At 43.0% G+C, this 1153433-nt stretch overlaps 4 protein-coding genes and 3 non-coding genes across 7 annotated transcripts; 4 read left to right on the forward strand and 3 right to left on the reverse strand.

The window, feature by feature from the left end:
- Nucleotides 1-51673: 51673 nt before the first annotated feature.
- Nucleotides 51674-661642, reverse strand: LOC126161601 (division abnormally delayed protein-like). Its single transcript, XM_049917549.1, has 9 exons — nt 661114-661642; nt 304963-305121; nt 173280-173744; nt 159688-159995; nt 133881-134034; nt 131736-131898; nt 81494-81620; nt 57718-57880; nt 51674-53643 (listed from the first exon to the last, which is right to left on the reverse strand). Exons 1-9 carry the CDS (start codon nt 661301-661303, stop codon nt 53471-53473), a joined length of 1902 nt encoding a protein of 633 aa, XP_049773506.1. The 5' UTR covers nt 661304-661642; the 3' UTR covers nt 51674-53470.
- On the forward strand, nt 168100-168172 carry Trnan-auu (transfer RNA asparagine (anticodon AUU)). Its single transcript has one exon. It is a non-coding gene; the product is annotated as a tRNA-Asn (tRNA).
- Trnat-ugu (transfer RNA threonine (anticodon UGU)) lies at nt 430196-430269 on the forward strand. The gene has a single exon. It is a non-coding gene; the product is annotated as a tRNA-Thr (tRNA).
- A 15708-nt stretch (nt 661643-677350) lies between the features above and the next one.
- On the forward strand, nt 677351-677422 carry Trnah-gug (transfer RNA histidin (anticodon GUG)). Its single transcript has one exon. It is a non-coding gene; the product is annotated as a tRNA-His (tRNA).
- A 44423-nt stretch (nt 677423-721845) lies between these two features.
- On the reverse strand, nt 721846-794439 carry LOC126161602 (DNA replication licensing factor Mcm7). The gene is made up of 14 exons (XM_049917550.1): nt 794283-794439; nt 794094-794197; nt 793875-794015; nt 784327-784451; nt 774598-774778; nt 772929-773066; nt 760226-760408; nt 753563-753776; nt 753095-753390; nt 747159-747340; nt 746252-746403; nt 743164-743264; nt 731479-731588; nt 721846-722307 (listed from the first exon to the last, which is right to left on the reverse strand). The coding sequence occupies exons 1-14, from the start codon at nt 794311-794313 to the stop codon at nt 722106-722108; spliced, it is 2160 nt and encodes a 719-aa protein (XP_049773507.1). The 5' UTR covers nt 794314-794439; the 3' UTR covers nt 721846-722105.
- A 188-nt stretch (nt 794440-794627) lies between these two features.
- LOC126161603 (mitochondrial import inner membrane translocase subunit TIM14) lies at nt 794628-836924 on the forward strand. Its single transcript, XM_049917551.1, has 4 exons — nt 794628-794754; nt 828733-828864; nt 834753-834863; nt 836371-836924. The coding sequence occupies exons 1-4, from the start codon at nt 794752-794754 to the stop codon at nt 836479-836481; spliced, it is 357 nt and encodes a 118-aa protein (XP_049773508.1). The 5' UTR covers nt 794628-794751; the 3' UTR covers nt 836482-836924.
- A 99909-nt stretch (nt 836925-936833) lies between these two features.
- Nucleotides 936834-986547, reverse strand: LOC126161604 (growth hormone-regulated TBC protein 1-A). Its single transcript, XM_049917554.1, has 7 exons — nt 986389-986547; nt 986023-986224; nt 985209-985442; nt 979636-979796; nt 979379-979487; nt 960436-960621; nt 936834-939025 (listed from the first exon to the last, which is right to left on the reverse strand). The coding sequence occupies exons 1-7, from the start codon at nt 986406-986408 to the stop codon at nt 938918-938920; spliced, it is 1020 nt and encodes a 339-aa protein (XP_049773511.1). The 5' UTR covers nt 986409-986547; the 3' UTR covers nt 936834-938917.
- Nucleotides 986548-1153433: the final 166886 nt, after the last annotated feature.

Raw genomic sequence — 1153433 nt, forward strand, 5'->3', positions numbered from 1 at the left:
TCGAGGTGACAGGCATCTTATCCGCATGGCTGTAACGGATCGTGCAGCTACGTCTCGATCCCTAGTCAACAGATGGGGACGTTTGCAAGACAACAACCATCTGCACGAACAGTTCGACGACGTTTGCAGCAGCATGGACTATCAGGTCGGAGACCATTAGTGCGGTTACCCTTGACGCTGCATCACAGACAGGAGCGCCTGCGATGGTGTACTCAACGACGAACCTGGCTACACGAATGGCAAAACGACATTTTTTTGGATGAATCCAGGTTCTGTTGACAGCATCATAATGGTCGCATCCGTGTTTGGCGACATCTCAGTGAACGCACATTGGAAGCGTGTATTCGTCAACGCCATACTGGCGTATCACCCGGCATGATGTTATGGGGTGCCATTGGTTACACGTCTCGGTCACCTCTTGTTCGCATTCATGGCACTTTGAACAGTGGACGTTACATTTCAGATGTGTTACGACCCGTGGCTCTACCCTTCATTCGATCCCTGCGAAACCCTACCTTTCAGCAGGATAATGCACGACCGCATGTCGCAGCTCCTGTACGGGCTTTTCTGGATACAGAAAATGTTCGACTGCTGCCCTGGCCAGCACATTCTCCAGATCTCTCACCAGTTATAAAGGTCTGGTCAATGGTGGTCGAGCAACTGCACAATACGCCTGTCACTACTCTTGATGAACTGTGGTATCGTGTTGAAGCTGTACACGCCATCTATGCTCTGTTTGACTCAATGCCCAGGCGTATCAAGGCCGTTATTACGGCCAGAGGTGGTTGTTCTGGGTACTGAATTCTCAGGATCTATGCACCCAAATTGCGTGAAAATGTAATCACATGTCAGTTCTAATATAATATAGTATTTGTGCAATGAATACCCGTTTATCATATGCATTTCTTCTGTGTAGCAATTTTAATGGCCAGTAGTGTAAAATCAGAATTGTCATCACGGAACTACATCTACACAAGTTTAACGGAGAACACATCGGAGAGAGAAGACAGAAGCATGATAACTAGATTTAGGCAACTAAGGGGGTGGTGGATGGCAGACCTGGATGAACCTTACCGTATGGCTAGCGCTGCTGCTCTGTCGTTGTATCGCGAAATGCTCGCAATCGCCAAACGTCCAAAACAACGGATGAATCCAAGCTTGCATTACTAAATTCTGTTCAAAGTAATGAATAGTTCGACTTTACTATAGCACGATGATGCATGCCTATATCCAAGACTGCGGGCAAAACGGCAACTAGTGATCCTTCCAAGTCTTCTTGGAGGCAGAATGGGATGGTTTGCAGATGCGCTTGGAGCAACACTGTACTGACAGATGGAAATGGATGTGGCGGCAGCAAGCAGCGACCGGTGTAAGTCAGCGTAGTACTCGTCACAGCGCTCCCTGACACAAATCTGTGGACGCCGTGCAGTTAGGGACGTAGCCACTGCATTTCCTCAGTCTGATACTGGGTAGGATATTAATTTGATTAATATTTATCCATGGGCCCTTCCTTGGCTCAGGGCTGTCGCACGTTGAGCATTTTGTTATTCCTGCTAGTCCTCCAGGTGTGATGGTCTTGTAGTTTCTCATGATGAATTCGTTTCTGATGATGAAAAATCAAGAATTTTCTTTGAGACATGGCTACCAGTTCTTCGGCTGGCGAATGGTATTGGTGATGATGACGATGATGATGAATAGGTGATGTCATAATTGTCGGAAGGGAACGCTAGTGAGGTCTTGGCAGGATGGTTCAGCACCTAGTTAATGTCCTTCTTCTTCTTTGAAGGCTTCTCGAACTCGGAAGTTTCCCCTGGATGGCCTTTCCCTCGTCACGGGTGCCCTTTTCCTCATTACAGTTCGCCTCTTCTGCATCTCAGGTGACGTCGTCCGCATTTTTGATGAGGTGCTCCCACTCATTAGGAATGAAAACTATATGGAAGTTGATGATCTTCACTGTTTGCAGTCGGAGGATGTTGAGCAGCATCCCTAGCTGTTCAAGGCAGAACGGATAGGGCTGATGAGGTCTTGTTGGTCAGGATAAGTGAACAGGTAATGGTTGAGTTAATGGGAATAGGTGCCATCCTGGAAGGATGTGGCAGTCATCTTCAGCACTAGTGCCACAGCCTCCTTGCGTGGGAGAGAGAGGCAGGGGGGTGGTAGTGGTACGACAAGCGCTCTGGGGAGCGACGATGACTGGGCGGTTCTGGGAGTGGCGGCCTCTGAAGCCGCCAGACCCCATGTGCGGACAGTGTTTGGAGCAGCCTGCTGCATAGTCACCGGCTCCTCTGTATTGAGGACGACTAGTGCTGGCGTCTCTATCTCTTGTGTTTCTTCAGCCTGCTGAGTGACCGCTGGCACATCCAGGGAGGGGGTAGCAGGAGTAGGCGTCTCCGTCTCCATTAGTCCAGCAACGGGGTACTTTTTCTTTGCAAAAAAGGACGAAGAAGGCTTTATTCTTTTATGTTGTGTATATAGTTGAGAGTATGTTGAATCCAAATTTTCGACCTCCAAAACCCTCGCGACAGCTTTTTGCGGCCAAACAACAAGAATTTTTGGCACATTTTTTTTTAGGTTTTCGAGTATTACTCGGAAACTATGCATCTTACTCAAAATTTAATCCACAGCAGAATGAAAGACCATTAAATTTTTCATCGAATGGCATACTTCAATGTCAAAATTGGTGCACCCATTTGACCATAATGAGCTGTCAAAATTCGTTCGTTTATACCAACGTTGCTAAAAAGCTGGCTCCAACACTTGTTACTCAAAAACGGCTACTAGAAATGTAAAAGTCAAGTTATTAAAGCTGAAGAGTATGAAGTTTCATGTTACAAAATCATCTAGTTTTTCAGTTTAAAGCACTGTAAAGCGTTCATACACTTGGCATGGGGATGGCAGCCTCTGCTGTGTCCATGTCAATCGAGGGAGATCCTACTGGACATTTCATTTGATTGAATAACTTTGACTTACAAAAAAACAACAAAATGGTATTAATTTGGCTTTCAAGTGTATGAATGCTTCATAGTGACTAAAACTGTAAAATTAGATGATTTTGTAGAATGAAATTTTATGCTCTACAACTATGATAACTTGACGTTTTTCATTTGGAGTAGCCGTTTTTCAGTTACAGGCTTCGGAACAGACTTTTCATCCAAGTTGGTAAGAATTGACGAACTCAGTATGGCAAAACAGCTGCATCAATTTTAACGTTGAAGTAGGTCACTCGATGAAAAATTTAATGCTCTTTCATTTTGGCATGGGTAAAATTTTCAGTAGAATGCATAGTTTCCGAGTAATAGGTGAAAACCTAAAAAAAGTGCCAAAATTCCTTGTTTTTTTTGCCGTAAAAAGATAAAAAGTTATTCCGAGGGTTTTGGAGTTCGAAAACATGGATTCAACATACTCTCAACTATATACGCAAGATAAGAAAATAAAAACTTCTACGACACGTTTTGCGTGCAAAGTGCCTTTTTTGTCATGCAGTCACTCGACTATATGGTCATCTTTGCAGCTTCAACAATCTCTGCAGTGGCGAACGAGCTGATTGTCTACGTGGCAGGATACAAACCTACCTTCAGCCCTGGGATGGTGGTGGGATAAACTCGACAGTCAGCCACATCCGTTTGTTCAAAGACAGGAGCTGTCGTTTCTCAAATTGGAAATCACTATGTCTTTATTTAATCTCTTCCATGCACCTCAACTCGTTACAGACAATGGGGGAGATGGCGGCCTCGGTGCAATTTTGATATCAAATTGATATGCAAATTAATTAAACTGATCAATTAATCAGCCCACCCACGTCTTTCACGGCCTCCAACCACCCCGTCCCCAATCACGCACACCCCCACCCCCGCATGTCATCATATGTTTTTCTCAGCCTGCACGTGTGCCCCAGCCCCTCCTCCCCTTCCTCCCCACTCCACCCTCGCCCACCCCCAACCAACCCTATTGGCAGGAATTTCAAATTTTGGAGGGAATTACGAATTTTTATTTGGAATTTCTTTGTCCCAGGGCTGTGCGGACGTCCAAACCTCACCCAGGAATTGGCGGGAAATTGAAATTGGCGATACCCTTTCTGGGACTGAGACGGGAAATTAGAAACGGCGATGCAGTTTCTGGGACTCGAACCATGATTCTACTGGATGGATAGCCCAAGTGCACCCTCCAACGCAAGGAAACTGTCCAGATTCGAGTGAGGAAGTTAGGTTAGTATACTTTATTTCTTTTGGTCGGGAAAATGAAGCAAAGATCGGTCCTAATTACGTATATAGTCACAAAGATTGGGCCTAACTACATCTACATCTACATCTGCATGATTACTCTGCAATTCACATTTAAGTGCTTGGCAGAGGGTTCATCGAATCGCAATCATACTATCTCTCTACCATTCCACTCCCGAACAGCGCGCGGGAAAAACGAACACCTAAACCTTTCTGTTCGAGCTCTGATTTCTCTTATTTTATTTTGATGATCATTCCTACCTATGTACGTTGGGCTCAACAAAATATTTTCGCATTCGGAAGAGAAAGTTGGTGACTGAAATTTCGTAAATAGATCTCGCCGCGACGAAAAACGTCTTTGCTTTAATGACTTCCATCCCAACTCGCGTATCATATCTGCCACACTCTCCCGTATTACCTGATAATACAAAACGAGCTGCCCTTTTTTGCACCCTTTCGATGTCCTCCGTCAATCCCACCTGGTAAGGATCCCACACCGCGCAGCAATATTCTAACAGAGGACGAACGAGTGTAGTGTAAGCTGCCTCTTTAGTAGACTTGTTGCATCTTCTAAGTGTCCTGCCAATGAAACTCAACCTTTGGCTCGCCTTCCCCACAATATTATCTATGTGGTCTTTCCAACTGAAGTTGTTCGTAATTTTAACACGCAGGTACTTAGTTGAATTGACAGCCTTGAGAATTCTACTATTTATTGAGTAATCGAATTCCAACGGATTTCTTTTGGAACTCATGTGGATCACCTCACACTTTGCGTTATTTAGCGTCAACTGCCACCTGCCACACCATACAGCAATCTTTTCTAAATCGCTTTGCAACTGATACTGGTCTTTGGATGACCGTACTAGACGGTAAATTACAGCATCATCTGCGAACAACCTAACAGAACTGTTCAGATTGTCACCCAGGTCATTTATATAGATCAGGAACAGCAGACGTCCCAGGACACTTCCCTGGGGAACACCTGATATCACTTCAGGTTTACTCGATGATTTGCCGTCTATTACTACGAACTGCGACCTTCCTGACAGGAAATCACGAATCCAGTCGCACAACTGAGGCGATACCCCATAGGCCCGCAGCGTGATTAGAAGTCGCTTGTGAGGAACGGTGTCAAAACCTTTCCGGAAATCTAGAAATGCGGAATCAACTTGAGATCCTCTGTCGATAGCGGCCATTACTTCATGCGAATAAAGAGCTAGCTGCCTTGCACAAGAACGATGTTTTTTGAAACCATGCTGATTGCGTATCAATAGATCGTTCCCTTCGAGGTGATTCATAATGTTTGAATACAGTTTGAATACAGTATATGCTCCAAAACCCTACTGCAAACCGACGTCAATGATATAGGTCTGTAGTTCGATGGATTACTCCTACTACCCTTCTTAAACACTGGTGCGACCTGAGCAATTTTCCAATCTGTAGGTACAGATCTATCGGTGAGCGAGCGATTGTATGTGATTGCTAAGTAGGGAGCTATTGTATCAGCGTAATCTGAAAGGAACCTAATCGGTATACAATCTGGACCTGAAGACTTGCCCATATCAAGCGATTTCAGTTACTTCGCAACCTGTAGGGTATCTACTTCTAAGAAACTCATGCTAGCAGCTGTTCGTGTTTCAAATTCTGGAATTTTCAATTCGTCTTCCCTGGTGAAGGAATTTCGGAAAACTGCGTTCAATAACTCCGCTTTAGCGGCACAGTCGTCGGTAACAGTACCATCGGCACTGCGCAGCGAAGGTATTGACTGCGTCTTGCCGCTTGTGTACTTTACATATGACCAGAATTTCTTCGGATTTTCTACCAAATTTCGAGACAATGTTTCGTTGTGGAACCTATTAAAGGCATCTCGCATAGAAGTTCATGCCAATTTCGCGTTTATGTAAATTTCAGCCAATCTTTGGGATTTCGCGTTCTTCTGAACTTCGCATGCTTTTTCTGTTGCCTCTGCAACAGCGTTCGGACCTGTTTTGTGTACCATGGGGGATCAGTTCCATCTCTTACCAATTTATGACGCATGAATCTCTCAATTGCTGTTGCTACTATATCTTTGAATTTGAGCCACATCTCGTCTACATTTGCAAAGTCAGTTCGGAAGGAATGGAGATTGTCTCTTAGGAAGGCTTCTAGTGACACTTTATCCGCTTTTTTAAATCAAATTATTTTGCGTTTGTTTCTGGTGGATTTGGAAGAAACGGTATTGAGCCTAGCTACAACGACCTTGTGATCACTAATCCCTGTATCAGCCATGATGCTCTCTATTAGCTCTGGATTGTTTGTGGCTAAGAGGTCAAGTGTGTTTTCGCAACTATTTACAATTCGCGTGGGTTCGTGGACCAACTGCTCGAAACAATTTTCGGAGAAAGCATTTAGGACAATCTCGGAAGATGTTTTCTGCCTACCACCGGTTTTGAACAAGTATTTTTGCCAACATATCGGGGGAAGGTTGAAGTCCCACAAACTATAACCGTATGAGTGGGGTATTTATTTGTTATGAGACTCAAATTTTCTCTGAACTGTTCAACAACATCATCGGAGTCTGGGGATCGGTAGATGGAGCCAAATATTAACTTAGTTCAGCTGTTAAGTATAACCTCCACCCATACCAATTAGCACGGAGTATCTACTTCGACTTCACTACAAGATAAACCACTATTGACAGACACAAACACTCCACCACCAATTCTGCCTAATCTATCTTTCCTGAACACCATCTGAGACTTCGTAAAAATTTCTGCAGAACTTATTTCAGGCTTTAGCCAGCTTTCTGTACCTATAATGATTTCAGCGTCAGTAGTTGGATTTTCTAGGTTTTGGACCATTAGACCAATCTTATAAAAAATAAAAAATTACTCATTACCACTCGCAATTTTTTATTTTCCATAAGAATGATCTAATAATCCAAAACCTACAAAATCTAACTACTATCCCTTTTATCTAATAATAATATAATATAATAATAACTATAATAAAAAATCATTTATCTTGCATACGTTTCCCATAGGTGAATGTAATGTAAATAAATAAATAAGGTAATTGACTATTATTTTTTTAAAAAGCATTTTTATAACATTTTCTTAGCCACAAAAATGTCCTATTTTCGACTTTTGTGAACCATGTGCTTTTTAAAAATTTTATTTAAGAATAAGTGTATATAATTATTTACTTTCCGCTTTAGCAGCCATAAGATTATTATGAACTGTTGTTTGTAAATGTTTCTTGAAGGAAAATTTATTTACAGTTCTACCACATTTTCAAGTAACTTTAATTTTATTACGTTCCTTACAGCATTCTTTACATACATATTTGTATCCACCTGTTCGGTATTTATCTTTATAAAATTCGTCAATATTTTTTTAATCATCATTCACTACACTGTCTTAATTGTGGCTTGGCACAGCCTGAAGTCTGCTTTAGCTGTCGCTTAGTGTTGTCCATTTAAATAAAATAAAATTAATGAGAAAAATAATTTTTTAAAAATTTCACATTGTGAATTTTATATCATGAAATTAATTATTTCTATCCTTAAGTTTCTTCATTCCTTTATATTTCAGTTTCATTTGTCCTTTTTTAATTATTTCAAGTTCCCAAGGAACAATTAATTTGTAATATCTATCTGGTAAAATAACTTTAAAATCATTATTAAGTTCCATACATATTTTTTTCTATATCTAGTATCTAAATATTCACAGTCAGTAACATTATATAAAACATTAATCTCTAGTTCAGTTATTTTTTAATCTCTTTCGAGACACTAATGTCATTAAGCTTCTTGATTATAGTCTCCATTTATATATAATAAATTTTATCGGATTTATATATAACAATTATTTATTAGATTTTCAATTATGAGTAATGACCATATGGTAATGTATCTATTCTATTTTCTAAAACATATATTTTATTATCATGTGGACTTAGTTCTTTTTTGTTTACTTGAATTGTATATATTTCATGTTTTTCACTATTAATTACATTAAATTTTCTATACTGTTGTTTATTGTTAAATAAATAATCTTTATAATCTTCTAAACTTATTTTGTTTTTAACGACACATTTCTTAATTCCTTAAGATTTCTTTTCTATTTTGTCACCAACTTTATAAGCATACATCTTTGCTCTTAAACCACAAAATTCTTCCATTATTTTTCCATTACATTCATCTTTCATTTTACCAAAAAGTTTCTTATTTACTTGTAGAATATTATATATATTATCTGTTGGATAATCACTTGTATCAAAATAATCAATCATTGATTTCATATCTTCATAGAAATCTTCGGTTTTAATATTGTAAATATAACTATCTGTATCCTGATAACATAATTCAATATTTTTTACATATTTAGGTTTCATAACTCTATAGTGAAAATCGTACATCAATTCTTTAGATATATCAAGTATACTTAATCCAACATAAATAAGTTTATTAAATATTATTTTAGTTTTATGCATATGAATAGCAGCTAGATTTACAGTAAATATAGTTCAATGTTTAAAGTTTGGCTTGGCTGCAAGTTTATCACATACTTTACTATCTGAAACTAATTTAATATCTTGTCTATTTCTTATATTTTCCATTGTTTTACCAAATACAGAATTATTCATTAATTTATAGAAATCTTTTTCAATATCATTTGTGGCTTTTGTTATTAACTGTGTGTTTAGATCTATATACTTCTTTAACCAATTAGATTGTTTAAATTTTAAAACTTTATGAATTTTTGTAAGTTTCATTCCTAAAGATAAATATTGCGTAAGATTTCTATAATGTACTACATAATTATGTTTTTTTATCTAAAGCAGTTATTAATTTACTTTCATTTGTACCTGATCTACTTCAAATATCCATCCATCATGACTATTGTTTGACATTTCACTTATTTTGGTAGAATTAAAATTATTTGGTTCATCCCATTTAAATATGCCATATGGTTAATATTGGTTCATAACATAACCATATAAATTATTTGCATCTAGATACATTATATATTTGATATATCTTTATTATTCTAATCTTTTAAATATTTATTATTTGCCTTTACATATCTTTTACAACATTGTGAAATTCCACCTCTTATTCCTTTTTCAACCATTAGAAGCACATCATAGTCATATAATAATTCAAGTTTTTTATTAGTAATTTTTGACATTCAATCCCAAGATAAACCTGGTGCTGTAAAATACCAAGATGGATCTAAATTATATGAATTTATACATGTTTTTCTAAAATTTTCAAAAACATCACTTAACAATAATACAACAGTTTTAAGATATAAATCATAATATTCACCAAGATTTTTTTCTATTGAATTTCTTCCAAAGTAATTTTGCATGTTAATAATCTTCATCACTTATATCACAATCATTTAATTCAGTATAAAAATTATCTTTTGTTGGTAATTGTGTATCTTGAAATTTTTCCAAGAACCCACGTAATCATATGGATAACACATTTTCTAATTACTAAGTTAAACAATTCGGAAGAAACATACTTTTTAATACTTTTTATTTGATTTTTCTTTAAATTTGATGAAAGTTTATCAAGTGAAGAAGCCATAAAACTAAATGTATCAACAGATATCATTTTTAATTTTGTTGTATGTTTACCAAAGCTAATATATTTATTTTCATTATTGGGTATTAGTTCTATTTCTTTATCATCATAACCAAGTTCTTTTACAAAAGGATGAGATTCGTAACCAGATAAATTATGTAAATAAATAGGTTCAAAATCAGGTTGTTTTAGTTTTAAATTACAATTATTACATAATGGAGAAATATATTTTCCAGTTAAATGATCATGACGATTTACTTTTTTAATCTTTTTTGGGTAAGGACATTTACATAGTGTACAAATTGTAGATTTATGAATCATTTTATATTCATCAAGTGGTTTCATTTCTTCAGATTCGGAATAAATTCTTCCATTTTCTTCAGCTTCTTGTTTTATACATTCTATAAACTTTTTATGACAATTTGGTCCTCTATAAACAACAGGATCTTTATAATTTCCATATATTTATTTAATATAATAACAAAATCCACTTGGTTCATGTTTTTGATATTTCATTGTATGTGGTGTTTTGGGATTTGGTTCACAATTATCAATCTTTAAAAGTAAGCTTCCAAAATCACCATAAATAACAAATGGAACTTTTTCTGTAAATAGATAATTTTTAAGATTCTCCTTCAACTGGCATTTCAACTGTTAATGGTTTCTTAGTGGTTTATTAGTTAAACAATTTTTTATGTGTTCATGTAATTTTTCTTTACTATTAAAATGTAGTAAACATAAATCACAATTAAATTTTACTGTTTCATGTTTGGTAATTTGACATGATACAAGTCTAGATAAGTTTTTTATATAACAATAATGTGAATTATTATCTTTATAAAAATAAAGTAGATTTACATGTTTTTCTTTTATAGATTTTGTAATTTTTAATGGATACACTTGATAATTATCTTAGAAAATAGATTAAGGAAACCTACACTTCTAGCATTTGTAGACTTAGCGAAAGCTTTTAACAATGTTGACTGGAATACTCTCTTCCAAATTTTAAAGGTGGCAGAGAGGGAAAGGCTATTTACAATTTGTACATTTGTAAGAGTTGAGGGGCATGAAATTGAAGCAGCAGTTGGGAAGGGAGTGAGACAATGTTGTAGCCTCTCCCCAATGTTATTCAATCTGTATATTGAGCAAGCAGTAAAGGAAACAAAAGAAAAATTCGGAGTAGGTATTAAAATCCACGGAGAAGAAATAAAACCTTTCAGGTTTGCCAATGACATTGTAATTCTGTTAGAGACAGCAAAGGACTTTGAAGAGCAGTTGAATGGAATGAACAGTGTCTTGAAAGGAGGATATAAGATGAACATCAACAAAAGCAAAACGAGGATATTGTAATGTAGTCGAATTATGTCGGGTGATGCTGAGGGAATTAGATTGGGAAATGAGACACTTAAAGTAGTAAAGGAGTTTTGCTATTTGGGGAGCAAAATAACTGATGATGGTCGAAGTAGAGAAGATATAAAATGTAGACTGGCAATGGCAAGGATAACGTTTCTGAAGAAGAGGAAATTGTTAACATCGAGTATAGATTAAGTGTCAGGAAGTCGTTTATGAAAGTATTTGTATGGAGTGTAGCCATGAATGGAAGTGAAACATGGACAATAAATAGTTTGGACGGGAAGAGAATAGAAGCTTTCCAAATGTGGTGTTACGGAAGAATGCTGAAGATTAGGTGGGTAGATCACATAACTATTGAGGAGGTATTGCATAGAATTGGGGAGAAGAGGAGGTTGTGGCACAACTTGATGAGAAGAAGGTACCGGTTGGTAGGACATGTTCTGAGGCATCAAGGGATCACAAATTTAGCATTTGAGGGCAGCGTGGAAGGTAAAAATTGTAGAGGGAGACCAAGAGATCAATACATTAAGCAGATTCAGAAGGATTTAGGTTGCAGTAGGTACTGGGAGATGAAGAAACTTGCACAGAATAGAGTAGCATGGAGAGCTGCATCAAACCAGTCTCAGGACTGAAGACCACAACAACAACAACAACAAGCTTACTTACAACAATAAGCAAGTTCTAATGATTATTGATGAAGAAAATAATCCATGGTTTTATGCAAATCAAGTTGCCGATCGTTAGGATACGTTAGATCTAGGAATGCTATTAAAGAGAATGTTAAACAAAAATACTGTAAAACATACAAGAATTGTGGTAGCACTATTTCAGTGCACCTAAATATAAACAAAATTCAACAAAATTTATCAATGAACCTGATCTCTATTCTCTAGTTATGAAATCGGTAATGCCTTTTCCAGAAGATTTTCAAGATTGGGTTTATGAAGACGTTTTGCCATCAGTTAGAAAACATAGTGTATATAAGAATAGAAAAGAGATGATTGATGCTTATAAATATCAAATAAAATCTTTACATGAAATACGTAAATTGGATAAAAAACAAATCGAAAATTTAAGAGAAACAGTTAATATGGCTTCGGAAATAATAGGTAATAGAAGTGAAGAATAAAATAATTTATTACCACATGTAGTTCCTAAAACAATTAATGAAAATTTAAGACCAACATTCATTCTTTTAAAATTATTTGATGATGATTGTGAATATGATTATTATTTCATTAGAACACAACGAAAACATTTACAGAAACAAGTATATAAAATCGAAGATAGACATCCAAATTGTGAAGAAATGTTAAAATTCAATTATAACCCTAATTCAATAAATCTGTATCAAAGAATGAAAGAAAACTTAAGGATTGACTGTCATATAAAGTATTTCAATTTTTTGAATAACTATACACAAGAACAATTGATTCATGATATGATCAAACTGAACTACTATAAAATAACTTTATCTTTATTTACCCAACTATTGTGTGAATTATCAAAACCTAACCATTTAACACAAAAACTTGATTATCTTACTTTTTTAAAACTTTTTCAACTAAGTATGCATCTGGATATTTCGTTTTCTGTAGTTCTTGTTCATAAAAATTTCCTTTTATATATTTTAATTTATATATAACTGGATTACAATAAATAACATGTACCATTTCAAATATTTCTGTTGACCAATTAGCTGTACATCCTTTTTCAAAAGAACTTTAGGTTCATTAATTCTAACTTTATCACCTTTTTTAAATTTAGCATCAGCTTCATTAGAGACAATATTAATTATTTTCAGTTTTTTTCATTTACTTCTATTGGCTTCATTTTTATTGTAGAATGTTTTGTGTTATTATATTCATCAATTAGATCTTTAACTAAATTTATCCATTTATAATATCCTTATAAAGAAAATATCTTCCACATCTTTTCTTTAAGTGTTCTGTTAAAACATTCAACAACAGATGCTTTTAATTATGAAAAAGTAGAATAATGATTAATGTTATATTTCTCCATTAATTCTTTAAATTCTTTGTTATAGAATTATTTACCATTATCTGTTTGTAAATTATTTGGTCGTCTACCTATAAAAAAATTTTGAAATGTGTCAACTATATTTTTAGCTGTTTTATCTTTAATATGAACAGCACAAGGAAATTTCGAAAAGACATCATTAACAGTCAACGAAAAATTTATATCGTTTATTTATTTTGGAAATACCTTTTAAATTACCTGAATCCATTTCAACTAAATCAGCTTGCCATAAATCATCTATACTAAAAGAAACCAAATTTCTTCTTTTAAAATTCTTTCTCACTGGATTATGTAAGTCATTAATTATATTTTCACGTACATTATTATTATTTAAACCTTCACCATCGTCTGCTTCAGCAGTCTTAGAACTTTGTTCATCTACTAAATTTTTTTAACAAATTTACTCTTTTTAGATCTAAAATATCATTAAAATTATAATTTTCACATAACAATTTTAAAACGAATAAACATAAATGACCACATATAACTTCATCAAAATTTGGTATTCTTTCTGTATTCTTTCTGTATTCTTTCTTAAATAAATTTTCGGTATATCACCACCAAATGAATCAAAAATAAGTTTTTTATCTCTATTTTTATAATAACAATTCCAATGTGTACCATGATTATCAGATATATCTAAATTAACTATACCACATTCAGTTTTAAATGGTTTATTTGGTAATCATATATATCAATCATATATACACCACAAAAGTGTTTAATTTTTAATTGTTTAGTACGTTCCTCTATATCAAAATTACTTAATGCATTAGGATATTTATTACTTACTTTTTCAAATTCTGTTGTTTTCTTTATTCCAGTTCCTGCTTGCTTTTCCATTTGTAAGTAATGTCTTTCTTGTTCTTCTAATTCTTTATTAGCTTTCTTTTTGTTTATAACTGCATTTGTAATTGCTGCAGATCCTCCCGCTAAAGAACAAACTGTTGCTAAATATGGTAATCCAGCTTATAAAAATGGTAAAAATCCGCCTTCATGTTGTGTTAGTCCTTTACCATCTTTCTTTTTTGTTAAATATTCAATAATTTTTTAATAACAGGAATACCTATTGTAATAAGTAAATTTCCACCAACTTTGTGTTCTTTTTTCCTTTTTTTAACCTCTGTTAAAATGGTTAATTGCATTTAATTGTTCATTTTTTAACTTTAATTTAATTGATTTTGGTTTAGTCTTACCACTAGGTAGCAAAGTATAATCAATTGTGAAGTTATTCAATTATGTAGTTAAAATTTTAATAATTATTTTTTAAATTTATAATCCCCAGCCATTTTCATCAACATTAATTCCCATACCTAATTTTCGTTTTCCGTACATTATCCCTCTAACTGCTGTTGCTGCAACTTTTTCATCAAATGAAGCATCATTTGCATACATTCTTTCTTTTGCAGCTAATTGAAGTTCTTTATCAGCTATATGTCTTTTTTCTAAATCTTTATTATCTCTATAATCAATATCATGTTTTTTACAAGCATCATCTAATGGATTTATACCTTTATCACCTTTAGCTAATCTTTCTTCTAATTTTGTACCAGGACCACAATAATTATAACCAGGAATATGCATTTCAAATGGCAATTTGTTAATTAAAGTATTTACTAATCCGTTTCCATATTTATCACTTTTCCAAAATGTATGTGAAAGATTATTTAAAAATCAAATTAAATATGGAATTCCTTTTGGATTATCAATTATAAAATAACTAAATGTATTTCTTAACATTTGTGCCAAACTAACTTTTGCATTATGATAATTCTTATTTCGAGCTAGTTCTTCACCATGAATAACTGCTACTCTATCAATTAATTGTCAAACATCATTAATCCAAACATATTTAATTGATTTATCTGTATATTTCTTAATTAAACCTTTACCTATTTTTTTCAGGAGATCTTGGTTCTGAATCATCCATAGTATGTCTTCTTAAGTTTGGAAAATAATCGTCAACAATTGATATTATCAAATATTCATATTTATTACCTTTACTTGATCTTATTTTATTTTGATTATTATCAGAATACAATGCACCTGAATTATATAATATATCTGCACAATGTAGACCATCGAATTTGTCATTCATATCATCTATAGTAACATGTTTTTCAGTTAAAAGTCTCATTAAACCATCTGTACCTCCATATGTTTTTCACCAATTTTTAATTTATCTCCACAGAATTCAACAGGTAAATTACCAACATATTTAAACATGCCAACAGGTTTTAAACCAAAACCTTATCTTTACTATGATAAATGTAATTTAATATTCTTTCACTTACATTTATCTTTTTAGTTTCATTTATCTATTTATTTTCATTTTGATGACTACTTGATTCTTTTTCTTTTTGGTATTTATTTGATACATCTTGAATTTCTGATTCACTTAATGTATAATCATATTTTCCAGTAATATCAGCAGACCAATCTTTTAATGGTTTAATTGGCGATAAATCTGCAAAATCTTCTATATGATGACGATATGGAATCATTGTTTTTCAACTTCTCTATTTTCTTCAATTGCTTTGAGAACATTATCTCCTAATCCTTCGATTCCTTGTTTAACTTGTTCAATTGCATAAATAACAGGTTGATCTTCTTTTTTATATTTTTCATATTCTGTTCTTGGTTGCTTTTTCCAAAGCTTAAATTGTTCTTTCAATTCTTCAGCTTTCTTTTTATTTTGTTTAGCTTGTTTAACAACTTTTTCATCATACTTTGCAAACATTTATTTTTGGAAGAAAAAACATTAGTTATGTTTAACATTTATGTTTAACATTTATGTTCGCTTATGTTTACATTTATGTTTATGTTAATGTTAAAGTTTATGTTTATGTGTAATATTTACGTTGTTAACAAATGTTGTATTTTATTTCTAAACTTACCTTCATTTGGTTTTCTAGACATATCTATTGCGAAAAATCTAAACTCATCATTCCATCATTTACTACACATTTCTTTAAAATTATCAAACTTTAAATCTCCACCTACAAATTCATTATAAATATGATTTGAATTTGTATCATCTTATCTAAAGATATTTAAAAAATTTAGATTGTCTCTAACTAACTGTTTAGGTATTTTCGAATAAGTTTGAGCTAAATAAATACAATCTATACCTTCGTGTCTGCCTCTAGTAAAATATTCTCTTACAATATCTTGATTTTATAGAATAAAGTCATCAAATACAACAACTGAATTTTCTTCACTTTCATCTAATAAAATAATTCCTTCATTATTTTCAATTAAACTAACAATTTGTTTATTAACTTTATCTTCAATTTTTTACATTGTTTTATAAATTCTTGATACTTTGGCTGATCTAAACTTTTTGAATAAATATATAAATGTTTAATTTTGTTCCAATTTAACCATCCTGGAGCTAAAATATATTTATCAATCATTACTGTTGTTTGTCCACAACCACTTGGTCCAATTATCGCACATCTAATAGAATTTGGTAAAAGTTTACCATGCTTGTTTTTTAATTTATTTTCTGGAATTCTTACTTTAGGTTCCCAATCTGTTTTATTCATTTATTTAATAATTTTTTTCGGTAGTAAATGAGTAGATTATTTCAACTTAGTGATAAATCTTCAAACTTAAAAAAAGATTAACTGTTCCAATATGTGATAGTTACGCTAATGTTTCACTAGTTGGTTTTTATTCAACTTTCTCAACACCAGATATTACAACAAAAAATAATAAACTTTATTGTGAAGGAGAAATGATAGAAATTCCTATAGGTCAATATAGTTGTAAAAATTTAGAAAAATCTATTCATTCGAAAAAATTTAATATACATATTAAATCAGATAAAATTTTAAACAGAACTGTTTTTGAAAGTGATGTAAAATTGTATATGGATATAGAAGATAGTATTGGAAGTTTACTTGGTTTTAATAATCAAGTTGTTTTACCTTATGAAAAATCTGTAACTAAAGCTGTTGCTAAATTAATGCATTTTGAATTAATAAATATAAATTTTAATCTTGCTGATGGAATGTATGTAAAGCAAAATGATCATTTTCATAAAGAAACTAATATTATTGTTCATTTAAACATAATGCAGAATTTGGTAGACCAATAATTTATGAACCAAAATATCCTGTAAATGTTCCTATTTTAATACAATTCAAGATTTAGAAGTTACTCTAACTGATGAAAATGATAATTTAATTGACTTTAATGGTGCTACTGTAACAGTTGTTTTGGAAATATCTTAGTCACAGACTAAAGTCTGCTTTGCTGATGCTAATAATTTTTTTCCTTAATAAATAAGTAACTGCTAAAACAATCTTAGACTGCATCATGAATAAAATTGAAAGTTATCAATTCGATTCATTCCTTGTGTATGAGAAAACTAAAAATAATTAAAATGTTCCTAACAAAGATACAGAAATTGAAATAAATATTGGTGATGGTTGGCTTCATCCAAATCATGCACAATTATACATGAATTTTAGCAGTTTTGGAAATGATGGCACAGATTATCCAACTTATGATGGAAAATCAAACAAAAAATTAATTGATAATTATCTGTTAAAAAAAGAAAACATAGTTTTATGCGATAATAAATGCCATCTTTCCACGAAAATAGGCAATGTTCAAATGTGTGTGAAATATTATGGGACTTAACTGCTAAGGTAATCAGTCCCTAAGCTTACATACTACTTAACCTAAATTATCCTAAGGACTAACACACACACACACACACACACACACACACACACACACACACACACACCAATGCCCAAGTTTGGACTCGAAACTCCACCAGGACCAGCTGCACAGTCCATGAGTAATAGGCAATGTCCATTTCCTTTCTGTTTTATGAACAAAATCGGTATACTTTTTACGTTCAACAGTAGGATACAATCCGCAACTCGTTGTTTTGTGATGTCCAACAAAGTGCACTCCCACTGACCACAAACAATCAGCAGAGACATGCCTATCTGTAAAAATCAGGAAAAAAACTTCGCCTATTTTGCTGCGAAAATTACCGATCACTGCAGAATGTCCTCGTTATCTCGAAGCTGTCATCAGAGTAAAGAAAAAGCGAGAATATAAACTCCAAAGAAACAAAATATATGGTAAACAATTTCTTTCAGCTTGTTGAACAAATTACACGACCAGAGAGCGTCTCTCGCGTTCAAGGTCTGTAAATAAACCGACATCCACGTATGTATTACAAACACTTCAGACAATCTTTCACGCCATTGGCACACATGTTGGGAAAAAATACATTTATTTTACATTTGACATCAAAAAGCTATAATTCAAGACAAAGTAGCTGTTTTATACACTGTGGCAGGGCCCCTGTTACCAGTGTGTTGCTATAACACACTAGCGCTTACGAAACAAATCGTGAGAGCCTATCTCGTCCTGAGTAGGTGGGAGATTGAAATTTCGTTAAAAGACATCGCCGCAACAAAAAGAAAAGAAACGCCTGCCAATAATCATTCCGTGGTGCCCTAGCCACTCCTCCAAACTCCAGGCAGCAAACCATCGATATGAATTTGGCAGGCTAAGTAATTAAACTGATCATAAGAGTCAGTTTGCATGGCGACAAATTTTTTGTTTTTTCAGTAGTCGGATTACACTCAGCAAGTAGGTCAAATGGGAATCTGTGGAGGGAAGACGATGTTCGTTTCAAGGAACACTATTGAGAACTGACATTTGAAGCTGACTGCAGAGGGATTCTACAGACCACACCATACGTTTCGCGTAAGAACTGTGCTATTAAAAACAAATCGTAGCGACTATGTTACCGTCACCCTGCATAAAAAGCGGTCTTGAGTCTACAGGCAAACACACGAGTCGCTGATAGTGTTACGCTTTCGGTTAGAAATGCTGTCTCCCATTTGGAATCAAGTCTACCCATTCTACCACGTTCTTGCGTTGGATCTTATAGAGATGTCTTTTAATGATTACAGCCACTGGTGAATCACATTCGACAACTCTCATATCTCGAAACGAGTCACCTTTTTCGAACCTATCTGCTAAGGATCCCGTAACTCCAGCGCTGTTTTTTAGACAGTCCCTCTTCATCCTGGTCGTGATTACCTGTACTGTAGGATGACCATACCCAACAGACTATCAATCACACGAGAGGGTTACCGTATTGTTCCTTTATAAGCAGTTTAATATATAGTTTTTTCGTTTGTAACACACCCAGTCAGTGTAACCGCCATACACTTTGTTTTTTTTTTCTACCATAACCTAGAGATTTATGTCAGCTGCTACTAAATGGAAACTGGAAGAACTTGCGGTATTGTAGAGCTCTTCCAACAGCTATTCGAAAGTGATGGCCTGTGCAGTTAATCTCATCTACCCCATCGACAGGGTAGCGTATGACTCGGTGTTCCATTTCGGAAAGAATTGTTCCTTCATTTTGCAGTCATGTAAATGATTACTGTTCCGGTGTTAACCATCGCTGGAAGTTGCTGTTCACAACACGCGTGGGGTAGTACAAATAAAAAGAGGTACTGTCACCTTATGGATGAAAAAAATTAAAATCATTGGAGGGTATCGCAGCATATGGATATAGGATCAGTCTGCAGCATTGAGGAACGCTACCAAACAACTGTATGAAGGTGATAACCTCCACATTTAATCCAATGCTCCACAGCAACAAGTAGCAGATATCCAGTGTTCCAGCAAGGCTCCCTCCATCTCAGCCGTGTGGGGTCAGTCAATCATTATGCGGTAATCATCAGTATACCCAGTGGACGGTGGGGATGGGGAAGACACCGTTGATATGAACGATGTACTGTAATACACATCACAGTTGACAGTGAGATCAATTTTACCCGGAAGTCGGAGAGAGCTATATCTATCATATTCTGCAACCCATGTAGAAACAGAGTGAGCTGAGTTAATGCTATAGGATCGTGTTTTGACCACTCAGTGGGAATGGGAACATGTTGTCGTAACTCCACCACCCGTGTAAGATGTGTAAGGTCAGCGCCAAATGAAGCCTGCTCCTGCAACACGATGTGGTATAAAAAACAGTACCAACAGTTACGGTGGTGTCTCTTATCAGGAAAATTATGAAGACTCAACATCATTCAGGTACTGTAGTCCGAAGCAGATCCGCGTTCCTCAGGGTCCATTAAAGTCTATCACCCAAACATTCTATCATCGTTATTCTTTACTATCCAACAGAGAAAAATTACGAACTATCAAAGCTCCGCTAACTTCAGCCGATAGATTCTTACCGCATCTCTCTCTTCCTATACATCGAAAACGAATACCGTCCACGTTCCAGCGTCGAGCATATGCGGCGATCCTATTAAATATACAGGTATTTATCACTGGAGCAGGTGGCCAGTGATCGACGTCACTTGCACAGACCGGTGTGAAGTTTCACTGCCTGTACTGTACAAGAACCATCTCCCATAGGTTATGAGTCGCAGGAGAGGGTCCCTGTTTCATTGTCCGATACACCGCTTTTTCCGCTGAAACACACTTCGTACACTGCCATAATTTTATTTTCCGCCACGACTTCGACGTCTGTGTCAGATTCAAAACTAACATTAACACGTTTTGGTCCATTTGCTCCATCAGAAAACAAGACATAGTACAGTGTAAATAATTTTGTTGCCGCTGGTCCCACAACACACACACACATACACATTGGGTGATTGAAATAAAAGACAGTCGCAACATAAGGAAACTGGAAGAGTTTTCAGCCATTGTGGACCTTTCCCAAACTGCTGTCTGAAGGTGATTAACGACCTCTGCATTCAAACCCGTCATTCACAGTAACGGGATAGCCGATGGCCCTGCGTTCCGTTTGACTGACTCCTCTTATTGCTGTCATGCACACACTCACTGTTTCGGTGTTAACCATCCCCGGAAGGTGTTGCCTCCTCCACCAGGACTCTTTCTCCATCTCAAACAATTCATGTCAGTCAATCATGTGGTAATCAACAGCATACTAGTAGACTGTGGGGATGGAAAATACACCATCGATGTTCTCTAATAATAAACATCATGGTTTATAGTGCATTCAATTTTAGCAATTGTATCGTAATTTCAACACCGATCAATGACGTGGCAACATGCGTACCTGTTTCTGTATCATTGCCAGACAGCCCCTCCACTACCTTGTGAGTCCCACCGCATTCATTGTTAGTTCTCGAACATACACAACAAAGTATACCAGACAACGACCTACATATCTGTAGCACTTCGATCATAGTGCATGATTTACATTCCTTCTCTATGTGGCTGGGAGTCACAGGGCATTCTCACATTCTTAGGTAAAGTTAGAGACCGAAAGATCTCCTCGCATTGTATTTTACCAACGCTCCCTGCAGCACTGACACCAATTTAATCGGCAGCTGACCGGAAGTAGACCGCTACGTTCCACGTTTCGTGTAGGAACAGTGCGAATCGAGGCTGTTACTCCTGTCCCGCACCCATCCAAGACCACAAGATTTCTCCAGATGCGCGAATGTCGAGGAGCTTAGCACCCCTTATCAGTGTATAGTAGATATGAATCTATTGTGATGATATAAGAAACGGTTGAGAACAAGAAACGAGTGGTTTTCATGCATGATTGAGCTCCAGATGGACTGAGTTTGCTGCATTTTAAGTAAATCAACTGCGCTATCATTTCTAAAGTATTGTTCTAATGTCTGGTGTCATTACCAAGAAGGTTTTGGTAAGAGAGAACATAAACACATGCACTCCCAAGGCTACGAGGTTCTGCGCTTAAAACTAGCAGCTGCATCCAATTTTCATCCACTTGCCGGCAAACACAGGATTTTTTCGAAAAGAGGCCTCTACTTGTTTCACAGATTTTTTTTTTTTGTCTCCCACCGCAACAGGCTGCACCAAGAAGAAAAAGAACGCAAAGTTAGCGTCGTCCTCCACAGCTCTGGGATAAGTAAAACAGCAACATATATTTCGTAGGATGCAGCTGGCATTGAGCATGTCAGACTATCCATGTGTCTCAGAATGAACGAAGCCATGCTGCCTGTCCAGAAAAATAGTGCATATGCGCTAGGTGTTGGCAGATGTACTACATGTAGAAGCAATTTTGGAACACGGATTGAGAAGAGATGTCGTGATCGCATGGATAGGAGTGACATAAAATTGATAAAATTAAGGAAAATACGTATGAATTGAGGGAAAATATGCTGGAATGCGGGGAAATTGCATGTCTTCTGATTGATGCAGAACAATTCTTGTACATAGGAAAGAGTATTCGACAGCAAGAGGAATACGGGAAAATGGCGAGACGAAAGCACCGGGAACCGGGGAAACAATCTTTTATTTTTCGTCCAGGCAACATTCTGCATTATGTCTATTAAGGTGATAGTGACAGGCGCGAGCTGACTACTGTCTTTGATGCTTTCCTAGAAAAGAAGAGAACCATCTGCCTCTAAACTTACTTGCATATGCGTTAAAGCATGACAGAGAGTGGATGGAGTGATCGGTTGGGATGGAGTTGTAACGAGGCAGGATTTAATGGTAACCTGATGATGCTTTCTAGAGAGAGACGGGTATGTCGCTGCAGGTCATTTGACCATTTTTTCCGTTGTTCTGTCAGGATGCATCAGTTGTGTGACTTAACCTGCGTTAGACTGGAATACAACTGCGTCTTCTCTGTGTGGCTTAGAGCAATATCTACTTGTGATCGTTAGCAGCTAACCTCTGTCATCAGAGGACTTCCATCCTGTTTTGACACATTCCTCTAGACGAACAAAGACTTATGCGACGTACTCCATCCCCGTTCCGCATCTTGGGCATAAAATCGAGTCGTCAGTTTCAAAATTGCGGTGATTCTAAGTTAGCGAGAGGTGTCTGTGAGGTACTACAATCCCCGTGAATACATCTGCTTGACAGATGTGCTGTTTACGGAGTTATTGGCGGCATGACGTGTAATTTCACGTGACTAACATCGCTACTATGCCTTAGGCCGGCCCCTGTGGCCGAGCGGTTCTAGGGGCTTCAGGCTGGAACCGCGCGACCGCTACGGTCGCAGGTTCGAATCCTGCCTCGGGCATGGATGTGTGTGATGTCCTTAAGTTAGTTAGGTTTAAGTAGTTCTAAGTTCTAAGGGACTGATGACCTCAGATGTTAAGTCCCATAGTGCTCAGAGCCATTTGAACTATGCGTTTGTCTTCTTCCTTGTAAGAGGCAGCCTCCATTACTAACGATCATTTTATACAGGACTGATGCAAGCATAGTACAATTTCTGAACAGAAGCATAGTACAATTTCTGAACAGTGATCGGATGTGAATAGTGGGGGTTATATATACCTCTGGAAAGCTATAGTGTACATACATCACAAGTAACCTAGTTTTAAGAAAGTAGTTTTTCATTTTACAGTTTTCCACCATAGTTTTCGAGAGAAACCTGCTAAGAGAATATATGTCATGTGCTGGAAATATATTTCTTACGTTGGGATACTAACAGCGTTGCATTCCTTACGACTAATAGGTCGGAAACTGCAATGATCTTACATTATAGCGTCTGTTAAGCTCCGAACCTCGTAGCCTTAGGAGTGCATGTGTTTATGTTCTCTCTTACCAATACTTTCTTGGTAATGACCCCAGACATTAGAACAATACTTTAAAATTGATGCCGGCCGGAGTGGCCGAGCAGTTCTAGGCGCTACAGTCTGGAACCGCGCGACCGCTACGGTCGCAGGTTCGAATTCTGCCTCGGGCATGGATGTGTGTGATGTTCTTAGGTTAGTTAGGTTTAAATAGTTCTAAGTTATAGGGGACTGATGACCTTAGAAGTTAAGTCCCATAGTGCTTAGAGCCATTTGAACCATTTAGAATTGATAGCGCAGTTGATTTACGTAAAATGCAGTAAACTCTGTCCATCTGGAGTTCCATCATGCATAAAAACCACCAGTTTCTTGTTCTTAGCCATCTGTTATATCATCACAACAGTTTAATATCTACTAGACACTGATAACCGGATGCTAACCGCCTCGACATTCGCGCATCTGGAGAAATCTTGTGCTCTTGGATGGGTGCGGGATAGCAGTTACAGTCTCGATTCGCACTGTTCCTACGCGAAACGTTGAATGTAGCGGTCTACTTCTGGTCAGCTGCCGATTAAATTGGTGTCAGTGCTGCAGGGAGTGTTGGTCAATGACAATGCGAGGAGATCTTTCGGTCTCTAACTTTACCTAAGAATGCGAGAATGTCCTGTGACTCCCATCCACAAAGACAAAGAACGTAATAATAATAATAATAATAATAATGGCGTGTGGCGAGAACCTCCCGTCGGGTAGACCGCTCGCCTGGTGCAAGTCTTTCGATTTGACGACACTTCGGCGACTTGCGCGTCGATGGGGATAAAATGATGACGATTAGGACAGCACAACACCCAGTCCCTGAGCGGAGAAATATCTCCGTCCCAGCTGGGAATCAAACCCGGGACCTTAGAATTGAGAGTCCGTCGCACTGACCACTCAGCTACCGGGGGCGGACATGATCGAAGTGCTAGAGATATATAAGTCGTTGTCTGGTATACTTTGTTGTGTATGTTCGAGAATTAACAATGAATTAAGATACAGCACAGTCATCTATTTACATTCGCGATAGTACTCGCAAAGTAGTGGAGGGGCTGTTTGCCAATGTTACAGAAATTGGTACGCATACTGCCACGTCATTGATCGGTGTTGAAATTACGGTAAAATTGCTAAAAATGAGCGCACTATAAACTATGATTCTCATTATTACAGAACATCGATGGTGTATTTTCCATCCCAACAGTCTACTGGTACGCTGTTGATTACCACATAATGATTGACTGACATCACTTGTTTGAGATGGAGAAAGAGTCTTTGTGGAGGAGACATCACCTTCCAGGGATGGTTAACACCGAAACATTGATCGTGTGCATGACAGCAATATGAGGAGTCAGTCAAACGGAACACAGCGGCATCAGCTATCCCGTTACTGTGAATGTCGAGTTTAAATGTAGAGGTCGTTAATCACTTTCGGACAGCAGTTAGGAAAAGCTCCACAATGCCTCAAAACCATTCTAGTTCCCTCATGTTGCGATGTCTTTCACATTTTTGTCAATGACAAACATCGCCTCTGTGTTTTATTCCTGCCAGCCTGTGTTGTGGTAGCTGTGCAGTTTTTGCCATGCGGTTTTCAGCTTTCTGCAAGAGCCAGAGTATCGAAACGTGTTAATGTCGGTTTAGCAGCAGCTGACATGAAGCTCTAGGTTATGGTAGAAAAAACGAAGTGTGTGATGGTGTACACTGATTGGGTGTTATTAACCTGCTTATGAAGGAACAATACAGGAACCCTCTCGTGTGATTGTTAGTGTGATGGATATGGTCATCCTACATTACAGGTGATAAAACTTTACACCGATCTGTGGAAGCGACTTTGATCATGACCAAGATGAAGAGGGACTGTCTAAAAAACAGCGCTGGAGTTTTTGCTGTATGGGATCCTTAGCAGATAGGTTCGACAAAGGTGACTCGTTTCGAGATATGAGAGAGGTACGAATATGTTTCACCAGTGGCTTTAATCATTAAAAGACGTTTCTACATGATCCAAGTACGGGGTAGAATGGATAGAGTTGATTCCAAATCGCTGACAGGATTTCTGCCCGAAAGCATTACAGTATCAGCGACTCGTGTGTTTGCCCGTAGACTCAAGACCGCTTTTTATGCAGGGTGACGGTAACATAGTAGCTACGATTGTGTTTTTAATAGCACAGTTCTTACGCGAAATGTATGGTGTGGGCTGTACAATCCGTATGCGGTCAGCTTCAAATGCAAATTCTCAGTAGTGTTCCTTGAAACGAACATCATCTTCCCTCCACGCAATCCCATTTGACCTATTTGCTGAGTGTAATCCGAATACTGAAAAAAAAAAGAATTAGTCGCCATGCAAACTGACACTCATGCTCAATTTCATTACTTAGCCTATCAAATTAATACCAATGATGTGCTGCCTGATGTGTGGAGGAGATGACTAGGGCACCACGGAATGATTATTGACAAGCGTTTCTTTTCTTTTTGTTGCGGCGATATCTTTTAACGAAATTTCAATCTCCCACCTACTCAGGACGAGATAGGCTCTCATGATTTGTTTCGTAAACGCTAGTATGATATAGCATCGCTCTGGTAAAAGGGGCCCTGCCACAGTGTAAAAAAAACAGCTACGTTCTCTTGAATTATAGCTTCTTGATGTCAAATGAAAAATTAATGTGTTTTTTTCCCCGATATGTGAGCCAATGGCGTGAAAGATAGTCTGAAATGTTTGTAATACACACGTGGATGACAGACACTGAATGCGAGAGACGCTCTCATGTCGTGTAATTTCTTCAACAAGCTCGCTTTTTATTTACTCGTATGACTGTTTCGATATAACGAGGACATTCTGCAGCGGTCTGTAATTTTTGCAGCAAAATAGTCGAAGTGTTTTTTCCTGATTTTACAGATGGTGAACATGTCTCTGCTGATCATTTGTGATCGGTGGCAGTGCACTTTATTGGACGTCGAAAAATAATGAGAGGCGTATTGTATCCTACAGTTGAACGCAAAACCTATACCGATTTTGCTCATAAAACTAAAAGAAAATGGTCATTGCCTATATTCGTGGAAATAGGACATTTATTAACCTATCAAATTGTGTCTTCCTTTTTTTCACAGAATGCAGGAAGGAGTTGTTGACGTTAAACAAAACTGTTTTCCATCTCACTCTTTCTCTCTCCCAACACACACACACACACACACACATTCTTTTTTTTTATTACTTGTTTGTTGTGCTCGACTATCGGCGAGGCACGAAAACATCCGTGAATGAGTTTCTTAGTTTTGAGTACACTTACGAAAGAAATATAAAAACAACTATGACAGTTAGTGATTTATGATTCTTACTTTGCAGTCAGTTCTGAGTATTATTAGTAACTACGTTCCAGTCCCTAAACCTAGTTACAGAAATGCGAATCAGACGCATTACGTATTCCAGACCGTAGCAGCCGTATCTTTGAGATGCCAGCTATGGTCACCTTCTAGCCTCCTGTAGGATCTCCTCGGTTCATCTTCTTCCTGCTGGTACTGTAACTGAGATTTGGCAACAAGGCAAGGTATGTTTAGCAACTCTATGATTGACGAGTTGCCGGCCGCAGTGGCCGAACGGTTCTAGGCGCTACAGTCTGGAACCGCGCGACCGCTACGGCCGCAGGTTCGAATCCTGCCTCAGGCATGGATGTGTGTGATGTCCTTGGGTTGGTTAGGTTTAAGTACTTTTAAGTTCTAGGGGACTGATGACCTCAGAAGTTAAGTCCCATAGTGCTCAGAGCCATTTGAACCATTTTTGATTGACGAGTTACTTCCTGGTGTGCACCGAATTAAGCCTCAAAGTTCAATTGATTTTTCCTGTCATTTCCATTGAATAATCTGAGTTGTTATCGCTTGAGGTGTTACAAAAGATTGTAAATTTACGGTTTTCAGCCCAGGAAAGTCGTTGCACGTGGAAATCACAACTAATCTCGTCCTTTAAATAGCGGTTTACGAGGTCTAGGCCCTACTGGACTCATACGAGGAAAGAAGACACCTTCCTCTTCGCTAGCTCTGTGGTGATTTGCTGACCTGGGAAGAGGTGTGTGTTATGGTTTGCGGTTCCAGTCTTGCTGACTCTAATGCTTTTATCCCTTCTGTGAAAGAGCTACAAGCAGTCAGATCAAACATCGATAAGGAAATCACAAGAAAATACTTTCGGCTCTTAGTGCAATGGTGAGAAACTTACAATGCTGCACAACAGGTAACGCCCCTTTCCGCTGCTGACAAGCAAATTTTGGGTTTCTAGGAATACATAACTTTATTTATGAAATGCCACATTTGCATACCTCTTGAGTATGATACAGCATACCAATTAAACACAGACGCAATCGAAATCTAAGTGAGTAGTATTTTACTAATTCATGCTGACAGAGGCACGCTTGTGTGCAGATACTTAGTTTTATTAAAACAGACTTTCGTTGTAAGGTTATGATGGGTAGTTTTATTTCATTTCTTATAATACAGTGCACAGTTTTCATAAGGTTCCTTTTAGTGTTGTTAAAACAATAGTAAACATGAGAGAGAAATTAATCATCAATGATGTATGTGAATTCTATGATGTTATCTATAACAGTCTGACAATGTACATGTAGTTTATTCAAACGGTTCAAACGGCTCTGAGCACTATGGGACTTAATATCTGAGGTCACAAGTCCCCTAGAACTTAGAACTACTTAAACCTAACTAGCCTAAGGACATCACACATATCCATGCCCGAGGCAGGATTCGAACCTGCGACCGTAGCGGTCGCGCGGTTCCAGACTGAAGCGCCTAGAACTGCTCGGCCACAGCGGCCAGCTGCAGTTTATTGATTACATGCATGTAGAAAACTTGTTCTGAGTTAAAGCTGTCAATCAAGGTTTGGAAATGAATATAATGCCACTACCACACGACAGCTAATGTAGAAAACACTTTTCTGACGTATTTTTGCACGATGCGCTTTCCCCATACATTATACTAAAGTTTCGAAATGCATCTGCTGCCTGGCCGTCTATTAAACCTGAAAAGAACAAAATGTCGTAGAAGTTAGCCCTTTTTCCACATGCGACTATTTTGTGTTGAGAAATGAAGGGAATTATGTTCAAAGTTCCATTAGATTGATAACTTCAGCAGACAGCAGACATGCATTTTAAAAAATGCAGTAGCGAATGTACTCGAACTCGCCACGTTTTACCTACAGTGCAGGACGCGCTACTAACTGACACATAGCTGCAGGAGCTCCAGAAGTCAACACAATTCCTACAGAACTTCCGCATCCCACAGTGCTGTGAGATAATACATATGGCCGGATCTGGACTTCTGAGAGACAGACAGTTACAACTTTCGCCGGCCGGTGTGGCCGAGCAGTTATAGGCGCTTCAGTCTGGAACCGCACGACCGCTACGGTCGCAGGTTCGAATCCTGCCTCGGGCATGGATGTCTGTGCTGTCCTTAGGTTAGGTAGGTTTAAGTAGTTCTAAGTTCTAGGGGACTGATGACCTCAAATGTTAAGTCCCATAGTGCTCAGAGCCATTTGAACCAAATTACAACTTTTCTTTTGCACTGCACGATATTTTCAGCAAACAAATAGCAGTAGAGTAGCTCAAGTGGAAAGGAACACTTCCTATTTAAATTTCTGCATCCTACACTGTTGGCAGTTCTGTGTAGATGGCAGTTACATTATCTTATTTCGGTGCGAATGTAAGCCCTGGGTATCCGAGGCAGCTAGTTCATGGCGATTCGGTCAACCAAGTAAATAAATCTACTGCACACACTGCAAACCACTACAGGGAGCCTGTGTGTCAGAATTCGCATCTAGTGTGACGCAACGGCGTTACAAAAGAGAAATGAGTCACAGAGAAGAGGCTTTGGTGGTCTGTGGGATTGACGGTAAGTTCATATGCTTATGGTGTGGGTTCGATTCCAACTTCTGCCGATGATTTCTGTTAGGGAGAGAGAGATTCTATTCTCTTCTGGCTACGCCAAGTGAAGAAGGTATAATGGCATTGTGGTCTGAAATTCACATTAAACATGATATTCCTTCTCTACCAACTAGACGTTAGGTTGAACCACAATAAAGTCAGGAGTGGCGCCATCTAGAAACCCAGTAACCTTTCTTATACTAAATATTTATTTCTAGTGACGAAACAAACGCTATGTTGGGTCACAGGACACGTATTCCATCTTTTATTTGAGCTTCTGTATGTCGATAAAATTTGTTCCGAATTGGGAATGCAGCTCAGACCGCCCTTCGGTAGCTGACGTCTCTTTGTGGATAGTCAACAACGATTGTATGGGTTTCGATTCCCAGTCAGCACTGAACTCTTCGTCATATTATCTCTAGTTCAAACATGCTCACATGTCGCTGCTGGTGTAACAAACCCACATTTAACGTTCGTTTTCTCTCGAATATAACAGCGATAGGTTCCAGGTTGGAGTCCTGGGAAGGAAACAATTAATGTTTCGTCTAGTAATTTCAGTTAAAACATCTAGCTACTGACGAGAAAATCCGATATGTCACAGTTGATTGTGCTTCGATAAGAATCCGATTAGGTTCTGGGTTCGAATCCCTGTCCAATACAAAGCTTTACCTCACGGCATTTCAAGTAAGTTACTTGTGAAGAAGCAATATTTAACATCTCTCGTAATTCGTTAACGGGGACAATAGATGCTGGATAGGAAATCGCGTCCGTTAAAAATGTTTATGTTATGTAATTTAAAATTGATATTTGCTAACTGATACTGTCTAAAACGGAGATACACCACTCTCTGCATGGCTAGTCAGGAATGACCGTTAGTTTCCGTCAGTCACGACATCTTTGCTTAGTCTGCATGACCTGGGTTTGAACCCATATGCAGAACGAGACGGTTCGTCGTGTCATTTGAAAAATGGTTCAAATGGCTCTGAGCACTATGGAACTTAACTTCTGAGGTCATCAGTCCCCTAGAACTTAGAACTACTTAAACCTAACTAACCTAAGGACGTCACACACATCCATGCCCGAGGCAGGATTCGAACCTGCGACCGTAGCGGTCGCGCGGTTCCAGACTGTAGCGCCTAGAACCGCTCGGCCACACAGGCCGGCCGTGTCATTTGAAGTTCATATATATTCTCAACTAGCTGCTCTTTAATAACTTAAATTTTTAATGTCTTTTTGTGTTATATAATACGTATTGTATGTTGCTTTGAAGAAGAAATCATGAATACGACGAATTTACTACGTGCATTACCTATCTGACATAATAATGAGAGTGGTAACATTTCAGGTTTGTCATTTATTGTAATAAATATGAGCTTACAAGCCATAAGGACAGTCTTATCCGTGATAAGGTGTTCCCTGATATCTGTAGCATCGTGGTATTACTTTAGGAACCATTTTCAGTAGTCAAACGACTGTACCGAGGAGCGCTTAGAGGACCTGCTAGACAGCTGTGTTATGAGGGTTGCACGCGAATCAGGCGAAATGCAATTCAGGTCGTTCGGATACTTCTGAGCACGACTGTACAATGCATCAACATTTTTCAAAATAGGACACTAATGTGTAATTACATTTTCGCCAGCGAGATTTCGGTGTGTTGTAGGCAATACTGCAAGGGGTTGGGTTGGGTGTCTGGTAGAGGTTTTATGCTCTCGATGATCTCGAAACAGTGCCCATTCAAAGGGTGTCTGGAGCTGGTGAAACAAAAAAAAAAAAAAAAAAGTCTGCGGAGCCAGTTTTGGACTGTAGAGCGCTGGGACAGTGTTTCCATGACGTTTTAACCAGACAGTGCATCACCAAGAAGGCGTTGTGGTTGGGCGCATTGCCTTGGTGGAGCTTTCAGGAACTAGTGATGTGTTGTATGTTGCACGAGACACTTTTTTCCGCTTTCTAGCACTTTCACGTAAAAGGCATCATTGGCAGTCTATACGATGGGTACAAACTCATGGGGGACAACACTGCTTCTATCAAAAAAGGCAACGTACATTGCTTTTACTTTGGATCTTTTCATACATGCCTTCTTATGGCGTGGTGACTGTGAGGTGTGCCACTCGCAGCTCTCTTTCTGCATCTCAGAGTTGTGTTCGAAAACCCATGACTTATCTTCAGTTATAACATCGTCCAGAAGTTCTCCACAAACGGGTGCTCGGTTGGACTTGTAGTCATTGTTCAAAATCCTTAGGACAAGTTTTTCAAACAGTTTCTTCAGATTAGATTAGGTTAGATTCAGTTTTCGTTCTATAGACCCAAAAAATGAGATGATTCTCGTGGGTGTGGAACATGTCAGAAAGTATAACATAAAACATTTGAATATAATACTTACTACCCTGTTAATTTGTCAGGAGATTATCGATATAGATGGATACAATGCAGTAAAATGGAACAGCTAATATTTACAGAATTAACACACTGTCAGAATGAAACATTGTTATGCACTATTCATAAATTTATCATACAGAAAATACCTAATCTTGACTGTTGTGAACAAATGCTGTCAAAACAGAAATATAGCAGGCATTTTTACTTAAGCTAGCTTAACAGTCTCTATAGAGTAGAAGGAGTTGCCTATCAAAAAGTCTTTCAAACTCTGTTTAAACGTGCTTTATCTGAAACTAAGTTTTTAGTGGTTGCTGGCAATGTATTGAAGATGTGTGTTCCTGAATATTAGACCCCTTTTTGGACCAAGCTAAGTGATTTTAGGTCTTTGTGTGGATTGTTCTTATTCTTAGCATTGATACTATGTATTGAGCCATTGGTTGGAAATAGAGATGTATTACTTGCAACAAATTTCATTAAGGAATAAATATACTGAGAAGCAGTGGTTAGAATACAAAGTTACTTGAACAGGTTCCTACATGACATTCTTGAATTTACACTGTAGCAAATTCGACTCTCCGCAAATAATGGAATGCTATTGATTATGAAATGTCGTTAAAGAAATATTAAATTTTATCTTTTGCTTTTAACTTAATTTACTGTCGTGCGAACTTTGTTGTAGAACCACTCTCTTAATTTATTGTGGTAAAACAAAATGTCTTAAGGATTACGTACATTTAAAGAAAAATATTACGTGCACTCATATTAACCGGATAGTAATATTTTGTTGAGAACTGAGTCCTTTAAATCATTCGGCCTTGGCATACACTTTCCAGATGCAGTGGGTTTTTTTTTTTGTTAAATATTTTTTACTGAAGTTTATCCCTGTTCGACCCTATTAGTCAGGACACTGACTTCCTCTGCGATATTGGCATTAGCCACCTGAATACTATCTAGTCTTTCGCTTAATTCTTGCATCGTTTGGGGCATGGTTTCATATTTTTGTTTCAAGCTAACAATGTCACCTTGCATAACTTCTAAAGTTTGCATCAACTGCAAGTCCCTCTCTCGCAGGCGTCGGTCACGCTCTGCTTGTTTAGCATCACGTTCTTTATCGCGTTCTGCTTGCATACAGGCGAATTCAGCTACCAATCTCTGGTCACGTTCTGCTTGCATTTGTACAAATTCAGCTTGGAAATTGAGCATGCGCTCGAACATAACTCTTAATGATTGCACTTCTGACATCACACCACTCTCTGGTCCGTGTCCAGTGCTTGCGGTGGGCACAGTATTTTCACTATCAACTGAATTACTGGGTGGCAGTGGCGACATTTCTTGCCCTTCTGCCCCCAGATTCTCACATTGTACTTCCTGAACTACGTCACTAATATTACTTTGTGTCCCACTTTCCAACTCGGTATCACTACTGACTGACTGTTGCTCTTTATCCATGTTGATATCTTTCTGACTACGCAATTTAACCATAGTAAGCAAAGGAAATAAAATCTGAACTAAATATCCTAACACTCAGGTTTCACTGACATAATCACACAAGAAATGGACATTAACTAATACACACTTACTATATACTACAATGACTAACTACTTAAGTGTCCTGTTATTTTAAAACAAAATACTAACAACAAGCACACCACTAATGATCCGAGAACACTGCACTGAGGCTACTTTACTACCCACAGGACAACTACACTGTAGCTTTACCTTTTGGTGATCTATCTTGGGTGCAGCTGCCCCCTGATATTGTGGAAGGTTATTAATTTTTTCAAAATAATGAGCTCTCTTCTTCAGCTTGCTCCGGATACATAGTGTTCTCATGCAAAAAATCATACACAGGTATTACTACACGCAATACATACAATACATGAAAAAATTATTAAATGTTCTCCAACAAAGTTCGACTATATTAATTCCCTAGTTATCTCACGGGTATTTAGTGGCCACTGCATATTCGGGCCCCACGCTGGGCGCCATATGTAGCAAATTCGACTCTCCGCAAATAATGGAATGCTATTGATTATGAAATGTCGTTAAAGAAATATTAAATTTTATCTTTTGCTTTTAACTTAATTTACTGTCGTGCGAACTTTGTTGTAGAACCACTCTCTTAATTTATTGTGGTAAAACAAAATGTCTTAAGGATTACGTACATTTAAAGAAAAATATTACGTGCACTCATATTAACCGGATAGTAATATTTTGTTGAGAACTGAGTCCTTTAAATCATTCGGCCTTGGCATACACTTTCCAGATGCAGTGGGTTTTTTTTTTTGTTAAATATTTTTTACTGAAGTTTATCCCGGCACTAGCCATAGAACACAAGATTATCTCTATCAGCAGAAAATGTTTTAATTACAGCCAAGCCGACATTTATCACTGATCAAACCTATTTCACCACTCATTTGATTTATAGATGACGTGGGCAAGCCAATTTACATAATAATTCACACTTTTGATAAATACTGATATATTTCGCACAAACAACAAGTCAACTCACATTAATTCGTAACTCTTCATCTAATGGCGGCTAAGTCCAGACAGAGACAAGAGAAGTCTATAAATTCGTTAAAAGCTCCTCCACAGCGTCCTACCTCGATAACGTCTTAACTCTGCTGAACAACCACGATGGATACACAACTCGCCCAGATCGGCGCACATGTCACAAATAAACTGTGAAAATGCCAAAGAACGTTACAACACCACAAATGATTCTTGTCACATGCTTTCGCACCCTAAAAACTTTTGCTTGGTTTGATGAGTTGCCCAGAACATGATCCCATATGACATAATAGAATAAAAGCAAGCGATGTATGCAACTTTTTTTTATATTTATATCTCGTACATCTGACATCATTCTCATTGCAAATACAGACTTATTTAGGTGCTTCAGCAATTCTGTGGTATGCCCTTCCCAAATGAATTTATTATCAAGTTGTAATCCCAGAAATTTAACAATGTCAACCTCTGCCTTCTGCATGTCTTCATATGTTGTACACTTGCTGGAAGGAAATCTCTTACAGGTTCTGAACTGCATGTAGTGGGTCTCAGCAAAGTTTAATGAAAGTGAATTAGCTTTAAACCATTTATTAATGTCAGTGAAAATTTGATTAGCTGCTATTTCTAAATCTGTACTTGACTTACTACTTACTGCAATGTCTGTAGCATCTGCTTACAAAACAAACTTAGCATCTAGCAGTGTAACAGAAGAGAGGTCATTAATGCGCACAAGAAAAAACAATCGGCCCAAGATGGACCCTTGAGAAGCACCACATGAAATCGATTCCCAGTTAGATGAAGACAGGTATTTTGCAACGACGTCCTTTGTTTTCTGTTAGATAGATAAGACTCAAACCATTTTGCAGCATTGCCGGTGACACCATAATATTCTAATTTACTTAACAGAATGCTGTGGTTCACACAGTCAAAGGCTTTTGAAGCAGTAGGCAAAACCTAAAGTCTGAGCTATCAAACAGTCATTCTACTGTCACTGTTCAAACTTACACACACACACACACACACACACACACACACTAATCACAATGTCTTTGCCTTTCAACAACAAAGGACATCCAGAGAAAGTTTCGTCCTTGATGTCATCCAAAACTTCTAAATATGCCTTGTGTCAGTGGGAGACTTCACAAGTCTCACACAAAATACACTTGCATATCACTGTTCAAGTGTACGTTACATCATCGCTGGAACTGGACTACTAAACAGAGTTACACATGCAGACATGTCCACGCTCCCCAAGGACCTGAATAAAACTGGGGTTGATCACTTTGGGAAGCTAACAATTTCCAACAACTAGCCCAACTGGATATATCACACTCTAGTCGACAGTAACATCAGAAATTGCTGGTGAGATTTTTCCAGACAAATCATGTACGTTGATGAACCAAACCATTATGATAACCTGCTTAATACCAAGTTGTCCACCTTTGTGTTGCAATACACCATAGATTCAATAAGTCCTTGGTAACTTTCTGGAGATATGTGATAACGTCTACGGACAGCTCAAGTAATACAAATTATTTATTGTAATTCTGTCATGGTTGGAAGCCCAGGTGAAAGTCCCCTACAGCATAATCTGAGCAAAATGGCCTGCACGTATGGTTCACTTGGATGACAGTTTAGCCTGGTACAACCATCGACCTGGTGAAACAAGACGTGATTTATCTGACTAGGTAACGTAGTGCCACATGGGTCATCTTAGGCCACTTTTATTTTCCTTGTATGTCAATGATGTTTCATTGGTTCTGTCTACCTGTAAATATCATTTCTAAGCCAACAGCCTCCAGCTCTGCCTAAGTGACAAACCCGAAGATATAAATACTGTGGTTGCCCAGATGAACGATGATCTGTCCTTTGTAGTAACATGGGTGAAAAACCTGGGGCTTAAAAGAAATACAAAAAAGACACAAGTAACCTTAATATCCCATCAGAAATTGTTAAGTCCAGAATTCCATGATCAGTTGCCTCTGATTCAACTTGACGGCATCCCAGTATTGTGTCAGAAAACAGTGAAGAACTTGGATTTAATTTTGCATGAGTATTTTAATTGGGCAGATAATACTGTCGCCATATACCAGAAGACTTCCACTTACCTCTATCCTCTCAAAAAGTTTTGGAATGTATTTCCAAAGGATGTGAAATGCAAATTCATGCAACCACTAATTCCTACCGAACCTCCACTATTGTGATGTACGTAATTCAGCTTGCTACATATAGTGAAAACACAAGATGATTATAACTATCAATGAATGCTTTTGTGCATAATAACTGCGACATTTGTCTATATTAACATGTCAGTGCTTCATAAACCCAGTTAGGGTGGTTGCAAGCACACAAATTATGGGATCATCACATGCTATGTCTACTTCACTGGCTCCTCAGTGCACAAGCACCTCAGCACCTTCCCCCAGGGATTAAACATTTTTTGTACAATCATAATATAACCACAAGGTCTCACCTATCTTGTATGCGAGCTGTGCCACTTCATGAAACAAAAACACTGGCAAACTCCTTTGGTGCCACTACTGTCTGCCTCTGGGCCACTCTGCCCTCCACTCTTTGTGCAGTTTTTATCATGCTACTTTTAAGAAAATGTTGAAGAAATTCCTCCTCTTCATCCTCATAGACTTACCCAAAACTGAAATTTATGGCCAACTTCTCCTTTCTCAAAAAGCAAAGCCAATGCCCCTATTTCCCTCCCAGTTATGCTTCTCTTTTCTTTTCCTTCCTCTGCAAATCACTCCACCTTCTCCTCACTTATATTCTTCAATTGTATGTTATCACATTCATCTTTCACTCCTCATCCATCTCTTTGTCAATGCCCATTTCTAATGGCACTCATAACTAAACACATACATTATTGTACTCTTTAATTATTGTTGTATTTACCAAATATGAATATAAACTGGGTACATATTTTTCTTATCTGTAAGATTTTAACTTTAGTTTTTCTAAATTTGGTATAACATGCTCACTGTAATAAATGCAATGTAAAATATGTTGAAAGCCTGGTCAGGTGTAAGAGAAGACCTAATGGACCTAATCTTGCCAGATTAAATAAATAATCTTGATGTTCCCATGTCCACTGTTATTATAATTGTCAATGTCATTAGATCAACAATGGAAGACATATGCACCATCTGCTGCAGAGCTCCATATTAAAAGATGTGCACTGGACAGTGAGGTATGACATACTTTTGCCTTCACCAGCATTATGCTCTGTTATCAGATCTGCCACAGATAGCTGCCTATCCTGGTTTACAGAGTGGGAAAGGCAATGAAGTATAGATGTCCAACACCTTGTTACATACTGTCTTTTAACCACTTTCCGTAGATCTAGATGACTTCCACAAACATTGTATTTATTTGAAACAGGAAACTTTCACTTATTTACGGTGTGTAAAATTAAATGAAGGTTTTCTTATTTCAGAGTGATTACTGCCAGTTACATTGCAGCAACATACTGTTTTGTTTATATTATGGTGTTTATGTTTATATTGTCATGTTGTCCACAGAATGAGGTATCATGCGAAAGATGGTACACCAAGACAGCATCACAAGTAAAGAAAGTTGCAAGGAAACACTGTAATGAATCAGAGATATTACTGTAGATGTGAGCCCTAGTGTTTCCTTACACCACTGCAGCTGAGGAGTTACTTGTATCCAAGTACAGGGCTGCTCATCCCACACTCTGTGTAATGAGTGATCAGCTATAATAATCAAATTTAATCTAAACTTCTGAAACTGTCTGGATTGCAAAGACATGTTTCTTACAAAGTGACTGGTTTCAATCATCACATGTTCATCTTGAGACCTTCAGAATCATACAGATGGACAATGACTGTACTCAAGAGCAGGAATTGCTGACTGGCAATAGTCGAGTAGTCAGCAGGTGACTATCAGCAGTTCCTGCTGCAAATACAGCCATTGTCTATCAACATGGCTATGAAAATGATTGAAACCAGTCACTTTGTAATAACTGCACCTTTGCAGTCTTGACTGTTGTATAATTAACTTAAGATATTCTATTTCAACTGCTGGCTATCCCCAGCAATGCTTTACAAAATAATAGTATCCAACATTAAGACTAACAATACAATGTTGCACAGATATAGCTGTGTGTGACTAGACAGTTGCACTGAACATTTTCGTGTTAAAGACAATTATATCCGAGGTGAAACTGTCAGTCTGTATTGAAATGCTAATGCTGTAGCTGGCAGTGACAGCAACAGTTTCATATTATCTGTGTGAACACACATAGTTGTTCCAGGGTTAAATATTTACCATGCTCAACTTCCAATAAATTACTTATACACTAAAGATTCAAAGACTCTGGTACACCTGCCTAATATCGTTTAGGGCCCCGTGAGCACACAAATGTGCCACAACACAATATAGCACAACTCTACTAATGTTTGAAGTAGTGCTGAACAGAACGGACATCATGAATCCTGCAGGGCTGTCCACAAATCCATTAGAGTACAATGTGTGGAGACCTCTTCTGGACAGCACATAGCAAGACATCCCAGATATGCTCAATAATGATCATGCCTGGGGAGTTTGGTGGCCAGCAGAAGTGTTTAAATTCAGAAGAGTGTTCTTGGAGCCACTCTGTAGCAACTCTGGATGTTTGGGGTGCCGCATTGTCCTGCTGAAATTGCCCAAATTCGTCAGAATGCACAATGGGCATGAATGGTTGCAGGTGATCAGATGGATGCTAACAAATGTGTCACCTGTCAAAGTCATCTCTAGGCCTATCAGGGGTCCCATATCACTCCAACTGTACACACCTCACACTATTACAGAGCCTCCACCAGCTTGAACAGTCCCCTGCTGACATGCAGGTTCCATGGATTCATGGGGTTGTCTCCATACCCATATACATCCATTTGCTTGACAGAATTTGAAACAAGACTCATCCGACCAGGCAACACGTTTCCAGTCATCAACAACCCAACAGCAGTGTTAATGGGCTCAGGTGAGGCGTAAAGCTTTGTGTCATGCATTCATCACGGGTACATGAGTGGGCCTTCGGCTCCAAAAGCCCATATTCATGATGTTTCGTTGAATGGTTTGCACGCTTACACTTGTTGATTGACGAGCATTGAAATTTGCAACAATGTGCAGAAGGGTCGCACTTCTGTCACACTGAACACATCTCTTCAGTCGCTGATGGTGCTGTTCTAGCAGGATCTTTTTCCAGCTGCAGCAATGCCCGAGATTTGATGTTTTACCGGATTCCTGATATTCATGGTATATACAGTTGTGAAATGGTCATATGGAAAAATCTCCACCTTATCACTACCTCGGAGATGCTGTGACCCATAGCTCATGCACCGATTATAATACCATGTTCAGAATCACTCACATCTTGATAACCTGGCAGTGTAGCAGCAGTAATCGATCTAGCAAATGCACCAGACACTTGTTGTCTTATATAGGCATTGCTGACCATAGTGCTGTATTCTGCCACTTTACATACCTCTGTAATTGAATGCACATGCCTGTACCAGATTCTTCGGCACTTCAGTGTAATTTGTGTGCGTGTAGTGGTATTTGTTAAACCATTTTCTGAACAAGACTTGCCACAGTAAGCCACAGTTATGGGTTCTCCAGCCATAACTGTGACCTACTGTAGCAAGTCTTCTTCAGAAAATGGTTTACTACATCACTTTGGCGTTGTGTGTCCACTTTACAGAAGGTTATTAGTTTCACATCCATCTGATGTACCACCTCCACTGCTATAAAGAGCCAGCAGTATACGTGTTTATGAATATATAGATGAACTGAAAATCTTATTCCTTTTCTCACCTATAATAATGACAGAGTATCATACCTTTCCCTGATCTTCAATCTCCACTAGACATATGAAGTCTAAGAAAAAGAAGCTTGAGCATAGTAACAAGCAGTACCCTCTAATCCTCCAGGCTCACACATCTCAACTGCAGTTTCTGTTCCCTCAGGCTAGCATCATGTGTGCAGCTCAGCTGTTTACATGGGCCACATATTAATTCTGTTCCTTCTGGTTAGTTCTGTGTATGGACAGCCACTTCAAGACAGCTACCAGTCACTGTAAAAATCTGAAAGACTATGTGTTCTCCATTAATTCTGGTCATCTTTGATTATTTCTATATGTCACCCCCTCCCACCCTAAAGGTGCTATAGTTATCTTACCAAAACAGTACTGTTTCCCCACATATGAAGCCATATGTGTACCAAGACTGGAGGAATTCATAAGTTTATGAAGTCTGATTTAAATTGGTCCTTATCAGGGTGCATACGGCCCGGGACATCCGGGAATTCCGGGAAAAACCCGGGAATTTTTTCATCCGGGACAAATCCGGGAAAAACCCGGGAATTTTTTAGAATTCCGGGATTTTTCGTTGTTTTAGATTTCAGTTAAAGTTTTGTAGGTGTGACGTGTAAGATCTGATACGCTGACAAAGAACTTTAGTCCACTATTGCTGAATAATATTGCAGCAATGAAACACAAATCAGAGAATAACACAAAAATAAAAGTTTAGTTGCATAGAAAATGGGTAATTTACACAATGCACAGACCAGCTTGCTGACACCGTTAAGTGTCAAAGGCTTTAGGTCGAAGATTATGCAGTACGTCCGTAACAACTAACGTGCATTCGATGTGTGTGACGTCACAATTGTTTACATTTCTAACAGATCACCAGAAAATATTACGAATAGTGGCTTGAGATGCGTTACTTTCAAAGGAAATTTCCACGCAAGATGATTTATGTTACGTGTGAGAGTGTGCAATGAATTTCTTAAATCATAGGGCGTTATAACTCTCATTCAAAACGTAACACTTTGAGGATCAGCCATTTGAAAAATGTCGGGCCGAGAAGATAAGTCATTTATGCCACTATTTAAACTTTTACCGGCACATTTGTATTTAATATGACTTAACGTGTAACACACGCTAAAAAAAGACCGAGCTTCAAGTTAGTTTTCATATTTAATGTTGTTTTTACATAGATAAAAAATTATGCGATCGATGGCAAAAAGTGTAATTGACCTTCAAAAAAATGTGCATAATGTGTTACTGGGTAATGTCACAAGTCTTTTCGTGCCAGAACACCTCGACTTTTCTACGCAACTGATAATCATTTTGGCACGATTTTAATTGCCAAATTGGAGCCTGTTAGTAGGCCTACGGACTTCCTATCATTGTAGGACCAATATCAGTGGATGCCAATAGACGATGCAATTCTCGTTCGTACATACACATCTACTTACGAGTTAACCGCTGTAGAAACGCACTTTGCTGAGTTGAGCGAGCTCGGCCTACCTTCGTAACGTACGCGCCGCGGCCTGTCTTTCTCGTAGGCCTCGTGCTCTGAATAACTGCCGTCATTCGCTAGTGAGATCACGTGACATAAGCTATGACTGGCTGACAAAAGTGCATCGCTCAACGCAATCTCTATTTTAGAGTTTCCGAAAGCTACCGTGCTGTAATTTGTGGAATTTGTGTGTATACTTTCGCAATACGAAAATAAACTCTGTGCATATTGTCTCGCATCAAACGACTTTCCAAACGCATTGTTTTTCCTGAATTTCGTTTCCTAAAGTGCTGGGACGTCCTCCGCCGGTATAAGATCTTTACGATTCAAAGGACTGATAGGTTTTACAGCTCCGAGGGAAAGTATACTGCTACTTAACACGGATGTATTTTCACACGCTTTATACGTAATTTCATCCGGGAGAAATTGTGTTTTTAACCGGGAAATCCGGGAAAAATCCGGGAATTTTTTTTTCTTGTCCACGTAGACACCCTGCTTATGTCCCAGACTTGTGTTACTTCTTTTCTTTTGGTAGTGGTGTAAAGTACTGTATATAATTTCTCTCTCTCTCTCTCTCTCTCTCTCTCTCCCTCTCTCTCTCTCTCTCTCTCTCATGTACAGGATGGAGCAAAACTGTGTCATGAAATATTAACCCTAGATAGCTGATACCATTAGGAATCAAAATTACTAAAGTTGTGTAGGTCGACAATGCACTATTTTTAAACTACGGAAACTTGGTGCCAGTAGGGCAATTGGAGTGTGTGGCACCAAGTTTTCATAGTTCATATATATACAATAGAGGAAAACATTCCATGTGGGTAAAATATATCTAAAAACAAAGATACTGTAATTTACCAAACGAAAGCATTGGTATGGTGATAGAGACAAAAAACACACAAACACACACACAAATTACAAGCTTTCGCAACCCACAGTTGCTTCATCAGGAAAGAGGGAAGGAAAGGGAAAGACAAAAGGATGTGGGTTCTAAGGGAGAGGGTAAGGAGTCATTCCAATCCTGGGAGCAGAAAGACTTACCTTAGGGGGAAAAGGACAGGTATACACTCGCGCGCACACACACACACACACACACACACACACATCCATCCGCACATATACAGACACAGGCAGACATATGTCAACTTATGAAGACTTTGGGTTAGCACTTTCAAACTGCATTGTTGGCCACAGGGCATGATGGGAATTAGTATGTCTGCCTGTGTCTGTATATGTGTGGATAGATATGGGTGTGTGCATGCGAGTGCCGATATATATATATATATATATATATATATATATATATATATATATATATATATATATATATATTAAAAACAAAGATTCCATGACTTACCAAACGGGAAAGCGCTGGTAGATAGGCACAATAAAAAAAAACACACAAAATTTCGAGCTTTCGCAACCCATGGTTGCTTCGTCAGGAAAGAGGGAAGGAGAGGGAAAGATGAAAGGATGTGGGTTTTAAGGGAGAGGGTAAGGAGTCATTTCAATCCCGGAAGCGGAAAGACTTACCTTAGTGGGAAAAAAGGACAGGTATACACTCGCACACACACACACACACACACATGTTCATTCACACATATACAGACACAAGCAGACATATTTAAAGGCAAAGAGTTTGGGCAGAGATGTCAGTCAAGGCGGAAGTGTAGAGGCAAAGATGATGTTGAATGACAGGTGAGGTATGAGTGGCGGCAACTTGAAATTAGCAGAGATTGAGGCCTGGTGGATAACGGAAAGAGAGGATATAATGAAGGGCAACTTCCCATCTCCGGAGTTTGGATAGGTTGGTGTTAGTGGGAAGTATCCAGATAACCCGGATGGTGTAACACTGTGCCAAGATGTGCTGGCTGTGCACCAAGGCATGTTTAGCCACAGCGTGATCCTCATTACCAACAAACACTGTCTGCCTGTGTCCATTCATGCGAATGGACAGTTTGTTGCTGGTCATTTTCACATAGAAAGCGTCACAGTGTAGGCAGGTCAGTTGGTAAATCACGTGGGTGCTTTCACACGTGACTCTGCCTTTGATCGTGTATACCTTCCGGGTTACAGGACTGGAGTAGGTGGTGGTGGGAGGGTGCATGGGACAGGATTTACACCGGGGGCAGTTACAAGGGTAGGAGCCAGAGGGTAGGGAAGGTGGTTTGGGGATTTCATAGGGATGAACCAAGAGGTTACGAAGGTTAGGTGGACGGCGGAAAGACACTCTTGGTGGAGTGGGAAGGATTTCATGAAGGATGGATCTCATTTCGGGGCAGTATTTGAGGAAGTCGTATCCCTGCTGGAGAGCCACATTCCGAGTCTGATCCAGTCCCGGGAAGTATCCTGTCACAAGTGGGGCACTTTTGGGGTTCTTCTGTGAGAGGTTCTGGGTTTGAGGGGATGAGGAAGTGGCTCTGGTTATTTGCTTCTGTACCAGGTCGGGAGGGTAGTTGCGGGATGCGAAAGCTGTTTTCAGGTTGTTGGTGTAATGGTTCAGGGATTCAGGACTGGAGCAGATGCGTTTGCCACGAAGGCCTAGGCTGTAGGATGATGATGATGTTTGGTTTGTGGGGCGCTCAACTGCGTGGTTATCAGCGCCCGTACAATTTCCCAACCTTTGCTCAGTCTAATTTCGCCACTTTCCTGGATGATGATGAAATGATGAGGACAACACAAACACCCACTCATCTCGGGGCAGGTGAAAATCCCTGACCCCGCCGGGAATCGAACCCGGGACCTCGTGCTCGGGAAGCGAGAACGCTACCGCGAGACCACGAGCGGCGGACGCCTAGGCTGTAGGGAAGGGACCGTTTGATATGGAATGGGTGGCAGCTGTCATAATGGAGGTACTGTTGCTTGTTGGTGGGTTTGATGTGGACGGATGTGTGAAGCTGGCCATTAGACAGATGGAGGTCAACATCAAGGAAAGTGGCTTGGGATTTGGAGTAGGACCAGGTGAATCTGATGGAACCAAAGGAGTTGAGGTTGGAGAGGAAATTCTGGAGTTCTTCTTCACTGTGAGTCCAGATCATGAAGATGTCATCAATAAATCTGTACCAAACTTTGGGTTGGCAGGCTTGGGTAACCAAGAAGGCTTCCTCTAAGCGACCCATAAATAGGTTGGCATACGAGAGGGCCATCCTGGTACCCATGGCTGTTCCCTTTAATTGTTGGTATGTCTGGCCTTCAATAGTGAAGAAGTTGTGAGTCAGGATGAAGCTAGCTAAGGTGATGAAGAAAGAGGTAATGAGGATCACGCTGTGGCTAAACATGCCTTGGTGCACGGTCAGCACATCTTGGCACAGTGTTACACCATCCGGGTTATCTGGATACTTCCCACTAACACCAACCTATCCGAACTCTGGAGATGGGAACTTCCCTTCAATATATCCTCTCTTCCCGTTATCCACCAGGCCTCAATCTCCGCTAATTTCAAGTTGCCGCCACTCATACCTCACCTGTCATTCAACATCATCTTTGCCTCTACACTTCCACCTCGACTGACATCTCTGCCCAAACTCTTTGCCTTTAAATGTGTCTGCTTATGTCTGTATATGTGTGAATGGATACGTGTGTGTGTGTGTGTGTGTGTGCGAGTGTATACCAGTCCTTTTTTCCCCTTAAGGTAAGTCTTTCCGCTCCCAGGATTGGAATGACTCCTTACCCTCTCCCTTAAAACCCACTTCCTTTCATCTTTCCCTCTCCTTCCCTCTTTCCTGACGAAGCAACCGTGGGTTGCGAAAGCTCGAAATTTTGTGTGTGTGTTTGTGTGTTTTTTTATTGTGCCTATCTACCAGCGCTTTCCCGTTTGGTAAGTCATGGAATCTTTGTTTTTAATATATTTTTCCTATGTGGAATGTTTCTTTCTATTTTATTTATATCATTAATTTGAACCCAACAATTATGTTTGTTATTGTCACTATTGCGTCTCGAAATCTTTTCTGTCATCTTACTTTCTCTTTTTGTTTGTACAAGTAGTTTCACTTTGTATTCATCTTCCCTTTTTCCGTAATCTACCATACATTTTATCCTGCCTAATATACTCAATAATACGTAATTTACTTCCAAACCATAACCTAAAAATTTTTAACGCTTTCAACATAACCGCTGCTATAAAATCCACTGTTCCCAGTTTACAAACATTTCGTGTAAACTCGTGAATACTATTTCACAGCTTCAGTTCCTTTCACCCATTAAACAAACATTTCAGCTATTTCCACCAACTTTCGTTTTATTTCCATTCCCGTTTTTTCCCACATAACCGATCACTTTTTAGCAGCTTCCCACAGGTTTAAACGTTATTATTTCTTCGTCAGACAATTGTTAGCCTCATTTTCACAATCAGCCAGCACATAACCAGTCCTTTGAATACATTTACACGCAGTTTTTTCTAAATTTTCCTGAATTTCCCCAATCTTTAACGTGTTTTGGAGGCAACACAACTACCTAACCTTTGTACCCATCGTTGTTCACCAACCTAAGTTCAGCACAGGATCAACATAGCTCATCTCAAACCAACACCTTTTCGACTTTTTTTACACCTTTATCTCTCCCTATATATTTTTATTTTCACTTTAGCCTCATGTTACCTTTTCCACCTTCTAATACCATGTCAACCTCATACCATCCCGACAATGACCCCATTAAATTTTATTTACATTCCCTCCGCAAACATGCCTTCACCCTAGCCAGATTATGCTCCCATATTTTATTTACTCAGGCTTGTCTGACATTTGGCATTATCGCCAAAGGCCTCACACTTAAAGTTCCCATCTCTGGCTGTAATCCTTCTTTCCATCAGTCCCTATACCAGTTCCAAATTGCACAATCCATAGCCCTCACCTGCCTAATCCTTCACCTATACATCGACTCAGCCAATGAACACTCCCGTCAACTCCTATCCCTAATCAAAGTCCTCAGTCTTTCCTCTCCCTCATCCACACCGGCTGTTCATAGCATACTCCTACAGGCCAACCGCAAATTAGAATAGCATGCCACCCTCCACCTCAAAAAACTATCCAATCTCCTGGTTTCCCACCTCCGGAAAGGCAACTCACTCACCCTCCACAACCTTTCCAACAAACCTCAACCTCCTCTCTTTACACACAGACCCAGTCTCTCCCATCTACTCAATCTCCCACTTCCAGCTCCACTCCCTCCAACACCTCAAAATTCTAGCCAACACAATCTGGAACCACAACACCTCAATTCAGTAGTTAACCTTTCCTCCAAACCTCTCTCCCAATCCAAAACCTCTGTCCAGTCCAAAGGCCTCACCTTCAGCCCCACTCCCAGATACAACCAAACTGCCCTTGTCAAAGATTTATTGTCCTACACTCGTAGTCTCTGCTGGAAATATCACTTTGCCACAAGAAAAATAATCTTGATCCCACTCCTAATGATCCAACTCCCCAAGACACTATCCAAATTGAACCCTGCCTGGAACAGTTCCGTCCTCCATCACAGCGGGACCCACCTCCTCTTCCTCAAAATCAACCTCTCCAAACCTTCCAGGAATTTCTCACTTCCAGCCTTGCCTCTCAATCTTTCTTGAAAAACCTTAATCCTACTCCCAACATCACCACAGCCAAAGCCCAGGCTATCCGTGATCTGAAAGCTGACCGATCCATCATAATTCTTCCGGCTGACAAGGGTTCCACAACCGTGGTACTTGATCGTCGGGAGTATGTGGCTGAGGGACTGCGTCAGCTTTCAGACAACACTACATACAAAGTTTGGCAAGGTAATCCCATTCCCGATGTCCAGGCGGAGCTTCAAGGAATCCTCAGATCCTTAGGCCCCCTACAAAACCTTTCACCTGACCCCATCAACCTCCTGACCCCACCGACACCTCGCACTCCTACCTTCTACCTACTTCCTAAAATTCACAAACCCAAACATCCTGGCCGCCCCGTTGTAGCTGGTTACCAAGCCCCCACAGAACGTATCTCTGCCTACGTAGATCAACACCTTCAACCCATTGCATGCAGTCTCCCATCCTTCATCAAAGACACCAACCACTTTCTCGAACGCCTGGAATCCTTACCCAGTCTGTTACCCCTGGAAACCATCCTTGTAACCATTGATGCCACTTCCATATACACAAATATCCCGCACGTCCAGGGCCTCGCTGCAATGGAGCACTTCCTTTCACGCCGATCACCTGCCACCCTACCTAAAACCTCTTTCCTCATCACCTTAGCCAGCTTCATCCTGACTCACAACTTCTTCACTTTTGAAGGCCAGACATACCAACAATTAAAGGGAACAGCCATGGGTACCAGGATGGCCCCCTCGTATGCCAACCTATTTATGGGTCGCTTAGAGGAAGCCTTCTTGGTTACCCAAGCCTGCCAACCCAAAGTTAGGTACAGATTTATTGATGACATCTTCATGATCTGGACTCACAGTGAAGAAGAACTCCAGAATTTCCTCTCCAACCTCAACTCCTTTGGTTCCATCAGATTCACCTGGTCCTACTCCAAATCCCAAGCCACTTTCCTTGATGTTGGCCTCCATCTGTCTAATGGCCAGCTTCACCCATCCGTCCACATCAAACCCACCAACAAGCAACAGTACCTCCATTATGACAGCTGCCACCCATTCCATATCAAACAGTCCCTTCCCTACAGCCTAGGCCTTCGTGGCAAACGAATCTGCTCCAGTCCTGAATCCCTGAACCATTACACCAACAACCTGAAAACAGCTTTCGCATCCCGCAACTACCCTCCCGACCTGGTACAGAAGCAAATAACCAGAGCCACTTCCTCATCCCCTCAAACCCAGAACCTCTCACAGAAGAACCCCAAAAGTGCCCCACTTGTGACAGGATACTTCCCGGGACTGGATCAGACTCGGAATGTGGCTCTCCAGCAGGGATACGACTTCCTCAAATACTGCCCCGAAATGAGATCCATCCTTCATGAAATCCTTCCCACTCCACCAAGAGTGTCTTTCCGCCGTCCACCTAACCTTCGTAACCTCTTAGTTCATCCCTATGAAATCCCCAAACTACCTTCCCTACCCTCTGGCTCCTACCCTTGTAACTGCCCCCGGTGTAAATCCTGTCCCATGCACCCTCCCACCACCACCTACTCCAGTCCTGTAACCCGGAAGGTATACACGATCAAAGGCAGAGTCACGTGTGAAAGCACCCACGTGATTTACCAACTGACCTGCCTACACTGTGACGCTTTCTATGTGAAAATGACCAGCAACAAACTGTTCTTTCGCATGAATGGACACAGGCAGACAGTGTTTGTTGGTAATGAGGATCACGCTGTGGCTAAACATGCCTTGGTGCACGGCCAGCACATCTTGGCACAGTGTTACACCATCCGGGTTATCTGGATACTTCCCACTAACACCAACCTATCCAAACTCTGGAGATGGGAAGTTGCCCTTCATTATATCCTCTCTTTCCGTTATCCACCAGGCCTCAATCTCTGCTAATTTCAAGTTGCTGCCACTCATACCTCACCTGTCATTCAACATCATCTTTGCCTCTACACTTCCGCCTTGACTGACATCTCTGCCCAAACTCTTTGCCTTTAAATATGTCTGCTTGTGTCTGTATATGTGTGAATGAACATGTGTGTGTGTGTGTGTGTGTGTGTGTGTGTGCGAGTGTATACCTGTCCTTTTTCCCCCCTAAGGTAAGTCTTTCCGCTCCTGGGATTGGAATGACTCCTTACCCTCTCCCTTAAAACCCACATCCTTTCATCTTTCCCTCTCCTTCCCTCTTTCCTGATGAAGCAACCATGGGTTGCAAAAGCTCGAAATTTTGTGTGTGTGTTTATGTGTTTTTTTATTGTGCCTATCTACCAGCGCTTTTCCGTTTGGTAAGTCATGGAATCTTTGTTTCTAATATATTTTTCCCATGTGAAATTGCTCAAACCATTGCAGACTTATTGCCTTCCGCCCCTCATATCTAAGTGTGGTAGATGTGTCTTACATGGCGCACAATACTTTTAACCCTTAAGTTGTAAGTGCATGAAGTTTGATTGAAATAGTTCTAGCTTCACAGACTTTTTGTCTTCTCCACAACCTCATGAAATTGCTGTTGGTGTGCTACACCCACAGAATTTAATTATAGGCAGTTACGTCATACCTGTATTCCAGATTGGAATGCCTGGAACATTTTAACCTTAGTCGCCATCACTTTACCAGTTCCTAGTTTGTTGGGGACAAATAGCATCTATGACACTATTTTTGTTCCCCTGCATAAATTTACAGATGTTCAGTTGAATATATGGGCTTTTCAGTTTTTGAGCTGTACGAGAACATACAGGATGACAACTATTGAACTATATGAAATTAAAATCATCATTACTTCTGAAGAGTTTGGGTTAGCACATTCAAACTGCATGGTTGGCCACAGGGCATGATGGGAATTAGTATGTGGCACATTTGGGGGACTGAGAATCCACATTTCACAACCCAGAAAACTCTTGACCCTCAATGGCTAACGGTGTGGAGTGCAACATCCAGTCACGGAATAATTGGTGCAATATTCCTTGATGGCACAGTGACTACTGAGTCGTATGTAAAGGTTTGGGAAGAAGATTTCATCCCCATTATCCAAAGTGACCTTGATTTCGACAAGATGTGGTTCATGCAAGATGGAGCTCGATCCCATCGAAGCAGCAGAGTTTTTATGTCCTGCAGGAGCACTTTGGGGACCACATTCTGGCTCTAGGGTACCCAGAAGCCACTGGCATGGGCCTCAATTGGCCGCCATATTCTCTGAATCTAAACAAATGCAACTCCTTTTTGTGGGCTATTAAAGACAAGGTGTACAGCAATACCCCAAAACCATTGCTGAACTGATTATAGCCACTTAGGAGATGTTCCAACACTTCAGCGAGTCATGCAGAATTTTAGTATTCATTTGTGCCATATCATTGTCAGTGATGGCAGGCATATTGAACATGTCGCAACCTAAATTCAAATATCTGTAGCGATGTTTATGTGTAGAATAAAGTGTGTGCATGCTGTAATTTGTAACTAATTAATGTTTTCGTTATATAGTTCAATAACTGTCACCCTGTACATACACACATAAAAGATGGGTCATAACTGAGAAAAATATTTCATGTTCACACATTGACCTATGACCATAAAATAGATTTTCCATAGTTCTGTGTTGATAAATGTCAGTACAACTGAAACTCATAAAATTAAGCTTACATTTGAATGTTCGTTTGTTCTTGCAGTAACAAGGGGGAAAGAGCTGCAAGTCTGTACAACTTACCACACTGTCATCAATAGTCGTGCTTGGGCCATCAGCTGTTCCTTCTATTAACATCGAATGAGTCCATAAAAAGTGTCAGTGACAGCAACATTTGTTTTAAAAGTTCTTATTAAATTGCTTGTAGTCTAAAATGATGTTGTTCTTTCCATTATTTTCCGAACACTACTGACTGATAGAAACAGGGCCTTGGTTTGTCAGCTGTTCATCCAATGTGAGAATGAAATGTCGAGATTTTTTTAAGTTATTCAGTGTCTCATTACATGGTTAACTTCATTTTGTGAACATTATGCCCAGGAGGGAAAGAAACAGGAAGGTTCTTGACTTGCTGTGCACAACAGCACGTGGTTCTCAGTACAATGTAATGGCAACTGACATCTTCACCGTACTCAGTCAATAATTAGCACTGTTTTACCACTATGAGAAGATGAGAAAATATAGAATTCCATGTATCCATCAGCTTATAGCAAACATGTTTAGTTTCTACAACTTCTGGCCAATATGCCATCCCATGAAACCATAATTTCCTACATAATTATTTTAGAAAAGTACACCATATTATGTCAACAATTTATTATTTTTTTCATTAAATACAACCAGTGTAGAATATCATATGCACAAAATAATTACTAATATGTTGTCATGATCAAAATTCAAACAAGTGGTAGTCAATTTCATACTATGATGTAACACACCTCATCCACTGTTTGCACTATGGGACCAACAGTTCCTAAGGACATCATTCGCCATAATTTACAACCACCACACATGTACAACCACTAATCTTCGAAACGTTTATCACAGTTCTTTTTGCTTCTCACAACAAACTCAACATGCAAATGTTGAGCAATAAAATCACGAACCATCAACATATATTACATTTTTAAAGAAAAATTATCATCCATTCATATTACTAATAAACTAAATATCTATTTGTCCATTCGTCTGCTATATCTTGTTTGCTTGCAGTCTGGCGATTGTCATATAGCCAATAGGGCTAATTCAATGCTCCACTAAATGAAACACAAAAAAATAAGTACCAGAAGGTGAGATTCTTTTGTTCGCTACATATGTCACTGTTCAGCTAAAAAGTGTTAAATTAGGCAACTTTCATTAAGCTGAACTTATTCATCATATGACACAAAACAGACATAAACTTTCAAAATCCATGAACTAACAATATTACATTAGTAGATACTCTATCATGATGTTGACTGTGCGAGTATATTCGGCACTGATAACAATTTTGCTGAATTGTTATTTATGTAGAGGTACGATTAGGAAGCGAAACTAAACTAACAATTCAATGCTGCCTTTTGTTGCGATAGTTAGTCAGGATGCCAAAACAGGTTTGGCCTCGCTATAGTGATTAAAAGAATGAAAAACATAAATAAATAGTCATGCTACTTAAATTGTGGATACAGACAGCTGCTATTTTTGCCAGAATTCTCACAAATGATTAATACATCTTAATTATGGTTATGTTCTCTTATTTGTCAAATTTAGGAAGTATTCCCATAAATATTGGGGTACACTAAAGACTGTGCATTCTATGCACGGTCAATGACAAATTCCTTATCACCCGAATTTGTTTTCATTCACAGAATGAATAGAAACTGAAGATTTGTTCTGCCATTGCAGTCTGCTGGTGGTATCCATATTTTAGGCCGTTCTGATGGATTACTTCCTGAGAACATAAGATCTGAAAGTGGCACAAAGGAACAGTTAAATAATTTAAGGTCAGGTACTCTGCGTCTTTTGGGAAATAACACACTTTCCTCATAGCATATTTTACAGAACTCACTAAATTTTGCCTATAAAACTATTTGCTACAACCTAATTCTTTTTATTGTTGTTGCAACATTTTGGGTGAAATCATTTTGGGTATCACGTCGTGTCATCTTGCTGCCTTCTAGCCATTTACAAAGAAAGACAATGTTTCAACTGTCTTTACAATGATTGTCTTCAGGGCAACGAAATATCACTATCGTCACACTGTGGAGAACTGCTCCAAACATGGCTGAACTGTCAGCACAGTTTTGTGGATTTTCTTTAGTGCAACAAAATGATGCAGTGAAATATAATACCCAAATAGATCTTATTCGAACTGACTCTGACCGTGGAAACCTATGCACTTATGAAGGAAATCTATTTATCTGTGAGTGTAATAGTGTGGCCGTACTTCATCAACATGGTGTGTGTAAAGTTAAACTCCTCTCAGAACTCGCAGCGACATCTCTAATGGCTCTTCTGCACCACTTATGCAGCAAAATAGGAATTTGTCGCACTGCTTTTTTTCCGCCTGTTGTTATCCACCAAAATGCAGACTGCTTGTTGGCGAGGGTGAGTTCGTCTCTAGCCGTCTCTGTGAAACAGCACTGTAACAATTGCGCCATATGCGATGAGCAGAAGACTCCATGACATGGGTGCCCTGCGGCCGGCGGAAGACTCTGCTGGAGGTTTGTCGGCCCCAACTCCTGGTGACACCTGCACATTCTCTGTTGCGCTTCGATCTCCTCCTTCTGGCACTGCAAAATGAAATGGTAGACATGTAGTTAGACATGGCTATAGTGTATATCAAATATGGAAATTTTGTAGAAATAATATCGATGTCCCACAAAATATTCATACATTGATATTATGCTGCTGATATATCGACAATATTCATACAATTATATAATTGGAACCCAGATAATTGTGAGCTTGCTGTAATACCTAGAGCTAACGTCCCACTAAAACAAGTTTATAAATCACAGAAACCTAGACTACGTCCACCCTGCGGCAGGCTATGAGCATCTGCATCGGCCTGTTAAAGGCAATTAGTTGAGCATGAAGCGCCTACGATGGCAATGTGGGATGTGCTGTAGTCTGGATTTCACCGCAACCACAAACATTGCTCCTATCATATTGGAAGGTATTACTAAACTGACTTTGATTCTTCCTACTCCAAATTTGATTTGAGTGATAAATTTCCAAGGCTTCCATTCGTCCTCTGTGCCACAGACATATTTTCTACAGGTTGGGTCAATACCTGGGAAATGTCCAAGAGCTCAGTTCATTTTTGCTTCCTTCCTGTTTTGGCTATCATAGTGATTTCTCTAGCAGTGCTCTTTCAGGTTTTGAAAAGGTAAGTTGTCATAAAGTACATGATTTGAGATGTGGCATGCTTGTGTATATTTCATGTCTGCTGTCACATAGCAGCACTATTCCAGCCAGTATGTGGCAAATAAACTTATTAAAACCAAGGTTCAGTACTGCACTCATATGAATCCACAGCTTATCTATATAGTAACTACTTAATTATTTTTTCATTCATTTAGACTTCTTGGGAGTCTATAAATTCCACATGTATTACACATACACCACTGGCCATTAAAATACATCACGAAGATGACGTGCTACAGACGCGAAATTTAATCGACAGGAAGAAGATGCTGTGATATGCAAATCATTAGCTTTTTCAGAGCATTCACACAAGGTTGGCGCCGGTGGCGACACCTACAACGTGCTGACATGACGAAAGTTTCCAACCGATTTCTCATACATAAACAGCAGTTGACCGGCGTTGCCTGGTCAAACGTTGTTGTGATGCCTCGTGTAAGGAGGAGAAATGCGTACCATCACCTTTCCGACTTTGATAAAGGTCGGATTGTAGCCTATCGCGATTGCGGTTTATCGTATCGCGACATTGCTGCTCCCGTTGGTCGAGATCCAATGACTGTTAGCAAAATATGGAATCTGTGGGTTTAGGAGGGTAATATGAAACGCCATGCTGGATCCCAACGGCCTCGTATCGCTAGCAGTCGAGATGACAGGCATCTTATTTTGTTTTCATCGGCCTTTTGACTGGTTTTATCAAAAATCTTCCATAGTACTGTCAAAGTTTCTCTGTAATATTGGAGCCTCTGTGGTCTCCAAATCAACACCCTGGTTTTCTTCTATGACATCAACAGACAATTAGATTGTCTTGCAGAGGCCTTCATTCCACTCTTTTCTCCTATCTCGTCTCTTCTCTGCTTTAATTATTATATTTTCTTTGGTCTTTGCCTTTAAATTCTCCGAAATTTACTTAGACTTTTCGTATGCTGATTTTCAGTTCAGAGATCTAGTTTTTCCTACCTTCTCTTATTTCCTTCAGTTATTTCGCTTCAGCTTCCCTACTATTGGCTCGTTCCTAAGTGACTTATGATATTTTCCTATCATTATTCCCACTGATTTTGTTTCAGTTATGGTGAAAGTAATCGCATCGCTGAACTGTTTACAGCAACTCACATTTTATTCGTATTTGCTATTGATAAAGAATCCTACCATTTTCGTCTAACTAGATTGTTTTATCTTATATCTGTTTTACTTCATTGACTCTCACTGTATCTGGAATTAGCTTTTGTATTTGCTTTTTCACATTTTGTACTTTCCTTGCGAAATTTAGAATTCTGACGTTTTGACAGATTGTCTGAGATATTTTGATGTTGAGCACGTATCATAGGTAAAACATAGGTGTCTACAATACATCAGATTTTAAAAACTATCAAAAGAGTGACTTATTTGAAAATAAGTTTCTAAGTTAGGGACCTGAAACTGTTTTCATTTAAATCTTTTGCACGAGGTGCCTGTTATTCGTTTACACACACATTTTACCAAGAAATTAAATATTTTTTAAAAATAATTTAATAATTGTACTGATTTTAAAGAGAAATTATAGAACTATATAATTGCACTAAACTTACATTAATACAGATACCAGAGAGCAAATAGTTCTAATCTGAATACAGTATTTGGAAATCAGAAACATCACCTTAGTTCAATGTTGGCTCAAGGGAATGATAGTCAAAAGAGCAATCACTTTAAGTGCTAAGAAAAAATTAGAAGATGTGCCAAAAATATTATTCCAGTGAGCATGGGCTCAAAGGATCATAACCATGAAAGCTGCTGACAGTGTTGGACAAAATCAAAAAAGTTCTATCACTAAAAATGTAAATGTTCACTATGAACTCACATACAGTACTGTTATTAACAGTATTTCTCAGGAGAATCCCTCTCAGTTTTTGTCTATATCTCATAAGGCCAATGGTATTTACTGTTTCGTGGATGTGTCAATGTACAGCAATTCCTTTGTTGTTAAGAGTGAGGGGTACTAATACACTACTGGCCATTAAAAGTGCTACACCAAGAAGAAATGCAGATGATAAACGGGTATTCATTGGACAAATACATTATACTAGAACTGACATGTGATTACATTTTCACCCAATTTGGGTGCATAGATCCTGAGAAATCGGTACCCAGAACAACCACCTCTGGGCCTAATAACGGCCTTGATACGCCTGGGCTTTGAGTCAAACAGAGTTTCGATGGCGTGTACAGGTACAGCTGTCCATGCACCTTCAATACGATACCACAGTTCATCAAGAGTAATGACTGGCGTATTGTGATGAGTCAGTTGCTCGCCCACCATTGACCAGACGTTTCCAATTGGTGAGAAATCTGGAGAATGTGCTGGCCATGGCAGCAGTCGAACATATTCTGTATCCAGAAAGGCCCGTACAGGACCTGCAACATGCGGTCGTGCATTACGCTGCTGAAATGTAGGGTTTCGCAGGGATCGAATGAAGGGTACAGCCACGGGTCGTAACACATCTGAAATGTAGCGTCCACTGTTCAAAGTGCCGTCAATGCGAACAAGAGGTGACCGAGACGTGTAACCATTGGCACCCCATACCATCACGCTGGGTGATACGCCTGTATGGCGATGCCGAATACACGCTTCCAATGTGCGTTCACCGCGATGTCGCCAAACACGGATGCGACCATCATGATGCTGTAAACAGAACCTGCATTCATCGGAAAAAATGACGTTTAGCCATTCGTGCACCCAGGTTCGTCGTTGAGCACACCATCGCAGGCGCTCCTGTCTGTGATGCAGTGTCAAGGGTAACCGCAGCCACAGTCTCCGAGCTGATAGTCCATGCCGCTGCAAACGTCGTCGATCTATTCGTGCAGGTGGTTGTTGTCCTGCAAACGTCCCCATCTGTTGACTCAGGGATCGAGACGTGGTTGCACGATCCGTTACAGCGATGCGGATAAGATGCCTGTCATCTCGACTGCTAGTGATAGGAGGCCGTTGGCATCCAGCACGGCGCTCCGTATTACCCTCCTGAACCTACCGATTCCATGTTCTGCTAACAGTCATTGGATCTCGGCCAACGTGAGCAGCAATGTCGCGATATTATAAACCGCAAGCGCGATAGGCTACAATCCGACCTTTATCAAAGTCAGAAACGTGATGGTACGCATTTCCCCTCCTTGCACGAGGCATCATAACGACGTTTCACCAGGCAACGCCTGTCAACTGCTGTTTGCGTATGAGAAATCGGTTGGAAACTTTCCTCATGTCAGCACGTTGTAGGTGTCACCCCCGGCGCCATCCTTGTGTGAATGCTCTGAAAAGCTAATCATTTGCATATCACAGCATCTTCATCCTATCGGTTAAATTACGCTTTTGTAGCACGTCATGTTCGTGGTTTAGCAATTTTAATGGCCAGTAGTGTAGAAAGGAGGAGAGAGAGAGAGAGGGGGGGGGAGGGGGGGGGAGTAGTGCTCACCTATGGGCGCGTCCCCAGAGCCGGAGCCCTCGTCGGGCCAGGCCTCCGCGGAGTCGGCCTCGTCGTCCCACGAGTCCCCCGGCTGCTGGCCGCTGCCGCTGCCTCCCTCGTAGCGGGTGAGCGCCAGCGCGGACGGCGCCTCGGCCACCTGGCTAACCACCACCTGCAAACACCGCCACCAGCGCCGTCTGAAGAACACAGCTACGAAAACAGCACGCTTCCGCACAAAACAAGGCAAGATACACAAAGAAAATCTTACACAATGCAGCACCTCTGATCGGAGGCCAGCCGGAAAGAAGAAGCATTTTCTTACACCACGAGAAATACTGTATAACAAAAGAAAAATGTCTTCTCAGCCAGACAGTTCAGAGTGGGTCAGGTTGAGAACAGACCACACCTACAGGTTCATCATAATCCTCCGGAGACACTGATGAAGGTAATGGCACCGCCCTCTGAACTCTGCATGATTAAATACGACGATCCAAAGCTGGCAGAACAACGTGACTGGATTCAGTGTGAATACAACGGCACGGAATTGTACCACGAATAATATGTTAGTGCAGAGACGAAGACGGTATATACTTGTGGAAAAACATGTTAGTTTTTAATGTGATACAGGTATTTTTGTACTGACCTCATTAGCTAGTTTTATGACGCGATTCACCTCACTGGAGCCGGCCGAAGTGGTCGAGCGGTTCTACGCGCTACAGTCTGGAACCGCGCGGCCCCTACGGTCGCAGGTTCGAATCCTGCCTCGGGCATGGATGTGTGTGATGTCCTTAGGTTAGTTAGGTTTAAGTAGTTCTAAGTTCTAGGGGACTGATGACCTCAGAAGCTAAGTCCCTTAGTGCTCAGAGCCATTTGAACCAACCTCACTCGAAGAAGGCGAAAAGGTCATACAGGCCATTCCCCATCCTGCAACTTGGTTCCACTCAACGTAAAAATAAACTGTCCGAAGTCTTGACACAGTACGATAAATAGGGAAAAAATGGAAAACCGGAAAAACGTGAAGAAAAAAAACTATAAGTTTCTCAAAACATTACGTTTAACGTGAAAAATGCAAGTACTCCGTTAATGTGATCGAGTTATTTACTTCCTTTATAAATGAATGCGTTCTCATTTCACAGATCGCATTGGTCAGGTGACATGATGGGTCAGCTACACCACAGCCGGCCGCGGTGACCGAGTGTGATATTTGTATTTTCTTTGTCGGTATGTCGAAGGGTGGTCCTGTGCCCCTTCTGCAACCAAAGCACCTATTTAGTTTTCAGGATTATTTCAAAACTTTTGTGAAGCCCGATTTTCGACATATCACTCGCGTGATGTCGCAAAAACTGAAAAATCATTTATAGTACCTACGCACTGAATCTGTAGCCTTGCCATTCTTGACCCATCCTGATTTAGGTTTTCCGTGATTTCCCTAAATCGCTCCAGGCAAATGCCAGGATGGCTCCTTTCAAAGGGCGCGGCCGACTTCCTTCCCCGTCCTTCCCTAATCCGATGAGACCGATGACCTCTCTGTCTGGTCTCCTTCCCCAAACAACCCAAACCAACCCATTCTTTGACTCTAATTATTGTCTGCGTCGAAAATAAAAGCGGCCACGTTACTGAATCGTTAGAAGGACCTTCAGACTAAGATAATAAAAGAATACAAGTAGAAATCGATCGACTCACAGAAACCAGATAAAAAAACAGGACGTTTGTAATAAACCAACAGTAACTTTTACCAGCTTTGATTTGAGTGACGATTTCTATAACACGTATTCTTCAATGTGCGATTAAAATCAAGACTTCAACTCACTACACGTCCCACGAAATGTCGGACGAACTGCCGGACGAACGTAACTTGCTGCTACGATGACAGAGGCACACAGTCAATTTTCTCTCGCTCGGTACGCGAATGGAATAAAAGCGAAAATCGACAATATTGGTAGGAAGTACCCTCCGCCACGCACTGTAGACTGGCCTGTGGAATATACAGTGTGCCCCAGGAGGAATGGTCAATAATTAGGGACATGACAGGAACGAGATTATTCGAAGCAAAAACGTCTAGTAAATGTGGGCTCTAAGCTGCGTACCTGGAAAGCTATGTGCACTAGTTCTCTTCCATACTGTGAAACAAATCTGTTCTATTTCAAGCTCTCCGATTTCAATACTTTCAGAGTGGGTAGTATGGGCCAAAACAAGAAAAAATGTTCACTAATCATGGGCATGAAGTGCACGCCTTAAGAGCTATGAGCTCTCTTCCATCTCCACTTCTGTGAAACAGAGCTCTTCTGCTGAACAAATGCCCACAGCTCTTAAGGGGTGCTTTTTAGAGCCTATGTTTAGTACACTATTTTGCTTTCTGTCATATCCCTGAATATTGACCATTCTTATATTTATATATATTCGTGCGATAGTAAAAGAACTGCGAAATTGTTGCCTTAGGTTTTTCAGTTTCGTGAAAATAATAAAATAATAATAGCACCCTGGTCAGCTGCTCAGTTTCAATGTAAAGAACGGGGACTTTTTTTTTTTTTTGGAAATAAGTTTATTTATTCGTCTACATCAATGTTATCCCCTTAAAAACAGTCACTGTTACATGTTTCACATTTTGACTCTTCTGGAACTTGATCCTTGGAATAGCTGTTGGCTCCCTCAGAGATGCGTTTTTAATCTCAGTTATGCTTGTAACACGACAGCCTTTTAAAGATTGCTTTAATTTTGAGAACAGAAAAAAAGACACATGGGACCGCGTCTAGCGAATACGGAGGTTGGAGCATCATTACAGTATTGTTTTAAGAGAAAAAATCGTGAATAAACAAAGAATTATGGGCAGGTGCATTATCGTGGTAAAAAAACCATGAATTGTTTCACCACAAATGGTTTGCTCGACGAAAACGACATTGAACTTGTAGTTAGTATTCCTCTTTGATTATTCGACCTTGTGGCAAGAACACATGGAACACTATTTCGTTAAACCTATTTAGATCCACTATTTCGTTAAACCTATTTAGATCCCACTTGTCAAACTTGTTTTGATCTTGAAGTCCACTGGGACAATTGAACCTTAGTTACGATGTCATATCAGTAAACCAACGTTTAGTCACATCTTATGAAACATTTTAGCAGCTCTGAATCACTGTTGACTCCATCTAGCGACCTCTGAGCTACGAACTCAGCGCTATTTCTGTTCGGAACTAAACAATTTAGGAATAGATTTTATGTCAGGCGCTTCCCACCCATAATATCCAACAAAATTTCATGCCATGGGCAGTCTGATACGCCAGAATCACCGGCTCCTTCTCTGATTGTGAAACGGCGATCGTTCGCATTGGTTTCTTTAATTTTACTACGATTTAATCGCTTCATGATGTGCTGGGAAGTACAGGGCGCTTAACGCCTTCACGGTCTTCCTCGAGACGCAGACATCACTTGTAAATTCTTCTCTAGCAGGCTTATCAAAATCAATATTTAAAATTTCTAAAACTTGGCTGCACTTTACTACAAACTGTATGACCCTTTTTCACTCAAAATAAATAACCAGAGGAACTGTAAGTCACCTACAAAATTTTCTTGGCGTGCTTACCACGTAGAACATAAGAACAGATAGAACACAAAATTGGTGAATACCAGGTATGCTTCCGGCATGCACAAAGCAAATATTCAATCTGAAAACACCTCTAAAATAAAAACCTATCAGGAGTACTTCAATCATTTGCATTTTCATAGATTTCAGGAAATCATACGATTCTGTTGACCAACAATCCTTGTCCAACATCTTAGACGACTCGATACTCGACGCAAAAACACTACGAACAATCAGACAAACCCTGGCTGGTACAACATCGAAATTTCATGGGTGAAATCTTTGACCCCTTCTTGATCAAAACTGGAGTACGCTAAGGCGACGAATTATCGCCAATATTGTTCAAGCTAGTCCTCGACAAAGTAATGAGGGAGTCGGAAAAAGGACTGAAAATCCAAAAACACTGGGAACCAACACGACTCGGACGACCCCCGGACAGGATAGAAATATCAAAGCTAGTTTTAGCAAACGACCTTGCCACACTCTCTGATAGCGAGACAACAACTAAACAAATAGAAATACTAAAAGAATGCGCATAAAAAGTTGGCTTGCAAATCGTTTTCCAGAAGTCTGGTTTCTTCATCTAAAGAAAAAAAAAAACGGCAAGATAAAGAGAGTTACACATTTCAAATATCTGGATGAAATCCTCGAACCTACAGGAGGAGAAAAGATCTCACAGAAGACTACAAAATATGAAGAGAGTTTATGGCAGAACACAAGACATATATATAATAAGAAATGCACGTCCATTCGAGAAAAGATCAGACACTACAACACAGCAATCAACCCTGAAATACTAAGTGAGACACTAACACTTCATAGGAAAAACGACATGGAAAGCAGACTGAAGGAAAAAGTCAAAATCATGAGACAAATTCTCGGCACAAAGCTGACAAAAGAGGGAGACAGATTACACCCTAGGGAAACAACAGAGGAGATGTCAAACCTAGCAGCATATCAGCAGGCGACCTTCAAGAAGACTCACCAACAAAATTCTGACATACGTACAAGGTGTCAAGTCAAAAGTAACATGGATCACAGAAGTTAAACTTGACCTAGAGAAAGCACAAATCGATCCAATGGAAACTGAAGACAGAAACATATACAGAGACAAGATATACAATTGGAACGTTAGGTCAAAAAATGAAGCCCCAAAGAAACCAGCGACAAAGTAGACTGAGGATTGAAAGAGTCTCCATGGAGAAAAAATGAGGGAATCGTGGACGAGGAGAAAGAATGCTCAAATGAGGCAGAATGCTTTGCGTGATCCTACGGGGTCTCGATTGCTTTGCGTGATCCTACGGGGTCTCGACGCAAGTAATAATAAAAACAATAAATAATAATAATAATAACAATCACCAATACCAGAAAACACAAACAACCTTTTTGACAGCGGAGAAGAGGCTAAATATTTACATCTACATCCATACTCGCGCATGGTTGACACTGTACACATACATTCCAGATATGTTTACCTACACAACGAAAAGGTCAAACTAAATTGACTAACATAAATCTCTAAATTACAAAATTCTCGTAATTTTTGGAACACGTCTCGAGCATACAGCCTAAGTCAGTAGAGGTCCAAAAGTACTTCAGTTTTATGATAGCCTTATTATTTGTTAAAAGCACACTCAATAAACTCTGTGAACAACACGAATATATGAAAACTGTAGTACTCTTCAGCATTTCTCCTTCTGTGTGTGTTCTTTCTAAACGGGTTTACCAAAGGTTAAGTTTAAGATGGAAGAATAAGTTTTGAAACTCATCTGTATAATAATGTATTCATACCGTAGACACACGATCAGACAGTTTTGACACGTCGCTTCATACAATCACGTTCAGAAAAAAAAACAGAACACCTTGAACGGCTAGACATAAGACGATCATATTCACAGCTCATGTACAGGGCTATTACAAATGATTGAAGCGATTTCATAAATTCACTGTAGCTCCATTCATTGACATATGGTCACGACACACTACAGATACGTAGAAAAACTCATAAAGTTTTGTTCGGCTGAAGCCGCACTTCAGGTTTCTGCCGCCAGAGCGCTCGAGAGCGCAGTGAGACAAAATGGCGACAGGAGCCGAGAAAGCGTATGTCGTGCTTGAAATGCACTCACATCAGTCAGTCATAACAGTGCAACGACACTTCAGGACGAAGTTCAACAAAGAATCACCAACTGCTAACTCCATTCGGCGATGGTATGCGCAGTTTAAAGCTTCTGGATGCCTCTGTAAGGGGAAATCAACGGGTCGGCCTGCAGTGAGCGAAGAAACGGTTGAACGCGTGCGGGCAAGTTTCACGCGTAGCCCGCGGAAGTCGACGAATAAAGCAAGCAGGGAGCTAAACGTACCAGAGCCGACGGTTTGGAAAATCTTACGGAAAAGGCTCAAGCAGAAGCCTTACAGTTTACAATTGCTACAAGCCCTGACACCCGATGACAAAGTCAAACGCTTTGAATTTTCGGCGCGGTTGCAACAGCTCATGGAAGAGGATGCGTTCAGTGCGAAACTTGTTTTCAGTGATGAAGCAACATTTTTTCTTAATGGTGGAGTGAACAGACACAATGTGCGAATCTAAGCGGTAGAGAATCCTCACGCATTCGTGCAGCAAATTCACTATTCACCAAAAGTTAACGTGTTTTGTGCAGTCTCACGGTTTAAAGTTTAGGGCCCCTTTTTCTTCTGCGAAAAAAACGTTACACGACACGTGTGTCTGGACATGCTGGAAAATTGGCTCATGCCACAACTGGAGACCGACAGCGCCGACTTCATCTTTCAACAGGATGGTGCTCCACCGCACTTCCATCATGATGTTCGGCATTTCTTAAACAGGAGATTGGAAAACCGATGGATCGGTCATGGTGGAGATCATGATCAGCAATTCATGTCATGGCCTCCACGCTCTCCCGACTTAACCCCATGCGATTTCTTTCTGTGGGGTTATGTGAAAGATTCAGTGTTTAAACCTCCTCTACCAAGAAACGTGCCAGAACTGCGAGCTCGCATCAACGATGCTTTCGAACTCATTGATGGGGACATGCTGCGCCGAGTGTGGGAGGAACTTGATTATCGGCTAGATGTCTGCCGAATCACTAAAGGGGCACATATCGAACATTTGTGAATGCCTAAAAAAACTTTTTGAGTTTTTGTATGTGTGTGCAAAGCATTGTGAAAATATCTCAAATAATAAAGTTATTGTAGAGCTGTGAAATCGCTTCAATCATTTGTAATAACCCTGTACATTAGTATGTTCTGCAGAAATGATTAACATTTGAACCTTGTCGGCTAGCGGGTTCAGTATCAACATAGATATCACGAGGTAACACCACCCACCCGTAAAAACTGCCTGTGGCAATGGACCGAGGGTAATGGATCAGCGTGACTTGAGCAGACGTGCAGGATGCCTCGCTGACGTATGCGCGAACCGTACCGTCAGATCAGTGAGTTTGAAAGAAGGCGCATTACTGGCATGAGAAAAGTGATGCTTCCATCCGGGAAATTGCTGCTCGAGTGTTTCGGCAGTGCAACCGCTGTGTGCAGAATGATTGACGGAAGGCCGTAGAACACGACGACGTGGGTCAGGTCGCGCCACCCAGACCACTGCAGGACAGATCTGCGTCCTCGGATATGGAGCAACAATGGAGCAGCGTAACACATCGTACATTATCAGGGGCGACAGTCCGTCGCCGTTTAATACAGCATTGTTTACGTGCGCGTCGTTCACTTCTCCGCCTGGCTTTGACGAATGTGCAGAAACATGCACGACGACAAGTCATCACTGGGAACAGAAGGGCATCAGATAGTGTTTTCAGACGAATCCAAGTTCTGTTTGTTTGAAAATAATGGCCGCAATCTGGTTCGCCACAGACAGGGGGAGCGGCATCACAGTGACTGCATTCACACACAGCACCAGCTCAAGGCCATATGGTGTGGGGTGCTATTGGGTGCAACCACAAATAACAGTCGGTGCATGTCCAGGGCACTGTGACCAGAGTAACCTGAGTGAATGCCATGCTGCGACCTGTAGCCATAACCTTTCTGCACAACACCCCAGACACCATTTTTCAGGAAGACAATGCACGACCACATGTTGCTGCCAAACATGTCCCTTCTTGGTGTCACAGGATGTAAGCCTTTTGCCCTGACCCGCCAGGTCACCAGACATGTCTCCAATCGAAAATGTGTGGGATGTGGTGAAATGACAGGTGCAGCGCTGTGGCCCATTGCTAACCACCACATATGAACTTTAGAACCAGGTGAATGCAGCATGGATGGCTTACCACAGGACGCTATTCGCGCCTAATACGCGTCGATGCCATCACGCATGGAACAAGTTGTCAGGGCCCATGCCTACTAGGCAATAGGACATGTGCTGAACCGAGGTGACTGAAAAGCTAATCATTACTGCAGGACATACTGACTTACATGTCTTGTGAATATGAACGTCCTCTCTCTAGTCATCAAGCTGATCTGTTCCTTTTTTCCGAACATGCGTGTAGTAGCCTCAGTGTGTATAAAAGACAAGAGATTATACCAGGGTGAGTCAAATGAAAACCTCAAATACTTTTTTAAATATTATTTATTGTGCAGAAGTGGTACAAAGCTATATCACTTCTCAACATAATCTCCCCCACGCTCAATGCAAGTCCTCCAGCGCTTACAAAGTGCATAAATTCCTTTCAAAATAAATTCTTTTGATAGTCCGCGCAACCGCTCATGCACCGCGTGGCGTACCTCTTCATCAGAACGGAACTTCTTTCCCTCCATTGCGTCTTTGAGTGGTCCAAACATATGGAAATCACTTGGGGCAAGGTCTGGTGAGTCTGATGAGTATGGTGGAGGAGGAAGACACTCAAAATACAGGTCTGTGATTGTTGCAACTGTTGTACGGGCACTGTGGGGCCTTGCATTGTCATGTTGCAAAAGGACACCTGCTGACAGCAATCCACGTCGCTTTGATTTGATTGCAGGCCACAGATGATATTTTAGGAGATCTTGATGAACTGGTGACAGTGGTCCCTCTAGGCATGTAATGCTCCAAAATGACGCTTTTTTTGTCACAAAAGAGAGTCAGCATAACCTTCCCTGCTGATGGTTCTGTTCCAAACTTCTTTGGTTTTGGTGATGAGGAATTGCACCATTCCTTTCTCGCTCTCATCGTTTCCTGTTGGTGGAAGTGAACCCAGGTTTCGTCCCCAGTATCGTTCCAAGTGCCGAAGAAGTTCTTCACAAGCAACAACACGTCGTTCCCTCATTTCAGGAGTCAGCTGCCGTGGTACCCATCTTGCAGACACTTTGTGAAACTGGAGCACATGATGCACAATGGAGTGTGCTGTCCCATGACTAATCTGTGAACATGCTGCAATGTCATTCAGTGTCACTCGGCGGTTTTCCTTCACTATGGCTTCAACTGCTGCAATGTTCTGTGGAGTGACAACTCGTTGTGCCTGACCTGGACGAGGACCATCTTCCACTGAAGTCACATCATTTGCGAACTTCCTACTCCATTCGTAGACTTGCTGCTGTGACAAACATGCATCACTGTACTGAACCTTCATTCGTCGATGAATTTCAATAGGTTTCATACCTTCACTACGCAAAAACCGAATAACAGAACGCTGTTCTTCCCTGGTGCAAGTCACAAGTGGAGCGGCCATCTTTATACTGATACTGCGACGGTATGTGTGCAGCAGCACTATGCTGCCACCTACAAGCCATTCTGCACGCTGTTTGTAGCACGCTTACCAACTTACATGATAACGGCGTGAAGTTTCAATTTGTTATTACAAATTTAACCCTTTTAATACCGATTTTTTTTTTGTTACACTGAGTACCATAGGGGTCTTTTTTTAAGGACAGGTTTAATAATGGTAGAATAAAATCACATTCCTTATTTTTTCCAAAATCTAAAACATGATGTCAGTGACATTACATTAAATTAAAATGCATATTTTTTTAAATTATTTATTTCCGTAAAATTTACAAGCGATTCTCATGAACCTAGAAACATTTTTTATTAAATTCCGAATTGACATTTATGACTCATTACACTTACAGCAATAAATTGCAGAGTGCTTTTTACACACAGAACATCCACATTTTGAACATTTATCGGGTAATTTTGCTTGGCTTTCTTCCGACTAGCTGCTTTCATATTTCTATGAGAAATGCCCGTCTCTTGTAGTTGGGCCTTTCTGCCCAGTCTGGTGTAAGATGTAGCAATATGATAAATGCATTCAGTGTACTGATATCAATCATGTTGTAAAATAATACCATTGGCCACCTTCTGCTCATATTTTTTGTAGTGTACGTTCTAACCAGCTTGTCCATGGTATCTACTCCTGATTTTGTTTTATTATAATTCAGAATCATAACTGGCTTGCATTCTTCACGATCTTCCACTTCCTTCCTTGAATGCATTGTACTGAGCAAAGTTACAACTTTTCCCTTTTTTGGACAATATGAAACAATTGAAGCATTCTCTTGGAATCCAAAAATAGATGAATATTTGAATCGACCTTTGGTCTGAGTGAAAGCTTGTGGTAGTTGTCATTTATTTTTTCTAATTGTTCCTAAGAGCGTGAGACTGATTTTCAGCTCTCCAAACTAAGGCTAGTGAAAAAATTGTCAGTTATTACATTTCTGCCACTGTTTTCTAAGCCTTTCACTACATTTATAGCAACTCTCTTCCCTTGACCAACTTCACGAGATTCATTTTCTTGTCGATCAGTGTAAACTTGGAGATTGAGAACGTAAGACGTTGCACTATCACATACAGCCCATAATTTCAACCCAAATTTTCCTGGTTTTGAATGAATATATTGCCGAAATGGACATCCTCCACGAAATGCCACAAGTTACTCATCAATTGTTACGTTGCTGTGAGGAACATACGCTTCTTGAAATGTGTCTATCCACATTTCAAATATTTCACTAATGGGAGCCAGCTTGTCAGGAGTACGGTTGTGATGTCTCGCATCTGCATCATCAAATCGGATGCACCCTGAAATTTGCGTAAAGCGATTTCTAGCCATTGCTTCACTAAAAATGGGTCTACCATCCTCTCTGTTCCACAGATGTGTAACTGCTTCATTATGGGCCCTGTAGGCACCTGCTAGGATCAAGACACCGATAAATCACTTCAGTTCAATGCCATCTACTGGTTTCCATTTACTACCGTAAACAAGACTGCCGTCTTTGTTAGTCCACTTTAGAATTACATCAACAATGTTTCTCCTAAGAAGCAACTGAAAAGCTGATTCTATGGAGTCTACATTTTTTACTGCGTATTTTGTTAGACCTGGCTTTAGTCACATTAAGTTGCATCTCTCTTCTCTTCCACATGTTCTTCTCAGCTTCTCCACATGTTCTTCTCAGCTTCTCAAACCACAATGAGTACTTACATATAACAGTCAGAAATATGTGTTACTTCTTGTTCAGGCTGGACATCTGCGTTGTCTAAATCTTCTTCTGAACTTCCGTCTGATTGAGGAATATTCTCTTCTAAGGCGTCTATTTCTCCATCGCTGTATGAGACATCATAAACTATACCGCTGATATCACTATTTGATTCTCCAGATAGAGGATTATCCTGCAGTAATATTTGAAGCACTTCGTCTTCGGAAAGGTGACGAGACATTTCCCACTAAATGCAACACACACAATAGTAGTCTCCACTTGCATGGAACAAATAACCGTCGGCTTATAAAGTATTGGCAACAATCACACATTACAACAATAAAACAAAGGAAATACAGAAACAGTTACGGATTCAATGCAGCATTATTGGGTAATAATACCGCAAGAGAGAAATGGGGTCGCGTTTAACCCCAATGGTATTCAGCGGTTCTCTCTTGATTTTCTGCAAAACTTGACATTTTTAAAAAGTTATATTAATATATTACAAACCCATTACTTAATTCAGGAAAAGTCCGAATTTTTCATAATTTTTAGGAATGGGAAATAACGTATATTTCACAGAAAATTACGGCCTGGGGTCATTATTTACCCCAAGGTATTAGGAGGGTAAAGGTTTTCATTTGACTCACCCTCGTATTAAACTATTTACTTGTTTCAACAGTGGTTTCTTCTTGCTAAGTGAACTGAATTAATAAAAACTAACGGTGGCGGGTTGTTTTAATGTTAGGACTAATGTTCATATGTTGATGAGATAATGGTTCAAAATTCTAGAGTGTAGTGCTGTATCCGCGGTGACTGTAGGCTCCACGCGATACAGCAGAGTCAGCTAGGCTGCCTGCGAAGCAGGCGTACGCGGCGAGATGACACATACACTCCTGGAAATTGAAATAAGAACACCGTGAATTCATTGTCCCAGGAAGGGGAAACTTTATTGACACATTCCTGGGGTCAGATACATCACATGATCACACTGACAGAACCACAGGCACATAGACACAGGCAACAGAGCATGCACAATGTCGGCACTAGTACAGTGTATATCCACCTTTCGCAGCAATGCAGGCTGCTATTCTCCCATGGAGACGATCGTAGAGATGCTGGATGTAGTCCTGTGGAACGGCTTGCAATGCCATTTCCACCTGGCGCCTCAGTTGGACCAGCGTTCGTGCTGGACGTGCAGACCGCGTGAGACGACGCTTCATCCAGTCCCAAACATGCTCAATGGGGGACAGATCCGGAGATCTTGCTGGCCAGGGTAGTTGACTTACACCTTCTAGAGCACGTTGGGTGGCACGGGATACATGCGGACGTGCATTGTCCTGTTGGAACAGCAAGTTCCCTTGCCGGTCTAGGAATGGTAGAACGATGGGTTCGATGACGGTTTGGATGTACCGTGCACTATTCAGTGTCCCCTCGACGATCACCAGTGGTGTACGGCCAGTGTAGGAGATCGCTCCCCACACCATGATGCCGGGTGTTGGCCCTGTGTGCCTCGGTCGTATGCAGTCCTGATTGTGGCGTTCACCTGCACGGCGCCAAACACGCATACGACCATCATTGGCACCAAGGCAGAAGCGACTCTCATCGCTGAAGACGACACGTCTCCATTCGTCCCTCCATTCACGCCTGTCGCGACACCACTGGAGGCGGGCTGCACGATGTTGGAGCGTGAGCGGATGACGGCCTAACGGTGTGCGGGACCGTAGCCCAGCTTCATGGAGACGGTTGCGAATGGTCCTCGCCGATACCCCAGGAGCAACAGTGTCCCTAATTTGCTGGGAAGTGGCGGTGCGGTCCCCTACGGCACTGCGTAGGATCCTACGGTCGTGGCGTGCATCCGTGCGTCGCTGCGGTCCGGTCCCAGGTCGACGGGCACGTGCACCTTCCGCCGACCACTGGCGACAACATCGATGTACTGTGGAGACCTCACGCCCCACGTGTTGAGCAATTCGGCGGTACGTCCACCCGGCCTCCCGCATGCCCACTATACGCCCTCGCTCAAAGTCCGTCAACTGCACATACGGTTCACGCCCACGCTGTCGCGGCATGCTACCAGTGTTAAAGACTGCGATGGAGCTCCGTATGCCACGGCAAACTGGCTGACACTGACGGCGGCGGTGCACAAATGCTGCGCAGCTAGCGCCATTCGACGGCCAACACCGCGGTTCCTGGTGTGTCCGCTGTGCCGTGCGTGTGATCATTGCTTGTACAGCCCTCTCGCAGTGTCCGGAGCAAGTATGGTGGGTCTGACACACCGGTGTCAATGTGTTCTTTTTTCCATTTCCAGGAGTGTAGTTTCGACCCGGCGTACAAAGGGCAAAGTCTTTGCTGCACTATTGTTCTGCACCGGTGATATGGACGAAGTTAAGAGGTCTGCTCAGTACCCTTCGTCTCGTCACGCATTCAGGGGGCTACATGTCCCTGAAGTGCGAAGTGGAGAGTCAACCGGAGTTCAACTGGAGACTCAGCAGGTTTAGTATTTCCGGGACCGATATCCTGCCAGCTAGTACATCGAGGGACGCTCGCCCACCACACTTATCGCTCAGAGAATGGGCTTCTTGGAAGTGTCACTCAAGCTGACTAGGACCCGTTACAACGTTATTACTAGCCGAACACTGCATCTGACGTCGGAGCTCTTCAGAAGAGAGTTAAATACTGCGTATACTTTATTCAGTAGTAAATCTTGTGAACTCTTACTCAGAACAGATATGAAATTCATTTTCTCTGTGAACTCACTTATTACTTTAAAAACGTCTTTGCCTTTGGTAGTTCACGGAATTCTCTCGCAACAGAGGTACTGTAAAGCTATGTGTCCTTCAGCAACGAAACGAATAAAAGAAACGAGCTGAGCTAGGTCACTTACATCATCAGATTCCTCTCGCTGAACTGCAAACATTAAATTTGTTTCACGAACTCTAGTTCTAACAGAATGTTCAATGTTTTTATGCATATACTGAATACGTCTTCCAACTATATTATCAGCCAAGGCTTTTTTTTTTTAAAATCTCGTTCATACTCAGGTGCAAACACTGTTTCCAGTACAACACAGAAAGCAATTATCTCAGCTACAAGATCTTTCTGAGAGACCTCGAATTTCTTAGTACGCATTGGACTCTGCTGATTCTTCTGTTTTAGGATTTCTTTGAAATAGTCAAAACTTTTAACTTTTAAACGGCTGTGGTTTGTTAGTTGATTTGGGGGAGGGGACCAAACATCGCGGTCATAGGTCATATTGGATTAAGGAAGGAGGGGGAAGGAAGTCGGCAGTGCCCTTTCAAAAGAACCATCCCGGCATTTGCCTGAAGCGATTTAGGAAAATCACAGAAAACTTAAATCAGGATGCGCCATCTCGCTCGGCAAAACGTCGGTGTTTTATAGAAATATGGCGCAGCAATTTATTCGTACCACTCTTGCACTGAAAAGTTTTATTCCACATACCATACACTCCGGTGTAGGATATCTGTCATTACCACACCATGTGAACGCCATTTTTAAGTATTCATCATTAGACAGTCTCACTTTTGTGTTCTTGCTACCGCGTGATGGCACGGGACAAACATAATTTCGGACGCACTGTTTGTGTGTTGTTCTGCACCTAGGGCATCTATGGAAGTACCGGTCTCATTGCATGACTGTTGCCCTACATCTGATGTTTCATAAACCGTCAAAAGTCTCTTTCTGGCATTAAATTTATCTACTTCTGATGACTTCTGCAAATTACATCACTTTGAAAGAAGTAAAATAATGACACATGTCACGAACGAGCAGAAAAACATAGAAAAAGTGTACTATCGGCCACTATCGCCGGACCGATAGAGAACGCCATCGTACAGCACCAGCACAGAGACATACATTGATGAGGCAAAACATTATGAGCACCTGCTTAATAGCTTGTTTGCCCAAATTTGGAGCGAAATACATAACTGATTCTGCGTACCAGAAGTCCAACAGTTTGTTGGTAGGTTTCTCGAGGTACGTGGCACTACATGTATACGCACAGGTCATCTAATTCGCGTAAATAGCGAGTTGCTGATTTGCTTACGCGGTGACGGCACCCGATAGCGATCCAGACCGGTTCCACAGGACTCACATCAGGCGAATTTGATCGCCGAGACATCAACGTGAGTTCACTACAATGCTCCTCAAACCGCTTAGCCCTTTTCTGTCTACGAGACGCGGACAAATCTGCTGAAAGATGACATCGCCGCCGGGGAAGACATCAAGCATGAAGAGATGCAGTTCGTTCGTAGCTTTCAGCGTGTCTTCGATTACTACCACAGGTCGCATGCAAGCGCAGGAGAATGTCTCCCATAGCATGATACTGAACCCACCAGCCTGCGTCCGTGCCGCGCTCCACGTTTCAAATCGCCGTTCGCTCCGATGACGGCGTTTATGGAGACGACCGTCGACCTAGTGTAGCAAAAGCGTGACTCACCCGAAGAGTCATCAAGTTTCCACTGATACACGGCCGAACCCCGATGGTGCCGTGGCCACTGGAATCGTAACTGACGACGTAGTTCGGTCAACATGTGAACACGTATGAGTGGTCTGCTGAGCAGCTCCACGTTCAACAATGTACGATGAACGGTGTGCTCCGAAACATTTGTGTGTGCACCACCATTGTGCTCTTTCGACAGAGATGCCACGGATCACCATCTATCCTACTTTACAGAGCAGACAAGCCTCCGAACCCGACGTACGATGAAGAGTCGTGGACGTCCAACAGTTTCACTGTCTTTAACCTCTTTCCGCAGATGTTCACGACAGTAGCACGTTAACATTTGACCAACTTCTACATCTAATGGATACTCTGCAAATCACATTCAAGTGCCTGGCAGATGGTTCATCGAACCACCTTCACAGTTCTCTATTATTTCAATCTCGTATAACGCACGGAAACAATGGACACTTATATCTCTCCGTACGAGCTCTGATTTCCCTTATTTTATCATCGTGATCGTTCCTCCCTATGTAGGTCGGTGTCAACAAAATACACTCCTGGAAATGGAAAAAAGAACACATTGACACCGGTGTGTCAGACCCACCATACTTGCTCCGGACACTGCGAGAGGGCTGTACAAGCAATGATCACACGCACGGCACAGCGGACACACCAGGAACCGCGGTGTTGGCCGTCGAATGGCGCTAGCTGCGCAGCATTTGTGCACCGCCGCCGTCAGTGTCAGCCAGTTTGCCGTGGCATACGGAGCTCCATCAAAGTCTCTAACACTGGTAGCATGCCGCGACAGCGTGGACGTGAACCGTATGTGCAGTTGACGGACTTTGAGCGAGGGCGTATAGTGGGCATGCGGGAGGCCGGGTGGACGTACCGCCGAATTGCTCAACACGTGGGGCGTGAGGTCTCCACAGTACATCGATGTTGTCGCCAGTGGTCGGCGGAAGGTGCACGTGCCCGTCGATCTTGGACCGGACCGCAGCGACGCACGGATGCACGCCAAGACCGCAGGATCCTACGCAGTGCCGTAGGGGACCGCACCGCCACTTCCCAGCAATTTAGGGACACTGTTGCTCCTGGGGTATCGGCGAGGACCATTCGCAACCGTCTCCATGAAGCTGGGCTACGGTCCCGCACACCATTAGGCCGTGTTCCGCTCACGCCCCAACATCGTGCAGCCCGCCTCCAGTGGTGTCGCGACAGGCGTGAATGGAGGGACGAATGGAGACGTGTCGTCTTCAGCGATGAGAGTCGCTTCTGCCTTGGTGCCAATGATGGTCGTATGCGTGTTTGGCGCCGTGCAGGTGAGCGCCACAATCAGGACTGCATACGATCGAGGCACACAGGGCCAACACCCGGCATCATGGTGTGGCGAGCGATCTCCTACACTGGCCGTACACCACTGGTGATCGTCGAGGGGACACTGAATAGTGCACGGTACATCCAAACCGTCATCGAACCCATCGTTCTACCATTCCTAGAGCGGCAAGGGAACTTGCTGTTCCAACAGGACAATGCACGTCCGCATGTATCCCGTGCCACCCAACGTGCTCTAGAAGGTGTAAGTCAACTACCCTGGCCAGCAAGATCTCCGGATCTGTCCCCCATTGAGCATGTTTGGGACTGGATGAAGCGTCGTCTCACGCGGTCTGCACATCCAGCACGAACGCTGGTCCAACTGAGGCGCCAGGTGGAAATGGCATGGCAAGCCGTTCCACAGGACTACATCCAGCATCTCTACGATCGTCTCCATGGGAGAATAGCAGCCTGCATTGCTGCGAAAGGTGGATATACACTGTACTAGTACCGACATTGTGCATGCTCTGTTGCCTGTGTCTATGTGCCTGTGGTTCTGTCAGTGTGATCATGTGATGTATCTGACCCCAGGAATGTGTCAATAAAGTTTCCCCTTCCTGGGACAATGAATTCACGGTGTTCTTATTTCAATTTCCAAGAGTGTATTTTCGCATTCGGAGGAGAAAGTTGGTGATTGGAATTTCGTGAGAAGATTCCGTCGCAACGAAAAACTCCTTTCTTTTAATGATGTCCAGCCCAAATCCTGTATCATTTCTGCGACACTCTCTCTCATATTTCGCGATAAAATAAAACGAGCTGCCTTTCTTTGAACTTTTTCGAAGTATGTAAGTCTGCAGGCTTTCGTGGCCGTTGTCACTGAAGTTAAAAATCTTCTGGGTTATTAGGCCGCGTCATGTTTCTTCTAAAATGTTCGACGATTCGACCCCTCTGCTGGGATCTTCCTCAGGATATTTTGGTGTCCACTACTGCTGGAACATTCTACCAGTTCTAGTGTTTTAGCAGTAGTGGACACCAAAAGATCCTGAGGAAGATCCCAGCAGAGGGGTCGAAACGTCGAACATTTTAGAAGAAACATGACGCGGCCTATTAACCAAAAGATTTTTTCGATGTACTCCGTCAGTCGTATCTTGTAAGGATCCCACACCGCGCAGCAGTATTATAAAAGAGGACGGACAAGCGTAGTGTAGGCAGCCTCCTTAGTAGGTCTGTTACATTTTCTAAGTTTCCTGCCAATAAAACACAGTCTTTGATTAGCCTTCCACACAAAATTTTCTGTGTGTTCCTTCCAATTTAAGTTGTTTGTAATTTTAATACCTAGGTATTTAGTTGAATTTACGGCTTTTAGATTTGACTGATTTATCGTGAAACCGAAGTTTAACGAGTTCCTTTTAGCAGTCATGTGGATGACATCACACTTTTCCTTATTTAGGGTCAAACTGCCACTTTTCGCACCATTCAGATATCTTTTCTCAATCGTTTTGCAGTTTGTTTCGATCTTCTGGTGACTTTATTAGTCGATAAACTACAGCATCATCTGCAAGCAACCGAAGACGGCTGCTCAGATTGTCTCTAAAATCGTTTATATAGATAAGGAACAGCAAAGGGCCTATAACACTACCTTGGGGAACGCCAGAAATCACTTACGTTTTACTCGATGACATTCCGTCAATTACTACGAACTGTGACCTCTCTGGCACGAAATCACAAATCCAGTCACATAACTGAGACGATATTCCATAAGCCACACAATTTCATTACGAGCCGCTTGTGTGGTACGGCGTCAGAAGCCTTCTGGAAATCCTGAAACACTGAATCGATCTGAAGCCCCTTGACAATAGCACTCAACACTTCATGTGAATAAAGAGCTAGTTGTGCTTCACAGGAACGATTTTTTCTAAACCCATGTTCACTGTGTGTCAATAGACCGTTACCTTCGAGGTAATTCATAATGTTCGAACACAATATATGTTCTAAAATTCTGCTGCATATCGACGTTAAGGATATGGGCCTGTAATTTAGTGGATTACTCCTACTACCTTTCTTGAATATTGGTGTGACCTGTGCAACTTTCCAGTCTTTGGGTACGGATCTTTCCGTCGAGCGAACGGTTGTATATGACTGTTAAGTATGGAGCTAATGCATCAGCATACTCCGAAAGGAACCTAATTGGTGTACAGTCTCGACCAGAAGACTTGCTTTTATTAAGTGATTTAACTTGCTTAATTACTCCGAGGATATTTACTTCTACGTTGCTCATGTTGGCAGCTGTTCTCGATTCCAATTCACGAATATTCACTTCGTCTTCTTTTGTGAAGGCATTCCGGAAGGCTGTGTTTAGTAACTCTGCTTGGCAGCACTGTCTTCGATAGTATCTCCATTTCTATCGCGCAGGGAAGGCACTAATTGCTTCTTGCCGTTAACATACTTCACACACCGTTTTTGAGATACTTTTTCAGAGGCTCTGCTTAACATTAATCTCCCATTTGTCAAAGTCGCTTATCTCAATGTATTTCCCCATTTGCAACCTATATCTTCGCTATGGAGATCCTCCGTCCGTGTCTGGTCGACACCCCCGGGATAACAAGGCCGCCCAGCAGTGTTAGTGACGTCACACTAAGCGGCCCATAGCCGACGCAGCAGTCCACGGACACCTCCGTACAGACGCGCCTGATGCTAACGATCTTCTGTCCGTCATACAGAAAGGAGCGAACTATAATTCGAACCAAAGACCAAATTATATATATTCTTGTAAACAGCATAAAGGTTCATAACGAAATACCGATTACATATAAGGGCAGGAATAAGTTTAATCGATTGAGGAACTTTGCCACTATTTTATAATTGTCAGAACACTATTTAGCTTTAAAACTCGCATACAGGTGGTGACAATTGCCAACTGACAGCAGGACTTAACATTTTGAAGCTATTACACTGAAAGTAAATTATCTTAAACACTGTCGTACATAGCAAAACCCTCACAACTTTCGTTTACAATAAGGTAACAAGAGTTCGCTTTATCTCATAAAACACATGACTATTGTGAATTTACTCATATGTTCATGGTGACAGCTCTTTTCAAGAATTTTTCCAAGTGTACCCCAGTAATAAAGAATGGAAACAAAACATAGATATCAAATATTCTCCTTTTAACATAAACATCACTGAACACAAGATTCTGTCTTGCACTGTGATACTAAGGGACTGCTCTTTCCTTTAAGAAAAGCCTGACAATTTGAAGTTCACTCTGCTATTGAAGATACACTTCTTGAAACAATATTAAAAACGTTATGAAAGGTAAGGAAATGAAAAACAACCAAGTGCATTACATGTAAGAATGTGAGCAAAAGGCTGAGGCTCTCTTTACTTACCATTTTCAATCTCTCTACAGCTTATTTCCTTTTCCACGTAGAAATCACCAACTGCAAGTCTCATTATTGCTGTTTGTTACTAACAAAGTGCTTTTCTATTTAGAAAACCTGACAATTTGATGTTCATTCTGGTACTGAAGATAAACACTTTTCAGAGGAGTTCTAGAACCTATTCGTAATCGGTATTTCGTTATGAACCTTTATGCTGTTTACAAGAATATATATAATTTGGTCTTTGGTTCGAATTACAGTTCGCTCCTTTCTGTATGACGGTCAGAAGATCGTTAGCACCAGGCGCGTCTGTACGGAGGTGTCCGTGGACTGCTGCGTCGGCTATGGGCCGCTTAGTGTGACGTCACTAACACTGCTGGGCGGCCTTGTTATCCCGGGGGTGTCGGTCTGATCCGCTTTCATACTTTTGTCACCGCGTCATGTGCCTGCAACGCCACCAGGCAGCATCCAACTTCACGATGGGCAGTGCTCATAATGTTCTGGTTGATCTCTGTGTAGTTGCCATAACTGGAAGTTACATGCACAAAATAGTTGGATAAAACATACCGATCACTCGTTCTAAACGTGATCTATGTTTACAATAAGCGAAGAAAAGGATGTTTTGTGTTACTTTACCACATGTTTTTTTCCATTTCTTTTACATTTGAATTTACTAGTCTTGCGACACCCTTGATGCCACTACTCCACATCCCGGATGTCGGGACACACAGTTTGGAAAGCTCTGCTCTAGGGGGTCGTCATTTACCATGGCTTCACAACATACGTGCTCGTGGAGCAAGCTGTGAGCAGCAAGGCGCGAGCACGGAGCAGCGCGAGCACGCTACCCCCACTACCGGACCAGAGCGGAGAGTGGGGAAAGTCACGTGGGGCACACAACACCTGCCGCCAGCCAATGTAAATCCGCGGCCACCTGCAGGGATATCACTCACGAATTATTACTGCGACAAATGAAACAAATAAAGGAGAATGTACACGTGCCACATAATTTTATTAGCTTAGTGTATGCCTCTACATTCGCATTAATTTGTGAACTGTTACACAATAAAAGGTGTCACTGAAGTGTGGGATTCTCGGTTATCTAGTACTTTTTGCCCTTTACAATTGCGTCTATGTTCGGAGTAATTGTTCTTGTGCATTTTGGGCGCAGCGTGCAGTTTAAATTTCGATCAGACAATGCGTTTCTCAGGCTCGTCTTGTTACATTTCATTGCAGAGAACAGTTGTTCACAAACATACGTGGAACCGAACATTGATATTATTGTAGCCGCCAGTTTGTGCAAACGAGGAAATATATCCTGAGGGAAGTGTCTGTAGAATTCCAAAATGTTTTTCTTGTTCTGAAATTTGTCTCTGTATTCTCTGTCACTCCGCAGGTCAATAATTTCTTGGTGCAGCTCAGGACGAATCTCTTAAATATTCGCTGAATATGGAGAGAACAGATCAAAATCACTGTCTAGTGCTGTCAGATCTTGAAAGCGCTGATCAACTAAACTATGTGAATAACGTTCACAGTCTTTGTGAACATCTTGCATGGATGATAATTTAGGAAAATGAGCTAGGTTTTCTGTTTCCAGCTGACTCACCCAAAGTGTCAATTTCATTTTAAAAGCTCGTATTCGATCTATGAAATGAGTAATTAGCAGATATTTACCTTGTAGTAAAATGTTCAAAGCATTCCGATGGCTAGTTAAATCTGCTACGAACGCGAGATCACATTCAAACGTGCGCGCGCATTTCCCCTCCCTCCCTCCATACTCCGCGACCTTGCACATGATCGCGAGCACGTGCCTGAGCAGACGCGAGTACTCGCGCTCAAAACCGGCCAGTTGTTAAGCCCTGTCATTTACTATGCGGGATTTGGCAATGATATTCACAGCTGGTGGTCGGATGCCCTTTCTGACGGCACCGCTCAACTTTCGGGATGCAATCTATCTGCGTTTAGTCTCATGTTCAAGTGCGAGAATGTTTTCGAAATGTTTGCGTACCGCGTATCTGAGGCGAGACTTTGGTACCAGCCCGGTTATTACCTAGGTGGATGCGGGAAACCACCTAACTTCATACATTATAACGAAGTAAAATAATAGCTTTCCAAAATACGTGTACATATTTCTGAGTAGGGGACCCGCAGCTTGTTAGTGGTATAGGCGCCCCGCGACTTGAAACCCCGCCCTTGTCTCTGTTGTTGCACTGTTGCGAGAACTGAGATCTGAACAGAACGGGGGAGGGATGAAAAATACGGAATTCTGTGACAACCACAATGTCATTACTTCATACACTACCCGTTTCGTTGGTTACACTTTCATCACCAGGCGGATGGCATCTTTTACGTTGTTTTCATACTGGCAAAATTGGCGATTTCTTCATCTACATCTACATTTATACGGTGTGTGGCGGAGGGCACTTTACGTGCCACTGTCATTACCTCCCTTTCCTGTTCCAGTCGCGTATGGTTCGCGGGAAGAATGACTGCCGGAAAGCCTCCGTGTGCGCTCGAATCTCTCTAATTTTACATTCGTGATCTCCTCGGGAGGTATGAGTAGGGGGAAGCAATATATTCGATACCTCATCCAGAAATGCACCCTCTCGAAACCTGGACAGCAAGCTACACCGCGATGCAGAGCGCCTCTCTTGCAGAGTCTGCCACTTGAATTTGCTAAACATCTCCGTAACGCTATCACGCTTTACCAAATAACCCTGTGACGAAACGCGCAGCTCTCCTTTGGATCTTCTCTATCTCCTCTGTCAACCCGACCTGGTACGGATCCCATACTGATGAGCAATACTCAAGTACAGGTCGAACGAGTGTTTTGTAAGCCACCTCCTTTGTTGCTGGACTACATTTTCTAAGGACTCTCCCAATGAATCTCAACCTGGTACCCGCCTTACCAACAATTAATTTTATATGATCATTCCACTTCAAATCGTTCCGCACGCATACTCCCAGATATTTTACAGAAGTAACTGCTAGCAGTGTTTGTTCTGCTATCATATAATCATACAATAAAGGATCCTTCTTTCTATGTATTCGCAATACATTACATTTGTCTATGTTAAGGGTCAGTGCCTATCCGCTGCAGATCTTCCTGCATTTCACTGCAATTTTCTAATGCTGTAACTTCTCTGTATACTACAGCATACTTGCCGCGGTAAGTGAGATGGCCAAGAGATCAGGTTGCGAACGTAAGATCAACAGTGTGAGTATGTGTGTGCGTATGTGTGTGTATGTGTGTGCTGCATTCTGAAGCGTATAAATCGCGTAAGCTGCTCACTGGATACAATTCATTCACATTTCCACGTCAGATGCAGGGCACGTACCATTCTTCTTGTACGTGCAAGTCACAACATAGCCTGTTGGCCACCTCGCATGTTAGTGCTGCAAAAATCGCCGATACTTGCCATTACAAATAGCCGCGACTGGTTTAAATTCAAACAAAAAATAAATTTACGAGTACTGGAAAATATGAACAAGGTATGTAAAACAAAAAGACGGTGGCTTGTGGCTAGAGACAGGCTACTGTGCAGCGAGCATTACAAAGATTCCAAGGGATAAAATCAACTTGGTTGGTGTAATAAATGCACACTACTGAGCACGCTATCGTACACATACGTCGTGTCGACACTTTACCTGCTTTATGTGCCTGAGTTGGTCGCTGAGCTCTGCAATGCGCATGTCCGGCTGGTGGGGCGACCACGTGATCTCAGGGTTGTACTTCTGCGCCGTAATACTGGACGCCACCACGGTCTTCGTGTACCTGCCGACACAAGGAAATATCTTGACAATGAAAAAGATAACTGTGACGTGCGTGCGTCATTCACCTACATGTAGACCTTTTGCAATATCAAGAAGTAATCAACACCGCAACTATTTTCGAGAGCTGAATTTTGAATTTCGTGAGGTCGGCACAACCAACCGAAGGCCAACAGATGTCCCTAGAGTTTTAGACACAATGTGGAGGTTTAAGAGTGGAGCTAGATTTCTCCTGGAACAAACAACGCTCCCTCTGCGAGACGTAGCACAAATTCGGATATGATAGATGAGGAAGGAAATCAGCCGTGTGCTTTTCGGAGGAGACACACCAGCATGCGTCTCACTGGAGAACATTAGTTCGCTTTAATTAGTTAGCCAGTCACATGTTCCATAGACCATCTGAACGATTCTTTTATCAAAATGATGTGGAGCGATCCAGTTTACACGATATATATACATGATCAGTGTTCACATTACTGAACACATTATTATTTTTAGTCCCAATCATGTAAATACACTTTTTTAATTTTTTTATTTGTTAATGGCTACCAGTTTTTAAGCAGAAGTTCGTCAGAGGAATAGGAGTTGTCAGGAGACATGATTTTAAGTTAGATTTAAAACTTTCTTCGCTACCTGTCTCTCATTTTATGTTACAGGGCAAATGATCAACAATTTCTGTTGCTGTCTGAGGTGTCAGGAATGAGTAACAAAGGTAATTTTTTCCTCTATAGTGTTGTGGGTATGGACATCACTGTTCTCAAATTATGATGGATTATTTGTGACGAATTGCATTAGCGAATATGCGTGCCGTGACGGCGCAGTTAAAATGCCTTGCTCCTTGAAGAGGTACCTACATGACGTGCATGGGTGAACACCACATACAAGCTCGCATTTGTGCAATCAGTACTTTCTTTCCAAGTGAAGAGTTAGTCACGTAAATATTGCCCAACAAAACGAACTGAACACCTGACTATGGTGGCAGAACTGTCGCGTTTACGCTATACTTCTACTTGCAAATGCTATGCATAACGTGACTACCAGTTTTATTTGACAATACTCCTGACATACCATCACTGTGATAACATTTACTCGCACTGCAATATATATATGAATCTATTGCTTTGCATATGATCAGTCTTTTACTTTAGCGTCTTTCAAAACCATCCCGGCGGAAGTTCGAGTCCTCCCTCGGGCATGGGTGTGTGTGTTTGTCCGTAGGATAATTTAGGTTAAGTAGTGTGTAAGCTATCACTTGTTCGAAAAGCAGTCTTTTCCTTATAATGTACATGTTACTGTTTCTGCATTTTGTTTTAACAGATCTGATGATGGCAGAAAGCCAAAGCCGTTAATACTGTGAACACATATCCATCCACACATACTATCAACATAAATGTACGTATGTGTCTGTATGTTCCACACTCCTACTAAACCACAAGACCGATCTCAACCAAACTTGGTTCACATATCCCTCGTTGTCAGGCAACAATCGTTGTGGAGCTAAGAGTCACCTACCTATCATGGTTCAGTAGATATGACGTCATAAACAATGGGATGCGTGAAAAACTGCCGCATCATTAAAAAAATGTTCAAATGTGTGTGAAATCTTATGGGACTTAACTGCTAAGGTTATCAGTCCCTAAGCTTACACACTACTTAATCTAAATTATCCTAAGGACAAACACACACACCGACGCCCGAGGGAGGACTCGAACCTCCGCTGGGACCAGCCGCACAGTCCATGACTGCAGAACCTTAGACCGCTCGGCTAATCCGGCGCGACGTCGCATTATCCTTGACATTTAAATGGGTGACTACTGTGTTACTAACTGTATTTGCAATAAATTTCGCAGGAATTATCTACAAATGCGGCTAAATCCACTTACAAAAGTTTGTCATCGTACCACACAGACGAGTAATACAGGAGATATGACGTCATAAACACTAAGATGTGTGAAAACTGCCGCACTGTGCATAATGTTTAGATTAGTTGCTTCTTTTCTACTAACTCTATTCGCAAAACATTTTACAGGCAGTATCCGGAAACGCCGCTGAATGTACCTATAAAATTATATCATTGTATAACACACAGATCAGGAGGTATGACGTCATAAGCACTGAGATACGTGAAAAAATACCGCATCCTCCATGACGTTTTAATACATTAATTCTTTACTACAAAGACACTCCTTCAGTATAGTCAACTTAAGAAAATCCCTGACACCTAGCAGCGCTTTTGACAGCTTTCAACTGTGAAGTGCAAACTGTTTTATGCGAAAACAACATGCGCCAACAGAGCTGTGAAGAGACGTTGCCATAGAGACGTTTACCAAATCGCAAAATCGCGTTGTACACACGCGAAGCAGCTGCGCCCGGAGTACAGAAACCGTCCGGGATAATACTTGCACATTTGTACATGAAGCGTATTTCTTTGTACGACAGCTCCATAATTTCAAAGGTCTTTTCACGAATACAAAGAAATGATTTTTTTATATATTGCTGTTCATATTTTTGTTTTCGTTTATAATAGCAAATCGGTAAAAGGAATACCCCTGACAATTGCCGGTATGTTAGCTAGTTACATAATAAAGTGTGAATAAGGTGGATAACTGTTAATAAAGGAATAATAATAATAATTCCATCGTAGGGAACAGAGTAATTTCATGGTACTTTTTTATATTAAAGCTTTTGTCCTGTCTCACAACAGATTAGCGGTGTGCAGATGCAAGAGCAATGTTAACACCTAACTAACAAGATTCACAAACATAAAAATATTACAAAAAGAACATTGACGGGAAAAAGGCAGGTGTTGCTGCTGTCATTTCCAGATTCCGCTCCACCTGACCAGGTTGATACACTTTTCGAATATTCTCCTTTTCTGTTTGGCGAAACAATCTCGGCATCATACGTCTTAAGACGAACTACGTAATGCCACTGGGCGTCGTTTTGCGTTAAAGGCAAAGGCACGTAATTTACAGAAATGTTGGCTGCAGTGAGAGTGGATTAGAGGGTCCGCGCTGAAAAGCCGCGACGACGTCTGCGCTGAATCTGGAGGGCTTAACGAAAGTACACCGCTGCAGAGTAATCCTCTTCCCCCGGCAAGAGGTGCACCCCAGCGCGATTTCTGTGCCGTATTTCCGCCTACCGCTTGCTTGCAGATTTCCCGTTGCAGAAAACTTCATTGGGTGGCAGCTGACAGTTTCACCGCAAGAGCTCTGGTACCCACAAAGAGTTCCATACATTTATATTTACTTTTGCATCTACATGATTTCTTTCCAATTCACACTAAAGTGACCAGAAGAGGGTACACATTTTCGGACTCTTTCCCGACCGCTCCATTCTCGAATAGCACGTCGCAAAAACCAACACAGAGATTTTTCCGTGCGAGATCCGATTAATCTTACTTTATTACGATGGTCATTTCTCCCTATGCAGGTGGGAGTCAACAAAATATTTTGGCATTTGGAGGACAAAGCAAGTGATTGAAATTACGAGAAAATATCTCGCCACTATTAAAAACCCCTGTTTTAATAACTGCCAACCCAACTTACATATCATATATGTGCTGTTCTCTCCCCTATTTCGAAATAAAACAAAACGAGCTGCCCTTCTTGACACTGTTTTCGTGTGCCCCGCACAAATTGTTCAAATGGCTCTAAGCACTATGGGACTTAACATCTGAGGTCATCAGCCCCCTAGACTTAGAACTACTTAAACCTAACTGACCTAAAGACATCACACACATCCATGCCCGAGGCAGGATTCGAACCTGCGTCCGTAGCAGCCGCGTGGCTCCGAGCTGAAGCGCCTAGAACCGCTCGTCCACAGCGGCCGGCGGACCCCCCCACACGGCAAAGCAATACTCCAGAAGAGGACGGATTAGCGCAGTGTACGCAGTCTATTTAGTGGATTCGGTTCGCCTTCCCCAAAACATTATCTATGTGGCGTTCCGAGTTTGAGTTGTTCGTAATTTTGATCTTTAGGTATTTAGTTGAACCGAGGACCTATTGTACTCATGTGGAGGATCTCACACTTTTCGTTCTTTAGGGTCAGTAGTCACTTTTCATACCATACAGATCTTCTGTAATTTTGCAATGGTATTTGATCTTCTCATTACTTTACTAGATGGTAGACATCAAAATCATCTGGAAACAATGGGTGAGGGCGGCTCAGACTGTTTCCTAAATCATTTACATAGATCTCCCATAAATGTTGCGACAAATTTCGGTAAGTTGTAGAGGGTGTCTTGAGGAACAAATCAAGGATAGGCATCTGTGCCGGGTAACGTCATCCAACGACGCTACAGAAAGCCGAAGTTATTAGCGCGAGTGTCTGCCACTGAGTTACCCCTTTGGCAGAAAACGTGAGCTTGTACGCTGACGGACCGTTTGCGGAACGGCTCGCAATGTTTTTTTCTTATGCAGTGACGTGACTGACTGCCACGATCGACAGTGGAGAAGAAGGCGCCAGTTACTGTACAGAAAGGCCTTCTCTCCTATGAATGTGATGCACTACTGCCTCAGCGGATGATCGTTTCGAACACAGGTTTCCATCCGCAGATTATTTCTCTCCTGGAACCCTCTAAAATCTCCAATGTCTTTTGGTGTACAAAAGTACAGATGGAAACCATGTCCAAAACCGCCATCCACCAAGGCAACAAAGCTTCGCAAATTTTCGGCACTGCTGACAAGTTAGGAATAGGTAAAAAGTGTCGTCAAATACACTCCTGGAAATGGAAAAAAGAACACATTGATACCGGTGTGTCAGACCCACCATACTTGCTCCGGACACTGCGAGAGGGCTGTACAAGCAATGATCACACGCACGGCACAGCGGACACAACAGGAACCGCGGTGTTGGCCGTCGAATGGCGCTAGCTGCGCAGCATTTGTGCACCGCCGCCGTCAGTGTCAGCCAGTTTGCCGTGGCATACGGAGCTCCATCGCAGTCTTCAACACTAGTAGCATGCCGCGACAGCGCGGACGTGAACCGTATGTGCAGTTGACGGACTTTGAGCGAGGGCGTATAGTGGGCATGCGGGAGGCCGGGTGGACGTACCGCCGAATTGCTCAACACGTGGGGCGTGAGGTCTCCACAGTACATCGATGTTGTCGCCAGTGGTCGGCGGAAGGTGCACGTGCCCGTCGACCTGGGACCGGACCGCAGCGACGCACGGATGCACGCCAAGACCGTAGGATCCTACGCAGTGCCGTAGGGGACTGCACCGCCACTTCCCAGCAAATTAGGGACACTGTTGCTGCTGGGGTATCGGCGAGGACCATTCGCAACCGTCTCCATGAAGCTGGGCTACGGTCCCGCACACCGTTAGGCCGTCTTCCGCTCACGCCCCAACATCGTGCAGCCCGCCTCCAGTGGTGTCGCGACAGGCGTGAATGGAGGGACGAATGGAGACGTGTCGTCTTCAGCGATTAGAGTCGCTTCTGCCTTGGTGCCAATGATGGTCGTATGCGTGTTTGGCGCCGTGCAAGTGAGCGCCACAATCAGGACTGCATACGACCGAGGCACACAGGGCCAACACCCGGCATCATGGTGTGGGGAGCGATCTCCTACACTGGCCGTACACCACTGGTGATCGTCGAGGGGACACTGAATAGTGCACGGTACATCCAAACCGTCATCGAACCCATCGTTCTACCATTCCTAGACCGGCAAGGGAACTTGCTGTTCCAACAGGACAATGCACGTCCGCATGTATCCCGTGCCACCCAACGTGCTCTAGAAGGTGTAAGTCAACTACCCTGGCCAGCAAGATCTCCGGATCTGTCCCCCATTGAGCATGTTTGGGACTGGATGAAGTGTCGTCTCACGCGGTCTGCACGTCCAGCACGAACGCTGGTCCAACTGAGGCGCCAGGTGGAAATGGCATGGCAAGCCGTTCCACAGGACTACATCCAGCATCTCTACGATCGTCTCCATGGGAGAATAGCAGCCTGCATTGCTGCGAAAGGTGGATATACACTGTACTAGTGCCGACATTGTGCATGCTCTGTTGCCTGTGTCTATGTGCCTGTGGTTCTGTCAGTGTGATCATGTGATGTATCTGACCCCAGGAATGTGTCAATAAAGTTTCCCCTTCCTGGGACAATGAATGCACGGTGTTCTTATTTCAATTTCCAGGAGTGTATATCAGAACGTCAACATTTGTTTGAGGTATACGTATACCACGAGTACCTGCGACGTTGCGCCACAGTTAATTCGCACCCTTTCGCCATGACGCATTGATTCATCGTGCGTCTCGAAGATACAATAACACAAATTGCGCACTCTCTATACGATATCAAACGACTGAGTCGTTCGACTTGAGTTCGCACACTGTTCCCCTCCTTCGTCAGACTGTCGCATGTTTACAGGCCACGTAATGGGCCTGTGCCTGTATGGCTATGCACTTTTTCACTACGAGGGGGCTGAAGCGACGGAAAATGTGGAAGAAAGGGGTGAATAATCTGTTTAAAGAGAGGGATCAACTTTATGAAGTTCGCCGTAATGTGGGATGATATAAATAATTGTCGTGATAAAATACTAGTGTCTGATTAGAATTACTCGTGAAATATTTGTTTACATACTGACAAGAGTGGGTCGCACGTTAGAGAAGATGAACAGCTTTCAAAAAACCATACCTCCAGCAATAACATAACCTGCGGTGCCTCTTATTTAAAAAGAATTATTTGTTCTCAAATCGACAAGACGTAATAATAAGGATTCTACTTCCTGTTGTGTAACGAAATGGAAGGAAGCAAGATTAGTAGTTTAACGTCACGTCGACGGCGAGGTCACTGGTGACAGAGCACTGGGATTATGGTGCATGTGGAAGGATATCGACCACACCCTTTCATAGAACCCACCTCGGAACGTACCTTAAGCGAGAAAGGAAAATATTTAAAGAAATTAGGAAACATTTACATCCTGACAGCCACCTTAATCAAAGATATGAGTCCAGTTCCTCACCAATGAATTATGTTTCGATAAATAATCTGTGCTGCTGACAGGTTAAAAAGCACGCTAGTGATCTATAGCACCATCATACACTGAGGGGACAAAAGTTATGGATAACTCCTAACACCGCGCCGGACTTTGCCCGGCGTACTGCAGCAAGTCGATGTGCCATGGAGTCAACAAGTCGTTAGAAGTCCCCTGCAGAAATATTCAGCCATGCTGCCACTACAACCTTCCATAATTGTGAAAGTGTTGCCGGTGACGTCCCATAAACGTTCGATGGGATTCATGTCGGGCGATCTGGGTGGCCAAACCATTCGCTCTAACTCCCCAGAATGTTCTTTAAACCAGCTGCGAACAGTTGTGGCTCGGTAACATGATGCATTGTCATCCATAAAAATTCAATGGTTGTTTGGGAACACGAAGTCCACGAATGGTTGCAATTGCTCTCCAAGTAGCCGAATATAACCATTTCCTGCCAATGATCGGTTCAGTTGGACCATAGGACCCAGACCGAACCATTATGGAGCCACAACCAGCTAGCACACTGTCTCGTTGACAATTGGTGTCCATGGATTCGTTGTGGTCTGCTCCACACACGAACCCTACCATCAGATCTTACCAATTGAAATCGGGACTCATCTGACCAAGCCACAGTTTTCCAGTCGTCTAGGGTCCGCCCGATATGGTCACGAGCCCAGGAGAGGCGCTGCACCCGATGTCGTAATGTTAGCAATGGTATTCGCGTTGGTCATCTGCTGCCACAGCCCATTAACGCCAAATTTCGTCACACTGTCCGAACAAATACGATCATCGTACGTCCCACAATGATTCCTGCAATTATTTAACACAATGTTGCTTGTCTGTTAGCACGGACAACTCTACGCAGAGGCCTCTGCTCTCGGTCGTTAAGTGAAAGCCGTCGGCCACGGCGTTATCCGTCGTGAGAGGTAATGCCTGAAATGTGGTCTTCTCGGCAAACTCTTGACACAGTGGATCGCAGGAGATTGGATTTCCTAAATGGAATGTCTCACGCGTCTAGCTCCAAATACCATTCCACATTCAAAGTGTGTTAATTCCCGTCGTGCAGCGATAATCGCGCCGGACACTTTTTCTACACGAATCAGCTGAGTATGAACGACAGCTCCCCCAATGCACTGCCCTTTTATACCTTGTGTACGCGATACTACCGCCATCTGTATACCATGGCTTTGGTCACTGCAGTGTATAACTAAACTCTTATACACGCTCTTACCATGCAGTAAAACTGATTTTCGAAGCCGGCCGCTGTGGCCGAGCGGTTCTAGGAGCTTCAGTCTGGAACCGCGCGATTTCTTCGGTCGTAGGTTCGAATCCTGCCTCGGGCATGGATGTGTGTGATGTCCTTAGATTAAAGTGCGCGTCATTTATGACGGCGGCCGAGTTTAGGTTCGTTCTGCGCATCTGATGTCACAAAATACAGTCAGCCAATGAACAGAGAACGAAGTTGCCAGAGCTCGACTGCAGTACAGAGCACGGACGAGTGTCTTCAGTTTTAGAAACGTTCAGTCATAAATAAAGTAACTGAACGAAAGCAATCTCTTGATAGCAGAATTTCCTTTATAGAAAGTTTGGAAAAAGCATTCTTTATACCAATTGCTTCATATTCTATTAATTAATTAAACCAAACAAGCAATAAGCCTCCTAATTCATGCGATAGCAAGGAAAGGTGTTTGTATCATTCTCACTAACTGCTTTTTCGCAATAAAGAACAGCTGTAATTGTTTATTTCCTATTGTACTTCGACGAAACGTGAGTAATTCATAGTCATACCAACAGTGTGTGTCGGTATTTTGCGTCCAAGTTTAAAGTCCTCCAGGAAGTTTATTAATGATGAGCTGCGTTAGCGTAAGGGCTAAAGTATTTGGCTGCTAAGCGTAAGGTTCCAAAGTTCAAACCTTGTTCAGTGCTTAATATTTTCTTTTTTTATAAACAATATCGAAGTGTCTTACTTCATGAATTTTATTAGTTTGAATGTAATTTTTTGAAATTTCTAGTGGCAACTGAAATCAACCATACGGAAAGTATACGCTATGGACTTTTGCCTCTGCAAACTCTTCAAAATTTCATGCAGTGGTTTACTACATTTAATGCTGCACAATAACTGCGTTGAACATCGAAACAAAATTAAGTCATTTATGGGGGGAAAGTATCAGTCAAGAAGATGTGTAAAAATCAAATTTTTGGGCCAAATAGTTTTTGTGAAATCGAATGATAAGTGTGTCAAAGCAGTCGGAACACCATGTGTCTGCACAGGCGAGCAGTGCAGTGATGAGCCGGCTGCGGTGGCGCAGGGGTTCTAGGCGCTACAGTCTGGAACCGCTACGGTCGCAGGTTCGAATCCTGCCTCGGGCATGGATGTGTGTGATGTCCTTAGGTTAGTTAGGTTTAAGTAGTTCTAAGTTCTAGGGGACTGATGACCTCAGACGTTGTCCCGTAGTGCTCAGAGCCATTTGAACCATTTTTGCAGTGATGACAAAATCGCGCACAGCGCGGTATGCGGGGAGCACGTCTCTGCAGCAGCGAAAGGGTTAATGCGGCCGTGGTGGCTTTACTCCAAAAACTGCGCGCTCCCCCCCTAAACGTAAGATTGCTTGGCGCGTGCAACTGGCAACGCAGCAATCTCCCGCGTCTGGGCGGGCATGCGCGAACCGCCAACGTAAAAGAATTGAACTATTGTTAGGTTTAAGTAGTTCTAAGTTCTAGGGGACTGATGACCTCATATGTTAAGTCCTATAGTGCTCAGAGCCATTTGAACCATTTGATTTTCGAAATACACCTATTATTGACGAAGTAATTAACTGGAATAAAATGACATGGAATGATTCAAGTACAGCGGATGTCTGCCTGCTTCGCTGAGTGGTAACGTGTTTACCTACCACGCAGTAGGCCCGTCTTCGATTCCCGGCCGGGTTGAAGATTTTCTCCTATCGTGGACTGGGTGTTGTGTTGTTCTCATCATCATTTCATCATCACCGACACGCAAGGCGCCAACGTGGCGTCATCTGACTTGCAACTCTGCGGCCGAACTTCTTCGCGTGGGGCCACCCGGCCAACAGTGCCACACGATCATTTCATTTCGTGCAACAGATAAATTATAAATCCAGGTGCAAATGCCGAACTGGCATAAATATTCAGTTGTCACTATATGTCTGTATTTGTAAAGGTAAAGGTGCACTCTGTGGTGCTAGTCCGTGAATGGACTATCGACCTCACTGCAGCCCTTCTATCCACCGCGGCACTAGGAGGAGGAGGAGCAGCGGCTTCCTAGCCCCAGCCGCCTTTTACTCCCGGGAGAAATTCTGGGTACTCACTCTGATAGCGGGCTAAGTGGACCTGGGGCCGTCCCACAGAGTTTCGATCGAGGAACAATCGCCTCGCCCCTATCCGGGAACGAACACAGAGTCTAGTGTGACTTCCTGGCGTATTAAGTCTTGAAAGTCTCCACAGGTTTATTGACAGACTCTAAAATCAACTTGATCCCATATTTCGACGATCCAACTATCCGCCATCATCAGCAGAACGCTTTTGCTGCTGTTGAGTCCCGCTGAGTTGCAATCCATCATATGAACGCAGTGGGGTAGTTAGGACTCTGGTATGCAAAGCACCTTCCATTTCCGACACGGACAGTTTAGTCCAAGAACCTGCACATTTTATGGCTGTTTCTAAGGAAAAGGTTACTCTGAGAAGCAGATTCGTCAGGCTATGAAGTTTGGACCCTCCCCAGTGGCCGGGCGTTGTGGCCGAGCGGTATTAGGCGCTTCAGTCTGGAACCGCGCGACCGCTACGGTCGCAGGTTCGAATCCTGCCTCGGGCATGGATGTGTATGATGTTTAGCTTAGTTAGGTTTAAGTAGTTCTAAGTTGTAGGGGACTGATGAGCTCAGATGTTAAGTAGCATAGTGCTCCGAGCCATTTGCACCATTTGAACCTCCTCAGTGGTGCATGAAGAGGAGCACAGATCTGTGGTCTTTATTCCTTATTCTGGGGGCAGATCATTTGAGATTGGAAGAATTTTAAAGATTTTAACATTGAGAGTATGCTTCGTCAACCGGAAAGATTAGGGCACTACTCGGCAGTGTGAAAGATGATTTGCAGCTTACGAAGCCTGGCATATACAAAATTCTATGTCAGTGTGAGACGGCTTACACCGGCCATTCAATTCGCAAGTTCAGGACAGGTGCATGTATCATCGCCGTCATACGAGGTTACAACGGCCGGAAAAATCAGCGGTAGCTGAACATTGCTTAAACGAGGGATACGGGATAAAACTTGAAGAGACTGTGATAGCTGCCAAAACTTCCGATTTTTTGAACAGTGTTTATAAAGAGGCAATTGAAATTGGGATGGTAGACAATTTGATTAACAGAGACAATGGTTTTCCTCTTAGCAGGACGTGGACCCTGTGCTATTCCGCGTCGAAACAAAACGTTCTTCGGTGTGACCAACCCGAAATTTTGAAAACAGTCTTTGAGTGCGGTGTATCGTCGCCGTCGGTGTTCTACTACGGGCGGCGTGACCCGCCCAGTACTGGAGGACTTGTATGGTGCAGAGGACTATGCAAGGCAGGGCCGGCCAGAAATTCTGCACGCGTGCAGTGCTCCAGCACATGTGCAACTTCCGGATTACAGCGTGCACGCCGCAGCCGTCAGCGTTCATGTAGTGCATGTTTCTACGCACAGATGTCGCTTTATCCACTTGCTGGGATACTCTGTACCGGCACACTCTAGCACACAGCTTGCAAGCCAACCATGGGAAGGTATTTCGCGTATTAAACATTTAAAATACTGTCACGGTCTACTCATTGAGACGTCTACTTTTATGTTAACAGTTTAACCCAAGCAGACAAGTAATACAGTTAACAACCGTGGGTTTTTATTAAGGCAGCTTGACTGACGGCACGTATATACGCGTAATGTTTTTGATCTAGTATTTAAGAAAGAGAGCACTTAGCGACTTCCAACCAACCTTATTCATGATATCAAATAACATTAAACTAATGCAAGGTTTCATATAACTAATTCTCGGTGCCCTCAGTTACACTCACATAATTTCTGTCTCACTGACCCCTGAACAGAATGATAACCGCAAACTTCTCGATGATCACCTGTTATTTCTATACCATTATTGCTATATATTTCATCAGTTCCGGCCGAAATTTGCATAATAACTGACAGATGAATGTTATGTTTTATCGACTTCAGCTGAGCGTAGCCCTTCACACATTAAGAAAAAACAACCTAAATGTAATACATTGAAACAATTGGTTTAACGACCAATTTTCCTGATAATAATGTAACATGGAGCAGAATGAGGCAATAATGCACAGTTAGTAAACAATAATTTTTAATTATGAAAGGAATAAATCCAAACACGTTTATCACTGGTCATGAGAAATGATATAGTTAATATCGGGCACAAAGCACGGCTCATTCACAAACGCAAGCAGTTGGGAAGATTTTCATCACTTATGCTTGGTCGAAACCTTGATTTATTCATTTTCATCACCGAGAAAAATATTTCACAAACATATGTCGACCCGAACATGGACATAACTCTCGCGGCTTCTCGGTGTAGGTGTGGAAATTCTTGTTGTGAAAAATTTTCGTAGAATTCTTTTGTACCTCGCACTGAAAAGAACTTGTCCTTCAGTCTTGTATTGCACTGTAGGTCGATCAGGTCAATCTGTAGACCATTCGGACGACGAGGGGGTGAATGACAGGAGACAAACTAGGAACATCTGAAAATCGTGCTCGAAATTTTTCCTTAATTTTTACAATTATTGACACGTATTCTTGAAATCTAGCACTTTCATGGACCAGTCCAAGAGTCGGGAAATGTGCAGTGTTTTGTGTCAATAGCTGGCTCTCCCAAAGCGCAAGTTTCCTTTCAAAGGCATTTACTTTTCCCAACATGTCAGAAATTAAATTATTTTCATCTTGCAAACTGACGTTCAGGCTGTTCATGTGAGACGTAATGTCCACGAGAAATGCAAGGTCTGATATCCAACAAGGGTCTTCCAACATAGGTTCACTTTTTCACTTTTTCCCTTCTCATGGAAGAATGTCACTATGACGAAACGTAAATCAAAAAATATTTTCAGCATTTTACCTCGACTGAGCCAGCGTACTTCGTTATAGTAAGGTATGTCGCCGTACTCCGATCCTAATTCCGCCAAGAACCGCCGAAACTGGCGATGCCTAACCCCATATGTCTTCAGATAGTTTAGAGTACGCACAACAATGTGCATGGCGTTTGCTAACGTTACTGATTTTGCACAAAGCGCCCCTCGATGCAGAATGCAGTGAATTCCATACAACGTCTCGTCTGTGCGCCGTAGCCTTTTGCGCAACCGTGCTATGAGTCCTCTCTGATGGCCTTGCATTGATGGTGCTCCATGTGTGGTCACTGATACTAACCGATTCCAGTCCATACCGACACCATCAATCGCTTGGCCGACAGCTTGGAATAAGTCCGCACCTGTCCTAGTCCCTTTCAAAGGTACTAAGTCCAAAACGTCCTCTGTTCCACAAAGTGCGTTATCGACACCTCGTATGTATACCACAACCTGGGCTGTATCTGTAAGATCTGTTGCTTCATAGAGCGCAGCAGAGAAAGCAACAAAGTCTTTAGCCTTATTTATTAGCTGCCTGTGCACATCGCCGGCCATAGCACTGATACGTCTTGTCACTGTTTGTTTGGATAGACTGATTTCTTGAAACCTGCTAAAGTTCGTGGGACACACGAGATCTGCAGCATCAATCAGACACCCCGTCACAAACTCCCCTTCGGTAAAGGGTTTCCCAGATTGTGCAATTCTTAATGCGATTTTAAAACTTGCTCGCAGTGAAGATTTAGTGTGGTTCTCATTCTGGAAAATTGAAAACAGTACATTGTACAGTGTACAGTAAAATAGACATAGATGTAACACAGATACTAAGAGTTCAAGAAGTACCAGTTACTTTGACGTACAGTAAAATCGAGTTTATGTATTTCATCCATTTTCTTAAGGACATTTAATTTTGCTTGTCGTTCTTCACTGTTGAGTACACTACACTCGTCTTTGTGATATGTATTGTAGTGTCTTTCAATTGGAAACTTACGCTGGCCGCCTATTATTCGGCGGCACAGCAAACACTGTGAGTTTTCGCCAACGGCTACAAAAAAGAACTGCAGTTCCCAGTCATTTTTAAACGACTGAGAAATTGATCTCCTGCCCTCCGCTTTTTCACAGTACCTGCCATTTCTCAGTACTTCTCTGTTAAGGTTACGGTCACCAGGAGTAAACGAGACTGGGTATGTTGCGCTCTTGATTGTACCACATAAACAGGGAAGCGGAGCCGCCTCCGTTCATTTAGGACACATGTCTAATAACAGATGTGGCTGTCGCACACGTGCGCACATGTGCAGCACTTCCGCACGTCTGCACACCGTGCAGCGTTTGGCCGGCCCTGATGTAAGGCGACGATCTGAAGCCTCGGCATCAGTTTTCAGCGCGACTCAGCAGCAGCAGCGTTATCCTGAAGATGACGGACAGTTGGATCGCCGAAATATCGAATCAAGTTGATTTTAGAATCCGGCAGCAAACCCGAGGAGACTTTCAAGACAGAGTCTAGTGCTCTCCCCGCTAGTTCACCACGGCCACTACGTATTCATAAGTAATACGTAAACGCGCCATATAAAAGAAGGAAACAGCTTCAAGAATTTCACCATGTGTGGGTCGATATAAATTATAATCGCAATAGCTACTACAGTTACTTTACATGACTCCAGTTGTAGTTGTTTACGAGGTCAAGACTGTACCGATAGTACCAAATTTCACCCATCATCTCTCACCAAGGGACAACGCAGTGGCTGACGGCCTTTGCTTAATGACTGAGAGGAGCGGCGTTTACGAAGAGCTGTAAGTGCTAACAGACAGGCAACACTGCGTGAAATAACCGTAGAGACCAATGTGGGAAGTACGTATTCGTTACTAAAGTGCGGCGCAATCTGGCATTAAATGGCTGAGGCAGCAGACGATCAATGCGAGTGCCTTTGCTAACAGCACAACATCGTCTTCAGCGCCTCTCCTGGGCTCGTTACCATATCGGTTGGACCGTAGACAACTGGAAAACGGTGGGCTGTATAACGATATGTTTACGTAATGTGTATACATAAACATACAGTTATAAATGTCCCCGTTCGTAGTCGCTAATTATAACAATATGTTACTTTTGTGCTGTAACATATAGCTATAATCAGCGGTGGAAACATATTTGCGAACGCCGACTGTGTGCGGCTGTTTCTTGTTGGATCGTCTGATCAGTCGGAAATTGCATTGCAGAGGAGAGTAAATGCCTATTCAAAATATAATTATTTTGGATAGCTCAACATGAATTTCCTAAGGGACCGTAGTTTGTCATGCATTTACCAGTAGAATATGGCGCGGAGAAAATATTTCGCCGCATGCAACTTCCGTCCGAACTCGACGAAAGAATTCGTGACTGTGAACTCTCTATTTGGCAGAAACATATAGAAAATTAGATGATTTCATGAAGAAGTGAGACATAGATTCTATAGTAAATGAATAGTCCATACACCAGTTCCATTTAACTCTGAATTTATGGCAATTAATAGACGAACTTACACTGCAATGAAGGATTTAACATGGATGCCGTTTTGACTGGCACTTCTCTTAATGAAAACAATTCCTTTGACGTTTTCACATACACGTCGCACAATAAATCTACTGCTAGGCACTTTTAGTATTACACATTTACTTTACACTAGAACAATATTATTTTTAACAATAATAATACGGCGGCAAGACATGCGCGACACAGGAGACAAGAGAAGAATGAGTAACTGTTCATCGAGAATATCTCGTACCTCAAAAAAAAAAATGTGTAAAAGTGTTCTTCTTCTGTCCGTTTTTCGCGCCGCGGTTTTCAAAGTCAATAACTCACTGCATCTCTGACGGCGCTTCGACAATAAACAAGTTACGTCACAGGTCGTTCACCTTTTACATTCTCGCAACATTATTTGCTAACTGTAGCTGTTGCCGAGCGACTGCTCGATTAGTGAATGATTTAAAATGATAAGACAATCACATAATGTTACACCTGGTGAGACGAGTCGCGATTTCCGTTGGTAAGAGCTGATGGTAAAATTCGAGTGTGGTACAGAGGCCTTGAAGTTATGTACCCAAGCTTTCAAGAAGGGCCTGTGCAAGCTGGTGGTGGCTCCATAATGTTGTAGACTGTGTTTACATGGAATGCACTGGGTTCTCTGGTCCAACTGAACCGGTCGCTGACTAGAACTGGTTATGTTCGGCTACTTCACTTCCTGCCATTCATTCCCAAACAACGATGTAATTTTTACGGATGACAGTGCGCCACGTCATCAAGCCACAACTGTTCGATGTCGGTTTGAAGAACATTCTGGACAATACGTGAATGATTAAGCCACCCGGATCGCTCGATATAAATCCCATCGAAGATTTACGGGACATAATAGAGAGTTCGTGTACACAAAATCCCGCACCGACAATACTTTCGCAGTTATAGAGGCAGCACGGCTCAATATTTCTGCAGCCGACTTCCAACGACCTGTTGAGACCATGACAAGTCGAGCTGCCGCGCTACGCCGGACGAAAGGAAGTCCGCGACACGATATTAGGAGGTACTCCATGACTTTTGTCACCTCAGTGTGTAAAGCGTGTCGGGGGGGGGGGGGGGGGGGCGTCAACGAGGGAATCAGTGCAGTGGTAATGCGGAAGCGCAGCGATTTATCCAAAGGGCCTGGTCATTGGCATGCGGATCAAGGGTGGAAGCATTTCCGAAACACCTAAGTTTGTAAACTGTTCGCGGGCAGCCTTGGTTAAAGTATATTGTGCATGGCAAAATGACGCTATTCGAAACAGGCGCCGAGGCAACGAAGGCTGGAATTTGCACGACAGTATCGCAACTGGATGTCCAGAGAGTAGCAACAGTTGGCCTTTTCATATGATTCACGTTTTATGCTCCATCCGCGTGAAACGTCTGAAAGTAAATTCCCTGCAGCAGGTCGCTGGAAGGGTCAAAGCCAGAGGAGGATACGTTACGGTCTGGGGAATGTTTTCGTGGCATTCCCTGTGTGATATCGTCATTATGGAAGGCATAATGGATCAACACAAGCACGCATTTATTCTTGGGGACCACGTACGCCCCTACATGCAGTTTGTATTTCCTCGGCGCGATTGCATGTACCAGCGATGCATTTTAAACAGTAGATAAATTCACACTACCACATGCAACTGCTCTTACAAGCCGTGTAACAGCTTTTCTTGTTTATTGGGTTAAAACATTCCACGTAAGCCGCTTTGGAACTTTCACTTTCAACGATTTTAAGTTTCATAACTACATGTATAATATATGAGGACAGACTCCTTACAGAATACTTAAAAATAACCATGTGCCGAAACTGCGATCTGATAAATTATGTTTTAACAGCCTAAAGCGGAATGTTTTCATTTAAAAATTTCACGAAGGCTGTGGGCCCAATCACAATCAAATTTCTGTTCACATTACTCTCTCTCTCTCTCTCTCTCTCTCTCTCTCTGCTGTCGTTCACACACGCTCTCTCTTATTAAATTGCTCTAACGTGACCCCACATAAAATCCGATTACAATTTTTGTTCTAACTCGTTATATCTGTCGACATTGTTAATCAAAAGAGGGCTCATCCTTCCTGCTTACAGGAGTTACTAAACCTGTACTGAATGTAGAGGACTGTACGAAGTGCATTCAAGTTCTAAGGCCTCCGATTTTTTTTCTAATTAACTACTCACCCGAAATCGATGAAACTGGCGTTACTTCTCGACGTAATCGCCCTGTAGACGTACACATTTTTCACAACGCTGACGCCATGATTCCATGGTAGCGGCGAAGGCTTCTTTAGGAGTCTGTTTTGACCACTGGAAAATCGCTGAGGCAATAGCAGCACAGCTGGTGAATGTGCGGCCACGGAGAGTGTCTTTCATTGTTGGAAAAAGCCAAAAGTCACTAGGAGCCAGATCAGGTGAGTAGGGAGCATGAGGAATCACTTCAAAGTTGTTATCACGAAGAAACTGTTGCGTAACGTTAGCTCGATGTGCGGGTGCGTTGTCTTGGTGAAACAGCACACGCGCAGCCCTTCCCGGACGTTTTTGTTGCAGTGCAGGAAGGAATTTGTTCTTCAAAACACTTTCGTAGGATGCACCTGTTACCGTAGTGCCCTTTGGAACGCAATGGGTAAGGGTTACGCCCTCGCTGCCCAGAACATGGACACCATCATTTTTTCAGCACTGGCGGTTACCCGAAATTTTTTTGGTGGAGGTGAATCTGTGTGCTTCCATTGAGCTGACTGGCGCTTTGTTTCTGGATTGAAAAATGGCATCCACGTCTCATTCATTGTCACAACCGACGAAAAGAAAGTCCCATTCATGCTGTCGTTGCGCGTCAACATTGCTCGGCAACATGCCACACGGGCAGCCGTGTGGTCGTCCGTCAGCATTCGTGGCACCCACCTGGATGACACTTTTCGCATTTTCAGGTCGTCATGCAGGATTGTGTGCACAGAACCCACAGAAATGCCAACTCTGGAGGCGATCTGTTCAACAGTCATTCGGCGATCCCCCAAAACAATTCTCTCCACTTTCTCGATCTTGTCGTCAGACCGGCTTGTGCGAGCCCGAGGTTGTTTCGGTTTGTTGTCACATGATGTTCTGCCTTCATTAAACTGTCGCACCCACGAACGCACTTTCGACACATCCATAACTCCGTCACCACATGTCTCCTTCAAGTGTCGATCAATTTCAATTGGTTTCACACCACGCAAATTCAGAAAACGAATGATTGCACGCTGTTCAAGTAAGGAAAACGTCGCCATTTTAAGTATTTAAAACAGTTCTCATTCTCGCCGCTGGCGGTAAAATTCCATCTGCCGTACGGTGCTGCCATCTCTTGGACGTATTGACAATGAATGCGGCCTCATTTTAAAACAATGCGCATGTTTCTATCTTTTTCCAGTCCGGAGAAAAAAAATCGGAGGCCTTAGAACTTGAATGCACCTAGTATGATAGCAATTAAAGAGCAAAAGACGACCGAAAACTGTAATACTAGCAGCCGGTGTGCTCGTAGCCTTGTGGACACGGACGTATATTTGCTGTTGCGTGCGCTTGTGCCGCCTCCTAGCGGTAGGTCGCCGGCTATTTACTGCGGCGCTGACAGCAGATAGGCTGGCCAGCACAGCACACGGCGGACGGCCACACATTTCGCTGTGCCCGACACCACAAGGACAGATGCGGCATCGGCATGCGCCCCCCCCCCTCCCCCCCCCCACACACACACAGGGTTCTCGCTTTGTCGCGGGTCGCAGCACCTCGCAACAAGCGAAAATAAAACTTGAAAAAAGAAGAAAAGATCGCCTTGCTGTTCTTCCTGAAATAACGAGCTTGATCGCGCGTGTAGCATGTTGCCCTGCTCAGAGCTAAGGACGGCAAGTCTACAACATATTTCAGATCAAAGATATAAACAGACATCACAAAACATCGAGGGACGGCAGGAGCTTTCTAATGACGTGCTATATACTTGGCCAAAGCGCGCAGCAGCACTCGCTCCGCGACATAATCAGAATATTCGCGTTCTAATGAATGACTGATAATATGGGACGGGACAACCGATTGGAATATGTATTAATGTTTGTAATGGGTATCATATAACTTTCATATGTATGACTACAAGAGATGTTCGATTGGACGACCATTAATATTACGAAATTTCGAGTTGCAATAGTTTAAAGATCGATATTTTAATATCGATACTGCAGTGACTGAAAAATTCTAAGATCACTGCTAAAGACAAAATGTTCGCTGTTGGTCGACCGAGGTGGCCGAGCGGTTCGAGGCCCTACACTCTGGAACCACGCGACCGCTAAGGTCGCAGGTTCGAATCCTGCCTCGGGCAAGGATGTGTGTGATGTCCTTAGGTTAGTTAGGTTTAAGTAGTTATAAGTTTTAGGGGACTGATGACCTCAGATGTTAAGTCCCATAGTGCTCAAAGCCATTTGAATCATTTTGTTCGCTGTTGAAAAAAAAAAAGGCAGGCTACTTGCTACAGCTGTCAACAATTTTTCCGTCATTATCTTTTGCTGAATACGCATAACGACACATTTGCGACTCGTTAAACGTGGCCACTGGCCGAGAATGAGGAGGGGGAGGGTCGAAGCAATATTTTAGAATGAACAAAGGCAGGAATATAGGGTGTTGTTCTATCTGAGCGTGGACTAATTCCTTTCACCGTTAGTGTGTATAGTGTAGACAACACGTTGTGCATTGTGGGAAACGGAGAGAACAAATATGACTAATGGAGTCACCATTAGCAAACAGCACAAGAACATAATAATTTGCAAACTGGAACAGAGCCGAACTTACCATCACAGCTCAGTTATTATTTGAAAGATGGTCTTCTAGATCCTGAACAAGGTCCAGAACATTATGACCACCTACTTAATAGCTCGTTTATTCTACTTTGGAACAAAATGCATCACTGATTCTGCGTATCAGGGATCCGACAGTTTGTTGGTAAGATTGTGGAGGTATGTGGCATTAGATGTCTACGCACAGCTTATGCAGTTCACGTAAATAACGGGCTGCCGTTTCCCGTATGCGGTGATGGCGCCCAATAGTTACCCAGATGGGTTCCACAGGATTTCCATCAGGTGAATTTGGCCGCCGAGACATGAATGTAAGTTCACTTGAATGCTCCTCAAACCACGGTTCTGACACCGAGACAAGGACAAGTATACTTCTGAAAGATGACATCGCTGTAGGGGAAGAAGTCAAGCATGAAGGGATGTAGGTGGCTCACGGCTGTCAGCGTGTCTTCGACTACTACAACAGGCGCCATACAACCGCAGGAGAATGTCTCCCATAGCATAGAACAGCCTGCGTCCGTCGCGAGCTGCGTGTTTCGATCCGCTGCTCACCTCGATCACGGCGTTTGTGGAGAGCACCATTGATCATACGGTTCAAATGGCTCTAAGCACTATGGGACTTGACATCTGAGGTCATCAGTCCCCTAGACTTACAACTACTTAAACCTAACTAACCCGGCACCGAGCGAGGTGGCGCAGTGGTTAACACACTGGACTCGCATTCGGGAGGACGACGGTTCAATCCCGTCTCCGGCCATCCTGATTTAGGTTTTCCGTGATTTCCCTAAATCGTTTCAGGCAAATGCCGGGATGGTTCCTTTGAAAAGGCACGGCCGATTTCCTTCCCAATCCTTTCCTAACCTGAGCTTGCGCTCCGTCTCTAATGACCTCGTTGTCGACGGGACGTTAAACACTAACCACCACCACCACCTAACTAACCTAAGGACATTACACACATCCATGCCTGAGGCAGGATTCGAAGCCGGCCGGAGTGGCCGAGCGGTTCTAGGCGCTTCAGTCTGGAACCGCGTGACCGCTACGGTCGCAGGTTCGAATCCTGCCTCGGGCATGGATGTGTGTGATGTCCTTAGGTTAGTTAGGTCTAAGTAGTTCTAAGTTCTAGGGGACTGATGACCTCAGATGTTAAGTCCCATAGTGCTCAGAGCTATTTGAACCATTTGATTCGAACCTGTGACCGTAGCAGGCGCGCGGTTCCGGACAGAAGCGCCTAGAAACGCTCGGCCACAGCGGCCGGCTTAGCACCATTGACCTAGTGCACCAAAAATGTGATTCACCCGCAGCACCGACACGTTTCCACTGATCGACGGTAGAATCCCGGTGGTCCCGTTCCATTGCAATCGTAAGTGACGATGTCGTTGAATCAACATGTGAACACATAGGGGTGGTCTGCTGCGCAGCTCCAAGTTCAATGTACGATTGACGGTGTGCTCCGAAACACTTGTACGTGCACCAGCATTGTGCTCGTTTACGGAGATGCCACAGATCACAACCTACCCTACTTTGCAGAGCAGATCAACCTCCGAACCGCACGTTCTGTGAAGAACCATGGACGTCCAACCCTCTGGCGCCTAGTGGCAGTTTCACTGTTCTCCTACCTCTTTCCGTAGGTGCTCACGACAGTAGCACGTGAACATTCGACCAGCTTAGCCGTTTTAGAGATACTCGTTTACAGGCTCTGCGCAGTAATAATCTACCCTTTGTCACAGTCGCTTATCTCAATGGACTTCCCCATTTGCAGCCTACATCTTCGCTAGGGTGATCCCGCGCCCATGTCTGCTCCACTTACACACTTTTGTCTCCGCTTACACACTATTTGTCTGACAAAACCTGCAGATTTTGCTTATAAGAACGGTTAGTGTGTGTACAAAGTCGTACACAACACTAACCGTTCTTATAGGAAAAATCTGCAGTTTTTGTCAGACAAATAGTGTCATATCCCAACACGTAACTTTCGAAATATGAAAACTACAAAGCAAAAGGATCGTGACGTGAAAATTTGTTAAATGTTATATAAGTGAATGCCACAGTTATGAATGACCAGACCAGAGGGAAGACAGATTTTGGATTGAAAAACGAATAACTGTATGCAATAGTTTATTAACGCAAAAATTATGGAATGAACTGTTCTTTAATCTAAAGTTATCCAAAAAAATGTTCAAATGTGTTTGATATCTTATGGGACTTAACTGCTAAGTTCATCAGTCGTTAAGCTTACACACTACTTAACCTAAATTATCCTAAAGACAAACACACACACCCATGCCCGAGGGAGGACTGGAACCTCCGCCGGGACCAGCCGCACAGTCCATGACTGCAGCGCCTTGGACCGCTCGGCTAATCCCGCGCGGCTTAAGTTACCCCATATAAAAACAAAACTGTATAATTCCACAATAAATCCATTGAAGATGCCTTAATGTAGAAAAGGAAATGTGTCTGCAGCATAAATTAATACAGACTGCTGCTACAAGAAAAAACGTTTCAGTCTATAAAACGAATAACGTTACTTCAAATCATTGGGATGTGCGGTGAAAGTAATCTACGTAACATCCGAAGAAGTAATACACAAAGGAATTAAATACGTTAGCTGCCAGCAGGTATTGATTTATAACAATGGAGCAAGTTGAAAATTTGTGCCGGACTGGGATTCGAACCGGGTCTCTTGCTGCGTGTTCCGCTGATTCGCTGCCCATTACGCCATCCTGACACAACCGCACGGACTACTTTAGCACGCCTCCCATCAGGCCCAAATTCTCAACTTTATACCACACTAGTGATGTAGTTCACCTGCTCAGAAATGTTCAAATATGTGTCAATTCCTAAGGGACCGTACTGCTGAGGTCATCGGTCCCTAGATTTACACATTACTTAAACTAACTTATGCTAAGAACAACACACATACCCATGCCCGAGGGTGGACTCGACCCTCCGGCGGGAGGGGCCGCGCAATCCGAGACATGGCGCCTCAAACCACGCGGCCACTCCGAGCGGCGCACCTTCTCATTAGCCTCATTACTCGCGGCATCTCGTCGGTTCCCGTAAGAGTTCGAGCTTGGTATGCATCTGCTTTGAAGGGATCACTGGCCCTCATTGCCTTAATTACATTAATCCTGCAGCCACTATGAATCAAGACACAAAGGAATTAAAGACATTACGTGTCTCACTGATATAAATTAATGCCCACTGGCACCAATGTGTTTAAATCCTTTGTGTCTTGATTAATAGTGGCTGCAGGATCAACATGGTATTTGTTCTGTAGCACATTTCCGAAAGAACAGACCTCACACACATCTAGCGAACTAAGCAAATTACCCGTTATACTGTCCAGTCGGTACATTTTGTCATCGTCTCTTTTCGTCGTTGACACATGGGGTTCCGCTAATTTTGAGGTGCGCACTACGGTGGCCAGTCTCTGCGCTCTAGACAGAATACCGCGCTGCCTCTCCCGAGACATAGCATCATCTGACCTGCAGAAGCGGGGGAAAAGTCGATCAAAAAGACCGCAGCGATAAACTGGCAGTCCTGTTTGTCGGTGCCCCTGGGACGACGCGGAGGCTTAACGACAGCGCAACACACTCCTGCCGAGGATTCCGCCTCCGTCTAGCATAAAGAGGCGCTCTCGCGCGACACCTACTAGCGTTTTTGCCTACCTCCTGCACTCCGACGTAAAATTTAGAGCACCGTTCGACTTTCGAGCAGTACTTCAGTTGTTACGACTCTAAATACGAACTACCTGTTATGTGTGTGCAATTTCTTTCCGGAAGACACCTCCGTAGTTTCTTTCCTCATTTCATTCTTCCCGTTCTCTTGCTTCCATTTACAATGTAGGGCATGGACAAAACTACGCTGTTGGTCTCCATCTGACCATCATCCAGGCTGTATTAATAGGACTAGTTGACAGACAGTACAATTTAAACAAAAAATTCCCACGAAACTGACACGGGGAGTCCACCACGTCCGGATCGCGGATTTACTTCATACCTTGTACACTTTTAGAAGTCCACTAGGACAACATAACGTGCATGTAGTACGGCGTATTGTGATGTACCGGTGCCTTGCGATCCTGAGCACGAGATGGCGGCGATCAAGTGGTTAGCGTCCAAGCTCCGTCTTCGGTGGATCGCTGGATCAAGTGCTGTTCCTTATTTTCTTTTTTTTTTATTTAAATTTTTTTCGACACTAGTCGTATTCGTGGATGACGACTATAGTCATATTATTTCGTACATATTACATTTGAAAGGTAAAATGGTGAAAGGACTCACGTATTTACATGACATTTATTGAATTTCCAATGTTATTTCGCTGTTTATTGTTGCAACACATATTTTGCGACATTTATTATTACAGGCAAGTTAAAAACTTTATCAAGCGCCTTCAGACTTGTTCACTTTTGACTGACAACGAATGGGAAATTGCTTCTCGTGCAGATGCTATTAAAATATGTTCAATCGTACATCGCCAATTTTCGGCAGCGATATTTACGAACACGTTGCGTTTCGAATGGTTTGCATCCCAGTTGTAAGAAGAAAGAGAATTTGCTCAAAATGTCAACTCGCTTTGTTTTTCCTTAGAAACTCTGAAGATTCTTTGCACAAGTGGGAAAATTGCATTCATTTAACGTAGTAGACGCCGTTTTAATTTATGCTTTCCGTGTGTGTACGTAAAATATCACCCTGCAACCTGCAATGTCGAAGGCACATCCAACGACTAATCGTACATTACACTCATATTCTGGCATATCGTAGCTCACTGTGTTACTGAATGACTTTCCACGCCTAATCCTCGTTCCCGAAACGTGTCTGCGGATCGAAGCGTCCAGTTGCAAAGAACTTCTCGGTTCCTTGTCTGTTGCAGGTATAAGGGGGACATCACGACAGGTATACATTCTCAGGAAAACTTCATGCTTTAGTTCGTTTATTCGTCGATAAGTTTATATATCTTGTGATAGTAAAAATTAGCAAATGAACAAATTACATTGTAAATTCAATGATTGTTCGTTCAAATACACGTGCCTTTTCATCACAATACTTTTCCAGTATAATGTGTATGAAATAATACGACCAGTGTCGAGAAAATGTAAAATTAAAAAAAAATTATAAGCGGGACTCGATCCAGCGATCCCCCGATCACGTAGCCTGAATGCTAGCCACATGACCGCGGCTATCTGGTGGTCAGAGATGCAACGCACCAGTGCGTCACTGACACGTAAAACATCTCTTGCGATTTTCACGAAATCGCCTAAGTAATACGCCTAGCCACTTCCTAATGGACTACTAAAAGTGTACAAAGTGTGAAGTTCAAAAATGGCTCTGAGCACTATGGGACTTATTATCTGAGGTCGTCAGTCCCCTAGAACTTAGAACTACTTAAACTTAACTAACTTAAGGACATCATATAATCCATGCCCGAGGCAGGATTCGAACCTCCGACCGTAGCAGTCGCGCAGTTCCGGACTGCAGGGCCTAGAACCGCTCGGCTACCGCGGCCGGTCAAAGTGTGAAGTAAACCCGTGGCCTCACCTTGTTGTCAGATATTTTCATACAGTAAAGAAGACCGCAAACACTGTGTAAAGTTTTTGTTTATCAGTCTCTGCACAACGAGTCCATTTTTCCTCGAAATACGAACAGTTGCAGACTTACAACCAATCCCTCTATGCATCACATTTTCATTCAGTAGTCACAGAGCGCACAATTTTATCCTCCGTCATCTACCTCGGTAGTAGTGTGATCAATGAGTGATAGGAGAAATGTTGTTCATCCGCTGACTGACTTACAATAGACCATAGTTGGACGCGAGTTAAAGCACACCGTGGCTACCGAGGAATTTTCAGTGTTACGGCAACGACGTCGACAATGGACGAGTTGCAATAGGGTGACGAGGTGCCATCGATGTCCTTGTCTGCGTAAACGGGCTGTTTTCATGTACGACACAAACGTAAAGACGTTACAGTACTGGCGTAGTAACGTGTCGTGCGATCTTATATTAAGCGTTTCTAAGCTCTTTCGAGCAGGCGTGTGTGTTAACTCAGTGCGTTCGTAAATATAGGTGTTTACTCGTGGAAAAGCAATTCATTAAGACAATATTGTAGCTTAAATAAGTAAATTAGTATCTATTTTCGCGATGGCCGCTTTAGTAGGAGGAAGAGTGGGGGTAGCTGGGTAAAGTGAACCGCGCAGGCGTTAAGGTTCGCTACTTCTGCCATCCCCGTCGGAAGTGGAAATCGCTCTCTACCGACGTTGTGACGTCACTGGCTAGCACTGGCTGGACCTCACGGTTTATTAGGAGTGAAACCACTGTCTTTCTCGAACAAGCCGTTTGGCACTTGTATGTCAATAGCCTCCTTTAGAAAACAGTCCTCAAATGGCGAGGTATGTCTAAGCAGTTGCGTTTGTTCATATTTCATTGACTCGCCTTGTAGCCATGGAAAGTTCTCCGACGAGGCTGCAGAACATTGTATGGCTACAGGGGTCCTCATCGCAGGAGACACGCGAACTTAAGCAACCAACAAAATCTACAGTTGCAGACTGCAACTCGAAAAGGGTGTTAAAATAACGAACAATCTTTTTTCATATCATTGCAATCTGTGTGGAAGTCAACTACTTAACATCCAACAAAATGCTGGAGACCAACATAAACACAACATTAGTCTAGATACAGCTCCAGTGCTCACAGAGACATTTAGGCAGTCATTCTTCGCGGGCTCCATACGCGGAATGAAACGGGAGAAATTTTAATACGTGGTACAATGGGAAGAATCTCCACCACGCATTGCTCAGTAGTTGACAGTATATAGCTACAGATGTAGAGAGAGATTTTTTTAACACTGGTCAACGATATCTAACGCTGAAGATGGCTAACAATACGCCTAAAATGGCAACTGGACTCATTTTTCCTTCCGACGCAATCCATTTGGCTCACGAATAACGTAAAAGGTTGGAAGAGAAAAGTTACACTACTGGCCATTAAAATTGCTACACCACGAAGAAGTGCAGATGATAAACGGGTATTCATTGGACAAATATATTATACTAGAACTGACATGTGCTTACATTTTCACGCAGTTTCGCGCATAGATCCTGAGAAATCAGTACCCAGAACAACCACCTCTGGTGGTAATAACGGCCTTGATACGCCTGGGCATTCAGTCAAGCAGAGCTTGGATGGCGTCTACAGGTACAGCTGCCCATGCACCTTCAACACGATACCACAGATCATCAAGCGTAGTGACTGGCGTATTGTGATGAGTCAGTTGCTCGGCCACTATTGACCAGACGTTTTCAATTGGTGAGAGATCAGGAGAATGTGCTGGCCAGGGCAGCACTCGAACATTTTCTGTATCCAGAAAGGCCCGTACAGGAGCTGCAACATGCGGTCGTGCATTATCCTGCTGAAATGTACGGTTTCACAAGGATCGAATGAAGGGTACAGCCACGGGTCGTAACACATCTGAAATGTAACGTCCACTGTTCAAAGTGCCGTCAATGCGAACAAGAGGTGACCGAGACGTGTAACCAATGGCACCCCACACCATCACGCCGGGTGATACGTCAGTGTGGCGATGACGAATACACGCTTCCAATGTGCATTCACCGCGGTGTCGCCAAACACGGATGCGAACATCATGATGTTGTAAACAGAACCTGGATTCATACGGAAATATGACTTTTGCCATTCGTGCACCCAGGTTCGTCGTTGAGTACACCATCGCAGGCCCTCCTGTCTGTGATGCAGCGTCAAGGGTAACCGCACCCACGGTCTCCGAGCTGATAGTCCATGCTGCTGCAAACGTCGTCGAACTGTTCGTGCTGATGGTTGTTGTCTTGCGAACGTCCCCATCTGTTGACTCATGGATCGAGACGTGGCTGCACGATGCGTTACAGCCATGCGGATAAGATGCATGTCATCTCGACTGCTAGTGATACGACGCCGTTGGGATCCAGCACGGCGTTCCGTATTACCCTCCTGAACCCACCGAGTCCATATTCTGCCAACAGTCATCGGATCTCGACCAACGCGAGCAGCAATGTCGCGATACAATAAACCGCAATCGCGATAGGCTACAATCCGACCTTTATCAAAGTCGGAAACGTGATGGTACGCATTTCTCCTCGTTACACGAGGCATCACAACAACGTTTCACCAGGCAACGCCGGTCAACTGCTGTTTGTGAATGAGAAATCGGTTGGAAACTTTCCTCATGTCAGCCCGTTGTAGTTGTCGCCACCGGCGCCAACCTTGTGTGAATGCTCTGAGAAGCTAATCATTTGCATATCACAGCATCTTCTTCCTGTCGGTTAAATTTCTCGTCTGTAGCACGTCATCTTCGTGGTGTAGTAATTTTAATGGCCAGTAGTGTATATTCTGACATTGTTGACTCTGGAACGTGGCATGTCAACCGTATTCTCACATTGTTTCAACCTCGGACGCGGTACGTAAAGTGTGCGGTTGCCACGGTGAAGCGACACTCACTTTGAGGATGTCACAGTAGGCCGTCCGCGTTGCGGACAAAGGCAACCGCGGACCTGTGCGGAGCGCCCGAGTTGTCTCGTGGCTTATTAATGACCGGCAGGCGGAAGCAGCCTCCGTGGTCGAGCCGGCCGCGTCACGTTAAAGTTTCACTCGCGCGGCGCCGATTCCGAAGCGGTGTCAAGACCCGCCCGCAGTGGACAACTTTTAATTGGGAATGGTCTGCGCCAGGGTCAGCTGTGGCGGTGAGCCTATACGGAAAGCCCGCCCTCCACAGCTGCTCGCGTAGAGGGAACTGACACACGTCGCACTGTAGCTTTGGCCTCAGCCAGAGTTTCACAGGCTTTTCTCAGCTCTGGACAACCTGTAGGCAAGCAATGTAATCGTATAAATTTTTAATTTGTGGTGCGGGTACTGTAAGACATTCGGTACACACACCATCAGATTATTTGACTTGTCGCTCTAACGAAGTAGGCGAGTGTCAGCAATTCTCTCGTGGTCTTATCGTGGCGGGTATATCTTCTGCCGTTAGGTCAGACGATAGAAATGCCACTTGCACGCTTAGAGTAGCAGATTGACGGTGACCAACTTTAAACAGAACTTCATTAATTTTCACACACGTTTATTAAAATAATAAATAACATAGACATTATGTAACTTGATTCTGGATGCTGTTTACAGTTGCCAATATGAAGTTCCTTTCGTCTTGGTACATTAATCTTAATCTCACATATCTCTGATACTTGACAAAGTGTCTATACATTTCTCTTCATGGCTATGTACAGGAATATGATAATCTTATTAGGCACAGACTGAAACTTGACTATAGACTGGTACAGACTAATCGGAGGTCTGTACACTCGTTATAATACCACGCGCGTTCATGTATCACTGCGCGAGTGTGATCCGCGGGGAGAAAAGGTTCTACGTTAGCAACAATCTCATTGGCTGCGTTACACATTAATATGCGGATCGGCGGAAGCAGAATTTGGTCCGTCTCTAAGACAGCGCCATCTCGTAGTGCGGAGACGGACGAGCGCTGCGCCTGCGCTGTTGTGCTTAGCGGGGCGCGCTCTATTGGGAAAGTTGTGTACGCGCTGACTACGCGGAACTATGTACACAACATAATTGTTATTGCACTGAAGCGCAAAAGAAACTGGTATAGGCACGTATATCCAAATACAGAGATATGTAAACAGGCAGAGTACGGTGCTGCGGTCGGCAACACCTATGTAAGACGGCGTCTAACGCAGTTGTTAGATCGCTTACTGCTGCTACAATGGCAGGATATCAAGATTTAAGTGAGTTTGAACGTGCTGTTACAATCGGCGCACGAGCGATGAGACCAGCATCTTCGAGGTAGCGATGAAATGGGGATTTTCCTGTATGGCCATTTCACGATTGTACAGTGAACATCAGGAATCCGGTAAAACAACAAATCTCCGACATCGCTGCGGTCGGAAAAAGACCCTGCAGGAACGGGACCAACGACGACAGAAGAGAATCGTTCAGTGTGACAAAAACGTGCAACATTTCCGAAAATTGCTGCAGATTTCAATGCTGGACCACCAACACGTGTCAGCGTGCGAACCATTCAACGAAACATCATCGACATGGGCTTTCGGTGCCGAAGGCCCATTCGTGTACCCTTGATTACTGCACGACACAAAGCTTTACGCTCGCCCGGGCCCGTCGACACCGACATTTGGACTGTTCGTGTTGCCTGGTCGGACGAATCTCGTTTCAAATTGTAGCGAGCGGATCCATGGACCGTGCATGTCAGCAGGAGACTATCCAAGCTGATGGAGGCTCTATGATGGTGTGGGGCGCGTCCAGTTGCAGTGATGTATGGGACCCCTGACACGTCTAGATACGACACCGACAGGTGACACGTACGTAAGCATCCTGTCTGATCACCTGCGTCCATTTAGGTACATTGTGCATTCCGACAGACTTCGGCAATTCTAGCAGGACAATGCGACATCCCACATGTCCAGAATTGCTACAGAGTCGCTCCAGAAAGACGCTCCTGAATTTAAAGACTTCCGCTGGCCAACAAACTCCCCAGACATGAACATTATTGAACATATCTCGGATGCCTTGCAACGTGCTGTTCAGAAGAGATCACCACCCCCTCGTACTCTTACGGATTTACGGACAGCCCTGCCAAATTCACGGTGTCAATTCCCTCCATTAGTCGCGTCCATGCCACGTCGTTTGCGGCACTTCTGCGTGCGGGGGCCGTACACGATATTAGGCAGGTGTACCAATGTCTTTGGCTCTTCAGTGTATTTCGTATGTCATGATAAGCATACAGAAAATGACTCTTAGCATCAACATTGCACAAAAAGCAGAGGATCTTAAACTGCGTATTTTGTGGTTAGAGCCGTTGAAGAAGAATGAATACGCGGTGTGCCCTAGTTCCGCTAGATCTGCTTGTATGAAATTCCAAGGACGAGCTGCGGCATTACGACCCTAAAAGTCCCAACAACAGCCGTGCAGAAAGTCAAAGAGCATCGCTGCAGCAGGCGTTCTACACGCTAATGTAACTGTCAGTATGTGTCTGACACTCGTCAAAAAATGGTTCAAATGGCTCTAAGCACTATGGGACTTAACATCTGAGGTCATCAGTCCCCTGGACTTAGAATTACTTAAACCTAACTAACCTAAGGACATCACACACATCCATGCCCGAGGTAGGATTCGAACCTGCGACCGTAGCAGCAGCGCGGTTCCGGACTGAATCGCCTAGAACCGCTCGGCCACAGCGGCCGGCAAATGTTTTTCATTTATGCCAACTGTCTTATACGTAAATTTGTATATTTTTGTTGTATGAATGCTACGCCCGGAGAGATTAACATCTGTGTAAAATCAGAGGAATGATCAGTCGAAGGAATGTGGAAGGAGTGAAACGAAAAGAGGGCTGGCTGATATTTTCGGGGTCTCGAATGTACGAAAAGGAAGATTTAAACCACTCAAGGGCTAGCAGTTAGTGCCACAGCTGTATTAAGGCGAAGTAAAGAACATTGATTCCAAATTATGAAAGTTATTGAGTTTCTGAAGCGATCTATCAGCACAGAGCAGTTGATACTTGAGTTGTACATGACGGAAGAATGTGGTTTTGAACTGAGTTACAGTGAAGAAATGTGAACTGATGGTGAGTATTTCTGTGAAGGCACGTCACATCTAATAGATGGCGCTCTTACATCGAACGCTGCAATCAGATATCTGAAATTGTTACTTGAAAATATTAGTCCCACTTGGATATTCCTTCATATTCATACTTTTCACAAAGCCTCTTCGATTAAAGCCAATTTGTCACCCGCGGCGTCAATAATATTCGTAGCGTGTATTTGTGTAAAATCAAGAAAGGTCGAAAGCCATCTTCTTAGCAAAATCAAACGAGGCACAGATTGCAGCATCACTCGCAATCTTGATACATTACAATTTAAGAGAAATTTCTCGGTATGTATCTATGAGTAGCGAAAAACATTAACAGCAAAACATGAAAAATAAAACTGGTTTTACATAAAGATAACAAGAACCAACACATAGTTCAAAGACTACCTTCTCTTATGCACACACAAACAAACACAAACACTCGCATATTTATCTGGCTTTCCCGGAGCACAGGTACACATACCAGACCCACACACAAAATACATATACAAAATGTTAATTTTTTTCTGGGACAATTGACAAAGTATTTTGGAACCAATGACAAATTCATTAAGCTCCATTAAAGCATAAGACAACATCCGGACGTGAGATGCGACAGTGACGGAGGGCGGAAGATTGACAGGGGCTCTCCTGCGGTCCGAACTCTGGATCGGCGGGCACAAATACCGCCAGCAAGCAGCAGACACATCATTACATCATTCCGTCATCCACCTGAAGATGTCGGAACGGTTACCTGCCGAAACATCGTGGACATTCGACGATTGGATCCGGCAGTACATACGAAAACCTTGGCAGCAGGATATACGCCGGGAAAGCCTCAGATAAAAAGAAAACTAACGCAACGCTATATTACAGTTTTAGTTACCAGAAATATTCATGTAGTATTGCGTACACTTAAATGAGCGTTGTGAAACGATTTTTCCATCGGAGTAACGGTATGTACCGGGAGAACATTAGTAAAGAAGTAGAAGTAAATAACGGTTACGTGAGGAGCTACACTCGGAAATCTAGAACGACGGTGTCAAGATGTCGACACGAGTCTACGATTCTTCGCAGAGGTCATCGATGCTATCCCCCCACCCAACCTCTGAGCTATAATTTTTTTTTTTTTTTTCCAAAAGGGCCAAGACGTGGACTTCCGCAGGCTTAGCTGCAGAGTGAAGGTGCGTGGGCGCCTCACACTCACACCGTAGGAATTCCAATTTACTCTCCAAGTATGCCTTCGCGGCCCCTCAAAGGACGCCGCCACCCCGCACCCCCCTTTTCTTATGCAGCGGCAAGTGTCCCTGAAACATGAAGGGGCGACAAGTCACGTGATACTTCACAAGCTGCAGCGTCCGCCGCTCTACAGATCCGCCAGACCCCCGTACTGACTATAAATACGCAGCGTAAGGCAACCACGCACAGTGGCTCACTGTCGCGAAGGTATGATTAAAATACCGCATCCCCAAAAAACCACAGTTAGAAAATTTGGGCTGCTAGGTTGGCTGCACTATTGTTAGTTTGCAATGTTATGGCCCACAAACACACGAGCAACGGATCGCAGCAATCGCTGACCACGTTGCGCGATCTGTCCGTAGATCCCACGTGCAAGCGCAGATCGCCGCAACCGATCGCTGATCGCTCGTAATTCCGAACCAATCTGATGAACGGCAGGCGATGAATCGCTCATGTGTGGCAATATGGCTGTCTTTTGTCTAGCTCATTGGTTCCCAGCCTTTTTTAGACCGTTACCCTGAGTGCAATCAGACATTAGCTAGTATCCCCGCCCTCCGCCCCTGTCATCTGTTGCCCCACCCCCTTTCCACACATTATTACCAACTTCAGCACCTAACTAAACTGCAGAATGACAGCCTTTCCTTGATCATTTTTATTTTCAAAATGATGAAAGATGAATGATATTTAGTTTGTGTGTGTGTGGTTGGTCGGTTTGTGGGATTAAAGGGACCAGACTGCTACGGTCATCGGTCCCTGTGTGTGTGTGTGTGTTTGTGTGTGTGTGTGTGTGTGTGTGTGTGTGTGTGTGTGTTTGTGTTAGAATGAATGACGAAGGAATTCGTAGTGCATCGCTAGTGTTACCCACAACTCCTTTTCAGAAAAGAAAGCTATCTATCCACAGTCAGGGCACACAGTTGTTATAAAACATACTTCCCTTGCTATTCTCAAAAAATGCTTCAAATGGCTCTGAGCACTATGGGACTCATTGACGCAGCAGTTCGTCGCGTGGGCGTCCGATCGCTTTGTGGATCATACGTGTGCGGCCAAAACGCAGCGATCGGTTGCTGGTATCATGAAAATCCCAGGTGGTCTAACAAATCGCTTTCGATTTGTGCATGCAATACGGCTGCTACTTGGTTCCCTAGTATATTTTTGTTTCGTTTCTCTTTGATCACGTTGAATGTTCAAATGTGTGTGAAATCTTATGGGACTTAACTGCTAAGGTCATTAGTCCCTAAGCTTACACCTACTTAACCTAAATTATCCTAAGGACACACACACACACACCCATGCCCCAGGGAGGACTCGAACCTCCGCCGGGACCAGCCGCACAGTCCATGACTGCAGCGCCTGAGACCGCTCGGCTAATCCCACGCGGCCCACGTTGAATAAAACTTTGTGAAAGAAATGAAAGGATTTATAATTATCTAGGAATCTGGCTAACTACTGTGAGAAGTAATGAGTTTGTTTATAAATAACTTTTATGCCACCAGTCACCGTTTTCCTTTGTTTAAATTATACAGTACGCGTTCGGGAAATGATTCCCATTTTCAAGTGCGTTTATCTCTGCTTACTATTCCTTTTTTTCGTAATGATGCTGATGAAAATATGGAATAGGACACGGAGAAAAAACGCACTTGAAAATGGAAATCGTTAGCCGTCACGTAAAGTACAAACAAAAGAAAATCGTGACTGGTAGCCCGAAAGATATTTATTAACCTTGCCTATTGTTTTGACAGTCGCAAGCTTTCACAAACCATATCTAATGGCTCAAACCAGACACTCTGAGAAGCGAATCGAAGGCCGGAGCTGATATTAAAAAATAATAGAAAATACACTCTCTGATTTTGTGGTGATTATAATTTTGAAGCCTGTGCTGTAGAAGTAGAATTGTTGGGAAGTTTATAGTAATAGTCACGATACACTGGGTTCCATCTAATGGTTTTGAATTAGTTATGAAACATTTACACCCATTACCAAAGTTTTTAACACCTAAACGGAATGGTGCAGTACCGTAATATTAAGTGGACTTTTTAATTTAAATGCTCAGGGCAAATCAGTTATTCAGCTGTACAGTCCCTTGTTGCTGCATATAAACTAACCATCCCTCATGCACTTTGTAACAACACTTATGGTAATCAGTAGTGCTGCTATTGACAACATCTCTACAGTCACATCGTAATTGAAAAACAAATATGTACACATACTTGGAGTTAAACCATAAGACTAAATAATGAAAAAAGAATTGAGAACTAATAAAAGAAAAACGAATTATGTTAACTCACTGGAAAGATCTACACAATGCACTTGGCGTTAGTGAAAAACGTAAATACACTCCTGGAAATGGAAAAAAGAACCCACCATACTTGCTCCGGACACTGCGAGAGGACTGTACAAGCAATGATCACACGCACGGCACAGCGGACACACCAGGAACCGCGGTGTTGGCCGTCGAATGGCGCTAGCTGCGCAGCATTTGTGCACCGCCGCCGTCAGTGTCAGCCAGTTTGCCGTGGCATACGGAGCTCCATCGCAGTCTTTAACACTGGTAGCATGCCGCGACAGCGTGGACGTGAACCGTATGTGCAGATGACGGACTTTGAGCGAGGGCGTATAGTGGGCATGCGGGAGGCCGGATGGACGTACCGCCGAATTGCTCAACACGTGGGGCGTGAGGTCTCCACAGTACATCGATGTTGTCGCCAGTGGTCGGCGGAAGGTGCACGTGCCCGTCGACCTGGGACCGGACAGCAGCGACGCACGGATGCACGCCAAGACCGTAGGATCCTACGCAGTGCCGTAGGGGACCGCACCGCCACTTCCCAGCAAATTAGGGACGCTGTTGCTCCTGGGGTATCGGCGAGGACCATTCGCAACCGTCTCCATGAAGCTGGGCTACGGTCCCGCACACCGTTAGGCCGTCTTCCGCTCACGCCCCAACATCGTGCAGCCCGCCTCCAGTGGTGTCGCGAAAGGCGTGAATGGGGGGACGAATGGAGACGTGTCGTCTTCAGCGATGAGAGTCGCTTCTGCCTTGGTGCCAATGATGGTCGTATGCGTGTTTGGCGCCGTGCAGGTGAGCGCCACAATCAGGACTGCATACGACCGAGGCACACAGGGCCAACACCCGGCATAATGGTGTGGGGAGTGATCTCCTACACTGGCCGTACACCACTGGTGATCGTCGAGGGGACACTGAATAGTGCACGGTACATCCAAACCGTCATCGAACCCATCGTTCTACCATTCCTAGACCGGCAAGGGAACTTGCTGTTCCAACAGGACAATGCACGTCCGCATGTATCCCGTGCCACCCAACGTGCTGTAGAAGGTGTAAGTCAACTACCCTGGCCAGCAAGATCTCCGGATCTGTCCCCCATTGAGCATGTTTGGGACTGGATGAAGCGTCGTCTCACGCGGTATGCACGTCCAGCACGAACGCTGGTCCAACTGAGGCGCCAGCTGGAAATGGCATGGCAAGCCGTTCCACAGGACTACATCCAGCATCTCTACGATCGTCTCCATGGGAAAATAGCAGCCTGCATTGCTGCGAAAGGTGGATATAAACTTTACTAGTGCCGACATTGCGCATGCTCTGTTGCCTGTGTCTATGTGCCTGTGGTTCTGTCAGTGTGATCATGTGATGTATCTGACCCCAGGAATGTGTCAATAAAGTTTCCCCTTCCTGGGACAATGAATTCACGGTGTTCTTATTTCAATTTCCAGGAGTGTATTTGTGAAAGTAACACAATATGGAATAAACACTACACATTAATTTTAATTTCAGTTTCATCTGGCGTCAATGTCGATGTTACAATGAAAGAGTTATTCATTTTGATGATAATCCACCTACCAAATAAATCGGAAAACTTCTTGACAGAAAAGAGTGGACGTTTAACTAGCGTGCCGGACAATATGAGGCAGATTATTTCAACTCTATTGAGCGCCAAGCAGCAAGCGCCACCGAATGGAGACGATTAAGGCATATTTCCCTGTTTTTTTTTCGAAAACGAGGAAAAAACCATCAGATGTACCTAAAAAATAAATCGAAGACTTATTCAACAAGTCAGAACGAAAGAGAACGGATCATCTTCTGATGAACTACCATACCTTGCACAAATGCGTCTCTGAACTTCAGCAAAATTGGACGCTTTGAAAGTTGTACAAGAGGTTTCGTCGTCCAGCCCATCCAAGGTATTAAAACAGAAAAGCAAGAAATTTCTTCTTCATATCATCAAATTTCCATACGGTTACTGCACAACTCTTATTGACCTGCATATGGCCCATTTCGCTGTAGTTAAAGGGGACGCTAGTTCTAAAAGGGTACAGAGACGTAAGTGTTGGCGCTACCGTCGCCAACGGCGTCCTAATTCAGCGTTATTCGTTGCTAACAGGGTTGGTATATTGACGCATTCAGAACACTTATCGCGTCGCTTGCTGTCAGCTTGTGTGGAGAGAGCGACAAGGAGAGAAAGAGATAAGGGAGAGAAAGAGATAATGGAGAGAAAGAGGGCGCAAACGCTCTAAAGGCGACAGTAATCATGCAAATTTCGTTTGCGTGCCGGAGATCTAATCCGCCCTTTGGAACACCCGTATCAGAGTCTCCTTACCCGGTAATCCCACTGCTGAGTTCCCCAGAAAATTAAATTTCCTTCTTTTTTTTTAAAAAAAAAAAGTAGGGAAAGAAAATCCCTGGTGATCACGCCGCCGGGCGTACTTACCACACGAAAAAGTTCCCTCCTTCTTAATGAATTCGCAAAGTGTTAGTGATGATAAACTTTTAAGAGTAGACCCACTCCTTATACAGGGGATGAAACCCCAAGTCCTAATGCATGGCTTTTCAGAAGTTCTGGTGCAAGAAGGTACGGATAAAAAGACAGCACAGGACTGCTTGCAGTCTAGGATTTAACGGGGCGTCCTTTCAGTAATGATACCAAAGAGATTGATTTAATTAACTATACTGATACAAAATACATTCTACGTCTTTGCTACATTTTCTATTGTATTTAAACAGGATTCTGTATGACCAAAATACACTAGGTGAATGCGGAGGTATGGGGTGAACAGAAACAGTCTGAAAAGCTTGTAAGGATCCAGCAAGGTAGATTGTGCCTGGAAATAACTGCAGAGAAAAAATTGCGCCGTTTCCGAGTTAATTAGAATTAAAGTTAGCCAATCAGGCCGTTGCTGTCGCAAATTTAAACGGTCCGCCAGATACATTCAGTGTTAGTTTTGGTTCTGGGGAAAGAGACCAAACTGCAAGGTCATCGGCCCCATTGGATTAGGGAAGGATGGGGAAGGAAGTCGGCCGTGCCCTTTCAAAGGAACCATTCCGGCATTTGCCTGAAGAGATTTAGGGATATCCGGCCGCTGTGGCCGAGCGGTTCTAGGCGCTTCAGTCTGGAAGTAGTTCTAAGTTCTAGGGGACTGATGACCTCAGATGTTAAGTCCCATAGTGCTCAGAGCCATTTTTGAAGATTTGGAGATATCACGGAAAACCTAAATCAGGATGGTCGAACGTGGGATTGAACCGTCGTCCTCCCGAATGCGAGTCCAGTGTGCTAACCATTGCGCCAACTGTCTCGGTAATGTTGGCCGTTCTTACAGCGTACACGATAGTGCATGAGACTGCTCAGCCTTTGGCTAGGGTTCGATCCTTAGTACAGTCCCATGTCCAATTTTAGTATCGCTCTCTTGTTCGGTTTTAGGATACCAAACGAAGAACACGTTTGGCGATCGTCTCTGGTGGGCCGCTTGAACTGGCGCCCGCAACGGGCTGATTGGCTTACTTTAATGCCAATTAACTCGGACGCGGCGCAACATATCGAATTATTTTTCTTAACAATCATTTCTCAGCACAACCCACCCTGCAACACCCTTACAAACTTATTAGACTGTTTCTGACCACCCTGTATAAACCCATTCAAACGACAAAATATTGTGTGTCAGTGCAGTGCAGTGTGCTAAAAGTCGAACGGTTGTGTATGAAAGACCGCAGGAAAATAATGCAGGAGACAAAACGCTGACCACTGAAGATACTTTTAAAAAAGCTAAAAGCGTCTAGTCTACATAAGACGTCATACCGACACAAAACACGGAATATGTCCCACATTAGTTTCAGGTACTTGTTTCGTAGTTTCACTGATATAGCTGACTCAGCAAAGCTCTTTTATTGACGGTATTCTTCTATTGTTCCAGTGCTTTTGATGTTTTCCATGTTTCAGCCATCCTGCGTAATCTTACTTCTTAGGTAAGTAGTTACTCTCCTTTCTCCGGCCCTTCATCAACCACGCCTTTGCTTTGTTTATCCTTACACCATACTCTGTGGTTAAATATGCTCTCCATGCCTTTCAAGAGTTTTTCGAAGTCTCCCTTACGTCGGATTAGTAGCGCTAGTATCGGTTGACCCTGCACTTTTGTTCCTGTTCTGAAATTTTCCTTCACTTCTTTCATTGCTTCTTCGACGTACACGTCGAGCAATAATCACGATAAACTGGTATACTGTCTTACGCACTTCTTATCGCTAACCTATGTTTCTTGACCTTGAACCATTACATTACTTTTTGCCTGCATTTCATTCTCCTCGTCCCCTATGAGTGGGTAGTGGTCTGTCAGCGGTACAACATTCCACTTTTCAACCAAGAGTTTTGGTGGAGACATTTTTGAACATTTATTGTGAACGTATTGTACAACTTCCATAACACTGAGCTTTGGTTTTTCCGGTTTAACATGAATTCATGTGTGCAATGGTATTAATAAAAGCAGATTATCTGAGACATTCATACAGTTTCAGTTAACATTATTACCATCATTTTTCCAAAATTAAATTCTCTACAACTTCTGTTGAAAACTTAGTGCAATTACCTGGAATTTAAAAAACAAATTGGGCCAAGTAGTTAATAAATTAAAAATTTTACGAAATTACGTCTTAGCTTCTCTGGATGTTCTGGAAACCTATTGCACATACACGTCTGGGACATGTTTTATTAGATTCACCGACCAATAAATGGAAATCGTGCTTTCTTTAACCTCGTACAATTTTGCGATGGCTTCATTTTAGTGAAGTTGCTAAATTTCAGGCAAAATCTTTTATTAGCCGTAACTCCGTAACAAAATATTTGCGTATCTTCGTGATTCACCCTGTATAGTTCAGGAGATATGACCTCATAAAGATTGAGCTCCATAAAAACTAAACTGCAGTTCGAAATTAGCTAGATATGCAAGGTAAATAAGTGTACAAATATGTGATAAATATATTTATTATATGTGAAATACATGACACTTGTGTGTACGTGGGCAAAGCAGTGGGCAAATAATATCCTCCTACGGTCCTGGATCGATTTCAACCAAACTTGGTACACATATAACTTAGTATCTGGAAAGATACACTTTGCAGCTATGAACCGGCAACCTACTGTTGAGGTGGAAGAGATAACGTCGGGAGAAATGGAAGATCGAAGAGATGCACAGACCCAGAGGAGGAAGGTACACATGCACACAGATATGAGGAAAGAGGAGATGGAAAGACAGAGGGATAGGGAGCAATGTACAGAAATGGAGTAGCATTGATCGTGACTGGCCCAAATATATCCACGAAATAAGCGTCATATATATATATATATATATATATATATATATATATATATATATATATATATATACTTTGTAGTTTTATATATATATCATCGTGACCGGCCCAAATATCTCACGATATAAGCGTCAAACGAAAAAGCTACAAAGAACGAAATTTGTCTGGCTTGAAGGGGGAAACCAGATGGCACTATGATTGGCCCGCTAGATGGCGCTGCCATAGGTCAAACAGATATCAACTGCGTTTTTTTTTTTAAAATAGGAACCCCCATTTTCATTACATAGCCATGTAGTACGTAAAGAAGTATGAATGTTTTAGTTGGACCACTTTTTTCGCTTTGTGATAGATGGCGCTGTAATAGTCACAAACACTTAGCTCATAATTTTAGGCGAATAGTTGGCAATAGGTAGGTTTTTTTTTAAATTAAAATACAGAACGTAGGTACGTTTGAACATTTTATTTCGGTCGTTCCAGTGTGATACATGTACCTTTGTAAACTTATCATTTCTGAGAATGCATGCTGTTACAGCGTGATTACCTGTAAATACCACATTAATGCAATAAATGCTCAAAATGACGTCCGTCAACCTTATTGCATTTGGCAATACGTGTAACGACTTTCCTCTCAACAGCGAGTTGTTCGCCTTCCGTAATGTTCGCACATGCATTGACAATGCGCTGACGCATGTTGTCAGGCGTTGTCGGTGGATCACGACAGCACATATCCTTCAAATTTCCCCACAGAAAGAAATCCGCGGTCGTCACATCCGGTGAACATGTGGGCCATGGTATTGTGCTTCGACGACCAATCCACCTGTCATGAAATATGCTACTCAATAGCGCTTCAAACGCGCACGATCTATGTGCCGGACATCCATCATGTTGGAAGTACATCGCCATTCTGTCATGCACTGAAACATCTTGTAGTAACATCGGTAGAACATTGCGTAGGAAATCAGTACGCATTGCACCATTTAGATTGCTATTGATAAAATGGGTGCTAATTATCCTTCCTCCCATAATGCCGCACCATATATTAACCCGCCAAAGTCGCTGATGTTCCACTTGTCGCAGCCATCGTGGATTTTCCCTTGCCCAATAGTGCATATTATGCCGGTTTACGTTACCGCTGTTGGTGAATGACGCTTCGTCGCTAAATAGAACGCGTGCAAAAAAATCTGTCATCGACCCGCAATTTCTCTTGTGCCCAGTGGCAGAACTATACAAGACGTTCAAAGTCGTCACCATGCAATTCCCGGTGCATAGAAATATGGGACGGGTGCAGTCGATGTTGATGTGGTATTCTCAACGCCGACGTTTTTGAGATTCCCGATTCTCGCGCAGTTTGTCTGCTTCTGATGTGCTGATTAGCCGCGACAGTAGCTAAATCAGCTACTTGGGCATCATCATTTGTTGCAGGTCGTGGTTGACCTTTCACATGTGGCTGAACACTTCCTGTTTCCTTAACGTAACTATCCGGCGAACGGTCCGGACACTTGGATGATGTCGTCCAGGACACCGAACAGCATACATAGCACACGCCCGCTGGGCATTTTGATCACAACAGCCATACATCAACACGATATCGATCTTTTTCGCAATTGGTAAACGGTCCATTTTAACACGGGTAATATATCACGAAGCAAATACCGTCCACATTGGCGGAATGTTACATGATACCACGTACTTATACGTCTGTGACAATTACAGCGCCATCTATCACAAAGCGAAAAAAGTGGTCCAACTAAAACATTCATATTTCTTTACGTACTACACGAATATGTAATAAAAATGGGGGTTCCTATTTTAATAAACGCAGTTGATATCCGTTTGACCTATGGCAGCGCCATCTAGCGGGGCAATCATTGCGCCATCTGGTTTCCCCCTTCAAGCTAGACGAGTTTCGTTCTTTTTAGTTTTTTCGTTTGACGCTTATTTCGTGGCCGGCCGGAGTGGCTTTGCGGTTCTAGGCGCTGCAGTCTGGAGCCGAGCGACCGCTACGGTCGCAGGTTCGAATCTTGCCTCGGGCATGGATGTGTGTGATGTCCTTAGGTTAGTTAGGGTTAATTAGTTCTAAGTTCTAGGCGACTGATGACCTCAGAAGTTAAGTCGCATAATGCTCAGAGTCATTTGCTTATTTCGTGAGATATTTGGCTGGGTCAGGAGGAAAAGTAGAGAGGGCAGGGGGGGGGGGGGGGGGAAGATGGACAAATATGGGGAAGAAGTGGTAAGATGGTAAGACATTAGGGAGGAGGACAACTATAGGGAGAGGGAGCAGATGGATAGATGGGTCAGGAGCAGATAAACAGAGAAAGGAAAGAGGAGGAGGACAGCGACAGGGTGGAGAAAGAGACGGACAGAGAGGGATGAGAGGGCATAGACAGGGGAGGAGGAAATGAACAGAGAAAGGAAAGAGGAGGAGATGGCCAAGGAAAGACTAGGAGACGGCAAAGGAAAGAGGAGGAGGGACAGATTAGGGGGAGGAGGAGACGTATAGAGAGAAGGGTTGGAGGAGATGGACAGATTTAGGAGGAAATAAGAGTTGGACTTGGAGGGGGTGAGGGGGAATAGAAGGGAAGACGTTGCCCATACAAGGAAGTGCCCAGCAGGAAGTTGATTGACTGTCGTAAACTCCAGAACGCTATCTACATGACATCCAATGCGCTCTGCCACCTTTTATACCCAACCATTGACTAATGTCTGCACAAATGTTAAGTCCTTGAAGTCTGTGTAGAGGCTGATTTTGGTCTTACTGTTATATTCATGTCTCCCACTTTTTTTTTGAGAAAAGAAAGCTTTCTCTACATGCGTGAGTGCTAGTGTAACAGTGTCTTTACGGATATTAGCGACAATGCTACATTTCTCTTGTCCACATATGTCTCCCTTACCGGCCAATCAGTCAAGTCCCTGCAGTAGCAAATTGCAGTGGGAGAAATAAAAGATTAAATATACTATTTAAATGACGGATCACGAAGTATACTTTTGGTTGTTGGAATTGTCGCTTCTTCAAAAGCAAATTCAAGCTACACCTTCATTTAGAAAACTCCCGTATGACACAAGACATAATGGATTTCTTCGCACTGAAACTTCAGGTGTGCTGTATGCGCGGCACGAATCATTAAACTGACCGTAATCTCTAGATGTGTGCAATTTCATCTCGGTTGTATTTAAATCACCTGCATTTCAAGAGTGTTGTCGACCAACTGGGACTGATTCACACACTGCGCCCATCACGCGCAACGCAAGAACGATAATTTAAAAAAATATTATCAACATGCAAAGACTATTTTACTGCCGGATACTGCATGACTGCCGATACTCAATTCCAAGCTAAAGAATCAGCTTTAAAAATAAGCCAAAAATGTTAAATAATGTAAGGATATAGTTTCTTCAGCCGTGATGTGCTCCCCATTCTGTAGTCCATTAATAAGCGCAGTGTCAGAACTGCTTCTCTAGAAACTTTTTTCTTACTGAAAGCAACCTGATCTTCGCAGTAAGTCTTCAACAGAATTTATCTAGTCCTGAGAAATCGCATTTAGCAAAATTCACTCCGTTACGAAACGAATTTATCTGCGTACAGAATGGCAGTTTCCGCAATCTGCTGCAATTAAATATCTCCTTTCTGCCTCTCCTGACTATGCAGCGAAATAAATTTTTTTAAGCACTACTCTTCGGGAGGCAAAAGCAACTTGGCGGCACAGGTCGTCGATCACAGGTATGATCGCCGAAATGAAGATGAGAAGAGCGGCGCGTTTTAATTAAAATGGAGCCACTGCCTGCGCGCGTTAGTGGCTCTCTGTAGAACACGCTTCGAATGAAGGACGAAAGCTCGTCGTAATTCGCGCGAGTGTTTGCAACAGCGGGCGGCAGCAGCGCATCAGCGACGAGCGTCTTAATTAATTTGCGTCCTGAGGTCTGGGCTGCGACAAAGCTGCGTGGTGAGGGCTTTCAGCCTAATTGTCCTCTCCTCTCGTCTGATTGTGAGGCTACTTTCAATGCCTTCCTGCGCAGAAAGCGAACTGCTGTATTCCCTCGCGGAACACACTGCACGTGCAATCCACCGCAAGATAAGCACCGTGGACATCGTTTGCAGACTACGCGACGATACAATGTCCCTTCTTCTTACAGGAGACAGAACTGCTCGAAATTAAACAAAGTACTGCAAACATGCATCAGGAAAACGAATACTTCTATAAACACGGACCATCCCGACAGCTGAAGTCTGTGCACCAGTGTTTATCTTTCATAATTTGTAAGCTACAGCTAATGAGTCCGCAAATGATTGTATGAGCAGGTTATGTCGCTAGACCAATAATTCCTCAAATACACGCTTTCGAAGTTAATAGTTTCTCACTAAAGTTATATAAACAAAGAATCAATCATGGCAAAACAAGATCGATCGCGAACTGGCACAAGGAAATCTCATATAATAAAAAAAGGGAAAAGAAGACAGTGAGCCCATTACACGAATACAAAATACACACAGGCAGACAGAACTGACATCAGCACAGATAGTCATAGGGGGAAAAAACTGAAAGCAAAACCTGAGAAAGCTGGCAGCACATACAGAAACGAATGGCTTTCTAGACAAAGAATATGGCAGTTAAATTGCTATATTTCGAAAACAGTGATCACAAAGAAAACTTCAGACTTTAACCACTTTGCCACATGAGAGAAAAATGTCTGGAATACAAATAATGAATTATTCGCTGATCTGTAAGTGCTTCTCCATTTTATGATAAAAACTCAATAAACTGTTTTGAATCCATAACCTACACGTGCAAGCGATAACCTATATTTGCAAACGAAAAAATCGTGTAATATATCAGGACACCCCCTGAAGATGCCTTGTAATTACGGTGAAACGCGTCTAGGTGCAGAAGATAAAACAAAACACCTAATGTGCAGCATGCAGAAGTCGTTTTTCTTTTGAACTACTTTAATTTATATACAGCTGCTGCGAAAATGGCCAGCACAAGAAACTTGAAAAAATATAGACACCTCGGTGCACGACGTTGCTTCCTATAATACTAACGATGATGATAAAGAACAAGTATCAAATGGAAACTATGTTTCAGGTTCCTGACAACAAGCAAGCAGATTCATGAAATTGTTATTAGGTTCCCAGCTAATCAGTCGCTCGGAAATGGCAACATATTCGGAAAAATTATGGCCAAATATTTATAAATATCAATATTATATGTGAAGGCATGGTTCTGCTTGTTACTATATTGTTTGTATATTAATTTGATACATTCACCATTCCTATTCTATTCCAGCTGTATGCTTACAGTGTTTTCCGGCGTTTGTGTGTTAGCGCGACGAAATCGTGATGTGACTGGCTTACTAGATAACATCTCCTGTGCGGTGATCCTGTGCTGTAATTTGTTGACGAGATCACATGGTCTGTGCTGACTTAGGAGAGCAAATCAAGCTGCCGCCATCTTGATTTCAGTGTTGCCGCAATTTGCTGCTTTCGTATTTGCACTTGCGTATTAAGAAAGTGGGAAGTACGGTTTGTTGTCCTTTAGTGAAGTGCGACATCGGTGTATAAAGCCTTTACTACATGAGGGCGTACTGAGAGGTAATGCCTCCGAAATTTTTATGTGAAAACTCTTAACGCTTTTTAAATAATACAAACGTTATTAAAACCACTCCGTCTACAGACCACAAGTGGCCCATCGGAACCATCCGACCGCCGTGTCATCCTCAGAGGAAGATGCGGATATGCGTGGCGTCATCACACCGCTCTCCCGGTCGTTATGATGGTATTCTTAACCGAAGCCGTTACTATTCGGTCGAGTAGCTCCTCAATTGGCATCATGAGGCTTTCACCCCGAAAAATGGCAACAGCGCATGGCGGCCATGGTCACCCATCCAAGTGCCGACCACGCCCGACAGCGCTTACCTGCTGTGATCTCACGGGAACCGGTGTATCCACTGCGGCAAGGCCGTTGCCCGACAAACGTTATTAACATTTTACATCTTTATTCTTCATGTCTATACCTATTTAATTCTCAACATAGTCACCCTGGCGACGAGGACGTTGCTCCCAACGAGTTTGTTGATACCGTCACTGTAGAATGTTTGACTTTGATGACCGGGCCACATCCTCACCTCTGCTTCCACCGCTTCATTACTACCAAAGTGAAGCTCTCTCAGGCGGATGGCGCCAAGTCGGAAATTAATGTAGGATGATCGATGACAGTGAGTCAAAGGCGTGGACTGCTGCATACGTCACGTTGATGTGACGTAGCATGTGAAAGTTGCTGGATTTGGACGGGTTACTCCTGTAACTGAAATATCCGATCTGAAGATGGTTCTGAATGAACCGAAACGGGTCATATGAATAATAAAAAAAAATTGTAATCAAGACGGATTTTAAGTAACAATACGAAACTCGATTACAACATGCTGTTTCTCACGCATCGACATACATTGGTGACCAAAAGTAAAGCAACAAACTGAAACTTTAAAAGGTTTCGTTTATTTTGCCAAAAAATACACTACTGGCCATTAAAATTGCAACACCACGAAGATGACGTGCTACACACGCGAAATTTAACCGACAGGAAGAAAATGCTGTGATATGCAAATGATTAGCTTTTCAGAGCATTCACACAAGGTTGGTGCCGGTGGCGACACCTACAACGTGCTGACATGAGGAAAGTTTCCATCCGATTTCTCATACACAAACAGCAGTTGACCGGCGTTGCCTCGTGAAACGTTGTTGTGATGCCTCGTGTAGGGAGGAGAAATGCGTACCATCACGTTTCCGACTTTGATAAAGGTCGGATTGTAGCCTATAACGATTGCGGTTTATCGTGTCGCGACATTGCTGCTCGCGTTGATCGAGATCCAATGACTGTTAGCAGAATGTGGGAATCGGTGGGTTCAGGAGGGTAATACGGATCGCCGTGCTGGATCCCATCGGCGTCGTGCACGAATGGCAAAACGTCATTTTTTTGGATGAATCCAGGTTCTGTTTACAGCATCATGATGGTCGCATCCGTGTTTGGCGACATCGCGTTGAACGCACATTGGAAGCGTGTATTCGTCATCGCCATACTGGCGCATCACCCGGCGTGATAGTATGGGGTGCCATTGGTTTACACGTCTCGGTCACCTCTTGTTCGCATTGACGGCACTTTGAACAGTGGACGTTACATTTCAGATGTGTTACGACCCGTGGCTCTACGCTTCATTCGATCCCTGCGAAACCCTACATTTCAGCAGGATAATGCACGACCGCATGTTGTAGGTACTGTTCGACTGCTGCCCTGGCCAGCACATCCTCCAGATCTCTCACCAACTGAAAACGTCTGGTCAATGGTGGCCGAGCAACTGGCTCGCCGCAATACGCCAGTCACTACTCTTGATGAACTGTGGTATCGTGTTGAAGCTGCATGGGCAGCTGTACCTCTACACGCCATCCAAGCTCTGTTTGACTGGTTGTTCTGTGTACTGATTTCTCAGCATCTATGCACCCAAATTGCGTGAAAATGTAATCACATGTCAGTTCTAGTATAATATATTTGTCCAATGAATACCCGTTTATCATCTGCATTTCTTCTTGGTGTAGCAATTTTAATGGTCAGTAGTGTATTAACAAGCATACATGAAAGAAGGAGTCGCAAATGCGACTGTAAATTATTATGGATATTTAATGAGTTGCAGATTCGAGCGAATTGCAACTGTGAACAATTGTGTCAGAGAAAGTATCAACAGATACTGAAATTCGCTTTACAAATTGCGATCGCGTAGCGCCATGTTACCTGTTTACCGATGCGCTGTAAACAAGAGCTGGGCGGCTGCCGTGTTGCGGGTGCGCTGTCTGCTACAGTCACGGTAGTGGCGTACAATTGGCGAGCAACGAATTTGGCAATTCGCAACATTTTTTTAAATACTTGGGGTGCGAGCAGATAATATTCTCACATTGTGTTTCTTCCGGTGTATTCCTGCTCTATAAAAAATTTTAGGGTAGGTTAGACATGTCGGACTGAACTATCCCCTTGTCGGAGTCTGGAGAAGTGACAAAGAGATACATTTCGGCAGATAAGATGCAATAGGGTGACTGAAAAGGCAGAGAGCTATTGTAATGTCTCTTGCGGCGGTCTCTCCGCGATATTTTCAGAAATTTTATAAATTATATAACTCAGTACATATCTCGAAATATCTCTTCTTATCTTACCGTTTCCTAAACTTTAATATACGATGATTATCAATGCAAAGTAGTTTCAAGCCCTACTGTTCCTTGGAGCGTCTATTTACTCCATGGAATAGCTTCTCTGCTATCTATGTTTTCTCTTATGAAAAGAATGAGGGAGATCTTGGTGATTAGCCGTGAAAGAAGGAGGATGTATAGGTATGTATTGTTGAGCTAGTCGCCATCTTGATGAGATTCTGTATGAGAAGGAATTTAATACATGAACTAAACTAAAGTAAGTGTGTTCGCGTATTATTTAACTGATTATTATTGACAGCGTCTGCTTACTACGCTGTGGCCGGCCAGTGTGGCCGAGCGGTTCTAAGCGCTTCAGTTTGGAACCGCGCGACTGCTCCGGTCGCAGGTTCGAATCCTGCCTCTGGCATGGATGTGTGTGATGTCCTTAGGTTAGTTAGGTTTAAGTAGTTCTAAGTTCTAGGGGACTGATGACCACAGATGTTAAGTCCCATAGTGCTCAGAGCCATCTGAACAATTTTTTGAACTACGCTGTGTTGCACGGGATCAGTGGGGAACGTCTGATTTACACTGGACGAACCTGCCGTTTTGTATGCTCAAGATATCCAGTTTATTACTTCAAATAAATAGGCTAACACGGTCTTACCAGCAGATCTCCGGTCTTCCCCATGTGATCACCGAAAGTTAATAATTATTACAAATCTTTTCAGGAGATTCGACTGACAATTTTCGTCGCACCGAGACTTCGAAATTGCTTCACTGCCTTATGGAATTTAAGTTAAGCTCAATTTAATCAGGATAGAACAGTATTGAACTGTGTGAATGGGATAAGCCTGCTTTGTGAATGAAAATTCCCTTAATATACGCATATTTTTACTATCCTGATCAGTGAAGCTAAATCAGGCCGGTGTGAGAGAGGTTTTTTTTTTTTAATTCAAAAAAATATTAAACTATGCCTACAGAAGACAAAGACCTCTTCAAATTCTCGCACACGCCTGCGACGCGCCGAAGCTGCTGAGAGTATGGTGAGGGGTGTACTCACTCTCCGATGCGCTGGCCATTCCAGCAGTCGGCCGTGTCGCGGGTCTCGGCGAAGCTCTCGTCGGAGCAGAGCGACTCTGCCAGGTTGGCGTAGAAGCCGCGGCTCTTGCCTAGGCTGGCCAGGAACGGCTGCAGCCTGGACGACAGAGTGTCCGTCGCAGGAGCTGAAAACACAGGCCACTCCTCAATTCCACCCGTGCTTCTTATAAACAATCGACATATTGTCAAATGAACACTTGCGACCTTACAATTGTTTCGATGGTTTTATAAAGCAGGTGTCACAGCATAAAAACGAGAAAATATTCGCAAAGTGTCTAGCAAAAATAAAACAAACACTGGGACATACACTGAATTACTGTGTAATAAATGGTCACTAAAAACAGTCGTTACATTTCAGGCACTATTATCTCAAAGCACACTGTCGAATTTACTAATGTGATGGAGCAAAGATGAACACTGTAGGCTATCAATCTCTTTGGCGTATTCTGTGGTTGACGCCAGAGAAGAGATGAAGGAACTAAACTAAAGTTACATAAACTCAAAACTCTCATATATCTTTGGACGGTCGTTCTACATTGTAAATATGTAATGTAAACAAGTATGCCAGAAAATTTAACAGATTCAGTAAGGGACTGTTACACATCTTATACAACATGAAATATAAGCTTACCCTAGTACATCATACGTCAGTTGTAAAGCAAATTATGTAACCATCTGTCAGTGTATTATGAAGAGGACCAATGGTTATTATACGAACATTCTATGAAAGAGCCTATGAATGTTTACGACATAAACATTCAATACTATAATGTAACAATATATTGCAAAGCAATTGTCTACATATTTACACTAGAGAAAATATTAGACGTGGATACGAGACAAATGCTTTATATAACCAAGTTTAATATATTTAAGCGATGACTTCGCTTATGGAAGTCTGATCATGCCCGACGTGGATGCAACAACAATCTCAAGACTCTTACATATATTTGCTGTCTTTCTCTACAGTCTTTACCCTCTACAGCTCCCTCTAGTACCACAGAAGTTACTCCCTAATGTCTTAACAGATGTCCTACGATCCTGTCCCTTCTCCTTATCAGTGTTTTCCATATATTCCTTTCCTCGCTGATTCTCCGGAAAACCTCCTCATTCCTTGGGCTTGTCAGTCCACCTAATTTTCAACATTCTTCTATGTTTTGTTTTTATATGGGATAACTTAAGCCGCGCGGGATTAGCCGAGCGGTGCAAGGCGCTGCAGTCATGGACTGTGCGGCTGGTCCCGGCGGAGGTTCGAGTCCTCCCTCGGGCATGGGTGTGTGTGTGTGTTTGCCCTTAGAATAATTTAGGTTAAGTAGTGTGTAAGCTTAGGGAATGATGTCCTTAGCGGTTAAGTCCCATAAGATTTCACACACATTTGAACATTTGAACACACACACACACACACACACACACACACACACACACACACACACACACACACACACACACACACACCATGCCCGAGGGAGGACTCGAATCTCCGCCGGGACCAGCCGCACAGTTCATGACTGCAGCGCCTGAGACCGCTCGGCTAATCCCGCGCGGCCAAAGAATTCTACTCCCATAATATTTTCTGCTGCTGTCGATATCTATACTCATCTGACCAGAAATCTTTGTCTTCTTTCCACTGCACTTCACTGACCCCACTCTATCAAGATTGAGCTCCCATTGCCATTCCCAGACTCGTAAAAATTATCCTTTCGTTGTTTATTCAGTCTTTTTCTCACGGTCACCTCCCCGTTGGCACTCCCCTCACAGATATGGGGGACTATTACGGGATCTTTTGCCAATGGAGAGGTCATCATGACAGTTCACCTTATTTACTTTATACATTACAGAAAAGCAAATAAGGAAGAAATGTGTCATTGTTACGAATTATAACCATTACACACGACAGAAAGGTTCCGAATTTGCCTTTGCACACTATAGCAAGCCACGACCTCTCCTCCTCGTCGGTCGAATACTGCTAGTGAAAATTTCATCCACCATCAGGATTCGAGTAGTTACCGCCTAGTAGTAGCCCTGCGTGTGGGAGTGCCTCGGCAACCTCGACTATGGAAGGAGAGCAGTCGCGACAATCAGGTGTAGGCGGAGGTTGCGTGCTCACCGTGGGCCGCGCCCTCCTCCCGCTGCGGCGCGTCTCCGCCCCCGCCGCCCCCGCTGACAGCGGTCGCCTCCTCCGCGCTGCCGCCACCACCGCCACCCACCTGGGGCTCCTCTGGGACAGCCGCCCACCGGTACGGCCCGCACGACAGCTTCACCTGCACAAGTGTACGCCACACACAAAAATGTTACGCCGCCGCAAAAAAGCGCTCTGACAGGCACCAGCTGCACTGTACAGTCGCCAACATTAAAAGTGCAGAAGAAATGATCGAACGGATAGTTGGAAAGGGTACACTGAGGATCTCGAGAGCAAGACAGTTTCTGCTGACGTGACAGAACAACAACTCAACACAACTAACTGTGACGAGAGTCCTAGTCTCCTGCAGGTAGGCTATGCTGCAGCTCTTGCGCCTTCCAGTAGTCATGCGAAAACAGAGAGCTGTCAATAGGTTGAATGTCTGCAGGCGCCTAGGACTCGGTCACAGTTTGTCTCTATATAGGTATGTTTTTAAAGAGCTCAACATACGTCGGCGAGTGGTAGCGAAGGTGTTGCCGAACTGTGTCGTCTTAGATGTGCCAGTGTCGCAGCGCCCCGTAATCACGTCACAGGACATGAAACAGGTGGGCTAAAAAAGCATTAACACTGTTTGCTGCTATAGATCGCGTCCAAATTTCTTTGCATGGTTTTGAACGGTCTCCTGTGGTCCTACCATATACACCACAGCAAAAACTGCACTACAAAGGTGCGCTATAACGTCCATTGGGGTTGCTGTGCACTATGTTCTCATAAAATGGTTGAATCGTCCAGGGGGTTTCAACAGTGTCAAAGAACGTCGTCCTGTTGCTCGCCAGACTGTCAACTGTAGTTTTCTACTGAAATGCGTGGGGATAAACGCCCCAAGGAAAGGGGTGGTCTCATTGGCACCCTTGTACCAGCCCCTGAGATCTTTTCGTGTAGATTCTGAGCGGCAGTGTGTCTGAAATATTTTCCTCGGACACTCAAAAGAAAATTGCACGATTTCAACGCTGGGCGTCACGTTGATCACGTCAATCGCAGAGGCGTCAAAAGAAGGGCTGGAATGTGGATAAGAGGGGATGTGACGACCCTCTCAGCGTGTGACACGTCCACGGTGACATTGGGAAGAACTGTGGTGAAATTTTGTGCCAATGTGGCATCAGTGACCTAACATAAACATCTGACCTCCGGGCTTTTTTTCCGCATGTGTCAATACCTTGCTACCTGAAGCGTCGCAGAGCCCGAGAGTGACGTCACAGGGTACCACGCTTTTACACAATTACAGAGGGAAGTTGTACGCACGTTTTAGTCAAATTTCAAACTTCTACGTTGCAATCGGAGACAATAACGGCGTTTGGAAAATGTGATCCTTTAATACTGTTGCACAGTGAATATTACTAACGGATAAAAGAAGTCGCGATCACAAGTGGTGCCTGTCTAACGGCTTCCAGGGATAACAAAAATTTGATTATCAGTAGTTCATAGAACTACTGAGCAAATTGAAAAATTTAAAATGCTGTCATAATCTTCTCGCTGAGAACTGTTCTATTCTATTCTATCGCTTGAGCCTTGTCCCGCAGGGTCAGCCATCGTTTAACGGATTTGGCATGTTAATGTTTAAGGGGCAGCCGGATGCCCTTCCTGCCGCCACCCCGTACCCCCCGGGACGGAATTAGTGTACCCCAACTGTCTGCGTCGAGTGTAATCCATAGAATAGTGCGAATGTGTTCAGATGTCTGCGAGCCGTGTAACCGAGGCGGAACATGGGAACCAGCCCGGTATTCACCTATCGGGATGTGGAAAACCGCCTAAAAACCACATCCAGACTGGCCGGCACATCGGCCATCGTCGTTAATCCGCCGGGCGGATTTGATCCGGGGCCGGCGCGCCTACCCGAGTCCAGGAAGCAGCGCGTTCACGACCTCGGCTACCCTGGCAGGCTCTCGCTGAGAACTGTACCTTATGTTAAAGGTTCACAGCAGTAAGACAAGTAGCATAATTAGAAATTCTGCACACGTAACCCACGACGTATCACTCACAAAGAGAGGTTCCCAGCAGTGATATCGACTTTTTGAAATTATCTCTACGATCATATAGGTTAAGGTCCCAGGTTTGATATCCCACTACCATTCACCCTGCTGGGCCATCAAGTGCCAGTAATCGACGAAAAAAAATTCGGAATTTAGCGTGATGCTCTTCAACTTTAAAAAAGGACGTTTAACACACTGTTTACACAGCGTGGCGGTTTTAACACAGGCCTCACGTGCAAGAGGTCGTGGGTTCGGATTTTGTCGCTTGCTTTGAATTTTTTAAAAAATCTCTATCGAAATTACTTCGATCATAATTTTTATTCAGTTAATTAGATTAAATGTAATTTTTATCTCTATTCCTTTGTCACATTTTAATCAACATATTAACTTTTTCAAATTGTTCTCATTTTCTTCTTCCTTTCTTTTTCCACATGCGTCTTTGTGCATGTCAATTTATTTGTATTTATCTCTTTGTGTATTTTAAACATCTGGAATTGCCGATGTATCGGTTTAAAACAAAAGGTGAAATAATCTATTTAAGGTTGACTGTGTAATTGTGTCAAAAATTTATTTTTTGTTTCAATATGTACAGTCTTTTGGATGGTTAAGATCATGAAAAAACCTCCAAAACAATAATTCTTACTCCACTATGGACAAAGTAACGCATATGCAGATGTAAACGAAAGAATTGATTATAAATAACGTGAAACTCACGCAAAATGGGGAATGGAAATGATGAATGCAGTAACATGGGTAAAATTTAGGATGATGCAACGGAAAAAATTAAATCGGGGTTAATACGTAAAAAGTAATAAAAATCATATGGACAAGGATTTCAAGTCGAAAAAGAATGATAGGACGAAAAAATGAGACCAATTTTAAAAAGTTAATACGTTGATTATCATGTGATGAAGAAACAGAAACAAAAAAAATATTTAACTCAAGTCATTGAATAAAAATAACAATCAAAGTAATTTTGTAAACATTTAAAAATAAAACATTTCTAACAATCTGACGACTTTCGAACTTAACCGTTACACCGCTTAACTCGTCTGTTAAACGTCCCTTTTTTTAAAGCTGAAGAGCATCAAGCGAAATTCCGAAGCTTATTTCGTCGGTTACTCGCAAACAAGAGCCCAATAGGGTGAATGGCTGCAGGGTGTGAAACATGGGACCTCCCTTGGATCAATAAGGCGCTACGCATAATAAAATTCCTTCGAAATTTCTCAGTTCATTGTGAGAAATGGCAATCAAGACTAATACTCGTTGGAGTGCAAAATCTATCAGACTGGAGACATACCATCGGACTTTCGGAGAACACACAATCCCGAAAGACAGCAATGACCGCCGAATGCCAGGTGGCAGCGAATGTGTTTAATTCCTTTGTGTATTACTTCTTCGGATGTGACGTAGTTACTTTCACCGCACATCCCAATGATTTGAGCCGGCCGCGGTGGCCGAGCGGTTCTAGGCGTTTCAGTCCGGAACCGCGCGACTGCTACGGTCGTAGGTTCGAATCCTACCTCGGGCATGGATGTGTATGATGTCCTTAGGTTAGTTAGGTTTAAGTAGTTCTAAGGTCTAGGGGCCTGATAACCTCAGATGTTAAGTCCCATAGTGCTCAGAGCCATTTGAACCATTCTTGAGCAATGACAGATAAGTGCGGGAACTATCATAATCAGCTTAACAACCCATTCACCGTATTAACTTCTCATGGCCGGGATTCGGCTCATACAGAATTTTTAAAATCACATTATGTTCACAATTTACTGTGGAAATTAGGGCTTTCACTACTGCAGTTTCAGCCTTTAGGCCATGATCAAGTGGTACTGCAAAAGATTTTGCTTCAGCACATCTCAGATTTGAAACTCCTGCGACATGCAGACATGTCATCGACAGAACTAAGCGTTGTCATGTAGGAGTAAAGTAACATCAAATGTGCGCGAAGTTCTGTACATCGTGAAATGATGTCACTTACGTGAACTGTTCAGTTCACACGTAAATAGTGTGTTGAACATCGATTTACAGCGAATTGTGTTAAGGATGTTAACACTGGTAACATCAAAACTGGGGATCACGAATTTGACGGAGTTAAGGAACTCTGCCACATTAGCAGCAAAATAACAGAAGACGGACAAAGCAATGGGGACATAATAAGCAGAGCAGCACAGGCAAAGAGGGCATTCCTGGCCACGAGAAGTCTACTTGTATCAAACACAGGTCTTAATATGAAGAAAAAATTTCTGAGAATGCACATGTGATGCACAACGGTCTATGGAACGGAAACAAGGACTGTGGAAAAATGGGAGAAGAAGAGAATCGAAACATATGAAATGTGGTGATACCGACGACTATTTAAAATTAAGTGGACTAATAACATAATTAACGAGGAGCGAGGAAAGGAACATGTGAAAAACACTGACTAGAAGAAGGGATGTAATGATAACATAAGGGGAACTCCCATGAAAACGAGGCATATGGAAAACAGTGAGTAAACTGTTTATTACTTCAAAAGTAATCGCCACAACTGTTAATACACTTTCCCAACTGTGAGACAAGACAGTCAACGGCTATCATGGAAAAATGTTTGCGGTTGCCTTAGCGACCGTGATTGTGCGCAGGCGTGCACCTCTTCGTATGAAGCATATTGACGGCCAGGAATGTCTTTCTTCGGACAACAAAAACATTAAAACCGCATAGGGAGAGATCGGAATTGTATGGAGGGCGTGTGAGGGCATCTCAGAGAAACTTCTACCGCGTAGTCGAAACTACACTGGCAACATGTGCGCCTGTCCAGCATATTCTGAAAGGAACCGAATCGGTATACAGTCTGGACGGTAAGGCTTGTTTTTACTTGTGTTTACTTGAGACGCTTCGCTAAAACGAGGGTATCTATTTCTAAAATTATTCATGTTAGCAGCTGTTCTTGAATCTAATTCAGCAGTATTTGGTGCACGTACTACTGCGTAACACTTACGGAAAACCGTTTTTAGTAACTCCGCTGTAGTGTCGCTGTCCTAGGAAACATTGCCACTGCTATCACGTAGTGAAGGTATTTGTTGTATTTTGCCACTGGTGTACTTTACATACGACCACTATCTCTTTCGATTTTCTGTTCTATTCCGAGATAGTGTTTTGTTGCGAAAACTATTAAAAACAACTAGCATTGAAGTCCGCAATAAGATTCGCCAATCTTGGAGATTTGCGATCTTGTTAATCTGGTATGCTTTTTTAATTGCTTCTGCAACTGTGCTCAGACCTGTTTTGTGTAACATGTAGTAACTTTTCGGTCTCTCAATAATTTAAGAGGAATAAAACTTGCAACTGATATCAACGTTATTTCTTTGAATTCGTTTAGGGATGGGAGAGGGATTTCGATATATTGACGTATCTTCAAAATAACAACGATATATAAGGCGATCTTTAAATCATTAATATCGTTCAATCGGTATTTGGTATTAAATATCGGAAGCGATATTTTAATTATCTGTCTTCTCTAATCAGCAAATGTTTTGCCCATTCCAGCTACTACCAATCACTGCAATCTGACAGTAAATATCTTACAGTGGACTTAACTTTATTTCATACTCAGTACTACAAATGAGCACCAGACTTGAATATCAATGCATCTACAACTGCATATTCATGAAAACTTGTTACTTCTGTGTGTCACTTACACCTTTGCAAATGAGAGGTACAAGGCGTAAAATGCACACATTTGTTGGCAGCACTGTATGAGAAAGGTGAAAATTATTACTCCCTTCTACCAACGACGCGGCAGAATGTGAGCTTCCATTACTTCCCGATTGCATGAATCAAGAAAAGATATACACATTGTAAAAGTAACGTACAATTGCACAAAAATCACACACATTACTGCACTGGTATTTAATGGAAAACGAACTCTGTGGTCTGAAATGTTTAGTCGTCATTTCACACCTGTTTTGTCAGAAATTGCTCAAAAATACTTAATATGCCTAGTCTCTTCTGTTTCGTCCAAAAGAGGACCTTCCTTAGTAAACTTGGTTGTGCTATCCGGATGACGAATACCGGCTTCCAATGTGCGTTCACCGCGATGTCGCCAAACACGGATGGACCATCATGATGCTGTAAACAGAACCTGGATTAATCCGAAAAAATGACGTTCTGCCATTCGTCCACCCAGGTTTGTCGTCGAGTACACCATCGCAGGCGCTCCTGTCTGTGATGCAGCGTCAAGGATAACCGCAGTTACGGTCTCCGAGCTGATAGTCCATGCGGCTGCGAACGTCGTCGAACTGTTCGTGCAGATGGTTGTTGTCTTGCAAACGCCCCCATCTATTGTCTCAGGGATCGAGACGTGGCTGCACGATCCGTTACAGCCATGGGGATAAGATGCCTGTCACCTCGACTGCTAGTGATACGAGGCCGTTGGGATCCAGCACGGCGTTCCGTATTACCCTCCTGAACCCACCGATTCCACATTCTGCTAACAATCATTGGATCTCGACCAACGCGAGCAGCAATGTCGCGATACGATAAACCGCAATCGCGATAGGCTACAATCCGACCTTTATCAAAGTCGGAAACGTGATGGTACGCATTTCTTCCCCTTACACGAGGCATCACAACAACGTTTCACCAGGCAACGCCGGTCAACTGCTGTTTGTGAATGGGAAATCAGTTGGAAACTTTCCTCGTGTCTGCACGTAGTAGGTCTCGCCACCGTCGCCAACCTGCTCTGAAAAGCTAATCATTTACATATCACAGCATCTTCTTCCTGTGGGTTAAATTTCGCGTCTGTAGCGCGTCATCTTCGTGGTGTAGCAATTTGAACGGCCAGTACTGTACTCTCGCCGCCAGTCACGCCGCCGCGTTTCCTGCAGCCGCCACCGCGGCATCCGGGCGCTGCCACGAACGCTTACGCCGCTGCGAATGATATGCAAGAATCCCCTCCCCCGAGTTCCAGCGGCGAGTCTACTTAAGTTCATACATCGAATCTCACAGCCCAGTTTTGTGTGTTTGCCACATTTTCACAGCGGCTAGAGCTCGTTATCTACGGAATAGTCACTGTACTGAAGACTGCATTGTTAACCTTTGTATCCTTATATATTTCAACATTCAGATGTACTATTACCAACTGACGTTTCAACTGCAGCAAACAAAGTATTAGTTTTATTATTTGATATTAGATGTAAAGGTAATTACTATCTCCATTCTCTGTCCACGAACCGTATCTGTTCCTCGCTCCAGTGCCCACTAAAAGACCACAAAGCGTTATTCATTTGTAACGTGAAGTAAACTTATTTCAGTGCTGATCCAGATCTTTATGTTATATAGTTGGAGCCACGAACCAGGCAGTCGAGTTTAGGCTTGTTCTGCTCACCTACGTCACACATTTTCCAACGGCCAGCGAGCGTTCAGTATTTTCTGAGCGCTCTGTTGTGAATGCCGTCGCTAATGCGGGCATTAAACGTGATCATAGCGAGTTGTTTAGTGAATTTCCACTCCATTTGTTGCGCGTTGTCATCACTAATTGTGGTGGTAAGTGATAAATTCTGCTTAATCAAGCGAGAGGCATAATCTGCAGGATATACGCTTTCTTCAAGCACGCGCATGCGCACAGCGCATCTGTCGCTTGGAATTGTCAACAATGTAATCCGCGTCTGAGGCTCAACATGCCGCGCGAACCGCCATCGTTCGTGGATCGGATTGCTGTGTACCTCATTAGGCTATGGTGTCCCGCTATCTAAAGCATAACGCACCTGCGAGAAAAAACTGGTAACGTATGCGTATGGGAGTTTACTCACAGACTGCATTGTTGGAATCTTAAACGTGCCTGCACCACAATACAGTCCTCAATTACTTATAACTTCTCAGTTTTGACTGCTTTATTAATTATATTTGGAGTTGACCTACATGATACTGACTACTGAATAATTAATATTTTTCTGAAGATGTTTAACAGATTTCCATGAAAATATTAATCGGGAACGCCACAACTGCCAGGGATTTTTCCGTGGTGAGAGGAATGGAGCTGCGTGCACTACGCCTCGTGATGTAAGCTGAGCTGCTTTAAAGGGAAGAAGAACGGTGTCCTGAATGCACGCCACTCGAAACCACATCCGAATGACGTCACTAGCAGAAGTTGACACGGCAGCCGCTCAGTCTCTGTTGGCCATTGTAAGACCAGCATGGCGGAGCGGCCAGCGTACTGCGGATTGAGGTGTACATAGGGGCCAGAAGAACAATCGATACTACTTCGTATGGAGTACTTTCATCTCGATGCCGATACATTTATACTCGACTCTTCAGATGCTGATTTTGCTCTTTCTACTTCTGTAGTGGTCAATAAAAGGATTGGTTTTCAACAGCTGCAATGGAAGTTTGCCTCCATTCTGTGCGTCTTTCAGCTTTTCTCTTGATTTCTTTATAGGTGTTACATCCCACATCTTTCACGATTTGATCCATGTACCTCAGCCATGGTCTACCTCTTGGTCTTTTTCCCTCGACATATCCCTCTATGATTGTGTTCAGGAGTCCTTTATGTCTTAATAGATGGCCTGTAAATTGCACTCTTCTTTTAACAATGAAACTCCAAAAGCTCCTCTTCTCACCTGCTCTTTCCAGAACCACTTCGTTTGTGACCTTGTCGATACATTTTATTTTGAGCATGCGTCTATAGCACCACATTTCAAAAAAATTTAGCTTCTGGTCTTGCTCTGGCCCGAGAGTCCATGTTTCACGCCCATAGCATGCCACACTCCACACATATGATTTCAAAAATCTTTTCCTGATTTCAAGGCTGATGCTCTTAGATGTTAAGATGTTTTTCTTCTTGTTAAAAGCAGCCTTTCCTTGAGCAATTCTACTTCTCACTTCTGCCTTCCTCCTTCCATCACTGGTACTATTACTGCCCAGATAAGTAAATTTACCAACTTGTTCAAGCAATTCATTGCCTACATGAACTTGGACTTTCACTTGATCTTTTTTGTCGCATGTCATTTCTTTTGTTTTTGCTTTATTAATTCTCATATTATATTCTTCCTCCATAACTTTATCCATTCTATTCAGTAGGACTACAAGATCATCTTCACTTCCAGCTAGGACACCTATATCATCGGCATATCTTATCGTATCTATTCCTTGGCCATGAATTACTACACCTGTCTGTGAATTTTCCCTTACTTTTTTCAGCGCCTCTTCAATGTATACGTTAAAGATAACAGGGGATAGTGCGCAACCTTGTCGGACACCTTTCCGTATCTGCACCTCTTCTTGTTTTGTCCGTCCACGGATAACTGCTGCCTCGTTTTTGTACAGGTTCCATATCATTTTTCTATCTTTATAGTCTATTCCTACTTTTTTGAGTACCTCAAACATCTTACCCCATTTAACACTATTAATGGCATTGGTAGATACAATTGTTCGGTATCCTCCCTCCCTCCTGATGGATATCGTGCCAAATTCTGTCCGACTGGCGCATTAGTCGTCAAAATGATGGTTGGAGGGACCCGCCGACAATTCCCAACACATCCCCAATTCGGGAGAGATCTGGCGACCTTGATGGGCAAGGTAGGCAAGCACGAAGACAAGCAGTAGAAATTCTCGCCGTGTCCGAGCGGGAATTATCTTGCGTAAATGTAAGCCCAGGATTGCTTGCCATGAGGGTCAACAAAACGGGGCGTAGAATATCGTCTGATAACAACCAACTGGGCCCTGCAATGAGAAGAAAAGGCACCCAAATCATCATTCACGGCTGTCGATCCATATTGCGGACGACAGTCATTTTGGTATCTCATGCTGTCCAGGGCTTCTCCACACATGTCGCCGGCCTAGAATCTTATTGAATGGAGCAGAACTGTCTTCAGTGATGAGACCCACATGGAACTGAGCCCCGATGACCAGTGATGACGTGTCTGAGGACGCCCCAGACAGCAGTGGGATACCGACCTGACTCGCCTACAAATACGGTCCTACAGCCAGGTGTGATGGTCTGGGTGCCTTTCCATTTCACAACAGCGCCCCTTCGATTGCTCATCCGCAGCAGCCTTACGGCACGGTAAGTCGACGATATTCTACGCCCCGTTTTGCTGCCCTTTATTGCCAGCCATTCTGGGCTTATATTTCAACAAATTAACGCCCGCTGGCACACGGTGGGAGTTTCTACTGCTTGCCTTCGTGTTCGCCAAACCTCTTCCTGGCTAACAACGTTATCAGATCTGTCCACAATAGAGAACGTTTGGAGTGTTATGGGCAGGGCTCTCCAAACAACTGGACAGAATTTGGCACCATTCCCCCCAAAGACATCCGACAACTCTACGAATTCCAAGTCGTATACCTGCTTCCCTAAGGGCCAGAGATGGAACAACACGTTATTGACATGCATAATTTGTGAAGCTCTTTCTCTTGAATAAATCATCCAAGTTTACTGAAATTGTGGTCATTTGCTTTTCTATCCGTGTACATCACAACTAACGATTTCCGTCACATTCGGATAATTCCTTTGTAGTGTGTCTTTTTTTTTATTATTTACCCAAAATATGGACGCACCGGTACGGTTCCAATATTTTCAACAGTTGAACGCACCGTGTGCGTGCGACTTCAAACATTTGCGGTGCTTCGTCAACCCTGGCAACGTTTCTTCCCAGTTCGCTCACCTCCAGTCTCCTTGTTATCACGATTCCACTTGTTCGTTTTTGTCCTGCTGTTTAGAACAATTATAACTGCGAGAATTACTGAATCGGCAGGCAGAATAGGGGGAAATGTTTGTAACTACTCTAATCTCTTTGCATTAGACAAGTATCGATAGCTTGATGAGTATGATATTTTCCTTGCAACACTACTCATGTATTAGTACTTTCCGTTCGGCATAATGTTCCCAGATGGACACCTATATACAGGTTATACATAAAGTCCGGGAACACTTTCAATTGTCAGATGACATGCATATTGCATTTTGAAGAGAAACTCTGGAAGTTCATTTTACAAACCCGGCAGACGTCAATACGGTAATCGAATTCTTGCCATACTTGTCCCAGCATTGCATCAACTGTGGCAGTCGCTTCCCGGAGCTCTGCTACATCACGTGGTAGAGGCGGTACATACACCGGATCTCTGTGTCCCCACAGAAATATGTCACACGGAGTGATATCTGGTGACCGGGGAGGACATTTCATGAAACATCTGTCCCCTTCTGTAGCACGGACGATCCATCGATGCGGCAGCTCCGTGTTCGGGTACCCATGAATTTCACGATGAATATGGGGTGCAGCCCCATCCTGCTGAAAGACGAACGGAGTGTCCGATTGCATTTGAGGCATCAGCCATTGCTGCAACATGTCCAAGATTTGAAAATTATGCCTACTCACTTTCCCATTAGTGTGAAAAGTGGCTTTGTCGCTAAAAATTAAGCGATCAACAATGTCATCCTCATTCAATCGTTGCAACTGCGAACAAATCTCAAAACGCTTGTCTTTGTCGTCGTCATTGAACTTCTGCACTAGCTCCAATTTGATTGATTTCATAGACAGCTTCTGTCGCAGGACTTTCTACACTGTCATTGTAGCCATTTCGAGTTCACGGGATGCACGACGCACAGATTTCTTTGGACTGATGAATATCTCTCGTGCGCCCTCCACATTCACTTCACTCACACTGGGACGTCCGCTTCTCTTTGTCGGGCACAAGCAACCCGTCGTAACGAATTGTTGTGCCAGTGGTAAATGGCCTTCCTTGTTGGTGGCTTCTTACCGTACTTGGTTCTAAACATCTTTTGAACAGCTGTAGCACATTTGTTTTTGTAGAACTCAAACACACAGAAAGCTCGCTGCGCACATGAACTCTCCAAGTTTGCGACTAGCGCTGACTATTGGCAAATTACCGAACTACGCTGTGGCGGTATACATGAAGAAAAAAAAAACTTTCAAGGCTTCTCTTCAAAATGACAGACGTATGATATCTGTACAATGTTTGGTTCTTGTGCAACAAATAATTGAAAATGTTCCCGGACTTTATGTACCCCCTGTATTGAAGTAGTTTTTCAGCGCATACAGTCTGCTACCGCGCGACGTTGGAAGTGATCTCACTACCGCTGTAATCAAAGCAGGCGGACGGAGGAATCGCCGTGCTATTTTCATACTCCCCTATTAACATCCGATGTCTCACCGACTGCGAGTAATCTGGTCCCGACGTTCCAATTGTACTCCCGACAGAAGCCGATAAAACTCATTTCCCTCTGGGCACTCCTTAAAGTGCCTGGCTACAGATTTCAGAGTGGCGCTCCACTGAGCCGGCACAGATGAGCTCCATTACCCGTCTAGCGGCTGCTTCCAGCTTCCGCGTCTGCGAAAATGCCGACAGGCCGGCGAGACACGAGAATTCCGCCGCCCCCTCAAAAGATAAGCCCCTAACGAGCGCCGGCTGGGATGGCTTTTCATTTCGTACAGTACGGACGGGTCGAATCAAAATAAATAAACAGACGAAGGACCAAGTTCTTACATCGCTGTGCTGTTACAGACGAAAATTAGAAGACGCTCCATGAATTTCCAGCAAACGAGGTGTTGACACCGACCATTAGCTTCCGGGACTCCAGCACGACACAATCCCCTGAAATCAGGGAAAAAGTTACCAGCGGAAAAATGCTCCTACCGATGCACAAAAAGCCATACTTCTTTTTAAAAATCTCTGGCTGTATAGTGGCGTACCAGTTGCCTCATTTTACCTTCCTCAGCACCTTTAAGAACTTTTCCCCAAAAATTTTGACATGCGAACACATTCGCTCTTTTTAACAAGTAACTCACCTCTCCCTCCTACAAGCTCCCATAATGTAATCCATCCGCTCCCACTTGCCCATTCTCACTCACTCATTTAGCCCAACTAAATGTCATATCTCTTTCCGTCTCTCTGTCACAGTACCCTGTCTCACAGCCACAGTCTCCTTCGTTCTGTCCTACTAATAATGCCTCCTCTCTTGCTTTTTCTTACTGCTAATATCTCATTACTTCCTTCCCACTGCTGCTGTTTCTTCTCAGTGCCGCTATCTCTCTCTTCCTCGTTGTCACTGCCATATATACTCTGTCCCCCATTATTACCGTATTACCATTATTACCACACTCAGTTTTTCCGTCTCATTATTCCTCTCCCACTGGCGCAGTCTCCTTCACTCTTTTCCTAGCAATGTTCTATCATTGTCAACTACGTTCCACTACCACTATGTCCCCCTCTTTCTCTCACACTACCATTTTTTCCTTCGCTCTTTTTACGAGAGATGGAACTTAAATAGTGACAACTATTTACTCTCAACCGATACAAAGGAGTTACATGTTTGCACCAGTTCTGTCCATCAAAGTAGTCACCAGCGTTGTGTACAGCCCGTTGCCAGCGATGTGGAAGGCGTAGTATACCGTTAGCAGAGCCTGTTCTGTTGATGGTGCGAATGAAGCGGTCTATTGCCTGTCTAATCTCTAGAACAGTCCTGAAGCGAATGCCACGAAGCCACAACTGAAACGCCAATCCAACGAATGGCGTCATTATGAGTCGCCGCGAAAGCCGAAAGTGTGTCAGAGCCCCAGTATGGTGAAAGTTATGATGATTCTCGTGTACGACTGTGATGGTGTTATCCTAACGCATTACGTTCCTCCACCTCAGACCGTCAGTGCACAGTATTACTGTTCGTTTTTGGAGCATCACCTGCGACCAGCTTTGCGAAAAAAGCGGTGACACTTTCTGCGCAACCCATCCATCATTTTGCACGAAAATGGGCGGGCGCATACAGCGCAAGCTGTGGCTGCTCTGTTCGGTCGATGAGACTGGGAAGTACTGTACCATTCACCATACTCCCCAGACTTAAGTCCTTGTGACTTTAATTTGATTCCGAAGATGAAGGAACCACCACCTCGCATTTGCTTCAGAACTGTTCCAGAGATTCGACAGGCAGTAGACCGCTCCATTCGCACCATCAACAGAACAGGCTCCGCTTACGGTATTCTATGCCTTCCACATCTCTGGCAACGGGTTGTACACAATGCTGGAGACTACTTTGAAGAACAGTAACAGGTGCAAACATGTAATTCGTTTGTATCCGTTGTGAATAAATAGTTGCCACTATTTAAGTTCCAACTCTCGCATAACACAACCACTGTCCACTATCTTTCCGTATTTGTTACTTTTCCATCTCTTTGCCACTGCCATGTTCGAATATGTTCGCATGCCAAAATTATTGGGAATAATTGTGAAGGTGCTACGGAAGGCAGAATGAGACAGCTGGAACCCCACTTTTCAATCAGTCTCTTAAACAGGAGAAGTTCCCCTTTTTGTGCTCTGATGGGGGCATTTTCCCGTTAGTTCCCTACTTTCCCCTGCTACAGCAGGAAATGTCACTAATATGATAAGAACTTTATGGGTCAGTAACATTTTGTTAGTTAACTTGAAATCATGCAAAACTAATTTTACACATTAGACCGCATTTTACGCGCAAAAAAACCTTTTATGTGCTTTAGTACCACAACTGATTATAACGCAGACACTTTGTAGCATATTTCTCCATGCTACGTCGCTTTATAAACTAAGTTTTCGGTTCACACCGGATTTTACATACGTATTTTACATGTACAAGTAGGGTAACTTCTGTATCTCGGAACGGATATACACTCCTGGAAATTGAAATAAGAACACCGTGAATTCATTGTCCCAGGAAGGGGAAACTTTATTGACACATTCCTGGGGTCAGATACATCACATGATCACACTGACAGAACCACAGGCACATAGACACAGGCAACAGAGCATGCACAATGTCGGCACTAGTACAGTGTATATCCACCTTTCGCAGCAATGCAGGCTGCTATTCTCCCATGGAGACGATCGTAGAGATGCTGGATGTAGTCCTGTGGAACGGCTTGCCATGCCATTTCCACCTGGCGCCTCAGTTGGACCAGCGTTCGTGCTGGACGTGCAGACCGCGTGAGACGACGCTTCATCCAGTCCCAAACATGCTCAATGGGGGACAGATCCGGAGATCTTGCTGGCCAGGGTAGTTGACTTACACCTTCTAGAGCACGTTGGGTGGCACGGGATACATGCGGACGTGCATTGTCCTGTTGGAACAGCAAATTCCCTTGCCGGTCTAGGAATGGTAGAACGATGGGTTCGATGACGGTTTGGATGTACCGTGCACTATTCAGTGTCCCCTCGACGATCACCAGTGGTGTACGGCCAGTGTAGGAGATCGCTCCCCACACCATGATGCCGGGTGTTGGCCCTGTGTGCCTCGGTCGTATGCAGTCCTGATTGTGGCGCTCACCTGCACGGCGCCAAACACGCATACGACCATCATTGGCACCAAGGCAGAAGCGACTCTCATCGCTGAAGACGACACGTCTCCATTCGTCCCTCCATTCACGCCTGTCGCGACACCACTGGAGGCGGGCTGCACGATGTTGGGGCGTGAGCGGAAGACGGCCTAACGGTGTGCGGGACCGTAGCCCAGCTTCATGGAGACGGTTGCGAATGGTCCTCGCCGATACCCCAGGAGCAACAGTGTCCCTAATTTGCTGGGAAGTGGCGGTGCGGTCCCCTACGGCACTGCGTAGGATCCTACGGTCTTGGCGTGCATCCGTGCGTCGCCGCGGTCCGGTCCCAGGTCGACGGGCACGTGCACCTTCTGCCGACCACTGGCGACAACATCGATGTACTGTAGAGACCTCACGCCCCACGTGTTGAGCAATTCGGCGGTACGTCCACCCGGCCTCCCGCATGCCCACTATACGCCCTCGCTCAAAGTCCGTCAACTGCACATACGGTTCACGTCCACGCTGTCGCGGCATGCTACCAGTGTTAAAGACTGCGATGGAGCTCCGTATGCCACGGCAAACTGGCTGAAACTGACGGCGGCGGTGCACAAATGCTGCGCAGCTAGCGCCATTCGACGGCCAACACCGCGGTTCCTGATGTGTCCGCTGTGCCGTGCGTGTGATCATTGCTTGTACAGCCCTCTCGCAGTGTCCCGAGCAAGTATGGTGGGTCTGACACACCGGTGTCAATGTGTTCTTTTTTCCATTTCCAGGAGTGTAGATTTTAAGACAATTTTCAAGGCTGTTCCAGATCAGGATCTTAGGAATATAAGAAGCGCTGTGCTCAGCCATCGTCGAATCTGCAGCTCTGTTTTTGTATCCAAAAATCATGTTTTGGAGCGTTTCTCAATCACAGGTAAAGATTTCTGAAAATGGTCGCACGGAACTTCTAGATAAATGGCTAGAGAATATACAGTTAAAACTTGAGCAAATTTGCTGTGGTTAGTTCTTTAGATATGCGCTGCTGAAGGTGAAACATGGTGAAGAAAACTTTATTCCAGTTTTCTCATGAACCGCCCATGAACTAAATGTTGCCTCTATATGTCCCTTAAGGTGCACCGTACACCATACCTAACGCAAAAAAAAAAAAAAAAAAAAAAAATCTCAATTGCTCCATTTACCAAAGCTGGAGGAAGTACGTAATATTCAAACTTTGAACCTATACTGTACGATAGTCACTAAAGACTACCCTTCTGTTGGTATATAAATGGTCCTTAGCCAAAGTACTATGCAAGATATTTGACACTATCTTTCTGTCACCAACAGAACCCGAGCTATGAGCGACGGAAAACTCCCGTTTCCATGCGCGGTGTTTTGGAACATAATGCAATATACAGGGTGATTTCTTCAACCGTGTTCAAATTCCAGAGATTGATCGATGAGAGCACACAGAACAGGGCGGAACTATTGGCGTTTGCCGGCCGGTGTGGCTGAGCGGTTCTAGGCGCTTCAGTCTGGAAGCGCGCGACCGCTACGGTCGCACGTTCGAATCTTCCCTCGGGCATGGATGTGTATGATGTCCTTAGGTTAGTTAGGTTTAAGTAGTTCTAAGTTCTAGGGGACTGATGACCTCAGATGTTAAGTCCCATAGTGCTCAGAGCCATTTGAACTATTGGCGTTTCTTGCGTGTGACTTTGCCTCCCCTGCTGGAAGAAGTGCCATTGGGGATTCGAGGGGTTATGCGGCTGCTACCTGATGGTGCTCAAGCCCACTTCAACGTTAAGTCCGGACGCATCTCAGTCACGTCTTCCCTCGTCAATGATTGGACGAGGGGGCCAGTTGGATGACCTGCTGTTCGCCGAATCTTAACCCGTGCGATTCCTGATTATGGGGCCATCTCAAAAGTATCGTGTACGTAGAGCTCACTCCAGACGTGGAGACACTGGAGCAGCTTATTCCAGCTTCCTTTGACATTGTTCGGATGCAGCCTGGCCGACGTCAATGTGTGGGACAGAGCATGCTACGGAGCATATACGCATGCGTTGAGGCACATGGAAACCATTTTCAACACATACTTTAACTGTAGCTCCATGGTACAGCGCATATTAGAACGCAGCCTCTGTAACAATGTATGATTGAATAAATGGTCTCTAACATGGAAACCATGCATTTCCGGACATAAGTTCATTGGACCTTCTGTGTTCCGTATCCCCTCATCGATCAATCCCTAGAGTTTGTGCACGGCGGAAAAGATCAAGCCGGTATTGTCGCACTGGTACTAGTTAACCGTGACTCAGGGTCGTTGTTGTCTTCAGTCAGAGGACTGGTTTGACGCAGCTCTCCACGCTTGTCTGTTTCAAAGGGGATGATAATCGGTGCAAGATGCATGGGTCATAGCACATCGGCGATTATAAACGATTGGGTTACGGGGTCAATGGGATCTAGATTGGAACTTGTGAATATTTCTACACGCGTAAACAACCGCAGAAGATGACCACAGGCGTTGATAAACGGACGTCACGTCGCCTCCGCAGATCCAGGCGGGGCGATCGAATGTCTGCTCTGCCATATCGCCGCCAACTTGAAAGTGGAGCTTCAGAAGGCCCTCTACAGTGGCTGTGCGGAGCTAAATGCGCTGCATGGGCTTCTGGACAATGGACCAGTGGCGCTGTGCAGCACAGCACGACAAATCTCCATTTCAGCTGTATGGTGTTGTTGGGAGCGCGAGAATGTCTCGTATGCCCGATGGAGCTACGAATGCTACAGGTCAACGGGGTCACGTCAAGAGAGGAGGTGGTTCAGTTATCGTCTGGGCTGTATTAAAATGATGTCAAATGGATCCCACTGTCCGGCAGGGATCAATGACCAATCCGCGTTATGTAGAGAGACCATCTGCATACCGTTCTGGCACCAGAATACCCTGATGGAAAGGGACACTGAGTCGCGTCACAGCTCTTTACTAGCACAATGGTGGCATGATGAAAACTCCAGTGCATTCACGATACACTCTTCAGCCAATCCAGTATTTTGGGATGCTGACGACACTCATATACACTCAATGAACTCGACACAACTGTATAACAACAACATTGTGGAGAAGCACGGCACGACGCTTAGATTAATGTCCTTCCAGAACGATTCCAACACCTCGTAAAATCCTAGCCTCGAAGTGTTGCACTGTAGTTTTGTGGCCTCACGGAGAAATGACTCAGCAGCCTACCCAGTGTCTTCCTATGACTATTATCGTACATTTGACAGCAAAAAAAAAAACTGGCCGGCGGAAATGGCAGCCGGAGTTTCAGTGCAGTACAACACTGACATGAATTGAATGCAACATCCTATATTTTTTTCTGTTTACCTTGGGAATATGCATACAAGGAAATAGAAAAAAAAAATTTCAAATGTGTGTAAATTTCTAAGGGACCAAACTGCTTACGTCATCGGTCTCTAGACTTACACACTACTTAAACTAACTTATGCTAAGAACAACACTTACACCTATGCCCGAGGGAGGACTCGAACCTCCGGCGGGAGGGGCCGCGCAGTCCGTGACATGACGCATCAAACCGCGCAGCCAAGGAAATAGCACTTCGAAAATTACAGGAAACTGATCTTGTCAGTATTTTTATTAGCACGAGGCGTTACGGCAGCATGCTGTCACCATCAGGTGAATTTAGAGTTACTTTTGCATTGTAATTAATATTAAACTTAAATTTATCCATGCTGTACGGATGATATTTCAGGACAGCGACTGTGCTGTAAGATTTTAATGAAATAATATATACTGCAACAGTCACTTGTTACTAATATTTTATTAGCACGACGCGTTTCGGCAGCATTCTGCCATCATCAGTGGCGAATTCCATATCTGTTCTAAGAAAGCACTTTTCAAATACAATACGCTAGTATTAACTACATATATAGTACAAGCTAACTGAATATATATGGTTTCGTAAACGGTCACTGTAGCTGAATAAACAACGTGCGGGCTTTACATGTAAAGTGTCTCACTTTCCAATCCATGTGAATTTCTGTTTTGCATTTTTTCCATTTTTCACCAAAAGAGACACATTCCTCTGGCTTTACAATTTGCTGTTTAAGGTGCCCTCCATTCTATTATATGAAACACATTTCGATTATGTGCAACTAATTTCCCACAGATGATACGATGCAAGTTGGGCCATAAATCAATTAGAGTCTCTTCTGGTGGAAAATGACCTCCCTGGAGTCGAAAATGTTTACTACGTCTACCTGACAAAATACTTGGGAATTATTCACACAGATTCATTGATATTACACGGTAACAGACTAACAATCTGCGCGCCATTCGTTGTATGATAGCCAATCAATGACAGTAAACGAGCAGTAAAGTTTAAATCTGCAAAAACTCATTTTAAATATGGATTACCTATATGGAGAAATTGCATTATTAAACAAATTATATGATCAAGTATAATTTCTGGAGGTTTTGCAAAATTATCCACTGCTCAAAAATGGTAACTAATATTTAATGAGACAATTGATGAATTTATAAATTTGTAACAATTAATTTCATTTGTATTGTCGATTCCAATCACTTCATCATTCACAGAGGGATTTTTTTTCTGCGATGGAACAAAAGAAACAAAGCATAACTGAATTCGATAAAAAATGAATTATTTATTTAACTCAAATATAAGCTGCAAAGGTACTGTGAAGCGATTTAGCAGTGACTGTTATTTGTTAAATACTAACAGCAACAAAAAATACATTTTAAACGAAATAATTAAGTAAAATAAATGACACTTTATTTTGATACAACTTACTTTTATTCCCCAGCTTTGAAAATCAATATACTTTTTTTAAAAAAAGAAAGAAGTGGCGACACTAGGTAAAACAGATATCCTGCGAGGGAAAGCTAGCTGAGAGAAACAGGGACTACCTCCGAATAACTAATGATGCGAATATTATCATATTTAAACAAGTTACCAATTTAGAAGCGCAAAACACAGGGAAAGTCACAAGTGAACATAAAAAGATGCCACAAAGATATCCAAATGCATAATAAACACAATTTAGTAACAATAAATGACGATTGTATTATGAAACCGATCACCCAAGGGAGTTTCCGAAGATATACAAAGTTCAGTTCAACGTTATAACGATATTAATTATTTAACTTCAGCCAAATCACACTGTAATATACGTAGCAGTAATGTCAGGCGAAGAAATAGGTATGTTATTTGCGTGGTATAACGTTCCCGGTACCGTGTAAGTTGTGATTGTTCGTCAGTACTGAACTTCCTTCCGCACTAGAAATAAGTATATATATATATATATATATATATATATATATATATATAAGACAGAGTTCAGTATTAATAATGGTAAAACCACACCAAACTCATTCTCATACACAGTCGCAGCAGGTCACGGAATCCCGAGGCAGGCATTGCACCGTGGGTACCAAGAAACAGTGTAACGCTGCAGGATTTGAGATACGTAAAATATAAACTGCCATATTTTTTCATACGAAGGTAAATCAATTATTATTCGCAATTTAGTTATATTTTTGTTTATTTTGGTAGTACTGTCGTTTTACGTTGATGACACATGCTTTCTTTATTTGTTGTTAGATCTTTGCAATTTTCAAGCTGCTAGGTTAGTTTCGTTATCGCTGCCGTGCTGTTAATCATGGCTGCTCCTCTGTCTATTTGCACCAAAGAAGAGCAACGTTCAGCGATCCGTTTTTTTTGTGGTCGGAAGGTGTATCAGGGGCCTAAATTCATCAAAGATTTTCAGTACAGTACGGGAACAGTGTTTTTCCACAACCTAGTGTCTACGAATGGACTGAAAAATTCTGAAATGTTTGCACAAGTGCTACGCACGATGAAGGAGCCGGACGACCGTTTACCGCCACAAATGAAAAAACCATTGAGCGTTCACGTGAAATGATCGTCTTAGACAGACGATTAACTACTGACGAAGTGGCACATCGTCTGCAAATTAGTCACGGTTCTGTCTACGAAATCATCCACAACAGACTTGGGTTTCATAAAGTTTGTGCAAGATGGGTCTCAAAACAACTCACACAGTTGCATAAACAAACGCGCTTGGACATCTGCAAAAAACATTTGGATCGTTATGGTAACAAAGGGAACAACTTCTTAGACAGGATTATTACTGGGGACGAAACACGGATCCATCATTACGAGCCGCAGTGCAAACGGCAGAGTATGGAATGGAAACATCCAAATTCGCTGTGGAAGAAAACGTTCAAGATCCAACCGTCCGGAGGAAAACTGGTGCTTACGGTTTTTTGGGACGCACCAATGTTTTTGGAACATTATGGGGAAAGGGGCACAACAATAAACAGTGTACGTTACAGTGAGATGCTTACTGCCAGGCTAAAGCCTGCAATTCGAAGCAAACGCCCGGGATTGCTGTCAAAAGGTGTTGTGTTGCACGACAATACCCGTCCGCATACTGCAGCCCACACTGCTGAAACGTTCCAGAAACTCAAATTTGAAGCACTGGATCATCCTCCATATAGTCCCGATCTTGCCCCTTCTGATTATCAATTGTTTGGTCCACTCTAACTGGCACTACGGGGCCGTCGATTTGCCTCGGACGAAGCAGTGAAAGAAGCGGTGCATTCCTGGCTCGCAGCTCAAACGAGAACCTTCTTTTATGAGGGCATCAGGAAGCTTGTACAACGATGGACCAAGCGCGTTGAAACGCAAGGAGACTATGTCGAAAAATGATGTTCTTGTAAGTTTGCTTTTTGATTACAATAAAATTTTATAACTGCTTTGCGGATAATAATTGACTTACACTCGTACATCGGTCGGTGGAGATGAAGTAAGTCAATGGCGTCGAGGGACAATGTATTATGGCATGATAGAAGAAGCTTGTAATCTTGCTAGTTAGCAGAAACTTTAAATATCACGTCCAATGAACAAGGACAGAATATCACCGGCAGTGTTAGAAGAACGTCATCCAGCAGTGGGTGTCAAACAGCTGCTGCTTATGATGACGATAACTAAAACATCCAACGTAAGAGTTTTAGATAGTAACAGTCAGGAATAGATCACAAACGAATAACGAGTGTTCTCTTAAGTAGCTACCCGCTACTTCATTCTGTCGCACTCGCCACCAACCATCGAGCCCGCCTCTGTAATTCCAGTCTCTCCAACTTCCCCTCAGAGGCGCCGCCTCCGGAATAAGCCCGTATACGGTGGCTGCGAGTTGCGGCTACAAAAACAGAGCTCCGCCCAGATGGGAAAAGTTGGCACGCTAATCTCGCGAGAGCATGCCAAGAGTGTCGCGTACGTAACACAGTTTTAATGCGGTGTAACCGAAACACTGGGCGCGACAGTTGGTTATTCTCTGGTAATGGATCTGAAATACTTTCGAGAGGAGTAGAATATTTGCATTCTGTTTAATATGTAAGCGTATTATACACTCCTGGAAATTGAAATAAGAACACCGTGAATTCATTGTCCCAGGAAGGGGAAACTTTATTGACACATTCCTGGGGTCAGATACATCACATGATCACACTGACAGAACCACAGGCACATAGACACAGGCAACCGAGTATGCACAATGTCGGCACTAGTACAGTGTATATCCACCTTTCGCAGCAATGCAGGCTGCTATTCTCCCATGGAGACGATCGTAGAGATGCTGGATGTAGTCCTGTGGAACAGCTTGCCATGCGACTCTCATCGCTGAAGACGACACGTCTCCATTCGTCCCTCCATTCACGCCTGTCGCGACACCACTGGGGGCGGGCTGCACGATGTTGGGGCGTGAGCGGAAGACGGCCTAACGGTGTGCGGGACCGTAGCCCAGCTTCATGGAGACGGTTGCGAATGGTCCTCGCCGATACCCCAGGAGCAACAGTGTCCCTAATTTGCTGGGAAGTGGCGGTGCGGTCCCCTACGGCACTGCGTAGGATCCTACGGTCTTGGCGTGCATCCGTGCGTCGCTGCGGTCCGGTCCCAGGTCGACGGGCACGTGCACCTTCCGCCGACCACTGGCGACAACATCGATGTACTGTGGAGACCTCACGCCCCACGTGTTGAGCAATTCGGCGGTACGTCCACCCGGCCTCCCGCATGCCCACTATACGCCCTCACTCAAAGTCCGTCAACTGCACATACGGTTCACGTCCACGCTGTCGCGGCATGCTACCAGTGTTAAAGACTGCGATGGAGCTCCGTATGCCACGGCAAACTGGCTGACACTGACGGCGGCGGTGCACAAATGCTGCGCAGCTAGCGCCATTCGACGGCCAACACCGCGGTTCCTGGTGTGTCCGCTGTGCCGTGCGTGTGATCATTGCTTGTACAGCCCTCTTGCAGTGTCCGGAGCAAGTATGGTGGGTCTGACACACCGGTGTCAATGTGTTCTTTTTTCCACTTCCAGGAGTGTATATGGCAATTAACGTCCAGTAACATGCGTTACTGTCGTCGTGCAAGGGAAATAGCATTATGGTACAGTCTTAAACTACAGGCTGTTTCAGGTACGACGCAACTGCTGTGCCTGACGTTATAATTACGTAAATAGAGAAATTGTAGCACCTGACGCTGAAAATTAATTCAGAAACTATGTTAATTGATGACTGTTCAGAGCTGGATATCCATTTTACATACGCTGCATTGGAGGCCTTGAGGTAATAAATAGATAATGATGAAACATAGGTTTAGAGCTACTTTTGGATGAGCGTTGCAACTCGATACCTAGTTACGCTAAAAAGCTACTAATTTCCTCAGAGATTCGGATGTCTGTTAAAACTGAGTCTTTGTACGAACTTTAATGTTTCACGCCCAGGAATATGCCTGAAATGTGAAGTTGGCCGTTTGAAGACGCCAGTTCCTGGCTACTTAACGTTCCACAGTGGTGAATCCTGAACGGCTGCAAATGATACAGTTACTTTAAGCCTAAGAAGTAGCGCCGCATTGGTTTGTCGACTGGTCCCTTGTGAGCAGCGGATTTAAACAGCACCAAACGCAGAGAAGTGGCTCTCACTTTTTAAAGCGCACTGGACAGTTCAGTGCATGTTTCCACCATAGGTACAGTCGGCATCCAGATGACATGAAACTACGGCTTATGCGCCATGAGGTTTAGGAAGGCTGCCGGTTTACGCCCAGCAAACCATTCAAGCATCGTGTTGCTCACTAGTTCGAGTAATAGGTAGTACTATGAGACTTCGAAAATAGAATATAAACCAAAGCACGAAGCCATCCATTCCACCATTCAGCTGACGCTTAATGTTGTGCTGCCGTCGTATCATCATTTCATTGAATATCTATCTTGCTCGTGTTCATTTTCTTGTTGTGTATCTAAATATTTCTTGTGTTTTAATTTCTCGTGTTTACTGACTGTCGGCAGCCGGTCCAATAAGCTGTAACAGCTGAGCAGTTTACGCACACTTTGCGATTGATTTCTGTGCTGTCACGTAAACTGGTTAAGTGAGATTCTTGCATGTGTAACTTAGGACTCGACTCACCATACCTGTTTATTGGAGTCTGTCGACGACTCTTACTTGCACAGCGTTGTGAACTCCCCATCTGACACTAATTTCCATTAGTTTCTAGACCACAATCACAGTGATTAAGAGGGATGCGAAAGTTAATTACATCTCTTAAACATAGAGTAAAATAGGATTCGCGTTAGAGAACATCACCTCTCTCCAATACGTGCAAGCGCCTGATGACAGTTTCACATTACGAGAGGTTAGGTTCGGTTGGAAACGGTAACTTCGGAATGGCTGATGTGTGGGTGTTGCAAGTTGTAATGGAACAGACCAATGGCTCATTTTCTCTACGTATTGTACTGTCGCTACACTCAGATAAATGGATTACTTGATGCAGTTAAATAAATGGATTACACAGACACTGTTTCACATATCATAAAAATTCGTTTTTTTCTGTTTTGGGGTAAGAAACAGTAAAGTATGCTATCATTTTGGCGTGTGCAAATGGTATTGTGTAGAGAAGTGATGTTTTTTTTAGTATCTTTAAGCGCAACGTGTTGATATTTGCTGGCAGAAGCACTAAATATTGAAGAAGAAAACAGCTCCACAACGGTTTATTACACAACTTAATAGATAAAATTTAAAAAATTTGATTTCTTCTTGCAGAACGGGAACTTACACAAACGGGCATTGAACAGCCAAAGAAGAGAATCTTCAAGAAGACTGCACAGCAGAGATAAACGAAGTAACATTATTTTTCGAATATGATGATGGTTGCAACTTTGTAAATGTTCGCCTCTCCCTTTGTTCTTTGTCATACGCAGTTTACAGCAAAGCCCGTCACTGAATATCTGCAACCGACTTCCTGTGATTACTGATTTTAAAACCGCCGAAACGAACGGAGGAGGTCAGGAAGTGTTACATATGACAGCGGCAGGAATAAGAGTAAGTACAGAGACGAGCATTGGGAATGAGAAGTGAGCAACGAAGACCAACACGAAACCGAGCTAGAGAGTGTACGTGGAGCTCACCTTCCTGTCGAGCCCCGGGCGGGTCTCCATGGCGATGATGATGGCCTCGGCGACGTGCGCGTCTATGGAGCGCAGCGCGTCCTCCAGCGCGGCGTGCCCCTGCACGGCGGCCGCGAGGCGCTCCGCCGCCTCCACGTAGCCGTTCCACGGCAGGTCCAGCTCGGCGGCGTGCTGCGTCAGGCAGCCGCGCACCACGTTCAGGCAGAGCCCCGAGCACGGCTTCGCCTGCGCCGACAGCCCGCTGCAGCGCGAGCAGTACGACATCCGCAGCAGCGCCGACTGGCACCGCGACCACGACTCCGCCCCGTCTGCCAACCACCGAAACACACTGCTCTGTAGTACAGCGCTACAGCATGGTCAAAGTAAGCATCCGTGACGTAGACTGGTAGCCGAAAGAGTTGGAAAGAAATAAGTCGCCAGGTGCGGATGCAATCCCAGTTTGGGTCTACGAGGTGCATTCAAGTTCTAAGGCCTCCGATTTTTTTTCTCCGGACTGGAAAGAGATAGAAACATGCGCATTGTTTTAAAATGAGGCCGCGTTCATTGTCAATACGTCCCAGAGATGGCAGCACCGTACGGCAGATGGAATTTTACCGCCAGCGGCGAGAATGAGAACTGTTTTAAATACTTAAAATGGCGACGTTTTCCTTACTTGAACAGCGTGCAATCATTCGTTTTCTGAATTTGCGTGGTGTGAAACCAATTGAAATTCATCAACAGTTGAAGGAGACATGTGGTGATGGAGTTATGGAAGTGTCGAAAGTGCGTTCGTGGGTGTGACCGTTTAATGGAGGCAGAACATCGTGTGACAACAAACCGAAACAACCTCGAGCTCGCACAAGCCGGTCTGACGACATGATCGAGAAAGTGGAGAGAATTGTTTTGGGGGATCGCCGAATGACTGTTGAACAGATCGCCTCCAGAGTTGGCATTTCTGTGGGTTCTGTGCACACAATCCTGCATGACGACCTGAAAATGCGAAAAGTGTCATCCGGGTGAGTGCCACGAATGCTGACGGACGACCACACGGCTGCCCGTGTGGCATGTTGCCGAGCAATGTTGACGCGCAACAACAGCATGAATGGGACTTTCCTTTCGTCGGTTGTGACAATGGATGAGACGTGGATGCCATTTTTCAATCCAGAAACAAAGTGCCTGTCAGCTCAACGGAAGCACACAGATTCACCGCCACCAAAAAAATTTCGGGTAACCGCCAGTGCTGAAAAAATGATGGTGTCCATGTTCTGGAACAGCGAGGGAGTAACCCTTACCCATTGCGTTCCAAAGGGCACTACGGTAACAGGTGCATCCTACTGAAAATGTTTTGAAGAACAAATTCCTTTCTGCACTGCAACAAAAACGTCCGGGAAGGGCTGCGCCTGTGCTGTTTCACCAAGACAACGCACCCGCACATCGAGCTAACGTTACGCAACAGTTTCTTCGTGATAACAACTTTGAAGTGATTCCTCATGCTCCCTACTCACCTGACCTGGCTCCTAGTGACTTTTGGCTTTTTCCAACAATGAAAGACACTCTCCGTGGCCGCACATTCACCAGCCGTGCTGCTATTGCCTCAGCGATTTTCCAGTGGTCAAAACAAACTCCTAAAGAAGCCTTCGCCGCTGCCATGGAATCAATGCGTCAGCGTTGTGAAAAATGTGTACGTCTGCAGGGCGATTACGTCGAGAAGTAACGCCAGTTTCATCGATTTCGGGTGAGTACTTAATTAGAAAAATAATCGGAGGCCTTAGAACTTGAATGCACCTCGTACAGAGATTACTCTTCGGCATTCATGCGGACAACCCCGGTCCGATTCCGGTTACAGCCATGGAGGACTGCACTCACGAGGAGAACACAGCAAGTGCCATGGCTAGATTTCCCAGAAATTTCGCTCAGGGGAAGAGGGGCCAAAATAAGCACTCTGCAGCGGAGTGTGCGCTGATATGAAACTTCCTGGCAGATTTAAACTGTGTGCCAGACCGATACTCGAAATCGGAACCTTTGCCTTTCGCGGGCAAGTGCTCTACCAACTGAGCACTAGCCCGCGAAAGGCAAAGGTCCCGAGTTCGAGTCTCGGTCCGGCACACAGTTTTCATCCGCCAGGAAGTTTCATATCAGTGCACACTCCGCTGCAGAGTGAAAATCTCATCCTGGAAACATCCCCCAGACAGTGGCTACGCCGCGTCTCCGCAATATCCTTTCTTTCAGGAGTGCTAGTTCGCAGGAGAGCTTCTGTAAAGTTTGGAAGGTAGGAGACGAGATACTGGCAGAAGTAAAGCTGTGAGGACGGTGCATAGGTCGTCCTTGGGTAACTCAGTTAGTAGAGCACTTGCCCGCGAAAGGCAAAGGTCTCGAGTTCGAGGTTCGGTCGGGCACACAGTTTTAATCTGCCAGCAAGTTTCAAGCGAAAACTAGTCTCGGGTTATTTGTAAACACTCGACCGTTTCTAAGGAAACGACGGTGAAAGTTTTCGAGGTACGTTATGAGCCTTTCAGCGAGCAAGTAGCACAACCGAAGCGGTGGCACAGTGGCCAGTGACACAGCATCACACGTTTGCGCCCCAAGTACAAATCCCGGTTATTTCTTTTATTTTTTTTTTCAATTATTTACCCTTGCCGATAGAAGATTACTACACGAATGTTTTCCAATGGAAATCCAATAGACGTTGTCCTTATTCGTGCACTAATTTTATGTCTGGTGAATGAATTAAAAAAAGAAACAATAAGTGAATGATCCATAATCAGCTGCAAGCGCCGGTTTCAGAAAAAGTAATCCCTTGTTTACAGCGAAATTATTGCCAAAGCGTGAAATCTCCAGCACTGTTAACGACGTTTCTTTATCGAGTGACATCCATACGGAGAAATGTCGCTGTGCAAAACCGGCCTTCGTGTGATCTTCGTGTTGTTTGCAATTTCTATGTTCCAAATGTTTCTACGATCGGTATCATCCACAGGACTGAACGAAATCTTCATGAAGAAAAAATATAAGAATTAAGAACTGATATCAGAATGAAATATAAGAATATGATGATTTAAAAACACCGTAACACATAGTATATAATAAAGGTATGAGATTTTAAAACCCAATTGTAATTTTACAATTAACATGACGCCCTTGTATCCCTTATATGATTAGAAACATTCGTGTAGTAACCTTCTACAGACATTGGTTGATTATTGAATAAAATAAAATAAATGAAAGTAATAATCGAATTTGGAACACCGGATGCAAAAGTGAGAGGTCGTGACGCTAGCCACAAGCAGTTGGGCCGACATTACAGCTCCTTAAAAGGCTTCTAAGGCACTTCGAAAACATTGATGGTCATTTTCTCAGCAACGACCAAGTATACAGAGATAATCCGAGATATGTGTCCCCTTTTTTCACTCTTTTTCCACTGAGCCAAGTTTCTGGGAAACCGATTTGCGGCATTTCCCGTGTTCTTCTCGTCAGCCTCGTGAAGCCAACTGAGGAAATACTTAACCAAATAATAGCAACTCCAGGTCACGAAAACCGACAACGGTTGGGAGAGCGGTGTACTGGCTCCACGCCCCTACATACCGCATCCAATGATGCCATTGGTAGAGGATGACACGGCGGTCGGTCGGTACCGTTAGGATCTGTAGACGGAGTTTAAGTTTACTCATCGGCATTGGCCCCTTATTTACTTGCATTTACCCCGAAACTCTCGGCTATCGCAAATCCCATGCGACTGGACAAAACCGCAGGTAAGTCCTACGTATAAGAAGGTTAAATAAATGACAAACATAGAATGAAGGCTTTCACTATCGGATGACACAGCTGCTGGTAAACCTTTCATGATTATCTCTGCTCATCACATGTTACTTCAACCACGCCCCTTTCCTACAGTATATATGTCGCTCTCGGACGTCCGACCGGTCAGTCGGCAAGACTTGGCGGAGGAACGCCTCTGAGGATGTCCAGCGCAGTCCTGGACGAAACGTCAGGAACAGAAGAGTTTTTTGGACCACGATCTCACATCCCGAAAGATTTACCAGCAGAAATGGCAAACAGTCTTACAAATGGGGCATCAACAGCTAAAGTAATCATAGATACTGAAAGGAATGCTTAAATTAAAATACAGTGACGTGTTGAAATGCTGGGTTTATTGGTCTGCTGTTACTCAGACTCCGCATGTTTGTCACGGAGGCCAAGTCGTCCTGTAACCCAGAAATCCAATTCTGACGTGCGTTGCCGAGATCTTCCTCTATCGCTTCTTCCTTGGCACTTATATTTTCTTGCCTTTAAGAGGAGTCTGTCACTCTCCATTCGTTCCAGGTGTTCATTCCATTTTCTCCTACACTCTACAATTTTATCATTTAGACTAAAAATTTTTAGTCTTTCTCTAATATCTTGATTCCTTAGTCTGTCTTCTATTCTGCAACCTTGAACTCGTCCCAGGAATTTCGTTTCTTGTGCCTGAATACGGCTTTCTTGCTTTTTGGTAACCACCCTGCCCTCGCTTCCGTAGGGCAGTGTGGGGACTGCAAGTGTTTTGTAGATTTTAATTTGAATATCTTCCCTAGTTTTGTTTTTAAGGTTTACTAAGCTCAGTTTGTATATTTTTGCTGTAGCCAATGTCACCTCACATCCTAGGTAAGTGATGTGGTTTACTCGCTCTAAAATCTGTTGACCTACCATTACTTTGGGTCTAATACGTTCTTTCCCCATGAAGGCCACCGTAAAAGTTTTTTCTGTCGATATCCCCATGTCAAATTTCGCACTTTACTCCTTTCTTAGTAGTATGTTAATCATTTTTCTGTTGGCGTCTACAATGATTATCGTGTTCTTTTACATACTTCTTATCGCGTTTAATATATGTTTCGAATATCCACGACTCGTCATTATCTTACAAAGTTTCATTCATATAAATTGCAGGTGATTCAAACACTGACAGGAAAAACAGACTCTCCAACTGCACTGACATTCTTAAAATGGTTAACCGAAAATCACTGATCTCTAACCACTGATGATCTCCAGTGAGCCAAACTTTTCTCGTAAGTGGATATGTTCATTCTTTTGTGACGATGACGCCAGACTTGTAGCAACAGTGAATGCCAACCGCTACTGCAAAAGTTGCATAATTTGCTTATTTTTGTTTTGCAAGGGGAGGGTTCTTGAATAAGCAACTTGGTTTTAGCAGGTTGGTACAACGGCCCACATAGCAGAGAAAAGTACAGCTACACTTTGACAAACGTTTCCAAATCGTGTGATATTTCGGTTTAACAATATAATGCAGTCATCCCGTTCCCGTGGTTGACCAGCTTTGGATTACTTTCTTTCGGATTATGTGAAGGAAAGGGTTTCTGCCAATCGCTTGCTACAATTGACGAATTTTAGACTGTCATTCGCCGTGAAATAACCAGGGACCTAGAAACGACGGAGAGGCTCCGTCCCCGCCGCGGCCGCAGTGGTCCACAACCCCACGACGACTACCGCAGTCCACGTCTCCCCTCCGCCGCCCCACACCAAACCCAGGGGTATTGTGTGGTTCGGCCCCCGGTGGACCCCCCAGGGAACGTCTCACACCAGACGAGTGTAACCCCTATGTTTGCGTGGTAGAGTAATGGTGGTGTACGCTTACGTGGAGAAGTTGTTTGCGCAGCAATCGCCGACATAGTGCAGCTGAGGCGGAATAATGGGAACCATCCCGCAATTGCCGAGGCAGATGGATAACCGCCTAAAGACCATCCACAGACTGGCCGGTTCACCGCACCTCGACACAAATCCGCTGGGCGGATTCGTGCCGGGAACCGGCGCTCCTTCCCGCCCGGAAAGTCGTGCGTTAGACCGCACGGCCAGACAGGCGGGCTGTGTTACATACTGTAGTTCATTGCCAATCTATATACCTGTATTTCAAAGCTGCCGTCGCCATGTAACATCATTTGAAGTTGGTAGATACAGGACATGCCAGTCTGTATTAAAATGTGGTTAATTATCGGTCTGTACCTTCTCAATGGACGGAACATAATTAACGAATTTGTGGATAGCAATAGCATCTGTCTTGTCTGCACGGCCCTTTCTACAGACAGTGAGGTCTTGCACCAGAATGGAATGCCATTCACTTGTAGGATCGGTTGCAGGCACGCGCAGCTAAGCCGACATCCCGGACATCGGTTTTGTATTGCGGGCAGCCTACAAATACGGCGCTGCCCGTCCCGCAGCAAGCAGCGTGTAGTGGAAGCCTCTTCTCTGCGTCATCGGATTCAACACACGGGAAACACCTGAAAACAATCGCGACGATACGTGACGCTCAACTGTCCGCATCATCTCCGATTTCCATGCAAAACATGTCCATATTGATACACTTTAAGGACATGTTATACTACGAGAGAACTCGTGAACAATCCACTATGTTCAAGATTACTTTAAGATTCAAAATGGCTGTGAGCACTATGGGACTTAACATCTGTGGTCATGTCCCCTAGAACTTAGAACTACTCAAACCTAACTAACCTAAGGACATCACACACATCCATGCCCGAGGCAGGATTCGAACCTGCGACCGTAGCAGTCGCGCGGTTCCGCACTGAGCCCCTAGAACCGCTAGACCACCGTGGCCAGCTTACTTTAAGATTGACATATATGAAGGGAGTAGTGGGGAGAGGCTCTGAGAAAGACATGGCACGCATCCGGCTAATCTCACAAAACGTCTAGCTGCACCAACCAGCAGAAGCTACCACACTTTTACCCACCACTAGAACACTGATCGCCTGCAATAAGCTTCAGAAAGCCTTGTCCTGTGGAACCGATCGTTGCGCGGAGATTTTGTTCAGCAGAAAAGTTCGACATCGCTCTCTTGCCCAGGGTATTGGCGTACTGTTTCAGTTCGGGCTTACGTATCTACACTGTCATCGATTATTCTTGATTCCTGGTTCTTGACAAAACGCCTTAACATGGCAAAGCGAAAGGTGGAGGTGATTCGCTTCAGCGTCGCAGTAAGTGATAAAAGTTAAGACCGACATTATGGTGCAATATTTCTCCATAAACAACAGCTCTCCATATACGAAATCAATGATCTGACGAGAACATAAGGACACTAGAGTGACGCCTTATCACTACCACTTCAACCCAACAGAACTGAAATGGACCCAAACTAAAGGTTACGTTGTTTGCAATAATCAAAAACATACTCTGCAGTCGAGGCACTCAGCAACGAAGCTGGTACGAAATTAACCTCTAAAGAGTGGAAGGAAGCCTTCAGTCATTCGCACCGCTTCCTGGGAAAAGCGTGGGAGGACGATGATATTGTTGAAGATTCAGTACCGGAAATGATCATATCATTAAATAACCGTGGTAACAGTATCATTTCTAGTATGTGTAATAGCTACAAGAGTAATTTCAGTAGAGATTTTCCATTGTCGTCAGAGAAACGATGCATAGTGGGATTGAGCTGCACTTTTTGGTGTGTGTAGTTTAAGTACCTGCAGAGCAAAAGCATATTTTGCGAAGTCCTGCCTAAGAAGGCTGCTATCGACAACTGAGTCCGAATGAATTTTATTTCAGGAACACAATCATAATTCCGCAAAACAGATCTCTCTCACTGTTTATACAACAAAAGTTTAAATACTAGGGAAGTGTAGGCCTTTTGTGCATAACTATTGTCTTTTCTTTCAACCCTGTAAGCTTCCTGACTTCGATTAACAACCTAGGGACTGATGACCTTAGCAGTTAAGTCCCGTAAGATTTCACACACATTTGAACTTTTCTTTATTAACAACCACAATCTTATTTTTTACGTTAGAAATAAGAATGAATTTGTATCACAAAACAGGTTAATTATAAAAAGTTGCGTGTTTTCGAAATCAAACCGAACAGATGACTGCTCATCTTTCGAGGCACAGGCGTATTATTGTGCGTCAATTTAAACTAAATTATCTCGTGCTGAAGATCTCCAACAGAGATCTGTTCCGTAGCAAGCAAATAACAATTCGATGTATCCTAAGATTTTGTCCACAAAATGAGTTCTCCAACGTTTAATAACAAAAATGTTTCCCGCATGCCGAAAGGTAGCTAACGCAGTTAGGAAACGCATTTTCGTAAGCTTTCAGTATATCGTCTTACAAATATTCTATGGCAAATAAAACTAAAGTGTGAACATAGTGCAGTTCTTCCAGAAGACACTGATGCCAATTCCATTTCTGTACGTCTTTTATTTTGCGGATTTGAGCAAGTAGAATTAAATGTATGATTAAGTGTGTGTTCTGAGCGAGACTTGACGATTCCGCTCCGTGCCTCCCAGTGTTCCTGACCGAGATCGCATAAAGCCATTTTCAAAAGACTGGACAACAGGCACGTAAACTCTGCCAATAACATGCGTGACTGTGCGGATAGATAGCGCTCGATGTGACCGTGGATCGGCTTTATATTCCGCGCAGTTGCGGTAACGCTGTGTCCCGGGTAGCGCAGTGGTCAACGCACCTGCCTATTAAGTAGGAGATCCCGGGTTCCAATCCTGGTCCGGAACGCATTTCCACTCGTCGCCGTTGATCCCGCGTAATGTCCCGATGCAGCTGGTAGCAGTGATCCCCTCCCTTTCCTTTCTTTCTTTCCCCTCTACACCTCCAATTCACATAACACGCGCGCCTATTAACAAGTGTACGTTGTTGTTGCTTTTGTTTTTGGAACAAGGACGCTCAACAGTGCGGTCATTAGTCCCCAGGCTTTTATGTTTAAATGCAAGGTGCGTCTGAAAAGTTCGTTGAATGGTCTCAGAAAGCAAAGAAAACAAGAGCTGCATACAAAACAGCTTTATTGGTCATCAAAGTGAACATCTCTAGCTACAACACACCGGCCTAGAGGGGCACCCAAAATCAGTTGCCGGTTACTCGTCTAGCGCTGTAGATCGGCGTGCAGTGATATACGTCGTTTCTGTTCGTGGGGTCTTGGTTGCCAGGGTCAGTTAGTTAACTCTATATATTCACTGATGTACTCTGGTATCCGGAAGAGATGGATAATCGCCCTGCTTCTCAAGAAAATCTGCAGAATTCGAAGACGAGGAGCGTTTTGCGAAGTAACGAGCGTTCGATGGTCTCTAATGTTATTAAAGCGTGTGTTAAGGAGACGACACAAAAAGAACTGTTGGCTAATATTACCAGTCCCAATCAAAAGGCTGCAATTTATGCAAACGTCAGCCTCGCCACAATAGGACGCATAAGGATAGAACACGAAAATAAGCCGCATGGTTAACAGTAATCGCCACAAAAGAAAACTAATACTTTTGGGAGGGAACCCATCGTTATAGGCAGTTTCACAATTACGGAAAACCTTTGATGCTTATCGAACAGGAGCATTTGAATGTATTCTCTCGCTAAATCTCTATCTTGGTTACTACTCACCTGACTAAGACATATTGCTTAAAACATATGCGTAATAGCTTTTTTAAATACTGCTGAAATTTGCTTCGAAACATGTACACCGATTCTGGACTCCTAAATAAAAAGCTTGACATACGAGGTGCGTTCACATATCAATTTTTATTTTTGGTAAGAACTTTATTTGTTAATTTACAGCAATGTTATCCTCTTCAAAATATTCCCCATTACATACTATACACTTACGCCAGTGTTTTTTCCAATTCGCGAAACACTTTAGGAACTGTTTCCTCGGGATCTTCTCCACGCTTGTAAAACCTCTGTCCTTTAAAGCCTGCTGTGAAATATTTATACCACTTGTATGGCCGGCCGGAGTGGCCGAGCGGTTAAAGGCGCTACAGTCTGGAACCGCACGACCGCTACGGTCGCAGGTTCGAATCCTGCCTCGGGCATGGATATGTGTGATGTCCTTAGGTTAGTTAGGTTTAAGTAGTTCTAAGTTCTAGGGGACTTATGACCACAGCAGTTGAGTCCCATAGTGCTCAGAGCCATTTGAACCATTTTGAACCACTTGTATGCCCTTTGTTTACTCATAACAGACTAGCCAAGAGCAATATTTAACATTTCTAAAAATTTCACACACTTTATTCCATTCTTTTAAAAAAAGCACTCCGTCTTCAGGCCACGAGTTGTCTACCGGGACCATCTGACCGCCGTGTCATACTCAGAGAGGATGTGGATAGGAGAGGCGTGGGGTCAGCACACCGCTCTCCCGGTCGTTATGATGGTATTCTTGACCGGAGCCGCTACTATTCGGTCGAGTAGCTCCTCAATTGGCATCACGAGGCTGAGTACACCCCGGAAAATGGCAACAGCGCATGGCGGCCTGGATGGTCACCCATCCAAGTGCCGACCACGCCCGACAGCGCTGAACCTCGGTGATCTCACGGGAACCGGTGTAGCCACTGCGGCAAGGCCGTTGCCTATTCCATTCTTATAACGAAATTTAATACCTATTCTCTAATCTATTTTTATAAAAAACTAATAATCGTTAATGCTACCAAACCACATGTAACCTTTTACACATCTGTCAACAGAGTAAATACCCAATATGCATAACATCGTACACATACTTTTCTGACATGTTAACGAAGACAGTGACAAAAAAGTAACGCAAATAGGACTAATACAACACGCAAAATTATCAATTTCTGGTTACTTTTTAAACACTCTTCGTGTTGCAAGAATTGTTAGGTTTCAATGCAGCAAATGCAGCCCTTCAAAGAAAACTTCTACCGTTTAGTAGAAACACAAAGTAAGAATAGGCCTCAAATTCTACGGATTGATTGCATTATATGGCGTTCGTTTTAGAAGTACCAATAGAGGAAAATACATTCACATGAACAGACATTCGGTTTTACATTTGTACGCGTAGTAGAAACCTGACTTCCATTGTTATCTTAATATTATTTACTCTATAATGTTGTGTTTCGGAAGAAGATATCGTCTTTTGTATTGCTTATGGTCTTCTACATCTACCTCTACATACATACTCCGCAATCCAACATACGGTGCGTGGCGGAGGGTACCTCGTACCACAACTAGCATCTTCTCTCCATGTTCCACTACCAAACAGAACGAGGGAAAAATGACTGCCTATGTACGAGCCCCAATCTCTCTTATCTTATCTTTGTGGTCTTTCCGCGAAATATGAGTTGCCAGCAGTAAAATTGTACTGCAGTCAGCCTCAAATGCTGGTTCTCTAAATTTCCTCAGTAGCGATTCACGAAAAGAACGCCTCCTTTCCTCCAGAGACTCCCACCCGAGTTCCTGAAGCATTTCCGTAACACTCGCGTGATGATCAAACCTACCAGTAACAAATCTAGCAGCCCGCCTCTGAATTGCTTCTATGTCCTCCCTCAATCCGACCTGATAGGGATCCCAAACGCTCGAGCAGTACTCAAGAATAGGTCGTATTAGTGTTTTATAAGCGGTCTCCTTTACAGATGAACTACATCTTCGCAAAATTCTACCAATGAACCGTAGACGACTATCCGTCTTCCCCACAACTACCATTACATGCTTGTCCCACTTCATATCGCTCTGCAATGTTACGCCCAAATATTTAATCGACGTGACTGTGTCAAGCGCTACACTACTAATGGAGTATTCGAACATTACGGGATTCTTTTTCCTATTCGTCTGCATTAATTTACGCAATTGTCTAAAAATAAACGCAGCCGGGACGTATCTGTATACGGCGTCGCCACAGATTTAAAGCGCGCGCCGCGACATTGCAAGTGTGCCATTTCTCTGGCGCGTTGCGTATCCGGCACTATCGATAGCGACTTGTATTTCTGTTTCCGTCTGGTTCGGCCTGCGCAGGCGCTGAGGCGGCTGCTGCCCTCTGGAGCATTTTTCGCGGGGGGCCGCGCGCGCTCGGCTCGGCAGTTGGATTCGCACCGAGCTGGTGGTATTTTGCCTTCCGCCCCGGCACGGAGGTGTGGTCTCGTTGTTGGCGGGCCCCGTTGATTTGGGCATTGGGCAGTGTGGCGTGTTGATGATGTGGTGTAGTGGACAACTGATGGATTCCCGCACGAGATCGCTCGAGGTTCTCAGCCTCTGAAAAGGGTGCCACGATAGCGCTTGGGTTTCCGCACCCAGGAGTTGTAAGGACTGCAGGGCAGGTTTTCTGTGTGTTTGCTCTGTCCGATCTGCGCGGCGGGGTTGGTTTCACCTTACTTCAGCTGTTTATATTTTCTGCGTGATTCCGTTTTAGCCGGAGTCTGGGTGTCGAGTTTTCTGCTGGTGTGTACCCGGTCGTCGCCCTTGTTTTTCCGCCCGGGGAGGGGGGGGGGGGGGGGGGCAGCCGTATCTGTTGGTGGGAATTATTTAGCAGTGTGAGTTTTGCGTGGACCCGGTGTGCTCACGCGCCCTGATTCTGAGTTGAAATTACTGTGGTCAGGCTGGCTCGGTTGCTGGAGCTTGTGTTATCGCTTTTCTGGCTTGCTGGGGACTGCGCGCGCGCGCCTGTTCCGTTTGTGATGTGGCAGCAGACTGATATTTTTATGTTTGCTTGTTAAGTTGCTAGCAAATGCTTTTAGCCTTGTGCTTACTTATTTAAACTGCTGGGAATTGTCATTTGTCTGTTCTCTTACCTTTATTTATTTCTAGTGTCAATTAAGCCTAAGACGATGTCCAAGGTGCTAGCAATTGATTTTAGCCTCGTGTGTACTTAATCGTATTTAAATTCTTGGGCATTGACATTTGCTTGTTCTTTTACTCTTATTTATTTGTTGTGCCAGTTAGCCCTAAGACGATGTCAGACCTTGGTATCTGTCAACCTTATTTTGGCTACTAGCGCTCAGGTGTAATATTGCCGGGCCTATCCCGGATTTGTCATTAATTGAGAGCCTTTTTTATACTCTATTTTTAGTAGTAGGTTTGGCAAGTGCACTTGCGTATGGTATTTATTGTGTTTACCTCTCCCTCCCCCCTTCTTACTCCTTCGTGTAAACTGATTTTGGCAAGATTGCTAGGTGGCCTGTGTTATTACCTTTGTAAGTTTGCCCTCTGCTGTAGTCGTAACATGTTTTGACCGGCAAGCGGCCCATGTTGGCGAAAGTTTGAATGTGTTTTGCGCTGTTGATCTTGGGCCTTGACGTACATATATTTAGTCATGTACATGTTGTGTTAAGGATTTTACGGCATTTTTAACTGAGATACCTGTTGAAAATTTTATCACGCTTTAAAGAAGGTATAGGAAGGAGTAACTTCAACTGAAAATTTAATTGTAAATTATACAGTTGTGCTTCACATTTAAAAATTTAACTGTATTAGGTGAAGGTATGTAGTCTAATGCACAACGATTATTTGTTAATATATCAAATTGTAAACAGTTTTGAAGTTTCTGTGTTTACCTGTGGTATATAATATGTTTATTACCTCATATTGTAAGCAGCTTAATTTGTTTGTGTCACTGTAATTTGTAAGCCACAGTGTAATTTATTACAATTAATTAATTGTTTTGGGGAAATAAACCTTGAATTGTATGTCCCCTTTTCATTAACCGAATCCCATCCAAATCATCCGCTCAGCAAGTACTACGTTGTGAAACGGCCTGTAGAAGCGCCTTGTGACGCAGCTGGGTAGGCAGAGTGGGGACTCGCTCGCTCGCTCTCGAGTTTACCGACAGACTATATTCCAGTACCCGTGGAGAGACCAGAAGCGGGCAGACAGCCAGAGCAGTGTAGTACTCACCTGGGTTGGCGGTGAGCAGGCGGTCGGCGTCTGCGAGCACGGCGGCGCCGAGCAGCAGCGCCTGGCGCAGCAGCCGCGCCGCCCCCAGCGCGCCGCGCAGAGCCCTGGCCAGCCGCCGCGGCGCGCCGCCGAACGGCTCCAGCTCGGGCGCCGAGGCGCTCAGGCACGCCGCGTAGTCGGCCGACAAGTCGCGCTGCGCCTTGCGCCCCGACAGCGTCTGGCGGTAGACGAGCGGGAAGAGGCGCCAGAAGGCGTCGCCCACCGCGTCCTCCAGGTCCTCCGGCTCGTCCTGCCCCGCCGCCGCCGCCGCCCCCGGGGGCAGCAGCGGCTGCTCCAGCTGCGCGGCGAGGCGCGCGTACAGCCGCGACACCGGCTCCCGAGCGGCCGACGGCGACCGCGGCAGCACCACCGCCAGCAGGGACAGCGTCCGGTTCTCCGACTGCCGCAGCAGCTCCGACACGTGCTCTGCAACACACACAGCCGCACCGTGCGCCGTCACCGCCTGCGTCGTCCACATGGAGGCACTCATTTCCTTCTACCTCCGTAGTGAAGCTGACATTATCGTGTATGCTGTTCAGGTGGCAGAGGATTCTTCAAATTTTCCTCGAATATACTACAAAACCAAGAATGTGTCGTCCACATGTCACGAGAACACGTGCGTCCAACGTATTAAAAACAGCGGCAACAAAACTATGTACATTGCTTCTTAAAGGATCAGTTTACCGAAACAGTTGAGAGTAGTCAATTTTCTGATTTTTACATACTTGTTTAAGCTGATAAGATTAAGGGCTTCGGCATGACTCTTACATTCGGCCGTGCGCCTACGCTTACGTCACCACTTTCAAAATAAAGATAATACAACAGTAATAACGAGACAGTATTAAAAGTAACAGCATGTTCTGTAACAACTTATTTCGCCGCGCGGGATTATCCGAGCGGTCCAAGGCGCTGCAGTCACGGACTGTGCGGCTGGTCCCGGCGGAGGTTCGAGCCCTCCCTCGGGCATGGGTGTGTGTATTTGTCCTTACGATAATTTAGGTTAAGTATTGTGTAAGCTTACGGACTGATGACCTTAGAAGTTAGGTCCCAAAGGATTTCACACACATTTCAACATAACTTATTTCAACACATACATGTTCACGTTCAAGTTGTTTATTTTTATTTTTAAAAATGTTCAAACGTGTGTGAAATCTTATGGGACTTAACTGCTAAGGTCATCAGTCCCTAAGCTTAGACACTACTTAACCTAAATTATCCTAAGGACAAGCACGGAAACATCCATGCCCGAGGGAGAACTCGAACCTCCGCCGGGACCAGCCGCACAGTTTTATTTTTAGATGGCTGGTTTCGATCTTCTAAAAGGTCATCTTCATGTCTTACATTCCTTGATTACCGTATTCCACGTCTGCTCTGATTGGCCTGCCCCACGCCAACTGTTCCTATGGTCATCAAGGAATGTAAGATCTGAAGATGATCTCTTAGAAGATCGAAACTGATCATGTGAAAATAAAAAAAAAAACCTTAAATGAAGACACGACTGTATGTATTGAAATAAGTTATAATACAGGACGTATCACAAAGAATCATCCAGATTTGGTACGTCTATATTTCTGAAACTAATAAACGCATACAATGAATTTTGTTTTTTGGTGAACGGGAAACTCAAAAAGTTTTTTTCATACCTTTTAATAGGTGTTCAACACGCCATCCTTGAGATGCACGGCATATATCAATGCGGTATTCAAATTGTTCCTACACTGCACATAAACAGAGTCTTTTATAAACCACCCACAAAAAAATGACAGACAGTTACGGTGACCGTGGAGGCCAGTAATGTACGGCTGAATCATTTGGTCCAGTCCGACCGACCCGTCATTAAGTAATCCTTTGATTTAAAAATTTTGTATGGTTTCATATGTAAACGTCTACGCAACACAATACGCCAGATAGACATTGCGGGCATGTTGACCTGTCGAGCTCCACGGCGAAAAGAATTCTGCGAGCTCGTTGTGAAACTATGGCGGGTGCGTTCGATGTTTGTGTCAGACACTCGGGGACAGCCCGGCGATTTTCCTTTACACAAACAACCTGTTTCTCGGAATTGTTCATGCCATCGTCAAATGCTCTGTGCTCTAGGAGGATCCACGACATACCTAGTACTAAAGTCACGTTGAACAGCTATTACTCCCCCGTACTGCATAAAACGTAGAACACAAAACGCTTTCTGTTGTCCCGACAGCATTTTTACTGGAACTGAAGTGGGCGCACACTGCCGCTACCCAGCGGGAACCATGTAAGACTCCTCAGTTTGCTCTTTCCAACAGTACATTGCCCACGCACATGCACTAAGTGATCAAGCGTATCCGGACAACCCCAAAAACATATGTTTTTCATATTAGGTGCATTGTGCAGCCACCTACTACCAGGTACTGCACATCAGCGGCATCAGTAGTCATTAGAAATCGTGAGAGAGCAGAATGGGGCGCTCCGCGGAACTCACGGACTTCGAACGTGATCAGGCGATTGGGTGTCACCTGTGTCATACATCTGTACGCGAGATTTCCACACTGCTAAACATCCCTAGGTCCACTGTTTCCGGTGTGATAGTGAAGTGGAAACGTGAAGGGAGACGTATAACAAAAGCGCACAGGCCGACCTCGTCTATTGACTGACAGAGACCGCCGACAGTTGAAGAGGGTTGTAATGTGTAATAGGTGGACATCTATCCTGACCATCACACGGGAATTCCAGACTGCGTCAGGGTCCATTGCAAGTACTATGACATTTAGGCGGAAGGTGAGGAAACTTAGGATTTCATGATCTAGCGACTGCTCATAAGCCACACATCAAGCCGATAGATGCCAAACCTACGTCTCGCTTGGTGTAAGGAGCGTAAGCATTGGACGACTGAACAATAGGAAAACGTTGTGTGGAGTGACGAATCACGGTTCACATTGTGGCGATCCTATGGCAACATGTGGGTATGGTGAATGCCCGGTGAACGTCGTCTGCCAGCGTGTGTGGCGTCAACAGTAAAATTCGGAGGCGGTGGTGTATGGTGTGGTCGTGTTTTTCATGGAGTGGGCTTGCACCGCTTGTTGTTTTGCGTGGCCCTATCACAGCACAGGCCTACATTGACGTTTTAAGCACCTTCTTGCTTCCCTCTGTTGAAGAGCAATTCGCTGATGGCGATTGCATCTTTCAACACGGTCGAGCACCTGTTTCGTAGTGCACGGCCTGTGGCGGAGTGGTTACACGACAATAACATCCCTGTAATTGACTAGTCTGCACAGAGTCCTGACCTGAATCCTATAGAACACCTTTGGGATGTTTTGAAACGCCATCTTCGTGCCAGGCCTCACCTGCCAACATCGATACTTCTCCTCAGTGCAGCACTCCGTGAAGAATGGGCTGCCATTCCGCAAGAAACCTTCCAGCACCTGACTGAACGTATTCCTGCGAGAGTGGAAGCTGTCATCAAGGCTAAGGGTGGGCCAGTACCATGTTGAATTCCAGCATTACCGATGGAGGGCGCCTCGAACTTGAAAGGAATTTTCAGCCAGGTGTCCGGACACTTTTGATCACATAGTGTATCTCAAATAACATAATAGTTATGATTTTTTTAAAATCGGATGATTCTTTTTGATATTATAAATATCGCTGTTTTTCCTACAACAATACTCAAAAAGATTTGCATAGATGAAATCTTCTCAAGTTATCAGCCTATTCTATACGTAACGGCGTGTTGTCGTGACGCTTCGACCAGTTTTCTACTCGTCATCTTCAGGAAAAGAGTCACTTCGACGGCGACGTGGTTAAACTGTCTCGACACGTTCTCACCACCACCAGTTTCCAATGTGGTGGAAAGTTCTATGTTCAGATAGACGGATTCACCACGGCAACTTACCGGAACACTTCAAAAACCGCGCGTCCGAAACCTAAGACGTTCTACAGACATGTGGACGACGCATTCGTGGTTTCTCCGTGTGTTCAGGAACATATACTAGAATTCTCTGCCACCTTAACAGTATACACGACAGCGTCAGTTTCACTATGGAGGTGGAAGAAAATGTAATGCCTACCTTTCCTAGACATTCTCACAAAGAAGAACCCTGATGAGAGGTCGGGACATTCCATCTATCTAGCGCAACGCGGATCTGTGCTCGTCACCCCGGTACAAGCGGCACAAGCCATATGGGAAAAAGTCTGCTACTGAGCGAAACCTTTCGCAAAAATGGCTACTCGAAGACACAAATAAGACGCGCTGTCCAGCCGAACTAGAAGAAGGAAGTAAAACAATCCAAAAGAATAAAAGAAAAGCCTCGCGTTCCTTCCACACACAGGGCCGCCTGCAGCCAAGACTGCAATGACAATGGAGACGCACAACGTAAAAGCCATTTTCCGCTCCACGGTTAAGTTCAAGAATACTCTGGTGTCCGTCAGCGATCAAACTGGGACTACAGGCACCTGGCGCCAACTATACCAATTGCCAGTGGGGCATACAGAATATCAGGTACACCGCAGCGATGCATCTCGAAGTGCTGTTCAGAACATGACGTTTGGTTTGGTTTGTAGGGTGCACAACTGCGCCGTCGTCAGCGCCCATACGAAGTCCCAATGTTTACACAGTCCAATTCTTTACTCAGTCCAATCGAGTCACTGTCACGAATGACGACGATGACGATGAAATGATGATGACAACACAAACACCCAGTCCCCGGGCAGAGAAAATCCCCACCCGGCCGGGATTCGAACCCGGGATCCAGAGGCAGCAACGCTAGCCACTAGACCATGAGTTGCGGACAGTGTTCAGAACATGTGAGAAGCGTTCGCTGGCCACATCTACAAGTGTATAGTGGCAGAACACACCATCAACTAGGGGCACCATCATTTTTGGACACGCAGAAATGCTTTGCCGCGTCAATGTTTCTGGGATTCGGTCACCAAAGAGGCAGTGGAAATACAAGTACATGACGATCTTGTTGCCTGGGACCATGGTTTCCAACTGAGCTCCGCGTGGTATGTGGCTTTAGCAAAAATTATCAGGAACGCTCTGCTGTTAAAGAGGGAGAGGCAGTGGCCAAGAGACAGGCAGAGCCATGACACGACGCCCGGACTGCCCCCGCCCCCTTTCCCACCGGGGAGGGGGGGGGGAGGGAAGCAATCGACTGCCCCACCCGCTGGTCCTTCGGCAGAGGAGTCTGCGGTCCAGCGGCTATTGTAAAATACCACTTTGTAACGCTGATCTCAGTGGGTGTTCGAAGCACATTTCTACCACTCAGAAGACTTAAGAAAAGAATGAATTTATATAACGAGTTTTCACTTTGCAGCGGAGTGTACGCTGATATGAAATTTCGTGGCAGATTAAAACTGTGAAGCGGGCCGAATCTCAAATTCCTTTCTTCCAAGAGTACTAGTAGCGTAAGTTTTGCTTGAGACCTTCCGTGAAGTTTGCAACGTGGAAGATGAGGCACTGGTCTAGAAAAATTATGTATGGGAGCTTTTGTCTTGTCTATGAAATCGGAGCCAGACTTGTGAATTCTGTAAAGCACAAGATTATATCCTTCCACGCAAACACGGGAGAAGATATTAAACGAAGCGTATTTTAATTCTCAGCTTAGACCAGGTGTGTGCGTGTGTATGATTAACAGAATCTTGGATAGTATCATATTAGGAGATGTTATAGTCTGCAGCGCCTGAAAAGGAAAAGCTCTTTATTTTAAGTACGGAACTTGGTGGTGCCCAGTAGGACTACATAAGGTTTTTTGAGCATCAAGCTTAGGGGGTCGAAAGTAAAGAAGTTGTGGGACAATAAGATGATATTCACCCAGCACCATGACAATCGGTGAATGACTTTGGACCGAATACAGGTACTCGCGTTTCCTAATTTGTATGGAGGAAAAGTAGCGGTTTCTTTTTATAAAGTAATAGTTGCCAAACGCGTTAATGTCCGCAGCTCGGGGTCCCGGGTTCGATTCCCAGAGGGGTCAGGGATTTTTCTTGCCTCGAGATGACTGGGTGGTGTTGTGTCGTCTTCATCATCATCATCATCATCATCATTCATCTCCATTACGGCCGGAAGAAGTCAATGGCAAACCACCTCCGCTACGACATTGCCTAGTACGGCGGTACGGGCCTCCCTCATCGTCCCCTACACTCCTCGGAGTATGGGGCCTCATCATCATAAAATGTGTTAATGAGAAAGCATTGCATGTGGTGTATCTCGAAAGAAAAATCAATAGCACCATAAACCTATCAATATGTGAAAAAGTTGTTTTCAAAAAATTATATTGACCCGGCTACAGTTATAATTATTCTTACAGCGCATCAGATACCGGTGAGGAACGATCAAAAAGTTTCTGTTCGAAGGCCGTACAGTCTAGCGTCAGTATGCCAGCCAGGCCAATTCGTCGTGAGCACTGAAGCAGTCATCCCAACGACGCACCACATTGAAGATATACCTTTGGCCAAAACACCGTGCCCTGCTGCGTGAAGAACTCCGTAACTGTCTGTTGCACATCCTCATCCGGCAGGAAACGACGGCCGTTGAAGGCCTTTTTTTCTGGAACCGAAGGGGTGATAGTCGCATGAGGAGTTATCAGGACTATAGGGCGGGTGCTTCTGGTTACGAAGTCTGCGATACGAGAACGTACGTTATCAAGAAGTACAGCACCCCTTGGCGCACTATTCCATAATTTTGGTTTTCGATGGACGTACTGCCCCACATACATTCTTCATTCTGCGACGGACGTCTACCGGTGTTTGTCCTTTGACAACCAAGAAAAGAACAGCAACACGTTGTTCCTGTTTGGACGCGTTTGGTAATAACGTCGCCATACTTCACGTTTCCGCCATTTATCACATGTCGGAAAGACTTGAATGCCACACTAATCCCTGTCGTTCGTATCGTGCTTATATACCCGCAAAGGAGCCGCGCAATGTTACATAAATGTTCCAGCAACGCCCTCAAACAGAAATGTTTTGATCTCCCCTCATATAAAATCGTACAGGACAAACATTATTACCAGGTAGTGAGCATAAGTGACTCTGTGTCTTCACGGCTTTTTGAAGTACTCCAAAGCAAAATAACAGGAAAAGACGGTGTCTGATACTATAAAGGAACGAAGTGGACTTAAATTCGACACTGCGCCTGAAGATCACGTGTAGGGAACATTGCCACAACACGACGCCACGATTCAGCTGATAACCCGAAAAACCCTGCATTCACATACATGTAAGCCTGTTTTGAATAACAGTACTACTAATTAACAGAAATAATAGCAGTAACACTACTGTCACTACTTCTGCTACTATTACTAACTTAAGTAACAGTGACAGAAGAGGACACAAATTGCGTTTCTGGGTATGCAGAAGCTAGATAATATAGCACAGCGCGATCTAAGAGAGCAATTCAGATGCACTGTTCCTGCTATCGACTTACGAAAATGAGAAAGTTCCGGTAGGAAGGAAGGGCACCTAATTGTAAAGGGGTAAAAAACTGGTTCAAGAACAATAGCATGCACTAATAGTCATTTAGGAGATGGGGTATTAGCTGTGTTCAGAGGCTGCAGATGTAACTCACATGTCTGATACAGGGAGAGGTATCACCCTCGTACCGAAAAGGAGTTAGAGAAGACGGCTATAACTGAATAGGACCGACAGGATTCTGCTCCGACTGTGCTCTTCAGACACCACTATATCGTAGTACTTTTAAGGAATCAACCATACCCATCACAATGCCGCAAGAAATTAATGCCTCTACCGTACAAAAACTTCTGTTATGATCATTAAGGTAATTTTTAATATCCCGGAGCAAGAGGAAAGGGGTGGCACCAAAGTTATTGAACCTTTGGTCTAAGGTAACGCTATCTATAAGGGAGCGTGACGAAAAATATAATCTATTTGTCACAAAAAAGCAATTATTTCACAATTATGTTGCTGGAATAACACGTAGCTCTTCTGGCCGTCCTGCCAACATCGCTATCCGCATTACAGAGGCTGCTTCGGATGAGCTGAGTCGGAAATCACGTTAGTTTCCCGCACCCCGCAGCCCGAGTAACAAGTAACTGCGTAACGGTTGTATGTCTCTGCGGCTACTGTGCGACGATGGCTTGCATGACAGCTCCCCACAGTGCCACAGCATGCCAGCAACACTAGCAACTACACTACGTGCAGTCTATTCACTGGTACAATTGGTGCAATTACCGTCAGCGAACACCACTACGCACAATCATCACTGACGCGTTATTCATCAGCACTTAAAATGTTCTCGTGGATTTCAGTCCGACGACTTGGTTTGATGCAGCTCTCCATGCTAGCCTCATGCAGACCTCTTCACATGTGCTCATTGCAATCTACATCCGTTTGAACATGCTTATTGTATTCGAGCCTTGGTCTGTCTCTATAGTTTTGAACCTTCAGCTTCCCTCCATTACCAAATTGACGATTCCTTCAAGATTCATGAGGTTTCCTGCCAACCGATGATTTCCTTCAATCGAGCTGTGCCACAAATTTCTGTTCTCCCCAGTTCGATTTAGTACCTCCTCATTAATTATTCAATTTACCCATCTAACCCTCAGCATTCTTCTGAAGTACCACGTTTTAAAAACTCGTAGTTCTCTTCTTGCCTCAACTGCTCACATTCCACCTTTCACTGCCGTACAAGACTACTGTCCAAATACCTTCAGGACAGGCTTCCTGACACTTTATTTTGTATAGTAACAATTTCCTTTTTTCTGGTAATGTTCCTATTCTCAGTTTGCATTTTGTATCCTCCCTACATCGGCAATCATCAGTTATTTTGCTACCCATCTATTACTTTGAATGTCACGTTTCCTGAACACATTCTCTCTCTATCGTCTGAGTTAAAAGGTTCAATTGGCTCTAAGCACTATGGGACTTAACATCTGAGGTCCTCAGTCCCATAGAACTTAGAACAACTTAAACCTAACTAACCTAAGGACATCAAACACATCCATGCCCAAGGCGTGATTCGAACCTGCGACCGTAGCAGCCGCGTGGTTCCGGACTGAAGCGCCTAGAACCGCTCGGCCACCAAGGCCGGCTCGTCTGACTTAACTGGACCACATTCCATCAGCCTCCTTCAAGTTTTCTTGATATTCGTCTCACGAGGGGCGTTCAATAAGTAAAGCAACAAATTTTTTTCTGAAAGTAGACTGGTTTTATTCAGCTTTCCAATACGGCACATTATTTCCCACTTTTTCTGCTACAAAACCACATTTCTCAACATAATCTCCGTTCAATGTGACGGCCTTACGCCACCTATAAAAGGTCCGTATGCCCGCATGGTACCACTTACTTGGCGACGTCGGATCCAACGCCTTGCTGCATCAGTAATCTCCCATAGTCGATGTACTGCTTGCAGCAGGGTGCATCCTTCATTGGTCAAAACAGATGGAAGTCGGAAGGTCCGAGTTCCGGGGTGCAGGACGGATGAGATAGAACAGTCGAACGAAGTTTTGTGAGCTCTTCTCAGGTGTGCAGACTTGCTTGAAGCTTCGTGTTGATATGGAGAAGCAGAAGTTGGTCTACATCATTTTTATGCCGAAGAAGACGCTGAAGTCGTTTCTTCCGTTTCCTGAGGGCTGCTATGTGCGACCGGCCGGCACGAAGGAGTTCGGACACGTTCACGCGACCTTGTTGCGATGATGACATACGCCTCGCCCAACGAGTCACCGTGCTTTTGTTGTCTGCCAGGTCTCCGCAGAAATTCTGCAAGCGCCTAAGAATATCTACAATGTTCTGGTTTTCCGCCAAAAGAAACTCTGCACGAAACGCACCTCTGTTACATACACCATTTTGAAGGATACGTATAGCGCCATCGCCTGTGGGAACTTCAAGAAAGTACAAGACACTATTTATTCCGATCAATCGATCTTCCAGTTCTGTATGCTCTGCTTCATTTGCTGTACTTTTATATTTTATCCTTTCGTCAATGGACCAGCAGGTAACTACGAAACAAACATTGCCGTCGAGCATGATCACGTTTCTAGAAACCGAGCAACTCCTTACTCATGTGCTTTCTGCAAACACCGATCGTGTGGAAACCCGTGCGCTCTGCTCGGTCACAGTGGCTACAAGGCAGCAGACAACGGAGCATAGACTGACTTCCAGAAAGCCTTCGCTGCAGTCTGCACCTATCTATTCTATCTATCGCTTGCGCCTTGTCCCGCGGTTACGCAGGGTCGGCCATGGTTAACCGGATTTGGCAAGTTAATTTTAAGGGGTGGCCGGATGCCCTTCCTGCCGCCACCCCGTACCCCCCAGGACGGAATTAGTGTACCCCAGCTGTCTGCGTCGAGTGTAGATCGTGAAATAGTGTGAATGTGTTTCAAATGTCTGTGAGTCGTGTAACTGAGGCAGGACGTGGGGACCAGACCGGTATTCACCTAGTACGATGTGGAAAACCGCCTAAAAACCACATGCAGGCAGGCCGGCACACCGGCCGTCGTCGTTAATCCGCCGGGCGGATTCGATCCGGGGCCGGCGCGCCTACCCGAGTCCAGGGAGCAGCGCGTTAGCGCTCTCGGCTATCCTGGCGGGTTCGCTGCAGTCTGCGCCGTCACCTACTACACGAAACACACGGGACGCCGGGCGGTCTGCCCGCCTCCTGCGTGAGCCGCTATCTCCCGGCCCGGGCCCCAGGCAGACAGCACGTCTGGCACGGCGGCGCTCAGTGCAGCCTCCTGCCCCCGGCTATCTTATCTGCACGGCGAGGCTGCTCTAGCACCAGCTGCGCCGCTCCGCGCAACTTGCCAACTCGTCTCGCTCCGTGACGTCACCAGCGATAAGGCGGCGCTTCTAGCTGTCACGTCAGAACCGCGCCGGAATATATTTGGTCTCCCGGCAGCAACGGCCGATGGGTACGGTGCGTATTGAGCCCCTCCATTCACAGGACGTGATCGACGCTACCCACAATTACAGCTAGATAATATAAGCGCCGCTATGGTTACCCGCGGTAGTGATTACACAGCTGAAAAATAAATAAATACATAAAATCGTATGACATTACTGGCTGAAACACACCACCCCCTGTGGGGTTGTTCGGCCGCCTCGTGAAATTCCTATTTCTACATCTACATATATACTCCGCTAGCCACCAGGCGGTGTGTGGCGGAGGGCACAATTCGCGCCAAAGTCATATTTCCCCCCTCTATTCCACTCGCGGATCGCACGAGGGAAAAACGACTGTCTGAACGCCTCAGTACAAGCTCTTTATTTCCCTTATCTTTGAATGGTGATCATTATGGGATTTGAAAGTTGTGGTAATAATATATGCTCTACATCCCCGGTGAAGATCGGATTTCGTAATTTAATGAGCAACCCCTTCCGTTTAGCGCGTTGTCTATCTGCAAGTGTGTCCCACTTCAAACTCTCGCGATGGCTAAATGTACGTCACGAATCTTGCCGCTCTTCTTTGGACCTTCTCAATTTCTTGAATCAGACCCAACCGGAAAGGGTCCCATACAGACGAACAATAAGACTGGACGAACTAACGTATTGTAAGCGATTTCCTTTGTTGAAGGACTGTATCGCTTCAGGATTCTACAAATAAACTGCAATCTAGAGTTCGCCTTACCCGTTACTTGTGTAATCTGATCATTCCATTTGAGATCATGTCGAACAGTAACACCCAGATACTTGACTGATGTTACCGCTTCCAAAGACTGATCATTTACTTTGTACTCATGGGGGATTTTCGCCTTGTTATACGCAGTAGGTTACACTTACTAATATTGAGAAATAACTGCCAGTCATTACTGCAAATCCTCATTGATTTATTCACAACTTTCGTGTGATACTACTTTCCTGTAGACTACAGCATCATCGGCAAACAGTCTACGGCCGCTGTCAATACCATCAACCAGATCGTTTATGTAAATCGTAAAAAGCAGAGGACCTATTACGCTGCCCTGGGCCACTTCGACGACTTCCACATGAAGACGAGATGAAATAATGCCCACACAAATACCCAGCCCCTGAACGATGAAAAATTCCAACCAGGCCGCGAATCGAACCCGGAACCCACAATCTAGAAGCACCAACATTTTTCCTTTCTATCCGTTTCCTCGTCGTTTTTCTTCTGCGGTTGTATGCGGACGTCGCTTCTTTAATGGGCTGGGGGGCGGGTTGTTGCCCAATCACCCGAGCGAACGTGCAGGCAACACTAGACCACGAGTTGTGGACAGCTGATAAAACCTCCTTGGTCATGAACATGCGCCTGTTATGTATGGATATCCGTAATAACGATTACTCTTTCATTACAAGGAGGGCGGTAGCTTCGTCTGTTGGAATCAACATGGATTCCGCAAACAACAATGGCTCCGTCTGTTCGTCCACGAGAACCAGGAGACAGTGGCGGCCACGTTTGCGCCGTCTTCGTAGACCTTCAGAAGGCGTTCGATACAGTTTGACGATATCACCTAATGAATAAAATATGAGTATACGGAATATCAGACCAACTTGTGATTGCACTTAAGGGGTCCTCGAAAAAAGAACTCAGCATACCATTCGTAACGGAAGGAATCTTCAATCGTGAAAGTAACTTCGGGCGTACTCAGACGAGTGTTATAGAATTATCACTATGTATGTATATTACCTAGCTGGATAACATCAGAAGTTCCATGAGACTTTCGCTGATAATGATGTCAGACACAGACGAGTTCCAACGTTAGAAAACTGTAGCGAATCGAAAAAAAGAGATACAAAGGACCGACGCTCTCTGCAGGAATTGACAGATGACACTAAACAAATAGAAAATAACCCATTGCGCATAAATAAGCACAAACATCCATTACGTTATGATTATATACTGAAGAACAGTCATTGGAAACAGTCATCGCCCTTCCCACCTGTGCCAGCTGTGGAATACTACGGAGGGAGGGGCAGTGCACTTTGACGCCACAGACGTCGATTCTCGTCCCACCACAGCACCCTTTAAATTACTGTAGGTATGCGTACCAATCGATTTGAGCTGTGGAATGACCACATTAATTGCAGACATGCCAGAGTGAGATTCACTGGAAAAATCCTCAAGACGTTTGGTCCACACACCCACGAAGCAGACAGCATACGAACCTCTCGTTCGGCAATTACTAAGAGTATTGAAGAGCATTGCTCCCCCGTCTGCCATCCGTAAAAGAAAGCATTGAAATACGAATTAGAGAAGATCCAGCGAAGAGCAGCGCATTTCGTCACAGGTTCATTTAGTAACAGCGAAAGCTTCACGGACATGAGGCAATTCCAGTAACAGACGATACAATCTAGCGATCTAGGGGGCCAGAGAATGTTACCGAATCGTGAGATCACACGTTTGCCAAAAAATTCTCGCACATGTGCCATTGACTGCCGTGCAGTGTGTGATGTCGCACCATCACGTTGAAACCAGGCTTCTCTGGACGTTTGGAAGGTTGTTCAATGCAGGTGTAACGAAAGTTCGTAACATCTCCACGTAAGAATCGGCATTGACAGTTGTTGTGTTTCCCCGTTCATTTGCGGAAAAAAAAAAGAAAAAAAAAAAAAAACCAGACCGATAATGCCACATGAGATGAAACACCACACCATACCATGACTTTACTAGCGTGTAAAGGGCGCTGATGAACGTCATTAGAATTTGTGTTTGCCCAGTAATGGTAGTCCTGTAACCTGTGAGATGAAAATACGCCTCATCTGACATCCACAGCTTGTTTTGAAATTCATCGTCATTGTTTATTTTCGCTATCATTTGTTGACAGAATCCTAATCGTAACCCGTAATCGTTGTCCTTCAATTGTTGCACCGTCTGTAGTTTGTACGGACGAAATTCTAAATCAAGATGAAGAAGAATTCTGCGAACACTCTCCAGGGACATTTCAACCACTGCTGCTTTGTTTACGAATTGAACGTCGTGGGCTCCGTAAGACTAACTGGAGAACGCACACTTCTTGGTCGTCCTGTTGGTTTCTTCTTGAGGGCAGATCCAGTCTCTTCAAAGTTATTAATCCAATATTTTATCGCGTGTTTCGACGGAACGGCATCATGACGTCCTAAATTATAAAAACGTCGTAACTTCCTCTGCGCCGCAACCAAACTACCATTGTTTTATAAAAATATTTTTATGGCTAATGCATGCTGTTGTCCTTTCCATTGATCCATGATTACTGAAGAAACCCTGTGCGCTGTTGTGTCTACTAGAGAACATCATCATTTAAATGGTTCAAATGGCTCTGAGCACTAAGGGACTAACATCTGTGGTCATTAGTTCCCTAGAACTTAGAACTACTTAAACCTAACTAACCTAAGGACATCACATACATCCATGCCCGAGGCAGGATTCTAACCTGCGACCGTAGCGGTCACGCGGTTCCAGACTGAAGCGCCTAGAACCGCACGGCCACATAGGCCGGCATCATCATTCTGAATCTCTTAGACGGTTATAAAAATCTCTAGCATTAAGTGAACAAGCCATACTGGTCCAGTGTCACGAATTTCTGAATGTTTTCCAATTGTAAACATAAATTACGGTTTGCAACATGTACACAAGCCCTGACTTGGGATAAACTGTTTCTGTGTTAGTCTTTCTCTGATATCAGGGACGTTAGTCCAATTCATTTGTCTTCCAGAGTTTTAAGTTGGCTTTGTCTGTTATCCTGGAAATTATTATTTCATGGAACTGTGTTCTTCAATATTGTGACTACATGGTTCTAAAATTTTATTTTCTCTTCTGTATGCATACCAAGAAACCAGCTTGCACTATCTTTATTTATTGAAACAACGTAACAGCAGGGTTCATTGTAGCAGAATGCCTACGCGTGCAGCTATTTTCAGTTTGTTTCCCATGCACAATAACTGCATCTGTGCAAGGGCATCATTCGCCCTCTACAGTGGCATCGCTCTGGAGTTAACAGACACCGCAATGGAGATGTCATCAGCGCACGCAACTGTTCCGTTCACTGTATTCGCCTTATGCAAGAGGGGATCTACTTAGGTCCGAGAATAAAGATCCGCAAATTGATCCCTGAGGGCAGGAATGATAGAACTGTCAATACTTTGGCGAATCGTTACAGGGTAGTATTTTCGGAAGAATTCTTAAAGAATATCATTTCCATTCCGCACAACATATAGGTGTCGATTATTGTAGCTATGAGGAAACAACACAGGTTATATTTATTATTAACGAAATAGTGTTATTTAGGTAAGGTAAGTTGTACAGACATTGTAGAATTCCTGATTATGACACGTCCGTTCCAATTAGGTGCGTTTACAGGAATTCGTTTTCCTCCATTACAGATCTTATCTTTGCATGATTTTTTTTTTTTAAATATTAGGAGGCTCTGGGGCACTGTCTGAATATAACATCCTTCATCACTTGAACAGCCTCATCGATGCTGTTTTCAACGAGTTGTTAGCGCTATTCCGTATCAAGTCGCAGCTAACATACGACGTCATGGAGAACGATCTCTGTCCCCGCAAGAAACCGTTAGTAGATATCCTTTATCGTCCTCCGTCGAACTAAATCCAAAGTGCCTACGTGACTGAAATCAGTAGTCAGCGCAGCCACAAGCGTGTGAACTTCCGCTGTTCGTCTGCCGATCATCTTATCTTCCCAGATAATTAAGATCCCTTACACATATTTGCAAAGCGTACAATGGCTAAAACTGGCTTAAATATTTCACGAGAACAACAGTATCGGACAAGTGTTTAACTGGGCAGTTTCTTTGCTACATTACTCTCACCACATCAAAGACGCCGAAAAACAAGACCAAAAGGCTCGTGTATTTACAGTTAACATCGTACATCTAACGGAAATGGAAATACAAAAGAAACTGGATATGCGCGTGAACGGTGAGCAACAAGACAGCGGCAATGTGAATATGTAAAACGCCCGCTCCATGTAACTTGTTTTTGGAGGGGAAGGGGATTGGAAATGAGAATAATTTTACGAACATTGGAAGTACTGTGGCAAGTGACTACAGTCTTGGGGCACTGAACAGGGCAACCGAAGGATCCATCTACAATCTAGTACGAAGACTTATCTGAGACAAGGATGTTCCTCTGAGAGCTAAACAGACCAAGTTCAAAAATTTCCTTCTGCCTATCATGTCCTGTAGCCTGAAGAGCTGCTTCGTAACCAAAAGGCACATAAGTCAATTGTCTGTACATAAAACGAATAACTTTGATCCCCCCCTCCCACAGAATACAAGGAGAGAGAAGTTCAAAAAGGGCACATGAAGGGATATCTGCAACTGACAGTGACTATAGCGTAACGCCTGATTACAGCAAGCCTGAAGCGGTTTGGTACAGACTACGCGGATGCTGGACAAGGACCAGCTAGATATCGAAGAAAAATCTGGCTGGACCAAACTTTAAAAAAACTGACTCACGCACCCCGCACGAACTTAATTACGTACGAGGTGCACTCAAGTTCTAAAGCCTCCAATATTTTTCTAATTAACTACTCACCCGAAATCGATGAAACTGGCGTTACTTCTCGACGTAATCGCCCTGCAGACGTACACATTTTTCACAACGCTGACGCCATGATTCCATGGCAGCGGCGAAGGCTTCTTTAGGAGTCTGTTTTGACCACTGGAAAATCGCTGAGGCAGTAGCAGCACGGCTGGTGAATGTGCGGCCACGAAGAGTGTCTTTCATTGTTGGAAAAAGCCAAAAGTCACTAGGAGCCAAGTCAGGTGAGTAGGGAGCATGAGGAATCACTTCAAAGTTGTTATCACGAAGAAACTGTTGCGTAACGTTAGCTCGATGTGCGGGTGCGTTGTCTTGGTGAAACAGCACACGCGCAGCCCTTCCCGGACGTTTTTGTTGCAGTGCAGGAAGGAATTTGTTCTTCAAAACATTTTCGTAGGATGCACCTGTTACCGTAGTGCCCTTTGGAACGCAATGGGTAGCCCTTTGGAACGCAATGGGTTAGGATTACGCCCTCGCTGTCCCAGAACATGGACACCATCATTTTTTCAGCACTGGCGGTTACCCGAAATTTTTTTGGTGGCGGTGAATCTGTGTGCTTCCATTGAGCTGTCTGGCACTTTGTTTCTGGATTGAAAAATGGCATCCACGTCTTATCCATTGTCACAACCGACGAAAAGAAAGTCCCATTCATGCTGTCGTTGCGCATCAACATTGCTCGGCGACATGCCACACGGGCAGCCGTGTGGTCGTCCGTCAGCATTCGTGGCAACCACCTGGATGACACTTTTCGCATTTTCAGGCCGTCATGCAGGATTGTGTGCACAGAACCCACAGAAATGCCAACTCTGGAGGCGATCTGTTCAACAGTCATTCGGCGATCCCCCAAAACAATTCTTTTCCCTTTCTCGATCATGTCGTCAGACCGGCTTGTGCGAGCCCGAGGTTGTTTCGGTTTGTTGTCACACGATGTCCTGCCTTCATTAAACTGTCGCACCCATGAACGCACTTTCAGCACATCCATAACTCCATCACCACATGTCTCCTTCAACTGTCGATCAATTTCAATTGGTTTCACACCACGCAAATTCAGAAAACGAATGATTGCACGCTGTTCAAGTAAGGAAAACGTCGCCATTTTAAGTATTTAAAACAGTTCTCATTCTCGCCGCTGGCGGTAAAATTCCATCTGCCGTACGTTGCTGCCATCTCTGGGACGTATTGACAATGAACGCGGCCTCATTTTAAAACAATGCGCATGTTTCTATATCTTTCCAGTCCGGAGAAAAAAAATCGGAGGCCTTAGAACTTGAATTCACCTCGTATACAGACAGTTCATTCATCCCGGGAATCGAGAACATTTCTCGTACACTTCGTTTTGTGGTTTTTTTACTTTTTTCAGTATTCTCAACCTTTATTTCTATGATAAGATTCCACAGCCGTTTTCAAGCTGAAGTTTGTTTTTCGCAGCGTTTGTGAGGATAGTAACATCTTTTAACATTGTTTTGTTAGGGGTGCCAGTCGTCAGAACGGATCCTAGGACTTTACGTTCTTTGTTGCTTTTTACTGCCTTTGTCGTAAGAACAGGAGCAGCGTCATAAGGACCAACAGCCGAAGAGGTAGATTTGTTCGACTGAGGCTAGTGAATTAAAGGGGCTGACAGATCAGCTGTTCTCAGAATAGGGCTATCGGAAGTGGATGGTAGGTGTTGAGAAGGTCGTCCCAACAGTTTTATCCCACCCTTCACGAATCGCCTTGGTCATATCTGTTTCGTTGCATTTCTTGCTCTTTCCCTGCAGGATATATTTTGGCTTTGTTCTCGGCATTCTAGAACGGAAACCGCTCAAGATAGTCACACAGATAAAACAGTTCGCAAGCTGCCTCTAGCCAAACTGTAGACCATTTGTAATAGACCGAAATTAGGCCATTATTACTACGTAATTTTTAGCTTATTTACAAAATAACAAAAAATAGTAGCTATCGAAACTGAAGACGATCTAAACGCCAAGATTACGCTTAACCCGATATGCTAGAGAGGCGATTATTCGTGTATGAAAAAATAATGAATGCGTACCTGCACAAGTTTTAAGATGGTCGAAAGTGAGTTTAGGTTGACTACAATCGCATGTGACAAGAAGTGCCGTGGTGGTTTACGGAAGATCTGAAGTGGCTTGATGCGTTGTTTTGCATTTTACATTCAGACCCTAGCCGAAATCTGGACCACTTTCACATAAAGCTGCACGTCTTCAGGTGGACAAAGAACGCAGAAACAGGACAGTACCCGACTGGAGGCTTGTAGCGTGATACGATGAGTGACTGTTTTACCTGTGTCTCATTTCCTAATCTAATTCCCTCAGCATCACCCGACTTAATTCGACTACATTCCATTATCCTCGTTTTGCTTTTGTTGATGTTCATCTTATATCCTCCTTTCAAGACACTGTCCATTCCGTTCAACTGCTCTTCCAGGTCCTTTGCTGTCTCTGACAGAATTACAATGTCATCGGCAAACCTCAAGGTTTTCATTTCTTCTCCATGGATTTTAATACCTACTCCGAATTTTTCTTTTGTTTCCTTTACTGCTTGCTCAATATACAGATTGAATAACATCGGGGAGAGGCTACAACACTGTCTCACTCCCTTCCCAACCACTGCTTCCCTTTCATGTCCCTCGACTCTTATAACTGCCATCTGGTTTCTGTACAAATTGTAAATAGCCTTTCGCTCCCTGTATTTTACCCCTGCCACCTTTAGAATTTGAAAGAGAGTATTCCAGTCAACATAGTCAAAAGCTTTCTCTAAGTCTACAAATGCTAGAAACGTAGGTTTGCCTTTCCTTAATCTTTCTTCTAAGATAAGCTACAGTTATGGTGGTGTATTTCGTTTCACTGGTATGAGCAGAAGAGTAGTGAAGAAAACCTCTCGTTGTTGAGTAGATGCACAACCTCTTTCTGCAAACCCTCGTGTCTTCTGCTGTTTACTGGCCGTTTTTTGTTCTTAGATGGAAATGACATTTTTCATTAAATGTTTGTATGTTACAAGAGAATCGTACATAAACTGCCCAGTACTGTACGGTTTCATATCTTCCATGATCCTTTGGAAGCTAAATAAAGATAAATATGTGAACATTTTTGTCAGAGCTGGTTTTTACGGATCTACATACGCCCCCTATTGCAAACACTAGGTTACAAATCAATATAAACCATACTATTCCCACTCATCCGATATCGTATCCAAAAGTGTAACTTTCTGTCCGCTTGGGGCGCTCCTGTCGCATTGTACAACAAAAATTAGCAGGAGTCTCGTGACTGCTTTGTGTTAGACTGTGGTATTAGCATCATGGTTCTGTGGGTGAGTAATTTCTTGTCGTCTTATAATAAAGAAGACAAGAACGGCGCAGAATAACGCGTTATCAGCAACGCATAGCGCACCCCTCTGGAGAACATTTTACTTCCAGAGCAACAAAGACTGAATTAGCATCAGGAAAAAAAGAAATCATATGCACCAATCGTTCCGTGACTAAAGCAGTTTGCCGGGCCCGTCCCGCATCCCCTATTACGCATACATAAAGCAGTCGTTAGACGCACATTGTCTGCCATAACCGCAATACTACAAAGCGTCGGACAGCAGACACAGGGGGGAAGGAAACTCACGCGATCCAGACATTGCAGGGAAGGATGGTATCCAATCACAGCCCGTAAAACTAAATGTTCACAGCTCCATTTGTCCCTAACATAGGGTAACATATTTTTCCGGAAGTGATAACAGCTAAACAACGCAGCGAGAGTTCGTGACCCCTCCGATTTCACCGACGGTGAGGGTAGGTACAAGTTATGAACAGAGGGGACAGGAACGAGCACGCGATACAATACTGGAGAGACGCTTGACGAAAAAAAGGAGGGTGGGGGACATGTAAGATGGAGAGCCATAATCTGAAACGAGCAATTTTTCGTTAACAGTCGTTGCTATTAACGTCTTACAGCTTTTAGAGAAAGTTTTACTGCTCACTGCCAACTGAAAGCTGGTTGGAAAAGGGAGGTAGTTTCATCCTAAGAGTATACGCACTAATTCTTCTTGTTCCAAGCTGCGGGCGATTCGCCTGTTCCAGTCACACAGGAACGTCTTCCCAAACCGTGCTTAGTCTTGCAATGTCTCTTCTATCATTAGGTTTACATGATAAAACGTTTTTTCGTATTATTCCATATTTTTTGGTATTCTTCATTCTTGCATTCTACATCTGCATCCATACTCCGCAAGCCACCTGACGGTGTGTGGCGGAGGGTACCTTGAGTACCTCTGTCGGTTCTCCCTTCTATTCCAGTCTCGTATTGTTCGTGGAAAGAAGGATTGTCGGTATGCCTCTGTGTGGGCTCTAATCTCTGATTTTATCCTCATGGTCTCTTTGCGAGATATACGTAGGAGGTAGCAATATACTGCTTGACTCCTCGGTGAAGGTATGTTCTCGAAACTTCAACAAAAGCCCGTACCGAGCTACTGAGCGTCTCTTCTGCGGAGTCTTCCACTGGAGTTTATCTACCGTCTCCGTAACGCTTTCGCGATTACTAAATGATCCTGTAACGAAGCGCGCTGCTCTCCGTTGGATCTTCTCTGTCTCTTCTATCAACCCTATTTGGTACGGATCCCACACTGGTGACCAGTATTCAAGCAGTGGACCAACAAGTGTACTGTAACCTACTTCCTTTAGCCGCGCGGGATTAGCCGAGCGGTCCAAGGCGCTGCAGTCATGGACTGTGCGAATGGTCCCGGCGGAGGTTCGAGTCCTCCCTCGAGCATGGGTCTGTATGTTTGCCCTTTGGATAATTTAGGTTAAGTAGTGTGTAAGCTTAGGGCCTGATGACCTTAGCAGTTAAGTCCCATAAGATTTCACACACATTTGCACATTTTCCTACTTCCTTTGTTTTCCGATTGCATTTCCTTAGGATTCTTCCAGTGAATCTCAGTCTGGCATCTGCTTTACCGACGATCTACTTTATATGATCATTCCATTTTAAATCACTCCTAATGCGTACTTCCTGATAATTTATGGAATTAACTGCTTCCAGTTGTTGACCTGCTATATTGGAGCTAAATGATAAGGGATCTTTCTTTCTGTTTAGATGTGAGAGCCATACTGTTCTCCTCCCACATAGTCATTTTTAAATCTATCCAGTTCTGTCCAGCCATCCACGGATCACGGCTATCTCATTTCTGACCGCTCTATCTTACTAATAATGTCACCCGTGTCTCTTAGTCGTAAAGCAAAACCGACACAGCCATCACTTCATATAATTTCAGCCGTGTTTTTCTCGTTTCATTGACAACGTTTTTTTCTGAATGTTGCGCATATGGCTCGGCAGTTATTCACCTGATGATCGTTACCAAGATCAGTGATGTAAGTTAAATCACAGCCAAGATTTTGGAAGAGAGGCACTTGCTGAAGAGTACAGAATGGCACTGCCTGCGTTACTGAGAAGTACGACGCGCTCTTACTTCTGACATACATCCATATAAGACAGGCTCTGCTATTTCTATGTATTCGCCGATAGCAGGCCCTCAACTCTGAATTATTATGCCTTTCCTGGACAGGGACATAAGTAATGTACGCGTGCAGGTTGTGACACATGATCGACGGGATATGAAGTTTGGGTCTAGGCGTGATTTGTGCACGGATAGCCGAAGCGGTTAAGGCGACCGCTCGCGAAGAGCATCAAATCCAGCTTAAGAGTCCCGGTCCGGCACAAATTTTCACTGTCGTCATTCCAACATACACCACACGTGGTTTATATTCGCAATTGCGGATACATTTCGTGTACTTGCTGAAGAAGTCAAGTATCTAGGGTTATTTTTGATCGGTCTGGATATTTGCTTCTAAAAGCTGCCTTAGTATTTTGTGCAGAGATTCCCGTGTTGTACACCAAGCAGAGCTGCTGAAGTTAATGTACAGAGCTCTGAAGGCCATATATTCATAACATGGGAGCATATCCTCGTTTAATCATCATGTTCCATAAGCGTAATCCTTTGAGTCTATTAAAAGCCTTTGCATGATCAATTAATGCAAGGCATGTCTCAAGGTGAAATTAGTATTTTTAAGGAAAATATGTCGTCTATGCATGAACGACCCTTTCTAAACAGAATTTGATCTTTATATGTGATATTCGTTAAACTTATCTTGTATTTAAGAAAAAGCTCTGTCTTTCCGTTCAAGAGAAAGAAAGAGAGAGACAGACAGACAGACAAGACTTCCAGTGCTATCTGTCAGCTTGTTACAAGAAAGACGTTAAGTCTTAGTTCCGTCGAAGTGCAGTCCACTGCAGTAGTAGCCCTTGGGCGGCCTGAGTGGGGCATGTCAACGACAGTTCCTGTCTCTCTGTCTCTCCTCCATGTCCGAACAACACCGCTTTGGTTCACTCCGAGACGCCTGGACACTTCTTTTATTGAGAGTCCTTCCTAGCAAAAAGTAACAATGCGGACGCGTTAGAACCGCGGTATTGGCATGATTGAACTACAGACAACACGAGCTGTGTACCTCCTTCTTGGTGGAATGACTGGAACTGATCGGCTGTCGGACCCCCTCCGTCTAATAGGCGCTGCTCATGCATGGTTGTTCACATCTTTGGGCGGGTTTAGTGACATTTCTGAACAGTCAAAGGGACTGTGTCTGTGATGCAAAACTTTTTTTGATGTGTGTGCAACAGTTTCTTTCGGTTTACTTAAAATCTGAAACACGAAAGGCTCCTCGCTTCAGTTCTACACAGGTATGTCAGACCTACGACCAGGCACGTAGCTGCATGCTGTTGGATCTTCTAATCGCGAGATAATTGTCGTGGCGTCGATCTAAGAATTCCTTGTTGCATGTGACCAGTGGAAGATGGCATTGCATGCTTACGTGCAGCCACGGCACTCCAATTGGTTTACAAGCTTTTTGGGCCCGAGGCTCCCTTGACCCGAACATAAACTCCTTTCGCACAAGACTTCTAACGCGAAGTGTGGCGTAAATAATCCAAAGTTTCGAAAAAAATGAGTAAGAGTAGTTATTTCTTTATTAAATAAATGAAATGATCCTATGGTATTATTGGCCAGGAGACTCGAGTTCAATCAACTTTTAATCTTATTACAACTTATTCTTATGACGAAATGAGTGGGAAGGATAAGCTTGTTCATCATTAGCTCTTCAAATCTCGGCATAAGACAGGATATGCGACTCGCATCTCTTTCTCCACTCTCATTCGCGGTCTGTACTTCCTGCTGGTGATTGACAATGGTGGAAAACCTACACCACATAAGAAGAATGTTGATGTGGCATCAAAAATATGGTATCAAAACACTTAGGGCCTTGTTACCTAAAGGCAGATACTCCTGCTTCATTAAGTTCCAAATCTCAAACAATGAGAGGGAACTAACTTCTATTTCAGTGTGGAATCTGAAAAAATAGCAAAAAATGGCTCTTGTTCTTCAGTGGTGTTGACGGAAGTTGTGTACTGAAAGATATCTGATCCAGCTGAGCTGATCAGTTAAACATCCATAGGGTATACTTTAACTCTTACTCCATTGAGAGTCAGTGTCTTCTAAACCCGTGTGAAAACGTAATGTACACTTTAGGAAAAAAGAAAAAGAAAGAAAAAGATAGCCGAATGAGACCGAAATCAGTAGATGTGATGTACACACAAACAAATGATTACAAATTCAGAAAAATTGGATGATTTATACCGTTTTGGTCCACCGCTGGCCCTTATCCAAGCAGATATTCGGCTTGGCATTGGTTGATGGAGTTGTGGGATGTTCTCCTAGGGATATTGTGCGAACTGTCGCGTTAGATCGTCAAAATCTCGAGATGGTTGGAGGCCCCTACCCATAGTGCTGCAAAACGTTCTCAGCTGGGGTGAGATCCGGCTATCTTGATGACCAAGATAGGGTTTTGTAAGCACAAAGGCAAGCAGTAAAAATTTTCGCCGTCTGTGGGCGGACATTACCTTGCTGAAATGTAAGGCCAGTATGGCTTGCCACGAAGGGCAACAAAACTGGGCGTAGAGTGTCGTCGACGTGCCGCTGTGCCGCGTATGACAAAGAAAGGCGTTCTTCTATGAAAATAAATGCCATCCCAGACCATCACTCCTGGTTGTCGCGCCGCAAGGCGGGCGGCAGTCGGGTTGGCATCCCACGGCTGTCTGGGGCGTCTCCAGACACGTCTTCGGCCTGGAATCTCATTCTCTGGAGTAGAATTCGTCCCGCTTCGAACGGAGCCCGATGACCCATTTTGTTGCTTTTCATGACAAGTCGTCCTGGGCTTACATTTCAGAAAGCTAATGCCTGCTCATACAAGGCGAGAGTTTCTACTGCTTGTCTTTGTGCTTGCGAAACCCTGCCTTCGCAACAAGTTCGCCCGATCTCTCCCCAACTGAGAACGTTTGGAGTATTACGGGGAGAGCCAACCATCTCGTGATTCTATCTAACGTGCGAATTAACAGTATGCGGCACGACATCCCGCAGGAGGACATACAACAACTTTGATGATCAATGCCAAGCCGAATAAGAGCTTCTATTAGGGCCAGAGAGAGAGAGAGAGAGAGAGAGAGAGAGAGAGAGAGAGAGAGAGAGATCAGTGCGTTACTGTCTTAAGAGTTCTTCATCGTGCATTTTTTTCTTTCATGATACTCGTAAGTTGTTTTTTTTTCTGAAGGGTGAAATTTTATCTGACAGTTGTAAGACGTTAGTCTAATTACAACGAATGGATACATTCAATGAATTGGGCTACCCAGCGATGTCGTAGAGATACGCCCGCTTCGAGTCAAAGTAGATGTCTACTATCCTACGAGAGTTACTCTGACGTACCCATTTCTTTTGTCAATGCACGTCTGTTGAAAACATCTCGACTTAAGTAACCGACTTTTCGATCTCTGATTGAAAATCCTCACGAAGGACAGGCCTCGTGATCTAACAGTGCTTCTCGGTGAATAAAACGTTGTGTCAAAATAGCACGAGGAGCCTCTTTCCGGATCAAAGATTGCAATCCGGTGTCACAGTCAGCTGTACTGTAACTTCTATCTGTACACACGCCTAGACAGTTTTCCTAAATAATGTTTTCTTCCATAAAAATGTGTTGTATTTCAAAGAGATCTGTTGGTTTTCTTCCAATAGCTATTTTCCTGCAGAAAAGATTTTCATGAAATATGTTATCATATAAAAACAGTACGTTACATATTAGATGAGCGTAGTAGCGATTGTCTGTAGCTTCAGTTGAATATCGAAATCACCATTCTCTTTGAGGTTATCAACCATATGATTATTAACGTAGTCAGCCGTATCGTGTGTTCCACGACCAATAGTGCTGTCTGACAAAGGTACTCTTGCCAGTTGCTTGGCAGCTACCGCACCTACCACAATACATACCATGTCCAAAGCAACTGGTAAAGAAATGGACAACTACCGTTTAACGTCCCGTTCACAAAGAGATAGTAAAGTAAGGTCTTCCGATTAGGTGTGAGGTTTCTTGCTCGCAGAAACACATTAGCCAACTACGTAGAATGAAAGAAGAGCGTTTCTGGATATCGTAGCTTGTTTCGGCAAAGTCTTCTTTTTTTTTCTTTTGACTTGTGATTTAAGGTATTCCCGTTTATCAAAAAGTCGTTTCAGTAGCTAGTACTTTGAAACAAGTGACATACTTTGGTAGTTCTTCATTTACAAGAGTACTACGAGTACACGTAATCCAAATGTCAAGTAACTGTTGTCGTACTTCCTGCATTTTCGTCTTTCACGTCATTAGAAATGCATATACATTTAAAACATCAAGTTTGGTATTTATGTTTAAAAATTTATCCATGTTGACAGAGAAATACAAATTGCAGAACGCCAAGAACAATTAAAAACGATCTGCATTCGACGAAACTAACCGCCAAACTGATTGTTACTGAATAAAAACAAACGGGGAGTGGGAACAAAAAGACTATCCATTTTGGTGTGTAGTATGAATGACACTGGCAATCATCGTACTTTCGAAAAAACTTCATCCTCACAACAAATTCAAAGATATCAAGAGAACACAAGCGCGAGAATTTTCGCACAATCAGCTTAACAGCTTATGGATCCAAGTTGCTGACAAAAATAAAACTGAGTATCTGTTAGATGGCGACCAGTTTGGCTTTAGGAACGGTAAAGACATCAGAGAGGCAATTCTGACGTTGCACTTGGTAACAGGTGCGGTTCCAGACTAAAGCGCCTAGAGCCGCTCGGCCACAGCGGCCGGCAGCCCGTTTTAGACTATCGTCAAATAGGAGAGACAGCGTCACGGCTATGATACGCGTGTTTGGGTGGCAATCATTAAAACAAAGGCGTTTTCCGATGCGGTCAGATCTTTCCATGAAATTTCAATCTCCAACTCTCTCCCCCAAATGCGGAAATACTTCGTTGACACACGCCTACACAGTAAGAAATGTCCATCGTAATAATTCAACAGAAATCAGAGGTAGCTCGGAAAGATTCAGGCGTTGCTTTTCCCAGTAGCTATCCGACAGTGGAACGGTTGAGAACTTGAATGTGGTTCTATGAACCCTTACTTACTTACACCTACGTGTAAGCTGCACAGTGATCATGTAGTTACCCAGATCTTCACATACGGCGCATCTGTACATGAAGTGGCTCTTCTGCTCAGCACGTTACATACTTCATCCTGGGCCGTCAAATGTGTTTGAAAATGGTCGTGACGCCCTAAATATCGCGCTTGACTGAATATTACGGGAGCACTAAACATTAAACAGCCGAGGTGTCATACAGGGTGACATTTATCGAACTATATGAAAAAAAAATGTAAATTAGTTAGAAACTGCGGCGTGCACACACTTTATTCAACATGCAAACGTCACTACAGATATTTAGGTTATACATGTGCGATATGCCTGACATCATAGGTGATGATGTGGCGCAGACGAATAGCGAAATTAAGAATGACCCGCAGAAGTGCCGGAGCATCGATGCTGTCGGTGACCTGAACAGCTGTTTTCAGCTCAGCATGTGGTTTTGGGGTTACTGCTGTACGCCTTGTCTTTAATTTAGCTCTAAAAAAGGAGTCTCATGTGTTCAGATCAGGAGAATATGGCGGCCAATCGAGGACCACGCCTGCATATTCTAGAGCCAGAATGTGGCCCCCGAAGTGCTCCTCCAGGACATCAAACACTCTCCTGCTTCGATAGGTTCAAGCTCTAACTAGTATCAACCACGTCTTGCTGAAATCAGGGTCACTTTGGATAATAGGGATGAAATCATCTTCTACCGTAGCTGAGTGGACAGCACGCCGGCTTGTCATGCCGGGGAGCCCGGGTTCGATTCCCGGCTGGGTTCGTTTTCTCCGCTCAGGGGCTGGGTGTTTGTGTCGTGTTCATCATTATCATCATTTCATCCTCATCGACGCGCATGTCGCCGAAGTGGCGTCACTTCAAAAGACTTAGGTCTATCCGCCGGGAGGCCCTCACCACACGATATTTCATCTCGTCTTTCAAAACCTTGACGTACCGTTCGATAGTCACCGTGCATTGCGCACCACACAGTCAAATGTTGAGGGTGAAGACTTCTCGATCGCGAAATGCGGATTCTCAGTCCCCCAAATGCGCCAATTTTGCTTATTGACGAACTCATTAAAATGAAAGTGGTCTTCGTCGCTAAAGTAAACCATACTAATTCCCATCATGCCACGCGGCCAACCGTGCAGTTTGAACGTCCTAACGCAAAACGTTCAGAAGTTATGACGATTTTACATCATATAGTTCAATACTTGTCACCCTGAATTCTATCGACATGCTTGTGAAACGACTAAACAGAACCTCGTCGATTCCAAGCCTCTACATGCTCCTGCAGTTTAGATGACTCGTGGACGAACTGCTCCCTACCAACATAACATCCAGTTTCTTCCGATGACTTCTATCCCCCTAGTTTATTTTCAGAAACATATCTCTTGTGGAAGCGGTCTGCTTACACTGTCAGTCTGACAAAATGCTCTCCGAATTTTCGTTCAGTGAAAGCCCTCCATATATTCTGATGGAATCCCAAGAAGCTGGTTGTGAGAAAGCAAGTAAACGTTTGTCGGTGCTAACGAGTTTGTCGCACAATGTCTCCGCCTGCTCATCCTTTACAAAACACTTACGCAAATACCGAAATTTAAAAACATTATAATGTGTTTAGGGAGATGACATTCGCCGCTCTCAGATACGATCTAAGTTTTCCTGCTCCACCCATCCGCAAATGACAACGTGATTGACATGAGCTCTAAGGAGGTAGCCACGCCCTAGTAACAACCATACTTGGTCGTAATTCAAACAGTCTTCTGACGTGCTCGTCCCACTGATGCAATGTTCCGAACGTGATGCACGCTATACAGACCAGATACTGATCACTAACATACAAACCAAAAAGCCAACACTTTCCTCAGAACGGAGAAGCGGAAATATTACGCCAAGCAGCGTGTGAATACGCACTAACCAGACATTTATTCTTTGTGTGAAGATCTGTCTGGTCGGACAATGATCTACAAAAGCAACCTTTCTACGACAGGAGATTCTGGTAAGTATGAGGATTTGATAGATACAATCACTTTCGCTTTAGGAAAGGCAAAGACAACTGAGTGGCAGTTCTGGGGTGGCGCTTGATAATGGAGGCAAGAGTTAAGAAAAACCAAGACACTTTTATAGGACTTGCCAACGACGTACTATATGATAGAAATTCTACTAGCCAAGCGGTTCTAGGCGCTACAGTCTGGAACCGCGCGACCGCTGCGGTCGCAGGTTCGAATTCTGCCTCGGGCATAAATGTGTGTGATGTCCTTAGGTTAGTTAGGTTTAAGTAGTTCTAAGTTCTAGGCGACTGATGACTTTAGAAGTTAAGTCCCATACTGCTCAGAGCCGTCTGAACCTAATTCCACTAGATGATTGAAATTCTCCGCAAAATAGGCATAAGTTGTAAGGTAGATGAATAATGTGCAACGTGCACGAAGGAAACGGGATCAATAAGAAAAGAACACCAGGAACGCAGTGCTCGGTTTCAAAAGGATATAAGACAGAAAGTGCTCTCAAGGAGGACTTACACGGGTAAGAAGGGCATTGCTGGCAAAATAACTACACTAGTATCAAACATAGGCCTTATTTTGAGGATGACATTTCTGAGAATGTACGTTTGGAGCACAGTATTGTATGGAAGTGGATCGTGGACTGTGGGAAAACCAGAAATGAAGAGAATCGAAGCGTTTGAGATGTGGTGCTAGAGATGAATGTTGAAAGTAAATGGACGGGTAAGGAGTGAGGCCGTTCTCTGCAGAACTGACGAGGGAAGGAACATGTAGAAAACAGTGACAAGAAAGACAAGATGATAGAACACGTATAGGGCATCAGGGAATGAATAACTTCCATGGAACTAGAGGAACCTACAAAGGTAGAAACTGCAGGGGTAGACAGAGATTGGGATATATTCAACAAATAACTGAGCACGTTGTGTGTAAGTGCTGCTCTGAGACGAATAGGTTACCACAGAAGAGGAAGGAAGGCGTGGGGAACCGCATCAAAGTAGTCAGAAGACTGACAATAAAAATAAATAAACAGATCATCAGATAGCCGCCAGAGTGCAGCACGTGCTGTACAACCTATGTTTCCGTATCACTACGCCTTTCCTTTCCTTTCTAAAGCGGCTGTTTATTAGTCTGTGAGTAGCGTCTACATTTCGCACGTCTGCTGCCTACAGTTTTGATCAAGAGAAAAGTGCTGAGATTGAAAACCGCGAAATCACAGAGTAAGTGAATCCTTATCGATAGCTGGCTGTGGGTTAAAACTACTTTCGCCCCTAATAATACGAGTCGTGTTTTAACCGCTGCGCCATTACGGAAGCCCGAGGAAAATCACTTCAAACTGAAAATATATTGTACATTTCTTGTGTTTTTGAGGGTTAACATCGACGTTTTTGGGAGAAACAAACGAAGTGTCTGTATCAAAATCGTTCAAATGGCTCTGAGCACTATGGGACTTAACATCTATGGTCATCAGTCCCCTAGAACTTAGAACTACTTAAACCTAACTAACCTAAGGACATCACACAACACCCAGTCATCACGAGGCAGAGAAAATCCCTGACCCCACCGGGAATCGAACCCGGGAACCCAGGCGCGGGAAGCGAGAACGCTACCGCACGACCACGTGTCTGTATCAATACGGGGCCATATAAACCACGTATTTTTTTCTGCACACTTGGTCCAAGCAGAAGAGTTAAAGTGTACAATGAATGATTGCCAGCAAGTCAGTATCTATACCTTATAGGGGAAAGAAGATGCCTCAGAGCTGGCAGCGCTGTTGATTACACATATACTTTTTTCAGTTAACACAAGGCCATTCGTACGCTTGTATCAAAGAGCTTAGTTTTACTAAAACTTATGATTCTATATCTGTTAATTAATATTTCCTTTCGATAATAAATAAAAATTTAAATACAATCAAAAGAAACGTTGCTACTAGCGAAAATCGAAATACCGACTTCACGACTAATTCGAGGAGAGCTCGGAAGAAAAATTAGGAAACAACTCAGTGGGTAAAATTGAACTGTTTATTCAAAAGTAATCAACTGCCGAGTAAAGCTATCCCTCTGTTTCACTAGCTAAAGGATTCCCTGCTCCCAGAATTCCCGTGACAGACAGGAGCCAGTCCTCCACTTCAATTCGTCGTCTGAGTTGAAGCGCTTGCCTTTGAGACATCCTTTCTTTTTCCGCGGATGAAACATAGAGAAGTCGCATGGCGACATGCCTGGGATGTGCGGCGGATGCTCAAGCAGCTCACACCTGAAGTTGGCCATTACTGTTTGTGTGTACGCGCATGATCGCGCAGCAGAATCGCTCCCTCCGTGAGCGGCCCAGCCTGTTTGCCCTTGATGGACTTGCGCAGGCTACGGGGTATCTTAAAATACGCGTCACTGTTAATGGTTTTTCGGTGCTCGAGGAATTCAATGAGTACCGGACTCGGACATGGAAAAGCACGGTCAGCATCACCTCGCCTGCTGTGCGTACAGCTTTAAATATTTTGGAGGCAGGCGACGCCGCTTACGTCCATTGCCTAGATGTCTCACTGCGTCATGGCAAAGCAGGATATGCAAAACGCAACCGGTTTGATTGTTACTATGTTTCGTACTTTTTCATTTGAACACTCCTTATAGATTAGGATGACACTATCTTGGTAGTAAATGATGTTGGGTGCAACATGGGCTCTGTTTCAAATAGTGCAAATCATGACATACAGGGTGTTTCAAAAATGACCGGTATATTTGAAACGGCAATAAAAACTAAACGAGCAGCGATAGAAATACACCGTTTGTTGCAATATGCTTGGGACAACAGTACATTTTCAGGCAGACAAACTTTCGAAATTACAGTAGTTACAATTGTCAACAATAGATGGCGCTGCGGTCTGGGAAACTCTATAGTACGATATTTTCCACATATCCACCATGCGTAGCAATAATATGGCGTATTCTCTGAATGAAATTACCCGAAACCTTTGACAACGTGTCTGGCGGAATGGCTTCACATGCAGATGAGATGTACTGCTTCAGCTGTTCAATTGTTTCTGGATTCTGGCGGTACACCTGGTCTTTCAAGTGTCCCCACAGAAAGAAGTCACAGGGGTTCATGTCTGGCGAATAGGGAGGCCAATCCACGCCGCCTCCTGTATGTTTCGGATAGCCCAAAGCAATCACACGATCATCGAAATATTCATTCAGGAAAGTAAAGACGTCGGCCGTGCGATGTGGCCGGGCACCATCTTGCATAAACCACGAGGTGTTCGCAGTGTCGTCTAAGGCAGTTTGTACCGCCACAAATTCACGAAGAATGTCCAGATAGCTTGATGCAGTAATCGTTTCGGATCTGAAAAATGGGCCAATGATTCCTTTGAAAGAAATGGCGGCCCAGACCAGTACTTTTTGAGGATGCAGGGACGATGGGACTGCAACATGGGGCTTTTCGGTTCCCCATATGCGCCAGTTCTGTTTATTGACGAAGCCGTCCAGGTAAAAATAAGCTTCGTCAGTAAACCAAATGCTGCCCACATGCATATCGCCGTCATCAATCCTGTGCACTATATCGTTAGTGAATGTCTCTCGTGCAGCAATGGTAGCGGCGCTGAGGGGTTGCCGCGTTTGAATTTTGTATGGATAGAGGTGTAAACTCTGGCGCATGAGACGATACGTGGACGTTGGCGTCATTTGGACCGCAGCTGCAACACGGCGAACGGAAACCCGAGGCCGCTGTTGGATCACCTGATGCACTAGCTGCGCGTTGCCCTCTGTGGTTGCCGTACGCGGTCGCCCTACCTTTCCAGCACGTTCATCCGTCACGTTCCCAGTCCGTTGAAATTTTTCAAACAGATCCTTTATTGTATCGCTTTTCGGTCCTTTGGTTACATTAAACCTCCGTTGAAAACTTCGTCTTGTTGCAACAACACTGTGTTCTAGGCGGTGGAATTCCAACACCAGAAAAATCCTCTGTTCTAAGGAATAAACCATGTTGTCTACAGCACACTTGCACGTTGTGAACAGCACACGCTTACAGCAGAAAGACGACGTACAGAATGGCGCATCCACAGACTGCGTTGTCTTCTATATCTTTCACATCACTTGCAGCGCCATCTGTTGTTGAAAATTGTAACTACTGTAATTTCGAAAGTTTGTCCGCCTGAAAATGTACTGTTGTCCCAAGCATATTGCAACAAACGGTGTATTTTATCGCTGCTCGTTTAGTTTTTATTGCCGTTTCAAATATACCGGTCATTTTTGAAACACCCTGTAAGTTCAAGGCTTGTAGAAAATAAACTAACGCTAAATCACAGTAAGACTCTGTTTTTACAGTTTCTAATACACAGATCAACAAAACCCTACGTTTTAATTTCACACAATGGGCATATGAGTAGTGAAACTGAACAGTTCAAATTTCTAGGAGTTCAGATAGATAGTAAACTGTCGTGGGAAGCCCACGTTCAGGATCTTGTTCAAAGACTTAATGCTGCCATTTTTACTATTGGAACGGATCTCAAGTAATTGATACTTCGACACGAAAAGTAGTCTACTTTGCTTATTTTCATTCTCTTTATAGTATGGTATTATATTTTGGGGTAATTCTTCCCATTCTCAAAGGATATTTTTGGCTCAGAAATGGGCAGTTGGGCAATAAGTGGTGTAAGTTCGCGAACCTCTTGTCGATCCCTGTTCACTAGTCTGGGTATTTTGACATTGGCCTCTCAGTTTATATAGTCTTTGCTGTCGTTTCTTGTTAACAATATCAGCTTATTGCAAGAATTTGCAGCTTTTACTTAGTTAATACTCGTTAGAAATGCAATCTGCATTTGGATCGCACTTCCTTGACTCTTATGCAGTAAGATGTGCAATATAGTGCTACATCCATTTACAATAAACTACTACAAGAATTCAAAACCCTTAGCAGTAATCCACGCGCTTTCAAATCGAAACTGAAGAGTTTCCTCGTGGGTCGCTGCTTCTGTTCTGTCGAGGAGTTCCTTGAAAAATTAAGCCGATTCCTATGTAATATTGTTTATTGCGTTTACATAAACTTATGGCCTGTCTAAAAATGGCTCTGAGCACTATGGGACTTAACTTCTGAGGTCATCAGTCCCCTAGAACTTAGAACTACTTAAACCTAACTAACCTAAGGACATCACACACATCCATGCCCGAGGCAGGATTCGAACCTGCGACCGTAGCGGTCGCGCTGTTCCAGACTGTAGCGCCTAGAACCGCTCGGCCACCCCGGCCGGCTTATGGCCTGTCTTTTTGGGTTCATAAACATTTTCTTTTATCTGTTATTGCTTTTTGGTTGTAATTTCTATGACCTTGGAGATTTGCTCCTCAATTTGGTCCTACGGAACTTGGCATGTAAAATAAAAAAGAACATTCATACTGGCGATTTCATCCCTTGTGAGGTCTTGCCGTAAAAATGTAAACAAAATCGCGTTTCGTGATTAGTCGTGACATACACGCGAAACAAGCAACGTCAAGCCCATTTTTAATTGTCGGGGTCTTCTCTTGCCTTACGATTCTTTTTTGTTTTGTTTTTAAGGAGAGGGGTACATATCCTAATTTTTCTTTGAATTTTATTCGAAACATATTCTTTGGCTTTCTTTGTGTACTGTTATTTTGCTTTTTGATGGGACGATGTACGCAAACCCGGCATTCCCCTTACAGTTGGGGAAACCCCGCTCCAGATCTTCAGCTTGTAACTCAGCTCTGTGACGCCCTCAAGGCACGTCTTCAACTCGTGGCAGGGTGTTGCGGTGTAAAAATACGTACAGCCTTGTCACAGGGCAGAGAGTTTACTTGGGGCCGCAAGCCATAAACAAACGAAAGCTGCCGGTAGCCGGGGGGACAAGCAGAGGCGGCGCAGCAGCAGCGCCCGGGTCTGGAGAGGGGAATCCCCGCGAGGTGGTGGTGGTGGTGGGGGGAAGGGAGGGAGCGGACAGAGGGCAGCACTCAGCGCGCCAGATAAGACACTGAGGACTGAGCCGCCGCCCGGCTTATCGCTGCCTGCCCAGCACAACTAATTACCGGCCGACCGCAGCGGACAGGTACGGCAGTGGCCCGCTGCCAGCTGCGTTCACTGTGTCGACTGTCTCACCAGGAATAGTTAACACTGTAGGAGGTGACCATATAGACTACTTCGAATAACACATTCCGTACATGTTTCAGTTTTTTCTTGTTACGGAGATACGTTTTCATTCCTCGTGTCCGTATTTCATTTCCTTTAGGTTTATACAGGGTGTCTCTCCTAAGAGTCATCAGGTGCATTTTCTCGAGTGCTTCAGTAAATATTTGCAATTATGTTTTTGCATCGTGTAGCTGGAGTCGCCTCAAAGAAATAGTGCTCACCGCGTCTCTCACGTGGTGCCCAGTGTCGTCGGAAAGAGCCGGTTTTTTTCCCCGTTAAAAACAAAAAGATTTTTATAGCGAAATTTTACCAAAAAAATGGTTAAAATGTCTCTGACCACTATGGGACTTAACATCTGAGGTCATCAGTCCCCTAGAACTTAGAACTACTTAAACCTAGCTAACCTAAGGACATCACACACATCCATGCCCGAGGCAGGATTCGAACCTGCGACCGTAGCGGTCGCGCGGTTCCAGACTGTAGCGCCTAGAACCGCTCGGCCACTCCGGCCGGCGAAATTTTACATACCCAGTCGATAAAGCGATCCCAGATTAGTCAAGCATGCAGCGCTACTGACAAGGGGGAAGGCCTCAGACACGGCCATCGATTCGGCTCAAATTTGGCAGGTCGCTTGTGTACAACCTAAAACGAAGGACTCCAAGATATTTTGGCTCAACATCCTCCCGTTTTTGAGAAAATCACCCCTTAAGGGCTCGATAGATAATTGGAAATAGAGCATTTTTCATCATCAGGTGTGGAGTCCCCAAACACATACTTTTCCAGGACTCGAGAAAAGAAACTTTTACAACTGTCGCTTACGTACCAACATGGTAAACGCTTTTCGGTGAGAGCGCCAATAGCAGCCGGCACGTTGGCTCAGCGTGTTCGGTCAGAGGGTTAGCTGCCCTCTGTAATAATAATAATAAAAAAAAAGCTGAGTAAATGGATCCACGATGAACTTGAACAAGCTCTTGCGACGTCTGTCCCGAACAAATACAACGAACAAAACGAGATAAAAAAAATTGCGCAACGGCCAATGTAACTGGCTGGGAAGCGGGGAACCCGTGTTCGAATCTCGAGGGAACTGTACGGTTTGCCGGCCGCGGTGATCTCGCGGTTCTAGGCGCTCAGTCCGGAACCGCGCGACTGCTACGGTCGCAGGTTCGAATCCTGCCTCGGGCATGGATGTGTGTGATGTCCTTAGGTTAGTTAGGTTTAATTAGTGCTAAGTTCTAGGCGACTGATGACCTCAGAAGTTGAGTCGCATAGTGCTCAGAGCCATTTGAACCATTTGAACTGTACGGTTTTCATTTTCTTAAATTGCAGTTTTTCGTATCAGAATTCGTAGGGATCGGAGGATTAATAAGGTGCGCAACTCAACACGGAATCGTAACAGTAATAGCCAAAACGACGTGAATTAGTAAAGAATTAAATTTTTAAACCTTGTTACGCGAAAACAACTCCGAGTAAGAGTGCTGCGAATTCCTCGTGAGGGGCTACAGATAGCGAACCGCGCGACGCTTGTTTACAGCGAGGCGCGGGACAGAATGCACGCGGGGAGAGTTACGTTGCCCCGGTTGCCTCTTCGTCATATCATAGTTGTGAACCTCGAAAAGTGAGGGTGTCTAGCACGTACCTTATAGAAGTCAGTCGGAAAGCGTTGTTTTCCATCACAAAGCTGCTGCGAACCTCGAGGATACATGTAATGATTTTTCGTCGTTAATCCGCCGAATAAAATGTGTTTTGCGAAAGAATACCGTGATCTTCCGTAAGTAACATATGACTTGTACTGTATGTAGTTTGAAGTAATTAGGTCGTAGTTGGGAACGTGTCACAACGACGGCAATCGGAAAGTTACCGACACTGTGTTTTGGTTTCTAAAAGTGTTGCAAGACAAATGTATTATTAATACGCTATGGAAGTCGGCAGTTCTGTTTTTCGGCGCTCCAGATTCATAGCAGCGTCTATCGTCGAGCGATTTTTTGAACTGACGAACGAAATGACTTCTGTTGATATGAAGACCTATACCATGAAGGCCAAGCAGGTGATTGAGTGAAAGATATCACGACTAGTGAATCGCAAAATGGTCATAATACTCTGGAAATGTCCACGTCGCAGGCAATCTGTGCTTCATCTGTTCCCGATGAGTATTACGAACCGGTTACTAAACGATTGAACTACGGCGCTATACCGTTGGAAGTAAAAGTAAAGGCGGTAGCATTAGCCAGGAATCATCCAAATTGGAACCTACAAACACTGCAAAAGAATGGAGCAGCAACAGCCCTGAAAGGGAAGGAGGACCTAAAATCGTGGGAAAATGATATCGTTAAAGGAGGGACAAGATACGACAAATACCAGGCCATAAATAAGTGGACACGTGACAGATTTGTCGAATCTGGTCGTCGTAACGAGCATGTAACAACGAGAATACTCTAGTAGTGGGCTGCAGGTGCAGCGCTTCAATATACGACCAACAAGGATTTTACGTTTGCTGCATCCTTCCTTGGGAAAGGAATTTCAATTCGGAATATAAAATTCGTCAACGATACGTCACTAAATACGTCTCCCACAAGGAGGCAGAAAGTGGCAGCTCTTTTCAGCACGCAAACAGATTCACTTATGACCGGCTATAATCGAGATTACGTGATCAACACCGATCAAACAAAATGCAAGTATCGGGTGAACATTCGACGCAAGTTACAGCATAAGGGAGAAAAACGAACCCTTATCGCATCTGGTAGTAACAAAAAAAAACTAACACGTTCGTACAAGGCGCAATATGCCGTCACAGCCTCTGGCTTTGTTTGCGAGACGAATGTAACATTTGGTCCTCGGGTTATAGAATTGGCTGGGTGTTGTGTGATGTCCTTAGGTTAGTTAGGTTTAAGTAGTTCTGAGTTCTAGGGGACTGATGACCATAGATGTTAAGTCCCATAGTGCTCAGAGCCATAGAATAGGTCAATCGCTTAACCGACTCGAAAAATGTTTACATTACTTGCTCCAAATCCAGGAAATTGATAAATACGACTTACAGAACATTTCTTGAGAATGTTTTAAAACCATACGTTGCTGATAACAAGTTTTGTTTAATATTGCATTCCTGGGGTGGACAAACTAATACTCTAATGTATGACACCGTGTTTATTATAGGCGACGAGGGTCAGTCGACGTGCACGGTAAGTAGTACCGCCAAACTGCACACCTGTCTGCCAGCCGTGTGATGTTTATTTCTATCACCAGGTTAAAAACTTATTTCGAGGCTTCAGAATTGCAGTGTGCGTCTGGAAACCCAGCGGGAATTGCACAACCCCACGGATGCCATAACTATTCACAGCATAATTCACAAACAACTCTCAGCGCCGATTTTTCACACAATGATATCGTATTCGTGGTACGCATCAGAATTCCCGGAAAAGAGATATTTTAAATGTAAACCAAGTTCCTTTTCCGTCGAATCTTAGGAAGGAACAGTGTAGATGTCGAAAGATTGAATTCATTAGATGTTGTTGGTGTCGTGAGTATATTTGTTTCGAATGTTTATATGACAAGTACCATCCATCTAGTTGTTCGAAGAAAAGTGAGGACACAACAGTGACTGGAAGAGCCATTGTAAAGTGACCAAGAGTAACACTGTAGTTCTTTACTATCCGAAGACTCTCGTGGTCGTGCGGTAGCGTTCTCGCTTCCCACGCCCGGGTTCCCGGGTTCCATTCCCGGCGGGGTCAGGGATTTTCTCTGCCTCGTGATGGTTGGATGTTGTGTGATGTCCTTAGGTTAGTTAGGTTTAAGTAGTTCTAAGTTCTAGGGGACTGATGACCATAGATGTTAAGTCCCATAGTGCTCAGAGCCATTTGAACTATCCGAAGAGGTCTGAGAAATTTATTTGCGTACCTTTTTGTCATTCCTTGTTGAAGTACATACCTCATTAACCCTCCTATCCCCATAAATTGAGATGTGGAACAATACAAACGAGAAGAGCAACATCCGCAAGGTTCCTTGAGGTTCGATCCCGGTTTCTCTGTTACCCAGCCAGTTGCTTTGGCCGTTGTGCTATCGGCGCGCTTGGAGAAAAGCGTTTACCACGCGGGTACATAGAGGACAGTTGTAAAAGTTTCTTTCCTCAATTTCAGGAAAAGTACGCGTTTGCGGACCCCTTATCTGACGATGAAAAATGCTCTATTTATAATTCTATCGATCCCGCCAATTTTGAGTTGATGGCTCATCGTAACCTTTAGGGGTGATTTTCTCAAAAACGGAAGGGTGTTGAGACAAAATATCTTAAGAGCCCTTCGTTTTAGGTTGTACAAAAGCGACCTGCCAAATTTGAGCCGAATCGGTTGGCCGTGTCTGAGGCCTTCCCCTTGTGACTCGCTGTTGGATGGCTGTTTATATTTCGTATATTACTGTCTCTGTTAACACATATCGATAAAACAAATATCGCACTAGACCAATCTGGGGCCGGCCGGAGTGGCCGTGCGGTTCTAGGCGCTGCAGCCTCGAGCCGAGCGACCGCTACGGTCGCAGGTTCGAATCCTGCCTCGGGCATGGATGTGTGTGATGTCCTTAGGTTAGTTAGGTTTAATTAGTTCTAAGTTCTAGGCGACTGATGACCTCAGACGTTAAGTCGCATAGTGCTCAGAGCCATTTGAACCATTTTGAACCAATCTGGGACCTAGCTATCGAATGGGCACGCAAAATACCGCTATGAAAATCATTTTGTTTGCAATGGGAGCAAACTGACGCTTTCCGTCAAGACTGGCATCGCATGATCACATTCCACATTATTACGAAGTGTCGCATTCACATTCTGTGGAACAAGTATTAATGAAAGGTAATGTAATGTAATGAAAAACATGAGCACTGACTACAATTACACGATGCATATACGAAATTCCAAATATCTGCTGAAGCGCCATAGAAAATTCTCCTGACGACTTTGAGAGAGAGACACCCTGTATCTCGACTGTCATTTTTCGACATGAAAGCATCTATCCACTCGCCCGTCGATCTTTCTTGTGCGACATAATACCGCCAGATTTGAATCACAAATAATTGCGAGACTAATAACGCGCAAAACAGTTGGTGATCTCACAAAGGATAGATCAGGTATGCACGTGTTTGTCGGGTAGTATGTGTTTTGTATGTGAGGCCATCGTACCAGGGTAGGCACATGCGAGTGACTAGCTTTGTGTAAAGTTATAAATCAGAGCACCGTCGAAATGGGTTTTGTTAGGACACTAAATCCGGTGCCATCACGAAGAGCGTGCGGAGCACTACTAGTACCCAAAGTGAGATAATAAAAATATCCGCCAGAATATAAGTGAAAATCGGTATTAAATTTGAAGCTACAAAATAATGAAAGGTGCCGTCGCATATCACTCGTATTGTACTCGAAATAACAGAAAACGAAAGTCAGAGGAAGACTCGCGTCGAAAAGAATCCAAAAAATACCTGGAAAGTCCTGTGCAAAGGGAATGCCAGAGCTACCGGCAGAATCGAAAAGGAAATGAAATCACGAAGCAAAGAGATTACGTAGCTGGCCCAACGAGCACATAGCGGCCAGTGACAGTCCAAACCTGTGATTTATGTGTTCTGTAACAATCATACAACTCTGTGTAATCCCCGTATTAAAGAGAGTGATAATTAAATTATATATAAGTACGAAACAATTGTTATGATTTTATCCCGACGTGTCTACAACAATCTCCTGCTCGTACCCGAATTGCACACACAGAAACTTTTTAATTTCTAGCCGTACAGTTGTGTTTGAGTTTGCGTAACTGAATTCTTGTACTGTGATTTGATTGTACTGAATCGTGTAGTCATGCCGCATACGCTGATATGGCACACGTGTACGAATTTTGTAAAGACAATGCTACTGATACCTGTGCAGAATACGGCACACGGTTTCCTAACTGCAGAGTATCAGATTCAAGAGTGTTTTACTCATGCTCTCGTTAAACTGCATGAGAATTCTCCAGTGCCCAGCAGTTATATCTCATTAGACATTGCAAACGAACAGAGTGGATGAAGTAGAAGCAATTATTTGATTGGTAAAGCGTAGTCCTCCAATAAGCACGCAGAGAATTTCTACACGTACCGATGCTCCACATACAAGAATATGGCGGACATTATGCATCCGCGGTCTCTATCCTAATCATGTTCATTCAACACCTTCAAAGTTAGACGGTTGGAATTTGTCGTTGATTAATTAATCCCATTAATATCTTTTGTTGATGAAGTCACTTTCATTCGTGACGTTATCAATAACACTCGTAACTCACGTCAGTCGGCTGACGAGAACCCACATGCCTCTGTAGACACAATTTCAGCAAGGCTTCTTTAGAGCCCTAAATGTGTGATACGGTAAGACAGGCAATCAGTTGACTAGGCATGTTGTGTTATCGCATGGTCTTGCGGTGCCCCGTTATCTACGTAGACTTTCTCAAAAACGAGCTTGCAGCATTACTGGAAGACGTTCCTTTGGCTAGCATGACGCGAACCCTCCACATTCAAATCGTCAAGTTACACATCATCGAAACCTGGCATTTTCCGATAGATGGATCAGCAGTAATGGTCTCGATTCCTGGCCACCGAGGACTCTGACCTTGCCAAAAGTAAAGAAACGCCGCCACTCGCACCAACGAATTGGAGAAGTCGGCGTCGACACGGCCCAAGTGTTTCCTTGCACCGCCGCAGCCTCCGAAAGTTATTTATGTCCGAGCACAGTGCCGTTCATTCCACTCTTTATGTAATAGCTGAGTATCTATGTAATCAGTGACCATTCGTAATCATCGCTTACGACAACAGTGTCGTCTTACAACAGATACGGCTGCTTGCGAATAGAACAATTATTCAGAACTTTATAAAAATCATTGTACTCTGATGTGAAACAATCATTCTGCAACGACGAAATGGTCGCTGCAGTTTTCGGGAAGAAGTAGAAAACTGACCTTCAAACTCACCTCCACAGTCACCTCAGGATTTCTAGTACGTTCTTCGTCGCACTTCCTTCTCCAGTGTTCAAAAATTACCGACTACACGAACTATCCCGATATTAGACTATTTTTATTCTATTTTGATTGAGCTATTACGCCACCAATGTAGTAGGCTACTTCGTTAACGTTATTAATTTAAACGTACCCGTGAGGGTAATGAACGAAAAATGACTTGTAAGCGGTACACTAAAATTATTTACATCAACAGTTCGATCCAAACTTAACCCTTACAAGCACAGTAGTTTCGTAGTCAGAATGTCTGAAGAATACAACTATTCTTTTTGCTGTTAAAATTTACAAAATTGTTGTGAACAATTTTCAGAAACTTCAGTTTTACAATTTGTAAGTGCTTGACGAAGCCGGTGGCGTAATAGAGCCAGTCAGTGAAGACCAAGCAAGGTCGCCTGTGGGAAATAATTCGTGCAGTCGCAAATATTTGTACAATGATGAGAGGGAGTGCCGTGAACAACATACTAGAAACCCTGATCGGTGGGGTATGAGTGTGGTTGTGGAGGTGTGTTCGAAGGTCACTTTCGTACGTTTCTCTCGAATAACTCGAAAACTACGACCCTTGGCGAAAACATACCTCAGTACGAAATTAACTACATTAAATTTCCTGCAATGAAAATCTATATTACAGATTGCATAAAACCAAAGCGGTAGTGGTAGCTGAGTAGACCCGTATCATTGACATCGATCTGCAGCAGGATTTTGAAACATGCACTCTGTTCAGACATTACGATACACTTCGAAGGCAACGATATACTGACACACAATCAGCACAGATTCAGAAAACAGCGTTCTTGTAGTACACTCACACGAAGCAATTAGAGCTATCAACAGAGAATCAAGTTGATTCCATGTTACTAACCTACGGAAGGCATTAGGTGATATTTTGGAACAAGCTGTTTCCTATCAAACTGGAACCACAACGTAGAAAATGTTGTGGGGAAGGCGAGCCACAGACTGCGTTTTATTGGCAGAACACTTTGAAGACGCAACAAATCAACTAAAGAGGCTGCCTACACTAAGCCTGTCCGTCCTCTTTTGGAGTATTCCTGCGCGGTAATATTGCGGGTGAACACAACCTGTTTTACTTACTGCTCATTTTTGTGCAATTACTACTTTCTTCCTAAGCTATGTGTTACCCGATAAAATTATTCAGTAAGTAATTAGTCCTCTAAAATACGATAAATATGTTAAGAGGTTGATTCGTTTGTCTCCAAGACTAGGAATTTTTCGAAGAGCAAAATTAGCTGAACTTAACTGTTTCAGCAGTTCAATAACATGCTACTTTCATGGATACGTACACCAAAAAAATTTAGAGCATACTACCCTGACTCCTGTTCATGAACTACATCAGTTGTTGGCACGGCTCTGTTTGTTGCACAAAACTGAATTAGTGTGTTTTCTTCAGTTGTCGATATGGTACAGATGCCCCAGCATGGACGTTCGCAGAACGATTTAAAATAGGAAGCTAGACTCATCCGATAACTGTGGTTGTTATGATCTTCAATCCAAAGACGATTTGATGCAGCTTTCCATATTACTTTACCCTGTGCAAGCCTCTTCATTTCCGCGTAACTACTGTAACTTACACCCTTCTGAATCTGCTTGCTGAATTCATCTCTTAGTCTCCCTCTATTATTTTTCCCTCTTCCCCCCTCCCCCCCCCCCCCCCCCACACACACACATACTTCTCTCCAATACTAAATTAGTGATTCCCTGACGTCTCAGAATGTGTTCTATCACCCGATCCATTCCTCTAGCCAGAGCGTGGCACAAATTTGTTATCTCCCCAATTCTGTTCAGTAAATCATCATTAGTTATCTAGCCACTCATTTTTCAACATTCTTCTGTAGCACCACATTTCAAAAGTTACCATCCTCTTCTTGTCTAAATTGTTTATCGTCCATGTTGCACTTCCATATATGGGTAAACTCCATACAAATGCTTTCAGAATAGATTTCGGACATTTAAATCGATATCCGATGTTCACATATTTCTGTCCTTCTGAAACGCATTCCTTGCCACTGCTAGCTTACATTTTATATCCTCTCTACTTCGGCCCTCATCAGTTATTTTGCTGCCCAAATAACAAAACTTGGGCACTGCTTTAGGTCTCTCTTTTTCTAAACTAGTTCCCTCAGCATCACCTAATTCATCTACATTCAATTATCCTTGTTTTGCTTTTGTTGATGTTCATCTTACATCCTCCTTTCCCTTCAACTGCTGTTCCAGTTGCTTTGCTGTCTCTGGCAGAATTACAATGACATCGACAAATCACAAATTTTTTTATTTCTTCTCCCTGAACTTTAATACCTTCCCCAAATTTTTCTTTTCTTTCCTTTGTAACTTGGTCAGTGTACGGATAAATAACATCGGCAATAGGCTACAACTGTGCCTCACTCCATTGTCAACCACCGCTTCCCTTTCACGCCTTTCGACTCTTATAACTGCCGTCTGCTTTCTGTGCAAGTTGTAAATAGATTTCCGCTCCCTGTGTTTTACCCCCGCTACCTTCAGAATTTCAAACAGAGCATTCCAGTCAACATTGTTAAAAGCTTTCTATAAGTCTACAAATGCTGTAAACGTAGGTTTGCCTTTCCTTATCTATCTTCTGAGAAGTCATAGGGTCACTATTGCCTCACGAGTTCCTGCATTTCTATCGAATTCAAACTGATCTTCCTTGAGATCGACTTATGCCGCTTTTTCCATTCTTCTGCAAAGAATTCATGTTGTCATTTTGCAACCATGACTTATTAAACTGATGGTTTGGCAATATATTCACACCTGACAGCACCATTCTTCTTGAAGTTGGAGGGTATTTCGCCTGTCTCACGCATCTTGTACACCAGACGGAAGAGTTTTGTCGTGGCTGGCTCCTCCATGGCTATCAATAGTTCTGACGGGATGTCGTCTACTCCCTGGGGCCTTGTTTCGATTTAGGTCTTTCAGTGCTCTGTTACAGTCACAATTCTAGAGAACATTATTGGGAATTAGTGATCTGTCATTTAAGTAAAATTAGTAAAAAACAGTCTCTGTTTTTTACTAATTTTACTTAAATGACAGATAGTTATTACAAATACGATTGCTTTCGGTCCCTAGAAGTAGGCCATCTCCAGATAATGCACCATCTGACTGATGATGATGATGACGCTTGGAACAGCTGGGCAGACACCAGTGGCGACTATCTTTTACTAATTTTCTCTCTCGAATTCTTCTAGCAGTATCACATTTCCCATCTCAACTTCATCTACATCCTCTTCTATTTCCATAATATTGCCTTCAAGTTGATCTCTCTTCTATAAACCCTCTACATACTCTTTCTACCTATCAGCTTTCCTCTCTTCGGAGCCGGCCGCTGTGGTCGAGCGGTTCTAAGCGCTTCAGTCCAGAAGCGCGCTGCTGCTACGGTCGCAGGTTCGAATCCTGCCTCGGGCATGGATGTGTGTGTTGTCCTTAGGTTAGTTAGGTTTAAGTACTTCTAAGTCTAGGGGACTGATGACCACAGATGTTAAGTCCCATACTGCTCAGAGCCATTTGAATCCTCTTCGGATATACACAATGCAGAAAGACTAGAATTATAGATCCGTTGAAGGTGCGACGACGATATCATTACAGACGTGACACAAGCTGGAATAGGACAAGGATGGGTATGGGCATTGGGAAACCCGCATTTCAGGAACAGTTGGCTGGGGGCAATGGATCTGACCGTGGACCAGAACAGCAAATAAGCTCCAGGCATGTAAAGTCGGCGAGGCTCGTGTGGAGCAGCCACTTGACACCGTAGCCACACGCGAACGACTAAGGCCGCTGCCGATTAATCGGGCAGCAGGTCTGCGGGCCGAGTCTTGGCACTTGATTCGCGCCGCCTACTTAATACGTGTCAACTGGGCGGGCGCGAACGCTGGCTCTTGCCTCCCGCACTCCGTATCCTGCTGCTATATGTACACGGTGTTCCACAATTCCCACTACAGGCTTCTACAGGTTGTAGGGGGGACTTATTACACAAAAGCCACAGCAAAATCTGTGGCGGAGGGTACTTCTTATCAGCATTAACGATTTTCTGCCCCCTTTCTTTCGTTTACTGAGCGAAGCAAAAATCAGTGCGTATGTGCGCCTCTGTATGTGCTCTAATTCCTCTTACTTTTTACTCGTGATCCCTAAGCAAGATATACGGTATCTTCCACATTCATCAGTTCTTCAGCTCCATCTCAATCTCGCTTTCCATAACCGCTTACCTTTCCCAGCACAATTTTATCTACCACCGCATCAAATTCCAGTTTCTCCTTTCTCACATCAAACTGTTACGAACTTCATTAATCTCCTGCCAACGCTAACTCCGGAGAGAAATGTTTCGCTCCTTATCTCTAACACTAGCACTCTGACACACTTTTACCATGTTGTTGTGGTCTTCAGTCCAGAGACTGGTTTAATGCAGCTCTCCATGATACTCTATCCTGTGCAAGCTTCATCTTCCAATACCTACTGCAGCCTACATCCTTCTGAATCTGTTTAGTATATTCATCTCTTGGTCTCCCACTACGATTTTTGCTCTCCACGCTGCCCTCCAATACTAAATTAGTGATCCCTTGATGCCTCAGAATATGTCCTACCAACATGGCTACACTCCATACAAATACTTCAGAAACGACTTCCTGACACTTAAATATATACTCGATGTTAAATTTTTCTTCTTCAGAAACGCTTTCCTTGCCATTGTCAGTCTACATTTTATATCCTCTCTACTTCGACCTTCATCAGTTATTTTACTCCCCAAATAGCAAAACGCATTTACTACTTTAAGTGTCTCATTTCCTACCTAATTCTCTCAGCATCACCCGATTTAATTCGACTACATTCCACCATCCTCGTTTTGCTTTTGTTGATGTTCATCTTATACTCTCCATTCAAGACATGTCCATTCCGTTCAACTGCTCTTCCAAGTCCTTTGCTGTCTCTGACAGAATTACAATGTCATCGGCGAACCTCAAAGTTTTTATTTCATCTCCATGGATTTTAATTCCTACTCCAAATTTCTCTTTTGTTTCCTTTACAGCTTGCTCAATATACACTTTTACCATACACACCATAAATTAATCCCCCTCTCACTCCAATCCATTTCTCATCGCAACTTTTACTGAATCGTGCTCTCGGACAACAAAAACTACATCCCACCCTTAACGCGCATCCTCAGAGTCCTCATTTCCTTCCCCACACCCGTTCACCGAGCGATATGACATAACAGTAACACACTGAACTCGGATAGGGCCGGACAGCGGTTCAAACCCCGTTCGGCAATATGAATACTGTTTTTCCGTATCCTCTTCAAATTGCTAAAGACAAACTTCACGAGGCATCGTTTGAGAAGGGCATGGCCGATTTCCTTCTCCCAGTCAGAGCTTTTACTGTGTCTCCATGACCACACGTAGCCGACGGGACGATAAACAGTAATCTTACTTTTCCTTCTTTCATATCCCTTCCTCTCGTTCTCCACACAATTTGCACGCTTTCTCCGTCCTTTCCTTTGCCTCGCTACACGCTGTCCTTTCCTTCCTTATGTACTGTCGTTTTCTCCCTCATATCCTATTCTACTTCCCCTTATCCTCTCCATAACCGTGGCCTGACTTCCAAGCTCCCAAATCCAATGTTTTCTTAGCAATGAATCCTAGGCTCCATAGACTATTAGTCCTGATTCATATCACAACATCCCTTCTCCCTTTCACTGCTGCCCCACATCAAACACTTAAGAAAATTGTGCAACCCTCTATAAACCTACTTATTTTTCCCATTACGTTTCCTTCCAATCATTACCGAGCTCCGCTTCCATCTTCACTTTAGTCCTCTATCACGACTCTTCAAGAGCAACAAGACAGTCAACATGCATCAAGTTTTAACACATTACACGCTTAATATCACCGTAATACGTTTTAAAAATGCAAATATTTATCTCTTTTATAGAAACTGATACCTGAATAATAGAAGATAAAACTTTCACCATCAGTCAGAAATGCTTCTATTAAAATACACTACGGATTTCGATTTCTGTATGCTCACCATCATGGTTTAGTATCATTACGTTGTCACTGATTGTACATGGTAGTTCCCACTACTGCTACATACATACATACATACATACATACATATTTCACGGTGACATAAACCGGAAGGGATGAAACTGAACTGAAATTACTTTTGAGCGTGTTTAGTCTGAAGCGCAGAGTTCTTAGCCACTGACAGTACTATGGCAGTGTTGACTGGAATGCTCTCTTTGAAATTCTGAAGGTAGCAGAGGTAAAAAACAAGAATAGAAAGGTTATGTAAGACTTTTACAAAAACCAGACGGCAGTATACGAGTCGAGGGGTATGAAAGAGAAGCAGTGACTGAGAAGGGACTCAGAGCTGTAGTCTGTCCCGATGTTATTCTATCGGTAATTGAGCAAGAAGTAAATAAAACCAAAGAAAAATTTGAGGTAGAGAGTAGAGTTTATGGGAAAGAAATAAATGCTGTTGAGGTTTTCAATGATATTGTGATTCTGTCAGAGACAGTAAAGGACTTGGAAGAGCGGTTGAGCGGAATGGAGAGTGCCTTGAAAGGCCGATGTAAGATCAACAAAAACAAAACAAGGATAGTGGTCGAATTAAATCAAAGGACGCTGAAGGAATAGATAAGGAAACGAGACACTTGAAGTAGCTGAGTGTCGTTATTTGACCAGTAAAATAACTGGCCGAAGTAGAAAGGATATAAAATGCACACTGGCAATGAAAAGAAAAGCGTTTCTGAAAAAGAGAAATTTGTTAACATGTAATACGGATTTACGAATTCGGAAAAATTTTCTGAAAGTATTTTTGTGTGGAAGTAAAACGTGGACAATAAACAGGCTAGGCAAGAAGACACTAGAAGCTCTTGATATGTGGTGCTACAGAACATTGCTGAAGATTAGATGGGTAGATGACGTAACTAATGACGAGATAGCCCTACTGAACAGAACTGGGGGGAAAGGAAATTTGTGGCACATTCTGGCTAGAAGAAGGGATTGGCTGGTAGGACACATTCTGAGACATGGATGGCTCAACAATTTAGTATTGGAGGGAAGTGTGAAGAACAGGATAGAGCAGCATGGAGATCTGCATCAAACCAGTCTTTGGGCTGAAGACCACAACACAGTACAGCTTCACTCCTAAAAAATATGGAAATGGAAGTAACGAGAGAGAGAGAGAGAGAGAGAGAGGGACGAGAAGTTCGATGTTTTATTCCATAATGATTTGGTTCAAGAGAAAGTACCTAGGCTATACAACAAGGGTTGGTCATAAACAGTAAATAAATGTACAAGCACCTCTGGTTTATCTAGCTCGAATGAAATGTGGAAATGAGCTTCATCTTGAAGAGCGGCGCTGTTTTTGCGGTGCTGTGGTTGGCAGCAGCGCTGGACTTTCCAAGCAGCACCTCGCCCCTCTCAGCCGGAGGTGAACGATGCCCAGCAGTTTATCAGGGCGGCAACCACTGAGTTGTTTGTGCGCTGCAGCGCCGGCATTCGTCTTTAGTGGCAACCTTTTTCTAAGCAATAGACATCTCAAAAGTTAACTGTTTTCTCCTCAAAAGTATGCGCTTGCCTACCTTCGTAAATTAACAATTCACTTTATTTTAATTTTTTTTTTTAATTTGACCCTTCCAGTCCCTGTAAAATAAGCGCTACTTACCCTCTGAGGCAATTTCAGAAAGCTCCTTTTCTGCCAAGTTATCCAAGTATTTAGTAGTAACATAATGCTTTCAGAAGTCAGAACTTTACATTGCGTGATTCAGTTATCTATGCACCTTCTTTATTTTTATAATTGAAACAAGTTGACCACATTCAAATGGTTCAAATGGCTCTGAGCACTATGGGACTTAACTTCTGAGGTCATCAGTCCGCTAGAACTTAGAACTACTTAAACCTAACTAACCTAAGGACATCACACACATCCATGCCCGAGGCAGGATTCGAACCTGCGACCGTAGCGGTCGCGCGGTTCCAGACTGTAGCGCCTAGAACCGCTCGGCCACTCTGGCCGGCTGACCACATTCAACTCGATGTAATTTGGTACATCAGCAGTGATGTGTGGACGATGCGTGGCCAGTAGATCAAAGAAACTAGAACCTGTTTTTTCCGACAGTACAGTTGTTACATCATGGACTATTGTCTATAATCTGCATGCAAGAGATAGCATGCGTACCTAGCATGTTCCAAAACGTCGCGCATAAAAATGGGATTTTCCGGTGCTCATACCTTGGGTTCTGTCAATGATAAAGAGATACAGCAAGTATTTTGGACAGAGACCATTTCATTTGTATACTCAACATAAGGATCGTCTTGGCATGAATATTACACACTTCCACCTGCTTAGTCAACTGGAGCAAATCTGTTGGTTCTTTTTGCATTTCATGTGGTCTACGGTGATGGGACTTACGGGGACACAATTCGTTCATGGCAATTCCACGGAAAACCCCACAAAAAGTGTTTGGGACTACGTTCTCCTCCCGGCCGCGGTGGCCATGCGGTTCTAGGCGCTCAGTCCGGAACCACGCGACTGCTACGGTCGCAGGTTCGAATCCTGCCTCGGGCATGGATGTGTGTGATGTCTTTAGGTTAGTTAGGTTTAAGTAGTTCTAAGTTCTAGGGGACTGATGACCACAGATGTTAAGTCCCATAGTGCTCAGAGCCATTTGAACCATTTTTTTAATGTTCTCCTACCGGAGCACAGAAAATGCGAATTGGTTCCTGTTTATTTAAAACACTCCGACTGAGAAGTGGGGTACCAACTGCCTCATTCTACGTGCTCGGCACCTTTAAAAATGTTCCCAAAAACATTGGCATCCGAACAATTCGCGGTTTTCTATGCTCAGACGGTGGAAGACAGTGGCAGTCGGAAGATGATGAAAAATAAATAAATACTCGAATATAGTAGGCAGAGGTTGTGCTATGGAAAGAGGGAAGCGAACAATGACAGTGTGAGAGAAAGAGAGGGACACAGTGTCAGTGGAACATAGTTGTCAGTAATACAACAGTGCTAGGAGACAGTGTAGGAGGAAGTGCTAGGGGGAGGGGGCCAGGCAGGGATAAAGAGAAAGAGGAAATGGAAGTAGGCGAGAGCCAGTGATGATGAGAGACAGGGTATAAGACAATGACAACAAGGAGGAGAGAAATAGTGACAGGGAGAAGAGATCGCAGGTAGGAAGGAAGAAATGAGATATCAGCAGTAAGAAGGAGCGAGAGGGAGAGAGTGACAATGAAAGAAGACTATAGTAGTAGGACAGAGCGATGGGAGCTGTGGCTGTGACAAAGGAGACAATCGCAGAGAGATACAAAGACAGAACGACATTGAGTTTGGGTTGAATAAGTGAGAGAGAAGGGGCAACTGGGAGTGGATGGTTATGAGAGACTTACAGCGATGGACAAGTGAGTATGAGAGTTCCCCTAACTGGAACTTTTGGTAGTTTGAGGTAAGGTATACGTTAGAAAAAGCGCGAATATATTCGCATGCCAAAAATTTGGGGAAATTTTTAAAGAGGTAGAAGGTACCCCACCTTTCTGTCAGAGTCTTTTAAATGAACAAGGACATATTCGCATTTTTTGTGCTCCGATAGGAGCGTTTTTCCGCGGGTTATATCCACACTGAGCAAGCCACGTTACCGAATATGGCGGAGGGTACTCTAGTACCACTATCTGATTGAGGAATGGTGCGTGGGGAGAGCGACAGTCGACAAAACACTGCATGAGCTCAAATTTCTCCGATTTTCTCGACGTGATCGTTGCACGAGATATTTGTAGAAGGAAGTAGCAGCTATGTTTCCCTACTCTTCTTGGACCGTACGATATCGGCATTTCAACAGCAACCGAATCTGTGATACACAACGTCACTCTTTTAGCGATTGCCACGGGAGTTTGTTGAACATCTCCGTAACACTCTCACTCTTACTAAACGGTACCGTGACAAAACGCGCCGCTCGTCGTTGGATCTTCTCCGTCTCTTCCGCTAGTCCTACTTGTAAGGGTCACAGACTGGTGCACGTTACTAAACGATTGTAAGCCGCTTCCTACATAGATGAATTACATTTCCTTAAGATTCTTCCAATGAATCTCAGGCTGGCGTCTGCTTTTCCTACAGTTCGTTTTATGTGATCATTCCTAGGTTTCTTTCGGTTGTCACTATTTAAAGTGTTTTATCTCCAGTGGCGTAATCAAACAGAAGTGGGTCTCTTCGCCTATTTAGGTGCAACGTGGTTAAATAGACAATATCGACTGCAAGCAGCCTCATGCAGCTTTCGAGAGAACCTGTTCGTTATCTCGGACCTTGCTTAACAGTCTACAGTGTGCTACTGTGTCAAACACTTTGTGGAGATCTGGGAATATCGAATTTGACTGTCGCCGTTCATCCATGTTTCGCAAGACATCGTGCGACAGAAGTGCAAGCTGTTTCATTTATTGTATTCGAACTTAGAACATGCTAAGGGATTCCGCTGTTTCTCACTCCTTCTCGCATAGATCATCAAATGATAGGCCAATAACGTGTTCTATTTCCACAGTATTTTGCATATTCCTTTTTTTAGAGGGAATGTTTGTAGAATAACGATCCGCTTCAGTTGCTAGTAATTTTCTTAATTTATTCCACGACCGGTTTCGAAGCTTAGAGCTTCATCTTCAGCTGACACCAACTGCGAACAAGACAAGGGGGTACTAACGCACAAGTACTGTGGAGCTGGCATACTAAAATGAAGGCTACAGTTATAGAAAATGGTGTACTCACGTAATTATGAAAACATAAATGTGTGGTGGTCGGGCCAGTCAGTCACACCAGACACACGACAAACAAACCCATGGGACTGTAACAAAAGCGTTAACTTTGGGCAGGTTTCCGGACAGAAATGAACTCAGTAATACTGTAAATAAATAAGAAACTGAACTCGCGCACAGTACCAGCAACCACAGCGCCCCTTAGACAGCACGACACGGAAGTGACTAGTGATGGTTTAGTTAACCTTTGGCACAAGACAGAAATTAACTAAGCCTTACCCTGTACGTCGGTCATTTCGGCGCCTACTCCCCAACCTTTAGAAGATATATCTCATCGCAATCGACTTAATATGCTACCACACGAGATTAATCTGACAACATTCTGTTTCCAGAATGAGATTTTCACTCTGCAGCATAGGCGCTGATATGAAACTTCCTGGCAGATTAAAACTGTGTGCCGGACCGAGACTCGAACTCGCGACCTGTGCCTTTCGCGGGCAAGGGTTCTACCATCTGAGCGACCCAAGCACAACTCACGACCCGTCCTCACAGCTTCAATTCTGCCAGTACCTCGTCTCCTACCTTCCAAACTTCACAGAAGCTCTTCTGCGAACCTCGCAGAACTAGCACTCCTGCAAGAAAGGATATTGTGGAGACATTGCTCAGCCAGAGCCTGGAGGATGTTTACAGAATGAGATTTTCACTCTGCAGCGTAGTGTGGGCTGATATGAAACTTCCTGACAGATTAAAACTGTGTACCGGACCGAGACTCGAACTCGGGACCTTTGCCTTTCGCGGGCAAGCGCTCTAGCAACTGTTTTCCTGAAATCGTCACGTGAACTGAAAACATATATCCTTATACGTCGTATGATTCTTCTGTGGAAGGTTATCATTCGTTGAGGAGAGCAAAAAAAAAAAAAAAAAAACTCATCGCTGTACATAACTGCTATTTTTCGTAAGAAGGTGAAAGGGTAATATTCAGTAGCTCAAGGCCTCTTTCCGCCTGCTGGCCCCGCCTGCCGTGTGTAGACTTCGTCGGCTTCGCAGAGCTAAGTTTATGCTTGCCAGAGGTAAATAAACATTTTCAAACGTAAGCAATTTACACAGACCACATTCAGCTGCGGAGTACGAAGATTTTTTTCTCGCGGCAAGGACCATCGCTCACTGGAAACATTTACCTCTAAGTACTACAAAGAGTGCTTCTGTTGTCGAACAACACACCACGACGTATTGCCAGTAACATTTTTAATCTAAGCGGAGCAATGTACTCGGGGTTTTTCGTATTTTAACTGTAAATCATATATAAATAAATCTGTGGCTTAATGGCAGCGTCCATAATTATATCATTACAAGTTACGTTGGACGCCTCATTCATTAATTATAACTCTGTTAAAAATTAAATCAGTAACTGTACAAATTCAGTCGAAGCATAATAGCAAAATTGAATTATTTATATAACAATAGCATATACTTCAGTCGTAACTAATGGTCCCGTTGCGTGAGATATTCATCGTACCTACTGAGTGAAAGCGACTGTAATGAAACTATGTATAGTGCTGTGCCATGTTGTTTCGCCAATTGTTTGAGTAGAGAGAAAAGAAATTACACAAAGGATTTTTGGCCGAATTTTCATAGACAAAGTAGAAAATGAAAAAATGGGGTATGAAACAACCAGCGTGGAATCCAGTTTAAAAAACCTACTTCAATGGAATCAGGATAATTAAAAAACTCAATTAGTAATCTGAGGGAAACCTGAAATATTTCGTAGCTGCTAGACGTAAATAAACTGCCAAAAAGTTGATATTTTAAAGGCCTATCTATTTTGCGCATAAAAAGTTGTATTGGTGCAGAAATTTTGAAATTCTTTCATGTTAAAAAAATTCAAATTACTGCATAAATTTAAACTTCTCGGCTTTCGCTTCATTTACACATTCTTAACAATAACAGAATACCGATCGAGATTTATATATGCGAGGAGCGTCCAATAATTAATGCAACACATTTTTTCTGGGCCAATTTCGGATGAATAAATGCCGACATTGTGCAATATTCCCGCCTCAGACCCTACAGTTTCATGTAGCTCCGATAGGTAACGGCACTACACGTAGCCTCCATAATGGCATCTGTAGCAAAGGTGCTTTCCAAGCAGAGAGCTATTATTGAGCTTCTTTTGGCGGAAAACCAGAGCTTGCTGAATGTCTACGGAGAGCTGGCTGTGAACAAAAGCACGGTGAGAGTTTGGGCGAGGCGTCTGTCACCATACCAACAAGGTCGCGCAAACCTGTCGGATCTTCCGTGCGCCGGCCGCCCGCAAAAAGCCGTGACCCCTGCAGTCTTGGAACGTGCGGACACTCTCATTCGAGGGAATTGACAGGTCACTGTCAGACACCTCTCTGCACAACTGGACGTCCCTGCTGGTAGTGCTGGCGCACTCGTCCACCAGTTGAGGTAGTCAAAGATGTGTGCCCGCTAGATCCTTCGTCGCTCATAACGAGCAACGAAGGCCCATCTGTGTGGGAATTGCTTGCGCGTTACAGGGAAGGTTCTGATGCAACAAGACGTGATCCGACGTCGGTCAGTAGAGTGGTACCACGTGGGCATACAGGCTCTCGCAATAAGGTGGCGTAAGAGCGTCGCACGGAATGGAGGTTATGTTGCAAAATAGCACTTTGTAACCAAAGGGGTGCGAAATAATTTGGTGTATTGGAATACTCAACAAAACCAATCTGCTTCCAGAAAAAAAATGTTCGATTGCTTACTGAACACCCCTTAATAAAATTGAAAGATGGTAGAATGTAGTGTGCAATGATTTATCTAAAAGCAAGAAGTAAAATAAATTAGACAAACACCTGGCGCGCCTTATTTTTGCTGGACATGATTTCGAGCAACATTCAAAGGTGCATCAAATGTTTCTCTAACCAGTTTCATTTCTTACTTTTAGACAAATCATTTCACAAAACATTTGACCACTTTTCTCACGCTGTGTATATAGCGATGTGCTCGTACTGTCACATCGCCCACACCTATAGAAGAAAAACATGGTGGCCGCCTAGCTTAATGTCTAAATCCGGTGGAGACGCTGAGCAGAGGTTTGGTCTGCCTAACGCTGGAGAGGAAAATTTCTTCTAACACTAGAATTCTGACTAGCTAACTCGTGTTGCTTGAAATAAGTAAAAACATCTTTCTTTTAAATTATTTTTTATTTTTTTATTTTTATTTATTTATTTTTGTATCCCTTTTCGCAGGAGAACTTCTGTGAATTTTGGAGGTATTAGGCGACGTACTGCCGAAAGTACAGCCGTGAGGACGGATCGTGAGTAGTACTAATAAAATTCCGAGAGCATACGTTCCAAGAAAAGGACTCTGATAACTCTGTCGGTAGAGCACTTTCCCGCGAAAAGGCAAAGGTTCCGAGTTCAAGCTGGAGAGGGGGAAAAAGATGGTACCTGTAGTACCGTCCGCCATTCACCATGAAGTGTAGAGATTGCGAGCAACCTCCGTGGTCGATCATGAATCCGCCCTACCATTTTACCCATTGGGTGTACTGTAGCCACCATAAAATTACTCAGGTGACACATCTCGCAGGTAGCAGCTATTTGGATAAACTACACTCCTGGAAATGGAAAAAAGAACACATTGACACCGGTGTGTCAGACCCACCACACTTGCTCCGGACACTGCGAGAGGGCTGTACAAGCAATGATCACACGCACGGCACAGCGGACACACCAGGAACCGCGGTGTTGGCCGTCGAATGGCGCTAGCTGCGCAGCATTTGTGCACCGCCGCCGTCAGTGTCAGCCAGTTTGCCGTGGCATACGGAGCTCCATCGCAGTCTTTAACACTGGTAGCATGCCGCGACAGCGTGGACGTGAACCGTATGTGCAGTTGACGGACTTTGAGCGAGGGCGTATAGTGGGCATGCGGGAGGCCGGGTGGACGTACCGCCGAATTGCTCAACACGTGGGGCGTGAGGTCTCCACAGTACATCGATGTTGTCGCCAGTGGTCGGCGGAAGGTGCACGTGCCCGTCGACCTGGGACCGGACCGCAGCGACGCACGGATGCACGCCAAGACCGTAGGATCCTACGCAGTGCCGTAGGGGACCGCACCGCCACTTCCCAGCAAATTAGGGACACTGTTGCTCCTGGGGTATCGGCGAGGACCATTCGCAACCGTCTCCATGAAGCTGGGCTACGGTCCCGCACACCGTTAGGCCGTCTTCCGCTCACGCCCCAACATCGTGCAGCCCGCCTCCAGTGGTGTCGCGACAGGCGTGAATGGAGGGACGAATGGAGACGTGTCGTCTTCAGCGATGAGAGTCGCTTCTGCCTTGGTGCCAATGATGGTCGTATGAGTGTTTGGCGCCGTGCAGGTGAGCGCCACAATCAGGACTGCATACGACCGAGGCACACAGGGCCAACACCCGGCATCATGGTGTGGGGAGCGATCTCCTACACTGGCCGTACACCACTAGTGATCGTCGAGGGGACACTGAATAGTGCACGGTACATCCAAACCGTCATCGAACCCATCGTTCTACCATTCCTAGACCGGCAAGGGAACTTGCTGTTCCAACAGGACAATGCACGTCCGCATGTATCCCGTGCCACCCAACTTGCTCTAGAAGGTGTAAGTCAACTACCCTGGCCAGCAAGATCTCCGGATCTGTCCCCCATTGAGTATGTTTGGGACTGGATGAAGCGTCGTCTCACGCGGTCTGCACGTCCAGCACGAACGCTGGTCCAACTGAGGCGCCAGGTGGAAATGGCATGGCAAGCCGTTCCACAGGACTACATCCAGCATCTCTACGATCGTCTCCATGGGAGAATAGCAGCCTGCATTGCTGCGAAGGGTGGATATACACCGTACTAGTGCCGACATTGTGCATGCTCTGTTGCCTGTGTCTATGTGCCTGTGGTTCTGTCAGTGTGATCATGTGATGTATCTGACCCCGGGAATGTGTCAATAAAGTTTCCCCTTCCTGGGACAATGAATTCACGGTGTTCTTATTTCAATTTCCAGGAGTGTATTTAGCAGGACAGTTTAGGAAATAAACCGACCTTTTGTTAAGTACTAGCCCACGGAGATATTATTGGCATGCGGTTGGCAGCACTGCCACGCGCATTACCTCTTTGTAACACGTGTTCCCGGAGTGTTGACAGTTCGTTTACCTTTTGTGATGTTGTTATTTGTGTGCTACGTGTGTTGAAGTGCTAGTGGTGATTTTGGTAATGGTGATTTCTGAAATATGCGATTTTTTCATGCAATGAGGCAGTGTAAAATTTTGCGTGAAACTGGCGAAAACTTTTAAACAAACGTTTCAGCTTCTGAAACAAGCTTACTTAGATGATGTTCTGAATCGTACGCAATGTTTCAAATGTATTCCACAACTGAAAAGTGGTCGTATGTCGACTGAAGAGTATCAGTTGACGAGTCACGGTCAACAAATCAAAGATCTGGTGCGTGCAGATCGCCGACTGACCGTTTTGCAACGGAAAGAGACCAGAGATGACGAAACAACTCCTCGTTTCTCGCAGCACCACAGAACGCCTGCACGCTCAGGTCTGTCGATTCGTCAGTTTTGTCCTAAACATCAGATGCCCGTTCTTCCACTGTCCCCTTACTCGCCATACTTGTCTCCTTGCGCTTTCTTCTTATTTTCGAAATTAAAATCAATGCTGAAAGAACAACGTTTTCAGAGCATTAAGAACATCAAACGAAATTCGTCACAGCCTTAAATGCCATCTGAAATGAAGCTATCCGGGACTGCTTCGCGAAATAAAAAGATAGCATGGGAAAATTGTGTGAAAGGGGAAGGGGGGGGGAGGAGTTTAAAGTTTTAAAAAGTACAATTCGTTTTTTTTCCTAACAGACTCGTAATAGCACTAAACCCCACGCAATCATGGTTTATTATGATTCGTAATGTGTCCCAGCGGATACCCGAGTCAAAACTGCTGACTTCTTAGAGCACTGAATTTGAGTATTAGATTTTCGGCAACATTCGTGACATCTTCAGCTGTTTCTGGCTCGATAACAAACCAACAAAAATTTGGAAATTTGTTCTTATGGGACCAAACCACTCAGGTCATCGGTGCCTAACATTACACACTACTTAATCTGACTCAAACTAACTTACGCTAAAGACGACACATACACCCATGCCCGAGGGAGGACTCGAACCTCCGAGGGGGGGAGCCACACGGACTGTGACAAGACGCCTTAGACCTCACGGCTACCCCGCGCGGCAACACGCCAACAATTGTTTTATAAAACTTTTACTTTAAATGTAATTACACACCGAATTAGTACAGGGAATTATTAAGATTTCTCCATAGCTTTATACCTGCGGCCCTTGCCTATTTTGTTATTAAAATTTTCCAAAAATGGCAAGTGGCTCTAAGCACTATGGGACTTGACACCTGACGTCATCAGTCCCCTAGACTTAGAACTACTTAAACCTAACTAACCTAAGGACATCACACACATCCACGCCCGAGGCAGGATTCGAACCTGCGACCGTAGCAGCAGCGAGGTTCCGGACTGAAGCGCCTAGAACCGATCGGCCACAGCGGGCAGCAGAATATTCCATTCTAGCGCTTAAAATGAAAGCGTTTGGTTTTTCGCCGTGACTGTCACGACGATAAGATGAAGAGAAGACAGAGAGAATACTTTTTCTCTGTACCGAATATGTACTGGTATTGCTGAATTTTGTGTTAATAGGGAGATATAGAAATATATGCGGAATTCACCTGACCTGTATTCGAGGTCGCTAACACGTGCATATATCAAAATGAAATTTTCACTCTGCAGCGGAGTGTACGATGAGATGAAACTTCCTGGTAGATTAAGACTGTGTGCAGAACCGAGACTCGAACTCGGGACCTTTGCCTTTCGCGGGCAAGTGCTCTACCGACTCAGCTATCCGAGTCCTTTTCTTGGAACGTATGCTCTCGGAATTTTATTAGCAAACCACACCATGACGCAAAATGCCTTACTTGTAACGTCTGCCACTGCAGTTGGATGGTCATACCCATGACGCTTTCGCGGTTAGTGAATGAACCCGTAACGAAAAACTGCTGCTCTTCTTTAGATCTTCTCTATTTCATCTATCAATTCTACTCGATACAAGTCTTTGACTGACGAGCAGTCTTCAAGTATCGGTCGAACGAGAGTTTCGTATGCTACTTCCTTCGGGGGTGGACTAATTATCCTGAAGACCTATCCAATGAATCTCAGTTTGGCATCTTCATTACCTACGATTAGTTTTATATCGTCGTTCCCACTTTAAATAGCTCCATACGTATGCTCCCACTACTTAATGGATGTAGCTGTTTCCATAATTTTTCTATATTCGAGTAATAAAACAGTAATGGCTCTTTCGACTTATTTATGGGCAAAACGTTACAATCGTTCATGTTGAGGGTAAACTGCCGACCCCTGCACCAAGTGTCGATCCTTTGCAGCTTTCCAGACGTTCCGCTGCAATTTTCGGTCGTTATGACTGTTGTTTATTCGACATCATCCTCGAAAGCCTCCGGTCTTTCCCACATTATCTACTAGGTCTTTTACACATGGTGTTTTACAATTTCTATTCCAGGCTTTTGGTTGTTGTAGAGGGACTTAGATTAAGTTTTAATAAGGAGCCCACGTCCGGAAATGTGCAGTTTGGATGTTAGAAGATCGGACCACTTTCAAATCTCCCGCTTGATGATACGCACGCGGCGGAAATAATGAGCTCTGACCTGTATACTCTAAAGAAGCCTATGGCATAGGCAATGTTCCAAGCACTCGTCATAGGGTTCTCTTCTACATAACTGAGGACATCTTGTTCAAAATCGAGGGTGAGGCGCGTCCGTGGAACATTACAGTCAACAATCCTAGTTGCGAACGTACCAGTCTGTCGCAACTGTGATTGTAGTCAGACGAAAAGGGTGTGTGGCGTTACAATTACAACAGGGGGTGACGGCAGCGCCTCCTTTCCAGCTCGTGTTCTTGCCATAAAGCGGCAGCTTGGAAGGTGATCCGAACTTCAAACTTATTTTAGATCCACGCGGAACATTTACGGACATGGGTTCCTTATCAAAACTAATAACTCCTACCTACAATATAATCCCTAAAAGCCTGTAATAGGAATTGTTGAACTCCATGTATATACTGTGAACGGTGAGGTTAAGTTCAGATGACGGAAACCTTATAGTCTGCGTGTTCAAGTCTACCTCTACCAACAAAACAGTTGTTACATTAAGCCTGAACGCTATCCATTGATGGAGTGCGTCGTCATTGTGGGTAGCATTTATATTGTCGAAATTTTCGTCTAAGGTGTCTTAGTTCTTAAATGCATCTCTCATCTGAATATAGCTGGGAAGTAATCGCTTTTCCAATGTCCTCGGCACAACCCAGGCTGATATCTAATGGGCGATGTAATAATTTCCATTTATTACACTCTATACCCGACGTCCACGCTATTCCAGAATTCTTTCAAGATATCTGAGTGCTGAAGTTGGTAATTAATTAAATATCTTTTTTTTCACTAGCCAGCTGCTTTCCGTCGTGATGTCTCATCAAATTTTTCATCAGCCTTAACCCTTCTTCATCCACGAGTACTGTCATGTAAGGAAGTGCCATGTAGTTTCTTTTTTCTTTTTGTTAAACGTCTTGGTGTCAGTATATTCAAATATTTTTCAGTGATTTTTTCGTATCGAACAGAATCTCAGTTGCTGTCTTTTTCATAAGCGCTAATGTCTACCGACATAAACCGATAGTGAGACACAGCGCCGACAGCACTAGAGGAAAAAGTGTTTGTAAGTGAAGTACAAGAAACTTGAGTGTTCTGGATTTTGTATTCTGATATGATTACCATACAGAGCTCCGACACAATGAGGATGGTTTGCGTACTGTTTAAACCCTTGAGAAATTTCAACCTATTTTTATTCACCTGGTGTTGGCAATCTTCATCGAGATAATTTTGCATACTTGACGAATTATTTTACTATTCATATAAAACTCGATAATCCACTATATGTAGGAGTTCCCCGTTAAGCATCCACTTGCAAGATAATCTGAAACCGAACAGACTGCGAGAGAGTGACTTCATGCTCTACCGCTTTGTTATCTGAATTCATTTGAAATTCGATCGTGCTTTAGTGTGCGTCAACACGTATTAAATCTGTACTTTGCTTAATACTTCTGTGACATTCTATTGGCGTACACTTCAAGTTACGTCTGAAGATTTCTTTCCGTTAAGAATGATATTCTTTGTTGTATTTCCTAGGAATATGCAACTTTTCAGAAATAGTCTTGTTACAAGAAAAACAAAACTCCTAATATCTTAACTCCCCATTCCGCCCAGTTGTCATATACAGGTCAGTGGTATGGACGTTGACAGAACGTGATAAAAATGCACTAAGAATCCTTGAGCGGAAAATACTACGCAAAACCTGTGGTCAAATAAGGGAGGAAGAAGGCTGGAGAATACGCTACAACGCCGAATTACAAGCGTTAATACAACGTAGGGACATAGTAATATTTGTGAAATCACAGCGAATACGATTGCTGCGACACGTGGAGAGAATGGCAGAGGATATAATTCCAAAGAAAATGGTGAAAGGTGTGATCTATTCGGCTAGGTGAAAAGGGAGACGTAGAAGAAGACGGTTTGACGACATAGTAGTGAATCTCACTACTATGGGAGTCCTGGGATGGAAAAAAACAGCAAATAACCGAGAAATGTGAGGAAGATCGTTGAAAAAGCCATGGCTCAGCAAGGGCTGTAGTGCTACTGAAGAAGAATATTTGTTAGGAATTCTTCAAACAAATTACAAAGATGGTCTGGTATTCCATAAAGTCGAATTTCGTTCATTAGGGATTAGTGTGGAACTGTATATAACGCTTCCGGAAATCACGAAACACGGCATCAACCTGGGCACCGCTATCTAGTGCCTTCAGGGCCTCGTGGACGAAGAGAGGGAGCTAGAATTCACGCGATAGTTGCTTTCGGAACCCATGTTGACTCCAGAAATGTCGTAATATGTGAGCATAAAACGCGCTCTAACATTCAACAACAGACTGACATCAGCACGGCAGGTCTTCATTTGTCTGCGTCTGTTCGGCTACCCGTCTAGTAAAACTCCTGCCGGCGCGCAGGCAGTGCTCGGCAAGGTGCGCGCAGATCCTGGTGGGAGTTGCAGAGCGGCAGCTGACCTCGAGTAGGCGCTCTGCCCGCCAAAAGCGCGCGGCTCGCTTCTCACCGCCCACGCTGCTGCAGCCGCTTCCAGCGCCACCTGACACCGACTCCAGCAAACGGCGCGCACTCACCTGGAACACGCAAACAGGAGGCGTTAAGTCACTCGGCACTGAGAACAAAGCACTATAACGTAGCGGAGCATGCTGTTAAACATGGAAACTAGTGGATGACAGATCACACTCGGTAACTGCTTAGCAGATTAACATACCGAAGACCAGAAAGAAAAAATGAGGGCGTACTAGATGCAGATCAGTTTGAGTACAGGAAAGAAAAAGGTACCACACGTGTAATTCGGAAACTAATTACTAAAACTATTAACTGGCCGAACATGGCATCAAATTTCATCAATTATACAGGGTGTTTCAAAAAGGACTACACAACTTTAAAAATCCATATAAATTTACTGAAAGAAGATATAGAGATGGGTTTAGTGTTATTTTGTAGGGAAACACATCAACTTTTTTTACCTTACACTAGAGATGTATGCAGCTTCCGGTGTTTATACTGCACACATCCCATCGGAATTCAATTTCTTCCCAAACTTGCTGTAGCATTGCAAGTGTAACTCGCTCAGTGGCGCCGTAAATTCTTCCTCTAAGTTCAGGTAGAGAAGCCAGCACAGCAGGTACAAACACGATATCCTTCATGAATCCCCACAAAATAATCGAGTGGTGTCAGGCCTGGGAAACGTGGGGGAGGGGGGGGGGGGGGTGTCATACAACTGGCGCATCACGACCAATCCATTGAACTGAGAAAATCAGCCAGGTAGTGGGCTGGTGCACCATCTTACAAGAAGTAAACATTTCGTTCTTGGTCATCCACATCGATCTGTGGTATCAAAAATTGTTGTAACATATCCAGGTACACTATCCTGTTGATGGTTGTCTCACGGATAAAAGAGGGGCTGTACACTTTGTCCTTGCTCAATGCACAAAAAACGTTCAGTTTAGGGCTATCAAATGGTTCAAATGGCTCTGAGGACTATGGGACTGAACTTCTGAGATCATCAGTCCCATAGAACTTAGAACTACTTAAACCTAACTAACCTAAGGACATCACACACATCTATGCCCGAGGCAGGATTCGAACCTGCGGTCGTGCGGTCCAGACTGAAGCGCCTAGGGCTATCACAAACATGTTTCAATGTTTGATGTGGATTTTCACTGTCCCCAGTCGATTTCGTAGGGCTGTTGTCCCACTCGCTCAACGACGTCGTCAGATGTGCTTGGACGACCTGATGACTTTCCATGTCTTACCGAGTACCCTGTTTCTACAAAACATTTATGTCACTCCTAAATTGTAGGCCTACTAAGAGGACCTTTAGCGTACTTGGTACGGCAATTACACTGAACTGTTGTCGCCGTCTTCGATTCTTCAAACCAAAACACACAGCTAGCACACTCTGGTCCAGTGAAGGCAGCCATCTTCAACGCAACTGCCGCTAGCGCTCCTTACGGTGTGATTCGGCACTACCGAACTACGCGAGAGAAAACTTGACGTATTTCCCTACAAATTGACTTTACAATCAACTCTTTAGGTACTATGAATTAATTAATATGAATTTCCAAAGTTGTAAAGTGCTTTTTGAAACCCCTTGTAATTGAAAGCTCACCGATAAAACACTGATCGGCAGTTAAAGGAGCAAACTAGTCGGTTTGGAACACAGTAGATCAGTGTTTCCCAATCTTTTTGAGAACATTACCACTGAGTAAAATGAGATTTTTTAAACACTTTTATTGGCTGAGATCTAGCAACTGCACGTTATTTTGTTGCAGGATGTATATATAGCCACATCGATTGCACAAAAACTGATGTGGCTAAGTATACATCCTGTGACAAAATGAGATGTTAGCTAGTACCTACCTGGCCACCATCATCAACATTAGTGCTTAACTAAAGTTTACAATGAAAAAGAATTCTCTTCGAACACATTTTAAAATGACGAAAGATAAATGTTATTTAGTTTTTGAAGATATTTCATTAAACCACACCAACTAACGAGACAGCTTACTCCTAACAACCTTTCTTTTATAGAATCATGAAGCACTTATCAGTGCATTACAAATGCCACCTAAGCTCCTTCTCATCGAAGAAAATTAACTATCCACACTCATGGTAGGCACTTGTCAGAAAACATGATTCCTCTGCGTCACTCCTCTCCACAGCGATACTTGCTTCATCCATACCCAGTATCCCCATCTAGAAAGTTAAAATGTGCGCATCATACTTGTTTTCTGTAAAGTGGTCATTATTTCTGAACTGACAGAAACTGGAAGAGTTTAGGCTGCCAATACTTCGAGTCTGACAAGTACCACTAATAATAATAATAATAATAATAATAATAACGACAATAATAACACAGTGTAATAGTCAATAGTGTTGCGTTGTGCTGGTCCATTGTGGGAACTACCTGCAATTACGAGAAAACTTTAATAACAACGTTTCCGCTTTGTGTATTAGACATATACAGATTTGGTATATACAGGGCTATTATAAATGATTCAAGCGATTTCATAAATTCACTGTAGCTCAATTCATTGACATATGGTCACGACACACTACAGATACGTAGAAAAACTCATAAAGTTTTGTTCGGCTGAAGCCGCACTTCAGGTTTCCGCCGTCAGAGCGCTCGAGAGCGCAGTGAGACAAAATGGCGACAGGAGCCGAGAAAGCGTATGTCGTGCTTGAAATGCACTCACATCAGTCAGTCATAACAGTGCAACGACACTTCAGGACGAAGTATGCGATGGTATGCGCAGTTTAAAGCTTCTGGGTGCTTCTGTAAGGGGAAATCAACGGGTCGGCCTGCAGTGAGAGAAGAAACGGTTGAACGCGTGCGGGCAAGTTTCACGCGTAGCCCGCGGAAAATTGGCTCATGCCACAACTGGAGACCGACAGCGCCGACTTCATCTTTCAACAGGATGGTGCTCCACCGCACTTCCATCATGATGTTCGGCATTTCTTAAACAGTAGATTGGAAAACCGATGGATCGGTCGTGGTGGAGATCATGATCAGCAATTCATGTCATGGCCTCCACGCTCTCCCGACTTAACCCCATGCGATTTCTTTCTGTAGGGTTATGTGAAAGATTCAGTGTTTAAACCTCCTCTACCAAGAAACGTGCCAGAACTGCGAGCTCGCATCAACGATGCTTTCGAACTCATTGATGGGGACATGCTGCGCCGAGTGTGGGAGGAACTTGATTATCGGCTTGATGTCTGCCGAATCACTAAAGGTGCACATATGGAACATTTGTGAATGCCTAAAAAAACTTTTTGAGTTATTGTACGTGTGTGCAAAGCATTTTGAAAATATCTCAAATAATAAAGTTATTGTAGAGCTGTGAAATCGCTTCAATCATTTGTAATAACCCTGTATATTTAAAATATATCACTCTATGTCCGTCTGAAAGTTTGTTAGAGCATAGTGAAACAATTGATGTAAATCGTCTTTCAGGATTCTTGGTAACAACTTTAATTAACGACTTGTCTTTATACAGTAAGAATATACATACAGAGTGCGGCACGTAAAACCGGCCCGTCGCACGCAACCTTAATGTTCCAGTGCGTGCGCGCGTGCCAATTATAATGGAAAACGAGAAACGCCGTCTAAACAGTCGCGCACGAACTAACTATTCCCTCTGATGTACCGACACTGCGCGGAACTATGTTGTTGCGTAAGACAGCTGCAGCCGCAGCCAGTGAAACTCGCCGAAACCAGTTGAGAAAAAGGCCTCGTTGTGTGAAGCTGGGTTAGTGTGAGTGTGTGATAGTACCGTAGTCGTTAGCTGAGCGTGTTGCCATTGTCGAAGCGTTCATTCACACTGGATCTTTTGTGAAAACAAAGAATTTGGTTCAAGAGAAATTTCCAGGACGTTCTGTGGCAGCAAATGGCACCATACAGGAACTGATTGAAAAATGGCGACGTACAGGATCGGTTCAAAATTCTCCCAGGAACAGGCCACCACCTGTCAACGCACCTGAATTAAACAGGCAGGTGCAGGAGATAATGGCAACAAGTCTCCGTAAGTCAACCAGAAGATTTAGTCAACAGGTTCGTGCGAGTGACGGAAGTTTCAGACGCGTTTTAAGGGGAATAAAGTTAAAACCGTACCGGATATGTGTTGTGCAAGAACTGAAGGAGCCTCACCTGCAGAAATGTGTGCACTTCTGTTCATGGCCAATGAACAAAGTTGCCACAGGTGTCTTGGACCCTCTAAGGCTCATCATATGCAATAGATTACATTTAATTTTATACTCGTGTGTTGACTTTACGGGCCGGTTTCACGTGCCGTACCCGGTGTGTATCGTGTGAACAATGACGTAAATCGGGACTTACTGTAACAATGTTTCCCCATAATACATTATATATATATATATATATATATATATATATATATATATATATATATATATATATATATATCAGAATTAAAAATGTATAGCCTATGTCCGTCCGAATTTTATAGAGCAGCGTGTAATAAATTGAAGTAAATCGATCGAGAACTTCTGGTAACAGCGTTAAGCAACGACTTGTGGTTATACAGTAGTACAGATTTGTACACCGTAAATATTAAAATATATGTAGCTTATATCTGTCTCAATGATTATTACAGTATTGTGTAAAACTATGAAATAAATTAGTTGAGAACTTCCCAAGATTTTTACTAAAACCTTTCATATATCCTATGGCGGTCCGAACGTTTATTAGACAGTCGTGTAAAAGTCTGAAGTAAATCGGTGTTAAACTACAACTTGTCTTTATATAGCAGTAGAGATGTGCATGGCGTTACTCTTAACTACTTCGTGCGTTCATGGTGAAATGCCAACCATCTGCATATCCAAGCTCTTAGTACACCTTTCGCCAATTTGGCATTTCATCATTTTGATTTGAAGCTCCTTGTGTTGGCCGTGTACATATTTCGGCACCACTGTCCCATCATCAGTGGGTTTTCGTTTTTATTATTTATTCATGCACTCAAATGTAAAGAATAAATAAAAACGAAAACCCACTGATGAAGGCACAGTGGTGCCGAAACATATTTGGGTACTGAGAAAAAACGGTGTTTTGCATAACTGTCAGACCTCACATCCAACAATTTGGCATTTGTTGCATGCTGCTATCGTGGTGCTGCAGTTGTATATTTTCCAAAGCATTATAAGTACAAATTTGACTGATGCATGAATACAACCATAAACTCACAGAGTCTGCGTTGCGCAACCATTTGGTGTTACGAGTGCACTACCTTAACAAAATGGTTACAAAGAAAAAAAGAGTTTTTGTGTGTTTCCACTATGCCAGATGTTTATCCGTATCCGTTACAACAGTGAGCGAGCATTAACACGGAAATATGGAGAAGAACGCCATGTAAACAGCGCATTGTGCATCATGATCGACAGTTTGGGGACAAGGGTGTCTCTGTAAACGGAAAAGTACTTGCCGACCGCTTCTGAAAACGAATCAATAATTAATCGTATCGCTGCATTTTGCTTGCCAGCGCAAGTGGTTCAGGAATAGTGGGATGGAAGCGCATTAGGGGAATCACATCCTCGGCTTAGAAAACTGATGTAAAGTGTGCACTGCTGCCTGCCCGCAGCACAATGCATAGAAGTAATGGTCTGTGCTCTGGACAGAGAGCGCGCCACACCGTGGGAAAGGCAGCTGCGGCTAACAGCTTACCTTCGGCCCAACACAAACAAGGGTGCCTGCTTTAGGCAAACGGTATCCGCCTCCCGTCCGACAACAGGCCCAAGGAGCGGTCTGCCCTCACTACGCCTGCCACAGCTCCGTAAGAACGGATTTATCCAGTCAGTGATTGCTTGTGATTCACACACACACACAAACACACACGCACACACAGACGCCCAAAGGAACTGCTATAGGCATGTGTATTCAAATACAGAGATTTGTAAACAGGCAGAATACGGCGCTACGGTCGGCTACGTCTATAAAAGGAGACAAGTGTATGGCGCAGTTGTTAGATCGTTTACTGCTGCTACAATGGCAAGTTATCAAGATTTAAGTGTGACTGAACGAGCGGGACACAGCATCTCCGAGGTAGCGATGAAGTGGGGATTTTCCCGTACGACCATTTCACGAGTGTGCCGTGAATATCAGGAATTCGGTAAAACATCAAATCTTCGACATCGCTGCGGCCGGAAAAATATCCTGCAAGAACGGGACCAACGACGACTGAAGAGAAGCGTTCAACGTGACAGAAGTGCAACCCGTCCGCAAATTGCTGCAGACGTCAATGCTGGGCCATCAACAAGTTTCAGTGTGCGAATCATTCAACGAAACATCATTGATATGGGCTTTCGGAGCCGGAGGCCCACTCGTGTGCCCTTGATTACGGTACGGCACAAAGCTTTACGCCGCGCCTGGGCCCGTCAACGCCGACATTGGACTGTTGATGACTGGAAACGTTTTGCCTCAGGGGACGAGTGTCGTTTAAAATTGTATCGAGCGGATGGACGGGTACAAAACCTCACGAATCCATCGAACCTACATGTCAGCAGGGGACTGTCCAAGCTGGTGGAGGCTATGTAATGGTGTGCCGCGTGTGCAGGTGGAGTGATTTGGGACCCCTGGTACATCTACATAGGACTCTCACAGGTGACACGTACGTAAGCATCCTGTCTGATCACCTGCATCCATGCGTGTCCATGGGACTTTGGAAATTCCAGCAGGACCATGCGACACCTCATACGTCCAGAATTTACTTCCGCTGGTCACCAGACTCGAAGACATGAACATTACTTAGCATATCTGGGATGCGTTGCAACGTGCTGTTCAGAAGAGATCTCCACCCCCTCGTACTCTTAAGGATTTATTGACAGCCCTGCAGCATTCATGGTGTCAATGCTCTCCAGCACTTCTTCAGACATTAGTCGTTTTGTGGCACTTTTGGGTGCTCGCGGTGGCCCTACACGATATTAGGCACGTGTACCAGTTTCCTTGGCTCTTCAGTGTGACTCCTGGAAATGGAAAAAAGAACACATTGACACCGGCGTGTCAGACCCACCATACTTGCTCCGGACACTGCGAGAGGGCTGTACAAGCAATGATCACACGCACGGCACAGCGGACACACCAGGAACCGCGGTGCTGGCCGTCGAATGGCGCTAGCTGCGCAGCATTTGTGCACCGCCGCCGTCAGTGTCAGCCAGTTTGCCGTGGCATACGGAGCTCCATCGCAGTCTTTAACACTGGTAGCATGCCGCGACAGCGTGGACGTGAACCGTATGTGCAGTTGACGGACTTTGAGCGAGGGCGTATAGTGGGCATGCGGGAGGCCGGGTGGACGTACCGCCGAATTGCTCAACACGTGGGGCGTGAGGTCTCCACAGTACATCGATGTTGTCGCCAGTGGTCGGCGGAAGGTGCACGTGCCCGTCGACCTGGGACCGGACCGCAGCGACGCACGGATGCACGCCAAGACCGTAGGATCCTACGCAGTGCCGTAGGGGACCGCACCGCCACTTCCCAGCAAATTAGGGACACTGTTGCTCCTGGGGTATCGGCGAGGACCATTCGCAACCGTCTCCATGAAGCTGGGCTACGGTCCCGCACACCGTTAGGCCGTCTTCCGCTCACGCCCCAACATCGTGCAGCCCGCCTCCAGTGGTGTCGCGACAGGCGTGAATGGAGGGACGAATGGAGACGTGTCGTCTTCAGCGATGAGAGTCGCTTCTGCCTTGGTGCCAATGATGGTCGTATGCGTGTTTGGCGCCGTGCAGGTGAGCGCCACAATCAGGACTGCATACGACCGAGGCACACAGGGCCAACACCCGGCATCATGGTGTGGGGAGCGATCTCCTACACTGGCCGTACACCACTGGTGATCGTCGAGGGGACATTGAATAGTGCACGGTACATCCAAACCGTCATCGAACCCATCGTTCTACCATTCCTAGACCGGCAAGGGAACTTGCTGTTCCAACAGGACAATGCACGTACGCATGTATCCCGTGCCACCCAACGTGCTCTAGAAGGTGTAAGTCAACTACCCTGGCCAGCAAGATCTCCGGATCTGTCCCCCATTGAGCATGTTTGGGACTGGATGAAGCGTCGTCTCACGCGGTCTGCACGTCCAGCACGAACGCTGGTCCAACTGAGGCGCCAGGTGGAAATGGCATGGCAAGCCGTTCCACAGGACAACATCCAGCATCTCTACGATCGTCTCCATGGGAGAATAGCAGCCTGCATTGCTGCGAAAGGTGGATATACACTGTACTAGTGCCGACATTGTGCATGCTCTGTTGCCTGTATCTATGTGCCTGTGGTTCTGTCAGTGTGATCATGTGATGTATCTGACCCCAGGAATGTGTCAATAAAGTTTCCCCTTCCTGGGACAATGAATTCACGGTGTTCTTATTTCAATTTCCAGGAGTGTATTATCTCGTCACAGTATATACTCTGGATCTAATATTGGCAACAAAGTGTGACAAGAATGTCCGCCCCTTTCGCGTCTTCGGCTGCCTTACAGCGGGCCTGGGCTCGCTTTCCTGCCAGGTCAGAGATTTTCTCCGCCGAGGGACTGGATATTGTGTTGTCCTCATCATCAATTCATCGCCATTGTGATGCACATCGCCCATTTTGGCATCAACTGAAAGGACTTCAACTCGGAGGCCGAACTTCTCCAGGGTGGGACTCCGGGCCATGAATGCCATACTATAATTTCATCTGTGAAGATGAAATTATAATGTGTATTCAGCCAGTCACCATACACGGATTCTACCCGGAAAGATTTACTGTAGTAACCCGTATGTTGCGAGTGTATAATGACATCAGAGGGAAAGAAGATACTTGTGCCCATGGGAAAAAGTTAAATGCACTGCATAGAATGGAAAATTGAAAACTGACTGAACAAAGCTTCTGAATTTGGTGTGGGAGACTTTACAAACATTGCAGAATGTTCAGACATAGGTCTTATAGACTCAAATGAATGGCTGCGAAAGGACAATGACGCTGGCTACGATATGATTTCTGATGGAGGAAATAATCGCCATTTGTTCGTGTTTGTCAGAAAACTAGTCAGTTGACTTGTGAGACCTCAGTGGAGCTTTCTAAAATACTTTTATTCGTTAAATCTTTTTGTTTAACTGTGATCAGTCGTGTATTTCTTTCATACTCGGTTGTGAGGCCAATTTTGTGCTACTTATAGTCGTGGAGTATTCATATTGTAACTTCGAGGACTGTCTAGAGGAAAGATGAATTGCTTTCCATCTGGTGTACTGCTTTATGTTCCTGTGACGATGGTCGCTACGACCGAGACCGGTAAAGCATAAAGAATAATTGGAACAGCTGATGGTTGAGATGCAGATCGTCGAAAAGGGTACATTGGGCACATGTATGAGAGTGAGTGATTGTGTGTTATCGTGGTAGAAGAAGAAATGTGTTTTGTTTTCGAAAACGTTGGGCACACAGTGTTAAAGTCGCAGATTGACAGAACTTTCGAAGATTTGCGATTAAACAATGCAAAAGGGATAAATAACATTTCTTCCTAATTTCTAAAATCATAGAAGTAGGCCTATTAGACACGATCCCAAACAGAGCAAGCGCAGAAATGGCTCAAATGGCTCTGAGCACTATGGGGTTTAACATCTGAGGTCATCAGTCCCCTAGAACTTAGAACTACTTAAACCTAACTAACCTAAGGACATCACACACATCCATGCCCGAGGCAGGATTCGAACCTGCGACCGTAGCAATCGCGGGGTCCGGACTGAAGCGCCTAGAACCGCTCGGCCACCGCCGTCAGACAGGCGCAGATTAACCAGAGATTTACCGCAGAATCGTCTTCACAATGGATGAGTACAAGTTTCCTAAATAACATTCAAGGAAAAGAATATTAAGGCTATGTTAGCTTACGATGAGTTTGATTTCAATAAAGTTAAAGGCACTAGAGAGAGAATTCTGACGTCGCGCTTGATAACACATGCAAAACTTTAAAACAGAAATCAAGATACTGTTGAGGGCTTATTCGATTTAGAAACAGTATTCGTCAACTTGAGGTGGAGCAAGATGTTTGAAACTCTTTCTCGCCTTTTACGGCACCCTCTAGTACCATGGAAGATACTCTCATTAATACAGTACATATTCCACCATCTTGTTCATTCTTCTGGTTACTGTTTTCCGCGCATTCCTTTCTTTGTCGATATTGCAGACGACTTCCTCATGTCATAAAGTACATTCTCAGCAGTTTCTTCCTCAGTTAAAGCCCTATATTTGATACTAGTATACTACTAGGGTTGGAACTTTAATAGTGGAAACTATTTATTTATAACTTACACAAAAGACAGTAGACACGTGTCTCAGAGTTTCACTGTTCTTCGAAGTAGTCACCAGCATTGTGTACGTAATCCGTTGCCAACGATATGGAAGTCGTACGATACCTGTAGCAGCGCCAGTTGTGGTGATAGTTCGAGTGGAGCGGTCTCTTTCCCAACAGTCTCTGTAACAGCCTCGGCCGGCCGGGGTGGACGAGCGGTTCTAGGCGCAGTAGTCTGGAACCGCGCGACCGCTACGGTCGCAGGTTCGAATCCTGCCTCGGGCATGGATGTGTGTGATGTCCTTAGGTTAGTTAGGTTTAAGTAGTTCTAAGTTCTAGGGGACTGATGACCTTAGAAGTTAAGTCCCATAGTGCTCAGAGCCATTTGAACCATTTTGTAACAGCCTCAAGCGAATGCCATGAATTGCTTACTTCAATTTAGGAACGAAGATGAAGTCACAAGGGCCTAAGTCCGGGGAATGTAGTGGGTGGTATAGCACTTCCTATCCTCACCGTCGAACAAATCAATGACAAAGTGCACCATGCAGGAGAAAGTGACGCCGCTTCTTGCTCTCCGGTCGTCGCATGCTGTGTTGAAAAAATGAACAACTTGACTTAAACGTTTGTGATTTCAACTTGAAGAAGCCCTTCATGGCATTCGTTCAAGAGCTGTTACAGAGATTGTCGGGAAAGAGACCGGTTCTGCCGGCCGTTGTGGACGAGCGGTTCTAGGCACTTTAGTTTGTAACCGCGCGACCGCTGCGGTCGCAGGCTCGAATCGTGCCTCGGGCATGGATGTGTGTGATGTCCTTAGGTTAGTTAGGTTTAAGTAGTTCTAAGTTCTAGGGGACTGATGACCTCAAATGTTAAGTCCCATAGTGCTCAGAGCCATTTCAACCATTTGAAAACCGGTTCACTCAAACTATGAACACAACTGGCGCTGCTAGAGGTAACCTACGACTTCCTCATCGCTGGCAACGAAGCAGACACAATTCTGGGAGTGCTTTCAATTACACTACAGGACTCTGAAACGTGTATGTATTCTGTATAAGTTATACACAGATAGCTGCCTCTATTAAAGGTCCAACCCTCGTAATTTTGGAGAGGATTGTCCTCTTTGCCTGTGCTAGTTTGCTTTTTATATTATCCTGCAACAAATAGCAAAATTGCTACATTTCATCTACAACATGGTTCCCAATTTTTATGTTACGTTTATCGCCAACCTCACTTCTGCTATTCCTCAATACTTTCATCTTTCTTCGGTTTACTCCCTGTCCATATGCACTCAACCTGAATTTTAATCCCACTTCTCAACTGTTTCTTCATTTTCTTCGTTACTTCATTGATAAACATGTTGGATAGTAGAAGAGGAAGACCACAACCGTGCCTTATGCTCGTTTTAATACGAGCTCTCATCTCATGGTTTTCCATTCTTATTGTTCCCTCTTGGCTGCTTTACGTACAGAGTTTTAGGGGTATAAGTGGAGATATTTCTACCTATTACTGAGGACAGTGAACAGAACATTACATCGGTATTAAGGTTTGGTAGTTTTAGCACAATAAATAAATGATGTCGTAAAGGGTAGGATTACCCGCAGTACTGTCAGCAGTGGTAGGATTACCAGTAGTATTGGGAGCTCTGGTAGAAAAAGAAACATGAAAGAATCTTTGAGAGAGAAACTGGGAGCCGACAACTCCTCTTCGTTCTTTGTTTGTTTTGCACATAATCAGAACCGAATATCGTTCAGTGTTAGTCCACTGAATATTTTATATCCATAAAAATAAAAACTGCATTTTATAAGTAATAAAAATTTGTTGATCACGTAATTTCTGCGCTTTTAAGTAACCAAAGAAATTATTCTTGATGCAAGTACAGTTTACATGCACAAACGCAACTATTTTTATTTTGTAACTAATAGAACGTTCTTGACCATGATCAAAGGCAAGAGTTTCCTGTTATTATTGACATGTCCGAAACTTGTTTATGAATGACACACGTAAATTTTATATAAGCCCGACGAAGTACTGAAGCGATGTTTGACATATGTTTGTTGCAGTTTTTTTTACAGTCTTACACTTCTTTTAGGAAGTGGCAATTTCCAGCGCTATTGATAAAGCTGTATTTTCTTTATTTTTACTTCTACAACAACCCTAAGTTCACGTTACAAATAACCAATTTTCGGATAAAACCAGAACTAAATAGTGACTGCGTTAATTTTGCTATAAGTACTATGTATTTTTTAAGTGACAGAAGGATGACTATGTAGGATAAAAATGTTCTGTAGGTTATGTGATCCTTTACACATCCTCAATTTCTACACGGTTCACCACTTGCGGTTTCTAGGGGAACCTAGTACAGACTGAACGCACACGCCGACAAAGCGATCGAAGTGAGGTCACGCCCGCTAGGTATGCAACACACCTACCGTACAGGTGACGCAGTTAACTGACCAAAGCTACTAGGAAAAATACCGTAGTATACGCTTACATACGATAGACTATAGTAGCCTACAGCAGTTTTACAACTCTAGGTACATGCAAAGCATTAGTATTTATTTTTCCCCTGAGTGGTCAGGTGTTGGAGTGTGGATAAATGGACGCTAAACGGTTAGTCTACACAGACAGGCGTAGTCCATTTCTCGGTGCAGTTACGACAATGCATAAAACATCAAGTAAATTATCCGATGTGTTTGCAGGAAGACTGTCAAATGCAGAGAAAAAACGACTGACACACTGAAGTGGGTGCAATTAAGGTACTAATGATCAAAACATCTGTTTCTCCCCCCCTAACACCATTGTATATTATACGTCTTTTTGCGCAGCATGCTGCCTGCTGTGTCCGAGCGGTTGTAGGCGCTTCAGTCCAGAACCACGCGGCTGCTACGGTCGCAGGTTCGAATCCTGCCTCGGGCATGGAAGTGTGTGCTGTCCTTACGTCGGGTAGGTTTAAGTAGTTCTAAGTCTAGGGGACTGATGAACTCAGACTGTAAGTCCCTTAGTGCTCAGAGCCATTTGCACCATTTTTCAGCGCAGCATGTACCTATTTCTCTGAGGATTTCAAACACCTTATAGCATTTTGCATTGTCGAACACTTTTGCTAGGTCAATAAAATCAGTGAAAGTGTTGATTTTAAGTATTGCATCCATAATGAAACATAACGACCGGTCTTCCTCTCTGATGACTTTACCTTTCCTGACACCAAATTAGTTATCATTGAACACACCCACAGTTCTCATTTCCATCTTTTGTACATTATTCAGTAACTTGGATGTATGAGCTGTTGGTCATATTGTATGATCTTACAATTATCAGTCCATCTTCCGGATTGTGTGGATCAGTGGTAGCCACCCTGGACTCTAACGCCCACTAGTGGTAAGGGGTAGGCAGTGGGGGTTTTAAAGAGATTTCATTAGGTTTTCATAAAACTTTGACATTAAATATTCGATAAGTAATTGCTAATGTTTGCTTTAACTTGCTGTAACTCCGATTTATAAATTTTATAAAGTAAATTTACTACTCTATAAACCCTCGTTATTGTGAAGCTGCTGGGTAATTTTACTACTAAGAGACACACAAAAGTGACGGCAGGCAGAAAAACGTTGACTACCCCCAGTATGGTGATATTCATACAAGCAATGTTATCTACCGTTCCTGAGTTGTTTGCTCGGAAGTCTTCGGAACTAAGGAGAATTAAAAGTAGGGTCAGCCGTAGAGGAATGGAGCAAGACGTTCCTGCATGGGATGGATCGCAACGGTCACTCAGAGTACCTCATTCTATTTCAGAGATATTTATAATAATTGTCAAGAAACTTTCTTAAAAACAGGGAGCTATGAGGTTGACAAGACGAGAGAGTGGTGACGATTGCTTTGGTTTTTATGACCCAGTGGAGAGGATTACGTGCGTGGGAGCTTATCTGTGAGCTGGTAATTGGTGGCGCGACCGCCGCGACGCGGGGTAATTATCTCGTATGTCGGTCGCACTGCGGCCATTAGCAGCAATTAAAGTCTGGCAGCCAATAATGAAGCAATAAAGTGCCGTGTCATCGCGCTGTGTGTTCCTTCCTAACGGCAAACTGCGGCTAGCGATTAATCTACTCGCCCAGGAAATACTTCACGTCCGAAGCAAGAGCAACGCCGCGTCCGGGTCCACAACAAATCTCCAAACTAGAGCATTACGCTTTATTTCCAATCCCTCTCAGTAACGGTACACATAGTTCCCCTCCTTTTACCCAATGACATGCAAAGCGCTTGGACACAAGGTACGGTGTCTACCACAACGGAGGTAAAGATTTCAAGACAAAAATGATTCAAATGGCTCTGAGCACTATGGGACTTAACTTCTGAGGTCATCAGTCCCCTAGAACTCAGAACTAATTAGACCTAACTAACCTAAGGACATCATACACATCCATGCCCGAGGCAGGATTCGAACCTGCAACCGTAGCGGTCGCGCGGTTCCAGACTGTAGCGCCTAGAACCGCTCGGCCAGCCCGGCCAGCGGTTTCAAGACACATTCGTCAAACATCAAAGTAGAGAATACTAGGCTGCTGCATAAGTTCGTAGAGTTTTTCCAAAAGTTTAATAAACACAACAGATACAAAACTTCCTGGCGGATTAAAACTGTGTGCCGGATCGAGACTCGAACTCGGCACCTTTGCCTTTCGCGGGCAGGTGCTCTACCATATTATTATTATTATTACTATTATTTGCATTTTGTTCGTTGTTGATCGTTCTGTTTGGTCGTTGCGGCCGTCACATGAGATCCGTTAAAGTTCGTTTGTTGATCCTTCCACTCAGTTTCCTTTATTACAGAGGCCAATCAGATCTCTGACCGAACACGCTGAGTTATCGTGCCGGCTTCCATCTGAGCTACCCAAGCACGACTCACGCCCCGTCCTCACAGCTTCACTTCTGCCAGTGACTCGTGTGTTCGGCACACAGCTTTAATCCGCCAGGAAGTTTCATATCAGTGCACACTCCGCTGCAGAGTGAAAATCTCATTCTACAACAGATACACATAACAGAGACTTTAGTCGTCAATAATGTATTCTCTTTCACTGTTTACAACAATCTGTCAACGTGGTTTCGGGGCGAAGAACTCGTGCAGTCATGCTCGGAGCGCGTTTTCATCCGGAAGGCAAGTTCTTGAAGGTTATTCGATAGAGAGCGGAAAATGTGAGAATCTGAAGGCGCAGGATCTGGTGAGTAAGGTGGGTGCGAAATGACTTCCCAATCCAACTCCTGTACAGGGATTTTTGTCAGTCTAGCAGAATGCGAGTGGGCGTTATCGTGGAGCAGCATCACTTCGCACAATCTTCCTCGTCTGCAAGACGTCTCAATTGTTGTCATTAATGTCAGCAGTTATGGTTGCACCTTGGGGAAGCAATTCGTAGTACATCTACCTCTACATCCATACTCCGCAAGCCACCTGACGGTGTGTGGCGGAGGGTACCTTGAGTACCTCTATCGGTTCTCCCTTCTATTCCAGTCTCGTATTGTTCGTGGAAAGAAGGATTGTCGGTATGCCTCTGTGTGAGCTCTAATCTCTCTGATTTTATCCTCATAGTCACTTCGCGAGATATAGGTAGGAGGGAGCAATATACTGCTTGACTCTTCGGTGAAGGTATGTTCTCGTAACTTCAACAAAAGCCCATACCGAGCTACTGAGCGTCTCTCCTGCAGAGTCTTCCACTGGAGTTTATCTATCATCTCCGTAATGCTTTCGCGATTACTAAATGATCCTGTAACGAAGCGCGCTGTTCTCCGTTCGATCTTCTCTGTCTCTTCTATCAACCCTATCTGGTACGGATCCCACACTGCTGAGCAGTATTCAAGCAGTGGGCAAACAAGCATACTGTAACCTACTTCCTTTGTTTTCGGATTGCATTTCCTTAGGATTCTTCCAATGAATCTCAGTCTGGCATCTGCTTTACCGACGATCAACTTTATATGATCATTCCATTTTAAATCACTCCTAATGCGTACTCCCAGATAATTTATGGAATTAACTGCTTCCAGTTGCTGACCTGCTATTTTGTAGCTAAATGATAAGGGATCTATCTTTCTACGTATTCGCAGCACATTACACTTGTCTACATTGAGATTGAATTGCCATTCCCTGCACCATGCGTCAATTCGCTGCAGATCCTCCTGCATTTCAGTACAATTTTCCATTGTTACAACCTCTCGATACACCACAGCATCATCTGCAAAAAGCCTCAGTGAACTTCCGATGTCACCCACAAGGTCATTTATGTATATTGTGAATAGCAACGGTCCTATGACACTCCCCTGCGGCACACCTGAAATCACTCTTACTTCGGAAGACTTCTCTCGATTGAGAATAACATGCTGCGTTCTGTTATCTAGGAACTCTTCAATCCAATCACACAATTGTTCTGATAGTCCATATGCTCTTACTTTGATCATTAAACGACTGTGGGGACCTGTATCTAACGCCTTGCGGAAGTCAAGAAACACGGCATCTAGCTGGGAACCCGTGTCTGTGGCCCTCTGAGTCTCGTGGACGAATAGCGCGAGCTGGGTTTCACACCACCGTCTTTTTCGAAACCCATGCGGATTCTTACAGAGTAGATGTCTAGTCTCCAGCAAAGTCATTATACTCGAACATAATGCGTGTCCCAAAATTCTACAACTGATCGACGTTAGAGATATAGGTCTATAGTTCTGCACATCTGTTCGACGTCCCTTCTTGAAAACGGGGATAACCTGTGCCCTTTTCCAATCCTTTGGAGCGCTACGCTCTTCTAGAGACCTACGGTACACCGCTGCAAGAAGGGGGCAAATTCCTTCGCGTACTCTGTGTAAAATCGAACTGGTATCCCATCAGGTCCAGCGGCCTTTCCTCGTTTGAGCGATTTTAATTGCTTCTCTGTCCCTCTGTCGTCTATTTCGATATCTACCATTTTGTCATATGTGCGACAATCTAGAGGAGGAACTACAGTGCAGTCTTCCTCTGTGAAATAGCTTTGGAAAAAGACATTTAGTATTTCGGCCTTTAGGCTGTCAGCCTCTGTTTCAATACCATTTTGGTCACAGAGTGTCTGGACATTTTGTTTTGGTCCACCTACCGCGTTGACATAGGACCAAAACTTCTTAGGATTTCACCACAGTGTCGCCGTTCCACCAGGTGCATAATATTGTCTTTTGTGGATACGCGCAGGTCTTTGTACGGAGAGGTGCTACTTTGTTTCATCTCATGCATTCCTTTCCTTTCCTCATGTTGGCATAAAGACACCATAGCTCGTCACCAATAACGACACAGAACGGGAATGGTAGGTGTCGTTCAAGAGCCAATGATGACGAGCAATAAGAGCTGCACAGATGGCCACCCGCTGATTTCTGTGATTTTGGCTTAGAGCATGCGGAACCCATACGCCCGAATTTTCAAGCTTCCCGATTACATGCAAATGTCGCACGGTGGTGGAATGATCTCACGGTTTATCACATTTGTCAGTTCTCGAGTATACTAACGTGAATCATTGTGGATTAATGATTGTAAACGATTTTCGTAAAACTCCGAAGGTCTTCCTGAACATGGAGACTCACTAAGGCCTAAACGATCCTCCTTCATCGAGAAAACGAATTTCTTGTCGTGCTTTGTCCAGTGGCATACATGGCGCAAATGTTTCTGGCTGCCTCCGCAGCAGTCACCTCTCTGCTGAACTCAAATAGCAAAATAAGGCGGAAATGTTCCGATTTCTCCACTTGACACTCAATTTTCTAGAGTACATAGCTCCATTCTCTATCTACAAATGACAAGAGGACAACATATAGACTCAGATAGCAACAGTGAACCACAAATAAAAAATTACAATCCATAAATAAACCCGTAGCAACGGGAATACCAACATGCAACACAAAAAAGCTGCGAACTTAGCCACCAGTCTGATACTTGGACGTGGGAACGGAAACGCTCTATCTCCATTTTAATACACACACCTTACAACTCTTCATACAGCATTAATCATGGAAAACTCGCAGCAAAGGGATGTACTATAACGCCAAATGTTCAAAATACTCTTGTTTGCACTGCTACATGCATCAAACATATTGGCATAATGAATATCGAACGAGCTGATATTGTTGCTGTTGTAACGGTAATGGAAGTAAGTTTGTGTGTGGGGGGGAGGGACGGAGGGGATTAAACTCGTACAGGGGGAACAAGGCTTCAATTCAGTACGTATGTTCAAATGGATGCCGGCCGGGGTGGCCGTGCGGTTCTAGGCGCTACAGTCTGGAAGCGCGCGACAGCTACGGTCGCAGGATTCGAATGCTGCCTCGGGCATGGATGTGTGTGATGTCCTTAGGTTAGTTATGTGTAAGTAGTTCTAAGTTCTAGGGGACCGATGACCTCAGAAGTTAAGTCCCATAGTGCTCAAAGCAATTTATTTTTCTTTTTTTCCCAAATGGATGTAGGCTGCAATAGTTATTCGGAGATGAAAAGGATTGCACAGGATAGATTAGCGCGGATAGTTACGTCAAAACAAAACAATCTACCAACTTAAGATCAAAATAATAGCGCGTGAAAGAAACATAGTGTCATGTGTTTTTCTGGTATGTTACGCTCCTGTATGTTAACTCTGACGAATGTGCTGTGACGATCTGTGGAAACTGAGCCTAATGTGAAATCAAAGCTTTCTCCGTACATTGATCGTTTGTTTTTTCTCCCTGAACAATCACAGCTGAATCCTGAATAGCAACCTATTCAATCCTTATTAATATTCTTTGGGTTTGGATGCTCTAACAACAGTCGTGCTTGCAGACTAAATTATGAGAACTAGATCCTGTCTGATTGCGCAAACTTTTTCTACCTCGAATCTGTTTCGGCGCAATTGTACCGGTCGGTGTGGCCAGGTGCTCCACTCTGGAACCGCGCGACCGCTACCGTTGCAGGTTCGAATCCTGCCTCGGGCATGGATGTGTGTGTTGTCCTTAGGTTAGTTAGGTTTAAGTAGTTCTAAGTTCTTGGGGACTGATGACCTCAGATGTTAAGTCCCACAGTGCTCAGAGCCATTTGAACCAACAATTGTGCCATCATAAGTAGGTCATGTTTGAGTGGTCTGAAAAATATTTGTTTTACGAAATGATACGGCGTTTCAAGTTGTATGCGAAACATTCGCTGACCTGCCTGCTGATATTTGTTTCACATACAACTGGAAACGCCTTATCTAAGTACAGTATTCCCTCCTGGAAATCTGATGATGTACAAATTACAAAACACGTCATACGAGCAATAAAGTCATTCCTTGCCTGATGTCTGACTTTTACCATTGATACACAGTCAGCCTGTATGCAGAACTACTGACTGTTTTAATTTCAAGTTTGACGTCGAATAACAAATTGCAAAAGAAATTTTTTTAATGAGTTAAGTCATTACAAATTAACAATTTTCGGATTTTTTTCTTTTACTTGTACTGTGAAACCTAACTTCTTGCCAAATTTCACCATTTTAGATTAACCGGAAGTACTATATAGGTTTTGATGAGTAATTTTGCGAGTATTAAATTGTGTGATATAAATGGCCCTACCTTTTGACTGCGTTGACTTAGTAGCTTCCATTATGTACACCGCCAAGGGACCGTAGGCCTTAGTATGTGAGATAAATTTCAACTTCGTACGTCCACTCGTTTCTGAGAAAAAGGGTTTTAGCGCTCTGATAGACAGACGGACAACAGATAGATGTATAAGAGTTCCGTTTTTACCGATTGAGGCACGGGACCCTCAAAAGTAATATATATATATGCTTAAGTGGCTGTCATGTGATAGAGGGGGCCACAGGAGAAGTAAGCTGCTTAGGAGGATCGGCAAAGTCCTGAATGCTGCAAACGAAGACGTGCGTGTGGCCCGATGGACAGGTAGTTAAGCTAATGCTAGAGCAAGGTGGTGCTCTGGCCGGCATTATGAGGCATTGAAAGGAGTCCAAGAAATTCAGGTACACCGTGGCAGGTGATTCTCGGCTTTGCTAGGAACGCGAGTCTGCAGGCGAACGCTGGGAACGATTTATCACGGCCGAAACAAAAAAAAAAGACTTGCAGTAAGGTGCTCCAATGCACGTGAGACATGACGACGCGGAGAAGTAAGGAGAGACCGCTAATCCCAGCCGAGTGCAGCTATCAACTTCACTGCAACCAATCAGGAACATTTTTATCGGGAATTTTGAGAGACACGTGGTAAGGTCATGCAGTGGACGTGGCAATATACTGACTAGGAGATATCTGGGTGTACCGCCAGGAAAGATGGTACTGCACTACTCGATATGTGTGTGTGTGTGTGTGTGAGAGAGAGAGAGAGAGGGGGGGGGGGAGAAAACGTAAAGAGAGAGTTAAAAGAGTGAGTAAGAACTACAGAAACAGTCCTGCAACTCCTGTTATCGCTGTTGTTACTGTGCCAGTGAAAAGCTGTTATGTCAGAAACTACATGTTTCAGGACAGTTAAAAAGCTAGTGGGGTGAGTACCTTATCTAATGTTAACTACATACAGGTACCTTCATTTCTGTATAGGGCGGCACGTGTACTGGACCTAATGAACACCCAGGCGATTCAGAAACTAGCGATGATCTTGTTAATAGTATCAGCAAAGTGGATAATATTTACTTGATATACGCTCCACGACAAAAAAGAACGACGCACCATGAAGATATTATACGAATGGGACGGAAATCGATAGATGCGTTGTACATATACAAAGAAATGATTACAGTTCCAGCAAAATTGGATCTTTATTAAAGAGAAAGTGATACGCCCGCTAAACCCGGTGAGCAGAACAGGCAATAGGACTGTGGAAAGGGCCAAGGGCTGAGGTCAGTTTCTGCTTCTAATTGTCACTTAATGTAATTTAATAATAACCGAAGCGGCACATCGTCGAATCTTTACCGGATGCAACTCTTTCACGGCTGAAGGCCTCTAACAAGAAATCTTAACAAGATAACAATCCAATTAAGATAGCAATAACATAATTCAAAAAGACAGCATACGCAAAGTGCAATACAAATGGCTGAGGGTCGCAATTAAATTCCAAAATTTTAGACTATATTACCATAGACCTTTAAAGGCAGAAGGCCAGCATGTTTAACAACACGAAATCTTAAAAATCAACAAGATAAAAATCCAATTAAGATAGCAATAAAATAATTTAAAGAAGCAACATATGCAAGGTACAATACCAATGGCTCAGGGCCACAATTAAACTTCAAAATTTTAAAATACATTACCATAATCTTCAAAGGCAGAAGGCTGCAGTGTTTAAGCTTGAAAGATAAATTTAAAAAATAATTTTGCAAATTTTAAGAAAACGAAACAAATAACCATAAGCCTAAAATTTAAAATAGCTGACAACACATAATTAAATACCAGTGGCACTCAGAAGCCTCCAGGGAGGTCGGTCTGCCCTCGTTCACTTAGGTGAGACAGGTGGTGAGCCCAACTATGCTTGATCCGTCGGAACCCAACCAGGCGACAGCCACGGACCGACTGACACAGCGACTTGCTTCCCGTCAATCAGTACATGAGAACTCAAACCAGCAATGTTACAAACGTGATAATCCACAATGGAGTATGTATTAGCTGTCAAAATTACACACCATGCTGGACAGCGACAACAGGTGAGGAAAGGACGCTGCCTGAAATTACGTTAATGGCCAGAGCAGGCAACCGGAACACTAACGGCCACAAGACAGAAAATTCCACTGGTGCACTCAAATCGTAGTCGACTAAAATAGTTCATTGTACCGCATGGCTGCTAAAACTCAGCAGTAGAACCACTCGGTGTTGCTCACTGGAAAACTTTCCCAACAGCAAACCACCGAAGCGAACCACCACAACATGAATAGACGTGGCTTGGGTAGTTGAAACCACTACTCAACTTTGGCGTCCTAGGTCGGTGAACCACGAAGCTTGTAGTAATCGGACAGCTCCACACACGCTCCGACACTGCGCAGGGGCTGCCAGCGGCCCCACTGCACTGCGCGGTGATAGCTTCCCTCGTCCGCAACAACCGACCGACTGACTGCACACCCCCTTGCTGGAAACTATATGCACCAAACCAAAGATGGTACACGGCGTAAATATTGATACAAATCACTGTTGCCACACGTAGAATGAAGAAGAACCACGACGTAACCGTCACAAGCGCGGGAAACCAAACACAGATAGACAGCGAAGTTCACGAAAACGCATATTGGGAGAGAGCACGGCTCAGAAAGAGCTTCACAAATTGAGCTAATCAGTAACGCGTTGGTCCACCTCTGGTCCTTAAACAAGCAGTTATTCGCCTTGGCATTAATTGACAGAGTTGTTGGGTGTCCTCCTCATGGTACCACGCCAAATTCTGCCCAAGTGACGCGTTAGATTCTCAAAATCCCGGAGTGGTTGGAGGAACCGGTTCATATTGCTCAGAACGTTCCCAACTGGGGAGAGATCCGGCGACCTTGTTGGCAAAGCAGGGTTTGGTAAGCACGAAGACAAGCAGTAGAACTCTCGCCGTGCGCGGGCAGAAACTGCAGTGCTGACATGTAAGCCCAGGGTGGCTTGCTACAAAAAGGACAACAAAACAGGGCGTAGAACATGGTCGACAAACCGCTGTGCTGTAAGGGTGCCGCGGATGACAACCAATTAAGTCCTGCTAGGAAAAGAAATGACATCACAGACCTTCACTCCTGGTTGTCGAGTCGTAGGACAGATGACAGTATCCCAACGCTGTCTGGGACGTCTCCAGACACATCTTCGCCGTTCATCCAGGCGCAGTTCAAAGCAATACCTCTCAATGACGACAGTTCAACTCCAGTTAATACGATTCTAGGCCGAAGACGTGTCTGGAGACGCCCATGGCGGCTGTGGAACGATAACCAGACTGTCGCCCGCCACAAATAAGACTGATGGTTTGGAGTGTCATTTCTTTTCACAGTAGCACCACTTTGGCAGTAGTCCGCGGCACACTTACAACACAGCGGTACGTTTTGTTTTCCTTAATGGCAAGCCATACTGAGCTTACATTTCAGGAAGACAATGCCCGCCCGCAGACGGTCGGAGTTTCTACTGCTTGTCTTCGTACTTCCCAAACCCTACCTAGGCAAGAAAGGCTGTCGGATTTGTCCCCAATTAAGAATGTTTGGAGCATTATGGGAAGAGTCCTCGAACCATCTAAGGGATTTTGACAATCTAACGCGCCAAGTGGACAGAATTTGGCAACATATTCCTCAGGAGGACATCCAGCCAAAGGTGGACCAACGCGTTATTGACTTGCTCAGTTGGTGAAGCTCTTTCTTTTGAGTAAATCATTCAGTTTTTTCTGAAATTGTAATCACTTGTATGTCTATACATGTACATCACATCTACTGATTTCCGCCCCACTCGGATAATTTCTTTGTCTCAGAATGTATGCATGGCCTGATGCCTGACGATTAGCACCAGTGGCACGAACCGCTTCAAAAATGGTTCAAATGGCTCTGAGCACTATGGGACAACAGCTGAGGTCATCAGTCCCCTAGAACTTAGAACTACTTAAACCTAACTAACCCAAGGACATCAAACACATCCATTCCCGAGGCAGGATTCGAACCTGCGACCGTAGCAGTCGCGCGGTTCCGGACTGAAGCGCCTAGAACCGCTCGGCCACCTCGGCCGGCCAAAACGCTTCGCCAGTCAGTTGATGTCCAAATGGCTCTGAGCACTATGGGACTTAACTTCTGAGGTCAACAGTCCCCCAGAACTTAGAACTACTTAAACCTAACCAACCTAAGGACATCACACACATCCATGCCCGAAGCAGGATTCGAACCTGCGACCGTAGCGGTCGCGCGGATCCAGATTGTAGCGCTTAGAACCGCTCGGCCACATAGCCGGCTCAGTTGATGTCATAAGATCAATAATCCTTTGCCTTTACTATAACACATTCATCCAGAACGAATCTGACAAAATGACTGATAATTACAGAGAATCCTCAGTGGTTTTGTGGGGTAACAGGTGACACGCATAGGCACAAATAGCGTTCAAAAAGTTTTGCACAGTCGTCTCTAATTCTTTTTATTTTTTGCAGGAGGAGATTGATATTTTTGTGAACGTACTTGGAATATTCAGCTATAAGTTGGTATATAAAAGTATTTTCTTTTATTTACAGGTGAGCCATAATGGACGGTGAAGTACATGTCAGGTTGCGACAACGGTCGGTGATGGAGTTCCTCTTCAAGAACGGCGATGACTCTACCACATAGATTCACAGAAAGTTGCTCCCTGTTTATGGGGAGTACACAGTGGGTCGCAGCAGTATCCAGCGGTGGTTGCAGAGGTTTAAAGAAGGTGATTTCTCTCTACTCGATAATCCACTATGCGGTAGACCATCGACGGCAGTGAGTGATGCGAATAAGGACAGATGTGGGACGACACGAGAGCTTGCTGAAATGGCGCGTTTGTCACTGGGTAGTGTGGTATCACTAGTGCAGTCAGTAGGGTACAGAAAAATCTGTGCACGTCTGGTGCCTAGACTATTGACAAGAGAAAGAATGTGTGTGAGGGTCTCATGAAGACCTTTACTGAAGAGTGGAAACACTGCTTGCAAGGTGTCATTATCCAGGATGAAACATGGCTCTTTTTGTCCGAACCTTAGAGCAAAACCCAATCCATGGAGTTGCGTCATCCGGGTGCCCCTCGGAAGAAGAAACCAAGACTCTCACGAACAGCAGGCCGATAGGTAATGGTCTCCTTCTTCTGGGATCAGTGTGGTGTCCTTTTCATCGACTTTTTGGATCCTGCCTCCAAAATTAACCGGGACCGTTGCTGTTGGTCATTAGACAAGTTGCGACGTGCCATCAAGACCCGCAGACCACAGCTTCAGGGTCAGCTCATCAGACTACACCATGACAATGCCAAACCCCATACAGCCCTTATGATGCAGGAAAAAAATCAGGAAAATGGGTTGGAAAATTGTTCCTCATCCTCCCCACAGTCCGGACTTGGCTCCGTCTGATTTTTACCTCTTTGGACGTCTGAGGGCCCACCTGCGCGGTAAAACATTTGATGGCGAGAAACACCTTATTTCCTGTGTCAAGCGATGGTGTAAAAGTCAATCCCCAGAATTTTACCAAAGTGCATTTACATCATGGAAAGAACGTTGGGCCAGATGCGTCACAGCCGACGGAGGCGACATTGAGTAGGCTCAATGTATAGCTAAATGTTCGAAGTATGTTAAAAAAAATCATTCTCCTCTTGAAAAAAATAGAGACGACTATGCAAAACTTTTTCAATGCCATTTGTACATAGTACGAGGGTCACTCCAAAAGAAATGCACACTATTTTTTTTAAATTCATCTTTTATTCTACATGTTTGAAAGTTTTACAGTGTGTAGATACATCCTTTAGGAACAATATTTTCATTTCTCAACATAATTTCCACCCCTTTCAACTGCCTTACGCCATCTTGGAACCAGCGCCTGTATACCAGCACGGTAAAATTCTGGACCAACCTATTGGAGCCATTGTTTGGCAGCGTGCACAAGGGAGTCATCATCTTCAAACCTTGTTCCAAAAGAGAGTCTTTCAGTTTCCCAAAGAGATGATAGTCACAGGGAGCCAGGTCAGGACTGTAAGGTGGGTGTTTCGGCGTTGTCCATCCGAGTTTTGTGGTCGCTTCCATGGTTTTTTGACTGACATGTGGTCGTGCATTGTCATGCAACAGCAAAACATCCTGCTTTTGCCGATGTGGTTGAACACGACTCAGTCGAGCTTGATGTTCTTTCAGTGTCGTCACATATGCATCAGAATTTATGGTGGTTCCACTTGGCATGATGTCCACAAGCAAGAGTCCTCTGGAATCGAAAAACACCGTAGCCGTAACTTTTCCAGCAGAAGGTGTGGTTTCGAGTTTTTTTTTTTTTTCTTTGGTGAATTTGCATGATGCCCCTCCTTTGTTGCCTCTTCGTCTCTGGTGAAAAATGATGGAGCCATGTTTCATCACCTGTCACAATTCATCCAAGAAATTCATGTCCACCATTCTCGTACTGTTCCAAAAGTTCGCTGCATACCGTTTTCCTTGTTTCTTTGTGAGCCACTGTGAACATCGTGGGAACCCACCTCGCACCCACCTAACCTAACCTTTTTTAACGCCAACACTTTCAGTATTCTGCAAACATTTCCTTCCCCTATCCCAACTTAGCGTGACAGTTCGTTCACTGTGATGCGTCTGTCAGTAGTCACCATTTTGTTAACTCTCTGCACATTGTCTGGAGTGTGTGCAGTACGAAGCCGCTTCCATCACGTAACCTGCTTGCCCACCGACTAACTGTACTGCGTTCGACAGCAGCATCTCCATACACCTTTTTCAACCTCTTGTGGATGTTTCCGGCTGTCTCGTTTTCACAGCACAGGCGTTCTATGACAGCATGTTGGTTCTGACGAACGTGAAGTGTAGCAGCCACCTTGAAGACATGCTGTGACGGCGCCACTCACGGGAACAGGTTGAACTAAGTTTGGAAACAAGCGGGAAGGATGTATCTACACACTGTAAAACTTTCACACATGCAGAATGAAAACTGTATTTTTACAAAAATAATGTGCATTTCTTTTGGAGTGACCCTCGTATAATGAGACGCGGCGTGGTTGCAGACTGGGGACACGTTTCCCGTTACAGACAGACGCCGGTGGGACGGAAGAGCCCGCCCTGAATGGGCGGCAGAGGACAGGCCTCTGGATCCCTGGTGGGCTTCTGCAGACGCAGCAGACCGCCCCCGGGCGCGGGTTTTGTCCCTTGCCATTAGCGCCTTTCTTCTTCTACCTGCTCGCTGCTCCATTCAGGAGCCTACCGGACACAATTGGCCGCGCGGAAAACCCAGAGCGGGCGCCCTCCTAAAAGACCACCAGACGCGAACCGTTAACACGTCCTGCTCCCAAAGCACCACTACCTCAACGCTCTCGAGTACACAGATTTTGCTCCCTTCCACCTACAAGAGGTGCGATGAGCAGTTGCCAGCGGGTTCATGCGCATGCGCAGAGCTGAAGCCGCGTATGAGTAACGCCTTCGCCCACTTCCGGTTACCTGAAGTGTGGCTGTTCGCTGTATGAGCAGTAGCAGCACGTAGCCAACTGCTACCCGGAAAAAATTTTCCGGCACGCCGAAGCTGCCACATAGGCGCAGAGCAGTCTAAGTTAAAATGGAGAGGGGGGGGGGGGCCAAGCACCACGTGAGCTGTTTCAACGTTTCGTGATTTTGCTGTTTTCGTTTGCAGCTCTCGTCTCAAATGTAAACATAGCGGATTTCTGTGGCTGGGAGCCATTACGTAAGTTAAAATACATTCACATAATCACGGGAGATTGAAATATTAGTTTCAGTTTTCTGATTTTATTTTATTTCCAGGATGATGATGATGTTTTGGTTTGTGGGGCGCTCAACTGCGTGGTTATCAGCGCCCGTACGATTTCCCAACCTTTGCTCAGTCCAATTTCGCCACTTTCCTGGATGATGATGAAATGATGAGGACAACACAAACACCCAGTCATCTCGAGGCAGGTGAAAATCCCTGACCCCGCCGGGAATCTAACCCGGGACCCCGTGCTCGGGAAGCGAGAACGCTACCGCGAGACCACGAGCGGCGGACTTATTTCCAGGATATCAACAAGAAAGCATTAATCGTCTTGCAGAACAATGAAGTTATTTTTTTCGGCTTTTATTAACATTTTCCGCGGAGACAGTCAATTTATTTGAAACGAAGTTTTTCGTTCCACACTATTGCCTATTTTCAAATGTTCGTTCAATTTCATGTGCACTATTATTTGGTCAAATGGTTCAAATGGCTCTGAGCACTATGGGACTTAACATCTTAGGTCACCAGTTCCCTAGAACTTAGAACTACTTAAACCTAACTAACCTAAGGACATCACACACATCCATGCCCGAGGCAGGATTCGAACCTGCGACCGTAGCAGTCGCGCGGTTCCAGACTGAAGCGCCTAGAACCGCTCGGCCACCAGCCGCCGGCTTATTTGGTCATAGAGAATCAGAAAGTGCCAGACTATTTCCACCGTTGAACCAAAACATTGTTCCAATAGGTACAGATCAGGCACATTTGCTGGCCAAAACGTCAACTTGAGTTCACTATAACGCCCCTCAGACCACTGTTACACTATTGTGACCTTGGAACACGGACAGTTATCCTGCTGGAATACGTCATAGCCGTAGGGGGAGACTTCAAGCACGAAGCGATGCAGCTGGTCCGCAATAATAATGTTCACGTAGTTCACTGCTGTCTTTATGCTTTCGATTACCAGCACAGACCTCACGGAAGCCCAACTCAGTGAACTCCATAGCATAATTCTGCCCGCACTGGCCTGCGTCTGTGGGGCGGTGGGCACGTTTCGTGTAGCCATTCAACTGGATGACGACGTGTAAGGAGCCAGCCATCGAGCTGGTGTAACAACAAATGCGGTTCACTCGACAGGCGATACGTTTCTACAGATCCTCGGTGAAAGCTCAGTGATGCTGTGTCTAATGCAATCATAACTGACGATGTCGCTGGGTCAACACAGGAACACACATGAGTCGTGTGAAGTGGAGCTCCATGTTCAACAATGGCTTTTGAACACTTGTGCCTGCACCGCCATTGCACTCTGTCGTCGTATCTGCCACAGATCGCTGCCTGTCCTGGGTTACACAGTGGGCGCTCCCCCGACCATGTTTTATAATGAGACTTTATCGTCCAATATCATACGGCCTACTCGTTATTTCACCATCCTTCAACCACTTTCCATAGGTACTCAAGACAGCAGTACGCCAACAGGCGGCCAGGTTCGCAGTTTCAGACATTCTCGATTCCATCCGCAGCGCCTCAACAATGTGCCCTTTGTCATAACCGCTTATATCAGTGGATTTGCGCATTTGCGACCCATATCTTCGCTATAATGACTCCCCGTTCGTCTCTCCTCCGATAACATTCTGTCCTTACTGTGTCACGTGCCCGCAACACCACCAGCAGGCATTCAGCCTCGTCGTGGCCAGCGATCATAATGGCTTTGCTCATCAGTGTACAATGTCCAATACGCAAATCAAAACAGTTTAAACACAAATATATATACAGGGTGGTCCATTGATAGTGACCGGGCCAAGTATTTCACGAAATAAGCATCAAACTAAAAAACTACAAAGAACGAAGTTCGTGTAGATTGAATGAGGAAACCAGATGGCGCTATGGTTGGCCCGCTAGATGCCGCTGCCATAGGTCAAACGGATATCAACGGCGTTTTTTTTTTTTTAATAGGAACCCCCATTTTTGTTACATATTCGTGTAGTACGTGAATAAATATGAATGTTTTAGTTGAACCACTTTTTTCGCTTTGTGATACGAGGTGCATTCAAGTTCTAAGGCCACCGATTTTTTTTCTCCGGACTGGAAAGAGATAGAAACATGCGCATTGTTTTAAAATGAGGCCACATTCATTGTCAATACGTCCCAGAGATGGCACCACAGTACGGCAGATGGAATTTTACCGCCAGCGGCGAGAATGAGAACTGTTTTAAATACTTAAAATGGCGACGTTTTCCTTACTTGAACAGCGTGCAGTCATTCGTTTTCTGAATTTGCGTGGTGTGAAACCAATTGAAATTCATCGACAGTTGAAGGAGACATGTGGTGATGGAGTTATGGATGTGTCGAAAGTGCGTTTGTGGGTGTGACAGTTTAATGAAGGCAGAACATCGTGTGACAACAAACCGAAACAACCTCGGGCTCACACAAGCCGGTCTGACGACATGATCGAGATAGTGGAGAGAATTGTTTTGGGGGATCGCCGAATGACTGTTGAACAGATCGCCTCCAGAGTTGGCACTTCTGTGGGTTCTGTGCACACAATCCTGCATGACGACCTGAAAATGCGAAAAGTGTCATCCAGGTGGGTGCCACGAATGCTGACGGACGACCACATGGCTGCCCGTGTGGCATGTTGCCAAGCAATGTTGACGCGCAACGACACCATGATTGGGACTTTCTTTTCGTCGGTTGTGACAATGGATGACATGTGGATGCCATTTTTCAATCCAGAAACAAAGCGCCAGTCAGCTCAATGGAAGCACACAGATTCACCGCCACCAAAAAAATTTCGGGTAACCGCCAGTGCTGAAAAAATGATGGTGTCCATGTTCTGGGACAGCGAGGGCGTAATCCTTACCCATTGCGTTCCAAAGGGCACTACGGTAACAGGTGCATCCTACGAAAATGTTTTCAAGAACAAATTCCTTCCTGCACTGCAACAAAAACGTCCGGGAAGGGCTGCGCGTGTGCTGTTTCACCAAGACAACGCACCCGCACATCGAGCTAACGTTACGCAACAGTTTCTTCGTGATAACAACTTTGAAGTGATTCCTCATGCTCCCTACTCACCTGACCCGGCTCCTAGTGACTTTTGGCTTTTTCCAACAATGAAAGACACTCTCCGTGGCCGCACATTCACCAGCCGTGCTGCTATTGCCTCAGCGATTTTCCAGTGGTCAAGACAGACTCCTAAAGAAGCCTTCGCCGCTGCCATGGAATCATAGCGTCAGCGTTGTGAAAAATGTGTACGTCTGCAGGGCGATTACGTCGAGAAGTAACGCCAGTTTCATCGATTTCGGGTGAGTAGTTAATAAGAAAAAAAAATCGGAGGCCTTAGAACTTGAATGCACCTCGTAGATGGCGCTGTAATAGTCACAAAAGTATAAGTACGTGGTATCACGTAATATTCCGCCGGTGCGGATGGTATTTGCTTCGTGATACATTACCCGTGTTAAAATGAACCGTTTACTAATTGCGGAAAAGGTCGATATCTTGTTCATGTATGGCTATTGTGATCAAAATGCCCAATGGGCGTGTGCTATGTATGCTGCTCGGTATCCTCGACGACATCATCCAAGTGTCCGGACCGTTCGCCGGATAGTTACTTTATTTAAGGAAACAGGAAGTGTTCAGCCACATGTGAAACGTCAACCACGACCTGCATGCAACAAATGATGATGCCCAAATAGGTGTTTTAGCAGCTGACGCGGCTAACCGCACATAACTAGCAGACAAATTGCGCGAGAATCGGGAATCTCAAAAACGTCGGTGTTGAGAATGCTACATCAACATCGATTGCACCCGTACCGTATTTCTATGCACCAGGAATTGCATGGCGACGACTTTGAACGCCGTGTACAGTTGTGCCACGAGGCATAAGAGAAATTACGGGACGATGACAGATTTTTGCACGCGTTTTATTCAGCGACGAAGCGTCATTCACCAACAGCGGTAACGTAAACCGGCATAATATGCACTACTGGGCAACGGAAATTCCACGATGGCTGCGACGAGTGGAACATCAGCGACCTTGGCGGGTTAATGTACGGTGCGGCATTATGGGAGGAAGGGTAATTGGCCCCCATTTTATCGATGGCAATCTAAATGGTGCAATGTATGCTGATTTCCTACGTAATGTTCTACCCATGTTACTACAAGATGTTTCACTGCATGACAGAATGGCGATGTACTTCCAACATAATGGATGTCCGGCACATAGCTCGCGTGCGGTTGAAGCGGTATTGAATAGCATATTTCATGACACGTGGATTGGTCGTCGAAGTACCACACCATGGCCCGCACGTTCACAGGATCTGACGTCTCCGGATTTATTTCTGTGGGGAAAGTTGAAGGATATTTGCTATCGTGATCCACCGACAACGCCTGAAAACATGCGTCAAGCATTGTCAATGTATGTGGGAACATTACGGAAGGCGAACTACTCGCTGTTGAGAGGAATGTCGTTACATGTATTGCCAAATGCATTGAGGTTGACGGACATGATTTTGAGCATTTATTGCATTAATGTGGTATTTACAGGTAATCACGCTGTAACAGCATGCGTTCTCAAAAATGGCTCTGAGCACTATGCGACTTAACTTCTGGGGTCATCAGTCGCCTAGAACTTAGAACTAATTAAACCTAACTAACCTAAGGACATCACACATATCCATGCCCGAGGCAGGATTCGAACCTGCGACCGTAGCGGTCACTCGGCTCTAGACTGTATCACCTAGAGCCGCACGGCCAATCCGGCAGGCCATGCGTTCTCAGAAATGATAAGTTCACAAAGGTACATGTATCATATTGGAACAACCGGAATAAAATGTTCAAACGTACCTACGTTCTGTATTTTAATTTAAAAAACCTACATGTTACCAACTGTTCGCCCGCATCTCGTGGTCATGCGGTAGCGTTCTCGCTTCCCACGCCCGGGTTCCTGGGTTCGATTCCCGGCGGGGTCAGGGATTTTCTCTGCCTCGTGATGGCTGGGTGTTGTATGCTGTCCTTAGGTTAGTTAGGTTTAAGTAGTTCTAAGTTCTAGGGGACTTATGACCACAGCAGTTGAGTCCCATAGTGCTCAGAGCCATTTTACCAACTGTTCGTCTAAAATTGTAAGCCATATGTTGGTGACTATTACAGCGTCATTTATCACAAAGCGAAAAAAGTGGTCCAACTAAAACATTCATATTTCTTTACGTACTACACGAATATGTAATAAAAATGGGGGTTCCTATTTAAAAAAAACGGAGTCTATATCCGTTTGACCTATGGCAGCGCCATCTAGCGGGCCAACCATAGCACCATCTGGTTCCCCTCTTCAAGCTAGATAAATTTCGTTCTTTGTAGATTTGTCGTTTGATGCTTATTTCGTGAGATATTTGGCCCGGTCGCTATCAATGGACCACCCTGTATATTCAGGCCACTGATGACGCCTTTAAAGTAACAAAGACGAAACGCATATGGTGCGAAAAATTCGTTTTGTTCAGTTGTAATTAGATGGACTTAAAGTGGTTATTATCAATTCGTATGACGTTTCTTCAACATTAGGGACACGTTCTATTATTACGGATCTTCAGTAGGACCGCTGACGATGAGTGTTAAACTCCATACCAGTCTGAAAAAATAAAAATACGAAAAAAGGAGCCTTTCCCTTGTCTGAATATATAAATAAAATCGTTTGTCAACTCCACGAAGCCTTCAGGACACCGTGAATAAGAAACATTCTCCAATGTGAGCTTTTCTTGCTATTCGTGAATTTACGTTAGTTGTTAAAATGTTCTTTTTTTTTAAGAAAGGCTATTGTTGCTCCCGCAAGTCTGCCTTTTATATTCTCTCCACTTCGACCATCGTCACTACCTTGCTGCTCAAATCAAAAAACTTGTCTTCTACTATTACTGTTTGATTTTCTAATCTATTTCCCTTCAGCATGTTTAGTTTTACTATACTCTGTTTTGTTTCTACTTTTGTTGATTTTCATCTTATAACCTCTTTTCGAGACAGACCCATTCCGTTAACTCACCTTATACATTGTTTGCCATCTTCGAAGGAATTACACTGTCACAGGTAAACCTTATAGTTTTAATTTCTTCTTCCTGAATGTTGCCTCCATTTCCAAATTCTCTGCAGTTTGCTTCACTGCTTGCTCGGCGTACAAAGTGAATAACAAGTGGATAGAACTGCTTCCACCCTTTCATATCCTTGATTGTTGTACAAGGTTAGCCATTCGCTCCCTGCACTTTATACCGGCTACCTTCATAATTTCAGAGTCTGTATTCCAGCCAAAAATGTCAAAAGCTTTATCTAAATCTACAAAAACTACAAAAGTAAGTTTGCCTTTCAGTAAGCTATCTTCTAAGTTACGTCGTAGGATCAGTATCGCCCTGCGAGTTCCTACATTTCTCCAGTATCGAAACTGATCTTCCCCAAAGTTGAGCGTGTACCACTCTTTCCACATTATTGTAAACCATTCGTGTTAGTATATTTGCAAGTTAGTTGTAGCGGTATCGTTTAGAGTTAGTGGTGACACACCCAAGTTGGCAACGCATATCGATACCCAGACGCTGATGAGGTAGCGCTGCAAACCACCACGACGAATCGGAGGCGTTGCCGAAGACCAAACCTCCTCTCTCAGCGCTGCAGTCTCTTCGTACTGAGGTCAATAAAGTGTCGAGAATGCAAGAGCTCTACCCAGCTCGAAGCCGCATCTACAGCAGTCAGCACCAACTAGTAGGACAGTGTTAGTCGAAGTCTCAGTGGAACATGCAGTTGTGTTAATGTTGGACGTCGTACTTCAAAAGAATAGTTAAGTGATGCTTTGGCAGTCAATGACAGTTGTAAATTATCCAGTAATACTGTGCAAAGAAAAATGTCGAAGTTAAGTAATTTCTTTATTTATTTATGTAATAAAGTGAAGTAATATTTCATCTGAAACTTCCTGGCAGATTAAAACTGTGTGCCGGACCAAGACTCGAACTCGGGACCTTTGCCTTTCGCGCTCAAGTGCTCCACCGACTGAACTACCCAAGCACGACTCACGACCCGTCCTCACAGCTTCAATTCTGCCAGTACCTCGTCTCTAACCTTCCAAACTTAACAGGAGCTCTTCTGCGAACCTTGCAGAACTAGCACTCCCGGAATAACGGATACTGCGGAGACATGGCTTAGTCACAACCTAGGGGATGTTTCCAAAATGAGATTTTCACACTGCAGCGGAGTGTGCGCTGATATGAAACTTCCTGACAGATTAAAACTGTGTGTCGGACCGAGACTCGATCTCGGGACCTTTGCCTTTCGCGGGCAAGTGCTCTACCAACTGAGCTACCCAAGCACGACTCACGACCCGTCCTCACAGCTTCAATTCTGCCAGTACCTCGTCTCCTGGTAGAGCACTTGCCCGCGAAAGGCAAAGGTCCCGAGATCGAGTCTCGGTCCGGCACACAGTTTTAATCTGTCAGGAAGTTTCAAATCAGAGCACACTCCGCTGCAGAGTGAAAATCTCATTCTGGTAATATTTCATCTGTTATGGTTAAAAATGAACCTTCTATCAGAGCAGTCAAAGAACCATCAGTTATGGTCGGACGATTGTAAATTCGCCTGGTCACAACATTTATCAAGACGCACATCGGTATTTTCGTAACGCTTGAACTGTCGAGTACGGCCTCATGGCGGCTGATGATTTTCAGAGATATCACACAGGCCTGGCGAGGGACCCCACGAGAGCGACCTGGGAGAACACGTGACGGCCAGCCGTGGAGCAGCACGCGTCGTGTTTACCGCGAGAGTAAACAGCGGCGGCCGGACACGACGTATCCACAGCAGGGGCGGTGCCGGCCTGGGCTAATATTACACTGCACAGGCTCCGCCGCAAGACCCAGCCAGTGTAGCGGCGCTGCGCTGCGTCTCTGTCTCGAGGGTGGGGGGGGAGGGGGCGCCACTGTCGTCAACTCGGCTCTAACACTGCCACTGAAACCAAGGAAGTAAACGACTGACGCCTACGCGGACGGCGGTCAGTTCAGTCATCGTTATACCCTAAGAGCCGGCCGGGGTGGCCGAGCGGTTCTAGGCGCTACAGTCTGGAACCGCGCGACTGCTACGGTCGCAGGTTCGAATCCTGCCTCGGGCATGGATGTGTGTCATGTCCTTAGGTCAGTTAGGTTTAAGTAGTTCTAAGTTCTAGGGGACTGATGACCTCAGAAGTTAAGTCCCATAGTGCTCAGAGCCATTTTTTATACCCTAAGAGTCATGAATACCTACATCTGTAATCCGCAAAACCACTGTGAAAGGTATGGTGACGGTGCCTCTACTGTGCCAGTTATTAGGGCTTCCTACCGTTGCTTTCACGTATAGAGCGCGAGATTTACATGCTCCTGTACCCGCTATAATTACTCTTGTATTCACGATCTCCAGGGAAGCGTTATGTAAGGGGTTGCAGCATATTCCTATATTCTTCAGTTGGTTCTTGAAACTGTAAGTGGGCTTCCTTGGGATGATTTGCGTCTGTCTTCAGGTGTCTGCCAGTTCATCTCCATGACACTTTCAAACAGGTGAAACCAACCTCTGACCATTCATGGTGCCCTTCTCTGTAGACGTCCAATACCCCCTTTTAGTCCTATTTGGTACCAGTGCCACACACTTCAGCGATATTCTAGGATAGATCCTTTGTAGACTGACTGAGCCGTGCGCGCCTCACGCTCATGCCGTTTATTGCAGGTCATCTTGTTTTCGTGGTTCTGTCGCCTCGTTTTTTCTTTAATTCGATTTACTGGCGTCACTAGGTTGCTGGTTTGCTTGCCCGTCAGTGGCAGCAGCAGCGCTTATCGATGAGTGCACTGTCGTACCATCTCTGGAGCGACCGCTAGTATTTCCGGGTCGTCATCTGTCATCAGTTCAGTTGGGAGTTCAGCCCGGACGCAGCAGCAGTGAAGTCGCGGACGGACCAGCAGTGGAGTTCGGGACGGAGGGCCAGTGAGGTGCGGAGCGGACAGCCAGTGCTCGCCGACCCCTGGCGACACACACGAACTGTCCGACGGAAGGAGATTGGAGCGGGACGACCGTTGGTTGGTCGTCTCACGGGGCGAAGTTTATTTGGTCTTTTGACAGTTTCTGGGCCTCGTCGGTTCGTCATCTTACCGGACGTGGGTCAGTTCCTTCCTTGTGCAGAAATGTCGTGGTCAATGGGCAAGAGTTACCTCTGCGTGGATGAGTCCGAGCCAGGGTGCCCGGGTCGCCGTGTCTCCGAGTTCCGAACGGACATCGAGTTGAGTCCGGGTGAAGCCGCAGTCAGCTCCGGACAGCTACGACTATCCCGACCGTTGCCAACACTCATAACTTGACTGGGGACGACTTTGGTTGGTCGTTCGGTCGGTCGTCTGACTGACTGCAGTTCCCTAGTGTTCTATCAATAAATCGAAATCTACCATCTGCTTTAAGTATGACTGATCTTATGCGATAGTTCGGCTTCAAATCCCCTCATATCAAGCACTTGACCGCATCCAACTGTAATCACTGGATACTACACTGTCCAGTCACAGTAATCTGATCACTGCCTAAGTTCAAATGGTTCAAATGGCTCTGAGCACTATGCGACTTAACTTCTGAGGTCATCAGTCGCCTAGAACTTAGAACTAATTAAACCTAACGAACCTAAGGACATCACACACATCCATGCCCGAGGCAGGATTCGAACCTGCGACCGTAGCGGTCACGCGGTTCCAGACTGAAGCGCCTAAGTTCAGTGTCAACGTGCAATAACCACTCAGAGACGACAGGTGCCAGCACTAGCAGTGGAGGGTATTAAAACTGCCTCAGCGGGACGTGGAAAACAGTGCAGTCGTTGTCGTAATGCACAAATGGAGCGACTTACCTGACGTCCAAAAGGGCAAGATCAGTGGCTTTCAGGTCAAGGGTGAAGCATCTCTGAGAAGGCTAAGTTTGTAAAGTGTTCCGTGCCGCCATGGTTAAAGCATACTGTGAACAGCAAAATGGTCTTATTCAAAACCGTCGCCGAGACAATTGTTGTGCACCGAGGACCATAATGACGAGAATGAACTACGGCTGCGGACGCATGTACAGGTGTGAGTGAACTACGACATCGCATAACAACGGCACGAACTCCGGACAAGCTCGCAGAAGCATGGGATTGGTCTGCATGTTTGTAGTACCTCCGGTGGAAGTCACATTGGTCATTTATCAGATATAAATGAAAAATTTCATATTAAAGATAACTATAAGAAGTACCCCAGTGCTGTATGGGATCATTCCACGTTAAATCTCTGCGTCTGCCTATTCCCAGATGTTTAATTGGTGTGATTACTTCCAGTGGTTGCCCGGTAATTGCGAAATACTCCAAGATGCAACTGAAAAGTTTAGTTAATGGTCTCAGATAATAAAGGAAACAGGAGTTACAAATAAGATAACTTTACTGGCCTCCAAAGCAATCACCTTTAGCTACAACACATTTCTGACATCGGTTGCGAAGCTGTTGGGAACTGTCAGCAAACGATTCTTGTAGAATCGCTCGAAGCACTGTGATCACGTGTAGCTGCATATCCGCAACGTCTGCATGTTCAGCTTTTTCGCTCAACCCAAAGACGACTGCTCTTAAGCACCCTCCTCAATCTCCAGATTTGGCGCTGGCAAACTACTTCTTGTTTCCCTAGCTTAAGTTAGCCCCGCGAGGCTTACGCTTCGCAGACGTTGCGTATGAACACGGTGCTCCGAGTGTTTCCACAAGAAGCGCTTGCTGACAGTTTGCAATAGCTTCACAACCGATGTCAGAAGTGTGCTGCATCTAATGGTGGTAACTTTGGAGACCAGTAAAGGTATTTTGTTTGTTTAATTCTTGTTTCGTATATTTTCTGAAACCATTCACCGAACTTCTCAGACGCGCCTTGCAAGACAACAGGACTTTCCGCTAAATGAGTAATTCGTTGCACTTGTTAACGCTGAGGGTCGACTGCCGCTTACTACACCAACTGTCGACTCTCTGCATGTTTTCTTGTACTTCGCTACAATTTTCTAGCGTTGAGACTTCTCTGCAACCGGCCGCAGTGGCCGAGCGGTTCTAGGCGCTTGTCTGGAACCGCGCGACCGCTACGGTCGCAGGTTCGAATCCTGCCTCGGGCATGGATGTGTGTGATGTCCTTAGGTTAGTTAGGTTTAAGTAGTTCTTAGTTCTAGGGGACTGATGACCTCACATGTTAAGTCCCATAATGCTCAGAGCCATTTGAACCATTTGAACTTCTCTGCAAATAGGTAAAAGAGATAGTGTTGAAGGTGGATGCAATTACGAAGGCAATAGTAATATCACAAGGCAAAAAGACAAGGCCCAACAGAATTCATAGGATAACACACGAGTTACTTAATTTAACTCACAAAAGGAGAAAATACAAAAACTGCAGTAATAGGTAATGGTCATCCATTTGCACAGTTATGAGTCTGACTCAAATGAACACCGTTCCATACCGAATAAGACCTAGGTAGCCAAAAGCTACAGATAAAGTAAACAATTAGTACGTTGTCACTCGATGGACATAATGTTTCCTTAGCTGGAGGTCAGCGCAGATAACAGCACTATTCACAAGCGTGAGTATTTCGTCGGCATCCGCTAGTCTTATTTATATCCGCGGATATTAAAACATTGTGAACCACTTTAACCTCGAGTTCCCTCATCTTCAGCCCGCATCTCGTGGTCGTGCGGTAGCGTTCTCGCTTCCCACGCCCGGGTTCCCGGGTTCGATTCCCGGCGGGGTCAGGGATTTTCTCTGCCTCGTGATGGATGGGTGTTGTGTGCTGTCCTTAGGTTAGTTAGGTTTAAGTAGTTCTAAGTTCTAGGGGACTGATCACCGTAGCAGTTAAGTCCCATAGTGCTCAGAGCCATTTGAACCATTTTTGAACCTCATCTTCAGTGGTAACAATTACTTCAGAAAAGATGAACTTCTTAGGCAAGTTCGCTTGTAAACAACTTTTACTATACATTACCGGTTTCGGGAATCGTGCTTACCATCTTCAGATCCCGATAAAAGGTTATTACACGTCTCCTGTACCAGCAGTACCTGTAGAAGATACAGCTGGTGTAGCTGTACCTATACCATCAATACCTGTACTAGCTGCACTTGTACAGCTGGTATAGGAGATGTGTAATAACCTTTTATCGGTATCTGAAGATGGTAATCATGCTTACCGAAACCGGTAATCGACAATAAAGGTTGATCAAAAGTGATCTTGGGTTAGAAGTTCACCTCTGTGAGGCAGCTACTGCAACCTGTTCGGATTGTCGGAGCTCTGACGACTGTTTAAGCTTTCAATGGATAGAATGTCCTAGAATAGCCTTCATATCGGACAAGCGACAAATACTTCTGAAAAAGCGTGGTTTTATTGGCACGACCGGTTTCGAGCCATCAAGCACACCTTCAGATTGCTACTCCTGTTTTAGTACAATGTCCTTATCATTAGTAGTATGTCTTCTGCTCCTGTTTAGCCATCCCAAGATGTGGATAATAGCCGAAAATTGATCGTGGCAATAAAACTCTCTGTGGCTGGTTGCAGTCTCCCTCTACAATCTTTAATTGAATAACAAATCTGGAGTTCAACATCAAGCATGAATACAATAACTTAACCTTCAGGTCGCTTTCTGGCAACCGAATTATACAGATTTAAGGGAGCTGCTGGTGCGACGGAAACAGGATGTACGTGTAATTGCACGTGAAAAACGAGGAAGAACGCCATGTTGACATCTTTACCCCGTGCAGATGCCAATAATGCATTTTTTCTCTTCCGGACAGTGCTTATTGTACACACTTTTCTATGCTGATGATCAGGTCGTTGCAGCAAACAATGAAGAGGACATATTTTAGACGCTTAGGAAGCTCTTGGAAGAATATAGAACATAGGCTCTGAAAATTAATTTTGTCAAGACACAGTGTCTGTGTTGTAGAGAAGAGGGAAGTAACTTGGATATTAGTGTACATCGTATTAGAGTACGTAAAGCGTTTAAGTATCCTGTCACGTGATGGAAGATGGGACAGAGATGTCCAACAAAATATCAGATAGGGAAGGGCGGCTATCCAAATATTAAATCCTGTACTTTTAACCTAAGAAAAGTTTAAAGGTTAAAATGCGTTTATGCAAATCCATAGCGGAACCAATAACAACCTATGGAAGTGAGTGCTGAGAACTCTCAGAAAGGAAGGAAAGAGACTCAGACCTTTGACTCGGGAAGGGCTTGTTGAATTTCCCGACGTGAGAACGTAAGAAACGAGGAAATACGAGAGAATATGCAGACCCTAACAGCATTACAAATAGAAGAAATGCAGCTAGGATGGTTAGGGTGCAACTGTACTTGGGCTCGTTCACTACCTATTTTTCACGTGGCTCATCTGCAAAGGGGCATGGTAGTGAACCTAGCGAAAATGAGGTATACTATACACGTTCAGACTGAAACTTATCTATTCAAAGAAACACTTTAACTTTGTGGCCATGCATTTTTAAGTTCACAAATAAATCCGATCTGTACAAATAATAATCGCTCTCAACTTACCACCACAACGGACAACGACTAAAGACCCGATTTTCCCGCTAATATCCACAGTCCTGAGTCGGTTCACGTGACACTACATAAGTCAAAATAATCTCTAAACATGACCACAACTCGGTTACAATTTTTATAAGATTTAACTAGTACATTTACACCACAATTTTATAATTCGTTGCAACTAAAAGAAAAACAAAACACTATGCAACGGAATTACAACGCTCATATAAACACAAAACAAGTGTTTTCCGGTCTATTTTGCCCATTAAAATTGCTACACCAAGAAGAAATGCAGATGATAAACGGGTATTCATAGGACAAATATATTATACTAGAACTGACATGTGATTACATTTTCACGCAATTTGGCTGCATAGATGCTGAGAAATCAGTACCCAGAAAAACCACCTCTGGCCGAAATATCGGCCTTCATATGCCTGGGCATTGAGTCAAACAGAGCTTGGATGGCGTGTAGAGGTACAGATGCCCATGCAGCTTCAACACGATACCACAGCTCATCAAGAGTAGTGACTGGCGTTTTGTGACGAGCCAGTTGCTCGGCCACCATTGACCAGACTTTTTCAGTTGGTGAGAGATCTGGAGAATGTGCTGGCATTTTCTGTATCCAGAAAGGCACGTACAGGACCTGCAACATGCGGCCGTGCAATTTCCTGCTGAAATGTAGGGTTTCGCAGGGAGCGAATGAAGGGTACAGCCATTCGTGCACCCAGGTTCGTCTTTGAGTACACCATCGCAGACGCTCCTGTCTGTGATGCAGCGTCAAGGGTAACCGAAGCCGTGGTCTCCGCGCTTATAGTCCATGCTGCTGCAAACGTCGTCGAACTGTTCGTGCAGATGGTTGTTGACTTGCAAACGTCCCCATCTGTTAGGGATCGAGACGTGGCTGCACGATCCGTTACAGCCGTGCGGAAAAGATGACTGTCATTTCGACTGCTAGTGATACGAGGCCGTTGGGATCCAGCACGGCGTTCCGTATTACCCTCCTGAACCTTTTTTTTTTTCATCAGTCTACTGACTGGTTTGATGCGGCCCGCCACGAATTCCTTTCCTGTGCTAACCTCTTCATCTCAGAGTAGCACTTGCAACCTACGTCCTCAATTATTTGCTTGACGTATTCCAATATCTGTCTTCCTCTAAAGTTTTTGCCCTCTATAGCTCCCTCTAGTACCATGGAAGTCATTCCCTCATGTCTTAGCAGATGTCCTGTCATCCTGTCCCTTCTCCTTATCAATGTTTTCCACATATTCCTTACCTCTCCGATTCTGCGTAGAATCTCCTCATTCCTTACCTTATCAGTCCACCTAATTTTCAACATTCGTCTTTAGCACCACATCTCAAATGCTTCGATTCTCTTCTGTTCAGGTTTTCCCACAGTCCATGTTTCACTACCATACAATGATGTACTCCAGACGTACATCCTCAGAAATTTATTCCTCAAATTAAGGCCGGTATTTGATATTAGTAGGCTTCTCTTGGCCAGAAATGCCTTTTTCGCCATAGCGAGTCTGCTGAACCCACCGATTCCATATTCTGCTAACAGTCATTGGATCTCGACCAACGCGAGCAGCAATGTCGCGATACGATAAACCGCAAGTGCGATAGGCTACAATCCGACCTTTATCAAAGTCGGAAACGTGATGGTATGCATTTATCCTCCTTACATGAGGCATCGCAACAACGTTTCAGCAGGCAACATCGGTCAGCTGCTGTTTGTGTATGAGAAATCGGTTGGAAACTTTCCACATGTCAGCGCGTTGTAGGTGTCGCCACCGGCGCCAACCTTGTGTGAATGGTCTGAAAAGCTAATCATTTGCATATCACAGCATCTTCTTCCTGTCGGTTAAATTTCGCGTCTGTAGCACGCCAACTTCGTGGTGTAGCAATTTTAATGGCCAGTAGTGTATTATTCCTGCTGCTGTGCTTTAAATTTAAATTACGAACTACTTGAAAGGGCTCCATATTATCCCCCGTTACCTTACAAGGATATGTCTCAAGAAAGGAAGAAGATATATGTCCCAAGTAGTTTCACGGCAACCTACTGGAAGGAGAAGAAGAGGAAGGCCACGAAAAGGGTGGCTAAGGAGGTTCCAAGAAAGGATGGAAAGATGATGTATACAAGAGGATTGATGTGTTGGCAAATGTGCCAACACCTTGTAGATAGAGGAGGCCGAAATGCACGCTATAATCTAACGCAGACGGGCGTGAGGTCTGGAACAGGATACTTAATGAATGCTATAAAGAAAAGTACGTAGCTGCGGTTATACTTAACTTTTAATCCATCATTTGTATACAGCGTTCTTGATAATACAAGTGAGACTCTCTCTAGATATGGTTAATGGCGCCTTGCTAGGTCGTAGCCATGGACTTAGCTGAAGGCTATTCTAACTATCTCTCGGCAAATGAGAGAAAGGCTTCGTCAGTGTAGTCGCTAGTAAAGTCGTCGTACAACTGGGCGAATGCTAGTACGTCTCTCTAGACCTGCCGTGTGGTGGCGCTCGGTCTGCAATTACTGCCAGTGGCGACACGCGGGTCCGACATGTACTAACGGACCGCGGCCGATTTAAAGCTACCACCTAGCAAGTGTGGTGTCTGGCTGTGACACCACAAGGATATGGAAAAATGGCGAGATCGAGGCGTTTGCGACAGAGATGCGTGCGGCGACAGCTGCAGGATCCCCCGGATCTACGTCCCGAATGGGTAATAATAGTGAATTAAAATGATTACTCCTTTTGTTATCATGAGATCGCATGCTGTGTACACTGACAAAAATGGCAATGTTGACACCTTCCTTTAACTATTGATCAAAAAGTAGTAACATAGCCGATATCCGTATTCGCGAAGATGCAAGGTGTCCACAATGGACGCCGATTTCTGATACGGCGCACATTTACTGTACTGTTTCGCCCAACAGCCTTACCTGTCATCAAAGCTGTAGTCATCCGAGTAGTAGCGCCGAAAAAAGATCGCAGTGAGGGGGGGGGGGAGGGGGGGAGAGAGAGCGGGACCTGCGCCAGCGAGGAGGAAGGAAGCAGAGAGGCGGGCTGTCCCGTGTTGCGGCTTTGAAGAGCGCGCCACTGTCGTGTGCAGCGCCGCTCTTGGGCCCTCAGTGGTATTTCGTGTCGGACGCGGCCCGCGCGCCATTGTCTCGCCGTTTCTTTGGAGATCGCTTTATGCCGCACGCAGATGAGAGAAGCGACACGTGACGGTACATTTCCATCTCGGCGGGCGCGTTTTATCCCGAGGACAATGCCGGCTCTGAGTATAAGAGGCGCTGGCGGGCAGGCAAGCAGGAAAGATGAGGCCGCACCGACTCCGCGTTGATACACGGCGACGGCTGAACGCCACTCCCATTCTGCCTCGTGCATATATCGGGTCCGTCAGTTTCGTAGCTCAACCTCGAAAGAATCCATTCCGTCGTCGGAGATGAAGATTGCCTTCGCCTAGTTCCAACAACGCGCGATGGATGTGTGCGGAAGGCTGACGAGAAGTTTTCGCTTTTGCTCGCTGTCTCGTGTGAACACAATCTGGCGTTTGTGAGGTGGTGGGGGAGGGGGAGGGTGGAGGGAACATCGAGGGGGGGATGGTTTCAACCATAAGTAGCAAGGCTCCAGGAAATGCACAGGTGCGAGGCGGAAGAAATCTAGCCACATTGGTGTTGCACTTTCTGTTTACATCATTAACATCCCCCATCCACGATTCATTAAAAATGTCAATGCGTTTTAATCCTTATTTACAGAAATACAGAAGTATTAAGTTACAGAAATCAGATGTATATAGTTTGTGAATAATTTTAAACGCTTTGTTTCAACGTTAACTGTATCATTGCCACGAAATGCGATCGGGTGCTACAATATACGTACTAGAATGTTGTTCCTCTGGCTGAAATAACTGGTTGCATTTTCGACTATTGCATGTGAAATGTCAAACAAAAAAAAAACTGCTTTTTGCTACAAAGCCCAGAAAAATTCCACATTTTTCGCAATTGATAGTCGACTATCCCTCAGTGCAAAAGTTTACATAATCGCTTTTGGCCCATACTCTGGTCATTGACCAAAATTATCGTATCGTATATCACTCACTGCTGTTTTCTTCTTCTTCTGAATTCGTTGTCCATCCCATACTCAAAGCCAAGCTCTCTCTTCCCAGAAAAGATAAGTCCATTTGCAATATCCCAGGTAAGAATGCGCTAACACATAAGCATACCAACTCACCTTCAAGATCTCCTCTATCCGTTCATAAACAGTTTTCATTGCAGAATGCCGTCAGGAGTGGCCGTGCGGTTCTAGACGCTACAGTCTGGAACCGAGCGACCGCTACCGTCGCAGGTTCGAATCCTGCCTCGGGCATGGATGTGTGTGATGTCCTTAGGTTAGTTAGGTTTAATTAGTTCTAAGTTCTAGGCGACTGATGACCTCAGAAGTTAAGACGCATAGTGCTCAGAGCCATTTGAACCATTTCATTGCAGAATAAAAACAGCGTTACAAAATTGAATGAAACTGCTACACCGGTAACTGAAGCTCATGTAACATTGCAAGATGTCTGCTAAAAATGCACACTGTTCAAAAACTTTTCACCAGAAACAACATTATAGCGCAGCTTAAATTATGCTTGCAAGCATCATTACACATCCAAGGACGAATCTTTAAACATGTTGTAGAAAACAGTGTACAATTTTGATGTTGCTTGAGAGCAGCGGTGCCAAGTAAAGGGTTGAGGAAAGGTAGTTTTTCACGCATTTCAATGTTTATGACGCCGTATCTCCTAGAATACGTGATGTAGAAGGATACAATTTCAACGGTATACGTGGACACTTTGTAAAACGTGTTGCAAATCGAGCCAATAGAAGAGAAGTAATAAGTTAAAACGCTATGCCTGAACCAGAAATTTTACTACATGAACAGCAAAAATGTAGTAATCGAAAAAGTTCTCGTTTTCACTGATATCTTGACATTACAGTATGTTTTACATCTGCGACGTGATTAAGATTTATGATAAAACAATATTCGTTCTATACATATTAATGAAGGTTAACTTTTGCTATATAACGTGAAATATTACAATTTGTTTTGTTTTGTTTTTCTTTGACTGTTTCGTGTGCGATCGGGAGGACACATAAGGATGATGCCGATTTCAGAGGCAGTGTTGCTTTCGACAGATCAAGACAACACAGCCGCACGACCGAAGCCACGCCGCGGAAGAACAAACCACAGTCATTATGGGTGTTTCCTGCGCTCTCTATTCGCGTATATCATAATTTGTTGAAAGGAAAAAACAACGTCTTGTAATACGATTCAGTTCACTTAGTATCTGCAATTACTTCAATTCATACGACGCTGTGCGCTCTGTATACGTAGCAGACTGTTATGAGCGTTCACTAGAGATAATAAACCGGTGTCAAGGGGTCTTGATTTACAACGAACATACTGTAGCTGTGTTGTGAGTATTTATTTAAGAGGTACCTGTTTTGAGAATTATACAGAATACTTCTTTGATAATTACATGAGACGGAAAATTATGAAGCATTATGTTTCTGACAGTCTATAAACTACGATAACTGAATTTTTACACAAGAGATAACCTTATATTGAAAGGAAGATGGTCTAAAGTGAAATAAGAGATAGAAAAACAGTGAAAATTATCCTGAGTCATAAATACACTCCTGTAAATTGAAATAAGAACACCGTGAATTCATTGGCCCAGGAAGGGGAAACTTTATTGACACATTCCTGGGGTCAGATACATCACATGATCACACTGACAGAACCACAGGCACATAGACACAGGCAACACAGCATGCACAATGTCGGCACTAGTACAGTGTATATCCACCTTTCGCAGCAATGCAGGCTGCTATTCTCCCATGGAGACGATCGTAGAGATGCTGGATGTAGTCCTGTGGAACGGCTTGCCATGCCATTTCCACCTGGCGCCTCAGTTGGACCAGCGTTCGTGCTCGACGTGCAGACCGCGTGAGACGACGCTTCATCCAGTCCCAAACATGCTCAATGGGGGACAGATCCGGAGATCTTGCTGGCCAGGGTAGTTGACTTACACCTTCTAGAGCACGTTGGGTGGCACGGGATACATGCGGACGTGCATTGTCCTGTTGGAACAGCAAGTTCCCTTGCCGGTCTAGGAATGGTAGAACGATGGGTTCGATGACGGTTTGGATGTACCGTGCACTATTCAGTGTCCCCTCGACGATCACCAGTGGTGTACGGCCAGTGTAGGAGATCGCTCCCCACACCATGATGCCGGGTGTTGGCCCTGTGTGCCTCGGTCGTATGCAGTCCTGATTGTGGCGCTCACCTGCACGGCGCCAAACACGCATACGACCATCATTGGCACCAAGGCAGAAGCGACTCTCATCGCTGAAGACGACACGTCTCCATTCGTCCCTCCATTCACGCCTGTCGCGACACCACTGGAGGCGGGCTGCACGATGTTGGGGCGTGAGCGGAAGACGGCCTAACGGTGTGCGGGACCGTAGCCCAGCTTCATGGAGACGGTTGCGAATGGTCCTCGCCGATACCCCAGGAGCAACAGTGTCCCTAATTTGCTGGGAAGTGGCGGTGCGGTCCCCTACGGCACTGCGTAGGATCCTACGGTCTTGGCGTGCATCCGTGCGTCGCTGCGGTCCGGTCCCAGGTCGACGGGCACGTGCACCTTCCGCCGACCACTGGCGACAACATCGATGTACTGTGGAGACCTCACGCCCCACGTGTTGAGCAATTCGGCGGTACGTCCACCCGGCCTCCCGCATGCCCACTATACGCCCTCGCTCAAAGTCCGTCAACTGCACATACGGTTCACGTCCACGCTGTCGCGGCATGCTACCAGTGTTAAAGACTGCGATGGAGCTCCGTATGCCACGGCAAACTGGCTGACACTGACGGCGGCGGTGCACAAATGCTGCGCAGCTAGCGCCATTCGACGGCCAACACCGCGGTCCCTGGTGTGTCCGCTGTGCCGTGCGTGTGATCATTGCTTGTACAGCCCTCTCGCAGTGTCCGGAGCAAGTATGGTGGGTCTGACACACCGGTGTCAATGTGTTCTTTTTTCCATTTCCAGGAGTGTATTTTTAGAAGGTTACGTAATGTACAAAGTCAGTTTCTATCTGGATCAAAGGTATAACGACAAACGTTTACGTTCTACAATATGCTTGCAGGTATAAATAAGGAGAGCTGATGCCGTAGACCTACGCTGTACTTGCTTTGAAGCCAGCGTTGTCACGTTAGAGGCCCCAAAACTTTAGCAGACTACTGTTGTTACGGCTGCTCCTTGTTCTTCATTCCTGTGCACGCAACAGTTGTTTTAAACAATAAATGTTACAGTGCCTTCGTGAATAACGCAGTGTTAGGTGAGCATTTTCTGATTTTTTTCTTGCCTTACATGCGTGTCTGATCCAGCAGTACGACGCGTTTGATCTCGTTAATGTAACTTTCTTTTTGTTGTATGTTTCGAAAAACCACGAAGAGAAAGAAGCATGTAATCCAACATGTTCCTGAATATGGACCATCACAACTGATCTTTGGTCTATGCTCTCTTACCGAAAATGCGAGAACCTATGTTTGCTTAGTTTCCATGACAGACACAAAAACACTACAATGAAAGTAAGTAGGGCAACCAAAATACATGTGCGTCAAAGAAATATCGCTTGAAAAAGTCCATATACGAACGAAATGTGATTCCCTTACACTTGAGACAATAACCAGAACGATTAGTACACCCGTAACGATGCAAAGTGTCATTTTTGATAACACACTTTCACCAGAAGCTAATGTTTTGGGCAACTGACATGGCGGACGTAGGCTTCAAGTTCGAGACGTCATGAGAACTCTCCTTATTATACCTCCAAAATAACATGCAGGTATACAGACCATTATCTATGACTGTCACAGCAACGAAATTACATCGCTTCTAAACTACAAAGAGCTGCTAATCCTTATGATGTAATTTGTCCTTCAATACTAAATGAAAGAGTTTGCGTCCCGGGAAAAAAACAGTTACCTCGAAAATAGCTTCGGATGGATGAATGATACTTCATACACGCCTACAGTCGATAGACACTTAACCGAGAATCGGCGAAGTAATAAAACCAACGAATACTTTATTGTTAAATAAGCACAAAGGATAATCATCTACGCTGGCTTAATTCCGAGATAAAATGAGTTAAAAAACATTACAGTTGTTTTTGACTAACAACAAGCGTAAGAAAATATAATTTACCTTTCAAAACGTTGGGGGGGGGGGGGGGGGGGTGACAGCGAGAACAAGTTTCGTAAAAGTTTGAAATTAAGTGTAAAGTTAATTGGAAATCGCTAAGTGCACTCATTCTCAAATACTGGATAAATGTAGTCTGAGTAATTTGCGCGCACCGAGTTACGCTGCCCGAAGACACACAGGCCTACACAGTACTAACTATTATACGCATTTACTCTAATATAACGCCTCTTAAACAGTAGATTGACAGCATTTTAAACTTTTAAATTCGATCAACAATTATCTGAAATATTGAAAATCAAAACTTTCTTGCCCATGGAAGCAAAGTTAGATACGTAGCCTGTAACTAGAATAGTGCGCCGTGCACCGGGTTAGCCGTTTACTAGCATAGACTGATAACAGATAGCGACTGATGAGAACCGGCTGGAGACGACAAGATGATTAAAATCAATTGCAAAATTATTAGGCAAGATAGATGTTTGGCGCGAAAATTGGCAGTTGACCAAAAACAATGAAAAATTTTGAGATCGTCCACATCAGTACTAAAAAGAAAATTTCGTTAAATTTCTGTTACAAGATAAATCACACACACTTAAACGTTGTCGATTCAGTTAAATATTTAAGGATGACAATAAAGAATAACTTAAGTTGGAACCATCACATAACAAATATTGTGGCGAATTTCCTCATTAATGCACTCAACTCATAATGGGTGATTCATTTCTACTTAAATCTCATCCTGTGCGGCTCTTCACTCTCCGCATGATTCTCATCCCTGTTACTTGTATTTTTTGACATTTGTCATTTTATTTATTCAACTCTTGTTTCCATTCATGGGTAATGGTGTCGTCATAATTTTATAAAATTTTATGTTTGCATCTTCCTGGGTTTTGTAGAGTTCTGTTATTGCTTGAAATTTGTGCACTTTCTCACCAGTTCACTATCATATTAGTGACTCGTGTCGTAGGCCAGATATTTCAAATGTCAATTACTGTCTACAATCGTACTGCATATTTATCATTATTTTATTCTTCTCTAAAATATTACGAGTTGCGAGTGAAAAATCTGAAACGTCTCCAGCTGTCATTCTTTCACAATGCTTCTCTCAGCTGTACAAACGTGACGCCCTTGTGGCTTGTGCGTGACCGTTGCTCAGTTAAAAGCAGCGATACAATTCAATCGCGATTAATTATAAAATAATGAAATTAGATTGTTCACAGCACATTTTTAATACAGCTTGCATTACACAAAATTGTTGTGTCAACTGAAACTAGCGAACAAACAACAAATAAATTACACAGAAATTTCAAATTACTGAATTAATAAGAATACAAAAAACAAATTTATGATCATGAGGGTATGGTTCGAAAAACAAGGGTGAGTCAGTAGGTCAGACAACAAGAGCTCTCACAGATGTATAAATAACCCGGGTGAATTAAATTCCAAATCTAGATATAAGAGACAATCAAAGTTTTCAAATGCCGCCGCCAGATACAGGTAGGTGTGTTGCTGTTCTACAGTTAAGAGAGAAGCGTTGGGGGATAAATAGTCAGCGATTATAGTGCGATAAGTAATAAGGGTTCCCTTTTTAAATAAAACGTCTCCAGCTGATATTGATCGCCAACTAGTGGCAGTTTACGGAGCAGGTGTAGTGTCACGGAAAATAGATCAGCTTTTGGTGTCAGCAATTAGACAAAAATAGAACAGATGTGCGAGAGGGCCGAAGGGTAGGGCGCAAAAATACTTCCTCCTCAGATGCGAACGTGTGCCGTGTCGAAAGGTGATTTCATTAAAACCTATCGTCGTATTCATGCGAGGCAGACCGCACACAGACTCAACATCTCCATCGACAGTGTAGTGGATATCGTGCACAACTCATTGGATCCAGATTTTTTTAAACGCTGGTTTCGACTGAACGGTATGCCGATGGCTCTGAGCACTATGGGACTTAACATCTATGGTCATCAGTCCCCTAGAACTTAGAACTACTTAAACCTAACTAACCCAAGGACAGCACACAACACCCAGCCATCACGAGGCAGAGAAAATCCCTGACCCCGGTATGCCGATGGAACAAATGCTTAGACAACCTTGGTGGCTACGCGGGAAAATAATATGTACGCATGCATCAGTAACTTTGGGTGTATCTTTGTTTTCCTCAATAAACGTTTCGTCGCAGAGAACCGATTACCTTCGTTCTTTAACAGCCCTCTTACAATATCCTCTCTCTAAATGCATTACTTTCAATACGCCTCCGACAAAATTTTTTCGCCAGAGAGCAAAGGAAGTACAATAAATTTAATATGATATATTTCGCCGGGAGTCCTTTTCAGGTGCGTTAGTCCGCCTAGTGCAATTTTTCATCTGACGTCACTTCAACGGCTTGCGCGTCAGTACTAAAGAAATAATGATGAAGACAACACACACAACCGGTCCAGACTGTAGAAAATCCTCTACCAGGCTGGGAACCGAGTAAGAGACCCAATGATCGAGAGTCAACAAGGTTAACCACAAGACCACGAGCTGCTGACAAACAAAGTGCAGTAAGTTGCAAAATGGCTGCAGCCTACAGCTAATTTTGGTTCTTCAATATGTACATGTAACTTTTCCAATCCTCATTTCATGAACACTCAAAACGAAGGTTAGACAGACGTTTCTCACGAACTCTGATAAAAGCTACTAGCTAATCACACGTCGTGCGACAGTTTGAGAACATGGCTGTAACAGACTCATACTGAATCACACACCAGCTACCGCTGATGGGCCATTAAATGTGTCACTTTCCCCACAACAACCTACATGACATGCTAACTTACACATTCAGTTATGGTCAACACATCAAACTTGCTGAGCCTGCACGTTGCTGGCGCCAGTTTCCATCGATTGTCTTTTGATCGTTGAGTCGACTTCGATGCTGTTTGTCTTTCGACATCTTTGGCGGTGGAGATTTTAACCGGAGTGCGCGCGCTCTGCTGGGGGCTGGTGTGCGGGTATCCACGGTGTGAGGTGGAGTGACGTGGGACTGAGTTTGTATGCAGCACGGCGAGAGGCCGAGTCGACACGACGAAGGAGCGTGGCCAGCCGCTATTGCGAGTTAAACCGCTAGAATGCCAATTTTCTGCCCATGGTGATTGGGATTTCCTCGAGGTTGGGAGGACAAGTTCGGTCGAGTTGGCTAGACGTTACACAGGCCGAATGAATCGGAGTCGTCAAGTTGCTTCGGTGGTTGGTGTTCATGTTAACTAAATATTCCAGTGTACTAAAAACTATTTGGAATTGTTCCAGTTGCTGAATTTGGTGTCGTCACTTGATACCTTGACGACAGTTAAGGAAGTGTAACGACACACACCAAACAGACACGAAACATGGCTAAACACGTAGCTAGAAGTGTAACTAAGTAGTGCGTAAGTCTGTGTTTGGCGTTCCAAGCTACGCTGAAATATTTTTCCCATTCTACCTGTTATATCATTATTTTAGTCTCGCCTTTAAATGTGCGCCGAGATTATCCTTGCTATTCCATTATTTTAGTGATGTTTTTAAGGGATTGGCTAACCAAATTTGTAAGAGCCGTGACTGCCCAAGTAAGTCATGAGGTTAATTCTGTTGGTTTCATTAGTGTAGTATGTCATTGAAAGATATTGATAACTACTTGTGTAGTTAGGATTGTGTATCTCATGCCTCAGAACATTGTCCGCCGCTGGTGTGTTTTATGTTGCAAATAGTTGGCAGTTGTTGACGCGAGCAAACTGGGATCGGACTACCACGGTGGCAGAGTGATATTTAAGGGTTTCCCTCCCCCCTCCCCAACGTCTCGGGTTATGTTGTTACTGTCCTGTAATTCCATCCTTTCGGTGGAGAGTCATAGTTCCTGAAGCTCAGTAGCAGTGCAAAGTTGAGTACCTTTTTATTTCATTTCCTGTCCCGTGGATTTCTTGTATTGGTTAAAATCTTTTGGTGTGCTCGCGTCCATCACTAATTCTCATGTAGAGTGGAAGCGGCCCGTGTTAAGTTTTTCTTGGGAATATCTTCTCGTTATAGTCAGGTAATGAAATCATACGAACAAGGTATATGCAAATCGTATTGTTCTAATTAATCAGAAGTTGGCCGAGTAAACTTTAAAAATTTTGGGGCTTGTTGAACTTAGAACTCTGATGTGAGTTAGTCATATTTTATGAATCAGGATTTTATGAACCTTGTATTAGTTAATGAAAAGTAAGCCGAGTGAACCTTAAAATTTTGGTGTTTGTTGAACTCAGAACTTTTATCTGAGATAGTTATGTTACTCATATTTTACGAGCATGCTTTTATGAATAATGTGTTTGAATTATGAAAAGTTGGCGAAGGATGCCTTAAAACATTACTGTCTGTTGAACCCCGAACTTGGATGTGATGAAAAGATAGATAAAGGGGTTTCCATGTAAGTGATGAAGTAGATGTGATTTATTTGTCAGTCATACTGAATTAATGGACATGGACATGGTTTAAATTAATGTAAGTGGTTGAAAGAGAACGATATGTGGAAGATATCTTAAAAAATTTTTGTGTTCTATAAGACAAGCTTAGTTGTAATTATGGTTACTGTGAATGTATTATGAGCAAAGCGTTTGTAATACAGAAGTGTGTGGCAACTACAACTGATTTCGATTGTGATTTCGGTTTCTCCTTATGGACCACACCCCACTTGCCTCTTTGAGGTGGTGATAAGATCTTGCATTTATATTCACAGATGATGAAAACGCAGCTTCATGAAGTCTTCCAACAATTTATAGCCGCGTATTCTTCTTGTGTTATCACTTATCGATATCACCCTACCGGCGTCTTCGAGTTGGCAATGGAACTTCAAGTTGATGAGTATGCCACTCGTCGAAACGTCGCAGTTTGAAGACACCGCCACCCGTCTGGAAGCCCGAGAACTCTTCGCCAGCTGTATACGCCGGGAAAGCATACATTCACAATGGAACTTCAAGTTTCCGCTGATAGCGGTCGCGCGGGATCTGTTGGACCCAATGGTGCGCACCCGCTGTGCCACACCTCCAGCGGCTCTCGCTATGCGCGCCCTCTGCCACCGTGGTACAGGACGGCCGGCGGAAGCTTGACGGCTTTCTGGCCCTCGGAGCCACTTCACTAATCAGACGCCGCCTAGTCGCGGCTCCGGCACCGTCATCGTGCTTATTTCACACAGCATCATCCTTGCTGATATTGTGACTGCTCAATTCTGTTTCTTGCTGCATTACTTGTAATGAGTGTTTGTATGCTTGGAAAAATACAGGTTAAGTAAATCTTTCGTTAATGTTTTATCTTGTACACTAATCATATCTGCTCCTGTCCAGGTTTTCTACGACAGTTGCTGCGCCTCTCTGTAGCCCACCTCTCCTTACAATTGTGGGCGAAGTCGTACATTTCTTAATCCGAATCCTGTTCACTATTAGCTTGTTTGCCTTTATTTTTCTTTTCGTCACTAATGGTAATTTGAGTTTGGAGTCCCCTGTATCGAGAAGACTCAGTATTTTTTTTTAATCTGTTCCGTTACGTTGCTAGATCTAGTATTTCTAGTGTTGACTGCGATATCCGTAGCTGGAGTTTCCTTTTTCCTAGTACATTCTCTGCCACTCCAATGGCGTTCCCCCTCAAAGTTTACAGTTTCCTTGCTAATCTAGGCAGTTCCGCTACTAAGTTCTTCAGTTTTATTCGTTAGCAATTTCTGTCGTAGTTGTTAATTTCATAATTTAGAAATAGTAAATTTTAATTGATTTCTATTAATGTAAGAACATGTGTAAGAAGTATTAGATTTAACCTGGAAAACGTAACACTCATGATTTTTTCTTTCTGTAGGTGTTCTTTTTGTTTATTTATTTATCACACTTTCACTACAGCAATTTCTCATCTTTCCGTCCAGTTTGCACTCTGTTATTCGGTAAAGATCTCCCTGTTAGTATTTATTTACTATCGTGTCTTGAGGTACAAAGCATTTTGACACCAGTTTATACGAGGAAGGTTTGAAAAGTTCTCCGAACGGAATAGAAGAAAAGTACTTACGTCATTGAAACTTTTTTATTTTTCAATGGACTCTCCTTGCAGATTAATGCACTTGGCCCAACAATGGTCCAGTCCCTTGATCCCATCTCGAAAATGAGTTTCCTCCAGTCCTGCAAAATTGTTGTCAACTCTGGCTATCAGTTCTTCGTTTGAAGTGAATCTTCGTCCATCAAGAAAACTTTTCGGTTTTGAGAAGAGATCAAAATCTGACGGAGCCATATCAGGTGAATAAGGCGGGTGTGGCAACAATTCATACCTTAGTTCGAGTAATTTTGCCGTGGTGACGGCACATGTTCTTGATCCAGCGTCAAGAGTCGCGGCACCCATCTTGCAGATAATATTTTCATTTCTAATTCTTCAGTTAAAATGTGATATACCCTTTCAGACGACATCTGGCAAGCATGAGCAATTTCACGCACTTTCAATCGGCGATCTTCCATGACCATTTTGTGCACTTTTGCAATGATTTCTGGAATAGTGACACATCTTGGCCGGCTACTGCGCAGATCATCGTCTAAGCTCTCCCGACCAAATTTAAATTCATTTGTCCACTTGGCAACAGTTGAATATGAAGGAGCAGAGTCCCCCAGTATATTCTACAAAACGGCATTAATGTCCTTTGCTTTCATACCTTTCCTTACGAAGTACTTAATCGCTGCTCGAATCTCGATTTTTTCCATCTTCGCAAATCACTACGCGGGAACAACAACAGAGCCGCGTCCCCGCCACAGATCTCTTCCAAGAGCACTGACGTGGCACGTGTTTACAGGCAACAGTCCAATGAATATCACGTGAACAACGCGTTGCGCTATCGCTGATTTTTCTTGGTGATTTTGGCTGACCAGAAACTGGCCACGTGTCGCCCTTATCAGGCCTCTGATGGTGCATGTGGTTGGAGCTGAAGAACACTCTAACAGGTGGCTGTTAGGTTGCACAGCACCACACAAGCAAAAAACTGACTCAGCAGAGTACTACAGCACAGTCTGTTGAGAGCCTTCCATGTTGTCCATTCTCGGAATGACCAGGAGGGAGCTCTTCCTTCGCAACAACGCGTTTCTCAAACTGTTGACTTTTCCTCCGCCACTTTGAGAGTCTTCTTACAGTGGTGTACCTGTAACAGCTTGCCTAGAAGCTGTTTCTTGATTTCATCCGAAGATGTGCTGGCTGCCGGCCATATAAAGGCTGGCTTCTGTAGTTATAACCTTGCTTTTATCGTGTCTAGCAGCTATCTAATTTCAGGAGGGGCTATGCCAATAAGGCAGTGGAGTTTATTACGGGTGAAGGTCTTAAACAACGCGTGATAATACGACAGGTCTCATTAAGCGCCATATCTACGTTTCTGGCACGGCTGGACTTGTACCATGCTGGACATGCATATTCAGCACCGAAATAACACAGCACTAACGCGCTAGGTCTCACGGCGCATGGGTGAGCTCCCCATCTGGCACCTGTCAGTTCCCGCAATACGTTATCTCTGGCAGACGCTTTCTGTTTCATGTTTAGGCAGTGTTTCTTGTATGTAAGCGTATGGTCCAGAGTCACTCCCAGATACTTCAGAGTCGGACAGTAACCAAGAGCAATTCCTTCCCAGACGTTATGATGCGTTTAAGCTGCTTGATTGTTCCTGAGGTTGGACACACAGGTCTGATTTATGGCAGTTATTTTTTAAACGTTTGGTGGAAGGCAACAGGACCGCTTGGTACATGTTCTACAATGATACACAGCGGCCCAAAGCGAATAGTTTCCTCTTTTAAGGGAGAGAAACCAGATGGCAGTTATAAGAGTCAAGGGGCATGAAAGGGAAGCAATGGTTGGGAAGGGAGTGAGACAGGGTTGTAGCCCGCATCTCGTGGTCGTGCGGTAGCGTTCTCGCTTCCCACGCCCGGGTTCCCGGGTTCGATTCCCGGCGGGGTCAGGGATTTTCTCTGCCTCGTGATGGCTGGGTGTTGTGTGCTGTCCCTAGGTTAGTTAGGTTTAAGTAGTTCTAAGTTCTAGGGGGCTGATGACAATGGATGTTAAGTCCCTTAGTGCTCAGAGCCATTTGAACCAAGACAGGGTTGTAGCCCCTCCCCGATGTTATTCAACCTGTATATTGAGCAAACAGTAAAGGAAACAAAAGAAAAATTCGGTGTAGGTATTAAAATCCATGGAGAAGAAACATCAACAAAAGCAAAACGAGAGTAATGGAATGTAGTCGAATTAAGTCGGGTGATGCTGAGGGAATTAGATTAGGAAATGAGACACTTAAAGTAGTAAAGGAGTTTTGCTATTTGAGGAGCAAAATAACTGATGATGGTCAAAGTAGAGAAGATATAAAATGTAGACTGGCAATGGCAAGGAAAGCGTTTCTGAAGAACAGAAATTTGTTAACATCTAGTATAGATTTAAGTGTCAGGAAGTCGTTTCTGAAAGTATTTGTATGGAGTGTAGCCATGTATGGAAGTGAAACATGGGCGATAAATAGTTTGGACAAGAAGAGAATAGAAGCTTTCGAAATATGGTGCTACAGAAGAATGCTGAAGACTAGATGGGTAGATCTGGTAACTAATGAGGAGGTATTGAATAGAATTGGGGAGAAGAGGAATTTGTGGCACAACTTGACTAGAGGAAGGGACCGGTTGGTAGGACATGTTCTGAGACATCAAGGGATCTCAAATTTAGCATTGGAGGGCAGCGTGGAGGGTACAAATCGTAGAGGGAGACCAAGAGATGAGTACACTAAGCAGACTCAGAAGGATGTAAAATGTAGTAAGTACTGGGAGATGAAGAAGCTTGCACAGGATAGGGTAGCACGGAGAGCTGCATCAAACCAGTCTCAGGACTCAAGACCACAACAACATTGACGACTATTTTGTCCAGCGAGGTAAGTTTGAAAATGTTGTCTTGCACTCTCTGCCAAACACTTAAACTTCAACTGCATAGTAATCGTGTGTATATGTAAAGGTTTTTTAAAATTACCGCTACTAGTCACCAACTTTGTCGACTATTGTTTTACTTATTTATTTAGCGACATGTTTCGAGGTAAACCTCATCTTCAGGGTAAATGGCATTACAAAACCAACTTTAAAACAAGGCCATACTGATGTTACATAGTCTTTTCGTAAATGTTAGGGTCATCTTTTCGTAGATGCATTTACGAAAAGACTATGTAACATCAATATGGCCTTATTTTAAAGATTTTTTTGTAATGTCATTTAGCCTGAAGATGGGGTTTACCCCGAAACATGTCGCCAAATAAATAAGTTTCCTTTAATTTACGTCTATGGTCACAAACTGTTTGATAACAGACTACCGGTTTCGGTCTTTAATGACCATCATCAGATCTGTTTAAAAAAAACTAAGTCCTAATGTTTTAGTTTTTTGAAACAGATCTGATGATGGTAATTAAAGACCGAAACCGGTAATCTGTTATCAAACAGTTTGTGACAACAGACGTAAATTAAAGGAAACTTATTAGATACACGGGTCACTGTTTTTTTTTCGCGACGATGTCGCAGTTTGTGAAAATAAATAAGTAATACAATTGACAAAGTTTGTGACTGGTAGCGGTAATTTTAAGAAAAAAACTTTACATATTTCTTGAGACAGTCACGGTCGAAAAATAGTTAAAATGGCTTCAAAATCTTGTAGATGTTGATTTGCACGCAAGACGCTATCCAGTCGCTGCATTTTCCTCTCCCTCCGCTCCGCTGAATGAAAGAAAATAAATCACCAGCGCACAACGCGTGTACGCGCGGCAGTAAATATTTCCAGCACGGTGTGTGGAGTTCCAGCAAAAAGCAGTAGTACTCGTAGGAGGTGGCTCTGTTCTGCCTCATTAACATGTCGAGGGCGCAGCGAGGAGTAGGCGAACGGTAGCTGGTGAATTAATTACACGCCACAACGCCAGGAGGCGTTCCAATGGCCAATTATGCACACCGGACGGCAGCTGAAGCAAAAACCAGCTGACAGCCGGTTCGCCCAGAAGGCGCTCGGCCGACCGATGTCGGCTGTCTGACCGCAGCGACCAGCAGCTACTCAGCTGAACCTTCACAGAACACGTTGTCTTATTTAGTTGCAAACTGTAGTTGTGATCTTCCGTCCGAAGACTGGCTTGGAGTAACTGTCCACGCTAGTCTATCATGTGCAAGCCGCTTCATCTCTACATAACTACTGCAACCTAACGAGTGGTTGTAATTAAAAGTTCAGCTGTTCACAGAGTTCCATTACGGGCTGTAATTATCATATGACACCAGAAATTGGTAGATACGGTAGTGCGTTGGTGCGGAACCTTTATACGACGAGAAAAAATTAGTTCCAATTTTGGCCACCGGATGCAAATCTGGCGCTGTGAATGCAAGAAAGACGTAATGATATGTTTCCATAAGTAACGCATTACGAACCAGTCGTGAGCAGTTGATCAACATTTCCGGTGGAATCTGAGTAATGTGTTCCTGCATACTTGCCTTCAGATCAGGTAGAAACCGAGCGCGTCCTTGGTAAACGCGTTCTTTTAGTCACCGCTAGAGCCAAAAGTCGCATGGATTCAGATCAGATGATCTTGCAGGCCATGCATATGGAAAACGTCTGGACTTAACACGTTCGTAGAAGGTAGCATTGAGCAGATCTTTCACTAATAATGGCGTGTGACGAGAGCCTCCCGTCGGGTAGACCGCTTGCCTGGTGCAAGTCTTTCGATGTGACGCCACTTCGGCGACTTGCGCGTCGATGGGGATGAATTGATGATAATTAGGACACCACAACACCCAGTCCCTGAGCGGAGAAAATCTCCGACCCAGCCGGGAATCGAACCCGGGCCCTTAGGATTGACAGTCTGTCGTGCTGACCACTCAGTTACGGGAGGGGGGGGGGGGGGCAGATCTTTCACTGAGCGAGCGACATGAGGGGTTGCCCCATCTTGCATGAGAACAGTGGTTTCCACACAGTCGCGCTCTTCCAAAGCAGGCAAATGCCGGGATGGTTCCTTTCAAAGGGCACGGCCGACTTCCTTCCCCGTCCTTCCCTAATCCGATGAGACCGATGACCTAGCTGTCTGGTCTCCTTCCCCGAAACAAGCAACCAAGATGCTGTATACGGAAGTCTCGGTAAACCTGACAGGCTCTCTCGGTGTATTCTTTTCAAAGAAGAACGGACCGATAGTAAAGGAGCTTGTGAATGGACACCACACAGTCTCATACGGTGAGTGGAATGGCTCTTCGTGCACGACAAGTGGTTCAGCAGTACCCCAGAGTCGGCAGTGCTGTGTATTCATTGCACTCTGTAGTGCAGAGTGTGCCTCCTCATTTCATAGAGTATTGCCCAGCCACATGACTGTCATATGTAACTGGCGGATGTTTGAACCTTGTCTTCGACTGCACTCTCTGACATTTACTCTCTCTTAGTAAATATTCACTTATTAAATGTCTGTCGTCGTTCCTTCCACGAGCTGCACTAGAGCCTAGTTTGTAGCATTTCACCAGTTCCTTAAATATTACGCACCATGTTAATCAGATCTGTTTAACACTATACGTCATTGGCGGGCTGCTCTATGTAAGGCAATTACTGTGCATAGTTTCGTGTGTATGTAATAGATCCGAGTATTTTATTTCACTAATTCTAGATTTGTTTTTAAAGAGTTCTAAAGCCGAAAACGGAAATATTTTAAATATATCAAAATTTGGTCAGAAAAGTAAATTCTTCAGTCCACTAATATATTATCCAAAACATATGGTAAGTATACACAGGTTGAGGAAATATGGTGTACAAACATAGTTAGTACGTACTTCTTATGTTTTTGGCGATCTGTAAGTGCCATTCAATTGCGCAAACTTAAATCGTTGAGAAACTTCGGTTCGTTAGTTTTGTTACACGACATAAATGATGTAGTAAATGGTAGGTTTACCGGTAGTACTGGTAGCATTGGAAGGGAAAGAGACAAATGAATTTATAAGAGAGGAACTTCGAGTTGACGACTCCCAATTTTTTTTTTTTTTTTTTTTGCATATAATTAGAACAGTCATTGTTTAGTTTTAGTTCACTGAGTATTTTATATCCTCACAGAGTAAAAATTTAATTTTATCAGTAATAAAAATTAGTTGATTACGTAACTACTGCGTTTTCGTGCAACCAAAGGAATTACTTTTGATGCGAGTTGAGTTTACATGCCAAGCATAAAACAATCTATGTAACTATTGTTGATATTTTGTAGTAAAAAGAACGTTCTTCATCATGATCAAAGGAAAGAGTATCCTGCTATTACTGATAAACGAGAAAGTTGTTTATGAATAACAGAAACACGTTTTGTATAAGCACCACGAAGTATTGAAGTGATGTTTGATATATTTTTGTTTTGCTATAATTTTATTTTATTTTCAATTATTTTAATGAAATAGCGTTTTCTAGCGCTATATGACAACCTGTAATTTTTATCTTTACTGCAACAGCCCTCTGTTTCACATTACAAATCAACAATTTTCGAATAAAACTTGGATTAAACAACATTGACATTTTCAGTTTTGCTATAAATACTGTTTATTTTTAAACAACAGACAGGTGAATAACTATGCAGAACATAAATGTTCCGTAGGTTACGCGGCCCGTTATATATCCTCACTCAGTTTCTGGACGGTTCACCGGTTTCTAGGGGTTCTAGGGGAATCTGGCAAGTCACTGATCGCACACGTAAATAAGCGTTCGATATGAGGTAAAGCCCGTTAGAGAGTCTGGCAGAGGTTTTATCCAGCTACAATCACACTATTTTTCCACCGCCCCAATACCCAAGAGCGCGCGGATAGAACGATGTCTTAAAACCTTTCTGCGCGAGTTCTCATTTCTCTTATTTTATTACGATAATCAATTCTCCCTACGTAGAAGGGCGTCAACATGATATTTTCGATTCGGCGGAGAAAGTTGGAGATTGACCTTCTGTGAAAAGATCTCGCCGCAACCAAAAATGCTTTTGTTTTAATGATTGCCACCCCAGCTCCCGTATCGTATCCGTGACACTCCCTCCCCTCCTTTGCGATAGAACAAAATGAACTGCTCCTGTTTAAACGTTTTCGATATTCTCCATCATTCATATCCGGTAAGGATAGCACACCTCACAGCAATACTCTAGAACAGGTCGAACAAGCATAGTGTAGATAGTCGCTTTAGATGATCTGTTGCGTCTTTTAAGTGCTTCTTTGGTTTTCGTAATTGTAATTCCTAGGTATTTAGATGAATTGACAGTATTTATACTTATGTGTACCCGAAATTTAACGGATTTCTTTTGGTATTCATGCGGATGAGTTCACATATTTGGTTTATTTAGAGTCAACTGACAATTTTCGTACAGTACAGATATCTTACCTAAATCATTTTCCAATCCGTTTTGGTCTTCTGATGACCTTACGAGACGGTAAATGACAGCATCATCTGCCAACAATGATAAGGACTATCAGAGGGGCTGTAACACTTCCTTAGGGAACGCCAGATGCTACTTCAGTTTTACTCGATGACTTCCCTTCAATGACTACGAACTATGACCTTTCTGACAGGAAATCATGAATCCAGTTGCACAGCTGAGACGATACTCCATAGGCAAGTAATTTACTTCTGAGGAACGATATCAAGAGTGTTTCAGGAATCTAGAAATATGGAATCAATTCGAGATTCCCTGTCGATAGCACTCATTACTTCACGAGAGTAAAGAGCTAGTTGTGTTGCACACGTGCGATATTTTCTGAATCCGTGCTTTGCGTCAATAGATCGTTTCCTTCGAGGTATTTCATAATGTTCGAAAACAGTAAATGTTCCAAAATTCTACTCCATAACGACATCAGTGACATGCGTCTGTAATTCAGCGGAACACTATTTCCTCCCTTGTGGCCGGAGCAACTTTTCCGTCTTTACGTACGGATCTTCTGTCGAGGGAGCGATTGTATATTCTACATCCACATCTACATCTACATACATACTCCGAAATCCACCATACGGTGCGTGGCGGAGGGTACCTCGTACCACAACTAGCATCTTCTCTCCCTGTTCCACTCCCAAACAGAACGAGGGAAAAATGACCGCCTATATACCTCTGTACGAGCCCTAATCTCTCTTATCTTCTCTCCGCGAAATGTAAGTTGGCGGCAGTAAAATTGTACTGCAGTCAGCCTCAAATACTGGTTCTCTAAATTTCCTCAGTAGCGATTCACGGAAAGAACGCCTCCTTTTCTCTAGAGACTCCCAACCGACTTCCTGAAGCATTTCCGTAACACTCGCGTGATGATCAAACCTACCAATAACAAATCTACCAGTGCGCCTCTGAACTGCTTCTATGTCCTCCCTCAATCCGACCTGATAGGGATCCCAAACGCTCGAGCAGTACTCAAGAATAGGTCGTATTAGTGTTTTATAAGCGGTCTCCTTTACACATGAACCACATCTTCCCAAAATTCTACCAATGAACCGAAGAAGACTATCCGCCTTCCCCGCAACTGCCATTACATGCTTGTCCCACTTCATAGCGCTCTGCAATGTTACGCCAAAATTTTTAATCGACGTGACTGAGTGAAGCGCTACACTACTAATGGAGTATTCAAACATTACGGGATTCTTTTTCGTATTCATCTGCATTAATTTACATTTATCTATATTTAGAGTTAGCTGCCATTCTTTACACCAATCACAAATCGTGTCCAAGTCATCTTGTATCCTCCTACAGTCACTCAACGACGACACTTTCCCGTACACCATAGCATCAGGAGCAAACAGCCGCACATTGCTATCCACCTTATCCAAAAGATCATTTATGTAGATAGAAAACAACAGCGAAACACTACTATTACTACTAAACTTGGAGCTAGTTAACAGCATACTCTGAAAGGAACCTAACTGCCGTGCTTTCTGGACCGGAAGACTTGCCTTTATTAAGTGCTTTTAGTTGCTTCCCTACAGCAAAGATACCTACTTCTAAGCTACTCACGTTGGCCGCTGTTCTTGATTTCCACAGTACGCTCCTTTTACGTTTTCGTTTATACTAAAAGAATAACCTTGTGTACTACAGATAATTAGATTTGTCATCATCTGATACTTCTGTTTTTCCTCATAAGAGAATTTTGCACGTCACCACTTCTAATCCTAACAAGTGGATGACTGAGCTTCGTGTGTGCTACCCGACAAGACCTGTCCAGAATTCCACGGTACACTGTAGATTACAGTCGTAATCGGTCGTGTTGTGCATTGCGTGAACGCTAGGAAGTCATCAGTTTAAAGTGGCGTTTCTACGCGCCAGCAGCTGACGTCCTGTTCCTCGCATTCCGCGATTAGTGGGCTGGGTGCCGCCTCCTCGCGAGCGCTTCACACGCGAAACCGGTCGTGGCGACTACTAAATAACACAGCCGTTGAAAATATTAACTGGCAGCGAGTATTTAGTACGGACTCCTGGACGTGCCCACGGACCAGACGGTCGTTTGCTTTCGATGGGCGGGCTTCCCAGCGCTGAACCGCTTCGTGACACGGGCGGAACGTGCCTTCATCGCATCGCTCGTCTCCCGTCTGTTTAGGGAACTCATTACACGCGATATTATCTAAATAACGCAGGCTACCTGTACGGAACCAGTTGTTTTGTTTTTGCTGTTGTTGTGGCTCTTTACAGCAGTTCGCTAAAAACAGGTTACCAGCAGGCACATCCTAGTTCAGTAATGGACACGGCGGGCGCAACTTATTACGATTAAGTAAGGTCGACTGGCTTTGCTTATACTTCCAACACGAATTTCCCTTTTGTGGACGTTACTGCCTGACTTGAAATAAAATGCACGTACCGAACGAGTTTATGTTACTAAGACTGTTGCTAATAAGAAGGTGGCCCTTGGATTGCCGTCAGTACGTCTGACGCCAGCACAAATGTTGTAAAAGTTTAAAAATCTTGTACTGAATCGGACCTCGTCCCTAGGTTGTCAGATTGATGACTTCATGTGTAACAGAGCAATTAGCTCGTCCATTTTTTATCAAGTGATCAGCCACATTAACCTGCTGTAGTGCTGGCCACCTAGCACGAATTAATCATTCCGTTACAAATATAAAAAACCACCACCATGTCCTACACATTTAGGCAACCGGATAAAGATAAGCCTTCTGGAACAGTTACAGATTTTCACTAATAACCATTACTCAAGCTATACCATATTAAAGGAAGAAATTGACTTAATAAAAAAACAATTTTTTCGGAATTTTAAGCAATCTTTAACCTTGCAAAAATACGCATTTACTTTAAAACATGCACGCACAAGCGACCCTTACTCCCCCGCCCATACCGAACGAGGTGGCGCAGTGGTTAGCACACTAGATTCTCATTCGGCAGGACGTCCTGGTTTAGGTTTTCCGTGATTTCCCTAACTCGCTCCAGGCAAATGCCGAGATGGTTCATTTAACAGGGCACGGCCGACTTCCTTCCCCATCCTTCCCTAATCCGATGAGACCGATGACAACGCTATTTGGTCTCCTTTCACAAAGCAACCCGACCCAATCGCCCACCCCATTACCATCTCTCCTTCTCTCACACAAACCCCCCAACACCACCATCCCAAACACGCAGGTAACTTGAGATATTCATTAAGTGTTACCACCAACATCCTAAGCTCACATGTTTTCGTAGTTCATAACCAATACGGAATAAACAATAACAAACCTGCTAAATACAAACATCAAAAAAGTTTTGCATCACCTCGGTTCCGAGAGTTCCGCAACCTGTACAGAAAATTGGAATAGAGATGAACATAAACGTCGTTTCCGCCCTTTTTATTGCTCATCAAAAACACACATTGCATGTTGTACCATCATACAGCGAGGCCTTCAGAGGTGCTGGTCCAGACTGCTGTAGATACAGGTATCTCTAATACCCAGTAACACGTCATCTTGCATTAATGCATGCCTTTATTCATCGTGGCATTCTATCCACAAGTTCATCAAGGCACTGTTGGTCCAGACCGTCCCAATCCTCCTTCGGGGTAGATCCCTCAAAATGGTTGGTGAGTCACGTCGTCCAGAAAGAGCCCTTTACAATCTATCCCAGGCATGTTCGATAGGGTTCCTGTCCGGAGAACATGCTGGCAACTGTAGTCGAGCGATGTGCACGATGGGGGCGCGAATTGTCGTCCATGAAGAGGAATGTCTCGCCAATATGCAGCCGATATGGTTGCACTATCGCTCGGAGAATGGCATTCACGTATCGTATAGCCGTTACGGCGCCTTCCATGACCACCAGCGGCATACGCCCAAAACAGCAGCCAACCTCTATCTTGCTGCACTCGCTCGACAGTGTGTCTAAGGCGTTCAGCCAGATCAGGTTGCCTCCAAACATGTCTCCGACGATTGTCTGGTTGAAGGCATATGCGACATCGGTGAAGAGAACGTGATGCCAATCCTGAGCGGTCCATTCGGCATGTTGTTGGGCCATCTGTACCGCGCTGCATGGTTGCAAAGGCCCGCATCTCGTGGTCGTGCGGTAGCGTTCTCGCTTCCCACGCCCGGGTTCCCGGGTTCGATTCCCGGCGGGGTCAGGGATTTTCTCTGCCTCGTGATGGCTGGGTGTTGTGTGCTGTCCTTAGGTTAGTTAGGTTTAAGTAGTTCTAAGTTCTAGGGGACTTATGACCACAGCAGTTGAGTCCCATAGTGCTCAGAGCCATTTGAACCATTTTTTTGGTTGCAAAGATGGACCTCCCCATGAGTGATGTTGCGCATCGTGCAGCCTATTGCGCACAGTTTGAGTCATAACACGACGTCCTGAGGCTGCACAGAAAGCATTATTCAACACGGTGGCGTTGCTCTGAGGTTTCCTCCGAGCCATAAATCCTTAGGTAGCGGTCATCCATTGCAGAAGTAGCCCTTGGTGGTCTGAGCGAGGCATGTCATCGATAGTTCCTGTCCCTCTCTGTATCTCCTCCATGTCCGAAAAATGTCGCTTTTGTTCACTCCGAGACACCTGGACACTTCCTTTGTTGAGAGTCCTTCTGGCACAAAGTAACAATGCGGTATTGTCTTCACTTAAAACTTCCGGGCTGATAGGCCGTGGTCGAAGTATAAAACTGTCTTCTGACGTTTCGTCTCCAACTGCGGGAGACATCCTCGGAGGTAAAACGGGCAGTTCGCCGTTTTACCCCCGAGGATGTCTCCCGCAGTTGGAGACGAAACGTCATTGTATGATCAATGCGGTATTGACTGTCTAGGTATGATTGAACTACAGACAACACGAGCAGTGTACCTCCTTCCTGGTGGAATGACTGGAAGTGATCGGCTGTCGGACCCCCTCCGTCTAATAGGCGCTGCTCATGTGTGGTTGTCTACATCTTTGGGCGGGTTTAGTGACATCTCTGAACAGTCGAAGGGACTGTGTCTGTGATAAAATATCCACAATCAACGTCTATCTTCAGGAGTTCTGGGAACCGGGGTGATGCAAAAGTTTTTTTGATGTGCGTGTGATTTCAATAATCGGAAATGCAGAAAAATGACATTTTGAATGCTAGTTTTATAGGCTTTGTTCAAAACGAATGTTAATTTTGTCATACTTACTATCATTCAAGATCAATTATAACTTCCGAAAAATGCGAGGTATGACAAAGAAAACTTCTGCTCGAACGCAAATTCTTTGAACATTGGCTTAAGTCACACTTTTTGTTCTGTTTATATCCTGTAAAGGATGTTGTTGCCTGAGGCAAAGTGTGAGGTATGTTGTGTATATAACCTCACCGGCGAACATTCCGTACGTTCAACGTGATGTGGAATCAAATAACTGTAATGTCATCAAGCCGACTTTGTGATTTCCCTTGAGAAATATGCTGGACCTGTATTTATCCACTTCGAGATGGCTGGAAACTGTTTTGAGTGTTTGGCATACTAATGTGTAGTGTTAGTGGTGTTTGCATATTTCTGTCCACTCCACGTATCTGCGACGTACCAGCCTCTCATAATGTCTCCAGCTGTAGTAAACGAAATGTGAGGCGTAGAAACACGATATCGGCCACGGCCTAATGCCCACGTAACGAAATTCACCAGTGCAGTTGGTGCGTCCGAGCCCATTGCCGTAACGTGTGGATACGCCCGTTTAACTCTGCGGGCTATCGAGAAGCCGGCGATTTGCCGCACGGCGCAGACCGTAGCGCGTGAGACAAGCCTGAGAGAAGTGGCATTGTTGGTGGAGACCCACCCATACAGTACCTCTGACGGTGTCGGCGGCGGAGACGAGCAGCCCCTGCAGCGACCTGGAGTTGTGGTGCAGCAGCGCCTCGAAGTCCTTGCGCACGAGCCGCAGCAGCTCCTGCTCCATCTGCGCCGAGCAGCACGACCGTTCGGCGGTGCACACGTTCAGCGCCATACCTGCAACACATCGACGATGCACAAGCGGGGTTAGTACCCCTCCCACTCACCGTCTCTTCTCGCAAAGCACACTGCATAAGCCAGCTCTCACACCTTGCACTTGTACCGCACAAATGTTAGCGGGCCTGACTTCCGGGCGAGAAGGTCCGGTAGTATCGGACACGTAACCTTACCCGAAACTGTCTATGATAACTGCCGTTCTGCAGCTTTTGCTGGAATTGGTCAGGGGCACATTCTAGTATACAACACGATGAAAAAAAAAATGGAAATGAAGTCCCATGCTTCTTTACAGAGCGTAGGGGAACGATGCGGGAGACCCGCACCGCCTTACTAGGCAAGGTCCTAATGGAGGTGGTTTGCCGTTGCCTTCCTCCGGCCGTAATGGGGATGAATGATGATGATGAAGACGACAACAACAACACCCAGTCATCTCGAGGCGGAAAAAATCCCTGACCCCGCCGGGAATCGAACCCGGGACCCCGTGTTCGGGAAGCGAGAACGCTACCGCGAGACCACGAGAGCGGACATACAACACGATACATATAAATAAATTCATATCCCGACCCAGTAACATTTTTCGCACAACATTAATTTTTGATTTTCGGTTACAACCAAACTAGTGTTAATGTATAATAAGTTTACGTACAAATGTAAAAATACGTACAGAAATACACAAAATGGCTCTGAGCACTATAGGACTCAACTGCTGTGGTCATAAGTCCCCTAGAACTTAGAACTACTTAAACCTAACTAACCTAAGGACATCACACAACACCCAGCCATCACGAGGCAGAGAAAATCTCTGACCCCGCCGGGAATCGAACCCGGGAACCCGGGCGTGGGAAGAAATACACACAGACACAGATATATCCATGTATTTTTATAATGTGTATGGATTTCTAACTGTTCAACACCGCCTTAATTACAGGAAGAATTTACCGAGTACATATGTCTGTAGCACGCAGCAACTTCCCGAGTTACTATAGGGAACCGTAGAGGGCAAAATTCGCTGCAAAAACCAGAGATTGGAATATGTTCAACAAACGACAGAGGACGTGAGAATTAGGTGCTTCTCTGAGATGAATAGCATGGCACTGAAAAGGAAATCGGGGCTGACCGACTCAAATAAGTCAGATAAATGAGAAATCAAATAAAAGATGATCACACGTAAGCGTAGAAACGCGTATGAGTTACGTAGAATCCTTGTGAATGACCCAGGTATTGTAATATTTTCATTCACATTAGAACGCGCTGTCCTCCACAACATAGTCGTTAATAAATGAAATGTCGTTATTAGACCGCACTCAAACCTATATGTGAGCTAACCAAGGATCACAGAGTACATAGCAAGACATCCAAGGGAAGAAGTACCCACTGCACATTCAAAATGTTCAAATGTGTGTGAAATCTTATGGGACTTAACTGCTAAGGTCATCAGTCCCTAAGCTTACACACTACTTAACCTAAATTATCCTAAGGACAAACACACACACACACCCATGCCCGAGGGAGGACTCGAACCTCCGCCGGGACGAGCCGCACAGTCCATGACTGCAGCGCCCAGACCTGTCGGCTAATCCCGCGCGGCACTGCACATTCACAGAACGTATATGGGATTGAGAGTGCTATGCCCTTTATGTGCGGCATCCCGACTATATTTTTCTAGTGAGGCTTTAGGAGCTAAAAATTAATTATGGAGGCGCCGCGCGCATTCATGAGAACTCTGGCTCTCGATGTCACGCCGAGTAATGGAAGAGTTAAGCAAGGAAAATTAAAAAACTTTGCCGCACCTCCTAGCGAGTGACATCAACCGCTCCGCTAAATTACTAGGAACCGCCATTTTTCCCAAATATTCATTAGCTTGCTATGAATATTTATGGCAGGAAAATATTTTGCTGTAAGAGTTAATTCGGTCACTGGGTGCAGTTATTCATTAGCTGTTGGCTCTCCAAGGTCCCAAAACGCAGTATTTTTTTTTAACAAGCAAAGTAAACATTTCTGTTTTTCTTTTCTGTTCTTCGCATATTGGCAGCACTTAAAGAAGTGTGGCAGCCTTGTGAGGCGCAGCGATGCCCGTGGAATTTTCTCACCGGATACCCCTTTTTTTTTCAGGCGTTCCATAGGGACCTGGCTAGACATCCAATTTTCAGAATCATCGACGGGAAATTACATGGCAAATTCGCAAGACAGACGCTGAGCAGACGTAATGGGCTATAGGCGACAGACTCGTTTAGGAAAAACAGCAATCACACTTTTAGACTGTGCTTTTGTGTGCGTATTTTTCCGATAAAGTAAAACAAAGGGTGTATCTAACTGCACTCTTCATCACTGACGCAAACGCTGTATCACATGTTCGACTTGCGCCCATCATTCCTTTCACAAATTCGCACCGTTAGTTTCCTATGACATACTTCACGAACATAGGCTAAGTTCTTGATTACGTCGCACAATCATCAAAAAACATACAGAGTTAAAAACATACAAGATCATATACACAAACAACACCTATAGTTGTTGTTGTCTTCTCCTACAATTTTACCCCTCCCCCTCCCATCCCGTCCCAATTACCAAACTGACGAGTCGTTGGTGCGTCAAACTGTGTTATATCACACGATCACTTCTTTTATTCCAGTTGGGCATAAATTTCTTTTCTCCCTAATTCGACTCAGTACCTGCTAATTAGTTATCAGATCTACTCATCTAATCGTCAGCATCCTTCTGTGGCTAACATTTCGAAAGCCCATATTCTCTTCTTGTCCGAATCGTTTATCATCCACAGATTAGGACAATATAACAGTACATTCCAGACAACTACCTTCATAAAAGACTTCCTAACATTTAAATTTATGTTAGATGTTGACAGATTTTTCTTTTAGAGAAAAGTTGGTGCCCCTCTTATAATCTTCTTTGTAGACACTATCTGTTCTGTTCAACTACTCTACCAAGTCCCTTGCTGTTTGCGAAAGGGCACCTTGATAAGGCCTAGTTCCTTTGCTATGGGAGAGCTACATACTCTCGGAGCTCCACTTCTACCGCCGCAAGAAAATCAGACAATAATTTGAAAACGTTCAATGTCATCTACATCTACATGTATACTCTGCAGATCACACTTCAGTGCCTGACAGAGGGTTCATCGAACCACCTTCACAGTAATTCTCCAGTAAGTTCCCTTTAATTTACGTCTATGGTCACAAACTTTTTGTTAACAGATTACCGGTTTCTGTCTTTAATGACCATCATCAGGTCTGTTTCATAAAAACAAAGTTCTAATGTACTGCAGCCAAACTGAACGCCTACATTTTTCCGTGCGAGCTCTGATTTCCAATATTTTATTACGATATCGTTTCTCCCTATGTACGTCGCCGTTAACAAAATATATTCGCATTCGAAGGAGAAAGTTGGTAATTGAAATTCCGTTAGAAGATCCCGCTGCAATGAGATACGCTATTGTTTTAATGATGTCGAACCCAAACCTGCATCATGTCCGTGACACTCTCTCCCCTATTTCTCGATAACATAAAACGTGCTGCTCTTCTTTGAACTTTATTCATGTATTCCGTTAATGCTATATGAATGTTGGGCTCCATAGGGTTTCCTTTCTGTGCAGCGACCGTGGAATATAAAATTATAAAGAATGTAGCAACCAGTTGCGAAAACATAATTTATTTATGGAATGAGATTTTCATTCTGCAGTAGAGTGTGTGCTGATATGAAACTTCCTGGCAGATTAAAACTGTGTGCCGGACCAAGACTCGAACTCGGGACCAGTTCGAGTCGATTTCGACTAATATCAGTCATCATTGGTGCCTTTTTCTAACCGATACATGCCATAAGTAGAAGTACTATCCTTGGCAGAGTTCTATCATGAAGTGACACATCATAGGTCACAGAATTACAATATCATCGGCGAACGTCAAAGTTTTTCTTTCTTTTCCATGAATTTTAATTCCTACTCCGAATTTTCCTTTTGTTTCCTTTACTGCTTGCTCAATATACAGATTGAATAACATGTCTCACTCCCTTCCCAACCACTGCTTCCCTTTCATGCCCCTCGACTGTTATAACTACCATCTGCTTTCTGTACAAATTGTAAATAGCCTTTCGCTCCCTGTATTTTACACCTGCCACCTTCAGAATTTGAAAGAGAGTATTGCAGTCAACATTGTCAAAAGCTTTCTTTAAGTCTACAAATGCTAGAAACGTAGGTATGCCTTTCCTTAATCTTTCTTCTAGGATAAGTCGTAGGGTCAGTATTGCCTCATGTGTTCCAACATTTTTACGGAATCCAAACTGATCTTCCCCGAGGTCGGCTTCTACCACTTTTTCCATTCGTCTGTAAAGAATTCGTGTTAGTATTTTGCAGCCGTGGCTTATTAAACTGATAGTTCGGTAATTTTCACATCTGTCAACACCTGCTTTCTTTGGGATTGGAATTATTATGTTCTTCTTGAAGTCTGAGGGTATTTCGCCTGTCTCATACATCTTGCTCACTAGATAGTAGAGTTTTGTTAGGCCTGGCTCTCCCAAGGCTGTCAGTAGTTCTAATGGAATGTTGTCTGCACCCAGGGCCTTGTTTCGACTTAGGTCTTTCAGTGCTCTGTCAAACTCTTCACGCAGTATCATATCTCCTATTTCATCTTCATCTACACTCTCTTCCATTTCCATTGTTGTGTACATAGTCCGCGTAGTCAGCGCTTACACAACTTTCCCACTAGAGCGCGTCCCGGTATGCACAACAGCGCAGGCGCAGCGCTTGTCCGTCTCCGCGCTACGAGATGGCGTTGCCATGGAGACGGACCAAATTCTGCTTCCGCCGATCCGCGTATTAATATGTAACGCAGCCAATGAGATCGCTGCTAACGTAGAACCTTTTCTCCTCACGGATCACACTCGCGCAGTGATACATGAACGCGCGAGGTATTATAACGAGTGTACAGACCTCCGATTAGTCAGTCTGAATTTGTCTGCATTAGTCTGTACCAGTCTGTACGAGTTCTACATTTGTCTGTACCAGTCTTTAGTCAAGTTTCAGTCTGCGCTTACTAAGATTACCATATTCCTCTACATAGCCCTGAAGATAAATGTATAGACACTTTTGTCAAGTATCAGAGATATATGTGAGAATAAGATTAACGTACCAATACCAAAGGAACTTCAGATTGTCAATTGTAAATAGCTTCCAGAACCAAGTTAGGTAATTTTTATGCTTGTTATTATTTTAATAAATGTGTGTGAAAATTAATCAAGTTCCGTTTAAAGTTGGTCACCGTCAATCTGCTACTCTAAGCGTGCAAGTGGCATTTCTAACGTCTGACCTAACGGCAGAAGATAAACACGCCACGATAAGACCACGAGACATATTGCTGACACTCGCCTACTTCGTTAGAGCGACAAGTCAAATAATCTGATGGTGTGTGTTCTGAAGGTCTTACAGTACGCTCACCACATCCATAATATTGTCCTCAAGAACATCGCCCTTGTATAGACCCTCTATATAGGCTATTAATTCGAAAATTGGTCTAAAATGCGTAGTTATCACAAAATTTCCCCCGGTGGGGCCGGCACTACGGGTTCGGCCCAGCCGTCTGAAGATGCTAAATAGGGCCCTGACTACAGTGGCTGGCGACGAATGTGCTGTAAGTGGTTGTCGGTAGCCGGAGGTCGGTGACAGCGCTCGCGACCACTCCACACACACGGAAGACCGGTTAAGCGATAGAGTAAATGCACTTCTCTCGGCAGCTCGATGAACTGCGCGGAGGTCAGCTCTCACGAAGCAATAAAAAAACTGCGCTACAACGGGATGAATAACGATGTAGGCTGTGCGCTACATCGCTGACGTGGAAATGAGAACGTCAAGTCGGTGACAGGCAGTGTCGGGGGGGAAACCAATTAACTAGACCGGTATATGCACTACACGCCTTCTCTGCCGATACGCAGCCATCAGTCTCCTAGTCAGCTGCAGCACTGGCCGCAAAAGGAGAAACCAGCCAGCTTGTCTCGCCGCAAAAACGTATTCCGCGTTGCGGCAGTCGCTCCAAAACTGAATTATGTCACAGCCGCCCGACAAACCTGTAGATAATTTTGCTGCAATCCTCTGCAGTGAGAGCTACGTACCAATTTGCCATGCGCCGCAGTCCAATACGGCCACTCTGCGTCAGCTAATTACTTTCCTGCTTGCGAGGAGATCTCGTACAACTGTAGCGTGCGTGGCGCAGGGTTCTTCGTACCATTATGACCGATTTTCTGTCCTGTTCCACCGGTGTGCGAGAGAAAAATGACTTCCTACATGTCCACGTTTATAGCATTTGTAGGTTTACAGAAAGCTTTTGACAATGTTGACTGTACTGCACTCTTTGAAATTTTGAAGGTAGGAGAGATAAAATACGGGGAACGAAAGTTCATTTAATAACCCAGGCAACAGTTAAATAAAATTGAAAGACAATAAAGAGGCAATAGTTGAAAAATGGCTAAGAGAGGGTTCTTGCCTGTCCCCCGTGTTACTCAATCTGTTCACCGAGTAAGCAGTAATGGAAATTGAGGGAAAATTTGGAATGAGAATCATTGTTCAGGGAGAATAAATGAAAATTTTGATGCCTGGCGATGGTTCTATCAGAGATGGCAAAGCACTTGGTAGACCACTTGAAGGGAATAGTCTCCTTAAAAGAGGTTACAAGATGAATATCAACAATAGTAATACAAGGGTAATGGAAAGTAGCCCAATTAAATCAACTAAGGCTGAGGGAACTGGATTTGTTAAAGGGGTTTGCTGTTTGGAGAGGTACATACCTGACGATGGCCAAAGGGCAGAGGATGTACAGTGCAGGCTGGCGATAGCATAAAAGAAATTTTTGAACTAGAGAAACTTACTAACAATGAATATAAATTGAAATTCAAAATGGTTCAAATGGCTCTGAGCACTATGGGACTCAACTTCTGAGGTCATTAGTCCCATAGAACTTAGAACTAGTTAAACCTAACTAACCTAAGGACATCACACACATCCATGCCCGAGGCAGGATTCGAACCTGCGACCGTAGCGGTCTCGCGGTTCCAGGCTGCAGCGCCTAGAACCGCTCGGCGACACAGGCCGGCTAAATTGAAGTGATACGAAGTCTTTCCTGGAGGTTGTTGTCTGGCGTTTGCCCTTGTACGGAACTGAAACGTGCACGGGAAAACGAGTACATAAAAGAGAGAAGAGAACCGTTTCAATTATGATGCCGCTGACGATCAGACGAGCTGAACGGATAACTAATGAAGAGCTGAAAAAGTGGACGGATGATATAAGAAATGAGGAAGTTCTCTGCAGAATCGACGAGCAAAGGAAAATGTACGTAAAACTGATTACAGCCAGGGACACGGTGATACGATATGTGTTAAGACATCGTGGAGTAACTTCCAATGTACAAGAGGGTAAAAGCTGTGGGGGAAGACAGAGACTGGAATAGGTGCCAACAAATAACTGAGGACATTGGGTGTTACGTGCTACGCTGAGATGTTGGCAATGGAGAATAAATCGTGGTGAGGGATATCAAACCTGTCAGAAGACATGAAGAAAAAAATTATACAGGGTCTTCCAAGTGAAATTGTCAATATTCAGGAATAAGAAAGATCATCTGAAGCAAAAAAAAAAAAAAAAACCTTCATACTGACATATGTCCTATTCCGAATGGTTTCCGAGACACAATATATTTGATGTACATTGTTATTTATTTCCCGTATTATTCAGCACAACGTACCGCAGCAGTGTAGAGGACGTCGAGACGAAGAGTTGTGGCTATAACGTCAGGAAACTACTTCAAACTGGCCCACAGAATCTAAACTACAGCCCAAGCGGATGGCGCGAAGAGTTTTTTATTATCCTTTCGCCCACTTCGCGCAAGCTATCAGTCCTACAGAATAAAATGAATGGAACCTTTTTGTGGGAAATTTAATGTAGTTTAATTTTGTACTGCGTCATGTTTTGACTAGTGGCCGCGGTTTTCGAATTATTCCAAGAAAAACGCACAAAAGTGACATTAAATACGTTCTCACTCGGAAACCACCCGGAAGAGGGCATATATAAAAATGAATTTTTGCCTCAAATGAGCGTTCCTGTCATGTCCCTGAATACTGATCCTGGGATACCCTTAATATCTCTGTACGCGCGCAAATCTTTTTATGTTCCCTGTACGCTATTTACGGTGCTGGCAGCATAACAGTGGCATTATCTTCCACCAATACCGGGATCAAATTTAACGAAACTAGGTGTTTCGACGACCACAGCTGACTTCTTAAGATTGCCATGTAAGCAAGGAAAGAAGATTAGTAGTCAAGCATCGTTCACGACAACGCCACTGAACATTGATATCAGATCGGGTAGGGGAAGGTTGCGGAAGGAAGGCTAAAGTATTTTTTTGAACGGAATGATCCCATCATTTGCCTTAGGCGATTTAGGGAAAGCACGGAGAATTTAAATCCGTCTGGCCGGTCGGGGATTTGAATTTCTACCCTCACGAATGTGAGCGTTGCTCGCCTCCTAGCCCAACACTACGGCTTCCATTGCCCCTTTTATTCCTCTAGCATTGCTGTTATACTTTTGGAAGAGGATATACCGACCCGCTACGTTCCTCTCCTCTGTATTCGTTCTACTTCTCCCGTCACATCTACAGGATAACGACTCTAAATACTGTACCCAGTCGCACTAGCGTCTTGTAAGGGAGTGCCTTTCCAGGTCCAAACTCAGAAACTGTCTAACAAATCTAAACATTCCAGTCTCCTTCCTTACAATAGACTTCATGTGTTCGTGCAATTTGATCAATCTCTCTAAATATTTGTACTATGTAACGTGTTACATATATTAACGTGTTACATATATCTTGTAATCGGGCGTTATTGGTTACTCTCTCTTCGTTATGAACTTTGTGTCGCGTTTATCCACATTTAAAAAGAGCTGCCAACAATAGGGAATTTTGTCCAAGTCTTTCAGCTGTTCCTTACTATTGTCCAGTAACGACACTTTCCTCTAGAGACAACCGCATTGTTTGCGAACAATATGATGGCGGTGCAGAACGTACATTATAAATCGTTTGTGTGTATTTAGAACCACGCTTATTCTAACTCCAAGCGAAGTGCCCCAACGGTACCGACCTACCGTCGTGTCATCGTCAGATGAGTCTGCAGTTCGTGGTCTAGTTGCTGGCTCTGGATCATGGGATCCCGGATTCGATGATTTCTCTGTCCGGCTCTGGGTGTTTGTGTTGTCCCCATCATTCAAATGGCTCTGAGCACTAGGTGACTTAACATCTGAGGTCATCAATCCCCTAGAACTTAGAACTACTTAAACGTAACTAACCTAAGGAGATCACACACATCCACGCCCGAGGCAGAATTCGAACCTGCGACCGTAGCGGTCACGCGGTTCGAGACTGAATCGCCTATAAACGCTCGGCCACACCGACCGGCTGTCCCCATCATTCCATCATCATCGTGCAAGTGGCTAGATTGGACCGTGTACAGATTGGGAATTTGTAGGGGCGCTGACGACCGAACAGTTGAGCGCCCCAAAAATCAATCATCATCATCACCATCATCATTGTCAGGTGACTAAGAGTCATCGGATGAGGATACGAGTGGCGCGGATTCAGCACACCGCTCTCTCGGGCGTTGGCAGTTTTCGTGACCTCAGGCAGCTACTACTCGGCTACCATCAGGTAGCTCCTCAGCGCGTAACACGAGGCCGATACCCGAATCAAAATAACAAAGTGATTGATAGCGAAACACAGCTGAACGTGGAAGGGGGCCATGTTGTCGGTTCGCCGGTGCGTGCATGCGTAGCATGACTATAGCAGCAGCAGCTGTGCAGTTCTTTACTATACTGCCTTCTCACGCTGCCTTTTAATGTGCGGTACTAAGTTCGCTTTTCAATATCGTAATACCGTTGTGGCTTAACAGACACACTCCCGTGTATAAAATAGTACCATGTTGCTATTATTTACATATCGCAACAAAATCAACAGGAAGCACATTTTTACAGTAATCAGAATGAATCACGTTTGGTTATCATATTCCATACGACAGGGCTATTAAAATGGATCTGAATCGTTCATGTAAATACATTAACTAACAACATTAAAGTAATATAAACTGCATGAGTACTCACGAATTACTGTAGTATGTATGTATGTATAGTGTCATATTTCTGCAGAGGAGTGTTCCTTAAAAATGACGTGAGACTTGTTCTACAAATGCAGTATACGCCGTTCAGTCAAAAATACGACACAAACGCGAAAATAAAGGCGAATTAAGGTAAAGGGTAGATGCCACTTAGTTCAGAATCACTTTCTTCGCCGGCCGGAGTAGCCGATCGGTTCTACGCGCTTCATTCTGGAACCGCGCGACCGCTACGGTCGCAGGTTCCAGTCCTGCCTTGGGCATGGATGTGTGTGTCGTCCATAGCTTAGTTAGGTTTAAGCAGTTCTAAGTTCTAGGGGACTGATGACCTCAGATGTTAAGTCGATAGTGCTCAGAGCCATTTTTACTTTCTTCCTTGACACTGCTATTATCTGGGCTCTGATCTTTGTCATTTGTTGCCGCGTAATGCTTAATATGCGACCAAATCATTTCGATGGCGTTGAAGTAGCAGTGGTACGGTGGTAGTCTAAGACCCCTGTGGCCAAGTCTTTTAGACTCCAAGCTCCAACTTACATAAATCGTCCCGAATTTTAACATTGTGGCGCTTTGGACAACCTCACAAAACTGTCGTGGTTCATCTCCTCGTGGCAGTCACTTCTTTTCCTCGATTTGTAAACGAGAAGACGGTTAGGCACGAAACCAGATGCAGTTCCAATACGCAAGTCAACAATTGTTCAAATGTGTGTGAAATCTTATGGGACTCAACTGCTAAGGTCATCAGTCCCTAAGCTTACACACTACTTAACCTAAATTATCCTAAGGACAAACACACACACCCATGCCCGAGGGAGGACTCGAACCTCCGCCGGGACCAGCGCACAGACCATGACTGCAGCGCCTGAGACCGCTCGGCTAATGCCGCGCGGCAAGAAAGTCAACAATTCTTGCGCGCTTTCCCACGCTACCAGCAGAACTTCTACGTATGCCATCATCTGTCCAGTCTTTTCTGACGGAATAACCAGCTTTTATCAATGTTTCGTCGAGCCACAAAATGTCTTCAAACGGCACTTTAATGATATTTCTTAAAATCGACAACGCCACACTACAATGTCACCTCTCTCGATTGTAGCTTGCCGTCCATTAATTTTTCTGTACCGAAAACCGAGGGCTCTGACAACCGTTAACAAAGTCGTCTTCCTGCCTCTGAATAACTGTGCCTCAGTAACGCGCGGCTTTTTTTTATAATTGGATGTTCTTTTTTCTAGCAATATCCATACAGGAAGAAACACATTGATGATCTGCTGAAACGTTTGAGTTCAGCTACTTATGCAATAAGGGTCATTGCAAATTTTGGTGATAAACATCTTAGTAAATTAGGTTACTACGCCTATTTTCACTCGTTGCTTTCATATGGCATCATATTTTGGGGTAATTCACCACTGAGGAATAAAGTATTTATTGCACAAAAGCGTGTAATCAGAATAATAGCTGGAGTCCACCCAAGATCATCCTGCAGACATTTATTTAAGGATCTAGGGATATTCACAGTAGCTTCTCAGTATATATACTCTCTTATGAAATTTGTTATTAACAACCAAACCCAATTCAAAAGTAATAGCAGTGTGCATAACTACAATACTAGGAGAAAGGATGATCTTCACTATTCAAGATTAAATCTAACTTTGGCACAGAAAGGGGTGAATTATACTGGCACTAAAGTCTTTGGTCACTTACCAAATAGTATCAAAAGTCTGACAGATAACCAACAAGTATTTAAGAAGAAATTAAAAGAATTTCTGAATGACAACTCCTTCTACTCCATAGAGGAATTTTTAGATATAAATTTAAAAAAAAATAAAAAAACACAACAAAATGAAAAAGTTGTTATATTAACTTAAGTATGTTGTTAAATTAACTTAATTATGTCATGTATTGGAAAATTTGACTCGTTCCACATCATTACGAAATATCGTATTCATGATCCATGGAACTAGTATTAATCTAATCTAATCTGTTAATAAGAGTCCAGGTTTTTTACTCGTGTTTCTGTTCTTCTCTCTTTGCTGGGTGTTCGCAGTTTGGATGGACCAGGTTCTTCCCCTTCTGCACAGTATTTCTCCTTAGAAATTTTGACGACAATATATAATGAAGCCTGTCGGGTTAGCCGAGCTGTCTAACGCGCGGCTTTCCGGAGCGGGAAGAAGCGCCTGGTCCCCGGCACGAATCCGTCCGGCGGACTTGTGTCGAGGTCCGGTGAGCCGGCCAGTCTGTGGATGGTTTTTAGGCGGTTTTCCATCTGCCTCGGCGAATGAGTGCTGGTTTCCCTTATTCCACCTCAGCAACACTGTGTCGGCGATTGCTGCGCGAACTAGTTCTCCGCGTACGCGTACACCACCATTACTCTGCCATGCAAACACAGGGGTTAAACTCGTCTGGCGTGAGAAGTCCCCTGGGGTGGAGGTCCAACGGGGGCCGAACAGCACAATAACCCTGAATTCGGTGTGGGGTGACGGAGGGGTGAAGTGGACTGCGGTAGTCGTCGTGGGGTTATGGACCACTGCGGCTGCGGCGGGGACGGAGCCTCTCCGTCGCTTCTAGGTCTCCGGTTAACATACAACATATATAATGAAATCTTTACAGCGTCTGCAGTTCTTTCGACTACCTTCGTTACAGGCAATACTGTTGCATCACTGTCTCTCTCCTTCTCCAAATATCCCCCCTCCCCCCATATCGAGCACACAAACTCACGTGTCTGACCACGCAAAACATGAGCACATCGCTGAACGTTCCGTTTGGGCGCCACACTTTTTTGCACGCTTCCAGTACAAGCTTCAGACATACTGTAGCGCAAAACAAATTCGCCGCACAGAGAAACAAAGCAGACAGTTCGGGTCACAAGTGTTTACGTTACCAGCTACGAGTGTCGTCTGCAACTGGCTACAGCAGCCGCTACCTGAAGGAGCAGAGAGATTTGACGACGATCAGCGTAACAAGAGGTGCGGCCAAGCGCGCTCTCACGTTAGCTGTTGCTATTATAGCAGTTAGACGTTAATCACTTTGTTATTCTGATCCTGGTGGAGTGCACCCCAGTAGGTCAACAGCGCACGGCGGCTCTGATAGTCACGCATTCATGTGCCAATCACGCCCAACGGTGTTTAACTTCGGTGATCTGTCGGGAACCGGTGTATCCACCGCGGCACGGCCGTTGACTCGTAATTCTAACACAGCTTTCAAATTTAATACAGAGTCACTGTGCGTTGGTTACCTGACAGTGAGACGAGGCTGGAAATGTGATGAAATTCATTAAATTGCCTTACCCTCGTTTATCTGTTTTCATTATTTTAAAGTGGTCTTACGTCGCTCCCATACATCTTGTCGGAAAGCTCGAATTTTTTTTCATGTCCTCTTGGGCAGTTAGAAGCCATATTTCAAGAGATTCCACTCTGTCCCTGTTATAGACTTCATGACGGAGAGGGTTTTACTCGTGAGTAATCGCTCGTCTCAACGAGATGCAGCCCTAAACCTCTTTCCGATTTTGTAAGCTTTTTATGTAATGTGAGCTACATTAAAGCAACTCCTTATATGTTCGATACGGAATGATTCCTTAACGAGCTAGTTAGCCTCGATATAAAAATTTCTCCGCGTCGTAGCTGTCACTCCTTGAAATTATGTCACTGCTACCCGCTAAACCTGTACATGATTTTCCAGTCTTTCTCTGCGATGGAACTTGCGTGTTAAAACCTGTACACCGTCCATCCAAAAAGTTTACAGATCGATTTTATTCCTGAGGTATAAGCGACGTCTCTAACTACGGTGGCAGCTCGAATCGACAATTGTAAATAACAGATGTGCATTCGAACATACTGTTGTGTCCAGCTAGTGTTACGTAGCGGACGTGCGGCCGCAGAGTGTCACCGTTGTTGTGTCACAAATCGAAATGGAGAAACATCTCTAAACCAAATGCACAAGCCTTTTCCAAAATGTTTTCAAGAAGAGGAAAGTGTGTGCAAAGTTTGTCCCGCACACGTTGACTCCCGAACAAGAACAACGACTCGAGACACGTCTAACAACCCTACCACAACAAAGGTCAAAATTTAATAATGATTGTGGTGTTGCTCACGCTGCTAAATACTGCATTTTCGGGCAACAACAAAGTTATTATGTGGCAGGTGTCATTATAGCACACTTAATAAAGTCATTTCATGTAATAATGAATAAACTAGGCACTCATCTTTTCGTGTTTCCCACGCTGGTCTCGTTGTAAAATCATGGCTCAATCGTCGAAAATCTAGGTGGTGATGATTCCAAGCTCGGATGCAAAGAGGCCTAGGTTTTATTCTGCTATATTCAAAAGTTTAGTAGATGCGCTTCACAAATCACTCTTGAAGATTAAACCTTTCAAAGTTAGCACAATAGTGATGTAAAAAAAATAATCAGCACTCCGAATTTAAGTTACACTTCCTTTTAATTGTTTTTATTGCAATATCACGTAACACACAAAACATAACTTCACAATACAAAACATACCTGAAAACATCTTCCTCACTGTTAAAGTTCACATTTTATAAGCTGAATACGTTATACGTCTTTCCAACATGACGTCCAAGACTTGACTTTTTCAAGGTCCGACTCTCTAACAACTAACTAGTAATAATCGCTTACACGCCCAAAAATCAAGAATTACAAGTACGTCAAAGATCATAGTGGCAAAAGAAAGAATACACATAAGAATAATATCATTCAAACATAAACATATCGATGTATCAAAGTACCTCTACATTAATGAAACCAAATCTGAATGTTGTCTCAGAAATATGTTAACTATTCTACAGAAACACAGTAGAATATCGCTGGTATCGAGAGGTTCAGATGAGGTGCCGTAATGATTACGTAATTCAAGTACCATTACATACGGGTTGATTGAAATGCCAAACGTGGACAATTCTTTCGTGGGAAAAAAATCGTTATGGCTGACTTGTTATTATCAGTACATACGTACCACTCAATAAATATGTGCAAAAATTTACGTGATGAGTCAACGCTTTCACGTCATAACCGACAGTCAACTCAATATGGCAAGCAAGTTGAACACAGTGCGAAAGGAGGACTTTTCTGACAGTTCCAGATGGGTGTATGAACGTTCTGTGCATTGACTCAAGAGGTGGGAGGCTAAGTAGAAGACATGAAGCATTAAAACCGCCTTCTTAATTTTTCTCTCTCTTTTATTAATCCCGTCTCGAAACTTTTTGGCCTCGCGGACTGTATAAAAAACTGGCCAGCTGCGAGCAGGGCCCGTGCCAGGGGGGTCCGTACAACTTAATAATGTACACACATCAAAAGAAGTTTTGCATCACCCCGGCTCCCAGAACTCCTGAAGATAGACGTTGACTGTGGATACTGTATCACAGACACAGCTCCTTTGACTGTTCAGAGATGTCACTAAGCCCGCCCAAAGATGTAAACAACCATGCATGAGCAGCACTTATTAGACGGAGGGGGTTAGACAGCCGTTATACAATAATTTGAACTAATTATGGTATAATCTTCCTGTCGTTTGTGCTAGCTAAAGATGATAATGGTCATTGACCGAAACTAGTAGCGAATTGTACAAAATAAATGGCGGCTGAAGGTTTCATCATGAATTTTAACAATTAGTAATGTAAATAGACAGTTCATCAAACCCCGGAATCGAGAATCTCGACAACTGTTGCCTGTTATCGACATCGATACTGACAAGATAACGGACCCGAAAATTCCAAGACTTTCGACAATTTTAAGTTCGAAGGTATGTGAAATGACAAAAAAATTCTTGTATTATAATTATAAATTAACACTTCTAGGAATATTTTCCTTCATTTTTACAGTCAACACTTGCTCCTTCCCAAATTTTATGATTTTAGGCCAAAGGGAAGTACCATTCAGGTTTTGACGAGTGAATTTGCAAGTATCAAAATGTGTGAGATTAGTGAGCGTATCTTTTGATCCATTGACTTGGAAGCTTCCATTTTTTATACCATAACGTACATTAGAACTCGTCATGTGATATAAGTTCCAAATTGAAATGGATATCCGTTCCCGAGGAAGAAAAGTTTTAACAGTCTGTCGGACAGACAGACAGGACAACGAAGTGATACTATAATGTTTCCGTTTTTACCGATTGAGGTATGGAACCCCAAAAACGAAAAAGACAGCTGACTAGAGGAAAAACAGCAAGAAAAGATCCTTTATTCTCTATAAGAAGAATTAAATTTGAATCCTACAGCTGCCAAGAGCGCCAGCTTAGGACGCATTAACGAGGCGGAGCTGTTGGGAGCTTTTTGTGGTCGGCGCGTATCTGCGGGCTCGGCAAATGGCGTAGCCTGTGGGAGCCCCCAAACAAATGCAGCCCGCGCACGCGGCAGGCAGAGTTTGTCCGCGACGCAGAACTTGCTGCGTATGTGCGTGCGTGGGCGGCCGACGCTCATTACGGAGCCGGCGGCACGCACACAAGACACACACACACACACACACACACACACACACAGAGAGAGAGAGAGAGAGAGAGAGAGAGAGAGAGAGGAGAGGAGAGGAGGGAGGGGGAGGGGGAGGGAGAGAGAGAGAGAGAGAGAGAGAGAGAGGACGCGGCGCCCCTTAAGAGCGCTACGCCGTAACAGTTGTACAGTAAGCAGGCCACTAGTGCTTCGTGCTAACCCCACGAACCCCTCAAGATCCGCGACTACAGCACATGTTTGTCGGGGTAAGAGAAGCCTACTCTATCTGTCATATCCTCCAAGTAGTAATAGTTATACACCGGTGACAAAAAAGACAATCTAGTCATTATACTGGACAAACTGCCATCAACGTTCACAAACCGGAGCCATTAGCTACCAGAACCATTAATAATGATGAAACTTTTGGATTGTTGTATCCCGAATGCATTAAAGGATGAACTCCGATTCTGAGTTACGCCGCAGCGACTTGTGTACGAGTCTCGCAAAGCTCGCATCGGCTATGCCGGTCTCCTAACACGTGGGCTTATCACGAGCATAGCCGTTGCCACGCTCAGATCCGTATGAATAATCTTCAGGAAATGGGATTTCTCCGAAAGACTACCGGGGTAAAACAGTCTCGGTAGTCTAATTTCGTCTAGAGGAGCTAGAGTGCGCTCAGACTGACAAGAGTTTACCAAACCAGTGTCTGTTATAGTTTACTGAGGTTGCTATTGTTATCGGGCGCCCGTTACATAGTCAGCCTATAAAAGTGAACCAGTTCGCAGTTATAACTTACTGGACTGTTTCCAACTAAGCTACGCATGTTATGCTTTTCCCTTCAGAATCAACGTTTATTCTACCTAAATAAGCTTGCTCTTAGCTGTCTTCGTATACAACGCAGTTGGGAAAAATTTATTTATGGTAGACACCGATTATTTTCACAACAGAGATACGTTTGGTCTACTGATATAGTGCGTTCCGGCCCAGTTGCTTTTTACTCTTCATTTGAAGGATTCTACGGCATGTTTTGTCTTTCTTGTTTGCAAATTGTGTTTCATTATGTACGGAAAACGGAGAGACAAAACCAGTCCACGAAAAATATGCATCCATCAGTAACTCCACTGTGTCAAGCTTCATTACCTTTAGCTCGCAAAATGTTACACCAATACCCACAGCTACGCCAGGGCTGAAACGATTGGCAAGAAAGGTAAAACCGCTTTCTTCGCATTAGAGAATGAGATACAAGAAGCGGTCAAAAAATCCCTGGACGCTAAAGAATGTCACGCTGCTAACTCGATAAGAGAAGAAGAAAGTGAAAGGAAAAGATATTCAGTGAAAGAATAGAAAGACAAAAGGAAAAGTAACTGACTCTACAGAAAAGTAAGCTACAAAGATGCGGCATGTATATATTGCAATAAACTATATTCCACTTCAGCTGAGGATTAGATTGCACGTCACAAGTACACGCAGTGAGCTCGTAACTCATGCGCTGGCATAGATGGTGAAAACGATGGTGCCCAGTTTATGCGTACGATGAGTCACTGAAGAAATTAAAAAAGAAATGGGCGCCCATTCAGCCCCGCATACAGGAACGGACTTGAAGACACTTTTTTAGTTTACTGATATAAAAAACGAAATGTTATATTCTGTTATCTTCATCTGGAAATAGTCAAAAATGTTTGAATAAAGGGTTCCAAATTTTTTTAAAAAGCTTTTTATCGTTGGGACCTCAAAAATTTGTTCCAAACGGGCGGGCTCCCCTATTCTCCATCGAACTGGGCCCCTTACCAAGAAGGATCAACAAAAGCGGTACAGAGAATCCAATGAAGTGTGGCACGGTTCGTCACGGGATTGTTTATTCGGCGCGAGAGCGTTACGGAGTTGATCAACGAACTGTGGCAGCCGCAACAAGAGGCGTTTTGTATCACGGAGAGGGTTACTGTTCAAATTCCGGGAGCGTACTTTCGAAGACGAGTCGGGCGAATTCCTCCCATATATGTCTCGCCAAATGATCATTGCTATTATGGAAGTCTACAGACAGTCGTTCTTGCCATGCTCCATTCGCAGATGGAACGGAGAAAGGGGAAAAAAATCATTGTTCCAGTTATAACCTTTGCCACACACCGTAAGACGGTTTTGATGTAGATGAAGCCGATATTTGCGATTATCGCAGAAAATGTCGTAAGCGTGGCTTTTCGTTATACCAACAATGACCGAATCGACGGGTATATTGCTACATACGCTTGTTCTCAAGTCCGGAATTATACTTGTCACTCCTTGAGCCATGCGTCTCTCTCTCTCTCTCTCTCTCTCTCTCTCTCTCTCTCTCCAGTCATCAGTCTTCTTACTGGTTTGATTCGGCCTGCCACGAATTCGTTTCCTGTGCAACCTCTTCATCTCGAAGTAACATTTGCAACCTACGTCCTCAATTATTTGCTGGATGTATTCCAATCTCTGTCTTCCTCTTCAGTTTTTACCCTCTACAGCTCCCTCTAGTGCCACGGAAATTATTCCCTGATGTCTTAACTGATGGTACTACCATGCCCCCTTCCTCTTGTCAGTGTTTTCCACACATTCCTTTCCTCAACAATTCTGCAGAGAACCTTCTCATTCTTTACCTTATCAGTCCACCTAATTTTCAACATTCGTCTGTAGCGACACATCTCAAATGCTTCGAGTCTCTTCTTTTCCGGATTTCTCAGTCCATGATTTCACTTCCATACAATGCTGTGCTCCAAATGTACATTCCCAGAAATTTCTTCCTCAAATTATGGTCTATGTTATACTAGCACACTTCTCTTGGCTAGGAATGCCCTTATTGCCAGTGTTAGTCTGATTTTTATGTCCTTCTTGCTCTGTTCGTCATCGGTTACGTAGCTCCCTAGGTAGCATAATTCCATAACTTCATCTACTTTGTGATCACCAATCCGTGTTTACTTTCTCACTATTCTCATTTTGCTACTTCTCATTACTTTCCTCTTTCTTAGATTTACTCTCAATCCATATTTTGTACTCATTAGACTGTTCATTCCCTTCAGCCGATCCAGTAATTCTTCTTCACTTTCACTGAGGATAGCAATGTCATCAGCGAATCTTATCGCTGATATCCTTTCACCTTCAATTTTAATTCCACTCTTGAACCTCTCTTTTATTTCTATCACTGCTTCTTCGATGTAAAGTTTGAACAGTGGGTGAGAAAGACTACATCCCTGTCTTACAACTCTTTTAATCCGCGCACTTCGTTCTTGGTCTTCCAGTCATATTATTACCTCGTAGTTCTTGTACCTATCGTATATTACAGTCTTTCCCTATAGTTTACCCCTATTTTTCTCAGAATTTCGATCATTTTGCACCATATTACATTGCCGAACGCTTTTTCCAGGTGTCTCGATGCATCGCCAAATTGCGAGGTAATCTGTAACTGGGATACCTCCGTTAACACTTCTTCAATCACGAACTACCTCTTTCGCCAACTTATTCGCCATTTCATTGCTTCGGGTCTGCCAAGTTTTCGATTAGATGCCCCTTCAGCTATAATTATTACACCGGGCACTTTCTCATTCGGCTGCGCCATGTTGAGTAGGCTCCGTTCTACAACAATTCAGCACAAAACACGTCTGTCTTGTCAGCAGGAATCGAGACTAGTATCTTTCGGTCGGTAGTAAGAAATGTAAACCACCAGATCACTTGCACTCGTCATCACCGATTTCGTCCAGATTTATGGTATATGCAGAGCATGGCCAGAAAAGAAAGTGACTGAAGTAGGAAGTCGAGATGGCCAAGCGTCTAGAGAAAAATTGCATTTTCGACGTGGTTCGGGCGAGAGGTGCGCCATTTATGTTAGCGTAATTTCTAGGAAGCGGTTGGCGCAGTTGAAGGAGTGCATAACGCTTATCCGAGGATTGTGGGGTCGAGCCCCAATGCGGAAACATTTTTTTTTTTTTTTCAACTTTTAAATTGTTTACATTGCAAATAAACTGGAAATAATGCTAAATATATTGTGTTTTTTAATACCTTCACACAAGGAATGAGAAGGAATGGAACTGCAAATAAATTCCCAGGAAGGGATTGTACGGTATACACGAGAAATTCGTATATAAATTTACATTCTTTTATTATTTTACAGATGATGATTTACAGGTGCTGAGGTATTCATGGTAAAAACAGAGGAAACCTGTAGTTCGCATCGCGCAACTACGGGCTGAATGAACGTCTAAATGAAAGCAAACAGAACTCCCGTACACCTTAATTACAATCTGTTCTTGGAAACTTATTTGCGGAGACCTCGTGTGCAGTGTACGTACAGTCATCATCATCATTGACTTGAGGCCGTATTCCCGCTGCAATGCGGGGCCGGCCTTTTTACTATCGATTTGGCAGTGTTAGTTGCAGAAGGTGGCCGGATGCACTTCCTGCTGCCACCCCGAACCCCCCCGGGATGGAATTACTGTACCCCAGCTGTATGTGTCTAGTGTAAGCCATGGAATAGTGCGAACGTGTTTCAAATGTCTGCAGGTCGTGAAACTGAGGCGGAACGTGGGGACCAGCCCGGTTGTCACCTAGCAGGATGTGGAAAACCGCCTGAAAACCACATTCAGGCTGGCCGGCATACCGGCCCTCGTCGCTAATCCGCCGGGCGGATTCGATCCGGGGCCGGCGCACCTATCCGAATCCAGGAAGCAGTGCGTTAGCGCTCTCGGCTACCCTGGAGGGTTGGGCAGAGTAAGTACAGTCTTCTCTTGGATATTATTTGCAATCAAAAAATGGTTCAAATGGCTCTGAGCACTATGAGAGTTAACATCTGAGATCATCCGTCCCCTAGAACATAGAATTACTTAAACCTAACTAACCTAAGGACATCACACACATCCATGCCCGAGGCAGGATTCGAACCTACGACCGTAGCGGTCGCACGGCTCCAGACTGAAGCGCCTAGAACTGCTCGGTCACGGCGGCCGGCTATTTGCAATCCAAAATTTTCTTTCGCTGTACCTTTCCACGTCTTTTATGAAGATATTATTAAAATTGATACATTGAAAAGTATTTTGAAACTTCCTGGCAGATTAAAACTGTGTGCCGGACCGAGACTCGAACTCGGGACCTTTGCCTTTCGCGGGCAAGTGCTCTACCAACTAAGCTTCTGTAGAGTTTGGAAGGAAGGAGACGGGGTACTGGCAGAAGTTAAGCTGTAAGGACCGGGCGTGAGTCGTGCTTGGGTAGCTCAGTTGGTAGCCGGCACGTTAGCTCAGCGTTTTCGGTCAGAGAGCCGGTTGGCCTCTGTAATAAAAAACAGAGTGGAAGGATCAACCACCGAACTTGAACAGGATATCTTGCGCAACAACCAAACACAACGATCAATAACGAAAAAAAAAATTTTTTTTAAGTTGGTAGGGCACTTGCCCGCGAAACGCAAAGGTCCCGAGTTCGAGTCTCGGTCCGGCACACAGTTTTAATCTGCCAGGAAGTTTCATATCAGCGCACACTCCGCTGCAGAGTGAAAATCTCATTCTGGAAAAGTATTTTGATTCATTTGCAGTTTAAATAACACAAAACATGGAAATTTAATAAAATGGGACTCAACCCACGACCCTCCTATTAGTGTTCTGTAACCTTTTCAGCTGCGCCAATCGCTGCCTGGAAACTACGCAAACGTAATAAATGTATCATGTCTAGACCAACCAGCACAATTTTTAAAAAAAATAAAAATGCTCGTTTCGCTTTCTGGTGCTCCCCCTTCTGTCACTTTCATGTCTGGCCAAACCCTGCATATACCACTAATTTGGACGAAATCGGTGATGACGCGTGGGCGCAGTCCCCTTGTAAGCCACGATGCTGGACGGGTGTATGAGCCCCACTCAAGTCCGCTTGTAAGCGTATTGTCATATTTCTGGCTTAGTTGTGGAGTATCTTTGCGGGCAGCCGCGTCTGTAGTAGAGATGGGTCGAACTCGTTCATTCCAGTGAACTACTTCATTCATTTCACTCTTTGCCGTGAAGCTTCAAATGAAGTAGTTCATTCGTGAAGTACGGAAGCCTGTCGAAGTTGCCCACTTCGCCGCTCAGCCGCTGCTACGCTCGCTTCGCCTCGCTCGTACAATGAAGCTTCGTAATACTTCATAATTTTACCAACAGATGGCCGAACTATTCAGTAACGTGCACGCAACATTTTACGCTCTTACAGCGTCTGAGTTAACTTAAATAGAGCATGGTCGAAGGGGACAAAGGAAAGATAAACAGAGAAGCCTGTCACATATAAAGAAGGTATTACATTTAATCTTGCTCGAAATTTTCTCATGAAGCGTCCAAAAAAGTCTTTATCTGCCAAATGAAATATTATTTGTTGTATTCATGAACCGAAAAATAGGGCTACCAACGAAATGCAGTCCAATTTTATGTTCCTTGTACAATATAATCCAAAATAGAATGAGTATGTTTACCACTGTCACAGTCTATATACCTACGTTAAGTAATTATACAGAAGTTTTCCTGTAGATTTTATTTTTGTTGAGAATAATAACCCTCCAGATTCAAAACGTAAACTGTCACCCGTAGTCATTGGTACGATTTCAGGTAAAATCCCTCTTTCAGTCTTATTAACAAACCTTTAATTTTCATGTTGGCTGTGCGTGCTCACACAGCCAGCCTCTTCGTTTATATCTTTAATATTCATTTGTCTGCAAGCGCTGCCAACGGTAGGCTACCCGTAGACGCGAAGTATAACTGCACAAATAGTCACGAGTAATGTCAGCACTGCACGTAGCAGCTGACGCTGCCTTCCCCTCGCCCCTCACCACCCCAACCCCACGTAAACCTATCGTTCCCCACAAACCCCGCGCGATTCGTTGACAGGCAGCAGAGGGAGGACTGAAGTGAAGGGAGGATGAGTGACGTAGCGCCGATGTAGTGGGAGAGGGAGAGGGGAAGAGAGTGAGTGAACTAGAAAAAAGTGTGGAGTGTGCTATCTGTGAAGAGTTTGAAGTACCAGTTCATTGAAATTGAGTGGTTAGTTCACACTTCACTGAAGTGAAGCGTTCATTTGACCGACTCATTCACGAGTTTCCCATCACTAGTCTGTAGTGAGTCGAGCGCGGGTCACGGAACTGTTATGTTGTGTAGTGCGTAGCTCAGCATGTGAGAGGCATTGTTAGTATGGAAGTTGAAGTGTTGCTACAAGGGCTATTATAGTAAAGTGAGGAAATATGGAAATGGTTTAGAGGAAAGTGCGTCAAGAAGTAATTTAAAAATGTGCAGTGCTGCTGATGGCTAATGGTTCAAATGGCTCTGAGCACTATGGGACTTAACTACTGAGGTCATCAGTCCCCTAGAACTTAGAACTACTTAAACCTAACTAACCTAAGGACATCACACACATCCATGCCCGAGGCAGGATTCGAACCTGCGACCGCAGCGGTCACGCGGTTCCAAACTGACGCGCTTAGAACCGCACGGCCACACCGGCCGGCGCAGTGCTGCTGATAACGTATTTGTATATCCTCTCGTTGCGTGTCGTACCGTACTGTATCAATCATCCACGCCGTGTTCGGTCTCCAAGAATGAACTAATGTGAATCAGTAAAACTATTTACCACAAAAGAGAGTATTTAAGTGCCGGCCGCGGTGGCCGTGCGGTTCTAGCGCTGCAGTCCGGAACCGCGGGGCTGCTACGGTCGCAGGTTCGAATCCTGCCTCGGGCATGGATGTGTGTGCTGTCCTTAGGTTAGTTAGGTTTAAGTAGTTCTAAGTTCTAGGGGACTGATGACCTAAGATGTTGAGTCCCATAGTGCTCAGAGCCATTTGAACCATTTTTAGAGTATTTAAGTGCCAGTGTCTTGTAGCGAGCGTGAGGACGTACGTTCGATCATCGCGTTTCCGCATTATCAACAATCACCCGCGCCGCGACGGTTACGCACACGCTCGTACAAGTGAGAACTGAAAACTGAAAAATTAACGTTATGAACAGTGGGTTCCCGAGGGGGAACCTGTTCCCCTACCGGGCGCGTCCCCAGGTGGCGGATAGGGGAAAGCTCTACAGATATGTAGGGTAGGTGGGAAATAAAATACCACCCGTGGACCAACACAGGACCAGAAATCCAAAGGCGACTGTCTCACATTGGGCGGTCTTTGGTCAGCGTCTGTTCCCCAGGTTAGGGGCGGCTGGGAAAAACCTCCAGGGCTAACAACCGTGGTTGTAAATTTGTGGCTCGAAGAGTCACCCCTTACATAATACTATCAATCATGGAAGAGTGTAATGTGAAACAAATTACCCCAGGTGGACAATCCACCGCACCAAGGTGCGTAAGCAGACTATCGGATTCTGGGGAGTCTGCAGCATTGCACAGAGATGAATCGGGACATGATAAGACATCAAGCAAATTGAAATGTAAAAAAACAAGTTACATAGCTACTTTCAATGTAAACTCTCTTTTAAAAACAGGAAAATTAAAACATCTTACAGATACCCTCAAACATCATAGAATACTCATAACATCACTACAAGAAACTCGATACATAGATGAAAACAATTTTGATTCCGGAGGTTTCAGAATATACAAAGGAAAGGTAGGCAAAAGAATAATGGAAAACACACCCCACCTCGGAACGGGCTTTATAATAGATAAAAGTATTTTAGACTCCATTATGAGCTTTCAATCACAATCGGAAAGACTCTCCACACTCACTTTTAAATCTGCTAATAGAGTATACACAATTGTGAATGCACATGCCCCCATAAATGAAGACAATAGGAAAAATAAGGAAAAGGTGGAACGTTTTTGGGAACAACTAGATGACGCGGTGCAAAAGATCCCAGACAAACACAACATCATACTTACGGGGGACTTCAATGCTCAAGTAGGAAAAGAGAGAAATACAAAAATATTGTTGGAAACTACCCAGCGCACAATAGAACTAACCAAAATGGAGTCAGATTAGTAGAACTCTGCCAAGCGCATGGCTTGATCCTGAAATCCACAGCCTTTAAGAGACTACCCAGAAAACAGAAGACATGGACCTCACCAAACCCACACTTGGGTGAATTTCAACTTAATCATGTGGCGATGAAATGGAAACACCATACAGAAATACAAAATGTCAAAGTACTCAGAGGAGCAAACTTGGGTTCTGATCACTATCTTTCTAAAATAAAACTCAAAATTATCCCCAAAAGGAAAGATAGAAACAGTAAACCCAAAAGCAGAAGATACGATCCAGAAAAGATAATGAATTCGAAGGAGTTTCCCCTCGCGACTCAAGATATAAGGAACCAAAATTGGGATCAAATGAAGGAAAGCCTACTAACCAAAGCTGAACAAATAGCACCTATAACCAAAATCAAAAAACACGCATGATGGACAGAGGAAGGTGACAAACTTATTGAGCAAAGAAAGAAAGCATGGCAACAGATGCAATCTCAGAAAAATGAATATAATAGGCAAAATTTCCTGAGTGTAAGAAAACTAGTGAGTAAAAACCTCAAAAGAATTAAAAAAGCACAAGAAGATCAACTCCTTTTGCAGATCAACGAAGACTTCAACAAAAACAAGACTAGGAGCTTTTACAGAACTTTAAAACAAAAAATAACCAAGTACAGCCCACCGACACTCCAATTACAAGATAAAAATGGTAATATTGCACACAACAACAGGGATAATTGCAAAATTTTGAGGGAATATTTCAGAAACCTTCTCAACTGTAAAGAACCAATTGAAAAAATGGATTTCAGCAACTCAACTTCAACAAGTCCTAACTCAGAACCACCCACCGTCGAGGAACTACAATCAATCATTTTGAATCTCAAAAACTATAAGGCTTCGGGAGAGAACCAAATTACAGCTGAACTGTGGAAAAATGTCAATAGAAATGCCATAGAATCTCTCCAAAACATATTTGAAGAAATATGGAAAACAGAAAGAATTCCGGATGAATGGAAGATGGCCCTCATTCACCCAATTCATAAGAGGGGATCCAGAACAGACCCCAACAATTACAGAGGGAATACTGTCTAAAGTCCTTTTGAACAGAGCAGAACCCCAGCTAGACTGTCAACTTGGAGAATACCAGACAGGCTTCAGAAAGGGAAGATCCTGCCCAGAACAAATTCTAAACCTCAAAAATCTTATGGCCTACCAAAAATCGAGAGCAAAAGCGTATGTCATCACATTCATTGACTTTCAAAAGGCGTACGACTCCATAGACAGGGAATCTCTAATCTCCATATTAAAAGAATTGAACCTAGACAATAAAACTACAAACCTAATTAGAGAAACCATCACCAACACATACTCCAAAATTAAATTTATGGGAGAACTCTCAGACCTGTTTGAGATAAAAACTGGAGTACGACAAGGTGATGGACTCTCTCCATTGTTATTTAACTGTGCCCTAGAAAAAATAGTAAGAGAATGGAACAAGAAAATCAATAGTGGAATCCGACTAGGAACAAAAAACAAAGGCATCAAGGTTAATTGCCTAGCATTTGCAGATGATATGGCCCTACTAGCTGAAACAAGGGAAGAAGCCAAAGAACAGATCCTCGAATTACAGAAACAAGCAGAGAAAATAGGCCTTAAAATTTCTTTTGAAAAAACCAAAATAATCACAAATATAAAAAAGCCAATGAAATATCTTAAAGTAAGAGACCAAAAGATCGAAATTGTTAAAGAATTCAAATATCTTGGTGAATGGATTAGCTGGAACGCCCTTGAGAAAAAAGCAATAGAATTAAGAAGAAACAAAGTTGAACTAGCCTTTCAGCTTACTAAAAATACTTATAATAAAAAGTCCCTCTCATGGAATTCAAAAATAAAACATTACAACACTGTCATTAAACCAGAAGCACTATATGCAGCTGAGACATTATCTATCACTAACCATGGCCCAATTGAAAGGCTAGAGATCAAAGAAAGAAAAATATTGAGAAAAATTTTAGGCCCCAAATTTCATAAAGACAAACTAATTCATACCAAAAATGAAACACTCTACAAAACCACAGAAAAACTTTCGGATACAATGAGGAAAAGAAGAATTGAGTTTTATGGGCACATTCTCAGAATGAACCCACATAGACTTACAAAAAGAATGTTTGACTACTTCAGGAATAAAAAATCCAAACCAAATTGGTTTATCCAAACAGAGAAAGACTTAAGAGAACTACACATCACAGAAAAAATGCTCACAGACAGGACCGCAAAAATGATAAGCAAAGACAGAAAAGAGGGATTCCAGCTCCAAAATAGAAAGAAAAGAACGATTGTCATCTCTGATGAGGAAAGAAAAGCAAGATCAGAAAGAATGAAACAGTACTGGGCGAAAAGAAAGGCACAGAACACACAGAAGTGATTGATTCAACGTACCCCAAAGTTGGGTGAAACGAAGAAGAAGAAGAAGAAGAAGAACAGTGTTATATCATCACTAATGACAAGGAGGACTATTACCAGATATCTGTAGCGTAAGAACTTTCGTTCGATCATTCGGCTTCCGCATCATCAACAATCACCCGCGTCGTGTCGGTTACGAGTACGCTCGTCTGAATTATATTTTGGACTGTTAATCATCAAGATTGTCAATTCAGAAAAAAACATTTACGATTTAGAGTGTAAACAGTGCAACCTGTGGTTTCCATATCGTCTCAGAATATACAGGGTGTTACAAAAAGGTACGGCCAAACTTTCAGGAAACATTCCTCACACACAAAGAAAGAAAATATGTTATGTGGACATGTGTCCGGAAACGCTTACTTTCCATGTTAGAGCTCATTTTATTACTTCTCTTCAAATCACATTAATCAAGGAATGGAAACACACAGCAACAGAACGTAGCAGCGTTACTTCAAACACTTTGTTACAGGAAATGTTCAAAATGTCCTCCGTTAGCGAGGATACATGCATCCACCCTCCGTAGCATGGAATCCCTGATGCGCTGATGCAGCCCTGGAGAATGGCGTATTGTATCACAGCCGTCCACAATACGAGCACGAAGAGTCTCTACATTTGGTACTGGGTTTGCGTAGACAAGAGCTTTCAAATGCCCCCATAAATGAAAGTCAAGAGGGTGGAAGTCAGGAGAGCGTGGAGGCCATGGAATTGGTCCGCATCTACCAAACCGAGCGAGGTGGCGCAGTGGTTAGCACACTGGACTCGAATCCCGTCTCCGGCCATCCTGATTTAGGTTTCCCGTGATTTCCCTAAATCGTTTCAGGCAAATTCCGGGATGGTTCCTTTGAAAGGGCACGGCCGATTTCCTTCCCCATCCTTCCCTAACCCGAGCTTGCGCTCCGTCTCTAATGACCTCGTTGTCGACGGGACGTTAAAACACCACTAACCTAACCTAACCATCTACCAATCCATCGGTCACCGAATCTGTTGTTGAGAAGCGTACGAACACTTCGACTGAAATGTGCAGTAGCTCCATCGTGCATGAACCACATCTTGTGTCGTAGTAGTAAAGGCACATGTTCTAGCAGCACACGTAGAGTATCCCGTATGAAATCATGGCGATGAATCGAGGAAGTACAGTACATACTGACGAAACTAAAATGAGCTCTAACATGGAAATTAAGCGTTTCCGGACGCATGTCCACATAACATATTTTCTTTATTTGTGTGTGAGGAATGTTTCCTGAAAGTTTGGCCGTACCTTTTTGTAACACCCTGTAGATCTTCATACCAGACATAGGACAGTGTTGTGTTTAAACGTTAAGTGGCTGTCCTAAACCCGCTTGCATTTTTTCGATAGATAATTTCAGGCAAGCCAGCAGCCAGCTGTGGAGCAGAACAAAACAACCGCCGCGGGATTACCAGGTACGTGGTGTGGACAGGGCGCACGGTCACGAAACGAGAAGTCAGTATAAGGTACCCCACCCCCATTCGTACTCCCGGGCGTGTTACACGCTGTGGAAACCACTGTTCCACCCAGGGCTGTACTCGTCAAAGATCGAGCATGTTTAATGTTGGTGACAGTCCGAGGGCGCGTAAGTAGAGACACAGTAGCTGGAGTGCAGGACGAGTACGAAGCGAGATGGCGCTCGGAGCCTGAGGCGCCGCCCTGTGAATCTGCCGCTGTTTATCAGAGCTTGACGGCCTGGTGACGAGAGGTCTCCCGTGACGGCAGTCTTGTTAACAGAGAAGACGCAGCCAGCTGCACGAGACACGTGTGGCAGGCGGATGCAGTCAGTGGCGCCAGTATACAGCGTGCGTCCGCTTTTTCTATTGCGAGAGAAAACAAGTCCGGCGAGAAGGAAAAGAAATATTCAGAACTGGACATGCTTGTCGGCAGGGAGTTATCCGCGATCCTTATTTGTAGGAAATACACTCGTTTTCCGCTTGCCGATTGCATTTTTTATTGCCTCCAACTGACCGGTTTCGTGCAGTGTCGCCCTTTTTCGGATCATGTCTCGTAATTTAACCAGTCTTAATGGGACGCTTCAGTTTGAGTGTAGGACAGTGAAACATATAGGGTACAATTACGACTCGTTACACAGTCACTACGCCAAATGGTGTGAAGATAGACGACACTGCCTGAAACCGGTCAGTTTGAGATAATAAAATAGCGATGATCGACACACGGAAAACAACAGTATTTTCAATTACATATTCATCGGATGTTAGAGATGGTTGTAAGGGTTTCCGGTCGGATATTAGCAAAAAAATTGCACTAGCCTGCGACCAACGCGACAAAATATTCCGCAACGTCACAGACCTTCTTCATCCGTCTCTAACTGGGCCTTCTTCTAACTGGGCCTACTTTCCATGTCCAATGATCCTGACGTCTATGAGACATCAAAACCAAATCTGAAGTTATTCGGCTAACATACGCTAAAGACCCAAAAAAAAACTGGTACACCTGCGTAATATCGTGTAGGGCCCCCGCGAGCACGTAGAACTGCCGCAACACGACGCGGCATGGACTCGAATAATGCCTGAAGTAGTGATGGAGGGAAATGACATCATGAATCCTGCAGGGCTGTCCATAAATCAATAAGAGTACGATGGGGTGGAGATTTCTTCTGAAGAGCACGTTTCAATGCCTCCAAGATTTGCTCAATGATGTTCATGTCTGAGGAGTTTGGCGGCCAGCGGAGGTGTTTAAACTGCAGCCATTCTGTAGCAATTCTGGACGTGTGGGCTGTTGCACTGTCCTGCTGGAATTGCCCATTTCCGTCGGAATGCGCAATGGATATGAATGGGTGCAGGGGAACAGACATGACATCGACGTAGGTGTCACCTGCCAGAGTCGTATCTAGACGTATAAGGGGTCCCATATCGCTCAAACTAAACACGCACCACACAATTACAGAGCCTCCACCAGCTTGAAAAGTCCCCTGTTGACATGCAGGGTCCATGGGTTCATGAGGTTGTCTCCATACCTCTATACGTCCATCCGCTCGATAAAATTTGAAACGAGACTCGTTCGTCCAGGCAACATGCTTCCAGTGATCAACAGCCCAATGTCGGTGTTGACGGGCCGAGGCGAGGCGTAAAGCTTTGTGTCGTGCAGTCCCGAAATCATTGAAACTGGCGTTACTTCTCGACGTAATGGCCATGCAGACGTACACATTTTTCACAACGCTTACGCCATGATTCCATGGCAGCGACGAAGGTTACTTTAGGAGTCTGTTTTGACCACTGGAAAATCGCTGAGGCAATAGCAGCACGGCTGGTGAATGTGCGGCCACGGAGAGTGTCTTTCATTGTTGGAAAAAGCCAAAAGTCATTTGGCGATCCCCCAAAACAATTCTCTCCACTTTCTCGATCATGTCGTCTGACCGGCTTGTGCGAGCCCGAGGTTGTTTCGGTTTGTTGTCACACGATGTTCTGCCTTCATTAAACTGTCGCACCCACGAACGCACTTTCGACACATCCATAACTCCATCACCAGATGTCTCCTTCAACTGTCGATGAATTTCAATTGGTTTCACACCACGCAAATTCAGAAAACGAATAATTGCACGGTGTTCAAGTAAGGAAAACGTCGCCATTTTAAGTATTTAAAACAGTTCTCATTCTCGCCGCTGGTGGTAAAATTCCATCTGCCGTATGGTGCTGCCATCTCTGGGACGTATTGACAATGAACGCGGCCTCATTTTAGAACAATGCGCATGTTTCTATCTCTTTCCAGTCCGGAGAAAAAAAATCGGAGGCCTTAGAACTTGAATGCACCTCGTGTCACACTACGTTCAAACTCGCTTAAATCTTGCTAACATGCTATTGTAGTAGCAGTAACCGATCTACCAACTGGGCCAGACACTTGTCTTATATAGGCGTTACTGGCCGCAGTGCTGTATTCTGCCTGGTTACATATCTTGAATACGCATGGCTAAACCAGTTTCTTTGGCGCTTCAGTGTATTTTCCTATGCACAGCGTATGTCGTAAGTTCTGTACTCAATAAAGTGTGGCAACGTCAGTTAGTTCCATAACTTCTGTTCATACGTAATGTTGTTAAAATAGTACCCAATAACACAGTTATTCTAAATTATATTTTGGGTTGAGACTTGAGTCTGAGAGAGAAGCTCACACAACGCAAGAAAAAGTGCCTCTGCGCGCGAATAACACGGATTTTATAGCTAACTCACTCCTCCCCGGGTTTCCATCAAATCTTCAGGCGTCTAACCAGAGTTCAGGTCGAAGTTCATCGTTTGTAAAGTACCGAAAAAAATAACTAGGCAGCCATCGAAGTATACTCGCCTATAAATAACTTAAGACGACTGTTAGGGAAGTTACCTAAACATTGTGCCAAAAATGAAAACAATAATCGTTACGTACATGTGAACAAAACACGGGTCCTATGTTGGGTACCTTAGAAACACACATTTCTAATAAGCTTGAAAACAGTCCGTAAATTAATCAGAAATTTTTTTTAGTACTGTAACATTATGTATTTATTTTTTTAAAATACTACAGAAACGTTTACAACGTTAGTAAACTGCCTCGTGTTAATGAACAAAACAACATGCAGCTAGCTCATCCAGAAATAAAACTCTCCTCTCTCACACAAAATTGATTTGCGATTGAAGAATCCATCAATTACTGAATGGAAATAAAACGAACCGGAAGAATATCTGTCATTGGTGATTTCTTTATTGTCACAATCAGTTTCGCTGCATTAAAACAGCATCCTCAGGTGAAAACAGTGTCAGATTAGCGTAACAAGACGCCCCCTACGCTCGTACTCAAAAATCAAAGCCCTGAGAAGGGGAAGTCGTCAAAATAAATAAAACAGGACAACAAGGCAAATAATGCGCTGGGACACTTGTGTTGGTTGAAAGTGTACAGTGCGGAGGGAGCCATATAAACGCACAATAAGTGTAGTGGAGTATAGCCGAAGTAAATCACTTTATGTCGAGAGTATTATATTACGAAATGAGATACTAAAACGTAGTAGATAAATTTAGCTATTTCGGACACAAAACAACTGACGACAGCAGGAGAATAAAAACTGCAGACTAACAATAGTAAAAATACGCTAACACAGAAAATAAATTTAAGTATACGGAAATCCTTTCTGAAAGTATTTGTCTGGGTTACAGTCCAAAATGGAAGCGAAACATGGAGAATAAAAAGCAAGATAAGAAGATATCATTTTGAAACGTGGTGCTACAGTTGATGCTGAAGATTAGATAAGTAGAGGAGATATTCAATGAAGAGGCATTGAGTCAAACTTCTCGACGTAATCGCCATGCAGACGTACACATTTTTCACAACGCTGACGCCATGATTCCATGGCAGCGGCGAAGGTTTCTTTAGGAGTCTATTTTGACCACTGGAAAATCGCTGAGGCAATAGCAGCACGGCTGGTGAATGTGCGGCCACGGAGAGTGTCTTTCATTGTTGGAAAAAGCCAAAAGTCACTAGGAGCCAGGTCAGGTGAGTAGGGAGCATGAGGAATCACTTCAAAGTTGTTATCACGAAGAAACTGTTGCGTAACGTTAGCTTGATGTGCGGGTGCGTTGTCTTGGTGAAACACCACACGCGCAGCCCTTCCGGACGTTTTTGTTGCAGTGCAGGAAGGAATTTGTTCTTAAAAACACTTTCGTAGGATGCACATGTTACTGTAGTGCCCTGTGGAACGCAATGGGTAAGGATTACGCCCTCGCTGTCCCAGAACATGGACATCATCATTTTTTCAGCACTGGCGGTTACCCGAAATTTTTTTGGTGGCAGTGAATCTGTGTGCTTCCATTGAGCTGACTGGCACTTTGTTTCTGGATTGAAAAATGACAACCACGTCTCATCCATTGTCACAACCATCGAAAAGAAAGTCCCATTCACGCTGTCGTTGCGCGTCAACATTGCTTGGCAACATGCCACACAGGCAGCCGTGTGGTTGTCCGTCAGCATTCGTGGCACCCACCTGGATGACACTTTTGCATTTTCAGGTCGTCATGCAGGATTGTGTGGACAGAACCCACAGAAATGCCAACTCTGGAGGCGATCTGTTCAACAGTCATTTGGCGATCCCCCAAAACAATTCTCTCCACTTTCTCGATCATGTCGTCAGACCGGCTTGTGCGAGCCCGAGGTTGTTTCGGTTTGTTGTCACACGATGTTCTGCCTCCATTAAACTGTCGCACCCTCGAACGCACTTTCGACACATCCATAACTCCATCACCACATGTCTCCTTCAACTGTTGATGAATTTCCATTGGTTTCACACCACGCAAATTCAGAAAACGAATGACTGCACGCCGTTCAAGTAAGGAAAACGTCGCCATTTTAAGTATTTAAAACAGTTCTCATTCTCGCCGCTGGTGGTAAAATTCCATCTGCCGTTCGGTGCTGCCATCTCTGGGACGTATTGACAATGAACGCGGCCTCATTTTAAAACAATGCACATGTTTCTATCTCTTTCCAGTCCGGAGAAAAAGAATCGGAGGCCTTAGAACTTGAATGCACCTCGTACATGTCGTATGGAGACGTCACGAGTTACCTAGTTCCTCAGCTTTTCATCCCAGATATAGACTAACTACAGTTAATTGTTAGATAAACTTTAAATGATTATTTATGTATGTGGCCATTAATAAAACCTATAGCATACCACCAAGGAAGTGCGAACAATAAAAAGTTAAACAAGAATACTAGGAGAGGGCAGAAGAAAGCACTGTGTTGTAGTAGTTCATATGTACTTTGTAGTTTTAACGTAACTGTTTCGTATTGTAATACTGGATGTAAGCATGTTTATGACTTTTGCTAATAACTTACATAATACCGTATTGTTTTTGTAATGAGCAGCCGTAAAAGGACAGTAATAACTATGGGTTTATTGGAATGCCTTTCATCTCTGGTGTCTCTTCGTTGGAAGCTGCGTCTGTGGATTTGCTTCGTGGTCTGCGAAACAGCTGCGCTAGTTAAACACTAAATTTGTGCCGATGGCTGGACTTAGAACAATCTTGCAAAGCATAGGCTCATTGTTTAAGTTTTCACTGAGCTTAATATAATAAAGTGATTTTAATAATTGAGTTTAACCACCTATAAGAGCTTCAATTTTATTTGTTGGACTTCACGTAGCTGAGAACTCTAACTAGGCTGCTGCAGTTAATACTCAGACCTGCGTGTGACAAACCTGTTTGTCTGTTTTTGCAGTGATTATTAAGAATAACGAACCACAGTTTTGTACCATGATTACTAATGAGAAACTCTGCTATCGAACTTCGAATATTTAATTCCTAATTTCGTAATTAATGCGCTGGTTAACGAGCTTTCCACGCATGTGTTATGTTTATGTTGCTCTGTTGCACTCCGTTAATTATAATTTATCTTTGTTTTCATCTGAATCCGCAACTGTGTAAGACCACCATTCGCAAATATTCAGATTTTTATCAGTACACATTTATTTGATTTAAACGATAATTAACCTGTTTCGACAAGGTTATTAACCCCTTGGGATTTAGCTACGCAGTTTAAACTCATTTATGAAACAGCATACTAAATTAAGAGGAGCGTTCTGTAAGCAGCTTGGTGTTATTCATGATTCCAATATAACGTATTATTCCCCAATCTTTTGACTACAGAATCCTGTTTTTCAACATAATCTCCGTTCAATACGACGGCCTCACGTCACATCACCGGCAGGACCTGTATGCCCGCATGGTACCACTCTCCGTCCGCCGCTCGTGGTCTCGCGGTAGCGTTCTCGCTTCCCGAGCACGGGGTCCCGGGTTCGATTCCCGGCGGGGTCAGGGATTTTCACCTGCCTCGAGATGACTGGGTGTTTGTGTTGTCCTCATCATTTTCATCATCATCCAGGAAAGTGGCGCAATTGGACTGAGCAAAGATTGGGTAATTGCACGGGCGCTGATAACCACGCTGTTGAGCGCCCCACAAACCAAACATCATCATCCTCATCATCATGGTACCACTCTTCTGGCCGACGTCAGAATCAGCATTTCGCTGCATCAGTAACCTCTCCATCATCCACGTACTGCTTCCCACGGAGTGCATCCTTCCTTGGGCCAAACATATGGAAGTCGGAAGGTACGAGATGAAGTAGAACACTCAAATGAATTTTGTGAGGTCCTCCTGACTGCGCAAACTTGGGTGAGGTCTTGCTTTGCCATGGAGAAGGAGAAGTTCGTTTGCATTTTTGTGGCGACGAACACGCTGAAGTCGCGCCTGTGACGATGCTCGACAAAAAATTGTCACAATCAGCCTCGTAACGTGCAAGCAGTTCTGCACATATGCTACTCGGTTCCTCTTTATGGTTTCCTGTTGGGCGATGAGGAACCTAGTGGTCACACTTCCTTGAGTATCCCAACAGGTAGATGAGTGTCTCAGCACTACCAAAAGAAACGTCCAGTTGACCAGCGAGGTGTTTCGTTTGTGATCCGTCGATCCAAAGAAACTCAATGACAGCTGTCTGCTTGGAACTCATCTCCGTTGCAGACGCCATTTTGAAGGCTACGTATAGCGCCGCCACCTACCGGAACTTCGTGTAACTACAGGGCAGGGGCTAAAACGAGAATTTTCCACGATGTCCCGCATCAAATTCCGCATTTTTCATCCGCGATTGACCGAGAAAAAAAAAGTGTTCCATTACTTATTGAGCTCCCCTCGTAGTGTGGTCCAAGGGCCAGTTCTTTAGTAAACTGAAATGAGGCAAGCTAGGAGCCACATTTTACACACCAAGCAGGCTTTAAAAACCGCTAGTGCAATCGAAAGAGTATCCAAGCCTTCAACAGTCCCAACATACCCTCCAAACCCACCTTGACAGGTTCACCACTTGGTGCAACCAGTGGTTTCTTCGTATCAATCCCTCCAAGACCCAGGCGATCATCATAGGCCGCACCACCCACTCCTCCTGTCTCCATGAATTCTACCTATCCATTAAGGGCCGTCCTCTCCACCTCACTCCTACCACCAAATACCTTGGCCTCACCCCCGACCGCCACCTCACCTACACTCCCCATCTCCTTACAATCCACCACAAAGCCCACAACAGGCTCCGCCTCCTGAAACTCCTATCAGGCTGGACATGGGGACTGCATCCTTCCACCATCCACACCTACAAATCCTTGATCCGCCCCTTGCTTTGTTATGCATGTGTTGCTTGGATTTCCACCCTTCCCAGGTTCTATAAAACCCTCCAAATCCTAGAATGCCATGCAATTCACCTCGCCTTCTGTATCCGCCTTCTGCCCAAGTGCATCCTCTACGACCTCATCCCCTTCCCTCACCTTTTCCTTTTCCTTGTACACATCTGTACCCTGTATATTGTCCGCCGACCCCACTGATGTACCCCTTCCTCTCCACCCCGAGACTGTTGTCGCGCCTTTACCATTGTGTCCCCACCTTCTCTCCATCTCCACATCCTCCACCACCTTTCCCAAAGTAACTTCTAGCACCTACCTCTCCCAGATGAATGAGCTTCGCCTTGACATCTATCCCTCCTACCAACTCTAACCCCACCTTCCTCCTCCCTCCTCCTCAGGGCTTCCTCCCTCCTCCCTTCCCCTGAGCGGCTTTCCCCCCTTCTACCCCCTTCCTCTCGCCCCCCCCCATACCCTCTTTTTCACTCCACCAGTCCCTCAGCAGGTCCCCATAAGTGTCTCGCTATGTGTGATTCTTATACTGTGGCCGACTTTTAACTTGTGTTTGACTCTTGTGATTTTAAGTGGGCAACGAACTACTGGCGGTGTTCTTTTAACTTTATGTCGAATTTTTAACTGTCCCACCTGTGCATGTCCTGGTATTAGTGTATATTTTAACCCTCATCATCTCCATTTGCTGTATTTTTTATGTCCCCCTTTTATCACCCCCTTCTTTGTAGGCATTTCCCCTTTCATGGATGTTGTACAACTGTTTGGCTGAAGAGCAGTGGACTGTGCCACTGCCAGCCCTCCCCTGCCCATGGGGAATAAGATTACAATAAAGAAAAAAAAAATCGAAAGAGCAAGGCTAGAAGAAAGTAGGCATGTTCAAACGGATGTTGGTTGAATTAGTAAATCAAGAGGCTTGCACATGGTAGACTAGTGTGGAGAGCTCCAGAAAGACAGTTCTCGGACTGAAGAATATAACGACGATTGTTTCTAAAACATGTCATATGTAATATGAGAAAAACGCGATAAGACGAATGTGGGATGCGAGCTGGCTCTGGTAAGAAAGGAAACATTATCAAGAACTTCTAAAATTAATTTTATAAAAAAGAATATACACTCCTGGAAATTGAAATAAGAACACCGTGAATTCATTGTCCCAGGAAGGGGAAACTATATTGACACATTCCTGGGGTCAGATACATCACATGATCACACTGACAGAACCACAGGCACATAGACACAGGCAATAGAGCATGCACAATGTCGGCACTAGTACAGTGCATATCCACCTTTCGCAGCAATGCAGGCTGCTATTCTCCCATGGAGACGATCGTAGAGATGCTGGATGTAGTCCTGTGGAACGGCTTGCCATGCCATTTCCACCTGGCGCCTCAGTTGGACCAGCGTTCGTGCTGGACGTGCAGACCGCGTGAGACGACGCTTCATCCAGTCCCAAACATGCTCAATGGGGGACAGATCCGGAGATCTTGCTGGCCAGGGTAGTTGACTTACACCTTCTAGAGCACGTTGGGTGGCACGGGATACATGCGGACGTGCATTGTCCTGTTGGAACAGCAAGTTCCCTTGCCGGTCTAGGAATGGTAGAACGATGGGTTCGATGACGGTTTGGATGTACCGTGCACTATTCAGTGTCCCCTCGACGATCACCAGTGGTGTACGGCCAGTGTAGGAGATCGCTCCCCACACCATGATGCCGGGTGTTGGCCCTGTGTGCATCGGTCGTATGCAGTCCTGATTGTGGCGCTCACCTGAACGGCGCCAAACACGCATACGACCATCATTGGCTCCAAGGCAGAAGCGACTCTCATCGCTGAAGACGACACGTCTCCATTCGTCCCTCCATTCACGCCTGTCGCGACACCACTGGAGGCGGGCTGCACGATGTTGGGGCGTGAGCGGAAGACGGCCTAACGGTGTGCGGGACCGTAGCCCAGCGTCATGGAGACGGTTGCGAATGGTCCTCGCTGATACCCCTGGAGCGACAGTGTCTCTAATTTGCTGGGAAGTGGCGGTGCGGTCCCCTACGGCACTGCGTAGGATCCTACGGTCTTGGCGTGCATCCGTGCGTCGCTGCGGTCCGGTCCCAGGTCGACGGGCACGTGCACCTTCCGCCGACCACTGGCGACAACATCGATGTACTGTGGAGACCTCACGCCCCACGTGTTGAGCAATTCGGCGGTACGTCCACCCGGCCTCCCGCATGCCCACTATACGCCCTCGCTCAAAGTCCGTCAACTGCACATACGGTTCACGTCCACGCTGTCGCGGCATGCTACCAGTGTTAAAGACTGCGATGGAGCTCCGTATGCCACGGCAAACTGGCTGACACTGACGGCGGCGGTGCACAAATGCTGCGCAGCTAGCGCCATTCGACGGCCAACACCGCGGTTCCTGGTGTGTCCGCTGTGCCGTGCGTGTGATCATTGCTTGTACAGCCCTCTCGCAGTGTCCGGAGCAAGTATGGTGGGTCTGACACACCGGTGTTAATGTGTTCTTTTTTCCATTTCCAGGAGTGTAATTAGCTAAACACTGACTGTTGATTTCGATTGATTACCTTTCCATGTGAATTAACAGAAATGATACAGAGATCACTTAAAGAGGCGATAAATAACATAGTCTAATTTGCCGCTTATGAAAGAGTATTTCATTGGGCGCGTGAGGTACATGCCACAATTAATCAATATAAAAATAAGCAGTTTTTAATAACCAGTAATAAAATCTGCGGAATATTTACAAACGCTTCTGCTGCCTCGTCCGCACTGAACTAAGACATGATGGGGCGCGTTAGCAAGCTGGAAGCTACAGTGGCTTAGCAGCTTTCAGCTGCTCCTTTCGTGTGTGCATACTTCACTCTACTGTCTGTCTGTCACACTCTCCTATCGGTGTAGATTTCGCCGTTTCCCGAAATGGCTTCAGTCAAGTGCCACTGTGGTTTCTTTGAAAACATGTCCCAGTTCCTTGGACGTCCCGTTGCAAACTGCCGCAGCCTGTAATGTCCTCGTCGCCGGCGATAAACTAAGACCTAATCTTCCTGCCTTCCCAGATATTTACGGCTTTTCGCAGCCCATTTTACGCCAATATTTAATTCGCGTCTAAAGGTGTTATGCCTCGTACAGAGCACACGGCGAGGCAGCACGTTTTTACACCATGTTTCTTTTCCCTTTCCCTCTCCTCTTGTGAGATATTCTTTGCCTTTCCTTTCCTCGCACTGTGTGGGCGACTTCCTCGTTACGTAAACTTTCCGCTCATATGCTACAGATATTCCTTCTACTTCTCATAAGTTCCTTCAACACCAGAAAGCACTACCTTCTAAAAACGTTAAGCCGTATGAAGCGGAAACACGTCCAGCAAAGTTTCTGAGTTTCGGCAGATTCTCTCAAATAAAAATCTCGTGTCTTTCTACACAGGAAAGAAACGTGCAGCTTTGATGTTCACTCGTGGAGTACGCAACGGTTCCCAAAACTGCACGATTTTAAATCCGAGCTTAATTCATCAGGTAGAGCTGAGAAACGTATGTACTGCCAAGAACTCATCTACATCTGGTACTATTACAATCTGTCTGTCTTGTTCTTGTCGCTGTGCATGAAAAACACGATTACACTATAAATGTATACACGATTACACTATAAATGTATATCTCGCACCTTCTGATTTAAATCGAACGACATATTTTGGAAGGACTGGATATTTATTGTACTTCAAACCGAAGCCTACAAATTCCTAACACTTGGTTAGGGTGTTCCATGCACAGAATTAATATCGTAGTTTGTTCCATAAAAACACGGGAGAACTGCCGGATATCAGTAACTTCCTGCCACGATATTTCGGCGCAGAGTCTTCTGGCCATTTTCAGGTGAATGCCACTGTAGTAGTACTGGCGAGTACGCGCTGAGCTCCGCTATTTAAAGCCTTCTGAGGTGACATTGCGCATGCGCTGCTCAGCGCACGCTGTTAGTTCCATAACTTCTGTTCATACGCAATGTCGTTAAAATAGTACCCAATAACACAGTTATTCTAAATTATATTTTGGGTTGAGACTTGAGTCTGAGAGAGAAGCTCACACAACGCAAGAAAAAGTGCCTCTGCGCGCGAATAACACGGATTTTATAGCTAACTCACTCCTCCCCGGGTTTCCATCAAATCTTCAGGCGTCTAACCAGAGTGCAGGTCGAAGTTCATCGTTTGTAAAGTACCGAAAAAAATAACTAGGCAGCCATCGAAGTATACTCGCCTATAAGTAACTTAAGACGACTGTTAGGGAAGTTACCTAAACATTGCGCCAAAAATGAAAACAATAATCGTTACGTACATGTGAACAAAACACGGGTCCTATGATGGGTACCTTAGAAACACACATTTCTAATAAGCTTGAAAACAGTCCGTAAATTAATGAGAAATTTTTTTTAGTACTGTAACATTATGTATTTTTTTTTAATACTACAGAAACGTTTACAACGTTAGTTAACTGCCTCGTGTTAATGAACAAAACAACATGCAGCTAGCTCATCCAGAAATAAAACTCTTCTCTCACACAAAATTGATTTGCGATTGAAGAATCCATCAATTACTGAATGGAAATAAAACGAACCGGAAGAATATCTGTCATTGGTGATTTCTTTATTGTCTCAACCAGTTTCGCTGCATTAAAACAGCATCCTCAGGTGAAAACAGTGTCACATTAGCGCAACAAGACGCCCCCTACGCTCATACTCAAAAATCCACCACAAAGCCCACAACAGGCTCCGCCTCCTGAAACTCCTGTCAGGCCGGACATGGGGACTGCATCCTTCCACCATCCACACCTACAAATCCTTGATCCGCCCCATGCTTTGCTATGCATGTGAGCAACGCATGCGCAATGTCACCTCAGAAGGCTTTAAATAGCGGAGATCAGCGCGTACTCGCCAGTACTACTACAGTGGCATTCACCTGAAGATGGCCAGAAGACTCTGCGCCGAAATATCGTGGCAGGAAGTTACTGATATCCGGCAGTTCTCCCGTGTTTTTATGGAACAATCAGTACGCCGGGAAAGCTTTAAACATCACAATATCGTAGTTTGTTGCAGCTTTCGAGGGTTGTACGTTAACACAGTATCGGGTTTCAGAGGATGAATGTACAATATTTTTTCAATAATGACGACGTTGGCGGACCTCATTGCTCAGTGTCAAGACTACATTAGTCACATATACCTTATCGATGTTTCAAAGTCACGTTATCGTATTTCTACCAAGTTATTCGACGACGGAGAGAAAATTTTTGAACGTCATAAATGTAGAGATACACACGTGATGAAATGTTATAAATGTTTAATGTCTGGTGGAGATCATTTCTTGCGATTTATACTGGTTGCATATATAAAGCTGTAAGCTTCACCCTCTTTTATCTGCTGTACTGTCGCTAATTATGCAGAAAAGGCATCGGTAGCATTAACACAGAAGAAGCAGTTTACTATCAGGCGAAGTACTTCATTCAATAAAGATTCACCGTTTGCTTCACTTAAACAGGAACGCACCTCTGATGAACTACAACTCAGTTTTAACCTAATTGGTGAGGGTATTTAAATGTGAACATGGCGACTGATTACACTGCTTTTAGTGACAGTTAACACAGACACGCTCCTATCGATTTCCAGTCACGCAGTTATTCGCCATTACTAACGTTCACTCCTTAAAGAGACTCTGCTGTACTTACTATTTGTTACCTTTAGAGTAATCCGTCTGGAGATTACCCTATTTTCAACAGTAGGTAGAATCGCTTTATTAGAGAGAGTGTTACATTCCCCTCCTATTGTCTGACTTGGATCCCGAACCGTGGTGCAATGTAGAATCTTTTTCGCGTTAGCAAATCTTTGCCAGAAGTAAAACAGCAGCAACTGACACAAAACAATCCCAGCAACATAGCCGGCCGGTGTGTCTGAGCTTTCCAGTCACGCAGTTATTCGACATTACTAACGTTCACTCCTTAAAGAGTCTCTGCTGTACTTACTATTTGTTACCTTTAGAGTAATCCGTCTGGAGATTACCCTATTTTCAACAGTAGGTAGAATCGCCTTATTAGAGAGAGTGTTACATTCCCCTCCTATTGTCTGACTTGGATCCCGAATCGTGGTGCAATGTAGAATCTTTTTCGCGTTAGCAAATCTTAGCCAGAAGTAAAACAGCAGCAACTGACACAAAACAATCCCAGCAACATAGCCGGCCGGGGTGGCTGAGCGGTTCTAGGCGCTACAGTCTGGAACCACGTGACCGCTACGGTCGCAGGTTCGAATCCTGCCTCGGGCATGGATGTGTGTGATGTCCTTAGGTTAGTGAGGTTTAAGTACTTCTACGTTCTAGGGGATTGATGACCTCAGAAGTTAGGTCCCACGGTGCTCAGAGCCATTTTTGAACAAGCAACATACGAGGGTCGTATCTCAGATCTTCGGATTTGAAACCAAGCATGGATGCACATTTTACAATATGTTTCAAACCTTCTTGTACCTGTACACGGAATTCCAATTCTAATACGTATGATGTACCAAAGTATTGTAATAGATTGTAATATTTCGGCTGCGAGTACCAGCGATGATGCGCTACCGTAATTTGATACGACAACGCTCTTTGCTCTAACGACAACGCCCTTTGCTGCAAAAAAAAAGAGCATCTATGTTTCTTTGTAATTGTTGGAGATCTGAAATGCCGATTGGACATTGTGCCTTTTTGAGGTCAGATAAGCTTGCATATAGAAGTAATTTGAAATGCAGAGGTCAACATGTAATCGCGATTATCAAGAATAAAAATTAAATTTGTGGAAAAAAGGAAGGTAAATACGTTTACGAACCTTTATTCGATGTTAGATCCTCGGACCTTCATAAAAACTATTAGTGTGCTTAGTAGTTAGTGCATAGTGCTTTCTTCGCGATTTAGCAATACTGGGCGAATCTGTTACTATCACGGTCCGAACGACGCGCAATATTTCGCCGTCAGCTTGTGTGTTCAAGAAGTTCTCTAAGCGACCAGTTCGTTAGTCAGAAGATATCATACTGCCACTGTTGTTGAGCATTGTTGTTGTTGTTGTTGTTGTTGTTGTTGTGGTCTTCAGTCCTGAAACTGGTTTGATGCAGCTCTCCATGCTACTCTATCCTGTGCAAACTTCTTCATCTCCCAGTACCTACTGCAACCTACATCCTTCTGAATCTGTTTAGTGTATTCATCTCTTGGTCTCCCTCTACGATTTTTACCTTCCACACTGCCCTCCAGTACTAAATTGGTGATCCCTTGATGCCACAGAACATGTCCTACCAACCGATCCCTTCTTCTGGTCAAGTTGTGCCACAAATTCCTCTTCTCCCCAATTCTATTCAATACCTTCTCATTAGTTATGTGATCTACCCATCTAATCTTCAGAATTCTTCTGTAGCACCACATTTCGAAAGCTTCTATTCGCTTCTTGTCTAAACTAGTTATCGTCCACGTTTCACTTCCATACATGGCTACACTCCATACAAATACTTTCAGAAATGACTTCCTGACACTTAAATCTATACTAGATGTTAACAAATTTCTCTTCTTCAGAAACGCTTTCCTTGCCATTGCCAGTCTACATTTTATATCCTCTCTACTTCGCCCATCATCAGTTATTTTGCTCCCCAAATAGCAAAACTCCTTTACTACTTTAAGTGTCTCATTTCCTAATCTAATACCCTCAACATCACCCGACTTAATTCGACTACATTCCATTATCCTCGTTTTGCTTTTGTTGATGTTCATCTTATATCCTCCCTTCAAGACACCATCCTTTCCGTTCAACTGCTCTTCCAAGTCCTTTGCTGTCTCTGACAGAATTACAATGTCATCGGCGAACCTCAAAGTTTTTATTTCTTTTCCATGGATTTTAATTCCTACTCCGAATTTTTCGTTTGTTTCCTTCACTGCTTGCTCAATATACAGATTGAATAACATCGGGGATAGGCTACAACCCTGTCTTACTCCCTTCCCAACCACTGCTTCCCTTTCATGTCCCTCGACTCTTATAACTGCCATCAGTTTCCTGTACAAATTGTAAATAGCCTTTCGCTCCCTGTATTTTACCCCTGCCACCTTCAGAATTTGAAAGAGAGTATTCCAGGCAATGTTGTCAAAAGCATTCTCAAAGTCTACAAATGTTAGAAACGTAGGTTTGCCTTTCCATAATCTAGCTTCTAAGATTACTTGTAGGGTCAGTATTGCCTCACGTGTTCCAATATTTCTACGGAATCCAAACTGATCTTCCCCGAGGTCGGCTTCTACTAGTTTTTCCGTTCGTCTGTAAAGAATTCCCGTTAGTATTTTGCATCCGTGACTTATTAAACTGATTGTTCGGTAATTTTCACATCTGTCAACACCTGCTTTCTTTGGGATTGAAATTATTATATTCTTCTTGAAGTCTGAGGATATTTCGCCTGTTTCATACATCTTGCTCACCAGATGGTAGAGTTTTGTCAGGACTCGCTCTCCCAAGGCCGTCAGTAGTTCTAATGGAATGTTGTCTACTCCCGGGGCCTTGTTTTTACTCAGGTCTTTCAGTGCTCTGTCAAACTCTTCACGCAGTATCGTATGTCCCATTTCATCTTCATCTATATCCTCTTCCATTCCCATAATATTGTCCTCAAGTAAGTTGCCCTTGTATAGACCCTCTATATACTCCTTCCACCTTTCTGCTTTCCCTTCTTTGCTTAGAACTGGGTTTCCACCTGAGCTCTTGGTATTCATACAAGTGGTTCTCTTTTCTCCAAAGGTCTCTTTAATTTTCGTGTAGGCAGTATCTATCTTACCCCTAGTGAGATAAGCCTCTACATCCTTACATTTGTCCTCTAGCCATCCCTGCTTAGTCATTTTGCACTTCCTGTCGATCTCATTTTTGAGACGTCTGTATTCCTTTTTGCCTGCATCATTTACTGCATTTTTATATTTTCTCCTTTCGTCAATTAAGTTCAATATTTCTTCTGTTACCCAGAGAGTTCTACTAGCCCTCGTCTTTTTACCTATTTGATCCTCTGCTGTCTTCACCACTTCATCCCTCAGAGCTACCCATTCTTCTTCTATTGTATTTCTTTCCCCCAGTCCTGTCGATTGTTCCCTTATGCTCTCCCTGAAATTCTGTACAACCTCTGGTTTAGTCAGTTTATCCAGGTCCCATCTCCTTAAATTCCCACTTTTTTGCAGTTTCTTCAGTTTTAATCTACAGTTCGTAACCAATAGATTGTGGTCAGACTCCACATCTGCCCCTGGAAATGTCTTACAATTTAAAACCTGGTTCCTAAATCTCTGTCTTACCATTATATAATCTATCTGAAACCTGTCAGCGTCTCCAGGCTTCTTCCATGTGTACAACCTTCTTTTATGACTGTTGAACCAAGTGTTAGCTATGATTAAGTTGTGCTCTGTGCAAAATTCTATCAAGCGTCTTCCTCTTTCATTTCTTAGCCCCAATCCATATTCACCTACTACGTTTCCTTCTCTCCCTTTTCCTACTACCGAATTCCAGTCACCCATTACTATTAAATTTTCGTCTCCCTTCACTATCTGAATAATTTCTTTTATCTCATCATACATTTTTTTTCAATTTCTTCGTCATCTACAGAGCTAGTTGGCATATAAACTTGTACTTGTAGGCGTAGGCTTCGTATCTATCTTGGCCACAATAATGCGTTCACTATGCTGTTTGTAGTAGCTTACCCGCACTCCTATTTTTCTATTCATTATTAAACCGACTCCTGCATTACCCCTATTTGATTCTGTATTTATAACCCTGTATTCGCCTGACCAAAAGTCTTGTTCCTCCTGCCACCGAAATTCACTAATTCCTACTCTATCTAACTTTAATCTATCCATTTCCCTTTTTAAATTTTCTAACCTAAGTGCTCGATTAAGGGATCTGACATTCCACGCTCCGATCCGCAGAACGCCAGTTTTCGTTATTCTGATAACGAAGTCCTCCTGAGTAGTCCCAGCCCGGAGATCCGAATGGGGGACTATTTTACCTCCGGAATATTTTACCCAAGAGGACGCCATCATCATTTAATCATACAGTAAAGCTGCATGCCCTCGGGAAAAATTACGGCTGTAGTTTCCCCTTGCTTTCAGCCGTTCGCAGTACCAGCACAGCAAGGCCGTTTTGGTTAGTGTTACAAGGCCAGATAGGTCAATCATCCAGACTGTTGCCCCTGCAACTACTGAAAAGGCTGCTGCCCCTCTTCAGGAACCACACGTTCGTCTGGCCTCTCAACAGCTACCCCTCCGTTGTGGTTGCACCTACGGTACGTCTATCTGTGTCGCTGAGGCACGCAAGCCTCCCCACCAACGGCAAGGTCCATGGTTCTGGGGGGGTGTTGAACATTATCATTCTGAAAGTGTTTCCAGAAAAGAAAATCTTAAGGCGACTGTGAATATTGTAGCTACTAAGGGAGATGGCGTCTTCATAGCGAGTTGGAGCAGTTTTTTCCGACTTTGTCTGGCTTTCTCTGAGAACCAGAGAAGCAGAAACCTCCAATCGCCAACTCGTCCTGTATTTAACCAGTTCTCTCTTTCCAGCAGCTACGAAGAAAACACAATTATCTATAATCAAATTTTTTCACAGATTGTTTGCATTAGACAGGTAAAATTTTATAATCTATGCATCTAGGCAAAAAAAAAATTCAAAAGAGAGTATTTTTAATGCAGTATCTGTCTTATCTTTGTCGAAAACTAAAGTCAAAGAGCAAGTTAATTAATTTTTTTGCGTAGCAGTTTCATTTCATACGATTCAATATGTAGGAGTGACTGTATAAAGAATATCAGAATTAAGATTGATACACTGCTTTTTACATTATACAAAAAATTGAAAAAGAATGTTTCCATTACAGTGATAATGCATGAGTAAATAAATTCCTGGTTACAATTGGCAACTATAGCATTCATAGCGTAAAGACTGGGAATCATCTTCACAGTCAGTCCTAATAGTGGTAGCACGTCTGTGTTTCCTTGCGCATCCTGAGGTTCCCCTTTATCAGTGTCCTAGCCTTTATTAACCATTCTCTAGTTACGGAGACGTTTCCCCGTGACGTTTCGGAGTGGATGCTGATGCAGAAAAAGTCTGAAAAACAATTTTCTTTTTTCTTTTTCTGATTTGCTTCAGCTCGTATCGTTGTCTCGCCGGTACATGTACGAGTCCGGTTTGCTGTCTTCTTTTCAACAGAATCTTTTATTTATGTTTCTTTTTGTTTCAACATTGGTTTCCTAGTAAAAATAATGTATCTTCTTTCTTTGTGGTTAGCTTTTCGTAAACATGCGATATTTGGCGTTGATGTTGAGGACGCACTAAGGGAAACACAAAACTAAAAATATTCGTCCAACGTGGAGCCCGGACCCATGAGACTGAGATTAAGAGTCTCATGCTCTACCGACGTTTATTAGAATATTTCTAGATATAACGTTATTCGTGGATTTTGGTGAAATTCACTTACATGACTGCCGCATTTCGAACAGGATACACATCAAATTTAATGAGCACGTGATTTTCATCAGTCGTCAATACCGTAGCGGGTGTAGATTGTTGACCCGTTTGAATTTAATTAAAATTTATACCATTTTTTTATATAAAAAAAAGAATCCTTTTTGTGACTGGTTTGATGAGGCCCAACGCTAATTCCTTACGTGATTCCTGGTCTCAGAGTAGCACTTGCACCAAATGTCCACAATTATTTGTTGGAAATTTTCTAAACTTTATTATACCCAACACTTTTTACTCTCTACGGCTCCTCCTAGTACCACTACTTATGAAATACAAATTTTAACATATTGTCAAAGTTTCTATTGTGACCACGTCTAGTATATTCTTTATAGAAATCAGATACGATACAACAGTTCTAATCCTCGATTGAGTCTAAGCCTTCGTTAAAGATCGCATAAGTATAGTGTCACATAACAGTATTACCCTCCTGCTTTGCGAAATACATGACATCTGGTGCAGTCAGTTCCGCCTTAGAGATGTATATCTCAGCACGTTTTCTTAGAAATGCGACCTGTTCCTGGGACTCAGAGCCATACTAATAACCTGTCATATCTAGAGTTCCATCGCTGAAATGCTGTCGCAATAACATCGCTTTTGATAAACAGAATAAATCTTTTACACGTGGCCCGGTCAAGAAGTTGTGCGTAACCCTGGATTATCAAAGGGGCTAAGAAATCAAGTTACTGGAGAAAAGCTGTTTGATTAGTCATTGTACACATGTACGTAGGCGATTATATGCAGGTTGAACTAAACATTTTATTAAAAATATTTTGGTGACCACCTGTACATCGCAAAATAAATACAGGTATTCTTCTTAACAAAACATCGTTTCACGCTGAAGTTAAGCGCCTGTTAACGGCTACGTGCAATACACGTCGTCGACTTAATTGACATCGCAATGCAATTTTCATACACGCGTAAATGAAATAAACAATTTACTAACCCAAGTCACATCACATATTATTATGTCTTCCAAAAAAATAACCGGGTGCCGAACCGCACAATAACCCTGAAAGAGTGGTTTCCTGTGGGAAGCGGAGGGGTGAAGTGGACTGCGGTAGTCGTCGTGGGGCTGCGGGCCACTGCGGCTGCGGCGGGGACGCAGCCTCTCCGTCATTTCTAGGCCCCCGGTTAACACGCAATACAATACAAGGTCTATTAAAATCTAAATTGTGGTGTCACCGCCAGACACCACACTTGCTAGGTGGTAGCTTAAATCGGCCGCGGTCCATTAGTACATGTTGGACCCGCGTGTCGCCACTGTCAGTACTTGCAGACCTAGCGCCACCACATGGCAGGTCTAGAAAGACGGACTAGCACTCGCCCCAGTTGTACGGACGACATTGCTAGCGACTAGACGTACGAAGCCTTCCTCTCATTTGCCGAGAGACAGTTAGAATAGCCTTCAGCTAAGTACATAGCTACGACCTAGCAAGGCGCAGTTAACCATATCTGGAGAGAGTCTTACTTGTATTCACCATAAACGATGTATACCAAAAGGATGGATTAAAGTTAAGTATTCCCAAAGCAACGTACTTTTCTTATTAGCATTCATTGAGCATCCTGTTTCAGACTTCACGATATTCTGGGTGAGCTTATAGCGTGCCTATTCGGCCCCTTCAAAATAACACTGTGTCGGCTCTTCTGTCGACACATAACATAAATACTGTGCGTCCCGGTGTTCTGCCGCGTAGTTGTTACCATTTTAAGCAGAATATATCGACGAACGATACAGCCGTCATCTTGAGGTGCTGCGAGTTTTTCTGTTACGTGTACTCGCTGCGTGGATGGAGTCCAGGCAGATAGTACACATTAAGAGCAAACCTCGCAGCACCTCAAATAGACGGCTGGGCAGCTCCTAGGCATATTGTGCTTAAAATGGAAACAACAAGTCGGCAGCACACCAGGAAGCATATTTTTTATCAATCGCGCCGAGAAAACCTGAGACATCATATTAAAATTTATTTACTTCAAATGAACCGAATTTCTGCATGCGCAAAAAATGTTGGGGTTACCCCGGACAGCTGCATAAAAAAAATTAAAAAAAAAAACAGGATCCCTCCGTACGTCCTCTTAAACTATGAAAAAACCTGGGGACACCTGGACGTACGGCAGCCCCATTCATACCGCCAAACCCGCTGGCGAAGTTCCCACGATATACAACTGCGAGAAGATTGTTCTCGCAGGCATGTTGTCACAATGGTCCAAAATCGCATGACTGCCCGCGCTTGGCCATTTCTCTTCTTTCCTTTGAAGAGTTTCAGAATACATACTATACCCTGCAATTACTACCTTACCTTTTTCTTGCGTGGACTGTGATCACGCCTTCAGCAGCAATGAAATTAACTGCTTTCTTTTCGTTCGCCCACATTCCTTTTTCTGTCCACACACGTGCCTAGAAAGATTCGCTATCAAATACGAGAACACGACTGAAATATTCACGTCGCTCGTATTGCCGATACAGAATTCTGACACGCGTCCGAAGTTTCGCACCTTCGCTCTCAGGCAGAGATGAAAAATTCACTTTCATTAAAACTTGCAAGGAACTTTCTACGAGCGGCGAAACGTCAAAGGGCAAGGAAACAGCCAACCGCCTAACTTCATCCCTCGAAGAAGTCAAATTAGCGATATTCCCACGAGCGAACACGCGGCCCAATGTCGCGCCTGGCGTTCGGAAGTCGAACTCGGCCAGGAGGACGCAGTCGCCTCCGTGGCATTCGTTAGGCAGATGTATAAGTTCTCCCCCCCCCCTCCCCCTACCATTGCCATTCCAGCCAGGGAGTCCAGTCGTATCTCAGAACAAACTTTCCGCCTCTCTTTTACGCCTCGTCCTTTCTTTTCGCGCGGGCCTCGCCCTGAAGTTTGCCGGCCGAGTTGCCAACTTCGTGGATCACACGAAGCTCTTCACTTAGCCTGCCAGCTTGTTTCGGGCCGTGTGAAGTGGTGCTGCCCTCTGTGGTGTGACGACGTTAGGCGCTCCGTTGCTTTTGTTTGACGTCTACAACGCGTCCTTGAACTTTCCCTAACGAAATAAAATTTTAGTTATAAGTGAAGATCTAACAAGATGAGGTCGCTGGACTAAATATTAGACACTTAAAAGATCACACTGATCGCTATGGAGCGCTGTACATTGTCTAGCTCTGGTGAAAGGTGGTCACAGACCATGCATGGCTGACGTCATGGCAACGAAGCAGTATGAATAAGAGGTAGTCAAATGAAAATCGAACACCCGCCCGATGATTCTTCTCTGTGTGAAGTCATCAAAATGTTGTCTCCGGGGCCATGTTGCACTGAAGACCACCACCGCAGTGGACTGTAACTGCTAGCTGACTGATGACTGACACACACACACACACACACACACACACACACACACACACACAAACACACACACACACACACACACACAAACACACACAGAGAGAGAGAGAGAGAGAGAGAGAGAGAGAGAGATTGCTTACAAATCACTCGCGCACGCATATGGATAAGGGAAGCACGAATGGTCACAGCTTTGTTTAATCTCTGGGAGAGTGTCACAGAGATACTGAAGAAACTGAACTGGCATATGTTTGAAGACAGACATAAGCCATCCCAAGAAAGTCTATTAACAAAGTTTCAAGAACCGGCTCTAAATGATTACTCTAGGGATATACTACAATCCCCTATGTATCGCTCACACAGGGATCGTGAGGATAAGATTACAATAATTACTGCATGCACTCAGGCATTCAAACAATCATTCTTTCTGCGCTCCGTACCTGACTGGAACAGGAAGAAACCGTAACTGGCACAATGGGACGTACCATCTGCCAAGCATCTCACGGTGGTTTGCAAAGCATAGATGTAGATGTAATCTTTCCCCATTCCTTAAACTGCCTTGCGTCCCGGGGCCAGTCCCATTTGCCGCTGTAGTCAAGCTGACCTAACACAATGTGACGTCCAGCTTTCTATACGCGACTGGGGGACCACTAACAACAAGTACCCGCACTTTCATTCACTTCCAACGAGTAAATAATTTTATTTTGCTTCCTCTGTCTCGTCCTGAAGTTCGCAGAGCAGTGCACACTCATGGGATAACAATATGCACATACAGATATGGCGGTAGTGTCGCGTGCGCAAGGTATAAAAGGGCTGTGCATTGGCGGAGCTGTCATTTGTACTCAGGTGATCCGTTTGATGATGATGATGATGATGATGATGATTAGTGTTTTAGGGCGCACAACAGCGAGGTTATCAGCGCCCGTTCCCAAAAGTTCAATTCAGAGCCAAATTGTGAGAGAATTGGTATCGTTCAAATGGCAAGATTGGACACAGCACATCAAAACAGGGAGATAAAACTAAAAAGAAAATAGCAGTACAAACAGGTAAAAATAATTAACGGTGGCTGAGTGACCACTTACAAATAATGGGTGACCAAACCACTAGACAGCACATTAAGACTTCAATCCCAATATTTTGGGAAGAAGGCCAGACATCACACAAAAACGTAAAACTCTAGCGACACTCGCCTCATTATTAGTTAAAAGAGAGGGCAGGTCTGGTGTGAAACTGAAATCTTCCCTCAAACCCGCATATAAAACACACTCAGTTAAAATATGTCGTATCGACAGCTGTGTCCCACATGTCTGACACGTTGGTGGCTCCTCACGACGTAACAGAAAACCATGTGTCAAAGGACAATGTCCTATTCTAAGCCGTGTAAGGGCTACTTCCTCAGCGCGTCGTTGTCGGAAGGAGGTGAGCCACGGTCGGACAGAATCCTTCACCGCTCGCAACTTATTATCCCTCACGTCCAGCCACTGAGCCTCCCACCAACGCATGACCTTCCGAGTCACGAAAGACGTAACGGCCTGCAGGGGGACGGAACAGCGAGCAGGAGGTGGGATGGAGCAAGCCTCCTTGGCAGCCGCATCTGCAAGTTCATTTCCAGGAATCCCTATGTGCCCTGGAACCCAGCAGAAAATTACATCCTTACCCTGCTGTTGCAAGAGCAGGAGTGCGTCCTGCACCTCTTGCACCATCCGATCTGCCGGGTACATCTGTTCAAGAGCGTGTAGAGCACTTTGGGAATCGGAGCAGATGATGAATTTCGTGCCACGATGTCGGCGCATATGCTCTAATGCTTGCAGAATGGCAAACAGTTCTGCATAGTAAACTGAGAACTGCTCTGGGAGCCCTATTCGATGGACAGGATCGGGAAACACAGCAGAGCAGCCCATAAAAGCCCCCATCCGTTTGAAAAGGTTCCGACGCGATTATGGCCGCGGAATGGTAATTGGAGCTAGACGCTTGGGTCAGTCCATGTCGGAAATAGTCTGGGAATTCAATATTCCGAGATTCACAATGTCAAGAGCGTGCGCCGAGAATACCAAATTTCACGCATTACCTCTCACCACGAACAACGCAGTGGCCGACGGCCTTCGACTGGAAAATCGTGGCCTGCTCAGATGAGTCTCGATCTCAGATCGTACGAGCTGATGATAGGGGTTTGCCGCGCGGGATTAGCCGAGCGGTCTCAGGCGCTGCAGTCATGGACTGTGCGGCTGGTCCCGGCGGAGGTTCGAGCCCTCCCTCGGGCAGGGGTGTGTGTGTGTTTGTCCTTAGGATAATTTAGGTTAAGTAGTGTGTAAGCTTAGGGACTGATGACCTTAGCAGTAAAGTCCCATAAGATTTCACATACATTTCAACATTTTTTTATAGGGTTTCAAGTGTGTCGCAGACTCCACTTAGCCATGGACCCAAGTTGTCATGAAGCCACTCTGCAAGCTGGTGGTGGCTCCATAATGGTGCGTGCTGTGTTTACATGGGATGCACAGGGTCCTCTGCTCCAACTGAACCGACCATCCAATGGCATTGGTTATGTTCGGCTGCTTGGAGACTATCTGCAGCCGTTCATGGATTTCATGTTCCCAAACAACGATGGAATTTTTAAGGATGACAATGCGCCATATCACCGAGCCGCAATTATTCGCGATTGGTTTGGAGTACATTCTGGACAATGCGAGCGATTAATTTGGCCACCCAGATCGCCCGACATGAATCGCACTGAACTTTTATAGGACATAAAAGAGAGGTCAGTTCATGCAAAAATCCTTCACCGGCAACTCATTCGCAATTATGGACGGCTACAGATGCAGCATGGCTCAATACTTCTGCAGGGAACCTCCATCGACCCCGTCGGAGGTTCGAGTCCTCCCTCGGGCATGGGTGTGTGTGTGTTGTCCTTAGCGTAAGTTAGTTTAATTAGTGTATAAGCCTAGGGACCGATGACCTCAGCAGATTGGTCCCATAAGCCCTTACCACAAATTTGAAATTTGAAATCCATCGAGTTGTTGAGTCCATATAACATCGAGTGTTATAGGCCCTCTATTGTTGCTGATCTATATTAACGACATAGGAGACAATCTGAGTAGCCGCCTTATATTGTTTGCAGATGATGCTGTCATTTACCGTCTCGTAAAGTCATCAGATGATCAAAACGACTTGCAAAATAATTTACATAAGATATCTGTATGGTGCGAAAAGTGGCAATTGACCATCAATAAGGAAAAGTGTGAAGTTATTCCCATGACTAATAAAATAAATCAGCTAAATTTCGATTACGCGATAAGTCACACAACTCTGAAGGCTGTAAATTCAACTAAATACTTAGGGATTACAATTACAAATAACCTAAATTGGAACGATCACATAGATAATATTGTGGGTAGAGCAAACCAAAGACTGCGATTCATTGGCAGAACAGTTAGAAGGTGCAACAGGTCTACTAAAGAGACTGCTTACTCCACGCTTGTCCGCCCTATTCTGGAGTAATGCTGTGCGGTGTGGGATCCGCATCAGGTGGGGCTGACGGACGACATCGAAAAAGTACAAAGAAGGGCAGCTCGTTTTGTGTTATCGCGAAATAGGGGAGACAGTGTCACAGACATGATACGTGGACTGGAGTGGCAATCATTAAAGCAAAGGCGTTTTTCGTTGCGACGGGATCTTCTCATGAAATTTCAATCACCAGTTATCTCCTCCGATTGCAGAAACATTCTGTTGGCACCCACCTACATAGGAAGAAATGATCATCACGATAAAATAAGAGAAATCAGCGCTCGCACAGAAAAACTTAAGTGCTCGTTTTCCCCGCGTGCCGGTCGAGAGTGGAACGGTAGAGAGACAGTTTGAAGGTGGTTCACTGAACCCTCTGCCAGGCACTTTATTGTGAATAGCAGAGTAATCACGTAGATGTAGTGTTGTTGCTTTACGCAGGGCAAAAGGAGGCCCGACACGATATTAGGAGGTATTCCTGATTTTGTCACCTCAGCGTATGCTCTGTTATTTCGGCGTTCAAGAATCACTGCTTTCTGAGAAGCAGCCACATTGTCTGATTTCTTCTGCCTACATACATACTGTTTGCCTTCCGATCTAGTACCGCCGCGATGCCGTCGTGTGTGCATGCTACTGAGACTATTTTCGACGCTGCTAGCTCGCTGCGAACACAAGCGCCTGCATAGAGCCGAAAGTGCACTGCTTAACCGTCAGCTGCGCCTTCACCGCAAGCCACGCCCCATCACTCACTTGTCTCCCATTACACACGGGATGAACTAGTGCTCGTCTAGCGGGCTCGCGACTGTACTTATACTGGAGACAGCGCAGCGAGTGCTGGTGTGCACGCGGCTATGACGTCAGCTAATGAAGACGGCGGGCTAAAATTACGGCCGCTTCTCCACGCGATAGAGCAGCAAGCAGCGCTGCACCGCCGTATCCATTCCGCTAATGAAGTGCGCGCGCTATTTTTAGCGGCGCCTCGCTCGCTAATGCGCCCGCCTTCTGACGACTGAACCACTTATCTCGCACGGTTGAAGCCTGCCAGTGTACACAATGATACATTCAGGTCCGCGCCCACTGGCGGTTTGCCAAGAAGGTGCGTGCTACTCGACGGTAGAAAGCAGCTATACTTGCGTTTTAACCTACACTTACGAGCGGAAAAAAAAGAGTATAAGAAACAGCTACGTTCAGGTCACATTGCTCACACACTAAAGGAGAAATAATAATAATAATTATTATCATCATCATATTCTCACACACCCGGATGGCCGCGAGCGCTAGTACGCTGCTTCCGGGATCGGTGAGACGTGCCGGCCTGTGATCGAATCCACCCGCCACGTTAGTGTCGACGGCCAGTGTGCCGGTCAGGCTAGATGTGGTTTTCTTAGGTGGTTTCCCACATCCGACTAGGAAAATAATGGGCTGGTTCCCAATTCCTGTCTCAGTTACACGATTAGCAGACATTTCGAAAAAGTTCTCACACTTCCGCATGCATAAAATTAGACGCAAACAGATGGGGTAGGCGGATTCCGTCCCCTTGCGTGGGTTTGGGTGTGTGTGTGGGGGGGGGGGGGGGGGGGGGGCTTGTTGTAACAAGAAGGTCAACTGGCCACCTTGTACCACTAACACTGCCATATCCAGAATAACATGCCGACATCTGAAGCCACGGGATACAGCCAGCAAAAAAAACTCCTCCCGAACAGGCCATGAAGGCCCAACGGTACCGACCGGCCGCCGTGTCATCCTCAGCTCATAGGCGTCACTGGATGCGGATATGGAGGGGCATGAGGTCAGCACACTGCTCTCCCGGCCGTATGTCAGTTTCCGAGACCGGAGCCGCTGCTTCTCAATTAAGTAGCTCCTGTTTGCCTCACATGGGCTGAGTGCACCCCGCTTGCCAACAGCGCTCGGCAGAGCGGGTAGGCACCCATCCAAGTGGTAGCCCAGCCCGACAGCGCTTAACTTCGGTGATCTGACGGGAACCGGTGTTATTACACAGACAGCAAAACGGTGGTGATTATTATTATCTTCTTGGAGACATTATGCGTCTATGCAACTATATAAAATGCTGCTTGTTTTATATTATGACCGCTTAGAATCTTCTGCCTACCGTAATACATGTTACATAATGTTTCCAAATCTATTAGTGTATTACAGTTTTTTCCTTCTTCTCTTATTCTTGGATAAGGAACAACGTTCTGGAACACAACTTTCCTCGGGTTAAATCACTGATTGATTCTACATAACATTTCTTGAGATATTATGGCGTATATTTCACCTGGATTTGTATCTCGTTGGCCTGCGCACACCATGGTGTCCTTTTGCGAACTTTTCGATAGACAATACCTTTCTAATGTTATCACAAATAGAAGTCTAATGGATCTACCTCCACTGTTTATTGTCGTACTTTCTGGTACTAAAACGTCTTTAATCTTGGGAACTATGGTGGGGTACTGTACTCCAAATTTATTATTCTTTCAAATATTCCGCAGAGAGGGCACCACCTCGTTATTTGAGATTCGTGTTAATCTTTAAGCAGCTAGGTATTTGTCGAGTAGCAGGTTCAAACATATTTGAAGTGGTTGTGTTTTTCATGGTTCAAATGGCTCTGAGCACTATGGGACTTATCTGAGGTCATCAGTCTCCTAGACTTAGAGCTACTTAAACCTAATTAACCTAAGGACATCACACACATCCATACCCGAGGCAGGATTCCAACCTGCGTCCGTAGCAGCAGCATGGTTCCGGACTGAAGCGCATAGAACGGCTCGGCCACAGCGGCTGGCGTGTTTTTCATGAACAGCAGTGTTGGGACACCAGTAAGATGTTACTGTAAGTACATCTTTCCCTATTACCGTTTTTATGAAGTTTTTTAATACCGGCACAAAACTATCATAGTATTCCATCAGTTATAACACTAACAACAACAACAACAGTACTAATAGTAGGCCTTATAATCGTACATTTTACAGGTCCAAGTGGTAAGAGTGTCTTTTTGTTTTACCAATCACATTTGATGGAAATGGCAGTAAAAAATTGACAGACGAGGAGATTTTCAGGATACTTTACTGTCAAGATGAAAGCCATGTTGAAGGAGGAGACAAAGAGGACACAGTGAAATAGACGAACACGAATGCAATGATGATGATCATGTTCAAGAGAAAGTGATAGTCGATGATGAACTGTATTTTGGATAAGAACCTCAAGTTACACGGGTAGAAACACGCCCAAAAGAAAATACTGCTAAAACAGGACGCTATTGTGTTTGTGGCGTGAAGAACAACAGAAAAACAACCATTAAGTGTGAAGAATGTAGCAGATTGCAGCACATATGGTGTCTTTATTCCTTGGCTGAATGTAAATTATCAAATGAAAAATAATTTCACTATTCACAGCACTGTTAACGATGATTTCACGGCAATAAAAGATTAATTTCACCCATTACAATAGTGACAATTATTTTGACAATGGGGTATACAGTTCCCGAGAGTAGTATTCACGAGTATAATAACAGGACTCTGCTCGCTTCTTGTTATAAGAATACTTTGTAGTGAAAATTGAACTCAGCATGCCTGCATCACGCGCTGACTATTGCCGGCATCAGAGTAACCCTCTCGAATGGCTGCACTGCTGTTGCATTGTAGAGTGCACAGGGGATGGCTTACCTGTAACAGAACAGATAATTTATTATTACAATTAGTTGTACACAATCCGTAACTAAGACTTATAGTAAGAATGGGAAGCGGTCAATTTTTTGAATATTCACTTGGAGTCACAGTACAACGAAACGTAAAAAGAGAATGAAGTAATCAGGGGAAGATACGTTACTCCGAGACATATTTCACCATTGGGCCTTACAGGAAGGCGTTAACTCCATAAAGTAGGACGTTTCCGTAAAGTAAGACATTAAGGCATTTTCGACAAGTGCGTATGACGTCAGGGAACAAAGCACAGTGACATACATCCTAATAAAACACGAAGCTGTTATGAAGCGCTGTTTCCCGTCCACATGTGGAAGAAATTGTTGTTGTTGTTGTTGTTGTTGTCTTCAGTCCTGAGACTGGTTTTATGCAGCTCTCCATGCTACTCTATCCTGTGCAAGCCTCTTCCTCTCCCAGTACCTACTGCAGCCTACATCCTTCTGAATCTGTGTAGTGTATTCATCTCTTGGTCTCCCTCTACGATTTTTACCCTCCACGCTGCCCTCCAGTACTAAATTGGTGATCTCTCGATGCCTCAGAACATGTCCTACCAACCGATCCCTTCTTCTGGTCAAGTTGTGCTACAAACTCCTCTTCTCCCCAATTCTATTCATACCTCCTCATTAGTTATGTGATCTACCCATCTAATCTTCAGCATTCTTCTGTAGCACCACATTTCAAAAGCTTCTATTCTCTTCTTGTCTAAACTATTTATCGTCCACGTTTCACTTCCATACATGGCTACACTCCATACAAATACTTTCAGAAACGACTTCCTGACACTTAAATCTATACTCGATGTTAACAAATTTCTTTTCTTCAGAAACGCTTTCCTTGCCATTGCCAGTCTACATTTTATATCCTCTCTACTTCGACCATCATCAGTTATCTTTCTCCCCAAATAGCAAAACTCCTTTACTAGTTTAAGTGTCTCATTTCCTAATCTAAATGGTTCAAATGGCTCTGAGCACTATGGGACTTAACTACCTAGGTCATCAGTCCCCTAGAACTTAGAATTACTTAAACCTAACTAACCTAAGGACATCACACACATCCATGCCCGAGGCAGGATTCGAACCTGCGACCGTAGCGGTCACGCGGTTCCAAACTGACGCGCTTAGAACCGCACGGCCACACGGGCCGGCGCCCCTAATCTAATTCCCTCAGCATCACCCGACTTAATTCAACTACATCTATTATCCGCGTTTTGCTTTTGTTGATGTTCATCTTATATCCTCATTTCAAGACACTGTCTATTCCGTTCAACTGCTCTTCCAAGTTCTTGGCTGTATCTGACAGAATTACAATGTCATCGGCGAACTTCAACGTTTTTATTTCTTCTCCACGGACTTTAATACCTACTCCGATCTTATCTTTTGTTTCCTTTACTGCTTGTTCAATATACAGATTGAATAACATTGGGGAGAGGCTACAACCCTGTCTCACTCCCTTCCCAACCACTGCTTCCCTTTCATGCCCCTTGACTCTTATAACTGTCATCTGGTTTCTGCACAAATTGTAAATAGCCTTTCACTCTCTGTATTTTACCCCTGCCACCTTTAGAATTTGAAAGAGAGTACTCCAGTCAACATTGTCAAGAGCTTTCTCTAAGTCTACAAATGCTAGCAATGTAGGTTTGCCTTTCCTTAATCTATTTTCTAAGATAAGTCGTAGGGTCCGTATTGCCTCACGTGTTCCAACATTTCTGCGGAATCCAAACTGATCTTCGCCGAGGTCGGAAAAACTGGTAGAAGCCGACCTCGGTGAAGATCAGTTTGGATTCCGCAGAAATGTTGGAACACGTGAGGCAATACTGACCCTACGACTTATCTTAGAAAATAGATTAAGGAAAGACAAACCTACATTTCTAGCATTTGTAGACTTAGAGAAAGCTTCGAAGAAATTAGGATATACATACCGAGGAATATATTATGGTTGAGAACGTTGATACAGCTATGAACCATCCTATATTTATACACGCTGTAGTGGGAACTTCTGCCACCAAATGTATCAGTATGACGAAATGCAGCGGGAAGAGGTAGAAGGCACCGTATTAAGACTCGTCTGAGCTTTCCAAGTGATTTATTGTTTCCTACTACAGTCTGTGTCACCGGGTCCCGCAATGCTGAGGACACCACTTCTCTGTCTGCAAAACGGCTTGGTGCAGAGTGGCTGCCTCAGCATCCCGGGCTTGCACTGTGTGTCGGCCTTGTACGCCAGCGGAGTTGCGTCATCAGGATACCGACAGTCGCTCAGTGGTCTGCGTCCCGGCCGACTCAGTGCAGCTCGCTGTCAGCCGCAGGCGGCCAGCTGCATGCTTCTCGCTAGCGCGGCTGACATCGCGGCGACAAGAAGCACCCGCGATCCGGCGTCCGAATCTGCGGCCCTCGCCTCCGGCGTGTGTTGGTAGCCAGGACGACTGCCCGTGATAGCGAGCCTTGGAGTGGCCCACCACTGGCTGGCTACGAACCCCGCATCAGCCTCAGTGGGTCGAACCAGTTGTAACGCCGGAAATGCATCTCCTCCTATTTCCATCTATTGTACTATAATTTTTTTCCCTATTTTGTTACCTGAAGATATGACGTTTCTGTGTCTTTGTATATTGTAATTGTGTTACTATTTGTATATACACTCCTGGAAATTGAAATAAGAACACCGTGAATTCATTGTCCCAGCAAGGGGAAACTTTATTAACACATTCCTGGGGTCAGATACATCACATGATCACACTGACAGAACCACAGGCACATAGACACAGGCAACAGAGCATGCACAATGTCGGCACTAGTACAGTGTATATCCACCTTTCGCAGCAATGCAGGCTGCTATTCTCCCATGGAGACGATCGTAGAGATGCTGGATGTAGTCCTGTGGAACGGCTTGCCATGCCATTTCCACCTGGCGCCTCAGTTGGACCAGCGTTCGTGCTGAACGTGCAGACCGCGTGAGACGACGCTTCATCCAGTCCCAAACATGCTCAATGGGGGACAGATCCGGAGATCTTGTTGGCCAGGGTAGTTGACCTACACCTTCTAGAGCACGTTGGGTGGCACGGGATACATGCGGACGTGCATTGTCCTGTTGGAACAGCAAGTTCCCTTGCCGGTCTAGGAATGGTAGAACGATGGGTTCGATGACGGTTTGGATGTACCGTGCACTATTCAGTGTCCCCTCGACGATCACCAGTGGTGTACGGCCAGTGTAGGAGATCGCTCCCCACACCGTGATGCCAGGTGTTGGCCCTGTGTGCCTCGGTCGTATGCAGTCCTGATTGTGGCGCTCACCTGCACGGCGCCAAACACGCATACGACCATCATTGGCACCAAGCCAGAAGCGACTCTCATCGCTGAAGACGACACGTCTCCATTCGTCCCTCCATTCACGCCTGTCGCGACACCACTGGAGGCGGGCTGCACGATGTTGGGGCGTGAGCGGAAGACGGCCTAACGGTGTGCGGGACCGTAGCCCAGCTTCATGGAGACGGTTGCGAATGGTCCTCGCCGATACCCCAGGAGCAACAGTGTCCCTAATTTGCTGGGAAGTGGCGGTGCGGTCCCCTACGGCACTGCGTAGGATCCTACGGTCTTGGCGTGCATCCGTGCGTCGCTGCGGTCCGGTCCCAGGTCGACGGGCACGTGCACCTTCCGCCGACCACTGGCGACAACATCGATGTACTGTGGAGACCTCACGCCCCACGTGTTGAGCAATTCGGCGGTACGTCCACCCGGCCTCCCGCATGCCCACTATACGCCCTCGCTCAAAGTCCGTCAATTGCACATACGGTTCACGTCCACGCTGTCGCGGCATGCTACCAGTGTTAAAGACTGCGATGGAGCTCCGTATGCCACGGCAAACTGGCTGACACTGACGGCGGCGGAGCACAAATGCTGCGCAGCTAGCGCCATTCGACGGCCAACACCGCGGTTCCTGGTGTGTCCGCTGTGCCGTGCGTGTGATCATTGCTTGTACAGCCCTCTCGCAGTGTCCGGAGCAAGTATGGTGGGTCTGACACACCGGTGTCAATGTGTTCTTTTTTCCATTTCCAGGAGTGTATATGGATTTATGTCGATGTATAATTGGTTTGTTGTGTAAAGATTATGTGTATTTTTACGCTGGGTCTGGCCTAGGGAAAACTATGCTATCGAACGATTACATCGATAGGTCGTGTGGAAACCAAAGTGTTTAGGATCTTTGGTAGTGTTAACTCTGCCATATGGAGCGCGGGCAGAGAGAGAGTGGCTGGAGTAGTGCAGTGGAGCAGGTGTGTTGTGTGACGCTCCCACGAGTTGCCGCGCTTTCGGGGTTTGGCAGCATGTAATTGCGCTCGAAATGCTATGATAGTTTCTGACACGGTGTCGCGGATGGGAAGCATTACCTGGCGCACATCGAGAGCCCGTTTCGCCTGGTGACAGTGTCGAGAAGAAGGCGCGCCAACATCCAGCCAACAGCGACGGCCGACAATGAGTGACTGTCGCCACCTCCTCGACCGACGACTTCAAACCTTCAATCAACCAACAGGGAAGACTGGAAGCACGTAAAGTTTTAGAACTGTATGGCAGACCTCAGCTTTTCAAACTGTTAAATTTTTCTCACTAAATTACAGCAACGTAGCATGAACCTTTGTTGCTCATTGTCCCAATTGCATTACCAAGCAGGGTCCCTTCCTTTTCCGAAATGAACCCGAGTGTCGTTGAAATTCAAACGCCGGCATTAAAGTAATATCATTCCATTTCACTGCTTTAATTTCAAAGTTCAGTTAAAGTATTCATAGCTGGCTACAATATTTAGATTACACAAGCACAAGTTAAGAGTGCGAGTTTTGTTACCGTATTTTAGCTTACCTGTGACTGCAGCTCAGCTTGGTACGTACTAAATTTTACTATTGTTAATTGTTCAGAATCATTTAATTCAAGTTCAAAGTTAAATCTCTTATTTCTAAATTGCGTAGATTCAAATAGCTTTTGAAATGATTGTTGAGGTAGCCCAAGACTAACCGTATTTTACTGAATTTCGATGTGCTTCAGAAACAAAGGTCACTATTAATTTCAGTCACTAAATTAACTTTCAATTTTCCGGTTTTATTAATAATTCGGTCAGAGTGTAGCGAAATTTATTACTTCTGACAAACTTTCAGTTTTCACACTACACGTGTCAACCTTCAGTTGCCACGCTTCTAGTGGTAATTATATGTGTAATAACCTTTCGTTTTCAGTTACTATAGTAATTGTCCATAGGGCTGGCGACCGTAATTTTCCCCAAATCTCAAATATCTAATTTCCGCTAGTTAATTGTTAACGTAACGGCCGCACATTTACTTTCTTTATTAACTTTACCCCTTTTCAAAATTAATTTCCACCAATTTCATTTGCATTTTTCCTTTCATTTAGATGTAACCCTTTCCTCCCTCTTTACCGACAGATTAACTTCGGTGACGATTGCTTTTCCCAAATTCCCATTAGGTACACGCGGTTTAATTTTTCACTATCATTAAGGTCGATAAGTGAGGGGGAGGTTACACAGTGACCCACCATGGACTGGAACAATGGCGCCCCATCTGCTGTTGCGTGTAGCTGGTGGTGTGACACACCCCGCCGTCCAGGAGAACTGCTACACTTGAATGAATCTCGTTAGAAACTGGCACCTATTTATACACTGCTGTGCGCCTCTGTTTTGCCATATGCGCCACTTTGCATCATATACTCATAACACACTAGGTTGGTCAGTGAGCCCCTTCTGCCTGTGATTTGCGACATGCAAAACCGCTATTTATACTCTTTCAGCAATTTTATGGCCCTGTGGCCTCCATTCTACTTTGCAATTATTGATATACGTAACTCACTGCAATCTGGCCCGCACCTGGCGTGCTCAGAATATTGCACAAAACTAACTTTACCTATCCTAAACGGTGGTGCCACTACAACGCTATGATCAGAAAAATGTTCCACTGACCCACTGACTGGCATCCCAGCAAGATTCAGAATATGCTCCAAATGAAGCCCCAAGGCACGCTAAAACGCAGTGACTTTGCCATTCGTTTTTTGGCACGCATGTGGCCAGAGAATGGTCTTTGGACGGACGTTGCATATTTTAAATGGCACGGTGCCATGAATGCACAGAACTGCTCCACCTGTTGTACAGGAATATCCGCTGCACTCAGTATATGTGACTGTATAGTGTGGTTTCACAAGCTCCAGTCTCGGTCCGTTTTCCTTCCAGGATATGACACCTCGCGGCCCTGTTACGCACACAGTTACATCTGCATAAGGACCTCCTTGTGTACAAGTGAATCCAGCTTTGCAAGAATGCAACTATGTCCACAATACTATTTCTAATCCAAGACGGGACGACACTATATGTTGCTTGACAGGTGAAAGACTTGCTTCGAGAAACCTTCAGTAACGACGTTTCTATCTCTAGGCAGTTTAAAGATGTGTGGCCTTCCAGATCCCCCGACCTAAAGCCTTGTGACTTCTAGTTGTGGGGACTCCTGAAGATCGTGTCCATCGGAGATGTGTCCTCACTGCTCCTGATATGAAACATAGAATATGACGATATATCGCTCCGATTGCACCGAATATACTGTGAGAAATTGCCGACCATGCCGTGTTACAGATGCAGCATGTTTTTGAGACCATACTGAACACATGTTGTAACTTACTATCATATCCTAATGAATGTGCCAGCACCCTGCCACGTATACAGCCCACACTGCAGCACCCACAACACGGTCAGTTTTATTGTAACCATCCGGTACAGCACATCCATCCACCCACCATCGCACTGATCCGACATGAAGTAAGCTCCTCGAATACTGCTTACGATATTGCAGCCTTCCACAAAACACGGTCTCTGTTTCTTGTACTGCCGTTTGACACGGAATAACTTTCAGATGACCCAACACATAAAGGTTTAGTGTATTTAGGTGTGAGAAAGTGCAAGTTAGGGAATTTGTGAACCTCTTCCTATGAAAGTGTCGTGGGGATTTGTTGCCTAGAAGACGGGTATTATAGTACGTCTGAAGGGCGAGAAAGCAAGTCCTTCCGCAGTGCGTCTTTTGAATCAGGGGCGACTCGGTGCGCAGACACGCTCAGGGAGTGTTTATTTCCACTAAATGCGTCAATACTAATTGAGAAATGAATAACTCATGTAACTAACGCAAGAAACGCACACGAACAAAGTCCACGTAAATCACAACATTCACAACACGCTGCACTGCACAGCTACACAGGAAATTGACTCTTGATCAGCTGTAGCGTTCTGACGGGAAACGCCCCCCCCCCCCCCCCCCCAGCATGACAACTGTCCAGTTTACAGGTAGGCGACACATGAGGATGAGCTTCACCGTGTCTCAAGTAAATGCTCCGTATTGATAAAAGCGCATCTTCTCACTGATTACGTAGAGTCTTCCCTAAGGAAATAACCGTCTGGGCGCACTGCGCCGTCATTTTATAAAATTCTTGAAATGCTAAAATACGAAAACAACAGGCGTTCCTCTGGATATAGAATAATTAGGTTGGGAGTGGGTGTTTCAATGCATTGTAAAGACCACCGTCACGTATCTTAGAATTTCATTTGCGCTAAAACACCACTGGTCGATGTTAGGAGAGGAGGACGGGATGTGTGGCATGCTATTTGTAGGTTGCACGGCTTGCTGGCAACCAGCTACGAATCAGCGTCAAGATTCAGCTGGACGTGTTTTCCAGACGCTACTTGCAGAGAAACGACGGGCAACGCAGTGTACCTACGGGCGCCCACACTGCCAGTCCAGCATCACTTCACGTTAACAATGAATTTGGAAATCAAATTATTTTAGTTCGTCCTTATTTATACAAGTCCCTTACAGAACAAAATTCTGAAAAAGAGAAAAACCTAGGATACCTGCAGATGCGTCACGTCTCAGTGCGACGTGTGACCTTAGTGCTGACAGCTATGGCTTGGTTTTCTCATAACGAGAATTAGAAACAAATACGAGTTGCATACAATGCGTATACCATAAACATAAAGAAAGCAAGGCTTCAGTCCTTTCATGAGTTTCAGAAATCTTCAAGCAACACTCCTGGCATCTCTTTCAGATTTTCCTGCAGCTGTTGTCTTTACCTTGTCTAACTATCGGGCAAAGCCTTTTGTATTTCCTCTTATTGGACCATAGGATGTGGTAATCCTTGCTGGATCGTACAAAACATCGAAGGAGACAATGCACCCGATTTCCTGAACACCGGCATCAACTCAATCAAGAAATACGTGACAAGGCTAAACTGATGAAACCTCTCTTACCAACATCACCAAGGCCAAACGATAGTGCTATGACGCCATACCCATGAGCGAACGTAATGTTAGGCAGACTAACCCAAAAGAATGGCGTGACTCGTAAAATTAGCGATTTCTGAGTTGTTACTTGAATGAAGTTAATTAACAGGGGAATCACATATAGTTCTTGACGTGGAAAAGAGACGAAAGCAATGAAGAACGCGTTTCATTTGGCACGAAGCATGTACAACATGACTTAACAAATTTGTAAACAAAGCTGCTCATGGCTTTGAAAAAATGTGGTATTTTATGCGTATGAACTGTTAGGAACATATGGAGCATTTCTAATTGAGCAATAGTTATTTAGTAAAACTGTCACATATTTTCAAATAAGACTTTTATGCAAAAACAGTGAGGCATGTGCATCACAGTCGTTTGTATTCATACCATTTTCTGTAAGAGTACAATGAAAAATTTGAGTGACTAGAATATTGTTTAATGAAACTTCTTTCGAAAGACCTACAATTTTAGATGATTATTTATGACACTCAGTATTGGCACTACACAGATAGATCGATACAAAAATAGTGCACTCTTCTTTCATTATTTTCACCCAATTTTCCGGTAAAGATATTACATTAACTTTATCCTGCAGTTACTGAAGGCTGTTTATTAAAATATTCATTATAGCTCGCTACACTGATCTCGATGGTTTCCTGCGATGCTGCTGCCCCCAACGTCCTCATTTTTTCTTCTGGTCTCTCTCTGGATAGTACTGCAGCTGAAGACAGGTGCGCTGGACAGACCGGAAAAACGCATGGCACGGCATTTGAAACAAACAAACTGTGGTTTTGAAAGCGGAGCAGTTATGGTATATCTATCTGCGACAGATACTTCCTAGATAATGTCAATAGCTTTGAAATGTGTGTGACGCATCTGAAAAAGGAGCAGTGAAGTACAGTAATAATACATTAAAGTCACGTGATCCGAAGATTATACCATAATCTAAAACATACATTAGTACATTACCACGGAATAATTGATAACAGTGAAATCCTGCCTTGGAACTGAATGGAGCCATTTGTCTCATTATCTCATCTTTACGAAACTTGAAAACATGAACCTTGTTTCCTGCTATGCAATTTCTGTTACCCTTCGGTACGCAGCACTTCATAACAATAATGAAGACGAAACTGAATAAACGTATATTATACGTTGATTATACATTGATCGTGACCAGGCCAAATACCTCACGAAATAAGCGTCAAACGAAAAAACTACAAAGAACGAAACTTCTCTAGCTTGAAGGGGGAAACCAGATGGCGCTATGGTTGGCCCGCTAGACGGTGCTGCCATAGTTCAAACGGATATCAACTGCGTTTTTTAAAAATAGGAACCCCCATTTTTTATTACATATTCGTGTAGTACGTAAAGAAATATGAATGTTTTAGTTGGACCACTCTTTTCACTTTGTGGTAGATGGTGCTGTAATAGTCACAAACATATGGCTCACAATTTTAGACGAACAGTTGGTAACAGTTAGGTTTTTAAATTAAAATACAGAATGTAGATACGTTTGAACATCTTATTTCGGTTGTTCCAATGTGATACATGTACCTTTACATGCGTTACAGCGTGATTACCTATAAATACCACATTAATGCAATAAATACTCAAAATGATATCCGTCGACCTCAATGCATTTGCCAATACGTGTAGCGACATTCCTCTCAACAGCTTTTCGTAATGTTCACACATGCATTGACAATGCGCTGACGCATGTTGTCAGGCGTTGTCGGTGGATCACGATAGGAAATATGCTTCAACTTTCCCCACAAAAAGAAATCCGGGGACGTCAGATCCTGTGAACGTGCGGGCCATGGTATGGTGCTTCGACGACCAATCCACCTGTCATGAAATATGCTATTCAATACGGTAATAATGGTAAACGGTTCATTTTAACACGGGTAATGTATCACGAAGCAAATACCGTCCACACTGGGGGAATGTTATGTTATACCATATACTTATACGTTTGTGACTATTACAGCGCCATCTATCACAAAGCGAAAAATGTGGTCCAACTAAAAAATTCATATTTCTTTACATACTACACGAATATGTAATAAAAAAAGGGGGTTCCTATTTTTAAAAAACGCAGTTGATATCCGTTTGACCTATGGGAGCGTCATCTAGCGGGCCAACCATAGCGCCATCTGGTTTCCCCCTTCAAGCTAGACGAGTTTCGTTCTTTGCAGTTTTTTCGTTTGATGTTTATTTCGTGAGATATTTGGCCCAGTCGCTATCAATGGACCACCCTGTATAGTATTAAACTCACAAAAACAAAACTTAATACCTGTAACACATAATATATACCCAGTACACAACTGATTCAACACAAGATATCTGTTGACTTTCGCCGCTTCTTGTTGACGTCACAACTTGCAGTTCTCGCAATTGTACGGCCTTCCCACCTAGGTGGTGGTGCTCCAATCCAAGATCGCATTTACAGGCCACATGTTAATAAAGTGTCGGATGATGTATGGGATATCTCTGGAGCAGTGCCGGCCGGGGTGGCCGAGAGGTTCTAGGCGCTTAAGTCTGGAACCGCGCGACCACTACGGTCGCAGGTTCGAATCCTGCCTCGGGCATGGATGTATGTGATGTCCTTAGGTTAGTTAGGTTTAAGTAGTTCTAAGTTCTAGGGGACTGATGACCTCAGAAGTTAAGTCCCATAGTGCTCAGAGCCATTTGAACCATCTGGAGCAGTGAAGTCAGAGAGTAGCACACACACAGGAAACGGAATAATTACAGTAAACGGAATATGATGAAACTAATGACAAGACTTGTCTCTCCCCATCAGCTTAATTACATGACAGCTTAATAGGAACGTTAATGATGGATGGAGACAACAGGTCACAAATATAATTGTGATGGACGGCAACAGAAAGGAATTTCTCTACATAATGACCACTTTGAGACCAATGAAATAAATACGCCTCGACGGTTTGCAAGCATTTCCAGTACATTCCGGCAAATAAAAAGCATAGGATACTTCGATGGCATAGATGTGCTGGAACACTTTTGGCCATTAGAAGAAATAGTTGTTTGCATAATAGGCGGACCCGAATTCCCATACTCTCTACCTGAAAAGTAACAGCGTCGGGAAGCGGCAGTGTTTGCACAGCCGGAGACAGACAGCTGGGCTGCCCCCTGCCCCTCGTGGCTGTGGTCTGCCCCCCACACAGGGGCGGTTTGCTGTGGCGGTGCGGTGGGTGCCGCCGCGCTTCGTTATTCGCACCGTACCGCCGTGATGACGCGGCGCTCCACTCCTCCCCCTGACCCTTTCCCTTCCCTTCCGCACCCTTCACGGCCCTTCACAGCCCTTGCCCTACCCCCTTCCTGGCGGGCCTCGCAGAATGCCGCGCGTCATAAATCACCCAGTCGGCACAATGGCGGTTCGTCCGCGTCCTGTTGTGTGTGCAGACCGCGCTTTGTCGCGACCTTTCCTCTCGCGGACTCTGCTGTTGGCCCACAAAGGGTCCACACCCGTTACCGTTCGCCGCTGCGCCTCGTGGCTTCTTTTTACCTGCTAGCGTTACCAGGTGTCCCGATTTTTGCGGGGTCTCCCTAATTTTTGGGGCGTCATAACACGATCAGCCGATCAACTGAAGAGACGCCTCGGCGCTTGCCCAAACTGTACGTTTTGTAAACGCTCAGCAGCGTGGCTTCCATTATTGTATTTACCCCTAAGCCACAGTGTTTCACCATCCCTCCCTCCTCTCTCTCCATTCCGCCACTGCACTTGGCGCTCCAATTAGTACAGTATTTCCTTCACGGTAAATGATGACAGCCAAAACACTTGCAGGATAAAGATTTATTAAAATTCTTGACCACGGTTTCGGTATATCTAAATATACCCTCTTCAGAAGTAAAATAAACTAAAATTACATCTTACGATGGAGATTCATAAAACAATTGTGCCAAAGGCGTCGTCAATAGTTAAAACGTCATCTCCATTTTTTAACTACTGACGACGCTTTTGGCACAATTGTTTTATGAATCTCCATTGCAAGATGTAATTTTAGCGTATTTTATTTCTGATGAAGGTATATTTAGATATACCGAAACTGTGGTCAAGAATTATAATTGTCTTCTTTCTTTCGGTCTGCTTCTTTGTCGTTTTTCGTCTGTGGTTCTGTTGCGGATATCGACGTCTTTCAGTTTCCATCCATGAGAAACTCCACTCAGTTTTCCCTTTACTTTATATATATAGAGCTTTGTATTTTTGACTACAGTGGTCCAATGAAGGCCATAAAATAAATAATAATAATAATAGAAGGAAGAGTATTTTCTGAGGTGTAGTAAATAAAAGTTAAGGATACGATCAGTGAAGTGCTGGGTAGGGAGTGTTGCGCTATATGGTGCCAAAACATGGACACGACGACGAAGAAACGAGAAATACTTAGAAGCTTTTGATTTGTGGATATGGAGAAGAATGAAAGTGTAAATACGACAGATAAAATAAATAAATGAGCTTACGTTACACAGTGTGTGAGAAAAGAGGAATACTGGAAACAAGAGTAGAAAGAAAAATTGGCTAAGACACAGGATGAGAAGAGACTACAAAATATATGACGCACTAGAAGGAATGGTGAGTGGGAAGAGGACCAAAGGTAGAAGATAATACCAGCTAAAAGACGGCATCACGATAAATTTGTCATATGCAGCTACGAAAAGGGCGGTGGAAAACTGAGACTGGAACATACTGAAGTCGTCATCATTATTTGTGTCAAAATATATAGCATAATCTTGAAGAAAAATGAGATCCGAAGATGACAGCAAAGTACGGTTAAAACCGGTTATCAACTCAAAATAAAAATTTAAATGCAATCTTAGCTCTGAAGCACTTCTTCAAATGATACAATCTGCCCTGATCAGAATGTCTATAATATACATCATTATCATCATTATCGTCGTCGTCGTCACAATCACCACTACCACCCATGCCCGCTATGTAGGATGGCACCTTCACAGCGCTATTGAGCTGTGGTATTCAGCAGGTGGCGAGGCGAATACACGGAGCCCTCACACAGCCCCCCCCCCCCAACCCCCTCCCGTCGCTCCCGCCCAACACCGACGCTTTCCTTCTCCCTCTTCTTGTCTGGCCGGTGTCTCGCCATGGCGGCGGTGTTCTTTGATGACGTCACGGCTGCCGCCCACGCCGCTCCTCCGCAAATACCTTGCGCCAGTGGGAGGTCGCGAGGCTCCACTGGCTGCAAACGCTTCGGTGGTTCGGAGACGCCTCTCTGCAGCGTAGCTGGTCTAGTGAAATCCTGACTCTCGCGGAGCTCCAGCTCCGTACGAGTTTAGCTGAAAATATTTAACTGGAGTGGATATGAGGAGGTCAACTGCAACTGCTAGTTTTACTATCACCAGTTACTAACTTTGTTCCCACTACGTGTTTCATAGGTTTAAACCTCCGTCAGAAGCTGGGTTACATGTGGCACTGTCTTGTGGCAGAAGCCAAAATCAAAACACTACTTTACTACAAGGCTCTACGTTTCGTGAGGGTCTGTGATTGCAAAGATCAACGGAAATAAAAATGTAAATACCTGCAGCGGCCACAGGGTACTTTTCTTGTCGTGTTTACATCACATACACTTTGTATAGATTAAAGGGAACAAAGATGGCGTATTAGAAGCTACGAAGTTCAGAAAAAAATAAATAACACTATTGCCGACGGTGACAAATTTATACAACAGCTTCATTATTGTTTTTCACTTTTAGGCCCAACTGTATCTACATATACAACGGGCATTTTCAGAGTTTTGTTTTAGTTTTCCTATGTGCCCACTGTACTTTCATTCTCTCAGTACGGGCTCTATTCCGTTAGTCAAACAAAGTTCTTCCAATCTTTCTTGGGTGTTTCTGCCAGGCCAGGTGTCCAGTCGTGAATAATCCGCCTAAATTTATTTCCGTCTGGCGTAATTTTAGTTTTATTGCAGCTTTCGCAGAACTTCACAAGATGCCTAGCTAATCTGGTTCATTCCGTTCATTATCATTAATTACATTTACGATATAACATTGACGCGGCGTGTGTTTAAAGGAAGGCGAGAGAGAGACAGACACAGAGACAGAGAGAAAAATCGCAGTTCTACACAGTGCAGTCACATTAATGTGACCACCACCTAGGTTCGACGTCAATGCGCAATAACCACCCACAGACGGCAGGTGGCACCACTAGGAGGGTATATGAAGCGTGTCGAGGGGACGCGGAAAGCAGTGCAGTCTTTGTCTAAGTCGGGAAGTGAGTGATTTATCTGACGTCCAGAAGGGCGTGAGATTCACTTTCGAGGTAAGCGTGGAAGCATTTCCAAAACGGCTGTTTCTATAAACTGTTTGCCTGCCGCCGTGCTTGAAGTATACGGAAGTATGGCAAACTGGTGCTTTCAAATACCGGCGGTGCGGCAGCTGTGGCGCACCACGGGCCATAGGATGAACGTCGGCTGTCGAGATGTGTACAGCGAATACACGTGCAGCTGTTGGGCAACTGACCACCCACATGAACCAAGGGGCCACCAACAACGTCTCCTCAACGACCATTTAGCGTATGGGCCTCCTCATGCACCCATCTGACTGTTGTTCAGGCTGGAATTTGCACGTCAGTACACCAACTAACGCCTGAAAGCAAACGCCCTGTCACAATCGTCGTCCAGGCCAGAGGACGTTCCCTGGGTGGTCTCATCATAATTCAACACAACTATGCATCCATCCTTGGGGTCCACCCCTACATGCACTTTCAAAAAATGGTTCAAATGGCTCTAAGCACTATGGGGCTTAACATCTGAGGTCATCAGTCCCCTAGAACTTAGAACTACTTAAACTAACCAACCTATGGACATCACACACATCCATGCCCGAGGCAGGATTCGAACCTGCGACTGTAGCAGCAGCGCGGTTCCGGCCTCTAGCGCCTAGAACAGCTCGGCCACCGCGGCCGTCACATGCAGTTTGATGGTGGTGATTAGTGTTTAACATCCCGCCGTCATTAGAGACGGAGCACAAGCTCGGGTTACGGAAGGATGGCGAAGGAAATCGGCCTTGCCCTTTCAAAGGAACCGTCCCGGTATCTGCTTGAAGCGATTTAGCGAAATCACGGAAAACCTAAATCAGGATGACCGGGCACAGGTTTGAACCGTCATCCTCCCGAATGTGAGTCCAGGGTGCTAACCACTACCCGTGTGTATGGCGATCATATCCCATATTGATGTCGGGGTACATGCACAGGAAACAGTGGCGTTTTGTAGAACATGTGTTTAGGGACGGTCTTCTCAACTTATCACCAATACCGTGGACTTACAGATCTGTGTCGTGTGTGTTCCCTATGTGCCTATGCTATTAGCCCCAGTTTTGTGTAGTGCCACGTTGTGTGGCACCACATTCTGCAATTATCCTTATCTTATGAGCATGAGTGTAGGAAAATGCAGTATACCTGGTACAGTTTACAGTCGCAATCGCATAAATTAACCCCATCTGCAAGGTGTCTTTTTTGATGTGGTTATCAGGTTCCGCCAAGCATCGATGGAGAACTTAATTAATGTCACTTAAATGTATTTCGTTTCACTCAAAATCATTAAAAACGGACTTCGCTGTCTCTTAAACATCACTGACGTTCTGGAAGCGCGACACAATCTTCTTGTTACATGCTGCCTCATAATCACATTTCTATGCACTCAAAGAATGTTAATCTCAGATAAATACTTCTACCCCTGTCGGCTGGCGTCGGTGACAAAGGAGTGTGAACAAAGGGTTGAGTGCACCGTAACAGAAAAACCTGTAGAGCTCGACGTTATAGGGCGACAAAGGCTGAGCAGAGTAGTAGGGCAGTGGCCCTGCTACTGAGAAGTGCGGCGGGTGCCAGCTGAGGAAAGCGGCTGCTGAGAGGAACGCTGCGCGCTGCAGAGGGGCTTACGCAGCAGGCCTCTCTGAAAGGAAGCCGCTACGCTAATGGCCGCCAGCTAAAAGGAAGTGCGACACGCGCTCCATCGACAGTCAGAGCAGTGGGCTTTGCAGCAGAACCCTACTGGCTTGTGAGTGGACGCTAGCGGCTCAAGTAACCTAGGACACACTGGACGCTCGATAGCTGCGAGAAGTACGCAGCTACTGTGGATATTGGCGACACTGATGAATCGAACGCCGGCCGCTGTGGCCGATCGGTTCTAGGCGCTTCAGACTGGAACCGCGCGACCGCTACGGTCGCAGGTTCGAATCCTGCCGCGCGCATGGATGTGTGTGAAGTCCTTAGGTTAGTTAGGTTTAAGTAGTTCTAAGTTCTAGGGGACTGAGGACCTCCGATGTTGAGTCCCATAGTGCTCAGAACCATTTGACAAATGGAACACATGGTCGGGAAGCAGTGTCGTTGTCGCTGAAACAACCGGTTTTCGGTTATATCGATTTTTGCCACGCCAGTTTAACCTGACTTGTTTTGCCACGCCAGTTTAACCTGACTGTTAAAACTGCTCAAAATAACCGGTTCGTCAAATAACCTATTTTCGGCATTTTATTCCTATTATTTCCTGTAAAAAATCTTTGAAATCGAACAAAGACTCCCTCAGTTTCAAAATGCATAGAACCAAAATATCGAATTCTATAAGGACATAAGAGAAAACTTAGTCCGTCGTCCGTTCTCTGCTTTTCTCGAAAAGTGAGAGGTGGTTGAAAACACCAGTATTCTCCTATTGATATTGATTTTTTGAAACTCTGCTCAAAAATCATGTTGTTATCGGTGATGGTGTTACTACTTGAGCATTACGAATAGTCAGTGCTAAACGGTGAAAACTGGTGTTTAAGAATTCTGCTTTTCGTGTTAATTTGCCCGTTTTCCAGGGCTACGAACATTTATACGCATATTATGTAGACAAGCGACAGATCAGCTGTTTTCTGTTTTTACTGTAAACTATGAACGAATTGCTGTTAAGTTTTTAATTTATTGCTGTTGCCATTATTTCCTTCCTTTCTTTCTTTGTATTTCATTCGTAAAATATTCCCATTCGATACCCCATCTGATATACGATGGATGTCCAGCCACGACATTGAGAAACTACCGTATAGACCATAAGGGGGCAAGTCTTCCACTCTGCATATACACGCATACCATCTAATAGGCCACGCCACACGGTAACAAGTACATTATTGTCTCAGCCATGCTGTACCAGTTCTTATGTCATGTACTTGTTGCTCCTTTCTGTCAGCATTTTTATTAAAATACCACTGTTCGTTTTTCCCATTCTCTTTAAAAATACAAATCAAACCAAAGCAAATTTTACGAATAAAAATTACTCGTTTTATAAAAAGTCTTATTGAAAAATGAAAAAATTTTGCTGTGCTACTGTGGCTAGTTGATGTTTCGGTTTTTACGCGATTATCAGCAAATAATAAACAGCTATTATAACCGAGACCAAATAAATAACGAAAAATTTCGGTTATGCAGAACTAATATACCGGTATCGGTTTTAACCAGTCGGTTTTTTCCGTCCCTCTCTATTGCTCACAGCGAGACTGAAAGCCGCCTAGTTCCGATGCGGGCACGAGACGCGGTAGGGAAAAGAGCATAAGCGTAGCTGAGACGAATGGAGAATCATTCTAGCAACTATACGGGCCGCAATGGGGAAATCCAGTGCCACAATTCACTTTGACAAACGATAGATCGTTGTTGCCCGGCGCCTGGGAACGAGCATCGCGGGAACAGAGAAATTGGTCGGCCTCTGTGGAAAGTCGTCGGAAGACGACGAAACCACGAGAAGGCGATAACGTGTTGGACGTCCACGCCTCATCATTGAACGTGCCGGTCGGAGGCTCGCCCACTCTCTAAAGCAGGATAGGTGGCCATCTATGACAGATCTCACGACAGATTACAATACTGGTACGTTTCGGAGAACACTCTTGGGTGCACATTCTTGAAAACGGCGCTCCTCAGAAGACGATCCTTATGTGTCCCCTTGTTGACCTAATGAAATCGTCAATTACGATTGCAGTGGACAAAGGATCATCGAGACTGGACCGTGGGTAGTTGGAAACGTGTCGCCTGGTCGGTAGAATCTGATTCCTTGAAGGATCAGGTCGAGGACCTACCCAGATACGCAATCATCCAGGAGAACTGCTTCTCGAAACGTGCATCGCGCCAAGGACACAGGTCAGGGAGGGCAATATTATGCTATGGGGAACGTTCAGTTGGGCTTCCATGGAACCTGTCGCAGTAATCGAAGAAACCATTACACGTGGTACTACGTGGATATCATTGCGGGCCATGTGCTTCCCTTCACGTTCGATTAGACTAGTTTAGATTCAGTTTTCGTTCCATAGACCCAAAAAATGAATGATTCTCATGGGTGTGGAACAGGTCAGAAAGTATAACATTAGAAACAGAAAATGTTTGAATATAATACTACCCCGACCATCTGTCAGGAGATTGTCAAAATATGTCAATACTTTACAGTAAACTGGAACTGCTAATATTCACAGAAGTAATACACTGTCAGAATGAAACACAGTTATGCACTTTTTTTATCATACACAAAATACCTAATCTTGACTGTTGTAAACGAGCGCTCTAAAAATTTAAATCTGACATTTTTGCCGGCCGGTGTGGCCAAGCGGTTCTAGGCGCGTCAGTCTGGAACCGCGAGACCGCTACGGTCGCAGGTTCGAATCCTGCCTCGGGCATGGATGTGTGTGATGTCTTTAGGTTAGTTAGGTTTAAGTAGTTCTAAGTTCTAGGGGACTGATGACCTCAGATGTTAAGTCCCATAGTGCTCAGAGCCATTTGAACCACTTTTTCTGACATTTTTACTTAAGCCAGGGTGACAGTCCTTGTTAAGATACTCATCCACAGAATAGAAGGAGTTGCCTATCAAAAAGTCTCCCAAATTCTGCCCAAACTGTGTTCCAACTGAAACCAAGTTCCCAATGGTTGCTGGCAACACATTGAAAATGCGCGCTCTGAACACTGGACCCCCAGTTTTATCAAGGTAAGTGATTTTAGGTCTTTATGTAGATTGTTCTTCTTAGAGCTAAAATCACTTACCCTGGTTCAAAAGGGGCCCAACATTCAGGAATATACACCTTCAACAAACCGCCAGCAACCATCAAAAACCTGGCCTCAGACAAGGCACAGTCCAAACAGAGCTTGAAAGACCTCTTCCCCCCAACCCAATAGGCAACTCCCTTCACACCGCGGATACATATCTTAACAGGGACCATTGGTGAGATAATTGTTTTTCAGTTTGTAGGAAGTTGTCATTATGTGTGTAATGTTGTATCATAAAGTTCCTTCTAATATCAGTCTTGACTGATAAGTTAAAAACAGTCTTGATTGCAATTTTATTTTTGTTATTTATTTATTAACTACGCGTTTCACCTTATTTAGGCATCTCCAGGCTGATATTACTTTGGTACTTCTTAGGGCGATCCTTCAGACAGTGTAGCTAAAGGGCATCGTCGAGTGCGTCAGGCCAACATCGCCTTCGTTAACCTCAGTAAATACTTTCTAGATGGACATGAGTGACTCCGAGACCTGCATAACGCGTACACGTTCACAGGACGCCATGTGACAGCAACGACCGAGTTTCACAAACAACATGTTGACAGATTGATTCAGGACGATTGAGGTATCACTCAGAGAACAACTGCAAGCACAATCGGCATTTCACAAGAACGTGTGGGTCACATCATTGCTTCGCTTGGCTACCAGAAGATATGTGCAGGATGAGTACCCCGGATGCTGACTCCTGGAATGAAAGCGCACAGACTTGAAATTTGTCAGGAACTCCTCTCGCGTTACGAGAATGAATGTAACGCCTTTCTCTACTCAATTGTGACAGGAGACGAAACGTGGGTACACCATTACGACCCGGAGACGAAACGTCAGTCTATGGAATATCGACAAAAAGACTCGCCCCAGAAAAAGAAATTCAAGAGGCAGCCCTCAACTGGAAAAATCATGGCCAAAGTGATTTGGGACGCAGATGGTGTTATCCATTTTGGTTTCCTTGATCGTGGAACAACAATAAATTCAGAGTGTTACATCACAATGCCGCGAACTCTGAAACGACGGATAACAAGGGTCCGAAAGGAAAAGGGAAATGTTTTCCTGCATCATGACAATGCCAAACCACACACTTCAAGTGCCACCACAGAAGAACTTCAGAGACTGACGCTCACCACCGTACGGCATCCATATACATTCTATATATACCGCCGTCTAGGCGCTTCAGTCGCCGGCTGGGGTGGCCGAGCGGTTCTAGGCGCTACAGTCTGGAACCGAGCGACCGCTACGGTCGCAGGTTCGAATCCTGCCTTGGGCATGGATGTGTGTGATGTCCTTAGGTTAGTTAGGTTTAAGTAGTTCTAAGTTCTAGGGGACTAATGATCTCAGATGTTAAGTCCCATAGTGCTCAGAGCCATTTGAACCATTTTTTAGCGCTGTCTGACTTCCATCTGTTCTCGATAATGAAAGACGACCTGCGGGGACATCATTATGCTTCTGATGAAGACGTTGAGACAGCTGTGAGACTGTGGCTGCGGAAACAGAGTGTCGACTTCTTCCGTGACGGCTTCAGAAAACTTGTTCATCGTTGGCAGAAATGTATCCAAATGGCTGGTGATTATATGGAAAGTGACTATTGGTAATAGAAGATCACATTCTAAGGATTATTTCTGCGTTTGATTTATTAAGATATTCACATCCAAACCCAATTAACGAAGGTGGGGGCATTACTTTTCATTCAACCCTCATAGTAGGAGTGCTACGAACTTTTTTTTCCATTTGGACTTGCGATTTCCCGCGTGCCTAGGTTTTCCGTCGTATTAATCAAATAGGCATATAATTATATGTCGTTGGTATTAATCCTATTGCATCCCTTGCTTTCCTTGTTATGTGTCGTTTAGGAATGGTTCCCAGGTCTCTGCGACTTATATCGTAATTCGTAGTTATTTTTCATTGCTAGCTGCAACGTTTGTCGTCGGAGTTTTAGTCGTGCTTATTCCTGTTCCTTTACTCTTTTCCAGATTAACTGTCTGCGTCTCAAAACAACCAGTTGGCTGTTAAAGTGCGTAGACCGTCTTTTGTCATAGAGTAAAACGGAGCTCTAGTCCGCCTGCCTAGCTGAGTGGTAACGTGTTTTTCTACCATGTAGCGGGACCGGGGCCGATTCCCGTCCGGGTTGGCGATTTTCTCTGCTCGTGAACTCGGTGTTGTGTTATCATTATTTCATCGTTACCGACACGCAACTCGCTCAATATGGCGTCACATGAAATAAGACTTGCACCAGGCTGCCGAATTTCCCCGGACGGGGCCTCACGCCCAACGATGCCACCCGATCATTTCATTTTTACAGAGCTCTAACAGTAAGTTAGGAAATATTTCGTTGTTCATACAAGTCAGCTTAGCCACTGTTCGCAGTGTAGCACCGGCAAGCAATGCTGTCTACACACGGGACTACGCCTGCATCCCATTTCCTGTGTGACTTGCGATTTCTTAATTCCACTCGTACAAATATCAATGTCGCGGGCAAGTACTCCAGCGGCGCGTTATTCGATAGCGGTCAGACTTCCCACATAGGCAGGCAGCATTCTGAGCTTCTGTACGACGATATCTTGTTCAGCCACTTAGCGGTACTGATATCCCATTCTATCAGGTGTCACGTGTCAAGTTGGTGACTTCCTGTGTTATCTGACGCTTATCGGGGCATAAGAAGGGGAACCACCGGTGCAAGTCTAGCGTCGGCTTAAGAAATGAACGCCATTAGTATTGCGCATGAAACATAACTCAGAAGTTCCGCAGCATTTCTGTAAATCAGCCTAGTTTTTGTTTACCCGTGCATAAAGTTCTATGTTTGTAAGCACAGGTATCGGCACTACTTACGAAAGTACCACACGACCCATTAGTACGACAGTTTATCATTTCGTGGTTAGAACTCGTTTTGAACATATTTCAAAAATGATGGATGAAAACACCGCTGACAGCCGGTAAAACTTGGTTTTAATTGACCATACAACCGGTTTCACGACAGCCGCATGTTCAGGCGCAACTAAAATTATTGCGTTAATCTATCCACGTGAACCCGACATTCTTAGTCAGGGTACTGCCATTGTAAGTATTTAAAAACTCGATCGAACTAAAGCTTCTGGAAGGTGGTCGTTTATTCGCCCAGTTCTTTTTAATAACGACAGTATTCTCTGAATGGCATTACCTTGACTAAGAACGTTGGGTTCACCTATGATAGATTAGTGTAATAATTTTTGTTGCACCTGAAGATGCGCCGGCCGGAGTGGCCGTGCGGTTCTAGGCGCTACAGTCTGGAGCCAAGCGACCGCTACGGTCGCAGGTTCGAATCCTGCCTCGGGCATGGGTGTGTGTGATGTCCTTAGTTCAGTTAGGTTTAATTAGTTCTAAGTTCTAGGCGACTGATGACCTCAGAAGTTAAGTCGCATAGTGCTCAGAGCCATTTGAACCATTTTTGAACCTGAAGATGCAGCTGTAAGCCGTGAAACCAGTAGTGTGGTTAATTAAAACCATGTCTCACCAGCTGTCAGTGGAGTTTTCATTCATCATAATCTGGAGCACCTGCGGACGCCCTGCATATATTTTGTGTGTCCAAGTGCGGTCAGTATTTAAAAAACTAGCTGAACAATGGGTGCTTGGGAAGGTAGTCCTTTGTTCTTCCGGTTTTTTTAATATGTAATGTGCAAGTGTGCTCATTAGATGTGGAAACAACCTTCTGAAACAAAAAGATGTCGATAAACACAAATTTAAAGTCAAGTAGTATGTAGTGGGAGACGGGGAAAAACCAAGGAGGCTGTGTCACCAATATGGCGGCTATTTTGGAAGCTTTTTCATGATACAACTTTTAATTCTCAAATGGGAAGATAGTCGCACGAAGTATCACACAGATAGTGAATAACATGAGGAAAACAACGGTAACCTTGTTTTTCTTACAGCTGACTTCCAAACTGATGGCGTCAACACAAAAGGAGCGTATTGAGGTCGTTCTGATATCAGGAGAGAGGAGCACACGTGTCATTGCAGATGGTGTCATCTACCGTTATCCAGACACACAAAAAGGTCGCGAAATGGTGAGGTAAACAGAATCAGAGATACTGGCTAGGTGTATACCCTCACTGGATTGATGCATCGAAAGTACCTGGCGCATCAAAAGTGATTGTGGTGAGGAGTAATGAATTTTCCAGCCCGTTATCTGCAATTGATGGACGAGCATGCGCTTCCGTCGCTGCTGTCTAAAGACGGAATTTTTATAGCTTACTTTCAGGACCGTGCTGCCCCAGCTCAAAAATGGTTCACATGGCTCTAGGCACTACGAGACTTAACATCTGAGGTCATCAGTAATCTAGACTTAGAAGTACTTAAACCTAACTAAGCTAAGGACATCACACACATCCATGCCCGAGGCAGGATTCGAACCTGCGACCATAACAGCAGCGCGATTCCGGACTGAAGCGCCTAGAACCGCTCGGCCACAGCGGCCGGCCCCCTAGCTCATTACCAGCTCTAGAATAGCGTAGCGTTCCAAAGGATTGGAAAAGGGCACAGGTCATCCCCGTATTCAAGAAGGGACGTCGAACAGATGTGCAGAACTATAGACCTATATCTCTAACGTCTATCAGTTGTAGAATTTTGGAACACGTATTATTTTCTGGAGACTAGAAATCTACTCTGTAGGAATCAGCATGGGTTTCGAAAAACCAGCTCGCACTATTCGACCACGAGACTCAGAGGGCCATAGACACGGGTTCCCAGGTAGATGCCGTGTTTCTTGACTTCCGCAAAGCGTTCGATACAGTTCCCCACAGTCGTTTAATGAACAAAGTAAGAGCATATGGACTATCAGACCAATTGTGTGGTTGGCTTGAAGAGTTCCTAGATAACAGAACGCAGCATGTCATTCTCAATGGAGAGAAGTATTCCGAAGTAAGAGTTATTTCAGGTGTGCCGCAGGGGAGTGTCGTAGGACCGTTGCTATTCACAATTTACATAAATGACCTTGTGGATGACATCGGAAATTCACTGAGGCTTTTTGCGGATGATGCTGTGGTATATTGAGAGGTTGAAACAATGGAAAATTGCACTGAAGTGCAGGAGGATCTGCAGCGAATTGACGCTTCGTGCAGGGATTGGCAATTGACAAGTAGACAAGTGTAATGTGCTGCGAATAAATAGAAAGAAGATCCCTTATCATTTAGCTACAACATAGCAGATCAGCAACTGGAAGCAGCTAATTCCATAAATTATCTGGGAGTATGCATTAGGAGTGATTTAAAATGGAATGATCATATAAAGTGGATCGTCGGTAAAGCAGATGCCAGACTGAGATTCATTGGAAGAATCCTAATGAAATGCAATCCGAAAACAAAGGAAGTAGGTTACAGTACGCTTGTTCGCCCACTGCTTGAATACTGCTCACAAGGGAACCTCCCCATCGCACCCCTCTCAGATTTAGTTATAAGTTGGCACAGTGGATCGGCCTTGAAAAATTGAACACAGATCGATCGAGAAAACAGGAAGAAGTTGTGTGGAACTATGAAAAAAAATAAGCAAAATATACAAACTGAGTAGTCCATGCGCAAGATATCCAACATCAAGGACAATGTGAGCTAAGGAGCGCCGTGGTTCCGTGGGTAGCGCGAGCAGCTGCGGAACGGGAGGTCCTTGGTTCAAGTCTTCCCTCGAGTGAAAAGATTATTTTTTTATTTTCAGACGATTATTATCTGTCATGTGACGCACATGCCGCCACCAGTGTCGTATAGAATATATCAGACGTGTTTTCCTGTGGAGGAATCGGTTGACCTATGACCTTGCGATCAAATGTTTTCGGTTCCCATTGGAGAGGCACGTCCTTTCGTCTACTAATCGCACGGTTTTGCGGTGCGGTCGCAAAACAGACACTAAACTTATTACAGTGAACAGAGACGTCAATGAACGAACGGACACATCATAACTTTGCGAAAATAAAGAAAGTAAAGTGTTCACTCAAGGGAAGACTTGAACCAAGGACCTCTCATTCCGCAGCTGCTCACGCTAACCACGGGACCACGGAGCTCTTGATCGTACATTATCCTTGATGTTGCCTATCTTGCACATGGATTACTCAGTTTGTATATTTTGCTTAGTTTTTTCATAGTTCCACACAACTTCTTCCTGTTTTCTCGATTGATCTGTGTTCAGTTTTTCAAGGCCTATCCACTATGCCAACTTATAACTAAATCTGAGGGGGGTGCTATGGGGAGGTTCCTTTGTCAGCAGTGCGGGATCCGTACATCTACATCTACATCTACATTTATACTCCGCAAGCCACCCAACGGTGTGTGGCGGAGGGCACTTTACGTGCCACTGTCATTATCTCCCTTTCCTGTTCCAGTCGCGTATGGTTCGCGGGAAGAACGACTGTCTGAAAGCCTCTGTGCGCGCTCTAATCTCTCTAATTTTACATTCGTGATCTCCTCGGGAGGTATAAGTAGGGGGAAGCAATATATTCGATACCTCATCCAGAAACGCACCCTCTCGAAACCTGGCGAGCAAGCTACACCGCGATGCAGAGTGTCCGCCGCTCGTGGTCTCGCGGTAGCGTTCTCGCTTCCCGAGCACGGGGTCCTGGGTTCGATTCCCGGCGGGGTCAGGGATTTTCACCTGCCTCGAGATGACTGGGTGTTTGTGTTGTCCTCATCATTTCATCATCATCCAGGAAAGTGGCGAAATTGGGCTGAGCAAAGATTGGATAATTGTACGGGCGCTGATAACCACGCAGTTGAGCGCCCCACAAACCAAACATCATCATCATCATCACACCGCGATGCAGAGCGCCTCTCTTGCAGAGTCTGCCACTTGAGTTTGTTAAACATCTCCGTAACGCTATCACGGTTACCAAATAACCCTGTGACGAAACGCGCCGCTCTTCTTTGGATCTTCTCTATCTCCTCCGTCAACCCGATCTGGTACGGATCCCACACTGATGAGCAATACTCAAGTATAGGTCGAACGAGTGTTTTGTAAGCCACCTCCTTTGTTGATGGACTACATTTTCTAAGGACTCTCCCAATGAATCTCAACCTGGTACCCGCCTTACCAACAATTAATTTTATATGATCATTCCACTTCAAATCGTTCCGCACGCATACTCCCAGATATTTTACAGAAGTAACTGCTACCAGTGTTTGTTCCGCTATCATATAATCATACAATAAAGGATCCTTCTTTCTATGTATTCGCAATACATTACATTTGTCTATGTTAAGGGTCAGTTGCCACTCCCTGCACCAAGTGCCTATCCGCTGCAGATCTTCCTGCATTTCGCTACAATTTTCTAATGCTGCAACTTCTCTGTATACTACAGCATCATCCGCGAAAAGCCGCATGGAACTTCCGACACTATCTACTAGGTCATTTATATATATTGTGAAAAGCAATGGTCCCATAACACTCCCCTGTGGCACGCCAGAGGTTACTTTAACGTCTGTAGATGTCTCTCCATTGAGAACAACATGCTGTGTTCTGTTTGCTAAAAACTCTTCAATCCAGCCACACAGCTGGTCTGATATTCCGTAGGCTCTTACTTTGTTTATCAGGCGACAGTGCGGAACTGTATCGAACGCCTTCCGGAAGTCAAGGAAAATGGCATCTACCTGGGAGCCTGTATCTAATATTTTCTGGGTCTCATGAACAAATAAAGCGAGTTGGGTTTCACACGATCGCTGTTTCCGGAATCCATGTTGATTCCTACATAGTAGATTCTGAGTTTCCAAAAACGACATGATACTCGAGCAAAAGACATGTTCTAAAATTCTACAACAGATCGACGTCAGAGAGATAGGTCTATAGTTTTGCGCATCTGCTCGACGACCCTTCTTGAAGACTGGGACTACCTGTGCTCTTTTCCAATCATTTGGAACCTTCCGTTCCTCTAGAGACTTGCGGTACACGGCTGTTAGAAGGGGGGCAAGTTCTTTCGCGTACTCTGTGTAGAATCGAATTGGTATCCCGTCAGGTCCAGTGGACTTTCCTCTGTTGAGTGATTCCAGTTGCTTTTCTATTCCTTGGACACTTATTTCAATGTCAGCCATCCGTACCAGATAGGGTTGATAGAAGAGATAGAGATGATCCAACGGAGAGCAGCGCGCTGCGTTACAGGATCATTTAGTAATCGCGAAGGCGTTACGGAGATGATAAACTCCAGTGGAAGACTCTGCAGGAGAGACGTTCAGTAGCTCGGTACGGGCTTTTGTTGAAGTTTCGAGAACATACCTTCACCGAGGAGTCAAGTAGTATATTGCTCCCTCCTACGTATATCTCGCGAAGAGACCATGAGGATAAAATCAGAGAGATTAGAGCCCACACAGAGGCATACCGACAATCCTTTCCACGAAGAATACGAGACTGGTATAGAAGGGAGAACCGATAGAGGTACTCAAGGTACCCTCCGCCACACACCGTCAGGTGGCTTGCGGAGTATGGATGTAGATGTAGATGTTCTGGCATAGTGTATATACAGTTTCCCTGGAGGTGGATAGGTCTTAGTGGTCCGATGGAGTGGTCGGCATTTCTCCCGGATTTAAGTCCATTAGATTTCTAAAACGTTTGACACCACAAACGGAGGTCAAGCCACAGTCACAAAAACAATGAACATTTTCAAATGTAATCACAGACCTGGAAAACTGCATTAATAATTGCAATCACATTTCTTTCAAATATTACGAAAAATACAGTAAAGCTACTAACCTGAAGCAAAGGTAGCAGAAACGGGTCACAAGACATGACAATTTTTGATAAATTTCTCGCTGTGAGGACACAAGATCTGAAAACTTGCACACCGTAGGGAGGGAGTTGAAATTTTTAAAAGGTTACATAACTAGTTTCGACCCACTGAGTAGTCATTTTCAAATGTAATCACAGACCTGGAAAACTGCATTAACAATTGCAATCACATTTCTTTCAAATATTACGAAAAATACACTAAAACTAGTAACTTGAAACAAAGGTAGCAGAACAAATTTATGCAATTAAAAAAATACAACTACATTTATCTTGATTGCAAGAAACAATCCCGCCCAATAATTATGATAGTCCCGGAGAAAACCTTTCTAACTACGAAGTGAATCCAAAATATACAATATACAACTTAAGCCACTCACCACTGGATTTAACTTAGTAACGATAATCTCTTGGCATCCTCAACATGTTCCTAAGGCGCCAGGACATACAGGAACTCTTTTATTCCACACGTGCCGCCTCCTTCACAGAAACCGAGGAAGATGGAACCAACCCAAAGCAGTGTATCAAAACCAGTCCAACTCCTTGGCCCAGTTAAGCGGCTGATCGAGGCAACATCGCGTATCGCTGAGATGATCACAGTTGATGTTTTCCTCGATCGAAAGGGAAGGAACTCTCCACCGGTTAAGCGGCTGAATCTAGGAAGATGGAATTCTTCCTCTCCCTCCCCCTCTTCCACTAGCCACTCCTTCCCCCACACCGCAAGTACACTCATGCTCATAAATTAAGGATAAATGCAAAATGTGGTGCCACACAACGTGGCACTACACAAAACTGGTGCTAATAGCATAGGCACATAGGGAACACACACGACACAGATCTGTAAATCCACAGTATTGGTGATAAGTTGAGAAAACCGTCCCGAAACACATCTGCTACAAAACACCGCTGACAAGACATGACAATTTTTGGTAGATTTCTCGCTGTGAGGACACAAGATCTGAAAACTTGCACACCGCAGGGAGGAAGTTGTTGATGCTTCTGCTCGCATCACGGTACGCGGTTGAAGTCGATGGGTAATGTGATAAACAACAATGTTTATCACATTGTGTACAAAATGAGATGCAAACAAGAGTGAACGGTTGTTTTTCTTGCGAAAGTCCCCATGTGTATGATACGTCACATGACACCGTTTCCCTTTGCAAATTACGAGTTGCATACAAGATGGAGGCACCCAAAATGGTCGCCATTTTGGTAACATATCCTCACGGGTTTGCCTCCCTCTCCCATCTCACAAGATTTGGTTCTGAGCGGTGTTTCCACACCTATGGACTACGTCCTATATTTGTGTAGATGATGAGTGTGTTTCAAAACTACCCTTGCTAAATAAATTCCTTCTTTTTTCGCTCTTGCTGTGGCTCATCATGTGAACCCAGACGACACTTCGAGCTCGCAGCTCTAACGGGAGTGTGTGTAAAATATTAGCGTCATTAGAGGCCGTAAAGCCAGGAGGTCCTTTGGCCTCCTGAGGCCTTATAACAGTAGTACACCCGAGCACGGGGTCCCGGGTTCGATTCCCGGCGGGGTCAGGGATTTTCACCTGCCTCGAGATGACTGGGTGTTTGTGTTGTCCTCATCATTTCATCATCATCCAGGAAAGTGGCGAAATTGGACTGAGCAAACGTTGGGAAATTGTACGGGCGCTGATAACCACGCAGTTGAGCGCCCCACAAACCAAACATCATCATCATCATCAACAGTAGTACAAAGACGGTGGGTAGAGAAGCGACGTGGCGGCTGGTACCTGGCGAAGGCGACGGCGCCCCCGGTGCGGAACCTGCCCCCTGGGCAGCAGGCGGGGCGCCATGTGCTGGCGTGTCGCAGCCGCCCCTGCAGCCGTTTGCTCGCCGTTTCCCACCTGCGGCCCCGCTTACCGCCGCCAACGAACGCCTCCTGACGCCACGCGTTGCTACTACGTGCACAGGAAGCTACACTACTGGCCATTAAAATTGCTACACCACGCAGATGACGTGCTACAGACGCGAAATTTAACCGACAGGAAGAAGATGCTGTGATATGCAAATGATTAGTTTTTCACAGCATTCACACAACGTTGGCGCCGGTGGCGACATCTACAACGTGCTGACACGAGGAAAGTTTCCAACCGATTTCTCATACACAAACAGCAGTTCACCGGCGTTGCCTGGTGAAACGTTGTTGTGATGCCTCGTGTAAGGAGGAAAAATGCGTACCATCACTTTTCCGACTTTAATAAAGGTCGGATTGTAGCCTATCGCGATTGCGGTTTATCGTATCGCGACATTGCTGCTTGCGTTGGTAGAGATCCAATGACTCTTAGCAGAATATGGAATTGGTGCGTTCGGGAGCGTAGTACGGAACGCCGTGCTGGATCCCAACGGCCTCGTATCACTAGCAGTCGAGATGGCAGACATCTTATCCGCATGGCTGTAACGCATCGTGCAGCCACATCTCGATCCCTGAGTCAACACATGGGGACGTTTGCAAGACAACAACCATCTGTACGAACAGTGCGACGACGTTTGCAGCTGCATGGACTATCACCTCGGAGACCATGGCTGCGGTTACCCTTGACGCTGCATCACCGACAGGAGCGCCTGCGATGGTGTACTCAACGACGAACCTGGGTGCACGAATGGCAAAACGTTATTTTTTCGGATGAATCCAGGTTCTGTTTACAGCATCATGATGGTCGCATCCGTGTTTGGCGACATCTTGGCGAACGCACACTGGAAGCGTGTATTTGTCATCGCCGTACTGGCGTATCACCCGGCGTGACGGTATAGGGTGCCATTGGTTACACGTCTCGGTCACCTCTTGTTCGCATTGACGTCATTTTGAACAGTGGACGTTACATTTCAGATGTGTTACGACCCGTGGCTCTACCCTTCATTCGATCCCTGCGAAACCCTACATTTCAGCAGGATAATGCACGACCGCATGTTGCAGGTCCTGTACGGGCCTTTCTGGATACAGAAAATGTTCGACTGCTGCCCTGGCCAGCACATTCTCCAGATCTCTCACCAACTGAAAACGTCTGGTCAATGGTGGCCGAGCAACTGGCTCGTCACAATACGCCAGTCACTACTCTTGATGAACTGTTGTATCGTGTTGAAGCTGCGTGGAAGGCTGTACATGTACCACCATCCAAGCTCTGTTTGACTCTATGTCCAGGCGTACCAAGGCCGTTATTACGGCCAGAGGTGGTTGTTCTGGATACTGATTTCTCAGGATCTATGCACCCAGATTGCGTGAAAATGTAATCACATGTCAGTTCTAGTATAATATATTTGTCCAATGAATACCCGTTTATCATTGGCATTTCTTCTTGGTGTAGCAATTTTAATGGCCAGTAGTGTAGTACAGCCTCTCACGCATTTGTACATAACTTCTCTCAGCATATCCCAAACGTTTACATACGAGGTCAGTTTAAAAAATTCCGAAACTTTGTCCACAAAATTTTGCTACGCTCACCTTTTACTTATTGTGCATGGTCTCCTGCGAAATATTCTACTCCAACACCGTTTCCACCCAGTCTTGGAACGCCTCTTGCTGAGTCGAGCGAAGAGCCGTCTTCGAATTTTCTTTTATCTCTGCTATCGTTGCATATCTTAGTCCTTTCAATTGAGTTTTCAACTTTGGAAATAAAAAAAAAGTACGCAGGGGCCAAGTCTGGAGAACAAGAAGGATGAGGCAGAACAGTGATTCCGTTTTTTGTGCAATAGTCACGCACCAACAGGGATGAATATCCGGGTGAGTTGTCGTGGTGCAAGAACCACGAATTCTCTCGCCACATTTCAGGCCGTTTCCGTCTCACATTTTGTTGCAGGTGCCGCAATATGTCCAGGTATAGTCTGAACAGTGATTCTCGCCGGGCTTTCATCTTGTGTGAACCAGGAACCAAATACCAACCCATTAATGTCCTTGAAAGGGACCTGTATGGAGCTTGTGGTTTTACGGTGTGGGGTGGGATTATGATCGGTCCATGTCTTTGGCAGAGGAACTGTAACAGGTCAGATGTATCGGGACGTCATTTTGCATCAGTATGTCCGCCTTTTCAGGAGTGCAGAGGGTCCTACCTTCCTCCTGATGGATGATAACGTACGGCCCCACCGAGCTGTCATCGTGGAGGAGTGCCTTGAAACAGAAGACATCAGGCGAATAGAGTGGCCTGCCTGTTCTCCAGACCTGAACTCCATCAAGCACTTCTCGAATGCTCTCGGCCGACGTATCGCTGCACGTCTTCAAACCCCTACGACAGTTCAGGAACTCCGACAGCCGGTGATGGAAGAATGGGAGGCTACACCCACGCATCTGCTCGACCACCTGATCCAGAGTATGCCAACCCGTTGTGCGGCCTGTGTGCGTGTGCATGGTGATCATATCCCATATTGATGTCGCGGTACACACGTAGGAAACAGTGGCATTTTGTAGCACATGTGTTTCGGGACAACGCTACGGTCGCAGGTTCGAATCCTCCCTTGGGCATGGACGTGTGTGATGTCCTTAGATTAGTCAGGTTTAAGTAGTTCTAATTTCTAGGGGACTGATGACCTCAGATGTTAAGTCCCATAGCGCTCAGAGCCATTTGAACCATTTTTGAACCAGGATCGCATGTTGCCCATGCTTTCCTGGCGCACATCGAAGCAGAGGGTGTTCGACTGTTGCCGTCGCCAGTACGTTTCAAAAATTGTTCAAATGGCTCTGAGCACTATGGGACTCAACATATGAGGTCATCAGTCTCCTAGAACTTAGAACTACTTAAACCTAACTAACCTAAAGATATCACACACATTCATGCCCGAGTCAGGATTCGAACCTGCGACCGGAGCGGTTGCGCGGTTCCAGACTGAAGCGCCTAGAACCGCTCGACCACACCGGCCGGCTCTAGTACGTTTCTCCAGTTCTCTCGCTCACTGAAAACGTCTGGTCGTGGCTTACCGAGAGACTGACTTGCCACTACGAATGATTAACTCCGACATACAGCTAGAGCAGCATGGAAAGGCGAACTCCCGAGTTCAGTTCGACTCAATGCCCTGTTGGCTTAGAACCACTGTTGGTGCCACAAGCGCACTAAATTTCGTACCCTACAAATTTAATCACGTATTCTTCCAACTATAAGGTCAAAAAAATTTTGGTAGCATTTTTGAGGAACAGTGACCTTGTAAGCAATAAAAATTAGTGAAAAAATAGTCTAGATAGCGATGGTTATTTTACTCAAAATGACCCGTTTCGCTGCTCGCAGTTTCAGCGACTGAGGTCTACTAACTGTTCTTGGCATCGTCAACTTCAGCTGATGGTGCTAGTCTGAGGATGGGATAGAATTAGCCCGAAACCGGAAATTTTAAATAAATCAACCATCGCGTTTTAGGCTGTTTTTTCCATTTTTATAGACTGTTGAAACACTCTCTTAGCTTACCATCGTTACTGACTAGTGGATTACAGCCTAACAGCTTAGAGCAGTTCGACCGTGTGCAACTGAAAAGACTGATCGGTTAATATTTTCATGGGAGTTGTTTCGTATCAAATCCAACAAAGCTAATCAGGATTTCAGATAGCAATAATAGGTACATACTTTGTTGTTAAGGTTCTATATATACTGTCTAAACAGCATGAATGAGGCAGTTACTCCCTTCGTCTGACAAGTAATAACGGTTAACTCATCACAGGTCGCCTATCAATCTCGTCACAAGCCAATATTCTCCGTGGCACTGAAAGCACAATCCCCACTGCAATCCAAATCGTGGGTGCCCGGCACGGTTGTTGCGTAGTCACAGTGCACCAATGAACACTTAAAAACATCAACAAATCACTAAATTAATGCCGTATTTGCTGGAGGTCAGGCCCACGGCGTTGGGTGACATACACAGCTGTTAAACACATGTGAATGCGGTCGGCAGTCCCCCCTGCTTGTTTACCAGTTAACAACTTATTTTCTCGGGGTCTCAACACTGACTACTCTCTGGTGCACTCGGCGCTCGAAATCGATAGTACCTACTGCGAGCTCTGGCAAAGATATAACGTACTCAATGCGTAAGGTGCGGTTGATCCCTTTCACTGTCTAAGCACAATAAATGAAATTTCATTATTGTTAGCCTCTCCCATAATTTTGTAACCGATCAACGTCAAAGAAATAGGTCCAAAAATGATAAATATCGAAAACTGAAATGATCTGTGGGCTTTTTCCAAACACTTTAAACGCTTCGTTGTTCCACCATACTACCGTGAAATTGCTAATAGACGGGGAAGGAGGTCTTCGCACAAATCTATATGGAATCACACAGGTGTCCCACCAGGTACAGTCGCCGTTCTTCTGTTGCTCGTTTTTAGTTGATTCTACTGTTCCACGATGATGACGTATATCACTCTTACAACTCTCTTTCTCTTGTCGGATATGAGGGCTGTGACGTTCAATGTGATCGCCCAGGTGGGACGGTGGGAGCAGCTTTGAGACTGGATTCCTCATTTCCATGGCAGCTTCGCATTCGGGAGGACGACGGTTCAATTCCGTCTCCGGCCATCCTGATTTAGGTTTTCCGTGATTTCCCTAAATCCTTTCAGGCAAATGCCGGGATGGTTCCTTTGAAAGGGTACGGCCGATTTCCTTCCCTGTCCTTACCTAACCCGAGCTTGCGCTCCGTCTCTAATGACCTTGTTGTCGACGGGACGTTAAACACTAATCTCCTCCTCCTCCTCCTCCATGGCAGCTCGGGGCGCTGCATTGGCGACGTGCTGTTTGCCCTGGCGCGCTGCTTTAATTGCGACACGGCGTCAGCGAATCGCGTCTTCTCGAGAGCCGTCGGCTGTTTGCCCTCGCGGGGATCTTATTCGCTCTATCGACTTGTCCCATCCGTCCTGGCTGAGCAGAAGTACGCACGTGACGCTTTGCTCCGTCAGGATTCACTCCCCAAAAATATGATGACAGTAAATACACTGTGCGACAAAAATGAATAAATAAATTTGAAGCACTCTGAAGGCAAGGACGGAAGTCAATGTAACTAAGTATACTCATAATGATTTACACTCGCTGATGGTATCATCGGCGAGTGTAAATGATTAAGAGTTCGTTCTGTGTGATAGGTAGAATGGCCACGAGTGCGCATTAGTGTTGTTGTGTTTAATGTTTATTTAAGCTAATCTGACTCGGGCTATCAGGTCCTCTCTTACATCGGACCAGGGCTTCAGACAGACAGTATCTGTTACATCATAGTTACCTAAAAAATAACAGTTTTAATACGACAACTGGTATTAAAATGACATGTGTGTCTGAAATGGCAGTGTAAGTAAATTTTACTAACTATGAAGTAACAAAGGTAATACTAAGATTAATTTTACTATTACAGCTGCGGACACTAATAGGAATAATAACAATAATAGTAATGACAATAAATGTGACATTAATAACAATAATGGCAGATATAAGAAGAATTTATAGCTCTATAAAATACATGTTTTCTGATATAGTGAGTTCTGGGAAAAGGAAATTTAAGGAGATTGCATCGGCTAAGACTACTGGGAAATGAGGAAGATCAGAAACTTCCTGGCAGATTAAAACTGTGTGCCCGACCGAGACTCGAACTCGGGACCTTTGCCTTTCGTGGGCAAGTGCTCTACCAACTGAGCTACCGAAGCACGACTCACAGCTGTACTTCTGCCAGTACCTCGTCTCATACCTTCCAATCTTCACAGAAGCTCTTCTGCGAACCTTGCAGAACTAGCACTCCTGGAAGAAAGGATACTGTGGAGAAAGAGATGGTAGAGCACTTGCCCGCGAAAGGCAAAGGTCCCGAGTTCGAGTCTCGGTCGGGCACACAGTTTTAATCTGCCAGGAAGTTTCATATCAGCGCACACTCCGCTGCAGAGTGAAAATCTCATTGAGGAAGATCAGGTTGGAAAGAGGGATGTATTAGGGCAGCGAGTGTGTACAGGGACAATGGTAATCTAATTGTTGCTTTATAAGATATGTATTTAACGGTCTTCTGAAGCTGGAGATGTTAATTAGTTCCCTGATATAAGGCTGGAGGTTGTTCCAGAGTCAAGTTCCTGCTGCTGAGAAGGACTACGAGAAAGTGGGTGAACGATGGAATGGGACAGAAAGGATTTTGCTCTGATGGGAACGGATGTTTCTGCCGTGTCGTTCACCAAGAGCGTTAAGGTCGAGGAAAGATACGAGGGACAGTGTTCATTGATAAGACAATAGAGAAGAGAGAGGGTATGGAAATCTCTGCGCTTGTCTGCACGCAGCCAGCACAGCTGCGCATATGGTAGTGAAATGCGATGGAAGAGTAGAACATCACGTATATATATAACGAACACAGGCATTCATAAACAAATCCAACCGCCGTGAGCTTTCCTGACAAAGACCTTGCCGGATAACATCTCTGTAATCAATAAGTGGCAGTATACGTGCTTGTACAAGCTTCTTTTTCAGGACAGTAGGGAGGAACCTTCTATATTTTTGTAAGGCATAGACAGATGCTGATGCCTTCTTGTACATTGCAGTTAAGTTCTCAGTCCACTTTAGGTTTTCATCTGTTACTGCTCCTAGGCTCCTTACTGAAGGAGAGAAGTTGACATTTGTCCCATTCAGATAACAGGGATGCTCGATATTTCGGACTCAATGAGTCTAGAATAGCCAACCAGTTTTTGGATAGTTTAACCCTATATCCTGTGCCCATTTTGATAGTGCACAAAGGTCGGTATTCAAGAGCAAAAATGATGACACGTCGTTTAAGTACAATGAAAAGAGTATAGGACCCAATACCGAACCGTAGGGGACGACTTACATAGCCTGCCTCCATTGCGACTTTATGGTGCCTGACATAACCCACTGCTGGCGGGACGTCAGGTTGGTACGAGACCTGGTAGAATACGTAACAGAGGTGAACGGCCTCAGATGCCGAGTGGTCACCATGAAGGAAAGGAACATGCCACGTTCTCGTGTGAGACAGCGTTATCAGCACCTGACACAGTTAGAAAGATGCCTCCACTTGACTGTGTGGTCGCATCGTGCAATATCCAGAGTTGTAGGACAATCGGATGTAGCAGTTGCCCGATGTCTGACTCGTCATTAAGGCTCCGGCTGACCACGTCTGACCACCGAAAGGGAGAACCGCCGTGTACCAAGCACATCGTAAGCGCCTGCCATCTAAGAACAACTTATTAATCACTTCCAACTATCTATGCCGCCCCGCAAGATTGTTCGGGACCTAGCAACAGACAGGCTATTGAATTACCGTCCCATGTGCAGATTGCTGCTAACAACGCTGATGCGCTTGGAGTGGTGCCGTCACCGGGCAGCATGCACTGCTAATAAATGGCGTCGCATTGTGTTCCGCGGTGAATGGCTTTTCTGCTCTGCCCCGGATGACCATCGTCGACGATCGTGGTGGCGACCTGAGGATATGTCCCACGCTTCCAATGTTTTGGAGAGGCATAGCGACGTCACATCTAATCATGGTGTAGGGAGCCATCGGGTACGCCTTCAGGACACGGCTGGTGGTGATATAAGGCGCTAAGCGGCGGCACATCTGTACGTCACAGACACCCTGCGTCCTCATGAGTCTCCTCCCATGTGGAAGAATCGTTGTGCTATTTTTTAACTGGACAGTGTTCGTCCACATACGTGTATCTATAAACAGTCTGCGTGATATTGAGGTACTCTCGCGGTCAACAAGATCCCCAGATCTGACACCGACAAACATATGTGGCGCGAGCTCCAACACAAACTCCGACCCATTGCTAATATCCAAGATATGATGGACCAGTTACGCCAGTTGTGGACCAGCTTGCCTCGGGAAAAAGTGTGACGACCTTGCTACTTCCTTCCCAAGCGAATAAGTTCATTCAGGTCAGAGGGGGCGCATAAGTGGGCTCATACTGCCAATTTCTTTTGTAAATTTGACTCGATTATGTAATCACTGAAATATCATGACATACCCTCTCAACCCATGAACTTTCAATTCATTCCTCCTCTCCTTCTAGGTGCTTAACTTTTATTGTGAGGCAGCGTATTTACATCTTCTTCTTCGTTTCTTTTTCAAGATCTACTGTACAGGGCAATTCAAAATCAATATCTAGATTAAAAACGGCTGTAACTAACTAACGAATAGCAATACATCGACAGGATTTACAAAGAGCATAAAAGAATTTTTACAGAGTGTTCCAGGAATAGTACAAAAGACATTAGCTGCAAGACTAAGGTGAGAAACAATATAGGCTCAGACGAGGAAGGCGGAAAGCGGAACTAATTTTTGCGTGTAGCAGCTCCAAGATAAGCACTGCCAATAAGTTAAAGATTTAGTAATGGTGTTCCTTGTCATTGACAAGTTTCGTGTGTGTTTTGACTTGATAAGGCGCTAAACGGCAAGGTTATCAGCTGACAATGACAAGGGGTATGACAATGTGGAAAGAGGGAAGTCCTGGGAAACTATTCACATAACTGGAATTGCAAGACTGACTATGAGAAGAATGAAGGAAATGTAACAAGAAGTGTGGGAAATGTAGAAGTCGGAGGAGAGAAACTGGTTAGAATAGAAAAATGAACTGAAGCAGAGAGCGCACTAGTTTTCGTCACTTTCATGGTTGACGGCAAGAGTAGTAGCGTGAATAGGAAATGAAAATATGAAAGCTACTGTGTTTGCTGATAAATTAATTGTGAGGGGAGTAGAGAATGAGAGGCATGCTCTGTACAATGTGAAAAGTTTCAAGTAGTTGGGAGCGTATTAGAAGACAGCGGGAGGATGATAAAATTAGTGAAAATGGAAGGTAAACACATGGATTCATGCCAAAAAGGAAATAATTTTTATTCGAGTATATCATTCACCAATACTCACGAATGTATCGTAAACGTGGGTAATGAAGAAAAGGCAGGTGAACAAGAAACAGGCTTGCGAGATGAACTTATCATTAAGCACGGCAGGACGAACTAGAAGGACAGAGTAAGGAATGAGACGATGGGAGAAATAGTGAAAAAGAAACCCATGTAGAAGACGTATAAAAGACAAGATTCGGACGGTACGTCCTTATTAATGGGACTTGGCAGTATACCGAGACAGGCCAATGAAATTTCAATAGCGGGCAAGAGACATAGAGGAAGACCAACAGGTGGACCGTTAGAGCGAATGAATGTGTGAAGAAGAGTGAGGGGAGTACAGGGAAAGGTGGAGAGTTTATGTCCCAAGCAAACCCAGGCGGGAGCTGCGAACTGTATAAGATGGTGATGATGTAAAAGATAGTCCAAAATTTCGATCGTTGAGCAGGCGCTGAGTATGTGAAGCCGGCGAGTGAAAGTGTAAAGTTCTGAGCCATAAATGAAAATGGCAGATCCTGTACACTAGGTTGGAATTTAACGCTTGTCGTTCTGTATTCACAGTGCGGAGAAGATTTCGCCAGTGATACAATTAAGCACCTCCAAATGTCAAAAAATTCGCAGGTGGCTCGGCAATTTGAAGAAACAGGGTGTCTGTGCAAATGAAAACAGTACCAAAGGGTGACAAGTATCGGCACGAGACGATGAAAGATTTGGGCTTTTGTTTTGACGTCCTCCACGGAAATCAACGTACGAAGTCAGTAGGTGTCAAACAACGATTTGAAGCGTTTTTAAAATGAAGCTAACAATGAAACAGTACATCGTTCAAATTTTACTGCAATTAAAACAGGAAGACTACATCAAACGTCCAAATTATACTTCGGTAAAGATGGAAGGAACCTAGACAATGTGACCTGTGGAATACATTCTAAGGGGTTACGTGAAAGACCTTGTGTAAGTGCTTCCTTTGCTGAAAACAATTCCAGAAGTCACAATGCGCATTTCTAATGCACTCACGACAGTGACTCCACATATGCTTCAGAATCTATGGCGTTAATTGATTACCGCTTAGATGTTGACCCCGCGTGACCAAGGGGAGTCATGCAGAAAACGTATAAAGTAAAAAATAAATAAAATAAAATAAAAATTTAAAAGTACAGTAAGAAAAATCGGGCTCTCTCGTTTACGTTCTGTGTAACATGAAGCTGTTTCTAACATCTATATTCATTTTGAACTGCCCCGCATAACGGTGGCAGAGGGCGCATAAAAGCAGTACTGGTACGTACCTCCACAATTTCGCATCCTTACCCCCTGTTCCATTCACAAACAGTGTTCGCGCATTCTGTCACTGTGACCATCTGCATGCAGCACGTCATCAGTCAATGATCAAAGCTCTTTGTAAAGTTTGAGAAGACTAAGTGACCATTCAGACGATCCTTAAAGCACGCAACAAACCGAGACCAAGCGAATGGAGAAGACGCGTGTGGTTAGACGCAGCGCACGTCATTACTGCAGGCACAAAGAGCTATAGTGGCTTCGAGTGCCAAAAGGAAGTAAGTCATTCTTGCTTTCTCTGTGGCAGCTGTATTATATTCTGTGGCAGTGACGACGAGAAAAGAGGAAAAGGTCGTTACGGGTGACAAAATGAATGAGCACACGAGATGAGAGGGGAAGCTTGCCATTTCTTCGAAAATAACGTCTTCCCGAGGACGAATACCCGTTTAGAAATTGAGGATGAGCGAGTAGAATAAATGGTTCGTACTAGACCTTGTGCAGAAGAAATTAACGAAGCAGGACGCTGTGGCGGGAAAAGCAACTACAGGATGTTTATAAATTAGTTATACAAAAGTTAATCTTTAATTGCGAAAGGCCAAATGACTTACAGAAATGTTTGATACGGCATTCAATGAAGTATAGCTTCAAGTTTTACTCCTACCTAACACAGTTAGTTCCCGACGTTCCCGCTAGGTAGCACGCGCGAATGAATTATTTCAAGATTCATCATGGAGTCGCATAATGGAGCAGGGCGTATGCAGTATTGTGATTTCATGAATCCAAATCCGCTACTACAGTTCAGAGAGAATTCAGGACTAAATACTGCAAGCCACAGCTTCAAAGCTAAAGTTTTATTAATTGGTACAATCGTGTATATCACATAGGACGCCGCGTCAGGGTCGACCAGAAGTCACTGAACAAGTTCGGTAATCTTCCATTCATAGTCGGTGCAAATCGACGAAAAGTAGCAGATTACAACTGAATATGCCTAGTGTTACAGTGTGGAAGGTATTACGGGAAACATCTGTCACTCAAACCGTGCGAACTGGAATTGCTGCAAGCTTTAAGAGAAAGAAAAACTTAGCTTTGTGTAGAAATTGTAACAAAATGCAGATTGAAGGTAATTTTCTTAGTAAAATTGTTTTCAGTGAAGCCACCTTCCATGTGGTATCGATAGCTACGATACCACGGCGTAGGTGCGCTCTGCTAGGTTGGCACTACGGCACCGACACCGACGACAGCGCCCTCCAGCCGGCGCTGAGCACCTCTACGCACGCCGCTCCAGATTCTGCCCATTTTATTCCGAGCCGACGACCAAGCAACTTAGTTTCTACTTCATGGTGGGCTAGCCATTACAGACTTTGTTACTTCAGTTACTTCAATGACAGCTTGTCCAACTACTAGTAGCAGCTGTTACCGTTGATGCCTGTGCAGCTTCGCAGCTCAGCCAAAGTAAGTAATATTACACTCCTGGAAATTGAAATAAGAACACCGTGAATTCATTGTCCCAGGAAGGGGAAACTTTATTGACACATTCCTGGGGTCAGCTACATCACATGATCACACTGACAGAACCACAGGCACATAGACACAGGCAACAGAGCATGCACAATGTCGGCACTAGTACAGTGTATATCCACCTTTCGCAGCAATGCAGGCTGCTATTCTCCCATGGAGACGATCGTAGAGATGCTGGATGTAGTCCTGTGGAACGGCTTGCCATGCCATTTCCACCTGGCGCCTCAGTTGGACCAGCGTTCGTGCTGGACGTGCAGACCGCGTGAGACGACGCTTCATCCAGTCCCAAACATGCTCAATGGGGGACAGATCCGGAGATCTTGCTGGCCAGGGTAGCTGACTTGCACCTTCTAGAGCACGTTGGGTGGCACGGGATACATGCGGACGTGCATTGTCCTGTTGGAACAGCAAGTTCCCTTGCCGGTCTAGGAATGGTAGAACGATGGGTTCGATGACGGTTTGGATGTACCGTGCACTATTCAGTGTCCCCTCGACGATCACCAGTGGTGTACGGCCAGTGTAGGAGATCGCTCCCCACACCATGATGCCGGGTGTTGCCCTGTGTGCCTCGGTCGTATGCAGTCCTGATTGTGGCGCTCACCTGCACGGCGCCAAACACGCATACGACCATCATTGGCACCAAGGCAGAAGCGACTCTCATCGCTGAAGACGACACGTCTCCATTCGTCCCTCCATTCACGCCTGTCGTGACACCACTGGAGGCGGGCTGCACGATGTTGGGGCGTGAGCGGAAGACGGCCTAACGGTGTGCGGGACCGTAGCCCAGCTTCATGGAGACGGTTGCGAATGGTCCTCGCCGATACCCCAGGAGCAACAGTGTCCCTAATTTGCTGGGAAGTGGCGGTGCGGTCCCCTACGGCACTGCGTAGGATCCTACGGTCTTGGCGTGCATCCGTGCGTCGCTGCGGTCCGGTCCCAGGTCGACGGGCACGTGCACCTTCCGCCGACCACTGGCGACAACATCGATGTACTGTGGAGACCTCACGCCCCACGTGTTGAGCAATTCGGCGGTACGTCCACCCGGCCTCCCGCATGCCCACTATACGCCCTCGATCAAAGTCCGTCAACTGCACATACGGTTCACGTCCACGCTGTCGCGGCATGCTACCAGTGTTAAAGACTGCGATGGAGCTCCGTATGCCACGGCAAACTGGCTGACACTGACGGCGGCGGTGCACAAATGCTGCGCAGCTAGCGCCATTCGACGGCCAACACCGTGGTTCCTGGTGTGTCCGCTGTGCCGTGCGTGTGATCATTGCTTGTACAGCCCTCTCGCAGTGTCCGGAGCAAGTATGGTGGGTCTGACACACCGGTGTCAATGTGTTCTTTTTTCCATTTCCAGGAGTGTATTTGTACATGTTCATACACTAGTAAAAGACGGCTGAAGAGCAGCGCATATGCTGCTGCCAGGGGAATTGAAATACAGTAAAGGAAAAACAAAAACAGTAAAAGAGTTTTGACTTATACGCAGTACCGCAATACTTCACCTTTTTCTGCTCCTATTCACTTCCTACATTCGGCCTACCCTTCAGTGTACAAGAGCAGACCCACGTGCCGCCAACCAGGCGGGACACAAAATTCCAGACCTGCGGAAAAGTGAATGGGCATAATGTTCGGATAAGGGGTGAGCAGAAACGAATTCACGTAATCGAACATGTACGGGACTCACCTACGATAAATGTTTTTTGCGCTGTAAGCTGTAACTGGTATATCTCACCTGGACATGCTTGAACTTTATCTAATGCCTCAATTACAATGCGATATGGGCACAGAATTTATTTTCCAGGAAGATGGCGCGCCACCGCATTATCATCTTGAAGTTGTCGAATATCTTTCTGTGTACGGGTTCGTGTTAAAGATGGATTGTTTGTTTTTCCGCTTCCTGGGAACGTGGACGAATTGCGACAACGGATAACACAAGCAGTTGTCACCCTACAGTCTACACCAAGACTTGTTTCATAGGATTTGGCAGGAAACTGACTGCAGATGAGACATTTGTCGTGTCACAAAAAGTAGCCACAATAAAAATTTAAAACTTGAAGATATACTGCACTCATTGCTGTATAAAACATTTCTGTAATTTATTTACTTTCTTCACAATTAAAAGTTTACTTTTGTATTAGGAATTTACAAACACCCTGTACTTTCTCCGGGAAGTCTAGTCTAAGATTTTGGGCCACTGTTGAATCGAAATCTGTCAAAAAACTTACTTTTTTAATTTCCTTCACTGCTGTCTGCGGCCTACACTCTTAAAGTACAGTGTATTTAGCTTAATTCTGTACCACAATTGTTTCTATAATTTTTTCGTGTACGGGTCCACAACCTCAATGCGTCGTCTACATGATGGAACCATCAGTTTAATTCCTTTAACGGACCACGCACCTAAATTACAGTACTGGCCAGTTTCGGCCTTAGGCCTTATCAAATGTATGATATTGGTGAAGTGTGTGCATCACAGGTAAAAATGTTTGTTTCGCATTATGTGGTGACAGAAACGTCCCCACAAATGCACATGTCGAATGTTGCAGATACGGTCTTGCACATACCAATCAGCTTACAAGAACAACTTCCACAACGCGTTATGTAGGTAGAGACCTTACGAAATCGTAGCTTACTGGCACTTGCACATTCATTAAGCGGCATTCGTTAAGGCAGTCTGCGCATTTCTGAGGACTATTGCTGTGCGGTAAAACGAGCTTGTAAACGGGCACTATCGCAACTCCGTGAGTTGAGTGATAAGAACTGCCTCCACAAAGCGCATTCTCAACAACCGGCAGCACTGGGTCGTAACTGGTTTGTCGCTAGAGCCTCTGTTAGCCACAAGCTGCTACTGTGGTTTATAGCCTAGTTATTGTGGCAAAAATGGGACTGTGTGAAAGGAACTCACCACTGCGAACGAAAACAAGCGCTGTCACCGAGTTTCCAACAGCAGAGAGTGTCGCTGTAGTTCAGATCCGAGGAAGAATGACAAAAGTTTTTGGTAATTGCTCCGTTCATATCAGTATTGTGCTGTGTACACACTTAACACAGATAGATCTGGAACAAGCTTTAGGCTATGAAAGCGATAGTATCTGTCCGTATGTCAGTAGAATCATCCACATCGCTTTCTTGAAACAAATTACAATGTTTCCCTCAGCTTCTTACAGAGAAATGCTACAGGAGAATGCTGAAGATTCAACTGTCAGATAGCATAAATAATGTGGGGGCACTGAATCGAATTGAGGAGAAAAGAAGTTTATGACACAACTTGACTGAAAGGGAGGATCTTTTGATAAAAAGTTGTGGTGTGCATACTGTAAGACCTTCGGTACACACACCATCAGATTATTTGACTTGTCGCTCTAACGAAGTAGGCAAGTGTCAGCAATATATCTCGTGGTCTTATCGTGGTGTGTTTATCTTCTGCCGTTAGGTCAGACGATAGAAATGCCACTTGCACGCTTAGAGTAGCAGATTGACGGTGACCAACTTTAAACACAACTTGATTAATTTTCACACACATTTATTAAAATAATAAAAAGCATAGACATTACGTAACTTGATTCTGGATGCTGTTTACAATTGACAATCTGAAGTTCCTTTGGTCTTGGTACGTTAATCCTATTCTCACATATCTCTGATACTTGACAAAGTGTCTACACATTTATCTTCATGGCTATGTACAGGAATATGATAATCTTATTAGGCGCAGACTGAAACTTGACTACAGACTGGTACAGACAAATGCAGACTTGTACAAACAAATGCAGACTAATGCAGACTGACTAATCGGAGGTCTGTACACTCGTTATAATACCTCGCGCGTTCAGGTATCACTGCGCGAATGTGATCTGCGAAGACAAAAGGTTCTACGTTAGCAGCAATCTCATTGGCTGCGTTACATATTAATACGCGGATCGGCGGAAGCAGAATTTGGTCCGTCTCTAAGGCAGCGCCATCTCGTAGTGCGGAGACGGACGAGCGCTGCGCCTGCGCTGTTGTGCTTAGCGGGGCGCGCTCTAGTGGGAAAGTTGTGTACGCGCTGACTACGCGGAACTATGTACACAACGGAAGTATTCTGAGGCGTGAAGAATTCATGAATTTGGCAGTATTGTGAAATCAGGTGGGTAAAAATTGGTAGAGAGAACTACGGCTTGAATACAGTTTTTGTTTTAAATGGAAATGAGCGTTTAACGTCATTGGCCGGGAAGCCCCTTGCAAGACAGGTCCGGCCGCCTTGGTGCAGGTCTTTTTACATTCGACGCCACATTGGGCGACCTGCGCGCCGGATGGGGATGAAATGATGATGAAGACAACACAACACCCAGCCCCTGAGTCGGCTCGCAGCCGTGCTAGCGTGCGGAGCTGCTCCGCGCGCCGTGTGACGCTCCGCTCTTGGCGGTGTTTACTTCCGCGTCGCGTTGTTTGTGTCTATCGAGTCCAGTACTAACGTACACCATGGCGCACTCGTACCGCCGTGCAACGATCAAAGTAACGTTTCAGGCCGAACATCCACGATCCAGAGCTTTCGAAGTCGAACAGTTCATACGTGAGGATCTACGTTTGAACCCCCAGGACGTAATCGGCATACATTTTTCCATCACTGGAAGTGTTGTCTACATCAAGATGTCGACGGAGGAAATTTGCAATGACATAATTCACCGTCATGCCACCGGACTGAAATTTAAACACTCTGATGGACATATGGGTGCTGTGACAGTCGCCCATGCTGGTTTCGGTCTCCGGACATTGCGGGTGTTTGAACTCCCGTTGGAGGTGCCTCAGGATGTGGTCATTGCCGCTTTCCGACCATATGGCACCGTCTTGGGTCACGTCGCGGAGAAGTGGCAAACATTTACGACCTATCCCGTATTAAATGGCGTCAGGCAAATAAAAATTGAGCTGACGAAACATGTCCCATCGTACCTGCTGATTGGCGGTGTGAGGGCCATCGTCATGTACGATGGACAGCCACGAACGTGCGCAGGATGTGGCCAGGAAGGACATGTACGTTCCGAATGCTTACACCGCCGTTTAATACAGACGCCGTTACGTGAAGAGACCCAGGCTTCGACGGTCACGTCCTTACACATCACCTACGCCAAGGTTGCACAGGACCCCGTCGTACCAATCTCGATTGCGCCAGCAGCATCGTCCACGCCACCCGCCGCAGCACAACGCGCCGAGGACACAAGCAAGGCTCGCTTCAGGACCGTCCGGTTTGCAGACCGAAACCGATGTTCCTGTTGGAACCATGGACGTCGACCTCGGTGTCGTGCCGACGTCTGCCTTTGTCCAGACGGGTTCGGCGTCAGACGACGGGCGACCACATTCTGATTCAGAAGGCCACATCAGAAAACAGCGGTCGCCTCGCAAACACAGGAAACGACGACGAAAGCCTTCCGATGACGCCCTTTCTCAGACGGCCCCACGAGATGTCGACCTGATGTCTGACGGTGATCTCCCACATTGCGTCCAGTCACGCGATGTGGCAGCAACAGGAGCCCCTCCTATGACGCCTACTCTCCCAGCCAGGGACGTGTCCTCGCCGTTGTCAACGAATGATGACGGCGGTCCCCCTGCCACTCATGTTGCGGAAACCACAACACCCGTTCCGGAAGTACGTGACCGTCACATGTCCACGTCGTCAGCTTCCTGGACCGATGACGTTGAAGAAGAAGCGGAACAGACTGCCAGCGTGTCTGCACAGGAGTCCACCTCGGCGACACTGGGGCTGGCGCCCCGCCAGTAATTATCACCACTGCGGGACCACCGGCGGGTCTCCACCTGCCGGCTACTTCTACCGCAGGTTCTGCAAATACTGAGGATGGCCGCACACAGCACTATCGTATCGCCACGATGAATCTTGCCACCATTCGTGCCCCCCATAAACTGGCCATGTTCAGAGACACTATTTACTCTGCGGATGTGGATATAGCACTCTTACAAGAGGTGTTTGTGGCTCACTTCCTAGTTCCCACCGGATACAACGCCCATGTTTCCCCCGCATCCGATACCGGTAGCGGCGTCGCCATCCTGCTACGCGACGGACTCCCTGCAGAGGACGTCATCTACCTCCCCACTGCGCGAGGTATGGCCCTCGCACTGTTCGGCGTGCGTATTATTAATATCTACGCTCCGTCCGGCACTGGCCGCCGTCATGACCGACAAACTTTTTTTGCCGAAAGCGTCACACCCCTCTTCACCGGTCTGCAGGACGATTTGGTACTCGGTGGAGATTTTAACTCGACACAAGAGCCCGCGGACCAACTCCCGCGACATTCCCCTTGTGCATCTCTCTCAGTGGTCATCGACCGTCTCCGACTTGTTGACACATGGAAGAAGCTCCACGGAATTCAACCGGGCTATACATTCTACACCACTCACTCGTCCAGCCGCATAGATCGCATCTACGTTACCCGCTCCCTTGCTGATGGCACACGTCATGCGGAAGTCTGGCCCTTGGCCTTTTCAGACCATGATGCATACCTCTGTGACGTCACTCTCGCCCGACAGCAAGTGTGGCATAGTCGTGGTCTGTGGAAACTCAATGTCGCTCACCTGACCTCCTCAGACTGTCGCCGTATGGTCGAAGAAGCGTGGGCACGCTGCCACCATCGTCGAGAAGCCTATGACTCTACCTTATCATGGTGGCTCTCCTGTGCAAAGCCGACCCTCAGGAAGACTCTGATGAGTTTTGGGAAGGAATTAAAGGCGTGGCAAACTAATACCCTGCACTTCTACTACACCATTCTACGTGACTGTGCGACGATGCCTTTCTCGCCAGCCCGGCAGTCGATGGTCCATCGCACGAAGGCGCAGATCTCCTTGATCATGCGGCGTAACTTGGAAGGCACTGTAGTCCGTTCTCGAGCTTCTAATCGAATCCCACAAGAACGTCCGTCGATGTACCACCTCCTTCAGGAAAGACAACGACGACGACGAGCTCTGATCCAAGTCCTCACTGATGTGGAAGGGCGCCGGCACGACACCCAACAAAGCATCGGTCGTGCTCCCCATGCTCATTTTGCCGGGCTATACGCAGCCGTACCGCATTCTGCAGCACTGATCACAGAAGTCGCTCAGCTCACTACGAACACTCTTCCGGAGGATGCAGTGCATGACCTCCAAGACGACGTAACCACAGATGAAGTGGTAGATGCTATCAAGGCGGGTCCCGATAACAGGTCTCCTGGACCTAACGGTATACCCATCGAATTTTATAAAAGTTTTCAGTTTTTGTTGGCTTCCACATGGACGGCAATCGCACAAGAGCTGATGTCACCGAGGACAGTGGTCCCGAGCGCCTTTCTAGAAGGAATTATTATCCCCGTACATAAACCGCGCGGGTTATCGAGGGTCCAAGACTATCGACCAATTACTTTGCTCAACAGCGACATGAAAATATTCACACGGCTACTGGCATCGCGACTCAAGAAGGTCGCACGTTACGTCACATCCTGCGACCAGACTTCCCTAGGAGGCGACAACAACATCCGTGTTGACCACTTCTATTTACGGACAGTTCTTCAGCATATGGGTTTTCCTGGCGGTTTTGTAACAGTGGTTATGCGCCTGTTGAGTAGTGCAACCTCTAAAATCATGTACAACGGTCGTCTTACACCGTCCCTGGTCATCGCACGATCTGTACGGCAAGGATGCCCTCTTTCCACGATTTTGTATGCTTTCGCCTTGGAACCCCTGCTCCAGGGCATGCGCCAACGTTTGGAAGGCATGGCTGTGCAAGGCCACCGTTTTTGTTGTACAGCCTACGCAGACGACATAGTACTATATCTGCGCAGTGAAGATGAAGTACGGGCAGCACTGACATGGGTGGCGACTTACGGCGAAGCGTCGGGGAGCTGCCTCAACGTGTCAAAATCCAAGGTCCTGCTCATTGGTGAGGGCTTGCCGGAGAGATGCGCTGCCCCCCTTAGTGTCGCCGCCACCATACGGTGTCTTGGACTTGATTTCACAGCAGACCTGCGCCGCTCAGCGGCTATCATTGGTAGACGCTTGCTACAGACAATCAGGGCCAATCTCGCCGATCACCGGCTACGAGCTCTCGACGTTATCCAACGCGCGCAATACGTGAACATGTATCATGCTTCCCGTATACCACACGTGGCTCAAGTACTACCAGTCCCAAATCTCCTGGCGCGACGACTGTTGATGGCTTTCGGCTCCTTCGTCAGCTCGGGGATGTTATTCAAGGTGCAGTATGAATCCCTTGCACTGCCACGAGATCGTGGCGGGGTGGGACTCATCCACGTGCCGACTCGTGTCAAGGCACTATACGTCAGCTCCCAACTCAAACTTTGGCATCGTTGCCCGCAGAGCCTTACTAGCCTCCTGCTTCACAACTTTGCACCGGCCTCCTTGTCCGCCCCAGTACTGATATCGACCATTCCAACCCCCTTTTATTACATCCAACGATTTTTCCTGGAGTTCAGTTATATCTACCGGTCCTTACCACTTACACGTTTGTACCTCACGAAAACAGTCTCCGAATTGTTACAACAGTGCCGCCCGTCCAACCCCATCGAACGTAAGTATTCACAGTACGTGTGGCGACACATATGGAAAGCGATCCATGCGCGTTTTCTCGAATCAGACGTTCAATCAGCGTGGTACATCACCGTGAATGGCAAACAAGTTAACCGAGATCGTCTGCACCGCATCCATCTCGCCGATTCATCCCTCTGCACCCACTGTGGCGTGGATGACACGGATGTCCACCGGTTCCACTGTGGCACAGCGCTAGACGTCTGGACACTTGCGCGGCGAATTTTGGCGTTTCTTACACGCCAGACACCGGCTCAGATCGACGTCCACATGCTTTTGTACCCCGATAAGACTTTCTACCCCTCCGCCAAAACTAACTCTGTGAATTGGATCTGTGGCCACACGATCCGCTATCTTTTTACTTCAGGCGACAAGTCTACGCTAGGATATTGGACTTATCTCAACGAACGACACTGCGTCCTGATACGCAACCCACGCTATAAACAATATTTTTCTAATTTCTTACGGAGCACTTTCGATGACCCAGCTAGTAGCTGCAACGTCCAAGCCCTGAGAAGCTGAAAACTGTATAAAACGAACCGAACTGAATAGATCTGCCACCCAGAACTCACGCCTACACCATGAGAAGACACGTTTGGACGAGCTGGCATGCTGTAGGCGGACACTTCAGGAGCTCCTGTAAGAACTGGACTTTAACTACAAGTCGCATGACGACTTAAAAAGCTTTTCCTTATTTCTTCCTCATAGTTTGTTCTTAAAGGAAAAAGAACTTTGATTTTGACTTTAAGACACTTTTTTTTTGTTCCAAAGGATTGCTTCTTCGCCAACAAGACCAAGAGGACTCATTTTTGTTCACTGGAAGGAGAAACCAGTATAATCGGAGTCTTTGTTTTCTTTCAAGGGAAAAAAAATAAAAAAATAAAAAAATAAAAAACACTTTTCCTTATTTATTCCTCACAATTTGTTCTTAAAGGAAAAAGAAATATTGAGTTTGGCTTAAAAAATAAATAAATAAATAAAAACTTTTCAAAAAAAAAAGTCCCTGATCGGAGAAAATCTCCGACCTAGCCGGGAATCGAACACGGGCCCGTAGGACGGCAATCCGTCACAATGAGCACTTTTTTTTTAATTTTAATTCTCATTTTGTTTGTTTTCCTTCGTTGTATGCGCTCTCGGCGGACGTCGTAAGATACCCGTTTAAGTTCGTCTTTGATCGGTTAACTCATTTTTTTTATTACAGAGGGCTGCTAAGCCTCTGACCGAACACGCTGAGCTACCGTGCCGGCTGCCACATTGGGCGACATGCGCGCCGGATGGGGATGAAATGATGATGAAGACAACACAACACCCAGTCCCTGATCGGAGAAAATCTCCGAGCCAGCCGGGAATCGAACCCGGGCCCGTAGGACGGCAAGCCGTCACGCTGACCACTCAGCTTTTTTTTTTTCATTTTTTTTTTCGTTGTTGATCGTTATGTTTGGTCGTTGCAGACGTCACATGACATCCGTTCAAGTTCGTTGTTGATGATTTCACTCAATTTTTTTATTACAGAGGCCAACCAGTGCTCTGACCGAACACGCTGAGCTACCGTGTCGGCGATATCGGGGCGGACGGCTTCAATACAGTAAGGAGGTGGTTCAAAAATGGCTCTGAGCACTATGTTATTTAACATCTGAGGTCATCAGTCCCCTATAACTTAGAAGTACTTAAACCTAAGTAAGCTAAGGACATCACACACATCCCTGCCCGAGGCAGGATTCGAACCTGCGACCGTAGCGGTCGCGCGGTTCCAGACTGAAGCGCCTAGATCCGCTCGGCCACACCGGCCGGCTAAGGAGGTGGAAATGGATGTAGAGATAAAGAGGCTTGCGCAGGATAGACTAGCGTGAAGTGCTGCATCAAAAGAATCTTCTAATTGACGACGACGACAACAACAACAACGATGACGACGACGACAAGTTTAGGACAATCTGTCCAGCATAAAGACTGTCAGAAGCGGCAATCACCCAACTACTTGATGCGCTATCACTGGTTCGTCCCGCGTGTTTCATTTAGTGAAACTGAGAGAGATGCCGTGTACAACCACTGACGCTTGTGTATCCACCTGTTCTCGGCCCCGCGGCTGGGCGGTCACGTTGTCGTCGCGACGTGCTGCACATAGCGATCGAGCGGACTGCATTGTCTGCCTGTGTGGCCGACAAACCGCGCATTTCGCACGCACCGCCACTGACGTAACAGCGCCTTGTTGTCTCAGGTGTCCGCTGCCTACCGATGGCGGAATTATCGCTTACGAAATGTCCCTCTTGTTACAAATGGGGCCGGGCGAGACGTGTTGTTCTCTGCAACAGTCATTCATAGCGGGACGCGACACACGAAAATTACTGTACGACGGTTTGCAATCGAAGTGGCGAAAACGCATAAGCACGAGAGATTACGGAGGACAAGAGGTTGCGCGATGGACGGTATGATATTGTATGTCTTAGCACAGTTATGACCCATTTACTTCTGGACTGCAACCATACTGCAAAAGTTGTGCAATTAATTTCTTCATTTGTGTGGCGTAGTGTTCGTTACTAAAGATATTTTAATCAGTCTGTTCACCTACAAAGAGTACACATTTATTCAAATGTGTGTGATATCTTGTGGGACTTAACTGCTAAGGTCATCAGGCCCTAAGCGTACACACTACTTAACCTAAATTATCCTAAGGACAAACGCACACACCCATGCCCGAGGGAGGACTCGAACCTCCGCCGGGACCAGCCGCACAGTCCATGACTGCAGCGCCGAGACCCATTTTTTTTTCCCATTTGTGAAACATACATAACCCACTTTCTGACACTTTTGAGTGGGTGTATTAAGACAGACTATCTCTACTATTAGTACTACAGAAGCGGTTTATTAATGCATGCACACTGTCTATTTATTACGCAACTTTGTGCTTTATATTAATGATCGGCCTGTTAGCCTCTCTGGAATCTTGCCAGAGAGTTGCCCGTCCCTAGCCACGTGGAGGCGGGCCGCTACTACTACTAGGAGAAACCACTCCATTTATACCGCTCTTTTAATCCCCCCACCACCATACTCATCTAACTACAACTACTACCTACTACTATTAAAGACTCAAACAACGTAGTATTTACATATTTACAATTGCGCATTAGATCTCAAGCGCATTTATCCTCTCCCAAGGTAGGCACGCTGGGCCTCTCTTGAGATTTTGTTCACTAATTTTGCAAAATTGCTAAACAATTCGCCATTTGTCAGTATGTCACTTATCTCCCTTGTCTGCAGAAGCTGTCTCTCAACTGAGACAGCCTGCTCATATATTGGGCAATCGAACACTGTGTGTTCTGGCGATCCCGTGTGAGCACCACAGTCACACTCCGGTGTTGGCCGTTTACCTATTTTATGCAGGTACGTGGGGTAGGGACCGTGGCCTGTAAGAAAGTGGACTAGGCCCTGTGAGGGCTTCATTACCTTGTTCTTTAGTCTTTCCCTTACTGTGGGTATAAACCCATGGACTCTACGGCCTGTATTGGACCCATCCCATTCGTCCTGCCAAATGTCGAGCATCTTTTCATGGATGGATTTGGCGCTTACAAGAGGAGTGCCCATTATATTTTGCACCATGTCGATGCTCTGTTTGCGCAGCCAATAGAAGGCTGCGTGCTGCCTTATTATCAGGTCTAGTGGACATAGACCCATAATTACTAATAATGCATCTGTTGGGCTTGTGTTGAATGCTCCAATGCATCTCAACAGAACGTTCCTCTGTATTCGCCTAACAGCAGCGGCGGGCCGAACCAGATCCAGCCTGTGGGCCCACACACTGGACGCATGCCCTACTATTGGTGCCAATATGCTGTTATGATAGATATTTATTGCCTTTGACGGCAGATGGAACCTTCTTTGTCCAATTGATATTATCTTATTGAACAGAGCTAAGGACTTTGTCGTTATTTGCTCAATATGCGGAGTGAAACTCCAATTCTCATCTAAATATACTCCAAGATAACGGGCATATCTCTGTCGTGACACTGCTTGGCCATTAATTCGGACTGTTGGGTCCCTATTTAGCCTGCCTTTCAAGAGCATATATAGCGATTTTTGTGGTGCAATAGACATTTTAGTCTTCTTACACCAGTTGATTAACAGTTCAATAGCCAGTCGTGATCGGTCTTCGATCACATTGCGAGTGTCACCTTCTACTAGAATTGCGAGATCATCCGCATAAGCAACGACTCCCAGAACTGCAGTCTCTCCCTGCAGGGCATTCAACAAAGGTTCCATATTAATATCCCAGAAAATGGGACCACACACCGATCCCTGGGGACAACCACGGGATACTCTTTTAGATATGACGGCTCCAGGAGCCGTTATCTTAGCAGTCCTTCTATCACAGTAGGCCTCCAGACAGCCATACAGCAGCCGTGGGCACCCAATCTCTCTTAGGCGAGAGAAGAGTGCCGGCCACCACAGGTTGTCGAAGGCCCCTGAGATGTCTATCATTATGCCAAGAACATACTTCGAAGTCGCAGAGTGAACAATTCGGCAAACCTCATTGATCGCGTCCTGAGTGGAGCGACCCTTTCGGAATCCGAACTGACTATCACACATACCATGCAGAGTTCGATGACTCTGGAGACGGTCAGCCAGCAACTTCTCAAACGCTTTGCCCATTACATCCAGTAGACAGATAGGCCGATAGGATTTCGGCACCGTTGGATCTTTATCAGGGCCTTTCCTAATAATTACTACTTCTGCAGTTTTCCACTTTAGTGGATAATAGCCCCTTTGTAAACAGATGTTGTAAATACGACTTAATGCCGGGGCGACCAAGTGTGCGAGTCCCTGTAAGATCTCCACAGGGATCCCGTCAGGACCCGGCGCCTTCTTCCTTGCAAAGGTGTATATAGTTGCTTCCACCTCCTCTACCGAGAAAGGGCACACGTTTGTATCGTTAAGATACGGAATCGACAGCGCCTGTCGTATTTCCCGCTGCTCGTGCGAGTCCAGGTCCTCGATGTCATCAGGCAGTAATGTGTCCAACAGCAATCTTGCTGTTTCTTCCCAGTTCTTGGTCGTGTCACCATCCCCAGCACGTAGTGTAGACAACATCATGGGCGATCTGATTTTTTCTCGAACGATTTTGTAAGGAACTCCCCATGGGTCTGTTCCCAGCTGATCGTTCACAAATCTTTCCCAGGATTGGCGCCTTGTAATGTCTAACTGATCCTTGTATCTTTGTTTCAGACGACGATAAATACGCAGGTGGTATTGTCGTTCGTCGTGGGCAAAGCTCCTTTGATAGTTGCTACGCGCCCTTCTGACCGATCGTTTGAGCATAGTCAATTCAGGGGTCCATGGTGTGGACTCCCTGCAGATGTATCTCGATATTCGAGGCACAGCCAGTGTGATAGCCGTTTGCACGGAGCTTACCAGCTCCTCCACAGCTTCATCAATATTACCTATGTCCTCCCCAAACTCAGGAGGACTGAACACCTGCACAAGTCGGTCCCAGTCTGTCCGAGCATAATTAAACCGTTCCACCCACTCACCTGGCACATCCGCAACGGTTGTCGCTATTTCAAATGTTATGCAGTTGTGATCACTAACAGTCATGTGTTCTCTTACCTGCCAGTTATGGACGTGGGGTGCTGCCCTCTCGCTTGCTAGTGTAACATCAATATTTGACGTTGCACCCGCCCTCCCTGAGTAGGTTGGGGGGTTCCCAGGCAGGTTTAGCACATGCATGTGCATTTCCATTATCAAATCAACAAGCTCCGCACCCCTACCGTCCTGTGCATCACTGTGCCAGAGTGGGGACTTAGCATTCGCATCTAGAGCTACAATTATAGCCTGCCCAGCTAAAGCTCTTAGTATCCAATTCAACTGATCAAGATAAATCTTGATGTCATGTCTGAATTGGCAGTAGACGTTTACAACGTACATACTGTAAGACAGCAAATTAAGTTGTACAACTATAATATGCTCAGTACAAAATTGATTTAATATCGTAGTTCTTATAGTTTTGTTCATTACTATAATTGCACTCATGGGGTTCCCACCCGAGGAAACCACCTGTGCTGTTGCCGGAAAACCAGGGACACGACCCGCACAGGAGTTCGGTTCTTGTACCAATAGAACATCTATTCCTTCTTGTTCCGCTACTTTCCTTAGCTCATGTGCAACCATCTGGCTGCGCATGGCATTGACTTGTACCACTTTAAACATCGCCGTAATCTGTTCTTTGTATAAGTCTATCTAAAAACATTCGGTGGGTTGGACAATCCTTAGGTCCACCACACTTACGGCCTCGTCTTCGGCATGGTACACATACTGCTGCTTTGTCCTTATTAGGACAGCCTTTCTTAATATGTCCAGTCAGGCCACAATGGCCACATATGATATCAGGTTGCGTACAATACTTATTCGTATGATTTATGTCCTGACATTTAGTGCATCGTGGCACTGCCAGGTAATCTTTTACGTTCAATGCAGAATAGCCAACATACAACCGACCCATTCTCGTTAGTAATTTCCATAAGCCTGGCGAGACTTCTACCACATGGTGTACTGTCAGCTTCTCACGTGGTCCTACTTTGAAGCGTTCATCGAATTCTCCTCTTGTCATGTTCACATCAAAATTTTGTGTATAAATTGCGTCCACCAGATTGTCTGTTGTCATGAAGGTCGGTACGTCATACAGACACATCAAAGGTCGACGCTTGCGAGGAGGTTCACACTTCACCTTGTCACTTAATTGTTCATTATTTAATATTTTTTGACAGTCCTCTTGTGAGGCCGTTTCCACTATCAACACGTTCTTCGCAGTACGTACATTGTTTATCTTTATCTTATCCTTTTTAGGATCAATGCACTTCTCAAATGCTGACTTAACAACCTTAATGTCATCGCCAGGTTTAGGTTTTATAAATACAGTAGGAGTAACTTTTTTGATGTTCTCCTGTATAGTTTCTTTTGCTGTCGGTGCCTTAGCAACTGGTGCTTTTGCAACCGCAGCATAGGTCCGGGCCGGTTGACCTCTGAGTCTTTCATTTTCTTTTTCTAATTCTGTAACCCTACCCTCTAACTGAGAGTGGGCGATTGCCCAGTTGGCTACAAAGTCCCTAATATTGTTGATAGCATAATTGCCTATCTTACCGTTTTTTATACTTGTGTCAAGTAGTCGAAGAAATTTCGCATGTCGCTCAGCGACAGACAAATTCTCTAGGCTCGAAACTTCGCTAGTATCTAACGCATTACCACTCTCTTGATTTTCAGCCATTTTGAATACATAGAGACCGCTCGGCTAATCCCGCGCGGCTACAAATTTATTCAGTGCAAACCATTCAACATTTGTAGATCATCTGAAACTGGAATATCACAAGCCAAGGACAATAGAATAAGATATTAGTATTAAAAAAATTAGTAAAAACGGACATCTCTCATTTCTCCAGACACTATACAATTTCGATGAAGAAATTACATAAAAAATACACCCCTCCATTTCACCTCCATTGTCTCTCTCCCGCTTTTTTCTCTATCTCATTACTAACTCATTCTCATTATACATTCACTCATTACACATTCACTGTTCGTTACCTTTGCTCATATTTGGCCCTTCCCCACGCTCCACTTGGATCTTCAACGCCTACACTACTACTTAATTTCATAAATATTGACATCATTAAAACGATCTAATGCACGTATGACAAATCACAGATGGATAGAACATTTTTATATCACCGAAACTAGCAGTTAAGTTGGCTACACCGCTTACACAAAAACGTACAGAGACATGTTTTGCCATAAGAAGGCAAGCAAATAACAGTGGTGTCGTATTTCACGCCAAGACTGTACTCAAGTACACCGCTGATTTCAGTGTCAGTCCATTTGCACAAAACCAATTAGTAATTTTCAAAAAATTATTACTTACCGTACATTTTCAACTGCTGAATTATGATTTATCATTTGCGAAGAGCTTTTTGGACATATGATAGATCATCTGTATACATAAAAGGCAATGTCCCGACTGACTGATTCCATCACTGACTCGTTATCGCCCAGTCCAAACCACTAGCGATACAAACTTGAAATTCGCAGAATGTGTAGATCTTACACTACAGGCGTCGTTTAAGAAGGGAGTTTTCGAAATTCCACCACTAAGAGGATAAAACAGGGAATGAGAGGGTTTTTGAACATGTCGCTATTAGGACAATTCTGACCTACGAAAATTTGTATTTCGTTTCTCGGACAGAAATGAACAAATACGTGTTTCAGAATTTTTTAGAAGTTTAATGCCTGTGATGGTGAAAAAGTGGTTGAAGTTTTTCTAAAAAATGAATCAGTAGGAAAAAGAGCCAATAAAGTATTTTTAAGCTATATCTACACTACTGGCCATTAAAATTGCTACACCAAGAAGAAATGCAAATGATAAACGGGTATTCATTGGACAAATATACTAGAACTGACATGTGATTACATTTCCACGCAATTTGGGTGCATAGATCCTGAGAAATCAGTACCCAGAACAACCACCTCGACCCGTAATAACGGCCTTGATACGCCTGGGCATTGAGTCAAACAGAGCTTGGATGGCGTGTACAGGTACAGCTGCCCATGCAGGTACAACAAGATACCACAGTTCATCAAGAGTAGTGACTGGCGTATTGTGGGGAGCCAGTTGCTCGGCCACCATTGACCAGACGTTTTCAATTGGTGAGAGGTCTGGAGAATGTGCTGGCCAGGGCAGCAGTTGAACATTTTCTGTATCCAGAAAGGCCCGTACAGGACCTGCAACATGCAGCCGTGCATTATCCTCCTGAAATGTAGGGTTTCGCAGGGATCGAATGAAGGGTGGAGCCACGGGGCGTAATACATCTGAAATGTAGAGTCCACTGTTCAAAGTGCCGTCAATGCGAACAAGAGGTGACCGAGACATGTAAACAATGGCACCCCATCCCATCGCGCCGGGTGATACGCCAGTATGGCGATGACGAATAAACGCTTCCAATGTGCGTTCACCGCGATGTCGCCAAACACGGACGCGACCATCATGATGCTGTACACAAAACCTGGATTCATCCGAAAAAAATGACGTTTTGCATTCGTGCACGCAGGTTCGTCGTTGGATACACCATCACAGGCGCTCCTGTCTGTGACGCAAGGTCAAGGGTAACCACAGCCATGGTCTCCGAGCTGATAGTCCACGCTGCTGCAAACATCGTCGAACTGTTCGTGCAGATGGTTGTTGTCTTTTAAACGTTCCCATCTGTTGACTCAGGGATCGAGATGTGGCTGCACGATCCGTTACAGCCATGCTTATAAGATGCCTGTCATCTCGACTGCTAGTGATATGACGCCGTTGGGATCCAGCACGGCGTTCCGTATTACCCGCCTGAACCCAGCGATTCCAGATCCTGCTAAAAGTCATTGGATCTCGACCAACGCGAGCAGCAATGTCGCGATACGGTAAACCGCAATCGCGATAGGCTACAATCCGACCTTTATCAAAGTTGGAAACGTGATGGTACGAATTTCTCCTCCTTACACGAGGCATCACAACAACGTTTCACCAGACAACGCCGGTCAACTGCTGTTTGTGTATGAGAAATCGATTGGAAACTTTCCTCATGTCAGCACGTTGTAGGTGTCGCCACCGGCGCCAACCTTGTGTGAATGCTCTGAAAAGCCAATCATTTGCATATCACAGCATCGTCTTCCTGTCGGTTAAATATCGCGTCTGTAGCACGTCATCTTCGTGGTGTAGCAATTTTAATGGCCAGTAGTGTATGAAAATTGGTATTCGACTTCTCAGTTACAAATAAAACAATATGTCCCAGAATAAGATTTTCACTCTGCAGCGGAGTTGCGCTGATATGAAACTTCCTGACAAATTAAAACTGTGTGCCGGACATATACTTGAACTCTGGAGCTTTGCCTTTCGCGGGCAAGTGCTCTACCATCTGAGCTACCCAAGCACGACTCACGACCTGTCCTCACAAATTCAATTCTGCCAGTACCTCGTCTCCTACCTTCCAAACTTCACAGAAGCTCTTCTGCGAACCTTGCAGAACTAGCACTCCTGGAAGAAAGGATATTGCGGAAACATGGCTTAGTCACCATCTAGGGGATGTTTCCACAATGAGATTTTCACTCTGCAACGGAATGTGCGCTGATATGAAACTTCCTAACAGATTAAAACTGTGTGCCGGACCGAGATTCGAACTCGGGACCTTTGCCTTTCGCGGGCAAGTGCTCTACCATCTCTGTCCCCGCAGTATCCTTTCTTCCAGGAGAGCTAGTTCTGCAAGGTTCGCAGAAGAGCTTCTCTGAAGATTGGAAGGTAGGAGACGAGGTACTGGCAGAATTGAATCTGTGAGGACGGGTCGCGAATTGTGCTTGGGTTGATCAGATGGTAGAGCATTCGCCCGCGAAATGCAAAGGTCCCGAGTTCGAGTCTCGGTCCGGCACACAGTTTTAATCTGTCAGGAAGTTTTAAAAAAAATGTGTGTTTCAGAGTTTTTGGAAATTCAACCCCCGAGGTGGTGAAACAGGGCCAAACTGATGTGCAGACTCATTAACGCGCAGGCCAAACCGCTAAGGATAGAAACTTGGACAGGTTGTGGATCTTCTACTGTAGGCATCATCTGAGAAGGGATTGTTCGAAATTCCGCTCCTAATGGGATGATAAAGGAAATGAGGGGTTTAGAGAAAGTATTTAATTATGAAACCATTTCTGAAGCTAAATCTATGAATTTAGAAATTGGCTTCTCGTTTGGAAGAAAAAAAATAAGTGTTTCGCTGTTTTAGGAAATTCAGTCGCTAAGAGGATGAAATAGGGGATGAAAGTTTTTAAGAAATTGTGTCGTTATATTATAAGAATTTAAAGTTAAATCTGTGATAAATGGAATTTCACTTCTCGGTTAGGTAGAAAGAAATATGTTTTAGGGGCTGGATGTTTCTACGGAGAAATCACCACAATAACGCACAAATCATGATTAACAAAAACCTTGGACTCCAGCTACCAGAACCGCTTCTCGGTCAGAAGTACCATCGGAAAAGACCATGCTTTTATTGGCCTTACTCAGTGTGAAAAATCTAGAATTTGTGAACAATATAAAAATTTGATTAAAGAAAAACAAAAACAAACAAAATCTGTGCAGACCATAAAATCTACGCGAGTGAAGCAGGAGGCGCTAAGCTAGTTTATGTATACTAAGAACAAGAACGGACCCAGTATGACCTAATATTCCTGAGTTTCGCTTTGCAGCACTCTGTATCCTTTTTGACAGGATTCACTCGTTTCAGATTTCATTATTAATTACGATACACAGTGTAAATACGAGGGTCACTCCAAAAGAAATGCACACTATTTTTGTAAAAATACAGTTTTCATTCTACACGTGTGAAAGTTTTACAGTGTGTAGATACATCCTTCCCGCTTGTTTTCCAACTTAGTTCAACCTGTTCCCAGAGTGGCGCCGTCACAGCATGTCTTCAAGATGGCTGCTACACTTGACGTTCGTCAGAAGCAACGTGCTGTCATAGAATTCCTGTGCTGTGAAAACGAGACAGTGGAAAACATGCACAAGAGGTTGAAAAAGGTGTATGGAGATGCTGCTGTCGATCGCAGTACAGTTACTCGGTGGGCAAGCAGGTTACGTGATTAAAGCAGGCACGGCAATATTGAGGATTGTCCTCGCAGCGGCAGGCCTCGTACTGCACACACTCCAGACAGTGTGCAGAGAGTTAACGAATTGGTGACTGCTGACAGACGCATCACAGTGAACGAATTGTCACGTTACGTTGGGATAGGCGAAGGAAGTGTTTGTAGAATACTGAAAGTGTTGGCGTTAAAGAAGGTTTGTGCCAGATGGGTTCCCAGGATGTTGACAGTGGCTCACAAAGAAACAAGAAAAACGGTATGCAGAGATCTTTTGGAACAGTACGAGAATGGTGGAGATGCAAGTGGAACCACCATAAATTCTGATGCATATTGCATATGTGACGACACTGAAGAACCTTCAAGCTCGACTGAGTCGCGTTCGACCGCATCGGCAAAAGCTGTTTTGCTGTTGCACGACAATGCACGGCGACAAGTCAGTCAAAAAAACATGGAAGCGATCACAAAACTCGGATGGTCAACATTGAAAGACCCGCCTTGCAGTCCTGACCTGACTCCATGTGACTACCATCTCTTTGGGAAACTGAAAGACTCTCTTCGTGGAACAAGGTTTGAAGATGATGACTCCCTTGTTCACGCTGCCAAACAGTGGCTCCAACAGGTTGGTCCAGAATTTTTTTGTGCGGGTATACAAACGCTGGTTCCAAGAAGGCGTAATGCAGTCGAGAGTGGTGGAAATTATGTAGAGAAATGAAAATATTGTTCCTAAAGGATGTATGTACACAGTGTAAAACTTTCAAACTTGTAGAATAAAAGATGGATTTTACAAAAAATAGTCTGTATTTCTTTTGGAGTGACCCGCGTATAATTAAAATCTGCGAATAAAAAGGAGGTTGCGACAGCTAGTGTAAGTCTCAGTGTCTTCGGCGAAAAGTGCAATATCGCAGCCGCTATGCACAAATTTGGCTCGACGTAATTTCCTCGTTTGCGTCCCCAGCGAGTTTCGGCGCGGGTTATTTCGGCGAGGCCGGTGTCCAGGCGGCAGGGCACGGCGCGTGTACGTGACGCGGAGACGGCGAGGTGACGCAATGGGGGCCACGGAAACCTGTCCGGCCCCCAGAGGCGCCCGCGCTGCGTAGGCGGCGCGCACCGCGCACGGTGGGACGGCGGAGCCGCTTGCAACCGGCCTGTCCAGCCGAGCCGCTACACCACGCGTCCTCCCAAAACGGTCTGACAATTACTGTATACTCGCTATCCGCACTGTCACACACAATGAGCAAAATGCAAGCTTACGGAATATCAAGCCAGATTTTTTATTGCGCTGAACAGTTCCTAGCAAGTGGAACACGCCATGTCATTACTGAAAGAGAAAATCTTCTGACGTACAGGTACCGGGTGGTTATACACTACTAGCCATTAAAATTGCTACACCGCGAAGATGACGTGCTACAGACGCGATATTTAACCGACAGGAAGAAGATGCTGTGATATGCAAATGATTAGCTTTTCAGAGCATTCACACAAGGTTGGCGCCGGTGGCGACACCTACAACGCGCTGACATGAGGAAAGTTTCCGACCGATTTCTCATACACAAACAGCAGTTGACCGGCGTTGCCTGGTGAAACGTTGTTGTGATGCCTCGTGTAAGGAGGAGAAATACGTTCTATCACCTTTCCGACTTTGATGAAGGTTGGATTGTAGCTTATCGCGATTGCGGTTTATCGTATTGCGACATTGCTGCTCGCGTTGGTCGAGATCCAATGACTGTTAGCAGAATATGGAATCGGTGGGTTCAGGAGGGTAATTCGGAACGCCGTCCTGGATCCCAACGGCCTCGAATCACTAGCAGTCGAGATGACAGGCATCTTATCCGCATGGCTGTAACGGATCGTGCAGCCACATCTCGATCCCTGAGTCAACAGATGGGAACGTTTACAAGACAACAACCATCAGCACGAACAGTTCGACGACGTTTGCAGCAGCATGGACTATCAGCTCGGAGACCATGGCTGCGGTTACCCTTGACGCTGCATCACAGACAGGAGCGCCTGCGATGGTGTACTCAACGACGAATCTAGGTGCACGAATGGCAAAACGTCATTTTTTTTTCGGATGAATCCAGGTTTTGTGTACAGCATCATGATGGTCGCATCCGTGTTTGGCGACATCGCGGTGAACGCACATTGGAAGCGTGTATTCGTCATCGCCATACCGGCATATCACCCAGCGTTATGGTATGGGATGCCATTGGTTACACGGCTCGGTCACCTCTTGTTCGCTCTGACGGCACTTTGAACAGTGGACGTTACATTTCAGATGTGTTACTACCCGTGGCTCTACCCTTCATTCGATCCCTGCGAAACCCTACATTTCAGCAGGATAATGCACGACCGCATGTTGCAGGTCCTGTACGGGCCTTTCTGGATATCGTGTTGAAGCTGCATGGGCAGCTGTACCTGTACACGCCATCCAAGTTCTGTTTGACTCAATGCCCAGGCGTATCAAGGCCGTTATTACGGCCCGAGGTGGTTGTTCTGGGTACTGATTTCTCAGGATATATGCACCCAAATTGCGTGAAAATGTAATCACATGTCAGTTCTAGTATAATATATTTGTCCAATGAATACCCGTTGATCATCTGCATTTCTTCTTGGTGTAGCAATTATAATGGCCAGTAGTGTAATTAAACTGCAGCTAATCACAGAGGCCCAATCTTGGCTGCAGTTATCGTATGGCATCGGAAGCTGGGCAATATTCTAACGCGTTATGCAGAACCGATTTATGCCGAAAAAACAATTAGTTCCAATTTTGGTCACCAGGAGCGAATCTAAAGCTGTGAATCCGAGAAAGACTTATAGAAATGTTGCTATATGTAATGGACTAGGAAGAGGACGTGGGCAGGAAATGTCAAACAAGTGAGAAAGGTATAATGTTGATTTTATTATTAACCTCCGCTTACACAATTTGTGAGAGCACCAGAGACATTGACGAGATGCTGCATCCGTAAAACGACGTGATCAACAGTTTCTCGCAGCAGTTTCGGTGGAATCTGAACAACGTGTGCCTGTATACTGCCCTTTAGATCAGGCAGAGGCCGAATGTTTCCCTGGTAAACACGTTGTTTTAGATATCCCCAGAGACAAGAGACAACAGTTACACGGATTCAGATCAGGTGATGTTGCAGGCCATACATCTGGGAAATCTCTGGAGATAACGATTTCGTAGAAGGTTGCATCAAGCAGATCTTTCATTGGGCGAGCGGCATGAGGTGTTCCCGCATCTTGCATGAAAACAGGAGTTTCCACACAGTTGCGCTCTTCCAGCGCAGGAATCATATGCTGTACAAGGAGGTTTCGACAACGTGCTGACGTCACGATACACCTGACAGTCCATCCGGGTATATTCTCTTCAGAGAAGAACGGACCGAGAGTACAGGTGCTTGTAAAATGTAAATGTCGTATGACTAGGGCCTCCCGTCAGGTAGACCGTTCGCCGGGTGCAAGTCTTTCGATGTGACGCCACTTCGGCGACTTGCGCGTCGATGGGTATAAAATGATGATGATTAGGACAACACAATACCCAGTCCCTGAGCGGAGAAAATCTACGACCCAGCCGGGAATCGAACCCTTAGGATTGACATAATGTCGCGCTGATTACTCTCCTATAAGGGGCGGCGATAGGTGCTTGTGAAACCACACCACATAGTCTCATACGACGAAAGCAATGGCTCTTCGCGCGCAACTCGCGGTTTAACCATACGCCAAGTTCGGAAGTTCCGTGTATTCACTGCAGCCTGTAGCGTAAAATGTGTCTCCTCACTCCATAGAATATTTATATGTATGAAGATGGTATCTGTTCTTCTGGACATGTCCGAAAGAACAGATGCCGTCTTAAGGCTCACCGGCCGGCCATTTGACCATCTTCTTCTGTGCGGATGCACAAACAGTGCCCAAACTCTTACGGGAATCGGCAAAAAGCCGCGAGTAATGAGTATAATGGGCAGGGGCACGATGAATATATTGTGCGGGACAATAAGTTGGGAATTTGGGTCTCACGGGGGGCGTGACAGAGATAAGTCCGTGCAGTCGCACTATCCTCGGTGGCTCAGATGGATAGAGCGTCTGCCATGTAAGCAGGAGATCCCGGGTTCGAGTCCCGGCCGGGGCACACATTTTCAACTGTACCCGTTGACTTATATCAACGCCTGTATGCAGCTAGGGGTGTTCATTTCATTGTAATTCCATAGAATATTGCCCGGACACATTCATCAACTTCGATCCATGCCAGAAACCGAAGAGCAAATTCAGAACATTGCTGAGGCTCTTGAGGTTTCAGTTGCTGCACCGTCTGGATCTTGTACGGGTACCGGTGAAAATAGACAGCAAAACTTCCCTTACTATTCACCATGAGATGGATAGTACCACTACTCGGGCATGTGTCGCATGGTCAATTACAGAGCAGCAAATCGTCAATAACTTCCCGCCGGGATAGGACCCCTTTCTCATCTAAGTACCACATTAAGTTCACCCGCGTTTTAAATTTCCTTATCAACTTGATTAAACCATGTAATGAGAGCGGGCCCCTCCTTAGACATTTCAGTCGCCGATACTTTCCCAATGCGCCTCTGTAACTGCTGCCGCTCACGTAGAACAGTGTCATTAAAAGCGCACGGTCTCTCTTCTCGACAGCCATACTTTTCACTCACGTTGTGGATACAAACAGTGCACAGCACCAGATTTGCACCTGGTAGCCAGAACTGTAACTACCTTGGTTTCCACAGAAACTCGGTTCTGCATTAACGCATTACAGTATCTACCAAGTTTCGCTGGCCTACGATAGTTAAAGTGAGTAGCTTCACTTCAATTATAATCACGTCGTATCTACGGGAGAACCCCAAGAAACTATTACTACATGAATGAAGTAGTGCGTAACGTCGGAAGCTCCATGAGGTTGTACGCGGATGATGGCATCCAATATACAGAAGTCGTCATCATCGTCAAACACTAAAAACAACGCCTTGTTGATGTAGCCATCCCGCTCCGTCCCTCGCCATCCCTACCATTAGCTTATAGTCGCTGCAGCTCATTTCACTGGTTAATACGTTGGAATACGGACGTCCTGACACTGCCTCTCGACTTTTTGCTCAGGTTGTTTCCCTCTAAGACGTTTTTATGGAGCCGTCACGTCGACTTGCGTGCCCAATCAATTCATTTTTTTCTCTGTACCATGTTACTCAACGCACTTTCCTGTTTAATTTCTTTTAGCATTTTTACATTAGATTTTCTTTCAGGCCAGGAGGGTTTTGTGGCTCTTCTCCTTACACACATCTACCGCGACTTTTTTATGTAGTTGTTATGTCGAATTGGGTGCCAAGTTAACTTAGTTTTACTTTTCTGTATCATGTTATTCAACGCACTTTTCTGTTTAATTTCTTTTAGTACTTGTTCATCGTTTGTTTTCTTATTTCCGCAGTGTTCGCCCTTCTCACCATGCCTGAAAATACTCAAAATAAATGTGTTGATAAATTTCTTTTTCGTTCCTATATTAAGGTCATTTTTTGCTGCTAAATTACACTTATTTCTGAAGGCTTGCAAAGTCATTGTAATCCTTCTTTCAGCATCGATTATACAGTTCTGATGTTATCTGCTATTGTACTGCAGCAAACTTCATTTACGTATTTTAGTATTTTATTTCCTGTCTTAATGTTTCCCTTTACCTGTTCAGTTTATCTATCACTATTATTTTAGGTTTAGGTGTGGCCGGCCGCTGTGGCCGAGCGGCTCTAGGCGCTTTAGTCCGGAGCCGCGCTACTGCTACGGACGCAGGTTCGAATCTTTCCTCGGCCATGGATGTGTGTGATGTCCTTAGGTTAGTTAGCTTTAAGTAGTTCTAAGTCTAGGGCACTGCTGACCTCAGATGTTAAGTCCCATAGTGCTTAGAGCCATTTGAACCATTTAGGTGTGTTTATTTTGTGTTTAATAGAAAAATCTTTACACGTAACCCACGTTCTTTTCAGAATTTCATCAGCAAATCCAATTCAGCGTATTTGTTTACAATTAATTTTGATCCTTTGATGCTCGTTTTCTGCATACTTCCATTATATTATTATCTATAAATAAAATAAATAAACATGGAGAGAGAGGATAGCCTCGGCGGACGCCTCTTCTTATTTCAAAATAAATCCACTCACTGTGAATATCGAACGAATTTCGGACGGCTGTCAGTCGTCACTAATGTCTGTTCACTCAGACATGCAAGTCAGTATCACATGATTAAGCGGGCATAAGACTATAATATCACGGGACTCGAGTACTCATAGTCTCATTACCACTGGTGCGGGAATACAGGGAGTAAACCTGCGAGTATTAAGTGATGAAAACAGGGGACTAGAGCATAGAAATGTAGCCAGTGTAACGTACGGATGTTTGGGTCGGGAAGCGTAATATCAGGGTTCGGATCCCTGTCCGGCACAAATTCTCATATATCAGTAATTCTAAGATCATTGCTAGTGCCTTTATAGCTTCCCTTGGTTCCCGGCCGCAAAACTAAACAATTACACACAAATGCGGGAGACCGGCATACGATCACCGCTCGTTTCAAGGATTGGCAGCAGACGCTCGGTATAAACAAATGTAATGTATTACGAATGAAAAGGACAGCACGTTTCTAAAAACAGCCACATCAGTTAAATATCGGAGCGTATGCGCACACAGCGTGTTTCAACGTGATTGGTCTCTTACACAGCCCGAGTTCCACGATCTTTTAATTTCGTATGGCCTACGATTCACATTATTGGTCCTTTTCTGTTACAATGGTATTAAAACAAAACAAGTTAATAGGGCACACCGAGAAGCACAGAAGGAAGAATTCAGCAACCAAAACATAAATTAGAGTTAATCTCTGCATTACACAATACGCGAAACACTGGTAATTAGCTTTGAAGAACATATTCCACAGGGAATTTTGTGTAATTGTGGTTATTAAAATGTTTCATCCGGCTTTCAGAATTAAGTCAGGAAGTTGAAACAAGTATTTGAGCGCGCAGCTGTGCAGTTACGTCAGTCACGTGGTCATCGGAGAAGAAATTTCACACAAAGAACGGGGACTAACACATTTTGCAAGACAAGTATGCGCCTTTTTTCTCCTTCCATTGAACGTAACATACTTTTACGTCACACTTGCTCTGCGTAACACATCTACCGCTACGATTGTACATTCCTTTAAGGAGCTGACTGTGGGCTGCAACAGTACTTTTAGTCTTCCTTCATTTCCTTCCTCTTCGAACCCTTAGCGTAAGACTTCAAAGAAAAAAAAGAAAAAAGATAACTGAAACCCAATGGAGCAAAAAGAAAGTAAACATAGCACTTCTTCTGCAGAAATAATGCCTGAAAAATAGTACCCGAATATTATATGTTTGTTTATACCGAGAACATCGCCACTTAACTGCACAGAATAAACTACTATACCACATTACTATCTTGTCTGAGTCAGTTAGCTTGATTTCCCTTATCTGTTGTATTAAGTTATCTTTTGTTCTATGGGTATGCGCCTTAAACTAGAAGATTTTCGCAAACTACTCACTTGTGTACAGGGAGTTGACTTCATTAGAAAATACAGGGAGAGTTACAGATGAGCAGCGTCTGGTGCAAAGATTGGCGGCTGACTCTTTAACTTAAATAAATACAACGTAATGCTCGTAAGTAGACGGAAAGATATGATATTATCTTTCATGTTTTCTCGGGGTGATTTGATTATTGGAGTGCTTCCGGATGTTTAGCCGACTTGCTGTTTTCACAGAACTCCTTTAGGCACGTTCTCAAGTCAATGTTTTCCCTGTTCGACGGAAAGTATTATGAACAATCCGATGACGCGGCGATCTGTAGTCCGTTATCGCCTGTTGTAAATCAAAGGCTCCCGAGTTGACTAAGTTCAAACCAACATGTTTGTATTGATACGTGGATGACGCATTTCTGGTGTGGCCGCATGGAACGAAAAGATTTAACAGTTCCTGGAACACTTGAACTCTGTCCGTCCTAATATAAAATTAACTATGGAACTTGAGAAAAAGGACCAGCTACCTTTCCCCGACGTGTTAGTTAAGAGAGGACCGGACGGTACCCTTGGTCACAGCGTGTGTACAAAACCCACGCACATTGACCTCTATCTATACGCCTCGAGCCACCATCAGCGTCACAAAGTTACTTGGTATTAAATAAATACTGGTCCGTAGAGCTCTAACGCTTTCAGAAAAGAAGATTCTGTCATCAGTCTTCTGACTGGTTTGATGCGGCCCGCCACGAATTCCTCCCCTGTGCCAACCTCTCATCTCAGTGTAGCATCTGCAACCTACTTCCTCAATAATTCCCTAAATATATTCCAATTTCTGTCTTTCTCTACAGTTTTCATACTCTACAGCTCCCTCTAGAACCATGGAAGTCACTCCCTGATGTCTTCTTCTTGTCAGTGTTTTCCATATACTCCTTTCCTCTCCGATTCTCCTCATGGCTTCCCCTTATCAGTCCACCTAATTTTGAACATTCGTCTACAGCACCACATCTCAAATGCATCGATTGGCTTTTGTCCGGTTTTCTCACATCCAGGTTTCACTACAAGCAAATGCAGATGTATATGTATCTACATCTACACCCATACTCTGCAAGCCACCTGACGGTGTGTGGCGGAGGGTACTTTGAGTACGGTACCTCTATCAGTTCTCCCTTCTATTCCAATCTCGTATTGTTCGTGGAAAGAAAGATTTTCGGTATGCCTCTGTGTGGGCTCTAATCCCTCTGGTTTTATCCTCATGGTCTCTTCGCGAGATATACTGCTTGACTCCTCGGTGAAGGTATGTTCTCGAAACTTCAACAAAAGCCCGTACCGAGCTACTGAGCGTCTCTCCTGCAGTCTTCCACTGGAGTTTATCTATCCTCTCCGTAACGCTTTCGCGATTACTAAATGATCCTGTTGGATCTTCTCTATCTCTTCTATCAACCCTATCTGGTACGGATCCCAACCTGGTGAGCAATATTCAAGCAGTGGGCGAACAAGTGTACTGTAACCTACTTCCTTTGTTTTCGGATTTCATTTCCTTAGGATTCTTCCAATGAATCTCAGTCTGGCATCTGCTTTACCGGCGATCAACTTTATATGATCATTCCATTTTAAATCATTCCTAATGCCTACTCCCAGATAATTTATGGAATTAACTGCTTCCAGTTGCTCACCTGCTATATTGTAGCTACATGATACCATGCTGTGCTCTAAACGTACATTCTCAGAAATTTCTACCTCAAGTTAAGGGCTATATTTGATACTAGTAGACTTCTCTTGGTCAGTGCTAGTCCACTATTGATATCACCCTTGCTTCGTCCGTGACACGTTATTTTGCTGCCTAGTTAGCAGAATTCCTTAACTTCATCTACTTCGTGAGCACGAATCTTGATGTTAAGTTTCTAGCTGTTCTCATTTTTACTACTTCTCATTACTTTCATCTTTCTCCGATTTACTCTCAATCCATATTCTGTACTAATTAGTTTATTCCATTCAACAGAATCTGTAATTCTTCTTCTCTTTTTACTTAGCACAGCAATGCCATCAGTGAATCTTATCATTGATATCTCTTTACCTTGAATTTTAATCCGACTCTAGAACCTTTCTTTTATTTCCATCTTTGCGTCTTCGATGTACAGATTGAACAGTAAGGGCAAAAGATTCATCCCGCTCTTAAGCCCTTTTTAAATCCGAGCATTTCTTTCTTGGTCTTCCACTACTTTTATTCCCTCTTGACTCTTGCAAATGTCGTATATTGCCCGTCTCTCTCCATACCTTACGCTATTTCTCTCAGAATTTCGAACATCCTGCACCGTTTTACACTGTCGAACGCATTTTCCACGTTGACAAATCCTACGGGAAATATTGATTTTTCTTCAGTCTTGTTTCCATTATCAATTGCGTCACAATTGCCTCTCTTCTGCCTTTGCCTTTCCTAAAGTCAAACTGATGGTCACCTAACTGATCTTCAGTTTCTTTTTCTGTTCTTCCGTATATTATACTAGTCAGCACCTTCGATGCAAGATCCGTTAAGCTGATTGTGCGATAATTCTCGCGCTTGTCAGTTGTTGCAGTCTTAGGAATTATGTGGATGATATTTTTTCGGACATCAGATGGTATATTGCCAGACTCATATATTCTACACACCAACGTGAATAGTCGTTTTGTGCCACTTCCCCCAGTGATTTTAAAAATTCTGGTGGAATGTTATCTATCCCTTCTGCCTTATTTGATATTAAGTCTTCTAAAGCTCTTTTAGTCTGATTGTAATACTGGATCACCTATATCATCCCTATCGACTCCTGTTTGTTCTTCTTTGACGTCAGAGAGAAGAGCGCAGCCGAAAAATTACACCACCTACGAATAGTGTTCCGAAGGAATGGGACTCACATCATCAAGCTGCACGGGCGATGCAGTGAGAATCAAAAACGCCTAAGAAAGAGGTTGAGACTGAGACCAAGCAAAAGGAGCTTAACTGCTTTATGCTGATCCAGTATACGCAAGGATCAGTATACTCGTACGGGAATGTGGCATCCCGTGTATTTCGCTCACGACCACAAAAATAAAAAGTTGTCTCCGAAATGAAACTTCCTGACAGATTAAAACTGTGTGCCGGACCGAGACTCGAACTCGGGACCTTTGCCTTTCGCGGGCTAGTGCTCTACCAACTGAGCTACCCAAGCACGACTCACGCCCCGTCCTCACAGCTTTACTTCCGCCAGTACCTCGCCTCCTACCTTCCAAACTTTACAGAAGCTCTCCTGCGACACAGCTTTACTTCCGCCAGTACCTCGCCTCCTACCTTACAAACTTTACAGAAGCTCTCCTGCGAACCTTACAGAACTAGCACTCCTGAAAGAAAGGATATTGCGGAGACATGGCTTAGCCACAGCCTGGGGATGTTTCCAGAATGAGATTTTCACTCTGCAGCAGAGTGTGCGCTGATATGAAACTTCCTGGCAAATTAAAACTGTGTGCCGGACAGAGACTCGAACTCGGGACCTTTGCCTTTCGCGGGCTAGTGCTCTACCAACTGAGTAAGTGGGTAAGTGATTAATATTACAAGACCACAGGTTATGAAGAGTGCTTCACGCGCTCTGTGTAAACATGCGCACGCCGCGCTGAGGCGCTGTCTTGGCTTGGCAACCGTTGTGAATGGAGCTCCCGTTGGATGTTACCGTCAAGTGCGAATTGCGCGCAGTTATTCGGTTTTTGAACGCAAAGGGCACGGCGCTGATTGAAATCCATCGCCAATTGCCGGAAGTGTGTGGTGAGTCGTGCATGGATGTCAAAAATGTTCGTAAGTGGTGTAGAGAGTTTGCAGCTGGTCGGACCGAAATTCGCGACGAACAAAGCAGCGGGAGACCATCAATTTCTGAGGAGACAGTGTTGAAGGTTGAGCAAAGCATGCGTGAAGATCGGCGGATCACCCTGGATGATCTCTGCAAGTTGGTTCCTGAGGTTTCCCGAAGCACCGCTCACAGAATTCTAACGGAAACATTGAACTACCGGAAGGTGTGCGCAAGATGGATGCCACGCATGCTGACACGACCACATACGGCAACGAGTTGATGCTTCCCGCGCATTTCTTCACCGCCTTGCAGCCGAACGGGACAACTTTCTGGACTCAATTGTCACGGGTGACGAAACCTGGGCATACCACTTTACACCTGAGACCAAGCAACAGTCACGCCAGTGGCGGCATCCTTCTTCGCCAAAGCCGCGGAAATTCAAACAAACACAGTCTGCCGGTAATGTCATGATATCTGTTTTTTGGGATCGGAAAGTTGGTATTGTTGGTCGACTTTATGCCCACTGGGACCGCAATTAAAGCTGACAGGTATCGTGAGACTCTGAAAAAGCTCAAACGGGCAATTCAGAACCGGAAAAGAGGAATGTTGAGCAAGGGCGTACACATTATCCATGACAACGCTCGCCCACACATCTCTCCGCAAACCGTTGCTCTCCTGCAACAGTTTCAGTGGAACATAATCACCCACCCACCCTATAGTCCTAACTTTGCGCCCACTGACTATCACCTGTTCCCTAAGTTAAAAGAACATTTGGCCGGAAAGTCATTCAGCTCCGACGACGAGGTGAAAGGAGAGGTTCATAACTTTCTTAACAGCATGGCGGCGAGCTGGTATGACATGGGCATACAAGAACTGCCACAGCGTCTACAAAAATGCATCGACAGGAATGGTAATTATGTCGAAAAATAGCTAAATGTTCAAGCTGTAAACTGATGTAAACCATTGTAGAAATAAACAGGTCGATGTACTTATAAGAAATAGGAGACCTTACTTTTGGGATTACCCTAGTACATTAATAACCGGAGTAACCGCCAGAATGTTGAACGCAAGCATGCCGACTTGCATGCAATATGTTGTACAGGTGCTGGGTTGCAGTTTGTGGGATGGGGTTCCACGCCTATTGGGCAGGAATGCTGTCCATGAATGGCAACACAAGAGATCGAATCACCAGACTGACGTACAAATTTGCAGTCAGCGTGCGTGGCGTGGGATAATCACGAGAGAGCTCCTACTGCCATAAGAAATCACACACCAGACCATAACTCCTGGTGTAGGTCCAGTGTGACTAGCATGCAGACAGGTCGGTCGCAGGCTGTCAAATGGCCTCCTCCTAACCAATATAAGACCACCACTGGCACCGCAGCAGAACCACATTTCATCAGAAACAACAACAGACCTCCACCTGCCCCCCCCCCCCCCCCCCAAGAGCTCTCGTGCGACACCACTGAAGTCGCAAATATCGGTGGTCTGGGGTCAGTCGAATGCACGCTACAGAGGGTCTGTCTCGCAGCTGTCCTTGAAGTAATCGATTCGTAACAGTTCGTTGTGAAACTGTGGTGCCAACTGCCGCTCAAATTCCTGCTGCATGTGCACTACGATGACCCACAGCCATACGCCGAACGCCCAACGACGAACCTGGGTGCACGAATGAAAAAACGTCATTTTTTCTGATGAATCCAGGTTCTGTTTACAGAATCATGATGGTCGCATCCGTGTTTGGCGACATCACGGTGAACGCATATTGGAAGCGTGTATTTGTCATCGCCATACTGGCGTATTACCCGGCGTGAAGGCATGGGGTGCCATTGGTTACACGTCTCGGTCACCTCTTGTTCGCATTGACGGTATTTTGATCAGTGGACGTTACATTTCAGATGTGTTACGACCCGTGGCTCTACCCTTCATTCGATCCCTGTGAAACCCTACATTTCAGCAGGATGATGCACGACCGCATGTTGCAGGTCCTGTATGGGCCTTTCTGGATACAGAAAATGTTCGACTGCTGTCCTGGCCAGCACATTCTCCAGACCTCTCACCAATTGAAAACGTCTGGTCAATGGTCGCCGAGCAACTGGCTCGCCGCAATACCCCAGTCACTACTCTTGATGAAATGTGGTATCGTGTCGAAGCTGCATGGGCAGCTGTACCTGTACACGCCATCCAAGCTCTGTTTGACTCAATGGCCAGGCGTATCAAGGCTGTTATTACGGTCAGAGGTGGTTGTTCTGGGTACTGATTTCTCAGGATCTATGCACCCAAAATGCGTGAAAATGTAATCACATGTCAGTTCTAGTATAATATGTTTTTCCAATGAATACCCGTTTATCATCTGCATATCTTCTTGGTGTAGCAATTTTAATGGCCAGTAGTGTAACTAACTATCACAAGCGTTACAGCGTTTATTTAAAGCAAAGATAATTTGCATTCTCATAGTCGCACTACGATCGCCACTGCTATGTGACTGGCGTGAAATTTGAATAGACATCATCTTTCAGATGTAGAAACACGCCTACCAACTTTCGTTTATGTTACACAACTCCTAATCGGTGTTGCGGTTGTTTTTCCGTCAGTGTATACATACTTTGCTGCCTGCGCCTTAAGTGCTCCATTCATTTCGCCACGTATTACAACAGTGGCAGAATAAATGGGACGGTCGTGCTGTGCTAGTGTCAATTCTAATTAATCAGAGGAACGGAAGACCTTAAATGATGACACCTTTCAACAGATAAAGGCGAAACGAGTATGTCACGATAAAATCGATTTTATCTAGCTGCGCTTACATGGACCTAACCTGAAAATGATCAACATTACATTTTCACGCACGTTTGCTGGCCCTGAGGGAGTGCCACGCAAATCTGCGCTCGAGGCAAAAGTTTTTTAACTGTAAAGTCGCCAGATAAACAACGGCATCAACGAGGCGCTAAAAATGGGCGGACACACACACACACACATTCGCACTGTCTCTCCACGTACAAATGAAATAACCTGGCGAGTCACAATGCTGGCTCATTCCACCCTCGCTGTTTCGACCGCTATCCCTACACACACACACACACACACACACACACACACACACACATAGCCCCTCTGCGCTCATGGCCCGGGTGTAGCGGCGCGGCACCAGCAATTCTACCCACGGCCGCCTGATGGGAAAAAAAAAACAGCGCGCGCTTTGCTTTTATTTCGTGTTCGCTAACTGAGTGTTGTTCCATCGCAGCGACGATTTCGCCCCCTCGGAGGTGCGCCACCTCGCGTTAAAAAACCGGTGCACAGCACTTGTGATAAATGCAGCTTTCGTACGCGCCAATGATTCCCAACAGCTTACTCTTTTTTTTAAAAAAAAATCTCCATTTAGGCTCTGCTATGCACATTTAAAACTGAAAAATACTCTGCTGTAAAGAATGCATCATGCGCTTAACTTCTCAAGTGTACGTCCCTTACGGCGTCGAGCAGTAATATAAGCGCAGAGCACTGTGCCAAATGAATAATACTATTCACTCCATCTGACCCTTTGCACGACCCTTGTGATGCAATCAAGTCACCCCTAATTTACACTTATCGTAAGTTTCACCGTGTAAAAAATTTTTAAAGTACCAAAAACAAGACAATCGTTTTTAAAATTGGGAAACCTAACCCACCACTATTAGAGTAGTTGCTTCAGAATTCCTTGACCCGAACAGCAAAAGAAAAGAAAAAAAATAGTGCAGAGTTACAGTTGGGAAAGTTGCTTCATAGACTATGTTTCCATAACTGAAAGGCTCAGAAAATACATCGAATTCATTGTACAGAAAACGAAAGCCACACTGAAGAAAAAAAACTAGCTAATCTTAAGAAGAAACAGCAGTTACCTCCCCCCCCTCCTCCCAAATTGAACCAAATGAGCCGAAAGGAACACATTCTACATATTTCCTCAACAACGCCGACATAACATTCACTGCAAAAGAAGAGGCAGTACTCAGCAAACATTAAAAGATAACGTTCAAGCTCCACTGGACCGAAAGAACAGAGGTAAGCTCATCAATGTGCCACACAGATTTCAACCATAACCTTTAAGAAGCGAAATGACAGATATCAGCCTGCCATAAAATCAACGAAATTATTGAGAAGGTGACTGTAAAACCATTCCCAGCAAACAAGAAAAGAGATGAAGCCCTCGCACGTACCATTAAGACTAAATTAAATACGAATAGTGCAATAATTGTAATAGCTGACAAGGGCAATATAACTATTGTAATGAACACAGCAGAACACATAGAAAAAACTTTAGATGTCTTTCGAGTCAACAGCATAACACAAGTATCTAAATATCCAACAGCAAAAACATATAAATAAGAGATCAAACACATCTCAAACAACGTAAACTTCCTACTTATGATCCAAGAAGCTCCCTCTAAGCTGCCCACATGCATCTTGTCATAGACTCAACAGAAGGTGCCCAAAAATGAGACCCCCATCAGGCCTATACAGAACTGTAGGGACAGCCCAACATTCTGACTCAATACAAAGCTCTTCAACATTCTCAACAGACTCCGTAATAATAGAACACTTAAAAACACGGCAGATTTTACACAACATGCCAGAAACATGAAAGTTCCTGATGCAGCCACACTTGTCTCATTTGACATACAAAATCTTTATTCTTCAGTATCAATAGATCAGACACTATAAAAAACTGATGTCAACCTGCAAAAGCACAAAAAAATCCCTTCCACTCACATTACTGAGCTAATGGACCTGCTGGAATTCGCACTCTCACACAACTATTTCAAATTCCACAATAACAGGTAACTGGTATCAGTGAACTTTTTGTTTCATTCGATATCAGTAACAGTCACGGTAAAGCCTAACCGAAAATGTTCGCATTTAAAACTTCGGTATGTTCCCTATCATGCTGTTATCACATTTCCATACACCTCCATGTTTTTTGACATGTTTTTGAGCGTGTCCAGTGTTATAGTGTGCAATGCATCCCCAACAGCATAGCGCAGTTCTTCGTTTACAGCATAACAAGGTACAGATGAATGTGCCCTAAAGACTCACCATAACGAGTCATTAGGTGCGGTGAGGTCAGGAGTTCCTGGTGGCCATTTAAAGGGGGCTGATGTTGCTGATGAACCACGACCTACCCCCGACGGAGGAGGCGCTCTGTCTTGCCGCAACCATATGCCCCTTTCCTCAAGCTAAGGTATTAGCCATGTTTGTAAAGTGTGTAAATAATTTGTACCATTCACAGTCCCATCGAAAAAGTACGGTTAGAGCAGATGTCGTGATCTTATCGCTGTTCATATCATGACGTGAGGCGGTTCCTTTCGCGCTCGACTACGTAATAAGGGTTCTTTTTCGTCCAAATGACAGTATTTCTAGCACGTGAGCTGCGATAAGTGGCATGTTCACCTGAAAACACAACCTTGGCACAGTTCACTGTATTTGGAAATTGTGTTAATGCTCGGCATGCTAAAACGTGCTCGTTACAGCCTGCATCCCATAACTCGTTTACGAACGTTCCTCGGAAAGGCCTGGCTGAAGGTCTTTATTTCACGTGATCTCGTATTGTTGCCCTCAGTATACGCAGTCCTGAAGCACGTGTACGTGTCGATTTCGTAGGAGAGTGTTCAATCGAAGCAGAGACTCCAGCATATGTTTCTTCTCGTGTCTTCTCGCTTCCATTTCGCGGCCTGTCTTGAACACTGCTAAAAGCAAAAGCACGTCTTTGCCAATCCAGGAGTGTTGTTTTTCGCGGTTGTATCTTAATAAATATTTTCTGGAAAGCTCCTACAAGGTGCGTTCCATAAGTAATGCGACCAAATTCATAAAAAAATCATTTATTGAATATATTCGTAGAAATAATCAAAAATTTTCAAAATAGGATCCTCTTGCGTCGATACACTTCTGGAGGCGGTGTTTCCATGCCTGGTAGGCATCCTGGAATGCCTTTTCCGGAATGTCATTTAGAGCTGATGTAACAAGCGCCTGGATGCTTTCAATCGCGTCCCAATGTTTTCCTTTCATGACTCCTTTTAACCGAGGAAACAAAAAAAGGTCAGCGGGAGCCAGGCCAGGATTGTAGGGAGGCTGGGGAACCAATGGGGTCTCGGTCCTGGCCAGGTAGTCGTTGACAATGAAGGCGCTGTGACTCGGCGCGTAGTCGTGGTGAACTTTCCACGTGCCCTTGATGTCGCTTCGGCAGCGCGAGATCCTCCTTTTCAGACTTTTGAGCACTTCCAAGTAGAAAGCTGAGTTCACTGTAGTCCCAGCAGGTACGAATTCGTGGTGGACAATGCCTTTGACGTCAAAGAAGACAATGAGTAGGGTTTCGATCCTGGACTTGCTCATGCGTGCCTTCTTGGGATAGGGTGACGATGGGGTGTGCCACTCTGAACTTTGCCTTTTTGTCTGAGGGTGGTACTAAAAAATCCACGACTCATCACCAGTGATAACTGAGTTTAAAAAATGAGGATCGTTTCCACAAATTTTCCAACATTTCTCGGCACCGAAGCACTCGCATGTGCTTGTGTTCGTCGGTCAACACTTTTGCGACGAGTTTGACACACACCTTTTTCACGTTCAAATCTTCGGTCACAATGCGGAAAACGGTTGTTTTTGACATGTTTAGAGTTTGTGCTATCAATTGCAGGCTCAGCCGTCTGTCAGAGTTCAAACAGTCGCGCACACGTGTCACATTTTAGTCGACTCGTGCGGTTGATGGCCGTCCACTGCGAGGTTCGTCGGTGATCTCCTCTCGGCCCTCCATGAACGACTTGTGCCATCGGAAAACTTGTGATCTGGACAAGCAATCAGTCCCAAAGGCATGCTGAAGTAATGGAAACGTTTCGGTGGCGGACTTCCCAAGTTTAACGCAAAATCTGATAGCGTACCGGTGCTCTACAGAATGATCCATTGTGCCGTGTTACATAAACTCAAAACGGGGTTGACAGAAACGCACGTCCTGATTCTCCGGCAGCTCCCAGCCGAATGAGAGAAAGAGCGTTTTGAAGCTAACACCCCCCTCCACGTAGCCCAGCCGGTTACAACACGCTGTGGTGTACCATTGCGTCAGAAAAAATTTGGTCGCATTACTAATGGAACTCACTCTGTACAATCATTGTCTGCCCTGTGTGTTGTCGTTCGTGCACCCACACAATTGCCATTAAGCCTTCCTCAGCAGTGTAACTATGACCGCTCACATCTGCCATGGTTACAAATTAAAAACTCGTCTGCGACTGCGGAAACATGTAAACATGAATTCCAACAATTGATAAGAAGTAACATAGCCACCAACCTGCACAACAACATTTGATACTAAACAGGGGTTTCAGGGGTACGGGGATGGATTCAGACAGAATACCCAGAATGTGAACAAATACTGCATGTGCTCTGGTTGCCCGAAGGCGGACGTGCTGATGCCACGCGCTAAAATGCGCTCAAGTTTCATACAACTTTAACATTACGACACCGAAATTTTTAAATAAATACCTCTAAACATACGCCTACAAAACAGCATCCTTCAGAGCACTTGAAAACTGTATTGAGGGAAGTGAGTTACAGCTGAACGATGACGACTATTGAGAACGTCAACTCTAACGCTTATTCATTGAGAACGTTAACTCAAACACTTATGCAAAAGGCACACAATCCTTAAATATTGCGATATTACTTTGCGGTCCGTAGGCTTCCTAACCGTCTAAAAGAACAGGTGGTATAGTGCGAGAGTTTTCTTCAAGGTAGACGGAAATTAGTATATAATCCACGAAAGGTCGGAACTGAACGTAAGGTTCTGAAAGCGCATAAATTTCAGTGCAGTGGCCATTGTGCGACTAAGAGTCTCATTGAGGGAGATCGCTGGAATCCCCCCTACTACGGCCTTCACCTCATAGTAACGGAAAATGTCGGCAAACATTTGTGTTACGCTCCTTTGTTGTACGCAGGAACACAAAAGAGGGCGGATATAAATACAGACTTTATGTCAACAAACATTGCGACGGAAGATGAATGGAATGCTGTTAGCATTCATGACGGGCCAGCGCGCAGTATGGATAAAACTGCTTAGACTTCGGAAAAAGAAGGATGAAAAATATGTACACTTGCACGAATTAGAGTCTACAGCTGTCTTGCAGTCTCTTTGGGCACAAAAGCAACAGTTCTCTTGTATGTCAAAAGGTGAATGAATGTTAGGTAGTAGTTTTGCGTTTTGAATTTCTTGTGAGCCAGCGTTTGGAAGAGTTGGTCCAAATATCTGGTGCGTGGGAGCATTGACAGTGTTCCCCGATAATACACCGGTACACAAAAGAGTCCACACGAGACTCTTCAACCGAAAACTTTTTCGTGGCGCTCTGTCTTACCGCATTATAGGCCCAAAGTTCGCTTTACACAAAGCGACAAAAAATGCTTGAAAATTGTATGACAGATGTATGGCGCCACCCTATATTTGGATTAAATTTTGGTTTCACAGTATTTACTTTGTAGATTGCTGTCGTATTCGTTTGGCATCGGCCTATTGATTTAGACGAGTGGTTTTACTTCCAAGGTACATCTATCACAGTAATAAAGTTTCTAACCGTGTGCCTAAGTGACATGTGCCCTACACATAACTAAGTCGCTAAGCTCATTAAATCAATGAGTAAGGTCTATGAAACAAGAAACAATTTTTATGATACACTGAATTTATTATACTTTAGGATCATGGAAAATGTCCCTACCATGTCTATCATCCACACAACTTTCGCATTCACACGGTTTGCTAATCCCAATTGAGTTACCCATTTATTTATAGATTTCGTTCTGGTCGCCGTAAAATATACAGAAAAAAATAAAAAATAAAAGCAAAACAAGCACGACGCACCAGAAGAAGACATGAAAATCGGCAAAAAAAAATATTCATACAGGTAACTATCAAGAATACAAAATTATAAACTTTGGCGGCCGACGAATGAACGGAGAATTACAGCATTAGAAAATTGCTGCGAAATGCAGGAAGATCTGCAGCGGATAGGCACTTGGTGCAGGGAATGGCAACTGACCTTTAACATAGACAAATGTAATGTATTGCGAATACATAGAAAGAAGGATCCTTTATTGTATGATTATATGATAGCGGAACAAACACTGGTAGCAGTTACTTCTGTAAAATATCTGGGAGTATGCGTACGGAATGATATGAAGTGGAATGATCATATAAAATTAATTGTTGGTAAGGCGGGTGCTAGGTTGAGATTCATTGGGAGAGTCCTTAGAAAATGTAGTCCAATCAACAAAGGAGGTGGCTTACAAAACACTCGTTCGACCTTACTTCAGTATTGCTCACCAGTGTGGGACCCATACAAGGCGGGTTGACAGAGGAGATAGAGAAGATCCAAAGAAGAGCGGCGCGTTTTGTCACAGGGTTATTTGGTAAGCGTGATAGCGTTACGGAGATGTTTAGCAAACTCAAGTGGCAGACTCTGCAAGAGAGGCGCTCTGCATCACGGTGTAGCTTGCTGTCCAGGTTTCGAGAGTGTGTGTTTCTGGATGAGGTATCGAATATATTGCTTCCCCCTACTTACACCTCCCGAGGAGATCACAAATGTAAAATTAGAGAGATTCGAGCGCGCACGGAGGCTTTCCGGCAGTCGTTCTTCCCGCGAACCATACGCGAGTGAACAGGAAAGAAAGGGAGGTAATGACAGTGGCACGTAAAGTGCCCTCCGCCACACACCGTTGAGTGGCTTGCGGAGTATAAATGTAGATGTAGAACGTACGACGCTGCAGCGCAACTTCATCGAGCTCATGGCGAGGATAATAAAATGGGGACATGTCGATAGCAGGGCATAAAGTCTCTGCGAATTTCCTTCAGTGCACACAGTTGGACAGTACCTATGCCTCGCAACAGGCACGTGAACCAAACGTGGAGATGCCAGCATTTGAGAGAGGACGCGAGTTGCGCTCAAAGAAACCTGTTGGAGTAATCGCCGAAACACTTGATGTTTGAACAGCGGCGATGCCACTATTCCATGATGTTCAAAAACTGGCTCTGAGCACTGTGGGACTTAACTTCTGAGGCCATCAGTCCACTAGAACTTATTCCATGATGTTGGTAGGAATGGGTGTACCATGGCCGAACACAGCGCCAAGAAGGAAGCGGTGTAACTAGAAAGATAACAGAACGTGAGGACTGAGCAATAGTTACAGAGGCACTCAGAGCCCCTGATTCATCTTTATCATCGATCCGACGTGCAACTGGTGCTTCAGCGACCACAAAGACCATAAAGAAGTGGCTCACAGAAGGGGGGCGAGCTCACGGCGACCCTTCCTTTGATACCATTCATCTCTGTACACCAACAAGTCCGTTTACAGTGGAGTCTGGCACATCTGGCCTGCAATCTCATTGACCGGAGTATAATTATTGTCTTCAGTGATGAGTCCCGCTTCGAGCTGAGCCCCGGCGACGGTTCTGGAGACTCCCAGGACAGCGCTGGGATACCAACCTGAGTGTCGCCCGCGCCATACGGGAGTGATACAGGAGTGACAGACTGGGGTACCGTTTTATTTCACAGCAGGATCCCTTTGGTTGTTATCCGCAGCACCCTTACAGCACAGCGAAAAGTCGACGATATTCTATGCCCCGTTTTGTTGCCCTTAATGGCAAGCTATCCTGGGCTTATATTCCAGCAAAATAATGCCCTCCTGCACACGGCGAGAGTTTCTACTGCTTGTTTTCGTGCTTGCCAAACCCCTCTTTGGCCAGCAAGATAGCCGGATCTCTCTCCAACTGAGAACGTTTGGACCACTATGGGTAGGGCGCACTAACCAGCTCCGGATTTAGACGACCTAACGGGTCAATTAGACAGAATTTGACACGACATCCTTCAGGAGGACATTCAACAACTGTATCAATCAGTGCCAAGCCGAATAACTGTTTGCATGGCGGCCAGAGGTTGACCGACGCGTACTGACTTGCTCAATTTGTGAAGCTGTTCTCTTGAATAAATCATACAACTTATCATTTGTCTGTACATGAACATAGCATCTACCGATTTCCGTCCCATAGTGTACCGAACTGACCAGATTGAGGTCTAGTCTCGATAAAAAAAATTAACTGCTTGAAAATAATCAGCGTAATTAAGAAACTCAGTTACTGATCAGATTACCCTCCAGTCAGAGGCTGTTGCACGCAGCGACCGTTATCTTGATTTGTAAATAACAGATTTCAGCTATCAGTTGTCCTTTGGAATTTTTATTGGCAGATCTAGATTTCAGCTAGCAACTAGCCATTCTCAATGCTAAGAATATAACAGGTACACAGATGATATCATAAAAAAGTTGTAGTTAATGGCTTAACTCATATGGTTTGTATATTTCTTACAACTATCCTTTTTTTGGTCAATGCATGTAATGCCTGTTCGTCTGGCTTTGTACACAGTTCATGGAATACTAATTTTTGCGGAAGGCGGGCTGTGTGGAGAACACACCGGTTGGTTATATGGCGCCATCTATGTGAATTACATATAAAGCTCAATGGAAGTAAACCACTTCAAATTTAATTACATGAAATGGAAGTAAAATTCTTACATTGTAGTCCGACTTATTTCATCTTTATCGTCAAGTAATAAATTACTGGTTTCAGGGAAAAGTGAAAATTTCACGAACAGCTGCTGCTAGGTATCTAAAAGAAATGTCAAACATTTCATCTGTTCAAGGTATAGCTACTTTGCGCATCAAAATCTATATTGGTGTGATACTTAACTGTCAAAAAGGTTTCATTCGAATCAAGTTATAAATTTATATTTAGAGGACAGAGGACGGCAGGAACGCAAATGAGGAGAGAAAAAGATTTATATCTTCAAGACGTAGCTGTTTTGCGTAAAAAGAAGTTGCATTGGTGTATTATTTTATTTTAAAAATGGCTTCTCTGGAATCAAGTATTAAATTTAGGACATTTATAGAGCAGCAGACACTAGGAAGACAAATGAGGGTCAATGAGTTCATGCTTTCTGAACACAACTTGAAAATAAACGAAAGTTTGAAATCAATATCGGTCAAATGTTTTGTTTAAAAAAAGAAACGCAATACATTATAGGAGCATCTGATGCGCCATTCAATGATGTTCGAAATCATGTGGAGTAAATGAGGTGCGTCAAATATCTCTCTAATTTATTTCTTACAAATCGTTCACGACACATTTGACTTTTTCATATTTTTTATTAAATTTTCAATTTTTTTATATTTTGTCGCATGAAATTGTATAAAAAACTTCTTATGCTGCCTTAATCTGAATTACAGATCTGATGACAGTAACCAAAACTTTCACGACCGGAAATGTCACCGTCAATAAAATATTCCGGGGTTTTACGCTATGCTCGAATGGATTTCACATTAAAACCTAACGTTTCGTTCCTATCTGCAGAGGACGCTTTCAATGGGGATCGTAGCTTCTTTGAGTGTCCCATTCACACCCTAGCTTGCTACTGACTGCAGCAGTGTTCCATTTACGCGTGCTGCCGTGCAGTGGCGTGACGGCAAATGATCTGAATACCTGAGCTCAATTGGGCGTTGTCTGTTGCCATCGTCCACTGTTGCTATCAACCGATGGTGATACTCTAGTACAGTGGGATCCAGGCGTCATTCAGTTTCAAGCCTTCCTCCTTCATACGGAAATTCCTCGGATGTTTAACGATCTGTTTGGCTTCTCTGTGTAGCCTTTCATGTTATCCGCTTGTGGCTGCCAGTATTTGAGTCCTATCAAATGTAGTTGTCTCCTGGCTGCAAAGCATGTTCCGCAACAGCTGATCTGTCAATATCTCTCTTTCTACAGTTACTCTTGTGCTCTTCCAGTCTTTTTTTCTGACCGTTCTGTTTGTGGTACTCAGGTACGCCTCCCCACATCCTGCTTTTTTTCCAACGAGGCAGCATAAAAACGTTGGTGGACAGAGCAAGGAACATCTGTGAACCGGATCTGCTTAACGCAGAGTTAAAATATCTCACCAAGTCATTGCTCAAGAATGGTTATTGGTCCGCTAAGTTAAAAAGAACGTTAAAATCACCACACAAAAATCATAGTCATGCACAAGCGCCTGTGATATCGGAAGTTTTTCTGGCTTTCATCAAGGACTTACTGAGAGCATAAGAAAACTCTTGAGGAAACGGATCACCTAAAAGCCGACCCGGAAAATACAGGATCACCTAAAATTGGTCAAGGATGCTCGCAAACCGCTGGAAAAAGCAGGAATAAATAGGATTCCGTGTAGTTGTGGAGATGCAACGTGGGCACTGCAAAAAGGTCAAAACAGAAACGCCGGCTGCTGTGACCGAGCGGTTCTAGGCGCTTCAGTCCGGAACCGCGCTGCTGCTACGGTCGCAGGTTCGTATCCTGCCTCGGGCATGGACGTGTGTGATGCTAAAAAATGGTTCAAATGGCTCTGAGCACTATGGGACTCAACTGCTGAGGTCATTAGTCCCCTAGAACTTAGAACTAGTTAAACCTAACTAACCTAAGGACATCACAAACATCCATGCCCGAGGCAGGATTCGAACCTGTGACCGTAGCGGTCTTGCGGTTCCAGACTGCAGCGCCTTTAACCGCACGGCCACTTCGGCCGGCGTGTGTGATGCCCTTAGATTAATTAGGTTTAAGTAGTTCTAAATTCTAGGGGACTGATGACCTCAGATGTTAAGTCCCATAGTGCTTGGAGCCATTTGATTTGATCAAAACAGAAACATAGGGGCAACTGTAGAAGGGGAGACATTGACAAATCAACTTTTGCGGAACATGCTTTGCAGCCAGGAGACCATGACGTTCATTTCGGTAGGACTCAAGTACTGGCAGATACAAGCGAATACCATGAAAGACTATACAGAGAGGCCGTAGAGATTGTTAAATACCCCAGGAAATCCAGTAGGAAGGAGGAGGGGTTGAAATTGAAAGACGTCTGGGACCCAGTGGTGAAGAAGATGTGTACTAGTCTTCACCATGGGGTAACAGCAGAAGAAAGGAAGGAAAATTGAATATAACGTCCCGTCGATGTCGAAGTCATTAGAGACGGAACGCAAGTTCGGATTGTATCATGGATGGGGAAAGGAACCATCCCGGCATTTGTCTCGAGGGAATCACGAAAACCATAAATCTGGAAGGCTCGACGCGAGTTTGAACCGTGTCCTGCCGAATGCCAGTCCACTGTGCTAACCACTGCGCCACCTCGCTCGCTTGGAGTGATAGCAACAGCGGACGACGGCAACAGACAACGCCCGATTGGGCTATGGTATTCAAATCAAGAGACGTCACGCCACTGCGCGGGAGCACGGGTTAACGGACTTTACTGAAGTCAACAGCGAGCCAGGAAATGAATCGGACACTCAGAAAGAAGAATTACACATCCGAGGGGAACAACAAGGGTGCGAGGATACGTAATGGTCGTGAAGAAGCGCACACGTGCGTGGTGCGGGCGACTGTTGCCCTTGGCTGTCAACCTGCGTCTGTCTCGGTCAAGGTCTCGAGTGCCGACAGCAAATATTGACTTGTCCGGTCGCTTCCGTGAAGAGAGCAGCGGGCAAACAGCACTCTGCAGCGCCGGCTGGCCGGAAAAGTGCCTCCAGCCAGCCGGGGCCGAGCGACACGGAGGGAATCACCTGTACAGTCAGCCGCTTCATCTCTCTTCAGTACTGGCCACTAAAACACAACTATTTCCTTTTTGTAAAACATTATCAACAATTTATTCTTTTGATGGCTCTTTACTCACATTATTTGTAGCACTTTTGTCATATTCAGAAAGTACCAACTGTGCTTGAAGTGTGTAAAGTACGCCGGCCGAAGTGGCCGTGCGGTTAAAGGCGCTGCAGTCTGGAACCGCAAGACCGCTACAGTCGCAGGTTCGAATCCTGCCTCGGGCATGGATGTTTGTGATGTCCTTAGGTTAGTTAGGTTTAACTAGTTCTAAGTTCTAGGGGACTAATGACCTCAGCTGTTGAGTCCCATAGTGCTCAGAGCCATTTGAACCATTTTTTTTGTGTAAAGTACGAACTCCGCAAGTCACCACGGTTGGGGGCAGGGTACCTCGTACTACTGCTCATCACTACCTTTCCTGCTCCACTGGCAAATGGAGCGAGGGGAAAAACTACTACCTACGAGGGTTGGAACTTTAGTAATGGCAACTATTTATTTACAGCTAGTACAAAACAGATACGTGTTTCAAAGTGTTACTGACTTTCAAAGTAGTCACCAGCATTGTATACAGGGTGTTACAAAAAGGTACGGCCAAACTTTCAGGAAACATTCCTCACACAACAAAGAAAGAAAATATGTTATGTGGACATGTGTCCGGAAACGCTTACTTTCCATGTTAGAGCTCATTTTATTACTTCTCTTCAAATCACATTAATCATGGAATGGAAACACACAGCAACAGAACGTACCAGCGTGACTTCAAACACTTTGTTACAGGAAATGTTCAAAATGACCTCCGTTAGTGAGGATACATGCATCCACCCTCCGTCGCACGGAATCCCTGATGCGCTGATGCAGCCCTGGAGAATGGCGTATTGTATCACAGCCGTGCACAATACGAGCACGAAGAGTCTCTACATTTGGTACCGGGGTTGCGTAGACAAGAGCTTTCAAATGCCCCCATAAATGAAAGTCAAGAGGGTTGAGGTCAGGAGAGCGTGGAGGCCATGGAATTGGTCCGCCTCTACCAATCCATCGGTCATTGAATCTGTTGTTGAGAAGCGTACGAACACTTCGACTGAAATGTGCAGGAGCTCCATCGTGCATGAACCACATGTTGTGTCGTACTTGTAAAGGCACATGTTCTAGCAGCACAGGTAGAGTATCCCGTATGAAATCATGATAACGTGCTCCATTGAGCGTAGGTGGAAGAACGAAACTAAAATGAGCTCTAACATGGAAATTAAGCGTTTCCGGACACATGTCCACACAACATCTTTTCTTTATTTGTGTGTGAGGAATGTTTCCTGAAAGTTCGGCCGTACCTTTTTGTAACTTTCTGTATAACCCGCTGACAGCGATGTGGATGTCGTAGGATACTCAAGAGTGCCATTTGTGTTGACAGCTTGAGCGGCGCGGTCTACTGCCCGACGAATTTGTAGCAGTTCTGAAGCGAATGCCGTGAAGTGTTTCCTTCAGTTTAGAAATCGAGTTGAACTCACGAGTGCTTAAGTCAGGGGAGTGCAGTAGGTGGTATAGCACTTAGCAGCTCCATCAGTCAATCAAATCAGTAACAGGTTGAACTGTACGTACTTGAGCATTGTCCTGCAAAATGATGGTCGGGCCCTGCAGAAAGTGTCATCACTTCTTTCTCTATGCTGTTCATTTTTGGCACACAATCTACGACCAGCCTAGAGACAGACGTGATGACATTTTCTGCAGGACCCGACCATCATTTTGCATGGTTTTATTGTTATAAGTAACGTCAACGTTGTGAATAAAATAACTGGCACTCCTTGCGAAATTTCGATTACGTCACTTACTAGTCTTCCTGAGCCTGTGTATCTGAATCACATATACTAGCTACCCATTTCAGACAGCAGTAGCTTATCAAACAAGCGATGCATCGCTTATCACTGCACTCGAAAAACTGATTGCAGAAAAGACGCCATGTCAACACAGCTTACTGAGTTCTGCGAGATTTTCCATTGAGTTAAGATCCACCTGCATACGGACTGCAGTCTCAGTGCAGATGAGGTCAGTACCGTGGACACCATGGTAACACTTGCAGGGAGAAATAGACACCATCCAGGGAGAAAGGTTTTTCATTCAAAATAAACATTAAACCACGGCAAAGATAAGAGAGAAATATCAGCTAACAGACACACAATTCTCATGTAATTATCAGATTTTTTCATGTTTGTACTTCAACTTTTTCCCACATTAAAAATAACATTTCAATCCCAGTCACAAGTGTTTTGACAACTGTCTACTTTATAAATAAATGACGTGGCAACAAAACTATACATGGGGGGAAAATCCGAGGACTGACATGGAGTCATCGTCCAAATCGACATAGGACAAAGCAATTACATAACCAAAAAAAAAATCACAATTTCTTTTTGCGTACGTCTCCCAGCGACTTTTTCAAAGAAATAATTGATGATGAGACGGTTTATTACATTTATACAGCCATTCTATTTTTATTCTTCGTCACAGTTTCGGTATTATTCATTACTTATATACGTGCCATTCTTATTTTAAATTTCACCCGGCCGTGTAGCCGTGTGTGCTTAGGCGGTGCATCGGGGACGAGCTGTTTCCCACAGCCGACTAGGTGAATATTAGGCTGCTACCCACGTCCCGTATCAGCTAAATAATTCGCAAACATTTAGAAAACGTTCGCACCCTTTCACCTGGGTAATACTGAGTGGCGAAAAGAAAGGCACCTGGCCACCCCTTGATAAACCATGACAAATCCAATACTAACCATGTCGACGCGGCGTATGTGCGGGACCAGGCACGCAAAAAAGAAGCTTCTGGTTTTCAATTTGGTACATATTCACTGCTTGTTACTGTTAAGAGTGGTTCCTGTCTGTGCGCATCACGTCCAAGAATGACACATTTTCTTTAGAGGTGTCCGCTAAATCAGTCCTGCTAGTATCGTCGAATTAGATGCCTTCATAGCTGATAGCAGCATCTCACTGTAATCGAACCGGTGGTATAAGGTGACAAATGTCATAGGATACCTCTTAGTATCTTGTGGAACCTCTTTTTGACCAGAGTAGCACAGCAACTCGACGTGGCATTAACTCAACAGATCGCTGGAAGTCCCCTGTAGAAATACTTACCCACTCTGCCTCTATAGCCGTCCATAATTGCGAAAGTGTTGTCGGTGCAGGAGTTTGTGCGCCCACTGACCTCTCGATTGTGTCCAGCAAATATTCTATGGGATTCATGTCGGGCGATCTGGGTGGCCATAGCATTCACACGAATTGTCCAGAATGTTCCTCAAACTAACTACGAACAACTGTGAACCGTGACGTGGCGCATTCTCATCCACAAAAATTCCATCGTGGTTTGAGAATACGAAGTCTACGAATAGCTGTAAATGGTCTCCAAGTAGCCGGACATAACCATTTTCAGTCAATGATCGGTTCCGTTTTGCCAGAGGACCCAGTCCATTCCACGTAAACACAGCCCACACCATTATGTAGCCACCACCAGCTTGAACAGTGTCTTGCTGACAACTTGGATCCATGGCTTCGTGGGGTCTGCGCCACACCGAAACCCTACCATCAGTTCTTCCCAACTTAAATCGGGACTCGTCTGGCCAGTCTCAGTTTTCCAGTCGTTTAGGGTCCAACTGATATGGTCACGAGGCCAGGAGGGGCGCTACAAGCAATGTTGTACTGTTAGCGAAGGCTCTCGCATCGGTCGTCTGCTGCTAGAGCCCATTAATGCCAAATTTCGTCGCACTGTCCTAACAGATACGTTCGTCGTACATCCCACAATGATTTGTAGTCTGTTAGCAAGGACAACTCTACACAATACCGCTGCTTTCGGTCGTTAACTGAAGGCCGTAGGCCACTGCGTTGTCCGTCGTGACAGGCAATGCCTGAAATTTGGTGTTCCCGGCAAAATTTTGACACTGTGCATCTCGGAATACTGAATTCCCTGATGAATTGCGTAATCGACTGTCCCATGCGTATACCTACATCTATCATTCTGAGTCCAAAATCTGTTACTTCCCGTCGTGCAGCCATAACCACCTCAGAAATCTGTTCACATGTATCACCTAAGCACAAATGACAGCTCCGCCTATGCCTTGCCCTATTATACCATGTGTACGCGAGACTACCGCCATCTGTACACGTGCATATCGCTAGAGAAGCAGAGTAGACAGTTTCACAAATGGGTGCGTCAACCAGAAATATCACTCACATTCGACGGCTCCGGAAAGGCTCAAAATCATGAAAAGTTCAATTTTTACTTTTTTGCGTTTTCTGAACCTGCAGACTATTACCTTTTAATAGATATATAATTTATTCAATTCTGAAGACTATAACTATTTTTAAATTTTTTTGAATTGTGTTCTACATGGGCGTGACCCACTGTGGCGCTGTTAAACTGCTGTCAAATGGTGTTATTATTAACGTCCGTGTTCATCAGGTACATTTTAGTGATGTGAGATAAAGTATGTGTTGTGGCTAACCTGTGATGGTTCAATATATATCGCTGGTGTGATTGTCGATTGTTTAATGTTTATTTATTCTGTCGTTATCTCGAAAATATTCGTAATTAATTCTGTTTCTTGAGTCTCTGTTTTGTTGAAGTATAATAATGAGTAAAAGTAAAGTTATTAGAAATCCTCTGAAGGCTTTTAAGAAAAGGAGATGATGGCAACATTGTAAGGTGCAAGGTATTTAGAAATATGGGAATGAAGATAGGTTCTAACATGGTACGAGCGATGCTTGCTTTAGACAAGGAACGCCTTCGGGCTGCAGACAGGGCTGTAAAGAGTCTAGAAATACAAGCAAGAGTAAACAGGAGGAGGAACAAGAGGAAGCTGGAGGAGGAGTTTGCAGAGGATGAAGATAATCCATCCTATGGACCTGGAATGCACTAAAAAGTTAATCCAATCTTTGTCGCTCGATTCCCAAAACTTTTATTTTCTCATACTAATTACTTGTTTTCTAAGGATCTTCCAAACATATTTGTTTCAAACTTTCAGTAAATGTTACACAGTACCTTCTGCATAATTTAATACAGCCTTTTTCCAAAAAACTGTATATTTTTGAATATATAAATAAAAAATTGAAAAACATTTTGTGAATTTTAATTACAATTGAAAAAAAATCATCTTTAATACCTGAACTAAAATTTTGTAAAATCCCTGTGTTAAGTTGTAGCCCATATTCCAATAAATAATCTGTAAAAAGTAAAACTTCCTACCTCAAATACTTTGTGAGGAAAGATGTAATTTATAAGCGTTATTTTAACATTGCAAGTATAGGGCGTTCCGGAGCCCCTTAAGAAAAATCTCATCAAAGCGGAGGAACGGTTCTCGCTTTCGCCGAAAGGAGTCAGGCAGTTACGGATGGTTAGTTCTGAAGTGCACTCTCAGTGTTTGCAAATACTTGTACAGTGTTCCGTACCTGGGACGTTAGGTGACGTCACTGCTCCCGCATTTCATGGTGGTTCAGCAATAAGAGTGCGTCCTGGTGCTGAGAGGCTACTCGAGGATCGAACGACAGGCAGGTTGAGTGAATGTGTCTGTAGCGTTGCTGGGAATGACATCAGCTCTCCTGGGCTACATCGAAGCACCATCTGTGAATATTTGTCACCAGAAGAATGCTTGGTACCGTCGGGGTCAATAAAAATGCTTCTTGCCCGCATCTCGTGGTCGTGCGGTAGCGTTCTCGCTTCCCACGCCCGGGTTCCCGGTTTCGATTCCCGGCGGGGTCAGGGATTTTCTCTGCCTCGTGATGGCTGGGTGTTGTGTGATGTCCTTAGGTTAGTTAGGTTTAAGTAGTTCTAAGTTCTAGGGGACTGATGACCGTAGATGTTAAGTCCCATAGTGCTCAGAGCCATTTGAACCATTTTTGAAAAATGCTTCTTCTATTTAGTAGCTTCCACAGTCGAGCCATCAACCGAGGCAGCCTCATGTTACATCCCGAAAATTCTACAAGACAAAATACGCAGGTACGACTAGTTACAATTCAGGAAGGAGTCCCTTTTCCTAATGGAACTTCCCAGGCAATCTAACGATGAGAAATCCAGAGACGTGAATCGCGAACTCTCCATTTCCATCGGCAGGGTGTCTCTGTACCACTAAACGACGCTTGTAAAACCATTAATAAAATGTGTCTGTATTCTTTGTAAAAACTCATATTTAAAATCGTCACGGAAAAGATCTTTCTCTTGTGGTCGTTACCGAAAAATCAATAACATATTTACACTTTTGGTCATGACGTCTAGCAGTTTCTGAAGTGATATGGAAAGATATTTTAGAGATGCATAATACGTGCTTCCATACTACTTACAGAAAAAAGGTACCGCACAACCTTTGATTGTGAGTTGATGTAACGATGTCGAACTTCTCCGGTTAATCCGAAAATCCTCTATATCGAGGTAGGCCAGGATAGCATGGGGAACATGCGACCTTGTGTTACCTTCTATTGTATTGTATGTTAACCGGGAGCCTAGAAACGACTGAGAGGCTCCATCCACGCCGCAGCCGACCACAACCCCACGACGACTACCGCAGTCCACTTCACCCTTCCGCCGCCCCACACCGAACCACTCTTTCAGGGTTATTGTGTGGTTCGGCCCCCGGTGGACAACTCCCTCCCCCCCCCCCGCCCGCCCTTCCAGGGAATGTTTCACGCCAGACGAGTGTAACCCTTATGTTTCTGTGGTAGAGTCCCGGAAAGCCGTGCGTTAGACTGCAGGGTTTGTGTTACCTTACTGAAAGATTATAGCATGGGTACTTCGAAGCCTTGGCACAGTCACCAGACATAATACACCCAAAATGCAACGGTTGCTGTACTAATTTACCCGCAGTGCGAACGAGAGGCGATCAGATTTAATTTATTACTGTTGGTTTCAATCACACATACTTCTTTGCCATCACGAATTAAAATGATTTGCAAATATATCACAGTAACACTTACCCGTCTTACACACAATTTAGAGCAAATACTCTTAAATTCGCGTTGAGATTGAAATTGTTACATATATTCCATGACGCCACTAGATACAAGTTGACTCCTAACCACTTATTTGTATCAAAAGATTTAATTCGTTCATTAATTAATTGCAATGCTCGCCATTTCTTGCAGATTTCTATGTGTTCTTGTGCTATAAACATGGCTATGGCCTCTTTGGTCGAAGGCTCTGAGCACTATGGGACTTAACATCGATGGTCATCAGTCCCCTAGAACTTAGAACTACTTAAACCTAACTAACCTAAGGACAGCACACAGCACCCAGCCATCACGAGGCAGAGAAAATCCCTGACCCCGCCGGGAATCGAACCCGGGAACCCGGGCGTGGGAAGCAAGAACGCTACCGCACGACCACGAGATGCGGGCGGCCTCTTTGAGTACTCATGGTTGTACCGGGACGTTATAATTAAACTGATTGTGTTCCGAGTGCTGCAGAGCGGGCTGTATACTTCGCAGGATGCTGAAACATCATAGTATGTTTATTAATCGATGCGCTCTTGGATTATGCTCGCCGGCCGGAGTGGCCGTGCGGTTCTAGGCGCTGCAGTCGGGAGCCGAGCGACCGCTACGGTCGCAGGTTCGAATCCTGCCTCGGGCATGGATGTGTGTGATGTCCTTAGGTTAGTTAAGTTTAATTAGTTCTAAGTTCTAGGCGACTGATGACCTCAGAAGTTAAGTCGCATAGTGCTCAGAGCCATTTGAACGATTTGATTATGCTAAAAAATAATCGTTTCACTTTGTGCCACAAGGTGAAAATATGTCGCTGGAAGCAATGAGAGAGTGAAATGTTTCCTGTTTTGACGTCAGTCTGGTTTATGTCGTCCTACGATGCATGTTTATTTCTCTTGTGACGTAACTTGGCGTAAAGGTTAAGAAGGTTGTAGTTTTCCACGAAAAGCAATGGCCACTGAGAAGAAAGGCTATGAACTGCTGGTAAAATTGTTTTATTAAAACGGCAACAATATCAGTGTGCACTGCGGGAGTATCGCCGACAGTCACAGCTGCGAGGAAGTTCCGTGTCGATAAACGGGCTAAAACATACGTTTAAAAAATTTGAAGAAACAGGTGAGTCCGGTGGTTCAGTAGGCAGAGGGAGGCGGACCATTCCCATGGCAGTTGTTTATGAAGTTGATGTAGATATAGCCAACCATGCAGCACATGCTTCTTTGTAGGTCAACAGTTCAAGAGAATTTACAACGCGTTTTACACTGGTATTCCTACAAGATTCAAGATGTGCACCAGATGAAGCCCTAAGATAGCCTACAACAGTGTGACTTTGCCCTTTGTTTCTTGGCACGTCTGGAAATGGGTGAACGAGGCATATTTGCACAGTGCCGTGAACGCACAGAACTGTCGCACATGCGGTTCTACTCCGTCACATGTTATGCAGTAACATGGATTGCACTCAGCTTATGTGACTCTGTGGTGTGGTTTCATAAGCTCCTTCATTCTCAGTCCTTTTTTTTTTTTCCTAGGAGAGGAAACCTCACGGGCCTGTTAGGTGTACAGTGACATCTGCATGTGTTTCCAGCTTTGCAAGTACGCAACTGTGCCCACACCACTATTTTCGAGCAACGTGGGGCAACACAACATGTCGCTTACGAGGTGAAACATTTCCTTCAAGAAACCTTCGGTAGCAACTGCATCATCTCTAGCCAATTTCAAGATGTATCGCCCTCCAGATCCCCTGGCGTAAATGCGTGTAACTTCTGGTTGTGGAGTTATCTGAAAGATCGTGTCAGTCAGGCACTTATCCAGGCTCTTTCTGATCTGAAGGACAGCATACGAAGGAATATGGCACTGGTTACACAGGATACCCTGAGATCAAATGTCGACCATGCCGTGTTACGGATGCAGCATGATGCTGAGTTGGGAGAGCAAACTGAACACATATCGTGAATGGCTCTGAGCACTATGGGACTTAACAGCTATGGTCATCAGTCCCCTAGAACTTAGAACCACTTAAACCTAACTAACCTAAGGACAGCACACAACATCCAGCCATCACGAGGCAGAGACAATCCCTGACCCGAACACATATCGTAACTTGTGACCATATCCTAATGAAAGTGCCACTACCTTTATCATGTTTTTGATCGTTCCTCCCCTTTTCCTGCACCCACACCGTATTCTGACTGCTTACACCGCCATATTTTCACCCGGTGGCAAAAACTGGAACTATTACTTTTTCAGCATATTCTGCGAGCCCACCGATTAATGAACGTATCTATCGCGTTTCAGCATCATGTGATGTATACAGCCCTCCTGCAACACTCAGTTTAATTATAACCATCCGATATCTCCCACCAGTGGGATAGGGGGAAGCGGCTGGCGATGGTCAAGTCAGAAGCGCTCCTTTAAAAATTTGAGCTTGCACTGAAATGCGATGTGATTTACATCATGTTCTGTACTCAATGGCGTCCCATGCTATCACGCTCGGTGCTCGGCCCATACGACGAGGACAAATGGCAACGTTCGTTCTGCTTGGAGCCTCCATACTTGGCTAAGTCCACCACAACACTGTACACTGAACAGAGACTCGCCTGATAAGATGACCCGCTGCTACTACAGCGCCTGTCTCTCCTGCAGCGCCAAGAGGAGCCACAACAATGATTGCTGTGCTGATAGTGCGTGATGCTCCAGGAGTCGTTTCATTGTCAGAATCACGCGACAACAGCGTACTCACTGGTGATAGAGAGCGTAAAAATTCTGTTTGTGCTAGCCACACTTAGACACGATCTTTTCTGTTTCCATGTTTAAAGATTGTAACAACTACAGAGGTATCTCTTTAATCAGCGTTGTGGGTAAAATCTTCTCAGGTATTGTTGAAAGGAAAGTGCGAGTATTAGTTGAGGACCAATTGGATGAAAATCAGTGTGGGTTTAGGCCTCTTAGAGGTTGTCAGGACCAGATCTTTAGCTTACGGCAAATAATGGAGAAGTGTTATGAGTGGAACAGGGAATTGTATCTATGCTTTATAGATCTAGAAAAGGCATAGGACCGGGTTCCTAGGAGGAAGTTATTGTCTGTTCTACAAGATTGTGGAATAGGAGGCAAACTTTTGCAAGCAATTAAAGGTCTTTACATGGGTAGTCGGGCAGCAGTTAGAGTTGAGGGTAAATTGAGTTCATGGTTCAGAGTAGTTTCAGGGGTAAGACAAAGCTGCAACCTGTCTCCACTGTTTTTCATATTATTTATGGATCATATGTTGAAAAAATAGACTGGCTGGGTGAGATTAAGATATGTGAACACAAAATAAGCAGTCTTGCCTATGCGGATGACTTAGTTGTGATGGCAGATTCGATTGAAAGTTTGCAAAGTAATATTTGAGAGCTAGATCAGAAATGTAAGGACTATGGTATGAAGATTAGCATCTCCAAAACGAAAGTAATGGCAGTGGGAAAGAAATATAAACGGATTGAGTGCCAAATAGGAGGAACAAAGTTAGAACAGGTGGACGGTTTCAAGTACTTAGGATGCATATTCTCACAGGATGGCAACATAGTGAAAGAACTGGAAGCGAGGTGTAGCAAAGCTAATGCAGTGAGCGCTAAGCTACGATCTACTCTCTTCTGCAAGAAGGAAGTCAGTACCAAGACTAAGTTATCTGTGCATCGTTCAATCTTTCGACCAACTTTGTTGTATGGGAGCGAAAGCTGGGTGGATTCAAGTTACCTTATCAACAAGGTTGAGGTTGCGGATATGAAAGTAGCTAGGATGATTGCAGGTACTAGTAGATGGGAACAATGGCAGGAGGGTGTCCACAATGAGGAAATCAAAGAAAAACTGGGAATGAACTCTATAGATGTAGCAGTCAGGGCGAACAGGCTTGGATGGTGGGGTCATGTTACACGCATGAGAGAAGCAAGGTTACCCAAGAGACTCATGGATTCAGCAGTAGAGGGTAGGAGGAGTCGGGGCAGACCGAGGAGAAGGTACCTGGATTCGGTTAAGAATGATTTTGAAGTAATAGGTTTAACATCAGAAGAGGCACCAATGTTAGTACTGAATAGGGGATAATGGAGGAACTGTATAAGGGGGGCTATGCTCCACACTGAACGCTGAAAGGCATAATCAGTCTTAAATGATGACAATGATAATAATAATAATAAAAGCAGTAGGGTAGAACTAGTACCACTAGATCACCTAATCATTTATACACTGGTCAGCCAGAACATTATGACTACCTACCTAATAGCCCGTATGTCCACCTTTGGTAGGGTGATAGCCGCGACGTGTCGTGACATGGAAGCAATGAGGCAGGCACTGGTAGTTCGCTCCACATCTGCGCACACAAGTCACCTAATTCCCGTAAATTCCGGGGAGGTGTGTCATGAGCTCTGGTGCCGCGTTCAATGATATCCCAGATGTGTTCGATCGGCTTCAGATCTGGCGAGTTGAGGGGCAGCACATCCATTGGAACTCTCCACTCTGTCCCTCAAACCACGTCATCGCACTCCTGGCCTTGTGCAACGGGCGTTATCTTGTTGACAAATGCCATTGCCGTTGGGCTCACATGGAAAACTAATTGTAAACAAAGAACGGAAAGCTGACAGCTGGGATTATATTGAGGGTCTGCACAAGGGAGATGGACTTGAAGGCAATGATAATGATAATGCGAAAAGAATCTGACAGAGCACTGAAAGATCTAAGTCGAAACAAGGCCTGGGAGTAGACGACATTCCGTAAGTAATGCTGATAGCCTTGGGGGAGCCAGCCATGACAAAACTCTTCCCCTGGTGTGTGAGATCTACGAGACTAGCGACATACTCTTATACTTAAAGAAGAATATAATCAATCCAATTGTAAAGCAAGTTTGTGCTGACATATGTGAATACAACCGAACTACGTTTAATAATTCATGGTTACAAAATACTAACACAAGTTCTTTATAGAAGAATGTTAAAACTGGTAGAAGCTGCCTTGGGGAAGATCGAAATGTAGGAACACACAAGGCAATACTGACCCAACGACTTATCATAGAAGATAGGTTAAGTAAAAGCAAACCTATGTTTATAGCAATTGTCGAGTTACAGAAAGCTTTTGACAATCTTGATTGGAACACTCCCTTTCAAATTCTGTAGGTAGCAGGGTTAATATACAGGAAGCGATAGGCTATTTCCAACTTGTACAGAAACCAGACGGCACATTTAATAGTCGAGGGACATGAAAGAGAAGCAGTGGTTGAGAAGAGAGTGAGACAGGTTTGTAGCCTATCCCAGATTTTATTCAATCTGTATACTGAGTAAGCAGTAAAGGAAACCAGAGAGAAATTTGGAGTAGGAATTGAAGTTCAAGAAGAAGAGATAAAATCTTCGTGGTGATTTGACGGCACTGTAATTCTGTTAGAGACAGTAAAGCACTTGGAAAAGTAGTTGAACGGAATGGACAGTGTCTTGAAAGGAGGATATAAGATGAACATCAACAAAAGCGAAACAAGGACAAACGAATATACTCGAATTAAACCAGTTGATGCTGAGAGATTTAAATTAGGAAATGAGACACTTAAAGTAGTAGATGAGTTTTGCTATTTGGGCAGCAAAATAACGATGATGGTGGAAACAGAGAGGATACGAAATGCACACAGGTAATGCCAAGACAAGCGTTTCATAAGAAGAGAAATTCGTTAAAATCGAATACAGACGTAATTGTTAGGAACTCTTTTTCTAAATGATTTTCTGGAGTATAGCCACGTATAGAAGGGAAACACGGACGACAAACAGTTTGGACAAGCAGAAAATATAAGCTTTTCAAATGGGGTACTACAGAAGAATGATAAACACAGGATGGGTAGATCACGTAACTAATGCGGAGGCACTGAACAGAGTTGGGGAGACCAGACATTCGTGATACAACTTGGGTAAAAGATTGGATCGGTTGATAGGAGACATTCTGAGTCATCAAGGGATCACCAGTTTAGTTCTGGGGGAAAGTGCGTGTGTGTGTGTGTGTGTGTTTGGGGGGGGGGGGAGTGTTCATAGAGGGGGAGAGGGGGACCAAGAGCTGAATACAATAAGCAGATTCAGAAGGATATAGTTTGCAGAAGTTATTCGAAAATGAAAAAGAGTGAACAGGATAGAGTAGCACTGAGGGCAGCATCAAACCAGTCCTTGAACTGAAAGGTTCAAATGGCTCTGAGCACTATGGGACTCAACTGCTGTGGTCATCAGTCCCCTAGAACTTAGAACTACTTAAACCTAACTAACCTAAGGACATCACACACACTCATGCCCGAGGCAGGATTCGAACCTGCGACCGCAGCAGCAGCGCGGCTCCGGACTGGAGCGCCTAGAACCGCACGGCCACCGCGGCCGGCATAGTCCTTGAACTAAACACAACAACATATACCTACGAATGTATGAGCAGAGCGAATGGAAGCTCGAAGTGAAAGAATAACCCTAACGTAACAAAAATAAATAAATAAATAAATAAAACCTTACTTCGAAATAAAAACAAACAGTAAAAAAAAAGACAGTTTGTTCGAAAGGGCAAAAAAAGCCTTACGAAGCACTTCGCTGCACTTAAACTGATAGTATTTGCACCGTGGGTGAGTAATTTGGGAGCGAACAGGGTGAGTGGGTCTGATGGTATAAAGTGCGAGGGCCGGCCGAAGTGTCGTGCGGTTCTAGGCGCTACAGGTTCGAATCCTGCCTCGGGCATGGATGTGTGTGATGTCTTTAGGTTAGTCAGGTTTAACTAGTTCTAAGTTCTAGGGGACTAATGACCTCAGAAGCTGAGTCCCATGGTGCTCAGGGCCATTTGAACCATTTTTGAAAGTGCGAGGCTGTAATGGAGCAACAGGACCAGTGTTTGGGGACGGCTGCAATATGGGACGATGGATGATAGAGAAGCGTGGGATTTGGGACAGGCGCAACTAGGATGAAGACCAGGCCATGGTTGTCAGGAGGAGACGGAGTCCTGATGTGTGTGTGTGGGGGGGGGGGGGGGGGGAGGGGGGATCGGAAAAGCCTTAAACATGGGGCAGGAACGGGAAACGTAATATAGGATTTCATTGGCTGGGAGAGGGTACCTATACCTCCATTCATAGTCGGCTAGCCATTGCACAGTGCGTGGCCTAGGATATATCGTACGGATATTTCCATTTTGGTATACTCTATTTGCGACATGAGCGAGGGAGAAATGGCTAGTTATGTACACCATTGGAGGTACCCGAATCTCTGTTACCTTATTCTCCTGATTCCTATACGACAGATGCAAAAGTGGCAGTATAACCGTCAAACAGTATTCTTCAATTACAGCTTCTTCAAATCTACCCAAAAGATTTTCGTCACAACTACGTCGTCTTTCTTCGAAGGATTCCCATTTAGGTAGTCAGAGCACTTGTGTTATACTTCCTTATGTTTTACATTGATCTCTTACGATCCTAAAAGCACGTCTTAGAATTCTTGCGCGGCATGTTGTCATGCCAACCTGATAAGCACACCAAACACTGAAACAATATAACTGGAACAAGTGTCTTGTACGCAATTTCGTTTATGGATGCCGTTCACTTTCCCAGACACCTTAAAAAATCTACATCGTCCATTTGCCTTACTAATACTGGTTTTACATTATTCCATTTGATATCGCTTCTTAGTGTTACACCTAAACATGTAAGTGATGTGCTCAAGATATATACCACTAGTCTTGCAAGCGGATACCATTGCGTTCTGTCTCTTCGTTATAGGCATTACCTTACATTCAGGGAGTTTGTAGGTGTAGGACTGACGGGATATGTTGGTATAGCGTTGGAAGTCAGAGGGGAAACAATGGTACTGTTGGAATTGAGTTCGCGGAAAGGAAGGATGTTAGGTGTTCAAGGGAAGGGGGAGGGGTCTGTGATGAAGTCGTAAAGGATTTACGTAGGGAAGGGCAATGGTTCAAATGGCTCTGAGCACTATGGGACTTAACTTCTGAGGTCATCAGTCCCCTAGAACTTAGACCTACTTAAACCTAACTAACCTAGGGACATCACGCACGTCCATGCCCGAGGCAGGATTCGAACCTACGACTGTAGCGGTCGTTCGGTTCCAGACTGCAGCGCCTAGAACCGCTCCGCCCCTCCGGCCGGTCGGATGCGGAAAGCAGTAGACTTTTTTTTGTTTAAAAGTTTTTCGCATTCCCTATTCCGAATAGGAGCGACCATGTTATTAAAGTAGTTCGGATTAAAATAAAACAATTAATGAGGCTAAAATACAGATGATGTCTGTGAGAAGGCGAGGGGTATGTGATGTATGTTCTACACCATAAACTGTTATGTGGGCTAATGGTACAGTGGTGTGCACATTAGAAGGTGTGTGATGGGGCGATGCGCGATGGTAAAAAGCAGTGCACCACATGACGCTCCAGCCAATAGCGTCATTCTGCCGCGTCCATTGTAGCGAGCGCTCCAGAGCGCGTGGTGAACATTTAGCGTTGATTTTCATGTTAGTTTACGTATTGTAAATGAAATTGCCACGTTAGTATTCATTATGGGTCGCATAAAGCAAACAGAACACGTACTACCATAAGAAGCTATTGCGGTAGTTTTCCGAGGATACGTACGAGTATGTTGATAGGGAGAGTTAGAAGCAGAAACAGTGGCCCGGTATGCCTTTTACCCCTGCGTTGCCAGTACTAGGGTACACAATGTCTGGAGAGTGCCCTGCAGACGCCACAGGATATTCACCTTCTCACTCTGCACAGAACGAACCACACAGCAGTCTTCATAGTTGTGGAATCAGTTAAAAGCATGTACACTATGTGATCTAAAGTATCCGGACACCCCGAAAAACATACGTTTTTCATGTTAGGTCCATTATGCTGCTACCTACAGCCAGATACTCCATATCAGCGACCTCAGTAGTCATCAGACATCGTGAGAGAGCAGAATGGACGAGCGGTCTAGGGCGCTGCAGTCATGGACTGTGCGGCTGGTCCCGGCGGAGGTTCGAGTCCTCCCTCGGGCATGGGTGTGTGTGTTTGTCCTAGGATAATTTAGATTAAGTAGTGTGTAAGCTTAGGGACTGATGACCTTAGCAGTTAAGTCCCATAAAATTTCACACACATTTGAACATTTGAGAACAGAATGTGGCACTCCGCGGAACTCACGGACTATGAACGTGGTCAGACGATTGGGTGTCACTTGTGTCATACGTCTGTACGCGAGATTTCCACACTCCTAAACATCCCTAGGTCCACTGTTATGATGTGATAATGAAGTGGAAACGTGAAGGGGCACGTACAGCACAAAAGCGTACAGGCCGACCTCATCTGTTGACTGACGGAGACCGCCGACAGTTGAAGAGGGTCGTAGTGTGTAATAGGCAGACATCTATCCAGAACATCACACAGGAATTTCAAACTGCATCAGGATCCACTGCAAGTACTATGACAGTTATGTGGAACATGAGAAAACTTGGATTTAATGGTCGAGCGGCTGCTCATAAGCCATACATCACGCCGGTAAATGTAAAACGACACGTCACTTGGTGTAAGGAGCGTAAACATTGGACGATTTCACAGAGGAAAAACGTTGTGTGGAGTGACGAATCACGGTACACAATGTGGCGATCCGATGACAGGGTGTGGGTATGGTGAATGCGCGGTGAACGTCATCTGCCAGCGTGTGTAGTACCAACAGTAAAATTCGGAGGCGGTGGTGTTAGGGCGTGGTAGTGTTTCTCATGGAAGGGGCTTGCACCCCTTGTTGTTTTGCATGGCACTATCACAGTACAGGCCTACATTGATGTTTGAAGCACCTTCTTGCTTCCCACTGTTGAAGAGCAATTCGGGGATGGCGATTGCATCTATCGACACGATCGAGCACCTGTTCATAATGCAGGGCGTGTGGCGGAGTGGTTACACGACAATAACATCTCTGTAAGGGGCAGACCTGCACAGAGTCCTGACCTGAATCCTATAGAACACCTTTGGGATGTTTTCGAACGCCGACTTCGTGCCAGGCCTCACCAACTGACATCGATACCTCTCCTCAGTGCAGCACTCCGTGAAGAATGTTCTGCCATTCCACAGGAAACCTTCCAGCACACTATTGAACGTATGCCTGCGAGAGTGGAAGCTGTCATCAAACTCAAATGGCTCCAAGCACTATAGGACTTAACATCTGAGACCATCAGCCCCCTAGACTTAGAACTACTTCAACCTAACTAACCTAAGGACATCACACACATCCATGTCGCAGGCAGGATTCGAACCTTCGACCGTAGCAGTAGCGCGGTTCTGTACTGAAGCGCCTAGAACCGCTCGGCCACAGAGGCCGGCTGTCATCAAGGCTAAGAGTGGGCAGTACCATATTGAATTCCAGCATTACCGATAGAGGCCGCCACGAACTTGTAAGTCATTTTCAGCCAGGTGTCCGGATACTTTAGATCACATAGTGTATATCTGTAGGAAAATTAACTTTGTCGTTTGGAATACGTAGTTGTGCACAGTGTATATCCAGTACTAAGATAACCTGTATTCCGACAAATGCAGTCAAATGGTATCGCATTTGATGTCAGCAATGCAGCATATAACAAGACATCAACGATTGAGGTGGTAGAGGGTCAAACTCAGTATAAAGGCAGTCAGCTCTGTGCGGTGTTAGTGTGTGCGTACATGCCTTCACTGCAGGTAAGAAACAGATACCATGTGTTGAGTACATAAACCACAATTGTGGCGTAGCCACACGGAAAACAGTAATCATGCGATGAAAAAGCAAAAATTGGTCTGTACAAGGAAACAGGCCTCTCTGACAGTTTATTCGCCAAGAAGTTGGAGCGTTCAAGTACAATGATTGACAGTTTCACTAGACTGGCCTCATGATTTGGACAGAGCGGGAAAAAATGGGCGAAGTGGAAAATTATCTGAAGCATTAAAGCTGTTAGTTTCGCGCAAATCAAGGGCCTCAGACTGTTGTTCTTCTCAAATTGTTGGTGATTTACAGTTGCTAGTAACTGCCATATGTGTACGAAAAAAATTTAACAAATGACATATTGCATGGAAGAAACAACTGCAGAAACCTGCTCAAACACCCAAAACATAAATAGCATATACTGGAGTTTGCTCAAAAACATGTCATGGACTTCAGAATGGGATAAGGTGACCTTCACTGATGGAAAGAACTTTAATTTAGATGAGCCAGATGGATATCACCATTAGTAGCATGATCTGAGAACAGAGCAGCAGGTAAGAATGAGCACAAGTTTTGGTGGTGGAAGTATTATGACTTGGGCTAAACTTCTGCGCTAAACGTAAATCACACATTGCTTGGCCGAAGACTACAATGAACTCTAACATTTACACTGAGTTGCTAGAGACAGAATTGATTACTCGGTACAAGTACGTAGGGGACGAAAGTGTAATGCTTCAACAAGATAATGTATCTGTGCATGTTTCTGTTACATCCAGAACGTAGCTTGAAGGTAAATATATTGATGACCTGCCTTGGCGTGCGCGTAGCTCAGATTTGAACCCCATGGAAAATCTATAGGAAAACCCTTGCAATGAGTGTTTATCGCAATGAAAGGCCATTTGAGGCCCTATGTGAGCTGCTAAGAGCGATACGAGAAAAGTTTGCGACAGTTTCACTGTGATAACTACAAACCCTAAAAAAACCAACGGCGGAAAGAATTTTTGAGGTAATTACGAAGAACAGAAGGTTGGATAAAGTACTAACAATGCAATAACACAACACGATAGTGAGTGCCTTTACACCTATTTCCATCCAGGAAATCCAACTGTCTTATTTTGTTACTCATGTTATGATAAAAACTATTTAATTCCGTCATAAGTGTTTATGCATTATATGTATCTACTACTTTCATAATAAATTCGATACTTGTCTGCTTCAGACATTGTACTATTAATTTCGTAGTAACCCTGCCTGCATACTAATTTCCACTACCGTATACCATTTATAGCTGTGATTTGGGTTTGGGATGTGGAAGTCATTGTAGAGTATGTTGGATGGAAAAGGATGAGGGATGTCTTTGTGGGAATCAGCTGATAGTTGGGATGCAGTAGTTAGCATAGGAGTGGGATGCAACTGGAAGAGGAAAGGGTGGGTTGAAATATTTACTTGCGATGCGGTGGGTAGGGTAAGTTTGTTTGGGAGGAGGGGCAGATTAGGAGGGGAAGGCGATTGAAATTCCGTTGGGAAAGGGTACAGAGTGCACGGAGATGGACGGAAAGGTGGGATATGTTAACAGAGGCGCTGGAGCGTTCTCAATAATGGAGGAGACTGTAGGGTGTTGGGACTCAAGTTTATGGGAGACATAGGAGAGGCTGTGTTCTGAGTGTTGGAAAAGATGTGGAAATTCGATTAAATGGTAATGATGGTGTGTGGAGAAGGGTAGACAGATACAGAATGGAAAATGGAGTGCATGACACTATAGGAGCGTTATTTTTTAGGGGGGGAGTGGAAGAATTTATAAGGGGCAGAAATTCATGGAACATTGACAAAGGTAAGGGCAGCACTGGAAAATGATACGGGGATTTATTCCTTATGTTCGGTCTGTTATGCACTCTTAGTTAATTGTGGGCTTTCTTCTGGATGGTTAGTAGGTGGAGTTCCCACATCCGCTTATGATCGAGTGTTAGTCCGAGATATTTTAGTGTTTTGGTTAGTATGAGTTGGCGGTTGAGGACTGTGAGACAGCGGTCTCTGAGACGGAAAGCTCGTGCGGTTTAATCTATGATTATTGCCTGACTTTTTGGGGAATTGGTGGAAAGGTTCGTACACAGGCAGCAGATGTTTTTAAAAGCGGCGGTAGCAACGTGAGCTGAGATTGTTGGTTAAAGCTGCTCCTTCCCGTTGCATCCTCCGCAAAATAAAATTTGTACCTTCAGAGCGCACGCCAGTTTCACAAACACTGACCCTGAAAAAAGGTGTCCCACATTCAGGAATACCTTGTTGTTGACGCCGTTACAGTATTAACGGAAGCACGCCCTATGTCCTCCAGGCAGATAATGTTGCAACGACGATGATCCGAGTGCCGGCTGGCGCCGCTAGGAGCTCTGCGTGCGCGCGCCGTCCATTGTCTGAGCGGCAGTTAGCGGATTACGACCGCTAAGCTGCCAGACGGCTCGGAACATGCGCGCTGCGCTAGCTAGCTGACTGCTACAGCTATATAGGAGGGGCAGTGTAGGGAGCAGCCCACCTTCGTCCCGACTTACGCGGATGATGGCCTACACTGCAGAGATTCCTACCACCAGAAACAACGTCCCTATACCTCGAATAAAATGACTTTGTAATTGACAGATTTGTAGTGGGCGGGTCACTGCTTGGGGCGTATACTCATTCACGCTCGCCAAGGTACTGCATGCACCTGGAGAACAGGCAACACTTCGTGGACGTGGCGCTGGAGAAGGAACTTCAGTTGGCTGGCCCCTGCCACACAATGTGCTGAAACGTTAACCACAAAGTTATGCTCAGATATCTTCAGTGTGTGCCTCTAAATAGAGGCTCTCTTTTATTTAGGAGGGAAACGCCTCGGGTGTCGGGAAATACGTCGCTTAATAGTGTACGAGATGTGTGAGAAAAATAATGAGACTCATTTTTTATTTACCAAATTTATTTTTATTTTAATTTTTTATTTTTTTAAATTTTTTTATTTTTATTTAAAAATTTTTTTTATTTTATTTATTTTTTGTTGAACAACAGTACTGTCCCCTTCGAAGTATAGTACTTCCCTTCGGCAGCTACACACTGGCGGAATCCCTGTTCCCAGTCTTGGCAACAGCGCTAAAAGGCTTCAGCTGGCAGGGCCTTTAACATGTCGCTAATATTCTTTTGAATGTTCTCCAGAGTCCCAAAATGACGCCCTTTTAAGATATTTTTCAATGTCGGGAAAGAAAGAACCAAGGACTCATACTGGATGTGCAACAACAGGAGTGGCTTTTGAGGTCAAAAATTCCGTGATGGAAGTGGCCGTATGACATTGGGCATTCTCCTGATGCAGCATCCACTTGGCACGAACCTTTCACATGTGCAAATCTCCGCTCAAAATTTGATGTGCAGCGAATGTGTTTTGTACCAAAGAAAAACTTGTGCTCTTTATATGGAATGTTCCACACTGACCTCTTTCAACTTCTCAAAGATCACACTCGTGCATTTCACTGATGGTGCCCTCAAAAATCACATGATCGCTATATGTTGTTGTTGTCGTCTTCAGTCCTGAGACTGGTTTGATGCAGCTCTCCATGCTACTCTATCCTGTGCAAGGTTCTTCATCTCCCAGTACATACTGAAACCTACATCCTTCTGAATCTGTTTAGTGATTTCATCTCTTGGTCTCCCTGTACGATTTTTACCCTCCACACTGCCCTCCAATACTAAATTGGTGATCCCTTGATGCCTCAGAACATGTCCTACCAACCGATCCCTTCTTCTAGTCAAGTTGTGTCACAAATTTCTCTTCTCCCCAATTCTATTCAATACCTCCTCATTAGTTATGTGATCTACCCATCTAATCCTCAGCATTCTTCTGTAGCACCACATTTCGAAAGCTTCTATTCTCTTCTTGTCCAAACTATATGGAGCTGAAACTCGGACGGAGAATCTGGACGGGATGAACACACCGGTCTACACAAGCAGGGAAACACAGCGTTGCCATATCGCTCACACTGTTGTCAGTCTCATTAGGTTTCTCACACACTTATTATAATAGAGAGCATATGAAGGAAGCAACTTGATGACTTGAAATTAAAATATTCCGTTGAAAATAAAGTAAGAAGTCCAATTTGTAAAGGATTATGTCAAAGGCTGAAGTAATTAATACGAGCAAGATTGAAAATAACAGAGTTTTTCTATAGTCTGCATTTCCTGTAACATATCAGAGAGGAGCGCATCTACTATAGACGAAAAAGTTAGAACTTGGATACTCGGGAATATGAACATCGTGACGTGGAGTGAGAAAAAGAAGATGCAGAAATGGCACAACTTAAGACTGAAAAATCAGATGTCTCCGGAATAAAAAGTTAAAAACTTTCTTGATTGGCGACTCCATGGAGTGCTGTGTGTGAAATTAGAAGGAAGGTCAGCGTTGGCCAACGCTGACCTTCCTTCTAGTTAAAAACTTTCCTTTTCTACTTGTAATTATTCAAGACGAGGCAAAAGACAGCGAAAAGTTACTATAACTTGCACGGAAGTCGGACTGCAGCTTTTTATAATCGAAGGGCATAAAAATGGATCAGGAGTTGAGAACAGAGCGAGACATGACTGTAGCTTCTCCCCAATCATTTGCATCAGTACCTTGTGCATATAACAAAGGAAACCAACGCAAAATGAAAATAGAACTGAAATTCACGTAGGAAAAATAAAAACTTTGCTGTTTGCCGATGAGATTGTAAAACCACAAAGGTCTTCGGAGTGCTGTAGAACGGAATTGATATCTTGAAACGCAATTAGATAAACATCAACCCAAGAAAAAAAAAAAAAAAAAGAAAAAAAAAAGGTTCAAATGGCTCTAAGCACTATGGGACTTAACATCTGAGGTCATCAGTCCCCTAGACTTAGAACTACTTAAACCTAACTATAACCGGAGGACATCACACACATCCATGTCCGAGGCAGGATTCGAACCTGCGACCGTAGCAGCATCGCGGTTCCGGACCGAAGGGCCTAGAACTGCTCGTCCACAGCGGCCGGCACCAAAGCAAAACTAGGGTAACAGAATGTAGCGATGGTGAGGGAATTAGATAAGGAATTGTGACACTGAAACTAGCTACTTGGGAACCAAACTAACTTATGAAGGGGGGAGTAGAGAGGACATAAAATGCAGGATGGCTGTACCAAAAAATGAAATGATCATGTGCCACTGAGGGCCGCGGCAAAGTTCGGTAGCCGGGTTGCACGTCTTATTTCAGGTGACGCCTCTTTGGCCGACTTCCGCGTCGTTGACAGACGATGATGGTAACACAACACCGAGTCCACGATCGGAGAAAATTTCCAACCCGGCCGGGAATCGAACCCGGGCGCACGGAATGGTAGGCAAACGCATTACTACTCAGTTAAGGAGGCGGACTGGCAACAGCAAGGAAAGCATTCTGAATAAAGAACAATTTGTTAACATATATCATAAATTAATTATTAAGTATTTTTGTTGATTATACGAGGGCAGTTCAATAAGTAATGCAACACATTTTTTTTCTCGGCCAATTTTGGTTGAAAAAACCGGAAATTTCTTGTGGAATATTTTCAAACATTCCCGCTTCGTCTCGTATAGTTTCATTGACTTCCGACAGGTGGCAGCGCTGTACGGAGCTGTTAAAATGGCGTCTGTAACGGATGTGCGTTGCAAACAACGGGCAGTGATCGAGTTTCTTTTGGCGGAAAACCAGGGCATCTCAGATATTCATAGGCGCTTGCAGAATGTCTACGGTGATCTGGCAGTGGACAAAAGCACGGTGAGTCGTTGGGCAAAGTGTGTGTCATCATCGCCGCAAGGTCAAGCAAGACTGTCTGATCTCCCGCGTGCGGGCCGGCCGTGCACAGCTGTGACTCCTGCAATGGCGGAGCGTGCGAACACACTCGTTCGAGATGATCGACGGATCACCATCAAACAACTCAGTGCTCAACTTGACATCTCTGTTGGTAGTGCTGTCACAATTGTTCACCAGTTGGGATATTCAAAGGTTTGTTCCCGCTGGGTCCCTCGTTGTCTAACTGAACACCATAAAGAGCAAAGGAGAACCATCTGTGCGGAATTGCTTGCTCGTCATGTGGCTGAGGGTGACAATTTCTTGTCAAAGATTGTTACAGGCGATGAAACATGGGTTCATCACTTCGAACCTGAAACAAAACGGCAATCAATAGAGTGGCGCCACACCCACTCCCCTACCAAGAAAAAGTTTAAAGCCATACCCTCAGCCGGTAAAGTCATGGTTACAGTCTTCTGGGACGCTGAAGGGGTTATTCTGTTCGATGTCCTTCCCCATGGTCAAACGATCAACTCTGAAGTGTATTGTGCTACTCTTCAGAAATTGAAGAAACGACTTCAGCGTGTTCGTAGGCACAAAAATCTGAACGAACTTCTCCTTCTTCCGCAAGCCCTCACACAAGTCTTCGCACCCGAGAGGAGCTCACAAAACTTCAGTGGACTGTTCTTCCTCATGCACCCTACAGCCCCGATCTCGCACCGTCGGATTTCCCTATGTTTGGCCCAATGAAGGACGCAATCCGTGGGAGGTACTACGCGGATGATGAAGAAGTTATTGATGCAGTACGACGTTGGCTCCGACATCGACCAGTGGAATGGTACCGTGCAGGCATACAGGCCCTCATTTCAAGGTGGCGTAAGGCCGTAGCATTGAATGGAGATTACGTTGAAAAATAGTGTTGTGTAGCTAAAAGATTGGGGAATAACCTGGTGTATTTCAATGCTGAATAAAACAACCCCTGTTTCAGAAAAAAAAATGTGTTGCATTACTTATTGAACTGCCCTCGTAGCTTTGTACAGAAGTGAAACTTGGATTATAGGAAATTCAGAGAAGCAGAGAACAGAAGCGTTTGATATCTGGTGCTACAGAAGACTGGTGGAGATTATATGGGTAGGCTAAAGTACTAGTGAGGATGCGCTGAACAGAAAAGGGGAAAAAAAGAAATTTATGATAAAAACTTAACTACAAGAAGGGGTCATTTGATAGAATACGGCCTAAGGCACGACGGAATCATTAATTTGTTAATGGAGGAAAGTGTGGGGGTTAAAATTGGCTAAGGAGACAAAGGTATGAATACGGTAAGCAGGTTCAAACAGATGTAGGTTGTAGTTATGCATAAATAAAGAGGATTGTATCACTGCGGGATGGGGGCCGGGAGGGGTGTGAAAGAGTATGCATTTGCTATGCTATGTAGCAATCACCGTCCTTTCACGTTAATCCTTCTCGACACTTTGTCTGAAAATGGCTCTTAGCACTATGGGACTTAACTGCTCAGGCCATCAGTCACCTAGAACTTAGAACTACTTAAACCTAACTAACCTCAGGACATCACACACATCCATGCCCGAGGCAGGATTCGAACCTGCGACCGTAGCGGTCGCGCGGTTCCAGACTGTAGCGCCTAGAACCGCTCGGCCACTCCGGCCGGCACACTTTGTCTGAAAACGATAAGTCGCAAACTGCCTGAAACCTTGCTTCGAGAATATTTCATGCTGTATAACATTTACAGCTGCAGATCTCTATGCCAGTCCACCCGATGGATAAGGTATCCGAATGCGAAAAAGTAAAGAACAAAATTTTTCTAAGTGAAACTTCAGAGAAAATAAACACATATGGGTAAGGATATCTCTTACCGGAAAGGTTGCAGTGATCGACCACTCACCTGGAACAAAAGAAAGCTACATTAGTTCTTCTGCAAGTACACCTAATTTTCTATGAACTAAAGTACACAACACCATTCATTTTGCTTAGAGTAAAATAAATCCTTGAAATTTTATTCGTGTGAGAATAATTTTACGACGAATAGCAACGAGTCATACTATTTCTACAAAGTTTTATTTCTCAAAAGACCTCTTAATGGTCGGTACAGATAAATGTTAATGTTAGCACACTGGACTCGCATTCGGGAGGACGACGGTTCAATCCCGTCTCCAGCCATCCAGATTTAGGTTTTCCGTGATTTCCCTAAATCGTTTCAGGCAAATGCTGGGATGGTTCCATTGAAAGGGCACGGCCGATTTCCTTCCCCATCCTTCCCTAACCCGAGCTTGCGCTCCGTCTCAAATGACCTCGTTGTCGACGGGACGTTAAACACTAACCACCACTAAATGTTAATATTACACTTGCTCCAGGATCACGAAGTTATCTACACTGAAGCGCCAAATAAACTAGTATAGGTATGCGTATTCAAATACAGAGATATATACACAGGTAGAAAACGGCGCTGCGGTCTGCAACGCCTATATAAGACAAAAAGTGTCTGGCGCAGTTGTTAGATTGATTACTACTATTACAATGGCAGATTATCACTATTTAAGTGAGTTTGAACGTGGTGTTATAGTCGGCGCACGAGCGATGGGACACAGCATCTCCGAGGTAATAATGAAGTGGGAATCTTCCCGTATGACCATTTCCCGAGTGCCCGTGAATATCAGGAATCCGGTAAAACATCAAATCTCCGACATCGCTGCGTCCGGAAAAAGATCCTGCAAGACCGGGACCAACGACGACTGAAGAGAATCGTTCAACGTGACAGAAATGCAAGCTTTCGCAAATTGCTGCAGATTTCAATGCTGGGCCATCAACAAGTGGCAGCGAGCGAAACATTCAACGAAACATCATCAAATGGGCTTTCGGAGTCACCGAAGGCTCAGTCGTGTACCCTTTATGACTGCACGACACAAATGTTTACGCCTCGCCTGGGCCCGTCAACACAGCCGCTGGACTGTTGATGACTGGAAACATGTTGCCTTGTCGGACGAGTCTCGTTTCAAATTGTATCGAGCGGATGGACATGAACGGGTATGGAGACAATCTCATGAATCCACGAACCCTGCATGTCAGCAGGGGACTGTTCAAGCTGGTGGAGGCTCTGTAATGGTGTCGGGCGTGTGCAATTGGAGTGATATGTGTCCCTGATACGTCTAGATACGATTCTGACAGGTGACAAGCAAGTACGCGTACTGTCTGATCACCTGTATTCATTCATGTCCATTGCGCATTCCGATGGATTTGGACAATTCCAGCAGGACAATGCAACACTCTAAACGTCCAGTATTGCTACTGAGTGGCTCCAAGAACGCTCTTCTGAGTTTAAACAATTCCGCTGGCCACCAAACTCCCCAGATATGAGCATTATTGGGCATATCTGGGATGCCTTACAACGTGCTGTTCAGAAGAGAACTCCACCCCTTCGCCTCTTACGGATTTACGGTCAGCCCTGCAGGATTCACGGTGTCAGTTCCCTCCAGCACTACTTCAGACATTAATTGAATCCATGCCACTTAGTTGTGGGGCACTTCTGCATGCTCGTGGGGGCCTTACACGATATTAGGCAGGTGTACCAGTTTCTTTCTCTCTTCAGTATAAGTTTAATGTACTTCTCTAGAACACAGAATTCTTAGAATTGAGAAAACAAAATAATATTAATATGGCAGTATGGATTAAACACGTTGCGAATTGTATAAGCATAGTATTCATTACATAGAGTCGTATTACGTAGAACATAGAAACATACAAAAGTCTTTCCCTAATTCGCATACTATTCTTCAAATAAATAAATATTTTTTACTGCACACTTCCTGAAGTAGTCTACGTTGTTCCTTGAGTTTCACGCTATCTCCATACCAAATTTCATCAAAGTTGTTTGAGCGCTTTAGTTGTGAAAACCGAACAGACAAAAACACTTATGCAATTATAACATTAGTGTGGATGTGTCAGCCCATCCGTAAATAATTTTTAAAATCATCAGGATCCTCACAGTTCCATAATAGAGCTACATGACCACAGCGATCTCTGTTCTCGCGACATCTTTTAAGCGACATTTTTCTGTGTTGAAATACAGGGTGATTCAAAAAGAATACCACAACTTTAGGAATTTAAAACTCTGCAACGACAAAAGGCAGAGCTAAGCACTATCTGTCGGCGAATTAAGGGAGCTATAAAGTTTCATTTAGTTGTACATTTGTTCGCTTGAGGCGCTGTTGACTAGGCGTCAGCGTCAGTTGATGCTAAGATGGCGACCGCTCAACAGAAAGCTTTTTGTGTTATTGAGCACGGCAGAAGAGAATCGACGACAGTTGTTCAGCGTGCACTGAGAATCCGCGGGAAACAACTCAGTATGAACGTGACTCGCCTAAGGTGAACGTTTTCTGTGCCATTTCAGCCAATAAAGTTTTTGGTCCCTTTTTCTTCGAAGGTGCTACTGTAACTGGACTACAGTATCTGGAGATGTTAGAGAATTGGCTGTTCCCTCAGCTCGAACAAGAAGCACAACAATTCATATTTCAGCAGGATGGAGCGCCACCACATTGGCACTTATCTCTCCGTAACTACGGCCGCCAGACAGCCCGTGACAGAGCACTTCATCACTGGCCTCCAAGAAGCCCTGATCTTACCCCCTGCGATTTTTTCTTATGGGGGTATGCTAAGGATATGGTGTTTCGGCCACCTCTCCCAGCCACCATTGATGATTTGAAACGAGAAATAACAGCAGCTATCCAAACTGTTACGCCTGATATGCTACAGAGAGTGTGGAACGAGTTGGAGTATCGGGTTGATATTGCTCGAGTGTCTGGAGGGGGCCATATTGAACATCTCTGAACTTGTTTTCGAGTGAAAAAAAACCTTTTTAAATACTCTTTGTAATGATGTATAACAGAAGGTTATATTATGTTTCTTTCATTAAATACACATTTTTAAAGTTGTGGTATTCTTTTTGAATCACCCTGTACAATGAATATGATACAGCACAAGCAACTGCACGAGTTTTTAACTTTCTTAACGACATGCTATTCGAAACAACACACTAAGCTGGTCGTAGATTATGTTCCAAAAGTGAAGAGCACAGAGACAGAAGTGATGACACTTTCTGCAGGACCTGAGCATCATTTTGCAGGACAATACTCAAGCACGTTCAGTGCAAGCTGTTCCTGATTTGTTTGACTGATGGGGCTGCTAAGTGCTATACCACCTAGTGCACTCCCCTGACTTAAGCCCTCGTGAGTTCAACTCGATTTCTAAAGTGAAGGAAACACTTCACGGCATTCGCTTCAGAACTGCTAGAAATTCGTCGGGAAATAGACAGCGTCGCTCTAACTGCCAACACAACTGGCACTGCTAAGAGTATCCTACGACTTCCACATCGCTGGCAACGGGTTATACACAATGCTAGGGACTACTTTGAAGGTCAGTAAAACTTTAAAACACGTATCTACTTTTTAACGAGCTGTAAATAAATAGCTGCCTCTATTAAAGTTCCAACCCTCGTATTAAGGAGAAAAAATTAACACACTATGCTATACATGGAATACAATTTGACAGCAGACGCGGTGTCTGATGAGAGCGGCAGTGAAGGCATTTCCCATTTACATTCGCTCTCCCAGCAGCCACCGCGAGGACTGTCAAGTTAGTTTGTACGTACAGTAGATGAGTCGGCGTAAACTGATCCTAGACTGCTACAGACAGTCGGGCGCCACAGCTTCGCGAACCCACCTCAGCCAATAGCGCAACGCTATGGCAACGCCCCAGCGTTGTCACAGCTCTATTTGTATTCTATCGCTTGAGCCTTGTCCTGCAGTTACGCAGGGTCAGCCATCGTTAATAGGATTTGGCATGTTAACGTTTAAGGGGTGGCCGGATGCCCTTCCTGCTGCCACCCCGTATCCCTCCGGGTCGGTATTAGTGTACCCCAACTGTCTGCGTCGATTGTAATCCATGGAATAGTGCGAAAGTGTTCAGATGTCTGCGAGCCGTGTAACTGAGGCGGAACACGGGAACCAGCCCGGTATTCACCTAGCGGGATGTGGAAAACCGCCTAAAAACCACAGCCAGGCTGGCCGGCACATCGGCCCTCGTCGTTAATATGCCAGGCGGATTCGATCCGGGGCCGGCGCCCCTACCCGAGTCCAGGAAGCAGCGGTTTAGCGCTCTCGGCTACCATGGCGGGTAATGTGGTCACAGCTCTGTAGACAGCTAATATTTGCACGTGCAGTCGTTAGCGCTTCGCAGTTGAAATGTCGGCAACAGCGTGCAAAAATTTGGGCCATCATTCTGACAATACAAAGTTATGACGTTCTGAATGTACAATTTTCAAACTGAAATATTACGTAAAACAACGAAACGGCGTGTTCTCGAACACGGTTTCACAACATATTACGCAGATGGGTCCCCCCCCCTTTCCCCCTGCCATAATCATCCCTCTACTTCAACATCCTGAGAATTGGAGGGCGCCGGCCGGAGTGGCCGAGCGGTTCTAAGCGCTTCAGTTTGGAACCGCATGACCGCTACGGTCGCAGGTTCGAATCCTGCCTCGGGCATGGATGTGTGTGATATCCTTAGGTTAGTTAGGCTTAAGTAGTTCTAAGTTCTAGGGGACAGATGACCTCAGGAGTTAAGTCCCATAGTGCTCAGAGCCATTTGAACCAAATTGGAGGGCGCTGGTTGTGACTTCGCTGTACAGTACTTCGTGATCGGGCATTAGGCAGGTGCAGTGGGGCGGAGCCAGTGACACAACTGGCGCACGCGGAAGTTTAAAAGCAGTACATTCAAAAGATTGTAACACAGTGCTATCAGAATTTTGGCCTAAATTTTTCGAGCAGGATCGACTGCTGAGGTTGATATCTTCGAAGAGTGCCTTTTTCTCGTTAAAGTATGACGCCAATTTGCCGATGTTCCCTTGTGAGAACGGTGTATGTTAACTTTGTGCGTGAAGAAAACTTTCCGCCTCGGCGGAAACTTTACACTCCACACGAAAACCTGTTACTACTCCGCAGGCACAGTTTTGGCGTCCAAGCTTCGGTGTGTCTTCTCTTTTCTGCATGCGCTCACTCCAGGCACGAGAGTGCCGCTCCAGAAACAGCAGTTCGGAGCGTGCGTGCAAATGGGGCCATTATAAGCTAGATTCCACTCATTGCGCCACTGTAGCGTGTTATACAGGGTGTCCATAAATTATCTTTACAACTTCAGATTTTATTAACTTTAAAACTATCGTACATATTAACAAATGATTTTCAAAGTTTGATACAATAACTCATCAAGCATTTTTTACCTTCCAAGTGACGCAATTTTGACGCAAAATTGAACATGAACTTGAAAACCAGTTTAACAACTGAAAATGCTATATTCTCTTTTCTCTGTGAGGTTTTGGACGGAATAAATAAAAGGTTGCGAACGCTAGTTGTTTTCTTTGATTTAACGAAGGCTTTGGACTGTGTTGACCACAAAATATTACTGCAGAAGTTGGACCATTATCCAGTAAGGGGAGTAGCTTACAATTGGTTCGCCTCTTACTTTAAGAACAGAAATCAGAAGATAATTCTCCGCAATATTGAGAGTGGTAGTGATGTTCAGTCCCAATGGGGCACTGTTAAGTGGGGCGTTCCCCAAGGGTCGGTGCTGGGGCCACTGCTGTTTCTTATTTATATAAATGATATGCCTTCTAGTATTACAGGTGATTCAAAAATATTTCTGTTTGCTGATGACACCAGCTTAGTAGTGAAGGATCTTGTGTGTAATATTGAAACAGTATCAAATAATGCAGTTCATGAAATAAGTTCGTGGCTTGTGGAAAATAATTTGATGCTAAATCACATTAAGACTCAGTTTTTACAGTTTCTAACTCACAAGTCAACAAGAACCGATGTTTTGATCAGACAGAATGGGCATATTATGAGCGAGACGGAACAGTTCAAGTTCCTTGGCGTTCGGATAGATAGTAAGCTGTTGTGGGAAGCCCATGTTCAGGATCTTGTTCAGAAACTAAATGCTGCCTCATTTACCATTAGAACAGTATCTAAAATAAGTGACAGTTCAACACGAAAAGTAGTCTACTTCGCATATTTTCATACGCTTATGCCGTATGGTATTATTTTTTGGGGTAATTCTTCTGATTCAAAAAGGGTATTTTTGGCTCAAAAACGGGCTGTTCGAGCTATATGTGGTGTAAGTTCGAGACCCTCTTGTCGATCCCTATTCAATAGTCTGGGAATTCTGACATTGCCCTCACAGTATATATTTTCTTTAATGTCGTTTGTTGTTAGCAATATTAGCTTATTCCCAAGAGGTAGCAGCTTTCAGTCACTTAATACTAGGCAGAAATCAAATCTGCATGTGGAATGCACTTCCTTGACTCTTGTGCAGAAAGGCGTGCAGTATTCTGCTGCATCCATTTTCAATACGCTACCACAAGAACTCAAAAATCTTAGCAGTAGCCCAAACATTTTTAAGTCTAAACTGAAGAGTTTCCTCATGGCTCACTCCTTCTATTCTGTCGAGAAGCTCCTGGAAGAGCTGAAAAATTAAGCAAATTCCAGTGTTACATTGTTGATTTTCTTTATTTCACCTTACGACTTGTGGCCTGAATATGTTACTTATATTTCATTTTATCTGTTTCTACTATCGTGTTATAATTTCATGTATTGATTCGTTCCATGACCATGGAGACTTCTCCTTAATTTGGTCCCACGGAACAATAAATAAATAAATTTTAAAAAATGATAAAATGTGTAAGCCATAGGAGAAGCTCAGTGTGTAGTCTAGTGTACACAGGCGACTTTCAATACCCAACTGCAACAAAACTTTCGAACGAGGTACGGAAAGCAACCACAGTCCCGACCAACTATTCCCGCTTTCCAAACGTCATTTATGAAAACAGGTAGTGTCCTCCAAAAGAAAGGGGACGGGTCGTCCATCTGTTTCTCACGCCAACGTGGACATTGTACCCCATGTATTTGAAAGGCCGAAAAAATAGATGCGAACGGCAACCAGAGAATTGGAAATGCCGGCCGCTGTGGCCGAGCGGTTCTAGGCTTTTCGGTCCGGAACCGCGCTGCTGCTACGGTCGCAGGTTCGAATCCTGCCTCGGGCATGGATGTGTGTGATGTCCTTAGGTTAGTTAGCTTTAAGTAGTTCGAAGGCTAGGGGACTGACGACCTCAGATCTTAAGTCCCATAGTGCTCAGAACCATTTTTTGAATTGGAAAGGAGACGATCAACAGTGCCAATGTCTTCCATAACACCTTACGACTGTATCACTACAAGGTGCAGCTGCTTCAGGTATTACAGCCTACGGATAAACATCAACGCGAACAGTTTGCAGTGGATATGCTAGGCACTTAACGGCAACTGTTTCTCCGATGAGGAAACATTTCATGTATCTGACAACCTGAATCGTCGTAACGTTCACAGCATCCTCATGTTATTTTGTAGGGCGGGCAACCACAGCCAAACTTCGACATTTTTTCAAAGAAAATTCCGCACTGGCTGTATGAATGACGACGCTATATTGGGCGTGAATGGTGGGGAGTGGCTACAGGGCAGTGTTCAACGTTATTATGTTATAAATAGCGTATGTCAGTTCTTTCTTGTTCCATTCAAAAAACTGGCTATTTAAAAGTTTAATTTGCACCTCAGTATTGGAGGCTCGAGTAGTTTATTTGAGCTCTTATTATATTATTTTTTGTACAGATTGCCTGAGGATGCACCGATAAGTGGTGCGAAACCGGTCGCAAATGTTATAAAAATCATTCATACAGCCAGTGCGGAATTTTCTTTGGCCGGCCGGAGTGGCCGTGCGGTTCTAGGCGCTACAGTCTGGAGCCGGGCCACCGCTACGGTCGCAGGTTCGAATCCTGCCTCGGGCATGGATGTGTGTGATGTCTTTAGGTTAGTTAGGTTTAATTAGTTCTAAGTTCTAGGCGACTGTTGCCCTCAGATGAGCCATTTGAACCATTTTTGAATTGTCTTTGAACAAATATCCTGATGTTACACGTAGAATGGAAAGAGACGGTCCGATACGCAGCGCCTGGCGCGGACTGATGTACAATCGCGTTGTTGGTTAGCCAATGGTGGTTTTTGGGGACATGTTACAAGAGTTTGTTGCGTTACAACTGGAATACCTGCAATCTGATGTCATTTTCCACCAGGATGGGGGCACAACCCCATTGGTCCAATTTCTAAATGAAAAGTTTCCTGATAGGTGGTTGGAAGAGATTGTTCAAATCGATGGCAGTCACGATCCACTGATCTCACACCACTATTCTTACCGTGGGGTCCCGTAAAAGATCTGATGTAGCGTACCAAGGTTAGAGACCTACAGCACTTGAACGCACGCATTCGCAATGCATTTGAACATGTCACCGTGCAGATATTGAATCGTACGTCGAGAGAAATGGAATTCCGACCAGACATTGTCCGTGCCATTAAGGGTACACACATTGATGTATATGAATGAGGAGACAAAACTTTATGAGTTATCCCATGTTGAAAATCATTCTTCTTCTTCTTGCGTTACGGCCTCTGTAGGACCATGGGTAGCCCCTTCGTGGACTGCATTTTCCTCTTCTTCTCCCAGAACTTCTTCATCCTTTCTCTTCTTCTCTCCCGCTCTTCTTCCGAGATCTTCAGTTTCCGTTTCTCCTGGCGGCTCCACTGGTGACATTCTAATCTTTTCTCGTATTCTTCTATGTCATTGATCTCCGGCATATTTGTTCCTCCAATTTTTCTTTCCTTCGACCTTGATCCCCAATTCCAACCACTCCTTCCGAAGATCATCAACCCACTTGGTTCCTGTCTTTCCCCTTATCCTCCCTGTTGTTTCCCACACTCTCTTCGTCATTCTGTCCATACTCATCCTAACTACATGCCCAGCAAATCTGGCCCTTTTGAGTCCGATTTCCCCGGATATTGTTCTCATGTTCCGGTACAATTCTTCCCTAGGTCTTCGCATCCACCTCTCTCCACCTCTTTTGGGACCTATTATTTTTCTCTCTTCTTGCCCAGTTCTCCTTTCTGTCCCCCACATGGGTCTTTGGTATTCCCATTTCCTCTCCACTGCCTGATCACTTCGTCCAGTGCTATATTGAACAACAATGGTGACAATGCATCTCAATGTTTAACACCAGTCTTGGTCTCAAATTCTTCTGATGGAGTGTCGTGTCTACTACCTAAAGTGTCAGTGAGAAAGTTAACGTACTCTCGGTGCGTCGAAAATCATTCGTCAATATCTAGCACAGTTTTAAAGGTATCAAAGTCTTCAATTGCAAAGGTAATTTATGGACATCCTGTATAATTGCAGAGGTACCTAGTTCCTACTTTCCCGCTTTTACTTTCCTTCACCGATACAACACTCCCGACAGTCGTGATGGGGGCCGGCGAACCGCGTGGGAGTGTCGTTGCTGCTTAGTCGCTGCACAGGGCAGTCGCCGGCTGACCTTGCGTGCCTGGCGGTAAAATGTGCAGAGGCTGCGCCGGAGCACGGCGGGTTGCCCGTCTCGCAGGCGGACGGCAGAAGCTACGCTGCGGCCATGCCGTGGTGTCTGGTGTGCTGTGCCGGTGGCCAGCCCGGGCCAGACGGGCGAGTGAGAGTATATTTAGCAGCGCCCGCGGCCGCGCCGTCTGGTGCCCGCGTCTCCCGCTGCAACGTACACGACACTCACCGTCCGTTGCGCCTGTTCGTACATCACTTTCCCCGCGGGAAATTCTCAAATTACACAGGTAACAGGAACGTACGTATACCCTGTACAGGGCATTCCAGACCTTTGCTGGGTGTCTGCTGCAGCGGAGAGTACGTCGAGTATGTTGGCCAAGGCACCGGAGGCCGAGCTTACGCGCCATTTCAATCGGAACCTCCGGAAGCGATAATTATTTTCGATTTAGGGCACTCAACATCATCGTCATCTTTCACTTTACTTCCACTTCAAATCATTTCTCTAATTTCTCTAGTTCCCTTATTAATCGCGCCTGAGATACTGTTAAAACTAGGCGAGTGCCGTCTTGTTACTGTTTTAGGTGAAAAACTGAAGCACAGGTAACTGCTATTAAGTCTACACAGACCTTGTAAACGGAGCTGTAGCACCGAAACGCGTTGGACAGTAACTCGAAAATATTTTGTGTTAGCAGAAGAGCCAACATCGTGTTACGAGTGGAGGCCGAAATGCACGCGTTTTAGCTCACGCAGGCCGGCGTGAGGAGCGAAGAACTATACTGACGTGGGGTCTGGAACATGACAAGGAATGAGAATTCAGAAAGCCGACGTAATTAGTTTGATACTTAACTTTAATCCATTAATGATGAACGTTGCTCTTGACGGTACATGATTCACAATATTATCTGTTCAGAATACATTCTTGAAGATAGTAATTATAGTAACTGAACGTGGCGCCTTGTTAGGTCGTAGTAAATGATGTAGCTGAAGGTTATGCTGAACTCTCGTCTCTGCAAATGAGAGCGTATGCAGACAGTGAACCATCGCTAGCAAAGTCAGCTGTACAACTGGGGCGAATGCTAGGGAGTCTCTCTAGACTAGACCTGCCGTGTGGCGGCGCTCGGTCTGCAATCACTGATAGTGGCGACACGCGGGTCTGACGTGTATTAACGGACCGCGCCCGATTTAAAGGCTACCACCTAGCAAGTGTGGTGTCTGGCGGTTACACCACAAAATAAAAATACTGAGACTGAAGACGGAATATCATTAACAAAATACATCTCCACCCTAGAACTTACAGGCACGCACTGCGCACGACGTAATGTCTGTCAATAACTTACGCAAAAAAGGGACCTAACCATTCACCGAGAGTACGTTAACTTTCTCACTAACACCTTAGGTAGTAGACACGACACTCCACAAAATTATAAAATGCTCGTTACACTGTTGTCGCTGCCGGCTAGGATGGTGAATAGGTCTACTGCAAAGCTGAGGGTTTCCCTAATGTCAGGATATGAAACACATGTTAAAATATCAAGTACTGAACGTGTTATTGCCGGCTGTTGTGGCCGAGCGGTTCTAGGCGCTTCAGTCTGGAACCGCGGGACCGCTGCGGTCGCAAGTTCGAATCCTGCCTCGGGCATGGATGCGTGTGATGTTCTTAGGTTAGTTAGGTTAAGTAGTTCTAAGTTCTAGGGGACTGATGACTTCAGATGTTAACCCATAGTGCTCAGAAAAACAAGACGTGTTACTTCGCAGATTCCACATGTTGATGGATCATCCTGTCATAACCGGGAACTGAGTCTCAGTGAACTATTTATAACACGGTGAGCATATCTGCCTTCCATCGGTGTGGTTCCATGAGGTTCGCCACGCCTGGGTGGTCCGTTTGATTGACAGCAGTTTGTCGTTTACCACCTTTGAAATGATGTCTGAGCCACCCGTCTCGCTGTGAGGACGGCGCATCAGTCACAGCACATCCTCTACACGCATCTTTGGTTGCTTTGCTGGCTGTGTCATTTGCCCGTATCGCGACATGTATCAGCAACCAGCAGAATATCACCTCTTTTCCTAGTTTTCGATCTGTTGTAAGGCATCTTGCACGGTCTATACCACATGCATTTTTGTTCAGAATTCAGGACTCTGACAGATCCTAATCAGATGATATTCGTTCTACTACGATGGATTCTCATTTACTCTTGTGTCTTCCGGACTCTGTATATTTCGGCGCCATAACTTTTCAGCGGTTCTGAGTGGCAAACTTTCTCGGGGAAGACAACCTAGTGTATTCTCCTACTTCGATCCAACTGTAAAATAACGATAAAGTATTGATATGATTTCAAAATCGAAGGAAACTAAATTCAAAAAATTAATATGGTGTACGATATTTCGTGCACTCTTTCAAGTTGCCCAATTTCGATAGGGAGCTAGTGTCTCAGATCATCGCCGCTCCCTGAAATTCCACGTATACGGTGAGGCATCTGCTTCTGTTTATTTATTTTCTGATTGCGCTAAAGTCGATGATCATCTTTTTTCATTTTCAGAAACAGTGACTATGGCCTTGTAAAATTGAGAACAGTGTGCTATCGTGAGTTTATTAAACAACGAGAAATTCTGCGGTTTTTGGATCTAGAATCTGCATCAACATTTCTCTACAGTAACTGGTCAAAATACAGAATACAGTAGATGAAGAATGGGTACCTTTGAGAGGCGAAATAGTGAAGGCAGCAGAGAATCAAGCAGGTAAAAAAAGGAGGGCTAGTAGAAATCCTTGGGTAACAGAAGAGATATTGAGTTTAATTGATGAAAGGAGAAAATATAAAAATGCAGTAACTGAAGCAGGGCGAAAAGGAATAGAAACATCTCAAAAATGAGATCGACAGGGAGTGCAAGCCGGCTACGCGGGAATGGCTAGAGGACAAATGTAAGAATGTAGAAGGACATATCACTAGGGGTAAGATAGATGCCGCCTACAGAAAAATTACAGAGAACTTTGGAGAAAATAGAACCACCTGTATGAATATCAAGAGCTGAGATAGTAAACTAGTCCTAAGCAAAGAAGTGAAAGCCGAAAGGGGGAACAAGTATATAGATGGTCTACACAAAGGCGATGTACATGACGGCAATATTATGGGAATTGAAGAGTACGTAGATGAAGGTGAGAAGGCAGATATGATACTGCGAGAAGAATTTGACAGAGCACTGAAAGACAGTAAAAACAACATCCTGTTAGAACTACTGATAACCTTTGGAGAACCAGCCATGACAAAACTCTTCCATCTGGTGTGCAAGCCGTATGAGACAGGCGCAATACCCTCCTACTTCAAGAAGAATATAGTAACTCCTATCACAAAGAAAGCAGGTGCCGACAGGAGTGAAAATTACCAAACTATCAGTTTAATAAGTCACGGTTACAAAATACTAACACAATTTATTACGGACGAATGGAAAAACTGGCAGAAGCCGACTCTCGGGGAAGATCAGTTTGGATTCCGTAGAAATGTAGCAACGCGCGAGGCAATACTGACCCTACGACTTCACACATAAGATAGGTTAATATAAGGCAAACCTACGTTTATAGCATTTGTGGACTTGCAGAAAGCTTTTCACAATGTTCACTAGAATATTCTTTTTAAAATTCTAAAAGTGGCAGGGGTCAAATACAGTGAGCGAAAGGCTATTTACAATTAGTACAGAAACCAGGTGGCAGTCATAAGAGTCGAAGGGCACGAAAGGAAAGCAATGGTTGAGAAGGGAGTGAGACAGGGTTGTGGCCTATCTATTAAACAAGGAATAAAGGAAACCAAAGAAAAATTTGGAGTAGGAATTAAAATCCAGGGAGAAGAAATACAAATCTTGAGGTTTGCCGATGACGCTGTAATTCTGTCAGAGACAGCAAAGTACTTGGAAGAACAGTTGAACGGAATGGACAGTGCCTTAAAAGGAGGATATAAGATGAACCACAACAAGAGCAAAACGAGGATAAGGGATTGTAGTCGAATTAAATCGGGTGATGCTAAGGGAATTAGATTAGGAAATGAGACACTTAAAGTAGTAGATGAGTTTTACTATTTGGGCAGCAAAATAACTGAGGATGGTCGAAGCAGAGAGGACATAAAATGTATACTGGCGATGGCAGGGTAAGCGTTTCTGAAGAAGAGAAACTGGTTAACATCGAGTATAGATTTAAGTGTCAGGAAGCCTTTTCTGAAAGTGTTTGCATGGAGTGCAGCAATGTATGTTTGTGAAACATGGGCGATAAACAGTTTAGAGAAGAAGAGAATAGAAGCTTCTGAAACGTTGTGTTACAGAAGAATGCTGAAGATTAGATAGGAAGATCACGTAACTAATGTGGAGGTACTAACTAGAATTGGGGAGAAGAGCAATCTGTGGCACAACTAGACTAGAAGAATGGATCGGTTGCTAGGATACGTTCTGAGGCACCACAGGATCACCAATTTAGTACTGGAGGTAATTGTGGAGCTTAAAAATCGTAGACGGAGAACAAGAGACGAATACATTAAGCAGATTCATAAGGATGCAGATTACAGTAGTTAATGGGAGATGAAAAGGCTTGTACAGGATAGAGTAGCATGGAGAGCTGCATGAAGCTAGTATTTGGACTGAAGACCTCAACAATATCTGGTCAAAATATCAGGACATACTTATTAATGCGGAACCGACCACTAGATTTCACAACAGGCAGAACCGGCATCGTTAATGCGTGCTCAGTAGAGATGCAGTAACAGCAGAATGGGACTGTCAGCAGAGCTCGGTGACTTCGAACGTGGACTGGTCATTGGATGTGCCCTGAGTAAGAAACCCATCAGGGACGTTACAGCCCTTCTAAAGCTGCCCATGTCGACTGTTGGTGATTTTATAATAAAGTGCAAACGCGAAGGAACAACCAAAACTACACCAAGACCAGGCGCACCTAATGTACTGACGGACAGTGACAGTCGAGAATTGAAGAGGGTGGTTGGAAGAAAAAAAAAAAAAAAAACTCGTGAAATCAGCGGAAGGGATCATTCGTGAGTTAAGAAGTTCTACCAGCAATCCAGCTAGCACAATGACTAAACGGAGGGAATTAAAAAGAACAGGGTACACAAGCCAGATATCTGTGCGATGTGTCAAACGGAGGGATATTAACGCATTTTACAGCACTGTGCGCTGCGTACAGTAGAGGACCAATTCGGAATTGCTAACTGTTTGCATCAGCACGACAATGGACCCCGTCGAATGGCATGATCTGTGAGGCCTTGATTTGTGGAGAATACAATTCCTGAAAAGGACCGACCTGCCCAGTGTCGCAACCTGAATACAATGGAAGACCTTTGGAATCAGTTAGAATGTCTAATTTCGGCTCTTGAGGAAGAATGTGCTACCAGTCCTCCAGACCGAGCGAGGTGGCGCAGTGGTTAGCACACTGGACTCGCATTCGGGAGGACGACGGTTCAATCCCGTCTCCGGCCATCCTGATTTAGGTTTTCCGTGATTTCCCTAAATCGCTTCAGGCAAATGCCGGGATGGTTCCTTTGAAAGGGCACGGCCGATTTCCTTCCCCATCCTTCCCTCACCCGAGCTTGCGCTCCGTCTCTAATGACCTAGTTGTCGACGGGACGTTAAACACTAATCTCCTCCTCCCTCCTCCTCCACCAGTCCTCCACAGCTATTGAGGCAGCACACGAAAGTGTCCTGAGCAGAATTCAAGCCGTGATAAGGCGAAGGGTGGACACTGATAGGTGTCCAGATACTTTTGATCAGATAGTGTACATCTACGGGTATGTGGCCGAGGTATTTCTGATACATAAGTTTCCCCCTTTTACTGTTCCATTCACGAATGGCGCGTTGGAAGAACGACTACTAGTAAAGCTCCATATGACATCCGGTTTCTCTGATTCTCCAGTCGTGATTACTCCCTGCAACTTACGCTCTCGAAATTTTAACAGTAAATCTCTACGTGATGCACAACGCCCCAGCTTTAGCGTCTGCTACTGGAGTTTGTTGAGCATATCTGCAACGCTCTTGCGCCGAGTAGACGCTCCCGTGACGAAACTTGCAGCTCTTCGTTGCGTTTTCTGTATCTCTTCTATTAATCCTACTTGTTAAGGGCCCCAGTGATGGCTGGGTGTTGTGTGATGTCCTTAGGTTAGTTATGTTTAAGTAGTTCTAAGTTCTAGGGGACTGATGACCATAGATGTTAAGTCCCATAGTGCTCAGAGCCATTTGAAGCATTTGTTAAGGGCCCCAAGCTCATGAGTAGTATTCAAGAATCAATCGAACAAGTGTTTCGGAAGACCACTTTTTCCGTGGGCGAATTGCGTTCCCTTAAGATTTTACCAATGACTCTCAATCTGGCATCTACTTTTCCTATAACTCCTACTGAGGCCAGTGGTGGTTCAGACATCCTGCAAAAAAATGACGCTTATTCCAATTTCTCCGCCCATTACATAAGAAGATAACATAATTACGCAACAAAGTATACCGTAATACATGGAATAGTTGAAGAGATAAGCCAACGAAAGTCGGCGGTGCACAGGCATCACATATTTGTTTCTCGTTTCGTACGGTTTTGCAGCTAACGTTGACGTTTACATGCTTTAGTTACGTCCCTTTGTCTCTTTAAGCTATCCTTTATTTCTTGCAATAAATCAAGTTTACTGCGGTACTTTGCTGTTACCGCTCACTCTAGGCTCTCGCAGCTGCCACGTTGAACTGTTTGAGAAGAGCTTACGAACAACAGATTATAGTTGTCTTTATTTATACCCTGGCGCATTTATCTTAGTGCTGCTTCAAAGCGTAGTGGCGCGCCCCGCAACGCTGGACATAATATTTCTGTCCGCTTTCAAAGAACTAACATCTGTGAGGAAGAGGCGGAAAAACCTCTGAGGTGACTTTCACAAACAGCGTACGGAGCGCGGGCAACGATACGCAGCTGTTAATTTAGGCGACCACCGCGAGAATCCTTTGAAACACCACAACCGCGACGTCTTTCAAGGTGGAGCTTCGCTCGTTATCACAAGTCGCTGTAAATATATCATGATAAAACCTTCCACATTCATTGTGGGCAAATACTAAGCTGAAACACAAGCTCATGGAGAAATCATTAGTCTCCCCCTAAAAACAGCACGCTGGACGCTTTGGAGCGCTCCGAATGTCACACAACTGGATGGCAATCAACTGTTGACCTAACTCAGGGCGGTGAAGTGGAGTGTCTCTACCATTTGGTTGAAAGGAATCACCGCAGTAAGATTGGATTCACGTGGAGACGCGACAGAAAGGAGCTATGGTGTTTAGACGTGCCGATGGCCACACCGTGAATAAATTTGTCCGATTTGTTTGCCTATGGACGAGATCCAAACCGACAGCGACCGAAGACTAGCGTCATGCCTTGTCAATGATATTCGATTTCAAACCCGATAGGAACTGCTCTGCTGTTGGTGTATGCAAGGCCATGTCATCGAATTATCGAGCGAACATTATGAATGCAACTACGCACGGTTGAGGTTTGGACTCAGCTGACTCGCAAAACGCCACTGCTGTCACGACGGCACATACAGCTGCACTCCTTCAGTGAACCAAACAACTCAGAGATTAGACAGTAGCTGATTGCAGGCTTGTAGTGCGGCAGGATATATAACCTGCGACGCGAATATGCCTATCGAAGTCAAAGGAAATACACTGCGGATAAAAGTATCACTTCGTCGAAGCCCCGGTATTGCCTTCCATTGAGAATTTGGCGCACAGGTGCCTATAACCTTCTCCTGCAATGGTGCGTAAGCGTGGCACCCTGCAACGTCACCCTAGGGCTATGCGAGGCTTCAAACAGCAAGGTGTCGACACAAACGTGAAAAAGGCCACAGCTCAGAATTTCATGTGAGGTATATGGGGGCACCAAATTTCACCACAAATCGGCCTACGCCATCGTGAACGTGTCACACGATGGGACGGTAATCACAGCCCCTCTTACCCACATTTCACTCCTTCCTTTGACGCCTGTACGATGGAGGTCAGAACCGTGACACCCAAGTTGAAATCATTCGGGTTTCTTACACGTGGCCGAGGAAAACATTTCAGACACACCACCGGCGATCCGAGGCTGCAGCGGAAATTTCGCAGCTGTGTCGCTATGATACGAGGCAAAGGAACAAATCAAGCAGTAAATACACACATCAAAAAAAGTTTTGCATCACCTCGGTTCCGAGAGCTCCGGAAACTGTACACAAAATTGAGAGATCAACATAAACATCATTTCTGCCCTTTTTTATTGCTCATGAAAACCACACATTGCATGTTGTACCAACATACAGCGAGACCTTCAGAGGTGGTGGTCCAGATTACTGTACACATCGGTACCGCTAATAACCAGTAGCACGTCCTCTTGCGTTGATACATGTCTGTATTCGTTGTGGCATACTATCCACGAGTTCATCAAGGCACTGTTCGTCCGGATTGTTCCACTTCTGAACGGCGATTCGGCGTAGATCCCTCAGAGTGGTAAGTGGGTCACGTCGTCCATAAACAGCCCTTTTGAATCTATCCGAGGCATGTTCGATAGGGTTCATATCTGGAGAACATGCTGGCTACTCTAGTCGAGCGATGACGTCATCCTGGAGAAAGTCATTCACAAGATATGCACTAGAAATGCCGTGTGGCTAGTGCCTTCCGTCGGGTAGACCGTTCGCCTGGTGCAAGTCTTTCGAGTTGGCGCCAATACGGCGACTTGCGTGTCGATGGGGATGAAATGATGATAAGGACAACACCCAGTCCCTGAGCGGGGAAAATCTCCGACCAGCCGGGAATCGAACCCGGCCGTTAGGTACGACATTCCGTCGCGCTGACCACTCAGCTACCAGGGGCGGACAAGATAAGCACTATGGGGGCACGAATTGTCGTCTATGAAGACGATTGCCTCGCCAATATGCTGCCGATATGATTGCACTATCGGTCGGAGGATGGCATTCACGTATTATACAACCGTTACGGCGCCTTCCATGACCACCAGCGACATACTTCAGCTCCACATAATGCCACCCCAAAACAGCAAGGAACCTCCACCTTGCTACACTCGCTGGACAGTATGTCTAAGGCGTTCAGCCTGACCGGGTTGCCGCCAAACACGTCTGTGTCGAATGTCTGGTTGAAGGCACATGCGACACTTATCGGTAACGCAACATTCGGCATGTTGCTGGGCCCATCTGTACTGCACTGCATGGTGTTGTGGTTGCAAAGCTGGACCTGGCCATGGACGTCGGGAGTGAAGTTGTGCATCATGCAGCCTATTGCGCAGAGTTTGAGGCATAACACGACGTCCTGTGGTTGCACGAAAAGCACTATTCAACATGGTGGCGTTGCTGTCTGGGCTCCTCCGAGGCATAATTCGTAGGTAGCGATCATCCACTGCTTAGTAGCCCTTGGGCGGCCTGAGCGAGGTATGTCGCTGACAGCTCCTGTCTCTCTGTATCTCCTCCATGTCCGAACAACATCGTTTTGATTCACTACGTGACGCCTGGACACTTCCCTTGTTGAGAGCCATTCCTGGCACAAGGCAACAATGCGGACGCGATCGGACAGTGGTATTGATTTCTAGGCATGGTTCAACTACAGACAACACGAGCCGTGTACCTCCTTCCTAGTGGAATGACTGGAACTGATCGGTTCCGTCTAATAGGCGCTGCTTAGGCATGGTTGTTTACATCTTTGTGCGGGTTTAGTGACATCTCTGAACAGTCAAAGGGACTGTGTCTGTGATACAATATCCACAGTCAACGTCGTCTGTCTTCAGGAGTTCTGGGAACCGGGGTGATGCAAAACTTTTTTTTATGTGTGTACTAAGGAGACAAATCAATTCGTGCGTCATCGCCGCTGTAACGAATGACCGACCAGCAAAGTAATTCACGCCAATTTTTATTTTAGTAGTCAGTGCTAAGTCAAATGGCAAGGCGTCAGGAAGCACGCGGCTAAGCTCGATCATATGCGAGCAAGGCAGATTATACACTCCTGGAAATGGAAAAAAGAACACATTGACACCGGTGTGTCAGACCCACCATACCTGCTCCGGACACTGCGAGAGGGCTGTACAAGCAATGATCACACGCACGGCACAGCGGACACACCAGGAACCACGGTGTTGGCCGTCGAATGGCGCTAGCTGCGCAGCATTTGTGCACCGCCGCCGTCAGTGTCAGCCAGTTTGCCGTGGCATACGGAGCTCCATCGCAGTCTTTAACACTGGTAGCATGCCGCGACAGCGTGGACGTGAACCGTATGTGCAATTGACGGACTTTGAGCGAGGGCGTATAGTGGGCATGCGGGAGGCCGGGTGGACGTACCGCCGAATTGCTCAACACGTGGGGCGTGAGGTCTCCACAGTACATCGATGTTGTCGCCAGTGGTCGGCGGAAGGTGCACGTGCCTGTCGACCTGGGACCGGACCGCAGCGACGCACGGATGCACGCCAAGACCGTAGGATCCTACGCAGTGCCGTAGGGGACCGCACCGCCACTTCCCAGCAAATTAGGGACACTGTTGCTTCTGGGGTATCGGCGAGGACCATTCGCAACCGTCTCCATGAAGCTGGGCTACGGTCCCGCACACCGTTAGGCCGTCTTCCGCTCACGCCCCAACATCGTGCAGCCCGCCTCCAGTGGTGTCGCGACAGGTGTGAATGGAGGGACGAATGGAGACGTGTCGTCTTCAGCGATGAGAGTCGTTTCTGCCTTGGTGCCAATGATGGTCGTATGCGTGTTTGGCGCCGTGCAGGTGAGCGCCACAATCAGGACTGCATACGACCGAGGCACACAGGGCCAACATCCGGCATCATGGTGTGGGGAGCGATCTCCTACACTGGCCGTACACCACTGGTGATCGTCGAGGGGACACTGAATAGTGCACGGTACATCCAAACCGTCATCGAACCCATCGTTCTACCATTCCTAGACCGGCAAGGGAACTTGCTGTCCCAACAGGACAATGCACGTCCGCATGTATCCCGTGCCACCCAACGTGCTCTAGAAGGTGTAAGTCAACTACCCTGGCCAGCAAGATCTCCGGATCTGTCCCCCATTGAGCATGTTTGGGACTGGATGAAGCTTCGTCTCACGCGGTCTGCACGTCCAGCACGAACGCTGGTCCAACTGAGGCGCCAGGTGGAAATGGCATGGCAAGCCGTTCCACAGGACTACATCCAGCATCTCTACGATCGTCTCCATGGGAGAATAGCAGCCTGTATTGCTGCGAAAGGTGGATATACACTGTACTAGTGCCGACATTGTGCATGCTCTGTTGCCTGTGTCTATGTGCCTGTGGTTCTGTCAGTGTGATCATGTGATGTATCTGACCCCAGGAATGTGTCAATAAAGTTTCCCCTTCCTGGGACAATGAATTCACGGTGTTCTTATTTCAATTTCCAGGAGTGTATTTTGAATTTAGGAATGTATAACTTGTAACACGTTAGCAACACGCATTCTTCCGTTAAAAAGTGATAAAGGACTTAATTTTGATGAATAATGGATGAGTTTGATGGAAGCACTAGGTTAGGTTTGGTTAAGCTTACGCAAATTTAAAAATTCAGTTTACTATTTTCTGTTAAAGAATATGTTTATAATAAAAATAGATGGTTTAGTTATAAACTACCTACCGACTTTATTATTTAGGCAAAAAAAATCCTTAGCCTGTTTACCTGCAATTCCATATAGCCTCTTACCCAAATCTACTTTTGAGCTGGGATGACGACATCGCATGAAGAAGGCAGGCTCGTGGGACTGTTAAAATTTTAATGGCTTGGCCAGATAGCAAGGTATAACTAGGCTCCTTCCACGTCCTGCTACACTAGTGCAAAAGGGGATACACTGCCTAATAAAAGCAATGAAACACCCAGAAGACATGGAAGACATAGACGTCACTGTAATTTCGTACACGTACATATCATCAGTGAAGTTATCAGCACCTGACTGAGTTTGAACAGGAGCTCATTGGGAATCTCTATTTGGCCAGATAGTCGAATCGTACAATATCCTTATTTGCGGGGCATTTGGAAGTCACAGTAAGCTGATGCTGGACTGCGTGGGAACGTAAGAGCAGGCACATTTGTAATCAAGATTATGGGCGACCACACCTGACCATGACAACGGAGGATCGCCGCATTGAGCACCAAGCACATCGTAGCATACTCACATCTACGCCACCCAAGAACACGTAATAGACTGCCTGTAACAATGTGTCATCCCGTACTGCTGATGAATGTCATTACATTGTGTTGAGCAGTTAGTCACAGTTCTACACTACCTTCCACAGCCCAAATTGGCGAGAATGGCGGTGACCTCGGTGAAGGTCCCATTGTTTCAAATTTTTGGAGAGGCACAGTGGCGTTAGTGCTGACGTCATGGTTTGGGGGCCGCTGGCTATGACTTCAGGTCACGTCTGTTGCGGCTGAGGGAACTTTGGTACACCGGTATATCACGTTTTCTTCTCACGCGACAGTATCGCGGTGCCATTTTTCAACAGGACAATGGTCGTCTAGGTACTCCCGTAACCAGCACGGTCCCCAGCACTATTCCTGATAGCAAATGTGTGATGAGACTAGCTCGGTCGTCGAATACCTCTCAGTGCCAGTCTCCAGGAAATAAGGAAATAAATAGCCAGTAACAACAGTTGTGAGTCAGTTTTACAATATGACACCATTCACAACCGAATCAGTGCAAGCATTCAGGCCAGAGTGGGTGCAAGCTCTAATCGATAAGTGGGCTCATGCTTTTTTGTTGATTTGATTCCTTTCTGTAATCATTGAAATAACATCAGATGCGGCCGTTTGTTGTGGCCGAGCTGTTCTAGTCGCTTCAGTCTGGAACCGCGTGACCGCTATGGTCGCAGGTTCGAATCCTATCTCGGGTATGGATGTGTGTGATGTCCTTAGGTTAGTTAGGTTTTACTTGTTCTAAGTTCTAGGGGACTGATGACTGCAGATGTTAAGTCCCATGGTGCTCGGAACCATTTGAACCATTTTGAACATAAAATGCCCTCTCGACGCGTGAAGTTTCACTTAGTTTCCTCTTCTCCTTCTGGGTGCTTTAGTTTTTAAGTTCAGCTGCTACACAAAGACAGGCGGAAGATACGCTCCTGTTCAGGGAGGACAACAATTAGAAAGGGCCACACGAGAACGATATGTGACTCAGTTTCTTTATCTGCATGGTAATACACTGCAGAGCCACTTGCCTAATATCTTGTAAGGACCCCATGAGCACGCAGAAGTGCCGCAATACGACGTGGCATGGACTCGACTGATGTCTGACGTAATGCTGGAGAGAACTGACACCATGAATCCTGCAGGGCTGTCCATAAATCTGTAAGAGTACGCGGGCATGGAGATCTTTTCTGAACAAGAAGGCATCCCATACATGCTCGATAATTTTAAAGTCTGGAGAGTTTGGTGGCCAGCAGAAATATTTAAATTCAGAAGTGTTTCTGGAGCCACTCTTTAGCTATTCTGGACGTGTGGGGTGTCGCATTGTCCTGCTGGAATTGCCCAAGTCCGTAGGAATGCATTGTGCACATGAATGGATGCGGGTGACCAGACAGAATGCTTACGTACGCGTCACCAGTCAAGAGTCGTATCTACACATATAAGGAGTCCCATATAACTCCAACTGCACACGCCTCACACCATTACAGAGCCTCCACGAGGCGAGGCGTAAAGCTCTGTGTAGTGTAGTCATCAAGGGTACACGAGTGGGCCCCCGGCTCCGAAAGCCCATATCGATGATGTTTCGTTGACACTTGTTGATGGCCAAGCACTGAAATCTGCAGCAATTTGCACAAGGGTTGCACATCTGTCACGTTGAACGACTCTCTTCAGTCGTCGTTGGTCCCGATCTTGCTGGATCTTTTTTCCGGCCGCAGCGATGTCGGAGATCTGATGTTTTACCGGATTCCTGTTATTCACGGTACACTCGTGAAATGCTCGCACGGGAAAATCCCCACTTCATCGCTACCTCGGAGATGCGGTGTCCCATCGCTCGTGCGTTGACTACAACGGCACGTTCAAACTTACTTAGATCTTGATAATCTGCCATTGTAGCAGCAGTAACCGATCTAACAACTGCGCCAGACACTTGTTGTCTTACATAGGCATTGTCGTTTGCAGCGCCGTATTCTGCCCGTTTACTTATCTCTGTATTTGAATGTGCATGCCTATACCAATTGCTTTGGCGCTTCATTGTATGTACAGTACACGTGATCCCTCCAGCGCAGATGGTGCGGTCCACAATAAAGTGCGCCTGTGTTTGTACTAGGTCAGACTGATGGGCTCTGCGCCAATGCCGCCCATATCTGACGTTGCCGCAACGTTTCACAGGCGCGCCGATGCCTGGTTCGTGACTCAGTTCGACCGCTGTGAATGCGGGTCACGTTCCCCGTGCACTATGCTTGCTGGCAGTGCCCCGATTTACTACGCTTGCACTTCTGTTCTTCACAGCGGAAACTTTCCTTCTCTCGTAACTCAGGTATTGACCACTAGGTGCTACAATACGGCAAGTTCAAACAGTACCCTGTACGTGTGGACTGATCAGTTTAACAGCTGCTGGACACACGATTGTTGTGAATTCCAACAAGCCACACTATCTTTTATCGAGTGTAGCATGTAGTAATCTCCTAAGCTAATTAGAAAATAAGATAAATTTTTCGTGTGTCCTCACTAAATATCTGAAATACGTGTTACGAAAGAAAGTCCATGTTGAACGAGATGTTAAGTTTCCTCTAAGAAACGTGAAGTGTCGGCAGAATTGCCAACACTGTTTTTAGAGGACACCGAAATGCACGCTATAAGCTCACGCAGGCGGGCGTGAGGTCTGTAACAGGATACGTAATGAATGCTATAAAGAAAAGTTCGTAGCTTCTGGAATACTTAACTTTAATCCACATTTGTAGAACATTGCTCTTGATGATACAGAAATATTATAGCAATTGAATACGGCGCCTTGCTAGGTCGTAGCAACTGTAGCTGAAGGCTATGCTAACTATCGTCTCGGCAAATGAGAGCGTAATTCTCAGTGAACCATGGCTAGCAACGTCGGCTGTACAACTGGGGCGAGTGCTAGTACGTCTCACCAGACCTGCCGTGTGGTGGCGCTCGGTCTGAAATTACTGACAGTGGCGACACGCGGGTCCGTCGTATACTAGCGGACCGCGGCCGATTTAAAAGCTACCACCTAGCAAGTGTGGTGTCTGGCGGTGACACCACAAAACGAAAAGACGCAGTTGTTAAGCCATCTAAAGACGTACCGTTTACTGTTCTCTTATACATTGTGTGGGTGTATTTCCTGAAACGATACGTGCTTTTGATAAGTAGGAATTTCTGATAACGTTCTCGAAAGTTTCGAAGTGAACCTAGAATTTAAATGCGTTAGCACGACAACAATGTGAAACGTGCGCATGCACACGAGCTTGTCTTCTTAATCTATGCCGCTCTATCTTAGTTCTGTTTCAGCGCTACCGATACGGCACCAAATATCTGCGAGAGCACAAACTGCCTGGCAACGAGGCGAGCTTGAGAGATACGGCGGCGCTATCTCAACGGTTTGTAGAACCTTATCAATAACAAGTTGGCACAGATGTTTGTTTTGACAGATTGTGTTCGCCAGTCGCTTGCAGTACTCAGTTTCTGAAGTTTTCTTTTGTACATACACAAACATGCGACACCATTTCTTGCTTCAGTATTTCATTTTTCCCGGTGCCACCAACCACCTCACGTATTCCAAGATTCCTCAACAGTGACACTGCGTGTTATACACTACTGCCCATTAAAATTGCTACACCACGAAGATGACGTGCTACAGACGCGAAATTTAACTGACAGGAAGAAGATGCTGTGATATGCAAATGTTTAGCTTTTCAGAGCATTCACACAAGGTTGGCGCCGGTGGCGATACCTACAAAGTGCTGGCATCAGGAAAGTTTCCAACAGATTTCTCATACACAAAAGGTAGTTGACCGACGTTGACTGGTGAAATGTTGTTGTGATGCCTCGTGTAAGGAGGAGAAATGCGTACTATCACGTTTCCGACTTTGATAAAGGTCGGATTGTACCCTATCGCGATTGCGGTTTATCGTATCGCGTAGGTCGACATTCAATGACTGTTAGCAGAATATGGAATCGGAGGGTTCAGGAGGGTAATACGGAACGCCGTACTGGATCAGAACGGCCTAGTATCACTAGCAGTCGAGATGACAGGCATCTTATCCGCATGGCTGTAACGGATCGTGCAGTCACGTCTCATTCCCTGAATCAACAGATGAGGACGTTTACAAGACAACACCCATCTGCACCAACAGTTCGACGACGTTTGCAGCAGCATGGACTATCAGCTCGGATACCATGGCTGCGGTTACCCTTGACGCTGCATCACAGACAGGAGCGCCTCTGATGGTGTACTCAACGACGAATCTGGGTGCACGAATGACAAAACGTCATTTTTTCTTATGAATCCAGGTTCTCTTTACAGCATCATGATGGTCGCACCCGTGTTTGGCGACATCGCGGTGAACATACATTGGAAGCGTGTATTGCCGGCCGCGGTGGTCTCGCGGTTCTAGGCGCGCAGTCCGGAACCGCGCGACTGCTACGGTCGCAGGTTCGAATCCTGCCTTGGGCATGGATGTGTGTGATATCCTTAGGTTAGTTAGGTTTAAATAGTTCTAAGTTCTAGGGGACTGATGACCACAGCTGTTAAGTCCCATAGTGCTCAGAGCCATTTGAACCATTTTTTTGAAGCGTGTATTCGTCATCGCCATACTGGCGTATCACCCGGCGTGGTGGTATGGAGTGCCATTCGTTACACGTCTCGTTCACCTCTTGTTCGCATTGACGGCACTTTGAACAGTGGACCTTACATTTCAGATGTGTTACGACCCGTGGCTCTACCCTTCATTCGATCCCTGCAGAACCCTACATTTCAGCAGGATAATGCACGACCGCATGTTGCAGGTCCTGTACGGTCCTTTCTGGATACAGAAAATGTTCGACTGCTGCCCTGGCCAGCACATTCTACAGATCACTCACCAAACGAAAACGTCTGGTCAATGGTGGGCGAGCAAATGGCTCGCCACAATACGCCACGTGTTGAAGCTGCATGGGCAGCTGTACCTGTACACGCCATCCAAGTTCTGTTTGACTCAATGCCCAGGCGTATCAAGGGCATTATTACGACCACAGGTGGTTGTCCTGATTTCTCAGGATCTATGCACCCAAATGGCGTGAAAATATAATCATATGTCAGTTCTAGTATATTTGTCCTATGAATACCCGTTTATCATCTGTATTTCTTCTTGGTGTAGCAATTTTAATGGCCAGTAGTGTATTTTACGTTGAAGCTTAAATTTAAGTTAACACCAATAACGTCACCTGCTTCTGAAACCGAGGTCGCTAACGCACGCCTGCGTAGTGGCTCTCGACTCGGAGGTGTAAGTCGGTTCGAATCCTGACGGTGGATGAAATTTTCACTGCCAGTATTTAGCCGGCAAGGGAAGGACGGGCGGTAGCGTAACGTCCCTGATCACCAGTCTCTGCGCTAGTGTACTAGACGAAATTCCAAATCTCTCTGTAGTGTGCATGAAATTAGGGTGTGTGGCACTGTTGATGGCGATCCGTCCTTCGGGTGGGTACAATAAGCTACGCGGCTCCCTTGACGCTATTCGAGAGCAGTGTGCTACGTCACCGGGTTTCATCCTCTCCCTTATCTCATCCTCATAGTCATACAACACAAAAAGCATGACGCTACGCTATACAAGCACCCTTTACATCGACCCACACTGCATACACACACATACGTCACACCTGCCACACATCCGCCATTGTTGCCGAAGGAAGAATACCATTTTCGACAGGCGACTAATCCCACCCTGTAGGATATCTAATCCAACAATGCCATACGACATTAACATGGTAATGTGAAACATCAATATAAGGGACGATTAAAAAGTTTTTTCGAAGTCTGCACAGTCAATAATTGGTATGCCACTCAAGCAAAATCGCAGTGAGCATTTATATACAAGGGTAATCCCAAAAGTAAGGCCTCCTGTTTTTTTATAAGAACATAGACCTGTTTATTTCTACAATGGTTTACGTCAGTTTACAGCATAGCATTTAGCTATTTTTCGACATAATCATCATTTCTGTCGATGCATTTTGTAGATGCTGTGGCAGTTTTTTTATGCCCATGTCATACCAGCTCGCCGCCATGCTGTTCAGAAAGTTATGAACCTCTTCTTTCGCCTCGTCGTCGGGGCTGAAACGCTTTCTGGCCAAATGTTCTTTTAACTTAGGGAACAGGTGATAGTCACTGGGCGCCAAGTCAGCACTATAGGGTGGGTGGGTGATTATGTTGCACTGAAACTGTTGCAGGAGAGCAACGGTTTGCCGATCGATGTGTGGGCGAGTGTTGTCATTGAGAATATGTACGCCCTTGCTCAACATTCTTCTTGTCCGGTTCTCAATCGCCCGTTTGAGTTTTGTCAGTCTCACAGTACGTGTCAGCGTTAATTGTGGTACCGGTGGGCATAAAGTCGACCAACAATACCCCTTTCCGATCCCAAGAAACGGTTATCATGACTTTACCGGCAGACTGTGTTTGTTTGAATTTCCGCGGCTTTGGCGAAGAAGGATGCCGCCACTGGCGTGACTGTTGCTTGGTCTCAGGTGTAAAGTGGTATGGCCAGGTTTCGTCACCCGTGACAATGAGTCCAGAAATTTGTCCTGCTCGGCTGCAAGGCGGTGAAGAAATGCGCGGGAAGCATCAACTCGTTGCCGTATGTGGTCCTCAGTCAGCATGCGCGGCATCCATCTTGCGCACACCTTCCGGTAGTTCAATGTTTCCGTTAAAATTCTGTGAGCGGTGCTTCGGAAAACCTCAGGAATCAACTTGCAGAGATCATCCAGGGTGATCCGCCGATCTTCACGCATGCTTTGCTCAACCTTCAACACTGTCTCCTCAGAAACTGGCGGTCTCCCGCTGCTTTGTTCGTCGTGAATTTCGGTCCGACCAGCTGAAAACCCTCTACACCACTTACGAACATTTTTGACATCCATGCACGACTCACCACACACTTACGTCAACTGGCGATGGATTTCAATCGGCGCAGTGCCCGTTGCGTTCAAAAACAGAATAACTGCGCGCAATTCGCACTTGGCGGTAACATCCAACGGCAGCTCCATTCTCAACGGCTGCCAAACCCAAGACCGAGCGCCTCAGCACGGCGAGCGCATGTTTACACACAGCGCGTGAAGCACTCTTCATAACAATGTGACCAACTGCCACACAAACAGAGTTCTGAACTTATAAAAAAACAAGAGACCTTACTTTTGGGATTACCCTCGTAATCATCGCACCGACGCACCAGCTTGAAGACACCCGTTTGGTTAAACAGAGTGTCTTGCTGCGTAAAAAAAATCCGCAACTGCCTGCTACACATCCCCGTCCGACAGGGATCGTCGAACCTTCAAGGTCTTTTTAAGGGACCGAAGGCGTGATAATCGCATGGGGAGAGGTCAAGACTGCAGGGCGGGTGCTCGAGTGCTACCACTTGAGTTGGCGTAACTTCTCCGTTACGACATTTGCGATACGGGGACGTGCGTTATCATGAAGCAGCAGCACGCTTCGGCGCAAAATTCCACAACGGAGGATGTTGACAGACATGCTGCCCCATACAAATCATCGTTCTCCGATGAATGGCTCTGAGCACTATGGGACTTAACATCTGAGGTCATCAGTCCCCTAGAACTTAGAACTACTTAAACCTAACTAACCTAAGGACATCACACACATCCATGCCCGAGGCAGGATTCGAACCTGCGACCGTAGTGGTCGCTCGGTTCCAGACTGAAACGCCTAGAACCGCTCGGCCACTCCGGCCGGCTGTCGCAGGACAACACACATATTCAGCATGAAGAGCCTGCGCCAAAGGCGGACATGGCTGTTAGGTAGGTGGTCATAATACGGAGCCACAGGTGGCCATAATGTTCTGAATGATCAGAGTTTCTTTGTATGACGGAACGCTCCACTGTGACTTTACTTATAGAATTTCGACTCAGTCGTTGCGCGGACTTGTGAACTCCAAAGGACTAAATCTAAATTCACCTCGCATACTCTCGAACTATTTCCCGATTTGCTAGTGCAGCTGAAGCAGTAGTGCGAAACTTTACGAGACAGTGAGGTGACCGAGAAACAAATGTATCCTACGCGCTTAACTAATGACCTTAGGTCGGTACGCCGGCCAAGCCAAGAGTGTGTTTTTACGCGGTTTTCCACACTTGTCTAGGCATTTATCACCTTCCTCCACAGAAACGCCTTGCACCAACGGTTAAAGTGACATTACCCAGAGAATACAATTATACTATTCACAGGCCTGTGGGCAATTACCGATCTTTAGCGGAGCCTGCTCAGACGGTACAAACCGTGGCCTACGATAAATACAAGCCTCAGAGCACGTCTGTGTGACGTCATCAATGTAGTGTTAATAGCCAGCCGACACAAATGCATGCTGTGTCAAAGATTTCGTCAAACGCCCTTGAGAAAAGTACTTCACTGGAGCTATTACACGATCGTAAAATTTTTCGTCGAAGTTGTTCAGGAATGGATGCCAAACAATTAAGTTCAGAATATGGGTGGTGACGAGCACGCTGCTTGAAAAGAAAGAGACATGGAAACGATTGTGGGTGACAGTGCTGATAGCAAGAGGAGGAGCTCGAAGTGTTCACCAGAATTGGCTTCGTGAGCTACAGGGCAAGGACACTAAGTACAACGAAAATTGTTTAAGAATGGGCGAACAGACATTTCAATTTTCCCTCATGTAAGTGGCCCCGCATATTTGTATACACGATGCTCATTGAAGAAATGCCTTTCTTACCGTCAATCCTCATAATCGATGCTTTTGGAAAGCTTAAAACTGTGTCATTGATGATTTAAATAATGAAACATTGCAGTAGTTATGCGTATTTTTTCATGTTTAATAGAATGCTTTTCGAGAATTTCTTATCATTATCATTCATACAGGTATTTAACGTGGTGTCTGTATATCCATTGTTCAATCTCTGTTGCTCTGAGTTGTATTTTTACGGTTTACTGCACTTGGAGAAATTTCTTTTATCCTATTTTCTGAAACATCACATAAAATACCTATGTAAATATTTGTTCTTGGTTATCAGAAAAAATTTTCGCAAAGCGTTGTGCAAATCGTGAAAAATACGTAACTGGTGCAATGTTTCATTATTTAAATCATGAACATTATTTCTGCTAAATATCGTCTTACGGCTAAGTTGCCCGCATCTCGTGGTCGTGCGGTAGCGTTCTCGCTTCCCACGCCCTGGTTCCCGGGTTCGATTCCCGGCGGGGTCAGGGATTTTCTCTGCCTCGTGATGGCTGGGTGTTGTGTGATGTCCTTAGGTTAGTTAGGTTTAAGTAGTTCTAAGTTCTAGGGGACTGATGACCATAGATGTTAAGTCCCATAGTGCTCAGAGCCATGTGACCCATGTGAACGGCTAAGTTAAGATTTTTAGCAACAGGCGAAAGCTATTCCAGCTTTCCATATAGTATTCAAATATCACAGTGTACTATTTTACGTATTATTACAGAAACGTGAACAATATATAAAGCACCTAAAAACAAGTTTATGAAGGTGAAGTTAGTTTATTTAGAACAGAAATAAATACATTTATTTCACTTGCGTACACTTTGAACACATTTGACTTTCCACACCTCCATCTGCTTCCACATCTTTTCTTTTTATATGTAAGCTTAACGTCACCCACGGCGCAACAACTTCGAATGCAGCTGTTTGCTGCAGCTATTTCTTTGTAAGAAACCGCTTACCACGGTTTTTGTAGTCAGTGTGCTTTGTGTTTGAAGAATTTCGTAATCTTCATACTTCGTAATGATCACTGTGGTCGTAGCCACGCACCAAATACGCTTCATCATTTTGCAGCTTAAATACACTAAAGCATACGAAGTGACATGAGAACAATAGCCCTCTCACTAACTTTTGAAAGCTTCCCTACTACACTGTCAAAGATCACAAAAGGGCTTGATAAGCATTTATCGTTGGCCACGAACAATACGTTGCGGACGTCACACAGACATGTGCTCAGGCCTGTATTTATCGGTGGCCACGGTAAAAAAAAAAAAAAAGGATATAGCCATTGTGGTGAATGCTGACTTTCTCGGCGCGTGATCCTTATGAAAGACTCTTGTTTTTGAAGGAGGGTGGGAGTATTAAAAAATTGCGACATTTCGAATAGTGTCATACTCACCAGGAGGTGACGAATACGACACTCGTCAAAACATTTCGCATTTCCTACATTACCAGCCGACTGCAATCCCGAGAGATTTTTAGCATAGGCCTACAGCCACGGTGCGTATACTCTGCCAGCAGACAACAATCAACCCGTAAATTTGTTTGTGACAAGGCGGCTGGCTGTTGTATCTACAGCAGAATGACATCACACGCGAACAATGGATTCACACATCGCTGACCGCAGCACAGAAAACCAACACAACTATGTCGCCAGCGAGCTGCGTCACTCAAACAGCTAGATCAGCATTTAAGCCTTTAAACCCAGTTGTGCGCAGAATCCGTAGGTAGCGATGACAGTTTATCAGTTGTCTTTAGGAACAGAAAATCGCTTTAAATGTTAATTCCCCTACGATACAGATCTCGCGAAGTAATAAGTGCTACCGATAGAAGACCTAAAATTGATACCAGAAAGCTTTTGACACCGTTCATCACAAGCGGCTTCTAATCAAACTGCGTGACTATGGAGTATCGTCTCAGTTGCGTGACTGGATTCGTGATTTGCTGTCAGAAAGGTCACATTTCGTAGCAACTGACGGAAAGTCATCGAGCAAAACAAATAATAACTGGCGTTTCCGCAGGCAATGTTATAGGCCCTCTTCTTTTCTTCATCTACACAAACGATTTAGGCGACAATCTGAGCAGCCCTCTTAGATTGTTCGCAGATGCTATCATTTGCTGTCTTGGAAAGCCATCAGATGACCAAAACGAATTGCAAAGTAAGATATCTCTGTATGGTGCTAAGAGTGGCAACTGATTTTAAATAATGAAAAGTGTGAAGTCATCAACATGAGTACTAAAAGGAATCCGCTAAATTTCGGTTACACTACAAATCACAAGGCTGTACACTCAACAAAATACTTAGTGATTACAATTACGAATAACTTAAACTGAAACGATCACAGAGATAATGTTGTGGGGAAAGCAAACCAAAGAGTGCTATTTATTGGCAGAACACTTAGAAAATGTAACACGTCTAGGACATAGACTGATTACACTACGCTTGTTCGCCCTCTTCTGGAGTATTGCTGTGCGGTTTGGGATCTGCATTAGATTGATGGAGGAAATCAAAAAAAGTTCGAAGAAGGGCAGCTCATTTTGTATTATCGCGAAATATTGGAGAGGGTGGCACGTGTGTGATACACTCAATGGGGTGGCAATCATTAAAACAAAGGCGTTTTTCTCTGCAACAAGTCGTCCTCATGAAATTTCAATCACCAACTTCCACGTCAAGAGTGTGAAAATATTTTGTTGGCGCCCACACAGAGAAATGATCGTCACAATAAAACAGGAGAAGAACTCGCACGGAAAGATTAAATGTTCGTTTTTTCCGCGCGATTTTCTAGAGTGAAACGGTAAAGAAGCAGCTTAAAGTTGGTTCGATGAACGCTCTGCTAGGCACTCAACAGTGAACTGTACATAACGTCTCTAAAAACGTCAAAAATCTGTTCTTAATTTTAATTAGTGGCGGAGTTACGTTTTTCTTGAAGCAGGCGAAACTTGCGCATCAGGAAAGGTTTCCTGCTTGTGCTCCATCTCTGACGATTTCGCCGTCAATAGAACGTTGAAACCTTTTACACGTGGAAAAAACAATCGCTTCTTACAAATATACTCGCTGATGCTTATATAAGTAAACGATTTCAGCAGGCTTATCCCATGTTTGTGCCAATTTTCATGCTGCGCCTGTTTTCAGCAGCACATCTAGGAAGCGACGGCACAGAAGTAAACAGATACCCACAGTGATAACATGCGCTACAACGAGTTTTCCTCGTGGTTCATTTCTAGCGTCGTAGTGAATTGAGGAAAAGAGAGCGAGGGGTGAGGCGAAATAAAGAAAATATACTTATATGGATATGATGTATGTTCTTTCGGTCATGTCCGAAAGAACAGACACCACTGATGACCTGCAGCCATCTAGAACGAAATTAGAATTATATTAATATCTTCAGCTGTTAACGGAGACAGGTGAAAATGTGTGCCCCGACCGGGACCTCCTGCTTACATGGCAGACGCTCTATCCATCTGAGCCACCGAGGGCACAGTGGATAGCGCGGCTGCATGGTCTATCTCGCGCACGCCTCCCGCTAGACCTACATTCTCACCTCGTACGTCTACTCACTACATTCGTAGTGCCCCACCCCAACACACTCAATACTCGTGGAAGACTTTCTTACCAAGTCCAGTAAGAGTTCGGGGAAGAAGTGTATATCCGCACAGAAGAAGAAGACCATGACCGGTATTGCCAGAACTACACTACTGCCCATTAAAATTGCTACACCACGAAGATGACGCGCTACAGACGCGAAACTTATCCGACAGGAAGAAGATGCTGTGATTTGCAAATGATTAGCTTTTCAGACCATTCACAAAAGGTTGGCGCCGGTGGCGACACCTACAAGGTGTTGACATGAGGAAAGTTTCCAACCGATTTCTCATAAAGAAACAGCAGTTGACCGGCGTTGCCTAGTGAAACGTTGTTGTGATGCCTCGTGTAAGGAGGAGAAATGCGTACCATCGCGTTTCCGACTTTGATAAAGGTAAGAGTGTAGCTTATCTTGATTGCGGTTTGTAGTATCGCGACATTGCTGCTCGCGTTGGTCGACATCCAACGACTGTTAGCAGAATATGGAATCGGTGGGTGCTGGATTCCAACGACCTCGTATCACTAGCAGTCGAAATGGCAGACATCTTATTCCCATGGCTGTAACGGATTGTGCAGCCACGTCTCGATCCATGAGTCAATAGATGGGGACGTTTGCAAGACAACAACCATCTGCACGAACAGTTCGACGACGTTTGCAGCAGCATGGACTATCAGCTCGGAGACCATGGCTGTGGTTACCCTTGACGCTGCATCACAGACAGGAGCGCCTGCGATGGTGTACTCAGCGACGAACCTGGGTGCACGAATGGCAAAACGTCATTTTTTCGGATGAATCCAGGTTCTGTCTACTGCATCATGATGGTCCGTGTTAGGCGACATCGCGTGAACGCACACTGGAAACGTGTATTCGTCATCGCCATATTCGCGTATCACTCGGCGTGATGGTATGGGGTGCCATCGGTTACACGTCTCGGTCTCGCATTGACGGCACTTTGAACAGTGGACGTTACATTTCACTCGTGTAACGACCCGTGGCTCTACCCTTCATTCGATCCCGGCGAAACCCTACATTTCAGAAGGATAATGCACGACAGTATGATGCAGGCCCTGTACGGGCCTTTCTGGTTACAGAAAATGTACGACTGCTGCCCTGGCCAGCACATTCTCCAGATCTCTCACCAATTGAAAATGTCTGGTCAATGGTGGCCGAGCAACTGGCTCGTCACTATAAGCCAGTCTCTACTCTTGATGAACTGTGGTATCGTGTTGAAGCTGCATGGGCAGCTGTACCTGTACACGCCATCCAAGCTCTGTTTGACTCAATGCCCAAGCGCATCAACGCCGTTATTACGGCCAGATGTGGTTGTTCTGGGTACTGATTTCTCAGGATCTATGCACCCAAATTGCGTGAAAATGTAATCACATATCAGTTCCAGTATAATATATTTGTCCAATGAATACCCATTTATCACCTGCATTTCTCCTTGGTGTAGCAATTTTAATGGCCAGTAGTGTATATACTTACATGGGTATGGTGTCTGTTCTTTCGGACATGTCCGACATTTTGCTGAAATACTGCATACAGCTTCTCTGCGTCTGTTAAGTGCACAGTAAGAACCAAAGATCTCTAGCTATCTGGCACCGTTCAAGGTGTAATTGAAAAATATGAGGCTTGTAATGCACATGCCGGACAACGCACATCTTCTCTGAGTGGAGAGGCTCTTCATGCTGAATATGTGGGTTGTCCTGCGACAGCCGGCCGGAGTGGACGAGCGGTTCTAGGCGTTTCAGTCTGGAACCGAGCGTCCACTACGGTCGCAGGTTCGAATCCTGCCTCGGGCATGGATGTGTGTGATGTCCTTAGGTTAGTTAGGTTTAAGTATTTCTAAGTTCTAGGGGGCTGATGACCTCAGATGTTAAGTCCCATAGTGCTCAGAGCCATTTGAACCAGCGACACTATTATCGGCAATTCTGGGAGTTTACATAACCTAACAAACGAAACCAGGCCTCTTCTGACGTGAAGTAAAGCAAAGGATCCAAGTAACCGTCAGCAGTTGATGTTAACAGCCACTTTTTTCCTAATACATGTATTTCTACCCCTGCACCACACGCACACGATAGAGTTTTAATTTCATATCTTTTAGTACACGATGATACGATGTAGAAGATACATCAACCTGCGGCTATAACCTCGCTTTCGAATTGCGGTGACTTATAATGTTCATGCCAATTCTGTCTAAAGTTTCAGGGGTCCTTACTGTCGGTCTCCTATTCCTCTGCACGTTCTGAACGGATCATATAGCCGCCCATTTCTTGTACAGATCTTGAATAGTGCTGGTCGTGGTGAGCTTCCTACCAGGATACTTCGCCCGAAACTTTTTAAAAAATTCCTTGATGGAGCCTGTCTTTACGTAACACTCCACAATATCAATACGCTGTTCTAATGCAAACTGCTGTATTTCTGTAACATCTCCACAATACGAGTTTTCCACAACAAACGACGCACGAACGCTCAGATGCACTCAGCTTTCCGATAAAATGCATTGTAGCCAACTTTCGAAACAGTGTTGCCAGCCGCGGCCGCGGCGTCATGAATTACGCGGCCCCTCGCGCCGAAGGTTCGAGTCCTCCCTCGGGCATGGGTGTGTGTGTTGTTCTTAGCATAATTTAATTTAAGTAGTGTGTAAGTCTAGGGACCGACGACGTCAGCAGTTTGGTCCCTTAGGAATTCACACATATTTGAACATTTGTTGCCACTTTACAAGCGATTCTACTAGAGGTGATTAACCGGTACGTGAGGCGTACCTATCAAAGATAAACAAAACCTCGCTCAAAGTTTCCTAGAAATGTCAAGCATTTCTACATTCTCTTATCACGAATGTGCGACTTACTGTTGACGATAGTCACGTACACATCTTGTGTTCGTGAAAGATCGTAAACAGATCAAAAGGCGTTATACTGGTCTGTACTTCATATCAAGTTAATCAGTCTTCTTTTCTTTATTGGGTGGGTTTACAGGAACTTCCTGAATGAAGAGGGGTTCGCAAAAACGCAAATGAAATTTCTTCGTACACCCTCAGCTGTACTAGAAACTTGGTTTACATTTCCTTCCGAAACACGACGAAATCAAGAGACATGCATTTATTGTTAACTGCCTGTGAACGACACGACTTGCGTGTTGACAGATCTGTCCAACGTACAGAACAGTTCTTTTTATTTTCTTTCTTTCTTTCTTTTGTCAGTGTAGCGAAAGATTATCTTCACGTTTCAGGGGATAAAAAGGGGATCTGAGCACTATGGGACTTAACTACTGTGGTCATCAGTCCCCTAGAACTTAGAACTACTTAAGCCTAACTAACCTAAGGACATCACACTCATCCATGCCCGAGGCAGGATTCGAACCTGCGACCGTAGCAGTCGCGCGGTTCCGGACTGCGCGCCTAGAACCGTTCACGTTTCAGTTCTAGGAGGGCTGGTACGAAGTAAAATTAGTCTTCCTTCCACTTCTTCATAAAATTTCCCTGAATTCTTCAATCGTCGGGTCAGTAGCTTAGGACTGATTTGTGTTTCCTGTAATGGGTATCCGGTTGACATTTCGTAGCCGTCTTTATTGGTACTGATGTACGTTCATATAGGAGCTCTCCTTTTCTTTTTCTGTTCCCTTTCTAAATAGCCTGTAGCTGAGCTCAATGAGCATCTCTTTATACTGCACTCAATCCATTGTGCATAACAAATAACAGGTCATATTAAGATTTTGTACAGGTGGGAGCGAGTACATTTTATCTTGTTTGTAATTCTTATATTTTACCAATATTTTAGATTTTTTCATTCAGATATCGTTATTTGCCAGGACTGATGGTTTAAACCCAAGATATGTAAACGTTTCCTAAGATTCTCTTATTTATAATAAATTTGTTCGATTTGCGGTATTTTGCACAGGACATTTTTTTGAGTCTTCAGAGGAAGCCTTAATTATGATTTGCAGTAGCCGTTGTTTAAAACACCTGAAATATCTTTTTACTGAATTAATACACATGTCATAGAGGAAGGAAGGTAGTCCGCAACTTCGTCCGTCTTCTGTAAAAATCTGTTTCCAGCTCGATAATTTCTCCTCAGTTCTAGCTGTCCATATTGCAAACCTAGTGACTTCTTTACTGTGACACGCAATCTTGTAGAGTACTGTTAGCAGCTGGTTGTGTTTTACTTTGCCAAAAGGTTTCTTATGGCCCATGACTTCTTTGCTGTGGCACACTAAGTAGTACTGCTAACAGCTTGCTGCACTTTACACTGCCAAAAGATTTCTTATATCCCATAAAGGCAACATGTGTTGCACTGTTGAATTCTCTAGTTTTCCCACCAAACGTTTACAAGAACGTAACCGTCTCGAAACGATCTCCCCTTCCGACAACGATTTTGTTCTTCTCCCACAATGCTTATGAAGGTTATGAACTGGACAAATCTGGAACCAACTCGGCCAGCTCTTCAGGCTCCGATTGACGCCAGCAAACGCTGGCCGCTGCACGTGTACCGCTTATCTGGACAGATAACACCTGCTGAAGGACAAACAGAGAAGGCGGGATTACCAGAAAACATCAGGCCACGCACTGTCAGTCAAATAATGTTATGGGCGTTTGTGACCTTGACGTGAAAACACATAAGTGGTGTGCTCGTCAAAGAAATAAATTATTGAAACATTTCTTGTTATGTTGAGAAGTACATCATCGTCTCACACTACATAGGGCTCAATGTGCTGCGGAGTCCAGTCCGTCATCTTAGAACATAAGGTCCAGCGATGTGATCACATGACACACAGAAGAGCCACCGAGCGAGGTGGCGCAGTGGTTAGCACACTGGACTCGCATTCGGGAGGACGACGGTTCAATCCCGTCTCCGGCCATCCTGATTTAGGTTTTCCGTGATTTCCCTAAATCGCTTCAGGCAAATGCCGGGATGGTTCCTTTGAAAGGGCACGGCCGATTTCCTTCCCCATCCTTCCCTCACCCGAGCTTGTGCTCCGTCTCTAATGACCTCGTTGTCGACGGGACGTTAAACACTAATCTCCCCACACAGAAGAGCCAAAGCAACTGGTACACCTGTCTAATACCGTGTAGGGCCCCCGCGAGAAGTGCAGCAAAACGACCTGGCATGGCCTCGACTGATGTCTGAAGTAGTGCTGGGGGGAACAGACACAGTGAATCCTGCAAGGTTGCCCATAAATCCATTAGAGTACGAGGAGGTGGAGATCTCTTCTGAACAGCACGTTGCAGGGCATCCCAGATATGCTCAATAATGTTCATGTCTGGAGAGTTTGGCGGCCAGCTGAAGTGTTTAAACTCAGAAGAGTGTTCCTGGAGCCACTATATCGCAATTCTGGACGAGTGGGGTGTCGCATTGTCCTGCTGGAATTGTCCGAGTCCGAGGGAATGCACAATGGGCATGAATGGATGCAGGTGATCAGACATGATGTTTACCATTTGTCAAAGTCGTATCTAGACGTATCAGAGGTCCCATATCACTCCAACTGCAACGCCCCTCAACATTACAGCGCCTCCAATAGCTTGAAAAGTCCCCTGCTGACATGCAGGGTCCATGGATTCATGACGTCGTCTCCATGTCAGTACACGTCCGTCCGCTCGATACAATTTGAAAAAGAGACTCGTCCGATCAGACAACATGTTTCCAGTCATCAACAGTCCAATATCGGCGTTGAAGGGCCCAGGCGAGGCGTGCAGTCTTCCTGGGTACACGAGTGGGCCTTTGGCTCCGCAAGCCGATATTGATGATGTTTCGTTGAATGTGGTTCGCACTTGTGGACACTTGTTGATGATCCAGCATTGAAATCTGCAACAGTTTGCGGAAGGGTTGCACTTCTGTCACGTTGAACGATTCTCTTCAGTTGTCGTTGGTCCCGTTCTTGCAGGATCTTTTGCGGCCACAGCGATGATGGAGATTTTTCCGGCCGCAGCGATGTCGGAGATTTTATGTTTAACGGTCTCCTGATATGCACGATACACTCGTGAAATGGTCGTCCAGGAAAATCCCCACCTCATCGATATCTCGGAGATGCTGTGTCCCACCGCTCGTGGGCCGATTAAAACACCACGTTCAAACTCTTGAAACCTGCCATTGTAGCAGCAGCAACCGTCAGACACTTGTTGCCTTATATTAGCGTTGCCGACCGCACCGTCATATTCTGCCTGTTTACACATATTTGAATACGCATGCCTATACCACTTTCCTTGGTGCTTCAGTGTACGTTGATTGTCTGATTGCCCTATGCGTTTCATTTCTTTAATTTTTGAATCGTCTTCAGTCACCTGAATGTACGAGGCCATCCTGAAAACTAACACCTCCGAATTTTTAATATTAAAACTCTTAACGGGTTTTAAATAAAACAAAGGTTATTAACATTCTACATATTTGCAGACTTCTGCCCCCAGACGCATCACGGCTCTCCCCGTCGGAGGTTCGCGTCCTCCCTCGGGCATGGGTGTTCGGTTGTCCTTAGCGTAAGTTAGTTTAAGTTAGGTTAAGTAGTAGTGTATAAGCCTAGGGACCGATGACCTCAGCAGTTTGGTCCCATAGGACCTAACCACAAGTTTCCAAATTTTCCAGACGGATCCGAAGTGTAGCGATAACATGTCTGTGTATAACGTAACGATGTCGGTGGGTGAGAAAGAGCAAGCTGTAATGGAATTTCGAATTCGAAGAGTTGATCCACACATCGAGCCGCCCCCCCCCCCCACCCCCTCATACAGCCTGACGATACCAGACCACACACGAGGGCTGAGACATGTGCAACAGTTGTTTATGGTGCTGAGCAACAGTCACACATTAATTTTGAAATGAACACACCGCCATTTGATTGTATTATTGTTTGTTTAATTGCGACCCAGGTTTCGGCCTTTATGTCATTTTCAAGTGATTAAGTTTACGTCATTAACATATATTGCAGGACATCAAACTCAAAATTGGCCATAAATTAAGAAAAATATTGGCCAATTTTGAGCTTGATGTCCTGCAATATATTTCAATGACATAAACTCAATCATTTGAAAACGGCATAAAAGGCCGAAACCTGCATCGTAATTAAATAAACAATAATACTGTCAAATGGCGGTGTGTTCATTAAAAAAATTGCAACAATATGACGCCTTGGGTTCACTGTTATCGATCATACACAGTCCCGACTTGGCTTCATCGTATGTTCATCTGTTTCCAAAAGCTAAAGAACACCTTCGAAGACTTCACTTTGATGGTGATGAAATGGCGCATGCAGAGGTGGGGCTGTGACACTCAACAAAGTCAAATATTTTATAGTGACGGTATCAACAAACCGGTCTCTCATTGGGAGAAATGTATTCATTCTCAGGGTAAGTGTGTCGAGAAAAAAAAGTAGATATGAAGAATAAATATGTTGAGTGTTAATAAAGTTTGTTTTAATTAAAACGCTTTAAGAGATTCTACATAAAAAATTTACAGAAATTACTTTTCAGCATGTCATAATATTCTTGCTTCTTTGACATGTATTTGATGGTTACATTATACAAACATATAGTCCAGGTAGATATCAGGATGCAGGAAATCCGTAACACGAACGCTAACATTAATGTATTTTATTTACAAATCGGTTTCTGTCCAGGACCATGTCCACGGTACTGTACAAAAACAAAACAAAAGTTGCAGTAAAATGCTGTGGCCAACACTATCTGCCGGTTCGAAAATTACGATAAAAACATTCACAAGAAGGTACGTCAAATATGTAATTGCAGAACCATCGTTACGTACCACACGTTTTTCTAAATCCAGGACACATAATTAAAGCCAAGCAGAACAATTCTGAACACAATAACTGTGTGAAATTCAGGCAGAATCACTACCAGTGAAGACAATAAACTAGCTCAGGGTAGTTGTCAACAGAATCAAATATGATCACAATATCATGGCCAAGCAACATGGAGTACAAAGATAACACAACCATTGAACACACTTAAATACATCAAAGATTACAAGGTCAAAATGTAAAACACATGTACCTACAAGACAAAATACTATAATGCATCTTATGTGAAATACGTAAAAGATTAAAATGGAAGTCAGGTTCTTTTAGCAGTATACAAACGGAGAGAGGTGCGTGTGAGGGTGTGGTCTGGACAATAAAACTCATAATTAACAACGAATGTCATATGAACATACAGTAAATTAGGGTACAGCTGTTACGCCACTGCAGGGTAAAGTGTTAAGTAAGACAAGAAAATGGACTATAAAACAAACAACAATTGTTATAATAATATACCAAATGTGTGACATAGATATAACTATTGTAGCTAATATGCACAATATGGTAAGTTAGAAGTACAAATTGTAATCTTCTAGATGTAAAATAGGAAGATTGCTGACACAGCTAACATCAGCAGTCTATCTAGGACGTTGGGGAGCAAAATAGCTGATGATGGTCAAAGAAGAGAGGATATAAAGTGTAGAATGGCAATGGTAAGGAAAGAGTTTCTGAAGAAGAGAAATTTGTTAACATCGAGTATAGATTTAAGTGTCAGGAAGTCGTTTCTGAAAGTATTTGTATGGAGTGTAGCCATGTATGGAAGTGAAACACGGACGATAAATAGTTTAGACAAGAAGAGAATAGAAGCTTTCGAAATGTGGTGCTACAGAAGAATGCTGAAGATTATATGGGTAGATCACATAACTAATAAGGAGGTATTGAATAGAATTGGAGAGAAGAGAAATTTGTGGCACAACTTGACTAAAGGAAGGGATCGGTTGGTAGGGCATATTCTGAGGCATCAAGGGATCATCAATTTAGTATTGGAGGGCAGCGTGGAGGGTAAAAATCGTAGAGGGAGACCAAGAGAGGAATACACTAAACAGATTCAGAAGAATGTTGGTTGCAATAGGTACTGGGAGATGAAGAAGCTTGCACAGGATAGAGTAGCATGGAGAGCTGCACCAAACCAGTCTCTAGACTGAAGACCACAACAACAACTTTTATATTAAAGATCTAGCCCTATGTGTCATCATAAGACAGAAGACAAGAAAACTGTAGGGAAGATAGAACACAAGATGTTGTACTAGCATGGAAATAACATTTAAATCTGGCATCCTGTATTACAACAACGTTATTGACATTTCTTTCTTCTTATTTCTTTAAAATCAGTATGTAGATAAAGTACCCTTTCTGGGTGTAGAACCATCCTTGGGAATTATTTAATTTCCATTAACACATTTGTAATAAAAGGTGTAATAAAAAAGGGATAACTTTTCAATCTTACTAGCCTCACTTATGAATTTCCATAAAAATTTAAGTGGCGCGATGCATGTTTCGAGTAGCTGTTCGCCGGGATGTCGGCGTTTCCGGACATAGTCGTCGACCTGGTGGCACATGATACGTGATTCATCCCATCAGGCGACACGTTTCACTGACACACGGTCCACTCTCGACGATCACGCGACCACTGCAGTCGTAGCTGACGATGTCGTTGAATCAATGTGGGAATACGTGGGGGTCGACTGCTGCAGAACCCATGTTCTACATGTAAGCTGAACGCTGTACTCCAAAATACAATCTCATCATCATCACCATCATCATCATTTAAGACTGATTATGCCTTTCAGCGTTCAGTCTGGAGCATAGCCCCCATTATACAGTTCCTCCATGATCCCCCATTCAGTGCTAACATTGGTGCCTCTTCTGATGTTAAACCTATTACTTCAAAATCATTCTTAATCGAATCCAGGTACCTTCTCCTCGGTCTGCCCCAACTCCTCCTACCCTCTACTGCTGAATCCATGAGTCTCTTGGGTAACCTTGCTTCTCCCAACCGTGTCACATGACCCCACCATCTAAGCCTGTTTGCCCTGACTGCTACATCTATAGAGTTCATTCCCAGTTTTTCTTTGATTTCCTCATTGTGGACACCCTCCTGCCATTGTTCCCATCTACTAGTACCTGCAATCATCCTAGCTACTTTCATATCCTAACCTCAACCTTGTTGATAAGGTAACCTGAATCTACCTAGCTTTCGCTCCCATACAACAAAGTTGGTCGAAAGATTGAACGGTGCACAGATAACTTAGCCTTGGTACTGACTTCCTTCTTGCAGAAGAGAGTAGATCGTAGCTGAGCGCTCACTGCATTAGCTTTGCTACACCTCGCTTCCAGTTCTTTCACTATGTACTTGAAAGTACTTGAAACTGTCCACCTGTTCTAACTTTGTTCCTCCTATTTGGCACTCAATCCGTTTATATTTCTTTCCCACTGATATTACTTTCGTTTTGGAGATGCTAATCTTCATACCATAGTCCTTACATTTCTGATCTAGCTCTGAAATATTACTTTGCAAACTTTCAATCGAATCTGCCATCACAGCTAAGTCATCCGCATATGCAAGACTGCTTATTTTGTGTTCACGTATCTTAATCTCACCAGCCAGTCTATTGTTTTCAACATATGATCCATAAATAATATGAACAACAGTGGAGACAGGTTGCAGCCTTGTCTTACCCCTGAAACTACTCTGAACCATGAACTAAATTTACCGTCAACTCTAACTGCTGCCTGACTATCCATGTAAAGACCTTTAATTGCTTGCAAAAGTTTGCCTACTATTCCATAATCTTGTAGAACAGACAATAACTTCATCCTAGGAACCCGGTCATATGCCTTTTCTAGATCTATAAAGCATAGATACAATTCCCTGTTCCACTCATAACACTTCTCCATTATTTGCCGTAAGCTAAAGATCTGGTCCTGACAACCTCTAATCCAATTGGTCCTCAACTAATACTCGCACTTTCCTTTCAACAATACCTGAGAAGATTTTACCCACAACGCTGATTAAAGAGATACCTCTGTAGTTGTTACAATCTTTTCTGTTTCCATGTTTAAAGATTGGTGTGATTACTGCTTTTGTCCAGTCTGATGGAACCTGTCCCAACTCCCAGGCCATTTCAATTATCCTGTGTAGCCATTTAAGACCTGACATTCCACTGTATTTGATAAGTTCCGACTTAATTTCATCCACCCCAGCCGCTTTATTGCACTGTAATCTATTGACCATTTTTTCCACTTCCTCAAATGTGATCCTATTTCCATCATCATTCCTATCCGATTCTACCTCGAAATCTGAAACATTACTGATCGCATTTTCACCTACATTGAGCAACTCTTCAAAATATTCCCTCCATCTGCCCAAGGCATCCACAGGATTCACCAGCAGTTTTCCTGACCTGTCCAAAATACTTGTCATTTCCTTCTTACCTCCCTTTCGAAAATACAAATACAATCTAAGAAAGAAAAAAAAAACGCACCACGATGGAGCTTGGTTACAGATTTATAGCGGCTGGTCCCGGCGGAGGTTCGAGTCCTCCCTCGGGCTTGGGTGTGTGTGTTTGTCCTTAGGATAATTTAGGTTAACTAGTGTGTAAGCTTAGGGACTAATGACCTTAGCAGTTAAGTCTCATAAGATTTAACACACATTTGAACAGATTTATATTCATGGAGGTATCGACGGAAAACGAAAAACTGTAAATTTTGGCAACCATGGATGAATGTGTCACGCTGCAGCGCAGCTTCACCGCGCAGCGGGCAAGGATAGTAAACAAGCGACGCTTCGATACCAGTGCTTGAAGTCTCACCGATTTTCATTCCGTGCAGTAACCTAGACAGTAACTATACCTCGCAAACACGCGCGTGAACAACATACGCAGATGATAGCATTTTAGACAGGACGTTCAGTTGACCACAAAGACACCGGTTGGAGTAACCGGCGAATCGCTCGACATTTGAATAGAAGCGATGCCCCAGTTGGACGATATTGGCAGGAGTGGGTGTATTATGGCCGAACACAGCGCCAAGAAAGAAGCGGTCGACCTTGAGAGACGACAGAACGCGAGGACCGAGCAAACGTCAGAGAGGTACCTCGAGTCCCGGATTCATCATTTATCATCGATCCGACCTCCAACTGATGCTTCAGTCACCACGAGGATCATCAATAGGCGGCTTACGGAAAGGAAATGAACTCATGACGCCCCTTGCGCCGACCCCAGCAAGCCCATGTACACTTTCGGCCTGGAATCTCATTGATTGGAGTAGAATTGTCTTCAGTGACGCGACCCGCTTCGAACTGAGCCCCAGTGACGTGTCTGGAGCCGCCCCGGAGAGCGGTGAGATAGCAACCTGACTGTCGCCGGCCATACGGCCCGACAGCCTTGAGTGATGGTCTGGGATGCCACTTCTTTTCATAGCAGAACCTCTTTAGTTGTCATCTGCGGCGCTGTTACAGCAGAGCTGTACGTCGACGATATTCTACGCCCCGTCTTATTGTCCTTCATGACAAGCCATCCTGGGCTTACATTTCAGCTCCGTCCACACAAGGCGAGAGTTTCTACTGCTTGCTTTGGCACTTGCCAAACCCTACGTTGGCCAGCTAGATCGCCGCATCTCTCCCCAACTGAGAAAGTTTGCAGCATTATGGGCAGGGCCTTCCAATTAGCTGGGGATTCTGACGATCTAATACGCCAATTGGACATAATTTGGCACGATATCCGTTAGGAGGACAACCAAAAACTTTTATCAGTCAATGTCCAGCCGAATAACTACTTGCATGCGAGCCAGAGGTGGACCGATCGCTTGGTGACTAGCTGAGTATGTGAAGCTCTTTCTCTTGAATAAAGCATCCAATTTTTCTGAAATTGTAATCACTTGTTTGTGAGCATCCCATCAACCGATTTCCGTCCCAGTCGGATAATTCCTTCGCGGTGTCTCTTTTTTCCCTTAGAGTGCACTGGTGCCTGCACCAGCGTTGTACTCTGTCGTCGGATCTACCACCGATCGCCGTCTGTCCTGCTTATAGAAAGGAAAAGCCTATGCCCTCCATATTCAGTGTTGAGAAAAGGATATCCAACACCTTTTCGCCTGCTCGTAGTTGCACCATCCTTCAACCACAGATGCTACGACAGCAGCATGCGAACAGCCGACCAGCTTCTCCGTTTCCGAGATGCTCGTTCCCAGACGCCAGGAAATAACAATATGCCCTTTGTCAGAGCGGCTTATGGCAGTAGATTTCCACATTCGCGGCCCGTATCGTCGTTAGAATGGTTCTGCACTCGTCTTTGCTTCGCTTACTTACTTTCCTGTCCGCCCCCGATAGCTGAATGGTCAGCGTGACGGATTGTCAATCCTCTGGGCCCGGGTTCGATTCCCCGCCGCTGGGTCGGGGAATTTTCTTCGCCCAGGAACTGTGTGTTGTGCTGTCCTCATCATCATCATCCTGTCATCCTCATCGACTGTAGGTCGCCGAAGTGGCGTCAAATTGAAAGACCGGCACCCGGCGAACGGCCTGCTCGAAGGCGGCCCTAGCCATAAGATTAAATGAAATAAACATACTTTCTTCAGCGTGCCAAGTGCCCAAAGCGCCACCAGACGGCCTCCAGTCTCGCGTTGCGCAGTGATGAAAATGTTTTGGCTCATAAGTGTACGTCGTATCGATGAGCGGCGGCAGTATAAAAGCACCGTGGCGTTGATATAATCATGGGTCCTCATTTCGAAAAGCGGACTCAATAAAATTCTTTTGAAGAGTTAAATCACTGATAGGAGCAATACACACACACACTCATGAGATGCAGACAGGGCAACCAAGCCTCGAATATTCCCTTATATTAAACAGACAAACCTATTGCAGCCGCGTTGGCACTGGATTAATGACAGTACGATTCGATAATAAAAAACTGATCCTTGTGTAACGACCGCAGAAAATATATGCTTGTAACTCCAATAACTGTCTACTCTGGCCATTAGTAAAGCAGCCTATACAGGGGGTAAACGATAACTGTTTATAACGTAGAGGAAGTTCAGACGAACAATTTGACATGGAACACTTGTGCTCTATCAAGTCGGGAAATGACCTTAAACTGCGTACAAAAGCGCATGAGCGCCGCGCATAAAGTTACCAGGTGTCAGGTCTTTTACCGTCGCATCCGGCCAAAAGTACAGAAGGTAGGCTTCTCCAACTTCTGCTGGGCTTTTTAACGACGAAATAGCAAACGCACAACGAAACCCCGTTCCAACCTAGTGACATATGCAAGAAGAATAAGTATAAGGAGTAGTAACATAGATAGACCAACCAATGCTATTCTTATATTTGTGTCCTAAGCAGAGGCCAACCTGCCTCGCTAGAAAGTCGCTCCTAAAGGTGTTGAAACGAGCAAGTGCGAACGAGGGTTAATCTGGGCGGCACCTCAGTTAGGGAAGCGTATCGTGTATGCCTTTTATCGGAGGAGGAGAGTCATTAAGAAGGCTGAGTAGATAGTTGTTGTCATAATTGCCAAATTATAAGGATGTTCACTGTTTTTTTTAAAGCCTTTAAAGAGGTAGTCGCAAAAACTGGCTGTAATTGACCATTAATAAACGACTGAAAATACCTAATTGATTTTATTTCTCTTTAAAATAGGTAGTCTGGCTTTTAGGAGAAACTGTCTACAACCTCTCGCTCTCTTTACGCCACCGTCTCAGTCGGCTGTTTCGTTAACATTACGAAGTCAAACTTCCCCTTGAGGGTAATGAACGAGAAAAAGACTTTTACAAAAGTTGTGCAAAACTAATTACGTTTACAATCCGATCTGAACTTAACGCTTACAAGCACAATAGTTTCGTTGCAAGACGGCCACAGAAACAAAACGATTTGTTAATTTCATGCTGTTAAAAGCTCACAGTATTTTGTACTAAAATTACACAGACGTCGATTTTGAACGGTTTACTATCACACCAACAACGATAACCGCTAACACTATGCGTTAATTAGCAACTGCGGTGCTTACTGTCACCATAACACAAAGAAAAGGCGACGTAAGAATGCACCGTCGCAGGTGAATTCCAGGTGGAATCAATTTTTTAAACAAAGTTGCATGTTCTATGAGTATTTACGTGAGGCGTAGTTTGCAATGAAAACTGGATTTTTGTGTGTAATTTATAATCAGAAATAAGAAGACACGCATTTTTCATATAATTGACAACTCAAGTTATATATTTAAATGACGTAGATATTCAAACTGAACGGTAAAAGACGAAAATAATGACCGCAACGAGACTCGATCCAACGGTTACCAGTCTCGTGCGGTCTGAGGCGTCTTGTCGCGGTTCGCGCGGCTCCCCCAGTCGGAGGTTCGAGTCCTCCCTCGGGCATGGGTGTGTGTGTGTATTGTCCTTAGCGTAAGTTAGTTTAAGTTAGATTAAGTAGTGCGTAATCCTAGGGACCGATGACCTCAACAGTTTGGTCCCATAGTTCTTACCACAAGTTTTTTCCAATCTCGTGCGCCTTATGTATCCTACATTTCATGGAAATGCTCGTAGGACATGCACCTTTATTAACTTAATTTCGTTCGTCATACTCAATATTTCAGGAGAGCCTGCAGTTGTGCCACTCATGATTTAAATAATGAAAACTACTTGCACCAGTTACTCATTACTTTATGCTTGGCACAACGCGTTTCGAGAAATTATTCTTATTTTCAAGTGCATTTGTTTACATGAATGTTTTTGGTGATGTTCGCAAGTACGATTTTCTGCCTCTTTTGAATCTTTTTGAGGTTTGCATGTGTGATTTTCTGCCTCTCTTACGTCTTTTTGAGGTTATAACAGGTGATTTTCTGCATCTTTTACGTCTTTTTAAGGTTATATGAGGCATAAAATCAAACATGCGAACTTCAAAAAGACGTAAGAGCGGCAGAAAGCACATGCGAACATCGCCAAAAAAATTCATGTAACAAATGCACAAACGCATTTGAAAATGAAAATAAATTCTCTAAACGCATTGTGCTAAGCATAAAAAAATAAGTAATTGGTGCAGTTTTCATTATTTAGATAATACATGCACCTTTGTTTAAAAATTTGATTCCACCTGGAATCGAACACAGGCCCCCATGCAGCGAGAAAGAACACTAATATAGAGCCACACTGCTCGTCGAAAAAAAAAATCTGCCTGATTTTAGTAACTTAAACGAGGTCGGAAAACTTTCAAGTCGATTTTCTTAAGAATTTTTGAGATCTGCATCGAAATGCTTTGGGTGAGAAATATTTGAGTTCTCAACTTCACGTAAAAAAAGAAAAACAAAATCCAACTGCCGTGCATTCCCTAGTTAGTGAGCGCTACTTCAAAAAGCAGTGATGATGATTATGAACACACTGTACGCGAAATGCTGAAACACTCGGCCTGATAGCTTAGTTACACGATAGCAACACTATACAAAGGCTTGTACTAGCGTCAGTAGATCGAAACAGTTTATACAGTGGCGGAAAACCGCAAGAGCGTCATATACCTATAGCAGCAATATCCGGAACATGGCTGAAACTCGAAGAGCACTTCAATCTTGCTGCATACGATATCATTCTACCAGATTTAGGTGGCTTTGGCCGACGTGCGATTTTGTTCCACCAAGGTTCGCCTTACACGACCCTTTCTTTACGTCTCGATCTACGTGATCGAGCAAGCAACCGTCGGCTGAGTCACGCTAATGTTACATCCTCTGTAATATCAAAGCATATCGAACAACTCGCGCCCATAATATTGTAGTATGTTATTTCTGAAGCGTGTTGTGTTGTGTGCATTCTGCTGTAACGATATTGTTTACTTTTATGTTCGTAGAACGGGAGTAAAGTGTTTTTACGCATCGGGATGATACATTTTTTTAAAAATTTTGATTGACGTTGTACTTCAAGTTATGTTTGCTTTTAATAGCGTGCCTGTTCTTCTGACATTTCATTTCTAGTTGCAGCCTGTCTGATTTCCGTAGGCTTGTCAGTTCTGCAGTGATGTGACAAAAATGATATCTCATTTGACATACTGAAACTGTATTACTCCCATATTTCGTCATGTGACACTGGTGTTCCCGCAGACTTGTTAAGTCACGGAATAATATCTTCAAGGGTTTCTTCCGGCATAAGATCCCAGTGCAAGCGCGACGTTCCTCATAGGCTACTCTCTTATTCCATCTTCTGGCGAAGTGTCGGTGTATCACAGTCCATCCCCTTGTATATCAGGGGTTTGTAATTAAAGTGCAACTACTTACATAGGTTCACTGTGGGCCGTAATTATCGTATGGCAGTGTGAAACTTGGTGGATACGCTAATGTGTTAATGAGAAGCAATTAAGCTGGATAAAAATTAGTTCCAATTCTGGCCGCCAGTTGCAAATCTGGCGCTTACAGCATCTCGTCGACGTCTCCAGTGGACTACTGAACAAATTGAGCACGCGGCGTTTAAGAATACAATCAAAATTATGCCTTTATCAATTGTTTGACCTTTTCTGCCCATGTCCTGTTCGTAACTCATTACATATGGAACCATTTCTGTTCGTCCTTCTTGCATTCACAGCGCCAAATTTGCACCTGGTAGCCAAAATTGGAATTAATTTTTTTTTCCATTGTAAATCAGTTCTGCATTAACGTATTAGACTATCTACCAAGTTCGCTGCCATACGGTAATTACAGCCCGCACTGGACCTCTGTGAGGAGCTGCACTTTATAAGCACCCGGTCTGCATCAGCGGTATATACTGATCTGGCAAGGGTCGCTCCAGCCGGCCGGAGTGGCCGCGCGGTTAAAGGCGCTACAGTCTGGAACCGCACGACCGCTGCGGTCGCAGGTTCGAATCCTGCCTCGGGCATGGATGTGTGTGGTGTCCTTATGTTAGTTAGGTTTAAGTAGTTCTAAGTTCTAGGGGACTTATCACCACAGCAGTTGAGTCCCATAGTGCTCAGAGCCATTTGAACCATAGGTCCCCCCACTACAGTTATAACAGCGGTCCGGCCGGTTGTTTACGTAGCAGGCAACTGGCGTCGGTCGTCCACCTCTGCGCTACGCGACGCAGGCCGCTTAATGCTACGAAGGCCTGTTGCCAAGGCGCGCAGAGTGCGAAACCCTTACCTCGATTAACAACGTACGTCAACACTGGTATCTTGATTTCCCCATGCTGTCCCACAAACAATTTGCTGAGCCGATCACAGACGTCTTTTCGAAATCGAACACGCTTTTCCTTTACGCTGTGCTCCGCCAGTGGAGATTACTTTCCCGCTCGAATCTTACGTTGCATCTACGTTCAGTGCAACGTAGGGAGACACGGTGCTACGTTTGTCCGATTCAGGACCTTCCACATTCCTACAGAATGTGATAGGCCACAAGTGTACGAAGTCCGAGTGCATCTCATGCTGCCTTTTCTTACAGGGTGTTTCAAAAATGACCGGTATATTTGAAACGGCAATAAAAACTAAACGAGCAGCGATAGAAATACACCGTTTGTTGCAATATGCTTGGGACAACAGTACATTTTCAGGCGGACAAACTTTCGAAATTACAGTAGTTACAATTTTCAACAACAGATGGCGCTGCAAGTGATGTGAAAGATATACGCAGTCTATGGGTGCGCCATTCTGTACGTCGTCTTTCTGCTGTAAGCGTGCGCTGTTCACAACGTGCAAGTGTGCTGTGGACAACATGGTTTATTCCTTAGAACAGAGGATTTTTCTGGTGTTGGAATTCCACCGCCTAGAACACAGTGTTGTTGCAACAATACGAAGTTTTCAACGGAGGTTTAATGTAACCAAAGGACCGAAAAGCGATACAATAAAGGATCTGTTTGAAAAATGTCAACGGACTGGGAACGTGACGGATGAACGTGCTGGAAAGGTAGGGCGACCGCGTCCGCGTACGGCAACCACAGAGGGCAACGCGCAGCTAGTGCAGCAGGTGATCCAACAGCGGCCTCGGGTTTCCGTTCGCCGTGTTGCAGCTGCGGTCCAAATGACGCCAACGTCCACGTATCGTCTCATACGCCAGAGTTTACACCTCTATCCATACAAAATTCAAATGCGGAAACCCCTCAGCGCCGCTACCATTGCTGCACGAGAGACATTCGCTAACGATATAGTGCACAGGATTGATGACGGCGATATGCATGTGGGCAGCATTTGGTTTACTGACGAAGCTTATTTTTACCTGGACGGCTTCGTCAATAAACAGAACTGGCGCATATGGGGAACCGAAAAGCCCCATGTTGCAGTCCCATCGTCCCTGCATCCTCAAAAAGTACTGGTCTGGGCCGCCATTTCTTCCAAAGGAATCATTGGCCCATTTTTCAGATCCGAAACGATTACTGCATCACGCTATATGGACATTCTTCGTGAATTTGTGGCGGTACAAACTGTCTTAGACGACACTGCGAACACCTCGTGGTTTATGCAAGATGGTGCCTGGCCACATCGCACGGTCAACGTCTTTAATTTCCTGAATGAATATTTCGATGATCGTGTGATTGCTTTGGGCTATCCGAAACATACAGGAGGCGGCGTGGATTGGCCTCCCTATTCGCCAGACCTGTGACTTCTTTCTGTGGGGACACTTGAAAGACCAGGTGTACCGCCAGAATCCAGAAACAATTGAACAGCTGAAGCAGTACATCTCATCTGCATGTGAAGCCATTCCGTCAGACACGTTGTCAAAGGTTTCGGGTAATTTCATTCAGAGACTACGCCATATTACTGCTACGCATGGTGGATATGTGGAAAATATCGTACTATAGAGTTTCCCAGACCGCAGCGGCATCTGTTGTTGACAATTGTAACTACTGTAATTTCGAAAGTTTGTCTGCCTGAAAATGTACTGTTGTCCCAGCATATTGCAACAAACGGTGTATTTCTATCGCTGCTCGTTTAGTTTGTATTGCCGTTTCAAATATACCGGTCATTTTTGAAACACCCAGTATATGCAAACTGCAGATCGCGTTACTCCTGCCTACATGGTCAGGTTCCTCTGAGAATTTGTGTGCACCGAGCGAGATGGCACAGCGGTTAGCACGCCGGATTCGCATTCGGGTGGACGACGGTTCAAACCGCGTATGGCCATCTTGATTTATGTTTTCTGTGATTTCCCTAAATCGCTTCAGGAAAATGCTGGGATGGTTCCTTTGGAAAGGCACGGCCGACTTCCTTCACCATCCTTTCCTAAACCGATGGGACGATGACTTCGCTGTTTGGTCCGCTCCCCCAACCAACCAATCATCACTTTTGTGCACACCATCCTCCTCGTGAAACCAATGTTAACGACCAGCAGTGTACAAGGTTCAATAATAAATACTCACTGCAACGGATCTGACAGTGACCCGCACGGAATGGCTGTATAATGATGAGTTAAAACACTGTGACCACTGGCCACCGTAAGACTGACTGTCGTCTGTTGGCGATGCAGGCAAGTGGCGCGGTTAAGTACCGGGTGGTTATAATTAAACTGAACGTGTTCCGACTGCTGCAGTGAAGGCTGTATACGTCTCAGGACGCCGAAACTTCGTAGGTCACTTCATTAAGGGGAGGTTTACTATCTTTTGGTCCAAACAATCGATTTTTTTAATTGCATTTTTGCATCCATAAAAGTGTTTAGAATCCACCCCTGAAACTGTTTTTCCGAATACGGAACGGAACTGTTTGTTATTCGCGGTTGACCAAAAAGTCCGCAGCTCGTGGTCGTGTGGTAGCGTTCTCGCTTCCCACGCCTGCGTTCCCGGGTTCGATTCCCGGCGGGTTCAGGGATTTTCTCTGCCTCCTGATGACTGGGTGTTGTGTGATGTCCTTAGGTTAGTTAGGTTTAAGTAGTTCTAAGTTCTAGGGGACTGATGTCCATAGATGTTAAGTCCCATAGTGCTCAGAGCCATTTTTTTTTTGAACAAAAAAATGCACCTGCCTGAAATCGGCCTATTCCACGCACCAATTTTTTTTTTCTTTCGGAGGACCAGTTATTGTACCGGTGCTTGGGAAGAACACACAAAATTCAAATGAAAGTTTGAACGCATGTGTTTGGAAGTTATCCCCCAAGCATTTGCATTCTGGTGCGAAGACTGTGAAGATTGTGACTTTCCTGGCAGTGAGCAGCTGCAACGAAGGAAATTCAGCAATTATGAAGACCATGACAACGATGGACGTCACCCTGGGACTCTATTCGACGCAGTTCGCCAAGCATTCGGACGAACACCGGATTCAAGCGGCCGAAAACCGCTTGTCACCGGCCGTACTAGCGGCTCTGGAGCAGCGCAGGATGGCCCAGATCCAGCAGAACGCCCTCTATGAGGAAGAGGAAGGACTAGTTTATGGACCCGGAATAGCAGACTGACCGTACATTGCATAATACTGCATTTATATGTAGTCAAAACTTCAAACGCGTTTTTCTCTAAATGACCTTTTTTTTTATCGCGCGGTATGGTAACTTCAAATCTACTGAACCGATTGGCATGATTCTTTGTTTCCGACAAAGCTGACTAAATTGTCTAGGAGTTGCATCACTTTTATTCCGATCCAACAACTATAAATGTTTTTACTTGGCCGACGAAGTCGAAATATCGATGAAAAAACCCTATTTTTTTCAAATGGCCGCCATTTTGTTTCCTATAGTCCAAATAACTTAAGCGAGGTACAACTCCTAAAGAATCTTATATACTTCGCTAACGTCAACTCAAATTTTGATTGCAGATGAGCCGGCTGACCTGTGACATACCGCGCGTGGAGGTCTACATCGAAATTTTGTTTCGTTCCGACGGCACTTCTGGCTTTGCTCTTCGACATTTCCGGTCGAAAAAATTCCAGTTTGTAGAGGAAATATCAAGAAACACTTTGACCAAATTTGACACTGATATCTATACCACATCCCGAGAAAAAAATTCGCAAAGAACATGCTTTTTTCGGGCCTAAGATAGAAAACCTCCCCTTAATCGGCGCGCTCGCTGTGTATACCGAAAAAGTAATAGTTCCATTTCTTGCCACCAGATGAAAATATGGCGTTCTAAGCCGTCAGAACGTGAAATGCTTCCTGTTTTGTTTGTCGCTTGGCGATGCGAGTTGCTTTCTTTTATGAAGTGACTGTTGATGTAAAGTGTTTAATAAGGTTGAAGTTTTCCGTAAGAATCACAATGGCTATTGAGAAGAAAGACCGTGCACTGCTCGTAATATTGTTTTTATCAGTACGGCAGCAATAGAAGCGCCGCACTGCGGGAATTTCTCCAACATAAACAGCTGCGAAGAGGCCCCTTGTCGATAAATGGGCTAAAGAACATGAAGAATAAATCTGAAGAAACATGTGAATTACATGGTGCAGCAGAGAGAGGGAGGCGGTCCACTCCCAATACAGTTGTTGATGAAGTTGCTGTAGCTATAGCCTACTGTGTGGTGTCACCGCCAGACACCACACTTGCTAGGTGGTAGCCTTTAAATCGGCCGCGGTTCGCTAGTATACGTCGGACCCGCGTGTCGCCACTGTCAGTGATTGCAGACCGAGCGCCGCCACACGGCAGGTCTAGTGAGACGTCCTAGCAAATGGTTCAAATGGCTCTGAGCACTATGGGACTTAACATCTATGGTCATCAGTCCCCTAGAACTTAGAACTACTTAAACCTAACTAACCTAAGGACAGCACACAACACCCAGCCATCACGAGGCAGAGAAAATCCCTAACCCCGCCGGGAATCGAACCCGGGAACCCGGGCGTGAGAAGCGAGAACGCTACCGCACGACCACGAAATGCGGGCACGTCCTAGCACTCGTCCCAGTGTGTGTGTGTGTGTGTGGTTTGAGGTTTTCGAGCGCTAAACAGCGTGGCATCAGCGCCCAAACGCATAGAAACAGGAACACATGCAGTGAAGGGACGAAGACGGACACCGAACAAGGAGAACGGCTAAAAGACACAGACCTGACGCAGTTCCAAATCCTCACATACAGAGGCAAAACAAGAGGAGAAGAAACGCACTAAAAGAGGAAAGGAAACACAAGGAAAAGAGAACAGAAATCGAAGTGAAACAAGTAGGTAATCGTCCCAGTTGTACAGCCGACTTTGCTAGCGAAGCTACACTGACAAATACGCTCTCATTTGCCGAGACGATAGTTAGCATAGCCTTCAGCTACGTCATTTGCTACGACCTAGCAAGGCGCCATTACCAGTTTATATTGAGATTATAAATCATGTATCAACAAGAGCGATGTTCTCCAGTTATGGATTGAAGTTAAGTATTACATCAACTACGTACTTTATTTGCTACTATACATTCCCTTAACTGTTCCAGACCTCACGCCAGTCTGCGTGAGCTTTAACGCGTGCATTCCGGCCTCCTCTAGCAACACGGTGTTGGCTCTTCTGCCAACACATCATACTGTGCAGCACATGCCTCAAACTCTGCAGCCAGTGGTCGAGATGTGTCGCGGAATTGTCTCTCCCCTGATGTTGCAGCGCGTTTTCCACTGGTATCCCTATAAGATTCAGAATGTGCGGCAGATAAAGCCCCAAGATAGACCACCATGCCGTCACTTTGCCTTCCGCTTTTTAGCACGCACGGAAATGGATGCCATGTGGCTGCGTAGTATTCTTTGGACTGAGGAAGCATATCTTACTTTGCACGGTGCCGTGAATGCACAGAACTGTCTCATATGGGGTCCTATTCCGCCACATGTTGTGCAGGAACATCCACTGCACTCAGCTGATGGACTGTGTGGTGTAGTTTCACAAGCTCCTTCATCCTCGATCTGTTTTTCTTCGAGGAGGCGTCACCTCGCTGACCTCTTAGGTGTACTACAGTGATATCTGCACCACATAAGGAACTCCTTGTGTAACACGTGATCCTAGCTTTACAAGAACGCATCTGTATCCACACCACTGTTTTCATGCTAAATGGAGCTACAACATTTGCCAGGTGAAAGAATTGCCACGAGAACCTTCGTTAACGACCGCATCATCTCTAGGCGATTTAATGACGTCTGTCCTTCCGATCTCCAGACTTAAATCCATGTGTCTTCTGGTTGTGGGGATATCTGAAAGATTTTGTCTATCAGAGATGTATCCGGAGTCTTCCTGCTATGAAGGACAGCATACGACAACATATCTCGCTGATTACACCGGATACACTGCGAGCAACTATCGACCATGCCGTGTTCCGGATGCAGCATGTTGCTGACTCGGGAGACCAAATCGAACACATGTTGTAACTTGTGACAGAATCGCCGTTATCATGTTTTTGATTGTTCCTCTCCTTTTCCTGCACCCACACCACGTTCTGACTGCCTATAGCGCCTATTTTCACCTGGAAGCACAAATGGAACTATACAGGGTGATTCAAAAAGAATACCACAACTTTAAAAACGTGTATTTAATGAAAGAAACATAATATAACCTTCTGTTATACATCATTACAAAGAGTATTTAAAAAGGTTTTTTTTCACTCAAAAACAAGTTCAGAGATGTTCAATATGGCCCCCTCCCGACACTCGAGAAATATCAACCCGATACTCCAACTCGTTCCCCACTCTCTGTAGCATATCAGGTGTAACAGTTTGGATAGCTGCTGTTATTTCTCGTTTCAAATCATCAATGGTGGCTGGGAGAGGTGGCCGAAACACCATATCCTTAACATACCCCCATAAGAAAAAAATCGCAGGGGGTAAGATCAGGGCTTCTTGGAGGCCAGTGATGAAGTGCTCTGTCACGGGCTGCCTGGCGGCCGATCCATCGCCTCGGGTAGTTGACGTTCAGGTAGTTACGGACAGATAAGTGCCAATGTGGTGGCGCTCCATCCTGCTGAAATATGAATTGTTGTGCTTCTTGTTCGAGCTGAGGGAACAGCCAATTCTCTAACATCTCCAGATACTGTAGTCCAGTTACAGTAGCACCTTCGAAGAAAAAGGGACCAAAAACTTTATTCGCTGAAATGGCACAGAAAACGTTCACCTTAGGCGAGTCACGTTCATACTGAGTTGTTTCCCGCGGATTCTCAGTGCCCCATATACAGACATTGTGACGGTTGACTTTCCCGTTAGTGTGGAAAGTTGCCTCATCAGTAAACACAACGCCTGACGCCTAGTCAACAGCGCCTCAAGCGAACAAATGTACAACTAAATGAAACTTTATAGCTCCCTTAATTCGCCGACAGATAGTGCTTAGCTCTGCCTTTTGTCGTTGCAGAGTTTTAAATTCCTAAAGTTGTGGTATTCTTTTTGAATCACCCTGTATTTTTTCAGCTTACTTCCCCAGTATACCGATTAATGAACATATCTGTGATGTTTCAGCGTCTAGCAATGTATACAGCCCGCACTGCAGCGCTCGGAACACTGTCAGTTTAATTATAACCATCCAGTATATAAGCGGAGTATAGACGAATGGGAGATGATAATATTGACGACACAGGCTGCAAATGAGTAATGTAATGACGTAAGCGGCGTTGATAAAGGACAGATTGTTACATCCCGGCGCCTGGGAACGAGTACCTCGCAAACGGCGAAGCTGATCGGCGATTCGCTTGCTACTGTCGTGAGCATCCATGGAAACTGGTTGAAGAACGGGGAAACCACGAGTGGGGGAAAAGACACCGGACTTTACGCCTACGATAGAACGCGGAGGTTGGAAGCTTGCCCACTCTGTAAGCCAGGGTAGGTGGCAGTCTGCGGCAGATATGACGACAGAGTACAATGATGGTGCACGTACAACAGTTTCTGAGCACTCTCTTCGGCATCAATTGTTGCTTCGCAGCAGACGAACCGTAAGTACTCCATCAGTCCAAAAAGTTTCGAGGCCGGATTAGTAAAAATAAGATAGAAGCGTTAAAATAAGTTGTGTGTAGTCTTCTTTCCCCCCCCCCCCCTCCCACCGCCCCCGCCCCATTGAGTACAACGCACAGAAGGTCAATCTTTCATTGGAATGTTGTTCATTTCACGCGTCACACGGGCTTGAACGACGGTTATGTCACGAAAGCGTTGATAAACATCTGTGTTTCTGCACTCTGTCGTTTTGTGATAGTTCCGTATTGATAACACCAAGTCTCGATAACTGTGATGATTTTTTCCAAAACAGAATTGCCTGTATGTAAACACGAAATGTAGGAAGGGGAAGGAAAGGGAAAGGATGGGTGGGAAATAGTGACAGCTAGCCGCACAAGGTATTGTGAAAATGCAGAGTTGAAACTTTGTGCCGGTCCGGTACACGAACCCAGATTTTAGCGCTTCTCATGAACGGTTGCTTTAACTGCTTCGGCCATGCTGACACAGTCCTTGACTGACTCAAATTTCCAAATTGTCGCTTGAGTGCAATGCAGCGTCCCTTGTCCAGTAAACTCTCTGCTTGCAAATACTGATTCCCTTAGGAGTTCGGACGATATTTGTGCTTCCGCACTGAAACAAACGTCGAGGAGCGGTCACCTTCTTTTTCAGAAATTTATATATCTGAGTGATGTCTGTTCTGTCGGACATGAAGCAAAGAATAAAATCAGCTCGGAACCTTTTCCATTTCCTATATTTCAACTAAAGTTCAGTCTTGATCACAACACTTATGTCTCAATAACATAGGTCACTGGTTTCGGTTATATTTATATAACCATCTTCAGACCTGTGAATTAATTTTAGAAAATACTAGAGAACAATCTTAAAATAAAATGAAAAGTGTCTAATGACGAAAAAATTTTAACAAGATAAAATACATCTTATTATACCCATGGCTTCCTCGGACCAAAATTTTTCATTTCCACCTACGATAAAGTCATACGATTGCAGTGGGCACGGAATCATTGGGTCTGGCCCGTGCATCTATGAAACGTGTTGCTTGCTAGGCTGCATCAGGTGCTCTGAGCACTATGGGACTTAACATCTGAGGTCATCAGTCCCCTAGACTTAGAACTACTTAAACCTAACTAACCGAAGGTCATCACACACATACATGCCCGAGCCAGGATTGGAACCTGCGACCGTAGCAGCAGCGCGGTTTATTTCTTCTCCAGGTCGATAGTCACGTCCGGATACGGCTGCTCGAAACCGCGCCACGTGCACAGGCCGATGGGGGAAATTTTACGCCACGGGGAACGTTCAGCTGGTCTTGCATGGGACCTGTACCAGTAATCTAATGCATCACGCCATCTGTGAACGTTATTGCAGATCACTTACATCCCTTCATGCATGACGTCTACCCTGACGGCGCTGGCACCGCCCACCAGGGATGTGTGTGTCACAACGACAGGAACCTGCTGCAGTGGTTCTCATGAGCAAGGTAGTGAACTCACGTTGATGTTTAAACACCAAATTCGCCTGGTGTGGATCCGATAAACTCACACACGCCCACTGTGGTGTGCGTACTATAAGACCTTCGGTACACGCACCATCAGATTATTTGACTTGTCGCTCTAACGAAGTAGGCGAGTGTCAGCAATATGTCTCGTGGTCTTATCGTGGCGTGTTTATCTTCTGCCGTTAGGTCAGACGATAGAAATGGCACTTGCACGCTTAGAGTAGCAGATTGACGGTGACCAACTTTAAACAGAACTTGATTAATTTTCACACACATTTATTACAATAACAACAACATAAAATTACTTAACTTGATTCTGGATGCTATTTACAAGTGACAATCTGAAGTTCCTTTGGTAATGGTACGTTATTCTTATTCTCACATATCTCTGATACTTGTCTATACATTTATCTTCATGGCTATGTACAGGAATATGGTAATCTTATTAGGCGCAGACTGAAACTTGACTATACTCTGGTACAGACTAATGCAGACTGGTGCAGACAAATGCCGACTGGTTAATCGAAGGTATGTCACTCGTTATAATATCTCGAGCGTTCAGGTATCACTGCGCGAATGTGATCTGCGAGGAGAAAATGTTCTACATTAGCAGCAATCTCATTGGCTGTGTTACATATTAATACGCGGATCGGCCGAAGCAGAATTTGGTCCGTCTCTAAGACAGCGCCATCTCGTTGCGCGGAGACGGACGAGCGCTGCGCCTGCGCTGTTGTGCTTAGCGGGGCGCGCTCTAGTGGGAGAGTTGTGTACGCGCTGACTACGCGGAACTATGTACACAACACCCACAAACCATCGGCTTGTAACTTATGGGAAATTCGTCCACTGGTAGTGCTTACTTCCGGAAAGCTACCAAGGACACGTCGAAACCATGCCATGGTCGCTGCTGTATTGCGTTAGTAGGCTGGGCCAATATGCCACTGAACAGGTGGGTCATAAAGTTTTGGCTCATCGGTGTAGACTCAGTTGCCATTCACCACCGTAGATACCTCACGACTCGCTACATCTACCCAGAGAACAGGTTGTTGCTGTAGTACATCAAGAAGGCGGACAAACACAGCGAAAAACTGGCAATACTAATTAGTCGGCCACGATTAGAGAGCCGGGGCGCGCGCCGCCACGGCCGGTAAGCAGCGTGTTTATGCATGCAGACGCTCGTCTTCCGGCGAGACCTGGTGCCTAACAATGACAGCGTGTCTCGAGGTCGCACGCCCGTGTCTCCTCCTGGGAAAGTTTGGCCGTCATCGGCTGCGGCATGGCGGCGCTGGCGTCTGAAAGACATCCCTGCATGCGCCCTCCCGCGAGGCCTTCACCCACCAGACCACTGGAGTCCAAATGAAGTGCGCTCATTTATATACGATTATATCAAAGCTACACCGCAAGATTACACCGAACGACAACTGCTAAGTTCGCTACGTTCAGGATAAGAACCACACTCCTAGCAGATTTTTGTTGTGACTAACCGATTCCGCAAGATTTAACAAACTTCAGCGTTATTTTCCAGTAATAGGACACAGTTTTCTGCTCTGTGATAGGGATTTCGGCATTGCAAAAAAGAAAACTAAGTAAACAGGACAATTTTTTACTCTGCACGATGTCACAGAGGTGATTCTTAAGGGTTCGAAGCCAAGTAAATGTCTGAAATGATAATTAAATCAAGACCTTAAGCTGTCGAGAGGCGTTGATATACATCAACGGGGACAGTTGAAAATGTGTACCCCGTCCGGTACTCGAACCCGGGATCTCCTGCTTAACATGGCAGACCCTCTATCCATCTGAGCCACGGAGGGCACAGAGGACAGTGCGACTGCAGGGATTTATCCCTTGCACGCTCCCCGTGAGACCCACATCCCCAACTTAATGTCCACACTAGAGTGCTGCAACGCTCCATGTTTGACCGGTCACGGCTCGCCTGTTGATGGGGGGACCGAGCAGCTCGTGTCCGGCCCCATACGACTCGGCTCGGTCACGTACTCGCCCCATGTCTGTTGTCCGAATTCCGGACACGCGGATAACCGAGCATGACCGGTCACCGCTGACGCCTCACCTCGCCTCCCCACGGCTCGCTGCTCTGTACTGTACAAATCCAACGCCTCCCTCCCTCCCTCCCTCCCTCTCTCTCTCTCTCTCTCTCTCTCTCTCTCTCTCTCTCTCTCTCTTTCTTTCTTTTAATACAAAAGTATCGTTTCCAAGAACGGGTACGTTACACAGCTAAATTCATAGAGCACTTTCCTTTATAATATTTACTCCCGTCTTCCTAACGTCCGGGAATTTTGTTGTAAATAAAACATTGATCAGAAGAGACCAATCTGTGTTAATGTAATGAGATGTAAGCGTCAAATAGTGCACCTGATTATGCGAATCAGTCCACATATCAACTATCGCAGCACATGTTTTATTAATAACTTCCGCAATAACAGAAGGCATTATACTGTTTCGTATTGTTCTTTGACATGTCTGCTTATAGTAGAGGGATGTGGCATGACATCTGCCACGTTAACTTTTCCTAGTTCTCTGAAACCTTCACCGCAAACAGCATTAAAAGGTCTCGTATCTTTAGCACACATTGCAACACACTTTGCTGTAATACTATTTTTTATTACTGCCGGTATTCCTGAAGGAGCTGTATCTTTGTGAGGTTTCTTGCAACTGTGTTTCTTTAAAAGAGTGGTTCCCGATTGGAAACACAAAAATGTGGAGCAGTTTATGCACGATACGTATCCAGTAGGTGCGCTGTTTTCGTCTACAACCACCAAAAATATGCTCCTTACTTGGCTTTTTAGACCTTCCCGTCTCTTCAATGTGTAAACATTGATTTCAATCTTACGTCTTACTGCACTGGCTTCCTCGCGCTGCATGAATACAGAGAGAGAGACACCACAAATGAGAAGCCCGTACTGGCTGCAGTCTCACACGGATAATGAGACGTGTAATGTGTTTGAAGTTGCGTGCTACGTATTCGGTCACGGCTTCTATGCTCGGTCACTAGAACTAGTGCGGGCAGCCTATCCAGTTAGGGTGTGCTCGCCCCATCTCGTATTTTGTGCTCGCTTACTCGGTCATGCAGGACTCTAGTCCACACACTACATTCGTAGTGCCCCTGCCCATTAGGCTCACCCGCGGCAGACAATCTTACCGAGCCCCGTAAGAGTTCGGGCAATACGCGAGCATCCAGCTCAGAAGAAGAAGGTCAATGGCCTGTTAGCCTTAACTATATATGAAGATGGTATCTGTTCTTTCGGACAGCACTATCCTCTGTGCCCTCGGTGGCTCAGATGGATCTGCCGGCACGGTAGCTCAGCGTGTTCGGTCAGAGGGTAGTGTGCCCTCTGTAATAAAAAGAAACTGAGTTAATAGATCAACAACGAACTTAAATGGATGTCTTACGACGTCCGCCCCGAGCAGATGCAGCGAACTAAAAGCGGAAAAAGAAGGATGGATAGAGCGTCTGCCATGTAAGGATGAGATCCCGGGTTCGAGTCCCGGTCGGGGCACACATTTTGAACTGTCCCCGTTGATGTATATCAATCCCTGTCGACAGCTTAAGACGTTGATTTAATTATCATTTCATTCTAAGAGAGCTGCATCGTCACCGATGGTATCTGTTCTTTCGGACATCTTCATATAAAGTAAATGTCTTATTAGAGAGATTGCTGCTAATTAAATACTACACTTCATGTTATGGTGGCAGCCGTACTACAGCAGGGCCAGAATTTTTGAAAAAAAAACACAGACTTTTTTCACGTTTCGTTTCTGATAACGAAAGAAAGGGTGGTATTACAGCTTATACAACTGTCAATGGAGTGATTACTCACACTTGTCTGGGCCTCCGACGTGGTTCACTGACTGCGCAAGAAAAACTATCTTATCCATCCGGACAGGTTCCAGTTAAGCCCTGTGCTATCTAGGACTTGAAAAGACTCCAACGCTATGTGCCTGACAAACACCTACCTTTCTACGAAGGAATTCTGAAATGGCCTGTAAAGAACGACAGCCAAGACGATGCCTGAATAGACTGTCAAACACTTAACTATTGTTGTAGAATGATTCATTATTATTGCGAAACGAAGAACTGTACGTATTGGCTCAAATGGCTCTAAGCACTGTGGGACTTATGTACATATTGCTTTGTATACAATCAAGATAATGTCAATGTTAATAAAAAGAAGTGTGCGACTTCAGCATCTTTTACGCATATTTTTTTAAATTCGTCAGTTTCCTGCTTTTAATTATTAATTACACTACCAAAATATAATAATATAGCTTTAGTCTCATGTCTGGCAATCACATTTGCATCATATAGGATAGAAATGCTAATAAATGACAATAAAGATCCCTGTTATCGTGCAATTTGAACAGTTTTTCTCAGTTACCCACAAATTTGTGTCGGTTGACTTAAGACCTTTTAAAAAATGATAGAAGTGTGACTGCTCATGCTACAGCAAATTAGCTCTTGCAGTCTCATTTTATGTTACACACTTTGGTAGGTATATGAAATAGAGAATGAGAAAATGAAGGGGAATGATGGGTGGGAAATCACGACTTCCAGCCGGACAGGGCATTGCGGTAATGTAATGGCGAAAGTTAAAAATTGTTTCTGGACCGGGACTCTGACACGGATCCTCCACTTTTCTAGAACGGTTGCTTTAACCGTCGCCTCGGCCATACGAACCCGCTTGCCATCTGGCCCAAATTCTCAACTTACCGCACGCTGCAATACAGCTTACCTCGTCCATTAACCCCATACTCTCCAATTATTGATTCCCGTAGAGTTCGGGGAATACCACTGTATCCCCCCCCCCCCCCCCCCCCCAACAGACGTCAAGGAACCGTCGCGCTCTCGCAGAAACGTATACAGGGTGAACATTAATAAAACCGACAAACTGCAGCAACGGATTCCTGATTGGAAATGGAGGATAAAAGGTCCTATGAACATGTTACCGGGAACGCGTCGTTGACACAGTAGGTGGCGCTAACGAATGTTAGTTCCTCTGACCACGTGCCGCGTATTCCAAGTGTGTTGCAAGTTGTGTGATTGACAAGCCCGCATCTCGTGGTCGTGCGGTAGCGTTCTCGCTTCCCACGCCCGGGTTCCCGGGTTCGATTCCCGGCGGGGTCAGGGATTTTCTCTGCCTCGTGATGGCTGGGTGTTGTGTGCTGTCCTTAGGTTAGTTAGGTTTAAGTAGTTCTAAGTTCTAGGGGACTTATGACCACAGCAGTTGAGTCCCATAGTGCTCAGAGCCATTTGTGATTGACACAGCGTATTGTAAACACCACAATGGTCTGGTACTCAATTCAGGAACAAGGAGAGATGGTGGCTGTGTACACCCAAGCAGATGGCTACAAAGGTCGAAAGGCAAGATGGCTATAAGAAAACAAATACCCTCAAGAGGAACCAAGCGCATTAGCAGAAATTTCAAGCACTTTTTGGGCGTTTGTGTGATCGTGGGTCCTTTCAGAGAGACGAACGCGTAGGGAGGCGACAGACTGTGCGTTCACCAGGTTTGGAGGACCAGTTTCTGCAGGATAATGAGACGAACCCTAGTGTATAAGCTCCAGGCAAGTGGCCCTCCAACATTGTGTAAGCCACAGTACGACTATGTCTATCCTGCACCTGCAATAAGTGCAAGGATTATCATCAGCAGATTTCCCTCTACGCGAAGGATTTCGTAGATGGTTTTTGCACAGACTATCACAATTACGGGATTTCTGACATCAGCCCTCTTTAGCAACGAAGCAACCTTCACCAGAATTGGATCATTAATACGTATAATCGTCATATGTGAGCTACAGAAATCCTCGCAGACTTATTGAGGCACCTCATCAGCATCGGTTCAGCAACAATGTGTGGGCAGGGATTTTGAAAAATTTGGAAATTTGTGGTAAGTTCTATGGGACCAAACTGCTGAGGTCATCGGTCCCTAGGCTTACAAAAATGGTTCAAATGGCTCTGAGCACTATGGGACTTAACTTCTGTGGTCATCAGTCCCCTAGAACTTAGATCTACTTAAACCTAACTAACCTAAGGACATCACACACATCCATGCCCGAAGCAGGATTCGAACCTGCGACCGTAGCGGTTACGCGGTTCCAGACTGAAGCGCCTTTAACTGCACGGCCATACCGGCCGGCCTAGGCTTACACACTACTTAATCTAACTTAAACTAACTTACGCTAAGGACAACACACACACCCTTGCCCGAGGGAAGACTCGAACCTCCGACGGGGGCAGCCGCGCCTAAGATCTCACGGCTACTCCGCGCGGCATTGGGCAGGGATTCTTGGCGACCACACACTTCAACCGGCCATTATTCCACAATGTCTCAACAGAGGAAAGTTACTGGACTTCCTGCGGAATAATCTGCCAGGGCTGCATAAAAATATGCCTTTGGTAATACGACAGGTTATGTGGTTTCTGAGTGTCGGGACACCACCCCACTTCCGCATTACATTTCGCCGACACCTAAACAAGATCTTCCCCAGACATGCTCTCCTAGATCACTGGGTTTAACCCCCGGATTTTTACCTCTGGTTGTATCTGAAAAGTATTGTGTGTGCTGAACCAGTTCCCGATGTGCAGGCCCTCCAACAGCGTGTGCACGACGCCTGTGAGGCTATTCGGAGAGAGGCCGGAAAGTGCAAAAGAGTGCGGCAGTGTGACCGCGTGTACTGCATCCCAAGGAGGTGCCGACCGGTGTCGCCGAGCGGTTCTAGGCGCTTCAGTCTGGAACCGCGCAGCCGCAACGGTCGTAGGTTCGAATCCTGCCCCGGGTATGGATGTGTGTGATGTCCTTAGGTTAGTTAGGTTTAAGCAGTTCTGAATTCTAGGGGACTGATGACCTCAGATGTTAAGTTCCATAGTGCTCAGAGGCATTTGAACCCAAGGAGGTCACTTTGAGCATCTGTTGTGCAGTGAATGCGATGCAGCTCTGCATCTGCACGATTTGTTGTCGTTACACACACACTGTCCATTTCCGGACACATGTTCACAGGACCTTTTTCCCCTCCATTGCCAGTCAGGAAACCGTCCCTACAATTTGTCGGTGTTATTAATAACGTGTTTTGAGTGCGTCCGGCCGGCCGTGGTGGCCGAGCGGTTCTAGACGCTTCAGTCTGGAACCGAGCGACTGCTACGGTGGCAGGTTCGCAGTATCTTAGATTATATTTTACGACAGTATTCCAAACTTTTACTGAGCAGCATATATGATGTCATAATCACTGAGATGCGTGAAAAACTGCATCATTTGAATTTATTACTTCCTTGATACCAACTCTATGAGCAACAGATTTAGCAGACAGTATGCACGTATGCCGCTAAATGTACCTACAAAATTATGTCATTGTAGGGCACGGAGAGAGGGGAGGGCCATATGAACAGAGAAAGGGAAGGTGGACAGAGAGAGGGAGGAGGAGCACGCTACCAGAACTGAAATAAATACACTGAAAAGCCTAAGAAACTGGCACACATGTCTAATATCGTGTAGGGCCCCCGCGAGCACGCAGAAGTGCTGCAACACGACGTGATATGGACTCGACTAATGTCTAAAGTAGTGCTGGAGCGATTTGACACCATGAATCCTGCAGGGCTGTCATAAATCCGCAAGAGTACGAGGGGGTGGAGATCTCTTCTGAACAGCATGTTGCAGGGCATCCCAGATATGCCCAATAATGTCTGGAGAGTTTGATGGCCAGTGGAAGTATTTAAATTCAGGAGAGTGTTCCTGGAGCCACTCTGTAGCAATTCTGGACGTGTGGGTTGTTACATTGTCCTGCTGGAACTGCCCAAGTCAGTCGGAATGTACAATGGACATGAATGGATGCAGGTGATCAGTCAGGATGCTTACGTACGTCCCAACTGTCAGAGTCGTTTCTAGACGTATCAAGGGTCTCATATCACTCCAACTGCACGCTCCCCGCACCATTACAGAGCCTCCACCAGCTTGAACAGTTCCATGCTGACAAGCAGCGTTCGTGGTTTCATGAGGTTGTCTCCATTCCCATACACGTCCATCCGCGCGATACAATTCGAAACGAGACTCGTCCGACCATACAAAATGTTTCCAGTCATCAACAGTCCAATGTCGGTGTTGACGGGCCCAGGCGCGGCGTAAAGCTACATCTACATCTACATCTACATCTACATCCATACTCCGCAAGCCACCTGACGGTGTGTGGCGGAGGGTACCTTCAGTACCTCTATCGGTTCTCCCTTCTATTCCAGTCTCGTATTGTTCGTGGAAAGAAGGATTGTCGGTATGCCTCTGTGTGGGCTCTAATCTCTCTGATTTTATCCTCATGGTCTCTTCGCGAGATATACGTAGGAGGGAGCAATATACTGCTTGACTCTTCGGTGAAGGTATATTCTCGAAACTTTGACAAAAGCCCGTACCGAGCTACTGAGCGTCTCTCCTGCAGAGTCTTCCACTGGAGTTTATCTATCATCTCCGTAACGCTTTCGCGATTACTAAATGATCCTGTAACGAAGCGCGCTGCTCTCCGTTGGATCTTCTCTATGTCTTGTATCAACCCTATCTGGTACGGATCCCACACTGCTGAGCAGTATTCAAGCAGTGGGCGAACAAGCGTACTGTAACCTACTTCCTTTGTTTTCGGATTGCATTTCCTTAGGATTCGTCCGATGAATCTCAGTCTGGCATCTGCTTTACCGACAATCAACATTATATGATCATTCCATTTTAAATCACTCCTAATGCGTACTCCCAGATAATTTATGGGATTGACTGCTTCCAGTTGCTGACCTGCTATTTTGTAGTTAAATGATAAAGGATCTATCTTTCTGTGTATTCGCAGCACATTACACTTGTCTACATTGAGATTCAGTTGCCATTCCCTGCACCATGCGTCAATTCGCTGCAGATCCTCCTGCATTTCGGTACAATTTTCCATTGTTACAACCTCTCGATACACCACAGCATCATCTGCAAAAAGCCTCAGTGAACTTCCGATGTCATCCACCAGGTCATTTATGTATATTGTGAATAGCAACGGTCCTATGACACTCCCCTGCGGCACACCTGAAATTACTCTTACTTCGGAAGACTTCTCTCCATTGAGAATAACATGCTGCGTCCTGTTATCTAGGAACTCCTCAATCCAATCACACAATTGGTCTGATAGTCCATATGCTCTTACTTTGTTCAATAAACGACTGTGGGGAACTGTATCGAACGCCTTGCGGAAGTCAAGAAACACGGCATCTACCTGTGAACCCGTGTCTATGGCCCTCTGAGTCTCGTGGACGAATAGCGCGAGCTGGGTTTCACATGACCGTCTTTTTCGAAACCCATGCTGATTCCTACAGAGTAGATTTCTAGTCTCCAGAAAAGTCATTATACTCGAACACAATACGTGTTCCAAAATTCTACAACTGATCGACGTTAGAGATATAGGTCTATAGTTCTGCACATCTGTTCGACGTCCCTTCTTGAAAACGGGGATGACCTGTGCCCTTTTCCAATCCTTTGGAACGCTACGCTCTTCTAGAGACCTACGGTACACCGCTGCAAGAAGGGGGGCAAGTTCCTTCGCGTACTCTGTGTAAAATTGAACTGGTATCCCATCAGGTCCAGAGGCCTTTCCTCTTTTGAGCGATTTTAATTGTTTCTCTATCCCTCTGTCGTCTATTTCGATATCTACCATTTTGTCATCTGTGCGACAATCTAGAGAAGGAACTACAGTGCAATCTTCCTCTGTGAAACAACTTTGGAAAAAGACATTTAGTATTTCGGCCTTTAGTCTGTCATCCTCTGTTTCAGTACCAATTTGGTCACAGAGTGTCTGGACATTTTGTTTTGATCCACCTACCGCTTTGACATAAGACCAAAATTTCTTAGGATTTTCTGCCAAGTCAGTACATAGAACTTTACTTTCGAATTCATTGAACGCCTCTCGCATAGCTCTCTTCACACTACATTCCGCTTCGCGTAATTTTTGTTTGTCTGCAAGGCTTTGGCTATGTTTATGTTTGCTGTGAAGTTCCCTTTGCTTCCGCAGCAGTTTTCTAACTCGGTTGTTGAACCACGGTGGTTCTTTTCCATCTCTTACGATCTTGCTTGGCACATACTCATCTAACGCATATTGTACGATGGTTTTGAACTTTGTCCACTGATCCTCAACACTATCAGTACTTGAGACAAAACTTTTGTGTTGAGCCAACAGGTACTCTGAAATCTGCTTTTTGTCACTTTTTCTAAACAGAAAAATCTTCCTACCCTTTTTAATATTCCTATTTACGGCTGAAATCATCGATGCCGTAACCGCTTTATGATCACTGATTCCCTGTTCTGCGTTAACTTTTTCAAATAGTTCGGGTCTGTTTGTCACCAGAAGGTCTAATATGTTATCGCCACGAGTCGGTTCTCTGTTTAACTGCTCAAGGTAGTTTTCAGATAAAGCACTTAAAAAAATTTCACTGGATTCTTTGTCCCTGCCACCCGTTATGAACGTCTGAGTCTCCCAGTCTATATCCGGCAAATTAAAATCTCCCCCCAGAACTATAACATGGTGGGGAAATCTACTCGAAATATTTTCCAAATTATCCTTCAGGTGCTCAGCCACAACAGCTGCTGAGCCAGGGGGCCTATAGAGACATCCAATTACCATGTCTGAGCCTGCTTTAACCGCGACCTTCACCCAAATCATTTCACATTTCGGATCTCCGTCAATTTCCTTCGATACTATTGCACTTCTTACCGCTATAAACACGCCTCCCCCTTCACTGTTCAGCCTGTCTCTGCGGTATACATTCCAATCTGAGTTTAGGATTTCGTTACTGTTTACGTCTGGTTTCAGCCAACTTTCTGTCCCTAGTACTATATGGGCGTTGTGATCGTTTATTAATGAGAGCAGTTCTGGGACCTTTCTATAGACGCTCCTGCAGTTTACTATTAGCACATTAATATTGTTATTTCCTGTTGCATTTTGCCTACTCCTATCTTGCCGCGTCTCAGGAGGCGTCTTGTCGGGCCTAGGGAGGGGATTCTCTAACCTAAAAAACCCCCATGTGCACTCCACACGTACTCCGCTACCCTTGTAGCCGCTTCCGGCGTGTAGTGCACGCCTGACCTATTCAGGGGGACCCTACATTTCTCCACCCGATAGCGGAGGTCGAGAAATTTGCACCCCAGATCTCCGCAGAATCGTCTGAGCCTCTGGTTTAAGCCTTCCACTCGGCTCGAAACCAGAGGACCGCGATCGGTTCTGGGAACGATACTACAAATAGTTAGCTCTGATTCCACCCCGCGAGCGAGGCTTTCCGCCTTCACCAATTCCGCCAACCGCCTGTACGAACTGAGGATGACCTCTGAACCCAGACGGCAGGAGTCATTGGTGCCGACATGAGCAACAATTTGCAGTCGCGTGCACCCAGTGCTCTCTATCGCCGCCGGTAGGGCCTCCTCCACATCTCGGATGAGACCCCCCGGCAAGCAGACAGAGTGAACACTGGCCTTCTTCCCCGACCTTCTCGCTATTTCCCTAAGGGGCTCCATCACCCGCCTAACGTTGGAGCTCCCAATAACTAATAAACCCCTCCCCCCGTGTGCCTGCTCGGACCTTGCTGAAGGAGCAGCCACATGTCCCCTCACAGGCAGAGCGGGCGATGCCACACGGCCAGCCTCCACATTGACCTTCCGCCTCATGCGCCGCGAACGCCGCTGAACCCGCCACTCCCCTTGGGGAGAGGGTGGCCCAACCGCGCCCGGTACCCGCGAAGATGTCTCGACAGCAGGGACAGTGTGTGAAGCATGTAACACCTGGGGTGTACCTTGCGACGCACCAGACTCCCCACTGCCGCTACACTCCGAGGCAGCAGCCTGAAGACGGCTGACCGCGGCCATCAACACGCTCAGCTGTTCGCGAACAGTGGCCAGCTCCTCCTGCGTCCGTACACAGCAGTCACACATCCTATCCATCCTAAGGAAACAATTTACTGAAGAGAGTTAATCAACCTTTAACTAGACCGCTAATTCACTAAAGGCGGCTGCTTATTCACTAAACTGTGGTTGCTAGCCACTTCTTGTAGAAAACAATGAAAATAACACTACCTGTCTCTGGACTGTATTGAAAACAAACTCTAGCACTACTGGCACTATGGTTGACTACAGGGACTCTCTCTTACTGTATTCAAAACAAACACGAAATCTATGGAACACTATTAAGAGCACTCGAAAAATAAAGCTTCCTAAAAGCAAATACACACGGAAGAAGAAGTGACAAGTAAGAAAAATACAGTTAATACTTAAATTAAGGTAGCTCGCTGCACAGCAGACGTGAAGCAGGCGGCAGTTACGACGACACTGACACTGACTATGGCTGACTAAAGGGACTCTCTCTGACTGTATTCAAAACAAACACGAAATCTATGGAACACTATTAAGAGCACTCGAAAATTAAATCTTCCTAAAAGCAAATACACACGGAAGAAGAAGTGACAAGTAAGAAAAATACAGTTAATACTTAAATTAAGGTAGCTCGCTGCACAGCAGACGTGAAGCAGACGGCAGACGGCAGAAGCAGACGGCAGTTACGACGACACAAAGCTTTGTGTCGTGCAGTCATCAAGCGTACACGAGTGAACCTTCGGCTCCGAAAGCCCATACCGACGATATTTCGTTGAATGGTTCGCACGCTGACACTTTTTGATGGCCCAGCACTGAAATCTGCAGCAATTTGCGGAAGTGTTGAACTTCTATCGCCGGCCGCGGTGGTCTAGCGGTTCTGGCGCTGCAGTCTGGAACCGCGGGACTGCTACGGTCGCAGGTTCGAATCCTGCCTCGGGCATGGGTGTGTGTGATGTCCTTAGGTTAGTTAGGTTTAAGTAGTTCTAAGTTCTAGGGGACTTATGACCTAAGATGTTGAGTCCCATAGTGCTCAGAGCCATTTGAACCATTTTTGAACTTCTATCACGTTGAACGATTCTCTTCAGTCGTCTTTTTCCGGCCGCAGTGATGTCTGAGACTTGATGCTTTACCGCATTCCTGATACTCACGGTACACTCGTGAAATGGTCGTACTTGGTAAGTCCCACTTTGTCGCTACCTTGGAGATGCTGTCTCATCGCTCGTGCGCAAACACCACGTTCAAACTCACTTAAATCTTGATAACCTGCCATTGTAGCAGCAGTAACCGACCTAACAACTGCGCCCGACACTTGTTGTCTTATATAGTAGCTGCCGACCGCAGCGTCGTATTCTGCCTGTCTACATATCTGTATTTGAAAACGCGTGCTTCTATCAGTTTCTCTGGCACTTATGTGCACATACCCAGCCAACGCCGAGTACTCAGCTCGTCTGAGGTAATCGAATGACTTTTCTGGTCATTCCAAAAACTAAGACATGATTGTGCAGTACTCAGTGCGTGCTTTGCGTGAGATGCTGCTTATTCACAAGCATTCGGTGTCGTTTTAACAGCAAAAGCCGCACTGCAGCACTCGTGTCCAAACACAGATGGGTCGTGGCATTGATCTCGGCCGTGAAGGTTAAAATTAGATTCTAACCTACTTGATCCCGCCAAAAACTGACGGAGGAGATCGGGCGACCTATGGCAACAGTTGCCCGTGCCACCGTGGACGCAGCCTACCGCTACTGTACAGTGTATTGAGCCGGAACAGAACACTCTGCCCCGGGCCTGCCCTGGCTGGCAGAAATGGCACAGACGTGCGTGCCTGGCGCCGCAGCCGCTACCGGCCTTGTTTGGCTCATTAGCACACACACAATGCCACAGCCAGGCACAGCTGCCGCACGTAACCCACTCCTCCGTTCACACATGTTCCATTCGCCAGGAAACGCTGCTACCGCATCGCTCAAATACTAACGAGGAGCTGGATTTTTCGGTACGCATACGACGCTGCGTGCTGCGCAACAAGTGGAGAAACCGCCTATAATCTTTCCTATCATGATTCCCAGGGCGCACACACCGTGAGTGCGGTACTTAAACTGTTCAGAAGCAGTTTCGATCCACCTTCCTGCCTTGCATATTGTGAGGGGGTTCAATAACTAACACAGCACTTTTTTTTCTCGGCCAATTTCCGCTGAAAAAATGTGTAGGACATCGCGGAACTCGCTTCAGCCCTTATAGTTTCTTGGAGTTCCGATAGGTGGTGGACGCTGTCGTAGCCTTCAAAATGGCGTCTGTAACGGAAGTGCGTTCCAAGCAGAGAGCTGTCACTGAGTCTAGTTCGGAAAATTCATATCTTGTGCTCCTACTTGGCCACTAAACTCCGAGTGATGAACAATGGCGGTTGGCGCAGTTCGAGGCGCGGACGGGCATTGCAAGCGACATTTGCTGTACGAGCATGCATAATACCCTTTGCACAGCGTATATCCTGAAAATTATGTCTCTCGTTTGCTTATGTAGAATCTGTGGCTTACCACCACTTATCAGCAATGACAGCTGGCAACAAGTGGAATAAAAATTCACTAAATAACTTTCTATGATCACGATTAATTCTCTCACTGGTTACGACAATTACTGCAGAGCTCTCACGACGCTACTCAACGCTCATTGCTTGTCGGAGAATACGTGACGTAGGTGCGCAGAACAATCCTGAACTCGCCCGCCATCGTCCGTGAATCGAATTATAGCAGCGCAGCTATTTAGGCAATTATATTGTTGATTAATAGCCGGCCGCGGTGGTCTCGCGGTTCTAGGCGCTCAGTCCGGAACCGCGCGACTGCTACGGCCGCAGGTTCGAATCCTGCCTCGGGCATGGATGTGTGTGATGTCCTTAGGTTAGTTAGGTTTAAGTAGTTCTAAGTTCTAGGGGACTGATGACCACAGCCGGCCGCGGTGGCCGTGCGGTTCTGGTGCTGCAGTCCGGAACCGCGGGACTGCTACGGTCGCAGGTTCGAATCCTGCCTCGGGCATGGGTGTGTGTGATGTCCTTAGGTTAGTTAGGTTTAAGTAGTTCTAAGTTCTAGGGGACTTATGACCTAAGATGTTGAGTCCCATAGTGCTCAGAGCCATTTGAACCACTTTGAACTGATGACCACAGCTGTTAAGTCCCATAGTGCTCAGAACCATTTGAACCATTTTTTTGTTGCTTAATATGTTTAGAAATTACAGATTCATTTGTTAAGTTTACAGTCAAGTTTAGAATAATGTCACTCTTTTTTAGTTACATATAATAATTTCGAATAACATGTAAACATACAGACTTTTTTATTTTTATAACTATATTTTCCTTATCGTGAGATATGTTTTGTGCTGAGGATGTTATAATTCACGATTATTTTCGCTCGTACTTATATGGAGTTCGTGACTGGAGATAAAAAACCACATATCTAAGGACTAACAAACTCTGAACAAATAACACGTTAATGAATAAATAAGTGCAGGTGGTTTCATGTTATGGAATCAGTTGACTGGTGTGTGCACCTGCGGTGAACCTTCACGACTTGGAATTCACAGAGGAATGTCCGTCGCTTGGAAATATCTTGTGATATGGACACAGATTTTTGAATGTCAGGCACCGTTCGTGAAACTTGCGGTTAGGGGGAATTCCCAGTTTGACGACTGCCTTATAGAATTTGGCCTGCTCCTTGGCGAGCGTGAACTGTTGTGAGAAGTTGGTGATTTAGATCTGTCAGCTCTGTGGCTTGATATTCCAACTATGGATACGTTAAAACTTTGAGTCTGTGGATAGCAGCCCCCTCGTGTTTACGCCCAGTAAACATGGAGGGAGGCACTGTAGGCGCACACTCCCACTGTTCTTACAAGTACATATGATCTATATCGCAGTGAAACTTCCTGGCACATTAAAAATGTGCCGGACCGAGACTCGAACTCGGGACCTTTGCCTTTTGCAGGCAAGTGCTGTATCGGCCACGCTACTCCAGTACGACTCACGACCATCCTCACAGCTTTACTTCCAATCAGTACTTCGTCTCCTATCTTCCAAACTTCACACAAGCTCTCCTGCGAAACGAAACGGCCGGCCGGGGTGGCCGAGCGGTTCTAGGCGCTTCCGTCTGGAATGATGTCCTTAGGTTAATTAGGTTTAAGTAGTTCTAAGTTCTAGGGGACTGATGACCTCAGACGTTGAGTCCCATAGTGCTCAGAGCCATTTGAACAATTCTCCTGCGAAACTCGCATACTAACAACACTCCTGGAAGAAAGGACATGGCGGAGACATGGCTTAGCCACAGCCTGGGGGAAGTTTCCAGGATGAATTTTTCATCCTGCAGCGGAGTGTGCAGTGATTTGAAACTTCCCGGCAGATAAAAACTTTGTGCCGGACCGAGACTCGGCTGGAGGGTGAAAATTTTATTCTGGAAACATCTCGCAAGCTGTAGCTAAGCCATATACCTGCACTATCCCTTCTTCAAGAAGCGCTAGTATTCCAAGTTCCGCAGGAGGGCTTCTGTGAAGTTTGGAAGGTAGAAGATGAAGCATTGGCAGAAGTAAAGCTGTGAGAATTGGTCGTGGGTCCTGCTTGCGTAGTTTAGTCGATAAAGCACTTGCACACGAAAGGTAAAGATCCCGAGTTCGAGTCTCAGTCCGGCACACAGTTTTGATTGCCAGGAAGTTTCATTTCAGCGCACACTCCGCTACAGAGTGGAAATTTCATTCCAGATATATCCCACTACCCTGTACAACACAACAATTAAATTGACCAGGACGTTAGATTCTCAACAGTCACAGAACGACCCTTTGAAAACATTCATTCGTTGTGAACAGCATGAATTCACGTTTCGTGTGAAAAAAATATTGCTCGGTTTAATTCTGAGTCTTCACCCTTCGTAACGATCATTTTTTTTTAACCACGCCAATTCGTCCGCATGTGGTGACTGGTTTGTCCTGGCACATTTTAAAATCTAGCCCGTTGACAGACAAATTGTTGTCAGAGTTTATTTGCTAGCTTTGAAATACCGTCCGTCCAAGAAGATCAGAGGCTGACTTTATTCCTGGCGTACAAGCGACGTCGGCGCAGTAATTAGAGTGGCAGCTTCTACTAACAACTGCAAACAACAGACGTGTATTAGACCAGTCAGTTGCGAGCAGGCAGTTTTAGGTAGAGGACGTGCAGCTATGGTGTGTCAGTGTTGTTGCTCACAAATCGCAATGGGGCAATGAACTGAACATTTCTGAATCAAGTGTTCAAGACATTCTCCAGAATGTTCTGAAGACGAGAAAAACGTATGCGGAGTTTGCCGCGCACACCTCGTTCCCGAACAAAATACAACGACGCGTGGACGTCGGTCACGACATGATTGCAATGAAAAACGCAGACAGTTCTTTTCTGGAAAAAATTATTACGGGTGACGAGACTTGGTATTGCCAATACGAACCTACCACAAAACGACACAGTGCAGAACGGGTCTCTGACGGTGCGAAGGCGACGCCGAAGATGAACTTTGCTGACAGTTCCGTGCCTTATACTCATGCACTGGGGGAAGAGGGGAGGAGGGGAGACTGTCTAGAAGCCATAAAGCACTAAAAACACCATCTTAACTTCTCTGTTTTTTAACAACCGTCTCGAAACTTTCTGGACTGCTGGGTATGCGACGTAACCTTTCAAATTATCGCAGAGTTGATATTTCCTTGTATTGTTCACAATAACTGAGAAACTGCTGCCTAAGAATACACTGTCCATATCATCAACGGCATATTTATTGCATGCCCTTCGTTTCTTCTTCGGTGTAGGTACTTCAGTCCCATTCCACTTAGCACCGTGTCCCTCCTGCCGTAATTTGTAATTTTCACACCTTCGGTTTACTCATTCAACATTTATCTTGCACGTTCCGTCACCTCCTCCTTCAGCAGTGACACTGGTCTCCATTTCTCATCGTCCATAAATTTAGCGATGTTAACAGCATGCCACCGGCGGCGCTGCCAGTGACCATATTCAATGCTTGTACTGCGACTCAGCAATGCGGACTAATTTCTACTGGGACGTGGCTGAATCTAGGCACGTGAGCAAGTTACTTGCAGTTACGGCCTGGTCTACGGTTGGCTTTGTCGAATAATCGTCCGTTCCTTTTTTCACTTACTGTCTTTTGAACCTGTTTCTCAATACTCGTCTGACCACAGGAAAATGCTACGTACAGTCTGCTGTGTCATGAAGGTGAAAGTCAACCTGCATTCTCAGACTAGCAGCAGTGAGTGTCTCCAGTCACGAACGGCCCAAGGCAGCTTGTGTAGACTTCAGTCTCTCAAAATGCGAAATAGCAGTGCTTGTGTTACTAAGAAGTAAGATGCAATGCATGTCCGAAGGAACAGGCGCTATAGCGACTGCAGTCGTTTAGAAATACAGGAACTTTTGAAGCGGCCCGCCACGAATTCCTCTCCTGTGCTAACCTCTTCATCTCAGAGTAGCACTTGCGACCTTCGTCCTCAATTACATGCTGAATGTATTCCAGGCTTTGCCTTCCTCTACAGTTTTTGCCCCCTACAGCTCCCTCTAGTACCATGGAAGTTATTCCTTGATGCGTTAACAGATGTCCTATCATCCTGTCCCTTCCCCTTGTTAGTGTTTGCCCCATATTCTCCGATTCTGCCCAGAACCTCCCCATTCCTTACCCTATCAGTCTACCTAATTTTCAACATTCGTCTGTAGCACGACATCTCACATGCTTCAATTCTCTTCTGTTGCGGTTTTCCCATAGTCCCTATTTCACTACCATGCAATGCTGTGCTCAAAACGTACATTCTCAGAAATTTCTTCCTCAAATTAAGGCCTACGTTTGATACTAGTAGACTTCTCTTGGCCTCGAATGCCCTTTTTTCCAGTGCTAGTCTGCTTTTGATGTCCTCCTTGCTCCAAGGTGCTTAAAACATCAGTGTAGGCCTGTGCTGTAATAGTGCCACGCAAAACAACAAGGGGTACAAGCCCCCTCCATGAAAGACACGACTACACCATAACACCACCGCCTCCGAATTTTACTGTTGGCACTACACACGCTGGTAGATGATGTTCACCGGGCATTCGCCATACCCACACCCTGCCATCGGATCGCCACATTGTGTACCGTGATTCAGCACTCTACACAGCATTTTCCCACTGTTCAATCGTCCAATGCTTACGCTCCTTACACAAAGCGAGGCGTCGTTTGTCATTTACCGGCGTGATGTGTGCCCTATGAGCAGCCACTCGACCATGAAATCCAAGTTTTCTCATCTCCCGCCTAACTGTCATAGTACTTGCATTGGATCCTGATGCAGTTTGGAATTCCTGTATGATGGTCTGGATAGATGTCTGCCTATTACACATTAAGACGCTCTACAATTGTCGGCGGTCTCTGTCAGTCAGCCGGCCGGTGTGGCCGTGCGGTTCTAGGCGCTACAGTCTGGAACCGCGCGACCGCTACGGTCGCAGGTTCGAATCCTGCCTCGGGCATGGATGTGTGTGATGTCCTTAGGTTAGTTAGGTTTAAGTAGTTCTAAGTTCTAGGGGACTGATGACCTCAGAAGTTAAGTCCCATAGTGCTCAGAGCCATTTGAACCATTTTCTGTCAGTCAACAGACGAGGTCGGCCTCTATGCTTTTGTGCTGTAATTGTCCCTTCACGTTTCCACTTCACTATTACATCGGAAACAGTGGACCTAGGGATGTTTAGGACTGTGGAAATCTCGCGTACAGAGGTATGACACAAGTGACACGCAATCAGCTGAGTTCCGCGGAGCGCCCCATTCTGCTCTCTCACGATGTCTAATGACTACTGAGATCGCTGATATGGAGTACCTGGTAGTAGGTGGCAGCGCAGTGCACCTAATATGAAAATCGGGGTGTCCGAATACTTTCGATCACATAGTGTACCTTCATTCAGTACTATGTGGCTGTGATGCCCATACGAAGTTTTGCGATGAGATTGGAAAATAATTTTCCCTGACGCTAAACACAATGCATTTGCCTGGTTTGTTGGACACTGATGTGATGATGATGTTTGTGGTGTGGGGCGCTCAACAGCGTGGTTATCAGCGCCCGTACAATTACCCAATCTTTGCTCAGTCCAATTGCGCCACTTTCCTGGATGATGATGAAATGATGAGGACAACACAAACACCCAGTCATCTCGAGGCAGGTGAAAATCCCTGACCCCGCCGGGAATCGAACCCGGGACCCCGTGCTCGGGAAGCGAGAACGCTACCGCGAGACCACGAGCGGCGGACAGGACACTGATGTGTTGGAATATATCGACAATTTGTCATTTGCAACATTGGGGTCTTAAATCTCACCCAGAAGACACATATGGACTGACGGTACACAATTATCTGAAAATGATTCTCGAGATAGTTAAGAAACAAAAATGACAATGAGGGTTACACGTTAGTCAGAAGTGTACTGATGGAACAAGACAGATGGAAAAATCATATTAACTTACAAAGAAAACAGTCTTAAAATGCAGACTATTTCGAGAGAACATTCACATCGCAACCAAGACAAATCATTGTTTAGAGTTACTTTTTTGTATTTGTATAGGTTTTTTTGTTGCTTGTTTTATTATTAGTATCAATTTTATTTTAAGTGTAAGAGAAGGAAATGATACGCTTTGCATCTAACGTCTAATTTCATGTGTGTGGTGTCATCGATATTAAAGGGCCACCACCAACACCACTAAGAGGAAAGTCTCTGCCTGCCGGGAGCGACATACCACGACACGCTCACGACCACACCTTCGAGGAATCTGTGCGCCACCGCTGCCGGCGAGTGTTTACTTCCGCACGCAGAGCTGAACGGCCAGCGTGTCTTCAGCCGAGAGTCTGATTGCTGTGGAGCTTATCTTCTCTGCTACGGAGATTTCAACAGGCTACAGTGGACTCAGTACTGTCCATGTGTTCCACGCAGGAGAACTCTGCGTATTACTGAACAGTTATCAGTGACCTCAACGTTACATCCTTTGTACAGTCTATAGATGTAACGACCCACTCACTGGCCGCACCCTCCTTGCAAGTTCATTGTAATAGATAATGAATATATCTTTGTTAAGATTGTGTTACCATTCTTTATTGTTTTAGGACATGTCTGTTCCTATCTCCGATCAGTGCGACAGTTTCACTAACAAAAATTGAATGAATGGCTTTAATTTACAGAATTATTTTAACGAACAATTCGTATCATTAACATAAATATCGCTTGTGCGTTTCCTTGCAATACCTTTGAAATTCTTTTGGGAACAACGTACATCCTGCAGCAATTGTTGGTTCAAAATGGTTCAAATGGCTCTGAGCACTATGGGACTAAACTTCTGAGGTCATCAGTCCCCTAGAACTTAGAACTACTTACACCTAACTAACCTCAGGACATCACACACATCCATGTAGCGCCTAGAACCGCACGGCCACTCCGGCCGGCAGCAATTGTTACAATCACGCCGTTTACTTTCTCTAATTTACATGTAAACGAAATGACACAACATATATTATACAGAAAATGTTCTGTAAACAGAACTAAAAACAATTTAGGTTGTTTAAAAAATATTTTCCTGTGGCTACAAAATACTCACTGCTGTACTCAGCACTTTTCTCACTGTCGTCGACATATTATTATACGTAACTCCTTGTTTAATGAAAATAATTTGATGGATACACGGTGTTGCTTAAGCTGTGCATCAACATTTATAGGACCTTGCAATCCTTCTTATTTCAGTTTGGTAAAAGATTTATTTAAAAAAAGTGGACAGAGTTTTGCATTAGAGTACTGGCGTCTGAGACATGTAGGTGTATTTCTTATATTCTCAGACTGCGTGATCTGGTTTCTTAAATATTAAATAGCAATTACAACAGGACCCATACAAAACTACGTGCCCACTTAAATGTGTTAGTTTTTTTTTTTTCTCTGCGTCTAACGGGCTTCCCACAAACACATAATACAATTTACTACCTAATGTTTTCTGCACGATCGTAATTGCACCATTAACTGTACTACGCCTGTCAGTATAGACTAACAATTTGGTGTCCACACTTCAACAGGTGATATACTGTTCAGCGGAAAATAAGCATTAATGGCTTGCTGTCGCCACATGTGCTTGGGTACTAAACTATCTAAAAACATACTACTCCTAATGGCTATAATTATTAGTCTGCAAACATAGTAATACTGACATAATGCTGTTCAGTACGCTGTCCTCAGTTACCAATAAAAATATGTGCATTTATATCGCTAACACACTGTATATATGTATGCAAGGAAATAGCACTATGGTGTCCAAGTGAAAGAAGTTTGGTTCACCCTCTAGATGCTTGTGTGTTCCCAACTTGGATGTGGTTAGTACCAGTGTAAGATTCCTGACAATGAGATAGCCACGAACACGTCAGTTAATAAATAATTTGCACCTAGTATAACGGTATATTTGAAAGAATGTCATCTGTAAATCCTGACATAGTGGTTGTGACTCCGTGTTGTGTGCGTAGGCTGTGGTGTCACCGCCAGACACCACACTTGCTAGGTGGTAACTTTTAAATCGGCCGCGGTCCGTTAGTATACGTCGGACCCGCGTGTCGCCACTACCAGTGATTGCAGACCGAGCGCCGCCACACGACAGGTCTAGTGTAGACTCCCTAGCACTCGCCCCAGTTGTACAGCCGACTTTGCTAGCGATGGTTCACTGACTACATACGCTCTCATTTGCAGAGACGACAGTTTAGCATAGCCTTTAGCTACGTCATTTGCTTCGACCTAGCAAGGCGCCATATTCAGTTACTATAAGTACAGATAATATTGTGACTCATGAACCGTCAAGAGCGACGTTCATCATTAATGGATTAAAGTTAAGTATCAAACTAATTACGTCCGCTTTCTGAATTCTAATTCCTTGTCATGTTTCAGACCTCACGTCAGTATAGTCCTTCCCTCCTCGCGCCAGCCTGCGTGAGCTAAAACGCGTACATTTCGGCCTCCTCTAGTAACACGGTGTTGGCACTTCTGCCAACACAACATAGGCATTCAGTATTCAAGTTGTACGGAAGAAAGATAACGTTACGCGAGTCCAATCATAGGCAAGCTGAAGTTTCCCCTTTTGTTAATGTATACCTTGACTCATTCAGCATCCTTGAAAGTCGACCTCCTTGATAGAACCTACGGAATGAATAAACATATGTTGGCGGCAGAGTTTAGAGAAAAGACAACAATAGTAAGTGGTGGATAAAGGAAAGCAGCAACAGCACGCAGCAGCGGTCGTGTGTAATAATTTACCACGCATCTGCGGACCACACACTAGTGCCAGACGCTCTTCGCCGTATAATTGTCCGTTGCCAAAACCGTGAATATGAAAGCACGCACCGTAAAGGACTGCTGCCCCAGACGCGAATTTTATTGGCGTGCCATCCTCGTGAATGGGCGGCCATTAGCTACACCCGCACATTCCGCAGAAGTTAACTCGGTGAAGACGCTCGACCGTGGGAGAGGGTGGGAGGGGGAGCGGCAGAGAGGGGAGAAAAACGAGAAATGAAGGAGCAGTTCCGCCGTGGCGCGGCGCAGCAGACGCAAAGATCATGCTAAGCAAAGAGAAGTCTCTTCTGATGCAACAGAAATCGCTGCACCGGCCGTCAGGGAAATTAGCACCTCAAGGTCATCTCACCGTCCTACATCACTGCCAGCTAGTGATAATTTCAAATGCTGGTACAAATTACGAAAAAAAAATATTAGTGATATACATTTTTAGTCTGGAACATGATGGAGGAAATTCTTGTCTGCTACAATGAAAAACAAAAAAGGCTGACCAACGTTATAAAAAATTTTGAGAAAAATATTTTTTTATTCAATCTGAGGGAAATAACAGAACCAGTGATGTATTTGGACTGAAAATAATATATGAATATTCCGAAATTGTTTCGTCTGTGTAACGAAAAAGGTTGACACTGATGAATTTGCGCTCTATTGAGTCTTGTATAAACTTCCAGTGAGAGAGATTTTAAGTAGGCTGTAAGATTAATTTAGCTAACATCTGAGACGTCATAAAGATATACCATGTGATCAAAAGTAAGCGGACACCTGGCTGAAAATTACTTACAAGTTGGTGGCACCCTCCATTGGTAAAGCTGTAATTCATTATGGTGTTGGCCCACCTTTAGCCTTGATGACAGCTTCCACTCTCGAAAGCATACGTTCAATGAAGTTCAAAATGGCTCTGAGCACTATGGGACTCAACTGCTGTGGTCATAAGTCCCCTAGAACTTAGAACTACTTAAACCTAACTAACCTAAGGACAGCACACAACACCCAGCCATCACGAGGCAGAGAAAATCCCTGACCCCGCCGGGAATCGAACCCGGGAACCCGGGCGTGGGAAGCGAGAACGCTACCGCACGACCACGAGATGCGGGCTTCAATCAAGTGCTGGAAGGTTTCTTAGGGAATATCAGCCCATTCTCCCCGCAGTGCTGCACTGAGGTGAGGTATCAATGTCGGTCGATGAGGCCTGGAACGAATTCGACAATCCAAAACATCCCAGAGGAGTTCTATAGGATTCAAGTCAGGACTCTGTGCAGGTCAGTCCATTACAGGGCTGTTATTGTCGTGTAACCACTCCGCCACAGGCTGTGCATTGTGAACAGCTGCTCGATCGTGTTGAATGATGCAATCGCCATCACCGAATTTCTCTTCAACAGTGGGAAGCAAGAAGGTGCTTAAAACATCAATGTAGGCCTGTGCTGTGATAAAGCCACGCAAAACAACAAGGGGTGCAAGCCCCCTCCATTAAAAACACGATATACCGTAACAATACCGCCTCCGAATTGTACTGTTGGCACTATACACGCTGGCAGATGACGTTCACCGGGCATCGCCATACCCACACCCTGCCATCCGATCGCCACATTGTGTACTGTGATTCGTCACTCCACACAACGTTTTTCCACTGTCCAATCGTCCAATTTTTACGCTCCTTACGCCAAGCGAGGCGTCGTTTGGAAATTTACGGACGTGATGTGTGGCTTATGAGCAGCCACTCGACCATGAAATCCAAGTTTTCTCATCTCCCGCCTAAGTGTCATAGTACTTGCAGTGGTCCTGATGCAGTTGGGAATTCCTGTGTTATGGTCTGGCTAGATGCCTGCCTATTACACAGTACGACCCTCTTCAAATGTCGGCGGTCTGTCTGTCAACAGACGAGGTCGGCCTGTAGGCTTATGCGCTGGACGTGTCCCTTCACGATTCCACTTCACTACCACATCGGAAAACAGTGGACCTAGGGATGTTTAGGAGCGTGGAAATCTCACGTACAGACGTATGACACAAGTGACACCCAGTCACCTGACCACGTTCGAAGCCCGTCGAGTTCCGCGGAGCGCCCCATTCTGCATTCTCACTATGTCTAATGACTACTGAGGTCGCTGATACGGAGTACCTGGCAGCAGGTGGCAGCACAGTGCACCTAATATGAAAAACGTATGTTTTTGGTGGTGTCCGGATACTTTTGATCACATAGTGTATCTTTTCACCTGTGAAATTCCTTTTAAGAAAAGAGACTTCGTACACGACAGCGTGTGAGTACTTGTACGTCAGCTTGATAGGACCGAGAATATTCCGTAAGTCTCGAAAATTTATTTGCAGCTCTTACTGATCCTTCGTCACAGCACCCATTCCCCAAATCGCCGATGTACGCTGCACAAAAGTACCTGTACGTACTTTCACGCCAGCTGTAGGTACTTTCAGGTCAACATTAGCGTTGAAGTCCGAGCAAAAAGATATTTTTGCATGTGGTTTTGTGACACCCAAACTTTATCAAGGAATACTACAAGACTACTGTCCTCAGCACGCAGTAAGTGCAGTTTACGCAAAACTTCGTTCTTTCTTGTGCAATGTCTCCGTTTTCGATCCAAAATTTTTGTGCATCATTATACTTTCTGGACCAAAAACCAAGTGAGTGGAGAAGACAAATGACGAGATCTCTGACCCAAAAATCATTAATTTTTCCACGGAAATCACTCCAGGTTTTACTAGCCGTCGGGTATTGCCCTCTATCATGATATTGAAGTACAGTTCTATGCACTAGCTTTTTGTTAAATCGTCAGATCCCGCAATTTCCGTTTTCACTCATATCCCTATCTTAGAGAATCACATCTCGAGATTCTGATGTTACTACACTGTTGATACGAAAATACAACAAGGTTTTGTCGTCATTTTATGAAGTTGTAGAAAATTTATAGTATTCCTGGTTTCTTCGCTGTTGGCCAGATCAGTAACAAAAAAATGTCCAATATACTCGATACGACAGTTTTAGATTAAGTTCATTTTTTTTAACGCACACCGACCGGAGTAACGCTACTCGTGGGTCCATCCTCCTGCATTTCGCTCACTACGAAACACACGACAGTGCACAGTTCCACGGAAGACGGAAACCATACGTGAACACACGATGTCGCACGGAACTCAGAACATTGAGCTGAAAATGACTGAATGCGCTGTTAACATCGTACAAGCAGCAACAAAGCTATGAGATGGGCAAATCACAGCGCTTTGCGCCAGAGGACTCAAAGGAGTGGTTGTGACCTTGAGGCGTCTAATTTCGACAAGGTTTTGTTATCAACCACCTTCATTCTGCCGTCGTCGTACCTAACAGAACTTCTCGTTTTACAGACCCATTAAGTAAATGGAAAAGTTGCTCCTTTCAGCTTATTGTCCCAGTAACAATGCAACAAAAATGGACAGTGGAACATCAGAATTCCACACTATAGATGCAAACAGTTATAGTTTTAATGTTTCGTGGGATTTCACTATTATCCCAGCGAAATTTTGCATTAGAATCTGTGGCACAGAGTATTAATGTTGATGGAGTGAGTGTTCAGGTGCATAGTCCAGAATTTTTGTTGCCGGTGTATATTTCCTCAGACGCTACGTGAATTCTTGGTACTTACCTACGACAGTAAGTTTCCCTCCTTTGATATATTAGATTTACTTCAATAGCAGTAACCATTTTCCGCCCTACTATTACTAATAAATAAATGTGTAAAAATTGGGCAAATATGTGTAATATTACAGTTTAGCTCTTAGCATAAAACGTAACCAAAACAGAATTACAAAAAAGACACGTAGCAAACACGGTTTAATGTTTGCGACATCCGGAGTACACAATGCTCACTCCATGGACATTCATGCCCTACAGCGAAAGCCACAGATATTTGCGTTCCTTGGTAAAAACAGAATACACTGTGCATAGCATGTTATGTGTTAAACGTAAACCGATGAAAAAAATGACCACATACAAATTGTGGTGTCACCGCAAGGCACCAAAGTTGCTAGGTTGTACGCTTCAAATTGGCCGTGGCCCGTCAGCACACATCGGACCCGCGAGTCGCCACTGTCGACGTTAGTAGACCGAGCGCCGACACTCGGCTGGTCTTACGAGACAAGCTAGTGCACTGTCCCAGTTCTACAGCCGACTTTAATAGGAATGGTTCACTAGTTATAGCTTCAGAGGTCTCATTTGCAGAGACGTTAGTTACCATAGCCTTCAGCTAAGTCAGTAGCTACATGCTAGCCAGGCGCCAAATACAGTTTATGCATTGCCAATTGATCTATATGTGTGAAGCAATCAGAATTGTAAAGAAGTTCTAAGGCGCTGCAGTCATGGCCTGTGCGGCTGGCCCCGGCGGAGGTTCGAGTCCTCCCTCGGGCATGAGTGTGTGTGTTTGTTCTTAGGATAATTTAGGTTAAGTAGTGTGTAAGCTTAGGGACTGATGACCTTAGCAGTTAAGTCCCACAAGATTTCACACATTTGAACATTATTTGGAAAGAAGTGTTCGCAGTTCAGTCTATAACTGCACTTGTAAATATTATTGTACAAAGTCAAGATCGACGTTCACCGCTGATGCTGAATTGAAGCTAAGTATTTAATTTTACTCCTGTCTACTACTTTCTAATCACCTAAGATGTTCCAGATACATCCCGCCAAGTATAGTTCATTGATCCTCACGTCAGCCTACGTGATCAACGCTTGCAATTAATGACCACACTTCATGATCAGACTATGAGTCAAATTGTAATGAAAATCGCCCCCCGTTGTTTTGGATCTGAAATACATTTCATACTTTGAGTCCCTCCTTGCTCGCTCTTGTAAGCTGTTGGGAGAAGAAGGAAACTATTGTCTCCGCTACATTTCTTACAAGTAGAATGGAACCAAGATACACATACAAATAACTGTTGTAACCTTCGTACAAAGAATATAATAATTCCAATCCCGAAGAAAGCAGGTGTTGACATGTGAAAATTGGCGAACTATCTATTTAATAAGCCACGGCTGCAAAATACTAACACGAATTCTTTACAGACGAATGGAAAAACTGGTAGAAGCCGACCTCGGGGTAGATCAGTTTGGATTCCGTAAAAATGTTGGAACACGTGAGGCAATACTGACCCTACGACTTATCTTAGAAAATAGATTAAGGAAAGGCAAACCTACATTTCTAGCATTTGTAGACTTAGAGAAAGCTTTTGACTATGTTGACTGGAATACTCTCTTTCAAATTCTAAAGGTGACAGGGGTAAAATACAGGGAGCGAAAGGCTATTTACAACTCGTACAGAAACCAGATGGCACTTCTAAGAGTCGACGGGCATGAAAGGGAAGCAGTGGTTGGGAAGGGGGTGAGACAGGGTTGTAGCCTCTCCCCGATACTATTCAATCTGTATATTGAGCAAGCAGTAAAGGAAACAAAAGAAAAATTCGGAGTAGGTATTAAAATCCATGGAAAAGAAATTAAAACTCTGAGGTTCGCCGATGACATTATAATTCAGTCAGAGACAGCAAAGGACCTGGAAGAGTAGCTGAACGGAATGGACAGTGTCTTGAAAGGAGGGTATAAGATGAACATAAACAAAAGCAAAACGAGGATAATGGAATGTAGTCGAATTAAGTCGGGTGATGCTGAGGGAATTAGATTAGGAAATGAGACACTTAAAGTAGTAAAGGAGTTTTGCTATTTGGGGAGCAAAATAACTGATGATGGTCGAAGTAGAGAGGATATAAAATGTAGACTGGCAATGGCAAGGGAAGCGTTTCTGAAGAAGAGAAAGTGGTTAACATCGGTTATGGATTTAAGTGTCAGGAACTCGTTTCTGAAAGTATTTGTATGGAGTGTAGCCATGTATGGAAGTGAAACGTGGACGATAAATAGTTTAGACAAAAAGAGAATAGAAGCTTTCGAAATGTGGTGCTACAGAAGAATGCCGAAGGTTAGATGGCTAGATCACATAACTAATGAGGAGGTATTAAATAGAATTGGAGAGAAGAGAAATTTGTGGCACAATTTGACTAGAAGAAGGGATCGGTTGGTAGGACATGTTCTGAGGCATCAAGGGATCACCAATTTAGTACTGCAGGGCAGCGCAGAGGGTAAAAGTCGGAGACCAAGAAATGAATACACTAAACAGATTCAGAAGGATGTAGGTTGCACTAGGTACTGGGAGATGAAGAAGCTTGCACAGGATAGAGTAGCATGGAGAGCTGCATCAAACCAGTCTCTGGACTGAAGACCACAACAACAACCTTCGTACAGGCGCCCTGATTCGAAATGGTTCAAATGGCTCTGAGCACTATGCGACTTAACTTCTGAGGTCATCAGTCGCCTAGAACTTAGAACTAATTAAACCTAACTAACCTAAGGACATCACACACATCCATGCCCGAGGCAGGATTCGAACCTGCGACCGTAGCGGTCACGCGGTTCCAGACTGAAGCGCCTTTAACCGCACGGCCACACCGGCCGGCCGCGCCCTGATTCGTCCATAACTTAACAAACAAACGTTCGAAGGAAGGTTTTATTCAAAACCCTGACGATATCGAAATCAATAGAATCAGGTGCAATTCTTGTTCGAAGAACGAAAAGTTTATACACAGAGATTTCAGGACGTGAAGTAAGCAGTAAACTAAAATTACAGCAAGGTTTTCATTTCAGTCAAAATGACTTAAAATATGTGTGTGATGTATACAATAGATTGTGGTTTAAACGAAATACGAAGAAATTTCAGGTAGTTTGGTATTTATAATGTAAAACGTGGTACTGAAATGTGTACGGTTCCTACGAAACTACGCAACAACAAGCAAATTTATTATACCCAACTCATTAATAGCAAACACACTTCACTCTTAAGTAACTACAGCTTTATCTTTCAAGCGGCACGCAACATTTTTTTTCTCTCATCACGCACCATTTTTTTCTGATTTTAGAAACGTTTAACAAACAGTATTTGCCACGACCTTAGAGATTTCAGACTTGCACCAGACATTTTTGCGCCACTAATGTGGTTTCTGGATATTGTAGCAACATTCCCGACATTCTGAATCCTCCTGAACACCACACATTTTGTTACACCGCTGTTGTAAGTAACTGCGTAAGTGAAGCTAGCACAAAAGGGTGAGTACACACCAGTCTACGCAGGAAGTGAGTTATGGGATTACAGAATCTGACTTGGAGTAAAAAGACAGTATTTTGGGCGTCCGACCAGGATTTCATCAAACGAAACACGACAGTCCAACAGTTCGCTCCAATCACCAGAAACTTTTCCTATTAAAACACTGGCCTGCTTTGTAATACAGGCGTAGACAGGAAAAGATTTGAGAGTATTTTGCTTCGTTAACTGTGAGTTTTTATTTATGCTAAAAAAGTCTAGATGCTTTTTCGTAAATTAAGGTAACAATATACGGTATATAACACTTGAAATACCTACAGCAGTTATTTACTAATGATCGTACGAACTCCGTATGTATTATCCACTTCGAAATATAATATTTTTTTCACACTTGCCTTTATCCACTTCGAAATATAATATTTTTGTCAGACTTTCCTTCTTTGTGTTTAATGTAGTTCACCTAGGGCAGACCCGTAAAGGCATTTACTCGTCTGCTACCATGCTGGTTATCACAGAGGCGGCACTCACCTGGAACACAAATAACACACACACATTCAGAGAGCGACTAACTACTACACTAACAGAAAAAAAGCAATTGCAGAAATGTGATGTGGAAATACCATATTTGCATATGATACTGCCTGAGGTGCAGTGATGTCTTAACTGTACGATGGCCGATTGCCAGAGAGGGTTGTGGGGAGAGGAGGAAGCACACCCCAACCTCCACACAGACTGCCACGGAGTGAGTAGCCGTGCTCGGGAAACAAGCCCCAACTGCTTCCCTCACCGCGGATTCCTTAACATGTGCTTCACGCTTTCACGAAAGCAGATGTCATGCAAGGAGATTACATCGTTTTAAATCGAAACTGAAATCATCTTATTAATTGACGCGTTTCATAAAGATTCACATCACACAGAAAAAAGGAAACAGCACAGATTAGACCGAACGACAAACACAGCTACGGCCATCTGACCCATTACTGTCGGCCAGGTAATGTTGGCCGCAAATGCTCAACATTGGGGGAGGGCAATGCTGACTATAGTGCGACAATGGTGTAATCGTCAACATTACTGCCTAATAAGCAAGAAAACCCGGGTTCGAGTTCCGGCTATGCCACAAATTTTAATTCATTTCTCTATCTTAGATAAAGATGAGACTTAAATGTCTCTGGGAAATTTTAGTTATAAGATATGTAAGTAGTCTTTTTTACACCGCCAGACAAAAAAACTGCAACACCCTCAAGGAAAAGGACATCTTATTCACAAGTGAGATGGCAGACAGTTCCTCATAGTGGGACTGCATGATAACAAAATCAGACCGAATGAAGCATACATGTCACAGTAAAGGGTGCTATAACAGTCGCATCAGTACTCGGTACACTTGGAGAGAATGGCAGAGGATAGAATTCCAAAGAAAATGATGAAAGGTATGATCCATTCAGTTAGGCGAAAAGGAAGACCTAGAAGAAGATGGATCGATGAGGTAATAATGGATATCAGTAATATGGGAGTCCGGGGGTGGAAAAGAGCAGCAAATAACCGAGAAGTGTGGAGGAAGATTGTTGAAGAAGCCAAGGCTCACCAAGGGCTGTAGAGCTACTGAAGAAGAAGAAGAAGAAGAAGTACTCGGTGTATCTCCCCCCCCCCCCCCCGCCATCAGTATACCCCCGGCGGTAACATAGGTGCCTATCGTCGCATGAAAACTATCATAAAGGTGCTAACTGGTATGCTGCGATAAGACACTTCCAACCATCTTGCACCTTTTGTTGTAATTCGGCAATGGTTCTTGCCAGCCCTGGAGAACGGGTTCCATTCGTGTTCAGTTGGCGAGAGATTTGGTGCTCTCGCTGGCCGACGCGGTTGTCGTACACCACGGACAGCACGTTGCGTCGCAGCAGCCGTTATGTGTACAGTCATTGTCCCTCTGTAAAAGCACGTCACCCTCCTGTCGGGGAAATTACAGTAGCTCGGGGATAACAGCCTGTGCATTGTAGCGGGTACTGGTTATTTTACCCTGGAGAAACACCTGATGCGGCCGCGAGCGGTAACTCATTGAAACCCACACCACGAAGCCTGGGATGGGACCTGTGTGTCGTCAATGAATGCACTTTGGAATAGGCAGCTCACCAGTTCGACGACATACACGTATACATCTATTACACGCATGCCGACAGAAACTACTCTCATCACGGAAGGCAACCGAGCGGCATCTAGTCTGCAGTCAACCCTTCACGGCGGCGGGGTAACCGTGCTTGGCGGTGTCCTGGTGTCCTTCATAGCCTGGTCAGAGGCACACGTCATCTTAATCTAGCTGCAAGCAGACGGTTCCTCGTGGTTCCTGATGATACACCAGGTGCAACATTGATCCGGTTTCGTCCTTGGATGACGTTCGATCGGCCATCGCTCCTCGTCGGTCAAGACATGCGTCTTTAATATGTGGACGACCACAACCTGGTCTACAGGTGTGGGAATGTTCCACCGACCACCGCTGAAAGCAGCAACACACGACCAATACATTGTGCCCAACATGCCCCCTATGTGCAGCAGTCCTTCAATGCGTCCACCCAGCTCCCCGCAGGTCCACAATGCGAATCCATACAAATGGCTGAAGCTGTCCAACTGGAGTACGTACTGCCCGGTGGGGGATGGTTGCACCCAAGAATGAATGTTAAGAACAATGTTCAGCCCGAAATTCAGTACAGTTACTGCCTGCAGAGTCAAAACACAGGGTGCACAAACAGGTTTCCTTAGCGCCATCTGACCGCCGACAACCGCGACGAATCACTAACACTACAGCTCCTCAGAACTGAGGTGACAAAAAACATGGGATAACGAAATGCACGTACACAGATGGCGGTTGTATCGCGTACACAAGGTATAAAGGGGCAGTGCATTAGCACAGCTGTCATTTGTACTCAGGTGATTAATGTGGAAAAGGTTCTCGACGTGATTATGGCTGCACGACGAGGATTAACAGACTTTGAACACCGAATGGTAGTTGGAGCTAGACCTAAGGGACAGTCATTAGGGAATTCAATATTCCGAAATGCACGGTGTCAAGAGTGTGCTGAGAATACCATCATGGATTATCTCTCACACGGACAACACAGTGGCCGATGGCATTCACTTAACGACCGAGAGCAGAGGTGTTTGCGATGAGTTGTCACTGCTAACAGAGATGCAAAACTACGTGCAATACTGCAAAAATCTATTTGGGACGTATGATGAAAGTATCCGTTAGGACAATGCGGCTAAATCTGGCGTTAATGGACTATGGCAGCAGACGGCCGATGCGAGTGCCTTTGATAAGAGCACGACATCGCCTACAGCACCTCTCCTGGGCTGGTGACCATATCTGTTGGACCCTTGAAGACTGGAAAACCGTGGGGTGGTCGGATGAGTCCCAATTTCAGTTGGTACGAGCTGATGATAGGTTTCGAGTGTGGCGCGGACCACAAGTAGCCAAGGACCCAAGTTGTCAACAATACACTGTTGCAAGATGGTGGTGCCCTCCTAATGGTATCGGCTTTGTTTACACAGAATGGACTGGGTGTCGATCATTGACTGGAAGTTGTTATGTTCGGTTACTTGGAGGCCATTTGCAGCCATTCATGTTCCCAAACAACGATGGAATTTTTAGGGAAGAAAATGTCCCATGTCACCGGGTCACAAATTTTAGCGATTACATTGAAGAACATTCTCGACAGTTCGAGCGAATGGTTTGGCCACCCTGATCGCCTGACATGAATCGCAACGAACATTTATGCGACGTAATCGAGAGGTCAATTCGTGCAAAAAATCAGCACCGGCAACACTTTCGCAATTATGGACGGCTAAAGAGGCAGCTTGGTTCAATATTTCCGCAGGGGACTTCCAGCGATTTGCGGAGCTGACACCACGAAGAGTGGTTGGACTACGCCGCGCAAGAGAAGGTCTGACACGATATTATGAGGTATCCCATGACCTTTGTCATCTCAGTGTATCACCCCCTGGTGCCACTGAACAAGGTCGTTGAGGACGTTACATTTTTCCCGAAAGTGTAATTAAGTAAATTTTTTTTTTTTTTTTTTAGCGGTATCCCGTAATAATGCACAGGTATGTGATGTGGTTTTGCACGGGATCTGAATCGAACAAAAATAGGCTGAAGAAAGCTGAGGACCGATCGATTAGGTCCCTTTGTCAGAAGAAGACAGGTGGCTGGTCATTACTGCTCATACTCGTCGGAGCTGATCGGGCACGTCTGGACACATTACAGCAGCGACCCGCCGGCGCGTGCGCGGCTGCTGCGAGCTGCGCCAGTGTCCGGTGGGGGTGGGGGTGGGGGCGGGACCGGCAGGAATGCCGCGACAGGCAGCGACCTGTGGCGGCGAGACCGGCTGCCGGCCCCGGCTCGCAGACTCGGCCTTCATCAGCGGCGGCGCTGCATTCCTCGGCTAACCCGTCTACCTGACGGCCCCGCCACGCCCCGCCCTGCCCCACACAAAGGGCTCCTCCGCCTCCGACACTTTGAGCGCCGCCTGTTTACCGCCCACTGCGCTTCCCCCAGGTGACTCACGAGACCTAGCAAGTGGGAGCGTGACGTATCACAATGAACGGAATTACTCTCTTATCCAACAGCAAAGACGGGAAAAACCGACCGGTTAAAAACGATACCGGTATTTAGTTTTGAATAACCGCTACTTTTCGGTATTTCTTTGGTCACGCTTATAGCAGCTATTTTATAATTTTTACTAATAAGCGAGTAATAAACTGCAATATCGATTAGCATAGCGGCACGGCTAAAAATTTTTTTAAATAAAACATTTTTAAAAAAAGGAGTAATTTTAATTCGTAATGTTTGCATTAATTTGAAACGTTGCGTTGTTATACCAAATATACACATCAAAAAACGTTTTGCATTACCTCGGTTCCGAGAGTTCCCGAACCTGTACAGAAAATGGAATAGAGAGCAACATAAACATCATTTCCGCCCTTTTTATTGCTCATGAAAGCCACACATTGCATGTTGTACCACCGGACAGCGAAACCTTCAGAGGCGATGGTCCAGACTGCTGTCCACAGATGGTTCAGATGGCTCTGAGCACTATGGTACTTAACATCTGAGGTCATCAGTCCCCTAGAACTTAGAACTACTTAAACCTAACTAACCTAAGAACATCACACCCATCCATGCCCGAGGCAGGATTCGAACCCGCGACCGTCGCGGGCGGGCGGTTTCAGACTGAAGCGCCTAGAACCGCTCGGCCACACTGGCCGGCTGCTGTCCACACCGGTACCTCTAGTACCCAATAGCACGTCCTCTTATATTGGCGTATCCCTGTATTCGTCGTGGCATACTATGCACAAGTTTATCAGGGCTCTGTTGGTCCAGATTGTCCCACTCCTCAACGTTGATTCGGCGTACATCCTTCAGAGTGGTTTGTGGGTCACGTCGTCCATAAACAGCCCTTTTCAGTCTATCCCAGGCATGTTTCATAGGATAACATGCTGGCCACTAAAGACGAACGATATCGTTACCCAGAAGGAAGTTATTCACAAGACGTGCATAATGGGGGCGCGAATTGTCGTCCACGAAGACGGTTGCCTCACCAATATGCTGCCGATATCGTTGCACCATCGGTCGGAGGATGGCATTCACGTATCGTATAGCCGTTACGGAGCCTTCCATGACCACCAGCGGCGTCCGTCGGCCCCACATAATGCCACACCAAAACAGCAGGTGAGCTTCACTTTGTTGCACTCGCTGGACAGTGTGTCTAAGGCGTTCAGCCTGACGGGGTTGCCTCCAAACACGTCTTCGACGATTGCCTGGCTGGAGGCTTATGCGACACTCATCGGTGAAGAGAAAGTGATCCCAATCCTAAACGGCCCATTCGGCATGTTGTTGGGCCCATCGGTACCGCGCTGCATGGTGTCGTGGTTGCATAGATGGACCTCGCCATAGACGTCGGGAGTGAAGCTACGCATCATACAGCCTACTGCGCACAGTTTGAGCCGTAACACGACGTCCTGTGGCTGCACGAAAAGCATTATTCAACATGGTGGCGTTGCTGTCAGGGTACCTTCGAGCCATAATCCGTAGGTAGCGATCATCCATTGCAGTAGTAGCCCTTGGGCGGCCTGAGCGAGGCATGTCATCGACACTTCCTGTCTCTCTGTATCTGCTCCATGTCCGAACACTCCGAGACGCATGGACACTTCCCTTGTTGAGAGCCCTTCCTGCCACAAAGTAACAATTCGGACGCGATCGAACCGCGATATTGACCGTCTAGGCATTGTTGAAGTACAGACAACACGAACTGTGTATCTCCTTTCTTGTGGAATGACTGGAACTGATCGGCTGTCGGACCCACTCCGTCTAATAGGCGCTGCTCATGCATGGTCGTTTACATCTTTGGCCGGGTTTAGTGACATCTCTGAACGGTCAAACGGACTGTGTCTGTGATACAATATCCACAGTGAACGTCTATCATCAGGAGTTCTGGGAACTGGGGTGATGCAAAACTTTTTTTTATGTGTGTAGGGAAGGCGATCAATGCTGTCTTAATAACAATGTCGACAGAAACGAGCGACAAACACATGGCATTGAGCGTTGCTGAGACAACAATGTCCTCGTTGGCATCTGTCGCGGCTTGATGTACGAGTGTAGGTGCAATGTGCGAGACTTGTCGCCATCCGGTCTGTACGGTAGGTTCTCGCTGTCGTCGCAGGACATTCGTTCCATTGCGGAATGGCACCAACCCGTCTGCAAATATTTTTACAAAGTGCCATACCAATGAAGTAAATGCTTCGTTTGCTTTAAAATATTAGATATTTGTCTGCCATTTGTATGAAATAATAATGGAGGTAGGAAATTATGATAACAGTAATAAAATAAAAACTTAACAGGCTTCCTAGTCATTTCTTCGTCAAACACTGTCCCAGGTGCGGTCTCACACATCGCTATATTTAAATAGCCATAAAAACGGCATTCAGCAATTACAGTGAAACAGTTGAGTTTTTATGAGATAGGTTGGGTACATTAATACCACACAAAAGATATATCCAAATAAATTTTAAACTTTATTTTTACGAAAAAATGTATTTAAACAAAAAATTGCACATAATGAACGTAATATTACATGATAACGTTAATGCAATGCAAACTCAAATACCCTGCACTCTACATTGTACTTCTTGCTTTATTTTTATTGTTTAATGTACATGCAATAACAAGAACATAAAAAACCTCCCATAAAACTTCAAAAAATGTTTCTCAGGTTTTTAGTTTCCTTCCCAGAACTTTTCTTTGCACACGCTGGAAATTTTTGCAGAGTAACCAAGTTAGATTGGCTTCTTACAACAATGGAAATATAAGGCATCTTTCTCTTCTCTTTTGGGTCACAAGTGGGGCTTGCTTCGCTGTTTTGCGTTTTTCCAATTTTTCTACGTCTTTTACTCTTGGTTGTGCTACACCCAAAACACGTTGAATGATTGCACGAAGTTCACAGCGGATGCGATATTTGTTGACTCGCTTTTTATCTGTGGTGACACTAACGAGTTTGCAAGCGTCTACAAAAAATTAAAACGGTTCGCCCGAGTATCGTCTTCGCAGGAACTGTGAAGGACAAAGACATTCACCCCACTTATGTCCAACATGCGGAGAAATAATGCCATTGGCCATCGTTGGAAGAGGCTTTGACGACCAGCCATATTTGTTTGAACTAAACATCTTTATGGTAGAATCTTTAGCAAAAGATTTAGTCTCTACGCTTCTATCTTCATCAGCTTGGTCACCTGCTTCTTTCAAGGAATTAACGGGTGTCAAAACAAATTCGTTTGCACTTTCACACTGTTCCTCCTCTCAATTATGTTCACTTTCAGTTTCGTTGTCACTACCTAATCCAACATCACTTCCTAAATAGTCCTCAAATCATTTTAAAACATTTCTTTATTAAAAACAACCAGTTTCTACAGACTTCGCTGACATCATGAGGTCTTAAAAAATCACCTTGTTATGAAAAGTGTTCATTTTAAGTACACTACTGGCTATTAAAAGCGCTACACCACGACGATGACGTGCTACAGACGCGAAATTTAACCGACAGGAAGAATATGCTGTGGTTTGCAAATGATTAGCTTTTCAGAGCATTCACACAAGGTTGGCGCCAGTGGCGACACCAACAACGTACTGACATGAGGAAAGTTTCCAACAGATTTCTCATACACAAACAGCAGTTGACCGGCGTTGCCTCGTGAAACGTTGTTGTGATGCCTCGTGTAAGGAGGAGAAATGCGTACCATCACGTTTCCGACTTTGATAAAGGTCGGATTGTAGCCTATCGCGATTGCGATTTATCGTATCGCGACATTGCTGCTCGCGTTGGTCGAGATCCAATGACTGTTAGCAGAATATGGAATCGGTGGGTTCAGGAGGGTAATTCGGAACGCCGTCCTGGATCCCAACGGCCTCGAATCACTAGCAGTCGAGATGACAGGCATCTTATCCGCATGGCTGTAACGGATCGTGCAGCCACATCTCGATCCCTGAGTCAACAGATGGGAACGTTTACAAGACAACAACCATCAGCACGAACAGTTCCACGACGTTTGCAGCAGCATGGACTATCAGCTCGGAGACCATGGCTGCGGTTACCCTTGACGCTGCATCACAGACAGGAGCGCCTGCGATGGTGTACTGAACGACGACCCTGGGTGCACGAATGGAAAAACGTCATTTTTTCGGATGAATCCAGGTTCTGTTTACAGCATCAGGATGGTCGCGTCCGTGTTTGGCGACATCGCGGTGAACGCACATTGGAAGCGTGTTTTCGTCATTGCCATACTCGCGTATCACCCGGCGTGATGGTGTGGGGTGTCATTGGTTACACGTCTTGGTCACCTCTTGTTCGAACTGACGACACTGTGTGACAGTGGACGTTACATTTCAGATGTGTTACGACCCGTGACTCTACCCTTCATTCGATCCCTGCGAAACCCTACATTTCAGCAGGATAATGCACGACCGCATGTTGCAGGTCCTTTACGGGCCTTTCTGGATACAGAAAATGTTCGACTGCTGCTCTGGCCAGCACATTCTCCAAAACTCTCACCAATTGAGAAGTCTGGTCAATGGTGGCCGAGCAACTGGCTCGTCACAATACGCCAGTCACTGCTCTTGATGAACTGTGGTATCGTGTTGAAGCAGCATGGGCAGCTGTACCTGTACACGCCATCCAAGCTCTGACTCAATGACCAGGCGTATCAAGGCCGTTATTACGGCCAGAGGTGGTTCTTCTGGGTACTGGTTTCTCAGGATCTATGCACCCAAATTGCGTGAAAACGTAATCACATGTCAATTCTAGTATAATATATTTGTTCAATGAATACCCGTTTATCATCTGCATTTCTTCTTGGTGTAGCAATTTTAATGGCCAGTAGTGTAGAACGAATGCTAAGTTGCTATGTGGATTTAAAAACTGCACATTGTAATGTATATAACATATTATAACATTTATGCGATCTTGGCTTCAGAACGTTTTTAGCAAGTAAAACAGATTGCTGTTTCTGTCTTCTCAAAATGAGAAAATTCCTTGATGGTGAAAGCTAGGTAACCTCGCGAGAACGACTGTGCGGAGAACATGAATGGTCTGAGGTTGGTCTGAGGCATGGTAATGCGTCAAAGAAATGATGAAACTGAACCTAAAGGCGCTAAGAGATAGACCCAAATTATCTCGTGAAAGCCTGCTTACCAAGTTTCAAAAACTAGTTTCAATTGAATACTCTAAGAATATAGTACAAGTCCCTCCGTATTGCTCCCGTAAGTATCGCGCGAACGAGACGAGGTTAATTACAGGGTGCTGAAAGGTGGCTACACTGAGCCACAGCGCCAAAAATCGCGCCAGAGAGAGTATTGTTCCGCCGCCTCCACTGGCAGTGCGTGTTGAGAGGTAGCGGCAGGCAGTTCTTGCCGAGAAGTTGTGCGGGACACTGCTTGTAGCAGAAGTCAGTGTGGGATGCGGTAGTGGAGAGTGTTGTTCCATGTTTATGCAGTTATTTGATGGGAGAGATAACAGATGTTGTTCCAATGGAGATATTGTAATGATCTGAGTGCTTTTCGTCAATATAAATTAAGGTAACTAACTACTGTTCTTTATTTTCTTATTATTGTGTCTCCTGAATAATGCTTCATTACAGGTTCAGTCAACAAAGCATCTGGCGTGTGTTCTCGTATTAGAGTGTAATTTTGGTTTTCTTGTACAATTATAGTATTTCTAATTTTCTTTTATCACGTCAGTATAAATGATATTTAAAAATTCTTGTCTTGTTGAAGAAGAACCGGGCCAGATGTGCGTTGAGTCATACTACCACATACAGAACAGTTACACTTGTGCTTTGTTGGATTCGTAGATTTTATAGTTGCTGGGGACTTAATTAATTAATTGCGTTAACAGAAAATTTTCTTACAGTCTTTGTTGTCATTCTATGCAGTCAGATAGCGTAATAACAATTAGTTGTCAGGGCCAGCCGTTTACGAGACTTGCGTAACCGGACTCACAGTTACAAAAAAAAATATTTTCATTTTTCATTTTATTAAGCCCCCATTCTTAGAATTGCGGAAGATCTTAAATTTCCGAACAGACAAAAAGTGTTTATAGTCAAAGTTTTCGCCTCGTGCCGACAAAGACCTACCGCGTCTGTCCCAGTCCCAATGACGATTATTGTCAAGTTCGCGCGTCTGGCGCTCTCTTGTCGCATTCCGTAAATGAAACAAATTATTTTCTTCAAAACCCGCTGCTATCAGTGATTCCAAATTTCCTCTACCGTCCTTTCCTACGATTTTGCTTTCAATTTGTTTGACTTGCTTTTCTAATGCCTCAAATTCCCTTTTCACGCGTTCATTAAATTTTCCCTGATTTTCAACATGCTTATTTATGTTCTGATACTCTTCGGTTTCTGCAAATGGTAATGGAGCTGTATCGTCAGAATCTCTGTCCCCATTTAAACTAAGACTTGTCAGTTTATCTGAAATCTCCTCAACTCTTTCCGATAAATCACCTATTTTTTCTTTCTGTTTATTTGCGTCTTCCGCAAGTGTCGCGACTCGGGTTTCGGTATTAACACATTTGGTAGTTAACTGTTCACATTGTTGTGTTAGGTTATTTATTCTGTCATTTGGTACGGATTTCTCGATTCTTTCAAGTATTTCTTCCTTATCGTGTGCACATTGTAAATTTAATTCTGAAAATTTCTGTACTATCACGCGATCTTTTTCTTCCTGTTCTCTGTCCTGTTCCTCTTGCCTAATCTCTACTGTAATTAAACTATTGTTGTGAGCATTCAAAATCGGTTGTACTTCTTCTCTGATTTCTTTCTTTGATTCATCTTTCATGTTTTTGAAACATGTCACTGTTCGTGAGTCTAACTGTGTTTCCATTGTTTCCATCTTGGTTTTACTTGTTCCTATTTGTGAGCCTGACCCTCTTATTATTGCAATTAATTCAGATCCCATTGTTTTTAATTTAGATTCCAACTGTGATCCGACATTTAATATTGCACTCATTAACCGCTGCATATCTTCTGTCGTTAATCTCGTATTCTGAGAATTTTTCGATTGTGAAAAATTTTGAACTGTTTCTGGACTATTTTCCCGACTTATCAAATTGTTTTCAACACCATTATTCATCACACTGTTCTCCTGTGTCGGCGAGTTCGCCATGTTAACAATTTCATCATTCTCACTATCCATCATTTTTGCCTTTTTCATCGATCGCGTAATCATTTACAAAATATACAAAACTCGTCACTATATGAAAATTGCACACAATGACACTTTATCTCCAACAATACCATTCACACGAAATGTTTCCTTCAAACACGATTGACGAACAATTGAAATAATTGCACTAAATTGTCAAACGCGTATACAAGACAACAAACAAAAAAAAAAAAATTTTGAAAAATACCATTAGAAGAATGACAATTACAAAATCTACACATGCAATCTAGACTACAATTACTAAACTACAAATTACTACAACACTACTACTGTCTAACAACCGATTTTGAATTCTCACAATAATAGATTAAGTGCAGTAGAGATTAGACAAAGGGAACAGGATAGAGAACAGGAAGAAAGAGATCGCGCGATAGTACAGAAATTTTCAGAGTTAAATTTACAACGTGCGAAAGATAAGGAAGAAATATTTGAGAGAATCGAGGAATCCGTACCAAATGACAGATTAAACAACCTAACACAACAGTATGAGCAGTTAACTAATAAATGTGTTAATACTGAAACCCGAGTCGCGACACTTGCGGAAGACGTAAATAAACAGAAAGAACAAATTGGTGACTTATCGGATAGAGTGGAGGAGATTTCAGATAAATTGACAAATCTTAGTTTAAATGGGGACAGAGATTCAGATGACACAGCTCCATTGCCATTTTCAGAAACCGAAGAGTACCAGAGCTTAAATAAACATGTTGAAAATCAGGGAAAATTTAATGAATGCGTGAAAAAGGAATTTGAGGCATTAAAAAAGCAAGTGAAACAAATTGAAGGCGAAATCGTAGGAAAGGACGGTAGAAGAAATTTGGAATCACCGATAGCAGCGGGTTTTGAAGAAAGCAATTTATTTCATTTACGGGATGTAACAAGAGAGCGCCAGGCGCGCGAACTTGACAATAATCGACATTGGACTGGGACAGACGCGGTAGGTCTTTGTCGCCACGAGGCGAAAACTTTGACTATAAACACTTTTTGACTGTTCGGAAATTTAAGATCTTCCGTAATTCTAAGAATGACATACATCCATGTTCATGGTTAGATCAATTTATGTACGCACTTCCACCAAATTGGCCACTAAGTCACAAACTGGAATTTATGTGTGGGTATTTAGAAAACGAACCGGCGACGCGGATGCGCGCAATCATTAGAGATTGTAATAGCCTAAATGATTTTTATCATGCATTTCTATCGGCATATTGGTCCGAAAACACGCAAGACAGAGTCAAACACAGTCTTATCATGCAGCGTAATTTCAAACAGTCTGAATTCCGCACGCCAGCGGAATATTTTGAAGACATGATTCGAAAGAATCAGTTCCTTTCCAACCCTTATAGCCCGACTGAATTAATTCGCATTTGTTTAACTAAGCTGCCACAATCCGTAAGACAAATTGCTTTAGCCGGAAGATGTAAAGACGACATTGAGACTTTTAAGACTTTGCTACAAGAACTCGAGTACGACAATGACGACGGGACTACCTGTAATTTTTTCAGTAACAGTAATTATGATAGATTTTCAGAGAAAAGGGACAGTGATCGGAACGGACGTTATAGCGGTAATTTTGAGAATGACAGACGAAACAGACAGGACAATAGATACCAGCCCTATGACAATAACAGACGTTCTAACAGAAATTACACAGACAATTATAATAACGGTAATTCGTACCGGAATGATCAATCATACGGAAACAGTAATCGGTATTATCAAGACAGAAATTATTCAAACAGTAATAGAAATTCTTACTACAGAAATAATCCGGGTAGTAGATACAACAATAATTTCAGAAGTGACAGTCGAAATTACACAAGAAGTAGCTATGCAGACAGACAGGAAAACAGAAATTTTAATAACAGACACAACCAAGAATTTGTATCTAACAGACAGGAGGGACCTAATTGGCATCCTCCACGTGACAGAACTTCAGAGAGACAAGTGCATATCGTAGAAATGGATCCGCGAAATGACGCGAATACTCAAAGACGTGACGCAAACAATCGACAATGACTTGCAGCTTCGGCTTCTGGCAGCAATATAGACGGTTCAGAAAGTAATGACACTACGGCTTTACACTACGTACGCCTGGAAGACATGAGAGACATTCTGTTAGATGAAAAGGAAAATAATGTAGACGCATTTTTACATCCTGTTATTGAAGTATGTGTGGGTAAGAATAAGTTCACTGCAGTTTTAGATTCTGGGAGCCCATTGAATGTCATTAGTGAATCAGTTTTTCGTAAATGTGAAAGAACTATTGCCTGTCCTGTGTTACCTATTTCTAAAACTACAATTCGAGGAGCGATTTCTGGAAAAGGTGTAGAAGTTAAACAACAGACCAACCTAAATTTCAATTGTCAAGGATACGAATTTTCTGCTAATTTTATTATTGTTCCATTACTCAGTACACAAATTATATTAGGTATGGAGTTTCTTAACGCACATAAGGCAATTTTGAACTTTAAAGAAGGAAGTGTGAATTTGACTGTTGCCGGAATGCCGAAATGTTTGAAATTTTTCGAGTGTTTAACAAGATCTGAGTCAGATACAAAATGTTTAAGGTTTCTTACTTCTGATGTTTTCGTTGAGCATTATGACGACAATGTGTTTATTCATGACAATGACAATAGATACAGAGACGCGATGGATGACATAATTAATAGCGAAGAACTAATTAATGAAAAGGTTAAGAAAGCTGAAGTGCCAGATGAGGTTGCAAGAGAAGAGCTGCACCAAATTTTGACTTCACATGCTACAGTGTTTAGTCATCACACAGGAACTATACAAGGCTTACAATATTTATTTAAAGTAAAAGAACACACACCATTTCGCGGGAAAACGTACGCTATTCCTTTGGCTTACAGAGACAAGGTTAAGAATGAACTTCAGTACATGTTAGATCAGGGCATTATTGAGCCTGCAGTCAGTCCTTATACTAGCCCATTACACGTTGTTCTTAAAAAGGATGGGTCAATTCGTTTGGTTCTGGATTCCAGACAGATAAATAACATCATCATTCCTGAAACTGACCGTCCACAAAATTTAGATGAACTTCTTCAACATTTTCATGGAATTAAAGTTTTATCCACGATTGATATGCGCGCAAGTTTTTGGCAAATAGAACTCCACCCTGATTGTAGAAAATATACTGCCTTTTTAGCCTTTGGTAACTGTTACCAGTTTCGGAAATTACCGTTTGGACTTACTGTATCTTCTGCAGCATTCATTCGTAGCTTAAATGAAATTTTACCTGTTTATCTTCGTGACAATATTACTTCTTATGTCGACGACATTCTTATTGCTAAACACTCTTGGAGTGAGCACAACAAAATTTTGGATTCATTATTACGTATTTTTGCAAGAGTTGGCATTACGGTGAACTTAGAAAAATCTGAATTTGGTCGTTCTCAGGTGAAATTTCTCGGTCACATTATTTCTACAGAAGGTATTCTTCCTGATCCAGAGAAACTTGACGCTATTCGTAATTATGCTGTTCCTACCACAAAACGTGATGTTCGTAGTTTCCTTGGTGTCTGTAATTTTCTTAGACGCTTTGTTAGATTGGACAATTTGGCCACACCTCGTTTATGTGAACTATCCGGAAAGAAATCTAATTGGTGTTGGGATGAGGAAGCTCAGTCAGAATTTGAACAACTTCGTGATGCTTTAGTTGCTGCTCCACTTCTTTCACACCCGGATTTATCTAAAGATTTTTGTTTGGCGACGGACTCATCATACAAAGGCCTAGGTGCACATTTATTTCAAGAGAAAGAAGAAAACGGCGTTGTAGTACAAAGGACTATTGCATTTGGAAGTCGTGTTCTCTCGAAATCAGAAAAGAATTATTCGATTACGGAACTTGAAGCTTTGGCTGTTGTTTGGGCTTTTACAAAATTTCGGACATTCTTGTTTGGCAGACATACTAAGGTTTACACCGATCATCGAGCTCTGGAGTTTCTTATGTCGACAAAATTAACTCACGGCAGATTGTCACGATGGGCGTTGTACCTACAGGAATTTGATTTTAGTATTGTTTACATACAGGGTTCTTCAAATATTGTTGCTGATGCTTTATCGCGTGCACCTATGGGTTTGAAACAAAGTGCTGAAGAGGACTGCAAGGAAAACAATTATTGTTTGATGTATATTCAAGGTGTTGCGTTTGAGAACTTTATTTCGTCTTCGCTCCAGGACATTGCTAAGGAGCAAAATAAGGATCCAATCTGGAAGGACATTAAGGATAAGTGGAGGAGAAAGGAAAGCGTAGCGATTAGACAGCATTATTTAGTTCGCAATGACATTCTTTTCAAACGAAAATCGGTCGACAACTCTGTTTGGTTAGTTTGTATTCCTGATGAGTGGGTTAATAAGCTGATTTGGTATACGCATTTCAGTTATGCACACTTTGGTCCCAGAAAATGCTTTCATAAATTACGAGAAAATTGCTACTTCAATAATATGGAAAAACGTATTCGATTTGTTCTTGCCAAATGCAAATTATGTCAAAAGGCTAAACCGCCGACAGTTTCTCACAGAGCACCGTTGTTTCCTATCATTCCAGCAAAATTAAAGGACATGGCTGCAGTTGATTTGTTCGGTCCAGTGGTTCGATCTACTAATGGTTTTGCGTACATTTTCGTAGCAGTGGAGTTGACATCAAAATATGTGTGTTTTACACCGTTACGCAAAGCAACAGCTCGTTCAGTATCTAATGCTTTCATTAACCATTTTCTTAAAGAAGTGGGTCATGTTGATAAGGTTATATCAGATAATGGATCACAGTTTCGTTCTAAAATTTGGCTTCGTACTCTACGGCGTCGTAAAATTAAACCAATTTTCATTTCACTTTTTCACCCTCAATCTAACGCTTCAGAGAGATGGATGAAGGAAATCAATAAATTGTGTCGTCTTTATTGTCATCAGAATCACAGAACTTGGGATCAGTATCTTCATATTTTTCAAAACATTCTGAATGAACTCCCTAATGATTCAACTTCTTTACCGCCTATACTGATATTAAAAAACAAAGCACCGACAAATCGCATTTCTGAAATCGTTCCTTTTCCGCCTTCACGGAAGCTGCGGCATTCTGAAGTTGTGAATCTGGCTCTACAAAATATTGCATCTGCGGCTGCTAGAAGAGTGAAATCAGCAAAGCGTCCTGGTCGTTTAAAAATCTTGTCAGTTGGTCAGAAGGTGTTAATTAAGTCTCACCGACTGTCTCACAAAGGAAAGGGCTTGTGTCGCAAATTTTTTCTGCTTTATAACGGCCCATATAGAATTCGCAAAATTATTCATGATAACACTGTCGAAGTAGAAACTCTTAAATCACGACGCTCTAAAGGAATACATCATATATCAAACGTCAAAATTTTTGTAGAATGACATACTTGTGAGAAACGAACAGCTACATGTAAACATGCGGAGAGTACAAGGACACCGCGCTGTGTTTTGGCGGCGGCGTATACTCAAAGCAACAGTCAAGTCTGCGCGCCGCTAAAGGCAGTCGTTGACCGCAAACAATCACTTCCTACGTCACGCGCCTACAGCTGATCGAGCGCTCGGTGCGAATGCACTGACAGCCGTAAATAAATACACAGTCTAATTTCTCCGACTAAATTCAGTATAAAGCTATAGTGACTTGTTAAATTCTGTTATTAACATTCAGTATTTTTCAGGATACGGTTCTATAAGATATTTAAGAACTTCAGGTAAATTCTGTGCGTGTCCGACGTTAAGACGACTTGCTATCGAGAAAATTTCAGAAAAAATGTCATTTCGAAGAAGAAAGTAATGAACTAAACAGGTAATTATGAATTGAGTTTATTTTTCAGGTAACATATTTCCACTTAGGTACGTACTTTAGACGTAATTTGCTGCTCGCGATTACGTGATTCATACTCTGTGCTAATTACATGTTCTATGAAATTACTTGTGAAGCGACATGCTTGCGTACGTTAACTGATTTTGACAATTTTTATTAATGTACTGGATTGTAACTTGTGTATATTATGCATCGCTTGGCTGCACTGCTTTTTCACTGATGTCATATTTTTAATTATGTGCCTGCTGTGCTTATTTATTTAAATTATAATTGTCACCTGATTAATTGTGCTGATGTGGTTAGGTATGTAAGTTATACTTTGTGATTTATCTGCTTGAGCCTTCATGTTTACTTATTTGCTTGCGCCTTCATGTTTATTTATTAGATTACATATGAACATTTATTTGCTTACGGTTATACGATGCTGATGACCTGTTTATTACGTAAGATATGTTTGCTGCTATGCGTATGGATTGCATATTTATACATTCCTGTTTGTTGTCACAACTACTCTTTAATTTTGTATATAGAAATGCTATTATACTGTGTATGAACATATAGTTTAGGTTACACTATGGTACTAGTTACAGATTGTTCGCTTGGCAGAGCCTCGTTGTAAGATTTGTGCTGCATCCAATTGTTGACATTCTGTTCACTACTGGTATATTTACTCGCTATTGCTTGTTTTGCTTACGCTCAGTGCTTTATATTTTAACATAAGATAATGAACTGCAATAATTCGACGAGCGACTTTAGTACAAGAAACGTCATAGAAGTCACATGAGCTGGAGGTTTTATGAAAGCTGTATAAATTTATGCTAATAGGAAGGAAGCTAACGACATGACATACCAACACAGTTATTACACTGCATTTTTCGTGAGCAATTGAAAGAGGATGTGACACTTGACTCAAGAAATACTCCACATGTTTGCTTCTGTTTGCCATAATTCTTGAAGTGGTGTACACACTGTGAAATATTAGGATCATTCACACTCCGTAATCGTACTTAATTACTGAGGGTTATTCGAACTAAGTCTGTTAGAGGTCATGTATGCATTCTTTGTTTATAATTCATAATGAGTAGAAGATTTGGTCAGATGGATTACACAGAGGTTGTGTGTTGACAGTGTGTCTTCGGATTGTATGGGATGAGGAGGTTTGCATTAGGATTTTATCGACGAAACTGACTTGAGGAAAGAGTTGTTATGGAAGTGAAATGATATTGGTGCTAAGGTTTATATGTCGACGTATTGAAGAGGTATTATGGAGGTATTGAGATTGTATGAAGTTGATTGGAGTATGGGTATAAGAGGTAAAATAAGTGAGGTGCATATTTTTTTTTGTTGTTGGTCTATATGGAACAAGGAGGATGAAGATAGCAGACTAGAACACTAAAATGGAAGGAAGATTGTCTACACACACTTTGTTAAATCACTAAGCAGTATGTATTTTTTTTTGGAGAGAGGAAGTTGCATATCTTGGCACACTGACAGTTGTTCAGTAACAGTACATTTAGATCTGGCTTGGCAAACATTGGTCTTGACATGATGACTATGACGTTGACTTAACAATTATTGACTGTTATACATTGCTGTCACTACTACTTGATACACATGATGAACATGAAATTTGACAGAAGTGGATTCAGACAGTTAACACTATACAATTACACAGTAGTACTTAATGTGGATGAAAGATGAGTGAGTGTGTTTTGTGTGTTTTCCTTTCCTAATCCTAGCCACCTATCTCCTAAATATTATTTTATTTGTTTGTAGTGGCTTGCACTGACATCCAAAAATATTAACTGATGTTTGTGTATTTGTAATAGTAATATAACAATTATCTGATATCATTTGTGTGTTTGTTATGATTTGTATGTTTAGTGTAAAAGCATTGTAAAAGCATTTGTAAGTGTATTCAAACTATTGTTCATGCTTGAACTGTCTGAGTAGGGACGAAATTATGGACTGTTACTTGTACTGTTTCTACATGATTGGTGCCACTAGGACATGTTTAATTTCTGCTAATGAACTGTGTGATCAGTGATAGTGAATATGATGGACTGCTCTCTGCATCTACTCAACATTGCTGGGTGCCACTGATGGAACTGCTTCTACTGAAATGGTGTCACTTGTTGCTGTAGCACCTGTTCAACATTACTGGGTGCCACTGATGGACTGATTCTACTGAGATGATGTCACTTGTTGCTGTTTGCACCTGTTCCACAATGCTGGGTGCCACTGATGAACTGATTCTACTGAGATGATGTCACCTGTTGCTGTTTGCACCTGTTCCACAATGCTGGGTGCCACTGATGGACTGCTTCTACTGAAATGATGTCACCTGTTGGAGTCTGCACCTGTCCCACAATGCTGGGTGCCACTGATGGAACTGCTTCTACTGACATAATGTCACTTGATGGTGTCTGCACCTACTCAACATTGCTGGGTGCCATTGATGGACTGCTTCTACTGAAATGATGTCACCTGTTGGAGTCTGAACCTACTCCACAATGCTGGGTGCCATTGATGGACTGCTTCTACTGAAATGATGTCACCTGTTGGAGTCTGAACCTACTCCACAATGCTGGGTGCCACTGATGAACTGCTTCTACTGAAATGATGTCACCTGTTGGAGTCTGAACCTACTCCACAATGCTGGGTGCCACTGATGAACTGCTTCTACTGAAATGATGTCACCTGTTGGAGTCTGAACCTACTCCACAATGCTGGGTGCCACTGATGAACTGCTTCTACTGAAATGATGTCACCTGTTGGAGTCTGAACCTACTCCACAATGCTGGGTGCCACTGATGGACTGCTTCTACTGAGATGATGTCACTTGTTGCTGTCAGCACCTATTCAACAGTGCTGGGTGCTACTGATGGAACTGTGAACTACTTGTTGTGAATATTTGTATTAACTGATTTTTTGTGTATTACTGTTATAAGACTCTTACCTGCTCATATTCGTCATTGCTGACGTTATCGATTGAATTGTTTAGCCACATGATATTTCTGTAAACTATTATGTAAAGTCACATGTATGAAAGAATTTGTATTGCTTAGTGTATTTTATTAGGCTATTGAAAGGTCAGTGCAACGCCAAAATTTTATCTAGTTATATGATATTTACGTATTAATATGATCTTTTATTTTGTCTGTATTTTTTTTGACGAATTTGGTGGTATTTTCACCACCAATGCTGGCAAAAATACCATCAAATTCTAGCCCGTGGAGGAAGGGCGTATGAAAGGTGGCTACACTGAGCCACAGCGCCAAAAATCGCGCCAGAGAGAGTATTGTTCCGCCGCCTCCACTGGCAGTGCGTGTTGAGAGGTAGCGGCAGGCAGTTCTTGCCGAGAAGTTGTGCGGGACACTGCTTGTAGCAGAAGTCAGTGTGGGATGCGGTAGTGGAGAGTGTTGTTCCATGTTTATGCAGTTATTTGATGGGAGAGATAACAGATGTTGTTCCAATGGAGATATTGTAATGATCTGAGTGCTTTTCGTCAATATAAATTAAGGTAACTAACTACTGTTCTTTATTTTCTTATTATTGTGTCTCCTGAATAATGCTTCATTACAGGTTCAGTCAACAAAGCATCTGGCGTGTGTTCTCGTATTAGAGTGTAATTTTGGTTTTCTTGTACAATTATAGTATTTCTAATTTTCTTTTATCACGTCAGTATAAATGATATTTAAAAATTCTTGTCTTGTTGAAGAAGAACCGGGCCAGATGTGCGTTGAGTCATACTACCACATACAGAACAGTTACACTTGTGCTTTGTTGGATTCGTAGATTTTATAGTTGCTGGGGACTTAATTAATTAATTGCGTTAACAGAAAATTTTCTTACAGTCTTTGTTGTCATTCTATGCAGTCAGATAGCGTAATAACAATTAGTTGTCAGGGCCAGCCGTTTACGAGACTTGCGTAACCGGACTCACAGTTACAAAAAAAAATATTTTCATTTTTCATTTTATTAAGCCCCCATGCAGTGCACAGAGGCGCTGAAGTAGTCATTCTTCCCCCCTCAATGCGTGATCGGAGTGGAAAGACGCCGCAATAATTGCTTCAATGGGAGTACCCTACGCCATGCATTTCACAGTGGTTAGCAGAGTATGTAGATGCAAATGTCAAGTATTAGCAAGAGTTGGCCATTGCATGCATTCGATAGCCTCGATGTTTAGGTAGGCATCAAAACTGGAATCGCTATAGGCATTGACCTGCCAAATATTGCACATCATTGGTGGGAACACAAAATAAGAGGCCGAGGATTTTGGTTCGGGCCGGGCAGCGAGCAGGTCTGCGCCTGTCGCAAGACGCGCATTCCACGGCAAACGGCCAAAGAGCAGGACCGACAAAGGGAAGCGGCGCGGCGGGCGTTCTTCTGCCCTGGGAGAGGATTAGCGCGCACCTACCGGCCCATTGATAACGCACCGGCGCTTCGCCAGACGTTTATCCCTACCCGTACCCCTACGCCCGTCACTTGAAACGACCGCCGTGACCGCCTGGGTGCGCCCTGCCGTCTATGAAAGCAACTTTCTGCTGGCTGGATACTTACTTCCAAGCTGCTACCTCTGAATGGAACCCACTTCCGCACCCGAGGTCGCTAGTGTGGAGGCACCAGACACGGAAATCAGGCTTACGGCACAAATTTTTTTGGTGTCTAAACACCACGATTACATGGGGTACACCTTGCAAAAGACGAAAATCGGGTTTCGGAAGCCTATCCACTCTGATACCTTCCCATGTAATTCAACCAGTGCATTGTTCTCTACGGGGAGAAATCTTGTACGGTGTCCCACAGGGATCGAAGTTGGGTCCACTTTTTTCCTCATATACACGGTGTTTCAGCACAGGGGTTGCAACTTTTCAGGATAGACAGAGTACACCTAGACGAGAGTTTACCAAACCTTTATCGTAGCGGGCTGGATAACTGACAAAATGAGAAGCATGGGCGGCGTCATATTTCTGCACAATACTTGTCAGAACTAGAGATGGGTCGTTCGCGAACTAACGGGTCCAAAGGAACGGTTCACCGAGATGAAAAGAAGGATCGAGGAACGAATTCTAAGGAACGGTCTTTCATAGTTCACTTCGGTCGCGGCTTTCTACTTTTAGTTCCCGGGAACGGGTAATAGTCGGTCTCGGTTCCCAACGGCACGTCGGCCGGTCTTGTTCCAGCCTCAGTCCCGTTCCCATCCGGGTTCCCGGGTTCGATTCCCGGTGGGGTCAGGGATTTTCTCTGCCTCGTGATGACTGGGTGTTGTGTGATGTCGTTAGGTTAGTTAGGTTTAAGTAGTTCTAAGTTCTAGGGGACTGATGACCATAGATTTTAAGTCCCATAGTGCTCAGAGCCATTTGAACCCGTTCCCGCCTGTCTCGGTCTCCCTCGGCCAGACTCGTCCTTCGCGAGACCACTCGTCGCTGCTCCTAGCTAGTTCAGTATCGAGTTTTCGTTTCGTTCGCTGCGCACGCCAATTCTAGACCTGTTCCAAACCTTTTTTTTAAAAAAAAAACTCTGGGCTTCTGGTTCTTTTCGTAATCTATTCAGCGTCCACGACCGGTAATTAAAATGTATTTTATAATTATGTAAATTACATAAAAATTACGTGGTATGTAATACATACATCTTTTCAGGTAACAAAAGGGCAAATCAGCTTACTTCGCTATTTAGATAAACAGCAGAAGACATACTTATAAAAAGCAAGTTTTTTTGTTATTACACAGGCAAAGGAAGTCGGCAAGGCACACAACGAGTGGCCATTCTCCGTCTTTTTTTGATCCAAGATAAAACAGCATGTCCATTGTTATGGAAGGCATACCGACATACAACCGGATGAAGCCAGCGCTCCATAATCGACTGTCGGGTGTCACATTTTGTAATGAGAATACGATAACTTCTACAATATTATTTCAGTGGTAGAGGGTGGCGCACGAAAAATCTGCCCCGAGTACTAGACCGCTCATTGTCGCCCAGCTATCGTCATCTATTGTTTCGAAGTAGTTGTTTGCATTAGCTTATCTGTTATTTCTTTACTGCGTAATTATTACATATTTATCTATCCTGCTCGTAGCGGTCAACAAATCGTACGTAATTGGCGAGCAGTCTGGACTCGAGGCCGGTTTTTCGTGCGCCACCTTATATTACTTCACTGCGATCAACAACATAACGCTACAGGTGGCTAAACGAGAGGTTTTGCAGCATCAACAAAAATTACTTCTACAAGTGCGTGATAATTCTGTAATGAAGAAAAACTCTGTACTCGAGAGGGGAGGCAAGTGCCCCCTCTTGGCACCTTCCATCTTCAGTCACCTATACCACTAATTTTCAGTTTTGCGTAAGAACCATATACCATGCCCTTATGAACGGTGAACGAGTAAAAATGAACGATTCCCAAAAAGGAGCGATCCCCAGGGAACCAGTTCCCAAGGATGAACGAGTTTGCCCATCTCTAGTCAGAACAAAAGCTCTGGGCAAGTAGACGAAAAACAAAGTTCAGCATTCCATGTTACAGGTGGTTGAGTAGCAAGCATTTCACAGAAAATAAAGACAACCAATATATTAGTCCGCCTCTGTAGCCGAGTGGTCAACGCGGCTGACTACTATGCAGGGAGCCAGGTTCGACTTCCGGCTGGAGTGAAGATTTTATCCGCTCGGGGACTGAGTGTGTGTTCTCATCATAATTTCACCACCACCATCATCATCATCATCATCATCATCATCATCATCATCGACGCGCAAGTCACCGAAGTAGGCCTTCGGCTGCGTGGCGGGGCGGACGCGTTCAGCACCCTGGGCCGCACTCCGCTAGCAAGTGTTTGTTTACTTGTACGCGGTGTTATGTAGTAGCGTTATTTAGATCGACTCGAAGCACGATGGCGATGATCAAGCTTATGTTCAACGCACAATACACCCGACCCAAAGTTCATGAAACTGAACATTTTTTGCGTGACATGATGCATTTGTAACCACAAGGTCTGCCAGGAACTCATCTGTCCATTGTCTTTAAAACGTTACCTCAAGCACATATACGAAGCGACTTGTGACACGTTGCTTCGCAGATCCGCCGACGGATTACGCTTTTTCCATTCTGATGGGAACGTGAGTGTGACAGCGGTTGATCATGCTGGTCTGGGAATTCGAATGGTGCGCGTTTTCGAACTCCCCTTTAAGTCAACGCCGCCCTGGTCATGAACGCTTTACGGCTGCATGGCACAGTTCTTAGCCATGTGGAGGAAAAATAGATGAGACGTATCCGTACTGGGTCAAGTTCGTATTGAGCTCTGAAAACATGTACCGTTATGTAAGTCTGCAGGCTTTCGTGGCCGTTGTCACTGAAGTTAAAATCTTCTGGGTTATTAGGCCGCGTCATGTTTCTTCTAAAATGTTCGACGTTTCGACCCCTCTGCTGGGATCATCCTCAGGAGCTGTGTTCTAGCAGTAGTGGACACCAAAAGATCATGAGGAAGATCCCAGCAGAGGGGTCGAAACGTCGAACATTTTAGAAGAAACATGACGTGGCCTAATAACCCAGAAGATTTTGACTTCATATACCTTTATATTTGTCCAACGATGGATGTCGCTCAATCGTTATTTATGACAGACAACCGAGGACCTGCTCCAGTTGTGGACAAGAAGGATATGCTCGCTCGGACTGTATCCCTCTCACATATGTGAAGGCGCTGAGGAATGATGTAGATGTTGACCACAACCGGCCATCATCTCAGGTGAGCCTAAGTTCTGGCCCAGATCCCATATTACAGCAGTCATATTTGATCCAGCACATCTCCATTCCGTCACGCCACAATTACATCGGGGTTAGGAAAAATGACGATTCATTCTTTTGATGTGAAAGCGAGGCTTCAAGAGGATAATACCGACCCGAGCGGAGACGTGCCAAGGCAAACACAAGTCCCCGAAATGGTGTAAGAAGGCGTGGCTGTCCACAGAAGAAGGGCTGCCCTATGATAAATGCTGCCATAAACCCGTACCACACAGTGACCTTTTCAGGATGAAGTGATAATGGTTGACTTGCGTGTGGATTTTCCATTGCCCATATTCGACAATTCTGTGCCTTGACATATCCTGTCAGATGGAAGTGGGCTTTGTCTGTTCACAAAATTTTCCATGGCCTATCAGTGGCCACTTCCACGTGAGCAAGAAATTCTAAAGCAAAGCTCTCTTGCTGCCAGATCAGCAGGAAGCATCTTGTGCACATGGCTAATTTTGAATGGATAACAAAGAAGTACTATTTTAAGCACCGTGCTCACGGGTATGTCCAATGTTTGGGCAATTCTCACTACACGTTTGCACACCACCACTCATCTCCTCCTGCTTTGCTGTGTTGGGGCTGCACAAGACAGGTGTGCAGCCGGAAGACTAGGTCGGCCCCAACAAGCCACTGTCAGCTATATTAGATGCAACCAATCCTGTCACGCTGCTGCCACTGGTCGACGTGAAGCACAAAACGCATGGAGGTGAGACATATGCAACAGGATGAACCCACGTTCGCGGGGACTAGCGCACGCCAACCGACGGTACCTGTCCCACAATACTCGTTACGAGAGTTGCAGGACCAACCGATGCCCCTCGCTGACACTGCGGCGGACGGGCCCAGAACGTTACGTGACCTTGCGTGTCGGCCGCCCCGGTGACTGGACGGCAATCAGTCCACTGTCACAGTGATGCCGTGACCATTCCTAGCACACCTAGTTAACTGCGATGTCACAAGCAGACTGCACAGGTACCTTAGCAGCTCGTGGTCGTGCGGTAGCGTTCTCGCTTCCCACGCCCGGGTTCGATTCCCGGCGGGGTCAGGGATTTTCTCTGCCTCGTGATGACTGGGTGTTGTGTGATGTCCTTAGGTTAGTTAGGTTTAAGTAGTTCTAAGTTCTAGGGGACTGATGACCATAGCTGTTAAGTCCCATAGTGCTCAGAGCCATTTGAACCTTAACGCCAACAACATTCGCACCCCAGTAAAGTACAAATGTTAACGGATACACTACGGGCAACACACGTGGGTGTTGTTTCCTCCAAGAAGCCTTTCGCAAAGCTCCCAGGTTCGAATCTCGATCCAGCACACAGTTTTAATCTGCCAGGAAGTTTCATATCAGCGCACACTCCGCTGCAGAATGAAAATTTCATACTGGGAACATCCCCCAGGCTGTGGCTAAGCCATGTCTCCGCAATATCCTTTCTTCCAGGAGTGCTAGTTCTGCGAGGTTGGCAGGAGAGCTGCAATGAAGTTTGGAAGGTAGGAGACGAGATATTGGCAGAAGTAAAGCTGTGAGGACGGGGCGAAAGTCGTGCTTGGGTAGCTCAGACGGTTCAGCACTTGCCCGCGAAAGGCAAAGGTCCCGAGTTCGAGTCTGCCAGGAAGTTTCAGCAAGCAGTGTTGTCTGAGATGATCACACACACCCTATTAAGAACCATGTCCTGCCTCTTGTAATGTCCAGGAGACCATCAAACATCGCACTAACTCTAGTGTAATTATTGTATTTGAATAAAAATGTCATTTCTGTTCAGCTCATTGCGTATTTCTTTCAGTTACCTTCTGTTCCATACTATAGCAGTTCTTTCTATGTACTGTCCAAGTTTTATCGAACTATGTTACTGGGCAGTGACAGATCATGCGAAAGTTACTTACATCCTCAACCCTTTGGTAGACTTGAAACTTCCTGGCAGATTAAAACTGTGTGCCGGACCGAGACTCCAGATTAAAACTGTGTGCCGGACCGAGACTCGAACTCGGGACCTTTGCCTTTCGCAGGCAAGTGCTCTATCAACTGAGCTACCCAAGTACGACTCACGCCCCGTCCTCCCAGCCTCACTTCTGCCAGAACCTCGTCTCCTACCTTCCAGACTTCACAGAAGCTCTCCTGCGAACCATGCAGAACTAGCACTCCTGAAAGAAAGGATATTGCGGAGACATGGCTTAGCCTTAGTAGACTTGTCCACTCCAGTGGACAACTGTTAATGGTCGCTTCTTTGGCGTTTTCAGTCAGTTCTGAAGCTGCAAATGCACTGGCAATGCAGTTGACAAGTGCACCACAGATTTAGGTTTTACATGTCCATTTTCCTTACGGCGTCTTGTGCCCGCAACGCCAAAAAACCAGCACTTAATATCGCAGTGGCAGTAGTTATAATGTTTTGACTCTCAGTGTGTTTCTGATCAACGCCTGTTACGAATAATACTGTGTCCACTGCTTCCTACAGCCAATGGATTCGGACAGGAGACGCGCCAAACACGACAGAGGGTGGAGGCGGGATTCGCGCGCTGGGCCACGGCCCTCGCTGCCAGCAGGGACCTGGCGGCCTGCCAGCTTTGACGCGACAGCGTCTGGCGCCGGAGTTGCTGGTCGATCTGCCACTGCGTCTGTCCCTCTCAACTCTGTCCTCGCTATTCTCTGTTTCGCTGTCACTGGCTGGCGTGTCGTAGGGCCCTTTGGCGCGAGCGACTTTCTTGTCTCAATCGACTGCTCGTGTTCGGGAGTCTAGTACAGCACGCCTGCTTATTCATAACTATACCGAGACTCGCTTGCCACGAGTAGGGGCGCTGTATGGAACGAGAGGTATCTATACTTATACGTAGTACACTCCTGGAAATGGAGAAAAGAACACATTGACACCGGTGTGTCAGACCCACCATACTTGCTCCGGACACTGCGAGAGGGCTGTACAAGCAATGATCACACGCACGGCACAGCGGACACACCAGGAACCGCGGTGTTGGCCGTCGAATGGCGCTAGCTGCGCAGCATTTGTGCACCGCCGCCGTCAGTGTCAGCCAGTTTGCCGTTGCATACGGAGCTCCATCGCAGTCTTTAACACTGGTAGCATGCCGCGACAGCGTGGACGTGAACCGTACGTGCAGTTGACGGACTTTGAGCGAGGGCGTATAGTGGGCATGCGGGAGGCCGGGTGGACGTACCGCCGAATTGCTCAACACGTGGGGCGTGAGGTCTCCACAGTACATCGATGTTGTCGCCAGTGGTCGGCGGAAGGTGCACGTGCCCGTCGACCTGGGACCGGACCGCAGCGACGGACGGATGCACGCCAAGACCGTAGGATCCTACGCAGTGCCGTAGGGGACCGCACCGCCACTTCCCAGCAAATTAGGGACACTGTTGCTCCTGGGGTATCGGCGAGGACCATTCGCAACCGTCTCCATGAAGCTGGGCTACGGTCCCGCACACCGTTAGGCCGTCTTCCGCTCACGCCCCAACATCGTGCAGCCCGCCTCCAGTGGTGTCGCGACAGGCGTGAATGGAGGGACGAATGGAGACGTGTCGTCTTCAGCGATGAGAGTCGCTTCTGCCTTGGTGCCAATGATGGTCGTATGCGTGTTTGGCGCCGTGCAGGTGAGCGCCACAATCAGGACTGCATACGACCGAGGCACACAGGGCCAACACCCGGCATCATGGTGTGGGGAGCGATCTCCTACACTGGCCGTACACCACTGGTGATCGTCGAGGGGACACTGAATAGTGCACGGTACATCCAAACCGTCATCGAACCCATCGTTCTACCATTCCTAGACCGGCAAGGGAACTTGCTGTTCCAACAGGACAATGCACGTCCGCATGTATCCCGTGCCACCCAACGTGCTCTAGAAGGTGTAAGTCAACTACCCTGGCCAGCAAGATCTCCGGATCTGTCCCCCATTGAGCATGTTTGGGACTGGATGAAGCGTCGTCTCACGCGGGCTGCACGTCCAGCACGAACGCTGGTCCAACTGAAGCGCCAGGTGGAAATGGCATGGCAAGCCGTTCCACAGGACTACATCCAGCATCTCTACGATCGTCTCCATGAGAGAATAGCAGCCTGCATTGCTGCGAAAGGTGGATATACACTGTACTAGTGCCGACATTGTGCATGCTTTGTTGCCTGTGTCTATGTGCCTGTGGTTCTGTCAGTGTGATCATGTGATGTATCTGACCCCAGGAATGTGTCAATAAAGTTTCCCCTTCCTGGGACAATGAATTCACGGTGTTCTTATTTCAATTTCCAGGAGTGTATGACAATGAAAGTATTGAACACATTAAAGAGTAGAGGCCGGGTGTGTGACATCTTCTCTTGCCGGCTGCACTGCTGCAGTGTGGAATGGGTTGACGCCTGTTGGACACCCAGTGTAAGGTGCCAGTAAAACACTATTAAGACATCAAATAAGACCTCAGTTTCTGTTTTTTACGTCATCAGCCTTGTCAGTGGTCTTATGCGGCCAGCCACGAATTCCTCTTCTGTGCACAAACTTTTCTCCTCAGAGTAACAACAGCAACCTACAACCTCAGTTATTTGCTGAATTCGCTCCAGTCTCTGTCGTCCCCAATGGAAAAAAAAACATGGAAGTTATTCCCACATGTCTTAATGGATGCCCTGTCACCCTGTTCCTTCTTCTTGACACTGTTATCTATATATTCCGTTCCTCGCCGATTCTGTGGAAAAACTTCCGCCGGCCGAGGTGGCCGAGCGGTTATAGGCGCTACAGTCTGGAACCGCGCGACCGCTACGTCGCAGGTTCGAATCCTGCCTCGGGCATGGATGTGTGTGATGTCCTTAGGTTAGTTAGGTTTAAGTAGTTCTAAGTTCTAGGGGACTGATGACCTCAGAAGTTGAGTCCCATAGTGATCAGAGCCATCTGAACTATTTGAAAACCTCCTCATTCCTTATCTTAAAAAATGGCTCTGAGCACTATGGGACTCAACTGCTGTGGTCATAAGTCCCCTAGAACTTAGAACTACTTAAACCTAACTTACCTAAGGACAGCACACAACACCCAGCCATCACGAGGCAGAGAAAATCCCTGACCCCGCCGGGAATCGAACCTGGGAACCCGGGCGTGGGAAGCGAGAACGCTACCGCACGACCACGAGATGCGGGCTCCTTATCTTAAAGCCCACCTAAATTTCAACATTCTTCTGTAGCACCACATCTCAAAGGCTTCGCTTCTCTTCTGTTCCAGATTTCCCACGGTCCGTGTTTCACTACCATACAATGCTATGCTCCAAACGTACATTCTCAGAAATTTCTTCCTCAGATTAAGGCCTGATCTTTGATACTAGTAGACTTCTCTCGGCAATGAACGTCCTTTTTGCGAATTCTAGTGTTTATGTCCTCCTTGCTCCGCTCATCATGAGTTATTTTACTGCCTACGTAGCAGCAGAATTCCCTAGCTTCATCTACTTCGTGATCATCAATTTTGATGTTAAGTTTCTCGCATTTCACATTTCTGATACTACTCATTACTTTCGTATTTCTTCGATTTACCCTCAGTCCATATTCTGTACTCACTAGGCTGTTCATTCGATTCAACGGATCTTTTAACTCTTCTTATCTTTCACTGAGGGTACCAAAGTCCTCACCGAATCTTATCATTGATATTCTTTCACACTGAATTTCAATCCCACTCTTGAACCTTTCTTTAATTTCCATCACTCCTTCTTCGATGTACCCATTGGACAGTTGGGGCTAAAAGGCTACATCCCTGTCTTATATCACTGGTCTTCCAGTCTTATTGTTCCCTTTTGGTTCTAATAAAACAGTTCAAATGGCTCTAAGCACTATGAGACTTAGCATCTGAGGTCATCAGTCCTCTATACTTAGAACTACTTAAACCTAACTTACCTAAGGACATCACACACATCCATACCCGAGGTAGGATTCGAACCTCGGACCGTAGCAACAGCGCGGTTCCGGACTGAAGCGCCTAGAACCGCTCGGCCACAGCGGTCGGCTGGTTCTAATAAATCTTCTCCATAGCTTACCTGTGTTTTTCTCAGAATTTCGAACATCTTGCACAATATGACATTGTCGAACGCTTTTTCCAGGTGAACAGTCTGATAAACGTGTCTTGATTTTTCCTCATGTCTGCTTCCGTTATCAACTGCAGCGTCGCAGTTTCCTTTCTGGTGCTTTTGCCACTCCTAAAGCCAAACTTATCCTCATCTAACAGAGCCTCGATTTTCTTAACCATCCTGGTCAGCAACTTGGACGCACAAGCCGTCAAGCTAATTGTGCAATAATTCTCGCACTTGTCGGCTCTTGCTATCTTCGGAACAGTGTGGATGATCTTTTCCGACAGTCATGGTATATCGCCGTCTCATACATTCTATAGGCTAACTTGAATAGTCGTACTGTTGCCACTTGCGCCAACAATTTGGTAATTCTGATGAAATATTTTCCATCCCTTCTGCCTTATTCCGTCTTAAGTGGTGCAAAGCTCTTTTAAATTCTGACTAATACTGATTCCCCTATCTCTTCCCTGTCGACTCGTGTTTCTTCGTTTATCACGTCATCAGACACGTCTTCCACCTCATTGAGGCCCTTCAGTGTATTCTTTCCACGTATCAGCTCTCTCCTCTGTATTTCAAAATGGTTCAAATGGCTCTGAGCACTATGGGACTTAAACATCTGTGGTCATCAGTCCCCTAGAACTTAGAAATACTTAAACCTAACTAACCTAAGGACATCACACACATCCATGCCCGAGGCAGGATTCGAACCTGCAACCGTAGCGGTCACGCGGTTCCAGACTGAAGCGCCTAGAACCGCACGGCCACACCGGCCGGCTCCCTCTGTATTTATCAGTGGAATTCCCACTGCGCTCATAATGTTACCACCCTTGCTCTTAATTTCACCACATATTCTTTTGACTTTTCTACATGCTGACTCCGTCTTTCGGACGATCACTTCTTTTTCTATGCACATTTTTCATGTAGCCACTTCGCCTGAGCTTCCTTGCACTTCCTGTTTATTTCATTCCTGAATAGAAGTCTATTTCTGTATTCCTGAATTCCCCGGAACATATTTTTACTTCGTTCTTTCGTCGATCAACTAAAGTATTTCTTCTATTACCCATGGTTTCTTTGCAGTTACGTTATTTGTACCTATGTTTTTCTTTCCGACATCTATGATTGTCCTTTTTAGAGATTCCTCTTCATATTATACTAAAATATCAGGTACACTTTTTTAAGATAAATTGTAAATCCTTTTTATTGATTATCGGTTTAGACAGATCCGTGCTGTCGTCATCGGATCTTGCAAAACATTAGCAGAAGTTCATGATCTTTACAAACTTGCAAGTGACATAATGCAGTTGTGTCGTTTTAAATGGTTCAAATGGCTCTGAGCACTATGCGACTTAACTTCTGAGGTCATCAGTCGCCTAGAACTTATAACTAATTAAACCTAACTAACCTAAGGAAATCACACACATCCATGCACGAGGCAGGATTCGAACCTGCAATCGTAGCGGTCGCTCGGTTCCAGACTGTAGCTCCTAGAACAGCACGGCCACTCCGGCCGGCTGTGTCGTTTTACAATAAAAGGTAGCAAGGAACCTTAGCATGTCAAAGACAAAATTCCACAAATATAAAAAATAGGTCATGTGCTGATGTCCTAGCGAACTCGTTCACTTAACTCTCTCGTGTAGTCAGATCCCCCAGCAGGTGACACAATGTCAAAAATACACTCCTGGAAATGGAAAAAAGAACACATTGACACCGGTGTGTCAGACCCACCATACTTGCTCCGGACACTGCGAGAGGGCTGTACAAGCAATGATCACACGCACGGCACAGCGGACACACCAGGAACCGCGGTGTTGGCCGTCGAATGGCGCTAGCTGCGCAGCATTTGTGCACCGCCGCCGTCAGTGTCAGCCAGTTTGCCGTGGCATACGGAGCACCATCGCAGTCTTTAACACTGTTAGCATGCCGCGACAGCGTGGACGTGAACCGTATGTGCAGTTGACGGACTTTGAGCGAGGGCGTATAGTGGGCATGCGGGAGGCCGGGTGGACGTACCGCCGAATTGCTCAACACGTGGGGCGTGAGGTCTCCACAGTACATCGATGTTGTCGCCAGTGGTCGGCGGGAGGTGCACGTGCCCGTCGACCTGGGACCGGACCGCAGCGACGCACGGATGCACTTCAAGACCGTAGGATCCTACGCAGTGCCGTAGGGGACCACACCGCCACTTCCCAGAAAATTAGGGACACTGTTGCTCCTGGGGTATCGGCGAGGACCATTCGCAACCGTCTCCATCAAGCTGGGCTACGGTCCCGCACACCGTTAGGCCGTCTTCCGCTCACGCCCCAACATCGTGCAGCCCGCCTCCAGTGGTGTCGCGACAGGCGTGAATGGAGGGACGAATGGAGACGTGTCGTCTTCAGCGATGAGAGTCGCTTCTGCCTTGGTGCCAATGATGGTCGTATGCGTGTTTGGCGCCGTGCAGGTGAGCGCCACAATCAGGACTGCATACGACCGAGGCACACAGGGCCAACACCCGGCATCATGGTGTGGGGAGCGATCTCCTACACTGGCCGTACACCACTGGTGATCGTCGAGGGGACACTGAATAGTGCACGGTACATCCAAACCGTCATCGAACCCATCGTTCTACCATTCCTAGACCGGCAAGGGAACTTGCTGTTCCAACAGGACAATGCACGTCCGCATGTATCCCGTGCCACCCAACGTGCTCTAAAAGGTGTAAGTCAACTACCCTGGCCAGCAAGATCTCCGGATCTGTCCCCCATTGAGCATGTTTGGGACTGGATGAAGCGTCGTCTCACGCGGTCTGCACGTCCAGCACGAACGCTGGTCCAACTGAGGCGCCAGGTGGAAATGGCATGGCAAGCCATTCCACAGGACTACATCCAGCATCTCTACGATCGTCTCCATGGGAGAATAGCAGCCTGCATTGCTGCGAAAGGTGGATATACACTGTACTAGTGCCGACATTGTGCATGCTCTGTTGCCTGTGTCTATGTGCCTGTGGTTCTGTCAGTGTGATCATGTGATGTATCTGACCCCAGGAATGTGTCAATAAAGTTTCCCCTTCCTGGGACAATGAATTCACGGTGTTCTTATTTCAATTTCCAGGAGTGTATATAATTCCTGTTCGACTGAACTGCCTACTGAGCCATTCATTATCGCACTTTCTACAGCCTCAGAGAACTTCAAGCGCGTTCTTCATTCCTCAGTACTTCCGTATCAACGTCTTCGTGCACTGATTCTTTCTGATTAGTCTCAAACTTTAGGCTACTGTTCATCATCACTAAATAGTATTCCTGCGTTTATATCTGCTCCTGGATATGCCCGTTTACTGTTCATAAAATACCACGGCTGCAGTATCGACATTCAAGGCAGCTAGCTTTGGCGGATGCCCCAGAAGAAGGCGCCCGTCCGGTACATGCTGATCAAGATGTGAGTCGCATCCGCAGCGGCAGTGTAGGCTTCAGCGACGACACAAGGCCGTCGCTTCCACACAGCGTGGGCGGTGTCCGCGCTAAGCCGGCTAGCAGCTTGGGGAAGCAGGTGACAAGCGCGTTATCACGCTGCAGATTGCAGACAAGTAAGTCGGTCACCGCCACCGAAGTCTGCCCACTGGTCGAAGTCGCCCAAGTTCTTCCCAACGGACTCTGCACGCATGACGGCACTGAGGCTAACAGCGTCGAAGTCCCCAGGGTGCGACTTCCTGTTCCATAGAAGCGCGTACACAGGTACACCAGCAGACGGCTGAGTGACATAGGTCCCTCCTCCAGGCTGGTCGGCTACAGACTGAAAGGCATCTATTGGAAATGAGCAACGTTTATGTGATATTCACCTGCGTTGGTCATGCTACCGTAAGGCGGCAAAGACATCACTTGGCCTTCTTTTCCCATCAGATCATCTTTCCTTAACGCTACTTGATGTCCCAACTTTACGTTTCAGGCGCCCTGGCTGGTGTATACTGTGTACTGAATAGTTATTCTTGCACCCATCCTACGGCGTTCTTGCTCAGTCGTGCATGATTATCAAAATGAAGGAAATACTACTCGTACGAAGCCATTTCACTGCATTGGCATCAGATGGTTCAGTTCCCTAGACATAGGCGTTCTTCAACACCGAATTCTGCCTCGGGCATGGATGTGTGTAATGTCCTTAGGTTATGGTTCAAATGGCTCTGAGCACTATAGGACTGATCTTCTAAGGTCATCAGTCCCCTAGAACTTAGAACTACTTAAACGTAACTAACCTAAGGACATCACACACATCCATGCCCGAGGCAGGATTCGAACCTGCTACCGTAGCGGTCGCGGGTTTCCAGACTATAGCGCCTATAACCGCTCGGCCACCCCGGCCGGCTCCTTAGGTTAGTTAGGTTTAAGGGGGACTGATGACCTCAGGTGTTAATTCTCATAGTGCTCAGAGCCATTTGAACCATTTTTTTGTTCAACACTCCTCTGTTTCAATGTTTCTTGAGTAAGCAAGGAAGGCGTCTTAGTTATTAATCGGCTGCACTAATACATTATTCCGCGGAGCAACAAAAATATCGATACCTTGAGGCAGCAGAAAACGGAAATTGCAACGATGAGATGTCCTTCGATGTCACTATCTTAAAAAGAAAGAGAGAGAGAGAGAGAGAAAGAGAGAGAGAGAGAGAGAGGGAGGGAGGGAGGGAGGGAGGGAGGGAGGGAGAGATAGAGAAATCATTTGGATCATACCGATATTTTCGGAGTTGTAGAGTGAGCTGTAGAGAGTAGCAACTGAAGAGGGAGACTGGAATAATTCAGCAAATAATTGAGGGCGTAGTTTCCACTTGCTGCTTTGAGATGAAAAGGTTAGCACAAGAGAGGAATTCGTGGCGGGCTGTATCAAATCACTCAAACGACTCAACAGTCACACGGCGTGATAACTGAAAGTTGGTGACCGTCAAAGGGGGTTGTGGGGAGCGGAGGAAGCGAGCCCCCCTACCCACATAGCCAAAGGGTGAGAGCCGCGCTGCAGTCCGGAACCGCGGGACTGCTACGGTCGCAGGTTCGAATCCTGCCTCGGGCATGGGTGTGTGTGATGTCCTTAGGTTAGTTAGGTTTAAGTAGTTCTAAGTTCTAGGGGACTTCTGACCTAAGATGTTGAGTCCCATAGTGCTCAGAGCCATTTGAACCATTTTGAGAACCGTGTGGGGTGAGTAAGATCATTTGCCTCCAGAAGTGTAGCCACTTTAATGAGTGCTTCATGCTTCCACGAAAGTAGGAGTCACGCACAGAGGTAAAAGTTGTTTAAATGTTATTAGTAACCTAAAACAGATATTGTCATATGTACTGACATATTTAATACAGGAAAGGAACTCACGAAATAGAGTGAAGTACAAAACAATAGCACAGGAGACAAAAATGGCTCAAGTAGCCATTGTAGCTACACAGTAATGTCAGCTTGATGACGTCTGCAGCAAGCAGACACAAAAAAACTACCGGCCGAAGCCTTCTGACTGCACGATTCACGGCTAGGGAGCTCGCCGGCCAATTTAAAGTTAACGCACTATACGAACTTTTACCAACGGTGATCCATCTTTGGAAACTGGTACAAAATGCGCCCATAGAAACGTGTAATAAAACTCATAAACCAGCTGACAATTATCAAATTTATGCCAGTGGCGTTCTGGCGCTGCAGTCCGGAACCGCGGGACTGCTACGGTCGCAGGTTCGAATCCTGCCTCGGGCATGGGTGTGTGTGATGTCCTTAGGTTAGTTAGGTTTAAGTAGTTCTAAGTTCTAGGGGACTTATGACCTGAGATGTTGAGTCCCATAGTGCTCAGAGCCATTTATGCCAGTGGCATTATCGCAGTGGTAACACCGGTTCCCGTCACATCACCGAAGTTAAGCGCTATCAGGCTTGGCTATCACTTCGATAGGTGACCGTCCAGGTCTACCGAGCGCTGTTGGCAAGCGGGTTGTTGGGTTGGGTTATTTGCGGGAAAAGACCAAACTGCGAAGTCATCGGTCTCATCGGATTAGGGAAGGACGGGGAAGGAAGTCGGCCGTGCCCTTTCAAAGGAACCATCCCGGCATTTGCCTGAGCGATTAAGGGAAATCACGGAAAACCTAAATCAGGATGGCCGGACGCGGGTTGAACCGTCGTCCTCCCGAATGCGAGTCCAGCGTGCTAACCACTGCGCCACCCCGCTCGGTCAAGCGCGTTGTACTCAGCCCTTGTGAGGCCAGTGAAGGAGCTACATTATTTCGAAGTACGGCTCCGGTTACGAAAACTGACAACGGCCGGGAGAACGGTATGATTACCACACGCCCCAGCATACCCGCATCCCAGTCACGCCTATCGTCACGGCGGTCGGTCGGTACCGTAGGGCCTTCCGAGGCCTGTACGGACAGCGTTTAGTTAGTTCAACTGCCAGATTTATAAAACTATTTAAAGTGAATTCTAACGACAATCAAGCTCATCGTGGCAAATCATATTGCTGAAATATGACAGTTTTTTAATCCAGTAATATTTGAAATTAGATTATCTCAATCCGGCATTTTTAATTAACGCCCTTTTTCCACCCATGTCATTATTTATTTATTTATACTAACAAATTGTTCAAATGGCTCAGAGCACTATGGGGCTTAACATCTATGGTCATCAGTCCCCTAGAAGTTAGAACTACTTAAACCTAACTAACCTAAGGACATCACACAACACCCAGTCATCACGAGGCGGAGAAAATCCCTGACCCCGCAGGGAATCGAACCCAGGAACCCGGGCGCAGGAAGCGAGAACGCTACCGCACGACCACGAGCTGCGGACCCTCCGATTCTGCACAGAACCTCCCCCGTTCCCTACCTTATCAGTCTACCTAATTTTCAACATTCGTCTACAGCACCGCATCTCAAATGCTTCAATTCTCTTCTGTTCCGGTTTTCCCAATGTCCATGTTTCACTACCATACAATGCTCTACTCCAGACGTACGTTCTCAGGAATTTCTTCCCGAAATTAAGGCCTATGTCTGATACTAGTAGACTTCTCTTAGCCAGGATTGCCTTTTGGCCAGTTCTGTTCTACTTTTGCCCGCATCTCGTGGTCGTGCGGTAGTGTTCTCGCTTCCCACGCCCGGGTTCCCGGGTTCGATTCCCGGCGGGGTCAGGGATTTTCTCTGCCTCGTGATGGCTGGGTGTTGTGTGCTGTCCTTAGGTTAGTTAGGTTTAATTAGTTCTAAGTTCTAGGGGACTGATGACCATAGATGTTAAGTCCCATAGTGCTCAGAGCCATTTTGTTCTACTTTTGTTGTCTCCTTGCTTCGTCCGTCACTGGTTATTTTTCTGCCTAGGTATAGTCCGTTTTAAACGATTCATTATTTTCCTACGGCAATTAGTCGCATTGCATGCAGTACCAATGCACAACAGCTGTTGCACGAGGGCCGGCCGTGATGGCCGTGCGGTTCTAAGCGCTCCAGTCCGGAGCCGCGCTGCTGCTACGGTCGCAGGTTCGAATCCTGCCTCGGGCATGGGTGTGTGTGATGTCCTTAGGTTAGTTACGTTTAAGTAGTTCTAAGTTCTAGGGGACTGATGACCACAGCAGTTGAGTCCCATAGTGCTCAGAGCCATTTCTTGCACGGGGTGTGGCCGGCCAAAGTGGCCGTGCGGTTAAAGGCGCTGCAGTCTGGAACCGCAAGACCGCTACGGTCGCAGGTTCGAATCCTGCCTCGGGCATGGATGTTTGTGATGTCCTTAGGTTAGTTAGGTTTAACTAGTTCTAAGTTCTAGGGGACTAATGAGCTCACCAGTTGAGTCCCATAGTGCTCAGAGCCATTTTGCACGAGGTGTGGCTATAAAATAACGTGACTGATGCTGTATTAACGTAAGTACACATGCGCCTAAGATCGACCAATAGCCGCGAAGCTTACTGAGTCGAATGCGACATCTCTAGTGTCTGTAGAGAAATGAGTGTGGCCGTGGCCTTCGTTTGTGTAACAGTTGTTATTTTGTTTTGCATGAAAAATTGTTAAGTGTTAAAATAGAGCAAAGGTTTGTCGTGAAGTTTCAGATGAAACTTGGGAAAACTGCTACTGAAATTTATCTTTTATTAAAAGAAATGTACGGCGAAGACTGTTTATTATGTATGCCAGTTTCCGAGCGGTTCAAGCGTTTCCAAGATGGCCGAGAAGACGTTGAAGATGACTGACGCCCGGGACGTCCTTCAACGTAAAAAACGGATGCAAATATTGAAAAAATACTATCTCATTCAGTCTGACCGTCTGTTGAGTATTCGATCGATTGCTGAATCTGTAGGAATTGACAAAGATGCGTAAGGCAAATTTTACATAACCAATTTAACATCAAAAACGTGTGCGCGAAATTGGTGCCGAAAATTCTCGCGATCGAACAAAAAGAAGCTCGTGAAAATGTTTGTACTTATACTTTAAATACCGTCGAAAATGATAGTAATTTCTTAGAAAGAATGATAACATGAGACGAATCTTGGTTTTCCACTAATGATCTAGAAACTAAACGCCAATTCATGCACTGGAAGGCCGTTACCGAGAACGAAGAAAGCTCGAATCAGCAAATCAAGATTCAAAGCGATGACTGTTTCGATTTTTCGGTATTCATGGAATTGTGCATCTTTACTCGATTCCTGAATGTCAATCTATTGAATCAACATTACTATCCTAAGGTTGATGCTCAAACCCGTAGGAAAATGAGAAAAAAAACAACGAGCCGAATTGTGGAAGAACAAGTCATGGGTTCTGCATCAACACAGCGCACCCAGCTCATACCGCATTTTCTGTCAAGACTTTTCTAGCGAAGTACAGTATCCCAGTGTTCCACCTTATTCGTCTGACGTAGCGCCAAGTGACTTTATTCCCCAAGGTCATATCAGCATTGAAAGTAACAAGATTTCAGTCCGTGGAAGCAGTGAAAGAAAAATACGTATGCGTCATCAAGAAGTTCACAGAGGAAGACTTCCAACATTCTTTCAAAAATGGTTCAAATGGCTCTAAGCACTATGGGACTTAACATCTGAGGTCATCAGTCCCCTAGAACTTAGAATTACTTAAACCTAGCTAACCTAAGGACATCACACACATCCAAGTTCGAGGCAAGATTCGAATCTGCGACCGTTGCAGCAGCACGGTTCCGGACCGCAGAGTCTAGAGCCGCTCAGACCATTCTTTCCCTCAATGGAAAATTCGCTTGGAGCATTGTAGAGATAGGTGAGAGGCGTAAACTGAGAGTGACAATACCTAAATACGTGCGTTTTCGAAAAAAAAAAAAGGTTCCGCAGCAATAGTCTGGTTATTTTCACACATCGTATATGTGTTGTTTGTGAACAGTTATTCCGAGGTCGTGTGGAGTGACGAATATGTCATGCGTAATTGTCCATGCAGGTAACTTTTCTTATATACTTGCGTGAAAGGTACATAGACGTATGATATGTCCACCTCCATTTGTGTACTTTAGTAGTAACACAGGATGGAAACTTGGTATAATACTTTAGACAGTATGTACTCGTATTTAAATTGACAGTCTGGTGCAAATGGCGCCGTTTTTCATATTAATATACTACTTCTAGCAGCCAATTTCACATCATTTTAAAGAACTGATTATGTTAGGATAAACATTTTGCTCCTCTAAAAACAACTATATGCTCGTACCTTGCACAATAACACATTGTCGTATAGTGCCTGCCTGCTTCAGTTTACAACCACGCGGCTGCTACCGTCGCAGGTTCGAATCCTGCTTCGGGCATGGATGTGTGTGATGTCCTTAGGATAGTTAGGTTTGGGTAGTTCAAAGTCCAGGGGACTGATGACCTCAGATGTTAAGTCGCATAGTGCTCAGAGCCATTTGAACCAATTAGTGCCTGCCGCGTGCTTATCAAACGACCTAGAACAAAAATGCTAGAAAGCAGATCTTAATATAATAGCAATAATTAAATAAAAATAAAGAGGACCAAGGATTAACAGATGATACTTGTAGTTTCATTATCAGTATGGTGTAGCATTGTCCAAGAGCTAGTTTTGTACAGAATATTCGATATTGCTAATCTATCGTTCCCAACTTATCGACGTTATTAATGCGTTGCTAGACGATATCGGGAAATAAAGTAGATCGTGCAGGTTGCAGTCGACGATGCGGGCCTTATAACACCGAATCAGACAATGGACCGACCTCGTCTGTGCCCAGCAAGCACACGGGCTGCTCGTTCACGGCGCCTTCCCCCCCATCCCCGACCCAGAAGTCGACCGTTCAAATCGATTGTCTAAGCTAACAGCGAACGGGCATTAATTCCCGCTATAAATAAAAGCCAGTCGCACTAACAAACTGCACACGGGCGCTTGTCGGGGCGCGTTCCAGCTGGCCGAATCACCTAATTCTGCCTCGAACGCGCAGTTAACTGTGCTTCGATACTGCGACAACTGTATCGTCTTCCGTTGCAATTTGAAAGCCGAGGACGTGCAAGATATCCTCCGACAATTCTCGGGAAGTTACGGTTGGTGATGCTACACTTCACATCGGGCTAGACGAGGGCCATTCGTTAAGTAATACAACAAATTTTCTTCTCGCCCAGTATCGATTGGAAAAAATGCGGCATTTGCAGTGAGACATCGTGGAATATTTCCGTTTCAGCCGCTATAGTTTCACAAAGTACCAATAGGTGGCGGCGCTATATGCAGCCTTTAAAATGGCGTCTGTGACGGGAATGTGTGTGGGTATGTCCTATGGGACTAAACTGCTGAGGTCATCGGTCCTAGGCTTACACATTACTTAATCTAACTTACACTAAGGACAACAGACCATGCAGAAATCCAGACCATCACCGATATTCATAGGCGCTTGCAGAATGTCTACGGAGACGTGGCAGTGAACTAAAGCACGGCGAGACGTATGTCGTCATCGCAACAAGGTCGCGCAAACCTGCCCGATCCCCCGCGTGCCGACTGGCCGCCCACGGCTGTGACTCCTGGAATGTTGGAACGTGCGGACACTCTCAAGGCCATCGACGGATCACAATCAAACATCTCGCTGCACAACTGTTGGTAGTCCTGACACACTCGTCCACCAGGTGTGTGCCCATTGAGCTCCTCGTCGCCTAACAGAACGCCGTAACGGACAATGAAGGACCATTGGTGCGGGATTGCTTGCGCGTTACGAGGATGATAGTGAGAAATGGCTGGTTCAAATGGCTCTGAGCACTATGGAACTTAACTTCTAAGGTCACCAGCCCCCTAGAACTTAGAACTACCTCAACCTAACTAACCTAAGGACATCACTCACATCCATGCCCGAGGCAGGATTTGAATCTGCGACCGTAACGGTCGCGCGGTTCCAGACTATAGCGCCTAGAACCGCTCGGCCACCCCGGCCGGCCTGATAGTGACACTTCCTTGTCAAATATCGTCACAGGCGATGAAACATTGGTTCGTCACTTCGAACCGTAAACAAACCGATATATGACAACAGATATACCTTATGTTTGACAGTAATGGGGTCATATTCTCTTGGAGAACCAAGTCAGACAAGATCACTGAAAGTTCATTTTAATACTATTACCGGTTTCACAGATGTATGCTGCCATCATTAGATCTTCTAAGATGCGATGACGATAGCACAGATCTCGTAAGTGGGCTGCTTCTGTGTTCCGTGATTTCCCTAAATCGTTTCAGGCAGATGCCGGGATGGTTCCTTCGAAAGAGTACGGTTGGTAGCGCTTTGCATTGGATCTGACTGCGCTTTCTTTGTAAGAGACTCTGTGGCTGGTTGGACTCGTTGTTGGAAGTTAATCGCTAGTAGTGTTGGGCAGTTGGAAGTTATTCGCCAGCAGTGATGGAAGTACTGTTGGGCAGTTGGAGGTGAACCGCCAGCAGTGGTGTATATTAGATGTGAGAAGTTAGCATTGAAGGAGGGTAGAGGTCTGAAGTGTTAGCGTAGGCTAACGATCTGGAAGTATCCGACATGGAGATTGAAAATTATTCATGATTATATATCTTTGTACTGGATGTCAATGACGATTTATATTTGTGTTTGAACTGGATGTCACATTATTAAGGTAAAAAATACATTATTTGGTCTGCAACAAAATATTTCCTTTGCTAACCACATGCCTATTAGTAGCTAGAATCTTTTATTTAGCAGGCAGTATCGACGCTCGCTGTATTGCAGTAGTTCGCGTAATGAAGATTTTTTTGAGGTAAGTGCTTAATGAAATGTACAGGTTATTGTCAGGATTGCTTCTTATTCAGGGCCATTCTTTTGTATTAATTATTTTGAGCAATCAGTATGCGTAGCGCTAGAATATTGTGGGTCAGTGTTGACACGATCAGAAAAGGTAAAGAGAAAGTAGGCTCAGTGCGTTCAGTTTTACTCAGCTGTTTCAAAATCAAATAACGTAGAAGTTTGTTTTTCTCTGTCATTCAGCAATTTAAGTACACTAATTTGAAATAAAGAAGTTTCAATCTGTCGAAACCAGTAATAGTAATAAAAAGAATTCCTAGCGATCTTGGCAAATTTGATTCGTCAAGAATAATATAACGGCAGTCCATTGAGTGACGCTACACCACCTCTCCTCCAAAGGAAAAGTTCAAATCCGCACCTTCCGACTTCCACCTGTTTGGCCCAATGACTCCGTGGGAAGCAGTACGTTGATGATTGGGAGGTTATTGATGCAGCAAGACGTTGGCTCCAAAGCCGACCAATAGAATGTGGGCATATAAGATCTCCCAGATAGGTGTCACGAGGCCATCGAAACGGAGACTATGTTGAAAAATAGGGTTTTGTAGCCAAAAGAGTGGGGAACAATATGGTGTATCGGAATCCTGAATAAAATCAACGTGCATTCAAAAAACAATGTGTTGCATTACTTACTGAACGCCCCTCATTTTATTATTAATATGCTACAGGTACTCGATCCAGTGATTACGGGGCTTGAACGCTAACCACTCGGCTGCCGCCGCTTCATGGCAAAAATGGCCACGCACAGGTATATATTAGACGACCGAAATTATCTTGCGATTTTCTCAATAATGCTTGAGAAGTACGCGCTACTGCTTACACATTTTGTTGTCTTCATGGAGTACTACTAGTGTACGAAGTTTTGCAGTAAATTCGCAATCCAAACGTTGTGGCCTCCCCTTGTTAGTGTTAATCGACTGACGAACCGCCAGTGCGCTATCAGTGATGGGGAAGCAGTGCGTCGCGTTGAGGTGGCAGTTCGCGCAGGAAGTAGGCAGCGCAGCACAGGGGCAGGGGCAGGCAGATCCATTGTCGCAGAGCGCGGTCCGGCCGCCTTTGTCGCCCCGCCGCGGAATGCGCGCCCACCTTTCCACCTTTCCGCAGGCTGGGACCTGCGCCCACGCCGCACCGGAAATCCTTGTTTGTCTTGTTTTGCACCGCCCCGGCAGAAACCTGCTCGCCCCCCGCCGTAGGCTGGCTGCACCTGTGTCCACGGAAACCGGGCAGTTTTCGCGTCTCATCACTCCCACGAGTCATGGAAACCACCTGCTGATTGCGTATATACTTGCAGTGCCTTCTGGCATGAGCAATATAATATAAATCTTCTACGCAGTTTTAAGTGGTAACGCACTATCTAGTCAAAAGTACCAACGCACCTACTGGTGGACTACTAGTGGAGTACATCCTTCGCTTTTATCACGGCTTGAAATCTGCTGCAGACACTTTCAATGAGATATCTGACTGTCTGTAGAGAAATGGCAGCCCATTCGTCCTCAAGCGCAAAAATCAGAGAAGGCAGTGATGTTGGACGCTTGGGTCTGGAGCGAAGCCGATGATCTAGCTCATCCCGAAGGTGTTCTACCCGGTTCAAGTCGGGACTCTGCGCAGGCCGGTCAATTTCAAGACTGTTATTGTCCACAAACCACTGCCTCACAGGCAGAGTGCCCTGCCATGCTGAAACATTCCACCGTCTCCTATTTGTTTCTCCGTCGTAGAATCTGTTCATATTCTTCCACGTCTGGCGTTTTCTTAACCACGAAAAGTGGACGACACATTAATCACGTAAAAGAACCCCATACCGTAACAGCAGCTGTATCTACACTACTTGCCATTAAAATTGCTTCACCACTATTGCTAAACCACGAAGATGACGTGCTACAGACGCGAAATTTAACCGACAGGAAGAAGATTCTGTGATATGCAAATGATTAGTTTTTCAGAGCATTCACGCAAGGTTGGCGCCGGTGGAGACACCTACAACGTGCTCACATGAGGAAAGTTTCCAACTGATTTCCGCATGGCTGTAACGGATCGTGCAGCCACGTCTCGATCCCTGAGTCAACAGATGGGGACGTTTCCAAAACAACAACTGTGGCGTCACCGCCAGACACCACACTTGCTAGGTGGTAGCTTTAAATCGGCCGCGGTACATTAGTACATGTCGGACCCGCATGTCGCCACTGTCAGTAATTGCAGACCGAGCGCCACCACACGGCAGGTCTAGAGAGACGTACCAGGACTCGCCCCAGTTGTACGACGACTTTGCTAGCGACTACACTGACGAAGCCTTTCTCTCATTTGCCGAGAGATAGTTAGAATAGCCTTCAGCTAAGTCCATGGCTACGACCTAGCAAGGCGCCATTAACCATTTCTAGAGAGAGTCTCACTTGTATCATCCAGAATGCTGTATACAAATGATGGATTAAAGTTAAGTATTCCAGCAGCTACGTACTTTTCTTCATAGCATTCATTACGTATCCTGTTTCAGACCTAAGCAAGCCTGCGTGAATTAAATGCGTGCCTTTCGGTTACCCGTCACTGTGGACTGGCTGTCTTGTCAGTCCACTACAACAACCATCTGCACGAACAGTTCGACGACGTTTGCGGCAGCATGGACTATCAGCTCGGAGACCATGGCTGCGGTTACCCTTGACGCTGCATCACAGACAGGAGCGCCTGCGATGGTGTACTCAACGACGAACCTGGGTGCACGAATGAAAAAACGTCATTTTTTCGGATGAATCCAGGATCTGTTTACAGCGTCATGATGGTCGCATCCGTATTTGGCGACATTGCGGTGAACGCACATTGGAAGCGTGTATTCGTCATACCATACTGGCATATCAACCGGCGTGATGGTATGGGATGCCATTGGTTACACGTCTTGGTCACCTCTTGTTCGCATTGACGGCACTTCCAACAGTGCACGTTACATTTCAGATGTGTTACGATCTGTGGCTCTACCCTTCACTCGATCCCTGCGAAACCCTACATTTCAGCAGGATAATGCACGACCGCATGTTGCAGGTCCTGTACGGGCCTTTCTGGACACAGAAAGTGTTCGACTGCTGCCCTGGCCAGCACATTCTCCAGATCTCTCACCAATTGAAAACGTCTGGTCAATGGTGGCCGAGCAACTGTCTCGTCACTACTCTTGATGAACTGTGGTATCGCTTTGAAGCTGTATGGGCAACTGTACCTGTACACGCCATCCATGCTCTGTCTGACTCAATGCCCAGGCGTATCAAGGCCGTTATTACGGCCAGAGTTGGTTGTTCTGGGAACTGATTTCTCAGGATCTATGCATCCAAATTGCGCGAAAATGTAATCACATGTCAGTTCTAGTATAATATATTTGTCCAATGAATACTCGTTTATCATCTGCATTTCTTCTTGGTGTAGCAATTTTAATGACCAGTAGTGTATATCTACATTATTACGCTGCAGTTCGCATTGAAGTGCCTTCAAGTTATTTCTCTACAGTTCCAATTTCGAAACAGAGGGAAATGGTGCACTGGATTTGCGTTAGGAAGGACGACGTTTGAAACCCGCGCCCAGCCATCCAGATCTACTTGGGGTTTCTGGGAGTTCCCTACATCGCTCCAGGCAAACGCCGGGATGGTTAAGAAAGGGCACAACCGATTTCTTTCCCCATCCTTGACGCCATCCGAGCTTGTGCTCCATCTCCGACGACTTCTGTGGCATAATAATGTATGCAAAACTGTAACTTGGGTGCGACGCATAGATATTGTGTTGAAAGGCATACACCGACTGCGAGAATTGGACGTTCCGTGCTACGAACGCATCTCTGTGTTTTACCGAACCAAAGGTATTGTTTTATAAACTCTTTGTGAAGGTAATGGAGAGATCGAACATGTGAGCGGAGGAGAGAGACTGTATTATTGTGAGACGCCATTACGGTATATAGCAAATGTTAAAATAGTTTTTTGCACAAAATAAAATCCCATAACTAACAACAAGTACTCAAGGTATTCCATACCGAAATTAGTTAATTATCACGGTACAGATATTACGAGACGTAGATCGCTCGGAGGTGAAGTTTCGGTGGTGCGAACCTGCATTTTCCGCGGTTAGAATTTGTCGATAGATTACCTCCGAATTAATAAACTCTAACCTGCTGAACTGTTGGACTTATCATCCAGACTCATCAAACAACATAGCACACAATTGTGCCCAACGATCTAAGTATCGAGTAAAAGTTTTAGAGATTTCAGGTGGAGCAGATAACGATGAGGAATTTCCGCGAGATCGCCGCTGCGCAATACATCTCTTGCTCTCCTGTGGTATTTAAAACGAAATATAAATATGCTCCTGGTTTTCACGAGAGTAAAGATAAAAGGAAATAAGGAACTGAGCTAAACCAACTAAAGCCAATAACTAAATCAATAAATAAAGTAAAAGCACACATAAAGAACATTTATTTATAATAATAAATAAATATTTTTAATTAAATAACCAATAATAATAATAACTCAAACCTCGATGTCGACAGAACGTATTGCCACACCAATTCGTGTCACATCCGCGGCGCTTTCTCCCCTATTTCCAGATAATACAAAACGAGTTGCCCTTCTTTGTCCTCCGTGAATACTATCTGATGTGGGTCCCATACCGTGCAGCAATAGTCCAGGAGAGGGCGGACCAGCGTAATGTATAGGCATCTCTTTAATAGACCTGTTGCATTTTCTAAGCATTCTGCCAAGAAATCCCATTCTTTGGTTTGCTTTACGCACAATATTATCTATGTATTCGTTCCAGTTTAAGTTATTCGTAGTAGTAATACCATTAGATTTGTGTGGTTTATCGTGTAATTAAAATTTGGCAGATTCCTTTTAGTGTTCAAGTAGATGACTCCACACTTCTTGTAATTTAGAGTTAGTTGTCACTTTTTGCACCTTAGAGATATCTTGTCTAAATCATTTTGAGCTGGTTTTGATCATGTGATAACTTTACAAGACGATAAATTATAGCATCATCTGAAAAACGTGGAGGTTTTAGAGAAATGGCAGAAGATAGAGAAAGTTGGTTGCTATTGAAATTTCGAGAGAATGCTTTCCAGGAAGAGTTGGACCACGTATTACTTCCTCCCACATACATCTCCCGAAATGACCACGACGGAAAAGTTCGAGAAGTTGGAGCTAATACGGACTCTTAAAGATAGTCATTCTTCCCACGCGCCATTCGCGACTGGAACGGGGGGAGGGAGTGGGGGTCAACTAGTTGTACCATGAGTACCCTCCGCCACACTTGGCAGATGGCTTGCGGAGTAGTGACGTATATGTAACTGTAGAAAGATGGAGAGCCATATGTTAAATAAGGCCCGTCTTATGGGCAGAATATAATGCAATAAATATAATAGGTATGCAGAATGGACGAGCATACAGTCAGCCAGTATTATCTGTCCCGTATGATGAATCGATTTCGTCGAGTGTTTCGAGATATCATCAGTAATTGCAAAGGTCATCCAAAATGCAAGCTTGATTTGATATCGTTAAAAAAATAAGTAGAGCCATAACACTGCTGGGTATTGCAGTGTGTAATGATAACTAGCTGCTGAGAATTTTGTTTACTCGCTGTCTTTGTGGAAGCGTAACTTCAATTTACATGTTTTGGAAACACAACATCAAAGAGATTGCACTAGCTTTGACAGTACTAGATCAAAGTGTAACGAAGTTACGGAACTATAGCAGAAGCATTTTGACGAAGGTGATATATTGCAAAGATGGGATAAGTTAACGGGCAGTACAGGATCACTTATCATTTTGCTTACAGTCATAGTTCTAGGATGATTCTCGCACAAAATAACATGGCACCGGCGCAGGAACGCATTCTAGTCGTGAGCACAGGGCGGGTCCATCCTGCTGTCATGAAGGGGCGGCCGCCTTAGATGGCTGTCACCTGCCTACCTGCGCACTTTGAGTGTGTTCTTGTTGGTGTCTCTTTACTACATCACTTGGCAATGCAGTCCGCGCGCACCACAGGTGCAGGGAAAGTTCTTCATAATCAGACGCATGTGATTATACGCAAGATAATTACTTTTTGTCAGAAAAGGCAAATAAGAAAGCACATACCTCATTGAAAACTATGTTTGAGAGGGCTGAATTAGCGTATAGCTATTCCAGTCGCTCAATAAATAGAATAAAGAAGGAGCGGAAAAAACACAGCTACAAGTACTTCCAGAGTCTTCACTACTACAGAAAGATGCAGAAGAAGAAAATTTTATTATCTGTTGTTATTGCCGAACAGGTTGTCAAGGGACTGACACATAATTTCCACATTACACATGTTCTTTATTTCATGTCGTCAGTAGCGTAGCAAGCGACATTTTTTATGTCACTAGTACGTTTCTAGTAATCTACAGGGTGTTTCAAAATACGACAAGACTTCAGGAATGGGTTTCTCATAAACAAGAAGATAATGAGGTTATGTCAACATGGGTCTGGAAATACACCATCTATTCGACCTTCAGTTCCTGCAAACTGCACTGTACCTTTGTATTGCCAGCTGATACACTCTGCTTAGGTATCAGAGGAAATGTTCAAAGTAATCTCGTACTGCGTTAACACAGGCCTCCGTTCATCTACCCATTGAATTTTGCACATGATCAAAATGGCTTATTTAGTTTTTACTGTCAGAAACGCTGTCACACTGCGTGAATGGAGAGTAGGTTTGTCCACAACAGCAACTGACTACAGGAGAGACTTTATGTGTCCTGACAGGTGAAAGTCCACACGGTTTAAGTCAGATGAACGGGGTGGCCAAGCAAGCAGTTGTCAGCAAAATGCGCATCCAGGTGCCTCCGGGCCTAGAGACTGAAATGTGCGTGCATGAAATACAGTTATCGACGGGATGCAAGTGGCATGTCTTTTAAATACTCAGGCAATGCGGTACGCAAGAAATCTGTGTAATTCTGCCCAGTAAGACTTCGTGGAAGGACGTAGGGTCCCAACAAGCAATTGCCAAGGAATTATCAAATGGGATGGAAATCGGTAGATGTAGTGTACATGTGCAGACAAATTAATGATTACAGGAGGAGATTAGCGTTTAACGTCCCGTCAACAACGACGTCATTAGAGACGGAGCACAAGCTCGGATTAGGGAAGGATGGGGAAGGAAACCAACCGTACTCTGCCGGCCGAAGTGGCCGCGCGGTTCTGGCGCTGCAGTCTGGAACCGCGAGACCGCTACGGTCGCAGGTTCGAATCCTACCTCGGGCATGGATGTGTGTGATGTCCTTAGGTTAGTTAGGTTTAACTAGTTCTAAGGTCTAGGGGACTAATGACCTCAGCAGTTGAGTCCCATAGTGCTCAGTGCCATTTTTGAGCCCAACCGTACTCTTTCAAAGGAACCATCCCGGCATCTGCCTGAAACGATTTAGGGAAATCACGGAACACCTAAATCAGGATGGCCGGAGACGGGTTTGAACTGCCATCCTCCCGAATGCGAGTCGAGTGTGCTAACCACTGCGCCACCTCACTCGGTTAATGATTACGATTTCAGAAAAAAATGGATGACTGATTCAAGAGACAGAGTTTCACAAACTGAGCAAGTCATTGCGATTCAGTTCACATCTACCGACTTCTGTCCCATTCGGATAATTTCTTCATGACGCGCCATGTATTTTTTGTGTTAAGAGTGTATATCGAATTATTAGTTCCACTGACATAACCTGGAAAAACAACTGTTTGCGCACTAGTTAAAAATGGCTCTGAGCACTATGGGACTTAACTTCTGAGGTCATCAGTCCCCTCGAATTTAGAACTACTTAAACCTAACTAACCTAAGGACATCACACACATCCATGCCCGAGGCAGGATTCGAGCCTGCGACCGTAGCGGTCGCGCGGTTCCAGACTGTAGCGTCTAGAACCGCTAGGCCACCCCGGCCGGTCGCGCACTAGTTAGCTGCAGCTTATAAATTATGCAAGATTTACGTTTGAGTATACGCTTCAGCTGTGGAACTGCATCTCTCCTAGTGCGCGATAGCCGTTCACAATCGAGCCGCCCAACACTTCCGTTGACCCCTCTGCTACCACGCCATCTGCGCAGGTAGGGGCCAAGATATTTTGCGTCCACACTTGCACCAGCACACGAGAATACTAGTAACTATTCACACAACGTGACCCAACCAAGTTTCTCAGCGAAGCTGTACACCCTTGTTGTGTACATGCATATTATAGCCGTCATCTAGCAAATATTTCTTTTCATTAAGTTTGTGTATTCTATTGTATTGCATTGTATGTTAACCGGGGACCTAGAAAGGACGGAGAGGCTCCGTCCCCGCCGCAGCCGCAGTGGTCCACAACCCCATGACGACTATCGCAGTCCACTTCACCCTTCCGCCGCCCCACACCGAACACCACAGGGTTATTGTGCGGTTCGGCCCCCGGTGGACCCCCCAGGGAACGTCTCACACCAGACGAGTGTACCCCTGTGTTTGCGTGGTAGAGTAATGGTGGTATACGCGTACGTGGAGAACTTGTTTGCGCAGCAATCGCCGACATAGTGTAACTGAGGCGGAATAAGGGGAACCAGCTCGCATTCGCCGAGGCAGATGGAAAGCCGCCTAAAAACCATCCACAGACTGGTCGGTTCACCGGACCTCGACACAAATCCGCCGGGCGGATGCGTGCCGGGGACCAGGCGCTCCTTCCCGATTAAGTATGTGACTCCATCTATGTTCTTCTTTTGGGAGTATTGCTACGTATTCAGCAAACTATATCTATATCTACATCTACATCACATGACTACTCGGTAATTCACATTTAAGTGCCCGGCATCTTTCCATGCCAATTCCGATTTCTCTTATTTTTTACAAAGATCATCATTTCTTCCTATGTAGGTGGGTGACAACAAAATATTCTTCCGTTCGGAGGAGAACGTTGGGTACTGAAATTTCGTGAAAGATTTCGCCGCAACGAAAAACGCCTTTGTTTTAATGATTGCCGCCGATGCTGTCTCTTCCCTATTTAGCGAAGATACAAAATGAGCTGCTATTCTTTGAACTTTTTCGATGTCTTCCACCAATCCTATCTGGTAAGGACCCCATACTGCATAGCAGTACTCTAACAGAGGACCAGCGTATTGTAGCTAGACTCTTTCATACACCTGTTGCATCTTCTAAGAGTTTGGTCAATAAAACACAGTCTTTGGTTTGCCTTCCCCCATAACCTTATCTATGTGATGGTTCCAACTTAAGTTTCTTAACTATAATTCCTAGGTTATTGTTCAGTTTCTCCCAGCGTATTTCTTGCTCGAAAAGTCCACGGGTGTACTGCCGGTCCATAGTGTCCAACAGGCACAATATTTCGGCGATCAGACATGTCGCCATCGTCAGGTGCGCTGACGAAGTGAGCTCCTGAGGGCGGACGGCATGGGAACCAGCGTTGAGTCTAATTAAAAAGACGCTCAGCAAAGAAAACGAACAGGCGACCAGGGCGGACAAGGCAGTTACAGGTTCGTTTGAGCAGTTACCAGAAAGCGCCAGACAACAGGCTGTAGTGCGCATGCGCAGCTACGATGACCTAGGCAGCTCGTGCTTGGTGCTTGCTCTGCTCATACGCTTTTCGTCGTATTTCTGGTGGGGCATCACGTGACCATGTGTAGCCGTGCGGCATTTTGTTGAGAGGACATACTGAATTGTACTTAGAGCAATTGTTTTATCATATCCCACACAGATAAAGGATGCAAATAAGGAAGCAGTTCTTGGCAAAATATCATTTCAAAATTAGACTCCACAGCTCGAAGTACCATAAAATTTTGCTGAGGGGTGACTTTGACAGATTTTTTTTTTTTAATTCGTACTCAGCAATATTATTATGTAGCATTTCCAACTGGTTTACATCTACACAGCACCGCCAAAAGCTACTGGGATGGAATACAAATTACTTGCAACAAAAAAGAGAGAGTTTCTTGTGTAGCTTACACCGGAATAAAGGACAATAAATTTCATGACTATTTCAAAATGTGAAAAAATTAACATGGTGGTCTGTGAGGCAAAGAAACTGTACAACTGACAGTTTATATTCTATTCTAGCAATAAATATGAAGCCATGTGGGGAGTTAAAACGATAAAACATGGTATGCTGCCAGTCTAAAATTTAGCATGGAATGGCATTCTATAAATTTAAGACGTAAACACAAATTAAGAAATAACTTCAGGCCCAGAAGTAGTGCTAGACAAGTGCCTTGTGATCGAAAAACACTTTCACAGAAGGCAGATCTATAAAATTCTGCTACAGCTCTCATTATATTTGAAACAAAATATTTAGTTCAAAACTATTGAGCAAATTTGCATACTTAGCTTCAAGTCAATGTTTACGTATGTTCGTACGTATATAGAATTAAGAGATCTTACAGTGTCATAAAAGGAACAGGGCATCAGAGACTACTCCAGCAGCATCGGAATTTCATAAACCATACTAAAATGCTTCATTCCGCTCTAATTGCACATTTCTATGCCCAGATGGACTCTGAAGTACCTGATATTCAGCGTTTCATGTGGTTCTCGTGATACTAATTTTCTTGGAGGTCCAGTACTGTATTCTCATGTTTGGTTCTTTATTATGGTATAACGTCATTCGTCCCAGAAGATGAAAATTTGCACTTTAAACTGAACGAGGCTGAAAGTAGCCAACAGCGCGGAATGAAACACTTCGTTTCAACTAAACTAACTGCCTCAGCGGAAAAAAAATTAACTGAAGCAAATTTCTCTATAAAACGGACAGAAATAGCTTCACTAAGACATTAATAGTTGATTGCTAATAACGTGGAAATAATATAAAATCAGAAAATTGAAACTACTAACTTATTTTGGTGTTTCATGGTTATGAGAATGTATATTAATTCACTTGATGGCTCCCAGCCACGGAAATCTGTTTTGTTTTAATTTGACGTGGGAGCTGTAAACGAAGACACGGCCACGGGTCACGTGGGGAAGGACCCCCCCACTATAACTCAGCTTGCTCTGCGCATGCGCGGATCTGGCAGCTTGGGCGCGCCAGGAAATTTTCTCCGGGTAGCTTCTGGCTGCTTGCTGCTACTGCTCATACACCAAACAGCCACGCTCCAAGTAGCCAGAAACGGGAGGAAGGCACTGCTCATACGCGAATTCAGCTCTGCGCATGCGCACGAGCCCGCTGGCATCTGCTCATACGAACCTTACACCGACGCCACCACAGACGCCGCCACCAGCGTCTCAGCGACCGCCGAAGCGCTGCCGCGGACCGCGGAGAGAACGGCTCGCACGGGGAGGGGATTTAAGACAGCCACCCGCCCACAGGAGCTCACTTCGTCAGCGCACCTGACGATGGCGACATGTCTGATCGCCGAAATATTGAGCCCGTTGGACACTATGGACCAGCAGTACACCCGTGGACTGTTCGAGCTAAATAATTCCGATGTATTTAGATGAATTGACATGACAATAATGGAGATGTTCTGTCCACAATAAACAACATACACACTGAGTAACCCTTTACTTCACACATGAAAAATCAGTTGCAACAATCAGAAACCCTGCCCTGCATCTCTCCAGGTCTTAGCATGTCTTATGGTTCAGGCCTTGCTGACTATTCCAGTCAGCTTCGCATATGAGAATGGATCACTCTTTTTTTTCGTCTGTAACTGACTCAATTCCGGATAAAAACATAAAATATTTTACGAAATTTCACATTACCAAAGCCTACTATATCAATATTAGGGCAGGCGTACATAAAATCTTTTTTCTGAAGAAGAAAACTCTCGTGTTTCGTGACACGTTATCAAGTATCAGGTTCTTTTTGCATACGAAAGTTAATGTTGTACATCTTTTGAACCACATTGGTGCAGTGAGTGTATGCCACAACTTCGAGGTTCGACACATCCCATTCGATGGCCTCATAAAACTGACAGTTGATACTGCGTCAATCGAGACCTGATGCGCTAAATTTGCACAACTGTGCTGTTCCGATAAGTTTTTGATGTCTCCTGTTCACTTACCTATGCCCTGATAACGGCTTTATCATATCAGTTTGTGCTGTTGTATACAAATATCTGGCGGACTGCGCAGTTAGCAGAGCAACGCTGTGCTCTCTGTTTTGTCGTTCCTGTTCTGAAGTGAAGGTGGTAGAATTCCAGAACATTGAGCGTAACACATTAAGCTTATGCATTATGGATGTTCTATAACTTGTGACTGTGTATTAAATATAAACGACAAAACTGTAACCAGTCACTTTTTGAAATATTTGTGTATTACGATAAAGTAATTTTCGATTCTTTTTAGGCTCATCTAGAGATGGGTCACATGGAAGTAACATTTTTACACCAGCAGTGCGATTGAGCGACGGTCTTGGGCGGTACTCAGCCATTTAGTCTGGCGATCAGCCGCAGGTCTTTGTCCCATCGGTGTGGCGGTCTTTCTCTTGGCCTCCGTTTCCAGTACCGCCTTTGCTCATCGGACCATCATTTCTTCTGTCAACACAGCCGGCCTATTGCCATTTCACAGTGCCTTTTTGCAGTCGTCTCTGACATCGGTAACTGATCTGGTGTCTTCTGCCCAACATACCTTTTCAAGCCATGCTGTGCAGTTCCAAGTGTCCGTCTTGCACATGCACGAAGTATTCAGGTCTCACAATCGTAGGTCAACATCAGAAGGATTAAATGACAAAAAATAATTTTCTTCCAGTTTCACTGTCATGTTTCTTCTGGAGATAGTCGAATTCTTCAAAATGCTTTCTAGCCTATCTTGGTGCGTAGAAAAATCTCCGATCTTGTTTCTCCAGTCATACTTACAAGTTGTACAGGACAAATGCATTCTCTGATAGAGTCCAGTAGTGTATTTTTGAGTTGCAAGTTTACCACCGTACCCCATATAGTAGGCATAAATCAATTCTTGGAAAAGTTTATGTTCAGTGCCACTGCCTGACAACCCGAAGAGAGATCCGATACTAATGTCTTTCAAATTCGTTTACCAATAGCAAAATACCGCCGACATATCTCTCAAGTTGTTAACTATCTTCTGACTGATTGTAATTCCTTTTTGTTCGCAGTTCAGTTCTAACATTTCAATTTCCGGGAGGACAGGAAACAGCTGGGGAGAGATGGGATCCCCTTGTTTCACTCCTCTGTGAATTAAAAACTCATGAGCTGGATCCAGTTTCGTATATGTGGCAAAGATTTTAATATAGGCCATCTCTGTCCCTTGGTCAGCTAAAGGTTGCACGACAGCGGGATGGCTAATTGAGTCAAAGGCCTTTTCAAAATCTACAAAAGCTATACATAGAGGCATATGGTATTCGTTTGCTGTGCTTGTCACTTCCGAGAGGACAAAAATATGGTCTAGTGTGCTGAAGCTCCTACAGAATCCAGCCTGCTCAATGGGTTGAGCTGCGTCAAGAATCCGACTGTCTCGATTTAACAATATTCTTCCAAAATTGTAAAAAACACAGACTACGCTTCTGGGACGACAGTTAGATTTTTTTTCATGACCAGCGTTTTATCATAGGTTTCAATGACATGACAGCCATGATTTTGGTAAAAAAAAATGGCTCTGAGCACTATGGGACTTAACATCTATGGTCATCAGTCCACTAGAACTTAGAACTACTTAAACCTAACTAACCTAAGGACAGCACACAACACCCAGCCATCACGAGGCAGAGAAAATCCCTGACCCCGCCGGGAATCGAACCCGGGAACCCGGGCGTGGGAAGCGAGAACTCTACCGCACGACCACGAGATGCGGGCAGCCATGATTTTAAAAAATGGAAGCTTCCAAGTGGACACTAGCTACAAACCCGTCCATACTACTGCAGTGCGTAAAATAATTCTTTTTTTCTTTCTTCGCCTACATAAAATAGATATATTATCTACATATCCGTTATCTTGTCTGTCGATACGTGTGTAATGATACGTGGTATATAGCTCGGTGAGTGTGAAAGAAACGAAGGGGCGGGAGGGGTGGGGATCGGAGCGTTGGAGAGAAATAAAGGTCGTTGGCCCTTCAGAACTCGATTGCAGCAATCTATTTGAGGCAAACGCTTCGAGATATAGACCGCGGGGGAGTAGGAGGAAAGTACACTGTTGTCAAGATAACGAACTGTGATGGACGCCGCATTTACCAACACAGGCTATCAGCAAATACCCGCTCGGATAATGTCCGCGAGTCCACTTCTAGACCGAGACGTTTTCAGAGTGGATTTGACACTACTCAGTACTGTCTTACAGTATACCGGTAAAACACATTATATACGTAGCAGTGTAGTCCCTTAAGAGCTCCGTGCGATGCATGGGGAAAAAATGATACATATTCATTCCATCTTCTCGTTGTCAACAGCATCTGTAGACCGATAGGAACAATGGTTTTTCCAGTCGAAAGGAAAATGGCGACCAGCACTCGGGAAACGGGGATCTCCCAAAGGGAATACCGAGCAAGGGCATGGGAGGCACAGAGTAAAGGGGGAGACAATACTTGACTATAGTAAACAGTTTCAAATGGATGTCTCAGGTTGCAGTAGTGATTCGGAGATGAAGGCGCTTGTAGGGGATGGATTATCGTGGAGAGATAAATCATAGCAGTTTTCGGACTGATTTCCACAACAACAACAACAACAACCACCAGCCAATGTCAAAACCTGCTAACATGTAATTATAGAAAGTATTGGTATGTGTTAGGTTGGTGCATAAATTCCTAGCATTTTTCCATACGATTAATAAACACAACAGATAAACATAACAGATACTTTAGCCGTCAATAACATATTCTCCTTCACTATTACCAGGCTGCCAACGCTGGGTTAACTTTTCGATTCCGCAACTGTGGAAATCACGTGGTTTTGAAGTGAAGAACGCATCGAGCCATGTTCGGAACGCATTTTCATCCGGAAAGGAAGTTTCTTCAAGGTTGTTCGATAAAGAGCGGAAAAGGTGAAAATCTGAGGATGCAAGATCAGCTGAATAAAGTGGGTGCGAACTGGCTTTCTAACCCATCTCCTACATAGCAGAATGCGAGCGGGCTTTATCGTGGAGTAGCATCACTTCATTCAGTATTCCTGGTCGTTGTTCTTGGATTGCGTCTGCAAGATGTCTCAGGTGTTAACCATAAATGTGAGCAGCAATTCGTAGTATACCATACCGTCGCTGTTCCATCAGATGCAGAACATTATCTTTTCTCGATGCGTGCAGGTTTTTGTACAGGGAGTTACTACTTTGTTTGGGGGTCAACCATTGTTTCGTTTTCCTTATGTTAGAATAAAGATACCGCTTCTCGTCGCCAGCAACGATACAGGTTAGGAATGGTCGGTGTTGTTCACGAGCCAGCTGGTAACGAGCGAGGGGAGACGCACATATGACCACTCGCTGATTTTTGTGATTTTGGCTTAGAGCACACATTTTTGAACGTTTTCCATTGCTTGCAAATGTCGCGGGATGGTGGAATGATAACAGTTCATCACGTTTGCCAGTTTCGAGTCCACTGGGTGAATCGTTGTGGATTAATGCGTTTACACGATCTATCAAATCCCAAAGATCTTCCTGAGCTTTGAGCCTCACTAATGTCTGAACGATCCTCCTTAAAACGAGAAAACCACTTTTTTGCCGTGCTCTGTCCAGTGGCATAAGCCCCATACATGGTGTAAATGTTTCTGCCTCTGCTGTCACCCCTCTATTGTACTCAAATAGAAGTATATGTCGGAAATATTCCGATTTCTCCACTTGACACTCCATTTTCTAGCATCCACAGCTCCACTCGTAATCTCCAAATGACAAAATGACAATATGTACACTCAAATAGCAGCAGTGAACCACAAATAAAAAATGACAATCGGTAAATAAACCCATAGCAAGTGGAACACCAACATGCAAACGCTACGAACTTATGAATCAACCTAATATCTGAGCATCACCTATCTGGCATTAAAATGACATCTACGAATCTCACACAAATCATACACTCACAGTTTAAAACTGGGTGTCGGAAAGGGACTCGAACCCGTGACCTTTGCCTTTCGCGGGCTAATGCTCTTCTGACTAAGCTATCCAAGCACGAGTCACCATCCGTCCTCATAGCTTCATTCCTAGTTTCTTTTCTCCCACCTTCAGAACTTCCGTAATGTCCTGTCTCCCAGAGCGCTAGTCCCGCAAGGTATGCAGGAGAACTTCTACGTAGTTCTGAAGGTAGAAGATGAGCTGCGTAGAAAATTCGTTCTGAATATACTCTCCCAGTTAAGAACATTATAAATAATAGGTACCTATTATAAAACGGCAGCACTAGTATGTTTGGTGCTTAATAAACATATTTTTTTTACATTTTTATTTCTGTTTTGTAAGCTGCGACATTGTAGCAGATTAAAACAGTAATCCAGAAAGTGCAGAAATATTTCTTTAATTTCCGTCAATGAACACTAAACGTTTCTTCTTTATGGCTACCGGTTTCGGCCAGCAATGATCATCTTCAGGTATGCAGGAAAACATGGGAAATTAAATACAACTACTGGAAAGGTTACATCATAAAACAGTAAAATATGTCATAACGAAAAAATATTACTTTCATGGATGAGGAAACATGGGCTTAAAATGTGACGAGGCATAACACGTCCTAATATAATGAAGCCATGGTGTCATCATAACAAAATACACACAAATCAGCTAAGCATCACCCCACATATTTAAAATATGGGGTAAAGTAGGCCACCCTGCCGATGGAGTCGTACTATCAATAGCACTACCGTCCATAACAAACTGCAGTACAGTAACAACAATGTGTGTTTGTGCCGTTAAGTTCTTTGATGTTGCTACTGCAAATCTACATACATTCGTAAGTAATAAAATTGTAGAGAATATACACTCCTGGAAATGGAAAAAAGAACACATTGACACCGGTGTGTCAGACCCACCATACTTGCTCCGGACACTGCGAGAGGGCTGTACAAGCAATGATCACACGCACGGCACAGCGGACACACCAGGAACCGCGGTGTTGGCCGAAGAATGGCGCTAGCTGCGCAGCATTTGTGCACCGCCGCCGTCAGTGTCAGCCAGTTTGCCGTGGCATACGGAGCTCCATCGCAGTCTTTAACACTGGTAGCATGCCGCGACAGCGTGGACGTGAACCGTATGTGCAGTTGACGGACTTTGAGCGAGGGCGTATAGTGGGCATGCGGCAGGCCGGGTGGACGTACCGCCGAATTGCTCAACACGTGGGGCGTAAGGTCTCCACAGTACATCGATGTTGTCGCCAGTGGTCGGCGGAAGGTGCACGTGCCCGTCGACCTGGGACCGGACCGCAGCGACGCACGGATGCACGCCAAGACCGTAGGATCCTACGCAGTGCCGTAGGGGACCGCACCGCCACTTCCCAGCAAATTAGGGACACTGTTGCTCCTGGGGTATCGGCGAGGACCATTCGCAACCGTCTCCATGAAGCTGGGCTACGGTCCCGCACACCGTTAGGCCGTCTTCCGCTCACGCCCCAACATCGTGCAGCCCGCCTCTAGTGGTGTCGCGACAGGCGTGAATGGTGGGACGAATGGAGACGTGTCGTCTTCAGCGATGAGAGTCGCTTCTGCCTTGGTGCCAATGATGGTCGTATGCGTGTTTGGCGCCGTGCAGGTGAGCGCCACAATCAGGACTGCATACGACCGAGGCACACAGGGCCAACACCCGGCATCATGGTGTGGGGAGCGATCTCCTACACTGGCCGTACACCACTGGTGTTCGTCGAGGGGACACTGAATAGTGCACGGTACATCCAAACCGTCATCGAACCCATCGTACTACCATTCCTAGACCGGCAAGGGAACTTGCTGTTCCAACAGGACAATGCACGTCCGCATGTATCCCGTGCCACCCAACGTGCTCTAGAAGGTGTAAGTCAACTACCCTGGCCAGCAAGATCTCCGGATCTGTCCCCCATTGAGCATGTTTGGGACTGGATGAAGCGTCGTCTCACGCGGTCTGCACGTCCAGCACGAACGCTGGTCCAACTGAGGCGCCAGGTGGAAATGGCATGGCAAGCCGTTCCACAGGACTACATCCAGCATCTCTACGATCGTCTCCATGGGAGAATAGCAGCCTGCATTGCTGCGAAAGGTGGATATACACTGTACTAGTGCCGACATTGTGCATGCTCTGTTGCCTGTGTCTATGTGCCTGTGGTTCTGTCAGTGTGATCATGTGATGTATCTGACCCCAGGAATGTGTCAATAAAATTTCCCCTTCCTGGGACAATGAATTCACGGTGTTCTTATTTCAATTTCCAGGAGTGTATGAAGAGTAGAACAGGTGAAGACTACAGTGCGCTTGCCAAACGTATAAGTTACTATAACGAGATTTAAATTGTTCAAAGGAAATGGTTAAGTGATAATATGATTCTTAGAAGCTTTTGTGGTCACTTTAGTAAAAAATAATAATATACAAAAGAACAAGCACGTGGAGCAAATAAATTAATATACTGTTGATAGAATAATTACAGAAATAAACGAGAAGTATGAAAACAATAGTAAGTAATCAGCGACATCTAGTGGCACGGCTAGAAGAATGCAGCATAGGCGAGACGTCGGAGGAATTTAAACAGCCAGAGGGCCTAACGTGCCCTACACGCCGTTCCGAGGAAAGTATAACGAAATATTGTAACAGTCACGTAATAAGATAATCTTGTCAATGAAATGTATTGCATTGACAGGGAAGGGTCAACCAAACGCGAGATTTACGGTGAACGTTAGAAAATGAAGCGAATTTGTGATGCACTCTATCCTATGTATAGATACACAAACGAGAGGAGTTCGATAATTAATATAATGTATCAAATAAAGCCAGACATTGAGTATAAAGCCGGAAATAAAAACAAATATTTTGTAACAAATCATGCTTAATTGCTCCACCTCTTCCCCAATTACGAAATCGATGTGAACGCTTCCCCACTTCCCTTTTCCAATAAAAATAAAGGGAAAAATTCGGGAAACCTCTCCCAATAGTAAACATCCATATTAATGACCAGTAAAAAAAAAAGTTAGCCACAAAGTGACCACAGAAGCCAGTAACTGTAGTGGTTCTGGCATTAATTTGATACGCCGGTCACTGGCTGTGTACTGGAAAATTTTCGGTCGGTATGTGACACACGCTTTTGTTTGAAACTTCCTGGCAGATTAAAACTGTGTGCCCGACCGAGACTCGAACTCAGGACCTTTGCCTTTCGCGGGCAAGTGCTCTACCATCTTTTTTTTTTTTTTAGATCTCATTTTGTTCGTTTTAGTTCGTTTCATCTGCTCGGTGCTGACGTCGCAAGACACCCGTTTTAGTTCGTCTTTGACCCATTAACTCAGTTTTTTTATTACAAAGGGCAGCCAACCCTCTGACCGAACACGCTGAGTTACCGTGCCGGCTGCCCATCTGAGCTACCGAAGCACGACTCACGCCCCGTCCTCCACAGCTTTACTTCTGCCAGTATCTCGTCAGGAGTGCTAGTTCTGCAAGGTTCGCAGGAGAGCTTCTGTAAAGTTTGGAAGGTAAGAGACGAGATACTGGCAGAAGTAAAGCTGTGAGGACAGTCGGCTCTCAGCCGTGATACCGTGCGGACGTGCTCGGCGCGCCGGTGTTGTTGTTTACCCGCTAGCGCGCGGTCGCGTCGCTGTATTGCCTTGTAGTACCTGTACCGACCCGTCATGGCGTTCTCATATCGAAAAGCTACAATCAAACTAACGTTCAACGCATCTTACACGAGACCGAAGGCCCATGAAATTGAACGGTTTCAACGAGACATCATGCACATAGAACCACAAGAACCGATAGGCATTCATCTGTCTATTGTAACCAGCACAGTGTACCTCAAACTGATTGACGAAGCGGCCTGCGACAGATTACTCCAACGATCTGCAAACGGCTTTCGCTTCTGTCACGCAGACGGTAATGTGAGCGTGGTACGAGTTGACCATGCTGGTCTGGGGGTGCGTATCGTGCGCATCTTTGAACTACCGTTCGAAGTTCCTGGCCGGGCGAAGTGGCCGTGCGGTTAAAGGCGCTGCAGTCTGGAACCGCAAGACCGCTACGGTCGCAGGTTCGAATCCTGCCTCGGGCATGGATGTTTGTGATGTCCTTAGGTTAGTTAGGTTTAACTAGTTCTAAGTTCTAGGGGACTAATGACCTCAGCAGTTGAGTCCCATAGTGCTCAGAGCCGTCGAAGTTCCTGCCAACCTAGTCGTTGATGCGCTGCGGCCATACGGCACAGTTCTGAGCCACACAGAGGAGAAATGGAACACATTCGAAACGTACCCTGTCCTTAACGGGGTACGACAAGTGCGCATAGAACTTAAGAAGCACGTTCCATCACATATTTTCGTTGGTGGCTGCCGCGCAATTGTTATATATGATGGACAACCGAGGACCTGCTCGGGCTGCGGCCAGGAGGGCCACGTTAGAACTGAGTGTCTGCAGCGCCGCCTCGTTCAGCTGCCCCGCAATGAACTTCCCCAACGATCCACTATGACCTCTCTCCCGTTAACATATGTGGAGGCGGCACGACATGATGTGATGGATGATCAAAACCTGCTACCTCCTCAAGCCGCTGCCAGCTCCGTTGGAGAGTCAGCGCCGTCGACGACGCCGCAGCCCAACGGTGCAGAGGTTCCTACAGCCTCTGCCCACCGCAGCGTCGTGGGCACCCAGCCACCGTCACTGTCGGGATCGGACACAGGGATTCCTAGCGACCGAGACTGTGTCGAGCCCCGCCCTCCAGTGGATGTCGAATCTCGGACCCGAAAGCAAAAATCACCCAAGCGACACAAGAAGAGGCGATTGTCAGTTGAAGAACAGGACAGGTATGTGAAGCCGGCGGAAGACATCGACTTCGTTGACTCGTCCACAATTGCAACGGACTCCAGTGGCATCGTTCACCAGAAGGTGCCTGAAGACAAGGAACACTCTCCTAAATTTGGTGGCCCAGAAAACGAGACGCACTGCGTCGATTCCCAAAATGTGGGCTCCTGTGAAAGCGACCAGCCACCAATGACATCACAATCGTCTCTTGGTGATTGGGCAGACGATATGGAGGCAGATGATTCACAGCAAACATCGATATCTCCACCAGAGCCCATGGCTGACATTGAGCCCGGAGGGCTCTGCCAGTCAGGGAATCATACGGCACAGTAATGAACAGCATGCAGATGGATGGCTGTGTGGTGTGTGAGATCACTGTGGGCTTGCAGCGACACACTGCCTCCGCCACTTGATATGTCTCAGTCATACCGTGTGGGAACAGTCAATGTAAATTGTGTCCACCCCACTGTCAAGACCCGCATGTTACACGACATGATCAGAGCGGCAGACTTGGACATTGCCCTTCTCCAGGAGGTCCGTCCCGAGCTGCGTTTAGACCTATATGGCTACACCACCTACAGCCTACCCTTAGGTGATGGCGGAGGAGGAACGGCCATCCTTCTCCGAGATGGCATAGACGCGACAGACGTGACGTACTTGCCGAACGGGCGAGGCATCGCACTCACACTTGGCGCAGTCCGCCTCATTAACGTCTACGCTCCCTCCGGTAATTCGCACCGTGGTGACAGGCATATCTTCTATTCGGAGGAGGTAGCCCCACTTTTGCAAGGAAATATGGACCATTACATAGTGAGCGGCGATTTTAACAGTGTTCTGCGGCCCGAGGACCAGATACCGCATTACGTCCCATGCCCGGCTCTACAAGCATTGATACGTGACCTCGCGCTCCCCGACACATGGCTTTTACATCATGGGACCCAGAGTGGGTATACGCACTTTACCAGCCATTCTGCCAGTCGTCTGGACCGGATATACGTCTCGCGTGGCCTCCGCACAGCAACCCGTGATGCAGAACTCTGGCCGACGACCTTCACGGACCATCTCGCGTACATCCGCACTGTCGCCTTACCCCGACAACTCACAAGACGCAGCAAGGGCCCGTGGACGCTGAACGTCTCCCTCCTTCGCGAGGAAGCGTGTCGGCGAGCAGTCACTGACACGTGGCATCGATATATCAGGCGCCTGCCCATGTATGCTTCCACGTTGCTGTGGTGGTTGGGATGTGTCAAACCTGCACTCCGAAAGACCTTGATGGCCTACGGGCGTGACAGATCGAACTGGCAAAGGGCAACATCGGAATTTTACTATACACCGTTACTTGAGCTGGCGACGCAACCGCCGTCACCCGGACGTCATATGTCCGTACAACGCATCAAAGCTCGTCTACTCCGCATCAGGACAGAGCAGGTAGAAGATGTCCGCATCCGTGCGCGAGTGCAAGACTGTATCCCCAACGAAACGGCGTCAGTCTATCACATTGTGCGCGAGAGGCGCCACCGCAAACGTCAGCTCATTACGGCGGTAAACACGGAGGAGGGCGGCCGCGCAGTGACACAAACGGACATCGCGCACACGTTTGCCAGACACTATGGGACCTTGTACATGGAAGATGCGCGAAATGTACGTGATTATGACGAGCTGTTGCACGATTTTCCCGCCCCTCGGGACGTGGCACCCGATGATAGTCTGCTGTTGCCCATTACACCCGACGAGCTGACATCGGCCTTGGCAAGTGGAGCACCGAACAAGTCGCCTGGACCGGACGGTTTACCCCTGGAATTCTACAGCACTTTTTACGACCTTATGGGCGACAAGTGACTACAAATGTTTCAAGACCTGATCCGACCTGATTTCACTGTCCCCACAGAATTCACAGAAGGCATCTTGATCCCAGTACCGAAACCGAATGGTGGTTGTAGGTGGCAGGACTTTCGCCCACTCACACTCCTCAACAACGGCTACAAGATCTTCGCCCGTATCCTCCGCGCGCGTCTCCACACCGCTATCGGGAAAGCCATCCACACCGATCAGACATGTTTAGGTGGTGTCAGCAACATTCATACGGCGTTAGGAGCTTACCGCGACGTAATTGCTTTGACGGCGACCTGCAAAATACGAGGCGCCCTTGTCGCCGTAGATTTTGACCACGCATTCGACCGCGTCGACCACGGCTTCTTACGCGCAGTTTTGCAACACATGGGCCTCTCTCCGGAGTCTGCACAGGTGGTCCTTCGACTGGTCCACGGAGCGCGCTCCCGCATGATGGTCAACGGTTATCAGTCTGGTCACATTGTTGTTGGACGGTCAGTGCGACAAGGGTGCCCCCTGTCGGGTACATAATTTGCTGCAGCGCTTGAACCAGCTTTACATGGTCTACGACAGCGATTAACTGGTATCTCCTTGCGGGACGTGACCTTTCGTTGTAGTGCATTCGCCGATGACGTGGTGTTCCTGGCCAGATCAGAGGATGAAATGCATATGGCGCTACAGTGGCTACGCCAGTACGGGGCGGTCGCTGGGAGCGTCATCAACGTGAAGAAGACAAAATACATAGATGTCGGAGGGGGGCTTTCCCACACAACGGCGGTGCCCTTTGCCAAGGTGCCCGTACTCAAGTGTTTAGGAGTGCAATTCTATAGCAATGTCCGCCGCACGGCGGCGGCTACGTACCGCCAGCTCCTACACCAGACACGTGCTCTGCTGCAGGACAACAAACTGCGTCGCTTGGATATGCTCCTCAGAACACGTTATGTCAACACGTATCTTGTCTCAAAACTGAACTATTTTGCGCATATCCTTCCCTTGACGGCTACGATGGCCGACAGATTTCAAGCAGCATATGGACATTTCGTAAGCACCGGTCTGGTTTTTAAAGTCTGATACGCCACCCTGACACTGCCGCAGCGGGCGGGCGGTAACGGTTTAATTCATGCATATAACCGTGCGCGATCGCTTTATCTCAACACTATGCGTCGCACATGGACCTCTGCCCACGCCACTCTGACGGGCACCCTGATAGCGGAAGTGGCACCACTCTCTCTGCATCTCCCGGTTTCTGTAGGACACATTTCACCGGCACTCACCCACATCAGAGAGTTCTTGATTGACTTCAGCTACTTACGGTCAGAACTTCCGACGACACGGAAGCCCAGCACAAAAGACTATTATCGCCTCTATCAACAGCGGCAACCTGTAAATACGGTCGCCCACAGACATCCTGAAGTTGCCTGGAACACGGTGTGGCGAGCGGTATACACGCCTTTTCTGCCTACGACGGTGCGTTCATTGTGGTACGTGGTTGTGAATGGGAAGTTCGCTACTCGTCAGAGGCTACATTCCATACGTCTGACGGACTACCCCTTGTGTCCGACATGCTCAGTCGTTGACTCGGATGCACACCGTATGACTTGTGCCGCGACAAGCGAATGCTGGGTACTGACGCAGCGCATGCTGGCGTTACTCTTGCGGCGATTGCCGGAGTCTATCTCCCCTGATGAGGTATTGCGCCCCGACGGCGTATACTTTCCATCAACCAGAAAGAACGCCGTTAACTGGCTAAAAGGCATGGCCGTTTACTAAATATTTCGCGATGCTCCCAAAGGCACACTCGACTTTTGGTCCCTATTAATGACGACACATGCAGCTTTCAGCCGCCACCCGAAGTACAGAACTCGTTTCGCAAATTATTTAGGTTCATCATTTGCGGATCCTCCTGCTCACTGGGGCGTTCCGGGTATGAGGCGCTGAAAATGAAGAAGAATCCTGGAGCATATTGATCCTCTACGGACGGAATAGGGGGGAAACCCTCCCAACAGACGAGAAGACGACTCGGACGCTCGGCTACGGCAGTTGTAGGATCTTTCTTTGTAATGAAACAAAAATATAAATACAATACAAAATGAAAATTAAAAATAATAAAAATGTTCTAAAATTTAAATAAATAAATAAATAAATAAAACAGCTTCGACAAACCCACTACAGCCTCTTCCTGATCCTTCGATCCTCGACCTCGAACACGTTGCTTGGGCGTGGCGGCGGGATGGCCAGGCTTCGGGTGTCGACCCCTGCCCTACCCGTCGTCCTGCTAATACAGCGGTTCATTTAAAAAAAAAAAAAAAAAAAAAAAAACAACTGCCAGTAAGTTTCATATCAGCGCACACTCCGCTGCAGAGTGAAAATCTCATTCTCGAAACGCTTTTGTTTGCTACACGCTGCAGCCACCACAGAACGTGTCCGCCGTGTACGGCATTTTAACTTTTACATCTATAGGGCAAAATTATTCCTTCACATGAAGACGAGTGGAACAAGAAACCAACCATGTGACAAGTTCCCATTGATATATTCTCCAATCTCGATGACCCCGTGCTCATTGCAGTGGTAAGTGGCGATGTCCTTAGGTCACCATGGGAACACGTAGCAGCGGTCTGCTGCGGAATCCAATATTCAACAGTGTGCGCTTAGCGGAGTGCTCAGAAATACTTCTGCTTGCACCAGCACTATATTCTGTCGTCAGATCTGCCACAAATCGCCACCCATTTCGCTCTGCAGAGTAGGAAAACGTCCAACTTCCATACTGTGTACTGAGAAGTGGACGTTCAAACACCTTCTCACCCTTTCGTGGTTTCACTGCCTTTCATTCACTTCCATAGATGCTCATGACAGTAGCAAAACAGCCGACCAGCTTCGTCATTTGCGAGATAAACGTTCCCAGGCACCGAACATAACATTGTGGCATTTACCAAAAGTCGCTTATATCAGCAGTTTTCTTACTTCCCTTGTGTCTCGCGGTGAGCAGTCGCCATAACGTTTTGGCTCATCAGTATATAGTGGCACTCATGTGATACTACCAGAAACGAACTCTGACTTCTTTTTCGTAATTTTATCAGACAGAAAAAATATATACGAAATGTACTGATAAAATTCTCTCGAGCTTCCAGCCGTGTCAAATGGCTTAAAATCCACGATATTTCGGCCGAGTACTCCTCGGCTATTTTCAAGTGATGACTGTCTTTTGGTTGTTGCTGTCGTCCTTATATAGCCACGCTGTCTTCTGTGACGTCACTGGCGCTCACTCGTTGGGCGGTAGCTCTACAAAACGGATATCGTACTGCATTCGAAGAAACATATGCTATTACACGGACTAATAGTTTGTGGGGCAGCATAATTAAAGAAGCGATCGAGATTTTAAAAAATGTGGCTACACCCTCAATAAAAACGGTGGCCTGCAGCTAAGCATAGCTTGCGACCCGGCCATCGGAAGGCTAATGCGGGCGCACAAGGAAAACATTGCCTTGCATTGCGCTGGAGCGAGCACCAGTAATGTCACAAAAGGCAGTGCGGCTATATAAGGACGGTAGCAGCAATCAAAAAAATGTTCAAATGTGTATGAAATCTTATGGGACTTAACTGCTAAGGTCATCAGTCCCTAAGCTTACACACTACTTAACCTAAATTATCATAAGGACAAACACACACACCCATGCCCAAGGCAGGACTCGAACCTCCGCCGGGACCAGCCGCACAGTCCATGACTGCAACGACTGAGACCGCTCGGCTAATCCCGCGCGGCGTAGCAGCAATCAAAAGATCACTTGACAATGGCCGGGGAGTTCTTGGCCGAAAGATCGTGGATCTTAAACCACTTGACTCTGCTGGAAACTCGAGTGAATTTTATCAGAAAAAATATATATTCAACCGAGCCAGGAATGCATTGATGATACATCACTCAAGGTGGTTCATGATGCCTAACGGTGTGTCCTATCGAAAAAAAAAAAAATATGGAAATGATCGTATGGCGCCAGTGGCCTGGAGTTCCCAGGCGGAAAGTTCGGACGCTAAGTGCAAGTCTTATTGAGTGCGACGCCACATTGGGCGACTTGCGCGTCGACAGTGGGGATGAAATGATGATGAAGACAGCACAGCACCCAGTCCCTGAGGGGGGAAAAATCTTCCACCCCAGCCGGGAATCGAACCCGGAGCCCCGTGCGTGGGTTTCAAACGCGCTGACCGGTCAGCTATTAGGGCGGACTGTGTCCTATCAACTGATCCCTTCTCTTGGTCTCCTTGCACCCTAAATTTATTTTCTCCTCGATTCGTTTCAGTACTTCCTCGTAAGAATTCGATATACCCATCTAATCTTGAACATTCTCTTCTTAGGCCACTACCACTTATTTTGTTGGTGAAATAGCACAACTCATCTGCTGGTCTTAGTGTCTCATTTCTTAATTTAATTCCCTCGGTATTGTTTGAATTAATTCGACTACGTTCCATTAACCTTGTTTTGCGCTTGTTGACGTTCACCTTATAAACACTTTTCAAGGTGCTACCCATTCAATTCATCTGCTCTTCCAAATCCTTTTCCGTCTCTGACAGAATTGTAAGGGGGCGAACAAGAATTTCCCAAGGCCACACTAGCCCCTTGCCTACATGCCTGTTTTTCTACACCAGTTTCGGAATCGCGCTGGGTGGCATATACTCTGCGGCAACGCCCTCAAACGGAATATTTCTGATAGCCCTTTATACAATGTCACTATCAAACCTCCAAATTTTCATTTCTTCTCCCTGATTTTTAAACCCTCCCCTAATTTATCACTGGTTTGAATCTCAGCTTGCTGACTGTACAGCTTCAAAAATATGAGGGAGAGGCAACACACATTGTCTCGCTCCCCCTCACAATTGCTGCTTCCCTTTTATGTCCTTCGACTATTATAACTGCAGTTGCTGATAAATCCCTGGGAGCAGTGGGAACCGTGTAATCCCTAGGAGTCATCGTCTGGGGCGATCTAAAGTGGAATGACCGTATAAAAGAAACAGTAGGAAGAGCAGATGCCAGGCGGAGAGTCATTAGAACAGTCTTGAGGAAACGCAATTCATTCACGAAACAAGTGGCTTACAAAGCACTTATTAGAGCGATTGTTAAATCTTGCTCGTCAGCACTGCTTTCTCCGGTGGGAGATATGTCTGCAGTAGCCAGTGCCATGTGATGTGTTAAGAATGCACACTGATGTTGGCCAGTCTCCCATTGCCACTGCATGCTTAATTATTTCCCACTTAAGAACTGCACGACGTTCAATATCGTTTCACGACCGTTACAAGCTGCAGACTACCACCGCAAGTTCATTCAGTGCTCTGCGCTCCCATCTCGGCACGCTTTCACCGTAACCAGTACCATCACAATGCGTCTATTTCTGGCTCTCGAGAGGTTGAGGCAAGCGGTACTCACCGCTGCGTGCATTCCAGGTGTGTCTAGCTACTGTCAAAATGGATCATTTTTTGCAGATGTGTGTCTATATTCTATAGGGCTGGAGATGACAATTACCCATCATAAATCTACAAGATACACTAAGCATGACCTCAACCTCATAAGCCAACACACGTTTAAATAGTATCATCCAGTCACCCTTATTTTACAAACTCTGTAACTCACATGCGATGTCTAAATATTTACACTATAACATCGCACCACAATGTATGGCCCAAGGCCACCAAACCTCACCTGAGAAGACCCTAACGTCAATAATACCCAAACACATGATAACAAAAATAAGTTAATCTTCGATGTAAACGTAGTATCTGTATAGTGAGTGGATATGGAAACAAAATACGAGGGTCACTCCAAAAGAAATGCACACTATTTTAATAAAAATACAGTTTTCATTCTGCATGTGTGAAAGTTTTAAAGTGTATAGATACATCCTTCCCCTCTTGTTTTCAAACTGAGTTCAACCTGTTCCCGTGAGTGGCGCTGTCACAGCATGTCTTCAAGATGGCTGCTACACTTGACGTTCGTCAGAGGCAACATGCTGTCATAGAATTCCTGTGCTGTGAAAACGAAACAGTGGGAAACATCCACAAGAGGTTGAAAAAGGTGTATGGAGATGCTGCTGTCGATCGCAGTGCTTGCCGGTGGGCAAGCAGGTTACGTGACGAAAGCGGGCACGGCAATATTTAGGATTGTCCTCGCAGCGGCAGGCCTCGTACTGCACACACTCCAGACAATGTGCAGAGAGTTAACGAATTGGTGCCTGCTTACAGACGCATCACAGTGAATGAATTGTCACGCTACGTTGGGATAGGGGAAGGAAGAGTTTTCAGAATACTGAAAGTGTTCGCGTTAAAAAAGGTTTGTGCCAGATGGGTTCCCAGGATGTTGACAGTGGCTCACAAAGAAACAAGAAAAACGGTATGCAGCGAACTTTTGGAACGGTACGAGAATGATGGAGATGAATTTCTTGGAAGAATTGTGACAGGTGATGAAACATGGCTCCATCATTTTTCACCAGAGACGAAGAGGCAATCAATGAAGCGGCATCATGCAAATTCAGCCAAGAAAAAAATTTAAAACCACACCTTCTGCTGGAAAAGTTATGTCTACGGTGTTTTTCGATTCCGAAGGACTCTTGCTTGTGGACATCAAGCCAAGTGGAACCACCATAAATTCTGATGCATATGTGACTACACTGAAGAAACTTCTAGCTCGACTGTGTTCGACCACATCGGCAAAAGCAGGATGTTTTGCTGTTGCACGACAATGCACGGTCACATGTCAGTCAAAAAACCATGGAAGCGATCACAAAACTGGGATGGACAACATTGAAACACCCACCTTACAGTCCTGACCTGGCTCCATGTGATTATCTTCTCTTTGGGAAACTGAAAGACTCTCTTCGTGGAACAAGGTTTGAAGATGATGACTCCCTTGTGCACGCTGCCAAACAGTGGCTCCAACAGGTTGGTCCAGAATTTTACCGTGCGGGTATACAGGCGCAGGTTCCAAGATGGCGTAAGGCAGTTGAGAGGGATGGAAATTATGCGGAGAAATGAAAATATTTTCCCAAAGGATGTATCCACAACTGTAAAACTTTCAAACATGTAGAATAAAAGACGAATTTAAAAAAAAAATTGTGTGCGTTTCTTTTGGAGTGACCCTCGTACAATAGATGTAAACTATAGCATACATTTATTGTTAAATAAATTTAAATTTAATAGCTTACTACAGCTTATGCATCTAAAGCTGATATATCGTCATCGTCGTCATCATCATCATTATTATCACTATAACCTGTAAAATGATTACATCGAACCTACATCCAACTACTCATTCACAATAACACAGCAGGGACACATCAACAACGCCAGCAGCAATGTAAATAATGACGTAATAACATACCAGACGATGAATGTTTACACAACACTTATGAATACATGATACTTATGTTTTTACTTTTATTTTGAGTCATCAGTCTTCTGAGTGTTTTGATGCGGCCCGTCACGAATTCCTCTCCTGTGCAACCTCTTCATTTCAGAGTACCACTTGCAATCTACGGCTTCAGTTATTTGTTGGATGTATTTCAATCTCTGGTCTTCCTCTACAGTTTCTACCGTCTATAACTGCCTCTAGTACCATCGAAGTTATTCCCGAATGTCTGAACAGACAACCTATCATCCTGTCCCTTCATCTTGCCAGTGTTTTCCATATACTCATTTCCTCTCCGATTCTGTGCAGAATTCCTCATTTCTTACTTTATCAGTCCACCTACTTTTCAACATTCTTCTGTAGCACCACATCTCAAATGCTTCGATTCTCTTCTGTTCCAGTTCTCCCACTGCCCTTGTTTCACTACCATACAATGCTATGCTCCAAAGGTACATTCTCAGAAATTTCTTCTTCAAAATAAGGACTAAGTTTGATATTAGTATTCTCTAGGCCACGTACGCAGTTTTTCCCAGTGCCAGTCTGCTTTTGATTCCTCCTTGCTCCGTCTGTCAGGAGTTGTTTTGCTGCATAGGTTGCATAATTCCATACCTTCATCTACTTCATGACCTCAATTCTAATGCTAAGTTTCTCACTGTTCTCATTTCTGCTACTTCTCATTACTTTCGTCTTTCTCCGATTTACTCTCAATCCATATTCTGTACACATTAGACTGTTCGTTCCGTTCAGCAGATCCTGTAATTCTTCTTCACTTTCATTGAGGATAGCAATGTCATAAGCGAATATTATCATTGACATTCTTTCATCTTGAATTTTATTCATTTCCATCACTGCTTTTTTGGTGTTTACATTGAAAAGATGATTATACCCTTTTTAATACGAGCATTTCGTTGTCGGTCTTCCCCTCTTATTATTCCCTCTTGGTTCTTATACATGTTGTATATTACACGTCTTTCCCTATTGCTTACCTCTATTTTCCTCATAATTTCGAATACCTTGCACATTTTCATATTGTCGAACGCTTTTCACACGTCGACACATCTTTAGTCTTGCTTCCATTATCAACCGCAACGTCAGAACTGCCTCTCTGCTGCCTTTACCTTTCCTAACGTCAAACTGATCGTCATCTAACATATCCTCATTTCTTTTTCATTCTTATGCACATTATTCTTGCAAGCAACTTGGATGCAATTGCTGTTAAGAAGATTGTGTGATAATTCTCGCACTTGTCAGATCTTGCAGTTATAGGAATTGTTTGGATGATACTTTTCCGAAAGTCAGATGGTATATCGCCAAACTTATACGTTCTACACCCCAAGTGAATAGTTGTTTCGTTGCCATTTCCCCCAATGATTTTAGAAATGCAGATGGAATGTTATCTACCCCTTCTGTCTTATTCCACCTTACGTCTTCCAAAGCTCTCTTAAATTCTGATTCTAATACTGGATCTCCTATCTCTTCTGAATCGACCCTCGTTTCTTCTTCTACCACATCAGACAAATCTTCCCCATCATAGAGGCCTTCAATGTACTCTTTCCACCTCCCGCTCTCTCCTCTGCATTTGACAGTGGAATTCCCATTGCACTCTTAATGTTACCATCTTTGCTTTTAGTTTCACGAAGACTGTTTTGACTTACCATATATGCTTCCTTCCAACAATCATTTCTTTTTCGATTTCTTCACATTTTTTATGAGGCCATTTCACCTTAGCTTCCATGTATTTCCTACTCACTTCATTATTAAGCTACTTGTATTTCTATATCCTGACTTTCACTGAACATTTTTGTACTTCCTTCTTTCATCGATCAGCTGAAATATTTCTTCTGTTACTCGTGGTTTCTTCGCAGTTGCCTTCTTTGTACCCAAATTTTTCTTTCTAACTTCTCCTTTTACAAGTATACCTCTTCCTCTTGTGATTCTTGAACAGGGTATTCGCAATTACTAGTTGAAATTTATTGCAGAATTCGATTAGTCTCTCTCCTCTCTCATTCCTAGTAGCAAACCATATTCTCCCGTAACCGTTTCTTTTACTCCTTCCCCTACAACCGCATTCCAGCCCCCATAGCTACTAGATTTACATTTCCCTTTACGTACTGAATTCCCCGTTCAGTATCCTCATATACTTTTGTATCTTTCCGTCTTCAGATTGAGCCTTTGCATTTCCCTTTCATATTTTCTACCTTCCCTGCCATATTCAAGCTTCTGACATTCCCCGCCCCGACTTACAGAACGTTATCCTTTCGTTGGTTATTCAATCTTTTTCTCGTGGTCATCTCCCTCTTGGCAGTTTCCTCCTGGAGATCCAAATGCGGGATTATTTCGGAATCTTTTGCCAGTGGAGAGATCATCTTCGCACTTTTTCAAATACTGGCAACGAGTCATGTGCATACACACGATGTGTCTTTAATGCAGTGGTTTCCATTGCCTTCTGTATCCCCATGCCGTTGGTCATTGTTGAGTCTTCCGCGTTTAGGGGCAGTTTCCGCTCCTCCCCTCTTTGAAAGACTGTTGGCAGAATGAGGGTGATTTCTTATGCCGCAAGTCTTCGCCCGCCGTTGCTAATAATTTTTATTCAAAATTTAAGCAGTGGCGAGGTTCGAACCTGGGACAGAGGACGTTTTGATTAGTAGTCAAAGACATTACCCCTAGATCACCTACAATGAAAATCAGTATTAGTTAAAAAACAATACTCACACCCATCAAAAGAGGATGTGATACGTGTAGCTGAGTATCCATGGTTATGAATGTTCTTCTGCAACAGCCTTTTGGAGACCCATTGCAACCTGTGGTAAGACTCTACCAGTAGTATCTCACCGGATTCGCCATGGGACCTGCTATCTGAATCTATGGAATGAGTGTACTGCTGAAAGAACCGCTAATACGAGTCCAGATACATCAGAAGGAGGCGCTGTAAAATTGACTCGTCTACATATGTGACCTCCCTGCCTGCAGTCGTAAGCTTTCTATCATTTATGAGTGAATTGTTGGATGAAGTACCATAAATCTATCACTTAGACGTTTAGTTTCACGGCTATGTATATAGTTATTGATAAAATTCTGTTTCGTAATTTCTCTACGTAGCGTTACTATGATAGTATTGAAGGGTTCTTAGGAAACCTCTGTTATGAAACTGAAACCTGATTTGTACGATAGTGTAACGTTGTTTGGAAAGTTTCTGCCGCATTACCTGGCGTGTTGAACGTGTGGCTTTGTGAATTTATCACCGTGTTAAGAGGGTCAGTGGCGCCCAATGGGGTGTGAACCTAGTAACCAGTGCCTGAAAATGTTTAGGTATCCTTTTGCTGCGTACGTTAGTGTACGGGGGTTTGGAAGATTTATTCGACATCACCTGTCATGGAGAGCTTTCTGATTTTGTTATCGTGTAAGACTGTAGCGTTGTGCCAAAGTATGGTAAAGTGGGCCTAACGCGATGTGGAAGCATTGTGTCAAAAAGGTATTATGTCAAAAAGGTTTTGGAAGTGTATCGTACAGCATGACCTGAACTGAGTGTTAATGATCGTAAGATTACCTCTCACCCCGTAGTCGTGCCTGTGTATACGTCTCGAGCTCAAGCTTTGTTTATTCAGTCGTCTTTTAAAAATGAAGACAATGCTGAGACCCAATAGCGCAGCCGCTGGAGGCAAGCGTTGCAAACCCCGCGCGGCTGAGGTATTCGGGGACTTGGATCATTTCTTTGATCTGTCAGACTATGATGAGGAAATGCATCGTGGGTATTGAGTTTGTTTGTTATCAGGGGTGTTTGTGTTTATTATTTATTTATCTACTTAGTTGCTGTTAATTATGATTAAGTTACACGTTAATTTTTGATGAGATATCGTTTCGTTATCTCCATAACTGTTGCAAGCGCATGTGTGAGCGGGATATGATTTGAAGAGTGGCGGTAAGCGGAAAGCGCAACATTAAAGGATGTTGAAGTGATAAGCTTACTACCGCCACCACCACAACGTTAGTATATTTTTATTAAGCACTCTGTATACATATTTGGTTTCGGAGTTGTTAATGTGTGTACTTATTTATATGTACAATTGGTGACGAAGTGGGTGTTACTGTTCATTTTTTTTAAATTTATCCACACAGTTGTAGACAATTACGATGATGGACACATCATCGAGAGATCATCTGATGAGGACGATTATGATGATGGAAACATCACCACCACATCTTCCGATGAGGATGATGCAGCACGACACTGTATAAAGTGAAATATTCTGCACAGGTATTGTCTATTTTAAAGTACTGTGTAAGCATTCACGCCCTGGCATGTTAAGTACGTCATTGTGCGCACTGCTGCCGATTTGTAAATGTGTCCGTGCAATGGTATTATCTGAATGACTAGTTGGCTACAGGTTTGATCTAATCATTTCACATGTTGTTGCAGATTCTAATGATGATGACGATACATCTGTTTTAGATGCTTAAATTGTAGTAAGCTATGGAATCCGGGCGGGAAGGAGCGCCGGTCCCCGGCACGAATCCGACCGGCGGATTTGTGTCGAGGTCCGGTGAGCCGGCCAGTCTGTGGATGGCTTTTAGGCGGTTTTCCATCTGCCTCGGCGAATGCGGGCTGGTTGCCCTTATTCCGCCTCAGCAACACTATGTCGGCGATTGCTGCGCAAACAAGTTCTCCACGTACGCGTACACCACCATTATTCTACCATGCGAACGTAAGTGTTACACTTGTCTGGTGTGAGACATTCCCTGGGGGGTCCACCGGGGGCCGAACCGCACAGTAACCCTGGGTTCGGTGTGGGGCGGCGGAGGGGTGAAGTGGACTGCGGTAGTCGCTGTGGTGTTGCCGACAACTGCAGCTGCGGCGGGGACGGAGCCTCTCCGTCCTTTCTAGGTCCCCAGTTAACATAACATAACATAAGCTATGGAATGTAACTGTAAATTATTTAACAATAAATCTGTGTTTTTTTTTTTACATCTGCTATACTCAGTTTCCATATTCACTCTCTCAGCGGGTTCGCCTGCTTCGAAACTGCTCTCTCTAGTCTCGAATCGTCATATGAACATGTAGCTATAGCAGGTGACACTAACATTAATTTTCTGTGCAATAGTCCTTCCACTGGGAAATTTAAGAGGATGCTTTCTTCCTCAAATATGACGCTACTTCAGCTGGCACCTACTCATCACACGACTAGCAGTCACACTTTCATAGATATATTCGCAACGAAGTCTCCAAACAGAATAATCCGCACCTCTCAAATATCTGCACCTGGCATGTCGGCCCATGACAACATTTTCATGACGTATTCACCAGAATGTCCTAGAAAAAAACAAAAACTGTCTACATACCGAGACTTCAAACGCATAAATTTGCCTGAACTCGAAACTGAGGCACAATAAATAGTTTGGGGGATGACCTCTACTCCCCTCATAGACATAAACGACAAACTCCAAGATTTCACTACCAAAATTACTAAACTATATGACAAAAACGCTCCAATAAAGACCAGAAAAGTAAAAAAGGAAACCTACACCTTGGCTGACTGATGAACTAAAACAGCTCATGAATCTCAGAGACGCTGCTCATCAAGCATACAAGATACACCCTACACCTGAAAATCACATTGTATACAGACAGAAGCGAAACAAAGTCAGTCAAGCGGTGAGAAACGCTAAGCTCAGGCATGCCCGTACGTTAGCTGACAATAGATGTAGACCAGCTATCCTGTGGAAAAATCTCCGTAGTCTCGGTTTAGGCAAAATAAAAGTTGCAGAAAATCCGATGGTCCCAGCTGAAGAACTAAACCGATTCTTCACATTACCTGCAACCACAATTGAACCGGAAAAAAAAAAAAAAAAAAAAAAAAAAAGAGAATCATTGATTACTTCATGGGGATGAACGACTGTAGCAAACAAAAATTCTATCTACGGCACGTCACTTGCAATACTGTCAAGAAAGCCATAATGCGGATTAGATTAGCATCTACTGGATATGATGGCATCACTATCCAGATGGTAAAACTTATTTTTGATCAACTACTGCCCTCTATAACAGACATTTTCAACGACTCATTAGTCACAAGTGTTTTCCCTGAGGCCTGGAAACTGGGACAAATTAAGCCACTGCCTAAAAAGGACATCGCCACAGCACCCTCTGACTACCGCCCCATCTGCCTTCTTCCTGCACTATCAAAGGCCTTAGAATATATAGTCCATGACCAGCTCACCAACTACGTAACTACTAACAACCTACTAGACGAATACCAATCAGGTTTCCGTAAACATCGAAGCACAACATCCGGACTGATAAAGGTGACAGATGACCTGAAACTTGCCATGGACAGACAAGAAGCGACTATCATTTGCTTCTTAGATTTCAGCAAAGCATTTGATACTGTCGACTTCGACATCTTACTAGCCAAACTTAGCGGTCTAAATTTCTCACCAAGTGCAGTGCAATGGTTTCGCTCATACATGACGTCTCGTCAGCAACGCGTCCTGTCCGGGAATATAAAATCACAATGGCGGCAGGTAGTGTCAGGCGTTCCCCAAGGCTCAGTACTAGGTCCCATACTCTTCTCTCTGTATGTCAATGATGTGTCATCGGTTCTGACTTATTGCAAATATCATATGTATGCTGATGACCTTCAGTTGTATCTAAGTGCGGAACCAAATAATCTTAAGAAAGCTATTGAAAACTTCAATACTGATCCCGATGAACTGTCAAAATGGGCACAGGACATAGGACTAAAACTAAACCCATCTAAAACCCAAGCGGTACTTGTTGGTCACTCTAAGTTCATTAGCCCAAAACATCGGGAATCCGTACCGTCTCTTATCCTAAATGGAACAAATATTAACTTCTCTCCCTCAGCAAAGAGTTTGGGAGTAATAATAGATGAAAATCTAAATTGGACAGAGCACGTAACTGCAGTGTGCAAAAAAGCATCAGCAAAAGAAATTAGTACAAACGCTTATACTCCCAATCATTGATTACAGCGATATTATCCTACAAGGCCTCTCTCAGGAAAACTCGCGACGTCTGGAACTGGTCATGAACGCCTGCGTCCGATATATCTGTGACATTCGACTTTTTGATCACATTTCACCAGCATATGCAAAATAGTCCTGGCTGCGTGCAGACAAACGCAGAGATTTCCATACACTCTGTCTCATCTACTGTCTTATAAATGTACACTGTCCCTCATATCTCTCCTCGTCCTTAACGCTTATGTCTGAAGAACATGACAGAAACACACGTTCCCATCATAAAATCCTCTCTGTTCCACTGCATCGCTCAGTCACCTTCTCCAAGTCCTTTACAGTAGCGGGAACCCGACTCTGAAATAACCTCCCTCGGTATGTTAGAGAACTTAAAAAAACATGTCCAGCTTCAAAAAACAGTATCTACTTAAGCAACAGTAATGCTTTCCTTTGTACACGAATGCACTTCACCTCATTACTTCCCTCTTTCCCCCTCCTTAAGCCTCCCTCCCCCAAAACTCGCTATACTAGTAAACATCTACTTTACACACCAAGATATTAATGTACATCTGCAAAAATCTTCATTACTATTGCCCATTTTTCTCATGTTTATCATTATTATTTAATTTTTTTTACTGTTACTATTATTACTTTTATCATAATTTGTATGTATAGCACCTGTCGTAAAAATACTGCCAGTACTTACTTTATTAGGTCTTAGTTATTATTCTTTATTCATATTGTGACTAGAGTAATCTAATTTTCTTATTTAAAGTATTGTCATGATGTAACTCTGATGTGTGAAATGCTGCATGTGTGGAACACCGGGCCGATGTAAGAGAGGGCCTGATGGCCCTAATCTGATCAGGTTAAATAAATAAATAAATAAATATAACGATCTCACATTTACAGCGAAGATTAACTTTTTTCTATTGTATGATTCATGTTAGGGGCTTCTCAGGTTTTATGTCGTTGTATGGTTAAGTTTTGTACACCATACACTGTGATAATATATTAATGTTATACCGCCATTATAGCCTACATGTTTAAATAGCGTATGTGAGTTACAGTCTTTTAAAGTAAGGGTGAGTGGGTGATATTATTTAAATATGTGTTTGTTGTAAGGATGACGTCAGGCTGTGCGCCTCTTGTAGGCTTTATGAGATGTCAACGTTCATCTTCAGCCCTATACAACGTAGACACATATCTGCATAAAGTGATCAGTTTTTACAGAAGCCATGTATACTTGTGCTTTGCACACATCGGTGAGAGGCTTTCTCACTTCAGTTTTACTCTACAGAAGCGCGTACATCCGCATAAAGTGTTCATTTTTTGCAATAGGCTGAGACTTGTGCATTGACATGTTCTCTCTACAAGAATTGACGCATTTACACTTCACTGAAATGATGAAACGTCATCTAGAGGAGGGGACGTGGGAGGTGAATGCCCTTCTCCTGCACTATGAAACAGATCGACATCTGCATAAGATGATTAATTTTTACATTAGCCAGACACATCTGGAGTGCGGGCAACGGTGAACAGTGGATGCCTCAGACGTTCAAGAGTCTCACATAGATGCACTGTGTGGTACTGTTGATGGTGAAAGCGTGCCGAGACAGGACCGCAGAGTACTGAAAGCACTCAAGGTGGTAGTCTGCAGGTCGTAAAGGTCGTGAAGCGAAATTGGACGTCGTATAGTTCTTAAGTGAGAAATAATGTAGCATGATGTGGCAAGGTACCAGCCCGTACAGGCAACAGGAGACTGCCAAACACCAGTCTGCATTCTTACAAGGGAACCTCCCCATCGCACCCCCCTCAGATTTAGTTATAAGTTGGCACAGGGATAGGCCTTGAAAAACTGAACACAGATCAATCGAGAAAACAGGAAGAAGTTGTGTGGAACTATGAAAAAATAAGCAAAATATACAAACTGAGTAGTCCATGTGTAAGATAGGCAACATATAGGAACTTGATAGCTGATGAGCGCCGTGGTCCCGTGGTTAGAGTGAGGGACTGCGGAACGAAAAGTCCTTGGTTCGAGTCCTCCCTCGAGTGAAAATTTTACTTTCTTTATTTTCGCAAAGTTACGATCTGTCCGTTCATTCATTGACGTCTCTGTTCACTGTAATAAGTTTAGTGTCTGTCTTTTGCGACCGCACCGCAAAACCGTGCGATTAGTAGACGAAAGGACGTGCCTCTCCAATAGGAACCGAAAACATTTGATCGCAAGGTCATAGGTCAACCGATTCCTCCACAGGAAAACACGTCTGATATATTCTTTACGACACTGGTGACGGCATGTGCGTCACATGACAGGAATATGTTGTCGACCCACCTAACTTGCACACTTGGCGAATGGGTAAAAAGATTCTTCTACCTTGCCCGATTTAGGTTTTCTTGTGGATGTGATAATCACTCCAAAAAAGTGATGAAAACATAAGAGTTTGTCACATAAACTGCATCAAATTAATGCAACAGTTTCAGAGTCGCACAGTTTTCCCTGTGCTCTGTCAAAAGATATGTTTTTTACGTTTTCAAATGTTTCCGTGCGTAGACCGTCAAACTCTGTATACGTCCAAGCAAATCTGAACATGTCCGGGAATTTTGGAGAGCGAAGTTGATTATGTGTGAGTGTTCCGCAGTTGCTCACTCTAACCACGAGACCACGGCGCTCATCAGCTATCTTCGTCCTATATGTTGCCTATCATGCGCATGGACTACTCAGCTTGTATATTTTGTTTATTTTTTTCATAGTTCCACTCAACTTCTTCCTGTTTTCTCGATTGATCTGTGTTCAGTTTTTCAAGGCCTATCCCTCTGCCAGCTTATAACTAAATCTGAGGGGGGTGCGATGGGGAGGTTCCCTTGTTAGCTCTGCGAAGTGGCGCTGGATGCTACAGACCAGTCTCCCGCAGGAGAAAGCGGCGCCCCACGGCAATCAGATGAGGGTGTTTGGCAACATTTTGATGATGGAGTTGGTGTGATAGTGCGACATGGCCCCTGGGGGTGGCAGCGTCATCCTAGCGCTGGCTGACACGTCGATCAGCTGACGACAGCTACAGCTGCGGTTGCAGTGACGTTGGTTTAAATAAAGGTGGAACTGTTCCTATTCTATTTTTCATATTCCCTCTACCCGATGGTGGTGGTGGTCTGTGCTGTGTCGTCGTCGATAGCTACAGTCATCTGTCGTCAGTTGGCAGTGCATTCTGTTGTAAAGGTGGTTGAGTTTTTTCGTCATGAAATATGTCGCGCAAAATGGTTACAGACCGATACTCTCGTAAAAAGTACCATTCTTCTCCGTCTTATGTACTTATCGCGATTTTGATTGTTACGTGCCACCTTGCTACTTCATATGAAAGCGTTTAGCTCTTAAATTTTATTGCTGCATATCTGGTAATTACAAGTTCTCATATTTGATTCTTCTGTGGCGGATGACTATGTTCCTGCCGATGAAATAGCCGCTACCCATTTTACAAATTTTTTTGTAATGAATTTTACAAGCATAGTACCTGAACCTAACTTTATGGCCTCTGAACCACCTCACAAGTGTCCAACGCTAGGAAGAGTACTGCACACCTCTTGATATTTCTATTTCCGTATGTGCAGGTTTCGTGATTCCCATAATTTTAAATTAAGTCGTGTGCTGCAGCCTTCAGGGCTGCTGCAACTATGGAAGTCAGTCACATGTGGGTTATAGGTTATTTTGGCGTGCTACAGCAGACTTCTCAAACGGAAGAATGAGGATTCCATGCCAAAACTGGAGCTTTGCCGCGAGCAATATATCTTACTGCTTGTTTTAACAGCGAGTCATCCATCCCGAACACTCATTTTTTGTGATGAATTTTGCATGTAAAGCGTCTAATTACGTGCGGTGTTTGCATTTGAAATTTCCCTGCCATTTTACCTCAGGTCACACTATGGACACATTTGTGAAGACAGACACATCTACATAAAGCGTTCGATTTTTTTTTTTTACAATAGGTAGACACATCTGTCTGCAACGGATACATTAAATAAGTAATGCATATCTCTTGATTTTCGATTTCCAAGCGGAACATACGTGCAGGTTTCACGTTTCCTGTCACTTTAACTTAGGTCATGCGGTGCGGCACCATCAAGACTGTTCCAGCTATGCAATGTCAGAACTATTACATTGCCTTCCTCTACAAAAAGTGGGTGTAGTGGAATTCTCAAACGGTATGGCGGTCAAGAACTTCGCCACCACGAAAACGGGGTTAGCTCATTACCGCCACGGTCCGGTCGGCGTCCAGTGCTAGCTCGGATACGGTCAGCTACCTCGGGCGACAACGTGTCCGTAGGGTACCTTCACAGGTGTTTGCTTAAAGTGGAGAGATCCGAGCTTAGAGTCAGGAGAAGCAGTGATGATACACCTCTCGGTGAATAATAGCTTTGCAAATTACCTCAAGTGGACCAGCACAGACATTCTTTGTCTCTGATGGCATAGTGCCAGGATTTCAGAACTTAGATTCTGGCGCCAGAGAACCTGTCCCATTATGTCAAGACTGGGCCAGAATGCCAGAATCTTACATTGTCATAAATACCTCTGTAGGTCTGAGCTGGATAGTGACGTCATTGAGGTAGTGCCAATATTCCAAGTCTTGGATTCTGACATCATAAAGCAGTGTCATTACGCCCTGGTTGCGAAGTTCGATCACCGTCTTGTATTCCAGATCCACCACCTTGGATCTGATGTCATACTAGGACTGTGCCAGTATTCCAAGCCTTGGATTTGACATCACAGAGTCAGAGCCAGTACTTCAAGTCAGCCAGCACGACAATGCACCATCTTGCATTTCCACCAATTCATACTTAGGATATCAGCCCTGCTTCCATAGGAACATCATTAGCACAGCTGAGCTATTTTTCATTTGCCGCCGAAATTTGAATTTCACGCCATTTTATACATCGAGTAATTGGCCTTTGTCAGGCAGAGGAGGGAGTAGTGGGTGAGGAAATCCCACAATGTCATCGATGACACAGTGTGCCTGAATGCTTCTAACATATCTACTTTTATCTTATCATCCCACTTAGCTTTCAATATTCTTCTGTAGCACCTAATCTCAAACGCTTCCTTTTTCTTCTGTTCTGATTTTATCACTGTCCATGATCCAGTACCATAAAATGCTGTGTTCTAAACATACATTCTGAGAAATTTGTTCCTCAAATTGAAGGCTATGTTTGTTACCAGTAGATTTCTCTTGGCCATTAATAATCTCTTTGCCTCTACTAGTCTGCTTTTTATGTCCTCCTTGATTCGTTCGTCACGGATTATTTTGCTTTAAGGTAGAAGAATGAACTTGTCTACATCGTTATCATCAATTCTGATGATCAATTTTTTTTGCTGTTCTCGTTACTTTTGTTTTCTTCCGGTTTACTCTCAATCCATACTCTTTACTCATTAGAGTGTTCATTCCACACAATACATTCTGTAATTCTTCTCCACTTTCACTGAGGATAGCAATGTCATCCTTCTACCTTGAATTTTATTTCCATCACGGGTTATTCAATGTGTACATTAAACAATAGCTGTGAAATACTGCATACCTGTCTAAAACCGTTTTTCATCCTAATACTTTCTTCTTGGTCTTACATTCTTCTTGTTCTCTCTTGGTTCTTGTACATATAGCATATTACCCGTCTTTCCCTATAGCTTACTCCTATTTTTTTTCAGGATTTTGAGCATCTTGCAGTATTTTACATTGTCGTACGCATCTTCTAGACTGACAAACCCTATGAGCGTTTTTTGATTTTTCTTACCTTGCCTCCACTATCAAGCGCAATGTCAGGACTTCTCATCAGCAAGGGGCCTTTAATAGAAGAAACAGAGAAAATGCACCGAAGAGCGCCAAGCGTAGTAGGCGCGACAGCCTGGCGGAGATGTTCATCACGGTGGCAGACATTACAAGAGAGGCGCTTTGCAATCACGGAGAGCACTACTGTTAACATTGCCAGAGCGCACGTTCCAGGAAGTCCACATACGTCTGGCGAACGAACAGCGGCGAGAAAATCAGAGAAAGTAGAGCGCACGCGGAGACTTGCTAGCGATCATTCTTCCCACACACCGTACTCGAATGTAACAAGGTACGGGGGAAATTGAAGTGGTGCTGTAAGCATCCTCAACCACACACCGTAAGGTATTTTGTAGAGCACAGATGTGGGTGTAGATGAAGCGGAAGAAGCTTTTAACTATTGTGAACTACCGTACTATTGTATCTGTGTAACAGTTTTCCTGGCGAAACAGCAAGCATTCGGTACGTTGCTACAAGGTTACTGAATGGAGACGGTGTCTGCCTGAAGGTTCCTAGTTGCTCAGCGGTGCCAACCGTTCATGGCTGGCTCATCGCATTTCAGAACTCGCCGCCGCAGTCCATCAGGATGTGAGCCAGTGTCGCGGCATCCGCAGCATCTTATCTGCAGACACTCAACATCCTGATGCGTCAAATCGCCTGTATCTTTCTTGAGCAAACAGATGTGTCAGCTTCCACTACTGTTCTGCGAATGTGTTGTTTACAACTCGAAATCCTGGGCACAGCTACTGAATGTTAACGTCTGCCGATACTGCTAAACTTGTCCCTTCTGGCGGGTAAGTTTTTGCTTGTGAGAATCATACCGACAGGCACCTGGAAGTGAATACTGTCAAAGTGGAGATATACAAGGACCTCCTTTGTCCGGCCCTCATTAACTCAGATTTCATTTTTAGGGTTCCGTACCTCAATCGATCAAAATGGAACCCTTTAGGATCGCTTTGTTGTTGTCTATCTGTCTGTCCGACTCTTAAAACCCTTTTTCTCACAAACGGGTAGACGTATCAAGTTGAAATTTACGTCACAAACTAAGGCCTATGATCCCTTGGCGGTATAATAAACGGTAACTTCAAAGTCAATGCAATCAAAAGATATCTTTTGATACTTGCAAACTCACTCATCAAAACCAATAGGATACTTCACGTTGAACTAGACACATGAAATTTGGTAAGAAGCAAGGTTTCACAGTATACGTACACGAAGAAATCCGAAAACTGTTTTTTGTCGTTTCTCATCCGCCTGTCTGTCTGTCCCTCATTTAAGAGCTCTTTCTCTCAGGAACGGGTATGCGTATCAAGTTCAAATTTATGTCACGGTCCCTTGGCGGTGTAAAACATACGAGCTTCTACGTCTGCAACCAACGGCCATTTACGTCACATATATCGATACTCGCCAACTAACTCATTAAAACCTTTACGTATGTCCCGCTCACGTAAAATCATGAAATTTGGTAAGAAGCCCAGGGCAAGTAGGGGAAAAAGTAAGGGAAAAATTGTTAATTATTTCACATAAAAATATATTTTTGCCTTTAGAACTTACATTTTATTCATCATCCGTCAAAAACATAATAGAAAATTATTACTGCATGCAAACATAAAATATAAGTTGTAGTCACGTTTTAGAATGTAAATAAATATAAGTTATAAGGTCTTGTCTCTTCATATGTATAAACTTAGACCCCACTAGCTTCTTTTGGTATTTCCTGACTAGCCTCAGGAACTACTGTAGAGATTTTCACACAGTGTTGGAGCTCCGGGGACCGGTATGTTGCCAGTATCGATACTGATAGCAGGCAAAAATTGTCGAGCTTTTCGATTCCCAGGACTGAGGAACTATCAGTATACATAATCAAGTCTGTATGCAACCCTCAGAGGGCGAGTCCTACTCGCACTTCGTCATTTTTTTCTTTCCTTTCATTTTTTTTAATGCGAAAATGTGTGGTATACGGTTGTTATGTTCGCACCGCAGGTTGCCTGTTCCATGCTCCCAGTTTTCTATATACACTGACGAGAAAAAATCGCAACACCAAAAAAATTAAAGTGGAGTGAAGAAATTTCGGGAATACATTTGTCTAGGTAATATTCTGAAGTGATTAATATTGCAAGATCACAGTTTAATGTAAGCGCAACATAAGGCATTGCAAACGTGAAATGCTTGTACATTAATGAGTGGTATAACCGCCAGAATGATGAACGCACGCACGCAAATACGTATGCTTTGTGTAATGCAGGTGTTGGATGTCAGTTTGTGGGATGGAATTCTATGCCTGTTGCACTTTGTCAATACAGGGACGGTTAACGCTGTCCCATGCGTGCTCGATTGACGGCAGATATGCTGATCGAGCAGGCCAAGGCTCAATGTCAACACTATGTGTGCATGTTGCGTTACATCAGCGGCATGTGGACGAGCGTTATCCTGTTGGAAAACATCCCTGGAATGCTGCTCATGAATGGCAGCACAGCAGGTCGAATCACCAGATTGACGTACAAAATTGCGGTCAGGGTGCGTGGGATAGCGCCGGCCGAGCGGTTCTACGCGCTACAGTCTGGAACCGCGCGACCGCTACGGTCGCAGGATCGAATCCTGCCTCGGGCATGGATGTGTGTGATGTCCTGAGGTTAGTTAGGTTTAAGTAGTTCTAAGTTATAGGGGACTGATGACCTCAGAAGTTAAGTCCCATAGTGCTCAGAGCCATTTTTTTGTCTTATAGTCACATAGGGCCAGTTAGTCACGCAAGAGAGCAAGGAAACGGGGCTAACTCCGCGTCATATTCAGCGTAAAGTTTATTTTGTCAACAGTGCTGTGGCTGTCAATGGAAAAGCAGTTTCTGGCGACAGCATACTTGGATAAAATTTTCTCCATTTTCTTGTCCTGGCGGGCTTCACTGCGAACTTAAAGTTTTCGACGCCGTTCTCACTTACCATCGTCACAAGAAAACTGAAAAAACTTAATCTAAAGGTGTCACTGTCGATAGTGTCTGGCAGTGCCTGATTGAAAGTGTGCACCTAACTTTGTTCCAGCCGTGCATGAGCGGCTCTTAAGGGCATGCTAGAAATGTTTTCCTTACAATTAATCTCTGCGAAACGTGAGGAAGAAACAATAATTTAGCTCTATTTAAGTGGGAAACTTACTTTTCATGGTTATCCAAAACGAATATACCGTAGGACCATTCGACACGCGGGTGTCTCGGTTTGAGATGTACTAAGAAGTGTAAGGTGTACCGTAGGACCATGCAATACGCGGGTGTCTCGGTTTGAGATAACTGTAACAAGTGTAAGGTGTTATTACACCCTGAACGGCAAAACTAATTTCTTCAACTTTTTCTTTTCCCTCTATGAAAATTGAGACGATCCTGGGTGTATGTTTCTTCAGATGAAAAATAAACACAAGCGCTTCATTTATCACTAACTTTAATCTTATACTTATGGAATTTGCTCGCCCAGGCTCTTATGAAAACGAAGAGACACTGAATGAATGATAAAAGTTTCCTATCGGTAAATATATCGAAAATAGCTTACAGGATTTTCGACTTCGCATGTAAACGTACAAAAAAAAAAAGGAGAAAAAATTAAAACTGGAGATATGTAAAATAGAAAAGTCCCTTTCACGAACAGTTGCAACTCTGCCTTGTAGTTCCATTATCATTGCATGTTGTAGGTTAGTCTTTCACCTTCCGCGTACATTAACGTAAATATCTGCGCATTGGATGCTAAATGTTGCGAAACACGCTTGTTTTATGTAGCCTTGCCCCGCAAAAGACTGCTGATTTCGTTTGTTGCTTACAGGTGGCAAAAGCATTTAAAACTAATTTCACTTAGTAGTTACATTAAAATTACTATGCGATCTAAAAAAATGACTGAGAATAGTGAGAAGATTTTTACGAGCTTGAAAATAATGTGTCGGTGAGGACGAGTATAAAATATTTGAAAGCGGGCGACTGGTCTAGAATAGCAATTTATCTCTACTGTTTAAGGCACCATGATCAAGCAAACAAGTTCGCTAAAAGAGGTGAGAAGGTTTACGCGAGGTGCAAGCATTGAAGCCCGTGCCATTACATCAAAAAGATCGTATGCCATAAAATATTCTACCTGCTTTAATTTTCAAACTCATAGAAGTAGGTCATGGCAGCCAGAAAAACTTGTAGCTTTTATGGTGTAGATGTACAATTTCAATGACATTTTACAGCATCATTCAAAATTGCCGGTGTCGTGTAGCCAAACAGTTAACGAACGTTCGTGCCCTGTGCAGGCAGTAACTGAATAGCGCGTTTGAAGCACGGCCCGTCGAAGCATTTTCCGTTAACCGAGGCGACGGTGGTCTTTCATCCATATCGGTCAAACGACCGAGACCAAAGTTCCGCTAATCAACGCCGAAGGCCGGCGGGCTGGGCGAGGTCAAGAAATAGCCGAGGTTAGCAGTTCAGTTCAGAGTTAGCAGATGGCCGCTTGCTTAACTCGTGCGGTCGCCGGTATGCTCTGAGAGCGGCATTCGCACAGCCGCTGCGTGCGTTGCATCGACAGCTGCTGCTGTATGAATGAGCAGGTGTGCCTGCTACAGAAGACACGCCGTCTGCTGCTTAATGCACGGGGACACCTGCTAAGATATTGCAAAAGAAACCGTTGTGTACAACGATTTACGGTGAAAATTAGGCGCGAAAGGCTGATTAAATCCATATGTCCTTTGCAATTTTCTCAGCAAAACAGCAGATTCTGTTTACCTCCTGGTAACATCACAGTTACATAAACCACAAAAATGCTAAATACAGCGCTAAATCTGACATCACACCTTGAAGGGCGCTTAAAACCTTGTTTCACTCTGTTAAAGGCAATTTTTGCCGGATTACAAAACTTGGGTAAAATCAGATACAACTCGTGCGCAACTGGGCAAAAAAATAAGGCTACAAATGGCATTTCCTACAGAGCGAACAACCGTACAAAGCTTGTAGCGCATTTCTTGTCAACCTGTCAAAATGTGTGCAAAGCTGTCTTCGTCTACAAAAAACGGAAAATAACAAGCGTTGGCCAATTTCGCAGCAGCTGTATGTAAATTACACCAGAGCGAAAGAAAACGCATTTTGCATGCTGCACATTCAGTGTTTTTTTTTCATTTTTTTTTTGTGCATCCAGACACGTTTCGCCTGATCCACTGAAGATGCCTAGTAACTAAGGTGAAACGCAATTGGCTGCACGAGAAAAATAAAAAAAGAACTTCATGAGCAGCATGCAAAGGGCATTTTCCTTTGAACTACTGTAATTTATACGGAAAATCTTCGACAGACCCTGCTAAAACTTTAGCCAGCTATGTCTCTTGACTGCGTAGTTTCGCTATGACTGTGAGTTTACAGAAATATTTCACCAGTAAAAATATTAATAAAGCTGACACACTTCGTTTTCCAGACGACGTGACGCGACCATCATATACGTACTTCAAAACGCCGGTAACGGTGGCTTTTCTCGCTTCCCACGCCCGGGTTCGATTCCCGGCGGGGTCAGGGATTTTCTCTGCCTCGTGATGACTGGGTGTTGTGTGATGTCGTTAGGTTAGTTAGGTTTAAGTAGTTCTAAGTTCTAGGGGACTGATGACCATAGATGTTAAGTCCCATAGTGCTCAGAGCCATTTGAACCACTTTTTGAACGGTGACTTTTAGGCGAAATGGAAGACATAATGGTCCATACACAGACGTTAGAATTCTTTCATAATCTCTGACAGAAAAAGATGCAATTAAAAATATATGAACTAAGTGGGATATACAAATCTGGTACTTGAACAATCCTCCACCTTTAGTTCATTGTTGGGATGCTAACGGCTTTGCGAACTACAGCTGGTCAGAAATGAGACGCATTTCGCTAATTTGTCCGTTACTGTCAGCGCTTGTTGCGAAAAAGGCAAAAGAATGCAGTGCAGAAACTTACCATTTATGGGCTTGTCCGGTATGTCAACCGATATATTCTTCATTTCGAAGATCGGTTTCACAGCCGCGCAAGACGTCACCACATTTTCGGGCATTTGTCCAGTACCCGCGAGTGCGTTCCCAAACACGACATAGGTACACATGCACAGAAATGACAACACTGTAACGGAACACAACTCTCTTTTCGCCATTTTCTCCGGCCGGTGTCTACCGAAATAAAAACTCGGGAAGAAACACTACACGACAATGCCGGCGGGAGAAAACGGAGCATTCACTGGAGACGACCGGTAGCTGGAATGCGCATTCACAGCTACGCGCGAAGGCTGGAACTAAATACGAATCTGGCGGTATTCACACGTGCGCGGACATGCGCTTTATTCCGCGCCACACGCTCCGTTCAGCTCGCAGCGCGCACTAGCACACTGCCACACAGTCGCTTACTAGCTGATGCCGGCACGGACGCTGGCAAACTACTCAGCTGATGCGACCTACCGCATGCTTGCACGTCTCCCTAGCACGCTCTCTGCCCGCCTACCCGCCCCCACTACGCCGATACACACATTCATGGGACGCTGACCGCGTCGCGAGCGACATCTACCGACCAACATTGGCATCTGCTGCGCGGCATTCGAGCCGCGCGCTGCTGCGGCCACCTGGCGGCACGAATTTCAACTGCTTGCGGCACGAGTTCCATCATTTGCATCAAAATAGAATTCGGTTACTTCCGAGCAGCGAGTGGAATGCGACGCCGTGGGGAATAAAGGAAGGCTATAACGTTTCTGAATGTCATCCGATCACCGCCACCCACAGAAACATCTCAATATTGAATTTTACTCGTCACGGACTTGCATATCATCGTACTCCCCCCAGTGAGCCAGTTTTTATACGATTACATTATTTTATCCATGATGATTCGAGAAAGCCGCGACTGTTTTCGTAAATTTCAATATTTCATAACCATAGAATAAAGGTGGCAGGGGTAAAATACAGGGAGCGAAAGGCTATTTACAATTTGTACAGAAAGCAGAGGGCAGTTATAAGAGTCGAGGGACAACAACAACAGACTAAATCTACCATAGGTTTCAATATGTGACATATCTGTGCTGTAATGTGTCAAGACAAAAATGTGAAATTTGCACGGAACATCTTTGTTGCCGTCTGATGTGTTACGGTGAAATGAATCATAAAAGGTGTGCCTGTTTTGTGGTTTTTCTGCACTGGTATTAAATCTGCGGGCTCTTGGGCAAAGCTGGAGGAAAGCGTTAGTGATGACCTCCAACACATGCGACAGCGATGTTCGAGCAGTAAAATAGCCATAGCAACAGACAGAACTACTTACACGCTACTCAAAGGCCAATTATCTGAAGCGGACTCTAGACGATCAATAATAATGATAATATTTCCCGGATGCTGCTGTAATATTGACCGTACAGGAGTAAGATTGAGATGTTGTGCAATAATATTGAGAACACCGAAAACTCTACAAATATATTACGCTGCCTACAAATGTTGTACCGTCTGTGGGCAGTATTATCAATATTCGTGATAGCATGTCGCATGCCACACAGACCAAGGAGGTTATGTTATGTAAAGTGCGTTGTTGTTCTGTAGAAAATGAGTTCAAAACAAGACGAAAGAGCATTATTATTAGAGTGCATCGAAATGTCTAAACCACTGACGATATTGTGGGATGTTAGAATAGGTGAGTACAAATACTGGTGTGTTAAGAATAACCCATCGTATGATTTGTTGCACAGAAAACATAGGGAAGGCCCACGAAGGAAGGTTTTTTTTTTTTTTTAAGTAATTTCCTCAGAGTTCTGAGTTAACGTATTCATGGTGAGTCATGTAAGATGTAACATCCCTTTTATTTCGTGATATGTTTAGATATCTCTCGGACTTCGCACGGACTTTTCAAACGCCCCTTGTAGCACTTGCAACCTACATCCTCCATTATCTGCTGGATGCATTGCAATCTCTACCTTCCTCTCAGTTTTTGCCCTGTGCAGCTCCCTCTTGAAGTCAGTCCCTGATGCCTTAACAGATGTCCTATCATCCAGTGTTTTCCACATATTCCTCTCCTCTCCGATTCTGCGTGGAACCTCCTCATTCCTTACCTTATCAGTCCACCTAATTTTCAACATTTGTCTGTAGCAGCACATCTCAAATGCTTCGATTCTCTTCTGTTCCGGTTTCCCCACAGTCCATGTTTCACTACCATACAATGCTGTGCTCCAGACGTATATTCTCAGGAAGTTATTCCTCAGGCGGCCTATGTTTGATACTCATAGACTTCTCTTGGCTAGGAATGCCACTTTTGCCAATGCTAATCTGCTTTTGATGCTCCGTCCATCATTGGTTATTTTACAGTCGAGGTAGTAAAATTCCTTAACTTCATCTACTTCCTGACCATCAATCCGCATATTAAGTTTCTCGCTGTAGCGTATCGCAGCATCGCCTGCGGTTCGAGAACTGCAGGTCCTTCTTTGGACGAGCGCAGAGGAGCGTACTCCTCAGGCTTACTGGCGTCTTCGGTACAACACCTGCAGAGGTTATACTAGAAATACTGCGGATCAGGCCCATATAGAGTAGAGGGCTAGTGGTTAAATCGAAGTAGACTCGGCCGGCCGGAGTGACCGAGCGGTTCTAGGCGCTACAGTCTGGAATTGCGTGACTGCTACCGTCGCATGCCTCGGGCATGGATGTGTGTGATGTCCTTAGGTTAGTTAGGTTTAAGTAGTTCTAAGTTCTAGGGGACTGATGACCTTAGATGTTAAGTCCCATAGTGCTCAGAGCCATTTGAACCATTTTGAAGTAGACTCGACTGATCGCAAGTGATTACATTGTTAAATATCAGTAACAAAATTCGATCCCGGGACTCGGAGAATAGATGGCTGGTAGCGGAAATGACCGTACGGCATTGTGGGCCGGGAGTCCCCCATTCGGGGAAGTTCAGACGCCGAGGGCAAGTACCTATTGCATTCGACGCCACATTGGGTGACTTGCACGTCGGAGATGGAGATGAAATAATGATGAGGACAACACAACACCCAGTCCCTGAGCGTAGAAAAATCTTCTGCCCCAGCCGGGAATCGAACCCGGCCCCTTGGCGTGGCATTCCGCCGCGTTGACCACTCTCTCTCTTTTTTTTTTTTTTTTTGTTTGATCTCATTTTGTTCAATATTATTCGTGGAATTTTTTCGGGACGGACGTCCGATGACACCCGTTTAGATTCTTTGTTGATCCGTTCACTCAGTTTTTTGTTATAGAGAGTAGCTAACCCTCTGCCTGAACACGCTGAGCTACGGTGCCGGCATCTGCGGGGAGCCAAAGAGAGACTGGCATCGCCCCTGGATGACCCATCTTAAAGCTGTTCCCACATGGGACGAATCATCTAACTCGAACGTGGAGGCGGGCGGGACATTCGACCTCGCGAGGCACAGTGCCGCCGGCAGGCACACGGCACAGTTGGTTAACGTGATTTGCGCCCTTTGCGCTCTCCAGCAGCCGTTGTCGGCTTTATTCGCCTTGAAAACCACGCAGTTTCTTTACGAAAATGGATACGTCCACTCTGCGATTGTTGAACAAGAACGGAGAAAATTGCGAAGAAGATTCTGGACACGACGATGGCTTGAACAGCGAGTTTCTGGTAGAGGACCAGTGTATAACGCTGTACAACGATCTGAGATACACACTGGCAGGAGTTATTCGTCAACTCAATTAAATTTTCATCTCATTTTTAATTTTAAATTGGGTATAGCTAAGGTATAGTGTCTAACATCAGTCTGTGCGTGCGTAAACCATGTTCTCGGTGCGGCATGGCCTACCAACCACCTAAAATAATGTACTTCATCAAAAAGACTTCAAGATCGAGATTTGTTTCGTAAACTCATTCGAATGGAAGAGGAGTTTGTTTTCAAACTGCTCGCAATTGTTATAAAAGATACTGGTATTTAGCGGCAATATGCAAACATGAGCCAGTCCATAAACATATTTTACACAAAGTTTTCGTAATAGTATAAATTCTCAGGGTTGGTTGGTTGGTTTGTGGGATTAAAGGGACCAGACTGCTACGGTCATCGGTCCCTAAATTCCCAGAGTATAACTTGTGTTTATTTTCAGACTTCAAACATAGACTGGCTGTCAGGTTAAGCTTTCTGGCCACTGGGAAAATATTCGAGTCGTTGGCCTTCGCAGCGAGAATTGCTGCAAATACATTATGTATAATAAATAACATCGACTTTTCAGGTAATACTTCTATTAAATGAATAATAAAGACTCAGAATATTTTAGAAAACAAAAGGTGAAAAAAATATTATCTTGCTATCTATTACTCTACAACACAGTCTACAACACTATCAACTGTACCCAAAAAAAAAATGGCTCAAATGGCTCTGAGCACTATGCGACTTAACTTCTGAGGTCATCAGTCACCTAGAACTTAGAACTAATTAAACCTAACTAACCTAAGGACATCACACACATCCATGCCCGAGGCAGGATTCGAACCTGCGACCGTAGCGGTCGCCCGGCTGCAGACTGTAGCGCCTAGAACCGCACGGCCACTCCGGCTGGCTAACTGTACCCCTGTTTCAACATAGCATCCAACTTTCTTTATACGACATACACTATGTAAAGAGTACCCACAGATGCCATTATTTGGTATTTAAAATGAGAGCACTACCCAAAACATGCGCTTTTGACAGATCAACGATGCGCCATAGCATTGAAACGGTATACTTTCGCACCATACAAGTTATAACAGTAAAATCATTTAACTACAGGAAGTCTGTATCTACCGATATGTAGTTTCCTGTCGTTTGTTGTAACAAATAGTTGCTAGAAGGACGCGTTTTCGAGAGATCCTCAATCTACTGATACTCTGGGACAGGTTATATTCATATTGCATTCACTATTAGAAACAAAACCTACCAAATATGATGCTTAAAGCCATACAATATGGTGGCTCCTGTGTTCCGCGTGTGGCGTAGAAGACTGTCACATCCTATTGGCCACGTTCCTCTACACGAGGCTCGGATCCTTTATTTCACGCTCTGCAGTGTAGTGCAACGTGGAATTCCACACTATGGCGTCACCAGCTCCTCCCACACATGCGTTTTCATGTCCCGTGAGCAGACAGGTTAAGGGAATGGTCATTACTTGACATGGTTCATACCCGTCCTCCTACTGAACAGGGAGACAGTCTATCTGTGACTGCAGTGCTTCATTGCAAGTTAACCGAACAGAAAGGGAAGGGCTGCGTAACTTGAACAGGGCAGAGCTGGAAAAGATACCGAAGGATGAAAGTCATTCAACTCTGTCTGCGGTTCATGGTCTTGTGGTTAGCGATGCTGAGTTGATGACGGGACCCAGTTTCGATTCCCAGCAGGCTCGGGAATTTTCTCTGCTCGGGACTGTGTGTGTGTGCGTGTGTGTGTGTGTATGTGTGTTGTCCTCATTGTTTCACAATCATGGACACACAAATAGCCAAAGTCGCATCAAATCTAAAAAAAAAAGAGACTTTCACCAGGCTGCCGAAGTCCCCACTAGGGGAGTCACAGCCAACATTGCCATACACACATTTCACTTAACTCTGCTGCCAGTAGATTGTCAGGGGCACTGAATTATTATTTTTACAATAGAAAACGTAGGGATATCGATGTCCAATAAAACGTTCCCTTTGAACAATTATACAAGACTGTGCTTAAACTGAAAGACTGTGCTTAACCAGACAGACTGTGCTTAACCTGACACACAATATTTTTAGTGCAACGCAATCTGACTTTCAATAATCCCTACAAAAGAATGGCCCTGACTAACATTAACCTATACCTTTCACAAATCACTTACCTCACCAAAAATCTTCGTTACTGGAACTACTGCAATACAGCGAGCGCCACTACTGCCAGCTAAATAAAAGATTCAAACTACGGAAGGCACTAACTACTGATAGGCATAGTTAGCAAATGAAAGATTTTAATAGAGAACAAACAATGTATTTACCTTAATATCATCAAAAGTCATAATATATGTAATTTCAAAACTCCGCCATTTCCTTCCACACATCTACCACTGCTGGCGGCTCACCTCTAACTGCGCAACGCTACGTGCTGTTCACTTCCAGCTGCCGCTGCCCAACACTACAATGGCAGACAACAATGCAAACTAGCCACAGACTGCACACAACACAGCCAGTGATTTTCATACAGAGCGCTACGTGGCATTACCAATATAAAAATCTAAACATCCTACTTACATAATTATGATGAATGATCAGGACTGTCTTTATGGACTGTGAGAAAATTTTAGCTTTTGACCAACATTGTATCAATAAGTGTGTGCATTTCATTTCTTTGTTATTGTAATTATGAAAAATTTTATCAAATCATTATTGGCCACTGCCCAAAACAATTTGTAAAATTTTTTGTGGGGAGCATGGGGGCTATGTAAGTAGGATGTTTAGATTTTTATATTGGTAATGCCACGTAGTGCTCTGTATGAAAATCACTGGCTGTGTTGTGTGCAGTCTGTGGCTAGTTTGCATTGTTGTCTGCCATTGTAGTGTTGGGCAGCGGCAACTGGAAGTGAACAGCACGTAGCGTTGCGCAGTTAGAGGTGAGCCGTCAGCAGTGGTGGATGTGTGGAAGGAAATGGCGGAGTTTTGAAATTACATATATTATGACTTTTGATGATATTAAGGTAAATACATTGTTTGTTCTCTATTAAAATCTTTCATTTGCTAACTATGCCTATCAGTAGTTAGTGCCTTCCGTAGTTTGAATCTTTTATTTAGCTGGCAGTAGTGGCGCTCGCTGTATTGCATTAGTTCCAGTAACGAAGATTTTTGTGAGGTGAGTGATTTGTGAAAGGTATAGGTTAATGTTAGTCAGGGCCATTCTTTTGTAGGGATTATTGAAAGTCAGATTGCGTTGCGCTAAAAATATTGTGTGTCAGGTTAAGCACAGTCTGTCAGGTTAAGCACAGTCTGTCAGTTTAAGCACAGTCTTGTATAATTGTTCAAAGGGGACGTTTTAAAGTATGGGACAATATTCCTATTAACCAAATGGCGCAAGATAAAAGAGGTTTGGGATGTACGCGTACATGAAGAACAGCAGCAGTGGAACCACCTTGAGAAGGACTTCAAAAAGGAAACAAGGAGGAGTGAAGCTCATCGTGAAGTGAAACAAGCGCTGTATTGTGTGTGAGTTACAGAGGCGAGCAAGTGTGCTGGGCTTCCCCAGTTCACTGTTAGTAGCGCCGTGTCACGTTGACGCGTCTGCATGTAGTTCACAAGTATTGCACCATAATTAAGTATAAAATTAAAAGTCAAAATTTTATATTCAAACTTTGTTAACATATACTTTAATGTAATAACGTTTTAAAAGCCAAGTCTTAAAAGTAATTAAATCAATAGTTTACGTAAAACCACATTTTAAGAAAAAATAAGTAGTGCTAAATAATAAAGCTAGAAAGCCAGAATTTGGTCAGAATAGGCCTATGGAGGTAATAAATAAGTGATGCAAGTTTCAAAATAATAGATTTAAAATTACAGCCAGAATCCACATTTTAAAGAAAAATTAGAGACACTAAATATTAGACTTAGAAATGTAAAAATTTCTGTGATACTTCAGGTCAACCTAAAAATAATAACTAAGAGACCACGTTAGGCTACCTCTTATAGTTTTTGATCAATTTAGTAAAAACTAAATTTGTAACTAAAATATACCCATTTGTAGTAAATTAAGTACCTGTAATTTTAATGATAGGAAATTTTGGTTTCAGCTTATGATAAAATGGCTCAAATGGTTCAAATGGCTCTGAGCACTATGGGACTCAACATCTTAGGTCATAAGTCCCCTAGAACTTAGAACTACTTAAACCTAACTAACCTAAGGACATCACACACACCCATGCCCGAGGCAGCATTCGAACCTGCGACCGTAGCAGTCCCGCGGTTCCGGACTGCAGCACCAGAACCGCTAGACCACCGCGGCCGGCTCAGCTTATGATAAAATCTACTAAATAATAGAGCCATAACAAATTTTAGAATTGTAGTATTAATAACAAACAATATAAGATCTATTGAAGTTATAGTTCAGTGGTAACGATCTGCCGTTAGTTCCACTTTAAAAATTCTAGAAAGTAAAGTTTTTATACAAGCGAGCTGAAACATTTTCTGTGATTTCAAATAATTACCAGAATGCAGGTAAAAATTATTAAGATTCTAAATTAGTTCATAACTTTGTTATTAAAGATTATGCGTACGAGAAAGTGGTCGTTCAGAGGCTGCTGCCGTGTGCATAAAGGCCCGTTGCCATGGAAACGCCGTCAGCGGCGCGGCATAGCGGCCTCTCCGTCGCCGTTTGCCCATGTCGAACCGCAGCCGCTGCCGCGCGCCGCGCTGCAGGTCCGCGCCGCCAATCACAGAACGCGCTGAGCGTGACGTCAGGTACTGAAACGCGAGCCACACGAACTCTGGCCGTACCGCTGGCGCGGACCCAGCGGCAGTTATGAAATACTTATCATCCGATTTCAAGGAAACTATGCGATACAAAAATTTGATTCTTGTGCATGTTACAGCCTGATATCTTTTCTCGATAAAGGACCAAATTTATTTTCGTTATTCGTCGTGGTTACTTGCTGTATCGCATTTACGTAAACCATTACACGAAATTTAATGAGTGTGCAGAAGTAAAAACGCATTGCCTGGAATTTGCGTGCAGTTCATTTTAGGTAATACATTATTGCGTATGAAATTTGGTCAATATACCGAAATAGTTTTTAAAGCTGAGAGCAGAACGATAGGTATCACCGTTCTCAAGATATTGAGTGATATGTCGGCGGACGAGCTGTGCGGTGGTCGGGCGCGGGTCGCTCGCGATGCGACCGATGCTTCGTCCTGCTCGTCGTAAACCATGTGGTTGTATCAGTCGCAAATTTCGTAAACGGTTCAAGAAATCGAAACGTGTTTTTTTTCAAATGATAACTTGTATTTCGTCTCATCATAAATAACCAAAATCTATATATCTACCGAGATATAAAAGTAATTACAGTTTTTCAGAATTGATCGATGAATTTTTTTTAAACGGTATTTAATAGCAATTGGAATGAGAATTACAGTGACATTGAACGCCTTAATATTTACAATATTCTATATAGACTTGTTGTTTTTGTGGTCTTCAGTCCTGAGACTGGTTTGATGCAGCTCTCCATGCTACTCTGTCCTGTGCAAGCTTTTTCATCTCCCAGTACCTACTGCAACCTACATCCTTCTGAATCTGTTTAGTGTATTCATCTCTTGGTCTCCCTCTACAATTTTTACCCTCCACGCTTCCCTCCAATACTAAATTGGTGATCCCTTGATGCCTCAGAACATGTCCTACCAACCGATTGCCTCAGAACATGTCCTACCAACCGATCCCTTCTTCTAGTCAAGTTGTGCCACAAGCTCCTCTTCTCTCCAATTCTATTCAATACCTCCTTACTAGTCATGTGATCTACCCATCTAATCTTCAGCATTCTTCTGTAGCACCATATTTCGAAAGCTTCTATTCTCTTCTTGTCTGAACTATTTATCGTCCACGTTTCACTTCCATACATGGCTACACCGAATCCATACAAATACTTTCAGAAACGACTTCCTGACATTTAAATCTATACTCGATGTTAACAAATTTTTCTTCTTCAGAAACGTTTCCCTTGCCATTGCCAGTCTACATTTTATATCCTCTCTACTTCGACCATCACCAGTTATTTTGCTCCCCAAATAGCAAAACTCCTTTACTACTTTAAGTGTCTCATTTCCTAATCTAATTCCCTCAGCATTACCCGACTTAATTCGACTACATTCCATTATCCTCGTTTTGCTTTTGTTGATGTTCATCTTATACCCTCCTTTCAAGACACTGTCCATTCCGTTCAACTGCTCTTCCAAGTCCTTTGTGTCTCTGACAGAATTACAATGTCATCGGCGAACCTCAAAGTTTTTATTTCTTCTCCATGGATTTTAATACCTACTCCGAACTTTTCTTTTGTTTCCTTTATTGCTTGCTCAATATACAGATTGAATAACATCGGGGATGGGCTACAACCCTGTCTCACTCCCTTCCCAACCACTGCTTCCCTTTCATTCCCATCGACTCTTATAACTGCCATCTGCTTTCTGTACAAATTGTAAATAGCGTTTCGCTCCCCGTATTTTACCCCTGCCACCTTCAGAATTTGAAAGAGAGTATTCCACTCAAAATTGTCAAAAGCTTTCTCTAAGTCTATAAATGCTAGAAACGTAGATTTGCCTTTCCTTAACCTTTCTTCTAAGATAAGTCGTAGGGTCAGTATTGCCTCACGTGTTCCAACATTTCTACGGAATCCAAACTGATCTTCCCCGAGGTCGGCTTCTATCAGCTTTTCCATTCATCTGTAAAATATTCGCGTTAGTATTTTGCAGCTGTGACTTATTAAAGTGATTGTTCGGTAATTTTCACATCTGTCAACGTCTGCTTTCTTTGGGATTGAAATTATTATATTCTTCTTGAAGTCTGAGGGTATTTCGCCTGTCTCATACATCTTGCTCACCAGATGGTAGAGTTTTGTCAGGACTGGCTCTCCCTAGGCTGTCAGTAGTTCTAATGGAATGCTGTCTACTCCGGGGACCTTGTTTCGACTCAGGTCTTTCAGTGCTCTGTCAAACTCTTCACGCAGTATCATATCTCCCATTTCATCTTCATCTACATCCTCTTCCATTTCCATAAAATCGTCCTCAAGTACATCGCCCTTGTATAGACCCTCTTTATACTCCTTCCACCTTTCTGCTTTCCCTTCTGTGCTAAGAACAGGGTTTCCATCAAAGCTGTTGATATTCATACAAGTGGTTCTCTTTTCTATGAAGGTCTCTTTAATTTTCCTGTTGGCAGTATCTATCTTACCCCTAGTGAGATAAGCCTCTACATCCTTACATTTGTCCTCTGAAATTAAACCGAAATTAATTTGCTGGTATATATAAAATGTAATTTGCTAAGTATCTACAGCTATTGATTATTTTCTTTGGTAAGTAACAAACTTTTTTTTCTTGCTCCAGTGTACATTATTTGTTCAAGAAAGAGAAATATACGTTTTGTAAGTAACAAAAGCCATTTTCTTCCTGTGACGTATTTTATTTGTTCTATATGCTTTTCGCCTTTTGCTTTAAGGCATCTTCGGTGGAATCTAGAATGTTTCAGTTCTGTTTGATATGTTATCTTGCAGATTATAAAACAGTTCACATCTTTTTTTGCGTGAATAAATGATTACTTACAGTTAATCGAGTTTTTGGCGGACATCTGCGTTTCGCCTCACGTAGTCACATGCTGAAGTTTGAACTAAAACTTAGCTTATGGAACATAAGCACATTTTCATGTTCGCTCTTTTTTCTTCTGTCACTAGCTGTACAAATTTTACCGGAAAGTCTGATTTCAAGTCGTAATTACAGTGTGTTCACCTAATGCCCCTTCCTGTTTGGTTTGTTTATGTACATGTTGCCAACCTAAAGAATTATATGCTGAAAGCTAACGTTTGTTTATTTCTGTTCTCCTTACATCTGCATGTGTGTGTGTGGCTAGCCAGTGATAGTTATAGAAAGTTGAAAGTGAATGCAGAAGTTGTCAGACAGTGATTCAAAGGTTTGGTGTTCAGATGATTTCAGTTTTGGTTTAAATGTTTTGTGGAGGAGTTCATGTAAGAGTAAATTCACTGCTTACATTAATAGATAAAATAGTAGAATAACATTTCACCAGATGATTATTGCCAGGATACGAGCACCCAACTCATTTGTCTTCTCTCACATGAACTCCTCCACAAGATAATTAAATCAACACTCGAATCAGCTGAACACGAAAACTTTAAACTACGTTCTGTCATATATTACATTCACATTCAAATCTTCAGCTCAGCCTAACTACACGCACACATAAACAGACATAAAGAAAACAAAATGACCAGACTTTAGTTTTCAGCATATGCTTCGTTAGGTTGGCAACGTGTACATAAACCAAATAAGAAGAGACAGAAATTGAACACACTGTAGTTACGACACTAAATCAGTTTTTGGTAAAATATTCGCAGCTAGTGACAGAAAAATAATTGTGCTCCACACCAATTAATCCAAACAACATAAAATTGTGAAGGAAAAAAGTTTGTAACGTGGAATTAATGTGCTTTCATCTCGTAAGTGATTTTATACTGTGATCTACAGCCTGCGACCAAACGAGAGTAAAACGCAGACACCAGCCAAAAATTCGATTAACTGTCAGTAATCACTTATTCACGTAAAAAAAGATCTGAAGTGTTTCATAATCTACAAATAACACAAAGATTCCACTGGAAGTGCCTTAAAGTAAAAGGCGAAAAGCGTATAGAACAAATAAAATACGTCACAGGAAGAAAATGGCGTTTGTTACTTACAAAACGTATATTTCTGTGCTTGCTGCAGGTGATGGCCACGTAAACAGATTTCTTATTTATTATTTCATTTTGCCTTAAGACATTTTGTTTAATTACAACGTTTAGAATACTTTATAATTACATGCAATAACACCTGATTGCCAATTACTCTTTCCAGCATCGAAAAAAACAGTCTTTACAATCAGATGTATAGTCTTTGATAAGTCGATTTCTTTTAACGAAAGATTTTACGTCCCTGATAGAATCTTTGTGTCAAACACCTTGGCATAAAGTACCAAATATAGTATTATGTGAATCGTTTTCAATATCCATAAAGTCTCACTGATCACAGTGTTGCAAATAGTTACGAAGGACCAGTCATAATAATTGCTTTCACAGTTACCACTTTAGGCGTTATAATCCAATTGCCGATCCATATTTGGTTGCCAAAATACCGTATTTATTTTTTGATTAACCTGCTTTCCCCGACGAAAACGGCAATTAAAAATAATTTCATACGACGTTCATGCATTCTTTAATGTGCCTGAGAATGGTCACATGATATCTGAAGTCAACGGAAAAGCCTCCATTGCACAAAAAACGTATGGCAGCATATGTGAAAGTGCACTACGATACATTTGCCACTGATGACTTCCACACAGTTTCAGAACTGCCATTGCATTCGAAAGTCATGGATAACACGTAACCTGTCATTGGTTGTTGTTTCATGAAGGAATACATGTCTTATGGAAAATGCTACACATGGCAGAGTGGCCATAACAGTAATTAAACTTCATCATTTGCTGACATTCGCCATAAGAAAACTGCATTCAAGTTGTAACTTTTCCCTAACATAAGGCTGTTTGCAGGGACTAATAGAGATGTATATACAAATACTTCACAAATATATGGGCTAGAAGCTACATGAAACAAATATTCTGGCAATAAATTCGCAACTGACCTACCTAATGAAAAGTGATGTTATTTGCTTTTGGGCTGCATTAACAAGAAATACAATTCGTCTGTATGTTGATACAGTGTTCCACAGCAGTCTATCTTCTGCAGGCCTCTTCATATCTACCTAACTACTGCATCCTACATCCATTCTAATCTGCTTACCGTTGGTAAGCCTTGGTCTCACTCTACCATTTAGCCTTCAATACCAAACTGACGATTCTTTGATGCGTCATAACACGTGCTGTCAATTAACCCCTCTTGTAGTCAAGTTGTGCCATAATTTCCTCTTCCTCCTCTATTTAATTTAGTACCTCTTCTTTAGTTACACGATCTTCGTATCTAATCTTCAGCATTCTTATTTATCACACGTTTTGAAAGGGTCCATTGTCTTCTTGACAGAACTGTTCATCATCCACGTTTCACTCGTGCATGCAAGGCTACATTCTACACAAATACCTTTGTAAAATAGTACCGAACCATTAAAATTTATATTCGATGTGAACAAACTTTCTTTTTCAGAACGCTTTTCTTGCTATTGACAGTCTTCATTTTATATCCTCTCCACTTCTGCCTTCTCAATTACTGTTTCCCTTTCAAGTCATTGAAGTCTTAGAAATGCAGTTTGGTTTCTGTTCAAGTTGTAGATAATATCGTGTCCCTGTGTTTTATGGATGACATCTCCAGAGGTTCAAAGAAGGTTTGCAATTAAGATTGTCAAAACGTTTCTCTAAACATGCAAATGCTATAAATACAGTTTTGCAGTTCTTCAGTCTGTCTACTTAGCTAAGTGGTAGGATCAGTATTGCCTTACGTGTTCAGACATTTCACAGGAATCTAACATTGTACTTATGTTAGTTTGTATAAACCCTCCCCCTCTCCTCTCTACATATTCGTTCCACTTTCTAACCTTCTCCTATTTGCTTAATTCTGGCTTGCCAAAGGAGTTCTTCACAGTTGCTTCTCCTTTGAGCAAAGATTGCTTCCTTCTTTCTCATTTTCATTCTCCAACGAGTTTTTGGACTCCCTCTCAACGTCATGTTTAGACATTTCTGTTTCCCATGGCCTACTTTATTTGCTGCATTTTTATATTTTTCTCTCTTGTCAATTAAATTTAATATATAACGTTTTATCCAACGATTTCTACTGTACCTTTTTGCCGTTCACATATTCTGCTGAATTCACCATTTCTTCTCTCAAAGATATCTATTCCTATGGTAGCGGATTACTTCCTCTGTTTCCGCCAGTCGTTGCATTACGGTAACTTTAAGATTATCGAAAAACTGTGGGTCTCGACTTATTCAAGTCCCATCTCCTTAATTTGCTACCGTTTACTGTCTCTTTAGTTGTAAACTACAGCTCGTAACCAATAAATTATTGTCGGTTTGCGTTTGCACCGAGAAATGTCTTACAATTTAAAATCTGGTTTCGAAAACTCTGTACCAAATATGTATTATTCTTTCATGATTCTTAAGCAAGGTGTTGGCGATGATTACATCATGCTCTGTGCGAAATTCTATCAGGTGGCTTCCACTTTCATCCCTTCCCCCAAGCCTTTGTGTTCTTACTGTTTTCCTGTACCTGCTACCGTATCGCATATTAAATTTTTGTCTTGCTTAACTATCTGAATAATCTCTTTTACCGTATATTGTTTCAGTATGTTAGGAGATGGTGAACAATTATGAACGGTGGTCATGAAATCTTCCGAGCGAGGGGGCGCAGTAGTTAGCACACTGGACTCGCATTCGGGAGGACGACGGTTCAATCCCGCGTCCAACCATCCTAGTTTAGGTTTTCCGTGATTTCCCTAAATCGCTTCAGGCAAATGCCGGGATGGTTCCTTCGAAAGGGCACGGCCGACTTCCTTCCCCATCCTTCCCTAACCCGATGAGACCGATGACCTAGCGGTTTGGTCTCCTCCCCCAAATCAACCCAACTCATGAAATCTGTTTATGGTGAAATGAGAAAACATGAATAATGAAATTATATTGCACAGAAAATGAAAAATTGGTATGTCTGCACCAAACTTCGTCTTTCCTTCATGTAGGTATGAGACAATGATGAGAAAATTAGATCAGAAAATGAGACGCTAAAAGTAGGCGAAGATTTTGCGATTTGGGCATAAAAATAACTGTTGCTGTAGAATAAAAAGAATGTAAAATGTAAACTACTAATAACAGGAAATGCTCTTCTGGTAAAAGGGGAATTTACTAACATCGAATATAAATTTTAAGTGTTGGGAGGCCTTTTCTGAAATTATTTCTTTGTAGTGGGAGCTTATTTGGAAGTAACACGTGGATTTTAAGTAGTGCAGACACGAAGAGTAAGAAACTAGTTAAAATTAGGTGTTAGAGAACAACGTTGAAAATTAGATAAGAGATCAGATGACGAATGAAGAGATATTGAATAGAGTGAAGGAGAAAATATCTTTATGGGATGATTTAATGAAAAGAAGGGGTAGATTAACAGGATACTTCGCGAGGCGACAAGGAAGACTTGTTTGGTTATCAAGAGAGGTGTGCCGGGTTAAAAGTTGTAGAGATAGACTAAGTCTCGGCTACCGCAAGTATGTTCAGATGGATGAAGGCTGCAGTGTTTATGCGGAGATGAACACATTACCACAGGACAGGCTGGGATGTAGAGATGCATCGAACCAGCCTCTTGACAGAAGACAATATCAATAACACAGGCTGCAATATAAAACCTTGTAACGACGTTGTCTTGCAATGAGAACTTATTTTCGTCTCCGACGTGGCGATAGAGAAAGCTGGAGCGACGGCTCAGCGGTACTGTGTGACGTAGGCAGCACGTCAGCGGTTTCTGGGCCGCGAAGAACAGATTACAGCTTGGCGGCTGCTTAGCAACCAGCCGTGATAGTCTAGTGGTTAGGACATTGCGTTGTGGCCGCAAGAACCCAGGTTCGAATCCTGGTCACGGCAAGAGGCTAATATTTTTATGTATACATAAATATTACTTTATTCACTGAAGTAAATGTGGCTATTTGTAATCTTCAGATAACAACATTAGCAGTGCAGGAGCTTACATTTTCAGCAGTTTTTTCCTTTTTTTTGACAAGTATGGGCTTCCATCTGCCGTTCTCATTACGTAATTACGCAAGGCTTTCAAATTTTGCTCAGGCGAAACTAACTGGTCGGAGGGAATTACTCAACTAACGCCGTCTTATAGTTGAAAAAGAAGGAACAGGATAAGTGCAGTTTGTTTGCAGTATAGCGTTCTTCAGCCGGCGCATAACCTCTTAATAGACATACAAGGTGACCATGTGGGGCATGTATCCTTCCCCTGACTACAAAAATTTATTTCTAAGGAATTATAATATATACAACCATGTGGTTTGTTGCAAATGATAGCTAACATCATACAGTTTGTTATGGATACACTTCTATTTGTCTATGCTGTTTTTTGAAAATTTTAGCTCAACTTATAAAGTTTTTATGGATACATGTCTACATGTGCTCTGACAGTAATTGATTTCTTTTCTCACTTCCTCTTGTTACAGGAATGCTGTCTCCCAATGGTCTCTATGCAGGAGAAAGCGCAATGTGTCTTGTGGTTTCGTGAATACGGTCGCCTGTTAACAGTTCAGCGACATTTCCGAACTGCCAATGGTCGAGTCGCGCCAGGTGTGAAGTACATAAAAGGATGTTACGAAAAGTTTGATTCGAGGCAACATTTTTCATAGTTTAATTACAAGTGGCAGTTGTGGATTCAACAACTTGCTAAGAACCGTCTACGCCATACTATGCAGAAAGAAAAAATTTCTGAATACCCATTTGTTTGAAAAATTTATGTGAGAAGATTGCTTCTACGCAATGGGAGGTGATTGTAACAAAACTTTTTAGGAGTTTATTCTTACAAAACTGACACTGCAAAACAAATTAAGAAATGTAGGTGATTGGTAGATGATCTTTTAGTCACAAAATCTTAACAATAATTTAATTACTGGATTTTGTGGAACAGTCTGAAACATGTGTCTACACACAAAGCGCAATTGCAATCTCAGCAAATTTTTCTTGTTCTTTTTTATCTTTTCTTGTTCTGAACGCATGACAACGTTTGTATTTCAGTTTTCTTTGGTAGGTGTTCAGCCACATTTGATAGTCTGAGTTCACCAGGAACGCCAAAGCTGTCTACTGTATTTTATTGAAATGGATACTTGTGGATGACTACGTCATTCCCTTAATGAACGATGAGAATCTTTCTGAGTGTAAACGTAAAGTTAGCTGCTCTCCCCACGTCCTGTGGCTGGCGCGTCCGTTATAAATACACTCCTGGAAATGGAAAAAAGAACACATTGACACCGGTGTGTCAGACCCACCATACTTGCTCCGGACACTGCGAGAGGGCTGTACAAGCAATGATCACACGCACGGCACAGCGGACACACCAGGAACCGCGGTGTTGGCCGTCGAATGGCGCTAGCTGCGCAGCATTTGTGCACCGCCGCCGTCAGTCTCAGCCAGTTTGCCGTGGCATACGGAGCTCCATCGCAGTCTTTAACACTGGTAGCATGGCGCGACAGCGTGGACGTGAACCGTATGTGCAGTTTACGGACTTTGAGTGAGGGCGTATAGTGGGCATGCGGGAGGCCGGGTGGACGTACCGCCGAATTGCTCAACACGTGGGGCGTGAGGTCTCCACAGTACATCGATGTTGTCGCCAGTGGTCGGCGGAAGGTGCACGTGCCCGTCGACCTGGGACCGGACCGCAGCGACGCACGGATGCACGCCAAGACCGTAGGATCCTACGCAGTGCCGTAGGGGACCGCACCGCCACTTCCAAGCAAATTAGGGACACTGTTGCTCCTGGGGTATCGGCGAGGACCATTCGCAACCGTCTCCATGAAGCTGGGCTACGGTCCCGCACACCGTTAGGCCGTCTTCCGCTCACGCCCCAACATCGTGCAGCCCGCCTCCAGTGGTGTCGCGACAGGCGTGAATGGAGGGACGAATGGAGACGTGTCGTCTTCAGCGATGAGAGTCGCTTCTGCCTTGGTGCCAATGATGGTCGTATGCGTGTTTGGCGCCGTGCAGGTGAGCGCCACAATCAGGACTGCATACGACCGAGCCACACAGGGCCAACACCCGGCATCATGGTGTGGGGAGCGATCTCCTACACTGGCCGTACACCACTGGTGATCGTCGAGGGGACACTGAATAGTGCACGGTACATCCAAACCGTCATCGAACCCATCGTTCTACCATTCCTAGACCGGCAAGGGAACTTGCTGTTCCAACAGGACAATGCACGTCCGCATGTATCCCGTGCCACCCAACGTGCTCTAGAAGGTGTAAGTCAACTATCCTGGCCAGCAAGATCTCCGGATCTGTCCCCCATTGAGCATGTTTGGGACTGGATGAAGCGTCGTCTCACGCGGTCTGCACGTCCAGCACGAACGCTGGTCCAACTGAGGCGCCAGGTGGAAATGGCATGGCAAGCCGTTCCACAGGACTACATCCAGCATCTCTACGATCGTCTCCATGGGAGAATAGCAGCCTGCATTGCTGCGAAAGGTTGATATACACTGTACTAGTGCCGACATTGTGCATGCTCTGTTGCCTGTGTCTATGTGCCTGTGGTTCTGTCAGTGTGATCATGTGATGTATCTGACCCCAGGAATGTGTCAATAAAGTTTCCCCTTCCTGGGACAATGAATTCACGGTGTTCTTATTTCAATTTCCAGGAGTGTACATTCTCCGTCTCAGTATCAACTATTAGTAAAAAACAAAAAATTCGGTGCTGCCTTTTTGTAGATCGCCCTCCAATTACATACCGTTCCGCTCCTCATCAGAGTTCTACTCCAACTATTGCACTATTGTATAAACTTTTGGCATTTGGTCAAGCTTTGCTGCACATACCACCACCTCTTCCTTTTCTGGAAACAAACATTACGTCTTTAGAAGGTGTTGCTTGAAACAGAAGTGTTACTGTCCGTGTGTCTTGACTCTTTATCGCAGCGACTGAATCTCGTATCTGCGCCTTGAACTCGCCTGCGAAAATTTGTCGTTTTTTTTTCATCATTCCAGAAGACTTTTTATGTTGACTCAGATAGTACCTACAAAGGATATATTCCATTATCAAGAAGCGTTTTCATTATAGTGTACGAAGTGAAATACACTACTGGCCATTAAAATTGCTACACCACGAAGATGACGTGCTACAGACGCGAAATTTAACCGACAGGAAGAAGATGCTGTGATATGTAATTCATTAGCTTTTCAGAGCATTCACACAAGGTTGGCGCCGGTGACGACACCTACAAAGTGCTGATATTAGGAAAGTTTCCAACCGATTTCTCATACACAAACAGCAAATACCCATTTGTTTGAAAAATTTATGCGAGAAGATGGCTTCTACGCAATGGGAGGTGATTGTAACAAAACTTTTTAGGAGTTTATTCTTACAAAACTGACACTGCAAAACAAATTAAGAAATGTAAGTAATTGGTAGATGATCTTTTAGTCACAAAATCTTAACAATAATTTAATTACTGGATTTTGTGGAACAGTCTGAAACATGTGTCTACACACAAAGCGCAATTGCAATCTCAGAAAATTTTTCTTGTTCTTTTTTATCTTTTCTTGTGCTGAACGCATGACAACGTTTGTATTTCAGTTTTCTTTGGTAGGTGTTCAGCCACATTTGATAGTCTGAGTTCACCAGGAACGCCAAAGCTGTCTACTGTATTTTATTGAAATGGATACTTGTGGATGACTACGTCATTCCCTTAATGTACGATGAGAATCTTTCTGAGTGTAAACGTAAAGTTAGCTGCTCTCCCCACGTCCTGTGGCTGGCGCGTCCGTTATAAATACATTCTCCGTCTCAGTATCAACTATTAGTAAAAAACAAAAAATTCGGTGCTGCCTTTTTGTAGATCGCCCTCCAATTACATACCGTTCCGCTCCTCATCAGAGTTCTACTCCAACTATTGCACTATTGTATAAACTTTTGGCACTTGGTCAAGCTTTGCTGCACATACCACCACCTCTTCCTTTTCTGGAAACAAACATTACGTCTTTAGAAGGTGTTGCTTGAAACAGAAGTGTTACTGTCCGAGTGTCTTGGCTCTTTATCGCAGCTACTGAATCACTTATCTGCGCCTTGAACTCGCCTGCAAAAATTTGTCGTTTTTTTCATCATTCCTGAAGACTTTTTATGTTGACTCAGATAGTACCTACAAAGGATATATTCCATTATCAAGAAGCGTTTTCATTAGAGTGTACGAAGTGAAGTACACTACTGGCCATTAAAATTGCTACACCACGAAGATGACGTGCTACAGACGCGAAATTTAACCGACAGGAAGAAGATGCTGTGATATGTAATTCATTAGCTTTTCAGAGCATTCACACAAGGTTGGCGCCGGTGACGACACCTACAAAGTGCTGATATTAGGAAAGTTTCCAACCGATTTCTCATACACAAACAGCAGTTGACCGACGTTGCCTGGTGAAACCTTGTTGTGATGCCTCGTGTGAGGAGGAGAAATGCGTACCATCACGTTTCCGACTTTGATAAAGGTCAGATTGTAGCCTATCGGATTGCGGTTTATCGTATCGCTACATTGCTTTTCGCGTTGGTCGAGATCCAATGACTTTAGCAGAATATGGAATCGGTGGGTTCAGGAGGGTAAGACGGAACGCAGTGCTGGATCCCAACGGCCTCGTATCACTAGCAGTTGAGATGACAGTCATCTTATCCGCATGGCTGTAACGGATCGTGCAGCCACGTCTCGATCTCTGAGTCAACAGATGGGGACGTTTGCAAGACAACAACCATCTGCACGAACAGTTCGACGACGTTTGCAGCAGCATGGACTATCGGCTCGGAGACCATGGCTGCGGTTACCCTTGACGCTGCATCACAGACAGGAGCGCCTGCGATGGTGTACTGAACGACGAACCTAGGTGCACGAATGGCAAACCGTCATTTTGCCAAATGTAATAGTTTTTCAAAGGTGAACACGATTCATTTACAATCCTTTCGACAAGAGAATATTAGCATTATTGTTTTCCCACTATCCACAACAGATCTGGAACTTCAGCATCAGCCAGACACCAGACCTTCTATTCGTTTGCTCTTTTTATGTAGTTCTTTTTTCTCGATCTTTCCTTGAAAGGTGCCACAGCTTCGTGAATGGATAGTATTACACGCATCTAAGAAATTAGCATTTAGGATGTCAGTTAGTGGCCTCACTTTTTATAACCTCTTTATATAAAGGCAATGTCCCAACCGACTGACTCTCTCAATGACTCATCATTGCCCAGCCCAAAACACTAAGGATATACACCTAAAATTGCACAGGGCGTCGCCCTTATAATGCAGACGTCATTTAAGACGGGATTTTCCGATAGTCCATACGTAAGGGGCTGAAACAGGGGATGAAAGGCTTTGTGAAAATAGGTCATTATTAAGGTAATCTTGAAGCTAGACCTACGAAAATTGGTATTTAGTTTCTTGATCACAAATTAAGAAATAAGTGTATCACAATTTTTGGAAATTAATCTAACTGGGCTGAAATAGTGGGTGCAAATTTTTTTCTTAAATAAATCTTTATTAAAAAACTACCAAGGTAATTTTAAAGCTACATCTTGACTTCACGGTTAGAAATAAAAAAATACATGCTTTTAATGTTTTTGAAATTCAACCCCTAAGTAGGGTGAAATAGGGGATGAAATATTTTAGGAAAATATTTGCTAATGAAAGCATTTTTAAAGCTAAATCTATGAATATTTGTATCTGGCTTCTCGGCTAGTAATAAAAGAAACAGTATTTCACTGTTTTTGGAAATTTAACCACTATGGGGGCGAAATAGGGGATTAAGGTTTATATGGAAATATTTCATTATGCAAGCATTTTTTAAGTTAAATCAATGAAAATTCATATTTGGCTTCCCTGTCACAAATTTAAAAAAATCGCATTTCACTGTTTCTGGAAATTCAACTCTTAAGGGGGTGAAATAGGGCCACACTGATTCACTGACTCATCATCGCTCAGCCCAACCGCCAAGAATAAAAACTTGAAAGTTGCAGAGGGTATTGATCTTCTACTGTAGGCGTCCTTTAAGAAGAGACTGTTCGAAGGGGATGAAAGGCTTTGAAAATATGTCGCCATTAAGGCAATTTTGAAGCTTTTGTTGTTGTGGTCTTCAGTCCAAAAACTGGTTTGATCCAGCTCTCCCTGCTACTCTATCCTGTGCAAGCTTCTTCATACCCGAGAAACTGCTTTCTTCTTCTCCCCAATTCTATTCAGTATATCCTCAATAGTTACATGATCTACTCATCTAATCTTCAGAATTCTTATGTAGCACCACATTTCGAAAGCTCCTCATCACTTCTTGTCTAAACTGTTTATCGTCCATGTTTCACTTCCATAAATGGCTACACTGTATATAAATACTTTCAGAAAGGACTTCCTGACAGTTAGATCTGTACTCGACGTTAGCAAATTTCTCTTCTTCCGAAAAGTTTTTCTTGTCATTGCCAGTTCACATTTTATATCCTCCCTTCTTCGACCATCGTCAGCTATTTTGCTGCCCAAATAGAAAAACTCATTTACTACTTTAGGTGTCTCATTTCCTTATCTAATTCCCTCAGCAACATCATCCTCGTTTTGCTTTTATTGATGATCATCTTGTATCCTCTTTTCAAGGCACTGTCCATTCGGTTCAACCGCTGTTCCAAGTCCCCTGGTGTGTCTGACAGAACTGCAATGTCATCAGCAAATCTCAAAGTTTTTATTTCTTGTCCATAGATTTTAATTCCTATTCCAAATTTTTCTTTTGTTTCCTACCTATACTGCTTGCTGATTATACAGATTGGATAACATCGGGGATAGGCTACAATCCTGTCTCATTCCTTTCTCAATCACTGCTTCCCTTTCTTGCCTTTCGACTCCATCTGTTTTCTGTACAAATTGTAGATAGCCTTTTGTTCCCTGCATTTTACTCCTGCTACCTTAGAATTTGAAAGACAGTACTCCGGTCAACACTGTCAAAAGCTTTCTCTAAGCCTACAAATGCTATAAACGTAGATTTCCTTTCCTTAACCTATCTTCTATGAGAAGCTGTAGGGTCAGTATTTTGAAGCTAGAACCATGAAAATTGGTATTTCGTTTCTCTTTAGAAAGGCAAAAATATGTGTTTCATCATTTCTGGAAATTCAGACACTAAAGGGGTAAAATACTCGGTGAACTTTTTAAAAAAATAAGTCATTATCAAAGACCTACTAAAGCCTTTTTATAGCTACACATATGAAAACTGACATTTCGGTTAGATATAAAAAATACTAGTTTCACGATTTTTGGATATTAGACACCAAAGGGGTGAAATAGAGGATGATAATTTTTAAGAAAATATTTCGTTTCAATAAAAAAATTTAAAACTAATTCTATGAAAATTGGATTTCACTTCACAGTTACATATCATACATGTGTTAGGGGAAGGAATTTTCTATGAAAATATCACCACAAGAACGCAAAAAGGCATGATTAGCAAAAACCTTGGACTCTAGCTACTAGAATCACATTTTTTGGTCAGAAGTACCTTCGGAAAAGACCATGCCTCTATGGTCTTAATTAGCGTGAAAAATTTAGAAGGTATTGCAAGAAGTGCACAACATAAAAATTCGATTAAAGAAGAGAAAAAAAAGAGTATCTGTGTGGACTACGCGGGCGAAGGAGCGGGAGTTAAGCTAATTTATCATATCCAAGAACACCGTTTCCCACAGCTTTTGCATTATCGTTGCGATGAATGTTTTCTAAATTTCTTTGACACTTTTTAGCGTCATCACTTTCGACACTAATTTAACATGCAAAAAATGTGAATGAAATGCAAAAAAGTGTCTGAAGTCCAGTAATTTCATAAATGTGACAATTTGTGGATGCCCTTAACGATGAGCAAACCAATAAATCCTTTGATTTCATTTTTGTGTCCACCCACTTCTTCGTTGCCACAGGAGTTTCAAGGCTAGATCGAAAATTTTGTTGCTCTTGAAAGGCATACAAGTTTGTTTGTTCAACAGTATTCCGAATGATCTTTTCATTGAAATTATCTAGAAAGTACTCGTATGAACGGTTCATTTTAGAGAATGCTTTCTTTGACAATGCTCAACTACCTGTAACAGAATATATGTCTAAACAGTGAGGCAGTGTTTCACCCCAATCAATTTCAGAGACCTCATCATTATCATTCGAGACTAGAATTCTTGTCGACTCTGTGGGAGAATCTGCAGAGACTGAACTTGTTCCACAGACTGTAATATTGTCTACTACTGAGCGCAATTTTTGTTGAAAAGAAGTAGAAGAAAGTGGATGGATGTTCAGCATATTATGTTCCTCATCTGTTGAAACATCAACGTCGTAAACTGCCTCATCCTCAGTAAGTGAGAAGAGATACTCTAGCACGTCTTCCTCTGTGGGAAAGTTATTCTGTAATGTGAAATACCTAATCTAAGTGAATAAGCCTAATAACACCTCAATAAACAGGCTTGTTGTCTGCACTAGAAGTGGGAAAGAGTGCTAGACGCATGGCCAACTTGGACAGTGTGAGTAAATATTTCCACATATTTGTAACTTATTTTTGATGTGTTAGGATGGACTAAAAATTTTCTTTCCTGCTTTAATATTAAGAACATTGCATTAAGTATCAAATAAGTATCTTAGAGTTAATTACAAATGCCTCTATAGGCAGATATACAAAAAGAAATTCTAATGTACAGGTGGCAATACCATCTAAACGTGGCAACGTTGAGTACCTTGATCCATGGAGAACGTTGAAGTATGTGGGAAGGAATCTTCCCATTGCCGATGAAAGGATTAGAATGTGGGAGTGTTGGTGACGAACGGAGAACATGTGGAAGGGTATCCATGAAAAACGTGATGCGTTAAGCTACCATTTGAAACAAATCGCATTGCTGTATCTAGTATAGGTCCTTAGAAATAAAATTCTATAATAAGGGACAGACTTCATGCTCAACGTGTGTTATAAGTGCATTAAAATCTCTTTTTAGTGGACCAGCTGATAATTATTTAACTCCATATTTACACACTCAGTCTTGGTCGTGCAAACTTCATTGTACCTCTCATATGCAAGGAGCTTTGTGCTTCAGTGAAGCCAAGGGCTACGGCAGCGGTAGTGTAGCCACCATCAGAATCAGAGCCACACCTAGTGGTTAGTCCTTGGCGGTAAGGCCAGACAAAGTATGTCTCGTAGTGACCCTCATTCTCCGATTCCCATTCTTCTTCCAGTCCAAGCTCAAACATTCGACAGAATTCCACATCCCGATAACGCAATTCTTCTAACAGAAGAAAATCACGATGTAAAATTTTCTTGGTTCTCCAAGTTAGGGGTTGGAGCTTCCGGCCTATACTCAGTCACCCCGAAAAGCTCACCCACTACAAAATTTCCCGTAGCAGCCTCGGAACGAGACGGATCATGTGGTAAGCAGAAAATGGTATGGGAAAATTACAATGCATATTGGTACAGCGTGAAAGCTGTCTATTTTGGCATGTTGGACGGCTTTTTTTTGTATTTTTACAGTGTTTGTCACCTTTCATCGCCTGATCATGGAACCATTACTCCATAGAATGAAGAGGAATTTTGTACACGATCTCTGGCGCCAAAGACTCGGGAACGCATCCCTGCGTCGAAGTATGGAAGCTCTTGACCAGCGTGGGTTTGTGCGTGGAAATGCCTGTGGGTCGAGACACTATCTGGTGGGAATGCATTTTTTCTTTTTTTTTACGCATTGACGCGTTAGGGAATGCTGAGGATGATGCAACAACTATTATTCATTTGTACAGTGTCACGTTTCAATCTATGGCGCGGATGCTTAAATAAAGGCAGAGCACATACCTGAAACATGCATCCCTTTTATCTCGTCAACGGTTCAAGATAACGAAATCACGATTTTGATAGATGATAGTAAACAGAGGGGCAGATAATTGTGTTACATGGGTAATCCTCGTGATTCTTGTACCAACCGAGATATAGAAGCAAATAGAAAACAGCCTTGGGTCGCGTATTTTTTCCTTTATTTTATGGCCAGTTTCGATCTACATGACCATAGTCAGATAAGTCTGTCACTTTGAAGTAGTATATAAAACATAAAAAAAACTTTCAGCCAAGACAGGCGTCGACAAAAAACGTAAATATTCAATAAAGCTGTGGTAAACAAACACAGTTGACCCTTGGTATAGGCTCACCGTGAGCATATTTGCCTCAGTATCTTCGTTGATACAATGGTTAATAGTATACAAAGTCAACAAAAATTTGGGTCCTCTGCCTAAAATCATTGCTTAACAAGAGTTCGTTTCGTTTAGATATCTTGCATTATTCACGAAATAAAAGGGGTATGTGTTTTAGGTGATTGGCCATATAGAAATGCCCGAGTTTCGCGGTGCTTTCTTTGGAAATTGTGAACGTTACGTATGTCAGTGAAATCAGCTTCATGTAATTATCTCAACAGGCGTCAACCAGCATAGGCGGCGCAACAGATACCAAGACTTGACGTAAGTGTATTTCAGAACAATATTCTCAGTTAGGTAGCATTTCGGCACTTTAGCAGACCGCTTGCAATGGGTCATCCAACGAACCATCACAAAAGTTGAGGAAGGGTGCAAAGGAATAGAAAAGGTTGATATGGAAAGTGTGGGGCTGATTGAAACAAAGAAGAAGGGAAATGGCACAGAAGAAAGACACGGCTGTATTCATGTCATCAGCTGGGTGCTTACAGTGCAGATAACAGGATGTGGATTCTTGATTGTAATTGGCAAAAAAACCTGAATGATATCAAATTATGGAGTCTAATTAGTGGGCGGGCCCGCCTGTTTCCAAGGTTGTTTCGACTACGCTGCAGAAGTTTCTCTGGGAAGCCCTTATACATCCTCCACACAGTCCTGACCTCTCCCCGTGTGGGTTACGTATACACCTTCTATCTACACTCACGCTCATAAATTAAGGATAGTGCTGAACATGGTGAAACGACGCACTGGTGGGCGGTTTGCGGGTTTAAATCACCTCGGTGCATGACCATGCTGTGCATCTGACCTGCGGTCGTCGCACGGTGGCGCCGGCAACAGTCTACATACGCAGAGATGTATTGGTGCATGTCAGAGTACGGTGCAGCGAGTAAGTGTGCAGACGTTTTCAGACGTGCTAATGGTGACTGTGTGTTCAAAATGGCTCAAAGAACACATATTGATGACGTTATGAGGGGTAGAACACTAGGGCGACTCGAGGCTGGTCAAACACATCAGGTCGTAGCACGGGCCCTCCGTGTGCCACAAAGTGTGATCTTACGATTATGACAACGATTCCAGCAGACAGAAAATGTGTCCAAGCGCTACAGTACGGGACGTCCACAGTGTACAACACCACAAGAAGACCGATATCTCACCATCCGTGCCCGCAGACGGCCACGGAGTACTGCATGTAGCCTTGCTTAGGACCTTACCGCAGCCACTGGAACAGTTGTCTGCAGACACACAGTCTACAGAAGACTGAACAGACATGGTTTATTCGCCTGGAGACCTGTAAGGTGCATTCCACTGACCCCTGGTCACAGGAGAACCTGTAAAGCCTGGTGTCAAGAACACAATACATGGTCATTGGAACTGTGGTCCCAGGTTATGTTCACAGAATAGTCCAGGTATAATCTGAACAGTGATTCTCGCCGGGTTTTCATCTGGTGTGAACCAGGAACCAGAAACCAAACCCTTAATGTCCTTGAAAGGGACCTGTATGGAGGTCGTGGTTTGATGGTGTGGGGTGGGATTATGATTGGTCCATGTCTTTGGCAGAGGAACTGTAACAGGTCAGGTGTATCGGGACGTCATTCTGAACCACTATGTCCGCCTTTTCAGGGGTGCAGTGGGTCCCATCTTCCTCCTGATGGACGATAACCCACGGCCCCACCGAGCTGCGTCCGCGGAGGAGTACCTTGAAACAGAAGATATCAGGCGAATGGAGTGGCCTGCCTGTTCTCCACACCTAAACCCCATCGAGCACGTCTGGGATGCTCTTGGTCAACATATCGCTGCACGTCTTCAAACCCTTACGACACTTCAAGAGATCCGACAGGCACTGGTGCAAGAATGGGAGGCTACACCCCAGCAGCTGCTAGGCCACCTGATCCAGGGTATGCCAACCCGTTGTGCGGCCTGTGTACGTGTGCATGGTGATCATATCCCATGTTGATGTCGGGGTACATGCGCAGGAAACTGTGTCTTTTGTAGCACATGTGTTTCGGGACGGTTTTCTCAACTTATGACCAATACCGTGGACTTACAGATCTGTGTCGTCTGCTTAGTCATTTTGCACTTCCTGTCGATCTCATTTTTGAGACGTCTGTATTCCTTTTTGCCTGCATCATTTACTGCATTTTTATATTTTCTCCTTTCGTCAATTAAGTTCAATATTTCTTCTGTTACCCAAGGAGTTCTACTAGCTCTCGTCTTTTTACCTACTTGATCCTCTGCTGCCTTCACTACTTCATCCCTCAGAGCTACCCATTCTTCTTCTACTGTACTTCTTTCCCCCATTCCTGTTAATTGTTCCCTTATGCTCTCCCTGAAATTCTGTACAACCTCTGGTTCTTTCAGTTTATCCAGGTTTTATCTCCTTAAATTCACACCTTTTTGCAGTTTTCCTCGGGAAAAATTACGGCCGTAGTTTCCCCTTGCTTTCAGCCGTTCGCGTTACCAGCACAGCAAGGCCGTTTTGGTTATTGTTACAAGGCCAGATCAGTCAATCATCCAGACTGTTGCCCCTGCAACTACTGAAAAGGCTGCTGCCCCTCTTCAGGAACCACACGTTTGTCTGGCCTCTCAACAGATACCCCTCCATTGTGGTTGCACCTACGGTACGGCCATCTGTATCGCTGAGGCACGCAAGTCTCCCCACGAACGGCAAGATCCACGGTTCATGGTTCAAACGATTGGATTTTAGTCTTGTAGACGAGAGCATTTCCACATCTAGAATTTCACTTGCCTGTATTTTTTCTTAATTCAGTTGTATATGTGCTCCTAATTCAGTAAATTTTGCCCTGCAGCTCAGATATTGTCAAACTATCTGTGTTCTGATTGCACACGATGGTCTCAGGAGCAGCAATATGTTGCTTATTTTTGTAATCGGCATCACTGAAATCCCACAAATACCTATGCAAAGTGTAGATATCCAAAAAGTGAACCTTATTCTCCGTTCCCCACTTCATATTTTAGTTTGTCTACACTCTGCGAACACACATAACCTCAAAACTCATGCAACTAGTGTCGCCTAAGTTGGGACACGCCGAAAGTGTTTAGTTTCACCGATGAGTTGTGCATGCGCAGTGGCCGGTAGTGCAGTTGCCAGCAACCTAGTGTCGTCAGGTAAACTTGGCTAGTAGGCTTTATGTGTGTTCGCAGAGTGTAAACAAACTGAAATATGAAGTGGGGAACGGAGAGTAATGTTCGCTTTTTGGATATCTACGCTTTTCATAGGTGTTTGTGGGATTTCAGTGATGCTGATTACAAAAGTAAGCAACATAATGCTGCCGTTGAGACCTTCATGAGCGATCATAACATAGATGGTTTGACAGTATCTGAACTGCAGGGCAAAATTTATTGAGTTAGGAGCACATATACCACTGAATTAAGAAAAATACAAGCAAGTGTAATTCTAGCTGTGGCAATGCCCTCGTCTACAAGACTAAAATCCCATCGTTCGAGTTGGCCAACTCTTTGTTAAGGAATATTGTTGACAGGAGAGAAGGCTATACAAATTCAAGAAGCTGCATTCTTTATTCAATATTCATCTGTTTAAAATGTCGCTGCAGTGCTCCCCATTAACATACGTTAGAATTTTGGAATATTGCCACTGTACAGATCTATGCTTCACACAGTCAAAGAGTAGGACTGGATGTGATGATAGTTCAAAAAGTAGTACAACTCCTTCACACAGTGAAAGTAAAATTATGTTCTACTGCAATTTCAGAGAAACAATTTCAAATATTTACCTAAAATTCCAAAAAAATATTGTGTAAAATAAAAATATTGGCACTCAATAATGCCATTTCAATATCGATTTATCAATACAGTGCAGAAAAAAAAATCACACTTTATTTTCCAAAAAATATTGATACATCAATATTTTATCAACAACCCTATCAAGAATAACTTCTTTTTTTATGAAGCCACTCTCTTGATTAATTGTACCTTCCCTCACAACACTTTGGTTATGCCCACTGGATTCACCATATTCATTTTCATACATTTCAGTGGAATTCACAAAAACTGAAGGAGGCACACAGTAACCACTTCCAGATGGCAACATTCCCAATTAAAAGGATAGAATTCCTTGATAAATAGCAAGAAAAATTGCTCCACTCATTTCCCAAAGGAAGCAGTGTGACCAACTTAACTCCATGAGTAAATACCACATGCAGTAACATACCATGTATTGTTTTTACATAATAATGAAAAGAATCAATTATTGACTATCTAACGTAAACAGGTAGATAAAAACTCTACTCACCAGGTGGTGGCACGGGGATACACACACATACAAAAAGCTTTAACTTTTACAAGCTTTTGGAGTCAGTGGCTCCTTCTTTTGGCAGACGAGTTGAAGGGGAAGGAAGAGGGGTGAAGGAAGAGGACTGGAAAGGTTTAGGGAAAGGGATAAAGTTCAGAAAAATCGCCCAGAACCCCCGGTCAGGGGAGACTTACCTGATGGGATGAGAAGGAAAGACTGTTGTGAGCTGCACCAGTTGAGAGCTTAAAGTTGGAAGATATGGTAATACGCGAGACAGAGATTACTACTACAACATCGTGCATGAGTTAATAAGTGTGAAAAGCTAAGTGCTTTGTGTGTAACAGAGGTGTGAGTGGGGTTGGCAAAAAATAGACAGGTTAGAAAATTGAAAACTGTAGAAAACTAAAACCGAGTGAAGAAGGTAGTAGTTACAGGGCTGGAATAGGTGGTGGTAGGAGGGTGCAGACAGAATGTATCTCATTTCAGGGCATGATTTTAGGAAGTCGGCTACTCTGACAAGGCCATGACTTTCTAAAATCATGCCCTGAAATGAGATCCATTCTGTCTGAGATTTTGTCCACCACACCTAGAACAGCATTTCGTCACCTTCCTGATCTCCGCAATATCCTTGTCAGACCCTATGCACCTTCTGCACCCATCTCCCTACTCCATGGCTCCTACTCCTGTGACCGTTCCTGCTGCAAGACTTGCTCTATGCACCCTCCTGCCACCATCTATTCCAGCCCTGTCTCTGGCAAAACATATACTATCATCAAAGGGAGAGCTACCTGTGAAATGAAATGACACGTCATATACCACCTGTTATGTAAACACTGCTTGGCCTTTTACATTGGTATGACTACTAATCAGTTATCAGTCAGGATGAATGGGCATAGGTAGAGGGTATATACAGGCAACATACAATATTCTGTTGCAGAGCATGCTGCACAACATGACAGTCATGATCTCGGTGCCTGTTTCACCACATGTGCCATCTGGATTCTCCCCCAAGACACCAGTTTCTCAGAACTCCGCAGGTGGGAACTAGCACTACAACATGTCCTTGGTCCTTGCCATCCACCTAGTCTTAATTTATGTTAATTCCTTCTGACTCAGCATTATTCACAGTAAGTACTCCTTTCTTCACTCAGTTTTAGTTTTCTATGTTTTTCATTTTCTGACCTGTCTATTTTTTGCCGTTGTTCCTCCCACTTCTATTACACACAATGCACTTAACTCTGTGCACTTATTAACTCATGCATGATGTTTTAGTAGTAATCTCTGTCTTGCATATTACCCCGTCTTCCATCTTTAAGCTCTCAGGTTTTCTAATCTCATCCAGTGCAGTCCCCAACAATCAGTCTTTCCTTCTCATCCTCTCTGGTAAGTCTCCCCTGACTTGGGGCTCTGGATGACTTTCATGAACTGTACCCCTTTCCCTAAACCTCTCCAGTCCTTTTCCTTCACCCTTCTGACCCTCCCATTCAATTCTTCTGCCAGAAGAAGGAGCCACTGACTTGAAAAGCTTGTAAAAGTTAAATGCTTTTGTGTGTATGTTCCCCTGCCACTGCTTGGTGAGTTGATTTTTTATCTATCCATTTACATAATTTTTTTGTATGCCGAAAGTATTCCTTATGGAGCTTGAAATAGCAGCTTTTGCATCTATAACTGTAAGGCTGGACCATATTGCCTTAATGGTTTTAGTAGGTATTGCTTAGAAGGTCTTGTATCCTTGACCATCTAACATCTAGCAAGTTTTGCAGCAGTCTACAAATTTCTGCTTTAATTTCAAAAGTGTTAGAGCTGGTTTTGGAAAAGGAAGTGTTGTTCCTTCTGTAGCCAATAGAGAACTGAAGAAATGGTTACCACAATCTCATTTTTCATATTTTTGAAAATTATGCATTTTGCAACTGGGGTGCTCAATTGCAATTTCTTAGAAATTATGTTGAAGTGAAGTGCAAAGCATGATTGTAAAAAATTATATAAAACATTTTAATATATTAATAATATTGTATTGTCAATATTTTTAATATCTTAGCCATCTGTGGCTTGTACGTTGTAGTCTGCCACAGCTATGTTTTGGTATTTTTGGTACAGTACATAAATGAAATAGTAAATGGTAGAATTACTGGTAGTATTGGTGGCATTGGTAGGGAAAGGAACATAAATGAATCTGTGGGAAAAAACTGGGAGCCAATGTTTTCTCTTTGTTTGTTTTGCACACTGGACATCATTCACTATTAGTCCTTTGTGTGTTTTATATTCTTACAAAATATAAAATCCATTTTGTAAAAAAGTTATCCATGAAACTTCTGCATTGTTATGTAACCAATGCAATTACTTCTCATTCAAGTACAGTTTACATGCAAAAAGTTCATGTATGAGGGCAAATCGAAAAGTAAGTTTCACTACGTTACCGTGAGAGCACGTTGCTTTTTGTGACAGTGACCATTGTGTAGCATCCAACAGTAACTGTCAACATGTCCAACAGGATGGCTGGTGTCGTATCATACCATGTTGAGTGTGCAGAGCGGGCTAGGCTCAATGGCGCATCAAGTGGATGTTCACTCCAGATTGGAGGTCCATGCAATGATCAGATGTCTGTGGCTAAATGGCTCAATTGCACAGACATTCATCATGAAATCACTGCTGTGCATTGTGAATACACAATCTTTCATCCAGATGTTGTAAAGTGATGTAAGGGATTTGACACTGGATGCACGAATCTCAATGACAAATATTGTAAAGGCAGGCCTGCAATGTTCAGTACAACTGCAAATGTTGACCCTGTGGATGTGAAGATTAGAGAGGAAAGTGCCACAATGCTGAACTTTTTGTTTGGCAGTGTGTTATCCACTGTTTACCAGCACTTTAGATATCATAAACTGTGTGCCAGATGGGTCCCATGGCTGCTCATCAATGTTCAATAGGGCAATGTATCCAATCGTCACTGGCATTTTTGGAACGGTATTCTGTGGAGGACAACAAGTTACTGCAGTGAATCAACACAGATGATGACATGTGAGTCCACCCGCTTCATCCCTAAAACAAAGAGAACATCGATGAAATAGTGCACACCACATCACCACTATGAAAGAAGCCCCAGGTTCAACTTTCAGCATGAAAGGTGATGGCGACCGTGTTTTTTTGACAATGAGGGTATGATGCATATGGAATTTATGCCAAAATGCATGACAGTCAACTCTGCTTCATATTGTCCAATGTTGCACTGGTTGCATAAGGCTGTTACAGAAAAGAGTCAGGGACAATCGAGTGCCGGTGTGATTTTGCTGCATAATAAAAAACACTGCATTTGTCCCAACAAACATCAGAACTGTTGCAGTGATTCAAGTGGGAGGTATGGCAACACCCTCCATACAGTCCAGACCTAGCATCATGCAATTATCATGTGTTCGACAAGATGAAAGAGGATTTCAGTGAATGACAATTCTGAAACAATGAGGAGGTGAAAGCAGCTTTGCACAGTGCTGCAGGTGATTTCTATGCATCCATAAACAAAAAGCTGCTTACCCGTTCCAAGAAATGTTTACAGTCTCTTGGAGGCTATGTGGAAACGTGAATTTAAATTGTACATTGTCAGAGCTGTGTTGCCTATGTGTATGTTGTTTAATAAATGGCCATTACTTGGAAGCATAACTAATTTCTTTTATTCTCCCTTGTAATTATTGTTATTAATTTTTACTCAACAGTACATTCTTCACCACGATCAAAGTCAAAAGTCTCCTGTTATTATTGATAAGTGTGGAAGTTGTTTATGAAGAACAGAAACATGTCCTGTATAAGCTTGATGAAGTACTGAAGCAGTTTTGACATGCTTTTGTTTTGCATTTTTTTTAATACTACTTCCTTTTTGAGCAAATTTCATTTTATAGCGCTGTATGATAAATCTGTATAGTTCTATTTTTTATTTTTGCTACAACATCCCTCTATTTCACATTACAAATGAACAATTTATGAATAAAACCAGAATTAAATATTGACAATTTCAATTTTGCTATAAATACTGTTTATTTATAAACAACACACAGGAGGATAACAACGTAGATATTCCAAAGGATATGTGGCCCTTTATATACAATTATTCTGTTTCTAGGTCATTCACCACTTCTCGTTTCCAGGGGAATCTAGTAAGACACTGATTGCACACACACACACACAAAGTTATCAAAATAAAGTAATACCCGATAGGTATGCAACACACTTCATGTACAGGTAATGCAGTTGCGATCTTGACTGACCAAAGCCACAAGAAAAACTGCAGTGGTCAACACTTACTTGTGATAGTCTGCCAAAGCGTACAGCAGTTTTACAACTCTAGTGGCTCATTAAAAGATGATTAAGGAAAGTTATATATACATTTAAGGGGGAGCCTTCTGGTTGAGGCTCTTGGGGAGTGCTTGAGTGTCAATAGAAGAACTTTTCACAATCTGTAACTCTGATTGTACAGATGGTGCCTCTACAGCTGGATGTGGCTCTGGATCCTCCAAGTTACTTTCCTTATGCTCATCTCGCCTCTCTTCCTTGCCCCTTGACCTTCTCCTCCAAGAGCTTTGCATAAGTCTTCTCCCTTCATTTGTCACTTACTTGCTTGCAGGAGAAGCCTCTGCCCAGTCTGTCAGTGATGGTCTTTTAACTCTAACTCTAGCATGATTATCTGTCTGAGGAGCTTAATGGTGAACTTTGCATTCTTCTTATCTTTACTAGGATTTGCCTTTGTTTTGTTATGAATCTTGTTCCTCTGCCCAAAATGGCAGTGCCCCAGTGCTGTGATTATGCCACAATTGCTAACAGGAAGTCCCCACAATTGCTAACAGGAAGTCCTCTTCAGCACCATGATAGGCTCAAATCTTGCATTCACTGACAATGTGGTAAACAGTCTGGTATGGAGCCCCGCAGTCACAGGCTGGATTAGGCAGCTTATTCCACTTAAAGAGAGAATCCCTGCATTGGCATTGCCAGTACGGATTCTGTTGAGGGTAGTCTAGGTCTTGCGTGGTAGGTCAAATCCATTTGGAAGTTTAGCACCTGAGAAGATGTTATGCAGGCACACATCTGTCACTGCTTCCCACCAACCTTTCCATTCTTCAAAGGGTTTGAACTCCTTGGCAACCATGTCAGCAGCATCGCACAAAGTTGGATGGCATGATTTCAGTCTCTTACAATTTAAAAGTGACAGGTCACTATGCACAGGTAGGTTAGAATTCCTGGAGATCTTGTGGAATTCCCTCATAAGGGCAGTACATCTTCGTAGATCAGGAGGCATTATGCTGGTTAATAGTGGTAGCCAATAAAAAGGGAGTAGATCTGATTGTGTCAGATGTAATGCACATTGTCTTATTCAGCTGAGTGTCAACAGGCTTGTATGATGGCTGTTCATCCGAACAGGTGCACAATACTCAGCACTTGAGTACATCAAGCCCAGAGCTGAAGATCGCAGGGCGGTTGCTGAAGATCCACAGGTAGTTCTGCATAGTTAATGGAGGATGTTGTTTTGAGTCCTCCACTTTTGAGCTAAGTTAAGAAGGTGTTGTTTGAAACATATTGTATGGTCCAGGATGACACCAAGTTATTTTGGGTTCCAATTATGATGAAGACTTGTGCCTGTGAAACTTACTTCCAGTTTTACGTTTGCCAACTGATTATTTAAATGGAAGCAACACACTTCTCTTTTACTCACACTGGGTTGGAGTCTCCAGATTTTGAAGTAATTATCTAATACAGCCCCCCCCCCCCCCCACCAAGAACCATGGACTTTGCCGTTGGTGGGGAGGCTTACGTGCCTCAGCGATACAGATGGCCATACCGTAGGTGCAACCACAACGGAGGGGTATCTGTTGAGAGGCCAGACAAACGTGTGGTTCCTGAAGAGGGGCAGCAGCCTTTTCAGTAGTTGCAGGGGCAACAGTCTGGATGATTGACTGATCTGGCCTTGTAACATTAACCAAAACGCCCTTGCTGTGCTGGTACTGTGAACGGCTGAAAGCAAGGGGAAACTACAGCCGTAATTTTTCCCGAGGGCATGCGGCTTTACTATATGGTTAAATGATGATGGTGTCCTCTTGGGTAAAATATTCCAGAGGTAAAATAGTCCCCCACTCGGATCTCCGGGCGGGGACTACTCAAGAGGACATCGTTATCAGGAGAAAGAAAACTGGGGTTCTACGGATCAGAGCATGGAATGTCAGATCCCTTAATCGAGCAGGTAGGTTAGAAAATTTAAAAATGGAAATGGATAGGTTAAAGTTAGATATAGTAGGAATTAGTGAAAACGGCCTTGCTGTGCTGGTACTGTGAACAGCTGAAAGCAAGGGGAAACTACAGCCGTAATTTTTCCCGAGGGCATGCAGCTTTACTATATGGTTAAATGTAACACTAACCAAAATGGCCTTGCTGTGCTGGTACTGCAAACAGCTGAAAGCAAGGGGAAACTACAGCCATAATTTTTCCCTAGGGCATGCAGCTTTACTATATGGTTAAATGATGATGGTGTCCTCTTGGGTAAAATATCCCGGAGGTAAAATAGTCCCCCACTTGGATCTCCGGGCGGGGACTACTCAAGAGGATGTCGTTATCAGGAGAAAGAAAACTAGTGTTCTACGGATCAGAGCGTGGAATGTCAGATCCCTTAATCGAGCAGGTAGGTTAGAAAATTTAAAAAGGGAAATGGATAGGTTAAAGTTAGATATAGTAGGAATTAGTGAAGTTCGGTGGCAGGAGGAACAAGACTTTTGGTCAGGCGAATACAGGATTAAAAATACAAAATCAAATAGGGGTAATGCAGGAGTCGGTTTAATAATGAATAAAAAAGTAGGAGTGTGGGTAAACTACTACAAACAGCATAGTGAACGCCTTATTGTGGCCAAGATAGACACAAAGCCCACGCCTACTACAGTAGTACAAGTTTATATGCCAACTAGCTCTGCAGATGATGAAGAAATTGAAGAAATGTATGATGAAATAAAAGAAATTATTCAGATAGTGAAGGGAGATGAAAATTTAATAGTCATGGGTGACTGGAATTCAGGACTAGGAAAAGGGAGAGAAGGAAACATAGTAGGTGAATATGGATTGGGGCTAAGAAATGAAACAGGAAGCCGCCTGGTAGAATTTTGCACAGAGCGCACTGGTTCAAGAATCATAAAAGAAGGTTGTATACATGGAAGAAGCCTGGAGATACTGACAAGTTTCAGACAAATTATATAATGGTATGACAGAGATGTAGGAACCAGGTTTTTAATTGTAAGACATTTCCAGGGGCAGATGTAGACTCTGACCACAATCTATTGGTTATGAACCGTAGATTAAAACTGAAGAAACTGCAAAAAGGTAGGAATTTGAGGAGATGGGATCTGGATAAACTGAAAGAACCAGAGTTTCAGGGAGAGCATAAGGGAACAATTGACAGGAATGGGGGAAAGAAATACAGTAGAAGAAGAATGGGTAGCTCTGAGGGATGAAGTAGTGAAGGCAGCAGAGGATCAAGTAGGTAAAAAGACGAGGGCTAGTAGAACTCCTTGGGTAACAGAAGAAATATTGAACTTAATTGACGAAAGGAGAAAATATAAAAATGCAGTAAATGATGCAGGCAAAAAGGAATACAGAGGTCTAAAAAATGAGATCGACAGGAAGTGCAAAATGACTAAGCAGGGATGGCTAGAGGATAAATGTAAGGATGTAGAGGCTAATCTCACTAGGGGTAAGATAGATACTGCCTACAGGAAAATTAAAGAGACCTTTGGAGAAAAGAGAACGACTTGTATGAATATCAAGAGCTCAGATGGAAACCCAGTTCTAAGCAAAGAAGGGAAATCAGAAAGGTGGAAGGAGTATATAGAGGGTCTATACAAGGGCGAAGTACTTGAGGACAATATTATGGAAGAGGATGTAGATGAAGATGAAATGGGAGATACGATACTGCGTGAAGAGTTTGATAGAGCACTGAAAGACCTGAGACTAAACAAGGCTCCAGGAGTAGACAACATTCCATCAGAACTACTGACGGCCTTGGGAGAGCCAGTCCTGACAAAACTCTACCATCTGGTGAGCAAGATGTATGAGACAGGCAAAATACCTTCAGACTCCAAGAAGAATATAATAATTCCAATCCCATGAAAGCAGGTGCTGACAGATGTGAAAATTACCGAACAATCAGTTTAATAAGTCACGGATGCAAAATACTAACGTGAATTCTTTACAGACGAATGGAAAAACTGGTAGAAGCCAACCTTGGGGAAGATCAGTTTGGATTCCGTAGAAGTATGGGAACACGTGAGGCAATACTGACTTTACGACTTATCTTAGAAGCTAGATTAAGGAAAGGCAAACCTCCGTTTCTAGCATTTGTAGACTTAGTTGACAATGTTGACGAATACTCTCTTTCAAATTCTGAAGGTGGCAGGGGTAAAATATAGGGAGCAAAAGGCTATTTACAATTTGTACAGAAACCAGATGGCAGTTATAAAAGTCGAGGGGCATGAAAGGGAGGCAGTGGTTGGGAAGGGAGTGAGACAGGGTTGTAGCCTCTCCCCGATGTTGTTCAATCTGTATATTGAGCAAGCAGTAAAGGAAACAAAAGAAAAATTCGGAGTAGGTATTAAAATCCATGGAGAAGAAATAAAAACTTTAAGGTTCGCCGATGACATTGTAATTGTTTAACCACAGGTGGAAACACAAGCGACCAAAGACACTGCTAGCTAGGGCATAACCACCTATGGTAAACTAACATACGCAAACGGCGACAAACGTCGGTAAGCCCCTGCATATCAGCAACACTGACTGGCAGCTGCCAGCTGCTATTAGAGTCGACCAACAGGCCACAGCAGGGACACCGACGAGCTCGCCCACAGACGCACGAACAATCTGCCAACACTCCCTCACACTGTGCCTCCGGTATATGACCTATCGGACACAAGACCGATAACAAACCTAACTGTTGCAGGTTGCAGGATGCTGAACGAGGACTCTGTACCAGCACCCAGCGCCAGCCGCCGAGCAGCACAAATGCACAATGTCAAGGTATCAACATGCATGATACCCACTACTAACAAAGCCTATCCTTGCACAACCTATCGCAGGCAGCAAGACAACCGCTACTGCTCTTGCCGCCCGACCTAACTTTCGCAGAGGATTTTTTTCCCTTGGCTCTTGCCTTGGCACTTTTTTTCCTCTGCCCTTCAAACCGCTACCCTTCGTCAGATTTCGACCAATCTATCTCCAGATGAGCGTGTATTACCTCACTTTAGTGAATACTAACCCTTATGCAGAGATGGCAGTAGACCTTTTGTGTTGGCCATCATGCCGGTGTGGGCGTGGAGGGGCTCCACCTGTAAATAAAAAAAAAATAAAAAAAAAATTGTAATTGGGTCACAGACAGCAAAGGACTTGGAAGAGCAGTTGAACGGAATGGTCAGTGTCTTGAAAGGAGGATATAAGATGAACATCAACAAAAGCAAATTGAGAATAATGGAATATAGTCAAATTAAGTCGGGTGATGCTGAAGGAATTAGATTAGGAAATGAGACACTTAAAGTAGTAAAGGAGTTTTGCTATTTGGGGAGCAAAATAACTGATGATGGTCGAAGTAGAAAGGCTATAAAATGTAGACTGGCAATGGGAAGGAAAGCGTTTCTAAAGAAGAGAAATTTGTTAACATCGAGTATACATTTAAGTGTTAGGAGGTTGTTTCTGAAAGTATTTGTATGGAGTGTAGCCATGTATGGAAGTGAAACATGGACAATGACTAGTTCGGACAAGAAGAGAATAGAAGCTTTCGAAATGTGGTGCTACAGAATGCTGAAGATTAGATGGGTAGATCATATAACTAATGAGGAGGTATTGAATAGGATTGGGGAGAAGAGAAGTTTGTGGCACAACTTGACTAGAAGAAGGGATCGGTTGGTAGGACATGTTCTGAGGCAATTGGTTGGTAGGATATGTTCTGAGGCATCAAGGGATCACCAATTTAGTATTGGAGGGAAGCGTGGAGGGTAAAAATCGTAGAGGGAGACCAAGAGATGAATACACTAAACAGATTCAGAAGGATGTAGGTTGCAGTAGGTACTGGGAGATGAAGAAGCTTGCACAGGATAGAGTAGCATGGAGAGCTGCATCAAACCAGTCTCAGGACTGAAGACCACAACAACAACAACAACAACAACAACATCTAATACAGACAGGTCACTGGTTAGAATGTCTTCTGTTGTCTTCATTCCGTGTGTTGTACAGCTAGAGCCAGGTCTTCAACATAGCAGAATTTTCTGGAAGAAGTGTCAGGTAGATGAGATAGATATAGATTGGACAGTAATGTTAAGAGAACTGAACCTTGAGGCAATCCGTTGTTTAGCTTCCTCTCCTTACTTATGTTGCTTCCAGTGAGTACCTGGAACTTCCAATCGCTTAGCTTACTGTTAATTAGTCAAGCCATTGTTCTGCAGGGTATGATGTGGAGAAATTTGTAGATAAAACCTTCCCTCCACACAGTGTCGAAGGCGCAGTTAGATCAACAAATGCCACAGATGTTTTCTGCTTCATTTGTTATCCTGACTCTACGAGGGATACGAGAGACAATACTTGGTCACAGCGGCTACACCCTGTTCTGAAGCCTGCCTGATCAAGTGGAACATTCTCTAAGATAACACTTCTTATTCTGTTATATACTAGCCTTCCAAAAGAATTATGACAGATACCATATTACTGTACACGCGAAGTGCCTATAAGTTTGGTTCTGTGTGTTATCTCACACAGGTGAAGCCTACATGAGACCCCATGCAATCTGGTGTGCTTGGCTGGCATTGTGGCATGGGGAGGGGGGGGGGGGGGGGTTTGTTCGCTTGGCAACTTTAAGAGATGCTTGGTTACTTAAGTGGTTTCCAGGTTCTAGATTGTTCTTCTGCAGTTCGTTTTATGCTTTTGGATTCTCTTTTATTGCTGCCTCTAATTCTTCATTCCGTATTCTTAATTTTTCTTTGGTTTTGTGAATTCTTTCTTCCCCACTGCCTCTTTAGTGCATTTTCTATATAGGTTCTTATATTGTGCCACTCTTCATCACTTTTTGTAGGTGCATCCTTATTGTTTCATCTTACAGGAGATGTGCTTTATATACATCTTGAGCTGTTTGTATTTTGATAATTGTTGATTTTTCCATCTGGCAAGTAATATAGCACACAGTGATACAAATACGTGTCAGATCCTCTATAAACCAGTGCATCTTGAACAATATTTTCCATTTTTTTGCTTGTTATTGCATAATCCATGAGTGACTCTTGTCCTGTTGTGCTCCATGGTTATTTAGAGATACCTTCTTTTGTAAGAAAGCATCAATTAGCTTCCACTTGCTGAATGTTGCAAACTGTCTCTCTTCTCCATCATCATTCATTCAATTTTCCCCAAAGATTCCCACCACTGCTGGTTTTGGGAGTTTAAAAATAATAAAAAGGTCTGTTTTATTGATTTTTCTTACATTTTACCATGGAAACAGCTTATTTCAATACACAGTAATGATTGTGTTTAAGTTGTTTATTTTTATTTTCAGATGATCGATTTTGATCTTCAAAGAGATCATCTTCAGATCTTACATTCTTTGATGACCACAGGAACCATTGGTGTGGAGCAGGTCCATCTGCACAGGCATATTTTCCATGCTTGCACAGATGACCGGCTCGATGCCAAGGGTTCCTATAGTCAACAAGGAATATAACATTAGCCAATGTGGTCTTGCTGCATTGTGCTGCAAACATCTGAAAGCAAGAGCAAAAAACTACCATCCTGTTTCCAGAGCACATGCAGATTTACCATACAGCTTAATAATGATGGTATCAGTTTCACTAAGCATTTCAGTAGTAAAATAGTCTACTATTCTGATATCCAGATGGGTAGTAGTATTAGTTCCCATATCATTAACAGACAGAGAGAACACGTAGGTGTGTGTATGTGGTCATGTAGAAAATGCAATTACAAGAGATAGAATATTTCAGTAAGACATTTGTTAAGCACTACCTCTGTTAAGTGCTCTATATCTCCAATTACCTGTTTCATCATCTACATCTACATCATACTCTAAAAGCCATCTAATGGTGTGTGGCGGAGGGTACTTTGAGAACCACTATCTGATCCCTCCAACCCTGCTCCACTTGCAAATAGTGCGTGGGAAGAATGATTGTCGGCAGCCCTCTGTATTGGCTCTAATTTCTCAGACTTTCTCCTCGTGGTGAATACGCAAGATGTATGTGGTGGGAAATAATATGTTGTCCGACTCCTCCTGAAAAGTGCTGTCCTGAAATTTCAATAGTAAATCTCTCCGTGATATAAAACGTTTCTCTTGTAATGTCTGCCAGTGGAGTTTGTTTAGCATCTCCGTAACACTCTCTCGCCATCTAAATGATCCCGTGACAAAATGCACCACTCTTTGTTGAATCTTCTCTATCTCCTCTAATTAGTCCTACCTGCATCAGAGGGTTAAAGTTTTCTTATCAGAAGGGAGATGGAGCAGAAGGTGCTGAATGTAAATCAAACTAAAACACACACATTAGCATATCTAAGTATTACTTCATATGTTAGACTTTTTGCAATATTTCTTTGTGAAAATGTTCCTTACTTTTTGAAAGAGTTTTTCTCTTTATTCTGTTATTTCTTGTTGTTTGTATAAATTTTTCTGACATGTTACACTGTGATGGCCTACAACCTTTTGACTTATGAGGATAGTAATCATAACTAAATTGAATATACCAAACAATGGAAAATCCTCTGTCTAACCTCCTGACTACAGCTAGCTGCCCTACCCTCTTTCGAGCTCGCCCCTGTATGCTTCCACAAACAGCACTTTACCGTCCTCCACCCGTACCTTGCTCTCCCTGCCCCTGTCTCCTCCTTATCCCCGCCATCCAGATTGCTTCTCCCATTATTCACAGTTGCTCACATTCTGGCCTAGGCAGCCAGAGACAGTGGCTGTGTGTGTGTATTCATGTGAATGTGTGAGTGTATTTTGTCTATTTAGAAGAAGGCCTTCTGGCCAAAAGCTTACATGTTTAGTAGTCTTTTTGTTGTGCCTGTCTCGGCATATCTGTTATATTGTGAGTAGCAATCTATCCTTTTCATAATATTGTCATAAACTGAATATATTAGTTTTACGTACATAAATTGAACTACTGCTATTTAAATTTTATAATTAGTAGTAGTAGTAGTAGTAGTAGCTTTATTCATCCATAGATATCTGTTTACAAGGGTATAGGACATGTTGAAGTATTTACAAGTTTAGACCAATTTAAAATAAGATAATTCATATACACAATTATTTACAGACTTCTAGTTAGAGACAATCATTAGATTTCACTCCTGGTATACAATACTTTTTTTACAAGTAACTCACTATCAGTGAGGCATTTTCTGTACTGCAACTTCCCATTTGCTGTCCTGAAAAACTGAGTCAGCATCCCTCCATAATGAGTGAAATGTTGAGCTCAGAAAGAGAAAGATGTGTTAGTACTGTGCTATGCATAGCTTGAGGGGAGAGTGTTTCTAGAAAGGAAAAAAATATAAAGTGAAAGTGTTATGCGGAATGTTGGGTGTTTTATAATCATTATTATTATTTATTTATTTGTATAACATTTTTTAAACCAAACCCCTACTCTATTTTATCTAAGTAATCCTTCAATGTATAAAATGTATTGCGTAACAGGTACTTTTTAGCTGTCTTTTTAAATAAGTGTATTTTTGCAATTTCTTTTGGTAATTTATTGTACAGTTTTATTCCTTGGTAAAAAATGCTGTTTTGAGTTTTATATTTATTTTTTCTTGGTAAATGTAAGTTGAGTCAATCTCTTGTTGCATGATCATGGGCAGAGCTGTTTGTGCAGTAATTACCAATGTTATTTTTGATGTGTACAACTGACTGGCAAATGTATTCACACAGAGCAGTTACAATCCCCAGTGTTTTGAACAGATCTTTACAATGAGCTCAACTAATATTTTTGGTTATTATTCTTATGGCTCTTTTCTGGAGCTTAAAAATTGTGTTCACATTTTGTGTATTTATTCCCCAAAAATGAATGCCATAGCTAGGAATTGAGTGTACGTATGAATAATATGTAACGGAAAGACACTGAATGTTACACATTGATGATAGGATTCTAAGGGCATAACATGCTGATGACATTCTGTTTGCAAGTAGGTTTGTGTGTTCACACCACTTCAACTGAGAATCAATATTCATTCCTGGAAATTTTGCACTTGTTACACAGTCTATAGAGGTGCCATCTACATTTAATTTAACATTGCCATTTTTCCTCTTCAAACTGAAATTCATGGCATTAGTTTTCTTAATGTTTGATGTCACCTTATTGCTTATTGACCAATCGTAAACTTCCTTGAGAGTTTCATTTGCTTTCTCGGCAAGGAGTTCTCTTGTTTTCTCATTGACTATAATATTGCTGTCATCAGCAAAGAGAATTTTTCCACCACGAATAACACTACTGGAAAAGTCATTGATGTATATCAGAAATAGTATTGGTCCTAATATCCTACCTTGCGGAACCCCTATATTAAAGTATTTTGGTTCAGATAAGTGTTTTACCAAATGTTTGGATCTATTGGAAGTGTTTGTTATCTCTACTCTTTGTACCCTATCTGCTAGGTATGATCGAAATCAGTCATTAGCTACCCCTCTTATTTCTAATGCTTCTAATTTATTTTATAGAATCTTGTGGTCGATTGTATCAAACGCCTTAGAAAGATCCAAAAATATGCCTGTGACACACTCATCTTTATCAAGAGCATCAAGTACAACTTTTGTGAATTCAACTATGACTGACTCCGTATTTTTGCCACTTCGGAAACCGAACTGTGATTCGCTTAAAAGATTGTGTTTACTCAGGTAATTCATTAATCTGTCTTTCATAGTTACTTCTGTTATTTTTGAGAATGCTGACAGCAGGGAAATGGGCCAGTAATTTTCTATGTCTTCTACGTTACCTTTCTTAAGAAAAGGTACAACACTTGCCTGTTTTAGCTGCTCTGGAAATGTCTCTGATGTGAAGGATTCATTTATTATATGTGTTAAGGGACCTTGTATAATCCCTCTGCATTGTTTCAGTACACACACTGCTACTTCATTTAAGCCTACCTACTTTTTATTTTTTAGTTTTTGAACAGTTTTATTGACTTCATTCTCTGTGATTGGAAGTAACATCATTGTATTTAGTGCAACATTATTTACAGGTGTTATATTTGTTTCGGGGAATTTTTGCTGTAACTTCTCTGCAATACTTGAAAAATGCTCGTTTACACAGTTTGATAAGTGTTGTGGATCATTTATTACCTTATCCTCCTCCCTTAGCAGTATGTTATTCTGTGTTTGTTTGCCTCTTCCCGTTTCCTTTTTTATAACATCCCAGACTGCTTTGCCTTTATTCTCTGCATTATAAATGTTTTTGTCATTAAATGACTTTTTTGCAGCAATCAGCATCTTCCTATAGAAGATAGAAATTTAAGAATTCTGGATCATTGCGAATTTTTTTAATGGAACTGAGGTGTTAAAGTGTTTGGGAGGACTTCTTAATAACTGCTGTTATCCAGCTGTTTTTGAGAGATGCATATACAGACATGCATTCTTTTGGAAATACCTTTTCAAAGTTCAATTTAAATTAATTGTTTAGCACTGGAAAGTAACTAATTTTCAAATAAGAGACTACAACAACTGTTGTCAGTTAATCATTTGTTGTGTTGTGGAATGCAAGTTTTAGTATGCATTTCATACCCAATGAAATAAAATAAATAAATAAAATAAAATTATAGTAGCAGCGGGAAATGAAAATGAGCTGACAAATTGCCAGTTGGTGCACTTGACCACTTGGCTATTGTGCCGATATGTTAAGTGCTGCTCAAAAATCCCTCACCCTCTTTGCATAAATCTTTAGTGTGTGTCTACCTTTCCGATGGCCCACTCAGGTGAAATATTATAGGAACAAAGGGGGCCATCTACCTGGTTCCATTCACGTAGTTTGAGCCAAATCATTGAGCCTCATCCCATGCCTTTCTGTTATCAGATTTGCATTTTGGAGTAGATTATCTAATTTTTATAAATCTCACTTTCTCCTCCAAACATCTGCTGGAAAAGGACCTCATTAGCAAATCATCTACAGAAACACTTTCACACTAAATTTCTTTGTATACACACCTTTTTTACCACCATTTCTAGTCTTTCAACTTACAAGCTGTAGTAAATGTAACTAAATTGACTACATTAGTTAGTCTTACTTTGACTGCCAGAGACTGCAGTCATGTGTGTGAGAGTTGCATTTGAGTGAGTATGTCTGTTGTCAATTTTCAACAAACACCTTGTTGGCCGAAAGGTCACTTTCTGATAGCCTTTTTGCTACCTGTGACTCATCATTTCCACTATATGGTGAGTACAACAATCCTTTTCATAATATTGTTACATCCCATCCTGGGGTTTTACATATTAATTTTATATATATAAACTGAACCATTTAAATTTAATAATTAACAGTTTAACATTGTACAGAATGAAAAAAAAGGATGGTAGCAATGGAAACTGAACCTAAGCCAATAAAATGACAGTCAGTGCATCTGATCACTCCACCATAACACTTTTACTGCAATGGCTCCACAAAAGTCCCTCATACTCTACACTTGCACATGTTACACGCACTTTCAAAGAAAAATGTTGACCTCATGCTGTGAGCAACATAACACTCACAGTGCTGGAAGGGATGACGTCACATCAGAGCATGCGCAGTCAAAAATAGGCACCTGCATCCCTTCTGTGAGTTGATTGTAGCATGGCTGACCATCCTTCCAGCCCTCAACACTAGTTTCTAGTTTTTGTGGAAAGAATGCTATAACGTATGTTTTTGTTTGTTTTATTTGCGTACCAGCCCATGTGCAAAGAGAAATGGTGTAATTTTAGTGATTTCCAGCTCACATTCGATGAGAAGTTGCAAAATTTTTAGCATGATTTTTACCGTGTGCTGTAGCACATGTTAACTGACCACCACTGTTCGCATTCACTGGATGTAACTAATTTTCATCTAAGAGACTACAATGCAACTGTTATTGTCAGTTAATGATTTGTGGCATGAAGTTTTAGTATGCATTTCATATCCAATTTTCTTCTTAGGAGCTGAATTTTGAAAAAAAAAAAAAGTTCTAAGCATACAATATAAGTTACCTACAAATAATAAACATCTAGAAAGAATGGTTTAGACTGGCTGTCAAACTGCAAAAAAATTCATACCATTTTCTTTCCCTTGATGCTAAACTTGGAAATAACCTCCCTTTCTTACTGGGTACCTACATTACAAAAAGGATGTTTCTTAAAAATTTCATATTTTAGTACAATAGTTAAAAATAATCATTAATATGCCTCTCCTGGGTTCTGAAGTTTGGCAAATCCTTTCTATGTCATACAAGGAACAGCCCAAGCAAACGTCAGGTCTCTAGAATCAATGGTTCACGTTAAGAATTGGTTCTTAGATTGTACCAGCTGTCATCACCTGAAACTAAATAATAATGCTCCCATCAAATTTCGTGTTTCTAGGAACAGTGGTTTATGCTAGATGTTGTCATGTCGGTCAATTGGTCTCTCCTTTTCTCCCCAGGTGCTTACAATAGGAGAGTTTCTCTTCATCCTTTCTAACCTTCCCCAAGTTATCCTTCTTTCCTGCTTGAGGAAGGAACAAATTGTTGAAGTAACTAGGACTTTTTGTAGTTGTGTGTGTATAATGCACACTACTTACATGAATAAAGTAACAAATAATTTCAGTGAATGTTTTATGAGTCCGAGTACATCCAGTTTATTTCATCTTTCCTTATAACTGTTCCTAGAAAAATCTTAACTGGTGATATAATAAATTCTGAGTATCACTTTCAATGTGCTCCTAGAATTGTCAACTTTTGTTCCTTCAAAAATTACTGCAAATGGGGTGGATGGATATAAACATTGTTTCACTTATGCTCAGCTGAATTTTGGTTACTGAACTGGCTCTAATTTTTATCTCCAACCTTTTCATGCTGCACAGTCGTCTTAATTCTTGTTTCTGAGTGCAAGTAACAATGTATGTATTGGCCCTATGTGACTGTTTATGATATACAATGGCACTGATTGCTGCTTCTGCATTTTGCTACCATGAGTACAGGTCTACAGATAATGACTGACTAAAACTAGTAATTATATTTCACTGTTACAATCAAAGGTAAGAATAAATAATCCTTTTAGCATGTCTGGATCATCATTATACATTATAAGTTTTAAAAACATTAAAACAATCACACAAATGTGCAGACTAATGAAAACTGCTGGTCAACTCTGTTCACAAGTATCTGAGCTTTTTAAACAATGGACCTGACAGAGGTAGGGTGGCTTGTGTGCCTTAGTGCTGTAACTGCATGTGCAATCTCAGCAGAGGGCTATCTGTGAAGAGGCCATGAGAAACAGTTGTTTCTGTAGAGATGCCGCAACTTTTCAGTAGTTGCAGGAGCAGCAGCCTGGTGATTTACTGATCTGGCCTTGTAGCACTTAGCTATGTTGGTACAGTGCATAGGTGTCACTGCTAGGGGAGCATGGGCAGGGAGTATGGGACCCCCCTCCCCCAATATGTTTTGAAAAGTAATTTCAAGTTTTTGGGTCTTAGTTGACAAAAAATGACAGCACTGAAAGAACATATCCAATCTCAACTAATTACAATACTAAAAGCTATTGTCCAGTGAGAATTGGTGGTTTGATTAATGTCCCAGTAAGTCAAACCACTTACATTTTCACTAAAAAGACAATATTCCAAGTTTTAATGTAGTGTGTTGCTACAAGTAAGAATGATGAAGGGAGCCCAAATCTGCTAGGTTTTGCTATAAGTTTGTAGGAGGAGTGGCCAGGAGGTAGATGGCTAACAACTGAATATCACACAACAATCACTTAGTCTGGTGTTGGTATAATAATAAACTTGTAGTCAGTGCATGAGTCAAGAAGATTTGCTATGAAGAGAGTTCAAGGCAACAGTAAGTAAATGTTTATTACAAAATGTATTCCAATTTACTCAATTTTACTATTGCAATGTCAGTTACTGGAATTTATCAACTGTTTTTAAACTGATCTAAATATAGTGTATAGCTTCTTATGTTCTATACATATTATTTTTCCCTGATTCTTCCCTACAAAAAGGTTATGATATAATACATAATAATCATACTCCACTGTTGATAAATTTATACGATGATAATCACAAAATATGTTTTAGTCCATGCTTAAATTGGCACGCTTTAGGAGTTTTTTCAAGTAGCAATGAAATATGTGGTCTGAGACATCCAGAATGCCCCAAAAGGTTGTTTTAGGTCCCAAACGTTTCAATGGGTTCGCCTGTTTAGGGTCCTTTTAATCGATACCCTATCTGTTAAGTCGTAAATGGCTGAAAGAAAGTGGAAACAAAAGCCGTTATTCTTCATAAGGACATGCAGCACTACGGTACGTTATGGCTTTATGATGATAGCATCCTCTGGATGAAAATTGACTTCTACTCAGATCTCCAGGCAGGGAACACTCAGGAAATAATCATTATAGAATAACTAGTATTCTATGGTTTTGATTGTTACATTTCTAATGAGCAGTAGGTTAAAGAATTCAAAAAGGGAAATGGAGTCGGTTGAAGTTAAATGTAATGGGAATTAGTGAAATGCAGAGGCTAGAAGGAAAAAACTTCTGATGAGGCGAGTACAGGGTTGTTGTTGTTGCTGTGGTCCTCAGTCCTGAGACTGGTTTGATGCAGCTCTCCACACTACTCTATCCAGTGCAAGCTTCTTCATCTCCCAGTACCTACTGCAGCCTACATCCTTCTGAATCTGCTTAGTGTACTCATCTCTTGGTCTTCCTCTACGATTTTTACCATCCACACTGCCCTCCAATACTAAATTGGTGATCCCTTGATGCCTCAGAACATGTTCTACCAACCGATCCCTTCTTCTAGTCAAGTTGGGCCACAATCTCCCCTTCTCCCCAATTCTATTCAATATCTCCTCATTAGTTATGTGATCTACCCATCTAATCTTCAGCATTTTTCTGTAGCACCACATTTCGAAAGCTTCTATTCTCTTCTTGTCCAAACTAGATATCTTCCATGTTTCACTTCCATACATGGCTACACTCCATACATATACTTTCAGAAACGACTTCCTGAGACTTAAATCTATACTCGATGTTAACAAATTTCTCTTCTTCAGAAACGCTTTCCCTGCCATTGCCAGCCTACATTTTATATCTTCTCTACTTCAACCATCACCAGTTATTTTGCTCCCCAAATAACAAAACTCCTTTACTACTTTAAGTGTCTCATTTCCTAATCTAATTCCCTCAGCATCACCCGACTTAATTCGACTACATTCCATGATCCTCGTTTTGCTTTTGTTGATGTTCATCTTATATCCTCCTTTCAAGACACTGTCCATTCTGTTCAACTGCTCTTCCAAGTCCTTTGCTGTCTGTGACACAATTACAATGTTATCGGCGAACCTTAAAGTTTTTATTTCTTCTCCATGGATTGTAATATCTACTCCGAATTTGTCTTTTGTTTCCTTTACTGCTTGCTCAATATACAGATTGAACAACATCGGGGAGAGGCTACAAACCTGTCTCACTCCCTTCCCAATCACTGCCTCCCTTTCATGCCCCTCAACTTTTATAACTGCCATCTGGTTTCTGTACAAATTGTAAATAGCCTTTTGCTCCCTGTATTTTACCCCTGCCACCTACAGAATTTGAAAGAGAGTATTCCAGTCAACATTGTCAAAAGCTTTCTCTAAGTCTACAAATGCTAGAAACGTAGGTTTGCCTTTTCTTAATCTAGCTTCTAAAATAAGTCGTAGGGTCAGTATTGCCTCACGTGTTCCCATATTTCTACGGAATCCAAACTGATCTTCCCCAAGGTTGAATTCTACTAGTTTTTCCATTCGTCTGTAAAGAATTCGCGTTAGTATTTTGCAGACGTGATTTATTAAACTGATTGTTCGGTAATTTTCACATCTGTCAACGCCTGCTTTCTTTGGGATTGGAGTTGTTATATTCTTCTTGAAGTCTGAGGGTATTTCGCCTGTCTCATACAGTTTGCTCACCAGATGGTAGAGTTTTGTCAGGACTGGCTCTCTCAAGGCTGTCAGTAGTTCTAATGGAAAGTTGTCTACTCCCGGGGACTTGTTTGGACTCAGGTCTTTCAGTGCTCCGTCAAACTCTTCACGCAGTATCATATCTCCCATTTCATCTTCATCTATATCCTCTTCCATTTCCATAATATTGTTCTCAAGTACTTCGCCCTTGTATAGACCCTCTATATACTCCTTCCACCTTTCTGATTTCCCTTCTTTGCTTAGAACTGGGTTTCCATCTGAGCTCTTGATATTCATACAAGTCGTTCTCTTTTCTCCAAAGGTCTCTTTAATTTTCCTGTAGGCAGTATCTATCTTACCCCAAGTGAGATTAGCCTCTACATCCTTACATTTATCCTCCAGCCATCCCTGCTTAGTCATTTTGCACTTCCTGTCGATCTCATTTTTGAGACGTTTGTATTCCTTTTTGCCTGCTTCATTTAATGCATTTTTTATATTTTCTCCTTTCGTCAATTAAATTCAATATTTCTTCTGTCACCCAAGGATTTCTACTAGCCCTCGTATTTTTACCTACTTGATCCTCTGCTGCCGTCACTACTTCATCCCTCGAAGCTACCCATTCTTCTTCTACTGTATTTCTTTCCCCCATTCTTGTCAATTGTTCCCTTATGCTCTCCCTGAAACTCTGTACAACCTCTGGTTTAGTCAGTTTATCCAGGTCCCATCTCCGTAAATTCCCACCTTTTTGCAGTTTCTTCAGTTTTAATCTACAATTCATAACCAATAGATTGTGGTCAGAGTCCACATCTGCCCCTGGAAATGTCTTACAATTTAAAACCTGGTTCCTACATCTCTGTCTTACCATTATATAATCTATCTGAAACCTGTCAGTATCTCCAGGCTTCTTCCATGTATACAACCTTCTTTTATGATTCTTGAACCAAGTGTTAGTTATGATTAATTTGTTCTCTGTGCAAAATTCCACCAGGCGTCTTCCTGTTTCATTTCTTACCTCCAATCCATATTCACCTACTACATTTCCTTCTCTCCCTTTTCCTACTGCCGATTTCCAGTCACCCATGACTATTAAATTTTCGCCTCCCTTCACTATCTGAATAATTTCTTCGTCAGCTGCAGAGCTAGTTGGCATATTGACTTGTACTACTGTCGTAGGCGTGGGCTTCGTGTCTATCCTGGCCACAACAATGTGTTTGCTGAGCTGTTTGTAGTAGCTTACCCACATTCCTATTGTTTTATTCATTACTAAACCTACTCCTGCATTACCCCTATTTGATTTTGTATTTATAACCCTGTATTCACCTGACCAAAAGTCTTGCTCCTCCCGCCACCGAACTTCACTAATTCCCACTATATCCAACTTTAACCTATCCATCTCCCTTTTTAAATTTTCTAACCTACCTGTCCGATTAAGGGATCTGACATTCCACACTCCGATCCGTAGAACGCCAGTTTTCTTTCTCCTGATAACGACAGGGTTATAAATACAAAAACATAGAGGGGTATTGCAGGAGCAGGTCTTAATACTGAATAAGAAAACAGGAATACGGCTAAACTAACATGAATAGCATAGTGAACACATTATGGTAGCCAAGGTAGACATTACATCAACACTGACTACAGTAGTAGAAGTTCACATGTCTACTACCTTCGCAGATGAAGAGACTGAAACAATGTAAGTTGAGGTAAAAGTAATTCCTCAGATAATTAAGGGAAATGAAAATTTGGCTTGGGAGCCTGGAACTAGACAGTAGGAACAGGACGAAAAGGTAAAATAGTAAGAGAACATGGGACTGGGGTAAAGGAATGAAAGGGGAAGCCAGCTGGTAGAATTTTGCACAGAGCCTAATTTAGTCATTGCTAACATGTGGTTCAAGAATGATGAAGGATCGTTATTTACGTGGAAGAGAGTTGGAGACATAAGAAGGTTTCAGATATAATAATATAATGTAATAATACATTACGTAATGTTAAGTTGGAGATTTCAAAATCAGATTTAAAACTGCAAAACATTTGCATATGTAGATGCGAACTCTGACCATAATTTACCAGTAATGAACCACTAACTTATGGTAGGAAATTAAGGACATAGGACCTGGATAAACTCAAGGAACCAGAAGCCATTGGGAAATTCGCAGGAAGTATTAGGCACTGATTGATAGAAAAAGGAGTAATAAATGCAACTGAAGAAAATGAGTAGCTCTGACAGATGAAATGGTAAGACCACCGGAGGATAAAACAGGGAGAAAGACAAAACCCTGTAGAAATTCTTTGATAACATATGAGCTACAGAATTTAGTTGGGTAAAGGAGAAAATACAAAAATGCAGAAAATGAAACAGGCAAAATGGTATACAGAGGGCAAAAAATTTAATTGAGACAAAGGGCAAAATGGCTAAGAAGTTATGATTATAGAACAAATGAAAAGTTACAGCAACATTAATGAGTAGGGGAAGATAAATAGTGCCTGCAGGAACATCAAAGAGAAGCAGCTATTTGAATATCAAGAGCTCAGATGTCAAGCCAGTATTAAAGGAAGGAAGGCTGAAAGGTATGTGTAGAAAAGAACTTTAAGACAACATTATAGTAAGAGAAAGTAACTGAACTTTGCTATCTCGGTAGCAACATGGAAGAAACAATACATTTCTCAAGGAAATCAAGAGACAGATAGATCTGACCGAAAGTGTTCTAGAAAAATAAGAAGAACCGTCTGTTGTACAAGCACATCAGCTTCTGTAGCAAGAAAAAGATTTGTAAGTACCTTTGTATAGTGTGTCCTAACACACGGAGTTGGAACCTGAATGTTTGCACAGCAGGAGGAAGCTCACCTCGAAGCTATCAGAATGTGATTCTGCAGGAGAATTACAAGTAGCAGCTGGACTGTTAGAAAAACTAATGACGTGGTTCTAAAAAAAATAGAGAAGAGAGAACTACTGAAAGTGAAAGGCCAACAAAGCAGAACTCATTGAAGCCTTAAAAATACTTTTACAAAAATTTTTAAAAGGAAAGATCATAGGGAAGCAAACAAAGGGAACACTGAGAACATTCTATTCAAACTAAATGATGGAGTGAGATGGGATGTTCTTCATACATGGCGAAGATCAGGGCTGCTGAAGAGAGGAAGCTGTGGCTGTAGAGGCAAGGATTTGCCTTTTGAAATAAGACAAAGATAGAAACAGAAGTAAATGAAGATAAGATGGGAGTTATGATACCATGTGATTAATTTGACACAGAACTGAAGACCTAAGTCAAAACCAGGCTCTTGGCATAGATGACATTGTCGGATTACTGAGGTTTTTGTTACGACCATCTTTGACAGAATTATTCCACCTGGTGAAGAAGATACTAACATATCAGACAGGTGAAATACCATCAAACTTCAAGAAGACTATAATAACTCCAATTTTAAAAAAAGGCAGATGTTGATAAGAGTGAATATCACATTCAGTTTTAATGTCATGGTTGCAAAATACTGACAAATATTTTCAGAACAACGGAAAAGTTGGTGAAGAACAACATTGAGGGGGGGAAAAAAAAAAAAAAAAAAAAAAAAAAAAAAAAAAAAAAAAAAAAAAAAAAAAAAAAAAGCACTTGAGGCAAGACTAACTTTACGAGTATCCTGAGAGGTTGAAACTGTTGTCTAGACTACAGTCTCTGAACTTAAAGAAAATAGCAGAGATAAAATGCATGGAGAGAAAGGCTATCTTTAACTTGACGAAACAGGACTATAATTATAAGAGTTGAAGGAGATGACACAGAAGCAGTAACTGACAAGTGAATGAGTCAGGGTCGTCTCCTATTCCCGATATTTTATATGTTCCTCGAGCAAACTCTGAAGGAAGCCAAGGAGCAATTTGGAAAGGGAATTAAGTCAGGGAGAAGAAATAACAACTTTTAAGGTTTGCTGATGACATTAATTCTGTCACAGCCAGCAAGGACCTGAAAAAGTAGGTGAGTAGAATGAATAATGGATGTTCACAGGAATTTTTCTAAGAGGTTAAAGATTCAAAACTTGCTAGTTTTATTACAACTGATTTGGTGAGTTTGAAAACCTGCCATGCTCCAGTAACTAAATTTGACAAGAAGTACACAACACTTACTATTTGTCAAAAGATTGATACTTACCTACTCTGTATTTTTTAGGCTGATTACTTTCGTACCTAACCAGTAAGCATATTTGAAAGACACATGTAAAGCACATCCTTTTATGTATTATTATGAATACGGTTGCCATATTTTTGATTCAACATTCTATACTATACTATTTTATACTATTATACACTTTATATATATATATATATATATATATATATATATATATATATATATATATATATATATATAAATAAAAAGAAAGATGATGAGACTTACCCAACAAAAGCGCTGGCAGGTCGATAGACACACAAATAAACACAAACATACACACAAAACTCTAGCTTTCGCAACCAACGGTTGCCTCGTCAGGAAAGAGGGAAGGAGAAGGAAAGACAAAAGGATTGGGTTTTAAGGGAGAGGGTAAGGAGTCATTCCAATCCCGGGAGCGGAAAGACTTATATATATATATATATATATATATAATACTATTCTGTACTATTTGTCAAAAGATTGATACTTATCTACTCTGTATTTTGTAGGCTGATTGCTTTCGTACCTAACCAGTAAGCATATTTCAAAGACACATGTAAAGCACATCCTTTTACGTATTAATATGAATATGGTTGCCATCTTTTTGATTCAACATTCAGAAATTATATGCTCACATGATTAAATCCAGGGTATACAACAAAAATGAAACACAGATTGAAAATATTCACAAAAATAATTTAGTCGTACTCCAATAATGTTACCTTGAAACTGAAAATTATAAATATGAAAGAGAAAGAAAAAACAGAATGTTTGAGGAAGTCCTGCTGGATACCAACAAAAAGTCTAAAGACTAGATATGGTGGCAACAAAGGTGCGTATACAAAGAAATTTAGTGTGAAAGTGTTTCTGTAGGTGACCTGCTAATGAGGTCCTTTTCCAGCAGACGTCTGGAGAAGAAAGTGAGATTTATAAAAATTAGATAATCTACTCCAAAATGCAAATTGATAACAGAAGGTCATGGGATGAGGCTCAAACTATGTGATTGGAACCAGGTAGATGCCCCCTTTGTTCCTAGAATTTTTCACGTGAGTAGGCCGTAGGAAAGGTAGAACACACACTTAAGATTTATGCATAGAGATGAGGGATTTTTGAGTAGCACTTCACAAATTGGCACAATAGCCAATTGGTCAAATGCACCAACTGGTAATTTGTCAGCTTATTTTCACTTCCCGCTGCTACTATAATTTTTTAAAAATTTATTTCATTGTGTATGAAATGTATACTAAAACTTGCATTTCACAATGCACGCCACAAATGATTAACTGACAACAGTGATTGTATTGTAATCTCTTAGATGAAAATTGTTACATTTCAGTGCTAAGCAATAAATTATAAAATTTAAATACCATTAGTTCAATTTATGTACGTAAAACTAATATATTCAGTTTATGACAATATTATGAAAAGGATAGATTGCTACTCACAATATAACGTGTTTGCTGAGACAGGCACAACACAAAGACTACTAAACACATAAGCTTTTGGCCAGAAGACCTTCTGAAATTGACAACATACACACACACATTCAAATGAATACACACCCACAGCCACTGTCTCTGGCTACTTAGGCCAGACTGTGAGCAACTGTGAATAATGGGAGAAGCAATCTGGATGGTGGGAAAAAGGAGGAGACAGGGGCAGGAAGGGGGAGGGAGAGCAAAGTATGGGTGGAGGACTCACTCTCATGCAAACGCAACTCACATACACGACACTTGAGTCGAGTGTGTGAGTTGCATTTGCATGAGTGTGTGTGATCTAATTTTGACGAAAGCCTTACTGGCCGAAAGCTTTATGTGTGACAGTCTTTTGTAGTGCCTATCAGCGCCTCAGCATCTCCACTATATGGTAAGTAGCAACTTTCCTTTTCATAATATTATTAGATTTAATAATTTTTTTATAACGTAAGTAAATGTATTGTTAATGTTAATAAATATAATGTTACTGATAGACATATTTCAGTTTTCAATGTAACACGGTAAAACAATGAAATAAGGCAAAAAAACCACAGTATTTAAAAAATAAGCCCTCAATAATCTAATATCAAAAATGGCCAAAAAATAAAACCATTTTTCCTATCCATACTAAACAAATATGGTAGATTCATTGAGATTTTATTTAAATTATTTTCAAATATATTGTAATGGTTGTATGACTGGTATATCGTTACTGTACTTTAACTCATTTGCTGTTACGGATGTGCTCTCTGCATTCTGTGTTGAGGTGGTTTTTGTTATGGCTGAACTGCTTGCCATATGCTGATGCCTGTGCTGAGACAGCATTCTGGTCGATATGAAATACTTATCAGATTTTTTAAAAACTATTAGGTTAAAAAAATTTATTTTTGCACACCTTAAATTGTGAATGAAGTTTGCGTAGTCAGAGTTGTAGGTTAGGTTGAAAGATAATGGATTGGATGAACCAATTAAATAAGAATCTATCATTCTACTTATGCAGCATGATTTAAATTCTTTTGTCTCTCATATGTGATGACAGTGCTGTTTGCCTTCAGTCGTGTGTCCTGTGCTGTTATTGACTGAGCACACACCATGCTGATGTGTGTGTTTGGGTAGCTAGAGTTAACTGAATTTCTTTTCAATATCCGTCATACTTACTGGGTTGCAGCAATTTTAATAATTTGGCAGAGGCAAAAATACATTGCATAAGGCTGATCTAAGCTGATGCTTTGCAGTGAAAGAAATGTAGATAAGACATCAAAATTTAATATAAATATGGGTTTTATATTTGAAGGATGATTGCATGCGACACGCCCTTTTATTATTATTATTATTTTTTTTAAACAGATGATAGCATGCATTGAGGTGTAATGGTATAGCAGGATGTGTATACACGCTCACAGCAGTGAAAGAGTTCATGTTGGAGAACTATATACAACATAATACAGGGCGTATACGGCCCGGGACATCCGGGAATTTTTTCATCCGGGAAAAACCTGGGAATTTTTTAGAATTCCGGGATTTTTCATTGTTTTAGATTTCAGTTAAAGTTTTATAGGTTTGACGTGTAAGATCTGATACGCTGACAAAGAACTTTAGTCCACTAATGCTGAATAATACTGCAGCAATGAAAGATAAATCAGAGAGTAACACCAAAATAAAAGTTTAGTTGCATAGAAAATGGGTAATTTACACAATGCACAGACCAGTTTGCCGACACCGAAAAGTGTCAAAGGCTTTAGGTCTAAGATTATGCAGTACGTCCGTAATAACTAACGTGCATTCAGTGTGCGTGACGTCTCAATTGTTTACATTCCTAACAGATCACCAGAAAATATTACGAATAGTGGCTTGAGATGCGTTACTTTCAAAGAAAATTTCCACGCAAAATGATTTATGTTACGTGTGAGAATGCGCAGTGAATTTCTTAAATCACAGGGCGTTATAACTCTCATTCAAAACGTTAACACTTTGAGGATCAGCCATTTGAGAAATGTCGGGCCCAGAAGACAAGTCATTTATGCCAGTATTTAAAATTTTACCTGCACATTTGTATTTGGTATGACTTAACGTGTAACACACGCTAAAAAAAGACCGAGCTTCAAGTTAGCTTTCATATTTAATATTGTTCTTTCATAGATAAAAAATTATGCAATCGATGGCAAAAAGTGTAATTGACCTTCAAAAAAATGTGCACAATGTGTTACTGAGCAATGTCACAAGTATCTTCATGCCAGAACACTTCGACTTTTCTACGCAACTGATAATCATTCTGGCACGATTTTAATTGCCAAATTAGAGCCCGTTAGCAGGCCTACGAACTTCCTATCATCGTAGGACTAATAACAGTGGATGCCAATGAACGATGCAATTCTCGTTCGGACATACACATCTACTTACGAGTTAACCGGTGTAGAAACGCACTTTGCTGAGTTGAGCGAGCTCGGCCTATCTTCGTAACGTACGTGACATGAGCTATGACTGGATGACAAAAGTGCCGCTCCACGCAATCTCTATTTTATAGCTTCGGAAGCTACCGTGCTGTAATTTGTGTATATACTTTCGCAATACGAAAATAAACTCTGTGTATATTGTCTCGCATCAAACAACTTCCCAAATGCATTGTTTTTCCTGGATTTCGTTTCCTAGAGTGCTGGGACGTCCTCCGCCGGTATAAGGCCTTTACGATTAAAAGGACTGATAGGTTTTACAGCTCCGAGGGAATGTATACTGATACTTAACACGGATGTATTTTCACTCGCTTTATACGTAATTTCATCGGGGAGAAATTGTGTTTTTAACCCGGAAATATTTTTTTCTTGTCCACGTAGACACCCTGTAATATTAATTACAAATATTTTTTGTTACTTATTATATCAGAGTTACTAATTTTTGGATACACGGTGTTTGTGAAATTGGTAATGAGTGTTGTATTATAGCAGTGAAGCTATGACCAATGAGGAAATTGTTTTTTATAGAGAAAAAACAAATATCTAAGTACTGTGGTGATAATGACGCACAGGACAGGTAAAACTAGGTTGTGGAAAGGGCTGAAAATAATAGCCAGCACATTTTAGTACAAGAGAGCTATTTATGCTCTCAACTTTATTTATCATCTTCATACATTAAAATCTGTATAAAAATATAGTATCCCAGCAGTGATAAACATCGTTAAGAGATTTCACACACATACACAATTAAGAGATTTAGTTTCACGTGCTTAGCAATATATTTACAAAAACTAACAACAAAAACAGTGTTGTTTATTGTGCAATGAAATTCTATCAGTTTTTACTGCAGAATATTTTAAAAAGTATATCTACCAACATGTAATTGTAATGAAGTTCCAACTTCACACAAATGTTATCTTTGTTCGTGCCTGATTTACGTGCCAAACGTTTAATTCTTCATACTCTTCAATGCATTCATCTATTTGGTCTGGCTTGAAGCCCTTGCCAGTACAATGCTCTCTTATTTCAGATAATTTTACCGTTTTAGAGTCACCAGCAAGTTCACGAATAACTGAAAATATTCTGTCAACAACAGTTTGTGCCCTGAAAAGGAACAATTTGTTTTAGACTTTAGCACTATTATATGTACTGATATCTACTGTTGATACAGAAAACATGACCTGAGGACTGTATAAAATGACCATTGCAAAAAAATACAACTATTACTCCTGCCTAAAAACAGGATACCAAATAAGTAAATGTTGAATTGACTTCATAATACCTGATATAAAATATAATATTTGCTGCTGTCTGCAGAAAAAAAATGTGGATAGATTTTAAAATTGTTCAAACGGCTCTGAGCACTATGGGACTTAACATCTGAAGTCATCAGCCCCCTAGAACTAACTAACCTAAGGACATCACACACATCCATGCCCGAGGCAGGATTCGAACCTGCGACCGTATCAGTTGTGTGGTTCCAGACTGAAGCGCCTAGAACCACTCGGCCGGCATAATACACTCCTGGAAATGGAAAAAAGAACACATTGACACCGGTGTGTCAGACCCACCATACTTGCTCCGGACACTGCGAGAGGGCTGTACAAGCAATGATCACACGCACGGCACAGCGGACACACCAGGAACCGCGGTGTTGGCCGTCGAATGGCGCTAGCTGCGCAGCATTTGTGCACCGCCGCCGTCAGTGTCAGCCAGTTTGCCGTGGCATACGGAGCTCCATCGCAGTCTTTAACACTGGTAGCATGCCGCGACAGCGTGGACATGAACCGTATGTGCAGTTGACGGACTTTGAGCGAGGGCGTATAGTGGGCATGCGGGAGGCCGGGTCGACGTACCGCCGAATTGCTCAACACGTGGGGCGTGAGGTCTCCACAGTACATCGATGTTGTCGCCAGTGGTCGGCGGAAGGTGCACGTGCCCGTCGACCTGGGACCGGACCGCAGCGACGCACGGATGCACGCCAAGACCGTAGGATCCTACGCAGTGCCGTAGGGGACCGCACCGCCACTTCCCAGCAAATTAGGGACACTGTTGCTCCTGGGGTATCGGCGAGGACCATTCGCAACCGTCTCCATGAAGCTGGGCTACGGTCCCGCACACCGTTAGGCCGTCTTCCGCTCACGCCCCAACATCGTGCAGCCCGCCTCCAGTGGTGTCGCGACAGGCGTGAATGGAGGGACGAATGGAGACGTGTCGTCTTCAGCGATGAGAGTCGCTTCTGCCTTGGTGCCAATGATGGTCGTATGCGTGTTTGGCGCCGTGCAGGTGAGCGCCACAATCAGGACTGCATACGACCGAGGCACACAGGGCCAACACCCGGCATCATGGTGTGGGGAGCGATCTCCGAGGGGACACTGAATAGTGCACGGTACATCCAAACCGTCATCGAACCCATCGTTCTACCATTCCTAGACCGGCAAGGGAACTTGCTGTTCCAATAGGACAATGCACGTCCGCATGTATCCCGTGCCACCCAACGTGCTCTAGAAGGTGTAAGTCAACTACCCTGGCCAGCAAGATCTCCGGATCTGTCCCCCATTGAGCATGTTTGGGACTGGATGAAGCGTCGTCTCACGCGGTCTGCACGTCCAGCACGAACGCTGGTCCAACTGAGGCACCAGGTGGAAATGGCATGGCAAGCCGTTCCACAGGACTACATCCAGCATCTCTACGATCGTCTCCATGGGAGAATAGCAGCCTGCATTGCTGCGAAAGGTGGATATACACTGTACTAGTGCCGACATTGTTCATGCTCTGTTGCCTGTGTCTATGTGCCTGTGGTTCTGTCAGTGTGATCATGTGATGTATCTGACCCCAGGAATGTGTCAATAAAGTTTCCCCTTCCTGGGACAATGAATTCACAGTGTTCTTATTTCAATTTCCAGGAGTGTAGATCTTAAAAATTAGTATTTGCCATTACCTGATTAATGTGCAATATAAATGTGGATACTAATTTTAGATAATCTGTAATGTTAGTGAATGTCAGACATAGTACTGTACTTAAAGAAACAGGATCTATTTATAAACTGTGCACATTGAAGCCCTAAGAAAATTGATTATAATTTCCAATCCCTGTCAGATAACTTGTATGTTGTTATGTCATAAGCATGTGTGTGAGAGACCTTCAAACTGTATTTACAGTTCACTGTGTTAAAATAATTAAGTAGTAACATTTATGAAATGAAAGAATAATGTGTGTTCAGAACAAATATCAGACCTGCTATTTGTTTTATGTAATAAAACTAGTTGTGCACCTTCTATAGATGGGTGTGAAAACTCCCAAAACTGATAAAGGGCAATAAACTTATTTCATAACCCAAACGGCGACTGCTTGCTGAAAACCCTTCCTCCACAATTTACAACCTAATCACAGCGTTCACTAATATATTACAGAAAAAATTATTTTCGGTAGCTGAAAATGTTGAATTTAACACTTTTTTGTAACCGGCAACTGATTTAAACAGTGACAAAACTGAAGTATCCATTTCATTGGTGAAACAACCACATCACACTACAAGAAAAATTAGTAATAAATAAATTTATGCACAACTTCTAGGCACCATGAATAACAGAACATTGTTTTTTTTTTTTTTTAATTGGATAAACACGATGATATACTTTTTCATCTTCCTCACTCAACATAACTTATCTCTACACAAAAAATTGCCATCCTCTGGACAAAATATGAAGTAGCTCTGGATACTGATGAAGACAAGACTACAGAATCAATGGATACTATGCTTTAGAGAGCATCACTGTACCACGCTCATAGTCAGAGCCAATCTTGTTGAATTAGGACACTCATTAGCCACACTTCTTATTGTGGCCATCGATTTAAAGACTGTATACTGTCTTTAGACCTCAGATGGAAACCCAGTTCTAAGCAAAGAAGGGAAAGCAGAAAGGGGGGAAGGAGTATATAGAGGGTCTATACAAGGGCGATGTACTTGAGGAGAATATTATGGAAATGGAAGAGGATGTAGATGAAGATGAAATGGGAGACATGATACTGCGTGAAGAGTTCCGACAGAGCACTGAAAGACCTGAGACTAAACAAGGCCCCCGGAGTAGACAACATTCTATTAGAGCTACTGATGGCCTTGGGAGAGCCAGTCCTGACAAAACTCTACCATCTGGTGAGCAAGATGTATGAGACAGGCGAAATACCCTCAGACTTCAAGAAGAATATAATAATCCCAGTCCCAAAGAAAGCAGCTGTTGACAGACGTGAAAATTACCAAACTATCAGTTTAATAAATCATGTCTGCAAAATACTAACGCGAATTCTTTACAGACGAATGGAAAAACTAGTAGAATTCAACCTTGGGGAAGATCAGTTTGGATTCCGTAGAAATATTGGAACACATGAGGCAATACTGACCCTACGGCTTATCTTAGAAGCTAGATTAAGGAAAGGCAAAACTACGTTTCTAGCATTTGTAGACTTAGAGAAAGCTTTTGACAAAGTTGACTAGAATACCCTCTTTCAAATTCTGAAGGTGGCAGGGGTAAAATATAGGGAGCGAAAGGCTATTTACAATTTGTATAGAAACCAAATGGCAGTTATAAAAGTCGAGGGGCATGAAAGGGAGGCAGTGGTTGGGAAGGGAGTGAGACAGGGTTGTAGCCTCTCCCCGATGTTATTCAATCTGTATATTGAGCAAGCAGTGAAGGAAACAAAAGAAAAATTCGGTGTAGGTATCAAAATCCATGGAGAAGAAATAAAAACTTTGAGGTTCGCTGATGACATTGTAATTCTGTCAGAGACAGCAAAGGACTTGGAAGAGCAGTTGAACGGAATGGATGGTGTCTTGAAGGGAGGATATAAGATGAACATCAACAAAAGCAAAACGAGGATCATGGAATGTAGTTGAATTAGGTCAGGTGATGTTGAGGGAATTAGATTCGGAAATGAGACACTTAAAGTAGTAAAGGAGTTTTGCTATTTGGGGAGCAAAATAACTGATGATGGTTGAAGTAGAGAGGATATAAAATGTTGACTGGCAATGGCAAGGAAAGCGTTTCTGAAGAAGAGAAATTTGTTAACATCGAGTATTGATTTAAGTGTTAGGAAGTCGTTTCTGAAAGTATTTGTATGGAGTGTAGCCATGTATGGAAGCGAAACATGGACAATAAATAGTTTAGACATGAAGAGAATAGAAGCTTTCGAAATGTGGTGCTACAGAAGAACGCTGAAAAAGATTAGATGGGTAGATCACATAACTGATGAGGAGGTGTTGAATAGGATTGGGGAGAAGAGAAGTTTGTGGCACAACTTGACTAGAAGAAGGGATCGGTTGGTAGGACATGTTCTGAGGCATCAAGGGATCACCAATTTAGTATTGGAGGGCAGCGTGGAGGGTAAAAATCGTAGAGGGAGTCGAAGAGATGAATACACCAAGCAGATTCAGAAGGATGTAGGTTGCCGTAGGTACTGGGAGATGAAGCTTGCACAGGATAGAGTAGCATCGAGAGCTGCATCAAACCAGTCTCAGGATTGAAGACCACAACAACAACAACAACATACTGCCTTGTTACTCTCTCCCTAATGATACAGCAACTTGGACTTTCTGCACTGTTGGGCAGATAAGAAGTTGACAAGTTTTGCTACGTATGCAGCCTGTTTCCAGATATTCTAGGGCAGGATGTCTCATTGGGCATGGTGCCCGCAAACACCATTCAGCTCACACGGGGGTAGTCACAGCTGGTGTGGGCAACCAGACGGACAGTCCAATTGCTTGTGTTTCTGTGCACACGCTGCCTGCTTGGCCACCTGGGCTCAGAAAGTGGACTATGATCATGTACACTACAGCTACAAAACTGGCTGTGCACCTGGATGGCTGCTTTCAGGCATGTGTGTCGGGTGGAACAGCCTACTCTGGAAAGATTCTCTAAGACAACACAGTTGCCATAAGCTCTTATTTTGTGTTCTACATTTCAACAAAGGTGTGTTCAGTAAACATGACGTAAGAGGCTTTAAAGATGTTTCTATTACATGAGCCACACAAAAACAAGCCACCAAGCGGCTACTACTATGATGGCGCCAGTGCGATAAAGCTGCAGAAAGATATCAACCACACCTGTATCCAGGCTGCTTAAACTTTGCACTTGACATGTGTGTTTCAGGTTGGTAGCCTAACATTTTAACATGTGAAGAATGAGAAGTGCGAGGCCCTTACTCAGTAGTGAAGACACTTTATAAAATGGGAGGAAGGGATAATTTAGACAATTTTAGACCTATTTCTATGCCATCAATGTTTGCTAAAGTTATTGAAAAGGCTGTGTTTGTAAGAAAAATTTATCATATTATATCACATATTTTGCTATCACATGTACAGTTCGGCTTTAGAAGTCATTTAACAACTAAAAATGCAACATTCTCTTTTCTCTGTGAGGTACTGGATGGGTTAAACAAAAGGCTTTGAGTGTTAGGCACATTTTTAATTTAACTAAGGCGTTTGATAATGTTGATCACAAAATATTGCTCCAGAAGTTGGACTATTACGAAATATGAGGAGTAGCTCACAATTCGTTCACCTCTTACTTTAACAAAAGACAGCAAAAGGTCTTTATTCACAGTGTTGAGAATGGCTGATACCCCCTCTAGTATTAGGGGTAACTCTAAAATATTTCTGTTTGCTGATAACACTAGCTTGGTAATAAAGGATGTGGTGTGCAACACTGGCTTGGTTTCAAATAGTGCAGTTCATGATCTAAGTTTTTACATTTTGTAACACACAATTGGACAATTCAATTTCACAGAATGGGCAAGTGATTATTGAGATTGAACAATTCACATTTCTAGGTGTTCAGACAGACAGTAAACTGTTGTGGAAAGCCCACATTCAGGATCTTGTTCAAAAACTTAATGCTGTGATTTTTACTATTCGAATGGTATCAGAAGTTTGCTTATTTTCATTTGCTTATGTTGTATGGTATTGTATTTTGGGGTAACTCTTCGAATTCTAAAATGATAGTTTTGGCTCAGAAACAGGCAGTTAGAGCAATAATTGGTGTATGTTCATGAACCTCTAGTCAACCCCTGGGTAATTTGACATTGGCCTCTCAATATATATATTCTTTACTATCATACCAGCTTATTCCCAAGAACAAGCAGCTTTCACTCAGTTAATACTCGGCAGAAATCCAACCTGCATTTGGATCGGACTTCCTTAACTCTTGTGCAGAAAGGTGTACAGTATACTGCTGCATCCATTTTCAGTAAGCTACTACAGGAATTCAAAAATCTTAACAGTAATCCATGTGCTTTCAAATCGAAATCGGAGTTTCATCATGGGTCAAAAACTGGTTCAAATGGCTCTGAGCACTATGGGACTTAACATCTGAGGTCATCAGTCCCCTAGAACTTAGAACTACTTAAACCAACTAACCTAAGGACATCACACACATCCATGCCCGAGGCAGGATTTGAACCTGCGACCGTAGCGGTCGGTTCCAGACTGAAGCGCCTAGAACCGCTCGGCCACTCTGGTCGCCCATCATGGGTCACTCCTTCTATTCTGTTGAGGAGTTCCTTGAAATATTAAGCTTATTCTTATGTTACATTGTGATTGGCTTGACTTTTTCTGGGTTCATAAACATTTTATTTTTATCTGTTATTACTTTTATGTTGTAATTTCATGTGCCGACATGTTCCACGACCTTTGAGATTTGCTCCTCAATTTGGTCCTACAGAACCTGCCGTGTAAATAAATATGTAAATAAACTACATGTGGCACGTGAACCAATCCCAGCATAGTAATCACTGCCGATCATGATGTCGAAGCTCCCTCATTGCCAGTTTTGTCTGAATGGATATAAACAGTGTGTTTGTGTGTGGTTACTACCGTGTGTTTGCATTGTACGGGCTTTGTTTCACTAATACTTGGAAAAAGCCAATGAAAGACACTGTTCACCTAGTGACAATTCTTCGCAATGAGGTGTGCTGCTAAACTTCAGGCACGAGTTACTACAGAGAACTCGTGGGCTTTATGAGAAGAAGAAAATATATGTAAGTATTCATTGGTCAGCCAAAAATTCTTGCTGATAAAGTTGTGGAATGAACATCAAAAACTCTTGGAATTAATGCGAGAACAGTAATAAGAAGGAGAGCATTATTGCAAAAGTTGAAAAAAGTAGATGTGAACTGTAACAATTCTGATGCACATGGATCAGGTAACATATTTATAGCAACCTCAGGAAATTGGAAAAGGCAGCTTTACCTTGTCACTGACTTAAATTGTTCCCAAACTGGTGCAATTTGCAGGCAAATTTATGCTTACTAAAGCAAGAAAGAGTATCCTATCTTAGCAAAGTTACTAGTGCGCTAAAAGAAACTGAACTTTTGAAGATGGGAAAAAGTCACTAAAAATTGTGCTGAAAAGTACGTGTTTCCGTTACAAAGTGCTAGATGGATGCAAAAGCCTGTTAGAAAAAGTATCTATTGTTCTGGGGGAAAGCCAGTTCTTGCAAAAAATTGGGTTGGCAAAGACATACATTCAATAATATGGCTAGAAAAAACACGGGTTAATGCTGAGTAAGTTGTCAGTGAATGTTGGATGCATGAGTGAATGTTGGATGCATGACACTCTAAGCAGCAGCAGTCATCAGTAGACAGCTAGAAGAGCTAGATTAATTGCGGTCCTTGTAGGCTCTTCCAGTGGTTCTGCTTCTGATGCACTTTTAGTTCTTCAATCCAAAAAGACAATTGATTACCATGAAGACATGTACCATATATGATTTGTTGAGGGACAATGCTCCATATCATTCAGTGATACTGAGTAAAGCTCAACCACAAACAATCAAAGAAATTAAGGTGCAATGTTTACAGTCGCAAAATATTACTGCCGTTATGAGTATGATAGAGCTTCTGTTATACTCACTTGTTAAAGAAAATAAGCCTATGACGGCTACATATGTAGCAGACTAAGTTGCCGAGGAGCAGCATAATACTGGAACAAGGCTGCCACAGTATCACTGCCTTTTCGACCCTATTGGTTTCGTATGGAGTAATGTGAAGACACACATAAGGAACAATAACAGAATTGGAAAGGCTGTTGCGTGAAGCTTTTGCGATTTTGGACACAGCCTTGTGGAGGAGAACGGCCGAGCATGTCAAAAAACTTGTCTGAGCAGCACAGAAAATGGAAGGTATAACATGAACAACTAACGATTTGTATTGGTGATGACAAAGATGCTTTTGGTGCTGATTCTGACAACAGTGATGATGGGGAGCTGGATGGAATTGCGCTGTTGTCCAGTAAACTGGTGAGTACAAAGCTACAAATATCTGTTATTTATTGCATCACTGACACGATCATTGTCATTATAAAATGTAGAGCGAGACGTTACAATGTCAGTTACTGTTTATTTTGTAAACTATGTGCTATATTGTTTTTGCGATATTGAATATCATCAAATGTTTTATTTTCTGTATTTTTTTGCTCTACTAATGAAACCATGTGCTTTGTTATGCTTGTATCTATATCATTATGTGGTTGTTTATTTGCTGACATGGTAGCAACTCAAATTGCTCAACAGGTCACATCTATGAGATGGAACAGGAAACCGCTTCTCCTCCTTTGATGCAGTACTTGATTTTACCTATATTGAGCTCGTCTTTATTTTTTATCTATAGTGAGCAGTCAAATGTACACACGTCAGACAGATCAAAGTAAGTAAACTTTTTATTATTTCAAAAGTAATCATCGCAAATGTTAATATATTTGCTTCACTGTAATACATGACAGTCAATTCCTTCATGGAAAAATGTCTGTGGTTACCTATGAAGTTGTGATTGTACCTGGGCATGCACCTCTTGGTGCAAAGCAAATCAATGGCCATGAACACATCTTTCTCCAGGAGTCTAAAGATTTGGAAATTGCATGGGAGGAGAGTGGGATTTCATGGAAGATGTGTAAGGGCTTCCCAGCAAAACTTCTGCAGTAAAGTTGACATGACCTTGGTAACACGTGTGGTCAACCACAGTTTTATCAGTTAAAATCAGGGCAAATAAACAGTGTTACTTGAACTATGTGCAGAAATGATGTTTGCTCAAGATGTTACACACTGATAATGAATTTCTTCAGGTAACCCTTACAAGGATAAACTGCATTGTTGATGTAACTAACTAAAGTATAATTTATAGACCTCTACTGGTGTTCCTCTGTTGCTTCCTTCCTCACATGCCCAGTATAATAATAATAATAATAATAATAATAATAATAATACATATTACTTCTATAGAAAACTAACCTCCCTAGTCTCTCCTCTGTGTGATTTAGAGAATCCTTTGACATTTCCATAAGCCTCATAGCTTCAGCAACATCTTCCTTAACAACAACATCAGCCAGTCTCAGACGAGCCTACAACATAAAGAGAAAACATAGAAGTGAAGTTCATTCAGTAATAAAAGTTAATTCAGTTTTATTATTCAGAGTAATGTACTAAACAGCAAAACTAAAAATCACCTCTCCCCTCCACAAACTGACAGGTACAATTTCAAAATGGGCAAAACCGTAACATCCTTCTTAGTCTTAGCATCTGGTAGCATCAAACATCATGCCTTCCATATCATCATCATCATCATCATCAACATCAACAACTAACCTCTGTCTCGGCACTTAAAGAAGATTTTCCAGCATTAGAAATCATAAAATTTACCTCCTCCACAGTGGTTGTTATCTTGTCCAAACTTATCTGACGATGGATAAATTCTGAAATGTGTCATATGAGCATTAAAATCATCCCTTGCTTGATGTCTGGCAAACCATTGTGACCCAGACAGCCTGAATGCAGAAAAAAGAACAATTTTTTTCATGTGATATTATTATAAATTAGTGGTTTTAGTTTTTTTCTGTACTTGTAGTGTGAAACCTTTCTTCTTGCTAACTTTCATGATTCTAGGCCTACTGGAAGTACCCTATAAGTTTAGATGTGTGAGTCTGCGACTATCAAAATATGTGACCTAATTGGCTGTAACTTTTGACTGCATTGATATAGAAACTTTAATGTTCTACACTGCCAAGGACCATAAATTTCAGTATGTGACATAAATTTCAACTAGATACGACAATACATTTATGAGAAAAACAGTTTTAAACAGACAAACAGGCATACAACAAACTTATCTTAAAAGGGTTTCGTTTTTACTGAATGTGGTATGGAACCCTAAGATCATATAGTGTTAGCAGAGCTGGCTCACTATGCTCGTTCTTTCGTGTTCTCTCCAACCGTTTGTTGACAAGTACGAGGTGCATTCAAGTTCTAAGGCCTCCGATTTTTTTTCCTCCGGACTGGAAAGAGATAGAAACATGCGCATTGTTTTCAAATGAGGCCGCGTTCATTGCCAATACGTCCCAGAGATGGTAGCACCGTACGGCAGATGGAATTTTACCGCCAGCCGCGAGAATGAGAACTGTTTTAAATACTTAAAATGGCGACGTTTTCCTTACTTGAACACCGTGCAATCATTCGTTTTCTGAATTTGCGTGGTGTGAAACCAATTGAAATTCATCGACAGTTGAAGGAGACATGTGGTGATGGAGTTATGGATGTGTCGAAAGTGCATTCGTGGGTGCGACAGTTTAATGAAGGCAGAACATTGTGTGACAACAAACCGAAACAACCTTGGGCTCGCACAAGCCGGTCTGACGGCATGATTGAGAAAGTGGAGAGAATTGTTTTGGGGGATCGCCGAATGACTGTTGAACAGATCGCCTCCAGAGTTGGCATTTCTGTGGGTTCTGTGCACACAATCCTGCATGACGACCTGAAAATGTGAAAAGTGTCATCCAGGTGGGTGCCACGAATGTTGACGGACGACCACATGGCTGCCCGTGTGGCATGTTGCCAAGCAATGTTGACACGCACCGACAGCATGAGTGGGACTTTCTTTTCGTCAGTTGTGACAATGGATTACACATGGATGCCATTTTTCAATCCAGAAACAAAGCGCCAGTCAGCTCAATGGAAGCACACAGATTCACCGCAACCAAAAAAATTTCGGGTAACCGCCAGTGCTGAAAAAACGATGGTGTCCATGTTCTGGGACAGCGAGGGCGTAATCCTTACCCATTGCGTTCCAAAGTGCACTACGGTAACAGGCGCATCCCACGAAAATGTTTTGAAGAACAAATTCCTTCCTGCACTGCAACAAAAACGTCTGGGAAGGGCTCCGCGTGTGCTGTTTCACCAAGACAACGCACCCGCACATCGAGCTAACGTTACGCAACAGTTTCTTCGTGATAACAACTTTGAAGTGATTCCTAATGCTCCCTACTCACCTGACCTGGCTCCTAGTGACTTTTGGCTTTTTCCAACAATGAAAGACACTCTCCGTGGCCGCACATTCACCAGCCGTGCTGCTATTGCCTCAGCGATTTTCCAGTGGTCAAAACAGACTCCTAAAGAAGCCTTCGCCACTGCCATGGAATCATGGCGTCAGCGTTGTGAAAAATGTGTACGTCTGCAGGGCGATTACGTCGAGAAGTAACACCAGTTTCATCGATTTCGGGTGAGTAGTTAATTAGAAAAAAAATCGGAGGCCTTAGAACTTGAATGCACCTCGTACAAACAAACTGTAGTGATCACTGGTAAGCATTTTGAATGCTTTTTCGCTTGTGTTCACTTCAATTTGCTGTGGTGTATACAAGGCATTACACTAGTTCACTCAAGTTCGATGCAGTATGTACAAGGCTTTAGAACATGGAAAAAAATTTGGAACACGTATTGTGTTCGAGTATAATGACTTTTCTGGAGACTAGAAATCTACTCTGTAGGAATCAGCATGGGTTTCGTAAAAGACGGTCATGTGAAACCCAGCTCGCGCTATTCGTCCACGAGACTCAGAGGGCCATAGACACGGGTTCACAGGTAGATGCCGTGTTTCTTGACTTCCGCAAGGCGTTCGATACAGTTCCCCACAGTCGTTTAATGAACAAAGTAAGAGCATATGGACTATCAGACCAATTGTGTGATTGAATTGAGGAGTTCCTAGATAACAGGACGCAGCATGTCATTCTCAATGGAGAGAAGTCTTCCGAAGTAAGAGTGATTTCAGGTGTGCCGCAGGGGAGTGTCATAGGACCGTTGCTATTCACAATATACATAAATGACCTGGTGGATGACATCGGAAGTTCGCTGAGGCTTTTTGCAGATGATGCTGTGGTGTATCGAGAGGTTGTAACAGTGGAAAATTGTACTGAAATGCAGGAGGATCTGCAGCGAATTGACGCATGGTGCAGGGAATGGCAATTGAATCTCAATGTAGACAAGTGTAATGTGCTGCGAATACATAGAAAGAAAGATCCTTTATCATTTAGCTACAATATAGCAGGTCAACAACTGGAAGCAGTTAATTCCATAAATTATCTGGGAGTAGGCATTAGAAGTGATTTAAAATGGAATGATCATATAAAGTTGATCGTCGGTAAAGCAGATGCCAGACTGAGATTCATTGGAAGAATCCTACGGAAATGCAATCCGAAAACAAAGGAAGTAGGTTACAGTACGCTTGTTTGCCCACTGCTTGAATACTGCTCAGCAGTGTGGGTTCCGTACCAGATAGGGTTGATAGAAGATATAGAGAAGATCCAAAGAGCAGCGCGCTTCGTTACAGGATCATTTAGTAATCGCGAAAGCGTTACGGAGATGATAGATAAACTCCAGTGGAAGACTCTGCAGGAGAGACGCTCAGTAGCTCGGTACGGGCTTTTGTCAAAGTTTCGAGAACATACCTTCACCGAAGAGTCAAGCAGTATATTGCTCCCTCCTACGTATATCTCGCGAAGAGACCATGAGGATAAAATCAGAGAGATTAGAGCCCACACAGAGGCATACCGACAATCCTTCTTTCCACGAACAATACGAGACTGGAATAGAAGGGAGAACCGATAGAGGTACTCAAGGTACCCTCCGCCACACACCGTCAGGTGGCTTGCGGAGTATGGATGTAGATGTAGATGAATGATATTGTACAATTATTTTTACTTGGTTGGGGTCTATAGTCATAATTAGAGACGGGATTATATCCATTATAAAAATATTAAAATATGCATGAAAAACGTTTAAAAATGCATCAAAAGAGTCGAAATATGTAAGATGAAATAATAAAAAAACGTAGTTATTGCGTGAATTATATCTCAAAGTCAAACCTGTGCATATCAGTTATGAGGATGAGTGCTGGCCACGTGAAAAATTGGTACATTTAGAATGCTGATATCATTTCCTGAATACTTTCAGGTAGGAGTTAGGAAGGGGTCCTTTCTGGGATTATTTTCTAAAAATTTGCAAAATGGGGACGCATATCCTATTTCAAGAATTGTTCCTTCTTTGCTGCTGTTGTTGGTAACAAGTGGATACAATGCGAGTGAGTCACAGCGAAATAATCAATATGTACAGGATCTTCAAAATATATCGCATGCAGAGGGTCACACTCAAAAACTCCGTAATATTTAGAAAAGCATACAATCCTGAATTTCTTGAACATCATTAACTTTTAATTAACACTATTGGACCAAAGCATCATTTACAATTTATTTCACATTTTTCTACTGTTGTAAACATAAATGACCAAGTACGGTTCCAAATGTTTGGTAGTATGTGTGTGTCTTCGATCATTCAAAACATTTTTATAAGCAGAAAAGGACCATTCTTCTTCAACTGACATAACTGGGCAGTAATTGAATTTGGGTGCTATGTTGGCACTTATTGTTTCTGGTAAAACTTCACCCGTCCCATTAATAAAACTATGAATTTGGCACAAGGGTTCAAAGCTTGAGTTATTGTTTAAAATGTTTTCAAACTTTTCTTTAAGTTTTCTTGGTAATACCTCCAGTAATCAGGAATTCACTAGAATAATTTTATTCATTAACTGAATAGATTCATTCAATGCCAAACCTTGAGTTTCAAGCTTTTTAGTACTTGCAGGTATATGGGAAAAATGAGTGCTGATCATAGCAATGTCTTTTTTAATACTGGAATCATTAAAAGCTTCCTTGCACTGGCAAACAGCCAAAGTCTCTGCACTATCAAAGTTATTTACTACCCCTCTAATGGCCTCGAAATGTTCATTGTAAAATAACATAGCTTCAACACATTTTAAAACAACACAGCTTCGACACACGTACCCTAATGAGTTACCACTGGTTCAGGAGGTAAAGGCACATTTGTAGTCTTTCTTTATGGGTCTTGATGTGAGCAGGAGCCGTTAGAAACACTATCTCTGTGAATGAAATCAGTTTATTTACAATCAACAATAAGGAACATACTTCTTCAACAAGGCAATGTACTTCACGAGCAAAGCACGTCACATGAATCTAATTGGGATAAAACACTCAGAGGGCTTTTCCTGCTTTGACATATACGGAGCAGCATTGCAAATAAACACAAACAATCTTTCATCTGCAGAAGATTCTGGAAATATTTTTCTAATACCCTCATTCACAAATCTGGCAATCGTAGAATGATTTTCAACTTCTTTGCATCCCGCTAAATATGAAGAAGAAGGCTCTTCTTTAAAAGCACTAACAATTAAATTTGCAATGTTAACGGCCACAAGGGTCCGTAGTTTTGTCAACTGAAATCCAGATAACGCTATCCTTGAGTTCATTGTGTATTTCTTTCAGAACATTTACGTAAATTATCGGTATGTAGTTTTTACGCAATGTTGATTCATCTGGTGTATTTTGATTTAAGTAATATTTGCTCAGGAAGCCTCTGAGGATAGGGCTTGTAAGTTTGTGAAGAGGAATATTGCTTGCAATGAATGCTTCACATAGGTCCATGTTAAACCAATTTTTTTGACAAATCCCTGCTACTGCAACTTGCTGTTATCAAAAGCTGTTGTCAAGATCCTTTCTTCTGCATTCCTGCAATATGAAGACTTCTCTTGACACGCTGGTCTATTTAAAACATTTTTTTCTGCATGAAATGTTTTTCTCATGTACTCAAAAATATAAAACAATTGCATCATATGTAAATGTTCCAGGATGGTCAGCTATCCACAAAACGACATTTCTTTTTTCGTGCGGTATGGCGCACAACATGTCACACACTACACGTCGTAAACATGTTCAACTGTGAACAAGTAAATAGAAAGCTAAACTGAAACAATGGACGTGTAATTAAAAACTTGTGTAGTTTAATTTAATTGTTGCCAACGCGTACGGTATGACAGCAGAGAGGATTAACAGGGATCACGGGCACAGGAGCATTGACTCTGCCTGCCTGCTCCTGTTCCTTTTCCTCTTCTGTAATGATTTCACTGGCAGTGGCCTCTCGGTTAGTGTTCTGGTTCTAAGTCATGGTTAATCTACGAGACATCAAAACTAGATCGAGTTAGAGACCGCCCGTCAAAATTTTAAAAATACTGTAAACATAGGGTGAAAATACGCAACGTCACTAGATTTTTGTTAAAGTGTGCAATAACCGGTGAAAAGGAGCCAAATATGAAAATGCATATGCAACAGGCAAATATGTGTCGTTTATTTCATTATCGCAGTTTCAGATGTGGACTTATTTCCAAGTGCGAGGCCACAACTAAGTACTGCTTTTCAAGTTGCGTTGTTTATGAAATAATATCACATTATGCCTTGCACTTTTTTATCCATGTGTTTTATAGGTTTCAATTACCTTGCAGTTGAAAATGGCTCTACAGCTGAAATCACGATAGTGAAATAAATAAATACATGCCAAATAGTGATAATGATTTCATTTAAAAGTACCATATGGCTTCTGGGTGGGCGGCTCAGTTACCGCATTATGTAAACAGGTAAATTTTAAAATTTGGACAGTATCAAGTGCTTGGGACTCTTATTAGTTCTTACTTGTAACCATTAATTCATTCATCTGAATTCAAAATCCACTGCCTCACTTCATCTTCGATGGGAAATCTGAACATTGTTTGTTCAGGAATTGTCTGTCTGCTCCTTCCACAGTTAATGTACTCACAGGCACTCGTCAAGATGACTCGGTCCTCTAGCAACACTATCTCAGAAACAACTGTACTTCACAGCTGCCAGCTGGTGGAAAGTGACTTGTGACTGCTTAGCAGTCAGGCAAGGTTGCCATAAATGTTGCCGAAGGGAGTGTCACCTAATGGTTGATGCTGTAGGTAAGGGTGTGACACTTCCACTGCCTGGTAGCTGTTTCCTGACGAGGGTCGCCTGTCAGAGCAAGTGCTTGGTCAATCTGTTTCTTATGTGATCTGGGATGTAATGTAATTTCAGCATGTATTTCATTATGTAGTATGGTAGGACCATTTATTATGAACAACAAATCACGCCCAAATATTCATGGCTATCTGTCATATTAACATTTTGTTGGTTTTGTAGTTGGACTTTTCGCTCATTGTATGGTCTCCGAGTGTCAGGCGTTATCCTTTCTCTTTTTGTAATAATACTCTTTACTGTCTTTTTTAATGGCTCCATGTTAACCTATGTTTAAATATCATTTTGTACTTTACTTTGTTTTACTTTTAAAGAAGTTCATCAACTTTCATCTAGTCACGTGCTTACATACCTGGCCACCTGCAGGACCTCCCTGTAACTTGGCTCTACCCTTTTTAAGTGCCACGTCCTGGCATGTATCAGCAGTTGTTTTGTATCTCTCAGAATGATTTAGATGTATGATGCGTGCAAGAATAGTAACGAGATAGATTTTTTCATCTACCAAAGCTTTTACTTGTTTCAAACAGTACCATATCCTTCAAAGTATGTATTTCGCTTCAACAGGTATACACTGGTGGAGTTGTCGTTCCCTATCAAGGCGGCAGCGCTGAAAAGCTTCGACTAGTTGGGCCTTTAATATCGTAGTCACATTCTTTTGATTGTTCTCCAGAGTCCCAAAACGATTTTCTTTCAAGACAGTTTTCAATGGCGGGAAAAGAAAAAAGTCACAAGGACTCAGATCAGGTGAATAGTAGGGCTGTGGAACAACGGGAATATGTTACCAGGTAAAAAAATTTGTGATGGAAGTGGCTGTGTGACATGGGTCATTGTCATGATGCAGCATCCACTTGTCTGCAATGACCCATCTCACTCCATTCACTTTTTCCTGAGCATTTCAAAAATATCTTTGTAAAACACTTGGTTGACAGTTTGTTCTGGAGGAACGAAGTCTTTATGCACAATACTCTTACTGTAAAAAAGCAAATCAGCATCATTTTGATCTTTGATTTGCTCATTCGAGTTTTTTTTGGTCAAGGAGGTATCTCAGTGTGCCACTTCTCACTTTACCACTTTGTCTCAGGATCGTACTAAAAAAAAAAAACAGGATTCATCACCTGTGTTCACATGAGGGAGCCATTTGTGGTAATTGACAATCCTCTCAAGAAGATCAATGCACGTTTCTTCAATTGTCCTTCTGCTCAGTAGAGTTTTTTTGGCACAAACCTTTTGCATGTGCTAAACTTAAGTCAAAATTTGATTTATGGTCAAAGTGTTTAACAGGTGATACATAATCCATATTGTTAAATGTCGATCTGATCTCACAAGAGCAAGCAAACATTCAACATTTTCATTGATTTTTGAAGTTGAAGGTCTCCCTGAGCGAGCTACATCTCCAGTGTGTTCTCGGCCTTCCAAAAATGATTTGTGCCACAGAAAAACTTGTGCTCTTGGTCAGGAATGTTCCCCATAGGCCTGTTCCAACTTGTCAAAGGTCACACTCGCATATCCTCCAAGTTTAACATAAAACTTGATGGCACAACACTGCTTTACACTCCACTTTTACATTTTCATAACACACAATAAAAACACAACTTCGCTGATAGAGCTCTCAAAAATCATGGGGGGCTGTTGCCTCATCAGTTGCAGTGTTGTCAGTCTCATTACTTTTTTTACACACCTCTGTGAAGTACATGTAACATGTCAATTTTCTAGAACATAACAATTTCATACAATATTTATGTTGTTATGATATTTTAAGATGTTTGTACGCATTCAATTTTTTTTACATCACATATATTTTAATATGAGTACACATCACACTACTTTTTAATTTGTTGCTTCTATGAAGTGTGTGGACGATGGTTTTGAACATTTACGTACTACGTCTTTTTGTTGATGGTACCTACTGCTCCATTTGAGTAATTCTGTTGTACTTTGTTGTTCAGGACCATGTAGACACCACTGGATAATGGCCTTGAGGGCCAAAACGTCGCTGATAGAAGTTGTGGTTTTTTAAAATAAAAATTGCAGGTGGTGCTGGCATTTTATTCAAAATCAATAATACAGGTGCAGGAAACTGCTCCATATGCTGGACAAGAAATTATTCTGTTCAGAGATTCAGTTTGCCACACCTATCTTTGTAGCTGTCTCTTTTAAATATTTTTTTTTCAGACTTTTGTCATGTCTGTCCTCCTTGTTTCTAAACAACAAAGGGGTCTTCTGTATGATAGTGATGTGAAGCACACAGGTTGAACAATTCTACAGTACATCTTGTGAGTTACCTAGGCAGGTTTATCAACTGTCGTTACCTTTGATTCCTCTAGAGTCTTACATAATCAGACATCTCCCTAGGTCCTAATGTATTGGAAAATATAAAAAATAATCTAAATTACATACTCACGATACTGACACCATTTCCTTCCACACAATTCACTATGCACTCCCATGGGTGAATATGTCAGTACAATCCTTACCGTTATGTTGATGCCTAAGTTCATAGTGTTTTTCCGCAAGTTTAATAAACACAACAGGTACAAATAACATAGACTTTAATCATCAGTAATATATTCTCCTTCACTATTTACAACATTCTGCCAATGCTGCGGTAATTTTTCGATTTCATGACTGTAGAAATCATGTGGTTTTGAGGCAAAGCACTCATTGAACCACATTTGGAGCACATTATCATCTGGAAAGCAAGTTCCTTGAAATATGTTCGACAGAGAGCGGAAAACGTGAAAATCTGAGGGTGCAAGATAGGTGAATAAGGTGGTTGCGGAACAATTTCTGAACCCAACTCCTGTATAGCGTTTTTTGTCAGTCTATTAGAATGTGGGCAGGCGTTACCATGGATTGGCACCATTTCACGCAGCATTCCTGGTCTTGTTCTTGGACTGCATTTGTAAGACAACTCAGTTGTTGACAATAAAAATCGTACGATCAGTCAAATTTTTTTGAAATAGCAATTTCCTGTTTCAATACAATTCTAGAGGCAGTGTTTCCAGATCTGGAAAGCCTTATCCTTGATGTCCTCAGAGCTGATGTAACATGAGCTTGGATGTTTTCAATCATACTTCAATGTTTCCCTTTCAGACTTCCTTTTAAGCAAGGAAACAAAACAAGTCTGGGGGAGCCAGGTCAGGACTGCAGGGAGAATACAGAAGCAATGGAGTGTGGGTCCTCTCCAGAAATTCGTTGTCAATGAAGACACTGTGGCCTGGGAGGGTTGTCACAAGGCAGGTTCCATTAGTCCTTAATATTGCTTTGGCAAGGTGCAATTGTCCTTTTCAGTTTTTTTAGCACTCCCAAACAGAAAGCTGCGTTCACACTGGTCCCGGTACGCACAAATTCTTAGTGGACAATGTCTCTGACATTTTCATCAGTTCAGCAGGTTGATGGATGTCCATTGTGAGGTTCATTGGTGGCCACCTCTTGGCCCTCCTTGAACGACTTGTGCCACGAGAGAACTTGAGATGTGGACAAGCAATTGCTCCCAAAAGGGCTTGCTGAATTAACGGAAATATTACGGTTGTGGACTTCCTAAATTTAACACAAAATTTGATAGCATACTGTTGCTCCACAGAACAACCCATTGTGCCATTTTATGTAACAACACTGCCACGTTTTAAATCTAACACCTCTCTCCACCTAATCCAGCAGCTTAGCATGTGCTGCAGTGTATTACTGCATAAGAAAGAAATTGGTCGCATTACCCACCTTGTATAGTAGACACACAATTTATTGCAATGTACGACTTTGCCACGGGACCTACCATCTTAGGACGAAGAAACACGTGCATCTGTCTGTAGCTGAAGTCGGTGTTACATGGGCATTTTAATATGGCAGTTTGAAGGGGGGGAGCCACTTTGTATTATGGTTGGGTGATAGTCTCGGCACTCAACTGAGCAGTAGCTGTTTCCATATGCTTTATGTACTCCACTTTCTTTTGCATTGTGCATAGCTCATTATTTTATTTTCTTATTTACGATTGAGTGAAAAGACCAATCGTGGTCCATCAGAGGCTTCGAGTAACTCTTCCACAGCACAGAAACTCCTTTGTTTAAAGCTCAAATAAAGCCAAAAGAAGAAAACAAGCATAGACCATTTCAGGAAGGAAAAAAACTGTTAAGTTTTTGCACAAGCAACACTCCAGTCAAGAAGCTCTTGTTACATCATCATCATCATCATTGTTATCACCACCACCACCACTCTCTTTTTATGACAATTTCAAAGCACCAATACTTTGTCATTGGGCACACAGCATGGCAACCTTTCAAATTTGTATCACCAGTAGCCGCTCACGCAGGCACATACCGATTTCGCCAAAAACAGAGGCAATATTTTAAGGTTCCTACTCATTTGTATCCACTCAGAAATATTTGATTACAAAACAGCACAATCCACACACAGCACTTAATGGTTCAAAAACTCACATGCAAGTTGAAATTTATTCTATTTGCCAACAATTTGCTTTCAATAACCTAGTTTTTTGTAAGAAACCAACAACCCAGATATAAACTGAAATTACTGCATTGTCCTAGTAAAAAGTTGTCTTGCGGCACAAGATTGACTCATTCTATTGTAGTTCTTTGTTCTGATGACCAAAGAGAAAAATCTATTTAAACATAATTTTAAGTTTAAGCACACAGTCGGCATTACTGATTTAATGACAGCATAAATCAGAACAATTGCGCAGGAAACAACCTGATGACAAGTTCAGTTTGCTGTGGGACAATAGTGGTAATAGTGCAATGTCTTATGTTCAGCTTACCAAAGCGGTTGACAAGCGAAGAATTGCCAACAGATTTCTTGCAGATGTAAACGTGACATCCTTGCTGTTGCGTGCTTCTCTTCTCATTTCCACGTATGAACCTGAAAGAAAAATGATTATTACATATTAGGCAGTTCCAGATATGGCAATATTACCAACTACGGTTGACACACATTCTGTTGTGTTATAATCTGTATGTCACTCAAACAATCTCAGCAGCAAGATACTCAGGATCACATACATTCTTAAACCAAAGATTACAATTTCAATTAGGATGCTAATTAAAAATTAAAAATAAAGAAAAACTGCTATAATAGTGATATCCCTGTTCAGATGAGGGTAACTCATAGTATTCTATTTTAAATGACTACAACATGTAATATTTAGCAGTACAGGTCACTACACACAAAGTTTTACAGTTGCTCCTTTGCTCTGACTGCAAATGGCCCATTTGCTTAAGTCATGACTAGTAACTGAAGCGTAAAGTGGTGTTACATGTAATTAGCGCAAAAGCTGCATCATGAGACACTGCCTACAGAAGGAAAGTCTCCGCACTCTGGCCAGAAACGGCCCCCCCCCCCCTCACCACTTCCTAGTCCATATCATCAACCTTATCTCAGGATTGACAATGATTAGCATGTTCTGGTAACTCAGGCTCACAGATCTTTAAAATAACACAGCAGTAGCAAAGGCAGGATCCAGCCAAGGATTCACGAAACTCCAATACACAGGACCTATTGGGAGTGTCCTCCTGTAACAAGTTTCATCTGTGGCAACTACTTCAAAGAATAAAGTCGAGAAACCAGTTTCCTACAGACATGTGACATGTTAGAAAGTTAAATCCATTTATCCCTTCTGTCTGTGTCTAGATGTGTTTGCACATTGCGAATGTGAAGTGGGATGCGGGAACCATCCTGGTATTTACCTAAGTGGATGTGGAAAACTGTCTAAACAACAGACATGATGGATGGCATACCAGTAACCATTTTATCTGCGAGGTAGATTTCGATATTAGACCAGTCTGCCTACCTGTGTCCCAGAAGCAGGTGTTTCAAAGTGCTTGGTTATCTGGATGGGTCATCACAGTGATGCTCCTATCGCAGTAATAGCAGCAGCAAGCAGCTCTCCACAATATGTTGCGGGCAATACCAGGTGTTTTGCCATATTTCCCTTACCAGTATAAACATTTGTATGATTTACTTTCCAGGTTAAGTAATACTTGGCACTGTACTCAGAACATACAGCAGGTAGAACAGTAGTTTAATACCAATAATGTACACGTCATCAAAGGATTGTGTATTACAGGGCAATATTAGTTTACGAAAACTGTGTGTCTTCCTCACAGAATAGTACTTCAAAGTGACAACTGTTCTGTTAGCATCCTTAATGCAGTGAAGCAGACCATATTTCAACAACCTACTGCTCACCCAAGAACTTCGAACTTCCTTCAAGATGTCCGAAACACTGTATCCCAGCTAAACCTGTGTAGCATTACCCAGGTAGATTTGAGTGTTTAAAACCCTCCATAACAAGTAGAAACCAGTCAGATGGAGAGGTCAGCTGTGGCATGAAAAAATGACTAGTGACATTATTCAGCATAGCTGTGCCTATTACCTTAGCTCCACCAGATTTCAGAGACTTTTTCTTTCTTAACATGTTATGTATGAGGAGTTTAATCTTAATTATTTTGCCCTTTGAGGCTCGGTTTTCTTGTTAATGATAAATCTTCGTATTCCACAATCCTCATTCGTTTGCAACTGCAGAAAATAAGGCAGGGTTTACGGGCCTTGCAAACAACCAAAGTAAGTGAAACTACTTCTTGTGGGCCTGACAGTCAAGCAAAATAAATCAAACTACATGCTGCATTATGAAACACATCACTGACAATATTGTAATACATCATTGATGGCAAAAGCTTCCTGAAAATAATTGGGTAAAAGTAACATCACGAGGAGCGTTCTCCTTGCTCCTCTTGCCCACTCCTTTTGGTGCAACCCCTCTACCCAGTACAGCTACCACACCAGGACATTGTAGCAGTGTGTATTTGTTTTGTCTGTCTGTTAGCTTGAGAGGAGGAAATTGTCCAAAAGTTTACTGACAATTTAATTTTGTTTTCGTTCCTTTTGACTGCTCAATTGAATGGTGAGTGGCAATTTTTTTACACCGTCCATTCTTTGTATTCCATCCAGAACTTTTGACTGGTGAAACTAGGCAGACCTGCAAAACTTACATTAATAACATTATGTCAAGCATTAATTTTTTAAAATTATTTCAACATGACCTGTTCCAACAATTCTGAACAACAGTCTCCGAATTATATACTAAATAGGGTACAGGCAACTAAATGAAATTAGAAACCTTCACTTAAACTGCTTCTTCAAACCAGAGCAAAATAAGAAAATAATTAACCTGCAGCTTGCTATGGAATGTTATGCCTGACATGGTCCTTCCCCTCCCCTGCAAAACTTACATTAATAAACATTTTGTCAAGCATTAATTTTTTAAAATTGTTTCAACATGACCTGTTCCAACAATTCTGAACAACAGTCTCCGAATTATATACTAAATAGGGTACAGGCAACTAAATGAAATTAGAAACCTTCACTTAAACTGCTTCTTCAAACCAGAGCAAAATAAGAAAATAATTAACCTGCAGCTTGCTATGGAATGTTATGCCTGACATGGTCCTTCCCCTCCCCCCGACTTATCCTAGCCAGCTGCAGGAGAATCTACAATGTGCTATTGAATTCAAAACAGTGACATCTGTATGTTTTTCATACATATTCATTTTATCAGAAAGTCACATTATGCACAAGGGAAAATTTTTGGATACCACCTGCCTATTAGTGAAATTCTGGTTTACTACACTGCACTTAATGAACAACAACCAACCCATTTACTTGACATTGTCGTAAACAAGTAATCATAATCGTGTTATATAAGCATATGTATATTTACATCAGAGAGAGCTCGTGGAAAAATGGGGCGCCAACAACCACAATTACAGATAAGCTCCAGAAGAAGCAAAAGATATTTCATCATTATATTTGTAACTAGAAATAGAATTAGCAGTAACAGTCCAACTTACCAACAATGTAATCTGACAGTTCTTCAGGAATAACAGGATTCTTTTTCTTGCATAATGCAATGTAACGCCGCATTAACTGCATGTCCATTGATTTGAATGTCATAGGTGGTTGTTTGCAATGTTGGTGAACATAAGCAATGTGATGAGCCAGCCTGTGTAAGAAACAAAACAAAGGAAACTTTATACTACTTGCCATGTCGACATCTTTATTACTTTTCCCACTCCCCATGCACCCCCCCCCCCCCCCCCCCACACACAAACACAACACTAGAGAAGCTTCCCATAGCTTTCATCTGATCAAGTCTGTAACTACCAACATGTGACAGACATACAACTGGTCAAACACACAAAGCGGTATTGCAATATTGTGTTTGAAGTATACATAGCATTCTTCATATCAAATCTCATGTCAACTTTCTTCTCCACATAATTTTCTAACTAAATCTACAGAGTTGGCTGCACTAAGATGAATACTATGTAACTTGTCATCTCAGTACAACCTATCTTTTGGTCCTAAACCAGGAATTCCACAGTTGTTCAGATACATTATTATTACCTTTATTATCTGGACACATGCTGAACTAATCTATTAAGGAAATTCCAAAACAAATGTATCAATGAGGTAACAGCTAACTTCCAGTTTGCCGTAGCAGAGAAATAATAAACTATTTTGGCTGCATCTTGCACAGAATGATACGTTGGCATCAGATAGTACAACCTCAGGCCATGAACAAGCTTCCCAAAAAAATGTCACTTGTCTGGTTATTGTGCAAAACCTTAAAATTAATTGCATATTGATTGTCAGTAATTACATTTTAATTATTTCTTAACCAAGAAAATCTATCCAGATATGTAAGGACCTAAAAATGATACTTTTAAGCAATTAATATTTTGTTTCTACATGTACCTGAGATCATTATCCCTGTCCGGCTTGTCCTGAATTAACCAGAGTAAGTCAAATCGTGACAAAAGGGCTGCAGGTAGCTGGATATTTTGTTCCACAGAGCGTTTAGGATTGTAACGACCATATGCTGGATTTGCTGCAGCAAGAATACTCACACGTGCATTCAGACTTGTCATTATACCAGCCTGAAAAAGGAAAAAAGGCAAAAATGGTTCAAATGGCTCAGAGCACTATGGGACTTAACATCTTAAGTGATCAGTTCCCTAGAACTTAGAACTACTTAAACCTAAGCAATGTAAGCACATCACACACATCCATGCCCGAGGCAGGATTCGAACCTGTGACCATAGCAGTCACGTGGTTCCGGACTGAGCCGCCTAGAACCGCATGGCCACCGCAGCCGGCAAAAAGGCAAACATGCTACACGTTAATTAAAAAAAATTGCGACAGTAATTATAATACATATATAATTAAATGTCCAACAGACACAGCAGATGTTTTAACCTCAACACATTTGTCAATGTGATTACATAATCATTTCTTACATTCAAAAGCAAAGTTACCCTGACACTCATTTAAGTTAACCCTTTTTCCTACCAACATGATCTCTGCATTCCGTGCTGAAAGTGGGTTTGTTATGGCAGTAGGATCGTCGACTGCTGCGATCTGGGATTGCCACTACTGTGAGACACTTATCACTCACTCAAAAAATTTGTAATGAGTCTGCTGAATTAGAAACGCACTGATTTTAGCTCATATATTACAGTGTATCAAATGTAGATAAGATAATGAAATTTTATTTAAAACTGAGAGCAGAACAGTATCTTATTTCGTTCTGTAAGTTATCGAGTTTTACATCAGGAGGACAGTCCCACTTATTGTGCCAATTTCTGTCCTTGTGCATTGCAAATCATGTTGTCATAACATGTTTCATAAATGGTTCATAATAGTAAAACAAGATTTTCTGCACTTGACAGCATGCAATGAGGCATGTATATTGTATGAAAAATACTCAAAATTTTTTTATTTGCCGAGATACGGAAGTAACTTGTCCGCAGCAGTGAGGGGTCAATGGAACACAACCAGTAAACACGTCAATAGCACTTCACGAAAACACAGGCACTGCATTTAAACACTCCTTCAGCACCTGTGGAATGGCAGAGTATGTAAAGTTTACTTGTCTTCAGCTGTTAAGAGGTTAAGAATCAAAATTAAATTTCTATCCAAAGAAAATTCATTTTTTCTGTTGAGAAAAAGAAGAGAGTTGGATTTATGAAAAGCAAACTGGAAAAGAATCCTTTAGGCTTTTTATCTGCCCCCCCCCCCCCCAATGCACACACAAATTGCCTTGTGTTCACTGGCGGTACTATCCTTACTTACACTTAAAGAAGAAAGCAACCACTTGTCTGCCTCAAAGAGTTTATTTAGACATATGCAACTGAAGAAGAGCAATCGTCCTGTAGAAAATGTTTGGCACATACTGAAGTAGGACAAAAAACAAAATATTAGGAAACACAAATAAACTTCAGCAACTATCACTGGTTTCTCTGTCTTAAGCTTACGATGTTCCTGCCTCTTGTTTACATATTCTGCAAACCCATGATTCTTCCTTCACTGTGTGTGTGTGTGTGTGTGTGTGTGTGTGTGTGTGTGTGTGTGTGGGGGGGGGGGGGTGTTTGAGGTTGAAAGAAACTTGCTTGTGCATTCACACTTGGTGGCAAAGTTTGCTTTTTTTTTTTAAGGCACTTTTTCTTACATTGCATTTTCATTACTTCCACATGTGTTCCACACTCAGCACCATATTAAAATGTTTATGTTGTTTTTCGTGTAGGTTGTGAGCATTGCCAATGCATGAAAGTTTTTTTATGTATTTGTATGTATGTGTGGAGGGTGGTGTGGGTGGGACGCAGTGAGTGGGTGACATTGTGTGGGGGGTGGTCAACATCTATATTTAATGTCATGTTGAGTGCCGAAAGTCAAGTATCCTTTTAGAACACTGTACTGCCTAGACTGTAAGTTCGTTTCACAGATAACCAATTTCAGCCAGTTCAGTAATGAAGGGTTCTGAAAGAATACTAGGCTCTCAAAGATATAAGATGGCCTCCTGCTTCCACTGACGATGTTATTATTTATGATTTTTTTTTCTTTTCTGTTACAGTTTTCAGAATGCGGTTGTTTTCTTGTATGTAGGAAGGAGTTTTTTTTTTTTTTTTTTTAATCCGTGCATGACTTTGATGGTAATTTTATGGTGGTGCAAGTGTTCCGCGAAAGTTGAATGATTTGTCCTAAGCTTCCATACTCTTTATATCTGGTGTCAAATGTTCTCCTGATTTGACTATGTATCTTCCACCACATGTATTACATTTCAGTTGGTATACTCCTGATTTCTGATATAGATATCTTTTCCCCCATCTTTTTTTTGGACGTACCTTTGAATTGAATTGTTAGTTTGGTGGGGTATTTTTTGCATTTTTTTAAAAAAAATACTGGATATTCTGTATTTGTGGTTGTACATCACTGTACACCATCTTTTGTTTTCTCTTTCTTTCTCCTTTTGTGTCATTCCTGTTCTTGTGTCTCGTATGTATGTTCGTGTGGAATTCTGTACTTGCATTGGTGATGGCTGGATGTTTGCACTTTCCTGTTCTTGATTTTATTATTCAGCTTTTTACTAAATGTTCTTTTCACCCCTTGCTTGTGGTTATATGTACTATGGTATTAATTTTTTATAGCTGCCTGTGTCTAATGGTACTATGTTTGCTCAATGGTGCATGTGAGTGCTCCTTGTTTGTGAGAGTTTGGGCAATTTGATGCCTGGTGTATTAATGAATTTGTCTCAAATGTGTGTAGGCTTTTCTGATCCTTTATGGCAACGTCCAAGAAATTTAATTGCCTAAGTCGCTCTTTTTCTATTGCAAAATGTATCCACCATGAACAGAATTTATTTCTGTATGTTACTGGTCAATTTTAGTGTTTGCTTTACCCATAAGGGATGATCATGAAAGTTTCAGTTTCAGAGCACTGTTGCAGCGTATATGCAACAGTATGAATGTGCTGCTGATATATAAACACTGACATGTAGGCATGGGATTAGTGTGGCATTTGTGTCTTTCCGACATGTGTGCAGCAAATGCGGGAATTTGAACTAAGGCTATTTCATTACTAAATGTATCCAAACAGACAAACGGCACTAGACATCCACTGAAGAATGAAGAATGTGTTGGGGGCTGCATGCCTGTTGAAAACCACCATTGTGAAATGGTGCATCAAATTCTGTGTTGGTTGCAATTCAACACAAGAAGTTGGTCAATCTGGGAGGCCAGCCACATCCATTATGGACAAGTGGGAGATACTCTAGCACCTGCCCCATAGTCCTGATCTCTCCCCATATGATTATCACACTTTGATGGGCCGACAATTCCTGTAGGATGTGCAGCATGCAGTTATGGACACGGTGTTTTACGCAATCAGTATCTTCAACCTGATGTGTCGGTGGACTGATTGGCTCAGCTCACGGTGATTTTGCCTGATAGGTATAAATATTCTTCAAACAGAAACTTTTTGACTGCCTCATATCAGGCACAAGATATTACCCATATACCTAATCCAGTATATGATGTTAAACCTATCTGACAATATTTTGTTAAAAATGACTTGTTTTGCATGGCCCATAAATATGTTTGCTATGGTTCCACATAATACTAGGGATCCCATTGGTGGAACCATGTTGAACAAGTCACACTTAAGATCTCCTCCGAGTTACTTTCTCTATAATCACCCCCCCCCCCCCCTCCCCTATTCTTATCTCTGCAGAGCATGTAATACATAAATGCTAATTTACACACATGCACACAAACTTTTGTCTATGCTCCCCACCAATCTAATATTAATGATTTCAAAGGTTGGCAACACTCACAACCTACAGGAAAAACTAATGAAAAGGCATAAAATGTAACAATAATGTGCCGAGTGTACAACGAAGAAAGGGAGTGGTTTGCAGAATATGTGAACTATCTAAACATTGTAAGATGCATGCTGGATGTATAAAGAAATGCGGTTTTTAATCTATACAAACCAAAATATACCCGCATATTATACAGGGTTATTACAAATGATTGAAGCTATTTCACAGCTCTACAATAACTTTATTATTTGAGATATTTTCACAATGCTTTGCACACACATACAAAAACTCAAAAAGTTTTTTTAGGCATTCACAAATGTTCGATATGTGCCCCTTTAGTGATTCGGCAGACATCAAGCCGATAATCAAGTTCCTCCCACACTCGGCACAGCATGTCCCCATCAATGAGTTCGAAAGCATCGTTGATGCGAGCTCGCAGTTCTGGAACGTTTCTTGGTAGAGGAGGTTTAAACACTGAATCTTTCAAATAACCCCACAGAAAGAAATCGCATGGGGTTAAGTCTGGAGAGCCTGGAGGCCATGACATGAATTGCTGATTATGATCTCCACCACGACCGATCCATCGGTTTTCCAATCTGCTGTTTAAGAAATGCCGAACATCATGATGGAAGTGCAGTGGAGTACCATCCTGTTGAAAGATGAAGTCGGTGCTGTCGGTCTCCAGTTGTGGCATGAGCCAATTTTCCAGCATGTCCAGATACACGTGTCCTGTAACGTTTTTTTTTGCAGAAGAAAAAGGGGCCGTAAACTTTAAACCGTGAGATTGCACAAAACACGTTAACTTTTGGTGAATTGTGAATTTGCTGCACGAATGTGTGAGGATTCTCTACCGCCCAGATTTGCACATTGTGTCTGTTCACTTCACTATTAAGAAAAAAATGTTGCTTCATCACTGAAAACAAGTTTCGCACTGAACGCATCCTCTTCCATGAGCTGTTGCAACCGCGCCGAAAATTCAAAGCATTTGACTTTGTCATCGGGTGTCAGGGCTTGTAGCAATTGTAAATGGTAAGGCTTCAGCTTTAGCCTTTTCCGTAAGATTTTCCAAACCATCAGCTGTGGTACGTTTAGCTCCCTGCTTGCTTTATTCGTCGACTTCCGCGTGCTACGCGTGAAACTTGCCCACACGCGTTCAACCGTTTCTTCGCTCACTGCAGGCCGACCCGTTGATTTCCCCTTACAGAGGCATCCAGAAGCTTTAAACTGCGCATACCATCGCCGAATGAAATTAGCAGTTGGTGGATCTTTGTTGAACTTCGTCCTGAAGTGTCGTTGCACTATTATGACTGACTGATGTGAGTGCATTTCAAGCACGACATACGCTTTCTCGGCTCCTGTCGCCATTTTGTCTCACTGCGCTCTCGAGCGCTCTGGCGGCAGAAACCTGAAGTGCGGCTTCAGCCGAACAAAACTTTATGAGTTTTTCTACGTATCTGTAGTGTGTCGTGACCATATGTCAATGAATGGAGCTACAGTGAATTTATGAAATCGCTTCAATCATTTGTAATAGCCCTGTATATTCATATTTCCAGAAAGGGCACAGAAGATGAGTTGTAAATAAAATCAAAAAGCGTCTGGTATAAAATTATCTCTAATTGCAGTAAGCTTAAGAGAGAGAAACCAATGATAATTTATGATGACAGCTGCTGCTGCTGAGGATCATGCAAATGAACATATTTAATTTGAGCAACTTGTTTATTGCTCCACATGTAGAAACCATAATCATCCTTTTATTAAATACCTGTTTAACTATTAACTAGACTGATGTTTCTTTGATATCTTTCTGAGGCCCATCTTAAACTTACCAGTTACCTTACACCTGAGCCCATTTCATTTTAAACATCTCCATTTTATGATCCCAGAAGTAAGCCTAATCTTTTCCTATAGAGGTTTTTTCTGATATTAATTCTGCCCTACTCATCCAGGGAACAAGTTGTTTTGAGCAACATTTAAGTTTTGAAACCTTCAGGAACACACAAAAAGAAATGTTAAGTCCATTCTTCTTTACACTCACCTTTGCGATAGAAATTGTCTGCTGTTCCATGACTTCATGAATGGCAGTACGATCATATTCAGCCATCTTATCAAATTCATCTATACAGCATATTCCCTGGTCTGCCAACACAAGGGCTCCACCTTCTAACATCATTTCGCCAGTCAATGGGTCTTTGGTGACAGAGGCAGTGAGACCAACACCTGATGATCCACGGCCAGTTGTATACTGACTTCTTGGAGCTAATCGATCTATGTATGATAGTAGCTGTGATTTGGCGACACCAGGGTCTCCCATTAAGCATATATTGATATTGCCTGAGAAAAACAAATGCTTGTTTACTAATCAAAATGAAAACAAATTTTGGATATCAACGTTTCATTTTAAGTAAAATTACGAACACTAATTTGAGATTTCCTGTAGACTTTCCCTGCAGAGACAAGAGTAATATGCAGTGACACAAAGCAACAGAACTCGCATAAAACTAACCTCTAATCTTCATGCCATTTGGACAGCGGTCTACACCACCAACAAGAAGCAATAACAAAGCCTTCTTAACATCCTCGTGGCCGTAAATCTCAGGTGCAATGCTTCCTGCTAACTTGCTATAGAATTCCTCTTCCGTCAGTTGCTGAATTTCTTCTTCAGTCAGATCACCATCTGGTACTTCATTGTCCTCAGCTTTATTCACACAAACAACTCTCTAGAAAAGGAAAATTAATCACCCATATGAACAGTATTATTTGTTAAAATATCAGAAAACTTAGAAAGCATTATGAATCTATGAAGGTCACATACAATTACATTCAACAACTAAAACTGCAAAACTGGTGAGTGCGAGTAGCACAACTACGTCTACAAAACAGGATCTTCATAGTCAAAGAAACAGCTAGAAGTTACTCACCATGAATAATTTTTACTTCATTGGTGGAATACTAGGGAAATGCAGATAGTCTACAAAGAAGTTTGCTAATAAAGCACTTTGAGACCCATCCTAGAATATTGCTCAAGTGTGTGGGATATGCACCAAGCAGAACTAACAGGGGAGGCTGAAAGTATACACAGATGGGTAGCATTAATGGTCACAGGTTTGTGAGATCCATGGAAAAGTGTCACAGAGATGCTGAAGAAACTGAACACAAAGACTCTTGAAGATAGACATAAACTATCCTGATAAAGCCTACCTACAAAGTTTCATGAACCAGCTTTAAATGATGTCTCTAGGAAATATACTACACCTTCCACAAGGATTGTGCAGACAAGATTAGATTAATTACAGCACAAATGGATGCATTTAAACAAGCATTCTTCCCACACTCCATACGTGAATAGAAAAGGGGAACAAACCCTAATAACTGGTACAGTGGGATGTACGCTCTGCCTTGCAGTTCACAGTGTTTTGTGAGTACAAATGTAGATGCAGATAATTTACATTGTTGCACTCTTAACAAACCCTGTAGAACAAGAAAGTTCAGACCTTCAGTGAATGCTCAGTTCAAAGAAAATATTACTTTTTTTACCACTAATTTTAGCTTTTCTCCCAACATACAGGTTACTCACATGATTCACTGGACAACAAATGAGTAACTTTAATACTACACTAAAAGAAAATCTAAACTCCAAGATCAGAACCAGACGACCCCACTATGCTGACCAGCCACCATATCATCTGGATGCAGTACAGAGGGGCATGTGATCAGCACAGTGCTCTCCCAGTTGTTGTCAACTTTCCAGACCTAAAAGCTACTACTTCCGATTTACATAACTCATCAATTGGTCTCACAAGACAGTGTCCTCCCATCAAGGAAAAATCGCTGGCACTACCAGGAAATGACCCCAGGTTCACCATATGGGAGTCACATGCACTGAACACTCAGCTTTGGAGGTGGACATCACATATTACATCACACAACGACGTAAATTACTGCACATTTTAGGAACTTTTCAATACACTTCCAAAAGAGAATGCTGAACAATTCATGTCAACTCACAAATTCAGAGCTGTGAATCTCACTTAATGTGGGTTGTGGTCACAGCTTTGCCAATTCTATGCCAGGAGGCATCAAAATTCCTTAATTTTAAACTTTAACACATTCACGTCAGTGCTAAGAATTATGTTTCTCACTGTGAAGTGGTGAGCGTATTAATGCTTTCCTTCATTTGGTGGCACTGTTTTTCCCGTTTCTCACAGTGGAGCAGTGGTCATATTCAAGCACCCTAAGCTACCTTTTATTTTGAAAGTGGTGTAAGTCCATTATTTTTAAACAATGAGAGGTCTCACAAAATAATTTTTCACTAAAGCACTTATTATGTGATCTACCATTTGCTCAGAAAGCTCTCTTATTGAAGGGTTACACAAAATAGTATTCTGAACTATTCATTGCACCTGGCTGATACGCAATACACCATGACACATTTTGTCATCACAGTCAAAGTATTCCACATCCATGCTGCGTAAAAGTTTTAATACAGCATATGTTGGTGTATTGCCAGTAACATAATTGGTAGAGTCAAGTGTGAGCCACTGACTGCGCAAGCTGGTGTGAACAGGTTACACAATGTCCTTTTTATGTAAAGTTCAGTAGGATAACCTTCAATACCATAGCAGTGCACTCAGTTGGAAAACTGCATATGAGTAATGAGTACATTACTTGTAGCATAGAATACAGTTCAAATATACCCAATGGATTATGTGATGTGCGCATATCCTACTAATAAATAAGGTCCCAATTACACGATTGTAAGCTAGAATGAAGAAGAGAGTGAAATGACAACATGGATGGATATCTGAACCCCAAATTGAATTACAGCTATTAATAAGACCACGAAAGATGAAAATACCTCAGAAAATTGGGCACTGGAGCAACTATTCATGTTCTCCATTCTTATTCACAGCACATGATTTAACAATAAAAAAACACTAAGTTTAATATAAGTTGAAGAGGGTGTGTGGAGGATACTGCTCAGGAGATTTGTTTGTGGATACGATCTGTGCGGTGGTTGTGGGTGAGGAAAGCCTGAGAGTAGCTGTTGGTTTAAGTATTGGGGGACTTAACAGTGAAGCAGATACATCTGCCAGACACCTAGCTTGTGGGGAGGTGAGTGTTTGATGTGGAAAGTATGGTAGCTGTTAAAAGTGCAGATATTTTTGCTTATTTGTAGGTTTTAGAGTGACTGAGGTTTGGATGTAGGCTTCAATGTGCTGAAGGTCCCATTCAGGAAGGTGGCTTTATATTTTAAAAAATTAGCCAAATGCTAGTAGGCCTCACTAACTGAGAGTTCCGTATAAACTCAATTATGTATATAGACAGTGAATCCATTCTGGCAATTGAGAATCTCGACAATTTATGCCTGTTATTGAAACTGATACTGGCATGATATCGATCCCTGGAATTCCAAGGCTTTCGAGAATGTTATAATTTAAAATTTGACATTGGATAGCAAAATTTTTTGTGTGTGATATGATTCTAGATCAACAGGAAGTACCCTACAGGTTTGATGAGTGAGTTTGCGAGTACCAAAATATGGGACCTACATGACCATATCTTTTGAGCAACTTTTACATCACCAAGAGACACAGATCTTAGTACTGACAAATTTCAACATACCTTGTCCACTCATTCCTTAGAAAAACGGTTTTTAACATTCAGACAGACAGATGAACAATGAAAGTGATACCATAAGGGTTCCGTTTTCACTGATTGAGGTTCAGAATCCTAAAAAGGTAAATTTGAGTTGGTAAAAATGAGTCAAGGAACTGGTTTTTTTTTTCTTAATGTTAATAGAATCTTCCGTCTGTTCTTGATAGAACAACATTATAATAAATGAAAAGCACGAGTTTGCTTTCGTTCTACAATATTACTTTTATTGTGTTAACCAGTTTTTGGCTTACAAGGCCCTCTTCAAACATTTATTGCGTATTGTCACCAAAGAAGTTACGTAACTTCTTTGGTGACAATACTCAGTAAATGTCTTAAGATGGCCTTGTAAGCCGAAAACTGGTTAACACAATAAAAGTAATATTGTAGAACAAAAGCAAACCAGTTTTTCTTCACTGAAAGTTCTCTTATTCTGCAAACTGATCACAAAGATGTCCTCCACAAGTCTACACAAAGCCAGGGACCCAGCTACCATGTTTTGAGGAATGCCTCTTCCATGCGAACTATTAAAAGGTTAGTGCAGGACTTGGTCGTCTTGACTCCTATTTTGGCCCCTTGTTGTTTGTAGCTTTGGCCCTTGAAAATGGGAAGTACTTTAGGATAAGGATGAATTTAGCTAGAATTACAATAAATGAGGTTTTAGGGAGACTCTCAGATGTTTTTTGGAAGAGAGAGCATTCTATGGCTAAGTGGCTGTATGCATGTGGGATGTTTGTGTAGAATAGGATCACATCAGAAGTGACAAGGAGAGTTCCAGGTGGAAGGAAATGGATTTAAGACAATATGTGATGTGATTGTGGTTTTCTCTGTAGGATGAGAGGCTGAGGGAGATTGGTTACAGATGTTGGTCTACAAGGCCTGAGACACATTGAATACAGGCTTTGATGCCAGCTACAGTGGTATGGTTTTTTAGTGTAATTTGGGAAGAAGGCAGAAGGTCAAGGTGTGAGGGTTACGAGAGGGAACGACTTCTACATGTGTAACTGTGAACCCTTGTGAGTAGCCTAGGATTGTAAGGATTTACTGCAGCTCTGTCTGCATGGAAGCCATGTGGTCATGAAGAGCAGTTTTTGTATGTTGAGGTGTTCAAGAGCTCTGAAGCCCCTAGACCATATACTCATTGTGGTGAAGTGGAGATTTTGCCTGCAGAGAGTATGACGATGGACTGGTCTCCCTTCAGTTCTTGGACAGATCTGATTTGAGGTTTTGGTGATATTTTTCAGGAAAGATTGGGACATAGGGATGGATTACCGTAAGCAGATGATTTTTTGGGAAGAGGAGAAGGATACCTTTGGGATTTGAGTTAGAACTGTTCTATGCAGGGTTTGGTGTTCACTCTGTTGGTTGTAAGTCGTGATTGAATGGTAATGTGATATTTTCAATTAAGGTTAAGGGTGAATAAGGCGACATTCTGACTAGGGTATTTACCACTGAATTAGGGTGTGGGAAGATTAAAAGATTGGTGAAAAATATGAGATGACAGGACCACTTGAAAGAGGAAAAAAGACAAGATGAAGTCTCTATGTCAGGCAAATTGGACACTGAAAAGTCTGTGCAGAAAATAAGACACACAAAACAGTCAGACTACTGAAAGCAAATAACAGCTCGGAAATAGAGAAAATAAGTGGCCAAACAAGACAAAACTGGTAATAAACACTGGAAAATGATTGTTGAACAGAGAGAGAACATTGCTCAATGATGAAAGTAAATCATCAAACAAAGTTTTTAATTCGCCCAACAATAACAATAGACTGCTCAGCACCGATGGAAGATCGCCGGGGGGGGGGGGGGGTGTTTGCTAAATAAAAAATATCCCACTAAATATCACTCAACATGAATGTGAAAAGGTCAAATAATGAAAAAATGCTGATAGGCAAGAATTACAGATATACAGAAAAGACAAAAAAGTGATCAATGCAATCGGCTGTATCAAAAGGAAAATTCACTTAAAAATAAATAAATAAAAAAAAGACTATAAAATTACAAAGCCACAGAATGGTTGGCCAGTACTTATCTTCAAGAAGTGAAATTCCATTATTGCCAATAAGCACATTTCAAAGAGAAAAAATATCAATGGCTTTCAGAGTTACTAGTTCCTTTCTGAGGGAATAAAGAGGGTAGGTTTGGGATGGCTAGAAAGGAGTAGTTAATGATCCAAGCCCAAAGATGAGTGTGACCCACTTGCTACGAGGGCAAGGAAAAACAAGATGAAGAAGGTGTCAGAGAAACTAGGAAATCAAAGGTATTACTTTGGTAAAGGGGAGAAGGGAGGGAAGGAAGGAAGGAGGGAGGGAGGGTGGGTGTAATGTAGATAACAAGGAATAAATACAATATATAATTAGAAAAATGAGTGAAGAATTGTATATTAACATAAGTTAAGTCCAGGAGGGTGGCAGGATGCGACCATATGCTTAAGAGAAAATTCCTATGTCTGGAGGTCAGAGAAATAATTATCAGGTGGGAGAATCCAAATATCCTTTGTGGAGTAGCAGGTAGTTTGGTTCCTTGAGTCATACTGCAGAAAATAATTACCAACCGCGTATTAAGTGTGCCAAATGTAGACCATTATTTTATGTCCACTCATGCTCTCAGTCAGTTTGACAGTGGTCATTCTTACAAAAAAACGAGCAGTTGGTAAACAACATGTGGTTTCACATGCCACTCTGTCTTTTATGCTGCACAGTTTACCTGTGCATAGATGGAATAAATGGCACTATGTGGATGCATGGGGGCAGGTTGTGAAACAGGAGTGATTACAACAGTGGAAACCTTGGAATAATGGTATAGGAATGTCGTATGGCTGAACAAGGGTGACTGTTGAGCGTGCAGTGTGATGTAGTGGGTAGTGTCACTAGCTAGTGTCCTGTAGGTCGCCAGTTCAAACCCACCTGTCCGAAATTATTTAGTTATTTAGTATTTATAATTTCTGGATTATTTATAATTTCTGGAAGTTTCTCAAAATTTCTAAAGTTTATATATTCTGGAATTGCAACGTTTGTATAAACAGCAGCAATTCTGCTCTGGCTGTACACTGGTGTTCATGATAAAAATTTTCTCAATACTAAGTCTTGTACCTCACTGAAGACACTACTTTCGGTTAGGATTTGAGTGTCATTATAAAATGACAATATAATTACAAGCTAGAGAATAAACACAGCCCTTTGAAATGAAGCTGGGAAGATCCCTTTTCATATTTTCCTTGTTACGGGCAGAAAGTATTAGGAAGCACATTACATTAAACTATAAACTTTATTTTGGTCACTGCATACACAAAAATTGTTTAGCAATTTATGTAAGATTGATTGAAATAAACTTTATAGTAAAATCAGGACAAGCCTGAATCTGTACAACAGTATTTCACAGTATTAAAGCAATATAAGCTAAGAGGTTGTGTAAGAGGTATTTTTCCATTGGAGCCACCAAAAGTAAGTGTGAATACCACTGAATCGTTCACAAAAATTTTAAAATACATTATGAATAATTTATTACTTACATGTGCATCCAAGTATGTCTCCGACAACAACCCTTGTACGATTTGCTTAAAGCCTGTGCGATGGAGTGGAAGGAATATGCCTGTCACAGTGACATGATCACCAGGCATGGCTTGTCGTGTAATTTCTCCTCGACAGAAAACAGTTAAACTGCGAGGAATATTGCCCACTGGAACTTGGTCACTCTGAAACAGAAGGATTTTCAGCACTTGATATAGTCATCTCGTAGAGCAGCAACACAAGCACTGCACTAATCACCATCTTCAACAGTATCCATCACCTGAGTCAATTCATTTGCATTAAAGAATTTGATGAGCAGACAAGCACACTGTATGATAGTAAGTGCAGAGCAGTGTACAGACATGTACATAAGTTGAAGACTGTCACTTGGCTAACACTCTCTCTCTCTCTCTCTCTCTCTTCCACTTGGAGAGCACACACCCACTCCTCTCAACTTTGCTTCCTACTAGTTTTCCTTCATCTACCTTAGTTTTCTTTCTACTGTGTTCCCTATATGTCTGGACCTCTTTCTAGGTATACTTCGTAGGATTATTTTGCTTAAAGTTATATGATGTTAGCATCATCATATTACCATTTACAAAATAGAATTATTTTCTTTTATAAATACTGATCGTTACATGCTTATGTGGCAGCTTGCACTGGTATATAAATAACTAGAGTAGAAATTAGAACAGCAGTTTGTTTTTACACAAAGGAGGAACGTTACAGTTTAACATCTGTGTATCTCATAGTCATACAAGATTGAGTTGCCGTTCAATTGTTTCAGTACAAGGACCAGTTACATATTTTTTGCAAGAATTTATTCTCATTATCAAGTGTAAATATGTACAAAGGTATTACATGTGATGTTTTGGAAAATCGGACAAAATATTAAATTAAAAAAAGGTAATGTCTGCCCGACTGCAATAAGCCACAAAAACATAACTGCAGGACAAGAAAGTACAACACACATACAGTCACCACATAAATTACCTATGTAAATATTTCCTCTTGATAATGAGAATAAATTCTCAAAATGCAACATATTAAGCATGAGAATGTACATAACTGGTGTAGTGTTTCATTATTTAAATCACGAATAACACAGATGCAGGCTTTCCAAAAACATTGATTATGATGAATTAAATTAAGAATGAGTATCATATCTGCAAATATGAGGGACTACTTTCACAAGGACAAAGTGAAACGTTTGTTCGCCCATTCTCAAACAATTTTTGTCGTTCTTTATGTCCTCCACTTCGAGTACGGAGCAAATTCTGGTGAACACCTTGAGCTTCTCTTCCTGCTACCCCCGATATCACACACACAATCATTTTCATTTTTCTTTTCAAGCAATGCGCTTGCTACCAACGAACGCTGCTGTACAGGCAATTAACTGTACAGCATCCATTCCTGAACCACTATGAGGAAAACTTTTACAATAGAACAGGGTGGCGCAAGGGAATGGGAAATTTTGAATGTTACAGTTGGCAGCACTGTAGCGCCGGCAGATGTTCGAAACTTTGCACAATTAATGTGAACACATTGTCATTTAGTAATCAAGGAGAATTGGACTGGTTCAGAACGTGCAGTAGCTGTGAGAGCGTTTTACAAAAATGGTGATAGTGCGACTGCCGCGCAGAGAACATTTCGACAGCATGACCAGCTTGGACCTCATGGACGTGTCCCATCTGCGCATGCGATTACAACGTGGGTGCGTAATTTTGAAGAAATAGGATCTGCCTTGAAAAAGAAACCTCCAGGTGGCATTCCAACGGTACGTACCCCAGAGAACATTGCAGCTGCTAGAGCTGCAATCGAGAGAAGTCCTCGCCGCACCGTTCGACAGCATGCATCTTCGCTAGGGATTAAGCGACGAAGCTTACAAAGAATACTGCATGAATTAGACTTCCATCCCTATAAGTTGCAAATTGTGCAACACTTACATGAATGAGATCCAGCGTCACATATGGAGTTTAGTAGCCAGATATTGGCTAAAATCAATGAGGACGCGAATTTCCTTGGTAACTTATGAATATCAGACGAAGCCCATTTCCACCTGAACGGATTCGTGAACAAACAGAATTTTCATTATTGGGCACAGGACAATCCTTGTGAGTTTCACCAGCGACCACTATATAGCGCCAAGGTCACAATATAGTGTGCTGTATCATGTCATGGTGTTATCGGCCCTTATTTTTTTGAACGTGAGGATGGTAGTGCAGTGACAGTAACATCCGCTCGATATGTTGAAATGCTTCAAACATTCATTACACCGAGACTGTACGAGATTAATCTTAACGTCGAAAACATGTGGTTTCAGCAGGACGGAGCCACGTCACACACTGCTCGACAATCGATGGCAGCAGTTCGTCAATTGTTTGGAAGACGCATTATTTCACATAACGGTGACATTGCATGGCCTGCGAGATCCCGTGATCTTAGTGTGTGTGACTTCCTGTGGGGATATCTTAAAGGCAAGGTGTACCGTACATGTCCTGCAACAATCCATGAACTGAAGGAGAACATTGAAAACGAAATCACTGCCATTCCCCAAGATTTGCTACACCGCGCATTCCAGAGTTTTCATAACAGGCTGTTAGAGTGTGAACGGCGAATGGGAGCACATCTTTCCAATGTCATCTTTAAAAAGCAAAGAGACACTTTTGGACATTTTGATTGTAAAGGCATACTTAATAATGGCATACTGAATACATTCACTTTCGTTAATAAATTACTAGTTTTATGAATTTATTCATGGAAATGACGTTATTTCAAAATTTCCAGTTTCCCTGCGCCACCCTGTATAATACCCCAAGTGAAGTAGATTGGGCAAAGATGTATGATAAATTTTTTGACAAAGATCTTTTACAGTGTAATATGGGCCTAAGCACTATTCCAGTTTCAGTTCAAAGATTACAGAATGGACAGATAGAGTGAGATCTTAAATATGAAATAAAAGACATAAGGAAAACAGCAAGCGAAAAGAATAATAAAAATAATTTGTAATAAAAAGAGCAACAGAGTGGCTCCAAAGGGAGAGATAAACAGGTTAATAAAAAATCTACCAAAGACCTATGGACAAAGAAAAGTGAGGGGCTTAAACTAGCACAAATCGATAATGGTGGTGAGGTTATAACAGTAATATTCAAAGTGTTGAAGTTTAGCTGCTATTAATGTCAATTAAGTGAAGGCAGAATAGTCTCTCGTTTCCAAATATCCATTTCAATCGGACAATGTTAAAGAGTTTGAGTGAGTAAGGTGAGAAGTAGGACAACATTTTTATGCTCTCTGCTACTAAGAGTGACGTCATTCTGTTTAGAAGTATGGGGAAGTCACGGCTGGATGCACATCTAGGTTGAGTCTATGCGGAGAGGCACAGGCATTGCTAGTCCAAGCATCAGAGAAAATTGTCCACCCATTTGTAGTGACATTTAAAATAAAGAAGGGTGGAGAAAGAGCAAGTGATTAACACTACAGAGGGTTACCTGACTTTGTTGAGTGTGTCAGTGCAGGGAAAGGAGCTCGATGACAGCAGCTTTGGACTGAAACTACAAGAACTTCCATTTCTAATACCAACTTAGAACTTCAAGATAAAACCTTGGGTGGGCCTGGTGTGACTAATGTGCAGTCTGCATAGTGTGACAGATTCTTTGGGAGGCTTGTAGGGACTTTTTCCATGCATCATCAGGGGTTTCACTGATCAGTTTGAATTTGTTAGCATTTTTGTTATCTATTTAACGCCGCAGACCCTCATGAATAAATAAGTTATTGAAAATTGGTCAATGGTAACTGGTGTTCTGAGGTCAAGTGGTTCTTGTGTTGCAACTTTCTTGGACTACTGAAAAACAGGCTCCTTTCCTAGGATGTCCAAATGGCCTGGATTTCAAACGAACTTGATGGAGATGTCAGCACCATGAATCTCTGTCAACAGATCTTTGATGTTAGATGGCAGTACATCCCGTGGGTAACAATGACCAATTGTAAGGAGGCTGTTCAATGCATTGCAAAACAATAGGAAGTTCTTACTGTTCTGAGTTCTAATGTGGTACTGGACCTTGGCAATGGTCCAAAGCTCTGCAAAGAGCATGCTAAATAAATTCAGTAGAGTTCATTGTTACAATGCAAAGCCAATTAAATTGTTGGTCCAGGAGCCACCAATACAGATATTTTTCAATCTTCAGTGTTTCGGGGAGGGGGGGGGGGGCAGAGAGAAAAGTTGTCGGCAAACTGTTGGATCTGTATTCCCATTTGGCTCTTGAAATGTGTGGACGTGAGCTACATGCCATGGAGACAACAGAGAGGGAGCATGCCGAGTACAGCTGAAGAAGAAGTTGGAAGTTCATTTTTAATATCCCCCAACTAAGCCAGTCTGCTGACCCTGGACTAGTTCATAAATGGTTTATACTGTTCTGTTTTAAGAAAGAAATTTGTGACACGGTTGGCTTGGCATCTAAGCGAGTGTTACTGTGTAGTTTACGAATAACTGCTTTCAGGCTTAGTGATGGGACACTATAAACAACAGCCATATAATTGTGAGCAAGACTCATACGAATAGCTCCATACATTAGCCTCACAACAATGGTGTCACAAAGCCACACACGGCACATCCTTTATTCAACTGGGACCCGATCAATAAATTGTAAAACCAGAAGATACATCAAAATCAGCTAGGCCTACTCAGGTGGTGCCATTGTAAGGGTGGCGACAGTGGGCTGAGAGAGTATTTTAGTGATCAAGTGCTCACCTCTGGAATTTGGAGGAACTGGTAGTGGTTGGTAGAATCGAAATGGTTCTTGCCATACAGCAGATACTCAGGTCTTGAATCATGCTGCATAGCAAATTGTACAGTACCCAATAGATGGTTGATGCAAAAGCAGCCATGTTTTCTCCAGGGGAGTTTTCACTATGAAACTGGGAGAACATATACAAACTACCAGCTTTGAGACATCCAATATCCAGTCACTGGGCATGTCATAAATGAGTGTATATGGAAAGAACAGGCAAATGTGAAATGGAGATGGTGTATTTGGCACAGTAGACAAGAAACTCAAATCACCAAGATAGAAATTGAAGCTGCGTGTGAGATTGTTTGGGCAAGACTCAGTATCAGGGGTAGGTATAAAATAATGGTATCTTTGTCATCGCCCACCAGACTCATCCTCTGATGTAACCGAAAACTTGAGAGAAAACCTCAGTTCATTATTAAGTTCTGTGATCATACTGTAATCATCGGTGAAGACTTTAATCATCCAACAATTAATTGGGAAACTTGCAGTTTTGTTGGCGGTGGGGGTGATAAGATATCTGGTGAAGCTTTACTAAATGCCTTCTCTGGAGACCACCTAGAACAGACAGTTAGGAACCTCACACATGAAAATATATTCGATCTAATGGCACGACTTGAGCTCTTTGAGGATGTCCACATCGAAACTGGTATCAGTGACTATGATGCGGTTGTGGCAACAGTGATTACCAAAGCACAAAGAACAACTAAAACAAGCATAAAGATATATCTGTTCAGCAAACTAAATGGAAAATCAGTAGGGTCATACCTCAGATGAGGAACTTGAAACTTTCAGCACAGGACAAGAGAATGTAGGGGAACTATGACTCAAGTTTTAAAGAATAGTTTACCACATACTGGATAGATATGTACCCAGTCTAAAAGTCCGTAACTGGAAGGACCATCCAGGGTATACAGTTACAGTAAAGAAACTTCTAAAGAATGAGAGATTATCGCATAATAGATGTAAAATCAAGTGCGGGGCTATAGATAGAGACATGCTGAATGAAACGCATTTGGCTGTCAAGAGAGCAATGCGTGATGCCTTCTGTGACTACCGTAGCAGAATACTGTCAAATTATAATTCACAGAACCCAAAGAAATTCTGGTCATATGTAAAGGCTGTTAGCAGCATCACAGTTAGTTACTTTTGAATTCATTACGGGAACAGCAGTGATCAATGCCTTATACATAATTACTATTAAAAACAGTTTTGATCACGATTTATTTAACAAGGTGACCAGTTTCGACCACTACTGTGGTCATCTTCAGACCATTGAGTAGGAACCTCTTTCTGTTGGAGAATCACTACTAATTGATTCTCCAACAGAAAGAGGTTCCTACTCAATGGTCTGAAGATGACCACAGTAGTGGTCGAAACCGGTCACCTTGTTAAATAAATCGTGATCAAGACTGTTTTTAATAGTAATTAACCAAAGTTAGTGTCCAGTCACTCGTGAATAAAACAGCAAGTGAAACTTAGGGTAGCAAAGCAAAACCTGAAATGCTTAACTCCATATTCAAATGTTCCCTTACAAAAGAAAATGCAGGAGAAATGCCCCAATTTGGTCCTTGTACCACGGAAAAGAAGTATTTGTGACAGTGATGTTGAGAAGCAGCTGAAATTGTTAAATTTGAACAAAGCTCCAGGACCCGATGCAATCCTTATCAGATTCTGTACTGAATTTGTGGCTGATTTAGCCCCTCTAGTAACTATCATGTATGGTAGATCCCTTGAACAAAAAATCATTCCCATTCCTTGGAAAAAAGCACAGGTCACACCCACTTACGAGAAGGGTAGTAGAAGTGATCCACAAACATTCAATATCCTTGATATTGGTTTGTTGTAGAATCTTAGAACATATTCTGAGCTCAAAAATGACGTCTTTTGTACAAAATAACCTCCTCAATGCCAACCAGCGTGGTTTCCAAAAATATCGATCATGTGAAACTCAACACACTTCTCTCACAAGACATACTGAAAGCTTTGGATCAAGTCAATCGTCTAGATGCATTACTTCTCGATTTCCAAAAAGCATTAGACTCAGTACTACACCTATGCTTATTGTCAAATGTATGAACATGTCGGATAACAAGTGAAATTTGTAACTGGACCGAGGACTCATTGTCTGATGTACAAGTAAATTCAGGTGTGCCCCACGAAAATGTGTTGGGACCCTTGCTGTTCATGTTGTGTATCAATGACCTTGCAGACAATCTTAACTGTAACTTCAGACATTTTGCAGATGATGCAGTTATCTATGATGAAGTACAGTCTGAAAGAAGCTGCATAAATATTCAGTCAGATCTTGATAGATTTCAAAGCAGTTCAAAGATTGCCAACATGCTTTAAATGTTCATAAATTTAAAATTGTGCACTTCACAAAAAACAGCAACATAGTATCCTACGACTACCATATCAGTGAGTCACTGTTGGAATCGGCCAACTCATACAAATACCTGGATGTAACACTTTATAGTGATATGAAATAGAATGATCACATAGGCCCAGTTGTCGATAGAGCAGGTGGTAGACTTCAGTTTATTGGTAGAATACTGGGGAATTGCAATCAATCTACAAAGGAAATTGCTTACATAAAATTTGTGACACCAGTTCCAGATTATTGCTCAAGTGTGTGGGACCTGTATCAACTGGGACTAATGTGGGGTATTGAATGTATACAGAGAAGGGCAGCACAAATGGTCACATTCCCAAGAACAGTTTCAAGACCCCACACTATCTCATAGGGAGAGTGAGGATAAGATTAGAATAACTACTGCACACACAAGAGGCATTCAAACAATCACTCTCCCCGTGCACCATACCAGAATTGAAAGGGAATAATAATAATAATAATAATAATAATAATAATAATAATAATAATAACTAGTACAACGGGATGTACTCTCTCACACGCACTTCGCTATGGTTTGCAGAGTATAGATGTAGATGTATATATGTATGCTCACAAAACCTAAGAGCTTGTTGTACAAGATGGACATTTGCATCCTTCTGTCCAGCACTAGTTCCCATAAACACCAGAAATTGACTGATGCTTTTCAACATATCCTCATACTGCCCATAGTTTCAAGGACTAAAAATACTAAATGTATATTCCCTCTATATTAAACCTTTGACTGCTACAGACATGCTCTCTGCATTTCGTGCTAAGTGTGGCTTTGTTGTTGCAGTACTGCTTGCCTAATGCTGCTACCTGAGCTGAGAGATGGTGTTCCAGCCTCTAAGGGGGACATACTAGCTGATTTTAAGAAAACAATTCAATGAAAAAAATTTATGTTTGTACATCTTACAATCAGACATCTTCACTCAATAAAGGTCTGAATTTCTGTTCGTTATGCATCGAAGTTACTGTGCTGCATCAAATTAAGTAAAGCATTGCATAAAATTTGCATACGGTTGATTTTAGTTCATATGTTGCTGCATATGAACTGTAGAAGAGATGTTGAATTTTTATTTAAAATGTAGAGCAGAGTGATATCTCATTTGGGGGTGTTATTCTGTTACCAGCTTTTATACCTAGCATATGGTCACAAGCTGCATTCCTAATTATGTAAGGGGGATTTTCTGAAAATGATAGCATGCAAAAATGCACTCCTGTTATATGATAAATACTCAAAACTTTCTTATTCACTAAGATATGGAAGTAACTCGTCCACAGAAGTGACATGTAAACACTTCAACACCGCTTAAGGAAAGCCCATAGGCCATGTTTAAACACATCCTCAGCATCTGAGAAGTAGTGGAGAAGAATAAATTAATTCATCTACATAAGTCACAGAGTTAAGGCCTGTCTCTTCTATATGGGAAAAAAAGCAGTCAGAGACTAATTTTCGAAAGTAGTTCTAAGGAAAAAGAATGCTATAACAGTGTGGTATATCCTAAACCTGACATGTAATTTTTAATATAAAATCTTGTTATTGTACGTCTACAAGGGAGCAGTTGTCAAAACCTATACTATCTATATGACCAGTGGTTGCTGAATGAATATGAAATACAGATCTTGTCACCTTCCTAGAGTAAACTCGTATTAGTCTGCCACTACCATTACAACATAACCTTTACAATATTTTCCCCTTAGGTGCCCCTTTGTTGTTCTAAATTTGTAACAAATTATTTGTATTATGCTTCCTGACTGTTTTAAAGCTGTTCTAAGGGTCGAGTGATCTGACCCCCTCCCTCCTCCTTCCAACCTGCCACAATCAATTGCTATTTCCTCTCTGCCGAAGTAACCTATTGTTAAGGAAACTAAGGGTGCCGTGGTGTTTATAATGTTCCTATCAGCAGTGGTGGAAGTTGTGCCTATTAAAGGTTTTATTTTGTGGTTTTTCATTACCATTCGTAAATCACTCTCAAGGAACAAAATACTACGCACACGCTGCCCAAGATTTCTTTTCAATTACTTCATTTGATGCTCCATATTCAACCATCCATAATGGAGTGTTCATATGATGCCCCTTTCCTTGCATGCAATTGCAGATGCACAGAAATGAAAGTGCATGCACAAAAATTTGTGGAAAGAATGCAGCTATATATAGGCATTCTCATGTCCACATATTGCCTCAATGCATAAGCAGTCTGCTGTGGATCTCCATCTTTGCTTGGGAGTTTTTGTTGTGTTTACTGTGGTGACACACACACACACACACACACACACACACACACACACACACGCTCTCTCTCTCTCTCTCTCTCTCTCTCTCTCAGGGACAATGAGTAAAACATTATCTAAATAACAAAGGAACAAGAAAAACAATGTGACGACTTCTTGTTTGCAAATTTAAGGAGAAGGTAACAGCTAGATTTTAAGATTTTCTGCTTGGGAAACTGCAATGATAATGTTGGCAATAACATTTTGTTGGCTGGTAATTGGCGACTTACATATCAGTCTGAACTATTTACTAAGAATTTCAAAACAGAACATTTCAGTAATTACTCCTACAATAGAAATACCTGAGGGATGTTCTTAGTCATTATGTGGCAGTTAATTAACTTTCAATATGTCATTTGTATTTTATTTTATAAGGAAGTTTACACAACTTTAATGATGATTTAGATTAACATCCTCTGACATGACAAATTTGGGAAGTCACAGATGCCAGAATCCACTAGAACGAAGGTTGTGTTCCAATTTTGTAGATGTTGTGCTATTAACATATCACAGAATGAATATCTATCTGTCCACAGTTTTCATGAATTTGTAGGCTGCAACTTCTTCACTTTTTCCTACTTGGAGACATATATTATCTTATTTTTTACTGTACTAATGATCAGAGATGTTTTATCTAATACCTAATGTTTAGGGCACCACATCTCAAATATTTATTCAAATAATCTTTAGAAGTAGCATTCTATGTTACTTCTCTTTCTGATCTATACATTTCAGCCTTCTTTCTTTGGAGTCAACAGACATGCGCAAAGGTGAGCAGAAAGAAGGTACTGTGTGGACGCACCTTAAACCTTTGACTGCTCTGACTGTGTTAACGCGCGCCACAGCTACTGTCGTCGGGTGCTCTCGATGCCTTTACATGTGCCTTTGATCCTTCCATCAGGTGCTCTAGACTAGACGTGTGTATACATGTTCCCTTGCTGCTGTCTTTGTGCTCCCGATGTTATAACATTGGCCTGCGACTCGGGTCTCTGTGTGCTCCACAGACATTAACACCTACAGCAGTCAGTCAGAATAGCCAACTAGCCGCTTTTCCACCCTGAGTATTCAGCAGATTTCCATTGTTTGGCCTGTGTGCACCTGGTACTGTGATCTTATTTGTGTTATTGTACAGAGAAAGAAATCATGAGGCTGGTGGCAGGCAATCACAACTGGAGCTTGGCATCACAGGATAAAAGTAACTACAGCAGAGCATTAGACACATCGATATAAAAACCATTGAAATAGTCTTGCGAGAGAGACTAGTTGCCAAGGTGATATCATTACACGTAGGTTATATTGCATTCTAAAGGTTGTACACAGACAAAAGATCTAGATGGAAAGTTGAATAAATGAAATGTTCAGTTATTTAGCAATTACATCTTGTAAGATAACAACAAAGAGCTTTCAATTAAATCTTAATATCCCAAACACAATATTGTAAATATTAATGTGTGCAATGCCACAATATTCTTTTTTTATGGGATATTAAAAGTTATCGTTGCATCTGTATCTCGATATATACGAAGTTTTTAGTATTAATCATGCAGCAATTTATGCACCTGTTTGTGCAATCTGCAAAAACGTCCCTTAAATGTAAAAGCCAATATCTTGACAATGGTTGCACACATTGTTCAGCTCTCAACTTTAAATACAATTTCGATATGTTAGTTATATCTCTTACACAGCAATAAATTATGTGAAACGAACTTTACACAAAATCTGAGCAATGTGTTTTTACCTCAGCAAAATCTTAAAATTTTGTTCAATGTTTTATTTAACTGGATGTAGCACAGTAAGTAAAGGGGGGGGGGGGGGGGGATTTGCAGTCCTTTATCGAGTGAAGACACCAAACTGTATGATGTGAAATAATCATATTCTTTTGCCAGGTAGTTTTCCTAAAATCAGAGCCCAAATGACTGCTCAGCCACGGTGGTGACAATTCACGAACGCAATGAACAAATGTGGAGCCATAAAGTTATTACTGCAGTTCCCAAAGACTGCTAATGTATTGGAGTGTGTCACCCATAGATTCATCCTTTCCTTGAGTTATTACAGTTACGAATACATGCAGGACAGCAGATTTATGGAAGATTAATACTATGAAAGAACACTCAAGTTACTGAGATGAATCCAAAGTGAAACATTTTTCATCACAGGCTTCTAGAGGAGTTTTAAAGTAAAAAAACTGTTGTTTTTAGAGTAATTGCATTTATTCTTTATTGGGGGATGGTGAAACCCAGAGCAGCAGACAAAGTTGTCAAGTCCAGCACTCCGTGAGTATTCATGACAATGGAGTCACACTGTGTGGTAGGACATGTACACAGATAACTGAGGTAACTGTGTAGGGCAATAACAGTCGCACTCACCACGGAATGGCGCAAGTACTTTTGTAGCAGTCAAATGGTTAAAGGAATGCTTCAGCCAACTGTTCATCACATGTTGCCAGTATTTTTAAAAGGTAATCCCTCTATCATTCTCCCTCCTCCTATACCCAGACTCTCTCACACCTAATTATTTCTGACTGACCTTCAATAGGTTGCTAATCTTAACACAATTTTATTATCTGTGGCAGTATAGTGTAACTGGACAGATAAAAAAACCTACTCACCCAGCGATGGCAGCAGAACACACACATAAAAAAAAAAGTTTTTCTTTGCAAGCTTTCAGAGCAAGATGCTCCACCTTCTGGCAAAAAGGGTGAGGGAGAAGGAAGAGGGGTAAAGGAAAAACACTAGAGAGGTTTAGGAAAAGGGATAGAGTTTGGAAACAGTCACAACCCTGGGTCCGGGGAGACTCACCAGATGGGATGAGAAGGAAAGGCTCCTTCCTTCTCATCCTGTCTGATATGCCTCCCGTGACCTAGGTTCTGGGCAACTTTTCCAGACTTTTTCCCTATTCCTAAACGTCTCCAGTCCTTTTGCTTTACCTTTCTTCCTTCCCCTTCAACCCTTCTGCTCGAAGACAGAGCTCCGAAAGCTTGCAAAGTAAAACCTTTTTTTGTGTGTGTGTTCCACTGCTGTTGCTTGGTGAGTAGATTTTCTATCCAATTACATTGCGCTGCAAGTTATTTTCTTTGCACTCCTAAGCCTCTGTTGATGCTCACTGTAGATTTATCACCAATCAATGGCTGATTATAGAGATTGTGAAAGCAAGGATGTGAAAGAATAAGACAGAAAATATGGTAAAAATAGAAACTCTTTCCAAAGAGGCAGCCATGGAGAGTGCACAGTATGAAATTAAAGAATTTACCTGCTCTTGAATCTTTAGTTCCTGAAACTTCACAAATTTTGATCCTCTGGTTTGTAGGTACAACCTCCCACCAGACTTATTGACACGGCAGTCATCACTGGGGCACAAACTAGCTGGCATGAAGCTCATTCCCGCCACCTGTAAATTAAAAACATGTCATTAATCACATATTTTGATAGAACAAGAAAAAGACTTTCACAGCTTAATTAAATTTTGTCCTTCTTACATTCTTTCTCTGTTTATGAAAAAAGAAACCACTGGCAGCAAAACCCTGAGATGTATTTGACTCTCCAGTTACTGTTACTTTTATAAGGCAATGAATCCATAACTTCTGAATAGTTTCTATGTTCATTTTTAGATACCTTTCTTATGCCTGAAAAATCTGACCCTGCCAAAAACAAGTAACTTCAATTATACCAATAGCACTTCTATATGGGCTGCAAATATTTTGCAGAGGTACAATACATCCTAAAAATGTATTTATTCTGTAAAGTTAATTGGTTCTTTACAGTTAATAGCAATACCTTGACAGTTCCCAAACTCCAATTTTACTTGTTAACTGAATCTTCTGTCAGTTCTTGGCTCTGTAGAACAAAAGCAAACTAGTGCTTCTTTTATTTTAATTTTACTCCATACACAAAAAATTTTAATTAAAATATCCTTTGTGTAAAACTATGTATAAACTATGGGAGAGGCAGAACACTTATATATAGCAGACTGTCACTGTCCTCACTCATCCAGCCTCCTCCCTGTTCCCATTCCAGAGCTAACCAGCCGTCATTTCACCAACTCACCCAGTCTTTTTATTTATCTCCTTTCCGCTACTCCCCCACCCCTGCCCTTCATCTGAACTGCAGCACTTCACTGTCTGCCACCCCCACCATACTATCCGTCCCCCTCCCCACCCCAGCCTCCTCCTTAACCCCAACCAGTCGTCACTACCATCAAGCACTGGTGCTGCTGCTCACAGTGTGGTTTCAGTTGCCCAAGACTGAAGTCGTGTGTGCAAGTTGCGTTTGCGTTTGAGTGTTTATTTTTGACAAAGGTCTTAATGGCCGAAAGCTGTAATTGTGAGAATCTTTTTGTCGTGCCTATCTGCGACTCACATCTCCGCTATACGGTGAGTGACAAATTTTCTTCTCTAATATTGTAGTAGACTGACATGTTGCACATACAGACGTATAACAGAAAAGAGTGAACACTTTAACGAAAACAGCTTTTGTCACATTTGTCTATGTGGCACACAGTCTACTGTAGGTGAATGGTTAATTTTCCCTTATTTTACATATTTTTCAATTAATGAATTCCCATTAATGCTTTAGATGTAAAACTAATTGATCATCAGAAAGCACAGATGATTAGTCAACCTTGCGTTGTACATGGGTATGTTCGATTATTTCTATTTGTCTGATCTGATTTCATATGGAAGCAGAAGTGCTTAATGACTATATTAATTTCGAGGAGTAAAGTACTGCTGTATCCTTTACTACTTCTATTTGTTCCTAATAACTTTTTACGTCTCTGAAATTTATTATATCATTGAAATTTACACATTTTTTATACTAGCATCTACTAAGAACATTTCTTTTTTTAATTTTAATGAAGAGAGCTTTATATCAATTACATTATACAAATAAACATTACAAAGAGAAGTCATATATATACTTACAGGTTGGTAAGTTTCAGCACCACATTGATCACAACTGTAAGTAGCAACTGTCATAACTGGCTTCACTTCCGTACTCCTTGTAACAATTCCACGAACTGTTACAAGTTTTCCTATGTGATCTGCCTTTACATCTCTTATTGGAGTGGGCTTGGTTGCAGATAGGTCCTTGAAATATATTTCACTGAAAATAAATGTTTTCTAAAATAACAAGAATTACAGTTTCCAAATTTTGTACTGTATATATGCAATGTTAACCCATTCCAGTCGGGCCACAGTGAATGCTGCAAACCCTAGAAATCTTAAAACTTTTTCGACTTCTTTCTGTAGCTCCTGCTTATAAGATGAAGGAGAAAAGCAGATTCCGCCTTTTCAGATATGCTATCATCAATTTCAAAACCATCATCGTCAATTTCGGAGCAGCTCCAGAATTTCTTCATCAGTCAAACTGTCTCCATTTTACAACAAACTTTTGCTATCCCGATAACTACAGAAGCTGTAAGAGTACAGATGTTGATCTGGCATTCGATGGATCGAATCTTTCCCTTATGCTTTTTACTATAGCACTGTGTGTCTCTTTGCTAAGGCACAGCAGCATCACTAAGGTGATCCGCCATAATTGTGAACGGTGCAAATTAGTGCCTAGAGATCGGTTGACGGGAGGCAGTGAGTCAGTCACACTCAGCCATCACGAGAAAGCCAGCGCAAACACTGTGTTAAAAATATCAATTTTAGGATTATGAAACATTTAATACTGTAAAGGTGGCTGCACAGGAACAGAATGGCAATGGCCACCTTATTTTATACCATGAATGATAAGGATATGTATATGTAGTGCGAGCGCAGTTAGAAACTGTGTTGAACTGATTTGGAATCAAGGTATGAGTAAATTTGGCTGTTGGTGCTCCAAGAGTAAAGACAATCGAGACAACACTGAAGACACCTTCCCACGAGACAAGTCCATGGAGAACTGCAATAGATGGCAAAATCGTAAATGAAAAAGGAGCCAGAGATGCCTGGTGTGAGACAGGCCATAGTAGGGTAATGGCGACAGCAAAGAGGACAACACTCAGGATGTAACCTTGAGACACACTGTTTTTCCAGGTAAAGGTGTCTGACAAGGCAGAACTCATACGTACCTTGAAAAGTTGATCTTTTAAGAATTCCAGAAGGAAACGGGGCATGTGGCCACAGAAGCCCCGTATGTAGAGAGTGTGGAGGATAGCAGTACTCCAGCAGATGATGTAGGCTTCCTCCAAATTGAAAAACACGGCCACAGTTTTGTATTTCCGCAGAAAACCTTTCATAACTTGGGTTGACAGTGATGAGATCGTCAACTGCAGAATGCTGCGCTCGAAATCCACACTGCAGTGGTTAGTAAATTGTGAGACTCGAGCCCTCATACCACCCAGGCATGAATCATACGTTTCATCACCTTGCAAACACAGCTGGTGAGCGAAATGGGGTGATAACTAGAAGGAAGGTTTTTGCCCCAGCCGGGCTTAGGTACGGGTATGACAGCTGCTTCCTACCAGCATCTGGGAAACGTGCCCTCTGCCCCGATGCAATTGTATGTACGAACCTAAATTATCCTAAGGACACACACACACACACACACACACACACACACACACACACACACACACACAGTGTTCTGGTGCTGCAGTCTGATTGTTGGGTCAGGTGGGTGAGAGAAACAGGATGGTTAGCTTACACGGTCAAAGGCAGGGGAAACTGCATGTGTCACACAGAGTGGGTTAGCAGTACAAAAACAGGATAGGAGAAGGAAATGCAGAGAGGACAGTCTGGGTGTTGTTTAACACTTTTGGAAAGGAGCGGCATAGTTCCTGCATTGCATGGATTACACTCCAAAACAACAAGCAATATAGGAATGACATTGGCCGTTTCTTAGTTTTGTAATGTTTTTTAAAGTTCGTATTCTGTCTGTTACCTGTACAAAGATACTTTATGATGTTCTTATTACCATGAGGAAACACAGACAGCAACACTTGTCACTTGAATTGGTGGAAAAGGAATACAGACAACATTGTATGTTACTTGCTTTGCAGTGTTCACATTTCCCTTACTGGCAAGTGGCACTCACTGTGCAGAGAGCATCGATTGTCATTTGCTACATGCTTCACATTCATTTTCAAGATGGCATTACAACATAGTAATGAAAAATAGAAAAACGCTAGCTAAAGATCTAGCTGACCTTTCATACTAAGGTCAATGTAACTACACACACTTTTCAAGTAATTTTATTTATTTTTAGTACCAACAACATCTAAATTCATCACCATTTAGGAAACGATGGATGAAAATTAATTCATTGCCATTGTGGAAACAATCCATATTCATTTCAATACACAACATGTTCACTAATGTAACTGTAAGTTTCTTTCCAGTATTTCACAGAAAAATTAGCTCCTTTTAAATGCAATAAACTGACATCAGCTCTGTGTGGTATAAAAACATTACCTGCCAGCTGAACTACTCTCTAGCTGTCCAGTCCTCAAAGTTTTAATGAAATGAAGTGGCAGGCATGGGCAACGGTGGGTGTGGAAAAAGGAATACGAGAAATTCTCGGAGCAAAGGGAGTGCCATCACAGGGTGTCTACGTGGACAAGAAAAAAAAATTCCCGGATTTTTCCCGGATTTCCCGGGTAAAAACACAATTTCTCCCGGATGAAATTACGTATAAAGCGGGTGAAAATACATCCGTGTTAAGCAACAGTATACTTTTCCTCGGGCTGTAAAACCTATCAGTCCTTTGAATAGTGAAGGTCTTATACCGGCTGAGGACGTCCCAGCACTTAAGGAAACAGGAAAAACAATGCGTTTGGAAAGATGTTTGATGCGAGACAATATAGACAGATTTTATTTTCGTATTGCGAAAGTATATACACAAATTCCACAAGTTACAGCACGGTAGCTTCCGAAGCCTTAAAATGGAGATTGCGTTGAGCGATGCACTTTTGTCAGCCGGTCACAGCTCAAGTCACGTGATCTCGCTAGCGAATGATGGCAGTTATTCAGAGCACGAGGCCTACGAGAAAGACAGGCCACGGCGCATACGTAACGAAATTGGGCCGACCTCGCTCAACTCAGCAAAGTGCGTTTCTACACCGGTTAACGTAACTAAATGTGTATGTACGAACGAGAATTGCATCGACTATTGGAATCCACTATTATTAGCCCTACAATGATAGGAAGTCCGTAGGCCTACTAACGGGCTCTAATTTGGCAATTAAAATCATACCAAAATGATTATCAGTTGCATAAGGCACCACATCTTCTATGAAAGGAGAACTGTTACGAAGAAGAGACTAAATGCTGTAAACGAGCAGTTATACCATTTCTATCGAGAATTGATTTTAAATTTTGTTGTACGAACAGTAATCAGTAAGACTTCATAATAACGAGTTCCAGTACAAGATGAAATTCTTGTTAGTATGCACGCACCCGGTTGCGAGTTAACAGATTTAAATATGCATTTTGCCCGCTGAGTTACGGGAACGAGCGAACTCAGGCCGTTCTTCGTGACGTACGCGCCGCGGCCTGTCTTTCTTGTGGGCCTCGATCAGTGCACAATACATGTTATGTACTCAACCACTAGCAGCATCATTGTTAAGTAGCATGACCATACAAAGAAGAAAGGTTGATGGGTTAAAGTAATGTAAGTACACTATATCTTCACGAAAAGCTGAACTTTCACATATAATATTGGGCATTAACAATGTTTTGCTGCTTTTTCTCAAAGAGCGTGGTTAGGCAGGAACCTAAGAATGCTTCGGAAACTAAACTGCTGTATTTGATGTATTTCATACATATACTTTCGTATTACGCAAACATGCAGTCCAAATGCCGATGCGAATCAAAGATCTTTCCAAAATGTGTTCTTTTTTGCTGGATTTCGTTTCCTAAAGTGCTCGGAAGTATAAAACCCCTAAACTTTCCATAAGCTGTTTTCCAATAACACTATCTAGCTTTCATTTCGTGATCATAACTGCAGTGATTTAGGAGAACCATTACAAAGTGAAGTTTATACTTAGCTGTAGTCGGTGTCATGTTTTCTCGACGAGTGATGCATCAACTTTTACATTGTTTTTATTCGAAACTCTGAATATACTATACAACATTTAAACACCCACTGACGTAAGGCTGCGAGCACTCACAACAAGGTCTAGCATTCTGCGTGCTGCCTGACTGGGACTGGAGTGGCAATAAAGGATGGGACAGAATAGGAGTCACCATGGCGTCAGCTGGTCAATGCAAAGCGATCCAGTGACTGGATGAAGTGGGAAGAGACATCGCTGCGAGCTGAGGAGGCGAGGTGAGATGACCAAGCCAGCAATCTATCACACGAAAGACGAGCCATCGCTTTCAGCAGCTAACATCGTTACATGCCTGTTCAAAATCCCAGTACCGTAATAATACAGCCGCTGTTACTGTGATTAAATACAAATAAAACAATTGCCATTTATACATTCAATGCCAAAAACTATAACTTGGTATATGTAAAGAGAAAAAAAGTCGATACAGTATTACAGGAAAATACTAGCTGGCAAATAAGTGGTAAAGAAAACATTACGTAAGTTTGTCAATAATTAAAGAAGAAAAGTCTGGTGCAAGAGTCTTGAAATACGAGTTTATTGAGACGAGTAGCATATTCTTCAGATGATCGTAGACTACCGTGTAGCTAGCACGTTTCGGGTTTTTTTTGTGCTTTATCTTTGCAGCAAACATTGGCAAATACAAAAGCAGTTACTAGAGCGCACTCCGCAACATCAAAGTTCGCCAGCCATCGGATCACGCAAATCTTCAAGGGCAAACGTTCCGATTCAATGGTCCAAATATATAGAGCTAGTCTGGAATGGAAATCCTTAAATAGGTTTTACAGGGCATGTATAAACTGAATTATCATCCAGAGTGTTTCCTTTACTGCGGACATGATTAGCAGAAAAATATGGAGAGGGGGCTTGCAAGTACGTCAAAGAACAGCAAGAAAATATAACGTGAAGACAACAATAACAGCTGAACAGGGTTTATTACGTTTCTAGGTACGGAGGGATATATAAAAAGCGACATTATCAATGTACTGGATGTCAAGTTAAATCATATTTTAAAATGAAGCGGGTAAATCATTCCTCTACAAGTAAATCAACATGTACGCTGCTACAGAATCTAGACTTTAAATTAAAATCGGTATATGTACAACAGAAGGTCTACAAAGTCCTAAAGCACTTCGGAAATTTTACACACAGTAGAGCGCCTCAGCTGTAAAGTAACTGGGAGGCCAAGTCGTTCGTAACCGGCAGACTTCATAACTCAGTAATCGTGGATGGGAGACGAGAGCAAGCAACCAATAGCAGCCGATAGAGAGAGAGAGAGAGAGAGAGAGAGGAGAAGCCTCATGGTAAGGAATAAGCTAGAACGAAAAGGTGGCGAAGCCTTCAGAACTTTGGTCGATGAGCGCGGTGGCCTTAATATCTTTCGTCTTTATAATTGAGGTGCTGTACTGTACGTGTAAAATTAGCTAGAAACTTGCAACAGGTTACTGGAGTAAGACTGGTTGATACGTCTTGTCATTCATAGTTTCTTAAAGGGTCAACAAACGCAGAGCTACTAATAATATCGTAATTAACGCCGATTGTTGCTTGGCAGAGACAGTGTTCTCAAACGTGCCTCGTTCGATTTTCAAATCACACAGTCTGTCAGTAGTCAGTGTGCTCGGCTCACCTGTTGAATTCAGTTCTGCGCACGTGCGGGGCAAAATTTTATAAACTGACAAGGTAGGTAACACTCATTGTGTCATATTTCATTATGCATAATAACGAGGCGCAGCCTTATTTACATCCATCGTTGTTCTTTATCCAATAAAGGTTGCCCACCAACAACCACTGCGACTGCGCCATGTCGATTGGTTTTCAAGATAGCTGGCTTTCAGATCCAGCATTCAAGGACTGGTTGGTGAAAGTACCTACAGACCTTTATAGTGCTAAATGTGGATTATGTCCAGGGACCCTCATTAACATCCTTACTATGGGAAGATCGGCTCTTACAAGTCACATGACAAAATCCAAGAAGCACGTCACGAAAGCAGCTGCCATGAGAAGCACAGCAAGTTTGTATGTCTACACCCGACCGGCGGCGACCACTTCAACCCAGCAGACAGATTCTACTTCCACTACCACATCTGCGGATTCAGCTGGGTCAACAACAGTGGCGTTGGCCGCTGGAATTGTTGCGCCTCCGCAGAAGGATGTCACTGCAATGTCAAAACCCGTGGATAAACTGAAAGGAATTGATCGGATGGCAATAAAGGACGAAGTAACAAAGGCGGAAATACTGTGGTGTTTGGAGTGCATCGTTTCACACAAGTCACTGCGTAGTTCTGCGAACGACGTGTTGCTTTTCCCCGCAATGTTCCCCGACAGTGAAGTGGCCAAGAGCATGCGTTTACAAAAGGACAAAATCGGTTATATCGTGCAATATGGACTAGCTCCCTTCTTTGAATCTGAAATTAAATCTGACCTCGTAAATGCATCAAGGATTGTTGTTTGTTTTGACGAATCCTTGAACAAGGTGTGCAAAAGAATCCAGATGGACATTTTAGTGCGTTATTGAGACATTAAAAAAAATCTAGTGTGCACCCGTTACTACGCATCGGCTTTTCTAGGCAGTTCAACGGCAGCTAAGCTACTCGAGTCATTTAAGAAAAAAATTCCCGGCGAAACAACGAAAAAACTTTTACAAGTATTGATGGACGGCCTTAACGTCAACTTTGCGTTCTTAAGGGAACTTAAAATTGTTTCGAAAGAAATTGAAGGAGTAGACACCGTTTTACTGGATATTGGACCGTGTGGGCTTCACGTTGTTCATGGCACCTTCAAGTCCGCAATTCAAGAAACACAGTGGATGATAATTCCGTTTTTACGTGCCTTGTACAATATTTTTAAGGATGTCCCTGCCAGAAGAGCTCTGTATATTTCGACAACGGAATCGGAACTGTTTCCCTTAAAGTTTTGCGCGATCCGATGGCTGGAGAATATGGAAGTTGCTGAGCGAGCTCTAGTAATGCTTCCGTTTCTGCGAATATTTGTTGGAAAACTGGAAGAAAAAAACAAACCAAAATGTGCTAGCTACAGAGTAGTGGAGGATCACCTCAAGGACAAGCTACTTGGTCCAAAAATTGCCTTTTTCAAGACTCTTGCTGGAGACTTGACACCTTTCCTAAAGGATTTCCAATCCGATTGGCCGCTAGCACCGTTTCTCCACTCTGCTTTGACAGAGATAATGGAGACGATGACACGATTTGTCCAGCCGACGAAGATCTCGCCGTCAGTTAATTTGGACAAAGAATCCAATCTTTTGGGTGTGAACCACGTCAAGATTGGGTTCACCGTCAAGAATGAATTCAGAAAGTGCAGGTCTCTCACAGCCCTTGAAATCGCTAAGTTCCGGAGCGAATGCAGAAGAGGAATGATCAAGCTTGTGTCAAAGTTGATGGAGAAATCTCCCTTACACTTTAGGTTGACAAAAGCTGTAAGCTGCTTTGATCCCACAATAGCGTGCAGGGAGGCTGGTCCCAAACGATTTCATTCCTTTCTACAGATTTTGGTGGAGAGCAATTGGATTAACGGTGTTTGTGCCGATAAAGCAGAAGCGCAATACGCTTCTGTTGTAAAGAAGAACTGCAAAACAAAATTCCAAACATTCAACAAAAAGGAGCAACGGCTGGATGAGTTCTGGATGAATTGTCTCAAGAACCAGAATGCAACGTGCCACGAGCTGCAGAAGGCAATGGAAATCGCGCTCACTTTGTCGCACGGTCAAGCAGCTGCGGAGCGAGGATTCTCGGTGAACAAAGAGTGCCTCTTCGAGAATATGAGGGAACAATCTGTAGTGAGCAGAAGACTGGTGTACGACGCCATCAAGACTCACGGCGGAGTCCAAGGAGTGCCTATAACAAAGTCCCTTATACACTCGGTAAGAAACTCACGAGATCGATATGCTGAAGACCTCAAAAATCGAAACGACGAGTCATCCAGGAAAAAGGATCATCTGACTAAAAGGAAGATTGTTGACGCAGAAATAAGACAGCTTAAAGAGAAGAAGGCAAAACTTGAGGGGACCATTCAAAACGCTCAGATAGAGCGAGAAACTATTACAGAACGAATCAATACTCTCGCACACAGCTCCAAGTGAGTTATTCTCCAAGGTCAATTCCTAAATTACAGTATTTGTTGTTAACATGGTACTTCCTTCTAAATTATTTGTTTTATTTGTTGTATTGTCTAATAATAATTAAAACGTTTCTTTAATAAAATGTTTTTAAAACAAATGAATATGATAGCGTTATTTTAAACTACCAACTCCCACAGATGTTTAATTATACATTTCAAACAATAACTTTCATAATTAAAAATATTCGAAAAATAAACCTAATTTAAGAAATTAAGTATCAAAATAAAGACCGGAGCTAAAATTTAGCAACACAAAAATCCGAAAAGAAAGGACTGTAAAATTACACAAAATATTTTACGGAAAAAATCTCTTATTATTCTAAAACGAACGACAGTAATTAAAGGTCTTTAACAACGACTAAACCGTAAGCTTTTGTATTTAAATAAAAAATATCAGAAAAAATGAGGAATGGAAGAGGTAAAAGACATACTTGTTACTGAAAGCAAATTTTAGAGCGGGGAATATAGTAGCTGCGCTTGACACAAGTTTTCGCTCTAAAACTGGACTAATTTCGTACGAGAGCAAGGTACGGATGTCCCGCTACCTGTCGCGTGACTGGTGCTGCCTTCTGTTGTCCATTTATAGGATTAGTTAGAAAGAAAAAGTAGCGAACGTTAGAGCTGTTCGGAGACAAAGATCCAATTCACCGGCAAAAAAGTAGAAAAGAAGCGAACTGGTATTGCTCTGCATGCCAGAACACTTCGTCTTTTCTATATTACAGAAAAGTCGAAGTGTTCTGGCATGAAGAGACTTGTGACATTGCTCAGTAACATTTCTAAGCAACTAAACTTTTATTTTTGTGTTATTCTCTGATTGTTTGATTGCTGCAGTATTATTCAGCAGTAGTGGGCTAAAGTTCTTTGTCAGCGTATCAGATCTTACACGTCAAACCTACAAAAATTTAACTGAAATCTAAAAGAATGAAAAATCCCGGATGAAAAAATTCCCGGGTTTTTCCCGGATCTCCCGGCCCGTATACACCCTGCATCAACAGAACTCGAATAATTCATTTTCTGGCAGACAAACAACTGATTAAAAGCTTATCATTTGATACCCCTTGTCATCCTGCCATTGGTTATCTCCAGTATGAAAGTATGACAAAATAGCGACATCTATCCTCTGTTGCATATGAGTGCAGCATAAGGTCAGCACCTAACTTTGGCCCCTGCTGGATGAATATTTGATTTGGTATGGGCGTAAGTACTATCCTACAAGCTTAACATGAAACCATACGTACTCTAACAATAGGAAGAAGTTTAGAAATAAAAACAATGTGCCACAATTGTTGGAATCAGTTTCCTCTTACACAGACTGTAACACCAAATATAATGTAACAATACAACTATTGTAACTTAAATGACTTATGGCATTTATCTGTTTCAATAAGAATGAATAAGAGCGGCACTGTTTGATACTTGAATATAACTTTCACATATGACAACAATGAAAGGGTATATAACTGGCCAAATGCCCAATACTTACAATCTCCTCATTAGTTCAGGAGGATACTTGTTTTGTGGATTCCGTTGTTCACCTGTTTGTCGTAAGCGTTGTTCTAACATTTGCCGATGCTCAATGTAAACATCTAATGAGTCTTTGGCTGTTACCTTTAAAAACCAAGAGAGAAAACAAAATTCTATACAAGTTTTACACACAGGAGGAGAAACAAATCTGTAGGAAGGAAATATTAGTGCTCCACTAGATAGTAACATGCAAAGACAAATGATTGAACAAGTTATAAAAAAAATATCTACAGGCAATGTTACTCTTACTTCTATTTTTACTGCTGCTCCACTGTGGAAATGTCTTATTTATACAAAAAAAGCACTGTAAAATTTTTAAATCTCTTATCAACACTATTACATTATAATATGAGGAACAAAAAATGACTGCCTTAATGTGGTACACAGACAAAGCTTGTTAATAAAAATCACTGACACCCACGGGTACTACTATTAGAAAAACGACAGTTATACAGCAAAAAATAGGAAGCAGCAGCATTTCTGAAAATATCAGCTTTGTTATTGATTTACTCAAATTTAGCAAAAGCATGAATTAATTCATTATGAAGATTACGTTATTATTACTTCTTAGTCTTCTGTCAACGTAAACCTTGATTTGTTCCATATTCCTTAAGTTGTTCTTGAAGGCATTTACAGAACACGATATATGGGGGAATAAAAAGTTGGGTCAAACAGGATGATTTGATGCTTTTATAGACAAAATGCCTCACGAGTTGTAGTGGCAGAGTGCTCTAGAGAGACCTTGGAGAATATTGTTAAGTTTTCAAATATGCTATTATGATAAGGGGAAATTTCAATTTGTCAGCTATACAATGAGAGTGAAATGCAATTATAACTGGTGCCACGGACAGGCATTCATCTGAGATTGTTTTGAATTCCTTATCACAAAATTACTTTATATGATGACGAACTAACTGCTAACTGTCTAAGTAGCCAATATAAAATATTCAGCTGAGAAGGGCGAAGATGTGAAGAAAAACTGAACAAAATTCACAAGCAATGTATAATATGCCTTTCACAAGTATTTGCAGGGCAAGTTTATGAGAGAGGCTATAGCCAACTGCGGTACAATAGCTGTGACAAAGTTGCCATGGAAGCAAGGATAGCGTCACCATAGATTGAAGTGAAGTCAAAGTCAAGTTCACAAGCAAAAGCTGACTGAAGCCAAAATGAGAACCAGAAAAGCAATGTGAGAAGCATTCAATGAATTATAAAGTAAAAATGTTGCAAACTGTTCTACTAAAAATCTAAGAAGTTTTGGACTTACATAAAATCAGTAACCAGATCAAAATCATCTATGCAGTTGCTCAGGCACCATAATGACACAAGAACAGAAGACTAGAGAGAACTCCAAAATACTGAATTCAGTATTCTGAAATTGTTTCACACTGGAAGAATATGATGTAGTTTCTCCTTTCAATCATTGTGCCACCCAAAATGGCGGATATTGAGATACATGACCGTGGAATAGAAAATCAATTGAAAATGCTTATTAATCTGGACAACATGAGAGACCCATGAGGTTGAGAATTTGCTAGCACTAGTATATCATGGGTCGCTGGAAGAAAGGCAAACAATTAGGAAAAAAGCACACCATTCCCACTTTTTTTTAGAAGGGTCATTGAACTCATTCCCATAATTATAGGCCTATATTGCTGACATTGTGTGACTCATTGTCAGACTACGAATCCAAAGGTCTTGGGTTTGATTCCATGTCAATCCTAGGATTTTTATCTCTCACTTACCACCTTAGGCAATGTCTGTTGATTTGAAAAATGCCGAGTTGCTCTGTGGTTCGGAATCCAAGTTAAACTGTTGGTCCTCCTACAACTGGCTGGGTACGCAAGTACAAAGGTTGGAAGTTAGGCAACGACAAACCCCCTCTAACTGTAAAGCAGTGTGGTGTCCAAAACAATCTTCGGCTTGGTGACTGCTTTACTTTTTATTGCTGATGTCAATTTGTTGTGGAATTATGGAACACGTTCTGTGCCCACACTTTATGATGTTTATGGAAAATTAAAAAAATCTCCTCTGTAAAAGCCATTATGGATTCTATAAATGGAGATGTTGGGAAACACAGCTTCATCTGTTCCTCTATGAAGCACTGGTTGATAACGAGTTCCTTGCCTTCTGGAAGGCTTTCTGACAGGTCTGCACTGTTTTTCAGTGAACAAAATACTAGCTTACTGAGTATCGGACAGATTTATGATTTGATTTAAGAGTTCCTAAGAAACAGAACTCAACATGTTATTGTTAACGGGATGAAATAGACTGGTGTAAAGGAAATTTCTGGAATATCCCAAGGTGTATTATAGGACTATTACTAATTACAATATACAGGCACCTCAAAAATACTTTTACAAACTTTGGGGACAGGTTCCTTACACCAAAACAACAAAAAAGTTAATATAAACATGTCCAAAAACCCTTCATTTTTGAGTTGTTGATGAAAGTCCACAATTCAGGTAACTAGAGTTCATCAACACGAAAACTCATAACAAATGCTCAAAATGCACTTGTCTACCTTCTAAACATGCATATACTCATCGAATCATCAACATTTAAACTGATGCTGATGTCTAGCCTGTGCTGCACCATAAAGATCTCTATCAGCCCATATGTGTTGGTTGTGGAAATTTATTACACCATCACTTCCAAACTCTGCCGCATCCACAAACAAAACTAAAGAAACAAACAACAGATTGGCAAAAGTTCTCCTATGGTATGCCATTGGTAGGCGTAAGGTACTTCACATGTTGAAGATGGCATGGATACATGAGTTGTTCTTGAAGTATCCTCCATACTGAACTTGAATAGGTGCCACATACAAGGGCCACTCGTCTTGTGGTCTTCCTGGTCAGGCATACGAACAGCATGTGGTTTTCTGCAGTCAACAGGTTGTGGTGCTATGAACCCTGTATCAACAATGTGATGATACAGAGCACCAAAGGTTGGATGACTTGACTGTCTTCGGTCTGGAAATTTCATTTGATCCAGCGCTGCAGGCTCTTGTCCAATACCATTAACATGGTCGTAACTAAAAATCATGGCTGCGTACTTACAAAATGTATGTCCTGCCATGTTTGAAGGGAGCTCTTCCAGTTAAGACTACCTGTAGTACTTGGACACACTGGAGATAGGCAAACTATGAATGTAAACAAGTCTCCCTGGTAGCACAACACCATCTAGGTATAAAATTAAAATGGAAGCGTAGGTAAATGAAGTAGTTGGGTTGTACTGCAAAGCCATTCAACTCAACTTTCCTTAATAATCAGAAAAATGAAGGATTTTTGGACATACGTTTACATGGACTTTTTTCTTGTTTTGGTGTATGGGACCCATCCCCAAAGTTTGTAAACTATTTTTGAAGTACCCAGTATACAAACGGTCTAACAATGCTGGTGTCCACAGGACAATTGCAAAGCCATAAGACTGGCAAAATGCAGAACGGCCTGCACAGCATCAATGGTTGGTGCAGGGACTGGCAATTGGCACTGAACATAAATGACTGTAACAATGTGCTAAAATGGCCGAAGAGATCCATTACTATTCAATTATGCTGTTGGTGTAAAATCACTGGAAACGCAACTGTAAAACGCCTACAATTAACTACCTGGAGCAAATGAAAGTGGAATAACCACATAAAGCAAGACTGAAGGAAAAGCAGATGCCTGGCTGAGATTCATTGGAAAATGCTTAAGGAAATATGATTATTCAATGCTGTTAATCGATCTAGGACCCTTAGCAGGTAGGATTAACAGGAGAGAGAGAGAGAGAGAGAGAGAGAGAGAGAGAGAGAGAGAGAGAGAGAGAGAGAGAGGATGCAACAAAGAACATTTCATTTCACAATCGTTTAGCAAGCGCAGTAGCGTTATACAGATGCTCAACACACCCCAGTGGATGTTCCTGCAAGATAGGTGTTGCATGTCATAGAGGTTACTGTTGAAATTCCAAGACTGCATGAGTGTACCCCTCTCCGGTCATGTCTCGCAAAATGATCATGGAATGGTGGTGGAGGTGGTGGTGGGGGGGGGGGGGGGTGGAGGGGGAGATGATAACCAGAGAAGTTAGAGTGCATATGGAAGTTCAGATGCATCATTTGCAAAAGAGAACTGAAAAGGAGAAAAATGATAATGGTCTCAGAGGTACCTTCCACTGCAAGCCTTATAGTGAACTATGGAGTGTAGATGTAGACTCAGAACTTGTTTCATCCTATGTCTTTGCCTTCCTCTAAGTTGGAAACTAATAACGAAAATTCTATGGCACCAATTTAAAATAAATTCTGAATCAAAGGAAGTACCACTTTCTGGAGGTTAATACACAAAACAATATTTCACATGTAAAAATGAATAGTGAAGATCATGATACAATATCCCCATTATGTTATTGCTTATCGCTCTTACAAGCATTAGAGAAAGCAACTTTCTATTAAAAATCCACAAGTGTCTTTTGTGCCTCCAAGTAAATCATCACCCAACGAGTGTGTGTGATGTTAATGATCTACGGACTGTGAAGAGGGTGGAATTCTAAATTCCCAAATATGCTGCACACTGCAAAAGTACAGAAATATGTGACTGTCACAGCACCTGCTAACACTGGCCAAGCTCACTCCTATTACAGAAGTGGACACTGCTTTCAAGTCTCGTTTATCTTTATTGTGTTGCTTGTTTTGTTTTCATGACAATGAAAATTGTTCTCGACATCTCGATATTTTTCATAATAGCATTTTACTACAAGAAAGACAAAATATCTGAAAGCACGAAAGGTTTCTATGCTTTATGGAGCAAAGGCCATATTACACATAAATAAGAAAGTCAATAGATAAAAATGTTTGAACAAAAATTATTTCAAGGGTGAAAAGAGTCAGAATTATCTGACAAGAAAAATATGAGCGCTGGCAGGTTGATAGAAACACAAACATACACACAAAATTCAAGCTTTCGCAACCAACGGTTGTTTCATCAGGAAAGAGGGAAGGAGAGGGAAAGACGAAAGGATGTGGGTTTTAAGGGAGAGGGTAAGGAGTCATTCCAATCCCGGGAGCGGAAAGACTTACCTTAGGAGGAAAAAAAGACAGGTAAACACTCGCGCGCGCACACACACACATATCCATCTGCACATACACAGACACAAGCAGACATTTGTAAAGGATCTCTGCCCAAACTCTTTTGCCTTTACAAATGTCTGCTCGTGTCTGTGTATGTGCGGATGGATATGTGTGTGTGTGTGTGTGGGGGGGGGGGGGGGGGGGCGCGAGTGTATACCTGTCCTTTTTTCCCCCTAAGGTAAGTCTTTCCGCTCCTGGGATTGGAATGACTCCTTACCCTCTCCCTTAAAACCCACATCCTTTCGTCTTTCCCTCTTTCCTCATGAAGCAACCGTTGGTTGTGAAAGCTTGAATTTTGTGTGTATGTTTGTGTTTGTTTGTGTGCATCAACCTGCCAGTGCTTTCGTTTGGTAAGTCACATCATCTTTGTTTTTAGATCTATTTTTCCCATGCTTAGATGACACTTTTCCTATTCTTTCAGTTCTCCTCAGGGACATAGGGATTTTGCCATATGACATTTGACAAGAACATCCGCTACAAATTTTTCTTTGGCCATTAATAAACTATTATAACTTGTTCCTACATTTTGTTACCATATTTCAGTTTTTGCTTAACAACAAAAGCTCCTCATAACTTAATTTTCCATTGTTCAGGCGCAAAACTGCACAGTAGACAGCTTTTGGAACACATACAACCCTGTCATTGTTGTGAAAATGAAAACTTGAGGCAGACAAGACTCAGTACAGGGGGAAAAAACCAGTGGCAGAACAGTAAACTATCTTTTCTCAAGTAGTAAAACTGGAACAAGAAAGCCAGTCACGGAACAGGGGCTTTAGAGATTTTCCACTTAAGAAGAAGAACCTCCATCTTTATGAAATAAATGATGATATCTACAACCAGTGCCGTTCATCATAGCTGATCGGGAGCGCAGAACAGTGAAAAGTAAACAGAGACAGGTGAGAGCAAGTGAAAGAATGCGGGCCATGTCAGTGATAGTCCCAGCTATCAGCACATTTAGACATGACAGAAGCAGCAAGCAGCTCTAATAGCAGGCCCCCAGCACCACCTTGTTTTAATGCTGTATGGGAAGACCTATACCTTCTCACTGAACATGATGCTTGTGTAAGAAGATTAGTTTGTGTCCGCAGCTACAGTACATGTAATTTTCTCGGCCCAGTGCAATGTGCGGAACTGAAGAATTAGAAGATTGGGAGGTTCAGCTGACAATGAATATTAAAGACAGCATAGCATTTTCTTTGTCTTTAGATGACTCTTGACTTTTCAGACACAGTGTCGCGCATATTTTCATTAGGACAGTAAAGAAAATGCTGGAAGTTCACAAGGAGACATCAGGTCTCATCCCACTGAAGGACACAACAACACGTCGAAAAGACATGTTTGATGCACTTGAAGCGGTTATGGAAAAGTTATGTCTGCTGTGGGAATTACAACTTCCATAGCTAGAGACGGTACACCAGCTCTGACTGGCAAAATCAGTGGATTAATAGGTTGTGTCCAGAGAAAAATCAAGAATCAAGATCTCCTGGTTACTCCTATAAATTGTCTGATTCTTCAACAACATTCATGTTCCACAAGTATAAAACAGAATAATGTAATTAGCTAGGTTGTGAAACATCACTAATTCTATTCAAACAAAAGGAGACAATCATGACTTATTCAAAGTGTTTCTGGACGATGTTGGTTGTGAATATGCAAGTTAACCTTACCACTGTCAGATTTGCTGGCTCGGTCATGCTTAAGTTCTGGAGCAATTCATGGAACTGTGCCAAAAAATGTCAGATGATAGATGGATTTGATAAAGTCATAGAAGATGAAACTGTCACTCTGGGAAAGGCAGGTGGAGGCTAGAAACGTCTCTTACTTTCCAAAACCGACAGCATTAACAAATGTTGCCACTGCTGCACATTTGGAAGAGTATACAGATTTTTTAAGAAAACCGCATACTGAATTGGAAACAAGATTCACTTATTTTACACACTTGGAAACAGATTAAGAATTTTTGGTGCTCCATACTTTGTGAACGGCAATTCTGTAAGCCACCCACTCCAAATGGAAATCACAGATCTTCAGTGCAATTCAGAGTTTAAAGATAGCTACCATAGCAGAAAGGCTAAGTGACTCTTACAAACATCTATCACAGAAGTGTTACCCAGAACTTCATAGACATGCAGCACGGATGCTGAGCCTGTTCGGAGCAATGTATAACTGTGAGCAAATCTTTTCCCTAATGAAACTGTGTAAAACACAACCAAAATGCTCCATACCACATTGTCTCAAATACGTTTTGAGATAGGGCTGTGCTGAATCAATCATTCCCAACATAGAAGCTCTTACGCAAAGAAAAGTAAATAAATGTAGAAATCAGTAATAGAAAAATGAGATGGCTTAATTTTGCATATTTTCCTTGTTTTTCACACTCCTAGTTTTTGCCTACCAGTTTGCCATCATCTATTAATTTTTGTATATAGTATGTATTTACATTCATTTAGTCATTTTGTTTACTGGCATGGTTTTTCTTGAATTTAAAAATCTGTTTGGCAGTAAGACTATTGTAATAAGAATCTTCATTAAATATACAAGATGTTTAATTAGAATTGTGGTTCCTTTGGTATGCATATCCGTAATTGCCAACCCGAGTATTGATTTACTTGTGACTGAACAATTTCAAATCCAGTCTTCTATTTACAACACCACAGTCTTAAACAAAAAGAGAATAAGCCACCTTTGCACAGCGCCACTTGGCCGTCACTGTCAGGCGAACAGTCAAGTGCTCCACAGTGCCACTCACAGAGCTTCAATGGAGCTGGAGCAAAGAGCGGTACCTTAAACAGCCCTGAATACGGCTAGGAAATGAATAAACGGCATGTCAGTATTAGACATTAGGGCAGCATACTTCATAATAAAATGGAGTGGCCATTCAAAAACATAAAAATTGTTTTTATTCAGTTGATGAATATACTGGGGATTGTATGGAATCAGTTCTGCCCTTTTATCATCCTCGGTGGGATTTTCAAACAGCAATACAACGTCTACCACAGGTCTGAGTATCAAAATAAACTTCAGCCCCTGCTGGGCTGGAGCTCACCACTGGGAGAGTGCTATCATTTATCTCTGATGCATGTGCAGTCTTTCACAAACAAAATGATGGAACTGAACAATGAGTTTGTCACTCCCATCAGCAAAATGCAAATTTAGTAGGATGGGCATACACAATGTATTGCTATGAAGAAGGACCTGTAGGGTTGTGCTGGGGCTTTTATGCTAGGATCTACGACAGTCAATCCAAAAATGATAATAATAAAATATAACACCTTGATAGTCTCAGAAACCAGAGCGACTTGCCAGTTATATCCCTCAGTTTGTGACTGATACTGATAAACATTTTTTCAAAACCTTGGTCACAAAAACTGATTCAAAACACCTTATTTGTAGAATACCTACAGTAGCAGACATATGTCATGCCTCAGAACAATAAGATTAGCTAAAGGCACAATACATCACCAACAGACTGATGACACCAACATGACAGGTATGAGTTTCAGTAAATGGGCAATGGATGAGGTCACTAACAATGAGAAAATGGTAATAAGACAACAATAGAAACTAAGAGAACCTCCATAGGAATAAGGCATTTTAGAAAAGGATGTTCTTGAAACATAGTAAAAACATTAAATAACAATGAAATAGAAGACCTTGTTACCAGGCACATAATTGTAACTAGGAATATTCAAGGAATAAAAAATACTGTTATGACAAATTGGTTGGTCTCACTATTTCACAACCAAACTGTCACCTTCCAAGGCTCAAGCTACACTACATATTAACGTCAACACAACTGTCATAAAAATAAGTGCACAGCAATATTGCAAATTTCAACAATCTCGTTACCACCATCAATATGACTAGGCCTGGTAGGGCACTGTAATCTTCAAACCAGCCTTTGCTTGATGGCAGTTCTACCTTAGCAAAGAGATCTTTACTATTATACTTGGATAATTTTGTAACTGCTTCTAGTGAAACTGGAATGGCTAACAAAGCTGTATTCTGAAAGCTATTGAATCTTAAATGGCAACTTCACAGTGGTAGTCTCTTCTATAAACATACATGCAATATTGAAAATTCGCAAATCTCAGTGTGTTATTTGCCACTTCCATATTTATCTCTTTTTATTTATCATCACCTACATTTATTATGAATACTGCTACACTGTAGGAGAATTTACAAAGTGAATATCAGACAAGAAAAAAGTCCCAGTACCACTTAATTTTTGAGAATTGGTTACTCTAACTCATCAATAATCACTTATTAATTTCCAATGTAACATCTCTTACTAATCGATCAGCACATAACTTTATAGCTTAACCAATTCGAGGGAAATTGGTGTAATTCACGAGCTGCAAAGCTGTAGCATCCTTATTAAACGTATGTTTTGAACCCACCTCATGCTCTTTGTAGTCCGGTAATAATTCTTCCACTACTTCAGAGAATATGTTCACATATCTTCGAGTATTCATTATAACTGATTCCATAAATGTTGAGTCGAACTCGTACAAATCGTCCAGTTCTATGAACATTGCAACCTACAACAGACGGTCAAACATTATGTACAAATTGAGATATACTATAGCATATACAAAGCTGCAACAGCACATTCTCACCTGATCTCGGTGAGCTAATTTTGTCAATTGTTGGGCGTACTTAAAATCTTTCATTCCATCCTCGTCAACTGATGCAAATTCGACGAGAAACTGCCTTGCCTTTTCTAAAAATAATTATGCCAATAGAAGAAAGCAAATAATGCATGAGGAATACGTAATGCAGAACACACATTTTTCCATTATTTATACCTTTATCACTGGCATAATCCTTCCCTGCCATGCTGAAGGCTATTTGTCCTTATTTTATAATTATTGCACACTTAGAAACCTTATTAAAGGAAACAATAACAGATAAATCTTCAACACGACAAGTTCGAGCTTATCCCGCCTTTCGACAACACGCAAATTTTGGCGGTAAACCTAACAAGCATAGCAACATCTACATTTAAAAATTCCCGAAGATTACATGAACTGTGTAACATGTTGTACATCTACTATTTACATAGCTAAAAATGTTCGTAATTTCATCTGAATGTGATACTTAATTATCAGTCAGCTATGTAACTCGATAGAAAAATTGAAGTTTGACTACACATTTTGGTAAATTTAGTGTTTGCCTGACAAGAGACAAGTGACTTTCGCTATCCGTGCATGATAGTGTTTCGTAAATCAAGAAGTATTAAGTGAAATCAGGGTTTGAAGGAATTATTTGTCTGTTATGGTATGTTTTCTTGCGAACTAAGTACAAAATTAATTTATTGAGTTAATGTTATTTTGTGACAGGCGTTGTTTCATATGTAAGGTGTGAGTGATTTCTGAGAGCCTACAGCAGAAGTGCGTGTTTTTATGCAATGATAATGCTAGGCGTGATTTCTGCATGATTTTTGCTATGACATAAGGCTGTTACACTTGTAGCACTTTATTTACTCCTTGTAGGTGGTGGTTTCCAAATGTTTGAAAGCTAAAGTGTTGTCTTGCTAGGGTTGTGCAAGGATGAAGATATCGCCGGCGTAGCTTTCATCATTCACGTGTGCGCTCTTCTGGTTAGAATAAGTACATGACAGAGAATCATTTCTTATTGTTTCCCTTGAATCTTGTCGCTCATGAGGAGTGGTTTGCGAGTAAAGCCGTTTAGATAGTTTCTTTAATCACACCGGGAGTGTGAGGCCGGCGAATATGCATCACCCTCGTAATTTTTCTATGGTAGTGGTCGGATATGAAAATTCACTGCTTCAGATGTCACGATTCTCTTGGATAAGTTGAACAAACCTTACGGAATTTGTATTATCTTAGCCAAAAATAAAATACTGCTACACTCTTATCATGTTCAGTAAAGGCCATCATGAAGGACCACCAGGGATGCCACCAATTTGCAGAAGAAATTGAAAGTAATGACCATTTTTTATTTTCATTTGGACTTAAAAGGATTCTTAGTGTCTTGCTCGGTTGTAGGGAAAAAAATCTCCATTGCACAGACATCTCTGTACCACCTCTGTTCCCTCCATAAGACATTTGTATTGGGCATTTCCACTTTCCTACACCCCAAAGTGCAAACTGAAGTTCTTTCTCTCCACCAACTGGAAGAGCAATCTAAACACCACCTTCAAATGTTTTCCAGTTTACTGTCGTCTTACTTGTGACTCAATTTTAACAATATCTATCATATTGCCAACTGACCTCCACCCAAACTTTAGTTTGTTATTATAAAAGTTCAGTCAAGTTCAGTAGTGCTGCAGACGGATCAAACACGTATTACTCTTCACCTGCCTTCTACAGTAAAAACACTTTTTTCTGCAAACAGTCCTTGTGTCCAAAGCTGTCCATACGTCACCACAAAACTTTCCCAGTCCCAGCTCATACCTCTATTCATGCCTGACCCATCCTCCCAACCACCCTTGGTTATCTTTCAAGAATTTCTTTCCTCTAACTAGATGTGATACTTTCCCAAGTCCCTTACAAGAACACAAATCTCTCGACACTTGAATGAAGAGCCATCTATTACCGCAAAACATGCGTGAATTTAACATCTTTCATACAGACAGAGGGTCCACCATTGTTGTGATGAACCACAGCGGCTGCTTGATAGAATGTAGGCCTATCACCCACCTTTCTAACCCATCCATCTGTAAGTCCTGCTATAATAATCCCATCCCAGATTCCAGCCTTAACCACAATCCCTACTCAAATATCTAGGTCAATTCCACCTCTTTTTCTCACCCCAAGTATCCCCCCCCCCCTCCCCCAACATGCCACATTACACATCTGTTTTCTAATGCTTCCATAAACCTATAACACCAGCCACTGTGGCTGTCACATTGTAGCTGAGTGTTGTGCTTTAGCAATAGACAAAGATGAGAATCTGAAATCTATTAAATCTGAGTACAGGAGGGTAATAAATTGGTCAAAAATTGAGAATTTTAGGAGATTACTTAAAAACATGAACTGATCAGATGTTTACTATATTTCTGACTCAAATGAAAAATACAAAGCATTCATTAATAAAGTTGCTTCCTCATTTATTTTTCCCTAAAGGTAACGCAAATCAAACAGAGGTTTAAAAATAAACCATGTATTACACAGAGAATAAAGATATCATGTGGGACAAAAAGAGATTGTATGTACTATCTAGGAACAACACTGATGTTAGCATTGCAATGGATTACAGAGACTACTGTCCGCCTCCGGTAGCTAAGTGGTCAGCGCGACAAACGGTCAATCCTAAGGGCCCGGGTTCGATTCCCGGCTGGGTCGAAGATTTTCTCTGCTCAGGGACTGGGTGTTGTGTTGTCCTAATCATCATCATTTCATCCCCATCGACGCGCAAGTCGCCGAAGTGGCGTCAAATCGAAAGACTTGCAGCAGGCGAACGGTCTACCCGATGGGTGGTCCTAGCCACACGGCATTTACATTTACAGAGAATACTGCAAAATATTGAAGCAATAATCCAGAAATCTAAGCAGCTTTATTATGAGAAAAAGATAATTACACCCAGCAACAAAATAAAAACTCTGTGGGATTTAGTGAAGCCAGAGACAGGTGGGGACAAAAAGGAAGAAGAACAGATAGCTCTAGAAATAAATAAGACAATGGGAACAAGTGCATGTTGTGTTGCAAACCTCTTAAACAAGTACTTTGTTTCTACTATTGACAGCTTACAGTTATCAGGTTTAGTGAACAACATAACGGAATATCTGAGAGCAGTCCTTACAAATAACTTCAGTAAAATGGAAATGACTCATCTCCCAAAGAAGTCGAGTCTATCATAAAATCCTTAAAATCAAAGTATTCTAGTGGTTGGGATATATCAATGAAGTTAGAGTGCTCATGTGAGCCGAGTTCTGTCTCAAGTTTTTTTCTGTAATCAATCACTTATCAGCAGAACATTACCAGGCAGAATAAATTGTGCTGAAGTTAAGTCTCTTTTTACAAGAAGAGAGATAAAGAGACACCGTTGAACTATTGACCAATTTCACTTTTGCAGTCTTCTTCAAAACTATTTGAAAAGATTGTGTTCAAGCACCTTCTTAAGCTGCTGACTTTAAATGATGTTCTTTCCAAGTCATAGTTTGGATTCTTTAAGGGTTCTGGTATAGAGATGTTTGAGAACATACTTAATTCATTAGATGGGCTACTGGCATATTCTGTGACCTGTCAAAAGTCTTTGTCTGAATCACAGTATTCTTTTAAGTGAGTTTAAATATTCTGGTGTCCCTGACAGTGCTTTGAAATGGTTTGAGTAATACCTCACTAACAGGAAACAAAGGATGTCATTACGAAATACCTGTGGTGTAAGCAATCTGTCTTTATCTGACAGGGAATTAACTACATGTGGTGTTCCTCAAGGTTCCATCTTGGGCCGTTGCTTTTTCTTGTGTACGTTAATGACCTCTCATCTGTTACAGTACCAGATGCTAGGTTTGTTTGCAGATGATACAAACATTGCAATAAATAGCAGGTCAAGTACAGATTTAGAAATGGCTGCTAGTCAAATTTTCACCAACATTAATAAATGGTTTAAAGCTAATTCACTGTCACTAAACTTTGAAAAGACCCACTTTATGCTGTTCAGGACCTGTAAGAGATTTTCTTCCAGCATATGGGGTATAACACATGAAGGCGTGCAGATCAAAGAGGTTGAAAGTGTTAAATTTCTGGGATTACTACTCGATAATAAATTCAGTTGGGAAGGACTTACCACAGAATTGCTGAAGTGCCTAAACAAGTCTGTATTTGCAGTGCAAAATGCTGCCAGATACAGAATATATAAATATAAAAAAAAATTGCATACTTCGTTCACTTTCATTCTATTTTGTCATACGGGACCATATTCTGGGGTAACTCGTCAAACTGAGCAAAAGTTTTTAGATGCAAACATATGTAATAAGACTCATTTGTGGTATAAATTCAACAACATCACACAGAAACCTGTTCAAGGAAATGGGTATTCTAACCAATGCTTCTCAGTAAATTTGTTTCTTAATGAAATTTTTTGCAAATAATATGTGTCTATTTCCATCCAATAGCTCAATACAGAGTATCAATATTAGGAATAAGAAGAATCCACATAGAGACCTAAAATCTCGTACCTTGGTCTAAAAAGGGGTCCATTATTCAGGAATACACATTTTCAATAAACTGCCAGCAACCATTAAAAACTTGGTTTCGGATAAAGCACAGTTTAAACAGAGTTTGAAAGACTTTTTCATAGGCAACTCCTACTCTATTGATGGATATTTTAACAGTGACTGTTAGACACGCTTACATAAAAATGTCTGTTAGATTTCGTTTCAGCAGCACTTGTTCACAGTAGTCAAGATTTGGTATTTTGTGTGTGATAAATTTATTAAAAGTGCACATCTATGTTTGATTCTGACGGTGTATTCCGTAAACATTAGCAGTTCCAGTTTACTTGTAATGTATTCACACACTTTGACACGCTCCTCACAAGTGATCAGGGAAGTAAAGTATTATATTCAGATGTTTTATGTTTTTTATATTATACTTTATGATGTGTTCCACACTCACAGAATCATCTCATTTTTGGATGTATGGAATGAAACGGAATCTAATCTAATCTAATGGAATTGAGAACTCAGTTCTTGAGAACCGAAAGCAATTAAACATGTATCTGAGAATCAAGAACTTCTTGTACAGAGGCCTCCTCCTTCTTTTTTCATTTTATTTTGTAACAAGAATCCACTTGCATCCTTTGAAGTTTTTGGCACCTCCAACCAACATGCATAAATGATTTTGTGTAGGAAGATGAATGATTTTTCACATCATAACAGGGTCAAAAAATATTGTGCAGTTCAATTTCTATGAAAGATTGTAAAGAGTTCTATTCACTTCAAAAAACTTCAGTAATGTTGTACAGAATTCTGTTCAACTATACCTCAAATAAATGTAATTGGGCAGGTTGTGCATTGGCCTAGAGACACCAAAAACTGTGGTTCTACCCTATTATAGGCCATTTCTTATACATGCAACCCTCTTTCTGCTACTACCCCTGCTCATAAGCATTCCAGATAGTAAGTACTATGTGTAACAAGACTGATTGGTATTGCTCCGGGTCTTGAAATATACATGGAGACTTTAATTTCAGTCTGTTAATCATTGTGAAGCACCACTGTATTAGGCATTATTTTTGTCAGAACTTGATTTAGTGTATGAACAACACATCAAACTGAAACCAGGCATTGGTTGACAATATCATTCTAATTTACATAAATGATGTACTCAGTAATGGCATAAAGCTTGCTGCTTCCCATATTACTAGTCTTTAAACAACTTTTTCATTTTCACCAGAACTTATTAAATATTGTAGGTCCACCCTCTTACATTTTTCATAATCCTTTTTGAAAGTTAATGGAGCACATTCCTTATGTTCCAGTTGTTGAAAATATTATATATTTAAAATACATCTTTCAATGCAACATTCTACATTAATAACAAGTGAAAAAATCATTGATGTTGCTTAAATTCCTATAGTAAGAGACGACAGGTGTGAAACAGTAAAGAATGCAAATCCAAGAATTGAGAAATTTTGTTTCATTTCAGTCAGTGGCAATTAATACACATTTGGGAAGTAGGAACTGAAAAGAACTTAAAACTCGTGAACATCAAAAAGTTGGTGGAATCGAGAAGTTTGTGGTTCTCCATTCTCATATTGCCCATTATTGCTGTGGCCCCACAAAAAGAATTTTGGCTTATGTCAGCTATCACCTCCAACCCAGCAGCCTAGATTCCCATCTGAAGGACATGAATCATTTCCTTAATTGATCACAGCCTTACTGTTATTGAACACTATCCCTCTCAATGTTCACTGAATTTACACCTACCACCCAATTCCTTGTACATTTGACCAACTATATGCTGACTCATGACTACTTTTGCTTACATGGACCAGTATATAAACAAATAAGCAACATGGCCATCAGCACCCATGTATGTCATCCTGTTGCCTTCAATACTGCTTCACAAACTCTCAGCCAAACTGTCATCTGTCAGCCTAACCTATACTTTGTACAACACTACAAATCAGTATGTCACTGCGACTAAAGTCACATTTGTTGTGTTCACCAACTACAATCAAATTGTCACATTTGAATGTATCCTTTGTTTCAGGGTATGCAACAGATCAGCCAATGACTACAACCTACATTCCAAAAAAATCATATTGGTGCAAAAACAAATGCTGTCAGTGTTCGCTTTTTGCTTGTACGTTTATAAAGTCACATGCCACAACACTATTATGTCATTGGATGAAACCCAACATTTGGTTCAGTGGGTTCAGTATGACCCAACATGTTTATGGATTGTTGAGAGGAAATCTTCCTAATTACTCAAGATCCTAATGTCTTGGCTGGTTGAGGTACACTGACAATATCTTCCAGCAAAGGCTCCAGAACTAGGACACTGTCTTCATTCCCCTACAGTCTCAACATTTCACTTATCTGCTTCTCCTGGTCCTCAACTCTGTGTGTGGCATTTCCAGGCATTGGCCTTGGCCTCTCCAATGACTCCACAAAAACATGTGTTAATATCAGGTCCGTCACCCATCAGCAGTATGCACTACCATTTTGATAGCTGCCACCTCTTACATGCTAAAAGTCTCATCTATACAGCCTGGCCACATGTGGTTGGTGCATTTTCAATGACAGCTCTTCTTTATCCAGTATCCCAAAGTCTTCCTAAAGCCTTAACAGGCCAGCACAACCCACCAAACCTAGTCTGCAAATATCTCTGTTACTTCCAATTGTACAACCACTTCCACAATTCAGCCACAAAGGAACATCTTCCTCACTACCCATTATCAACTTGTATTTGAGCAACTAAACCACGTGCTTTGACAGGGCTTCAACTACCTACCACTGTGCTTAGAAATGAAGAACCCAATCCCATCACAGGCATATCCTACCCAGTAAGCTACCTATTAAAGGAGTCCAATCACTTACCAGCTCTGCTGAAATTTCTGCGTAGCCTTCAATGTTGGTGTGACCTCTGCCCAGGTGTACAGCTGAATGTGTGGCAACTGCTAAACTGTGGCCACTTAAAAAGTTGACCACTCATGGGAGAACACATTGCTGAGCACAAGATATTTGACTTCAGTGTCTGCTTTGCAACCTGTTACGAGATCTCCCCTACCACATCAGATATCAGCTGCTCTGAATTACTTACGCTTGAATTATTCTTATAACTCATCCTTCAGTTCTGCAATCCTTCTGGCCTCAGTCTGTGCTAGCCTATGTCCCCAGACACCCTGCTTCACCCCATTAGTTTACACATGTACTTTTCTCTTCACAGTTTCTTTCTTTCTCTGTTCTTCTCCCTTTTTAATGAATTCACGTATATGTGTTACCTCTATTTTAGCTTGTTGTTCAACTGGACCCCAAGGAAATTAATATGTAGTGTTGGTACAAACTGGGCAGGCTGTTGTTTGACGATAAACTCCTGAATGTATCTGAGCATGGAAGATCTGTACTACACAAAAAAGTCACTTGTGCATCTTTATTGAATGTGGTCACAGGAGAAACAGCTCAGAAATATAAGAGCTTCTGAGAATACAACTTACAAGTTAAAGTTAGTCCACCAGGAGTAGTACATTCAAGCTATCCCGTAACTTATGCGCTAATGACAAGGCACAGAAGATAGAAATACATAAAAAGTGTAAATCAAAGAATAAACAAGACCAAAACACATATTTAAAGCACAGTGCCTCTGGTGTCTGGCACGCAATGTTTGACAGTGGGGAGCGGAGGCGGGGGGGGGGGGGGGGGGGGGGGGGGAGCCACACACACAGAGCATTTGCAACACGACACCACGTAATGGTAGATAGTTGCTACATCAGCCCCTTTGGTGGAAGCAGAAAATGGATGTGTTGTCCAGATCTTGGGGTGCGTTCTGGTGGCGGGTTCACTGTTGCTGAGTCGGTGCTGGTGATGGTGGTGTTGAGGATGGTGCAGCTGTTGAACAAGGGTGGAGACTTTGCACTTCTGATGAGAGTGCTCCTTCAAGTGTGTGTGCCACTTGACCCTGTCAGTGGAAACTGTGGTCGATTTACTGTTAATCGAATCAAAATGTCTGGTGTTTTTGTCTCCCCTTGTAAGTACATGATATGGGCCTTTGTATGGATGCCATAGAGACAGCTGCAGCCCTCTGTGCATATCATGAATTAGGAACAGGTATTAAGCTCCTGATGCACAGAGGTAGAGGCTGTTCTGTGCCTGAAAGGCTCTTGGGGCAGATCCAGGTTACATGCTCTCTGAGTTGATTGACAAAGTCGGGCTGATCTTGATCCGGTGGTGGTAAGAGTTTTAGAGTCCTTAAATTCACCTGGTAGACACATCTTGCTGTATACTAGCTTTGCCGATGATGCATCTGAGTCTTGTTTGTATTTGTTTCTAGGCCCAGTAGCACCACGAGAAGGGCCTTAGTCCACTCAGTGTCATGTTGCATCAGTGTTGCTGCAAGTGATTGGTGCAATCCCTCAGTGATAGCTGAGTCAGATGATAGCTTGTCATTTTGTGGTAGACTGTGCCACAAAATTTAGCGAGTTGGCAAATAGATCAGACTCATATTATTGTGATGTGCTGCTGACAGCCGAATAGCAGTACGCAGTGCAACACAAAAGCAGAGGCTAAGGTTTCCACTGACATATTGTTTACCAGTGCAGCTTCTGCCCAGCTTGCGAAACAGTCTATAATTATGAGTAGATAATGTTAGCCACTGGACAATGGTGTGGCCGAACAGTGTCGATATAGGCAAAGCCAAAGCAGGCAGTTGTACTCCGAAAGTTCCCTATAGGTGCATGCAAGAGTATGTAAATCTTGCCGCACTGACATTTATTGCAACACCTCACCCATTCACAGCAGTCTTTTTGCATCCCTGGCCTTACATAACAATTTGTCCCCAGATGGGTCATTGATCATACAACAAGGTGACTCAATTCATGTAAAGTCATGAACGTGCCCTTTCTGAATGTGACTGGTAAGAAAGGATGAGGTTTTGAGGTGGACATGTCACAATACAGTTTAACATCAGTTCTGGAAATCTCGATTAGCTCGAGGTCTAATGTTGATGGTGCTGCTGTAGTAGTTCCTGGGCTATACTTTGTGCTTCGGCAAGCTTACTGTAAGCGATTGTGCTGGAGATCCTGATGGCACAAGAGAGGCAATTGGCTACCGTATTGTTGATACCAGAAACGTGTTGAACATTGGTGCTAAACTATGAGATGAACACAAGCTGGTTGTGCTGCCTTGGTGAACAGTTCATGTTATTCTGACAAATGGCATACATCAGCGGTTTTCCCCCTGTGGGTCCGGGGGTTAGAGTAGGCCTGAGGTATTCCTGCCTGTCATAGGAGGCGACTAAAAGGAGTCTCACACATTTTGGCCTTTATGTGATGGTCCCCTGTAGGATTTGACCTCCATTTTTCGAAATTTTCCCAAAGAGTGAGCCAATTGGGAAAGGGCACCTTACATGGTGCATCATGTCCGTCATGCACTGAGACCCATTGCATCCTTCATCGACGTGTATCTGCACTTCTGCTCATTCTCCAATTGTTGGGTGAGGTCACCCTCTTGGGTGTGTATTTTTCCATCAGCTGTGCAGCATTGTTTTCTATGCTGACGATGATAATGGACTTGTTTGCTTGGTTGCACCTGATATCCAGCACGGTAGCCAGTCTGTTGTGGTGGGGCCGCCATGTACCCTGCTTCCTGACCACACAGCTCTGCTGATGCCTACGCCGTTAACTTCCCATGTATGCTGAGGAGTAGCTGCCTGTTACCATGGGGCATTGGGACTCCTGGCGATTGCCATTGTGCCAGGTGGCCTTTGCTGTGGGTGGGTGGCACCCATGGGGAGGGCCTCTGGTCAGAGTGGGTGGCATCAGGACGGATGACACGCGATGAAGCATAGTACATCATCTCTTGCTGGTGGTCAAACACCAGCAGTCTCTAAGTGTTCACACAGGCTCAATTCAATGCACAGAAGTACACCACCAAATCGTTCACCTCCCTGGCCACACCATGGGAGGAATGTCAGGCTAAGGATGGCAGCGGGTCTTATATGCTCCAGTACCTAGTGTGTTAGATACCTGATGGGGAATCTTTCATGATGATGAAGCCTCAGTTTTTTGTTGAGCATTTAGAGGACAAGTTTGGGGAGGTGAAGGGCTTGTCCAAAATGAGATCTGGGTCAGTCTTGATCAAAACAGCATCCTCTGCCCAGTCACAGGCGTTACTCGCTTGTGACAAGCTGGGGGATGTTTCTGTAACCATCACACCCCATAAGACCTTCTTTTGCAGTCTGACAATGAGCTGTGTGCCAGTTTAGAGCGGCCAGGTGTACATGTTGTTCGCTGTGTCCACCAGGGTCTGAAGGATAATCAGGTTGCCACTGGTGCTGTGGTACCAAGCGCTACGAGTTTTGAATCTGCGACCACTAGAGGTCTCTGCAGCAGTCGTGCTGTACGCCGTGGCTGCACGCGCTCCTGGCCCCGAGTCTAACGTGAGGGCACCACTGTGGAGCATGTGGTCCCAGTGGCCAATAGCGACATACCCTGTCGTATATTTAGGTGGCTGCCTCTCACTCAGCAAGGCAGTCTGGTAGTCGCGTTGAGTCTGTTGATATCTCGCTTATAGACGTCATGTTTACATTGTGTGTGCTTACTTTCCGTTTACGAGTGGATGTTGTTTTGATTTCATTAGGTTATCTCTTGTGGCCCCATTGCTTAATACTTTGTTGTTGATCTTGGTGTCTTGTCAGTCATCGTGCTTGTCCTTCGACCTTCCATTCCTGTTCGTCCATCTTGTTTGTTCGCAGGCCACTCCCGTTCGGTCCCGCCGCATTTTCATTAGCGGCAACCCCACGACCTTTCCTGTCGCGGTTACAACAGGTGCCTTCATTTTATCCTTCGAGAGTGATATATTACCCGAGAATGTCAAGGTGATGGTCTACCACTGTGATGTAAAGTCCTGTATCCCTCCCCCAATGTGGTGCTTTAAATGCTGGAAGTTCGGCAATATGTCTTCTCGCTGTACTGTCAGCATCACATCTAGAGATTGTGAACGCCCATCACAATCTGTGTCAACTGCAGAGAGCATCATTCGCATTGCTCGCGTGACTGCAGGATTCTCCAGAAAGAAAGGAAAATCATGAAGTACAAGACCCTGGACAGACTGACCTACCCTGAGGCTAAGAGGAAATTTGAACGCCTACATCCTGTACATATGACATTGTCTTACGCTGCTGCTACAATAGTTCTAGCCCCATCAGCTCCGCCAACCCCAGTCACCTCTCAGAGCCAGAAGACTACACCTGCCCTCTTGGTGGTGGTGGGGGTGGGGGCTCCTCCCTCCCTGTTGCTCCTGCACCACCTACTTCGGGAGCAACAGCCCCCCCAACCATCAGGGATATCAGTCCCCACTTCTGGCCGGAGAAGCGTAAGTCTTCTTCGGCTCCTCTCACTAGGAAAGGGTCCCTTGGGTCACTACATTCCCAGGTTTCTGCTAGTGGGAAAGATGACACCTGCCAGTGGCTGAAGAGCCCAAAAGCAGATGGTCACAGGGCTTCACACTCATCCTCCATCCCGGAGACTGAATCAGTGAAGTCCTCCCAGCCAGGAAAACCCAAGCGGCAGTGAGAGAAATCCAATAAGAAGATTCCCAAGACCAAGGGAGTTGCTGTGGCACCCGCACCACTGCTCCCTATAAGCTCTGCATCTGTGGATGAGGTGGAGATTCTGGCACCCGCTGTGGACTTAAATCTCGCCAGACCCTCAGATACAATGGATATAGACTGCTCAGGCAATAAGTCTGTGGCAGCAGGTGACTCTGAGGTGTAAACTGCCTCATTGAATGTTCCATGCCTTCCCAGTCTCACGATGTCATCCTCCAGTGGAATTGCGGCGGTTTTTTCCACTGCCTGGCTGAGCTACGGCAGCTGTTAACCTTCACACCTGCTTTCTGCAGTGCCCTCCAGGGGACCTGGTTCCCAGCAATGCAGACCCCTGCCCTCCGTTACAGGAACTGTAGCGACTATAATAGAGTGTTGGGTGGAGTGTTGGGTGGAGTTTGCGGTTCTGTTCTAAACTCAGTCTGTAGTGAAACTATGCCCCTTCAAACCCCTCTTGAAACTGTGGCTGTCAGAATAAGGACGATGCAGGAAATAACGTCTGCAATGTATATCTTCCTCCAGATGGTGCAGTATCCCTGAATGTATTAGCTGCACTGATTGATCAACTCCCTAAACCTGAGCACCATCATTCCGGTGCTAAACCCCTGTAAGAAACCACTTGATGTGGATAGCTGTTGGCCCGTCAGTCTTACCAACGTTCTTTGTAAGCTGCTGGAACGTATGGTGTGTTGGCAGTTGGGTTAGGTCCTGGAGTCATGGGGCCTACTGGCTCAGTGTCAGGGCGGCTTCTGCCAGGGCGCTCTACCACTGATAATCTTGTGTCCCTCGAGTCTGCCATCCGAACGGCCTTTTCCAGACCCCAACATCTGGTTGGCATCTTTTTTGATTTATGAAAAGCGAATGACACAACCTGGCGACATAATACCTTGCCACATTATACGAATGAGGTCTCCGAGGCCCACTCCTGATTTTTATCCAGAATTTCCTGTCACTTCTTACTTTCCGTGTACAAGTTGGTGCCTCCCATAGCCCCCCCCTCCCCCCCTCCCCATATCCATGTGAATGGGGTCCCGCAGGGCTCTGTATTGAGTGTATCTCTATTTTTATTGGCCATTAATGGTCTAGCAGCAGCTGTAGGGCCATCCGTCTCACCTTCTCTGTATGCAGACGACGTCTGCATTTCATACTGCTCCACTAGTACTGGTATTGCTGGGCAGCATGTACAGGGAGCCAGCCTCAAGGTGCAGTCATGGGCTCTAGCCCACGGTTCCCAGTTTTCAGCCACAAAGTCGTGTGTTATGCACCTCTGTCAGTGTCATACCGTTCACCTGGAACCAGAACTTTACCTTAATGACGATCCACTCACTAGTGGAGACATATCGATTCTTAGGACTGGTTTTCGACACCCGATTGACTTGGCTTCCTCATCTTCATCAGCTTAAGCGGAAGTGCTGGCAGCACCTCAGTGCCCTCCGCTACCTGAGTAACACCAACTGGGGTACAGATCGCTCTATGCTGCTGCATCTCTACAGAGCCCTTGTTCATTCCTGCCTTGACTATGGGAGTCTGGTTTATGGTTCGGCAGCACCCTCAGCGTTGCGTTTACTTGACCCAGTGCTCCATTGTGGCGTTCACCTAACGACAGGAGCTTCTAGGACGAGTCCGGTGACCAGCGTCCTGGTGGAGACCAAAGCCCCTCCATTGCAGGTTAGGCGTGCACAACTCCTGGCCAATTACGTTGCACACATTCATAGATCTCCTGCGCATCCAAATTACTGTCTCCTTTTCCCACCCACGGCAGTTCATCTCCCACATTGGTGGCCCAGATCAGGGCTTCCAATTGCAGTTCGTGTCTGATCCCTTCTTTCCGAACTGGAGTCCTTGTCTTTACCACATATCCTTGAGGTCCATTCACGTACACCTCCATGGTGTACACCTAGGCCGCGGCTTCACCTGGACCTTTCACACGGCCCTAAGGACTCAGTTAACCCCTGGATCTCCGCTGCCACTTCCTCTCGATTTTTGACATGTACTGAGGTCATGAAGAGGTTTACACAGATGGCTAGATGGCTGATGATCACATCGGCTTTGCGTATGTCCATGGAGGACATATTGAACAGCATGCCTTGCCGAATGGCTGCAGTGTTTTCACTGCTGAGCTGGTGGCTACATCTCATGCTCTTGAGCACATTTGTTCATGCCCTGGGAAGTCATTTCTTCTGCGTACTGACTCCTTGAGCAGCCTACAAGCTATCGACCAGTGCTACCCTCGTCATCCTTTGGTTGCGACCATCCAGGAGTCCATCTATATCCTGGAATTGTCCAGTCGTTCAGTGGTGTTTGTCTGGACCCCAGGTCACATCAGAATCCGAGGTAACGAACTTGCCGACAGGCTACATGGAAACCGCTTGTGGAGATCGGCATTCCACTAACTGACCTGCGTTTGTTTTAACGCCGCCAGGTAAGGCTTTGGGAGATGGAATGGCACAGTCTCAGTATGCACAACAAACTGCGTGCCATTAAGGAGACTACAAATGTGTGGCAGTCCTCCATGCGGGCCTCTTGCAAGGACTCTTTGGTTCTCTGCTGGCTCCGCATTTGCCATGCTGGGGCAACCCATGGCTACCTCCTGCACTGTGAAGACCTGCCTTAGTGTTGATGCGGCGCCCGGTTGTCAGTGGCCCACATTCTGGTGCACTGTCCCACTTTGATTGCCCTGCGATGAAATCCTCGGTTACCGGACTCGTTGCTGCTAATTTTATCTGACAATGCCTCATTGGCTGATTTAGTTCTTTTGTTTCATTCGCGAGGGTGGGTTTTATTATTTGATCTTAGTTTTAGTGTGTGTCCTTTGTCCCTCTGTGTCCTCCATGTGCTTTTAGGGAGGAGGTTTTAATGTGTTGCAGAGTGGCTGGCTTCTCCTTTTTATTCTCATGGTCAGCCAGCCATGGTAATCTGTTATCTGTTTTGTCATTTTAATCTGTTCTACTTGTTTCTTGCGTTTCTGTGGTTTTCTTCTCCTATTTTGTCCATTTAAGTGTTTGTTGCCTTCCCATTGTTGTTGTGGTTTTTTCCTTTCTCTCTGTGTTGTGTTGTCAGTGTCGCTTGTTTTCTTCTCACTCTTGTGGCATTGTTTTGTTCGGAACAAGGGACCGATGACTTAGCAGTTTGGTCCTTCCCCCCCCCCCCCCCCCTTTTTTTTAAACCAACCAATCAACATCTTACATAAGAATGCTAGTGGTTGCCATGGATCGTCACACCATTGCTGTAGCACTGCACTAATCACTGACTGACCAGCATCAACTACAAGTGCCAAGGGCACATTTCGGTAGGGGTGTGCAAGCACTGCAATGTCCATGATGCTCTTTCTGGCTGCTCCAAATGCCAAGGTCAGACTATCAGTCTACATTATGGGCAAGTTGCCCTTATTTATTGGGCCTGAGAGTGCTGCAGATAATGGCTCTTGTCACTCAGTTGAGAATGACAGGCAGTGGCAGTAGAAATTTAATGTGTCTAGAAACCAGCACAATTTCTTGGTGGTTTTGGCTGTGCAATTTGTGACATAGCTTCCATCCTCACAGGTAGCGGTAGCAATCCTACTAATGATATTGTGTGTCTCAGGAAATCCATTAAAGAAAAAAGACAGACCTTTTAACACCAAGCCAGTAAACCCATGCCAGGTTTGTGTAGCATTCAGGAGACCAAATGTTGTAAACATACTTTCAAACAGTCCAGAAGAAGTTATTACATCTGTCTTCAGGATATTGTATTTGCCACAGGTGTTTGTGTGTGTGCTTTGGCGCAGCCTAGTACACTGAAGGTATTGGCACCATTCAGTGCATAATTATAATCACGCAACAATGGCGCAGGTATCTGTCTGGTATTGTTCTGACATTAACAGCTGTATAGTCACCATGTGGATGGCATGCAGCACATTTCTTCTGAACTAGAAGGAATGGCAGATACCATGGACTGTTGGACAGGTGCATAACTGCCTCACGGATTGTACCATCAAATTCTGCCTTTGTGGTCGCCAGCAGTTCCGGAGCCAAACGTTGTGGTCTGTAGGATGTGAGAGGCTCTTTGGTTCTCAGGATACAATGATCAATGTTGTGCATCACATCTTTAGGTGTGCTAGTGGTTACGTCAAGGCTGGAAATCCGCACAACAGTTCGGTGTACTCTCTGTCCACTACTTGAGTGAGTTTGGCAGTGTGTATGGCTGCGTCTTGTCAAAACCCAAATGCTGTGAGGCCAGTTGTGTTATCAACCAGGTGCGTGTTCTTCATGTTCGGCAGTATCTTATAATAGGCGGAAAGTCTGCTCCGATAATGGGTACGTCAATGTCCACGATGGTGAAATCTCACATGAAAGCTCGATGATCTAACTCTAACCACAGAGTGCCATACATCGTTATGACCGAGTTGTTTACTGTGGTCAGACAGAATGATATGGGTGGTTGTCTTCTGTGCAACGTGGTCCATGGATAAATACACAAATTGGATCTGGTGTCTATTAAATATTTCCAGCCAGATCGCTGATCACTAATAAACAAGTGCAGAGACACTGACCAAAAATTGGAGAAGGCACCTACTTCCGACTACCGCCGACAGTTGGATAAACGTAGGAATTTGTGCATCTGTGTGCTTGGTTGAAAATTTTCGCTAATACCAACAGATAGCTTGCTGCTCAACCCAGTTGTAGAAGAGGTCATTAATGATCTGCTGTGTGAGCATTGGCGGTATCAATCCCGGCCTCTGTCATCACTAGAATTGCGACGAGATAATTGTTTGCATGTTTGCTGCATCACTAGATCTATCTTGGCTGCTGAGGTGTAGTAATCTGTGCATGAAACAGTTGGCATCGCATGGTGATTTTGCTGACAGGAGCCGGCATCATCATGTTCCAGATTTTGTCTGCCAAATCCACTACCACATCCAGTATTGTCAGTCTTGGACACTATAATTGCTTTGATGGGTGGTAGTAAATGACTGCTACATATTGTCCACAGTAAGTTGTCTGGTACTGTTCCCACGTTCATTTTGATATGCAGATGCTGCAAGTACTGCAAAGGCTTTCTGCCTCTGATATCTTCTTGGGTGAGAGCTTCTAGAATTCGCTCTTCCTGTTATGCTGACACTCACTGGATCAATTCTGCTTTAAGCCAGTCATAGGAGTTAAACTCTGGCGGTGAGATAATCACATTTTGTTGCTCTGCGGTTTACTAGTGATGTAATTGATTTACTACCAGTGCAAACTTGATAGCACCTGCCAAAATTCCAGAATAGGAAAAACTGCCCACCACCTGCACAAACTACAATTAGTCACAGTTGGTGCATCAATCATTTCATAAATCTCCTCCATGAGCATTCATTAATTTGGTGATATTAGGCAGGTGACTACATTGGGGGACACCAATTTGTCCTTACTATCTGAGCAGCTGTTGTTCGACAATTTACTCTTGTTTATATGTCAGCATGATAGATCTGGACTACACAGAAAACTCACTTGTGCAACCAGTGACAAAATTTATTGAATGCAATCACAGGAGAAATGGCGAAGCAATATAGCAGCTTCTGATAAGACTCGCACCTTAATGTTAATCTGCCAGGAACAGTACGTTCAAGCTGTAAACCAAAGAATAAGCACAAAAAAAAATTAATGTCTTTGGCTGCCCTTTTTACTTATTTATAGTTGTATTATATGTGTTGCAGCCAGATTAAGAGTTAAACTGTTTGCTGTGAACTAATTGTAGGTCCTTTTAATTATCAGCTGGGCCATTTCCAGAATGTATTCTCACTCTGAAGCATAATGTATGCTGATTTGAAACTTCCTAGCAGATTAAAAATGTGTTGGACTGGGACTTGGCCATGTCTGGTATTGTTGAGTTTGGATAATTGATTAGTGTGCTAATGTCATCAATTAAGATTAAAGTTTTTGAGCAGTTCTTCATGTCGTTGGAACTCTATTTACATGGCAAGGAACAGGATTGTAGCCATTTTGAACCTTGTGAAGTTGCTCAGTTTAGTTTTATTCTCCCATTACAGTGATGACAGTAAGACCCCGTCCATATAAGAAAGGTGATACAAATTGTAATTTTACAAGTATAATTTTATAGTTGAAATAATCAGAGGCCTTGGTTAGTTTACAGAATATAACAAAAGGAATAGTTTTCTCTTGCATAGCTTTCATAGGAATTGATTTGTGAGATATTATATGACTTTCTGCGTGGATTTCGACAACATTAGGAAAAAGATAGATTGCCACCCAGCGTAAAGATAACATGTGGATTTACAGACAGGCACATTTAGCTTTTGGCAAAAACCTTCTTCAGAAAAGGAAATGTGTGCATGCATGCGCGCGCACGCACGCACGCGCACACGCGCGCACGCACGCACGCGCACACGCGCGCACACACACACACACACACACACACACACACACACACACACCTCATGTAAACATTGCCGCCATTTCTGGCAGCTTTCTGTAGATAATTTCGTACAAAATCCAAACTGAGATGAGGTTAATGTGTTCTACAGTGAAAAATAATCCAGTATTTCTGTTGTAGGACACTTTATCAGCTAGTGAGGGTTTAAATGCGCCTGCAGTTATATTGTCATGTAGAAGAAGGTGTAATTAGCTGAATGATGAACACTAACTTCAATTAATGGAGGTTTATTCAGCACTTGCACATATAAGAATGCGGAGCGAACAGCCTCTGGCCAGAACACATACAGTATATATACAGCTACAGAACATTCCAGTACAATGATTCTTGATATTTGTGGATACTTCTGTAATGTACTTGAACCGAATGTAGAAATTAAAATTGTACAGTCCAGGTGAGTTTTGAACTCGCAACCCTCCATGCAACAGTTTAGTGTCATAACCACTACACCATGGTGCTACTCAGCTTCTTCTGTGACATTGCTCCCTCCTTAAGGGAACAGCATCTCAGTGTTAAATCCTCCAAGTCTGGGAACGAGTAATCGGTCCTGCATACTCCGACTCTCGATGACTGATTCTCGCCCTGGCAGTGATCTTCTTAGAACTTCTTTTGCTGCTACGCTCTTCCTCACCTTTCTGCTTGTTGTCTGTTGCTGGAGCTTTGAATTTACCCTGGGTTGCAGGATCCTTGTAGGGCTTCATTCGAAGGACGTGGACCGTATCTCTGATCTTTCTTCGTCTTGTGTCGGGGTCGAAATCTTCAACTTATTAAGTAACATCAGACAACTGTCGTACAACCTTATAAGGTCCAAAGTAGCGCCTAAGGAGCTTCTCAGAGACACCAACCTTCCAAACAGGAGTGAAGATCCAGACGACGTCGCCTGGCTGGTAGACAACAGGGCAGTGCTCACATCATACCTTCGGCGATTGTTTTCTTGAGCCTGCAGCGTGCAGAGTCGAGCTAACTGCTGAGCTGCCTCAGCTCTGGTTGACACCTGGCCGATGTAGTCGTTGTCCGTGTCATCAGGATGTAACGGAAACACAGTATCCATCGTCGTAGTCGTCTCACGCCCATGCACCAGGAAAATTGGTGTAAATCTTGTAGTGTCTTGTATGGCAGTGTTGTAGGCAAATGTCACAGAAGGTAGCACCTCATCCCAGTTGCTCTGCTCAACATTGACGAACATTAATAGCATGTTGGCCAAGGTCTTATTAAGGCATTCAGTAAGCCCGTTAGTTTGTGGATGGTAGGCAGTCGTCATGTGATGAGTAATGTTGCACCGACAGTTTATCACTGTTACAAGATTCGATTGAAAAACTTTCACTCAATCCGTAATTGACGACCTTGGGGCACTGTGTTTTAATACAATGTCTTCCTCGATGAATATGGCTACCTCAGATGCTTTGGCTGTTTTCACGGCTTTTGTTATGGCATAGTGTGTCAGAGAGGATATAAAATGTAGACTGGCAACGGCAAGGAAAGCGTTTCTGAAGAAGAGAAATTTGTTAACATCGAGTATAGATTTAAGAGTCAGGAAGTCGTTTCTGAAAGTATTTGTATGGAATGTAGCCATGGATGGAAGTGAAAAGTGGACGATAAATAGTTTGAACGAAAAGAGAATAGAAGCTTTCAAAGAAGAAGGGACCAGTTGGTAGGACATGTTCTGAGGCATCAAGGGATCACAAATTTAGCATTGGAGGGCAGCGTGGAGGGTAAAAATCATAGAGGGAGACCAAGAGATGAATACGCTAAACAGATTCAGAACGATGTAGGTTGCAGTAGGTACTGGGAGATGAAGAAGCTTGCACAGGATAGATTAGCATAGAGAGCTACATCAAACAAGTCTCTGAACTGAAGACCACAACAACAACAGCGTCTCAGATAATTAGTGCAAACAATAATCCATCTATTGCCACTAGCAGACGTTGGAAATCGTCTGAGGAGGTCAATCCCAACATGCTGGAAAGGCATTTCGGCTGGTGGAATTGGTATGAGTCAGCCAGGTGGTTTCTGAGGAACTGCCTTTCTCCTCTGGCACTCTCGACAGTGCGACACATAGTGACGGACACTCCTAAATAAATCTGGCCAGAAAAATCTATTGTGGATCCTATCATATGTCTTAATAATTGCTAAATGTCCGGCCTCAGGTGTGTCATGGAATTTCTGTAGAACATATAAGCGCATGTGTTTACGAATCACTGGCAGCCACCTCTTTCCAAACAGATCAGAGTTTTTCTTGCAAAGTAATCCATTAACTACCTTAAATTGTCCTTTCACAGCCTCTGACCGATTTAAAGCAAGCATAATTTGAGATATCTTGGCATCCTTCTTCTGCTCAGCATAGAGATCCCGGAGTGCAGCGAGACAGTCACTATCTTCATCAAAGTCATGATGGTCTTGCACAGGGTTTCTTGAGAGACATTCGACATCTTGTTGTTTTCTTCCACTTTTGTACACTACTGTAATGTCATACTCTTGAAGACGTAGTGCCCACCTGACGAGTTGTCCTGTTGGATCCTTAAGACCTGTCAACCAACAAAGTGAGTGATGGTCTGTAACAACTGTGAATGGCCTTCCATAGAGATACTGCCGAAATGTGCACGTGGTCCAGATCACAGTAAGACATTCTCTTTCTGTAGTTGAGTAGTTTCTCTCTGCTTTTGTAAGTGTCCTAGAAACATAAGTTATAACCTTCTCTTTTCCATCCGAAATTTGCACCAGAACAGCACTAATCGCATACCCATTGCCATTTGTGTGTAGTTCTGTAGGTGCTCTCTCATCATACAGACCAAGTACAGGGTCAGTTATCAGAGCTTTTCACAGCACATCAAAAGCATCTTGTTGAGCACCACCCCAGATAAATTTAGCATCAGCTTTTAACAACTTTTGGAGTGGCCTGGCTTTGATGCAAAAGTCTTTGTTAAAACGATGGTAGTAAGAACATAATCTGAGGAAGCTTCTCACATCTCTAACACTTTTAGGAATAGGAAATTGTGTTATAGTTGTCACCTTTTCTGGGTGTGGCCAAACCCCTTTGTTTGACACAAGATGTCCAAGTATTTTGATTTCTTTTGCTCCAAAGAGACACTTTCTTGGATTAAGTTTCTGTCCGCCTTGTTGGAGACACTTAAGAATGGCCTTCAGTCTTTTTATATGTTCATCAAATGTCTCTGAGAACACTATAATGTTGTCTAAATAACAAAGACACATCATCCACTTCAGGTGACGTTGAAGATTTTTCATCATGCGTTCAAAAGTTGCTGGTGCATTACGCAAACCAAACAGCATTACCTTAAACTCATACAGGCCCTCAGGGGTGATGAATGCAGTTCTCTCATGATCAGCCTCATCTACTTCGATTGCTAGTATCCCGAGTACATGTCCATGGTTTAGAAAATCTTAGCCCCCTTCAGACAATCTAGTGTATCATCAATTCGTGGAAGAGGGTAAACGTCCTTTTTAGTTATCTTATTAAGCTTCCTGTAATCAACATAAAAGCGCCACCTGCCATCCTTCTTCCTGACTAGGACCACTGGTGATGACCATGGGCTCTGCGAAGGCTGAATGATGTCATTCTTCATCATTTTCTCTACCTCGTCTCGAATTATTTGACGTTCCGTTGCTGACACATGGTATGCTCTCTGGCTTATTGGTTGATGGTCTCCCATGCTAATCTGGTGCTTCACCATTGATTTGCCTAATTTGGTCTTCACCTATGGATCGAAGCATTCAGAGAACTCTTGAAGAATGGCAAGTAGCTCCTTCTGTTGTTCCTTAGTGAGATTCGGTGATAGTTGAGCTAGAAGATCTTGTCTCATAGTGGTAGCGCTAATTTCGCCCACACACTCGGCATGGGAGGTTTCTATGGCGCTCAGCTGTTCTGCATTTAACAGCTCAGCGTATGCTATGCACATGCATCTTGGAAGGATCTGCGGTTCTCAACGACAGTTAACTATAAACAATTAACCGAATCTGTTCTTAAACGAGATGACAGAGGCTTGGATGACCAAGTTATTCTCCAGTGGTATGCTTCTCTTATATTTCCCTACAAGGTCCATGGGTTGATGCATGGCATGGCACATGATAGTTACCTTTCTAGTGCTGGCCGCAGGAATGATCACTACATCCAGCTCACATAGTCTCCACACACTCGGATGCGCATCTTCTTGTCCACAGTATCTCATCTCATCTGTCATAATCTTTGAGTGGCCACAATCTATAATTGCCTGAGAAGCTTTCAAAAAGTCCCATCTGAGAAGGACGTCATGACTACACTCTTGTAAGATGATGAATTCTAAGGGCTGTGTATGGCCACTTACACCCACATGAATGGTACATCTTCCTGTACGTTTTACATATTTCCCATTAGCCACCTTCAGCAGAAATGTTTTTTTGTTGACGAATACAGTTTTCTGCAACTGGCGATGGTACTTCTCCGAATTGACTAAATATGATGCTCCAGAGTCCACAAGAGCTTGGGCTGATCGGCCATCCATGAGAATATCAACGTATTTTTGTAGTGATGGACTGCGGAGGATTTTTCTCTTCGGCGGCCTCACATCCAAGGAAGGTCGCACCCTTTAGTTTTCCAGGTTGCGGTGTCTAGGTGATCGGCTGGAGCTTCTAAACCGCAATGGAGACCTTGATCGGCATGTTGGGGAGCATCCTCTTCAGTGGCTAGCTTGCGGCGATGGTGACCTACGTCATCCTGTGCCCACATCTTCTTGTTCATCTTCGTCGTTCCGGAGTTGGCGTCGACTAAGATCAGTCTGTTGCCTTCTGGCGCAGGCGTCATCAAATATCCGCCGCCTTTCTCGACAATAGTGCACCACATGTCCCAGTCGTCTGCAGTGGAAAAATACTGGTTGGTTACCCTGGGTCCTCCAGACGTCAGTCTTCCTTGGTGCCCAAACAGGTTCCTCGTAGGAACGTAACTCCACCTGGGTCTGGACTTTTTCATCATTTAGAGGGAAATGAAGAACGAGAGATTGGGTTCAATGTCTGTTCCATTTCCTCCCTTATGACCTCTTGAAGCATCTCGGTTTTTTGCTCACTGTGCAATCCAAGTGCCGTCCTCTTTCACTGTCTGGCGAACACTTGTGAAATCAGTTGCTTCCTTCATCACAGACATCAATTCGACGTTTGCAAGTCATTCAAACTTCTTGCATGTAATTCTTTTTTGATGCATTGTCTCGATAAACTGGCACTATTTTAGGTAGGCGTTTGCTGTCGAAACCTCCTTCAGGAGTAGGGCTTGATACATGTCCTCAGCAACACCCTTCATGAGATGTGCAACCTTATCTTTCTCCTTCATTTTAGGATCCACTATTTTACACAGCTCCAAGATGTCTTGAATGTAGGATGCTGTAGTTTCTGCTGGATGCTGTGCCCTGTACTTTAATTAATCTTCAGCCTTGCACTTCTGTCGTGTGTTGCCGAAATACTTGCACAGTTCTGCCTAGAATACTTCCCAGCTTGTGAACTTCTCCTTGTTGTTCTCATACCATTGCTTGGCAGTGCCCTCCAAGTAGAAAAATACATTAGCCAAAGTCGCGCTGTCATCCCATTTGTTAAATTTGGCCATATGCTCATATACTTTCAGCCACTTGTTTGGATCTTGGCCAACATCACCAGAGAACCCGGAAGAATGCCTCATGTGGTGGCACACAGTTGCTGTCACCGTAACGTCCTCTTCTTCTTCTAGATTGCAATCTGTTGAATATCGCTCGAACTTGGCTTTCTCGCCACGTGAACGGTGGGACTGTCGTGGCCTGATGGGAGCCACTGTGTCGTTGATACTGTGTGCTATCACAAGTTCCAATACCCGGTGCCTCCACCAGAATAATGTCATGAAGAAGAAGGTGTACTTACCTGAATGACAAACACGAACTTCACTTAACGAAGGTTTATTCAGCAGTTGCACATACAAGACGTGAATGCCTACTCCTTCTAAAATAACGCTGCATAACTAATCTATCTCGATGCTGCTGCATGAGTGGCTGTTCGACGACTGACCCTGTCTTTCTAGATTCATTACTTATATAGCTGCCAGTTATCAAACCACAACTTCCGGGCTGCGGCGCAGTGGCAGCAGAAGCGGAAGGGCGTTGACGGGAAGTTTTGAATTTATCTCCGCGGCCGCCTCGTTATAACTAGAGGCGGCCTGGCGCAGCAGATAGGCAAACAGCTACAACACTTTCGAGACGAGATTTTCGCCCATATGAACAAATATTAATGAGCATTTAGCATCCCAGGGTGCCCCAGAGAGCTAAAACACCAAGAAGAATCGCTTCTCAGCTTTTGGATAGATCAATGTGTAGTTTTTTTAATAGATAAGGATTAAGGATAAGGAAGGGAACTTTATTTAATTTCTGTAATAATGAGTCAGATCACCAACAAGTGCGATGTTTTTACAATTGTCAACACCTTTCACCCATACTGAGACAGATTCTGATTCATTTATTTTACAATGATTCCTGGTCCTGAGAACCAAAGGCATAGTCGACATGTAATACGATGAACCCTTATCTCTGTTAAACTTCACAAATCTGAAATGTCAGATAAGCGATGACATCACGTGTGTTGAACCCTTATCTCTGTTAAACTTCACAAATCTGAAATGTCAGATAAGCGATGACATCACGTGTGTTGAATCCGTATCTCTTTTGTAAACTTCACAAATATGAAATGCCCAATAAGTGATGACATCACGTGCGTTGAAATTATCTAGCCCTTTTACTTTATCGACTTTTGGTCCACGTACAAGGACAACGGTGACGCAGCCGTTACCATGTTCCTTCGTATCCTTGTTAGCGAGAGTGAAGTTCGAAACTGCACTGCAAAACACCGATGGCCCATGCAAGATGACTTGGGTGCCTACATAATTATTGGAAGTAATGGAAATGTTGTCTATTACTTTAAAAACTGTAAGACGCTAACACCTACTACTCCTAAAATAATGCGGCATAACTAATCTATCTCAATGCTGCTGCATGTGCGGCTGCTCGACGACTGATGTAGTCTTTCCAGATTCATTACTTATATAGCTGCTAGTTTTCAAACCACAACTTCAGGGCTGTGGCGCAGTGGCAGCGGAAGCAGAAGGGCGTTGACTGGAAGTTTTGAATTTAGCTCCGCAACCGCCTTGTTATCGTAAAATAAATGAATCGAAATCTGTCTCCGTGTGAGTGAAAGGTGTTGACAACTGTAAAAAGATTGCACTTGTTAGTGACTGACTCATTATTATAGAAATTAAATAAAGTTCCCTTCCTTATCCCTAATCCTTATCTATTAAAAAAACTACACATTGATGTTACCAAAAGCCGAGAAGCAATTATTCTTGGTGTTGTAGCTCTCTGGGGCACCCTGGGATGCTCTCTGTGGCACCCTGTAATGATAAATGCTCAATGCTCATTACTATTTGTTCATATGGACAAAAATTTTGTTTTACACGTATGGAGCAAACTGCTTCCAGCCAGAACACATGGGATACAGTATATATACAGCTACAGAACATTCCAGTACAATGATTATTGACATTTGTGGATACTTCTAGAATGTACCCGAACTGAATATAGAAATTAAAATTTTACAGTCCAGGTGAGTTTTGAACTCACGACCCTCCATGCAAAAAATTATTTCTGATCTGCTTTATGAATGTGTTCCTAGTGTTTTAATTAAGTTTTCTCGAAACACCATGAGAGACTCATTTATTATTTTTGTATTGTACACTGTTTTTTGTTTTGATCTGAATTTAAGTGATCGACATCCTGTAATGTGAAAATCTGACTAGTGTACTGCACCAAATTGAAATCTTGAGGAGATCTAATAGGATATTTGTTTAGTATTCCAGTCAACAAAGGAAAATTAGGGGAAAAATTGTGTACTCACAAATTTTTGTACAATGGTAGGGTAGAGTGTAATGAATAACATAATTAAAATCTTGACCAGTGAGGTGTAAGCATTGGGAAGGGGGAGAGGGGTCATTTAAAGGTCAATTTTTAATTATTTTTTTTTATTGTATCGAAAACCGCATCTTCTAATGAAAATATTTTCTAGTACAAAATAAACCTGCATTAAATTTCCGCAAAAAAAGGCACTGTTAATTTCTTCACTAGGAGTCATAGTTCCTCATGATGGGGTGAAAAATTTCAGGATATTAAAAACAGTGTTTTAATGTTATAAATTTTATGTATGTTGTTAAATATTTTGGATTGAGAACAAACATTAGACCTTTGTACCACATGTGAGAGCAGTAGAACCATATTAAGGGATAAATTGTACTCTGGGGTTTTACAGGGTGAAAAGGAGCAATGGAGGTTAGAAGTACAAGGAAAAGTAGGTCACTAGATTGTGGTCATGCATTTCCCTCCTTCATAGATCTGCAAAATGAAGAGTGAGCAGGCAATTCCCTTCTGTACTTACCCCATTTTGTCACAAGAAGCAACTACAGGGTGTTAAACGAAGTTAGACCAACCATCCGCTGCACACCTTATGAATCACTGGTGACTGCGCAGAAATGCCTAGGGGGTGTTCATTTTCCACAAGTGTTTTAACTCTAAATGGAATACAGATATGAGTTACTATTAATACTAACACAAGAAACACATCTGGGCAGAATTTACGTGAACCTTTACACTTCTAGAAGGGAAATTAATTCTTGTCTTCCCATACAGCCACTATAGCATTCTTCTGGAAAAGTAACTTCCGCCACCAAGAGTGCTGCTCACTTTTCATTTTGCAGACAGATGATACCCCTCCAGTATTTTCTGTCCAGTTCTCTTATGTGAGTAGAGAAAATTACTTCAGTGAACTTGTGTTTAAATAGTGAAGTTATTTTCAGTTTATTAAGTAATATTCATATGCATTTGTTAAGTGAGATATTATGTAAAAAAGCTCAGCAGCTGCAGCTGTGGACTGCTGACCACAGTGAAGAGCTTACCCAAGTGTAACGTGCTGTCAATATGTATGTGACAATGTCGGTCTCCATTATCAGTGGCTGGAATACTTTTTCAGGCTTGAATGTATCAAATGCATCACTCCAGCTTCAGCTTTCCCAACATCTGAGGAGGCCCTGAGGCTTATCACCAGTAAGTGATGCAAGTGCAGCAACTTTCTGGTCATCTGTTAATTAATTGCAGTCAGGCATACCCTGGACAACATCAAGAGTCCAACTCAGAATGACCTGGCAGCTGATCCTTTCACACCAGAAGTATTGTTTCTCTACTTTTGACACAATAAATAAATCTGTTAATTCACCAGCAGGTGATTACAACATGGTTACATGGCTTTACAATATGCTGTCAATGACAGACAGTAACAGTATGTCACATTTACCAATCCAATCCCTTACCTGTTTACAATTCCCAATGGGTCACTTACAACATTAAACTTACAAATTAAGCACTTCTCAGCCATTATTTATAGATACTTATTTTCCATTAAAGATGACTTTACAACTGCAGATAAGTACTCCCTTAATAAACTGACAATAATGAAATTATTGTGACTAGTTAGATAAGAGAACTGGATGGATGTGCTGGGAGATTTAGTCTGTATGTAAACTGAAAAACTAGCAGCACTCTTGGTGGAGGAATTCACCTTTCACGGAAAAATGCTGCTACTACGTTATAGTATGTCTAACAAGGGAAACTCCCCATCACACCCTCCTCAGATTTAGTGATATGATTGCCCAGTGGGTAGCCTGTCAAAAACTGAACACAGATCTAGCTTGAAAACAGGAAGAAGGTGTAGTGAAGTGTGAAAAAAAAGCAAAATAGTAATAGTGAACGGTCCAAGGTCAAAATGTGCAAGAACAAGTGCAACCTACAAGCTGTGATGTTGTGGTCAAGTGGTCACATTGTTAGGCTGCTATTGGGATTACCTGTGTTCAAAACTCATCCGTGTCATTTATTTTTTAATTTATTTTTTTCACAAAATTATGAACTGTCCATCTGGTCATTGAAATGTTTGTCCTCTCTGTCATCTTGGCAGTTGTCATACTGTACATTGATTATAAAAAGTGGTAAGAATACATTACCGTCATTACAGCGGACTGTTTTGTCTCATGGACTTGAAAATGTGATGAATAGTGAGAGCAGGCGAGATACCAAACAGATAACTGATACCAAATAGATAACTGTATGCACTGTAACTGTTCATTGCACATTTTGACATAGTTTTCACATCTTTGGAAATACCATTTTGATTGTATTACGATGGTTTGAAAATGGGTCTCAGCCTGAAACTAGTCATTGAGTAAATAAAAAAGGTATAATTTGCAACTTTGGACTGGTTTTTCGTTCTACTGATTAACAGAAGTTGCTGACCCGCAGCTATTCCAGCTTGCTGGAAGTTCATAAAGTTGAATTAGTTTGTGATCGAGAATAGGGAATATTAAATGGGTGGATAAAGTTAAGAGTTATGGAGTAGTTGCTGGAAAGAATAAAGGAACAATTACTCCCTTAGACCTGGTTTAGAGAAGGAAAGTGGACTGAACGGAACATATAGGGCACAGAAAAGTAATTCTTATGACAGGTACCAAAGGTACAGTGGAAGGACAGAAGAAAATAGGAAGGAGAAGAATATAAATATTGGATGAAGTGAAAAGAAGAAGATAGTAGACTGCAAAGCAATTGGCCTGGAACAAAATTAAATAAAGACAGTAATAGTGTCAAGAACCTACCAGTAGGTAGCCTGCATGATGATAATGATTGGTGATGATCTGCACTGTTGCTGTTCACTTTCAAAACTTTTACAATTTTTTTCATTTCCTCAATAGTGCTCGTATCTCACATGTTATCCATGACTGCCTTTTTCAATCACATACCTTTATACTCTACTTACCATATATCTTTCAGACTATTTCCTCAGTTTTCCACACCAGTAGTGCCTTGAAGTGTCATTTTTTTCTTCTGTCACAAGCTTTAAGGGGTTATTTTGAGTTTTTTGTTTCTTCAGTGAGTACTCTTGCTGTTCTTAACATTATACATGAATCTTTGCTTTACCAAAAATAGCCAATGTGACATCTTCTGGGATTCCCTGGCATCTGACAGATATACTTCTTTCTCAAAGGGTTCTTGAAAAGTGCATTTGCAGTGACTTAATTCATTCCCAACACAGAATTCCAATAGTTTGCACTCTCATTGTGCTTGCCCAGAGTGAAACTCTTTCATTATTTTCTGTCCCTTACCTAACAGCTGCAAATTACTCCGAAAAAATTTCCCTCTTCTCCCCATTGCATCTCACATAGTTGTAAAGTTTCTGTCTGTATCATTTCCAACTGTAGCTTTTGGTTTTCTAGTTTCTCACACTGCCTCAGCATTTTACATTCCTTGTGCCTATCATAACTATGATTATTATTTTATGTGATAGCTTCTCCCCAGTTGCCCTTGCTTGGTGATCTGAATGAAGCACAGTTTTAGCCCTGGAGGAGATGGCTATCAAGACGTTTTAGGAGAGAACAGCATGTACTAGGTAAAGAATTGTGGTGGTTTCACATTGCCTTTCACACCACAGTTGTACAGCCTTAATGTTGCCATGACAGTACCTGCAGATAGCATCTCAGTTGCTGTACCAATCTCCTTGATTTCTGCCAAATGTGAATACTGAAGAACTGCTGTATTTCTGCATGGTGAACAAACATGAATAGAGAGGTCTGTTGATCCGCACTGTGAGGCGTATTGCTGATCTCATGGGCCCTTTCACATCACAGATTGTTGTAATCTTCACAGCCATTATCAGAGAATGAAGTAATGTTGAAGGGGTTTCATAAATTGACTAAGTGGTGAAGAAAAGGGGATTTTGTAAGTAATGGGCACAACAAAAATAAGAAACTTAGATGTAATGCATGTGTAAGCCCCCACAGGCCAGACGTTTCTTAGAAGAAAAAGAATAGTAAGAAAAAGAATAGTGGAAGAAATAGGAAAACACCTAGGCTGACAAAATAATAATTATGAAAAATGTAAATGCACATACTGGCACAAGGAGGCAGATGTAAGGCATTGGGGACCCATCGTTTGGAAGTAAAAATGAGGAGAGAAAGGAGTTAATAAAACGATGTAATGAAATAGATACCTGATTTGTCAGCTTCTGGTTAAAGGACACCCATAAGATGATGGTGACTGGATAAGTAGATCTGTGGCAGGCTATGTGCTCATCAGTAGCACACTTGTGTCTGAAACTTAAAGACAAAATTGACTTTTGCATGGTGTGTCAGTGTTGCCAGGTAACATAGCTCGATGAAATTTGGACCGTACATATACAGAGTTCATGCAGTGTGGTACAAATGGTAGTTGAAAGAAATAAACAATGGATGAATAGAAGTGACACTTATTCAGAGACAATAATTAGACTGAACTCACCGTGATGGTCTCCTGGACATTACAAATGACAGTATATGTTTCTTAATTGGGAGTATGATTACCACTGATGGCAATGCGTACTCAGCAATATGTTCCCATGCTGCCCTTGAGGTTGGTAAGAAACTCTTGTGGTAAGGCATTCCATACTTTAACAAGCGTGATTGATAACTGCTGGGTGGTCATTGGTACATGTGTATGTGTCTCCCCAATGCATCCCACACATGCTAAATGGGATTTAGTTGCGGGAATGGGCAGGCCAGTCCAGTCCTTGAATATCTTCTCATTCCAGGGGCTACTTCATCTGTGCAGTTTGCTGCAGTCGTGCATTGCCATGAATAAATATGAAGTCAGGGTCGAATGTACCACTGAAACACAACACACATGAGGAAGGGGTACAGTGTCACAATGATATGGAATGGTGAGTGCAGTGTGTTCGAAGACTTGGTGGTCAGCACACCTGTGCGACATTATGCCTCCCTACACTATAACATCTGAACCACCAAAACAATCATGTTCATAAATGTTCCTGGGTGCATTATGTGTTCTGACCTTTCACCACATCCAGCATTGTTGAACAAGATTGTTTTGGTGGTCCAGGTGTTATGTTGTGGTGAGGCATAATGATGCAAGGGCATACTGACCTCCAAATGTTTTAACAAAGTGCACTCAACTGGTCAACATTATTGTGACACTATACTTATTCCTCACGTGCATCTTACCAGAGGTGTATTTGGCCCAAACTCAGTTTTATGGATGACCATGTGTGACCCCACTGAACAGCACATGTGGAAGAATTCTTGGAACTAGAGGATATTTGTTAAATGAACTGGCCTGCTCATTCACCAAAGTAAATCCCATTAAGCACATGTGGGTTGTGTGGAGGAGAAATATTGCAGCACGTTCACATGCATGACTATCTGGCAGTTGCCAACTGTGCTGGTGGAGGAATTGAAATGCACTATCCCAAGACCTCCTTTTGTGGCCAGCATATGAGCATGTTGCAGAGCATGCGTTGCTGTCCATTCTGATCACACACACTATTAAGAACCATGTGGCACATGTTGTAATGTCTAAGTGACTGCAGTGTAATTTTTGTCTTTGAATATGTGATTTCTGTTTGTCTTGCTGTGTATTTCTTTCAGTTACCTTTGGTGTTGTGCTGTGGCAGTTCTTTCTATGTATGGTCCAAGTTTTATCAAGCTTTGTTACTTGACACTGACATACCGTCTGATAGTTCCTTTTGTCCTTAACTTTTGCTCACCAGTGTAGATTAAAGGGGAGTGTTAGAGATATCAAGTGAATGCTGTCAGAGGCTGCACTGGCTCCTGGTGAGAGCAGGGAATGAAGAAAATACGAAATTAAAATAAAAGTATAGTAGCTGAAAGATAAAGGAGCAGAAATGAATAGCAGGAAATATTGATAGCTATCTTGACAAGGGGAAAGGAATGACACCAATTCAGAAGTGTAATGATAGAAGCAGAAGATAAATGTATGCAGTGATAAATAAGAAGACTTGGAAGAAGATACCGTTGCGGAAACAAAGAAAATGATGGGAAAGAAAAACAAAAGTTTCTGGGAGTTTCAGAAGAATATAGACCCCTAAAAAAGGAATTAAAAACTATGATAGCAGAAGAGAAAAGAAAATGTCGGGGAGAATAGAAGAGACTCGTTGAGAGAAATTAAAAAAAAAAAGGCAAGGAAACAAAGAAAGTGTTATACTGTGTAGTGCTTCCACCCGATATTATCATGGAAGCAGAATAGCTGGTGCCACTGCTCAGATGATCTAGAACCTCAGATTGAATCGTGCCGGACTCTGGCATATAAGCTGGCCCATGGCTGGTTAAGCCAGCACTGATGGAAGCAGTGGAGTGCACACTCTTTAAGTGTTGTTATATTGCCTATGGTGTTATTCTGGTGGACTCCATTTGGAGTAGATGGAACTCTGATGTGGTATGGATTGGACTTTGCCTGGGAATAGGGACTTAAAAACAGCTTACACTCCTCCTAGTAGCTCCATTGTTTTACAAAGTATGGGATGATAAATATTTGAGAAAACTGTTACAATCCTAAACCCAGTAAGAATGAGATCTTTTGCAGTTTTGTATACTGGTAGCTGCTGAGCAAAATTTGCTGCATTCTAACCATTTTAGGCTAACCACATAATCTTTTTTTCCTGCTTTTCCCTGCATGAAGTGATATTTTTCCCTGTTACTGAAGAGCACCAAGATGGAAAAAACAACTATTACTTTAACTTCAAGGTGGTTTACTATAATTATTTTATTATATCACTATTGCATAATCACCACCACCAGTACTTAAAATAAAAACATTAGCATGTTGTTCCTAATAGATGTAACTATTGTTTTTATAGTTGATTTTCTGTTTAATTTTCTCATATTTATATCGTGTGGTTGCTTCAGCTATCACCAGGGGATTTCAGTTTTTATAATTTTTATTTTTTAGTTGCTGTTTTTCTATTCATTTGTGGATGAGGATCAAGTTACTATATGTGACATGCTTGATGTCAGTTGTTTAGTGGTAGCTGTAGCTGTGAGAAATTTAGCACTTCACTGCCTACTTTCCACATCACCCATTAGCAAGTGCCTCTTTCAGAAGAAAAGGGGGAAGGGGAATCATGCATGCAGTCTGCTAATTTGAGTGCTAAAAATCTCATATTAACTGCCCCCACCAAATAGCTGCCCAAGAGATGGCCACAAACATGCACACAACAAGCAGCTTATGTTGTGTTCTGGTGAACTTCACTTCAGTTTTGCTTAAGAATAGCAACTGAAAACAACAATGATTGAAAAACTGGTGAGTATGACACTGTTCTTACATGTAGAGTAGATTGGAGTGTACCAGTTTGCTCTTCTATAACTCATAAACAAAAACCTGTGAGTGCTAGTGTTACAATAGATACTTCAAGCACATAATTGATGGTGAAAAAAAATTATAGAGTCTTTGCCAAAACATATGACATTAGCCTCATGACATACTTCCAACAAGGCCACATCCAGCCACCTGTCCTCCCATCATTAAACACATGTGTGTAATCATATGTCTGTATATGTGACTTAAGTTTTCCTTGTATTTAGTTAACAGATCCTGTGTCATTGTAAAATGATCCTTGGATGAATAAGTTACAACTAGTCCTGCTGCTGCTGCTGCTGCCGCCGCCACCACCACTGTTCACAAACAGACTACACTGTTTTGTAGTTTGTTGTTAAGGGTTTCACAAAAATTTAAATGCTCTGTGAAGAAGGTGATAAGTGGGTTGCGCCACGTGTGTCAATATGATAGCAGTGGGGTAGTCTGGCTATGTCTTGGCTGACTTAAAATGTCAAAAAAATATACTGTTCTTTTCACTGTAAAAATATTCATGTTTTGTTGCATATTCACTGTCACTGAACCTATAGTATTTCAAACCCCATTTTCACTGTCCCCTTTGTGCTCTGAATTTACTAGTCGCTCTTCTGTCACAGTACAGGAGTATAATTTCTGGACAGTTGGATATTATTTCCATTCTGCAGGAGGGTAGATCTGTTAACAGATTTCGGTTGGAAACTTTGTATTCAGCTTACAAAATAGGCTAAGATCAACTGAGTATTGAATCTGGACCTTGGGATTTGTTGCTTATACTTATCCAGAAAGTTACACTCGTTTAGACATAAGTGTGCTATGTCAAATGTCGATGTTGTTAAACTCTTTTAAGTAAAATAAACTAGCAGCTCAATGCATCTGTTTTACAGGCTTCCACCGTTATTGTTGTGGGCCTTGGAGCAGCTGCTGTAGGTTTTCTTGGACGTCATTTGTTGAGGACTATGCCAGGAATGACGAAGAAAGTTAATGAAGCACTGAAGTCATTTCCAACAATGGAATCTGTAAGTCATACTATTTTAATTGCCATCTACATTATCTTTGTTTGTAAGACGGATGTTCAGCTTCTTCAGATACTGTGGTAGTTTCATAAAGCTGTGAGTGCTGCGTTTGTTCAGGTGTAGCATGCGAGTATGAGATTGCCTTCTGGAGGGATCATATGAAGTTTGAATGTACTACCTATGTAAAAATTTGTGTTGAGTATTGGGATGTGCTTGAAATGTTTAGTTGATTGAATGGTGCCTTGAAAGTAAAAGGTCTAATGTGCCCCATAGTTTTTCTCTGTCATGAAAATTTTTCAATCAAGTTTTGGACTTGTTAGAAATGTTAGGATATTCTGTAACAGGTAACCTGAAAAAAGGGCGAATCTTCATTTGTTGTAAAAAAGAGAGGTTGTTTCCAAGGACCTGAAGTCAGAAAGAAGAAGACAAAATAAACATTTGATCGTATAGAAAATTCAGGACCATGTGTCATGCAGACCTTAAGTGTGGTGCAAGACTACTGCTTCTTCTTATCTTGAAATTCAAGGTAAACTATACACAACAGATTACTACATTCGCTATTTCAAATATGTTATTAAAATTCCCAGAGTCCATACACTGATTCAGAGTTGGGCTTGATCTCTTGTTAAGTTCATGAAATTATGTAGGTTGTCATTCACTGTATTCTCCAGTATGTAACTTTAGATTTTTTTCATAAAGACATTAGAGTTGAATATAAATTCTTTACCCACGACAAGGAATAGTAAAAGTAGCGTTCTTCTTTTAACTTTGGATCACATTTGAATTTAAATGTATTAAACATCACAGATTCTCTGTACATGTCAGGTATGTAGCAGATGATGTAGGCAAAATACATACTTCTAGAAAATGAAATGGAAAATGGCAAATTAGGAATTGCTAGACAAGAAATCCAAGGCTGTAAAAGCATTCTTTGACCTTTGGAAAGATAGATGCTGCCAAAGGGAAATTTAAAGGGCAACTGTACAAATATTAACTACTCATATGGCAAGCCTGTACTAAGCAAAGAAAGTAATGCTGGAAAGAATATGTAGAGGTTCTATATAAGGGAAGCAATCTAGAAGACAATATCATAGAAAGAGAAGAGGAAGTACATGATGATGAGATGGGAGATAGGTCTTTTATACTTTATTAAGTTATTCTTGCAGTATTCTAAGTTGAAATAAGGCCCATGTTGTGGTATTATGTATTGATACCACTCCAAGGCCTTCATAACAACGGAATTTTCAAGCTTCCATGAGATGCTGCCAAAGGAAAATTTAAAGGGCAACTGTACAAATATTAACAGCTCATATGGCAAGCCTGTACTAAGCAAAGAAAGTAATGCTGGAAAATGCCTTGAGTGCCTTCTGTCACCGCAATATAGGAGGGCCGGCAGCAGTGGCTCAGCCCACATGCACTTGGAGCCTCTCTCTCGACACTATAGTTCGTACTGTAGTGGAGAAATCCTCATCCTAGTTGACACCGATAGGTGGACCCTATTTTTCGTTGGATCATTTGTAATGAGTCTTCATTCTTTGGAGAAAAAAAAGTTAAATAAATCTTCTGTTTGTTTGGTGATAATTTCTGCACGTGTCCAGCTTCCCTTCGACAACAGTTGCCACACCACTCTGTAGCACACCTCTTCTTACAATTGTGTATGAAGACGCAGACAACACTTGTAGTAGATGACATTACCTCAGAACCATTGAGATTGTTGGGAGAGCCAACCATGATGGAACTATTCCACCTGGTATGCAAGATACACGAAACAAGTGAAATACTCTCAGACTTAAACAAGAATATAATAATTACTATTTAAAAGAAAGCAGGTACCAACACATGTGAATACTTACTTGGATTATTTACAGAAAAATGGAAAGACTAGTAGAAGCCAATCTCAGTGAAGATCAGTTTGGGTTTTGCAAAAATGTAGGAACAAGTGAGGCAGTGCTGACTCGTCACAATCTTCTTTGTGGAAACACTTCATCTCCTAATCTATGGTGAAGGCTTAGCTCTGCAAGCTGTCATTTCACAATTAAATGTCTATTTCAAGTCGTCTTAAGTTGCCCTTTCGAGCATCTTGAAAAACACCAAAAATTTTTTACATATAGCATGTTTAAAGAACACATTATTCTGCTAGCAGGTGCTTGGATTTGAATACTGACACATCTTATCTTAGAAGATAGATTGAGGAAAAGCAAACAGGCATTTATAGTGTTTGTAGATTTAAAGAAAGCTTTTGAAAGTGTTGACTGGAATACACTCTGAAATTCTGAAGGTGCCAGGGATAAAATACAGATAGCAAAAAGTTATATACAACTAATACAGAAACCACAGTATGGTGTGCCCAGCCGTCTGCCACGTGCCCCTCTACCTACACTCCCAGATAGCCCACAGACGGCTCCTGACTCTCCCACAAGCTGCTAGATACTTCCCCCCAACCCCCTGCCTGCATGCCACCTCTATCCATCCCTCTCCCCACCCCACCCCACCCCACCCCACCCCACCCCACCCCACCCCACCCCACCCCACCCCACCCCACCTCACCCCACACCTCCACCTCACCCCAGTGTACTCACTGTGCGCCAGGAAAGACCTGGCAGTCGACTGAGCACACTTTAGAAAAGCAAGGGTCCGATTGATAAGATACACCCTGCTGCATTAAGGAATCATCAGTTTGGAAATAGAGAGCAGTATGATGGTTAAAGACTGTAGAACGAGACCAACATTCAAGTACAGTAAGCAGGCTGCAGTAGCTATGCAGAGAGAAACAAGCTTGCACATTATAGCCTAGTGTGGAGAGCTGCATCAAGCCAGTCTTAGGACTGAAAATCAAAACATCACACATTAAATTATTTTCTTCGTGACATTGCTTTTTATTTGCTATAATATAGTTAGACAATTATTGAAGATGGTGAATTTCATGGAACTTTCGGAGGCATGCGGCTCTACACACACACACACACACACACACACACACACACACACACACACCAAACGAGAAAGCACTGGTAGATAGACACAATAAAAAACACACAAACACACACACACACAAATTTCAAGCTTTCGCAACCCAAGGTTGCTTCATCAGGAAAGAGGGAAGGGGAGGGAAAGACGAAAGGATGTGGGTTTTAAGGGAGAGGGTCAGGAGTCATTCCAATCCCTGGAGCGGAAAGACTTACTTTAGGGGGGAACACACACACACACACACACACACACACACACATCCATTCTCACATATACAGACACAGGCAGACATATGTAAAGGCAAAGAGGTTGGGCAGAGATGTCAGTCGAAGTGGAAGTACAGAGGCAAAGATGTTGTTGAATGACAAGTGATGTACTAGGGGTGGCAACTTTAACTTAGTGGAGGTTGAGGCCTGGTGGGTAATGGGAAGAGAGAATATATTGAAGGGCAAGTTCCCATCTCCGGAGTTCTGATAGGTTGGTGTCAGTGGGAAGTATCCAGATAACCTGGATGGTGTAACACTGTGCCAAGATGTGCTGGCCGTGCACCAAGGCATGTTTAGCCACAGGGTGATCCTCATTACCAACAAACACTGTCTGCCTGTGTCCGTTCATGCGAATGGACAGTTTGCTGCTGGTCATTCCCACATAGAACGCTTCACAGTGTATGCATGTCAATTGGTAAATCACGTGGGTGCTTTCACACGTGGTTCTGCCTTTGATCGTGTACACCTTCCGGGTTACAGGACTGGAGTAGGTGGTGGTGGGAGGGTGCATGGGACACGTTTTCCCCCGGGGGCAGTTACAAGGGTAGGAGCCAGAGGGTAGGGAAGGTGGTTTGGGGATTTCATAGGGATGAACCAAGAGGTTACGAAGCTTAGGTGGATCGCGGAAAGACACTCTTGGTGGAGTGGGGAGGATTTCATGAAGGATGGATCTCATTTCAGGGCAGGATTTGAGGAAGTCGTATCCCTGCTGGAGAGCCACATTCAGAGTCCGATCCAGTCTCGGAAAGTATCGTGTCACAAGTGGGGCACTTTTGGGGTTCTTCTGTGGGAGGTTTTGGGTTTGAGGGGATGAGGAAGTGGCTCTGGTTATTTGCTTCTGTACCAAGTGGGGAGGGTAGTTATGGGATGCGAAAGCTGTTTTCAGGTTTTTGGTGTAATGGTTCAGGGATTCAGGACTGGAGCAGATTCGTTTGCCACGAAGACCTAAGCTGTAGGGAAGGGACCATTTGATATAGAATGGGTGGCAGCTGTCATAATGGAGGTACTGTTGCTTGTTGGTGTGTTTGATGTGGACGGATGTGTGAAGCTGGCCATTGGACAGATGGAGGTCAACATCGAGAAAAGTGGCATGGGATTTGGAGTAGGACCAGGTGAATCTGATGGAACCAAAGGAGTTGAGCTTGGAGAGGAAATTCTGGAGTTCTTCTTCACTGTGAGTCCAGATCATGAAGATTTCATCAATAAATCTGTACAAAACTGTGGGTTGGCAGGCCTGGGTAACCAAGAAGGCTTCGTCTAAGAGACCCATAAATAGGTTGGCGTACGAGGGGGCCATCCTGGTACCCATGGCTGTTCCCTTTAATTGTTGGTATGTCTGGCCTTCAAAAGTGAAAAAGTTGTGAGTTAGGATGAAGCTGGCTAAGGTAATGAGGAAAGAGGTTTCAGGTAGGGTAGCAGGTGATCGGCATGAAAGGAAGTGCTCCATCGCAGCGAGGCCCTGGATGTGCGGGATATTTGTGTATAAGGAAGTGGCATCAATGGTTACAAGGATGGTTTCTGGGGGTAACAGATTGGGTAAGGATTCCAGGCGTTCGAGAAAGTGGTTGGTGTCTTTGATGAAGGATGGGAGACTACATGTAATGGGTTGAAGGCACAGTGTTACACCGTCCGGGTTATCTGGATACTTCCCACTGACACCAACCTATCAGAACTCCGGATATGGGAACTTGCCCTTCAATATATTCTCTCTTCCCGTTACCCACCAGGCCTCAACCTCCGCTAATTTCAAGTTGCCGCCCCTGGTACATCACTTGTCATTCAACATCATCTTTGCCTCTGTACTTCCGCTTTGACTGACATCTCTGCCCTTAAAACCCACACCCTTTCATCTTTCCCTCCACTTCCCTCTTTCTGATGAAGCAACCTTGGATTGCGAAAGCTTGAAATTTGTGTGTGTGTTTTGAGAGATTTAAGTGTCCTTTTTTTTTCCCCACCTGCTGTTCCAGAGCAGAATGGTAGAGAAATAGTACAAAAGTCATTCGATGAACCCTCTGCCAAGTGCTTCAGTGTGAATCGCAGAGTAGTGATGTAGATGTAGAGTACACAAGTAGCTGAGCAACAGTATCTCTGACATCTGAGTTGTTCCAGTCTTTTCTTAGTTGCTTCTCACCACAGTTTCCTCGTAGTAGCACAAAAATGCAGGTTACATAGGAGAAAAATAAAATACACTGCAGGGGTTCATATAAAACAGTTAAGCACTATAAAATATTGTTTTGCCTGTATCGTGACTATAAATTTAAACAAAAACAACTGAACCATGCTTTTGAATGCACTAAAATCTCTGCTGTGCCTTGTGGGCTAACACTGTTTCAAGCCTTCGCAGTGGCTTTTGAAATATCTCCCAGAACATGTAACTTTTAGTTAATATAGACTTTCAAGTTTCCATTTTGTGACAGCATTGAAATTTCATGTTATTTCAATGTTTTTTTTTACTCTTTTTTTTCTGGGAAAGCTTCAGCAGTACATCCTGGCTGGAAACCTGATAGCTTTTCAACAACACTGTATGCAGGAGTAGTTTACATTCACATTTGCACCTTTTATTTTTATGTTTAAGATTTAGGTTTTGTATATGAATGTGTTTGTAGAAAGTAACTGTACTGTCTGTATGTGTAATCAACCTTCAACTTTCTTTTTCAGACCTTTGCTAACAGTAAATATTATAAAGGTGGCTTTGATCCAAAAATGACAAGAAGAGAAGCTGCTCTCATTCTAGGAGTATCACCAAATGCAAGCAAGCTAAAGATAAAGGTTGGTAGGACAGTATCAGAGAATTTAAGTGAAGCAGTAGTAGTACGGTATTTACACACATTTGCACTAATAATATTATAATATAGTCTGAACAGTACAAAAATATTTGCATGTGAATGCTGTCACTAGAATGTTGTATTTTAGCAGCAAGGCATTGCCAGATATAGTAGTTTTGATTGTAATGCATGCTAACACATGTTCTTTGTCTGCATACATCTGAATTTTCACATGGAGATTGTAACAGTCTAGAGCTTCAGGTTATTGGCAGATGACTGATGTTGGTACTCTCGATTTTTTGTTTGCAACTCAGTTGGTATTCTATCTTAAACAATCTTGATGTTACGGAGATATGCTGCAGTAACCATGCTTCTCCTCTTTTGAGGAAATCGTTGTAGGTTTCTTACTTTTTTTGTTATTCTACTGTTTTACATCACAAAATGCAAACATTATCAATGTTCAAGTTGTTTTCTACCTCTCTTAATGAGTCTCTAGATGCTTGATCTTCTGTGTAAATATTTTTTTAAAATATGTAAATTTAAAACGCAAAAATAGCACCTACCTAGGAATTGTTGAGAGGTGACTGTGGTAGGTCTGGCAGTTCATGATCGAAGAAAGAAAGATTCAGTTTTGAACTTGTGGAACTCGATAAACAATTCTTTCATTGTAAAGAAAAAGAGAAACTAATAAAATTTAAACAAGTGGGGTACCATGCGAACAATAGAAGGAAGCATGGGTGCAGAATATGGCAATAGGTAGTGATCAGACATAGTCAACCAGAACCTTGATTATGAGTGTGCCTGTCCTCACATTACGTACAGTCCAACATTGGACAACTGTCTCATCTGAATCCCCCACAGCTCTGGATATTGTATGATTTGACCAGCCAGCTATATGGTGCCCCATCATGAGGCCCCTTTCAAACACTGACAGGTGGCATTCTTGTCCACGTATGAGACATATCATTGCCCTTCCTGTGATCACTCAACATCAGACACTTTTCACCCCCCCCCCCCCTCCCTTTTACACACTGCCAGATATGGTAACAACACTAAACATGAGCAACTGTAATAAACTCTGGTGGCCATTCTACTATCACAGAGAATCACAACTCTAATAATTTACATGCTCGATAATGAAGTGTTTATGTGTACGAAGTTACATTGGCATCCCAGCATGTGTTCTGGATACTTCATAATGTTTGTAGGGAGTGTATTTATAGTCCATCAAGGACTTTTCATTAATATATTGATTTGTAATGGTTGAGAGAGTCATCAAACTACAACCAGGCCACTGTAGTAGTGTGAGGATAACACTTCTTGTAACAGTGGATTATTGTTTACCATATTGCCCAACATTATTAGAAGATCTTGAAGCTATGAACACTGAGTACTGGGACTGATATGTATTTTATGTACTTGCATATAAAGTGTGTGTACCACATATGTAATACTCCTTTTGTCACTCTTCATTGATGTGTAAAATAAAATTCTGGACTTATTATTTTCAGGAAGCTCACAAGAGAATTATGGCTTTAAATCATCCAGATCGTGGTGGTTCTCCACTTATAGCAGCTAAAGTAAATGAAGCCAAAGATTTACTAGAGAGTGGAAAGTCATAAAAAAGATTAGTCTTTGTTCTTGGACATGTTATAGTTGCCTAAGTAACTGAAATCCTGCCTCACAACTTCTTTCATATTTCTATTTTATTTATATAAATGCTTTCTTGTATATATGTAGATAAATTATGGTGTGTGATATTGATGTATATATAAATAGAAAGAGATCTAATTTTACATTTTTATAACCATATCACAATGCAATTTTGTATAATACCTTTCTAAGATAATAGACATTATTTGGAATTTTTTATTTGTCTGCAACACACGTTATCAAAGATTAATAGTCAAAAATCTTCGTGAAGAGAACTTGTGTTAGTACCAAATCATGAATTATCAAAGTATTGAAATTTGTCTTTCTTTGATGATACTTGATGTCCTTTACAGACACTGCTCCTTACATGTTTTAATAGTATAAATAAAGTGTGAATTCTTTAAAACAGGAATTTTATTTTGTGCTATTATTTCCAGATGTCATATTGTTCTTAAGATTGCAGTAAAAACATGTAATCATTAGTAGCTTTTGTAGTTATAGTATTATTTTTCAACTAACAACATGCCTTTCCCAGGAAACTTGTCGGCAATGACAGACAATTAATTGTAAAATAATGTATCAGTGCTTGATCTTATTGAACATTGTAGTTATATTCAATTAAGTAGTGTTGACAGAGAATACAGCTACTCACAGATGCTGTTAAGGAGTTTTATTTTACTGTTATGACTTTTTTGGGCTGTCATGCCATCTTAACTTTGTGTGTTTTCAGTTCTAATCACGTAAGTATATTTTGATATATTCTACGAGGTATCCACACAGTGTGTAAAGTGCCACTAACTGCTCAAGTATTCTAATGGAGAACAATAGCAAATGCCATCCTGCTGGTCATTCTAATGCTGCCAGTAAAACAAATGTAGAGATTTTAAGGTGGGCATGATACTCCATAACTGACATTGGCAGTAAAATAAAGCTTCTTAAAAGTATTCATGGCTGCCTGCACTCTCCATCAACAATTTATTGCAATTTAGACTTGTTTATGCAGATAGTAGTAAACAAAAAAATCCCATGCCATGCACTTTATAGTGATGTACATGGCTGATTCATCCTCCATTTTTGTTGAATCCAAGTTATAGACCCATCTCTAAAGCTCGTAATGTTGACAGTTGTTAAATTGTAACCACCAACCCCCCTCCCACACTCTTTTGTGCCAACAGCTACAGAAATCGAGCACAACTTCACTGATCTCATGAGTACACTGAGAATGAAACCTAAATCAGGAGTGATATTTGTTAACATGTGACATAATTGCCAAACTTATTTTGGTTGATTTCTCATGGCTGTAACGTATTTTTTAATGGTTGTCCTTTATTTTCCATTTCTTTTTGCTTAGTCTCCATTTCTCAGCTTACTGCACCATACTTTGTGCCACTGGTACCTGACTGCAGAAGTGCCATCTACCTAACAGTACATTATTTACTTTTATTGCTTGTCTATCTTATATGTTGTCTGATTCTTGTCCATCTGTGTATTCAAGTTCTTTACAGCAAAATCGAAACCTTAAATGGCGGACAGAGCATAAATTGAGTATTTTGGATGAAACAAATTATGTGCGAGAAGTTCAGAAAATAGGGGAATTGCGTCTTTCCACATCTGTTCCCTTATTTATTATCTCTGATATAACCACTATAATTATCCTATTAACGAATAAGCGCAAAAGTCTTAGGAAAGTTAGCAGAAAGATTGACTCTTGAAGAAGTGAGCATTTGCACCTTAAGGCCCGTCCCTATGCAATGATATGTCTATGCATGCAATAATTCACTGCAAGTGTGGCATGTTCATGCAACACAAGTTCCAATCTACTCCTAGCCCACCATCTGTCAATCTAAAAAAGAAATTTCAGCAGTTGGCGACTATGATCTTGCAACGTCAAAATTCATTTAATTTATTTAGACATTCTGGTATATCTTGTATTCTCCATTTGAGCGGCTGACAGTTACATTAAGATTCCTGGGAGCAGAAAGAAACTACAAAGATGTAGAATTTTCTACTGCAATTTCGAAGCAAGCATTTAGTGAAATCATATTTAACATGTGTGAAGCTGTTTACGCTGTCCTGAAGAAGGATTTCATGAATGCAAATAAAGTACTTCATTTCTGTAATATATATATTCTGACAAGTTACAGATAATATTTTCACAGTTTTAGACTTGTTTGAATCTCAGGTTTGCCAGTGAGCTGTAGTTAAGCTGTTTCTGAGTCATGATGTCCAGTTCCCTGCCTGAAAGCAGAGGATGTCAAAATAACACAAAACTGGCTTATATATTTCATCATCTCTGGCCCCAAATTGAAGAGATTTCATTACTTTGCTTAGCTCTCTGCTGTAAACTGACTGCAATGATTTTATGATTTGCAATGATTTTATTATTATGTATTATGTATTATTATTATTATTATTATTATTATTATTATTATTATTATATCTAAAAAGAAAGATGATGAGACTTACCAAACAAAAGCGCTGGCAGGTCGATAGACACACAAACATACACACAAAATTCTAGCTTTCGCAACCAATGGTTGCCTCGTCAGGAAAGAGGGAAGGAGAGGGAAAGACGAAAGGATTTGGGTTTTAAGGGAGAGGGTAAGGAGTCATTCCAATCCCGGGAGCGGAAAGACTTACCTTAGGGGGAAAAAAGGACAGGTATACACTCGCACACACACACATATCCATCCACACATATACAGGCACAAGCAGACATTTGTAAAGCAGGACCAGTTTGAGTTGTCACCAAAGGAATCGATGTAAGCTATAGGGTAAATGAGATGCTCGAGTTGCTTTAAAAAAATATGTCATCACGGTATGAGTCCTTGTGGCAAAACAAAACAGTGCTCCAATGATGAAGATGAAACTCGTAACCCATTCAAAAGAAGACTCTGACAGACTTCTGCTTGATGGAATACACACATCTGGCAAGCTATACATAATGAATCCCCTACCAACCTCTCAACCTGCCCAATGCAGTAAATGTTTGAGCTTTGAGCACAGAGCAGAAAACTGCACCAGTACAAACCAAACTTGTTAATGTGTAGCAGCATTCAGGACTTCACCAAGTGCAACAAGTTTCAAGAGAAACCAAAGTTTCTTAACTGCCAAGGAGCTCACATTTCCCATTACACGCCTGCCCCAGCAGGCTCAAAATACTCCCTTCGACAGTTCTTCAAGCCTCCCCCTCAAAATCGCCAATCCTATAGCACCAACAGTAAGATGGTAAAAAACCCTCGATGAAGCAGTTCTGAACTAGTCAGTCACTGTCTGACCCCAGGCTACTTCCAAGGCACGATGGTGAATCAAAGGCCCTTAACCCTTTGACTGCTGCAGGCGCTCAACCTGCTTGGTGCACTGAGGCGCCGCGGCCTGTAGCTTAATCTGGCTACCTGCGCTAAGTGCCTCTCTGTCTCTTGGAGCTGCCGCCGAGACCAGAGCAGCCCGCACTGCCCAACCTGCCCTGTGCTTGAATACTTCTGGGCTGATTACGACTCGAGCAGAGTCAGCGTGAATTTTAGGCGACTTTGAGCTGTAATATCTGGGGCAATAGTTTTTGTAAAGAAATCAAATTTGGCCATCTTGTACAACTTTACGTGTTCTCTTAAGAATAATAATGAAAAGAATTTTACGGGCCATATTGAGCCAGAACAGTGTAGGTAAAAAATCAGCAGCAAATTTCGAAGTTTGGCTTTTTGCATCTCCTGGACTAATGCCACAACGAACGTTAAACTTGGCATGTAGTAACCTAACAACACAATTCCCTTAAATATAAAGTTTCAGTTCCTTAGCACTTTCCAGTATTGAATTAATTAAGCGCAAAATTGAAGATTTTGTAAAAAATGCAGTATTTTCATTCTGATTTTGTTAAACTATGCTCTATAAAACAATCAAAGCTGTATAATTGGAACGAAAGTTGGGCGCGAAAATCAGGCCAGGAAACAATGTAAACTTCGGATTCGTATATCTATTACAGTGAACGCATGATAAAAATGATATTTGGAGTAGATTGGTATGGACTAAAAATTTTTATTCCGCTACTATTTTCCAATATTCTACAAATTAGTCATAAAGAGGTTGTTTTTTATGAAAAGATGAAAGTAGGCTATATTCTATACTTCTTTTACAAATACTGTTTTCTCTTAATGCTTTAAAGCCAGTCTCATTCGAACAACCAATTTTAAGCCCCCAACCGTCCCCACAACAGTGAGCTTAATTTCCAAAACTGGCTAACAAGAGAGGCAAAGAAGCAAGAAAAATTGCACTGAGAACAGAGTTGTAGATTAATATATGGGTTTTGTTATACTGGCGCAGTGTTCTCTGCATAATTACATTTGCCACTGTACAGATATTGCACCATCTCCCTCACAAAGTCCGTCCATTTGCCAGCAAACTGCTACATATGAAGAAGTCAGGCATTGTTGAAATTAATTTTACACCTGTTGCAGCTATTTCCCATCCTCCTTTTCGATCAGGGCTTCGGACTGGCACTGGCGAAGTTAAAAATAGATTTATGTTTTCTTTTTTTTACTTTTTTTTTTTTTTTTTTTTTTTTTTGCCCTTTTTTATTTGTAATTCATTTTCTCAGATTTAGTTCTCAATGATTAGTAATACTTCTTTGTATGATAAGTCTCAAACATAATGGAACGTTGCAAGTTTTGAATTGGTATCTAGTTTCCCGGTGCACTTTGTTTGATGCAAACTTTGCATCTGCACATTAGCGTACTTTTCTGCAAATGTTCACTCAGAACAACAGCTGGAAAATGTCCCCTGTGAATCGCAGAGGATTTTCATCATCATAGCGCCTTCCCCTGCCAGCTTTCTTTCGTTCTGTAGCATATTTTTCTACAATCTCCCTTACAAGAGAAAGGTAAAAAACTCTGCGAGTGCCATTTTTCACCCTGTTATTGACCGGTGGAGAGCATGAGCATTTAGAATGCACAAATCCAGAATTGTACCATTTCGCAGTCTTACTCACTGCTCCCACTGAGCTCAGTAACATGTCACAACGGTCAATTGCACCTGTACTCGAATTGTAATCTACAATACATTGCAGTTTCTTTATTTTTTTGCCAGTATTTCTGTCAGTATTCTCTGTTTCAACCATTTGTTTTGTGTGACTTGTGGTCAACATGCACACCTGTCTCTTATCGCACCACTTGATAGCAAGGATCTTGTCAGTGGGCTTAAACTCAGTCTCTCCTTGTTTTAATTTCTTCTGCAGTTTTGGCATGTTGTGCTTATTCTTATGAGCAGTGCCAAATATGGCTGTTCTGTGGTTGTGAAGCCAAAGGAACAGCTCCAGGCTGGAGTACCAATTATTGACATGTAGAATATGATCCTGTTCCAAATACGGTCCCATAAGAGTTGCCACTGCATCGCCACTTTTTCCTAAATTGTGGAACCCAATTTCTGTTGTTGCACCTGTATATACAATAAAATCCAAAATATACCCGCTCTGACTGTCACACTGTACTAATGTCTTTATTCCCAATCTACTTCACTTGGTTGTAATAAATTGCTTAAAAGATAATCGTCCTTTGAACAGCAAGACACTTTCATCTATACAAAGCTTGTGGTGTGGGCAAAATGAATTACGAAACATCTTACAAATCTTGTCAACCATTATCCTAATTTTAAATAGACTGTCACCTCCGGTACTTGCACATTTATCACTGAAGTGTAACATTCTCAGATGTAGACAAAAATGGTCTCCGAACTTAATTTTGCTGAAAACTGGTGTGTTCAAAAGTGTATCTCCGGACCAATAATCACTTAACTTCTTACCTTGCACCATTAGAAGGCAAATAGCAACAAAACAATACATTTCCTCAAATCCAGTGCCTTTCCTCTTTGACAGTCGAGAATTCACAGATTCTGGTGTAAACGTAAAAACGATTTGTTTCGTCTGCAATAAATTGCAACAGTTCTTCAGACATAAATATCACAAAAAATGAAAGAATACTTGGGTCAGTATTTAGTTGACATTTGTGTCCTGAACTCGAGTCATCAAAGTAATGGCTTAACAGCTGAAAATCGGTTTCTTTCCAGTCAAACATGTCACCTAAGCGCGCTCTCTTCTGAACCATTTCACTGTCACTTTCTGATTCGTCAGATTCTGAGGAACGGCTGGCTGTAATTCTTGCTCTGCCCTCTGATATAAAGGGCTGAGGACTACAGCTTCGAGATTCTGTTGAAGGCTCATCACTGCTATCTGGGCAAAAATAGCGATGTGACATTTCTCCTGTAGAAAACAAGAAAACTGATGAAAACACAGGAAGTGAAGTCGAATTCTCCAAAGAGAGAACACAGCAAAAAACATAAACACACTCTCGAAGTATACAGTCAGACCACTGAGCAGTTACTGGAAGAGCAGGGTAGAAAGACAGCTCTGCGTGTTTACACGTCCATCGTGCACAGGTAGCTGTGACTCAGCGCGCCTAAACTCGTCCCTAGCGGTTGAAAGGCCAGTGAGAGACCCCCTTCCCCAGCAATTTCAAAACGAGATTACCTAATACTGAACATCCCAGAAGACGAAGACTACCCACAGCCTGTATCTATGTTACTGCACTGTCAGGCATGCCATCCTACTTCTTACATTAAAGTTTATCATAATGGGCTACTTCTACACCAGACGTAGTCTACTAGACGATATGATCATCCAGCGACAGTGGATGACAACTGCATGACTTCCTTGCAATTGAATATACCTGCCGACTAAATCTTTCTTCACCAAGGCTTCGATGGTCACCAGGATCACTCGCTCCGTGACTAGTACATCCACTGGGTGGTAGCATCACAAGTGACCACTTACCAGTACTATTCTCAACATTGGTAACAGCAGGACCAGCCTCTTGATTGACAGAACATGCCAGAATACATTATGGAATGTCTGACTGTAACATCTGTGAAGGTGCAATAAAAACGCAGTTTCAGTTTCCCATAACTTTTACAGTGTACTAAGACCTAGAGACAATAAATGACAGACTACAAGACACACTACCGACAGCCACGGCTGTGTCAATTCCCACAAAAACAATTAAAAATTACCGTCCAACAATATCCCAGGACTGATCCAGTTTAAATGAGAGATCTACAGAGATCAAAACAACAAACAATGCAGACCTCAAACCAGTGTGGAACAGGCTGAACGCTCGGCTTAAAAGAATCATTTCAGCCAACAGGCAAAGATGGGGATTACGCAGCCGAAGTCTGGACTGCCAAAAAGGTTGAAATTTTTTGAAAAAAATCCAGAAACCGACTGGCCAAACAACCAAATTCGACTTGTGCTGGACAATAAATAACTATCCAGCCGTAGATGTCCAACAAAAAGCCGAAGTTCTCTGTAATGTGCTTGAAGTTGTCCATTCCTTTTCCAAGACCAACGTTTGATGATGCTTTTTACCACCCTGCCAGACAACTCCCTGCGATATTAAATATCCCAACAGTCACAACGGAAACAGATATACGTAGCAATGACATCAATCCAGATGAAGTGCTGGATGCCATTACCACAGGATGCAATTCAGCACCACAACTTGTGGGAAATGGCATCACTAGACTCCACTAAGAATAACCCCACAAAATGCACTCATTACTATATTCCTCACAATCTTTAATTACTATCTGATGAAAGAAATCGTATCAGCCACATGGAAACAGACAAAGACAATCATGATGCCAAAGCCCTCACTGATCCTAAATCCTGCACACCCATCTCCCTCCTAGACCTAATCAGAAAGACCTTTGGGTGAATAGCCACAGATAGATTAACAAAAATCAACATTCTCCCATGGTTCGGGAAAAACAGTTCGACTATATACTCACTGTATGACATACATCAGACGTCCCCAAAACCATAAACGTAGGAATCTGCACTCTGACCATGGATGTAGAGAGGGTATTCGATAAAACCTGGCATGGAGGACTCTTATACAAACTGATGGACATAGGCATACTGACAAAAACAGACTATCAAGCTTGCTGCTTAAGGATAGACAATGCAGGGGGCAAGTAAACGACACCAGGGACAGATGATGTAGAGTACATGTAAACACCACCACCTCTTCTGACTTCACTGCTCAGGCAAATGCTATACACATTATACCTGACTGATGTCCCTGAGACAGAACAAACCAATGAAAATGTAGCAATGTATGCAGATGACACACCTATAGGTATTCGGTCACCTCCACAAATTCTATACAAAACAATCCAGCCACTACGTGACTGCATTCAACAGCTGTAGGAGCTACTGGAGAATTAAAATGAAACCACACAAGACACAGACACAGAAAAATGCCAAGCTTGAAAGGTACCAATGAAAGGCACACACAACTCCAGCTGTGGTATATCGAACGTAGGAAAATAAGCATGAAAAAATGCATAGGAATACATCGCAACAGGTATCTCATCAGGAAAACGCACAACATTCAAACCATCGACAAAGCCAGGAAAAGGCAACTACTTCTAAGACTACTTCAAGGACACTTTCACAGATGCAGCATCAGTGCACCAAACAAAACAGTTATCACACACAAGCAAAACATTCATCGGACCAGTGATGGAATAAGGGGTGGTGTCAATCACTAGGCGAAAATTAGTGATTATTCGCTTCAGAGGAGTGTCGTACAACATCTGTTGCGAACGAGAAGCACACCACTGCTGACATCACCGGACTGTGTAATTATGAGACTAGAGAATATTCGTGCCTGATACGAATGACACATTCTCAAGAACAGACCCGATATGAAAAGCCAGATCGAGATGTACACCCAAACACAAACTTAAATACATATATCCCCACCCCATACAGTCATTTCCCTAACTGCTGCTGCATTCATAGCCACAGCAGGAGAACTGACTCAGCTGACCCAAAACAAAAATATTCCACCTCATCTGATGAAAAGGTACATCGAAGAAAATGACTGACAAACCACAGACATAAAGACAACAGCCAACAACCAAGCTGCACCATGCCACAAGACATAAAACCTGCAGAAACATGGCTGTCCTGTGACAATTAGCACATTGTGTTACTTGTAACATGAAGCAAAAACAGTTAGTAGCAAAACCACTGGATTTAAACTCTTCTTTTGATCCTTCTGTAAGAATGACTAATCCATGTTTTTGTTTAGAACATTTATTTTGATATTTTTGTGAAACTAAGAGTTATCCTTGTAATACCCACAAATGTTAGACCACAATACACAGACTGAGAACCATGGACCTTGTTGTTGGTGGGGAGGCTTGTGTGCCTCAGCCATACAGATAGCAGTACCATAGGTGCAACCACAATGGAGGGGTATCTGTTGAAGAGGGGCAGCAGCCTTTTCAGTAGTTGCAGGGGCAACAGTCTGGATGATTGAATAATCTGGCCTTGTGACATTAACCAAAACGGCCTTCCTGTGCTGGTACTGCGAATGGCTGAAAACAAGGGGAAACTACAGCCATAATTTTTTCTGAGGACATACAGCTTTCACGTATGGTTAAACGATGATGGCGTCCTCTTGGGTAAAATATTCCAAAGGTAAAATAGTGCCCCATTCGGATCTCCAGGCGGGTACTACTCATGAGGATATCATTATCAGGAGAAACAAAACTGGCATTCTACAGATCGGAGCATGGAATGTCAGATCCCTTAATAGGGCTGGTAGGTTAGAAAATTTAAGAAGGGAAATGGATAGGTTAGTTAGATATATTGATAATTAGTGAAGTTCGGTGGCAGGAGGAACGAGACTTCTGGTCAGGTAAATATAGGGTTATAAATACAAAATCAAATAAGGATAATGCAGGAGTAGGTTCAATAATGAATAGGAAAATAGGAATGTGGGTAAACTACTACAAACAGCATTGTGAACACATTATTGTAGCAAAGATAGGCACAAGGCCCATGCCTACCACAGTAGTACAAGTTTATATGCCAACTAGCTCCACAGGTGATGAAGAGATTGAAGAAATGTATGATGAGATAAAAGAAATTATTCAGACAGTGAAGGGAGACGAAAATTTAGTATTCATGGGGGACTAAAATTCGATAGTAGGAAAAGGAAGAGTGTAGCTTAATCATGCCTAACACTTGGTTTAAGAATCATGAACGAAGGTTGTATACGTGGAAGAGGCCTAGAGCTACTGGAAGGTTTCAGATAGATTATATAATGGTAAGACAGAGATTTAGGAACCAGGTTTTAAATTGTAAGACATTTCCAGGAGCAGATATAGACTCTGACCACAATCTATTGGTTGTGAACTGTAGATTAAAACTGAATAAACTGCAAAAAGGTGGGAACTTAAGGAATGGGACCTGGATAAACTGAAAGAACAAGAGGTCATAGAGAATTTCAGAGATAATATTAGGGAACAGTTGACAAGAACGGGGGGAAAAAAATACAGTAGAAGAAGAATGAGTAGCTTCGAGAGATGAAACAGTGAAGGCAGCAGAGGATCAAGTAGGTAAAAAGATGAGAGCTAGTAGAAATCTGTGGGTAACAGAAGAGGTATTGAATTTGATTGATGAAAGGAGAAAATATAAAAATACATTAAATGAAGCAGACAAACAGGAATACAAACATCTCAAAAATGAGATCAACAGGATGTGCAAAATGGCAAGCAGGGATGGCTAGAGGACAAATGTAAGGATGTAGAGTCATGTATCACTAGATACTGCCTACAGGAAAATTAGAGAGACCTTTGGAGAAAAGAGAACCACCTGTATGAATATTAAGACTCAGATAGAAAACCAGTTCTAAGCAAAGAAGGGAAGGCAGAAAGATGGAAGGAGTATATAGAGGGCCTATACAAGGGCGGTGTACTTGAGGGCAATGTTATGGAAATGGAAGAGGACGTAGATGAAGATGAAATGGGAGGTATGTTACTGCAGAACAACTTTGACAGAGCACTGAAAGATCTAAGTCGAAACAAGGTCCCTGGAGTAGACAACATTCCATGAGAACTACTGATAGCCTTGGGAGAGCCAGCCATGAGAAGACTCTACCATCTGGTGAGCAAGACGTATGAGGCAGGTGAAATTCCCTCAGACTTCAAGAAGAATATTATAATTCCAATCCCAAAGAGAGCAGGTGTTGACAGGTGTGAAAATTACCAAACTATCAGTTTAATAAGTCACGGCTGCAAAATACTAACACAAATTCTTTACAGACGAATGGAAAAACTGGCAGAAGCCGACATTGGGGAAGATCAGTTTTGATTCCATACAAATGTTGGTACACATGAGCAATACTGACCCTATGACTTATCTTCGAAGATAGATTAAGGAAAGGCAAACTTACGTTTTTAGCATTTGTAGACTTAGAGAAAGTTTTTGACAGTGATGACTGGAATACTCTCTTTCAAATTCTGAAGGTGGCATGAGTCAAATACAGGGAGCAAAAAGCTATTTACCATTTGTACAGAAAACAGATGGCAGTAATAAGAGTCGAGGGACATGAAAGGGAAGCAGTGGTAGGGAAGGGTGTGAGACAGAGTTGTAGCCTATCCCCGACATTATTCAATCTATATACTGAGCAAGCAGTAAAGGAAACAAAAGAAAAATTTGGGGTAGGGATTAAAATCCACGTAGAAGAAATACAAACTTTGAGGTTTGCTGATGGCATTGCAAAGGACCTGGAAGAGCAGCTTAATGTAATGGACAGTGTCTTGAAAGGAGGATATAAGATGAATATCAACAAAGGTAAAATTAGGATAATGGAATGTAGTCGAATTAAATCAGGTGGTGCTGAGGGAATTAGATTAGGAAATGAGACACTTAAAGTAGTAGATGAGATCTGATATTTGGGGAGCAAAATAACTGATGATGGTCGAAGTAGAGGGGTTATAAAATGTAGACTAGCAATGGCAAGGAAAGCTTTTCTGAAGAAGAGAAATTTGTTAACATTGAATATAGATTTAAGTGTCAGGAAGCCTTTTCTGAAAGTATTTGTATGGAGTGTATGGAAGTGAGACATGAATGATAAACAGTGTAGACAAGAAGAGAATAGAGGCTTTCTAAATGTGGTGCTACAGAAGAATCCTGAAGATTAGATGGGTGGATCACGTTACTAATGAGGAGGTACTGAACAGAATTGGGGAGAAGAGAAATTTGTGGCACAACTTGACTAGAAAGGATCGGGTGGTAGGACATGTTCTGAGGCATCAAGGGATGAATAATTTAGTACTGGAGGGCAGTGTGGAAGGTAAAAGTTGTATAGGGAGACCAAAAGATGAATACACTAAGCAGATTCAGAAGGATGTAGGTTGCAGTAGGATAGTTGGAGATGAAGAAGCTTGCACAGGATAGAGTAGCATGGTGAGCAGCATCAAACCAGTGTCTGGACTGAAGACCACAACAACAACAACAACAACGCATAAAGCTTATAACTATTTATGTAATCACTGTAAACCAAATAAGCTTTCAACTGCCGTTGTTGCTAACACCCAAAATCTTCTTTCTGTTGTTATATTATTTTTTTCTTTTTGTCAATGTATTAATATTATTGAGTTTGTTTACTTGTTAGTTTTTCCCCGCATTTAGAATTAAGAGCCAATTATATATAAAAATGAAATAAAGTATGTATGTGTAATATTGATTTCATAATGATTGACCCCTGACTTTGAGCTGATATTATGGTTACGTCACATGATATGAACATCGATGTGTTATACCTTGCTGGAATTGTGGAAATGTCTACTTTTATTTGGTGTATGAATATTACATTTTAGTTGGAAGAAAGGGGCAGTATACATGGTAATAGAAAGCATGCAGAACATAATTGGGGGAAAAATTTCACTTGCATAGTATAAAGATAGAATGTTTTTCTGTTTGCAGATGGATTTTAGCTATTTTCTGATTGGACTTTTCATTGCTATAATGTGAAACACTAGATGCTGTGATTGAGCTTAACATTGTAGCTATTGTGGTAGAGAAAGCATAGTTGTAAATCTTGAACCTTAATTGATTACCTTGTATGCTGTTTCTAATAAACACTCCCCATATTTTTCAATTAAGAGTTTGTAAAGCAGTTGAGTTAGTAGCTGCAATCCATGTGAGACAGTGGTGGAACATAGTTGACATATCAGCACACTGCCACTGTTGTAAAGTGCAATAAGTGTTTATTCACCAGTGAAGATTGGCAGCTAGAATTCCAATACACCACTGTACATTTTAACAGTAAATGAAAAATCAGTTAGCTCAAATAAGTTCTGCAGCAAAGAATGACGAATGAAATAAAATATACTTTAATCACTTACATACTTCATTGTTTCTTTTGAACCGCAATGGATTATTTACAAAAAAGGCTTCATGAGGGGGTAAATATACTGTGAAGCAGTCCTTGAACAATTGTCTACAAGATGATTGTGGGTGAACATCACATATTATTTTTACAGTGTGTTTTTGAGCTATGAACACTTACTTTCTTAAATTTAAGTTACCCCAGAACATTATTCCATATGGCATTACTGAATGAAAATATGCCAACTTACTGGCTTGTCTGTCTCCAAGATTTGAAATGATTCAAAGTAGAAATTTGGCTGGACTAATTTGTTGTAGGTGTTCCAAAACGTTTTTTTTTTTTTTCAGTTTAAATGCCCATCAGTATGGACACCTAAAATTTTTGAAGTTGCTAGACTAATCATTATTTCATCACCATAAGTTACACTTGTCACTGACTGAGTGTCTCTAGGTATGCAGAACTAAATATGTTGTATTTTTTTGAAACTGAAAGTTAGACCATTTGCAGGAAATCACTCCATAATACACTCCTGGAAATGGAAAAAAGAACACATTGACACCAGTGTGTCAGACCCACCATACTTGCTCCGGACACTGCGAGAGGGCTGTACAAGCAATGATCACACGCACGGCACAGCGGACACACCAGGAACCGCGGTGTTGGCCGTCGAATGGCACTAGCTGCGCAGCATTTGTGCACGCCCGCCGTCAGTGTCAGCCAGTATGCCGTGGCATACGGAGCTCCATCGCAGTCTTTAACACTGGTAGCATGCCGTGACAGCGTGGACGTGAACCATATGTGCAGTTGACGGACTTTGAGCGAGGGCGTATAGTGGGCATGCGGGAGGCCGGGTGGACGTACCGCCGAATTGCTCAACACGTGGGGCGTGAGGTCTCCACAGTACATCGATGTTGTCGCTAGTGGTCGGCGGAAGGTGCACGTGCCCGTCGACCTGGGACCGGACCGCAGCGACGCACGGATGCACGCCAAGACCGTAGGATCCTACGCAGTGCCGTAGGGGACCGCACCGCCACTTCCCAGCAAATTAGGGACACTATTGCTCCTGGGGTATCGGCGAGGACCATTCGCAACCATCTCCATGAAGCTGGGCTACGGTCCCGCACACCGTTAGGCCGTCTTCCGCTCACGCCCCAACATCGTGCAGCCCGCCTCCAGTGGTGTCGCGACAGGCGTGAATGGAGGGACGAATGGAGACGTGTCGTCTTCAGCGATGAGAGTCGCTTCTGCCTTGGTGCCAATGATGGTCGTATGCGTGTTTGGCGCTGTGCAGGTGAGTGCCACAATTAGGACTGCATATGACCGAGGCACACAGGGCCAACACCCGGCATCATGGTGTGGGGAGCGATCTCCTACACTGGCCGTACACCACTGGTGATCGTCGAGGGGACACTGAATAGTGCACGGTACATCCAAACCGTCATCGAACCCATCGTTCTACCATTCCTAGACCGGCAAGGGAACTTGCTGTTCCAACAGGACAATGCACGTCCGCATGTATCCCGTGCCACCCAACGTGCTCTAGAAGGTGTAAGTCAACTACCCTGCCCAGCAAGATCTCCGGATCTGTCCCCCATTGAGCATGTTTGGGACTGGATGAAGCGTCGTCTCACGCGGTCTGCACGTCCAGCACGAACGCTGGTCCAACTGAGGCGCCAGGTCGAAATGGCATGGCAAGCCGTTCCACAGGACTACATCCAGCATCTCTACGATCGTCTCCATGGGAGAATAGCAGCCTGCATTGCTGTGAAAGGTGGATATACACTGTACTAGTGCCGACATTGTGCATGCTCTGTTGCCTGTGTCTATGTGCCTGTGGTTCTGTCAGTGTGATCATGTGATGTATCTGACCCTAGGAATGTGTCAATAAAGTTTCCCCTTCCTGGGACAATGAATTCATGGTGTTCTTATTTCAATTTCCAGGAGTGTATTTTTAAGAAAATTGTTTACCATTTCTTATGTTACTGCATGCATGTTTGGTTTCATTGCAATACTAGTGTAATTCCCAAAAAAGAACTAATTCTTTTTTTACTACATTCCACATAGCTGTAAGTTTGTTGTTGGAATTACTGATTTCTGACATAATGTGCATGTTCCTTGATTTTGTATCAGCAACAGTTCTACTGTTATGCCAATACAGTGGGCTGTTTGTGCACCTCTGATTTCAAGTTTTTGCACCTGATGCGCTGAATTCCTCCAGACACTTTGGAGAACACTTTCAGGAAAGGAGTGACACAACTGTCATTTATCATTTATCTCAAAAATTTTTTTCTTGTTTGCTACTTTGTTCTTGACAAAGGCCCAAATAAGTTCAATGATGTTGAATTCACAGGGGACCACAGGCAACCTTGAAGTTCAATTTCCGTCTCAACCGAACACACTACACTTTTCACTTGGTATTCCTGTGACCTAAAGTGTGGTCACATGTGTTCCAGTAGGCCAGCATTAGTAAATTTTTCATATGGTGTGACATTAGATGGAAGCTCTACATTATTGCTTTCCATCCATTCAATAATAGAATCTTTTGTCCATTTTTTTAGTGGATTTCATGATACTGGATTTATCGCATTGTGATGATGAGTTAATCTATAACAATTGCAGATTTGTTGGCAATTTTTTGAGAACATTCCTAAACCATCTTCATAGTTTCTGGCATTCATCTCAGAATGGTAATCTGTGTCTCTTTTTTTTAAGTAAAACAAGTCAGCCTTTTGCGTGAAACTCTCTCCATTCCCAAAGTGGTTCATTATAATTTTTTTCTCAGAACCGGGTGGGTTTGAATGTCTCCTCTCCACCCTTTCCACTCTTAAATGCTTCCCCTGTTTCTGCTGAGGTAATGACACAGTATCAGAATCAAAACAAACAATGAGAGAAATCAGGAACATCAGTGATCAAGATATTAACATCTTTAGAACAATATTAAGTAGAGAAACCTGGAAAGAAACCTTACAGGTGTGGAAAGTAGGTGAAAAATATGACTCATTTATTATAACAATTGAATACCATTTTGATGTAGTGTTCCCCAAAGTAAAGAGAGAAGAAAAGCTGCAGGACCAAACATAGTGGATTACCAGTGAAATGATAGAACTGCATAGAAAATGGATTACCAGTGAAAATATAGAACAGCATAGAAAGCTGCAGGCTCTGAGATAGATCAGCAAAGCTGAAAACTATAAAATATAACAAAAATAAGTATAGAAATATGATAAAAGAAGGCAAATACAAGAGCAATTAACAACACCACAATGAACCTTTTTTGAAAAAAAGGTGGGGCTTGGAATGCAATTCACGGTGAGAAACGTGGATTAAACAAAGATCAGGTCAATGAAAATAGACAATAGATGGTACAAAAATAGCTAAAATACTCAATGATAACTATATAAATGTGGTAGAGAACTTAAAAAATCAGAAAGAAATGGTTAAAAAAAGAAGGTTACTAAGGTCTCAAAAGAATCAAGCAGAATCCTGTTCATAAACCAGTCACAGAAGACAAACTGAGGAAAACTGTTCAGAAACTGAAGTCCAAGATTCAGAATTATGAAATATCAATCACATAATAGAGCTGGTAAGTGAGCAAATAGTCCCATCATTGTAGGACATAGCAAACAGCTATTTCAAACATGGATTTTTCCCAGAAAAATTGAAGATAAGCAAGGTGGTGCTCGTGTACAAGAAAGGGGATCAGGATGACCCCAACAACTAAAGACCACTTTCACTGATTTCAGGCTTCTAAAAAATCCTGGAAATGTGTATTTATAATAGATTAGTTGATTATCATTCTTGCACCATCACAGCATGGTTTTAGAAATGGTAAATATGCAGAATCAGCAATTGCCAGTCCGACAGAATATGTTACACAGTCCTTACATGAAAAAAAAGTTGCACCTGCAACATTTCTAGATCTCTCCAAAGCTTTCGACACTACTGACCATGAAATTGTGATATGAGAATTGGAAAACTATGGCATTCGAGGGCAAGCAGGGGAGTGGAGAGACTCATACTTATGCAGCAGGAAACAATATGCATCCATATGGAAAACGTAGCAGCCAGAAATCAAAGACATCAAATATGGAGTGCCACAGGGATTGGTAATGGGGCCACTGCTATTTAATCTGTTCATTAATGATATAGCTGTTGAAGAGAAAGAGAAGATAATATTGTTCCTAGATGACATGACAATACTGAACAGTGGCTCAACAGTTCTTGGAAAATGGACTGGTTATGAACCTATAAAAGATATGTATGCAGTGTTCAGAAACAAAGAGAAGGCAGTGCACATGGGTTTAGGGGTGGATGAAACAAGGCTGGAAGAAGTGGCATCCCCTAGATTCTTAGGTACTGCTGTGGGTAACAAGCTAAAATAGAAGTGACATATTCATTCTGCCTGTAAGAAACTCCTCCATTGTATTCATAATGAAGCAGCTATTGCAGTACACATGCAAACAGCTTCTGTGCACAGCATACCATGGACTCTTTGAAACATATGTGTAGTATGCATTGACAGTGTGAGGAAACTCTAATATTCAAGAAACAAAAAAGAGTGCTGAAATCAGGATGCTTTAGTTCACTTTGGCCATGCTGCCGTTTTGTGTCTTAGAGTATGATACAATTGGTGCTGAATGTGATGTTCACTTCCATGTGCTCAGTCTCTTTGGTTGTTCCTTCGGTTCTTCTGTTCATGCAACCAGTGCTCCAATGCTTCCTTGAGCAGCTGCAGACACTTACAGCTGGTATCATGATTGATGCAAACCTGTGTAAGGCTTTGTTCCTTTCTTGGATTCTGATACCTCACAACAAGGGTTGGGATAATCTGAAGAAAAAATACATGGAAGGTGGACACTCACATTTCATCATTTGTTGTTTCATTGAATACAGTTTATTGCTTAACAACACTATTATAATTGCAATAAAAAAACTTGTTAAAAGGATAGCAATGCTCTCAATAATTTACAGAACTTGAACAGGTTCAATTCATTAATAACAAACTTTAACAATTTATACCATTAAGAACAGGGTTTGTAACCAGAAGTACAAAGTTGCCAAATACAAGTAAGAAGTCACACCAACTAGCCATGGCTGCAAACAGATTCAACAAATTGAATTTTATCGGTAAAATGGATTACAAGTGACTGCAACTACCTGTACTAACAATTCCCAAGCATGGATAACACATTAAACAACTGGATTACACCCGTCCAAAATGCAGATAGGATAACAAGTGATCTCACTGATTGTGGCTGTTGGAAAGCTCTTAACAGCGTATAAGCCTTAATAAAATCCCTTAAGCTATAAACTACTTGATCCTCCAAAATACAAGCAAAGCTGGGAAGACATACAATTTAAATTTGACTCCCAGCCGATAAACGCCAGCAAAAACATTGAGAATGCTGCATAAATAAATATACAACTGGCCAAAATTCAAGATAAGCTGGGAGCACATGCAATTTAAATGTGACTCCCAACAGGTACACTCCAGCAGAAACATTGACAATGACCCCTTAAATAAATATACAATTACCCAAAATACAAGGTAAGCTGGGAAATACAACAGGTGGCTATTTCAGCCAACATAAAACAAAGAGGCAAATTTTACAATGAGTGGAATTAGATAATGACTGTGGATAAAAGGGAGGCTCAATAGATCATATTCATAAGTAAAAAGGCCTTAAAACTTAAAACACTCCACAAGTAGCAATAAGGGTGCAAGGTTTAAATGAGTAGTTAAAGAGCAGGTATAGTGAGGAGGAAATCTGGGCTTGCAGAAAATGCCTTAAACCTTTTGCGCTTAATGAATTCACCAAATAGGATAGATTAATAGTTTCGAGTTAATTGGCAACACTCCACCATGGCATGTATCAGATGATCAACTTTACTTAACTTGAGCCAACACGATGCAGGTGGTAGAGGCAAAAGATTGCCAGCTAACCCAGACATCATGTGACAACGGAAGTGCTGTCACAACAGAAAGAAAAAATGCCTCTGCTCTTGGCCCAGCAAACACGAATGCAATGCCTGCTGCCAAAACTATCCTGACAACACTCATCAGAAGAGGGCAGCAAATAAGGCTACAGACAAGAATGCCTAAGATGTAGGGCATATTAATATATAGTGGAAGCAACTACATGTGCAAATTAAAAGCTTAACATTCCTTAAAATTACTTGTAAATTACAAGGCGAAATATCAGAGCTTGCTAATGCAGTGACTACGGCAAACTCATCTACAAGGGTGCCTTGCCTCCGACACAGACTATGTTAAAAATTTAATGTCATTAAGTCAATTTATAATGTAGAATACTCATACACTTGCATGGAGTATAGCCTGGAAGAACAAATTACCATCAGTTGCACTGACCAATGATAATACATGCAACCACTCGGAGGCACGTTAATATAACAGGTCCAATACCAGATTAATACAGACATGGCCTTATGATAACAAGTACCCAAAAAATAAAAAAATAACACTTAACTCTGCTCAGGTGTGATGGACCTGTGACTTACAGGATTCCAAGTTGGAGTGTTATTGCCTTCCATCCATACAGGCAGTCTTTGAGGTGCCATAAAATTGAAGCTTGCAGAGTAGGCCAGGAACTTACCGACCAGGTTGCATGCCATGTCCACTACTCTTCCCACAGCTCACTGCTATGAATTCTTAAGCAAGCCGGTAAGGCTTGCTTCTGACTGATTTAACCACTTGTGACTTCTTGAGACCCGTACCGGACAGTAGAAGGCCGCTAGAGCCACAACTTGCCACCCACGTGCCCTCCAGCTAACTGTCAGTACCAGAACCCTCAAACCAACAACACCCACCTTGACCAAAGACCCTATCTCCAGACATACAATCAGGATCAATATGGGCAACCCAAGTAGTTAGTGGCGCCCGCAGAGTGCCATGCCCACCAAAATTAAAGCTGCCATGCCTAAAATTTCTTCTGGAATCCCCCTCTTGCTGTGCCAGTTATCCCTGCTTCAGGAACCTGCATCACTTTCGTTCAACAAAACGTGTAAATTGTTGTGAAATTATCACACTAACAAATGCTTGTCACTTCAGTGCATGTAGAGTTACATCGTTGTCATAAACAGCCCACCAGTCCTACTGGACATGGCCAACTGAACTCCAGAGCCTCAGTCGCAAATGTCAGTTTGTTACCAATGCTTATCATTATTCCTATGCTGATTCTATTTTCCATGATGCCATCATTCAGTTGGCTCCTGACAAGTAGGTGATTCAATTTGCACTAAAGTGTGAGAATCCTCTTTGCTGGGAGTGTTAAATATTGCTCAATACCTTAAGTTATCTCATGCTGCTGGTGATCAGATTGAGGTTTATGTGACACCACCTCAGTTCTTGGGACAAGGACAACATGACAGTCATACAAACATAGCCTCCTCGCCACAATGGACAGCTATGTGCCAAACAACCACCACAGGAATGGCAGTGCTCTGTTCCACTTTGATTGCTTTGTTTCATGCAACATGATAGGGCTTTGTACCATAAACACTGGGTGTCTTACAACAACTGTTGGAGCTTCTGTGTGTTGCTCCCAGCACCATGCTGTGGACATGGACGTGGATATTAATTGTGTGTCTGCAATGCGTATGAATCATAACAAAATGTGCATCGAAGTGTGAGTAGTGGACAAAGTGCTCATTTTACAAGCACGTTACACTTAAATATTCTGCCAACAGCAACTGCATGGGCTGGCCACTAGAGGCTGCCTGCAGTTGGCCATATGACTTGCAGCTACGACTTTACTGAACTCACAAATTTATGTGGATGTGGGACCTCCGGCATCGGTTTTGGTGAGTTACAAAAAGCAGCATAATTTAATTTTGTGGCAGTTTAGTGCTCTCATTGTGTAAAAACCTGTGGTTCATTCCTTGACTTTTTGGTAGAGGGTGATGCTAGTAACACAAATTTGTTCTGTCTGGATGCTTTGAATGCCTTTGGTTTTCGATTTTGGATACAGTGCACCGTGCTTCTGACCAGGTCCCTTACCAGCAGTTAGATTCTCTGTGTTCTGAGTTCTCATCTCTTTTCTTGGATTGGTTAAGTGATGCCACTATGGCACATCCATGCTTTTCCATAAACACCCTATTCCGGTGGTTGTGCATCATCAAGTGAAATCAAAATTGTATAAGCTGATGTCATTGGGAGTCATACAGCATACTACATCAAGTGAGTAGTCTATCCCCCTCGTGACTGTTAAAGAAACTGACTGGTCAGCTTCATCTCTGTGGTGACTTTTAAAGTTTCAGTCAATGCTAAGTTTATCTTTGACACATACCTTTTGCCCTGTCTGGACATATTATTGGCTAAACTTGATGGGGGGCCAATTTTTCTCCAAAACTGATTGATCTGAAGCCTATTTACAGGTTCTGTTGGATGAGGATTCTAAACTCTCCTTATGATTAACATGCCCTTCAGGTTGTACAAAAAACAGCTCCTCTTGTTTGGTGTGGCTAGCACCCCAGCGATTTTTCAGCATTATTTGGAACTACTAACGATGTCCATTCCAGGAGCATCAACTGTCTCGATGACAACATTGTGATGGATGCATCCATGGAAGAGCACTTACATAATTTGCAAACATTTTTCACAGTCTTACATACTGCAGGGTTGAAATGCAACTTGGCCAAGTCACAATTTTTAGTCATCCACTGTGAATTTGGGATTTCTTGGGGTGGTGGTAAGCCTTTAAATCATCATGTCACTGCAGTCTCAGATCTTCCACACTGTACAAATGTCATAAGACTCCAAGCACTCTTTGGTAAAATTGCATACTGTCACAGTGTTGTTACGGGTGTGACTGCTTTGGCCCATCCCCTCCACAAGAAAGTTCCTTTTCAATGGAACGCAGCCTGCGACATGGGTTCATGCTTTTAAAATCTGAATCACATTCTGCTCCTTGTTTGGAAACTTTCCATCCTGGCCACCACCTTGTTTTGGTTAAGGACACCTCTCAGTATGGTCTAAGGGGCATTCTCACACATTGACATGAGGATGGTTCCAAACTTTTGATGGCTTATGCATCAAAAACGTGCAGATCCACTTGGCAGCACTACTCCCAAGTTGGGGAAAGCAAGCACTTGCTGTTGGCTGTACCCTCAGAAAATCTCATGTGTTCTTGTAAGGATGTAAGTTTCACCTCATTACTGACCATAAGCCCTTAGTGTCATTATTCAATCCTTCTGCTTCATTGTGTCACAAAGCAGCACATTGCCTGCAGCATTTAGCCTTGTTTCTCTCTCCCTATTATTATAAAATACATTTTGGGCCTACCTCACAACAAGCCAATGCCAATGCACTGTCCCATCTTCTGATGGGGCATGATCCTACTTTATGATCAGGATTAACTTCTTTGCTTTCACTTAAAGGTTTAGGTGCAACATACAGTGGAAGGGTTCCCTATTATTGGCTCCTGGTTCACAGCTGCAATCGCTGCCGATCCAAGTTTTGCATCTAGTTGTTCACCATGTTGGCTGAACACACCTCTGGGCAGGGCTTCTGATCCTTTGCATAACTATTTTGCCCTCAGTAACCGCCTTTCAGTATTTAATGGTATTGTTTTCTTAGCTACGGACAGGCTGTCACTTAGGGTTGTGATCCTGTCCACCCTACAGCGGGATGTTCTTCAGGTCTCATATCAGGGGCATTGGTGTGACCTTGCATACTAATTTATTGGCCCATTGGCACCTGTTTTGGCCTGGCATCAGTGGTGACACAGTACATCTTGTTGCAGCCTGCTCTCAGTGTGCTATCCAACAGGTGGCGCTGCAGGCGACGCTGTTTCAGTGGCCAGCGTCACAGCGTCCATGGGGATGCAGCCATTTTGATTTCACAAGGCCCTTCATAAATTCTTATTGGTTGTTGGTTGTCAGTGTTTTCTCTCAATATCCATATGTTATCTGCTGTCCTTTGATGTCAGCCATGGCTATGATTCAGGCCCTCTCCAATTTTTTTTCTATTGAAGGAGTGCCGTGTACACTTGTGATGGATAGCAGTCTGCAGTTTCGTACTTCAGGCTTTCCACAATTTTTGCACCCATAAAGGCATTTACCGTGTGACTGCTCCTCCTTTTCACCTGCAATCTAACAGCAAGGCAGAATGCCTCATCTGCACATTCAAAATTCAGTGAAGAAGTATATCACGGACTCCCTTCACAGACAACACCTTTACATGCTACTTGAGTTCCTACAGGTTTATATGAGCTGTGATTGGAAAGTTTTAAGAATGGGCTTGTCATTGTACAATGGTGGTACTTACACGCTACTGTGATGCATCTCCTTCAAAATAGTCCCCTTCTGACTGAACACACTGACTCCAACAGTGTTTCCACCTTTGGAAACATTCCTCAAAATTTTTTTCCTGAGATGTGTTAAGGATGCTCTCCGTATTTGCCTGGATGTCTTCAATCGAGTCAAATCGCTTACCCTTCAGTGAAAATTTCAGTTTAGGAAACAGGTAGAAGCCCACAGGAGCCAAATCAGGGTTCAAAAAATGGTTCAAATGGCTCTGAGCACTATGGGACTCAACATCTTAGGTCATAAGTCCCCTAGAACTTAGAACTACTTAAACCCAACTAACCTAAGGACATCACACACACCCATGCCCGAGGCAGGATTCGAACCTGCGACCGTAGCAGTCCCGCGGTTCCGGACTGCAGCGCCAGAACCGCTAGACCACCGCGGCCGGCCCAAATCAGGGGAATATGGCAGTTGTGGAAGCACAGGAATTTTGACTTTGGTCATAAATTCAATGATGGAGAAGACATGGTTAGCCAGAGCGTTGTCATGGTGTAGCACCCAACTCCTGTCTTTCGGCAATGCAGGCCTTTTCTTCCACACTTTTCACACAAATGCTCAAGGACACATCTGTAGTATTCCTGGTTAACTGTCTGTCCTCCAGGGGTAAATTCATGCTGCACAATACCGGTAGAATTGAAAAAAATCACCAACACAGTCTTCACCTTCGACTGACTTTGCTGTACTTTTTTCAGTTGTGGTGAACCAGGAGTCTTCCACTGTGAAGACTGCACTTCGGTTTCAGGATCATATCCATATACCCATGATTTGTCACCTGTTATTACCATATTTAACAAATCTGGGTCATTGTTAGTCTGATTAATCAGTTCTTGGCACACTTCAAGTAGGTATTGTCTCCGGTCACTTGACAACACTTTTGGAATGAATTTTGTCAACACTCAATGCATGTTCAGATCTTCAATTAAAATTGCCAGAACTGCATAGAAACTTAAATTAAGTTTGTCAGCCATCTCCCTAATAGTAAGTCTATGATCAGAGTGCACTAGTCATGAACTTTCACAGCATTTTCATTCATTTTTGAGGTGGAAGGACAGCCAGACCATGGTTCATCTTCAAATCATTTGCAGCCATTTTTAAATCTGTTGAACCAGACAAAAACATTTGACTGGCTCATACAATTATCTCCAAAAGCTGGTTTTAATAGTTCATATGTCTCAGAAACTGATTTCCTGCTTTTAAAACAAAATTTCGCACAAACTCGTTGCTCAGTTTTTATGTCCATTTTCACGCAGACAGAATCTGGCAACAAGCCCTAACAGACCCACACTCAACCAGCTGCCACAACAAACTGAATGAAGGAAATGCAGTTTCCTGTCAGAGGGCATTCAAGAACAGGGCAATGACTCACTCCCCACTTTCCATGTACCTGCTTGCCTCACCAGTAAGCAGTAGCAGATCCATTCTTAAAACTTTGCATCACAGCTTGTACCAGTGGGAGATCAGAGTCTGGCTAATATGCTCTATGCTCACCAGCCATTCACCATCCAGAATGTGCTCATGCTGCCCCGCCACTGCCCATCAGTGTTGCCCTCGTGTCAGTTTGCTCCTGGCTCCATGGTCTGGGTTTGGTGGTTCGGCCACCAACTGAAGTGGATTCTGGGTACGGGCCACAGCTGCCGAGGGCACTGCCTCTGTATGGTGTGCACCAGTGATGGGCTGGTGACGTGCCAACATGACCAACTGTGTCATTGGGCCATAGTGAGGGCCACAGATTCATCACTGCCGCTTCTGCCTGCTCCATCAGTGCCTGTCCTGACCTCCATCCCTGCTACAGGGTCAGACCTGCATTCCTTGCAGTTATCGCTGCCTCCCATCTCTCCTCTGGAATCCAGTCCTCCAGCACGTGCTGTCAGGTCTTCCATGATGCTTCCCTGCCACCGACAATTCCACTGACAGCTGGGCTGGCACCTTTGGGCACTTCGACACCGACATGCCTTCACCATTGGCACAGTCCCACAATGTCAATGAACCAGAGATCACAATGCTACCTGCAACTTTGCCTCTGATTCTCTCATATGGTACTTCATGGGGGAGCAGCCACTGTGGGTGTCCAGGCCCAAGCCACGCCAAGCCTGTCCCTACTCACCAGTTCCAGCCTGGAATCTCTTTCTGCCTCTGCCATCACTGCCTGCAGCATCCATTGTAGAGGCCATGGGTGTATCAGCAGTGGTCCTGACATCTGCATTGGCAGAGTGCCCCATCCCCAAGGGGGGAGGGATGCTACAATCCTGAACATAATTCATCGTACATTCAGAAGTTCTCTTCACTAGCTGTGATAAGCAATTGCTTGTCCACTGTTCTGTTTTGGCCTCCAGAGTAAGTGCACACATGGCCCCCCCCTGCTCCCCCCCCCACCCCCGTCCCCACCCCCACACACACACGTCCACAATGATCACCATAGTTTTTTCACAACTCTGGAAATTTTGTTGGTTTCACATAAGTAGAAAGCAGCTAATTACATCACAGGTACTGCCACAGTAGTACACAACAATGACTGGCAGCATGATTGTTTCCTATCTGACAGGAAACCCTATGTAAACTATGCAACAATGAACAATGATATGGTAATACTGTTTAGAGGTCTGGCAACATAGCATACGTGAATATGGAGTGCATAAAGTTACAAAAGAAAATAAATGAGGAGTATCACTACACATCATATTATGTCCATCTGTTGACAAAATTGAGTTTGATGCATTTTTGTATAGTTTCCATAGCAATCTTTTATGTTGTGGCATCAAAATTTAACAAATCAGATTCAATAACAGTGTAAATAATGTCTGAAAACTAGCTGTTGTTTCAAATCATGTTCAGCCCCTATAGTGTGTGTTTGAAATCATATCGTGTCCAACATTTATGGTACTTGAAGTAGTTTTGTCACTTTTGCTGAGCTAGCTATACTGACAACTTGTGTATTTTTCTTGACAATGCTATATGTTCAATAAAGACAGTTATCTTGTGAATTTCATGTAATGGGGCAGCTTCTTCAATTGTGGAGGAAGAAATTACTGTTGGTTATAATACAAGAGGAAGCCAAAAGAGTAAAAAGAAAACCAAACATGCCCATCAACTTAATTCTGAGGCAAGTAATGTAAAAGTAAAGTTTAGGAAAGATTACAAGGATTGTAAATCTCACTACACACATTTATCTGATCCTGCCAAAATTTTAATGAATGTCAAAATCCTGTAATTTAATACAGTACTGAGTTAATATTCAGCTAAAGATCCTAACATTACCATGTTCACACCACCATGCCAGCACAGTAAAGGTGTTTCCATTGCTATAATATGTCAGCACATTTTATATTTCTCATACATGAAAAAAAGTTCTTGGAGTTCTAAACAAGTTGAACAGGATCAGTCTGTTTCAGTGATGATTCATGTTTATTCACCAAAGAGACACCAACCAAAAGCTGATACCAGGAAAACTACAGCAAAGACCATTAAGTACCACATTTCAGTAAATAGAGATTTGGAACCACCGAATCCTAAACTTTGTTGCAAAGCTGTTTGGGTTCAAGCAGAGATGTCTAAATACAATTACTAAATCAGTTATGGGCAGTGAAGGATTTAAAGAATGCAGTGGGGTGATCAAAATAAAGAGAAGTTAGCAGCAAAGAGAGAAGGTTATGAATTTTGATCTCGAGCCTACAAGATAGAGAGAGCCATTATTCTAGAAAGAAGAGCAAATGATTGTATCTTTCTTCAGAACTGAGCATCAGTAAGTTGTTCAAAATGTATAATGCAAATATAACAGTGAAACACAAGTAAAAAAGTGGTTCTCTGAGGAAATATTGAGCACAAAATTTAACTTAGGTTTTGGAACACCAGCCTCAGATACTTGTAGCAACTGCCTTAAATGTCTCATTGATTGGCTACAGCTGCCCAGAATCAGAAATCACAAATTCTGACTGATCTGTGTCCTCATAAATTAAGAGCAAAAACTGTTCATCAACTTATGAGGGAGAAACTCCGTAATTCAACAACCCTATGCCAGTGGCAGATCATGGACCTAAATTTCGGGCAGGCCAGGAAACATACTCAAAATTCCCTTTCCTTTCCTTATAATGTACACATACCTAACCTTCATAACAAGCAACCACCGCTCCTAATACTATTGCTAAGATGATGAAGATGACAACTACCTCTACCATTACTAATGACAACAGTAATAATAATAATAATAATGATACTCACTGTCATTTGAGTGTTATTACTTGTAAAACAAAGTTAACTCGATGATCCTTCTTCTTCCCTAATCTTTTGATAATGTCGTCAGATGATGTGTCTCACATTTCGAGTATTCACTGTACTAGCTTTTCAACTGAAGAACAAGCAAAAGCTGATTAGCAATCCCAGGCCATACTGTTCCTCAAATACGTTTTTATGCATTTAGGTCAAGAAAAATTCCTTTCAAAAATAGTTTAAAGCTTTTGGTTTATTTCATTCTCAATAATTCTTTTGATAACATGTCCCAAACCAACAGAGTGAAATGTTTCTTTATGTCGGGATGAAAATACAGCCTCCAGTTCTACATGCAACTGCAAGCAACTGAATGGTGCACCATATGTTTGCAATAATGAATACAAACAGTCTACTGGGAAATACTGGCCACAGCTGATGAACAGGCCACTTTATCACAATGTGAAAATCTTACTTCCAGTCATGTTACAGTATTATCCAGTACATGTACCTCAAAGTATACCTGTTTGTACTTCACCATCAACAATTGCCAATGTATTCATCCATCACTTTAGTTCTCTTTATGAAAGCTTCAGCTACAGAACTAGTTTAGAAACTAGTTTAAATGTCGATCAGTTTACCTTCATTTCTTAAGTTTTTCATGTAAACTATGCACTCTGAACAGTATTACTGCAAAACTGTGCATCACTGTTTTTTTTTTCTGAAGAGTGTTGAAAAACAGTGCAGTCATTAAGAATGTGATTTGAAAAACAGAGAGAACAAAAAAAACGAAGGCAGAGCTTGGGAGGGTAGATTTGAAACCAAAGGCATCTCTTGTAGTCATTGCACTAGAGACTAGACTGTCAATTATTCCATTTAAGACTTCAAACTAACACGTTACTATTTCCATGATTGACATATATCTGGCATTACAGTTCCATCTCGTTTCACTGTATGCAGGAATGCATTTACCAACAATACTGCCCAGAACTGCTGTGCATTTGGAAGACCAATGGAAGAAGGGAATATCCTGAAGCATGGAGAAAAAAGCCCTTAATGGTTTTATACAAGAACAGATGTGCTGCAAACTAAATCCAAATGGTGAGTAAAACAGTGAGTAAAAATTCACAGATCTTACCTTGCAGGCCATTTAACTCTCTTGTGAGAATGGAAGCATTATCATAGGTTTGGGCCACTAGTTTGTTCTTCATATCATAATTGAGGAACATGCCACTCAGCACAGTGAATAAAGCAGCAGCAGCTCTAGCTTGACTAATATCAGGAAAACCAAGAAAGTGTTATTGTATGTTGCTGTTGCAATCCACTAGTCACACAATAGAGCATCGTGACTTGCCTGAAATGTCTCTTGCTTCATCCATGATGCAGGCATAAAATGAGGTTGTATCAAACTTAAATGAATATATGCACAAATCTCTTTATTTATAAATTCAATCAGTTTGTTCTGTATAGTTTCTGAAAATCTTTGGAAATAGCTCATTTTCTTTCAGCGCTCTTTCAAATATCGTTTCTGTTAAGCACAAATTTAAAAGTGGCTCTGAAATTTTCAGGATTCAGAGAATGTTCTGTCTCATCATGACCTCTGAAAGCTAGCTCTTGCTTACACAAAAGATTTACGACATCAGTTAGAATTTTCATGATTTCTCTGTTAGCTTTCACTTCATTGTGTGTTTGATTTTCAACAGTATGTGATGTTCATTAAGTAGCTTCAAAATACTAAACACTTGTTTGGATAGTTCTTTGTATGGAGTAAAACTTCTCAGATGATCTTTAGGAGAAACTTGCCATAAACAGAGTCTTCAGATCATCGAAACCATCAGCCTACCACACAGTTTTTCTTGTGCAAAAGAGCAAATATGGCCAGCTGAATAATTCCCCTCTTTTAGGGCTAATGCATAACCACTTGTGCTGCTCATACCACAAACTTTGTAAGGCATGTGTTTTGAAGCTATTTTTCTCAAGAAGGTGTAGCATCGGTGTTGGACATCCTTTCTACAAAATGTAATGTCATTCTGTTTCCTTGGAAGGGAAAGCTTCTGCTAGGAAGTAATGATGTCCTCAATCGAAATCATTACATCAGTACTGGTACAAGACTGAGCGTCATCCATATTCATTGCATGCGGGACAACTAACGTAAGAGAAACCTAGGGAGGTGGCACCCCAGTTACTGGCCTCCCTTGTCACGGAAGCACACGGCAACATGCTTATGACTGCCAGGATTCCCCCTTCTGTTCCCAGTAGTGATGTTATGGTTACCATGGCAACCAGGCATATATTGCCGGCCTGGCCTCCTCGGCATATGCTTTGTATCTCTGTCTGCCTTACGTTAGGGTTAAGGTTTTACTCTTTGACTTGCTTTCTAGTGCTGGCAGATTAGAAGAAATAGCACAAGTTAACATGTTTCACACTCACTGACAAAGCTGCATAATGATTTACTGTGAAAATAATTATTGCTGCTACTATAACTACTGCTAGCACAGAAAAATTAGGAGGTCTGACCTCCCTTGCCTCCCTGATCAGGTGACACTGCCCTACACTTTGATATGCAGCAGACGCAGGTCTTTCCAAACCTTCTAATGACTGAGGCATATTATTCATGTCAAATAAACTATCACACTCTCTGTGTAACAGACATGGATAGCAAAAATCCACACTTCTGCGTCTGGGCAGAAAATCAGCCTCACAGAGGTTCTGTTGAGGCTGCTTCAGGCCCTGTGTTTTTCTGCAAAAGTTTGAGTTTGGTGTTGAGAATGATAGCTTGAGACTTTTTGCGCAAGCCTCATGCTTTGACAGTCTTTCTGCTTATAAAAGCTCTTTAGCAGCTTAAAAACATGATGCTATTTTTGCCAGTAAGAGGCCACTCATTTCTTCCTGATGACAGAGTCTTTGGAGTTTCGGAGAAACATTTTTGAAAGAAACATAAGATTACCAAAGAATACCACAATATTTATAAAATTGTAGGTTTAGTTCACGTTTTAAGTGAGGATTGGAGTGTGAGGGATTACAAAGTACTCAGTGAACATTTTAAAAAGATGAATGGCATTAGTGACATAAAACAAGTTATGTTATGGAATCAATTAAAGATAAAAATGTTGTGTTCTTCAGTCCAGAGACTGGTTTGATGCAGTTCTCCATGCTACTCTGTCCTGTGCAAGCTTCTTCATCTCAATGTACCTACTGCAACCTACATCCTTCTGAATCTGCTTAGTGCATTCATCTCTTGGTCTCTACAATTTTTACCCTCCACACTGCCCTCCAATATTAAATTGGTGCTCCCTTGATGCCTCAGAATATATCGTACCAACCAATCCCTTTTTCTATTCAAATTGTGCCACAAATTCCTCTTCTCCCCAATTCTATTCAGTACCTCCTCATTACTTATGTGATCTATCCATCTAATCTTAAGCATCCTTCTGTAGCACCACATTCCAAAAGCCTCTATTCTCTTCTTGTCTAAGCTATTTATTGTCCATGTTTCACTTCCATACATGGCCACATTCCATACAAATACTTTCAGAGAAGACTTCCTGACACTTAAATCTATACTTGACGTTAGCAAATTTCTCTTCTTCAGAAACAGTTTCCTTGACACTGCCAGTCCACGTTTTATATCCTCTCTACTTCGACCATCATGCTATTTTGCTCCCCAAATAGCAAAACTTATCTACTACTTTTAAGTCTCTCATTTCCTAATCTAATTCCCTAAGCATCACCTGATTTAATTGAACTACATCCTTCTTTTGCTTTTGTTGATGTTCATCTTACATCATCCTTTCAAGACACTGTCCATTCCGTAAAGCTGCTCTTCCAGGTCCTTTGCTGTCTCTGACAGAATTACAATGTTGTTGGCAAACCGCAAAGTTTTAATTTCTTCTCCGAGGATTTTAATCCCTACCCCAAATTTTTCTTTTGTTTCCTTTACTGCTTGCTCAGTACAGGGATTGAATAACATTGGGGATAGGTTACAACCCTGTCTCACTCCCTTCCCAACCACTGCTTCCCTTTCATGACCCTCAACTCTTATGACTGCCATCTGGTTTCTGTACAAATGGTAAATAGCCTTTCGTTCCCTGAATTTGACCCCTGCCACCTTTAGAATTTGAAAGAGAGTATTCAAGTCAACATTGTCAAAAGCTTTCTTTAAGTCTGCAAATGCTTTAATCTTAGGTTTGTCTTTCCTTAATCTATCTTCTAAGATAAATTGTAAGGTCAGTATTGCCTCATGTGTTCCAACATTTCTGTGGAATCCAAACTAATCTTCCCCGAGGTCGACTTCTTCCAGTTTTTCCATTCATCTGTAAAGAATTATTAAACTGATAGTTTGGTAATTTTCACACCTGTTAACACCTGCTTTCTTTGGGATTGGAATTATTATATTCTTCTTGAAGGCTGAGGGTATTTTGCCTGTCTCGCGAGGACTACTCAGGAGGACGTCGTTATCAGGAGAAACAAGACTGATGTTCTACGGATCGGAGTGTGGTATGTCAGGTACCTTAATCAGGCAGGTAGGTTAGAAAATTTAAAAAGGGAAACAGATAGGTTAAAGTTAGATATAGTGGGAATTAGTTAAGTTTGGTGGCAGGAGAAACAAGACTTCTGGTCAGGTGAATACAGTGTTATAAGTACAAAATCAAATAGGGGTAATGCAGGAGTAGGTTTAATAATGAATAAAAATAGGAGTGCAGGTAAGCTACTATGAACAGCATAGAGAATGCATTATTGTAGCCAAGATAGACACAAAGCCCAGGCCTACCACAGTAGTACAAGTTTGTATGCCAACTAGCTCCACACATGACGAAATGTATGATGAGATAAAAGAAATCATTCAGATAGTGAGGGGAGATGAAAATTTAATAGTCATGGGGGACTGGAATTCGATAGTAGGAAAAGTAAAAGAAGGAAAAGTAGTGGGTGAATATGGAAAGGGGTAAGGATGAAAGAGAAGCCACCTGGTAGAATTTTGCACAGGGCATAAAAATGTTACAGTCAAAATAAAAGTGGGAAATAATGTGCTGTGTTGCTGAACCATCAATAATTTCGCCATTCAGTATAGTGAATGAAGCAAAGAAGACTAATGTGAATAATTTACTATATAAACTTTTGGGTGATTAGAAGAGCAAAGGAGATAAGTTCCTTTGTTAACATCATCGATGCCTTTGCAATGGGAATTAGCAATGAGGAAGAAGTCAGCTTGTCAGTTTGTGGTAGCTTGGAAGGAGGAAGAGGAGGATTGTACCAAATTTGATGAAAAACTGACAGGATAGCTATTCTGAAGATTCTATAAATTAAATTTTTTACCAGAAAATTTAGATTTCATATTCACTACCTTGTTTAACAATAACAGGGACAAGAATTTAAATAATACAGAACATCATCAAAGAATTATAGCAGAAGAACATTGTGTATTCAATATAAAATGGCTTATGTGAATCTCTTTACTGTGACAAAATTGTTTTCAAAGTCAATTGGCAGCAGAAAGGACATTCTGAAAACACTATATATCAGAATTTTTTGTGAAAATTTGTATGTTATTCTGTAACATCAACAAAAATAAATGCTTAGTTATGTATTTAGCTCATTAACCAATTTTTTATTTATATATTTTACAAATTATTGAATCAAAGCACACAAGTCCAACAATTTTCCTTAAATTTGAAGAACACAATAGCAAATTTATTTCACTTTTTGATGTTTTTATAAGTATGCCTTAAACACAGCTTCACTTTTTTAAAATTTGTGAAAAATTTTCCAGGTTAGGCTTAATCAGCTTTTCACTTCTCCCATAAAACTTGGTTTTTCAGACATAACATGATTTGAAACAATACTCCTCAAATTAAACAGGTGGTATTTGCACTTTGCATAGATTTATGTGCACAAAGATATAATAGCTGTGAAAGGAAACAGCAGTGTGTGCATTTACACTTTTTATACTTTTTAATATGTATCACCATTACGTGAACTGTGATAATCTACACTTGCCATTATTAGGACAAAACAACTATACAGAAAACAATGAAAATCTGCCAGTAAATAGAGAATGATTGTATTTCAAACTGTGCAGAGGGAATTTTTGTCCTAATTACGGCCTGGCTTCCGAGACTCTTCAAAATTGACACACACCAAAAAATGTTCAAAAATTCCACTTTGTCTTAAATATTACAGTGTATGTTGCCTCCTTTTCAACTAAAATGTATTGTACATAATCCAAATAAAATTAGACACTTCAATGATTTTGGCAAGGTACAACTCGCTGATGTTCATCATGCGATGTCATCAGAATATGAGCTCGAAATCAGGGGTCAATCATTATGAAATGGATAATAGTTTTTAGGGTCTATGCTATATAGCAACACCAAATGCTTTGGAGTGAAGGAATAGTGAAGCAGCATCACTGACTTTTTGGTTTAGTCTCTGACATCAATATCTGTTGATGTGTGTATCAAGTGATAGAATAAATCGCATGTGTATCAGTAGATGCTGAGCCGAGTAGATGCCCCAGCAGCAGTAGCAAAGCAGCAGTTGTCCAATACACAGCACAGTAATTTAGGTTTTCTTTCCATGTGCTTCTGCGAAGAAGTGAACTACACCTGTGTATTTTACTGTGTAGGATAGTAGTAGTGTGCAAATCGTTGTACATTTTTGTTTTTGTGTAATCTTGGTCATTATGTAAGACAGCTTCCTAGGGTAATTTTCGCACTGTAAGACTGCCACATCATGCCACTAAGTTTAAATGTCATGCTGGTACACAGCATACAGTATGGATCAGTGCGTTCTAGTTTTCATCCTTATGTTGTGCAGTAGCTTTTGGGTAAGCAGAGTTTCTAGGAACAGGTAAAAGTAGATACATCCACTTCAGTTTCAGTTTCTGTTAAAGAGTTTGGCATCTCAGGGCTGCAGAACAGGTTTTAGTGTTTCTTTATACTCCTCGTTATATTTTGCATACTCTGCCTGCTTAGTTGGGTGGTAATGTGCTTGCCTCCAATGCAAGTGGGCCTGGGTTCAATTCCCGGCCGCACTGGAGATTTTCTCCACTCGTGGACTGGGTGTTGTGTTGTCTTCATCATCATTTCATCCTCATTACCGATGCACAAGTCGCCCAATGTGGCGTTGAATGAAATAAGACTTGCACTTGGTGGCCGAACTTCCCTGAATTTGGGGCCTCCTGGCCAACGAAGCCATATGATCATTTCATTTTTATTTTGCATACATTTCAAACTCAGGAGTGCCATTTGAGATCTTACATCTATTTTTACACACTACAGTATGGCTAGGGACTGTGCTTGTCATGAGCGGACACAAGGAAAATTGGCTGCTGTCCATAAAAAGCTGGAAGCTGCATTGGCTACCATCGACACGCTGCTGGCTAATGCCCAAAGTTGCAGTGACATCAGGGCACTTGGTGCTGTTGGAATCCCCTAGTGACCCAGGTGTTACTGCATCTTCTGATACATAGCACCTGACCAGTCCATCCTCAATCAAGAGTGGGTGGCAGACAGTGGAGGGTTCGCATGTCACTGGCCAGAAGGCGAAAGAGGGAGCAGGTCACACACCAGGCTCCCTATGCCTTAGCAGCAGGTACAAGGTGCTACCCAGTGTTGATGATAACTCTGAGCCAGCACGGTATGTCTGTCCTGTTGGGCCAGCAGCCGATTTTCCTGCCCAGTCCATGCAAAGTGCAGAGGGTGAGTATGTTTGTCATTGGGAGCTCCAGTGTTAGGCAGGTGATAGAGCTCCTCATGGAAACAGCAGGCATTGTGCATTCAGTATGTTTACCAGGGGTCTCGTCCGTGATGTGGAAGAGAATCTTCCAGCAGCTATCAGGTGCACTGAATGCAACCGGCTGCATATAGTGGCACGTGTTGGCATAAATGATGCCTGCTGCTTGGGTCTTGAGGGCATCCTTGGCTTGTTTCAGTAGATGCCTGATTTGGTAAAGGCAACTGGCATCACACTGGGGTGCAGGCTAAGCTGTCTATTTGTAGCATAGTATCCAGGGCTAACCACTGTCTTCTGGTTTGGAGCAGAGTGGAAGATCTAAACCAGAGGCTTGTATGACTCTACAACAGTACCAGATGCAAATTTCTTGACCTCTGCTATTGGGTACAGAGTTTTAGGGTGTCCCTTAGATAGGTATGGTGCACACTACATGCAGAAAGTAGCTGCTAGGATAGCGGAGTATGTGTGGGATGCACATGGGGCTTTTTTAGGATAGAGAAACCGTCCTTTGGGATGAAAGACAATTTGCCTGATAAATTAACAACAATTACTCAGAGAATGTTTGTTGTTATGGATCAGAGATAGAAAAGGTGAATGTGATTTTAGTAAACTGCAGGAGATCCAAGCAAAGGTCCCAAAATTAGGATTGCTTACTGAAGATTATAATGCACAGACAGTATTAAGAACAGGAAATTGGTTGAAAACAGATGTCAATGGGAATAAAATACTAAGTTCATATTGGAATATTTATCATAAGGATAGTTTAGTTACCAATGGTGGCAGATCTTTATTGCAGAGAAGAATTCAATAACATTTAGTGACATTATCATGGGTGAAAATTACTTTGAGCAGATATTTAAAGAACCAACTCGTGAGGATAATGGCTTCGACCTCCTGGAAACAAACAGACCTGAACTTATGAAATCAATTAACATAGAGGAATATATCAGTGATCATAAGGCTGTGATGGCATCTACAACAATGGGTCTGACAAGGAATGTTAAGAAAGGCAGGAAGACATATTTGCTCAGCAAGGGTGACAGGATACAAATTTCAGTATACCTCAGTAGGCAGCATCAAATATCCATTGATGAGGACAAAGACGTGGAAAACAAATTCAAAAAATTCAAAGGAGATGTGCAATATGCCCTGGATAAGTAAGTTCCAAGTAAGGTCTTAAGAGATAGGAAAGACTCGCCATGGTATAATAGCCGTGATAGAAACCTGTTACATAAACAAAGAGAAGTTCATCTCAGATTCAAGAGAAGTAGAAACCTAGCTGACAAACAAAAGCTGAATGAAGAAAAAATAAACAAAGGAGAGCAATGAGAGAAGCGTTCAATGACTTTGAAAGTAAAACTTTGTTAACTAATCTGAGTAAAAACCCCAGGAGGTTTTGGTCATATGTAAAATCTGTAAGTGGGTCAAAGTCATCCACTCATTCAGTTAGTGATTATATTGGCATTGAAATGGAAGATAACAGAGAGAAAGCCAAAATACTGAATTTGGTCTTCCAAAATTGTTTCACCACCAAACATTATAATACGGTCCCTCCTTTTGATAATTGTATGAATGTCGAAATGGCAGATATTAAGATAACTGATTGTGGAATAGAAAAACAAATACAATTGCTTAGTAGTGGAAAGGCATCAGGACCAGACGACAAACCTATAAGATTCTACAAAGATTATGCAAAAGGGCTTGCTCCCCTTCTAACAGTAATTTATCATAGATTGCTTGAGCAATGAAAGATATCCAGCAATGGGAAGAAAGCACAGGTCATTCCCATTTTTAAGAAGAGCCCTAGGACAGATGCACACAATTATAGACCTATACCACTGATCTCAATCTATTGTAGAATTATGACATTCTTAGAGAAGGAAAATCCCCTCTATCAAAATCAATATGGATTCTGCAGACAGAGATCCTGTGAAACTCAGTTCCTCTGTTCCTCCATGAGATCCACAGGACCATAGACAGTGGCACTCAGGTTGCCATGTTCCTTGACTTCAGGAAGTCATTTGACACTGTCCCACTCTGCCATTTAGTGAAAAAATATGAGCGCATTGAGTACTGGAGCAGATTTGCGACTGGATTCAACTTTCTTGCAGACAGAACTAACACACTGTTCTTAACTGAACAAAATCAACAAATGTAAAGGTAATTTCCAGAGAACCCCGAGGAAGTGTGATAAGACTGTTACTGTTTACAATATATATAAATGTATAAATGATCTAGTAGGAAGTGTCAGTGTGTTCCTTAAGGCCGTTCGCAGATGATGCAGTTGTCTTTAACAAAGTATCAATGCCAGAAAATAATAATGAATTGCAGAATGGCCTCCAGCGAGTTGATGAATGGTGCTAGCTTGGCAGTTGATTAAATGTAGAATATTACACATAGATAGGAAATGAAATCCACTACAATATAGTTACACTATTCTTAACTAACTGTTGGAAACAGTATGTGCCGTAAAATATCCGGGACCTTAGTGACCTTAAGTGGAATGACCACATAAAACAAATGGTGGGAAAAGCAGATGCCAGATTCAGATTTATAGGCAGCATCTTCAGGAGATGTAACTCATTCATGAAGAAAATGCCTAATAAGGTGCATGTTCAACTAATTCTCAAGTATTGTTCATCTATCTTTAATCACTACCAGATAGGACTGACAGAAGAGACAGAGAAGATCCAATGAAGAGCGGCACATTTCGTTATGGGATTGTTCACTCAGCTTGAGAGCATTACAGAGATGCTCAACAAACTCCATTGGCAGACATTACAATAGAGGTGAGAGGTGTTGTGCATCATGGAGACATTTACTATTGAAATTTTGAGATAGCAGTTTCTGGGAAGAGTCGGACAACATATTACTCCCCCCCCCCTCCCCCCCCCAAATACATCTCACATAATAGCCATGAGGAAAAAATTCGAGAAATTAGAGCCCATACAGATGCTTACTGAAAGTCATTATTCCCATGTACTATTTTTGAGTGGAACAGGGTTCGAAGGCTCAGTTAGTGGTGCAAAAAAGTACCCTCTGCCACACAGCATTATTGTGGCTTGAGGAGTATGATACAGATGTAGATGCAAATGTAAATGTATTACAGAGTGTATGTTTGTCTTTATCCCACTATTGACACCCAGTGTTCACACTGGTGACCTCGAGTTTACTTCTCCGGTGAGTTTTTGCAATTGTGCAACTTCTGTTCACTTTCTGTGTTTCTGATTGTGTCTGGCAATGCTGTCTGATCGGGACTTGTTATTGTGTTCCACCAGCACAGATGTAGGAAACTATTCACAAAATGTTGCAAATGCACTGGACAATGGTATGGAAACTATAGTGACTCACAAGTGCCTATCATGATGGAATTGTGCAGTGCAGATCTTAACAATACCTGCATACTTTCTAAAGCCAAGATCACATAAAAATTTGTTTATTTAGAAACAACTGTTTTTGACAGACTTTTCTGTCTTTTCAGGTTTTCAAAAAAATTTTTGTTATAAAATGTTTTCATTTTGAGTTCGATCTCATGCAAAGTTGTCTTGTGTTACATTTTATGTACATGGAACCTGGCTTAAGGTCTAACTCAAAATGATCATATTTTATAATAAAAATAGATGAAGACCTGAAGACGACTATTTGTGAATAAAGAAATTTTTATGTGATCTTGGCTTTAGAAAGTCTTTACCAAATAAAACAGATCACTCCTTCTGATTCACTTGATTCATAGACAACATCACAATTGTGGCACAGGCTCTGCGCAGTTGCAAACCATACTGTACTGTCTGATGCTTTGTTAGAGTCTCTCTGGCTACTTAAGCTTGCACTGCACATCCAGTCATCACTCCAGGTTTGTGGGGATTGCTCCATCATAAAGAAGTCATCATTCTTCAAAGCTAGCATGGCGCAACACAGCACATGGCACCAACTGCCAACCACCACCTACACTGACCTCTGATGCTTACTCAGTTTGCATCCAGTTGGCACACTGCCATTCTCAGCAGTGATGAACAAAGTAAACCAACTGAGAGCCAACAAATACCCCATCTTTCACATGCCACTGCTGGCTTCATACACGTTTTGGCACCCAAGCTTCGAATTTCCAGTCTTTGTGTCATTACCCAAACAACATACCAGCCTGATGAGGGTGCACCAGGCTGATCTCGACATTGTGTGCCACTGTCTTGAACGCTACTTGAGGCCTGCTTCAGGCAGGTTATATATCTTAAGGTAGAGTGACTAGATTTTTTCTGGTGTGTTTGTGTGGAGAGGGGGGGGGGGGGGGGGCGGGAGGTAGGGGAACAGTAAACAATACTGTAGGTATCAAATACCTGCTGAGCATCAACTCAAGGTTTCTGAACCAGGAACATCACTATTAAATTTGTACTTTGTCTTATATCTTGCAAGAGTTTTGGATTGCTTAATAACAGGTTGTAGAATTCCTTACAGCTAACATACTGAAAATGAGTCTTAAAAATTGCAATTGCTTCAATGGTTTTGGTAGTAAAATGATTTTTTTCATCAATCCAAAAAGAGTTAACAATTGAAAAGATTCTTTCTACAACAGCATTTGTGCCTGGTGCAGCAAAAGCAACTCACAAGCACATGAAATATCTGCTTTTTTAATTATGTGGAATACATGGCATCACCTCTTGTCAGTATCCACATTACCACCACTGTCGTCTGCTTCACATCTCCTGTGCAGCAAGCTACTTAAATTTAAGTATTAACTGTGTTTTTCTTACTTGTCACTTCTTTTTCCATGTGTTTTTGCTTTTAGGAAGCTTTAATTTTTGAGTACTACTAATAGTGTTCCATAGATTTCATGTTTGTTTTGAATACAGTCCAGAGACAGTTAGTGCTTATTTTCATTGTTTCCAACAAGAAGTGTCTAGTAACCACTGTTTAGTCAGCTATCAGCTGCCTTTATTGAATTAGCAGTCTTGTTAAAAGTTGATTACTTAACTCTCTACAGTAAATTGTTGATTTCTTAGGATGGATAGGATGTGTGACTGCTGTGTATGGACACAGGAGGAGCTGGCCACTGTTCGCAAACAGCTGAACGTGCTGATGGTCACGGTCAGCCGTCTTCAGGCTGCTGCCTCAAAGTGTAATGGCAGCGGGGAGTCTGGTGCATCGCATAGTGCACCCCAGGTGTTACATGCTTCACCCATGGTCCCTGCTGTTGAGACATCTTCGCTGGTACCGGGTGTGGTTGGGACACCCTCTCCCCAGGGGAAGTGGCTGGTTCAACGGCGTTCGCGTCGCACAAGGCGGAGGGTCAATATGGAGGCTGGCCATGTGGTATCACCTGCTCTGCCTGTGAGTAGACATGTGACTGCTCCTTCAGCAAGGTCTGAGCAGGCACATGGGGGGGGGGGGGGGGGAGGGGTTTATTAGTGATTGGGAGCTCCAATGTTAGGTGGGTAGGTGGGTGATGGAGCCACTTAGGGAAACAGCGGGAAGGTCAGGGAAGAAGGCCAGTGTTGCACCGTCTGCTTGCCAGGGGGTCTCATCCGAGATGTGGAGGAGGCCCTGCTGTTGGCGATAGAGAGAACTGGGTGCACCTGACTGCTTATTGTTGCTCAGGTCGTCTGGGTTCAGAGGTCATCCTCAGTTCATACAGGCGGTTGGCGGAGTTGGTGAAGGCGGAAAGCCTCACTCGTGGAGTGGAATCTGAGCTAACTATTTGTAGTGTTGTTCCCAGAACTGATTGTGGTCCTCTGGTTTGGAGTTGAATGAAAGGCTTAAACCAGAGGCTCAGGTGATTCTGTGGAGATCTGGGGTGCAAATTTCTCGACCTCCGCTTTCGGGGGGGAGAAATGTAGGGTCCCCCTGAATAGGTCAGGTGTGCGCTACATGCAGGAAGTGGCTGCAAGGGTAGCGGAGTACATGTGGAGTGCACATGTGGGTTTTTTAGGTTAGAGAATTCCCTTCCTAGGCCCGACAAATCACCTCCTGAGACGCGACAAGGTAGCAGTAGGCAAACTGCAACAGGGAATGACAATATTAATGTGGTAATAGTACACTGCAGGAATGTCTATAGAAAGGTCCCAGAGCTGCTCTCGTTAATAAATGGTCACAATGCCCATGTAGTACTAGGGACGGAAAGTTGGCTGAAACAAGATATAAACAGTAATGAAATTCTAAACTCAGATTGGAATGTATAATCCATAGACAGGCTGGACAGTGAATGGGAAGGCATATTTATAGTGATAAAAAGTGCAATAGTATTGAAGGAAATTGACGGAGATCTGAAATGTGAAATAATTTCGGTGAAGGTCATGGTTAAAGCAGGCTCAAACATGGTAATTGGATGTCTCTATAGGTCCCTTGGCTCAGCAGCTGTTGTGGCAGAACACCTGAAGGAAAATTTGGAAAATATTTTGAGTAGATTTCCCGACCATGTTATAGTTTCCGGTGGAGATTTTAATTTACCAGATAGAGAATGGGAGACTCAAATGTTTATAACAGGTGGCAGGGACAAAGAGTCCAGTGAAATTTTATAAGTGCATTATCTGAAAACTACTTTGAGCAGTTAAACAGAGAACTGACTCATGGCCATAACATATTAGATGTTCTTGTGACAAACAGACCCGAACTATTTGAAACAGTTAATGCAGAACAGGGAATCAAAGATCATAAAGCAGTTACAGCATCAGTGATTTCAGACGTAAATAGAAATATTAAAAAAGGTAGGAAGATTTTTCTGTTTAGCAAAAGTGACAAAAAGCAGATTTCAGAGTACTTGACGGCTCAACACAAAAGTTTTATCTCAAGAACAGATAGTGTTGAGGATCAGTGAACAAAGTTCAAAACCATCGTACAATATGCATTAGATGAGTATGTGCCAAAGAAGATCATAAGAGATGGAAAAGAGCTACCGTGGTACAACAGTCAAGTTAGAAAACTGCTATGGAAGCAAAGGGAACTTCACAGCAAACATAAACTTAGCTAAAACCTTGCAGACAAACAAAAATTACACAAAGCGAAATGTAGTGTGAGGAGGGATATGCGAGAGGCATTCAATGAATTCGAAAGTAAAGTTCTATGGACTGACTTGGCAGAAAATCCTAAGAAATTTTGGTCTTATGTCAAAGCAGTAGGTGGATCAAAACAAAATATCCAGACACTCTGTGACCAAAATGGTACTGAAACAGAGGATGATAGACTAAAGGACGAAATACTAAATGTCTTTTTCCAAAGCTGTTTCACAGACGAAGACTGCACTGTAGTTCCTTCTCTAGATTGTCACACAGATGACAAAATGGTAGATATCACAATAGATGACAGAGGGATAGAAAAACAATTAAAATCTCTCAAAAGAGGAAATGGACCTGATGGGGTACCAGGTTAATTTTACACAGAGTACATGAAGGAACTTGCCTCCTTCTTGCAGCAGTGTGACATAGGTTTCTAGAAGAGTGTAGCATTCCAAAAGATTGGAAAAGGGCATAGGTCATCCCCGTTTTCAAGAAGGGACTTTGAACAGATGTGCAGAACTATAGACCTATATCTCTAACGTTGATCAGTTGTAGAATTTTGGAACATGTATTATGTTCGAGTATAAGGGCTTTTCTGGAGACTTGAAATCTATTCTGTAGGAATCAGCATGGGTTTTGAAAAAGACAATCGTGTGAAACCTAGCTCACGCTATTCGTCTATGAGACTCAGAGGGCCATAGACACGGGTTCCCAGGTAGATGTGTTTCTCGACTTCCGCAAGGCGTTTGATACAGTTCCTCACAGTTGTTTAATGAACAAAGTAAGAACATATGGACTATCAGACTAATTGTGTGATTGGATTGAAGAGTTCCTAGATAACAGAATGCAGCATGTCATTCTCAATGGAGAGAAATCTTCCAAAGTAAGAGTTATTTCAGGTGTGATGCAGGGGAGTGTTGTAGGACCATTGGTATTCACAGTATATACAAATGATCTTGTGGATAACAGTGGAAGTTCACTGAGGCTTTTTGCAGATAATGCTGTAGTATATCAAGAGGTTGTAACAAAGGAAAATGGTACAGAAATGCAGGAGGATCTGCAACGAATTGACACATGGTGCAGGAAACGGCAATTGAATCTCAATGTAGACAAGTGTAATGTGCTGCAAATACATAGAAAGAAAGATCCCTTATCATTTAGCTACAATATATCAGGTCAGCAACTGGAAGCAGTTAATTCCATAAATTATCTGGGAGTAGGCATTAGGAGTGATTTAAAATGGAGTGAACATATAAAATTAATCGTTGGTAAAGCAGATGCCAGACTGAGATTCATTGGAAGAATCCTAAGCAAATGCAGTCCGAAAACAAAGGAAGTAGGTTACAGTTCACTTGTTTGCCCACTGCTTGAATACTGCTCACCAGTGTGGGATCTGTACCAGATAGGGTTGATAGAAGAGATAGAGAAGATCCCATGGAGAGCAGTGCGCTTCATTACAGGATCATTTAGTAATCGCAGAAGCATTACAGAGATGATAGATAAACTACAGTGGAAGACTCTGCAAGAGAGACACTCTGTAGCTCGGTACAGGTTTCTGTTGAAGTTTCGAGAACATACTTCCACCGAGGAGTCAAGAGTATATTGCTCCCTCCTATGTATATCTCACGAAGAGACCATGAGGATAAAATCAGAGAGATTAGAGCCCACACAGAGGCATACCGACAATCTTTCCTTCCACGAACAATATGAGACTGGAATAGAAGGGAGAACTGATAGAGGTACTCAAGGTACCCTCCTCCACACACCGTCAGGTGGCTTGCGGAGTGTGGATGTAGATGTAGATGTAGATTTTTTCCCATTCTCCAAGTTTTCTAGAAACAGTTTTGTTTAGATGTCCTAACTCATCAAATAAAGCATCTTCATTTACCTGAACCATTGAACATGAATCTACTACCTTAAGAATTTTCAGACTTTTTAAAAATCTCATTCCAAAGTACAGAGTTTTTCAGTGTTCTCAAATGAAATGATTTCAGAGGCTTATATGAAAGCTACTTATCTATATAGCTTACAAAAGTGTCATAAAATAAATTTTTAATAGTTTCATATTTTGCTTGATTGAAAACACCTTCACTTTCTAAATTAATTAACACTGAAGAAGTAACTGAAGTTTGATACATACTACATTTGCTGTTAATGATGTTTTTTTCTTTAAGCAATTCTCATTTCTGAGATGATTCAGTGGCAGAAGTTTTGCTTCTTCCCAACTTTTGGATTGAATTTCAAAACTTTTCAGTTGGCTTTGTGTGAAATAAAGTGCAAGAAGTGACTGTGGGTTCTCAATAAACTGTTTCAGTGATGTAAGACATCTATCCTGAAATATGAAGTAAGACTTTAGAGGCTCATACACATCAATAAGTCTTGTAACTTCTGGCAGCAATGACAACGAACTAGTTTTAACACTACCCAGAACCTGCTTCTGTTCAGTAGCAAAAAAATGACAAAATGATCCACACACATAATATAAATATGAAAATATTGAAATATTTTATTTACTACAGTTTCTGTACTTGTTTGTACATTGTTGTGTACTGCATGTGCTACACAACCAGTGTCTTGAATGTTCATTTTGTGTACACTGCTAAATTTGGAAAAAAAAGGTTTGTCCCAGCCCCCTTGTACCCATCAAAATTAGTGTTACAGTTATCTGCACAAAATGTGATGATGTGATCAACTAAATCACGCTTTCTTCCCAGACACCCATGGCATAACTAGCTAATAATACTGCTGTTTCTCCACCAACCATCCACTGCATATAATAATAAAAATGTTTGCTAAAATTGACTCATGCTTTGTCCTGGATCACATGAATTTCTTCTCAAAACATTCTCTGATGATAAAGAGTTGTGCAGTCCATTTAATGGAATGAATGGTTACGATGTGCAGTATGAAACACTTCTTCAGCAGCAATGCATTTATTTGCTCAGTTTGTAGCAATTCATACTTACAAAGGAAGTTACATTAATGGAAGTTCTCGCAGAAACTGCCAACATGTGCTTCTTCTTCTTAATGCGTTTTGTTGTGTTGCCATGTCCTCCATGTTCAATCGAGAAAATTGAACAATATAAAGTACATTCTATGTTCATATATGTTGCATTTTGCTTCAAGAAAGGAAACTCTACTTTAAGATTTTTGGAGCAAGTGTATTTTCTCTTGCCCATATTCACAATCATGCGTACGGCTTGAACAAAGTGAACAACAAACAGTGCAACACACTGGTGCAAACTCACTTCAGCCCAATTGTTAAGAGCTGTTCTCTACTTTTTCTTCATACTTTTTGGTAGAAATTGGAAGACCAGCACACTTGCAGCTACTACCAATTTATAAAAATCTAATAGTGTGCAGCTAGTTCATATTCATTACGACAGATAGGCATGATGTTTGAACATTACCATACCTGTAACAAGCTTTCACAAAATTCTGTTACTTCTATGTGCCATTCCTACCATAAAAAACAATAAATACAGACCTAGCACCAGAGTTGCCAGCACTGAGCAAGATAGTGGAAAGTCTTTTCTCAATACCTCTATTGTCAACATGTACTTGCACTCTCCAATTTCATTATGGTTCAAGGGAAAAGTAAACTGAATACCTGAAATGTGACAGCAATTGAATTCCCATGACCATTTGAGTTTTGCCTGGGTCACAGTAAGAAAGTATGAAAAACACATAAAACAAATAAAATCCCAGAGAGAACTAGATGAAAAGGTTAAAGTTATTGGCAAGCAAGGGCCTAGGAAAAACTGGATATATGGTGTCCCAGTAAAAATTTGTTGAGGCAACAGGACACATAACAAAGAAATGGGACAGTCCCATAAACATGGGATGTTTGGTTACCCTATCTTAAGGATTGTTCATCAGAAAGACTTTATATCATGGACACAGGTTCTGGTGTTGAGTGCACTTACACACTGGCTTCTCTGTCTTCCTGCACACAACTGATTGCATTATGAGCCACTAATAATTCAGTGATTTAGGTTCATGGATCTACTACTGCCACCATCAGCTTGGCATCTGATCTAAAACTGCATTGTGGCTTCCTTTGTGCCACAATTGCTGAACCGGTCATTTGGGGCTGACTTCATGGCTAACCATGAATTGGTTCCTGACCTTGCCCGATGCTTGGTCCTGCACATCCCCATTGCCTCCTCCATCTATGGACCTCGCAGCAGACTCACTTTCATCAAGTCTGTGTACATTGGCAGACTCTGTTGATTTTTTATTCTGATTGTGACACTTGGAACAATAATGTATGGACATCCTGGCTGACACCGTTCGGCTGCAACAGGAGAATGACATCCTGCACAACCACGTAGCCCCAATGGAAGCATTACTAACCACTACAAACCACATCATTGCAAGCTACGACTCCATACACACTGCTACAGCTGTGCTTGCACTCTCCATGACAGAGTTCAGCACAATATTCAGTACAATGGGTTGTGGGTGACTTTCCATTTCCTTCAAAACTGTGCCACTTCACTATTAGTAATGGCGCAGTCCACTGCATCATAATCACTCCAAGACCCCAGCAAGACAGAAAGTGCACTGCTTGGCTCCTGATCGCCTTAGGGCTACCAAGGTGATTGTGAATGAAATATTTTGTATTTGTGGGGTTCCACAGCCTCCAGATGCTTAACAAATGTAAACATGGTCCGCAGTAGGATGTAATGTGATTTTTATTTAATCATGTGGTTAGCTAATTTCAACTACTTTTCATTGTCAAGCACCTGTAAAGCCAACATGGAAAAGCACTACATTGCCTGCATACATTGCCGTGTATAAATAACACTTTGCACACCTCATATTAAGATAAAACATTACTGCTCAAATTTCTTATAACCACGTCCATGTGGTTGTCAAGAAATTCATGGAGTAATGTAAAACTTTATACACCTCATATTAAGATAAAATATTACTGCACAAATTTCTTATAATCATGTCCATGTGGTTGTAAAAAATTTGTGGAGTAATGTTTTACCTTAATGTGAGGTGTGTCAAGTTTTATTTACACACAGTGATGTATGCAGACAATGTAATATTTTTTCCATGTTGGTTTTACAGATGCTTGACAATGACAAATAGTCAAAATTAGCTAATCAAATGATTAAATAAAAATCACATTGCAGCCCTACTACAGATCATATTTACATTTATTAAGGTGAATGAAATGTTGGAGGCTCAAATAGTACGGCTATCTGACAGGATAATTTCTGGCTGCACAGGGATTACAGGCACCTTAATGTGCGGACCATTCCTGACTGTTACCCAATTCCAAATATCCAAGATTTCTAGCATCTCTTTACAGTTGCCACCATCTTTAATGTAATTGACTGCCAGATGCTGGCTATAACACCATTTGGGCTCTCTGAATTTTTATGAATGCCATGCATTTTAAAAGTGCTTCTCAGACCTGGCAGATATTCATCAGTGGCATACTTTGTGCTGCTGATCAGTGTTATGCCTACTTGGATGACATACTAGTGTTTTTGACTTCCCCAGATGAACATGAATTACACCTCAAATGACTTTTTGAGACTCTGGATCGGGTGGGAGTGATTGTTAATAAAGTGTACCCACTAAGCAAACCTACAGTGGCTTTTCTCAGACCCTTCCTCAGTACCAATGGTTACAAGCCGACTGATGATCGCATCATGCTTATCAGTTCACTGCTGTCTCCTCAGACATACCAAGAATCCCATATGTTCTTAATTATGGCAAATTTCTTTTGCAGACACCTACTGCATGCTGCTGACTTCAGTTTCTGCTAATGCAGGCCTTCACTGGCAGAGACAAATCTGCGAAATGGTGGTCCCACGGACACCTCACATGCTGCACACTTTCAGTGACTTGCAACAATGTTTCCAATTAGCTGGCACTCTCACATTATCAGTTCTTCAGGCCCACCTTATTATTACATCTGATGTGAGCAACACTGCCATCAGAGCTGTTCTCCTGCAACAACGTGACAGAGACCTCCATCCCCACTGTTTCTTCTTGAAAAAATCTGTAGGATTCTCAGTAGAAGTGGTCGTGTGTGACTGGGAGCTCCTGATGTACCAAAAGGCCACCAAGTTCTTCCACAAATATTTAAAAGGATGACAACTGATCTTATTTACCAATCACCATCTGCTGGCATGGTTAATTGGCAACCTGTCCTCCAAAAGCTCAATGTGGAATTTCAGACATTTAGACTATTTCTCAATTCACCATCAATGTCTGCCACATGAACAGCTCTGACAACCTTACCACAGACTATCTATCTAGAGTCTCAGTGATCATCAACGACCTTGACTTAGCCACGATGACACAGGCCCAACTCACCAAAACAGAACTGCCAATTCTCATCTCATACTCAACTTCTACTTTTGATATCTTGCATTAGCAACTGCATGGCACTGATAATCATCTTCTCTGTGATATTTCTAGCAGTAGGACATGGCCTCTGGTCCCTTGTGATTTATGACACTGGTGCTCAACAAGTTACATGGCCATGCACACCCAGGTATATGTACAACTGCCAGACTTCTCATGAAACACTTTGTCTGGCCCAGGATCAAACAGGTCTGTAAACTATGGACCAAGGCATGTATTGCATATGAACAAGCCAAGATTAGATGCTGTACTACCCCTCCCACCCCCTCCCCCAACCCTCCCTCCCCCATCCTTCAGACACGTTTGGCATTCTGAAGAGACGCTTTATACATGTTCATGTGGACTTGGTAGGACCCATACCTGAATACCGAGGGTCCCTCTACATACTGTCTATTGTTGACTGCATTATGAGACTGATTGAGGCCATGACTATTAATGATGTTATGGCGTCTCCATAGATACTTGGATAGCCAGCTTCGGCTGCGCCACTGTCATCACCATTGACCACAGGTGGCAATTCGAAGTGGGCCCCTTCAGTGAGTTGTGCAGCATGTGTTTTGTCCAGAGTTCCCACACCACTGCCTACCACCCCCGAGGCAACGGTTTAGTGGAGCACTGGCATTGCACACTGAAAGCTGCACTCGTGTTCTACACTGGAGAGCGGAGCAACACTCTCCTGTGGCTTTTACTAGGCATCTGCACAGTGCTCAAGAAGGACCTTAATGTGTCATTAACTGAACTCACCTAAGGTGAATTCATCAGCGTGCCAGCTGAATATTTCAAGACTGCACCAACTGTCTCTGACATGCACCTGCATACAACAGTACTCAATGTCAGTCAGCGCATCTCATGATTACATACACTCTCATCAGAGACTCACTCTGTCCTGTCATCTGCATCCTTGTCCATAAGGATCTGGATACATTATCCAATGACTGGCATTCCCCCCTCCCCATTTCCCTTTGGGTGCTTAGCTGGTGGGACAACACCTGCAAGGCCCTCTACTGGAACAAGCCCATCACTGTTTCCATTAATCAGCTCAAGCCAGCTCATGTACTCCACGATCATGCTGAGGCTGTCAAAGAGAAAAGTAAAGAACCTTCATGGACCGACCCAAGTCAGTCTCCATCTCACCTGATCAAGGCTGTGTGATAGTGAATGCACCGCCATCTGGCAACCCTTCACTACCTCCTCCTGTTCATCATGTCTGGATACCTCACAAGATTGATGAATTATATATCATCTTGCTTTTCTGACTCAATGGCAGTCTCTCCATTTTTGGACAACTTTGTGCTGCCTCAACCTTGACACCACTAGAAGCCAGCTCATCCTCACTAGACAACAACACCTATGCAGTCATTAATCCCTCACCTGCTGATGCTGCAACCACACGTGCCACAACATTGTCGCCTGAATCACTTCCAGGACTACCATCTTTATGGTATTACCACACCCTATGCTCAGTGCTCCACATGCTCTTTACTCCTGGGAGGTTGGGGGGGCCCTGTAGGGATTCTGCACAATAACCTCTAGAGTGAAGGCATTGTGAAGCAGCATTGCTAACCTTGATGCATGTAGATGCATGTTGTTGTTCTTATTGTTGTTGTTGTCTTCAGTCCAGAGACTGGTTTGATGCAACTCTCCATACTACTCTATCCTGTGCAAGCCTCTTCATCTCTAAATAACTACTACAACCTACATCCTTCTGAATCTGTTTAATGTATTCATCTCTTGGTCTCCCTCTACAATTTTTACCTTCTACGGGGCTGCCCACCAATACTAAATTGGTGAAACCTTGATGCCTCAGAATATGTCCTACCAACCCATCCCTTCTTCTAGACAAGTCATGACACAAATTCCTCTTCTCCCCAATTCTATTTAATACCTCCTCATTAGTTACATGATCTACCCATCTGATCTTCAGCATTCTTCTGTAGCACCAAATTTCGAAAGCTTCTATTCTCTTCTTGTCTAAATTAATTATCATCCATGTTTCACTTCCATGCATGGCTACACTCCATACAAATACTTTCAGAAACAACTTCCTGACACTTAAATCTATACTCAATGTTAGCAAATTTCTCCTCTTCAGAAACATTTTCCTTGCTATTGTGAGTCTACATTTTATATCCTCTCTACTTGACCATCATCAGTTATTTTGCTCCCCAAATAGCAAAACTCATCTACTACTTTAAGTGTCTCATTTCCTAATCTAATTCCCTCTGCATCACCTGATTTAACTCAACTACATCCCATTATCCTCGTTTTGCTTTTGTTGATCTTCATCTTATATCCTCCTTTCAAGACACTGTCCATTCCGTTAAACTGCTCTTCCAGGTCCTTTGCTGTCTCTGGCAGAATTACAATGTCACTGTCAACCTCAAAGTTCTTATTTCTTCTCTTTGGATGCATGTGTCATAGAAAAAATTGCAAGTATTAAAGACTGTATATGTTTCTTTATCTCTCTACCAATACCCGGTGTCTACAAGTTTAAGGACTAAAGTTGCAATGAGCATGTGAGCTCTCAACTGGCCCACCTCCCCCTCAGGAGGAGGAATGGACAGAAAAAATTTGTGAATCACAGGTATTCTCTCTCCAAAAGGGGGCAGAGTTAAAAGCAATAAAAAAAAACTGAGGACCATGTGATCTCCATGTCAGTTATTATCAGACTGATATTTTGGAGGCTTTGGCTGCTACTGACTACAGGATCTCCCACGGTCATAGCTCTGTTAGTTGCTGGTTTTATTGGCCAAATAGACTTAGAACATTAAGTAATCAGAACAATGACTGTCTCTGCATTAGATGTGACTTTCCATCGTGAATGCCTCTCGCATTACCACATGGTGATACAAAGTATGTTTCACTTCTAATAAACTTCTAATGAGCTACACTGCTGGCCATTAAAATTGCACCACCATAAAGTTGGCACACAACAAACCGCAAATCCCTCCACTCCATAATCCTGGCACAGCAGCAGCGAGTAGTTATTCCAAAAAGAAAAAGTGATCTCTGCTGCAAAAGGCTTTATTGTTGATGACACATTTCGCACGGTTGGCACATCTTCAAGTCATCTTAAAACAGCGAATGCAACATTAGTCAGATAAGGGGAGGCCATTATCTATTATATATTTCACAATGACTGACCTCTGACTTTGAGCTCATATTCTGGTCACATTGCATGACGAACATCAATATCTTATATCTTGCTAGAATTGTGGAAATATCTATTTTTATTTGGTGTATGAATATTAGTTGAAAAGGGGGTGGTAATATTTAAGAGAAGGCATGCTCTTTCACCATCTTTTGGCATGTGTCAAATTTGAGGAGTCATTATCATTTACAGAGTTGTGAAAAGTCTATGGTGATCATATGTGTTATGACTCGCCGAGCTTTCAAAGTGCTGCAACGCAGTTACGCGTGTCCTACACTTGCAGCGCTGTCTGACAGCCATGCAGCAGCCTCGCCACCTAAGCGGCCAGCCAGCCAGCGGCCACTACACTTGGATTCAGTGCTGATTTGACTGTTACTGTGTACACATGTCTTACCTTGTCTACTTGCTCTGTGACTTGCATGTGTTGTGTCGTTTTTGAAATATATGTGTTCAACTTGATGTTATAACAATTGGCAAGGAGTTAGTGGATTTCGTTGACTCACAGGTTTCCATGGCTACTTTAGAGCACCTATTGCAAGGTCTCATTGAACAGCAAACGCTTCTCACATCAGCGATTCGCGATTTCATTGCGGCATCAAATGTGGGGCGTTTCTCGTCATTGTCTATACCTCCCTTTCCTCTTTACGATGAGAAGGCGGAAGACTGGTCTGATTACACAAAACGTCTTTGACAGCACTTCTTGGCATTTCATGTCACAAACGAACAAACATGTAAGTCTCTGTTTCTTTCATGGATTTCACCTCAAATGTATCGGTTGTTGTCACAATTGGCTTCTTTGAAAGATCCTGCATCTTTGTCCTTTGCTGACATGTGCTCACTTCTGTCCATCTATTTTCAAAAACATACACATGTGGTAGGCTCTCGTGTTGCCTTTTATCACTGTCATAAACAACCACATCAATCTTATCGCGCTTGGGCTGCTGAACTTCACGGCCTCAGTAGAAAGTTACTGAAGTTCACAAAGAATCCTACGACAATACCATGGTACGGGATGCTATTATCAGGTCGGTGCCTGACAAAGAAGTTAGGCAACATGCCCTTCAGTTGGCAAATCCAACTCTAGATGAAGTCCTATCCATCATGCAAATCTGACCGCATACATGATGTTCATGAACATGATGCTGATTCTGATTCTGTGTTTTCTGTCAATTGTACTTCTTCCCTTTGAGGGAAGTTATTCCTCACGGTCCAAATACTTGGTCGAGATGTTCGCATGCAGGTGGATACTGGTTCTGCTGCCACTATCATCAATTCTCAGATGTATCTTCAGTTGGGTTCTCCAACCTTATCACCTGTCACTAGGCAATTATGGACGTACAATAAACAGAAGATTTCTCTCTTGGGACAATTTGGTGCTAAGGTATCTTACAAATCCGTCGTTCGCACTGTTCCCATATTTGTGGTCGACCATAGTAACGCAGAGAATCTTTTTGGTTTCGATGCCTTTTGCATTTTTGGGTTCTCCATAGATGAATCTGTCAATATTGTCTCTGATGCCATTCCTTATGCTCAATTGGATTCCTTGTTGATGACATTTTCGTCCATTTTTTCTCATGGGTTAGGCCATGCAAATGATTTTAAAGCTCATATCACACACAAACCCACTGCTCGGCCTAAGTTTTTTCGGGCTCGGCCCATTCCTGTGGCCCTTCATGATCGGGTCAAATGGGAGCTGGATCGTCTCACTGCTTCAGGGGTCTTGCTTCCTGTCTCTTCAAGTGAGTGGTCCTCTCCTGTCATTGTCGTTGCTAAGCCTAATGGTGATATTCATCTCTGTGGCAATTTCAAAGCCACTGTAAATGCCCAATGCCTCATCGACACTTACCCTATGCCCCGACCTGAAGAACTGTTCACTAAACTTGCTGGAGGCCAGTATTTTTCTAAACTTGACCTGCCAGAAGCTTATCATCAAATTCCTCTCGACGCTGCTTCCCAGCAGTTACTGGTACTTAACACGCCTTTCAGCCTCTATCAATACCAACGATTGCCATTTGGGGTTGCCAGCGCCCCTGCTCTCTTTCAGCGCTTCTTGGAACAATTATTGCTCCCTGTATAAATTAAATGGATGACATTTTTGTCACTGGCTCCACCACTGAAGAACATCTGCAGAATCTCCGCCAACTTTTTCATGTCTTACAGACTGCTGGTCTTAAGTGTAACCTTCAGAAATCGAAATTTTTTCAGGCATCTATCACATACTTGAGGTTTCAAATCTCTCGGGATGGTATTCATCTGCTTCAGCAAACTGTCGCTGTGATCGATGCCCTTCCTCGCCATACATCTGTTAAGGAGCTGCATCATCTGTCAGAGCAACTCTACTTGCCTCCTTCTCCTACGGACGCAGACACATCGCCCATGTCTCCTGTTATAACAACCAGACTTGCCAAAATGGGCAGATTGGCGCATGGGGCCCCAGCAGATTTGATCCCTACGTATCCTGTCGTCTCGACCCGTTATCATTGGGGACACTTCCGGCCATGCGGGAAGTCGCCTCCTCGAGACTTTACGGCCAGTCAAACAACACCTATGGACGTTAGCCATCTACAGGCCACCTCCATCAAGACCAGTGCAAACAATTCAAAGGGGGGAAAAGTGTTGTGACTCGCCGATCTTTCAAAGTGCCGCCGCACAGTTACGCGGGTCCTATACATGCAGCGCTGTCTGCCAGCCATTCAGCAGCTGCGCCACCTAAGCGGCCAGCCAGCCAGCAGCCGCTAGACTTGGACTCAGTGCTGATTTGACTGTTACTGTGTACACATGTCTTACCTTGTCTACTTGCTCTGTGACTTACATGTGTTGTGTCGTTTCTGAAATATATGTGTTCAACTTGATGTTATAACAATATGCACACTTACTTTGAGACCAAAAAAGAACAGGGCATGAGCAGTTCTGTATAACAGTCAGTAAAGAGAACTTCTGAATGTCTCATTATTAGTGAAAGTACAGTGAAGCGAATTTGGAGAGAATACAGAAAAACTTCATGTCTTGTATTACCAAAAAAGAGTTCTGACTCGGGACAGAAGTTTGTATTGGACAAGTTTACAGAGGGAGTTATAAGGAGAAAAATCCATGACCTCTATGTGGAAAAGCAGTTTCTGACAGTGGCAGCCATGTTGGATAAGCTGAAGACTGAAGTGGAGGATTTTCCTGATACGAGTGAAACAACTCTTTGGCGTGCTATTCGAAAATTAGACTTCAGAGTTAAAAAGTTCAATAAAAAACCTGTGCTGATGGAAAATAACCAAGTAGCAAGAAATAGAGACAGGAAATAAAACACTTGTGCAACATTGGATGGACTGTTTATTACACTGATGAGAGTTGGTGTGGTGAACATCATTCCAGAAAGTTTGGCTGGCAGGAGCAAAATATGCCTTATGCAGCAGAAAATGTACATGATTATGATAGATGAATTGTTCAAGAGTGGAATGGCTGGAAAGGAGGAATTCAAACACTGTCCAGTTCTGGAAAATGGGTTATAATATGCCACCCTGCGAACAAAAATGGGTTCGTGCAAAATGCTGGTTTATGTTTTACTGGACAAAAAGGAGGTGCAGATTATCATGTTGGAATTAATGCTAGACACTATGAGGAGTGGTTTATGAGTGTCCTCGAAAAATTACCAAACAGATATGTGACTGTTTTACATCAGGCTCCATATCACACAATGATAAATCCAGAATCATGAAACCCATCTACAAAATGGAGAAAGGATTCTGTTTTTGAATGGATGGAAAGCAGTAATATAGAGCTTTCATCTAATGACACATCATAGCAGGAATTTACTAAAGATGACCTACTGAACACGTGCGACTGCACTTCAGGGTGCAGGAATACCTTCTGGAAAGTATATTTCGTCACTGGACAAGGAAATTAAACTTCTAGGGTTGCCTGTAGTGCAATGCAATTTGAACAACACTGAACTTATGTGTGCATTTACCAAGAGCAAGGTAGCAAAGGAGAACAAGAATTTTAAAGTAAATGATACTTTACAGTTGCGTCAGTCCACTCTTGAAAATGTTCCCCAAAGTGTCTGGAGGGATTCAATGAGCCATATACACAAACTTGAAAACAGTTATGCACAAAGAGCTCACTGTCTTGTCATAGCAATGGAACCATTGCTGATCCAAGTAGATGACTGCAATAGCAGCAGTGAGAGCTCAGCTAGCAGCAATGGAGATTAAGGTAGATTTTATTTCAGTCATTATTTTTTACTGCAAAATTTATTCAAGCTCATGACTTCTCCATTTACTGTTGAAATGTGAGATACAAATATTCATTTATTGTGAGCTGCCTGCATATCAAGAAGTTTTTTGCAGTTTCACATATTATTTCCTTCTATTCACAACAATAATTGAATGCAGCAATGTTGTACTAAAATGCGACTACAAAGTTGTTCTTCACTTATGGCTCGGCGCTTATGGCGCATTACAGCAGTGACAGTGCGCTGGTGTGACAATTACACTCCATGCATATATTGCAGATACTAACACAATTGCTTTACAAACTCTTATCTAACAAACACAAGGAGTTTTCATTAGTAAAGACGTAAGATGTACCCAACAAAAGTTCAAGCTTCTCCGTGACCGTAGCTACACAGGTAAGCTCAGTCGCAGCATCTTGTATTTGACATTATAGAAATGAAACAAGTAAGCAGAAAATAAGGAAAAGCTGCCTGTAAATAGAACAAGATTATATCTGTAAACTGTACAACGCAAAATTTTCTCCTAGTTATGGCATAACTTTTTATGCATCCTTAAATTTGACACTCACCAAAAAAAGCTAGAAAAAAGCACAGTTTCTCTTAAATATTACTGCTTATGTTGCCCCTAACTAAGATGTATTACTTATATACTAAATAAGAGTAGAGGTGTCTGTATATGTGTGGATGGATATGTGTATGTGTGTGTGTGCGCGAGTGTATACCCGTCCTTTTTTCCCCCTAAGGTAAGTCTTTCCGCTCCCGGGATTGGAATGACTCCTTACTCTCTCCCTTAAAACCCACATCCTTTCGTCTTTCCCTCTCCTTCCCTCTTTCCTGACGAAGCAACCGTTGGTTGCGAAAGCTAGAATTTTGTGTGTATGTTTGTGTTTGTTTGTGTGTCTATTGACGTGCCAGCGCTTTCGTTTGGTAAGTCACATCATCTTTGTTTATAGACATAAATAAGAGTAGACATTTACACAAGTCCGGCAAGGTGTAACATATTGATGTTTGTAATGTAGTGTGACCAGAATATGAGCTCAAAGTGAAGAGTCAATCACAATGAAATGGGATAATAATCTGAAGATGCACTATCTGCATGAAATGGTCATTAGCAATGAAGCCTTTTGCAACAGAGACTGTTTCTTCTTTTTGAAACCTCAAATTGACATGAAGCATACTACTAGCCTGGATATGCAAGAGTGACACTATATTTTGTTTTATATGGAAAGATGACACAGCAATTTCTCATACACAAATCACATATAAATGTTGGTCAGTTCAATACCTTCTCATTAGTTATTGTGAACTTCAGCATTCTTCTGCAGTAGCACATTTCAAAAGCTTCGATTCTCTCCTTGTCTGAACTGTTTATAGTACACGTTTCACTTCTGTACATGGCTACACTTCTGACAAGTACCATCAAAAAATACATCCTAAAATAAAACAGTGGTAAATCCAAGTTGAAATATCAACAATTATGAAAAGGATAGATTGCTACTAACCATAAAGATGACACATTGAGGTTGCAGACAGGTACAATGAAAAGATTGTTACACACTAAGTTTTTGGCTAAAGCCTTCTTCAGAACATAAAGGAAAACACACAAACATTCACACAAGCATGTGCTCTTTATGCACACATGACTGATATCTCCAGATGCTGCAGCCAGATTCTAACGGTTGTGTTTAATCAATGTTGTTAGGAAGTCACTGCAAAAATATAATACTACCACGGAAAATATCATACATTTCTAATTTTCTGTCTCTGCTCACCTACTACAATCTCGGCCTGTGCGGATAGTATTAATTGGCCTATGTTCCATAGTTACAAAAAAAATTGAAACTATTTAACAACATAAAATAAAAATAAACAATGTCACTGCTAGAGCTGTTTGACCTGTCTGGATGAATCTATTCATTGTTACCGATTTCAATATAATGTCTGATATAGTCAGTAACTATCAACTTTATCTACATCGTTTGCAGGTTAAAGATGAGCACTTGTCATTCTTTGAATTATAGACTTGGTCGGCTGGAATGTAGTGCAGCAGCTGCCAGACCATGGTTGACATTTATTAATCTTGTGCATTTCAGTGAGGACACCATGGTTTAAAAAGTTCTGACCAATGTTTTGAAACAGACAAAGAGAATCTTCTGAAAGCTTCTGAATTAATATTTTCCTTGATCAGAAAAGGGCATTAAAACTGTTAAAGTAAACCAAAACTGTTCTGGCATAACCACAAGTGCCTGAACGAAGATGCAGAATGGAAGACCAGAGAAGGAGATGAGGAAACATCAACCAATGGTGTGCGGAATTGGACTGCGCCGTGCCAGGAGTGCCCCCTGCAAGAAGTGAATGTAAGTGCTGCTCCTGCCAGCCTCAACTGCTCAGATCGCCTCAGTGTACTGACATTAGTGGAATGTATTTACATAGCATGCTACAAGAACAACTGGTTATGATTCTTATCGGTTACTTGTCTGGACTTTGCCTATAGCAATGACTATTACTGTTTTCATGTTACTTGCAATGACGATGTAACTCCAAAGTCAAGTATTGTCAATTGCTTTATGGAAATAAAACTACTAATGTAATTTGTTTGAATTATTGTATAGCATTCTGAAAATGCAGCATCATTTAGGCACCCTATAAGTGACGGGTGGGCAAGATCTCACAATTGGTGACAAGGTATTACACACAAACTACGTGCCTGCTGGCCATAGACTTTTTTTTGTGTGCTGGCGTCATTGTTCTCTTTTGTCTTTACTTTGCTTTAACAGTTTCTTGTTATTTTTGCTAGTCAGTGTTTTGAGGTGGGCATTGCAGAAACTTTCTTTGAACATATTTTTGTCTGTTTGTTACATTTGTGTCTTCCAACATGCCCCCCCCCCTCCTCCACCTGTCCTGCCCCTGATCAGGTACCACAGCTGCAAGCATTAGATGCCACCCAGATGTTTCATTTCCAGACTCAACAAATTTCCACGTCACTCAACATGGTGTAGCAGCTACTGGCCAACGCTGCACACCCGCCAGAACAAGGAATGCCTACTACAGCTGCCACCTTTTTGACAGTTTTGTGACAAAGAAGAGGAATGGCTCTGGTGATTGTCCCAGTTTGAGGTGCACATCGTCGTCCACAATATACCAGGTACTATGAAACTTCCCTATCTATTATCAATGGTAGGACATGCAGTGTTCCGCCTCATTCAAAAACTTTTTCCTTGTGCCACTATGAGTGAACTTGATTACAATCAGGTGGTACAGGCCCTAACAAACTATTACGACCAACAAGTGAATGTGGTAGCAGCTGGGTATCAGTTCTTTGATTACAAAAAATGATATGAACAAATTTATCGCGTGTAGGTAACAGATTTGCAAGGTATGACAAGAAAATGCAAATTCAAATGTGCTTGCAGTGCTTTATATTAAGATATAATGTTGCATGATGTGATTGTGCACAATGTGTCTGATGTCAAAATCAGAGAACAAATTTTGAAACAGTCCGATCTATCATTTCAGCAGGTAGTGCAAATACTAGATCAGTACGATTCTGGTACCTTTTCGGCTCATACATTTGAGCAGCCAGCTATTTGTCAGGTTGAATTCCTTAGTTGTGATCGCCCCTTTCTGCACCAGCAGCGTGTGCTAGCCATGCCGAGTAAACAACCTTCCACACCACATATGCAGTCCACTAAACAGGTGGCTACACAGGTGAACAAAATTAAGTCTTTCCCTTGCTGTTATACATGGCACAAATTCTCTCTTAAGTTGTAATTGCCATGGCAATGTGTGCACATAGACTTTGTGAGACATTTATGGAACACTTGTTGGTTGATTGTGGTTGACTTGTATAGCAAGTTTCCTTCTGCTGTGCCAATGAACTCAACAATGTGACGTAGCACAATTCAGGTGTTGTCATCAGTTTCTTGCCTAGAAGGCTTACTTGAAGTAATAGTTTCAGACAACGGCCCTCAGTTCATGTCACATGAATTTGAAACATTCTGTGAGTGCAATGGCATACAGCATCTAACTAGTGCACCATTCCATCCACAGTCAAACGGCAAAGCAGAACGTTTAGTCAGAACGTTCAAGCAGCAGATGGCCAAACTTCACTCTGCACACACCAGGGATCAAGCATTGCAACTGTTTCTCACCTCATATCATTCGCACCCACGAGATAGACCATCGCTGGTGGAACTGCTTCACAGCTGCTGCCATCAGACACTGCTCCACCCTCCTCAGCTTCTGGCAATGAAGGAAGGTATCAAATATCACTTTGCACCACATGATATTGTCTTTACAGGGTTTTTAGTGGCAGCAGACAGTGGGCACGAGGTGTGATTGACCATCAACCAGGCACTTGCATATATCTTCTTTCAGGTCCAGATGACTTGCAGCACTGCTATCAAAATCAACTTTGACTCACGTACATGATGGTCTTTCAGTCTGTCTTCCCACAGATTCATGAGGCCAGAGGACAGTGTGGCCGCAGCAGCCACCAGAGGGTGTTATCACGACACTGCGGGACAACCCCATGGAGATGGAGCCTTGGTCTCCTCCACCTCCTCTCATCCTACCAATGGAGCTGGACCTGTCCACACGACAGCAGTTGCTGCCTTCTTCATCACGTTCATGGCAGCAGAAGGTGGACGTATACCCTTCTGGTTGTTTTCTGTGGGACGTTTCCAACAGAGCGCAGGCTGGATGGTGGGGTACGACCGGAAGCTTAACATCCCCTGCAGCCACAGTTTCTGGCCTGTCGAGGCGTCCACACTCTTGCATCCCTCGCCATGGTCGCACTCCTTACATGGCGACAGTCCATCGCTTTGGGGGGGGGGGGGGGGAGGAATGTTCTGGCATAACCACAAGTGCTGGAACAGAGATGCAGAATGGAAGACCAGAGAAGGCAGTGAGGAAACGTCAGCCAATGGTGTGTGGAATTGGACTGCGCCGTGCCAGGAGCACCACCTGCAAGAAGGGAATATAAGTGCTGCTCCTGCCAGCCTTGGCTGCTTAGGTTGCCTCAGTGTACTGACATTAATGGAATGTATTTGCAGAGCGTGTTACAAGAACAATTTATGATCCTTATCAGTTACTAGTCTGTACTTTGCGTATAGCAATGACTATTACTGTTTGCATGTTACTTGCTATGACGATGTAACTCCAAAGTTAAGTATTGTCAATTGCTATATAGAAATGATACTACTAATGTAAATTATTTGAATTGTTGTATAGCATTCTAAGAATGCAGCATCCTTTAGGCACCCTATAGGTGATGAGTGGGAAAGATCCCACAAAAACATATTTTAGAAATAACATGTAAGATATAGGACACAATTTTATAATTCATGAAGAATCATTTCTGCAGACTTTAATTTATCTTCAAGAGTTGCTAACTGGAAGTAGTGCAAAAATATATACCATTTTTCCAACAGCCGAATAAAACATACATATAAAACAAGTCACTGTGTACCCAATAATTTAAGCACATTTTTACTTTCGACTCCAAAAAATTCTTGAAATTCTTGTAAAATAAGGCAGCACTTTGCTCTGTCAGATATGTAGTTTGCCACACACCTTATTAACTTTTCACAGGATCTAGGAAGCTTCTAACATGCCTTGCTTGCAACTAAAGCAGATGAATAACATATACAGTTGAGAACAATCAGATTTGGCACAACATTTCTATGTCTTGTTATGACAGAATTATGGCTTGGCTTCTGACCATTACATATGCATTGTCACTAGCTGTGCCAATTAAATTTGTGATTGGAGTATTGTTCTCTTTCAACATACTCTAAAGAGCTACAAATAGGTTTCTGCCATGCAGAACATGCCCGTCAACTGGCAACACATGTTTCACTAAAACGCACATATGTTTGCTATCTGATATGTCCGTACTCTAGTCCACCAGAACAGAAAATTTAATGTCCTTTAGTAACTGAACCATTTTGTCAGTTTCAACCTTTGAAATAACATTTTTCACTTTATTAGTATACTTTGTACGACCTAAAGTCACCTCTGAAGCAATTTTGGAGTCAGGGAAAATGTCTTTTAACACAAAAACAAGATGGTCCACTGTTGAAAACGCAACATTATACTCCACAAAAAAAGTTGCTAATCTTATTTCAGCTGTCATCACTTTTTCCACATGTTTGCTATCATCACACATTTTTTAAAACCATCAACAATTCTCTTACTCTGAACATTTATAATGTGTTTAACTTGAGAAGCATGTTTTTTAAGCTTGCTTTTACCGCAACTAACAGTCACGTTGACACACTTTATACTGTGCCTTCAATGGCCTCCAACCACCCTTTAAATCTGTTAATCTGAAACCAAGGGTCTTGGAAAGTTTTAGTATGTTTTTCCAGATCTTATTCACGCACCCGGGTTTTGATTTCCTTGCACGCGGAGAACCGCAATCTGATATTCTTAAATATGTACAAAACAAACCACTTAGAAACAGTTATTATTTAATAAGATCAAGATTTGCACACAAGACTAAGTCCAAGTGACAACAAATTGATGATAACTTTGAGTGACACTGACCTGAGCAAACAATAACAATGTGCCTATGTTACAGCTCAACATTCAGCTTGACTTGGCCTCCCGTCCAACTTGCATTCTGAGATGCAGTGTTTATTCAGAAATTAGACAATGTGTCACATGTATCACTCACTCATAAATAATGGTGCATTTAAGTCATGCATATGAAAGGAAATTTGAATTAACAATAGTTACTACAATGGTAGTGCTGACTGCTGGTTGAACAAATAGCAGTCAGCAGGTATCATGTAATTACTTCCATGAGCTGTTTTACCTTATTTTTGCAGCATGTGAAAATCATAACTATAACAATGCACATGTGTTACTGTTGTCTAAGCAAACCTATTGTGCCCATAGTGAAAATGCTGACTGCTGGCTGTATAAATCACAGTTGGCAGGTGTCATGTACATAACTTCCGTGAAACGTTTATCTTTGCTGTTGTATGTACCACAACCATTACTGCACTATGTTAGAGGCAAAAATTAAATGTCCCATATTCATCTCACTTTTTAACAAAAAACCCTTTGTCCCTTCCTGAAAAAGATTTGTCAATTTTCCCACAATAATGCAAGCAGAACTACTGAAACAGTATCAGCACTTTCTTGTGTCAGAATTGAGAGTTTTACCTTTTGAAGCTTGGAAATAAGATTTTTTTTTTAAGGCAATATCATTTCTTATAACAGATGTGCTTTTATTCCTTTTCATAACTACATTTTGTGCTGTCTTAGAATCAGGAAGTGCACTGTTTAACATAGCTGTCAAATGGTAACCTGTATTAAAAGGAATATCATCAGCTGCTAGGAATGTGTCAATTTTAAGTGCAGCTTCTGTAGTTTTTTTGTCCAGCGTTGTCTTGCCTTTAGGCAAAAACTTTGCAAAAGTTGTGCATGATTTTTCAGTGATACTATTCATTTTATTCATATGCTTTTTAGATTGCATTTGCTTCTTTAATACAGTTAGAGTAGTTTTGTTTTATAACAGTTATTACAGTCATTTGCCATCTATGAACAAAATGATGATTCCTCTTCCCATGCAGTACGATATTGTTCAAGCCTATACTAAGGTCTCTAACCTTTTGGCAACTCACCTCTTTGTATCTTCTTTTTCTTTGGTGTAGAAACTTCACACATCTCTTTATCACTACTTGACATTACACTCACTTAATAAATTACACAAATTAACATAAAATGTTAATATTTTATGTTGTTTGATAAGGCGTGCTACCCACCAAACTAGAGCATGAAGAGGTGAGAATGACTGTCAGACAGCTCACAGTACAGCTGCTAATATAACCATAAGTAATGAGAAATTATACACTACAGGAAGCATCTAACCAAAATCCGTTGTTAGTCAAGTATTTAAGTATTAAACCAAACTGTAATGGACACACATCACAAAAATGAACCTTACTGCACAACAGGATTCCTGCAAGGCACATGTATTGGAAAAGGTTTTTATACTCAACTACAGAATATTAACGTGAGTGTAGTTCATTGTTGTGCACATGCCTTGTAACTGCATGACAGTAATCTAATAATGTATGCAGAGTTGATTTGTTTCACAACAGTTTCTCATTCACAAATCAAAAATCACAAAATTATCATATTTTCATGTATAATTCTTCACTTCATATTGTACATTGTATAGAACTTGAAATTGTCATATATGATCCTTATCAGACATCTAACAACACTCCATTGAACAAAAGAAGCAATTGGGATTGGGGCAGGGAAGGGGGAGAGATAGCAAAGTATGAGTGGGGTAAGAGAAGAGCACTTTCTGATGGAGCATGCAGGGACTAGGAGGCAGCAGGACAAGGCTGTCAGAGGCAATGTCGGGAGGCTGTGGGGAGATGTGGAGGACAGGAAATGGAAAAAAAAGGAGTAGAGAGGGGAAAAGACTGGTGGGTGCAGTGGCAGAGAGTGAGTACAATGAGGGTGAAGGGATGCAAACTGGGAGAAGGTTATAGGGTAGAGTGTGAGGAAACTGTTGGACGAAGGGTGTGGGGACAGTAGATTATTGTAGGCTGAGACTGGAATAATATCTGGAATGGAGAATATGTTGTAAGGATTACTCCCATCTGTGCAGTTCAGAAAAGCTGCTGGTGAGGAGGAGGATCTGGATGGCCCAGGTTGTGAAGCAGCCATTGAAATCAAGCACGCTATGTTCAGCTGCATGTTGTGCCACAGGGTGGTCCACTTAGCCCTTGGCCACAGTTTGGTGATTGCCATTCATTCTGGTGAACTGGTGGTTGGTAGTCATGTTGTTGTTGTCGTTGTGGTCTTCAGTCCTGAGACTGGTTTGATGCAGCTCTCCATGCTACTCTATCCTGCACAAGCTTCTTCATCTCCCAGTACCTACTGCAGCCTACATCCTTCTGAATCTGCTTAGTGTATTCATCTCTTGGTCTCCCTCTACAATTTTTACCTTCCACGCTGCCCTCCAATACTAAATTGGTGATCCCTCGATATCTCAGAACATGTCCTACCAACCGATCCCTTCTTCTAGTGAAGTTGTGCCACAAGCTCCTCTTCTCCCCAATTCTATTCAATACCTCCTCATTAGTTATGTGATCTACCCATCTAATCTTCAGCATTCTTCTGTAGCACCACATTTCAAAAGCTTCTATTCTCTTCTTGTTTAAACTATTTATCGTCCACATTTCACTTCCATACATGGCTACACTCCATACAAATACATTCAGAAACGACTTCCTGACATTTAAATCTATACTCCATGTTAACAAATTTTTCTTCTTCAGAAACGCTTTCCTTGCCACTGCCAGTCTACATTTTATATCATCTCTACTTTGACCATCATCAGTTATTTTGCTCCCCAAATAGCAAAACTCCTTTACTACTTCAAGTGTCTCATTTCCTAATCTAATTCCCTCAGCATCACCCGACTTAATTCGACTACATTCCATTATCCTTGTTTTGCTTTTGTTGATGTTCATCACATATCCTTCTTTCAAGACACTGTCCATTCCGTTCAACTGCTCTTCCAAGTCCTTTCCCGTCTCTGACAGAATTACAATGTCATCGGTGAACCTCAAAGTTTTTATTTCTTCTCCATAGATTTTAATACCTACTCCGAACTTTTCTTTTGTTTCCTTTACTGCTTGCTCAATATACTGATTGAATAACATTGGGGATAGGCTACAACCCTGTCTCACTCCCTTCCCAACCACTGCTTCCCTTTCATACCCCTCGACTCTTATAATTGCCATCTGCTTTCTGTACAAATTGTAAATAGCCTTTTGCTCCCTGTATTTTACCCCTGCCACCTTTAGAATATGAAAGAAAGTATTCCAATCAACATTCTGGAAAGCTTTCTTTAAGTCTACAAATGCTAGAAACATAGGTTTGCCATTGCTTAATCTTTCTTCTAAGATAAGTCGTAGGGTCAGTATTGCCTCACGCGTTCCAACATTTCTACGGAATCCAAACTGATCTTCCCCGAGGTTGGCTTCTATCAGTTTTTCCATTCATCTGTAAAGAATTCACGTTAGTACTTTGCAGCTGTGACTTAATAAACTGATAGTTCGATAATTTTCACATCTGTCAACACCTGTTTCCTTTGGGATTGGAATTATTATATTCTTCTTGAAGTCTGAGGGTATTTCGCCTGTCTCATACATCTTGCTCACCAGATGGTAGAGTTTTGTCAGGACTGGCTCTCCCAAGGCTGTTAGTAATTCTAATGGAATGTTGTCTACTCCAGTAGTTATACTAATATAAAAAGCTGTGCAATGGTTGCAGCTGAGGTGGTGTGTGAAAATGCTGCTTTCACAGGTAGCCCAGTCTCTGATGGGGTAAGATAAGCCTTTGACAGGGCTGGAATAGTAAGTGCTGGGTGGTTTGATTGGGCAGTTCTTGCACCTAGGTCTCCAACAGGGAGCTTCAGAAAAGCTACTATAATTGGAGTGTGGAGGAGAAAGTTGGACAGACATAAGGAAAATGGTCCAACCTGAGAATATACAAGAAGAGCCCATACTAGAGACAAACTGAGAATAAAGCTGCCCATAAGAAAAAGAAAGCAAATTGGAGTTAGAGGCATCAGAGTTATACAGAAAAAAGAAAATCTGGGAATGAAACTGGTGATATTATGGCTCCAATATTGTTAGGCATGCCATAACTGAATAGAGCATAACTCAAGCCACACCACTCTGTTCAAAGGACTACACCCAAGCATATCTCAAGCCATGATTATCATGGCATGTGACCACATGCAATCGAAAATTGGACCCGTTTCATATGAGAACAATGTACAGATGTCTCACTACCTTTTCTTGACAGGTACTGTGTTCTGTTGTCAATTTATAGAATTACTTTCAAAGAATCAGTAGTGAGCATAAGAACTACAGTCATAGCTGAGTGAGCCTTTGTGTGCTAGCATCGTCATGAGTTTCATGTGTGTACTCCTTAAGTTTTACAGTTTGTTGCAATTCTGCTAAAAATAGGTTGCATTTGTTCAGTGGGCAAGAAATTTTGGAAGCTCAAGAGGAAAAATTCAGTGATCCTGGATCAGAGGATAATGATCTGCGTGCGAACAGTCTGGAGAAGCTTCATGTTCACATAAGCTGAAGCTGTTACAATTTTTCATCACTAATATAGGTACTGCCTACAACCTTGCCACAGTGGTAACACTGGTTCCTGACAGATCACCAAAGTTAAGCGCTGTCAGGCTGGGCTAGCACTCGGATGGGTGACCATTCAGTCTGCCAAGTGCTGTTGGCAAGCAGGGTGCACTCAGCACTTGTGAGGTAAACTGAGGAGCTACTTGAGTGAGAAGTAGCAGCTCCAGTCTCAGAAACTGACATATGGCCGGGAGAGCGGTGTGGTGACCCCATGCCCCTCCATATCCGCATCCAGTGACCCCTATGGGCTGAGGATGGCTCGGCGGCTGGTCGGTACTGTTGGGCCTTCATGGCCTGTTCAGGAGGAGTTTAGTTTAGTTTTAATATAGCTACTACAGATACTGCTGCTGTAATTGAATGGGGATATTGAGAAACCCCACATGAATGGTTTTTTTTTTTTTTTTTTTTTTTTTTTTTTTTTTTTTTTTTTTTTTTTTTTTTAGGAAAGTGAGTTACCTATGACTATGTACTTTAAACATATAGGCCAATCATGATATACAGAATCCCCAGATATTCTGCCATTTCCTGTGTTGTCATGTGGACATCCTATCACATAAACTGAAGAGAAGATGTGAGCTTTCTCAAAATTTTAAGTTGTCAGCACTGTTTTAAACAAAAATAATAATCAGTATTGCCTTCCATACTAATAATGCTGGAAACACATTAAACACTTTCACTTGTCGTTTGATTCTTGTGGAGGCCAAAATAAAAACCATGTTACAGTAAGATTTTGTTTAATGCTTGCAGCACAGGGAATATCTCAGTTCATCACCCATTACTTTCCAGTAAGAAGCCACTCTTACCTTCCATCAATAGAGACATCAGCATGGTAAAAAGGGAGATCAGAAAGGCAGATAGGATATATTTGGCCTGTAAGTCAGGCTAATTAAGATCATATGCCCATAAATGAGAAGAAAGTGCATGGCCTAACGCAAATTCTAGCATTTATACCAAAAGAAGAAATGTTGAATGGTGGTAAATAAAGTTTGGCCATTCATTGTAGGAGTAGAAGAGCACACAATCCAACTGGCTGATCCATCTGTAATTCCACCAAGCACTGTAAGTCAGGCTAATCAAGATCATGTGCCTATAAATGAGAAGAAAATGCATGGCCTAAGGCAATTTCTAGCATTCCTTGTTAAGAAATTGTTCCAGTTGCCTGAGAGAAGCTACAAGATGGTAATTGTCAATATGCAGAATTACTAAGAGAATCCAACAAGAAGATGAATTTTGAACTGAAAATAACAAAAAATGTACAAGTGCTGAATTTTAAGGAATAGTGGCCAGTCCTACCAAATGAATGCTATTTTGGTTGAAACTCAAAGAAGGGCTGCACAAAGAAAAACCATCAGCACTTTAATGTAAAACAAATAATGAAGTTTGTGCTATTCACATGTAAGTCTTAATGTTGTTAAAGTTTGGCCATTCATTGTAGGAGTAGAAGAGCACACAATCCAACTGGCTGATCCATCTGTAATTCCACCAAGCACTGTAAGTCAGGCTAATCAAGATCATGTGCCTATAAATGAGAAGAAAATGCATGGCCTAAGGCAATTTCTAGCATTTCTATGAAAAGAAGAAATGAAACAGAACTTCTAACATCACATATACAAGTGACCAACATGTCTCAAAGAAAAACCATGTGTGGAGTGTAATGCCAAAGAGAATGGAAAACAGACGTAATTTGTTTGATTTTTGTCCATATTAGCAATAAATTATAAGTTAAGTAGTTACTGATGCTTATTTACTACAAATTATTGAGAAAGCCCATATGTTCACTACATAAATTGTAACTTAATGCCAAGAAAATATATCAGGATTGCCTACAGTGCATTGGTATTCTTCCCAATACATTCAGGTAGCAGAGGATCAAGTAGGTAAAAAGATGAGAGCTAATAGAAATTCTTGGGTAACGGAAGAGATATTGAATTTAATTGATGAAAGGAGAAAATATAAAAATGCAGTAAATCAAGCAGGCAAAAAGGGATACAAAAGTCTCAAAAATGAGATTGACAGGAAGTGCAAAATGGCTAAGCAGGGATGGCTAGAGGACAAATGTAATAATGTAGAGGCGCATATCACTAGGGATACTGCCTACAGGAAAATTAAAGACTCTTGGAGAAAAGAGAACCACTTGCATGAATATCAAGAGCTCAAATGGAAACCCAATTCTAAGCAAAGAAGGGAAAGCAGAAAGGGGGAAGCAGTATATAGAGGGTCCATACAAGGGTGATGTTTGAGAGGACAATATTATATAAATGGAAGGGAATATAGATGAAGATGAAATAGGAGATATGATACTGCGTGAAGAGTTTGACAGGGCACTGAGAGATCTAAGTCGAAACAAGGCCCCAGGAGTAGACAATATTCCATTAGAACTACTGACAACCTTGGGAGAGCTAGGCCTAACAAAACTCTACCATCTACTGAGCAAGATGTATGAGAGAGGCGAAATACCCTCAGACTTCAAGAAGAATATAATAATTCCAATCCCATGAAAGCAGGTGCTGACAGATGTGAAAATTACCGAACAATCAGTTTAATAAGTCATGAATGCAAAATACTAACGCGAATTCTTTACAGACGAATGGAAAAACTGGTAGAAGGTGACCTTGGGGAAGATCAGTTTGGATTCCATAGAAGTATGGGAACACGTGAGGCAATACTGACCCTACGACTTATCTTAGAAAATAGATTAAGGAAAGGCAAACCTACATTTCTAGCATCTGTAGACTTAGAGAAGCTTTTGACAATGTTGACTGGAATACTCTCTTTCAAATTATGAAGGTGGCAGGGGTAAAATACAGGGAACGAAAGGCTATTTACAATTTGTACAGAAACCAGATGGCAGTTATAAGAGTCGAGGGGCGTGAAAGGGAAGCAGTGGTTGGGAAGGGGGTGAGACAGGGTTGTAGTCTCTCCCCGATGTTATTCAATCTGTATATTGAGCAAGCAGTAAAGGAAACAAAAGAAAAATTTGGAGTAGGAATTAAAATCCATGGAGAAGAAGTGAAAACTTTGAGGTTCACCGATGACATTGTAATCCTGTTAGAGACAGAAAAGGATCTGGAAGAGCAGCTGAACAGAATTGACAGTGTCTTGAAAGGAGGATATAAGATGAACATCAACAAAAGCAAAACGAGGATAATGGAATGTAGTCGAATTAAATCGGGTGATGCTGAGGGAATTATGTTAGGAAATGAGATGCTTAAAGTAGTAAATAAATTTTGGTATTTGGGGAGCAAAATAACTGATGATGGTCGAAGTAGAGAGGATATAAAATGTTGACTGGCAATGGCAAGGAAAGTGTTTCTGAAGAAGAGAAATTTGTTAACATCGAGTATAGATTTAAGTGTCAGGAAGTTGTTTCTGAAAGTATTTGTATGGAGTGTAGCCATGTATGGAAGTGAAAGTGGATGATAATTAGTTTAGACAAGAAGAGAATAGAAGCTTTTGAAATGTGGTGCTACAGAAGAATGCTGAAGATTAGATGGGTAGGTCACAAAACTAATATGGAGGTGTTGAATGGAATTGGAGAGAAGAGAAATTTGTGGCACAATTTGATAAGAAGAAGGGTTTGGTTGGTAGGGCATATTCTGAGGCATCAAGGGATCACCAATTTAGTATTGGAGTGCAGTGTGGAGGGTAAAAATTGTAGAGGGAGACCAAGAGATGAATACACTAAACAGATTCAGAAGGATTTAGGTTGCAGTAGGTACTGGGAGATGAAGAAGCATGCACAGGACAGAGCAGCATGGAGAGCTGCATCAAACCAGTCTCAGGACTGAAGACCACAACAACAACATTCATTTCAACAAAAGATGAGAAGTGAAATGGAATTTCAGCATAATTTTAAGACCTAGGATGTTTTTTGTATCTACTGTAAAGTTTAGTTTTTTTGGGGTGTGGGGGGTTTCTCAATATTCCCATTCAATTAAAATCCACTTCTATTTTATTTGTGCTACTCTTGCGTCTTTTACAGATGAATCTGATGATGAAGCACAATATTATGAGAAAGAAAGTTGCTACTCACCATATGGGGAGATGCTGAGTTGCAGATGGGCACAACAAAAGGACTGTGACAAATATGCTTTTGGCCAGTAAGCCCTTCTACAAAAATAGATGACAGACACATACACATGCTCTCACACAAAGAAACCTCACACACACATGATTGCATTGTCGTTCACATGTTTATAATTACTGATTTCTGTTTTTATTAATGCATTAATGTGTCCTTGATCTGCCACGCCCCTGCATCCGATGCATCACTGGTCCTGAATAAAAAAACACAGAAAGCAAAAAAAGACATTTCGGACATCACATCTGCAGATTCAACTGTTTCCATACACTTTCATACTACATTTCCTTGTATACTTGCTTTTTTGGCCACCACCTATAGCCTTTTGATTTTGATTTAAATATGGGGTAGGTCTAAAGGGGGTCCCTTTAGCAAGTCATCCACAGAATTTGCATATTGTTTGCACAATACTTTACTTGCACTTTCAAAGAAAAAACACACCGTAAGACACTTCTTTCATGAACTTACAGTGCTCTGCTGATGTGGTGCTGCAAGTATTGTAGCATCATTAGCACCAGCAGGAATGACATCACATCAGAACAAGCACTGTTGAATACAGGCAACTGTATCCCTTCTATGAGTGTATCATTTCAGCACCTGAGACTGTGGTTCTACTTATCACAGAGACAGCACTATAAAACATATTTTTGTCAGTTTTGTTAGCCTATTAGCATGCATTGAAAGAGAAATAATGTAATTTTAGCGTGATTCCTGGTTCACATTCAAAGAGAAATGCCATAATTTTAGTGCAATGTTTATAGTGTGCTGTAGCATGTGATCAGTGACTGCCACTGTTAAGACTGACTAAGTGATTTCTGACAATATGTGCATGTTGGAAATCAGTGAAGTCAGATATGGCAGTACATGTAGATCAATAAAATAACATATGTTCACAGGAATACTCATGGCTCATAACACGAGTTGTACTACAGTGGCGACATCACCATCAGTGTGTTACATGTTAGTCACAGTCAGTTACAGGTGTTTACATTGCTTTGTCTGATCCTTAGGCCCTCAGTCTAGTAAAAAATTACCTGAGTTGAGGTAACATCATCATTTGCAAACTAGGTGGATAATTTCATAAAGGGAACTTGGCTTAATGTGGCATCAGACACATGCAAGAAAATTACTATAGCCCTAATTTTTTTCACCACTCTTCTTCATGGTGTTGTACCTTTTCATTGTGTCATCTGCCTCTGGCATAGCTTTAATTGTGATGTGATTTTGTGTGTGTGTGTGTGTGTGTGTGTGTGTGTGTGTGTGTGTGTGTGGGTGGGTGGGTGTGTGGAGCTTACGGGCCCCAAAACCCTTACACATATTAAACAAAACAAATGTGGATAAGGTGACTAAAATTGTTGTCACAGAGTGAGGAGGAAACCTGTAAAAGGCAACTCATTCACTCACTCTTGCTTCACTCACGCCAACCCACTCAATCACTCAATCTCATAGGCCTTAAAACAACAGAGAAAGATGAAAGGTGCTGTACCTGAGATTAAAACAGAAGTAAAACTGCAGAAGAGCTAAAAGAAATGGACAGAGAAATGTGACTGGCTGACTGCTTACAAAAAAACAGGGGTGAGCCAATCACTCTGTTAACACATTAAGGACATCTCCGTAAAATTTTTGGAAATTACGATAGAGGACAGATCTGCTAACAAATCTGCTGCCACTCTCTTTGTCTGAAAATAAAACACAGTCTAGTAAAATGTGGCACACAGTGATCTGTACGCCATAAGCTCCTCTCACCGGAGCAAAATGCCATGCATCAGAGGACTGTGGCCTATGCAAAAACAAGTAAGGAGGACCTTAACCCACCTTCATGGCTGAAAGGAGGTATGCCATGGCCAATTAGTGGCTTTAACTTAATGCAGCTTATTGTAAGTCAGTTCCAGCCACTCATCTTCCCATCAACGCATGACACTCTATCTCAACAGCAAGGCGATACCATGTAGGGGGATGGCACACGGAATAACTATGGATCATGACCCTCCTCCTTGGTTGCTACAACCAGCCCTTCATTTCTCACAAAATACCCACATGCCCTAGTACACAACAGAAAGATATCTCCTTCCTCAGCTGTTGTAGCTGGAGGAGGGCATCTTGGATATTGGTTCAAATGGCTCTGAGCACTATGGGACTTAACTTCTGAGGTCATCAGTCCCCTAGAACTACTTAAACCTAACTAACCTAAGGACATCACACACATCCATGCCCGAGGCAGGATTTGAAACTGTGACCGTAGCGGTCGCGCGGTTCCAGACTGTAGCACCTAGAACCGTTCGGCCACTACGGACGGCCTCTTGGATATTCTGGACTTCATTATCTGCTGGGTAAAAACAATGTAGAGAGTGTAGGGCACTCAAAGAATCATAACAAAAAAGGAATTTAGTGCTTGAAGCACACCTCATCTGCTCCAGTCCCTGTAAGTTTGCATATAATTCTGCTTGTGAGATCGTAAAGTTTTGAGGCAGTTGGATCTTGAGAACAAGCTCAAAGAAAACAAAAGGGCAACCAACAGAGTCCCCTGTTCTGACCCATCTGAAGACAGCTACAGAGAAGTGGTGCTCAGTTAAAATGTTATAAAATGATGTATTAAAAACACACGCAGGAGCACAATCTCTCCTGTACTGCACTAAATTTAAAATAGCTCTGGGCCTTGGCAGTAACCAGGGTGGCAGGTGCTTAAAATCCTGGATTTGTGGTTGTACATGTTCCATACCAAGTGACTCCAGCACACGCTGCACGTAGATCCACAAATGTCATTGTTGCTTGTGGACGACTGGAGAAAAGGAGTTCCAGAGATGGCTGAACAACAGTATGGTATGCCGGTGAAATTGCCACTGCTAGGAACTTGCATGCTCGATGCATCCCAAGGAGCTGCTGCTGGATGGTGTGCGGTGGTTCCCAGTGTCAGTACAGAGACTAGGTACGGGACTGGCTGTGAACAGCCTAATCCCCTCACAATGGATAGCATCATTAATTGTCAGGCAGGAAGAACTCACTAACCTTTACACTATGCACCCACAGTCTAACTGCAAATGCATTAAAGCCCTCTAAAACTGGAGCAGATGCACTCTGCCTGTTCCCCAAGGCTTTAAGATATTCAGTGCCTTTTGGATTCTGGCTTTCAGGTGTGGTAACCATGGCAGTCTGATGTAAAAAATGAGGCTCAGAAACCTCACTGGGTCTTTAAAATATATGCAAGTCAGGTAAATTAAAAATATGACAAGAAGAATTAAAGTGACCAAACACACACTTATCTACATAAAACTGAATACCTATCTTTGCAACCCACTCCTCAGACCTCCACAACTGATGCGTCACTGTTGCAACATTGGAAGAGGAATGGAAAACTGAAAGATCATCCACAAATAAGCACTGTACAGGTCTCCTTACTGTATACATGATACTGTTTATGGCTGTGATAGCGAAGGTACATTCTTCTGCTCAAAACAATCTGGCAGTGTGTCACCAATTCAGGACCTAAAAAAACACTTAGATAGAAAAGGCTGTATGAAGACTGGCAGGTGGCCATAAAAGCCACATCGATGGAGTTGCATGAGAATACTATGTCTTCAAGTAGTAGCATACGCCTTACTTACATCAAAGAATGTGCTGAGACAGTGATGGTTATGTAGGAGAGCCTGCTGAATAGCCCCTCTAGTAGGGGAAGGTTGTCAACAGTGGACCGAAATCTCCAGCGTCCACACTGAGAGCAGCTTAGGAGTTGCCTGGTCTCTAACAACCAGACCAGACGACAGCTAACCATTCACTCCAGGGCCTTACCCACACAGCTCATTAATGCACACTCCGATAATTACTGGGGCATATGATGTTCTTTTCTGGTTTGAGGAGAGGTATGAATTGAAAAATGCAAAGCATACAGTACTGGATTTAGTCATGACAGGTTGCAGTATTGTGAGTCTCAGACACTGCCGATCAGCCCACACATGGAGAAAGGGCAACTGTAAGACTCAAAATTGTAGGATCTGAAGTCCACCTTGTCCCTCTCTGCAATCACAATGTAGTGGTGAAATGCCAGATCCTGGATGGCATTGGCAGTAGTCACTGCAAAATGCTCTGCCATCATCTGAGCGATGTCTCTGGATGTTGTTTGGAGACAACCGTTTTAGCACTGCTGCAACTGGTAAATGACTGTGTTTACCAGAAATCCTCCAGATGGCTTCCTGTACTTTCGTAGAACAAGTGTAATGGTTGAGAGAGTTCAGGAATGCTTACCACGAGTTTTTCTTGCTCTCCTTAATTATGTGTCGAGCCTTGGGTCTTGCAACTCAAAGTGCTGTGAGGTCATCACCTGTTGGGCAACACTTAAAACTGTTGAAGAGCTGTACACCTGTGCTGGATTGCTGAATGGCACTCATCAGTCCACCAATGTACAGGTTGCCTTGTAAGATGAGCTGAAGATTTTGGGATAGATACGTTAGTGGCATCACTTGTGTGATGTGGTCCACCTATTCTTGGATGTTGTTGGGGTGTTCAAACACAGCCAGCTGGCCCAACGGCAACAAGTTAGCCCTGCTGACCATACATTTCAGTGGCTTCTGCTCAAACAATCCTCCATCCAGTAGATGGATTCATTGTGGGGAGTAGTCACAGGAAAAAAGATCATCAGTTGTTTGCCAATGTGCTGAGTCTACAAGAGTTGTAGAGAAGGAGTAGAGGTTTGGACAACCCACTAGCAGTTGAGAAATGAGATGCTACCTGTGTTGCAGATGCACAGCTTCTGAGGTATCATGAGGTTCTCCAAAATTCAATCCCTGGGGCAGGTATAGTTCGAGCCCCATAACACGTTACGGACACGAAAATCACCCAGTAGGATAAATGAGAGGGTGAATTGTGTAACAAGGGCTGTGAGAGTCTCAGAACTATGGTATCCTGTGGAGGTAATGACAGAGAGCAAGCAGTGATCTTCTGGCCCACATGAACTGCAAAGGCTACTGCTTGTAGGTCAGTAAACATAGAGAGAGCAGAGGAGTGGTGAGTGTTATTAACAAATACAGCAATCCCTCCCTTGGCTCTTTCCCCCGTCACATCATCCTTTCGGTGGAGTGTGTAGCCCCATAGGACAGGAGCATCAGTGGCTTTAAAATGTGTTCCCTGTAAACACGTGCACAGGGGTTGTGCCTGCACCAGGAATTTCAGTTCCTTCACAAGATTCCTGATCCCGTTAATATTCTACTGTAATATGGGTGCCATCTATCACAAGGGTTGCACTTTAGGTCCTCACTTTTTAGGCAGGAACGCTACACTTCATGTCACCACAGTTCAGCAGACGTCCACCAGCCATTGTTAGTAATAACAGCACATGACCCATGTGCTGACGTAAGCTGTCGCCAGCATACAGGTTGGCAAAGATGAAGTGCAAAGATCTACTAGTAGGCACTGGATCAGGTGTGCCTATCATGAGAAAGGCCAGAGACACACCCACAAGCAACACACCACTAACACCCTCTTGAAAGCATGTATTTAGGCTGCTGCCACTGACTGGAGGGTCTCACTCAGTCACTCAGTCATCCAGTTTGGCGTCTGTTAGTTTACTCGCAGAGTGAGTTTAGTTTGTCACAGGCTACGACAGTAGATAGTGACAGATTAGTGACTATAGATGGACTAGTTTACCTGAACCAGAATTGTACTTTACATCAGTCTGCAAGAGGACTATTACTGATAAGCTTGTACCATAACACATGGACTCTATTTAAGTTAAGTTTCCAGTTCATGTAAATAAAGAACCGTATTAATCCACATGTTCATTTGTGTTGTAGATAGAGGATACCAGCTACCCACAACAATATCCTCTCCCTTGCTTCCTTGCGGTACAAGACTCTACAACCCATGTGAAGCAACCACCTTTAATTGTGATACAGCCACTGCTGTTCATGATACGTGTTTAAATAATGTGGCAGATAAAGTCTGCAGCCCTATGAGGCTGTTCTGATTGGCATACAGATTGTTAGCTATTCCTTAACATTAGTAATATTGTAATATAATACATATAAATAGATGAAAGGGTCCAATACCAACCATTACGTGTCTAGTTGTTCCTGTCTTGGGTGGTTTAAAACAGAATGACTGCATCAATTTAACCATGAGGAAAGCAAATACCAGACTCAGATTTATCGGAAAAGTCCAAAGGCAGTGTATTTCATACATGAAACAGGTCACTTAGAAAATCCTTGTTTGGGACCATTTCTTGGGTGGTGTTCACTAGTCTTGAAACTTTACCACTATGGATTGGCTAGAAAAATTCAAAGAAGTTTGTATAGATGGTGTTAGAGAATTACAGGAATTATGCTAAGCTCCCTGCAGTGGAATTACTGTGCTTCAGGAGAGCCTTATTTACAAAATTCCAAGAGGAAAATGGGTTGAGAAACATTTCTTTCTTCAACAAATTACCCACCTAATGGGCATACCACCAAAATCAGAGAAATATGATCTCGTACAGGACAGCCACAGTCTCTCTTTCCCATGTACCACACAAAAATGGAATAAGAAGGGACAAAAATATCTGGAACACTACATATCTCCACCATGCACTGTATGGTGGCTTGTGGAATACAAATATGACTAGAATTTTTTTTAAAGTTTGGAAAGTGATACTTATTTCTTTCCAGATGATACTTCTAAACAGTGAAGTGTCTTTATCTGTATTAACATATTTTGTAATTCTATAAGCCATGCAACTGTGTTTTTACTATTTTAACATATCGCCTTATACTTTTTCCCTCATCTGAGTGTCATGTTCTAACTCCTGAAACTGCACTTACTCTGCCACTGGCTTGTGATTATCATAACTACTTTTCAAATTTCCATTTTTATTAACTTGCCTGATATGACATTGGTATTTACAGATGGGAATCTCTCATTCAGTATTTTCAACAGGAAGGAATACTCTTGCAATCACTTGATAATGTCTGCCAATCTCAGCTCACTATTAATATTAGAACTGCTGTTATGGTGTGTCTAATGACTGCATTCTTCATTTATCTGCCATGACATAAAGGGAACATCTATTTTAACTATATATTTAAGGTAATAGGGACACAACTACTTATTTAGAAATGGGGACAACACGAAACCGATGATGGTAAACACCAAGTTGAGACCTTCTAACAGTTTTGGTGACAAGAAAAGAGGAGCAAAACTGGATTGTGAAAGTCACACCTCTCTCACTTCAGTTGACTTACTTGAAACATTCAGCTGATCCTCTTCTCTGGATATGCGGCTGCATCAATCTCCACAACTTCTTCTTCGAAGAAATAATGCTGGTCAGAGGAACTAAAATATACTTTCTCTCTCACTAGAAATAACTCGGCACCCCCATACTTTCAGTTCAGCTCAGGTATAATTTCATTTCCAAGTTTCACATATGCATACAAACTCTTGCAAGTCAACTACATCAATAACCATTAGATACAACTAAATATAATCACTATTTCCTGGTTTTAACAACCAAATAATTTATAGACATCACATGCTTCTTGCTTTGTTCAGAGCTAAGGCATGAAGTAAGTTAAAAGTCTATAGTCAATTGTTCACTTCTCTTTTTCTACAATGATCACTTTCACTAACACATCAAACAATACTACTTAACTATTCCTTGGGCTTTTCATCACGGCTTCTGTGGCACTGGCAGCAAACACTTGTCGGCGTCATTGAACCGCCTTGCTTACAGTCTTCTCATAACCATCTTCCGACCTGCACACAGAAATGGGTGGCGCAGTAGATACGCTTCCCCTCGTCCACACTCATACTTAAAATATCGGGTGTTTGAGATGGTGGAAGGTTGATACACTGAAATTCTCGAGGTATTACATATCCATCCCCTTAGCTCGAACATGCAATATTTTGTACATATTCATTATGTACTTTAATATCCCACATAACACTGATTTACATTTTAATCAGTATACATTCTATTTGTTTTAGTAATTGTGTACTTAATATCTAGCTCTTCTTTTTTCATTTTGATAATAACTATCTGAGCATTTCACCTAATGTTGAAGTTAGTACTTTTATATCTAGGAATCATGCGGACGACATTCTTGATTTTCAGTCACAAACTCCAGGTGTCATAGACACTTAATCATTTCATTCTTCCGTCTAGTTCTCTGTATTATTTTTTCTTTAGTACATAATAGTTTCATTACCTAAAGAAGCATGTAGTCTGGAGGAACTTTGGGCAAATGAAATTGTTCTTTTTGACACTCATAAACATAAAACATAATAATGCAAGCGGAATACAGAATTCAAATTTACCAGAATAATTCCTACAAAATGTGTGACTTCTGTCACAATACTGTTCCCTTTAGGAACAGTACCTATACCTTATGTATGGGTTGACCCTATGAGTGCACTTCCTCCTTCTGTTTTGGTAGGTACGTCCCCCTTAATTCCTGTTTTCCTATGGTACAGATCAATCCCCTTCTTGGTGCCCTTGTCTGCACAGTATAGGTCAGCCTTTCTTAGGTCTGCCTATCTGCCCTTTACATCCAATAAATGATGGGTGTATATCCCCCCCTCCCCCCCTCCACCTTATCCTTCCTGAGGAGGACTCATGGTTCATTTCCCAAGTATACATCTTTATGTGCACTATAATTAATTGTCCCCTGGAAAATAAAATCTATTTCACACTTAACACCCACTTCCTAATACTTCACTTAATCCCCTAGTCATCCACTATCTCCCACTTCTATGCTTCTAGTAGATAACACATTTATATACCCTATTCAATATATCATACATTTACTTATACTATACTTGTCCCACTATCCTACAAATCATCAGAACAAATGTTCAACTGACATTCCTGAATAATTATCACAATTAGTTCCTCCGTGGCTTATGCTCATTAGTTCCTCCTTGGCTTATGCTCTCCTTAATTACTCACACTTACTTCTTATGTATACCTGATGTAGAATTGTCAAAGTTTTTGTATCCTTATGTACATACGTGATATAGAATCGTCATTGTTCTTATACATATATTTGTCTACCTATTTAAATAAATATCTATGAGATAATTTTTTTCGTTTTACTAGCCAATGTAGAACCATCATAGTAAATGACAATGTGTGCATATTTCCTTAACGTGTCTCTATATAACCATGTGTACGATGTAGAACCATCACAGTAAACGACAATGTGTGCATCCTTTCTCGATGTACACATTCCTTCCCCCCCCCCCCCCCCCCCCTTCCCCTACAATGCTTGAAGGTTCTCCCCTCTTGATGTGAAAGATCATTGTTTGTGTAATCGTATTTTTTGTGTTTGTGCATAAGTGTGTTTGTGTAGCCTGATTCTTCAGCCTACTTATATGCAATAAGTTGTAGGTTATTATAAACCACAGAAAATAAGAAGGACTTCTGCGATGGAAGTATATGCATATGGAAAGGGGGAAAGATAGATAGGTACTCAAATGAGAAGTGTTGTGACTTGGCAAGACAACCAAGCCACTCTGAGGAAGCCGAAAGGCGCGCGTTTAAGCTCACGCAGGCTGGCGTGAGGTCTGGAACAGTTATAGGAGTTGAGTCTAGTAAACAAGGTACGTAGCTTCTGGAATACTTAACTTTAATCCATAATTGGTGAACATCGGTCTGATGGTACATGCATCACAAGATAAACAGCAAATGATAATGGCGCCTTGCTAGGTCGTAGCAAATGACGTAGCTGAAGGCTATGCTAACTATCGTCTCGGCAAATGAGAGCGTAATTTGTCAGTGAACCATTTCTAGCAAAGTCGGCTGTACAACTGGGGCGAGTGCTAGGAAGTCTCTCTAGACCTGCCGTGTGGCGGCGCTCTGTCTGCAATCACTGACAGTGGCGACACGCGGGTCCGTCGTATACTAGCGGACCGCGGCCGATTTAAAGGCTACCACCTAGCAAGTGTGGTGTCTGGTGGTGACACCACAAGAAGTAAGCAAGGGAAAAGTAGAAACGGTTGCTAAGATCGAAGTAGTGAAAGAAAGGAAACCCTTTCCACCCTCTTTCCCCAGGATCCCTACTTCGCCGGTACTGAGTGAGATGTCGGAGGAGGTATAGTGTTAAACATCTCCTACAGAATGGACATTCTCACCTCCACCTTAGAAGTCCCTGAAGAAAATCTTAGCAACCCCTATGAAACGGCAAATGGTGAAGAATCAGTCGTTTGAAAGGTGTGGTGTGTGTTGTGTGTTAGGCATGACTTATTTGTTAGTGTAAATCATGCTTTAATCTATAATACTCACCCCTTCCAAAACCAATACAAACCCTCCCATCTACATCACATTTCATAAAAGGTATAAAATATTCTATACTAAATAGAAAATTATGTTGTTATTGTTGTTGTTGTTGTTGTGTTCTTCAGTCCTGAGACTGGTTTGATGCAACTCTCCATGCTACCCTATCCTGTGCAAGCTTCTTCATCTCCCAGTACTTACTGCAACCTACATCCTTCTGAATCTGCTTAGTGTATTCATCTCTTGGTCTCCCTCTATGATTTTTACCCTCCACGCTGCCCTCCAATGCTAAATTTGTGATCCCTTGATGCCTCAGAACATGTCCTACTAACTGGTCCCTTCTTTTTGTCAAGTTGTGCCAGAAACTCCTCTTCTCCCCAATTCTATTCAATACTTCATCATTAGTCATGTGATCTACCCATCTAATCTTCAGCATTCTTCTGTAGCACCACATTTCAAAAGCTTCTATTCTCTTCTTGTCCAAACTATTTATTGTCCATGTTTCACTTCCATACATGGCTACACTCCATACAAATACTTTCAGAAACGACTTCCTGACACATAAATCTATACTTGATGTTAGCAAATTTCTCTTTTTCAAAAACGCTTTCCTTGCCATTGCCAGTCTACATTTTATATCCTCTCTACTTCGACCATCATCAGTTATTTTGCTCCCCAAATAGCAAAACTCCTTTACTACTTCAAGTGTCTCATTTCCTAACCTAATTCCCTCAGCATCACCCGACTTAATTTGACTACATTCCATTATCCTCGTTTTGCTTTTGTTGATGTTCATCTTATATTATCCTCCTTTCAAGACACTGTCCATTCCGTTCAACTGCTCTTCCAAGTCCTTTGCTGTCTCTGATAGAATCACAATGTCATCGGCGAACCTCAAAGTTTTTATTTCTTCTCTATGGATTTTAATACCTAGTCCAAATTTTTCTTTTGTTTCTGTGGTGTCACTGCCAGACACCACACTTGCTAGGTGGTAGCCTTTAAATCGGTCGCGGTCCGCTAGTATACGACGGACCCACGTGTTGCCACTGTCAGTGATTGCAGACAGAGCGCCGCCACACGGCAGGTGTAGAGAGACGTCCTAGCACTCGCCCCAGTTGTACAGCAGACTTTGCTAGCAATGCTACACTGACAAATACACTCTCGTTTGCCGAGACGATAGTTAGCATAGCCTTCAGCTACGTCATTTGCTACGACCTAGCAAGGCGCCATTACCAGTTTATATTGAGATTGTAATTATGTATCATCAAGAGCGATGTTCTCCAATTATGGATTAAAGTTAAGTATTCCAGGAGCTATGTGCTACTTTTGGCTACTAAAATTCCTTGTCATTTTCCAGACCTCACGCCAGCCTGCGTGAGCTTAAACGCCGTGCCTTTCGGCTTCCTCCAAACTCCGTGAATTGGCTCCTGCCAATTCACAACAGTTTCCTTTACTGCTTGCTCAATATACAGATTGAATAATATCGGGGAGAGGCTACAACCCTGTCTCACTCCCTTCCCAACCACTGCTTCCCTTTCATGCCCCTCAACTCTTATAACTGCCATCTGGTTTCTGTACAAATTGTAAATAGCCTTTCGCTCCCTGTATTTTACCCCTGCCACCTTCAGAATTTGAAAGAGAGTATTCCAGTCAACATTGTCAAAAGCTTTCTCTAAGTCTACAAATGCTAGAAACATAGGTTTGCCTTTCCTTAATCTTTCTTCTATGATAAGTCATAAGGTCAGTATTGCCTCACGTGTTCCGACATTTCTATGAAATCCAAACTCATCTTCCCCGAGGTCGGCTTCTAGCAGGTTTTCCATTCGTCTGTAAAGAATTCGTGTTAGTATTTTGCAACTGTGACTTATTAAACTGATAGTTCAGTAAATTTCACATCTGTCAGCACCTGCTTTCTTTGGGATTGGAATTATTATATTCTTCTTGAAGTCTGAGGGTATTTCGCCTGTCTCATACATCTTGCTCAACAGATGGTAGAGTTTTGTCAGGACTGGCTCTCCCAAGGCTATCAGTAGTTCTAATGGAATGTTGTCTACTCCTGGGGCCTTGTTTAGTCTCAGGTCTTTCAGTGCTCTGTCAGAACTCTTCACGCAGTATCATGTCTCCCATTTCATCTTCATCTACATCCTCTTCCATTTCCATAATTTTGTCCTCAAGTACACTGCCCTTGTATAGACCCTCTATATACTCCTTCCACCTTTCTGCTTTCCCTTCTTTGCTTAGAATTGGGTTTCCATTTGAGCTCTTGATATTCATACAAGTGGTTCTCTTTTCTCCGAAGGTCTCTTTAATTTTCCTGTATGCAGTATCTATCTTACCTCTAGTGAGATAAGCCTCTACATCCTTACATTTGTCCTCTAGCCATTCTTGCTTAGCCATTTTGCACTTCCTGTCAATCTCATTTCTGAGACGTTTGTATTCCTTTTTGCCTGCTTCATTTAATGCAATTTTATATTTTCTCCTTTCATCAATTAAATTCAGTATCTCTTCTGTTACCCAAGGATTTCTACTAGTCCTCGTCTTTTTACCTACTTGATCCTCTGCTGCCTCCACTATTTCATATTTCATAGTTACCTCATTCTTCTCCTACCGGTACTCTATTTCTTTCCCCTGTTCCTGTCAATCGTTCCCAAATGCTCTCTCTGAAATTCTCTACAACAACTGTTTCTTTCAGTTTATCCAGGTCCCATCTCCTTAAATTCCCACCTTTTTGCAGTTTCTTCAGTTTTAATCTACAGTTCATAACCAATAGATTGTGGTCAGAGTCCACATCTGCCCCTGGAAATGTCTTACAATTTAAAACCTGGTTGCTAAATCTCTGTTTTACCATTATATAATTTATCTGATACCTTCTAGAATCTCCAGGATTCTTCCATGTATACAACCTTCTTCCATGATTCTTGAAGCAAGTGTTAGCTATGATTAAGTTTTGCTCAGTGCAAAACTCTACCTCTTTCATTTCTTAGCCCCAATCCATATTCACCTACTATGTTTCCTTCTCTCCCTTTTCCTGATCTCGAATTCCAGTCACCCATGACTATTAAATTTTTGTCTCCCTTCACTACCTGAATAATTTCTTTTATCTCATCATACATTTCATCAATTTCTTCATCATCTGCAGAGCTAGTTGGCATATAAACTTGTACTACTGTAGTAGGTGTGAGCTTCATGTCTATCTTGGCTACAATAATGCATTCACTATGCTGTTTGTAGTGGCTTACCCGCACTCCGATTTTTTTTATTCATTATTAAACCTACTCCTGCATTACCCCTATTTGATTTTGTATTTATAACACTGTATTCAGCTGACGAAAAGTCTTGTTCCTCCTGCCACCAAACTTCGCTAATTCCCACCATATCTAACTTTAACATATCCATTTCCCTTTTTAAATTTTCTAACCTACCTGCCCGATTTAGGGATCTGACATTCCACGCTCCGATCCGTAGAACGCCAGTTTTCTTTTTCCTGATAATGACGTCCTCTTGAGTAGTCCCCGCCCGGAATTCCAAATGGGGGTCTATTGTACTTCCAGAATATTTTACCCAAGAGGACGCCATCATCCTTTAACCATACAGTAAAGCTGCGTGCCCTCGGGAAAAATTACGGCTGTAGTTTCCCCTTGCTTTCAGTCATTCGCAGTACCAGCACAGCAAGGCCGTTTTGGTTACTGTTACAAGGCCAGATCAATCATCCAGACTGTTGCCCCTGCAACTACTGAAAAGGCTGCTGCCCCTCTTCAGGAACCACACGTTTGTCTGGCCTCTCAACAGATACCCCTCCGTTGTGGTTCCACCTACGGTACGGCCATCTGTATCGCTGAGGCACGCAAGCCTCCCCACCAACGGCAAGGTCCATGGTTCACAGTGGTGGAATAGATTACAGAATAATTTAAGATTTGAAAGGAATTCAGTGCAGGAAAAATAGTACAGAAGAAACACTGAAAACAACTCGAAATCCGACGGCCGTCACTCTGCCTATTAACACAGAATGTTAACGTCCCTGCGGAATATACAACACTATATCCTTAACATTGTATTTTCCTTTTTCTGATCCCATTGTCAGATCCACTAAAAACAATGTTTTGAGTTGAATTACCATCTGTACTCGGTAACGTCCCTCATATTTCTAGAAAAATTTATGTGTTTCATTCTTTAGTGCAGAGCTTAGAAGATGTTGTTTTACTATAACCAGGTCATTGACCATGTATTGAGGTTCAATAGCTTTCTCATTATGTCTACTTGCTCGTTGTTGTGCCCTTTCAACCAAGTTCTTAGAAACTATTGTTTGATTAAGTTGGTAATCAACAGAAGATTGTTCCGGCCAAGTAAAACATTTAATAAGTGGTTCTCCCAGAAAGGGTTTACCTATTACTTCCAAAGGTGTTAATCCAGTTGATAAATGCGGTAATTCATTTAAAATAAGCTCAAAGTCTTTGACTTTCATTGCCCATGACTTATGTTTTTCATGGCAGTAGGTGCAGCATAATTTCCCAATTTCTTTCACAGCTCTTTCACATGGGTTAGAAGACAGATTATAGTTGGAGATTAATACTTGATGAATATCTTCCCAAGCTAGAAATTCTTTAAAATCCTTACTAATAAACTGAAGTCCATTATCGGTGAGAAAGTGTTTTGGTTTCCCTACCTCCAGAGAGTATTGTTGCAGACAGTGAATCATGGCCGGTGTATTTGCTTTCTTAATAGGATACGATTTAACATACTTTGACCAACACTCTATGAGGACAAAAATGTATGACACTCCTGCCTTTCCTTTTGGAATTGGTTCAAAGAAATCCACTGCTGTAAGATAGTGTAATGCCTTTTGAATGATTGAGTACATTTTGTACTTAACATGAGTGTTACTCTCTTTTACCTTCTGACAGGTTTCACAAGCTCTAATTAAAGATGCTGCTTTATGTCCTAGTTTCTTAAAATCATAGAACTTATTAATATGCATGATACATTTCTTTATTCCAAAGTGTACATATCCAGTATGAACATACCACATAATCTCATCCTCCATCAACTTTGGGACGCATAAATGCCACTGTCGAGATGTTATACTGTCTCTCCAAAATAAATTATGTCTTATAATTTTCCACTTCCCTATTTGCTTAAGAGGTAAGGAATTCTTGTTACACATAGTATATATTTCTGTAAAGTAGGTATCACGATGGATGTTTTCGGTTATTCTTCGAGCCATTTCTTGTACCCTGTTATGTGGATATTCTACTGTCAAAAAGTTAATCGCAAAAATTACATTGGGCTCTTCTGTACATTTTAACTCTTTCACGCCTACAGGTAATCTAGACAAAGCATCAGGTACAATATTTTCAGAAACTTTTATATACTGAATTTTAATGTCATATTCCTGTAGGAACAACATCCACTGCATTAATCTACTATGTAATAACCAATTACTCATTAAAAAGGATAGAGCTTGGTGATCCATATATATATATATATATGTATTTCTGACCCTCATATTAGTGTTCAGAATTTTGGATATCCCATACTATTGCTAATAGTTCTTTTTCTGTGGCTGTATAGTTTAATTCATGTTTGTCGAGACTCCGGCTAGCAAAAGCTATAGATCTGTGATTTGTACTTTCCAAACTCCACTCTCCTGCTGTACCATAGTTGGATGCATCTGTTGAAATTTTAAATGGCTCACCCATAACTGGATGGTGTAATATGGGTGATTCAACCAGTGCTCTTTTTACATTTTCAAACGCATCATTGGCCTCTTGGTCCCAAACCCACAGTATTCCCTTCCTTAATAAACATAAAAGTCTTGGGTAATTCAGCTCTTGAGTTCGTATACAATACCATTTCATAGTCCAATAGAATTTTGGATAAATCTAGTTTTTTTTTTTCACTGGTTAATATTGGCAATTTGCCCTGTATGTCAACTCGATGGGACACGTAACTTAATTTTTCAATCTCTGGTGACAATTGCGCTGTCACTGTTAATTGTAAACATTGATTCTCCGTTGTTTGTTTATGAATCTAGCTGTCCGTCACAAACTTTTCACAATATTTGTAGTCACCTTTTCCAAAATAAAGAAAATTATCCTCAAAATTCAATATGACATTAAATTCTGATAGCTAGTCTAGGCCAAATAACACATACCTATTGATATTTTCTACTGCTAAAAGTGTCTGATGAAATGGGATATTTCCAATGTTGCAGTTCACCTGGGTCTCATGTTTTACAACTTTGCTCTTTGTTCCAGGAATACCGACTATGCACACTCCCGTTACTGGTAATAGCGATAAGTGATATTTTGTTCATAATGTGTTAAAGAAAACACTAGATATAAATGACACTTCACTCCCAGAATCTATAATTATGTTAACTTCAAAATCCTCCACTTTTCCAACTATTATTGGTTGCGGATCAATGGTAGTTAAGCTTGGTTCTTCTAGTAACAACCATTCTTTGGTTGGTACTTTATGTGTAAAATTATGAGTTAGGCCTCCTAATGTATTTCTATGACCTAGGCCCATGTATTTCTATGACCTGGTCCCTGGCCCTGGATCCAGATCACATTATGTTTTCCTCATTATTGGTAATCACTGGCTGGTTACCATATGAGGGTATTACGTGACCACTTTGTATTCTATTACTGCTTGGTACAAATTCCTGCGACATCACTGGGCCTATATTCAAAGGTGGATGCTTTTTTGGTAAATATCATTACTGCTATTACATTGGTGTACTCAAGCCAAATTAGCCTCATGATTCCTAAAATTACTATTACCACTATTACTACCTCTTCTGTAATTCTGATTTTCACTTTGGTGTATGCTCTCGCTGTAGTCGTTATTCAAGGTATCGAGTGCGTCCACAAAGGACAACTCTTCTATGGTCTTCCACCCACTACATATTATATCTTTCCTGGCGTAAATGGATAAACATCTTATTAGAATTCGAACTAACCCTTCTTCCTCCATTGACTTATCTGAGTATTTCGCACATGTTAAATGCCAGTCAAAATATTTTCTCATTGTACCCCATGTACTGTTGTAATACTTAGGATCCCACAAGTCAGATATTAATTTTTCTTGGGCACTAGTTGACCAATACTTCTCCTTAAACTTTTTCTGGAAGTCCGCCCAACACGAAAAATTCTCTGTGTTCCCTGTGCCCCACTCTGAAGTTTCTCCTAAAAGGTACCCTGCAGCAAATTCGACCTTCTTTGAATCTTCCCAGTTTTTCGGCGAGGCCAGAGATAAATTCTGCCGAAATTTTTACAAAGGTACAGTTGGTGTTTAGAAAGGATAGATTGCATGCAACCGGTGGTGGAGTGTTCGTCACTGTTAGTAGTAGTTTATCCTGTAGTGAAGTAGAAGTGGATAGTTCCTGTGAATTATTATGGGTGGAGGTTACACTCAACAACTGAGCTAGGTTAATAATTGGCTCCTTTTACCGACCCCCCGACTCAGCAGCATTAGTGGCAGAACAACTGAGAGAAAATTTGGAATACATTTCACATAAATTTTCTCAGCATGTTATAGTCTTAGGTGGAGATTTCAATTTACCAGATATAGACTGGGACACTCAGATGTTTAGGACGGGCGGTAGGGACAGAGCATCGAGTGACATTATACTGAGTGCACTATCCGAAAATTACCTCGAGCAATTAAACAGAGAACCGACTCGCGGAGATAACATCTTGGACCTACTGATAACAAACAGACCCGAACTTTTCGACTCTGTAAGTGCAGAACAGGGAATCAGTGATCATAAGGCTGTTGCAGCATCCCTGAATATGGAAGTTAATAGGACTATAAAAAAAGGGAGGAAGGTTTATCTGTTTAGCAAGAGTAATAGAAGGCAGATTTCAGACTACCTAACAGATCAAAACGAAAATTTCTATTCCGACACTGACAAAGTTGAGTGTTTATGGAAAAAGTTCAAGGCAATCGTAAAATGCGTTTTAGACAGGTATGTGCCGAGTAAAACTGTGAGGGACGGGAAAAACCCACCGTGGTACAACAACAAAGTTAGGAAACTACTGCGAAAGCAAAGAGAGCTTCACTCCAAGTTTAAACGCAGCCAAAACCTCTCAGACAAACAGAAGCTAAACGATGTCAAAGTTAGCGTAAGGAGGGCTATGTGTGAAGCGTTCAGTGAATTCGAAAGTAAAATACTCGGTACCGACTTGACAGAAAATCCTAGGAAGTTTTGGTCTTACGTTAAATCTGTAAGTGGCTCGAAACAGCATATCCAGACACTCCGGGATGATGAAGGCATTGAAACAGAGGATGACAAGCGTAAAGCTGAAATACTAAACACCTTTTTCCAAAGCTGTTTCACAGAGGAAGACCGCACTGCAGTTCCTTCTCTAAATCCTCGCACAAACAAAAAAATGGCTGACATCGAAATAAGTGTCCAAGGAATAGAAAAGCAACTGGAATCACTCAACAGAGGAAAGTCCACTGGACCTGACGGGATACCAATTCGATTCTACACAGAGTACGCGAAAGAACTTGCCCCCCTTCTAACAGCCGTGTACCGCAAGTCTCTAGAGGAACAGAAGGTTCCAAATGATTGGAAAAGAGCACAGGTAGTCCCAGTCTTCAAGAAGGGTCGTCGAGCAAATGCGCAAAACTATAGACCTATATCTCTGACGTCGATCTGTTGTAGAATTTTAGAACATGTTTTTTGCTCGAGTATCATGTCGTTTTTGGAAACTCAGCATCTACTATGTAGGAATCAACATGGATTCCAGAAACAGCGATCGTGTGAGACCCAACTCGCTTTATTTCTTCATGAGACCCAGAAAATATTAGATACAGGCTCCCAGGTAGATGCTATTTTTCTTGACTTCCGGAAGGCGTTCGATACAGTTCTGCACTGTTGCCTGATAAACAAAGTAAGAGCCTACGGAATATCAGACCAGCTGTGTGGCTGGATTGAAGAGTTTTTAGCAAACAGAACACAGCATGTTGTTATCAACGGAGAGACGTCTACAGACGTTAAAGTAACCTCTGGCGTGCCACAGGGGAGTGTTATGGGACCATTGCTTTTCACAATATATATAAATGACCTAATAGATAGTGTCAGAAATTCCATGCGGCTTTTCGCGGATGATGCTGTAGTATACAGAGAAGTTGCAGTATTAGAAAATTGTAGTGAAATGCAGGAAGATCTGCAGCGGATAGGCACTTGGTGCAGGGAGTGGAAACTGTCCCTTAACATAGATAAATGTAATGTATTGCGAATACATAGAAAGAAGGATCCTTTATTGTATGATTATATGATAGCGGAACAAACACTGGTAGCAGTTACTTCTGTAAAATGTCTGGGAGTATGCGTGCGGAACGATTTGAAGTGGAATGATCATATAAAATTAATTGTTGGTAAGGCGGGTACCAGGTTGAGATTCATTGGGAGAGTCCTTAGAAAATGTAGTCCATCAACAAAGGAGGTGGCTTACAAAACACTCGTTCGACCTATACTTGAGTATTGCTCATCAGTGTGGGATCCGTACCAGATCGGGTTGACGGAGGAGATAGAGAAGATCCAAAGAAGAGCGGCGCGTTTCGTCACAGGGTTATTTGGTAACCGTGATAGTGTTACGGAGATGTTTAACAAACTCAAGTGGCAGACTCTGCAAGAGAGGCGCTCTGCATTGCGGTGTAGCTTGCTTGCCAGGTTTCGAGAGGGTGCGTTTCTGGATGAGGTATCGAATATATTGCTTCCCCCTACTTATACCTCCCGAGGAGATCACGAATGTAAAATTAGAGAGATTAGAGCGCGCACAGAGGCTTTCAGACAGTCATTCTTCCCGCGAACCATACGCGACTGGAACAGGAAAGGGAGGTAATGACAGTGGCACGTAAAGTGCCCTCCGCCACACACCGTTGGGTGGCTTGTGGAGAATAAATGTAGATGTAGATGTAGAAGGCTTGGTTGAACCATTTCAGAAAATGAGTAGGATGTACTTCCCCGTCTGGCTTAAACTTTGGAAACTGTCGGGATAGTCCAGAATTTGCCCCCCATTGTAGGTCGGCCATTATTTCATTGGTTAACACCATGTTAGGAAAAGTCATATTCTTGTCTACCTTATCCTGGATAAGTTTGAATTCTTTTCATAAATTATCTATGGCTCTCGTAGTATCATTAAGTTCTGAAGTTAAATTTGAAGAAACATTGTTGGGGGTTACCGTCTCGGCAACTTCTTGGTTGATTATTTCCTCTACCTGTTCCTCCAGATTACTTATGTTTACTATGTCTGAAGTGGTTAGTTTCTCTTTAACATTTCATTCCACGTCATTTACTCGAACACCCACACCAGTAATTGCGATTGGACCATAGGTATTAATTTATCGTTTTTCCAAACTCTCTTTTAAGGTGTGCAACCTCTGCTTTACAGCATCGAATGTAATATTGCATACACTTTGAAATGGTCCTAACTTTTTGCCACGTTCAGTTTCTACATTATTACATATATCTTCAATATCAAATTCTAGTTTCTTAGCTAAGTCCTGAAATTGGTTACTTTATCATTTAAGGCATTGAACTTAACTTTTAAAACCTCGCCCTGTGCTTCTAGTTTTTCACTTAAAGAAGCACTTAGTTCCTTTCTTAAAGCAGCTGAATCTGCCTTCTGTTCATCTATTCTATCATTTAACTGAGTATTTACTGAATCTAACGTAAGACATCTAATCTGTCATTTAACTGAGTATTACTGAATCTAATTTAAGACTTAGTGCTTTAATTAAATTAGTTACCTCAGTCCAGTCTGGCATTTTTTTTCTGTGTCAGGGCCATGGCTGGTTCTGATGTTTCCCCAGTTTTTTGAGTATTATCGATATTCCTCTTGCTTTTAGATCTAGTGATCATTAAAAAAATTCACCTCTGTGTATAATAACTATACTAACAGTCTATTATTGAACGGTGTCCCTAACTTCACACTCAAATAATTATTGTCTTTCGCTCACCCAGCATAGAGTTTTAGGCTGCGTTGGTGAGCTGGTATGGAATCAGCACCAGTGAACAGCATGGGTGCCGGCAGCGTCGAAGGTTGGTTTCAGCGTCGGTGCCGTTGAACAGATTTGTAGTCAGCACTGGTGAGCAGCAGCTGGTACCACTGGCATCGGTTGCTGGTTATGGGGCCCATGCCCCTTGCAATGTGTGTGAGGGCTGCTTACTCTCCACACCGCATGTTTGTTGTCGAATAGATCTCGTCGTAACTCTTCATAGTCTGAACTGTTGAGAGTTTCCTTGCGTCTTTTCTTGTATGGTATTTATTAACTTTCACCCCTTTCTACCATTTATGCAGACTCCAACTCTGCGAAACAATTTCCCTGTCTTGTTACTATTGGTTGCTATTGCAACTCACGATATCTTTTTATCTTGATTTCATTTCAAAACTCCTCTTTCTTCGAGTCCTGATCACTTCAGGCAGCACGTTCTAACAGTTTTTGCGACAAGAGAAGCAATGCATAACTGGATTGCAAACTTCGCATATTGCAGTCATTACGCCTGACCTGGCTCGCTGCTACAATATGTCTGCCCACTCTACAAACAGTCCCACATTTAAGAAAATAAAAACAACATGTTAACCTAAATATGAGGAGAGCATAGCTACATCACTTTGCATTGTTGCTCTGGTAACAAACATGTCCATTGTAGCCAGTGATTTTTCTCCAGTTCTCTATACAGAGATGAAGAAACATACATTTGATTTGTAGTTTCGAGGTAATATGAGTGAACCTTTGTGGTGAAAGGTATGTAATTATTTTATGTCATTTATTTGTCATAAATCTCATAGCTCAATATTGATTGATCTCAGTAGTTCATTGAAGAACGTAAATTTAATTATTTTCACACATTTCTCTGTGAGACTTTTATGCAGAGGGGGGGGGGGGGGAGGGGGGGGGGGGAAGTATGGTGTACCCGAAAGTATTTGCAAAAAGATATCAGTTATTTCCAATACAGTGGAAGAGGGCACCAAATTTCAATGCAAGAGCAACAATACAATGACTGGATCTACACTGGAATGCTCAGAACTCACTTGACTGCCCATACCAGTGGCAAACAGGTCAGCTCCAAGGATTCAAGCTGGAAAATGTGAAGAAATGTTCCAGAAATAATTAACAAAGGTTGGTGAATAAGCATTCCCTATCACTAAAACAAAGCAAGTAGAGGTTCAATGAATAAAGGTGTCGATAATCACTAAGTAACAATATAAGATAAACTTTTACAGTAAGGCCCAAACTACGTACATGTTACATCATATTGAGAACAAAGATTGAATAATTCTTGTAAGTTGCAAGAAAACTAGTATTTGGAGGAATGCATTTGAGTTATTTGTAGTATTGCAAGAAAATCCCTCCATAACCCATTGCAGCTTTTCCTTGAAATTAGGCATCGTGACAGTGTACATAGATCATCCTTTTATTCCACAGCAAGAGAAAGTCCACTGCTGTGAGACGTATGTTCCGAAACATTACTATACAGCAAGTTCATAATTCCCAGCATGCACTACATTCACATTTCAGTATGAAAATTTTGATTAATTTGGCTAGTTATAAATATCCCCCCATTTATGCCTCACAGGGATACACAATACATTCATAATTTGGCACACGCCTTTTTTTTGGGGCCACATTTCTCATAGTCAGCTCTGCAATAGTAGGTAAGTAATGCACTCAATCAGTCGTGGCAGTTATTGCTTAAATAATGTCTTTCATGGTAAAATTTATCCGCCCTGATAGCCGAGTGATCAGCGTGACAGCTTGCCGTCCTATGGCCCTGGGTTCGATTCCCAGCTGGATCAGGGATTTTCTCCGCTCAGGGACTGGGTGTTGCATTTGCTTCAGCATCATTTCATCCCCATCCTGCGTGCAGGCAGCCCAATGTGACTTCGAATGTAATAAGACCTGCACCAAGGCGGCTGGACCTGGCCCACAAGGGGCCTCTCGGCCAATTATGCCAAATGCTCATTTCCATTTTCCATGGTAAAATTAGCCCTCACTTTACTAAGGCATTAGATAATTTTATCCTGAAGTCTAGAACACACTGATTTATTATCCAGACTCATTACCATAATTTGTTATCCCACAGTATTATTGTTGCTGACTATTTGTGGAAAATTCTTTCTCGCCCTGTAGCACAAAAGAACTAAAGCTGAAACCGACCTTTCAGTTGTATGGATCATTGTTTCTTAAGAATGGGGCAAAGCTACACACTTTCGTGAAATTAGATTGTCTGGAAAACGTCTTACTACTTGTACACAGAAATTAAGAACATACTGTTTTTGGATTTGTGTTGGGTTTTTCTTTTCACTATGCAACATTCCTCCTGTGATTTCATAAAAAAATTTGATATATTATATCCTAACATTCGTGTGTGGCAGTGAAGTGGCTATATTTTCATTATTAGTCATAATTATGATGATGTTTGTAAATGAAGTACCATAACTCATTGGACTTAATTTGAAGAATTTGCCGTGAAGAATGACCTCACTGGCAATTCACATTTTGTACACCGTATGTCATGTAATGTGGTACACCAACTGAAGCTAGCATACCAAAGTAATTTTTTATTGTGGTAGAGAAAGTGTATCTTTCCAGTGACGAGAAAATGGATTGTGTGGAGCTGTGAGTGGAATCGCTATGGGGTTGGGGATGGCTCTCACGGCAGCCAATTTTGCTCTTGTTTCTCTGGTGCCCATCTGGAATATCAACAGATGGGGTTTCACTAGGTATGGCCTACACCTAAACAGGAATGGGAAGGGAAGACTGGTACAGCTGATTTATGAAAGTATAGGGAGTGGATTTGGGCCACACATGGTCAAATACCTGTTGTCATGGCTAGGAAAAGTAAGTCTTTTTCAGGATAAATACAGACAACAAGTTCCCCTGCCTAAAGAATATCTCCACCACTTTAAAAAATACTGAAACAATCACTCACAAGGCAGATTTTAACACTCCAGATATCACACATACCAGATGTCACAAAGAAAAACAAACAATTGGAAAGAGTAACATCGGGCATTTCACACACTTAACAATCCTCCGTCAAAACATCCAATCAATAACGAATAAAATACAACTATTAGAAGTTGAGCTTCAATCTTTGAACTGCACAGCAGTTTGTGTTACTGGTCACTGGTGTAGAGAGACAGAAATCCAACATGTAGTATTATCATTGTATGAAAGTGCAAACTCTTACTACAGAACTGCTTCAAGGGCTGGAGGATCATGCATTTATATCAGAAAAGGAACACATTTCAAATCAAGACATGACTTCAGTACAGTAAGTGAAGACAAACATTTTGAAATATCAGCTATTGAGTAAACAGGGCTTGACATCACCAAGAAATTAATCATCTTGTGTATGTATATATTTCCCAGTAGTGGTGTGGACATTTTTTTCAATAAATTAACAGAAGTTATAGATAAAGTCTCAAGTACAAAGGTCAACACAATTCTGTGTGGGGACATTAACATCAACACTAATATCATAAATGAATCCAGCAGCATCCTCAAACTTTTGGCATCTCCCTATTGCTCAATAGTGCAACAAGGGTTACAACAAAGACAGTGTCACTAATTGACCATGTGGCCACAAATATGGACAAGGTAAAATAATGTAGCTGTAAAAGATCTCGGGACTATCGACCATCTCTGTCAAATAACAACAGTAAAATCAGGTATCGAATCATTCCCTAAACTACATGCCTACAGATAACTTCTATCAGAACAAAAAAAAAAAAAAAAAAGATTTTTCAAAGTAACTAGCAAAACAAAGCTGGGATGAAGTGTATAAGAAAACCAAAGTGAATATGAAATTCTCTAAATTCTCCACATTATTTCAATTGAACTTTTAAAAGGCATTTCCAAGAGAATGCATGTCTTTATCAACATCTCACAAAAACAGATGGATAAGAGCACATATTACAAAGTCCTCCCAAACACTTAACTACCTCAGTTCCATCAAAAAGAGGGGCAATGATCCAGACTTCTTAAATTTCTATCACAGATACAAAATGATCTATAGGGAGGTGCTGATTGCTGCAAAAAAGTCATTTAATGACAAAATAAAATATAATGCAAAGCAGTCTGGGATGTTATAAAAAAGGAAATGGGGAGAGGCAAACAAAAACAGAACAACATACTGCTAACGGAGGGGAATAAGGTAATAAATGATCCACAAGACTTAAACTATGTAAATGAGCTGTTAGCTTTTACAAGTACTGCAGAGAAGCTAAAGCAAAAATTCCCCAAAACAAATATAACGCTTGTAAATAATATTACATTAAATACAATGATGTTACTTCCATCGACAGAGAATGAAGTCAATAAAACTGTTCAAAAACTAAAAATACAGTCAGTAGGCTTAGATGAAGTACCAATGTGTGTACTGAAACAATGCATAGAGATTACCCAAGTCCCCTTCACAAATATAATAAATGAATCCTTCACATCAGGGACATTTCCAGAGTAGTTGAAACAGGCAAGAGTTGCACCTTTGCTTAAGAAAGGTAATGCAGAAGACATAGAAAATTACCGGCCCATTTCCCTGCTGTCACCATTCTCAAATATAATAGGAGCAATTATGAAAGACAGATTAATGAATTACCTGAATAAATACAATCTTTTACGCAAATCACAGTTTGCAGTTTGGTTTCCGAAGTGGCAAAAATACGGAGTCAGCCTTAGTGGAATTCACAAAAGTTGTACTTGATGCTCTTGACAAAAATGAGTGTGTCACAGGCATATTTTTGGATCTTTCTAAGGCCTTTGATACAGTCGACCACAAGATTCTATTAAATAAATTAGAAGCATTAGGAAATGACTTGTAGCTAATGACTGGTTTCAACCATACCTAGCAGATAGGTTACAAAGAGTAGAGGTAAAACATACTTCAAATAGATCTAAACATTTACTAAAACACTTATCAGAATCAAAATACATTAATTTAGAGGTTCTGGAAGGTAGCATATTATGACCAATACTATTCCTGACTTTCTCAGTAGTGTTACTCTTGGTGAAAAAATTACCTTCACTGGCGACAGCAATATTATAGTCACTGAGAAAACAAGAGAACTCCTTGCAGAGAAAGCCAATGAAGCTCTCATGGAAGTTTACGACTGGTCAATAAGCAATAAAGTGACATTGAACATATAGAAAATTAATGCTATGAATTTCAGTTTGAAAATCGAAAATGACAATTTTAAATTACATTTAGATGGCACCTTTATAGACAGTGTAACAAACACAAAATTTCTGGGAATGAATATTCTCAGTTGAAGTGGTGTGAACACACAAAGGTACTTGCAATCAGAATGTCATCAGCATGGTATGCCCTTAGAATCCTATCATCAGTGTGTAACACGCAGTCTTTTGGTTACATACTATTCATATATACACTCAATTCTTAGCTATAGCATTCTTTTTGGGGAACAAATGCACAAAATATGAACACAATTTTCAAACTCCAGAAAACAGCCATAAGAATCATAACCAAAAATGGTAGTCTAGCTCATTGGAAAGATCTGTTCAAAACACTGGGGGTTTTAACTGCTCTGTACGAATACATTTACCAGTCAGTTCTATACATCCAAAATAACATTGATAATTACTGCACGAACAGCTCTGTCCATGACCATGGAACAAGAGCTAGACTCAACTTACATTTACCAAGAAAAAATAAACATAAAACTCAAAACAGCATTTTCTACCAAGGAATAAAACTGCCCAATAAATTACCAAAAGAGATTAAAGAAATTGCAAAAATACACTTATTTAAAAAGGCAGCTAAAAAGTACCTGTTATGCAATACATTTTATACATTAAGGATTATCTAGATGAAATAGAGTATGGGTTTGATAAAAATGTTATATAAATAAATCATAATAAGAACGATGATTATAAAACATCCAACATTCCACATAACACGTTCACACTATGTTTCTTTCCTTCTTTTTCCCGTTTATGGAAAAACTTCCCCCCAAGCTATGCATAGCACAATACTAACACCTCTTCCTCTTTCTGAGCTCAACATCTCACTCATTATAGAGGGATGCTGCCTCAGTTTCTCAAGGTAGCAAATGGCAGGTCGTGATACAGAAAATGGCCCAGAAAGAGAGAGAGAGAGAGAGAGAGAGAGAGAGAGAGAGAGAGAGAGAGAGAGAGAGAGACGTTATGAAACAATGTGTGTATAATGTGTGCAGTGACTGATAGTGAGATATGAGTGAACAGTATGGCATTACATTATTTAATAAATTATTTGTAGAAAAAGTATTGTATACCAGGAGTAAAACTAATGATTGTCTCTAACTAGAGTTCTGTAAATGTATATGTATTAGCTTATTTTAAATTGGTCTAAACTTGTAAATACTTTGACATGTCCTATATCCCTGTAAAAAGAGATCTATGGATCTACAACCATGTAGTGTATCCTTTATTGGAAGGACTACTACTACAACCATGTAATGTATTCTCTATTGGAAGGAAACCTATTGCTGAACCTGGTAGTGTTAAAGAACTCTTTGAGGAAGTTATTTGCCTCATCATTCTGATTCTGACAGTTCCATTATTGTTAGCATCCTCTGGGAGGTCATTCAGAGCCTTGAGGCGACTTAATCTTACCTCAGATCAACAATGACTCAGTTGAAACTCACCCACCTCCTCCTCCTCCTCCACGTTCATCAAGACAGGGCTGGAAAAATTAATCTTATGGATGTCATGAAAGTATTTGTTTCTGAACTGTTGAAAGGAGAACTACATTTGAGAAAAAAAGATACATAAAATTTTTCAGTCTAAATAAAAACAAAATAAATGCCTTCTTTTTTCAAACAAATTATGTTTTTCTTTTTTTCATTAAGATGTGATGCACAGTGTTTGTAAAATAGTAATAATAACAAAACGTTTCTCTCTGGCTGATTGAGATTGCAGTCTACAGTAAATATGAACTCCTTTTCGTAACTGGTCTCAAAGCAAAGTGGGACCAATGTTTTCCCAGATAAATGATGTCTCTTTAAAAATTGAAGTAATGAAACTGTTTTCAAGAGCACGACCTATAAAATTGGGTCCATATTACTATTAATGAGCTGTTTCTCTCTATAGAACATCATAGTGATGATTGCCTAAACACACCTTCCCACAGTATCGGTATGCATGCGTTCTTAATTGGTTTATTGAAAGATGAAATCAGTGAATGGATTTGCTTGCCTTCTTCGCCCCCCCCCCCCCCCCCCCGCAAAGAAACCCCTCTAAACAAATAGTTGATAAACAACTGGCCCTCTCTACCAAGAAAGCCTCAAACCATCTTTGCCTTGCCAACTGATCATTTCACTCACAAGAAAGTTTTACATCCATTATATGAAAACAATCTGTTTATCATTGCCTACCAGTTCAACTTTTGTGTTAAGCAGTGTTAATTCATAAATTAGCAAGATATATTACTTCTATTGCTGTATATTGTGACCTACACATACAAACTTATCAAGCACATCAAAAGCAAACACAATAATCAAAATAATAAATAAAAGTTTCATGTAATGGAGGTAAAGAGAGGATTAACATGTAAACAAATTAGTTTGAAGGACTTTATTCTGAATTTTGTAAGGTTAACAGTTCGTGCTTAGTGAATAATAATCACAATTCACATCACAACCTGTTATAAATGTAGAGTATCACAGACAAATGCCCATTTTTAATTGAAATTGTAACAAGTGAGATCCAAGAATTGTGGTAATTATTATATATTAAAATTTCTGAAATATTGCTAGATGAAAGAAACTAGTTCATAGAAAAAACCTGTTTAATTCAAGCACTGCTATACAGCAGTCTGAATATTGTACAGAAAATATTGTTACATTATAATATATGCATGTTAACAGGCAATGATAAAAGTGAAATCATGTTGCAAAAATGGATTCTGTTGAGTTATATATTAATGGAAAGGGAACATGATCCAGGGTTCTTCTGAGCGCACACAATGAGACCAGTCATATTACCAATGACACAGGCACACAATCTTAACAATCACTAATTTCAATGTCCACTATAATTTCACAGGGTTTGTCTTAAGAAGTGGTTCCATGACTAGTATCATATCACTTAATTGTTGAAGTTAAATGTGGCCGATGATATGAATTAGTTTATCACAATGATTTTCCATAGTTGAAAATTATAGTTAAACATGATTATACATTTCAAAGCAAAACAAATTTTTATCATTACAATTCTAACTATCTACGTCCCATCTCATTTTTGTAGACAGCCTTAACCAAAATGTTTATAAATATAACCACAAAATTCTTCACTTGTAGCCTTACCTCCATCAGAATCTAAATAAGCCTCATTCATAGTAACAGTTTATAATTAAAATGGACGGTATTTCTTACATAAAGTTTAATATTGATCAATTCACTTGGCTATACCAACTTAACATTAGAAAACAGTTTGTAGTGTTTGGATAGCTGCTAGATGAGCCCTTGAAATTATGTAATTACTACAAAGCACCTGTGCTATGTTTTCTTATGTACAAAAAAGCTGCCTCAGGACCCATTCTGTAAAGGCTATAAAAATATGGAGCCAGAAGAGACCTTTTGCTAATAAGCTCTACAACAAAGAAAGTGAATTAGAAACACACAGAAATTTGGCCCTAATAACCACAAAGCCAGATAAAAATTATGAGAGCAATAACAGCACATCATCTATAGCAGTACATGAAACAAATTATTTGCTGCTCTCCCCCCCCCCCTCCCCCCCCTTACAGATGACCCACCAAGGCATGGATCCACAATGATTGTATGACTATAGCCAATCACAAGTGGTAGTCTAGTAGGCCACATTATCAGGATAAATTACCTTGAAAAATTTCTGTTTTGCCAAAATGAGTTTTGTATGACAATGAAGCTGCCTTATAATGGCTCATACTTTGATGGGCACGATTTAGAAATTAACTAGAGCAACCACATTTAAAAACAATAGAATATTTTACCCCAGGAAACTACATAGTACAACAAGTCACTATCATTCCTTACAATCTTCACAAGATTGATGTGCATTTCAATTATAACTATACATTTGTACAAAGGAGTGTTCTGGGTAACAAAACATTTCAGAAACGCTATAATTAAATAAATTAGAAGGAAATTATGAAATGAGTAAATCCACGAAGTATGGGAAAAATCACAATGTGCATGCCTCTTAACCCACAAAAATAAATACTATACAATACATTATTACTGAACAGTTTGATTTCCTTGTCATGTTTTGCATGTTATGTAAGTTTACAGAGACTATTATGTCAACAATAACGTCTAAGCTACACCTGTTCACATACAAAAAAAAGACTACACACACGCATATACATACATATAACTATATAATTTCATAAATGTGACTCATGGTTAACTCATATTATACCTGTAAGAAAACTAATAAATTTCATCTGAAGCCAGTGATCATGAATGAAAAAAGAACGTGCTGTAATTATTGTATCTCATCAATAGTAACAAAGACTTAAAATGCAAATACTACACATTTTGTAACATCACTGAGAATCAACATGAACTCTTAATTCATTCTGCCTGATTCAACAGGTAGCATCTAATTCAGGAACTTGACAGCTGATTTTCTGAGGTAATATCATTCAATCAGCATTACTTTCATCTTAGCACTTCAGTTTGCTTCCTTGTTTCTTTTTGTTGTGAATGTTGTTCACGTAGTCTACTGATTGTTGTGGCCGGAAGTGAACCTGGTGTCTTGAAGATGCTCTGAATAACAATGCAAGAGATGGAAAAACCATGTATATCAATGCTCAATGAATCAAATTAGAGAGAGAAATCCATATGATAAACATTTGTAACAATAATCAAATAATTAAAATTAAACTCAACATTTCTTGTGTATGGGGTTCCTATGATACACAGGAAAAGTATAGGGTGTATCAAAAAGAATCAACCGATTTGACACGTCTATATTTCTGAAATTAATAAACATATACAATGAATTTTGGTTTTTGACGAACGGGAAATTCAAAAAGTTTTTTTTCATACCTACTCATAGGTAGTCAATGTGGCCCCTTTAGATGCATGGCGTATGTCAATGCGGCATTCAAATTGTTCCCACACTGCAACGAGCATGTCCTGAGTTACAGCTTCCATAACTGCTGTTATACGATGTCTCAGCTCATTCATTGTTGCTGGTAATGGTAGCACATAAACAGAATCTGTTACAAACCCGACAAAAAGTAATCACATACAGTCAGGTCCTGTGACCTTGAAGGCCAGTAACGTAAGTCTGAATCATTTGGTCCAGTGCGACCAATCAATTTTTCAGTAATCTTTTGATCTACAAATTCCTTCACTTCCTGATGTGGGTGCACACTGCTGCTACTGAGCGGGAACCATATAAAACTCGAGAGTTTTCCCTTTCCAACAGTATGTTGTTCACGCACATATCTTGAATAGCATAATAGTTATGATTTTTTTAAAAATCAGATGATTCTTTTTAATACCCCCTGTGTACTGGTGCTAGATTGGACATTTACTTCTGGTCAAGAAGTTCTGTAAAGAATGTACTTTTAATGGTAACAGTCACTAATGTGCAGTAACAGTCACTAATGTACAGTAACACTTGACAACAGGACCGAATTACACAAAACTACTTGTAGCTAAAGGAACATTTAAATGTAAAGTGGATACTTCAGTGTGATTTTCAAGATTCACACAGCAATTCAAATTTACATATTTTATATCAGAAACAGAAGAACAACTTCAAATAGCCAAGATCACTACTGCCCAGCATTTACTGTGTGACCGGTTTCAGCGAACTATGTTCCACAGTAATTCTTTTTAATAAAGTAGTGAAATAATGTCACTTCACAAAATTTACAAAGCAGAGTTACAGCAAATTAAAGCTTATAATAATAATTTTTTACCAAATACATGGTCACAATTTTATGCAAAGCTAACGAAAATAATTTTAATACCCTTACTGCCTACTGCCCATCATCAAAGTTGGAACACCCATTAGTAGGTGATAGGGAGCAGTTCGACTACCACTGCACTAAATGGCTTCCATTGACAGGTCAAATTTATTTAGTTACATTGGTGTTTTTTTTAAAGAAAATAGTTTCTCTCATATGTAAATACTGAGCACTGTTTCCAGTACATTACTACTCATATGACTTTACAATGAACGCTGCTACTTGCCAGGTAGCTAACAGAGTATTTCAATTCTTAAATATAGACATTCAGGTAAATTGTAGGAAAAGTGGTAAGGAGGAATGCTTTTAATTTTCTTTTGAATCATTTGGGATTCCCAATTTCTTGTTTTATATTAGCTGGGAGCAAGTTGAAACTTTGTACCAGAGCACCTTATTTCACAGTGAACCCTAAACAAAAAGGCAAAGTCTGCATGAAAATTATTTTTTGTCATGTACTGCAACTGGGTATTACCGTTCAGTTACTGTTATTAACAAGAACCATTAAGGATTAAATGTATTGTGCAATGTAAGAATTCCAAAATGTATGTACATTTACTTTACATAATATTCTTATAGCTTATTTTTGCTAAATAAACATCTCATTTACACTTCGTGCACTACCCCAGGTGAAAATCTTATAAAGTAACAAGAACGGAAAACATGTAAAACAAGCCAATATACTTGTTTTAGATTAAATAATTGAGCTTCCCGATTACTTTATGGATGTGTTGACTCAATTTTAACTTGTCAGTCAGCTGCATCGCAAGGCATTTTACACTGTGTTTCACTTAGTGTACAACCATTAATATCTGCTTCCGGTATCAACATGTCATCACTGCTTGTTTGAAAGTGCAAAATGTGGGTCTTTGTATGATTAGGATTCACACTGTGAGCTGTGAACTACTATTGTATCTGTTAAGCTATTATCTACACTGAGTCAGGTGATGCTGAGTTTGTGCCTATGATTAGTGTGCTTGCCCCATCTGCAAACTCTTATAATTTTTCAACCACCCTTTGAAATCAATGGCTGCTGATCTTTTATATAGGTTAAGGACAAGAGTGGACCCTGTATATTGATCCTCGTGGTACCCTTCTTATGTCCCCTTATTCCAAGCCCTTTTCTTGTCTGTCATATAGTCTGTCAATAAGGTTACTAACATTGTGTTATAGAGGCAAGACCCCATCCATGCAGAGCTATGCCATTAGTACCATAACATCTCTGTCTGCTAAGTCAACTTTTGTGATCCATGCAATCAAAGGCATGACAAAGTCACAGAATGTACCAACAGGATGATTTTTTTGTTTATCTCTGCCTAAATTTCGTTTATGAGGCCTTTTATTGGTTTCTCTGTGGAGAATACCTTACAAAAGCTGAACAGAGGCAGCTAACAAGTTCTACAGAGTTAAATGAACGAGTATCCTATTACATTTCACATTTTCAAACCCTTTAGAGAAGTCTGGATGGAATGAAAGAAGAAGTTAGAGCTGGTTTGACTGTCTCCAATTTACAGATGGATGTTGCTATAGCATAATTATGTCATTCAGGAACTACAACCAGTCACGGATTGATTAGGAAGATAGCTTAAAAGTTGTCCCATCAAATCATGGCAAGGTTTCAGAAATTTTGCTTCGAACACAATTACAGCCAGCAGAATTACTACTTTTTGATGTCGTGATGAATTCTGTATTCTGCTTATGGTTTGTAGTTTTGACACTGTGTGTTGGTGGTGCATCCAATGTTTGCCCACATAGATCTAACTTGTGTGTATTTGGTTTTTTGTTTGTGGGTGCAATGTTTGTTTTTACTGTGAGGGAAAAAATCACTGAATTTGAAAGTGTAAAGGTAACAACTTGGAAGGATTGTGGAGAGGTGGCTAACTGCTGAGGGTGAGAGGCAGCATGTGCCCAGGATAGAAAAGTGACACCAGTAACCTCCATAAAGCTACAGGCCCAGGGGGTTGTGCCCTGTGCTGTAGAGGAGTAGACTGGGAGGGGAAAGAGAGATCAGAAGATGAGGGAGACTGGAGATGAGGATGTGAGCACAGGGTAAGTAAGGTTAGGGTCATGGTGTAGGTGGGAGTGGACCAGGAGCAAGTGGAGAGGGGCCAGGAGGCTTACAGGATTAAAGAGAGTGTTGCAAGGACAACTCCTACCTACGAATTCAGAGGAGCTAGTGTTAGGCAGGGAAGGGTCCCGATAACAAGGTTTGTGAAGCAGCTATTGAACTCTTGCAAGTCATGTTCAGCAGTGAGTTCTGCCACTGAGTATTCTACTGTGTCCTTGGCTACAGTCAAACTGTCATCTGGATGTTTCTCAGTGCATAATTCCATTCAAAGCACTGTCATAGAGTAACTGCTTACAATTCTGTGATACAGCACTTTTCTTCTATGGCCTGTACCTATATACACTGATGGAAAAAAAATTTCACCACCAAAAAATAAGTAATGTAGAATAATGAGGTTTTGAGAATACATTTGGCTATGTAACCTATTTAAGTGATTAACACTGCAAGATCACAGGTTAATCTGAGTGTGAGATAAGATATTGCAAATGTGAAATGCTGGTAGATTAATAACTGGTGTAACTGCCAGAATGTTGAACAGGTGAAGGATGTTAGCTTGTGGGGTGGAGTTCCATGCCTGCTGCATTTGGTCGGTCAATATAGGGACGTTTAATGCTAGTTGTGGATGATGCTGGAGTTGTCCAATGATGTCCCATGTGTGTTCAATTGGAGACAGATTTGATGATTCAGCAGGTGAAGGCAACAGGTCAACACTCTGCAGTGCATGTTGGGTTACAACAGCAGTATGTGGGTGAGTGTTATCCTTTTGGAAAACACTCCCTGGAATGCTGGTCCTGAATGGTAGCACAATGGGTCAAATCACCAAATTGGAATACAGATTTGCAGACAGGGTGCATGGGTTGAGAGTGCTCCGGCTGTCATGTGAAATCACACCGAATCCTGTAACCCCAGGTGTAGGTCCAGTGTGTCTAGCACACAGGCAGGGTGGATGCAGGCCCTCATCTGGTCTCCTCCTAACCAACAAACAGCGCCACGAGCACTGAAGCAGAACCAGCTTTCATCTGAAAACACAACAGACCTCCACTCTGCACTCCAATGAGCTCTTGCTTGACACCAGTGAAGCTGTGAATGGCAGTAGTGTGGGGTCAGTGGAATGCTGCAGGGCATTTGGCTTGGAGCTGCCTTTGAAGCAACCAATTTGTAACAGTTCGTTGTGTCACTGTGGTGCCAAATGCAGCTCAAACTGCTGCTGCAGATGCAGTACAATGTGCCAAAGCAAAGTATTTCTGCAATATCGCAGAAGGAAAATCCAGCTTCTCGTAGCCCTATTAGATGACCTTTGTCAAACTCAGCGAAGAATTGATAACGGCGTCTTTTTCACCCTAAAGGCATTCTTGACTAAAATCAACTCACCATGTCCTCTCTCAAAGGTGCAAACCTGATTTCCGTCCTCATAGTGGCACTACTACTGCCACTGCTACACAGTTGGTGCAAAATTGGAATATAAATCGTCTTTCAGATGTAGAAATGTGCCTACAATATTTCATTTATGTCACACAACTCACTCTAGGTGTTGTGATTTTTTTTCCATCATTGTATTTTACTCTAAACATATGGCAATCATACTGACTATTGGTTTTACAAGTGAATCACTGCAGGTTGTTGGGTCTAGAAACAAACAGTCAATGGCTGCTTACATCAGTCCTGGAATCATCGTAAGAAATATTACAATGGCAAATAATCCAAAACTAGATGTCAACGACATTATGTTTAACTTGTGCCACATAGCAGATAATACTAGCTTAAGGATAAGTGTACAATTTGTGATTTCGAATAAAAACAGATAAATTGAAATATAAACAAATGAAGATAATGAGAAATCTGTACGGACCAGAAAAATGTGGAATTATAAATGACAATGGCACCACAAATTTTAAGAAGTCTTCAAGATTTTTATCTGTCAGTCAGAAGGTTATGTCTATGATCACACCAGGAACAAAGTAGGGAAGATTGAGGAAACAGACATACTATTTATTGTTTTCGAATGGTTAACAATTTGGGTCTTCAGAATCCAATGCAGAGTGGGATGAACTAAGGCATAATAATTACATTTTGGAGGACAAGATTACAAAATGCTGTTTGACCGCCTAGAAATACGTTTTCCTATGTTTCCCTAAATAACTGATGGTGAGTGCTCCTGATGGTATGTTCCAAGTACCAAGATATATTTCCTGCACCATCGTTGTACCTGAGCTCAATGTCCACCTCTAATGATTTCATTTTTGAAAGGATGTTAATGCTGGCCACATTCAGTGTGAACAGAGAGAGTTGTCATTTTACAAGAATGAACACAATTCCAGCAGGGAGGAAACACTGGACAACTGTACAAGGAGGGTTGAACATATGTCAAAATCCAGTCCAAGAATTGTTAGCTTTCCTAAAGGACTGAAAGATCTCCAACCAACAATTCCTCTTGGTACAGACTCCACTACAGCCACTGGGTCACATATCTCTGACTTAACTGAATATTGTTGACTACAGGAGCTTAATCTGTAAGTTCAGTGGTCTACCAAATGCATTCCATTTACACACAGGCATTGCATGTCTGGGCAAATGTGGTGTCTTGTCTACCTCATGTAGCTCCAGGAACAGCAGGATATTGTACTGTTCATGGACCTTGTTGTTAGTGGGGAGGCTTGTGTGCCTCAGCGATACAGATAGCCGTACTGTAGGTGCAATCAGAACAGAGGGATATCTGTTGAGAGGCTAGATAAACATGTGGTTTTTGAAGAGGGGCAGCAGCCTTTTCAATAATTGCATGGGCAACAGTCTGGATGATTGATCTGTGGAAGTGTAAGTGGGTTTAGCCATACATCGAGCAGCTTTTGAAACAGCATAAGCAAGATGTGGATGAGTAGAACATGCTACATATATTAACGATTTCACAGCCAAACAATAAGGAACATTCCTGACCAGAGTATTACTATATTAAATGTCTAATTGTTCATTAACACAGGAAGTTTTTAATGGTTTCAAATCAGCCATGTTCATACAGTGTACAATCTTCTCTGTGTATGCTTGCTGTGAAACAAACAAGCTTTATTTGCATGTCTAAAAATGAGTCTAAAGATCCCACTGTTATTTTGATGTCTTACTTTAACAAATCTAAAAATGAGTTGTTCCAGTGATAAGCCCATCACCGACATAAATAGCAACCAGTAATTTTTCTATTACCTTGACGAACGTAAAGACAAAGATCTGCTGTAGAACTAATAAAGCCATTCTTTTTCAGAGTAAAACTTATTATTCCAGCAACAAGGTGATTGATTAAGTCCATGCAATGATTTCTTGAAGCGACAAACACGACCTGACCCATCATCGAAAACTTCTGGTTGAGTTGAGCACATTTCTGTATACAAGTCACCAAACAAAAATGCAGTTCCAACGTCAAATTTACCAATTCTCAAATTTTCTACTGTTGCAACCACTATTACAGCATGAATAGTGTAATAATGAGCAACTGGACTAAAAGTTTCTTCACAGTTAAGTCTGGCACACTGAAACATACCTTGCACAACCAAACGAGAATGGTATTGATCAATCGATCCACCAGATCTATATTTAATATGAATTACCTATCCATTATCGATAGAGCATTTTCCTTTAGGCAGTTCTACTAAGTCCCACGTATCATTTTCTTCAAATGCCTTGATTTCTTCTTCATCATGTTAAACAATTTATTAGAATTACTACTTTCTGTAGCTTCACTGCAGTTTGTTAGTGCAAGCTCTTCATGGATTGCTTTTGACAGCCAAACTAATGCATTTGATTCTTGAGACTGTTGAGGCTGATATCCTAATTTGTAGTCACTAAATTTCACTGGGGGACATATTCACAAGCTGGACATTGATTTGGTAACCCATTCAAATATTCCTGATCACTAGTTTCAATTTGAGAGTATCAGGCAAGAAAGAAATAAGCAAAAAGAGTGGTTCTGGAGGAAAGAAGAAAGTGGATGGAACAGTGGACCATAACGATGGAGGAGGATAGTGAAGGTTCAAAAAAGGTGTTATATGGGATGATTAAAAGTAAGAGGAAGAACAGAATGACAGATTATGCTCGAATGGTGAACAAAAGTTAACAAGATGTAGAGAATAAGGAGGAACTCAAGAATATGTGGAAGGAGTATTTTGAAGAACTCCTGAACACAAATGGGGACCTGGATGAGGAGGAACAAGGGGAGGAGAAAAAAAGAGGAGGAACAGGAAATAGAAAAAGACTTTACATGAGGAGAAGTGGAAGAAGCATTGGGCAAGATGAAGGGAGGGAAGTCACCAGTCTGGATGAGCTGAGTGAGGAGATGGTGAGAGCAGCAGGAGAGATGGGCATACAATGGCTATATCGAGTGATGAAAATTGTGTGGAGACAGAAGATGATCCCAGAAGATTGGAAGAAGGGAATAATTGTCTCAATCTTTAAGAAGACAAATAGAAAAGAGTGCAAGAACTATCGAGGGATACCACTGATGAGTCATTGTGCAAAGATTTTTGAGAAAATTTTGGAAGCACGAATTTGGGCAAAATTAGAAGGAAGAATGAGAGAAGGTCCATGGTGGATCTAATTTTTGCTCTACAACAACTGCATGAACAGCACTATGACTATGGAATAGATCTACTAATGACCTTTCTGGACATTGAAAATGCATATGATAGTGTACGTAGAAGTAGTGTGTGGAAAGCCCTGGAGAACAGAGGAGTAGCAAAACAGATATTTGGAGGATAAGGGAAATGTACCATGGAAGTGTGAGCTATGTGAAAGTGGGAGGAGAGAGATCAGCTTGGATTGAACAGAAGAATGGCTTGAGGCAGGGAAGTGCACTTTCACCACTACTCTTCATTGTAGTGATGGATGATATAATGAGTACAGTAGCGTAAGTAATTGGTGAAAGGAAGATGAAAGCTATGGTGTTTGCAGATGATCTGATGATTTGGGGGAATGAGGAGGTGGTACAACAGCAGCTGGACATATGGGAATGAACAGTACAAGAATATGGGATGAAATTTAGTATAAGTAAGAGTGAGATGATTATCACAACAAGAAAGAAGGAGAGAGGAACAACTGGAATAACGATTGAGGAGAGTGGAGAGTTTCAAGTACCTAGGAAGCCTGATACAGGAGGATGGGAAAAAACGGCAGAGAAATAAATGAGCGGGGGAGAAATGCAGAAGCATTTCAGAAGGGTGTCAGAAGCTTGATATGGACCAAGGATGTACCCCAAATCAATAAAAAGGTTATATACCAGTCATACTATGTCCCAATCCTGACATATGCATCAGTAACCTGGGTTATGAAAGTAAGAGAGAGAAGCAAAGTACAAGCTAGTGAGATGAAATTCTTGATAAACAGTACCGGAGTAACAAAGACAGACAGGTTAAGAAATGAGAGGATCAGAGAATTAATGAAGGTGTAACAATTACAGGAGGAGATGGAGAAATTAAGGCTGAGATGGTATGGGCATGTTAAGAGAATGGAGAAGAGGATACCCAGGATGTTACACGAGATGAAACTGGAAGGAAAGAGACCAAGAGGAACACTGAGAGACAGATGGCTGAAAGGAGTAGAGGAATGCGCCCAGAAGAAAAGAGAAGACTGGACCAAGATGAAGATGGAGAGACAGTGGCAAGACAGAAGACAACGGAGAGGTCTGTGTTCCATACAGACCTGGCCAGAGGCTGGAAACTGTCCAAGATGATGATGATGTGATGATGACTAGTTTCAATTTGATGAACAGTGGATTGACATCTCTCTTCTATTTCTTCAGGTATGGTTGGTTGGTTTAAAAGAGGGGGTAGGGATTAAACTGCTAGGTCATCGGTCACTTGTTCTGAATAAAACAATGCCACAAGGGTGAGAATAAAACAAGCGAGACTGACAACAAACACTGAAATGGACAAAAAGGGAGAAGAAATCCACAGACATGCAAGAAACAGGTAGAAGAGATTAAAACAACACAACAGATTACCACGGCTGGCTGACCCTGAGAATAAAAAGGAGAAGCCAGCCACTCTGCAACACATTAAAACCTTCACCCTAAGAGCACTAGGGTGGAGGACACAGAGTGACAAAGGACTTGGGCTAAAACTTAGATCAAATGATAAAACCCATCCTCACGAATAAAACATAAAACTAAATGAGCCGATGAAGCGTTGTCAGATAAAATTAGTGGCAATGAGTTCGGTAACCGAAGATTTCATCGCAGGGCAGTCAAAGCGGGACACTGCACCAGAATATGGGCCACTGTTAACTGGGCGCCGCATCGACACTGAGGCGGGTCTTCATGGCGCACAAGGTAGTTGTGGGTCGCCCAAGCGTGGTCAATGCGGAGTCGGCAGAGAACCACAGAGCCCTTGCAAGAGGCCTGCATGGAGGACTGCCACACATTCGTAGTCTCCTTAATAGCACGCAGTTTGTTGTTCGTACTGAGACTATGCAATTCCGTCTCCCGAAGCCAAAAAACCTGGTGGCTTAAAAACAAATGCAAGTCAGTTATTGGAATGCCTATCTACATAAGTGGTTTTAGTGTAGGCTGTTTGGCCAGCCTGTCAGCAAGTTCATTGCCTGGGATTCCGTTGCGTCCTGGGGTCCACACAAACACCACTGAATGACTGGACCGTTCCAGAGCATAGATGACTCCTGCATGGTCGCTACCAAAGGATGACAAGGGTAGCACTGGTCGATAGCTTTTAGGATTCAGTACACCGAAGAAACGACAACCCAGGGCATGAACGGATGTGTTCAAGAATATGGGATATAGCCACCAGCTCTGCAGTGAAAACATTGCAGCTATCAGGCAAGGAATGTTGTTCATTATGTCCTCCATGGACATGCGCGAAGCCGACGTGACCATCAGCTATCAAGCCGTCGGCGTAAACCATTTCATGGCCTTGGTACATGTCAAGAATTGAGAGGAAGTGACAGTGTAGAGATACAGAGTGAACTGAGTTCTTTTGGTGGTGTGAAAGGTCCAAGCGAAGCCGCGGACCAGGTGTACACCATGGAGGTGTACATGAATGGACCTCGAGTATAGGTGGTAAAGGCAAGGACTCCACTTCAGACAGAAGAGATTGGATGCGAAATGCAATTGTAAGCCCTGACTTGGGCCACTGATGCAGGAGATGAACGTGGGTGGGAAAAGGAGACAGTAATTCAGATGAACAGGAGATCTATGAACGTGTGTAGTGTAACTGGCAAGCAATTGGGCACGCCTGACCTGCAATGGAGGGACTCCAGCCTCCACAAGGACGCTGGTCACCGGACTCGTCCTGAAAGTTCCCTTCACTAGTCAAACGCCACAGTGGTGCACTGGGTCGAGTAAACGCACGCAATGCTGAGGGTGACGTCGAACCATAAACTAGACTCCCATAGTCAAGGCGGGATTGAACAAGGGCTCTGTAGAGCTGCAGCAGTGCAGAGCAATCTGCACCCCAATTGGTGTTGCTCAGGCAGTGGAGGGCATTTATGTCCTGCCAGCACTTCTGCAGATGAAGGTGAGGAAGCCAAGTCAATCGGGCATCGAAAACCAGTCCTAAAAATTGATATGTCTCCACTACAGTGAGGGGATCATCATTAAGGTAACGTTCTGGTTCCAGATGAACGGTACTACGCTGACGGAAGTGCATAGCATACTACTTCGCGGAGAAAACTGGAAGCTGTGGGCTACAGCCCATGACTGTGCCTTGTGAATGGCTCCCTGTAGGTGCTGCTCATCATGGAGCAGTACAAAATGCTTAAGTCATCTGCATACAGAGAGGGTGAGACAGACAGCCCTACAGCTGCTGCTAGACTGTTAACGGCCACTAAAAATAGAGATACACTCAATACAGAGTCCTACGGGACCCCATTCTCCTGGATATGAGAGGAACTATGGGAGGCACCAACTTGGACACCGAAAGTAAGAAGCGACAGGCAATTCTGGATAAAAATCTGGAGTCGGCCTCGGAGACCCCATTCGTATAATGTGGCAAGGAGATGATGTCGCCAGTTGGTGTCAAATGCTTTCCGTAAATCAAAAAAGATGGTAACGAGGTGTTGGCATCTGGAAAAGGATGATCGGATGGCAGACTCAAAGGACACAAGATTATCAGTAGTAGAGTGACCCAGGTGGAAGCCATCCTGACACGGAGCCAGTAGGCCACGTGACTCCAGGACCAGACCCGACCCAACCCAACCACTGACACACTGTATGTTCTAGCAGCTAACAAAAAACATTGTTGAGGCTGATGGGCCAATAGCTATCCACATAAGGAGGGTTTTTGCCAGGTTTGAGCACTGGTATGGTGGTGCTCTCCCACCAGTGTGATGGAAAGACGCCATCGCACCAGATCTAGTTGAAGATGATATCTCTTTTAGCCAGGTGAGAGATGTTTGATCATCTGACTGTGGATCTAATCTGGCCCAGGAGCTGTGTCGGGGCAATGTGCAAGGGCACTGAGGAGCTCCCACTCTGTGAATGGGACATTATAGGGTTCACTGTGGCATGCAGTGAATGAGAGGACTTTCTGTTCCATCCACCGTTTGAGAGTGCGAAAGGCTGGGGGGTAATTCTCTGATGCAGAGGCGCAAGCGAAGGGCTCGATAATCTTGTTCACATCAGTAGATATGATGTTAACACCAGGAACACCTGTTGGGGTCTGGTACCCAAAAACTCACTTGATCTTTCCACAGACTTGGGAAGGTGACATATGGCACCCAATGGTTGAGACATATCTTTCCCAACACTCCTGTTTCAGTCTTTTCATAAGCTGGCGAACGTGGGCACGGAGCCGTTTACAGGCTATGAGGTGCTCCAGGGAAGGGTGCTGCTTCTGCCGCTGTAGAGCTCGCCGATGCTCCTTAATTGCCTCAGCAACTTCCAGCGACCACCAAGGGACTGTCTTTCGCTGGGGGCACCCTAAAGAACGAGGGATCGCGTTTCCCACTGCAGAAATGATCTGTATTTACCTGCTCAACAGCCACATCAATGTTACCATGTGGGGGAGAGTCAACGGTGACAGCAGAGGTGAAAGCATCCCAGTCTGCCTTGTTTAAAGCCCATCTGAACAGGCGCCTGCAAACCGAGAGATCAATGGCCGAATATGTGGCATGAGCCACACTGAAATGTGTGGGGCAACTGTATTTAAGAGGCAGAGGTCGAGTTGTGAGTGTTTAGAAATGGCAGGAGATTGGGTCGACAATGAGGGCTGGATTTGTTTACAGCTTCTGTAACAGTGCAAGCTGGAGCTGCTTGTTGCCTGGGTGTGTTTATATTCAGTAGATAGTAAATATTTCTCAGTGAGTGAAGCATTTTTTGTGTTCTTTAAAGTGTCGAGTCAGATGACGATGTGACAGCCTAGAAGAAAGCAAGATAAAGTGAACAAAGACAAGCATCCAAAAGAAAAGGAGAAATTAGCCACACAAAGGGGTGAAGAATTTGCCACAAGCACGGATTATTTGGTGGAGGCTACAAGAACTGGCCCAGATTGCAGCTGTCGTACGAAGCGCGTGACTTGTTTGAATGCAGTAGAGAAACGGAGAGTGATTAAAAATTTCTGCAGTGGATTACTCTACAACTGATTTTATGGCTGTTGCCTATTTAAATTGTTTATTGTTTCATTGTAATAAAATTTGATTGTGACATATTATTAGTTAGCAGTATCACCCAATATTCATTTAGTTTATGTACTTTTAATGCAATATTAAACAATAGGAGCTTTCGCTTTTGTTCTATGGTAATAGAAATACCCATTTACGTTTAGGCTTATTGTCAATAAGGAAGTACATTATTGCTGGGTGTGGCATTGTTGTAGTCAGTCTGTTCTGGAACCTCCATTAGAGTGGATGTACATACTTCATCGAGAGTGTAGAATGCGTTATGTGCTTTGTTCTGTGTGTAATTTGTAATTAATTTTGAGAGTAACTGGAATGCAATAACATGGATGAACAGTGTTCTGCTGGACAGACAGCAAGTGAAATGTGGCAAAACTGTTTACAGTTCAGTTTAAAAAAAAAATTGAAAAATTTCAACGACTTTGATGAAGTTACACAAACTTTGTTTAAATTTCGAGTAAGTTGTTCTGTAACACCAGCGTGCGAGTATCGTGAGAAGAAATATATTCTGAAGTACAACCACATTTTTGGAAGAAACTGCTGTGATCCACTTAAAGTTCATAAAAAGCCTATTACTAAAGGTTTGAGGAAAATAAAACTTGAACATTTCTCCTTGTTATGTGAGAGTGAGACAGCTTCCCAAGTGAAACGTAATGTGATTCCTGGAAATTCCCTGTGCCCAAATTGTTACTCAAAAATATTTGTGGTGAATCCAGAACCAGAATCACGTAACCTTGTTAGTGACATTTATATTCTAAATGAGGAAACTGTTAGCACATTGGATTTTGCTTGTTCTAAGATAAGACTATCTCTGTAGTAACCACAACCAACAGCGGGAACGCCTTAGGCTGCAGATCGGAGCCGCCAGGAGGGGAAGGGGGAAGCCACCGGCGGTGGAGCACGCACCACCGGGTAAACACAGGACGAGTCGGACGACAGACCAACGACAACTGACAACAACCGACCACGACCGACTATGAGCGACACAATGAGGAAGAGATAAACAACGGAAGCTTGTGGAGACCACAACACCGAAACACCAAACGTAAATCCACTCGGAACCAGAGCCAGGTAAATGTCAACAACGAGCAACAACCAGAATGCAGTACCGCCGGAGATAGAAACGAAATCCAGAGAGAGTACCAGACTGGCCGGACTATGGCAGAGCGGGTCCCTATATACGAAACCGGAGGGAGCAGCTATTGGCTTAGCGGTGGCGCCCTCGCTGCGCGAGAGCCGCTGCGGAGGCGGAGCCCTCTATGGGCTGACCACGTCCATTTGTTCTGCCGCGTGTTCGACTTCCGTGGCGGAAGGTACTAGAATCTCCTGCTTCAAAAATAATAAAATTAAGTAGCAGAAAAAGAGAAGCAGCTATTGAAAACAAGATACAACAAATTTAAGACAAAATTAGAAGAGACTTGGTATCATGCTTTAATAATACAGATACCAACACTATTTCTAAAGAAAAAGAAAACCTTCCACCAGCATCATCTGACACTGAATATTTGAGCTTAATAGAGAATTTAAAAATTAAATGTTCAGTGACATCTAAAGAAGAAAAAGTTAAAATTTTAAGTTTGCTCCTTGACTCATGGTCAAGAGAAAAAAATAGTTCATGAATTCAACATTTCTTATCGTTTGGTTAAACTAACCCGAAAATTAGTGAAAGAGCAAGGCATTCTTCCAGTTTTAGGAAAGAAGAAAGGAGTAGGTATAAGTGAAGAAACAACTGAAAAGATCCAGCAGTTTTTTGAAGATGATGAAAACAGTAGAATGTGCCTAGGTTGCGAAGATAGCAAAAGAGTTGTTATAAATGGAGTTAAAGTAACAAAGCAGAAATGACTAGTGCTGTCAAATTTAAATGAACTTTATGTAGCTTTCAAAAATTGTCATCCTGAATGCAAAATTGGAAGGTCAAAATTTTGTGACCTCCACCCTAAGTGGTGTATTTTGGCTGTATTCTCAGGGACACACTCCGTATGTGTTTGTTTATATCATCAAAATGTCAAGCTGATGATTGTGGGTGCAAAACTCAGTGATCTTAACTACAAAGAGTTACTAGATTTAATGGTCTGTGACATTAACAGTTATGACCGCATGATGAGTTTGTGTAATATATGCCCTGGTAAGGAAACCGTTTTTGAATTGTTTCACGAATATGATGAGGAAATGCCAGACAGTGTTACCTTCGAACAGTGGGTCACAAATGACAGGGCAGAAATGATAACAGTGGTTAAATCACAGGAAGAGTACTTGGAATCTTTAATTGATAACTTACAAAAACTCAAAAGTCACCACTATGTTTCTAAAATCCAAAATAAGTTTTTGAAGGACAAAAAAGAACAACTTCATGAAACTAAATGCATAGTGCTACTGATTTTGCAGAAAATTTTACATTTGTGATTCAGGATGCAGTACAAGGGTACAACTGGGTCAATGACCAGGCAACAGTGCATCCATTTATTCCTACTTTAAAAATGAGAAAGATGAAGTTTGCAGTTCTTCAATTTGCACTCTAAGCAACTACTTGGAGCACAACACTTTGGCTGTACATGTGTTTCAAAAATATGTAATAAATTACATAAAAGAAAATTTTCCCAAGATTGAGAAACGGATATACTTTTCAGATGGAAGTGGTAGTCAGTATAAGAACAAAAAGAATTTTTCAAATCTGTGCAACCACAAAGCAGACTTTGAGTTGGAGGCTGAATGGCACTTTTTTGCATCTTGCCATGGTAAAAATGCATTTGATGGACTAGGAGGTACAACAAAACATGAAGTACATAAAGCCAGCCTACAAAGACCAACCACCGACCAAATTCTCACAGTACAGGACATGTATGTCTTCTGCAAGGATAATATTAAAGGCATCACTTATTTTCTGATCAAGAAAGAAGAAGTGGTTCTGCATATGGAAACAACACTTCAAATCAGATTTGAAAACTGTGTAGCAATAAAAAGGAACAAGGCATTTCAACAAATTCCTTGGCATTGCAGAAAACTTAGTTCGGGGCTATGTAACATCAGAAACCAAAATTTATGAGGATCATTGCGTCAGTAAAATTACATCTCTGTCTTTAACATCGAATAACATAGTGGCATGTGTGTATGATGGACAGTGGTGACTTGCAGAGGTTGAAAGAATAAGTTTGGAAAACAATAATATTTCTATGCATTTTTACCACCCTGATGGCCCAAGATCATCATTCAAGAAATCTACTAGTGACAAAGTTTTGATACTTATGAAAAATGTTTTAAGGAAACTTTCAGTGCTTGAACTTACCACAGCAACTGGGAGGTCTTATGCTATATCACAGAAGGTGTCTGAAGAAATTGGTGTTCTTAACATTCACCACCAGGTTTAGGAACAGTGGCATCTCTAAGGATGTTAATTGAAAATATTTATTTTAAGTATGTCAAACTAATATAAATGTTAATCTCAGCGATGTTTCCACTTTTTGTATATAATTCAGTACCTTATTTCAATAATAACTGATTATATCCCGCCAATATCACTGAATAGGCAACAGCCATAGGCTCAGTAGTAGAGTAATATGAATTATCTCTTCATTTTCAAATAGTCATATCTTTTTTCACAGTCAGATATCAATGTTGAAATTTTTATAGTACATTGCTTTCATATAGGTGTACAAACTGTGCAAAAAAACATTTTTATATTCAGTCCCACCTGAGATAATTAACCCCAAACTTAACAAAAAATTAAAATTTTCAAATTTAAAAAATTCATAAAAAATTAAGGAAACATTTGTAAATGTTCTTGCTCTATATGAGGCTCGTAGTGTATGATATCTAACTATAGGTAAAAAACAGACTCTCATAAATCACTCCTTGTTTGTTATTTTTGGGCCTAAAAAGTGGGCTTTTGAAAATTTGGATACCAAACTTTGGAGGTCATTTTGACTGGTTATTTTTGAATTTAGGATATTTTGTGTAAATGACATTGTTGTAGAGGACACTTCCCTAAAAACAATCATGTCAACTGCTATGCTGTAACCTAACCCAGTGCAGAGATATTCATATTTTTGCTAAATCTGCAGAACTTAGAGGCTTAAGAAGATCTGTAACATGTGACTTCCAGTTAGGGACGGGAAAAACTGACCAGTTAAAGCAGATACTGATATTTTAGTACCAAATAACAGGTATCTTTTCATATTTGTTGGGTCTCAAGTTATAACAGTTCTTTTTTCATCTTTTACTAATGACTGAGTAAAAAAGGCATATAAATATGCCATACCAGCAGCACTTTAACAATGAGTAAAATCCATTCATCAAATTTCCACTGCTTTGAAATATTGGATTATTAAAGAAACTGGGAAAAGTGATTAGCACTATTTTAATAACAATGCCTACAGTTAGAAACTAGAAACAAACATGATGTAAGGAGTGGTACAGCACTGCACAGACAATAACATACCCTTTGCCATGTGGCATGGTCTATTAGATAGTACACACATGTGTGCAGAGTGCAAGACTTCTCCCCACCTGGTCTATATGGTAGTTTATTGCAATTGTCCTCTGCCATCAGTTTTACTGCAAATGATACCATTCCTAGTTTGGAAGTATTTTTAGAAGTATGGTAACAATGAAATACGTCACTTCATCTGTTTTAAAAGATTAAAAATGGGAAGAGGCACATCAAACTTCAGACATCATATAAGGAGAAAACGCCCACAATGTACCTTGGAAGAGAAGGCAAATTTGACTGATACACCTATAATTTTAATGACCTACTATAAATTGACGATAATAACTGAACCTTTAGTTTTGTAGTTGTTTCAGAGTGAAAAATTGATACCATCCAAAAGTAATGATGCAGGGAAGCCATTAAAATGTGAGCTTTTGCTCTCGCTGTCACCTCATCTGTCTCCTTCACGTTCACAATTTTGGCCGGAGACAATGAGACCAATTACTGCTGCTGTGTCAACTGCTATATCGACCATGGTTTTGAGCTCTTCACCTTCATTAGAAGTTTTGATTTTTGTTTGAAGTCTACATTTCTTTCTGAAAGTAATAGCAATGCAAAATCAATAATTGGTTATTTCAGAAACCAGTTATTTTGAGCTGTTTTAAAAGTCAAGTTAACTGGAGACGAAAAGAACTGGTGTAACAAAAAACTGGTTGTTTGAGCAATAACTGGCATCCCTACTTCCTGTTCAAGTTTTTATCTATATAAACACTTGAGAATTTAGAATATTATATTGTGATTATTGGTTTACTCCTCGTGCAAAAGTGGAGGATTCTCCACCCGGGATTGACTATAATCTAGCATCCTCAGCAAAGATAATTATTTCTGTTTCTAATATATGATGGCACTTATACACAAGGGCTGATCAACAAAGACAGATTTTTTTTCCCTTCACAGAAGTTTATTACCCAATTTCAGTGCTTACATGAACTTTTTCAAAGTACTCCCCTCCTACGTGAATGCACATCTTATATTGTCTATACTATTCCTTGAACATATGGTGCTGGCCATTCTTTGTCACATCCTTGAGAATTGCCTCACTTTTCTTGACCATTGCTTCAGAGTTCTCAAATCGAATGCCCCACAGCTTTGCCTTTAGTGATGGGAATAAAATTTCAGACTCCAAAGGTTGTGCATCATCATGATGGAATTGCCACCCTGTTCAAGATAGATCTGGTAGTTTCCTTGCAATGTGCTGCCCCAGTTTAGCCAATACCGATCTCTGGTATGCTACTTCAGTCCTGGCAGTACTGAGTCACGAGGGGAATGGTCCTCGTGGGCCGGATGGTGGGAATTTGGAAGGTGGTGCATGACTGGAGAGATAAGGCATGGGAGATCTGTTTTTGTACAAGGTTAGGAGGGTAATTACACGTGTGAAGGCCTCAGTGAGACCCTCCGTGTATTTCAAGAGGGACTGCTTGTCACTACAGATGCAACTGTCACGGGTGGCTGGGCTGTATGGAATAGGTGGCAGCTCTCGAAGTTGAGGTATTGCTGGTGGTTAGTGGGTTTGATATAGATGGAGGTACTGATGTAGCAATTTTTCAAGTGGAGATCAACATCGGGGAAGGTGGCTTGTTGGGTTCAGTAGGGCAAGGTGAAACAAATGGGGAAGAAAGTGTTGAGGTTCTGGACGAATTTGGATAGGGTGTCCTCATCCAATATCCAGATCATGAATATACCATCAATAAATCTGAAACAGGTGAGGGGTCTGGGATTATGGGTGCTCAGGGATTCCTCTAGATGGCCCATGAATAGGTTGGCATAGGACAGTGCCATGCGAGTGCCCTTAGCTGCACCCAGGATTTGTTTGTTTGTAATGCCTTCAAAGGAGAAGTAATTGTGGGTGAGGATATAGTGGGTCACGGCAATTACAAAGGAGGTTGTAGGTTTGCAATCTGTCCGGTGTTGGGAGAGGTAGTTTTCAATAGCAGTATTAGGGATGTTAGTGTAAAAGGGGATGGCATCAATAGTGATGAGGAGGGCACCAAGTGGTAAAGGAACAGGAATTGTGGAGAGTCGGTGGAGGAAATGGTATCTTCAATAGCTGTCACTCACTCCATATCAAGAAATCCCCTCCATACAGCCTAGCCACCCATGGCCATTAAATCTGTAATAACATGCAGCCCCTCTTTAAACACACAAGGGATCTCACTGAGGCCTTTGCAGACTATAATTACCCTTCCAACATTGGACAATAACAGATCTCCTGTGCCTTATCTCTCCAGTCACCCACCACCTTCCAAATTCCCAACGTCCGGCCGCAGAGGAGCATTCACCTCGTGACTCAGTACCACCCAGGACTGGAGCAACTGAATCACGTTCTCCAGCAGGAGGACTGTTCTACCCACTACCCTTGCCACTCCTCTCACAGTGGTATTCCACTGCCCACTGAACCTACACAATATCCTCGTCCATCCCTATACAATTCCTGCTCCCAACCCCTTGCCATGGCTCATATTCCCAAAATAGACCTAGATGAAAGACTTGTCCCATACATGCTCCCACCACCACCTAATGCAGTCCAGTCACAAGCATCGCCTATCCCATAAAAGGTGGGGCAACCTGTGAAACAAGTCATGCGATATACAAGCTAAGTTGCAACCACTGCATCGCATTCTACATGGGTGTAACAACTAACAAGCTATCTGTTGACATGAATGGCCACTGACAAACTGTAGCCAAGAAACAGCTGGACCACCCCTTGCTGCACACACCGCCCAACATAATGTTCTACATTTCCACAAGTTCTTCACAGTGTGTGCCATCTGGATCCTTCCCACCAACAACAGTTTTCCTGAACTGCACAGGTGAAGCTCTCCCTGCAATATAGCCTACATCCCCTAACCCTCCTGGCCTCAACCTTCGTTAGCCTCTGTCCTTATGCTCTAGCCCCTTTCCTGTTTCCATTCCAGCACTACAGTCTCTTCAGCGCACCCACAGTGTTTTTACCTCTCTTCTTTCTCGCTAATCCTCCCCTGTGCCCTCTGTCTCACCTCTTGACTGCACCTAGCTGCTCTACTCTCTCTCCACCTCATCCCTGTATGTTCCCATGAGCAGCACTTTACCATCCCCCCCCCCCCCCCCCCAACCCTACCCTGCTATCACTCCCTCTCCCTGCCCCAGCCTCCTCCTTACTCCCACCACCTGGTTGTGTCTGCCACCATGTGCACCTGCTCACAGGGCAGTCTCAGCAGGCACAGACTGCAGTCATGAGAGTGTGTGTGTGTGTGTGTGTGTGTGTGTGTGTGTGTGTGTGTGTGTGTGCATATGCATGCGTTTTCGGAGGAAAGGGGGTGCACACATGCACTTGTGTTCAATTGCATTGTTTTATAATTTCAATGCACCCTCTGCACACAGCCAGGTACTAACTTCAATATAATGAACTAGGTTCGGGTAGGCCACTATTATGTTTCCACTGCTAAAGACACTAATAACTAAATATAACTAACTGTGTTGAGGAACAGTGGCTGGAAGGAGATACCTTATCCCCTGCAAGACATGGCAATTAGGAAACCCACTAACAACAAAATAACTACACACCAACCTCTTCTGAAAGTAGGCAACAAAGATGTCCAAATTGCTTGTGCAAAGGTCAAATTATAATATCATCCTCATTGCATGTGAATTAATTTCACACGCACGACAACTTCCCAAAAGACTGTACTCCCTCCCAATCCCCCACGCCAACACCCAATCGCCTCTGCACCCCAGCATTACTCCAAAGTATTACATGACACGAAGGCAGCTTGTACAGGTGAAGGGTTAATTAATCTGTAACGACAGTTATGAGCACTATCACACATTACAGCTCTCTTACTGAAAAAGCAAACTAACAAAGGGACACGTTACATGTTGAACCTCACATCACAATCAACTACTAATTTCAGCTACTTACAATGATACAGTCACTGGTGTCACTGTTAACTACACATACACACATTTTGGATAAATATTGCTTTACATGTGGCTTTGTTAAACATAAATACACAATTTTGCTACCAGAAAATGCAGCTTGGGTCATATTAAAGTGAAAACTAACCTCCATAAAGTCATGGCATTGAATGACCAATGAATCCTTAGTAATATTCTTGAAACACTCCGCCAATGTAGCAAAGTCAGTGCTTTCAAGGAGACTGCTTCGATTTCTCTTAATAAGTGTTAGACACACTCTGAATATTATCTTGGACCCTTCATAAAAAAGACAATCCCATATCCTCAGCACAGTCTGAAAAGGAAAAATACAAATTTTAAATAAAATTAACTTATATGTACCGAAAAACTAATTTTCAGTGGCTTTTTGTTATCTACTAATACAAGCATGAAAAGCCAAATTAAAAAAGTGTTGCGACTGCTGATTTTCGTCCTTAATATCAGTAGGAATGAGTTAGAATATTAAGATAAAAAGGTACTTTGTTTCCATCTAGCTATATTTGTTAATGATTGATATGTTTTAGAAAGAAAGTGTGCATTGCAATAAATTGTTATTAATCAATAAAACTACTGAGAAAATTAGAATGAGCAGTAATCCATACTGGAAAATCAGATAAGAGAGACAACTGTGATACCATGTTAATCTATCTCAACTGTAATACGAACCAAGTGTGTAATAATAATAACTATAACCAGGAGGGTGAGGTTCGGATGGAAGAAGCATTAGAGGCAACAACAAAAACAGGATGATTTGCTGTTGGGATATCTTTTATTGCAAACCAGCACAGTGTGCTTGGCACACATGCAAAGTGTAGTGATGCCCCTGCTGCAAGGATATGAACAGTATTAGAGTGGTGAAAGCAAATGAGGTATTTCCAATGTAACTAATCATCAAAATCTTCTGCTGACTGAGTAAAAGAAAGCTGTATTTAAGGCAGGTCAGCAAAAGGTGCCATCCCTATTAATAAGATTATCAGCCAGCCTAATTTCAACAGATTCATTCAGAACACAATCCTTGTACAGGGAAGTGGCAACCGACACTCTGTCTGATTATATTTCATTGCATGACCATCATCTGAGCACTGCTCAGCCACAATGGATTATGGGGGTAGTTGTAACATTGTGTGGCAGCAATATACCACACACACTTCCTGAACAAACAGAATGAATAGTTTGACCAATTTATGCTTTATAATCTCTATGTATGCTTTATAAACACCCCCCCTCCCCACCCCACACCCCAATCCAATCCCATGAACCACGGATCTTGCCGTCGGTTGGGAGGCTTGCGTTCCTCAGAGATACAGATACAACAATGGAAGGGTACCTGTTGAGAGGCCAGACTATGTGTCGCTCCTGAAGAGGGTCACCAGCCTTTTCACTAGTTGCAGGTGCAACAGCATGGACGATTGACTGTTCCGGCCTTGTAACATAAACCAAAACAGCCTTGCTGTGCTGGTACTGCAAACAACTGAAAGCAAGGGGAAACTACAGCTGTAATTTTTCCCGAGGGCATGCAGCTTTACTGTATGGTTAAATGATGATAGGATCCTCTTGGGTAAAATATTCCAGAGATAAAACATTCCCCCATTCGGATCTTCGGGTGGGGACTACTCAGGATGACGTTATCAGGAGAAAGAAAACTGGCATTCTATGGATTGGAGCATATAACGCCAGATCCCTTAATTGGGCAGGTAGGTTAAACAATGTAAAAAGGGTAATGGTTAGGTTAAAGTTAGATATAGCGGGAATTAGTGATGTTCGGTGGCAGGAAGAACAAGACTTCTGGTCAAGTGAATACAAGGTTATAAATACAAAATCAAATGGGGGTAATGCAGGAGCAGGTTTAATAATGAATAAAAAAATAGGAGCACAGGTAAACTACTACAAACAGCATTGTGAGCACAGTATTGTAGCCAAGATAGATACGAAGCCCATGCCTAACACAGTAGCAGAAGTTTATATGCCAACTAGCTCTGCAGATAACAAAGAGCTTGAAGAAATGTATGATGTGATGAAAGAAATTATTCAGATAATGAAGGGAGATGAACATTTAATAGTCATGGGGGACTGGAATTCGATAGTAGGAAAAGGAAGAGAAGGAAAATTAGTAGGTGAATATGGAACGGGTGTAAGGAATGAAAGATTAAGCCGCCTGGTAGAATTTTGCAGAGAGCATAACTTAATTATAGCTAACACTTTGTTTAAGAATCATGAATGAAGGTGGTACATGTAGAAGAGGTCTGGAGACACTGGAAGGTTTCTGATGGATTATACAATGGTAAGACAGAGATTTTGGAACCAGGTTATAATTGTAAGACATTTCCAGGGACAGATGTGGACTGACCAGAATCTATTGGTTATGAACTGTAAATTAAAACTGAAGAAACTGCAAAAAGGTGGGACTTTAAGGAGATGGGACCTGGATAAACTGAAAGAACACGACGTTGTAGAGAACTTCAGAGAGAGCATTAGGGAACAATTGACAGGAACAGGGGAAAGAAATACAGTAGGAGAAGAATAGGGTAACTTCGAAAGATGAAATGGTGGAGGCAGCAGAGGATCAAGTAGGTAAAAAGACAAGGGCTAGCAGAAATCCTTGTGTAACAGAAGAGATACTGAATTTAACTGATGAAAGGAGAAAATATAGAAATGCAGTAAATGAAGCAGACAAAAAGGAATACAAATGTCTCAAAAATGAGATCAACAGGATGTGCAAAATGGCTAAGCAGGGATGGCAAGAGGCCAAGTGAAAGGATGAAGAGGCACGTGTCACTAGGGGTAAGATAGAGACTGCCTACCGTATTTACTCGAATCTAAGCTGCACTCGAATCTAAGCCGCAGCTAAAAATTGAGACTCGAAATTGAGGAAAAAAAATTTTCCCCGATTCTAAGCCGCACCTGAAATTTGAGACTCGAAATTCAAGGGGAGAGAAAAGTTTTAGGCCGCACCTCCAAATCGAAACAAAGTTGGTCCATTGTAATATGAGACACAATTTAGGCAAATGACTGACGATACAGCTACAGTAGTTTGGTTCGAGTCGTAAGCTTAGCAGTTAAGCTTTACCAGGTAGCCATTGCTATACGTCAGGCGCTCCGTCCGTATTTACATGGGTACCTTTCCTTTTTCACGTACTTCGTCTGGTTTGAATTGATTATTTATTTTTCTTTGATCTGATAAGCGCCGTTCTCTTTGTTATAGGTTTTTACGTCACTCTAAGCTGAAAATGCATTACTGTACTGTGTCATGCACTGTTTGTTGCATTCTGATACTGAGTGTTTACGGCCTGTCGCCGGTCTCACCATGGCTTGCTTTTGTGCACGCTACCGCCGCTTACAATTTCTTAAAAATCGTCTCATTAGTGAAACAATGGCAAGAAACTGCTATTTGTTGTTACTTACACTGCTGCTTACTTTGATAATGATCAACAAGAACTAAATAACATACTGCATATGATAGAAGTTCTGAACGAGAGTTTAGCGAAAATTTTTCTCCGTTTGAAAATCCTTGCAGACACCTCTAGTACATAACATTCTGCACAGAAATTAGAGTCATCTTAGATTTAAAAATCTAATCAATTGCCGTGCTTTATTTTGACTGTATCACTATTAGGCATAAGAATAATACGAATATAAACATGACATGATATGTATATTCTTCCGCGTTTGCTGTTGTCTCACTCTTAGTTTCGTAGTTTATTAGGCAGACAGGATTGAAATGAGATAGCACCAAACACGAAAGAATACATGGTAAAATGTTTATATTCATATTTTTCTTATGGTGAAGAGAATACTGCATGTGATTCACAGTTCATAAAAGTTCCTATTAGCAACTATCTCTTCTCGCAGGTAGGAAAAAATTCAGAACGTAGAGTTGGCCATATTGACAAACATCCCAAACAGTCTTACCAGCTGGATTTTCGTAGTACATTGAAATGCTGCTAAATTCGAAGATGAGCAATACGGAATCTGTATTTACTTCGTTGGATAATGTATGAAAATGCAGTGGTCAAAACTCGGGGCGGTGAAAAAAAGCTCGTCTTCCACCTTTTTTTTTAATTTATTTACTGACGCAGAGGTTTTGCTGCTGGTATTTATCTTTGTGCCTGTAAAGCATGTCTGTGTAGCGCTACATATATTCGACAGCAAATGTTAGTTGTGGCGGCACCTACCAACATTTTTCAAAACTTCCGCTTACTTTGCACTCGATTCTAAGCCGCAGGCGGTTTTTTGGATTACAAAAAAACTGAAAAAAAGTGCGGCTTGGATTCAAGTAAATATGGTACAGGAAAATTAAAGAGACTTTTGCAGGAAAGAGAACTACGTCTATGAGGATCAAGAGTTCGGATGGAAACCCAGTTCTAAGCAAGAAGGGAAAGCAGAAAGGTGGAAGGGGTATATAGAGGGTCTATACAAGGGAGATGTACTTGAGGGCAATATTGTGGAAATGGAAGAGGACATAGATGAAGATAAAATGGGAGATATGATACTGTCGGAAGAATCTGACCAAGCACCAAAAGACCTAAGTCGAAACAAAGCCCTGGGATTAGACAATATTTAATTAGAACTACTGATAGCCTGCTGAGCAAGATGTATGAGACAGGCAAAATACCCTCAGACTTCAGGAAGAATACAAGAATTCCAATCACAAAGAGAGCAGTTGTTGACAGGTGTGAAAATTACCAAACTATCAGTTTAATAAGTCACAGCTGCAAAATACTGACATGAATTCTTTACAGACGAATGAGAAAACTGGTAGAAGCCTACCTTGGGGAAAATCAGTTTTGATTCCGCAGAAATGTTGGAACACATGAGGCAGTACTGACCCTATGACTTATTTTCAAAGATAGGTTATGGAAAGGCAAATCTACATTTCAAGCATTTACAGACTTAGAGAAAACGTTTGACAATGTTGACTGGAATACTCTCTTTCAAATTCTGAAGGTGGCAGGGGTAAAATACAGGGACCAAAAGGCTATTTTCAATTTGTACAGAAAATGGCAGTTATAAGAGTCATGGGGCATTCAATCTGTATATTGAGCAAGCAGTGAAGGAAACAAAAGAAAAATCTGGAGTAGGAATTAAAATCCATGGAGAAGAAATAAATACTTTGAGGTTTGCCGATGATGATGTAATTCTGTCAGAGACAGCAAAGGACCTGGAAGAGCAGCTGAACGGAATGGACAGTGTCTTGAAAGGAGGTTATAAGATGAACAACAACAAAAGCAAAAAGAGGATAATGGAATGTAGTCGAATTAAATTGGATGATGCTGAGGGAATTAGATTAGGAAATGAGACAGTTAAAGTAGTAAAGGAGTTTTGCTATTTGGGGAGCAAAATAACTGATGGTGGTTGAAGTAGAGAGGATGTAAAATGTAGACTGGCAATGGCAAGAATAGTGTTTCTGAAGAAGAGAAATTTGTTAACATTGAGTATAGATTAAAGTGTCGGGAAGTCTTTTCTAGGATTATTTGTAGAGTGTAGCCATGTATGGATATGAAACATAGATGACAAATAGTTTAGACAAGAAGAGAATGAAGCTTTCAAAATGTGGTGCTAGAGAAGAATGCTGCAGATTAGATGGGTAGATCATGTAACTAATGAGGAGGTGCTGAATAGAATTGCGGGGGAAGAGGAATTTGTGGCACAACTTGTCTAGAAGAAGAGATCGGTAGGTAGGATGTGTTCTGAGGCATCAAGCGATCATCAATTTAGTACTGCAGGGCAGTGTGGAGGGTAAAAATCGTAGAGGGAGACCAAGATATGAATAAACTAAGTAGATTCAGAAGGATGTTGGGTGCAGTAGCTACTTGGAGATGATGAAGCTTGCACAGAATAGAGTAGCATGGAGAGCTGCATCAAACCAGTCTCTGGACTGAAGACAACAACAACAACAAGCTTTATAACAGTGGGATGGAATCTTATAAACAGTGGGCTTTCTTTATCTTGGAATCTCCCTGGACATAATGATGAAAGATGCAGCACTATCAACAACTGTCATTATTCTACATCCGGGGAAAGCACTACCAGCAATGGAAATGCAGCACTTCTGGCTGACTGATCATATGAAACCAGTTAGCTGATTGATTTTAGCCTAAGTGGCCAAAAACTCATGTCCATTCTTGGCAAGTCAACTGATACTATGTTCTGATGTAACTGATGCTTCCCTAGACAATGAGGCTATATTTATGGACTCTGTCCAATAACAAAACAGACTATTTTTATTGTTGTACAAGTGAATTATACTTAAATGTGAGAATACTAGTGCTTAGTTGTTGTTCAGGGCCTACAGACTGATAAACGTATTCAGTGGACATTGGCTTCCATCGCCATTTATCAATACCAACACAAGTCTGTCACTATATGGCAACTGACCTTTATTTAGTTTAACCTGTGCGAACAGTGAATTAGTTGTGTGAATTCCTTAATTTTCTTATGGCTTAGGAAAATTATTTATTTCACTGTGAAACTGATCACCTTTTGTGCCCATTAACATTTGTTAATTACTCAATATGTGGCTGGCTTATCAGGATTTTAATTACAAATGCTCCTGGGAGGTCAAATGGTCTATGGGCGAGGGAAATTTTGCATATGCTAATAGTGGAAATGATTATGTTGCAGAAGCTAAGTAATTGAATGACCACACTGTTTGCTATGGGACTGGTGGAACTACAGTAAATCTCCTCTTACAGTGTGCACCATAACAGCGAGGTGACGATCAGCTGCAGTCAAGAATATTTTGCTGCCTCAACTGATGAAAATTAAATGCGTTTAACAATTATATGTTCAACTCTTGTTTGAAGTGTGTAGAATCTAAGACTGAACTTGCCTTAAGGTTGGTTAGGGAATTATGGCATAGGCAATGTATAATATTACGAAAAATATATATGAATTGTGTTAAAGCAGAAAATGTATAATACTTCTTGTAGCCAGAAGTTGTTATGTAATTTTATTATTATGTGATGGTTGAAGTGTTAAGGATTCACATCAGGTGAAGGCGTAATCTCGAACTCTAAACCCCACGCAGTCAGATACATGGAGTCTTGTCAAGGGTTATGAGATACTAAACACAGCGTTTATCAGGAGATGTAATTTAGGTCCCTCCTGTGTGGTATCTTCTCTGTGTCAACATGCATCCAGGTTTGGGATGGCAAGAAGATGGACTTACAAATTATCATCATGTATAATTAAAATTCTTCCTAACAGGAGAGATGTCACACTGGTGACCATTTTTGGTCAGCATCGTACTGGCGGATTATTAGCTGAGGAGTAGTCTGATAGGTAGGTGGTGGTGAAGCCGTGACTTCATTTGGCTGTTGGTTGATGCTGCTCCTCTCAACTCTGTACATGACACAGTTTTTTATATCCTTAGTAGTGCCTGCAGAAGCATTAGGTGAGTGAGGCAGTTGACATAATGCTAGCGAGCAATGAAGACATCAAAGACTGAAAGCAGAAAATGGCTGGTCACAGGCAGTGCTGCTGTGGTATTGACTGAGCATGATAGAGCAAATTTTCTCACTCACTGGTTCTTGATCATCTGCTCGATTAAGTACAGTCCTATTTCCACTAGATGGGTATGAGTGGTTGCCTTCCAACTTCGCAGGTCTCATAACCAGCATTTGTATCAGTTGATGGCAGTGAGTGGTTATGGTGCAGGCGAGCATTGCAGACATTGGCAGAAAGGCAGCTGTCACAGGTCCATAATGATCGGCAACAGTAGATGGGACATTGCACCCATCTATGTGTTAACCAGCTGAGCAATCAGGGAGCCGCTGGTTGCTGCTTAGGGCTTGACTGCAGCCTACTAGTCGTGGGTTTTTCAGCTGCACTCGTGAATGTTGGCAGCTCAGCCTCCATCCAGTGACACTGCCCACCTCCTAGATTATTATCAAGATGCATGTAACAGCTCTAAGTGACCTCAAGTTAATTATGGGATGTTTATACCAATGATCTGATTCTGCTGTGGCAGTATTAGAATTGTTCAAAGATGGTTTATGCTTATTAGTGTGGAAATACTTAGATCCTGGAATACTAGTCGGAGGTAACTAACCTTCTGAGTACGGACTGGAACATCTATGGATTCATTACAGGTAGTAATGGACAAGCAGTCTCGTGAAGTTGTTATGAACACGTTTGCCAAAAGCTGTCTTGAGGAGGTAGTTCGGCAGACCATATGCATTGGAAATGTTTTAGACCTTGCAGCTACAAACAGGCTTTAAGTTATCAACATTGTCAGTGTAGAAACAAAGATTAGTGATCATGATATCATAGTGACAATAGTTACTGAAGTTAATGAATCCCTCAAAAAGGCTATGAGAGTAGTTTTGATAGAAGTGTAGATCAGCACTTGTTAGCATCCCACTTAGAAAATGAATGTATGTCATTTAGTTCCAGTGTGATGGACACAGAGAAATTACGAGCAAAGTTTAAATGGATTGTGAATTGCGTCCCCGAGAAGTACATGCCAAGTAAATTAAGGATGAAAAATACCCACTGTGCTTTAGTAAGAAAATTTGGAAATTGCTGAAGAAACAGAGATTGTTTTACTTTTGTTTCAAAAATGAACTTGCAAATGAAGATAGGGAAAAGCTAGTAAAGATTCTATAGTGACAAGAGTCAAGACACATCCGAGAATGACTTCACAATGAGCTTTGGCTGACCAACTGGCTGACAGTGAGTCACCAGAGAATAACCGGCGGCCAACATGAGAGAACGATAGACAATGGAGACAGCATGGCAGAACAAAAAATCCAAAGGGCAAACAAATATCAAATACTACGAAGTAGCGAATTCAGAATGAAGACAACGGTGTACAGAAAAATATACATGATAAAGTAGAGAAATCACAACTAATGCATGGAGCGGCCATGCTACTGGCTTTAAAGGATGGCCGCAAGTCCTAATAGGCTGGCTTACATTAACACACACACTACTGTAACAGTGTCGCCTAGTGGTCATCATGAATGCCCATACCGTCCGGTGGGTCTTCAAACATGGCAAGCTAGGATACCAGGTACCTCCACATGAAATGGGCATTTAAGGATGGAAGCGCCACAGACAATTCTGGGGAAGGCGAACAAGTGGCAGGTGTCGAGGCCCAGCATAGAGGTTTGCTGGTAGAAAACACTGGGGCACCCAGTGATGTGGGCATGGGTTGAGTGGGCGACGACAGCCGAGATGGCAGAGGTCACCCTGAGACCTCCACTTCCATGCCGCATCTTTGAGAACTGTTGCTGGGGACCCAGGAATGTAAGCTGTACCTCGGCTGGTGTGGAAACCACTTTGACCAGCACCAGCAAGGGTTTTGCCCCATATGAGTAAGCCCACACAGCTGTACCCTGCAGAAAGTATCCAACAGGTTGGGTCTGGGGTTCTGTCAGCTGTGGGGCCAGGAGGTGGGTGAGAATATGTGACTGCCACCCACACAGGAGCTTTGTTGGCTATGGTCATGGGAAGGGTGGACTGGTAGGTGCCGAGAAACAATGTGAGCGCAGCCATGGTGGTGAAAGTACCCACAGCTTTCAACATTTGTTGCTTTAACGTATGCAACTTATACAGTGATTTACCACTGGAGGTTTTGTTTGTTTCGTTTTAGGGTGCAAAAACATTGAGGATCATGTGTGTCTATGTCATAACTGTAGAAAACGAAGACAAAGAAAGGAGTTAAAAACGAGTACACGTTAAGATCAATCGACAGCAGGAAAGACAGCTAAAAACAAGTACTTGGAGACTGATCATAAAATATGCCACAGAAAAATATAGGTGCAGAGCTAAAGATTAAATGTCCTTCGCCATATTACTGTGACAGATAAAAAGTGCAAGATCGACAGCCTGTGTTTCATTCATTAAAATGGCTGATAACTCAGGCTGTACACATAACCTGGAAGCAAGTGGTTAAAAAAAAGGGCATTCTGCCAGGAAATGGCAAACTGTCAAAGGTTGAGGGCAATGAGCACAAAGTGGAGGGGGAGCAAAACTTAACAAATGGCGATGGCTAAAAAGACAGTGCCCAATACACACCATTGGAGATGCAGAAATGTTCAAAAGCCACCACTGTGAATTGGGGTGAATTATCCAACATGATGGTGCAATGAGGCCCTAAGGTGGTGAGAATCTGGATGAGAGCAGTAAGAGTGGCGTCAGTGGTGGCAGACGCCATGCTGACCACATATGGGTAGCTACAATAAGTGACCACGACAATGAGCCACATACATCCCACAAGAGGGCCAGCAAAGCCCAGATGAATGAAATTCCAGAGTCAACAAGGAGGTGTCAGGGGGGCAAAAGATTGAGTTGGTGTTGCCTGGTGCCAGACACAAGCAGAACATTAGCCCATCACGGTCTTCATATTTCTGTTCCGTCCCAGTCAGTAGGCATGCTGTCTTATGGGGGGGGGGTGTTCTTTCACGACATACCCCAAGGCTCACAATGGGGGATGTGCAGAACATGGGGGCACAGGTTAGGTGAGTGATGACATGGTGAGTATCCCCCGTCGGCGTCAAGCGGGAGAACATCGGAGATGACGAACAAACTGTGGCAGAGGTGGCCTAGGCTTGGAGCTCAGAATCGGCACGCAGACATTGAAAAAGAAGTGGTCCACACTTGTAGAACATAGTGCTTGACATGTTGCAAGATGGGGCATGGTGCAAGACTGCAGCGATGCGAATCACCATAATGAGAAATCCATCAACGAGTGCTATCATTACTTGTCGTGAAAACTGGAGATTTCCTGTCAGTCATATGCCAGGTCGGGCCCTCAGGACAGATGAGAAAGGGAATTCACTATTGTGTGTTGTGCTGTTGGCTTGTATTTAATAGTATAAATGTAAGAGCTGAGGAAGAGTGCCCTCTGTTGGAGGTGGTGTGCAGTCCACTCCAGAAGCTGAGGAGGGTCCAGAGAGAGTCACTATTGGCTTGTGGTTCATAATGAGGATAAACTTGGTACAAAGAGATAAACATATAACTTCTTAATGGCAAAGATGATCACCGAAGGCTCTTTCTCAGTTAGTAGTTCTTTTGAGCTGCTGTCAGTGTCTCTGACGCACAGGCAATTGGCTGCCCCATACCGACATCTTTCCTATGCGCCAGTACTGCGCCACTTGTTCCTGAAAAATTTTACATTTGTGTAAGCAGCACTTGAGCTGTGCACCAAGCACCATGTTAAAGAGGGTATGAAAGTTGTGCAGGTGGTGTTGACACAGTCAAGTCATCTAGATTGTTAGTATGTGCAGGAATGGATACGGGTTAACTGTTCCAGTTCTTTCTAGAAAATCGCTGGAGTGAAAGAGATTCAAAAGGGTAAGAGCAAAAGCATAAGCAAAAGAGAGTGTTGATGAGCATGATGCATTGTGATTCCTCGTCCAGGGGGATATGCAAATATGTGTTAGCAAGGTCTACCTTAAAGAAATATTCATGTTCAGCACTCTTCATGAGGAGGTCCTCCGGACGCAAGATGGGATAGGTTTCCACTTGTGCCTGGGCATTGATCATCAATTTAAAATCTTATCATAGCCATAGAGAGCCACTGGGTTTCTGGACCACCACCAGGGGTGTGGCCCAAGTACTAGTTTTGACAGGTTCAATTACTGGAGCTGCATGGAGGTGATGGAGTACTTGCTTAACAACTGCCCTTGAAGAGACAGGAAGAGGTCCCGCTCAGCAGAAATGGGGCATAGAATCTGGACCAAGGACACCTGGGCCTGGAAATCCATGGCACACCCTAGGCTGGTTTAAACAGAGGCACAAAGGTCTTCAAGCTCCTGGAATCAAACTGTTGAAGTTGACCTGAACCTCACCAGTGATGGAGAACCCAAATAGCGAGAAGACATTGAGATAAAAAATGTTGCCAGCTGACTGACTAGTGACAACAAACAGAGTTATCAGCTGGACGACCTGTATGTCTATAACATTGACCATGAATTGACCCTAAAGAGGATTCAAACTGCTACCACAGATGACCAATGTACAGGAAGGTGGGCTCAAGCCTGGGTAACCAAGACAAGCATATGTATGGAAGTTGATCAAAGAAATACTAGTTCCTGTGTCCACCTGGAAGAGGACATTCTAGGTTACATTCATGAGGGTGGTAAACAACTTAGATGTGGAAGAATCATCCTGAGAAAGAACTTTCTTAAGTTCATGCACCATCCCATGACACACTGGTGGTGGTGGTGGTGGTAAGGGGGGGGGGGGCATCTGACTGTGTCACTGGTTCATGACAAACAGTGTAGAGATGCCCTTCTTTCCCACAATGGGCACAGTGCAGGTGTGCCACGAAGCAGTCAGGACATCATGGGAGACTCTGCTGCTGACAGCAAAGGGATGTGACAGGCTGTTCAGAAACAATGGAAATGTCCAAAACTGATGAATCACAATGCCACAAGCAGGAAAAAGACTTATGAGAATTCTGCCTCCAAGGCAGCGGCTGGATTGCCACTACCTGAGGTCGAGCCATGAGACGTTGTTTGCAGCCTGTGTGATCTCAAAAGAGGGTGTGAGTTTCAAAATATTGTCTAAGGTAGGGTTGTCCAGTTCGAGAGCTGCAGTATGAAGTTCTGAATTGGGAGACAATTGGACCACAACATCTCAGATCAGTGAATCTGCACGTAAATTTTTGCAAGTCAGGCTAGTACAAATGAAATCGCAACATTGACTCAAACATTGTATATCCATCACCCATGAGCAGTATGACTGACCAGGCTGCTTGGGTATTGATGCAACTCGGGGCGCGATGCGACCACATGGGATATTTGTAAATAATAACTGGATAGCAATGAATGCATCTCTCCGAACTTCAGTGCAACTGGATTTGAGAGAGGAACCAACATCTTTAGCAAGAAAAATATCTTCGGGAAGCCCAAAAAAGGAAGAGCAATCTTTGGAGAGTGTCATCTGAAACCTGAAAAGCACTGAACTCGTGCTTCAGACACTGCAAATATGTACCCCAATCATCTTTCTTATCATTAAATGACAGAAACTCGGGTGGGTGGCACTCCAACTGGGAAATGACCACAGCCTGGATGGGTTGAGAAACATGAAACGTAAGCGATCCAACACACGTTGCAATTTTTGCTGCAAATGCTGGACCTGCATTAACAACTGTCACTCCCAGAGCAGCTGTTGCTGCTTCACGAGTTGCATTCAGGCAATCACAGATGGTCACTACACTTTTACCTCATTGCCAATCATAGTGATGAGAATTGGACAAGTCAGGGAATAACTTCACAACCAGCACTGGCTGACTAGCTGGTTGAGAGTATCAACAATGAGATGCCCAAGAACAATAGGTGGATAACACAAGAGAATGGCAGAAAATTGAGACAGTTTGGCAGAATAACAAGTCCAAAGGGCAAACCAAGATCAAATAGAGTAGAGAATTCAGAAGCAAGACAATGATGTGTAGTGAGATATATTTGTTAATGCCAAGAAATGACAACTAACAAAGGAACGGCTGCATTGCTGGCTTTGAAGGGAGTCTGCGAGCCCTGAAAGGTCGGCCAGACACACATGGCTTATGGTGGTGCTTACATTGGCACCCACGGCGCCCACACTTGCAGCAGTGCCGCCTGGCAGCCATTACCTACATCCATTCTGCCTGGCAGATATTCAAACACACTGGGGCGGAATATCAGAGATTTGTGCATCTGTAAAAAGATCGATACATGTCGCACCTTAGCAACAGATCTTTCTGAGAACCTGAGAAAATTCTGGTCCTACTTAAAATTTCCAAGCAGGTTAAAGGCTTTTATTTAGTCATGCTTCGATCAGTCTGGAATGGAAATAGAAGACAGCAAACGGAAATCCGAAATTGTAAACCTTGCATTTAAGAAATCATTCACACAGGACTGCACAAACTGCTTGGCCATTGTACGGGCTCCCATATGTAGGACTTAGTAACAGGTATTTCTGTCACAGAGAAGCAATTAAAAAAGTTTAAACAGATGTCACCAGGTCTGGATGGAATCACAAATTGGTTTTACAGTACTCTGTGGCACTGGCCCCTTAGCTTATATTTATCACAAATCTCTCAATTAGTGGAAAGTCCCAACCGACTGGAAAAGAGCGCACATGATTCATGTATGTGAGAAGAGTAAAAGAATGAATCCACAAAATTACAGGCCAATATTCTTAACATTGGTTTGCTGCAGATTTTTTAAATATGTTCACAGTTAGACTATTATAAATTTCCTTGAGTCCTAAGAGCTTCTGTCCACAAATAAGCATGGATTCAGAAAGCATTGCTTGTGCAAAACTCGGCTTGCCCTTTTCCCACATTATATCCTGTAAACCATGGATGAAGGGCAACAAGCAGATTCCATATTACGAGATTTCTGGGAAGCATCTGACACAGTGCCTCACTGCAGAATAATGATATCCAGTTCTAATGCTGCTGAGCAATATGAAATTGACAAGTATGTAGGGACCCTGGGAAGAAAGGTGAATGGTCGACTTTGGTTTATTGGTAGAATTTTATGAAAGTATGATTCAGTTGTAAAGGAAACCATGTGTAGAACACTAGTGTTATCCATTCTTGTGCACTGCCTGAATGTTTGGGATCCTCATCAGGTCAGATTACAGGAGGACCTTTAAGCAATTCAGTGGCGGGCTGCTAGATTTGTTATGGGTAGGTTTGATCAACATGTGAATATTATGGAGATGCTTCGTGAACTCAAGTGGGAATCCCTGGAGGGAAGACAATGTTATTTTCAAAGGATCACAAATGAGAAAATTTAGAGAACATGCATTTGAAGATGTCTTCAGAATGAATCTACTGCCACCAATGTACATTTCATCTGGGGACCACAAAGATAAGAGAAATTAAGGCTTGTATGGATGCATACAAACAACCATTTTTTTACCTCACTTCATTTGCGAGTAGAACAGGAAAGGAAAAGACTAGCAGCAGCAGCATATGTACGAGGTGCGACAAAGTAATGAGACTTATTTTCTTTGCAAGGTGTGGCAACCCTGCAGGCTTGGTTAGGCACAATATCTTTGACCTTGGTCTATAAGCTGCTTCTAGTCCAAGCGGCATATCGATGCAACTGCTCAGTCATGAGTTTTTCTGTAGTAAGTTAACACGGGTTTGTGTCTCGTCATGGAAATTAAACCGCATAATATTGCGCAAAGGTATGCCATTTCTTTTTGCGTTAAATTGGGTGAAAATGCAACGACAACTTACGGTAAGCTTCAGAAGGCTTTTGGAGAGGAGGTTATGTCAAGAGCTCAAGTTTTTCGTTGGCATAAAAACCATACTGGACAACCATCAACCTCACAGTCAGATGTCAACTTGGCCAGGGTGCGTGAACTTGTACGATCTGATCGAAGATTATCTGTGAAAATGATTGCAATAGAACTGAACATCAATCGGGAAACTGTTCGTCTAATACTAACTGAAGTTCTTGGTATGAGAAAGATTTGTGCAAAAATGGTCCCCAAAAATCTCACACCACAACAGTGAGAAACACGGAAAAATGTGGCAGCCGATCTGTTAGAGCACATGGAAATCAATCCAGAATTGTTGAGTCATGTTATCACTGGTGATTAAAGATTTTTTTTTCTTTCAGTATGATCCAGAGACAAAATGCCACAGTTCGTAATAGTGCTCAAAGGGATCACCCAGACCAAAAAAAGATCGCATGTCAAAGTCAAAAGTGAAATGCATGCTTGTGTGCTTCTTTGATTCCAAGGGAATTGTTCATAAAGAGTGGGTGCCTCCTAGACAAACAGTTAACTAATATTACTACAAAGAAATTTTAGAAAGGCTTCGTAAAAGAATTCTTCGTGTCTGTGCCAACATTGCTTATAATTGGATTCTGCATAATGATAATGCACCATCCCATACTGCTCAGTCAGTACAGCAATTTTTAACCTCAAAACAAATTTCAATACTACCACAGCCATTTTATTCAGCAGATATCGCTCTCTGCGACTTTTTTCTATTTCCAAGAGTCAAAACGGTGGTCAAGGGACACCATTTTAAAACAACTCAAGATGTCCAAAAAGCTGTGACGAGGGTCTTGGAGGATATTACAGATGATGAGTTTCAGAAATGTTACCATCAATGGCAGAAGCACTGCAAAAAGTGTGTGCAATCAGAAGGGAACTACTTTGAAGGAGACAACACTAAACTTAACTAAAATGGTAAGCAACATTTTTTTTCACATCAATCTCATTACTTTATTGTCGCACCTCATATGTAGGCATAAACAAGTTTTAAGGACATCGGTTCAACAATTAATCATGGAGGACGATTAGGATTATAAGAGTGGTTTAGTGGTGCTGTTTGATGAGACAACATTATGACCAGATCAGAAACTGCAGGAACTGTCAGCAAAATGTAAATAACTGATAAAGTAATTGATAAGGTGTCTGTGTACCTTAAAGAGGAAGAGTATAGTCTACGTAGTCTCATACACAACATGTACAAAGAGATGAGAGCTAACAGTACTGCTTTGCATAAGCAACATGCTAATTAAACAGAATTGAAATCTGATTTCATGGTCAAATTCATAATCTAAGAAACGAATTCAAAGAGTATATTAATTCCGTTCAACGTGTGGTGAATTGACGAGGCCAGAAGCAGCAAATAAGTGCCATGAGAATTTTATTACGTATAAGGAAGGACATTAAGAAGACATTGTAATCACTGATAAGGAAATAGATGATTTAATTGTTGACAGTCCAAATTTTATAGTCTAAAGGAGACTGGGTGAGAAGCAGGAAATAGTGTGAAGTTGTCTATACAGAGAAGGTACCTGAAGGTCGATTGTCAGTACTTAAACCTATAGTTAATGTAAGAAATAAGAGTGAAACGTGTGATTTCGACAATAGCAAAACTCTATGCACAGATGTGATGAATGCAGGTCACAGCAATCTACTGGCTGCTGAATATGTCATACTGTGTGTTAATGGTTATTCACTGTGCACGTCAGCTATATTATGTATCTTTGATATGTACTTATATTCTTTAATAAGACAACTTGTCTTTGAGTCACTGGGATGCTACAGTAGAAGAGAGGGGGTAAGGATTATTACTGGCATAGATACTTCAGAAAAAAAAGTAAAACAAGATTTCTGGAGCACAGCAATAGGTTTCAATTCTTGCAGGAAACACACACTTTCAAAGTCACAAGAGAAGAAAATATATTAAAAACTCAATGGGATGCATAGTACAACAAATTTAAGTACATCACGGTTAGAGAAAGTTAAGAAATCAAACAATGGACTGCAACAATCAGTTGCAACTGCTGCTGTTTCACAGAAATTATGTTAAAAACTATGGAACTTTTAAGAGATTTTTATGCCATGATCGGTCAATTTTGACTTGATCATCACTTTGCAGTGCACTAGAAAGCACTAAAACATAGCCACAACATTATATTACAAAGACAAAGATGAGTTTTGTGAACTTGGACAATGTTGGTCAAGATCTCTACACCACTCATGTGATTTTTTTTTACTGACATTTAATTTGTTTATGTTTACATGGATATTATTCAGGATTTAATTACACTTGAGATACACACATACATTAAAGTTGGACTGATTGTTTGCATTAGCAATGCTGAACTCCTTCTGTTTGGTCATGTAATTAAATTTTAATAGCTGCATGGGGTAGTGTCAAGGATGAGCTAGTATGTGTTACGGCCATCAGGAGTGATTACCCGGTATAGAAGTTTGTCACCGGGGAGGGGGGTTTGGGGGAATGGAATACTGCTTAACAAAAGGACAGTTGGGGTCCTCCACCGACAAATTGGTAAAATTTGGTGCTGCTTAAAGTAGTTTTTGGTAACTGTTTTGGAGTTCAGGGTAAAAAATGTGTATTAATAAATAATAAGATACCCATTTTAAGTTAAATGATATTTGTTGGTTTAAATAGTAAGCTGTTTGCCACTCTTGTTAAAATGTGTTTGACATGTAACACATCGTAAGTCAAGTGGGGAGGTTGTGTGTGTGATACGTAAGCAACACTACTTGACAGCAAAGAACTGCCTTTATAAATGTATGATACTTTTGAATTTATCAAATTAAATACAAAAAATGAGTGTGGCAGTAAATACGGTCTACTGAATGGAAGTATGACAGACAATTTGATTTGTTATGTAAATTGTCTACAAGGCTGCCTGGAAAATAATTTCATTTCATTGTGTCACCTAATATGGCCAAATGTCTAATTGTATTATGTTACTTAAAATGTGACAAAAATGATCATCAGCTCGGACTGTACACATTAACATAAAATATTAATGACAACCATCACAGCTGTATTGAAACATGTTTATTGTTTCACAGCTGTGTTTGCTCACTGCAACTGACAGAAGCATCATGAGCAGTAATTGCAGGCAACATGATATGTATATATTATACTCAATCTTTTACCAATCAAGTGTGGCACTCAACCTGATCAAGATAATTTCATTAACATAAAGTACCTAAGCATGAAAGCTTTTATTTCTCTCTAACCAAATCTGACCAATTTAAATTATGTTGCTTGAAACATATCAAACAGGTTCTGTCTTTTATGTGCTAACACAATAGATTACACACTGAGGCGACAGAAGTCATGGGATAGCAACACACACATACACAAATGGCAGTAGTATCATGTAAACAACGTATAATGGGGCAGTGCACTGGTGGCCCATTTACAGCCACTCATGGACTTCATGTCCCCATATAAACAATGTCATGTCACTGGGCCAAAATTGTTTGCGACTGGTTTGAAGAACATTGTGAACAATTCGAGTGAATGACCTGGTAACCCATATCGCCCGACATGAATCCCAATGAACATTTATAAGACATAATCGAGAGGTTGGTCAGTGCACAGCTTCCTGCATCAGCAACACTTCCACAACAATGGACAGCTATACAGGAACGGGACTTCCGTCGAGTCCATGCTACGTCAAGTTGTTGCACTAGACTGGCCAAAAGGAGGCCCAAAAACTATATTAGGAAGTATCCCACGACTTTTGTCTTCTCATTGTAAAGTTGCTATTTATCTGCAAGAAACAATTCTACAGAGAATTTTGTAACAGTAAATCACTTACTTCTATCGGCAGAACTTCTGCAAAGAGACAGATAAACCATTTTGTTGTTATCACTGCCCATGGTAAGCCGACATCCTGGACATGTTTGTGTACATCTGGTATTTTTAGCCTAGGAACAAAAGCAGACACCATAAAATGAAACATCAAATTTAGAGGGCAAATTTAATTTCAGTACACATGATATTGCAACTAATAATAAGTATTTTTTAAGAATTTCAGAATTCAGACCATAATTTAATTTTAATTTCGGATGATACCTCACAAGTTCTTCCAGTACTGCTATGTCAGTTATCACACCCTCCATAGTCCTCGTGTAATATTTCGGCAGTGTCTTCTCAACAAGTACTTTCAATAACCAGAAAGTTGTTTCCTCATCCTTGGTGACAAGCAAAAGTAAACCTGCTATATAATTCAGACCCTGGAAGGAAAAGCAACTGTAGTGTAAAACAAGCAACACAATTATACTGAAAAATCAGCCCCTCTCTATCTTTAGATTTTTGTTGTGCAGCATGAAACAAGAAGAAACACTTCAATAAATTGATATGTGGTGACTCAAAGCTAGATATCATCATAAACAGTCTTCGTTTTACTATCTCAATCTGTCCTGAGGCTTTTCACATTTTTGTAGTCTTGTCACATAATGGTTTTATATCACAGTTATCTTTATGTATAACATTACAGCATCAAAATACAAAACAAAACCTATTTTGACACAGATATATAAAAAAATTATGGTTTATCAATTATAGCATTAACATGAAGAGCTTTGCACAAATCTTTTTTTTAAATTTTATATCAGCTATGGAAAATCTAGAAATTTGAACAAGATAGCAACATCCTATGGCCATCTCTCAGCAATGAACATGTTTCAAGTCACATCAGTGCTCTGAAGGCTGTTTTCAAAGAATTTACCATACAATCAAATAAATATAAGTATGCAGTCCATGGTGCCAATCAGGCAAACAAACACAGCTTCCATGGAGATGAGCTACCTTACTGAAGTATTAACATTGCAGAACCACTGTATAAAAAGGTCCAAACAATTGTAGGAATATATTGCTTAAGTTCACTAGCAAATAGTTTTTGAAAGTATGCTGTAGCAACACACATCTCCTGTACTTATGGCAGTCCAATGTGATATTTATCAGTTCACATGAAAACACAATAGAGTAATAAAACTTCACGAGCAGTGACACAAATTTTTACCTCAATGTGATCAAACTAAATTTTCGTGGGAAAGTGTAGTATGTAGGGACAGAGAAGTAATAAATCAGCTTTCATATTAAAAGCATATGGTCAACACACAGTAATATAATTCTCAAAGATATTCAATCTCTCATCACAAAGATATTTTTCCAAACATTTTCAAAACAGTAAAAGTCTCAGAACTACTGAATAAAACATTCTCTTGACTATTAGACAGGGACAAGTAGGGGTCAATAAAACAAGCAAATAATCCTAATGAACATAGGTACAGAAACCAATGCTTTCCAATGCATTATGACTGAATAGATGAACATCTTATAAACAGAGTCCCTTGAGGATACAACTGCAGATATGTGCTTGAGGAGGAACAGGTGTTCCACATGGCCATCATTTGTGTGATGGGAGGCTCCAGCATGTCTCCTTATCAAAGCCCTAATACATACAAAAATCTTAGGTATGTTCTGAACACAACGAAAACCATCCACAATGTGTTCCTAGAGTACGACACTATCAATCTTATAATTCTGGAAACATCACCTAAGCTGTGTCCAAGCCTTGTCTCTGCTGTATGCTTTCTTCAAGGGGGTGCTAGTTCCACAAGGTATGCAGGAGAACTTGGAAGGTAGGAGATAAGGTACTCGCCCTCAGGAGACACCACCTTAATGAAACATTGTCTATGTTGACATGGCAGTCTGTGTGTTCCAATGAAGTGGAGGGCGAGACCGTTTGAGTGACTGTGTAATTGTCGGTAGGATCACCCAAGCCGGGCAGGTCCCCACAGACGATACAAACTGCCTCTCACAGTGCCCTGTTTTGTATCCTATCTTTTCCTTTTCCTTTATAATTGGTGACAACAGGCATAGTATAGTAATATGGGCAGCAAATGACCCTTGGTATCAAGAACAGCAGTGATGCACGTAGGCCTTACTGTGGAGGGTGGATGATGTTCTGTGACTGACGTGAAGACAAGCTGTGTGACAGGTAGAGCACTGAAATAAAACCTGGCCATGAGATGACATCCCCAGCAGGACACACTGATGCTGTGGGCTCATAATGTGCACTACCAAAAAATTAAAATCACTGAAACTGAAAGGAAAAATAGCCAGATGGATTTTAAAGATATGTCCTTTGGAACGAAAAGGAAAGTCCATACTAGATATTGGGACTAAGTGAAATTCGATGACCAGAATCTACGGAAGTTTGAACATAAAATGGTGGAGTGCTGCTATATGTAGGGCAGACAGGTGAAGATGCAGTGCACAGGAATGGTGTAGGGCTCTTACTCTCTCAAAGCTTCGACAGGAGTTTATCGTAGTGGAAACCTGTCTCAAAAGACAATAACCATAGACCTCAAAACCAGGGAAAATCAAGGAATTTCAAACACATAAGGGATATTTGAAAAAACACTGGAAAAAATCTCATTTTTGTCTCAGTAAATGAAATAGTTTGTTTACTGAGGTGTCATGCATCATCACTGTTTGGGTGCAGCGGAGTAAGTGTGCCGCCTTCCCTACTCTCTCATTACTACTGCTTCTCCTCTTCCTACCACTTCCCTCAGCTTGCAGCCAGTGTTGCCACCACTTCTTGTCGTTAGCCTAGCAGCTGCCGACAAGAGGCACGAGGAGCAGTTTGTTTGGATCTGGTTCTCAGAGATTGTAGACACAGAGGCCTTGGCCAGTGGCCAAGTGTGCACGAGTTGTATCTGAGGGTCTGTGTGAATCTATGTGTGCTCATTTTCTGACAAAAGCTATGGCTGAAAATTTAGTTGTGAGAGGATAATTGTCTTTACTATGTGCCTGCTTGTGGCTCTGGAATCATCTTTACAGTGAGTTGCTACCTACCCTCATTATTCCCAGAGCATTTGAATAAGTTATCTGTTGCATGGATTGATCACCACAGTCTCATTTCATCAATGCTGTCTGTGGCTCCTGAATAGCTGGCCATATGAGTGGATTCCTGCAACGGGCCAAAACGACAGGCCGTTTCTGCAGGTATCTGTAATGGATCGGGACTGCCGTGCAGGCCCTGCCTGTTCAATCTAGTCTCACCAATATGCCCATAAGCCAGGTCTGTTTGTCTGTGATGTAATGCAGCAGGTTCTCATGGTTTATCCATGGACCCAGGGCTGCAGTGCTTCTCTGCAGACCAGAGACCATGGATGATGGATTTAAGGAATTGCGACTCTCTCACAGCAAGTATGTTGTGCAGTGCGGAGTTTTATAGGCTTTTCATTTGTTCTAGCACATTTTGCCACTTCAAAAGTAGTTTATATGTTAAAAAGTATGGACGATAAGAAGAATAACACTGTATGAGTTGATGGTGGTTTATTCATTATGTACTCATATATTTCTCAAAAGAAAAATCACACAGTACCTGTAAAATAATAGATATAACACAGAGGGTAATAAGCGACAATAACGAACATAGAACCAACTTGTTGGAAATGCATATTTAGGTTACCAAATGTTTTTTTTTGTTTTATTGAAATAAAACATCAGTGATCTTAAAGAAACAAATATACCACTTGGCTTGCTTTCTCCATCTAAAAACATTTCATTACAAAAGATACTGATGTTAGTACTTAAGATTTTTGCTCATATCATGAAACGTCATCTGCTTGTAAGATTTTTCAGATATGCAGCAGTGAAATTTTCTTGTGTTTGTAAGATGTGTAATAGTGATAACATTCAGATTATAGATGATAAGGGATTAGGCTGAGCAGCCAATCTGCATATTGTGTGCAAAAAATGCAATGCTGATAGCTCATTCAAAACTTCTGAATGTAAAAACTGGTACTATGAAGCTAATATGAGGTTTACCTATGGATTGAGGTGCACTGGAGTTGGAAGAGAAGGGGGAAATTTGTTGTGTGGAATGATGAATATGCCAGAGCCATGTCTGAGATTTACACAAACTGTGTACTGGAAAACAATTTCTGATGTGTGTGAGGACAGTGTGATAGCAGCTACAGTAGAAGCTATTGCAGACAATGACCTGTCAGATGAGAACGATTCTGGTCATGTTATAACAGATCTTGTTTTGTTATGTGATGGTACATTCGTGAAAAGAGGGCATACGTCTTTATATGGTGTGCCAAATAATACATATTGACACAGGGAAGGTACTAGATGTTCAGGTTCCGAGCAAATTCTGCTATAACTGTGCACTTAGTGGAGAATGTGAAGAAGATGTAAAGGGCATAACAGCAGCGAAACATTTTCTGGTTCTAGCGGTGGAATGGAAGGAGCTGGTATGCAAATTATTTTTAAGAGATCTGTCAAGGAACATGGTGGGAGATATGTGAAATATCTTGGGGATGGTGACTCCAGTGCATTCAAGTCTGAATGAGAGCAAACCTTATGGACAACTTTCAATTGAGAAACTTGAATGCATAGGTCACATCCAAAAGAGAATGGGCTCAAGATTGAGGAAACTTGTCAGTGACGATTGAGGAAACTTGTCAGTGACGTGAACGGCATAAAGTTGTAAGATGGAAAGGGCATTAGTGGACACAGGCTCTCAAAGAAGATGACAATCTTCAAGTGTATTATGACAAGGCTATCAGACAGAACCTATCCAGTGTAAATTACATGAAAAGTGCAGTATGGGCTACATATTTCCACATATTGTCAACAGCTGAACACCCTATTCATAATCTGTGCCACATTAGGTGGTGTGGATATCTACAAGCTCAGAGGGATAACCCCTACATTCACAAGGAGAAGCTTCCAAATTGTATCCTCGATCTTGTCAAGCCCACTTACAGGGTTCTGGCCGATCCTGCACTTCTCAAATAGTGTGCTCATGGCAAAATATGGAAACGATGCCCTAAAAACACATTTGCAACTTATGATGCAGTTATTGTATTTAATGATGGGAACGTCAGGAGGATGAAAGTATTAGAAAGGAAATTTTACTCAAGACATCCTGAGAAAATAGATATACAGCATGTCTCTGCAGCTGAAAAGTCAGTTGAAGACCTGGTAAAGGAATGAAAACAGACAACAAGAAACCAGAAGAGAAGCCTTGAAGGTAAAGACAACCCAGAACACAAATGTGGTGCCTTCTGAAGAAGTGACACACAGAAAAAAGTTAGTTTGAATTTAAATTGCATTTCCTGAAAAGTTTGTTTTTTAAAGTTTATATACCTTTTCCTCAGATTATATGAACGCTAGAATTATGAAATTACACATATTTCTGTAAACCTAATAAACATTGTCTCAAGAGCAAATTTTTAAATTTTGATTGCAAGATGAGATATGGGGCAAAGTGCTTGGAATTTTGCATGAATTTAAAATTGTACTAGTGGAATTAAAATTAATAAATTACGAAAATTCTCCAATTTGACATATTCCAAAAACTTCATGAGAGAAGTTTACAACATATAAAGATATGAGACAGAGAAATTTTGGTTGAAATCTCTTCATGTAAAGCATGGTACAAAATTTCATTGCCATATCTCCAAAACTGTATATTTGACGCATTTCTGAAGTAGTGTGTGTTTTTCATCAATGTCCCTCCTTAAGTTCAATAGACACTGCTGCCTGGAGAAACTATCTGGGACTATGAGAAACTATTTTACAATGTGTGATACTTATAGAAATCACAATAGTAAGGAATTTACCTGACAGTATCCAACTTCTTTGTTGTCATGTGCATAGGCAACTAATATATTACAGAGCTGCCTCTGATGGTCTGCAGCAGCATTGAAGAATATGTTATCTGGGTATGTCCTGGGCAGATCGGTCTTCACAATGTCAACAATATCTTGATCTATATCACCGGAAAGCAACTGAAGATAATAGTTGGGACCTGAATCGTCTTTCATTTTCTCTGCACCACTTACAGTTAGCCATACCTGAAACAAATACATCCAAAACATTCAATCTGCTTATTTTCTCATAACAAGAACAGCCAGCTTTGGGGGGGGGGGGGGGGGCACAAATTGTTATGTTAACATATTAACCATGAATTCATTCACTGTGATATTCCAGGGTAGCTTCTGACTATGCCTGAAATTAATTTCACAAAAGGCAGTAGAATGTTTTGAGTGGTTCACAAACGTACCAAACGTACATCTTGCAGGTATTTGTTAAAGCAATTGGGAACATTAACCACAGTCAAAAGACTATTCCTGGAAAATGCACATTCTCACAGCAGAAACTATAGGCCTGAACATCAAAGTCTAAAATGTTTACTGAAGGCAGTTCATCACGAAAACTGCAAGATCTACGATTGTAGCTTTTAGTGCGAGACTCTGCAATACTCTGGAAGTTTGTGCATTGGTCTCATTTGAGTTGCCTTTTAAAATAAACTAAAACACTGTCGTCTCTTTGAAACAAGAAAGCTCCGTATATTATATTTCCGATCCTATAATATAAACTAGGTAGTGTATTGATTACCGTACGATGATATCCAGAGACAGCTCTGTGTCTTACCTTGCCTCTATATTCACTTGGAATTCCTTTTCGCACATAGCGTTTAACTGTCAAATTCCTTTTCAACGACCTCCCTTCGCCTACCAGGTCTGCCCACTTCTTTGCCCTCCTTGCCAGAACAACAAGATAATGGGACATAAATTCTTCATAAGTTTCATAATCGAAGTCATCAGGACGCTCAAATCCGTACTCGTCAATTTTACTGAAACAGAAATATATACTTAGGACCACAAGTAACAAATTCGCAACATAACTTTACGGGCAATTTTTGCCGGTTACTTTACGCGGCAGGAGGTTTTGTAAACCAGTTTCGAGACACTTAATATGAACCAAACATGAAATTATTTATGTCATGCCTAAGTTTACCTAAAATGAGAGTTTGCCATTACAGGAAGTAGCAGTTCAGAAGCATTGTCAGCGAATTCTCTTCTGGTTTCTTCCGTTACTTATCATAATTAACGAGGTTAAACTTGATATTTTGAAATGAGTACACCAGTTACGAAATACTTGCTACCTGCTGTTCAGTGTATTTACATCTGTGTATCGATTGCTTGAAATCGATAACTGACATATCGATAGTAGACAGTCACACAAATGAAGTGCAAACCTGCTAAGCGCACTAAGTCTATACATCATTATGAGGAAATGTTTGATGTTGATTTCAGTTTTATTATGAATAAAGTGCTCTTTTCTGTCAGTTACTCAATACAGCATTGTACAGCCAATTTACTGGAAGTGAGATATGGGTAAGGCTAATTTATCTTGATTAAGTTACAGCTGCAACAAAGGTAGCGGAATCGAGGGCATTCTTAGATTTTTACACTAAAATTGTTCTGTAAATTCCACTGATATATTTCATAAGATTATTGGCACAAATCTGATGGATCAACAACTCAGGTGTTTCATTTTGGGCAGATCCTTCCAAAAGTTGCGCTAGATGCAGTAGGCCACGCTACCCTTATCTGCACCATGGCCGAGACGGCTAGTAACAGTCTACAGAGCGGTGACAACACAGGCGCGTTGCCATAGAGACGTTTACAAAGTCCCGTTACGTTATTGGTTGAGGTAGGCCTGCGAAGCTGCTGCGCCCAGCTCTCTCCAACCGTCAGGGATCATCTTACGCCGACTCAGCTAAAGTCCCATGTTACTTGGTTGTTCAGCCTCAAGAAACGTCATCTGATTGTAAGAGTTTTCAGATATTTCGTCGTTTGCACTACTGTTTCTTGTACCACTAACTAATCATTGACACATTAGAATTTTCGTGTGAGACAAAAACAAAAGTTTGTTCAGAAAATGAAGGTCTTGAACACATCGTGGGTGTCCACATCATTGAGAAAGAAATGTAAATTGAAAACAGTTTGAAGTTCCCCTAGTGGGGAAATTCACTAACTTGGCTGGGAATTGAACCCTGCATCCCAGGAGCTAGAGGTAGGAACACTAACTGCTCCATCAAGAGGTACAGACTCTACAGCAAAGAAAAAGGACCCAATGGAACCTGAAACTCGATAAGAAGATTAGTGGTGAACATCTTGAGCATGTCACATTGTGTGAGTATTTAGAGCCAACAGTAAGAAGTGTGTGAAGTGGAACGATCATGAAATCAGTATTTGATAAGGCAGATGGAAGACTTACATGGGAATGGTACAATGCGACATGTCGAAACCTATCCTGAAAATGTTCATTTGGGAAGAATACCAAAAACAAATGTACTGTCAAAATTTTTGTTGCTAAGGCGCACCGCAAGTATTTTTTAAAAAATATGTTAAAATGACTCTATTTGCCGCAAAAAGAACGGTTTACAACAGCAATTTGTACAGCCTTTTTCTGCCTAGCGCGGAAGCAGCGAATAAGCAGAAGTAGCCATGACGAGAGAACGTAGCGTCTCGTAAAGCGAAGTCCAAAGTGCAAAAACGCGGATTTTAAGCACTTAAGCCATACCAAAAATGTCTCAAATCATTAATTTTTCGGGAACTTGCAGTTCGTTCTCCTGAGGACAGAGGTGTTGTTATGTCCAAAGAATCCAACAAAAGCAATGAGTTATTTTCTTCAGCTGGTAATAAGACCTATTGGATGTAGTATTGAAAACTATTCTCTCCCATTTTTCCAGATTTTGCTATGTCGGTTACAAGATTTTTGCAACCAAACATTTCTGTTTTAAACTTTGGCCCTAATTTGCCGTGAGGTTCCTTAAGATAGACATAAATCTCGCTTGTGCTTCAACCTTGTGCTAAAAACTTCACTTGAAATGATAAAATGCGGCTTGCATGCAGTTCTTGAAAGAAACCTGACTGATTTGGTTTACACACAGATTTTTATAGGATAGCAAGAAGTCTTTCTAATTGAATCAAATGTGGGTTCTTGGTGAAACATTGTAGATTAAACAAACACTTTTTTTGGCTTCTTTCAGAAATTTTATTATGGTTGCGACACAACCTAGGTTTCGAGTTATAAGCTCATTATCAAGTAAATGCCCATTTTCCAGAGAATAGGCTTATAGCCAAGAACCTAAGTTGTGCAGTAACTATACACAAATTTGTGAAACAATTAACAATGATAACACAAAGCTTTGCCTTCACACATCAACCTCAAATTTCTCTAAAGTATTAGCTATTAATGAAATGTCTAGTACAAGTTTACTTGAAGTAAATTATCTTTTCTATGTAATTTCCTGAATCTGTTAATAGGTAGTCAAGGAGAGTTCTGGCACAAAGTATCTCACAGATAACATCATTGATGAGTCCTGGGAATTCCCCAACCATCTCCCTCCTCCATCTGACAAAGGTCAATTGTCAATTGCTCTATGTATACAGTGGTGGAAAATTCATATTTTGACATGACATTCAAAAAGTAGTCCAAATGCGCTAGTGTTCACACCTATGACAGCTAGGGCTGTTGTATTAAGTGCAAAATTAAAAATGGCGACCAGAGCACACCAGCCCAGACTTGTGAGATGAGCACAAGCTTAACTATAACGTCACAACCCAGCTGAGACCTGCTGACTTAAATGCCCACGGTGTATAGTCTCTCCATAATAAACCATACTGCAGAGTACAAGTCGTACAGGTTCGTATAGGTAAGAAACAAGGATCACTACGATTTCAGGTACCTAGTTTCAACTATTTTTCAATGGGAACCCCTCCCCTCCCCCCCCCCACACACACATATCAAAAGACACACACACACACATAGGTCATTTTAAATAACAAACTCTTTTAGGATGTTTTTATTAATTTTTCCATATAGATTTACACGCAGAAAACAACTCTTTCATTTATTTTTGTTTGGTGTGGTTTTAATAACATCCAGCTTAATTTTTAACTAATAATTTAAGACTACATCTGGATCCTATATTGCTTTATCCAGCCAGTAATTTGAAAAGTACAAAGAAGGAATGTTCTAGAATTTTAAAGTACATCTAATTTTTTTATAAACTATCTCCTTTATAACTTAAACAATTAGTTCTACTTGTTATTGCAATTCTGTTAGCCGGTAGCTTTGGGAAGTTTAATTTTCCCTCTTACTTCCTGCATAACGCTGTTGATAAAACATTTCAATTACCTTTGTTATGTTGACTAATCATCAGTTCCACATTCTTGTGCAATTTCTACATAGAACTTTATAATTCTTGCAAACGAATTATCATTAAATGTTACTCCATCAGTTTTAAACTCTACAATTGGTTGTTCTGTTGCTAGGTATATAACATCCAGTTGACAACATTTAGAAACAGTGTGCTCATGCTTTTTAAGAGGATCCACATGCGACTGGAGTTTTTTAAACAGATGTTTTGTGTGTTCTTTAATGTAGTAAATATTCTCGATTCTGAAATTTTTGGCCAGTACTACAACATATGTCCACTTATCACTGCTACTTATGGTAAATGCTGATCTCTTATATCTTCCACTTGTATCAAGACTTTTCCATACTTAATGTAATATGTAAGTCTTGCCTGTAAATCAGCAATGGATTCTTCTTTTTTCCTTTGTGGCAGTTGTTTCTGCCATATACTCCAGATCTCGTTTCTTAGAATCAACCTCTGCAATTTCCAGTTCTCTTTCTCATACACAAAACACATTAACTGCACTTAAAGAGTAAGTTCTTTAATGGGGAATGGTTTAAGTTAGTTTGATACATTGATTCTCTCTTCTTAAGACTTGTGGTATAACATTATTTGTGGGGAGCAATACAGTTCAGAAATATCTGTGTCCAATGGTATTTTGGAGGACAATGTCCTGGATTGTGAGAAATATGTTGCTCCTGCTATAACACAGGACGTCTTTATGATACTTGTATTGTCTTTGTCGGAGGCTGTTTTAAGAATCTCCATGGGGTTTACAGGTAGCTAATTACAACTTTACACACAATGAACATAATTTATAAGCGTTTCTCACTCTTAAAAGTCTGATGTTTATTTCTACACCAGCCATTTTTCGCATATTGCTATTACCCTGGTATACAAACAGCAGACCTTTATTAAACACCACACAACAGCTGTTCTGTAAGATATTCGTTAGTCAACATCACATGGATGTTACTGGTACAGAGTACACCAGAGCACATTATGTGTTAGAGGTGAAACACTTAAACAATCTTGTACATGGTTCAGCACATGATCCTTTTGTAGGTGTAAATTGTAACCTCCTGGCTGGTAATACCCCATACTTTAGCCGATGATGATGTAAAAGTTTCTCATAGTCACATGTCTGGACACTATGTAAGATCTATAAGGTGGTTAGCAAGAACTTTGTTCATGGTTGGGTTTATGATTTGATGTACAGATTTATTATATATCTCTATAGTTGGAGGTCACCCATGTTAAACAGTCTGTTCCAACTGTTTTATCGTTGTGCGCAATCACATTTCTCCTTCCTGACAGTCTCCTTCCATCTAGAATCGTCGTTTTATATTAGGTTGTCACATATCTCCAAGTTATTAAAAATTCCGGCAAAATCTTGTGTTATGTCCACATCTGAAAGGTAATATTCCATACATCTCCTCCATTAGAAAATCCATTTTAACATCAGATAATTCCACTTTGTATGATATAGGCACAGAATGTTTATATTTCCTCAAAATCGTTTTCTGTGTTTCCTTGCCATTTTGTTTGAGTAAACATCTTGCTGTCCCACTAAATCTGTAGGCGTCCCGGTGGTCCCGGTTGCCTACGGTGGACTGGATAGCTGAGCGGTGACCTCTCCAGTTGTCAGGATGCTAGGAAATGACTGAGGATGCGTCAGAAACGCCAAAGAAACATTATTAATTCATGACACCTTTATTCCTGCTGAGTACAATGTGGCTTGGTGATATCAACGACTTTCCCGAGTCCTCACTGACTTGTAGCGATGACACCAGCTCCAGGCCCCACAGTCTTGTTAGCGCAGCGATGCATGCTGTGATGTAACAAAGGAATGTCCTTACTTCGGCCGTGCGTGGCTGGCTGCGTCCGGCTGGTCGGCCGGCTCGACAGCGGACAGCAGGAGACTCCGGGTTGGAGTCCCGGCGCTGTAGGCACAAGAGGCGTGCTCGCAGTGTGGAGTATACTCTATCTCACCCCGTCTTCTCCCCTGCTACTCCTGGTGGCTCGTCCGTGGTGGACAGGCGGAATGGGCCACAATCCCCCAGCATCGTCAGCTCACCTGTTTGTGATGGCAGATGCACAGGGCCTAGGCCCCGCACGATCTCGACGACGGCTCACTGATGTGGTCAGCATTGGCGGCGAGCGAGTCTGCCGCGATGTCTGCTAATCCTGGGTTGATGATTGGCAGTGGCAGCAGAGAGGACCAGAACTGGTACTGTCCCCTCACGTCTGCTGCTGGATGGTCCGCCCTTACTGCAACATCTCCTTAATAAAGATTAACATGCCGATCACCGAGCTGCACGCTATGCAGCGTCCCAGTACTCGCCCCTTAGTGTTCTTGCGACAGAGTTACGTGTTGTTGCTGCAGACATACGCCAAGTTATGAAATACAGTACCTCTGTCTTGCACTCTACGAAAGTCTCCGTCTAACACAAACCCGCGTGCTAAGCAATTCTCTCTCGCCTATTGTGTGTAACCAGGCCATTGTCCCTGTGTGACGACACATTCCAGTACATGTGCAATCCTCTTACTTCTTGGCTAACCTACTGCCTCTGGCTCTCGACATAGACAACGAAACTTTGACAATATTCCACGTTTCCAACTCTTTACTATTCTGCGACACTACACATCCCCCTCCTTTAAGAAAATTCGTCCCAAATTTTACAATTCTGGACTTATTGGTTGTGCACGCCGTACTTCCTTATACTCTTCAGGTATGTTACAACTACTCCTTCAACACTGTCAAACTTTTCTTATCCGCTAATAATCTATTCACACTTAATACTGATTCCAATCGTATCATTGGTTATCTATTTATATTACGTTCCACTATTCCCAATCCATCACATAGGTATATGATGTACGTTGTTATTTCAGAACGGGACATCATTTTCCATATACAAAAGTAAGTTGCACAAATAAACACTAGAACTAAGATTATGCTAGCCATTGACACACCAAATATAACTGTGTTTTGCTTACGTTTCTCCTGATATTCCTGCATGTGCTGTAGGAGTTGATTAACTGAGATCTGCTCTTTTTCTGAGATAATCAGGCTATCTAAAGATTGTAGCAATGTGGGATCCAAGGACTCGTTAATAAACGTTAGGTTCTGGCGAGGCAATATGTGTGGCGATTCCTCTGGATAATATAAGATAGGCTGTGTCACGTTAATCATTGTTGTACCTGTGAAAGTAGCTGGTAGGTGAAAATGCTTCCCAACTACACTCCTGGAAATGGAAAAAAGAACACATTAACACCGGTGTGTCAGACCCACCATACTTGCTCCGGACACTGCGAGAGGGCTGTACAAGCAATGATCACATGCACGGCACAGCGGACACACCAGGAACCGCGGTGTTGGCCGTCGAATGGCGCTAGCTGCGCAGCATTTGTGCACCGCCGCCGTCAGTGTCAGCCAGTTTGCCGTGGCATACGGAGCTCCATCGCAGTCTTTAACACTGGTAGCATGCCGCGACAGCGTGGACGTGAACCGTATGTGCAGTTGACGGACTTTGAGCGAGGGCGTATAGTGGGCATGCGGGAGGCCGGGTGGACGTACCGCCGAATTGCTCAACACGTGGGGCGTGAGGTCTCCACAGTACATCGATGTTGTCGCCAGTGGTCGGCGGAAGGTGCACGTGACCGTCGACCTGGGACCGGACCGCAGCGACGCACGGATGCACGCCAAGACCGTAGGATCCTACGCAGTGCCGTAGGGGACCGCACCGCCACTTCCCAGCAAATTAGGGACACTGTTGCTACTGGGGTATCAGCGAGGACCATTCGCAACCGTCTCCATGAAGCTGGGCTACGGTCCCGCACACCGTTAGGCCGTCTTCCGCTCACGCCCCAACATCGTGCAGCCCGCCTCCAGTGGTGTCGCGACAGGCGTGAATGGAGGGACGAATGGAGACGTGTCGTCTTCAGCGATGAGAGTCGCTTCTGCCTTGGTGCCAATGATGGTCGTATGCGTGTTTGGCGCCGTGCAGGTGAGCGCCACAATCAGGACTGCATACGACCGAGGCACACAGGGCCAACACCCGGCATCATGGTGTGGGGAGCGATCTCCTACACTGGCCGTACACCACTGGTGATCGTCGAGGGGACACTGAATAGTGCACGGTACATCCAAACCGTCATCGAACCCATCGTTCTACCATTCCTAGACCGGCAAGGGAACTTGCTGTTCCAACAGGACAATGCACGTCCGCATGTATCCCGTGCCACCCAACGTGCTCTAGAAGGTGTAAGTAAACTACCCTGGCCAGCAAGATCTCCGGATCTGTCCCCCATTGAGCATGTTTGGGACTGGATGAAGCGTCGTCTCACGCGGTCTGCACGTCCAGCACGAACGCTGGTCCAACTGAGGCGCCAGGTGGAAATGGCATGGCAAGCCGTTCCACGGGACTACATCCAGCATCTCTACGATCGTCTCCATGGGAGAATAGCAGCCTGCATTGCTACGAAAGGTGGATATACACTGTACTATTGCCGACATTGTGCATGCTCTGTTGCCTGTGTCTATGTGCCTGTGGTTCTGTCAGTGTGATCATGTGCTGTATCTGACCCCAGGAATGTGTCAATAAAGTTTCCCCTTCCTGGGACAATGAATTCACGGTGTTCTTATTTCAATTTCCAGGAGTGTATTTCACACCCAGTGCCATTAATTAATAACCCACTGCCCTGCAATTCAAGCTTTGATGTATCTGTCAATCTACCATTTCTGTAACAAGTGGCAACTACGGTCTCTAGTTCGAACGCAGAGTAAATCCAGTGTTCCCCAACTTTCTGAAATTTCGGTCCCGGAAGTAACACCTTCTTTTCGCATTCTAAGGTTCCCATATTCCCCAAGAATTCCCATGTTGCATAAAAGGTAGCTTCGCCTTTACACCAAGATTTGCAGTGACGAACTTGGATAATTTAATATGTAGATAATAGTTATATGAGCCACACATCTTTTTCTTGAACATTGTAGTTCAATCTTTCTCTGACTGCTAAAGACAATCCACCTGATCACAGACTTTAACTACCATAATACTATCGCAAAACAGCTCTGTAATGAGTGTAAGTGCAGTTATTTTCTTCTTGCTAAGGATCATGCCATTTTCTGTGCAATTTATGTTACCAATGTCAGTAACAAGATCGTCCAATTTCTTCCATAATAATCACAAACCAAAGTGTTTATCAGCTGATCTAGTCTTCCTCCCTAAAAGCTGAGGGATGTCCAGTGCTTTGGGAGAATAAATGTCGACACTTTCACCTACCACAGGAGAGTGATTGGTTGCAGCTATCAGACCTTTTTTTATACTCTAAAGCTCCAAGAATGTGTCGCTTCTGATCACGTGATCTTCTGGTCATACATTCTAAATTTGGTTGTTCTTGCACTGCATTTGTAAACTCATTAGCCCAGTTATCCTATTTTGTGTGCAAAACATTCGTGGGAAAAATGGAAACTGTCCCTTGGGAGTGCCATGATGTTCAAAAATGGTTCAAATGGCTCTGAGCACCATGGGACTTAACATCTATGGTCATCAGTCCCCTAGAACTTAGAACTACTTAAATCTAACTAACCTAAGGACAGCACACAACACCCAGTCATCACGAGGCAGAGAATACCATGATGTCCCATATCGCATAATCCCTCTATTGTGCCTGGGCATAGTGTTTCACAATACCGCTCAGCTAATTCATTGTACTATCTCGTCCAAAATCGAGTCCAGGTATAGCAGTTCACTCTACCGTGCGGGCCCTGCACTGTCCTACCATTTGCGAAATCGCATCCGATTGCAGCGCTATGCTATATGGTCTGACTCTTAGGTTATGGTAACCTGTCCGGGTATCGAATCTGGGTACAGCACCATACTATACCATCCAGCTAATATGCTGGTGCTATCCCATATGTAAGGATGGTACTTGTGAGGAGTGGTCTCCCTCCTTCCTACAGACATCTTGTATATAAAATAGCGCGAATGGGCTAGGAATTTACAATTAGGATGCAAGTGCAAACAAATTTAGAATGTATGACCGGAAGATCACGTGCCAGAAGTGACGAGATCTTTGATCTTGAGTATAAAACGATCAGTCTTCTGTGGTAGTAGAAAGTGTCCATATGGTTTCCTCCAAAGTGCTAAACATCCCTCAGCTACTAGTGAGGAAGACCCAATCAACCGACAAACGCTCTGGTTTTGTGGTTATTACAGGAGAACCTGGACAGCCTTATTACTGACACTGGTAATTTAAATTACACAGAAAATGACACATTCCCTAGTAAGAAGAATTTAAATGCGATTACATCCAATACAGAATCGTTTTGAGATGATGTAATGGTAGTTAAAACCTGTGATCAAGTGGATGTCTGGAGAAGTTGGACAAAGGACGATCTGTAATGTTAAAGAAGGAGATGAGTGGCTCATTTAACTATTATCTTTATTGTAAGTTCTCCAAGTTCGTCACTGCAAGACAGGGTGTCAAGGCGAAGCTATCTTTTATGCGACGTGGGAATGGCAGTGTGACAGCAAGAATACTGGAACAAATGCAAGGAAGCACTGGAAACGACATCAAGGAAATATAAACATTCTGTGGCTGTATCATATAAAGCGAAATTAGCTGATGTTACATTGGATTTTCTGAAGGAAGAGTTGCATGGAATATTACCTTTTGGATCTGGACACTATGCAAAATTTTCTCTCAGTTTTTAATAAAATTTAGATGTGTGATTACCTAATACCAGACCACGACTTCTGCATGGAAGGAGGCTGCTAGGGAAACAGCAATGCGACTTGGACAATTGAAATAGAATGTTTAAGATGTATAACCTCCAGTTGCAGAATAAAGGTATATAATAAATTTAAATGTCAAATCACAAGCTGAGACTTAAACAAAGTTATTAGTAACCACCTTATAGATTATAGGAAGTGTCCAGATATGCGACAAGGAAGCACTGGAAACCATTTCAATGAAATACGCATGGGTGGTTTGATAGGTCTGGTAAATTTCCATGAAAAAATGGAACATTTTTGTTGCGCCTTCATGGTTGGTAAATCTGATTATTCCTACGACCGTATAAACAATTTCAGCAACATACAGCGCACAGTTCATTGTCGACAGCTGTCTGAGGTGGTCAGTGTGCCGATTGCGATTGGAAATGGAGAAAACCGAGTTTCGCCCTGTTATCAAACATTTCCATCTGAGGTGTTGAACTGCCACACAAATCAAGACAGGACTGGATGAAGTTCATGCGGACTCTGCATAATCACTGAAGACATTTACTTTTAGATCAATTAAGTTAAAGGTGGTCGGACAATCACAGGAAAAGAAACGCGCTGTGGCCGTCTAGTTGCGGTCAGCAAAAAAGGACACCACTGACAAAATCGATGCTATCGTAACGCAAGACCTCTGAATAAAAATTCGTGACATTGCTGAGACTTAGGCGTCTTGCGAGTGCATAACGTGCTGCGCAGAGAACTGGGTATAGAAAAGCTGTACGCAGGGTGAGTGCCGCAGTTGCTTACAGTCGAGCAAAAGCCGCATCCAGCACAACATTTCAACAAAACGTCTAGCGATGTTTAATTGCAATCCACAATAATTTTTGCTTCCATTTGTGACTGTTGATGAAACCTGGATCTATCATTACACACCAGAGTCAAAATGGCAGTAAAAGCAATGGACGACGGCTGGTGAAAATGCATTAAAGAAGACAAAGAACATTTTGTCAGCTGGCAAGGTGGTGGTACTGGTTTTTTTGGATTCCCGAGGGATAATCGTCATAGTTTACTTGGAAAAAGGCAGAACCGTAATTGGATCCTATTGTGCTTCGTTGTTGGAGCGTTTGAAACTTAGATTGGCTGAAAAAAAGACCAAGGTTGGCATGCAAAAAAGCGCTCTTTCACCAGAACAATGCACAATCCCAAGCATTAGTGATAACAATGGGGAATGGACTTCGAATTAGTTCCTCATACACCCTGTTCACCAGACTTAGCCCCAAGTGACTTCTTCCTGTTGCCTGTCTTGAAACTTCAGCTTGCTGAAAAAAAAAATCATCGAATGAACTGGTTATAGTTGTAGTCAAGAATATTTTGCTGAGTTTGACACAACCTATGTTTCTGATGAAATGAGAAACTAGACAATCGTTGGACCAAGTGCATATCCCTCTTAGGAGACTATCTCAAGAATTAAGGTGAGCTGCTTATAAAACAAAAATGTTTTCTTGGTTTTTTACCAAACTGATCAAACCATCCTTATAAACATCTTGCGGCTATACCACATGAAGTGGAATTAGCTGACGTTTAAATGGATGTTCTAATGGAAGAGCTGCCTGCAATACACCAGCTGCTTTGTCTAGACGGCTATTACCTTTTGGAATTGGACATAACGCAAGATTTAGCCGGAATTTTTAACAAAGTGGAGATATGGGACTACCTAACATAAAAACCATGACTTCTGCATTGAAAGAGACTGCCAGAGAAACAGCATTGTGATTGTTGACATCGATGAGGCAGCTGGAATAGACTGTTTCAGGTGGATGACTTCCAACTGTACAGTAAAGAAGTGTAATAAATTTTTATGTCAAATGAACAAAATTATTGGTAACCACTTTATAGATTTTATACAGTGTCCAGTCAGGTGACTATGAGAAACTTTTATATCCTCCTTGGTTAAAGAACATGGTACTACCAGGCTGGAGACTATAATATACAACCACAGAATGTATCATGTGTTTGACCTTGTGCAAGACTGTTTAAGTGTTTCAACTCTAACAAACAATGAGCTCTGCTGTACTCTGTGCCAGACATATCCAAGTGGTATCAGCTAACGAATATCATGATCAAAGTTGGGAGCAGTACCCAAAGGAAGGCGAGAAAAGATGTCCACATTCGCATGGATTTTGTAATTGTAGTGAGACAAGAACAGCACACAGCGTTATAGTCAGTGTGCTGTCTCATCAGGCAGGGAAGTGTGAGGGCTAAACAAACAAACCTAGAGTTTATGGTCGGTATTGAATTGAAACTTGAGCCGTACAAAAAAACATGAGATTTCTGGAGAGCATAGGCTATAGCAAGAGCCTCTTTTTCCACCTGAGAGTAACGCTGGTGGGCCAGAGTGAGAAATGAAGAGGCAAAAGCAACAGGTCGTTCAGAGCCATCAGCATTTCAATGAAATAAGTACACACTGAGGCCATACTCTGAAGCCTCAGTCGCCAGGACTACGGTATATGCCAGTCCAGAGAGAAAAAGCTAAACAATGAGCTGAGAGTAGTCTGGATTTCAACATTTGAAAAGCACGTTTGCAATTCATGCTCCAGTAAAAAGGCACATTCTTGTGTAATAAGACAAGGCAGGAATTTGCGGTAGTTGGCTATTTTCCCTAGGAAGGCCTGAAGCTCCTTCATGGACGAGGGGTGAGACATAGACATAACAACGTAGGTGTGGTCTGGTAGAGGGCAAACCTCATCCTGCTAGACCTCAAACCTCAAATAAACAACAGAGGGCTGAAAAAACTGAGATTTTGTGAGGTGACACTGTAAGCCTGTGGACTGTAAGGTAGAAAACAAAGTGGGCAAATTTTTCAAGGTATCAGCACTGGACGGGACTGCGACAGTGATATCACCCAAATAATTAACGCAGTGTGGCACGGACATAATCAACTGCTCAACAAATCATTGGAAAATATCAGGGGTACTAGCCACACTAAAAGGAAGGTGCAAATCTTGATAGAGACCAAAACGAGTATTCAAAATGAGTACTCGTTGAGACTGTTCGTCCACAGGAACCTGCAGATAAGCCTAAGATAAGTCAGTTTTAGAAAAATACTGACCACCTGATATTTCGCCAACAGTTCCTCCTGGCGTGGGAGAGGGTGTGTATCTGTGATCGACTGCACATTGACAGTAGCACTGAAGTCGCCACAGAGGCGAAGTTTTCCCTATGGCTTCCGGCGTACAGTCAGAGGAGATGACCATTCACTAGCCATAACAGATAACACCACCCCTAGAAATTGAAGTCTGCCAAATTCCGCTTTCACTTGATCTGTCAGGGTGTCAGGAATAGGATATGAACAATAAAAATGAGGCCGAGCCATGGATTTCAGAGAAATATGAGGAGAAAAATTCGTAGCACACCCACGTACTCTGCAGCACCTGTGCCAACCTATAGTCAGAGCACTTGGTGAAAAACACTTAGGTTGATAAACAACTTGGAAAAGTCACAAGCATTGGAGTCACAATTTGCAGCCATGTCTGTATCCTGAGCAACCTTCAGTGAATACCACACCGAAGCAACATGGCATTTCTTCTGGCAAGTATTACAAGTAGCCCAGCATTTAGGGCACGCTAAACGTTGGACAAAACAGAAAGGATAAGACAGAAACAGAGAACACTGATGCTGGTACTGTGCTGGTCGTGGGTGCTTGGGCCAGCCTTGGTCTGCTCGGCGTTGAGCCTGCATGTTTACCGCTGTCTCCACTCGTAACAAGACAAAAGAATCATACAGGAGATGCAACATAAGCGACACACAGAACAACTGATGTGAGCAGTACAAACTAAAAGAAGATAGTAAGAGTGAATCAGCGCTGCTCTGCATGTATAAAGGTGTGAGTCGTCGGTAGATGGTGCAGAGGAGCCCATGTCGAGTGCCTGCTTCCTACAGGTGGCCTCTAGTGTCTGGCCCACGCTGATACGGTTGGTGGTTGATTTAAATACACATATGCGGCGATTCTACGCTCGGTGCACTCAGAATCACACACATTAGCAGCAGGATACAGCACAGACAATCATTCCTCCCATGCTCCACATAGGAATAGAACAGAAAGAAACCCTAATAACTGGTACAGTGGGACGTACTCTATGCCATGCACGTCATTGTGGTTTGCAGAGTATAGATGTAGATGTAGAGAACAGCTGTTGTGTGATGTTTAATATAGCTCTGCAGTTTGTCTACTAGGGTAATAACAATATCCAAAAAATGACTGGTGTAGAAATAACCCTTTCAAATTCTCAAGACCCGGAGAAGCTTACAAATTATGTTCCATCTGCATACAGTTTTAATTATCTACCTGTAAAATACATGAAGATTCTTAACACAGACTCCAACAAAGGCGATGTAACTATGATACAGAAGTGATACATTAAAGAAGAAGAAACATATTACTCGCAATCCAGGACATCGTTTACCAAAATACCATTGGATAGAGATATTTCTAAGTTGGGATTGATTCCCACAAATAATGTTATCCCACAGGTCCTAAGAAAGAGAGTCAATGTGTCTTTTAGACTTAAACCATTCCCCACTAAATAACTTACGCCTTTAAGTGCAGTTAATGTATTGTGTACACGAAAAATAGAACTGGAAATTGAAGAGGTCGTTGCTAAGAAACGAGATCTGGAGTATGTGGCGAAAACAACTGCCACAAAAGAGGAATATGAACTGCTATAGGAAAAAAGAAGAAGCCATTGCCGGTATGAGGAATGTGATTATGAACAACGAAAAAACATAAAAATTTTCTGGGTTTGGTACCGTGTCACAATGTAAAAACTAGTGCTGCTATAGAAAAACCAACGTTTCGGCCACGATTGCAGCGGCCTTCTTCTGGGTCTAATGGTGCGTTCTAGCTATGCAGGATTCCAAACAATTTCTGAAGAACAGTTTAAGATATGCCTACCATAGATAAAGTCTCTACATAGTGATCCACATTGCAGAGTATAAGTCGCAGAGGCTCATATAGATAAGAAACAAGGATCACTATACTTTCAATTACCTAGTTTCAACTACCTTTCAAGGACGCCCCACCTCTACTCCTCCTCACATTCCAAAAGACACACAGATAAATCGTTTTAAATCGTAGACTCTTTTAGGATCTTCGACTGGGTAAAGAATACAAAAACAAATACTCTTGCACATAAACTTTTATTAATTTTGCAAACTCATTTATAAACAGAAAACAACTCTATACTCATTTTTGTTTGGTGTAGTTTTAGTAGCATCCGCCTTAATTATTAACTTTTAATTTAAGTCTACATCTGAATCATATATTTCTTTCTCCAGCCCATAATTTGACAAGTACAGAGAAGATATGTTCTTGATTTTGAAACACATTTAATTTTTTTTTTTGTAAACTATCTCCTACATGGCTTTATCAAATAGTTCTGCTCCTTCTTGTAACTCTTCTAGTCGAGAGCATTCGGGAAGTTTAATTACCCCTCTTACTTCCTGAATAGCACTGTTATTAAAACACTTAACATTAACCTTAATGTATGTTAACCAATCATCAGTTCCACATTCTTGTGGAATTTCCACAGAGAATTTTTTAACTTTACAGTTCTTGCAAACGAATTATCATTCATTGTTGTTACTACATCAGTTTTAAACTCTGCAAATGGTTGTTCTGTTGCTAGGTACACAACATCAAGTCTACAACATTTAGAAACAGTGTACTCATGCTTTTTAAGAAGATCCACATGCGACTGGAGCTTTACAAACAGATTTTTGTGTATCCTTTAATTGAGCAAATATTCTCGATTCTGAAATTTTCGGCCAGTATACCAACGTATGGCCACTTATCATTGCTGTTTACTGTAAACGCTGATCTCTTATGTCTTCCATTTGTATCGAGACTTTTCCGTTGTTGTTGTTGTTGTTGTTGTGGTATTCAGTCCTGAAACTGGTTTGATGCAGCTCTCCATGCTACTCTATCCTGTGCAAGCTCCTTCATCTCCCAGTACGTACTGCAGCCTACATCCTTCTGAATCTGCTTGGTGTATTCATCTCTCGGTCTCCTTCTACGATTTTTACCCTCCACGCTGCCCTCCAATACTAAATTGGTGATCCCTTGATGTCTCAGAGAATGTCTTACCAACCGATCCCTTCTTCTAGTCAAGTTCTGCCACAAACTCCTGTTCTCCCCAATCCTATTCAGTACCTACTCATTAGTTATGTGATCTACCCATCTAATCTTTGGCATTCTTCTGTAGCACCACATTTCGGAAGCTTCTATTCCCTTCTTATCCAGACTATTTATCGTCCATATTTCATTTCCATACATGGCTACACTACATACAAATACTTTCAGAAACGACTTCCTGACACTTAAATCTATACACGACATTAACAAATTTCTTTTCTTCAGAAACTGTTTCCTTGCCATTGTCTCTCTACATTTTATATCCTCTCTACTTCGACCATCATCAGTTATTTTGCTCCCCGAATAGCAAAACTCCTTTACTACTTTAAATGTCTCATTTCCTAATCTAATTCCCTCAGCATCACCCGACTTAATTCGACTACATTCCATTATCCTCGTTTTGCTTTTGTTGACGTTCATCTTATATCCTCCTTTCAAGACACTGTCCATTCCGTTCAGCTGCTCTTCCAAGTCCTTTGATGTCTATGACAGAATTACGATGTCATCAGCAAACCTCAAAGTTTTTATTTCTTCTCCATGGATTTTAATACCTACTCCGAATTTTTCTTTTGTTTCCTTTACTGCTTGCTCAATATACAGATTGAACAACATCTGGGATAGGCTACAACCCTGTCTCACTCCCTTCTCAACCACTGCTTCCCTTTCATGTCCCTCGACTCTTATAACTGCCATCTGGTTTCTGTACAAATTGTAAATAGCCTTCCGCTCTCTGTATTTTACCCCTGCCACCTTCAGAATTTGAAAGAGAGTATTCCAGCCAACATTGTCAAAAGCTTTCTCTAAGCCTACAAATGCTAGAAACTTAGGTTTGCCTTTTCTCAATCTAGCTTCTAAAATAAGTCGTAGGGTCAATATTGCCTCCCGTGTTCCCATATTTCCACGGAATCCAAACTGATCTTCCCCGAGGTCGGCTTCTACGAATTTTTCCATTCGTCTGTAAAGAATTCACGTTAGTATTTTGCAGTCATGACTTATTAAACTGATAGTTCGGTAATTTTCACATCTGTCAACGCCTGCTTTTTTTGGGATTGGAATTATTATATTCTTCTTAAAGTCTCAGGGTATTTCGCCTGTCTCTTACATTTTACTCACCAGATGGTAGTTTTGTCAGGACCGGCTCTCCCAAGGTTGTCATTAGTTCTAATGGAATGTTGTCTACTCCCAGGGCTTTGTTTCGACTTAGGTCTTTCAATGCTCTATCAAACTCTTCACGAAGTATCATATCTCCCATTTCGTCTTCATCTACATCCTTTTCCATTTCTATAACATTGCCCTCAAGTACATCGCCCTTGTATAGACCCTCTATATACTCCTTCCACCTTTCTGCTTTCCCTTCTTTGCTTAGTACTGGGTTTCCATCTGAGCTCTTGATATTCATACAAGTGGTTCTCTTTTCTCCAAAGGTCTCTTTAATTTTCCTGTAGGCAGTATCTATCTTACCCCTAGTGAGATAAGCCTCTACATTCTTACATTTGTCCTCTAGCCATCCCTGCTTAGCCATTTTGCACTTCCTGTCGATCTAATTTTTGAGACGTTTATATTCCTTTTTGCCTGCTTCATTTACTGCATTTTTAAACTTTCGCCTTTCGTCAATTAAATTCAGTATTTCTTCTGTCACCTAAGGATTTCTACTAGCCCTCGTATTTTTACCTACTTGATCCTCTGCTGCCTTCACTACTTCATCCCTCAGAGCTACCCATTCTTCTTCTACTGTATTTACTTCCCCCATTCCTGTCAATTGTTCCCTTATGCTCTCCCTGAAACTCTGTACAACCTCTGGTTTAGTCAGTTTATCTAGGTCCCATCTACTCAGATTCCTACCGTTTTGCAGTTTCTTCAGTTTTAATCTACAGTTCATAAGCAATAGATTGTGGTCAGAGTCCACCTCTGCCTCTGGAAATGTCTTACAGTTTAAAACCTGGTTCCTAAATCTCTGTCTTACCATTATATAATCTATCTGAAACCTTCCAGTAGCTCTAGGCTTCGTCCATGTATACAACCTTCTTTTATGATTCTTGAACCAAGTGTGATTAAGTTGTGCTCTGCGCAAAATTCCACCATTCGGCTTCCTCTTTCATTTCTTACCCCCAATCCGTGTTCACCTACTACGTTTCCTTCCCTTCCTTTTCCTACTATCGAAGTCCAGTCACCCATGACTATTAAATTTTCGTCTCCCTTCACTATCTGAATAATTTCTTTTATCTCATCGTACATTTCTTTAATTTCTTCGTCATCTGCAGAGCTAGTTGGCATATAGACTTGTACTACTGCCATAGGCGTGGGATTCGTGTCTACCTTGGCCAGAACAATGCGTTAGATGTGCTGTTTGTAATAGCTTACCCGCATTCCTGTTGTTTTATTGATTATTAAACCTACTACTGCGTTACCCCTATTTGATTTTGTATTTATAACCCTGTATTCACCTGACCAAAAGTCTTGTTCCTCCTGCCACCGAACTTCACTAATTCCCACTATATCTAACTTTAACCTATCCATTGCCCTTTTTAGATTTTCTAACCTATCTGCCCGATTAAGGGATCTGACATTTCACGCTCCGATCCGTAGAACGCCAGTTTCCTTCTTCCTGATAACGACGTACTCCTGAGTAGTCCCCGCCCGGTGATCCGAATGGGGGACTATTTTACCTCCGGAATGTTTTACCCAAGAAGACGCCATCGTCATTTAACCATACAGTGAAGCTGCATGCCCTCGGGAAAAATTACTGCCCCTTGCTTTCAGCCGTTCGCAGTACCAGTATAGCAAGGCCGTTGTGGTTAGTGTTACAAGGCCAGATCAGTCAATCATCCAGACTGTTGCCCCTGCAACTACTGAAAAGGCTGCTGCCCCTCTGAGGAACCATACGTTTGTCTGGCCTCTCAGCAGCTACCCCTCCGTTGTGGTTGCACCTACGGTACGGCCATCTGTATCGCTGAGGCACGTAGGCCTCCCCACCAACGACAAGGTCTATAGTTTATAGTGGGAGGGACTTTTCCGTACTTAATGTAATACACTCCTGGAAATTGAAATAAGAACACCGTGAATTCATTGTCCCAGGAAGGGGAAACTTTATTGACATATTCCTGGGGTCAGATAAATCACATGATCACACTGACAGAACCACAGGCACATAGACACAGGCAACAGAGCATGCACAATGTCGGCACTAGTACAGTGTATATCCACCTTTCGCACCAATGCAGGCTGCTATTCTCCCATGGAGACGATCGTAGAGATGCTGGATGTAGTCCTGTGGAACGGCTTGCCATGCCATTTCCACCTGGCGCCTCAGTTGGACCAGCGTTCGTGCTGGACGTGCAGACCGCGTGAGACGACGCTTCATCCAGTCCCAAACATGCTCAGTGGGGGACAGATCCGGAGATCTTGCTGGCCAGGGTAGTTGACTTACACCTTCTAGAGCACGATGGGTGGCACGAGATACATGCGGACGTGCATTGTCCTGTTGGAACAGCAAGTTCCCTTGCCGGTCTAGGAATGGTAGAACGATGGGTTCGATGACAGTTTGGATGTACCGTGCACTATTCAGTGTCCCCTCGACGATCACCAGTGGTGTACGGCCAGTGTAGGAGATCGCTCCCCACACCATGATGCCGGGTGTTGGCCCTGTGTGCCTCGGTCGTATGCAGTCCTGATTGTGGCGCTCACCTGCGCGGCGCCAAACACGCATACGACCATCATTGGCACCAAGGCAGAAGCGACTCTCATCGCTGAAGACGACACGTCTCCATTCGTCCCTCCATTCACGCCTGTCGCGACACCACTGGAGGCGGGCTGCACGATGTTGGGGCGTGAGCGGAAGACGGCCTAACGGTGTGCGGGACCGTAGCCCAGCTTCATGGAGACGGTTGCGAATGGTCCTCGCCGATACCCCAGGAGCAACAGTGTCGCTAATTTGCTGGAAAGTGGCGGTGCGGTCCCCTACGGCACTGCGTAGGATCCTACGGTCTTGGCGTGCATCCGTGCGTCGCTGCGGTCCGGTCCCAGGTCGACGGGCACGTGCACCTTCCGCCGACCACTGGCGACAACATCGATGTACTGTGGAGACCTCACGCCCTACGTGTTGAGCAATTCGGCGGTACGTCCACCCGGCCTCCCGCATGCCCACTATACGCCCTCGCTCAAAGTCCGTCAACTGCACATACGGTTCACGTCCACGCTGTCGCGGTATGCTACCAGTGTTAAAGACTGCGATGGAGCTCCGTATGCCACGGCAAACTGGCTGACACTGACTGCGGCGGTGCACAAATGCTGCGCAGCTAGCGCCATTCGACGGCCAACACCGCGGTTTCTGGTGTGTCCGCTGTGCCGTGCGTGTGATCATTGCTTGTACAGCCCTCTCGCAGTGTCCGGAGCAAGTATGGTGGGTCTGACACACCGGTGTCAATGTGTTCTTTTTTCCATTTCCAGGAGTGTATGTAAGTCTTGCCTGTACATCAGCATTGGATTCTTCTTTTTTCCTTTGTGGCAGTTGTTTCCGCCATATACTCCAGGTCTCGTTTCTTAGCATCAACCTCTTCAATTTCCAGTTCTCTTTTTCGCTCACATGACACATTAACTGCACTTAAAGGAGTAAGTTGTTTAATGGGGAGTGGTTTAAGTCTGTTCGATACTTTGATTCTCTTTACTTAATACTTGTGGTATACCATTATTTGTGGGGAGCAATACAGTCCAGAAATATCTGTGTCCAATGGTATTTTGGAGGACAATGTCCCCGATTGCGAGAAATATGTTTTCCTGCTATAACACAGGACTACTTTATGATATTTGTACTGTCTTTCATGGAGCCCATGTTAAGAATCTCCATGGGGTTTACAGGTAGATAATTAAAACTGTACGTAGACTGAACATAATTTATAAGGGTTTCTCCATCTTAAAAGCCTGAGGTTTATTTCTACACCAGTCATTTTTCGGATATTGTTATTACCCTAGTACACAAACAGCAGACCTTTATTAAACACCACACAACAGCTGCTCTGTAAGATATTCGTTAGTCAACACCACATGGATGTGACTTGTACAGAGTACACCAGAGCACATTATTTGTTACATGGTTCAACACATGAACCTTTTGTAGCTGTACATTGTAACCTCCAGGCTGGTAATACCACGTACTTTAGCCAGTGAGGATGTAAAAGTTTCTCATAGTCACAGGTCTGGACACTTTGTAAGATCTATAAGGTGGTTAGCAAGAACTTTGTTCAAACTTGGGCTTATGATTTGACGCACAGATTTGTTATATATCTCTACAGTTGGAGGCCACCCATGTTAAATAGTCTGTTCCAACTGTCTTACCGTTGTTCATAATCACATTTCTCATACCGGCAATGGCTTCTTCTTTTTTCCTATAGCTGCTCATATTCCTCTTTTGTGGCAGTTGTTTTCGCCACATACTCCAGATCTCGTTTCTTAGCATCGATCTCTTCAATTTCCAGTTCTGTTTTTCGTATACACAACACATTGACTGCACTTAAAGGCGTAAGTTATTCTAGCTGTGGAACAGTATACCAGAATTCTATGCCATTGTAAACAGCCTGACAGGTCTCATCCGGGTTGTGACGTCAGAGTTAAGCTAGTGCTCGTATCACAAGTCTTGGTTATAGTGTTGTGGTCGCCATCTTTAATTATATACTTAGTAAAATAGCCCTAGACGTCGTAGGAGTGAAGACTAGTGCAATAGAGCTATTTTTTGAATTTACCACCAAAATTTGAACTTTCCACAATTTTACACATAGGGCAACTAATCATTGTCAGAGGGGGAAGGATGGTGTTTGGGAAAATCCCATGACTCATCGATGCATTGGTGACACACTTTGGACCAGAATTCTCCTTGTCTACCTAGCTCCTTTTAACCAAGCCGAAGAAGCATGGAAATCAGTAACGTTCATCTCATTTATCATTCACAGTGCCCAGTCTTGTAGATCTCCTTTGGTAAAGGTACACTGACTCTTACGAGCAGGTCTCAATCTTTTGAATAGCTTTTCTTTCACATTTTTGTCTGTTTCATTTGGGAGCATGTTTTGTACTTTGTGTATATCTTTCTTCCATTCATACAACTCAAATTCATATTTTACGAAACGGTACCGGCTTTGCACACTGCTTGCTTTTAAGCAGTTTGTTTAACCAGTATAGATCGAAATTTCAGGGCAAGTTTCGACATGTCAGATTGGACCGTTCCTTTGTGAGACACGGCGTCTTCCTCTCCCTCACCATATGTTCCATATAACATGGTGGGAATAGTCCTCAGACGTTCACCGGAACACGAATTTTGAATTCAAAGAAGAAAACTTCATTTTGTTTTTGGTGTTTTAATATATTATTATTGGTTAGTTAATTAAAAATATTATTTATTTATTTTTTATTACAAATAAATAGTCTTCTTGTGAGCTTTTTTTTGTAATTATTGGTTTAGTTATTGGTTTTAGTTGGTTTAGCTTAGTTCCGTATTGCCTTTTATCTTTACTCTTCTGAAAACCTGGAAAACACAAACATTTCGTTTTAAATACGAGAGGAGCGCAAGAGATGTATTCCGCAGCGGCGATCTCGCGGATATCCACGTCGTTATCTGCTGCACCTGAAGTCTCTAAAACCTTTACTCGCGGTGCAGATCGTTCGGCACAACTATGCGCTATGTTGTTTGATGAGTCTGGCTGATAGGTCCAACAATCTAGCAAGTTAAAGTTGATTAATTCGGAGAATTATACCCGTGGAAAATGCAGCTTCGCACTATCGTTCCAAACTTCACCTCCGAGCGATCTACGTCTCGTAATATCTGTACTGTATAATTAATTAATTTCGGTATGGAGATATACACAACTTGAATACTTGATGTTAGTTATTGGATTTTATTATGTGCAAAGACTATTTGAACATTTACTATATTCCGTAATGGCGTCTCACGACAATACAATCTCTCTCCCCCTCTCTCACGTCCGATCTCTCCATTTCCTTCACAAATAGTCATTAAAACAAATCTTTCGTTCGGTGCGACATAAAGATGCGTTCGTAGCACGGAACGTCCCATTCTCGCAATCGGTATATGCCGTTCAACTGTAAGACGTGTATATTTCTATTGTCTATTGTCAAACCACAATTGATGAAAGATGTTTATATTTTATTAATAGGGTTAAGTAGGAATAATTAATATTTGTCATTTTGGAAATAATTGTGGTAGCAGGGAATGTCTGCACCAAAGTATTGTTGGCGAAAGAGACCGCATATTGATCTAATTTTAAAAAGAGCGGGAGAGACCGCATATGGATACATTTTAAGAAAGGAGCACTGATACATTTTGTAATGGTAGCAGGGACGGTCTGCACCAGAAATCATTGTTGGCGGGAGAGACCGCGCTTTAGCGTTCGTAGGAAGTCAGTAGTAAGCGAGATGTGAAGCGAGTCGGTAGTAGGTCTGAAGCGAGAGGTTGAGAGGAGCAGTGTGCCTGCCAGCCACCAGCTATGATTTACAAGAGATTATAAACGGATGTACAGAGACATCAGCTAACTATTATCATAAGAGGAACTAATATTATTGAATTATTTTTTTTTTTTGAGAAACTCAAGACTACTGAAGGTATGTTTGCGCAATGCCACTTGTAACATTATTGTAAAAAGTAAGCCTCATTTGAACGTTTATAAAATCATTTCATTACCAATCGTTTTCAGAATATAATTAATTTTTGCGAGCAATATTGCATTACTGATTATAATCCATCCCAAAAACCATCAACGTAAAACTTTGCAAAATTTTGTTGTTGTCAAGAAAAAGTTTAACTATGAATTACGTAATTTCAGACAAATTAATTAAAGAATAACGTGAGCTTTGCTATTAAAGAATAACGCCAGCTTTGATAATAAATACAGCCACTTATTATGACAGCCCACCAGCAGCTAATAGAGTATAGTAAAACAGAGTAAATATATTCATGTCGCAGTTCGATGTAGCATTCAGATGGCGATCCAGTAACAGTAAAAGAGGTAAGGAACAGTTTTGGGTTATTGCAGGTAACGACTGAGGGCCACGAGGACGACACATTCTATGTTTCGTCGAAATAATCAGCAAAACACTTTTAATAAGCAGCATTTAAATTTGTATGCGAAGACTGCACTTATTATTATTGAGAAAGAGAATTAATTTCAAAGGGAAGATTTCATTTGTTATTATTAAGCAAGAGATAGAAATCCTAGGGGAAGGTTTCATAGGTTATTGTAGAAGGGAAGGTTGCGTAACAAAAGAGAGATATAGAGGAGACGGGAAGGTTTCACAACACAATATCAATTTGTCGCATCCAGATTAGAGTTTTGCATACATTGGTACATGATAATGTGTATCACACAGAAAGACACAGTCTGGGTGTACTAGATATGTGGGCAGCTCGGAAAGAAACAACCACTTTTCCATAGCGACTTGGGAGGGGGGGGGGGGGAGGGGGGGGGGGCGATGTGGACTCGACAGCGGCTCGTGACGAAATGGTCAAAACGTGAACCACACGACTGTCGTCAAAAATCAGGGTCCAATATGCTGCTCTTGTGACCCACATTTATAATATACGAAATAACCATGCAAGTCACGTTTGCCATCTGTATCTGAAGTATTCTTGCCAGTATCTTTCAAAACGCTCATATACAAGTTTAATGACTAATTTATAACGTCTGAAACTCCTTCACTTCCACATATCAATCCTCCCAAGCCATATCAGATCAACTTAGCTGTCACTGTAAATATGAAACAAATGGGGTGATACAATATTTTTTCAGCCATACAGTGGTTGGACAAAAATATGTAAACACCGCGAGAAATGAAGACTTGAATATATATGCAGATGTTATCCAAGCCCCCAGGTTGCGCTGTTGCATTTAATCACGAATGGCATACGTGCGATGTTCAAATGGTTCAAATGGCTCTGAACACTATGGGACTTAACTGCTGAGGTCATCAGTCCCCTAGAACTTAGAACTACTTAAACCTAACTAACCTAAGGACATGACACACATGCATGCCCTAGGCAGGATTCGAACCTGCGACCGTAGCGGTTTGTTCCGGCTTAGCGCCTAGAACAGCATACGTGCGATGTCCTGAATACTTTGCAAGTGTCATTCGTGCTCAGAACAGTGTTCTATGTAGTTCTGAGTGCACTGTGTGGGAGCTCACTGACTTCGAACGTGGAAAAATTTCTGATGTTCTTGTGACGGGTGCTTCCCTAACGAAGGTAGTCGAAGTGTTTGGTGCTTCAGGAGAAACCGTATCGGAGATTTACACTCCTGGAAATGGAAAAAAGAACACATTGACACCGGTGTGTCAGACCCACCATACTTGCTCCGGACACTGCGAGAGGGCTGTACAAGCAATGATCACACGCACGGCACAGCGGACACACCAGGAACCGCGGTGTTGGCCGTCGAATGGCGCTAGCTGCGCAGCATTTGTGCACCGCCGCCGTCAGTGTCAGCCAGTTTGCCGTGGCAAACGGAGCTCCATCGCAGTCTTTAACACTGGTAGCATGCCGCGACAGCGTGGACGTGAACCGTATGTGCAGTTGACGGACTTTGAGCGAGGGCGTATAGTGGGCATGCGGGAGGCCGGGTGGACGTACCGCCGAACTGCTCAACACGTGGGGCGTGAGGTCTCCACAGTACATCGATGTTGTCGCCAGTGGTCGGCGGAAGGTGCACGTGCCCGTCGACCTGGGACCGGACCGCAGCGACGCACGGATGCACGCCAAGACCGTAGGATCCTACGCAGTGCCGTAGGGGACCGCACCGCCACTTCCCAGCAAATTAGGGACACTGTTACTCCTGGGGTATCGGCGAGGACCATTCGCAACCGTCTCCATGAAGCTGGGCTACGGTCCCGCACACCGTTAGGCCGTCTTCCACTCACGCCCCAACATCGTGCAGCCCGCCTCCAGTGGTGCCGCGACAGGCGTGAATGGAGGGACGAATGGAGACGTGTCGTCTTCAGCGATGAGAGTCGCTTCTGCCTTGGTGCCAATGATGGTCGTATGCGTGTTTGGCGCCGTGCAGGTGAGCGCCACAATCAGGACTGCATACGACCGAGGCACACAGGGCCAACACCCGGCATCATGGTGTGGGGAGCGATCTCCTACACTGGCCGTACACCACTGGTGATCGTGGAGGGGACACTGAATAGTGCATGGTACATCCAAACCGTCATCGAACCCATCGTTCTACCATTCCTAGACCGGCAAGGGAACTTGCTGTTCCAACAGGACATGCACGTCCGCATGTATCCCGTGCCACCCAACGTGCTCTAGAAGGTGTAACTCAACTACCCTGGCCAGCAAGATCTCCGGATCTGTCCCCCATTGAGCATGTTTGGGACTGGATGAAGCGTCGTCTCACGCGGTCTGCACGTCCAGCACGAACGCTGGTCCAACTGAGGCGCCAGGTGGAAATGGCATGGCAAGCCGTTCCACAGGACTACATCCAGCATCTCTACGATCGTCTCCATGGGAGAATAGCAGCCTGCATTGGTGCGAAAGGTGGATATACACTGTACTAGTGCCGACATTGTGCATGCTCTGTTGCCTGTGTCTATGTGCCTGTGGTTCTGTCAGTGTGATCATGTGATGTATCTGACCCCAGGAATGTGTCAATAAAGTTTGCCCTTCCCGGGACAATGAATTCACGGTGTTCTTATTACAATTTCCAGGAGTGTATATCACGTACAGGGAAAGCGGAGAAACAGCATCCGCGACGCGGATGAAAGTGTGTATAGAGTGATAATGACATACTGTCATTGCCGGCCGGTGTGACCGAGCGGTTCTAAGCGCTTCAGTCTGGAACCGCGCGACCGCTACGGTCGCAGGTTCTAATCCTGCCTCGGGCATGGATGTGTGTGATGTCCTTAGGTTAGTTAGGTTTAAGTAGTTCTAAGTTTTAGGGGACTGATGACCCCAGATGTTGAGTCCCATAGTACTCAGAGCCATTTGAACCATTTGAACATACTGTCATTGAAGAGGATTGTGACGAAAAATACCTGGACTATGGGGGCGATGGAGGAAAGTCATTTGGTCGGATGAGCCTTGTTTCACAGTGTTTACAACTTCTGGCCGAGATTATGTCCTAAGACTGAAACAATGACAGGGGTTCGGTGAGGATTTGAGCAGCCGTATCGTGGTATTCAATGGGCTCCATGGTTATTCTGGAACTGTGCATTACTGCTAAGGATTATGCGATCATTTTGACTATCAGGTCCATCTTAATGGCGACGCAGTGTTCCAAGACAACAGGCCCCTGTTCATAAAGCTCGCACTGTCCAGGACTGGTTTTGCGAGCACGGGATGAGTTGTCGCATCTGTCTGGCCACCGGTCACCAGATCTGAACACTATTGAGCCTTTGTTGTCGTCTTTGGAGAAAAGGATGCGTGATCGCCCGGTCATTGTTACCTGAACGTGCCACTATTTTGCAGGAAGAATGGTATAAGATAACGTTGAAAACAATACAGTGCCTATATTTACCCATTCCGAGACGATTGGAAGCTGTTTTGAGTGCCAACGGGTTTCCTACACCGTGTTAGGCGTGGTAGAGCGTTGTGTTTTAGGTGTTTCTGTATTTTTGTTCACCTCATGTATCATATTAGTAAAACTGTCACAAAAATGGTGTAACAAGAGAACTTTTGCATATATCATCATCTGGACGTACTGATTTATGAGGATATGAGGAAGGAGGCAAGTTAGTTTATATTCGTATGTACCGTCGATATCAAGATCTTTGAGACAGGGAATAAAAGCTCCGAATGGACCGAGGATGGAGCAACAAATCGCAAAAACAAAGTGGCAGTCATCTGAAGTTATTTAGAGAAAATACCGAAAAAGTAAATCAGAATTGGACAAGCACGGATCTAGGGTTAGGTTCAGGGATGGGAATTGGGGCGGGGGTCACAGTTTCTTAATTTCTGCCCACCCCCTCCTCATCCATCACCCCCCGAGCCAAAATATAGTGTAGCCGGCCCTTGTTCCCGAGCGGTTCTAGGCGCTACAGTCCGAAACCGCGCTGCTGCTACGGTCGCAGGTTCGAATCCTGCCTCGGGCATGGATGTGTGTGATGTCCTTAGGTTCGTTAGGTTTAAGTAGTTCTAAGTCTAGGGGACAGATGATCTCAGATGTGAAGTCCCATAGTGCTCAGAGCCATTTTGAACCAGAATACAGTGTGCTGCCACGCCCACACAGTTACTTATAATTTAACAATTGTTACAGTGAAATATACAGGGTGTATGAAAATATATGTGTCGGAAACATTAATTATTTATTCCTGACTCCGAAACGTTACAAAAAATTTCGTATGACATGGGCCCGAAACTCATTCGTTAGGGAGGCATGAAAGAAATTCCCTGTAGTGACTCCTGTTTGTGTAATTTACCTCGAATGTGTATTTTTACTCACTTTCTTGTTTGCAGTTGGTGATATCGTTTGTTTTGTGTTGTCCGATTGTCGTTTATCTTTTCTAGGCATAGCTTGCATCACAATACATCACAACGATGTATTCAGTGTTTGAAATGACGGATACACACAATATATGCGCAGCATAGCAAATAGGAATGCGGACGGACGTCAACGAGATGCTGAACGTTGCATTTCGAGATAATTACAAACATGAAAAAAAGTTTTGCATCATCTCGGTTCCGAGAGTTTCGGAACCTGTACAGAAAACTGGAATAGAGATCAACATAAACATCATTTCCGCCCTTTTTATTGCTCGTGAAAACCACACATTGCACCATTGTACCACCATATAGCGAGACCTTCAGAGCTGGTGGTCCAGATTGCTGTACATACCGGTACCTCTAATACCCTGTAGCACGTCCTCTTGCAGCGATGCATGCCTGTATTCGTCGTGGCATACTATCCACAAGTTCATCAAGGTACTGTTGGTCCAGATTGTCCCACTCCTCAACGGGGATTCGGCATAGATCCCTCAGAGTGGTTGGTGTGTCATGTCGCCCATAAACAGCCCTTTTCAATCTATCCCAGGCATGTTCGATAGGGCTCATGTCTGGAGAACGTGCTGTCCACTCTAGTTGACGATGTCGTTATCCTGAAGGAAGTTATTCACAAGATGTGCACGATGGGGGCGCGAATTCTCGTCCATGAAGACGAATGCCTCGTCAATATACTGCCGATATGGTTGCAGTGTCGGTCGCAGGACGGCATTCACGTATCATACAGCCGTTACGGCGCCTTCCATGACCACCAGCGGCGTGCATCGGCCCCACATAATGCCACCCCAATACAGCAGGGAGTCTCCACCTTGGAGGCGTTCAGCCTGACCGGGTTGCCTCCAAACACGTCTCCGACGATTGTCGAGTTGAAGGCATATGCGACACTCAACGGTGAAGAGAACATGGTGCCAATCCAGAGCGGTCCATTCGGCATGTTGTTGGGCCCATCTCTACCGCGCTGCATGGTGTCGTGGTTGCAAAGATGGACCTCGCCATGGACGTCGGGAGTGAAGCTGCGCATCATGCAGCCTATTGTGCACAGTTTGAGTCGTAACGACGTCCCGTGGCTGTACGAAAAGCATTATTCAACATGTTGGCGTTGCTGTCAGTGTTCCTCCGAGCCATAATCCGTAGGTAGCGGTCATCCACTTCAGTAGTAGCCCTTGGGCGGCCTGAGCGAGGCATGTCATCGACAGTTTCTGTCCCTCTGTATCTCCTCCAGGGCCGAACAACATTGCTTTCGTTCACTCCGAGACTCCTGGACACTTCCTTGTTGAGAGCCCTTACTGGCACAAAGTAACAATGCGGACGCGATCGAACCGCGGTATTGACCGTCTAGGCACGATGGAACTACAGACAACACGAGCCGTGTACCTCTTTCTTGGTAGAATGACAAGAACTGATCGGCTGTCGGACCCCCTCCGTCTAATAGTCGCTGCTAATGCATGGTTGTTTACATCTTTGGACGGGTTTAGTGACATCTCTGAACAATCAAGGGGAATGTGTCTGTGATACAATATCCACAGTCACCGTCGATCTTCAGAAGTTTTGGGAACCAGGGTGCTGCAAAACTTTTTTTTATGTGTGTAGTTTGTGCAAGAAGGTTTGTGCGATTCCACCAACGCTTGTGAGAGAGTGGCAGATAGTGGGGGAACACGCGAGGTACGAATGTCTGAGCTTGAACTATCGGTTTTTCGTGTTGTGGATGAAACTCCATCAACTAATACAAGCAGAATTGTGAGAAGGGAACATTTTGCATGATAATCTTTTGTACCCATATCATCTTCTGCGTGTGGAGGCAGACTTTCAGTCAATAATAAGTTTATGACAACAAGTGTTCCACCACGTATACACAGCTACTGGTAACACGTTTCTATTGGAAATCGACACTGGTTACAAATATTTCTCCTACGTTACGACATTGAAGTGCCTGTGTTGTTCAGAAGTACGATGCGATGTTCCTTCGAACATGCATGCACGTGTGAAGAAACCGGCAATACGGCAACTACAGCTGTCACGAAATACGCATTCGCAGTTGCAGATATGGACAACAGTCAACTGTATAATGGAATGACGACAGTGAAAATTTGCGCCGGACCGGAATTACATAGTACTTCTAAGCAACACAGGAACTGTAATATCATGTTTATCTGCCAACACCGTACAAGCGTCTTTCAATTGAAATGTCTCCCCTGTACGGGAATATAAATTATGCATGCACAAGTACAGGCTATAGACACATGGTTGACGATAATGGAAGTTTGGGTATGGCCGTTGAAGCGTGCTCGGACAGCCTAATGGTAAGACGACTGCTCGCGATAAACGGGAAATCGGGTCAAGGAGTCCTGGTCCGGTCAAATTTTCATTGTCATCATTCCATTATATACGAGGCGTGTTTTTTAAGTACGGTCTGTTTTGTTGAAGACACTAGTAGTTTGCGCGCATACCGCAACGAGCGCTTACGTCGTGTACCGGCATGCCTCGGGAACAACTGTGCTGTTTCAGCTCTGTAGCTAACCTGTAGAGTTCTGTTCTGTGCTTTCAAAATGTTCAAGACTATCAACTCGCCCGCTGCGTGTAAGGTTCGCTCAGCGATACTGTTTTTGTCAGCAAGGAACCGGTCTGCTGCAGAAATTCATCGACAGATTTGCAAAGTGTAGTGATACTGTTATGACTGAAAGCAAAGTGCGTAAGTGGGTTCGAGAATTCAAAGATGGCCGTGACAACGTCCATGATGAGAACCGCTCCGGTCGCCCTTCTTTGATTACAGTCGATTTGGTGGCTTCAGTTGAAGCAAAGATTCGTGAGAACAGGTACTTCACAATGACAGGTCTCTCAAACGAATTTCCTGACGTGTCGAGATCAGTACTTTACAACATTGTTTCTGAACAGCTGAAGTTTCCTAAACTGTGCTCTCGTTGGGTCCGGAAACTCCTAACAGAGGACCACAAAAACCAAAGATTTGAGTGTGCGATGAAGTTCTTGACACGTTATCACGAAGAAGGTGACGGCTTCTTGAGTCAGATCGTAACATATCACGCCCAAGCAACAGAGCATGGAATGGAGACACACACACTCGCCTGTAAAAGGTGATGGCCAAACAGACTCCGTCCCAGAGCAAAATCATGGCGTTAGTGTTTTGAGATAGGCATGGTGTTTTGTTCGTCGACTTCATGCAACGAGGAACCACTGTCGATGTAGAAGCACACTGCCAAACCCTGAAAAAGCTACGCAGAGCGATTCAAAACAAAAGACGCGGCATGCTGACAAAGGGAATTGTCGTTCTCCATGACAATGCAACACCTCACACTGCAGGTCAGACCCCCGATTTATTGGACAGTTTTGCTGGGAAGTTTTAGACCACCCACCCTACAGTCCTGACCTTGATCCGAGCGATTACCATGTGTTCCTCCACCTCAAACAACACCTCAGTGGCAACCGTTACAATGATGACGACGACGTGAAAACGGCAGTGAACTCTTGGTCATCGGAGCGGCGGCAAGTTTTTATGAAGAGGGTATTTTAAAATTGGTTGACTGGTATGATACATGTTTGAACAAACTTGGCAACTATGTCGAAAAATAGAGTGGAGTATGTACTTTCTGAAAATAAATTTACTTTTTTGAAATAACCTTTCGTTGTGTACTTATGTTCAAACGGACCTTACTTAAAAAACACGCCTCGTAGCTGATGGTTGTCCTTATTCGCACGTAAAAGTACGTTGCATGTGTAACATTTGCCGTAGTATATTCTCATCGCCTGCAGCGCTGTTTCTCGTATTTTTTTAATTTATTGGCTTTCGAAATGTGCCCATACAGCCATCTCGACACAGGAAATGTTATATTACGAGTGGTAGACATTATTTTAAATTGTACCCTGGTACAAAGATACATAGAGTTAACATAGAGTTAATCCGACATAAAACAAGATTTACTATCAGAGTATATTCTAACGAAAAAAAAGACGAAAATGGAACACAGGGCACACAGTGGCAGTATACTACAAAAATCCTACTGGTAACACAGAAGAAATAATAAATCACAGTTGGTACACATTTGGGATATTCCCAGTTTAGTCCATATTAATGACTATACATCTAAATTAACAATAAAATGTTCTTTGTATGTCCTATGAGAGTTGTTTCAAATGCTGTGGGTAGAGAATTCATTGTTTGTGCAGTTCTGTGAGTACCAAAAAATGTTCAAATGTATTTGAATTCCTAAGGGTCCCTAGACTTACACATTACTGAATCTAACTTAAGCTAAGAACAACACACATACACCCATGCCCGAGGGAGAACTCGAACCTCCGTTAGGAGTGGTCGCGCAGTCCGTGGCAGGACACATCAAACCGCGTGGCCACTCCGCGCAGCTCTTTTAAGTACCATCTGGACAGAACAGGAGAACAGTTTACAGGAATCAGAGTTGTATATTACAGATGAGCATATAGACACACGAGTATTAGACACATACATACAGGAAGTACACTAGTTGTGGCTCTGAGCACTATGGGACTTAACATCTATGGTCATCAGTCCCCTAGAACTTAGAACTACTTAAACCTAACTAACCTAAGGACAGCACACAACACCCAGCCATCACGAGGCAGAGAAAATCCCTGACCCCGCCGGGAATCGAACCCGGGAACCCGGGCGTGGGAAGCGAGAACGCTACCGCACGACCACGAGATGCGGGCAAAAAGAGAAGTACACTAGTGACATACATTTAGAGACTGAGTGTTCCGTATTTGCGGAGTACAACGTGGTTAATAGGCAGTTAATTGAGCTTTTGTCTTCCCCTGCCGATGTAAGTAGCAGGAGAATTAGGTTAGCTGCGCAGGGACCTATACCTCGACGCTGGCACTGCTGACGAACTAGTATGGTAGCTTATACGTTGCTATATCATTGGATGTTAAAAAGGTTTGGAGGCTATTTGGGGAAATGATGACCAAGAGCCCGTAGATTACTTGCAAAGTCGTTTATGTGACACGCTTTCCGAGGACATTGTAGAAATATATGGTTGGTATCACTCACTGCTCACTGCAAACATATGAAGGGGAGTGAGGAGGAGGAGGAGATTTAGTGTTTAACGTCCCGTCGACAACGAGGTCATTAGAGACGGAGCGCAAGCTCGGGTTAGGGAAGGATGGGGAAGGAAATCGGCCGTGCCCTTTCAAAGGATCCATCCCGGCATTAGCCTGAAGCGATTTAGGGAAATCACGGAAAACCTAAATCAGGATGGCCGGACACGGGATTGAACCGTCGTCCTCCCGAATGCGAGTCCAGTGTGCTAACCACTGCGCCACCTCGCTCGGTATATATGAAGGGGAGTCTCTTAGGTTGAGCCAATAGTGGTGTTCATTCAACTTCCAGTGATTAAATTTCAGCCGTGCTATAACGGCCGTGAAGCTCGTTACATCTGCAGTATTATTTTTGTATCGTTTGCTGTGTTATGTCCAGCGACAAGGGAACTATAATAATACGTGACGCAGCGTTATTAATACAGGAAGGTCCAAGCAAACGAAATGAAAGGCGTCGTCATCGTAGGTGGACGAAAACATACTACGGAAGAACTGAGGCTAATAACTTGCCACGGAAGCTGAATGTGCAAGACGCCTCTGGTTAACTAACTTCAGTAGGATGTCGTCTACAGATTTTGAATTTCTGGCAGATATGACAGCACCATTTGTTTAAAAATGGGACACAAATTTCAAGATAGCTGTTACAGTTAACCAAAGGCTTGCTTGTTACTCTTAGTTTTCTTGGCAATGTGAGATTCGTTCCAGAGCCTTGCGAATTTATTTCAGCCGGCCGCTGTGTCTGTGCGGTTCTAGGCTTTTCAGTTGTTTTTTGTCTTAGTATATTTTATGGAATTGATTTTTTTTAAATTATAGTATATTGGTAATGTACGTGTTTTATGAAATATTATTTTAAAGTTTTTAAAGTAGATTTTATTTGTTGTACCTTTTGTATCAGGGTTTATAAAAATTTTAGTATTTATATTACTTATCTCGATTTAGGTTGATTTATAAATAATTTATAGTTAATGTATCATAATTATTATTAAATTATTTATAGAAATGAGATTTTAATTGTTTCCTAAGATATCTAGTTTCTTAAGAAAAAAATTAATTTTTTTAAGTTGGTTCTTTTTATTTAATTTTTTAAGTATAAATATCAACTTATTTATGGCTTGACGAGGAATCAACTGTCTCTTAATAATTTTTTGAATTTAGTAAGTTTCTTATTTTTTGTTTCTATAAGTTTTATTTTTGCTTGTTTATTAACTTTTTCTTTGTATTATATGTAAGTTTTGTTAAACTAAATGTTTTTTGCAGTAATTTGATTTAATTATCAAATGATCTTGGATCTAGCAATTGGTTTAGTATTGGCATGATTCGTGCCAGCAGCCGCAGTTATACGATTGATACAAGTGAATGTTATTGGTTAAAGCAGTTGTTTATATAATTAGGGTTAAAATATAAATTTGTAAGGTGAAATGTTAAAATTTATTTGTAGCTCTTTTTATGAATATGTGAAATCTGAATAATAAACTAGGATTAGATACCCTATTATTTTAAATGTTAATTATATTTACCAGGGTACTATTAGTTAAGGTTTTTAAACTCAAAGAATTTGGCGGTATCTCATTCCATTCAGAGGAACCTACCCTGTGATTGATAATACATGATTTACTCTACTTAATTTACATGTTTGTATATCTCAGTTATCAGAGAATCTTTTTAGAATTATAATTCTCAGGATTTATAATTATAAAATATTTCAGGTCAAGGTCTAGCTTATAGTTAAGAGGAGGTGGGTTACAATAGATTTTTGTTTATCACGGATTCGATGGTGAAATATTGTTGATAAAGGTGGATTTGATAGTAATTTGATTTATTTAATTTAACTGATATTGGCTCTGAGGTGTGTACACATCGCCTGTCGCTCTCAAGTCCGGAACAGCGCTGCAGCTACGGTCACAGGCTCAAATCCTGCCTCGGGCATGGATGTGTGTGATGTCCTTAGGTTAGTTAGGTTTAAGTAGTTCTAAGCCTAGGGGACTGATGACCTCAGATGTCAAGTCCCAGAGTGTTTAGAGCCGAATTTATTTCACATTTCGAAGCAAGCTATATCACAAATTGTATCTGAAACTTGTAGAGCACTGCTGGAAATCCTGAATGATTGTGTAGGTCTTAACGGTAAGTAAATACGCATTTTTTATTTGCATGGTATTACTTCACATAATTCATCGAAAAGAGTGTCGTCAGCGTCGGGATTGTTTAGGAATGTGACAGGGGAATCAGCACTGCTCGTTGATACCCCTGGAGCTCCACGCCCACTGACGATTCCAAACTCTGGAAACAGTCTAACAGTCCTTAAATTAAAACAGCATTTTGCTTTCCTGTAACTTCAGTGTTCCGCACCTATAGCAGTTTTCTTGGAATAGTTGTCACATGCTGACCATAGGCACCGCATTCATCAGTATTGCCTGATCCTGTCTCTTCAACAAGGCTGATAATAATTGGGAAGCAAAACTATCCCGTCTCGTATCCCAACACCTTGTATTATTTTTCTCACTGGAGTAGACGAAGTAGATAGGGCGGCGACGTTCTCTTCGTCTTCTTTTCCACCCTGGGGCAGCTCTTCCAAAACTTGAAATCAAATTTCTTTCTTTCAGATGCCGGCTACTGAAAACGACTGGCCTGAAATAGCATATGTGTTCTCACAAGTACTTCACCTCCCCGGTTGTTATGGAGCAACTGATGGGAAGCACATAGTCCTACAGCGCCCTGTTGCTGGTGGGAGCAAATTTTTCAATTACAAAAGCTCATTAGGCATCGTGCTGCTTGCTGTGTAGCCGCAACTTTTCCAATGAAGCATTTCAGATGGCGGTATATTCACCGTAAGTGAACTAATTTTAAAAAATAAACTGAACTTGCCACAAGCTGAATACTTACCTGGTCGCAGAAGTACCGTCCGCAAGTTAGTGGAAACAGGTTTTTGCATCTTGCTGCAAGTGGTTGCCGAACTAGCCAGCTGACGGAAATTTTTCTCGAAGTTTCAGAAGTTTTGTGTTCAATGCCGGTACGACAATTTCAGTGGCGAAAAGGAGAATGGCACAAGACAGATGAACCGAAACAAATGTACCATGGTAACCCATAAACAAATATAAGTGGCTACCATCAGCCAAGGAAGCGAGGAAAAATTATCCGATTACTTTGTTTCACCAGAAGGGAAAGTAGAACGGCTGTAGAGACGTCTTTAAATTTTAGCTGCTCTTTAATCTTAGCGCAAACATAAATCAATTATGTTTGCAAAAATCGAAGAGTAATCAAAAGGCGATCTCTTGGTGATGCAGATTGCAGCAGTTTGTATCCTGTTTTCGGACACGCATTACGTTTGTGATAAACGTAATAAATACTTTTTACGGAAGTCGAAGAATAATTAAAAGGTGATCTCTTTGTGATACAGCTAGCAGCATCTTCGTATCCTGGTTTCGAGTATTTTATTGTACAATAGGCAAGAGGTTTTCGAAAACTACATATGACATTCTCACAAAGTTTTTAATCTGAGCGAAGTACTCTGATTTTAATTAATTCAGTAGTGCTTCTTGGTAAGTATGTTCACTTCTACATCCAATTCTTCAATCAAATTGTCCTTTTTTCGTAACTTTTTATTTTCGTCGCGATTTCTCTTCAGTAATAATTTTAACAACAATAATACTACAATGATGGCAACTACTCTGCTTTTTGTATGACACTGTAAACATCCACTTGCCGATCGCAAGACGCGTCTCTAACGGAAACATTTCTGCAAGTACTTGTAGCAAATTGCTGATATTAAATTGCCCAAGCGATTTGCAGAAGTAAACTTGTGCAGGTTTTTTGTTCTAATGTAAACACCTCAGCAAGTGGTTGCGCAAGTTACCTGGGGAAGTTTCTTGCTAGCGGGCATGCCCTTTTATAACTGTGGGTCTCCACTTTTTTTTTTAAGGTGAAACGCTGAAGCAAAGAACCAACATACCCCACAAGGAAGCTTCAAATCGTATGACTTAACAGAGAGGTGTGATGATGCCAGGCACACGCAGACGAGATGACACTGCATCGATTTTTACCTACTGCGCCCCAGAATATGTCGCGGGAAGTTTCTAATACATGTAACCTCCCCACAAAAATTTTAAAGGAAAATTATTTAATATAAATGGAGCCAAGAAGGAACATCGTCCCCACAGAAATATTTAAATAAAAATATAATAATAAATGGGATCCAAGAATAACCTCCTTGCAATGAAATGTGATGACAAAGGCAACAAAAATGTGAAATTCGCAATCTGACTCTGGTGTAAGCTTCCGCAAAAATAATGAAAAACAATTCAGTACTAATGAAACTTCAGTGATAATGATAATTCAATTAAACCGAAATATCGGTCTTTGGCCCTGTGCAAAAATCAGAATTAAATTCTTACCTCATTGTAACTGCTAGTCAAATTTCTGCTCTTATTGTTGCGCACAGCTTGGAGGAAATGCATCGCAAATATAATTTTTATATATATATATTTTTTGTTACTTTAAGGGAAATTTTTTCTTTAAGGAAATGCAACGGAAATATTATTAAAAAAGAGAATTGTTTATTAAAAATGCTTAGCTTGAAATCAAATTATTATTGGGGCACTTGTTGGAAATTAATTACAATAAATAAACTTTACATTATCTGATGATTACCTTAATTAACAATATACCTCATTCAGCATCTTGACCAGTGTTGCCCACAGACTGCTCTGCATGACGACTACTAGCGTACTCCACGACGACTACCACTGAACTGCTCTCAACGACTACTGACTGAGTACTGCCCTCAACTAGACAGAGCTACAGACTCGCAACGACTGACTGACAGACTGAGAACCGCTCGCAACACTCGCGCGGTCAAGCGCATACTCTCTGGTCACAGATGCTACAATGCCTCGCCATCGCTGCTATGTTACATACGTGTTTCATAACCCTCCACTGGGGGGGCAAAAATTTAGCAGCGATGGTGAGTCATTTGGACTTGCCAAGCGCGGCAAAATTTTTCTTTAATTAACAAACTTCTACAACTTACAGAATATTTAGATGTAGTACATGAATTAAATGTTGTGCACACGCACTAAGTACAAAATATATCAGACAAAGACAAAATGTGAGTACAAAACATAGTAGCAAATCAGAAAAATGTATATACAAATTATTTGACAGATAACAAAGTGCACAGGCACTGAAAAAATTCTTTAGCATATTCAGAACAAATAAACAGACTGGCAAAAAATATTATGTTGACAAGTGACATGAGTGCACATGCACTGCAGTTGAGAACATATCAGTAAATGATGAAATGTATATACAATTAGTAACAAATGACATAAGTGCATACGCATTGAAGTATTGAATATACAGAATAGTACAAATCATATTGAAAAATGAGAAAAGTGCACAGGCACTGGAGTTCAGTAGAAAACATATTAACACACGACATAAGTGCACATGCACTGTAGTTCAGAACATCATTAAAATAAAATACTAAAAAATTGTATATACAATATAAAAGACAAGAGTGCACATACTGTACTTGAGAACAAATTGAAAAAATGTCTTAGGTATTTTTGCAATAAATAAACATAATGGCAAAAATCATATCGACAAGTGACATAACTGTACTCGCACTGGAGTTCAGCGAATCAAAAAAAATGTATAGTCATGAACATAAATAATGTTAGCAAAAAATTATTTTCACTATGTGACAAGAATTAGGATAGGAAAGGGAAGGATTGCATCATGGTTGTAGCACTTTAGATTGCACACAGGTGTTCTGAAAGTCCATATCTTTCCACAGAAGTACAACACCAAGTGACACAATTTGCAGTTCTTTTCCCATCAGAATTCATCAGTGTAGCCAAGACACTGAACTCTCGTAGTAATATTTCATGTTCTCATTTTGGCAGTACATTAGGTACACCAAACAGTGGGACCATAATAACGTCTTCATCGCTCATGGTGGTGGACAGCATGTCGTGTCAACACCACGCTTTTACAAGACACACCAACGTAGAAGTAGTGCAAACCCAAAGGTAGTGCTCCATGATCACTAGGATAGACAGGACAAATGGACATTGCAGTAATTCAGGGTAGTTGGCTCATGAGGTGAAGGACATTAAGTCACATAATATTGACAATTACAGTTTTCATTTGGGGCATTCATAGCCCAGTGTTGAACATTTCTGTACCATGAATGTAGTATTACAGAAAATGTTCATTAATTGTTTTACATAGAATCAGTAACCTTCTTTTCCTAGTTACAAAGCATTATTAAATAATCGCATTCTTTTCCAGTTACAAAGTATACCATAGTTAATTAATCATTGGTCATTCCAATAGTATTAATCACTAGTCTTCTCCTAATTACAAAGCATTATGAAGCAATCGCATTCTTTTCCAGTTACAAAGTATGGCATCGTTAATTAATTATTTGTTATTCCAATATAGTAAGAATTTTCCAGTTACAAAGTATCAACATTGAAAACAAGAGCTAATTAATGGCATAATTAATAACATAATTCATTGAGTGACATTAATTATTGGCGCTCAGTGGCCATCAAGTATTGAATAGAATAAAACATTGTTCCTCATTCAGTATTATTCAGATCATTAAGAAGTAATAACAATTCATTGAGTGACATTCAGATCATTACGAAGTCATTATTAAAAATCAGCTAATTACAGTCATAGCATTAATAAGCATGGGCATTATAAGTAGTCTCATTACAATAAACCGTGGCAGTTATTAGCCAGTTACAAAGCATTATTTTATACATATATTTTTTTGTATCATTACGAAGTCATTACTGAAGTGACATACTATTCAAAGTTGATCAGTATTATTCAGAACTTTCTCAAACTGGTATCACTATTTGGGACAGGTAATACATTTGGGATCGATAATTAATTGCTGAGGCATAACACTATTTGCTTTTGACCTATTGCTGCAAATGGGGATAGGTAACGTCATTCGTCATGAGTCAGCTGTAGCAAGATTATGTAACAAGGCAGTATATGTGATCACATTTATAAATGATAAACACAAATGGGTTAAAAAAAATGCAAGTACTAGAACAGGTATAATAAGTAACAGGTTTAGTATGTATCATGAAAAACTTCTCCTGGAAAAATACAAAATGAATGATTGACCTGAAAGAAGAAACGCACACTATGCTGAAAAGTAGTGAACTTCGAATTAACAAGTAGTGAAATGTGTATAAAATGTGCTCCATAGCTGTCCTTTCCAAAACTTTCCGTCATCCTACTATGCAATATAACACCTGCTGTCAAAACAAACTGCAACAAATACTTAAATAACTATGTAGCATAAATACATAACTTCAACATTATCCTCATCTGTAAAGAAAAAAAACTTCATTATTCATCACTTCATTATTCATAACTCCATCATTATCATCACCTGTAAAGAAAAACTTCATTATCCATAGTAGCATATTCTTCATCATTATTCATCAGTATTCATTATCATCTGCAAAAATATCACTTCATTACTCATTATACAACTATTCCTTATCTCTAGCATATTCCATCACTAAAACTAAGACGTGTAGTTCTGTCTGACACCCTGCATCAATCACCTTGTATTCTGAAAGAAAAAATTAGTTAAGACTGCTATTCTACGATGAGTATAGTATATTCTTGTTAATGCTTGTTAATCCTGATCCATTTACTCTTCCTCATAAAGTTATTGCATCTTCTATCGTTTATTCCGTAGGTGAAATTCCCATTTCTGTTTAATTTATTTCCATTACACGTTATTTCTTTCTGAAAATGATCAACAAAGATTAATGTCTTGCATTTACATCATATACCCATTAAATAATTACTGATTAACGGTAATATAATTAAGCATACAGCATAACATGACAGAAAACGTAATATGTCGAAAGCACAGACAGTGTTCAAAGGCAAAAATGTAAGGCAAAAATGTCAAAGTCAACTGGTGTGTGTTATATCTTAACTATTTCATAATGCATACTAACAAAACAGAAAAACAATCATACATACAAAAAAATGGCAAATATGCACGGTCTGAGGTGTATAACGACAAGAAAAGCGACCTGCTAACCTTACCTTGCCGGGCACTTGCCAAGAAAAAATACGATAATCATCAGTAGGTAATCATATAAATATAATTGCATAAATGGTCATAAAATGTGTAAATTCATCTGGAAAAATATGCACGGTCTTATGTGTAACGACAAGAAGAGCGACCTGCTAACCTTACCTTGCCGGGCACTTGCCAAGAAAAAATACGATAATCATCAGTAAGTATTCATGAGAGTATAATTGCATACGTGATCATAAAATTAGCAAATGGCATTATAGCTTGTTAAATCATAAAGTGATTTCATTCAATAAACGGTTTAATGTTTGAGATATGGTGGTTGCCTTTCGATTTTCTGGTTCTCAAAGTTTCGACGTGTACAACATTGGGGTGAGGGATGCTGCGAATCCGATATGGACCTGCGTATAGAAGTTCAAATTTACTGCACTTACCTTTTAATTTGCTGGATAAATAGTGTGTACGTACTAATATTTTCTGTCCAACGTGAAAGTCGCGGCGTGTACAAACCTGTTTTTGCTGTCTTCTCCGGCGCTCTGCGGCACGTTTGATGTTGTTCAGCGCAGTGTCAATTATTTCGTGGTGTCGTAAGCGACGAGATGTAGGAAAATTTAGAAATTCTTTAATTTTGTTTGGTGGTTCAACGTTTTTCAGTATAACAGACGGAGATAGCATAGTGGATTCATTTGGAATGGAATTAATTACATCTTGGAATGAGAGTATATGTGTATCCCAATCAATATGTCTTTTGTGGCAGTATATTCGGCACAGCTTACCAATTTCTTTCATTAACCGTTCACAAGGATTCGAAGAAGCATGGTACTTGGATATATAGATCGGAGAAATGTTTCTAGCTCGTAACATACGTGTCCATATTGCAGATCGAAACTGTGGTCCATTGTCGGAAATTACTTTCATCACATGCCCTACATGAAATAAAAAATGCTTTACAAATGCTTTCGAAACAGTTTTAGCAGTAGCTTTGCGTAACGGAGTGAAGGTAACAAATTTTGAAGTGAGCTCAACAGCGACAAAGATGTAGCAAAAACCTCTGTTAGTTCTCGGAATCGGACCAAAAATATCTACTGCGGCCATGTGTCTTAATTTAACAGGTACAATGGGATATAAAGGAGGAATATGTGAAGTGGTGTCTGATTTAGCTTTCTGGCAAATTTTACAAGACGCTAAAACTCGTCGTATACGTTTCTCCATGTTGTTAAAATAACAGTTCTGTCTCAGTATAAGAAAACATTTTCGTGCTCCGTAATGTGCGTAACTTAAATGAGTGTACCAGATTAATTTGTTAACGACTTCGTCAGGGATGCATAATAACCAATTGTTGCTGTCAGGATGAGAGCGGCGAAACAGAATGTCATTGCGTACAGTGTAGTGGTGTCTAATCGTAACATTATTCCTATCTTGCCAAAGCTGTTTAATTTCTTTCCACACATTGTCTTTATTTTGTTCTTGTGCTATGTCCTGTAATGACGATGAAATAAAATTTTCAAATGCAACTTGTTGGATGTACATTACGCTGAAATTTGCTTTACAGAAGTTGGTTGCGATGTCTTGCTGATTGTTGCAAAGAGAACGGGATAATGCGTCTGCTACAACATTTTGTGTGCCGGGAATGTGAACAATTGTGAAATTAAATTCCTGCAAGTAGAGTTTCCATCTGCTTAACCTGTCGTGAGTGAATTTAGCTGAAAGTAAAAATTGTATCGCTCTGTGGTCTGTGTAAACTGTAGTGTGTCTTCCATAAAGAAAGTGCCTAAATCTCGTGAAAGCCCATACAACACATAATGTTTCCAATTCTGTAACGGAATAATTTCGTTCAGCGGGTGACAAAATGCGGCTTGCAAATGCGATGTTTTTGATTACGTACGCCTAAAGCTGTGTTGGAACTGTCGGTGGCAATGGAAAAATCTCTGGTAAGATCTGGGTGCGATAAAACTGGTGCATTCAACAAAGCGTATTTCAAATAACATTTTCGTGGACAAGATTCTGTGTGTCAAAAGTATTGCTTACATTATTGGAATATGCAACCTGTACTGTATTTAATCAAATTCTATCTGACGTGTTATTGAATGTACGCTGAAAATTGTGCTAATTAATTTTACGTATGTCGTGATAGTCATTTCCATACGGCGCATTGCGATAGAGATTGAAATACTGTTTTTTCTGTACGTAGTTATTTCCTTGTGGCTATGCGTTACTATTTGTTGTAGCTGGGACTATACGTGCACGCGGCGAAACATTAAAGCCTGGTTGACCTTGTGCATTCCATTGTTGGTTAGGTATGCTAACCGGCTGGTTTTGATGTTGTTGTTGTGAAACACCTCTATTGTTACCAAAAATGTGGTTCCTGTTAATGAAAATTTTGACGATTGCTGAAAATGCTATACATACTGATGATTACAATTTTATCTGATAATAAAGTTCTCGTAGTTGTCATTTCTGGAGCGTCTAATGAAAAATTGTCACATTCGGTATAACTTTGTCTTATCGGGTATTCATTAGTCATTCTTAATACTAGGTAGAGCAATAGTGGAAGAGCTGTTTTGATAGATATAAAGGATAGTAGAAGAGAAGGCAGCAGTGCAGAAAACTAAAGATGAAATAGCACTACTACAGCTCGGGGCCCTATGCTCGCTACGGCACATATTCATTAAAGCCTAATGAATCCCCTGAGGTCTATCACGCACTGCAAATACATTTCTGCTTTTTCGTTACAGGCAATGGCGATAAAAGTCCAAAAGTAAATTGTTGTATAAAGTCAAAAGCTAGTTTCTGCATTACAGAAAGTACAAAAATAAATCGACATATCCAGTTCAAAGCGTGTACCTGTGCCCTGTCATTTTTAAATATTTTGAATTTTAATACAAATGCAAACTGCTTATTATCAACATTCTCGTCACTGAATTTGAGAACACGTTCGGGTTTGTGTGATAATTTGTTTGTCTGTGTCATTTCGTACTTCAAGTTACGTAGCTTTTCAGATTTTAAGTCGCGTAGCTTTTCGGATTTTAATTCGCGTAGTCTCTGTGAATTGTTCACATTATACGGGCTGTGTAAGTCTGACAAATGTTCGCAACGTGGCGGATTCTGTGACGTATTGGTGACTGAAATAGTTTTTAATTCTGTTACTTTAACATCTTCGTCAATTTGGTTGATCTGTCGTGCAAATTTCTCGTTAACTTCCGTATTCCGAGTGTGTGAAACTTCCACAGACTCTAAATTAATTTCGTCGCGAATCTGTACTGCGTTTTTACGGCATTGTTCAGTGACTGCATTAACTTCGTCTTTATGTGATTCTGTTGTGCCTACACGTGTGCCACTTAATTCTTGTGCAACAGTGCCAACTTCTTCATTACTGTTATTAGCACAAGTCTTAGTATCCACACGTAATTGTCCTCTATTATCATAATTTTGCGCGGCAATGGCATCAATCTGTTCATTAATCTGTTCATTCCGTTCACTAAGTTGTTTGATTTTTTTATTAATGTCGTCTTGATCTTCATTCGATTGTTTGTTTCTTTCATCAATTAATTCACGTTGTTTGCGCTCGTTTCTCAGTATTTCAGTCATTAGTTGTACTACTGCCACAATTTGATCCAATGTAACTTTCTTTACTCTATTATCTGTGCTGTTTGATTGCGTACCTACAATTGTAACGTTTTGTGTGACCATTTGGTCATTCTGTAATTTACAAAAACGTTTCTCACTCGAGTCCGTCGTATTTTCGGTACACTGTCCATTCTTATTAGAAACATTTGTCTGTACGTTATTTGAATTTTCCAAACCGGGTGTGTTATACTGGGCAGCGTTCATTACAGTAGACCGCTCCGCGTCATCAATTGTCGTCAATTTAACAGACGAGACAATTGAGTTCGTTTGTTCCTCATTAAGATAAAAGTCATCATTAGTGGTTGGAATACACTGATTGTTAGTGAACGCAGGATTGTCATCACTACACTGCGTGTCACATGTCCTATCGGTAAAGTTGTTTGAGTCGGTAATTTCATTCAAAATACTTCGCGATACACTATTCACAGTCTTTCGCGGCATTTTACAATAGTCACAAATATTCACAAAACAAATAAGCACAAATGCAAAAACAACACACAAATACAACAGAGCAACGAATTGCCGTTGACCTGTAGAAAGAAAGTCACAATATTAGTAAAAGCGTAGCGCCAAATCCTAATTATATCTAAGCAAATAAGAGCAGATCTCTGACTGTTGTTCAAAAGACTCTCAACGAAATACGATCCTGGACTGGGTGTCGCCAAGTGTAACCTCCCCACAAAAATTTAAAAGAAAAGGACATAAATATTTAATAAAATGGAGCCAAATGAAACCTTCCCACAAAATGTTTGACCGGACAATAATTTGAATGTTAACAAGAATACAACCTAACGTAGTCTCCCAGTAAATAAATTTACTGACAATGACAATTAAACAGAAATTCGCAATCTGACTCTTGTGTAAGCTTCCGCAAAAATAATGAAAAACAATTCAGTGCTAATGAAATCTCAGTGATAATGATAATTCAATTAAACCGAAATATCGGTCTTTGGCCCTGTGCAAAAATCAGAATTAAATTCTTACCTCATTGTAACTGCTAGTCAAATTTCTGCTCTTATTGTTGCGCACAGCTTGGAGGAAATGCATCGCAAATATAATTTTTATATATATATATATATATTTTTTGTTACTTTAAGGGAAATTTTTTCTTTAAGGAAATGCAACGGAAATATTATTAAAAAAGAGAATTGTTTATTAAAAATGCTTAGCTTGAAATCAAATTATTATTGGGGCACATGTTGGAAATTAATTACAATAAATAAACTTTACATTATCTGATGATTACCTTAATTAACAATATACCTCATTCAGCATCTTGACCAGTGTTGCCCACAGACTGCTCTGCATGACGACTACTAGCGTACTCCACGACGACTACCACTGAACTGCTCTCAACGACTACTGACTGAGTACTGCCCTCAACTAGACAGAGCTACAGACTCGCAACGACTGACTGACAGACTGAGAACCGCTCGCAACACTCGCGCGGTCAAGCGCATACTCTCTGGTCACAGATGCTACAATGCCTCGCCATCGCTGCTATGTTACATACGTGTTTCATACAAACAAACAAATTCTAGACGAATTTGCTTATTATTTTGAAGTCTACTAGGAAGTGTGCCGTGGCAGATTAACTGTGGATGAATGTACAGTATAAATTACAAATAAACATATGCAGGCATAATTTTTGTGTCTCTTTCCCTACTGTATCTGTGGTTTCTTTCGGCTTATGTATGTCATCGAGAAACTTCAAGAGTAGATAACCAAACCATCTAGGTTCGTAAATAGGATCCGTACACTGCCCGATGGTTTGCTTGACACTACCCTCCTCTTTTCCCATACGCGACGACAAGCAGTCGTATTTTTTTCCCTGTGCTTTCTTTGCCTGTGTCAAACGTAACAGCAATTTTTTTTTTAGTAATGTTCTTGTATTACTAACTTTGTTAAGTGCCACACGCAGTCCTCAGCGTTGTATAGTGCTAGCAATTCGACAGTCTGCTGCCTCGTACACTCCATTTTTTTAGAAGAAAATCAGCACGAAAGGTACTATACAGCTCTATAAACAATAGACGTTACAAGCGGCATATAAAGATACGCCAGCGCCCAGCAGGTGCAGGTGACACGTGGTAGCTGGCCCGAAACATTGTTCCCTTTGATTTGAACCGACACTGCTTCAGACAGATGTTTCCGAGTTTTGAAACATGTTTCCAAACGCTGTCCACATCCAGCAGCCGGAAATACACTCCTGGAAATGGAAAAAAGAACACATTGACACCGGTGTGTCAGACCCACCATACTTCCTCCGGACACTGCGAGAGGGCTGTACAAGCAATGATCACACGCACGGCACAGCGGACATACCAGGAACCGCGGTGTTGGCCGTCGAATGGCGCTAGCTGCGCAGCATTTGTGCACCGCCGCCGTCAGTGTCAGCCAGTTTGCCGTGGCATACGGAGCTCCATCGCAGTCTTTAACACTGGTAGCATGCCGCGACAGCGTGGACGTGAACCGTATGTGCAGTTGACGGACTTTGAGCGAGGGCGTATAGTGGGCATGCGGGAGGCCGGGTGGACGTACCGCCGAATTGCTCAACACGTGGGGCGTGGGGTCTCCACAGTACATCGATGATGTCGGCGGAAGGTGCACGTGCCCGTCGACCTGGGACCGGACCGCAGCGACGCACGGATGCACGCCAAGACCGTAGGATCCTACGCAGTGCCGTAGGGGACCGCACCGCCACTTCCCAGCAAATTAGGGACACTGTTGCTCCTGGGGTATCGGCGAGGACCATTCGCAACCGTCTCCATGAAGCTGGGCTACGGTCCCGCACACCGTTAGGCCGTCTTCCGCTCACGCCCCAACATCGTGCAGCCCGCCTCCAGTGGTGTCGCGACAGGCGTGAATGGAGGGACGAATGGAGACGTGTCGTCTTCAGCGATGAGAGTCGCTTCTGCCTTGGTGCCACTGATGGTCGTATGCGTGTTTGGCGCCGTGCAGGTGAGCGCCACAATCAGGACTGCATACGACCGAGGCACACAGGGCCAACACCCGGCATCATGGTGTGGGGAGCGATCTCCTACACTGGCCGTACACCACTGGTGATCGTCGAGGGGACACTGAATAGTGCACGGTACATCCAAACCGTCATCGAACCCATCGTTCTACCATTCCTAGACCGGCAAGGGAACTTGCTGTTCCAACAGGACAATGCACGTCCGCATGTATCCCGTGCCACCCAACGTGCTCTAGAAGGTGTAAGTCAACTACCCTGGCCAGCAAGATCTCCGGATCTGTCCCCCATTGAGCATGTTTGGGACTGGATGAAGCGTCGTCTCACGCGGTCTGCACGTCCAGCACGAACGCTGGTCCAACTGAGGCGCCAGGTGGAAATGGCATGGCAAGCCGTTCCACAGGACTACATCCAGCATCTCTACGATCGTCTCCATGGGAGAATAGCAGCCTGCATTGCTGCGAAAGGTGGATATACGCTGTACTAGTGCCGACATTGTGCATGCTCTGTTGCCTGTGTCTATGTGCCTGTGGTTCTGTCAGTGTGATCATGTGATGTATCTGACCCCAGGAATGTGTCAATAAAGTTTCCCCTTCCTGGGACAATGAATTCACGGTGTTCTTATTTCAATTTCCAGGAGTGTATGTTCCGGGTTGAGCGTGTACGCGGCTTTAGAGCAGTGTGCTGTGGTTCTGCATTTCTTAGCACAATATATGCAAAGTATGGATCCATGTTTACGTGAACTTCTTGTGATGTTTTGCTGTCAAAAATGAATCCCTAGTTTCTGTAACATTTTTATGTACCCTGTATAAAAGATTTTAATACAGTAATTATAATTTGCTTGCATTAGAACTTAGTAAATGTCTTTAGCATAGCTTACAAGAAAAATAATACAAATATAAAATCGTAGTGTAGGGGAATGTGGGGGAATTACACGCACGTGGGTAATCCCACGCAGGCTGATTTATGCAGTTTGAAGGGCGCAACCTGTTCCCAGTTGGTGCTACACCCTGCCAACAAGAGTAACAACTACTAAGCAGCTAACGCCAGCCATTTTCCAGTGGCATTGTTGGAGCAGTGAAGTATTGTTTAATTTCGGCGTGTCTCATGTAATTTTGGTCAGCTGTATTTTGCAAGGTAAGTGCTACTATAAGTTGCTTTAATGTAATTCTTGCGTATCAGCTACTAACCCTAGATGAAACCTTTAATTTAATCGTAGATTTGTCCCGCTATTTGAATTAGGTGCCGAGTTATGCTTAGGTTAGTCATCGAACTTACGATTGGGTAACCGCGCAGCTGTTGAAGTGCGTGGTATTCCCCCTTGCAGATTATATTTTCAATACTAACGAGGGTTTTTTTAAATTTCAGATGGGTAGATATTATAAAAGAAAAACGCAGAAAGCAAAATGGACGCAAGTGGAACTTTGTAAGGCTCTTGATGCCATCAAATCTGGAAGAAAAGTAAAGGAAGTATCAAGAGCTTTCGGGATTCATGAAGCTACACTGCGAACGAGAATGAAGGTTAAAAATACCGAGGGTCCAAAACTTGGAAGAAACCCAACATTTTCGACAGAACAGGAAACTGAGATTAGGGATCATGTTATTACAATGGCCAAGCTGTTCTATGGCATTACATGCATCCAGCTGCGAAAGATTGCATTTGAGTATGCAGAGGCTCACAGCATTGCAAACAATTTTGATAAGTCATCTAGGTTAGCTGGAAAGGATTGGCTAGCTCTATTTTTAGAAAGAAACCCAAGTATTAGCATGAGAAAACCTGAAGCAACTAGCATTAACAGAATACAGGCATTTAATGAAGAAGAGGTTAATGAATATTTTAAAAATTTGGAACGTGTGTTTGAAAAATATAAATTTAAAGAGGGGCGAGTGTTCAACGTCGATGAAACTGGCATACATACTGTACAAAAGCCAGATAGAATTGTGGCTTCTAAAGGTGTTAAACAAATAGGTGGGGCCACGTCTTGGGAAATGGGGAAAAACGTGACTGTGATTTGTTGTTTCAGTGTTGCTGGTACCTACATCCCCCCTATGTTTATCTTCCCCAGGAAGAAGATGTCAAATCTCTTAAGTAAAGGTGGACCAGTTGGAGCAATATATGGTTGTTCCGTCAATGGCTGGTCCAATGAGTCATTATTTTTCGAATGGATCCAACATTTTCAGAATATTGTAAAATCAACTGTTGATGACCCTGTGCTGCTGATTTTAGATAATCACAGCAGCCACATTTGACTTGATATTTTTGAATTTTGTAAAAAACATTCTATTGTCATGGTAACCATACCTCCACACACTTCTCACAAGCTTCAACAACTAGATGTTACATTCTTTTCCTCTTTGAAATCAGCCTTCAATCGTGAATGTGACATGTATATGAAGTCACAGGTGTATAAAAAAATTACACCATATGAGTTAGCGGAACTTTTTAATAAGGCATATATTAAGGTCGCTACCATGGACAAAGGGCAGTCAGGGTTTAAGGCATGTGGAATTTGCCCTTTCAATCCAAACAATTTTCAGCATGACGACTTACAACAATGTGAGATCTTCAGAGATGTTGTCCTTTAAGATGAAGAGGTTCCGAATGCAACAAATGGAAATGAAGTGGTCGCATCTACAAACGAGCCACATATCCCCAAAAGGAGTCCAGAACAGATTCCTGGATCTTCAGCAGAAGATGTTCCACTTCTAGTAGGCCTAGAAGAGGTCACAACAACATCAACTAAAAGTGCATGTGTCAAGGACGCTAGTGTATTTGACATATCTCCTGTTCCAAAACAAAAACAAGTTCTTCCTAAGACGAAACAAGCCAAGGGAAAGCCTAAGGGAAAGTCAGTGATCCTTACAGCAACTCCAGAGAAGAATAAACTGCTAACGGAGTTATCAATAAAGAAACAAAAAGAAGCCATGAAAAAGAAAGCTGAAGGAAACAAGAAAAAAAATCTTAAGGATAAAGCAGATAAGTGCAGAAATCTGCAACTTAAAAAAGTCTCAAAGAAGAAACAGACATTATATAAGAAGAAACACCACCAAGAAAGTGAAAGTAGCAGCGAGGATGACCTAAATCTGGACTTGCAGAACATTTGTGATGACGATGAAATGGATGATATTGATCCATTGGCGATTTCAGAAGATGTCTGTTTAGTTTGTGGAGAGTTTGGGATAGATGGAGAACTATGGTACCGATGTATTTCTTGCAGCAGATGGAGTCATGAAGAATGTAGTGGCTGGAACACTCCAAAACGTTACAAGTGCGATCTTTGCTGTATGAGAAAATGAAATTATAAGAGATCATTGTAGAATGACATTGTTTCGTTCTTAAATATACTGTTTACTATTTGTAGTAACTAATAAGCAAATAAAAATAGCAATTATTGTACATTTTTATGGTTTGTTTGTTTTACGTGTTATTACCCAGTGCTTTGCGTGTCATTACCCTCAGGGGTGGGGAATACCACGCATTTGCACTTTTTTTTATTTTAATGTTCAAAATTAAGGTACTGTTTATAACTATTTACAGACGATTGGAATATGTGGAGAAATGTCCATTGTATGGTATGTACTTATTTTCGTAGGTTTTAATGACGTAACGAATGGTTCACATCGATTTTTCCTTAAGTGCGTGTATTTCCCCCACTCTCCCCGACATTCAACATTTTTAAAATGTTTTTGCTACCGGTACTTTATTTTTCGAATATTATGTAAGAAACTCGTGAACTGATGTACATAAAAATATAAGCACTATTAGTAAAATGTTGCTCCGTCTCTCCAGGAACGCGCCTGATATTCGAAAGGTGTTTTAAATCCCCTCTGCACTTACGTGCGCGTCCATAGTCGTAAACATTGCTCCGCGTCTTGAGTCACAGCACAGCTGGCGCAACTAGTACTGGGTTCCGACGATAGATGGCAGTAGTGGTTACCACTGTACGTACGTATCGTGCAACAGAATCACTGATGTTGCCATGCTTTTGCCAGAGCGGGAACTGATCATATAACATCGCACGAAAAATTTAAGAATGTGAGGTTGAAGAAAATTCCAAAATCAACGTTACGTACGATAACTTTAGAAGGAGGTAGAAGCGCTTCGCCACGCTTTTGGATTACACTGCTACTGTGACGTAAATATTCAGTGAGATAGAAAACCAGTGTACTGAAGGATGATATTTTCAGAAAACAACTGAAATTTCATTTTCTAAATTCGCCGTAAACTACAGCTCTTGCCGAGGAACCATGTGAAAAGCATGGCCAGGTGACATAATGTCGATCGCTACCTCTGGCCTCTAAAGGCCTCGCATTTGCTCGGACACGTCACAGCCGCGTGCCTCGCTCAGCCAACCAGCGGGCAGGCTGCGGAGCCAATAGCTGCTCAGGCCTTCTCATTGGCTGTGTCTCGTCCTCCAACAGCTAGCTTTCCAGTCTATAGCAACCGGAAGGAAATGGTCGTGTTATCGCAGCAAGTGTGACAGTGGGGAGTGGGGTAGAAGTAAAGCACATTATTATGCGTATTAACGCGCGGTGTTGTCCGCCGGGTATTCTCAAAACGTAAAACTGTAACACGACACGAGAAGAAAAGATGCGCTTAAAGAATGTTGTAGGTTTTTATTCTTTGTACTGCTGCAATAGACGGAACGAGATGCTGGGCAATACGTAGTTAAATAAACGTAGTATATTTAATCTCCAATGCCAATACTTGCTTTATCTCATAACAGACTACCGCAAGTCTGGCATTAGTAGTAGTAGTAGTAGATTTATTCATTCAAGGGTCACCTTTAGAAGGAAGCTGGTCATGGTACTACAGAAAAAAGAAGACACTTCATCTCCACTGTACATGTAATCACTTGAAACTGGCAACACTTTTATTTCCCGAAGCGTTCAAGATATACAAACGACGTTTTCGGCAAATGATTTGTTGTACAGGTGATATTCTTCTCTCTTGTACCAACCAAGGTACTGAAGTAAATATGTTTTTAAGGTTCCGTACCTAGATCGCTAAAAACAGAATCCTTATAGGATCACTTTCTTGTCCGTCTTTCTATGTGTCTGCCTGTCAGATCATTAAGACCTCTTTATCTCAGGAATGGGCAGAAGTATCAAGTTTAAATATATATCAAAAACTAAGGTGTATAGTCCCTTATTAATGTAAAAAATATACAAGCTTCTAAATCAATACAGTCAAAACAGAAGGCCGTTTAAGTAACATTTTTTGATACTCGCAAACCCACCCACCGAAACCTATAGGGGACTTCCTGTAGGCTGAGAGCGATGAAATTTGGCAAGAAACGAAGTTTCACTGTACAAGTAAAGGAAAAACTTCCAAACTGTTAATTTACAATTATCGTACATGAAAAAAAAAATTGTCATTTGCTATCTGATTGCCTGTCCATCAAGCTGAAATTCATGTCACACGCTAAGGTCTGTACTCTTTGGCGGTGTAACACACTTAAGCTTGTAAGTCAATGCAGTCAAAAGATATAGCCATTTGCGTCATGTATTTTGGTACTCGCAAACTCGCTCATCAAAACTTGCAGTATATTTCTCGTTGACCTAAAATCATGTAATTTAGTAAGCAGCAAGCGTATGTTATGCGACTGTCTGTCCGTCCCTCTGTTAAGACCTGTATTTCTCAGTAAGGGAGAGACGTATCAAGTTGAGATTTAGGTCACATACTAAGGTGTATGGTCCCTGTGTGTTGCAGGAACCACAAACTTCTAAGTCAATACAATCAGTTTATGTCACACGTTTAGATACTTACAAAGTCAGTCGTTAAAACATATAGGGTACTTCCTGTTGACCTAGATTCATGAAATTCGAAAGAAGCAAAGTTTCACAGTACAAGTAAAGAAAAAAATCAGAAAATTGTTAATTTGTATTTGTATCACGCCAAAAAAATATTTTTTGTCATTTGTTATCTTGAAAGATGATTCGGTTAGTGAAGAAAAGATCCACGCAGTGGACACCAAGTGAAAAAGCTACTGCTTATGTTTCTGATCTAGACTGCCATAAAAATGCGAAGGAACTGTTAATTAGGACTCAGGGAGAAGTTGTAGTCTAATTCACAATCGATTTATTGATCTTGAACAAGACAAGACAGCAAAATTGTTAAAGAACATTATACAAAAAATATTTATTTAACAAAAGCCTTACTAAAATGGGATCTATGGTGGACAAAGTGATCTGCTGGGGATCGACACACGACACTAACCATAACACTACTCACTCTATCTCACTTCATACACGTGAATCCAGGTTATGGCATCAAAGTACGCCACCACTAAGCAACTTTATTCTACCATACAAAAAAAGGAAAATATGGTTCGAAAGAACAGGGTGCTGAGAAATAAATATTATTGCCCTACGTCGCAGCAGCGAATACTTTACCATCCTACTTGTGAAGGCGTCACATTACGATGCGTTCGTCGACTGAAGTCATGGACGGCGGCAATCTGTTATTAAATGCGCGTTCCCGAAAAATCCAAGTACGCAGTCTCACGTTGGGTTAATTCAGAACGCTGGTACTTCCCTATGAGCCCCTGAAACCCCGACGGATTCCAGCGTGCAGGTGGACCCGTTTGCTGGTCTGCCAAACCAATTTGACTCCCTGTCATGACTGTGCGTGTCGGAATACGTCAAATGTTTAGACGGCCGACTCAAGACAAATAAGTACACCCACGCGTCACTCGTTGTGATTGTGATGATATAAGCAGTATCTCTGACGGTTCAGAAGGTGACTGGCACAGGATCTAAGTCACACCCTAGCAAAGGACACAAGTCTCACCGTTTAGGTAGAGACCTGCAGTTCTTTACTAGCGAAGCGCCAGGACAAGAGACTTGAACCAGAGTGAGAGACGATCTCCCTGTCTCTCGTTTCCTCGCCAGCTCTGTTCCAAAAGCACATTTCTCTTGTTTTGACTTCCCCCATTTTCACACAAGCCAATCACGAGCTGGAGTCCGGCATTCTAAGCTCAGTGAATGGTCTTTGCACTGCAAACCGATTTGACCAATCAGAGACTTAAAGTTAATTGGCAGAAAATGGAAAAAATTCAGTTTCGCAGTCTCTTTCCCACACGTTTGCCGTGTCTTTTGCTAACATACTACAGGGTGGAAGCACAGCCCTCCATAAACAGCTTGTTATCTCCCCTGTTGCGCCCATTTCACAGTTTGCAAGGAACGGCCATAAACTAACATTGACAAAACATATTTTAAAACAGAGTCTGCACGTCTGGGCACCAGTTTTCCTGTCTCACGGATATTTGCAGAACGTTTACATTTCTTTTGGCGGCTTGCTCGCTAACAAGACCTACAATGCGCTGTCGGCAACTTTTCGGCGCTAGGCCGTATACCTGGACGTCTGGCGCCAAAGCTAATGTGTTTCGCACAATCTGACTGCTGCACAGGGCCGTTTGGAAATGTCTCTTCATCGTTCTCCAGAAAAAAATGCGCCTTGTCGCCCCACCAACACCGTGCTTTTACTGCAGTCGTTTAAGTCGGCACCCTGTTCCTTTGAACACAGGTAAAGCTTACTGTATTTCTTTCACTAGAGCAAGCAAACAAGACCTAAACTGCTGCCCACCATTTCATCACAATGTATGAAGTCAAATCGCTGCAGATCGTATTCCCTACACCGAATCAGGAGTGAGAGTCCCTGCAATCTCTCAATCTGACTTTAAACTTAAAACATTCTCGAAAGTATTGGAATTCCCAGGACAATATCTTGCGGGTATTAGTGGTGATAACTGGCAAAAATCGTGAAAGATTCTCGATTTCCAGGATGCATGAACTGTCTATATTACATTATTAAGTTCGGAAGGAACCCTCAGAGAGTTAGTCCTATAAGCACCTGGTCAATATTAAAAAAAAAAAAGATATTTTTGTCCTTTTTTGCAGTATTCGAAAAGTAGTGCGATGTAACTCTATGTAAATATTACTGTTGGAACTGTTCGCGAAAACAGCCGAAAATGTGCCGAAAGTGATTGTTCAAGTGCGGTTCCTCTGCCATACTCCGCTGTCGTTTCAAGCCTTTTGACTATTTACTTGTTTCCATAAAGGCTGTCCACACAAATACGAGTTCGTCCAGAAATTTCAAATAGTTTTCTTAAGCTATTTTTGATATGCTAGAAGCTAGCATATAGTGCCGTTTACAACAATCGTAGCTGACCATATACCTACAGGATGTCCCAAGAGTAACGGTCAATATTCAGGGAAATTTTGTAAATTTTTCTAAAATGAAGAAACCGAACGGCAGTTGGTTAATCCACAATTCATTGTTGTGTACACGACCGGTTTCGGAACGCTTTAAGTCCCGTCGTCTGGTGTAAACTGTATTGGTGAAAATAATTGAGTTACAGGAGAAGAGGCGAGTAATCAAGTTTGAAAATATGAGATAAGGATTTACATGCTAAAATTTCTAAATGAAAATAAATTAGCGAAGAGAACAGGACGTTACTTACAAATAAAATTACTTGACCATCTCAGGTCATCCTCACCCCAATGTTGTCATGAAACCAAAGGTTCCCTGTCAGAAGGATAAAAGGGACAAGAAAAAAGAAAATAATCCAAAGAAACGGGCGTCACGACCGGGCCAGAAGTTACCACAATCTCGAAACATATACACTCCTGGAAATTGAAATAAGAACACCGTGAATTCATTGTCCCAGGAAGGGGAAACTTTATTGACACATTCCTGGGGTCAGATACATCACATGATCACACTGACAGAACCACAGGCACATAGACACAGGCAACAGAGCATGCACAATGTCGGCACTAGTACAGTGTATATCCACCTTTCGCAGCAATGCAGGCTGCTATTCTCCCATGGAGACGATCGTAGAGATGCTGGATGTAGTCCTGTGGAACGGCTTGCCATGCCATTTCCACCTGGCGCCTCAGTTGGACCAGCGTTCGTGCTGGACGTGCAGACAGCGTGAGACGACGCTTCATCCAGTCCCAAACATGCTCAATGGGGGACAGATCCGGAGATCTTGCTGGCCAGGGTAGTTGACTTACACCTTCTAGAGCACGTTGGGTGGCACGGGATACATGCGGACGTGCATTGTCCTGTTGGAACAGCAAGTTCCCTTGCCGGTCTAGGAATGGTAGAACGATGGGTTCGATGACGGTTTGGATGTACCGTGCACTATTCAGTGTCCCCTCGACGATCACCAATGGTGTACGGCCAGTGTAGGAGATCGCTCCCCACACCATGATGCCGGGTGTTGGCCCTGTGTGCCTCGGTCGTATGCAGTCCTGATTGTGGCGCTCACCTGCACGGCGCGAAACACGCATACGACCATCATTGGCACCAAGGCAGAAGCGACTCTCATCGCTGAAGACGACACGTCTCCATTCGTCCCTCCATTCACGCCTGTCGCGACACCACTGGAGGCGGGCTGCACGATGTTGGGGCGCGAGCGGAAGACGGCCTAACGGTGTGCGGGACCGTAGCCCAGCTTCATGGAGACGGTTGCGAATGGTCCTCGCCGATACCCCAGGAGCAACAGTGTCCCTAATTTGCTGGGAAGTGGCGGTGCGGTCCCCTACGGCACTGCGTAGGATCCTACGGTCTTGGCGTGCATCCGTGCGTCGCTGCGGTCCGGTCCCAGGTCGACGGGCACGTGCACCTTCCGCCGACCACTGGCGACAACATCGATGTACTGTGGAGACCTCACGCCCCACGTGTTGAGCAATACGGCGGTACGTCCACCCGGCCTCCCGCATGCCCACTATACGCCCTCGCTCAAAGTCCGTCAACTGCACATACGGTTCACGTCCACGCTGTCGCGGCATGCTACCAGTGTTAAAGACTGCGATGGAGCTCCGTATGCCACGGCAAACTGGCTGACACTGACGGCGGCGGTGCACAAATGCTGCGCAGCTAGCGCCATTCGACGGCCAACACCGCGGTTCCTGGTATGTCCGCTGTGCCGTGCGTGTGATCATTGCTTGTACAGCCCTCTTGCAGTGTCCGGAGCAAGTATGGCGGGTCTGACACACCGGTGTCAATGTGTTCTTTTTTCCATTTCCAGGAGTGTAGAATGCTATTAAAAATTGGGATGGAGAGAAATAACGTGTTGGGTGGATTAACTTACCCCGCGCTGTGTGACCAGGAACACAAGTAAATATTAGCGTATGTTCTGAGACCGCACACGAGCCATAGCGCAAGCGAAATATGAAACAGACATGAGATTGGTGAACTGTTTGAACTGGAAAAGCGGGAAGTTACAGCAGAAAGGAGACGGAATCATCACAACATTACGAAGGAAGAGGACCTGTACATTTAAAAAAACGAGGAAAATATTACCCTATATGGACACCTTAATCTGCCTGGATAATGTCATAATTAATAGGTGGTAGTATGGAGCAAAACAATAAATAAATATCCAGTGAACATGGGCTCTAAAGTGCATACCTTAGAAGCTACGAGCAATTCTTCTTCTTCGCTACTGTGAAGCATCTCTTGTACTAAGCAAGTGCTCATGTTTAGTATCAATTTTTCCTTGTTTTGGTCCATACTACCTCCTCCCAAAATATGGAAAGCAAATAGCTTTCATACAAGATATTTGTTTCATAATACCGAAGATGCAGAAGAGTTTATAGCTCTTAAGGGATTCACTTTAGAGACCATGTTTACCAGACTTCTCTGCTCCGAAGGATCGTTCCTGCCATGCAAAAAAATGGTTCAAATGGCTCTGAGCACTATGGGACTTAACATCTGAGGTCATCAGTCCCCTAGAACTTAGAACTACTTAAACCTAACTAACCTAAGGACATCACACACATCCATGCCCGAGGCAGGATTCGAACCTGCGACCGTAGCAGTCGCGCTCCTGTCATGCCCTTGAATACTGACCATTCCTCCTGGGACACCCTGTACGGCATAACGTCCATTCAGAGGCAGCGAGCCGGCCGCTGTGGCCGAGCGGTTCTAGGCGTTTCAGTCCGGAACCGCGCTGCTGCTGCGGTCGCAGGTTCGAATCCTGCCTCGGGCGTGGATGTGTGTGATGTCCTTAGGTTAGTTAGGTTTAAGTAGTTCTAAGTCTAGTTGACTGATGACCTCAGATGGAAGTCCCATAGTGCTTTGAATTTTTGAGAGGCAGCGTGCCGGAGGCTGTAAAATGAAAGCTGCTTACGGAAGTAGGTATAGTCCCTATAAGAGCCGTCTGGCACGAAACTCACCTTTAGAAGGACGTGGCCAGACACCATCGTAACGAAAGAGCGAGCAAGTACGAGCTTCGACGGCCCACTGCAGTCGGTCGCGTTGAAAACAATGAAATGAGGACTTGAAAAGGACAGCAAACGGTTCTAGTGCTTTTCCTGACAGGAGGAGTACGGGGGGAACGGAAATTCATGAACCCTCTTCCTAAGACAATGGCATTACAATCCCTTCAACAGTATTCATTTTACAGCCTCTGATTTGTTTAATGTTGAATGCACCTTACACATGTATGTCGTATTACGTAGGTCTAAGAGGAAATGTGTAGGTCTATCTTTGCCTTGCACACTACGTCGCAGGCTGGGGCAAGGGTCCCACTTAGTAGTGTTCATGCCACAACGGACAATTCTGTCGCCCTCGTCTTTCAGTGTTAGCACATTCCTCGAATACTTTCAGCTTTAACAATAACAAACGTTCTATTACTTTACTCTCCTTTTGAAGAGTTCCCAGATACCAGTAAGAAAGTTTATTGATATGCACTGAAGCGCCAAAGAAACTGATATAGACATCCGTATTCAAATACAGAGATATATAAACAAGTAGAACACGGCGCTGAGGTTGGCAACGCCTATATAAGACAACAAGTGTTTGGCGCTGTTGTTAGATCAGTTACTGCTGCTACAGTCGCAGGTTATCAAGATTTGTGTGAGTTTGAATGTGATGTTATAGTCAGCGGACGAGTGATGGGACACAGCATCCCCGAGGTAGCGATGAAGTGGGGATTTTCCCGTACAACCATTTCACGAGTGTACCGTGAATATCAGGAATCTGGTAAAAGATCAAATCTCCGACGTTGCTGCGGCCGGAAAAAGATCCTGCAAGAACGGGACCAACGACGACTGAAGAGAATCGTTCAACGTTACTGAAGTGCAACCCTTCCGCAAATTGTTGCATATTTCAATGCTGGTCCTTCAACAAGTGTCAGCGTGCGAACCATTCAACGAAACATAATCGATAGGGGCTTTCGGAGCCGAAAGCCCACTCGTGTACCCTTGATGACTGCACGACACGAAGCTTTACGGCTCGCGTGGACCCGTCAACTCCATTGGACTTTTGATGACTGGGAACATGTTGCCTGGTCGGAAGAGTCTCGTTTCAAATCGTATCGAACGTACGGACGTGTACGGGAATGGAGTAAACGTCATGAATCCACGGACCTTGCATGTCAGCAGGGGACTGTTCAAGCTCGTGGAGGGTCTGTAACGGTGTGGGGCATGTGTAGTTGGAGTAATAAAGGACCCCTAATACGTCTAGATTCGACTATGACAGGTGACACGTGCATTAGCATCCTGTCTGATCACCTGCATCCATTCATGCCCATAGTGTATTCCGACGAACTTTGGCAATTCAGCAGGACAATGCGACACTCCACAAGTCCAGACTTGCTACAGAGTGGCTCAGGAACACTCCTCTGTGCAAACACTTACGCCGGCCACCAAACTCCCCTGACATGAACATTATTGATCATATCTGGGTTGCCTTGCAACGTGCTGTTCAGAAGAGGTCTTCACCCCTCATACTCTTACGAACTTGTGGACAGCCCTGCAGGATTCATGGTGTCAGTTCCTTCCAGCACTACTTCAGGCATTAGTCGCGTCTATGCGACGTTGTGTTGCGGCACTTCTGCCCGCTCGCGGGGGTCCTACACGATATTAGGTAGGTGTACGAGTTTATTTGGCTCTCCAGTGTATTTTAAACACAATACTTGTTCAGTCCACGTTATCTCACAATGTAGAATGCTTGTGTTACTCCGTTCCTTCATTTTTCAACATCCTCCATTGCACAGGATTAAACACACACTATGGCTGCCAACATGAAAATGACGATTTATTTACTTTTAGTTACCATTTTGCGAATCACGAACTATTTTGCGTTTGAGTGTAAAATTGAGTCAGCCAACCCCGGTAACGAGTGAGACGTTGAGCTCAGGCAGAGGATAAGATACTAGTATCGCCCACAGCTTTGATGTAAGGTTTTATAGAAAAAAATACTATAGTGTGATAGTTTGTTGTAAAATATAAGGAGGCATTTACTAATGATTACTTGTGTCATATTTTTTACCTGACGCATGCTCTGTATTATCTAAATAATGCTTGACAACACAGGCTGTATCGTTTAAGAGATACTTTTAACAGTCCTTTTAAACAAGTTTGGGTTAGTAATCCGTTTAATTTTATTGGACATTTATTGCTTTTTTTTGTTTGTTTGGTGCAGTGTAATAATCTCAACAGTTTTTAAATATCACTTATAGGCCACATCTGTGACACCGTTAAAAGTCAGTAGATGTTTAAGGAAGAACTACCACATTCGAAAGAGTTACAACGTACAGTGTGGTAGTTCTAATACAAATCATGCGCCCGCCCGATTGGCCGTGCGGTCTAACGCACGGCTTTCCGGGTTGGGAAGGAGCGCCTGGTCCCCGGCGCGAATCCGCCCGGCGGACTTGTGTCGAGGTCCGGTGAGCCGGCCAGTCTGTGGATGGTTTTTAGGCGGTTTTCCATCTGCCACGGTGAATGCGGGCTGGTTCCCCTTATTCCGCCTCAGCTACACTATGTCGGCGATTGCTGCGCAAACAAGTTCTCAACGTACGCGTACACCACCATTACTCTACCACGCAAACATAGGGGTTACACTCGTCTGGTGTGAGACGTTCCCTGGGGGGGGGGGGGGGGGGGTGTCCACCGGGGGCCTAGCCGCCCAATAACCTTGGGTTCGGTGTGGGGCGGCAGAGGGGTAAAGTGGACTGCGGTAGCCGTCGTGGGGTTGTGGACCACTGCGGCTCCGGCGGGGACGGAGCCTCTCCGTCGTTTCTAGGTTCCTGGTTAACATACAATACAATACAAATCATTCAGAAATCAAACTAGTTTCATCAGGTATTAACAAATGTTCTGCATGGCAGTCCTCTATTGTAGACATATCCAACACGTCAGCTAAATTCATTCTGAACGGTCTTTACAGTGCCTTTTTTCTGCCAAATATTTGTTTGTCCTTTTCTGTGGTTATCTTGAGCCTTACAGCATTCGAAACAGTTTTGTACAAAAAAATAATGATTGTCATAATATTTACTTATTCGATGAACACACAATAACATTTACATGTCGATCCTTTTTTCCAAAAACCTGCGTGACGATGTTTGGACCATGCGTATAAATTTCACAGGATGAAATTTTATCTTTCTAGCGAAATGTACACTATAACTGACCGACCGCATAGTAACAGACACACGTCTTCCACATGGCCCTCCGTTTTTTCAGGTAATTCTCTTCCACTTAATTCTATATTTCTTTCTTTCTTATGTATAAATTTATTGCGAAATGTAACTGGGAGATTCCGGGAGACAAACCAGGAGAATTTCACATGCACAGCGAACACAACACCTGCATTTACGTCTGTAATCGCAAAACACGGAATATTAAAGAACTAGTAATTTGTTAAAGAAAAATTTGGATACGTGTAAAAAGAGAACAATTGAAGAAACGGTAGGTGTTGACAATGTGAATATTACAGAAATGTCAGTTTTAAAAGTCATGGTTGCAGAATGTTACTTACAAAAGACTGGAATAAAAAGGAAGAAGGCGACCTTTGGGAAGATCAGTGTATGTTCCGGGGAAATGTAGAAAGACGCGAGGCAATTAATGGCACTACGACCTATCTTGGAAGCAGGCAAACCTACGTTTATAGCATTTGTAAATTTGGGATGAATCTTACGATAAAGTTGACTGGGGTATACTCTTTGAAATTAAGGAGGTAGTTAGATAACATTTAGGGATCAAAAGGTTTTTTACAAATTTTACAGAAACCAGACTGAAGTTGTAAGAGTCGGACTTGAAAGGGAAGCAAAAATTGAGAAGGGAGTTAGAGCAAGTTGCAACCTGCACCCACTGTTATTCTGTCTGTACACTGAGCAAGCAGTAAAGGAAAACAATCAACAATTTGGAAAGGAATTTAAATTCCATGCAGAAATAATAAAAAATTTGGGGTCTGCCAAAAACATTTTAATTCTTTCACAGACGATAAAGAAGTCGGAAAGTCAACTGGACGGAACGGATAGTGCCTCAAAAAGAAATTATAAGCTAAACATTACCAAATGTAAAACGAGGGTAACTGAATGTGGTCAAATTACATCAGCAGAAGCTGACTGAATTTGGTAGAAGCCTTGAGTATCGATGTAGCGTGTGCAATACGAGCGGTATACTTTCAAACTTTCAAACCTCTCTAGAAATAACACCACTGGTCGGAATGACATATTACAACGGAATGTTATCGGAGAAGGGGGGAAAACGTGAGGCAGAAGAAAAATAAACAGACACAAAATGTAGCAATAGATGACGCTATAAGATCTTAATGTAATAGTGGTCGACTACAAATGACAAATGAATCATACAACGATGCCTAAGGTGTACGTCTGACGTTAAACAAACTGTACTACTCAGTGTGCGTGTGTGTACAGGTGTCATACTGTTAGTTACGTAAGCCCATCCACCACGGCAAGGTCGTATCACATGATGGGAAAAATCGGTTTTTAATTGTCCTCAGGCCAAAAACCGTATAAAAAGCATCAATCAAAATCAAATCGGGTTATTAATTTCCGCGTGATTCATTCAAAAATCGCATTATAATGTTAGTTTTTTGTGAGAAGAGCGTGTTATGCTTCGTGTAGGATGCAGAAATGTCTACAGGCATGTGTTAGAGTCCAACAGCACTAAGATCGTGGACTATCGAGCTGTGGTTTATCGTTCTGCGATACTGCTGTTCGCATTAGAGAGGATCCCATGATTGCTCTGCGCATATGGACTACTTGGGTGCAGGAGGACCACGTTCAACGTGAATCATAATCTCCAGCTCGATTAGCGCCATATTGGTCATCAGGCCGTGCAGTAACTTACAGTAACTGTAAGAAGTTGAAATCGAGAAACAGCTGTAACGTTGTTGCTTTAATTTGATCTGAAAGCGGTGCTGATTGACAATAAAAGCGGTTTAAAAGCTGTGAGCTGTCTGGGGAAGTTAACCTTGCATTACTGAGCAACTGTTTCACCAGGTATCCAGTCTATCTTACCAAATTCCCAACCAGACTAACATTAATTATAATATTTTAATAGTCATACGACCATCGGTGATATATATATATATATAAGAGAATTTAAGTAAAAAGAAATAAATCAGTTTATATTTGGAAATTTATTTTAACATTGATCATTGAAATTTCAGCATATTAAACGTGAGTCATAACTAAGCTGGTGCCTTATTTAGGACTGTGAAAATGTGAGTCTGTAATCTTACGGAACACATCAAATATGGAGCCAAGATTGGGAGACTGCATACAACACTGCATTCATAAAATAACACACGAAGAACGTTGAAACATATGCAAGAGGAAATTAACCACAACCAACCGATTCAATTTTCACCCAAAGAAGTTACGTTCGTAGCGCAATCCTGTCCGTCATGAAATTACCACACACTGGTATACTAAATTCATACTAACTCTCTGTGAAAGCTTCCCGAAAAGGATAGCTGAGGGCTACTTGATGCTTACACCACATGCTTCACGTGGTCAACTTGGTTTACATAAAGAGTGTAACTCCACAATAATTTTGATAATTAAAATAAATTAGATCGAAAAGCAATTTACAAAAGAAAAACCTCGAACTGGTTACTATCGCCTTACTATTAACCTGATGGGTCAAACAATTGTATAAGCACGTGGTACTGGTCTCACAAAGTACACCCCACGTGGGTTGAACATAAAGAAAATTTGCTATATTGAAAAATATTGTCAAGACGAGACGTTATAATCTCACGCACATTCGCATTTAAGATTGATGATCTTAGTTAGAGTTACTGATCAACACGTGGTTCCACTTTACTCACAAAGTAGTGACAAAGCAACTACCGGAAGATATTCTGAACTTCACACGCGAATTACACTGCGTTGCAATTTAAGATAACATTAGATATTTTAGAGCTAAACCTGAAATAAAGGTGATTAAATTTTCAGTTAGGCTGAAATTAAGAAATCCATTGTCCTACGGACTTAGCAGACACGCGCTTAGCCGGAGATCTTACCACTTCAGACGCTCGCCACGGACAGACTGCTCTGGTCCCTTCCTGAGGATGGCTCACAAATACAGACGGAAGTGGCCAGAGGGGCAGCTTCCTATACCAACATGACAAGGGACGGACAGGACCATACTAAGGATAGAAACCTCTTTGCTTTTAGAAAGCGTAGCTACCTGTTCCGACGTTGGTCCTACTGTTCTCTAGCAGACAGGCTTGTCTGCTACCCTCAAGCATGCAACTAGAAATACATTTGCTCATTCATCCTCTCACACAGAAGGGAAGGGGGATGACAGTATCTTATCATATACAGTATATAAAAGAAAGCGGATGTAGGTTCCGTATGAGACTGTGTGACATGAATTACATATAAACTGTGTTTTAAAGTGTAGTAGTGTGACAGATCGTTCTTGTTTATGTGTAAAAGTAACACGTTCCACTACTCAGTCTCCTCCCAGATAGTCAGAAACGCCACAGTAAGTTTAGAAGAGGAATTTATGCCGTAAATGACAACAGATTTAAGAAATTAACATGAAAGGAATCCAACAGAGACCTTTCACAGCATGTTCTACAACTGATCGAAATGTTTCCAAGGTTACGTTCAGAATGTGTTGCGGATTGCTAAGATTGCAAGCGGAACACTGAACACAATACCTTTCAGATAGCCCCACAGCCAGAAGTCACACGGATTAAGATCAGGTGATCGGGACTTCTAGGCTGTAAGGAAATGGTGGCTGATAATTCTAGCATTTTCGAAATGGCGCTTCAGCAGCTGTTTAACTGGATTTGCAATGTGCGGAGGTGCACCATCTTGCATAAAAATGATCCCATTCACACATCCACGATGTTGGAGAGCTGGAATGACGTGTTGCACGGAAGACACTGAAAGCCCTTACCAGTGACGGTACAGGTAACAGGACCGGAAGCACCTGTCTCTTCGAAAAAATATGGCCCTATGATAAATGATGTCGTAAATCCGCACCACGCAGTGACTTTTTCTGGATGAAGTGGTACTGGTTGATTTACATGTGGATTTTCCGTTGCCCATATTCAACAATTCTGTGTATTGATATATCCTCTCAGATGGAAGTGGGCTTCGTCTGTCCACAAAATCTTCTATGACCACTCATTGTCCACTTCCACGCGAGCAAGAAATTCTAAAGCAAAAGTCTCTCTTGCTCGTTAGGTCAACAGGAAGCAACTCTTGCACATGGGTAATTCTGAAACATGTTCGAGAAATTCTTCGTGCACTACACGTTAGCACACCGCCACTCATCTCCTCCTGCATTGCTGTGCCCACTGCTTGCACTGACGTCGAATCAATTCATTTCCTCCCTCTACCAGGTTGCACACCAAAAGAACCCGTCTTTTCGAATCATTTTCTCCAGACCCACGGCAGTCATCGGACCAAAGCCTTTTTCCAAACCCTTCAGTGTCCGGAACTTCTGCAGAGCGACGTGTGCACAGTCATCATTCTTGTAATACAGCTATACAGGCAGAGAGCGATCCTGCATTGAGACAGTCATGGCGAACGTCGCAGGCGCGAAAGGAGGAAAAGCCGTGTACCCGGAGTGTTTATACTAACTTCAATGGGTTGTGCGCATGACAGGTGTTTTCGTTTGCGTATTCTGAAACATACACCGCCATCTATTGATCAATTTTCACATTATTTTTCTTCTTCTGCCATATGTTTTCCCCCTTCTCCGATAATATTCCGTTGCAAATTGACGTCATTCTGACCAGTGGTGTTATTTCTACAGCGTTTTGAAAGTTTAATTATAATCACCCTGTATATCGAAAGCCTCATTGTCGAGGCGGCGAATTTGCATGGTTGTTTTCTGCGTTGCCAAGGGAATATCATACAACGGAGTACACAGGAAAGACTAAATATTTATTGATATTTAGCAAAAGTACACTTTCGCGGCGGAAATTAGTTCCTCGAATGTGTACAACGGAAAAGGGCTTAAATTTTTGTTGGGAATACAGGTTGTTGCCAAATGCGGAAGGGGAAAAAATATTGCCGGCCGCGGTGGCCGAGCGGTTCTAGCCGTTCAGTCCGTAACCGCGCGACTGCTACGGTCGCAGGCTCGAATCCTGCCTCGGGCATGGATGTGTGTGATGTCCTTAGGTTAGTTAGGTTTAAGTAGTTCTAAGTCTATGAGACTGATGACCACAGATGTTAAGTCCCTTAGTACTCAGAGCCATTTGAACCGTTTTTGGAAAAAAACATTACTTCGAATGCCACGTTCAGACATGCGTTAAACTTTACAAAAAACGTAAGATGTCGCGTTCCCCTTCGACCTCCATTGGACAAATACGTAAGGAAGAATACTTGGTTTGAGACGGCAAAACAGAGCATTGAAAACAGTATTACTTTCGTTTCATGCTGGGTGAGAAGTTACACATTAGAAGCCACTGCTTCTGAAAGCGAAGTGACTATGAATGCTGTGTGTGACTATTACGGATTCTGTCGGGAAGTGTCTTATGTCATAGTCACAAATGAAAGTGTCCCCATTGGTGGTCGCAGTGAAACAGCAGAAAGGGACGAGACGCACCTCGCAACTCGTAAGTATGGCGAAGGACATCTGAAAAACGAAATCGTACACGTTTGATTCTTTAGTGGCATAAAGAGAGAATCGAAGAAACGCTTTATACTCCGTGTTTACTCTCGGGATGAGGCAACTTTTGTGCACACGATAAAGAATTTTATTTTACTTGGCACCAGAGCCTTAACATATGAGTGGAAGTCGTATAGCAATTTGCGAAAAGGAGGTATTGAACAGGATTTCGTTAAACACTCCATAGAGTTCGTTTCATCCGACGATCCATCTATCCACACGCAAAACGTTGAGCGTTCGTGGAAATCCTTAAAGTCAGCTGTTGAGAGAGAAGTTCGTCTGGAGGAAAGAGATGAACTGCATATATTCCAGTCTACATATACTGTATTTCCATAACTTGCGCTGTCAGGGAAATATCTTCCGCCTCAAACTCTCCCCATATTTCTCAGAGATACTGCCTGTGTTTATCCCGTCTACGGAAGACAAGGAATACTGTCGACTGCCTATACCACACGTCGCATCGTTCACGGTGAGGATGTCGCTGACGGGTGAAGCAAGTAAAATTACTCCTTTTCTTTACTATATCGCTGTAACTTGAACTTCATTGATCATTTCCATCAATTCACCAAGCATTCGCCTTTTGTTGTCTATGTTAGCAACGGTTCGACAGTGAGTCATTCGATATACAGGGTGTTAAAAAAATATCAGATATTTTGAGAGATGATAATACTCATGGCAGCAAGAAAAATAAGTCCAATAAGCATGGGTTCGGAAACACCTACTTTCCGAGATAAACACGTCTTTATAGGAAGGGCTGCACGACGCTTGGTTGCGAATATTACCAGAGTCGTTACATTGGCGCTCCGTCAAATGTGTCGGCAGGGTATTTATGATGCAATTTCTCAGAGTGTCGCACTCAAGTTGGCACGTAATTATGACTTATTTAGTCTCATAATCGAGAAAAGGCCCTTCACACAAATATGTCGATAGAAATATTTTAGCACTTTTGCAGCCCTATTATATAGTCTTGGAAACTCTATCTGAGGAAAGCAATGTTGACGTTCTGGACGGTTTAACGTAAAAAGATTTGCCATTAAACTGGAATTACATTACAGGTGTATTAGTTACATCTGCACATGCACAGGGGTGCTATCAATTGAAATGGCCGGCCGCTATGACCGAGCGGTTCTAGGCGCAGATTCGAATCCTGCCTCGGGCATGGATGTGTGTGATGTCCTTAGGTTAGTTAGGTTTAAGTAGTTCTAAGTTCTAGGGGACTGATGAACTCAGATGTTAAGTCCCATAGTGCTCAGAGCCATTTGGACCATTTGAACTGAAATGGCAAATGGTCTCGAAAACAGGTGTAAGATTGACAGTGTCCTCAAAACCTTTATAAAATTATCCTTGTAACTCTTCCAAGGCCACAATAAATTCTTCAGACCTCGCGTTTTGTTTCGCACCAATGAGAGTAGGGAAATTGGCTATCTTTGTCAGAATGTGTCGCTCCTACAACGCGATTTTCTTTTTAAATTCATCCCCATCAAACCAGAAACACGTTACCTTGCAAATGTGTTACTGTGGGCAGTGTGCAGTCAAGTCCACTTAAAATGCGAAGTCTGCAATCCATTGCAGGTGTTCTAATTTTCATCCCTGCGCTCCATTTTCCTTCATAAATTCAACCATAACGATTTTTAAATCGAAAAATGGTTCCAGGCATGCCAATTGACTTAACCAATGTACGTTGCAGTAATATATGAAATCTCCCTACTCTTTGTACAATTTCATTGTAAACTGTTGCAACTGACGATGGAATAATGTGTGTGACTTGAGAAATTGTACTGTTCAGACCAGCAGTTTTATCACAAGCTTCATACCTGGAAATTAAGTGCAAAGTGCTTCTTTATGTATAGAACAATGAGTCCCGACTGGTCGATCACTGAAATTTTTTATTCTTTAATTGCCAACTAAATCGTCAAATTCTTTCTGTATGGTATTGCAATGTCGTTTCATAGCAAATATGCAGTACACGTTGCTTATGCGAATCTGGAATATACATCCCTGTCTTCTGTCATTGTCATTCGTTTTGAAGGTTTGTGACGAGAGACTGGTAGACTGCCTCTTTTTGTGCAAATATCCGCTGGACCTGTGGACGTCCTTCACATATAGAACAAATAGAGAAGAGAAAACAGTGCTGACACCACGATTCTGACGAACTCATACAGTTGCGCCGATCGAGAAATGCCGCACCGTAATGCTAAATGAGATGTCGTGCTGTTACGGATACTTCCGAGAAGGACCGAACAAAACCGAATGGCAGGCCGGGCATAGGTTCGCACGTGGCTCCACACATTGCACGCGTGAAGTTGGGCACATCTAAGGCATGAGTTGCAAGGCACGGTAACTAATCAAGACACAATGGGGAGAATTAATATTTTAACATTTGTTAATTGGGAACACGAGCGTTGACCAAATGATAAATTTTGTCACCATCAGTGATAGAGCGTACAGATCAGTTAATAATTAAGGCCATTAATTTAAAGAAAGATTGGCTGCGGTTTTAGAACCAGCCAAGACTCACAATTCTATTCATTAATGTACGTAATTCAGCTTAAATAGCTGATGTAATGGAATACATTCATAGGATTTGTCGACCTGGAAAAAGCGTTCGACAATGTAAAATGGTGCAAGATGTTCGAAATTCTGAGAAAAATTGGGGTAAGCTATAGGGAGAGATGGGTAATATACAATACGTACAAGAGCCAAGAGGGAATAATAAGAATGGAGGACCAAGAACGGAGTACTCGGATTAAAAAGAGTGTAATACAGGGATGTAGTCTACCGCTGCTACTGTTCAGTCTGTGCACCGATGAAGCAATAATGGAGGTAAAAGACAGTTTGAGGATTAGAAATGAATTTCAAGGTGAAAGGATATCAATGATACGATTCGCTGATGACATTGTTATCCTGATTGAACGCCGGCCGCTGTGGTCGAGCGGTTGTAGCCGCTTTAGTCCGGAACCACGCGGCTGCTACGGTCGCAGGTTCGAATCCTGCCTCGGGTATGGATGTGTGTGATGTCCTTAGGTTAGTTAGATTTAAGTAGTTCTAAGTCTAGGGAACTGATGACCTCATATGTTAAGTCTCATAGTATTTAGAGTCATTTTTGAACCTGAGTGAACACGAAGAAGAATTACATGATTTGCTGAATGGAATGAACAAGCTAACGAGTAAAGAATATGGATTGAGTGTAAATCGAAGGAAGACGAAAGTAATGAGAAGTAGCAGAAATAAACACAGTGAGAAACTTAACATCAGGTTTGATGGTCACGAAGTAGGTGAAGTTAAGGAATTCCGTTACCTAGGCAGTAAAATAACCATTGATGGGCGGAGCAAGGAGGACATCAAAAGCAGACCAGCACTGGCAAAAAGGGCATTCCTGGCCAAGAGGAGTCTACTAGTATCAAACACAGGCCTTAATGTAAGGAAGAAATTTCTGAGAATGTACGTCTGGAGTACAGCGTCGTCTGATAGTGAAACATGGAATGTGGGAAAACCGGATCACAAGAGAATCGAAGCATTTCAGGTATTGTGCTGCAGACGAATGTTGACAATTAGGAGGACTGATAAGGTAAGGAATGAGGAGGTTCTGCGCAGAATCGTAGAGGAAAGGAATAGGTGGAAAACACTGGCAAGGAGAAAGGGCAGGATGATAGGACATCTGTTAAGGCGTCATCAGGGAATGACTTCCATGGCACTAGAGGGAGCTGTAGAGGGCAAAAGCAATAGAGGAAGACGGAGATTGGAATACGTCCAGCAAATAATTGAGGATGTAGGTTTCAAGTGCTACTCTGAGATGAAGAGGTTGGCACAGGAGAGGAATGCGTGGCGGGCCGCATCAAACCAGTCAGAAGACTGGTGACCCCCCCCCCGCTCCCAAAATAAATAAATAAATAAATAAATTTAAAAAAATGATCGGTCTAGGACGAATGTGGTTATTTTAAATCACTGTTTCTTCTGTTTAGTCACTCCATCACAGAAATCACTGAAAAATGATGTTTATGAACATGTATTATATAATAAGAGACTCCGTGCACTGAGCCTTGTTACAAGGATTGTGCAGGACCACTTTCCGAAGTGGAGTGGGGGTGCTGGCTTCGCGGTACATACTGCCAGCCGGACACAGCCGAAGCGAAATGCAGCGAAGGCAGTGACGTCACAGCACGCAGCAGGCGAGCTGGGGGTGCGGCCGCCTGTCGTGTGTCGCAGCCAATGCCAGCCAGCGGGGTGCTGAAGCGAACGGGGTGGAGCAAGGCACAATGGACCGGAGGGGCCCCTATGGGTGCGCTGACCAATGGCATGTGACTGACGTGGCGGTCGAGGCAAATACCTGTCTGCTATGGCAGCTCGTGAGCTGCGAAGATCCCAGCGAGGATCCCCCCCCACTCCACCTCCCTGCGACACTCACCCCGTACTCAGCTCGCCCACGACGGGTCCGCACCCCACCCCCATACCTCGCTCACGAACGGGACCTCACCCCACCCCCTATAGTTCCCTCACAACGGAAGACCGGAAACAGTACCTGCATTTGCGTATGGAAAATACGACTGTCTTCATAACGTTTTTGTTATCAGTATGACTTTTATATTCTTCATTTCTTTAGGTCTAATGAGTCAAGCTACATTTTATAAACATAAAAATATTGAGTCAAGTGAGGATATTGTAAACAAGTAGGCCTGTCTATTCTTATTACATTATTGCTTCTATTCCGTAGCAGAATATTTTGGATGTTTGAGATACAGAGACTAGAAACAAGATAGTGAAGCTAATGCAAATAGTGCAAGCTTTTTGGTGGCTAAAGCTTACATTTATGTTTCTACTGACATAACACAGTATTTTTACTCTGCTGTTTTGGTTTGTGTTTGTTCTGTGTCTTATAAGCTGGAAAGATTTTTTTGGATGAATAAAAGAAATAAACTCTGTTGCCATCTGCAGCATCGTAAGCTTTTATTACCGACATACGTAACATTTCCAACCACATTATTTGCGAAGTGTAGTTTTCCCGAAAGATCACGTTATATTAAGCGATTAATTTGATGATAATTGTCTCACATTGTAATTAACAGACAGCACGTTTGTACTTCGCTTTCATTTATTATTTTAAATCATTCGTGATTTTTTGTTCCGCTTGTTGTAAATACCATTAGGTACCGGAAATCCATTTTAAGTTATAGACACTTCTACTTCATCAATAACACACAGTTATCATCGTAGTCGTGTCTGTAAACGTTTACGTTAATACCTGAAACTTAAAGTCTTTGCATTATACGTTGGAAATTGCTCATTTTCTAGTTCTCGTTCTAGGAGTAACATATCTGCGACGATGTGTATCGTTTTGCTCCGGTTGGGCGGAGCATCTTGCTGATCAGGGGTGGAGCTTAAGTGGGGTGGGCGGGGACTATGTGTCGGGATCTTCGCAGGTTTTAAGCTCATGTCGGCTCGTGTCTTCAAAGGAGTTCCCTCAACCTGTAGGACTGTTACGACTGAGATGTTGGTATATTGCCGCAATTAACCCCTCTACAGTTGGCAATCATAATAGAACGAGTCGGCTGCAAGTTAACCCCTAAATATCCGCTTCTGCTGGTGAAACTCAATAGCCAGTTTGCACCACCAAGCATTTCTGTGCTAGCCAGCCTCCTCAGTATAATCTATATTCTCACGCGGATAGACTGCTAATTTTCTATCTAGTGCAGCTATTGGTATATGTGGCGCGTGCCCCCCGGACACCAACCGCATGCTGATGTAATCGACGCCGTAGAGCTGCTACTGCCACAGCTCCCGCGGCAGAGTAGAGACACGATGCGATATGACGTCAGTCCCCGTACATTAACGGGAGAAAAAACTTGAAAAACTTCCGAAAAGGCGTTCCTCGCGTAGTCGTTGTATCTGAATTACAAGTCCGCAGCGTTTCCACTTACTCGAACTCGTGTAATTGATTCTTTTTATTATTAATATTGTATTGTTCTTTGCCCGGATTTGCAGTAGTTATTAATTCTTCTCTCGTTCGCATAGCACACACCACTGATTGCGAGGAAATATTTTAGTTAACAGTTTTTTTTTACGCTGTTGTCTCGTTGCTATGGAATATTGTTGTGCTGGTATGCAGCGAGATCCAGAGATACTCTTTGATTCAGTCTTTGTCAGATTGCGTCGTAATACGAAAATATTTTAAAGTTCACTTCCCAACTAATGACGTGAATATTTGCACTTCAATGAAATAGTCTTTCATGAGTAGTCGTTGATTTATTCATTTATCAAACCATTTAATAATGTAGTCCACACCGGCTATAAATGGTAACGAACAGTTTATTGTTATTTTGTCACTAAATACTTATAACTCCCGCACCACACGCACACGGAATAGTTTAGTTAAGTCAGTCCGATTGAGTTATAGTTTCTTGGCAATTACCACAACTCAACACTTTAGCGTAATTGTTTTATCTTCATGATGTCGTGTACTTGGGTCCTACTCAAGACTAATTGCGTGTATTCTTTCATAGAATGTTCACTTCTCCTTAAGGTCCAACTAATTTAAAGTCAAGTCCAATGTTCACTAATTCCGTTACTAGATTTCAATTAACCCGTAGTGCACGGTTAAATGAGTCTATCTGTTCCTGTCTCAGTTCATAAAATCAGTTTCTTAAGCCGTGAATCCCGTCACGCAACAAACACTTCTAAACCCGAAAACAATCTCGTCACGATTCGCAATCTCAATAATTCAGATCAGAGCTGCTCTCGTACGTCTGTACTGGATGAGTTCTAGCAAGCGACTTCTTCTGTGGAAGAGCATTGTGGGCGCATTGAATTTCTTCGTTTCGCTTACAACTCTCTTCCACATAAAAGTTATCTCTGATGACATTACTTTGGACTTAACTTTTGAGATATTAATTTCACATTTGTCACATGGATATTTGTCCATTGCTGAAATACGATGTTTCTTCTTTCTCTTTCGCTAACAGGTATGCTCAGTGGTGTACAATGTAGTTGTTGACAAAACTCTTTCGTGTTAGCTCATCGGCATAGATGTCATAACTGCCAAGATAACTTTCCCTACTTCATGTTCTTTCTTAACTGAGTTTAAGGTGGTCGTTGGGGCGTTACATACAGATAAGTTTCCCCTATTTTCATACAAACACAACCTTTGGCTATGGGTTGTCCATCTAGTCAGGTGATATTAATCATCACTGTGAAAGTACAGTTGAAACGACATCAGAGGTCAAAACCAGCTGTATCCACACACAGCTTGGGGACACTGATGAGTGCTGTTCTGGATCACACACCCGTGGTCCTCAAAACTACAATGCTGGGGAAGGTTAGCCACGACAATTCGAGCGCGAAGATGTCACGGCAGAATAATAGCCCCTCTGTGAACTGTACAGGGACGTGAAGGAGGCCCACCAGTTGTCCATCTGCGTTGCCTGTCCCTTCGTAGTGACGCACCCATCCTGTACAGGTCGCTGAGACAACTGCATTGGACTATTCTGCATACCCTTTCCAAGTTATGTACGAGGGTAATCCCAAAAGTAAGGTCTCCTATTTTTTAAAAAGTACATAGACCTGTTTATTTCTACAATGGCTTACATCAGTTTACAGCTTGAACATTTAGCTATTTTTCGACATAATCACCATTTCTGTCGATAAATTTTTGTAGAAGCTTTGCAGTTTTTGTATGCCCATGTCATACCAGCTCGCCGCCAAGCTGTTCAGAAAGTTATGAACCTCTTCTTTTACCTCGTCGTTGGAGCTGAATCGCTTTCTGACCAAATGTTCTTTTAACCTAGGGAACTGGTGACAGTCACTGGGTGCCAAGTCAGGACTATAGGGTGGGTGGGTGATTATGTTCCACTGAAACTGTAGCAGGAGAGCAACGGTTTGCGGAGAGATGTGTGGGCGAGCGTTGTCATGGAGAATGTGTACGCCCTTGCTCAACATTCCTCTTCTCCGGTTCTGAATTGCCCGTTAGAGTTTTTTCAGAGTCTCACAGTACCTGTCAGCGTTAACTGTGGTCCCAGTGGGCATAAAGTCGACCAACAATACTACTTTCCGATCCCAAAAATCGGCGCAGTGCCCTTTGCGTTAAAAATCCGAATAACTGCGCCCAATTCGCACTTGGCGGTAACATCCAACGGGAGCTCCATTCTCAACGGCTGCCAAGCCAAGACTGAGCGCCTCAGCGCGGCGTGCGCATGTTTACACAGCGCTTGGAGCACTCTTCATAACAGGGTGAATAACTGCCACACAAACAGAGTTCTGTACTTATTTAAAAATAGGAGATCTTACTTTGGGGTTTACACTCGTACATTAAGTGATCCCGCACTATACTCATGTGCCAGTGAACCAGTGCGTTGTGACGTTCAACGGATTTTTTTGCTAAAGAGGCAGATCAGGCTCATTTTCATGTGAAAGTACGTAAAATTATTTATTTTGCTTATTGTTCTGTTTTATTGTGTATTCCGTGTCTTATATATACTTTTGTCAATGTCTTGCACTAAGTGTGCCAAATTTCACATGTTAGATCATAAGGATGCCACCAAAACACACCCTTGATTATGCCTATATTGTTGTTTTACGTGCAGCAGACAATCACCATGTTTTGGCAAACGACGTAGCTATTAAGTGTACACAACAAATAGGATGCGCTATTTATAATTCTCACAGAATCATTTAACTAATTCGGAAACATGAGTAGTCATGAGAAATCTCTGAAGATTTATTAGTAATATTCAATGTTTAACAAGCCTAAAATTATGTTGTTCAACTTTGAATGTCCATGTTTTGCGTTTGGTTATTGTCAGCGTAAATTCAATCACAGCTAAGGGTGCAAATGTACAAACATCATTATAGATGTTCTAATTGTCAATCCAGAAATTACTCTTTACACACTACACATTTCTGAGACACAAGTATCAATGACCTTCAGTCAGTTAATCTTATCATATTAATCGGCAAGGAGCCGACCTAAATGTCAAGCACAGTTAAGTGCGAAAAGTGGCAGTTGACCCTGAATAACGAAAAGTGTGAGGTCATCCACATGAGTGCTAAAAGGAACTCGTTAAACTTCGGTTACACGATAAATCAGTCTAATTTAAAAGCCGTAAATTCAACTAAATACCTAGGTATTACAATTAAGAACAACTTAAATTGGAAGGAACACATAGATAAGCCTAACCAAAGACTGCATTTTATTGGCAGGGCACTTAGAAAATGTAGCAGATCTACTAAGGAGACTGCCTACACTGCGCTTGTCCGTCCTCTTTCAGAATACTGCTGCGGGGTGTGGGATCCTTACCAGATAGGACTGACGGAGTACATCGAAAAAGTTCAAAGAAAGGCAGCACGTTTTGTATTATTTCGAAATATGGGAGGGAGTGTCACAGAAATGATACAGGATTTGGGCTGGAAATCATTAAAAAAAAAGGCGCTTTTGTTTGCGACGGAATCTTCTCACGAAATTCCAATCATGAACTTTCTTCTTCGAATGCGAAAATATTTTGTTGACACTGACCTACGTAGGGAGGAACGATCACCACGATAAACTAAGGGAAATCAGAGCTCGTACGGAAAGACATAGGTGTTCATTCTTTCCGCACGCTATACGTGATGGGAATAATAGAGAATTGTGAAGGTGGTTCGATGAACCCTCTGTCAGGCACTTAAATGTGATTTGCAGAGTATCCATGTAGATGTGAATGTATAAGTCCTGTGGGAGAGTCCGCCAGTTGTACTGAATTTGCTTCTGATTGGTAGACACATTTCGGTGCTAGGCGCCAAAACGCATAGCTTTTCTGATTAATTATTTATATACCTTTCAAGAATCATGATAGAAGATTGTATACATGGAAGAACCCTGGAGATACTAAAAGGTATCAGATAGATTATATAATGGTAAGACAGAGATTTAGGAACCAGATTTTAAATTGTAAGACATTTCCAGGGGCAGATGTGGACTCTGACCACAATCTATTGGTTATGACCTGTAGATTAAAACTGAAGAAACTGCAAAAAGGTGGGAATTTGAGGAGATGGGACCTGGATAAACTGAAAGAACCAGAGGTTGTACAGAGTTTCAGGGAGAGCATAAGGGAACAATTGACAGGAATGGGGGAAAGAAATACGGTAGAAGAGGAATGGGTAGCTTTGAGGGATGAAGTAGTGAAGGCAGCAGAGGATCAAGTAGGTAAAAAGACGAGAGCTAGTAGAAATCCTTGGGTAACAGAAGAAATATTGAATTTAATTGATGAAAGGAGAAAATATAAAAATGTAGTAAATGAAGCAGGAAAAAAGGAATACAAACGTCTCAGGAATGAGATCGACAGGAAGTGCAAAATGGCTAAACATGGATGGCTAGAGGACAAATGTAAGGATGTAGAGGCTTATCTCACTAGGGGTAACATAGATACTGCCTACAGGAAAATTAAAGAGACCTTTGGAGAAAAGAGAGCCACTTGTATGAATATTAAGACCTCGGATGGAAACCCAGTTCTAAGCAAAGAAGGGAAAGCAGAAAGGTGGAAGGACTACATAGAGGGTCTTTACAAGGGCGATGTACTTGAGGACAATATTATGGAAATGGAAGAGGATGTAGATGAATATGAAATGGGAGATATGATATTGCGTGAAGAGTTTGACAGAGCACTGAAAGACCTGAGTCGAAACAAGGCCCCCGGAGTAGACAACATTCCATTAGAACTACTGACAACCTTGGGAGTGCCAGTCCTGACAAAACTCTACCATGTGGTGAGCAAGATGTATGGGACAAGCGAAATACCGTCAGACTTCAAGAAGCATCTATTAATCCCTATCCCAAAGAAAGCAGGTGTTGACAGATGTGAAAATTACCGAACAATCAGTTTAATAAGCCACAGCTGCAAAATACTAACACGAATTCTTTACAGACGAATGGAAAAACTAGTAGAATCCAACCTCGGGGAAGATCAGTTTGGATTCCGTAGAAATACTGGAACACGTGAGGCAATACTGACCTTACGACTTATCTTAGAAGAAAGATTAAGGAAAGGCAAACCTACGTTTCTAGCATTTGTAGACTTAGAGAAAGCTTTTGACAATGTTGACTGGAATACTCTCTTTCAAATTCTAAAGGTGGCAGGGGTAAAATACAGGGAGCGAAAGGCTATTTACAATTTGTACAGAAACCAGATGGCAGTTATAAGAGTCGAGGACCATGAAAGGGAAACAGTGGTTGGGAAGGGAGTGAGACAGGGTTGTAGCCTCTCCCCGATGTTATTCAATCTGTATATTGAGCAAGCAGTAAAGGAAATAAAAGAAAATTTCGGAGTAGGTATTAAAATCCATGGAGAAGAAATAAAAACTTTGAGGTTTGCCGATGACATTGTAATTCTATCAGAGACAGCTAAGGACTTGGAAGAGCAGTTGAACGGAATGGATGGTATCTTGAAGGGAGGATATAAGATGAACATCAACAAAAGCAAAACGAGAATAATGGAATGTAGTGGAATTAAGTCGGGTGGTGCTGAGGGAATTAGATTAGGAAATGAGACACTTAAAGTAGTAAAGGAGTTTTGCTATTTGGGGAGCAAAATAACTGATGATGGTCGAAGTAGAGAGGATATAAAATGTAGACTGGCAATGGCAAGGAAAGCGTTTCTGAAGAAGAGAAATTTGTTAACATCGAGCATAGATTTAAGTGTCAGGAAGTCATTTCTGAAAGTATTTGTATGGAGTGTAGCCATGTATGGAAGTGAAACATGGACGGTAAGTAGTTTGGACAAGAAGAGAATAGAAGCTTTCGAAATGTGGTGCTACAGAAGAATGTTGAAGATTAGATGGGTAGATCACATAACTAACGAGGAAGTATTGAATGGGATTGGGGAGAAGAGAAGTTTGTGGCACAACTTGACCAGAAGAAGGGATCGGTTGGTAGGACATGTTCTGAGGCATCAAGGGATCACCAATTTAGTATTGGAGGGCAGCGTGGAGGGTAAAAATCGTAGGGGGAGACCAAGAGATGAATACACTAAGCAGATTCTGAAGGATGTAGGTTGCAGTAAGTACTGGGAGATGAAGAAGCTTGCACAGGATAGAGTAGCATGGAGAGCTGCATCAAACCAGTCTCAGGACTGAAGACCACAACAACAACATACCTTTCATTGTATTTAACCCAGTTTTAGTAAACCCCACGAGACTGTCGTTTTTGTTTATTGAAAATTTCACTAGTCTTGAAAAAAAAAAGAGTAACATTATTGCAACCGAGGTGCTTCGGACACCTTCGGGTCGCCCTGGCGCGCCTGGTAGACGAGGTACTTCGGCTGCGCCAGTCACTCTGTTTCGGGCGTTCTGGAGGGCCGGACATATCGTACTCTATATCGGAAGTTGGAAGGGAAAGTTACCGTACAATTAAGAAAGCTATGTCGAGTGTTGTAAAAGACAGTGTAAAATGTGTGAATATTTAAATAATAACCAAACAGGATACATTAATGGGAAATGTCGCCTACCATCATTGTCAGTACTACAGATCTTGTCCTCTGTAAATACGGTGAGTAACCTGGGCAAGTGGCATCCCATAAAAAGCACAACCACAGGTTCGAGATGACAGTATAACAGCGTCGGCTGAAGACCGACGAGCTGTCTTCTGCGCTGGGGACACAACTTAGAAGACGACAGGTTGGTGGAAAGAACGATTAGAGACTCTTATTCTATCTTTCTAGCTCTCTCCAGCTTCCAGATCTGACTTCCAAACGACACATAATTTATTGAATCTATGACGATCAAGTTCTTCGCATGTGTTTGAATGTGCGGACTTTTGGCGATGGTCACGTACTTCTAGACACTGATTTAGCCAATAATTTGCAGTGTTATTTAGAGTGGAACTGTCGTTGTACTTTGAGTGAAAATTCTCGAATGGGAAAATAGCAAATTCATAGATTGGCAAAGAACATAGCTATCCACTAAGACTTACCCCTCAGTTTGGACGCGGCATTGTCACGAGTTTCGTAGCTGAATTTTTATGTCGTTAATTGATGCGTTTCTCAATAAATTTGGGTATTTAACTAATCAGTGTTTCTGGTTGGCACCTTCACTATATCAAGCTAGATGCAGTTAACTGTGTTCAGGGAGGTACTTTGCATCGTAGTAAATCATATACAAATAAATTATTCCAGTCGAATAGCGTCAATCACATTCAGATTTATGCAAATTTCCCGCTTTAACATCTTTGCCGAGCGCCGTAATTTCACGTTATCCACTTACCTTTGCGCACAATTGAGATTTAAAGGGTGTACCGTAATAGATTGACCTGCCATCAGTTAGTTTTGAGAGGTTGGGAATATAACTACCAACTGGGTTTTGCATGGTGTCCTTTAACACATACATTCTGCGGGGCACCAAACACACAACGTTTCCAGAGAACTTTTTCTTACGTCATTTCATGTTCAAACATGCCACTCCTAGCTCTTAGCGGAAAAAGTTCGGTAGTTACCTTCTCTTCATGTGTAGTCAACGATGACGATACGTGCAGGGTTCGACTCCCAGTAAGCACAGAATTCTTCATACAATATTTCTAGTTCAAACATGTGCACATTTCGCAACTGGTTAAAAGAAAAACCGATACGTAGCGTGTGTTCATGGCTAGAAAACAATGGCGATAATGAAATTATTGAATCCCAGTAAAGAAAAAAAGACGCCGTCTAGTCATTTAAGGTTCAAACATCTCGCTGCTGGTGAAAACATACGATATCGAACATCTTAGTTAATGGATTAGGTGCTGAATTCGAAACCCCGACCATCACAAAATTTTACGTCACGTCATTTCAGTTTTCTACATACACATAATCGTTACTTATGAAACCATACTTAACGTAGTTCTTGCTTAGTTAACATCGACAATAGGTGCTAACAGGATTACCGGTCCACTACAACAATTTTGATCATGTAATTTCAACTTCAGACTTACTAACTGATAATGGTTAAAACTTCAGTATTTCACGTCTCTTTATGCCTAGTCAGCAATGACCATAGTGCTCTAGTCTTGTTTAGGTATGAAAGCTTTCTTTCGTTAGCAGTGGCTATAGATGCTACATTTGAGTACAGACGCAGTTATGTCATTTAAAGTTTCAAAGATGGATGCAACTAGCTCCTAATGAGTATCTTAGATATTTAGTATCAGTTAGTTCTAGATAATTAGGGCGATAGGCGGCTTTAGAATTGTACATAGATCCACGTGCCATCAAGAGTACCGTGGAATTACTACTGATACCCTGTTGATGTTGAGGTTTCAGTTGAACGCTTGCTCCTGTTAAGTATAGTTTTACCAGCTGGTTAGTTTATTAACCAGTTTATTAAAAGTTACTCGCTAAGCGAACGACAGTTAATGGGTGACTGCAAAACCTTTTATAGTACAAGAATAAGTAAAATTATCATAGTGTACTGGGAGTCCGGATATTCCTGTAAAATCTCTTATTCAAAAAATGTGTGGTTCGCATGATATGAGCTAGGGGTATCAGTTGTCTCAGATACTATACGAGTGATTATACTTTTGAAATATCATTTACTGTAATAAACTTGAGTTTACAACCGTTAAGAAGTGTCTCATCTCTAATAACGTGTTTCCTGACATTTTCAGTATCGTAGTATTATTTCACATCTGAACTGGTTGCCATAGAGGACGGTGTTCCCTAATGCTTTCTTGGGGAAACCGTTTTGTATAGTCAAATGACTGTTCCGAAGAGTGCTTAGAGGACCTGCATGAAAGTTACACTATGCGGGTTGCATACAAATCAGGCGGAACGCAATGCAAGTCTTTTGCATACTTCTGAGCATGATACGAGATATTAATTTACAGCTTCCATTTGGATATGTGAGGGTGAATATTAGGCGTAGTTCGTTACAAATCTGCTTTCATATATTAAGGTAAGTGTTAATCAGTATATATGCGTATTATGGGTTGAACTAAAATGGATTTCACTGTGAAAGTACAAATAATAAAATTACTTGATTTATATCTACCACAGTTATAATTATTGTCTGCCACCAATCGCTGTTCGTATCTTGCTCCTAGCTGTACGTGTTTGTGCACGGGCGAATTCGAAGGTTGTAAGGTGGCTATAATTTCGCAACTTACCAGCACTCATATACGTACTTTGCCGTGATTTACAACCGGAATTAGGTATCATTTGATAGGTTGTACATCGTATGTATGAATATTTAAAAAAAGACTGACATTGTCACATACACCTTGTAAATAGTTGTTAACGCTTATTGCATGAAAGGTGTTGGGGCGTCTTTATTATCAAAACGGCGTAATGAATGATTGCCTATACTAGCAGAGGTGGGAATGCCAGTGGAAATGAAACGGCAGGCGGAATTCAGGCCCTGGGTGGAAAAGCCCCGCACAGGTGTGTTGATCTCCTTAACACAGAAAGTATACCAAGACGGACGATCGGAACACCTGAGCGCTGAAGCACAATACAGCGGCGGCCGTCCGGTATTGTGGCGGGGCCGCAAGGGTAACCAGATAATACTTCGGAAACTCTGAAAATCTTCAACGCCACAGAGAGGACCGAGGAACCGTTACTTCGGAAATCACGCGGGCTGGGTTATTTCTGAGGATTTTTGCTCTGAGAAGCGTACCATTGTATGAATTCCTAATTAACGGGTGTAGGCATTTCCTCACAAACTTTCCACACTAAACGCAAAAGTCTAAAATATGGTTGGTCGGTGTTCGGAAGAATCTGTGGAGAGGGAGAATATTCCGTGGTTGCGAGGATATGATTCGCCTTCTGCAGTTTCGAGGAAGAGGAGCCGAGTTTTGCTGGGAATCCAGCGGTGGAGAGAAAGAGGTCTTCCGTTTTAAACGCTCGTGTCTGACGGTCGCTCGGTATCAGTTTTGAGGCTTCAGACGGATTTGCTGTCTTTGCTCTCAGGATATTTTATAGTTAGAACGGTTAGGCACTGTACTGTTATGAACTTAAACGATTCTGGACTTCACCTCAGCGTAGGGAGTCGTCGTTGAGTACGCAGCGTTCAGTGATTGAGAGCATTTCTTCTGCCTATACTCATAATGAGACGTTACCTGAACTCTGTCCTTGTGACTGGGCGTTCTCGTTTCCCGTCTGTAGAACACAGAGAGGAGAAGACTCTATTAGATTATACTAGTCATTGGACCGTCTTCTGGCATCCTAGTGTTTGAATGAAGTTTTTTTTAAAAATATTTTGTGACTGGAGTTCTTCCATCATCGCAGACGTATACGAGAACCATCACTCTGACGCACCGGACCCCGTACATACGGTGATATTGCCAATTGTTTCGGCTTATTAGGGCTATAAAGTTAAAACAGCTGTGATCACGTAAATTTTATTTCCACTGAGGTTGCACACCACTGTAGATCATCTTTGAAAGTAGTGTCTTCTGGTGTTTGGTACGTAGATGATGTCAGTCGCCCCATGTTATTTATATTAGATCACGTGGCCATAAAAAGGGGTAATTGACCAATAATATTAGTTGGGAAATTCATTTGTATCTCTTTATGTCCATTGGACATTTATATATATATATATATATATATATATATATATATATATATATATATATAATGTATGAAGGGGTTTTAATCTACAATAAATGTATGAGCAGAAACAACATTTATCATTTAGTAGTTACCAGTTCCCTTAATTAATCATTTATGCTTATGTTGTAATTTATATGTTAAAGAGCAAGAAGGAGGAAATAATATCACCATTAAGAGATCCTAAGATCTGCTTCAAGGGGTAGTCAGACAGGGCGAAATCTTCATTTTCGCGTTCAGTATTTTCCGTTGCGCACATTCATTTTTACCCCCGCCTGGAGTAGCTTCTTGGAAGGCGCAATGAATTCGTCTCGACAATAAGAAGAGTTTGTGGTACTTAGTTTTAACGGAAGTTGTGGGGAACTCGTGGACCCATGTTATAGCCAACATTATACAGTTCGTACACGCCAGTTTGCGAATATTTTCACGCTGAAGCTACCTGCACACCGCTGTCATGGGATGAGCTTTACAAGGCCTAAGGGGTACTGGCCAGAGATTTCGGCAGTGAAAGCCAACCTGTGCTTTTCTCGCATGACATCCTGAAAGCCATAGATCAAGGCAGTCAGGGAGATGCAGTACTTCTTGACTTTCGAAAAGTACTCGACTCATAATCAGTACTACACCTGTACTTAACATCGAAAGTACACTACTGGCCATTAAAATTGCTACACCACGAAGATGACGTGCTACAGACGCGAAATTTAACCGACAGGAAGAAGATGCTGTGATACACAAATGCTTAGCTTTTCAGAGCATTCACACAAGGTTGGCGCCGGTGGCGACACCTACAACGTGCTGACATGAGGAAAGTTTCCAACCAATTTCTCATACACAAACAGCAGTTGACCGGCTTTGCCTGGTGAAACGTTGTTGCGATGCCTCGTGTAAGGAGGAGAAATGCGTACCATCACGTTCCCGACTTTCCGGATTGTAGCCTATCGCGATTGCGGTTTATCGTATCGCGACAGTGCTGCACGCGTTGGTCGAGATCCAATGGCTGTTAGCAGAATATGGAATCGGTGGGTTCAGGAGGGTAATACGGAACGCCGGGCTGGATCCCAACGGCCTCGTATCACTAGCAGTCGAGATGACAGGCATCTTATCCGCATGGCTGTAACGGGTCGTGCAGCCACGTCTCGATCCCTGAGTCAACAGATGGGGACGTTTGCAAGACAACAACCATCTGCACAACAGTTCGACGACGTTTGCAGCAGCACGGACTATCAGCTCTGAGACCATGACTACGGTTACCCTTGACGCTCCATCATAGACAGGAGCGCCTGCGATGGTGTACTCAACGACAAACCTGGGTGCACGAATGGCAAAACGCCATTTTTTCGGATGAATCCAGGTTCTGTTTACAGCATCACCATTTTTCGCATCTGTGTTTGGCGACATCGCGGTGAACGCACATGGGAAGCGTGTATTCGTCATCATCATACTGGCGTGATGGTATGGGGTGCTATTGGTTACTCGTCTCGGTCACCTCTTGTTCGCATTGACGGCACTTAGAACAGTGGACGTTACATTTCAGATGTGTTACTACCCTTCATTCGATCCCTGCGAAACCCTACATTTCAGCAGGGTAATGCATGACCGCATGTTGCAGGTCCTGTACGGGCCTTTCTGGATACAGAAAATGTTCGACTGCTGCCCTGGCCAGCACATTCTCCAGATCTCTCACCAATTGAAAACGTCTGGCCAATGGTGGCCGAGCAACTGGCTTGTCACAATACCCCAGTCACTACTCTTGATGAACTGTGGTATCGCGTTGAAGCTGCGTGGGCAGCTGTCCCTGTACACGCCATCCAAGCTCTATTTGACTCAATGCCCAGGCGTATCAAGGCCGTTATTACGGCCAGAGGTGGTTGTTCTGGGTACTGATTTCTCAGGATCTATGTACCCAAATTGAGTGAAAATGTAATCACATGTCAGTTCTAGTATAATATATTTGTCCACTGAATACCCGTTTATCATCTGCATTTCTTCTTGGTGTAGCAATTTTAATGGCCAGTAGTGTACTATTGTATGGGGTATCGAGCGAAATTTGTTACTGAATGGAGGGTCTCTTGGCAGGAAGGACAAGACATGTTATCTTAGTGGAGAATAATCAATGGAAATAACTTCCAGTGAGCTGCTAGCGGAGAATATTGGAACCCTTGCGGTTCATGTTGTAGATTAATGACCTGGGATACAGTACCAACAACAACCTGAGAATTTCGTAAATGATGCAGTTATTACACAGCCTAACAAAAAAGTTGAGCACCCAGAAGGTATGATCGGATGTGAATGTAACTTCATACATCGTGAACAGGTAATGGACTCCGTGCAACATTTCTGTGCTATCCCGCGTCGCTGACCAAGAGTTGAGGCAATCTTTTATATAAGGATGGGGCCCGTCCACGCCCACACCAACGTGGTGACCAAACCAAAAGTTCTACTGTCACCTCCGTAAACATGTTAGTTTTTGAATCAGGCGTCACAGGATGCGGGCTGTGATGTTGTCCATGGGTCTGGGTAAGACTACTCGTTAACATGGTCCATCAGGAGATAGAAGTGGTCGAAAACGATTGAAGGGTAGCGGTTTTAAGGGCAGAGGAAAAAAAGTGCCAAGGCCAGCGCCAAGGGAAAAAAACCTCTGCGACAGTAGGACGGGTAGTAAGGGCAGTAGCGGCTTGCTAGCTGCGACAGAGCATGCAAGGTGAGGGAAGGTTAGCGTGAGGTATCTTGCAACGTTACCTATGTACTGCGTGGTCGTTAGCTGGGTCAGTCCGGTTGCTGCGGCTGGGCTCGCTTGTAGTCTCCTGGGCCGGCCGCAGTGGCTTCCTCCCTGTAACATAAGAGTTCGGCGCGGCAGCGCATGCGCTGCTGTTAGGCCCTCTGCTGCGCCTTGTCGTCAGTGACTCGGTGCAGCTTCATCAGGCTGGTGCAGAATGGCGGCGATCGGCTACCGTTCAGCGTTCTCCTCTACTGCACGGCGCAGCCCTTCTGCACTGCAGCTTCGAGACGCGCCGCTTGCTCAGTGAGCTGCGCCGCTTCAGCGTCGGAGAAATGTACGCCGTTCGCTCTCGCTGTCGCGAGGATGGACGCTCCCGTAGCGGTCGGCGTCGCCACCGGTTCCGCTGGGGCGGCGGTTGTTGAGGCAATCTGATTGGCGTCCCATGCGTAGGCTGCTGTTAACAACACACCACAAACGGCTTCGTCTGGAATTATGCCTTGTCTGGGACAGAGCCGTGCATCGCGCCACATTTACCCACCCGAACCCGACCGCACCGCCCTGTTGCCCCACCGCGGGTAGTCGAGCTCAACTTGAAACATCCCCTTCAAAAAATTTATAAATGACAGTGTTGGAAATCCTCTTACGTTATTTGATTTTCAAACAGCTGAGAAAAAGTCAAAATACTCAGACAGATTTCTCTTCACTTATTCTGTTCATCACTAAACTGACACACAATATTTTAGCGCAACGCAGTCTGACTTTCAATAATCCCTACAAAAGAATGGCCCTGACTAACAATAATCTTTACCTTTCATGAATTGCTTACCTCACAAAAATCTTCGTTACTCGAACTACTGCAATACAGCGAGCGCCAATACTGCCAGCTAAATAAAAGATTCTAACTACTTCAAATTCAAATGGCTCTGAGCACTATGGGACTTAACATCTAGGGTCATCAGTCCCCTAGAACTTAGAACTACTTAAACCTAACTAACCTAAGGACATCACACAACACCCAGCCATCACGAGGCAGAGAAAATCCCTGACCCCGCCGGGAATCGAACCCGGGAACCCGGGCGTGGGAAGCGAGAACGCTACCGCACGACCACGAGATGCAGGCGATTCTAACTACTGAAGGCACTAACTACTGATAGGCATAGTTAGCAAATGAAAGATTTTGATAGAGAACAATGTAGCTTTCAAAAGTCATAATATATATATCTATCAATTCATGACATCCATATTTACAAATTTCGTTTTTCTGGCGAATACACGTCCAGATCGTCCGCTCTCAAAACTCTGGCATCTCTTTCCCCACATCCACCATTGCTGGCAGCTCACCTCCAACTTCACAACGCTACGTGCTGTTCACATCCAACAGCCCAACAGTGCACAAGCGCATATTCCAACAATGAGTCCAACCAGCCACAGTCTGCACACAGCACAGTCAGTGATTTTCCTACAGAGCGCTACGTGGCGTTACCAACATAAAAACCCAAGCAGCCTACTTACAAACTATACCGGCAACGGAGTGCGCGAACCGCGATGCACCGTCAAGGCCCACGGCTCGTTCGGGTACCCGGCCGAGCCTGGGTGTCAACAGCGCTCGATGCAACCGGGAAAAGCGCTGGGAAGGCGGCCACACACGTTCCGAACTTCTTTCTGAATTCTCTACATTCCTTTTATGATGATGATGATGATGTTTGGTTTGTGGGGCGCTCAACTGCGCAGTCATCAGCGCTCGTACGGAGTCCCAATTTTTACGCAGTCTAGCCACTGTCACGAATGATGATGATGATGAAATGATGAGGACAACACAAACACCCAGTCGACGGGCAGAGAAAATCTCCAACCCGGCCGGGAATCGAATCCGGGACCCCGTGATCCAGAGGCAGCAACGCTATCCACTAGGCCACGAGCTGCGGCCTCTCTCCTTTGAGAATCGTAAGGATTTGATGTGCTAAAAACAGGGTGTTCTTCTTCTTTTATATAGAAAAATAACGCGTAATGTAAAATGATGTCCGCCCCGATAGCTGAATGGTCAGCTTGACGGACTGCCATCCTAAGGGGCTCGGGTTCGATTCCCAGCTGGGTCGGGGTTTTTCTCCGCTCAGAGTCTGGGTGTTGTGCTGTCTTCATCATCATTTCATCCCCCTCAGGCGCGCAGTTCGCCCAATGTGGCGTCGAATGTAAGAAGACCTGCACCAAGGCGGCCGGACCTGCCCCGTAAGGGGCCTCCCGGCCAATGCCGCCAAACGGTCATTTCCATTTCCATGTAAAATGATGTAACACAAAAAAGTACCTACCGTAACTTGGAAATAGCTGAATTCAGAGCAAATGGTTTAACAACCGTTATGTCTTTATGCTGTTTTACATTTCTCCTGTACCACTTCAAAAAGGCTGACGAAGCTTTTGCACACTTGATAGGTCTAGTATGTAATATTACAGTATTTTCTACTTTTCCTTTAATCTACAAGTTTTCGTTATGGGACTGACCGGCTCAACCCTTTCTCGGAATTCTTGGATGAGGATCCGCGTGCTTTACGTGTGACATAACTTCGAAATCAGGAACCACAGAAGGTAAAGACAGTTTCAGATTACTTTCGCTGTGAGGTTTGTTTCTGGACTTATTTTTTAGGAAAAGCCTTTTCGTACAGATATGTGGACGAGACAGGTAATAAACTTGTTACCACTTTATTTTATAACGTTGGAAACTCTGTCTTTAAGCTTAAACAGAAACTTACCGGTGACAAAGATTTATTTTCTGTAACTTAGTCTCTGGAAGTTTCGAGTATCTGCTTGTTTCAATATACACTTCATGTGGATTCCAAAATATTTGTCTTTTCCAAACGATTGTGAATCCAGTTGTTATTACTACATAGAGCAGGGAAACAGTCTCTGAATTTTTTCCAAATCCCTTCAAAAGTTCCTTAATTTTATTTTTTACATTTTCTGCAGACAACCTTGTAGGTGGGGCAACCACAGTTATGACTATTCATGTTGGGTATTTAATAACCGCTTCAGCTGTATTTTGGTCCTTTATTACTGCACCACTACCGGTTTACTCCTCTCCTTCTGCGTGTTTCACTTTTTTTGTCAGGCGCTGCATAAAGAAATGATGTCTAATAAAATGCTACACAAATATTCAGTTATATCTTGATAATACTTCAAATTGCTGCAGATATTGGCAATTGCTTCAAATGTTCGGAAATGAAAAATTATGCACTTCACTAATCGAAAAACCTTCCATTCTATGTCTAAATTATAGATAGTTCACAGTTAGAAATGTCATCTCATACAACTACGTGGGTGTAACAATTTGTATGGATATAAAATAGAATGATAAATTAGTCTCAGCCGTAAGTAAGGCAAGTTTTATTGGGAGGCTGCAAAGGACACTGCTTAGAAATTGCTTGCGCCTTCGATCCTACAATATTGCTCCACTGTGAGGTACCCGTACTGAGTAGGACTAACTGAGGAAACTGAACGCGGTCAAACAGGGGCAGCGCGAATGGTCACAGATGTATTTGCCTGTTTGAAGAGCGTCTCGGAGGTGTTGAAAAATCGCAACTGGCAAACTCTTGAAGATAGACGCAAATATATTGCAAAAGCCTACTTATAAAATGGCGAGAAACAGTGTTAAGTGAAGAATCTAGAGATGTTCTTCATCCTCTTACGCATCTCTTCCGCAGGGATCATGAAGACATAATTAGATTGAGAATAGGACGCACAGATGCATTCAGTCAGTCTTCCCGTGCTCCATATGCGATTGGAACGGAAAGAAACACTCCACATGTGGCACCACGTTCTTCACAGTGTTTTGTGGAGTATGTATGTAGATGCAGATGAAGAGACAGAGACTCGCTTTCCATGACTTTACAATATCCCACCATCCTCTGCTGCTACATGGCTCTGCTCACAGCTTAATGGGAGCTCTGCTTTCAAAACACAGGTCTACCAGCGACTGGCAAGAGACCGAATGGGCATAAACTGACAGTGCCTAGACAGCTGAGTCGATAAGAGCATCGCCTGTGGAAGAGAAGGTTTCGAGTTCGAGTTCTGGCTTAGCACTCAGTTTTAATCTGCCAGGAAGTTTCAAAGCAATGTAGAATCCGCTGGTCCGCAGCTCGTGGTCGTGCGATAGCGTTCTCACTTCCCACGCCCGGGTTCCCGGGTTCGATTCCCGGCGGGGTCAGGGATTTTCTCTGCCTCGTGATGACTGGGTGTTGTGTGCTGTCCTTAGGTTAGTTAGGTTTAAGTAGTTCTAAGTTCTAGGGGACTGATGACCATAGATGTTAAGTCCCATAGTGCTGAGAGCCATTAGAACCATTTTTTTTAGAATCCGCTGGCATCCCGGTATTCGTGTTATAAAGTTCCGGGAAATAACGTAACACGTAAATCTGGAAGGCACGATGGGGATGAGAATCAGCGTGATATACATATAGACGTAACTCCATTCCAATCCCACTGTAGAACCAGCGTGCCTGGCTGGTGCCCCTAATGTGTTCAGGATGGTCATGGTAGGTTACTGAACACGTCAGCAGACAGGGTAACAGAAGAATCAGTTTTAAGACTTATTTATTCAGTAATTGTACAATCCAGACGGCGTCTTCCGTTCGTTGATCTACTGTTAGGTCCTCTGTCTTGCGGGCTTTCAAAAACAAAGTGAAATGTGATTTCATGGCCCTCACCTACGTACCCTCTGACTTAGAGTTTAAATATTAAAAGTTTGGGCTGGTTTCGTTGTCTAGGGGCTGGGATACGTAGTTGCCGCATTATCAACCAAATACTGCTGAGTCTACAGTATACAATGTGAATATACACAAGAATTGAATGATCGAAGGTTCCTATCACCCGAAAATTGCGAATTTTGAATGTTATATAGAAATTTATAAATGAAAGATAGCAATTAAGTAAATTCTGCAGGTACTGTTTTAACGAATTTAAATGATGGGTACGACAGCAGAAGTACTTTTAAGAATGGCCTTTATTACTGTAGAACACTTATTGGTGTCGATGGTGCAGCAATTAAATAAAATATAAGTTGAATAACAGGGAAACAATAGATTCCTACTTCATGTAATTAGTTATGAACAACAACATAGCTCGCGAGATATTCACTTCTAAACGCATAGTACGTCTTCAGTGCAGAAGCCACGGAAATCTCACAAGTGCACAAGTCGGCACTACGAAGCACCTCTATCTCTCGCGGTCACGAGCAGACTGATCCACTCCAAGTCTTTCCCGCGACCGACCGACCGCCGCGCCGTACTGTCCACCTCCTCCCCTATCCTGTGCCGTCCTGTCCCTCGCGCTGCACTGTCTAGCACTTCCTGTCTTCTCTCGAGACGATCACTGTGATTGGCTAGAGCGCTCCCGTCCTGTCTCCAAGCCAACGCACAATCACAAACATAAAGAAACACATTCGAAATACTGGATTTACATTTAAATAACTTGAAATTAAATAAATATTCCTGCATCTGGACCATAAACACGCTCTAACACACATTATTAAATACATGAACAAATCAAATAAACATATATCTCAGGAATAGAAACAAAAGGTAGGCCAGTAGCCTAATGTTTCTGTGCTTTCTAAAATATTTAACCAGTTTCTTCATGAATAGTATATATCGGATATAAACATAGATATAGATGAATAAATATATTTATAAGCATGCTGCTACTGTTTTTTCGTGTAACTTTGGAGAACTTATAGCCTGACGCGCTTAATAGAAATCGACCACTCTGACCTACAATAACTCATGTACTATTCAAGTTACATGCATGTAATTCATACTAATTTACGTTTACACTAATAGCTTTCTAAAGACACGTCGATCGACGAATTAAGATGGACCATTTAGATTTGGGAAATTCGTTGCTGGGTGTTACTTGCATAATTTACAACCAAATACTAAACTTTAAACCCATAAAGATATTGAAAATCTAATTACACCATAGAATCATCATGCAAATAATAGTAATGTACATGTTTCTTTTTGAGGTATCATGATTCATCTGACTACTAATTTCTGTACGAACTGTGAAATGTCTGCCATTAAGGGGCTCCGGAACGCCCTATACTTGCAATGTTAAAATAACGCTTATAAATTACATCTTTCCTCACAAAGTATTTGAGGTAGGAAGTTGAACGTTTTACAGATTATTTATTGGAATATGGGCTACAACTTAACACAGGGATTTTACAAAATTTTAGTTCAGTTATTAAAGATGATTTTTTTTCAATTCTAATGAAAATTCACAACATTTTTTTGCAATTTTTTATTTATATATTAAAAAATATACAATTTTTTGGAAAAAGGCTGTGTTAAATTATGCAGAAGGTACTGTCTAACATTTACTGAAAGTTTGAAACAAATATGTTTTGAAGATCCTTAGAAAACATGTAATTAGTATGAGAAAATAAAAGTTTTGGGAATCGAGCGACAAAGATTGGATTAACTTTTTAGTGCATTCCAGGTCCGTAGGATGGATTATCTTCATCCTCTGCAAACTCCTCCTCCAGCTTCCTCTTGTTCCTCCTCCTGTTTACTCTTGCTTGTATTTCTAGACTCTTTACAGCCCTGTCTGCAGCCCGAAGGCGTTCCTTGTCTAAAGCAAGCATCGCTCGTACCATGTTAGAATGTTATTATTTACAGTAATAACACATACCTTTGGCTTTCCAACATTTATCCTTTTCTTAAAAGCCTTCAGAGGATTTCTAATAACTTTACTTTTACTCATTATTGTACTTCAGCAAAACAGAGACTCAAGAAACAGAATTAATTACGAATATTTTCGAGACAACGACAGGGTAAATAAACATGAAACAATCGACAATCACACCAGCGATATATATTGAACCATCACAGGTTAGCCACAACACATACTTTATCTCACATCACTAAAATGTACCTGATGAACACGGACGTTAATAATAACACCATTTGACAGCAGTTTAACAGCGCCACAGTGGGTCACGCCCATGTAGAACACATTTTTAAAAAATTTAAAAATAGTTGTAGTCTTCGGAATTGAATAAATTATATATCTATTAAAAGGTAATAGTCTGCAGATTCAGAAAACGCAAAAAAGTAAAAATTGAAGTTTTCATGATTTTGAGCCTTTCCGGAGCCCCTTAAGGTTTTACAAAGTCCGCCATCTTTGGCACTCCCAGTACGTCTCCTTCATCGACACAGTGTTACCATGGAGTTCCCAGCCACGCAGTCCCTGGACCACGCGCTGGGGCTACCCCTCTTGTCTGGCACCACGCCGTCAGCGAGCTGAGCGGCCCGCACGGCTGCGCCAACTCCGAACTTTAGAATCTTTTCAGGGCGACACAACTCGCCCGTTACCTCACAGACTGGACGTCTGCGAGGATGCGGGAGTGCTCGATCCCTTCTGTGGCTCTTCTCGCCCTCACATACCGTGTTGTGGAGTTGTCAGATGCCGTGATGTCCGACACTATTGCTCTGTCAGGCACTGCTTATTGCAATATTGTCGGTTGTCGTGATGACCGATGTTACTGCCCATCAGGTGACTGCGTTGTTCACCAATCCTGACCCAACCTTCAGCAAGCTGGTGGTGGATCAGAGGCTGCGTTATTAGAGCAGCTCGTGCCTCAGCTCAGTGTTGTGGGAACAGTCTCCTGAGTGGCTCATCAGCGGCTGTGGGTCGTTCCAGTCTGGATCATGCCTCGTTGTGGCTGATGAAGGCACAGTGATCCTCGCCCAACAGTATAGTGGAGATCTACCAGAGAACTGGAACAATCTCACACAAATTGTTACTTAAAGGTAATCAGAGAATAAAGTGTGAACGCCATCGATCTTTCTGATCGAATGCTTACTGGCCTGTTAGCTAGTGTATTTGTTATGGTTGGGGAAGGGGTTTTGCTATTAGATGTCATTCGTTATGAGCAAACCATCCTCCTTTATTCCTTGCCGTCAGCAGTCTCTCCCACAGCTACGTTTTCTCAGTGATTCGTTTTGGTATGTTAGCCCTCACACATTGCCTTGCTGAGCTTGCTGCTGCTGCCAGGCCTGCTCGCGAACCATACTCGCTTATGACGGATTCTGCAGCTGCTGACACACTGGTCCTGCTGCGGACGCAATGCTCGGCTGGTGAACTTAGAATTTTTCTGTTCTCCCAAACTGAAATGTTCTGTTGTGCTTATAAGGTGAGAGTACACAGTGTGTTTCTCATTCAAAAATCGCATTTGAATGTTAGGTGTTTGTGAGAAGAACGTGTTATGCCTCGTACAGGATGCAGAAATGTCTACAGGCATGTATCAGAATCCAACAGCAGTAAGGTCGTGGTCTATCGAGCAGTGGTTTATCGTTCTGCAATACTGCTGTTCGCATTAGAGAGGATTCCAAGATTGCTCTGCGAATATGGACCCGTTGGGTGAAGAGGACCATGTTCAACGCCAATCATAATATCAACAGGCCAACACGATTAGCGCCATATTGGTCAACAAGCCGTGCAGTAACATACAGCCGCGTCACGTACTGTGAGACAGGAAATGTACTTGTTGGCACAAAGGCAAGTATCTACACATAGCATCATACGGATCTACCAATAACTAGAGACAGTGACGACTACGAACGTCGCCATATTGCTTTCATCTTTGTCATACAGGCCTAGCAACTGGCCTGCCGTTGAGTAAACAACACAAATACCTCTGGTTGGCATAGCCGGTAATACAGGTGCAGGAAGGAAGGGAGATTAGGGTTTAACAACCTGTCAACAATGAGGTCATTAGAGACAGAGCACATCTCGGATTGTTTCACGGATGGGGAAAGAAACTGGCCATGACCTTTCAAAGGAACCGTACCGGCATTTGTCAGGAGCGAATTAGGAAAATCACGACAAAACCAAATCAGGATAGCCAGACGCGGATTTGAACCGTTGCAAAGAATTTTGTACCAAAATTCTGACCAAAACCGCAAAAATTAAAGTTTGCACAAATATTGTACCAAATATATTTTGTAGTAAACGACCAAATGGTGAGTTGATTACTCAATTTTCAGGTGCCAGAGACATTTCTGTTAGCCCTTAGCAACTGCTGAAGATGTTTTTCTGATGTGGGTCCTTTTTTTTGATTAAGGTATTAGCTTGTTTCTAATTCTTTAGTTTTAAATTGAAGCAAATCTAAATGTTAACAGCTTGTATTTAAAATATGAGCTAATCTAATTACTTAAATTTATAATGCAATAATGACACTGAACAATTTTACTAAACAATATTTTAGTTCGTCTGTCACTTCTTTTAACAGTTTTAAATGTGTGTTGAGACTTGTTGAACCTATGCTAGAGTATAGTCGTGATTGGTACAGTACTGAGACTCAGTTACGAAGATAAAAAATTTCCTAAGTTTCCCTTACGTAAGTACAAGACCTTTTAAATAATGAACATTTTTATATATCTTATCGAAAAATTCATGTGCCTTTCGATTACAAACGACCTTATGACTAAATATGTAATATGTATGACTCATATGAGCCTGTAAAACGTTATTTATTAACATTTAGTGATCTTTTAAATCAATAATCAGTATTTTTTTAATAAAAGAAGAGAATATGAAGTATTCAACATTACCAGAAAAGCAAAAACATCAAAGGTGATATAATAATATTACGAAGAAGGGAGGTAATAATGGAATGTTGTGCGAAGATGAAAATGGTCAATATTTGCAGTCTTAAGAGCTGCTGCCTGGCGGACACAAGGCGAAACCTTTCGCTCTGAGCCAACAAAGAGATTTGCAACAGGGATATCTTATACAGGCTTCTTCTTAGCAGAGATCTTTATATGAGCTGCTGCGGGAAAAGACAAATGAAAACGAGTAAGACTTGTTGCAGTGGTACATTGCAACTTCTTCTTCCGGAGACGTCAGATATTGACCCTTCTGACAAAACCCAACAAGAGAGTGCTGAGGAAGAGGAATTTGAGGAAGACGATGATGAAGATCTGAATCTAAGGAATCAGTTTGAAACTGTCGATATGAAAACTAAATGTGTAAATTCATTAGTGATTTTCATGACTGATTAAAGTTTTATATATTTGTAAATCACTTTCTAAATTATTTGAACCTTACTTGTAAACTAACCAATATATCCTTTCCCATCAAAACTGTGCACAGTTAAAATAACTTTGTACATTACATTTTTGAAAACAATAATCTCATGCTCTCATTTTCATATTAGTGAACCAAAGAACCAGAAGCCTTACCCAGGTTAGTACATTAAAAATATATAGTACCTGCTCTAAGCATATGGGTAGAATACTATTATGTAAATACTTACGTTTGTAAATACTTACAGGTATTCTTTATACGTTCACTTTCAAAATGTCACGCTCTTATGTATAAACAAAATCATGAGCTGAAGTTGAAAAACTTGGCCAGAAGCCTGGATCATGATCGGGACCATTAGACAAATAAACATAGACTAATAGCCGCTCCAACGTAGACTACACGTACTAACATTTACACCTCAAAACAAGTATATATAACAAAGTATATGAAAAACCATTGTAGATGTAGCTAGAATTACTGAATCAGTATGAGAGAATATTAAAAAAATTGCTGCGAGGAATTTTGACAAACCAACTTCTTATGGATCAATCATCTCTGTGACAAGGCATTCGGTTACCCTAATAGAAACATTCCCGTCATCATATCACCACTAAAATCTATAGAGCAAATTAAGGATATCTCATCAGTCTACGTTGATACTTTCAAGACAAAGGACCCGAAATTGTGGGAAATCGCGTGGTACTAACTGAAAGAGAGGCAGACAAACCAACAAATTCATACCGAATCATCCCACGTGCCTCTCTAGGGTTGCCAATGCAGTAGGTTAGACGTATTTACACTCTCAGTTAAGTTAAAAGTGAACAGGAATGCTTTAAAGTTTTACAACTATCAAAAATAATTACTCCACTGTGTGCCATTCTCCAGAATACGAGTCCAGTGGGCTAACCGTTGCGCAATCTCGCTTTTTTCAACGCTGGGGCTGTGCACCATCTTAGAAGTCCCTGTGTCGTTATCTTTCAACAAGATAACGCAAGATCATATGTTGTCTGTGCTGTCTTGACCTATCGTGATACAGAGGGCGCTCGACTGTTGCCCTGACCTGCACGTTCTCCACATCCCTCACCGATTGAAGATATCTGATCGTCGGTTACCGAGAGACGGGCGTGCCATCACTCACCAGCCACTGTGACTGATGTGCTCTTGCATAGAGTTGCAGGAGCATTGAATTACATATTCATATCAGTCATTCGATCTTATTTTGGTTCAGTGCCCAGCCGGGATGAATCCATTGTGCTGGCAGAGGAAGCAACTCAGTGTACTGAAATTCGCACCCTGTCTATTCCCATATCACTTACAAATTCACTGTTGTACTCGTAGTCTTCCTACTGTATCTTATATGCACAATAAGTAAAATTTCGGTATTTTCTATCCTTCCTGGTGTTGCCATTTTAATAGTCAGCTGTGTAAAGGCAGTTTACAGTCGTTCGCTGGAGGAATGGAGCATACCATGCAACATTTCAGTCCTTAAGAAGGATTGGGGTATTAAAGTGCAGAACTACAGACATACTTCACTAACGTCGATTTCTTGTACAGATTTCAGAATCTACACTACTGGCCATTAAAATTGCTACACCAAGAAGAAATGAAGATGATTAACGGGTATTCATTAGACAAATATATTATACTAGAACTGACATGTGATTACATTTTCACACAATTTGGGTGCATAAATCCTAAGAAATCAGTACCCAGAACAACCTCCTCTGGCCGTAGTAACGGCCTTGATACGCCTGGGCATTGAGTCAAACTGAACTTGGATGGCGTGTACAGGTACAGCTGCCCACACAGCTTCAACACGATACCACAGTTCATCAGGAGTAATGACTGGCGTATTGTGACGAGCCAATTGCTCGGCCACCATTGATCAGACGTTTTCAAATTGTGAGAGATCTGGAGAATGTGCTGGCCAGGGCAGCAGTAGAACATTTTCTGTAATCAGAAAGACCCGTACAGGACCTGTAACAAGCGGTCGTGCATTATCCTGCTGAAATATAGGGTTTCGCAGGGATCGAATGAAGGGTAGAGCCACGGGTCGTAACACATCTGAAATGTAACGTCCACTGTTCAAAGTGCCGTCAATGCGAACAAGAGGTTCAAATGGTTCAAATGACTCTGAGCACTATGGGACTAAACATCTGTGGTCATCAGTCCCCTAGAACTTAGAACTACTTAAACCTAATCAACCTAAGGACATCACACACATCCATGCCCGAGGCAGGATTCGAACCTGCGACCGTAGCAGTCGCGCGGTTCCGGACTGAGCGCCTAGAACCGCTAGACCACCGCGGCCGGCGAACAAGAGGTGACCGAGACGAGTAACCAATGGCACCCCACACCATCACGCAGGGTGATACGCTAATATGGCGATCACGAATACACGCTTCCAATGTGCGTTCACCGCGATGTCGCCAAACACGGATGCAACCATCATGAGGCTGTAAACAGAACATGGATTCATCCGAAAAAATGACGTTTTGCCATTCGTGCACCCAGGTTCGTCGTTGGGTACACCATCGCAGGCGCTCCCGTCTGTGACGCAGCGTCAAGGGTAACCGCAGCCACGGTCTCCGAGCTGATAGTCCATGCTGCTGCAAACGTCGAACTGTTCGTGCAGATGGTTGTTGTCTTGCAAACGTCGCCATCTGTTGATTCAGGGATCGAGACGTGGCTGCACGATCCGTTACAGCCATGCGGATAAGATGCCTGTCATCTCGACTGCTAGTGATACGAGGCCGTTGGGATCCAGCACGGCGTTCCGTATTACTCTCCTGACCCCACGGATTCCATATTCTGCTAACACTCATTGGATCTCGACCAACGCGAGCAGCAATGTCGCGATATGATAAACCTTTATCAAAGTCGGAAACGTAGTGGTACGCATTTCTCCTCCTCACACGTTTCACCAGGCAACGCCGGTCAACTGCTGTTTGTGTATGAGAAATCGGTTGGAAACTTTCCTCATGTCAGCACGTTGTAGGTTTTCCCACCGGCGCCAACCTTGTGTGAATTCTCTGAAAAGCTGATCGTTTGCAGATGACAGCATATTTTTTCTGTCGGTTAAATTTCACGTCTGTAGCACGTCATCTTCATGGTGTAGCATTTTTAATGGCCAGTAGCGTATATTGTGCTCATGTATGATGTCTTTTGTGTAGACCGAACAACTCTGAAGTAGAAATCCGCGCGGCTCACCCCGTTGGAGGTTCGAGTCCTCCCTCGGGCATGGGTGTGTGTGGTGTCCTTAGCGTAAGTTAGTTTAAGTTAGATTAATTAGTGGATAAGTTTAGGGACCGAAGACCTCAGCAGTTTGGTCCCATAAGACCTTACCACAAATTTCCAATTTCCATGGTTTAAAGCTAGGCGCTGATTGCTTGAATCCAGCTATAGTCGAGATGGCGTAAGAAGATCCTCCACAGCTCACAGCAATGTTGCCAACTTTCAGCTGCGAAGCGCTAATGGTTGCAGGCGAAACCAGTAGCCGTCTACAGAGCTTTGACAGCACTGAGGCGTTGCCTAGAGACATTTACAAAATCACTCTACATTATTGATTGAGGAAGGCCCCCGAAGCTGCCGCGTTCAGCCCACTGCAATTGTAAGGGATATTTAAGCAGTTACGCCCACTTAAATAAATATAGCGCTGTTTGTTAATTAGCCTGTACACAACAGGTAAACATAGGCCAATGAACGACTGCCAATCGGTTTTTTGGTCGAGATTTGCTTAGTGTGTAGGGCTGCAGCGGGTCGGGGTTTAATTTCTCAAGCATATCCGTCGTTGTTACTGTGCAAGCTGCAAATTAAAATTCACCTTCCTCAGAACGGCGTCTGCTCAATGTCCCTTCACTCGGCGACGTAGATACTTACAAGGTGATGTGATAGCAGCGTTGATAAAAAACACCTCCTAATATCTACAATTACTGACGCCGCACACCTCTAGTTATCAAAGGCAGTTCTATAGAAATACTGTCATCCAATTCCATCGGGCAGTAAAAAAAATGGATTGGCGTCTGGAAAATAATGTCCGAAATTTCTACACAATAATGTTTATTTTGTCCTTGATAACCAAAGAGAAGGTACTATTCAGTCCACATTTAATCTATTGGCTATTTCCTTCCAGTTCACGATTCATACACACATTTCACACGCACAGCAGCCAGAAATCTGTCCAAACCCCACCCAAATTAAACAACGTTTTCGCAGTCATTAATTTCACCACTAATATGAGTTATTACACTCGGTCCTTCTTGTGGATTTCTAAAAAAGAAAACTGCTGGCCAGAAATGCTCAGTAGTTGAATACGCGGATTCTACGAAGGCCAATATTTCACATGCGAATATCTGTCCAAGAGATTTATTCAAAACCACTGAAATTTTGCCAAGCAGTCCTTAATAACAACTGCTATCGACTTAGTTCACCATTAACTCAAACACTAAGTAATTCTTCATCTATACATTATTTTTACTGGCACTAGTAACATGACCGTCCGCGTTCAAAGCTAGTGAGCGACTCCCTTCTTCCAGCCTCACTCCCAATATAACAATCAGGTAACGAGCGGGAACAGTCTCATTTTTTATTGCCTGACGATACTGACGCCCAATCAGAATACTCGCTCATGATCATACTCGCGCCATACCTGGCCTGCACCAATCCTTATTCACATTCACATTTGTGTCAACCTGACATGGATATGGAAAACGAAAAGACAATAATTCCGGAAATATTCTTTAGATACAGATTTTACTGCTCTGTTGCAATAGCAATCACACCTAGACATACGTCATCAGCAAAGTGGTTAAATCCTCTAGGATCATTTTCCCACGACAGCTTGTGTAACTCTTGCAGATTACTTAAGACGGTATATAATACAATATTGAAATTTGGCAAATGTCTCAAATCCACACTCTCATTTACGCACAGGCTCACATAACATCTAATAAAAAAATATTGATTTTAATAGTTCTTTCCGAAGTTATTCTAGATTTCATACTACGAAAATTGTAAGGTATTTGAAGTTTTAAAATTAGATTTGAATTAAATAATTCTATACCCAGATACTTCAGGTGAGTATTTCAATTGACAACCGAGTATTTCAATTGACAACCAAAAACAAGTCATAAATGTTCCCAGGTGAATTTCCTTTCTTAAGTGTAGTTTTTCTAACTTTAAATATGCCCGCTAGAAAGCTGAGATTTTCACACCACCTTTCTATTAATAACAAAGTGCGGTATACAAATTTTGAAACCGATTACACAAAAACTACTATCCTTTATTTAGATTCTTATAGGTGGTGAATGTACGCGTTCAGTTGGAGACATTGAATAGCTTTCCCACGGCAGGCAGTGGCAGATACTCGTGTGTTTCCCGGGTAGGCCGCTAGATGTCAGCCCCCGAAGTTACATACAGCAAGCTATCCTAAAACAAACGTTCGCTCGGAATAACTTGCGATGCTACAGGGCGACTAACCGCAGCCAACGAAGCAGTTAGTCATGGGTGTGGTTAACTCTGCTGTCAGTAACGTCACAGCAATAGTGAGTGATTGGCGTTGGGACCCATCTCCTAGTATGGACGCCGGGGTGAATGTTCGTTGGTTCCATAGCGATTTGCAGTGAACGTGCGTCAATTGTTATATTGAAAGCTTAAAGCAGTTTTGTCAAATAAAGACGCGGTTGGAGACCGTGGACGTTATGTGAAATAAACTGTTGATGGTGTACAGTAACATGCTGTACACCAGCAACAATTTATAGCATTAAAGCTGATAGAGTTTGGTGATTAACGGTAATGCTTATGGGACCCTACACCCTGCGATTATAAAAAAATAAATCGAAAAGATTTAGGTGGCAGAAAGGAAATAAGTGAGCCATTAGAAAGAAATGTGTTCGATGAAAAAAAAGAAAGAAAATTGAGTCTTTATTGACATCTTTTCTCCGTGATCGCCAAAGAGGAGCGAACAGAACTGGGAGTGACCATTAAACTTCGAGTTGCACATACAGCTCTCTTGAAGAAAAAATTGGTCAAATGGCTCTGAGCACTATGGGACGTAACATCTATGGTCATCAGTCCCCTAGAACTTAGAACTACTTAAACCTAACTAACCTAAGGACATCACACAACGCCCAGTCATCACGAGGCATAGAATCTCCTCAAGAGGTGTCGTTGTTGAATATCTTAGGGTTCAACACAATTCAATATGTGGTGTCACCGCCAGACACCACACTTGCTAGGTGGTAGCTTAAATCGGCCGCGGTCCATTAGTACATGTCGGACCCGCGTGTCGCCGCCATCAGTACTTGCAGACCTAGCGCCACCACATGGCAGGTCTAGAAAGACGGACTAGCACTCGCCCCAGTTGTACGGACGACATTGCTAGCGACTAGACGTACGAGGCCTTCCTCTCATTTGCCGAGAGACAGTTAGAATAGCCTTCAGATAAGCACATGACTACGACCTAGCAAGGCGCCATTAGCCTTACCTACTTTGAGAGTTATAGTATAAATGTCTCAAGAAGAACGCTGTATTCATCAGAGAATAAAAGTTAAGTATAAAGCAACTACGTACTTTTCTTGCTACCATTCAATAGTTATCCTGTTTCAGACTTCACGCCCGTCTGCATTAGTTAGCGTGCCTTTCGGCTACCTCCGAGTGGCGTGGCTCTTGCTACGCCACAACAGTTTGGCGACGAGTCAACGTGTTCTTCCTACTTGTTTTGCTCTGCTTTGATTTATTTGTGTCATGGCTTCGCCACAATCTCCAGATGTACTGTCCGAATTTTATCGCTTGCAGAATCAGCAGACGCAGGCGTTATTGGATGCCCTTGGACAGCTCGTCCAGGGTCAACGGGCGCTGCACACCGATGCGGCCGCCGCCGCTTCGTCGCTGCCGCCACCACATGCTGTTGCACCGCAATTCAGACCCTTTGATTCCACTCAAGAATCGTGGCCGGAATGGTCACGACAGTTCGGCTTTCATCTAGCAGCCTACAGAATTCAAGGTAACGAGCGGCAGCCTCACTTATTGTCTTGTGTCGGCGTGCAAACGTACCGTGTGATAGTGAAATTATTTCCCCGACGCGACGTAGCTACACTGTCCTACGACGAAATTGTGTCGGCTTTAGATGCCTATTTCAAAGAAACAGTTAATGTGGTTGCAAAAAGGTATACGTTCTTTCGTACAAAACGTACGGCCGGTCAAACTAATCGGGAGTGGGTTGCAACTTTGCAAGGCCTTACTAGGGACTGCGCATTTGAATGCGACTGTGGCCTTCCTTATTCAGATACAATGGTGCGTGATGCAATAGCACAGAACGTTTCTGATGTTCGCATAAGAGAACAGATTTTAAAACTAGTTAATCCCTCCCTTCAACAGGTGATAGACATATTGGATAGGCAAGACACACTTGACTGTGCTCAGGAATCTTTTGAAACTTCGCCAGCAGTGTGTAACATTAACCGGCCCGCTGGACGCGCTGCGCGGCCCGGTAACCTGCCCTCGCGCACTTCGACGCAGCTGCCGCCGCGCTCTAAACCAGGTGTGCCTCGCCAGCACACAAATGCAGTGAAATCATGCCCGCGGTGTGCTACTAGACATTCGCGTGAACGTTGCCCGTCACGCCAAGCTATTTGCTTTTTCTGCAATAGGAAAGGACATGTTCAAAGTGTTTGCCAGAAAAAGCTCAGATCAGACAATCACAACCGTTCCAGGCCCTTTGCTTCGCGCCGGAATCGAACCACGGACACTCAGGCTCGGGAACCTTCGCCCATGGACATTCACGTAGTTAATGCCACTCCGCCCAGTGTTACTCTTTCTAACAGTGACTGTGTTCGTCCCACAAAAAGTGTGCGTCGACGTCGACGGCAATCCCGTCACGTCGCAAGTGATTCTGTACCAGTGTCTGTTCACGTTGCACAAAACAGTCGCTCTTGTCGTCAGCAGGACAAACTTTTTGTAGATTTGGACTTTGCCGGACAAGTGATACCATTCCAGCTCGATACCGGAGCTGCAGTTTCATTGCTCAATCACGCCACGTACAAACAACTGGGCGCACCGCCGTTGCGTGCCGCAAAAGTTCAGCTCACTAGTTATTCAGGACAGCATATCCCTGTGCTAGGACAGTGCAGCCTTCTTGCAACATACAAGGGACAAACAAAACTTGTGTCGTTTTACGTTCTTCGTTCTTCTGCTGCAGTGAACTTGTTTGGTTTAGATTTATTTCAGTTGTTTAACTTGCGTATCGTAAATCAGGTCCTATCAGTGAACCAGACTGTGCCTTCCGCCAGTGTTTCTAGTCTATGTGAGGAATTTGCAGACATTTTTGCACCGGGCCTTGGTTGCGCTAAGAACTATGAGGCACATTTGGAACTCAAAGTCAACCCGCAACCGAAATTTTTCAGAGCGCGCACTGTTCCCCACGCATTGCGTGACGAGGTCGCAAGAACATTACACGATTTAGAATCCCGAGGTGTCATTGAACGTGTGCAGGCTTCTCTCTGGGCCTCACCCTTAGTGATTTTGCAAAAACCTTCCGGCAAATTGAGACTTTGCGTGGACTTCAAAGCAACAGTGAATCCACAACTAGTGACTGCTACTTTTCCTTTGCCCCGCCCGGAAGATCTTTTTGACAAACTGTGCCCGGGAAAATATTTTTCAAAGTTGGACCTAGCAGATGCGTACTTGCAAATACCGGTGGACGAAGAGTCCCAGCGCGTATTGGTGGTCAACACGCATCTTGGACTATACAGATTCAAAAGACTGCCATTCGGGTGTGCATCCGCCCCTGCATTGTTTCAGCAATATTTACAAACTATTTGTGCGTCGGTCCCTACTGCAGCAAACTATCTGGACGATATAGTGATCTCAGGAAAGACAGAAGCGGAACATTTACAGAATCTCCGAACATTATTTCAGGTCTTGCGACAGAATGGTCTTCGTTTGAGGAAGGACAAATGTGTGTTTTTTGCTCGTGACTTGCCATATCTGGGACATGTAATCAATGCTCAAGGCATACATCCGAGTCCAGAGCACCTCCGTGCCATGCAGGACTTGCCTTCGCCGCAAAATGTGAAGCAGCTACAGAGTGTGTTGGGAAAAATAAATTACTACCATAAATTTCTTCCTCATGCCTCTTCCATTTCAGCTCCGCTTCATCGCTTACGCCGTAAAGGTGTTCCGTTCGTCTGGTCGACGGAATGCGAACGCGCCTTTCGCCAATTGAAATCGGCGTTGCTTTCAAATACTTGCCTTACGCCATTCGATCCCCAGAAACCCCTTTTGTTGATGGTAGATGCCTCGGATTTCGGGATCGGTGCTGTGCTTGCGCACAAAGATGGTTCGCATGATCGCCCTATTGCCTTTGCGTCCAAATTGCTCTCGTCAGCGCAACGAAATTATTCCCAGATAGAGAAAGAAGCTTTGGCTCTCGTGTTTGGTGTTACGAAGTTTCACGATTTCTTGTATGGTCGTCACTTTACCATCATCACAGACCACAAACCTTTGACATCGCTTTTTCATCCGAACAAGCCTGTACCTCCGCGTACCGCGCAGAAATTCATTCGCTGGTCTATTTTCCTATCGCAGTACCGCTACGATATCTTGTACCGGTCCACTGCTAAGCACGGAAACGCAGATGCGTTGTCCCGTTTGCCTGTTGCTGAGGATAAAGCATTCGATTCTTCCGAACTTGCTTGCATGTTCATTGATGCGGACACTGATGACGTGGTCGAATCGTTTCCGATTGATTTTCGTCGTGTAGCTACAGCCACAGCTGCAGACCCTGTCCTTGCTACCGTTTTGCGTTTTGTTACTACGCAATGGCCCTTGTCAAAGTCACGGATCGAGGATCCGTTGGTTCGCCAATTTTTTGCTCACAAGGAGAGACTTTTTGTACGACGTGGTGTTTTGTTGTTGCGTTCTGATAATGATCAGTCTAGGGTCGTGGTCCCACGTTCGTTACAGTCATCTGTCTTAAAGCTTCTCCACCAAGGACATTGGGGTATAGTGCGTACGAAACAACTTGCTCGTCAGCACTGTACTTGGTTCGGAATCGATGCTGCGATTACGAATATGTGCTCTTCTTGCATGGCGTGTGCCGAACAACAATCCGCACCGCCGCGGAAATTCTTTGCTTGGCCGAAAGCCGCTTCCCCTTGGCAACGCTTACACATAGATTTTGCTGGTCCATTCTGGAATGCTCGATGGTTGGTTGTTGTCGATTCCTTCAGTAATTTTCCTTTTGTTGTCCGGATGTCTTCCACGACGTCTTCTGCCACCATCCAAGCGTTGTCTGCTATCTTTTGCATTGAAGGTCTTCCACAGACTATTATTTCCGACAATGGCCCACAATTCATGTCCGCAGAATTTCAGTCATTCTGCAAGGCCAATGGTATTCAACATCTGACATCCGCGCCGTTTTCGCCTCAGTCAAACGGTGCCGCTGAACGTTTGGTCCGGACTTTCAAGTCACAGATGTTGAAGTTGAAAGAGTCGCATTCTCGGGAGGCCGCGTTGTTGCTCTTTTTGTCTTCGTATCGCTCTCAGCCCCGCGATGGTCGCTCGCCGGCTGAGTTGCTTCACGGTCGTCCTCATCGAACCTTGATGTCTTCGCTGCATCCGCCGCATCAGGTTCCTGTGCAGCGGCAGACTCCTGCTTTTGCTCCTGGCGACGCTGTATTATATCGCAACTATCGCGGTTCAAGGCGTTGGCTCGCAGGGCGCATTCTTCGCTGCCTCGGCCGCGCGATGTATTTGGTTTTGGGGGCCTCTGGTGAGGTGCGTCGGCATCTCAATCAGCTGCGCCTCTGTCGTCGCCTGGGTTCTGCCGCTCCCCGTCTGCTTTCAGCGACGGAGCCGTCCGGTCAGCGCCCTGGGGACCCATCTACTGGCTCGCCTCATCCCCAGGTGTTACCGACGATGCCTTCCATTCTGCCCCATGGCGTCGCGCCGCCGCAGCCGCCGCCGCTGCCGCAGCCCGCAGAGGACGCTTCGCTGCAGCCGCCAACCGCCTCCCTGGGTCACGCGCCGCCGATCGCTTCCCGTGACCAGCTGTCGTCCGCCCTGGACCTCTGGCCCGCTCCGGACCACATGGCGTCATCGCGCGTCGGATACCCCGACGCAATGGAGGTCGATCCTTCGGCCACTCATGTCTCATTACGGGCGCATACGCCGCATGTTGACGTGCACCCTGGAGTAGGTTTCCAGGCGTTTCCTAGCTCCCCTCGGACCGAATGGCCGGGTGCGGGTGGCACGGCCTCGCCTGTTGTTAGGCTCCCCACCTCATCGCCTGCGTCAACATGGGGCCCTCCCCACGGCGGGCGGAAGCCTTATAACACGACCGTTCGCCGATTTGCGGGGGAGGAATGTGGTGTCACCGCCAGACACCACACTTGCTAGGTGGTAGCTTAAATCGGCCGCGGTCCATTAGTACATGTCGGACCCGCGTGTCGCCGCCATCAGTACTTGCAGACCTAGCGCCACCACATGGCAGGTCTAGAAAGACGGACTAGCACTCGCCCCAGTTGTACGGACGACATTGCTAGCGACTAGACGTACGAGGCCTTCCTCTCATTTGCCGAGAGACAGTTAGAATAGCCTTCAGATAAGCACATGACTACGACCTAGCAAGGCGCCATTAGCCTTACCTACTTTGAGAGTTATAGTATAAATGTCTCAAGAAGAACGCTGTATTCATCAGAGAATAAAAGTTAAGTATAAAGCAACTACGTACTTTTCTTGCTACCATTCAATAGTTATCCTGTTTCAGACTTCACGCCCGTCTGCATTAGTTAGCGTGCCTTTCGGCTACCTCAGAGTGGTGTGGCTGTCTTGCTACGCCACAACACAATACGTATCGCAATTTGTAGCTTTCGTTTGGAAGAAAATTATGAAATAGCCCATATTCCAATCCAGCTATTTTGTTGTTGTGGTCTTCAGTACTGAAACTGGTTTGATGCAGCTCTCCATGCTACCCTATCCTGTGCAAGTTTCTTCATCTCCCAGTACCTACTGCAACCTACATCCTTCTGAATCTGCTTAATGTATTCATCTCTTGGTCTCCATCTACGATTTTTACCCTCCACGCTGCCCTCCAATGCTAAATTTGTGATCCCTTGATGCCTTAGAACATGTCCTACCAACCGGTACCTCCTTCTAGTCAAGTTGTGCCACAAACTCCTCTTCTCCCCAATTCTATTCAATACCTTCTCATTAGTTATGTGATCTACCCATCTAATCTTCAGCATTGTTCTGTAGCACCACAATTCGAAAGCTTCTATTCGCTTCTTGTCCAAACTAATTATCGTCCATGTTTCACTTCCATACATTGCTACACTCCATACAAATACTTTCAGAAACGACTTCCTAACGCTTAAATCTATACTCGATGTTAACAAATTTTTCTTCTTGAGAAACGCTTTCCTTGCCATTGCCAGTCTACATTTTATATCTTCTCTACTTCGACCATCATCAGTTATTTTGCTCCCCAAATAGCAAAACTCCTTTACTACTTTAAGTGTCTCATTTCCTAATCTAATTCCCTCAGCATCACCCGACTAAATTCGGCTACATTCCATTATCCCCCTTTTGCTTTTGTTGATGTTCATCTTATATCCTCCTTTCAAGACACTGTCCAGTCCGTTCAACTGCTCTTCCAAGTCCTTTGCTGTCTCTGACAGAATTACAATGTCATCGGCGAACCTCAAAGTTTTTATTTCTTCTCCATGGATTTTAATACCTACTCCGAATTTTTCTTTTGTTTCCTTTACTGCTTGCTCATTATACAGATTGAATAACATTGGGGATAGGCTACAACCCTTTCTCACTCCCTTCCCAACCACTGCTTCCCTTTCATGCCCCTCGACTCTTATAACTGCCATCTGGTTTCTGTACAAATTGTAAATAACCTTTCGCTCCCTGTATTTTACCCCTGCCACCTTTAGAATTTGAAAGAGAGTATTCCAGTCAACATTGTCAAAAGCTTTCTCTAAGTCTACAAATGCTAGAAACGTAATTCCAGCTATAAGGACAGACATTAATTTTGTTAGCCGGCCGCGGTGGCCGTGCGGTTCTAGGCGCTTCAGTCCGGAACCGCGCTACTGCTACGGTCGCAGGTTCGCATCCTGCCTCGGGCATGGATGTGTATGATGTCCTTAGGTTAGTTAGGTTTACGTAGTTTTAAGTTCTAGGGGACTGATGACCTCAGATGTTAAGTCCCATAGTGCTCAGAGCCATTTGAACCATTAATTTTGTCCCACCACACTGCTCCCTGATTTTTAAAAGAGAGGTCGCCCATGAGCGTTTTCTGATGAACAGCTTCTGGCTGTAAAGTAAATGCTTTACTTGCGACGACTTCTTCTTCTCTCATACCATCGACCGGCGAAATTGTGATTCCGTTGGTCCCAATCCCTTGGTTTCAGGGGTATGACAGATCGAACGTCAGTGCTTTGGCAACCAACATTCGGTCGAATCGTATTCGCTGTCGTTCGTCGGCCTTCGTTGGCCTAGTGTGTACGCACCTAATGAGATCCGGAAGACAATAGGCATTGTTGGTCAGCTTGATGCTTTACTTTGACAAAGCTTCACTTTCTGTGATCACTGCTGTTGCAGACTGATAGATAAGAAAACACATAAACCTCTGTTAGGAGCGACAATGCGCGGTTCAATACCTCTGAGCGTATCCAATATTTGAGAATGAGAGCACTTATCTACTTTAAACAAAATTTACAGATAATTTCAAACCATAGCAAAACTTTTCCTCGCTCAAATCCACCCAAAAAAATTATGAAATGGCGTAAGTAAGTCGCATAATACATTCCCAATGTTCATGCAGTAAAACTGCATATCAGACCACTGCGGAGTGCTATGGTTAGTCCAGAAGTGTATGTCGTCTATTATCAACCGATCTTCCATGGTGCGACATGTTTGTCCGATGTATAACTACCTGCAGCTACAAGGAATCTTAGAACGCAAGGCCTTCTCTAACGAAGATAGTCACGTATTCCAGCATGCGGCTTTCGGCAGAGGTCGTTGGGGCGGCTTGGCGACAGTACAAAGGAGGCACGAATGCTTTGCGCGTGCGCAGAGGTCGTTTGTTCGTCGTCCGACAGACGGCGCAGCTGTCTTTCCCACAACTGATATGGAATTCTTCGCTGTCGGCCACTTAATTTTCGCCTTCACGCCTTCTCGCTTCCCGCCTACGAAAGGAATGCGCCACAGCTCGCCCAACACTCAATAGTTTCCGAGAAAATGACAAAGCCTTGACGCTACTGTATCAGTACACGAGAGGAGGGCTGAGCTAAACCAGATAGCCGGCCGCGGTGGCCGTGCGGTTCTGGCGCTGCAGTCCGGAACCGCGGGGCTGCTACGGCCGCAGGTTCGAATCCTGCCTCGGGCATGGGTGTGTGTGATGTCCTTAGGTTAGTTAGGTTTAAGTAGTTCTAAGTTCTAGGGGTCTTATGACCTAAGCTGTTGAGTCCCATAGTACTCAGAGACATTTGAATTTGAAACCAGGTAGTACATTGATACCGTGCTGGAGCCCAGTTTATTTCCTTGGAAGATTTCCAGTACTTGTCGAGAGCTAAGAAGCTGCAGAGACTTGTTACAGCCGGCCCACGATTTCAGCACGTATTGCTGAGCTATCATTGCTCCCACGTTTAGTTTGCTGAAGAAGGGATGCCTTAAGGGGACCACAACCTGCCTATCTAACCCATGTTAATTTAGGCAAGTATTTGACCCATTTCTGAAAAAAAAACTGTTTGATGCAGGACCTTAATATTTTTACTGTATGTTACATGATGCTAATAGAGTCAACTGTACTAAAATCTACTTTCTCCATTTTATAGTTTTTAAGAAATACTTCTTTAAATTTATTAACAAAAATATTAATTTTTTCTGCAGAAAATATTTTTTTGTGAACTTCCTAATGGGGGAATATTAATGAATGTAGTACCAGAGGTGGCTTTTTATGTTATGCAGAGTCTCTGAAAATTTCATTCATTTATAGTTTCTGATATAATGGGGCATATGTACTGAAAATTTTAGTTTGCAGGAAATTGACTTTAAAGAAAAAACTTTAGAAATTTGTTACTTACAGTTAATTTAAACTGTCCTGCTGCATATGATGGCCCTCCTTTGGCCCCTAGAAGGTCTTCCAGCTTCTTTTTCACCATCCTGGATGTTTGTCTTGCCTTCTTGGCCATATTAGATGCAGTCCTGACTGCAGCGACTATCCTCACTTTATCGCAGTGTTGCAGCCCAGTGACCATAGTTTCACCAGGATTAATTCCCAGCTTTTTCAGTACCCAACACTTTCCAATATTACAACTGAATGTAATAACAGCATCGTGAACGCCTAGTTTCATTGTATGCATGCCTACAAATACAGTTTTAGGAAGGCGGTTCCAAATTATGCTGTTGCAACATTCATTTGGGTTCTGTGTCTGCACATACAGACATTTCCTTAGAAGGTCAGTATGAGCCAAGTCTCTGAAGATAGGTTTAATTGCTGTAATAACAACAGCAGGAATAGAATGCTGGTGAGAATAAAATTCTCTAGTTGCCTGAGCCCTATTTCATTTGTACCAAGAATTTTCTCCTGATGGACACAATCCATGGCATGGCTTATCATCAGTAGAGCACTTATGGAAGAATATGGGCCAAACATCTCTCTTAATTGCCTCCAGATTTTCTTTATTTCTCCTAATTGCCTGCCCATAGTATACCTGCAAGTTTTCAATCACACTTAAACAAGATTAAAACTGTGTGCCGGACCGAGACTCGAACTCAGGACCTTTGCCTTTCGCGTTCAAGTGCTCTACCATCTGAGCTACCCAAGCACGACTCACGACCCGTCCTGACAGCTTCAATTCTGCCAGTACTTCGTTTGGAACGTAGGAGACGAGGTACTGGCAGAACTGAAGCTGTGAGGACGGATCGCGAGTCGTTCTTGGATAGCTCAGATGGTTGAGCACTTGCACGCGAAAGCCAAAGGTCCTGAGTTCGAGTCTCGGTCCGGCACACCGTTTTAATCTGCCAGCAAGTTTCATATCAGCGCACACTCCTCTGCAGAGTGAAAATATCGTTCTGGAAACACTTAAACAGAACCAACCGCGTGTTTGAAAGCGTGTTGTTTACAAACAGCAGAAACAAAAGAATACCGACCGTTGCATTCCAGGGATAGCCAACACACTCGGGAGTAAAAAAAAAATCCCTAACGTGCAATGTAGGGGATATAAAGATATAAAATATATGCAGAAAAGTGGGTGCCAGAAAGGTGGACATGGTAGATAAACAAACGTTGTAGAAAAATGCTCGAAAAAATTTTTTTCAGCAAAATCTTTTTCAGAATACTTAAATAAAACCTTAATCTATCGAAATATGTTGATAACCGAAAATCGATTGTTTTCGACCTGAACCACGGAGTGGTCCCCTTAAGATGGACCTTGTCCTCGATCCTCGGGCGATAAGGTGAAACGTCCCCTTAGAACAATTTATACACGACTGTGCCTAAACTGACACACAATAATTTTAGCGCAACGCAATCTGACTATCAAAGATCCCTGCGAAAGAATGGCCCTGAGTAACATTAAACTATACCTTTCAGAAATCACTTACCTCACAAAAATCTTCATTACTCGAACTACTGCAATACAGCGAGCGCCACTATTGCCAGCTAAATAAAAGATTCAAACTACAGAAGGCACTAACTACTGATAGGGATAGTTAGCAAATGAAAGATTTTAATAGAGAACAAACACTGTATTTACCTTAATATCATCAAAAGTCATAATATATGTAATTTCAAAACTCCGCCATCTCTCTCCTCACATCCACCACTGCTGGCGGCTCACCTCAAACTGCGCAACGCTACGCGCTGTTCACACCCAGCTGCCGCTGCCCAACACTACAATGGCAGACAACAATGCAAACTAGCCACAGACTGCACACAGCACAGCCAGTGATTTTCATATAGAGCGCTACGTAACGTTGCCAATAAGAAAACATAAACAGCCTACTTACATAAAGAAAACATAAACAGCCTACTTACAAAGGGTGAGTAGAAGGGTGACGTGGTGCCTGAAACGAGATTGCAGCATGGAGCGGAGGCCGTGGCTTCCCTCTCTTGTGTGGCGGCCGTCGACTAGCTAGCACGTACCCTTTACACTCTGCTACGTCTGTTCCGTACTTTCAGTCAGAATGACTACCCTTTCGAGCAGTGCCACATGTACCCCAACCGCAGCCTTGGTTGAATAAACCCAAGGGGTAGGTCTGAGTCAAAATACCTGTATTTATTTCCAGCATCGGGAAACCCACAACAATCCCCAGGTCTTGCCTTCCTGACAAACACCCTCACGCACAATCTGATGTCAGAATCGCGATCTGAACTCTACTGTGAGCCGCGCGGAGTGGCCGCGCGGTTGGAGGCGCCATGTCACGGAATGCGCGGCCCCTCCAGCCGGAGTTTCGAGTCCTCCCTCGGGCACGGGTGTGTGTGTTGTTCTTAGCATAAGTTGGTTTAAGTAGTGTGTAAGTCTAGGGACCGACGACCTCAGCAGTTTGGTCCCTTACAAATTCACACACATTTGAACATTGTCCTCTGATCCGGGAATGGTCGTTTCTTGAGGTTTGAAGCCTCCGTTGAGCCGTGTTATATTGCGTTCATCGCAAGAATAAACCTGATGTAAACTTTACACTTTGTATTCTTTCATGTTTGTCGGAGCCTCATTGGATTTTCTTTCACGTGGAGCGGAACCCAAGCTGTCTCGAGTATAGTCAAGTACGATGGGATACGTTTCAAGCTGTCTGTTACGTGCACATCGACTCAGCAGTGATACGGGACAACAACAGCTTTACTGGCGCATTTAACTTAGACAGCACTAGCCAGCCAGCTAGCCCAACTAACAAGCACTGATGTCAACGGTTGCAGTTAAGAACTAAAAAGAGACGAGCAGAGAAACAACATAACTTCGAATGTCATCTAATTTTTAAACAGAATGAAATAATACGTGGGAACACTATTGCAATACGCGTCTTAGGTGAGCAGGCAGAAAACTCAACATGTTCTCGTTCTTAGCCAGCACAGTATTATAATTAGAAACAAAAATGATGAAAATTCCTAACTTAAACACACGATAATTTTTCTATTTGAGCTATGTGTGACGTACATTTGACGAATTTAAAATTTAAATGATGTCGGTATTCGAAATGAACGAAAAAAGGAACAGTGATGATGAGATTGGAACAAGCGATCTACAGAAAACTCGATTACAACCTCTAACGCTACCAATTACGCCATGCATCTCTATCCAAAAACACCTTACATTAAGTAACTACAGTATCTTAAAAAACTTCACAGCTGGTTTTCCCTGTAATTTTGTGAAAAACATGAAGAACAACTTGTTTCTCGCCATTTTTAACAGCGTCCGGCATGTGTGTTTTGCAATTAAGCAGGAATCTGTGGCGGTGTGAGAACATACACACTTTGTCGCTGTCCAGCGCAGTTTCACGCTGCTACGAATGCGCAGAGAATGCTGGTTGCCTGCTAGTCAGGGTGCAGCAGTGTCATCACAGGTAGAACGCCACGCGTAATCCGTTGCATCTGTAGTCTTTCTCACACGATTTTACAGAAACTAATCGGGAAAAGAAATTGATTTTCACGTCACTTATAGCCTTATATGTCAGCTTCATGGCGAAGTGCCCAAAATTTCGGTAATGATAATACTTAACGTGATATTGGCATCTAAGTGCAACGCTGCGAGGAATTTGAAAAAGTTTGCAATGAAAAATTTTAGACTTGAGAGGAGCTCTGTATCTGTCTCCAGTCTCGATAAAATGGAATTAACGTAGAATGTACACTTCCGACCGCACACGCACGGGAATAAAGTATTCATAACATACCTCATATCTCCTAAACCATTCGTGATATCGATACGAGATTTTAGCAGGTGATAGCATGCAAAGAGGAGAGTATTTTGCTACATGTTTAACACACAGAACTTTCTTATGTACGGCGATATAGCAGAAGATATGGTTTTTATTTCATGTTTTCAATCCAATACTGTAATGTTTCTAAGCCTTAGACAACTACTGAACAGAGAATTTGTTAGCACGAAACTAAACATGAAATTTAGTATCTTAGTTTACAACAAACCGACACAACGAAGTTTTCTCTAGGTTTCTGACCGCCCATCCATCTACTGCATTTTAATAATAAATTCTGTTTCACGAGTCTGGCGCATTAGGTATTGCAATGAAAGTTTGTGCAATTTATACCGTATTTTAACAAAAAAGGAAAATGATACTCGTCAAAAGAGAAATTTAGACGTTGCTGATAGCTGATTCAATTTTTTCAAATGGGAAATAGATAACAATTTACACAAAAATAAATTATGTTGCAATTTTGGCGGAACTCTGTAACCCATCGTGTTTTTAATAGTGAACGGGTAGAATGGAAACTTACAAAAGGACTTTCTCCCTATTTCTTATTTGAGAAATATGAAAATAATTCACAGCAAATAGTGTACGATATTTCTTTTCCTATCCCCATTTAGAGTGACGTGGTGAACTTTCCCATCAAAATTATCTTTTAATCTGTTAAAGATACAGGGTGTTTCAAAAATGACCGGTATATTTGAAACGGCAATAAAAACTAAACGAGCAGCAATAGAAATACACCGTTTGTTGCAATATGCTTGGGACAACAGTACATTTTCAGGCGGACAAACTTTCGAAATTACAGTAGTTACAATTTTCAACAACAGATGGCGCTGCAAGCGATGTGAACGATATAGAAGACAACGCAGTCTGTGGGAGCGCCATTCTGTACGTCGTCTTTCTGCTGTAAGTGTGTGCTGTTCACAACGTGCACGTGTGCTGTAGACAACATGGTTTATTCCTTAGAACAGAGGATTTTTCTGGTGTTGGAATTCCACCGCCTAGAACACAGTGCTGTTGCAACAAGACGAAATTTCCAACGGAGGTTTAATGTAACCAAAGGACCGAAAAGCGATACAATAAAGAATCTGTTTGAAAAATTTCAACGGGCTGGGAACGTGACGGATGAACGTGCTGGAAAGGTAGGGCGACCGCATACGGCAACCACAGAGGGCAACGCGCAGCTAGTGCAGCAGGTGATCCAACAGCGGCCTCGGGTTTCCGTTCGCCGTGTTGCAGCTGCGGTCCAAATGACGCCAACATCCACGTATCGTCTCATGCGCCAGAGTTTACACCTCTATCCATACAAAATTCAAACGCGGCAACCCCTCAGCGCCGCTACCATTGCTGCACGAGAGACATTCGCTAACGATATAGTGCACAGGATTGATGACGGCGATATGCATGTGGGCAGCATTTGGTTTACTGACGAAGCTTATTTTTACCTGGACGGCTTCGTCAATAAACAGAACTGGCGCATATGGGGAACCGAAAAGCCCCATGTTGCAGTCCCATCGTCCCTGCATCCTCAAAAAGTACTGGTCTGGGCCGCCATTTCTTCTAAAGGAATCATTGGCCCATTTTTCAGATCCGAAACGATTACTGCATCACGCTATCTGGACATTCTTCGTGAATTTGTGGCGGTACAAACTGCCTTAGACGACACTGCGAACACCTCGTGGTTTATGCAAGATGGTGTCCGGCCACATCGCACGGCCGACGTCTTTAATTTGCTGAATGAATATTTCGATGATCGTGTGATTGCTTTGGGCTATCCGAAACATACAGGAGGCGGCGTGGATTGGCCTCCCTATTCGCCAGACATGAACCCCTGTGACTTCTTCCTGTGGGGACACTTGAAAGACCAGGTGTACCGCCAGAATCCAGAAACAATTGAACAGCTGAAGCAGTACATCTCATCTGCATGTGAAGCCATTCCGCCAGACACGTTGTCAAAGGTTTCGGGTAATTTCATTCAGAGACTACGCCATATTATTGCTACGCATGGTGGATATGTGGAAAATATCGTACTATAGAGTTTCCCAGACCGCAGCGCCATGTGTTGTTGAAAATTGTAACTACTGTAATTTCGAAAGTTTGTCTGCCTGAAAATGTACTGTTGTCGCAAGCATATTGCAACAAACGGTGTATTTCTATCTCTGCTCGTTTAGTTTTTATTGCCTTTTCAAATATACCGGTCATTTTTGAAACACCCTGTAGATTACATATATTTATAATTTATTTTAACCTTAATAAGTAGTTTAGAGTGTTTCAGAATGTAGACCAAATGAAACAACGTAATTTTTAACGACCATCAATGGAGAAACGAGATTTGTAGTGGCTTTTTGCAACAACATACGGGAAGAAATTACACGTTTATTTTCATATCGAGGATACACTCATTGGTAAACTATTGACTTGATTTGTCCTCAGTTTCTCACTTCCCGTCGCCGGCCGCCTCTTGGATGACACATCGACACCGCAACTGCGCCGCCCTATGCGGGGCCGCGGTCGCTGTTCCCGTTTGCCGTCCCTGTCTTCACCGTGAGGGTGCACAGCGGCGACACCAGGTTCGTCGCCTCACCGCCGCCGTTGCTGTCACGTCCGTCCGTCTGCGACGCCACCGCCACCTCACTGCCAGCCGCATGCTGCCGACATCGACATAGCCGCCGCCGCTGTGTTCGAACGAAGCCAATTATTGTAAGTGTCCGTAGCCGACGACTTGGTAATCTGCCATAGAACTGCTGCGCCACAAACAAATATAGGCACGGATTTGGGGAAGTCTTGAAAATTTTGCGTAGTTCGGCCGGTACGTAGAAGTTAAGAGACGGGGATGGACACATCTGGTATCAGTTGCAAGGAAGGATTGCGACACCACTCGCAGGCGAGGGATCACGGCTTGATGGGCGCTATAAACAAGTGCGGAGACGGGTGTGGAGTAATCGGGCGCACCACAGGGCACCGACGAGCTATGAAAAACACGTACACTGCAGTTACAACAGCGGTTAGCAACCTGTATCTGGGGGCCGAGGCGGACTAGAAAAAGTTGACGTTATAATTATTAAGGAACACTCCACTCGTCCACTCCGGACGTGTACGAAAGGGAGTATAAATAAGGGAGTCCAGACGCTCAAGCTAAGCAGGCATATTGCCATTCTGTCCGCATTTAGAACCGGAGAGAATCACGATTGTTTAAATTGCAGGCCAACCACGACGGTCATCTGGTGATGGATTTCGGCAGCAAAACGGCCCGTTGAATCAGGGAGGATGCTAAGTTCACCCAACCTGGATATGATGTGACGTCATTATGACGTATATACGCTTTAGTCGATTAACACACCTATCGACTTTTACGAACGTTCGAGATTCTAAACTGTCGTCAGCTAGTGGTTTGTTTTGACACGTTCGATTCTGATAACAGCTCAGTGTGGCAGCGTACATGTATTTCGCCAAAATAAAAGAGCTGGATATTAATAGAAATATTCCTGACCGTGGCCTTGAAAACATCACGGACAACACGTTTCGTAAAAAAGTGAAGTCTTCTTATGTCCAGACCAGATTAGATTGTATGATTGTTGTATTGAATGCTTACGCCGAAAATAATATTTATTTATTATCAATATTTTAGTATGGTTTCATCGAATTGGCCTTGTCAGTACATATTAGATTGTAGCAGCATACTCTTGCTGACTTTTTTTTCTTAATTTATATAGCTGAAAGAGAACGCGTGCAAGTTTGTTAGCTAAGTAATTTATATGTCCATCCCAAGATAGTCTTTTATCAACCATAATTCCAAGTAATTTTACACTCGGACCGCAGAGACAGGTACCATAGTGTCCAGTAATGACTGGTGTGTAGAATGATTGAATTTCGAACTTAAAAAGAAAAATATGAGGCATTGTTGAAGAAAAATCGTCGACCGGAGATGAAATACGAGGGGAAGTGCATTTCTCAATGTAATCTTAACGAAAGGTTAGTGTCTTGACGCATCTAAAGATTTTGGCTGCTGAGTGCTTCTTCTCACCGAGTACGAATAACCGACGCACTTCAGCTGGGTCAGAAGTACATCAATTTCTGCTTGAGATTCACAATAACCACGCAATTGCCCGTCGTCATCGATGCTGAACTCTTTTCAGCTTTTCTCTCATTAGTCTCTTGAATGCTGAACACATAATTAGAGACGAGCAACGAAAAACAACGCACAGGACACACACAGAGTACAATACACGATTTAAACGCAAGGAACGCAAAACACATTTAAACGAATGGCGCAGAGCACAGCGCTACCCTGTCACAACCTCTCGAAAGTTCACAAAAGTCGAATAGTCGATATACGGTTTCTATCGTTTTCGATGTAGCGTGATACGTCATAATGACGTCACATCGTATCTTTGAACATTTAAAAAAGTCCAAATCGCAGCAAAGATTTCATTTAAAAATTATATGATATGATTCTTGTACAGGAAGGGCTGCCACGTTATATCAGAATATAAGATCGACAGAATGTAGATAGGATCGAATGCTTAGGGCTCTTCATTAATTCTTACTTGTAACTAATTTATTGATTTACCTGAATTTAAAATCCACTCGCGTAACCTTTCTTTATCTTTGACGGGAAATCTGAACATTTTTAATTCAGGATTTGTTCGTCTACTCCTTCCACAGTTGATATACTCGCAGGTCCTCGGCATGAGGACTCGATCCACTACCACTGGTATGTCAGAAACAGCTGTACTTCACAGACGCCAAATTGTGGAAAGCTGCACGCGTTCGGCCGATGTTGCCACATATTTCACAGAACGGAGTGCCATCTAGTGGTTGATTCCACAAGTAAGGGTGCGACGCTGTTGCCGCCTGATGGCCGATCCCTGACAAGGGTTGCCTGCTAGACCAAGCGATCGGACAATCTGTTTCTTACGTGATCTGGGGTACTATGTATTCTTTGCCGGAATAAAAGAAAACGCCAAACTTGTCCGTGTATCTCTGCACGAGCTGGCGCGATTTACCCCAATCGCATTAGCAATTAGCATTATATACGGTTACCGGCACACAACACTTAACGTTCTGACTACTCTGCGCCTCTTACTCTACTAAATCTAAATGTAAACGCGAAAAAGTATTTTCCGCAGGTAAGTAGATTCAGTATCAGATCAGTGATGCAAATACGTGCAAAACCGGCACAGATGAACCCGTCCACGAGATCATCAACAGATCCCACATTCACACCAATAGATATACTATTATTAATCCACAACAACCGCTACACTTTTTGACCGATACATAGAATGGCAGAGGCAGAGAAATGGTATATATTTTTTAAAGTCATCAGTCTTCTGTCTGGCTTGATGCGGCCCGCCACGAATTCCTCTCCTGTGCCAACCTCTTCATCCCAGAGTAGCACTTGCAACCTACCTCCTCAATTATCTGCTGGATGTATTCTAATCTCTGTCTTCCTCTACAGTTTCTGCCCTCTGCAACTCCTTCTTCGAGGTGTACTCAGCCTCGTGATGCCAATTGAGGAGCTACTCGACCGAATAGTAGCGGCTTCGGTCAAGAATACCACCATAACGACCGGGAGAGCGATGTGCTGACTCCACGCCCCTTCTATTCGCATCATCCACTGAGGGTGACACGGTGGTCGGATGGTCCCGGTAGGCCACTCGTGGCCTGACGACGGAGTGCAACTTCTTCTAGTACCATGGAAATAATTCCCTGATATCTGAACAGATATCCTGTCATCCTGTCCCATCTCCTTGTCATCGTATTCCACATATTTCTGCGCAGAACCTCCCCTTCCTTACCTTATCAGTCCACTTAATTTTCAATATTCTCTGTAGCACCACACCTCAAATGCTTCTTTTATCTTCTGATCCGGTTTTCCCACAGTCCATTTCTCATTCCATACAATGCTGTGCTCCAAACGTACATTCTCAGAAATTTCTTCCTCAAATTACGGCTTATGTTTGATATTAGTAGACTTCTCTTCGCCAGGAACGCCTTTTTCCAGTTCTAGCCTGCTTTTGATGCCCTCCTTGGTCCATCCGTCACGGGTTATTTTACTCCAAGGTAGCAGAATTCCTTAACTTCATCTACTTCGTACTCACCAATTCTGATTTTAAGTTTCTCTCTGTTCTCATTTCTGCTCGTTACTTTTCGTCTTTCTTCGATTTACTCTCAATTCATATTCTATACCCATTAGTTTGTTCATTCCATTCAGCAGATCCTGTAATTCGTCTTCACTTTCCCCGAGGTCAGCAATACCATCAGCCAATCTTCTTATCACTGATATCGCCCACCTTGAATTTTAATCCCACTCTTGAATCTTTCTTTTATTGCGTCCATTATGTATAAATTGAACAGTGGAGGCGGAAACTACATCCCTGTCTTACAGAATTTTTAATTCAAGAACTTTGTTCTTGATCTTCCATTCTTATTGTTCTCTCTTGGCTCTTGTACATATTGTACATTACCAATCTTTCCCTATAGCTTACCCTTCTTTTCTGATAATTTCGATCATCTTGCACTATTTGACATTGTCGAACGCTTTCTCCAGGTCGATAAATCCTATGAACACGTCTCGATTTTTCTTTAGTCTTGTTTCCATTATAAACCTCAATGTCGGGACAGCCCCACTGGTGCCTTTATCGTTCCTAAAGCCAAGCAGATCTTCATCTAACACATCCTCAATCGTCTTTTCATTATTCAGTATATTATTCTTGTAAGCAGGGTGATAAGTTGAATTCTCGGACTTCTAGGCTCCTGCTATTTTTGAAATTATGTGGATGATGTTTATCCGGAAGTTAGATCGTTTACCACCAGTTGCATACATTCTACAAACCAACATGAATAGTAGTTTTGTTGCCACTCCCCCCCCCCCCCCCCCCCCAATGAGTTTAGAAATTCTGATAGAATGTTATCTATCCCTTCTGCCGTATTTGATCTTAAGTCTTCCAAAGTTCTCATAAATTCTGATTCTAATACTGGATCCCCTATCTCCTCCCTGTCGACCACTGCTACTTCTTCTGTCAAGTCCTCAGACAAGTATTCCCCTCACAGAGGCATTCAATGTACTCTTTCCACCTATTCGCTCTCACCTCTGCACTTAGCAGTGGAATTCGCATTGCACTCTTAATGTTACCACCCTTGCTTTTAATTTGACCGAAGGTTGTTTTGACTTTTCTATATGCTGAGTCAGACCTTCCGACAATCATTTCTTTTTCGATTTCTTCATATTATTCGTGCAGCGATTTCGCCTTAGTTTCCCTGCATTTCCTATTCATTTCCTTCCTAAGTGATTTGTATTTCTGTTTTTCTCAATTTCCTTGAACATTAGTGTACTTTCTTCTTTCATCGATCAACTGAAGTATTCCATTTGCTACCCAGGATTTCTTCGCAGTTACATTGTATGTACTTACGTTTTTCTTTCCAACTTCTGTGATTGAATGGTTTAGATATGTTCATTCCTCCTCAACTGAACTTCCTCCTGAGCTATTCTTTATCGCAGTATCTATAGCCTCAGAAAAATTGAAGCGTATCTCTTCATTCCTTAGTAGTTCCACCTTCTTTGCGCGTTGATTTTTCCTGACTAGTCTCTTAATCTTCAGCCTTCTCTTCATCAGTACTGAACTGTCATCTGGGTCTATATGTGCACCTGGGTACGCCTTACAATCCAATATCTGATGATGTAATCTAACTGAAATCTTCTCGTATCTTATGACTTTTCCCAAGCATACCTTCTCCTCTTGTGATTGTTCAACAGAGAGTTCGCTATTATTAATTGGAATTTATTGCAGAACTCAATTAATCTTTCTCTTCTCTCATTCTTAGTAACAAGCCTCTGTTGACCGTACCATTTCTTCTACTCTTTCCCCTACAACCGCATTCCTGTCCCTCACGACTATCAGATTTTCATCTCCCTTTACGTACTGAATTACCCGTTCAATATCCTCATATACTTCCTCCTCTCTTCATCTTCCGCTTGCGCCGTCGACACGTATATCTGAAATATCGCTGTCGGTGTTGGTTTGCTGTCGACTCTTATGAGAAGAACCATATCACTGAAATGTTCACATTAACTCACTCTCTGTCCTGCCTTCCTTTTCATAACGAGTCCCAATCCCGTTATATCATTATTTGTGCTGTTGATATTACCCTATACTCATCTGCCCGGAAATCCTTCTGTTCCTTCCATTTCACTTCACTGACCCCTACAGTATCTAAACTGAGTCTTAGGGTTTCCCTTTCCAGATTTTCTACCTTCCCTACCACTTTCAAATTTCCAACATTTCACTCTCCGACTCGTAGAACATTATGCTTTCGTTGGTTATTCAATGTTTCCCTCGTGGTCACCTTCCGGAGATCCGAATGGAGGAATATTTCGGAATCTTTAGCCAGTGGAAAGATCAACCCGACACTTTTTATATTACAGGCCACATATTATGTGCCTCTAATGCACTAGTTTACCTTCCGAATCCTCATGTATAGTAATGAAAAATTCGCTATTTTTCTTAAACTGCTACTCCAAGAGGCGATTGGAACCTGCATTCTCGGACATGACTGTACCTTGTTCCTCGTGCGAGTTAGAACATCGAGTACTTTTATCTTTAAGTGAGCTACACACCACTAGCTGTAGCACCGCCGAGGCTTTTACATTTAAGCGCTGAAAATATTTGCCTGGGATAAAACTCTGTTCCTAAAATCCGTATGAGCACAGAAAGTTCAGATTTCGCCATGAACCTCAGCGCAGCCTGTATGGACGTTGCTAATTATTAAACCGTACGTCATGTCCCACAAGCATATCAGACGATACCTTCAACTTTTGCTACTGTAAACAGGAAGTCACTCCTATATATCCTAAATCAAGACATCTGCTTCCACCACCTCTGAATCAACTCGCTTTCATTATTTTTTGACTTTTTTTTATTATGTATGACTGCAGAATACTTGTATTATTTTGCCATGTATGACTGTAGAATACTTATATTATTTTACCATCGTATGTATTTTGACGCTAACCTCTGGTTAAACAAATAGTTTGACGAATTATTACATGTGTGCTGTTTGAACTTGTTGAATTAAATTATTTGAACTGGCCACAATTCAGCCTTAAATGTTACATCGCTATGATGTTACTTGCTACTGCATGAATTTATACTGAACCATCACCTTCACCATGTTCCTGTAGCTACTGAGCTGGTTTCCGTTACGATATTTACGGAATGTTCTTCCTGTGTATCGTGTTCCTGATGCGTACTCAGTTTCTGCTGGTAAGATTTGCCCTCGTTTATGGATGTAATAGATAGGCTGTTCCCTTACAACGCAGTTTTCGCTCGCTCATTCCTTCCGTCACTTGGAAACATATGACTGTTCCATGTCCTCCGTTGAAGAGAGTCCTACAAGCGTCATTTGAGCACTGGTCTACTTGCTTGTAGGAGGACATCATTTGCGTCGTTCTGATTCCGGTGTTGTTGACCCTACATTTGCAAAAAAATGTTCAAATGTGTGTGAAATCTTATGGGACTTAACTGCTAAGGTCATCAGTCCCTAAGCTTATACACTACTTAACTTAAATTATCCTAAGGACAAACACACACACCCATGCCCGAGGGAGGGCTCGAACCTCCGCCTGGACCAGCCGCACAGTCCATGACTGCAGCGCCCAGACCGCTCGGCTAATTCCGCGTGGCCCTACATTTGCAGACGTTCCGCTTGAAAGCTTGTTATCAGTTCTGACTTTGTGTCTGTTCTTAAAAGTTATTAACCCTTCGTACCCATCTGCAATGTAGTGATCAGCGTTCGCAACTGATAATCTGACTTTGCATTTTGAGCCTTATTTTATACCATTTACCACGTAAATTCTTCGCCAGAGACAAATGTGAAGTTTTTCCACAATTACCGTGAACAGTATGGTTTCACCCGAAGAAGAGCCTAGCTTGCTGTAAACTGTGGAAGTTCAGTTATCCTCAACCCATCTAAACCAAGAACGAGTGAGTCACATTTTCTGTAGATTTATGTAAAAATAAACAACCTGTACTTTGTTGATATGGCAGTAGTCTTATTGCCAATCTTTTGAACGTATGTTACAACAGCTTTTTTATTATTCAGAGACACGTTGCAGTTTGAAGTGTCCATACTTTGTTCCTGATTTGATACTGTCCGTTATTCCTCGATGCCTATTTGACTTGCCTGAAAACGTTACCTTAACTGTTTCCATCAATCCAGGTTAGGCAAAGGTATTGATGCCACCTCACTCACTGACTCTGTAAGGATTATGTTAGTGATGATAAAAGATCCGTGGTTAGTTACAGCTCACCATTGTGGGATTCCCTACCCCCAGTAAGACCTTTAATGGTTAAGTATTACCAGAAGGTTCTGCCCCGGAAGGGACCTCCCGGCCAATGACGCCAAACGCTCATTTCCATTTACCAGAAGGTTGAACCCACCCCCGACAAGCTGTGTCGAATGTAGACGACCATCAGACAGGCATTGCTCCTCCCCTGCCGTACTGTCTGACTAACATTCTTCTCCTGAAGCTTGTCAAAGAGTGTGTCCCTCATTCCTCTGAATTTCACCATGTAAATATCTCGCGCTGCCGATTAAGTGTTAGGCAGTGAGAGCCAACCCTTGTCGCTCCGAGGAGGCACTGTGCTCTGCTGTATGTACTCGCAGTGGCGCACTACTGAAGATCATTTCCGAAGATGATACCCAGAAAAGGCGTTCTCGTCTGTACAGCCGCCTTTTGTCAGACATAAAAGCCAATAAGGTGCATCCCTACGCATGATTATCGCGCCGTTATTAAAACCACTGGTTTGTTTGTTTTGTGATCGAGAACCGTGCGCGTTGAATATCGGAACTGTACCTTGTGGTACCACATATCTGTCAGGCGTGTGTCTCTTCTTTCCCCATTGCCAAATACTTCTGCCTATGCTATTAGCCAGGGGTAAAATACAGGGAGCGAAAGGCTATCTACAATTTTTACAGAAACCAGATGGCAGTTATAAGAGTCGAGGGGCATGAAAGGGAAGCAGAGGTTGGGAAAGGAGTGAGACAGGGTTGTAGCCTCTCCCCAATGTTATTCAATCTGTATAATGAGCAAGCAGTAAAGGAAACAAAAGAAAAATTCGGAGTAGGTATTAAAATCCGTGGAGAAGAAACAAAAACTTTGAGGTTCGCCGATGACATTGTAATTCTGTCAGAGACAGCAAAGGACTTGGAAGAGCAGTTGAACGGACTGGACAGTGTCTTGAAAGGAGGATATAAGATGAACATCAACAAAAGCAAAAGGGGGATAATGGAATGTAGCCGAATTTAGTCGGGTGATGCTGAGGGAATTAGATTAGGAAATGAGACACTTAAAGTAGTAAAGGAGTTTTGCTATTTGGGGAGCAAAATAACTGATGATGGTCGAAGTAGAGAGGATATAAAATGTAGACTGGCAATGGCAAGGAAAGCGTTTCTGAAGAAGAGAAATTAGGATTTTAGAAGAGAAGGACTTCATCCTCAGCTGTTAGCGTTATGAAATGCAAGCATCTCTTCAAAGACAACAGGTGTTGTTGTTGTGGTCTTCAGTCCTGAGACTGGTTTGATGCAGCTCTCCATGCTGCTCTATCCTGTGCAAGCTTCTTCATCTCCCAGTACCTACTGCAACCTACATCCTTCTGAATCTGCTTAGTGTATTGATCTCTTGGTCTCCCTCTACGATTTTTACCCTCCACGCTGCCCTCCAATGCTAAATTTGTGATCCCTCGATTCCTCAGAACATGTCCTACCAACCGATCCCTTCTTCTAGTCAAGTTGTGCCACAAACTTCTCTTCTCCCCAATCCTATTCAATACCTCCTCATTAGTTACGTGATCTACCCACCTTATCTTCAGCATTCTTCTGTAGCACCACATTTCGAAAGCTTCTATTCTCTTCTTGTCCAAACTAGTTATCGTCCATGTCTCACTTCCATACATGGCTACACTCCATACAAATACTTTCAGAAACGACTTCCTGACACCTAAATCTATATTCGATGTTAACAAATTTCTCTTCTTGAGAAACGCTTTCCTTGCCATTGCCAGTCTACATTTTATATCCTCTCTACTTCGACCATCATCGGTTATTTTACTCCCTAAATAGCAAAACTCCTTTACTACTTTAAGTGTCTCATTTCCTAATCTAATTCCCTCAGCATCACCCGACTTAATTTGACTACATTCCATTATCCTCGTTTTGCTTTTGTTGATGTTCATCTTATATCCTCCTTTCAAGACACTGCCCATTCCGTTCAACTGCTCTTCCAAGTCCTTTGCTGTCTCTGCCAGAATTACAATGTCATCGGCGAACCTCAAAGTTTTTACTTCTTCTCCATGAATTTTAATACCCACTCCGAATTTTTCTTTTGTTTCCTTTACTGCTTGCTCAATATACAGATTGAATAACATCGGGGAGAGGCTACAACCCTGTCTCACTCCCTTCCCAACCACTGCTTCCCTTTCATGCCCCTCGACTCTTATAACTGCCATCTGGTTTCAGTACAAATTGTAAATAGCCTTTCGCTCCCTGTATTTTACCCCTGCCACCTTCAGAATTTGAAAGAGAGTATTCCAGTCAACATTGTCAAAAGCTTTCTCTAAGTCTACAAATGCTAGAAACGTAGGTTTGCCTTTTCTTAATCTTTCTTCCAAGATAAGTCGTAAGGTCAGTATTGCCTCACGTGTTCCAACATTTCTACGGAATCCAAACTGATCTTCCCCGAGGTCAGCTTCTACCAGTTTTTCCATTCGTCTGTAAAGAATTCGCGTTAGTATTTTGCAGCTGTGACTTATTAAACTGATAGTTCGGTAACTTTCGCATCTGTCAACACCTGCTTTCTTTGGGATTGGAATTATTATATTATTCTTAAAGTCTGAGGGTATTTCGCCTGTCTCATACATCGTGGTCACCAGATGGTAGAGTTTTGTCATGACTGGCTCTCCTGAGGCCATCAGCAGTTCTAATGGAATGTTGTCTACTCCCGGGGCCTTGTTTTGACTCAGGTCTTTCAGTGCTTTGTCAAACTCTTCACGCAGTATCTTATCTCCCATTTCATCTTCATCTACATCCTCTTCCATTTCCATAATATTGTCCTCAAGTACATCGCCCTTGTATAAACCCTCTATATACTCCTTCCACCTTTCTGCTTTCCCTTCTTTGCTTAGAACTGGGTTGCCATCTGAGCTCTTGATATTCATACAAGTGGTTCTCTTCTCTCCAAAGGTCTCTTTAATTTTCCTGCAGGCAGTATCTATCTTACCCCTAGTGAGACAAGCCTCTACATCCTTACATTTGTCCTCTAGCCATCCCTGCTTAGACATTTTGCACTTCCTGTCGATTTCATTTTTGAGACGTTTGTATTCCTTTTTGCCTGCTTCATTTGCTGCATTTTTATATTTTCTCCTTTCATCAATTAAATTCAATATTTCTTCTGTTACCCAAGGATTTCTATTAGCCTGCGTCTTTTTACCTACTTGATCGTCTGCTGCCTTCACCACTTCATCCCTCAGAGCTACCCATTCTTCTTCTACTGTATTTCTTTCCCCTCATTCCTGTCAATTGTTCCCTAATGCTCTCCCTGAAACTTTCTACAACCTCTGGTTCTTTCAGTTTATCCAGGTCCCATCTCCTTAAATTCCCACCTTTTTGCAGTTTCTTCAGTTTCAATCTGCAGTTCATAACCAATAGATTGTGGTCAGAATCTACATCTGCCCCAGGAAATGTCTTACAATTTAAAACCCGGTTCCTAAATCTCTGTCTTACCATTATATAATCTATCTGAAACCTGTCAGTATCTCCAGGCTTCTTCCATGTATACAGCCTCCTTTCATGATTCTTGAACCAAGTGTTAGCTATGATTAAGTTATGCTCTGTGCAAAATTCTACAAGGCGGCTTCCTCTTTCATTCCTTCCCCCCAATCCATATTCACCTACTATGTTTCCTTCTCTCCCTTTTCCTACTGACGAATTCCAGTCACCCATCACTATTAAATTTTCGTCTCCCTTCACTACCTGAATAATTTCTTTTATCTCGTCATACATTTCATCTATTTCTTCATCATCTGCAGAGCTAGTTGGCATATAAACTTGTACTACTGTAGTAGGCATGGGCTTTGTGTCTATCTTGGCTACAATAATGCGTTCACTATGCTGTTTGTAGTAGCTAACCCGCACTCCTATTTTCCTATTCATTATTAAACCTACTCCTGCATTACCCCTATTTGATTTTGTATTTATAACCCTGTAATCACCTGACCAAAAGTCTTGTTCCTCCTGCCACCGAACTTCACTAATTCCCACTATATCTAACTTTAACCTATCCATCTCCCTTTTTAAATTTTCTAACCTACCTGCCCGATTAAGTGATCTGACATTCCACGCTCCGATCCGTAGAACGCCAGTTTTCTTTCTCCTGATAACGACGTCCTCTTGAGTAGTCCCCGCCCGGAGATCCGAATGGGGGACTATTTTACCTCCGGAATATTTTACCCAAGAGGACGCCATCATCATTTAATCATACAGTAGAGCTGCATGTCCTCGGGAAAAATTACGGCTGTAGTTTCCCCTTGCTTTCAGCCGTTCGCAGTACCAGCACAGCAAGGCCGTTTTGGTTAATGTTGCAAGGCCAGATCAGTCAATCATCCAGACTGTTGCCTTTGCAACTACTGAAAAGGCTGCTGCCCCTCTTCAGGAACCACATGTTTGTCTGGCCTCTCAACAGATACCCCTCCGTTGTGGTTGCACCTACGGTACGGCCATCTGCATCGCTGAGGCACGCAAGCCTCCCCACCAACGGCAAGGTCCATGGTTCATGGGGGGAGGAAGACAACAGGATGGACACAAATACAAACAAATATTGCCCTATATTGATTATTGTTATGTACACAATTTTGTTCCACTGAGCTCTCCTCTAAGACGCACTGGACGGAGTGCTGCAGTTCGGAGGACCTTTCACGGTGTGACTCTTCTAAGCCCTACAGCTACCCGTCGATGGCTGCTTCTCCCTTTGGGCCGCCACAGCAGTGCAGCCCTAGCCTGTCCCCAATACTCTGCTGCCACCATTGCACGGTCTATCTGTTCGCACCGACCAGGTTACTCCTCTCTGAGCAAGGCAAGATGTAGTGACGCCACGGTGTTGTGATTAATAAGTTCTGTGCCAAGACTCGAGGGACTGGAACTGAGATCAGAGAACAAAACATTTTAACTCATTGCAACAGTTTTGTTCACTGACGTTTTTTAAATCTGTAATGTGAGCATGTCATTTTTATTTTTGTAAGTTATCGACGTGTACGTCAGAGAGAGAGAGCAAGTTATGTTACTTTTAAATAGTATTCGGTCTTGTTGTGGCACAGTCTTTGTCTCTGCAGTCTGATATGTTTTTGGTTGAAGTGCGGTAGGTGACGGACGTATTCAGTAGCGCTGTGTTGACTTGTAATGTATATGTCAGACGAAGAAAAAATTACTATAAAGGACAGCAAGGACGAGTACGATGTATATATTGAAAGGCGAAAAGAATATAAATTTTATTTTATTTGATTTTTTTGCTGAAGGGAATGTTATTATTTTCAGCTCAGAGCTGAGAAGAAGACAATCCCCTTCCCTGAGTCATGCATTAACATATCAACTGATTAAACTGTTCGGTTTTTATAGAAATTCTCTCTTAACACTGCACCCTTTTTAAATCGTTGTTCTCTTTGTTAAGTGTAGTATTATTCAGATCAATGTTATGTGGGAAGATCACGCGAGTTTTACCCTGTCTTTTTGACGACATACTTCATTCTAAAATCGATGCCTTGAAATATAATTTCATAGGAACAGTTACTACCCCCATCCCACTGTTTCAAGAAGGTTTAACATTATGCATTACCACAATGCACCATATGGTATGCAACAGTTTGAATATTGTTTAGAAATTTTACTTTAAAAAATCGAAATCTAGCTTAGCCGCTGCCTGCTTGTTGTTTGCTGTCGTGCTTTCGACAAATCTGCAACAATGTTGTCAAGACGCGAGGTAAGTGGAAATTTTGATTAGGGCCACATAATTATTTTGCCTCAGTTGCGCATTTATACAAATACACTACTGGCTATTAAAATTGCTACACCAAGAAGAAATGCAGATGATAAACGGGTATTCATTGGACAAATATATCATACTAGAACTGACATGTGATTACATTTTCACGCAATTTGGATACATAGATCCTGAGAAACCAGTACCCAGAACAACCACCTCTGGCGGTAATAACGGACTTGATAGGCCTGGGCATTGAGTCAAACAGAGCTTGCATGGCGTGTACAGGTACAGCTGGCCATGCAACTTCAACACGATACCACAGTTCATCAAGAGTAGTGACTGGCGTATTGTGACGTGCCAGTTGCTTGGCCACCATTGACCAGACGTTTTCAATTGGTGAGATATCTGGAGAATGTGCTGGCCAGGACAGCAGTCGAACATTTTCTGTGTCCAGAAAGGCCCGTACAGGAGTTACAACATGCGGTCTGCATTATCCTGCTGAAATATAGGGTTTCGCAGGGATCGAATGAGGGGTAGAGCCACGGGTCGTAACACATCTGAAATGTAACGTCCACTGTTCAAAGTGCCGTCAATGCGAACAAGAGGTGACCGAGACGTGTAACCAATGGCACCCCATACCATCATGCCGGGTGATACGCCAGTATGGCGAAGACGAATACACGCTTCCAATGTGCGTTCACCGCGATGTCGCCAAACACGGATGGGACCAGCATGATGGTGTAAACAGAACCTGGATTCATCCAAAAAAATGACGTTTTGCCATTCGTGCACCCAGGTTCGTCGTTGAGTACACCATCGCAGGCGCTCCTGTCTGTGATGCAGCGTCAAGGGTAATCGCAGCCACGGTCTCAGAGCTGATAGTCCATGCTGCTACAAACGTCGTCGAACTGTCCGTGCAGATGGTTGTTGTCTTGCAAACGTTCCCATCTGTTGACTCAGGGATCGAGACGTGGTTGCACGATCCGTTACAGCCATGCGGATAAGATGCCTGTCATCTCGACTGCTAGTGATACGAGGCCGTTGGGATCCATCACGGCGTTCCGTATTAACCTCCTGAACCCACCGATTCCATATTCTGCGAACAGTCATTGGATCTCGACCAACGCGAGGAGCAACTGTCGCGATACGATAAACCGCAATCGCGATAGGCTACAATCCGACCTTTATCAACGTCGGAAACGTGATGGTACGCATTTCTCCTCCTTACACGAGGCATCACAACAACGTTTCACTAGGCAACGCCCGTCAACTGCTGTTTGTGTACGAGAAATCGGTTGGAAACTTTCCTCATGTCAGCACGTTGTAGGTGTCGCCACCGGCGCAAACCTTGTGTGAATGCTCTGAAAAGCTGATCATCTGCATATCACAGCATCTTCTTCCGGTCGCTTAAATTTCGCGTCTGTAGCATGTCATCGTCGTGGTGTAGCAATTTTAATGGCCAGTAGTGTGAAAGTTGCATCCAAATCAGTTTCAGTTCAATTCAAGTTAGGTTCAGTTTAGTCAAGCAAAGATTGGTATACGAGTCGAAGTTGGACAATAGTTTGCGGCTATAGTTTTGGTAAGACGTAGACCTTTTATAGCGTGTGAGATAAATTTGGGCTAAATTTCATACAGAAGCACAGAATGGGGAACTTAGGAAACTTACAAAGCTTTATCAGTTCTTCATTTATTTTTTTATAATTATACTTGTTATCAGGATTAATCAGTTGTAAACTGTCCCAGTTACTGAAAAATTCACAAAATAAGTAATTACCTACATTAGTTCGCAAGGCTCCTCAGTACGCCTGTCCAAGGGAGGCCTAACGTTCCATCGCTCGTAGTAAACAGTTCTATCATCGTAAACCGAATCCTGTGGAAAGGGGAGGAGTGTGCAAGGGACTACCTGCTCGGAAGGGGAAAGTTGGAAATTTGTGCTAAGGTCTTACGGGACCAAACTGCTGAGGTCATCGGTCCCTAAGTTTACACGCTACTTAATCTAACTTAAACTAACTTACGCTAAGGACAACACACACACACACCCATGACTGAGAGAGGACTCGAACCTCCGACGGGAGGAACCTCGGAAGGGGTAGAAAGCGTAACTTTTGTACAGATTTTCATTCAGACGTTCCTATTCCTTTGAAATGTTTGCAGTACTTGTTGAGAGCTAAGACGCTCCACGAGACCAGTTACAGCTGGCCCACGAATTCAGCACATGTTGCTGAGATATCATTGCTCCCACGGTAGGCTACCCTCTCTTGCGTGGCGGCCCTCGACTAACTAGCACGTACCTTGTCCACTACGCTTGTCCACTGTAACAGATTTTCCGTTAGAATGAGTACTCTTTCGGGCGGGGGATTGAGCCCCCAGTGCCACATGTACCCATAGTCGTAATCATGGTTGAATAAACCCTAAGGGGTATATCTGCGCTAAAACACCTGTATTTATTTCGATCCCCCGGAAACCCACAACAGTCTCAATTCCAGCCTTCTTGCAAAAACCCACATGCACGCCATTACAAGTTTTGTATGATTAAAAGTGCCCGCATCTCGTGGTCGTGCGGTAGCGTTCTCGCTTCCCACGCCCGGGTTCCCGGGTTCGATTCCCGGCGGGGTCAGGGATTTTCTCTGCCTCGTGATGGCTGGGTGTTGTGTGCTGTCCTTAGGTTAGTTAGGTTTAAGTAGTTCTAAGTTCTAGGGGACTTATGACCACAGCAGTTGAGTCCCATAGTGCTCAGAGCCATTTTTTTTATGATTAAAAGTAATTAAAAATGAAGTATATATCAAATCTAATACTTCAATTTTTGCTTTCATTTTTATTTTCCGGAAATGTCGTTTGTGGTAGGCATTACACCATGCATGGGCCAGTAGAGGGTTTTGTCATGTGCTCGCCTGCATATCGGACTGATGTTGCTTTGTGCACTCCCCTACACTTCTCGATTGATTCTGGTACGGAATGCCTTTGTTTACTTGACTTTGATGTGATACGCTGTACTCCAGGATTCTGTTGCAATGTTACAGCACCAGGCGTACAATATACGTTTATTGTGTCGATAGAGCATTGACTGCACTCGTCGTGTATGGTACGATGGCGTACTCAAACGGTGAATTCGCAGATATGTACAACCTCTATGGCGCAGTAGAAGGCAATGCACGAGCAGTAAGACGATGGTAAATGGTAATGTTTCCAAACGGAAGAGTACCAAACCATCAGACTTTCACAGCTGTGGACAGGCGTTTAAGGGAATATGGCATTCGAGGTGCGCGGCTTATTATGTCGGCCGCAAATGGATGGAGTGGGTAGATGAAGATCCGAGCATAAGTACCCTCCGTTTAAGTGCCACTTTAGGGTTTGCTCAATCAGCTGCGTGGTGGTTGCTTCGAAGACAGAAGTTCTACATCTACATCTACATCCATGCTCCGCAAGCCACCTGACGGTGTGTGGCGGAGGGTACCTTGAGTACCTCTATCGGTGCTCCCTCCTATTCCAGTCTCGTATTGTTCGTGGAAAGAAAGATTGTCGGTATGCCTCTGCGTGGGCTCTAATCTCTCTGATTTTATCCTCATGGTCTCTTCGGGAGATATACGTAGGAGGGAGTAATATACTGCTTGACTTCTCGGTGAAGGTATGTTCTCGAAACTTCAACAAAAGCCCGTACCGAGCTACTGAGCGTCTCTCCTGCAGAGTCTTCCACTGGATTTTATCTATCATCTCTGTAACGCTTTCGCGATTACTAAATGATCCTGTAACGAAGCGCGCTGCTCTGCGCTGGATCTTCTCTATGTCTTCTATCAACCCTATCTGGTACGGATCCCACATTGGTCAGCAATATTCAGGTAGTGGGGCGAAGAAGTGTACTGTAACCTACTTCCTTTGTTTTCGGAGTGCATTTCCTTAGGATTATTTCAATGAGTCTCAGTCTGGCATCTGCTTTACCGACGATCAACTTCATATGATCATTCCATTTTGAATCACTCCTGATGCCTACTCCCAGGTAATTTATGGAATTAATTGCTTCCAGTTGTTGACCTGCTATATTGTAGTATTGTAGCTAAATGATAAAGGATCTTTCTTTCTGTGTATTCGCAGCACATTACACTTGTCTACGTTGAGATTCAATTGCCATTCCCTGCACCATGCGTCAATTCGTTGCAGATCCTCCTGCATTGCAGTACAATTTTCCATTGTTAGAACCTCTCGGTATACTACAGCATCATCCGCAAAAAGCCTCAGTGAACTTCCGATGTTATCCACAAGGTCATTTATGTATATTGTGAATAGCAACGGTCCTACGACACTCCCCTGCGGCACACACCTGAAACCACTCTTACTTCGGAAGACTTCTCTCCGTTGAGAATGACATGCTGCGTTCTGTTATCTAGGAACTCTTTAATCCAATCACACAATTGGTCTGATAGTCCATATGCTCTTACTTTGTTCATTAAACGACTGTGGGGAACAGTATCGAACGCCTTGCGGAAGTCAAGAAACACGGCATCTACCTGTGAACCCGTGTCTATGGCCCTCTGAGTCTCGTGGACGAATAGCGCGAGCTGAGTTTCACACGATCGTCTTTTTCGAAACCCATGCTGTATCCTACAGAGTAGATTTCTAGTCTCCAGAAAAGTCATTATACTCGAACATAATACGTGTTCCAAAATTCTACAACTGATCGACGTTAGAGATATAGGTCTATAGTTTGCACATCTGTTCGACGTCCCTTCTTGAAAACGGGGATGACCTGTGCCCTTTTCCAATCCTTTGGAACGCTACGCTCGTCTAGAGACCTACGGTACACCGCTGCAGGAAGGGGGGCAAGTTCCTTTGCCTACTTTGTGTAAAATCGAACCGGTGTCCCATCAGGTTTAGCGGCCTTTCCACTTTTGAGCGATTTTAATTGTTTTTCTATCCCTCTGTCAACTATTTCGATATCTACCAGTTTGTCATCTGTGCGACAATCTAGTGAAGGAACTACAGTGCAGTCTTCCTCTGTGAAACAGCTTTGGAAAAAGACATTTAGTATTTCGGATTTTAGTCTGTCATCCTCTGTTTCAGTACCATTTTGGTCACAGAGTGTCTGGACATTTTGTTTTGATCCAACTACCGCTTTGACATAAAACCCATTTCACCTGCAGAAGATAGAGGAGCTGACGCCTGTAGGCCACCCCAGACGTCAGTGGTTACTCGAGCACCATCCTACTAATCCACTGTTCGGTCGTCGGGTACTGCTTACGGATGAGATCCTCTTTACCCGTGCGGGTATCGTGAACACTCATAACATGCGAACGTGGACGGATGAAACTCCTCGTGTAAGTATAGTACGATGATATCAACATGATTTTGCAATGAACGTTTGGTGTGGTATCATGGACGATCATTTCCTTGGACCGCATGTTATTCCATAGCGCCTGGCTGGTGGAGTGAATCGACAGCTTTTGGAAAATGAATTGGATGGTCTGCTTCATGGCGTCCCACTCACTACGCGAATCGACTTCTGGTTTATGCACGACGGTGGCCCCGCACATTTCAGTCGGGAGACAAAAGAGTATCTCAGTTTTACTTATCCTGGTTAATGAATAGGTCGTGTAGGACCAGTTGCTTGCCCCGCTAGATCTCCGGATCTTAACCCCCTGGACTTCTACTTTTGGGGCCGTCTCAAAGAGATCGTGTATGGTGTTACAATTGAGAATGTAGCACAGCTACAGCAGGCGAACTGATAATGGATGAGCAGCTGTGCAGAGTGAGACGGACGGAGCCTACAACGTACCGAGAGCGGGAAGACGTCGAGCACGTCTTTGAATATGTCTTTGGGTAAACGTACAGTACGTAGTTGTGTTGAATTTCGGGTTCATTCATGTCGTTGCTTTCTGAAAAGAAATGATTTTGTGTTGTTTGTGTTGCCCATGTGATCCCTACTCAACTGCATTGAAATAAATCAGTTCAACACAAAACTTACGCATAACTTTTACGCTTATTTTGATGTGTACATTACACCCATGAAGTGTGTACAGTTGCTTCTGAATCACCAAGACTTAATTTTGTGCTGTGTGCGGTCCACTTGTCATCCCTACACTACTGCATATTTTGGAAATAAAGCAATTTCAGTCAAAACTTTATTTAAAACTCTGAAGATATGGAAGACTGCAACTGTAATTTCTGGAATTCTTAAAACTTTATTTATCATTTTACTCTTATTTTGATACATAAATTACACACACGAAGCATGTAGAGTTACCTTTGCATCACCCTGTATAAGATTATATGAGCTTTGTAATGGTAAAATCTATTTTAGTAATATTTAAAATGCTTTTTTCTTTTGTCAGTGCAGATGTCACATACTTCAACGATAGCAAAAGAGTTGTTGTTGTGGTCTCCAGTCCTGAAACTGGTTTGATGCAGCTCTCCATGCTACTCTATCCTGTGCAAGCTTCTTCATGTACCAGTACCCACTGCAACCTACATCCTTCTGAGTCTGCTTAGTGTATTCATCTCGTGGTCTCCCTCTTCGATTTTTACCCTCCACGCTACCCTCCAATACTAAATTAGTGATCCCTTGATGCCTCAGAACATGTCATACCAACCGATCCCTTCTTCTAGTCAAGTTGTGCCACAAACTCCTCTTCTCCCCAATTACCTCCTCATTAGTTATGTGATCTACCCATCTAATCTTCAGCATTCTTCTGTAGCACCACATTTCGAAAGCTTCTATTCTCTTCTTGTCTAAACTATTTATCGTCCACGTTTCACTTCCATCCATGGCTACACTCCATACAAATACTTTCAGAAACTACTTCATGACATTTAAATCTATTCTCGATGTTAACAAATTTTTCTTCTTCAGAAGCGCTTTCCTTGCCACTGCCAGTCTACATTTTATATTCTCTCTACTTCGACCATCATCAGTTACTTTGCTCCCCAAATAGCAAAACTCATCTACTACTTTAAGTGTCTCATTTCCTAATCTAATTCCCTCAGCAACACCCGACTTATTTCGACTACATTCCATTATCCTCGTTTTGCTTTCGTTGATGTTCATCTTATAACCTCCTTTCAAGACACTGTCTATTCCGTTCAGCTGCTCTTCCAAGTCCTTTGCTGTCTCTGACAGAATTACAATGTCATCGGCGAACTTCAAAGTTTTTATTTCTTCTCCATGGATTTTAATTCCTACTCCGAATTTTTCTTTAGTTTCCTTTAATGCTTGCTCAATATACAGATTGAATAACATCGGGGAGAGGCTACAACGCTGTCTCACTCCCTTCCCAACCGTTGCTTCCCTTTCACGTCCCTCGACTCTTATAACTGCCATCTGGTTGCTGTACAAATTGTAAATAGCATTTCGCTCCCTCCTCCTTTAGAATTTGAAAGAGAGTATTCGAGTCAACATTGTCAAAAGCTTTCTCCAAGTCTACAAATACTAGAAACGTACGTTTGCCTTTCCTTAATTTTTGTTCTAAGACAAGTCGTAGAGTCAGTATTGCCTCATGTGTTCCAATATTTCTACGGAATCCAAACTTATCTTCACCGAGGTCGGCTGCTACCAGTTTTTCCATTCGTCTGTAAAGAATTTGTCTTAATACACTCCTGGAAATGGAAAAAAGAACACATTGACACCGGAGTGTCAGACCCACCATACTTGCTCCGGACACTGCGAGAGGGCTGTAGAAGCAATGATCACACGCACGGCACAGCGGACACACCAGGAACCGCGGTGTTGGCCGTCGAATGGCGCTAGCTGCGCAGCATTTGTGCACCGCCGCCGTCAGTGTCAGCCAGTTTGCCGTGGCATACGGAGCTCCATCGCAGTCTTTAACACTGGTAGCATGCCGCGACAGCGTGGACGTGAACCGTATGTGCAGTTGACGGACTTTGAGCGAGGGCGTATAGTGGGCATGCGGGAGGCCGGATGGACGTATCGCCGAATTGCTCAACACGTGGGGCGATAGTAGGAAAAGGGAGAGAAGGAAACATAGTAGGTGAATATGGATTGGGGTTAAGGAATTAAACATGAAGCCGCCTGGCAGAATTTTGCACAGAGCATAACTTAATCATAGCTAACACTTGGTTCAAGAACCATGAAGGAAAGTTGTATACATGGAAGAAGCCTGGAGATACTAGAAGGTATCAGATAGATTATATAATGGTAAGACAGAGATTTAGGAACCAGGTTTTAAATTGTAAGACATTTCCAGGGACAGATGTGGACTCTGACCACAATCTATTGGTTATGAACTGTAGATTAAAACTGAAGAAACTGCAGAAAGGTGGGTATTTAAGGAGATGGGACCTGGATAAACTGAAAGAACCAGAGGTTGTAGAGAGTTTCAGGGAGAGCATAAGGGAACAACTGACAGGAATGGGGCAAAGAAATACAGTAGAAGAAGAATAGGTAGCTATGAGGGATGAAGTAGTGAAGGCAGCAGAGGATCTAGTAGGTAAAAAGACGAGGGCTAGTAGAAATCCTTGGGTAACAGAAGAAATATTGAATTTAATTGAAGAAAGGAGAAAATATAAAAAGGTAGTAAATGAAGCATGCAAAAACGAATACAGACGTCTCAAAAATGAGATGGACAGAAAGTGCAAAATGGAAAACAGGGATGGCTAGAGGACAAATGTAAGGATGTTGAGGCCTACAGGAAAATTAAAGAGACCTTTGGAGAAAAGAGAACCACTTGTATGAATATCAAGAGCTCAGATGGAAACCCAGTTCTAAGCAAAGAAGGGAAAGCAGAAAGGTGGAAGGAGTATATAGAGGGTCTATACAAGGACAATGTACTTCAGGACAATACTAGCGAAATAGAAGAGGATGTAGATGAAGATGCAATGGGAGATATGATACTGCGTGAAGAGTTTGACAGAGCACTGAAAGACCTGAGTCCAAACAAGGCCCCGGAAATAGACAACATTCCATTAGAACTACTGACAGCCTTGGGAGAGTCAGTCCTGACAAAATTCTACCATCTGGTGAGCAAGATGTATGAGACAGGTGAAATATCCTCAGACTTGAAGAAGAATATAATAATTCCAATACCAAAGAAAGCAGGTGTTGACAGATGTGAAAATTATCGAACCATCAGTTTAATAAGTCACAGCTGCAAAATACACTCCTGGAAATTGAAATAAGAACACCGTGAATTCATTGTCCCAGGAAGAGGAAACTTTATTGACACATTCCTGGGGTCAGATACATCACATGATCACACTGACAGAACCACAGGCACATAGACACAGGCAACAGAGCATGCACAATGTCGGCACTAGTACAGTGTATATCCACCTTTCGCAGCAATGCAGGCTGCTATTCTCCCATGGAGACGATCGTAGAGATGCTGGATGTAGTCCTGTGGAATGGCTTGCCATGCCATTTCCACCTGGCGCCTCAGTTGGACCAGCGTTCGTGCTGGACGTGCAGACCGCGTGAGACGACGCTTCATCCAGTCCCAAACATGCTCAATGGGGGACAGATCCGGAGATCTTGCTGGCCAGGGTAGTTGACTTACACCTTCTAGAGCACGTTGGGTGGCACGGGATACATGCGGACGTGCATTGTCCTGTTGGAACAGCAAGTTCCCTTGCCGGTCTAGGAATGGTAGAACGATGGGTTCGATGACGGTTTGGATGTACCGTGCACTATTCAGTGTCCCGTCGACGATCACCAGTGGTGTACGGCCAGTGTAGGAGATCGCTCCCCACACCATGATGCTGGGTGTTGGCCCTGTGTGCCTCGGTCGTATGCAGTCCTGATTGTGGCGCTCACCTGCACGGCGCCAAACACGCATACGACCATCATTGGCACCAAGGCAGAAGCGACTCTCATCGCTGAAGACGACACGTCTCCATTCGTCCCTCCATTCACGCCTGTCGCGACACCACTGGAGGCGGGCTGCACGATGTTGGGGCGTGAGCGGAAGACGGCCTAACGGTGTGCGGGACCGTAGCCCAGCTTCATGGAGACGGTTGCGAATGGTCCTCGCCGATACCCCAGGAGCAACAGTGTCCCTAATTTGCTGGGAAGTGGCGGTGCGGTCCCCTACGGCACTGCGTAGGATCCTACGGTCTTGGCGTGCATCCGTGCGTCGCTGCGGTCCGGTCCCAGGTCGACGGGCACGTGCACCCTCCGCCGACCACTGGCGACAACATCGATGTACTGTGGAGACCTCACGCCCCACGTGTTGAGCAATTCGGCGGTACGTCCACCCGGCCTCCCGCATGCCCACTATACGCCCTCGCTCAAAGTCCGTCAACTGCACATACGGTTCACGTCCACGCTGTCGCGGCATGCTACCAGTGTTAAGACTGCGATGGAGCTCCGTATGCCACGGCAAACTGGCTGACACTGACGGCGGCGGTGCACAAATGCTGCGCAGCCAACACCGCGGTTCCTGGTGTGTCCGCTGTGCCGTGCGTGTGATCATTGCTTGTACAGCCCTCTCGCAGTGTCCGGAGCAAGTATGGTGGGTCTGACACACCGGTGTCAATGTGTTCTTTTTTCCATTTCCAGGAGTGTATTTTATAGAGGATGCAACGGGCATAAGAGCAGATTTTTTATTGGTGACTGAGGGCAACGTACTGAACAACATGACATCAGTATTTACATCAGTTGCACCCTAATAATTACAGCTATTACAAGTCGTATGTTTTTAGTTCGGTTAGTACCTCGAAGTACAGGGCGATAATAATTAAACTTTTTCTATTTAACATCTTACTAACACGGAAACTAATAATCGTACGAGTACCAAACTCGGTCACCATTAATGTCCAGGGTATGGCGTGCATGATTTCCATGCGTCACAGCGCTACCGTCCAGTTCCAACTACGGCCACCAGGTGCCGTCATCAGTTATCGTGATTCATAGTCTGATACACTGACCCGTCGCAGTGCACTTGTTGACGTGTCAACGTGAGCTAGGACGAAAGGAGCAGGGCATTGTTGGTGAAGCTCTATTATCAAAACAACAGTGATGCTGCAGCTGCACTTCGGGAATATCACCAGCTGTAAGGATTATGGGAGGGTCCTCTTTCTCCAACTGCAAGACGAAGAAGTTCAAACCAACTTTTTCTTTTTTTTTTTCTTTTCCATGTTTATTGATACATACAAAAACCCACTTTCAAACACTTTTGAGTGAGTGTATTAACACTAAACATTGTTACTCTTTTACAAAGTTGTTTATTAATTTTTGAACATACTGCAATTCAAATAAACTAAATAATAATAAGAAACAGATGATCGGCCTCTTAGCCTCTCTGGAATCTTCCCAGAGAGTTGCCCGTCTCTAGCCACGGGGAGGCGGGCCGCTACTACCAGGAAACCAATACATTTATAACATACCTGTGGTCCCTCCACCACCGTACTGAACTAACTACAACTACAATCTACTACAAGTCAAAGACTTACACAAACAATATATTTACATACTTACATCTTTGCGCAGTAGATCTTGAGTGCGCACACGCTAACGGATTATCGAGAGGCAGCCTCCACCAATACCACTCCTGACCTCCCGATCACTGTCTCCAGCAAAGGGAGGCCAATCAGCGCGACATTCCAGCCTCTCCTCTAATCCATGTCAGCAGAAATACAGAGGGGTCCAAAAAAATGTATCCACTGTTTAAAAGTCCATAACTGGCAAACTAATTGACAAGGTTGTCACATCTTGGGTAGTGTAATAGTTTGTAGTTCCGGCAATCGCCACACAAGCGTTGTATTGCGTTGTTTTGTCAGATGACAGTCGCCAGATAGTCAGTGTTTTGTTCTTAGTTGCACCTAGTTACTCAAGTAAACATTGCTGCCGCAAGGCTTACATTCGATGAAAGGAAGTCAGTTTTGAAGTGGTATTGTAAGTAATAAACATTAATGAGGTTCAACGGCAATGGCGAAATGAATATCAAACAGAGCCATCGACACGTTTAACGATTCGTCGCATTCGGGACAAATTTGAAGCCGAAGGCTGTGTTAAAGATGAACACAAACAACGATCTGGATGACCTGTAACAGTATCAAGTCCAGCTAACTCCCGTCGTATGTTACAACAACCAATTCACTCGCTCACCACAGAAGTCTGTGAGACTGTGCCCGTGAAACTGGAGTGAGTCGCTCAGGTGTTCGGCGAATTTTGAAGACAGTAAAGTGGAAGTGCTACATCCCACGATTGCTACACGCAATGAACGACGACGACCCAGATAATAGAATGGAGTACTGCGAGTGGTTTACTAACATAGTGCGCAACGATGAAGACTTTGCAGAGATGATTGTGTGATCTGATGAGGCACAGTTCAAACTCAATGGTACAGTAAATCGCCACAATTGCATCTACTGGGCCGCCGAAAATCCGAACGTCCATGTAGACAAAGTCGTGAATTTGCCAGGAGTAAATGTGTGGTGTGGGTTGTCTTACCGGGGCTTGATTGGGCCATTCTTCTTTGACGGCACAGTTGCCGGTGAGGTGTGCCTTCAGAAGCTTCAGACGTCCATTTTACCTGCCATCCGATACTTGTATGGAGACGGAAGAGTTTACTTTCAACAAGATGGTGCCCCAGCCCACTACCAAAATCGTGTTAGGGCGTATCTCGACGAAAATCTACCAGGAAGATGGATAGGCCGTAGAGGTGCTGTGGAGTATCCACCACGTTCCCCACACCTCTGCACTTTTACCTGTGGGGAACACTAAAGTACGTCGTTTATCGACAAAAGCCACGCACATTGGATGAACTTCGAGAATCCATCGTACATTCATGTGCAAATATCCAACTGAACACGTTGCAGTCAGTAGTTCGTGCTGCAGTACGGCGGCATCGTTTGTGTGTGGATGTTAATGGTGACCATTTCGAACACCTACAGTGATATCTTTAAGTTGGACTTTAAGCTACACTTTCACCAAAAATGAGACAACTCCGTCAATTAGTTTGCAAGTTATGGACTTTTAAACAGTGGATACATTTTTTTGGACCTATCCGCAGGCGGTCCGACCAATGGTCACCTCATGCCAGGGCGGATTCGCTCTGTCCTATCCGGGTTTTGCCACCATTGATAACAATGCAGACTCTGATTACCAGAGTCGCACTGTGTGACATATTCGTGTGCTAGTTAACCTCTCACAAGTTAGGCTCACTGAGCCTCCTTTGAGATTTTGTTAATCAAGTTTTAGAAATTATCGAACAAGTCCCTAGTTCTGTACCAACTGGAGAACTGGGTGTCGCCCCGGCAAGAGGTCAACGACCGGTTGAACCACAGGTGGTTGATGAAATCGCTGTTGCTATGGCGCTGCGCGCAATTCCTGATCGTCGGGCAGCGCGTGCACTTTGTCACGACTGTTGAACATCCCGTGGTTCACTGTACGGAAGATGCTTTGAATCATTTTTAAATAGTGTACGTACAAAGTCCATTTCGTACTGCAACTTGCAACAACAGGACGCATAACAACGTGTTGACTTCCCTCTTCACTTTCTTGCAAGGATTGAAGTTGACGAGGGCTGGCCCTGAACCATCCTATGGATGGACGAATCTCATTTTTCTCTGACGAGTGAGGTGAACACACAGAACTGCCGAGTGTGGGGATCTTCACCTCCTTTACTGTGCATGTAGTTCTTCTGTATGGTGAACGTGTCACCGTATGGTGTGGCTTCATGGCAGCGTTCATCATTGACCCATCCTTTTTTTGAACAGGTTGGCGCTCAAGGACCAAAGAAATGCAGTGTGACTGCCCAGCGTTACTGTAATATGGTTCGCCAGCATGTCATACCCGCTCTGCAGGAGAGAGATGCATTGAACTTAACAGTTTTCATGCAATATGGGGACCCACTGCACATTGCTCGTGAAGTTCACTTCTCCGAAACACATTTGGAAACAATCTAATTATCAGCCGATCACTTCCAAATGCTCGGCCGGCAAGATCACCTGATCTCGCTCCCTGTGATTTCTGGTTGTGGGGCTACCTGAAGGACATGGTTTACCAGGGGAACATTCGCACATGTGCTTATCTGAAGCGCAGCACATCAATAGAGGTAACCAGCATACCTACGGGCATGTGCAGAATGCAATCCTGCGCTTTAAGACTCTTCTGGACACTGATGGGCGCCATATTGAGCTCCTTTTGTAACAGTAATGGTACCGCTAGGTAAAGGTATTGTTGTGTCCTACCTACTCGTCGAATATGGGGCGCCTAGGAATCCTGCTTTCTCCGATTGCTAGACAATTCAAGCAAATCGTATTAATGAATTTTTATTACAGTAAGATAAAATACAATACTTCGAGAATTTACAGTGGAGTGTGTGACGGTACAAACCCCCGTTACTAGATGGATGTTTCTAGTATGCAAGGATTGCTTTGTGGAGAGCGAGCGCGCTACACGGCGCGATATTCGCGGAAGCGCGTGGCGCGCCCGCGGCAGATTTGTAACGGTTGGTCTCCGCGGTCGGGCGACCACGTGGCCTGCAGCTTGGAGCATTGTTTGGTTTTTTGCGCATTACGAGAAAACTGTGTAACTTACGGTGGAGAGCGACGCGCCAGAGCATTGTGGTCAGCAATATGCACCTTCTGAAAGATCGATCTTTATTTCGAGTCGCGAGAAGCAAAAGTTACAGTAACCTCAAAATCGGTTAATATCACGAATACTGAAAGATTAATAACAATAGTAAATAACAACTTACAGGGATGAGCGAGCACTCGTTAAAAACGTCTCGTCATAGCGGATCGAGTGCCGTATTCATATGTTAAGATTCATAAATGATTAAGCCCATAAAGAGCAATAAACAAAGTTTGAGGGGAAATTGTTTATAAAATTCAATAGAAAATTCATGACGTAAATAACGGCGCTATATAATATTTTGGGTGGCATCACACGTAATTTAAACTAGTTAAGTTATACTATACACTTGACTTGCAGTAGTTTTCATTCTTTGCAAATTATTATTAATATTTATCGCCCACAATTAATTAATTATTATAGATATGAAGATTTTGAGCAGCGCAATGTATAGATCGCTATAGATTACGTCTAAAAACGGTGCTTTATGCAGTTCTATGTCAAAACTTTGCAGCACAGATGTAAACAAACAAATTTGCGCTAATTGGCGAAATTTTGCAAAAACTAAAACTTGATTTACGGGCGATAGAATAATCCTAGAAATTAATGTAATGTAGTAAATGAGATGTACTTTTTAGCGCGGTTCCGATGGAGTACTTATTTCTGTGGAGGGATGTATGTGTCAAAATTTGTAACCATAACTGGTGAGACTGGTACTTGCATAACCAGAGGGATAGACGTCCGAGCGGCCATCTTGGCCAGGGGTCAGTCGTTGGTCAGTCGTTTTGGAAGGTGGGTGGCGAGCAAGTCCCACTTGAGGGTGATCCATGTGGTAGTCTGAGAATTCGTTTTCGCACCGATTTATTTCGACAATGAGTATTGTTTACTAGTGCAAGTGTGCAAGCATATATTTGGTGAATTGGAAGTGCTACGATTATTTGTGTGAGTACGATTTACGAGGTATACATCGTCGTAAGTGATTATGTGGCGAACTGTGATTTCGCGCCAAAACTGTTAGAACAAAGAAGACAGTGGGACTTGTGGTTCTGTTCGAATTGATTGAATAACTTTCGATTATAGCAGCCTTCATTACTGCTATGGGGGGCTCGAAGTCAAATTATTATTAAACTAAAACTGTAAACCGTCGCACCAGTGATAACTTCCTTATTTGAAAGAAAAGGACAACGCCAATAAATAGTAATTGAACTGTGTCGTGAAAAACTGATTTTAGTATAATAATCGCCTAATTCTTGTTCCCTAGCATAAACTGACACCATGAATCCTGTAGGGCTGGCCATAAATCCGTAACAGTACGAGGTTCAAAATGGTTCAAATGGCTCTGAGCACTATGGGACTTAACATCTGAGGTCATCAGTCCCCTAGAACGTAGAACTACTTAAACCTAACTAACCTAAGGACATCACCCACATCCATGCCCGAGGCAGGATTCGAATCTGCGACCGTAGCGGTCGTGCGGTTCAAGACTGAAGCGCCTAGAACCGCTCGGCCACTGTTGCCGGCTTATGTCTGAGTGAATAACTAATTCTAAACAATAACAAATGCGCGGGTGTGGAAGTGTGCTAACCCAACAAGTGTGGAAATCGTCCCCTGACGCTCACGTAAGAGCCAAAATTTGCAATAGCAGTTTCTTTAACCAACATTTGTAAATGCACATTCGTGTGAAAACGCTGCAACCGCACTTCCTGTTTATGTATTTTTGACGCCCCGTCGTAAGTGTCGCAAGTAATGGGCCAAAGGAAAAAAAAAGAAAACCTCTTCAGTATGCAAAACTCCTAATACAATTGAAAGAGTGCGGTTCCTAAGTCGCTGCTGTAGAGCTCTTAGAACGGCTAGCCTTCAACTGGGCCGCAGCCAGGCGGCGTGGCGCTAATGTTCTCTTTGCCTAGAGGCCGCTGCTGTCTCGGCGTCGTCCTAGAGAGGGGTCAGTTAGCGCACTTTTGGGTGACGTCTTTTCCACAGCCCTCTCTGCTCTACCGTTCCTGGCCGTCGTGCCGCGGTTGACATTTACGCCGGAACAGGTATGATGTATCGTAGCATTACATTAAAAATGTTTCAATTCAATTGATTCTGCATTACTTATCTTCCCCACGTGCTTGACATTAATGTTACTAAGTTTGGTCCTCGTATGGTTACGAGTTTCCGTGTTCTAACGTGTTAAATAGGGAAAGTTTAATTATAACTACCTAGTATATGTGGCGGGAGCATGCCATTAATGCATATTTTCGCCTGCCAGCACGTCAGATGTTGAAGCGTTGACATGAGGAAGCAAAGCGGTTAGTCTATACTGACAGGCGTAGTCTGGTTAGTGGTGCAGGAAACATCACATCGTAATGTTTGTGGGAAGACTGTTCGATGCAGGGAAAAAACAACCTTATGCATGTGCATATTAAAGTACTACATATAAAAATATTTGAACTTAAGCCCCATTTACATCCTGTGTACTGTACATTTCAGTGGTTTTTACAGTAGTAAAATTTAATGTAAAACATTACAAGGTTTTTATTCTGTGTTTTCTCTGTTGTACGAGCGACATAGAGATTGGGCGAAACCCACGGCTGTTCTCCGTGTGGCAGGGAACTTTCACGTTAGCAGATAAAATTTTGACTGCGTCGACGGCCATCAGCCATTAGAAGAAGCCCGAGGCTACGCAACATCCTCTGTCGCGACTATTTATAGTAATGAAAAATAAAAAAAAAGAATTTGTAAAATTTCAATGCCAATGTTCATGCTATATTCAGTTCCTCTTTAGCCACGATCGCTTTCACATATATGCTGAGTAACTCAAAATTCTATTACGTGGCAATTATTTGCATATTGCGATGTTCAATAAATTTATTTGAAAAATCGAAGATGGAAATGTGTTCGAGTAGTGCAATTTATTGAAGATTTTTCCTTGAAATCATTTTGTTCTGTGGCTAAAGAAAAATTATTTCTGGAAGTACTGATCATCCAAAACTGAAACTGAATGCAAATACGATGTACAACTACCACAGTACATTGATCTCTGGCCTTGCAGTATTACGACTGAATGAATTTATGACGTATCATATTGATTCATTGGAAAGAAAAGGAGCTATAAATTTTTTGATCATGGAATGAAGGCTTTCACGACCGGATGACATAGCTGCTGGTAAACCTTTCGGGATGTAAGGTCGTGGTCGAATAAAGTCTTCTGTTCCTGACCTTTCCCCCAGGACTGTGCTGGACATCTCAGAAGTTCTCCTCCGTTGAGGAGCAAGACTCAGCGGAGGAGCGCCTCTAAGTATGTCCAGCGCAGTCCTGGAGGAAACGTCAGGAAAGAAGAGTGTCTTGGACCACGACCTCATATCCCGAAAGGTTTGCCAGCACCTACAAATTTTTTATCAGTGGAAAGTGTGATAGTTATGTGGAAATTAATCACAGTAAGAGCAATTCTTAAAAAGCAATTTCAAATTATTTGAAAATATTTAACTCTATCCAGAGAGTAACAATAGTTGCCGCGCGGCTGTAATATGACATCGTAGGTTCTCTTAAGCAAAGCAGAAATCGGTACTTGCCTTATGAGTAACTACATTCACATTTATATCCAGAAGTCTTCATGCGTTAGCACCTCACCGGTAAAACAAGACACTGCAAAATAATAGATCACTAAAACTTACAAGAAGTAGTGTGAGCACGTATCTATACACGGTCGACGAAGAAATTTAAAGAGGGTTTTCAATCCGACCGAAGTATCAACGCTACATGCTGTAAGTCTCACAGAATTTAGCATCGCCGACAGCCTTAGTCAAAAAATTCTAACTGCCTACTTTCCACAATGAATCAAGAAATTTACTTATACATGGCATCTTACGTAATGAAAACGTCTCTAGAATTGGAGAAATTCGGGCTCAAACAGAAGGGGGCTTGTGGCAACGGGTCATGCATTAGCTTAAAAATATGAACAGTACTTTTGCAGCTTGCTGTCCCGAGCGACGCCTGAAGTATCAAAATCTTTGCCTACTGCAGCCTACATTTATTTGGCATCACGCTTGATCACGGTGGTGCTGGTCGAGCATGATTAAAAGAAAGGGCAATAGGAGACAGCGCTGCTATACCTAAATATAGAGTCGAATACAGAGTCAGATACAGTGTTTCATAGGGATACACGAATACATTTCCAAGAAGGCTCGCACGTTTAATATATTATACAGCACTGAAATGAGTGGTAAAACTGCTGTCACTATAGAGTATTAATGATTAAAGGACCGGTTAGATAGCGCTCGATCAAAAACGAAAAATCATACACAAGATATCATGGATCATACACGAAAATAGAAATTAATCTGAGAGCGAGCGAGAGAGGTTTCGTTAAGTTACGAGAGGTGTTGAGTAAGTAATGCAACATATTTTTTTCTCGTCCAGTTTTGATTGAAAAAACGCGTACTTTTTGGTGGGACATCGTGGAGTATTTCCGCTTTAGCCACTGTAGTTTCATGAAGTTCCGATAGTTGGCGGCGCTATATGCAGTCTTCAAAATGGCGTCTGCAACGGAGGTGCCTTCCAAGCAGAGAGCTGTCATCGAGCTTTTTCATTTTCTTTTTGTGCGGAAAACCAGAGCATCGCGGAAGCAGAATGTCTACAGGGACCTGGTAGTGAACAAAAGCACTGCGATTCGTTGGGCGAAGCGTCTGTAATCATCGCAACAAGGTCGTGCAAACCTGTCCGGTCCCCCGCGTGGCGGCTGGCCGCACACAGTTATGACTCCAGAAATGTTAGAACGTGCAGACACACTCATTCGAGGTGATCGAAGGATAACAATCAAACATCTCGCTGGTCAAATGGACGTCCCTGTTGGTGGTGCAGACGCATTCTCCCACCAGTTGGGGTACTCAAAGGTGTGTGGCCGGCCAGAGTGGCCGAGCAGTTAAAGGCGCTACAGTCTGGAACCGCACGACCGCTACGGTCGCAGGTTCGAATCCTGCCTCGGGCATGGATGTGTGTGATGTCCTTAGGTTAGTTAGGTTTAAGTAGTTCTAAGTTCTAGGGGACTTATGACCACAGCAGTTGAGTCCCATAGTGCTCAGAGCCATTTGAACCATTTGAAAGGTGTGTGCCAGCTGGGTTCCATGTCGCCTAACAAAAGACGGTAAGAAGCAACGGAGGACAATCTGTGTGGTTCAAATGGTTCAAATGGCTCTGAGCACTATGGGACTTAACATCTATGGTCATCAGTCCCCTAGAACTTAGAACTACTTAAACCTAAATAACCTAAGGACAGAACACAACACCCAGTCATCACGAGGCCTAGAAAATCCCTGACCCCGCCGGGAATAGAACCCGGGCGTGGGAAGCAAGAACGCTACCGCACGACCACGAGCTGCGGACCCATCTGTGTGGAATTGCTTGTTTGCTACGAGGCTGATCGAGACAATTTTTTTTCGAACATAGCTGCTGGTAAACCTTTCGGGATGTAAGGTCGTGGTCGAAAAAACTCTTTCGTTCCTGACGTTTCCTCCAGGGCTGCGCTGGACAACTCAGAAGTTATCCTCCGCTGAGGAGCAAGACTCAGCGAAGGAGAGCCTTTAAGGATGTCCAGCGCAGTCCTGGAGGAAACGTCAGGAACAGAAGAGTGTCTTGGACCACGACATTACACCTGTGACAGGCGATGAAACATGGAAATTTTTGGAATATTGTGGTAAGGTCTTATGGGACCAAACCTTTTAGGTCATCGGTCTCTAAGCTTACACACTATTTAATCTAACTTAAACTAACTTACTCTAAGGACGACGCACACACCCATGCCCGAGGGAGGTTCATAATGGTTCAAATGGCTCTGAGCACTATGGGACTTAACATCTGAAGTCATCAGTCCCCTAGAACTTAGAACTACTTAAACCTAACTAACCTAAGGACATCACACAGACCCATGGCCGAGGCAGGATTCGAACCTGTGACCGTAGCGGTCGCGCGGTTCCAGGCTGAAGCGCCTAGAACCGCTCGGCCACACCGGCCGGCCCCGAGGGAGGACTCGAACCTCCGATGGGGCCAGCCGCGCGGACCGTGATAAGACCCTCTTAAACCGCGCAGCTACCCCGAGCTGCGATGAAACGTGGGTTCATCACTTCGAATCGGGAACAAAACGACAATCCATGGAGTGACGCCATATCACTCTCCTCCGTAGAAAGAGTTCAAAGCCGCACCGTCAGCCGATGAAGTCATGGCGAATGTGTTCTGGGACTCTGAAGGGGTTATTCTGTTTGATGTTCTTTCTCATGGTGCAACGATCAACAGTGAAGTGTATTGTGCTACCCCCAGAGAAATGAAGATAAGACTTCGGCGTGTTCCTCGTCACAAAAATTAAAACGCAATTCTCCTTCTTCGTGCCAACGCAAGGCCTCACACATGTCTACTCACCCGAGAGGAGCTGCCAGAACTTCAATGGTCTGTCCTTCCTCAACCATCCTACAGCGCTTATCCAGCAGCTTCCGATTTCCATCTGTCTGGCTTAATGAAGAATGCCTTTCACGGGAAGCAGTATGTGATGATGTGGAGGTTGTTGATGCAGCAAGGCGTTGGCTCCGACGTCGACCAGCAGCGTGGCATCATGCAGGAACACAGGCCTTTCCAGTAAGTTGGTGCAAGGCCGTCGCATTGAAGGGAGTTTATGTTGAAAAACAAGTTGTTGAAGCCAAAAGAGTGGGAAATGATATGGTGTATTGGAATCCTGATTAAAACTATCCTGCTTTTAGAAAAAAAGTTTTATATTACTCATTGAATGTTCCTCGCATTACTTTAGTTCCCGTAAAGAAGGATCTGTGGTTTGGGGCTGTCATAACTGCGAATTTCCATCGCAATTCCAATGTATCCAGTTGTCTTATTTGAGAACAAACAGATTATAGATAATTTTGCTCAACAAATCCGCCAGCTTGACAGAACTTCGGAGGTGCTGGGCACTCAGGTAAAGTACTGCAATATGGCGCATAAACTCTAAGCCCATGTAGATTTGAGGCTGACTGTTGTTGTGGTCTTCAGTCCAAAGACTGGTTTGATGCGGCTCTCCGTGCTACTCTATCCTGTGCAAGCTTCTTCATCTCCCAGTACCTACTGCAACCTACATCCTTCTGAATCTGTTTAGGCTGACTGTAAAAACCGCAAAAGGTACGCGTTGCCTCTAGATCAAACAGAAAATTTAGAGCCTCATCTAGCACTGGCTGCTACTTACATGCCAGGTACAGTTGACTGTCACCAGAGTAGCTACACTGACACTTCAGTACACCAGACACTGACGTCTTTTTCTGGTTTATCTACGCGCGAAGCACGGGTGAAGTTCCCACAAGGGGTTACTTTCAAAAGCTTGTCCGAAGAATCATTGAAAACACCAAGTGACCAGTTTCTGTTGTGTGTTTTCGTGTTGGGCGAATGTTTGTAAATTTCCATGGTTCATACAAATCCACACAGATTATAAAAATGGATGTACGTTTATATGCATGTAAGTATGGTCTACATTTCCTAAACCACCGGACCGATGCAACTAAACTTAGTGCACATATCACTTACTGTCTGGAAAGAATTTATTTATTTTTATTTGTCGTATGGCGACAACAGCAAATAATGAGAAATGCATGCAATTTACAGTTTTACATTTAAGGATTTAGGCACAAAGCTAATATTATGAAACGTCCCCTTTGAAAAATTAATGAATTACTGTGCTGATAAACCTCTTACATTATTTGATTTTCAAACACCTGAGCAGAACTGAACGTACTCAGACATTGCGCTCTTTGCCTATTCTGATCAACACTAAATTGACACACAATATTTTTAGCGCAACGCAATCTGACTTTCAAAAATCCCTACAAAAGAATGGCCCTGACTAACATTAACCCATACCTTTCACGAATCACTTACCTCACAAAAATCTTCGTTACTCGAACTACTGCACTAGAGCGAGGGCCACTACTGCCAGCTAAATAAAAGACTCTAACTACTGAAGGGACTAACTACTGATAGGCGTAGTCAGCAAATGAAAGATTTTGATAAAGAACAAGCAATGTATTTACCTTAATAGTGTTCAAAAGTCAAAATATATATATATATATATATATCAGTTCATGACATCCAGTCTTACAAATTTACTGTCTCTGATAGACAAACGTCCAGATCATCCGCTCTCAAAACTCCGCCATCTCTCTCCCCACATCCACCACTGCTGGCGGCTCACCTCCAAAAAAATGGTTCAAATGGCTCTGAGCACTATGCGACTTAACTTCTGAGGTCATCAGTCGCCTAGAACTTAGAACTAGTTAAACCTAACTAACCTAAGGACATCACACACATCCATGCCCGAGGCAGGATTCGAACCTGCGACCGTAGCGGTCGTTCGGTTCCAGACTGTAGCGCCTAGAACCGCACGGCCACTCCGGCCGGCTCACCTCCAACTGCGCAACGCTATGCGCTGTTAACAGCCAACTGCCCAACACTACAATGGCGAATTCGAGCAGTGCAAACCAGAATGAGAGCACTTAGTGATTTGCAAAAAAACTTTACTCATAATTTCAAACCCTTATGAAACCTTTTCTCACTGACAACTCCTACAAAATGATGAAAGGGAAAAAGTTTATCACTTACTACATTTTCGCTGTTCGTGCAGCAAAACTGCCGCATCAGGCATGAAATTATAATTTATTACTTCTTTACTACTAACTGTATTAGTGTCACATTTTGCAAACAGTATTCACATACAGCACTGAATGCACCTGCAAAATTATACCACTCTACAACAAAGAGTTCATGAGATAAGAGGTCGTAAGTAATGAGATGCTCGGAAAACTTCTGCATTATGCATGGCGTTTAAATTTATTACTTCTTTGCTACTAACTCTATTCGCAACACATTTCGTATTACAGTACTTACATACGCCGCTGAATGTACCTACAAAATTATATCATTGTAGGACAGCTAATACAGCAAATATGACGTCATGAACATTGAGCTGCGTGAAAACGAAATTGCGGGGCAAAGTTCGCAAGAGAAACTGGTGAATTATTTGTACAAATATCTGTGGTATATATTAAATATATGTGACATTTGCGTATCCAGGCAAAGATGTGGGAACAAGCTTCTCCTAAACCCCTGGATCGATTTTAATCAAACTTGATGCACATGTTACTTACCATCTGGAAAGAAACATTGTGGGGGTAAGAACCAGCAACTTCCTGTTGGGGTAAGGATCATAGGGAGGGAGAATGGGGAGGAAGAGATGGACAGCAGAGAGGGAGGAGAAGGACATGGACATAGACATGAGGGCGGGGGAGATGGACAGATAGAGGGGGGGGGGGGAATTGACAGAGAAAGGGACGAGGAGGAGATGGACAGAGAGCGGTGGGAGTAGCAGGTGGGCAGAGAGAGGGGCAAGAAGGGATAGGCAGAGAGTGATGGTCAATGGAGGCGGACAGAGAGAGTGTGGAGAAGAAGATGGGCAGAGAGGATGGTGGAGGAATGGATGCAGGTGCGAGTGGACGAGATGGACAGAGAGAGTGGGAAGGAGGAGCTGGGTTAAGAGAACTGAAATAAATACATGCTGCGACGGGGCGGTAAATAATGAAGAAGAGCAGTTGCGGCATTTTGACACGAAATGCTGCACATACAAATGTTGGTAAAAAAATGTTATTGCAAATTTTGGCTCTCACGTAAGTCTCAGAAGATGATTTCCACACTTGGTGCATTAGTACACTTCCACACCCGCGCATGTGTTATCGTTTTTGAATTAATACCGTTTATGCTAGGGAACAAGAATTAGGCGATTGTTATACTAAAATCAGTTTTTTCACCACACAGTTCAATCACTATTTATTGGCGTTGTCCTTTTCTTTCACACAATGAAATTAGCACTGGTGAGACGGTTTACAGTTTTACTTTAATAATAATTTGACTCCAAGCCCCCAATAGCAGTAGTGTAGGCTGCTAACAACGAAAATTCATTAAATAATTCGAACAGAACTACAAGTCCCACTGTCCTCTTTGTTCTAGCAGTTTTGGAGCGAAATCACAGTTCGCCACATGTTCACTTACGACGATGTATACCTCGTAAATCGTACTCACACAAATAATCGTAGCACTTCCAGTTCACCAAATATATACTTGCACATTTGCACTATTAAACAATACTCATTGTCGAAATAAATTGGCGCGAAAAAGAATTGTCAAACTACCACATGGACCACCCTCAAGTGGGACTTGCTCGCCACCCACCCTCCAAAACGACTGACCAACGACTGATCCCTGGCCAAGATGGCCGCTCGCTTATATAGGCTCGGACGTCTATCCCCTGGTTATGCAAGTACCAGTCTCACCAGTTAAGGTTACAAATTTTGATACATACTTCCTCGACAGAAATAAGTTCACCACCGGAAACGCGCTAAAAAGTACATCTTATTTACTATTTCACATTAATTTCTAGGATTATTCTATCGCCCGTAAATCAAGTTTTAGTTTTTGCAAAATTTCGACAATTAGCGCAAATTTGTTTGTTAACATCTGTGCTGCAAAGTTTTAACATGGAACTGCATATAGCACTGTTTTTAGACGTAATCTAGGCGATCTACACATTGCGCTGCTCAAAACCTTCATATCTATAATAATTAATTAATTATGGGTGATATAAATGTTAATAATAATTTGCAAACAATGAAAACTATTGCAAGTTACATGTGTAGTGTAACTTAACGAGTTTAAAATACGTGTGATGCCACCCAAAATATTATATAGCGCCGTTATTTACGTCATGAATTTTCTATTGAATTTTATAAACAATTTCTCCTCAAACTTTGCTTATTGCTCTTTATGGGCTTAATCATTTATGAATCTTAACATATGAATACGGCACTCGATCCGCTATGACGAGACGTTTTTAACGAGTGCTCGCTCATCCCTGTAAGTTGTTATTTACTATTGTTATTAATCTTTCAGTATTCGTGATATTAACCGATTTTGAGGTTACTATAACTTTTGCTTCTCGTGACTCGAAATAAAGATCGATCTTTCAGAAGGTGCATTTTGCTGACCACAATGCTCTGGCGCGTCGCTCTCCACCGTAAGTTACACAGTTTTCTCGTAATGCGCGAAGAACCAAACAATGCTCCAAGCTGCAGGCCACGTGGCCGCCCGGCCGCGGAGACCGACCGTTGCAAATCTCGCGCGGGCGCGCCACGCGCTTCCGCGAATATCGCGCTGTGTAGCGCGCTCGCTCTCCACAAAGCAATCCTTGCATACTAGAAACATCCATCTAGTAGCGGGGGTTTGTACCGTCACAATGTACAGGTAGTGTCAGCTGCTCAGCTGGTTACGAAGTAAAGGCCAAATAATGAAAAAAAAAAAAAAAAAAAAAGAAATGCAGCTTGCAAAATAAAGGTTAATTCTAGAGGAGATTATTGATCGTTATAAGCTGGTGACCAAACACACTATGACCGCTATCCACTGTGAGACTAAATACCGCCTGGAGGCGCTGCAGACATGTGACCGGAAAGGAAAGTATACAGGGTGTTACAAAAAGGTACGGCCAAACTTTCAGGAAACATTCCTCACACATAAATAAAGAAAAGATGTTATGTGGAAAGAGTCCGGATACGCTTAATTTCCATGTTAGAGCTCATTTTAGTTTCGTCAGTATGTACTGTACTTCCTAGATTCACCGCCAGTTGGCCCAATTGAAGGGGGGTAATGTTGACTTTGGTGCTTGTGTTGACATGCGACTCATTGCCCTACAGTACTAGCATCAAGCACATCAGTACGTAGCATCAACAAGTTAGTGTTCATCACAAACGTGGTTTTGAAGTTAGTGCAATGTTTACGAATGCGGAGTTGGCAGATGCCCATTTGATGTATGGATTAGCACGGGGTAATAGCCGTGGCGCGGTACGTTTGTATCGAGACAGATTTCCAGAACAAAGGTGTCCCGACAGGAAGACGTTCGAAGCAATTGATCGACGTCTTAGGGAGCACGGAACATTCCAGCCTATCGTTACCCGAGAAGACCTAGAACGACGGGACACCTGCAATGGACGAGACAATTCTTCGTGCAGTTGACGATAACCCTAATGTCACCGTCAGAGAAGTTGCTGCTGTACAAGGTAACGTTGACCACGTCACTGTATGGAGAGTGCTACGGGAGAACCAGTTGTTTCCGTACCATGTACAGCGTGTGCAGGCACTATCAGCAGCTGATTGACCTCCACGGGTACACTTCTGCGAACGGTTCATCCAACAATGTGTCAATCCTCATTTCAGTGCAAATGTTCTCTTTACGGATCAGGCTTCATTCCAACGTGACCAAATTGTAAATTTTCACAATCAACATGCGTGGGCTGACGAGAATCCGCACGCAATTGTGCAATCACGTCATCAACACAGATTTTCTGTGAACGTTTGGGCAGGCATTGTTGGTGATGTCTTGATTAGACCTCATGTTCTTCCACCTACGCTCAATGGAGCACGTTATCATGATTTCATACGGGATACTCTACCTGTGCTGCTAGAACATGTGCCTTTACAAGTACGACACAACATGTGGTTCATGCACGATGGAGCTCCTGCACATTTCAGTCGAAGTGTTCGTACGCTTCTCAACAACTGATTCGGTGACCGATGGATTGGTAGAGGCGGACCAATTCCATGGCCTCCACGCTCTCTTGACCTCAACCCTCTTGACTTTCATTCATGGAGGCATTTGAAAGCTCTTGTCTACGTAACACCGGTACCAAATGTAGAGACTCTTCGTGCTCGTATTGTGAAAGACTGTGATACAATACGCCATTCTCCAGGGCTGCATCAGCGCATCAGGGATTCCATGCGACGGAGGGTGGATGCATGTATCCTCGCTAACGGAGGACATTTTGAACATTTCCTGTAACGAAGTGTTTGATGTCACGTTGGTACGCTCTGTTGCTGTGTGTTTCCATTCCATGATTAATGTGATTTGAAGAGAAGTAATAAAATGTGCTCTAACATGGAAAGTAAGCGTTTCCGGACACATGTCCACATAACATATTTTCTTTCTTTGTGTGTGAGGAATGTTTCCTAAAAGTTTGCCCGTACCTTTTTGTAACACCCTGTATAGGCGGATCAGAGACGAATGGGAAATCATTCTGGCAACATCGCAGACAGCAAATGGAGTAATCCACCAGCGTTAGCGACTTTGATAAATGGCAGATTAATATGACCCAATTCCTGGGAACGGGCATTTCGGAAACGGCGGAACTGCTGGGCTGTTCGCGTGCTGGTTGTCACGAGCGTATGTGGAAAGTGTTTGAAGAACGATGCAACCACAAGCAGGCGACAAGATGTTGTAAGTTCATGCCGCATCACAAACCGTGGAGGTCGGGGACTTGTCTGCTCTGTAAAGCGGGACAGGAAGACGTGACGATAGAGTGTAATGCTAGTGCGGGCACAAGTGATTCGGAGCACGCCATTCAACACACGTTGCCGAACATGAGCATCCTAAGCAGACAGCCTGCGTGTGTTCCCATGCTGACCCAACGACATCGTCTATTATTTATTTATTTATTTAGCTTATGGCATGTAACACATCATATTAAAAAAAAAGACATAAAATTCATAAGACACAGAAATAAAGAGTAGTCACAGTGTATAACATATAGTTGTAGATATAAAAGTATTTAAAATAGTGTATATAACAAACTAAAGTTCACAAACAAACATCCAGATTTGTGACATAGTCTATTGCACTTTCAGTCGCGGTCAGAAACTCATTGGGGTCTCCTGCAAAACGTCTCAGAGGGCAATCTTCCACGATGTGACGAATCGTCTGCCGGTCCTCACCGCAGTCACATCTCGGGGAGGTGATTTTACCCCACCTGTGGAGGCTGTCTGCACATCTGCCGTTGTTTGTCCGAATTCGATTCAAGGTCGTCCAAGTTTTCCTTGGCAAATTCAATCCTGGTGGTTGGACATTGATACATGGCATATTCTGCAGGTTTTGGGGCACAGATTCTCTCCACCGCGTTTTCCAGAGGTTGCCATAATCCGGGTTGAGAGGACGCGTATTTTTTGCCTTTTTTAAAGAGGGGTGTCTGGAGCGCAATCTGCTCATCTCCAGGGCAGGAACATCCTTATGGATTGGCAGTTTCTCGTTGTTCAGCACTTTTCCATACTCGCGTAAGAGAGCGTTCTCTCTGCGCAGGTCCGGTGGGAGAATGTTGCTCAGTATAGGTAGCCAGTGTAAAGGCGTTGGCTTTATTGTTCCTGATATCATCCTCATTGTGTAGTTTAGTTGAGCATCGATCAAGCCTGTGTGTTTACTGTTTAGCCATACCGGTGCGGCATATTATGCTGTTGTATAGACAAGTCCCAGAGCCGAAGATCTCAGTACAGCCGCGGAAGAGCCCCACGTAGTCCCACATACTTCTGTATGATATTATTTCGAGTTTTAACCGAGCGAGGTGGCGCAGTGGTTAGCACACTGGACTCGCATTCGGGAGGACGACGGTTCAATCCCGTCTCCGGCCATCCTGATTTAGGTTTTCCGTGATTTCCCTAAATCGTTTCAGGCAAATGCCGGGATGGTTCCTTTGAAAGGGCACGGCCGATTTCCTTCCCAATCCTTCCCTAACCCGAGCTTGCGCTCCGTCTCTAATGACCTCGTTGTCGACGGGACGTTAAACACTAACCACCACCACCACCATCGAGTTTTAATTTTTGCGGCTGTATTACGTAGGTGTTCCTTGAATGTTAGGGTTCTATCAAAGGTGACGCCTAGATATATGGGGTAATTATTATGGTTTAGCAGCCTGTTTTCGAAATGAACATTGAGCTTTCTTTTTGCTTGGGCATTGTCGAGGTGAAAGCATGTCACCTCCGTTTTTGTCGCGTTTGGCCGTAATCTCCACCTTCGGAAGTAATCTCCCAGCTTTGTTAGATCCGCAGTTAATGTGTTTTCCGTTGCCTCCATTGATCTGCCTCTTGCAGCTATTGCCCAGTCGTCGGCATATCCGAATTTTTGAGAAGTGGTTTCAGGTAAGTCAGATATGTAGAGGTTATGATTGGAGTGGACAGGGAATCATCGAGACTGGACCGTGGATCAACGGAAACCTGTCACCTGGTGCATTCCTCGTTACATCGTATTGATTGTCATGTTGGGCCCCGTCATCCAGGTGAACGAATGGTCGAAATATGCACTGCGGCACGGGCGCACGCTGGAGTGAGAGCCATTCACTTGGATTTCATGCTACAGTTGTTTGTGGAGCATTACAGCGAACTCACGTCTATGTCTTTGGCACCAAAGTCGCCTAATATGAACCAGATGACCGGCCGGTGTGGCCGTGCGGTTCTAGGCGCTTCAGTTTGGAACCGCGTGACCGCTACGGTCGCAGGTTCGAATCCTGCCTCGGGCATGGGTGTGTGTGATGTCCTTAGGTTAGTTAGGTTTACGTAGTTCTAAGTTCTAGGGACTGATGACCACAGATGTTAAGTCCCACAGTGCTCAGAGCCATTTGAACCATTTGAAATATGAACCAGATGAGACACGTCTGGGACGCTGTTAGGCGCCAGTTTCGGCAGTTTCGCATCAGAGGCCACCGACCTCTAATTTATTGGGTTTGCGTGACCTGTTCATAGACATCTGGTGTCATATACCTCGGGAAACCAACCAATGACGTATCGAATCCATGCCGCTCAGAATCGTTGTCGTATTGCGTTCAAAGGTGGTTAACTTGCTTTCGTCAGTTATCCCTGTGCTAGGGTATGTACTGAGTTTGAAAGCTACATACGCTTTAAGTAAGTACGTCATTCACTAATCACTTTATCTTACAGCTTATAACGGCTTATACATGAAATTCAGGTGCTTCTTCAGAACAATTTTTCTCAGTTACGCAGCCCTTAACAGCTTCCTGAAGATTTCTGCAGTGGAACAAATCTCCGCAATTTCTAGCTGTAAAATATCGTCATTACCACGCAGATACTCTTCAATATCATCTTCAACGTTTCTTGTCAAACTGAATGCGGTCAACGAATGTTTGACCATAATGTAGCAATGCAGTATGTACATTAACTACAATGAATTCTCAAGGATATCCCAGTTAAGTTTTTCAGTCAGCTTGGGAGGTGTCGGGGTGGAGAAGAGTTTGCACCTCTTGAATTCAAACGAATTTTGCACGAGAACGAGACATGCGCTCGACCCCCTCGTTATCTACCAGCTAATTAATTATGCGCGCAATGGTAGCAGAAGGAAATGATGGTGGACACTGCTAGTTGGTAAAATAAGGAGTGCACACTCACAACAATTTAATAAAAATCGTAATTTACTCAAAAAAGAGAACTTTATCATAATAGACAACAGAAAATGGGATTCTGCCTATATCTACGAAATGATATGCGGATTAAATATTACAATGAGATTTATTATGTATCAGAACATAAATGCACATGATTGTCGACACACACAGTAGGTTAAAGGCTAGGGTATACTCGAGAACAAGGTGCTCTTACTCTCTGTGATGCAATAGATTGACGATAATGATTGGAGGTCCTAACGAATCAAATATTAATCTCCCGACTATACAGGGTGAGTCACCTAACATTACCGCTGGATATATTTCGTAAACCACATCAAATACTGACGAATCTATTCCACATACCGAACGTGAGGAGAGGGGCTAGTGTAATTGGTTAAGACAAACCATAAAAAAATGCACGGAAGTATGTTTTTTAACACAAACCTATGTCTTTTTAAATGGAACCCCGTTAGTTTTGTTAGCACATCTGAACATATAAACAAATACGTAATCAGTGTCGTTTGTTGCATTGTAAAATGTTAATTACATCCGGAGATATTGTGACCTAAAGTTGACGCTTGAGTACCACTCCTCCGCTGTTCGATCGTGTGTATCGGAGAGCACCGAATTACGTAGGGATCCAGAGGGAACGGTGGTGGACCTTAGGTACAGAACAGACTGGAGCAGCACATTACGTCCACATGCTAACACCTTTTTATTGGTCGGCCGGCCGCGGTGGTCTAGCGGTTCTGGCGCTGCAGTCCGGAACCGCGGGACTGCTACGGTCGCAGGTTCGAATCCTGCCTCGGGCATGGGTGTGTGTGATGTCCTTAGGTTAGTTAGGTTTAAGTAGTTCTAAGTTCTAGGGGACTTATGACCTAAGATGTTGAGTCCCATGGTGCTCAGAGCCATTTTATTGGTCGTTTTCACTGACGCACATGTACACTACCATGAGGGGTGAGGTACACGTACACACGTGGTTTCCGTTTTCAATTACGGAGTGGAATAGAGTGTGTCCCGACATGTCAGGCCAATAGATGTTCAATGTGGTGGCCATCATTTGCTGCACACAATTGCAATCTCTGGCGTAATGCATGTCGTACACGCCGCAGTACATCTGGCGTAATGTCGCCACAGGCTGCCACAATACGTTGTTTCATATCCTCTGGGGTTGTAGGCACATCACGGTACACATTCTCCTTCAACGTACCCCACAGAAAGAAGTCCAGAGTTGTAAGATCAGGAGAACGGGCTGGCCAATTTATGCGTCCTGCACGTCCTATGAAACGCCCGTCGAACATCCTGTCAAGGGTCAGCCTAGTGTTAATTGCGGAATGTGCAGGTGCACCATCATGCTGATACCACATACGTCGACGCGTTTCCAGTGGGACATTTTCGAGCAACGTTGGAAGAACATTCTGTAGAAACGCGATGTATGTTGCAGCTGTTTGGGCCCCCGCAATGAAGTGAGGACCAATGAGGTGGTCGCCAATGATTCCGCACCATACATTTACAGTCCACGGTCGCTGTCGCTCTACCTGTCTGAGCCAGCGAGGATTGTCCACGGACCAGTAATGCATGCTCCGTAGATTCACTGCCCCGTGGTTTGTGAAACCCGCTTCATCGGTAAACAGGTAGAACTGCAACGCATTCTCTGTTAATGCCCATTGACAGAATTGCACTCAATGATTAAAGTCATCACCATGTAATTGCTGATGTAGCGACACATGAAACGGGTGAAAGCGGTGACGATGCAGTATGCGCATGACACTACTTTGACTCAGTCCACCGGCTCTCGCAATGTCCCGTGTACTCATGTGTGGGTTCATAGCAACAGCAGCTAACACACCAACTGCACCCGCTTCTCCTGTGACGGGCCTGTTACGGACCCGTTTGCGTGCTACGATCATATCTGTTGCATACAGTTGGCGGTAGATGTTTTGCAATGTGCGGCACGTTGGATCCTCTCTGTCCGGGTACCGTTCTGCATACACCCTGCAGGCTTCAGCTGCATTTCGTCGACACTCGCCATAGATGAGTATCATCTCCGCCTTTTCAGGGTTCGAATACACCATGGTCACAGTTCCTACAACACTACACTATCACAGACGTCTGGTAACACGGTGTACTACAGTTGGTCTGCGTGCGGAGACGAATGCAGAATAACAATAGCAGCAAGCGCTACATGCGGACACTGCGACAGCTAGACCAAACCAAAACAGTGCACTACAGCCACACTCGTAAACACGGTCGTCTTCGTAAACATGTCCCTGCAGATGCTGCTCGCCGACCGTGGCCCGTGTTTGTTACAACACGCAATTGAACGTCGGAGGTTTCAAGCGTCAACTTTAGGTTACAATACCTCCGGATGTAATTAACATTTTACAATGCAACAAACGGCACTGATTACGTATTTGTTTATATGTTCAGATGTGCTAACAAAACTAACGTGATTCCATTTAAAAAAAAACTAGGTTTGTGTTAAAAAACATACTTCCGTGCATTTTTGTATGGTTTGTATTAAACAGTTACACTAGCCCTCTCCTCACATTCGGTCTGTGGAATCGGTTAGTCAGTATTTGATGTGGTTTACGAAATATATCCAGCGGTAACGTTAGGTGACTCACGCTGTATAGCAGTATCGCAATTAGTAGTGAGAGCTCAAATGGGATCACATGGAGAAACAAGCAAGGTGGACTTGTAGCAAAGCGAGCGCGCTTGCTGTTGAGGGAATCAGTATAAAATTGGTAAGATCCTACAACGCCAGAGCCGCAAAATACTGTACTAGTACTGAAATCTGCAACAGGTCGTCGGTAGGCAGCGTCCTGATGATGTAGGCGCCGTCTTCAGCCGTGCAGCAACTTTGTGTCAACCCCTGTCAGATCCCGAATCTACTCTGTGATGCGATGCGAGAACGAAGCCAGCATTGCTCAACTCCCTACTCTCCTCGAAAACCGCGAATCAAAAAAAAAAAAAAAAAAGGTTCAAATGGCTCTGAGCACTATGGGACACAACATCTTAGGTCATAAGTCCCCTAGAACTTAGAACTACTTAAACCTAACTAACCTAAGGACACCATACACACCCATGCCCGAGGCAGGATTCGAACCTGCGACCGTAGCAGTCCCGCGGTTCCGGACTGCAGCGCCAGAACCGCTAGACCACCGCGGCCGGCAAACCGCGAATCAGCATTCAGTTCTGATTCCAAAATTCTCCCACACTGTCTCAGAACATCATTCGTGCCAATAGCGACCGTTACCTCCATTGTCGAGCAGGGCTTTATGACATCAACTAGCCTCAGTTTAAGTTGACCAATCATGCCTCTGCTATTCAGCTGAGGGCACTGAACTTGCCGTTTGACCGACTGTGAATCCACCTGCCTAGACCACCAGCCATCCCGTGCCAGACAGTCGCACCCAGCAGGGCACAGTCCACAAGTATTCTCAGACTCATGAGGACAAAGCAGTCAGTCGGTGCTAGGAATCTTCGTTCTGGACGCACCGGGACGGTAAACACATAAACTGTGGCGACACTCAGACGTCTCGCAGGTCGTTTCGCCCTGCATACAATAGGCGAAACTCGACCGACGTGTCATTCCGCCAGGCGCTTAAGACTATTGTACAAACCAGAGTGCTGCAACGCTCAGTGTTTGACCGGTCACGGCTCGCCTGTTGACGGGGGGACCGAGCCGCTCGT

Source organism: Schistocerca cancellata, chromosome 2, assembly GCF_023864275.1.
Source record: "Schistocerca cancellata isolate TAMUIC-IGC-003103 chromosome 2, iqSchCanc2.1, whole genome shotgun sequence".
Taxonomy (NCBI): domain Eukaryota; kingdom Metazoa; phylum Arthropoda; class Insecta; order Orthoptera; family Acrididae; genus Schistocerca; species Schistocerca cancellata.

Excerpts from the sequence above, each read along its gene's own strand:
- LOC126161601 (XM_049917549.1), bottom strand. The coding sequence starts at position 661,303 with ATGGCGAAAAGAGAGTTGTGTTCCGTTACAGTGTTGTCATTTCTGTGC. Across the intron at positions 173,745-304,962 it reads CGCCGCCGACACCGTCAGAG|AGCACGTGTCGGAGCTGCTG; the intron begins GTACTGTATGGG and ends TGTGTGTTGCAG. Across the intron at positions 81,621-131,735 it reads AATGGCCAGCGCATCGGAGA|GTACACGAAGACCGTGGTGG; the intron begins GTGAGTACACCC and ends TTGTGTCGGCAG.
- LOC126161602 (XM_049917550.1), bottom strand. The coding sequence starts at position 794,313 with ATGGCAGGGAAGGATTATGCCAGTGATAAAG. Across the intron at positions 784,452-793,874 it reads CGGACTACAAAGAGCATGAG|GTAACAGCCAAAGACTCATT; the intron begins GTGGGTTCAAAA and ends TGGTTTTTAAAG. Across the intron at positions 753,391-753,562 it reads AAATGGCATGAAGATTAGAG|GCAATATCAATATATGCTTA; the intron begins GTTAGTTTTATG and ends TGTTTTTCTCAG.
- LOC126161603 (XM_049917551.1), top strand. Across the intron at positions 828,865-834,752 it reads CATTTCCAACAATGGAATCT|ACCTTTGCTAACAGTAAATA; the intron begins GTAAGTCATACT and ends TTTCTTTTTCAG. Across the intron at positions 834,864-836,370 it reads CAAGCAAGCTAAAGATAAAG|GAAGCTCACAAGAGAATTAT; the intron begins GTTGGTAGGACA and ends TATTATTTTCAG.
- LOC126161604 (XM_049917554.1), bottom strand. The coding sequence starts at position 986,408 with ATGGCAAACTCTCATTTTAG. Across the intron at positions 985,443-986,022 it reads CAAGTGAATATAGAGGCAAG|GTATGGCTAACTGTAAGTGG; the intron begins GTAAGACACAGA and ends TATTTGTTTCAG. Across the intron at positions 939,026-960,435 it reads AATGCCATGACTTTATGGAG|AGCATCTTCAAGACACCAGG; the intron begins GTTAGTTTTCAC and ends ATTGTTATTCAG.